Raw genomic sequence first — 1,129,183 nt, forward strand, 5'->3', positions numbered from 1 at the left:
ACGAGGCGTCATGTTGAGGTTATATATTGAAAACATGTATATTTTAAGCAAAAACCATGGATCGATAGGTAACTGCAAGGTAAATAGGATACATGTTATTCCGTAAGTTCATTTTTAAGTGTATAAACACGCCGGCTTGCTTCATAGATTGCGTAATAATTTAAGCGTTATCTTTATATTAGGTTTACTTGTGTGCGAGGCGTGTTCCATCCATAGCTAACCTCTCAGGGACAAATAAATAAGCTGGAGAAACAAAATAACGTTTTACTTAAAATCGGTTGTATTTACATTTCGTCCATTGTAGAAAATCAATAGTGTTCAACATCACAAATAAATAAAATCGTACTAAGGTATTCACATTAGACGTACAACGTACACAATATGCGACAGCGCATTCTTACCGCGAAACGTGAGGCGGGACGATAGGATTAATTCATAAGATAATTCCAATTTCACTTTTATTTAATTTTCAATGTCAATTGATGCTAATGAAAACAGTCTCGCTCCCTCGGGCATACTCCTAAATGCTCGAATAACCCTGCAGTCTGTCGGGTGAAAAAAATAGTGGGTTCTAGTGCGGGCGACGGGGTCTCGATGTGCGCTGTCCGTCGATCGGCGGCGCGGGCATCGTCGCCCGGGCCGGGGTAGCGGAGCGGCAATGGGTAGCGCGCGGCGGTTATTTTCCACGCGCGGGAACGCGTCGCCACGCCGCCGGACGCCGGCGGGTCGCCGCGGGGCGGCGCGCGGGGTACAGCGTGCGGCAAATCGAACGAGGCCACGCGCGCGGGAGGGGACGACCGACGCATACCCGCCCCTCCCGTTCCCCGGCGGCGGTACGCGAGCGTCCCTTCGTAAATAACGTACCACCTACTTACTAAATCACTTTAACCTAGGAATCTCTTATTCCACACCTCGAAACTGGAATACCGAACTGAGGGTTCTATCCTAATTAACAATATGGACAAAATTACGGGCCGGTTGTGGGTGTCCGCGAGCGACCGCCGCGCTTATCTGTCGCGGTTGGCGCTGTGCTAGATAATGGTAAAATTGTGATGTTTTCCTAACAAAACCGTTGAACATGATCCGCGCCGACTCCAACTACCAGAATCAGTTTTTTACAAAATCAAAAATCCGTACGAAGACCGCAGGAAGTAGAGGTCGGTGCGTCGGACACGGCAAAGCAACTCTTGGAGAAAATAAAACTGTGGCATCAGAATGACAAACACGACTTCAAAAATCTCAGGCTTCACTTACTCTAAATATGTACACACAATCGCTCATCGGCTAAAAGAAAATGAGGGATCGAGCATTGTGATTTACTGCTTACTCTATTATTACAGTATGCCATTTTCCAAACATCTGCATAGGTAGAATTTCATAGAAAAATATCACAACTTCACCATACAACGGGCTCACAGGTTTACCTCTAAACACAGAGCAAATTTCACTTAGAATGTAAGGTTTACTTTCAAAAACAAAAAAAAAACACATTTGTACATATCATGACAAAATTCAACAGCATTCCACTAAGTCTTAATGTTAGCAGCGTGCCGCCAAATGACACAGCTTCTGTTACGAACTTATAACATTGTAAAAAATTGAAAATCTGCATTGGATTCGACTTAATTACGTTTTTTTTTGTCATTTAAATAGAACTGCACCCGTTTTAGGTGGGAGCGTTGGCCCCGCATGTTCCCAACTGAGGCTACTGTTGGGGCTGTCGCAATCGGTGCACCCTCATATAGGTCGATTATTTTCAATACGCGTCAGTCAAATTTACGCGCCATTTTTTTTTTATTTAAGCGTAGTAGCTTGTCGCTCAGAACATATCTTTATTGCTATTACAGTTTTATTTCCTACTACTCGTAGATTATAGCTAAGGGGGGCTCGCTATTGTTTCGGCCGAAGCCAAAGGAACGCCGTCATTCGTCCAATATAAGGGTGCATCGCAACAGTTGGGGCGAGGCGGGGCCGCGCCAGTCCGGGCCGTCACGTGCACAACACTTCACTGTGACATTGTCCTTATGAAGGCACGAGGCGTATTACGCATCCTCTTCCTCCTCTTCGCCAAATAACTCCTCCTCGACTTCTTCGTCTGTAACAAACGCGTTCAAAAAACATTATTTTAGCAAGCATAGCGTATTTTAAATTTACAATAACATGTAAATGATATATAATGTGTAATAAATAATATATAAAAAACATGAAACATGAAGTTTTCAATAAAAAAAAAACATATTTACCTTCGAGATCGTCTTCCTCTCCTTCTAATTCCTCCTCATCTTCTTCCCCTTCGTCCACTTCTTCATCGTCTTCCTCTTCTCCGTCGCCTTCTCCTTCCAAGTCGTCCTCTTCACTGTGCGCCTCATCGTCACCGCCGCCATTTTCCTCTTTTCGCGCCTTTTTCGCGTCTGTTGCTTTGTCCTGTTGCAAAATTAAAGAAACACATTATTGGCGGGAAAATTGACACATCTTAAAGTAATATGCATCAGAATGCAGGCTTCTAGAGATCAAACAAGTGATAACTGGCTATCAGCCAATTTTTGTTGTTCCCGCTATTGCGAAAACGATGATCGTCGGATTTTGTGGCTTAAATGCATAATAATTCCGTTGGATGATAATACTTGTCTGTCGCGCCCGGCCGAATATACTCGCCGATAAAATAGCGTGGGTTATTGTAGCGAGGGGGAGAGAGAAAGGCGATGTGCGGGGACCGGCGCTATACGGCCCACTTTGCTCTGGCAAAACGGAAGACGACCACGACGCCACAACAGACGCGGTGACATAGAAAAGTCTATTTTTCAAAGACAGCACTTATGGCATCGCATACTACAACATAATCGTTGCGAAATTACTGTTTTAAAACTAAAATTATAAGTCTCGTTAAAAACTTGTTCATTTTAGGTTAGACGAAACATTAGAATTAGACTTCAGAGTTTTTAAACATAAATAAACTTGACACAATTCCCGCCTAAATTAAATAGGACAATACATTTTACATTACTGAAGTATTGTATACACACGGAAACAAAGGAAATTCTCGTTTCTATAATCGAAACACCTACATGCAAATAACACCGGGTCATTGACTACTTTTTCGGTGGACACAAGTAAAATATAATAGAAATGCAAACGGTATTTTTTATACATCCACGTTGTAGTATGTTGGCATTTAAGAATATATTGATGAACGAAAATGTACCACGCTAAAGTCTCAATAGTACAGTTAATGCTACTCACGATAGCACTTCACACATATTTGCCGGCCATGTTACGATTTAGCGTCATGCTACGCGATCGCCGAGTTATGAAAGTTAGTCAAAAATAGCAAACGACTCGTGATGAAATCAATAATAACCACCGGATTGTGAATATGTACACGACATAAGAGGTTACTTTTAGTTTTTAATTATAACCATATCATGGAGGGCAAGCGTACGTTCCCGCGCCATATTTTTTTTTTGCGCCAAGGTCATGCCTCTGTATCGAAATCGGGTAAACAATGCTACTAAACCGCCGAAACAGTTAAACGACTATTCTAACAAAGATTGAGTAATTATTACATCAATAATTACGAGTAACATTACCACTGACTCATCGGTTACCACATGTTTAAATGTGTAGTTACAAATGACGTCCAAAAATATGCCGGCTATCAATGTTTAACTCTCGAATGATGCACTTTTTATAACCACGTGGAATATTTATTTGTTAGCCGAAGTGTTTTGTCTTGACTCAATATTGCAAGCGTTCAATAAAATGGCGAGCGAGTAAACTGAATACATTTAGTTTGACATGTGCACTCACCTCAGCTGCCCTTTTAGCTCCCTTTAAATCACTTTTCGCATCGGCAGCCTTCTCGTCTCCGACCTTGTCGACGGCCACTTCACTGTTATTTTCATTGGTGCTCATGATTGTTCTGATTTTTGTGTTAGTTCTTAGAAATAGTAAACGAGGTATGCGGCCACTCGGTACCGACGCGCGACTGACTGGGGCGAGCGGGCGGCCGCGAGGGAGATGAGTTTGAAAACGAAGATGGCGCGGGCTTCTACACGCCGGGCCTCTGATTGGTCCAAAATGTCCGCCATTAACAAGCTTTGACTAGCATGTGGATATTTTTTTTTAAAACGTATTTTCGTGTTAGTAACGTTATTAAGCATTTAAGTGTAGTAAAAATATGTTAAAACTGGCAAACCATTATATGTGGTCATAAAATTATTACTTTGCACTTTAATTATAAATAAAATGAGGAAATATTAACACGCAAATGCCAATAATTCGGTATAACAACACTACGCGGCGCTACGATCAATGAACATCAAAAAGCGGGAAACTGAAATAGTCGGACAGCACGTACAATTTTGAATAGATAGATTTCATTGCTTACATTAAAGTAAATTTCACTCTTTTTTCTTTAGTTTGTTGTTACCGCGATTTAAATATTTAGCAGGTAGTGGACACTATGCAACTTGCAAAATAAAAACACAAATTAGTAAATTATCATTTATTTACATAATTGGAACTAACTTACAAATGTTATGGGCCACTCGCATAGTTATAGAAAAGCAGACAAAACAAAAAGAAAGTAAGACACAAATATTAACATTCTCAACGCTTAATGAACGTTTTTATTTTAAATAAACAAAATACAATTTTTCAGATACAATTCAACGATACAAAACTTTTAATGTTGACAATTTTAGAGTGCTGAATATGTTTAAATACTAATAAAACTTTACCTAATAAATATTTACTACAGTTTTATCACATTATTCATTTTTTTTATTCAAAGTGTGTGCTGTGTGCTAAAATTGACTTGAACATCACCATTTTCTCGAAAACATCGAATCGAATGACTAAACCAAGTTGCACACGAGTGATAAAGGGTAAAATATTTTACAATTGTGTACACCGCTAAACATAGCAACAAAATTACTAATGAGCATTAGAATTTAAATCAATTCTAGGCTAAAATTTGCAATCAATGTCTATAATGTCACAAGGTATGTAAATATAATGAAAAACTGTCTACAAATTAATTTTTTTCTTTAATGATCCTACGAATGAAAAGCGAGTGAAAAAACTTTGATTTATAAAAGGCCAAACACACTAGTGATATATCACAGGCGTTAAATATTCCATATTGGGAAACGTAGCAATCTTTTATTCAATCATATAGAAAAACAATGTGGAATAAGGAATAAATAAGTGATTTTAGACGATTCTAACGTACAAAAGTCTGCAATCAGTTTGTATTAGATCTAGATAAATTAAAACAAAATGAATTTCTGTAAATTAACATTTCCGAATAAATATATTGCAATATCAAATGAAACTTCCAAAATTACTTATTTATTGTCAGTTGAACAAAAAAAGTTATACCATGTAATGATTTTTAATGTGAAATAACTAAACTACAATATGTTTCAATATTATAAAACATACATAAATGTATATCGTCTATATATAGTAATTAAATATGAATGAATACTTTAAAACAGATTTAAATGTAGTATTTACGATTTAGTATTTTTTAACGAAAAAAATCAATTACTTCTTTAAATACATTTTACTTTATAATGAACAATATTTAAAAATATCCATTGTTATATTGAAAACAGTTTTGCTTGAAAAAATCTCCAGAGAATAAGGAGCCATTCGGATAAAGTATATTATTAACAATTTTTAGTCCAGTATTTCTTTAAATTTTGATTACAATTACATATTTGACCTTTTTCTTCTTACTTCCTTCTTTTTTTTCTTCTTTCTTTTTCATCTTTTATTACATGGTTTATGTAAAAATTTTCATGACTTATTTTCATGCAGGATTTATTTTAATCACAATACACAATATCGAGTAACATTTGTATATAAATGTACGGTTCTTACATATAATATTGCTATGAACAATTTAGAGCGAATTTAATTATTTGCAGTTTATATTTATTAGTTTGTCTATATAGATATATATTATACATGTTTTTATTTGTATTAGTGTTTTAAATTCAGAAAATCTGCGGTAGAAGCCATTGACTGTACATGGTATTAAAAAAGCCTATTTCGCTTATCGGTCAAATATTGAATTTCTGGATTTTTACCCAAAGTTAAAAGTGTGTGTGAACTTTGAAACAGTTGTTCTTGATAATATATCTATTAATCCTTTGCACTCCAAGGATCTACTATGGAAGCTATAAGATTTCAAATTTTTAACAAAAGAATATCTTTAATCTTATAATTCTTGTTTTTTTTTCTTATATCATAATAACACAATTAAAAAAATACCTATTTTTTACTAAAATCGCTCAGTTGCTGGTAGTATGAAAGAAAAAACTTCGAGTGCAAAGGGTTAAATATATATTGAAGCCTTCATAGATCAAACATTTAAAACTAGTTAATTATTTGCCCGAACATTGTATCTTTAGAAGGTATGTAAAATCTTGGAATACCTTACTTTTCATAAGTTTTCGTGGTCTAATACATGAATCTGAGACTGCGTAAAACCCGAAGATTATGGGTGAGATATTTACCTTAATCACAAGTGTTGACTTTATATGGAAAGCACTTTTGTATCGAATAATTTTCAGAGTTCGAACAGACGGATACCTATACCTGCTATAGCCGTAGATTATATAAATGTATTTTTCTGACAATTAATCTGTTATATATTGAAGCCGCCTTCATATACCTAGCATTAACAACTTCTGAAATTAATCTGAACATGTAATCTCTGGAGATTACATATGATCTCGGAATACCCCACTTTAAGTAATGGCTGGGAATTTGTGATTTATGCCCACTAGTGACCTATAAATGAATGTTGTTCAAGTTTAGAATTCTCTTATACAAATTATAGAAACCTCAATAATTAAGGAATAATATATGAAATCAATTATACTGTGGGTACATTAACATTTAATGTTGTTAAATTCAGATTACATAAATACGTGTTGATATTATCTCTGGAGATTAAACGAGATCTTTGAATATTCAAAATTCAAATTTTTAAATATGGAACGTTACTTTTTTAAGCGCCCAAAGCATATTATCGTTCGGCCAGTTATGGCTGGTTATATTTATATTTTCATCTGTCATATAATTAGGTAATCTCAAAATCTGACGTCTGTCTTCGATCCGTCTACCCCCATCATCTTTAACATCGTATCAAACAATATAACATCAAAAAGGCTATTTACAATCAGTATAAAGCCTTCGGTTTACATTGATTTTAAATTGTATTTCTTCGAATCGAAATATATCTGTGTTTATACGGTTTTTATCAATAACGGTGACATTTTGCATCTAATATCCGCCTTAAATATATTGCTAGTTCGCTGTTCCCAATGTAGTATTGCTTCGTGTACATTACGATATGGTAATCCATATTAATATATATGTGTGTGTGTGAATGAAAACTTTAACTGTAAAATGCGAGTCTTGCCGGCGGTCTCGAGTGGGATGCCAAAAGGGGGGGGGGGGGTCTGGTAGGACATATGGAGGGGACTTGAGACCGTTGCGGCAGCTACGACGCCCCGCGACAAAACTGTTCGCCCGTGGGTTAGAAGGCGGTACAGGCGTTCCCATCAAATTCAATATTCCCACCAAAAGCCGGAGCGTCTTCATCGGAGAACAGGCGGTTCTCGCCGCGCCACGCGCTAAAGAGTGTAGGTAAAAAATCGTTGAACAACGGACTGCGTTGGCGCATGCTGTTTTCTCGAATGACCTGCAACATATCAAAGTAATTATTGAGATGATTTATTCTGTTATTATTACAAAATTATTTTTAGTCGCATAATAAGCAATACAAAGGGATATATTAACATAACTTAGGGGAATGGCAACTTAAAGTGACACTGGGCAAGTTACATGAAGCTCAGAACTTGGCCAATGGGCCTTGAGGTTCTTGAGTATAGCGAGTACAGTACATCCCACCCTCAAAGTTTTTTTTTTAATACTAACACATAATACTAAGGTCTTCTATAATACATGCATTAGCACAAGCTTTTAATCACCTTATTTATTTACATTTTTTTACTTTTTTCATCGCTACCTTGCAATTAGCCAGTTCCTCCATTAGTTTTTTTTTTTAATAGTTTTATTTACAGGGTTTCTCTAACATAGTCAGAGCCTCCATTTCTATTTACAATTTCTAGAGAAGAAATCCTGCATAGGACACCTAGGAATGGAGGGCCCAGGCTGTGTCAGACTTACTGTCTAAAACCCCCCTCCGTCAACTCTGTTACATTTAAGTTTCTTAGTTACATTTACATACTGTCTAATATATCTATGGTATTAATTATTCTTATTTATATTACACTAATTACTATTTATTAATCTATATATATATGGTGAGTTATTTCTATATATAGTACTAATTCCTATCTATATATCCTTATTTATACAATGCAATAAGCTCAATACTTATATTCTTAACTTCTATTATGTCTATACATCTTATAATAACTTATACTACTTTGACTACTTTGCCCTCCACTAGTTGGACCAATGACATAGTTATCATCAGCTGAATGACGTTCAACTTGTCTGTTGGAAAGTGACGATATGGTCGAAGATAAATCATTCAGACTAAGAAAGGGACTAATATATAGCTATTGCCGCTATGCAGCAGTAGTCGTGCAATGATATACACCGCCCGCCAGCCCGCTGATAAATGCACGTGCGGCAAATAATGCGAAACACAACTACCACCGTTAACATACTCTACACCTGTTTCACCCCTCCACGGGGCATCCTCAAGAGTATGTTCGACCAGTGCCATACACCGAGTGAGCTCATTTCAGGTGCTTATATATTAGTCCCTTTCATAGTTAGGATGGACTTCCGCAAAGTAACGCCTGAATCTATTAGAAAGCATTTAGACTCAGGAGGTATCTATTCAATCTGACATTGACTAGACCTGGGTTATATTTCTCAGGAAATAAGCCGGCAGATTGTTCCATACTTTGTCTGAGTGGATCAGAAATATGGAAACAGTTAACACCTCCAAGGGAACTCCAAATAGGCAGAGAACCAACCTCCTACTACTCCTTTACTAATTGTATACAGCCTAGTAAAAGGTATAAGAAACCGCGATGGATATGTAAATACCCACCTTCTCCATTCCCTCATATTCGGGGTCCGTCTGACTCTTCGGTATCCAGATCTTCACGTCCTTGTCCAGGCCGCTGGTGGCGAGCACTGGGAAACGAGGATGAGCTTCGATGCAGTTCACCTGCGATTTAAAATTCAAAATATCTTTATTCGAGTAGGTATTAATCTAAGATTCTGTCAGAAACTGAACAGTTGCCTTTATAAATGAAATTGTAATAATTTTGATGTGTAACATTATTTATTTATTTTATTATATAATCATGTAAATGATTTATCAAACCACATTCCACACATTTTAATTAACCAAAAATTCTTGAATACTATAATAAAATTTAGTTATTAATATACTATTAACTTTAGATTTAAAACCAAGATATCTTGTGGAACTTTATTATGTATATGTACACTTGGGCCCGTGAAGGAATTGTTAAATTTTTGATGACGAAATTTACTGTTTACCCATTTCTTTTCATTTATTTTATTTATCACGAGTCTGTCAGATTTTAAATTATGGAGCATACATACATATATATTTATATATATATATATATATATATATATGTTATTATATATATGTATATATATATATATATATGTTATTAAAAAAGAATTGCGAAGTAATTGTTATGATACTAATTTTATTAAAAAGCATTCGAGTAGTCTTTCATAATAAAACAAAATGGCGCACTTAATACCGTTTTAGCATTCTCTACAAGTCTACCTATAGCAAAGCAAAGTTAACAAATAGGTGTATAAATTCACACACTGCCATTTTAAAAGTTTCCCGCCACCTTTCTCTCTTTCTTCTCTAACTCACAGCAAATTCTTTTTTAGGAAATAAATTTAGATGTTACGAGTGTTGCAACTACACTCGTAACTCCTAATTTTTTTTTAAATTAACATATCCTTCATGGGAAAGTATATGTTTTGAAACACAAAACCCATAGCAGCATCACATTTATCTCTTGCCACCAAAGAACATATATTCCATCTAGCTATAATTCACTCTATTTCATTCGAATTTTCTCCAACCTACTTCATTTTCACTCTACTTAACTCTGTCTTGCGACTCTAGTCCATTGTATTCCATTCTACTCACTCCGCTCAATTTCATATGTCTCAACTCCACTGTATTCCATTCGACTCTATTCCATTCTATACCATTTGACTTTTCTCCAAACAACTTCTTTTGACTCTACTTCACTCTTTTCCTTGCGACTCTAGTCCATTGTATATCATTCTACTCACTCCACTCTTATCCCTATGTTTCAACTCCACAGTATTCCCTTTGACTCTATTGCACTCTATTCCATTCGACTTTTCTCCAGTTAACTTAGTTTGACTCTATTTCATTTTATTCACTGTATTCCATTCGACTCTATTCCATTCTATACCATTTAACTTTTCTCCAATCAACTTCATTTGACTCTATTTCACTCTTTTCCTTGCGACTCTAGTCCATTGTATTCCATTCTACTCACTCCGCTCAATTTCATATGTCTCAGCTCCACAGTATTCCCTTTGACTCTATTGCACTCTATTCCATTCGACTTTTCTCCAGTTTACTTAGTTTGACTCTATTTCACTTTATTCACTGTATTCCATTCAACTCTATTTCACTCTATTCCATTCAAATTTTCTCCAGTTTACTTAGTTTGACTATATTTCACTCTATTCTATTCGACTTTTCTCCAGTTTACTTAATTTGACTCTACTTCACTCTATTCACTATATTACATTGGGCTTCACTGAATTCTTCATATTGCTATTGTATAGTTGGTACTTACGACGCCGCTGTTGTCAGCTTTGAGCCACTGCACCAGGGCTTCGCTTTCGGTCTGCCAAACGTACACGTGCGCGCAGTCCGACCCTGAGACCACGTACTGGCTGCGAGGCCCGAAGAACGCCACGCCCTTGAAGGTTGCACTGTTCAAGTGTCCACTGTAACGCCGCTCGTATCCTGCGATATCCTCCCTGGTGTTGTCCCTGCAACATAAAAATCAAACTGCAAATCCAAACTCTCTCTATCTTTGTTATACAATCAACTCTTTATTTACACAATAGGTGCGTTCCTGCAAAAAAATGTATAAAAAATATGTAGCATGTGCTAATTTTGGGAAGGTGGAGGAGCCCATGTTCCAATATTAAAAAAAAACCGCGTTATATGAAAAAATTAATATATTCCCAAAAAATCGTGCAAAATAAAAAATAATGAAATTCAAATTAAATAAGTGTCTAAATCATGGTTGCACAGACTTATTGAGACTAGAGGCCACTCGGGCAAATCGTGAACTGATGGGGGGTCGGCCGCCAGAAGTATAGGTAATTAAATTTTTTTGGTTTTATTCTGGAATAGAATTCAATATTTTTCGAATGTACGAGAGTATTATTTTTGCTGTCGACGTGCCACCAGTATTCGACCGGCGGGCCGCGCTCTGTGCATCCATGGTCTAAATAAATAAGTGTTTTTAAAAAATAAACAATTAATTTTTATTAAAATTAAAAAATTAGGAATCAAAATTGTTTTTGCGTTTATACATTACAACTAAACGCAAAAATGCAATCATCGGTAACACAACTGTTTGAGTTTGAAGAACTTTGAACTACCCCCATTGGTTTTTTGTTACTGTATAGAGAAATTGTTAGATAGCTATGTCGACTACGAGTGGATAGAAGTCGAAATAACACCAAATAATTCCTCCATCTCTTTCTTCCATCAGACAAGACAAAACAAAACGGTACATCATCGCGACATTTGGGAGAGGCTTATTCCTTACAGCGAACCAATCGGCTGACTTAATGATGTGATGATAATGTGATGTCAAAAATTTGAGCAGCTCGTGACAGCAGGTCAAAGTGAACGTCAACCTTTATTATTTACACTTTTTTACATCAAAAACCTATATAAAAAACTAATAAGAAATTTAACAAAATAACATACATAATAACTAAAAAAATAGTTATTATCTATGTAATTTAAGATATCAGATATAAATAGTTGGATTGGTAGAGCCGTAAGCGTTTTCCTTCTAGCAATATATTTGACGAATCTTATTTATATATACAGGGTGATCGGATTTTTTTCCCCTCTCCTTCAACACCAATTATAGGTGGATATGGAACCTCTATTTTTTTAAATTTCTTTCTATATTTTTCCTTTCATAAATAATCTCTCTTCCTTCTCTTTCCTTGAGTTCCACAATTTAACATTTATTTTTGTATCGTGTAAGTTTCATAGCATATATGAAGATGATGATGATCTACGCACTAATGAAAGGTGATGAATTCTAGGACCTATAAAAATAAACGAGTAAATACTTGTCATGGACGTCTCGCTTTGCGTCGAACAGGTAAATATCATCGTCGTTGTATGAGCCCAGGAGCTGGGTGCCGTCGTGGTTGTATACCGCACACGTCAGATGCATCATGGCAGGCAGGAGTCTCTTCTTATTGGAGTTGTCCTGGAACAGATCAACCTTCTATTTTCTAAATAAAACCATACATCTAATATTAATAATTACATAAGTATTTTCAGGTTTCAGCGCTTTTAACACGTTAAACGCCGTGAGGGGTAACCAGTGACCCCCAGCAAAAAAAATGTCTAAATCTTCTTCTATGGTGTTAAAGACTTTTTTAACACTTTAAACACCATATGTGTCACTTGTGATTTTAATTTAAAAAAATGGTCTAAACCTCCTATTATGAAATTATAAACCTTTTTAAAAACATATTTGAACACGATTTACTTAACAGAACAAAAACCTGAAAAGGCGTGTTGAGAAGTTTTGGTCAAAAACCCGCGGCGTTTAACGTATTAAGATCAAGCAAGCAAGTTGCATATAGATTCCGTTGAGTGTTGAAATAACAACACAAAGTCCAAAGTATAAGTGTGTATATTCATCAATCTAAGCCCATATATATACAGATTTAAAACTATTAAAACAATATTCAACCAAATAAAATCGTCAGCCAATCACAAGTCTAGATGCATTTATATAGACCTCTCTTTCGCACTATGCACATAATGAATTATTTTTTCTGTGGAATTCCCCTTTTATTTATACCGCTAACGATGATGTTATGTATATATCTTACAAGTGTTTACACAAGGAGTAGCATTTGAGTTGAAATTTTTATTTTTTGAGTTCAACCCGGTACGGTAAATTCAACATTATTTAGACCAATAATTCCCAAAGTGGTCCATATCGACCCCTAGGGGTCTATGACAACCTGCAAGGGGTCTACGTCAGCGAAAAATAATTTGGGGGTCCACGATAGTGGATCTCAACACATACACTGATAGTACCTATTTACTTACATCATACTATCTTATGGCAAGGGGTCTACGACACAAAAAAGTTTGGGGAACTGTGATTTCGACCATCAGATTTTACCATTGATGTCTAGTCACTCTAATCATTTATCTTTACTACAGCCGTAAGACTCTCGCAGCTGGACGTAAGCCTTCACTATAAAATTCTAATGGGACTGGTTTGTAGAGACCGATCCACAATGAACATCCTACGCTTGGTCCAATCCCACCTGTGGCTTAACCATTGCCAGTTTAACTTTCCAATCCGTTGGTTTTTGTCTGTAGACTAGAAAAAAGCCTAGTAACTAATGGAATGCATACATATAGAAAATTTGTACAAGGTCCTAAATGTACCAGGAGTTTAGTAACTGTCCAAAAACAGCAAAATGCGCAGCGGTAGATGGGTACTTAAAAAATTTAGACCAGGATTTTCTGGAAGAACCAGGTCTTCATAGCTCTATCTAGAAGTGTGGTGAGGCTGTAACTAATGGAAGGTACATATAGAAAATTGGTACAAGATTTCTTCACTGTACTGGGGGTGACTGCCGTAGGTTGGTACTTGGAAAAGATAGACCAGAATTTTCTGGAAGAACCAGGTCTTCATAGCTCTATCTAGAAGTGTGGTGAGGCTGTAACTAATGGAAGGTACATATAGAAAATTGGTACAAGATCTCTTCACTGTACTGGGGGTGACTGCCGTAGGTTGGTACTTGGAAAAGATAGACCAGAATTTTCTGGAAGAACCAGGTCTTCATAGCTCTATCTAGAAGTGTGGTGAGGCTGTAACTAATGGAAGGTACATATAGAAAATTGGTACAAGATCTCTTCACTGTACTGGGGGTGACTGCCGTAGGTTGGTACTTGGAAAAGATAGACCAGAATTTTCTGGAAGAACCAGGGTCTTCATAACTCTATCTAGAAGTGCGGTGGGGCTGTAACTAAAGGAAGATACATATAGAAAATTGGTACAAGACCTCTTGAATGTACCGGGACTGACTGCGGTAGGTTGGTACTTGGAAAATTTAGACCAGAATTTTCTGGAAGAACCAGGGTCTTCATAGCTCTATCTAGAAGTGTTATGGAGAGGCTGTAATAAGTGGAAGGTACCTGTAAAAAGTTGGGGCAGTACATGGCGAGCGGACGCAACGCGTGTCGTCTGTCGTACACGCGCAGGAATCGGTCGCGGCCAGCGAGCAGCAACTGTGCAGCACGGGGATGCCCCGCCACGCTGTACAGCGGCACCGTCGCGCCGTGCTCCTTTACATGCACCAGCCTGGAAAACGAAAATCAAATTTAAAAAATTCTTTATCTAATATATAAAATTCTCGTGTCACGGTGTTCGAACTTGAACTCCTCCGAAACGGCTTGACCGATTTTTACCAAATTTTACATGCGTATTCAGTATGTCTGATCGGCTACTATCTATTTTCCATACCCCTAAGTGATAAGGGTGGTCCACCCCTAAATTTTATTTTTAATTTTTTTAGACAATTTATTTGGTTTTTATTTTATTATGATACAGCATACAAAAATACATACAAACCTAAATTTTCACCCCTCTACGATCAACCCTTATCTTACATTTGTTAATTAAAAACTTTAATTTTTTTTGCAAAACATCGTTTGCGGGATCAGCTAGTAGAATATACAATTATAAAATAATATGATACCAAATTATAATCAACAACCCGCTAAGCGTACATACTATGATTTATCCCCTATAGATATCTTCGGGGAAGTACTATGGCTTGTAGTTGGCGTGTATTGACTGAAACGATGTCGACGACACTCTTATTAGAGACTTGTGTCAAACTGTACATGCATTAAATCCTCATTTGTCAGCAAAAAAAAAAACTTAAAACCTAAATCACCTATATCCAGTCACTCTTTATAAAGTGATCATTCTGAAATATATCACATATTTTTTAATGCCATTTAACTTATAACTTCTGACAGTATGCAGGCACAGATAATAAACAATAATTGATTTTAATATTTAGTAACATTTCTTAATACTATTTTATTATTACGTTGTTGATTTGTGAACTCATAGATTTTACATCCTATATACCATATATCAATGGACAGTAAATTTGCTATTTATTTATTCTTTTAAGGCTTTTACATAACCAATCATCATGTATATAGTGTATGTTATATATTAGGATGTTTAATACAGAGCTCGTGTCAAATCCTATATCGTTTACTAATAAATGGGAAGGCCGATAACATAATATGATGTATGTATATAAAAATTAATTCATTCTTTTGGAAGAATGTATATATTTCTATAACAAAATGACTAAAGCAATTTAAAACATTTTTTTTATTATATAGGAGATAAACATGCCTGGAATTTATATTTTGATAAAGTTTAGATATAGATTTATAACAGGATTTCTTTTAATTAGTCTTAAAAAATAACTAACATTATCGATATTCCGAATCTGGCAGTAATATATCGATGTCTTCACTTTCCGAGATTTACTATTCAAAAAAAAAAAAGTTTCAACCCTTTTACACCTATAATTGATCACCCTATATATATATATGTGTACCTGGTGGCTCTGTCAGCGCGTACGTCAGATAGCACGACGAGTCCGTCTTCGCCGGCTGATAGAACCTCGTGAGGTGCGCGGGCGCATACGTGCAACTTGTGGGCGGCCCGCGCATGCGCTGCCAGCCTCCGCCGAGATACACCTGCACCGCCCGGGCCGCCGCCACCGCACGGTGAGCACTGTACCAGTCGCACCTGGACACCAATCATAGACCATCTACATACCAAAGTTTTTTTTGTCTCTTACCACCAACTTGCTTGTACGAAAGCGACGATATGGTCAAAGATGAAGCACGTAGATTCAATCAGTACCTGTTCACCTTGAAGAAACCTGGGTTATACATCTCAGGAAATAAGGAAGCCGGCAGATCATGTTATATATTATTATTAGTATGCCTCCAAGGGAACTCCATGTAATGATGGTAGCGGGTCGAATTACTGCTCCTCTTTTAGAGAAACGGGGAAGGTGGTATAAGGTCATAGAGTTCCGCAGCGCATTCCTCAAAATGGATCCTGTTAAAAAATTAGTGACTCGCCAGTCGCAGGCAATGTTCAAGGCTGAGAAATTTCTTAGAAACTAACTCATTATCACCTATAAGCCGAACAGCACGCCGTTCTACTAAATCAAGAGCTTCGAGCTGGTATTTAAGGAATCTCAAAAGTGGAAGCAGTCTTCCACACCTGACGGGATCTGTGCTTGAAACAGCAGCTGTCTCGGTGTAAAATACCGCATGACCTTATTCAAGACACCCAGCTTTTTACCAGCTAATTTAGCAATGGTCAATCTAAGGAGCTCAAGGTGGTCTGTCAAAGGTACAGGAGCATTTCGAAAGAGTGGAGATAGAGTGAACGGACTCTGCATGACACATTACCAAAGTGATCCAGGTAGACCGCAAAGAAAACCGCAACAAGAGATGGAAATTTACAATTTGCAAGCGGTTTTTAAATTCCCGTATAAAGTGGCAGTGGGAGGAGAAAACAAAACTTACATTTTATAATCTACATTGTATCATTTACAGTGACTACTACGCCATAATAATAATGATAGATGAGCCCAATTTAATGGAAACCTCCCTATAATTTCATTCTTCACCTTAAACCTACGAAAGTGTTCACGCCCTTATTTTTTTTTTCTTAATGGTCCCCTCTGTTGGGGACCTCTCGTTCCCCTATCTTGTGTGGGTCAGGGACTTTTTAATTCTAGTAATTTATTCATATTTTTTTTTATTATTATCATTCTTCTCTTTCATGTATCATCTTATCTGTCGTACTGTTTCTTTCATTCTACAATTTTCCCAGTCTTTCTCTTTCATTCCATTAGCCATACATCCATCCTCAACCGCTACATTCTAGGTTTCCTTACTATTTTATTTTGCCACATTATTTATTGTTCAAATATTAAAAACGTATTTTCTTTGTAATTATCATCTTATATTATACTACGCCCTTATTTTAAAGGAGACAAGATCTTATAGTTATATTTAATCTTCACATTTTTGTCGAGATTTTTGGAATCTAGCAGAATTTTGAAAAAAGAGTTTGAGAAGGAAAAGTCTGATTGCGGGCAGCTCAAGATCAAACATCGTGGTGATCTTTGGTGCAGGCTTATACTGACATGATGATAGCCCAACAAATACCTTTGTGCCTAAACTGTTCCAGGTGGACCTCCAGGAGACACAAGAGACACAAAGGGGATCTACGTTAGCTTAGACAGCACGGGTGTATGCCTCCACTAGATGAACTGTTGTCATAGTTATGGTCAAGGACCTATCCCTTGTAGTGGACGTTTATTGGCTGACATGATGATCACACAATGCCCATGGTGGACAGACGAACCTGTTAAGGTCTTTCGGTTTGTTGACTCGAGAACCTTTCAGCGTCAACGGCCGAGCTATATAACCTGACCATTGTCACTAAACGGTCAATTTTTTCAAAGGATCTCCTCGTTCCTCGATCTCGCAGCAAAGCTCCGAGCATGGCCTTTTCCATTGCTCTCTGGGTGATTTTAGCCTTCTTATAAAGCACAACGTAGATAACCACACCACACCACGTCTCAGATCCATAAGTCATCACCGGTAACAGACATTGCAGTACTTTTGAAGAGTTCTTACGAAGTTTTCCGAAATTTGCCCATCTGACTGGGATACGTATGTTAAAGTTGAATATCATCATCTATTCTATCCACTGTTCCGTATCTACAAAACCGTAATACGACCAATATTGATGTATGGCTGTGAAGCTTGGACGCTAACTTTGAAAGAAGAACAAAAACTGCTAGTGACGGAACGCAAAATCATGCGGAAGATCTTGGGACCAGCGAAAAATCAAGACGGATCTTGGAGGCTCCGAAAGAATGCCGAAATTGAGACTTTAGTAGCACAGCCAAATATCATTGGCGAATATAAAGCTTAACGAATCCGCTGGCTTGGTCACTTGGAGCGAATGGGATCGGATCGGAGCGTGAAGGTAGCGTACCTTGAAAAACCGAGGGGTCGAAGACCAGTGGGTAGACCCAGGTATCGCTGGATCGAGCGCGTTGAGGCAGACTTGCGCGAATTGAATGTCAACCAATGGCCAAGACCCACTTTGGGTCACTGAGCTAGCGGAGTAGTAGTAGTAGTAGTAGTATTCTATCCACTGTTGGACATAAGCCTACTAAATTTCCGATAAGACCGGTTGGAAGGGGCCTGGATCAAGCATCTCCCAATGACCTTAGCATAGACGTCAATGCACCTTGGACACAATTGTAATTCCATATTCTTCTTTTGGTTTCTGAGGAACTCTTACCTGGCCATCCCTAGCGCATGTTACTATGTTCAGCTGACTGCGGGCGTTCAGGTACAGGAACTTGCTCTGGAAGACATTGGACTTGTGGCCGGTCTTGATGGTCTGCAGCGCCTTGTTCCGCGCCCAATCCCACACCACCACGTTCGTGTCGTCCGATCCCGACGCCAGGAGATGGCCTGCAGAGGCACTTCAAATGAGGACCTTCCTCGAGGCATCGTGGAATAATCACTCATGACAATTGGCTCATTTTCTGTCAATTTGTATACAATCCAAAACTCTATGGTTTCAAAAATAATAAATAACAATATACATAATTATTGTTTACTTGCTTGTTCCAGCAGACTTAGTACTATACATAAAAAAATATTTATCTAATGGAATCAGGCGTTATTTTGCGGAAGTCCATCCTAAGAAAGAAAAAGACCAATATATAGCTACTTCCGCACATGCAGTCGTAGTCGTGCAATAAAGTGCACCGCTCGCCAGCCCGCTGATAAATGCGCATGCGGCAAACAATGCGAATTACACAACTACCACAGTTAAATCACTCAACACGTGTTTCACCCCTCCACGGGGCATCTTTAGGAGTAATGTTACACCGATTAGTGCCAAACACACAGACAAATATTTATCTGACATATTGCTTGAAAAAACTGTCTAACTAATTTATCTGCAAATATCTTTAATGTTTTGCACCTATTTCCAATCAGCCTGTATAAAGTGATCACTGAAATATGTTACACTTTCATCTCGAGCTGCATATTTGCAGCCTACTGGTAAGAAAACAGAAGAGGAAAGAGTCCATACACTCCTAAAGTTCTGCAAAGAAGTGGTTAACTCTCAATGTAGTTTAATAGATAAATAAATAGTAAAGTTACAAATAAATATTTGTAAATTAAAAATTGTTAATAAAGAGAGTTAAATACAAAAAAGAATAGTGATAAGAGAAATAAGGTGATGTGCGAAAGGAAATCAAAATGTGATGAATTAAAGAGATCCTGAAGAATGACAGGATAAAGATAAATAAAATTTATAAATTCTAAAAAAAATATTTACCTCTCCCCCCGCCTCCCACATAATCAGGGAAAAGCGAGGGCCTAAAAAAGGGGTTACATTATTTTATTTCTCTAATGCGACAGGCCAATTACTTTCAACATATATAGAGAGTGTCGCTTGAATATTCATTGCGTTTTTATATATCAAAAAAAAAATATTAACCATTAATAAAACCAATAAACGTCGATCTTGGAATAAAAATTAGAGTGACGACCCAATTACCAATATGCAGATGTTTATCACCTGCAGAGTTGTAACATCATCAAATAGAAAGAGATGAAAATATATCACAATGAATGCTGCCTTTGAGTAAGACCCAAAAGAGCTGGAATGATATAGAATAATCAGTATAATTATAAAAGTGTTTTCACAGTGACCAGTTGCAGGGCATACCTTACGAATGCAATAACTAATTAACAGTCTTGGGCCAGAAGACAGTGGACAGGTAGACTTACCCTCCGGATGAAAATTTATAGAGTTGACACAACCAGTGTGCTTGTTGAGGTGATGAAGTTTCTTAAGCCTGTACACGGCGTGCAGGGACCCGTAGAACTTCTGCTCGAACATCACATCGCTCTGCGTCGTTTTACCGCAGGGAAATGTCAGTCCCATCTCACGATTTATTATTTCTACAAACAAAAAGTTTATTTTTACATCTTCTTAATTTTAAACGCCACATCTACCACCCATTTTTAGCTGACCTATACTAAGCAAGAAATATCATCATAATATCAGCCGATAGATGGTCACTGCAAGGGATAAGCCTACTCCAAATATCACCACTTTGGTCTTGCGCAGCCAGCAAACTTGACTAACACGTGATCCACCTGATGGACGGTCTACCTACGTTGCTTCTTCCAAAGGCAGTTGAGACTAGTAAACACGGCTTGGGTAAGCTCCCACAAATCATAAAAAGCACAATTAATTTAAACATGTAGTAACGCTATTTTTTACTATATTATCATTACATTGCTAATTATTTCTGGAATCATTTATTTGGATATTGTATCCACGTGTAGGATGACCACACATTAATTGACAGCAAATGAGACATACATGCAATTTTTATATCATTTATATATATGCACTAGTATACGCCCAACATATATACGCCCACTGAGAAGCAAAGACACCCCCCCCCCCCTCCACAAAGCCAGCCACGATGACGGGTCATGCCCTGCCCGCATCCAGTTACTTCTAGGGACCTTAAAAATTTCATCAGTCCACCTAGTGAGGGGGGGAATGATCTACGCCGAGTCCACTGGCTCGTGGTCGTCACCAGTTCCATGATCTATGTGCCATACCCAGTGCCACTATGTAACCTTGGTTTTTTGAATCTACTCATTTGATCCTGAAGCTCTGATCATAGCTCTCTTGGTGACCTTAAACCTTTTAAGGTCCATCATAAGCCACCACATCACGGATCCATACATCATCACTGGCAACACACATTGGTCAAAGACCTTCGTCTATACATAGCGCTGTATTTCGGACGAGACGATATATCACTTGACTCATATGGATTTTAAATTAGTAAACATTTAGCCGTGGCCGCGGCCCGTGGGTCACATGCGACTCTTTGCACCGTTTTTTGGCACCGATTGATTGTCTAATTATTTCAATATTTAAATTTAACCCGCATCTTAAGTATTATTAGGAGTGCTGTCATATACGTATGCCATTATAACAAACTTCAATGCACATATTTTGCACTTTTGACATATAATTACAATAAATATAATTTTTGTAAAAAAAAAAATATTTGCGTGTTTTAAATGCGCATTAAATGCGAAAAATTTCAAATTTCGAACAATGGCTTGAACTATTAAGGAGCTTGGTCACCTCTTATATATATTATCAGTAAAAAAAGTTATTTAAGAAAAGAACTACTATATAGCTACTTCCGCTATGTAGCAGTAGTCGTGCGATGAAGTGCACCGTCCGCCAGCCCGCTGATAAAAGCGCGTGTGGTAAACAATGCGAAACACAACTACCACCGTTAATTCACTCTACTCGTGTTTTAGCCCTCCACGGGGCATCTTCAGGAGATGTTAGACTGACCAGTGCCAAACACCGAGTTAATTCGGCGCGGGCGGAAGTAGCTAGATTAGTTCTTTACTATTCCTTATTATTCCTGATTAGTTCTAAAGAGTTTTGTGTCTTATTAAAAGACGTTTGTAACACTTTATCAATTTATTTAACACACGAACAAATTTTTATTAGCGCTTGAGTGCGAGCAAAAAGGACGTGCATTCGTCGTAGGACTCTGGGGCGCAATGTGCTCCGCGACCGAGTGAAAGCGGGCAATAGAACAAAGGCGCAAAAGAAATAAAAGAAACAAAAGAAACAAATGAAACAAAAGTAACAAAAGGTCTGCGCCCGCGTCACCGGTGCGTGCATGTGCCCGCTGCACTAATTCGGCACACTAAGTTCGCCCGTCGGCTACGCTCGCCCACAAAATCTTACACCTATTATTCATTCAGACATCACGTCAGTGTATATACGACTCCCACAGTTCCTTTCTTAGTCAGGATGGATTTCCGCGAGGTAACGCCTGATACTATTAGGAAAAGTTATTTGTCAACACATTTAAGGCTTTTGCACCTATAACCAATCATTATGTGTAAATAGCTTTTTAATATAAAAATTATAATGGTATTTACCTCTTAAAATAATATAGTTATGCTTTGGTCTCTGCTTCAGCAGTACTTCAGGCGGTGTGCCCGTAAATTCCTCTTCATTCACAGCGTTGGATCTAGACCAAACTCCCTCATCTTCACTTGTGTCCACCGATTGAAACCTAACTATATCATTACTATCAAAACTGTAGTTTGTATATGAAGTACTACTACTGGAAGAAGAGCTTCTGCAAATTAAAAGTCACTTTATAATATATATCACTAGAGTTGATTTTACATTACATAAATTCAAATTCAAAATGTCTTTCTTCAAGACTTCACACTGTTGATGCTGACTTAGGTAGCTAATTATTGTTGCATGCTCTTTATAAAACTATATTTGTAAACAGCAACTGTCAAGTTTCTCGCTGGCTCTTTTCAGTAATACTGCCTTTCAAGCCAGCGGTAGCTACCTGAAGGGACCAACCTGCCGACATTTTATGTTGATTGACAATTTGAAAGTACTTGTAATAGCATATACAAAAAGAAAGAGCCAGGAAGATACTCAACAGTTGCTTGTTTTGAAATGAAGTTTAGCAATGTTCAATGTACATGTAAGTACTTCTACATAATTTATGGCAATATTTATAAATTCATCAAAATTCAAATTAATGAGAGTTATTTAAGGCAGTCTGGGGGCTAATAAAGGATTGCTCTACCTTCTAGCATTTCAGAGAATGTTGCAAATGTAGTGTTTATATGTGAAACAATTAAAACATAATTGTTCCTTGTCTAGTTCCTATATATATATATATATATATATATATGTATATATATATAGAAATATATGTAGAGTATGCATTCATCATATCAATGTCGTCCAGGGTGGAGAATCAGACATCTATTTTCATCCTCCTATATGTTAAGGGTGGCCCACCCCTATTTTAATTTTTTTCATTTTTTAGACAAAAATGTTTGTTTTTATTTTTTTATGATACAGCATACAAAAATACATACAACCCTAAATTTTCACCCTTCTATGACCAACCCTTATTTTTTATTTGTTAATTAAAAACTATTTTGAAACATTTTTGGGATCAGATAGTATCAATATAAAGGTAGTAGGTGTCATTTTGTTCTACTACAGTATACATGGTCATAGACACCTACTCCAAGGCCTTCCCTGGAGATATCTATAGAGAAATATACCATAATTACGACATTTGCCTAGTGGGTTGGTGATTACAGTGTGGTATTATGCTATGAGATGATGGGCATCTGCATTCTCTGTAGAGCAATACAGAGGACGCAGCTGCCCACCATCTTGAAACTATTTTGTGTACAATAGCAATCTTATATAATTAATGCACAAGTGTGAATTACATAAAATTGTATCCTGGGAATTTAACCTATGATTACAAGTCTCTGTATCTCTATCAAAGGCCTATCTTGTCTTTTCAGGCTGATTTCCGTAATAGAGTGGTATGGCAATCTACCGCTGGCCTACTACAGCTCCATAATTAATAATAGAAATTTAAATTTTACATATTTCATATGAAACTTCAAATTTTATTGTAAATATTCATATTATTTTAGATACAATTGTATGAAAGAATACTCCAGTATTTTGTATAACGTAAAAATTAAGGTGGTTGACATTAACTATATATCTAATGCAAGGGTGTCAAACTCAATATCTAACTTTGGCCAAATAAACAATACTTAACTTTAGGTGTATCAAATGTATTTTTGTTTGGTCTAAAATGTGATTTTGTTTGTTAATCACATTTCTATTTTATTCAGACTTTGAATCAATATATTACGAAAAAATGTTCACCTTGGGCCACAGACAGCTATTAGTTTCACACCGCTGATATTGGATATATTTCTTAAAAACCATTATTAGACCTCTATTTAGGATGTTTGGGTAAGTTTAAAGTTGATATAATCTGTGATTAGCTATAGATAGAGCTATGTAATTAAAAATTATGAAGATATTAATAATATATTTTAAATACCCACAAAAATAAATAGTAAAACACAATAATAAGATAATAAGACAAAACTTTACTTACGCACTTGGTGACCCTTCGGAATACGTTGTCATGAGTTGTTGCATATCATCACTTTCTCTTTCTGAACTATTCCCGGTTTCACCGGTCGACTGTGGTACAACATTTTCATCAGTAGATAAATCATCAGAGTCCCTGGAGGAATCATTATTATCTGAGTCTCTGTCCGGAGTCTTTCTCTTTCTGTAGTTTCTCTCACGTCTTGACTGGCGAATGTTCAATAGTATGGCCTGCACCACCCTATCTGATGTTCCGACAGTTACTAACTCGTTCGACGGTCCCGAAGCCGACAAATGATCATCGCTGCTCGTGCTCTCTGACTTATCAGCCGATATCCCACTGTCTACTACCTCGTCTTTATCATTATTAGTTCCCGAACCTGAATAAAACGGATTTATTACATTTATTTACTTTTTAAAAAGCTGGTACGATAATCAATAATATTTTCTTATTACCTTCACCGTTAACGCTGTCGTGTGAGCTACCATCGTTTAATTTTAACTTTTTTCCACCTAATTTAGGACTTAAAGGTGAATCGTTAACTTCGTCATCGGTGGAGGAATTATCTTCCATATTTATCTAAGTTCAACGCAGCTACACTGTAAAACTAGGACAAAAAGGCTTTAATTACCACTAAATGAATTGATAACTAAATAAAACATACAACCATTATTACGAAAATATTTTACAAGCAATTCAATGAATGTTGGAATTTTTTTCCTATTTTTTTTGTGACTTATTAATTTTTAACCTATGCCAATACAGAGTGTCAACAAGATCAGTTGGTTTCACACAGAGAACAATTTATTTGTAATCGATTTTGGAATTATTAGCAATAACAGAATTTTTTTTAGATATTTGTAATACATAACATTGTGTCATATGATTAAAAAATATTTCAAGATTGACTTAGAAATGCACTGCTGTTAACAAAAAATTAGAAGAAATTATTTATATTAAAACCTAACTACATTCAAGTATGACAATAATAAAAAAAAAAAATATTTTTTGGATGCTAATTATATAATAATTATAAACAATATATGTGTACTTTAATAAAAAAAACCCTAAACTTATTTTTAAAGAATGTATAGAAATTTAAGTATGCTGTTTTTATTATAGATTGAGTTCATACCAGGGCGGTAACCAAATTATTTCGTATTCAAGTGTCAATTCATCGTTATCTCATTTGTGGATTCAAGTCTGACTAAACTCTGCGTTCCACCATATAAATTATTTCAAAGGATATTGGTAGCCATAGAAGTTAGGTTAGAAGATTATATATACTAAACGAAATCATGTCTTAGCTACAATCACGTCTTCTCTTTGTTCAAAGTTGCAAATATGGTCTTAGGCGTCTTTGTTGGAGTAAAAATGAGTTAGGGAAATGCTTTTTGTGTAATAAATGACAAATTTAGATTCAGTCATCCATTTGTGACAGGACATCGGAGGCGGGACATCATACAATAGTCCTGCAGGTGTAGACGATATTTGCCCGTTTAGCTTCTTTTCCACAACCACGTCTGAGCTAAACAGTGCAAAAACGTTCAGATAAATATAATATAAAGAATACCGTTGTTAACATCTGGTCATGGCGGAGGGTCGCACTAAACGTCAACCATGTGGCCTTAAGTCGTCATAATAAGATCATAATTAAATGGAACAGGTCGTAATTCTTTTTTATTTTAATTGCAGAGTTCATTTTTTTTAATTTGTAACACGCTCTTAAAAATTTTAAATAATTTTCTATTTATTTTAAAACTCCGAATTACCTAAAATACTACAAGAAATTATTTTTTTAAGGTCTCAAATGAAATTGTGTTTATTTAGACAATATTTGGGTCGGAGTGCCTCATGGCAAATAAATCTAGCCAAGTTAATCTTAGGCTAATCTTAATCTAATCCAATCATAAGTTACAATCTCTTCTTCATTGGTTAAAGCAACTTAGTTAAATAAGTTAGCTTAAGCGAGCCTCTGCCTTATCCACAAACAATACTGAAAGTCTGAGGCATATCTGATAGTATCACTTGTAATAAAATCGATTTATCGTATTTACTTTTTGACAAGTCGTTGATCGATATTTTACGTTAACAAAAACACATGGACCTCTAGTTAGAATTATTTTTGAAGTGATTGTTAAAACATATAGTGAGTTCAAAATGTTTCCCGCTGGTGAATTACTATCTTTTATGGATTTGCTTGACTTGGACGAAGAAATTATTGATTGTAGATTGGCTACTATAATGGAGCGGTCTAATTTTGCCGACAGTCATCTAAGAAATGCAATACATTTGTTAAAATATAAACAACTAATTAACTCGCGGGAAGACTCCGAGTGCGAGAATGATACCGAGTATAATTTTGTAAGTAAATTATTAAACAATGTAGAGGAAGATAACGTAGATAATATATGTAAAATAGTTAACATTGTATTGTCACTTAATCCAAACAGTTTAATATCTAAATCGGAACATTTAGTACAACAAATTTTATGCAATATAGATTTACCCACACAACCAATCACATCGTCAACTAACGATGATGAAAAATTCTGTAGAGCTCTGCTTCATTTAAGAATCTGTAGCAGCATCTTTGAAGCAGTCATAAATAATAATAAAATATTATCTTTACCCTTTTTGGAGGCGCCATTGGAAAATATTTTATACAGCAATCATGATAAATTAAAAGGGTATTTTCTTACCACTATTGTTCCTCTGTTGTTCAAAGGTTTACATGGTTACAGTATATTAGACAGAATATGGAAATGCATTATAAATCCTAACAGTAATCTAGACATTGCCCTTAAAACATTGAGTTGTTTATCTGATTACTACCTGCCTAATGTAGATAGTAAAGGCGTAAATCTAGAATCAGATATAGTTTTTAAAGACAAATTTTGGGAGTTTATCTCAGAGGGTTTATTATCCGAGTCATTGCATAGAAGAATGTCCGTCTACCTTGCCAAGAGGGCATTAGATTATTTAACATACCTTAAAAAAGATGCCCATGTTAAATCACAGAACAAAATCATATTTGAATGGAACAATGATAATCATGTTGAACAAAAATTAATATGGGATAATTTTTTTATACTCCTAGATAGTTTGGAAGAGAAACAAAGTAATATTGTATTGCCATCATTAAGACTGTTGGATACTTTACAAAGTATGCCCGAATGTTGGTTAAATAGCATTTTTAATCTGGGATTAAAACATGAAAATACCCAGGTTCGCTTAAAATGCATTGAATATAGATTGAGAACAAAATTGTATGAGGACTCTGAAGCAAAGGTTCTTTTAGAGGCATTAAATGACACCTACTTGTTTGATAAAAACACAAATTATAATGCACTTAAAAGTAAATTATCTACAGTGTTGTCAAATGTAAATACAGTTATGAGTTTTCTAAAAATAATACCAGATATTAAATGGCTACCCGTGCCACTGTTTCATATAAGTGAGGTTCTTGCAACTGTTCGTAAAGATCTTTTAAACTGTTATGATCAGTCGGATATATCAGAAACAATTTTGAATATTTTAAAAATACCCTGCAATAATATTCTACTGCGTAAAGCGGTACGTTTAAATGTTTCACATTTAGTTGGTAACTGTTGCCGTGGATTTCACTGGAAGGAATATTTAAACCTATATTCGTATTTCCAATTTGATTCATATTCAGAAGAAAGCAGAAATAGCAATCCTTTACTGATGTATTTAAAAGAAAACACTCTGATACCGTCCAATGACATAAAATCATTATTTACATTAATGACAACTGTAGAGAAAAATATTGATTTTGGAATATTCTATATCGAAACACATCCAGTCAATGTTGCAGATTTATTAACAATATTCAAAAGGATGGTATCGAACATTGAAGAAGTCACCAAGTCCCAAATCACAGACAAGAGTAGTTGTTTTAAAGATTTAATTTCTCTTTTAAACATCTTTAATAAGACCTTTGGAAAAGATTACACAGCATTAGAAAATATAGGCTCTATTATGAAACTCGTCCATGAAATTGTTTTAAAATACCTTATAAGCCTTTTAGAAAGTGATACAAAATTGTCTATGGAAGAAATAAAAAAACTTTTCGAAAGATTAAGACAAATGCTTGATGTTTTATTTGATTTCAATGCCACAGATGTTGTCTTCAATGTATATGATTCATGTATCCTAATTCTTAAAGATAGCGATGTTGCCATAGAAAAAAATATATTAGCCATTCATATTTTGTGCGCTTTGTTGTCATGTCCATTAATAATACATAACGATAGAAATATATTTGACCTGGACAGTTTCATGGGTCTTTCAAAGTCTTTAGGATTGGAAGAGAGTAGTAAAGAAACAAATGGCAGACTAAAAAATATATTGTATGAAAGATACTGTGAAGTTTTATACATTGTTATTGCGACTCGCCAACAAAATGTTACAAAGGAGTTTATAGATTTTATATATAATGCAGCGGAATGTGGTGGTTTCGGTTGTCTGGTGTGGATTTTAAAGATAATGGCAAAGGTGTTCCCATTGTTATTGAAACTGGAATTAGATCAGATAGCGTTTTTAGAAAGGATGTGGAAGGAAATAGAGGAGTTGAAATCTAACAATCAGTACTCTGTATGTATGAAAGAATTTGTTGATATAATAACAGATGATATATTATTAAGTCATCCAACATATAAAAAAGTCTTATTGTCATACTGGCTGAAAATAATTGAATATGGTACCATGAAGAATACTCCATTATTCTCTTTAATTAGCGCAATAAACGGTAAAGATATTTCAAAATGTATTACAATAGTCTATGCTCTATGTGAGATTATACTTTTTTCACCAATACCTAGGAAGGATCAAAGGTGAGAATAACTTAACATAAGCAAGCCTTAATACAACTTAAAGGTTTTAAAACAGGTTTTTTGTTTTAGAATCACAGACAACCTTTCAATTGAGATCCTAGATCAATCAAAATATGGCATAGACAACAAAAGGTAAGATCGTTATAAACAAAGGAGATAATCTGTATTTTTTAGAATTCAGTTTAGTGAATAAGTAAGACTGTGCAAACATCCTTGTCTTATCCTAGAACTCAAGGGGTATCAGATGATGATTGCTTTAGTTTTAATTTAATCTCCAGGGGAGTCGATCCTCGCCAGGTTTTTAGCTTAAAGTCAAGAGATCAGAATCCTTTAAAAATAGGGTCAAAAAATTGGACCAAAAAGGGATCTCTGATAAAACTGAAACTTATGATATACTTTTTTATTAGTTTCTACTGATTTTTTCTTCAGCAGTGTTGCTGGGTGATTAAATTATAAATGATCTTATACAATATGACCAAGATGTTTTTAAAAAACAATTGTTTGATTACTTGCCATGTTGAATCTTTATATATCATATCGTGGTTTCGGCCCATAGATGTCCACTTCAAGGCTTGGGTCTTCCCCAAAGATATCTATGATAGGTTATACCACAATCGCTGCGCTTGTGAAGCAGGTTGTCATTTGCAGTGGGGTATTATGGTATGCAGAGAATGCAGCTACCAAAAGAAAATTGTTTATGAGCTGTGGCAATTTTATATAATTATTGCACATTGTGAATTATATGACATTGTTTTCTGGAAATCAAACCCATGACCTATGATTGCTTAACTCAGTGCTCTACCACTGAGCTACTCTACTCTACATACATTACAATACACTTTCAAGTCTCTACCTTGTAAAGTGTTTAAAAATAAGAAAGGACCAATATCTAGCCACTTCCGCACATGCAGTGGTTGTCGTGCATGAAAGTGCACCGCCCGCCAGCCTGCTCGTAAATGCGCATGCGACAGACAATGCCAACTACACAACCGCCACCGTAAATTCACTCAACACGTGTTTCACCCCTCCACGGGGCATCTTCAGGAGTTGTTACACCGATTAGTGCTAAACACCGAGTCTCGGTTGGCGGGCGGTGCACTTTCATGCACGACAACCACTGCATGTGCGGAAGTGGCTAGATATTGGTCCTTTCTTATTTAGGATGGACTTCCGCAATGTAACGCCTGAATCCATTAAGTGTTTAAAAGTTCATGAAAAAACAAAATAGGATTTTTTATAATTTTGACTCTGTGTTTGGCACTAATCGGTGTAACATTATTCCTGAGGATTCCCCGTGGAGGGGTGAAACACGTATTGAGTGATTAAACGGTGGTAGTTGTGTAATTCATATTGTTTGCCGCATGCTCATTTATCAGCGGGCTGGCGGGCGGTGCACTTTGTTGCACGACTACCACTGCATGTGCGGAAGTGGCTAAATATTGGTCCTTTTCTTACTTGTGATAATAAAGCTTATGAATGAATTGCTCTAGTACTGATTTTTATGGAACCCTTTTCCTCTTGTACTTCTCTGTCTTGGCCACACGACTGTTTACAAAATATTTCTTTCAGTTTTTTTTATTTGCGTTCTTATCTTTTCTACTACTACTTTTCTTCTTCTACTGTTTATAGGATGTCGTGAAAGTGACAAATAAAAACGGCGTGCGTTTTGTGAGAGATAGAGAAGTTCAATTTAATTCTAGACATGAAATTGAGTTTTTCTGGCTTCTTATGATGGAAATGATCACCATCACTATCATATCAGCCTATAGGCTCCAACTGCAAGATTTCTCAAAGATAGCCACGATGACTGGTCAAACCTTGACTTGATCTTCCCAAGGTCGTTGAGATAGGTAGACACGGCATGAGTAACCCCCTCCCCACTAGGTAAATGATCTTATGTAATAATAGGAATAATAATATATAGTATAAAAATGATTTTTTCACATTCTATTTCAGTTTCGATGTACATTTTAATTTTCATATACAGTACTTGTCGTACTGTGTATTGAGCAAGATCGTAGATCCTGAAATTTTGAGCGCAATAAACAGTTTCATGATAAATAAAATAAATCTGATGTTCTTCCATAAAAATCGCTACCACGGAAACTCGCAGACGCACCGTACTTTATTGACGGCGATGCAAACATTTCTTATGATAATGTTGAAGTCGAGAGAAGTTAATATGGAGTCGACAGCGGCTTGGTGCATGAAGATTTTAGGATTGGTTCCTCATCAGCCCAGCGTGAGGATCTGTTTGGAGTGGTATATAGCTCTATACTTCATTTTCAAGGTATACTATATTTCACTTTCTTTTTTTATTATATTTATCCCATTCGCTACCCAAGGACGAGTATACTCGTCTTCGGCAGGGTGTCGCGCATTCCCAAGACGAGTATACTCGTCCTACTTTAAATATATATAACATGCAGGCTTTTGAATAAGCAAACTGAGCAAAACTTGTTCAAAATTTTATCATTACATTACATTATATTACAACTAATAATTTGTTAATATGAACTCTACAAAACTATTGCGATTATTGATAAATGGTGTCGCAGTTACTCAGCTCGAAGTGAAATAAAAATACGCGGTACTATATTATCCCGTTATCTGCCGAGGCACTGTAATCGACAATAGGGAATTTCTAAGTGTTGCCAATTTACAGAATGCTGTGTCTCGTTTTATTGCATTTTCATTATTTTATTTATCGATCTGGGTGATTATTTGTTTTCCTACTAAAATGTACGCAAATACGCAAAAGGATATAGAGTCCTTTTGCCTTCCCATTGCCAAAGACGAGTATACTCGTCTTTGGTTTTCTGCTTCTTAATTAATTTGGATGATAGTATATGTGCTCTTACCAAGAAATAACAGGGTTTTGGTAAACAATAACGCGCAAAATATAAATGGCAATAGGGATGACTTCATATAATTTGGGCTTGGCAGCGAATGGATTATAAAAAGACTCAAAGTCAGAGAACCACGGAAGGGTTATGCTTTGTATGCGAGCAGCGCGAGGTCGTGGCCATCTTTATGATGATGATATTAATAAGTTCTCCAGAAAAGGTGACAAAAAACTAACGCGTGTTTTTTTGGTATTCCTAACTGATTTATGGGTCAGGGACTTATATTTTTTTCACATCTGTTTTTCTTTCTAATCTTTTCTTCCATACTTACTATTATCTTTCTCTCCGTTCTTTCACTCTACAGTTCCATCTACCTTTCTCTTTCATTCCGTTCCATTCGTTCATTCTCAATCACTGCGGTTTGCAGTCTATTACTACGCATATTGTGGTTGTCCGTCATTGAAATTGTAACTAGGCGTTTTTATTTTGCTTTGTATATGTATGGAATATTAAATAACTTATGGAGTCCAACGGAATAGGTCCGAGACTCGCGATCGTAGGTCGAGGGCAAGATTCCTGATGTACTATCTTATATATATATATATATATATATATATATATATATATATATATATGCATAGTATATAATGATGTAAATAACAGGGGAGCTAAATTAAAACCGCTTTCGAACGTTCTTCTGGAAATTTATGGTGGAGGCCTTTGTACATAACTCCAGCAGTGGTCGTCCTGTGACTGAAATAATGAAATCTGATTCAAATTTAAATTAAGCTTATGACTTACGCGAGTTGTCCACCTGAAGACTTTTATGGCCTACTATACATAAAACACACGTCGAGTTCATTTTCGAATGGATTTATTTAACAATCTAGTTGCCCTCCTGTGGGGCGTGGGCCCAATATTGGGAAACATTCCTGTAAACGATCCAAGTGGAGGGTCACATGAATAAATTAATATTAAGTTAAGAATTTTAATTATTTCAGGACATAAAAATTACACAGGAAACAGTTGAACTTTTAAAATCAAACAATATACCATTAACATCACAGTTTATAATATTGTATTGGATAATAAAGTTCAAAATCGAACATGGTCCAATAAAGATGGAAGAATATGATTTTGTTATGAACATATTGCTTAATCATACAATGGGTCAAATATTTAGTTTGAGATTGCACGCCCAATATCTGGCGGCCAAACTTTTCGAAATGAATGATGGTAAACCTGAGAAATATGAATTCACAATACAAGTCATACGTAGAACATTTAGAGACAGTGAAACAGACAAAGGCTTCAAGAAACTCCAAAGAGATTATTTTGCAAACGATTTCGATTTAATACTTGATTTCTTACCAAGTTTCATATATTACTTCCTACCTAGATATTGTGAAATGTATATAAATGAGAAAGTTGATAAGAATTTCGTTAAGGAAATTCTACAAAATATAGATGGTAATTCATTTGTAAAGGATTCGTCTAGAATTTTTAGAATCAAATGGTCCAAATATGAAAATAGACATGATCAATTCTATGATTTATTTATAACAGATATTAAAGAATCTAACGATGAAGAATTCAAGGGTACGATACAAAAGAAATATGTGCCGTGGAAGAATATGAATGATGTGAATATGTATGAAGTCAACGAAAGGGTAAGTTAAATTTGGTTTCTTCTTTTTTTCAATCGGTAAACACTCTGCAAGGCCTTTCTCCTTGAAGATCACCTCCATGTGGGGGCCTATACAAGCTGCATCCATAGGCATATGATCACCACTTTAGAACCTTTCAACTTCATCATCAGTTGCACCAACGACGTACCCTGGCTATTGTTACTTCAGTTTAGCAATCTTTCGAGATACCTCAGCTTATTATTTATGTATAGGGAATTTCTAATATATGGGAGAAATAGGTGTTCTATAGATAGTAGGACAGAGGTAAATTTTGAATACAGCTAAAACATAGGTACCGTTGTTACCAGCATAAAGTATAAATAAATAAATAATCTCATGATTTTGTGTTAATAAATAATTTTTATTTAACAAAAAGGGCAGTAATGGTGACCTGATAGTTGTGGCATCATTGATCGACAAGCTGCCAAACTTGGGTGGATTGGCACGCACCAGTGAGGTGTTTGGTGTGACAACGTACGTCGTGGATAGTCTACGCCATTTGCAAGACAAACGATTCCAAGGTTTGAGGTAAGAAAATAATATTCTTATATATGTTAGCAATCATTTTTTTTCTTTATGGCGCCCATTTTTGGTGGCGTCTTATACTTTCCATCTTGGGCACACTATTTTTATAAAATAACTTTTTGTTTGTTTTACTTCACTCATCTTCTATACCATTCCATTCCATTAAATATTTTATTCTTTTCAATTTTTTCTAAGCATTTCGTTCATCACCTCACTTTTGTCGCCTACCCACCAAAATACTATAGGTGTATATTTTGTTCTGTTTTGCTTAATGTTTATGTCATAGTTTGCTTTTTTATTATATTTAAATCCCTTTATAATTAAAATTTTACTTTATTATTTTTGTACTACTCTTATCACGGATTAGAGTATTTATTTTGATTAGTTTTATGCACGTGATGAAGCGAGTGTACTCTTGGAAATGACTGTTAGAAATGTAGGGTAATCTTTGAAAAAGTAGTAATATAGGATATTGCATGGTTGAGGGCGTTAGTGTCGCGGGGACATGGTTATATGAGTGTTGTGAGATGCACGCTTCTATAGTGTTATTCTGTTAAGCTGGCTGTATATTTCAGTCCATTTTGAATTTAATAACTTATTGTCAATAGTTAGTTTATTATATATACGACTATACCCAACTAACACTATCTTAGTGCAGTTATTTGGTTCCAGTATTATTTATTGTTAAGAGTAGGGCTCATTTAAACTAACTTGTTTAATAATGTTTTCACTGACTGATTTCAATGACCTTGTAACTTAGTAGCCAGATTTTTTTTTACCAATATATTCCCAAAACTTGACAAAAAATGAAGATTAGATCTAACTATTGACGTTTGATTTGCAGAATTCTAACCATGAATTGATAGTTTACTAAAAAAATGTGATAATTGGTTGGTTAATTTGTTATTGAATATGCTGTGAGCTGATATCAAAGTAGTAAAGTTGACTTGTGTTGTATTTCCATCTAACTTAAATCTTTTTACATCTTCTCACCACAACGAACCAGTCAATCCTCACGTATTTCATTTATAATAACTTCCATAAGTCGCTGAGTTTCTTAAAATATTATCTGCCTGCATCAAAAAGTCAAGCCGATATTTTAGTTCTTCTCACTATCGAAAAAAGATAAATTTTTATGGATTTACGTTTACGAATTGTAAATCATCTTCATTTTGTTGTCACGTCAACGTAGACCACCGTCGGGTCTCCCTTCGAAGCAGAAACTCTGTGCCCGTCATATGCCCACGCTTCGAATAGTCGATATGATTGCAATGGATGATTCAGTAACGTTTTTTTATTTATTAATTTAGCGTATCCGCGGAAAGATGGATCAACGTAGAAGAAGTCCGCCCTTCCGGACTCAAGCAGTACCTCATGGAGAAGAAAGATGAAGGTTACTCGGTGGTGGCTGCCGAGCAGACTTCCTCCAGCTGCCAGCTGCAAACGTTCAAGTTTCCGAGGAAAACTCTTCTATTGCTTGGGTAAGTTTACATAATATATGACGGGAGACAATCCAAGTAGTTACTCCAGGGAGCGTCCGCCAAAGCGATCTGAGTGTTCGGCGACCTCCCATTCTGATGAAACTGTAGTATGTAACGGCCTGAGCCAAGGATCCTCCGGAAGCCCCTTGAAACTTCACTACTAAGGTTGTTGAACGCATGGAATATGCAAATGTTATTTGGGCAGCAGTATGAGTCCGGTCAAAAAAATAAGATAAACATTTGATTTCGATTTTACTAGAACTTTCTAGAATATACCTCTGATGTGGGTATAATAATATAAATAATTAAACCGTTTCATTTTTCTAGTCATGAAAAAGAAGGTGTGCCCTGCGATCTTCTACCTCTGATGGATCACTGCGTAGAGATACCTCAGCGAGGAGTTGTTCGTTCTTTAAATGTCCACGTCACCGCCGCAATCTTTATATGGGAATTCAGAAGGCAAATGATGTAATGTAATTATTATAATTAAATATTTGTGTTGTAGTCGGTTTTTCTTATTTTTCACAGTATATTATTGAAAAAATATAAAAAAAATGAGTTTATGGTTATAGCAGTACTGTATCTGTCTGTATATGTGTGCAAAATGAATATAATTTCCAACACGGGACAGCCTCCTAAACATTCCGAGGGGGAATTTACTTTATAGTAGGTCACTGGACAGAATAAAACGATTATATATTTTATCCATGATTCGAGTAAAGGAATTACAACTAAATACACCTTACCTATAAAGTTGGTCATGTTATGGTCGCCGGAAGACGTTGGATGTAACCCATCATATTATATCACTGGGGTAAACATGTATCCAGAAGTAGACATCTTACACCTGAAATGATGTCGCTATATTCAACACTAATAATATATGGACACATTACTTTTAATAAAAGAAATTCATATCAGTATTCCTTAAAAGTATTCCTTTCAGTATTCCTGAAGAAGGAATGGTGTCTATGTATATTTATGTTGTGCGCCCATTTAGTTGTGTGATCTTTGTCTTTTAAAAACAAATTTTAAGCTAACATTTTATTTGGCTTACAAAACAGCTTAACTATACTAGGCAGCACAGTAATCTTGACCGGTTTTACTTCAAACTCCTCTCTGTCTATATCCATCAGCGCTTGAGTGTTGGACTCCTTAGGCAAAAGTTCTACAGTTCTTGCGTGAATCGTTTGAACTTCTTCACTGTTACCTTTGCTTCTTCTCCAACCTTCAGATACGAAATCCGTGTAACTGTACTTACTCCGACCCAGTACTATGCTTAAAGATGGAATTTCTGTTTCTCCAAATTTACCAAGTCGAATTCTGAAATCGCTTGTTTTAAAACATATCTCCTGAGATGTAGAACATTCCGGGTTAACTATGCTGTTATTAACTTGGGCTGTTTGAGTGTTTGGCATGAAAAAACTCCATTTCCTTTTTACTTCTGGACGTTTCTTCATACAGTTGCTGCAACCAGAACAAGGAGGAGTATATTTCAACTCACCGCTGCAATTCCAATTAAGAGATTCCTTATATCCGTTAAATATATATGATGCATATTCTCTAAGTGGCCCATAAAACCAATATTTATCTTTCTTTGCCAATGTATCTCTAAACGCACCCCATTCTATAGAAGTCATTGCATATATAGGTCTACTTGGCGTTTCTTCATCCTGAACCATTGGTTCAATTTTCATTGCATCTTTCCACTGTGTGTTTCCTTCTATTATTGCCATACAAGCTTCTATTAGTTGTTTAACTTTATCCACGCCTTTTCCACCTTGAAATAGACTGTTTCCTAAGTTGTTAGTGCGGCCTAGAGGCAAGACTCCTAGCGGGAATTGGTTGGCATCGTCATTTCTTCTCAATAAACCTGAAATGAAAACGGAAATATTTTACATACTAGACATAACTGTCGCAATTTTTGGGGAAGGCCTATGTCTTGTAGTAGGCATCTATCTAACTGATGACGATGGACTAATTGGATGATTAGATTAAAATGTCAAACTTGGTATATTGTCAAATTTCAATATTGGAAGAATTCTTTTTTAAAGACACCTTATTGAAGTTTTACAATATTTGTTTGAATGAAACTTATTAAGAGCAAATTTGTGTGCTCCATTTGCATGGAGAGTACATCCCCTAAATATTTTAATTTTCGGGACTATGTGAGTCTAACTAAATACTCTGATGAGCAGCGATTACCCTGGAGCCTAAGTTATTAAAGAAATCATCATCCAATAACACTCCAGTAGTTATTGTTCTCAGACAGGATGTTGCAAGTCCACATAATTTTCAAGACAGCGTACCTGACTAACCAAATGTCTAGGAAATGCACTTTACCTCCTGCTTAGTATGTGCATTGATCCTCAGTAAGCTGTTGCAATTATAACTATACAATAGTCTAAATTACAATGTTCCACAAAACTTTAAAATAATTAGAGTAAATTATGTGACACTGTTAAAGAGCACTATAGCATAGCCTAGAATCAAGATCCGCAACTGTTTCTCCGACAAACCTGAGGCCATGGTTACCTAATGTCAGCTACATATATACATTTATGATATAGGGGACCCCAACCCGCAATCATCTAGATAGTAGTGATATTAACCAAGCAATAGCAACTGGATACTCTATGGAGTGTTCACGAAATCTATCTAACAATATGCTGACCTCCCGATCTAGTAAAATAGTTGTATGTAACAGCCCCTGGACAGACTCCCTAGATGCACACTGGACCCCTTAAGCTTTGCTACTTTAAAAGAGGTCTTAAGCTACGCACACTCTGCACACTGCCACCTTAAACCACCAGAATCTCGAAATACCACTTGGGCAGCAGTAAGAGTTTGTTAAAAAAACATGTTTATGTTCACAAATTTCTTACACTTTTCTTGTTAATTTCTTCAAAGTTTTTCATGTTCTATTATTTAATAAACCTTAAGCTCAAATATGTTTATCTGAATTATGAGCCACATATGACTTAAACTAGTTCAATGCTTTTACTTCCATCATGAAAAAACAGATGGTGTCACACACACAAGGTGTCCTATTTGTTGATTGTTGGTATGTGGCCTTCACTCTATTCTGCACACTTTAAGATATGCCCATTGCTATTTCAACTTGGTAATTTGGACACTTTTGATCGTCCACCTTAGGATTCCTGATTCAATTTCATTGCAAAATCCCAAACATACAGAAAAAAAATTTACCTGTAATGCTTTCAGAAAATGTCCCATCACCACCAGCTATGATGATGGCCTCAGTTCCACGGAGAGTTTCAACTATTTCCTTAGCACTGCCCTCTGATGTTGTTTGTATGACATCTACCTAAAATGAAGTTACACTAGAATTTTTATATAGGTACAGATTCAATCTATTATAGCAGAATATGGCTGCAAACTTTGAATTATAATAAATTCTTATATCATGTTGATGTCATATGGATATTTATCACATTGTGTGTGATCTATCCTAATTATAGATATGCAGGATCATTGGTTATAGATTTATAGGCTTTAAAGGGGTGAATGCATAGCTCACTTGTCAGCAAGAGCTTTTTAACTTTTATACCTATTTCCAATTACCTTGTATAAAATGACATATATTAATTTATTTATTCCATTGGAATTTTTGAAACAAATAACTTTTTGCACTACAAAGTCTGCATGGAGAAATAATAAACTATTATGTAGAAGTCTGAACTATAAAAATGCCTTTTTGTTCCTACATCTTATTTATTTTTTTATTTCTGAAAGCATTCATTATTGTATACGGTATACCAAACATTAATTGACAGCATATGAGTTGTACATGCATGGAGACAGTGGACATACATTGTCAAGGTAATCAGAATACACTGCAGGCTTTTTCCAACAGGATGTATGGGAAATCCCATGTCTAACATGAGATGTTTCACAACCTAAAATTACGAATATTTACTGGGAAAAGAATTCTAGACTTGTTTTTAAAAGAGCTACACATACACTATATGTGCTATTCTCTATTTGTTAACCATAACATAATCAATTAGTAAATTACCTAAGTTTTTAAATTTACCTGTAAACCTGCTAAATGAAGCAATGGTTCGCAATATTTCTCAAAATCTCTTTTCGCCTTTCTTTTATTTGCGACGGGATTTAAAATAACAGTGACCAAAGTGGGATTCCTCTCCATAGGAATAACAGAATCGCCATATTTCACGGCTTCTTTGCACGCAGCCCGCATCAATACGTTGATTCTAAAAGCGAATTTATACAATTATTACATTCGAGGTAAAGGCACTATTCATAAATAAATTGATATATATTTTTTACTAACTCATATTTTTCTTTGATCGTCGCCGCACCGTAATATAGAGCTACTACACCTAAAACAGACTTCTTCCAATTATTTCTGATCGTTTTACTGATTTTTACAATTCTGTCCATTATTAATGATAAAGAACCTTAGCAATATAATTTTCTTAATTAGAAATCGCTATTGGACACATTTAGAGGTTATAATTATGTCAATGTCAGCTGTTTTTGATCAGAGTATTGTTTAGTGCTTTGAATATAGATAAAAAACAATGGTTCCGAAAATCGATTTGAAAAATATTAAAATATGCGTTTGCGTATGTCGGCCAAATCTTTAAACGAAATCTCACGAATCTGACTTATGGACGTGAGTAAATAGTTCAATTGCCGACAGGCCTACTGTGTACTGAATACTATTTAAGATTTCCATTGCTCTTTAAGTATAAAAAAAAAAACATTACGAAGCAACCAAACAAGTAAAAGCACTACAGGATTTACTACCCCTCTAACCATCAGTCCTAAAGGTTTCTTAAGTAGTGTTATTGTTGGCTGTAGAAATTTAATAACCTGATACAATAAACCAAGCAAGCTGAAATTGGGTCTTCTCGGATTAGAATTTTAAATGAATAGACAGACCAAACCTTGTTGCCTTCTATGGATGTTGCCTTTGTGCTTATTCGATAAATGGATCGTCCGTTAGTGTTTAGGATTGGCGGCTTTTCAATTCGGTTATATTTATAATGCAACACAGTAAGCTAAGATCCTTTGGGAAGATCCTCAGCTTATTTACTATAAACAGGTCTAGGCTAGGCTTGAATGTTCTGCTACACGAAAATCGATGAAGATGTAAATATCGAGAAGCAAATAAAATATAATACAAAAAGCAAAAACTCGAGAGGTTTAAATTTTTTTGAACTTCTTTCAATGAAAAATCTCTGACGATTAATCGATTAAGGAATTATATTTAAAACAGAATTTTCTTTCGTTTACCGCAAGTACCACAATGTTTCCAATTCTTTATTTTATATTTTACATAATATTAAATGTCACATAGCAAAGTTTTTCTATTTTTATTTATAGGTTGTTTATTTAAAAAAGGCTAATTTTATTTAAAAGTAAACTATAACCTTAACAATTAACATTAGATTAAAATCGTTTAATCGAAATAGCAATCGAATAAATTACATCGTTGGATTTAGTCTCGATTTTATTATTGATTTCTTATCTTATACATTGACGGTAGTAAGTGACAGCCCAAACATATTTGTTAGATCACAATAGCAGAATATGATAATAATGTTGTTTTTCAGCACTAAATATTAATATTCAAACATGAATCCAAATAAAGAAGATCATAATAAATTATTAGACGATTGGGTTCTTTGTAAGTCAAAGTCCAGTCCAGGTAGAAAGTATTATTTTAATAGAAAAACTGGTATATCCTCTTGGACCAAACCCGAGGTATTTCATAATTTGTTTTTCTTGCACAAAAAATAATTACTAAATTGTATATTTACGTGTTATTATTTTTTCAAGGTTGAAGATAAACCGAGTTCTAGCAAAAAATGCTCCAAGGCCGAGAAAAAGAGATATCAAGAAAAAAATAACAGAGAAGACGTACGCAAGAGATGTCATAAACGGAAAAACGTAGCCAATGAAGAAACAAAAAGATTTAAAACAGGTATATTATTTTATTATATTAGTTTATATTTTAATTACAATGTTTATAGATGGCAAAAAAGTTGTTGCAAACAAAAATCTAATATTTTTATTTATCACATTAAGTAAAAATATTATAATAACAGTAAGTGATTTATGTCATAAAATTTATCAATTATGTAAATCACAGAAATATTATAAATCAAAGTACAGTATGTATTTTTTTCCTAGAGGTATGTTTGTTTTCATTGCAACATAATATATAAAATTAAAACCAGCTAAAATTATTGTACATACCCTCAAGTATTAACTCGCCAATAATTAAATTTAATGTTAGTTGATATTGACACAAGAAAAATAAAATTTAGTTATTAAACCTTAGATTGCTATGTTAACATTTAAATAAGTACTTTTTCTACATTGAATAGCATCAAACAGTAAATTATGTAGGGTATGAAAATTTTCAGGAATAACCACTTGTCATTATGGTTACAAAATACTGTAACAAAACAATGGTGATTTTTTGTTGTTTTTAAATATAATACAATGTTTTTGGTAAAGTCAAGGCTACCCAGAGAGCAATGGGTTATGCTAATAGCTTTACTGCGAGATTGAATTAGAAAAGAAATCTGCGAAGAAGCCAGGCTACTGGTGTAGCTCGTAGAGTTGCTCATCTGAAGTGGCAGTAGGCATTGAGACTGAAAGGTTCTTGAGTGGTCACCATGAGACAGTAGCATAGACCTCTCTTCTAGGAATAGGGACATAGTTAAGTTATGAAAAGTTGCTAGTTGTATGCATTCCAAGGCAAATCGTTCTGGTGATCTTTGGGAGAAGCCTGTGTCTTGCACTGTGTGTCTTTCGGCTGACATACTAATGATGATGCTGATAAAAAAAAATCCTTATCATTGATAACATTGCATATCAGTATATTAAAAGTGGGTGTTCAACTCTAAAAAGTTATTTGGCTCTGGTGACCATTTACATGTTTGCTTACTTCCATCGATTTTATTCTTTGTCAATATCTCGATTATCAGAGAAATTTTATAGGTTTTATTAATACTTTTGATATTTATGGTGAACTACAAACAGTGCTACATTACATCAGAGGGACAGGAAAGTAATGTCACTATCTTAAGTTAAATTCACACAACTAAATTTTTAACAAGTTTTTTTTTTTTAATTAACAATATGTTCAACTTTGTTATCAACAACTTTTTGCCATCTGGTATACAAATTTTGAATGCCAAAGCGATAAAAATCAATATGTTTTTCTCATGAAATATGTTAACAGAAACAACATTACTTTCAGGTTCTCCTAATATTTTCACTGTTTCTTGTCTTTAAAATATGTCTATAGACATAAATGGCAGTGGTTCTCTTTCTCTCTCTATGTGTTTATGAAAGTTGTGTAAATTTGCTTTGCATACTTTACTTGTGTATATTACTTTACTATTTTAATTAAATCTCTTATATTATACTTCACTACTGTGTAATATAAATAAATAAATATTATACAGTATGTGTCATCTTGATTAAAAGTGTGGTGGACATAATCTGATAATAATAACCAGTTTAGTCCTGGTTCATTCTCGGGTTACATCTTTAAATTGCAGTGTAAAATAGATTTTTAGCTATAGTATGCCATCAGTATACACTGGAGTAGGTTGTGAGCAGCAGTGTCCTCCTCTTCACGGCATGCTTCCACTCCAACCTAAAGTAAACAAATATTCTTAAGACTACCATTACATGCTAAGATCCCTGCCACCACACCAAATAGTCCTCTCAATGACATTTAGACTTGGACATTTCAAAGAGCACGCACTTAAGTGATAAAAAGCTCAGAGGGTCATTAATACTTTATAATATCTATTTTGATGGTCTAAGCCAAAGCTCAGAGGAGCTTTTGAGCTTATTCTAAATAAGTCTAGGTTGTTTTTAGTGTTTTGTCGTCTAACGGTATTTGTAGATGTTTTATTAGTTTCTGAACTAATTAAGATATCAAATTTTTATCTTAATACGGATTATAAAATTACAAAACATTTAAAGGTAAAGAGTATTACAGTACCCGGTGATAAATATTGCACATCAACCTTTGGAAAGAGACATTCGGTTAATTTCGTCTTCGTAGAGCACTATCTCTGTCCCACACTACCTATGTGACGTTTTGTCAGTCGTTGTATTTCGTGCGACAGAGATAACGCTCTACGAAGCGGAAATTAGCCGACTGTCTCTTTCCAAAGGTCGATGTGCAATATTTATCGCAAAGTACTGTATGTCATAAAAAATTTTGCCTGTTTAAATTTAGAATTCTCTATTAAATGACAGCGGTTTTTTTGTGTTATTTTTGTCTTATACATATAGAGGCTATTGCTTCAAATTTTAATTATTATATAGGGTGATTAGTTCTGTATAACTATTTAATTTTATATCCCTATATGTAAAAGCTTTAATGTATAACACATTTACTGTTTAATGTATGGTACACATTATCCAAAAAAACATAAACCAATATGACTTACTCGTATTTAATAGTGATATCTTTATACAGGTTTATTTGGAAATAGATATAAAATATTTAAATGTTTTTGCTGACAAATGACCTATACATTCCCCACTTTAAAGCTTTCACATGTATAAGGAATTATTATATTTATATATTTAATTGTGCATTTTATATGTTTATGGTAATAAATGTTTGCGAACTTTAATATGGAATTATTTATATTAATGTTAATGTTTGTATAATTGAATAATGTGTAAATAGTCTATATATCTCTTTTTTTGTTGTCATATACAATATACAAAGCGACGGTTGCAATATACCTTTATTATTATTTTATGGTAAAAAAATATTTTTGATTTTCTGTATTTTTGTATTTTTCAAATAATTTAAGTTTCATCATTATCAAAATTTCAAAAGTAAGATATCTACTCCTAGACATGAGCCTCCATAGTAAGGTTGTTGGAAATTAGACATCTAAGGGGGATCATTATCTAATAGCTGAATCTATTATATATAGCTATATAGCGTTACCTTGCGGAAGTCCATCCTAAGTAAGAAAGGGATTAATATATAGCTACTTCCGCTATGTGGTAGTAATCGTGAAATGAAGTACACCACCCGCTAGCCCGTTGATAAATGCGCGTGCGGTAAACAATGCGAAATACAACTACCACCGTTAATTCACTCTACATGTGTTTCACCCGGAGGGTTATGTCTAGCCATGGATGTCTTATGTCTGATATGATGATGATGATGATGAAACTACATGATATGATATTATTCATAATTATTATAAGAATATAAGGTCATCGGACCATTTTATGGGTCCACTCCCCAACCTTAGGGTCCCGATAGGCATCTGCTATGCACTATGGTCCACCGACTGCTACTTCATCTTGTAAATTCTTTGGGTTATATCGGATACTTTAGTTCTTCCATGGATATCATTACTGATTCAATCTTCTAGATAAATTCCCCAGCACAGTAATCTCCGTTGGTAATATTTTAACTGGTTTATGATACATTTTTGTATATTCACAGATGTGCAAAAGGAGTCACAGCCAACTAAAAGAAATCATTTCACATCATCCCAAAGTGAAGTTAAAGTCAATCAATCTAGAACAAACAACAATGTGAATAATAGAAGTTCAAATATGACAAATAGAAGTTCAACACAGAAGCCTTTACATACTCAAAAGCCATCAAGTACCCAAAAATTAAAGACAAATTTAGCAAACAATAGGCTATCACAGCTTAGACAACAATTAGCATTAGATGTGGAGTATGAGAAGAATACAAGTGTCGATGAACATAGATTAAAAGTTAGCCCTAAAAATAACTCTGAACCCCCTGCTAAATTACCAAGACTGGAATTGAAAAGTCCAAATTCAAATGACTCAAAGTGCACAGTTACATCTCAGTCTCCTACCAGTGACAGCTTTCAGTCAACGCCATCACCATCACAATTCTTCGCAGCAAACAAGATAATATCATCTATAAAAGCTCAGTTACCCGAAGAATATAATAACAAAGAGAAACAGAAGGACACTTTTGCGGATATAGAAGAGGGCATATGCAATCAGATGCCAGAGTATCCATCGAATAAGCATCCGGCAACCCCACCACAGTTCTCCGAGGCCAATAAACTTGTCTCAGCTATAAAAACTAAACTTGCATATAGATTATCGACACCTCAGGATGTAAGTGTGAAAAGATACAATTCTGCCCAGGAACGTATGGAGGAATTGAGAAAAAGTCTGTTAGAGCCTTCTGAAACAAGTATAAACAGTGCTAATAATGATAGTTTAACCAAGGAGTGTTTAGAACCAATGGAAATTGAGGAAAGCAAAGAGGTAAGTCATTTTGTGTTTAATTTACATCCAACTATGCTCTCAGTTTTTACAGTTATATTATACCTAGGGCTTAGGATTAAAATTACAATATTTTAAGTTATATATATACTGGCTGTTTGATGATAGATGTAAAAGCGTCAAGTTGAAGTAATCTATAGCACACTATATCCAAAAACACATGGTTTTATAAATAATAAGTAATAGAATTGGCAAAATAAGAAAAACCGTTTTTATTAAACTATGCCTGCAGAATTTCTACTGCCAGAACTTGTATGCCCTGTTGCATTTCAATAAAAAAATCTACACACATAAATAAAATTGGCATGTCTGTATGTAATATTATAATTTGAGTACATTTTAGTACATGCATATGAATATATATATGGTACGTCAAAATTAAAGTTTTAAAATTTTTTTGACTGTCTGTCTGTTTGTACCGATTTTGACAGGACTTAGACTGGCAGGAAACTGATGTAATAAGGAGTAACATGGACTACTTTTATTTAAGAAACATTCTTAAACTTAAAAAAACCTAAATATTTTTATTGTTAAATTCCATGTGAACGAAGTCGCGGGCACAGCTAGTGTAATATCCCATAGTGATCACAAGTGATGATATTGATTACAGGTAATGCAGAGCAGACCAAAAACACCGTGTGATGACAGTAGAATAGAAATTATCCAAGATGGCGCCGTATTAGTTGTTGATACAAATGTTTTCATACATGAATTGCATTTATTGAAAAATATACTTAATTCACATATCAAAGGTTAGTATTTTTTTTAAATAATATTATATAGCTGAGTCAACACATTTATTTGACCAGGGATAAAGGCTTAAATTAATATTCATAGTTAACCAGGGAAAGTCTGTGTTTGAAATTATATATATTATATATATATATATATATATATATATATATATATATATATATATATATAGTATAAATACAAACGATTATTTTAACATAATAAACAGTAAGCTACCATAGGCCCGGAATGCTGGTATGTTAAGTATAGTTGGGCAGATAACAAACTAAGAAAAGGAACATCAAAGATATCTCATGGAACTTTGTTATAAATGGTTACTTTCCATAGTTATAAAGTTTTTACAATTTTTTATTATTTACACATATACATAAGACTGTTCTTAAGATGGTCCTAAGGTGACTGGAATTGTTAGGTTATGTAATATATGTTAGAAGAGTGAATGAATGATTATTTGAAGACTGGAAGAAGAGAATGAAAGTGAAAGATGGGTGAAAAATCAATCAAAAATTTGAAATTCCCTTTACAATAAGTTAGGGTTGTACGAAAGAACCCAAAAACGGGCGCAATTAATAAAAATAATGACTGGGAATCCCTGATTGAGAATATGTTCTTCTAGGGTACAGTCAGCAGCCAACACTTCTGGTACCCTGGCGTGTAGTCAACGAGCTGGACAGACTGAAGGACAGCAATAATGGCAATGGTTCTCTTTGCAAGAGAGCCAAGAGTGCAATGGATTTCTTATACACGTCAATACCAGAGAACAATCGGGTTAAAGGTAAGAAATTTGGACATAGTAAATGAGACCTTATTATTTAGATGTAAGATATCATTTTTCTTCAATCCATTTATCACCATCTATATGTTCACCAATTGATCACAGCCCAGACAAGTGTTTCCCAACCTATGTTCCCAAAATTCTTACGCCTCCCTATGTAACATACAAAACTTTATATTAAAGCGAAAAGGTCAAACTCAAATCGAGTCTATTTTAGAATTGCATTCCTTAACAATCAAATTGTGTCCCTCTGTTGGGCGTGGGACTCACTTTGGAAAACACTGGTCTAAATCCAGAGGAGTGTTATACGGAGATGTTGACGGGGCATGGTGGAATCGCGAACTACCTGCATAGATTTAAACTCAAGGAGATTCCCTGGTGTCTGTTACCCAGCGGTGGACCAGAGCGTGGTGCATCCACCTGCCTGAACAGATATAGTGATAGAGTTAGGAAGGTAAAGACTGTCGCCTCCCTAATAAGGTTCTTACAATACTGTAAGGAGCTCATAATGAAGGTCATTAATATGAACAATACCTACGGATAATAGTAATAATAGCAGTAATATGGTAATAACAAAAATAAAGATTTAAATTTTAATAGTGAAAGAGTAAATATTAAAAATGTATTACTGTCAGAAACGTTGCAAATTGTAGAAGTGGGAATGTATGAACAGAACGTAAATAAAAGTAATAGAGTGAAAGATATTGCAAAGGAAGAAAAGAGAGTGAATAGGAAATCAGGTGAAGGATGGAAGAAGAAAAATAAAGAACGTAATTCTGAAAAAAATACTTCTTAAGCCAAGTATCTGTTAAAGATTAAGATAGGGGAACGAGAAGCCCACAAAGGGGGGGGGGGGTTAAAATAAACCTCAGGTACACTATTGTACATATTGACAACTATAAACCAGAACTTCGTCATTTTCACTAGGGTTTTGTTAATGTTTAAGGTGGTAGTTTGGTTTCTTTTGGAATCAACTATGCACATATGTAAAGAAACTAGTTTCTTTAATAATTTATGGGGATTGCTCAATAAACCAATAGTACGTCAAATATTATTCCCTAGTGTTGTCTCGCTCGCACAGTGCCTGCACGCAGACCTCTGCGGGTTCATGCACCCACGAGTTGTATTACGCAAAATGTATATAGCGGCAAAATAAAGAAGCAAAATGAAGCAAGAGAAGCAAAGAACAAAGCGTAAGAAGAAGCCAGAACAGAATACAGTGATTCATACGTTCAATGACCTTTTATTCAACTATCTCCTATAAATTCTGTTTTGTTTTGCGCCGCGTTTATTTAATGTCGGTAAAACAGTGGTTGTTTAGCGTTGACACTTCATAGATGGCGCTGTTAACAATGGTGTTATGATGGCGTCTATTGCGGTCGATGGTCAGTAAAGCAGTTGGTACTTCAGAAGTCAAAGCTATAATTTAAAATATTGCAGAATTTTGGAAGGAATCGACAATTTTAATAAAAGTCAAAAACACATTATTGTTTATTTTAAGCATATGCCTATATAGTCGAAAGAAATTGTCTTGTATGATGATATTTAAAGTTTATTAAATTTTTAAGGTCAATCGCTCAGAGATGCTAACTCCCATATTTATCCGTGCGAAATGCCTGATGATGAAATTTTGAATTGCTGTCTTCAACAAATCGAACGTGGAAAATCTGTGGTGAGTGTACATTCATTTACCACCATATTCTCTTCATCACCGCTATCATCGTGTCAGTCGATAGACGTCCATTGATATACATGGGCCTGCTCCATGGATCGCCATGATACCTGATCCTGGTCTTCATCCAGCTATTTCTCGCGACCATAACTATGTCATCGGTCTACCTAATGGCAGCCTAACCATGCCGTGTCTACCTGCCCGTGGTCACCATTCAAGTGTTATAACTATAGAATATAAAATGTGCATTTTTTATTTAACTCCCTGTAGCTGTCTTTTCGCGTGGGATTTTGTAAAATCCGTTCCTAGCTGACCTCTACTGGGCAAATGCAAAATAATTACCAAATTTCAAGTGTTTATACATTATGGTTCTAGAGATATTGTGATATATATATATATATATATGTACATATATATATACATATATATATATATATACATAAATATATATATATATACACAATAGATGTCCTAAGACAGGTATTTGAAGGATGTTAACTAGTTATGTGACTTTCTTGAGTTATGACGGATTTGAAACAAATTAAAAGAACAACATTTTCTATCACCTACAGCTCTTGATCTCCTGTGATAAGAATTTATGCAACAAGGCGATGATAAACAATGTCAAGATAATGGAGGTCCCGGAACTGAAGTCGATGCTGGAGAGCAAGCCTCAGGCTGTGGTGGATCCAGGACTTCACACTGCGGTGAAGCATTGCGAGATGACCATGTATGAACTGCTGGCGAATATACTGGAGGTAATTTCTAGAATATTTTATCTAATTTATTGTAGATGCTGCCACATAGGGGACTGATGCTGGAGCTTCTTCCACCACTTCTTCTCCCACCATTAAAAAAGAAGAAAGCTTTTCCAAGTGGTAGTAGTGATATTAATATTAGTATCGTGGTATGCCTTTTATGTGGTGGGTTGATGTCAGAAGGCATCCGAGAGAACTTGGACCCGAACAGCTTGAGGAGACCTTTGCCAGAATATGGCATACGGAGGAAGAGCAATTACCGGACAAAATAATACTTTCAATATTGTTCTCGTATTATTAGCCAGGTAATTAAAAAATAGGGGAAGTCCATAGTGGATTAAAAAGGCACCGTGAAAACTGGCTGAACCAAGATATCGACTGCTAAAAATATCAAATTTGTAATAAACTAAATAAAGATGTTTTGAATTTAAATTAGAATTTATTTCACTTCTAGAACGAGATGCGGGCAAAGTACAAGGAGCTGTGGCTTCACGTGGTATACAAGGTGCCGCCGTGGCAACTGGCTGACGTGCTGAAGGCTTTACTGAAGCACTGGGTGGCTGTATTCCAGGAGGTGTTCCCCAGGATAGAGCATCTATTCACAGACCTTGAGAGAAGTCTCACATTCATATTGAGAAAAAGTAAGTTTTCTTCTGCTGTGCTTAAACCGTATATCTAGGCCACCTGGTTACTAATAAGACCTGTGCTTGTTAATCCATGGTCTTTACTCCAGAACCTTAAGACTTCAGCAGTTATCTGCTCTGCACTCGATGTGGCCTGCCTATATCTTCTTCTTCTTCTTCTTTTGAGCCAATGGTTCACTGCAAGACATAGGCCTCCCTCGAATAACGCCATGGTCTTGGGCTGCATCCAGTGACTTTCCGTGGCCTCCACTATGTCTGGCTCTCTTGAGACCCTTTCAGCAATAACTTCTGGCAGTACAGCAGGGACAGACAGCGAATATTAATTAATATGTACAGTACCCGGCGATAAATATTGCACATCGACCTTTAGAGAGACGATCGGCTAATACCGGCTTTGTAGAGCACTATCTCTGTCCCACACTATCTATGTGACGTTTTGTCAGACGTATTTCGTGTGACAGAGATAACGCTCTACGAAGCCGAAATTAGACGATTGTCTCTTTCCAAAAGTCGATATGAAATATTTATCGCCGGGTACTGTATTTGAATTTTGAAAACGCTTTTTTCTTAGTATATTATTATTACGTTATATTTCATTACTATATCTGTTAATTTTTGGATAGGGTGTATCATACGTTAGTTAATAGTAAATGAGCTATACTTTCATCACTTTAAAGCGAGCGACCGGGGATCCGGGCTGCTGGATTACGTCAATGCGCTAGGGTGCGCATGTTGCCGCCGCGGACAGGACAGTCCGATGTAGTGGGACTGTCCGCTATATACCTATAACCAATCATCCTGTATATTAAACCTCTAAAACAAAAACTTTACAAGTACAACTAACTATTGTCTTCCAGGGCCGGAGTCGCTTTCCCAGTCTGAAGTGAACAGTTTCAAAGACCTGTGCGTTGATATAGCGAAGAAATGTCAGATAATACCGGAGTACATGGAACTAGCGAAGCGTACTGTCGAGCGGCTTGTACATGGTAAGGACGGAGCCCCGACGGTCGTCCAGGCCTTTGAGAACGTCTGGACCATATTCTCCAGCTATTGGTTAGTTCATCTCGCTGTACTTAAGTGTTAACAACTCTATGTCATTCCACGGATCATTATCATCGTACTTTTAACCAAAGAACTTCTGATCATAGGTCTACCTTGGAGACTTAGTGATGATAGAGAGTTAGAGCCATGGAGAACCTGAAGGTTATGTCTAGGTGGATATCGTAGAGGACTTAATAGGACGTTCACATTCATTCCTCGTCAAAGCCCTCCCCTGCATACTTCCAGTGATGACTGCACAAAAACATCTCATGACTATTTTTATTATCACGCCGTCTAAACCTCCGCCGTCTAGTGGAGTCTTTTTATAGAGTTATAATTTCTTTACACATTTTTTATCTAAATATCAATCTTATAATTAATAATTTGTTACTTTTTTTCTTTGACAGTTTTTTTTATTATTTCTATTCTTTCCTTTTTATTTTACTATTTTACCTATATGTTTAATTTTTCCTAAACTTTGTCGGTCTTTACCTGGGTGCAGCGAGGTGCGGTTTTTTATCAGAGATTCAAAAACTATATTTTCTATAAAGGAGAAGAGAAACGTTTCTGTCTTCGGACCTTTGGTAAAGTCAAAGTAGATCGACGAGACATGGAGTGGTTAGGAAGGTTATGGCTAGGAGGTATGGCCTTGGGGTACTTGATCGGCCACACATCGTAAAGAACTGATGGCAGCTGGGGCTTTAAGGTTTCAGAGTAGAGATCGTAGATAGGTAAAGGCAGGATGGAACGTGTACCCGCAAGGTAGACAAAGTAGACAAGGTAGACGGACTATCTAGATAAGGCTTAAAGACGCAAGATGGAGGCGCATTGAAAAACTGTCATTATTTCAAACGTAGGACATCCAATCCTGGACAAAGGCCTCCCAGATTTCCAGTGATGACTACATAGAAACCTGGTCTCTGACTTCGGATCTTTGATAACGTTAAAGTAGATCAATGAGCCGTGAAGAGGTTAGGAAGGCTATGGCTGGTTAGGAGGTATAGCTAGGAGTATTTGATAGGCCACACATCGTAAAGAACTAATGGCAGCTGGGGCTTTAAGGTTTTATAGTAGAGATCGTAGATAGGTAAAGGCAGGATGGAACGTCTTCCCGCAAGGTAGACAAGGTAGACGGACTATCTAGATAAGGCTTGAAGACGCATGATGGAGGCGCATTGAAAAACTGTCATTATTTCAAACGTAGGTCCTCCCAGATTTCCAGTGATGACTACATAGAAACCTGGTCTCTGACTTTGGACCTCTGATAAGATCTTCGGACCTTTGATAAGATCAAAGTAGATCAATGAGTAGAAGGTATGGCTAGGAGTACTTGATAGGCCACACAGCGCGAAGAACTGATTACAGCTGGTGCTTTAAGGTTTAGGAGTGGCGATCGTAGATAGGTAAAGGCAGGGTGGGTCATCCACCCGCAAGGTAGAAAGACGATCTAGATAAGGTTTGAAGATGCAAGATGGAGGCACATTGAAAACTGTCATCATTTCAATCGTAAGACGTCTATTCCTGGATTTAGGCCTCCTCTGCAGACTTCCAGTGATGACTGTACAGAAACGTCTCTGACTTCAGACTTTTGATGAGGTCAAAATAGATCTACGAGCCATGGAGAAGTTTGGAAGGCTATAGCTAGATACCACCTAGTTGGTAGGCTTTCTCAACGTGATTCGTGCCATCGGTTATTGCATCTGGGACCTTAAGGTTTTAGAGTGGAGACCATAGATGAAGGTTTAGAAATCCACAGGGAGGCGTATATATAGTCCAGCGGTGGACGTTCTCTGGCAGATATCATGATAATGAAGATAATTTTGTAATGACTTTTAATGATAATTCATGACATTACAGTGCGAAACTAGCCACATGTCTAGGTGTACCTCATAGCCTGGAAGACCAGCTACCAGGAACCGAACCAGTCGAGTCTCTTCTTAGTAAGTGGAGTTTGTTTAGAAACAAAATCAACTCACTAGGCCTCTCTATCAAAGGGTACGTATATATTTTATCATCTACATTCACTTTCAATCGCTTACAGCAGAGTTCCCCAAACTTTTTTGTGTCGTAGACCCCTCGCCATGTTTTTCCGTGTTGGGTAGACCCCCTACTTACCTGATATTGATTTCCTGTAAATTTCTAACTGTAGTGAAGTTCAGTGTTAAAAACTTAAAGTAAAAACACATGTTAATTTATACATTTACTAATTGAATTTAATTTTGCATCTGTTATGTAAAATATACGTAACATTAAATAAACATAAAATAAACTATAAATAAAATAACATAAGCAATAAGTCAATATTTTGAGTAAGAAGGATGAACCTGATGCTTTAATAATAAATTATCGACATTTGGCGACAATTTTGTAAGGGTTAATCTTAAATCTCCTTTGGCTAATGATGTCCAGTCTGTTTCTTTTTTTCGTTAGGAGATTGCACTATCGTGGACCCCTATTTTCACTTCATGGACCCCCGATTTTTTCCGCTGATATAGACCCCTTGCAGGTTGTCATAGACCCCTAGGGGTCGATATAGACCACTTTGGGAATCACTGGCTTACAGTGTTCACTTGTGAGGACAATGCTAGAAGGGACCACCAGATCTAAAACGTGGTCACATATGGAGTTTCGCTAAAATCGTAACGAAGTGAGTTAAAGAATTGCTCGTTTGAAGTAATAGTGGGTGGGGCACATCGCTCGTGGAAATGATGGTAGTTGTGGTAGACACGGCGTGGGTAAGCTTCCCACTAGGTGGACCGAAGATATAGGGTCGTAACAAGTCACTGAATGCGGGCAGTACAAGACCGGTAATGTGACGATTACCGGTCTTGGGGTGGGAGAAAAGGAAAGGGAGAAAAGAGAAGTAGGAGCGGGGGGCGGTAAAAAGTAGAAGAATTATTTTTTGTATAGGATTACGACAAATCAATAACGTTATTGGGTTTAAATTTTCTCTATGTACTTCTGTCAAGTTCGGAGTATTAATTCTACCAAGAAGTACCTAACAAGAAAGTCGATGGTTACTTTCAACTTCTTTATCATGTAAATTCTGCATGATATTTATAGGTATAAAAATTCTAATTATAATTATTATATAATAAACAATAATTAATTTTAATACTTGCTAATCCGTATGTATGGAACCAATTTTTGGTCCCTAAAATCTACATTCGATCATCATATTAATATTACATTAATTCATTACAATATTTTTTTTATACAGGGTGCTGAGTGTAGATAATTCGGATCGTAAATTAGAAGAACACGTGTCGAACTTGGAGATTGCACTTAAGAGCAGCCTTACACTCGTCGCGCTGGAGAGCGAAGCCATCGCCCGCGGAGACCTGATGATGTTCTGCATCAAGAACAGGTATGGATTGATGTCTTTCATACAAACCATCACCAAAGTCAAGATTATATATATAATTTAATATATTTGGAATTGTGATATAAAGAATGCTAATCATCATATTCATCACCATTATAGCCCTAGGATGTCCTCATAGGCCCCATAGAGTCTTAGGTATACAAATTTTGTCTTCTCTTCAGATATTTAGCATAAATAAGACAATGGGTTGACAACCTGAAGGTGGTCCGACGATTACGTTAAACTCTTTGAAAGACCAAAATCCAGGATCCAGGTAATCAAACGAATGGTAAGAATACAATTTGAAGACTCCAGATTGTGTAGAACCATTTCATGCAGGTCCACGGGTGCTCTAATGTTTTCTAAAGATGTTAATGCTTTTAACCCTAAGGCTTTTACAGTTTCATCGATACTGAGTTCACGGAGCGAAAGAGTCCGTTGAACTAGATTTAATCCACAGGTGCACGTGCACCTGGAACTAATATCTACTATTACAATTCGGCTTGACGTTGATTTATAGGACTATGTATTTGTAACGGCGATTGTCTTGATCAATGGTAGCCCAGTGGTAAAGGATTCGGCGATGGTAGCTTGTGGGTTCTATTTCCGAGATACGATCACACTGCCTTGCAATATTCCTGATGATGTACTGGATCAATAATAGCTGCTAGATGAATAGCCACTTGAAAATCGACCTTATGGTGTTGGCTTTAAAATACATTTTATTCAATCATATGACCCCAGTAAGATAAAAGAAAAAAATATGACATAGACAAAAGAAGAATTAAAAAAGAATCTTCACTGCTAATATTCGGAGAAGGAAAACATAGTAAAGAATCCAGTGTTTCGGAAAGATAAGCGCCATCTATCAACCTGTATGATTCTAGACAATTATTCAGAGTGTTAAAGGTGTGCCAAATAAACATGGTAATCGTCATTTCTACATTTAAAAGTCCACTGTTGGACATGAGTTACGCTGCCGATTACTGTGCTCTCGATGAGCGATTCCTCGTGAGTCTGATGTTCTTAATATTGCCTGTGTTGTATATGTGTAACGATCATTATTTAAGCTATAAGATGTCCATTGCTGAACATATGTTTCCCACATAGGTTTCCAATAATACTGGTTAGTCAGTCTTCATTCGGTTTCTTCCAATGATTTTGATAAAGTCCTTCTCCACCAGCTTCCAGAACATTAAGTTTCCAGCAGCCATATGTTGCCTTATGGCACCTTATCTTACCAATGCACTTGGCTATATCGAATCTCATCTTTGTTTCGATCTCGTAGGGATATCCCTAGGCTTAGTCATGGATCATTGAGACACTGAGTTTACCCAATAGTGGGAAGATTAATTGGCTAATATCAAATATTCTATTCCAGGAATTTACTCCAGGAAGCATACAACAAGTTAGGGCACTTGACTGAAATGTTAGATGCGTGCAAAAACAATGTTCACGACTAGTTTTCTTTGGTGTATTGACTTTTTAATCTGTGATTTGTGTAAAAGACTTTATTTATATATGTATAGGTGTTCTGTAAATATATACCTGTATATAACGCACACTTCTGCACCGATATATGGTCACACATGCACGATTTTAGGCTTCTATACAGACCCATACAGACTCATACATTATTGTTTTTTCGTTCATTCGTGTTGTATATGAGTAGTTTTTGTGGTCTAACATTCAAATAAGACTAGTCTAATTTTAAACACGCGGAAATAGGTGATGAGAATTTTTTTTTTAAATTGAGTATAGAACACAAAAATATCGTATACATCACGCGTAATCCATTCCAAACATACAATTACAGTGAATGTCGCATGGTAGAGTTTGAAATGAATTATTTAGTCGTAGAAATATGCAAGTAACGCACATTTAAAGTAATGCTTCTTCAATTACATTCATGCGTAAGTGCACGAGTAAAAAGAAAAAATAAGTTATGTGACATTTACATAAATACGTTAAACGTTGTGTAATAACCCTATTCATTTAGGCAAGTTTTTTTTTTTAAAAATCGAGGTAAAGGCTGCAATAAATACAATCTTTTCATTTTTAAAAAATAAATCGACTTAAAACAAAGTGACTTATGCCTCTTAAAATAAACGAGTCATATATGAACTATGTATTTATATACATATACATAATTATGTCTGGGAAACTAAAATGTAATTAGTGAGATATACATGTATAATGTGTATGTATAATATATATTTATGATGTCTTCGGGGAATATATTGGTAAAAAACTATATTTTACGAAAATTATTTACGAAGATAGACTTTCGAAAAGTGAAGTAATTTATTTATTGACTTCAGGCTTTCTTTACAAGTCAACCTAGATATATAATTATTAGGCGGGTATGTTGATATTATAAATACTATACCATTTATCTCATTACTAAAAAAATCATAAATAAATGACTATGTAATATATGGATAAATAGATCATACATATAGTAAGGCTTTTATGTTCGAAAGTTGTAAGTAATTTTTAAAGGGATACAACCTCACTCTTTACTATGTTTTGAGGAAAAAAATTAATGAAATGATTTTTAATTATTTAATAATTGTAACTAAAAAGTTTGGAAATCAACTAATTTTTATTTATCAAATAAAAATTCAAAAAGTTATCAAAACATATTTTATAGTAAATTTTAATGTTATTTTTTAGTTTTTTTAGACCACTACATATCCCTACTTGCTTGCACTCACAAAACAGTATATTACATATATCATATAAGTAATGTGATGGTATTGACGCCTTTGTTTTCGACTTTAATTCAATTGAAGCTAATTGTTCTCGAATCTTGTTTTGGATTATGTTGATTTAAACGAACAACGAACTAAGTATGTTTTGGGGAGTTATGGGTTTCAAGCGTTTTAAAAAAATTACAAAGTGAATTAGTTGTACAAATCATTCTTGTACAGTACCCCAATACTGCACACCGACCTTTGGAAACAGACAATCGGCTAATTTCGGCTTCGTAGAGCACTATCTCTGTCCCACACTACCTATGTCACGTTTTGTCATTCTTTGTGTTTCGTGCGACAGAGATAACGCTCTACGAGGCTGTGATTAGCCGATTGTCTCTCTCCAAAGATCGATGTGCAATATTTATAGCCGGGTACTATAACAAAATAGTAAGGTTTACGCATTAAAATCTATTAAAAATTATAAGGATTTTTAAAAGATATTTAAAAAAATAATTTAATTAATTAAAATATAAGAGAAATTGAAAAAGCATTTTGGTATTTTGTTTCCCAGAGATAACGTATATATATGTATTTATATATATATATATATATATATACATATATCGAAAGTTATGTTTTCTGATTCATCTAAATTTGCAAATACTCTCAAATGGACCACTAATCAAATATCTTGATAAACTTTTTTTTAAGCGCGTTTAAAATTGATAAGCTTAACTTATATTCCGACCTAACCTAACCTAACCTAACTTATATTCAAGGATTCCTGTCAAAGTCCAGGAGCCAGTCAGGACCTAACTGTTCTTTTTTTAAAAGCTAAGAGTTTCTCGTGTACAAAATAACAGAATTTTCTTTAAAGCAATATCTGTAGTTGCAATCAATTGAAAGATACATATAAACTTTAATTAATTATTACTTCAGTTAGGTTATTGTATATACGCCTAATTTCAAATATGTTACTTGGATAATTGTTCTTGCAATAAGATTTTCTTGTGGTACCTGTTCGATCAGCTTCCACGTTTTTCCAGAACAGATATTCCTTCACCAGATAATTTTGATGATTTCAACACCTTTATTTCCTGAGAAATTCTACTTAGGATACTCTTCTTGGCGAGGATAGCTAAAGAGTTATTCGGGCGTCGTACCAATTTATCAAATCATCTGGAACATTCTCTGGAGTCCTTCTAGGAAAGAGCAGGAGTTCCTCCCCCCTTAAACGGGTTCATCTTCTAAATAGGCACAATTTACACTGTCCTCCGGGAAAAGAAAAAGGTTATATGTGATTCATGACCATCTTTCAAAGCACCTGCATCAAATATAACCTGCAGGTGTTCTTTCAGTATTGTGCTAATACCTGTGAGCACACTGAAACTTCCTCGGCATCTTCTATTTCCCCAAGTTCGCCACAGCTTCCAGCCAAATCTTTGGTTCCTCATCACGTCGACCAATAGATGCCCTGATTCTTCACCCAAAGATACTACAATGGCTGGTCTTGCGTCGTAACCAGCGACTTGTTGCAACCTTGAATATGATGGTTTACCTGATGGGTTCCTACCCGCGCTGCGACATTTGGCTCGTGGTCGATTACCATTCAAACCATAACTTTATAGTTGGCCATCGCGTGGGAACATTGGTTGGATGCGATGAAACTTTTCAGCTTTTATATGATAATGAAGATGGGTTCTGGATTATGGATCCTCGGGCTATAGTTAACAGGTTAAATTTTAAATACACAACGTTTATCGTAATGACATATGCAATTCAAAATATTATTCAATTGATTCTCTTTTAGTACATTACAATTTTTATATTCACTTACATTATATTTGCACAATAAAATGTAACATTGCTTTCATGAGTGATAAGAAAATGTAAAATAAAGCTTACTCCTACCAGACATACACGTTCTCATACCGACTCTTTCTCGCACAGCTTCTCACACACACACTAACAGTCTGTTCGTGTTAAGAATGTAGTGAATTGTCACTTGTTGCATATGCTTTTCTGGTCATTGTGAACTTGAATTTTGAATATGGAACGATCTGATTGGTTGAGGGGCGTGGCTAATCCAGACAACGATTGGCTGCATTCTTAGTACCAATGGACTAACTGGTAACTTCGCTTTGAATTTGGAACTGATTTTGTAAATTTCTAACGTCTAGTCTATGAATGTGTATAAACAGCGTGTAAAATAGATGTGTAAAAATACGTAATAGTGCTACCGAAACTTCTGTACCGTGGGTTATGAAAGCTAAAATGGTATCGTTGACTGACAAAATGGAGCCCCTGATACTCCCCCCCGTCTCGCCGGGCAGATACCCAAGGCGCGGTATAGAGGTTTCGGTCGCACCATAACATTAGATCCAATTCGTTACTAGTTTATATTCCTATTATGTAAATATGTAAGGGATTAAGACGAAGCTTTATTGTTAAAAAATTCCTCTAGTTTATCTATTTAATTAAGACGTTAGAAAATCTTTGACTTTGTGAAGGTGTTTTAGATCTGATTTATATTAGATTGTAGTATGAATGTACTGTGCGGCCATTATGATTTAGACTGTTATCAAAGAAGTTTATATTTGAGGCGAGTTTTAAGGTGAACTTTTTAGTTTTTGTTGTGTTTTGTATATGTAGGAGAGTGATCAATTGGACACATACATCAATACTAAGGCGTTGTCTTCGGACTACCGAAGTGACAATTCAATTGGTAGCTATAAAAAGGTAAGTTCCAAAATTAAAATATTAAATTTTATTAATGCAGCTTCTAAATATGATTACTTTTTATTTTATTTGGGAAAATTACAAATTTGTAAATAAATTATGTTAAAAACAACAAGTAAAAGGTTTAATGATTACACAATCAGCACTATTATTCACTGAATATTTAAAAAAAAAAGACTAAAAGAAAAGATAAAATGCCAAAAGAGTTGTTAAATCTGGGGATTACGTATATAATGCAACTTTTAAAAATACATTTAACAAACATGTCCATCTGTATTATAGAGAAAATTAAGCAATTTACAAAAACTTGGATAAAATGTATGAGAGAAAGAAATTTTCAGAAATAATCGACAAAGATTAAAACCTATATTTGTTAGTAAAATACTGACTAAGCAGTTTGTATGCAGTAAGGAAAACGTCATAAAAAAGCCTTTTTGCAAAGAAAAACACATTCTAGAAAAGTAACCTACGAAAATTAAAAAAAAAACTGGAGCACTAAAATTGTTTTTAAATAATTCCGACAATCAACAATCAATCTAAAGATTGAATTCCATTTTGAAATTCAAAATTTGTCGATTCAAAAATACATTCCATAATAGACAAAAATACATAGTAGTACGTATCCAGTATTATCAAGTGTAAATAAAAAGTTACTCATTTCCTTTTAGGTTAGAATAAATATCATTTACTATGTAAAAATTTTACATACTATTACATATAAATATAATTTGGATCACATTGAAACTGTTTTTGTGCGATATTTGAAAATTTCAAATTTGAAAATAATTGACGTAATTATAAAAATAATAGTACGTTTGGAGTTGGTTTATCGCTAGCCGGATGTTTTTTTTTGTTTCATTTTATTATTACATACAAGATTTTTTTTTTTTGTGGATTGCATTAGTGATAATTCCGTGAGGTTTTGAGTGATTTTATACATGAGACTATGCGATCCCTATATATCTTCTTATTCGCAAAAAAAAAAAAAATATTATTGCAAAAATATTTTTTATTGCCATTCGCGACGATTTTTTTAGACTGTCTTAATCTACCAAACAAAAACATGTTTGTTATGTGTTTCGAAGTTATTTTGAATTTGGAACTTGACCTTTTTTACTTGAACGTTTTGATGATATCTAAGCGCCATTGTAATCAACGCTGATTATTATTTTATACAAGTGACTTTGTATTTTGTATTATTGTTTATTAATATTTCCATATTCTACGTTGTAAGCAAAATGCCCGCATTAGGTTAAGAATTCATGTTTTTTTCTCTCTCGCTCAGCCTTGTTGGAGTGTCAATGCATGTTGAAGACCGGTTTACAAAGTTAAAAGGTTAAAACAGACATTTTGACAGCGCCCTTGCGATCTGACCTTTGTCCAGTGGTTTCAATATAAATAAACAAATTAAAAAAAAATATATTCACTTTATATTTACAATTCGGAGTATTATATTTACTAAATTTTGGTATAAATAAATTATAAAAATTCCGATTAGTAAATATAAGATATAAGCTGTCATTGTGTTTTCCCTCCATTTTTGTAATGATTTGACAGATGGTCTGTCAAATCCAACATGGCCGGATGAATACTTACCGTGATTATTTTTAAGTTTTTTCATACCAAAAGGAATAAATTTAAATAATTTAATCTTCTCTGTATTGTATTTAACAGCCACAAATGTTTATATATATGATTGCATTTTCAATTAATGTTCCGAAAGTGTGACGTCATTGGTTTAAGGGTCCTTTCCAACGTTGACGTATCTTTTTTTGATAATTTAATTATTGTACGGAAATGTTTATATATCCTTAAAAATTCACATTTAGCATAACTTTCGTAACTTATGTTAGATTTTTCTTAAAATAAAAATTATAAATGAAGTCGTATGTTGTTCAATGTTTTTGTGATTTGTTAGTGAAATGTTTTGTATTTACTTAAAAACAGAAGTTGTTTGATATATCTGTGGATGACGGAACATTTTGATTTTGCGAAAATAAAAAGAAAAATCTTAAAATCTGTTTTAATAATTAGTTGATATTGATATATAAATATTATAGATGTTAATAATAATATTAAATTATAGAAAATTTATAGCAGCATTGATTCTTTTAAAAAAATTGTTTAAATGGTAATTAATTTACCGATTTAATCAATTTTAAGGGTTATTTCCATTGCCCATGTGGGTCTTTTGAAATGTGCGACCGGCATTGCCTGAATTCATTCCGTAGGTTCTCTGTCTCTGTCACACACTTATAAATCACGCAATGTATTTATATAAGATATTTACCTTACAGACTTCGTACTTGAAGTCTTATTAAAATAAAAGTTACATCAATGTGATTACTTTGTATGTTGATTTAATGTATTAATAATAAATGATTATGTACAAAAGTATTTTTTTTATTTCAACACTTAAAATTTCAAAAAAGCAATACAGTCTAATTCCTGCATGGGAGATCGGAATTCTTTGAATATATCTGTAAAATAATGTTTGTTTGTCCGCAAAAATATTCAAAGTTATTTAAAAACAGTGATACACGGTGTTTAGTCTTAAAAAGTTAAATAAATCATTTGTAACACAAGGTATACGTATGTACAATAAAATTTCACAAACCATTTCAGATCTGTCAATAGAGAAATTTAAAATCAATATTAAAAACATTGAAAAAAGTATATTATTCTATCCAAGAATACTATACCGATGTTAATGCTTGGAATTAAAGTCAAAAACAGAGTTAGTTTAAATAAAGAGGTCTATTTTCAAGGTCAACTTAGCAGCATCCCAGGTGTTACTTTAGGAGATGTAGAATTGACGTGAATCTTGAAAAGGGTCCCAGCGATTTTATACTTCATTATAAAACCACTACCTCGTGCAAGCAAGTAAAAGCGTCCCACCTACCGGGGCATCCTTCTTTTTGACCGTCATATCCCTTAGAAGGATTACATCAGAGTCACCTTTGATTCCAGGCTTCGATTTAACAACCATATACCCTCTGTCATATATAAAGCCTGTCAAATTCGAAATAGGCTTTACTTGTCTTATGGCATTTTAGCAAACTCTTCCTCTGACGCAAAGTCTACCTGTTGTATAGTACCTGTATCGCTACCTTATTACGATTAAATAGACTGACTTGATATGTACTGTTGATCAAAAAAAATTTCCCATTTTCGCGGATTCAGATACACCAATACTTCGTTTTGCGTCGTTTTAATTTGAGTTTTTTTCGAAGTTGCGTCACTGCTTAATTAGTACTAATTTTCACTGTGCGTCGTTAGATTTTCGAGGTTGCGTTGTTTTGGGTTCGAGTCTTTAATTTTTTTAAAAAAAATTTCTTTCTTTTCCAAATGATGCTAATACTTTTGTTTCTAATTGCGCCATGCCATCAAAACTCGGGGATTCCCTTTCTGACTAAAAATCAACGCAATTTTAATACAGTTTTATTTTTACTTTGTTTTGCTAATTTTGGAGTTCAGTTTCAATTACGTAGTGTGTTGTGCCTTTTTTAAAAGAGAATAATAAATTTATATAAATTTTAACGTGTTGTTTCTGGTTACAAAAAAGGTATATATTTTTCTTATATATTTATTGGCAGAGTTATATTATTTTTATTTTTTTATGTTTACTTCGTTCAATTTTCTATTTGAAAAGTTGTATTTTCGTAACCCTGGAACCAATCTTCGATCTTTACATGGTTTGCTATAGAAAATCTTAATTCACTTTGCGGCGTTTCAATTTACGTCGTTTTTTTTTGAAATGTAATTACGACGCAAAGTGAGGTATTGGTGTAGCTTAGTTTAGTCTATTCCGTTCTTTTGTCATTCTTCTTCAGACGTACACAAGAGATTAGTGTAAATCAGAGTTTCTCAAACTTTTTGGTGTCGTAGACCCCTTGCCATGTTTTTCCGTGTTGGGTAGACCCCTTACTTACCTGATATTGATTTCCTGTAAATTTCTAACTGTAGTGAAGTTTAGTGTTAAAAACTTAAAGTAAAAACTCATGTTAATTTGTACATTTATTAATTGAATTTAAATTAAAAATACTCAAAATAAAATTTTGTATTTGTTATGTAAAATATACGTAACATTATATAAACATTAAATAAACTATAAATAATATAACATATGCAATAAGTAAATATTTTTAGTGAGAACGATGAACCTGATGCTTTAATAATAAATTATCAACATAGGTACTTTTATAAATAATTTAAATGTTTTGTTATTATAAGATAGTATGATGTAATTAAAAAAAAAATTACTATCAGTGTATGTGTTGAGATCCACTATGGTGGACCCCCATTTTCATTTCATCGACCCCCCAAAATTTTTTCGCTGACGTAGACCCCTTGCAGGTTGTCATAGACCCCTAGGGGTCGATATAGATCACTTTGGGAATCACTGGTGTAAATGATATCATGTAAGAGTGTAAAAAAATTATAAAAGAACTAATTGTTATCTCTTATTAGCATACAATACAAACATGTATCTTATTATGCATAGAAGAAAAATTATTAACATTTATTATAATATGTTTTATTTACTTTAAGTCATAACAACGAACATTTTTTTCCAGTGATTATTCATATAGCTTATGTATATATATCAGTATATACTTTATATAAATATCATAGCGAATAATATATATATATATATCATAGCGAAGATATTTTATATACGATTCCTGTTTACTAAATAGGTTTGAAGTGATCTGAAAGAAGAAAATACTGTACAAGAGTTTCTATGAGTCAGAATAATTAAGAGTAATGCTTTCTTCTCCTTTATTGCTTTCTCATGACAGGGTCGTGGCCAAATATCAGGTCCCCTACCACTGTTCTTCAGGATTTTATATTTTCTGTAAGTTTTAAGGTCGTGCACGGTGGTATTGTATGGTTTTGTAACTGCGTCATTCCGGCGATCTTTCTTTAACCCTTTTAGCATAAACTGTGATGATGTAACAAACTGTGGTCTTGGAACGAAGATGAAGGAAGGAAGGTGATGCACGGCAGACGATTTGAATGTGAAGAATGAAAGGAGGAAGTGAAGTATTATAATGAAATGGAATAATATTTTAAGCGAGTTGTAACATCCCTGTCCCACATATGGAAAGGGTAACGAGAGTTCCCCTAAAAGATGGAGCCATGAAAAAGCCCTTTTTCCATCTATATAGTCGACAGCTAGTTTCTCCAAAATTTCCGAGAGCTTCTTTGAAACGTAGTAGAAGTATATATACTTGAAGATTCTTTGAAAACTGCGTACCTGACTACCAATAGTTTTTATAAAAGTTTTATTAAAAAGTTAGTTAGTTATTATAAAACTATAAGATTATAACTTAAAAATTTTCTTTAATTCATTCATACATTGGTGTGTGGTGGCGCAAATATAAATGCCTATTTACAGCGTTTATAAGGTATTTTATTTTTATACGGATGGATATTAAACATAAATTTAAAAATGCCTTCGAGACATCTCAAGGTCCGAATAAAGGATAACATTAGAAGCAGCAGAAGAAACAAATCAAAATAATAGCGACTTTTTGACCCTGACATTCCATTGTTTATTATTCTATTGTTCGTTTTAAATTATGGTTTTAAATAGCTGCTCATTTTTTTTTCTATTATAATATTCGCGTATATATATATATATATATATATATATATATATATAATCTTTAGACCTTCACTATTTATATTAGGGGGCGTCAGGGTTTTATTACACACCGTTTTCATTGCAAGATCCCGAGAGAACACTAGAGGAACATGTTAAGATGTTTCAGCTAAGCGCCACCTATCGAAGAGTTTGCGAAGAGTTATATAAATAAATTTCCCCATTTCTTTTCATAAGACAACAAGATGTACGTATTCAAGACATTCGTACACTATTGAATTTTCTTCAACACGCACTAAGAGTTGATAATACTTTTATAGTGCGAAAAGCCAATATATGGAACAATTTACCGGCGTCGATGTTTCCGACTATATCTTTTTTTTGCTCCTTCCACCCCTATTCAAGTGGGAACAGGGATTTAGATTTTTTATTTTAATTATTTTTTTCACAATCTCATTTTTATTTCCGTACTCTTCTTTCATACGTCACTTTATCTACCTTTCCGTTCTTTCATTCTACATTTCAATATATGTTTCTCTTCTATTCAATTCCGTTCATCCATCCTCAATCACTGCAGTTTGGCTATTCTAGTATATCTTTATGTTCCGTTTCATTTAAAATTACATTATATCTTTGATTTATATTTGTTGACTGTTCACTATTTATTCTTATTTATTGCCATCATCCTGCAGAATTTGAGGAAGGGATCTCTGCTTTCCTTTTCCTTCAAAATGGAGGCGACGGTGGCCTCCATGATCCTCCGACTTTACTTAGGGGGTCTTCAAGACAAGAGTGAAAAGGTTTCATCTAGACAAGGTCAGGTCAAATGCTTTGCCTATAGTCGATTAAATTAGTCATAACTTATTTAGTTGTTTTATTTGCTTTATTTTATATTCTAGACTAAAATTTTTGTATTATAAAACTCAACAAAGTCTAACGAAAATGAACTTCATAATTCTAAAATGTAATTTAAGTATACTATGAATACTGATAGATATACATATGTATATTTAAATACTAGCTGTCCACCTCGCGCGGCCGGAACTACCTTTTATGGGTGCAATTTAATAATATTCTCCGTAATTTTTAGTAAACCAAACGATATATTTCGGTCAAGTTTATATATATAAGAGATGTTTGAAATTGCATTTTTTTATGAACGTCTCCGCAAACATTTTGCGGATTGTGTATTCTAAATTTCCTTCTTAACTGAGATCTACGTGGTATAAGAAATTTTTAAATCAAATTTCAAGTTTCTAAGTGTTATGCTTGTAGAGATATCGTGATGAGTATATCAATGGAGTCAACAAGGCCTTTCTTAGATTAATATTATGGGAACCGGAAAGTAATGTCGTTTTCTTAAGTTAAATTCACACGACAGACAACATTTTTACCAAGTTTTTATTTATAATTAACAATATATTCACCTTCGTTATCAACAACCTTTTGCCATCTAGTATACAAATTTTCAATGCCGGAGCGGTAACAAATCATTCAGTTTTTAATGGAATCAGGCGTTATTTTGCGGAAATCCATCCTGAGTAAGAAAAGGACCAATGTTTAGCCACTTCCGCACATGCAGTGGTTGTCGTGCAACAAAGTGCACTGCCCGCCAGCCCCCTAATAAATGCACATGCGGTTAACAATGCGAATTACACCACTGCCACCGTTAAATCACTCAACACGTGTTTCACCCCTCCACGGAGCATCTTCAAGAGTTATGTTACACCGATTAGTGCCAAACACAGAGTCAATCAGTTTTTCTGTAATATATATATATATATATAGGTGTTTGAACGATGATGACTAGTTTTTTAAATTTCAAACATTCTTTAACCCGTTCTTAGCTTGTAGTTGCATTGTAAAAAAAAAGATTGATAAATTGTGTGGAAAATTGTAAAAACTACACTTTTTTATTCCAATACAAACTTTGCAGTTAATGAAAAACATTAACCCCTTACTGTAAAAAATTTGACATCGATCAAAATAAAAAAAAAATTATCTGTATGATGAAGCTAAATAAAAATATATTCATCATCATTATCTTTCAGTCAACGGACATCTACTGTTGAACATATATCATCTCTTGAAGTCCAAGACGATCTTAGAATTCATATTGTTGGTGGATGTCCCATTCTGCGGTCCGGCCCGTGGTCTCTAAAGGCGACCTGGCCGGTCTTTTCTGATCTCCTAGCTACTAAATTATTAGAATTTAAAAAGTAGATAACTTATCGTGCAATTAACACTAACAATAAATAATACAGTCGATTATCTATTTACAGTACAAAGTTAGGGCTGCCAACATAATAAAAATAATAAAAATTATGTTTTTTTTAATAGCCACGTTTTTTCGTCTCGTTTAATCCCTATCAAAGGTGGAGTCTTTTTTTACCCTTAATAGCCTAGAGTTTCAATTTTGATACCAATCTTTTAAATCGAATGTTCACATTACCATTAGTTTTTTTAATAGGTTGGCTGTACGTATTTTGCTGTTGTATAATATTCTTTCCAACGAAATAAAAAAAAATCTATTTTCCCCTTCATCTAGACCCTCAAGCAAACACAGTAATATTAAAAAAAATTACTTTTGTAAATCAGACTATTAAGGGTTAATATCCATACTAATCTTTCGTCCTTCTCAATATCTTTCATTCTTTCCTATAATTTCCTTTCATATATCGCTTCACTTTTTTCTCTTTCAGAGTTCGACAATTTACTTTACTTATTTATATATATATATATACTAGCTGATCCCTGAGCTGATATTTAAAAATAAGGGTTGATCGTAGAGGGGTGAAAATTTAGGGTTGTATGTATTTTTGTATGTTGTATCATAAAAAAAAAAACAAAAAATTTCGTCAAAAAAATAAAAAAAAATTTAAGGGTGAACAACCCTTATCACTTAGGGGTATGAAAAATAGATAGTAGCCGATTCTCAGACCTACTAAATACGCATATAAAATTTGGTAAAAATCGGTCAAGCCGTTTCAGAGGAGTTCAAGTTCGAACACCGTGACACGAGAATTTTATATATTAGATTTAATTAATTTTACTTTATTCCTATCATTTGCTTAACAATGTATTTATTCTTAATTTTTATTTACTATGTATGTATCAGTTCAGTTTATTTTGATGATTTTTTTGTTTATTTATAGCTTTTAATTTTATTTACTCTTTGCAGAACTCCGAAAAAGTTTGGCGACCACTTCTCTTTATTCAACAGGCGATGTTTCACTCCTCCATTCTCTCTGTAAACCAATACGGTTTAACAGCACAGTAATAATAATAACAGTATATAATAATAATTATAAATTAACATCCACAATATTTTCACGTGCACATCAAAATAATAGCTTTAAAAATCAAGACGTAGCTACGTGTGATTCGGTATATGTATACTTAATAAATATTTAGTATCAGTTCAGTGTTACATGCAAGAGGTTGTGTTTAGTTTTTTTAGTTTGTCTCTCAATATAAGATCGCAGGTACGTAATCGTGAATTTTTAACTCGAAGATTCATTATTTTAAAGTGATTTTATATAGGCGTAAAAGATTTGAACTTTATGTATGTGTATATATATATATATATATATATATATATATATATATATATATATAAAGAAAAGATGATGACTAATTTTATAAATTTCAAACATATTTGTATCTCTATGTGAATTGCTTCTTTGTTTTAGTTATTATCTATGATGCACGATAAGTGCATTTTTAAAATTAGAATTGCTACATATTAAAATCAATTATTATATACCATCTCTCCTTGCAGATTTTATACTACCAGAAATTATTATCCTACCGTATAATAATAGAGAAAATAAATTAATATAATATTAGGGGAACGGGAAAGTAATGTCGTTTCTGTCGATATATTTAACAGAAAAATAAATTGATTATTACCGCTCCGGTATTGATTTTGTATACTAAATATTGTTTATAACGAAGGCGAATATATAGTTGATTCACACGACTAGATTTTTAAGAAGTTTATAACTTGTTAAAAATGTAGTCGTGTGAATTTGAATTAAGTAAGCGACATTACTTTCCGGTTTCCGATAATATATTTCAGAATATTTACCTTATGTCTTAGCGAATCGAAATATAAGGTGGGCCAAAAATTTTTGCAAATAGCAACACTTGATATCTCCAAAACCGTGAGAGTAAGGGGCCAACGGCGAGACGGAGCACATCTCGACGATGTAATTTTTAAAAAATAAATTTTAATAAATGATAATTACGGTAAATAAATCATAAACAAAATAGCATTTGTACTTTTATTTCTACACATGTTTCAAAAGTGCAAAAATTTATGGCCCACCCTATATATATAACTCACAAAGATACTATTAAAGCTTTTACATCTATTTCCAATTACTTTGTATATTTCTAATTTATATTTTTATTAGTGGCCAATGTTTATGTGAATACACACTCAACAGATTCGAAATGACAGAGCATTGAAGGCGCTCAGTCTAGATCTTTTTATAGTAACAAAACTAGAAGGTTATCTAAGTGACCTCGGCTTGGTTTACCTTTGATATTTTATAAAATTGAACGATCTATCTATCTCTTACTTCTCTTAAGGAAAGGATTTATTACTTCCTATTAAAAATACTCTTGAATTTCATTCTATTTCTCTAAAAAACACATTATATTTTGGCATTTACGTACTATAATATAATTAAGTTATTTACCTTGAAACCATTGATTATTGAATATGGTGTAATACATTATTTGATAGTGAACAGGGTATGCGATTGTCCCTTTTACACCTATTTCCGATCATCCTGTACATTATCAAGTACATTTTTTGTCACGAATAAATGTTTGCTTCTTGTTACTTTCTGAATACAGGGCTATTACAGGAATCGAATCCGCGACCTATGATCATAATTCTCACTGCTCTACCGCTGTCCAACAAATGCTCACGAATTTATATATAATATACATCTAGTTAAGTACGTGTATTTTTTTAATAATTAAACAACATATATTATGTTTGTTATATATATACAGTACGATGTTTTTTCATATGTTTGCCAAGGTTATACACTACTCTGAGATTGCACAAAGTCTAAATAAATCAAAAAGCCTCCTAGTAGAGTTTCTCTATTACCAGAAGTTGGTGTCTGTATATACAGCGTGAGGTGTAAAAGTTTTAAATGGCTAAATGCATAACTCATGCATTTAAAAAAAGAATATTATATTGTATTATTTCTGAAGATGTTAATGCTGTTAGCCCTAAGGCTTTTACAGCTTCGTCGGTACTGAGTTCACGGAGCGGAAGGGTCCGAGACTAGATTTAAAACTAAAAGCTGGTGGGGCGCCTACCAGTTGCACGGGTATGATCGCACGAAGTAAACCGCTGTACCCCAATAGAGCTGTGTATTGTTGATGTTATTGCTCCGTCCGCTTTTTGCTTTTTCTCTGATGATGTTAATGCTGTTAGCCCTAAGGCTTTTACAGCTTCATCGGTACTGAGTTCACGGAGCGGAAGGGTCCGTGAACTTAAAAACAGAAGCTAGACAGACGTATTACAGTTGTACGGTGATGTTCGCACGTAGTAAACCGCTCTACCCCAGTAGAGCTGTATATTATCGATGTTGTTGCTCCGTCCGCTTTTTGCTTTTTCTCTGATGATGTTAATGCTGTTAGCCATAAGGCTTTTACAGCTTCATCGGTACTGAGTTCACGGAGCGGAAGGGTCCGTGAACTTAAAAACAGAAGCTAGACAGACGTATTACAGTTGTACGGTGATGTTCGCACGTAGTAAACCGCTCTACCCCAGTAGAGCTGTATATTATCGATGTTGTTGCTCCGTCCGCTTTTTGCTTTTTCTCTGATGATGTTAATGCTGTTAGCCATAAGGCTTTTACAGCTTCATCGGTACTGAGTTCACGGAGCGGAAGGGTCCGTGAACTTAAAAACAGAAGCTAGACAGACGTATTACAGTTGTACGGTGATGTTCGCACGTAGTAAACCGCTCTACCCCAGTAGAGCTGTATATTATCGATGTTGTTGCTCCGTCCGCTTTTTGCTTTTTCTCTGATGATGTTAATGCTGTTAGCCATAAGGCTTTTACAGCTTCATCGGTACTGAGTTCACGGAGCGGAAGGGTCCGTGAACTTAAAAACAGAAGCTAGACAGACGTATTACAGTTGTACGGTGATGTTCGCACGTAGTAAACCGCTCTACCCCAGTAGAGCTGTATATTATCGATGTTGTTGCTCCGTCCGCTTTTTGCTTTTTCTCTGATGATGTTAATGCTGTTAGCCATAAGGCTTTTACAGCTTCATCGGTACTGAGTTCACGGAGCGGAAGGGTCCGTGAACTTAAAAACAGAAGCTAGACAGACGTATTACAGTTGTACGGTGATGTTCGCACGTAGTAAACCGCTCTACCCCAGTAGAGCTGTATATTATCGATGTTGTTGCTCCGTCCGCTTTTTGCTTTTTCTCTGATGATGTTAATGCTGTTAGCCATAAGGCTTTTACAGCTTCATCGGTACTGAGTTCACGGAGCGGAAGGGTCCGTGAACTTAAAAACAGAAGCTAGACAGACGTATTACAGTTGTACGGTGATGTTCGCACGTTGTAAACCGCTCTACCCCAGTAGAGCTGTGTATTGTTGATGTTGTTGCTCCGTCCGCTTTTTGCTTTTTCTCTGATGGTGTTAACGCTGTTAGCCCTAAGGCTTTTACAGCTTCATCGGTACTGAACACGGAGCGAAAGGGTCCGTGAACTAGATTTAAAACTAGTAACTAAAAGCTGGTGGGGCGCCTACCAGTTGCACGGGTATGATCGCACGTAGTAAACCGCTCTACCCCAGTAGAGCTGTGTATTGTTGATGTTGTTGCTCCGTCCGCTTTTTGCTTTTTCTCTGATGATGTTAATGCTGTTAGCCATAAGGCTTTTACAGCTTCATCGGTACTGAGTTCACGGAGCGGAAGGGTCCGTGAACTAGATTTGAAACTAGAAACTAAAAGCTGGTGGGGCGCCTACCAGTTGCTCGCACGTTGTTAAGGCTTTTCGTGGTAGAGCTTTGACGGGTTGTGTTGCTGGAGTGTGCTTGCGGGTTAGTACGGCAGCGTGGAACACATGCGAGCCGAAGAGGGATCCAGATCCAACCACGGTTCGCCCACGCTGTTAGTGGTTAGGGAGCGGGCGGCCGCTCACTATAAACGGGCGTTGTGGAAAAAATATTATAACATATCTCAGAGTGATCACTTTATTTCCATTTGGAAATAGGCTTTAAAGGTTTTTTGCTAGTAAATGAGCTATTTATTCACTCCATTAAGATTATTACAACTATAATAAATCATCCGGTAAATGAGAAAATTAAAAAAAAAATCTAAAAAATTTCTTTCAGGATGTGGCTCGAAATATTATCTTACATCCAATTAAAGGTGATGATGCCATTGTTTGATGTTGTGGCGTTATTGATGGTGTTAATGGAACCTATGCTGTTTTCCGGTCAAGAATACGGACCTCAGGCGAGGGTGTACGGTGAGTTTGGAAATTTTGTTTTGACACGGCTTTTTTTTTATTTACATTTGTAGATATTGTTTGTCCGCTGATATTTACAACTTCACGAAGTTTCAGCTGCTTGAACACGAGGCACTAAGACTAAATCTCTTTACAGTAGCTAAGATCGATAAAAATTCTGATACATATAATAATGCAAGACGTATATAATTCTAATTCACGGTATGTTCACGATAAAGATATTTAGAAATTAATTGTTCTAATTATAAGTGATTTTTTTTTATATAATTATCAAAAAAATTACAAACCTTACTAAATTTGTTGTTAATTTTTGTCGGTAGATGGCGTTAACAACTAAGGTAAAAATTAATTTTGACGTTTATACATGATTGTAATGATCTTATATTATATAGCTGCTCTGACTTTGATAAATAAAAGAAATAAAAATACACTCGTAACGTCAAAATTCGTCTTAAAAAACTTCATGGGTACAAATACCACAAGATATCATAGACCAGTGTTTTTCAACCTTTTACACACATCCTCCATCTTAGCCTTAAAATTCTTACGCCCCCCTATGTAACATATATATTTTTTATGTTCAAGCGAAAAGGTTAAACTCTTGTCAAATCTGCTTTCGAATAGCTCCCCCTTAACAATCAAACTGTCCCGACTGTGGGGCGTGGGCATTAAGAAAAAATGCCTTACCTTCCTTCAGTTTTGAATCTAAAATTAAAGTTATATTATTAAGTAAATCTTATTGCATTAAAATATTTTAAGTTGATCGAAACGTTTTGAACTTTGTTTGTTGTCTCATTTACATAGTTGATTTTAAAATGTACACATCAATCATTATGATATAGTGCCAGCAAAGCAATTAACGGCTTAGGGCCGCGTCTCCTTGAGAACTTGTTTCAAAGATATTAATATGCTTCATGTCATAGATATGATATTTTGTACGTTTACTATATTTTTAACAAATTCAAAAAATAAGGGACTACCATAATGTATCTACAAGACACCATAAAAAACGGTCTGTACTAAAGTTTAGAAAGAAAAAAGTCTTCAATTCATTTTGGAATTTCATATGTAAAATTCTAAACGTTTATATAAGTTAATTAACGTAAAAGTCTTATTATTCATTGAACTGATATTTAAATGACAAGAATCTCTCGCAATTATGTCGCTTGATTATTTTGATTACATTTAGGATATATCTAATAAAATGCTTGTGTATACATCTGTGTTGTTAAATTATTAAACGGTGTGTTGTTGTGGTATATCTTCCTGTTTCTTCTCGACAACTATAACATCTTACGAAGTAGTAAAAAATATAATAGACTAAAAATAAGTTGTTGATCAATAAGAGTTCTGTCAAAATTTCAAGTTCCATACAGACAGATAGATATACGAAAATTTAAAGCGTATGTATATATATTATGTAATAAAAAGCGGTTATTTTAACATCACAAACAGACACTCTGATTTTATTTGTGTATATATATGCAATAATGTTACAGATGGTCAGAATTTCGATTTTGTGGTGGTGGGCGCTGGTACTGCAGGATGTGTGATCGCCAACCGTCTTACGGAGATTGGTAACTGGACTGTACTGTTGATCGAAGCTGGTGATGAACCACCCGTATACAGTAATGTTAGTATTTACTGTACTAAGTAAGAAAAGGACCAATATTTAGCCACTTCCGCACATGCAGTGGTAGTCGTGCAACAAAGTGAACCGCCCGCCAGATTAATGCACATGCGGCAAACAATGCGAATTATACAACTGCCACCGTTAAATCACTCAACACGTGTTTCACCCCTCTACGGGGCATCTTCAGGACTTATGTTACACCGATTAGTGCCAAACACAGTGTGTTGTGCACACTTTACCGTACTAAACTATACTTTAAATTTGCTGGTAGTGTATATCTCAAAAGTAATACTACCTCCCTAAAGTTTTCTTACATTTCCTTTATGCTTATAGATTTCTAAAATGTATATGTGTGAGCTCAACGAAGTTCACAGTTGCTTAACTAGTCATGGTAAGCTCGGGATTTATCTAAAGATAGTACCAGGAATGAGAAGATACATAGAAGAATGATAGTAACTGATAAATCGCAGAAGATTAGTAAGTTGAAATGGCAAGATTGCTGAAGCATTAGATTCTGCAGTAAAAATCATGACTTCAGACCATCATGTGAATATATGACTTTAATCAGGTCATCAGATATCACTGGATTTAAGCCGCTTCCAACTAATCTTATTAAAAATCAATTGTGGAGGCCTAAGTTTAGCAGTGGACGTCTTACTGAAGTAAGAAAAGGACCAATATAAAGCTGCTTCCGCACATGGAGTCGTAGTCGTGCAATAAAGTGCACCTGCTGATAAATGCGCATGCGGTAAACAATGCGAATTACATAACTACCGCCGTTAAATCACTCAACACGTGTTTCACCCCTTCACGGGGCATCTTTAGGAGTAATGTTACACCGATTAGTGCCAAACACAGAGTCACTCTGCACTTTATTGCACGACTACGACTCCATGTGCGGAAGCAGCTTTATATTGGTCCTTTTCTTACTTAGGATGGACTTCCACAAAATAACGACTGATTTTATTAAATCTTACTGAAGTATTCTAGTTTAAAACTAAATTCCAATACAATTTAGTGACCTTAAGTTATGTTAAAAAAATACATACAACATTCACGACTAAGTAACCGATAGAATCTTAATGACTGTATAAAAAAGGTCGTCCGTATATTCTGTAATAATGAGGAATACATTATGAAACTACTTTTGCTTTGTAAATTAAGTGAACAAAGCATTAATTAAGATTTTTATTTAATTATTTATAATTACCCTAGATATAAACCAAGCATATAGTGGAATTTTTACGCAAATATATTCTATGAATGCGAAAATAACATTAGTGTACATATTTTTAATTTTAACTTTTTTATTATTGTTCATGCATGAACGTCAAAGAACTAAAATGATAAAAGCGATTTCGATTATAGAGGTGCAAAAATCGATTTTAGTTTTTGTCAAATCATTGTATATGATATAAATAGTAAAAATGTGGAAAATAACAAAAGTAAATGTATTAAAAAAATTGTTTCTTATTACAGAGTCCTGGAATATCGGTGCTTGTACCAAAATTACTTCCAGACTGGAACCACTACAGCGTCGATGATGGATATTCTAGTCAGGGACAAAAGAAAAAAAGTATTCACATGACCAGAGGAAAAATGTTAGGAGGCTCCAGCGGGGTGAACTACATGATCTACGTACGAGGTAATAAAGTGGACTACGATAACTGGTCACAAATGGGAAACGACGGCTGGGATTGGGACAGCGTGATAACATATTTCAAAAAGAGCGAACATTTACTCGATCCAGTAATATTAAACAGCGATTCAGCTAACTTACACGGTACAGAGGGTTTTATGGATGTTAGTAGACCAATTTGGAAAGGTAAAGGTCTGGAAAGAAATAAAAGATACCTTAAAGTGTTCGAGGAGACTGGCAACAAAGTTCTTGTAGATACTAATGGATATACACAAAACGGAATCTCGTTTCCAACCTTTACAATTGGTAGAAGCGTACGACAAAGTTCAGCAAGTGTATTTCTCAAACCAATTACGCATAGACCCAATTTGTATCTTTTAAAGAACACATTAGCTAGAAAGTTTGTGCTAGATGAACACAAAAATGTAATAGGAGTAACTATAGAATTACCAAATGGAGATATTATAACAGTAAGAGCAAACAAAGAAGTGATACTCTCCGCTGGAGCATTCAACAGCCCACAGTTGTTAATGTTGTCAGGTATTGGACCAAAGGATCATTTAAATGATGTTGGAATCGAAACATTAGTCGATTCGGTGAACGTTGGTAAAAATTTCCAAGATCACGCAATTGTTCCTATTCTTATAACTGAAAATAACAATATAACATCAATTTTCGAAATGTTTGAAAACTTTAGAAATTTGGACAAGTTCCCAACGCCAATTTTAATTGCACACGCTGCGGTAAACAAATCCCAAAATTACCCCGATTATCAGGCAACCATCCTTCCACTACACAGAGGATCTTTACTACCTCTAGTAATGTGTAATAAAGTATTTGAATGGAACGATGATGTATGTCTGGAAATGACTAAAGCGAGCTTACAAAAGGAAACATTGTTCGCCTTAATAACATTTCTACATCCTAAATCTAGAGGAAATGTAACACTTAGAAGTAAAAACTCAAATGATTCAATATCTTTACGCACAGGTTTCTTATCAAATGATGATGACATTGAAAATTTCGCGCGATGTGTTGAAGATTACATTAGGATTGTAAATTCCTCGTACCTAAGTGGTTTAGGTGCTGAAATCGTGAACGCTAACGTCAAAAAATGTGATACTCTACCGTTCGCAAGTCACGATTATTGGAAATGTTATGTTTTGAATTTAGCTGGAACACAATATCATGGATCCGGAACTTGCGCAATGGGCCCCGATGGTGTTGTCGACGAGAGATTGAGAGTAAGAGGCGTGAAAGGCTTGCGAGTAGTAGATGCAAGTATTATACCAACGATCACTAGTGGAAACACATACGCTCCTATAGTCATGATAGCAGAAAAAGCGGCCGATATGATTAAAATCGATAACTCTTAAAGCGTTCTTCTTTAATCGATTTATAATATTATTTTTCAACTGTGCTTGCCACAGATTATATGAAATTTTATTTATATCACATTGTCCAGAATGTAATAAGAAGCAATTATTTTTGCAATATCTCTGAATATTTTTCAAAAATAATTAAGCTAAACTTAATGAAAATTTTGATGCATTTTGATATAAAAACGAACACACCGTTCCCTATATTTAAATTTAATAAAGACTTTAGTATTTTAAAATGTATTAGTGATGTTTTGTAAATGTTATTTGTGTTATGTAATTTATAATATTTGAAGAGGCCTTGTACACTAATAGATCAAATAAAAAACACTTATAAAGAGATAAAATACGGCATTGTTAATTTGCATTATATCAATGCCGTTTACATTTTTTTTTATTATGAATAAAGGTATTACTTGGCTATTAAATAAGTTTAATTTATTGATAATAAAGGAAAGATATTCTTATTTGTATCATTCAGTCATTATCCTGTAATCGATTTTATGATATGATTTAAATATTTTTTTAAACTATTGCAATGTTTTCGTTTTCAGACCTACATGTTTATTAAAGCTTATATAAAATAATAAGGGTAAAAAGTTCAATAACATTTTCTTACAAAAATAAAAAAAACTCTGAGTTCCTTAGTTAATTATGTCCCGTTTGTGCTTAACTAGTTTACAACATCTAGCCTATAGCATTAACAAATATTATTTAATTTTATATTACGTGGATGTGACAGAAAATGTTACGAACATTGTTATGTTTAGAACAGACTTGAATAGTTATTTCATAAATGAAAATAATTGAACTCATGTGTAAATTAAATATTTGTAATAGCGAAACGATGAAAAGTTAGAAACAATGCAATATTTTAATTTTTTGAATTTTAACCCAGCATAGTAGAAAAAATAAAAAGACAAATTAGATACAAAAGTATATGTTCCGTGCTACACCTGGTAGAAAAAAGAGAGAATTTATGGCAATATTACCATGTTATATAAAATTAATTAAAATTTTTAAAAACATACTTAACCTGGCAGCCCATGTTCAGCATTTGTCAACCTAAATTATCAAATGGGTATTTGAATACTATTTATTAAGAAATGGCAAAATTACGACAGTTTTTTAATATTTCGTACTGTAGATACTACAGCATACAGCAAGCTAAGAAAAAGTTGCCGATAATTTCTTGCAAGCGTCCAGAATATAATCATTTCGAAGGGCAAACCTATAGTAAGTTTGAAGGGATAAAACTGGCTTCCAGCGGTTGGTTGCACCCTAAATCTAAAACTGACCATTTCACTATCTATTACAATGCAAACAAAAAGGAAGAAAAAGACGAATATAAGAAAAGTTTCGAAGAAATCGGCGTTTGTAAAGAACTGAGAGAGGTTATGTTTGCCAAAGGTTTTCAATTGCCGACTCGAATTCAAGCCAAAGCGATACCTGCAGTACTGGAGGGATATAATACTACTATAACGGCCGAAACTGGCTGTGGTAAAACATTGGCATATTTATTGCCAATATTTCAACACATACTTGAATGGAAGCCGCATCTCAGCGAAGAATTCAATAGTCCGCTAGCTGTTGTATTGACTCCTAGTAGGGAATTAGGTATGTTGTTTAGTCATTAAATTATATTATTTGCTTTTTTATAAATATTTTCAATCAATGTTTATGAAAAATGAGTAAAACATAGAGTTTTTTAAGAATTCTTTTTGTAGTGTGAAGTTTTTTTACCGACAATAAAGTTTAGGATTTAATTACTCTGTAACTGTATACAGTTTTCTTAAAGATTACATATGACTACATTCATTTCCGTAAAAAGTATACTTTTTAACCATTATACATGAGGCAACATATATGATGATTTGTTATTTAGTTAACGTTGCTAGAGATAAAATTGACTGTGAACACCTTTTGAGAAGGATATTAATTCCACAAACCTAGTGATGCTGAGACAATGATCTATATTATATATATCATTTGCATTTGTGGAAGTAATGCTTCTATATTACATAATTAATATAAATATTATTCTATATTCTATATTCAATGAGATTTCATGTTAAATAGACATTGATTTATTAAATGCTAATATAAATTATTTTTTTAATCATGTTTTACTACATTACATTGAATAAAATTAAATATTTAGTGTCAATTATTTATTCTAGCACATGATTCTGCAGATAAAAATACATAAAAGCTTGTAATTTGCAAACTTCTATATATATTTATAATTTGTGTAAGTTATCCTAAAAATAGTAAAATGATAAAATTTGAATACTATTAAAAACCTGTTAGATATCTTTGTGAGCTCTTCTTAGATCAGGGTGTCTTTAGAACTGCCTTATAGCCCCCTATATGCAGTCTGAAAAATTGAACTTTCTATCTTATGTTATATTAGTCCATACTATAAATTAGCTTAAGTAGATAACAATGTTAATAAAAAAGGTTCCACATGAGAAACATCTAAAGTACCTATGTGTGAAATAAGGTGGGTTTACATTTGTTATAATGGAGAAATCAAACTTGTCAGTTGTTGCATATACTTAATAGTAAAATACACTTTGTTACTTTGTGATAGTAATGTATTCAATTACTTCATGGTTCATTGACATTATGCATTCATTTTTTTGTGTTAGGTCTACTTTCTCAAGGTCAGTCATTGCCATATTTCACCCAGAGAGGTTTGATGTTGGTCATATATAAAAAATATTATTACTCAGATTTATGCAGATTTAATTCATGAAAATAAAATTAATGCGTAAGGAGGTTTATATTAGTTTTATGTTCTTGATATTTCAAGGGCTGTGAATTCATGGTCATGTGTAGGATTTAGATATGGGCAAAATGTATCCCTGGCAAGAAAAGAATGATTTATATCTTTTTGATCTTGGGATATATATCACTCTTGTAGATCTTTAACTTATTTAGCTCAGTATGACTTAGAGAAAACATAAGGCTGCTAAGACTAAAAATATCCTTTGTATCTTCGGCTCTTAGCTCAGACTTATAACTTGGTAAGGCGGAATAAAACGTGTGAAATTGAAATAATGGAATCTTGATAATAATGGCGAATTAGTGAGCTTGTTTGTTTTCATTTGCTCTCTATTAAGCATTTTATGTCTTTGTTATAAAGCACAAAAAAGCTAAAGACCTGCACTTGTGATGTTGTGGTTCTAAATATCCATATTTTTAATACAAACATGCCATAGTTATATGTCTCTCTCTCTTTTTTTCGTTTAAATTTCTTTATAATCTCATCGCCTTCTCCCTAAATCTGAACGAGCCGTAACTCATCATGAAAATTGACTCTTAAGTATGAAGGTATAAAGTTATAATTGAAACACATGCCCACTAGAGATTATATCTTTTGCAAATATATATACCTTTCTTGTCCTTCTACTAGCTATCCATCTCTAATAGGAATGAGGTGTTGGAGGTCAATGTGCGATTCTATTTGAAGGGGTCTTCTAAATTGTTTGTTATTATTGTTGCCCCGGTTTACTTAAAATTAATGCACTGTATGTTGAGGCTTTGATGTGTTATGTTTGGTTATGATTTAAATATTTAACTGATATACAATTCTTATAAGAACATATGAAAGTTGCGAGACATTTTTGACATGATGTCAAATAAAACACTCTCATTTAGACAAATATCAATCAATTTTAATAATTCTTTTCATACGATTTTCCCTTACAATAGTTTCAAGTATTGATGTGGTAAAAAATAAATTAAAATATGTTATGGATGTTGCATGAGGGGCAAGCATATATCTAAGAGAAACAAAGACTCACTGAAACACACAGTGTGACAGTGTTACGGTTTTCTAGACAAAATAATATAGCAGTTCTGAGTCACTAACCAGTCAAATGGTTAATTATAATAAGCTATTTCTTTTTGGAACCATTTTTGCCTACCAAGGTAAAGAAGGGACTATTTATATTATGATTAGTTTAGTATATACACTTAACAAATACAATTATTTAAAAGTGTAATTTGGATATAATAAAATAACTGACAGCCAAGTTAGGCAAGGTGATGTGGCGATGGACACAGAGGGAACAGAATGCCATTAGAGATTCAAAGGTTCTGAAAGAGTAGAGATCACAGCACGGCAAGCCCAGCAATGGATTTCCACCCAAAAAGTGGATAGAAAACTTTGCTGAAAAGTCATTGGAAAATGTTAGGTGCAGGCAACTTCAACTAGTCTTATTGGAAATCAGGAAGGCCTGCATCTAGTAGTATAGTATCTTACTGTTTAAATTATCATAAAATTATAACTTACACTCTTCAAAGGGAATGTTTCTGTATCTTATAGATTTAACTACCTATATAAGAAATATGGCCCGAAGAGAAAGCTCCATTCACAAAATAATTTATAACAAAATGGACATAATAATGGGCATGTCTGTTTCAAGTGTTTACAGTGTTTTAAAGGTGTATATATCGTCATTATTTCATCTATGGGATGTCCACTGCTGGGCAATGGCTTATTAACCATTAAATTTCCAAAAGGACAATATTGGAAGCAGATTTTATCATGAATGATCTATTGACCATAACTTAGCTTGCTGATCTGTGGTCTACATTCTAAAACTAAGCAAATATACCAAAATATTTAATATAGATCAGCTTTGTGATTTGAACCTTGATAACATTTACTTAAGTGCCTAGACCTGCGAAGACTATAATTCTATTATATTTTCTTCTATTACTGATGTATCACTTATGGTTTTCCAGCTAGCCAAATAGGGGAGGTAGCAGAAAGCATAGCTCACAGCTTAAACATCAATGTGAGCACATTGATTGGTGGGCACACTAAGAGGAAGATGTTGAACCCTCCCATTGAGTACACCGATGTCCTGGTCACAACCGTTGGGGCTTATAGTAAACTTGTCACAACCGGAATCCTGAAGATACACAACGTCCATCACGTGGTACTTGATGAGGCTGACTCCTTATTAGATGATACCTTTGTGGGTAAAGTTGGTCATCTGTTGAAGAAATTTGGGGTATGTATCATATGAAATAATTACTTTAAATTATCATTATTTCAGATAGTAAATAAAACAGTATGCATTTTTTATGGTCCCCGCTATTACCTCTCGTTCCTCTATCTCATGTGGGATAGGCACTTTTTATTTCTAATAATTTATTCATATTTTTTTTTTTATTATCGTTCTCCTCTTTCATGTATCATATAATCTGTCGTACTGTTTCTTTCGTTCTATAATTTTCTCAGTCTTTCTCTTTCATTCCATTAGTCATACATCCATCCTCAACCACTATTCTAGGTTTCCTTACAGTTTTATTTATATCTCTTTTGACTTTTTTTTTGCAACATTACATTTATTGTTTATACATTTAACACATATTTTCTTTATGATTATCATATAATATTATACTGTTTATTGCACTGTTTTTGGTACTACTTTATTTATTTTCTTTCTTTATTTCAGTGTTTGCTTTACTTTTTTATTCATATACAAGTCTACTTGAATCTATTATTGTGTTTTATTTTTACCTATGGCATTTATCACCACCTTCTTGCAGTAGCTGAGGAAGCATTCTTTCTTCCAACATTATGCATTTGTCGTGCCATAATGAGATGTTGGAGTTAAACAGTTGTAGCCCAGCTGTAGAGGACTGTAACTTGGAATCCTAAGTTGTGGGTTTAAATCCCAGATGTTGAGCGTTAATTATATTGAATTGCAACTGCTCACAAATAAGTTACCAGGGAAAGGGCAGCAGCATCCATTGTTCCTTATTTTTACAATTTAGGTTTTATATTTTATTTTACAGTATTTGTTTATATACATATTTTTATTGCTTACATTTATTTTAATTACAGTTCATAATATCATATTGGAATTGCCAACCTGCATTGAAAGCGGTGACATTATCATATATCCATAGATATCTTTGGTGGAGGCATAAACCTTGCATTGGGCGTATAAGATGTTGAAAGAATTTGGACGGAGACAACAATTGTTATTTATTATAGGGTTTTTTTGTATAATAATAGTAAATAATAATAGCGGGTATCGGGGACCTCCTCTTCCATCCCCTATTTAATCGGGAACAGGGTTTAGTATTTCTTAATAATTTTTTCACAGGAATTTTTATTTTCCTTCTCGTCTATTATAGTACGCAATATCTTTTTTTTTCTCCTTCTATTATTCTACAATTCCATCTTCATTTTGCAATCATTCCATTCCTTTCGTCAAACACTTCAGTTATCCATTGCTATTACAGTATCACAGTTTTAATTGGTTTAATTATATTCTCGTGTACATCAATTTTATCACGGTTTTTTTTTACCTTTATTATTATCGTTAGTAGTTAGTAGTATTATAGTTATGGCTGTGATCAGCATTAGGCTATTTACTCCTGGTCATAGTATTCCCCATAGATTTCCAAATGGACCACTTGGAAGCGGGCTGCATCTAGTATCTTCTGATGGACATACAACGCCATCTATCCATCCACAAGGTGTAACCTAGCTGCGTTTGCCCGTCTTTGGTCTCCATTTCCAAACCTTGAGCCTCCAACAGCCATCTGTCCTTTTCATAATTTACTGAAATGAAATTACCATAATGTTGTCTTACACACAAAAGCCATTTAATGAAATATTTGCTTAGGATTTTATTTATTGTAGACTTCTAGTGATTTTTATCCCATGTGGTATAGCTGGGTGCTGGTCGTAGGCACCCACATAAAGTTTCTATAAGACCAGGTTGGAAGTACCCTGTATCAAATGTCGTTTTTACCTTAACGAGCACTGCACTACCAATATATATCCTCTTAATCTTATTAAAAATATTTATTACAGATTCATTATAAAGTGCAAGTGCAAACACCTCCAGTGGGTTGTCAGCTAACGCTGGTGAGTGCGACCATGCCCCACGAGTTACCAGAGTCTGTCAACTCCTTTGTTGATCCGCAGTCTTTGAGAACTATTACTACATCAAGTATCCACAAGTTATTGCCACATGTTCCGCAGAAGTAAGTGTGTTTTATATTTTAAGTTAGCAAGTATGTTTTATTTATATTATAAACTAGCTGTGCCCGCGACTGGAATTTAGCAAAAAAATAGTTTAATTTTTGTTTAATAATTTTTATAATTTTATACAAGGAAAAAAACAAATAATGTCGCTTATATTGATACTTATATATAGACACACACACACACACACACATATATATATATATATATATATATATATATATATATGTGTGTGTGTATATTAATATGTGTATGTTATACACGCACAAGCACATAATTAAAGAAAATATTAATATTGAAATACAGATTCATTCGTCTTGGTAAAGCACAAAAACCAACTGAGCTGTTAAAGTTGGTTCAGGCCGATGTCAACTGCAAGAGGCCAGTGATGATCTTCTCCAACAAAACAGCAACCTGCGACTTTGTCTCCATGTTCCTGAATGAGAATAATGTGGAATGCATTAATATCAATGGGCAAATGCAGGTGTCCATAAAGGAAGGCAAATTTGAACTGTTCAAAAATGGATTGGTAAACGTGATCTCTTGTACCGATATTGCTTCACGTGGTCTGGATACTACGCGGGTATGTACTTATTTGAACGATTGTAATTTCCCTTTTATATATTAAAATGTTTTAAAAAATAAACTAGCTGTGTCCATGAGTTCGTTCACATTGAATTTAACTAAAACATAATTTAGTTTTTCTTTTTTGTTTAAGAATTTTCCTAAAATTAAAGTACCTTTAGGTATTTCTTGTTACATCAGCTACTTGCCAGTATGTCTTGTCAAAATCGAACCAGCCATTTTAGAGATTAGCCGGAACGAATAGACAGATAAAAAGTATTTTTACATATGTACTATATATATATTTATATGCATATAGTAAAAAGCGGTTATTTTAATATTACAAACAGATACTCTCATTTGTATAGATTCTCATTTTTTATTTGTATAGATATTTTATAAGGTACTATATACATAAGCTATATACATAATATATGGATATTAATTTTTAGAATTTTTCATACTAAATTTTTTTGTTTATATTTTTAGACGAAGCACATCATAAACTATGATTTTCCACTTTACACGTCTGATTACATTCACCGGTGTGGGCGGACTGGTCGCATGGGGTCTGATGAGAACTGTATGGTCACCAACTTTGTCGCCTGGCCACGGGAGATCCAGTTGGTGCAGAAGATAGAAACGTCTGTGAGGAAGAACACTGACTTGCCAAATGTGAATGCGAACATACGAAGACAAATCGAAGATAGGATAACAAGGATGGCAGGATTTGGCAAATAATTGGCAAAATACAATTAAGAATAGGTTTATATAATCAGATATATTTTAATAAAATTAATATAGCAATCTTGTTTTTTATTACTCGCTTTAATGAATGAACGTTTAAACCTGTCCACTCAGTCGATACATAAGTTGGAATCTCTTCTATGTGTATTAGGTCAGTGACGTAAGACGCCCACTGTTGGGCTTAGGGCTAGTTGAGAATGGCCAGCATCCAGCGTTCTTCTGTCTTGGAGAAGATCCTTCGCTCCGTGGTCAACACTCCAGAATCCTAAGGCCACTGTGGTCATCTGTTCTGTGGTCATCATTCATACACTTGAGCGAAATAAACCTCTAGGCTGTTCCATACGGAACCATAAAACACGTTTTTAGAGAACGGCCGCCCGATCCCTAACCGCGCAAAGCGAGGGCGAACCGTGGTTGGATCCGGATCCATCCTTGGCTCGCCTGTGGTCCACGCTGCCGTCTCAAGCCACATACAACACAACCATGCAACTAGTACGCGCCCAACCAGCTTTTTTTGTTTTTACGTTCATAGACTCTTCCGCTTCGTGAAGTCAGCCCCGATGAAGCTGCAAAAGCACTCGGGTTAACAGCAACTAAATCAAGAGAGAATAAGTAGGTCATACGGAATATTTGTATTGACACAGCTACTTACACGATAGCGGGAATAACGTCATAAAGGTTTCAGGCAGTTGCACAGCTTATGGTACATTGTGACGATGTTTGTCAACACGGTGTCCCGTTGCGGTGGAGTTAAGTGTCTGTCTCGAAGACGAGTTGCATGTTAACAAGACGAGTATTCGGACAAAGCGTGGCGTTGGTTTGGACTCTGGTTAAGGCTCAAGGTCACCCAAGGAGAAGATGGTTATGGTATATCGTATCAGAAATGATCTTCAGAAGAACAAAGATGGTAGTGGTGGAGCACACCGCTGTTCAACCTATGATTGTTGGGTCCAATTCACGAGCGACGACCAGCTGGTAGGCACGGAGAGGGTAGCGTAGCGGGCAGCGTAAGACAGATCATCGTGGCAATCTTTATTAGCCTAGCTATTAGCCTAGGCCTTGCAGTGTGCGTCTATCGGCTAAGCTTAGGTAGCTAAAGAGGTTAGGTTGACAGAATCAAAAACTGTATATTGTATCAAATATATATTTAATATTTAATATGTAACAAATAAAAAAACAGTATTCTACAATAAGCAGTTTCATCACAAGGTAATTTTTATAGACAACCTCAGTATGAAAACAAAGCCAATGTCTACTGTAATCTGTCCCCCGATCGCTTCTTGTGGCCCGCATTACCTTTTGAATGAATGTAATATAATAAAACACATTCTTGACAATTTTTAAAATGCCAAAACAATTTTCTGACAAGATTTATACCTACAAGAGAGACGTTGTCGTTGTTTTAGCTAACAGACACCCACGTATAGGCTTAAAGATATCTATGGTATACCATAATCGCCTGGTTTAAAAGGCGGGTTGGCGATCGCACTAAATTACTGTACGTAGAGGGCGCTACTGTCACCTAGAAACTTGTTTATGACCAGAGGTAATCTTATATAATTAAATAATTTTTAAATTACTATATCTATCCATACCATTGCTCCACAAGAGCTTTAATTTAAAGGTAGTTATTTTTTGAAAGAATGCCTCTTTCCTATCTAGATAGGTAGGATTTCGATTCTTAGTTGACACCTCTTTAAAAGAAAAATTGTTATCAAATTTCAATTGTGTAAACCATACGTATTCAACAGACATTGCGACAAGCCAGTACATATATATATAAAACTTTCATGTTCACGATAATAAATCTATTATGATGTAGATGATAAATCTTTTGAAGGCTAGATGTCTGTCAATGGACGCACGATAAAGCCTTTCAAAAATCAATGGTTTCTTCAATAATAAATAATGTATATGCGTAATAACTTCCCAATGCCAACTCATGGCCATTGAGGCTGACAGGTCCTATGGTAGCGACCCACGAGCCAGTAGACGCGGTATGAGAAGGACCCTCGCTAGGTGGATGTGGACAGAGCAGGTCAGCGTGACGATCATACCAGAAAACTTTGGTATGATCATCAATTATATCCAGGTGATGTATTTTATAAATTGTACGGATTTCAATTATTATAAAACTGTTTAACAATTAACATCAACAATCGTAGCATTTTATTTCGACTTAAACAAATGTTCTCTTATCCCTTTGTAGTATATCGGTACGTATTTCGTCCAGACTATTTGAGCTGGGTCAAATGGGAATTCAATCCGATCTGAAACAGAGAGGGTAGCGAAGAGCTCACTCGTTCGATCGCATCTCATGTTCCACGTGCGTGACGTGAAGTACCGGAGATTTTGGTATATATATAATATCTTTCTTTGCAGCTTCAGGAATCTGTTGACAAGTTTAATTTAAAATGAGTATAGTTAATATTGTCTAAATACGCACTGTTCTACACTCTCGACAATTCTAATTTTATGTAGTAGAAAAATTCGGAGTCTTGCCGTTATATATGGCCCTTTGAGTGGCCTTACTTGCAAATGAGGGTCAACGTGGGACACCAGAATGACCGCTGAGGCCTTAAAGTTCTGGAAACGGAGCGTAGCTTAAAATGTTCGCCCATTATATATTATATACAGATGATATTGTGTTCGAAACATGCATGGAACGAATGTATACGCGTTTATCAGGTGGTTGGAAAGGAACGCACGTATTGGCTCTTCAAAAATTAGCCCAAATGTAAAGATGATAGCATTATCTGCAGCGTACGAATTCAAATAATCCTTCGTTTTAAAATTCGAACGCGCTAAAATTTTTTTAAACAAAGTATGTTGGCTGTAGTGGCCAGAAAGTGTTGTTAATTGAACGCAACAAATATAAGAATAATTAAAGAATGTGTAAAGGATGAAAGAGAAGTATGGATATTTAAAAAGTAAAAAATAAAGGAAATAAAAGTTCCTGTCCTAAATAATGATAGAGGAATTGAAAGTCCGCAAAATACGGGTCCTTTTAAAAAAAAGATCGCCGGAAGACGATGAATGTTGGTCGTTTTCCATCAGTCTCTTTGGAAATCTATGCAAAAGTCTATGTCCAAAAATCAACGTTTTAAATCTGAAGTTGGGAAGAAAGGTAGATTAGAGGAAACAGTCAAATGAGGTAAGTCACTCATTGAGAAATAGATAGATCGAGAGAGCCGACTGGGCCGGGCAGCGTTTGGAGGAATACGAAATATCTTTTCGTTCAATTTCTAACTTTCCCAAGTCAAACATCTACTAATATGTATTTTTTTATTTGGTCTCCGCTATCGGGCACCTCCCGTTCCACCCCTATTTAATTGGGAACAGCAATTTTATTTTTCTTTATTTAGTTTTTCACTTTAGTGTTTTTATTTCCATTCTCTTATTTCATAATCACATCGACGCTGGAAAGCAAACACGTAGTAACCGACAATATATTATATTTTTTTTATTACATCGTTGGAATCAGTAAAAAAAACCACGTCGAATGGTTTATGTCAAGTTACCATCCGATTATTATTGTCAAAAATAGGATTTTTTAAATTGGCATTTTTTTTTTCGTTTTTGTTCTTCAAAATGCTGTAAATATCAAAAAATCCTGCATTATTTTTTACTATGTTACTTACGACAATTCATTTTCTATAAAAATGTTAATGCTGGAACTTACACCATTTGTAATTCCAGCTCTATTGCGGGTTACTACATTTTTGCTGCTCGTAAATATAAATTATTTGCATTTACAGCATTTAGTGGGTGATATTTACTAAAATGCTGGTGTTAACGACACTTTATACGGTATCTGGTTTTTAAAGTTTTGATCTTTACACCATTTACAAGGAACCACTTCAAGAGACAATTTTGTTTTACAACACTACTAAAGATTATAGGTTAAAGCTCAAAGGTAAAATTCTGAGCAAATCAATACAAGTATTGGGGATATTAACACAGATAAATTAAACCATGATTTTTTGTACTCTGGCATTCAGTTAAATTCAGCTGAGAAAGAGTCCAATATTACAGAAACCGATAAATCAGATAAATTATCACAAAAAGAGAGAAGAAAAGTCAAAAGACTGTATAAAAAGTCACCAATTGCCTGTGGAAAAAAGAAAATCTAAGGCTGAAATTAAAAAAGAAAACCATGAAAAGAAAAAGAAAGGAAAATCATATATTAATACGAAGAGAGAAATAATTGAAACTAAATGTGTGAAACCGAATCCCTGTGTTAGAACTCAGTGAGGAAACAACTGTGGCAACGTTCCTGAGGATTGATGTCTTAATATTTTTAACCATTTTTTGGCTTTGAATAGTTACCAAAGAAGAAGAGATTGGATAGTTCAGTGTGCTATTAGAAAAGCTAATTAATATAGATAAAGGAACCGTATGTGCTAGCTTTGACCTTCAAAAGGTTTTAAACACTCCTTACGGAGAGAGCATGACTCTCTATTATAGTCGTAAAATAGCTGTGTATAACTTCACAATATACGAAAGCAACACACAGCGGATGCCAAAAGAAGTGCAAACGAAATTGTCACATGTTTGCTCGAGTACATCAAAAACGTTGACAAACGTGGCAATGTAAAACAGATAATATTGTACTGTGACTCGGCTTTTGGACAGAATAAAAACAAAACTATTCTGGCAATGTTGCGTTATGCATTATCTATTTCTGATAATATTGACATTATTCAGATAAATAACTTAATCCCTGGGCACACGTACATGCCAGTCGATAGCATGCATGTCATGATCTGTCTTTCTATTCTTTCATTCTACAATTTTTTTTCTATCTTTCTCTTCTATTGTATCAAATGCAAGTGATGACTTACGAAACAAAAATGAGGTCTCTTAATTCGGACCTCATTGACAAGTTTACAGTCGCTCAACAATCCGTGGAGAAAGAGGGCCATGCTCTAGGTTTTTCTATGAGATTGAATCAGGAATGAAATTGGCAGACTATCAAACCTAACCCACATAGCCCGGGATTAATATGATTAAGTGGCAGGGGTCATGTACCAAACCTTGGACTACTACCCAAGACCATGAACCGGCAGTGTAGAACGTCCATAAACAAGACGGACATATTAATTTGTGAAGGTCATTAGAATATTCTGGATGTAAGTCACAACCAACTGCTTTCATTCAAAATCTGAAGGAGAAGCTAAAGCAGTGGATATCCGTTTAAAATGAACTATGGAACCTTATTATTAATCTTTTTTTTCTTTGTTCGCTTTAAAGGTTAGATCTTATGAAAAAGATGATTAGATTGTTATAGAAAATTCTAGAAGGTTATACCTTGGCCGTTTCCCCGTCAATCGAAGCCAGCAATCAACAAGGAATGCCGGAATGATTTGCATTATTGTCGTATAAATCGTTATAAACCATTCTTGCTGTGTAAATATTACAGACGGTTTCGTTGATCCTTCTGGAAACGTAAACAAATGAAAAAAATAAATATTTTGCGTCTCTAAAGATTACTACTTAAAACTAACGCAAGTTAAATGATTTTCTATAATGTTATTTATTAAAAATATTAACAAAGTTTCATACAGAACTACGAAACTATTTGAAAATTTTACCTTTGCGCATCTGTGTATTTTTTATTTTAATAGTGTTAGTTTTGGTAAATGAGAATAGAAAATATCTTACTTTGGTTGTTTTGGGCGTGATCTTCTAATAAAAAATCGTAAAGGTTCCCTATCGTCACAGGGTTCGCCGCACTCGTGCAACTATTGTAGACTTTCACATCTCCAGACCTGAAAGTGGAGTATTGACAGTCATATAAAACTTCATTATGAGAGTTTTTTTTCAACATATCAGACAGAAGACAGATGTGTTTGGACGCATTCGAAAAACCCACGTATGTGCATTCATGAGTTTATAATTAAATTTGTGATGTAAAAAAACGTTTATTGAATAATTTACATAATTTGTGCCCGGAAAATGAATAATGCGCTTGCGAGCGGTTGCGCATCGTTCCCTAGTTCAAATCCGACTCCCCGAGAACTGCAACGGCCGCGGCTGCGCCTTGGCTACCTGCCAAGGCGCAAGCAAGAGCGCGTATAGTGCACGCCGTGCGAGTGAGCGAGACGAATGGGCGAGACGAGCAAACAGTTGAGCGTTGTGACGTCGCGGGAACATTCACTTATGGCGGCTTTTTATGTAGCAATATTATTACAAATTTTAAATTTAATTAAACAAAACAAATACCTGTTGCATTTCGCAGCAGCGACCACTGTAAGGTTGGAGACATAATCAACTGGAATAAGATCTGTAACTGTGCTTCTTTCGTTCAAAATAATTTTAATTAAACCGGTGGAGATAGATGATATTAAAAATGTCCCACCAAACCAGTTGTCCAACCATCCCTTAAGTGGTTCATTGTAACTAGCCGCCACTGGAAATATAAAAATGTTTAGATATAACAACACACTATACCAGTGATTCCCAAAGTGGTCTATATCGACCCCTAGGGGTCTATGACAACCTGCAAGGGGTCTACGTCAGCGAAAAAAAATTTGGGGGTCCACGATAGTGAATCTCAACACATACACTGATAGTACCTATTTACTTACATCATACTATCTTATAATATCAAAACATTTACATTATTTATAAAAGTACCTATGAAGTAAAAAAAAATATTATATAGGTTTATAAAATTGAGTAAGTTGTAGGCTGTTGGTATTCGCTGTGTGGGCGCAATATATTTTGAACTTGTAAAAACCTGAGAGTTGCAGTCTCAGAGCTTCGCTACCTTGCACTGACTTCTTCAATTTGTCAAGATTCAAAAAGGAAAGTGCTAAGAAAATATTAAACAGATAGTATATCACACAAATTACAGTGAGTCAGTGTTATTTTGTTTGAGAGTGCTAACACTAAACTTCACTACAGTTAGAAATTTACAGGAAATCAATATCAGGTAAGTAGGGGGTCTACCCAACACGGAAAAACATGGCAAGGGGTCTACGACACTAAAACGTTTGGAGAACTCTGGTTTAAAGTATCACAATTGTCAACAGAGAATTTTAAAGTTTTTACATCCATTTCCATTCTAATAATCAGTATTTTTAAAAAGATTTTTACACTATATTATCATTATATTATTTATTATCACTCTAACTATTTAAAAGCCCTTTCAAAACTGTTACACTTTTAACCAATCATCCTGTATAATTCTTATATGATATATTGTAAAACATGCGAACTAACGAGATTATCATATAGCATGTTTAACAAAACACTCATATATAATTTACATATTTTATAAATAGTATATTAAATTTGTTGTATTGAATTGTTGTATATAATGTATTAGTTGCATTGTATAACAACTATTGTAATAAATACATTTAAAAAACTTTTAAGTTAAACGGTTTTTTAATACCCATATTGTGGTGGTTGTGGAAAAATATGTACCTAGTCCGCCATATTAGAACGGCGTCCATTTTGAATTTTAAATTTTGACATAATCATCTTGTTTTACTAGTGTAGCCCTTTCATTTGATACCCATATTGAGGGGGTTAAGGAAAAATATGTTATCCGCCATTTTGTATCGGCGGCCATCTTAGATTTATAAAGTTATCGATTTTATTATATTGTATTGTCATCTAAATTAAATGTGTGTACCAAATTTCAGATCAATCTGACAACGGGAAGGTGTTTAAATTTCAATTTCTAATTTTGACCCAAATAAATTCCGTACTAAATAAAACCGTTTAAAAATAAAGATGATGTATCGTATAGTAGGTTAAACTGACCCCGTATCTTAGGGCTTGCGTTCAAGCAGTGGGAATATTAATAGGCATTTTTAACAGCGCAATCATATACAGGGTGATTAGTTATGGGTATAAAAGTTGAAAAGGTAAATGTACAATAAGTTTTGCTTAATTAATACGAGTAATAACTTTATTATGTACAAAGTCCGCAATGACAGACAGTAAATAATGATTAATTCTGATATGCATTGATTCGTATTTTTAAAATGATTTTTCTTATAATATTATCATTACGTTATTATGAATTGGAATATTGGAATGCAACATGCCAGTAACATCTGGCAGTACAAATTCTCAAATCACAGATAACATTAATTAATTTTAAAACGTATTTATCTAAATTTAAAAAAAAACGCTTTTCCTACTATATTATCATTACGTTATTCGTTATTTCTGAAACTATTTATTTTTGAAAAGGGTGTGTATTTTTTCTGACGATGGTAATGCTGTTAGCCCTAAGGCTTTTACAGCTTCATCGGTACTGAGTTCACGGAGCTGGTGAAAACTAAAAGCTGGTGGGGCGCCTACCAGTTGCACGGGGAAGCTCGCACGTTGTTAAGGCTGTAAGGTGTGTTGCTGGAGTGTGCTTGCGGGTTTCGACGGCAGCGAGGACCACGTGCGAGCCGAAGAGGGATTCGGATCCAACCACGATTCGCCCACGCTGTTCGCGGTTAGGGAGCGGGCGGCCGCTCACTAAAAACGAGTGTTGTGGTGTGGTGGGTGGTGTTTAGTTTTGTTGTGTAGAACGCGACGACCTGTATAAAGTGTTGCAGGTGCAGTGGTTGCTGATCACGTGTGACAATCTTAAGGGAAGATCTTTGCCTTGCAGTGGGCGTCCATAAGAAGAAAAAAAAGGATGGCGTATCATACAATATTTGATAGTAAAAAATCTGTACATTTACTTCTTTTAGGTTTTTACACGTGTAACCAAACACCCTGTATATGATTGTATTAGTACCCTATATAATTTCGATGTTTTATTAAAGTGTATTGGAATTGTTGGATTATACTGAAAAAATATTTTCATCACCCTCTCACTTAAGAGATTCAAATAATAAAGGATTATTTGAATCTCCAAAAAGTGAGAGGGCGATGTTCAAGAAGTGGGAATATTGAAGGCTTATATAACATATGTTAGAAGTTTTTTTTTTTTTTTTTTTTTTTTTTTTTTTTAAAAGACCCCCGCTATTGGGGGCCTCTCGTACCCCTATCTGATTTTTGGGACAGGGACCTTTTCAGCAATATTTTTCACATACGTTTTTATTTTCTTACTCGTCTTTCTTTCTTTACATTATCATTTCTTTCAGTCTGTTTTCTATCTTTCATTCAACAATTCATCTTTCTTTCTCATTTGCTCTATTCAACTTTCATTCTTTCCTCTTTTCTTATTACTAATTCCATTTTATGTTTTTATGTTACCTTTTTTATTTTACAATAATAACAATTTATTAATATTTTACAATAAATTTCTTACTCTATAATTATTTTTCATTTATCACAGGTTTATGTTTCATTTTGTCACTTTATTTTCTATTTTCTATTTGTTTATTATGTTTGCGTTTTGTTAATGCTTGTAGCTTTTTTGACTATTTCTTTACAGAGGGTTAAGAATGAACTTTTGAATTCCCCGCCTATCAGGGAGGCAATCGAGTCCTCCCTGATTTGCACGCCAGACCGGCACTCGAAGTCGTACCGGAGTCCCCCGAATGCGGGACACCGGGCCACAAGGTGGATCACGGTCTGGCCCACGCCCGGTTCACAGAAGCACGAGGGGTCCTCCTTGAGCTTAAACCTATAAAGGTACTCAGAGAACCCCCCGTGCCCCGTGAAGAGCTGGGCCGAGACCGCGTCCACCTCGATGCTGCGGAGCACGCGGTAAGCTGAGGCGGCGTCCGGGAAAAACATCCTCGTTACCGAAGCCGTCGTTCCTTCTACATACCTCCTGTTCCATTCGTCGAGCGACTCCTGTCTCAGTTGCCGCTTGACGAATGAAACAGGGCATCTCTCATATTCTGGTCGTCTTTTACTCTTCAGGGCCGCTTCTTTGGCAAGCTGGTCCGCCCTCTCGTTCCCCTCCATCCCCGCGTGCGCTTTCACCCAATACAACCTTACATCCTTCCCTTTTTCTCTCACTTTCATCACATTCTCCTTCACTCTTAACGCTAAGGGATGGAGGGTGTCCGATCTTGCGACAGTTTCGAGAGCGGACCGCGAGTCGCTCAGTACGGCGCAGACTTGCGCCGACTCGCCGGCCGCGTACCCTGTTGCCTCAGCTAGAGCCAGCAGCTCTGCCTGGTATACGGATGTTAGAAGTTAAAACGACATACCGATAGAAGGTCTGATGATGACCGTGGGTACATCACCGTGTTCCTCGTTCACTACATTTTCAGCGAGCGCCTTGGTAAATGTGTACGTGTTAGGTTTGTCAACTGAAAAAAAATTGTATTTATTTAGGCGTAGAATTTAAAGGGGAAATGATACTTAAATTATAAAAAATTAAACTGTACAAGCACTAAGTGTTGAGATCATTATACTACTGTGATAAAAAAGTAAGGTGAAATTGTCATTTAAAACTCTCCGGCATTAGAAAAACATATAATTATTTTTTTAGGTTGGTAGGACTGTCTATAACATTTGACAAGCGACAATTTTTTAAAATTTTGAATATCATTTGGCTCAGTTCAAACCATTTTGAAGAATGTACTTGTGTTCAAATGCGTCAAGTTTCTTTTTAGAAAAAAAAAGCTTCAAAAATTTGTTCCTTCCGTAACCACCGTATTCGCCTGTTTTGGCTCCGATTGATTTCTGAATATTCTGAAAACTCTAAAGGCTAACGCGTTTTAATACCGATTGAGGAGATTAAATACCGAATCGAAGGAGATCTTAAAGGCTTCGATTCGCGAAACGGTCTTAAAGATTTACCATAAAAAACTATTCCGACTGTTCAGAGGACTGGAAAAAGCTTTTGCAAAAGTGCGATATATTACTTTGTAGGAGATGAAATTGATTTCGAATAAATAAAGAATTTACCTTTTATTAACGAATCAACTTATTTTTTGATCACAGTATTATTATAGTACATTTCTCACATTATAACTATAGGAAAATTTAGATTTGTACTTACGTACAGATGGTATGTAAAAGGTTTTAAAAATATAATATTACTTACCAAGTAATTTCTTGATTAGTTCCTGATTATTCTCCCCTTGCTTTAAGATTTTATATACGTCATCAATGGAAACTGTAGATGGGTATATATACTCTTCGAGAACTTTTTGTTCGCTGTGGGAGAACGCTGTTGAGATATACACGAACCCCTGTTACAAAACATTGAAGCTTGTTACTTGATTACTTACATATTTGACATAGTACTGTAGGAGCAATATAACGTCATTGTCGGTGGCGCAACGAAAAGGGGAATTCCACAGAAATATAATTCTTTATTTACATCGGTAATATGGTAGCAACATTGCGTCATTGTAGGCGGCGCATCGAAAAGGGGAATTTCACAGAAAAATAATTCTTTATTTACATCAGTATTATGGCAGTGATATTGCGTTCTCATCGGCGTCTCATCGAAAAGAGCAATTCGACAGAAATATAATTCTTTATTTACATCGGTATTATGGCAGTGATATTGCGTTCTCATCGGCGGCGCATCGAAAAGAGGAATTCGACAGAAATATAATTCTTTATTTATATCGGTATAATGGCTGCAACATTGCGTCATCGTCGGCGGCGCATCGAAAAGGGGAATTTCACAGAAAAATAATTCTTTATTTACATCGGTATTATGGTAGCAACATTGTGTTATTATTGGCAGCGTATCAAAAAGGGGGATTCCGCAGAAATTTAACTCCTTATTTACATTGGTATTATGACAGCAATATTGTGTCATCATTGGTGGCGCATCGAAAAGGGGAATTCCACAGAAATATAATTCTTTATTTACATCGGTATAGTGGCAGCAATATTGCGTCATCGTCGGCGGCGCATCGAAAAGAGGAACTCCACAGAAATGTAATTCTTTATTTATGTAGATATAAATTCGGGCGGAGCTCGAATGAAATCTCTCTCCTATTTTGGACTTCGTGTCGTTAAAATATCAAGGCTCTACTCTAGGAAGAATCCCACAGTATTTACGATCTCCATGATAGTAGGGTCTAATTTGAGTTTGCTCGTTGACTTAAGTTAACATTTCTCTCATTTATTCTTTTGACCTGCGTAATTCCACTGTTTTACTATTTTGTTAGTGATTATTGCTCATAAGGAGAAAATTGCTTATTTGTCTGCAGAAAGCTTTGAAGCTTTTACATCATGTATGACCTACATTACGTCATAGTCGGCTTCGCATCGAACAGGGGAATCCCACGCGAGAACGCTTCGTAATTTACGCCATGTGAAAGAGACAGCGCTCTACAATACTTCTCGCCTTGCCATTGGCTGACGATTTTTATTGGTTGAATACTGTTTACGTAGTTTTAAGAATCGGTATGAATGTGGTATAAGTGTCTTAATTTGATCAATATATATATAGTACTCGGCGATAAATATTGCACATCGACTTTTGGAAAAAGACAATCAGCTAATTTCGGCTTCATAGAGCAATATCTCTATCCTATTCTACCTATGTGACGTTTTGTTAGTCGTATTTCGTGCGATAGAGATAAAGCTAGACTAGACCTCATGCTCCGAAGGGACCCCTAATATATATCGAGGCAAGACTAAGACTGGAACCATTAAGGAAAGTGAAAACGTGGTCATTTAGTCCTGGTAGCGATAATATCATCATATTTGCAAGAGCGGAGTAAATCAGACCTGTCTTGAGTTAAAACGCAAGGCTATACTAACCTTGTATTTTTTATTTGCATATGATTCTTAATTTAGTCCTGTAGAGTAGTATTTTCCAAGCTTTTTTATTCCATGCCCTACTTCAGAATTTCTAAAATTTTTACGCCCTCCTATGTGACATACATAATTTTAATATAAAAGTTAATCTCGTATTCACTTACAAATTGTCTCCTTTAACAAATAAACTGCCCCTTTGTAGGGTGTGGGTCCCACGTTGGGAAACACTGCTACAAAGCGTATAGATTAATATAATATTTAATGGAATCAGGCGTTACCTTGCGGAAGTCCATCCTAAGTAAGAAAAGGACCAATATTTAGCCACTTCCGCACATGCAGTCGTAGTCGTGCAAGTACCTAGTTGACTCACTGAAACACGTGTTGAGTGATTTAGCGGTGGTAGTTGTGTAATTCGCATTGTTTGCCGCATACGCATTTATCAGCGGGTTGGCGGGCGGTGCACTTTATTGCACGACTACTGCTGCATGTGCGGAAGTGTCTAAATATTGGTCCTTTTCTTAATATAATATGTAATAAACCTTACCTTAATATTTTTAATGAGTCGACTCAAATGAAGTACTCTTCTTGTTCCTTCGACGTTAATGTGCATGGCGTGTTTCAAAGGTTCGTTGAATTTGATGTTTGCAGCGAAATGAAACACGTACGAAACCTTTAAATATAAAATCGTTATATGTACATGTACAAAGTGGATTTTTCTGTTTGACCCGACATATCTAGGAAAACCAGGGATTACTTGAAAATAATTTTGATCGTCGGAAATATGGATGGAATGTTAACAGAAGGTCACAGCTACATGTGCTTATTCAATCTGGTTCAAACCACACTCGATAGTATAGTAGTAGTACCAGTATTATCATAAACTAAAATGTTAAGCTTGTTTAGATGTTTAAGAATTAACACACGGATATAGTTTTCGAAAGCCTTTGAAAATATAGACACTAATGCAATGGGTTTGTAAGATTACTCATTTAATATTATAAGTGGTTTAAAGAGGCTTTATAAAGGCTTTGGGATATCATCATCATCATTTTAATCGCAGGGCGTTCACTGCTTTTGGTAGGCCTATCACACAGATTGGACTGGTTCGAAGCAGAGATCTCTTCTAGATCCGGTGTTTTTCGATGATCTCAAAAATATTGTTACAAAGAAGTGCCGTGAACAAACGTGACCTAGAAGTAATTTATAAATTTTTGTGTACGGTTCTCGGAAAATCTAACCGAGTACTATCTCGAATTTACTAGAACCTTATCCGTAGTATAAATAAGTGTACTCCTCATGTCGACAGTTCAGTGTTGTTTTTAGAGTTATTGGATTAAGATCTACGATTAGTGATACAAAGTGACTATTTGGAAAGTTATTTTGACTATGATTTCTTAAGAGATATGAAAGCGTAGTTTAGACTAAGCGAATGTATACTTTGGTTAAAGTAGGGTGACCAAATGATTTGTGAATAAAGGACTCCTTGTGAAACTGTGGTGTTTCATTTCGAGTCAGAACCCACAATACGTGTCAATATGTATCGTATTAAACATAAATTAATAAAGTAACTCTAATTTGTATGCGATTGTAACAAATAGGTGCTAAAACATGGAGGTTTTTTTTTTGTTTTTAAAATGTTTGTCATTGTTTTTTTTGTCTGTGGCAATATTTGTTTTTTTTTATCTGTACAATAGTCATCTGGAGCCTTTGTTTTATCTTTAATGTTCTGTATAGATAGACGATTAGAGTAAAAAAAACATAGAGGTTTTTTTTTTGTTTTTAAAATGTTTGTCATTGCTTTTTTGTCTGTGGCAATATTTGATTTTATTTTATCTGCACAATAGTCATCTGGAGCCTTTGTTTTATCTTTAATATTCGATATAGATAGATGAGGTAAAAAGATATATCACCATGGTTTCTGGAAAAAATTAAATGGTGCTCAAACATAGATCATAAGAAAAGCGGATTAATTATATATCGATGCGTTTGAGATGTGCTGGAAATGAATGCTGCGAACTTGTTGAACAGTGTTCACTCATCTTAAAGGCTTAAATTTTAAGATTCTGGTGCAGAGACAATGGATCGACAACTACAGCCTAGGACAGCCACCCACTTCGTGGACAAACCTTGTTAAGGTCCTCGGAAATCGTCGTTCTTTTGAAGATTTATGGAGGCCCATGCCCAGTAGTGGATGTCTTACAGCTGATGATAGTGAAACATCCAGTGGATTGGAAAGTCGAGGCTGCTGAACTAGTCGTCGAGGTTAATAAACCTGTAGATGATAGTGAAACATCCAGTGGATTGGAAAGATTCCCTGGTTACTTTAAAATCCGATAAAATAAATGTACCAGCCTAAGTCCTGAACAAGTCGCCGAGTTTAATAAACCTGTAGAGATCCAGGCTAAAAGCCTTCAACGCTCTACCTGTAAATACCAAAGAGCAAATAGAATTATAAAGGACAAAAATTATTGATCTTACCTCTTCTATTAACATTTCTCTATCTTCATCGCTTAAGCCGAGATTAAGTAATCCGACATCTCCTTTAACGGGTACAATTTTGTATAAAGCCTCCGGTCTTTCATTTTTAAGCCTTTGAAATATCTGAAATTAATAAAATTTTTGTTACAGAAAAAAATATTTAACTAAAACAGGGCGTTTAAAAACAGGTAGGTAACTGGACTCCATTGGTCATCAGCTGACTTTTATCTCCTGACGTATTCAGGCATTGGAAAATCAACATAAAACGTTTTAATATTATATAGGAGATTTCCGTCTATGTACTGAACCATGGAACCATAAAATTTGAATTATAAGAGTGTATCATCCAATTGCCGAGTAGAAATTAACTTAGAATTTTCACATAATCTCCTGATGCAAGAGGACATATTATAATTAATAAAACATATTTTTTCTAACTCTTGTATAAAATTTAGCGAAAATATTTTTAGCATGTTATATCACAGAATAGCTTTAACGAAATAATACCTACAAAAGGCAGTAAGGATGCGTTAAAAATATTGTTTAACTTTAAAAACAAGTGGGTCGGGCATAGCTTGTTATAATTTTGTATAAGTTAAATTTTACGTTTCTTTAGGTACACCGGCAGTACACTTAAAATAAATACATTTAAAAAACTTTTAAGTTAAACGGTTTTTTGATACCCATATTGTGGTGGTTGTGGATAAATATGTACCTAGTCCGCCATATTGGAACGGCGTCCATCTTTAATTTTAAATTTTGACATATCGTCATTGTGTTTTACTAGTGTAGCCCTTTTTATTTGATACCCATATTAAGGGGGTTAAGGAAAAATATGTAGTCCGCCATTTTGTATCGGTGGCCATCTTAGATTTATAATGTTATTGATTTTATTATTTGAGATTGTATTGTCATCTAAATTAAATGTGTGTACCAAATTTCAGATCAATCTGACAATGGGAAGGTGTTTAAATTTCAATTTCTAATTTTGACCCAAAATAAATTCCGTACGGGTCGAACTAAATAAAACCGTTTAAATACATAAAAAGTTGCCGTAAATATATTGGTATTAATATGTATTCCTTTAGAGGTAATCCAACATTTAAAATATACTATTAATGTTGTAATTTTAGAGGTACTTCCAGTTGTGGTATCAATGTTGAGATAAGCGCATTTATAGTCAAGGAGATTTATTTAAATTTAATGAAAACTTAATACTTTGTTCGCAATAAAATTAGACAGCGTATCTTTTGATCGCACTACGCATTGATGATTAAACTATTTATAAATACATTGTAAATGAAGGTTAAAAATGTAGTGATATTACTTTTACTAATAATGTCTTTATGTTAATACAAACCGGAAGTTCTAAAAGTTGTTCTATCCGTTTCTTAGGGTCGGATTTTTCTTTATCGCGCAGTAGAAGAAAAATCTTGTCTAGTTTCGGACAGCTGTAAAGTAATTTTTCTATGAACACCTGTTGGGAGAGATGTTATTAAAAACATTAATATAATAAAATTTATTTCGTTATCAAGTTTTGCTACGAATAAAGATACAAAGGTAAAATAAGACGGTATAAATGAATGTATAACTTGTAAAAAGTAAACATTAAACTTACTTGTATCGCACTTATACTTTTTACCTTCAATACTTTTCAATACTTCTTGTAGTAGTATCAAGTGGTACCAAAAGGTTCTAGTCTCGTTTTTTCAATTTTTTAATTGACATGACCTTAGCTTTTTAAAATTCTTACGCCCCCTATGTAACATACATACATGCATATATTTATATATATATATATACACATATTTATATATATACACATATATTTATATATACACATATATTTATATATATATATATATATGTATATACACACACACACACACACATACATATTTAAATTAAAATGAAAGGCTTAAACTCGTGCCGGATCCACTTTCGAAATGCCCTCCTGTGGGACGTGGGCCCCACGTCGGGAAACACTAGTTTAGTGGGAAAAACTTTGGCTTAAAATATTTGGTATATGGTAAAAAGGTGACGTTTTAAAATATTTAGTTTTAGTTAAAGGAACAGTAAATAAAGGATTGTTTGAGACGTTTAGTGGAAAAACTAAATTTAATTTTGCTTGTAATTCAAGACAACTATTGTTTAATTATTGTTGCCTACCTTTTAGTATTTATTTTTAGTAATAACATCGGTTTTGCATTTTAATTTACACTTAAGGCAGACACTTAATGTGCAATTTTATTATGCAGTGTTCAAATTGAAATAACATTAGAACATAAGTGACAAAGTTATCTAAAAAAATAATTAGTAAGTTTGAATTGCTATTTAGTTTTTTTATATTTGATATGTATTTTCTCATCGAGTTGGTTTTTTTACAAGATAAATAGTAGCTCATTAGTAACATCTTTGTTTTGTTTGTTTTAACGAGTAGATCAAAGTTCACTTGATTTGCGCAAGAGATAAGTCTGTAAGGTTTTATTTGTACTCTACAAGAGGCTTCTAGTTTACTTCTTTTCAACCGATGGACGCCCACTGAAAATCATGGGCTTCCAATGGCCGCTACAATGATTGTTATTGCGCTGTCCGCGTACAATGTCCTCCTGCGACCTATACTATGTCGTCGGTCTACCTAGTGGGTGGTCTACCTAGCGGGTGTTCTACCTAGCGGGTGGTCTACCTAGCGGGTGTTCTACCTAGCGGGTGGTCTACCTAGCGGGTGGTCTACCAAGTGGGTGGTCTACCAAGCGGGTGGTCTACCTAGCGGGTGGTCTACCTAGTGGGTAGTCTACCCACGCAGCATCAACCGACTCATGGTCACAACTCGAGAAACCTTCAACCGCAAAAGCCTTCGGTTGTATGACGATGTGACACTCCCACTGCCACTTGAGAGGAGCAATTCTTCGAGTCTTATAATTCAGTCCCTATTAGTTACATTGTATTTAAATATGTGAATTTAACTATGTTACTTATGAAGTTTTTTCTTACTAGTTTTTGCGTTTTCTGCTGTACTGGGCGCCGCACAAAAACATTTCGTGTGCGATGTTAATATATTCATAATTTATTCAAAATATAACGACTCATATTTTTTTAATTAATGTAAATAATTAAATAACAACAAACAATGTTTTTGTCTGTCAAAATCGCAACCATCGCTCCGTGCGATCTCTAGTTTAACACAATTCAGGATATAAAAACCGAAACGAAGAAGGTCTTTAATATACCTGAAAGATTATTTCAACTGTTTCAAGGTCTGAAAAAGGAGTTGCATTTTATCGGACGGGGATTACTTTGAAAGGTATGAAATTGGTTTGGAAGAATAAATAAATAATTTACATTTTTTGAGCAAAATTCACTTTACTTTTATGTTAGCAAATTCTTTATGGCTGCTACAACATTTTATAATCACTCTATATAAAGTGATAACTATAAAATGTATGTAATATTTGTAGTGGAATGTGGCAGGCCAATAATATTTTGCAACACAGTCTGGCGGGATCGATGGTAAACAATAATTATCTTTAATATGTAGCAATCGGAATTTTTTATTTACTTTTTAAATTGGTACATTAGTGTTTCTTAAAGTAAAGCCTGCGCTCTTTAGGGGGCAATTTGATTGTTAATGGGGGCAATTTAAAAATGGAACCTTTTGTTTCGGGCTATTTAAATACAAATTCTCAAATAATTGAGGTTAGTAATGATTACGTATAATTTCGCTTGACTAGACCAAAACATAACTAGTTGTATGGCAGGCTCCGCGGGGAATTCCGGACGTTTTAGCCCTTCGTTCCTAAAATTCAGCTATGAGATCGTTCAGGCTGTAATAGAGAGAAATAAAACAAAGCAGTAAGGGTGAGGTAAGATCAGAAATATATAAAATGTGAATCTAGGTATTACATAATATCTATAAATTAAAAAAAAATGTTAAAGAATGTAAACAGATAGACAAATAGGAGGTATTTAACTAAAGACAAGAATTGAATTGTACTGTGGTATAAAAAGAAACTTGTGATATTTTGGGAGCGAAGGAGAAGCAAGAAAGTTGATTTATAGAAGAAGACTAGTAAGACTGAGGAATGTGAGATATTGTGAAGAAATATAGAGGAATGTGAGATATTGCGAAAAAAAATAGAGGAATGTGAGGTAAGTGAAGAAAAATAGAGTAATGTATTACTGAGTTTGTGACGATAAAAAGGAGAGTAAAAAATATCTAAATAGAAGTGAAAAAATTATTGAATTGTAGAAAACCTGTCCTTTTGAAGATAGGGTCAACGAGAGGTCCCCGTAACAAAGGAGTTATAGAAAAACCAAGGACTTTTTAAAATGGCCCATCGCAAATTCTTTAGTGTTTCACATTATTCAATTGATGTTAATTTAAAATAAGCGTTTGTCAAAACTGTAGGAAAAGCTAGTTGATTTAATTAATATGAATATTGAATAAATTTTCCAAAACATTTTTTTTAAATTTTCTTGATTGAAGAATTGATTTTTTTGATACGAAAATAATATGTGTTACAAATATATAAAGAAAAGCCTGAGAATTTTAGATAGGCTAAAGTGTGATATGATACAAAAAAGTTTGAGAAACACTGCACTAATTATAGACAGAAAAATGAGCTATACATTCACACCGTTAAAGCCTTTTAACTATAACAACTGTGAGATTTATTTTAGTATAATTGAGTAAACAAGTATAATTGTTACATAACAATTACATCGTTTCACTTAAAATACAGTTGCTAATATTTCAAAATATGTGTGACCTGAGAATGAATGGCTACCAAAAAAATCAATTGTTTTTTTTTCTACCATTCATATGAACTTCATTAATACAATTAGATTAATTAAGTCTAAAACCCTATTATCATTTAAAAATCATATACATAGCATAATTATTTTAACTGGTTTTGTTTGAGTAAATTTTTACAATCATTGTATTATATTGTAACACATATTACATATAGCTTAGAGACGGGTTGGTTTGCACGCTCCGTAATGCTGGCAGCTACGGTCACAATTATTTTAAAAATATATTTCTTGGGCGTTCGAAATTCAAATTTTGAATATGGTTTTCGATATATAATTTTAACAGCCCCGCATCACACCATAATTTGTTTATTTTAAAAGTGTTATCTCAGTATACATTCCTTTTTTTTAAAGTGTCATGTTGATGTTTCATTTTCTTAATTTACTGCGTATTACTGGCCACTACAGCCACGACAATTTTTAAAAAAAAATTTATATGGCCTCCGTTATTGGGGACCTCTCGTTCCCCTATCTTTGTGTGGGATAGAGACTTTTAATTTTTTATTAATATATTTACACACTTCTATTTACTTTCATTCTATTCTTTCATATTTGTTATTATCTCTTTTTCTTCTTCATTCTTTCAACAGTTTTCCCATTCTTTAACTTTCATTCGGTTATCCTTACATCCATCCTCAGCCACTACATGCAAATTTTTTTTTAAATCATTCTTGCGCGATAGAATTCAAATTCGAATGCCGATTTGAATTCGGACGCCATTAGTGATGTATTCGCTGAAGTTTTATTAAGGTCATGTAAATTATAAATATTCTTTGTACATATATAAATACACCTTTCGTTATTCTTGGCAACCTTCTTTTCCAATGTGCTCGTGTGGTACCTCACCACCCGCAAATCGCATGTAAAGGTACAAGAAGAATTTATTTCTGATACTAAACTTTTGTATGATTGTATTCTTAATAAAAACATTGTTAGAAAGTTAGCACAAGATTTCAATTTATAGTCATTTGTACAGTAAAGTTTCGGCAACCTTTGAAAGGTGGACCGGAAAGTAATGTCGCTTTCTTAAATTAAATTCACACGACTACATTTTTAATAAGTTTTTATTTATAACCAATAATATACTCACCTTTGTTATCCTGACCTTTTGTTTATTTATTTATTAACTTTATTATTATTAGAGATAAACAGTAACAAAAGGCAGTAAGAAATTGCAAACTTAGAAATATAATAAATTAGTAACAATTGTTACCTTACAAATATCTCACTAAGAACATTTAAAAAATCAAAGTCAAACAACAATAAAACAAAACAAAAATGTTACAAAACAGGGATCAATAATCCAGCGCATTCTGCAGAACAAACAGTAATAACGAGTCACAGCAAGCCGTCATATATGTTTTAAATTGTATCGTGTATATCTAATAATTTCGAATGAAATTGTATTTTAAAAGATACAAGAGAGCACGAGAATATATCAATATCACTAATATATGAATTGTGGAATTCACTATTTTTGCCATCTAGTAAACAAATTTTCAACGCCGCAGTGGTAAAAATGAATCGGTTTTTCTGTAAAATATGTCGACAGAAACGACATTACTTTCCAGCCTTCCTAATAATTCGACTAGAGAAAGTTTAGTGTTCCTAAAAATGCATCATTACACAATAGTAACAACTTGTCTTTATTATTGAGTAATATTTTTTAATAATTTTTAATTATAAAAGCCTTGAGGTCTGACGTTTAACACGTTCACTGCGGCTTGAGGTCGATTCAGCCTCATGGTAGACTTTGCACTGGTGCGGCGCGTAAAACTCGTGTTTTCTCTCTAGTGCGGCGGCTGTTTACACTCAACCGTATGAGATATGACAAAAACAAATATAGCATTCTTTATGTCTGCGAAGCATTGACTCAATATTGTAAAAAAAATGATTGAAACATGAGGCAGAAAAGGCCTCAACCGCACTACTAGGAAGTTCAGCTTGAGGCTGATTCGACCTCAGCCGCACTAGCTGAAAGTTCTTCAAAATTGGGCCCGCAGTGAACGTGTTAAAAACTTTACACACCCATATATACATACATACACACACACACAAAATGCAAAATCTATCCTGAAACTCTGATAGCTACAATGCTATCCTCACCTTTGGCCTGGGAACTTATGAGTGCGTACTGTACGACCGTGCTGAAGGACTTGCGGAAAATAGAGTAAGAACGGAGGAAGCTGGCCTGAACAGCCACTTTATCAGAGAAAGCTGCGGCTAAATCCCCCCCGTGAAGTAATGCCTAGCGGCCTAAATATATATATATATATATATAGCTGATCCCGCAAACGTTGTTTTGCAAAAAAAATTAAAGTTTTTAATTAACAAATGTAAGATAAGGGTTGATCGTAGAGGGGTGAAAATTTAGGTTTGTATGTTTTTTTGTATGCTGTATCATAATAAAATAAAAACTAAAAAAATGTCTAAAAAATTAAAAATAAAATTTAGGGGTGGACCACTCTTATCATTTAGGGGTATGGAAAATATATAGTAGCCGATTCTCAGACATACTGAATACGCATGTAAAATTTGGTAAAAATCGGTCAAGCCGTTTCGGAGGAGTTCAAGTTCGAACACCGTGACACGAGATATATTATATTATATATATGTATATATATATGTATATATATACATATATATATATATATATATATATATATATATATATATATATATATATATATATATGTATATATATGTATGATTACGACCATTTCTAGAACTTTCGTAATTCTATTTACAACATAATATCGAGAAATGACTTTGTAATCCCTTTTGTTATTAATTTTCTTATTTATTTTTAAAACATTAACAGTAAACCATAGGAGATTTGCTAATAGTAGTGGGCAGGCCTGAGAGCGTGCTGAACAAATACGCGGTTTAGACAACGTGAGAACACGCTGTATACAGGTGACTTCCAACTGGAGTGTAAATCTATGGGACGACCTGCATTAGACATCTTATAGCTGAAATATTGACATACCTTGCCCATGAATCCAGTTCCACCTGTAATAAATACAGATCTTCCAGCATATTGATCTTCAACTCGTTGATAAGGCTCGCACGATGTGGTATTTATTGACATTTCCTGTGAAGTGTTTATGTAAATTAAAATACGAATTACTTTTTTACAAAGTCTGTAGCAATGTTTTAATAAAAAATTATCTTAATCTGTTATAACGTGTTATATTAATATACACTTTTATAAATAATTAGCTATGGTGCAGGCCATTTTTTGTAATATTTAACATGCCATAGAAACAAGTTCTGACCAAGTTACACAAGAGATGTAGTTATAAAAAATACATTCGGTTATTATGTTTCTTAATCGCCCTCAAAGTTCTCAGGTCCTCTTTCTAAGAAATATTTCTGAGAAATTTCTGTGGGCATGTTAAATTAAAAACAATAGCATTGAATATGTGCCTCATTATGTTCAGCACTTCGGATGTTCACGGAGTACGATGCCTTTTCACAAACGTACAGTCTAAACTTTAAATGATTTTCAAGAGACTTCATTGCATGCTTGGAAAATTCTAATTCCAGGTTTTATGATAGCACCTTCATTTATACGGATATACACTTAATGGATGGCATAGGGTTTCCCCAAAGAAAAATAGATAATAATTATATTACTTATTCAAAATAATATACAAAATTATGTAAATATATACAAAAACTTAAGTAGTAAACAGGTAAATTCAATTTTAAATCCAATCGAAGTGTCAAAGTTTTTTTTCTAACGCTTTTATTTGATTGACCCAGAGCTTGTTACTCAATATTCATGTATACATAATTTAATAAATAATATATGCACAACTTGTTTACCTTCTATAAAATCAATATCCTGATCATATATTTTTTTAAATTTAGTTTCATTAAAATAAATTACAAAATTTTACTCAGAAAGCCCGAGTTTATTTTCACAGCTTTGAAATTAATTAGAGCAGTGATTCCCAAAGTGGTCTATATCGACCCCTAGGGGTCTATGACAACCTGCAAGGGGTCTACGTTAGCGAAAAAAAATTGGGGGTCCATGAAATGAAAATGGGGGTCCACGATAGTGGATCTCAACACATACACTGATAGTACTAATTTACTTACATCATACTATCTTATAATATCAAAATATTTACATTATTTACAAAAGTACCTATGAAGTAAAAAATGATATTTATTTACTATTACGTATATTTTACATAACAGATACAAAATTTTATTTTGAGTAGTTTTAATTTAAATTCAATTAATAAATGTATAAATTAACATGTGTTTTTACTTTAAGTTTTTAACATTAAACTTCACTACAGTTAGAAATTTACTGGAAATCAATATCAGGTAAGTAGGGGGTCTACCCAACACGGAAAAACATGGCAAGGGGTCTACGACACAAAAAAGTTCGGGGACCTCTGGATTAGAGTAACTTAAACTTAGGTTATTGTCAGATTAACGCGAGCATTGGTAGCTTAGCGGTACAGTACTGAGATTTGCGATTGTAGGTTAATAAGTAAATTAACACTTTGTGCATTAATTATATAGGATTACTGCTCACAAACAAATTATCAGAGGATTTGCAGCGTGACGGCTTGCTGTGACTCGTAATTATTACTGTCTGTTCTGCAGAATGCGCTGGATCTTTGATCCCTGTTTGATAATGTTTTTCTTTGTTTTTTTTTTGTTTGACTTTGATTCATTAAATGTTCTCAGTGAGCTAGTTATAAGGTAACAATTGTAACTAATTATATATTTAACTTCGTACTTTCTTACTACCTTTTGTTACTGTTTATCTTCAATAAAATAAATAAATAAATCCTTATTCTTATCATTTATATGTGTGAAAACTAAAAAAAATACTTGCGATACAAATTAGAGTTAATAAAATAATCCCAGAGACTCAATGCTTTAAGTAATAATAAATAAAGGAAAGAAAATATATTATTTACTGGAATCAGGCGTTACCTTGCGGAAGTCCATCCAATATTTAGCCACTTCCGCACATCACATTAAGAATGTGCGAAAGTGGCTAAATATTGGTCCTTTTCTTACTTAGGATAATACATTAAGTAAAAGTCCTTACAAAATTCAACTTACTACATATTAAATTTAATTATTGTTAACTATCCGTTCCATACTTTGTACTATCAAAAATTTTCTGTTATTACACATTATAATATTATAGAAGAATAAAAATTAATATCACATATTTCAGAGTGATCACTTTTTTCCGACAAATGCTATCTATACACTTTTTTATATCTTTGCACCTGTATTAACCTGTATACATTTATATAAACAACAAAGAAAGTACAATTTATTTAACAAAGCCTTCAAAGATATTATGGTTCTAGAAATTAAAAAGAAATATTTAAACTGGCAAATGATCTTGTCATAACAAATATAAAAAAGTTTTATGTATTTGTTATTTAATTAATACAAGTTAATAATAAATTAAATATCGCAACGAATAATTGAAATTGATTTTTTAAACATAATTATCAAATATAAAAAATAGTTTTATGTATTTGTTATTTAATTATTAGAAGTTAATAATAAATTAAATATCGCAAGGAATAACCGAAATCGATTTTTTTTAACATAATTATAATCGATAACACATTAATGTTATATTTCGATACAACTCACCGTAAAATAATCGATTCCAATCGCGTAGTAAAACGTGCGTCTCGTTAGGCCAAATTGTTCACAATGAAGACGCCTTATGTAAAAATGATTAAATATGATGATCTAATAGACGGATCGATAACATCTAACGAATCTAAAAATAATTACATGTTATTTTTTTCCGCTAAAACTGGTTCTCCTCGCCTTGTTAGTCTACGAAGCTAAGCACCAATATGGCCAGTCCTAGATTTATCTGAAGTGGCATCTCTGAATGGGCTCGATAAGACCACTTTAGAGGCAAGCAAGAGGTCTACGTAGCAGAGGTCAGGTAGAGAAAAACTAGTTATAGGCGATAGGGCAGTGTGGTATTTCTCTCGTATTGGATCGACGCCACTATAGTGCACCGAGGTTCATATGATCTCATAATTCATTTTCGTCGGATATGTCGTACAATATATAATCTACGATATACAGAGGTAAAACTTTGTAGTTTTTTTTTTATTTACAAGGTATTTTTCTGTAATTATTTTAATTTATTAATAATGAGACCTCAAAGTTGCGAAATTTTTAAACAGTTGTTTTTTGAAAAAATCTAGGACAATTTCAAACCATCGTTAACATATGTTTCACGTAAAATATTTACAATATTATATTTTTATATGCATGAAAAACTATTTGGTGTATTTATTAAATAAAAACTATAATAAAATATCAATAATAAATATTTTAAAAAATGGAGAAATAAAATGCACTGCAACCTAAAAAAATAAAATTTGTCGTTAAAGTTTTAGTAGTTAGCGCTGATTGCCGCTGATTAGAAATTATGATTTTTATATTTGCTTAACTATCTACTTTCAGAATCAGCAATAAAATCTTGCCCATATTTGCCCCATTTTCTGTAATTCACTTTCAAAGAGAGCGCGACGGAGACTAAAAATTACTTAATTAATCAAGCCGCCTACAGTTTAATTTTTATTTACATGCTTATTATTATGTAACAATGGTTTTCAAAAAGTATAAATATAGGCATAAGAGTATATAATATTTTACGTACATTTTATGTACATATATAGATATGTTGTACGTACTTACACTATAGGTACCTATCTAAGTCGTACTCATTATACAATAAAATCACGATATTATTTTTCCGATTACATATACAGTAAAGACATTTTTAACCACAATTGTAATAGTTAAAATATATAATCAATTTTTATCACTTTTACCACATTTACCTCATTTCTATTCATTTTTATATCAGATTGGGAGCAAAATTGCACACGTTACATTAAATTATGCCGTGTCACTTTAAAATACGTATAAATAGCTGTAAAATGATGGTTTCAATATTAGTGCCCTTTAAGTGTACACTAAATATACTTATGTATATTGTGACAGTTTTCTTCGTGCAATTGAATTTAAAGTGAATTGTTATGTCTACACTAAAGATCAAAATTAAAGACCTGTGTATCGCTTTCATTGAACATGGAAAACCTATTTCTACAGCAGTCTTATTTAAACGACAATTTTAACCTAACCGAAACGCAATTTACTTGTGACAAAGCTAATATTAAATTATTTATTTATTTAATTTATTGGAGATAGACAGTAACAAAAGGCAGTAAGAAAGTACAAACTTAGAAGCTTAGAAATATAAAATTAATTACAGTTGTTACCTTATAACTATCTCACTGAGAACATATAATGATTTATAGTCAAACAATGAAAAGAAAAATAATAATAAAAACATTACTAAACAGGGATCAAAGACTATGGTTTATACATTTATATTATGGTTTAAATTGCATTGTATGTACTCAATAATTTGGAACGAAATTGTTTTTTAAAAGATACGAGAGAGCACGAGAATATATCAATATCACTAACATATGAATTGTAACAATTGAATTGTTATGAGATAATATTTAGGGAAATGTTTATTTAAACGTATTTTTTATATTACTATGAATTAGAATATTATTGTGTAATGTTTATAAAGTAAGTTAATAATATATTTACCTATTTAATTATAATTTTCGTATTAAATCACTGTTGTTAGCAATTATTTTTCACTATCAAACATCTTACACGATCGGACATTTATGTTAGGTATTAAATTGCTTTTTGTTGATACATGCATATTTAGTGAATATATCTAGTTGGTAATAATAATTTTATAATTTATACATAATTATGATAAATCATTCTTGCTTGTAAAGTTTCGTTTATTCCTATATTATAAACATTTTTTTTACGTGACTATATTAATTATTTTTAACTATATAAAATAAATTTCTTTAATATATTTTAAATCTCTACTTATTCGTCTATTCCTATTTTAAATTTTTTGTCAATATTCCTCCTAAATAAAATGATGTTGAATTTTTATATGATATTGACCTTATTGCACCATAGTGTGACGAAATCAATCTTATTATGTTTTGCAACGGAACCAAAGACCAGATGCACTGGGAAGGACATATTGGACAAGATCATACTTATAAGTTACTAGCTGATCCCGCAAACGTTGTTTTGCAAAGAAATAATGTTTTTAATTTACAAATAAAAAATAAGGGATGATCATAGAGGAGTGAAAATTTAGGGTTGTATGTGTTTTTGTATGCTGGATACATAGATTATGATAATAAAAAAATTAAAACAAAAAATTTCGTCAAGAAATTAAAAAAAAATATTTAGGGGTGTACCACCCTTATCACTAAGGGGTATGGAAAATAGATAGTAGCCGATTCTCAGACCTACTGAATACGCATATGAAATTTGGTAAAATTCGGTCAAGACGTTTCGGAGGAGTTCAAGTTCGAACACCGTGACACGAGAATTTTATATATTAGATATAATATGTAATGTAATGTAAATGTTTTGATAATATAAGATAGTATGATGTAAGTAAATAGGTACTATCAGTGTATGTGTTGAGATCGACTATCGTGGACCCCCATTTTCATTTCATGGACACCCAAATTTTTTTTCGCTGTCGTAGACCCCTTGCAGGTTGTCATAGACCCCTAGGGGTCGATATAGACCACTTGGTTTCTGGATGACTAGTTTGTAACAGTCAGGAGTTTGTATTATGTGAATAGAGCCTGAAGTAAGGTACGTTGAGTTGCATCGCGCATTTACTAGAGAGAAAGAAGGGTAGATTCTTCTCCGAGACGAGATTGGGCGGGCGGCCGTCGCTGGGTTGAAAATTTTGCCGTGGTCCCTCCGAATTATGATATTAGGGAAACATAGAGAATTTTAGTCGGTACAAGTCAAACATTTTCTATTGCAGCGTTCATTTAGACCAGAGTTCCCCAAACTTTTTTATGTGGTAGAACCTTGCCATGTTTTTCCGTGTTGGGTAGACCCCCTACTAACCTGATAGTGATTTCCTGTAAATTTCTAACTGTAGTGAAGTTAAGTGTATGTCCAAAATGTATTGCAACCACAAAGCGAATACCAACATCCTACAACACAATTTTATAAACATACTAGCTGATCCCGCAAACGTTGTTTTGCAAAAAAAATTGATATTTTAATTTATAAATAAAAAATAAGGGTTGATCGTGGAGGGGTGAAAATTTATGGTTGTATGTATTCTTGTATGTTGTATCATAAAAAAAATAAAAACAATAAATTTCGTTAAAAAAATAAAAAAAAAATTTTAGTGTGAACAACCTTTATCACTTAGGGGTATAGAAAATAGATAGTAGCCGATTCTCAGACCTACTGAATACGCATATTAAATTTGGTAAAAATCAGTCAAGCCGTTTCAGAGGAGTTCAAGTTCGAACACCGTGACACGAGAATTTTATATATTAGATATAATATGTAATGTAATGTAAATGTTTTGATAATATAAGATAGTATGATGTAAGTAAATAGGTACTATCAGTGTATGTGTTGAGATCGACTATCGTGGACCCCCATTTTCATTTCATGGACCCCCAAATTTTTTTTCGCTGTCGTAGACCCCTTGCAGGTTGTCATAGACCCCTAGGGGTCGATATAGACCACTTTGGGAATCACTGATTTAGACTATGTAAAGAGCCGAATATTCGTTTTACAATAATTTTTACAATGAAATTTAAATTATTGTGATGAGAATTTCGGGTCAATGTCAGTCGAGAGCTGATGAACAATGGACTTTACATTCGAAACGTAAGGAAATACTGAGTTCTGTTATCATCTGAGAAATCTACAACGACTCTTTGCCAAGGATGAAGAACCTTCCATTGGAACAGCGACTATGAATCACTATCTGTATATCATTAAATAAATATTACAGTGGAACTCTAGCGCCCCCATGGTGATGATTTCAACAAGTTAGTACACCCTGTATGTGGACATCATACGCATCGTTTCCCGCTCCGCGGTTTTTACACCTGGAAATAATTAAATATTATTGCTCAATGACGTAGAAAAACTGTTTTAGCGGAATATTATAGTCACTTCATCTTACATTTCGGTGAGGTAGGTCTCGAATTGGATTCTAAATTCAAATACCGAATTAGTCATTCGACAATCTATGCCATTATCTTCAATCGAAAGAGACCTTTCCGTTCGTTCGTTTTTTAAATTTACAACCATGTGCATATGCAAGCAGTTTTAAAATACCATCGATTTCCCCTATCAAAGTTATTAGCGATGATTTTGTAAGATTTATGACTGGATGGTTTTGTATATATATTGTAAAGTGTTCCACAAGATTCACCTCGACATGACCTAATACTAATATAAAAATTATCTATAGGCAATGTATATTGTATCGACACCGAAGAAGTTCTTCCCGGAGGCCGAGACGGCTTACTGTGTGCTGCACACAGTGGAGATGAACACGTATCTGGCGCACATGTTGACGGGGCACAAGGGAATCATAGAGTACCTGTAAAGTTTTAAACTCAGAAGGCTCTCCTCGTGCATATGTGTCCCAGCGGTGGACTAGATCATGGTGCAATTGCTGTCTCGTATATGAAGGGCTTAAAGTGGCTTGCGTGTTTTTTAAAAAATAATGTAAAACAATATGATAATGTAATAATCTTATATAGAAAAAATAAAAATATAAAATAAAGAAATTGTAAATGAGTAATGAGGGATGAATGAATTATAGAGCGAAAGAGTAAGAAAGAAGGAATGTAGTAAGAAATATCGAATAAAAGAACATAAGATGCATGTAAGAAGAGAGAGAAAATAAAAAAAATCGTGAAAAAATTAAATAAATATGAACTAGTCCCTGCCCCACACCAGAAGGGGCACGAGAGGTTCCCAATAGCGGGGGCCAAATAAATAATAATAATAAAAAAAAGAGTGGCTTGCGAAGTGAAAATGGGTCGGAACATTCCTTGCGGCAACATCGCTTCCCTTCTGAAAAATGAGGAGAGCCGCACAGTTTCTTGCGGTTTTTTTGCAAGGTGGTGGTTGATGTAATTAGGTATAACAAAACCGTGTAATAGGAAGTTGAATGCTATATGTTGAATGTATGCTGTTTGATAAAAAATATGAAGTATGAAAGAGGGAATATAGAGAGAAGTTGTGAAGAATGAGAGAGGTAAGGTGAAAGAAAGGAAAGAGTATTTTATCAAAAAATAATGTATATTTTATGACTACTGTAGGAACATCATAGGAGATACAATAAGATGGCAGACTTTGGATATTGGAAGACAAATAAAGTAAATAATAAAAAGGAAGGAATTTTAAACTTGACAAATTGAACTATGATGATTATATTGTAAGAAAAAATGAGGTAATAAAAAGTAAAAATGTTTTTTTATGGTCCCCGCTATTGGAGGCCTCTCGTACCCCTAATTAGTTGGGATCAGGGTCTTTGTTTACAAATAAGTTTTTTCAGATTTTTAATCTTTATTCTTCACTCGCTGTCATACTTCACAATTTCTTTTATTCTTACCTTATATCCATCACAATATCTTTCATTTTGTTCTTTCATTCCTTCTTGCTTTCATCGCCTACCTTCCATCATCTTATTACTCTTAAGTGGCTAGGTACATTTTTTTTATTCTTTATTTTATTATTGACTTATTCTATTTTTTTATCACAGTTTTCTTTTGGCTGTGCTTTCTTAATACATTACTACACTTTTCTTATTCTATTTTTCCTATTATTAATTGACTAGTTATTTTATGTGCAGTTTATTTGGTACCTACTTATCTATACTGTTTTGTTTCTATTAACAGTGTCACTCACCACCCTACGAGCAAACGATAGGAATGATGGGCGAAGGTTGTCGTCGCTCATAAGCAAAAATGTTAGGTTAAAGGGATAAATATATAAAAATAACAGATAAATGTAACGTATATGTCAGATTTAGATGAGGGGACGATCAGTGAGGCGACATATGAAATGAAATGTATGAAAATGATTTCCCATGACTTAGTGGCGTTTTGGCCCTAATAGCTATCGGTAATACTTTAGATTCAATTAAAGTTATATATGCTATATCAAACGATAAAATTTTTTTTCATTTCTCAATGCTCAAGGCTACGTTTGCCTGGCTGTTCCGGCATCCGCAACGTTTCGTGGGATTCTTTTCCGTCATCCAATACCGTCCCCCGACACCCGCGCGTTTTATTAACGCCTTAATGTTTATTCACCGTTGCGGAAATTTACAGCGATTTCATTCGTAAAGATCAAGGTCTGTGATTATTAAATGAGTTATAAATACTTTTGTTTCTCTTAAAATTTGAACAATGAACAATTTTTTCGAACTACTATTGTATTGTTCTTACACGTGCCTAAATCTTATAGGCATTTTCGCATCGTGTACCATGAACAAAACGACATTTGTAGCGGGGAGTACATCCACCAACACTAAGCCATCGCTTTGAAAATGTTTTAATTCTATAATAGAGAAAATTATATAGATATGAAACAAAAAGTTGAGGGAAGGCGATGTATAGGCAAGGTGTAATAGGAATATAAATAATGAAATGGAATTAAATTGTGACGAATAAAAGAGGAATGAATGGATGACATTAAGATAAAAGAAAGAAAGTAGAAGAGTTTGGAAATAGGAAAAGAGAAGTACGAAAGGCCCTCAATAGCAAGGGCCATGAAAACCTAACACCTCGAAGGTTGAGATGTATACACATGATATTCCTTAAAATGATTTAGTGTTGGTAAAATGTCGGTCTGAAATTTTAATTAACATATAAGTCATTATTTTTCAAAGTGGTCCAAAGTCCATCTGATTATGTTGGCGTGACCTAAAAATGAGAGTTCTGTCGAGAACGGAGGTACAAGGAAATTTATCTTCTATCCACAGAGAAGAACTAAATAGTTGACTTAATTTCTACCTACCAATGTATGCATGTATTTAAGAAACTCAGCGACTATTGCTTGTACAATATATTGCATATACCATATTCAGTAAAATATGTTGAAATTTTGTAAAGCGCTGTCACCTTCCGCGGTTGTAGCTGCCCGAGCCATGGTTGTCTATGGCTTTCTGCGACCTGACTCTAAGAATCCTCAGAATCTTATTTATTTAAATTTCTTTACTGTATACGCTAGAAAATATATACATAGTTTCATAAGAGTAAAGAAAACTACAATGGGCAGTTTTATCACACGACAATTTCTCTCAATCAACCTTAGTAAGGAAGAAGTATAAATAACGAGTTCTTATTGTATGATCGGAGAAGTAAGGCGATGTATATACAAGAAGGAAGTGAGATGTGTAGGATTGTGGGATTCTGCCTAGGGCCTGTAGTTCTTGAGATAATAATAGCACCAAGTCTGAAGTAGAAGTGTATGTATTAATTTGAGTTTCGCCTGTATCTATATCAGTGTAAATAAAGAATTATATTTCTGTAGAATTCCCCTTTTCGATGCGCCGTCAACGATGACATAATGTTGTTCCTATAATACCGATGTAAATAAATAATTATATTTCTATTAAATTCCCCTTTTCGATTCGCCGTTGACGATGACGTAATGTTGTTCCTATAATACCGATGTAAATAAAGAATTATATTTCTGTTGAATTCCCCTTTTCGATGCGCCGCCGATAATGGCGTAATATTGTTCCTAAAATACCAATGTAAATAAAGAATTATTTTTCTGTCGAATTCCCCTTTTCGATGCGCCGCCGACGATGACGTAATGTTGTCCCTATTATGCCGATATAAATAAAGAATTACATTTCTGTGAAATTCCTCTTTTCGATTCGCCGCTGATGATGACGTAAGGTTGCACACCGATGTATATGAATAATTATATTTCTGTGCATTTCCCCTTTTTAATTCACCGCTAACGATGACGTCATGTTACTACTACATCACTTCCTTCAAGCTCGAATGAATATAAGCACTTCTACTTCGGACTTAGTGTTATTAACTCTTCGCCCTAGGATCAATCCCGCAGGATAAAAGGAAGTTTAAAAGAAATTGTGAAGGAGAATGCGAAGTAAAGAATTAATAAAAAAATATAATACTAACATATTGCAACGTCGTCGTCCCAGGAAAGGAAGAATAAAAGTCCCCAGAATGGGGCTATTAAATGAAAAAGAACAGAGAAAAGGAACGAAGGAAAAGTGAGAGGTCGAAAAAAAATTAAATTATCCTTAAAAGGCGTTGCTTAGTTCGGGACTAACTCTACGATATTGGTAATATTTTGCAGTATCACATTTAAAATTAATACGTTTTAATTGCCTACTTTTTATTGTCCACGTTTCTGCGCAGTAAAGTAACATAGGAAACACTTAGAAGCCTACAGTGTAATGTTACAATGTTTTTTTGGTCTAAAATATCAACAACGTGGGCGCCTTGACTCTTGCACTGCGAAATCAGCATATGCCATTTGTTTAACCCCAGTAAAAATACTCAACAAAAGTAAAACCAAAACAAGTTATCATCCGCAACACTCGCTCACACGTGTAAAGTGGCGATATGCGATGATTTTTTTTTAGTTTTATAAAAAAAATTATGGTTGGAACTCCTTTTTCCATATTCTATTCATCTATTTTATGTATAAATAGACTTAAATACTTTAAAAATATGTTATATGTATTTATATAACTATTACATTTATAATTAATATGTAATATATATTCATTTGTCAGTAAAAAGATTTAAAACTGTCAGACCCCTCGCAGATGACATCGTGCTGGACTTCTCGGGGCAGAATGCACAGGATATCTCTAGTAAGGCCAACGAAGTTCTTGCTCATGTACATAGGTGGAGAGTCAGAAACAAACTTAGGTTCGCTTTTCACAAAACAAAGGTGATGGTGCTAACCAAAAAGTTGAAGAACGACAACCCATTCCTGAGTATGGGAGGTAAGTCGTTCCGCTTGACTAGAGAGATCCAGATACAAGGCCTCACAGTTGATGATAGGCTCACTCTCAACAGCAATGTGAAGAACGTGAGCAGGAAGGCCCAGGGCCTCTATCGTCAGCTGTGCCAGGCCGCTAAGGTATCTTGGTGTTTAAACTCGAAGGCGATCAGAATGATGTATCTGACGTTACTTGAGCCGACTATTTTATTAGCAGCGAGCGTATGGGCGGCTAGGAAGCTGCTGGTAAATAAATAATAAAGGCAGCTGGGCGCGGTCCAGAGGGGCTTCGCTCAGAAGATCGCAATGACCTACAAGACCGCGACATTGCGCTTGGTCCTTATCCTTGCAGGGCTGCCTCCTCTGGACCTACGGGTCCATGAAGTAGCCCATTTATTTGAAATAAAGAGAGGATTTTCGTCAAGCGGTAGAGGATCGGGATCTGGAGATACCGATCAGCTACCTGAGACACCCATCTGGTGAGTTTGGTGTGGAATTCTCCTGCCTGGAGGAAGGTGAGCAGCCTGCTCGACTTGCCACCACGGCTGCTGATCTGGTCATTTACACCGTCGGCAGCTACATAGAGGGAAAGGTGGGTGCGGCGTTCTGCGTTATGCAGGAGGCCAGTTACCAGTCCGAAATCAAAAGGCTTTATCTCGTGAGATGAAGATCAAAAACTATATCCCGAATTTTTAAAGGACCTGGGACTTGCAGCCTATAGGAGACGCATTGGTGATTTCTTAACTGGATAATTTAAAAAAGAATAGGGTGATTGAATCATAAAATTTTAAGCGTTACGTCAAAGGTGACCACAGAAAAATTCTGAAGATAATTTTACGATTGAAAAATATATAAATAAAGGAACGACTGTATTTATGTTAAAAGCCTTAAAGATACTTTCCAATTAGTCAACAGAGTATAACGTGGGTAATATCTGACTTCAGTGATGGTTTGGTGGGGTGTTAGCTATGAGGGATTGACTGAGCCATATTTTTGTGATAAGGTATCAAAACACCCGCACAAGTGTATCAAGATATTAAACTTAACAACAACTTATTCAATAAACAACAGTGACCGTTGTTGTTTTTCAGCAAGACTCGGCGCTGGATCATAATGCCCATTGACCCATTCAATCTTGATAAGAAACGAACGTTCCGGAATTTTTCAAAGCGGAAGACTGGCTGTCATCTAGTCCGGATCTTAGTCCACTGGATTATGATTTATGGTAAATTTTAGACAGACTTTACCTAAACTCTGTAATAATTTGGCTTCCCTATTACAATCAATAGGACAGTGAAGTATTTCCCCATAGAAAGTTTGCGTGCTGCTATAGGTCGCTTTAACTTATAAAGGAGGCTGTATTCCAGTCAATGTAGACAGATTCGAATAAGCGATATATATTTAAATGGTTTTATATTAATGTATTAAACTAATACACTTTATAAATAACAAATGCCAATCACAATAAAAAAAAAATCTTGTTGTACTTTGGAACAATTTTAACAGCAAGGTTAAATATAGTGCTCTGTAATAGCTGTTGTTCAATTACTCCATGCATATATTAATTTTGCATTAGCAATTTACATTTTTAATTTGCATTATTAATTTAATTTTGCGACTAATTACAATTCTTAATAATGCAGAATAAATTTTATTATTATTCATACATAAACTAAACTAAACGAACTTGACCTTGTAGATAAAGGTTGTATATAAAAAATAATTGCATAAATACATATATAAAAATCTCGTATGATAAAATCCGATATATTATTAGCTTAAATGAAATTAGAAGTAATAACAGGCTTCTATTGCGAGTTTAAGTATCAATCAAGTTAATAATAATTAAGTAAATTAAGTATCAAGTAAAGTAATAAGTATCAAGTGAATAATGTATGTGTTTTTTCATCAATATTGCTTGACGAATTCATTTCCATTGGGGGTTTCCTTAAGTTTTAAGTATATAGTTAATTTCTGAAGGTCATGTATATCTTGAAAAGTCTTGACTGTATGGCGGACAGTCCCACTACGTCGGACTGTCCTGGACGCGGCGGCAACATGCGCGCCCTAGCGCATTGACGTAAGCACACATCAGCGCAAGCACGCCGCAATAAACTCTTGTTCCGACGCGCCTACCTTTGTATAGTGGTTGTGTGAACAATAAATTTTCTCAATAGCATCCGCTTATCTCATTTCACCATCACAACTGAATCAAGAAAAAGCTCTTTTTATCATATCTTATCCTTTGCTTTTCTCAGGATAGCAGGCAATGTTGAGTCCAGTTTGACTTTCTCAGATAGACGATCCACGATGTTTTACTGTCTACTCTTCCTATAAATAGTTATTGCCTGGTGTTATTCTTGGGCTATTCAAGGAATGAACTCTTAGAAAAGACATCTTATGTAATAATGGCAATACAGGTAAGATAAAAATAAATTGATAAAAGTAATATTCTTATAGCGGCCTCACAATTTATTTATAATTACATCTTTTACGTTTACATAAATCATATTAAATACAGAAAAATAGGGGGACGTCCCCTATTTTTCTGTATTTACAATGCATCGAGAAAAGCTGTACCAAAGTTTCGATAGCAAAAACTGTCTTATTCGTTTAAAATAAAGTAAATCAGATTATTCAATTAAATTTCGCAAAACATTGGACTACCATTTATAAAATTCATAAAGCATATTAGAGGTAAATTGAAAAGAAAGGCTTATTATTCAATAAAGGAATATTTAAACGACAACAACCTTTGTTAGTGATGTAGTTTGATTATTTATATTTCATTTAGGCTATATTTGATTAAGTGTTTATGTAAATCTGTGTTAAACTTTATTAAAAGATGTGATGTCGAATTTCTTCATGTTCTTTATTCTTCTCCACAACTATAATATCTTTCGAAGCAGAATGGAGTCAAAAATAAAATAGATTATAAAATATAAATAGACAATAAGTTGATAATCAATAAGAGTTCTGTTAAAGTTCCAATGTTCAATAAATGAATTTTATTTTTATCTTTAGGTTCCTATTATGTTAGAAAAACGTATTCTCCTTAAACGGAATCGATGACAACGAGTGTTTCGTAACTCTTGTCTTCCAAAATTTAAAATTGACATTGATCGCCTGTGAATGCCAAATCTACGTCATTTTAAAGAAGCTGAAATGAAAGCAAATTTTCAAAATATAGTTCATTTCAAAAAAGAACAACTTAACTGTGTTTAGTAAAAATGTTAATAATTATAATTTAGAATATTTGTTATGTACGAATGAAATTTATTTGTTTTACGATTTAATTGCGGTAATTAACTATGTTACTGCAAAAAATTTTATTAATGGCATAATTTTATTGTAATCTTCAAAAGCAAAAAAAAAACAAACAAGAGATATAGCGTATGCGCAACCGGACTATGACACTCGCGCATAGACGGTGACAGCGTGCAAACGTGTTCAGTGTTCTGTCTGTACTAACATTTACTACAATATAAAAACTGTTATTTATTGATTTCGCTCTGATTCAAGTTTTTTCAAATTTGCTTCAGACGGTAAAGTACATCAATCTTTATTTGATGGTGTTGAAAAGTGCTTTTTTTTCTCTTATCTTTACCTTTCGAACACTTCGAAGGTTGAGATGCATACAGATGATGATGAATGATATCCCTTAAAATGGTTTAGCGTTGGTTAAATGTCGGTCTGAAATTTTGATTAACATATAAGTCATTATTTTTCAAAGTGGTCCAAAGTCCATCTGATTATGTTGGCGTGACCTAAAAATGAGAGTTCCGTCGAGAACGGAGGTACAAGGAAATTTATCTTCTATCCATAGAGAAGAACTAAATAGTTGACTTAATTTCTACCTACCAATGTATGCATGTTTTAAGAATCAGCGACTGTTGCCTGTACAATATATTGCATATGCCATATTCTGTAAAATATGTTGAGACTTGTAAAGCGCTGTCACCTTCCGCGGTTGTAGCTGCCCGAGCCATGGTTGTCTATGGTTTTCTGCGACCTGACTCTTAGAATCCTCAGAATCTTATTTATTTAAATTTCTTTACTGTATACGCTAGAAAATATATACATAGTTTCATAAGAGTAAAGAAAAACTACAATGGGCGGTTTTATCACATGAGGCAATTTCTCCCAATCAACCATATTAAGGAAGAAGTAATAACAGGTTCTTACTGTATGATCAGAGAAGTAAGGCGATGCATATACAAGAAGGAAGTGAGATGTGAAGGATTGTGGGATTCTTCCTAGGGCCGATAGTTCTTGAAATAATAATAGCACCAAGTCTGAAGTAGAAGTGTATGTATTAATTTGAGTTTCGCCTGTATCTATATCAGTGTAAATAAAGAATTATATTTATGTGCATTTTCTCATTTTGTGACGTAATGTTGTTCCTATAATACCGATGTAAATAAATAATTATATTTCTGTTAAATTCCCCTTTTCGATTCGCCGTTGACGATGACGTAATGTTGTTCCTATAATACCGATGTAAATAAAGAATTATATTTCTGTTGAATTCCCCTTTTCGATGCGCCGCCGATAATGGCGTAATATTGTTCCTAAAATACCAATGTAAATAAGGAATTATATTTCTGTGGAATTCCCCTTTTCGATGCGCCGCCGATGATGATGTAATGTTGTCCCTATTATGCCGATATAAACAAAGAATTATATTTCTGTGAAATTCCTCTTTTCGATTCGCTTCTGAGGTTGACGTAATGTTGCTCCTATAATACCGATGTGAATAAAGAATAATATTTCTGTGCATTTCCCCTTTTTAATTCACCGCTGACGATGACGTTGTGCTACTACATCATTTTCTTCGAGCTTGAATGAATATAAACACTTCTACTTCGGACTTAGTGTAATTAATTCTTCGCCCTAGGATAAATCCCGCAGGATAAAAGGAAGTTTAAAAGAAATTGTGAAGGAGAATGCGAAGTGAAGAATTAATAAAAAATACTAACATATTGCAACGTCGTCGTCCCAGGAAAGGAAGAATAAAAGTCCCCAAAATGGGGCTATTAAATAAAAAAGAACAGAGGAAAGGAAGAAAGGAACAGAGGAAAAGTGACAGGTCGAAAAAAAATTAAATTATCCCTAAAAGGCATTGCTTAGTTCGGGACTAACTCTACGATACTGGTAATAATCTGCAGTATCACATTTAAAGTTTTAATTGCCTACTTTTTATTGTCCACGTTTCTGCGCAGTAAAGAAACACAGGAAACACTTAGAACCTTACAGTGTAATGTTACAATGTTTTTTATGTCTAAAATATCTACAAAGTGGCCGCCTTGACTCTTGCACCGCGAAATCAGCATATGTCATTTGTTTAACCCTAGTAAAAATACTCAACAAAAGTAAAACCAAAACAAGTTATCATCCGCAACACTCGCTCACACGTGTAAAGAGGCGATATGCGATGATTTTTTTTTTAGTTTTAAAAAAAAAATATGGTTGGAACTCCTTTTTCCATATTCTATTCATCTATTTTATGTATAAATAGGCTTAAAAACTTTAAAGATATGGTATATGTATTTATATTACTATTTCATTTATAATTAATATGTTATATATATTCATTTGTCAGTAAAAAGATTTAAAATTGTTTGACCTCTCCCAGATGACATCGTGCTGGACTTCTCGGGGCAGAATGCACAGGATATCTCTAGTAAAGCCAACAAAGTTCTTGGTTCGTCAACAAGGTTTGCCCCTCACAAAGCAAAGGTGATGGTGGTAACCAAAAAGTTTAAGAACGACAACCCATTTCTGAGTATGGGAGGTGAGTCGTTCCGCTTGACTAGAGAGATCCGGATACTAGGCCTCACAGTTAATGATACGCTTAACAGCCATGTGAAGAAAGTGAGCAGGAAGGCCCAGGGCCTGTACCGTCAGCTGTACCGGGCCGCTAAGGTATCTCGGTGTTTGAACTCGGAGGCGATCAGAACGATATCTAACGTTGGTCGAGCCGACTATTTTATTTGCAGCGAGCATATGGGCGCTGGCGGCTAGGAAGCTGCTGGTAAATAAATAATAAAGGCAGTTGGGTGCGGTCCAGAGGAGCTTCGCTCAGAAGATCGCGATGACCCACAGGACCGGGTCCCTGCGCTTGGTCCTCATCCTTGCAGGGCTGCTTCCTCTGGACCTACGGGTCCATGAAGCACCCCATTTATTTGAAATAAAGAGAGGATTTTCTCGGCAAGTGGTAGAGGATCGGGATCTGGAGATACCGGTCAGCAACCTGAGACACACATTTGGTCAGTTTGGTGTGGAATTCTCCTACCTAAAGGAAGGTGAGAAGGCTGCCCAACTTGCCACCGCGGCTGCCGACCTGGTCAATTACACCGACGGCAGCCGCATACAGGGAAAGGTGGGTGCGACGTTCTGTGTTATGCAGGAGGCCAGTTACCAGTCCGAAATCAAAAGGCTTTATCTCGTGAGATGAAGATCAAAAACCATATCCCAAATTTTTAAAGAGGACTTGGGACTTGCAGCCTATAGCAGACGCATTGGTGATTTCTTAACTGGATAAATTTAAAAAAGAATATGGTGATAAAATTATAACAACTATCTAGTCGGTACGTCAAAGGTGATCACAGAAAAATTCTGAAGAAAATTTTACGATTGAGAACAAAGGAACGACTTTATTTATGTTAAAAGTTTTAAAGATAAGTAAAAAAGGACCAATATTTAGCCACTTCCGCACATGCAGTAGTAGAGGTGCAACAAAGTTCACCGCCCGTCAGCCCTCTGATAAATGCGTATGCGGCAAACAATGAGAATCACACAACTGCCACCGTTAAATCACTCAACACGTGTTTCACCCCTCCACGGGGCATCTTCAGGAGTTATGTTACACCGATTAGTGGCAAACACAGAGTGCACACTATTTGCCACATGCGCATTTATCAGCGGGCTGGCAGGCGGTGCACTTTGTTGCACGACTACCACTGCATGTGCAGAAGTGGCTAAATATTGGTCCTTTTCTTACTTAGGATGGAATTCCGCAAAATAACGCCTGATTCCATTAAATATTTGAAGCTTTAAAGATGCTTTCCAATTAGTTAACAGTGTATAACGTGGGTATTATCTGACTTCAGTGACGATTTGGTGTGGTGTTAGCTATTAGGGATTGACTGAGCTATATTTTTGTGATAAGGTATCAAAACACCCGCACAAGTGTATAAAGATATTAAACTTAACAACAACTTATTCAATAAACAACAATGACCGTTGTTGTTTTTCAGCAAGACTCGGCGCTGGATCGTAATGCCCATTGACCCATCCAATCTTGATAAGAAATAAACGTTTCGGAATTTTTTAAAGCGGAAGACTGGCCGTCATCTAGTCCGGATCTTAATCCACTGGATTATGATTTATGGTAAATTTTAGACAGACTTTACCTAAGCTCTGTAATAAATTGGCTTCCCTATTACAATCAATAGGACAGTGAATTATTTCCTCATAGAAAGATTGCGTGCTGCTATAGATGGCTTTAACTTATAAAGGAGGCTATATTCCAGTCAATGTAGACAGATTCGAATAAGCGATATATATTTTAATGGTTTTATATTAATGTATTAAACTAATACACTTTATAAATAACAAATGATAATCACAATAAAAAAAAATCTTGTTGTACTTTGGAACAATTTTAACGGCAAGGTTAAATATAGTGCTCTGTAATAGTTGTTGTTCAATTACTCCATGCATATATTAATTTTGCATTAGCAATTTACATTTTTAATTTGCATTAATAATTTTATTTTGCGACTAATTACAATACTTAATAATACAGAATAAATTTTATTATTATTCATAGATAAACTAAACTAAACGAACTTGACCTTGTAGATAAAGGTTGTATATAAAAAATAATTGCATAAATACATATATAAAAATCTCGTATGATAAAATCCGATATATTATTAGCTTAAATGAATAATTAGTTAGAAGTAATAACAGGCTTCTATTGCGAGTTTAAGTATCAATCAAGTTAATAATAATTAAGTAAATTAAGTATCAAGTAAAGTAATAAGTATCAAGTTAATAATGATGTATTTGTTTTTTCATCAATATTGGCAATGCTTGACGAATTTATTTCCATTGAGGGTTTTCTTAAGTTTTAAGTAAATACTTAATTTCTGAAGGTCATGTATGTCTTGAAAAGTTTTGACTGTATGGCGGACAGTCCCACTACGTCGGACTGTCCTGTCCGCGGCGGCAACATGCGCGCCCTAGCGCATTGACGTAAGCCAGCAGCCCCTGGGTTCAGTCTCACATCAGCGCACACGCAAGCACGCCGCAATAAACTCTCGTTCCGACACGCCTACCTTTGTATAGTGGTTGTGTGAACAATAAATTTTCTCAATAGCATCCGCTTATCTCATTTCACCACCACAACTGAATCAAAGACAAGCTCTTTTCAACATATCTTATCATTTGCTTTTCTCAGGAAATCAGGCAATGTTGAGTCCAGTTTATAATTTGACTTTCTCAGATAGACGATCCACGCGATGTTTTACCGTCTACTCTTCCTATAAATAGTTATTGCCTGGTGTTATTCTTGGGCTATTCAAGGAATGAACTCTTAGAAAAGACATCTTATGTATGGCAATGGCAATACAGGTAAAATAAAAATAGTATTCTTATAGCGGTCTCACAATATATTTATGATAACATCTTTTACGTTTACATCAATCGTATTAAATTCAGAAAAATAGGGGACGTTCGTAGCAACTTTTTGTAATCGAAACTCTGGTCTCATTCGTTTAAAATAAAGTAAATCAAATTTTCAATAAAATTCCGAAAAACATTGGACTACCATTTATAAAATTCATAAAGCATATTAGAGGTAAATTGAAAAGAAAGGCTTATTATTCAATAAACGAATATTTAAACGACAAGAATCTTTGGCAGTGATGTAGTTTGATTATTTAGATTTCATTTAGGCTATATCTGATTAAGTGTATGTGTATAAATCTGTGTTAAACTTTATTAAAAGATGTGATATCGACTTTCTTCATGTTCTTTATTCTTCTCCACAACTATAATAACTTTCGAAGCAGAATGGAGTCAAAAATAAAAAAGATTATAAAAATAAATAGACAATAAGTTGATAATCAATTTTTTTTGAGTTCTTTTAAAATTTCCAATGTTCAAAAAATGAATTTTATCTTTATCTTTAGGTTCCTATTATGTTAGAAAAACGTATTCTCCTTAAACGGAATCGATGACAACGAGACTTGTAACTCTTGTCTTCTAAAATTTAAAATTGACATTGAAATGTTAAAATAATAATTTAGAACATAACAACGAATGAAATTTTAATTATTTACGATTTAATTGCGGTAATTAACTATGTTACTGCAAACATTTTATTAATGGTATAGTTTTATTGTAAACTTCAAAAAAAAGAGAAAAAAAAACAAACGAGAGATGTAGCGTATGCGCAACCGGACTATGACACTCGCGCATAGACCGTGACAGCGTGGACACGTGTTCAGTATTCTGTCTGTACTAACATTTACTACAATATAAAAACTGTGATTTATTGATTTTGCTCTGATTCAAGTTTTGGCAAATTTGCTTCAGACGGTAAAGTACATCAATCTATATTTGATGGTGTTGAAAAGTGCTTTCTTTTCTCTTACCTTTACTTTTTTATTGTATTATGTGCATGGTTAAACATCCGTTATCTGGAATACTTTATTTAATGGAATCAGGCGTTACCTTGCGGAAGTCCATCCTAAGTAAGAAAAAGTCCAATATTTAGCCACTTCCGCACACGCAGTGGTAGTCGTGCAACAAAGTGCACCGCCCGCCAGCCCGCTGATAAATGCGTATGCGGCAAACAATGCGAATCACACAACTGCCACCGTCAAATCACTCAACACTTGTTTCGCACCTCCACGGAGCATCTTCAGGAGTTATGTTACACCGATTAGTGCCAGTAGACTTTGTGTTTGGCGGGCGGTGCACTTTGTTGCACGACTACCACTGCATGTGCGGAAGTGGCTAAATATTGGTCTATTTTTACTGGAATACTTTGACATAACACCTGTCATGACAAGGAAAGATATTGAGAAACATTTCCTAACCGCTAGTTGTCATATTTCGGAGAATGCTACTATACTGTGTTCCATATGTCTAAATTAAAATCTTACCAAAGAAATATAAACACAAGAAAATTTACAATTTTTTTAAATTCAAAGAATATTTGAACTTGCAGGGGCACGGTTCATTCAAGTGGTAGTTGTGGAAGTGTGCTATCAGTTTAGTAGATCTTTGTTTTTATAACAAACATTCCAAAGCGCTCGCGCGCCAATGACAGGAGTTTAGATCTTTTTCCCGGGAGAAGAACCCTGGTCTCGGTCGCGTTCACAAACTAGGTGACGTCGCACGCGTCGCTTCAACTTTATTCTCGGAGCATCTTCACATTCACGCCACAATCTTTAATATCACCTCGTATGCGAGTTATATTATTAAAATAACCTTCGATCATTGAGGTTGAATCTATTCGTACCTCGCATCGGCAAAAACGTAGTCTACGAGGGTGAATCAAAAAATTCTTGGAATCAATATTAAAAAATGCAAAGATTTAAATAATAATATTTTATTTTTCTACATAATCTCACTCCAATGCAATGCATTTAGAATAACGCGTTTCTAACTTCCTTATTCCTTGTCAAAAAAAATTATTTTCTTGACTCTCGAAAAAGTCCTCTACGGCAGCTTTAACCGCGTCATTATCGTGAAATTTTGATCCACGAATTTCCTCTTTTAATTTTGGAAATAAGTGAAAATCACTTGGGGCTAAGCCCGGAGAATATGGTGGGTGGTCAAGGAGATTGAAGCCAGCACAGCGGATTGCGTTGAGCGCAACTTCCGATCGATGAGCAGGAGCGTTATCTTGAAGGAACAACACGCCCAACGACAGTTTTCCACGACGTTTTTCTTTAATCGCTTCACGCACTTTCGGGATTAAATTTGCATAATAGGTCCAGTAATCGTCTGGCCTTTTGGCATGTAATCAATAAAAAGGATTCCTTCACTATCCCAGAACACAGAGGCCATAACTTTGCCAGCGGTAGGAGCAACTCGAAATTTTTTAATGGATGGAGAGGATGGTCGTTTCCAAGACATGCTTTGTCTTTTAGTTTCAGGATCGAAATGGTGGACCCACGTTTCATCCATGGTGATAAGACGACGGCAAAAACTATCCGAATCACGCTGGAACATTTCGAGATTACGCTTGGAAATTTTCAAACGTCGCTTTTTGTTTTCGTCGGTTAACATTCGTGGCACCCATCTTGCAGACACTTTTTTGAACCCCAGTGAATCAATTAAAATGGATTGAACGCTACCAAAAGATATCTTTAGGATCTCAGCTATATGTTTTATAGTCATTCTTCTGTCTTCCAAAACCAGATTCTCAACCTTTTTGACATTTTCTTCTGTAACGGAGGTTGAAGGCCGCCCAGAACGCGGGTCATCTTTACAGCTTGATCTACCTCTTTTAAATTCAGCCACCCAGTACGCAACCGTAGAATAGGGTACAGCATCACCCCCTAATGTCTGCTGAATGTCCAAAAAAATTTCCTTCGTAGACATTTTTTTCAAACTGAGATATTTTATCACCGCACGTAACTCACTTTTATCCATAATTTTGACTTTTTAGCAACTCGTTGCACAAAAAAATTTATTACATGCGAACGAACTGACAAAAACAAGTGACAGTCTGCATAAATATAGTGTGATAGACACTCTTTACTTTGAATATCGAACTTGATCCAAAAAGATTTCATATATATGCACTTCTAAGAACTTTTTGATTCACCCTGGTACTACCAGCGCTCCATGCCTACTGTCCTTCACGTGTTTCTTCCTTAGGATGGACTTCCGCAAAGTACTATGATTTATTTCCATTCTAGCTTAAAGTCGGGAGTTTTATTGATACGGAAACCAAATTGCTCAAAGATCTGGAACTGATGGACATTGATGAGCCACAACCTGGTATATCAGCTCAGCACTACAGACTCCTCGATATAAAATTGATCCGCCTGGACGTCTTTCTCTAGACCTCAAAAAGCACAACTTTATTTAGAAAATAAAGGCGAAAGCTATATATCCAATGAAACTGCGTAGTTTGTGCAGCACATAAGAAAGTTGACTTGGTTCCAATGTCAGTTTAGCAAAGCACCTTTTCACTATGACGAGTGTTATATTGTGCTATATTTTACTCATATATACTTTAAAACATTTTTTTGTAATAAATGTTTAGTTCTTTTTTGATACTTCTTGTAGTGTCAACAGTTTAAATAAACTTTTTTAAGTCTTCTTTTTATTATTTATATTTACATAAGACATCGATCGCTGTAAGACAAAAACGAGTCGGGTTGGTCGCTGCGTCACCTAGCATACCTTCGCTCCTCCTCCTTTAATGTGTTAAACCTATATTTAATTTAGTCGATTTAAAAACACGGTATATCGAACTACAGAACTGTTGTCTGTACTCTTGGTTGAAGACTAAAAGAAAGGTTGTAAGGGTATCCACTATGTTTCCAAGAGACCAGTATATCTATATACTTGTTGAACGTATTTTCTCTCGCTTCGGTTATCATTGGCGAATATAAAGCTCAACGAATACGCTGGCTTGGTCACTTGGAGCGAATGGGATCGGATCGGAGCGTGAAGGTAGCGTACCTGGAAAAACCGAGGGGTCGAAGACCAGTGGGTAGACCCAGGTATCGCTGGATCGATCGCGTTGAGGCAGACTTGCGCGAATTGAATGTCAACCAATGGCAGACGATGGCGCATGATAGAGGAAAGTGGAAGTCTCTCGCTTCGGAGGCCAAGACCCACTTTGGTTCACTGAGCCAACGGAGTAAGTAAGTACTTGTTGAACGATTGTAAATTTTTTAACAGTAATTGTTAGTTACAAGTGCAATTATTTCTGATAACGAGTTTTAAGGAACATATTGTAATAAAAAAAATAAAACTTATTCAATAAATTTAATCACAAATATACACACTATATCATAGTTCCACTCATAGATAAATTATAGATGTCATATATAAGTATCGGAGACTAATAATTAATTATAAAGTGTCCTTCACACAGAGGTTGGTAAACGATCGATAGGAAGGTGTAAATTCGTTATGTATACCCATCTGTGTGAAGATACTTTAACAGTATAAACGACAAAAAAGTACTAATTAATCTAAAAAAATACTCTATTCGAAAATAGTTGCTCGAAATTTTTGATAATATTAATTCTATATATAATATTGCTTCAATAATATTTCTACATTATCATGTATATACTTTTTTGATATGATAAATGAGACTTAAACATCAATATGAGTTTACGGTGTACTAACATAATTATTCTGAGGCGTTTATTTTTATTATTGAAGATTTCGCCCTTTCTTTACAGGTCTTTATGACCTGGTTTTCTGAGTGCTATTGTTATTGTGAGGTTCATCACAGAGTCCAACCATGGGGTTGGTGATCGTCTTCTCGGTGTTTTATTATTCTCAACATCACATTTTAAAAGGGTCGATTTCTTTGCGGTCTGACGTGCGAATATAATGTATATAATGTACAATTCTTTTAAAAAGCTATTTGTAAAAACATAGCATTCGTCAAGATATATCTGACGTTGATAATGGGAGTTAAAAATAATGAAATTATTTTACGATTCTTTTTTTAAAATGCTTGTCGATTTAGAGTTATGACAACTAAAAATCTACGAGAGACAACTTAGTACAGATATTCATTATGCTGGTGTCGTGAAAAGAGTTCTCGGGGCTGACGGCCCGCGTATCAAGTATAAGGCGGTCTCCTTATAATGCACTGCCCTTTAGTTTTTGATCAGACTTCTCTCCCCACTTAAACTTGAATTGTTGCAGAAAACTTCTACTATTACTTGTATACATTTTGAATGTATACAGGATGATAGGTTATACGTGTAAAGGCTATAAAGGGGTAGACATATAGCACATTTTTTTTTGACTAACATATTCCACACCCTATCAGAAATAATAAATCATGTAATGAAGCATTCATAATTTTCTGATTATTGCATATTAAAATAAATTATTGTTTACTTATATTCCCTGTAGAATTTACACTGCCAGAAATCATTGAGTTGTTGCATTCCAATAGAGTTTCAGAGTGATTTTTTATTACAGGGTGATTGCAAATACATGTAAAAGATTTATTTTTTAGTTGACTAATGAGCTATACATTCACTTTAAAGATTTTAAACCAATCAACTTGCAACCGAAATAGGTAACAAAGATGATATTTAATAAGTTTTTTTGTATATATGTTAGAAAATATCTTTAGTCTTATTTGAAAGAACTAATTTATATATCAATGAAAAATATATTTTAGATTGCATACTGTATACTTGATGTAAACAATTAAAAACGGAACTAAAAGTTTTGTTTAACTTTTCTTATCCTTTTTAATTTATAGAAGTCGATTTGTATTTTTTTTTGTAATCAAATTAAAAATTTCTATAACGATGTGAAATTTATAATTACCTAGGCCTTCATATACATGAAATATTACTATTAAAACATTTTATCCAGTCTCTACAATTAAAATTGAGTAAGATTATCCTAAATAAATTTCGGCTGATGATTTGGCACATATTTGTTCTACTAATAAATTAATTACCCGAAGTTCCTGGCATTGCATCTTCCGTGGACTTCCACCTACTGTCCAATGTTTCTTTACTCCTGTCCTGGTTATATACGTTTTGGTGGCTGAACCTTCGATGTTCAGGGAATATACTTTCGGATATAATGAATACATTGTCGGCGCTGGTTTTCCTCTTGCTGTCTAACGTTGTCAAACTGGTTGTAACAGGTGCTATCCTGTGGGGAAATCTCGGAGAACCTTTTATCCTCTCACAGGAGCTCTGTGTAGATGATGGTTTCTTATGAACAGTCGGTAAAACGAAGTTGACTTTCGTCTCCGGTTCAGCCACGTACTTCTGTGTTCCAGACGATACGCTTCTCTCCGAAGAGAACCTGGAGCAACTGGGTTCATCATCAATAATGCGGATGATAGGACCACTCTTCGCATATGATTCTCTTCTAAGTTTTAACTCTGGATTTGGTACATTAAGTGTATTGCATGAGAGAACCATTGAGTGTTTCCGATTATCAGGAACAAGACCGGCAATCATTCCTACATGCATCCTAAGAGCGGCAGCGATACTTTGACCTGTTGGATCAGCTATGGACATGGTAGAAGCTTTTCTGCTCGAAGGTCTACTGCCGAAGAAACTTTTTAACCTGCTGAGGAAACCATGATTCTCTTCTCTTTTGTTCAAGCATAAATTGTAAAGATCAATTGCTGGTTGTGATTTTCTGTAGTTCAACTTTGGTTGGGAGCTGAAGCTGACTGAGGATCTACCACGGCAGGCTTCGGTGGACGGCCAGCTCGCTCGAGGGATGACTGGAGGCAGGACAGACAGCAGCAGTAAGGGCAACCCACCGCTGATGCTGGGCGTCCTTTTGTCTAGATCAGTATATCCTTTGCTTTCTTCTTCGACAGTGTTTAACTCCGTCTAAAAATAAGAAGAAAAAGTTTTTTTGACGATTTAACCTGGTATCAAGTATTGATGACAACTCAATCTCATCTAGTTATCATGTAATATTGCCTCTCTGTCGAGTTGTATCGAGATAAGTTATGTTAACCATATAATGACGGTTTGATAGTGTTGGTATCATTGTATATTTATTTGAAAAACTAATTTTTGAGTAGAAAAGAAAGAAAAGTCCAGAAGGAAGAAAGAAAACCACATTGTTTACCGTAGTCGCAACATAAACATTTTTTTTTGAAAAGAAAAGAAAGAAACTCCAGAAGAGAGAAAGAAAAAAAAACAGTTTGTTTATCTTAGTCGCAACACATACAAGTTACATGAAGTGACTAAAAAAGCATGGCTGGTTGTGGCATTATATGGTAAGAGACAACTCGATATAATGTTGTAATGTCATCGTCTTTATTTTTGCCCATAGACGCCCACTGCAAGGCATAGGTCTCCACCAAAGATATCTAAGTGGGTGGTACCATAATCACCACGCTTGGCTGGCGAATTGGCTGTCGCAGTGTGGCATTATGGTACGCAGAAGGCGCTGCCGTCTATCCTCTGGAAACTTGTTTGTGAGTGTGATTATACAAGATTTTATCCCGGGAGTCGAACCCATGATGTAGTGATGCAACTGCGACCATATGATCGCAAGTCTCATTGCTCTACCATTGGGCTACCATTGCTTGTATATGCTGCTACCACTTCCTCCATCTCCAAATGTAAGATGGTTTATTCACTGCCACTTATTTAGAGTTTGGGAGTTGGTTATTCATGTATATCTTTTGTAAAAGTGTTTGTCTTGGTCATACTGTACCCGTTTATGAACGACTATGGAGGCATCAGAACTATTCCCGGACTCCAGAGGCTCCGAAAGTAACTTCTCCAGTCTACCAATCTCTTTGTCCAGAGCTGCTACTTCACGCTTGTAAACTCTGTTCTGTATTTCAATTCTAAAATGGAGCTCTTGCGTTTCGTCCGTTACGAACCTTCTTGTTTTACATTCAAGTCGCAGACCCATACTTTGTATCACAGGGTCATCTTCAGCTGAAATTAAATGGGAGATGAGTTTTAAAGTTTGTGCACCAAAAAACTCGACCCTAAAATAGTGCGGGGCAATCGACTGCTAGCGCCATCTAGGGATACCAACCGAAGTGTTTATACGTACATAAGCTTTTCATTTAGCTTATAAAAGCTATAGATCTGATGAAATAGAAAAATGATTTAATAATAAGTAATTTCATAGTAAAAATGAATATGTACAGAAAAAATTATGTATTTCTTACATAGCAACACTTCAGTAATAATCCATTTTTGTGTTACATTTTACCCGTTTTGATTTCTTATATACATTTTTAAAAATTTTCTGCCGATAAGATATCTAACAATAATCTATTCTAATTTAATATTGTAGATAAATTTTTCGAGGAACCTCAGCTATGAATTGTAAACCCTTATTTTTTTGTCACACCAACATTTCTGAGTTATTCGTGGAACCCTAATGGTCCACTTGGAGCACTTTGAGAAGCATTGCGTTAGAGAATATTTCTCTGTAAACGTTCAATATGAAGCAGATTCAAATACTTACTTTTACTTCTAATTGCAATAATCTTTGGTAGAAACAAAAGGCAAAGTGTGGAAGTAGTGGCGATTAAAATAAGGCTGGTAATGGTGATGTAGGCAAGAGTTGCTCTTTCAGAGATGATGGTGCCTATGACGACGACGCTCGTGCTGGTGATCACCACCGAGTACACGCTGATACCGATGTACTTTGAGTCGTTTAGGGCGGAGATCTTGACGTGTCTGGTCTCCCAGGCCATGTAAACTCCTACCAGGAGTAAAAGGCCTTTGTAAGCGTATAGAGCGCAGAGCCATCCAGTCATGTTATGGGATTTGCACACTTCTATCTGAAAGAGATTCAGAGGCTGTATTAATTGAATCAAAAATCATTTTGACATTCTCTACTAATCACACCACAAAGATTGAAGGTTAATTGTAAACGTATATGAAAATGAAGTAAATGTAGAAGTTATACACCAATACTTCGCTTTGCCTCGTTTCGTTTTGCGTTTTTTTTCGAAGTTGCGTCGCTGCTTAATTAGTACTAATTTTCACTGTGCGTCGTTAGATTTTCGAGGTTGCGTTGTTTTTTGTTTCTAATCGCGCCATGCCATCAATACTCGGGGATTTCCTTACTAACTAAAAATCAACGCAATTTTAATACAGTTCTATTTTCACTTTGTTTTGCTAATTTTAGAGTTCAGTTTTAATTACGTAGTGTATTGTAATGTAAAGTGCTAGGTTTTTTTTTAAAAAGAGAATATTAAATTTATATAAATTTTTACGTGTTGTTTCTGGTTACAAAAAAGGTAAATATTTTTCCAGTTCATTTATTGGCAGAGTTATATAATTTTTGGTTTTTAAATGTTTACTTTCTTCAATTTTCTTTTTAAAAAGTAGTATTTTCGTAACCCTGGAACCTATCTTCGATCTTTACATGGTTTGCTTAAGAAAATCTTAATTTATTTGCGGCGTTTCAATTTGCGTCGTGTTTTTTTGGAACGTAACTACGACGCAAAAGTGAGGTATTGGTGCACTATGTATAAAACACATTCTATTCGAAACATTTGATCTTGTCTTATCTCTGCCGACTAGTTTTTAGCAACCAAGGCAGCACTGCGATCATTTTGCGCCAAGCTTTCTGACCTAACCAAACCACTTGCCTCTTTTTCAACTTTTTTTTTTTACGATATTTTTTTCTTTCCTATTATATCTGGTACATTCTTTGATACTTTAATATTTTGGTCGTCTTAGTTCATTTTATTGTTTATCATCATAACAAAATCTCAACATTGTTCAGGTATCCTAAACCTTTGATATTATATATATATATGTATAGCACGTACACCTCACATATTACGTACTGGCTACATAGAATTTGATTTATTTTTTTAAATTGGTTATATGTCAATTTCTTTCTACTATCTGTATGTCATTTTGCAGGTATGCTATGGTAAGCAATCTTTCTACATATACCGCCATTACTGTACTACTGTATTCTCATTAAAAGAACACCTGTTCTATTTTTGAGTAAATTACAGTTTGAACCCACCTGCGGTTGGTACACCACGCTGCGATCGGTAGAGCTGATCTCTATAGTTAGGTTCTTCAGATGTCTCTCCATAGGATCGATGATGGCCCATAGCGTGACGATGAGACCGTCTATGAGTAGCAAAGCACACACCAAGGATATTAGTGGAGTATCCTGGAGTAGTTTAGTTTTGCAGACGCCGCTACGGTTACTGGAAACAAATTTAAATTCAAATTTTAAAAATTATTTTTCAACTTACGATTGATGTGGTGATGAACAAATAATTGATGAAGACGTTTATCTTCATCAATCACTACCACTACCACTCAAAGTCACGTGACCGATCACGAGCGAATTTTTTTTGTTTAACATACGCCCAAGTTATATATATATATATATATATATAACTTACAATATATAGCCATAGCGTTAGTTATTTAAGTGGGGGGGAAGTAGCATATAAATGGCAGAGCAGTGACGTTTGGAGCTCACTCGGTGTTTGGCATTGGTCGGTCTAACATCTTCTAATGATGCCCCGTTGAGGGGTGAAACACGTGTAGAGTAAATTAACAGTGGTGGTTGTGTTTCGCATTGTTTACCGCACGCGCATTTATCAGCGGGTTGGCTGGCGGTGCATTTTATTGCACGACTACTGCTGCATAGCGGAAGTGGCTATATATTAGTCCCTTTCTTAGTTAGGATGGACTTCTGCAAGTTAACGCCTGAATCTATTAGATATCTAATCATCTGCTATGAAGTTTCGGGACCTAGATAGGTCACCTTAGACCTGTGGTAGGGGGAAAGCACCACAGATAACTACGCCACTGCTTTATATAGGTCTCTGTTCCAGTTCTGGGATTATAGAAAAGGAATAAATATAACATACCTTATGAAAATCCGATGCACCCTGTAAGTTTTTGCGAACATAGATCCAAACGCAAGGGAGAATCCGGCAGAGAGAATGTAGACTCTACCCTGAAAACATGGTACACGTGTAGGCGTAGTATAGAGATGTTTCTCTAGCATTTATTTTAGGGGCAGATCGTTAATTTCTGGGGCCCTAAGCTAATATAGAACCTATTTTTTCTCAGGTAAAAGCCTTAATTCGCTAAAAATCAAACTTACTTATTGTGTACGTCAGGGGTGTCAAACTTAAAAACTAACTTGGATCAAATAATCAATATTTACACTTATGCATGTCGCAAAAAAATACTGTTTATAGAAACAGTTACATACTTCTTGGTGTTTTATTCATGTTTGTTTTGAAATTGGAACGTCTGTCATAATAATAATTATAGATTATAGTAAAAATGCTTGAAATATAAAGATGCAATTTTAAAAATTATAACAATTTTACTAAACAGACTCGTACCAGGTCAAGATAAGAAAAGTTTCAAAGAAATTACATGTTATATTAGGGAAGGACGAGGCGTTCAAAGCTCAAGTGTTCCAACAAACTCCAAGTGAGGAAGTTCAAGAAAGGCGACTGGGTGCAGATCAGGAGCTGTTCCTCTCCAGACCGGAGTTGGGAGTTCGGCATTATCTTAGAAAGAATCGGCTGCCTAAATTACATTATAACAGTAGAAAGTTTCCAACGTAGATCTCTGCAAACGCTGCGGTAAGATGTCGATCGATCAGCAGATTAAACACCGTAGGTGGAACTGGATAGGTCACACGCTCCGAAGGGACCCTGGTCACGTACTGAGGCAAGCCCTAGAATGGAGTCTTCAAGGAAAGCGAAGACGTGGCCGCCCAAAGCAAACCTGGCGGCGGACGATCACTGCAGAAGTGAAGGCAGTTGGAATGATGTGGAGCGAAGTAAAGCGCGAAATTCAAAGCCGCTCGGGATGGCGACGTACTGTTAACGCCCTCTTCCTTGTCTTGGAGACATAAATGATGTGATGAAGGTATCGTATGGAGTGGCTTCACTGGTACCTTACCCAAGAATGGTGGTGGAGGACTGTTATATTCTTTATGGTGTTTTATTCATTTTATTTTGAATTTGGAACATATGTCAAAATCATTTTTATTCTAATAAAAATGATTAAAATGAAACCAAGCATTTTACTTCAAGTGAATTCCACAATAGAAACATTTTTTTTATTTTGGCGAATACATTGCAATAAATATGCACTTTACGTCTCTTTTCTTATATTGTCTTTCTCATTTGGGAAAAAGTTTTATTGGTCGAAACCTTTTTCGAAATTGAACCAATGGATACATTGTTTGGGTTGCAAAAATGTTCATTTCGCTTCCGGTTCGCATTTGTTTAAAAAAATGTCTTATTTCATGTCGACAGATACGTTCAATATGTTCTTCCAAAGTTCTTTAAATGTCATTATTTGTTAGACACATTATAAGACAACTGTTGACAAAATTCAAAATGCGTGTTAAAAGTAAATTGATGGAAAAGGCTTATTATTCAATGAACAAATATATGTATATGACAAGAATCTTCGGTAGTGATATCGCCCGATTATTTTGATTTCATTTAGGCTATATCTGCTAAAGTGTATATGTATATATCTGTATTGTTAAACTTTTAAAAAATGTGTTGTTGTGGAGTTTCTTCCTATTATATTCACAACTATAACACTAGAAAAATAATAATAAACAAGCTATCAATAAGAGTTATGTTAAAAGTTCCAATGTTGAACAAATTTTATCTTTAAAAATTCTTTCGGAACAAAACTCACAGTACACATAGCAGAGAAGGGAACAGAAGAAGGCAGAGTTGAATTGTCCACTCCCAGAAGAGCCACCGCCGCGTATACCATCACACATCCAATCAGCGTCATATTGTTCAATCGAGGTGATGAAAGTTTAATCGATCTGGAATGAATTAATTATGATATAAGGAAATTTATTCATTTGTAAGTAAGGTCGCTTAATAAACCTCACGATATCCTCGGTGTTTTTCTATGATATCGAATTGGGAAAGAATAGGTCCGATACAAACGAAAATAACCGACATAGACCAGCGAATTGGTAATTTCAAGTGGCAGTAGGTAGGTAACATAGTGCGCTGGTTATATTAACCTGTGGCGTTTATTAGAACGCACCCAAATCAATTATCTATGAACGCAACTGTTTTTGCATGCCCCTTCTTACACTCACTCTCTTATACATCTACATCTCGCTCAGCGCAGCGGTGTACTTCATTGCACGACTACTGCTGCATAGCCGAAGTAGCTATATATTAGTCCCTTTCTTAGTTATAACAAGGTCTTCAGTCTGTATTTAAGAATTTGTTTATTCTTGGCATTGATTGAATAAATATCCGAACTCAATGGTGAATATTGTTTATATAGGTTTTGCGACGGAAATAAATTTACCTTCGTTTACTGTAATGCAGATTAAACGCCAAGAAGGCAAGTGCTAGCGCCACTCCAGCTGCAGCTAAACCTGCCACTGCCAGTCTGGCTGGTGCCCACACAGAGTCCACCCTCAGAACGAGGACCCTCCGTGCCGCAGGTACTCCTCCCGCCCAGTGAGGTCGTGTACACTCCCGGCACGCCATCTCGCGGCCGTGGGTGTATAGCGCCACTGTCTTTGGACGACCACCTGTAAAAGACGAAACTTCTAGTTATAATCCAGTACATATGCACTTTTTTTGTTATATCAGCACGAAAAACCTACGTTTATTTATTTAGGGCTTAATTGTGCATCTTATAAACGATAAAACGTACAGACAAGCTTTGGATGGATAGGAAAAGATTTGTTTTAAATAGAAAGATGGGTATTGAAACGAAAAAAGAGATACAGTAAGCGATAGTATTCTGCTTGCTATGTATTTCGTAAAATCAATTCTTAGCTGAATTCTATTTATAAAAAATAATATTATTACTAAATTTTAAGTATCTATGTCTTATACTTTTAGAGATATTGTGATGAGTGAGTACATTTAAGCATATATGGAAAAGAAAAGACAAAGAGGTCGCAATTGATGTAAACTTTACAGATTTAAGATACAATGCACACAACATTTAAATAATATACACGTAGAATTTATATTATAATAAATAATAACACACAGTTATTTTTAATAAAAGTTTTAATTTTTTATATCATCCTTTAGCTGGTTTAAAATGTAGAATATTGATATAAAAAATAAGCCCGATTCTGTTTACAATTCTAAATAATTTTTGCCTGTAAATAATGTAAATATAATCGGAATTGAACCAAAAGCCAGTACACACCCTGTATTTGATAGAATGCCGACATCCCGATCCTGTCTGCCCCGTTGAAGGACACAGGACCCTGAAAAAATGTCCCTTATTATATATTCCGACCTTTTTGTTCAACCAAATTCGCAGCATAATTTCACTGAAATGTTATTTTATCGGAAAGCCTTTTTACTCTGTGGCCTCTACTGAAGTGGTTTTGCATGGACCTTGTTAGTATTTGTAATTCAATGACACTCAGAATGGCAAATTTGGTCTGACCCGAAAATAAAAATAAATCAAATATGGAATAATTCATACATAATCTTGGCTGTTTAATTTTGATTCTAAATGTGTTTAGAAATGACTGGTTAATACAAAAAAAACTAAAATTCGAATTTCGAACACTATTATTTTTTTTCAAGTCGATTAGACGTGACAATTTTCGTTGTTTTGATTTTTACGTTTTTAATAAGGATTTTACGTCTAGTTTTACGCCATTGATTATGTGGTATTCTTACGTTATAAGACCTTCTTGGTCATTCTCTGTTCATATATATACATACACTACTATTTTTTTTCAAGTCAATTACAGACGCGACAATTTTCGTTGTTTTGATTTTTTACGTTTTTTATAGGGGCTTTCACTTCTAGTTTTACGCCATTGATTATGTGGTATTCTTACGTTATACGACCCCCTTGGTCATTCTCTGTTCATATATATACATACACTACTATTTTTTTTCAAGTCAATTACAGACGGGACAGTTTTCGTTTTTTTGATTTTTACGTTTTTTATAGGGGCTTTCACTTCTAGTTTTACGCCATTGATTATGTGGTATTCTTACGTTATATGACCTCCTTCGTCATTCTCTGGTCATATAGACCAAGGAAAGTCTTTAAAAAAGTTTAAGATATAGTTTGTCCTGTGATATTTGCACGACCTCTGATACTCTTGCTCCGTTGGTATTGAAGTCCTAAAACTTGTTTCATTATACACTTACAGAAACACCGAGGAAGCTGAGATTAGCGAACTGGTTCAAAAACTCCTCTGCCATATCCTTCCGATCGTAGTCGAAGTGTCCAAGACCTAGCTTCGGTGATTTTCCCAGTGATTCATTGCCCATAGATCTGGAACTGCTCCACAGGAGTTCCGCTTTGCTGAGAGTCAGAGCGATCGCCCAAACAGCGTCGTAGGTATGTGGTGCCAATGGGGACACCACTACCCCCGCTTCCTCCATTTCACGGTGGAACATTTCATTTGTCTGCAACAAAAACATACAGAAATTTAGTGTGAACGCATGGGCTAGTCAACTTCTGAGGTATAACAAGTTACTTTGGTCTACTATTTGGTTCTACACCCCCTGTTCTGTCTACACAGATATAATAGTTACAATAATAATTTCTTCACTAAATTTCCATACTCTTTTTCCTTCTATCTTAATGTTATCCAATCATTCATCTTTTCGTTCGTCACAATTTCATTCATTTCATACCTCATCTCATTTACGTCGCCTTTTCTCAACGAATAACTACAGTTGGTATATTTTGTTTATTTGGTTCTTTTTAATTTTTAGAAATACAGAATGTGTTATAAAGGCGTGTAAATATTATAATTGCATTACTCGTAAAAGGCACTTGAGAAAAGGGGACGGGTAGTGGTGATCGGTAATTTGGTTGTCGAAAATTTGAACGCCATGATGCGTTACAGTGAAGCGAAGTTTCGAGAACTTTTTTTGTGTTATTTTAAATAGTGGTAAGTACTTGATAAACGCTCTTCTTCGCAAAGTGTATTGCCTGGGCATTACTACTTCAAATTGGTTAACAATTTAAGACAAAAAAGGCTTCTTGTTTTGAAATTTGTAATATCTGGTCAGATATTTGTACCAATATATACACCAAAGCCATGTTGAGTCAAAATTCATAGTCAGGTATCGCTTCTATTCATGTTGAAAGCATGCGCTGAGAAACTTTAAGATTTTGTAAAAAAAAAAAAAACGGTTAGTCTCACGGGCGCTCCGTGCTATTATTATTTACTTTGAAAACTAATTTTCTAAATGCTTATTTTATTATCAACATTTCATTCATAGGATGTCCACCGGTGGGCCTTGGCCTTCCTTATATATTTCTAATTAGACTGATTTGAAGCAGCTTATATTCAATATTTTCCAAAGACCTTAACAAAGTCGTTTATCCAACTTGAGGGCAGTCTCACGCTTTCCTTGTCGTGTGGTCTGTGGTCTGTAGTCTCCACTCCAGAACCTAAAGGCTTCAGCAACCATCTGGTCTGCATATTTTGTCGCTTGTTAAAAGCTACTTCCAATTGTCAATCCGCAGTTAATTTAATCATATTAAATATAGAAAGAAAATACTAACCAGACCAGAGAAAGAGACAACGTTGCCAGCGATGCCTCGATGAGCTGTCACGGACACCAGACCCTCGAGGGCTCGCGCGAGCTGAGTCCTGGCGCAAGGCGCCACACCGCGGATCCTGGGCGGAGCACCAGACACCAGCCACGCGTACTCGCCTCCATACATGCCCAGTCTGAACGCCTGCGATCTCGACACGACACCAATTATGAAGCTAGACTATGAGAATAATATAAAACTTGACATACTAACTCGCTACTTATTTTTAAGAAAATGGTTAAGAACTATTTACTAGATCAGTGATTCCCAAAGTGGTCTATATCGACCCCTACTCTTCTGCGTCATTGAGCAATAACATTTAACTACTTCCAGGAGTAAAAACCACGGAGCGGGAAACGATGCGTATGATGTCCACATACAGGGTGTACGAACTTGTTAAAATCATCACAATGGGGGCGCTAGAGTTCCAATGTAATATTTATTTAATGATATACAGATAGTGATTCATCGTTTTATCGTCGCTGTTCCAATGGAAGGTTCTTCATCCTTGGCAAAGAGTCGATGTAGATTTCTCAGATGATAACAGAACTCAGTATTTCCTTACGTTTCGAATGTAAAGTCCATTGTTCATCAGCTCTCGATTGACATTGACCCGAAATTCTCATCACAATAATTTAAATTTGATTGTAAAAATTATTGTAAAACTAATATTCGGCTCTTTACATAGTCTAAATCAGTGATTCCCAAAGTGGTCTATATCGACCCCTAGGGCTCTACGACAACCTGCAAGGGGTCTACGTCAGCGAAAACAAAATTTGGGGGTCTATGAAATGAAATTGAGGATCCACGATAGTGGATATCAACACATACACTGATAGTACCAATTTACTTACATCATACTATCTTATAATATCAAAATATTTACATTATTTATAAAAGTGCCTATGAAGTAAAAAAATTGGTTTATTTAATGTTACGTACAAAACACATACAAAATTTTATTTTGAGTAGTTTTAATTTAAATTCAATTAATAAATGTATAAATTAACATGTGTTTTTACTTTAAGTTTTTAACACTAAACTTCACTACAGTTAGAAATTTACAGGAAATCAATATCAGGTATTTCGGGGGTCTACCCAACACGGAAAAAACATGGCAAGGGGTCTACGACACAAAAAAGTTTGGGGAACTCTGTACTAGACCTTTGATTATTTATCTGTTAATTCATTTATTTTTCTTCCTTTGTTCCTGTATTCTTTCTGAGGCAAGAGATCGAAATAGGTTTGTTGTTTTTTTATTTATTTTTGTATTATACCGTAATATGTGTTATACCTTATTTATTATAAGTATATATGTTACATGCATATGTATATATGTTACTACTAACTACCCATTATTTGTACTTCTACCTTTTACATGAGGTTGTTTGTGCTTTTTTGTTTATTGTAGTAAACCAAAAAGTCTAAATTATTTGAAAGTATCTTAGCGTGTACAATAAAGAATATTAAATAAAATAAAAAAAAACAGGCACGGTGATCAGATGGTAAATTTTTCTCCCTGATGACAGTGCAGTTTTAAACAGAAATTAGTTAATTTCAAAGTAAATCATTATTGTTGTGTTTTGTATTGTTATTTCACTAAGGCAAAAATACACAATGTGTCTGGTGGCAATTTAACACTTTTAAACTTAATTAAATAATGTAATATTTAACACACAGATTTAATAGAAGTATAAAATGATAAAACTTAAATGCGGATTTGTGAATAAAATTTTTATTTAATGTAATTTTCGTGAATTTCTTGTCTAATAGCTCTCGACATCCCCAGTCCTAGTGAGACTGTTTCTTTCCATATTGAAAGTCGTGTATTTTCAGGTAAATTCCTCAAAAACAAGTTAAATGTTTTCAAGAGTCTTTAGAGATCGTGAGGTGTTCATAGTCGAAGCAGGTACGCGGAATCTATCCATCCAGGAACGAATAAAAATATACGCTCGATTTATTATTTATTCGCAGAATAGTTTGAAAAAATTGAAGAATCATTACTCTTAAAAAATGCCTCGAACTGTCAATATTTACTCTACCATCATCGTATTGTAATAAAAACGGTAAAGTATAAAACACACAATGTGCGTAAACTTGTTTCAATGACACAGATAATTGTTTTAAAATTCGTATAGAAAATAGCTTTACAATTTATTATAAAATTTGTTATTTACAGGAAAGACATGTATTGGAATTTATTTTAAAATATATAATCTGTATGACAACCAGTTCCATTTCTAAACTCGTCTTAGCAAATTCGAAAATTTCAAATGAATATTTAATGTTAACCAACGTTGCGTTTTTAGTTTATGAATGTTGACACGAATCATTTTAATAACCACATAAAAAGTGTGCATAGGATAAATCTTGGCTTCAGGTTTTGTCGTGGGATATATCGCCTGTCTGGAAATCAACTTTAAGCGCGGCTTGCCAAAAGAATAACATAATCTAAGCAAATCTAATATAAGCAAATAAAAATAAGATTGTGGGATTTAATTGTTGACGAATTATATATATAACTATATATTTTTATATAAGAATTGTGTCACTTAACATTTTGTCAACTTAGGTATTGTAATGTTTCGAACGCTGTGAATAATGTTTTATTTTAATATAAGTTTTTAATTCTTATATAATTAAAATAAAATAAAATAGAAAAAGTACAAAAATTTGTACAAGACTTTCTTGCATGTAAAGCAATTGGAAAAGAAGCGATCGGTGATTTAAGATTTTGCTTGCAAAGTCGCTCCAGAAGATACGAAAAAGTTCACAGTTTTATTAGATTTATGCAGCATCAAGTTTAACTTTAAACTTTATATTTCCATGTGGAAGTCGTGGAATTCTAATACTGAATAGATATTATGGTAGATTCTATCATAAATCAAATTATTCTATAACAATTAATACTATTGCCAATACATCTCAATGTTAAGTATGGTACCCGGCAATTGATTTGGCACTTGATTTTGGAAAGTGTCTGCTGTCGGATTAGACTAACTTCAAGGCATCTGTTCTTAAATATCATGTATGCGCCTTGTCCATCACGACCTCTCGGACTTATCGCTCTTATACCGCAGGATGGCCTCTACGTTTACAACAAGCTCAGAGCACTACGCAGTTCTCTTATGTTTGATGTGCCAAATCAAATGCCGATTGTTTAGATAATTTGTTAAAAAAACGGTAAAAATTCAGGAGTCCAACTCACCTCGCAGAATATCTTCGGCACCATTTCCTGGGAGAAACTGCCTATTATTATTCTGATGTCCAATTTCTGCAAAGTAATTGATAATTTAACATTTTAAATGCATACTCTCATATACACCTATCCCCCGATTTACACGGTACTCGTTTTACACGTTTTCGCTTTTACACGGTTTTCCAAATAAGTTTTTTTTTTGTTTTAATAACCGATTTTATTACCATCTCTCATAATGTAAATATTTCTGCTCCAAATATCGAATCGGCACAAATAACTTGGAGTGATGAAAGTGAATTCGAACCTTCGATTCCGAAAAAAAGAATGAGAGTAATTTCTGTTTAATGTGTTGTAATTAAATAATAAAAAAATAAGATTTTCCGTAATATATTAAATATTTTAACTTGTCAATGGATTTTATTTTTATTTCTGTGTACACCTAAAATTATTGAAAAAAAATCCGCAACTGTTAAATAGCAAAATTTTCTGCAAGTTTTTCGATTTACACGGTTTTGACTTGAAAATTTTTAATTTTCGATTTACACGTTTCTCTCAGGAACGTATCTACCGTGTAAATCGAGGGATAGGTGTATATGTAGAAAGTCCCTTGGTGTAAATCATGGATGCGCAGACCGCGGCCCGCCGGTCGAATACTGGTGGCCCGCCGACAGCAAAAATAATACTCTCGTACATTCGAAAAATATTGAATTCTATTCCAGAATATAACCAAAAAAAAAAAAATTATTACATATGCTTCTGGCGGTCGGCCCGCCATCAGTTCATGTTTTGCCCGAGAGGCCTCTAGTCTTAATAAGTCTGTGCAACCATGCTGTAAATGGACATTCTTATTAAATTATTAAAAAGATCTCTTGAAGCAGTTTGCATCGTGTCTTTATTGGGGTCGCCTGTTCATCTTGAGGGACGTTCTACCTTAAGCTACGGTTTGGTCTCTACACCAAACCTATAAGGACTCATCGGCTATCTGTATTGCGTGATATGTGGCATCCCCAACATGCCAATTCATTTACCTATGTCGTTTACTTTTTAAGTAAGAAAATTAATAATATTTAGCAGTGGCGTAGCTATGGTATTTGAGGCCTGGGGCAGATTGGGGCTTGGTGCCCCCCCCCCCCCCCCCCCCAAGAGTCTAAATAATTTCAAAATTCAGAACAGAATGTAGTTAATATATATTTTTTTGGTTCAAAATAATAATAAATATGTATAAAATAACATTAGATCTTAGTAAAATTTATTGGGAAAATTTATAAACGAACATTCCTCGCTTTTTGGCCTGCAAAGTCATTAATCACATTTTCAAAATCAATAGTGTCGACTAGTTCATGTTCTATTGACATTATTGCAAGATTATTTAATCTATTTATCATTAAATAATCTTGCAATAATGTAATAATTTATTATTTTGTCAATTAGGGCCCTTTTAAAAAACAGTTTATGTGTTTTGCGAATGAAAGGATTAAACACACACTATTATAATTTGTAACCGTTGATATTTTTTAATGTTCATATTATTTAATAACTTTTTTTGCACAAAAATAGTAAAATTCGATATATTTTTTTTATGTTATTTACTTTAAATAATGGTTTTCATTTTTCTTTTAACATTTCATTATTCATCGTTCAAAAAAAAATTAAAAAAAATATTTTCAACTTTGGTGCCCCCCTGCTTGTGGTGCCTGGTGCGGCCGCCCCGCTCGCCACCCCCTAGCTACGCCACTGATATTTAGCCACTTCAGCACTTGCAGTGCGTTCGCATTGTTTGCCGCATGCGCATTTATCAGCGGGCTGGCGGGCGGTGCACTTTGTTGCACGACTACCACTGCATGTGCGGAAGTGGCTAAATATTGGTCCTTTTCTTACTTAGGATGGACTTCCGCAAGGTAACGCCAGATTCCATTAAACGTTTACTTTTTGTTTATACACGGTTCTCCTTATTAATCATTTAATATTATAGAGAAATCATGAGTAAGATCTTCGTGACTATCTGTGTGATTTTGAGCTTGCACTGGTGTCCGAAGTGAGAGACTACATTCCTTTCCCGTGTAACTGATAGATAGAAAACATTCATCCTAGACATATATACTCTATAAAGATGGGCAAAAGTATTTTTGATAAGAAAAGAGTGATTTATATCTTTTCGGTGTTAGGGTATATATCACTCTTTTATATCTTTTACTTAATCTCGGAACGTTTCAGAGAGAGAATAAGAAAGCTAAGACTAAAAATATATCTTTTGTATTCCGGCTGTTTTAGCTCAGACTTAGAACTCAGTAAGGCGGAATGAAACGTATGCGACATTCCTATTTAAAATTTTATGTCTTTGTCATAAAGCACAAAAAGCTAGATGCCCGCGCGTGTGTTGTTTTCGTTACTAAAAACCGTAGTTTAAATTTTTAATACAAACATGCAATAGCTACACGTCTCTCTTTTACGTATAATATAAATTCCTATATATGCCCATCACTTTCTTCTCTAACTCTGAACGAACTGTAACTCATCACGAAAATGACTATTAAGTATAAAGATATAGAGATATAATTAAAGCACATGTGAGCTAGAGAGTGATCATATCTTTTGCAAAGATTTATATCTTTCTTGTTATTTGCCTCCGAGCTTCCCATCTCTAATACTCTACTAAATAAGTTCATATACCTTCAATTGCTGGAGTTGTTCTTTAAAGTCCGATTCTGCGAAGGTGATGGAAGCAGCGCAAGTTATGTTGGCGTCTTCCAGCTGCGTCACCAGCTCGTTCACGGCCAGGGAGTAGACTTCTTCGTTCTGCGAGAAGGCAGTCACTGTGTCCCATCCGTGTTGTCTTTGGAAATAGGTGAAGAAATCACGTATTAACATCTTTAACTTCTGTTATAACCTTAAAATTTTTAAGTAAAAAAAGGACCAATATTTTGCCACTTCCGCACATGGAGTGGTAGTCGTGCAACAAAGTAGCATATAAATAACAAGCGGCAACGGACTGAGCTCACTCTGTGTTTGGCACAACTCCTGAAGATGCCCCGTGGAGGGATGAAACACGTGTTGAGCGATTTGGTGGTGGCGGTTGTGTGATTCGCATTGTTTGCCGCATACGTATTTATCAGGACTACCACTACATGTGGGGAAGTGGCTAAATATTGGTCCTTTTCTTACTTAGGATGGACTTCCGCAAGGTTACGCCTGATTCCATCAAATATTTAAAATTTCTTAACAAAGCAAAAATTTCTTTGCACTAGACAAACAGCCAAATTTAACAAACTAAAAACATGTTTATTTAAAATAGGATAGATTATCTTTTATTGATATCAAAATAGCTATACATCCATCAGCTGTTATATTAATGCTACAGACCTGAAAAGAACACGCGAAAGAGTTTAGAGCACATACAAGCAACCGGCAGGCGAATATAACCTAATCAAGATGTGCTATCTGCTGTGAAGGCATTTACAGCGGATGTCTTTCACGAATCTAGCTTTACAGTTTATTTAGTCTAGCATTTGAAGCGTTCTGAACATCTGGAATCCCATTGTCCCCTTGCCCAAAGATTTACTAAATCGATTAATTCAAACTTGGAGACAATTTGTTTCTGCTTCTTAAAGTTCTTTTTTCTTTTGTCTTTTCAATCTGTAAACGCCCACTGTAAACCATAGAGCTTCTCCAAAGATCGTCACGATGACCAGTTGAACTGTCTGTGATCTTAACTACGTCGTCTGTACATCTAGTGGAGAGCCTATCCACGTTGAGTCCATCGGGGCTAAAGGTCATCATCATCGTTTCATCATCGCTTTCGATTTCGATCAACATCATCATCAGGTTTGATGAGCGAGGTGCCTTATCTACTGCCACTTCGGACGAAAATTCTTTGATCTATGTCGGTGCCCTATGTTTTTCTGCAGTATTCTCATTTCTGGTTCCATCTTGCTGTGAAATTCCAAGTATAGCCTACTCAATTGATCTCTGGGTAGCCTTGTCTTCTTATGAGGACCACAGTAAGCGATCGTATCTTGGATCATTTCGACGACGCTGATCGATGGGTCAAAGGCCTTTGTCTTTAGATACTGCAGTATTTTGGAAGAAAAATATTTACATTCTATATTTGAAAATGCAGAAAAATCAGTGACGTTTATTTGTCAGTAAGAAAAGGACCAATATTTAGCCACTTCCGCACATGCAATGGTAGTCGTGCAATAAAGTGCACCGCCCGCCAGCCCGCTGATAAATGCGTATCCGGCAAACAATGCGAATCACACAACCGCCATCGCCAAATTACTCAACACGTGTTTCACCCCTCCACGGGGCACCCTCAGGAGCCATGCCACACCGATTAGTGCCAAACACAGAGTCAACTTTCGTCAACGGCGGTGCACTTTTTTGCACGACTACCACTGCATGTGCGGAAGTGGCTAAATATTGGTCCTTTTCTTACTTAGGATGGACTTCCGCGAGGTAACGCCTGATTCCATTAAATGTTTATTTGTCATTTCATTTACCTAAACGTATTGAGAAACGACAGTTAACATTTTTAATTATATTTTGTTTCTGTTAAATACTATATCATCTTTTACTAATTGCTTACCTTATATTAGGGGACCGGAAAGTAATGTCGCTTTTTTAAGTTAAATTCACACTACTACATTTTTAATAAGTTTTAATTTCTTATCAACAATATATTCACCGTTACTTTCAACAACCTTTTGCTATCTAGTATACAAAATCAATGCCGGAGCGATAAAAATCAATCATCAAAGTTTTTCTGTAAAATATGTCGACAGAAACTACATTACTTTCCCGTCCTCTTAATACAATCTATAATTTTCTTAAGTAACTCGTGTTGATAGAGATAATATGAAAGAACAAGATAAAAGTTATGAGCGTACTGTTCAAGTTTGCGAAGTTTTCGACGCTTAGGCCTCGATCTCGTCTATTGGGAGGCGACATTGTTTGCTAAGAAATATGTTTATAAGAGGATTATATCTCATACGTATGTACTTTACGTTTTGATTTCGTTTTCTTTGTTAGTCCTCATTGTTATTGTATTAAAGTCAAACAAAATCAACTTTTCTGTATTAACTTTAAGTGTTTTTTCTTAGTAAACAATTGTATTTTTTTTATTTATACTATTTGCGAACACATTTTTAACAATGTCCTCAGTTATATTGGCTATATTATCTGTAGACTTCTGGATAACTTCTTGTCGTTTATAGGCGAAGCATTTGACCTCTGTCTTGCTTCAAGTTAAGTAATGACGATTTTTTATGGAATCAGGCGTTACCTTGCGGAAGTCCATCCTTAGTAAGAAAAGGACGTATATTTAGCCACTTCCGCACATGCAGTGGTAGTCGTGCAACAAAGTGCACCGCCCGCCAGCCCGCTGATAAATGCGCATGCGGCCAATAATGCGAATTATACAACTGCCACCGTCAAATCACTCAACACGTGTTTCACTCCTCCACGGGGCATCTTCGGGAGTTATGTTACACCGATTAGTGCCAAACACAGAGTCAAGTAATGACGAGTTCTACCATGGTATATGCTTGCCTAGAATAAATCTATTAGTGCTTCTTTTGCGCAACTTTCAGCAAAGAAAATAGACTTAGTAATTGAAGAGTTAAAAGTCAATAAAGTTTGGCACAGGTTCCGGCAAACATCACAGTATTTCCGTAATCATCAATTTTTCATCATTTTTTCACATCATCATTTTGAAACCATGTGTCCCCAAGAGTATGTGTTTTTTATCTTTTATGGACTAAGTTTTTGATTTCTGTCTTAAATGGTTGGCGATGACAAAGTCTGCAATGGTATATGTTTGCCTAGAATAAATCTTTTCATTTTTCTCTTGCGCAACTTTCAGCAAAGAAGATAAACTAGTTGAAGAATAAGAAGTTAGTAGATTTTAAAGCAACAGTATTTCTGCTATCTACAATTTAATTTTCATATGCCCTCTGTGCAACCATGTGTCCGCTTTTTTACCCTCCTAGGTGAAGCATTTGACGTCTGTCTCGCCTGATATTAAGCGATAAAGAGGTCTACGATGATACATAGTTCTCTAGAAGATATCTATTCTATTTCATTCTGTGGACAGCTCGCGGCACTGATACGTCTACTCTTAAAGAGAACACTATAAAGACCCAACTATCAACTATCAGTTTGTGTAGAATACTCTGTTACTTTAGCCACATTGCGGCAAGGAGCTCGGACAATCTAGAGAAGCTTATAGCTGTCGGCAGTTTGGGAATAGACTGTCGCAATTTCAAAAGCCTACAACACTGACGTTGTCAGTCACGAGGAATCGACGAAGATATTATTATCGTATGTAGGAATATTCTCGAAGAACTGGAGGACATTTTCACAAAATAGACCCGCCTGGACAAACATTGCAGCATATACTGGTGTGCATGGCCATGATCTTTAGTCACGAGGAAGCGACGAAAATATTATTATTTTCATTGCTTTTTATTATTATTTAGAAGAATATTCCAGAAAAACAGGAGGACATTTGCGCAAAATAGCCCTTTTGGCCACGATACTTAGTCATAAGGAAGCGACGAAGGTATTATAGTCGTTTGTAATAATATACCAGAAGATCTGAAAGATTCTGACAACATCATTTTTAAAAAATAAATTCCATTGCAACCATGTATTTTATTTTACTTAATAATAGATAGAATGTTGTAAAAAGTATGGTTCTTTTAATGGGTATAAGCTATAATTAGTAATAAGTGGTTGAAGCAAAATAAATATAATACATGATTTTTTTAGTATTATGTTCAAAAGTGAACTTCATTTTATCAGTTTATCTATTATTTACTTTATTTACTTTTATTATTATCTCATTGTATCTTTAATTATAAAATCAATTAATAATTTTATTTTAGTAATTCAACTAATCATTTAAATTCAAAAATTTTGTTAAACTTATAAATTCTTTTTATCAAGCAGAATTCACTATGTATGAATCATTTTACATTAGAAGTTTGAACATATATATAGTAAATTTATATATCCAACCCAATCACTGGCATCTTCTATGTTAAATCAAGTTTTTATTAGTTCTGGAATTTTTCACTAGTTTGAGGAGGTTTTATTTGAACCTCATTTTGATATTACGTTTTTACGAACCATAAATGTCTTTAATATTATATAATAATAATTTTAATATTATCTTTATTCCTGGATAGAGGTCTCTTATTAATGAATTGATACCAATCTTCATATATATTTAATGGAATCAGGCGTAACCTCGCGAAAGTCCAACCTAAGTAAGAAGAGGACCAATATTTAGCCACTTCCGCACATGCAGTGGTAGTCGTGCAATAAAATGCACCGCCCGCTAGCCCGCTAATAAATGCGTATGCGGCAAACAATGCGAATCACACAACCGTCACCGCCAAATTACTCAACACGTGTTTTACCCATCCACGGGGCATCTTCAGGAGTTATGTTACACCGATTAGTGCCAAGCACAGAGTCAACTCTCACTTGACATGTGCGGAAGTGGATAAATATTGGTTCTTTTCTTAATCTTCATATGTTTTAGAGTTTTTACAAAATGCTATATCGATATCTTCTATCCTCTTTGATAAAGAACAAGGCACAGCAGTGGAGAGGGTTACGCTCGAAGTTTTGCTGCGAGATCGAATCAGATAGTACTACCCACAAAAATCAAGGTCATCGATGTAGGTATTAGAATTACTTGTCTGTAGTGGCAGTTAACTAGACACATCGTGCAACTGATGGAACTGAAAGGCTTTCGATTGGCGACCATGAGCTGATAGATGAGGCGTGGGCAAGCTTCCCACTAGGTGGACTGACAACGTCGCAGGTAACGCAGGATCGATCATCAAGGCGACCTTTAGCCGAAAAGAAGAATATCGATTTCCATCACAGTTTCAGCCAGATGAACAATATATTGCATAGCATTTGGAACCGAATCCATATAATAAAATCCTAAACCTCACCACTTATCTACAAGACTACAACTGCGCAATGTAAATAACTAATTAAAAGAAGAGTTTAAAAAAACAAAATTAAATTACTTCAAAAGTGTAAATTTAATTTTTTAACTAATTGCAGAATGTTGATATCGCCTCTATTTTTGTAAACATATAGCCTGTGAGGCTTTTTTGGAGAGGAGTTCACAGAACAGGATGCGTAGAACATAGAGTGGACTCATACTCTCCTCCTGAATTTGCTGTGAGAACTGATTGAGGTAAGATGGGTAGTAATATACATATTCGAAACATATTTGAAATAAAAAAAAATGTTCTCTCCAACCAGCATGTCTAGCGTGGCTAACATCGGCACAGACCTCCTTTGTGATTAAAAAAAAAAAAACAGGCTCCCTCTACAGCATGCAATTACTTTGCTTATGCAATTGGTGCCTCTGTTAAGGTTGTTACAAGACGCTACATGCACGCTTGCAGTTGTTTCTTGAAACCTATAGGTTATTTTGGTCAACTGTGAACTTCCTATGGCAACAATGTTACCTGATGAAAGCAATCCTGGCAGGATTATGGGAGGAGTCAGGAGCTACGGTTCTGCAGAAGAGTGGAAACTCGGAGCGGTCGCTCAGTGCCGGCGAAGTGGAACCAAAAGACACCTGTAACAAAATTTAAATTTAATTTTTATGTTCCAATTTTATTTTTCTAGCTTTAGTGATATATATATATGCGAATGGTAGCTGTGGGATTCTTCCTAGCGACGGTGGGTCTTGGAGGTAATGTCAACACGAAGTTCAAAAAAGAAGTGGGTATTTTGATCAAACTTAGTCCATATTTATATTGATTCTTAAAACTATGAAAACAATATTTAACCAACTAAATCCGTCTAAAATATTGTACAGCGCTGTCTCTTTCGCCTGATGTAAATACAGAGCGCTCTGGTATGGGATTCCCCTGTTCCATGCGCCGCTGATGATGACTATTAGCTCCTACGAGGTCTATATACTTAGTGAAACACTGTACCGTATGCCTTTTACCTTATGTTTATAGCTAAGTAAGAAAAGGACCAATATTTAGCCACTTCCGCACATGCAGTGGTAGTCGAGCAACAAAGTGCACCGCCCGCCAGCCCGCTGATAAATGCGTATGCGGCAAACAATGCGAATCACACAACCGCCACAGCCAAATTACTCAACACATGTTTCACCCCTCCACGGGGCATCTTCAGCAGTTATGTTACACCGATTAGTGCTAAAACAGAGTCTACTCTGTACGGGCGGTGCACTTTGTTGCATGACTAGGACTGCATGTGCGGAAGTGGCTAAATATTGGTCCTTTTCTTACTTAGGATGGACTTCCGCTAAACAACGTCTGATACTATTAAAAATTATGTTTATAGCTATTACATTAATGAATGTAAGCCTATAGACGTTCACTGCAAGGAATATACCTCCCCCAAAGACGTAATAATGACGAGTCTAGTACTGCCCGCATCTAACGACTCTTTGTGACATTTATTATGTCGTCTGTCGGAATTTTGACGAACCTATCTTTGTCAGGCTCTGACCCTTTCATATTACTGTTATCAAAAAGTAAGACCGAAGTCATTTAAAACTCCCAGGCATTAGGAAGACAGATAAGATTTTTTTCCTAGGTCGATAGAACTGTCTACAACATTTGCCAAGCGTCGGGAATTATTTTAAATGGTTTCCGAATTACTATTATATAGTTTTTGTCGAATGCTTCAAGTCTCTACTGGCTCAATTTTTTGAAAAAGGAAGAGTGAAAAACTCGACTCATATCGTTCCTCAGGCAATTATGGCGGATTTGCTTAATTTGAAACAGTCTTTCTTCTGGATATTCAACAAACTCAAAAGGTTGCAGTGGCCTGAAAATGGAAGGGTGAAAAACTCGACTCATATCGTTCCTCAGGCAAATATGTTGGATTTGCCTGATTTGAAACAGTCCTTCTTCTGGGTATTCAACAAACTCAAAAGGGCGCTGCTTTGACATGATTGAGGAGATAAAAATCAAATCGAATCTTTACCAGAAAAAGAAAACTCCGATCGTTTCCAAAAAAGTTGGCAAAAGTGCGTTTTATTCGACAGGGATCACTTTCAACATGATAAGATTATTTTGAAAGAATAAAGAGAGAAATTCACAAAATTTAAGAACGAATTCACCTTACTTTTTGATCACAGAACATATTTACGTAGGTACGAGATGTTTTATAAAATATAGGGAATAACGAAATATAAGCGAAGTAAATCAGAACTCTTTTTGAATATAGAATCGGATTAGAAATAATATCCGGCGAAATGTTAACGTAAGGGTTTACTATTGGAATATCGAAAAGGCAGACTGATTTTGACGGTATGCATAAACATTACTTGTTTATCGTAATATTTATTTATTTAAAAACTTCTGATACAATTTAAGTGTAATGACGAACTTAATGCTATCTTAAATCATACAGAGTGTATATATTATTATTTTATATTACAAGGACTAGATGTGATGTTGTTCCATCTTGACTATGAATAAGTAGGTATATTTCAAAAACATTATATTTTAGTTTATGATACATACAAAAATAAGTTCTATTATTTGCTGCGTGAATAACTAAGGTTGTTGCTTTTCCGAAATGGAAAAAGGGTACCTACAGTTGGCCATGAGGAAATAGTAATTTTCTCACAAAGAAACTTATAAAAGGGTAGAATAATGAAATCGGTTCAGATGCGTCAAGTGTAGAGAAAAATTTATCTATAGCGAGATATACCATAATTGCTATGCTTTTCTGAACAAACTAGTTTATGAACAATAGCAATCCTAGGTAATTAATAAGCAGAGTGTGAATTATACAAGGCCAAACACCGAGATGGGCGGTGCAACATTACTCCTGAGGATGCCCCGTGGAGGGGTGAAACACGTGTTAAGTAATTTAACAGTGGTAGTTGTGTAATTCGTATTGTTCGCCGCACGCGCATTTATCAGCGGGCTGGCGGGCGATGCACTTCATTACAACTACTGCTAGCAGAAGTAGCTATATATTAGTCCTTTTCTTACGACAGGTTTTAATTAAAGAAATGTATCTTACAACTGCTATAAGTTTTAAAACTTATCGTAAAAGTAATTTATAACCTTACTCCATCTATTTAACTTTAGTGTACAGTTGTTTGGTGTAAAAAATTGATTGTAAAAGTTATATATTAGGAAAAAAAATTTAAAACTTTTATGCCTATTTCCGAACATACTGTATATGGTGTTTGGTCTGAAAACTAAATATGTTTACCCTTTGAAAGCTTTTACATCAATTACCGATCACTCTTTATAACCAATCGTAAAATCGAATGACTGTCTACAAATTTATTTTTACTAATGTCGTATTTGATTACTTATTACAGTGTAGTATGAAAATTCACCCTTTGTTCACCTTACGTAATATTCAACTAGAAGCGCCACAATGAGCAAATGAAAAACCAACGTACTAGAAACAACAGTATGGTGATATATACCACTTCAGTTGAATAACTGTTTAAAAAATTATTTTTACTAATATGTCGTATTTGATTACTTATTACAGTGTAGTATGATGAAATTCGCCCTTTATTCACCTTACGTAATATTCAACTAGAAGCGCCACAATGAGCAAATGAAAAAACAACGTACTAGAAACAACAGTATGGTGATATATACCACTTCAGTTGAATAACTGTTTAAAAAATTATTTTTACTAATATGTCGTATTTGATTACTTATTACAGTGTAGTATGATGAAATTCGCCCTTTATTCACCTTACGTAATATTCAACTAGAAGCGCCACAATGAGCAAATGAAAAAACAACGTACTAGAAACAACAGTATGGTGATATATACCACTTCAGTTGAATAACTGCGGCAGAAATGTTTACAGTCAATAGAACAGCAATAAGGGATACATAACTCGTTTTGCTGAGCTCGGTTCGTTTGAAACAATGCGTTGTACGTTTCAAACGGTTGATAAATGTCAGCGTTTTGTTCGATAAGTATCCGGTTCACTGACGTTTGGTATATCGAATGCGGGTATATTTATTTATTTTTATAATGCTTATCCTTTAAAATAAATATTATTAAATCTTTTTGTTTTATCTTGATAGAGATGTATATCGAAGAGTAATTTCAATTGACTTACAACACACAACGACAAATTTGTTTTTTTTTTAATTACAGGGAGAAATCTTCCGGATGTTGAAGACATTCTACCTCTGGGATCCCACTATAGTCCTCTTCTGCACAATGTGAGAGACTGTGGTATCTCCCGGATAGGTAACACCACGCGATCAACCCTCTCGCGCTTTGTTTAGATAGCCCGTTTTGCGGTATGTATAGTTCACGGTACCCCAAAACATTGTCGCCAGTGGAAGTTTAGGGTCTACACTCTAAAAATCCATTAAAAATATTTAACTATACTACTACATTATATTTTTAGTTCCTCACAGGAAAAGCAGTTCAATAAAGATTGTTTTTTTTTTCCTAAACAAATTTGTTCGAAATAAATTAATAGGTATGTCAAAAAAAACTTTCAACGTTCTACGAACAAAGCGAAATTTCAATTATAAGTCACAAAAAAAATGTATATACACGTAACATGTTGAAACTTTAAAAAGAAAGAATCAAAGGCATAAGTTATTTCGTATCTCCGAAAACTTTGATCCGTTTCTTTGTTCGTTAAAAAAGTTGGTGCGAAGTTACCGGATGGTTGCGACTAAACGTCTTTGCGAAGCTTTGTCTCATGCCGATACAAAAAGTCAGAGGGACCTTGTTAGGCGTGTCGTGGTCATTACGAAAGTTTAATTATTGATGATTTTTTCTTCTTCTAAAAGTTCTCCTATCTCTTACTACTAACACCGTTATTTTTAAAACTAAAAATTGTAATTCAATCATTAAAAACAAACAAGATGCGAAAGATTTAAAAAAAATAATAATTAAACGACTTCAACTTAGTTTTAAATAACGATTGAGAATGGTTAACAGTTTAAGAGACTTAGTGAACACAACACAACACAAGCCAAAAAATTCGGAAATATTAAACGTAATTTTAAAAACGAAAATATTTTCCAGATAACTTACTATATACATTATGTAGGGCAAATGTCACCTTTATCTTCATCATAATTAAGCCGATAGATGGCCATTGCAAGGCATAGTTCTTCCCCAAAGATTGCTACGATAAGAGGTTTTGTTCTGCCCGCATAGCGACTTTCCGCGACCTTATATATATATATATATATATATATATATATATATATGCACCCACACGCACGCGCACACGCACATATATATATATATATATATATATATATATAATTTTGCAGTAAACTGTGCAAAGGCTCCCAATGTTGCTGCCCTTATATTATCTAGTCTGTATAAATTTTAAGCTAAGCCAACAGTATAAATCTTATTTCATCATTTAATTTTCTTTGTAAATTCTTCACACGAGTACGACCGTTGCTTATTCTTGAAGTTTCTTTTATCTATCACTGTCTTAACTAATAAAATTGTAAGCGGTATCTATACAGTAGCAACCGCCACTTCAACTGCGACATACCGCACACGACACTGCGTTTTATGCGATAAAACAATTAAATTATTCACAACACTACACGATCTATATTGAGGGGTGGTCTTTCGTTTTATAATCGCTAACAGCGTGGGCGATCCATGGGAGGATTTCCCTTGGATGTACAAGTGGTTTACACTGTCGTTCCGAGCCGTATACAAATCACACTATAACAACTCTACTCTGGTAGAGCTCTTTGCTACGGACCCTTTAGTCTTGTGAACTCAGTTTTGATGACGCTATAACATATATAGCTAGCCCAATATAAAGAATTAATAATATTTCCGTATTCAAATGATTCCCTTTCAACGAAATTTCGTGATAGATTATTATCACCAGTAAGAAAAGCACCAATATTTAGTCACTTCCGCACATGCAGTGGTAGTCGTGCAATGAAATGCACCGATTTTTTTATGCGAATCACACAACCGCCACCACCAAATTACTCAACACGTGTTTCACCCCTCCACGGGGCATCTTCAGGAGTTATGTTGACATACTTGGCGGTTGTGTGATTCGCATAAAAAAACGGTGCATTTTATTGCACGACTACCACTGCATGTGCGGAAGTGGCTAAATATTGGTCCTTTTCTTACTTAGGATGGACTTCCGCGAGGTAACGCCTGATTCCATTAAATTATTATCACCGTTAATTTTTATTTAGCAATAATTTGCAATACATGGAATAGAGGGTATAAAGTAATTTTTCTGATTATAATTATATCTACGCAATGAATATCGTCCGTCTTCATATAAACGCGTTGGAACAGGAAAATGTTCTCGTTTCAAAATGTAATTAAACCTAGTAATTACACTGAAAGCCTATCCGCTAATGGATGCTTTAAAAATGCGGCCTCTCTTTTAAATCTACGGCTGTTCGTCGGATCCAATACCCATTGATTTATTAATTAAAAAAATATTAATAGGCGCGTTTCAACAAAGTTTTTAAAATTTCAAAATATGTATACTATAATATTGTACTTAATCTGGTGTCGTTTTTTTTGGACCCTAAAGATATCTACAGGTTTTCACATTGATCACCTTTTTAGGGATGGAACTATTAGTATGAAAAAACCGCGATGTTTACATACCAGAGTGGCTTGTGAAATGGAAATGGGTAAAATGATTACTAGTGACAGCATGGCTTCTCATTTAAGAAGAAGAAAGTCGCAAAACTTTCTTGCAGTTTTGTCACAGGATAATAAGTGATGTAAAAAAGCTTAACTATACCGTTTAAGGCTTCTCCGGTAGTATATTGAGCCAGTTAGGCATTAAGGCTTGCGAGGACTCTATGGCCTCGCTAATCAACGACGAGGAAGAAAGACCAAAGTTCTAAAAATGTGCAAAACGATTGCGGAAAACGTGATAAAAAGAAACAAGTGTTGAGCTAAAATTAAAAATTATAAATAAATGTGTAAAAATAGGCAATTAAATAAATAAGTAAATTAAATAATACATATAAAAATCAAAATAAACCTAGAATAGATCAAAAATGTGATTTAGAATAAAAACAAAAAAGCTGTAATAGTTAAGGTATGAGGAGAATAAAGAGAAAGAGAAAGAAAGGAGAATTGTAGAAAGAAAGAAAATAAACGAATGGAAGATCATAGGAGGAACGATAGAAGAGCGCGAAAATAAAAATATTACATGAAAAGATAGCAGATAGAATAAAAACAAAGTCCCTGTCCCACAATAGATACGAGGGGTCCCCAGAGCAATAAAAAATGGAAATGTAATATTTAATTTGAATAATCGTAGCGAAGGTTTAATAATGGCAAAGGCGCTTTTCGATTTATTTATCAACATTGATCCGTCTTTGGAACGTTTTATTTTTAAGAGGATTTCTAATGCGATTGCTGCATGTCAGTCTAAATCGAAGGAGATTTTATGTCTTAAAATAAGTCAGTGTTCAAAAATTTTAGTTGAATTGATTATTTTTATATCATAGATTTTTTCATTTATTCACCTAGTAACGTATCGATTATAATCCTATATAAATCACCATTCACGGTTTCTGTATTAGTGATATATTTATGAAACATATACCAAATATCTTTTAATGTACTCATATATGCTGTCATCATATATGATGTCATACAAAATGAATGCAGTTATTTGATGTTAATACTGTGGGACAAGGGTATCATTTATGTCATATCAAGAGTCGATCATTAGTTACTGTCATTGCCAGAACGACAATTCCGAAATTGAACATTGTTAACTGGCTTGTTGCGACAAGCAGTCATGTCTGTGAGGGCTTAACGTTAAGATAAATAATTACTTTACTGCTGAACGCAGCTGAAACTTGTTCAAATTATATTTCATGTTTGAACTCTAAAAGATTTCAAACTTGTCAATTTCACTCTTTAAATATGTTTTATTAATTGGTTTTCTGATTGATTATTGCATTTTTAGAGTGCTATTAATATTATCGCTTTTAAGGGATGAATACATAGGTCGTTTATTGCAATGCGAAGTCTAAAGAACAGGTGGTAATTCGAATTTTAAAATGATTTTTGTTACCACGCTGTTATAAGATATTATAGGTAGTATTGCAAATTTAATACTTTTATTATATGATGAACTTTATCAGTGATTTTCAAATAGTTTATATAGTTAATTTTTCATAGCAATGGGTATTAAAAGTGAGTATTGAAGAATAAGGTGGACAGTTGATGAAGTTCAACCTAAGCCTATTGGAAATCATTGGGAATATCATGCCCAGCCGTGGGAGACCTTTGGCTGAGTTATCATGATGAATGACTACGTGTTATGTTTCCGAAAGAGCATCTAGTTTAAATATTATAAGAAGTATCAACGAGTATAAAATATTTTTCTTGTTTATTTTATGGAGTTGTTACTTCTTCTTCTCTCTCTCTAAGTCTCTATATGGTAGAGGCTATTTCAGAATTTTCTTAAATATTCGCGAATCTTGATTAGCTGTCTCAAACAGTTATACTTTCCAATCTCTCTAGAATCAAAATTACAAAAATTTTTGGTCGAAGTGACAGTTTCAGTGCAATCTTTTCATTCAGTGCAAAAATCTTACCTGAACAATATTCCAATAGGGTACAATTTTGGCTATACTCTCTGTGACCTCGGAGCAGGCGGTGCCGAGAAGCATCACCATTCTGGACTCTCGCTCGGTGTAGAGAGCGTGGAAGAACCGGTCCACTCCAACTCCAGGATCGCACTGTAAAAAATTTTAGTTTAGATCATGGTTGCACAAACTTATTAAGACTAGGGGCTACTCGGGCAAGTCATGAATTGATGGCGGGCCGGCCGCCAGAAGTATAGGTAGTTAATTTTTTTTGGTTTTATTCTGGAATAGAATTCAATATTTTTCGAATGTACGAGAGTATTATTTTTGCTGTCGGCGGGCCGTCTGTCGCCTGTCTGTGCATCCATGGTTTAGATTAACTAGTTTTAGCATATGTTCTACATGTATCAAGGTAAGTAGGTTATTTTGGTTTATTCAAGATACTCTTTTTTATTCCTTATAGGTGAAGCGTTTGACCGCTGTCTTACCTGATACTAAGCTATGATATCTACAATAATATACGCTTGCCTAGAATAAACCTGTTTTCTTTTATCCTTAAAGACTCTAAAATTGTCTGGAAACAATGACGCCGGTAGGTTTTTCTACTCCTTGACTGCTCGCCTAAAAGTAGTAGCAAAGCGCTTATTGCGAGTGGAAGGAATTTCAACCGTGTACGGATGTCGTGAATCCACACGTCTTGTTGTCGGCTGGAAGACTCTTCAAGCGGTATACATGGCGAGGGACCAGGAGGATTGACGAAATAGAGAAGGTAGCGGGAACCAATCATGCAGCTAGCATCACCCACAGTTAAGTTAAAGGAAACCTACAAGATCGACCCGACGCGTAAAACTCACTTTTGAGGAGCGAAGAATGGAGATGGATAGAAATGAAGCAGAAGTTTTCGTGAAGGAAAAAGAGAGTTAGCATTGTTATGTGGGGACTTTTAACTGCGTATGCGACGGAAGTGCGGTAGGGGTGTGAATTGCGGCGAATTGCACTGGAAATTTTTTTGTCCCGTCCCATGGGGAAAAGCGCTCCCGTGTCCTAGTAATAGCAATTATGGAGATCTTGTGAAAACTCGATCTTTTTCCTGTAAACGTATGTAGACATTTTTCATAGGTAAAAGAAACTTAACCTCCCATACCTTCGTATCGTTGGTGATCAGATGTAACTTGTATCCAGGTAGGATGGCACGGCGGTTGATGTGGCTCACGGCGAGCTTCGCCGCCGCCAGCTCTGAGGCGCCTTCAGCCCTGGGAACCTGGCCCATCGTAAGCTCGAAAAGCCCCAGGATCGATACAGTTCTGTTAGTTGATTCTCTTGCCAGCTCTACAGATAATGAAAGAAAACCATTAATTTATTATTATGCACACACATACACACACATTTATATATATATATATATATATATATATATTATCATATACATATATATATATATATTATCTTTTTCATATAATGGCAACACAAAGATTGCTCCTGTTACATTTAAATAATTATTTAAAAAAAGAAATCTAGACAATAAATAAAATAAATAAAAATAACCCTTAATGATAAACAACATATCTTAGACATTCCTTTTATTAGTCTTCAATCTGAAATATTATAATAGCATTGAAGAGTTTTCAATCTATTGAAATATGTGGAATATCATTCGTTGACTCATTTCCAAGTTTGACATTATAATGTGTACATCAAAAGAGAAATTGCCGAGTTCCTAGTTGGTCCAAATAATCGACGATTTAAGAGTGCATGTAAATGTTTACTTTAGTAATGATATTTTGAATATGATTTTGAACAGCCGTACGCCCAATGTGTCCCCACCTACTTTTAATTTAGATGAGCAATTCATCAAGCTACATCGATGGGCTTGTTTCTTCTGCGCATATCCTCACTTCTGGACTATACTTTGAAATAATACAAGATAAATTACATGGTGTTCATTCAATAACCAATAGAAATAACATTCGAGATTCCTAATTACGTCGTTGACAATTTGTACTTATAATTTTAAAATATTTGACGATTTAAAAGTGTGTGTAAATGCCTACTTGATGAACTTTTAACTTTGCAGATTTTTTTAATATTACATTAATATTCACACCACTTGACTTTTAAGACCCAAGGCTGCCATCAGAAAAAACTGAACAAGCGTTCGAAAATTAACAAATGAACTAAACATTCACATACAAATGATTACTTTGCGTTCAAAATTGATGCCACTATTATTTTTTTAATTCTGATATATCTCTACAGATACATTATCAAGAAAAGGTTTAAACATATTTTGATTTGGAACATCAATAATAACATTTTAATGATTGCACGTTTCAATAAATACAAAAATAAAATAGAAGTCCACAAAGAGTTTGTATTGCCAAAAATAGATTAAATCGAGTAAGTTCCGATGTCTCCTAAAAAAAGGGACTAAACGAACTATGAAATATAAATAAACAGCTTCGCATTGTGTTTGCAATCTCATTACTCTACCGACAGAAGCGTTTCGACCGCTCGTAAGAAAAATCGGTACGTGTGAATGTGCCCTTATCGTCAAATGGAACGCTTTATCGGTTTTTATTTTCTTTGAATTAACCTCTTCGCCTTTCTTATCAGCGACGGTTTCTTTGTTGGGACGCCGTAAAACTGTACAGTAAGGGGTTGACGTGGGCCGGACTGAGGTCGTGAGGTTTTATGAACTCGTAAACATTCCTTTTTATCCTTGACCCATTACAGAGCCGGATTCTCAACAAAAAAATAATTTTAATATAGTTCTTTCAAGATGCAATTATAGACAAAATTTGTTTATGTTGTATCTTTGCGAAATAGTCGCAAACGTTAAAAAAACTAAAGGCCGGGATACATAAAGATAAAATTGATTTATTCAAAATTGGAACTTTTACAGGACCCTTATAGATCGTCAACTTTTTTATTTTTAACTCAATTTTTCTTTATTGTGTTTTATTTACGTTTTTTTTACATTTTGGACAATTATTATTGTTAAATTTTGTCGGAAAAGCCTGGAGCGGGAAATCTATGAAGGAGGCCTATCCTTCCTACAGCGGAAATGATGATGCGTGTTATAAGAGAATGCAAGAATAGGTCAGTTAGGTTGAATTTAGAATAAAATTAAACTACCCTCTAAAGTTCTAAGAAGAAGCGACCATATACTATTTTTATGATTACTTTCACATCCGTGTAATAGACTTAACTTGACGTCAATTATATATGTAATCCGTTGTAATTGAAATAAATGATTTTTTAAATTGAATTTTGCTGAAATTTAAGTATCGGTTGCTACGTTCCGACAGTCCGCTGTTAATGATCGCAGTGACAGTGTTCATGTCCCTCCCCAACTAAACCTACTTTCTTAAGACGCGGTACAGCAGTTTCGGTAGCTCTATTACAACTTCACCTTCACTTCTATTGCTTCGTTCGTTATACACATGTACTTTCTTTTATAGTTCATTTAAATTTATCGATATTAATAAAAAATACGTTATTTTCAGAGGCATTCCAAATTCGAATCCATTGTTGGTTTTTTTATATATCCCCATTTTGGGGGCGTCTCGTTCCGCTATCTTAAATCTATGACGGACATTTATTTCAAATAATTTTACAGTAATTTTCTTTTATTGGCTGTCTCTTCTGTCATCTTTCACAAGTTCTTTTATCAAATCTTCTTTCGTTCTTTAGATTTTATTCTACGCTCTTTTCTTTCACTTACAAAAAGATACATCTTACAGGCCAATAAATATGATCGCTATCTATCTACAACGGGAGAACCCTCCATTTGTAATTTAGAGGGAGGGAGGAGGTAGCTTCGGATGTTATCTACGCCACGTACACCGCTAATGGTGTGACGTCATTTCATTAACAACGTTAAATGCTCCGGCGAAGAAGGTTGTGTATAACCAATAATCTGGGGTTTATTCACATCAATCCTAAGGATTGCTACCTTGAGGCGTTAGTAATTAAATGGACTATATAAAAGATTAAATACATAGATATAATTAAAATAAAAGTATTTTAAATAAATTAATATTGTGTGAAATCGTATCTGTGATAAAATGAAAAAACTTATATTAAATAAGTATAAGAAATAGGAATACAAAAAAGTATAGCATAGATATAAGTGAAGAAATTTAATAGTTTTTTTTAATGGTCCCCGCTATTGGGGACCTCTCGTTCTCCTATCTCGTGTCGGACAGGGCCTTTTTAATTCTGATAATTTATTCATACATTTTTTTTATTATTATCATTCTTCTCTTTCATGTATCATATTATCTATCGTACTGTTTCTCTTTTATTCCATCCTCAACCACTACATTCTAGGTTTCCTTACTATTTTATTTTGCAACATTACATTTATTGTTCATACATTTAACACATATTTTCTTTATATTTATCATATTATATTATACTGTGAAATTTGATAGTTATCTAAACCTGTGATATTTGAGGAACGAGGTGAAGTAAGAGAAAAGCGATGCATAAAACTAAATTAGTATGGAGAGAAATGATGGAAAACTATAGAATGATAGAAAAGGAAAGTTAGGTCATTTTACGAATAGAAGAGTAAAAAAATCAGATTGAGCCATCTCCATTCCTTTATCGGTCTACTAGGAGCAGGCAATGGTTTCATTCATGCGCTGTTGACTTACCCAAAAGTGGAACTAAACGATTTGACAGCTGAATTTTGGTGGGAGTCGCCAAGATTTAACACGATCTGGCTGGGTATATTTTTTCTGATTTTTGGATGGGCGTGTACCACCTTCATCTTCATCTACACTTTAAATCAGGTGAAATGGAAGACAAACGCCTATTCCATTACAACTGTATAAAAAGTATGAGAAAACAATAAAAAAAATGTAAATCCTTGTTCTAAAATCAGATAGGGGAGTACATGTGGCCCCCAATAATAGAGGCCATTTAAAAAAAGAATTAAATTGACAATATAACTAGTAATCATATCAATAATAAATTAACACGTCGCACATTTGGAACTGGAATAAAAATTTTGGACATAAAAACACACTACAGCCCTTGCAGGCTTTACCTTGAATTCAGACATTAGAAAATATATGATTATTATTACGAATTCTATTGTTTTTTGAAGGCCTAGTTTGAGATATTTAACTAGTTTGAGGCAATGCTTCACGAACTTAAATTCTCTGAAGGAATCGGATATTTAAAAAAAAATACAAGTTTTTGAATTTCGGACGAACTATAGAAAATTGCTGCACTGTAGAAGGTGAAATGGATAGGTACTCCACGTTTGATTCATCAGTTGATTTACATCATATGTATATATATGTGTATATATTACAATTATATCCATCTAAACCATGGATGCACAGACCGCGGCCCACCGGTCGAATACCGGTGGCCCGCCGACAGCAAAAATTATACTCTCGTACATTCGAAAAATATTCAATTCTATTCCAGAATAAAACCAAAAAAAAAATAATTACCTATACTTCTGACGGCCGGCCTGTCATTAGTTCATGATTTGCCCGAGTGGCCCCTAGTCTTAATAAGTCTGTGCAACCATGATCTAAACTGTCATCACCGAGATGATATCACTTCGAATAGATTAATAACAGCATTCCAGTGATATGAAATAATTTATGGTCTCTGTGATAATAAAATACGCGAATTACATCAGTGGACATCCGATACGTAATATGGCTATGACCGTGTGTCAGCTGTGTTAATGACACACGGCTAATAAAGGATGCCGGGAAATTTAATATACCGTCAGACAACGTGTGATCGTCATATGTTACTGTCTGCCATCCAATATAGGAATTTTTATTTTTATATTAGGTTCTCCGAGAATTATGTTCGGAGTATATTGCTTCAGTTAAGTGGAGTCTTGGTAAATTATATATAATTGAAAGTTGCAAGTGGGCGCTGAGGCCTAAAGGTTGTATGTGTGACCACGAGAAGGTAGATGACGTATTTATGGTCATGGTAAGTAAGAAAAGGACCAATATTTGGCCATTTCCGCACATGCATTAGTTATGTAACTCCTAAAGATGCCCCGTGGAGGGGTGAAACACGTGTTGAGTGATTTTACGGTGGCAGTTGTGTAATTCGCATTGTTTGCCGCATACGCATTTATCAGCGGGCTGCCTGGCGGTGCACTTTGTTGCTCGACTAATACTGCATGTGCGGAAGTGGCTAAAAATTTGGTCCTTTTCTTACTTAGGATGGACTTCCGCAAGGTAACGCCTGATTCGATTAAATATTTACGGTCATGGTAATTTGCAGTCTCGCTGAAGTAGCGATCCTTAGGGAGGCATATTCCTTACAGTGGGCATCCATTGGCTAAAATAGAAGAATGTAACTTATTATGAAAATTAGTTAATATATCCGAACGTAAATATTCCAGAGTTGTGTAAAAGATTATTGTTAATGTTTTTTTTTAAATAAATTTATACGTTATTATATCAAACATGTATAAACCACGATTAGCAACCATTTTACATAAAATACAATGTAATATTAGAATAAAACTATATATATTCTGTAATATAACGACCATAATTAAAAGTCGTTTTAAGTGGGTAGTTTTAAAATCGTTGTAAGTCTAGTTAGGGCGATAAACCGTTATTGGCACTCAAGCTATAAATCCGGAGCTTCCAGTTCAATGTAATAAAAAGGACATTCCTTATAGTGACGTCACCTCCCCGATTCTACACCCCCACCTCCCTAAGGCTTCTCGTTTCCGCTGAAATTAATTTCCCCTCACGAACTGAAGACGTTGGACGCTTAGTTTTATTTCTCTCTCATTTAATTGTCGCTTTTATAATTTATGTGTTCCTTAAGTGGAAATTCCGGACACAAATACGATTGTTAATCTTATTTTAAGGACCTATTTGATTAATCCAAAATTAAATTTCATCAATTCAGTTTTCAATAAGGTCGATAAGCTCATAAATTTTTACATCATGTTTATAAGTTGTTACATAGTTATTTGTTATAACTTCAACTTAAAGGCTGTACCTCCTTCATTAATCTATTTTAATTAATTACCTCATTCTATGTAGAAGATTTTTGTGAAAATTTCCAGAAACTATAGTGAATTTTCAAAATTTTCGCATTTAAAAATTCGATACGAACTTTTACAAAAATTTTCTACAAGAAACATCAGTTTGACGTTTTCCTTTTTTTTCTTGAATTTGAGTGTTTACTCACTACATTACCTTTAAAAGCAGCATCGGAAAATAAATATCGATCAAAGGATTAATATATTTATTTTACATATATTCAGTAAATAAAGTGATAAAATTAATATATGTTACATTGATTCATTTCTTCTATATAAAGGCCGCAGACAATTATTTCCAATCGGTGTTATTGAAAACTTTTTAGAAAAGCCTATGTCTAAAAATAAACCTCCTATAGCTGACATGATCATGATATTTAATATGATATAAAATCTATTGAATTATTATTAACAATTATTTCAAGGTAAATATAAAATTAAAATATTGTAGAAACTCAAATATTGATTCGACATTAACATGATAACAGGTGGTGCAAAAGTAATGTCATATGTTAAATGTGCCTTAATTTTTACAAATGGTGCCAAATGTCACTGTAATTTGATATTTATAATGTAGATATATAAAAATTTAGTTAATGAGTGATTAAGTAATACATATGTTAAGGATGTAGAATTATTATTACTTTTCAGTTTGTTGTTTCAACGCAGCAAGAATTGCGGCGTCGTGTTCCATGTTCTGGAACAATCAAGTGTTTGGCTGAGCGCTTTATACAAACTGGATTTACACATATGTCGCAAGAAATGACCGGCTTGGTATTGTTCGTTCAGTATAAATCGCTACTGTTGCAAATTCAAAATGCCGTATAACGAACGCTATTTTACATGAATTCTAGTGTTGGCTACTTGAGATATATAATTTTTACAATTAATTTCACTAATCTTATATTTAACTTAACTTTTTTTAATAAAAACTTGTTTATATTAATTTATAACCAAATGGCTGCCTGTTAATTATGACATTACTTTTGCACCCCCTGTTACTGAATGCCGAAGACTAAATGTTTGAAATCTAATAGTTTTAATTGACCATTGGAAATGTAAATGTCATTATTGACGCTTGTATAAATCAACTAAAGTATTGTGACATAAAATTTTCACTGTTACGAAATGTGCTTGCTCAGGATATAGGGAACGGATGGTAATTTTGATGGATTATTCGTTTACATAATTCTGATGGATTATTCACTCTTTGTATGAATTGCTTGATTCATATCATTCCGGTTTTATTCTTGTATAAGATATTTGGTTATAACTGTAAAAACCTTCAAGGGGTGAAAGTGTAGGTCATTTTTTTTCTCGTACCCATAATTAGTTGGGATCAGGGTCTTTGTTTACAATTAAGTTTTTCAGATCTTTCATCTTTATTCTTCACTTCCTGTCATTCTTCTCAATTTCTTTTATTCTTACCTTATTTCCATCACAATATCTTTCATTTTGTTCTTTCATTCCTTCTTGCTTTCATTCGCCTTGGAAGAAGTTCCATCATCTTATTACTCTTAGGTGGCTTTTATTTTATTATTGACTTATTATATTTTTTTATCACAGTTTTCTTTGGGTTGTGCTTTCTTAATACATTATTATACTTTTCTTATTCTATTTTTCCTATTATTAATTGATTAGTTATTTTATGTGCAGTTTATTAAGTACCTACTTATCTATACTGTTTTGTTTCTATTAACAGTGTCACTCTCCACCCTACGAGCAAACGATAGGAATGATGGGCGAAGGTTGTCGTCGCCCATCATTAAGGCGATGCTCTCTAAATCTATCTTTAACTTAACTTCGGTTTCCAGGGCTGTGTAGGTCATTTGTCAGCAATAATGTTAGCTAGCTAGCTGTATAAAATGGTCCCTCTGAAACACTATTCGAATGCGGGTCAGTAATTTCTGGAATTACAAAATCTGCGAGGTCAGAATATGTACAATAATAATTTTAATAAGTTGTGATTTTGAAAATGCTCACTGAAAAGAAAGGAATAAAAGATACTGTGAATGAAATTAGAGGAAAAAATAAAAGACATTGATAAGGACGAAAGATAAAAATGCAAAACAATTACAATTATTTTTTTTTAATTATTAGGTAAGTACACATCCTGTCCACGCGTGATAGAAGTTGAACGAGAGGCCCAGTATTGGGACCATAAAAATGTTACTAACAGCTTCGAATAGTGATCTGCTAAGAAGAGTCGTTCAGAAATTAAACAGTTGCTCTTTTTAAACGAAGTTTGACAAGGTTTGATTTATAAATTGTAATGTTACAAAGCACGAGTTACAGAACCCTCTAAACAATAAACACGGAACCCTACGATCAAGAAGCGTCGCAAACACACGTGACCTTGAAGTTATTTATAGATTTTTGTGTACGGTTCTCGGAAATAATTACCGAGTACTATCTCGAACTAACTAGAACCTTATCCGTGGTATAAATAGGTGTACTTAACATTCCGTAAGTTCGGTGTTGTTTTTCGAGTTATAAGATTAAGATCTACGATCAGTGATACAAAATGACTATTTGGTAAGTTATTTGTACAGTGATTTCTTGAACGATTTCGAAGCGAAGTTCGGACTAAGCGAAAGTAGAATTTGTGACAGAGTAGGGTGACCAAATGATTTGTGAATAAAGAACTCCTTGTAACCAGTGATGTTTTATTTTGAGTCAGAACCCACTGTACGTAATAAGACCATTCCTGAAAACGAGTCAACAAAAAGAGTTTCACACATTTCGATCAATTAATATCTCTTGAATGCTGTAATAACATTTTAATACTTTTGATTTTAGATTAAAGATTAAAAAGAAGTAAGACATATTGTGGAATTTTATTACATGTGTACTTCGAAAAAGGTCTTCGCCTGCTACAATAGAACCTAAAACATCCTATCGGAAGGTCATAGATCGTAACTACAAGGTAAAAAACACTCGATGTAAAAATGTACTCTTATTAAAAAGTATTTTACGACTCGAAACTGAAAGACAGCTTTACGTTTCCAATTCAAGTTGTCCCGGAAATAAATTGCTTTCTCTCTATCTCCGTGAAACGATCTGTGGGCGCGTCCTTGACTTGATGTGAATATCGCTTAATTTATTTGATTTTATCAAAACACAATCTTATTAGTGATGTTCCAGTTTTTACCGATATTTTTTTATGATCCCTCTTTTGGGACCTCTAGTTACTCTTTTTTAGAATAGAATGTGGACAAACAACTTTTATAAGGTCGCCAGAAGGCTTTGCTTGCAGGCTGGTTCAAATTGAACCATTGAAACTATATCAGGGAGACACATGTCTTTGGCTAGACTTGGAGGTTCCTCAGCACTTTCCCATGAGTTTTAAACCCATGAATACTGATCTTTTGGTCACCGTAAAGAACCAGATATTCATAGATTTACGAGCTGTATGTTTTGGTAAAACTCACAAAAGATTGAAGATGTTTAACCCACAAAAGAATGAAGAAATTTTTGATAAAGAAAAAACATATTAATATCCCTTTTACATACATTCTTTGGTAATACACAATGTCGGACAAGTAAGGATGTAAAATGATAAATGTGCCCAAGTATTCTAGATGAGATTTTAATATCCTATTCTGTATATCGTATCGCCTTACATCGATTATTTTGGAACCGTTTATGGAGGGAAGGTAATATATCTATCATGTTCGGACAGCAATGAGTACCTCAAATTTATCTATCTATTATATATATATATATATATATATATATATATATATATATATATATATATATATATATATATATATATATATATATATATATATAATAGATAGATAACACACACATATATATAAATGTGACGTATGTATATCCCTTCATAGATATCTTTGGGGAGGTTAACGCATTACAAAGGGCATGTACTGTATATTTATATACATATATTTTCATGTAAATATATATATAAAAATATATACATTTTTTACTAATCATACTGTTACAAGAGGACGATTCATAAGAAAAAAATAACTTGCGACTCAATTCAGTTTGAGCTACGGACATTGACAGTTTGCTTTGAACTTCGAACGCTTGACAGTTCGCTCTGAACCACGCGCAAGTCACAGTACGCGTGTTTCAAATTTGTATAGTAATTGTATTAAAAGATTACAAAATTGTTTAAGCAATATAAAGTAAACATTCTGAAATATCCTACATTAATTAATGTTTATTTATAAGCACGCGAGAGGCAACATCTAACAATACATATGAAATCTTTCTAAATAGATAATGATAAAAAAGAATCAAATATATTAATCGTAAAATTAAAATACGTACATTTTTATTTAAATTCTTAATTAAGATACGCAGAATGTTATAACGAAAGAAAAAAAACTGCCAGTTCGTAAATAGAATTTTTACATTTTTTAATAAAATCGTTAGAGTAAAACAAATTTTCATTTGGCGTGGTGAATAAATATACAGAACTGTTCCTAACAGATGACAAGTTACACGCCTTCGTTATTAAATTTACTTGTCCGTCAATCACAACTGTTTAAATTAGCTATGTAATTCTATTAAGACATCTCATAGAGAGACTAAAGAGAGAAGAAATTAATCTGCAAATCAAGAGTTAACATTTTTTTAAATAAGTTATTTATTTAATACGTAATGTGTTTAAAGGACTTAGATAATTGTATATTATTAGCTGTATTGATGGAGGGTAGGGAGCATAGATCTCCCTTACAGATATCTACGGGGGGGGGGTCTATATGAGATTATATTATCCCATTCTGTATGTAGTATCCCTTCACACACACACACACGCGCACACGCACACACGCATGCACGCACAAACACACTCACGTACACACATACACACACACACACACACACATATATATACATAGTTTTAGCCCATAGATGCCCGCTGCAATACATAGGCCTACCTCAATAATATCTATGGGGGATATCCCATAATCGCTACACTTGGCAGGCGGGTTGGCGATTGCATATGGTATGTGGACAACATTGCTGCCTGTTCTCTGGAGCCTTAACTGTGAGCAGAGGCAATGCCATATAATTGATGCACAATGTGTGAATTGTTTCTGAAATCGAACACGCGACCTTACGATCACAAGTCTCAGTCCTTTACCACTGAGCTGAAGCTATGTAGTTAATAATGAGGTGATGAATCAGCAAGCGTGGTGTGAAACGAAACAAATGATCTTATTAAGCAGGCATTTATAGGAGGGACCTATATCTTATAGGACATGGAAGTCTGACATCGTACAATATCACTTATAATATTGTTTTCATTGTTGGATCGTAATTATATGAAATATATGCATTTTGTTATTTGTTGGCAGTACATTAAATTATTTTTTAGTTTCAAATGTCATAAAAATTTTTTTTAATGCATTATATAATCTGTATCTGTATTCCGTTCAAATAATTGTCGTTATAAATTAGAAATAAATTTTCTGTGGTTATTACGCATTTAAAAAATGAAGAAGTAAAAAAGAAATCCAACATAAAAATGCTAAAAGCGATCACAAATGTTTTACAAAGTGCAGTGTAGCGATAAATTGGAACGTTTTCAATTCGCCGAAGTCCATACGAATTAGCTTTCGCGAGGAAATTTTTCCCGCCCTTTTGCCTTTAAGTGTCGTTATATTTAATATGTTTCTGTTCCAAATTCAAAACGGTTTTTTATTTTACAAAGATCTGTGGAGTCGTTTTATCTTGACAGTTATCAGCTTAACTGTACTTTTTTATGGCCCCCCCTATTGGAGGCCTCTCGTACCCCTAATTTGTTGGGATCAGGGTCTTTGTTTACAAATAAGTTTTTCAAATTTTTATCTTTATTCTTCACTCACTTTCAATCTTTTCAATTTCTTTTATTCTTAACTTTTTTCCTTCAAAATATCTTTCATTTTGTTCTTTCATTCCTTCTTTCATCGCCTTCCTTCCATCATCTTATTACTCTTAGGTGGCTAGGTACATTTCTTTTATTCTTTATTATTTTACTTATCCGCATTTTTTATATCACATTTTTCTTTTTTTGGGTTTGAATTTTTTAATACAATAGAGTCATACCCCGCTTTACGCGAGGGATACGTTCCAAAAAAATCGCGTTAACTGAAATTCGCGTATAACGAGGTTTATGATTAAACATAGTCAAAAATTATTACAAAAAAATTGAAAAATCATTTTAATCAATCACTTTAATTCTAGGAACACTTTATGCAATACATACTCTTATTTTTTACGGAAAAATACATCTATTGTCTTTTGGGTAACGTTTTGTTTACGTTCTTGTAAAATACGTTCATAACACCCAACACTGTTTTTAATTGTTTGACAGATGGTCAAGACACCATAGAGAAGTTGATGACTACATTATATTTATACGCATTCTTTCGCGTAGTTCGAGGCATTTGAGCGCGAAATTTGCAATTCGCGTTGTAGTGAAATCGCGTATAACGGGGTCGCGTAAAACGGGGTATTACTGTACTACTTTTTTCTTATTATACTATTAGTTTATTTTTCCTATTATTAATTGATTAGTTTGCTTAACAGTAGTAAACGGTGTCAATATAACCTGTGACCTATTTTTTTGATGATATTATGGCTGTTATCCCGGGAGGCTTTTACATCTTCATCGGTGATGAATTTACGGAATTTAAGCATCCGTGAACTTTACATAAAATAAGTGAAAACGTATTCCAGTTTCAGCTTGAGTGTGATAAATAAAATAAATATATATACTTGTCAAAAATATTAATAATACCAGAAGATGAAGGTCTTTGACTAGCATGTGTTGACGGTGATGACACGCGGATATGAGACGTAGGCGATGGGGCCTTATAGAAGGCTCCAGAATAATGAAGAGATACGCAGAAGAACCAATATCACCGATGGAACTTGAAGAATTGCTCGTATGCGTATATAGATGGAGTGGCACAACGTTAGTGCGCGACCATGAGCGAGCAGGAGCGGTGTAGGTTGATCACCAACTTTGTAGTTAGCGTCAATCAGGTTATAAAAAGAAAACAGGAAGAAGGAATTTATACGAAGGAATTTGTGATATTAAATCTCCTGAATACACAACACCGTCTGAATTTCTATTGGCTATTTTGAGATCAAAGTGTGTTTGTAAATCATTATATGAGAGCTTAATATGACTCTAGTTTCAATCTAATTGGTATCTTCTGTCATTCTTCTCATGAATAAATTATTTAAAAAATTACATAGTTATTAAATAAACGTTTATTAATGTAAAACATTCGATTTGATTTGTCACACTAAACTATAAGATGAAGGAAAATATTTAAGTGAAAGTAGTCATTGTAAATAAAATGCTATCAGGCAGAACTAGAACACCCTGTATATAAAATACGGTTAATAAGCTTTCCACACATGTGTGGCTTCTGCTCGATCAGCTTCGATAAACCCTCAAGGCATCCGGCGAATACATTTACACGACCCGTAAACGTAATTACGTTACCATTGCTCGTTCGCGCACACAATTGTAAGCTAATGATGTTTGCGTGACTCTACTGAACTGGTAATGAAGCAAACATTTGCGAATGATTCGACTTTCACTATTTAGGTAATGTAATCTTTATGTATTAAGGACTCTAGAAAGTTATTTGTATAGCTTGCAATTATTATAATGTATATATTTTTTACTATTTTATTCCATAAATCCAGAAATATGGAGATTCGTAAAAAACTAGGCGACGTCTGGATGACGACGACAGCTGGATGAATTGCACGTTTCAAGTGGCACATTGCTTGTTCAAATTCAAATTCAAAATATGAAGTAGACACTTTTGAATCGTCATTTTCAAATGAAATTTAACAATTTTTAATGTGTATATTATAATATCAACAATGTAAATTAGTCAACATACCAAGTTTCACACAGTTCGTACAACTAAAAACTTTTGAATGTTATAATAAGATTTATTTATTAATATACTTTTATTCATTTAATAATATATTTTTAGTTTTAGATTAACAACTAAGAAATTGAAGATCTAAGATATTTTGTAGGAATTTATAATACGAGTACACCAATACCTCGCTTTGCGTGGTTACGTTTTGCCTTTTTTTTGAAGTTGCGTCGCTGCTTAATTAACTTAGTACTAATTTTCATAGTGCGACGTTAGATTTTTGAGGTTGTGTTGTTTTGGGTTCGAGTCTTTAACTTTTTTTAAAAAAAAAATCATTTTTTTCCAAAAGATGGCAACACTTTTGTTTCTAATTGCGCCATGCCATCAAAACTCGGGGATTCCCTTTCTAACTAAAAATCAACGCAATTTTAAAACAGTTTTTCAGATTTCACATTTTCACATTGGAGTTCACTTTCAATTACATAGTGTGTTGTGCTTTTTTAAAAAGAGAATAATAAATTTATATAAATTTTTATGTCTTGTTTCTGGTTACAAAAAAGGTATATATATTTTTCAGTTTATTTATTAGCAGAGTTATATTATTTTTGTTTATTTAAATGTTTACTTTGTATAATTTTCTTTTCAAAAAGTTATATTTTCGTAACCATGGAACCTATCTTCGATCTTTACATGGTTTGCTATAAAAAATCTTAATTCACTTTGCGGCGTTTCAATTTGCGTCATGTTTTTTTGGAACGTAACCACGTCACAAAGTGAGGTATTGGTGTATATACTCGCGTATGCGTACACTTAGATACATGAAGGATTTGTTACTTTTTGAAGATGAAATTTAGGTGTTATTATTTTATTATTGTTAATTATGTCGCATAGATAAAATGTTATTAAATCTGTATTGAGAAGCAAACGTAACAATAACAATTTATTTAAAAAAAATGGAAACGGGGAAATTCCACTTTTTTAAAAAAAGGTTTAAAAATTTTCTTTTAAAAAGTGGGGTGTTCATATAACCCCTTAAAGCTTTTTCAATTATAACCTAACATCCTGTACTATATTAAAATATAAACATTATTTATGATTGCGTATGTAGTTATGGTTATATTCTTTTTTATTAAACCAACTAAAACAATTGTAAAGTTAAAGAAAAATTTATGACAAAACAATTCTAAACAAAAACATCGTAACTTTATGTACAATCGCGTGCAACGGTAAGTCAATTAAAAACGGTACGTTAGGCGCGAATGATTTCAGGTAACTGCCGGTAATCCACAAAACACTTGATCACCCGTCTGTACCGCGCGCGGGGAAAACGGAATGTAATTAGGTTCTCTTTGTGTCGAGAAATTGAACGGAACGACTGCAAAGTTTGAACATTCGCAGGAATATATGTTCTTATGTTTTATGCAAATGTTATGGAACTTATTTCACAGTGAATTGCACAGATTATAAATCATTTTAAACAAAGCTGTAATTGTGAAAGACTTAAAGTGGTGAATTTTTTTGTTAGACAAAGGTTTATACACCTATTTCAAATAACCACGTATAAAGTGACAGCTCTGAAATATGTGACATAATTTTTTTTTATATTTTAATGCCAAAGGCCATTCACTTCTGCCAGTATAGTCTTCCGGGATTGTAAACATTAATTCATTTAAAAATGTAGTAAAACGAATTTTTATAACGCTTTTTCTTACTGTTTTATCATTACATTATTTATTATTGTTATTGCAAATCATTTCTTTTTGAATAGAGTGAACCATACATTAGTTGACAGCAAATAACACATTTAAAGCGTTTATAATCAATCACCCTGTATAAGATGATTTATATGCCGATGCCAACGTGTATTATTTACATTTTAAATGCTGACAGCGATCTAGCGATCTTCTTATTGGTTCTAGTACCTCATTCTATAACCTGTCAACAGTAAAATATACGTATAAAAATATAGTAACCATATTTTAAATGTTATGAAATTGATTTGGATGAATAAATAAAGAATTTACATTTTATAAACAAATTTTTTAATATCGTTTTTTGATCAAAGTATTATATATATTGAAATAGATCAAGTGTTTACCAGTGCTTGAAGAGTAAATAGGTGTAGATAATTAATCTGTGTAAATAATTAAGACATGTCTCCCGCAAGCCTCTTGACGTTTAGTAGATAGCTCTTGCTTGGGATAGCGGGACGTAATAAAAAACTAGTCTATTGAAAAACATTTTATTTTCCTCTACGTTTAGTTAGTGATTTCTGTACGCAACTGTACACTGTCTTAATTCTATTTAATTATATGTACAGTTTTTCGATATGAGTTTACATAAACACAGTTACAGTATTAAATAATGTGTCTTTAATCAAGGGAAACTGTATGAATTATGTATAATAAAATTAGATAATCAACAAATAAATGACTCTTTTTAATAATAGGTGGCGCAAAAGTAATGTCATAATAAAAAATTGCCTTAATTTTTACAAATGGCTCCTAATTTTATTACGCTTATGAGAGATGATCACCTGAGTGATATAATTTTTTGGAATTTATATCATCAATTTTACACCTTCAAGTAAATTTTTTTAACAACAGATTTCATTTTCAATAAATAACAAAATGGCTGCCGGTTCATATGATGACATTACTTTTGCGCCTGATAACAGACAGACGACAAATAATTCTCTCAGTTATTTACGTTCCTGTACTTTTCATAATATGTAGTAAATTTTTTACATACATAGATAACTATTTTATACTCCTTTGTATTTTTTTTAAATCGAGGAAATTATTTGTATTCACTTCTATACTACGCTTCATGGATAGTGGGGTTCCTAGCGGTAATAGTGGGAGTATAGCGGTAAATGTGAAAAATTTGATAAAAGAGAACTCATGACCCTGTCACAAAAATCACATAGTGGTACGAGAGGTCCCCAATAGCGGGTGCTATTAACAAAAAATTATTATATTGACTCAGGTATCTAGTGTAAAATAAATTTGAATTTGGAACTTACAACAAAATTCGCAGATTTGTTTTAGTCGCCAGTATTCAGAATCGACAATAACATATGTAAACAAGACTAAAAGGTATGTACCAAAAAATGATTGAAGATGTACAGTCAGCTGTGGCTTAATCTACGACACCAGCTAATCTTATATTCAGGTAAGTCCATATTTTTGAAATAAATTTGAATTTGGAACTTACAACAAAATTCGCAGATTTATTCCAGTTGCCAGTATTCAGAATCGACAATAACATATGTAAACCAGATTAAAAGATATGTAATAAAAAATGAATGAAGATGTACAGCCAGCTGTGGATTAATCTACGACACCAGCTAATCTTATATTCAGGTAGGTCCATATTTCACGACGCGGTAAAATCTTTTGATCCACGTAAAAGATTTAAATAATGATGCCAAAGATTAACTAAGACTTGTTCCTTTATCCACGTTCCATCAATTTTTTGGATATTATAAAAAGTTTAATATTGAACGCCCAAAAAAGAGAATACCGATCATACTAGATAGAAGCGTTGCTGGAGTTTCTTCCGCCACTTCCACCAGAGCTAACTCTTTCCGAAATGGCAGTAGTTATATTAGCCAAAAAGCAACCGGCCAAGCACACCTTCGGCTTTCTGGGGCGCCCTTGTATTGAAATGCAAGGGTGTTATTGACGTGTGACAGCCCAAGCTGATGTCCCCTAGTGGGGGCCCTTGAATTTAGTCACTCCACGTAGCGTTCAAAGCCACCTAAGAGCACGGTAGCCTCCCAATTTGGTAAAATAGTAATATATTGCGTTTCGAGCCAAGACTACCTCGGGGCTCTTGAGCGTTGCTGCCTTAAAAGAGGTTTTATGCTAGGTGCATTTCGTGCCCTGCCACCTCATACTCCCGGAATGTGCAAACGCCTTTTGGGTATAAACGGTAGTCGGTAACAATAAAGAAAAACTAACGGAAATTTATAAGTAGTAGAGCAGTCGCATTCGTTTTAGCTTCATAGTTATTTTAAATTTTAATTAGTGAAAAATAAAACTGTGTACAGGACCCGGCGATAAGTATTACACATCGACCATTGGAAAGAGACAATCGGCTAATTTCGGCTTCGTAGAGCACTATCTCTGTCCCACACTACCTATGTGACGTTTTGCCGTTGTAATTCGTGTGACAAAGATAACGCTCTGGTTCTTATATATATATATATATAGGAACCTATACGGTTGGCCCGAGACTGCGCACTTTATTTACGAAACAATCTACATATTTCATATTTGAAAGTTATTAACTAGTATAGATGAGTATATTGGCAATTTAAAGTGCAACGGGCAGGCTGCTGATGGAAAAGGTTCTAAGTGGACACTCGGACCGGCAAGTGGCAGAGTACGACACTCACTCAGGGTGGACAGACGATAACGAGTTCGTCGTAAGACACTGAATGCAGTTTTCTTACAAATGGTTCTATTCGAAATATTATCATACCTATATTATTTGGTCGATTTTGTCAATTTAATCATTTAACTAGTATTAGGTTACAATGCAGTTAGTGTCTATTCAGTTTGAATTTTCAATTCAACTACTCGTTATTAATGTTTTATGCTTTAATCCGAATAAACAATTATACAAATCCAATCATACGTAACTATCTACATAATGATTAATTAATTCGCGGCGATCGTACGATGTCTGCCAGTGATGTTATTAGGGCGTAAATGCTATCATAATTAAGTTTATATTGAATAACTTCTTTACACTTAAAACTTTCCTGCTCCTTAGTACTGTGCCAAGATACATCCAGGGTGGAAGCTTTGACTCCTCCAGCATCCTCGCTGTATCGCAGCAATACGCGACCACCGTTGCTGACTTTCTTGGATTCGCATTGAGTAGACAAGTAAGGTTCAACCCAATGTCCTTATATTCGCCTCTTACGACAGGCAGGGAATATCTTAGCCCTATTCTAGTGAACCTAAAGAAAACTAGAGAAGTAAAACTAAGGGGATGTATTGACTAACCTAACCTTTTTTTTGTTTGGTGGGGGGAATCTTCCGGATGTTCAAGAAATCCTACCTCTGAGGGGAGGACAGGGTTATGTGGAATACCTACCAACTAAAACCCCGGAGATCAGCCCATCTTCCCTCGTGTTTTGCTTTCAGATAGCCCGTCTCAGGGTTTGTATTTGTTTGTCTTCACGGTAAACCCTCGTGGTGCTACCACGATGAATCAAGACCACATCGATCCATCATCCGCCTGAGTCGCTCAAGCTAGTGGGAGTTTAGGGCCCCCACCCTAAACATCCGCAACTCCGGACTAACTAAACCCATATTCAACATTATCTAGTGTGTCAATGATTATTATCTTTTTTATACAAAAGATGCTAAGATCAGACAATTTACTGTTTCATTTTTGTGATTGTGAATTTGACTAGCGGTTGTCTTATATTTAAAGTTAAAATCTTACAGCATGACTTCTCTTTTGTGTTGAAATAAATATTCATCTCGAAACGCCATAACGGAGTCTACCTTCTGAGACGTGATAAGAATTTTTATTGTTTTATAAAATATTAATTTATACGCAAAGTTTTACATTTGTATATTACGTTTCTAGAATCCATTCCGGAATAGAATTTTTTTTTATAAACACTTTACGTAGACTTTATCGGTTATTTAATAATCAAAGTTTCCGAACGCAAAACTATATGTCGCTTACGTCACGCTTTTTCGCGTGATACTTGAAGACATTCAACCTTAGAAATATTGATCTGTTCGATTATGATCTAAGTAAACTACACTACGTATATTATAAAAATCAACATCAACTACACTGGTTTTATTACATCAAAACAGATTTTACATCTATTTCCGATCATCTTGTATAAAGTATTCATGTCTGAAATATATTACATCATTTCGTTTTTTTCATCACGTTTTTTTCGTCATTCAGATAAACGATTTTACTTTAAACTAATTAGCATATTAAAAAGTTGTAATACATTGAATTGTTTAGTAAAGATAACACGAGCAGGTTAAAAAGTAAACTAACTGCAAGTTTACACGCGAAATATAAATTATTGGTTATGCAACCGTAATAAGAAATAAACTTTGTATTTTTTAATATTGCTTACTTTGTTATTGTTATTGTTTGTTGTATATATTAGTTCATCATGTGGTTCGTGTATCTTTTCAATTTTAATATTATTTTATTTTAGTTTTGTCTTAGGGTAATCCCTTCATAAATCCTGCAGGGGGTAAGGAAAGTATATAACAGACTTTCATCGGGTGAAACTCACGCGAAGTTTACCATCATCGTTATATGGCAACGTGTGATCAATGACCTCAAACTTATTTCTATTCTCGGGAGAAAAACCTTTTTTCCAGTAAAGACGAACCAGAATCTATCAAACATTATCCGCTTTTACACCTATATAACCTGAAAGGATCTAGACAGCGAGTACTCCTATGTAATGGTCTTAGTCTTCTGTGAGAATAATAGTATTATAGGTAAAATTGACGGTCTTATCACTCGAGGCTTTAAAAGGATAAAGATAAAATTTACCAAAATATAATAGAAATCTGTGCATTATTATTATTAATCATACAGAATATTGTGAAAGTTAGTATATATGACATTTGTGAAGGCGTATGTGTAGTGGAAGTTATAATAACTGACATTCTGATATCTTTGTGGTCATCTTCTTTCACCATCCAGTCATGAACGTTCCTTTATGTTTCTCCATTGGTAACTAAACTGTGGGAGTCGCATATACACCGACGTCTGAAGGAATAATAGGTGTAAGATTTTGTGGGCGAGCGTAGCCGACGGGCGAACTTAGTGTGCCGAATTAGTGCAGCGGGCACATGCACGCACCGGTGACGCGGGCGCAGACCTTTTGTTACTTTTGTTTCTTTTGCGCCTTTGTTCTATTGCCCGCTTTCACTCGGTCGCGGAGCACAGTGCGCCCCAGAGTCCTACGACGAAAGCACGTCCTTTTTGCTCGCACTCAAGCGCTAATAAAAATTTGTTCGTGTGTTAAATAAATTGATAAAGTGTTACAAATATCTTTTAATAAGACACAAAACACTTTAAAACCTAATCTACCGAACCCCATCCCCACTAGTTCCGCAAAAAGACAGTCAAAAAATTAAACAAAAATATATTTAACCTTCGCATTTATTTTTCTAAAATTTATTCACAAACCTGAACCTTTTGTATCTACGTTTCAATCTCAATGTAGAATTTTATTCCAAAGATAGAAATTTACGTTTCAAACCTGCAGTAAATTCACAATGAGCGCTCTTGAACTTTCTTAAGACGTTATCTACATAAACCTTATCTGTATGGAGGTAGTGATTCTGAAGTTTTAATAAAAGGTTGTCAAATATCTCCCTTCCGCCTTTTTGTATTTTGAATTTCGCGGCTATGTACAAAGCGCTACAGAGCTCGTATCTGGCAATACTATACATAATTTGAAAGGTCTTGACATAACCTACAAAATAACGCTATGCATGATTAGTTTGGATATTGCGTTCAACAGTTATAGACGTGTAAACATGGAGTTCACTAACGCCGAAATTCGCGCTATTTTAAAGTTTTCCTTCGTTAAAGGCAAATCCGCTAGAGAAACGTTCCGTGAGATTAATGGTGTTTTGGAGGGTGGTACTCTATTACTTCGAACCGCGGAGGAATGGTTTCGACGATTCAGAGCCGGCGAAAACGACACCATGGATAAGCCAGCCGGCGGAAGACCTGTGAAGACAAATACCGATCAAATCATGGACTACATCGAGTTAGACCGGCATGTGGCATCTCGTGACATCGCCCAGGAGATGGGAGTTAGTCACCAAACCATTTTAAACCATCTGCAGAAGGCTGGATACAAAAAAAAGCTTGATGTTTGGGTGCCGCATGATTTGACGCAAAAAAACCTTCTGGACCGAATCAACGCCTGCGATATGCTGCTGAAACGGAACGAACTCGACCCATTCTTGAAGCGGATGGTGACTGGCGACGAAAAATTGATCACATACGACAATATCAAGCGAAAACGGTCGTGGTCGAAGGCCGGTGAATCGTCCCAAACAGTGGCCAAGCCGGGATTGACGGCCAGGAAGGTTTTGCTGTGTGTTTAGTGGGATTGGAAGGGAATCATCCACTATGAGCTGCTCCCATATGGCCAGACGCTTAATTCTACCATCTACTGCGAACAACTGGACCGCTTGAAGCAGGCGATCGACCAGAAGCGTCCAGAATTGGCCAACAGGAAGAATGTAGTGTTCCACCAAGACAACGCCAGACCACACACTTCGTTGATGACTCGTCAGAAGCTACGGGAGCTCGGATGGGAGGTTTTATCACATCCACCATATAGCCCGGACATAGCGCCAAGTGATTACCACCTGTTCCTGTCCATGTCGAACGCCCTTGGTGGTGTAAAGTTGAACTCAAAAGAGGTTTGTGAAAAGTGGCTGTCCGAGTTCTTCGCAAATAAGGAGGGGGGCTTCTACGAGGGAGGTATTATGAAGTTGCCGTCTAGATGGAAACAGATTATCGAACAAAACGGCGCATATTTGAACTAAATCCGATCACTGTAACACTTTTTATAAAGCATTGAATAAAGAGCAAAAAAGCGGAAGGGAGATATTTGACAACCTGTTATTTTTAAAAATTAAATCTGCAATTTATTTATTTTCATATATTATTATTTGCTTTTTCAACTATGATAGCCCAGCGGTATATTGAGACTAAAGATCGAAGGTCGTGGGTTTGATTGCCTGAAGACAATCTTATGTAAGTAAGAAAAGGACCAATATTTAGCCACTTCCGCACATGCAGTGTAGTCGTGCAACAAAATGCACCGCCTGCCAGCTCGTGCTGTGCAGTGCTACTGTGACTCTGTGTTTGGCACTAATCAGTGTAACATAACTCCTGAAGATGCCCTGATGGTGGAGGGGTGAAACACGTGTTGGGTAATTTGACGGTGGCGGGTGTGTGATTCGCATTGTTTGCCGCATACGCATTTATCGCGGGCGGTGCACTTTGTTGCACGACTACCACTGCATGTGCGGAGGCGGCTAAATATTGGTCATTTTCTTACTTAGGATGGACTTCCGCAAGGTAACGCCTGATTCAATCTTATGTAATTGTAATCTTGTATATTTGTATATTAAATACATGGGATTATCATAGCACACAGTTGCCAGAGGATGTGCAGAAGAATCCTCCCCGAGCCAGCCCAGCCAACCCGCCTGCCAAACGTGGCGATTATGGTATATACCATCATAGATATCATTTGGGTAGATCTATGCCTTGCACTACAATTAATTTGTAAATATATACTCTTGTTACTTCCCGAATAACAATATTAATTTAAAACATTATTTCTAAGGATGATTAAATACACAAAATAGTTTTTAAAACACTATATAAGTTGTATATAAATCTTTAAAAAGACAAGAAAAAAGCTCATTTGTAGGTAAAAAATTAAAGGTAATTTACCTTTTTCAAATCATCCAAAGTCATGTTTGAATATGTTACATTAATCAATTTTTTCTAACGAAATATGACTGGCCAAATACTTATGGCTGCACAAAGTCTGCGAGGACTCGTAATAAACAATAATACATTTTATTATATAGCAATTCGAATTTTGAAATCGTTTTATTATTTATAAAACAATTAATTTTTAAATAGATACATTCTACATGAATTGACAACAAAGGAGTTGTTATATATTAACCTTTTTGAATTTTGACACCAAGAGGTGGGGCAAAAGTAATGTCATAATGTTAAGGTGCCTTAATTTTTATAAATAGCACCTAATGTCACTGTACTTTGATACAAATATGTACATATATATATATACACACACACACACATAAATATATATATATATACAAATATATATATTTATATAATTACTAATAGTATAATTCATATTTTTTTACATCGACATTTGGCGCCATTTGTGAAAGTTAAGGCACCTTCACATAATGATATTACTTTTGCGCCACCTTTTATAACTAAACACCCTATATAATAAATAAGTGAGGTTATATTTCTTTAAAGAATCGAATACTAATAGTGCAACAATAAGAAACAGGGCCTATAAAGTATAAATTTGTAATGCTACAACACGATCATATTTAGTCCGAAAAGTGTTCACATTTTTGCGAGAACCCAAATTCCATTTTGAAATTTAAATAATTAGTATTTTAAAATTACCTAGTCTTTTAAATAGAACACGATATTTATAATAATGGTTCAATATTACTATCGCATTCTGTTTAAGGGATTATGTAACATGAACACGTTTTATCTACAGTGATAAAAATCACAATTACTAGCTTAATTAATTATAAGTACTTATTATAGCAATCGCTAGAATGAGAGTATAATTTAATGTGTCCACGTTTCATCTAGATCGCTAGGTTTCAACCATAATTTATTGTGATTAAGCTTCATTGACCGCGCTACTATTCAACCATAATTGTGAATACGCAACGCTAGAATTCAACTGTAATTCAATGGTATTATTGAACCATTGTGCTCATCCTCTAATTAATAGTTCAATGGTTTTCTAGAATTTTAGTTTTTTTAGTTTGTGACGGCCTTTTAAATGAACAACCAGAATAGAACCATAACTAAAGGGGATTAAGCTTTTACTGCATCATTATCAATAATTAATTGTGACCACATCTTGAAAGGAACGTCAAAATTCGACTGTATTATGGACAACTAGTATATGGACAGCAAGAATTCAACGATCGATACGTTTCCATTATAATTTATTGTTGTTAAGTTTCGTTTACTACGCCACTACTCAAACATAATTGTGACCACTTCTTGTAAGGAAAGGTAAAATTTGACTCCTTTTTAATGTTACTATGTATTGTCTACAGCGCTAATTCTGGCATTATTTATTATGAACAACTAGTATACGAACAGCAAGAATTCTAAGATCGTCAAGTTTACATTTTAATTTATTGTAGTTAAGCATTGTTTATGACGCCACTACGCAAACATAATTGTGACCACTTCTTGTAAGGAAAGATAAAATTTGACTCCTTTTTAATGTTACTATGTATTGTCTACAGCGCTAATTCTGGCATTATTTATTATGAACAACTAGTATACGAACAGCAAGAATTCTAAGATCGTCAAGTTTACATTTTAATTTATTGTAGTTAAGCATTGTTTATGACGCCACTACGCAAACATAATTGTGACCACTTCTTGTAAGGAAAGTAAAATTTGACTTCTTTTTAATGTTACTATGTATTGTCTACAGCGCTAATTCTGGCATTATTTATTATGAACAACTAGTATACGAACAGCAAGAATTCTAAGATCGTCAAGTTTACATTTTAATTTATTGTAGTAAAGCATTGTTTATGACGCCACTACGCAAACATAATTGTGACCACTTCTTGTAAGGAAAGTAAAATTTGACTCCTTTTTAATGTTACTATGTATTGTCTACAGCGCTAATTCTGGCATTATTTATTATGAACAACTAGTATACGAACAGCAAGAATTCTAAGATCGTCAAGTTTACATTTTAATTTATTGTAGTTAAGCATTGTTTATGACGCCACTACGCAAACATAATTGTGACCACTTCTTGTAAGGAAAGTAAAATTTGACTCCTTTTTAATGTTACTATGTATTGTCTACAGCGCTAATTCTGGCATTATTTATTATGAACAACTAGTATACGAACAGCAAGAATTCTAAGATCGTCAAGTTTACATTTTAATTTATTGTAGTTAAGCATTGTTTATGACGCCACTACGCAAACATAATTGTGACCACTTCTTGTAAGGAAAGTAAAATTTGACTCCTTTTTAATGTTACTATGTATTGTCTACAGCGCTAATTCTGGCATTATTTATTATGAACAACTAGTATACGAACAGCAAGAATTCTAAGATCGTCAAGTTTACATTTTAATTTATTGTAGTTAAGCATTGTTTATGACGCCACTACGCAAACATAATTGTGACCACTTCTTGTAAAGAAAGATAAAATTTTACTGTAATTTAATGTTACAACGTATTGTCTACAGCGCTAGAATTCCGGCATAATTTATTATGAACAACTAGTATATGTACAGTTAGAATTGAACCATAATTTAAAATGGCCATTTTTCATCTACAACACAAGATTTAGACTTTAATTTAAAGATACCACATTTTATACAGAACGTTAGAATTTGACGAGAAAGAATTTATTTCAGAATTTAACTTAGGCCATTTTTCGTCTAGAGTGTACATAGTATATATTTATTATATATTGATTACAGTTGTAAAAACTTGAAAGACGTGACTCAAAAATCAATAGTTTCAGACTAAATGAATAACACAACTATAATATAGTAAGGAAAAAAGTTTTCAATTTCGTATTATAGCATATTAAAATTAATTATTGTAATGCCATAAATAATTTTATTATAATATACTGTGGCCATATTTCGTGTTGAGGGAAAGATTTCGGTAAATATTTAACATGACCACAATTAATCTAGAATTCTAGGTATTGACTATAATTTATTCCGTTCTCTGATTATTATTTTCGAGTTCTGAAAATTTTGCTTTTCGAGATATTTACGACGCGCACGTGTTTGAAGTAATTTTAGTATACGAAATTTAATCCATGCAGGGATCCGAGAATCTCGTATATTAGTTTAATGATAAAGATTTTTTTTTCTCTCGTTCCAATTTGCGGCTGTCGTTATATGTGGGCGTAATTGGATTTAACGGTGCGTTCAACTAACCTTCGTGTTAGATTTGAAAAAGTTATGTAAATACTGAAAAATTGTCATTTAAAAATATTTGACAGTTGTATAAAATGTAGTCTTATTTTTCTGCATTTCTGTATTTCAGCTTATCAATGGAAATACATACATTTGAAAAGTATATTTTTAGTATGTAGTTGTTGTAAGTTGAGAGACAAATGTTTTAATTTGCGCTACGATTTTAATCAGAAAAGAGAAAGGGTTATTTTTATGTTGTTATCTAAAGTTTTTAATTTTTTTCTTTATTAGAACCTCCTTTGTGTCTTTGCCAAAATATATAAAAAAATTGTCGAATTGGGGGACTCGTACTCAAGTTTTGTGCTTAGCAACTTATCAGGTGTATAGCATATTTTATTTTTCAAGCTATGCTTATCTTTTTATTGAAAACTATGTGTGACCGCGATTACATATGCCTGAAAATTAATAAAAAAATTATTTAATTTATTATTTATTTTTTATCTTAAAAAACTTTTCTAAAATAGCCTAAATTCGATCAGCTACCTGCCAGTATAAGGTCCGTCAAAACCGGTCCAGCCATTTCAGAGAAAACCAGAATTAACAGACAGACAAAATTTAAAAAAAATAATAATTTTGGTACCTTTCTACATTCATACGCATATAGTAAAAAGCGGGTATTTTAATATTACAAACAGACAATCTAATTTTATTTATTTATATAGATATAGTCAGTTAAAGCCTAAATGACATCGTTACTATACAAAATATAATTATTTATCTTGTATCGTTTTTATTCAAGTTAAATCAATATTTAAGAAAAACTGAATATTTTAAAAAAATATTTTCATTACTATTTGAGTGAGTAAAATGTATTCCCATATGAGAAAATTACATTTTTCTTCTTACATAAAAATGAGTACATACTCATCTTTTACGTACAAAGAAAAATTATTTATCATTTCCAGCTACAGAACACTTGGTACAATTTATTCACGTCATGCCTTCGGAGATTTGATCGTTTAGAACGATATTAATTGTTGTGGATTCTCCATTTGTTTTAGAACTTTATTTCTAGAAATTTCCTTTTCATTTATATATAGGTTATTTAATTGTCACTTTGAAAATGACCTCTTCTTTTATTGAAAAATGAGAACATTGCTGAAATGTGTGAAGTATATTTCAACACTTTTAGATTCTAGTGGACGGTGGTACCTCGTGATACCTTTGCCCTTATTCTCTTTCTTTAGGTGTGTATGCTTACAATATATATGTACAATAAAAAAAACTTTAATTGATATATATACTAACCATTTTTACAACAAGTCTTTACCAAAGAGTTCCAGAAATCAGACGTGTTTCAATGCATTATCGCCCACTGCAAACCATATTTATGGGAGATAACATAATCACCACGCTTGGTAGACGGGTTTTTAATCACCTCCATTATAAGGTACTCCTCATACATTTTCTTGTCTGAGATACGCACGGACAATATATTTAATAAAATATTAAACAAATTATTTTCAAAAATTTTCACAGACTTTTTCATTTTCATCCTCAATTTTTATCCTGTACAAAGTTTCATACATCCTTCTTGAAACATTCTCTTTCATTCCTTACTATATTTTATTTTTCTTTCATATGTCACCTTTCTTACTTCACCTTCTTCTGTTTTTTTTTATATTCGTTTTATTTTTATTAATTTACTTTTGTATATTAAATTTTCACATTTTTTATGCTTTGTTAAATTTTACATTACGTAATTAGTGATCGCCTTGTATTATTATAGTATAAAAAGACGCTGCTGCCCAGTTTCTGAATTATTGTTTGTGAGCAGTGGCAATCCTATATAATTAATGCACAAATTGTAAATTATATAAGAAATCACGGAATCGAACTTGCTCTACCATCGCAAGTCAAAAGAAATGTGTAATAAAGAATTAAGAAAGTAAAAATAAATGTGTAAATAACGATAAAATAAATGTAAGATAAAATTAAAGAATAAAAAAAATGTACCTAGCCACCTTAAAGTAAGAAGATGATGGAAGAAAGGCGAGGAAAGAAAGAAGGTATAAAAGAGCAAAACGAAAGATATCGTGAAGGACAAAAGTAAGGAATGAAAGATATTGTGACGCGTGAAAGAGAGTGATAAATAAAGAAAAGACTGAAAAAAAAATTATTGAACAATAAAGTCCCTGATCCCAAAAAGTACTCAGTACTCTACCGCTGAGCTACCATTGCTTTGAATATTACCAACATATAAATCGTGAATTGTTCTGTCTACTTCATCAAAGTCGTGTAGATGTCGCGTTTAATTTAGTAGCTGGAGCTCTAGCAAGTTTGTTATTCAGTACGCGAATGAAGCAAGTCGATTAATGCCAGTCAACTCCGCTGATTGCTTCCACTGATGACTTGTGTATGTCGTACATGTGGGATTAAAATCGATTTTCACACGAAATTAACCACCGCTTCAATCACTTTATTCAAATATATACTTCAGAGACGATTCTAGATGTAAAATCTTTAAATAAGTGAAAGTATTGCTATTTTTCTGTCAATAAATGTATATTACACTCTAAGTATCAATGGTTTCAGAAATAATGAATAATGTAATCATAATATATGTAACTAAAAGCATTCACAAAATTCAGATAACTCTCTCTCTCTCTCTCTCTTTCTCTCTCTCCTAAGCATTATTAATGCCATCTGATCATGGGGTCTGCTTTCCTTATCTCCTTTCTCCACCTCTAGCGATTGGACACGTTGTTCGCGAAAACTTTGCAGGCAGTCATGTCTTTCGCTATGGTATCTGCCCATCTTGTTTTCGGTCTTCCTCTTCTGGATCCAGAAATGTTTAGATCCATAGCGACATTCCTGGTGTATTCAGGAGATCTTCTCTTTAAGTGTCCGTACCATCTTAGGCGACCCTCTTGTAGCTTATCGGTGGTGTAATGTACCCCGAGGCTACCGAGAACGTACTCGTTGCGTATTTTATCGAGCCTCGTTACTCAGCACATCCACCGAAGCATCTTCATTTCGGCGACTTGGACTGTACGGATATGGCTTTGTGCCATAGCTCATGATTCAACCTCAATTTCTATCTAATTCAATCAACGTATCAACGTATTCAGATAACTATGTATTAAAATTTATTATGATTTACTATCTGTCCTCGCAGATATAGCCTGCCAGATATTATTAGCCTATCGTAGTATTGTAGAAAAAAATGTGAGCGATCACTTTGTATAGAATGATTAGAAACATGTTTGAAAATAGATCACAAATGAGCTATATTTCACCCTGTATAAACAAATACGTTGCTAAGAGTAAACTTCGAGAGTGGTTCAACAAAACCGACTATTTTCAGTCCACTTTGTGAGTGGATTTTTTGAAAAAATAGTTAATTTTTCTCATAATAACACAGGAATAAATTAAAACGTCATTCTTGGCTCTTACATAAATAAAATTTAATACAAAAACGTTGCGGTGGTTTCAAGTCGTGTATTGTACGTACTACATTATTTATGCGCCATTATTTAAAATATTATTTGAAAAATAGTGATATACACATTATAAATGTATGAAATAAAAATAAACACGAAACGCTTATATTTCGACTTGAAAAAGTTAAAAAATTCTTTATGTCATACAACCATACAGTACGAATATATAACAAAGTTCCACAAGATATCTTAGACCTTCCATTATTTTGTTTTTAATCATAATTTATAAGTATGAAATTGAATCTTAATAAAGCATTTAACAGTTTTTAGTTGTTTAATAAAATCAGGCGTTACCTTGCGGAAGTCTATCCTAAGTAGGAAGAAAACCAATATTTAGCCACTTCCACACATGCAGTGGTAGTCGTGCAACAAATTGCACCGCCCGCCAGCCCGCTGATAAATGCGTATGCGGCAAACAATGCTAATCACACAACTGCCACCGTCAAATCACTCAATTGAGTGCACCCCTCCATCACCCTCTCTCACCCCTCCACGTGGCATCTTCAGGAAATTGAATTTTAATTTACGAAATGGAAAGCTTATCTTTACGTATTTTTTATGTTTTAGTTAAAGCAAGAGTTAGGTGGACCACGAGTTGGTTGATGTGACGTGGATAGGCCTCCACTAGGAGGATTCAAGACATAATTAAAATTCCTGAAAGTCACTGGATGATGGCAGTGCATGACCAGATAATGGCGATCTTTGGGGAGGCATATGCTTTGCAGTGGGGGTCTATCAACGAATGTGATGATGAAATCAATGAAGAGGTTACTTTTGACAGAAATATTGCAGGAAAATTAAAAAAAACACTTTTGTTTTTCAATACCAACTAAACAGTAAAAAAAAAATTCGCAATACAAAAAAGGCGTGTTGGAATGCAATGAAATAAAAAATAATGTGAAAATCAAATGTAATACTAATTATTATAATCGTAGTACAAATATCTTTTCCCAAAATAATACGAAAAAAATAGAAGCCAATTAAATAAATACACACGGTAAAAATACAATGGAATAAAAAAAACATCTTTAATGAAGGTAATAAAAAATATTTTTGTTTTATTGATAGTCATACACGGTTAGAGAACTTTAAAGAGAATTATTTTTGGTTATTGTAGAGACATAAATCAATAATTGAAATGTTACTCGAATATACTTTTTATAATTTTTTTTCGTTTGAATTTCGAAAAGCCATTGACATTAGGAAGTCTACACTGCCAGTACGTACTTAATATACATTTATTTATTTGACATTGAAAAAAACAAGTATTTTTTGCAATATCCTATGTAAAAATGTGAAATCAAATATGTAAAATTTGACAAACTATTACTTATTACGTAGAAAAATTAAAATATTTAATTTAATTGTTAGTTCTTATAAATTATTTTAATTTAATACTATTTTTATATACTTTATAAAATATATACATATTTGCCTAATAGTATAAAAGTACCTTCTCTTATCACATGGCGCAATCTTTTTCACATACCATAATATATAATATATAGATATATATGTATATATATATATATATACATATATATCATATATAACATATATAATATATATATGTATACATATATTTAGGTAGGTATTTTTAATATGCACTTAAATACCACAATGTGGATAATTATCGAAAAAGAAAAAAGATTTATTTTCAAATATCCTCAAAGTATCAAGGATGTTTTTTCACCATTCTACACATTGGTGAACAAAATTGTTGCATTTAACATCATCAACACTTACAGTCAAGAAAGCATAGCCCCCAAAGATATCTATGGAGAGACATACCACAATCGCCACGCTTAGCAGGTGGGTTATTATGGTACGCAGAGGACGCTGCTGTCATTCCCCTGAAGCCTTCGACCTACGATCGCAACCTTCACTCATTCACCTCCGAGCTATCACTGCTTAGTTTAATTGATAATAAGTTGATTTTATTAATTATTAATATTGTAAACGCATTCAAAAAGGCTTTTACATTATCTGTGTAATTACATAAGGTATTTTATCGTACGGTATCCGGCATTTGATTTGGCACATATGACTTTTGGAACAGTAAGACTCGTTACAAGGTAACACGCATTATTTTGATAAAACGGATTGTATAATCAAATCGTTTGTGTTAATAAATGTTTAGTATTTACGAAAGTTATTACCGACGTGCCATATCAAATGCCGGGTGACATAAAACAAATTTAATAGTTAAGAAATATGTAAATAAATTATTATACTCACCGTCCATCTGTTGAGGTCGTTTAGGTGATGGAAAATGGTTTATATCGGGATGCAAAAATGTATTGTTTGATATATTTGTAGCACTGTGTTCTTTAATATTTTTTTCTTTATTCGTGTCTTTTTGATTTACTGTTGTATTGTAATCTCTTACTACGAAGTCTCTGTGTACTTCGAATTCTTCTGGTTTCGTTTCGATTGTTTTGTTGACGGTTGTGAAATAATCATGGAATATTTTAATTCGCGTTGCTTCGTCGATTTTTAATTTACCCATCGATTCGTCCCTGATTTCTCTGGCATCGAGATTCGAATCATTTTCAGCTGTCTCTGAATTATTTTCGCGCGTATCAGAAATTAACGTAATGTTTAGATTATATGGTACCTCGTAAATATAATCTTGCACATTTGTAAAGTTTATTTTCGTAGACACCGTACCTTCTAAATCGAAAATTAAATCATCATTATTGTTTTTTCTTTCATCATTATCAGTAGTATATTTTTGTTTAAATCTTTCATCAAAAGATGGGTTAAATGTACCTATGTTTATAAGATTTACTGATTTGTTTATATAATTGTTTAAATGTTTCTCATGATCTTCTAAATGATAAGAGTTATTTTTGATGATCATTTGTGTTTCGATGTGGGGAAGTATGAGTATGAGAGATGGAAGGAAAAGTAGGAAATTGGGTAGTTTGGAGGTAGATCCACAGAGAGGTGAACAGTGAAGGTTCAGGAAGGGAGATCGACGCGACGGTCGCCTCATGCCAGGCCGGCACTCAAGCGCCGACTAATCTGAAAAAAATAATAACTAATTATACTTTTTTATTTCTACTAAACGTACACTGTCCACTTGAGAATGCTTTTAAGAGTTAAATTATTCCTGAGCGTTAAAATTCAAATACGTACGCTAATTTGAATTCGGAGGCAATAAATGATATTAATTTTTCTTTTTTATCTGCAATAAGTCTTATATTATGTATAGATTTGTTCCTGTTTCTCTTGTTTTTTTAATATATTTATTATTAGTATAAGACCGGATTGGTGTTATTTTGCGTAAAGTAAGATTTGTTTTTATCTTAAGTTTCTTGCAGTCCATGACAGTTTTATTATTATTTTTGTGTTTTTTTAATGTTTACTTGCTACGGCTTCACTATTTTTTAATAAGTTTATATATTTATCTAGCTGACCCTTGTTCACGTCGCGTGGCTTGTTGTGGCCCGCTTTTTTCGTGTAATATCATACAAAGAATTTCTCGATAATTTTTAAAATGAAAAGAAAATGTTCGGGGAAAGTTTTTAATTTATATGAATTGTAGCTTTCAAACAAGCTTTTTATGATGAACGCGCCATAAAACCAGCCACGGGTAGTATTCCGCAAATTCGTCTTTAGCTGATCATTTCAAGGCAATTAAAATATTTCTGCCAAATTACTATGCAATATGTTTAAAAAGAATATCAAAATAAACTTGTTAAAATTTTTTAATGTATTGTAAAGGATTTTTAGCGATTACAAGTTAAGAAAAAATCCAACGCAGATTCTTGAGGACTCTCTACCGGTCATGGTCCGTTTGGAACCCTTGAAAGTAGATTTTTTTTATTAATATAACGATAATAATATTAATAAAAAAATATGATGTAATAAATATAATATAATGTAACTATTTACTCAATTATAGTACCTTGTAATAATAAGGCTACATAAAAAGCCACCATAAGTGAAAGTTCCCGCGGACGTCGTCACAACGCTCAACCGTTTGCTCGTCTCGCGCACTCGTCTCGCTCACTCGCACGGCGTGCACTATACGCGCTCTTGCTTGCGCCTTGGCTGGTAGCCAAGGCGCAGCACGTGCGCCCGCGGCCGTTGCAGTTCTCGGGGAGTCGGATTTGAACTAGGGAACGACGCGCAACCGCTCGTAGGCGCATTATTCATTTTCCGGGCACAAATTATGTTAATTATTCAATAAACGTTTTTCCACATCACAACCTTGATTATTCAAAATGAATTTGAAACACGTCTCGACCCGTCTCTGACATTTACAAAAAATGTTTGTATACATAATTAGGTTCGCCTTTTTTAATGCAACGAAATCGAATTTGTCCTCATCAGAAAAAATATCTTAGGTAAACGTGATTTTATATTCTGCGAGTGTGCTAACGATCTTTCGAGAAAATTTAATTTTTTTACTTTGATTTTGTTTTATTAACATGTTCTTTAATTTTAATAATAATTGAATGTTTGTTTCAATTTATATCATCACCCAAAATATTGTAATAAGACTGCCTATATATTGTCTTACCATATAATAAACATAAGAAGTCCTTTGAACTAAAGATTTACAAGTGATAATAGACCGTAAAATATGGTAAGGTTGGTTGGTAGTACAAACTAGATGTAAATAAATATAAAGTTGTAACTGTGATACATAAATGTAAGAGAAAAGTTAAATTAAAAAATCTGAGGTGTTGCAAATTGTAAATAGACCTAACTGCAGTGATGGATGAAAGGTAAGTAAGAAAAGGACCAATATTTAGCCACTTCCGCACATGCAGTGGTAGTCGTGCAACAAAGTGCACCGCCCGCCAGCCCGCTGCGAATGCGAATTACACAACTACCACCGCAAAATCACTCAACACGTGTTTCACTCCTTCACGGGGCATCTTCAGGAGTTATGTTACACCGGTAAGTGCCAAACACAGAGTCAAGTCTGTGTTTGGCACTAAGAGAGTGGAAAAGAAAAACAGATAGAATTGTTGAGTGAAAGAGTTGCTAGATAGATATTGTGACGAATGAAAGAAGAGAATGGAAATAATAAAAGAAAAAACGAGAAAATTAAATAAATTATAAATAAAATATAATCCCTGTCCCCAACCAGATAGGGGTGGAAGGAGAAGTACCCAATAGCGGAGGGCATTAAAAAAAGTGACAATAGACCTTGGCAATGAAAGGCTGCTACTGTATTTACAATAATGTAAAAGTAACCACAAAAAACCCCTCAGTGTTTGTTGTGGGCTCATTTTATATTAGTGAGCGTCTTAATCCGTCATAGTTTTGAGTTTAAAAAATATATTGTATTGTAACCTCGATCTCATTCTAGTGTATATTAAATTGGACTATTCCGTTTTTTTTTTCTTATGACGTGTTCAAGCGGTCAATGTATATAATACCATGTATATAATAAAATGAATAAATTAATAAAAATAGATAAAATAATTTTCAAAATCATTACTCTATTTATTTTATTGTTATATATAATAAATAAGGATAAAACAAGACATAATCCTATTACGAAATATATTTGACAGCTAGGGACATCTGTTTAAATATACTCTGTGGTTTGAAGAAAATAAATACAGATTTTTATCTGCGTTAGACCAATTCTCGTGTCTTGTTCAAAAAAAAATGTTAATCGAACTGTACAAGTAGTTTGCGAGTATCTTTTTATATTGGCAAATTATTTTTTAATAGAAAATAAAACTGTAAATTCAGCCTGTTTTAACTACGGGAAATTTAACTATAATTATCGTAACCACAATACATTAGCTTCAATTATGATCCAATAAGAGCTCATTACCACACAAATTTCATAGGATATATCGCATAAATTTTGATATTTTTTTAATATTAATTTATCATCATCATTACTTCTGATGGACGTCCACTGCATTTTTCGACGACTTTAGATCATCCACTTTAGTTGGTTCGAAGTCTTCACTTTAGAATTTTGGGCCAAGTGGCTGCCACTTCAACATGTTGGACTAAGTAAGTTACTCGTACTTCGATATCGATTACATTAAAACATTGTATTTTTCTTCTTTTTCAGACAATGGATGCCAATTGTAAGGCGTAGGATTCCACCGAAGATCGTCACGATGGCCGGTCCAGCGCTGCTTGCATTTAGGGACTTTCCGCGTATTTAATTATGTTTTCAGTCCCCCTAGCGGGAGATCTTCCCGCCGCATATACTGGCTCTTGTTCCCGCTCAAGAACCTTTCGGCTCCGACATCCATCGGTTGCACGGACGATGTACTGTGCCTCCCGTCACTTCAGATTTTATATCACTTCCATTATATTTACGGTATCTGTGTGTAATAGAAAATAAATTAACTTAACATAATTTTTTAAAGAAAAGTATTAAATATTAATACGCAAATGCTATTACAATTCTGAATGCTTTAAAAGATTGCGTGATATTTTTCATATTTTAATTACTTAATGTTTATTTATGACATTCCATTACTTATTTCGAATGTTAAAATAGTTTTCTTTGTTTCTTATTTAATGTTTATATCACAAATATATATATATATATATAAAATATATATATGTCTCTCTCTCTCGCTAATATATATTACATTAGCTGTAGTCTGCATATTTCAAAAGGCTTGCACTGCCTTATGTGGCTGTAAAAATATTTTGTCAAGTTTTATATCTGCAAGAGTTATAGTTTTAAAATTAACACTCCCGTGACCTCAATGTGTACAATCAATATGTACAAAATTTGTTTTATATATATATACATACATACATACATATATATATATATATATATATATATATATAATTCAAAAAAGTTCTGCGTACAACCTTGGTTGGTCATCATTGTGAACAATTGTTCCAACATTGCAGGATGCCTTCGCGACCATTACCCAATAATTAATTGTTCCGTTGATTACCAAAAGGAACCTTAATGTCACAATTCATTCGCATCAAGTAACTTGAACGGTGAAGGTTAAATTATTTATTGGCAATTCATCTACACACCGATAAGTAAATGTCCTGTTTAAACTTACATTGCCAGCTTTTTTTGCGCGTTGTCTGTAAGATATATGATCGCAAAACGTATATTGTAAATAAATATTTGTTTTTAATAAAAAACTCAAGAATAAGTATTAACAAAATCATACTGTTTATTTATTTACACTTTTTTGTATACCAAAGATAACTGAAACTACTGAAACTAGAAAATGAAACAATTCAAATAGAGGTACAAGAGGCAGTCTTATCGCTCGAAGCGATCTCTACCAGATCAACCAACCTTGGATGAAGATGAGAGACATGAAGAGGGCTGTTTAGGATGTACATACATACAAATACATACATTACTGTGTATGTAAAAATATACATATCCATGTATATATTTACGTGGCAAAGGTTTCACATAAATACGAATAAATAACAATTGTTGTACATTACATAACAACAATTGCAAAAGGTTTAAAGATAGGCCTTACAATAAATTAAAACAAAAGTAGGTATCCATAGTGTATTTACAAGACGCCGTGATAAATTGGCTGTACCAAAATTTCGACTGCAAAAAATCTCTTATTATATATTGCAAATAACAAAACCAGATTAATTTATAAATAAATATATAAATGACGAGAATCCTTCGCAATGATGTAGCATGAATAATTTTGTTTAATAAGGCTATATTTGATAAAGTGTGTGTGCATAAATCGGTTTAGTTTAAAAATTATTAAAACCATGTGTTGTTGTGGAGTTTCTTCCTGCTTATACTCCACAATTATAACACATCGTGAAGCAGAGTAAAGTCAAAAATAATATATTTAAAAAAAAATTACGATCAATGAGAGTTATCTTAATAAATCTAAGTAAATAAATGAATATTTTGAAAGTTTTTTATTTTTATTTTACCGATGTTTTCTTAGAAGTTGAACCCAGGCATTTTAAGGCTCTAGTGATCTTTTAATAGATAGGAATAGATTTTAATGCAAAATGCTTCGTTTTATCTCTTTCCGTTTGATTTCATTTATTGATGATGACTCTATTTTTTTTGTCTGGTGGTGATCGCCTTGAGCAATTTATTCGTATCAGCGGATAGATGTGGCGTGGGTCGGATCCCCACTAAGTGAACGACGACAGGATTAAGGTTCGGTTTGATAGAACCCGATGGCCCAGTGTTTATCGGCAAAAAACAAGAAGTACATAAAATAAATAAAATAACCTCACAATAAATTTAAAATGTAATGAAATATTACTACAAAAATCCTTTACCATCATGAAAACGAGTAGCTTTATCAACTATACTAATAATGTTTGTGAAAGCTTGTTATATATAAAAAAACAGCCACTGAATTTCTCGTATCTCTTATTAATTCAGAACGCGTTATGAGTTCCGTAAGTTTAAGTCCAAAGGTGTGCGAGCAGCAGTAAATTTTGATTTTTTATGTTATTTTTTTAAAGTACAAAAGTGACAAATAAATAGTATATAATGCAAATTATACTATTTATAAACAAAGATCATAGTTTTGATAGTTAATTAGACGTGATTTGTTTATAATTTTTTTCTATGTGTAATGTAACATCTTTGTTCACAAATGACGAATAACTTCATCACGATTTCAATTCCATTGCTGCATCGCAGAGTAGTTTCTCTCTTTCTCTCTCTCTCACTAATATATTACATTAGCTGTAGTCTGCATGTTTCAAAAGGCTTGCACTGCTTTATGTGGCTGTGTAAAAATATTTTTGTCTAGTTTTATATCTGCAAGAGCTATAGTTTTAAAATTAACACTCCCGTGACTTCCCTCGACGTGACTTCCTTAATTTCATAAAACCCGTTCTTAGCTGATCTCTATTAAGCAAAAGAAATAATTTAATTAAAATTTCAAATATCTAAGCCTTATGGTTCAAGAGATATTGTGATGAATCAATATGTAGAAAATGTGTTATACGTACACATATATATAAATATATATATATATTTATATTTATATATATATATATATGTATGCAGATAATTGTAATCTTTAGACCTTCACAGCTGCACATAATTCATCTGTTGACGTTTACTTTACACGTAACCTTGAGTTTGTGTAATTTAGTAAAAACGCACATATAAGGACAGACATACAAGGCGTCGAGTTCAATGGACTCGGGCAATCTTCGAGTTTTTATTTTGTTATCGCTTACTCTAATCGACCTTCTCTCTTTTAGGTGGATATATTTTATCATACATTATTTTTTTTATTAAAAATATTACGTAACATATAAATGTATGTTTATAATGATATGTGTGCATTTGTTCATTTATATTTTTTTAGTTTATACACGCCCACTGCATTACATAAACCTACGTCAAAGATAGCAACAATCACTTTACTATGTTATCTGTTGACTTATAGGCGGGCATATCCACGCCGCATCTACAGCCTAGACGTCGCCTCTCTAGAACCTTTCAGCCTCAACTTTGGTTACATGAGCGATACATCCCGATCACTATCTCTTTAAACGAGTAACTCTTTGAGCTACCTCATTACCGTTGGGTTTTCTGAGGATTTCTTCATTTATTCAATCTCGCAGCATCCAGTGTCGAGATGGTTACGGTCTTGGCCCAGCTCTTCACGGGTCACGGAGGGTTCTCTGAGTACCTTCACAGCTTCAACCTCAAGGAGGACCCCTCGTGCTTCTGTGAACCGGGCGTGAGCAAGACCGTGGTCCACCTTGTGGCCCACTGTCCGGCGTTCGGAAGACTGCGCGCAGATTCCGAATGCCGGATGGGCAAAAAGATAGAGGATAGGAGTATCTCGGCCATCATGCAAGACGAAGGGGAGAGAGAATGCTTCCTCAGCTACCGCAGGAAGGTGGTGATAAATGCCATAGGTAAAAATAAAATACAGTAATAGATTTAAATAGACTTGAATATGAATAAAAAAGTAAAGCAAACACTAAAATATAGAAATAAAATAAAGTAGTACCGAAAACAGTGTAATAGGCAGTATAATATAATAAGATAATTATAAAGAAAATATGTGTTAAATGTATGAACAATAAATGTAATGTTGCAAAATAAAATAGTAAGGAAACCCAGAATGTGGTGGTTGAGGGTGGATGTATGGCTAATGGAATGAAAGAGGAAGACTGGGAAAATTGTAGAACGAAAGAAACAGTACGACTGATAATATGATACATGAAAGAGGAGAATGATAACTATAAAAAATTATATGAATAAATTATTAGAAATAAAAAGTCCCTGTCCCACACGAGATAGGGGAACGAGAGGTCCCCAATAGCGGGGACCATAAAAAAAAAATCACGCAGCATCCGAGCATAGCCCTCTCCATTGCTCTCTGAGTGACAACCTCTTGGATCCATCAATATGTAACCATCGAATGTGTTCATTTATTTAATTATTCATATTAGGGCGACCGGAAAATAATGTCGTTTCTGCGCATGTAGATATTTAATTGTCATTCGGTAACTCATTATGTATTTGGAAGACTTTGCATACTAGATGGCAAAAGGTTGCTTTTATCGAAGGTGAATATATTGTTGATTAGAAATAAAAACTTGTTATAAATAGTCGTGTGAATTTAACATAAGAAAGCGATATTAATTTCCGTCCCCCTATTAGCATTAAAAGTTACTCCTTGTGTACATCGTAGGTAGAAAGTTTTAAGACCTCAATTTGACGGGAACGAAATTGAGCGTTCCTATAATGGCACATTTCAACTTAAACCTGTGGGAATTTCAAACGCCTTTTGATCTAGAAAGACCTCCTAATTGATTTAAACGTTTTTCTTGTGATAACTTCAATAATTATCCTTTATACACTAAAAACATTGAACAGATATTTATCCTTTCGAAAATAATTCGCTAAGTTTTTAAATAATCAAAGTATAGATTTAATGTACATTTAAAAGGTTTTTTTAATTAATTTACATTATCTATTAATATTAACAAATATATCTGTAATAATATAGAGTAGTTACAACCGCTTATGATTATAAAATATTAATATTGCCGAAGAGATACACGAATTAAAATTCAAATACAAATTCTAATAATTCAAAACAAATATTAATTCGAATTCATATTCAAGTTATAATTCAAAACACTTAGACTTTTGAATCGCCGATTATTTTTATCACCGACTCGGAACACTGATCTGTTGATAAGAGCCGACCAGAAACTCAACAGATGCACTTTTAAATGAAAAATTAAATAATTTTTTAAGTGTACATTATAATATGAATCATGTAAATGAGTCAACAAACCAAGTTCCAAACATTTCGATCAACTAAAAACTCTTGAATACCATACCAGGACACATTTAATAAAGTACATTTAAATTTAGGTTGAAAACTAAGAAAAGGTTTAAGATATGTTGTGGGGCTTTATTATATGTACACCCATAAAGAATTTCTATTTGATATTTCATTTTTAATTTTCTTTACAATCTATTGTTATGGAGGAAAAAAAGTAAAAATTAAAATGAATTTAACAAAAAAAAATGTGAAATAAAAAAGTAATTGCATCCACACGGTTGATCGTACAGGAAGTATCATTATAAAAGATATTGTTCGCCCTCACTGTAAGTGTATTTTAATTACACTAGGTTAAGGTTGAATCGATTCGTATTTTATAAATCGAGATACTTCAAGATCGTCGCCTTCGGTGACGGCTATCAGGTGGGATCGCGGGCATCGCGATTGTCTGCATCTTGCATTCAGTCAACAGTATTGCATTTGCACCTTAGTACTAACAACATATCTTGCCTAAAAGAAAACAATTTCAGTGTTAAGTGATATATAATAATATTTACATTAAAAATCCTTCCTCAATAAACCGAGACTTCAAGAGAAAGAGAGAGAGGTGAGTAAATTTACTTATTTAAATATTTTAGAAATGTAAATAATTTTTAGTTATATTTTTTTAGTGAAATTTTTCAGCTACTGTTTGTAATTTTTCAATTTACTTATTTAATATTCATTAAGTGTTTTTTACTGTTAAAATATTAATATATTTAATATGAATAATGAATAATTTACATGTTAATATTTTAATTAAATTTAACACATGATATATTTGAATAAATTTAAATAATTACATTACTTTTAATAATATAAGCCATAATTAAATTAATTTTAACAATACTTTTATTTTTAAAAAGGATTTCAATTTATATGCTTAGATAGATTTTTATGCCATTTATGTATTTTCAGCGATTTGGATTTCTTTGTCTGAAACTAAGTTATCTGTAGTATTAGACACTTATGAATTATAAAAAAGATAAAAGAAAGATAGCGATAGAAGCATATTATTAAATCTTTTTGGATACCTTTGATTCGAATTGCCAGATGCGTTTCGATTTTCCTAGCCATGGACTGGCAAGCGAAGCCTAGGATATCCACCCAGAAATTTGAAACAGACAATCTCTTTAATTTTCTTTGTGACTGCCTTTTTGGGGGACCCCTGGTCCTTCCCTCATCTTGGGAGGACAGGAATATATATGTTGTATTTACTTACTCTTATGTCTATCTTAATATTTCTCGTTTTTCTTTTTTCTTTCACCGTTCCCCTAAACTGCTACTTTACAATTTTCCGAATTATTTCTCTATTGCCTATTTAAAATTTTGTAAAATTCTAATTATAGTACCCGGCGATATATATTGCACATCGACTTGCACAAAGACTGACATAACATTTGTAAAACGTGCGACAGAGATAACGCTCTACGAAGCCGAAATTAGCCGATTGTCTCTTTCCAAATATCGATGTGCAATATTTATTGCCTGGTACTGTAATTATTAAACATTCATGATTTTGATTTATGTCTATGTCATAATTTTAATATCACTAAATTTCTTTATCACTACTTATTATCTTTTAAGTAAAAAATAAGTCTCTTAATCTATCTTAAAGACACCCTAATAATGTACAGTTTTTAGATTACGTTTCGTGCGAATGCCTAATCCTATATTGGCATCCTAAGGTTGTACGCCAATATCTGTCCGGTGCTGTATTCGCCACATGAATGAATCTTGCGATCGTATCTTGGATCTCGTCCGTGTATAATGCACGCAAGAGTTCGTGTGACGTGATATCGCTATCATTGCATGATGAGCACTGTTATACAGCTCGAGGGTGTCTTGTTTGACGGACATCGATCACCGACTTGATCTTTAGCCCCTCGACCTCGTGGACAATGAGCGTCCTTGTACCTGTCTCTGTATGTAGGTTAGGCTAATGAGAGCTTGTAGGTACAGGGTGTTTCCCTGTTTCGGGATATTCTCCTCAAGAGTCAGGACGCCTACTCAGAGAGTTCACCACATCTTTGGACGAATATATACTCTTGTAAACCTTCTTATTGCATACGCTACGTCCATCGGATCAGCCTTTTATCGCATTTTTGTTTATGCAATCAGGCGTTACCTTGCGGAAGTCCATCCTGAGTAAGAAAAGGACCAATATTTAGCCACTTCCGCACATGCAGTGGTAGTCGTGCAACAAAGTGCACTGCCCGCCAGCCCGCCGTCTCACGATTCTGTGTTTGGTACTAATCGGTGTAACATGACTCCTGAAGATGCCCCGTAGAGGGGTGAAACAAGTGTTCAGTGATTTAACAGTGGCAGTTGTGTAATTCGCATTGTTTGCCGCATGTGCATTTATTAGCGGGCTGAATAAAAGTCGCTTCTGAAGACATTAATTAGAAGTAATCTTTCCATCTTGGCGGACGCTCAATGATCTGCTTGTCGAACCCTGATCGCTACTCCAGAATCTTAAGGCAGGTGGCCATCTGTTCTGCTATATAGCCTTTCAATTACCAATTCAACTTTGCTGTATTAACGTTAATAACATTTATTTAACAAAACTTCATTTAGTACAGACAAAACAACGAAGACTGTTAAAGTAAAATAAAATTTCATTTACAAATCTCAAGTTGAACAACATTTTTAAATTTACTTTTGTAAATGCAATTTATAATTGTCCTATTGAAAATCTACGGGGATGCCCACGTCCATCAGTGGGCATCTAAAGACTGACGTGATGATTATAAAATAAATAAATAAATTAATATTAATTACTACGAGGAAAATGTATGTGTTCTGTTTAACATATATTACAGATGAGAGAGATATAAAATATATAGTTTTATTATAATGTGTATATATACAGGATGTTTAGTTTAAGGTGTAAAAGAATGTATAGCTTCTCGACATAGTTTGAGACACTCACTGTTAGGCACAGGCCTCCCCCAAATATATATATGAGGAGACATACCATTATCGCCACGCTTGGCAGGCGGGTTGGAGATTGCAGTGTGGCTTTATGGTACACAGAGATTGCTGCTGCCCATTCTCTGGTAATTTGTTTATGAGCAGAGGAATTTCCATATAAATAATCCACAATGTGTGAATTATATAAGATTGCACCACGAGAATCGAACGGCTACCCTACGATAGCAAGTACTAGTCCGTTACCTAGCTATGTATTTTATGTACACACGTGTCCAAAAATCAATGGTCTTGTCTTATCATAGCGGGATGATTTCTGTAACTAAACACTGCGCTCATTTTACGTCGGGCTTGACTTAACTCAAACCAACTTAAATCCTCGAGAAATCACAGCTGAACCCTTGATGTTGCGATCTCGTGAAGATACCTCGGTAACCCGAGGCGGATAGTCCTGTAGGATGCTATCCTCGTACATCGAAGTAGTCTCGTCTTCTTTCAGGCACGCCCTGCACAAAGGACTGCCCGTAATGCCTGATGTAAATAGATGTTTGTTAAAAAGACAATGACGGGTTAAAATTCCTGCCACCAAACGCAGTCGAGGTCTTCACAGCCGGCAGATTATGGTAAAAAATCAATGGTTTCAGAAATAATATATAATAATAATTATTATTATTATAACATTTTAAAAATATATTTTCTCTTTCATAATTTATACCAGAAGTCATTGAACTGTTAAATATGAAGAGAGAATAATATAATGTAACATATTTCAGAGCCGTATTTTATACAGAATGATAAGAATTAGGTATAAACGCAATAAAGTTCTTTTTTTGACAAATCAGATATACATAAATCCTTTTAAAACTTTTACATCCATAACCAATCGCCTTGTATACAGACATAATAAAATGCAATAAATTATTGAGGCTTGTTTAAATTCGACGAACGCAATATCGTGTGTTTTCGGGAATTCGACCTTGAATTTTGTTTATTGAAATATGACTCACGATTGTTTGCAACGGAAATTTCCTAGAAATGCACTGTATTTATTGCTTAATTATTATTAGATTAATAACTTGTTGAGAGGGAGCTTTGTTGAGAACAATCTTGTTGAACAATCTTTATATGTATATATATATATGCTGTTAATGCTCTTTCTTGGGTCAGCATCCACTAAAACCAATAGAGAAATAAACATAAGTGGAAGGAATCCATATTTTTTTATTAATTTTTTTTCTAGAAGAGTCCAATTTCAGAATTATTTATTGTAATTTCACTGCACACTCTCCAAAATGAATAAAAAGAATCGCTTAAGCGAAACAATATAATATAACACTTAAATATTTATTTCCTTTTACTTTAACAACTGTTAATGTAAAGAAGAGAAATAGTTTTTTTATGATCCGCTAATGTGAAACGGAAATGTCAAGTCGTAAATAAGTCCATATTATTCTTTCGTGTAGTCGAATATTGAATCGATGATTCATAAATAACTTATACAGTGTATTCTCTCTTAATTATTTACGTATTTTGTTAAATAATTAATATCTTTTTAAGTTTACGTCGTAATGAGAATGCTAGAAGTGATTTCAATAGAAATTTGAATCAATTAAAATAGAACATACATTATTCTCATAATATAATTATGATAAACTAGTGAATTTAATCAGAGGAATCAGTAATCAGAGGAAAAACCGTCTGAAGTGGCAGTGATAAAAAAGATAAATAAGTGACCTCCGTCAATGTAATATAAAAAAAAAATAAACTTGTTTTACTTGCAATAAGCCTCCAAGTGTTTCACTTATTTATATTTCAATATATATGTATATGATCCATAACAAAGTACAAAGAGACAAGGTAATTATCTTTTAGTAAATTTTACTCTAAATGCAATATTACTCTATTTCGTAGTATGTTCACGATAAATATGTTTAAAAATGAATTGTTACAATAGAAAATATTGTTTTGTTAAAATAATATGAAAATAGTTACACGTCTCTCTTAGTTAGTTGTTAGTTTTTCTATATACATACCGCGTTTAGGGCTAATGTAAGTTTAATTTAAATCTGACTATTATTGATAATTACAATGATTTAATTTAAGGCTATTTTAACTTGACTAAAATTACATCTTTCTATAATCTTCATCTTGTAGTGCCTCTCCAACTAGTGGAGGTTGGCTATCAGCTTCCTGCTCTCTTCCTAATTTTTGGTTCTGCGTAATAGCTCAGCGGCGCTGGCGATTCCGGTCCACTCTCTAATGTTACGAAGCCACGACTTCTTTCTCCTACCAACTTTCTTTTATCAGCGACCTTTCCTATCACGATAAGTTGAAGGAGATTGTATCGTTGGTGTCGAAGAACGTGTCCCAAGTAAGCGATTTTCCGATTTTCGTTTCAGAACTTCGACGTTGGTCACCTTCTGAGTCCAGTTTATGGACAGCATGCGTCTATATGTCCACATTTCGAAAGCCTCTATACGCTTACGAAGGTCTTCCTTTATGGTCCAGGCCTCACATCCGTACAGTATAATAGGCCAGATGTAACAGTGAAGCAAACGGGTTCGCAGCTTTCTATAATAGCATCCTTCAATTTAAAGCTTCGCAGGTTCCAAACACAAAGCATGAGTTAAGTGATGACTCTATAGTTCATCAACTTATGTGTGTATCGAAAAGTTGGGCGACCTTTGGTTCTTCGGTTATTCACATTAAGATGAAAATAAATTCCACCATTGCGTCATTGTGGGAGCTTTTGTTTTATTTGTATTTAACCAATTGTTTTTGTTATTGTTTTCCGTCTATTTGGATTATGTAGTTTTTTACCTCTACTATCAAAAGATGAACAGTCTGTGTTAGTATTCCGACAGATAATAATCACAATTTACACTGTAGCTCAGTGCTAGATTCAATCATATACCGGGCATACATTGTTGCTTTCGCAAAAGTCAATAGTTCACGTTGCAAAAATGACTCAATATTAATTTTCTATATAGTAAAAAATTTTAGATAAAGGTTTAAATCAACCTGGATAAGTCTATTTAAATCTGTGATGAAATAAATATAAACGAATACATTTATATGAGTACATACAATATCAATAATTTTGCTACATTTATTAACTTAAATTATCTCTTTCTCTTTCATCATGTTAGCTGATAGACATTCACAACAAGTTATAGACCTTCCAGAAAGTTCGCCACGATAGCAGGTTCAGCGCTTATCGCATTCAGCGAATCCTCCTAACCCTGACCATGCCGTCGGCACATCTAATATAAACATATGTTTACTTATCTATATAAATAAAAATAATTATCCGAACTAGAAAAATCTAGAAATTTCAGCTTTAATTTTTCAATTATCAAAGAGTTAATTAAATCGTTTGTGACTACAAACATTAAAGGTAAATCAAAATCTAAAATATACCGCGTTAAGATACAAAGAAATTATGTCATGTGCTATAACATCTGATTATTAATATTATTATACAGTCTATAAAAAATAGTAAACTTAATCTTGTGGCCCACTGCAAATGGGACTCCCACAAAAATATCATTGGGGGAATATACCATAATCGCCACGCATGGCAAGTGGATTGGCAATCGCAGTGTGGTATTATGGTACACAGGGGACGCTGCTTTTCATCCTATAGAAACTTGTGAGCAGTTTCAATCCTATGTAATTAATGCAAAAACTGAAAAGTATATATAAGGCTGTATCCTGGGAATTGAACCCACGATAACATATCTCAGTTCTTACCGCTGGTGAAACTACACAATTTTGTAAGTAGTTAATATATATAAAGACAAGTTGCCTCTTACCGCTTCGCGAAATTAATAAACGCCCTGTTAAGGCTCTTTATTGAGGGGATTACGAAAAACAAATACCGTGTCTGACCTCAACTCGGTTAAACACAGTTTTTTTTTTCCAATTTATGTTTGTAAGCCTTATGATATGGAATAAAATATATATATACAGGATGATTCAAAACTTGCTCATTTGTCGGCAAAAAATATAATAAAAAAATTATAATACCCTATATGATATCAGTTTTATTTATACCACATTGTTTTTTTATAGGAATACAATAGGTTTATAATTTCTCGCAGTATATAGTCTGCAGTATCATATAGTAAACAATAAATAATTAAAAAATGTAGTGATTTATTTTTTAAAACACTTTTCATTATGTTCCTTATTATTTATGTACATATTAATATGTTGTTACATACAGATATTGGCAGCAAATTAGCCAAACATTCATTTCTTGAAAGCTTTATTTATGACCATTCACCCTGTATATATATATATATACACATATAGTTATGTCGATTAGTCAGCGACAGGTCAGTAAATTTTGTCAGTATAAAGCCGTCACTTAATTTTGAAATATAATTTTAATTTCCAAGAAACATTGCAGTCACGTCGACGATAAGTAATTTAATTTTAGAAAGCACAAAAGCCTAAATTACGGGGAAAACCCTTTTAGTTTGGCCTCGACCTGAACGCAAGATCAAATATCATTAATTTATAATACATATTTCGAAGCAATTAACTTTAATGCACGTAAAATAACATATATATGTTCATTAGTAAAATAAATATTGTTTTATTTCTCGATTATGTTTCATTAATAATTAATGATACGTCTTGAATATAAGACGTGCTAACTCACTACCTATTTTCAAGAAAATTGTTAAAAACTATTTACTAGATCTATAATTATCTATCTGTTAATTCATTTCTCTTTCTTCTTCTGTTTCCTTCTGAGGCAAGTGCGATCGAACCATACCGATCGAAGTCAGTTAGGTGTTTTTATTTATTTTAGTATTATATTTATAATATGTATTAAACCTTATTTATTATAAGTATATATGTTACATACATATGTATGCATGTTTAAGTATGTATGTCTTTGTATGTTAATGTTCATTTGTTTGTAAATATGTATTTTTGGTACACGTAAACTACCCATCATTAGTACTTTTACCTTTTCCATATTACGGTTGTCTGTAAGAGATTGCCTTGTGTGATAAGACTGCCCATTGTACTTTTTTGTATATTATTGTAAAACTTATTAAATGTATCTTAACGTATACAATAAATAATATTAAATTATACGTCACTTTAAGTTTATAATTTCAACCGCAGGTTATTCACTTTTGGACATTGGGCTTTCCAAAATATTTACAATAATGCTATATTTAATTGAACCAGATCTAGCTTCTCTATAGTGGCGTTCACTTAAAAATATGTGAATAAGACGATTTCAATCGCAACTTAATTTGAAAAGAGCCTACAACATATTCAGACGATTTTCGATTAACTTATTATTCACGACATCATCAACCACTCATTATTTACGATATCCGTACAAGGTTGAAATTTCACTTTTATCGTACGAACAGGTAAGGAATGGAAGAACCTACCGGAGTCATTGTTTCCAGACAATTATAACCTAGGAGCCTTCAAGACAACAATGAATAGGTTTATTCTAGGCAAGCATGTAGCATCACAGATATCGTCATTGCTTAAGATCAGACGAGACAGAGGTCAAAGGCTTCACCTATAAAGGATAAAAACAAGTAATTCATACCGAAGCGTTGTTATGACTTAAAGATCATTACGTTATTATTAAGTTTTTACTTAACTAACTTAGTAAGACTAGCTGTGCTTCGTCCGAGTGGAATTTAAAAACAATAATCAGGAAATTTAGTTTTTTTAATTTTTTTTTAAATAAATTAGTTTTAGTTACTCCTTACATCAGCTGCCAGCATAAGTCACGTCAAAATCATTTCTGCCATTTCAGAGATTAACCTGTAGTTTATTGAAAATAGATTCATCCATATAGCCGCCGGTGGTGGGTGGTATCAGAGAGATATACTCAGATACTTCGACCAACGTGGATTATTCGTGAAATATCGTCGTTACGAACCCGTGAAAAATGCAATCGGTAAAAATAAAACACAGTAATAGATTCAAATAGACTTGAATATGAATAAAAAAAGTAAAGCAAACACTAAAATATAGAAATAAAAGAAATAAAGTAGTACCAAAAATAGTGCAATAAACAGTATAATATAAGATGATAATTATAAAGAAAATATGTGTTAAATATTTAAACAATAAATGTAATGTTGCAAAATAAAATAGTAAGGAAACCTAGAATGTAGTGGTTGAGGATGGATGTATGGCTAATGGAATGAAAGAGAAAGATTGGGAAAATTGAAGAATGAAAGAAACAGTACAACAGATAATATGATACATGAAAGAGAAGAACGGTAAAAATAAAAAATATGAATAAATTACTAGAAATAAAAAGTCCCTGTTCCACACGAGATAGGGAAACGAGAGGTCCCCAACAGCGGGGACCATTAAAAAATAAAATAAAAAAGTAACTACGAACCCGATCTGAGATTGTCGACACGAAAGTACCGACTACGTCATAAGTTCAAGTTCCACATCGGCGACTCAAATCGATCCTCTCCTAACTACTATATCAATTCAACTAAAATATCATCGGAGAAAAGATTCACAACTTTCTCCGAAAACCAAGTAGATATAATATAGTCGATACAATACATCAGGCGACGAATCTGACAGATTTTTTTTAATTATCAGCTCGTGGATTTTGTGTGCTCTGAGTTTGAAATAGCTGTAAACGGTGTTTAGCACCGATCGAATCTAGCCCCTAAACAAATAGACGGACAGACAATATAAAAAAATGTAATTTTGTATATGTACCCTACATGTATTCCCATGTATATGTGTTGTTATTTTAATATTACAACCAGAAATCAATTTTATATATTTATATAGATGCATGATGTTTTGTAACTCAAATATGAAACTCTATTAAGTTAAAGGCGTAAAGAAAAAGTAATTACCGTATCTGCACCTTGAACGCGAGTCAGACTTGACCTCTAGTTCCGCGAGAATAATACATATATTTATTACAATTATCGTATTATTAAGTGGTATTATCTAATATATAAAATTCTCGTGTCACAGTGTTCGAACTTGAACTCCTCTGAAACGGCTTGACTGATTTTTACCAAATTTAATATGCGTATTCAGTAGGTCTGAGAATCGGCTACTATCTATTTTCTATACCCCTAAGTGATAAAGGTTGTTCACACTTAAAAATTTTTTTTTTATTTTTTTAACGAAATTTTTTGTTTTTATTTTTCTATGATACAGCATACAAGAATACATACAACCATAAATTTCACCCCTCTACGATCAACCCTTATTTTTTATTTGTAAATTAAAATATCAATTTTTTTTGCAAAACAACGTTTGCGGGATTAGCTAGTTTATTTATATTCTGTTAGCATTGATAATAAAATTATACAACGGAGTAAGTGTTGTAGAATAAAAGTCACTGACATAGCTCGAAGAATTGTCCGATGGAAGTTTCGACCACGCGCCTGTAGAGGTATGGGTGAGCACCCCACCAGGTGAACCGAGGAACTTGCTGAATTCGGGCAGCACTAGATCTGTCATGCCTTGCAGTGAACATCTATCGGCTAAGAAAATGAACTGTGTTGTAAGATCGCGTAATCTTTAATATTTATTTATTGTAGAGTTGACGCCATATTTTGTGAACATTTAATCGTTATAAACTTTTAATAATTATGTAAAATATGTTATACTATTAGCCGAACATTTAAAAAATACGGAACTGTGTTGCATGTCATAAGATGCATTCAATTTCCATCCAACTCATGTCAGTGATGTCGTTAAACTGTACATATTTTAAAAACTCTACTGATTACATTTCTCTGAAACCAATAATTTGAGATTTTGATTATCGTCAAAAATTTTCAAATCGTACCAAATCCCGTGTTTGTATTTAATAAATTTAAGTGAATATACACCATTGTATGGAAGGAAGTAGATTTGTTTATTAAGATCTTAATAATAAAATGAATAGTCCTTTACCGGTGTAAATAGGATGGGTTTTGTCTCATAGCGAGACAAAACGGACGACGTTAAGAGAATCCAAGCGAGTCGAACAAAAAAAAGTCAACGATGTCCAATTGGTTGACAATATTAACTTCAGGTGAGCCTAGTCTGTACATAGGGTTGTCACCAACCGTGAAATTTATTAAAAAAATATTTTTAAAGTAAAATTAAAAATTACATTAATGAATGCAACATATTATGATACTTAATGGAATCAGGCATTACCTTGCGGAAGTCCATCCTAAGTAATAAAAGGACCAATATTTAGCCACTTCCGCACATGCACTGGTAGTCGTGCAACAAAGTGCACCGCCCGCCAGCCCGCTGATAAATGCGTATGCGGCAAACAATGCGAATCACACAACCACCAACGCCAAATTACTCAACATGTGTTTCACCCCTCCACGGGGCATCCTCAGGAGCCATGCTACATCGATTAGTGCCAAACACAGAGTTACTACATCTATCAGCGGGCTGGCGGGCGGTGCACTTTGTTGCACGACTACCACTGCATGTGCGGAAGTGGCTAAATATTGGTCCTTTTCTTATATATTATGATACCATACATTTTGTAGAGAAACAAACACGTACAAAGATAATATGACAAAGGTGGAAAAACACGTCGGGCAAACGAAATGACAAGAAAAAAAATTATGTAGCTAGAAGTATAACAATGAAATCTTTCTATAATCTGCTGAAGGATTTTGCTTAGTTTTAGAAAAGGTTATAAGTAGGTTTGTTTAATATTTATTTACATATGGAGTTTTTTCATTTCATTAAGTTTGGTCGGTGAATATGAACGTAGGTATGCATTGCAATAAGGCCTATCAAAATCATATATACCTCTCTTCTTATAACGCGATGAATCCAGTATCCGCACGATGCATCCAAGATGTGCTAAGAATTTCCGTTTCTAATCTTATATAAAATCGTTTGTACTTTATTTTTCTTCTTACTTAACATATAGCTTTTTGTCAGCAAATATCTTTTACAAATACTTCCAATAATCCTGTATAAAGTGACCACATATGAGCACAAAGTCTGTAGATTAAGATTGTACACAATATTTATTTATAATATGTAGTAATTAGAATTTTGAAAATGTTTTTAGTTACTTCTTGGACCATTTATTTTTGGATCCAATTTACCATACAATGATTGACTGCAAATGAGCAATACATTATCCTACTTAAAAGAATCATCCTGTATGCATGTTAATTTTAATTATAATGCTATTACATTACATATACCTAAAATAATATTATAAGCATTTAATTAAGAAGAGAAATAAGGTTATACATAACGTATTTGTTTATTATATTGATATTGTTACAAAGCACGAGTTACAGAACCCTCTAAATAATAAACATGGAACCCTAGGATCAAGAAGTGCTGTGAACACGCGTGACTTTGGAGTTATTTATAAATTTTTGTGTACGGTTCTCGGAAATTCTAGCCGAGTACTATCTCGAACTTACTAGCACCTTATCCGTAGTATAAATTAAGTGTACTCCCCATGACGACAGTTCAGTGTTGTTTTTCGAGATTATTAAGATCCACGATCAGTGATACAAAGTGACTATTTGGTAAGTTATTTGGATTTCTTAAGCGATTTGAAAGCGTAGTTTTGTTTAGTAAAGTAGGGTGACCATCTGATTTGTGAATAAAGGACTCCTTGTAACCTGTGATATTTCATTTCGAATCAAAACCCACAATACGTAATAATATAATTCATAGTAAAATGTGCCAACCCTTAATAAAACTCCTCCGCTATAGAGCAGTGAAATTAACAAGACGACGATCCTGCCTTTTGTTGAACTTTTCTTTAAATTAACTGCAATTCAATTTGTGCTGTATCACAAAAGACCGAGAGTTTCATTCGCAATAACTCTAAATGTTTTCGACTATATCTTAGGAAGTATCTTGGTATTATTTGATACCATTTTTCAATTATTAATATAATGTTTCTTTAAAGACTTTTCTTATAGTCAAACCAATGCAGTTATAATAAGTAATTAAGTTTTTAATAACAGACTTTATTTCGTATTTATTTTTCCTAGTTTAGAAAATTATAAAACGTTTTCTTTATCAAGTATTATAAAGATATCATTAGCAAGTCCAAAGTCTGCACATGTCCAGACATATAAATATCACACCATTCGTAATTTTATAAACAGAACATTGCCAGAGTGTATTTAAAAACAAACAAGACGTCGATGATAAAAAAAATCAAAATAATTATTTGAGTTCAACTTAATTTTAAATAGTTTAAGAGACAGTAAACACTGTAAGAAGTAAGAAAAGGACCAATATTTAGCCACTTCCGCACATGCAGTGGTAGTCGTGCAATGAAATGCACCACCCGCCAGCCCGCTGATAAATGCGCATGCGGCAAAAAATGCGAATCACACAACCGCCACCACCAAATCACTCAACACGTGTTTCACCCCTCCACGGGGCATCTTCAGGAGCTATGTTATACCGATTAGTGCCAAACACAGACACTGTAACAAGTAAAAACGTGATCTAAAAAAAATGAAAATATTATACGTAATTGTAGAAATTGTGATTGATCGACTGAAATGGCAGTGAACGGGATACATCGCTCAATCGATGGTCATGGGAGGAGAAAGGTTCTCGGGTGGCGACCACGAACCGCTGCGGGTAGTGCAAGGCTGATCATAGTGGCGATCTTTCCTGGAAGCCTATGCCCAACAGTGGGCAAAGAATTGTAAAAACAAAGGCACGGAAGCCTGAAGAAGAAAATGTCTATGGAAAAACATCGCAATAAAAAAAGTCCAGACATATATTTCATAAAATTGCTGTCTCAATAGGATAAGCCACTGTTCGGCTATTTATCAATACCAATGTAATCATAAAACAATGGTTTTAGATTTCAAATTACAAAACATATACTCTACCATAAAGATGTCCTTGTTAAAACTCATGTGCATCATTAGAGAAAAAATGTATATTCGTTTATCATTTAGACTGTGCGGATATAAATTAATGTAGGTAGGTGTAGTAAGCAATCTTTAAATAAATTTAGATCTACGACTTGGTCATCTATTGGCTAAAAAGAAGAGAAGAAAGGATATTTCATACACCACCAGTTTACAGTAGAGCAGAAAAAGAAAGAAGGATAAAAAATAACATTCAATGAGTAGATAAATTTATAACAGTAAAGCACTAAGTGCTTTCAATTTAGTAACTTTAAAAGTGCCTTCCAGTCACATTAGTACGATGCTTTGGCATCAGTAAGATAAATATGAAAACGTCAACCTGTCCTCAAGATGCAAGTGCATTGTAACTGTAATGCATTTGTTATGTAGGTTTGTGTTCTTTCAAGTTTTGTTTTTTATGTAAGGCTGTCTTTTATTTATTCGTTCAATTTCGTTTCTCAAAAAAAGTACAATATTTTTTTTTAAATATTGTACCATATATACTATTTGTTTTTGTGTTCATATTATTACTTTACTTATATTATAAAGTAAATAAATGAGACTATATTAAGTACAGTTTCACAGTAAGCTAAATTATTTTTACAATTTACGACTAATTAAACTATTTAAAAAAATAGATTCATATCAATAAATTATTTAAATACAGAAAAGCTTCTTGTACTTATATTTTTGCATATATACCTTGAATTTCTGAAGTGGCTATAGACACGTTCATCTTTACCACCAACACTTCCGGCGACAGTGGATACCACCTTTACCAGCAACTCTTCGGATGACTGTGGATATGTCCACAGTCATCCTATTTTACTATCGATACTTCCGATGGCTGTAAACACGTCCATAACTGTGGACATGTCTATCTTTACCATCAACAGATCAGATGACTGTGGATATCCCCATATTTACCATGAACACTTCCGGTGACTGTGGATGCTCATCTTTACCGCGAACACTTCCGGTGACTGTGGATATGCCCATCTTTACCACGAACACTTCCAGTGACTGTGGATATGTTCATCTTTACCATCAACTCTCCGGATGATTGTGGATATGCCAACATTTACCATCAACTCTTCGGATGACTGTGGACACGTCCATCTTTACCATCAACTCTTCGGATGTCTGTGGATATGTCAACATTTACCATCAATACTTCCGATGACTGTAGACACGTCCATCTCTACCATCAACTCTTCGGGTAACTGTAGACGCGTCCATCTTTACAACCAACACTTCAGGCGACTGTGATACCACCTTTACCATCAACTCTTCAGATAATTCTGGATATGCCCATATTTACCTTCAATATTTCCGATGATTGTAGACGCATCCATCTTTACTCTTCTGATGGCTGTGGATACGCCTATCTTAACCATCAGCACTTCCGATATCTGTGGACACGTCCATCGTCCATCTTTACCATGAACACTTCCGGTGACTGTGGATATGCTCATCTTTACTATTAACTCTTTCCGTAACTGTGAATGCCCATCTTCATTTTCTCATCCTTCATCATTTCAAATTGAACGCACGAAACTGTAAAATTATTGTTGGCTGAAATGTAGTCCATTTCACACTAACACCATGTAAAATTACTTTGTAGTATAAACATTAAACAAGAAACAGCTTTAAGAACCGCGATGAGAGAGGTTGATTTATTTAAGTTCAAACAAAGTGCGGCAAGTACGGAATTTTAATAAACAAAACTCCGCAAAACTTTGGTAATATGCAAAGTTTTGTTTACTTTAACCTTTCACGGAGTTCGGTAAATAGTTTAACAGGTTAAATGTTCATTTCGACAATCAGGTGTGGAAGCTGCGAAGAATGTTAACCGACGATTTGGGTATGTATTTGTTTACTTTTAGTATTTATTTATTAATGTTTTAATATAACTTTCTTCTCAGTTGTATGATATTTTGTGTTTTGTTTACCTGCATCGATGGTAAGATTTTATTAAACTATCTCTTAAGTTCAATCCCAAAGCGTTTTAAGCGTTTTTCTTGTGTTTTTATAACGCCAACAAAAACAAATTGTTATTATTTCGGTTTTCGCGACCACTTCCTAGCTGCTACTCCGTATTATCATCCACAGGCTATACGCCAGTATCCCTGGGTTGATTAATTTCACCACTTTTTAACATTCTTTATTGTACATGTTAGATATATAAATAGTATCATTATAATAAACAAAAAAGTACAATGGGCGGTCTAATCACACGAGGCAATTCTTTACAGACAAACATAGTATGGAAATAGTAGAACTATATGTAATGGATAGTTAACGTGTACAAAACATACATATGTAAACATACATACATATGTACGTATCATATAAACTAAAAATAAATAAGGTATAATACAGTTTATAAATACACCTATCCCCCGATTTACACGGTAGATACGTTCCTGAGAAAAACGTGTAAATCGAAACTTAAAAATTTTCAAGTAAAAACCGTGTAAATCGAAAAGCTTACAGAAAATGCATAATTTTGCTATTTAATAGTTGTGATTTTTTCAATATTTTTTAAGTGTACACAGAAATAAAAATAAAATGTATTGACAAGTCAAAACATTTAATATATTACGGAAACACTGTTTTTTTTTTGTTTTTATAATAATCTAATTTATGCACTCACTTGTAATTCACGAATATGGAAAATTAAATCTTTCTGAAACCGTGAAACTTTCACTCAAATACAATTTTCCGTACATAAAATTTTATGCGAAGAAATATAGACAGTGTGCGTGTGCAGCAAGTCAGCGCATAAGCTCGGGATTCCCCGTGAAATGTGTACACAGCGGACGTGTTCAATCACAGTAGCATTTAGTAGAGTGCGATAAAAACAAAAAAAAACTTATTTGGAAAACCGTGTAAAAGCGCAAACTTGTAAAACAAGTACCGTGTAAATCGGGGGATAGGTGTATATTACAATAATAAATAAAAACATTAAACTGACTTGGATTGCACTTGCCTCAGAAAGAATAAGGAAACTCAGAAAAAAGTATATATTTCCTAACCAATTTTTTATTAATACATAGCGACGTCTTATATTGACTTTGATGAATTGAAAATAAAATCATAATTTGCAATTTAAATGCAAAGTATGTGTCTATACTGTCTATACCCGCTAAGTTGAAATTTCGACACAAATGTTGCTCCCTGTAAATCTTTGCATAAACACTCTCGCAACGGAAATTGTTTGTGCAACGCTTGCTTCCTTATAATCAAACAAATATCCTTTAAAAGCGATTCTCTAAACCACGGGAATTAAATACTAATTACAGTTTGCTCTATGGTATTATTTAGAAAAATATTTACGGGAATCATGGTTATTTAGTATTTTTTTGGCACGAAGTAATGCTGTCAATGTGAATTTCGAAAAGTTGTTATAAAACGCTAAAATCAAATTTATTTATAGGAAAATTTACATTAAAGATTTTTTCCGATACATTTAATATGAATTTACAGTGACAGTATATATATATATATATATATATATATATATATATATATATGTCTGTCACTGGAGATTAGTGCAGTTTTTCAAAATCTCCATTAATTTGGTGTTAGTTTAAAATTAGTGTTACAAACTATTACTGACATAAGTAAATGTGATGAGAAAACTATGATAATGATACTAGGATAAAACTTATATTTTGGGAATAGAGTGGAGAAAGTAGAGAAAATCTGACAAGAATGCCAGAAGAGAGGAAGAATTTTTCACGGATAAAAGGAAACCAAGAACGAAAGATACGATGAAGGAAAAAAGAGGAAAACTGTAAATACCCCAAAATGTAAAGTCTCTATCCTAACATTACGATAGGGGTTACGAAAGGCGAATTTCGCCTGATATAATATATTACATTCGGACAGAATTTACTAGAATTTCTTTTGTCACTATGTAAAACAAAATTGACATGGAACCTTCAGTCTACAAGAAACACTGGTCATTAGCAAATAGATAATTTTAAAATTAAAAGAAGCATAAAATCAAAACAATTTTTTACGTAAGAGATTAGATATATATTTGAGTAGTGGTAGTCCAGCGGTAGAAGACTGAGATTTGCGATTGTAGATCACGGATTCAATTCCCGAGATGCAATCGCATATAATTTACACTTGTGCATTAATTATATAGGATTGTCCCTGCTCACAAACAAATTTGTTGAGGATGCACATCAGCGTCCTCTGCATACCATAATACAATACTGCAATTGCCAATTCGCCTGCTACGCGTGGCGATTATATTATCTTAGTATATCGCCCATAGATATCTTTGGGCGATGCTTATGTACAGCATATAAAGGGTGTAACAAGACCGATAGATCAATGCATATTGAGTAATTATCAGTAGTTCGGCTGATTTTTGGAAATTTATTAAAGACATTCGATTCCTTTAGAGAACATGATAATTTAATATAAACGTTGGGCTTACCTTCGTTATTTTAGCTTGGTGTCAAAATTTAAAAAAAAACATTGATATAAATATTTTTATACCTATATAGTAAATATCATGTATACATATATTCAATAATAAGCAAAAGTATGTTTCATTTAAAGTATCTTTACTTAGAATCGAGAAAAGTAAAGGATAAAATATATTAAAAGTATATATATAATGGTTGGATGATTAAAAGTTCTGTTAAAAGTTCCAATTATGAATTTATTATAATTTAAAAAAAGAACGCTCTCTCTGTTAAGGAGCGTTTACATTAAAACAACATAATGAAATGTTAAAATTAATTTAGTCTATTGTATAACTTCCGGTTTAAAAATGAATTCAGTTTGAAAAGAAATACGCGATAAAATTCTAGAGTATGCATTTCGTTGAGACCCAGATGCGCAGAGCGCAATCTATCCCGGGACAAGCGAGATTTGCAAATTGCGTACCAAGTTCGCGCAAACAATATTCGAGCAGCGGAAATTCTAGACTCTTGTTATTTACCCCGACGAGATTACAAAGTACATGTACAGCGTTTGCCTTGTGTGAGACGCCTTATATTTTGTTGAAGATTAATTTTAGTATCATGAGTTTAACTGTGCCTTATATTTAAACATCACAAAAAATGTGTACATCGTGTCCCATAAATAAACGTCAAGGCATAAACGTCGTTTTAGACCATAGATGCCTAGACAGGACATAGGACTCTACCAAAGATATATCATAATCACCATGTTCGGCAGACGATCGCATTGTGATATTATGGTACACAGAGGACGCGCCTGCGCATCCTCTTAAAAATTGTCTATGATTGGTGACAATCCTATATATTTAAAACACAAAATTTAAATTATATAAGTTCGTATCCCGAAAATCGAACTCGTGATCTATACGATCGCAATTCTGTCTTCTACCACTCACGGATTATAATGCAGATAATTAATTTAAAAAAATGTGTTATTTTTTTAAAAATAACGCGTTTTAAAAAGCAAAGAGAAACATCTCAGGAACTATTGGAAATCACGCATTATAAGTTAGGATATTTATTAGAATTAGTATAGATTATTCAATTATTGTGCAAAAACAGAAAAGACTAAAAGTTAATTTTTATTATTATCGATACGATTTATTTTACAATATATCTGATAAGTTAAATGAGAAAATAGTAAAATTAAATATAAAAAATGTGTTTTACTTTGTATTGTATTTGGTTTGAGGAATTAAAAGGATTCCTAAATTATTTATCTATTTATTTATTTACACTTTATTGTATATCAAATAACTATAAAAACATACAAGGTGTGTAACAAATACAAGGAAATGTAACAAAATAACATAGATAATAAGCAAAAGAAAACTATCTATCTGCATGTGCGGAAGTGGCTAAATATTGGTCCTTTTCTTACTTAGGATGGACTTCCGAAAAATAACGCCTGATTCCATTGAAGACATTGACATTTTGTTATATATAATTCTTTTCATGTATCTTTTATTTTTTTAGGTTAGGTTTTAGCTATTGAAGTTACGATTTTTTAAACTGACATCCTTCAAAGTTACATAAATAAATTGCGATATTTATAAAGGGAAATACATTGTGGTGACAGTTACTGTGACGTCATAGTAGATAAAAGTAATTGATCTGTCATTGACAGCGCCTTGTTTAGAAATAGAAAAACCGGTACTAACATTGCCTATTAGAGACAACAAAAACTCTTTTCTTATACAAGTAGCTACTATTGCGTCATCTTTAGCGGCGCATCGAAAAGGGGAATTCCACAGAAATATAATTCTTTATATACATCGGGTAAAAGAGAACGTTCCACAATATTCTCGACTTGTAATTGGTTGGCGATTTTTATTAGTTAAATATTGTTTTCGTAGTTTTAAATCGGTATATATTATATATATATATATATATGTATACTTCATATATACTTCGGACTTCGTGTTGTTGTTACTTCCAATATCTACCGGACATAAGAAGAATCACATATTAATTATTTTATAAATAAATTAAGATTCCATAGATGTTTTTATAAGCTTGGAAATATTGCTGAACCGTGAATTCTACGCAATCCATCAATTGCCCTTTTGCAGAACACTTTGATATGCAAATGAGGCTTTTAGAACCTCGTGTATTTACACTTAGATTCAAATTTACATTTGAATTCCGTGTGACACTTAGCGATAATTTTTCTCACTAAAATATATATATAAAATTTAAAATAAATGCAATATCTGGAACATCAAAATGTACACATACCTTGTTTTCTATCTAGTACTTTTAAAGATAATTTCCTCTGTCGACAATGTAATGTTGTAGTATTGAAATATTTTTAAGTGGCGAACAGGAATCAACAGACTTGGGATGGGTAGGCGTTGGATGCTAGCAGTGTAAACCTGTTATTATAACGGACTTTAAAGGAGGTCTATGCTTTGCAATAGGAGTCAATCGGCTGATATAAATCAGTGAATGTGATATCAAACCTTATTTAAATAAGTAATAAAATAAGACTTAATTAGGCCGTAATCGCTGTAATCTATTCACACCTTTATGTCTTATGCAGTTACTTATATGGGCTTCAGTCGTACCAGGTTCAATGCTAGACATAAGTCTTTCCTATAGATTGAGATACTGCTGATATAAAGACATTTATTTTAATTTTTTTTTTGTCAGGAACTCTTTTATAAAACAATAAATGTCTACGTGTTGATTTTATTTATTTATTTATTTACACTTTTTGTACACCATAGATAATAACTAGAAAAAATTAAAAAAGCAACAATTTATACAAAGGTACAAGAGGCAGTCTTATCGCTCGTGGCGATTTCTATTAGACTACCTTTGGATGGAGATGAGAGACATGAAGGAGAGGGCAGTTTTGTGTGTATGTACATACAAACACGTATATTATTATAGACACATGCATATATACAAACACAACTACATATTTACACATATATTTGTCTATATATATTTAAGTGAAAAAGGTATTATATAAATACGAATAAATAACAAATGCTACATAATATCCTACATAAGAGGTCAAGGAAGCGCTCTTTAACCTTGTTTATAAACGCTGACACCAAATTAGCGCAATTTATTTGTTTAATCTAGTCTATGTACTTCTATCTTCACGTAGCCTTCATTCTACTCAAAGATTAAAAGTCCATAGACCCGAAATTAGGTAAAAACGCGAACTTAAGCTATTGACTACGTGGCCACTTCATGTTGTCGCTGCTTAAAAGGGTCAAGAGCAATTGTCGACCAAGCACCGTTTTATTAGGACGTTGTACAATTTACACAATCTTCAACCCTAATCAGCAAGCGATAAGGTTCAGTTTTAGCTGTTTTAAACTTTCAAAAAACTTGAGACGAAAATTAATATGCGAAGTATTCATAACAGGGGATAATACGGAGTAATCTACGAGTCCTAGTGAGTCGGTATAAAGTTATATTAAAAATGTTTTAAACTTTACTTATATATGTGTAAATGAATATCAACACTTTACACATAACCTTGCATGGTCTTTGGAATGTTGGGCCATAAAGTCAACGACTTTAACCGTAATAAAAATGAACAACATAAGCGATTATTCTTGGAATTATGATATACAAAATATACGATAAATAAAAGCAACAAAAATATTTTTTTTGTGTAAGATCGACTTGTTTTTTTTTTGTCCAGACTGTCACTACTGCCCAAATGGCCTTTGCAGTTTCAGTTTAAGGTGGCAGGGAAAGAGGGCACCTAGCCTAAGACCTGATTTAAAGTAGCGAAGCCCAATTGCTCCCGGGGAAGCCTCCATGGAGTGACTAAATTCAAGGTCCCCCACAAGGGTAAATATCTTGCATCGACTTAGTAAATGTTTCTATGGGCATGTATGCTTTTGCAATAGGATCCCTTATAATAATAAGAGAGCATCTACAGTTCGATTTTTAAAAAATGTCAAAGAACTTTTGTGTTCTACGGGTTAAATATACTGTAAAATACTTCATAGTAGATAGACCTTGAAGATAATGTATTCACCTATTATTTTAAGTAATTAATTTTAATTTTTTTAAAATACTAACACTATTTAGTGAAACAAATTTATTTCTCTTATTATTTTCAAGTATTTACCATTCATAAGAAATATCATTTTTTAATTTAAATCTGGAATCGGTCAGCCTGAACACTGGTGGCAAACATTCGAGCTTATAAATATTACGATGTTTATGTTTCTTTTTAAATTTCGAATACGTATTGTAAGTTGTGATAAAATTTAAAAATTAAAAAAAAATATTTCGGTTTATCGAAGTGCTTGGCCACCTCTGATTTATATAATTACAGTTTCTGCTGCTTAAGTACGTTGACCATATTTTAAATTAAGCATTAGTTGCACTTAACGTAATTCGGATAGACCCTTAACTTAGGAATTCTTAATAAAGCATCTTATTAAATATTCCCGGTGTGACGGAGGACAGCGTGTGACGTCAGAGGTCCTCTATCAGGGTCTGTAATTCCTCGCACGAGACCTCCCACGCCCGGATTATAAAGGTTGTCCGTGTTTAATTCGAAACGAACAATTTTGGCTTGTCTATTATATTGTTATCTCTTACATACTTATAAAATTACAATTAGAAATTTCCGGAATATTTTTACGTTTAATTAATAATAATGCATTGTACATGGTAATAAAGCATTAAACCTTTTACACCTATTTCCAATCAACCTGTATATAAATTTATCACTATTAAATGTGTTACATTAATTATTTTTTTGAAATTGAATTTGACAAGTTAATAATTCAAACAGTACAAATTATTCAAGGTCAAATAGTAAACAATAATTAATTTTAATTTGTGTATATTATAATTACGTTGTTAATTGTTTCTCGAACTATATATTTTTGGATAGGTTGTTCCATACGTTAATTGACAGCAAATAGGTTATATATTCAGGCTTTTAAGACTTTTACAACTTTAACAAAAAAGTAATGAGATGTTAAAATGTAATAAAACAGTAGATATTAAGCAACAGATCAAATTTTACACAGTGTACTTTATTCTTAAATAGTGCATGTACACCGAGGACGTAAATGAACTAGAGAATAAGTGTTTTAAAATGTAAGATTTAAAAAAATAAATAAGACATAAGTTCTCTATAAAATATAAATAAAAGTAAAGAATCAAAAGAAATATTAATAAATATAAATAAAATCCTAGATTATAAGACTCTGCTAGTAGTCGGTAAAGGTTACAGGTGGCGACTAAGATACCAAAATCTAATTACCATATATATATATATACTAATTACTATATATATATATATATATATATATATATATATATATATATATATATATATATATATATATATATATATATATATATATATATATATATAGTAATTAGTACATAAAATCATCATTAAATTTAAGCGTTAGTGGTTCTTTTTTTACGCCGCTTCCAAAAGATTCTATTGGAAATGTATAGGAAAGGCCTATGTCTAGCAGTGAAAGTATGTATGTAATGGTATACTTAACAAGGCCGTTACAACCGTGTCAGCGGATCTAACGTTGCGTTCACCAGTACGTATGATTCGGCCTGATATGACAAATTGCGAAATCCATTAATGAACGGAAGTTACAAGTATAATCTACTGGACCAATCTACTGGAATGGTAGGTTGAAGTGGCAATCTAGAGGGCTGCTTGGGATTTAAATTTCTGGAGTTGACAACAATCCAGCAATCGCGGCGATCAACGACAAACTACAAGGTAGACAGAACAATAACAGATTTTCAATTTTTTTTGAATTGTAAGTTCAAACTTTAAAAGACTAATTTTTGACACAGTGTTTATTATATTCTATAAGTTACTGTTTTCCCCACTTATAACCTACATCTATGGATTTTTAAGACAATACATTTTTGTGGACTTGTTTTTGAGGCCTCACGCTCAACCTTTATCATGGGTGGACAGAGTTTTTATTTAAACAATAATTTTTATAAATAAAAATCCATACTAATATTTCGTCCTTCAAAGTGTCTTTTATTTGTTCCTCTAATTTCATTTACGTTATCTCTTATTCCTTTCAATACGGCTTTTAGAAGTTGCGAACATTTATTACATTCAAATTCAAAAACATCATACGATACGTGTAGTAAAACCGTTTACTTTTTATGAATAATTTTAATGAATTACCATAATCATCTTTTGTCCTTCTCAGTCTTTCATTCGTTCCTCTAATTTCATTCACAATATCTTTCATTCCTTTCAATACCTTCCTTACATACATTTAATAATTTGCTTAGAGAATACATTAAAGAAGTACGTATATATCAGGGGTGGCCAAACTGCGGCCCGCGAGCCACATGCGATTCTGAACGATTATTTTTGGCTCCGATTGATTGTCGAATTATTTCAATTTTTAAATTTATATTACCTATGTCAGCTACTAGGAAATCGTAACAAATTACTGGTGTCAATAATAATTATTATTATTACACCATAAAATTAGGGAAATCCAAACACCGATCATAATAAACTAACCGGCATTTTTAGTATTATTAAGAGTGCTGTCATATACGTATATCATATCTAACTTCAATACATATATTTTTTACTTTTGTTTAAATAATTTTAATAAACATTATTTTTGCAAAATGACATACTTTTGCGTGTTTTAAATGCGTATTCAATTATGGCTTAAAATTTCAAATTTCAAAAAATGGCTAGCAATATCAAATAACTTGGTTACCTCTGGTGTATAGTTTAGCGGGCGAAGCTGATCTACCATTGGTGTATGTATTTGTTCCTCAAAATAAACCTAAATGCAATAACGGTGTACGAATTCAAATCGGCGTTCCAATTTCAATTCGCACAAGAATGATTTATAACCAACTGTGTAGTACTCCTGGTTTTGTGTACTGCTTTGCAATTTGAGAATCGTTCTAAATTTAAATCGATACCTTCTGAACATTCTACGTAAGTAAAACAGATTATATATAAACATAATATTATGTTGATAGTTTAAAACTAACGACGTGAAGGTTTATGTAGATAGAGTTTTTAGTTTCCCAAAAAAAAAACCTACGAAACCAATTAAAATAAACACGGTCGTATAGTTTATAGAGCGACTCGTTTCCTTCAAGACGCAACGAACTGTTTTCTAGTTCGGAATAAACAACCTTCGCTTGCAATTCACTTAACGAACGCTTTAATTGCAGGATTTTACAAGTACATATTTATTTTATTTTTAATAGTTATGGTGGTTGGTTTTCTATGAACACCGCATACGCATGTAAATCTTGCATTCTGTGTAATGCATTATAAGTTTTTTTTCTATATATATTTAATTTTGAATATTTAATGGAATTAGGCGTTACCTCGCGGAAGTCCATCCTAAGTAAGAAAAGGACCAATATTTAGCCACTTCCGCACATGCAGTGGTAGTCGTGCAATAAAGTGCATCGTCCGCCAGCCCGCTGATAAATGCGTATGCGGCAAACAATGCGAATCACACAACCGCCACCGCCAAATTACTCCACACGTGTTTCACCCCTTCACGGGGCATCTTCAGGAGTTATGTTACACCGATTAGTGCCACTGTGTTTGGCTTGAATTTTTATTACAAACAAAACATCAAGGTACTTATGTCGTATCCTTATATACAGCGTGATAAATCAAAGAAAAACAAACATTGTCAATTTAACATAGATAAAGAAATAAAATTATTTTCCGTGAAGGCTTCGATGTAACGTATAGAGGATGATTAATTACAGGTATATAATTTCTAATGGAGTAAACATAGCTCGCTTGCTGTCAACTAATGTGTGATAAGCCAAATCTAATACTGTACAGTGGTTGCTTATATAATTCATACTTTGTGCATTTATTATAAAGAATTGCGACTGATCATAGACAAGTTTTCAGATAATGGGCAGCAGCATTCCCTGATTACCTTACTATCATACTGCAATCGCCAACCCGTCTACCAAGCGTAGCGATTATGGTATATCTACTCATATCTTTGAGGAAGGCCTATGTTTTATAGGCAAAATATAATCAATGGCTTTAGATATTATGAACAAAGTAATAATAATATAACAGGAAACAGCTGTTTTAAAATTCGGATTACTATATATTAAATTAAATATCGATAGATATCTGTTTCTTCAGACTTTATATTGGCGGAAGTTATAGGACTACATTTACGATAGAAAAAAAAAATTAATATAACATATTTTTGATTTTGGTGTGGCGGTTGTGTGATTCGCATTGTTTGCCGCATACGCATATATCAGCGGGCTGGCGGGCGGTGCATTTTATTGCACGACTACCACTGCATGTGCGGAAGTGGCTAAATATTGCTCCTTTTCTTACTTAGGATCGACTTCCGCGAGGTAACGCCTGATTCCATTAAATATATTTTTGATTGGAAATATTTGCAAGTGCAGAAGAGCGAGAGAGAGAGTAAAAAGCTATAAACTTTTTACTGTCATATGAGCTAAATATTTACGTCTTTAAAGATATTAAAGTTATAATTATCATGCTGTATGATATACCAATATTATTTAAAGCGAATTTCCTGTTATAAATAAAACATGTGAGTAGAGATAATAAAAAAATTAAAACAACGTAATTTTAAAGCCAAGAGTATTCAAGTGCTACTGGTCATTGTTTGCGAATAAGTTACTCGTGTCAAAGTCAATGGTCTCTTCTCTGAACAGCCTCTCAAAGAGTGCTGTGTCAAATGACGAAAATGCATTTCAGGCCGCGAGCATTTTGTCAATGTTCTTCGCCCCTCAAGACACCCGAGCACTCTCAACCCTGGCCTATTTTATTGTCATTAAGTATATACTAGCCCTTCATTCTAAAATGAACCCTAAGAAAATAGTTCAAGATCTATTTTTCATTAATATAACTTTAGAACTAAATTCACTTTCTATAATTAATAGAGAGACGCTTAATTACATTTAATTAATAAGTGTGGAGAAGAATAATGGTAATCAATTACTTTGTGAGACATATCTTCGACTATAGACATGGCTAGTTGCTTTATGGCGTTGTAACTTGATTCTCAAACCTTATGAATATTAATTTATTTTTAAACGGTTTTATTTATTTCGACCTGTACAGAATTTGTTTATTTATTTGGGTCAAAATTAGAAATTGATATTTAAACACCTTTCCGTTGTCAGATTGATCTGAAATTTGGTACACATGTTTAATTTAGATGACAATACAATATAATAAAATCATTAACATTATAAATCTAAAATGGCCGCCGATACAAAATGGCGGATTTCATATTTTTCCTTAACCCCCTCAATATGGGTATCAAAAAACCGTTTAACTTAAAAGATTTTTAGAAGTATTTATTTGGAATTTAGTATTTCATTCAGTCATTCATTCATTAATGTCAGCTGATCGACGTCAATTCTTTAGACTCCTTCATAGATTGCCACGATATCCGGTACCACGCTGCCCGTATCCAGCGACTTCTAGTTTCCTTGATTAATCTTGCATATGATTATTTATTTATTATTCTTTATAAAATTTATGAGAAGTGGTAGTCTAGTAGTAAACACTAAGACTTCCTAAGTTAACTCTGTGTTTGGCACTAAACGGTGTAACATAACTCCTGAAGATGCCCCGTGGAGGGGTGAAACACGTGATGAGTAGTTTAACGGTGGCAGTTGTGTAATTCGCATTGTTTGCCGCATACGCATTTATCAGCGGGTTAGCGGACGGTGCACTTTGTTGCACGACTACCACAGGCGGCACTGGCAGGTTGGCGACCGCAGTGTGGTATTATGGTACGCAGAGGACACTCCTGCCTATCCTCTGGAGACTTATTTGTGATCAGTGGCAATCCGATATAATTAACGCATAAACTATGAATTATATAACATTATGTCTCGGAAATCGAATCTGCGACCAACGATCGGAACTTATTACGAAAAGGACCAATATTTAGCCACTTCCGCACATGCAGTGGTAGTCATGCAATAAAATGCACCGCCCGCCAGCCCGCTGATAAATGCGTATGCGGCAAACAATGCGAATCACACAACCGCCACCGCCAAATCACTCAACACGTGTTTCACCCCTTCATGGGGCATCTTCAGGAGTTATGTTACACAGATTAGTGCCAAACACAGAGTGTTTTTTTTTACACTAATTACTAAAATTTTTTGCTTAGGATAGACTTCCGTGAGGTAACGCCTGATTCCATTAAATATTAAAGATCGTCTCTGTCGCCAATCTTATGCTGCTCATATCTAGTGACTTCCCGTACACAAATAAAGCATTTTTATTTTTAATTAAAATGTTTATCTTTTTAAACTGGAATAAATAACACGAAAAAAGCTCTGGAATTATTAATTTGAATCTGTCTGTATTCTCGGTGTCGAATCTGTTGTTAGCTTTGTTAGGCTGTTACAACTTCGGCTAACAAAAATTTCCTACTGCCATACTATATTCGTTTCTCGGCGCATCGGTGCGCCGTGTGGGACTTGGTGACTTGCTGTTGTATTCGCTGCTGTTCTCTGTTGTTGGCGTTGGTGTCGTCCTCGTTCTTCTACCTTCTGGTATCTTCTTTTCGTTGGGCCCTCTTGCTTGGGCGTGTCTCATCAATTTGTGTGTGACCTTTTTTTGGGCGCCCCCCTTGGTTTTTTGGGGGGGCTGATTTGATAATTGGGTTCTTTGGGTAGCCACCATTTTACGTAGACAGAAGTCGCTGCATCACCAGACCGCTCATCGAAGTGATCTTTGCAAAGCCTATGCCGATGATAACAAAGGACGTAATGGTACATAAAAATTGAAATCTCTGGTTAGGATGATTGTTTCAATGTATTTCGTAAAACGTGTATAATTTACTTCCAGATGAAAACGTGAATTATTTCGCAATCTCACAGCTTCCTTAGATTATGCCTCAGGCGGTTCGCGTGCACGGGCCGTACTGGGAATACGTTTAATAATGCGCTAAACATATCCTTCGATTGATTTGTTCAATGGATTTTATCCTGTATATTTTTTTTAATGGCACTATCTTTATTTAATTAAGATAAGGCGTAGTGTAATGATCATCTTGGATTATGTCCAGACGTGGCAAATTACAACTGAAAAGATGATAGTGGGAGTGTCTATTAATTATTGTCGAAAACAAGAATAGTAACAGCAAAACACTAGTATTTGCTTGTTTATTGTTGTTGAAGAAAGTTCGAGAAAACTTGGTGTTTATTATGGCTATTAATAGTTGGGCCATCCACCATGCATTCACGACCTTGAGTCAAATAACATTATTTTTTTTAAAGATTAGGAATTGTATTTCATGAAATACAGTTTCAAGATTCCGAAGAAGCAGAGGCTGTCAAAAATAGCGTAGGATAGATCCCCGTAAATTTCTTACATAAACGTTGCATACATTGTCAAGGAGACTATTTTGAACAACACTGTGTTTCACCTTAATTATTTTATTATAAATACTTCCAGTGTCATCTAGCGTATTAAAAGAATATAAATCGTATCAAATTAAACACAGCATATAAATATTAATTTTTATAATTCACCCTAGTACGGCCCTGTAATATTTCCACTTAAATACATTGTTACGAAGTGTCTCAGTGTGGGCTTTCTCCCACGCATGTTAATGATACATTGACATCGTGTACAAAGACAAAGCAATATTCGTTACTCTTATATGTTTATGTTAAAACAAATCATACCTTGTAATTCTTCTCATACTGCAAGGAAATAATTAAAACAGTGATACAAAAAAAAATTAAAGAAGATAATTTTTTTTAAAAATAGACAATAAGAAAAAACGTAATAAAATGTAACTCAAAATGTGATATAAAATGTGATAAAAATGTAAACGAAAAGAAATAAAGATAAAATGTAACATGTAATGAGGGAGGAATGAAAGGTCACAGAGTAAAAGGGAAAGATAGCAGAAATGTGGCATGAAAGAATATGTGAAGAACGAAAGGAGAGAATGCAAATAATAAATAACTATGTGAAAAAATAAATTGCCCGTAAAGTCCCTGTCCCACCAAAGATAGGGGTACGAGAGGCCCCCAATAGCGGGGGCCATAAAAAAAATCATACCTTGTAATATTAATACAGCATGGTCATGGGTGTAAAGAAACGAAGCCGAAATTAGCCGATTGTCTCTTTCCAATGGTCGATGTGCAATATTTATTGCCGTTACTGTTATCTGCAACACCTTTGTAGTACATCAATTGACTACAAAACTAAACTCGTATTGGTCGAACTAAATGTAGCGATTAAAAATAGTTTCACAAACATCAATTCGTGTTTATATAGATCTCCAACAAGCGACGATTCAAACAGATTCGGCTTCAGTTTTCATGTGTTAGTTGAATTTCAAAGTCCGCACGTTTTCGCTTCGCGTTCGGAGAAAATTAAATCTCCCAAATCTATACTATACGCATGTTTTATTTATCTAGTCGTTGTTTGGAAGTCACATTCTATTTTCTACAACTTTCGTTTTATTTTGTAACTAAAGTTAAATAAAAGGGCATTTAAGGAAAAATGTAAAAATAAAAATAGACAGGTATACATTTACCTATCTTTTATATTATAGTTTATTTAAAAAAATATTAACGAATTTGAATAACAGGCAACACTAACATGCGCGTTAATAAAAAATATTTTTGTAAATGAAATTCAGATCAAACAATAAATATCACAAACATGAACATAATTTTTATTGACTATATGCAAGACATAGGCTTCCACCATAGATGATCAGGGATATACAATCGCCATGTTTAGCAGACAGCTTGGCGATCGCAGTGTGGTATTATGGTACACAGAGGATGCTGCAGCCAATTCTCTGTAAAATTGTTTGTGAGTTGTGGCAATCCTATATAATTAATGCACAAAGTGTTTACTGGGCTAAAACTAGTCTTAAAATTCAATAATACTAGTATACATATTAATTATAATTAGGTTTAAAAACTTAAGTTATATTTACAAAACACTTGCAAGCTTTTTTACTAACTTAATTTCCTGTTTATTTATATATATATATATATATATATATATATATATATATATATATATATATATATATATATTTATATATTTATTTACTCATACATTCACTCTTTCTCTTACAACTCACTTAATCACATAATTACTTACTCACCTACTCATTCGAGTAAGTTAGTAAGAGAATAGTTGAGTAAGAGAATGAGTGAATACTTACTCTCTTGCTTATTTCAATTTTCAGAATCTGTACACTTGTGTGAACAAAGTAATATCTCCATTGTTTATATGCAAGACATTGAGAGGAATTCATGTCTTGAAACCATATCAAAAATCTGATTATGGCTCGACTATCTGTTTTAATGCCTCTCTTTTCACAGCTATACAGTTCTAAAATAAATACTCTACATTGTTTTAGAGCCGTCAGTTGAATAAGAAAAGGATCAATATTTAGCCACTTTCACACATGCAGTCGTAGTCGTGCAACAAAGTGCACCGCCCGCCAGCCCGCTGATAAATGTGCATGCGGTAACAATGCGAATTACACAACTACCACCGTTAAATCACTCAACACGTGTTTCACCCCTCCACGGGGCATCTTTAGGAGTTATGTTACACTAATCGGCGGAAGTGGCTAAATATTGGTCCTTTTCTTACATAGGATGGACTTCCGTAAAATAACGCCTGATTCCATTAAATATGTCAGTTGAATATCTAACAATTTGTATTGGCATTAAATAAAAAAAAGATTCTATCTTCAACCTGTTAAATTAGAATAAATGTTTTTATCTGACTATCTCAATCGAGCGTCGATTTACGTTCAAATAAACCATTTGTCCTCGAGTTTGTGTGGCGGGATTTTATTGCGTTTTTCTGTATCGTCAAAGGACTTCGACTGCGGAAGGCTTTGATGTAAAAGCGTCTCTCAATTAGAGTTTTCCTTCATCGTTTTAAATTTTACTCTAAAGGCTATGTAAGAGGTACAGTAAAACGCCAAGTTTTTTTTTGTTTATTCGTTTACCACTATAGATTCACACTAGGAAAAGGATTTTTTGCTATTCAATATTTTTTTTACTTGTATTTAATTTTTTACTCTTTTTATTTCCGTCACAATCTAAGTCATAAATTCCTCTATTTTTCTTCATAATATCTCACATTCCTCTGGCTTTCTAGTCTTCTATACATCACCTTTCTTGCTTCTTTTACGCTCCCAAAATATCACACTAACTTTGCTTATATATCACAAAACAAATTAATTGTTATCTTTAGTTATATATCTCCTATTTGTCTATCTGTTTACATTATTAAACAATTTTTATAATTTTTAGCTATAATATGTATCCGACTCTTACTGAATCTTACTACTTTGTTTTATTTCTCTCTGTTACAACCTGTACGAACTCTTTGCTGAATGTTAAAAAAGAACGGCGACGTTTTTCATCCTTCACCAAGGAGGCGAAGTTTTCTACCTCAATCTTGTCTCTATCTCTTTCCTCCTCCTCTCTCTCTCTCTCTATATATATATAAATATGTATATGTTTTGAATTTACTACTATGATAAAAAAGGTGTAATTATTATATAAAACTCCCGAACATTAAGAATGCCGGTAACTTTTATGATAATCTCGTAGAAATGTCTATAATATTCGCTAAGAATCTATTTGTCTAAACGTTTTATTATATGCTAGTTACACATGTTTTTGCCGAATGTTGTCATATCATATTTTGTTAAACGCGTCAAGCCTTAGTGCTAAAATGGCTCAATTTATTGAAAAGAAAGTTAAAAACTCGAGTTATATTGTTCCGTAACCACGGTATTTGCTTGATTTGGCTCCGTGTGACTCCTGGCTATTCAGAAAACTGAAAAGGCTAATGTGGAGACACCGTTTACACGATTGAGGAGATAAAACCGAATCAAAAAAGATCTTGAAGGCTGTACAAGAAAAACACTTTTTCGGTTTTTTGAGGTCCGGAAAAAGTATTGGCAAAAGTACGCATCGGACTTAACTTCGAAGGGGATTAAATTGATTTGAAAGAATAAATAAAAGACTTTAATTTTTATCAAATTCATCTTACTAGACTTTAGATAACATTGGCCATAGCGTTATAGAAAACTTAAAAACATACGACGTAGATTAGCGTGGGTGTCCATCTCTCTGAAATAACTGTAGAAATGTTGTACGAATGGCGTCACCGGGGGACATATTCCGCAAACGGAATTCAGTTATAAAACTTAAATTTTCAACGCGTTCGTTGATTTAACGAACTTATTGTGTTTGCCTGTGTACATTTTAATTAGGTTCCGCTGAAGCCTTCGTAATGAAAGACTGAGATTTAATAAGATTTTTACAACGTTGAATGTTTTTAGTTGGAATTTTGAACTTTGGTGATGATGTACGGGTCCAAGACGTGGTCACTTACTATGGGCCTCATGAAAAAGCTCAAGGTCACTCAGAGAGAATGATGGAACCAAGATGATCGACGTAGCTCGAAGAATTTTTCATCTGAAGGGGTGGATGGTCATCAGAGCCGAAAGGTTCTTGAATAGTGATCACGAGATGGTAGACGAGGCGTTGGTGCCCCCCCCCCACTAGGTAGAGACATATTTATGGTCACAAAAAGTTACTGAATGCAGACGGCGCAAGAGCAGTCATTGTGGCAATCTTGGAAGAGGCTTATGTCTTGCTGTCAGCTTCCATCGGTTGAAAGAAGTTCGTACTTTTACTGCATGCAAGACATAAGATTAAAAAAGTTTAAATTCGATTGTCGAGTCGTACACTGTCTTTGAAAGCTAAGGTCAAGCTAGTGAAAATTACAAAGAAATATGAGTAACCTCACCTTCTTCAATTTGGACCGACAACATAATAGTTCACGGGAAATCGCTGGATGAAGGCAGTGATCAGTGAGGCCTATGGCTTGCAGTGCAGTGATGATGATGATGTAAGAGAATGTCCAAGAACTTTCAAAAGATGTTGATGTACAAATGTCTTTATTATACTAACGTATATAATTTTCGCTGAATGATTTTTAAGATATTGTCACGAAGGCAGGAAACTTCAATATAACTGTCACATTAAAAATGCCGCGTGCGGTCTTTTCTCTATAAATAAGAAAGTTAGTATCAGAGATAGGATGTCAAGTATTAGATCGTAAACATTCATTGAACTTTATGTATGTTTATATTATGTTTGTTTCTGCGGTCCACAAAAGTTAACCATTCTTTATTTGGCACCAATTAGCTTTTGAGTTTAACACCCCTGCAGGTATCATATATTATTTAATACATTAGTGAGATAAAGAATATTATTTATGTTAATGAATAAAAAAGTGTTCTTGTAAAATACGTTGCTTTGATAAGGAAATGCAATATATTTATATTTGAATTTCAAACGCGAACATTTTCTTCTCGAAGACCTCTGTACTTGCTGATATAATTAGCATAATTTAAAATGAAAGTGGACTTAATTAGGTGCATCAAGAAGAACTGACTTTTTAAGAATATAGAATTAAATTTTTAAGAAAGAATAAATAATTAAATGCTTATATTATCTTAGCTATAATATTTTAGTAATAAGTAGAGGATTGAGACTTGCGACAGCAGGTCGTGGGTTCAATTCCCGAGATACAGTCTTTTATATAATATACACTTTGGGCATTAATTGTGGATTATTGCTACTGTTCATAAACAAGTTTCAAGACGATAGGTAGCGGCGTCCGTTACGTATCGTAATATGCCTGCCAAGCGTGACAAATATGTTATATCCCCTCCATAGATATATTTGGGAGACGAATAAGCCTAGCAGCGGGCGTCTATGCGCTGAAATGGCGGATTTTTGGACATTTCAATTCGAAAATATATTGCATGTCGACAAGAACATTACTAATTCTTCCAGATAGTATTGAAGGGTGTTTGTTTATACGGGCCCCTCGTCCAATAGATAATTCGATGCAAAAAAAAACACTTGCCGGTTAGTTAAACTTATAATATCACAGAACAATAAATCTCAATCTGAGTTACAAGTATATCCTTTGTTGAACAGCGGTTGAAGCGACACGTCCGCTCGGTAGCGAGGCGCGTTAGAGAGAGAGCTAGATGTACCGAGTATAGGAAGGGGCATGCAAAAACAGATGCGTTCATAGATAATAAATTTGGGTGCGTTCTAATGAGCGCCACAGTATCATATAGGCAATGTAAAGACCAGAAGCATAATTAAAATTTTATATAATTATGTCGACTTCATGATAAAATATGGTGATACGCAAAAGTAAAAGTCATCGTAGCTTAATTAATTTCTCGTCTGAATTGGCAGTTAACAGGATGTATCTTTTTTGCAACGAGCCCCGTTACATGGACCGACAATATAATTAAGACCTAGATGCGAGCTGCTTGAAACCGGTCATGCAGGTGATGTTTGAAGATGACTTATACTTTGCATTGGGGGTTGTATCAGCTCATATGATATCTATAATTAATACTCGATTTAATTGAATCAGTACTTATTTCTACAAACAATTTTTACGTTTTCATAATAGGACACCAAACGTTCAGAAAGTTTGTATTGTTAAATTAAAAATAAACTTGTCAAGAAATGTTTATGCTATAGGGCATGTCTTGGGAATGAAATGTTCGACTTCAGGCTATTTTAATTTTGATTAAATGTTTAATTACTTATTTTTTAAAATGTTTGATCCTGCTGAATTTCTTTCGACTATTCTTCTCAGGATTAAGGTTCTTCTGAACAGATGGTAGGGTCATTTATGTATTCGTTTATTTACTTTTTACGTTTTTGCATTCTCCACTAAGCCTCAATGTTGTCAACCCATCTATATTGGGCCAATAAAGATTTTACACCAGACGTAATGCGTTAAATATAATTATGATATTCTCGGAGTTACGCTGCATGATCGAAGCATAAATAATTAGGTCCGCGGGAGAACCAAGATCACTGACGTTACTCCAAAAAATTCACGTCTGAAATGGTAGTGGCAGCATATCTGGCAATACAGTCTGCAGGTATATATAGCAAAAAAAAATAATTTTAACATGTTCTAATTTTGAAAACGCTTTTGTACCTTGTAATCATTACGTTATTTATTATTTATAAAACCAATGATTTTTGGACACATATATAACAGCATACATAATTGACAGCAAATGAGCGATAAATTCACCCATTTCTTAAAAGCTATCAAGTTGAATATTTATTTTTTTCTTTTTTATTATTGTTGTAGTCATACGTTGACTATTCTATTCCTAGTTATAACTTTTATATGATCTCCGTGTTAAGCTAAAACAATTTTCACGTATACGTCGTCGTGAATTTCATGAGAATATATAAGCTCTTGTGATCCGGTTTTGCTGCTATTTAACGTTACATCGCCTTCGCTTATTACAGTAAACATTAGTTTTAATGTATTTTAATAATAGAAGAATAATAATATATAAGAACCAAGGTTTCAGACATGGTTGTACATTGCTCCGACCGACTCAGGTTGTTATTGCCGATAGGTTCTCGAGTGGCGGTCACGATCCGACCTCAATCTAGATGGACCTATGACAGGGCTTCTTAAACTATGGGTCGCGACCCCAAATGGGGTCGCGTAGCAAAATTCTGGGGTCGTGAGATTCTATTGTCAAATATTTATATACATTATTTTATGACATCACTAGAGTTGGCGGAATACAGTGGACTTACAGCGTCTAGACACGCGCATTACTTAAAGGTTTTAAACTAATATAAATATAATTTTATAATTTTTTGTGCAATTTTTAATTTTAGATTTTTGTATGTTTAAAAACGAATTCTTAAACTAAATATTTTCAAATGTATATTGTTACTTAATAAATAAATCATCAAAAAATATTAATTTATTTTTCTTTAACGTTTGTATGGGGTCGTCAAGAAACTCGCAATCATAAATGGGGTCGTGAATGACAAAAAATTAAGAAGCCCTGACCTATGACATAGATAAGGTTACGGTAAGTCACGGTAAGGCAGCATAAGACTTGTCGTGACGGCAATCTTTGAGATAGGCCTATGTCCAGTCGACGTCGGCTTTTCCTGTCTAAGTATATTTACAAATTAAAACCCGTTCCCTAACCGTGAAAAGCGTGGATGAACCGAGATGGATCCGGATCCCGCATGGCTCACCTGTGGTCCATGCTGCCGTCTCAATATGCACACACATCAACATTACACGTCTCTACTAGGGTAGAGCGCTTTATACGTGCTAACAGCTTCTTGCATCTGGAACGCAATAGTTCAGCTTTGTTTATTTTTAACTTTTTAAAAGCGGGGCGAAAGGGTCCGAGAACTCAGTTCCGGTGAAGCCGTAAAAGCCTTAGAGCTGACAGCATTAACTTCAAATGAGTTAATAGTATTTTCATATTATGCGATTACATGTCTCTCTTTAACATGTGTTAAAAACTCTTCTCTTAAAGAGAATTATTGTTATCATACTTATGTGAGATGTAAAGACATGTACGCAATTTAAATATATCCTTAGTTTGATTTTATTAGAACGCATATATTTCTTTGATAAAACACATGCAAATACAAGTAAGATTAATACAAATAATGATCATGATTTACGTTATCTAAGGAATAAATAGGAATTTACTGTACTCGCTATTATATATAAATATACATATATATACACATATATATATATATATATATATCGGCTTTATAAGATAGTTCAAGGTCAACCAGAGAAGAACAGGGCTGTGCTCCAAGCTTCGTTATGAGAATTAGAAATCAGGAGATCCGAAGAAGAACCGAAGTCACCCACACCAGAAGCGGGAGAGAGCGTGGCATATGGCTCATGCTCAATCGCCGGATATTCCCGATAGGCAGTAGAGATAGCTTGCAGTGATCGTATGAGGGCTGATATAAATTTTTATATGTATATAAATATATATAAATGTATATATGTATATATAGTGTACGATTTAAAACAAAATAATAAACGAAGCGGTGAATTTATCTTTAACTATATTCAAGAGATTTATTAATTATTATGTAACAAAGAATTTATTGAAGTCCCAAAGGCAATTCATTCATTAATATTTAATGGAATCAGGCTTTACCTTGCGGAAGTCCATCCTAAGTAAGAAAAGGACCAATATTTAGCCATTTCCGCAAATAAATTTCCGCAAAGCAATTTATTCTTTTCGCTGTGACTTGCCTACTTCCACGGTTACTTACACCCGTCTACAAATCTCCCTATTTGACATCCTACAGATATCCCGAGTATAGTTGTTATAGTAAATTGTGTATAATAACGAAAGAAAACTAGTTCAGAGACCGTTATAACATCAAAGAAGCTCTCCGAAGCCAAAGTCCTTTGACGGCGCTCCTTTGCCGATACAAAAAATTCAAACAAATGCCGCCGCACAAATTCAACGACAAATGGCCTATTTGAATGTAAATCGACGCGAAATTAAAAAGAAAAACGTTTATACCAATTTAAAGGGTTGGATATTCAAAAGGTTGGTTCTAAACTACTGTAAAACTGTTCATTTGTTAATTTTTAATTGTTAATAATAACAATAACAATAATGATAAAGCTTTATTTCATTAAATGACATAAAAATTAGTTATATTAAATAATAGTTTGATGATTATGTGTTAATTTTGAATGCACCCCCTCATAGTAAAAGTCTTCTCTCTATCTTTGGTAACTTGGAACCATCCCGTGACCATGGCATTAGATCTGTTTCTCGCTCTAGTACCTTGTGGTTTCGACCATTTTATAACGCTTTATCTAATACATTCAGGCGTTACTTTGCGGAAGTCCATCCTAAGTAATAAAGGACTAATATGTAGCTACTTCCGCTATGTAGCAGCAGTCGTGCAATAAAATGCACCGCCCGCCAGCCCGCTGATAAATGCGCATGCAAACAATGCGAATTACACAACTACTACCGTTAAATCACTTAACACGTGTTTACCCCTCCACGGGGCATCCTTAGGAGTAATGTTACACCGAACTGAATTCGTAATCCTTTCAGTCAACAAATGCCCACTATCAAGCATTTTCTTCCCCTCAAAAATATCTATGAGGAGATATACCAAAAGTGTCACGCTTGGCAGGTGATTTGGCGATCTCAGTTTGGTATGTTGGTAGGCAGAGGACACTCTTGACTATCCTCTGGAAACTACTAACAATATAATTGACTTACAAAGTGTGGATTATATAAGATTGTATTCCAGAAATCGAATCTTTGACCTCCGATCTCAAGCCTTTTTCTTCGCCTGATTAATATAAATTTGATCGTTGTGGAGTTTCTTCCTACTTCTTCTTCACAATTATAACATTTTGTGAAGTAGAATAGTGTCAAAAATATATAATAAGTCGACGATAAAATAGAGTTCTTTATTTTATTAAGAGGAAGCGAAGTGTAATGATCATTTTGGCTTATGTCCAGACGTGGGCAAATTACAACTGAGAAGATGATGGTGGGACTTTTTATAATTAGTATCGAAAATAAGAACAGTAATAGCAAAACACTAGTATTTGCTTGTTTATTATTGTTGAAGAAAGTTCGAGAAAACTCGGGTGTTTATTATGGTTATTAATAGTTGGGTCATCCACCATGCAGTCGCGACCTTGAGTCAAATAACATAAATGTTTTTAAAGATTAGGAATTGTATTTCATGAAATATATTTTCCAGATTCCGAAGAAGCAGAAGCTGTTAAAAAAGCCGTAGGATAGATCCCTGTAAATTTCTTACATAAACGTTGCATACATTGTCAAGGAGACTATTTCGAAAAACACTGTTATTCACCTTTATTTTATTTATCATAAATACTTTCAAAGTCATCTAACGTATTAAAAAAATATAAATCGTATTTAATTAAACACAGTAAATTAACATAAATTTTTATAATTCATCCTAGTACGGCCCTGTAATATTTCCACTTAAATACATTGTTACGAAGTGTCTCAGTGTGGGCTTTCTCCCACGCATGTTAATGATACATTGATATCGTGTACAAAGACAAAGCAATATTCGTTACTCTTATATGTTTATGTTAAAACAAATCATACCTTGTAATTCTTCTCATACTGCAAGGAAATAATTAAAACAGTGATACAAAAAAAAAAAAAAAGAAAATAATTTTTTTTAAATAGACAATAAGAAAAAACGTGATAAAATGTAACTCAAAATGTGATAAAAATGTAAACGAAAAAAAATAAAGATAAAATGTAACATGTAATGTGGGAGGAATGAAAGATCACAGAGTAAAAGGGAAAGATAGCAGAAATGTGGCATGAAAGAATAGATTGAAAAATATGTGAAGAACGAAAGGAGAGAATGCAAATAATAAATAATTATGTGAAAAAATAAATTGCCCGTAAAGTCCCTGTCCCACCAAAGATAAGGGTACGAGAGGCCCCCAATAGCGGGGGCCATAAAAAATCAAACCTTGTAATATTAATACAGCATGGTCATGGGTGTAACGAACGAAGCCGAAATTAGCCGATTGTCTCTTTCCAATGATCGATGTGCAATATTTATAACCGGATACTGTTATCTGCAACACCTTTGTAGTACATCAATTGACTACAAAACTAAACTCGTATTGGTCGAACTAAATGTAGCGATTAAAAATAGTTTCACAAACATGAATTTGTGTTTATATAGATCTCCAACAAGCGACGATTCAAACAGATTCGGCTTCAATTCTCTTGATTTAGTTGAATTTCAAAGTCCGCACGTTTTCGCTTCGCGTTCGGAGAAAATTAAATCTCCCAAACCTATACTATACGCATGTTTTATTTATCTAATCGTTGTTTGGAAGTCACATTTTATTTTCTACAACTTTCGTTTTATTTTATAACTAAAGTTAAATAAAAGGGTATTTTAGGAAAATATGTAAAAATGAAGATTGACTGGCAGATATACATTTACTTATTTATTAGACAGATATACATTTACCTATCTTTCATATTATAGTTTATTTTAAAAAATAATTAACGAATTTGAATAACAGGCAACACTAACATGCGCGTTAATAAAAAATATTTTTGTAAATGAAATTCAGATCAAACAATAAATACCACAAACATGAACATAATTTTTATTGACTATATGCAAGACATAGGCTTCCACCATAGATGATCAGGGATATACAATCGCCATGTTTGGCAGCTTGGCGATCGCACTGTGGTATTATGGTACACAGAGAATGCTGCAGACAATTCTCTGTAAAATTGTTTGTGAGTTGTGGCAATCCTATATAATTAATGCACAAAGTGTTTACTGGGCTAAAACTAGTCTTAAAATTCAATAATACTAGTATACATATTAATTATAATTAGGTTTAAAAACTTAAGTTATATTTACAAAACACTTGCAAGCTTTTTTACTAACTTAATTTCCTGTTTATTTATTTATATATATATATATATATATATATATATATATATATATATATATATATATATATATATATATATATATATATATATATTTATATATTTATTTACTCATACATTCACTCTTTCTCTTTAAACTCACTTAATCACATAATTACTTACTCACCTACTCATTCGAGTAAGTTAGTAAGAGAATAGTTGAGTAAGAGAATGAGTGAATACTTACTCTCTTGCTTATTTCAATTTTCAGAATCTGTACACTTGTGTGAACAAAGTAATATCTCCATTGTTTATATGCAAGACATTGAGAGGAATTCATGTCTTGAAACCATATCAAAAATCTGATTATGGCTCGACTATCTGTTTTAATGCCTCTCTTTTCACAGCTATACAGTTCTAAAATAAATACTCTACATTGTTTTAGAGCCGTCAGTTGAATAAGAAAAGGATCAATATTTAGCCACTTCCACACATGCAGTCGTAGTCGTGCAACAAAGTGCACCGCCCGGCAGCCCGCTGATAAATGCCCATGCGGTAACAATGTGAATTACACAACTACCACCGTTATACCACTCAACACGTGTTTCACCCCTCCACGTGGCATCTTTAGGAGTTTTGTTACAGTAATCGGTGGAAGTGGCTAAATATTGGTCCTTTTCTTACTTAGGATTGACTTTTGTAAAATAACGCCTGATTCCATTAAATACGTCAGTTGAATATCTAACAGTTTGTATTAGCATTAAATAAAAAAAGATTATATCTTCAACCTGTTAAATTAGAATAAATGTTTTTATCTGACTATCTCAATCGTGCGTCGATTTACGTTCAAATAAACCATTTGTCCTCGAGTTTGTGTGGCGGGATTTTATTGCGTTTTTCTGTATCGTCAAAGGACTTCAACTGCGGAAGGCTTTGATGTAAAGAGCGTCTCTCAATTAGAGTTTTCCTTCATCGTTTTAAATTTTACTCTAAAGGCTATGTAGGGATCCAGTAAAGAGCCAAGTTTTTATTTATTTATTCGTTTACCACTATAGATTCACTCAAGGGAAAGGATTTTTTACTATTCAATATTATCTCTCATCATTTCTATTTATTACTTACTCTCCTTTTTTCTGTTACAATCTAAGTCATACATTCCTCTATTTTTCTTCATAATATCTCACATTCCTCTGGCTTTCTAGTCTTCTATACATCTCCTTTTTTGCTTCTTCTACGCTCCTAAAATATCACACTAACTTTGCTTAAATATCACAGAACAAATCAATTGTTATCTTTGGTTATATATTTCCTATTTGTCTATCTGTTAGCATTCTTAAAATTTTTTAGTTATAATATATATCCGACTCTTACTACTTTGTTTTATTTATCTCTGTTACAAGCTGTACGAACTCTTTGCTGGATAATTAAAAATAAGAGCGACGGTTTTCATCCTTCACCAAGGAGGCGAAGTTTCCAACCTCAATCCTGTCTCTATCTCTCTCCCTCTCTCTCTCTATATATACACATTTGTATATATTTTGAATATACTGCTATGATAAAAAAGGTGAAATTATCATATAAAACTCCCGAACTTTAAGAATGCCGGTAACTTTTATGATAATCTCGTAGAAATGTCTATAATATTTGCTAAGAATCTATTTGTCTAAACGTTTTATTATATGCGAGTTACGTGTTTTTGTCGAATGTTTCAATTTTGTTAAACGCGTCAAACCTTAGTGCTAAAATGGCTCAATTTATTGAAAAGAAAGTTAAAAACTCGAGTTATATTGTTCCGTAACCACAGTATTTGCCTGATTTGGCTCCGTGTGACTCCTGGCTATTCAGAAAACTGAAAAGGCCAATGTGGGGACACCGTTTATACGATCGAGGAGTAAAACAAATCGAAAAAGATCTTGAAGGCTATACAAGAAAAATACTATTCCGACTTTTTGAGGACCGGAAAAAGTGTTGGCAAAAGTACGTATCAGACTTAACTTCGAAGGGGATGAAATTGATTTGAAAGAATAAATAAAAGACTTTAATTTTTTAACAAATTCATCTCACTAGACTTTAGATAACATTGGCTATAACGTTATAAAAACTTGAAAACACACGCCGTAGATTTGCGTGGGTGTCCATCTCTCTGAAATAACCGTAGCAATGTTGTACGAATGACGTCACCGGGGGACATATTCCGCAAACGGAATTCAGTTATAAAACTTAAATTTTCAACGCGTTCGTTGATTTAACGAGCTTATTGTGTTTGCCTGTGTACATTTTAATTAGGTTCCGCTGAAGCCTTCGTAATGAAAGACTGAGATTTAATAAGATTTTTACAACGTTGAATGTTTTTAGTTGGAATTTTGAACTTTGGTGATGATGTACGGGTCCGAGACGTGGTCAATTACCACGGGCCTTATAAAAAAAGCAAGGTCACTCAGAGAGTGATGGAACCAAGATGATCGACGTAGCTCGAAGAATTTTTCGTCTTAAGGGGTAGATGGTCATCAGGGCCGAAAGGTTCTTGAATAGTGATCACGAGATGGTAGACGAGGCGTTGGTGCCCCCCTACCACTAGGTAGACCGACATAGTTATGGTCACGAAATGTTACTGAATGCAGGCGGCGCAAGAGCAATTATTGTGACAATCTTGGATGAGGCTTATGTCTTGCAGTGAGCTTCCATCAGCTGAAAGAAGTTCATTTAGAGTAAACAGAAACAATCAATAAAAGCAAGAGAACGCGCATCTTGCAAAAAGCAGATGCGTGTAAACACATCTTTACCTCATTGTCACCGATCAAAGAGATAAGTTATGTTTATAAATGGTTTAAAATCCATTTGGAAAATTCCATACAGCTATCTTTCAACTCTTTTTAATACCACTGCACATTCTCTTTCGTTCTTTATTTATGTCCCCCCCCCCCCTCAATCCCTCGTTCCACCCGCTATTTTGTTGGGAACAGGTGTTTACTTTCTTTATTAAACTGCATACAATTCTTCCATTCTTCACAATCTCTATCATTCTGTGCTTTCATTCCATAATTAAGTCAATTTTTCTCTTTCGCTCTTACATACTTTCGTCCATCTTCAATTACTGCAGTTAAGTTTAATTATACAATTTATATATGTCACAGCTTTCTCTTTATTTATGTTATAGCACAGGGGAGTCAAGACCGCGGGCCGCGTGCGGTCTTTTCTCTATAAATAAGAAAGTTAGTATCAGAGATAGGATGTCATGTATTAGACCGTAAACATTCATTGATCTTTATGTATGTTTATATTATGTTTGTTTCTGCGGTCCACAAAAGTTAACCATTCTTTATTTGACACCAATTAGCTTTTGAGTTTAACACCCCTGCAGGTATCATATATTATTTAATACATTAGTGAGATAAAGAATATTATTTATGTTAATGAATAAAAAAGTGTTCTTGTAAAATACGTTGCTTTGATAAGGAAATGCAATATATTTATATTTGAATTTCAAACGCGGACATTTTCTTCTCGAAGACCTCTGTACTTGCTGATATAATTAGCATAATTTTAAAATGAAAGTGGACTTAATTAGGTGCATCAAGACGAACTGACTTTTTAAGTGTACATAATTAAAATTTTTAAGAAAGAATAAATAATTAAATGTTTTTATTATCTTAGCTAAAATATTTTAGTAATAAGTACTCAATCTTTATGAGTAGTTAGATCATCGGTAGAGGACTGAAATTTGCGATTGTAGGTCGCGGGTTCAATTCCCAAGATACAGTCTTTTATATAACATACACTTCTGGCATTAATTGTGGATTATTGCCACTGTTCATGAACAAGTTTTAAGACGATAGATAGCAGCGTCCTTTACGTATCGTGATACGTCTGCCAAGCGTGACAAATATGTTATATCCCCTCCATAGATATATTTGGGAGATGAATAAGCCTAGCGGGCGTCTATGCGCTGAAACGGCACATTTTTGGACCATTCAATTCGAAAATATATCGCATGTCGACAAGAACATTACTAATTTTTCCAGAAAGTATTGAGGGGTGTTCGTTTATACGGGCCCCTCGTCCAATAGATAATTCGATGTAAAGAAAAACACTTGCCGGTTAGTTAAACTTATAATATCACAGAACAATAAATCTCAATCTGAGTTACGAGTATATCCTTTGTTGAACAGCGGTTGAAGCGACACGTCCGCTCGGTAGCGCGGCGCGTCAGAGAGAGAGCGAGATGTACCGAGTATAAGAAGGGGCATGCAAAAACAGATGCGTTCATAGATAATAAATTTGGGTGCGTTCTAATGAACGCCACAGTATCATATAGACAATGTAAAGACCAGAAGCATAATTAAAATTTTATGTAATTATGTCGACTTCGTGATCAAATCAGAAATATGGTGATACGCAAAAGTAAATGTCATCGTAGCTTGATTAATTTCTCGTCTGAAATGGCAGTTAACAGGATGTATCTTTTTTGCAACGATCCCCGTTACATGGACCGACAATATAATTAAGACCTAGATGCGAGCTGCTTGAAACCGGTCATTCTGGTGATATTTAGAAAATGCTTATACTTTGCATTGGGGGTTGTATCAGCTCATATGATATCTATAAATAATACTCGATTTAATTGAATCGGTACTTCTTTCTACAAACGATTTTTACGTTTTCATAATAGGACACCAAACGTTCAGAAAGTTTTTATTGTTAAATTAAAAATAAACTTGTCAAGAAATTTTTATGCTATAGGGCACGTTTTGAGAATGAAATGTTTGACTTCAGGCTATTTTAATTTTGATTAAATTTTTAATTACTTATTATTTAAAATGTTTGATCCTGCTGAATTTCTTTCGACTATTCTTACCAGGATTAAGGTTCTTCTGAAATGCTTTTGTATTCTCCACTAAGCCTCAATGTTGTCAACCCATATATATTGGGTCAATAAAGACTTTTTCACCAGACGTAATGCATAAAATGTAATTATGATATTCTCGTAGTTTCGCTGCAAGATCGAAGCATAAATGAGTAGGTTCGCGAAAGAACCAAGATCACTGACGTTACTTGAAGAAATGCACGTCTGAAATGGTAGTGGCAGCATATCTGGCAATACAGTCTGCAGGGATATATAGCAAAAAAAAAAATAATTTTAACATGTTCTAATTTTGAAAACGCTTTTGTACCGTGTAATCATTACTTTATTTATTATTTCTAAAACTAATGTTTTTTTGATACGATGAAGAATTTCCTCATTTAATTCTTAAAAGCAATCAACCTGAATATTAATTTTTTTTATTTTTTATTATTGTTGTAGTCATACGTTGTACTATTCTATTCCTAGTTATAACTTTTACCTGATCTCCGTGCTAAGCTAAAACAATTTTCACGTTTACGTCGTCGTGAATTTCATGAGAATATATAAGCTCTTGTGATCCGCTTTTGCTCCTATTTAATGCTACATCGCCTTCGCTTATTACAGTAAACATTCGCTTTAATGTGTTTTAATAATAGAAGAATAATCTAATATATAAAATACTCGTGTCACGGTGTTTGAACTTGAACTCCTCTGAAACGGCTTGACTGATTTTTACCAAATTTAATATGCGTATTCAGTAGATCTGAGAATCGGCTACTATCTATTTTCTATACCCCTAAGTGATAAAGGTTGTTCACACTTAAAAAAAAAATATTTTTTTAACGAAATTTTTTGTTTTTATTTTTTTATGATACAGCATACAAGAATACATACAATCATAAATTTTCACCCCTCTACGATCAACCCTTATTTTTTATTTGTAAATTAAAATATCAATTTTTTTTTGCAAAACAACGTTTGCGGGATCAGCTAGTAATATATAAGAACCAAGGTTTCAGACGTGGTTGTGCATTGCTTCGACCGACTCAGGTTGTTATTGCCGATAGGTTCTCGAGTGGTGGTCACGATCCGACCTCAAACTAGATGGACCTCTGACATAGATAAGGTCGCGGTAAGTTACAGTAAGGCAGCATAAGACTTGTCGTGACGACAATCTTTGATAGAGGCCTGTGTCTTTCTGTCAGCGTCGGATGTTCCTGTCTACGTATATTTACAATTTAAAATCCACTCCCTAACTGTGAAAAGCGTGGACGAACCGATATGGATCCGGATCCCTCATGGCTCGCCTGTGGTCCACGCTGCCGTCTCAATCTGCACACACATCAAAATTACACAGCTCTACTAGGGTAGAGCGCTTTATACGTGCGAACAACTTTTTGAATCTGGAACGCAATAGTTCAGTTTTGTTTATTTTTAAGTTTTTAAAAGCGGAGCGGAAGGGTCCGTGAACTTAGTTCCGATGAAGCCGTAAAAGCCTTAGAGCTGACAGCATCAACTTCAAATGAGTTAATAGTATTTTCATATTATGCAATAACATGTCTCTCATTTAACATGTGTTAATAACTCTTCTCTTAAAGAGAATTATTGTAATCATATTTATGTGAGATATAAAGATTTGTACGCACTGTAATTATATCCTTAGTTTGATTTCATTATAACGCATATATTTCTTTGGTAAATCACATGAAAATACTAGTAAGATTAATACAAATAGTGATCATGATTACAGACAGTAAATATCTCTTTATTCCTTATATTTATATATATATATATATATATATATATACATTGTACATTTACTATCGGCTTTATAAGATAGTTCAAGGTCAACCAGAGAAGGACAGGGCTGTGCTCCAAGCTTCGTTATGAGAATCAGAAATCAGGAGATCCGAAGAAGAACCGAAGTCACCCACACCAGAAGCGGGAGAGAGCGTTGCATATGGCTCATGCAATCGACGGATATTCCCGATAGGCAGTAGAGATAGCTTGCAGTGATCGTATGAGGGCTGATTTAAATTTTTATATGTATATAAATATATATAAGTGTATGTATGTATATATAGTGTACGATTTAAAACAAACTAACAAACGACGCGGAAAATTTATCTTTAACTATATTCAAGAGATTTATTAATTATTATGAAACAAAGAATTTATTGAAGTCCCAAGGGCGATTTATTCTTCAATATTTAATGGAATCAGGCGTTACCTTGCGGAAGTCCATTCTAAGTAAGAAAAGGACCAATATTTAGCCACTTCCGCAAATAAATTTCCGCAAAGCAATTTATTCTTTTCGCTGTGACTTGCCTACTTCCACGGTTGCTTACACTCGTCTATATACCTCCTCATTTGACATCCTACAGATATCCCGAGTATAGTTGTTATAGTAAATTGTGTATAACAACGAAAGAAAACTAGTTCAGAGACCGTTATAACATCAAAGCAGTTCTCCAAAGCCGAAGTCCTTTGACGGCGCTCCTTTGCCGATACAAAAAATTCAAACAAATGCCGCCGCACAAATTCAACGACAAATGGCCTATTTGAATGTAAATCGACGAAAAATTTAAAAGAAAAACGTTTATACCAATTTAAAGGGTTGGATATTCAAAGGGTCGGTTCTAAACTACTGTAAAACTGTTTATTTGTTAATTTTCAATTGTTATTAATAACAACAATAATAATAAAGCTTTATTTCATTAAATGACTTAAAAATTAGTAATATTAAATAATAGTTTGATGATTATGTGTTAATTTTATATGGACCCCCTCATAGTAAAAGCCTTTTCCAAAGCTTTCCATTTTACTCTATCTTTGGCAACTTGGAACCACAAGTGATTTGCCGTAGCCACGATCTCGTCTGCCCATCTGGCATTAGATCTACTTCTCGCTTTAGTGCCTTGTGGTTTCGTCCATATTATAACGTTTTGTCTAATACATTCAGACGTTACTTTGTGGAAGTCCATCCTAAGTAAGTAAAGGACTAATATGTAGCTACTTCCGCTATGTAGCAGTAGTCGTGCAATAAAGTGCACCGCGTGCTAGCCCGCTGATAAATGCGCATGCGGCAAACAATGCGAATTACACAACTACCATCGTTAAATCACTCAACACGCGTTTCACCCCTCCACAGGGCTTCCTTAGGAGTAATGTTACACCGAGTCTAGTCACTCGGTGTTTACACACAATATAATTAGTCCTTTTCTTGCTTAAAACTCTTTGTTACCACCTGTTATCAGCGAACCTCGCCGCTTGACCTGCCAAGCTTCACTTTTTGGAACAGATAAGTGCATCAGCACTGTATTATATACTGTGATCAAATCGGTGTCGCAACTTATTATTAAGCTGAATTTATAATCCTTTTAGTCAACAAACACACACTACCAGGCACATTCCTCTCCCAAAAATATCTATGGAGAGATATATTATAAGTGTCAGGCTTGGCAGGTGATTTGGCGATCTCAGTTTGGTATGTTGGTAGGCAGAGGACACTCTTGACTATCCTCTGGAAACTACTAACAATATAATTGACTTACAAAGTGTGGATTATATAAGATTGTATTCCAGAAATCGAATCTTTTACCTACGATCTCAAGCCTTTTTCATCGCCTGTATATTTTCATTTAGCCTATATCTGGTAAAGTGTTTATATATAAATTTGTGTCGTTGTGGAGTTTCTTCTTGCTTCTTCTTCACAATTATAACATCTTGTGGAGCAAATAGTGTCAAAAATATATAATAAGTTTACGATCAAAAGGACTTCTGTTATAATTTTGATGATTGAAAAATAACTTTTATCTATTCATTTACCGTTGTTTACCATTTATTATTTTACGACAAATTAACCAGTCAAATATAGGATATTCTTTGTCTTAATTTAGCACTTCTATATCTCATCGATCGTAAATTAAAAACGTAAAAGCAATAAGAAACGTTTATTTTAAAGAGTTAGGGTCTTATTAAAAGACGTTTGTAACACTTTATCAATTTATTTAACACACGAACAAATTTTTATTAGCGCTTGAGTGCGAGCAAAAAGGACGTGCATTCGTCGTAGGACTCTGGGGCGCAATGTGCTCTGCGACCGAGTGAAAGCGGGCAATAGAACAAAGGCGCAAAAGAAACAAAAGTAACAAAAGGTCTGCGCCCGCGTCACCGGTGCGTGCATGTGCTCGCTGCACTAATTCGGCACACTAAGTTCGCCCGTCGGCTACGCTCGCCCACAAAATCTTACACCTATTATTCATTCAGACATCACATCAGTGTATATACGACTCCCACAATTTCATCTTACAATTTCTACTTATATTATACTACATTCAATATAGTACATTTTGACGTTATACGTTCTATGGACAGTTGCTCGCTGGAGCGTTCACTTAATTTTCCATTTGAGCGACCACGCGTACTTTGCGGTTTTTATTTTCACTTCTACTCTTATTAACCGACTATCCGGATATCTTTAATCATTACATATATCCGGTAAAATATCTTTAACAGGTTCATTAACTTCAGTCTTGGACATTCACCGATCAGGCTTCCCCATTGTTTTTAATATGACCGACTATAAGTGGCCTGCACCCAATATTCAGCACCTTCATAAGGTTTTTTTTTTTAATAGTCCCCGCTGTTGGGGACCTCTCGTTCCCCTCGTGTGGGACAGGGACTTTTTAATTCTAGTAATTTATTCATATATATTTTTTTATTTTTTTTTATTATTATTATCATTCTTCTCTTTCATATATCATCTTATCTGTCGTACTGTTTCTTTCATTCTACAATTTTCCCAGTCTTTCTCTTTCATTCCATTAACCATACATTCATCCTCAACCACTACATTCTAGGTTTCCTTACTATTTTATTTTGCAACATTATTTATTGTTCAAATATTTAACACGTATTATTCCTTTTATTTCTATATTTTAGTGTTCGTTCTATTTTTACCTATTGCATTTATTACCACCTTCCTGCAGTAGCTGAGGAAGCATTCTCTCTCCCCTTCGTCTTGCATGATGACCGAGATATTCCTTTCCTCTATCTTTTTGCCCATCCGGCATTCGGAATCTGCGCGCAGTCTTCCGAACGCCTTACAGTGGGCCACAAGGTGGACCACGGTTTGACCTTAATAAGGTTATATGTCCGTCTTGTGGGTATTTTTTATCTCGCGGGGAAATCCTGCATGGGATATCCTTCCGCTGCGGGGGCAATGAAAGGGTCATTCCGGACTCCTACCGTCTTCTTGAACGCCTTTTCTTAAAACTACGGAAACACTTTCGCATACTACCGCAGTTTCAAGTGCCTAGTGCCTTGATTCCTTACTTGCAGCGGATCACCTCGAAACCGTCGTCAAGACCATGTTAAGGGGGATTGGAAAAAGGCGCGGTACAATACCCTCCGACGTCCAGGTCTCCGACTGCGGATGGGGAGCTCAGATGATTCATAACGTAATATGGTACATACTCCCCCTCGATATTAGGACGATCAGGAATCGTTGCAAATTTTAAGTGAAGGTTCGAGACTTGCTTGACAAGCTGACGGAATCATTACGATATTTGGGTTTTATTATTTATTATAATTATACTAACATATATAATAATAATAAAATTTATAAATATACTAATAGTATATGTGAATATATATATATATATACATATATATAAATATACATATGTATATATATATATATACGTATATTAATAAATAATAATAGTAAGTAGTAGCAATTAACATATTAATATGGGGTTATTTTATGAGATTATTTTCTCTCTCAATTTGATATTGCTTTTTTATTCAATTTTTTGTCTTTTATGATATTAACCTGTTTCAACTACCTTTACTATTTTAACACTGCAACGCCTAACGGTTAACCGATAAGCCTTCTGCATTAAGTTCGTCACTAAACATAGTTTTTTAAACAATAATATATGTTAGACTCACTGCCATTTTATTTTATAAGGTTTTTAATTTTGTGCATTTTTTTAATTTATGTTTGCATCGATCAATAACCAATCATTAATAATCTCCGTGTTCCGAATACTATATATATATATATATTTATATATATATATATATATATATATATACACAAATATATATATATATACATACATATACATATATAATCAGGTTATCATCTTTTAAAGTAGGCGGAGTCTTTATGCTGGATATACATACTAGAAAATTTCAGTCAATAAAATCTTCCTGTCCAATATCTCTAGGTGCCTAGAGACGAAAGTATACGACTGTTATATTGAAATACAGTTTCTTATCAGGGGCTTTATTTGCAACCTATTATTCGCTCAACGCGCCACGGGAGCTGTGTTCAAGATTTCTCCACGAGATCGAATCACGAAGAAGCTCTGTAGACGGATGAAAGTTTTGGACATAGTTCGGCTTATGGACAATCTAAAGTGGCAGTGTACAGGTCATAAACGATGCAGATTAGATGGAATTAGAGGTTCAGGGGTGGAGAACACGGAGCGGCAAAAACATCAATTGTTCGGTATTATTGTATATCTATGGAACAGTTCTATGTCCTAAAGTGGATGTTTTGCGTCTTAAAATGATAAACTAACTTAAAATGTATTCCATATTTAAGTTCATTCGTTATAAAAATAAACAATAATAACTTAATTTATTTTCAAAAGATCTGTTCTCGTCAAGATAAATCAAACTACTCCCACGGCTTGTTTCTTAATATCCTAAGTAAAGAATCTATATCCTCAAAGATCTAATGTTCGTTCAAGATGAATCCCAATTGGCGTTTGTAAAGACTAAGTACAAATGGAATTTATTTTCAAGTCATTTGAATAAAAAAGCTTCGAGATACACATTATTTTCTCAATTCCATACGGAATAGTGTTTTACCACAAACTTGTATTCATGTAGAAATACCTTTTTTATTTTACTATTTTATTAATGAAATATCGTCAATTGTAGATATTAAAAAATTAAAATATCATTATAGCTTTATTTGACACGAATTGGATCTTGATTGGACATTTATCATAGATCATCGTGGGTATGGATGTACGCATACATAAAGTTCTACAAGATATCGAAGACTTTCCGTTTTTTCATTTTTAAATCTAGAATTAGAAGTATATTATTAAATAAATCTTATTATAAAATTATATAATTTATAGTTTATAGAAAAATGTGAAACTTCGTTCGTTGACTCACAATTTTGTTTCTAGAAGATATATCAAGATTGTATACTTATAACATAACATTTACCAGTATGAAGTATTATAAACATATATTTATTAAAATTGAACAAACGGAATCTGTAACAAATGATTTGATAAACATCGAATTATGTCGTTAACATAACGAGAGCCACAAATCCAAACCCGGTTGCGGTTTCAGAAACGTGATGTTACATTATAAATACAATTACATAGTATTGAGAAATGGTAGACTAATCGCGGGTTCGATTGTCACAGATTATAAAACAAGTTTTCAGATGATGGACAGCAGCGCCTTCTGCGTACTCTAAAGCCTATTCCCTTTCTCTAATCTTTATTATGTCGCTGGTTTACCAAGTGATGCCCCTTTTAGGTGAACCTGACATAGTAAAGGATGCAGGAAGTCTTTGAATGGGAGCAGCGCAATAGATCATCCTAGCCATGTTTGTATATACCTTGCAGTGGCGGTATATCGGCTGATAAAATTATGATGATGATATTAGTAGGTATAATGATACCTCCTTTGTTTATGATAGTAAAATAAATGGCATTCAACACAGTATTCATTCGAAAAAGGAAAACAAATAAAAGAGTGCAAGCAGCGGTTTTGCTAATGACCAGTGTGTTTCTTATAAACTACAGGTCCCAAGACATCTATTAAACGACGTTTAAAAGAAAGTCGAATAGGTTCTAAGTAAGAAAAGGACCAATATATACCCACTTCTGCCATGCAGCAGTAGTCGTGCAATAAATTGCACCGCTCACCAGCCCGCTGATAAATTAGTCACTCTGTGTTTGTCACTAGTCGGTGTACCATAAGTCCTGAGGATGCCCCGTGGAGGGGTAAAACACGTATAGAGTGATTTAACGGTGGTAGTTGTGTAATTCACGCATTGCTTGCCGCATGCGCATTTATCAGCGGGCTTGTGGACGGTGCACTTTATCGCACGACTACTGCTGCATGGCGGAAGTACCTATATATTGGTCCTTTTCTTATTTAGGATGGACTTCCGCAAAATAACGCCTGAATTCTTTGGGTGAATAGGTTCTGTCCAAAATTAAATCATGATATCTTTGGGAACCCATGCTTTAGTGGCTGGTCACAACTCAAGAATCTTTCGGCCACTCGAGTTAAGGGTCCAGCCTGCTGCCAGTTTAGACGATCATTTTAGTATATCTTAGTAATATCTGAGGCTTATTAAACAAAATTAGATTAAATGCATCTTGTCTCCGGAGATTTTGTATTATACTTTTTTCACCCGATAGGCTCCCAAAGATCGCCACTATGACCGATATTGGATTGTATCCAGTGACTTTCCGAGACAGATTTCTTACTGCACTATTGAAATTATAATGTTGTCACGTTGAAATATATCCTATTGTCGCTCAGAAGTTATATATAGCTAATAAAGCCGCTATTACTAATAACAGAAGCACAATCCGTTTCCGGGGCCGGCCTCCCTCCCCTTACCCGCGAAAACCATGAGAGATCCGAAGTCGAATCCGTACCCTTCTTCAGATTGCCCAGTGGTCCAAGCTGTCCAAAACCGCACACATAATACACCATGCACCCACGAGTAGAGCTGCCACCTTCGTGCGAATTTCATCGTTCGACTGGTTCCAAGTTCACAGAGCTTTCCGTTCCGTGAATTCATTACTGATGAAGCTGTAAGTTCCCGGGCTAACAGCACAACTATCTACAGAAACAATAATAATAATGACGGGTTTATTCATGCATGTGCAGGGACCATCGCTTCGACTACTTAGTGGGACATTCCCGAAAATTATGATGATAAAATTCCACCTCTTTTTTAGCTATAAATTTCGTTTATTTTTTTAACGAATCACTTTTATATATGCGACATTTGAAGAGAATTCTCTTTTGATTACTACCCGCGGGAAACGCTTTGACGTCTGTTTATAACTTTGTAAATCGAGTTCCCGTGCGAGTGGGGAATTTTGTATATTTTAATCGACGTATTTTTGCGACAGTTTTTTTTTAGTTATTTGGATATTTTGTTACAGGCCTCATTTTTTTTTGGTGTAAAATGCTGTTAGGGTTTACAGTTTCAACGGGTTTCAGATGGAAAATGGCTAAAGGTGTTTTGCACAGACTTTTTCATATTAATTAAGTTGACACTTTATATATTCTTTTAATATATTTAATTGTACGCGTTAGGATATATTTAAATAACAATTTAATATAATAATAAATTAAAAATTGATATAAAACATAAATTATTAATTAAATATAAATTTTAATATTTAAATTAATATTAAATATATTTCATAATAATATACAAAAAGTACAGAGCGGTCTTATCATATAAGCAATTGCTTACAGAAAACCATAGTATGAAAAAGGTACTTCTATACTAATTTATATTGACATTATTGTTGTTAAACAATGTTATTTAACAAAACTGCAAAGGTTCCAAACGCACAATAATCTAAGATTTCACATTAGACTCGCTCGAATTTTTGTCACTTAACAAATTCTTTATATGGCAATTAAAGCAATTCATTCGTATATTAAAGCTCTAGTATCATTTAAAAAAATCTTTACAGTATAATAAGAATATGTTTAGCTCATGACCTTTTTAATGTTGTTCTAAGATAATTTAGAAATAATTTATAACAAGAACAATATAATAATAACTTATAATGTATAAAGGATTGTTAACATTGACCTGTTGTGTAAATCGTGAGTTGAATGCCAGAAGAATTAAATCTGTTAAAAATTAAAATGAAATTGAACACCCTTTGTAATGCCATTCTTCAACATAAAATATAAGAGAACCTAACGCGTCTTGATTCAAAGTCTATATTAAATTGATAAGAGTTTAATTTTTATGATAATTTGTACAATAATTTTAAATAGATTAAAGCAATTAGAACCCAATTTTATTTCATTTTTCTTTCGAAGTTTCGTTCCACTTCTTACGTTCTTTTTTATATTTAATTCACAGTTACAAGTTATTTATCACAGTTACATTACTCTTAAATTATTCTGCTACTATGCTATATTAAAAATATACATAAAATTGTTATAAATCTAAATATCTTAATGCATACGTACTGTTTGTTGGCAGATATAGAAGTCAAGATATCAAGGCAGACAGCTTTGGCAACACTACTAGTGATTTGCTGGCGAGAAAATCCTATTAAGCAAGTGTCAACAACTTATAAGAAAAGGTAAGTGAAGAAAATCAATTACGATATTTTTATTTATTTACAAAAAGTATTTCGTCGTATCATATGTAACTATATATACACATTTACTCTCTCTCTCTCTCTCTCTCTCTATATATATATATATATATATATATATATATATATATATATATAATCTCAATATATATATATATATGTTAAATTTCACTAAGAAGTAGAGAGATTTGCTTAGATAACACACCCTAATAGCACTATGACACCATAGCGAAAATTTTATTTATTGTAGAGGTTTACTTGGCGCAAATCTGAGTTAGTTCCTGGTTTGCATAAAAGCGACAGTTTAACAATAGCAATAGTTATAACAATACGAAAGCTTTTTCTACTTGAAAACTAACTAAGAGATGGGGAAGAGGTTTGAAGAAGGCAGCATCACCTCGATGTCAAATGTCCCAATGTCGTCCTGTGTTTTTAGAATTTTCCAAGAAAGTAAAAGTAGTACACTGTTTCATAGTAAAGAAAGACTAAGACGCAGAAATAAGTCAAAAAGGGTCACAAACTAGTCCTGAATAAAGCATAGGTTTAGCTCATAAGACAAGATAATAAACTAGCTATAATTGTATTAAAATAAAACTAGAAATAATTGAGTGTAAACTGTAAGAACGTAGCAACCTGATCTCTAGGAACGAAGATGAGAGAAGTAAATAGATGCACAGGAGACGAAATATTTGAAAATTTGAATGTGAAGAAAGATAGAACTGTTAATAATGAAAGGAGAAAGTGAAATAAGAGAATAAAATGAAAAAAAAAATCTTTAACCGTTGTAATGTCCCTGCCCCACAAATAGTAGGGGGGAGCCAGAGGTCCCTGAAAAGGGTGGCATATAAAAAACACTTTATATGACATTGGCAATGGACAGGTCACATAGGGCGTAGAACAGATGGCCACTGTGACCACGGATTTCTTAAGTAATAAATGTTCACCTACAAGATTCACAGATGACCATATAAATATTTTAGTAAGTCTTCCTTAGGAGAGGCCTATGTATATTAGTGAACATCCTACGTCTGAAATGACGATGGTATCAGATGAACATCTTGTTAAAAGCTCAACAGTTAACAATTCTATTTGAAAATACGGTCTGTTGCTCTTATATATTTGAGTGTGAATATTTTTCAATGGAACACTTCATGCAACGTAACGTTGTTATTTGATATCACTGAATTGGAACGCGTGATCCAGTGACCTTTTTTAATGAAACACAGTTACGAATGCGTATTCTAAAAATAAAGTTTCGTGATTTTATTTACAATAAATTGTTATAAAAAATCTGTATTCAATAGTCAGTTCATTCGTCGTTTACGTACAGCTAACTGCAAGGCGTAGGTGTTCCTCAAAAATATCTATGGGATATATGTATTATAGGACACAGAGGATGCTGCTACCCATCCTATGGAAACTTGTTTGTACACAGTGTACTTTATTGCACGACTACTGCTACATAGCAGAAGTAGCTACATATTAGTCCTTTTCTTACTTAGGACGGACTTCCGCAAAGTAACGTCTGAATCTATTAGACAAAGCGTTACAAAATGGATGGGCGGTGCACTTTATTGCACGACTGCATGTGCGGAAGTAGCTATATATATATATATATATATATATATATATATATATATATATATATATATATATATATGTATATATATATGTATATATATATATATGTATATATATATTAAAACTACATTTGATAAACTAGGGAATACAAAAAAGGAAAGGAACAAAAACTATTTGAAAAAAAAATGTACAAAAAATAATAATAATAATATAGATAGTAAGATTAGAGATAAAGAACGAGGGACTTATGTAAGAAATAGATACAAAATAAAAATATATTATATTATATATTACAAAATAATTTGTGAAGTATGAAAGGAGAAATAAATCTTAATAGATAAAAACATTTTGTCTAAAAAAATTTCCTTTTTCCTTATGCTAGAGTTTATCAAATATAGTTTTGTCAATTATATATACATGCGCTGTTTACCACTCCTGTTTCAAAAAATCGACTTCATGTTATCATTACTTACAAAACCTACCGGCCCTAGGAAGTATCTCACTTTGGGGATTCCCATGTTCGACGTGTCCTTGACAATGACATAATGTAGTCCCTACATATTTAAGAGCAGTAATGGTAAATATTTATATAATATACTCTATATTAGTTATTAACAATTTGCCGAATGAAACAGACACGTTGGACGAACTATTCACATATTTCAGTGGGAAAATGGGAATTCCGGTACAATCGTCATGAACGCTAGAATGCGTTTCGATTTCGCGCACGAATGTACAGCTAGCTCGAAAACTCTCCCTGCAATGTCTATTTCACTTCTCCTATTCAATTCTGCAATTAATTATTTCAGTATATAATCCAATAAATTTGTAGAGTAAGTACCTGTTTTACTTTAAATCGAATGCATTTAATATTATATTGAAATATACACACTGAAGTTATCCAATATTTGTTAGGGGTAATAAATGCAATAGGTAAAAATAAAACAAACACTAAAATATAGAAATAAAAGGAATATAGTAGTACCAAAAATAGTGCAATAAATAGCATAATATAAGATGATAATTACAAAGAAAATACGTGTTAAATATTTGAACAATAAATAATGTTGCAAAATAAAATAGTAAGGAAACCTAAAATGTAGTGGTTGAGGATAAATGTATGGCTAATGGAATGAAAGAGAAAGACTGGAAAAATTGTAAAATGAAAGAAACAGTACTACAGATAAGATGATACATGAAAGAGAAGAATGATAGTAATAAAAAATATGAATAAATTACTAGATTTAAAAAGTCCCTGTCCCACACGAGATAGGGGAACGAGAGGTCCCCAACAGCGGGGACCATATAAAAAAAAATATTTGTTAGGTGCTTTTATTATAACATGTCATTTATTTAATTATATTTACTTTCGATTATATCTCGTTGTACCGACGTCCACTGTTGGGCGTATTATAATAACTATATATAATAGCTTTGAAATCAACGTCGAAAGTACCACTCTGAAGTATATATCAATTTCTCTCATCGTCATCATAATTTCAGACGTAGAATGCCCACAGCTGGACATACGTCTCCATCATAGTTTTCCCAAAGGATCGGTTCGAAGCATCATGTATCCAGCGCCTTCTGATAATCCTAATCATCCTGTCTGGATATTTTAACAAGAATTGTGGTCATTATTCATGCTATATGGGTTGCCCACTGTTCAACTAGTCAATCTCCTAAGCCCTGATCTTCGAAATTCGAATCATAGCCCTGTTCTTGGTTCATTTTGCGACTGTGGTTTTGCAATGACGCTGTAATACAAATTTATTTTAAAAAATAATATCGATAAAGATATAAGGTGAGGAAAATTAAAAATAAACGTAAAATGAGATATAAGAGCTAAAGATAGAAATTTGAAATAGTAACTAACTGTGATACCAAAGAGTGTGGTGAAAGAAGAGAGACGATGTGTGTTAAGAATTTTAATGAAAGGAATAGAATAAAAGAATATGTGATATATGAAAGAAGATGTAGTAACAGAAGTTGTGAAGGACGTGAGAGAAGAATGCAAATAAAAAATCAATGATCAAGTCCTTATGTTATAACACGAAGGGAGAACAATATCCTCCCAAAAACGAGGCCTTAAAAATAATGAAGTAATTCGTAAGTTTTGTTGGTATTATTGTTAATTCTATGAAAGACATTGATACATTTTATAGAAATAGATCGGAACAAATGTGGTTATCGTGGTTGTTGTTTCGAAAGATTTTAACGTTGCTGGCCCGAAGGCTTTTACAGTTTCTTTGGATATAAGTTCACGCAGCGGAAGGGTTTGTGAACTATATATTATTAACGCTGAAAATGCCTCACATTATATGTCACAAGACAAAACATTCAATAATCACCATTTAACCGACTACCAACGCCATCTAGTGCACTGCGACATGAACTAAATCTACTTAAATCCATATATAGCTTCGTATAATAGGATTAGACAGTTATATCTTCCTTTTACTTCGATAAAAAAAACATAAGTGTTCAAGTCTTTTAGTATTTAATGTATAAAAATATAAAACAATTTTTGTGACAATACAAAAGTCAAATGAAATCAACGGAAATGTTTAACAATTAACCATTTCACAACACAAACGTATCGATGTATCTGCCTTTGAATCGTGCAACGTTTTAATTAATGTTTATTTCAGCTTTAAATTTCGAATACAGTGTTATTAGTTTTATATTTATTTTTACAATATCTGGTACATTTACAATCTTGCCTATATTACACTTTTTGAAATCTTTACGGGACATCTTTCAAAATCAAAATTTTATTTAATCGAAAATGTTACACAAGTACTTACGAATCATCAATTGACATAAAATTTCGGCATTGTTGTCACAGGAAGCTACCACCAGCTCGAAAGGCAGTCCTGCTAGAGCTGGCGAAAAACTCAACAGTTGCTCTTTACAAATATAGTTTTATAACGAGTCCGCGACAATAATTAGCTTTCTTTGCGAATATCAACAAATTTTAATTCCACATACTTTTTCAATAATATTTATTTAATATATGTCTTAAATATCTCCAATATTTTATTGTACATACATATACCCTGCGCTATACACGATTCATTTAATTTTTGGAGAGTTTAACAGAGAAGTAAGCCAGAGAATAGTTCTCGAGTTCGATTCCTGAAATACAATTTAATGTTTTTTACACACTGTGGGGTGGTTATATAGGATTACTGCTCACAAAGAAGTATCCAGAGGATGGGCATCAGCGTCCTTTTCCTATCAAAATACCACACTTCAATCGCAAACCCGCCTGCTAAGCATGGCGATTATGTTCTATGCCTTTTAGTGGGCATTTATAAGCTGTAACGACGAATTTTTTACACAAAAAAATTTCCGGTTGATGAAAAAAAAAAATACATTTTTAATAACCACAGTTTAATCTTAAACCAATTATATACGTAACAAATATTAGATCTAATAATTTTTAGAATCAACGTTTTTCAAAGTAATGTAGGTTATCTTTAGGTAATAAGCAGTATTACAGTATTTAACAATTCCAGTTAAATTCACATGTGTGATAATTAAAAGAAATGTTAAGGGATTGTCCTCTTTTTATCTCATGAAAGCCTTTTTAAGGCATTGGCCTCTCAAAAATATATATATGGGCGATGTACCATAATCGCCTCGCTTGACAGGCGATTTGGCGATCCTCGTCATCTGGAAACTTATTTATGGTATTGGCAGCCCTATATAATAAATGCAAGTGCCAATTATATAAGAATGTATCCCGCAAATTGAACCAGTTACCTAGGAACGCAAGTCTCAGTCGCCCACCGCTGGGCTACCACAATTCATTGGATATCACGGAGTTTTATTTATATACTATTAACAGCGTTAATAATCTTCGAACTTTCAAAGGTAATATAAAAATATATATAGATGACTAAGCAAAAATAACTTCTTCACAAGAAAACTTTCCAAGAAACTCCAACAAGGCTGATAAAGCCGTTGCTCATTCGAATAGAATTCATGGCCTGGATTATCTTAAGGTTCATATATTTCGCTGACTCCACGTATCCGCTTTTACTATTCTTAAATCCAGTTTAGCTAGGCTTATATACACGAATTCATGTATATATCCCACTGCACACTTATTTACTTATTTATTTAAACACTTTTTATGAATTATATGTATAGCAGAAAACAATGCCGAAAGCATTCTTTACCAGTTAACTGTAAGGCGATGCAGAATTACATCAATAAGTGAGTGAAACAAGTTAATATCAGAACAAAAACCTTATTTACATGTACTAATGGCTACTACTAACCCCCTCATTATGGATATCAAATGAAAGGGCTACACTAGTAAAACATGATGATTATGTCAAAATTTAAAATTCAAGATGGACGCCGTTCCAATATGGCGGACTAGGTACATATTTTTCCACAACCACCACAATATGGGTATAAAAAACCGTTTAACTTAAAATTTTTTTAAATGTATTTATTTTCTATTGTAACGCAATGACCTACTGACTTCTGCCTGTACAAAGTCTGACGGAACAGATAAACAATAATTAATTTTAATACGTAGTCATTTGTTTTTTTTTTCTATCTATATTATGATAACGTTAATTATTATTCCTGTAATCATTTACTACGTTATTATCTTTAACACGCCTTGACTTGAGGATTACTTTATTGATTTAGTACATTAGAAAAAAGGTTTTTTTGGAGTGATTTAAAAAAATAAATAATAATGCTTTAATTTGCGATGTCGATAAACGAATCTCAAGATCAATCATTGAGTGTTTTTTGCATCAGTCTTAAAAATTCATGTATGTATCCCTTGTTCCAGTGATAGAAAAGTATGAAAATTATTTAATTTACGCATCAGAAACTAGATCAAACATTGTTGTTTTTGAAATGCTTTCCAATAAACACTAATGCTTAGAATTTTTTCAAAGACATATATATATATATATATATATATATATATATATATATACACGGCATATATATATAGACGGCAAAAATTTCACTCTGCAACATGATCTGGTTTGCCTTAGTTCCTTATTTCTTTTATTATCTTTTTTCTCTTCCTCAATCTTATCTCTATTTTTACTTAGACTGTACATCTTCTTTTTCAGGACTTCCCTTCGGACTGGTTAAAATTTCTCTTTTGAAATTATTTCAGGCGATATATGGATTCAGTGGTGGTCTATCAATGTATCATTATCTTAAATACTTTCTTTGTCCTGTCGATTACCTCTTACTTACAATACTAATGTCCGGAATTTTTTTTATCAAAAATAAATATGAATTAACTATTTTATTTATATTTATTCGAGTAATAAATGAGGGTCCAAAGAATCGTTTAACGATTTTATCACGTACATCGCCTGAGGATAGGTCGCAGTTGAAGGCGCTCGAAGTTGGAACGCGTACTAAAGGGATAAATCAAAATTTAACACTATGTTAACGGAATGTTTGGACTTATATAGTACGTTTCACATTCAGCTCACGTACTAAGTGGACAATGGCGACTACGTCAATATATAACGTATACCCAAAGGATATGAAGACTTATTGTAAACATCCTTTATTTCATAAAGGTTTTATGTAAACATATACCTATATATATGAAGTGTATATGACAATATATCGTGTTTCTTAGTTTGTAGTGTATATAATAACCTTGTTTTCAAATAGATTTGAATATCAGTGATATAAAAATTAGACATATTTTTAACTGCTGTAATTACGCCCCCTGATGGACGTAGGTCTACCCAAGAGTTCCAATAAAAACTTTTTCACTCTTTTTAGAATTAAAAACAAAAACAATATGGTTTCCATACGAAAGTCGATAAATAAAACGTAGCAGCATTCAATAAAGGCGTATTGCATAAATTTTAAAAATCCACGTTTTTAATCACGCATTGGAAAAGCCTGGAACATTTGAAGTAAATGCCTAAGAACTTAAAATCAAAATTAGCACTCCCGATAATGACATTCAGTTTAAAATACAAAGTTAAAAGTGTTTCTAAGTATCAATAGAGAATAGAGAAGACGAACATCGCCTCACTTGTGATTAAAGAGTAGTTTCCACACTTTTTTGAAGTTCTGTAAAACGATAATAGGAAAAACAATAATAAGTAATAAATAGTTAAAAGAACGATTGTAATGTAAAATAATAAACAAGGTTGATGAGTGGTGAATAGCTGTGATGTTGGATATGTAAATTAAATGCGAAGTGGATAATAAAAAATAGTGTTAAAGCATTAATAAATTGTTAAACAAATGATAAAAATTATAAACGTAAAATTGTAGCACTCTGGAGGGAAAGTGAATGAAGTGATTGATGGAAGTATGGAAAGGAATGAAAGGTATTGTGAATGAAGTATGAAAAAAGAATGACATTGAGAATGACGAAAGATTAGTATGGACATATAAATATACACCATGTCCACAAATGATAGCGGTTGAACGAGAAAAAAAGTGCCAATAATAAACACTGGTAAGTTTTTTGTGATTACACAGAGTATTCTCAAGGCTGAAACGTTTAAGATGATGATGAAATTGGTGATTTAAAAAATTAAGCTCCTGATGAAAAATCTGTATGGCTTCTAAATATGAATAAAAAAGAAAAATGTTTAACAAGTAACACAATCGGTTCTCTTTAAATGAAGTCTGAGTTAAAAACGAACTCTTTGTTTACCTTCTATTGTTCAACACTTCCGCTTCCGGCGTCCAACACGTAGCGACTAACTCAATTATTTTTTTAATTAATAAATACAAAGGAGTGTTTCGTTATAGCTGTATTCAATTATTTATATTATTATACATATATAATAATAACAGTGACCATTTTTGTACTTCATGAGTAGAATAACATAAGAGCTGTGGTAACCGAGTGGTAGAGAACTAAGAAGAACACAAATTAGTTTCCAGAGGATGAGTAGCAACGGTATCTGCGTACCATAATACCACACTGCGATCGCCAACCCGCCTATCTAGATATCTTTGGGGAAGGCCTATGCTTTGGAGTGGGTATCTAAGAGCAGGAACAATGACGACATTATTTAAAGAAAATATTCACTGATTGAAATAGTTAAGGCTATAGCTAAAGGTTGGCCGCTGGGCTACAAGCAGTTGTAGCCCAGCGGTGGGGGACCAACTTGCTATTCTAGATCACAGATTTGTGGTCACATTTTGCGTATTAATCATATAGGATTACCACTGCTCATAGATAATTTTCTAGAAAATAGGCAGCAGCGTCCTGTGCGTATGACCGCCAACTCGTCTTTCTAGCGTAGCAATTGTGATATATCACACATAGATATCTTTGAAGGAGGCCTAGGTCTATAGGTTGCAACGACGACTACTGTCTGGTTCTGAACGATTATTCGATCAAGAACTCGTCAAGGTATAGGCTTCACCCATAGATCGATATAATGACCAGTCTGGTTATGCCGTATCCAGGGATTTCCCGCGATTTTCACTATATATAGTTCACACTGCTTCCATTGGCATGCGTTCATTCCACACGAGAACCTTTCTGTTTCAAAGGAATCTTGTTACCCGAGATGTTCTTTGCTCCTTGTCATTTGAACGACCAAAATCTTGCGATGCCAGTGATTTTGGTTCTTCTGGGTACTTTTATATTTTCGATTCTATTATGAAATTTATTTATAGACACCTATTTGTTTAACTGACAAATGAATTTATAGCACTACCTGATTAATTTCAATTTGATCGTTCTATCGTTCAATTAAAAGATCGGTTACAAATAAGCTGGTATTCACAAGTGCGTGTACTTAGCGTGTACTTGACAAGTACCTTAAGTTTATAACACTAGACAGACACTAATTCTAAGTTAAAAAACAAATCGATGATATGTCAAGCGTGAAATGAAGAATTGTGTAGGTTATTTTTTCTGATGGTTCCCGCTATTGGGCGCTTCTCTCTCTCTCTCTCTCTCTCCTCTATAATATTTATGGTACAGGACATTACATAACATTCTTTATTATAATACTTATTTAATTTCACAATTAAAAAATTTTAAATTTACGTAGGCTTCTGTTATGTTTATTTTATCTTTATTTATTTCACATTAGTGTTATTTTATACCTTTTCTTTTAATTTATTATCCTACTTGTACTATTTTTAACTTCTCGCGATGTAGGTTGCTAAGTCTTTATTTTCTTGCCCATATCAATAAATATATATATACTCTACCCTTGTAATTACATATCATTGCTTAAGGTAATATTTTATTTATAATCTATATTTAATTTATCACAGAAAATATCACGTGAATTATCTACGTGATGATACTTTACGATATTAACGTTACGTGTCGTGAATATCGTCGAAGCGTACGTATATCTACGAATAGATGAAGTGAAAAAAAAAATATTCACTCAATACTGACAGGTGATGTCGAACGGCTCCCTGGCTTGACGACGTTTATACATTACAGATAATATAAGTTCTATTTTCGGAACGGAAAATTTTTGCGTAACGAATTTTTATCTGGTGTTACGTTTTTTATAACGCTTCGAATCGGTTCCCGATTAAACTTCCATTATTATGAATTTTTTAATCGATGTATTGAATGATGATTTCTCGATTAATCCCATTATCATCATTATCAATTTTGGATCATTTAAAGTGATTATTAGTGAAGATTATAAGAGGAATAATATAATTAACTGCTTTATTAAAAACCATTCTCAATTTGAGCTTCTATGTAATCGCTTCCAACAGAAAAAGAAATCTATGAGGCCTATGCCGAGTAGTAGACGTGATACCAGATCTAATTAAAAATCAGAAGAATGCATGTCTAAAGTCACATCTGAAGTGGCAGTGGACATTGCTCGTGCTTCCGACCACATTCGGGTCGAAATGGTTTTTGTGGTGACCACCAGCCTGTAGCCGCGACGTGGATAGGTCGCTAGAAGATAGTAGATGGGGCAGCTCAAGATCGGTCATTGTCTTTTGGAAAGCCAGTGGGTGTCTTGCCGTGATGGTGATGAAACAATCTACAGCTGAAATAACGATGATAATGCCATCCTTCCACTTGAAATACATGAATATATAAAAGGGTTCCAAGCACACCCTGGTCAGAGAAGAACTCACAATAAACTCAGATGATTTTACTTAAAAACACTGTACTTGGTTACATCTAGTCGAGGAAAAAATCTTGTATTAATATAACTAAACAATTAAATCGTTCTATTTCATTTTTAAAACAGAAATTTTAAATATCACTGTTGTTATATTTTAAAGTGCAATTATGAAACGCAATCTAGAAGCGACATCGTCATAAAGCTGTATCATTAATTTGAAACCGCACGTAAATGGTTATTCTAAAATGATATCATAGCAAAATTATGTTGTTGGTAGAAATACGCATGCGTTAGACCCTGGGTCAAGGTGCCCAACTAACTATTAATGTTATCGTATTAATAATGTTATACAGGATGTTTGTGAAAAATGTATCGTGTGGTAATGACATGTGATGTTGTGTTAATATTGATTAGTATTTGCATTTTTAAAAATATTTAAATCAACTACGTATATGTTACGTTACTCTATAAACATGTAAACACAGATATTATATATATAAAAATTCTTTAGTTAGAAATAACAACGAGAGAATAAGTATACGATAAAAATTATTATGTTTTACTTTTAATATGTACTACGCAGAAAACACATTTATTAATTTAACTTTCGAATCGACGCAACGTATTTGAAAAAAATCTCAAGAGATTTGTAAAAAGTCTTTCTTTAAAGTTATGCGTGGGAATGAAACGAATAATTTTGCGAAAGATTTTTTTACAGAAATCAATTACGAAACGAAATTACAATGGATTTGAGAACTGTCAACTTAGAGTACCGGGGTTTTATTTTTATATTTTAGACTTCATACTGTTATATGTCAGGGTGGGGCGCGAATTAAAATGTCACCTGTCCAATTAAGATGTCACATCGTTGAGTTTTAACATAAAAATGGGCAGATATTCACTATTTGCGCACAATTTTGTAACTACGTGATCTCCTATATATAACTCCGCAAACATCTTAAGTGTGAACTATAATACACGTCGATATCACCCGGTAACCCATAGATGCCTACTGTTAGCTACTAAGGCTTTGACCTCCCCCTAAAATATCTATATATCATAATTACCACGCTTCGCAGGCGAATTGGAGATTGCTGTATGGTATTATGGTAAACAGAGGATGCTGCTGCCCATTCTCTGGAAAAAAAATTTGTAGCCTGTGGTAATAAAATAATCAATGCACAAATTTAGTTATAAGGCTGTATAACTTCAGTCATAGATTTCTATCGCAAATCTATATGGCTTCTGAATATGAATAAAAAAGAAAAATGTTAAACAAGTAACACAATCGGTTCTCTTTAAACGAAGTCTGAGTTAAAAACGAACTCTTTGTTTACCTTCTATTGTTCAACACTTCCGCTTCCGGCGTCCAACACGTAGCGGCTGACTCAATTATTTTTTTAATTAATAAATACAAAGGAGTGTTTCGTTATAGCTGTATTCAATTATTTATATAATTATACATGTATATTATTAACAGTGACTATTTGTGTACTTCATGGGTAGAATAACATAAGAGCTGTGGTAGCCGAGTGGTAGAGAACTAAGAAGAATACGAATAAGTTTCCAAAGGATGAGTAGAAATGGTATCTGCGTACCATAATACCATACTGCGATCACCAACCCGCCTCTCCAGATATCTTTGGGGAAGACCTGTGCTTTGGAGCGGGCATCTAAGAGCAAGAACAATGACGACATTGTTTAAAGAAAATATTCACTGATTGAAGTAGTTAAGGATATAGCTAATGGTGCTAACAAGCGGTGGTAGACCAGCGGTGGGAGACCAAGACTTGCTATCCTAGATCACAGATTCGATATCACATTTTGCCTATTAATCATATAGGATTATCACTGCTCACAGATAATTTTCTAGAAGATAGGCAGCTGTGTGCGTACCATGATACTATACTATGTTCGTCAACTCGTCTTTCTAGCGTGGCAATTGTGGTATATCACACATAGATATCTTTGAAGGAGGCCTAGGTCTATGGGTTGCAACGATGACTACTGCCTGGTTCTGATCGATTATTCGATCAAGAACTCGTCAAGGTGAAGGCCTCCCGCATAGATCGATATAATGACCAGTCTTGCTATGCCGTATCCCGCGATTTTGGCTATATACAGTTCACCCTGCTTCCATTGGCATGCGGTCCACACGAGAACCTTTCTGCTTCAAAGGAAGATATTTACAGGAGATGTTCCTTGCTCCTTGTCATTTGAACGACCAAAATCTTGCGATGTCAGTGATTTTGGTTCTTCTGCATACCCTTTAGATTTATGATTCTATTTTGATTTCTAATTTATTTATAGACAACTATAGATTGAACTGACAAATAAATTTATAACACTACCTGATTAATTTCAATTTGATCGTTCTATCGTTCAATTAATAGATCGGTTAAAAATAAGCTGATATTCACAAGTGCGTGTACTTAGCGTGTACTTGACAAGTATCTTAAGTTTATAACACTAGACAGAAACTAATTGCAAGTTAAAAAACAAATCGAAGATATGTCAAGCGCAAAACGAAGAATTGTAAAGTTTTTTTTTGATGGCTCCCGCTATTGGGCGCTTTTCTCTCTCTCTCTCTCTCTATAATATTTATGGTACAGGACATTACATAACATTCTTTATTATAATACTTATTTACTTTCACAATTAAACGATTTTAAATTTACGTAGGCTTCTGTTATGTTTATTTTATCTTTATTTATTTCATATTAGTGTTATTTTTTTATCTTTTCTTTTAATTTATTATCCTACTTGTACTATTTTTAAATTCTCGCGATGTAGATTGCTATGTCTTTATTTTCTTGCCCATATCAATAAATATATATAGGCCTTACCCTTGTAATTATATATATTTGCTTAAGGTTATATATATAATCTATATTTAATTTATAAATTAAATTGTGAAGAATACTGTTCACAAAAATATCACGTGAATTATCTACGTGATGATACTTTATGATATTAACGTTACGTGTCGTGAATATCGACGAAGCGTACGTATATCTACGAATAGATGAAGTGAAAAAAAAATATTCACTCAATACTGACAGGTGATGTCGAACGGCTCCCTGACTTGACGACGTTTATACATTACAGATAATATAAGTTCTATTTTCGGAACGGAAAATTTTTGCGTAACGAATTTTTATCTGGTGTTACGTTTTTTTTTGTGTTACGAATTTTTTAATCGATGTATCGAATGATGATTTCTCGATTAAATTTTATATTCATATTTATTCATCACTTATCAATTTTGGATCATTTAAAGTGATTATTAGTGAAGGTTATAAGAGGAATAATATAATTAACTGCTTTATTAAAAACATTCCCAATTTGAGCTTACATGTAATCGCTTTCAACAGAAAATGAAATCTATGAGGCCTATGTCAAGTAGACGTGATACGAGATCTAATTAAAAATCAGAAGAATGCATGTCTAAAGTCACATCTGAAGTGGCAGTGGACATTGCTCGTGCTTCCGACCACATTCGGGTCGAAATGGTTTTTGTGGTGACCACCAGCCTGTAGCCGCGACGTGGATAGGTCGCTAGAAGATAGTAGATGGGGGCAGCTCAAGATCGGTCATTGTCTTTTGGAAAGCCAGTGGGTGTCTTGCCTTGATCATGATGAAACAACCTACAGCTGAAATAACGATGATAAAGGCATCCTTTCACTTGAAATACATTAAGATACAAAAACGTTCCAAGCACATCCCGATCAGAGAAGAACTCACAATAAACTCAGATGATTTTACTTAAAAACATGCACTTGGTTACATCTAGTCGAGAAAAAAAATCTTGTATTAATATAACTAAACCAATCGTTCTATTTCATGTTTAAAACAGAAATTTTAAATGTTAATGTTATTATATTTTAAAGTGCAATTATGAAACGCAATCTAGAAGCGACATCGTCATAAAGCTGTATCATTAATTTGAAACCGCACGTAAATGGTTATTCTAAAATGATATCATAGCAAATTATGTTGGTGGAAGTACGCATTCGATAGACCCTGGGTCAAGGTGCCCAAGTAATTATTAATGTTATCGTATTAATAATGTTATACAGGATGTTTGTGAAAAATGTATCGTTAGGTATTGACATGTCATGTTGTGTTAATATTGATTCGTATTTGCATTTTTAAATATATTTAAATCAACTACGTATATGTTACGTTACTCTATAAACATAGAAACACAGATATGATATATATACATATATATATATATTTGTAAAAAAAATCTTTAGTGAGAAATAACAACGAGAGAATAAGCATACTCCTTAGAAAACACATTTATTAATTGTCTCAACAAACTTTCGAATCGACGCAACGTATTTGACAAAAATCCCGAGAGATTTGTAACAAGTTCTTCTTTCAAAGTTATGCGTGGGAATGAAACGAATAATTTTGCGATAGATTTTTTTACAGAAATCAATTACGAAACGAAATTACAACGGATTTGCGAACTGTCAACTCAGAGCACCGGGGTTTTATTTTTATATTTTAGACTTCATACTGTTATATGTCAGGGTGGGGAGCGAATTAAAATGTCACCTGTCCAATAAAGATGTCACAACGTTGAGTTTAAACATAAAAATGGACGAATGTACACTATTCGCGCACAATTTTGTAACTACGTAATCTCTCAAATATAGCTCCGCAAACACCTTAAGTGTTTTCGCCACGAACTATAATACACTTTGATATCACCCGGTAACGTGCCGACTCGCGTTGCAATCCATAGATGCCTACTGGAAGGCTTTGGTCTCCTCTTAAAATATCTATGTACCATAATTACCACGCTTCGCAGGCGAATTGGAGATCGCAGTATGGTATTATGATAAACAGAGGATGCTGCTGCCCATTCTCTGGAAACTTTCTTTGTAGCCTGTGGTAATAATATAATTAATGCACAAATTTAGTTATAAGGCTGTATAACGCAGTCTATATTAGTGTAGATCAGTGATTCCCAAAATGGTCTATATCGATCCCTAGGGGTCTATGACAACCTGCAAGGGGTCTACGTGAGCGAAACAAAATTTGAGGATCCATGAAATGTATATGGGGGTCCACGATATTGGATCTCAACACATACACTGATAGTACCTATTTACTTACATCATACTATCTTATAATATGAAAACATTTACATTATTTATGAATAATAATATAAAAAAAACAGACTGGACATCATTAGCCGAGGAGATTTAAGATTAACCGTTACGAAATTGCCACCAAATATTGATAATTTATTATTAAAGCATCAGGTTGATCCTTCTCACTAAAAATATTGACTTATTGCTTATGTTATTTTATGAATAGTTTATTTTATGTTTATTTAATGTTACATATATTTTATATAACAGATACAAAATTTAATTTTGAGTAGTTTTAATTTAAATTCAATTAATAAATGTATAAATTAACATGTGTTTTCACTTTAAGTTTTTAACACTAAACTTCACTACAGTTAGAAATTTACATAAAATCAATAACAGGTAAATAGGGGGTCTACCCAACACGGATAAACATGGCAAGGGGTCTACGACATAAAAAAGTTTGAGGAACTCTGGTGTAGATAAACAAAAAAACAAAACACACTAAATAATTTAACATTTATCTGTCTTTTAGTATTCTCTCTATTTATTCTTCAATAATTTAAATCTAGCTTCGTTTCAATGATACAGAACGTCCATTAATCTATCTAGATGTAAATAAAATTCTATTGTTTATATCTTTTAAGACTGTTGATATATTTATTAGTATTGCAAAAATGTACTATGCATTTTAAATATTTCGAAATACATTGGCAAACAAAATATTTACATCGATAAACGTTCAAGTCATATGTACACGCCGAGAATTCATAATACGATCCTACTGATGCTTTCAAGTTTGCGTGACTTTATCAAAAGAGTGCTGTATAGGCTAAAAATATGAATATTTTTAATTATAACAGATGAAAGACGCCTATTGTAAGGTAAAGATCGGCACAATAATCGACTTCCCGCGAAAAAATACAGAAAAAATTAAGACTTATAAAGTTAGCTTTCAAGAGTTCTTCCAGGCATCTCAAAAGCATACTTTGAGAATATCTCCTCTTCCTCTCTTATTTTCTCATGACGAATTCTACTCACTACTCCCCCAGCAACTCCTTTAAAGCCTCGTAAGGCGTCCTATAGACGTCCTTACGGATTCTATCGTAGAGTTCCCGCAGTACATTCATAACATACAACACGCTTTAGACACTCACAACTCTACAAATGCAAATATACCCACAGCAAAAGCCACTCTACTGACTTCTGTTTACCGCACGAAACGTGTGCGATAAACAAAAGTCAATCAAAATATTCTCCATCGTCCGAAACGCAAACGGCATCGCGAATAACGCAGTAGGATTGGTATCCTTCCGTAGATTGCCGAGTGGTACACGCTGCCTTCTAATTCTTCCTCACTACACCAACATCAACACTGACACGACCAGGTAAACCTCGTCTTAGCTGATTCAACCTCCAAGAGCGTCAAATGTTGGTTCTGAAACACTAATGCCTTAGTCTTTAGTATAGTTCACGGACCCTTCCGATCTGTGAACTCATATCAGACGCTGTAAAAGCCTTTGGGCTAGCAAAAATATCAACGAAACAATAAAAATAGGTTAGCTTCATATATCTGACTCTATTCTTCATAATATGAGTAAATCTTTTGCGGGCGTAAGTGTTAATAGAGATTAAAATTAGATTGCTTTAATGTGGTGTGATAAAGAAAATTTCTATTTAAATACGTCTAATATATTTTAGTATAAATTATTTTACCATCACTTTAAAATATTTGGAAACGCTGCGGTGAGATGCCGATCGACCAGCAGATCAAACGCCATAAGTGGAACTATATAGGTTATACGCTCCGAAGGAACCCTGATCACATACCGAAGCAAGCCCTAGAATGGAATCCTCAAGGAAAGCGAAGATGTAGCCGCCAATAGCAAACCTGGCGGCGTATGATCACTGCAGAAGTGAAGGCAGTTGGAATGACGTGGAGCGAAGTAAAGCGCTAGGCTCAAGACCGCTCAGGGTGGCGACGTACTGTGGACGCCCTCTGCCCTATCTTGGGGACATAGGAATAAATGATTATGTTATCACCCTGATGAATAAATACATCTTAGTCAGTTCATAGTCATCAATTATTTCATAAAGTAAAAATAAATACGAAATTTTTAAACGTAGCATCAGTTTGCATTATATTTATAAATAAGTCACGCACACACGCACACACACACACAAACACACGCGCGCACGCACGCACGCACACGCACGCACACGCACACGCACACACACACACGCGCACACACACCCATATATATATATATCTCGCACACGTACGAATGCGTCGTGATTAATTTAGTCAATTCCGGTGAGAAATGTACCGAGATATTTCATACTTTTTCTCAATGATGTTTTATAGAAAGCTCCCATCCAAGCTGCGTTACATTCTGATTAAATTTAAACCACATTTATGAATAAACTTGTAACGAAGCCCACTCCTTGGTAGTCATGAGGTGGTACATTAATAATATCAAAGGAGTCGCGACGAACTTGCCAAAGGTAATCGAATTGCGGCGCTATCGAAAAGTTTCAGGTATTTCCACCAAGAAACTAATAAATTGATAAATTGGTTTAGTTTCGTGTACAAGTACAAGGTACAATATATGTTGAAAAAATATAACATGTATTTATAGCTCATTTGTTACCAAAAAGCTTTAAAACTTATTTACAATCACCTTACATAAAATTATGACTCTGAAATACATTACATTACATAAATTTTGTCTATTATAATGTGGCAGATTAATAACTTCTGGTAGTACAAAGTGTGCAAGGATATATAGTAAAAAAAGTAAAAAAAAATTAATGTATATTTAATTGTTTTAGTATACACCTATGAAGAGAGGTTGCCCAACGGTACAGGACTGATTTGTTACGTTAGGTTCGATTCCCGGGATACAATTTTATGTACTTCACATTTTGTATATAAATTATATAGGATTTCTGCTTACATTCAAGTTTCCAGAAGATGGGCAGCAGCATTCCTTGCGTACCATAATACCACATTACCATCGCCTGCCTCTCTGCTAAGCTTTGGCGATTAAGATATATCTTTCCATAGATATCTTTGGGGGAGGTTTATGCTTTGCAATGGGAGTCTATTGACTAAAATGAAGGGTGTATATATATATATATATATATATATATATATATATATATATATATATATGTATATATATATATATATATATGTATATATATATATATATATATATATATATGTATATATATATACAAAAGCTTAGTAATTACATGTCATTGCTTAAGGCTATGTTTTATGTACTAAATCTATATTTAAATAATTTACAAAATTAACAATTTTTCCCCACCTCTGAATAGCAAAAATATTATTTTATTAAGTGCCTAAAGTGCAAAAATAAAATCATAAATAAATAAATAACTTGAATGTTTCATCGTGGACAGGTTGAAATTGAATAAATACGTGAAACGTAAATTTAAATCTATAGTAAATTTGTTAGAAAATGAGATTTCACCTTTTTTTTCAATTACAGGAAAGGCTCTTTGCGACCAAATCAAATTTTCAGTTCATTTGAAATGGGATAATTGTATTTTGAACGTAAAGATTCTGAAAGGTAATTTTAGTTATCAATTAGTAATGCATTAGTCTTTGTATATATATACACATACAAGCTAATTAGACATAGACTAAAAACTTTAACATAGTGATTGATTATATTGATCATTTGTATCTTAATAAAAGGTACAAACGTTTCTCCGCCTTTTGGCTGAGATCAAAGTGGCGTATCTATTATTTTTTAGCCTTATATCTGAAAGTTCCAGTGCGGGCCTAGTATATTGAACTGGTTTTCGTAAAACGACGGAATGTTCGGGGCTCGCTTCACTTCATTGTTGTGACGCCGGGATCGTCCCATAAAAAGAAAAAAATAGGTACACCCTATACAAAAGTCATGTTTTCATAACATAGTAAAGAAAATTGCTTATAAAATTCGAATTACTACATATCAAAATTAATTATAGTTGCTTATCTGTTCATGCAGACTTTGTACTTTCGGAAGTTATCAATCAATTCCAATTGGAAAATAAAATAATGATACATATTTATAGTATTCATTATCACAGGCTTATTGAAAATAAGTGCCAACAAAGCCTTATAGATTATATTTATTTATTTAAAAACTTGTTATACGTTTTTATATAACGGGGAATTTAATGCTGAAGGCATTCTACGCAAGTTAATATAAGGCATAGCAGAGAAAAATTTGTAAAGTAGGTGAAACTAGCTAATATAAAAGACCAAAAATAAAATACGAAAAATAAATTAAATTGAAAAGGAAGAGAATCACATAAAAACACCTTATATAAATTTACTAATTACTAATATATAATATAATAAAAAACTTAATGATAATAAAGTAAAGAAAATTGTTTTTAAAATTCTTATTATTAAAAATCAAGTAATATTTAATATCTGTCTTTTTCATTTCAAAATTTTCATATTTTTTTGTATCTATTTTCAATGCTATTTAATAAATAATCACTTATGTAAATGATAATTATCCATACATTTTCACAACAATTTATTTTCGAGATTTGCCACGAAAACCATTTTTTTCTAAAATTTCGTAACTCCGCGCTCAAAAGGTTCGCTACCCCTGCAATAAAGTATTGTATCCGAACATACTCTATGTGACCTCGAATAAATCCCTTCACGTTGTATCGAATGAAATATTACAACTGTATTCAATGCACGTCGGCTGCATCTGCATACGTTGGCTATATTTCAATCATAGACTTATAGGTTAAGAAACCTCTCGTTATACATTACCGTCAAGTTCCTTGTTATATAAAATATAATTCCTACATAAAATAAAGTATATTTCAATTTAATAAACATATCTTAAATCGATATTGAATGTAAAACTGAAATATATTATTAATCTTCTTGTCTTGTCTTATCTTGGCTTATTGTTAGTTATAAAAAAGAGATGAAAGAATTATTTAGTGTAATTCCACTGCATACTCTTTATTGAAACAAGCGATTTTGATTTGCTTCTTTACAAAGAGAAACACGAAAACAATTGAACTATATTTCATAGATACGAATGATGTATGGTATAAAAGCGGTATTTGAAATTTTAGATAGCTTCCAAGCGTCTGTGTGCGATGCACAAAGTTTATTAGTGTTTTGAATAGTCGATTATTTACACAGTACAAGTAATAAGCTACCACCGTTTCGGAACGATGTTTTGATGAGAGCAGCCAAACTGAAACTTAACAGTTGTTCTTTCAAAAAAAGTTTCGTCTGCAAAAAGTTTCTGATTAAATTGTTTTCAATCAAATACCGCATATCATTATTAGACTACCATTAACAAAATTCAAAACGCATATCAAAAATAAATTGACAAAAAAGCTTATTATTTAATAAACAAATATTTAAATGAAAGAAATTCTTGGCAGTGATGTCGCCTGAATATTTTGATTTCATTTAGGCTATATTTGATTAAGTATATATGTATGAATATGAATTTTTTTCTCCACATTTATAACACCTTGTAAAGCAGAGAAGAGACAAGAATGAAATAGGTTACAAAATAAATACATAGGTTTACGATCAATAAGAGTTCTGCTAAAAGTTCCAATGTTGAATAAATTAATTTTAGCTTTTTTTAAAATTAATGATTAGTGTTTCCTTAATACGTTGTTAACATTGTTAACAATTTAACTTTTTATAATATGGACTATTCTTTGCATGTAGGTTCTTCCAGCGTATTTCATGCACAGTCTCGTCTTGTTCACGTTAGCCCATTTGTCAAGATTTAAAAATAAGCGTTTCCATTGCTATGTTACATATATCATTATATTTTTCTTGTAAAGGCTGTAACGATATTTTTAGTTTGATTACGTTATAATATTCCTTTCTTTTTGATCGACATCAAAATTTTTGACGGCTAGATTTTTTTTTTAATTCTAATTTGTATCGCTAGTGTTTTTTTTTACAATATTTATTTTTATCTTAAACTAAACGCAGACAGTTGGGAGAAGGTTGCCGCTATTTGATACGGATCTTTCTTCTCCCAGCTGCAAGGCACGACAGCGTTCTATAATTTTTTACAATTTTTCTAACACAATTTTTTCTTATGGATAAATACAGTTAAAATTTATATCTATTAACAATACAATTTGGAATTCTTAATTGTATATTAGTTGCTACGGCTGACGGCTGACGGCTGACGGCTAGGTATAGTTGTTTTATTTCTCTCTTATGTCTGTACGGACAGTGTTTCGTATTTTGCTATTAACCTCGCAAAGTTTTTTATGAAATCCTAAAAGTTTAATTTTAGAATGTACTATAGTAGTTCGTGTAAAGGTTTCATAACAAATTTTACAATAATGTTTAAGTCACTGTGTAAACAAACCCTTTTGTCGAGATCGCTAAACATTATAACGGTGTTCCTCCTAACTTTGTGTTTAACTTTTATAAACTATTAACTTAAACTTTAAGCAGAAACATGACTTAACAGAATTAACTGTTATAATTTTAGATTAGAGGGAGGAATATGAGAAATGATCAATTAAATTGACGTGAGTTTTCTAATCTATTTATATTGTATTCGTCTTTGGATGCACGCGGTAATTTGTGATAGATGTAAATGTATAAGGCAGAGTTCCCCAAACTTTTTTGTGTGGTAGACCCCTTACTTACCTGATATTGATTTCCTGTAAATTTATTTGTTTGTCCCATATTCGTATTTATAGAGTGACGAATTGAACAAGTCAGTGCAAGGTAGCGAATCTCTGAGACTGCGACTCTCAGGTTTTTACAAGTTCAAAATGTATTGCGACTACAAAGCGAATACCAACATCCTACAACTTACACAATTTTATAAACATATATAATAATTTTTTTACTTCATAGGTACTTTTATAAATAATGTAAAAGTTTTGATATTATAAGATAGTATGATGTAAGTAAATAGGTACTATCAGTGTATGTGTTGAGATCCACTATCGTGGACCCCCATTTTCATTTCATTTCACGGACCCCCAAATTTTTTTTCGCTGTCGTAGACCCCTTGCAGGTTGCCATAGACCCCTAGATCGATATAGACCACTTTGGGAATCACTGATATAAGGTAATGTACAGTCATTAAAAAGCTTTAAGCATTAACCTTCTGAATTTATTATAGTTCCGTTTTTGGGGCTTTTCGTTCAACCCCTTTAGTGATTGTACAAGATTTTTTTCTACATGATAATTTTTTCTCATATTTTTCTTTATTTTCATACTCGTCTATGTCACACACACTTTCCACTAATTTCCTTCCGTACATCGCCATACTTCCTTCGCCATCCTTCCAAGTTTCTACAATTTTATACTTATTATTATTTGTCTCTATTCATAATTCTTATTTACTTTCTTATTATCTATATCACTGATATTTTATCACTCCTATCTATAGCTATTATTATTCCTATTCTATTTTATTTATTTATTGTTTTTCCTATTACCTTTTTGCAGAACTCTTTACTCACCACTAAGGCGATGATTTCCGCCTCTATTCTCTTAAGTAACCATACTAAAACTTAAAGTTTAGCATAATAGAAATGAAATATATTGCATATTAATGTAAGGGAAAGTTATTAGAGATTTATACTCATTATAATTAGTAAACAATGGAAACAAAAGGTCGGGTTTTGGTTGAAAAAAAAAAAAACAAGGCGCCCTGGTACACCCGAAGCCAATGTCTTGAAACAATTAGCGCGAGATTTCGTAACGACGCTATTTCTACTTATATCGAAGGTTGTACACTGCTGAAATAAATGAATTCGCTTTTACAAAAACAAGGATTTGTTTATGATTTCATGTTTATGACTGTATACAGTAGTAATATTGTTAGCAAAAAAGGAATTAGTAAGGAGTATTAAGAGATAGAATTAGAAATAAGTAAGAAAATGACCAGTATTTAGCCACTTCCGCCCATGCAGTGGTAGTCGTGCAATAAAATGCACCGCCCGCCAGCCCGCTGATAAATACGTATGCGGCAAACAATGCGAATCACACAACCGCCACCGCCAAATTACTCAACACGCGTTTCACCCCTCCACGGGGCATCTTCAGCAGTTATGTTACACCGATTAGTGTCAAACACAGAGTGGGGAGATTTGCAGAAGAACCAAGATCACCGAAGTAGCGGCGTAGATAGGCCTTCAATTACTTAGACCGACGTCATAGTAAAAATCGCGTGAAGTAGCCGGATACAGGTAGTGCAGGACCGGATATCGTCGCGATCTTTGGGGAGACCTTTACCTCGCAATGAGCGTCCATCGGCTGAAAAGGAGGAGTGTTTTGGTTTACACACTTCATTATTATTTAACCTGTAGGATGCCTGCTGCCGCACATAAGCCTTCCCTATAACCTTCTTAAAGTCCAATACTGCTTATCAGTCCGTGGTATCCTCACCAGAACTGGTGATCCACTGCAACTTCAACTTGTCAATCCACTGGCCAGAACAATGGTAGCTTATTTATCCTAGTGAAGAAGCGCCTTCAACTCTCTACAGCTATAGACTAAATTATTTACCAATGTTACATAACATATAAATCAACTTACCCCTACCGAATGAAATGACAATAGACTTATATAATTTCTATCGAGTTTTTAAATATTTTCAATCTACGAGTTCTAATACACCTTGTCAATTTTTTTCCATAATTTTCAAGATAAAAATGGCGGAGATAGGTAGTTATTTTATATCTCTAAATAAACAAGGTAAACTACAAACATGAATTAAAAGATTGCTTAAATTGTATTAGGGGACCGCAAAGTAATGTCGTTTCTGCGCATATTGATATTTGATTGTTATTTGGTAAATCATTACGTACTTGGAAGACGTTACATACTAGATGAAAAAAGGTTATTGATAACGAAGGTTAATATATTGTTGATTAGAAATAAAAACTTATTAAAAATGTAGTCGTGTGATTTTAACTTCAAAAAGCGATATTACTTTCCGGTCCCCTTAATAAATGTAAACTTTACTCCTATCCGACATGATAAGTAAAGATACAATTATCTTTGAAACAATACAAAGATTTTAATTTAATGTTTAACAATTTTTGAGATATAACCAATATTTACTGTTTCGACTCTCCTGAAAAATTGCATTTTCGAACTTATGATCTTATTTGGTGGGGTAGGCGATCTGTTCTAAAATATCTCGTGTGCATCTTGTAAATCGTCGTTACTCACTACGTAAGTAAAAACAAGGAACAGTAAGTTATTTTATTGCAACACTTTTATATGTTCGCTAAATAGTATATACACTTCTCAAAGATAAGAATATTTTAATCTCGAAAATATAACCGCTCGTGAGATTATTCCTAGGGTAGGTCTTGAGATAATAAAAACACAACATCCAACGTGGAAGTGTGTTTATTTATATTGACGTAAGTGAACGAATTTATTTCTGTGAAATTCCCCTTTTTGATGCGCCGCCGAAGACGTAATGTTGCCCCTACACGCTCCATTTCAAAGAATTTGTTCCTCATTGATTTTTACAAGTTTATAAATGAAATTAAAATTTTTACAGTATATTATACTTGAAAGGTAATTAATTAAATTTTAAAATAGTATAAAAATCACGCTAAATGAGTGGAAAAATTTTAATTCATAACTCCCGAACACTTTGAGAAGTTAAAATTTTAATAGATTCTCAATGAGTTTGTAACATTCGCGAACTTTATCAAGGGTTTAGAGCGATATTGTTGAATCGCTTGGGCGTATTAATCAGAGTCTGCTGAAGTATGAAAGAAGATCTTATAGTAAGAAGATATAAGATAACTTATCTCTTAATTCTAACAAAGAACATTATATTAGAAGCTATTATTATTATCGCTGTAGAATCTCTACTGCTGGATAATAACCTACAATATATTTTATATTAGATGAGTTAGGTTAGGTTAAGTTGGGACGGGCTATCTAAAATAGCACGGTGCGAGGGAAGACCGCGTGGCGATCCCTGACCAGTAGAAACCGTGGTCCCCCGTATAGCGCAGAGGGCGATCACCGGGAGGGGGGGGATTAGTGGGCAGGGATCCCACATACCCCTGTCCTCTCCCCAAAGGCGGAGCAACTTGAATTTCCAGAAGATTTCCCCCCCGAAACCAAAAAAAAGGTTATGCTGTGGCTTACATTCTAAGGCGGTTGATGAGTCGATATGGTATCGACCCATCTTGATAACACCACGAGGGTTTCGGGAGTAGCATTTTTGTTTAATTAAAAAGTTTAGACTTCATCGTTTTCCTTGTGTTTTAATTTACCACGTTTGTTAGAGAGGTGATCCTTATGATTGACCCTATCGATCGATGCCCTAAAAGTGCAGGGTGTGATTTATTCGGATTTTACGCGTTTCCAAAATATATGAATGCAGTTCTGTTACTTTTTAAAAATAAAATGTGAAAATGAATGTTTCCTTTGAGTAAAATTTTCCATCTCCAGTATGTACAATACTTTCCCTCCAGGTGGCGTTAAATAATTCCACCCTGTATATGTATGCATGTATGTTTGTCTATACATAGATATTTACTACTTGTTATTTATTTCTCTAATGTTTCCATACCATACCATGGTTGTCGGGAATAAAATGCTTAGTAGATAAAACCGCCCATTGTACTTTCTTCATTAACATCTGGGCCTATATATATTTATATATATATATTTATATATATATTTATATATATATTTATATATATATTTATATATATATATATATATATATATATATATATATATATATATATATATATATAGTACAATCTTCTTCATAGGCGGATAGGTGATCACAGTGTGGCATTATGGTAGGCAGTCGACGCTGCTGTTCATCCCCTGAAAACTTGTTTCTGGGCAGTAGTAATCCTTTTTATGTAATGCACAAATTGTGAATTATATACGATTGCATCCCAGGGAACAAACCTGCGACCTACGGCTGTAAGCCGCGGTCCTATACCAGTTACTAATGCACATAAGCGTGTATTAAAACAATTAAATATCACATTTAAATATTTTTTTATTAACTATCTGTTCCATCAGACTTTGTATTCCCAGAAGTTATTTAACTGTAACATTCCAATAGAAAAAATGTATCAGTATAACATATTTCAGTCATAATTTTATGTAAGGCGATAGGAGTTAGATGTAATAGTTTCAAAACATTTTGATCATAAATAATATATAAATTAATATTATATATACAACATATATTATACTTTGTACTTTAGCTGAGAGCTCTTACTAAATCAGTTTATCTGTTTAATATTTGTATACCTATTAGAAAAAGGCCATGAAACAGGAAAAACTTTCAAAACCTAATCTGCGTCTTTACGAGTGTAATAATTATTCCGCATGGAATCTTTACAGCTGAAACCTCAGTAATTTTCGTTTTCAAAGAAAAGCTAGGCGGGGTATGCGAGAAAATTTCTAAAGCCTCATAAACTTTGAGAAACTCTCGCCGCGACATTTTTGGAGAGTTGGACAGCACACTTGTAAAGTTTTGATTTAATCTTAATTAATTAAATACGCGATTTCACTCGACGTTAAGAGCTTTATTTCGCGAGATCCTTATTACTAAGTGATATCTAAAATTCCTGGAAATTCTGCTGGAATGTAATGTTATTTCACTGCGTAATTTACCACGGTGTTACAAGCTGATCAAAGTAGCATGAGGAATTCTTTGTCTGAAGTGGCTGAGGTAAAATTTCTCGAGTAGTAATCACGAGCCGGCAGACACAGCGCGATTAGAACCTCCTTCTCTAGGTGAACTAACAACATCACTAAGTAAGAATAGGACCAATATTTATCCACTTCCGCACATGATCACAGAGAGATCTCTGTGTTTGGCACTAATCGGTGTAACATAACTCCTGAACATGCCCCGTGGAGGGATGAAACACGTGTTTATTGATTTGGCGTTGACGGTTGTGTGATTCGCATTGTTTGCCGCATACGCATTTATCAGCGGGCTGGCGGGCGGTGCACTTTATCGCACGACTACTGCTGCATGGCGGAAGTGGCTAAATATTGGTCCTTTTCTTACTTAGGATGGACTTCCGCGAGGTAACGCCTGATTCCATTAAATATTTAACATCACTAAGGTTGCAGGAAATCGCTAGATGAGGAAGACCAAAGCCTTGCAGTGGCCATCTATCGATTGATGATGATGTTGAATGTATCACCAATTAAAAACTGAATATTTTTAAATATAATAATAGGTTTACTACAATTTAGTTTAAAGTAGGTTTAAGATTAAAGTTCAGAAATAATTTAGGTGTCTAAAATAATGAAACGCGTGCAAAAAATAAATATCGAAAAATTAACTGTAATTAAAAACAAATAAAAATAAATAAATAAAATAAACAAGATAATGAAAAGGTATATATAAATAAATAAAAAATGGGACAGACGCTACTGTCCTCGGAATATAGATTCAATAATTAAAAACATCTCACAAATACCTCTTATATAACATTCCATGTAATATATATCATGAAATAAATATTATTATAGCATTCAAAATTGTTTATATCAAAATGTAAACTTGGTTTGTTGACTCATTTGCAGGGTTGATATTATAAAGTATTGACTTGTAAAATTTCAAAAGAAAAAATAACTTAATGTAATATATTTCAGAGCGATCACTTTATATGTAGTTATTCGAAATAAGTGTTAAATTTTATTTATTACTCCCTTCTTTAACTTTATTAATTTCTGGAATAGATATGTCTATATGCATATATAAGTATTCTTATACATATGTATGTGTATATAGTAATGTATATGTATATGTTTATATGTGTGTGTGTGTATATATATATATATTTGTGTGTACGTACAACCTAAACTGCCCTCTCTCTCCTTCATGTCTCTCATCTCCATCCAAAGTTTGTCTAGTAGAGATCGCCTCGAGCGATAAGACCGCCTCTTGTACCATATGAATTGTTTCTTTTTTTTCTTCTATTTATTGTCTTGTATTGTATTTAATAGGATAGATAATGATGATGATAATTATAGTTAACCTTAAATGTGCGTCTGCAGAGAATTGAACCCGTGACCTTTACAAGTCGATTAGTGCTATACCGGTCTAGTATATCACTGTACTATAAACATAAAATATGGTAGCAACAACGTGTCGAGTCATAAATTTCTATAAATGTCCACTATATGTCCACTATATGTCCATTACATGGCCGTGGAATTCCACACTCACTAAAAACCTCATATCTGAATTCTAAACGTGATTCCAGTCACAGCCCAAAATCCTTTATTAATTTATTCTCATTGCAATGGTAGCTCAAAGGTAGATGAAACTTGTGAATAAGGTCGCGAGTTAGATTCCCAGGATACAATTTTACATAATTCACATTTTATATATTAATTAGCTAGAATATCCTCTGCTCAAGAACGAGTTTCCAGAAAGCTGCAGCGTCCTCAACGTCAAAATTAAATCAAATTCCAATTTTAAAAATATTTTTAAAGCATGTTATTTTCAATTTTGAATTGATGTCTTGTGTAGTATATACAGCACACGTGAAATTTGACTGATTATATTACTATTTTGTTCTTTAATTAAGATATATTCCACAGGCTTTCCGTGCCTTTGTTTTTACAATTATATTTAATATCTGCATTTATTTTGCTCTCCTTTCTGTATATCAGTATTAACTAAATATCTTAAGCGATGTTCTAACTTAAATCTTAAGTTCTTAAATAATTGATCTCTTGTTGTTTTCCACGACACCCTATGTCCAGTTTTTTATGATTACGTTTTGTGTGACCACTTCCTAATCCCTACTCGATATTGCCATCCTCAGGTTGTACGCCAGTATCTCTGCGGTGGTTTCCGTATTCGCCACGTCGATGAATCTTGCAATCGTAGCTTGAGTATCGTCCGTGTAATGCACGAGTTCGTGTGACGTGATATTGCTACCACCACATGATGGACACTGTTATACAGCCTGAGAGTGTCTGTTGTGAACTATGACCGCCTCGCTCTTTAGCCTCTGAACCTTGTAGATGGTGTGCGTTCTTGAATCTGCCTCTGTACCGTAGTTTTGGCTAAAAAACTTGTTTATCGGATTGGGTGTAAGTCAGGTACAGGGTGTTTCTTTGTTTCGGGATAATTTACCCAGAGTTTGGACGCCTCCTCAGTACACTAGGTTTAAGAACATTGTATCTATGATTTTGCTAGCTTTAAAGACCTTAAAAATAGTAAAGCCTATTGTTTTGTTTAATAAATAATCGTGGTGATATTTAAAAAAGGCTCGTGTAAAACATAAAATGCGAAAAACACCCATACAAAGTCATTTAATTTTGTATATATATATAAATATGTAAATGGGAGAAAATGATTTGAAAAGTGAGACACACATACTCTATAATAAAATAATAAGTAAAGTGTCCAAAAATGTAGCAATCATGAATAGGCAGGAAGCGCACTCTAGTATGACCGCAGATGTTCAGTTCAGTATCAGACCGATCAATCGATGTTTAAAAAAAATTATGACTCCCATTGATATAAAACTTTTATACTATTTTTTGTGCAAATACGAAACCACAAGTTCTTTGAACATACACGTGTACACACATATACACGTTTTGTATAAGAAATAATCGTGGTGATATTTAAAAAAAGTTCGTGTAAAACATAAAATGCGAAAAACATCAATTCTAAGTCGTTTATATATATAAGCTATAAACGTTTTCTTTTGAACTCTTACGCTGTCATTTATATTCCAATGATTCATCCTATCTGTTTATTTATTTATATATTAAGGCACCAATATTTTATTGCACTTTTAGAATAAAATTCGGATTTACACATACAAAAATCGGTAGCCCAGTGGTAAAAAACTAAGAATTACGAATGTAGGTCGCGGGTTCTTTTCTTGTGATAAGATTACATATAACTCACACTTTGTACATTAAATATATAAGATTTCTACATCTTAGAAACAAGTTTCTAGAGGATGGACAGCAGCGTCCTCTGCGAACCATAATACCACACTGCGATCGCCAACCCGCCTGCCGAGCATGGCGATTGGTATATTTGCCTATAAATATCTTTGGGGTAGACCTATGCCTTGCAGAAGGCATCTACGAGCTAAAACGACGACAATTTTAATTATTTTTTATCTGTGTCTGCACACTTTGTCATACCAGAAGTTATTAGCCTCTCGCATTACAATAGCAAATATAAATTAATATGACATATTCCAGAATAAGTATTTTATTCAGTATAATTTGAATTATATGTCAAGGCTTACAGCTGATAAGGGAGCTTTACACTCACCATTATAGAGCTTCAATCACGAATCAATCTGTATTTGTAATAGCAATAAATATATTGAAAGTGTAAATGTTGTTATTAATTTAACAAAGATTATTCGTGCCTTACTCAATTAATAATTAGAGCCGGTAATTATTAATTAATTTTCCGTTTCATTGATTTATTTACGTTTAGATACAAGAATAATTATTGCCGGTGCTCTTTACGCCTACAATATGTAAATATCTATTCCGTAATATAAATTTGTGTTATTTTGCTGTTTGCGTACCTGTTAAAATTATTAACTAAATAATTTTATTATTAAAACTTACCTTTAAATACTTTTATATTTATTTATTTATTTACAAATTCACAATTTCAAAGTCACATTTTTTATTTCACTCATCATTTAAATGTAACATTATTTGAATTATTTAACACAAATTAAATAATAAATGTAAATCGACTCAATATATATATGTTGCGTGCGTCTCCAAGTTTCCCGCGCGTAGCACGAATTTCAGCGACGTCGTAGCCGGTGCTCTACGCGAGAGCTACGAGCGTACTGAAGCTCTACGAAACTCGGCTACAGCGAGAACGAATGAAAATCGGTCTTTAACATGTAAAAATTAATTACAGCGGGGCTTATTACATAAAGATTATCTTCTTAATATGTGATGTAAGTTCTTATTAAGATTGTATTACTAACAAATCTCTTTAGATTAGTTTTTGGTAAATTATTTTTAAAGGAACTGTGTTCGCTTTTACAATTAACCTTGTTATGTCTTAATGTTAACTTACTATATCTTTATAAAGTCATATTGGTCGTAAAATAATTTCGTTTTTGCGATATAAAAATAACTAAATTAAATTATGAAGAATTTACTTATTTACCTCTACGAAGGCATTAACAATTTCGGCGTATTTTTTATTTATTATCACACTAATATCATAAAGTAACTTTATTTTTTATATTGAAATGCAACATGAATATATATCAATTATTTACCCCTTTCATCGTCATATTAAGTTTGTCAAAGTTTAATATTTTTATTACTGTAAACATAAGTCTTGTCTGTGATCACTTACAACGCGCTTCATGAGAAGGCTCAAGGTTAACTAGAGAACAATGGAGAGGGTTGTGATCAGTTTCGCTGAGGGATCAAATCATAAATGTGGTGATCTGTAGATGAACAAAGATCACCGACGTAGCTCGAAGAATTGCTTGTCTATAGTGGCAGTAGATGGGGCGCGTCGCTCTTGCAAGTGATTGCTGTTAGGGCTGAAAGGTTTTCGAGACAACTACAAGCCGGTAGACGCGGCGTTGGTAGAACCTCACTAGGTGGAGCAGCGACATAGTAAATGTTGCGGGAAGCCGCTGCATGGCGTTCTTTGGGAGAAGCTTATACTTTGCAGCGGACGTCATAAGTGTCGGATTCGATTCCTCAACCACGCACGTTTTAATGAATTTAAAATCGTTGTTGATGTCATATTTTATGACAAAGGTAGTAACAGATATTTAAGCTTTTTTTATATTTCAAAAATTAAAAAAAATTGATATACAAAAGTAAATTCGTTATTTTTAATACATAACAGTTTCTTTGACCCTTAAAATCAAGTTCTGTTCATTGTTGTGACGAATTTTTTTGAAGCTATTAAAAAAAGTGCTTTGAACCAATAGTAAAAACCCTTTAAGGGTTACACCAAATTCATGATGTATTATCATTTGAGTAGTAATACGTCTACTTCTAGACAAGAGCCTTCTCTATTGATTTCCAATAGGACCGTGTTAAATCGGCCAACATCCAGCTGTCAGCTGGCCAGTCAGTTCGTGGTTTTTACTCCAGAGCCTTAGCCCTTTGCAGGCTCCCCGGCAAAAGAGGCTGTTGTGGTCATTTATCGGCGCTACGTGATCGTAATTGTCAAAAACTAATGCTTATTACAGATAAAAAATATTTTTTGATAAAAATAGATTTTAATTACTACTCGCAATAATATTCCAGTAAGCAATATAGGCATTGTAATCTTATTAAAAAAGTATATCAAAGAAAGGTCACTCGATTGTGAATTCACGTCAACGGTGAATTTATGTCTATGAACCGTGGAGGCTTAGGCGCCAACTGCTATTTGTGCTACGAGCATCCTGCCGATTGTCTCAACTTGATGTTTCGATCTCCTGATCTTTGATTGGATCTCGTAAAGAAATCCCTAGCAAAGTACACTATGTGAACTTGTTACTAAAACACTGAATCTAAAGTTAGTGTTGCTATGAGTTTTTAAAATATTTAAGTATAAATAGCATACATAGTTAGTTCGTGATAATTTCAAGTTAATGTTCTATGAGATATTGAAAAAAAAAATTTCAAAAACGGTACTTTTAAGTACTAAATCAATCATAAATATGTCTTCATTTGGACATAAATAAACACTCTCGTTGCGTTATTTTCAAAGAACTATGAGCTCTTTGATTCGGGAAATATTCCTCATAACTAATTATTCCTGTAATGCCTATGAGATCCGATAAGTTCCTTATATTATTTTAGTAAGCCTATCGCATTAAATACAATCATACACTAAATATTGCTTCTGCTTTAGAATGTGACACAAAACACAAAAATCTAGGGACCTTTCAGATCTCTTTACGCATTGAACATGTTAAGATTTAAAATATCGACATTATTAAGCGATGAAATGTAAAATTTAATCTTAAAATGATTTCATTGAAGGCAGGTGTAAGATTTAAAATATGACGCCGTTGAGAAAATGCAGAAGCCGAGGAAATTGCCTGTCGGATGCAACGTCTTGTGTTTTTGAACGCCTCCATCTAAATATATTTAAATATTTTTTCTTCGATTATACTCTAACGTAAAACAAATACATGTATATATTTGTAAGATATGTATGTGGATTATAAACATAAAATTATTATTATATTTTTATTGAACTTACATAATTTGTTACTTGTGTTTTTTTGACGTTTAACAATCAAGTCGATGTAATGTCACGAGACGTATAGAGTGAAGAAATTTAAAGGCTGTTAAGGATAAAATAAAAAGCTTGTGTCCAGGTCCGCCGCCTTTATTATTTGATAATCCTACATATATAATTATTATTTATTAGAAATATATATACTTACGAAAAGGGTTTGAGAGGCACCTTCTATATGTCGTAAATTTATATATATATATATATATATATATATATATATTTATATATGAATCCCGCACACCGCAAAGATACTAGCGTACAACCTGAGGATAGCAATATGGAGTAGTTATGAGGAAGTGGTCGCACGAAACGTAATTAAAAAACTGGACATTGTTAAGTCATCTTTTAAATTATTTGAGATATTTCGTAAACAACGTGATATGCAGATACATGAGCAAAAAATATTTCGCAAACATTTATTGTAATTATAAAAAGTAAGGCACGAACTCTAATATTACGGAATACAGGTTCTTAAAAAAGCTTTTGCACATGCAATATAACCTATCCATATCACCCTGTTTATATGTACTTATTTTATAATGTAACATCATATATATAAAGATATTCGAAAATGTTGTACGTTTATAAACAACTTTGGTTTTAATTACATTGTATATCGTAAATATAGTAATTAAAAAATGTTTTTCAGAGCGAACGTTGCAAAAAAAAATTAAAAATGCTTTTTCTCAACTCGCTCAAGTTTAAAAGTTTCAACTTGCACTAATAATTACGAAGTTAAACTTACAAAGCCATAGCGAACGCGTAACAGCCCTTTGCCGTCAAATCCAATTTGCTTTTAAAATTGGATTTCCATCCGCGATCAGGGTAGGCGTTGGATAGTAAATAGATTCTTTTTTTCACCGTCAACCTTCCAATCGAGTAATTCAGATTTTAATTATGTTTCTTATGAATGTCTTATGGTTTTATTATTCGTTAGATTTCGTTTGTAAAAAAGTTTTTATGACCAATAGTGCAATCTGTGGCCGTTAGGACGACCACGGTAGACGCGGCGTGGACCAAGGACATAGGCAAGATCTTGGAAAGTAGCTAGCTAGTCATCGTGGCGATCTTTGGGGAAGCCCTATTCAAAGGCATAGGTATATATATATATATACACACACACACACACACATATATATATATATATATATATATATATATATATATATATATAGTATGTGTTTGGATCTCGGAAGAATAACCAATGCTTAGAAAGTATCAAAAAAATCAACATAAATGTTACTTTATAATAAAGTAACAATGATATATTATTTATGATATCCACCAAAGTGTTTAGAGTCCGTCAAAGGAATTTAATTCTGCTTAATGTGAAGAGGAAATATTCAACGAATTACATGTTGCTATTAATTTTTTTTTAGTATCTTAACACTGCTTATATATATTTATATATATACATATAAATATGTGTGTGTGTGTGTGTGACTGTGTGTGTATTTTGTGTATGCCTACATTCTTTGCAACTTTATCGCCCAAAGAGTTACGAAGTAGGCTATAGTTAGGACTCTTTCTACGAGGGTGAATTAAAAATATGGAGATCCAAAGCCTAGCGTATCTAACCATCATGGACCAGCGCATTATTATTATCATCTAGGCAGTAACACGGTATACGGTTTACCAAGCCATCTATGGGCGTATATACCTTAATCTGATACAGAGAAGACACTGCTGCCCATTCTCTGGAAGCTTATTTATATGCAGTAGCAATCTTATGTATAAAGTGTAAATTAAATAATATTGTATCTCTGTAATCAAACACGCGATCTACAATCGCAAGTCTCAGTCCTCAACCGCTGTGCTACAACTCTCTATTTATAATTACAAGAAAAAAACCAATGATCATTGTTTAAATAGACCTTTACACGTACTTTTGTATCGTCAACTATTTTTATCATTATAAAAAGGTCAGTGTAGTCTGTGAGCAAGCTACTACCTCTAAATACTGATCTCGCAACCGGCCAGTAACTAAACAGTTGCTGTTTTTAAATGAGAAAATAGAAAAATAACCTTTAGCTAGGTCAGCTTTTCCTCGTTTATTATAAGTAAAAACACGGCATGGCAGAATTCCCATAAACATATTTACATTTCCTCTACAAAGTTGCTTCATACGAAAATATAGTTGTTTACATAAAGTTTTGCCTTTTAGTTGTAAAGTAAATTATACCGGGGCAAAATAAAGAGTAATTTGTTTGAAAAATAATAATTTTTTTTTGTATTGATTTGATCATAAATACAGATTAAAGTGCCGGTCGATGTTTTAGCAGAACTTGTATTTAATTGACGTATTTAAAAATTCATTTGAGGGTTTCTGTTATATGTTTCGTTATTTTATCTCAACCTCATGTTAGAGTGAAGATAGGAGAAAAAGTTGAGTGAAAAGAAGTTGAGTGCGAAGAAAATTAAAACGACCTATGTAAAAGTAAACAATTGTATTGTTAATAATGTTGTACGCTAGTATAATTAAATAATTTCATATCAGTATCTAAGAAATAAAAAATAAAAGGCTAGAGATTTTATTTCGGAATGCATCAAGATTATTAACTCCTTCGATGAAGTAAATTAGTCTTTCTAAGGATCTAAGGTGTAAATAAAAAAAACTTTTTTATTTTCTCTCTCTCTCTCTCTCTCTCTCTATTTTACTATTTTGGTATCTAAACATATATATATATATATATATATATATATATAAAATATACTAAAAAAGACGCTATGAGCTTGTTTCTCGTCTTGGTCACTATTTTGGTTTCACCTTTTGCCTCGGAACCCAGGTAATCAATTTTTCTCTTTTTCTCCTATGTTCACTCTATCACGAGGTTGAGATAAACTAAAGAAACATATAACAAAAACTTTTTTCTACGGATTACGATTTATCGAAATTATTTCTGTTTCTCACCTGGTAATATTTATAACTATTGCATAAATAAATACAGGCCATGAATTAATGTATATTAAAAAAATTAAAATACTTATATTAATACGAAAAAGTATATAAGTAATATATCAAAATTGATTGATATTAAAATCTTGTAATGTACGCAATTACGTTTGCGAGCGACCTAAATGTTACGAAGGGTCTTTAGGTGATTCTGATTTGCATGCAAAATTAAATTTCGTCGGTGTACTACCTGCCGTCGTGTGATTGAACAAATTTAATTGTCTTCACAGATTACAATCCAAACAAAGGTCTTTAATATCATTAGCTTGTAACGTATAAAAACATTTACTTTGAAAATGATACGTTCTGAACTCGACCGAGATTTTGAATTTCAAAATTTTAAATCGCACCGTGTTTTCGATTACCACTTATAGGTCTATTTGTTTTTAACAAATTAAAGCATACAACATTAAAATTTAGGGAACACCGTATATATATTTATAAATAAAATCGCTAAAATAATGTAAAGATTTTCACTCACAAGGTGAAGACGATTTTGTTCAAGTCGCCGAAAGACATTGAATCCGCTTCAGAAATCTTTAAACGAGACCTATAAGGTCTTGGGGTGAAGTCTAGCAGCCAATGGCTGATATGACGAAGAATCCTTCTCATTGGAACATTCTTATCAGACAGGTCATGATCATGCAGCCGGTTCTAGTGGCCCTGCTGTTTTTGTTAAGGGTCGTAGCTTGGGTAAAGATAATAATAAAAATCAAAATCTTTTCTCTTTTTAAAAACCTACACCTTATTCTGAACGTCCTAGCACTCTGCCATTATAGACCCGATGAGAGGAAGATGAAGGGAAAAAGAGACATCTATCTATCTATTTAAATGATAAGAATCCTTGGCAGTGATGTTGCCTGAATATTTTGATTTCATTTAGGCTATATCTGGAGTATCTTCTTGCTTCTCCACAACTATAACACTTTGCGAAGCAGAGTTGAGTCAAAAAAAATAGATCAAATTTTTTTTTCTTCTTTCAATCTTCTAAATGAAATTTAACATTGTTTTTCTCATTTGTACATTAATATAATGTATCAACCTTGCAAATAAGTTAACAAACTAATTTCCATACATTCACCACCACAAACACAGACAAACACACACACACACACACACATATATATATATAGGCCGCTGTATATATATATATATATATATATATATACATACAGCGGCCTGGCAGGCAGTGCACTTTATTGCACGACTACTGCTACATAGCGGAAGTAGCTATATATTAGTCCTTTTCTTACTTGAGACACATTCTACTTATAAGGTTCAGATAGTACGAGTCGAAGTGAGGGAGCGACGCGGTCGATGATCGCGACTGTTTGGTATGTTCGTGGTACAATATGTTACACCATCTGTACCTGTTTTCAATGGTGTACATAGCTTCGGCTAATGTAATACTGTGTGTGATCCAGAATTAATTGGACTAGCGAATGTGGCATTGTGATCGTAGGATTTTTTAATACGTCACCGCATGTTTACTAGTTAATTGTAAAAGAAGTCAAACATATCAAATATTAAAAAAATTACAACGTATTTTTATACAAATGGATATTTCATTTTGACAATACCATTACACAGTAAATAATAAATTTATATCAAAATTTCTATTTAAATAATTTTACCAGGACTAAACGGTGTTGTATTTTCTTTTATATATCTGAGTAATATAAACTTCCATTTTTCATACTTCATTGAAATTTCAATTCGTTTTGTAATATTTTAAATACAGAAACAACCTATTCAATATACTTTAGAACCAATTAATAGTTTCTGTATTCAATTAAAATGTACGTGACGTTAACAAAACGATTTAATTTACTTGTTAATGAAATTCGGCTTTTTATTTTTGTTTGTTGTTGAAAAATCCTTCAAAATAAAAATGTAGTGTTATTATAGAATAATATTTTATATTTGTGTATAAAAGACAATCTAGGGACGAAGTAGATGTCCCTTCAGATATAGAAATAATACATTTTTTACTATTTAACCACTATATTGTAAGCAAAGATTTGCTCATATGAGTCGTTGGGAAAGAAAGCACCATACCGCGATATAAAATACTAGTGACGCCATCTGTTATCGTCTAGCTGAATTAATCAATGTTCGTATTTATTTAAACACTGGAAAAAGCGATCAGATTGTATAGTGAAAATATTTCACATACCTGAAATATAAGTTCTTATATTTTAAAATCAAAGTTATATTTCTAGATATGTTATTTTAAAATTGGATCACAGTAAATGACTTATTACTTAATATTACACCTTTCAAAGTTTTAATAAACTTTTAAAGATCTTCCTTCTATCATCTCTTGTTAGTGTCAAAACTTTGACCATAACAGCCTTGTTTAGGTTAAAACGTTCCAATGATGGGGAGCTTATATATTTTAAAAGTGTGTCTAATATCGATCAAAAATTTGATTTAACAAAAGCGACACACATACTCTATAATAAAGTAAAAAATAATTTCCAAAAATGTACCCTAGCAATCCTAAATAGGCAGGAAGCGCACTATTACCACAGATGTTCAGTTCAGTATCAGACCGATCAATCGATGTTTAAAAAAATTATGATTCCCATTGCAATAAAATTTTTAAACTATCTATATTTTTTGTGCAAATACAAAACCACAAGTTCTATGAACATATCATCCGTAATGAATCAATGGAACGTTTGGTACAATTTTAGTGCAAGTTTAGTGCAACGTTTAGTGCAAGCGATGTCGTGGACGCCTTCCAATGAATGAGATGGAGACATCATCAAAACTGTCAATAATAACTCAGTAAATGTGTCTCTTACTTTATCCAACACCGAGGTACATGAAAACCTTTAGCGAAGTTTTTGTTCTGCAATTGACCTGCCTAATGATGATGTTAGATATTTAATGGAATCAGGCGTTACCTTGCGGAAGTCCAAACAGACTCTGTGTTTGGCACTAATCGGTGTAACATAACTCCTGGAGATGCCCCGTGGAGGGGTGAAACGCTTGTTGAGTTATTTGGCGGTGGCGGTTGTGTGATTCGCATTGTTTGCCGCATACGCATTTATCAGCGGGCTGGCGGGCAGTACATTTTGTTGCACGACTACCACTGCATGTGCGGAAGTGGCTAAATATTGGTCCTTTTCTTGCTGATGATGATAGAAATAAGTTCAAGCTTAAACAAGTCTGTAATTCTGGACATATGCGTACACCATTTATTTCTAATAGGCACGATTTGAATCGGCCTGCATCTGTAGTTAGCGTACGTCATGTCTATCGATCACTCATATATCTATATAATTATTTATCAGTGTGTATCTATAGTCATTATGATCAATACGGTCTGTGGAGTCGCATGTCTTGTGCGTGGCATTAGGCATTTTGAGACAAGTAATAAGATAAACAAATTATGGTAAGCTATTTTGTATTTAATATAATTATTACATTAAGATTTGACCATCAAAAATCATTCGTAAAAAAGTACGATGTGAAAGTTATATTATGTTATTTAAGTGTATTTTGTAAAAATATTTAGAAACCGAATAAGAAAAAACTCAAGATTATTTTAATTTTTTTGGTACCTGTTAACGATAATAAATCTTTAGACGAAATCAGCTGGCAACGAAAAAAAAGGCTCTTAAAAACAAACATAAAACGTTATCTAATTGAAGGTTGTATATTAACATGAGTTTTTCATATTGAAAAAAAAAAAGTTTTAATAACAGTTGAGTGCGAAATAATGGAGGGAGGAGCTATACTAAAGGTGAGGTCACACTGATGTGATGCCACGACTGTGTTTTAACATTTCGTATTTCATTCATTCAATGTTCGCTGCATGGAGCGATGCATTAATTCTGTGAAATACGGCTTTCGTAACGAACATCGTAGTGTACTTTTTTTTAATAATTCTAATTTGTATTGCCAGTGTTTTTTTTTAGAAATTTTTTTTTTGTTTTTACTAAACGCAGATAGGGAGAGGGTTGCTGCTATTTGTTTTTTTTTTACAATATTTTTTTCGCTTTTACTAAACGCAGACAATTAAGAGAGGGTTGCCGGTATTTGATACGGATCTTTCTTCTACCAGCTGCGAGGCACGACAGCGTTTTATAATTTTTCTTACACAATTTTCTCTTATGGATAAATACAGTTAAAATTTATGCATATTAACAATAAAATTTGTAATTTCGTAGTGTTAGTAACATCGTAGTATACTAGTGTATTGTCACTGTAAAAAAATTATGGAGGTGTTGTTGTTTGTGTTAGGAGTCAAATATATTGTTAAATAAAACAAAATACTTAAAGAAATTGCTTAGTCATTTTAATCAAAGATTCTTAAACATAGCGCGCAGAACAGATGGCCGCTGAGGTTCTATAGCGGAGACCATAGGCAAGCGCAACCTTAACTAGAGGCTTATGTCTACCATTAAACTCTCTATAGCCGAAATAATGATGATGATAAAACAGCAACTTCCACTTCACCTACAGTCTTTTACGGTACTCTTGAATACTAAGAGTATCTAGTGATATGCCAGGCTTGAACCTTGGAACTTCCGCTTAAGTTAACGTGTCTTCGAGACAAGTGTACCACCAGTACCACAGCGGTATAGGAATGAGACTTGCGGTCTTAGGTCGCGGGTTCAATTCCCGAGATACAATCTTAGATGATTCAGAGTGTTACTCTCTACTCACTCTGTGTTTGGCACTAATCGGTGTAACATAACTCCTGAAGATGCCCCGTGGAGGGCTGAAACACGTGTTGAGTAATTTGGCAGTGGCGGTTATGTGATTCGCATTGTTTGCCGCATACGTAAATCAGCGGGCTAGAGGGCGGTGCACTTTGTTGCACGACTACCACTGCATGTGCGGAAGTGGCTAAATATTTGTCCTTTTCTTACTTATGTAATTCACACTTTGTACATCAATTATATAGGATTGCCACCGCTCACAAATATGTTCGCAGACAGATTAGCAGTAGCGTCCTCTACGTACTATACTGTCATACTGCAATCGCCAATTCACCTGCCAAGCGTGGCGATTACGGTATATCCTCTGACAAGAGTTAACACGTTCACTGCGGCTCGAGGTAGATTCAGCCTCATGGTAAACTTTGCACTGGTGCGGCGCGTAAAACTCGTGTTTTTTCTCTAGTGCGTCGGCTGTTTACACTCAACCGTATGAGGTATGACAAAGACAAATATAGCTTTCCTTATGTCTGCGAAGCATTGACTCAATATTGTAAAAAAATATTGATGAACATGAGGCAGAAAAGGCCTCAACCGCACTACTAGGAAGTTCAGCTTGAGGCTGATTCGACCTCAGCCGCACCAGCTGAAAGTTCTTCAAAATTGGGCCCGCAGTGAACGTGTTAATAGATTTCTCTAAGGTATGCATGTACCGTCATTGCTTAGCATCAGTCGAGACAGAGATCAAACTGAGATCCTCTGCCGTCAAATACCAGAGACCTTTTATGCAGTGTAAATATTTTATTCATTTATCTTTTGTTTTACAATTCATTTCCGTATTTAGTAGTTTACATATGTTTATATGTGCGACAAATGCTTGCTCATATATTGAAACCTGCTTCATCCTAGACCTGAATTATGTAGTCGGTTCACTTAATGGGAGATCTATCAGCGCCGCGTCTACTCGTGGTCGCCATTCAAGACTTTTGGCCCAAACGACCATCGTTTTGTGGGAGTCGTATATATACTGATGTGATGTCTGAATGAATAATAGGTGTAAGATTTTGTGGGCGAGCGTAGCCGACGGGCGAACTTAGTGTGCCGAATTAGTGCAGCGAGCACATGCACGCACCGGTGACGCGGGCGCAGACCTTTTGTTACTTTTGTTTCTTTTATTTCTTTTGCGCCTTTGTTCTATTGCCCGCTTTCACTCGGTCGCGGAGCACATTGCGCCCCAGAGTCCTACGACGAATGCACGTCCTTTTTGCTCGCACTCAAGCGCTAATAAAAATTTGTTCGTGTGTTAAATAAATTGATAAAGTGTTACAAACATGTTTTAATAAGCCGCTAACTCTTTAGTTTGCATGAGCAATGTGCCCCGTCTACTACGGAAGAAGATAGAGAAATAGAACCTGTGAAGGATGGGAGAAGAAAGTGACGGTAAAATACATTTTCTTTAAATATTACGGAATAAAGGTCCCTGTGATGTTTAGATGCCGGAGGCCATAAAAATAAATAAAAACCTAGTGAATCTATGAATGCCTACTATCAATTTTTTTTAATAACAAAAAAACAAGTCGTTACATAGTTAGCTAATAATAGCTTTAAATTTATAATTATTACCTATCATTTGCAAGTGTCAAATTTGCAGGCCTCGATGATGGTTTTAAAAAACTTTTAACTTAAACACCGGAAGCAATTTATTACCTAATTGATGAAACGAAGTTTTAACTAATGATGACTAATTTATTAAGAAAAGGACCAATATTTAGCCACTTCCGCACATGCAGTGGTAGTCGTGCAACAGTGCACCGCCCGCCAAACATAGAGTCACTAATCGGTGTAACATAACTCCTGAAGATGCCCCGTGGAGGGGTGAAACACGTGTTGAGTGATTTGACGGTGGCAGTTGTGTAATTCGCATTGTTTGCCGCATACGCATTTATCAGCGGGCTGGCGGGCGGTGCACTTTGTTGCACGACTACCACTGCATGTGCGGAAGTGGCTAAATATTGGTCCTTTTCTTACTTAGAATGGACTTCCGCAAGGTAACGCCTGATTACATTAAAGATAAATTTATTGTCGTTTCGGGCTATATACGCACACTTCGAGGTATAGGCCTCCCTCAAAGTTATCCATCAGGATAATAATATATTCAGATTTTTTTATGCCTTCCGTTATTGAGATCCTCTCGCGGACCCCTATCGTGTTTATGAGACAGGGCATTAAAATCTTATAAATTTTTTTCACACGATCTTTTATTTCTTTGCTCATGCTTCAATCCCCACGCTTGTCAGGTGGAATTGCGATTGAAATATGGTATTCTAGTATACAAAGGACGCTGATGCTAATCCTCTAGAAAATTGTTTTTATGCAGTGGCAATCCTATCTAATTAATTCAAAATGTGTTCATTATATCAGGTTGTATCCCCGGAATTGAACCCGCAACCTACGATCGATAATCTCAATCCTCTATCGTTGGACTATCATCGCTCTTATCTTGAAGACTTACATTAAATAAACTCTCAGTTATCTCTTTATATTCTTAGTATTCAAGGGTTCCGTAGAGGACTGTAGGTGAAGTGGAAGTTGCTGTTTTATCATTATCATCATTTCAAATATAGAGCTTTTAATGGTAGACATAAGACTCTTGTTAAGTTTGTCTATCTACTCCATTTTAGAGCTTTTGGTATGTGATCTGGGTACCTACGGTGCGTTTGGCCTATGCAGTTCCACTAGTAGCGTTTGATCTGGTGGTCGATCGAAATTCCACCGCAGCGTTTATAGAGATCTACGTTGGAGTTTTTTCTGAGACTAGTATATACGGAGAATACGTCGAAGGCAGTTCTTAGCGAAGATTTGGAGCCGATGCCAGATATCTTTGGTGACCTTTTACGTCTCGCATCCATAAGGCATTGACTGTCAATTATAATTCAATTCATCTTACGTTACATACTTAGCATTTGCATAAATTATGTTAAATAAAACCTTTGTTAATGATTTTTTTCTCCTACTTAATAAGTCGGCGGAATATTTTCTTTTGTAATTGTGTGTTTCTATCGAATTAATCCTTCTACAATCACGCTGAGATTATGTAAAACTTATACATCAAAGTAAAAATCAATGTAAATTACTTATCCCTGATGTGAACTGTTTTGTAATTCAAAAAACTGTGTAAAAAAATTGTAAGTGTGCGATTACGAATTTTAAAAAACTACAAATTGCGTAGTCATGTGACGTAACATTACGAATTTGTAACTTTTGTTTGTAACATTGTTACGCTCGAAATTGTATTTCAAAGGAGTGCGTATATATTCGTCGCAAACTTTTTTGATTCGATAACTTACATCGTGTTGTATTTTATAATTTATAATTCTGCGTAACAAAATGATGCGAATGATTTTGTATTTTGATAGACGTAACGATGCTATATGCACAATTTGGATTTAATAATAAAACTGTATCAGAATCACATGTAACCCTCCTTTAAGGGATAAAACAAACCCTTATTATATGATAAAATATAAAATCCCCTTGGAGCCAAATAAAAATAAAATGCTTAGTTTACTTCGAAGGCTTTTCAAAGTAATGCCCGGCTGAATTATTGCAATTCAATCTCTTGTACAATACGGTCTACCAGGCAAATATAATGACTTTGAACAACTATATTCGATATCTGTAATCGTATCATTGCTTTAAAGATGTTCTATTTATATTAATTGTATCAAAATAGTCAATTGCATCTCGGCTTATTGATAAAGTGAATCAAAACTTATTTTGTAATTCTAGAAGTTTGTTATTTTTGAGGTGGTTTTTGCGTGAATCTTAACATATTTAGTAACTAAATGCAAATGTGATGTAGTGATGACCCTACTTAATTGGATCATCATCTATATTCATGAGGCCTTCACAATGAGATATCGCGCGTGAGGCGGGTGGTGGTATTGCACTATCATCTCTCGGTAATCGCCCGCTTCCATCCGCAAATAGAATGGGTGGGGCGTTGTCGCTGTCCGAGTGGATTTTGAAAAACAAAATGCGATTTGATGAACCAGCATGGGCTCTTACTTCGTGTATCAACGATATGGCGAAACACGTCAAGTCTTTCTTTTTTTTCTTTTCTTTTTTTAATAATATTACTTCTCTTAACCTCTTTGCTCATATATATTTATGCTGTCATTAATTTTAACAATATGGCAGCGAAAAAAAATATAGCTTCATTATGTGTTCACAAAGCCAAGTTTTTTTTTCTTAGAATACTTTTCCCCCGTCTTTGTTTTTGGGACAGGGATATATGCCTTCCTATTTTCACTCTCTTTCTCTTATCCTTTTCTCTTTCGTCTCTCTTTTATCCTTCATGTTTTCTATAATTATCACAGCATTCTCCCACATCATATTCACGTATCGCTTCCCATCCCTCGCCACATATCTTGTTACACGGTTAATTACATCATCTATCGCCTTGCTACAAACTGCAAAAATGTGGGTATGTATCGGCTGATATAATGAAATTTTGCAATCCTAAGATTTTACTAAAACGTTTTTTACTTTGGAATGTCGCCAATATTTTTTATCGTTCAGACATGCGCGTCATAAAGTGCCAAGGTACCAGGGCCCCCGAAAGGGGGATGGACTTGATTTAAGACTCAATTAACATTTATATTCATGAACGACATGGAATACCTATACTCTCATTGATTACCATAGACGACTATACTTTGTGATCTACGTACATATTTCAAAGTTTAGACGTACAATATTTACTAGATCATTGATCATTTATTCTTCAATTTTTTACTGTCAGTTTTCTTATTCTTTCTGTAAAAAATGCGACCCAAGTTACTTTGATGTTTTTATTTATTATCATATTTAGAATTATAGTATGATACGGTGTTTATTATAAGTATATATGAATAAATGTATACTTTATACGTGTGTGTTTATATATATATATATATATATATATATATATATATAAATATATATATATGTCTATACGTACACGTTAAGTAATAGTTATTTATCACTCTTCTGTTTTCATACTATGGTTGTGTGAAAGAAATTGTATCGTGTGATAAGAACGCCCATTGTACTTTTTTCTTTTACTATTATGCAAGTATTTATATATTTTCTAGAGTGTACAATGAAGAGTATTAAATTGATAAAATAAATAAATAAAGAATGGTCTTCAAGGTTCTGGAGTAAACAAAGTAAAGCGTAACTTTACGAAGGCCATCGAAACACCCTGTATACGGGCCTTCTCCTGTCTTCTACAAAATATACTTTTAGGATAGGTCTTCCATATGAAGAGGGCTATGTTCAGGATTTGTCTATGAGATCTAATCAGGAAATAGGAGATTTATAGGCAAACTAAAAAAAGCCTACTTTACTTCTTCTTTAATTCAGCGGATGCTCACTGCCAGGCCTCCCCTAAGATCGCCACGAAGATTGGTCCTACGACTTCCCGTGATCACGTCGAGAACCTTACCACCCCAAAGACCATTAGTTCCACGAGCAATGTGTTCCGCCCAATGATATTTCAGATGAGCAATTCTTTGATCTACGTCAGTGGTCTTGGTTCTTCTACCTCCTCATTTCAGATTATATATCTCTCAGTGATACTCCAAGCATAGCCTTCTCCATTGCTCTCTGGGTGAACTAGGACCTTCTTATAAGGCCCATCTAAAGTTTCCAAGTCTCGGATCCGCATTTCATCACCGGCAACACACATTGGTCAAAGTCCTTCATCTTCAAACTGGTATTATGGAAGAGAATAGGTTAAGGAGGTTCCTGAACGCAGCCAATACTAATTGGCTTCGACGAGTGACCTCTTTCTCAAAGTTAGGCTTAAAAAGCTGAACGATTTGTCCCATATAAAGACGTATATAACTTCAAACGTAGCACCTGTGACAACAACTTGAGTAGTCATGACATGAATAGCTTAGTATAGCTTAATTTTGTTATGATAAAATTATAAGACAATAAATAAATATCTAGTTTAGTAGCGAAGGTAATTAAAAACAGAAATTCTAGCACAATTCGTGTAGTTCAAAATTTTTAGAATTACCTATGAATTTATATTACAATCCGTATTATCTTCTACGTATATAATGCATGAGTATTTGATTAATATTATAATTTTACAGAAAATGCCGATAAAAGAAAACTCAAAGGAGACATACAGGCGAATTGAAGACCAATATGCCGGTAAATCTGTGTTCATCACCGGAGGAACTGGATTCCTGGGAAAGGTAATTATCTTAGGTGATATTTATTCTTGTTCATACCTTCTAGACAGTATAATCGCGATCATAAGGACCTCTTCTCAAAGCACGTACGTAATAGCTCCGATGTATATGTCACGCATAAATTTATTAATCTATTTACTTTATTGGAAATAAACAGTAACAAAAGGCAGTAAGAAAGTACAAACTTAGAAACTTAGAAATATAAAATTCTAGGGAGAGTTCTACTAGTGTTTTAACTAGGTCCATCTAAGGCAAAATTGAACGACACTAAGATATAAATCAGGGGTATGCAACCTTTTTAAATATCGGTTAAAAATATTTTTTTTTTTTGGTGGGCGGGACGTAATGTAACATTTATTAATAATTCACAAACTTTTATTTTTGGTAAAAATTGAAATTTTTAATGCAATGAAATAAACAAGAAAACAAAAAACGGAGTAAACTTGAAAATTTTAATGTGAAATTTGGCGCCAATTTTAGGTTACAAAATCGTGCATCATTTTATTTTCACAAGTGGTTGTATGTTATTAACGGTTTTGCGTGATCCATTTTATTGTAATTAATTTTATAACGAGATATTAATGAGGGAGTAGTTTAAATAAATTCAATTTTATAAATACGTGGCGGGCTACCTAAACATACTCGTATTTAAAGAGCCGCAAGCGATCCGCAGGCCGTATTTTGTTCATCCCGCCGACCGGGCCGCCCAAACACACTTAATAGGCTGCATGCGGCTCGCGGGTCGTGTTTCATCACCGATATAGAGTCATATACTCTATCATGGGCATCAAGTCTATTCAATGTTTCGTCTCATGTATAACTTGACCAAAGTTGATAACATTTGATAGTGAGTGTTTATCGATAGGTTTCGCGCTTAATTATAGTTTATTGTATTAATACACAAAGTGAATCTTATATAAGATTGAATCGCCGTAATTGAACCCACGACCTATTGCAAGTCCCACTCTCTACCACCGCTACTACCACCATACCACTACTTATTATATAAATACATATAATGTCCATTTTATTTAATAATAATTTTTTAAACAGGTTTTTGTTGAAAAACTACTTCACAGCTGTCCAAAGATCGATAAGATTTTTCTTCTGATACGCGAGAATGATAAATTCGATGCTAAATCACGGATAGAACAACTCCTGGAATTTCCGGTCAGTATAAACATATCATATATTTACGTATCTTTACATAGTAAAAATTAACTTTGGACATATATTAAAACATATATATTTTTGGTAGCTATTTTATATTTATTATTAATAATGTTTATATTTAAGTGTAACGCAATTATAATAATAATTACGAAATATTAATAATAATTTGTATGTTCAATTTACATTCAAGTAAAACATTTAAAAAAAGATGCTTACCTTTCATTCGCAATTTTATTTTGAAGTCACTTTTCTTTTTATGTCTTTCAAGAAATAATTTAATAATTTCAGATATTCCAGAGAATGAAAAAAGAAAGGCCGGAGGACTTAAAGAAAGTCGTACCGCTCAAAGGAGACATTGGGCTACATAATCTCGGGTTATGCGAAGAAGATAAAAAGATGTTAATAGAAAAGGTGAGAAGATAATTAGTACAACACTTAAATATGAAAGTTAAAAAAAATTGTTTAAAAAATAGATGATTTTTGTGGGAGGCCTTGGTAAACAAACGTTCTTTGATATGTTTTTTTAAATATAACAAAAGTTTTTTAAACATAGCATAGGTTTTAATAATAAAATTACATACATTATCCTAAAGATTTACTAACTCGGTAAAGTAGCCTAAGTTGTGTATATATACACATATATATATATATATATATATATATATATATATATATATATATATATATCGGGCTCTGAAAATGTTTAATGTTTCTGTGTACATACAATACATTTTCATACACGTATTGAGCAGCAAGAAGCAACAGTTAAGTCATATTACAGATAGCTCTTTTCTACCTTACAAAAAACAGATAATACAAAGAAGAATATTTAATAACTATTTATAGTTTTTCTGCTTACTACACAACAATTACATAACCTTTTTATAGGATTACAACAACATTTTCATGCTTCATTTCAACGTATTATCATTAATAAATTTACGATTATCTTTATAGATTATAAAACTGTGATGATTTTAAATTTACAGGTATCATATGTGTTTCATTTTGCGGCGAATGTTAAGTTCAATGAACCTTTAATAGAAGCCATGAATGTTAACGTAGAAGGGACTAGAAGAATACTGCATCTGTGTCAACTCGTTAAAAACATTGAAGTAAGTGTTGTTTATTTCATAGGATCTAACGAGGGCGGTGACCCCTAGTAGGGATTTGAATTTTTTCATAGGAGCAGTAGCGGATAAACGAAAAAGGGATACATCCGTTTTAATGAAAAGCAGACATTTAAACTATACATCTATGATGTTTATTTATTTATTTCACACTCTATCTCACTTCAAGATAAAGTAAAAAAAATTGACAAATAGCATAAGCAAAAGTAGAAGTACGGTTTGATTCGGCATTTTGTTTCAGATAAACATTAAAAGAACTAAAGGTTTCTAAACCCGGCGCACAGAAATTTAAAAATTAGAGTACTTATAATATTGTTACATATTGTGGGTTTTGACTCAAAATAAAAAAAAAAACTGGTTTGCAAGGAGTCCTTTATTTACAATTATTATTGTAGCGCTGTTTATTACGATATACAATACAAAATACGATATATAATACATTCAAATTCATTACGATATGTAATACAATTCCTTTATTTATATTTATTTGGTCACCCTACTTTAAAACAAAGCATACTTTCGCTTAGTCCAAAACTACGCTTTCAAATCGCTCAAGAAAACACTGTCCATATAACTTGCCAAATAGTCACTTTGTATCACTGATTGTAAATCTTAATCTTATAACTCAAAAAAAAAACTGAACTTTCGTCATGGGTAGGCGGTGCACTTTGTTGCAGGACTACCACTGCATGTGCAGAAGTGGCTAAATATATGACCTTTTCTTACTTAGGTAGTCAAAGGTTAAAGTCAAGACATGTCGCTGGTTGCGAGCAGTGCAATCGCAATGACATCTTGGCGGACGTTTATCGATTCTAATGAAAGAACGAATGATACCACAGATAATATCCCAAAAATCTTTTTTCACAGGCGTTCGTATATATATCTACAGCATATTCCAACACCGACCAGCAAGTTCTCGAAGAGGTTATATATCCATCTCCAGCATCTAATGACGAGATACAAAAAATCATGAAACACGAGATTCATAATGAGAAACAAATCAAAAAGTTACTCGGTTAGTTAAACATAATACTAAAAATTCTTATAAAAGTATTCTAACACTACAGTAATTATGAAAAACTGGATATTATTAGAGAGTATATTTAAAATATATATTTATATATATACAACTAGTTGACTTCCATTTAATTGTAAATATTTTAAAAGACTTAATAAACACTGTAAAATGCAAACACGTAAACAAAAAAAAAGTATACATAAATATTAATTGCGATAATTTAATTTTAATTATAAATAACGTTGCCTGTGGTGTATATATGAAAAAACTATTTTTTTTAATTCTTTTAAATATGCTTTGCTAAGCACGTCTAATTCCAGGCGTGTTTCTCTCCTTCTCAAATACAATAATATGCCTTATTGATTTATCTTGGCTCAGAATAAGCATTATTATAACAAGCAGAATTTTTTGGTTGATATATTGGAAATTTCCTCATTTCTACTGAATGAAACAACATGGCATGCAGCATATGTTTATATATATAAATGAAGGTGTGTTTGTCTGTACTCGATTAATTCAAAAACTATACATTCAATCGCCGTTAAAATTTGATAGATTATTGAGTATATCCAGGAAGGTTTTTAAAAATGTATTTTTTTAAAGTTTATATTTGAGGTATCAAAAATCCCTTTTATTTACATTTTTATTTAGATGCATATCACAGTAACGCGTGTATGTGTACACTTTGTTTAGAAAGTGCCATTAACTTTTACAATAGAATGTCATATAGCAGCTAGTTTGTAATATTTTTCGTCTCATTTTTTTACATAAATAATATTTTTAAGCTGGCAGACCGAACACATACACATTTGCAAAGGCGCTTGCTGAACATTTAGTTAATGAAGAACGCGGCGATGTTCCCACTGTTATCATCAGACCTTCTATCGGTATGTCATTATACTGTATTAACCTTTAATATTCCCACAACTGGGATAAAGGCTTCGGTTTCTATAACCAATCATATACGTCTTTACTTTAAATGTAAGTTTTAAACCAAAACATATAACCTTTTAAGATATTTTTGATTCTAGTTGAGTTTATCCACAGCTCAGATGAAATATCGCAGACCTGTGAAGAATAAGCGAGAGAAACTAAAAGTGACAAAGTATATAATATATATTTATTTGCAAGCAAGATGTGACGCATATATGTTCCTTGTCGATTTTTCCTTAAATAGAAAAAAAATTCTGACGCGCATTAGATCGCCTAGAAGCCTTTGTCAAGTCCTTTGGGGTGCAATTTACTTTCCTACAATACTTATAGCCTTTGAACGATTTAGGGGTGATTATACATGTATGTCAAGTTGTTAAGATATTATGAATAAATTTTACGCATTAATATATCCGGATACACCCTGAAAAGTTGAAGCTCTATAGAAGTGTTATTAGCTTTCACAACAGGTTTTTAAAAAAGTTGAGATTTAGGTGGTGGAAATCACCCTTAACTTTATCATTGCCCTCGTAGTGGAACGAAACCGTAATAGAATGATTTTGGTTTATAACTTTAATACTAATCTTTTTCAGTATCAGCAAGCTACAATGATCCTATAATGGGATGGGTCGACAACTGGTTTGGTGCAACTTCATTAATAACCACTATCGCAACCGGTCTCAACAGAATAATGATAGCCAAAAAAAGCAACGTTGTAGATCTTATTCCAGTTGACTATGTGTCTAATCTTACAGTGGTCGCAGCTGCGAGATGCAAAAGGTTTGTTAAAATAAGTCTAAGTTTGACTTATTATATTTAGAATAGTAGTATAAATATCTATTAATATAATGACAAAAGTAAAAATAAAATAAACAATCTTTTTTATTGTTTAAATATGTAGCAGTAGTCGTGCAATAAAGTGCACCGCCCGCCAGCCTGCTGATAAATGCGCATGCGGCAAACAATGCACACCGAGTCGGTTTTTGGCACTAATCGGTGTAACGTTACTCCTGAGGATGCCCCGTGGAGGGTTAAAACACGTGTTGAGTGATTTAACGGTTGTAGTTGTGTGATTCGCATTGAGTCCATAAAAGATTAAAATTTTATTGATTTAAATTTGATTACGAACTAAAAGGTCGAAAGTGCTTATTTTCACCTTCTACTCAGTCTTCCAATTTTGTCAGGAAAACGTTACTATAAATGATGTTCAAATTGAGCACCATCTGCGCCATGTTTCCTAAAACCGACATAATCTGCAATCGGCTATAAGTAACAGAGACCATCCATCTACTAATGATCAAAACATTATTAATTTAAATTTATTTGTAAACTAAACGATCAGTAGTGCTTATCTTCACCTTCTTCTGAGTCGTGCAATATTGTGAGACTATTCTTGATAATACTTCAGTAGGTTCTCGTGTCCCCACTGCTGTCACTATTTGTCACCAACTTGGTATTTGGCAGTAGTTTTTGATGATGATCTTATCCGTTCCAGGTCTGATGATTTAACAATATATAATAGTTGTACAAGTGCTGCTAACCCTTTGACGATTGGTGATTTGTTCAACTTGATCACAGAAGATTACGACAAACATAATAAGGGTAAGATGTGATGATCACTTTTTTTTTTTCTTTCTGTTTCTTCTCTATTTTTTCTGAAGCATGTGCTATCTAGATCAGTTTGATATTTTAATTTATTACTTTATTATATTTATATTATGTATCATACCTTATTTATTATTGTATGTTTGTATATATAAAGATTTTGTACATGTTAACTACCCATTATTTATATTTCTACTGTTTCCATACTATGGTTGTCTGTAAGAGATTGCCCCGTGTGATAAGACCACCCAATTTACTTTTTTGTTTATTATTATGAAAATATTTATTTTTCTAGCGTTGTAGTTTTCTATTGTATACAATGAAGAATATCAAGTTAAATAAAAAAAAATACTAACAGTGAAATCGCTTATGATAATAAGAAATATCTATATATTACCAAAATTCATTTTAGGTGAGCTATGTGACATTTTCTATTTATATATATCTCACATGAAAATATTTAAAATTTTATTGAAACTAGGAACCACTTCTCTAATTTATATTGATCACTTGTGTATGTTATGATAGCTGCTAGATGAAGAAGTTCGATCGTCCTATAAGTTGAAAAGACATTGTTAAGGTTGTGGAATGCAGGCCGCTTTCAACCTTCTCCTTTTGAAAGCTTTTTAATGACTGGAATAATAGTGAATAAGGATCATGATCCTTGGACTTAATATTATCTGTGTAATATGCTGATAGGAGACAGGATACAGACAGATCTTTATATTTATGATCTTTTATCTTTACATTAAAAATTCATTTTTACAAAAATTTTTATAGCATACTATAATAATGTCGGTCATTTATTTTTATTTTTTTCTATTATTGTATTTACTTGCATTCACTTTTATATTTTCTCTTTCATAACGACTAATAAACTTGGTGGAAGAAGTCTCTTATCATGCTAGTTAAAGACCTAAGTGTTATTATGTAGTAAGAAATATTAACATTTGTGTAAAATGTTTTTTTCTATATTTAATCTACTGCGAAAGAAAAAAATGTAGGAATGTAATGTTTGTAAAAGAGGTGTCAATGTAAAATAAAATTTAATAAAATTTTACTAGAAGCTCTACCAAAATAGTCTTATGGTGCAAGGCATGGACCGACCCCTAGGAAATATATGGGGGATATACCGTGATCGCCTCGCTTGGAAGGCGATTTGGCGATCGCACAGAGGTGTTATTGTATGAGGTCGTTGATACCCAACCTCTTGAAACTTGTTTGTTATCAGTGGCAATCCAATATAATTAATGCACAAAATGTGAATTATACAAGACTGTATCCTGAGAATTGAACCCACGACCTGCAATCGCAAGTATCAGTCCTCTACCGCTGAGTTACTTCTGTATGGTTGTGTACCGCCTTATAATCTTAAAATTTAAGCGTTAATCAAATTTTAAATTTCCCCTATAGGTGTTTTAACTATGTGAAAATTTAGTACGTAAGTTTGATCACGTATTAATATGTCATTTAACAGAGGTTCAATATAAGATACATTCTTTTTGTAAAAGATATAATAAAACGAAATAAGACTTGAGTGAAATTGTAAAATCAAATAAAAAATAAATTGTAAACATAATAATAACTGTAAAACGAAATTTTGTAAAATAGAGGAAAAAATATATTAATTGTAAAACTAAGAAATTAGGTGACGGAAGAAAGGTATCGGAAAAGGGGGAAATAGAATGAAAGGGTAAGACAGACGAAATGTGGAAAGTAAGAAAAAGAATGAATGAATGTAGAGTGCGGAAATAACATAAGATGCCAAAAAAAATAATTGATCAAAAAGAAATGACCCTGCCCTTCCACAAGATAGGGGAACGAGAGCCCTATAATTTCGGGGGCCATGTGAAAAAAAAGATAAATGCCTATGAGAACTCTTCCGAAATATTTAGTATGCTATCATTAAAAAATATATTTTAATTTTAGTTCAATTAATAACTTAAGCTGTTACTAAATAATTTTCCATAACTTATTTTACTGTATACGTTTCCAGGTAACGCAATGAAGCCTTCACTTATACTTACGCAGTCCGAATGGCTGTTGACGATCTATACGGTAATGATGCAAATCATTCCTGCCTTCATTGCCGATTGCTGGCTTCGCTTGATGGGGAAACCGCCAAGGTATATTCTTCTAAATGTTTCTAGAGAAACAAAATTTGATATAAAATATTTACGTACGAGTATACATCTGTATATACGACTAGAATACATTTAATGACGTATTTAATTACACCAAGAAACTAAAATTAGATTAATATCTTCTGTCACGGAATCCTTCAAATTAAAATATCCTTTTTTTATCTCTTTCATGTTCACTCCTTCGTATTTTTAGACACGGACTTTATTTATGTTACTATCTTCCTTCATTTATCACATCTTATTTTGTTCTCTTACTACTGCTTTTCACACACCATCTCTCTTCCCTCATTCTTCGGTATCACAGTGTTTTTTGTGATCACTTTCGCGTGCTCATTATTACAATAGTTGAGCAATCATTACTATGCTGATTTTATTAACTTTGGTTTAATGAGCTTTTTAAATTAATTACATTGTAACTTGAAGATTCTATAACGGAGTTCAAATTTATTGTATTTTAACTCTATCATCACTTCTCGTAACACATCGAGCTACCAGTTACACTGATATGTTATGTAGATGATTATTTATTGACACTTTTTTGTACACCACAGATAATACACTAATACCTCGCTTTGCGTTGTTTCGTTTTGTGTTTTTTTTGAAGTTGCGTCGCTGCTTAATTAGTATTAATTTTCACTGTGCGTCGTAAGATTTTCGAGGTTGCGTTGTTCTGGGTTCGTCTTTTTAATTTTTATTTTAATTCTCTTTTTTTCCATAAGATTGCAACACTTGTTTCTAATTGCGCCATGCCATCAAAACTCGGGGATTCCCTTTCTGACTAAAAATCAACGCAATTTTAATAGTTTTATTTTCACTTAGTTTTGCTAATTTTGGAGTTCAGTTTCAATTACGTAGTGTGTTGTAATGTAATGTGTTGTGCTTTTTTTTAAAAGAGAATAATGATTATATATAAATTTTAACGTGTTGTTTCTGGTTACAAAAAAGGTATATATTTTTCCAATTTATTTATTGGCAAAGTAATATTATTTTTGTTTTTTAAACGTATACTTTGTTCAATCTTCTTTTTAAAAGTCAATAACAAAAAAACAAATAATCCTGGAACATATCTTCGATTTTTACATGGTTTTCTATAGAAGATCCTAATTAATTTTGCGTCGTGTTTTTTTGGAACGTAAACACGACGCAAAGTGAGGTATTGGTGTAATTCAAATTTAGAACAATTTACCGTATCCACAGATTCATGAAACTGCAGAAGAGGATTACTCTCGTTCGGGATAGCCTGCGGTACTTCACGTCTCGCACCTGGGCGATGCGATGCGATCACACCAGCGAACTCTACGCTTCTCTTTCCATTCCCGATCGGATCCAGTTCCCATTTGATCCAGCCCACATAGTCTGGTCTAAATACATACCAATCTACTTGAAAGGAATCAGGGAGTTTTTGTTCAAATCTAAATAAAGATTGTTGTTTTAACAATAAGAAACCGTTTCAGATTTTAATATTTTTTCCAAGCAAACGTTCAAAGTAGAGTAACATAACAATATTATATCTATTAAGGTAAGCAGTAACAGTTTAGTAATGATGGGTAGCAGATACATTCCCTGAGATATTAATGCTGTGAACAAGATCTAATATATAAAATTTTCGTGTCACGGTGTTCAAACTTGAACTCCTCCGAAACGGCTTGACCGAATTTTACCAAATTTTACATGCGTATTCAGTATATCTGAGAATCGGCTACTATCTATTTTCCATACCCCTAAGTGATAAGGGTGGTCCACCCCTAAATTTTATTTTTAATTTTTTAGACAATTTTTTTGGTTTTTATTTTATTATGATACAGCATACAAAAATACATACAAACCTAAATTTTCACCCCTCTACGATCAACCCTTATCTTACGTTTGTTAATTAAAAACTTTAATTTTTTTTGCAAAACGTTTGCGGGATCAGCTAGTTACTATATAAAATTCCCAAGTTACATATATATATCAAACGTGTCACACTATTCTGAGATATTGTATATACGGTTATATCATTATGGTGATCTATATACAGGGTGATGTAATGTAGCTTATTTCTCAGCAGGAAGATTTAAAACTACACCGATTTCTTATCACTTCTATGGGAATAAATTCTAGTAGTCCAAAGTCCGCAAGGATAGATAGCAAACAATAATTAATTTATATTATTTAATTTATTTATTTATTCAATATTCTTTATTGTACACATTAGGGTACATTAGGATAAAAAATGAAAAAAAATAATTTTTATATGTAGTTGTACAAATTATAAGTTTTTATTACTTTTGAAACTTTTGATTTTCCAAAAGAAACCTGTTTGCTCTACTCTTAAAGGCTCCAGAGTTCAACTCATCAGGAAAAATAGACTCAGACAGATCGTTCCAAATCTTGGCGACTTTCACCAAAAACGAGCTGCCAAACCGTTTTTAACAATTTTCTTGAAAATCGGTAAAGAACATTTTAGTTATTTTTTTTATTTATTATTAGAATTTATATTTCATAGACATTAGCGTCTGTGCCTTTGTTTTTTACAATTACATTTAATATTTCCGATATTTTTGCTTGCTCACTTTTTTACAAGGTTTACTTAGTCTCGTAATTTACTTACCAAGTTAAATCGTAAACCATTTAAAATTAAGTTGAAGTCATCTTATTATTATGATTATTTTATTTTCAAATCACTGGTGTCTTCGCGCGCGTTCTCGTGCAACATTAGATAGTAATAGGTGTATGTTAATATAAGATGCCATTCAATTATATGTGTATTTTTATATGTTTTTTGTTAATAGAATAAATATGTAACATCAATTATGAATGTGTATTATTTATCTTTTTTTTTAAATTAAGTTAACATATAAATGGTAAAGCAATGATAGCCTAGCGGTACTGTACAGTCTTATATATTACTATTTTTGCATTAATTATATAGGATTGCAGTACGCCTCAAACAAATTTACAAAGGATGCATTGCATGCATATATCAGCGGGCTGGCGGGCGATGCACTTTATTGCACGACTACTGCTACATACCGGAAGTAGCTATATATTAGTCCTTTTCCTTATTTCTTTTCATGTGTACATTACAATTTTAATCATGTAAATGAGTCAACAAAACTAATTCCACACATTTATATCAATTAAAAACTTTTGAATGCTCTAAGATTTTTTTTAATTTTAAATTTATAACTAAAAAATGTAAAATTTCACATGTCTTGTAGAAATTTATTACATATATGTACATTGAGACCCATGACGGAAATGTTAACATTTTGAAGTCGAAATTTAGGCTTTATTTTTATTTTATATATTTAACAGGTGTCTGAAACTATTTTTATATAATTTTTCATATTATGGCGAATAAATAATATGTTTACAACAAAGTCTATTTCTAGAAATCATATATTATCTAGATCTTCTATTATATCCTAATAATATGGGATGAAGTTTGAGAAATCAAATCTGTGCAAAACTATACCTTGACAGTAACATGTCGTAGGAGTTCAATGAACTGGATTGTATTATTTTAATACAATGTCCTTAGGTCGACTGTATAATCGATTCAACATTTGTTATGAGTTACAACTAAAGTACATTCATCAAAACATCAGACGCAGTTAAAATAGAATTAAGAAAAACATCCATTGTTTTGACGATATACGAGTATTATTTGAAAATATGAATACAGTTTTCAACTAACTTTTAATTTTTATATCAGTACTTTGTACGTACATGTCAAGTCATAGACACAGTGGTAACATTATAAGGTGTATCATAAATCATTTAAAATAAAACAGAAAAATATAATTTAACCCGGTCCTTCCTACGAGGAAATAATTCACTTTTCAAATTCCTCCAAAAAGAAGAATTAGATTTCTATTGAAGAATCATCTTAGTTTTCTTTGTATCAATAAATATGCAACAAATCATGGTTTTTAAAAAAATGGATTAGTTTTACAAAGTTTTGTGCGTATTCGTCTCGAGTTTTTGTATCTTTTATAAATATACATATGTTGGTAAGTATCTAAAATATCATTTTATGTTTTTTTTTTAAAAAGTGATTACTTTTTTATATTTTCTACCGATAGATGTCACTTTGCAGAGCTTTCAAAAGTAGATGCTATGTTAATGTATATGAATATGAAACGCAGTAGTGGTGTTGTGTACGTTTCCCTCCCTTTCTCCTTCTTCTCTTTCTCTGCCTAATTATCGAATATATTAAAGTAATAAACGCTTTAAAAGTCTTTGGCATAATTAAATTAATTTACTTTGTATTATGTTATTGGTTTTAAGTTACCATTTACCCACATAAGGCAAGAGATAAATTCTTTTGAGAAATGAAAAGCATTTTCTTTCTATTTTTACGAAAAATGCTTTTCTATACTTCTTTTTATTATTTTTTTATTACTTTTTGTTATAGCCAAATAAGTTCAATCTAATGATTTCGTTTCTAATTTCTAGTCTTCACACTTAAATACTGCGTTCAAATCTTAAAAGTATGTTGGTATCTATTTATATAATATCTTTTGTAATGTCAGTTTCATTCCCGACATTTCTAATAAGAGATTTGTTTTTGATGATAACTAGAAAAATCTGATGATTTGATTAAAGATAATGAATAGATTTTTCAGAGGATGGCATCACCGGAAAACACTGAAAAGGTTTATACTCCAGTAGGTGAAGAGTACGCTGGAAAATCAGTATTTATTACTGGAGGAACTGGATTTTTAGGAAAGGTAATTTTTTACTGAATTCTGAAATTAAAATGCCTAGTGATTAAAGTCCATCATCGTCGTTGTCGCGAAGCTATACACGCTTACTGCAAAGCATAGTAATTGTGAAATAATAGGTATTCCACAAAGACTTCAATGAAGGGTATATAGTAATTTCCACGCTTATCAGTCGGATTAGAGATCGCAGTGTGATGTAATGGTATGCAGAGGACGCTGCTGTCCATCATCTGGAAATTCGTTCGTTTTTCACTTATTAGTAACTTTCTGCTCATTTCAAAGCTATGTTTTAAGTTATCTTACGTTTAAGGCTTCAAGTATACTATATGGTACTTTGCTCTTATCATAACTCAACGAGTATTAATTATGTATATCATAAACCAGTAAATTCTTTAATGAATTCTAACAGGTGGCGCATAAGTAATGTAATAATGTGAACGAAAAGAGCAGTGATTCTCCAAGTAGTCTATATCGACCCCTAGGGGTCTATGACAACCTGCAAGGGGTCTACATCAGCGAAAAATGGGGGTCCATGAAATGAAAATGGGGGTCCACGATAGTGGATCTCAACACATACACTGATAGTACCTATTTACTTACATCATACTATCTTATATTATCAAAACATTAACATTATTTATAAAAGTACCTATGAAGTAAAAAAATTATTATATATGTTTATAAAATTGTGTAAGTTGTAGGATGTTGGTATATATTCGCTTTGTGGTCGCAATATATTTTGAACTTAGAAACATACGTATATTTTACATAACAGATACAAAATTTTATTTTGAGTAGTTTTAATTTAAATTCAATTAATAACGGTATAAATTAACATGTGTTTTTACTTTAAGATTTTAACACTAAACTTCACTACAGTTAGAAATTAACAGGAAATCAAAATCAGGTAAGTAGGGGGTCTACCCAACACGGAAAAACATGGCAAGGGGCCTAAGACACAAAAAAGTTTGGGTAACTCTGGTATAGAGAATTAGTTATCAATAAGCGATGGAGTATATCTATATCATAAATGGTAAAGTAAAGTGAGATGTGATGTCGTTGGTAAAAATTAAGGCGCGTTCATATTATGACATTTCTTTTGTGCCACATTATATTAATAAATTTATTTTGTTTAAATATAATTTCCAAATTTATTTTATTTTTAGAGAACTAGGGTCAATTTAAAAACATAGATTTGTTAACTATTCTATTCAATGTTATTGTAAAGCCTTCATAAGAATCTGTTATATCTAGAATAGATAGAATAGAATTACAATATAGGGGTTTTTTTCAGGTTTTTGTGGAGAAATTATTGTATAGTTGTCCGAAAATCGACCAGATATTTCTTTTGATGCGTGAGAAAAATAAATCTGATACATCTGAAAGGATGAAACAACTTCTCGCAATGCCGGTTAGTCATTGTTTTCAACTTAAAGCTGATAAATTTATATATTATAATAGTTAAGGCTTCATTGTCTTTTTTGCTGTAGGTTGTCAACTTCTGCACATAAGCCTTTCCAATAGATTTCCTATAGGATAGATATAAGGCATTAACGTAAATACTGTTTTTATTTAACCTTTTTTTAAAATACATAAGATACAAAAAAAAATCTTTGTAAAATTCTAGCGTTGTTTTACTAATACTATCGATTATTTTGTTTAAATTAGACATGCTAAATAACGCTTCTCTAAATAACCTCTCAATACACGTACGCATTTTCGTCGTCCAATAAAATTTATTGCAGATCTTCCAAAGAATAAAGAGGGAACGACCGGAAGACTTGAATAAAATCGTTCCCGTAACAGGAGATGTCGTTTTGCCCAATCTCGGTATATCCCAACAGAATGAAAGGATGATAATAGAAAAGGTTAGTGATATATTCGCTCGCGATTCATCTCATATGTCCCTTGACAATTTAACAGACGAACAAACCCATATACTATTTTACTTCTTTCGAAAGAGTTGTAACCACACCCCTAGAAATTGTAAAAGTAAAGTAAAAGAGAAATTATGAAGAATGAATGGAAAAAGATATAGACACTGAAATAATTTTTATCCTAATACGGTAACATCCCTGCACCAAATAAAGTAGGGAGAACAAGATGCCCTCAAAAGCGGAAGCTATTAAAAAACCACATCTCAGGATATCAGAGAATAATACAACTACACAGGGTGATTTGTTATATATGAGAAAGTAGAGTTCATTTGTCAGCAAAAATCTTTAAAGATTTTATAATCTATCTTCAATTACCTTATATAAAGTTTTCTTTTTTTTCTATTGCAATGCAGCTGTTCAATAACTTCTGGCAGTACAGTCTGCCAAAACAGAAAGTAAACAATGATTAATTTTAAAATATAGTAATCTGAATTTTAAAAACGTTTTTCCTAACTGTATTATGATTACGTTGTTTATTACTTCTGAAATAAATAATAGCTGATAGCAAATAAGCTATAAACTTCTTTATAACAGCAAATCACTCTGTATAAGGTGTTCTGACAAAAAATCCTTTTCAGCAGAATCCATTATTTAGCATTCTCATTTGCAGGTTACACACGTGTTTCACTTTGCGGCCAACGTAAAGTTTAATGAACCTCTCAAAGTAGCCATGGATACCAACGTAGAAGGCACCAGAAGAGTCCTTCATCTATGCAAAGTCATCAAAAACATAGAAGCAAGTACAACTTTGTCTATTTCTAATATCACAGTAGCATTAAATGTTAACACAGAAGTAGTTCGTAGGCGTCAAAGAAATCTACTACTAACGCCATCTATTAGAGGAGTCAATGTAACAGGTTTCAGACATGTAATAGAAAGTAGTGAAATAAAACTAAAACATTTCGGTGCTAATTTTGCAATACAGAATTCTAGTAGATTCAGGCGGTACTTTGCGGAAGTCCATCCTGAGTAAGAAAAGGACTAATAACATATATAGCTACTTCCGCTATGTAGCAGTAGTAGTTAGTAGTGCAATGAAGTGCCAAACACAGAGTCACATCTCAGTGTTTGGTACTAATCGGTGTAACATTAGTCCTGAGGATGCCCCGTGGAGGGGTGAAACACGTGTAGAGTGAATTAACGGTGTTAGTTGTGTTTTGCATTGTTTACTGCTGCATAGCATTTAATAACTAACTATTTCCAGGTGTTTGTATATGTATCTACAGCATTCTCTAATATCGATCCAGTGGTCCTGGAAGAAATCGTTTACCCACCACCAGCTACTATCAGTGACGTATACAAATATTTAGATGAAGAAGAATGTAAGAACGAGGATCAAGTGAATAAGCTTATGTGTAAGTAAAGAAAACGTTAAATAAATTAATTAATTTTAAAAATGTATTTGGTTAATAACTTACTTTGTAACATTCAAAGTAAATGTCCTTTTAATAAAAGAGTAACAGCGGTTTTGTGCATAAATTATTAGAATAAACACATACAAAGAAACAAACACTATGTGATAAATTATGTCATGAAACGAAATGTAACCTGATTTATCTGAAGTCAACGTGCACAATTCTCTCTCAACATAGTTTTTGTGGCCTTTTTTCTCGTGTTCTTTTTGCCTCTCGTTCTTCCTATAATATTTTGGGACAGGGACCTTACATTTTCGGGTAATAATTTTTAGATATGCTTTTATTTACAGTTTTCACTAGTTTTTCACATCATCTTTCGTGTTTCTCTTTTCGTTCATCCATTATAAAATCTTCCACTCCTTTGGTATTCTTGTCATACTCTTACCCATAGCCTTTCACACATCTTCTCCATTCTTAAAAATATTAGAGGAACCGAAAAGTAATGTCGTTTCTGTCGACATTTTATACAGAAAAACCCATTGATTGACCGCTTCGGTATTAAAAATTTATATACATGGCAAAAGGTTTGTTGACAACGAAGGGAATATTTTTGATTAGAAGTAAAAACTTATTAAAAATGTACTCGTGTGAATTTAACTTGAGAAAGCGACATTACTTTCCGGTCCCCCTAATATTACAATATTCATCACCATAATTTTGCTTATCACATTTTACTTATTTTCCACATATGTCTCATATCTCTTAATTTTCTCCATGTTATATGTGATCTCACCCGATCCCTAACTAACTTTTATTCTCGTAACTTTTATTTATCCTTCCTATCTCCAACTAACCATTCTAGATCTTCCGAATGCTGACAGCTGGTACAACACGGTTTGTTCCACGCACAGAAGTACGCAGAACTCTCCTAGAGCTTAAGCCGGTGAAGGTACTAGGGAAATCCCCCGTGTCTCGTGTATATCTGGACCAGTAGCGTGTATACTCGGTAAAGTGCGCAATAGGCCTGTGTGATGTTCTGGTGATCTTGTGACTCAACATATTATAAGTAGAATGGAAGGGTTATCGGGTATGATAACTCTTGTATCAGGTTTAAGAACGACTTTTCAAATGAATCTATGGAACGCTAAGAATTCACATCTCTATTTTGGAACATGTGTAAAAATCATATATATTAATTAATAATCAAGTAACATATATATATAGATTTATTTCAACATAGCTTATATTCAAGGTGGAAGACCTAATACATATACATTCGCTAAAGCGGTTGCCGAGTCGGTGGTCAATGAAGAACGCGGCAAAATTCCTTCAATCATCATCAGGCCATCTATTGGTACGTACAATTTATAAATCATAAAAATTAGAAAATATAATGCAAGTTGATTTCTATTTGGATAACTCTTACTACTCTTATGTTGCTTATTAATGGAGGGTTTTAAATTAAAACTATCCAGAAATACTCAGTGACCATAACATAATTGGTAATTGACCCCATCGATCATGCGATTTAACAACATGTGAACTCTTTATATCGATATATTTTTTTATTCATGTATAATCAATATTTAATGGAATCAGGCTTTACCTTGCGGAAGTCCATCCTAAGTAAGAAAAGGACCAATATTTAGCCACTTCCGCACATACAGTGGTAGTCGTGCAACAAAGTGCACCGCCCGCCAGTCCGCTGATAAATGCGTATGCGGCAAACAATGCGAATTACATAACCGCCACCGTCAAATCACTCAACACGTGTTGCACCCCTCCACGGGGCATCTTCAGGAGATATGTTACACCGATTAGTGCCAGTGTGGATCAGAGTGGACTCTGTGTTTGGCGTGTACGTCACACGACTACCACTGAATGTGCGGAAGTGGCTAAATATTGGTACTTTTCTTACTTATATATATATAATCGAATCCTAATGCAACATTTGAAACTGGGAATGCTCGATGATATTAATGAAATAGATCCGCCATCTTCGTTTCAGTTCCATAGACGCCCATTGCCAGTTTTCCCTAAAGATATCTGTCTCTTCATGGATATCTTTACATACCATAATTACCACACTTCGATGGGGGATGGGGTTTGCAATCACAGTATGGTGTTATGTTACGCAGAGGACACTACTGACCATCTTTTGGAAACAGTGAGCAATGGGCCAGTATAATGAATCCGCAAATTGTGAATTATTTGAGATTGTATTTCATGGAATCGAATCCGTGACCTATGTTCGAAAATCTCAGTCTTCTGCTTCTGGGCTACCATTTTTCAGCCGTCTCGCTAAAATGTATTTGAATATTTTAATCTTCCTTGCATCAAGCAGGTATTTTTGGAAGGTAATGATACTGAAACGCACCCATGGTCTTTGGCGTCAATTTCTGTAAGGGATTTTGATTCTTGACTATCACCGGGTACCCCTTTCTGGTAGCTAGGTGACCATAGTTTAAGGTTATTCTCACTGGCTGGAACACGGATATTACTATTTACAGTAAATATGGTCTTCCTACTCAATCGTTCTACTTCTACTTCCGGGTTTAAGACCGACATCGATAATGTTGTAATAAGAGTTATAAGAGTTTATAGAAGAATTGTCTAATTAATGATAATTTTAAAGAGACGGAAAAAAGATTTGGTTGAATGACTATTCAATTAGTCATTCGTCCTTACCTTTAAACTATGTAATAGTTTTTTACAAAATTCTTGTGAGATAAATATTTGTGTAAGAAGTGTTAAGAATGAAAAAGTATAAAAGAAATCTTGAAAGAAGATGGAAGAAAAATAGCGAAAGAAAATATGAAATATGTAAGAAAGAAAAAAGCAAAAATTGGAATACTCATTAAACCCTAAGATATTTAACACGTTCACTGCGGCTTGAGGTCGATTCAGCCTCATGGTAGACTTTGCACTGGTGCGGCGCGTAAAACTCGTGTTTTCTCTCTAGTGCGGCGGCTGTTTACACTCAACCGTATGAGGTATGACAAAGACAAATATAGCTTTCTTTATGTCTGCGAAGCATTGACTCAATATTGTAAAAAAATATTGATGAACATGAGGCAGAAAAAGCCTCAACCGCACTACTAGGAAGTTCAGCTTGAGGCTGATTCGACCTCAGCCGCACCAGCTGAAAGTTCTTCAAAATTGGGCCCGCAGTGAACGTGTTAATGGAATCTGGCGTTACCTTGCGGAATTCTACCCTAAGTAAGAAAAGGACCAATATTTAGCGGAATGTGCAGAAGTGGCTAAATATTGGTCCTTTTCTTACTTAAACCCTAAGAGTAATAAAGTCCCTGCCCACACATGGGTTAAACGAGTGGCCCCAAAAACGGGGTCGTAAAAAATCTCTCATATTTCAGTGTCACCAAGTTTGAACGAGCCGTTGATGGGATGGGTCGATAATTGGTTCGGAGCGACAGCACTCATGGCCACTATTGGGAAGGGAGTGAACCGTATACTGATCAGTAAAGCCTCCAACGTTATTGACCTTATTCCAGTCGACTATGTTTCTAATCTAACTATAGCTGCAGCTGCAAGATGCCGAAGGTGATTTAATTATCTTTTTAATTCGACAACATTTTCTGAATTGTAAATTTCTTGTAGTTTTACCTTCCTCCGTCTACGGGCGTTAATTCACGCCTGGGTGACATTTTATTTTTCTCTATTTTAATAAGATAATAAAGCATATGTTTGTAACTGAAATAAGATTATAAGTATTAATTGTTATGGTAAAAATATTATAGATTTTATTTATATAAGTAGTTTAATTTTTGTCTTATATAAGAATAAGTTTCCGATGTTTAAAATCGCACGCAATGACGTGTTAGCCACGAGAATTAGGCAATAACTTCCTTTTTAGCCGGGGGTCGACAAGGGTTAGTTGCATTATTTAATAACATTATTTTATATCATTTTATTCCTTTTTTTCGTCATATGGGCCAATGTCAAGTTTTTTTAGATTACTCCTTACTCTTAACTATAAATTGTAGAAGTTGTTATTAGATATAAAAGTCGAGAAGTTAGAAGGATGAATTAAAAAGGTATTGTTACAGATCAAAGGGGATTACTGTGTACAACAGCTGTACCAGTGCTGTCAATCCGCTAACGATGGGAGAAATAGGAAGGCTCATCAACGAGGATTGCGTTAAGACTAAATACAGTAAGTATTATTGTAAAGTTTATGTTATAAGACGTAGTCGTTTGCAGTGGGAATTTCTAGCAAGCTCGAGATCACCTAGAAAGCAATACAGAAGGCTATGCTGAAAGTTTTTTTTTCTCCTCTCGTAGTTTTCTCCTCTCCTCTGAAAAGAAAAAGATAATATAGCCTTGCGGTGATTATAACATCCCTACTGCTCACAGATGGTGAACGTGAAGTGATCGATCTTTTGTTTTGTGTAGTATCATCAAAACCTTCTGTATATCATCATCAATAGCAGATGGATGTGGACTGCAAGGCATAGTCCTTGTCCAATTCGCCACGATGACCAATCTTGGGCTGTTCCAATGATACATACATCCTATTACGTCGCTATGCAAGTTCCGAAAAGAAGCGTCGTATATATATACAGATTATACCGTTCCTTATACCGTTCGAGTTTATAACGGCACTTTGATATAAAGATAACATTTAACTTAAGTAAAATTCTGTAAGTCCAATTTCTGCATATAAATAAAATTAATCAATATTCCAAGCTAAAAGATCGATTTGAAACTACTAAGCCAATACTACTCGTCTTTTTTCAAGTTATATAATATTTTGTTGAAAGTTCTAGTGAGAAAAAATGTAAAACCTGCGCAGAAATTTGTTATAATAAATTGAACATTGACACTGAAAGTGCACAGGATATATTTATTTATCTATACAAATAAATTAGAAATTGAAGCCACTGTTTGTAATATTAAAATAACCATTTTTTACTAAATATATGCATGTAGTAAAAATCAATTTATATATGGTACATATATCAAAATTATATTTGTTTTTAATTATGTCTGCATGTCCATTCGGAAGATTATTGCGTTTCTAATTAAAATAATTGTGTCTCAAGATTTAAATGTTGAGAATCAAGTTTGAAATTGGAAACAAGCATTTTTTTTCAAACTTTTATAATTAAATGGATTTATAAAACAAATAAAAGTAACAAATTATTAAAAATCACTAAATATAGTAAAATAATGTTATGTTATTTCCTATTGTAGGTGAATTAATGCAGCCAACACTATGGTTCACTCAATACGAATGGCTCCTAAAACTCTTGACGTTGATCACGCAAATCATTCCAGCTTTTCTAGCCGATTGCTGGCTTCGTTTGATTGGAAAGACTCCAAGGTACTTTTTTGCTCTACTATTATGATAATAATTAAAAGCTTTCAACATTCAAAACATAGCTTAGGATTCAAGAGTATTCCCAGGGTATTCCCTGGAATTTATAACAAAAAGACACGTTATGTAAGGTTAACTCTCTGTCTTTCTCTCTCTCTCTATATATATGTATACATACATACATATATACACATATATATATGTATGTGTATATACATCATCCTTCTAAAATCAAAGACAATTGGTTCGAGCAAAATTTCGCCACTTGTTGCTTGTTCATGTGTCGCTTTCAACTACTCTGAATAGAATATAAGAAAGAGACTAGTGTATAGTAGAGGAGATCATATGATTCAAATGATGATACATATATGTATGTACGTGTGTATATATATAAATCTTTTCTTAAACAGGTACATGAAGATGCAGAAAAGGATATCTCTCATAAGAGACAGCGTTCGTTATTTCACGTCACGTACATGGGTCATGAGATGCGACCGTACCAGAGAACTCTTTGCATCTCTGTCTGTCCAAGATCGAACCCAGTTCCCGTTCGATCCTATCAACATCGTCTGGTCGAAGTACATTTCCATCTACTACTTGGGCATTAGAAAGTATTTATCTAAATAAATGGTTAACTAGACCAAAATTAATATAGTTAATGTGTTTGATAATGTTAAGTTTCATGCAGTGGTGTACCAAGAACTTTTGCCGCCCGGGGCGATCTCCAGTTTGCCGCCCCTTCTATTATAAGTCAATCAAATAGTGGTTTTTTATAAATTAATACACATAAATAAATTATTAAGTTATTTAATCAATATTAATTAATACACAGAGTAAATTTTTTTAGACATATGTGTATGCACTCGTAAACATATTTATATAATATCTACTCTTCTTTCTAGCTTTTATACTAGAAAAATCGTGTATAATGCTCTCAAAGTTAAAATTATTTGTAATTTCTTGTTCTATTGGCAATATTGCAAGAGTTTTTGGTCTTAATTGACTCATTGTAGAACGAAGATAATTTTTTATCAACTTCAATTTTGAGAAGCTTCTTTCGCAACTACCGACACTGATTGAAATTGTTAAAAAAATTCTTAACAAAATTACTATGTTGGGAACAGAATTTTAATTTATTATTCAAGAAAGAAAATAAATATGAAATGAATATGTTGCTTTTTACAACTATAAGTAAATTTAAAAAATGCCGCCCCACGGTAAGTGCCGCCCGGTGCGGACCGCACCCACCGCCCCCCCTTAGGTACGCCACTGGTTTCATGTAAAACATTTGTCGAAATTTAGTGTATCTGTTGTTTTCCATACTATGCTAGCACTTAATCATTATTTATTGTGTCCAAATCCTTTATCTTCTCTATAAAATAATATTCCTTTTAATCCGCTCTCTTCCGCTTATCTCAAATCAAGGTTTTTTTGATGAGGCCTCCGCTATTGGGACCTCTCCTTCACCCCTATTTGGTTGGGAACAGGGTTTTTTCCTTAACAATTTTTTTACATGAATTTTTTATTTTCGTCCTCGTCTTCCATAGTTTACAATATCTTTTTTTCTTTCTTCTATCATTCCATAATTCCATCTTCCTTTCTCAATCATTCCCTCAAATCAAGGTTTCTATTTCTTCATAATAGACATGATCTTTGAGATCATCAACCTGAAATTAAATATGCCGGTGCATTCTTCTCCGTATATAGCCGAACCTTTCATCACACAGGCCGTTCGATTGTGTAATGATTTACCGCCGAATATAAGACGTGCTAAATCACTTTCTATTTTCAAGTAACTAGAACTTTACTAAACCTATGATTATTTATCTATTGATTTATTTCTTTTTTTTTTCTTTGTTTATTTATTCTCTCTGAGGCCAGTGCGTTCTAAATCAATTTGATGTTTATATTTATTATTGAATTAATGCAATAATACGTTTATTATAAATGTATACAGTTTATCATAGTGTCTTGTTAATATACTATGGATGCCTTTTTTAATTTATGTGATTATTGTAAATATAAAAATTATTGCCATAAATATATTGCGAGGCCCCAGTGAGAATGTTGGTTTATTTGAACCTTTTTATATCTATGTTGGAGGTTTATGTCCAGAGTTGGGCATCCTGCGGCTGGAACAATGATAATGAACGTATTAATAAAGCATTGATATTTAGTGTATGTTTAGTATTTACCGTAACTTTACACATCTTTACATATTAACTAGCTGTAGCATTTTAACTTCTTTAGAGTTAAGAAGCTAGGTCTATTCTAGACTCCTTTGACTAACTTTTATGTACGATAATATAAGAAATATTAATATTTATTCATTTGACTGCTAAGCATCGAAAAAGCACTGCGTTATTTTGTCTCGAAAACTGCTTCGCGCTGCTTTTGCGCTGCAAGTATCAAGATGTCTGTTGCTCTTAGATGTGCCTTTCCTTATGCTAAATTATTTTATTTAGACATTTGTCTAAATAATAGTGTTTATTTTACATCAAGTCAAAACATATCTCGCAGTTCTGAAAAGAACTGCTTAGCAGTCAAACGGGAATAAATATTCGTAATTTCATATAATATATTCCGAAATAGATTTTTAACTATGATTATTGTTTAAGGATAAATATAATTAGTTATTATATCTTTACATATATTAGATATGTTTATAATAAATATACCGTAATAAATTACTCACCTTTTTTATAATTCCCTGCATTTTTGCATTTTCTCTGTAGAAATTGTCGCTGCTAACCCGAAGGCTTTTAGAGCTTTATTTGAATTGAATTCAGGGAGCGGAAGGGTTCGTGAACTTAAAAACTTATAGACTAAAAAATAAAGCTAGTGGGGCGCCTACCAATTGCACGGTGGACCACAGGCGTGCCGAGAGATCTGGATCCAACCACGGATCGTCCACGCTGTTCGCGGTTAGGGAGCAGGCGACTGCTCTCTTAAAACATGTGTTTATAATTCCTTGGTCATACGCCTTTATTATAAGTCTACCTATGTTATAGTAATTTAAGGTATGCAATGAGACATTGTCGCTTACTATTCAAATTTATTATTTATTTATTTTCTTTATTGGAGATAAACAGTAACAAAAGGCAGTAAGAAAGTACAAACTTAGAAACTTAGAAATATAAAATTAGTTACAATTGTTACCTTATAACTATCTCACTGAGAACATATAATGATTTATAGTCAAACAATGAAAAAAAAAAACAAATATAAACATTACTAAACAGGGATCAAAGACTATGGTTTATATATTTACTAGCTGATCCCGCAAACGTTGTTTTGCAAAAAAAATATTTTTAATTTTCAATTCATAAATAAGGGTTGATCGTAGAGGGGTGAAAATTTAGGGTTGTATGTATTTTTGTATGTTGTATCATAAAAAAATAAAAACAAAAAATTTCGTCAAAAAAATAAAAAAAAAATTTTTAAGGGTGAACAACCCTTATCACTTAGGGGTATGAAAAATAGATAGTAGCCGATTCTCAGACCTACTAAATATGCATATAAAATTTGGTAAAAATCGGTTAAGCCGTTTCAGAGGAGTTCAAGTTCGAACACCGTGACACGAGAATTTTATATATTAGATATTATGTTTGTTTATATATTTATATTATGGTTTAAATTGTATTGTATGTACTCAATAATTTCGAACGAAAAAATTATAAGAAGGATCAAGTTCGCTCAGAAAGCAATGGAAAAGGCTATGTTCGGAATCGAAGAACAAACGTCACTGCTGTTGATCGAAGAATTTCTCCTTTAAAGTATCAATGGGAGACATTCTTGTGCAACCTACGGCTGTTGGGGTCCAAAGGTTCTTTAGGGACGAACACCAGCCGGTACACGCGGCGTGGTGAACCTCCCACTAAGACAAGACCATTTACTATTTAATGGAATCAGGCGTTATTTTGCGGAAGTCCATCCTAAGTAAAATAACTCTAAATCCGCTAAATCGCACATAATAATATAACACAGACTCTGTGTTTGGCACTAATCGGTGTAACATAACTCCCAAAGTGGTGGTCCCAAAGGTGAAACACATGTTGAGTGATTTAACGGTGGTAGTTGTGTAATATCAGCGGGCTGGCGGGCGGTGTTCTTTGTTGCACGACTACGACTGCATGTGCAGAAGTGACTGAATATTGGTCCTTTTCTTACTTAAGATGGTTTTCTTTGGCGATCTGTGAAGAACACTTATGCCTTGGTATGAGCAACTATCAACCGATATGATATCGTATCATGTCCGCCTTTATTGCTGAGTAGGGATAAGCTTTTTAGCTTACTACGGATCCTATTTAATAAGCCACGTAAATTAAATTAAAAACAATTTTAATTCTTTCACAGAAATTGAAATCTAAGCTAAGCAATAATGTTTCAAAATTGGACGTGGAACCGCCGATATGATAAATTTTGAAGTGATTTATGATCTAAAATAAATAGTATGTTAAATAACCAACCATTAAAACAGTAGAGAACATGTTCCGGGTTGAGGTGAAAATAAAAAAGCTCGCCTCAACTCGAAGCTTTACACCGTAACAAAGCAAAAGCTCGTTCCATAATACAATACGTGAACGAAAGCACAATGCGGCGATCCAGCCGTGTTGAGTAAAAGTTTTCCACTTACATTATAACATACGCTCAGCGCAATCCTGTACTGACTGAGTAATATGGCATACAGTGTTCCAAATTCCACTCTTAATGGATGTTTATTTTGTAGGATTTAGTAATAAGTTAATTATTTGCATATAAAGTTGCATATCGTGAACTACAGAGATTTTTAAACAAAATAATGTACCTTCAGCATCCTTGCCTAGTTCTTAAGGATTATTTTTTATGAAAATAATAACCTAACAAATTAAAAAAAATTACCAAATGTTTCACAAAACTAATAAAGTAATGAGATGTGTAGATTCCTTAACTAAAGACATTAAAAAGTTAAGAAACCAAAGAAACGTGCTTTTAAATTAAAATAATGATCTAATAAGATGTGCTGTTCCATGAAAATAATTTGCCAATATTATTTAATGATAACATCAATTTTAAATAATCACACTTTTGATAACAATATGAATAGTAAATGACATGAAAAGCTCTTGGTGAGGCCTATGTCTTGGATAAGCTTAAACAAATAGGGTGACTATATATAACGATATACTGTTTTATATAAATAAGTTAATGAGACATACTGTTTTGTGAGAATAATAAGCTAATGAGAAGTATGTCTCATTAGCTTATTATTTTGTGGAAAAAAAGAGCTAATCAGACGTGTTGTTTTATTAAAATAATGAACTAATGAGATATGCTGTTTTGTAAAAATAATAAGCTAATGAGACATACCGTTTTGAGGAAATAAAGAGCTAATCAGACGTGTTGTTTTGTGAAAGTTATGGGCTAATGAGACTAGGTGCTTTGTGAAAATAATGAACTAATGAGATATGCTGTTTTGTGATAATAATAAGTTAATAAGACATACTGTTTTGTAAAAATAATAAGCTAATAAGACATGCTGTCTTCTGAAAATAATGAGCTAATAAGACATGGTGTTGTGTGAAAATAATGAGCTAATGAGACGTGGTGTTTTGTGAAAATAATGAGCTCATGAGACATGCTATTTAGTCGAAACAATGAGCTAATGAGACTTGCTGCTTTATAAAAATAATGAGCTAATGAGACATGGTGTTTTGCTTAAATAGTGAGCTAATGATTCATTCATTCTGTTTAATGAAAATAATGTGCTAATAGTAACTATATTTATTAAAAAGACATTAAATAGTCCAAAAACATGTTATCTTATTGTAAGAAGTTAAATAATTGAAATACCAACATCAGTCATGCAAGTAATACAAATTGTTACAAACGAAAATAGATTAAAGAAGAGCTAAAACATAAATTGACAATTAGTAGGCGATTTCAGAAACGCCTGCGTTATCCACGAGGCCGTAAATTCTCATTACGTTCTATTGATCTTACGAATTCTACAGACAAAGGAAACAGGGGTGCCTATTCAATTATTACAGTGTATTTTACATAATCTATTTATGTTAATTCAGATAAAACTGTTAATAAATAAATTTGGTTAGTAACAAAAGTAATTTCGAAAAGTTTTAATTTTTTTTATTACTTTTATTTCTTTGCAGAAGATATTTATTTATTCATGTAAATAAAGTACAAATATACACACAGAGTGTATGCTTTTAAATATTAGTATACCTATATACATAAGTGATCGTTATATATATATATATATATATGTGTGCATATGTGAATGTACACACACAGATATACGTACAAGTTTTTAATTCTATATCTCTTGTGACATTAAATCGACTTGACAGTTAAACGTAACACAAACAAGTGAAGAACAAGGTACGTTTATCTAGTTATAAGTGGTAAATAAAAAAATACTGAAAATTATTTTATCTTTTATTTTATATTAATATATATATATATATATATATATATATATATATATATATGTGTGTGTGTGTGTGTGTGTGTGTACATATGTATATATATTAATCTTTGTTTTTCAAAACCAAATATTTGTATACCTACTCCCGCGCAGTAATCTTTTATATACTCGTTCCAAACTATATTTAGGGGATCGCAGGGGAATGTCTTCTGATCACTCTGTGATAAAGACTGGTATAATCCACGTGAGTTTGTCGTCTTAAAAATGAAGGATTTGCTTCTGAATTTCTTCAGTAACTGAGTTAACTGAGGTAAACTATAAACATTTATTATAATAAAATAATATTTTAATCTCTATTGTTCATTTTTTTTAATCTAAATAATAATAAAAAATATTTTATGTCTCTTTTCTGTTTAGAAACCCAACGAATAACGTCCATTCATATTAAAACGTATTCATTTTATTAAGTGAACATAGTTTTTTTTTATTTTTTGGCAGGATATTATAGTTCATTAATTATTCATGAACGTCTGTTGAAAGTATGTTGTTCAAAATATTTATCCACGTTACTAGATGGCGCTGTTTACATTTTAAGTTGTTAATATTTAAGTGTGTGCCGTTTTTACAAAATAAATATATATATTTTGAATTAATAAAGGGTAGTGGGCAGAAGGCCTGGTCTAATTTTGCACCGCTGCTCGGTACTCCCCTGATGGTGGTGGTGGTCAGCCGCTCGATCTCCCAGGACTGGTCAGGCGGCTGCAAGTCGAGAGCAGGGAGCGCCGGTAGGTTGCAGTATGTGTCGGTTCCGGTGCACGGTGATATAATTTCAACAGTGTAAAACTTGCAGTGTAAAACTTGCAGTGTAAAACTTGCAGTGTAAAACTTGCAGTCTAAAACTTGTAGTATAAACTTTGCAGTGTAAATCTCGCACCTGTGAATAAATGTCACAGTTATGATATACATATATAAGTATATGTACAATTTGCTCCGCTGACAGCAAACCCGGAGATGGCTTGCGATGAAGTAAGGGTAGAAACCGAAAGCAGTTGATGTGATTGTTTACTGTCAGAACGGAGTTACAAAATGTAAAGCATGTAAAACAAAAATAGAAGAGATAAATAAATAAACAAATTGAAAAGTAATAATGAATACATAATGATGGAACTATGGACACAGACAAAATGTTGAGCTCTAACTTATAGATAAACGCTACTTAATAATGATGTCTTCATAATATTTGTTCAACACTTACCCCTTGGGGTGCGAGACGATGTAAAGGTTGTGGCGTGAGCTAAATGATGCCCGGAGAATGAATAGGACCAAGGCGTGAATTTATAACGTAAATTCTAATTGGCCCCGGCGCGTATGAAGACACATAGCTGGTGAACGCAACCGACACAAAGAGTGTGCGTCGGTGCGTGAGACGACACCTAGCTAGTGAACGCGACCGAGGCCTGGATCCTTCTCCCGAGCACTGCTGTAAACTCTGTGTGCTGGTGCGCGGGCGCATTGGAATTTTTGTTATAAAAACAAAGATCCGTTAAACCAATAGCATGCTCCCACGACCCCACGCCACTTGAGACGTACCGTTACCCGCTAAGGGTTGAACAATTTTTTGCTGTATTGCGATTTATGAGACGTTTCTCGTGATAATATTTTTTTTGGTTAAAATTTTAACTAAGATTTATGGGACGTTAACTTGCAACGTTACATTACCCCGCGCGTCACCGAAGGATTTTATTTCATTTAAAGGAAATAAAATCCGAACTTATTGATAACAATTTCATTTTTATCCTTTTAAACTCATTCTTTCATACTTCTCGCAAACAAACTAGCAATAGTAATCATTATAAGGATTACTAACGCGACCAAACAATTATGAAGGTTATAGATTCATTCTAATAACCCAAACGAAATATTACGCGGTTAATGGTAATGCTTTAGTTTATGTTGTATCGCATTATGTTTGGTATTTATTCAAACCTATTTTTTTTTAAATCCTATATGTGCCATGTTCCAACATTTTTACCGGCCAATACTTCTAATACATAAGAGAGAATTATTTTTAATTATACATTTTATATAAAGAATCAAGAATAACGTATGTCTTAACAAACACGTCTTCTACGCTATCGGAATCGTCCGAAATTTGATTGACTCTATTAGTATAAAACATCCTCAGAAGGAAAAAGAGGACCCAGTGTAGCAATTTGTTTACGTAAATTGTTAACAATAGCGCCATGTTTAACCTACTTTTATAAATTTGTAAAGAGAGAAAGAAGAAAAAATTAAATGCACCACAATAAGGAAGGTGTTGAACAAGTATTCTACTCAATCTACTCCGTTCTGTTACAAATTCACTAACGAACGTTATGGTTGCTAGTATAAGAATTAAAAAAAATAACACAAAAAATATGAAATTGATGCGTATAACTGCAACTAATGTGTACGGTCCTATGAAAAAATAGCAGAAGCAAAAAAAGTTACAACATAAGAACAAAATGTATGTTAAACTAAACAAAAACTTTTTTAAGTGAAGGATGTACACTTCAGTTGCTGGCAGTAGAAAAGGCAAAAATAACGTTTTACAAAATTAATTAAATAAAAAAACAATCACATAACTACACTACAATGCAAAATCAGACCTTTTAATACCACGTTAAGGGCGCCAGTGTGCCGTTTTTACAAAATAAATATATATTTTGAATTAATAAAGGGTAGTGGGCAGAAGGCCTGGTCTAATTTTGCACCGCTGCTCGGTACTCCCCTGATGGTGGTGGTGGTCAGCCGCTCGATCTCCCAGGACTGGTCAGGCGGCTGCAAGTCGAGAGCAGGGAGCGCCGGTAGGTTGCAGTATGTGTCGGTTCCGGTGCACGGTGATATAATTTCAACAGTGTAAAACTTGCAGTGTAAAACTTGCAGTGTAAAACTTGCAGTGTAAAACTTGCAGTCTAAAACTTGTAGTATAAACTTTGCAGTGTAAATCTCGCACCTGTGAATAAATGTCACAGTTATGATATACATATATAAGTATATGTACAATTTGCTCCGCTGACAGCAAACCCGGAGATGGCTTGCGATGAAGTAAGGGTAGAAACCGAAAGCAGTTGATGTGATTGTTTACTGTCAGAACGGAGTTACAAAATGTAAAGCATGTAAAACAAAAATAGAAGAGATAAATAAATAAACAAATTGAAAAGTAATAATGAATACATAATGATGGAACTATGGACACAGACAAAATGTTGAGCTCTAACTTATAGATAAACGCTACTTAATAATGATGTCTTCATAATATTTGTTCAACACTTACCCCTTGGGGTGCGAGACGATGTAAAGGTTGTGGCGTGAGCTAAATGATGCCCGGAGAATGAATAGGACCAAGGCGTGAATTTATAACGTAAATTCTAATTGGCCCCGGCGCGTATGAAGACACATAGCTGGTGAACGCAACCGACACAAAGAGTGTGCGTCGGTGCGTGAGACGACACCTAGCTAGTGAACGCGACCGAGGCCTGGATCCTTCTCCCGAGCACTGCTGTAAACTCTGTGTGCTGGTGCGCGGGCGCATTGGAATTTTTGTTATAAAAACAAAGATCCGTTAAACCAATAGCATGCTCCCACGACCCCACGCCACTTGAGACGTACCGTTACCCGCTAAGGGTTGAACAATTTTTTGCTGTATTGCGATTTATGAGACGTTTCTCGTGATAATATTTTTTTTGGTTAAAATTTTAACTAAGATTTATGGGACGTTAACTTGCAACGTTACAAGTGTTTTACATATTATTAGCAGTTTTCACTTTTCATTAGTTCTTACTTTTACTTTATTGGATAAAGATTAAAAATCCTAAATAAAACATAACTCTCGTTCCAAAAGTCCTCCAAAAGATAAAAAGAAGACTTCGACTTGTGCTATCTATCAATACATGATGTTTAGCGTTCTGGTGATACAGAAGTTTTTGGGTCAAGAAGTGTGATGGTTGGTATATTGATAGAAAATAGGAAGAATAGGCGAAAGAAGGAAACTATGGAAAGGAATAAAAGATATTATGAAGGAAATTAGAGAAAAAAATAAAAGGCGTTAAGAACGATAGATAATTATAAAAAAATATTATAAAAACCAAGACCTTGTTCACCCACGAAAAAAAAAACAAAACGGGTCATACTTGTGCAGTATGGGTGAATAAGAAATGAGAAAAAAACCTATACTAATGAGATTATTTTGATATAATATTCAATTATTTGAATTCATTGATATTTTTATCTATTTAGAATAATGTGTAGTTAGCACTTGCATTGACAGAGAATCTATTTGTACTTTGTAAACAAATCCGATCGAATTCGAACTGAGTTGCCGGAACTTTACCTTGCGACACTCTGTGTTTGGTACTAATCGGTGTAACATAACTCCTGAAGATGCCCCGTGGAGGGGTGTAACACGTGTTAAGTGATTTAACGGTGGTAGTTGTGTAATTCACATTGTTTGCCGCATTCGCATTTATCAGCAGGCTGGCGGGCGGTGCACTTTATTGCACGACTACGACTGCATGTGCGGAAGTAGCTTTATATTGGTCCTTTTCTTACTGAGTTGCCGGAACTGGGACGCGCCCTCGAGAAATTCAGACGAGTTTTTATTGATTACCTTAACAATATCCTTAATAAAGTAACAGAACAATTGATTCTCAAGTTTTATTATCACAAAAAAGATCCTTTATATTTTCAGAGACATTACGAGCGATATTCCGATAGTATATTGTAAAATTGTACAAAGTTATCCACAAATTAATAATGAAGAAGAGAAAGATAGTTCAAGTTCTTTATTCTACTGCCAAAACTATTAAATGATACAGCCTGATTTACATCGATATTGATTTTAATTTAAATCACAGGTAATCCTATCTTTTGACCAATCAACCTATTAAGGCTTTGTTAACAACACAAACAATCATATAAATGCATCAGTCAATAGAAGAAATGACGAAAGGCAAGTTTTATTAAATAATTTTAATATATATAATTCTTTTGATATGTAAAATCTTAGGTCTCAAAAATAATAAACTGCATAAATATTTTTGGAAAATTTAATTATTAAATAGAGCTAATAATAACAAATAACTAAGTAATTTAAAATCCAGAATTTTTCTCCAAATTGGTTATACAACGTCATTAAGAATCATATACAGTTACCACCACACAATTATATTGGAGATGTATTGAAAACAATCTGGTTGTACATTTTTGATAAACACAAATATTGAATCATTGTAAGTATAATAGCTAGGAGCTATAGTTGCGCCATGTATTATAAAAAATAATCATAGCAGGATTCTTAAAAGTCACTTTTTTAATTTTATCTACAAATCAAAAACTTATTGCCATATATACATCCCAAGCGATGAAAAGAATTTATTTATTTATTAAAAAAACTATAAATAATTGAAATACTTAAAACAAATAATAAAAGACGACTATCTACATTTTTGTAGAGTGTATAGATTTCACAGAAATATGTATGTTGTTAATTTTTTATATCTAAATGTTTGGTCAATCTCCAAAGACTTTGACTACAAATTGTCTTGATTCCGCAACGCTCAGTGTTACAGTTAAGCCGGAACAGCTTCCTGAAATACGTTTCACTATGCACTCTTCATCAGACAATACTGCAACGCAGCGCATGTTTGTAAAAGATAGTCCGACCTGAAAATGAAAATTTCATTATTACTGCACCTATAAATCTGGTAAGAATCAACTAATTCCATTACAAAGAGTATTTGGCTTGCCGTAGCAAAAATATTATCTACAACTAGCACCTATCAAAAGTCCCAAGATTTGAAACCTTGATATCTGGCACAAGAGAAGGTTTTCACAACGATCCACTTTCCGATCACTAATATTAGCAAGAGCAATTTAGTATGGTTTTCGTTCTTCGAGGGCTCTTGTACCCCCCTATTTTGGGCACGCAGGGACTTTATAACAATAATGATTTCTACATAGAATTCTACTATTTACATTCTGAACTTTCTTTCATCGTAACGACAATTATTCTTTCTCCTTTTATTCCTCACGTATTATCTCATTCTTCTTTATTCGTTTGTCCATTTATGTAAGAAAAGGACCAATATTTAGCCACTTCCGCACATGCAGCGGTAGTCGGGCAACAAAGTCAAAATTGCCACCGTCAAATCACTCAACACGTGTTTCACCCCTCCACGGGGCATCTTCGGGAGTTATGTTACACCGATTAGTGCCAAACAAAGAGCTATATATATTTCCATTTATACCTCACCTGATTTTCGTCAACTTACTTCACCGAATCTTACAGGTATAACATTTTCTGTATTGCTTTAGTTTCGTCCTCTCACTTTGTTATACATTATCCATTTATTTTAAATTTTACGTTTTTTTTTATTTTCTTAATTAATAGTAGTTGAAACGACCTGAGCAAAATCTTTTACCACGAATATTTTTCTCCTTTTAGTCGTTTCGTCCTATATACGCCCACTGCAAAGGCTTAAGCCTCCCCCAAAAGACTTTAAGGGGGGGGGGGGGAAATAACATAATCGCCACGCTGTGTGGTATTGTAGTACGCAGAGAACGTGCCCATACTCTTCAAACTTGTTTATGAGCAGTGGCCATCCGAAATATTAAATACACAGTGTCAATTATATAACAATGCAACACGGAGATTGAACCCGTGGCCTTCGATAACAAGACTCGGTTCTCTTGCACTGGACTACCACTGCTTTTAGTATAAGGTCTATAGCTTAAATAACAATACCTCGTATGATCTCTAGTATTCGTTATTTAATCCTTAATAGCCTGATTTACGAAAGTGATTTTTTTAATAATACTGTGTTTGCTTGAGGTTCTAGATGAAAGGAAAATTAGATTTTTTTTTAATTTCGTTGGAAAGAATATTATACAACAGTATAATTCGTACAGCCAACCTATAGAAAAACTAATAGTAATATGATCATTCGGTTTAAAAGATTGATATCAAAATTGAAACTCTAGGCTATTAAGGGTTAAACTCGTCGGGTATAAAACAGTGATGTTTTACAAGCAATAAATTTACTATTCTATCAAGAGTTTACTAGTCCGAGAAGTAACAGACTATTAGCTTTTAGATCTACGAAAGTTTGTCTTATTTTTACATTTATATTGTTGTGGTTAACAATGTGTTTTATATCATTGTTCTTCAACAAATTAGTGATGTGATGTTCTTTGCTTTCATTATAATATAAACGTTCAATTTGTATTTATTTCTTTATTCAAATGTTACTCACCTGCACTTCCAAAAAATCGTCTTCGTCAATATTTGTATCCACTTCGTTATTTTCACTATATATTAATTTACTTTCTGCCATATTATCACAAATTCCACAAAGCCAAGCACCTTCAGAGAATACTGGATCTAGTTCTGTAGCAATAATTTATTTATTTTAGTGTATAATACACGTTAAAAACATATAAATAGTTTCATAATAATAAACAAAAATTTCTGCAATTTCTTCTAGACAACCATAGCATGAAATGTAGAAGTATAAATAATGGATAGTTCACGTGTATAAAACATACATATATACAAGCATACACATAAAAACATACATACATATGTATATAACATATATACTTATAATAAATAAGGTATAATACATATTATAGATAGAATACAATAATAAATAAAAACATTATACTGACTTGGATCGCATTTGCCTCAGAAAGAAAAAAGAAACGGAGGAAAAAATGAACAAAGGATGAATAATCATAGGTTTAATAAATATTACTTAAACGTTTTCTTAAATATCATATTCAGCGGTAAATTATTTCACAATCGAACAGCATGTGTGGTAAAAAAAATTGGCAATAATCGTTTAAAAAAGAGAACGACGATTGTAAATAAACGGTAGACTGATGATATCACTGACATAACAGGTAGGTCTCTCTTTCTACTTCTAACTATTTATTACAATCTAGACTAGATTAAGGAAGAAAACGAAGAAGTCCTTTATCCAAAGGTATATGTTATAAATACTAACTTTAATAACAAACAAAATTTAAAACATACCAACGAACAATTTTATTTCATAAATTTCCAGCAACTTTCCAAATTAAAAATTTAGTATAAGGTATCTTTGATAACGAAGACTAAGGTGGAAAAAAATAATACATCGCTTAAAAAGTCGATATATTATACATTTGGATGTTCCACAACACTATTTTTATTTATTTATTTATTTATTTACTTTATTGGAGATAGACAGTACCAAAGGCAGTAAGAAAGTAGAAACTAAGAAGCTTAGAAATATAAAATTTGTTACAATTGTTACCTTATAACTATCTCACTGAGAACATATGATTTATAGTCAAACAATGAAAAAACAAATAAGAATAAACACATTACTAAGTCTACTCAATAATTAGGAACGAAATTGTTTTTTTAAAAGATACGAGAGAACACGAGAATATATCAATATCACTAATATATGAATATACACTAATATATGAATTGTGGAGGTCACACATTCTGTATAAGGGTGCACGTTTACCTATATTTGCCCTAGCCGTTGATAAAAAAAGAGATCTAGAACGCGTTCTTGCTGCAGGAATTGGAAAGTTTACCTCAGACAACAGTTCCGAACAGCTAACATTTATTTTGTGAATTAGTGTCTTTGAAATGTATTCCCTGACTCATGTTATTCTTCAATCTAAATTGTCAACGCTTACCTGCATCTAAATCTTTATATTCGTCATCATCTTCCTCTAAAAGTTCTGTATTAGTGCCATATAATAAATAACTTAAAACTGGGTCTGAATAATCCTCATTGTTTTCTATTAAACTTTCACAATTCACTCCGATAATTAAAATCACTGTTATAAATGCAAGGATTTTCATTATTTTAGACAAGTTATTTTCACAAGGATATTCCTGATTTTGGAAGATTTGTTTTATATTATTATATTTGCGTACTTTTGTGGACTATTTTTATTAATAAATTTAATAATACATTTGTTTTTATGTTAAACCAACTTCACGTTTGAGTCTCTATCAACAATTATTAATTAATTCACATCGCGTACATTGTTCATCAAATTATCAAATATACTATACATAATTATACACGAACCATGTTAAAATTATCTACATCTGGTCTTTGACCCATGAAGATATAATTAACTATAGATTTATATGCAGGATTCTGTTGTTTTGTTACTTAGAACTTTTACTAGTGGCTTTTTTCATTCATTTTCCCCTTTTCATTATTTATGTAATAGTAGGGTGACAATAAAATGTTATTAAAATCAAATGACTCTGTTAGAATATATCAAAGCGAAGTACTTTATATGTGGTCATTAAACTGCTTTAATATACATACATACATTATCTTATGTATTGAATACTCTTAAACACTCTAAAAATATATGCAAAGTTTCATGATAATAAAGAAAAAAAAATACAATGGGCGGTCTTATCACACGAGGCAATCACTTCCAGACATAATATGTAAACAGTAGAAGTATAAACAACGGGTTGTTAACGTGTACAAAACATACATATATTCAAATCTACATATATAACATATATATTTTAATAAATAAGCTATTATACATATTGCTGTTAATGTTATATATTATTATAATATATATAATATATACTGTACATATAAATGTAAATTCGCATTTAATTGCGTATAAAAATCTAATTTACATGTGTGAGTGTCTGTGATAAAACACATGTATGTAAAAACTTGCTAATGTCAATGTTGCTTGACCTTCATATGGGTTGTTATGTTCAATAATAAAGATAAAGATAACATTATACTCACACACAAATAGTCAGTTTTTTAATATTATATGTTATTATGCTGTTGATTCATTAGCAACTCTTATATAATATGCACATTAAATATTATTTCTGTCTTCTGAGCATATTAACATTTCGAGCCTATAGTAACTTATAATGAAGTCAGCACTAAATCTTTAACTTTAAAAATAGTAACAGATTCAAAAGTGCGTTTAAATATCGAATTAAGATGTAATAAATTCTAATTTTGTATTTAAATTAAACTATACAAGATTACTATAATATACTACACAAAGTACAACGGCGAATTTCATGCCAAAGACAACGGAGATAAAGATAGATGAAAAAAGTATGTATGATAAAATCGAAAAAATACAATAGAAAGTATATTGAATCTATACTTGATATATGCTATAAATATCGGGGAAAGGTTTTAATGTATTTTATCTAAAAATCCAACACAATTCAAGATAATTAACCGTTTTATCTAAATATGTTCGTATAATTATTTATATTCTCAACTTTTGCTGCCCAGATTGCATGTGAAGATTCCACGGGTTCTAGGCGGCAGGGTGCAGAAGGCGTCTGATTTTAGTCCTTTTTTTAACACGTTCACTGCGGGCCCAATTTTGAGGAACTTTCAGCTGGTGCGGCTGAGGTCGAATCAGCCTCAAGCTGAACTTCCTAGTAGTGCGGTTGAGGCCTTTTCTGCCTCATGTTCATCAATATTTTTTTACAATATTGAGTCAATGCTTCGCAGACACAAAGAAAGCTATATTTGTCTATGTCATACCTCATACTGTAAACAGCCGCCGCACTAGAGAGAAAACACGAGTTTTACGCGCCGCACCAGTGCAAAGTTTACCATGAGGCTGAATCGACCTCAAGCCGCAGTGAACGTGTTAAGGTAACAGAACTCGAGAGCTCCTGGAGAAGCTTCAGCTCGGGTCGTTTTTTCATTATCCCCCGCTATTGGGGGCCTCTCATAGCCCTGTCTTTGGGAGGACAGGGTCGTTTTATTTCATTTTTTTCACATTACTTTTATTTGCGCGCTCTTCTTGCATCCTTTTTATAATCTTTCATACTTCATCTTTCTTCCCACATTTCTTCTGCCTTTCTCTTGCATTCGATATCATTAATTCCTTACCTCATTTCTTTTTAGATTTCTTTATTTTATTTTAAACATTTTGTTCTATATACAGCAGCTCGGGTCGTTACATACCACTATATCGTTCACATTTTTTATAGCTTCGGTTGACGCACAATAGAGAGATTAGGCTCAGGGGTATATTTAGACAAGGTATTTTTTATCTCAGCGATTATTCACCTCCTCAGTTTGATTTTACTTTTTTTTTCATTTTTGTCTTTTATGATATTAACTTGTCAAACCTACCTTTTATTAATTTATCTCGACATTGCCCAAACAGTTAACTGGTAGAGAATGCCTTTGGAATTAGGTTCGCTATATAATATGTCCCTGAGACTGTACTGCCAGATGTTACATCATATAACATATTTCATAGTGTTTATTTCATACAGGATGATTGTAAAAAATGTATATAAACGCTTTAAAGCCATTTGCTTTTGAGTTTTACTTATACCACTTTTATTCTTGTAACTAATCACCCTATATAAAACATTAAAATATACATTATATTTCGAATATATAATATAAATATATAAATAAATTATTTACTGTTTATAGGTTGATAAACCCATCATAATACAGAACAGAAGTATAATCTTATTGTTACGCAATACACATAAATATTAAATTTGAAATCCAAACAAAGATAAATTACAAGCAAAAATGTTTTGTTTCGTGCGTATCGAAAAAAAAAGGCGAAACTAAATGTAATCAATCTGCTCTGAAGGCAGATCCTCTTTCGGCTTTTATCTCAGGATTGATCTGGAATTAATACAGCAAAGGGAACGTCGGATTTTGTATAAGGGAATCATTGTAAATTGGTAATTTGATTTTTGTTATTTGTCCTTTGCGAAATAGATTCTGTTTCTTCACTGTGTTAGAACATTGTTCCCGAAATTCAACGAATCTTTTTAATTTATGATCTGTGTATAAATAACTTTTAAAGGGAAAATTAAACTATTCAAATTGCCCCTATTTTTTCACGATTATTTTTTTTAAAATTCAAGTGTTTTTGTTAAATCTAAACTATCACTATCACTTAATGTCACCCATCTGCGATATAATTTTTCTGGGGAATAGTTTTCGTACAACCTCTATGCTTTCGTTAGTTGTGTGACAAGTGGCCTCGTCCTGGAACCAAGTCATAGATTTATACTAATTTGAAGCTTTGATTGCAAGAACTTCATCGTATTCATCATCACATCAGCTGATAGATGCTCAATGCAAGGCAAAGGCCTCTCCCAAAGATCTTCACGATAGCTGGGCTGGTCGGTCCATCTAGTTGGGGACCTGTGAAAGCCGCGTCTACCGGGACGAAGTTATCGCTCGAAAACCTTTCGGCTCTAAAAGCCATTGCTTCTATGAGCAATATGCCCCGCCCAACGCGACTTCGCATGAGCAATTCTTCGAATTAAGTCGGTGACCTTGGTTTTTAAGCAGATCTGCTCTTATGGCGCGATCACGCAGCGTGACGGCCATTTTATGAGGCCCATTGTAAACGACGAAGTCTCGGAGCCCTTTTATTATGAAGTTGTATAATTGTAACTTTAAAACAGTATCTTAGTTATCAAATAAACACGTGTTTAAACTTTAATTCAAATTATGTCATTAGTATTCATACGAGATTTCCGACCAGTCAGTTGTCTTTCATTAAAATAACTTTATTATCATTAGCGCAATTCCACCTAGTGGGGGACAACACCTACCGTATTTTTAAACGGTTTTATTTAGTTCGACCCGTACGGAATTTATTTATTTGGGTCAAAATTAGAAATTGAAATTTAAGCACCTTCCCGTTGTCAGATTGATCTGAAATTTGGTACACACATTTAATTTAGATGACAATACAATATAATGAAATCAATAACATTATAAATCTAAGATGGCCGCCGATACAAAATGGCGGATTACATATTTTTCCTTAACACCCTCAATATGAGTATCAAATGAAAGGGCTACACTAGTAAAACACGATGATTGTGTCAAAATTTAAAATTCAAGATGGACGCCGTTCCAATATGGAGGACGAGGTACATAATTTTCCACAACCACCGCAATATGGGTATCAAAAAACCGTTTAACTTAAAAGTTTTTTAAATGTATTTATTATTCGGCTTGCTGTTGCCTATCGAGAATCTTTCGGCCGATACGAGTTATGTGCAAGAAGTGAACTTAATTACCATATACTGTACTTACTTTATACCTTTCAATACTTCATACCCTATATTTATGGTATACTTATATAACAGCAATACATATTGTAATTGAATAAACTTTTGTTTTCTTTATCTGTATAATTCGTAATATCAATAGAAGGTAGTGACAAATTACGGCTTTTCGTATTACGCAGGCGTTTCTTAAATCGCTTACAAAATGTTTAGTTCAGTTTTTGTTGTTTCTTTAATCTCTTTACTCTTTTTAAGAAACAGTTTGATTTTTTTGTCGTGTTGTTTGATAGAGTGATATAACGGTGGCAGTTGTGTAATTCGCATTGTTTGCCGCATGCGCATTTGTCAGCGGGCTGGCGGGCGGTGCACTTTGTTGCACGACTACCACTGCATGTGCGGAAGTGGCTAAATATTGGTCCTTTTCTTACTTAAGATGGACTTCCGCAAGGTAATGCCTGATTCCATTAAATATCTATACTATAGGCCTCTAACATTATGAAACCAATGGTAAAGGATTTTGAGAAACTATATGGGCATAAGTAGAACACAACTTAGAATATACAACTTAAAATCTTTACAATATTCAAGATCAAGAGTTCTTTTCGTTATCAAAAAATAGACGTGCACTGCAAGACATAGGCTTCAATAGCAATTTTGTAGTCACTAATTTGTTAAGGAAGCTCTCAATGGAGGTTCCGCCTAAGGCGTCAGATATTAACTTGGGTTATCACATTTAACATGGAGAACATAATTTAACTCAATCAGTTATCGTAAAGTATTTATTGTAAACAAAACACAAAAAAATAAATAAAACAAAACAAAACGAACCAAATCACCATTCAAATTAATCGATATATGTAGGAAGAACCTGCCGATTCAAATTAAATGTGTCCTAACACCGCCGACAAATACGGGAACGTATTGTGACCATTCTATCGACCTAGGGTCGAAAGGAAACGTATCTTGGTCCTTCCTTGATAAAGACGCGAAAAGAGATTCAGCCTGTTTCGATCGAAATATCCACGAATGTTCCGTGAAGTATCGCAAATGTTTCTCCAAACGTACAATCCTTTCTTGCTTCTTCATGAACCTGTGAACGAAACGATTATTGTAAATATATATTGTCCGAGTGAATTTTGACTAGATTACAGATAACTTTAAGGTCATTAAGATCCCTACTGCTCAAAGATGATGAACGTAAAGTCTGTCATCATCATCATATCAGCTGATAGAAGCCCACTACAAGAAAATCTTCTCCCAAAGATCGCCACGAAAACTGATCTTGCGCTGCCTGACTCCAATGACTTCCTTAAGGTCGCAATAGGTCCCTCAATGCAGCTAGCGCTAGACCGATCATTGTCGTATCTAGAATCGAATGAACAGTTTTGTTCCTAACTAGCTGTGTTTGCTTAGATTTTAACCAAAAATGTTTAACTTGATTTTGATTTTTCCTTTTGTTTTTTCCTATGACGAAAGCAGCCTAAGTTAGTCTTTATTACACCAGCTACCTGCCAGTTTAAGTCCTGTCAAAATCGGTTTAGCCATTTCAGAGATTAGCCGGAGCAAATAGATCGACAGACAAAAATTTAAAATAATGTAATTTTGGTAAATGTATCCTACACACACACAAATATACACACACGTATATATATGTGTGTGTGTGTGTGTGTGCATATATATATATATATATATATAATTTTTAATATCACAAACAGACACTCCAATTTTATTATTAATTGTTAGAGTTTTAATACGACCATGCAAACAATGTTATAGAAAATAGAGCCTTGATAACTATGAAAAAACCTTCCGAAACATGTTCGTACATCGGGTACTGTAATTGTAAAGGTACATTTACTTAACAGTTCTTCATATTTAAGTGTTTTTGTTAGAGATTAGGGGCCACTTCCAGAATGTAAATTTGTCCTTTTCGAACATATACCTGTACTACGAGTATGTCAAGCAATCGAAATATAAATAATAAGTTCAGATTTAACACCGGTATAGAGGTCATATATGATAGTACAAGTGTCAGTATGATAAAATACCTTGGTTCCTTTCCTATTAAACGCAGAAAACAATCCAAGATATAAGCTGGAACTATATGCGCGATAAATATAATAGTCCTCAAGATATACGGATTCTCCGTAAAAGTAATGGTAGGGTATGGAACTGCATCTGAAAGAAAACATTTCATCAATCCATCATCATTAATTCAATCGTAATACGAATACTATTGGACATAGGCCTCCCCATTAGATTTAAAAAATAAGACGCACGAACAAAGAAATTCAAATAGAAATCAAAACAAATAAGAATATTTACCCTGGTAAACAATATCCCTAACCTAAATGTAGGGGTATATGAGAGATCTCCAAAAAGGTGGACCATATAGAAAAATACGTATCGCATTATTTCTGATAACATCTACTATAAAACTGGCTAATACAAATAATAATAAATTTATCACTTACTCAGTTTAAAGCGGACGATTTCTTCTATAAACTTTTTGTTCAAATATTCCATAGTAACTGGATTAGATCCACTTGAGCAACTGTTGAATACGCTTATCGTATCACATCTACAAAAAATATGTAAAATTAATGTTACATATACAGGATGATTGACGTTAAAGCTATTAAGGGTAAATATATAGCACATTTTTAAATAAAGGATGATCATCCTGAAACTCTATTAAAATGCTACAATTTGAAGTTTTAAGTACCCTCATAAAACAAGTGTGCCTAAAAATCATTGTAAAAATTTTATGTCTGTTTACAATCAGCGACAAACATAATATTCTATTTTTATTTTTAGATTATAAAAAAATAATAAGGCCTGTAATCTAAATATATAAAACAAAGACGGGTTTGTTATAACACTTATAACTCTAGATCTGCTGAACCAATTTTCATGGTTATTGATTTGTTAGATTTGTCTCCGCCCCGAATAGCAGAATACATTTTAAAAACAACGGAAACCCGATATGTGTAATGAATACTATATCATTTCAATAAATGCCAATATAGAGTAGAAATGAGGAAGTAGTCGCACGAAACGTGAAATTATAACAGGATATTGTTAGATCGTCGTTAAAATAGACTAAGAGATGAGCTTTTTTACTTACTCAAACACATGAAAAAATCGTGAGCAAAAGAAAATATTAAACGTAACTGTAATAACAACTGCAAGATCGCCAATGTTTGTGGAAAATAGATCTTAATAATAATAATAATAATAATAATAATAATAATAAATATAAAACAACAACAACAACAATGATAACAATAATAATAATAATAATGAAATTGAACTCGTAGTAAAACAATTCTTTTTTTTCCTTTAATAACACGTTAAAAACCATTTCCTCTAACAGTATTTTTTGTTTTACATACATACATTTTTTACGAGCTGTATTATAAGAAGAGAAAGGAGGGAAGAGTTACTAATCTTTGAAAGCCTACAGAAAGGTATAACAACTTCATACTGGTTTCTAATGCTAGCCTTTCGTATACAGATCAGAGGCATAAATCGTCGTTTCAACATAGACACCCACTGCAAGGCATAGACAACCCAAAAAGATATCTTTGGTGGGATATGCCATAATCGCCACATTTGGCAGGCGGTTTGGCGATCTCAGTATGGTTCAATGCTATGCAGAGGATGCTTCTGCCTATCCTCTTAATTCTTGTTTGTGTACAAAGAGTGAGTTATATATAAGACTGTATTCCATGAATCGATTTGTCAACCTACCTAGGTCACAACTGCTATAAATAACTAAATTACCTTAGCCGATTGTTATGGAAAAAACCACTTACCTATCACATTTTGCAGCGGCAGCAATGATAAGGTTTGTAACGTAGTCAACTGGAATAAGGTCAACTATATTCGATGCCTTACCAAATAGAACACGAATGTAACCCATTCCAACAGCAGTTAACATTCCAGTCGCACCGAACCAGTTGTCTATCCATCCTTCGAAAGGCTCATTTTTGGTAGCTGTCACTGGAAAAGACACGACTTAATAATTAAATTGTCAATCAGAGAGACTATCAAAACGAATCATGAACATCAACGAAAATTCTTATACGTAAGATTTGTGATAGGATTGTTGACAAGAGTGAATTAATAGCTTATTTATCAATATAAAGCATTTAAAAAGTTATCATTTAATAAGCTATTACCCAGGGGCGGCTCTAGCTCGTGCAGCGCCCGTGTGCTATGAAACCCTGGCGTCCTTTAGGCCTGACCCCCCCCCCCCCTCCCGCGGCTATAACTATTAACTTTGCCGTAGTAACAAGAAAGTTTTTTCATATTCCAACAAGCTATTTTATAAGTAGGTATAGCTTACAGTATGGCATTAGTTACGGCCTTTCTTCTTATGACGGCAGAATAACACTCATTGTTTTTGTGCCTGTAACACATCTCGGTTGCGAAACTTAACGGTGAACCGAGATAGGTCATATCTCGTTTTGTGTTTTAAGTTTTATGGACCGCGAAATATAATTGGGGTTCACCCCGATTAATTTGGAAGAATATTTAAAGAATTTACATTCTATAAATAAATTCACAATCCTGTTTGGTACTACCACGTCTTATCATACTAAGTTTTAAGTAGTCAGTACTAGATGGCGTTTGCAGCGCAAAATCTTTGGCCTTTAATATTAGCGAAATATACTTCCACTGTTATAATATTAAAATAAAAATCAATATTATATTAACATTAAAATCAAGGTCAGCTTTTACCCATTCTTAAAATTGTAAATATTCTCAACATATATAGGCTAGTAAAACCTTCTCAACAAAACAGAACGAAGGTATTCATAATAATCGAATCTTATTATAATTTAAAGAGACAAGTTATATGATTACATATTTTTCGTATATTCATGTACAATTAATACATTACCGACGGAAGGTCTTATTACAATCACAGGTACGTTTGGATGATTTTTGGCGACATAATTCTCTGTTAATGACTTCGTAAACGCATATGTATTTGGACGATCTTCTGAAATATTATAATTAAAAATAGGTTAACAACATTTTATTAAATAGAATGATCATTTACAAGTAAAAGCTTTAAAGCAGTGATTCCCAAAGTGGTCTATATCGACCCCTAGGGGTCTATGACAACCTGCAAGGGGTCTACGTCAGCGAAAAAAAATATGAGGGTCCATGAAATGAAAATGGGGGTTCACGATAGTGCTATTTATTTCTTAGTAATTTATTATTAAAGCATCAGGTTCATCCTTCTCACTAAAAATATTGACTTATTGCTTATGTTATTTAATTTATAGTTTATTTTATGTTTATTTAATGTTACGTATATTTTACATAACAGATACAAAATTTTATTTTGAATAGTTTTATTTTAAATTCAATTAATAAATGTATAAATTAACATGTGTTTTTACTTTAAATTTTTAGCACTAAACTTCAGTATAGTTAGAAATTTACAGGAAATCAATATCAGGTAAGTTGGGGGTATACCCAACACAGAAAAACGAGGCAAGGGGTCTACGACACAAAAAAGTTTGGGGAACTCTGCTTTAAAGGGTAGGTCAATAATAAATGTTTTATACACCATATTCAAAAATCAATGGTTTCAGAAATAATAACATAATGATAATATAGTTAAAAGAGTTTTAAAATTTGAATTACTACAAATGAGGTTTTATTTTTTTCAGAATTAATTGATCTGATGAATTCTAACGAAAAAAAATCAGAGTGACCAATTTACACAGGATGTTAGAAAATTGGTGTTAAACATGTAAAGCTTTTTGATGACATATGTATTTTACATTCACCCCATTTAAAGCCTTTACATATTTAACCAATCACCCTGTGTATAGATATACATAATGATCATATCTTATTTTATCCTTCGATAGTTTGCCTTCTAATATTGATATAATTTTTTTAATTAAATCCGTATTAATTTTAAAAAAAAGCATACTAATAATTTAAAAAAGAGTAAACAAAATCGTCAACGATACTTTATCCATACTATATATAGTGTAGTGAGGGGGGTGTAGAGTATGAAGCACGAAGCGACGACGACTCCGCAGTCGGGAGAGACACGGGCCTCTCCGGACCGCCCTCGCTTGAACGCGGATTAGGCGGAAGCGGCCGCCGTGTCATATGTAGGTGAGTAGTGCATGACACGTGCATCGAAGCCGCCGGGGCTCGATGTGAGGCGTGTCCTGGTGTTGAGACGGTGGAGCGGATATTATTTAAATTCTGCTTTTAGGCGTTGAGAACGGCCGGGAGCTCCGCAATACAGAGAAAGCGCTCCGAGGGATCAGAGGCTTTGCAGAGTTTTGCGGCAAGGATCTCAGGATCAGACCTTGTTGAGATCTACATTGGCTTGGTATTGTGCGAGGGCTTTAAGTACTACTCCGTAGACGAAGGGGATCCGGTTCGGGGTTTGGTTGGTTTCGGTTGCTCGTGAGCAACCGATGGGGCGGTAGGCGGTGGCGGGCTAGCCTCTGGGGTAGAGTGGCTTCGCCCAGGCAAAAGTGGCTGGAGGCGGAGGAGGGAGAAGAGGTTTCGAAGTGGACTTTGAAACTTTCGGAGCTGAGGCCCCCACGGAGAAAATTTCGAAGGTCGGGCGGCGCGGTGTTTTTTAGGCGCTTTGAGGCAGCCCCTGTAGTTGGCGGGGTGGCCCACAATCTTACAGAGGACACACGCGGGTAGCGTCTCTGTGACCGCGTGACGGGGACAGTCTGCGGTCCCGGCGCTTTTTTGGCCGGGTTAGCCGATAGGGTGGCAGTTTTGGAGGTGCTGCCGCGGTGAGTGAGTGAGGGAGCAGCACGAAGTGGCCTTTTCCTCTTGCCGGTGACGAGAGTGAAGTTGTCGGTTCGGGGGACAGGCTTCAGACCGTCGATCTCCATCACCGAGTCCGAGCCTAGATACTCGAACCCAGAGGTGTAGTCCGACGAGTCGTCGCTCGGGTCGCGTCGCTGTGGGTCCTCGACAGAGAGGGATTTTCGCTCTTCATCTTCAGCAGACAGGGGTGTCGAGTGACTGCGTGGAGTCACTCAGAAAGCGGGTGGGACGGTCTTTGGCATCTGCCTTGCGCTCGTCCGGGTATTTCATGGCCATCTTACGACCGAAGGTGATGACCGGGTCCTCGCCGAAGGGAGAGCCCGTGTAATCACGCCAGGACTGCGCCATTGTTGGGTGGAGTGGTGAGGGTGAGGTCGGACTACTCAGCACCTCCCTTCCGAACGGCAGGGGGAAGGAAGGACACTGCGAGCATGGAACGATGGAGAGCGCGGTAGTCTAAATGAAGTGACCTCAGAGGTCACTCTGTCGGCAACTACGGTACGCGGGAAAGTCCGAAGACAATTCCGACACTCTAAACGCGGAGCGTAGTGAATCCGTGCAGAGGGGCACAGGATGGGTAGCAACAGGAGAGAGGGCGGCGGGAAAGTCCGAAGACACTTCCGCACTTCCAAACGCTGTGCGCGGGAATTCCATGGGCCGGAGTGCAAGGCAGCAAACCTAGTTGCAAGTCAGCAATACGGGAGGCGGGAAAGTCGGGAGATACGTCCGAATACTCCAAGCGCTGAGCTCGCAATGAGCCAACACGAATGCGTGACGATTATGATATATATCCCATAAATATCTTACGATGATATGATGTATGCCTTTGCAATGGGAATCGATAGGCTGAAACGACGAGGAGAAAATATCTCTTCTGTGAAATGTTTCTTTCTCTCTCTCCTCACTTCTACTGTTAAATGAAAAAGACTTTAAAAGGTGAATAATCTTTGATTTTTTGAATCTGATTTTTGTTTACCTTATTACTTATACCATTTCTTTTTTATTGTGTAATGTTATACGACCATGAAAATTTCTACTTACTTATAATATTTTCCATAACTTGCTTCATATTATCACCGTATTTTTTAATTTCAGCGTAGACATCCTCGTACGAAGCGGGAGGAGGATAAATAACCTCTTCTATTATATCGCGGTTTGTGTGAGCGTATGCCGTTGAGACGTAAACCAATCTCTTTAATAAAACATGAAATAGTTAAAATTTAACTTAAAGCAAAATCGTAACTTGCCATTATACGTCACAATGATTGGCAGGTGCAAAATTTAGAGTAGAACAGACAACCAAAGTATCCTTGACGAAAAAAAAATGTTGTTAATCTGTGGAACTCTTTTAATAATTCCGTTATCACTTTTGTTAAATTTTATTAATTCTCTAATAGATGAAATTTTACTCTATTTCAGAGTATACTGGAAATATGCTTGAAAATGAATTGTTCTAATTTTAAAAATATCTATTTTGGTTAATACAATTATTAAAAATAAAATAAAAACCACACTGTGTTTCTTGTTAGCTCCCAATAGATGGCGCTTTACGAACTAACGTAAGTTTAATTTTTAATTTATAGATGATTGATTTTCATCATCTTTCAACCATAAGACGTCCACTGTGTGACATGGTCTACTCCTATAGATTTCAAATACGATCAGTAGAAAGTGGTCAGCATCTAGCATCATTACTAGACCCTAATAAAGTCATATGTCAACTTTATGAGCAGACCTCCTATGCTGTGTTTTCATATAGGCAAGTTTAATATGCTTCTGTCAAAATTGACTCTTCTAGTTCATACCGTATACAAATGATAAATATCAATGAACCAATGAATATACAGTTAACCTAGCCTAGCACGGGAGTCCCACATGCATATGCGACCCGGCGGTGGACTAGACCGTGGTGAACGCAATTACTTCCTGTCCCGTATATGAAGTGACTTGCGAAGTGAAAATGGGTAGGAGTATTGAATGCAGCAACATCGTTTTCCTTTTGCAAGAGGAGAAAAGCCGCCTCACTTTCTTGCGGTTTTGTTGCAGGGTGGCGGGTGACGTAATTAGACAAAACAAAACCACGTTACAATAAGTATGGAAAGGAATGAGTATATTGCTGTATGTTGTATATATGCTGAATGATAGACATTGTGTAAGATGAGAGAGGAAAGGTGAAAGTAGGAGAGTATAAGTTCTTGTCCCGAAAATAAGATGGGAAAAGGTTAAAAAACATGAGCACAATAACCTTAAAGACTTACTTCCAGTGACTTCATTCTAGAGCATAGGTTCAGAATTCTTCTAGTACCTTCGAAATTAACTTCCATAGCAAGCTTTAATGGTTCATTGAATCTAACTGTAGCGGCGAGGTGGACGACAATTGCTGTCTGTAAAGCAGACAATTTTCACTTAAAGCTTGTAATTGTTTAGATACAAGTAAACCCTAAAAACATAACAGAAAATGATTAAATAATAAGATCAAAGAGTAAGATGAACTTGTTTATAAAATGTAAATTCTTTATTTATTCTTCCAAATCAATTTCATCACCTTCAAAGTAGTCTTGATTCGATAAAACGCATTTTTGCCAACGCTTTTTCCGGGCTTCGCAACTATCGGAATAGTCTTTTTCCGGTATAGCCTTCAAGATCTTCGATTAGGTTTTTATCTACTCAATCGTGTCAAAACGGCATCCCAGATTGGTCTTTTCAATTTACTAAATAACAGTAAGTTGCACGGAGCCAAAACAGATAAAGGCGGAGGTTACGGAACGATATGAGTCAAGTTTTTGGCAAAAAAAGTCGCAAAGAACGAGTGCTTGTTTGAGATTCAAAATGATTTGGACTGAGCCAAATGATATTCGAACTTTTGACAAATATACGCTAGGTGAAAAATATTACTTGCCTTTCTAATTCTCGGAAGTTTAAAATTACAATTTCACTTTACTTTTTCATCACAATATGTCTGGTATTCGTCCTTTTTTATTAACAATTAATTTTGAATCAATTTCTTTTTGATTGAAATATACTGTTAACTGGAGAGGACAATGTTAGGGATTTCTGTATAAGATCTTATCAGAAATGGGATTCGTAGACAAAGGATAGTAAGTAATATGGCCCAGGGGACGGGCAAATTGAAGAGGGAATAAGTAGGCTCCATGAGTAAACATAGACACAGCAAGACAGTGTAAAAAGTTCGCCCACAATGTGGACAAATGAACTTGTTACTGGGTTAGCTTATGTCCAACTGTGGACATCCTATGATAGAAATGATAATGATGATGATTTAATATTATCATTTAAAATACCTTTTCAATGACTTGTTCTAAATCTTTTTCAGCAATGCCTAAATTATCCTTCATAATATCGCCAGTTATGGGTACAATTTTATTGAAGTCCTCGCCTCTCTCTCTCAGTCTTTTGAAAATCTAAAATGTTAATAAATAAAATATAAATATATGTGTTCTATGCACAATGATGTACATAATCAAAAAGCAGAATTAAGTCCACACAACACCCCATAAAACACCGACCCTCGTGAAAGTGGCCAGTCTAAAGAATGTGATATCTGAAATAATCAATAATGATTATAATAGATGATATATCTGTTGATTAAATGCTAAATAAATAGATTAAAAATTATTTATGTATATTATTTGACAGTCACAAAAGTCGATAAATACTGACCGCTGATATATAGCTGATATATGATATAGCTGATAAGCGAGAAAAAAATTTCCAACGCCTCAACTGTCAAAAGCTCAAAGTTCAAATTGAACTGTAAAACACGCGAACATCATAACGAATAATCAAATGCGCATAATTTTAGTTGACAGTACGTTTTTTGAGTCTTTTAAAATTTTTCCACAAGTTTTTTTTATTTGAATTTTCTACAAAGTGATAAATAAAAAATGTCAACGAAATCTGTAAGGTACGGCTTAACCAAGAGAAATGTTAATTAAGTTTTTGCATATTACTTATGTGTTCACATAATAAAATATTTTTAAACGTAAATTAAAAAAGATATGCTGTTGTTATTTAAAAAAAACAATTTAGTCGTATTGTTCTCTAGAACACACACAAAACTGTGGTGTGTTTCAATTTTTTTATGCTTTCAGTATGCAAGGTCAAGTCGTGCTTGCATTCAAGTGACCCTAGCAACACATACATCTGACCCTTAAACAAAAGATTTCCACATCTATTACTTTTAAAACACCATGCTTCTTTCAGAACAATATTTTACAAGCAAGTAAAAATTAAGTTATTATACAGGTGATTGGGTATAGGTGTAAAACTTTAATAAGAGTCAATATATAGCTCATCTGCTGTCAAAAGTATGTTACATTTATATAATAATCAATGGTTTCAGAAATATTAACCCTTAATAGCCTAGAGTTTCAATTTTGATAACTATCTTTTAAATCGAATGTTCACACTACTATTAGTTTTTTTATAGGTTGGCTGTACGTATTTTACTGTTGTATAATATTCTTTCCAACGAAATTAAAAAAAAAAATCTATTTTTCCCTTCATCTAGACCCTCAAGCAAACACAGTAATATTAAAAAAAACACTTTTGTAAATCAGGCTATAAGGGTTAAACAAGGTATTGGTAATATAGTAAGAAAAAGCGAGTTAAAAATTCGGATAGCTACATATTAAAGTTAATTATTATTTACTATCTATCCTTGCAGAGGTGCTTACTAAAATGTAACTTATTTTTCAGCGATCACTTTATACAGGGTAATTGGAAGTAGGCGTAAAAACCTTAAAGCTTACAAATGAGCCATACATAAACTCTTTTAAAGTTTTTATACCTATAATCAATCATCCTGTAGACCTATTTATTTTATTTAATTTAAGCTAGTAAACAAATGCTTAGAAAAATACATACCGGTAGATTTAACATATTTTTTATTCTACAATGAGATCCTTCACGATTTTCTCGTATTAAAACGTAGATTTTTTCCAATTTTGTACAGCTATACAGAAACTTTTCTATTAATATCTGAAACCACAAAAAAGATCTCGGTTACAAAAATTATATATGAAATTAATTAGTACGTTGGAAGTTCTTAAGTCGATTAGGGGGATGTCTATATATATATATATAGACATCCCCCTAATCGGTAATAAATATACACATATATATATATATATATATATATATATATATATATATATATATATATATATATATATATATATATATATGTGTATATATATGTACCTAGTCCGCCATATTGGAACGGCGTCCATCTTGAATTTTAATTTTTGACATAATCATCGTGTTTTACTAGTGTAGCCCTTTCATTTGATACCCATATTGAGGGGGTTAAGGAAAAATATGTTATCCGCCATTTTGTATCGGAGATCTTAGATTTATAATGTTATTGATTTTATTATATTGTATTGTCATCTAAATTAAATGTGTGTACCAAATTTCAGATCAATGTGACAACGGGAAGGTGCTTAAATTTCAATTTCTAATTTTGACACAAACAAATTCCGTACGGGACGACTAAATAAAACCGTTTAAAAAGTGTTTTATTTTATGTTTAGTTATTATTGCTATGTATATAAAGGAAATCATTCCAGACCGCTTCATACGTTATTTGCATCCTGTTTTAGTATCAAATAAATAAATAAAATCAAAGATCGCAACAGACGACATACTGACAGTATATATTCTAATTGCATCCCTTTTGCAGTAATCATAGTAAAAATATACTTAACTAAATCGATTGTAATATATGGTTAAAGGCGTAGTAATAAAAAAGGTATACATATGTTCGTACCTTCCCAAGGAATCCGGTACCACCTGTGATGAACACCGTCTTCCCCGCGTAAAAATCTGGTACATTTTGAACTGCTTCCGATAACTCCATGACACTGTTGATTATTTGAATATATATATATATATATATATATATATATATATATATATATATATATATATATATATATACATTTAATTTTGTGTCTCAAATTAAAGCTTACATTTGTATACTTCTCGTTAAAATTTCTCATAATTACACATAAAGATATAATTACTTTTAATTTAAAGATAATCATTTACTTAAAGAATATTTTTTATTACTCTCATTACGTTGGAAACGCCTGCTTCGGTAGACGTTGTCTTGATTACTTTAGTACTTTATTTATTTTTTAAATTTGCTATGTAAAATACAGTATATCTATTGAACAAAACTGTACAAACAAATATAAAGAACCCTTACACATAGATAGGAGATATTGTCTTATGTTTTGATATAATGAAGCTAGGACAGGTAAAGACATATAATATTAAACATAGTGTAGGCTACATAGATCCTAAAGAAAATCGAACATATCGATATTTCTGTTTGGGAACCTTCAATATTAAGTGCGCGAGAAGGTCGCCACATATCTAACCCGACAGATTAAACAAAGAAATCATATTTGTGACACCATCCGTAAAATACTATGTGAATTATGATAAAATAAACATTAATTATATAAGGAAAGAACAAATATATAGCTACTTCTGCACATGCAGTCGTAGTCGTGCAATAAAATGCACCGCCCGCCAGCCCGCGCCAGAAGTAGCTATATATTGTTCCTTTTCTTACTTAGGATGGACTCCCACGAAATAACGCCTTATTCTATTAAATATAAATTATTTGACTGTTATAATATTTAACAGCTAACTTCTTAACTAATTTGACGCAACATCTGAACAAAACTAATAAATTAAAATGAACAATAGAAAAATAGAATAAATACACTTTATAAACAATTATATATAAAAGTAAATGTGTTTTCTAGTAAGCACTTTATGAGCAGGTAACTTAGCGGTTCAAGAAAAGGACTTCGTAGGTTGCGAATTCCATTATCTTGATACAATGTTATATAATTCACACTTTGTGCATTAATTATATAGGATTACCACGACTAGGAAATAAGTTTCCAAATGGGCAGGAGCATTCTCTGCGTACCATAATACCACACTGCGATCGTCAAATCACCTGCCAAGCGTGGCGATTATGGTACATCCCCATAGATATCTTTGAGGGACCATGCCTAGCAATGCCAACAAACTGTGTGTATAGTTTTGCTACTTTCTATATAGAAAGTTAATCATACATGTAATAATAAAAAAAATCATGAATACATCATGATCCAAAAAATAACAATGTACAATTATATAAACTCATACGAAAAGTATTTAATGGAATCAGGCGTTACCTCGCTGAAGTCCATCCTAAGTAAGAAAAGGACCAATATTTAGCCACTTCCGCACATGCAGTGGTAGTCGTGCAATAAAATGCACCGCCCGCCACACACAGAGATCTCTGTGTTTGGCACTTATCGGTGTAACATAACTCCTGAAGGTGCCCCGTGGAGGGGTGGAGCACGTGTTGAGTAATTTGGCGGTGGCGGTTGTGTGATTCGCATTGTTTGCCGCATACGCATTTATCAGCGGGCTGGCGGGCGGTGCATTTTATTGCATGACTACCACCGCATGTGCGGAAGTGGCTAAATATTGGTCCTTTTCTTACATACGAAAAGTATAAAAGAAATAATGTAAATTAGGAGAAGATTGTTAATTTGAATGCAAATAATAATTTTTCTTATACAGTTTTGCATAAATTTGTACTCAAAAAAAATATTTACAATTACACAATGGATTCGTTGTTTTCTTAAAAAGACTATCCATTATGAATCAAAATCATCCATATATTTATATATTGTAATATATATTTTGATAGTGATAATAATGTATATATATTGTATATACATAATTATGCAATACTATCTTTTAATTTATGGGTACAATAATTTAACATAATATTTTAAATATTTATGAATATATAAACAGATTTCAAATACCACCGATTGGAATATTCCTCTGTCATCCATTTTTATACCCCGGAAGATGGAAATTATCGAAAAAATGATTTTTTTAAACTAAAGCCCTTATATGTATAAAATTGAATAAGAATATATTTGTGCAGGCTAAACGACCGACGGTTGACAGCTTGTATATATATATATACATATATATAACTCATATATATATTCACTAATAGATATTATAGATATTCGCAAATAGACTGGACTGTATCCATGTTCTTATATATACATGTATACACATTACTATACACATACTTTGTTAAAGAAGAAATAATGCAATTTGAGAAAACTTTTAATATTTTATTTTCGATTTCTATGACTAGGTTATTTATGAGATAGGGCAGTAAATAATGTAAAATTCTTTTTTATATATTTGTGTAATTTATAGAAACTACGCGTGGACTATGAGAAGAATTCCAGATTATCTCAATTTGATATATACTACAGCTACAGGCTTCTAAACGCACCTATCTTGGAAAAAGCCTACAACTAGCTCCGTCTGGTTTTCATATGTAGAAACTATTTATTTATCTAATATCATTATTTACATCGAAGTATTATAAATCTACGTACAATATCATATTTTGTTGTCGGTTTGCAACAATCTTGATGCAAATAATTTAGATTTTTAATTACCTTTTATTACACTTGACCTTTGCACTAGGCTCGCATGGTTGAATCGCAGAGATCAGAGAGGTTTTATTATCATTCGTTTATAATAAATGCAAATGCTATTTACTATAATTACAAACTCAATATAGGAGGACAGAAGTTAATGATTAAACTTTTTTATTATTTACAAATCCTTCACACTTTGATGGGATATTTTTTTTGTTATTATTTCCAGGATCTATATTCCACAGACATTAGCCTTCGTGCAATTTTTTTTGTTTACTAAACCTTTTAATCTATTTTAACGACTTTCTTACAATGTCCAGTACTATGGAAGACGAGAAATAAAATAAAAATTCAAGTGAAAAAATTATTAAGAAATACAAAACCCTGTTCTCAATTAAATAGAGGGTGGAAGGAGAGGTTCCCAATAGCGGGGGCTAAAAAAAAAACTAATAGAATGCACCACCTCCTTGGACAAATACCCTGACATTTACACAACTTACACACTTACATAAGTGAATATCTTTAAACCATTGCCTAGATAAAAGATACTAATTCTATAGAACAAGAGAAAGGCAACATTCAAAGTTTCCAAAAACGAAACTAAGAGTGTCTGAAGTATCTTCTTCACTAGCACTGCTTGTATATAAAAGACCTGCATTGGATATATTGAACTGTTTGATTTTAATAACTAGGATAGTATATGGCTCATTGTGCGATTGTAGTTTTACATAGATAAGGATATATCTACAACAGTCATTTAAATAGATAATTAAGTAGGTTCCTTTTTTATATAGTTTTAATGGAATAGGCGTTTGTCTTCTATCTCACCTAAAAGAAAATTTAGATGAAGACGAAAATGGTACACGCCCATCCAAAAGAAACCTGTTCACTCTACTCTTAAAGGCTCCAGATTTCAACTTATCAGGAAAAATAGACCCAGGAAGGTCGTTGTTTATTTGTTAAGACTTTTAAATATAAGAAGAAAGACGTGAAATATTTTTTAAAGATAAAAAACAAATAATTATGTGTTAAATATACACCGACTTTTTTGAAACTATTTTTTATATTTAATGGACTTTGTTACCATGTGCCGCGTGTAATTATGCAAAATCTGAAAAGTTTAAATTTATTGAAAATTACATGAACATAAGAGATTGCAATCAACGGAAAAAATCTTAATATAAATATTCATAAATTCTTATACTCTTTGAACCAAATAAGGAAAACATATAGCAGACGTTTGTACAGTTCGATTCGTTTATTTTAGTTGTTTTATAGCATTTTATGTTACGGTATTTCATTATGGGAAAATATTTTCCTTATTTATTTAAAAAAGCCGTGCGGACTATTTATAACTTAAAAGCTAGGCATTCCCTTAGAGATAACTTTAGAGAAATTATTTTTATGTCTCAATACGTATTAACTTAACTTTTGCACCAAAATTTAAACAATTATATAAAAAATTGCTACAGACACAATTATGAACATAAAAAATAAAACTCGTAACGCCTTATTTTCATCTGGGAAAAGCTAACAAATCCTTCAACAATCCGACTGTACATGTAATGTGAAAATGTGAAACTTGATCTTTTGATTCATTTACACGTTTATATTATATAATATACATTGTTAAATTTTATACATTGTTATATGTTATACATTGTTAAATTTTCTTTTAAAAGAGTAACTGTTGATGTTCTAGGCGGCTTTTCTTAGCATTCCAGCAATACAAGCGGTATCTAGATATTATACTCTCTACCTATATTTCTAAAAAAATTGACGACTCAAAAATGTAAATGTGATATTAAATAAAGATGTTTTGAATTTCAATTTCAAAATCCCTCTTAAATGCTCTTAATAACGAAATCATGTATCGACACATATTTATATGTGTAAAAGATTTCCACATATGTAATGACTCGTCAAGATATCTCTGAAACTATCTATCTAAGACTAGAAATTTCGAAAAAAAATTCAATAATATGTAATATAAACATCTAAGAAAGGATTTTACGAAATTCCCTTCGTAAAGGAGTTTAAATCGCATTTGTAAGTACTAGCTTATTTTAAATAATCATTAATAAAAAAATTACCAAAAAATGTTTCTTTTTTTAAATTCTACACCACTAAAGGCGAAGTCGACTACTCGAAGCTACCTAGGAATTTGACTTTCATAACAAAATACATAATTCTTATTTATGCATTTAACATATATATGTGCATAAATCAAATATTTTTTTATTAATAATGTTCCAACTTACCTATATATGAAGCGATTCTTTACTGGCTAATATAACTAGTGTTCAACGCGACAGTCTTAACAACTCTGAAGGCGAGTTACTTTGCAAAAGAAAAATACGAGTCCCACAGAATAATGATGCATGTAATTATTTTTTAAAAAACACAGTTCATTATCGACATAGTGATGACATCTAACAATGTCAAAGGATAAAGGCCCTAAAGGTGAAGTTGTTCGAAGTCGTTATATATTTATTTAATACTTATTGACTCGATTATTATCTTCACTGCGACTAATCAATTTAACCCTTAATAGCCTGATTTACGAAAGTTTTTTTTTAATATTACTGTGTTTGCTTGAGGGTCTAGATAAAGGGAAAAATAGATTTTCTTTAATTTCGTTGAAAAGAATATTATACAACAGTAAAATACGTACAGCCAACCTACAAAAAAAAACTAATAGTAATGTGAACATTCGGTTTAAAACGATTGGTATCAAAATTGAAACTCTAGGCTATTAAGGGTTAAAAGTTTAAGATAAAATTAATAACTCCTTAATATACCTGATTGTTAGTTTTATTTTCTGGTGTATGTAATGTAGATAGAATACATTCAGAGATAAGGACTGAAACTTGCGATCCTAGATCGCGGGTGATTATGGATATACAATCTTATATAATTCATACTTTTTGTATTAATTATTTAGGATTTTCACAGCTTCCAGAGCATTAAAAAGTTTCCAGAGGATGGGCATAACGTCCTCAACATACGAAACATCTTCGAGGAAGGCTTGCTGTGGGCATTTATAACCTGAAAGGATGAGAACGAAATAATGTGTTGATGTTTTACCAACACGAAAACTGTCGACTGAATTTTCAAGATGATGCCACAAATGTCGACTGCCCTTGCTATTTATTTATCGACATTGTAAATGCAGCCTGCTGAAAAGGCTGGAAAGATGCAGGCGTATATCCAGCAGTTGATGTACTATATTCATTTATTTATTTACTTTATTGGAGATAAATAGTAACAAAAGGCAGTAAAAAAGTACAAACTTAGAAGCTGAGAAATATAAAATTAGTTACAATTGTTACCTTATAACTATCTTACTGAGAACATATAATGATTTATAGTCAAACAATGAAAAAACAAATAAAAACATTATTAAACAGTGATCAAAGACTATGGTTTATATATTTATATCATGTTTGTTTATATTTATTTATAGCTCAAAGTTAATCACTGTACGACGAAGATGACATTAGTATTTAAAAGATAATGTTTTCGGCCATTACTTTCTTCGAGAGAAGGTGTAATTGTCACGATTGGCAATATAACGAACAATATCGAACGTGACAAATAAATATTTTAATACAAGAACGTTCTACTTATATTGGTTGAATATAAACTAAACTAAATTATAACGATATGAAATTAGTAACCCTTTCCACTCCAATGTCGAGTGTCACTCGACACTGATTTTATTCCACAAGCTCCACTGTCGAGTGATACTCGACATGGTGCAATACTTCTTTTTGCGGAAAATTTTAAAACAGGAAAGATTTTTGTTACTAAAATGTTTGAATCACGAATGAATGAAACATATTCTAGAATCGCAAGATACTATAATTCAATTAAATTTTATCGATGCTACATAACAGCCTTGGAGTGGAAAGGGTTAAAGTTATAACATTAGTCATAAGGGAAACGTGAGTCATATTAAACATGCCATTCATTTTTAAACGCTCGAATCAAACTATTTTTACCTTATTAATAATATGTGTGGCGACATAGTGGCCACTACAAAACATATAACTACCATATAGTAATTCTTACATTTCTAATATATATATCTTGACACTTCGCAGACTTTTCCTCTGTTAAGACGACGTACGCTTGTGACTGTATTATTATTAATAAACATTGGAGTCAGAGCAAATAAGGTTGGAGGTTTCAATTCGTATCACCTCCCAAAAATGTAATACTTACTCCGCTGGCTCAGTGACCCAAAGTGGATCTTGGCCTCCGAAGCGAGAGACTTCCACTTTCCTCTATCTTGCGCCATCGTCTGCCATTGGTTGACATTCAATTCGCGCAAGTCTGCCTCAACGCGATCGATCCAGCGATACCTGAGTCTAGCCACTGGTCTTCGACCCCTCGGTTTTTCCAGGTACGCCACCTTTACGCTCCGATCCGATCCCATTCGCTCCTAGTGACCAAGCCAGCGGATTCGTTGAGCTTTATATTCGCCAATGATATTTGTCTGTGCTACTAAAGTCTCAATTTCGGCATTGTTTCGGAGCCTCCAAGATCCGTCTTGATTTCTCGCTGGTCCCAAGATCTTCCGCATGATTTTGCGTTCCGTCACTAGCAGTTTTTGTTCCTCTTTCAAAGTTAGCGACCAAGCTTCACAGCCATACATCCATATTGGCCGTATTACTGTTTTGTAAATACCAAAAATGTAATATTTATTAAATTCTTCTACATTTCACCTGATGGACGCTCATCGTAAGAGATAAGCCAGCTCCATAGATATCCTCGATAACAGGTCCTGTGTCGGTCGCGTCCAGGGATGTCCCCGGATTTTAATTATGTCGTTTGTCCATCTAGTGAGAGGTTTATCCAAGCTGAGTGTACCAACTCTTTTTTTTTTAAAAAATGGCCCTCGCTATTGGGGGCCTCTCGTACCTCTATTTCAGGTGGGACAGGGTCTTTATTGGCAATTAAATTTTTTTTTCACATAATTTTTTATTTTCATTCTTCACATAATCTTTCATTCTATTCTTTTATGCCACAATTCTGCTTTCTTTCACTTTTGCTCTGTGTCCTTTCGTTCCTCCCTCATTACTTGTTACATTTTATCTTTTTCCATTCATTTACATTTTTATCACACTTTATATCACATTTGAGCTACATTATATCACCTTTTTTCTTATTGTCTATTTAAAATTTTATTTTTTTTGTATATGTACTCCTTGAGCTTGAACCTGTGGAGGTACTCAGAGAACCCCCCGTGCCCCGTGAAGAGCTGGGCCGAGACCACGTCCACCTCGATACTGCGGAGCACGCGGTAGGCTGAAATACCGTGTACCAACTCTTGGACGCCACTCGAAAACCATTTCACCTCAACGACCTTTGGCTTCACGTGCGATGTGCCCCATTAAATATTGCTTCTAAATTTAAATTATTATGAAGGTTAATACGCAGTAGTTCAGCGGTTCAACTGAGACTTGCGATTGAGAGTCACGGGTTTCATTCTGGGAATACGATCTATAGAAGATTCACACTTTGTGCATTAAATATTTAGGATTTCCACTTGAAAAGCAAATTTTCAAGGAACGGGCAGCAGCGACATCTGCGTACCATAATACAACAACATATCGCTACTTCGCCTGCCAAGCGTGACGATTTATGTTATATCCCCCGACATATATCTTTGGCGAAGACTTTTGAAGAATTTTGCAATGAGCATATATATGCTCATTGCAAGTCTATATAGACTGAATAAAAATCTCGACCAATAAGGTTAGTTTTATCCGTTTGCGTTAAGACACTAGGAAGGCTCTTACGGAGATGGAAAATTAAAAAGTTGCAAGGAAGACAGTAAAAACAACACTGTGTGGAACATTGCACGATTTATTTAACTAATAAAACTACAAACACCATAAAATATCACAGTGAAAACATAGTATTAGTTGATTTCATAAATATGTGATTATTAATGAACATAAAGTGGTACTTGAATAGTTTATTTAAAATATGTATAATTCAGGGCTTTGGGAACGAATTAAAATAGTTGAAACAGCATCTTTTGTAGAACAATGTGTCTTACTTTACACTCAAAAACACGCACAATCCGTCCAAAGCACAGAAGACAGCGTTCACTATAAAAATGTTTTTCAATCGACGTATAATATCGACTTGGATACATTTCGCGATTTCAAATTAAAGTCTTTGACATACAGAATGACTTTGATTTAAAAAATATTTATATTTTCAGTAAACATCACAATATATACAATACCCGGCGATAAATATTGCACATCGACCTTTGGAAAGAGACAATCAGCTAATTTCGGCTTCGTCGTGTATTATCTCTGTCGCAAGTCTGACAAAATGTCACATAGGTAGTGTGGGATAGAGATAATGCTCTACGGAACCGTAATAAAATAGATTAAAAAAAAATAATAAGTTGTTGATCGATAAGAGTTCTATTAAAAGTTAAATTGTTGAATAAACTAATTTAATATTACTAAATATGATAGATATTACTAAAGCTTTGTCATCGACTATGAGTAATAAGACTAACTATTCATTAATTAATTTGCTTACTTTAAGTGAAAACTAACAATGACTAACATACACAAGTTGAAGTTATTCATATAACTTAGACAACAGAGTTCAAATTCCTTTTACGCGACAGTTCGACAATAAACATAATAATAATCAATTTATATTTATGCATTATTACATTGTTTCGATGATGCGATGCAGTTTATTGGTTAGTGTGATTCGGAATTTTGACGTGGATGGTTGTTTTTTTTTTTTGACGTGGGTAGTTTTAGATTTGTATAAAAGGTTCAAAGTTAAATCGGAAATGACTCGCGAAGTAATATTTAATATATTGTCATTATCATTGATATCATTGTGTGTGTGCAATGTTATTTTCCACGAAGGAAGTGTGATAACATATCTACCAGATGATTACTCCATGTATTTTGGATATTCAGTTCTATTGAGTGATATGGGGTAAGTTGATTTAATTAAATTTTGTTCAACTTTTATTTCACATGTTCAAAACCATTACTCTATTCTATACAGATTTTATGTAGCATTCTTTTTAATTATATATGGCCCAAATAATACAAGTTTAAAAAGGATAAATCTATTTCTGTATACGATTAAAAAAATGAAGCATACATTACCCTAGCTAACGGCATTACTATATAACGAATGCATCAAATTAATCTATTTTTTCTAATAAGCATCTAAATACTTCGTAGAAAACTCTAATTAAAAAAAATTCTACAAATAATTTAAAAATGGAAGCATACGCAATGACCTTTTGAAACTTCGCACATCTGACAGTTTGCTTTTGTTTTTTGACGAATTTGACAGTTCAAGCTCTGCAATTAAAATTGTCGTTTAAGAACTCAAACAATTTCACATTTAAGTTTTAAATAAAATGATTAGTCTGTATTACGTTATATTAATTTATTATTATTAGAAACGTCATCGTTCTAGCCCTTAGATGCCCTCTCCGAGCCATAGACTGTCTCAAAGATCTCTATGGGGGATATACCAAAACAAAAACATTTAAGAAGGAAAGGTTTTTTTAAACAGATAAATACATAATTATTTTAAATTATATACAATATTTATAAATATATTAGGGAGACCGGAAAGTAATGTCGCTTTCTTAAGTTAAATTCACACGACTACATTTTAAAAAGTTTTTTTTCTCTTATAAAAAAACTATTCAACTTCGTTATCAACAACCTTTTGCGATCTAGTATACAAATTTTCAATGGCAGAGCGGTAAAAATCAATCGGTTTTTCTGTAAAATATTTCAACGACATTACTTTCCCCTATTATGAATATATACATATGGTATCTTGCCTCCCAAAAGATCCCCACGATTGTCAGGCGGGTTGGCGATCACACTGTGGTATTATTGTAGGTACATGACGCTACTGTTCATCCTCTGGGAACTTGTAAGTTGAGGCTATCCTATATAATTAATACACAAAGTGTGAATAAGATTGTGTGTCTGGATTCAAACCTGCGATCTACAATAGCAAATCCCAGTTCTTACATCTGAGATACCACTGCGCGATGCGAATGCGATAAGTCAATAACTTCTCTCCGTACAGTCTATCGGGACAACTAATCAAAGATAAAAAAATAATTGAGATTAATTTATTTTTTATTTCTATTACCTTAATTGTTACTCATCTCATTAATTTATTTATTTATGATATTTCTTGATATAAAACAGGAGAGCGACTTGTTATTTGACTTCCCTTAAAAAAATTATACGGTTCCGCATGTTTCATCAACTTCTTTTAAATTACTATATCATTTAATATATATTTCTCACTTTTCTAAATAGATATATTTTATTGTATTCCTTTTAAATATGTACTTATTTGCCGCTTGCGAAAAATGTCAATTTTTCTTAAATTACTCGTATATCTGTGCTATCGTATCTAAATTTACCGTCAAATATATGTAATATGATATATTATGTATAACTTTAACAAAATTCAATCATTGTTGTAATTGTTTTCGTTAATTGTCCATTCCTCGATGATATGAACTTAACTAAATCTTATCTTACCTTAACTCAAGAATCAAACTGTTACCTTGTGAGTATATATTTTGAATATGAGAGCCAAATTAGATCAATTCGGCTTAATTTATCAGTATCACTTAGACCTCCACATATAATAACATATCATACCTTCATGTTTCACAGATTAATAGTAGGAGCACCAAAGGCAGCGAGTAGGGACAACAAAAAAATATCGCCTGGTCTAATATTTAACTGCGAGTTGCAGAACTTGGATGTACGAAACTCTACCTGTCAGCCGATTGGACTCTCCATAAATGGTATATATTTGAAGCATTTAAAAAAAAAAAAAAAACTTTGAAACCAATGTTACTGAAACCTCTTTGCCGTGTCTTAAAAAATCGCGGCGAGTTGATGTAATACTTGTTCACCTTAGGAGAGGTCTTAGGGTATATATTGCTATGATCCCTATAATTGGGGGCCTGTATTTCCGCTAACATATTTGGGACTTTATTTAGCAATAACTTTTGTCATCGTTACTATTTTATTTTATTTATCCTCTCTCACCCTTCACAATTTCCCATCATCACATTTTCTTTTTTTCACTTTTAACATTCACAAATCTTACATGCATCGCCTCTCTTTCTTCGCCACATTCTTTGATATAATCTTTGTGTATATTTATCTCCCTACAAATAATTAATTATACTAGTATTATATGGTTAAATATTCTAGAAGATAGGAATAAGTTCGGTCTAGATGATGTCAACGTTATATTCTCTATATTGATTCTCATGTCATTTTAAATTAACTTATGACAAGGGAGAAAACATTTTGCCATGTGTAGATCGACAGATTTTAGTAAATGTACAAAGCAAAGTATCCTAGAAATTTAGAAAAGCTTTTATCAAATAGTTCTGTGAGTTGCCAGGATTTCTTTGAAAGATTTAACTACTGTAATTGTATTGGCCCATAAAGGCATTTGATTATATAATAAAAAATCCATGTATTAATTTTTTTCATACTGCATTTGTCTAAGCGTTTTTATTATAATTTTCAGTGCACGGAAAATTCTTCGGCAGAGTATTACTGGCGAGGGACTTCTTCAGAGACGACATGTGGTTCGGGGCAACCATTGCGAGTGTGCCTGATGGAAAACTTATTGTAAGACCATCATTAGCCCTGTTCAAAAATAGACTTTATTTATAATAATTATAAAGTATATTTTAGGTTTTTCCATCCTCCGCTCTTGGCTTATTCAATAACACCATTGAGCGGTTCCGTATTTGCAAAAGAAAGATATAAGTGTGAATTCGGTGTGCCACCATTGCCTCTCTAATGGCAGATAAAGATCGCCGCAAATTTCCTGATGATTGCAGGAAAATTATCAAGGAGGTTATAAACAAAAATAAAGATTAGTTTAAAAAATATAAGGCTGGTTATATTAAGAGAAAAAATGTTAAATAAAAAATTAAAATAAACAATCTGAAATTTGAAATTGGAAGACATACGTTGTGTGTAAGGATTGTACACGATAGGAAGAGAGCAAAAGAAAATACATTTTATTTAATATTCTTTATTATACACGCTAGGATACTTTTAAATATTTTAATAATAATATACAAAAAAGTACAATGGGCGGTCTTATCACACGAGACAATCTCTTACAGACGACAGTAGAATGGAAACAGTAGAAGTATAAAGAATAATGGCAGTTAACGTGTACAAGACATATATATATATATATGTTTGTCTCTATGCCAATAATCAGTTTTCTATAGACTTCATTTTGGAGATTGTGTCAGAATTACACCAATTAATCCTCATATCCATTTTTCCAATAAGACGCACGGATTCACGACATCCGTACACGATTGAATTCCTTCCTCCCACATTTAGCCTGTCGCTGCTACTTTAATAATGCGAAAAGCCAAGAAGTGGAACAATCTACCAGCACCATTGTTTCCAGCTAGCTATAACTTAGTAGTCTTTAAGACAAGAGTGAATAGGTTTCTTCTAGGCAAGCATGTACCATCGTGGACCTCGCCATCGCATAACATCACTCGAAAGAGAAGTCAAATCCTTCGCTTATCTATCTTCTATATATGAAAATAAATACATTTAAAAAACTTTTAAGTTAAACGGTTTTTTGATACCCATATTGTGGTGGTTGTAGAAAAAAATGTACCTAGTCCGCCATATTGGAACGGCGTCCATCTTGAATTTTAAATTTTGACACAATCATTGTGTTTTACTATTGTAGCCCTTTCATTTGATACCCATATTGAGGAGGTTAAGGAAAAATACGTAATACGCCATTTTGTATCGGCGGCCATCTTAGATTAATAATGTTATTGATTTTATTATATTGTATTGTCATCTAAATTAAATGTGTGTACCAAATTTCAGATCAATCTGACAACGGGAAGATGCTTAAATTTCAATTTCTAATTTTGATCCAAATAAATTCCGTACGGGTCGAACTAAATAAAACCGTTTAATGAACGTTTATCTGTATATCCTTTATACAATTGTAAACTGCAATTTGTCATATGACAATCTTGAGCAAAGTTATTGTGCATAAACCCACGACGGTTTCTAAATTACTATAACAAATTTTCAACAGATGGCGCCACTGTTATTCTAATGAATTTCATATATTGCTATATCAGTTCATGCTGATTTAAGTTAAATTGAAAACGGTAAACGAATGATGTCTTTTATACAAATCTATTTTACTAGGTATGTTGTAATTAACAATATCGTCCTCAACACAACACAAGTTTAATTTTCAGGCATGCGCACCGCGTTGGGCTGTTCCATATAAGGATAAACATCTCCTCGCGAACGGCGCTTGTTACATAATATCTCAGAAACGAGGCATGACACTCCTTCCGCTGAAAGAAATGAGTGAGTATTAAATAGGTTAATTCTTCTTTTCAGCTGATGGACACCCACTGCAAGGAATAGGTCTCCCTTAGAGATCGTCACGATCACCGGTTCTGCACTGCATCCAGGGTCATCCAGCTACTTTAACTGTGTCATCGGTCTACCTAATCGGGTGCCTACCCATGCCTCGTCTACCTGTTCATGGTCGCCACTGGAGAACATTTCGGATCCAACCGGCATCGTTTTCACGAGCGATGTGCGTTTTAATTTAGACGGGCAATTCTTTGAACTTTGTTGATTTTTCTTTAGATCTCTTTTCCATTTCTCACTCGATCTTCTCCCCTCGCCGTCTCGTTTGCTCTCTAGATGACCTTGAGCCTCCTAATGAGGCCCTTCGTAAGTGATCTGTGTGTTATTACCGGCAATGCACATTAGTCAAATACCTTCGTCTTCAGACTTTGCGATATTTTGGACAAGAAGAGGTGCTATTCAAAAGCTACCCATCCGAGTTGGATTCGACCGACTAAATAGGTTGATTAACTTTAGCAAGATATATGCTTTACTAATGTATTTATTTATATATAGTTTCCCCAATAAAATGCGTACTGCCAAAGTAATGACTGCCAAAGCAAGTAATTTTTACCAAATGTCCACCTAAACAACGTAAAAGTTACATAGTGGAGCAATATTTATGACTTCCTATGGAACATATATATTTTATTATGTTAAAGCGAAAGGGTTAATTCGTGCCGAGTACACATTCGAAATGCCTTAACAATCAAACTGCCCCTCCGTGGGGCGTGGAAAACACTGCGTTAGAGGTTTTTCCCTGTCCTTTTAAATGTGTACACTTTAATATTCAATGGAATCAGGCGTTACCTTGCGGAAGTCCATCTTAAGTAACAAAAGGACCAATATTTAGCCACTTTCGCACATGCAGTGGTAGTCGTACAACAAAATGCACCGCCCGCCAGCTCGTAAATGCGTATGCGGCAAACAATGCGAATCACACAACCGCCACCTCCAAATTACTCAACACGTGTTTCACCCCTCCACAAGGGCATCTTCAGGAGTTATGTTATACCGATTAGTGCCTCTGTGTTTGGCACTAATCGTGGTTCTTTTCTTACCGTGTACACTTTAGACTATATTTATGAAAAGAAGAAGTAGATTTGAGTAGGTCCTAATGGAAATTTACGGTGTGGCCTATGTTCAGTAGGTCTATGGTTGAAATGTTGATGATTATGATAATGGCATATTACAACATAAACCTATGAGGGTTCCAAACAAGTCCTGAACAAAGTAGGGCCCGGATCAAACTTATGTGGCTTTTTTCTATATATCCTCTCAATAAGTCAAAGAAAGTTCAATCGAAAATTTCTTAATTGATAAATTATCTTCTATTCAGATCATCAAGCCTACAAAACTGATGGTGCCAGACGAGAATATGGAGAGTATGGTACACATCTCAACTTCTATGCGTATGGTCAAGCTGGAATATCGGTAAAGGTAACAGAAGATAACTCCATCATAATCGGAGCACCTGGACTACTTCAATGGACAGGTGAGAAGAATATACATCATCTAGAAGTCATCATATAAATTTTAATATGAAGCTACAACAGTTCTTCTCATACATGAATCTTGTATGGACAATTAGTGAACAATAATTAGTTTTAATATATACTTACTTGAAATCTAATTTTATTTCTATATTATCATAACGATATTTATTGATTCTAAAAAATGATTTTTGTGTAGAGTGTATTAACAAATAAACTATACATTTATCCGTTTTAAGATTTTATACATATTTCCTATCACCCTGTATATAGGTATAACATACATGTTTTATAGATGATTGGTTGCCGCTTGTGGAGGTATTTAAGATAGTATTCAGTAAGCATGGAAAAAAATAATAAAAAAGAGCACTTCATATAATTAAATATATATATGACGCGTTCTTTTAATTTTTATTTCGTCTAAACATTTTAGTAGCCCTGAACTCTAGTAGTAGTTTAACATTCTGCCTTTACCAAAAGATTATTTAATATATCTTCAAATATCTCTATTTCAGGTGGTATAGTTGATTACCAGTATAATCCGGAGCCAAATTCAATGTTCATATCAAAACAACCAACGACAAATCCTTATTTCACTAAAGAATTGGTACCTGACGATTATTTTGGTAAGTGTTCTTTTATTATCCTCAATATGTTTACTTTTTTAATGTGACCTTGACAGATCCACTAGAGGTCTAATTCTAAAAAGGAAGGTTTTAGACAAGAATAAATAATACAACATTTAATCCTATATGACTATTTTCATATATGGTAAATGTTATAGTGGGACCTCGAAGTAACGTCGCTTTCTTAAGTTAAATTCACACGACTACATTTTTAACGAGTTTTTATTTATAATCAACAATATATTCACCTTCGTTATTACCTTTTGCCATCTAGTATACAAATTTTTAATGCCGGATGGTGCAAATCAATCGGTTTTTCTGTAAAATATGTTGACAGAAACGAAATTTCTTTCCGGTCCCCCTATTATTTATATATGCACAAACACATCAACACATACACAGACACATGTCAAAGCATTTCTAGTCTACGTATTAGTAAATATTAGAGCTATGTTAAAAAACATTCATATTTTTTTAAGAAAGGCCTCCCATCGACCCTTGCGGATTTAATTTCCGTTTTAAGTAATTTTTCTACTGACGTTTACTCTGTTAAATGAATATTCCTGCCGAATTTTTAATCTCTTACCCTTATGGTTTTAAAAATCTTGTTAGTAGCTGATATATCGATGAAAATCTCTTATGTATATTATACATAGTGTCCCAAAATTATTGCCACGCTAATGTAAAAAAAGGTGTAATGTTAAAATGGAACATTGCACTATAAAACAAAGTCTTGAACCTAACTTGACCAAACTTTTATTATTGTCGATATTAAAATTATGCTTTCATTTTAGAACACCATTTATAAAGATATATTACAAAGCAGAGATATCGGTAATTCAAATAAATAACTTATAACTAAGTTTATTATTTTTAAGGCTACAGTGTGGAGTCAGGTGTATTTGGTATTGACAACAAGACGCTGTATATAGCCGGTGCACCCAGATCGAAGCTCGGATATGGACAGGTATTTGATTTAATAGTTTCATCATCATTATTTCAGCAATTGACGCCCATTGTTTTTTTTTTTTTTATAGCCAACGCTATTGGGGGCCTCCCGTACAACTTTTGGGAGCACAGGGACGTTTCATTTTATTTAATATTTTTTTCACAATACTTTTATTTGTGCGCTCTACTTGCATTCTTCTTATAATCTTTCGTACTTTATCTTTCTTTCCACATTTTTTCTACCTTTCTCTTTCATTCGATATCATTCATTCGTCAGTTTTACATTTCCTTATTTTATGTTATACATTTTGTTCTATATACATTTCATTTTTATTTTGCTTTAATTGATATTTTATTGTTTTCATGCAAATTTCGAGAAATATTGGTCTAATTTCGTCAACCTTTATCACCGCGACCATTAACTCCTCGCAGATCTTCATCTTCATCTAACCGGCATTTGGAGTCGACTCCGAGTCCTCCGAATGCGGGACAGTGGGCTAACAGGTGGACCACGGTCTGGTCCACGCCAGGTTCACAGAAGCACGAGGGATCCTCATTGAGCTTAAACCAGTGAAGGTACTCGGAGGATCCCCGGTGCCCCGTGAAGAGCTGAACCAAGACCGCGTCCACCACGATATTGCGGAGCACGAGGTTGGCAGAGACGGCGTCCGGGAGAAGTCCACTGTTGGACCCAGGCCTCTTCTCATAGATTGTTTTTGTGATCTGGTGAAGTCGATGATGATAGCTTAAAAGCCTGGATAGCTTCGACGAAATAAGTTCGTGGAAATAGAGTGGTCTAGATAGGACACCTATAGTTGTATAGTAGATAAATACATTCTTGGCCGCCCTCACTTCCAGAAGGTGGATGCTGCTGTCGGTGTCCTGCGTGCGTGAACTTGGAATGTGATGGTGCATCACACTCTATGTGGGTTCGATGTGTGATTGCTGCGTCCAGTGTCTTCCGATGCCCTTCACATGGTCTGTCTGTCGACCTTGTGGATGTACCCCATTGATCATGTCTCACGCTGTACATACCGGTCAAGAGATTTTGATCCTTTGCGCTATGTAACCTGTCCGCTGCCTTCAAATTGCCAATACATGCGGATTACTTTCTTTAGTTTACAGATTTTCTTATACCATTCCGATCTTGTACATAAATCTTAAACATGCCCACCCTTTTATGGCTCCTCCAGCTGCTGTAAGCTTTCTTTTCCATTGGTTAGCTTCTATATTAAGAATTTATCCTTTAAACCAGAGAACCTTTTGTTAACTTAGCATTATGTTTATTTTTTTCTTTACTGTGTCCCGAGTCTTCATTCGCGTAGAATTGAACAATTTTTTTTTCTGTATAGAAGAAGACCAGTAAGTCAGAGGAATGTAAGATATTGTGAAGAAATATAGAGGAATGTGGGATATTGTAAAGAAAAATAGAGGAATGTATGACTGAGTTTGTGACGAAAAAAAGGAGAGAAAAAAAACATAAATAGAAGTGATATAATATTTAATTGTAAAAAAACCTCCCAGGAACGTGTGAGAGAGAGAGAAAAATGAGATTAATGTACTCGCCTTAATTATATAAGTCATTCCATCAGAATGTTTAATTATTTTAATATGCATTCTTCTGGTGTAGTTTTTAAATAAATAAACATTTATTTATAATTTTGACATGACGCCATTATTAATTCATTAATTTTTCATTTGTTTTGCCTTCTCTTAACTTTTAGGTCCTAATATTCGAACCAGCATTTAGAGAAAACGACCCGTTAAAGGTGATCAAGAGTCTACGTGGCCCACAGTTGGGATGCTACTTCGGTGCAAGTCTATGTACAATGGATGTTAATGCAGATGGTAAACTTGACCTCCTAGTGGGAGCACCGAACTTTGTGACCAAAGAAGGAGAACCGTTCTATGATCAGGGAGCAGTATTTGTTTACCTCAATAAACATCAGGTAGATATTGATCACAATTTAAAATGATTTGCTTGAAGAGCCTTATATTAATAATTATATTCAAAAAGGTAGAATCTATTTGTTTCATATCAAATAACAAACTTGTATAATGAAACATATTTTCGTGATATCCACTTTTAATTATTGATTTATTTTTTATTTTCGAAATACTTACGAGTACGTATAGATTTAAAAAATATTTAAGATAATAAATATGGTTAAGAAATATTCGTTAGACCATTGGCTAATATTTTTAATTACTTTTTTTTTCTTTATTATTTACGAGGCAAGTGCGATTCAGGTTAGTTGGATGTTTTGTTTTGTATTATATTTATAATTATGTATGCTATATGCATGTGTATGTGTATGTATGTTTGTGTATATATATATATAGGTTAACTACCCGTTATTTATACCTCTAATGTTTCCATACTATGGTTGTCTGGACAAAAGTGCCACGTGTGATAACACCACGCGTTGTATTTTTTATTTACTATTATGAAAACTCATACGTATACATAACGTATACAATAAAGAATTTCAGAATTTCTCAAAGATATGGAACAAGTCCGAGAAAGAAGCGGCTTACCAGGCTTTTCCGACACCCTTAACAATGTCGTCTGTCTACCTTTCTATTCTGAAACCTTTAGGCATCAATAATCTTAAATATCTAATAGAGTCAGGCGTTACCTTGTGGATGTCCATCCTAAGTAAGAAAGGGACTAATATATAGCTACTCCCGCTATGCAGCAGTAGTCGTGCAATGTGCACCGCCCGCCAGCCCGCTGATAAATGCGCTCGCGGCAAACAATGCAAAACACAACTACCACCGTTAATTCATTCAACACGTGTTTTACCCCTCTACGGGGCATCCTCAGGAGATGTTACACCGACCAGTGCCAAATACCGAGTTTCGAGTTTGGCACTGGTTGGTGTATTACCATTGCACGACTACTACTGCATAGCGGAAGTAGCTATATATTAGTCCCTTTCTTACATCAATAATCTATTCGCTTTTATTAAACCTTTTTAGGGTCTCCGGTTTTTGAGTCTCGTTCCCTCTATTATATTTTTGGGACAGGGACTTGTGAATCAAATATTTTTTTCATCTTTATCTCTAATTACACACACTCTCTCTCCCTCTTTCTCTTGTTATTCTTTACTATCTTCCTTTCTTCTTTCTTTAATCCTTCACCTTTTCCATCAATCTCGCATTATTTATTTATATTTCATTCACGCATCCCATCGCCACAATTCATGCAATTTTTTCTTTTACCCCCGTAGCCCTGATCGTATTATCATTTTTATTTATTTATGTTGATTAAAAATAAGATTTAACATAAACAATTAAATCCTATTATAATTAGTTTCGTTATTAAAACGATTTTTTTAATACTACAGGATATAAATTTTACATTGGAATATAAAAGTTTCGTCTCTGGATCCAATATGAATGGAGCAAGATTTGGCAGTGCTATTGCAGATATGGGCGACATAGATGGCGACGGTTATAGAGGTAAACTTTCAAAGTAGATATATGCAGATATGAATTACAACTAAAAAGTAGCAGTGGTAGCCGAGTTGTAAGAATAGTGACTTGCAATTGTAGGTCTTGGATTCGATTCCAGATAATCTTATAAAATTCATAATTTGTGCTTTAATTATATGGATTGTCACTGCTCACAAACAAGTTTATAATGGATGAACAGCAGCGTTCTCTGCGTATATATCACACTGAATTAAACAACCTACCTTCCAAGTGTGGCGATTACGGTATATCTCCTCATGGCATCTTTGATGCATACCTATTCTTTGCAGTCGGAATCTATTGGCTAAAACGACAACAAGTGAAAAGTTATGTATACTTCAATTCGCAATAGATTATTTAGTTAGAGATCTTATAAAATAAAAATATAATATAGCAACAATCTTTTGTTCATCACTACAGGTCTTGAGAAAAATCAGACATCATTTCATCTTACCCATAGATTTCCTATAGCACCGACTAGAAGCGACCTGCGTCTAGCCTAGACTCCAAAAGATCAAGGTTGAGGTGGCAGTGGTCATCAAGGTATGATCATTGCCACTTTAACTTGCCAATCTACTCGTCTGTTTTGGTTACTATAGTCCTTCTATAGATCTGACTTATTCGATTTCGTAGAGAATTGTCAAATGAACAGACTGGTATTGAATTTTAGGTAAAATTAGGTAAAATAATGCTTGACTTTTAGCTAAAGTCTGTTACATCTTTTTCTTTGTAGTGGCTCCCGTCTATGGGGGCATCTTGTAGTTTTTTCCGTCTTCGGTGCACAGGGACAACTTTGGCTTAATATTTTTTCTAGATTATTTTTTATACGCTCACTCTATTTATATCCATCTTAATATCTCTTTATTCTTTCCCATTATTCTTTCTTTTTTCTTCACCTTATCTCTCATTCCTTTGCCTTTCACACATCGCTTCTTTTCATACACCATTCTTTTCGGACTGCTAATTTACAATATTTATTCTATTTTGTCTACTTATTTAACAATTTACAATCCTTAAACTCTTATCTTTCTTTTATTACATCACATTTTTATCACACAATTTCTTAGTCATAATGGTCTGTGATTTATATATGTATCTTTATATTTCAGACGTAGCTATTGGAGCGCCATGGGAAAGTGAAGGCCAAGGCGCTGTCTATATCTACAAAGGCAGTGAAAAGGGTCTAAGCGGGCATTACATACAAAAGATAGTAGCACCCAACGCTCAAAGTTTTGGTATCTCAATATCAAGAGGATTCGATGTCGATCAAAATAACTGCAGCGGTATATTTTCGTTTTAATAATTATATCTAGATTAGTATATTTATATGGTTACATTAACACTTGATATTAAGTGAAAAGACTAGGTTCATTTGTTATTTCATTTCGATGAAGCTATAGAAGCCACAAAGATTACCCGTTTCGAAATTTAATAATTACATTGATGACACTAAAAGTTCTTAATACTGGTCAGTTATAAAATAAGACGAAAAAATATGTTTTTACATTATCAAATTCGTTGATTCTAAATTCAAAAAAACTTCGCTGAGTAAGATTAGACGATACCAATAAAGCAGTAGCTAAGTTCTAAAACGCTGAAAAAGACACACAAAAAGATCACAAATATAAACGAACAAACCGCATTAAAAGACAATTAAACGTTGATGTAAATTATAACATCTATAAACTTGTTGACGCTTCGTGTAAAGTTGTTAACAATTTTATATACCTAAGACTAACTGTCCAGCTTAACTAACATGTGTTGCCAGTAATCACGTAAGGATCCGAGACGTAGTTGCTTTTAATGGTCCTCATAGGAAGGCGAAGATTACCCAGAGAGTAATCGAGAGAGTTTTACTATAGAAATGAGGAAGTCCGCAAAAGAATCGAAGTCATCGACGAATCTAAAAGAAATGGTTGGGGATATTGTTTGTACAGTCGAAGGCTGTTGGGGTCGAAATGACCAAGAGCCAGTAGACGCGGTTTGGGTATGTCCACCGCTAAGATGATATAGTTAAGATCGCGGGAAATCCCTGGATGCAGGCAGTGCAGGAAGAGTCATCGTGGTGATCTTTGAAGGAAGCATATTTCTGAACATAAAAAAGACGTATTGAACTAAAAAAAGAAGCATAAGGAGAAATGAATCCAAGAATAATGGAAGATATTATTCTTCAATACTTAGATTTAGTACCAATTGTGTTGTACGAACTTAACGAACGAAAAAAGAACAAAACACGATTTCCTTGATCCAACTATATTAACTAATAATAAATACCCTAAGTTGAATTAATCATTAAAACATTGTTGTTTTTGTTTCAGATTTAGCAATCGGAGCTATAAATAGTAACACTGTTCACTTATATCGCTGTGTTCCTACTATGGAAGTGACTGCTGCTATTCAAGTGCCAGATGCGATGTATCTACCTCTAAATGCAACCAACTTCACAGCATTATTTTGTGTTGAATCACGCGAACAATCAAATTGGCCTCACGTCAAAACAAGTAATTTTATCTTACTTTCTACAAATACGATTTTGTTTGATTTTTTTTTTTGGACCTAGCTTGCATTGCTGCTCAAGTTAGCCCAAATCTCTTTTAAGGTATCGAAGCTCAAGTTAAAGCTTCGGCTCAGGCCACTGCCTACTACAATTTCATGGAATTGGAAAGCCGCCAAGCTCTATGAAGTGACTAGGCTCAAAGGCCCTACGGGAATACCCAGGCCTGGGTTGTCACTTGTCAATAATTTAAAAATACCAATGTACATATACATGACAATGTACATATATATGTACCTTCTAGAATGATACTTGTATCCCTGAAGTTATTATTTGCCTTAAATATAAACAGGGTGGTTGATTATAGTTACAAAAGCGTTAAAGGGTGCTTGCATCGCTCATTTTTTTAATTTAATATGCTGTAAAAATGTAGCTAGTTTTAAGTTTCCTGAACGAGTAAAAATAAAAAAAAAATTTAATAAAAAATTGTCAGACAACAAAAACATCAGGTTTACCTCTTATACGTTTCTAAAACGAATTGTACGGTATATTACAATTGTTTATCGATGCAAGTTTTATATATGTAAGTGTATGTATTTATTTATTTTAGGGTCTTTATTTACATTGCCACTTTCACATAGTTTTTATTAATATCCATTCTCATCTATTGTCGTTCTCAACGTCTTTCATTCTTTCCTCCAATTTCCTTTACAATATCTTACATTCCTTTTCAATAGTTTTCTTCTATTCATCGCCTCACTTACTTCGCCTCCCTAGTTCTACAGTTTTACGTTTATTTATAGTTTATTTTAACAATTTATTTATTTTTAATTTATTATTTTCTAACTATTTTCACCGCACTTAATCAACATTACTAATATCACAGCTATTTTATCGACATCGCTGCGTGACCTGAATAGTTTTTAATTAATTTATAAATATCATTAATAAATAAAATTATATCGTTTCCAGCTTTGTTAGGGAAGATCACAGTAGATTCGGGTGGCGGTAGAGCTTGGATATCAGGAGACTCGGAATACGAGATCGATTTAAGTCCGGGAAATAGAGCGTGCGAGGAGCAAATCGTCCAAGTACTGGTACGTTAAATAAATCCTTATAAAACGATGTTTCTTCTTCTCTTTCTTCTGGTTGTAGTTCTATATTTACTGTAAGTTAGCAATCTGTCATCTGAATGGACTTAGGGTGCTTCTTATTGCTTGATTCTTTTCTTTACATATTTAAATGATTTCCAACTATATATAGACTCATCGGTATATCTCTGAAACCATAGGCCTAGAGAAAAATATTTGCTAAAACTAAAGAAAGACTACCAATGCCATTCATCTTCTTTTACCTTCTGCGTAGTAGAAATTTCTTATGGAAAAAATTGGAAAAGTGCGCAGAGGCTTAAAAGGTTTCAAATAATATAATGACCATTGAAACTTTTCCTTAGTGAGTTTCCTTTTAACTCCGCGTGTTTATTATTCCACTCGTTGCATATTTATATTTTGTTTTACAGCTGTATCGATCAGTATTTAAAAATTACATAATTAGTTTATAAATTTTACATATAATCTATCAAAAATAATCATAACTTCTATCATTTTAAAGTCTGGAGGGATAGATAACATTAAAAATATTAACCCATAATAGCCTAGAGTTTCAATTTTGATACCAATCACATTCACATTACTATTAGTTTTTTTTAAAGGTTGGCTGTACGAATTTTACTGTTGTTTAATATACTTTCAACGAAATTAAAAAAAATCTATTTTTCCCTTCATCTAGACCCTCAACAAACACAGTAATATTAAAAAAACCACTTTCGTAAATAAGGCTATTAAGGGTTAATAACATGTCAATTAATAATCAGTCTACTTTCATTGCAGCCGACAGCAGATTTATCGAAGCCAATCACTATAAAATTCAACATAGAACCAAAAATTATTTTGAAAGGTAAATTGACATTTCAAATTGATTCAAAATAAAAATTAGTTAATATCGTGTTGTTCAATCAATTTATATGAATTGTAGACGATTCACCGATTTTTCTACGAAACGAAGCTAGATTATCAGAAAAGTCAAAGCTATATTCCTCGTTTGACATCCAATTAAATAGAGATTGTGGAGAGGATTTAATATGTAAGCCGCTGCTCGAAATGAATTTAAAAGCATTGAACAGGTAAGACTAAATTAGACTAAAAATCTACAATAACGAAAATGTTTACAAATATTATATTACCAAACTTTATATATATATCAATGCAACAGATTAGTGTGTGTACATTTTTTTGGCCCCTTTTTATTGGAGGCTTCTCTTGTTCCCCTAACGTGGGTAAGGTTAAGGTTTTTAATATTTACAATAAGTTATTCACACTCTTAATTTATTTCTTCTATCATACGTCACTTTATCATTCATTCTCTCTACTGCTACACATCACAATGTCTTCCACTCTTTATCATTTATTACATTCCTTTCTTCCGTCTTCTCTCATTCTTCACCTCAGTTCTTAATATTACAGCTATGCTAATTTACATTTTGGTTATGTTTATGTCTTTTCTTTATTTTTACAATTGTACTCTTACACTATTTTCTTAAACTATGTGTGTACATTAATAAGACATGGATTAGGCACTTATTTATGGCGGCAGTTCTTAGGGACCTCCCGTTCCTCTACCATATGTGAGACAGGGAGGTCATATTTCGGGTATACGAGTTTTTCAGGTTTTTTAATTTTTATTTCTATACTCTTATCTTCATTAACAATATCTTTTATGTCTTTTACCCTTCAAATGTGCTATCCTACCTCATTTGCAAATCTTCTGTACATCGCCTTTCTTCCCTGATCATAATTTTACATTACATTACGTATATAAAATTCTTTTTATTTAAGTTTTCATTATTTTGCCTGTATTGCTATTTATATGATTTTTATCAAAGTTGTGTTGATTTCCGGCGAGTTTTACCCGACCCTTAGGATCTTGAATTGAGTCTTATTCGTATTTATTGAGATATTCACCTCTTTTTAATAATACTGGAGTAACCTTTTAAGAATCATAGCAACATATGAGGTAATATCGTGGAATAAAATCAATAAAAACAACATAGTACGATGGTGATATTAGTTCTGATTTAAGCTCTCGAGAAATCGCTTGCTAACAACACAATTCTAATCTAGACTCTCTGGGAATTGATCCACAACCATGGAGTCCTCAATTAGCCTCACTGAGATTTGTGCATAAATAAAAAGAGCAACAAAAACTGCTTTTCGAAATATCGCACTACAATAGTTTAATTAATTATTTGAAATAAAACTTATTTACTCATTTTTGTATATGAAGCTTGGCAATCTTGAAATATTAGTCATATTATTACAGTAGATAAATTACGATTTAACAGTTTATTTTACAAAACTTCCTGCATTTTTTTTCATTGTTATTGAATATAATTAATCTGTATCGTTACAGATAGTTTTATAGCCGATTTCTAAATAATCATTAAAATCGGTTAATTTAATTATTTTATCAAGAATTAGCTCGCGTATAGATAAGGATTCTCAAAATGTTAATTTGTTTTTTTTTTTTTAATACAAAGTTCTGAAACAAAAAAATTCTTTTTGCAGTCCATACGTTCCCGGATCGGGAAACAGACTTGGGGTAGAAATAACTGTCCTTAATAAGGACGAACCGGCGTATGGAGCCAAAGTACATTTACCTCTGCCGTCTTTACCAAAAAGACTACCAAGTGCGTGTGCTTTAAAAGCCCTAAACGTAACATGCAATCTACCAGCACCTCTGCATAGAAATGAAAAAGTAACTTGGGAAATAGAATTAGAATTTACACAGAATAATTCTGTTGTCAATGAAATAAATATGGAAGCTAATTTAGAAGATCCTTTACATGCTAAAAACGCCAGTGATAAAATCACAAGAGCGCTTACAATTGTTGTAAAACCAGAAGCAACATTTAATATTACTGGGTAAGTGATTAAAGTTTAATTTACTTCAGAACAAATTAAATTAAATTCAAAACTAGATAAGCATTCCTGCAGTGTCATTAACTTAAAAAAACATAATTTGACGAAAAGTAGTAGAAACGTTAATAAAATAATAAAGTTTATATTTCAACTCCAAATTTATTTTGAATATCTGGACGACAATGGATAAACTGGATCACTGGTGTCATTCGAGGGACAAAAATGACATATGATTATAATACGTTTTAAAATCTTCCTTTGGTAAGCCTATACTATTAAACGATCAGCAATATTCAGCTGTGAAGTCTAGTAACTACTTTATTCTTCTTCCAGAACGGTTCAACCAAACAGGACCATATCAGTGACTAGAAATGAATTTGATAATGGCGACAGTGTTGCATTCGTTCATTACTTTCAGGTAACTTCTTCAATCCTAAACCATTGATAAATTTTAGTAATTGTGTTTAAATTACAATAAGCTTTATTAATAAAAAATAATTAATTTAAATTAAAAATTTAATTAAAAATATATTTTACAGATAACAAATTTGGGACCCTCCGACTGGTACAACTTATCTGCAAAAATAATAGCTCCATATAAGGTAATTTTATAAAATAAAGATTTAAGTTTGTTAGATTATAAAATGGATCAAAAATGTACATAAATTTCTAGACGAAATCTCAGCTTAAGAAAATTGTTTTTCCATAATGTGAATGAATTGTGTTAATATGTTCTACAATACATTAGATTAAGATAGCTAAAGTAATCTATAATGTAGTCAATGAAATGGCATGAATGAAATGGAACACATGCGGAATAGTTTGTTTACGAGATAGTTACTGTGAAAAGGTTTAGCTATCTGAAATCTGATAAAACTATTTAAGATCAAATGGCAAACAATATTTGATGTTCAAAATGATAAACAGATGCATCATCATCTAGTATTTGTAAAGTATGATGAGCGTATTTTGTATTACTAAAAATACCAAATAAAACTGGTCAATACCTAAACCTTATCCATATTCAGTATGAAATCAAAAGTATTAACCATAAGGAAGATCGTTCGAGATCGTATAGTAACTTTCGATATGTGGTGTTGAAGAAAGATGGTACGGATTACATAGACTCGACCATATGCCTGCGCCGAATAATGGAGTTCTTCGATCAGATAGAAATAAGAAAATCCAGAAAAGATAGATTTATCTCCAAATAATGACTGGAAAAGTCGAAGGACAATAGTCTGGGAGGTTGTAGTTCCATTAGATTTCGAACCAAATCCGACAGATGATACCAAACTTGAACCTACGCTCGATGTTAAAAATGACGTTGTTAATAGGTGGTATAGCATGATTAAGATTGCACGAGGTCCAGGTCAACAAGATATTCGACAATGAGAAAAACTATCCGAGGAGGAAGATTGACTAATAAACTTTAAAATGTACTCTTGAATGTGATCTTCATTAAACTGTTTTATTCGTACTATTTTACTAAAAACAAAAATACAATTGTTAACTAAATTTCTAAATTTAAATTTTAAAATTCCAGATGAACCTGTCTAACTCCATCAACGGGTGTTTAGGAGACGACGATCTCTTTTGCTCCTGGTCTTTAAATGCGAACGCCTCTCTTGCTATCTCGCTCTCCTATAAATTCAATTTAAGTTTACACGGTATGTTATCATGCATATATACAACGTCGATTATACATGGAACTATAGTAGCAACAACAAGCTGTCTGGCACGGCGTTAGTAGCCTCCACTAGGTGTTGACTATATTTAAGGTTGCAAGAAGTTGCCGGATGCGGGTAGCGCAAGTTCGGGGGACGCCCGTCTACCGGTTTACCTAAGAAACGCTAACAGCGGAAGGTATACAGCCTATTCAACACACATGCCAAGATAACCCAAGTCTATCAGAAATTAGTTACTTTGTTTTATTACTCAATGTTCACGTTGAGAAGTACTTGTAGAAAAACATATTTGGACACAGAGACTCTGTGTTTGGCACTGAACGGTGTAACATAACTCCTGAAGATGCCCCGTGGAGGGGTGAAACACGTGTTGAATGGTTTGGTGGTGGCGGTTGTGTGATTCGCATTGTTTGCCGCATACGCATTTATCAGCGGGCTGGCGGGCGGTGCACTTTGTTGCACGACTACCACTGCATGTGCGGAAGTAGCTGGGTATTGGTCCTTTTCTTACTTAGGATGGACTTCCGCAAGGTAACGCCTGTTTCCATTAAATATATTTGGATACGTAAGGCTGATCATCTTGGCGATCTTTGGGTGAAGCCTGTGCAGTGAGCGTCTATTTGGCTGATATGATGATGATATAGATAGTATAGCATCGAGACTTAGTGTGCGTTTTGTGGTGAGAACTATAATATCCTGGCTGTTGAGAACTAATTACCTCAACAAGTGATCTCTGGACAAGGTACATTAGGAGCTGCGCTTATTGCTGAAGAATACTTTAATAAGAGAAATAAGATATGCTATAGTTATTATAATATTTTTGAAATCCACTCGGAATTTCCCATATGACCAGCTGTATCTAGCGTGTTTCGAACACCTATCTTTAATCCGTCTAGTTTATCTTTTGTATTTCTTGGCATTTTATAGATTTGCAATGATTACATTTCAGGTGATTATTTTGAAAAAGTAACAAAATTAAATGCCACTTCTACAATTATTTTACTGGGAAAAGAAAATAGGTATGTAACACGGAAAATCCTTTTTCTTGTTTTACTTAAGCCATTTTGTCGTTTCACAATATTTTAATAGATGCATACATTTTTGTATAATGAAAACTGTAATTATAGTTTGTTTATTTACATGACATGATAATAATTTTCTTTTATACAAGTCTTTAATACTACGCTGAGATTTTGTACTCGTAAATATTAAATTAAAGGGAATTAATGTACTACAAAGTATTTTTACTACGCTGATAGAATTTTCATGCATTTATTTCACGACGGTACACATTTAAATAAAGACAAAAGTTGTACTTTTATACTGACAGTATATTTTTTTATTCATATGCATCTCATAATAAACTTAACAATTTTCATATAATTTGAATCTATCCTCTTATTTGAAGACCGTTTGCTAATTTAATTAGAACAACTATTTTAGCAAATGTTTATTGTGTTTTGTTACCATATCTTGCAGTTTCAGTCTGATTTTAATGTAGGCAGTACTCTGAATTTAAATATTTCATTAATATGGCATTTTTAGAATTCTCTAACAAAAACATTATTTTTTACAGAAACTGTTCAATAACAACAACATTAGTATTAGATCCGACTCAACTTCCCTGGTCTTGGATAATAGGTATCGTGGCTGGTCTTCTGGTCTTCGCAGTTATAGTCTTCTGTCTTTATAAGGTAATAATTTCTTAATATTTATCATCTTTTTACATCTTTACTTTCCTATCATTAGCTCTCGATTAAGATGTCAATATCATAAGAGTTTTTTGGGTTGGCAAATTGGAGTAATTGGTCTACCTCCATAGAACCAATACGTATGCTGGCGACTAAAGGTTCTATAATGGAGATCACAAACATCAAGCATAACATAGGCTGTACATCCACAAGGTGCATACGACTTTTCTAAGGTTGTTGGATGCAGGCTTCTTCAAAGTGGTAACAAATGTTAATTTCTCACGTAACAAAAAGAAAAACGTTATGTTATAATAACATAAAATAATACAATAGACAGTCTTATCACTTACTCAGGGAATATTTTACAGAAGATCATAGGTAAAGACCATAGGAAACAGAAAAGACCTGCTCGCTTCATAGTCAAAGTGTATATTGTATGAGATAGTTTAAAATATATATAATGTAAAATTGTCCACTTTATTCCTGGACGAACCACACTGCGCTTGCTGATGTGTGTTCTTCTCTACAAAACCTCAAGGCACTAACGGCCTTCTGTTCTTTATTTATCTATAATTGTTGTCTTCTTTAAGTCCAAACACGCACTGCAAGCCTTCCCCAAAGTTGGAATCCTTTATAATACACAAAGTGTGTATTATATAAGATCGTATGTCGTTTATCAAACCTGCTATCGTAGATCGCAAGTCTCAGCGCAGCAGTAGAGGGCGCTACCATTGCTCACTTATTATTTACTTATTATACATAAAGAAAATCAAATTTAAGTTATGTTGTTTCTAGTTCGGATTTTTCACAAGACAAGAGCGAGAAGACTTGAAGAGACTTCAAGAGGCAAGTGAAGATTCTAATTCACTCTCTCGACTTGATGAAGACAATGATGCGTGTACGCAGGAAATTCAACTTTCAGATGCATCTGAATGATAAACTACCAGAGAAGACAAAAGAGAACATTGTTTCGTTCTTTTAAATTCTTTTCTTGATTGTCTTTGATAGTTGTTTCGCTGAACTTAGCAAATATTTATTATCTAAATAAAGCGATGTAATATAAAGAATTCTGACCAAATAGTATTTATATAAATTTAAATGTTTCAATTAATTTTAGTTATAAATAGTATACTATACCTACCTGACATTTGATTTGGCACATCAAAAAGTGTCTATGTTCAAGTTTGTAGTCTTTTATTGACCTGACTTGCACTAGTCCAAGTTGCATTTACAGACTTAAAACCTCTTTTAAGATAAAGAAGCTTGAGGACCTCCAGAGAAGTCTCGGCTTGGACCTCTACATACTGCAATTTCACCAAATTCAGTTTGTCTATAATGTATTTATTGCACGGTGAATTTTTTATATGTGCCAAATCAAATGCCGAGTGCTATTTAAGTTTAAATTGATCTCATGACCAAAGAAATATGAAAATGTTGCAAATAATAATCTATTGTATATAATACTTTTATTGTCAATGAAATTAAAACTAACAATGAAGGAATACGTAACAAAAGGCATTTGCTAGTCGATCCGCTTCATTAAGATATTCATTACGAAGAGTCTGAAAACATATCTTCCCTTTCTTTATTTTTCAATTATTTTTAATTATTTCCCGTCTCACCTTTTCTCTTTATTATCTTCTTTTATTTCAATTTAAATAGTACTTGTATTAAATCCGTTAGAGTATATCACTGATCGAGCACGAAATTGTCGTTTATGACAGTTTCTCGCAACCTTTTCTCGTTTAAGGTACATTAAATCTTTCCTGCTATTGCGCGGCATACAAAAAGCTAAATGCAAGAGACAAGTGAACATGACGTGCTACTGTGTCTCAAATACAAAATATGTATATTGAAAAATTGTAAAATACCAATTTAATAATTTTTACCGTGGCACATTTATGGATGACCAACGGCACAACGGTTGTGAAGCACTGATTTAATATATCCGGAGCCAAAACCTTAGATATCTAAACGCAAAAAACAGGCTTCAACTCACCCGTACTGGTACCGTGGGTCCTCAAGGATGGGGTCCAGTGTTTATAGCTCAAAAGGATTCAATCATTTAAGAAGCTAAGATGTAAGTTAAGAAATACTTTGCGAAAAAAATCGAAAAATAAAATGATAATTATATAAAAAAAACACGGACGCTAGTTTGTGAAACATAAAGGGAAAAAGTATGTCACAGATTATTATCTACTCTAAAATTATATATAAATTGCTAATGAAAAATTACTAATATAAATATTGAATTATTCCCTATAATTAGGGGTACGGAAATTTCGTATTTACGAAATAGATGCGAATAAATGCGAAAATTTCTTATAAATGCGAATAAATGCGAAATGTATGCAATTTTTCTGTTTTTCAAGATCATTTTTAAATGAGTTAATTGATGAATATACACAATTTCATAGGTAAATTCAGTGATGTCAACCCCGTATCATAGACCCCTAAGGCCTACGGGTTATATTTATTGGCTTACTTGTCAGTTAAGAAGCTCTTTGGTTTGTGTAAAAGACCTCTGGTCAGTTGAAAATCCCTAATTTTTACAAAAACGTCTTATCTTTTTTTCGAACTCTGCCATCAATGAGCTAATCTATAAACTCATTAATAAAAATATAAATCATAACATGCATGACAATTTGTTGGCCGTCAAATGCAACCTTTCGTCTTTTGATGGAGCAGAATCTAATACAGAGTATTTGACATCCAACTTTACATAGTGGACGCTTAACTCATCTCTAATATATACAATGTCGTCGTAACAACCTAAAAAAGAACGCTTAAGGTTGCGAATATAAATTTTTTTACGATTTTTTAATTAACTAAACTTGTCAAATGTTAAGGCATGCACCTTTAATTTTGAAAAATTTCTGTAGAAAAATGCCTATTACCCCAAATTTAATAAGTTTTAAAGTATAAATGCGAAATTAATGCGAAATTGGTGATTTTTTTTGCGAAAATTCCGTACCTCTACCTATAATATATATTAATATTTTATAGGGTACTGTAACCCGGCGATAAATATTGCACGTATGACCTTTAGAAAGAGACAATCGGCTAATTTCGGCTTCGTAGAGCGTTATCTCTGTCACACGAAATACGACTGACAAAACGTCATATAGGTAGTGTGGGACAGAGATAGTGCTGTACGAAGCCGAAATTAGCCGATTCTCTCTTTCCAAAGGTCGATGTGCAACATCGCAATTTATCGCCGGATACTGTACTAACTTATGTATTGTTGCTTTCTTAGATGTATTTCATTAAATAATTAATAATATTTGTAAATATGAATTATTATTACTTTAAGAAAATAAATACTCAAACATTAGATTAATTTATAACGAATCTCTGTAACTTTGTAAAAAAAATTATATTTTATTTTGTCATTAAACTAAAAAGATTTTTTTAATATAAATAACATTATATATTGTTAATTATTTATTAAATTAAACTGCTATAAAGGTTTGCTTTTATTTTGTACTGTTCATTTACAATGATTATGTAAGAGAATGCAACTTTTAGATAGTAGATAACATATTACTATATTTTTTTTGTTTTATGGCCCCCGCTATTGGGAGCCTCTCGTACCCCCTATCTGGTGTGGGACAGGGACTTTTTATTTACATCTTTTTTTAATTTTTTCACATACATTTTTTTTTATTTTCTTTCTCTTCTTTTCTTTCATACTTCATATTATCTTTCGTCATATTACTATATTGGATTATGTATGCTATCAGAGTTGACATAATAATATAACCTTTTATTCATATATATCAAATATAATCGAGTTTAATAACAAGAATTAAAATCTATTGTTATTATAGGACCCATGATTTTATCAACAGCTGTCAGATGTGGCCATTATAGTTACCTTATTGTCTTTGGGATAGAACTGGGCGTAGGAAGATAATAAATCTTTACCTGCACTATAAAGTCAGTCTGATTAATGGAATTATTGAAATTTATTACGGATTTTAAAGATCACGCATGTATAATTGCTTTCTTTTACATACACTGTATTATTGGTTATAGATTTATATAAATTCAACTCTGAGAAGATTACATCCCATAATTTATTGGTTGTTTATTTTTATTAGGCCTTATTGCCAGTTGGCAAAGATCACCTCGAAACATTTCCATTTCGACAAAAGCCATTCTGTTCCAGGTCACTCCTGCAACTTGCTTGATATTATCCCACTGTATTTTCGCCTTCCTTTTACAATCCTGAGGTAACATTTGGAAACTATTTTTATGAATTTATTTTTGCCTTTTATAAGAGTTGAAAAAGTAAATTAAAAAGCTAAATATAAAATGAATTAAGATTAAGTAAGAAAAGTACCATTATATAGCTACTTCCACCATGCAGCAGTAGTCGTGTAATAAAGTGCACCGCCCGCCCGCTCTCCAAAATGCATTCTGGAGAATTTGAATATTTAATGGAATCAGGCGTTACCTTGCGGAAGTCCATCTTAAGTAAGAAAAGGACCAATATTTAGCCAATTCCGCACATGAAGTGGTAGTCGTGCAACAGTGCACCGCCCGCCAGCCCGTTGATAAATGCGCATGCGGCAAACAATGCGAGTTACACTACTACCATAACTACCACCATTAAATCACTCAACACGTGTTTCACCCCTCCACGGGGCATTATCAGAAGTAATGTTACACCGATTAGTGCCAAACACAGAGTGATCCTATTCTTACTTAGTATGGACTTCCGCACAATAACGCCTGGATCCATTAGTGATTTAAGATTAACATAAATCGAACTTAATCGCCTCGCATGGTAGTCTGGTTGGTAATCGCAATGTGGTGCTATGGTAAACAGATGACAGTGCTGGCAATCCTATGAACGATCTCATTTCTATTTCAATCTCGCAGCGAAACTCGGAGCATCTGCAGAAGAACCTTTTTCACCGACGTATCTCGAAGAACTGCTCGTTTGAAATGATCACAATAGATAAAGAAAAAGAGAATTATCGAATTTCGTGTACAAAATATGTAATGTTTTCAAATTTACAAAAATCTTAAACAATTTTATTCAATCTCATCTGAATAGTTATGAGGAATGTCTATTCATTCATATTAATATCTACTTGAGATGAACCCAATATGAATGAAACTAGAATCAGATTGAGTTTCTATATAATGATATCATTCACTAATCGTTGTAACATAACTCCTGAAGATGCCCCGTGGAGGGGTGAAACACGAGTTGAGTGATTTGACGGTGGCGGTTGTGTAATTCGCATTGTTTGCCGCATACCCATTTATCAGCGTGCTGGCGGGCGGTGCACTTTGTTGCACAACTACCACTGCATGTGCGGAAGTGGCTAAATATTGGTCCTTTTCTTACTTAGGATGGACTTCCGCAAGGTAACGCCTGATTCCATAAGATATCATTCAATTAAACCCATCGAGACTTCTTAAGGATCCCTGACCTTAGAAAAGCCAACAATAAACTAGGGCAGTTTTTTCGTGAACACCATTAAAATATTACAACAACAATTAAAAAACAATATTTGCATAATTAGGCTTTGAAATGAATTGCCTTCATTCCCGGGCCTTATATCTTAAAACTTCCTCTAAACAGTAATAGTTCTCTTGATTTAGCACTCTGATGGAAGGACGAAGACCTCGTCAAATTCAAGGCTGGAAAAAAAGCCTATCACTTCTCTACGAAAAAAATGTCCATTCACGCTATCTGCACAATTTTAAAATGCTCCCATACCTTTGTACCATGACCTCCTAGGGTTGACTCTTAGCCTGATGCAAAACTAAACTAAGTTAAATTAGCTGGTAAAAATCTGGGTATCTTGACTAAGGGCAAGCTGTATTTTACACCGGGACTTACCTTACTGTATTAAGCACAGGTTCGTACATGTATGGAATACTTCTGCCACCTGGGATGGCTAAATATCAGCTAGAAGCTGTTGACTTGGTAGAACGGCATGCTGTTCGGCTTATAGGTGATAATGAGTTAGTTTCTAAGAAGCTTCTCAGCCCTGAGCACTGCCAATAAGTAAGGAATTTATAGTTTTTCTACAGCATTTACTATGGGAAACGCTGCGGAACTACAATATATTACCACCATACTAGTTTCTCTATAAAACGAGAGATCGACCCACTACCACCATTACACGGAGTTCCTTTGTTAGCATACTAAGCGTTTTGATTCTTTAGATTTTTTTTAATATAATTCGAGTTTTATAATTTAAGTTACTATTTAAATTTTGTAATACAAAAAGCGAACTGTAATTGTAAAAAATTTTTAAAGGTCTTTTTCGAGTGATGGAAGGTGATTTCAAGTAGCTTTAAAGAATAGTATAGAACAAACTGCCGGCTTGTGAAAAGAAATATTACCCTATAAATCTGCGTGCTTCGTCATCGAACATATCGTCACTTTCGAACAGGGGAGATGATGGTCAAAGGCGGATTAGTAAGCTACATAAAATGATATATAAAAACAACATTACAAAATCGTTTAAACTCGAGGCGGTATTATACTTTAGATGTAATTTAACATGACCGAGGGTGTAACAAGTGTTCGTGTTTTTCAATTTAATAGGGTATAAAAAAACAAGGGATGTTACGGAGGTCTGAACCGGCGCTAGCAAGGCTCATTACCAACCTATTACGCCGGGTAATAAACATACTTTTGAACCTATTTTCACTTGTCGGTAATGTAATTTTTGTTAAAGGAGATTTTTTCATTAATTCTTATTTCTATCACTAGTGTTTTTTTTTACTTTTACTAAACGCAGACAGTCGAGAGAGGGTTGCCGCTATTTTATACAGATCTTTCTTCTCCCAGCTGCGAAGCACGACAGCGTCTTATCATTATTTGAAATATTTCTTAAACTGTTTTCTTTTATGAGTAAATACAGCTAAAATTTATACATATTAACAATAAAATTTGGAAGTTTTACTCAAATATACACTGGTGTCTCTTCAGTGGGAACTCCATGCAGAGATTTGGTTCAAGGACTACCACGAGGGCACGACGGTTTCACTCTTTTCAGGCCCACTACAAAGTACAGGCCTTTCACAAAGATATCTATTGTGGTATATGCCACAATCGTCATGCTTGGGAGATAGGTTGGCGATAGCAGTATGAAGTGGTACGCAGAGGACGCTGCTGTGCTTCTTCTAGAAACTTCTTTGCCAGCAATGGTAATCCTGCATAATTACACGCACAAAGATAAGTCGGTAAATCCTCTTATTATTTGACTCCTCACACAAAGGCGCCAGAGAAGGCTGAAGCTCACCTTGGTCGGCTGTTATTGCGTTAGGAGAAGAAATGGCGGAAGAAACTTCAGAAATGCTTCTATTTTTGCGTCCCCTGTGAAATACGACTGTACCTCGTTTTAGTTGAGACCGTTTGGTTATCGAATAGGTTATGAAATAAAACCAAACAATAACCTGGTATATCCTGGTATCTACAGAGAGCGACTGCAGACAGAGACGGAAGTAGGCATTGTACACAGAAGGAAATGAGACGTCAACTAAACTGCACTCGAAACGTTCCAGCAAATGGGGATCAGAATGGTCTATTCTGCAATAAAATGTTGAATATTTTAATGTTATTTTTAAAATGTATTTTAACTTAATATTATTGTATGACAGTTTAAAATGAAATATGAAGAATTTTAACTTTAAAATTCTTAAGTAAAACTTACTTAAGTTAAACTATTAAAAAAATGTAACTTAAAATTTAATAGAAATTAATTAGAAAAATACGCAACACAATTGAAATATAACACAGCTTCGAATAATCTTCTTATATTTCACTAACAGCTTAACCATATCAGATCCTATCGATCCTGGGGTTCCAGAACCAAACTTGTACTTTCCGTACCCTCACTGAGTTTTAGTAAACATATACTTATTTTATTTTAATTGAAAATTCTTTGTTATATGTAAGAAAAAGACCAACATTTAGCCACTTCCGCACATGCAGTAGTAGTCGTGCAACAAAGTGCTAAATGCGTATGCGGCAAACAATGCGAATCACACAACTGCCACCGCCAAATCACTCAACACGTGTTTCACCCCTCCACGGGGCATCTTCAGGAGTCATGTTACACCGATTAGTGCCATACACAGAGTGTGCGCGAAGTGGCTAAATATTGGTCCTTTTCTTACTTAGGATGGACTTCCGCAAGGTAACGCGTGATTCCATTAAAAAATTATACATAGCTGTATATTAGTAAAAAAGAAGTATAATGAGGTCTTACCCCAATTTCTTCCAGACAACCTTAGTACGGAAACAGTAAAGGAATACGTACATAAATATTTCATATAAAGTCATAAGGCAGATGTTTTCTCTTACGTGCGATCATTTTCCTCTTCAATCTTTATTCCATATTTGGTCTGATCTTTTTGCAATGTTACATAGTGTATTTTTTAATATTGTGTGAACTATAAACGAACACTTAACAGTACTGTACAGTATACGGCAACTTTTAATGTAATTTATATGTATGTGTTCAGCTGGTGTATCTAAATAAATGAATAAACATACGTACATATACATATATATAGTACATATATATATATATATAGTATAAATTTATTCATATACACTTATAATAGATACAGTATAATACATTATTATAAATGTAATAAAAAATATAAGAAATAATAAATAATGGTTGTGTGATTTATTTGTAGATATTAACAAACAAAACTTCTAAATATTCGCTGTTCACCAATATAGTATTTATTTAGCTGCGAGTTTCAGTGTGTCTTTGTTGCTCCTAGATAGACTCACCCCTGCCATTGTTACGCCCATAACATATTTTAACTTATTTTTACCAAATCACTGGTTGAACTTTCGTAAAGTAAATTTGGTTAATGTTCGTCTAAATGAGAGTGTTTTAGTTCAAAATATCAAGTCAAAATATTTCTTGTAAATTTCCTGCGTTCTTGCAATAATTGCTTAACAATCAAACGTATATATGTTTATATCTCTCTGACTCTGTGTTTGGCACTAATCGGTGTAACATAACTCCTGAAGATGCCCCGTGGAGGGGTGAAACACGTTTTGAGTAGTTTAACGGTGGCAGTTGTGTAATTCGCATTGTTTGCCGCATACGCATTTATCAGCGGGCTGGCGGGCGGTGCACTTTGTTGCACGACTACCACTGCATGTGCGGAAGTGGCTAAATATTGGTTCTTTTCTTAATTAGGATGGACTTTCGCAAGGTAACGCCTGATTCCATTAAATATGTATATATGTTAAGATATTTAAATAACCATATATAATAAATAGAAAATGAATAAGAGAAGATGTCGCTTATAAAATACACCGTTTTTTGTTAGTCGTAGAAGTGCAAACTTCATAGTGATTTGTGAACTGGTTGAAGTTTTAAAAGTTCTATATTAAGTTGGATTCTATAAGTAAAAGTGACAAATAAGTAATTTCTTACATTCGTAAAAGATTTTTACAGAAAAAAAATGCGCAGTGACTTAATTTCATATATTAAAATGTCTTTTGAAACTATGAGAGTAGTGTAACACCGCCCATCATGGCGGTTTTTGAGCGAGGCTCAAACCTGGCAATGACAACCTCTCAAGTTTTATATTTAAAAAAAACAGGGAACATCAACCTCCAGTCATAAAGGATAGAAAGGTTGCAGAAGTTTCTTCAGCCACTTCTTCTACCTAATGCTTTCTTACTGCTTTATTAGTCAAGCAATAGCAGCTGGTTCAACCAAGGTACCATCAACCAGTGACAGCAGAAGCCGAGGTCCCCTTCGTTGGACCCTTGAGTTTAGTCACTTCACAGAGCGTTCACTGAAGCAATCTAATAGCGTGGCAGCCTCCGTATCCGATGAAATAGTAGCATCTACAGCACAAGCTGAAGTTACCCTGGGAGCCTTCGAGCTTTGATACTCTGTAAGAGGACATAGGCTAGACGCACTCTGTCCCTTGCCACTTCGCAAAATCTACGAGTGCAATTTGGGCAGCAGAGAAAGTTCTTATAACAAAAAACCACTACAAATTTATTTACTCGTTTACCATTTGCATCTGTCAGTAATTATATATAGCAAAATTATTTTATTTATAATCACATTTAATTAAAAATAAAAAGATCATTTCGTAATAAGTTATATTAATTTATTTTTAAACTTGACGATATAGTTAATTTAAAAATGGTATATTATTTACGCAATAAAATTGCAGAATCTACCAGCTTTCATGAATGTTTATTTGTTTGGAACGCCGGCACGTATTCATTCGCACGAGGCGAACTGTATTTATTGTATTCTATATCTAGTATCCAATGTATTTAAATACTTTTATAAATATGAAAGTATAAGTCTGTGTCACTGTTATAAATCGTTATAAAAGTCTATAAATATCATAAAGTTGTTAACATATAAATACTATGTTTATATATTCATGTGCCTTTGGGAACGGTGCGGATAATACGTAGAGGTAATAAGATTTCTTTTATCCTTTCCATTTCACACTTGAATATAATCCTTATAGCATTTAAACATATTATTTAAACTATATTTAGTTTGTCTGTCTGTATAATTACCAACAAAACTCCCAGCCTATCTGATTCGTGCAGTCGACAATCGCTAGGGTTGAAATGCTCTGGTGTGGCGATTACTAGTGGGTCCCGGAAATTCGCTCGATGTCTTTGGGTGAAAGAAGAATTGTAAATGAGTCGCCAAATTTATTACTAAGTAAATTTTATATGGTTCAACTAACTAGTTGAAGTCTCACTAGACTTTATTTTATATCTTTTGTTAAGACACGACGGAGGTTTTAATGAAGAGAAAAATATAGAAAATTAGTGAGAAAAGTTGCTTTTAAGGAGAAGGTAATTTTAAACGTGGAAAGAGGTTCTCTGTAGGGAAGCTGAAATAATGAAGATGATGGGTTGTTCTCAAGCCGTGTAATCATGACGACTTTTGAACAAGACTTTTGTTTGATGTATATCATTTTTATTTTTATCGTATATAACAAATATTCTATTATCATTGCAATTTTATCATACATAATATTTTAAGTCTTCTTTTTACGTACCTATGGGGAGAAATACCATAATCGCCACGCATGACAGGTGGTTTGGCGATCGCAGTGTTGTATTACGATACACAGAGGACCCGCGTGGCGATCCCTGACCGGTAGATACCGCGGTCCCCCGTTTAGCGCAGAGGGCGACCACCGGGGGGGGTTTTAGTGGGTAGGAATCCCACATACCCCTGTCCTCCCCTCAGAGGCAGGGCATCTTGAATACCAGAAGGTTTCCCCCACCGAACAAAAAAAAAAAAGGATACACAGAGGACGCTACTGTCCATCCTCTGTAAACGTGTTCGTGTGAAGTGGCGATCATTTATAATTAATGTACAAAATGTGAATTATATAAGATTGTATCACGAGAATCAAACCTGCGATCGTGAGTTCCAGTCTTGTACCTGTCTTGGTTATTAAGTCAAGCTGTCTGTAAAACACTTATTCTATGAGTAATCGTTGTTTTTTAAGATCAATAACCTTTAATGGTACGAAGACTATTGCGCCAGTCAGAGTACGTAGTATATAAAATTTCGGCTTGACCATTTGTTCGTGCTCTCTCTCTCTCTCTCTCTCACTCTGGCTCTAAAACCATATCACCTACTTTAATAGATTAATAACAAATTAGGATTTCTTTCGTTTTAAAAGATAGATCAGCATTTGAGATTTATTTTTATTTTTTTATCGTATAACTAATCATAACGATACGAAGAAGAATTCTGAAGGGAGAAGAGAAATTAATGATAGAATCTAAGGGACCGTTCACTTAAAAAATAAGAGACAACCGACGCCCACTGCTGGGCATAGGCCTCACCCAAAAATGGCTACTACCGGTCTTGCGCTGCCAGCATAAAGAGACTTTCCGCGATAGAAACCACATTAGCACTAAACATACCATAACGGGTCAAATGACCCATTTTTAACTCAGTTAATTTTTTTTTTTGCGTTTATGTTAAAAATGGTCAATATACTATTATGTTTACCTATAAGATATTTAATTTTTATTTCGTTTCCAATAACTATATTTCATACATTCAAGTAGAAAATGAAAATTCGGGTCTTTTGACCCGCTATGGTAGAAATAAGTGCCTAGTAAATGTTGGTATGATTAGTGTTAGTCACGTAAATTTATTGTACACTACTAGAACAGATTTTACATTTACAAAGATTGGAATAGCGACTTAGAAATAAAGACGCGAATTGAAATTGCACGTGGCGCTTTCAACGCGATGAAGAAAGTGCTGTGTAGTCGCAGCATCAACATCAAGCTGCGAACCCGTTTGCTTCACTGTTACATCTGGCCTATTATACTGTACGGATGTGAGGCCTGGACCATAAAGGAAGACCTTCGAAAGCGTATAGAGGCTTTCGAAATGTGGACATACAGACGCATGCTGTCCATAAGCTGGACTCAAAAGGTGACCAACGTCGAAGTTCTGAAACAAATCGGCCATATACGCGCACTAATGCTCACAGTAAAACGAAGGAAAATCGCTTACTTGGGACACGTTCTTCGACACCAACGATACAATCTCATTCAACTTATCATGATGGAAAAGGTCGCTGGTAAAAGGAAGGTTGGTAGGAGAAAGAAGTCGTGGCTTCGTAACATTAGAGAGTGGACCGGAATCGCCAGCGCTGCTGAGCTATTACGCAGAACCAAAAATAAGGAAGAGAGCAGGAAGCTGATAGCCAACCTCCACTAGTTGGAGAGGCACTTCAAGAAGAAGACTAGAACAGAGAGAGTTAGAATAACAGCTAAAAGTATACAGGGTGTTTAGTAACAAATGTAATTTTTAAGGGGTAAATTTACAGCTCATTTGTTGACAAATATGAGTGACCACACGGTACCGTTTTTGTCCAATTCCCAATTCGTGATAGCGAAAGTATTTCATTCATCCGCGAAAGGTTTTTGCCGCGCCGTCGGTTCGAAGGCATTAGTATCGCTGCTTAAATAAAAGGTACCAGCGATATTCGACAGAATGAAAATTCACAGCCGTCGACTCGCAACCATCGAAGCGGCGAAAGGTTCCGTGACATACGGTCGTGAAGTTTGACGAACTTGTGCATTTTTAAAACTACTTTGCAAAGACATACGTAAGCACTAGTCCTATAAATTAGTGTAACATATATCAGAGTTTTCGCTTTATATATTCGCGTTATTTTAAACCAGTGCTCATCACTAGGATCCGAGAACGCGTCCCGTTTATTTTATTGTAGTAAAGAAATCTCCGGTGTCTGTGGCGATTAAACATTGTATTGGATGTCCACCCGAATAATATCAAATTACGAAAATTTAGTATTGGATTTATTCTTACCATGTATCAGTAACTTGTATTTACCTTTTTAAGTCATTTAAGTGAGTTTTATGTGAGTAAGACCGTAGTTCCTTTTATTCAAAGTAAACTATTCAAACCAACGTTTTGTCATCACTACGGAAGATAATGTTCCATATAAGTATGATGTATTAGCTCTATCTTCAAAATTACCAAATTTAATATTGAATACTCAGCATCGAAGCTAGCAATTCAGAATTTGACAGAAATGTTAGTTTTGAGTTTAAAAACAAACTCGCGGAATAAATGTCTATGATATTAGGGAATAAAGGATTACCATCCTTAGTATTAGAATATTTGGCATCCCGGCTTGCTTTATGCCGACCACTCGGTTCCGAAAAATGTTTATTTTCAATTAAGTTTTTGTAACAATTTACATTCATACATATTTTCAAACGTACATACGTAATCAAAAATTCATTGTAAATATTTTGTGCTCCGAGTGATTCTTTTTATTTATTTTTATAGAATTATATGTGTTATAAACGAGGTATATATATTTTTTTTTTATTTTATCAAACCAGCAGCGGCTATTTGTAGCGATTTCATATAAATTAATGACGGTTGTTGGCGATTTTTTTTTTATATTTTTTATAATGACAGTTTGCCTCGCGATGCAGTATTTGCATGTTCGTTTGTTCTGTCAATTCTGTGTTGTTCGTATTATATTACTGTTACCTAGTTTTGAGAAATTACATTTAAAAAACCACCATCATTTGAATTTATTTAATATGTTTATACAATCCACACTCACCCAATAACATTGCTTAATAATACATTACACTTGCGTAATATGAGCTCACGACGAACGCCACTAGCTCTATTCAAAACTAAATATAATAAACTAGTTGTCCAAGTCTGGATATATTGTACTACTGTTTTAACAGCACTGTGTACGGAGAAACTAATACATCGCTTTGTAAATATAATCCGTCCAGTTTTTCGGATTATATACCTTTGAAATAGGATTTGCGAAGAGTTTCGGAAACGTCAAAATACTTTTACCGTTTACTTTCCGATTTTTTTCTTCACTACTATCGAACGAAATTAAATAATGTAGATATAATACTTTTATTGTTTGAAATTCTGTTTAGAAGTAAAAGTAATCGATGTATATTTTGTAATTCCAACGCCATCTATTTTTATTCTTGTATAATATATATAGAAGCACAATACTAAGTTCATTGTAGAACATATTTTGTACAATAGATGTCGCTGTTCTTAATAAATGTTATTTACTATTAGATTGTCCCAAATTTCTCCTTAAATATACAATAAGAATATACGGTACGAAAAGGGTCTTAAAATAATTTATTCTTAATTTATGATTTCGACGCCATGTATTTTCATTATTACCTATAAATAAGTATAATACAAAAGAGAAAGTTTAATTTAGTACAAACTTTATACAGCAGATGTATCTGTTCTAAATAAATGGTATTTAATATTGGGATGCCCCAAATTTCTCCTTTTATGTTCAATAGGCTATTGTGTAATGAAATGCTCTTAAAAATATTTAATAATAATTTATAATTTCAACAACATGTTGCATGTAGCATGCAACACATGTAACAGCATTCTTACACACAAAATAGTACAATACAAAAGTAAATTTAACCTAGTACAAACTATATACAACAGATGTCACTGTTCTGAATAATCGCTTTTCACCCTTTTAGTGCCCCAAATTCCTCTTTTTTTTAAATACACACAAGATGTTTACACATGAATGTAATAATCTTTCTTCTTTAATTTCATTGTAAAAATTGCTGGATTTTTTTTTCTTTTCTCGCTTACATCTAAATGATGGTATATCATTTATATACAACTATATCTTATTTTTATATATTAAAATCAAAATATCATTAAGTTTTGATTGTCATTTCCTTTTTGAACTCGATATTCTATATACGAATATTTTATTAGAAACATAAAATGTAATTTTAAAGGAAATTAGGTATTGAAAGTGTAAAACACGTTTACAGTACCCTGCGATAAAAATTGCACATCGACGTTTTGAAAAGAGACAATCGGCTAATTTCGGCTTCGTAGAATACCGTGCTGTCCTACACTACCTGTGACATTTTGTCCGTCGTGCGATTGTCTCTTTCCAAAGGTCGATGTGCAATATTTATCGCCGAGTAGTGTACCATTCTTATTATTAATGCATTAATAATTTATTACTTATTTAGGGAGCCGATTAATATTAGTTTTTATATGTTTTATTAATTTCTATTTGTTTAAATATTTATATACTTGATATGTTCGACATATGAAACGGATATATAGTTAAAACAAATCTGTTGGTGTACATAACCTAAGCATGTTAAACCAAGACGTCCCTTTATATAATTACTCCCTGTAATAAAAGTTCAATAAATAATAGAACCGATTGAAATAACCTTGATCACGGGACGCGAGGCGAGTGCACTTGGCAAGAGATACAATCTGAACGTAACATTTTCAGATTGTATCGCGTACATATTAAGAATTAAAATCGACATATATTTAACTATGTACAAATTTGTACGGATTTAGCGTTGACATGAATATTTTTAATCTGTAATTCAAATTTATCATAGCGAGACATATGTTATATATTTTTAATTAATTAATTTGTGTTCAATTAGTGATTGTGTTTCAAGTAGCATTTCTTTTATTTTTCTAACACTTTATAATAATATCAAATCAATTTAGTTTTAAATGTTTTTTCTCTTTTAAAATAAATATATATAAGTAAAGCTTATTCTAAATTAGGAATAATCGTATTGGTATATTTTTTAATAATATTTTACCAGATAGTGCTTTGTGACAGTGTGATCTTTTTGTGTTATTGGTGGTTATAAATAATTCAAAATTAAATACATCAAGGGTAAGCATTAAACTATACATAAATTAAGTTTTAATTAATTATTATTATAGGTTTGTTAACAGTTATTATAGCTATATATAAAATATAAATAATGACTTGATTTTTTTGTAACCTTAAAAATTACTAACAATAGATTATATGTTATAACAATGGCGTTGGTAGATAGATATATATATAAATGAACTTAAACCACGTGAAACAAAGGTCGAGCGGGAATTAGAATGATTTGCAAAACAAAAACAATTTTAGTTTTTTTATGATATACTTAAAATATTTATCAAATTAAAATTAAAATATTATTTTTAAATTTATTACTTTGTAACTCTAAATAAACATTATATAAAATTTATTTCATGATGTTCTTTGTGCTCGGCAAAATACAGTTGTCATCATTTCAAATTTAAAAAGCAACTTTGTAATAATTTTATTTCTTTATAAAATTATGTTTAAAGGAACATGTACAGTTCAAAATAATATATAGTCCAGAATTTCGTGTGTTATTGTATTGAAATAATGCAAATTCGGTTTTTTTGTGAATCATATCAGCCTGCCCTAAAAATCGACATGATCGGTCATGCACTGTTACACATGTCGTAGTTGCATACGGTGTTTTATGAATAACAATGTAAATAATTTGCCTTTCTTTTAAAAAATAATGAAAAATTATTCTTTATCTCTCATAGTCATGTTTAAAAATATATTAAATTTAACACTAAGTGAGCTGACAACATAGTTAAATTTATTTCACTGTATTCGATGATGTATTTTAAACTATATACGTTCATTTAAACCAGTGATTCCCAAAGTGGTCTATATCGACCCATAGGGGTCTATGACAACCTGCAAGGGGTCTACGTCAGCGAAAAAAAATTTGGGTAAATTTTTTGGATAAATGTATAAATTAACATGTGATTTTACTTTAAGTTTTTAACACTGAACTTCGCTACAGTTAGAAATTTACAGTAAATCAATATCAGGTAAGTAGGGGGTCTACCCAACACGGAAAAACATGGCAAGGGGTTTACGACACAAAAAAGTTTGGGGAACTCTGATTTAAACGAAAAAGTTCATTTTAATAAATATTTAAATATAATAATTATATAAATCCCTTGTGGCCATGTCTAAGGGAGGCTATATGCTGTGTTCAGGAGTTGACTTAATACGGCTGATATGATGATTATAAAAAAAATTAAAGAATTTTAATCAAAAAAATCTGCGTCGATTGTTTTAGTAAAATTTTAAAGGACATAAATAGAATAATTCACGCTATATTTTTTAACAAAACCATTTAGTTTGCATAAGTCTTGTTTAGTATATGTGTACAGAAATTGTTATTGATGTTTTTGTTCCTTACGCCATTCTTATGGTATGTAAACATCAAAGCAAATGGAATTAAATAAAAAAGGATGATGAATAGAAGATATGTAAATAAAAGCAATAATAATGAAAGAAAATGTAAAGGAAGAAGATAGAGTGCGAGACATTGTAACGGACAAAAGATGAAAAATAAATAAAAAAACTTAATGAAATCAAAGTCCCTGTCTCAAAAAATAATAAGGGTATGAGGGCTCCCCAAAAAACGGTGACCATAAAAACATCAATACAAGATAATACAGTACCAGGCGATAAATATTGCCCATCGACCATTGAAAAGAGACAATCGTCTAATTTCAACTTCGAAGAGCGTTATCTCTGTCGCACGAAATACAACGACTCACAAAACGTCACATAGGTAGTGTGGGACAGGGATAGTGCTCTACAAAGCCGAAATAGCCGATTGTCTCTTTCCAAAGGTCGATGTGCAATATTAATCGCCGGCTACTGTACTACTCTACGCTTCACTACAGTTAGTTTTATTTAACAACATATATATCATTGAAAAATTATCACGCTTCTTGTAAATCATAAAGACAGTATTAATATATTTCATGTAATATAGATAGAACGTCTAAATATATCGAAGGAGAGAAAAATAAAAATATGATTTTAGAAACGTCTTGTTTCTACGATATGTAGTTTTGATTTTTGGATTGAGATACTGGACATTTTGTGTTTTAACGCCAGCAAATTAATTTCTTATGTTATTACGTATGTAAATGTGTGATAAAAGTAATAGATGCAAATATTTATTTATAAGGTACACATAATAAGATATAGCCGAAATGCAACATTTGCATGTAGGAGTGGCTTGAACAGATGGTCGGTCGGGCCACAAGGTTCTGTAGTGAAAATCACGGATCGGCAAGTGTCGTTTAAAACCTCCGTACACCTTGAACAGACGCCTTTGTTAAGGTTGTTGTAAGATATCCTGGCAGTTTCCAGCCGGTACCATAGTAAATCAATGGGAGAAGCGAATGTCGAATGTAAAGTACAAAATCAAATAATTTTTTTTACAATACACGAATGATGCTTTTGTATTATTTTGCATCCTTATGTATTATTAACAGCAACAAAAGGTGATAAATAATAAGCAGAAATAAAAAATGATAAAAAATTGCAATCTGTGATAAAATTTTAAAATGGTATCTAACTTATTTAGTAGTTACTTATTTGATATAGTCAGTAAGAAATAAGAATCAACAAAAAATTAAGATGAATGTAAACACACAAGAAAAAAGTAATAAAAATTGAAAAGGCTATAAAAGTGAGGCGGTATATGAAAAAGAATGGGAAATAATGAATGAGAATGAGAAAAGAAAAAAGGAGAATGAATGGTAGAACTTAAGAAGGATGTAATCAAAAGATCACGTAAAGAAATTATTATTGTAAAAAAGATTCATGCTCAAGCATGGTAACTGAGTATGAGAGGCCACAAAAACGGGACCCCAAAAAAAGTCTTATTATTACATAATATTGTCTTGTTGATTTATTACATTTACTTTAAATAGTTTTAACTAACATTAATTAATTACATTGTACACCAAAAATATATTCGAAGAACGTAATAATTCATCTACCAATTATACAATATATTGGAATTTTGGCTCAGATACAGTAACTGTCATAAATCTTTTAGGTCCAAAGTTCGAATACTCCTATGGCATGTGCGTCTGCGGCCCAGATGCTCCAGTTCTTGGCACATATTTCAGTATACTAAAATTGGTAATAGATAATGATGTAGTCTGAAGAGACGGGCTGTGAAGACAGCTAAACAGCTGATTTTAAACTAGGAAAATCAGACTTCGAGAGGTCAATCGTCGAATATATCTCAGTTGGGCACTGTTAGGAAAATTAAGAAACATCTTCCCGTCCGAAAGTGCATTTGCACAGGGTGAAAGCTCATGCGGTTTTTAGGTCAATGAAAGGGCGGATCAGCTGGCCAAGGAAGCAGACCGGAATACGAGGAGTGTCCCGTTTCGTTCAAGCACCTAAGGCTGGACATGCTCGGCGAATTGAACAGGAGATATATGGAAAGAGAGACGGCTTCGACAACAAGGAAGTTTATCCCGGACGCCGACACGACCTTGTCTGACCTAAATGTTCACAAAGCACGTGGGATTCTCAGGATACCTTTGTAGACTTAAGCTCAAAGGGTACCTTGTGCATCTGTGATACAAAGATAGACCAGATCGTGGCGAAAATATTTTTAGAGATTATTTTACATGAACCCAAGTATTTCAAGTTTAAAGAAAAATATGTTATTTGATAATTTTAACCTTACATCCGTTCGAAATTAAAGTTAATATTTCGTAGGAGCTATCTAACATCATCAGCGGCGCATCGAAAAGAGGAATTCCATAGAAATGTAATTCTTTGTATACATCAGGCGAAAGAGAGCGCTCTATCTACTCCTCGGCTTGATTGCCTGACGATTATTATACGTATAACGTATAGCCTTGTTTTCATACTTTCGGTATAAATATGAACTAAGTTTTATGAACGTACAATTCTTAAAAAAAAACTATTAATCTCAGGTAAATTTAAGTTTTATGCCGCAATGAGATACATTTACAAGATACAGAAGGTATCAGGTATAACACTGTATCAGCAACTTCTTTAAAGGAATCAAATAATTAAAAAATCAAATTTTCAAAAATCAAACAATTTAAATTTTTTGGACATACATGAGGTGAAACGAATTATTGTGAAATCCCACACGCCCAGGCCACGTCTGATCTACCGGATGTCTTAATATGTTGAGTCTCCACTATCTGCAGTAAAATACATATATCAGGCACTGTTTTGCAGTATAAATGTAATATGTACATAGTATGTATTTTTTTAACATACGAGTATGTAACTTTGTAAATGCAATTAAAGTGTTTTAGCTTGTTTCTCTACGATAATTAACTGATATCCTTATCATTCGGTTTTTTTTTTAAATTTATATTTGTACCAAGTACATTCATATTTCAATTATTATACATTTTTAAATTTAATTCAATATTATCGTTAAGAGTTTACAATATAAAAATTGAAGCGAAACCATGCACTAAATTTTTTATAAAGTTCTAAAACACAATGTAAATCACTACATTACCGCTGATTCCATGTTCCACTGACGTTGATTTATGGGACAATCTTTCTTAAACATTCCATTATTATCTATACATAAATTCCAATAATTCACTTTTGTTTAGTTATTTAAAATTATCTCAAATCAATATTTCAATTTCTTTATGATGCACATGATCACATGGTCTTTGAGATTACCAAAGAATCTGAAATTAAAAATACCGGCACATTTTTCTCTGTTCATGGCCAAATCTTTTACCACACAGGCTGTTCGATTGTGGAAAGATTTACCCTGAATATCAGACGTGCTAACTCACTACCGATTTAAAAAAAATGGTTAAGAAATATTTACTAGACCTGTGATTATTTATCCGTTAATTTATTTCTTTTTCTTCCTCTGTTTTTTTTGTTTTCTCTGAAGCAAGTGCGATCCAAATAATTTTGATGATTTATTATTGTATTATATTTATAATATGTATTATAAATCTATTTGGTATAACTATATATGTTATATTCATATGTATTTATATCCATGTATGTTTGTATATATGTATGTTTTGTACATTTTAACTACCCATTTATTATACTTCTACCTTTTCCATACTATGGTTGTCTGTAAGAGATTGCCTCGTGTGATAAGATAGACCTTTGTACCCTTACGTTTATTATTATGAAACTATTTAAATAAATCCTAGCGTGTATAATGAATAATATTAAATAAACATAAATAAAAATAAGTTATTTCAAATATACTCCAGAAAATTCGTTTTCAAAATCATTTATTTATTTGTACATGCGTCATTTTGTTTGATTCTAAATTTCTCTGTTTGAAACTGAAAAAAATTTTACATTTCGTCATTTTTAAGTATGATTTCCTCTGCGAAATAATATATACCATAGAAATTGATCAAATCAATAAATTTTCTTTGGAGGAAGTGCATCTTTGACAATGGTGTGTGTTTTAATTTTAAATAGATACAAGAATCTCATATATATAATAATAACCGCCATTTTCAAATGCGAACGATTAATCTGAATTTGTCCCATAAATCAACGTCAAGCCAAAATTGGATAATACTGCAGGTAACTCAGTATATTATTTAAAAATTACTATGATATATGTAATATATAGCACTTTACTTAATGCAATTAAAGTCTCTTTGCGTGTTTTGATATTGACTGATAATTGACTGATATCTTATCATTAATTTTTAAAATTTAAATTTGGATCGAAGTACTTTCGTACGATTGTTACTATGCATTTTTGAATTGAATGCAACTGCAAGGTTAAATTTAAAGTGACAACGTTCGATGTGCTTTTGCAAAGCTCGTGAAGTGATATAACAAGTATTCTCATGGAGGATTGCTAGTATATGTCCCATAAATCAACGTCAAGCCGAAATTCAGCGATAGGGTAGGTAGGACTAAAAAAATAGTTCATCATCATTATTGTCATTTCAGCGATAGGATGTCCACAGCTGGACATAGGCCTCCCCTATAGTTTTCTAATAGGACCGATTGAAAGCGGCCTGCATCTTTGGTGACCCTAACAAAAATTAATTAAAAAGATACATGTCATTTATTTAAAAAAATAATAACAGTGTTTTTATATGTACTTGTAGTGTATACAGCTGTGGCTGTCCAAAAAATCAACGTCCGGTTATATCTAGTGACTTACCTTAAATATGTTGTCGGTCAACCTACTGGGGCGCATTCCCACGTCGCGTCTACCAGCGCCGTCGCCTGAAAACCTTTCGGCCTCAAAGGCCGTCTCTACAAGCGACTTTGGTTCTTCACGGAACTCTCACTTCTGGTTCGATCTCTCCATTGCTCTATGGGTGATATTGAGTCTTCACATGAGATCTATCGTAAGCGACCACGTATCGGATCGGTACGTCAACACTGTCAACAGACATTGGTCTAAGATCTTCGTTGTCAGACACTGCGGTATTTATGACGAGATGTTTCAGATATTCCTGAATCCAGCTTATCCGAGTTGGATTCGGCGCTGTTATCTTATACATATACATATATATGTGTGTATATAATATATATACATATTTTTATACATACATATATATATATATGTATGTATATATATATATATATATATATATATATATATATATATATATAATATTTGGGTGTCTAACTCAATTTACAGTTCCATGTGATGTCTAGGAACAAATTATTATTATTTTCATATTGAATAACATATTAAACAAGTATATCATATGCTTAATTATTACAGAATCTATGTGTGCATTAAAATAAAATATTACTATTAATAATTATTAATAATAATTTCAATGTAAACATATTTTAAATGATACATAAATTGAAAAGGATCAAAATCAAAATTCATTCATTTTTATAAATCATAAATCATTATGGACCCCTCTACAGGTGAAGGTCTAGGAACGAATAAATAATATTATATTGTAATAGCAAAGTATGTAAGGAGTCGAAAATGAATTTTGAGGAAGAAAAAGTGTACACGTAATTACAGTATCTGGCGATAAATATTGCACATCGACCATTGGAAAGAGACAATCGGCTAATTTCGGCTTCATAGAGCGTTATCTCTGTCGCACAAAATACAACGACTGACAGTACGTCACATAGGTAGTGTGGGACAGAGATAGTGCTCTGCTAAGCCGAAATTAGCCGATTGTTTTTTTCCAAAGGTCGATGTGCAATATTTATCGCTGGATACTGTATTTATTTTTATAAATTGGGACCATTAATTTAATAAAGGTAAAATGAAATTAAACAATAAATTCAACTTCACTTTTATCGTATAATATAGAAAAAATAAATTGAATTATACTTTAATTCAATTTAAATATTAGGTCATCCAACGTCACTGTAAAGAAGTCTATTTTTGTAACTTGTCAAGCTATTATAGTCTTTAAAGCGCAAGTCTTAAAGTATAATCCGTTGAATAATAACATTCTTTGTTCACGTCTTAAGTATTTTCAGGTTAACCTTTGACGTATTACACTATTTATAGATAATTGGTGACGTTTACGCAACGTATTCACGTAATTTGTATTTAAAAGAAAGGGACAAAAAATAAGAAATGTAAAGCCCGCGGTTTTATTCTATTCATGGGTTGTTTTGAACAATAGGGAGATAATCAATGGATGCGCGCGCATATTCAAATATGGCTTCCGTTTTTTACATCGGAACGTTTAACCGTGATGCCTTCCAGTAGCACGCGGTCCATCGTCGAATTGTATCGCGGTATACGAGTAATTCCAGTTACCAAAACCGCGATGTATTTATTACATTAAGTTTATTCGTTCAGGAAATATATTACATAGTTGTTTTAGGTTATAAGTTTCGATGAGTGTTAGTAGCAAACCAGACTTCAGAAGAAGGGAATAATTTGAATAAAAATACTTAAAATAATCTTTATTATGGGAATTTAAAAATATTTACAACACATTTAAGTCACCTTTAATTTTTTTATAATAATACTACGTAGTCAATAATACAAATATAGTGAGAAAAAAGGAAACAAAGCAACCAGATCGAAGATCTGGGTCCTAGAGACGAATTACCGAGTGATGGAGAAAGGTGCACGAATTTCAGAGTACCTTTTTGCGACGATGGGTCCTGGAGATCGGGGGCCGAAGACCACTGAAGACCGATGTGCTTCCGTCGAGCACACGGGCCTGAGGAAATGGCTGGTAGAAAACAGAATGCTGGTCACAACATTACTAGGAGTGCTGGTTGGAATTTCAACAGGTGAGTTTCTATAATATTTTGCCTGGTTACTGATTTTTTGGTTCAATCCACCTAGTGAGACGCGTCATCGCCGGAGCGCTCCTTTTGAATATCAGCGGAGAAGAGGGCGAAGATGGTTGAAGTCCTTCGTGATCTGGTCCACAAGATCAGTCGCCCAGTAAGGAAGAGATTTGTCTGAAGGACCTCGACGTCGCTTTCAGTTTGAGCGAGGCGGAAGCGGTGGCAGAGAAGGGTAATTGTTCGGTGAACGATGACGATATACTTAGAAAGTCGTTGAATGTGGGGAGTTCAGAGTCGGTCCTTGCGGCGATCTTTGAGGTGGGCCTATGCCAGGCAGTGGGCGTCATTCAACTGAAATAAAAGACAGGCTTTTAACTTTTCCTCGTACTTTTTTGAATGATCTCTTTTCTGACTGAGATGATATATTTCATCATTCCCGACACACATATGTGCTTTGACTACGAGAATTTTGTTATGCTGTCTGTGGATAAAATAAACATTTAAAAACACAAACATTTTTATTAGTCTAGTAATATATAAACAATATAAAGTTTGCACTAAAATTTAAGATATTACAATGTAAAGAACATTCTATTTACTTATTTAAAGTTACCTCGAATATTTATTAAATATTTGAAGAAACATTTGGAAATAGCATATCTTGATATTTGCGATAAGTTAACAAAATTATTTGAGTTCTAAATTTGAAATCTCGTATGTAATATTTGTGAAGAAAATTTATCTAAATACGTAGTTCCAGAATTAATGCAACAGTTTTTTGATTGTTTACAAATTACATGTCATGTTTTACCATTCACCTTTAGGTTTCTCAAGATCATTCCTAATGCCTTTCACTCTATCCCCATACTCCCATCTCTTCTTTCCACTCCTTTTTTCTCTTTTGACTTAGTCGATCCATATAGAAAGATCGTAACAAATCTCAAGACATCTTTCTATCTCACACAGCTGCTAAGCGGGCACGGATACTGCAAGCAGTATCACTGTTTTAAAACAATTCTCAACAATGCTTGCGTATGTGACGGTTTCGCAGTACAGAGATTTCAACACTTACTCGGATATTTTTCCCGATTTGAATCTAAAAGACTTCCGTTCAACTTACCGGACCTTCTCAAGAAAAATCTACGGTAGAATCTTGAGATGAGTTGACCCGGCATCTCAATGCATTTAACGGTCTCTAGCGCTTGGGCAGCGATTTCAAATAAAATAAAGTATAAATGAAAGCATAACTGAGAAAAAGTTTTAAATCAAATTGTTTATGTATATAAATATTAGCTCTTTTTACCCATAAACATATATATATTATAATGAAACCCTGTGGCGATAAGCAGCTGGGTGTAGAAAGATCCGTAGCAAAAAGCGGCAACCAGTCTCCCAAATGTAAGCGCTCAGTAAAGGCTTAAATATACTTTGTTAAAAAAAAATTAAGCTTTTTTGTTTGGTTATGGTCAGCAGAAATATATATATATATATATCCAGAGTTCACTCGAGCTTAGCCTGCAAAGGAGGTTTAAGCCAAACGCCATCTACATTCCTATCCATTTGATTTATTTGTATTTCGAAGAAACTAAATCAAAAGCAGCACCAGGATAATGAATTATTTCAATTTTAAATAAGGCTATGAGGGTTTTAATGCTAGGGATGGGCAAATGTGGTCTAATTTGAGAAGCGTCCACAAGAAAGAGAGTCATGTTTTTTTTATTGCGATCACTTTTGCAAATGTCGTTAATACAAATAGAGTAATTTATACTGAAATAGAATTTTTGTTTGAAAAAAAAACATTGAATGCATTTCAGGTTTTGGCCTACGACCGTACCATCTCGGCCCGGATATGCTAATGGCAATGTCATACCCGGGTGAAATTTTCATGAGACTGCTGAAACTGATGATCCTTCCATTAATTATAGCCAGTTTGATAGCCGGCTCTGCAAGTTTGAATGCGAAGATGAGCGGAAAAATAGCTGTTAGAACACTTCTGTATTTCATTTTAACTTCTTTCTTTAACGCATTCCTGGGTATCATACTGGCTCTGTTAATTCATCCGGGAAAACCTGAATTGAAGGAACATAGCAGCGGTATAGAAAGACGTCGCGAGCATAGCATCTTGGACAGCTTCTTTGATATTGGAAGGTAAGTTGTTTCTCATTAATCTAATATTATTTATGTTATATTCCTAATGTTAGATATTACCATTGGGTGCGGAATTTAATACATTAAATGGAAGTGTAAATATAGGTAAAAAAGTAAATAAAATATAACATACAAAAATGTATACCTAGAATAGATAAAAAATGTGATATAAAATTAAAACAAAGAAATTGTAATAGTTAAGGTATGAGGAGAAGAAAGAATGGTATCGGATAAAAGAAAAAATGGACATGAAAGAGAAAGAAAGAAAATAAAGGAATGAAAGATAATAGGAGGAACGATAGAAAAGCGCGAAAATAAAAATATTACATGAAAAAACTCTTAAATAAAAACAAAGTCCCTGTCCCGCAATAGATAGGGGTACGAGAGGTCCCCATAGAAGGGGACATTTAAAAAAACATCTTACATGGACCCAGTACGAATTTATTTCCTCTAACATCTTCTTTAACATAAAACGTTAATTTACAATAATGAATATCTATTTTTACGCATTGGCATTAACAGCGTCATTGATGGTAATATCATAAAAACTTTTAGCCTAATACAAATAACTAACTTTGAAAGCTACCCTAGAAACTTCATCGGGGGCACAAACATTAGTTTTGCACCAGTATGGGAGACTCCTAAACTTTTAGGTAGCTTAGGAGATTACCAGGGTACAGGGCTGTCACTGATATGAGGGAGCCCAAGAAGACTGAACCGTGACTCGATTGCTATTATCGAATTGTATGAAGAATTTGTAAAATAACAATTCGACAATTTGGTAAAGCAATGTAGATGTGAAGGAAGAATTTGTAGAAAAGTATATTACGTTAACAGGAAAAACATATCTGGTGCGTTGTCGTCTTTGTCGGTGTTCAATTTACTTGTGAGCTATAGTTGCCTCATCATCTGGGAGATTGAGGACGTGTCTCGATTTCCGGGTGGTGCGACGCTCTATTTTAACAAACTGGAAGGAGTTGAAAGTAGGCTTTAGGATAAGACAATTGCTTTGGTAGTTTAGTATATTGTATATTAGAGACACGTAAAATTATATTTGTGTGTTCAATTTTTCCTGCTGTTGTAATATAGTCCTTGGCAAAACAAACAGTAATAATCTAATAGTATTGTGAAAGTAGCCACGCAAAAACTTGTCTAAGTTTATTATGTGCTCTCAGATTAGAGTGCATGTCGTACTTTTGTTGCTCTAAGTTGAATTGTGCCATTATAGGTAAGAATTTGATTCCAGTTTCTATTAAATTAGATTTTTTTGTCATTCTTCTCACGAAGTACATAAATGGTCACTGTAAACGACCCTAAGTGTGTAAAAACATCAATAAATGAATATGTATGATTCAATTAGTATCCACTGTTGGAAGTCGAATCTGCGATCATCAAAAAAATATATATATATCAATGTATGTAATAAGCGGGTTCGATTTATAAGACAGTCTTACAAATTCGCACTTTTTACATTAATTATCCAGCCAATATATATTAATATTTTCATTACTATGGCTTTATTAAATCAATAAGTGTTGAAGAAAGTTAATTTTGATTTTCAGAAACATATTTCCAGATAACATAGTGCAGGCAACTTTCCAACAAGCTCACACAGTGTACGCTCAACCTGCTTCAATTGTAACTAGGAATCTTACTGATAATGACACAGTGCCGGAACTAGTCAGAGTTGTGTCGTACAGGTAATATTATATATTCATATTTTTAAAATTCTTTTATATCAACAACATATTTTAAATAACAAAGAATAGATAACCTGAGATCCAATTAGAAATGAGGATCTGCAAAAGAACAAATGACACTCGAAGAATTGCTCATTTGAAGTGGCAGGGGTGGGGGGCACTTTACTAGTTCTCAAGTGGCGACCACGAGCAGGTAGATGCAGGGTGGGGCAGACCCTCAGTAGTTCAGGTCACGGGAAGACGCTGCATGCGGGCAGTGCAAGACTGGTCATCATGGTTGTTTTGAGGCCAGGTCTTTGCCTATCAGTGGGCGTCTATCGACTAAAAAAGGAAGAAGTAGAATATCTAATAGATTCAGGCGTTACTTTGCGGAAGTCCATCCTAAGTAAGAAAGAGACTATATAGCTACTTCCGCTATGCAGCAGCAGTCGTGCAATGAAGTGCACTACCCGCCAGCACGCTGATAAACGCATGCGGCAAACAATGCGAAACACAACTGCCACCGTTAAATCACTCAACACGTGTTTGACCTCTCCACGGGGCATCCTCAGGAGTAATGTTACATGGAACACTGCTTCGGTGACTAGGTGTTTGGCGGAAGTAGAATGTATTTCTTTTTACTTTTGAAATATATTTTATTGTCGGTCTGGTTTTGCCTAAATATACATATATAAGAATCTATTGTAACAAAATTATCAGTATTTATTTTATTCGACACAAAATTATCCATTGGGTTCACTAATTTTACCATCTAAGTATACTGACAGTAATAATTTAAAATTTATATTTTACATATGCCGTTACTATTTTTAATCATCGTCATCAATTTAGCCGTAAATTGCCTATTACTGGACATAGACCTCTTTCATAGATTTTAAATCACATTCACCTCTTAAAAGACAAGGAAAGTAATCATCATGTATACAAATTTATATTTTCACAGGTATAATAAAGTGAGCTATTGTTTTTTCGACCTAAATAATATGTTGATTTAGATTGTTAGAATTTGCGCAGTTGTACACTGTTTATTTTAGTTTACATTTGTTCTTGTATATAAAATATGAGTCAATATAAAAACAATGAACAATTAATTTCGTTTTAGTTAAATTTTTATTGTTTGAAAATATAAAGTAATGGTGAATGTATTTTTAATTATTGATATGATTTTGTACTATTTCGTATTATTTTGTTTGACCACGACCAGGCAGACACGGCGTGGTAGATCGTTCGTCCTGGCGATCAGTGGGCATCGGCAATGCGGGTCCTTAATAAGAAGAAAATGATCATTTTTTACATTTACATTAAAATACACGAGTAAAATAACTATTGCAAGGGAATAATAAAAATCAAAGAACACGTGAATTTATGCTGACCGGTAGAGTGCTAGGTATTTTTGCTCCAAAAATGTATATTGTTATACAGTATTCGCCGAACAGATGTAATACCAGAAAATGCAGAACTTTTGAATTTAAAATTAACAGCGAGTTAAGGATGTGTTTACATGTCAGTCTCATTCTTTAACTCTAACATTGTTTTCTTCTATTTACGAAACAATTTGGCGTATTATAACTTAGTTCTGTATAACTTGGTTTGACATGCGTTTGTATTGATTTCTGTGACATGGTAGGTTTCTAAGATAACAGCGGAAATTTCATTGAGATGGAATGGGAGATTGAATCCAGTCCGCAACGTTTTAAATCATGCTCCTCTTCCATTAGGATGTTGTTGACTGTTTTAGGCGAATGTTTATTTCTTTAAAAATAATAATAAATTTTTAATTTCAGATCAGGCACGAATACATTAGGACTGGTGTTCTTCTGTTTGGTATTCGGAAGTCTTCTAGGAAGCTTAGGGCCTAAGGGTCAGGTGGTGATTGACTTCTTCCAGGCAATATTCGAGGTGATAATGAAAATGGTGACAGGAGTCATGTGGTTTACTCCGGTTGGTGTCAGCAGCATTATAGCTGGCAAGATACTGGAAGTTAGTAATGTCGGTAAAGTGGAACTTTTTTTAAGTAAATCTATTTCAGTTAAAACGGTGAAACCTTTTATTTCATATAACATGTAAATTGCAATACGCAAAAGTTCAGTTGTCTTCTGCTGTTTCAAGCAGTAACTGAAACAAAAAAAAACACTTTTTTTGAGACAACCTATACTATATTGGCATATATTATCACAGTTTGCTCATTAATATTATATATTGCAAAGTATTAAATTGGTCAAACGTTTTGCCTTACTTAATCAAGTTGGAATGCTACTGCAAGAGCCTTGATTCGAATCACTACTTTAGCTATATCACCAGATCACAACGTCACTAAGCCTTTGATTTGGGTTTTAATCTGCTATGAATTTAGTAGTTTAATTAGACGGTTATGAAATCTGAATTTCAGCTGAAGTGGTTGCTACTTTAACATCATAAATTTATCTTAACGAAATTTATTCTTGCGCAATTTCAGCTCAAGTATTGTCACAATTGGCGTGGTTCATTGTAACGGTGACCATCGGCGTGTTCCTGTACCAGCTGGTGGTGATGCAGCTAATATATTTCCTATTCTTGCGGCGGAACCCGTACAAGTTTTACTGGGGGCTGTCGCACGCGATGCTTACAGCTTCGGCCACTGCCTCAACGTGAGTCCGTATTTAGTTTCGTTGATTATATATTTTATACTGTTAACTTTAAAATTGACTTTCTCGCAACCTGTTGGCTAAGGACGCGGCCTTGAAGTGTCAAAAGAGATAAGAATACGAGAGATGCCTCATTTCCATCGTCAAGCGACAGCTCAAGCTGGTCTTTTAAGTCTGGTCAAAGTCCAGCTGGACACGTGTCTGGGCCAGATGTACACAGGGCACGAAGTATTCTCTGAGGTTGGTGAGTTTGAGGCTCAAGGAGAGTCACTCGTACATCTGTGACCCGGAGGTGGACCAGACTGTTGAGCACATTGCTGATAGTCCTGTGTTTTAAGGACTCCGCTCTTATTCCGACGTCGTGATGGGAGAAAGAGGGTGCATGCTTCGCCTACCTGATGGGCGACGACAATCCACACCCTATATTTCTTAAGTATTGTAAAAAAGTGGTGCAGATCACAATATATAGGAGTAAGGCTTAACCAAGATAATAAGGTTCGACAAGACTTACAGGAAGTAAACAAAACTGTTGATGAAAATCATATAAGAACAATATAGAATGGTTTTTAACTCTATTTGTAAAACTAGACATAAAGTCCCTCCTCCACACGTGGCAGGAGGAACGCTAGGTTTCCTAAAACGAGGACCTTAAAAAATTGACTTCTTCTCTAAGACTCCTGTACATTTTGAGTTCTACATCGACAATTTCGTATATCCGTGGTATTGATTTCAATAGATAAATGCCAAGCTTAACCCTATACATATCAATTTAATAATATCATAATTAATTAGATGCCGGATTTAGAAATACCACAAAAAATTAACAAATGGTATACTACAATACCTTAGCTTAAGTCTCATTTTTTAAATTTTATTTAGTACAATTAATAATTATTCAAGTAAATTGGTAGTTATAAGTATTTTTTATACTTAAATGTGTGTATAGTAATGTATGTACTTGTTTGTATGTACACCCTAAACTGCCTTCTCTTTCATGTCTCCCATCTCCATCCAAAGGTTGTCTGGTAGAGATCGCCTCGAGAGATAAGACCGCTTCTTGTACCCTTATGTTATTTTTTTAAGTTATTATCTAGGTGTACAAAAAAGTGTTATAAATAAAAAATAAATTAGGTTAATAACAACAGTAAAATTATTAATTTTATAATAATTAAAAAGCACCTTTAAACACCTGATATTTAAAAAATATATAAATATTATAAAAGAAGACGAAATATGTCTTAATATGACGATAGCTTGCATAAGATAAATTAGTTAATGATACAGCAAATACATATAAGTACATAGATACATATGTATGTAAATATATATATATATGTATATATACATATTTATGAATATTTTTAAGTCTATATATATATATATATATATGTATGTATATATATATATATATAAATATAAAGACTATAGCTCTCAGAGAGGTAATCATTATACGCTTTCGTAATACCAAGGAGCACGCTCTCTGGTATTGGTTCTACACGGTTTAAGAGCGAACATTTGATGTTGGTACATCAAATGCGATCACGAATACATTTAGAAATACTTGTAATACATAAATTTTAAAATAAGTAAGTATTATCTAGTGAGATATTCATTCTATGACACTTATTCCAGGGCAGCAGCGCTTCCAGTGACGTTCCGCAGTATGGAAGGACCTCTGCAAATAGACCCCCGTATAACGCGTTTTGTTTTGCCGATTGGTTGCAACATCAACATGGACGGAACCGCCCTGTTCCTCACCGTCGCAAGCCTCTTCGTGTGTCAGATGAACGACATGCATCTCGGCTTCGCTCAGCTGGCTGCGATATTGTGGGTATATTGTAAAATCCATCTCGATAGAGTTTGTAGTATCAAAAACTGCTTTACAAAAGTAATTTCTAAATGCAAGATCATTTGATAGTTATAAGCAATGATAAATATTCATTTTAATGTTGTCTGGCAGGGGTGAGCAACCTTTTTAATCAGGGGACCAATTTAATATTTTAAAATTCTTTGGCGTACTACACATAAAGTAACAGTTATTAATTAACCTATTGAACTATATTTATCGATGGCCAAAGATGAATGCGCACAGACGGCTCTTACCTGCCGCAACACAGAGCCCGTCTTGCTGTTTAACACATCTGTGCTGGGAGTGTTTTACATTAGAAGCGGATACAGATACTCATAACGTTCATCTAATGTTATTATAATAAACTGTAATTGCAGAGATAGGGTGAAATTTCTTGGTTCACGTCTAAAATCGACGCTCGGCTATGTGTATGGTTTTGTGGTCGACAAGCACTGTACCGAAGAGGATAAAAGGGCCGCAAGCAACCCGTGGACCGCGTGTTGCACAACCCTGCTATAGAGATACTATAGAGTATACGATAATTGTTATTTAATCACTCGTACGTCTAAATTTCAGTATTTTACTATGGTCCGCATTTTACTATAGACACATATAATAGTTCAGTGTTAACTGTTTTAATTTCCGTTGTTCAGAAAGTAATGTCAACTCAAAGGCTTTATGTTGTGTGCGTTATGTAACCTGACCATATAGATCTGTACGAATGTTGTAGATATGTATTAGATGGCAATGATCATTAAAATGTTTACTTTTAAAATGGACTACGGTTTTCAGGTTATCTGCGACGGCGGCATCACTGTCCTCGGCGTCTGTACCGTCCGCTGCATTGGTGTTGTTGCTGGTGGTGTTGGCAGCTGTTGATGCTCCAACTCACGACGTCTCTCTACTATTCGCTGTCGACTGGCTCGTGTGAGTTTATCATTATTATCACCATTTTTAGACTCGATTTATCGACTTGATCTTTCTTTAATGCGTCCTATAAAAAGGATTCTCCACCTGCAACAAACATATTTCCACTATCTATAGAAATAATTAATAAAATTGTTTTTCTTTTCATTTAACTTATCAGTTTCTGTATTCATGCTTTTAAAAAAGTTTTAAAGAGATGAATGTATATCTAATTTGTTGTCAATTAGCGTATGGTAAACCCTTTCCAAAACTGATAACAGAAATGTTAAATAACGTAATGATAATATTAATTAATATATTTTTTTTAAATTAATATAGTTTACTGTCTGTCTCCGTAGACTGCTATACATTATTGTTCTGCTGTATACCAATAACAAGTACAAATTTTAGAGTGATCTGATAAATAGCAGAGCATTTATATACCTTGTTAAGGCTTTAAAAAAAAACACTGTAGTGAATACTCTAAACGGAGGCTCAAGATTAAATTTTCAATGAATCGACATCGTTGAATGCATACCATAATAATATACTGCGATCGACGACCAGTCTGCCAAACGAGGCGATTATGATATATTACCTCATAGATATCTTAGGGGGAGAGCTATGCCTAGCAGAGGGCGTCTATGGTTTTAAACAATGACTACTTTTGGGGTCTAGTTTTTTTTCTTGATATAAAAAAAAACCTGACAAATTTATATACTTTGCTATTGGTTACCTATGTGACTTAAACTTGAATCAATTTCTCATAAAAATTTTACGAACTACAAATATTCGCTTCAAATTTTTAAAAATCGAATCATTACAAAATATTAGTTTAATCATTATCATCATAGGCCTCCTGCAAAGATTGTTACAATGATCAGTCTTGCTATGCCCGTATTCAACAACCTTTCACGACCTTGATTATGTCATCAGTCTACCTAGTGTCTACCTAATCAGTACCAAGTAAGATATATATATATATATACGTATATATATATATATATATATATGTATATATATATATATATATATACGTATATGTAATAGAACTGACAGGCATTGACGTTTATCGACGAAATTAGATTTCATCATTTTGGGCTTAGGATATCCAGTGTCTTTGGAAAAACTTAACACGTCGCGGTTTCTGATCCGTAGTGCCCACTCTTAAACGTTACGAACCTGGAAGCTATCAGGTCGCTGTCACTCCAAATTGCCCATCTACCAGGATACCTCGGAAACTTTAATTCATATCATATATCATACAGGTGTATATTTCAAGTAGCCTCATGTGTTCTCTTAATTAATTTTTGGAGAATTTTAAATTAAACATATCACATTAAATATTGCTAATGTCTTTTATTTGTTTGATGTACAGAGATCGTATAAGGACCACTAACAACATGCTCGGCGACTGCTATGCCGCTGCTATTGTGGAGCATCTCTCGAAGAAGGAACTCATGGCTTGCGATTCCGCTTTAATGGTGATGTACTTAGTTTTACTTATTTCAGATAATTCCGGTACAGACTAGATTCAATGATGATGTGTTCGAGAAAAGATGTTTTAAAGTCGTCATATATCTTTTCCTTTTACACAAAAACCAGATGAAGAAACTCATTATAGCACAAATTTCCATGAGTTGAAGAGAATCGACATTTCCTTCGATAAATTTTCAATCCATTTTAATTTAAGTTAATTAGTACGATTGAAATTTATCCAACTAAGATATATAAAACTTTAAAACTCCATTCATAAGTCCTAGAACTGACGTTATTTACAGCCAATCACAACCACTACTTTATAACCAATCAAATGAGTCGTCTGTGTGAGACGACAGAACATTTGTCCAACAGAGAAAGGTATATATATATGAGAAAGGTATAACAAACGCTCCTAGTTTTGTATCGCGCAGTAATCTGTTGTCGAATCGCTACGAAGCCATTAGTTTATGGATAATATTGGTGATAATTTTCATAAAGTATATACAATATACATTCATCATATGTTCTAAATTTTTTTTGGAAGATAACAAGATGTTTTTGCGTTTCAAAGCTACAGTCAGGTATCTATAGGTTGAAGTATGGTGGGTGTGATGGGATATACGTGGGTCAAACTGGTCGAATTTTTAACATTCGTTATAAGGAATATATGTCTGCGTATAGGAATGATCGCCCTGAAAGATCTCATTTCTCTAAACATTTATTAGAGTCGGAACATAGTTTACTGTTTAATGGAATCAGACGTTACCTCGCGGAAGTCCATCCTAAGTAAGAAAAGGACCAATATTTAGCCACTTCCGCACATGCAGTGGTAGTCGTGCAATGAAATGCACCGCCCGCCAGCCCGCTGATAAATGCGTATGCGGCAAACAATGCGAATCACACAACCGCCACCGCCAAATTACTCAACACGTGTTTCACCCCTCCATGGGGCATCTTCAGGAGTTATGTTACACCGATTAGTGCAAAACACAGAGTTTACTGTACGATTATTCCTATGACGTGCTGCATAACTGTAGCAAAGGATTGCGAATGGACGTATTAGAATGGTTAGGAATAATAAGACACGCGGGTATTGGAACTATATTTAACGAGCAGGTCAATGTTTCCTCAGTCAATATTATCAAGGTTCGTATCTATGTCCAAGGAAGAAGATAAGCATGGTTCCAGTTTATATTACTGGTGTACCCATGTACCATACAATATCTTCGGGATGAGTTACAAATGAATTGTTGTGGAGGATGTCATGTAACAAAATTACTACCTTAGCTGCCTTACCATGATTACAGGAACAATTCTTGATGAAGTTTAGTGGGAACTGATGAATAATGTTAAACTATTAACTTTCAGGAACCAACAGAAGCTAACGGTCTTTTGCAAACTTCTAACACGGAAGTTGATCTGGAGATCATCACTCCTGGGGATAAATCTATAGCGTCTGATGACGTCATCATCGATATGCATTTACATAATAACAAAAGTACACCTAATAAAATCTAATGACGATATTCAAACAACAAACAAGATTCGAGGAATTGCTTTCTTGTTATTTAGTATTAAACGCTTTATTACATTTACTGCTATAATTTAGTTCGTGGTGATACATTTGTTCTTAGTTTTGTTAAGTTAAAGAAATGTACCTCTACATTTCCAGTTTTAATTTTGAATTTAGAACCTTTATAGGATGATTCTTGTGGTTGAAAAAGTTTTTAACTTGAATAATTTCTCAATGTTCATTTGCTATTCCTGTATATTGTAGGTCACTTTTTAGAGGCAGATGATTATGTGAAAGCCCTTTTTGTCTTTGTTCAGCCTAAATGTCAATTTGATGAAATAATATTGCATTTATACTGTCCTCTAAACTGTGAACTACTGTTTCTCGATTTTGATCTATAACTTGTTTCAGTTTATGATTATAGTTGACAATTAGTTGAATTACATTTAAATCAGATTTTAATATTTTGGTTTATTTTTGATCATTTTTTTATCTGAGTGTTATTTCATTTTGATATCATGGTAGTGGATCAATTAAATTACATTTAAATCTGGATTTAGATATTTTGGTTTACTTTGTGATTATGTTTTGGATTTATTATGGTATTTAAAGAATCTGGCACACAAAAGGGTTTTTCTACTTTGGATTGGGTGTATAAAAATTTTTCGATTTATCTAAATTTATACAACTATTTATCGATATTGTATCCTTTTTATTATTCTTATTAACAATTTTATAACTCTCCCGGTCGTGCTTAAGATATATCCTCGATTATTTACCAAGTGGATAACATCCATCTCTATTGCTCCATATGGAGTTTCAGTCCGCACCTTTAACCATATATAAATATTGGTTGTATTTAAAATATAAGAATGGATTTGATCGTTGCTCCATTTGTGTAGGCTAGTACATAGGTACATTAGTATAGAAGTTTATTCATTTAGGGGGCCTTATTTTGTATAACTTTTTAAAGTCGATTAGTTTTAAACTAATGTTCTTTGAGATAAAAATAAAACTTCGTATGTATGTTAAGTGTATGTATCGATAATTAAAAGTTACGTAATCGTCTTAGGATTTTCGGATTTAAACATTGCTCTTATACTGTTTATGTAATTTTAACTTGGATCACATAACACTTGTCGTGTGTTGAGATTTGGTAAATTTAGATAAAGAGTCTTGATACATATATTCATTCATAAAACTAGATTAAGGCAAGGATAATTTAGGCCTTAAAAGGTCATATAGTGAAGAAGTATTGTTGCGAAGTTATGCAATAACTGATTTGGTATCTGAAGGTTTAACAAGGAATACAATTGTTTATAGTTCGCCGAGTAGAGCCTATAATTTGCCTCATTTTTGATACTGTAGAAATTTTCCAAACATTGTGTAATCTTGAATATTTACGTTTTAGTTGTGATCTTATATTTAAGAGCGTTTGTAGATTTAGATCCAACTGTGATATACCATTTGTATGATCAATTCCTGTAATGATTTATAATAAATGAAACATTTTGGGATTGATTTTGAGACTTTTATTTCATTTTAATATTAACATCGCAGCCAATCGTTGGAACGTAGGAGACCTTACAAAAATATTGTATTTACATTACCATCATTCATATCTAATTGTTTATAATTCTAATTAACATTATAATCTTAATATATTTAAATTGGCAATAGAGTTCGAATTTCAAAATCCGATTTTATATCCTAAAACATACATCAGTCCCTTCAATCTATTCTTTGGAAAAACCATATGTTTTAGGTTAATTGTAATTTAGATTACGAATAAGATTTTAACTTTCATTTTATATTTATACGGAAGCTGTATGCCAATTAGATATAAATGATTTCCTAAGCATGTTCAATACTAAGATGAAAATCACAGTACAATAACATTTTCTACAATATACAATTCATTCATATTGTGAAGGCACGAGAAATTGTCTGATGTGTACATATTAACGCTTGTTACATTATACAAAAAATAGGGTACTTTACATTCGTACTAATTACTTAATAATAGAATTGCAATATCTAAGAGTACACTTATAGCTTAAAGTAAAGCTGTTTCGTTTGTTTTTCTATAGTTAATTAACATGGCAGTCTTCATTTTATATCATACAAGGCACTATAATATACAGTCTAATATAATAAGTCCGAATGAAGACAATATTTACATTTACCGTAAAAATCGGTAATAAGCGCTTACAAATCACTTTGAGCATATTCAGGCAGTAAGTGTTACAAATAACATGCACAAAATGACATATACAAACAAACTATTCCGATCAGATCGGCGATTAATAAATATTACTATAGTTATGAATACTTATAGGCAAAACAGTCGATACAGTAGATATGTACAATACATTTAAAAATATTATTGTCTAATTTCATATTCTCATAGTTGAATGCGGAGGTTTTCTATTTCCAGGAGCAGGTGGTAACCCTGGTCCTACCAATGGAGACATTGAAGGAGATCTCGTTGCAAGAGGAGATAGAGATGGAGAAAACGACGGAGACATGGCTGCAGCAGCAGAGAATGCGCCAGGAACATCGTGACTTATAGGCGACCTGGGTAACAAATGCTGCGGCTGCCGGCAAGATAATGATGGTGCTGGACAGCTTCTGGGTGCGACTGTCGTTAACAAAGGTGGCGGCACACTTTTCCCACCTGATATAGAAGTCCCTTTACTTTTAGCACTGGATGCGCCACTGTTGCCACTTTGAAGCGATACTGCATCGTCCTTCAAATGGGCTATTTCGGAAAACACATGAGCTAATGGCTGATACCTGGGTCCCCAATCAAGCAGATAGTCCCAATTGTAACTACCTGTTAATTCTTCTTCAGAATGGACAATAGAGCTCAGACTTCCTGTCATAGATGGTCCAGCAGTGGGTACTGCAGTGTTCTCACCTGGAGCACTGGGAAACGCTCCTAAAGCCATGGCTCTATCTACAGCTGCACTTGCTTCATCCGCACTACTTGCCCTTTCACTACCCGTAACTTCGTTTAATTTTGCATAAATAAGGTTTGTAATATCATTTTCATGAGCGCCGTCTTCATCAAAAATATGCATCGAGTCTATAGGTCCATGATGTAACATCGTATCTTTATTTCCAACATTTTCCGAACATCTCCTTGATGATGTTGATGCTCCACCACCAGTACCTGTTTCTACTATACCTAGCCTTGCCAGGTATTCTTGGGTATTGTGCACAGATACATCAGAGAGATTATCATCATCTACTCCATTAGGCTGTCTGTGCATACCTGATTCTCTTTGTAAGGGTCCTTCATTGATCATCCTAATTTCCTCGTCCTCACCATCCTCTCCATCTTCGGCTGATCCCCGTCCACTTGAGCCAGATTGATCAGATCCTGAAAGTTCAGAGGTGGTTGCTGCGCCAGAATTAGAACTCGCTGTGTGTGGACCATATGGAGGAATTTCATCGTACTTGGGTGGAGCAAACTGATTAGCTGAATTCACTGGCCCTGTATTTCTTATTGGGATTGTATCAAATCCACTGGGGTCAACGTAACTATTTGTCGCACCTACACCTTCGGAACTAAGTCCTGGCTTGTTTACTTTTTTATGTCTTTTGTTTTTCATGTGGAGAAACAAGAATGCGGCAGCAAATATAATTATTATAAATATAAATGCAATTAGCAAACCTAATGCCCAATCAGAAAGACCGCTGCTTTGCGCTATAGATGTATCGTTCACCAGATTCGTATTATCAGAAATTACTGCTAATGGATCTAGCAATATTTCCACTGCAGTTTTATTTGTTAACGATCCTTGTCTTCCAGAACTAGCGGTAACGACCAAACTTATTGACTTGTCAGATCCAAATAAACTTTGCACTGAATCAACTTTCTTCTTTAAAATTATGACACCCGTAGTTCTATTTATTTTGAAGTATGAATGCGATGTTGACAACTGGTAAACTATACGACCATCAATACCTTTATCTTTGTCTGTGGCAGTTGCTTGGCCGATCACATAACCTATAGGCAGCGAACCCGATTTTGGAACTCCAAAGTTATAGGTTTTCTGTGTAAATTGTGGATAGAACTCATCTCGGCTTTCCACGTCAATTCTCACTTTTACTACTGAATTTTTGCCACCCAAATCTGAAGCTTTAATGGAAAATTCATATTTATTTCTCTGCTCATAATCAAAAACTGCGTTAGAATTCACCAATCCCGTGAAAGAATCTATTTGAAACATTTTCCATGAATCATCGTTTCTGTTAAAATTTGATGGACTGGGAACGATTGAATAATTAAGTTTTCCATATTTTCCTTTATCTAAATCAGTGGCTCTCGCAGTAAATATAGAAGTTCCGACTCTTTCATTTTCACCAATTGATTCAAAGTATTCGGAAACGGGAAATGTAGGAGCGTTGTCATTTTCGTCAAGTACATCCACTTCAATATATGCAGAATTGCATAAACACGGAACACCCTGATCGCACGCAACTATTACTAATTTGAACTTAGGGTTGCCAGTATCATGATCAAGTGTTTTATTCACAGTAAGAATTCCGGTGATTGGATGTATGTAGAACAGTTTTTCGTCGTCTCCGGACGTGATATTATATAAAATTGCGGAATTAGGCGTACCGAACAGATCTGCATCGGTCGCCGATACTTGACTGAGTGTGTGTCCAATCTTAACACTTTCACTAACAGATATATCAAAATCGGTAAGAGAAAATACCGGAGCATTATCATTTGCATCTGCTACTGTTACAAATATTGTGATAGACGTTTTGTTCTGATTATATGATAAAACTTTTCCTTGTTCGACAGCGGCCAACCCCAACACATAAGATTCTTGCACTTCTCTGTCAAGTCTGTTTACCAAAATTAGCGCACCTTCCATGGTAACATCAAAGGCGTCTCCTTCATTTCCAGATATAATGTGAAAGTCAAGATTGTATTTTTTAAGAACATCATTCACGCTGCCGATTTGGAGTAATGACGATCCTTTTTCAGTGTCTTCATTTACAGTAATTCTGAAATTAAACAAAACATGGTTGCATTATTGCGCATTCATTTAATATATTAATAAAACTTTGCTTATAGGAAAAGTGACAAAAAATATATCGAAAGCGCTATGATATCTATATACACAGAGTCAGTAAGATCATAAGTGTCAAAAAGTAATCACTCTGAAAAAAAATTCTTATTTGTAGCTTCTGAGAGTACAAATCTGAAGTAATAAATAGTAAATAATCCAGTTTGATTTGAACTAATCCTTCGTTACGTAATTTATTATGTCTGAAACCATTGATTTATAAATAGGGTAAACCATGTACTACAAATTGATAGTTAAAAAGGATTCAAGGTGTGAATATAATAGAGATTTTACATCTAGAGACAATAATTCATGAGATATTTTCATTTATTTTCATTTATAGTCTTAAAAAATTAAATTTAATATGCTTGTTCCTTACGCCGAGTAGAGCTCAATTAAGAAACTCCACCCACAAGAGGAGTCAAGGAGGCGTTTATTAAGTTTTTAATTAAGGTCTCTCACCCGTTTCGTACGACGTCACCGTACTTATATGATGAATTTTAATGAAAATTACCTGTATGTGTCCTGTCCAATGAAGGGTTTAATTTCAGATGAAGCGCCTGTACTTATTCTCACAGATGCAACCGTACTTCTGTTGGGTTTCCCTCGATCTGTTGCTAATACTGCAAGCTGGATATCTCGTTGGTTGCTTGGCAGAGCGCTGTAGTTGACAAACATTACCCCCGTAACTGCGTCTATGTAGTAGCCTTCATTGGGTTGTAGAAATGAGTAAGAAACTTGGCCATTTTCGTCGCTGTCTTTATCCGTTGCGCTAACTTTGCCGATCTCAAGAGTGCCAGAGCCTTCTGAAAATTACATTTATTAATTATTAGTCGTGACATTATTACTTAAAAATATTGATGTATATGTACAGTACCCGGTAATAAATATTGCACATCGACCGTAATCCACTACCGATGTGACGTTTTGTCAGTCGTATTTCGTGCGAGAGAGATAACGCTCTACGAAGCCGAAATTAGCCGATTGTCTCTTTCTAAACGTCGATGTGCAATATTTATCGCCGGGTACTGTAAGTAATTTTGAGGTCATGGCGTATCACTAACCACCCAACACAATAATTATTGAATCTAAGATCACTATTGTAAATATATTATTATGCTACAGGACACTTAATTTAGTTTTCGTAATGAAACATGGTTAGTTTTTAATGAAAAAAATGTTTGAAGTGAAATAACAAATTATCTAAACAAATTCATTTCTAAGCAAAGATAAAGTAATAAAACATTAATTCAAGTAATAGTTATCAACTAACCTGGTAGTACTTTGTTGTATGAAATTTCATCAAAAACGGGACTGTTGTCATTAACGTCCGTGACCTTGATTGTTAACGTCGTCCTCGCCAAGTGCTCAGTATCGGAAGCCGTGATGTTTACTTCATATTGTTTTTTTGCCTCGAAGTCTAAAGGCTTATTGAGTACAATCTTTCCACTATATCTGTCTATTGAAAACGTATTGTCCCCTTGAACAATGGAGTACTTAAGGGCAGGATATGTGTCAACGTCATTTGCAGTAACAGATGTCAATATCGATCCGACTTCCGCTCCTGTAAAAATAAAGAAAAAAAATCAGCATGAATAAATTCGGCTCAAGAAACTCTCTCGTTTGACTGCCACTTTAAAGATTCGCAAAATAAAATGCTCTAAAACAAAACCACCGTCGCAGTACAATGATATAAAAACAAAGAAACAAAAAGAAAGCGACCGCAAACCGTTCGCTGGGGAGGCACCGCTAAACCATACACTCGAAAAAAATGTAATACCGTCCAATAAATATTGATTCTAAAGGAGACCCTTTTATTTAATCTCGGCGCTGGAATCGCGAAGTCGCAATGTAAGCCAGTCGCAGAGTCGGGAATACAAATTATGTAAAATGCCTCCCTCTTTGTAAGATGCTTTTTGTTCTACCAATTTATTTCGCAAAGCTATCGGCCGCCCTACACCAATTTAAAAGGGAATACGTAAATGGTAGCAAAAATGCGTAAAACAAACGTACCTTCTGATACTGAGATGACGTTAGGTGGCGGGAACGTCGGCTGGTTGTCGTTTACATCGACCACATTAATTTTAAGCGTCGCAGTGCCGGTCATTTGCGGATCACCTTCGTCTGTTGCAATAACGGTTAATTTATACATGTCTCGGATTTCTCGGTCGAGAACAATGTTCGTTTTAACCGACCCCGAGAACGCAGGTTCGATTATAAATGCATTATCGTGGTTTCCATCCACAATGTGATACAAAATTCTCGCGTTTGCTCCCCGATCATCGTCTTTTGCAGCAAGTTGTACGACAAATTCGCCTTTCGTATTTCCTTCAAGTACATTTGCAATGTATTGTTGTTGCGTAAATCTGGGAGGATGATCATTTTGATCTACTAAATTGATAATAACGTCACAATATGCGTATAAATTTGTTGATCCTTCTGTTCGTGCAACCACCACAAGCTGACGAGTTGGACCTGGATAGGTTTCGTAATCCAAATTTGCTGAATTGTTCACTCTTATAACACCTGTATTGGAGTCTATTTCAAAAGCGTATTGATCGTTTCCATTTCCGAATTCATAGATTATCCTTTGACGCCTTCCATCGCTTCTTAATGCTGTCACTTGTAACACTTCTTTGCCATATGCCGGGTTTTCTTCTATTGTTACGTTATATGTAGTATTTTGAAAGTTTAAAGTGGGTGACTGATCATTAAAATCGCCGACTCGAATTTCTATAAGTCCTATCGAGCTCTGTGGAGGATTTCCTTTGTCCTTGGCTATTACACGCAAGTGAATGAATTTTCCATTTTCACTTGCTAAGCTTTGTGTTGCTGTTAACACTCCTGTTGTTGGATTAATTCTAAATCGATGATTTGCTGTATCCAAGAGTTCGAAAAGAATTTCTGCGTTTGTACCTATATCGTTATCAGTGGCAGAAACACGGAGTAAACTTTGACCGGGCGGTGTTAATGTGGCCATTTGTTCTCTAAATGGATATTTAGTAAAAACTGGCTTATTGTCGTTCACGTCACTTATAGTAATCTCAACAGAAACTCTTTGAGAGCGAGCTATGTATCTCCCTTGGTCCGTGGCAACAGCTTCAAAATGGTATACGCTTATCTTTTCTCTATCAAAATATCTGTGAAAAATTAAATATTAATAATTATTAAATTGCTTTAAGTTGTAATTTTAAATGTTGGTTTTTTTTTTCAATTAAATTTTACTTACCCCGTGGTAAAAATGACTCCTGTTTTATTATCAATTCTAAATAATCCTTGACTTTCGTTAGCTAACGAATAAACTATACGCTTGTTAAAACCCAAATCGGCATCTGTTGCCCTCACTTTAATAATAGATGTATCAATAGGTGCATCTTCAGGTATAGCGGCTGAATAATGACCAGTATCAAAAACGGGATCGTTATCATTCTGATCTTCAACGAGAATAGTAATGTTGCACGAACCCTGTAACGCAACTGGAGAACCATGGTCATAAGCAGCAATCGTTAAATCATACTTTGATTGTGTTTCACGGTCTAATGTTTTTGCTGTCAATTTTCCGGAAGTTGAATCAATTGAGAATTTATTTCCATTATTACCCGAAATTATACTATAAGTGATAACTCCATTTGCACCAATATCTTTGTCTGTAGCAGCAACTGTGTGAATGACTTCTGGTTCATTATTCTCAGGTACGGCTAAAGGATAGCAAGATCCACTTTTGAATGTCGGAGGATTATCGTTTACATCTAAAATGCTTATAGACACCGTGGTTACGTCAAAATTTGTCGTTGATTGAAATGTACTGGCATCTGTTACGTAGACAGGGAAAATGTATTGATCTGCTTCTTCTCTATCTATTTTGGTTTTCACTGTAACCGTACCGAGACGTTCGTCTATTAAAAATTTATCCTCAGCTAATCCGGGTGGGATCATATAAGTAAGATTCCCTGCAAATAATATACGATTAATATAAACCACAACATCTTACAAATCATGACATTAAATAATATATAAGTAATAATTTGAATAACTTACCAATATTGCCTCGAGACGATTTAGCACTTAGTCTAGTTACAAAGCTACCAGGTCGAATATCTTCACTTATATTTGCTCTGTACAAGGAATCTGTAAACCTTGGTGGTATGTTTGTAGAAGCTTGTAAGTTCAAAAGTAATGTCATGTGACTTTGTCTGGGAAAGGGACTACCATGATCAGATGCAGTAAGATTTAATTTATATTGTCCAGGGCGTACTTTAGTTGTATCCAATGCAAATTTCTTTGATAATGTTAACTTTCCAGCATCATAATCTATCGAAAAATATGCGTGATCGTTTCCACTAGATATGTAATATGAAATTTTGCCATTATCTCCAGAGTCGGCATCTACAGCTAATGCTTGATATAACGTTCCAGACAATGTATTCAGAGTTACGGAGACTTTATTTTTAGATACAAAAGTAGGAATATTATCATTAGCGTCCGTTACTGAAACATGAACAGTAGCTAGCGTAGCTAATCTTTCAGATATGTTTGGTGCCAAATCAGTTGCTTCAACCACTAACCAATAATCTCTTATTTCCTCAAAGTCTAATGGTGAGGTAAGCGTTAAAGTTCCAGTTAAAGGATCTAAACTAAACACATTTTTGGCAATTGGTAAAGAAGAAACGATACGAAAATTTAATTCTCCATTGGGACCAGCGTCTGCATCTCTTGCGGTAAAGTTATATACAATCATACCGACAGGAGTAATCTCAGATACTTCTATGCTAATAGGATCTTGAGACCACTGTGGTACATTATCATTGACATCGATTATCTCTATTTTAACAGTGACCGCACTGCTTTGTGGGTTATTTGTTGCCGATGTATCTAAAGCTCTTACTTCAAGTCTATATTCGTCTTGAATTTCTCTGTCCAACTGTCTTGCTACAACTAGAGATCCAGTCCGACGATCTATTTCAAAAGTGCCCGGTGCATGGTCTGATGTTAATGGCATTAAAAGGTAAGATATCTGTCTCTCTTCCTCATTGTTTATCGAATTGTCTTGTATATCGCTATCACAACATGCAACTGTTCCAACGATGTGACCGATTTTAGCATTTTCTTTGACCTGTTAAATTATATTAATTGTTAATAGTGTTTATGGTATTGCGTGTATGTATCAATTAAATTTATTTTGTAGTTATAAATAAAACTTACCTTAAAGGATAAACTTGAGCTTGTAAAAGTAGGTCTATTGTCATTCAAATCAAGAACCTCTACCTTCAATTGTCTAACTGTTTGTCTTGGTGGTTGGCCGCCGTCCGTTGCTGCCACTGTCAATCTGTATATTGATCTTTCTTCATGATCTAGAACTGTAAATAAATGGTCGATGTTATTTTCGTTATTTTTTTAATTTATTTCTAACTAATCTGTTTTATCTGTTATCTGTATAATTAATATTACCTGTACTTGTTTTAATGACTCCAGAATTAGCATCTATAACAAAAACACCATATCCGTCCATATCTCTTTCATTCAAGATGGAATATGTAACGGACGCATTAATCCCATTATCTTTATCTATTGCTTTCACTCTGGCTACTTCTGCTCCTGGCTGTTGTTCTTCTCTTACACTTATAACATCTTCTCTAGGATCTATGATTTCTGGTGAATTATCATTTACATCGGTAACTTTTATAACTATAGGAACTCTATTTGACCTGGGCAGATTTCCCAAGTCTCTAGCCTCGGCGAAAACAGAATAAGATGATTTGAATTCTCTGTCTAACACCTCTCTAGTAGTTATTATACCTGAAACAATAAAATATACATATGAGACTGTAACAGAAGTACATAAAAGAGATAAGTCTAATCTCACGTCGTCATAAAATGTTTTCAGTGAATGAAATTTTAACAAGAACGATTAAAAACGATAAATATTTCAAATATATTTACGAAAAATTACGCAATTAAACTTTGTAAAGTAAATTGAATTTGCATCGTTTGAAAAAAAAAGTAAATAATTGTTGCATTGCAATGATTTGCAAGTTTTAATTTGAATTTTCTTAGTACAAAAAATAACAAATATTTGTGATATATTTTTTTAGTTTAACTACAGAACTCTGTGAAATAATTTGTTATTATTCTATAATTTAACACTGTATAAGCATTATATTTTTAAACAAAAATTTCGAAAAGCGTTTTTCTCTATTATAGTTTAACGCGAAAAGATTTTTGACCGTAAATGTTATCATCTATTGTAAATATAATTATTTGACTGCAGTCGTTAAAATGCGCAATGGCCCTGACAATTTTAAAACTATTACAGAAAGTTTCGAGACTAAAATTATATATTCAAAAAGAGGATCGCCCTCGGCAGAACGTCTATGATTATCGAACGGAGGACTCCGTATCGGGAACATAAAACTCGTGATGACAGAACAGGAAAGGACAACGGCGTGATTTGATCGAATCGCTTCAACGTAAATCGATCCTTAACCGACGTTGATATAGCCGATATTTCCGTAGATCGAGATAAAGCTGTCGAGAGATAATAAGATGTGGCAGAGGGCTCCGTAATGAGCGATTTGAAACGGCCGCCAAAAAAAAAAAAAATATCCGTCGATATTTTTCGACGCACCAGCATAACGTATATCCCAGCGAATGCGAAGTAAGAAAATGCCTTACACATCTGGAAAGAGATATTTATGCCGAAACAAGGGTAGCCGAACGAGAAGCAAAATAAATCACTGGTACGTTATTCGCATTGACTTTTATTTTATCTTCAATAACTTATACCATTGCATTTCATTGACAATTCTTATATGTAATTAGTGTAATTTACAATCAATGCATTGGATATATTTTACGAGCATAATTCATTTTGGTAGGTTTTTAAAATAAAAAAGATATGCGTCAATGTAAAGTTGTATGGGAATAGTCGCTGAGGTACACTTGTAACGTATGAGCATTAAATAGTCGACGACAGTATCTTGGCCAGCCGTGGTTCGTAATAAAACATGGAAGAGAATAGCGAGGTCTCTACACGGCAATATTTTAATAATAGTTAATGGCGGGTCAAGGCGCATGCGCGTGCGACGACGTTCATAACTCGAAATTGACGCATATAAATCCATTGCCTCCTGTTGCGGCTATACATCCAGCTTCGTATTCTTTTTCGAAATTTATGCCAATAATAACACATGATAAATTAAGTATCCTATTTACTTAACATTAATTATTTAGTTTATCATTACGTATTTTATATAATCTAATTTGATTTACTTTTGTAATGTTAAAGTACAGTCTTTATATCGATCGTATTATATATATTTTTTATTGAATTTTATGTACTCGTAGATAAATATATAATCTGTGGAACTTCGTTCCGTCTGACAATCAATATGCATATCTTTGATATTCGAAGTAACACAAAAACATTTAACAATTTTTTACATGGAATTATGTTTTAACTAATGTTTTTTTTTTTTAAATATCATTGTTGAATATTCCGGACGAATACAAAAACAAATACAATGGGCTTATTTAAATTGATCACAACTTTATTTATATTTTGACAGATTAAGTATATTTTTTACGAAATTGTTTTGCCTATAAAAAATTTTTTCAGTTCTTTTTTTATTTTACAGTTTCTTTTATCTTCTTTCTCTCTTTAACATTTGTTCTATTACATTTTTCATTTATCTCTATTCGTGACCTTCCATCCTATCCTCAGTCACTACAGTTTAGGTCTATTTTATTGTTACAAGATAGCATACATTACAATGAATTAAATGAATTATTGTTGTTAAATGCAAAAAAAATAGATCTACTAAACGAATAGAATATATATTATGTTAGTACGACTAGTAATTCTAATAGAATTTCAACACCTGAGTTTTAAACTCTTAAGTTTTATGTCCGACACTTGCTCGATTCAATCGTATACAGTTGTCACTAAGAATGATTTACGCATATCGACTGCAATCTATAGTAAATCTTTAAAAGATTCACTAACTAGCTCGCGAGGCGTTTATATACCAAATTGAGTTAAAAGATTGACCATTCATCAGTCACTTAGGGTGGCAATAACATGGGCTCTCAACCACCTCTCTCCAACTTTGTGAACAACCATACGTAGGTAAAACAAATTTGATCATACAGTATCGTGAATGGCTTCGAAATAAAAATTCAATCTAAATTTTATAAGTGATAATCCTATGATTAATAATAAAAATATTTATTTTTTGTGATATCAAAAAGTTCCTACGTATAGACCAAATGTATTTATGTTTTAGCTTATTTGTGTTTCTGTACTTATTAAACCTAAAACGCAAGTCGGACACGAATTCTAGTTTTAAGTAAAAATTTTTTTTAAAAAAAAATAATTGGCCATTTTTATTTTAAAAAGCATGGATTTAAAAAGTTATTAATTTGATTATAAATATTGGTGAAAAAAAAATAAAAGATCCATTAAATCCATTGTATTTAAGAGTTAAACCCCAAAAGCAATGATAGATAGCGATACCCATGGGAATATAAGAGCAAACACCCTCTTAACACTGCTCCCTTTTCCTTTAGATTGTTCAGGTATTAATACTCAGACGTGTTTACACAATCGGTTTGTTTAGTTGACGAGTCTTAAGCCACGACACACTTTGGGTTTTAGCTTTCAAAAGTGCCGGCAGGGCAAACATTGCGCTGAGAGGCTGGGCGCTGTTCGGCGGAATAGTTCTTCGGCTAATCAAACATTAGGAAGGACCCTTGGCACGTTTGTGTTACGGTACCGCATTGTTTTAAGAGAAAATCGCAACAGCATTTGCTTTTATTTATCCTGATTTCATCTAATATGTTTTATAACCTAATTACCTTACTTTTAATGCAAGCTGTGATAAAAATATCTAACTTTCGGTTCAAAACATCTAGTTGAATAAAGATTTATCGTTTCATTATTTTTAATAGTAAACAGCACGTGTATAGTTTCATCTAGGTGGCTTTTAGCTTAATTTTCTAGAGGCGACATATTTGAAGACTCCTATGGATTATGGAATCCTAGTATCTCGGGGTAAGTTCAATCTGGCCAACCTAATCTAAACTGGCTTACCTAAGTTTTCAAGAATAGCAAGACTAAGTACTCTAGAAAACATTATTATAAATTTTTGTATTGAGGGAATTTCTAAAATTGTTTTAAAAAAGTTAAAATTAACGAGCTTAGAAACTTGTTGTAGTCTTAGAAATATTTTCACTATGTTTTTCATTATACAATATAATTTTACCCTTTACAACTGTAAATATTCCCGACATGTATTTTCGTGTTTATGGTAACTATTTTTTACAAAAATACTTTTCACATATTGTTTTTACTTAATGTCACCATACACCTCTACCCTAAGACTTCAGATCTTGCACTACCTCATTTACAGTATTTTTCTAAATTTCCTACTTACTATTTCGAATCACCTAACTCTAGCTCTATGATATTTTATATAGATTTTTAATTTTAATGTTGTTGCTTATGTTAAAATATCAATAAGAATATTCTTACTCACCAGAATCTGGATTAACGACAAAACTGGTGTTCGAAGGGAAGAGGTTATACCTCACAATGGCATTATCACCCAAGTCTGTATCTGTAGCTGATATCATTCCTACATAAGCACCTGCTTTGAGATTTTCTTCAACTTGAAATTCATAAGCCGCTTGTGTGAAAACTGGATCATTATCATTAGCGTCAATTACGTTGACGATTAGACTTGCGCTAGCTGACAATGGTGGAATACCGTTGTCAGTTGCAATGATAATCATCTTATGTTTCGCTGTCGTTTCTCTATCAAGTTGTTTGGCGAGGTAAACCCAACCGGTTGTTAGTTGGACGTTAAAATGCTCTTCGTTGGTATTATTCTCTGATACTATTTTATAAGTAATCCGTGCGTTATTTCCCGTGTCTTTATCGATGGCCTGAATTTCCAATATCTGCAAAAAAATAAGGTTTTAATGTCAAGTATTTTTCTGTCTTACAAAAATTACAGATTCATTTATGTTCTATACGTATACGTATATGCATTGACACAACCTTCTATGTATTTTATATAGTAATATCTATAACAAGTACTAATATACTATTATAATTTGAATGTAATTTGAGAGCTTATAAAAAATGACAAAAATTGTTTAAGTATAATTTTGTGCATGTGAGTATATTAATGGGATATTTTTAAAGGTACAGTTCTGATAGATTATAATCAGTGATTCACTGTTTTTGTATATAATTATTGTTTATGTAGATATATATTGCATAGGTACCTAAAAATATTTAGGAAGTTTTGTTACACAGCAAAGACTGCATAAGTAGCTAAATAGCAAATCATAGATTTATGCTTTTGAAAATAAATTGCCTCATGCTCTGAACTACAATTTTTTTTTCAGACTATTTGTAAAATATGGAGCTCTTTATTTTATTAATATTTGTTCACCAATGAAGTCAGAAACATTTCTTTATACACAAACAGTTATTGAAATAAGTTTAACTGCAGCAGTAGGTTACAGAATCTAGCTCAGCTATTTTATCTAATGTTATGAAGCAGGTCTGTTGCATATATTCTAAATAAAGAGGATCATAGGCATCACATAAATAGTTTATTTAAGTCAGCCTTAAAGATATATATAGAAAATAGAATATAGAATACTCCTTTCCAAATTTACCCAAAATTCTTCATCATTGAATAGGCCTAAAATGTTTGGTGATATTTGATAGTACATTACTTACCTTTGTTTTTACAGCTTCAGATTCTAGAACATTGGCGCTATACGTATCATGTTCAAAGACAGGTGCATTATCATTGATATCTTGTACATCGACTACTAGAGTTAAATTTGCACTTAGAGATTGAGTTCCTCCGTCTTTCGCAGCAATGATTAATGTGTGCCTTACTAGATTTTCATAGTCCAGAGTCCTGTAAAAGATGTTTTTAAAATAAATATTTATCTATTGGTGGTTACGATATGAATTGATTTGATTGCCGGTTGGGTCTTAAAGTACTAAAGTGGAGATCATAAAGTAGACAGAAGACTTTGTTAGGGTCTGCTGATCTAATTAGAACTTGGGGGGAAGGGATATGTCCCTGAAGTTCCTATGACACGTGTAACATTTGATACATACCTGAGTAATGTAACTAATCCGTGTTGTGGATTAACTGCAAATGTATTAGGTGGACCAGTTGCAGAAAGTAGACTGTAAGTGATTTCACCATTTTTCCCATCATCTTCATCTGTGGCTCTCGCTGCGTATACTACGGAACCGATTGGCGCTGATTCCGCAACTGAAACCCTGACGGAGGAAGTACCGAATTCTGGAGCATTATCGTTAACATCCTCTAACGTTATCTGGACCTGCAGAAATTAAAAGTTTAACATTATTTTCAATTAAGAATAATTAAAATTAAAAATAAAACGCAATAATCAAAGCACGTGTTTAATATATCTAATAGACAAAAAATACTATCGATTTTGTTTTATAAAGACTTAATGTGATGGTCGACTCAGAAGAAACAAAATATAAATTGTTATTACATAGTATAAAGTACGTAATTTACATAAATGTATATATATACACCAATTAATAAACACTATGACATAAATATCTGTAGTTTGCACCATATAGACATAAGTATATATTTTAATTAACAAAGTAAAAAAAACTTAGGTTCATAGATACTGACCTGAGTTTGATCATAGCTGGCAGGGTTACTATTAGCTGCACGAACGTTCAACAGATATGATGATGTTATCTCCCGGTCTAGTTGTGAAGCTGTTCTGATGGCTCCCGTGTGAGGTTCAATGCTGAAGTGGTGATCAGGGTCGCCGGAAACTATGCTATATCGAACGAGCTGCTTGCCTAGAGAAAGATAGTTTTTTTTTTAAAAATTGTGTCATTTGTTCATACATTTCGATCTTAATAGTGACTATTTATAATGTCTCTGAAACCATAATGTTTAGAAGTTAGACTTTTTTTGGATTATTTTTTAAGTAAAGATCGAGTTAAGAATGGATTATTTGAAATTCCATCCGAAAGAGAGATTGAGAAAGCTCTTATTGGTATAAAACCTGACTAGAACGTTTTGGTCATGATAAAAATTGTCAAGAATGGATTTGTATTTTAGAATACAATCTAACAATATAATTAGAAATAATTTAGTATAAAGGCTTACTATTGTAACTTAGTAAAGTTATTTAAATAGAAAATTTTTACATTATATTTCGTTATGTCATGTATTATTCTCCGTGGTAATCTATCAGTCGTAGCCATGTATGTACAGATTAGTTAAGATTTAATGCGTAAATTTCTAGTCGTAATTGTCTAAAAGTTTCAAAAGTTATATTCGGCAACGAAACCGCGTTATTTCTATCAAATTTTAATTGGCACTTCCCGCGACCATCCGGGCAAGTCAGTCGTCGGCCATTTTTTTTCGGTTCGTCCGCTTTTTGCGGCGCAAGTTTTTTCGCCGGTCCGTTTTGGGCAGATCGGTTGACGGTAGGAGATTGATATACTGACTTATTCACCGACGTTCTCGGCAGTCCCTGTCTGTGTAACAGGTCCTATTCCCCCGCCCCTTGCCTCGTCGCCCCGATGTCCTTTTGTCTCTCCTCTTTATATAACCGACGTTGTCTTATTTTCGGAGATTTTACGGGGCCCGCCTTTAATGCTGTGATCGCTGTTTGTTTTCGCTTTGAAATATTTCGGTGTTCTTTTGTGTGTCGCCACGCTTGATTCTCGGTGAAATCTCAAATATTGCTTTATAATGTTATTTATTCTTTATATCTTTCTTCTATGTAACCATCGCATTTGTATAATAAATAATGCTTCACTTACAAGATAATAACCCAATATACCAAAATAGTCACATAAAACGATGGGATTTTGTTTTTACGTGTTTAAAGTTTAATTTATAATATTGTTCATCTGATTTGATAGATAATATAACTAAATTATGCTCCCTTATAATTTTAATTTACTTATTTAAACAAAAATGCACCGTAAAATTCTAACGATGTATTTAGATTTAATTACCAAACTTTACCAGAGTTTATGTACATTAAATAAATACAAAACTACTTATGATAATTATAAATAAACTGTTAAATGTTACAAAAGAATAATTAAATTTTATTTAAAATTACTGTGGCATCACAGAGGAATTTTGGGAATGACTAAAAATAGTTAAATAGTGGCAGACCCGCGGTAGAAGATTAGACTTCCTCGATGATTTCCGGGACACATTCCTATATAATTAATTGTTGTGCATTAAGGATTGCCACTGCTCACAAATAAATTTCCAGAGGATGGACAGCTGCGTCCTCTGCATACCATAATACCACACTGTGAACGACAACCTTCTTGCCACGCATGGCATTTGGTTGGCCTATGAATAGTAGACAGCTATAGACCAAAACGACTCAGAAAAGCGCTCTAGATTTCTTTTCAAGATTCAAGTGTCCTCTTAATCGTCTAGTTGAAACATATAAATCAGTAGTTATATTAAGGCTTTTCCTGGAGGCTTGTCAACTTTTAGGTTAGAATATTTAAACGTTTTTACTTTACGTGTTTAAATTTGATTTGATATATTACTTATAGCATTATAGCAGTTGATACAGATTGATTTATTTGATTTGGTATGTTAATTTTTGTTTATTCATTTCTTTAAATTATTATTTATATATATATTTTGTTAAGAATTTATCCTGTATCTTTAATTTCGGAAATAAATATATGTAGTATTATTTGAAGTATACGTGATAGTTTGAAATTTTATTTCGTTCACTTTTCACTTTTTTTATAATCACATTTATATTACTAGCTATCCCGTACTTGCTTTGCGTGACCAGTACTGCCTTTAATTGTTAATTTATAAAATCTATTATTGATAATATTTAACATGTCAAAAAATACTTTAAGCGAGATTCATACCTATAAGCGCTATGTTACACAGGAATTTTCGGGAATAGAAGCCCTATCAACTTCCCTTGCGAATGGAATTTTGTAAAATTCTTTCTTAGCTGCATTTCACTTGGTATAAAAAATACTACAATTAAATTTCAAGTCTCTAAACTTCATAGTTACAAAGATATTGTGATGAGTCAGTGTACAAATGGAAATCTTTTACATAAAATACATTTATATACGTAGATTATAATTATGTCGAAATAATTGTTAGCTGTATTCATTAATAATGATGGTTTTCATATCTTCGGTTTAAATTTTTGATTTTTTTTTATCAGTTAATAATATACAGTTGGATGTAATTACATAAAAAATAACAAAGGCTTACGATAATACGAAGGCTATCTAGAAAATTCCTTGCAGTATGCACGGAAGAGTTTATCTTGGTGTTCATTGTATCATTATAGAGTTGATGCGGATTTGAGAGCATCACAGGGCGGTTCGATCTCAGCTCATTAAGTCCAACCAGTGGCTTACCCGTTCGACGTCATTACGAAAATTTATTCGCACTCGACTCTCTAAATTGAAATCATTAATGCCTTTGTCGATTATCTGACTCACGCGGGAACACCGGGCCTCAATTAAGACTTGTAAAGATCTCCCATGTGAATTGTTACGATCTTCGATTTCAGTTAAATGAATTAATTATCAACCGCCTCGATTATCTCCGGCCTTTAAATGCCATTCGAAATGGACCTGGGAAAGTCAGGCTATCTAGAATCTAGGATCGAAATGAAATCTTTTAAGAACTATATCTAGAGGCCAGTTCATTCTGTACCGAAGTTTAATTATACGGAGATAAATAAGGAGCAAAGGTTAATTTGAACTGGATTGTTATTAATGGAGGGTATTACGACAGATATTGATATAAAGCTATATCAATATGATCGAAATGTTTGTCAAAATTGTGTTATTAATAACTCATAACAAATTTAATGAAATAGTTCCGCCATTTTGTAAAAAAAATGGACGTAGATTGTCGTGTCGAAAATCGCACGTACATAATTATTTATTATTCCTTCCACCTCTGTTCTAAGGAATAAATATATATATGTATATAGATATGTATAGAGACAAAGAAACTGTGATGATAAAAAAATCGACGTTTTTACTAGTTATTGTAGCGGTAATTTCAGTTCGACATTATGTTCATGTTAGAAGTTTGTAAAAAATAAAACATTTTATAATCCTATTAGAAGAATCTGAAGGCTTCACAATATAATCTTAATACAGACGATAGTATATTAATAATATATTTATGATTTAGAATTAAAAAACTAATTTAAAAATCTAGTAGTTCTAATTTTGAAAAATCGTCCTTTTACTTTATTATCTTTATGACGTTGAGTGTCCAATTTTATTTCGTAAATTTTCCCTTGGTACATGCTTAGCTAAAGACGTAATTACATAACTGGTCGACTAACCATCGCCAACAATGCAATGCGTTTTATACATAAATTGTGTAAACAATTTCGTTTCCAACTTCCAAATAACGCAGAGTAAAAAGCTTTAAAATAATTGCGGTTCGGGGGTCTCAAAAAAGAAGTCTAGAAGGGCACCGACAAAAACTGTCGTTGCGATGAAGGTTTGTTGACCTCCATTGGATTTATTCGGCCGGTTGCCAGTCCGGGCGTATCCTTGGATTTCTCGGGATTCGAATTTCAAATTTTCAGCCGCGGATACAAGAAAGCGTGAACCAGATCTTGATTTTTGAACGTCGCAAAATAATAAACCGGGATTTTAAATTTAATAATCGACTAGTTCTGTGTAGATAATAAATTATTGACTGCGTGTGGTCTGAATTAGTAAGTGAGGTTCAATAATATTATTAAATTAAAGTTTGATTAGAAACACACCTACTGTAACGTAACTAGCGCGTTGTGTAACTGTTCTCGTATTTCAAACGTACTGATTCATTGCTTACCCACAAATAGCGTCGGGGCCGGTACAAAGTCTTTAACGTTGCACATAAATGTTACGGATTTATTTAGGATCACTAATAAATTCCACCATTGCAATTAATCGACACGTAAATATCGATTAATATAATCGATTATATGTAAGAGTACATAAGATAGATTTGTACATATATACCGACTCATCTCTGTATCTATGGAATGATAAGGTTTAGGGATTTGATATTTGGTAGAAATATTTTTTTCATCGAGTAGAGTTTAGTTAAAAACGGATTTCACGGAATGCCAATCTCAAAGTTGGAGTTTATTAAAAATGCATATTTTCAAATTATATCTTTTATAAGTATATATATGTCAAAAATTGCTAAGAGTAGGCAACGCAGGCCACACGAAGAGAATAGTGGAAATAGTGGGTGGTAGAAGATAGTGGGAAAACTAGTAATGATGTACAATAATTTTAAAGTAAAGTTATATATCTTTGATATAGTTTTTCTAGATTTAACCCGTACTGTAAAGGTAATGTCTCTTTGATCGTCATCCTCATTTCACCCGTCGCCCACAGCTGGACATAGACTTGCATCTAGTGTTTTTCGACTTTAAGAAGATCGGTTGTTCAATTTTTGGTCGTTTACACTGCGCTTACTGGTACACGACCCCCAGTTTAGCGAATATCTGCAAAGTAGTCGAGGGAGAGAAGTACCAATTTTTAGATGCGCCGCCCTCCATAACTTCGATGGCAGCCAAAAACCAAATCGTCTGGAAAGGTTAGGAAACGGGAAGTATTTTACTGTAAAAGGAGTGTGGAAAGGCCGAGAAGTAATATGCGCATAGTTCAAGCGCGTCTTTACTTTTAAGATTCTTTCTCTCTTATGGGATTGGGAAGTTATCCCTTGCTGGTAACGAATGTAAGCGAAATTGCAAGTGATGATATCAGTTGGTGGAAGTTCGATGTAATATTGCCTTAGCAATGGCTTGTTTATCTTAATAAATTTATTAGTGTCTTCTGCAAGAGGTAAGTATGGTCTCATAGAGCCTATTTGTTCGGAAGTAGTAGTTCTATAGAAACTAAAATCAGATTAAACCACCCCATAATAGAATAATAACCTTGAAGGTAAGAGAGCTTCAAACACGCCCCGATGTGTGAAGAGTCCATAAAATAAACTTAGATGTATTTTTGTGATAATTTTTATAATATTCTTAATGTAGCCATAAAGTTATTCATTCGTAAGTTTTATTATTACTTTAAAATAATTTTTGTTTAATTAACTTGTTAATGGGATTTCTTATAGCAAAATTTATATTATTGTGGTGTAATTTATTATTATAAAATTTAAAACTACAAAATGTTCCTAAAGAGATATCTTCAGAGTTATCTATGTCAAAATCTCTTAGTTTAAATAAATTAAGTATATGCGTAGAAAATTACGTAAAAGGTTTCAAAGGCATCGCGGCGCGGAAAACTTGTCGAATTTATGATGCGAGTTCAAATGCAAGACATTCGTCTAAACGTACATTAAATGATATATTTTTTTTAATTAATGAATGTTTATCTCCGGGCGAATAGCTCATAAATCCGTTGGGGGCGTGCGTTTGAACATTGGGCTTAAATATTATTGTGCTCTTTCTAATTAAGCCCGCGATTGGTTGGACTGACTAATTTTAAAACGTAAGTCATAAGATTTCAGCGTATTATGTATAATTTGTAAACATTTTATATTGTAATATACACAGTAAATTTATAGCTTATTCATCAGATAAAAAAACTAAAGCTTTCATTCCTGCAATCACTCTGTTTATAGTGATTTCTCTGAAATTACTAACATTATTTTTTTCTATAAGTATGCAACAGGCTTTCATATTTTGACAGTAAATACTCTGCAGGGACATATATTAAACAATAATTTATTTTAATATATTAATATGAATCTCCGTTTTAAATTATTTCCAAGACCATTGCATATAAAACCACATATTAATCGACACCCCATTTATGTTTTTAAACATATAACCAATAATCACCAATATAACTATTTATTACCTAATATTTTAATTTATTTAATAAATAAACTCTTAAGTATTAAGTATGAATTTTAGATATTTTAGACGTTTAAAGAAATTTAATATGATTAGTATTAACTGAATTTGTGTAATTAAAAATGTACAGGATGTTTAAATTATAAAACCTTAATAATATCAATCAAACTTTGTTAAGAATTGATAATTATTATAAGTGTTGCATAGGCACTACCATGCCTATTGTCTGTGCCTTATAAGCATTTATTTTTATTTTTATGTTCTAGAGTTATTAATAGCACTGGGTGGATCACATCGATGTGCAAAAGTCGCGATTCGCTTCTCGAGCGGTGACCACAAGTCAGTAGATGCGGCCTGGGTACCCCCCCCCCACTACATAGATTAATGACATAGTCAAGGTAGCGTCGATCTTCGGAACTCTATCGACTGAAAAAAAGAAAGAAGAAGCCATGATTCCGAACTACTTCTATGTAACATTAATTGACTCATGCAGTTGTGTTGAAAATCGCTTACCGCCCATACCTTGTACTACACAATACAGATACATTCCCTTTTAAATTTCAAATCGGCATTTTCCTATTGCAAAGAGATATGATTTGCAACATTGCCCTTTTTATTACCGCCTCACTTATGTACCGGCTGAAAATTTATTTATTAAATAAAACAGTACGAACTAAAACCACTTAGATTTACTTAAAGAAAGATTTATACTAAACAGCAAGTGTTTTATTACAATAAATTACCAACAAGACGACAGCAACTCCTTCCGGTGGGTACAGGAATTGTCATATATGTTAGATAACAGTGAATTATAGTCGAAGCTTTTAGATAAGATAACGCAGAAGCCTTCTCCATAGTTTAGAGCTAAGTATTAACTATTAAAAATTACAATTAATTTAAAAAAAAGTTTATTTCTGTGTTCTATTTTCTTTGACTTTAATTATATTGAGTTAAATATGGGGTATATATAATTTTTTTTTTATTTTCATCCGATATGTGCCTACTGTCATTCATAGGCCTCCAAAAGATATCTATGGAGGATATACTATAATCGCTGGTCAGGTGGTTTGGAGATCGTAGTGTGGTATTATGGTATACAGAAGACGCCGCTTCTTTTTGTTCCCCTATCTTAAATATATGACTCTTCAAAAGTTATTTTTCTGTATCTTCTATTATTCTCTACATTGTCTGGTATAAAAAGAACGCAGTTGCCAAACTTCTGGAACTTTTAAGCAGTGGAAATCCTGTATAATTAATCCACAGTGTGACTTATATAACATTGCATTCCGGGAATCGAACTCGTGATCTACCGCTGGACATAAATAATAATCTGTACTTTTTAGACTTGTTTTGTGGATGCCGTATGTAAAGAAAATACTTGGGTTGAGATTGATATCCGTGATAAACCAGTATATGCTAGAACTAGTAGTAGACATAAGAAGTTAACTGCTCAACACAGGTCTCCCTGAGACGTAAACTAAGTTGGGATTTTTTTATTCTTAAAAACATTAACAATTTTTATCACTTATCAGGTTGTATCATATATATGTGCAGCTGTACTTGAATTTCAAATATACATTTATTTCAAATTATAATTATTTTTTTATTATTAAATCGATGTTATTAATATTTTATAATTAATTTGTTACACATATATATATTCATCGTACTTATATCTTAGTTTTATTTCACACTTTGTGACATGAAAGTGTTTTTTTAAAACTTTCTAAATCAAAAGTGGACTAAGTTACTCATTGTTACATCAGCTACCTACCAGTATGTCTCGTCGAAATCGGTCCAGCAGTTTAAGAGATTAGCCGTAACAAACAGACAGACAAAAAATTTTAAAAACGTAATTTTGATATATGTACCGTATATATTCATAAGCATGTAGTTATAAGCGGTTATTTTGATATAGCAAACAGACATTCCTAATATATTTGTATGTATATATATTGAACAAAACGAATAAAAATAACATAGGCATTTCTTGGTCGATCCGACGTTAAAAATTCTAGAATTTTCGATGCTGCATTTTAAGCGGAGAAAAGGAGGTTTGATATTTACACGTAAAATTAATATTCCATGTTTGAAAATGATGATGATTCCAGTTGGGAGGTAAATGGAGACGGTACAGACATCAACGGTGTGGTCCATTTCAAAGCGAAACAATATATAATGCGTACGAACTATGAATCTTGGCCCGTAGCGGTCTCAACAATGGCGCTGCGATAGCGGAATTCTCACAGACAAGTGCCTCGATGTGCTATAACGGTGGAGTTTGCAATTCAGTGATTTAGAGAGCGGCAGCTTGCAACAGAATAAACGTGAAGCAGTACGAAACAGCCGCCTGTTACACTGTCAACGCCTACTATCTCTTTTTTTTTAATTTTCAATTTAAAATTCGAACCTCTGCTTTCGTCATACCAATCGCGGACTACCCAAATACATGCACTGATACACGGAATTCTTGACTCAAGATGAGGATTTTTCAATTTTATATATGCTGAATTATACTTCATCACACTTCATCATGATCATCATTTAAGCTGTAGAATACCTATCTAGAAGCGGTCTGTATCCAGACACATGTCCTGTATATATAAGCGGAAACAAAATTAATGTTAACCAATAAATAATATATTAGGGGAACCGGAAAATAATGTCGTTTCTGTTGAAATATTATAAAGAAAAACCAATTGATTTTTACCACTCCAGCATTGTTCTTGTATATAAGATGGCAAAAGGTTGTTGATAACAAAGGTGAATATATTTTGAATAAAATTAAAAACTTGATAAAAATGTAGTCGTGTGAATTTAACTTAATAAAGCGACATTATTTACCGTTTCCCCTAATATACATAATAACAAGGAATAGGTCTCTTAAATAAAAACTATCATGAATTTTCTATAAATACATATATGTACATATATACAAAATTAACACAGTTTAAATTTAGAATATATAAAAGAAATAATTCTTGAATGAAACTAGAGATCAGTTTGGACGTGTTGTCTTATTCAAGAAGATTTAAACTCCATATACACATGTGTACAAATATATATGTATATATACAAATATTTTACACGCATGCGCACATTAAACGCGTCGACGATCGAGCCGACCTTGCATCTATTTGTCGCACATTTACCACCTGACCGGATAAATTATAAGGCTAATTTAATAACGAGACGCGAGTTTTAATGCAAACGACTTGAATGATTTTGTATTTAACGATTTTACGACGTTGATGTGCATAATTTTTAGATCGTATTCGATATTTAAAGTTCTATGCTATTTTTAAAATTTTAATTCTAGAAGATTTCAAATTTGTTGTCAGCTGTAACTTTTTTAGTGGTCTTTACTATCGAATGATATATTTACTCAACAATCCAAAATATTTATGAAACTATCAATATGCGTATTTTCTTCTACATCTTCATTTCAGCCGATGAATGCCCATTGCAAGGCATAAACCTATTCCAAAGATCGATACCAAGACTGGTCCTGCGCTGCCTGGGTCCTCCTAGTGGGGGCCTATTCACGCTGCGTCTATCTATTCGTTGTCGCTACTCGAGAACCATTCGGCCATCGGTCGCACGAGCGATTTACCTCACCAACTGCCATTTCAGACGAGCAATTATTATACGTAAGCAAAGGACCAATAATTAGCCACTTTCGCACATGCAGTGGTAGTCGTGCAACAAAGTGCACCGCCCACCAGCCCGGTGATAAATGCGTATGCGGCAAACAATGCGAATTACATAACTGCTACCGTCACAGAGTCTCTTTATTTGGCACTAATCGGTGTAACATAACTCCTGAAGATGCCCCGTGAAGGGGTGAAACACGTGTTAAGTGATTTGACGGTGTAATTCGCATTATGCATGTGCATTGCCGCATACGCATTTATCAGCGGGCTGGCGGGCGGTGCACTTTGTTGCACGACTACCACTGCATGTGCGAAGAAAATTGCTAAATATTGGTTCTTTTCTTACTTAGGGACTTCCGCAAGGTAACGCCTGATTCCATTAAACAATTATTCTACATCGGTGGTCTTCGTACTTCTACGGATCTCATTATTTATGATTCGATCTCGCAGCGAAATGTGCATATTCCCATCCATAGCTCTTTGGGTGACACTGAGCTTTCCTATAAGGCTTAATATTAATATTAGGCTACTTATTGTCATTTAATCTTGAGTACTTTGTACAAATAGATGCGTGCGGTGTAATAGAAGGCGAAATAGAATAAATATTAGTGGAACAACGCACCGCTTCAAGTGAGATAGCGAATATAGTTTATTGACTTTATTTTGATTTATCAACGATGTTCCAATGAATCTATGAAATTATAATCGTATCTAATGTCAATGCTGAAGATTGCTAAATGATTAGATTCTAACGGTAATGTCGGGGTATACATCATGTTTAATAAATGGAATATTTGATTTAAACACATAAATGAATTGTAAGAAAAAGTTACCAGGCAACAGAGTCTGATAGTCACACCATTTTTGTTGCACAGATAAATAATCAAATCTTTAGATTTATAATGTAGGTTGCTTATAAATCAAAAATTAAAAGATAGAAGAATTCTAATCTTGCGGGACTTGCATGTGCATGATCAAGTGTATATGTATAAATATGTGATAAACTTTGTTAAAAGATTTAGTTGTTGTGGAGGTTCTTCCTTCTTCTATGGCACATATGGTTGTATTAAAAGTTTTTTTTTATCTTTATCTAACCGATAACCAGTGGGGCCGGAAAGTTTTCAAGCGGCGACCATGAGCAGGTTGACGCGCTGTGGTCAGACCTTCCATCAGGTAAACCTGGATGTGGTCAGCGGACCTATCATAGTGGCGATCTTTGAAAGAGGCTTATGCCTTGATGTAGGCTTCTATGCTGATATGGATATGATGCTTATGAAAATTCAAAAAAGGATTAACGATAGAACAATATTCTATACCAATGCTTCGCAATCAGTATGTCGTTGGTCGCATATAAATGTGCCGCTGTAAAAATTAAAAAAATTGAAATTTTACAATTTCAATGCACATGTTTTATCCTTGTCTCTCGAATTTAGGTCCCGGTGTGCTACGAAATTCTAGATAAGATTTTAGTGTGCCGTAAATGAGAAAAGGTTGCGTACCACTGTTCTGTACAACAGTTCAGTTGTTGCTTTTTATACGCAACACGATAATCTGTGAAATTTCACAAAAACAGAATTTAAAGTTTGTATTACAGTGTTTCGAGTCTGTCTTTATTTCCGAAGGCAGCCATTTATGACGTGTATCTCTCTGCAAATCTGGTCAATTAATAAGGAAGATTCAAACGCGATTGATCCTACTTTTATTCACGCCAAACATGCAAGATTCATACATCTGTGAGATATAATCGATATATATTTTGTATTTGGAATGAAGATTTAAAATTTAAATTTGGAACTACTATAGTAATTTCGATTATTTGTACACCTAAAGAATAAAGAATAGTAACAGTTCATCGAGTACAGGGTGATTGGATTTAAGTGTAAAAGCGATAAAGATTTGAATAGATACTAGATTATTTTCTGTCAATTATTTTATGGTACACTCTTTAAAAATAAATAAATATAGTAGTGATAAGTAAAGAAAATCGTATTTTAATTCAGATTAAGACGTATTAAAATTAATTATTGTCTCTCTGCAGAATTTGTACTGCAAGTTATTATTATTTTGTATCATTCCAATAGAAAAAATAGTTTATGTAATATATTTCTGAGTGATCACTATACATAGGTTAATTGGAAATAGGTGCAGAACCTTTTTACTTACAAATTACACATAACTTCTTCTCTTAAAACCTTTTATATCTAGATAGACACAATAAGATCGATTCAACACCAGATATAGACATTGATAAATTCTTAAAGTTAATCTACATAAACGATTACAAATCGAAATACACGTACATTGATTGTGAAGTATGGAGCATATATAAAGCGAGCTATAAACGAGGTGGAATGGAAGTCGTACAATAGTTGCTCACAACGTCTTCGTGATCTCGTCCGAGACAATAGGCGATTACATACTTGTGAATAGATATCAACTATTGACACTTGGTGCAAACAACAGGCGGTGGCGGGTTAGGTGTTATACTCCATTGCTTCTGTATAAAATCGTCATTTGCACTTACATTACGAAGTCACGACTGAATCGCATTAAGGAAAAGACCGCTAGACCTGTACTATTATGCCTGTATGATTATTTTATACTTATTTAATTCAATATATTAATTAACATACGATATCTATGATATATTATAATGATTAACATATTACCGGCTTTTTGATTACTGCATTTCTTAATTAACTAAGGCTATAAAAAAATTGTTTGTCTCTTGGTGATATCATACATTAATTTATTACAAAAAAATAACATGTTATGGTCAATGAAGCTGTCATATGTTCTCTGAAAAGCTGTTTGAAATATATATTTTTTATTGTATAAGACTGACAAATTTTTGATGGTTTGTGTGATAGTGATGGGTTCAGGTTGTTGAAAAACAAACACCCAGTCAGACGAACTAATTCGTGTATTTCAGGTGAGACTCAAGATGCGATTGTAAGATTCATCTATGAGGAATAATCGGCAACAACCGCACAGATACAGGCGAACAACCTGAGGATAGTAATATGGAGTAGGTATGAAGGAGTGGCAGCACTAACCGTAATTTTAAAAACCGGACATTGTTAGGGCGTCTTTAAAAATTATAATATTTAGTTGGTTTTAATTTAGTTTGAAATATTTAACGATTTAAGTTAGTGAATGTTTAGTACATACTGTAGACGAAATATATATATATATATATATATATATATATATATATATATATATATATATATGTGTGTGTGTGTGTGGAAGTGAATCAAGCAGGCGAATAATAGATGTTTTTAGATATTTTTGAAACACTTTAATTTTTCACTTCTTACATAGTTGATACCAACCGGCCTATCGCCATCTTCCCAGCGAATGCCATTCTTCATTCATTCATCAATCAATTGCTCACTTTCTTCACTCTTACGTTCCGTTCCCATATATGTATATATATATATATATATATATATATATATATATATATATATATATATATATATATATATATATATATATATATATATATATATATATATATATATATATATAATACACTACATGGCAAAGTTTGTTAAAGAAGGTGAAGATATTTTTGATTTGAAATAATAGCTTGTTAAAAATGTATGCTAGTCGTGTGAATTTAACTTAAGAACCCGACATTACTTTCCGGTACCCCCAATATATATAGTTCAGGAATATATAACATATTTTTTGTTTCTGCCAGATCAATAATTTATTATATTATAGTACAAAATCTGATGGAACAGATACTTAATAATAATTAAATTTAATATGTACTAATCCGAATTTTTAAAACGCTTTTTCATACTTTACTATCATTACGTAATTTATTATTTCTGAAAATATTAAGTTTTGGATAGCAAATACTCTATAAATTGACTCCTTTAAGATATTGCACGTTTTTCGAATCAACTATGTTTTTTATAATTTGTAAATATAACAAAGATATTACTATAATATATGTATATCCGTATCGCTGTAGCTTTCAATTTATAACTGTATTATCTTTGCACGATTTCAATAAGTTTGTTAAAGTGAAATGAAGCTATAACGTATTCCGATTGAACGGTAGTTTGAATCTCTCTTACATTCATATTTACTCCGACTGTCTCTAAGTGACTTTCTTTGTATGAAATCTTAAACGTTTATTTGTTTGTTCGTGAACAGGCCTTTTTATCTCTGGAATGCTATTGGAAAATATTTAGAAGCTGTATTCATTCGACATCATTATTTCTAGCTACTTTATATGATATTTACATTGTTTTATTTGAAATGCGTTTGGATGAAAGTAACATATGTAACATTCTTTAGGTAATGTAATGTTCACGTTTTACCAACATAATTTCTAAATACTTCTATCGAGATTTACGAGGTTCCTTTAATAGTCATAAAATTAAGTCTTAAATGTCTTAGATTACTTAGTTAAGATAGTTTATTTTTAAATAAAGATATAAATTTTTTGGTCAGACCGTGTGATATACTTAGAAACGATAATATACGCCCACTGCAAGGTTATGCCTCCCCCAAAAATATTTATGGGGATATACCATAATCGCCACAATTGGCAGACGACTTGGCGATCACAGCATGAAATGGTATGAAGAGAACGCTGCTACGTATCCTCCGGAAACTTGTTTGTATGCAGTGGAAATCCTGTATAATTAATGCACAAGATGTGAAGTATTTCAAATTGTATCCCGGGAATCGAATCCGCGACCTACGATCGCAAATCTCAAACCTCTACCGCTGAACTATCACTGCCTATTACATACACCGATTTATTTGTATTTTTCGTAATTTTATTAACAAACTACACTGTTTGCAAAGTTAAAATCTTGTTTTATAATTTTGTAAAAATAATACATGTGTCTGCCATCTCGTAATAAGGTTGCATTAGACTACCTAATATTATTATTAAAGACTTGTTGATATCGACATTTCTAACTCCAATTTAGATTTGCTTAAAAATATATTGATTCATATATATTCATATTTATTTATTTGTAATGTATGAAATTAGATTTTTTGTTTTATTTTTTTGTTTTTGCAATGTATACATAGTCAGGAATGCATTTTATACTTATCAGTTATTGTAAAAATCTATTTGGTTACTTAGGTTAAGGATTAAATCTTAGAGTTAGGTTAGGAGTAAATCTTACCTCCAGCAGTTGCTTTCAAGTTTCCAACGATCGTTCCACTTCTCACATCTTCCCTGACTCGGAAATTGTATCGTGGCTTATCGAAGAGCGCCGATCCCACACCGGTTGGCATAACATTGACATGTACGACGGCACCCTGGGGCGAGGTGAGACCGCCGCCGTCCGTCGCCGATATTTCTAAATCAAATTTCCCATTCGATTGTATCAAAGCTGGTTTTATCACAAATATTTCACCTGTACTCCTATCTATTCTGAACACGTCATTATCATTCCCGTTTACTATTCTGTATGTAACTGTACCAAATCTGCCTGAATCAGTGTCCGTTGCTGTAACGGCTACAATAGGTTCATTCGAAGATACCCTTCCTTCTTTTAATGATACGTTGTAATCTTTAACAGTAAACGCTGGAACGTTGTCGTTGATATCGAGAAGTTGGATCTTCACCATTGCAGTCGTGGACAGCCCCCCTGCGAACATATAAATAATTGGTACCTTGATTGTTTGTGTATTGTTGTAATGTTATGTTTAATTGACAGCTGCTTGATTTATGCTGATGTCGATGCGTTTTCGCCGCGTATATCCAGCAAGATATTTATTCCAGCACCGGTCGTTAGTAATAATTTAATTGATGCGTATTCTTTTAATGCGAAACGAACAAACCAGTTCCAATTGCAATGCGACTTTACATTTCACTGTGACAGAAACAAGGAAACGGAATGCATTTTACTGATTAACGTGAATCCTTAGCTTGTAAGAGTAAAGGCGAATTCTCGAAAATTTATTGCTATTGGAGCAACCTTGTAATAAGATATTGTTTCTTACTTGTCTAAAGTCAACTGGGTCGTTTGATTTAAAGGTATATCAAATTAGAGAATTTTTTAAATTCCATTTTCAAATCTTTTTTGAGTTAATGTCTAATACAGACGTCGGTCTTGTTGACAGGTAAACGTTGAGAGTAAAGCTTGGGACGATTTCTTAAAATTAAGTCGTCGGCTAACCAACTGAAAGGAATCAACGAAATTTCCTTTCTCAGGACGGTTTAGCCGGTGGCATGAGTTTGGGGTAAATAAAAACTCGAAATATGTAATAGTTGGATGGTTCGCGCCTCATAAATCAGTTGGGCGGTGGAGACAACAGGCGACGGACGCCTTTGGAATTTATTCCCGTCCGCGCATCGCCGGCTCGTTTTATTTTTGTAACTCTGCATATGGATTTATAGTTTGCAATGCTTCCACCTGTCTGTATTATTTTACCATTTCTTCTTTTATGCCTTTATGCGTGGCTTGTATATCATTTTAACATTATTCTTTTTGCACTGTTCGTAAGAGACTAGTGTTTCAGGCTAGTGTTAAATTACCCTCTCCTTTAGTTTTGTTACTATATAATATTTTACATATGTTTAGTAAGTTAAATAGTTTATATTATGATGTTCACCGTATTGTATTATTAATAAACAACTTCTTTTATTACTTTATTATCACCCTTTCTAATTATTCTTGGTAAACGAATACAATTTTATATTGATTAAATTTTAATTGAAAAGAAATCGTCTTTTTACATTGATACTCTTATCCGTATTTGTATTTGCTTTTTGGCCTATTTTACTGTACTATATTGTTAAGAAACAATAAAGAGTTAAGCGAATAAACAGAAAACGTCTTAATCAAAGAATATTAGTTAACGAATTGCTACTTTATGTATCTAAAATTAAAGTTTATATTCACACAGCAACTGAGCAACTTATTTTCAAAAAATAGCACTAATATTATAAAAGTAACTTCTTTAATATTCAAGAACTCTTAATATTTTTGTTGCTACCATAGTTGACGATATAATACTCTCAATTATCAATATCATCAAAATAATTTCAGCCCTAGAACATTCAGTGATGAACACAGGTATAAGGCTATAGATATCAAATAGAACCAGTTGGAAACGCCCTGCTTCCAGTGTCATCTAACGACCTTTATATAACAATAGCTTTCTATTCAGTATTAAAATGTTATTGGTATAAAAACGTTGAAATCTCAGTTTGATGATGATCAATAAGTTGCTATATATATTTTTAAAACTGTATATATTTACCTCTATCTGTGGCTATTACTGGAAATTCAAAGTCACTGTTGACTTCATGATCCAGGGGCGCTGCAACACAAAGCTCTCCGGTATCAGGTTTGATGGAGAACTGAGCCCTCGCTAGGACAGTCTGCTCTGGTAGAGTATAGTTCACGATGGCGTTCACACCGCAGTCCGGATCTATGGCCGACATCTGTAAAATACACAAAATAATTACTTACTTATTTTGTTGCAAATTAACAGAAAGAAAATACGGAAGTAAATCAAGAAGAAGAATTCAATAAAAACTTTGCAATAACGTCAATTAAAGAAAAATCAACAGATAACAAAAATAAAATTACAACCAGAAACACAGAATATATCTTAAAATATCATATGTATCATTTGTAACATTAAAACTAATTTGAACATAATATCTATATAAAAATGTTAAATTAAACATGTTTCTTTTCTTGCTTTTTGTACCTTCATTGATATAAGATGTTAACAAGCGAGCATTCACAGCTTCATGACTATAGATGATAAAACACTGAAGTTGCTTAGTTTGGATTTCATCAATATATTATTATTTTTGATTTGATACCTATCTTCTGGCTAGCTTTATTACATAAAAAATAAGGCAACGCAGAGATTAACGGAGAGAAGTATATACAAAATCAAGAAGGTACATAAAATAAGGTCAGAAACTTTGAAGAAAGATCTTAAAATAACCGATGCTTTAACAAAGACTTTAAAATTAATATGGGCTGGTTATATCTCGAGGATTAAAGACAAAAGGCGGACCCTAAAAGTAACTTGTTGAAAAATAAATGTCGATAGAACAGCACAATGGTAGGCTGGTGATATTGTTGCAACGGCTGGGCACAACTTGACTTATTAAAAACAGAGAACTCTGGAAAGTGAAAGAGGTGGCCTTCAGCCAAATGGTATACACATAGAAGTAAAAACTAACCATACTAACATTAGACGTATAAGTTAATTATACTAACATGGCTAACTTAGATTTGAAATGTGAATTATTTACTTAAACACTTGATACATGTTATGTATAACGGAAAACTTAATGCCAAAGGTATTCTTCATTCACTGCTTCACTGCTATTTAACCATATGGGTGGTGATAAATTAAATAAGTGATAAATTAATAAAGGTAGTTAAAACAAGTTAATATCATAAAACACAAGAAGAAGAAAAAATAATCACATAAAACACCTTATATATATGTATATATATAATGTGTATATATAGTGAACATAATAGGTTATAAAATCCAACTAGCGTGATGATCCCGTCAGCTTGTCAAGCAAGCTTTGGAACCTTCGCTTTTAATTAGGCAAAGATTTCTGATCATCCCAATATCGAAGAAGAGTGCGTTCCAGAGAAGAGTAGATCGTATTGCGAAGGAGTGAGTAAAGTCAGTACTGCGGGGGAGACATTTAAGTAGATGTTAAAATTCTTTTTATATGGAATAAAATCAAGGCTAAATAATAATAATGTAATTAATAAATATAAGTGAGATTTAATGAGTATGAATGTGATAATTGGACTTACTAAACTATTTTTTAAGATATATAACGTTCAGTGTAATTTTGATATTATTTGTAAATTAAATAACAAATCAAAAAACTTAGTAAATTAGTAGTTATTGAATATTGTTTTATTTATTCTGAAAGTACCACAAAATATTAAAGAAGTATATATTCAAAGAACATAAAAATATTAAATATCTGTAGAAGCGACTAAGCACAATATACGTTTAAATCATCTAAGCGAAGTTAATCTATAGTTAAAACTTGAATTTATACGAGGACTTAACAAAACAGGAAATATACCTAACAGAACAAGATATCAAGTCCGTCCCCACAAACTTTCTACAGACTGTTAAGCAGTGAAGATAAGGATCTTGAATAATTAGAATCGATTAACTCAAAACGTACTAATCAAGTAGTTGTGGGGTCCTTCTCGTTATGACGGCGATATTTATTAGTTTTAATCGGCCATTGGTATTTTGCTTCTTACACTCTGATGTAATAGTTAACGGTAGCCGTGCTTTATTGTTAAATGTGTACGGTTATTTGCAAAAGTCACTTGGATATTTGTTCATTGTATATAGATATTCAGATGATCTTGAACCTTATCATAATAAGTTAAAATTGATTTTGCTGTAACAGCAATCAATTTATAACTATTATATTTGACAATATGCTTCTCAAATTGTACGATTGATTAATAAAACTAGAAATATAGTTTACAATTATCAACCTTTTCATTCTGCCTTGTAGTAGATTGCTTATATCGATTTAATTTTCATTGGAACTTTTTAAATTCTATTTATGCACACGATGGTTGCAAAATTATGATCTGTCGTGATATACCGTTTTACTATCAACAGAAAAGGACATACTTCTATCACTTATCCAAGTAAATATCACTTGTTAGCTTAACTTGATTACTTAATTTATATTGATCGAATCACTTGATGATCATAGTTATATCTATGTTCAGAAACGACAAAGATCTATATCATTATGTATCAGAAGGGAAGAGGAGGTAATCGTGGATATTTTTTGTATCTATATATCGCAAATACGTTTTGTCTATATCACATTAACAAAGTAGAAATTAATTTTAAGCATTTGAAATACATTTAGAAATATTTCTTCAGAACCCCTGCAGTGCTAATTCCTTGATAGTAATGATATATCTTTAGACTTCTCTACTTTCAAGGCTTTAATGTGACTCTATTCTCTCTTATACACCTTCAACGTATTTGCAATGTGTACTTATATTTTAAACATTAAGGATCCTTTAAGCTGTACCTTTTTTACTTACTTGTTTTGGTACATCAGTACTATACTTCAGTTGAATATACATTAAATGTTTCCATATAAATTATTGTTCTATCGTGTTACCTTATAGGTGACATAACATTTAAAGTTTACTATGTACAACATTATAGAAAGAAACATCAGACCATATGAAAACAAATGAAGAGAGAAGTGATCGCATGTAAGAGAAAATATTTAGCTTACTTGAAAATTTTTACTCCTGCGCACAATCTTATTTAAGGCTGTGTGCTTAAGTGAACTATTAAGAAGGTTTCTAAAGATGATAAGAGCCGCGAAGGTTGTAGATGGCAAGAAATTGTTAAAATATTCTGTGATAAGAACTACACATTCGTGAGATATGAAAGTGTAAGTTTGTCCGAGAAAGGAGCCGACGCATGATCGCTTTCATGTGGCATCGAGGCAAATGCCAAGGAACCTGCAGTCCTATAAACTCTAAAAGGTTCCCACTAGAGATTTGGCAATTTTGTGTAAATATAGTGATTACCACCTGTTCCTGTCCATGGCGAACGCCCTTGGTGGTGTAAAGTTGAACTCAAAAGAGGTTTGTGAAAAGTGGCTGTCCGAGTTCTTCGCAAATAAGGAGGGGGCTTCTACGAGGGGGGTATTATGAAGTTGCCGTCTAGATGGAAACAGATTATTGAACAAAACGGCGCATATTTGAACTAAATCCGATCACTGTAACACTTTTTATAAAGCATTGAATAAAGAGCAAAAAAGCGGAAGGGAGATATTTGACAACCTTTTATGTACTAAGCGATTCTGTTATGTATTTGATTGTAAATGCAGTACTTATTTGTCACTTTATATTTAAAATAGCAATAATGTCTTGATGTAAAGTTTTTGTAAATGTATCTATAATCTTTCCTCTCTCGTTACTGTATACAGGGTGACGTTTTTCGAGATATCCGAACGTTTTCTAGCGCACTCGGTGTAAAAAACACACGACAGCCACATCGTAGGTGTTAAGTGGTATAAAAAACAAAGATTAAAATGCAACACTGTCGATAATTAGCAATAAATCATTTTTTTCTCTTTATCAAGCGAATACCACGTACGGTCTCCAAACTCTCGTATTTTCAATGCAATTGCTTTCATACGAATTTAGATTTTAATGTATTTTAATAGCGTTTAAAATTGTATACTCATTATTGAAGACTGTTGTAACCGAAGCTGATTTCTGTACATGACAACGCCAACTGATTAATTGCTCCGGCGTCCAGTGCGAAGATAAATTGTTGTTCTTGCAAATGCTAAATGTGTTTATACGATACTCTCCCTTAAGTATTAGTACCTAAAAATTATAATTGCATGCGATGCTGAATAGGTAATGTTAGTATTAGCAGTTTACACGTAAATTCTGTTGTTGTCTTTATTCCTTTATACATATTGCTTTCGTCTCATATACAGCGACCATTATCATTGTTTCCTCTTTAATTTCAACGCTTGATTTTAATAAGAAATACGACTTGTTTTATGGTACGCGCCATCCAACGCTTTTATGCATTTAACTGGCATCTCTGCGTGTTTATTACTCTATGATTGAAACTTTAAGTTTTAGTTTAAGTTATTTTGATTTAAATGAAATAAAAAAAGTATAATAACAATAATTTTATTTTTATGACATTTCCTTTACTTTTAAATTATCAGGAAAAGTTTAATCAACTTTAAAGGGATAACAATAATGAACGTAACCTTAAAACTATTAATTGTACAATACATAATCATTTCAAAAGATTGCTTAGAATGCCTGCATCCAACGTTCTTGTAGGCGAATATCCTATCCTTCAGAACCATAAGGCTCTAGCGGACATCTATTCTGCGTGCTTTATAACTTTCCTTCTGCCATTTTAATTTTCCAATTCTCTGGGCTCAGTCGGTTACTTCTATTTCTCTTCTTGATCTCCTTATTTATGATTAGATATCATTTATAAATCCCTAGCATACGCGACGGCTCCAAAGTACTGACTTTTTAACACTTATTCAGACACTGCTCCCGATTCGAATCCAAAAGACGTAACCATATGTGAAAACCTTAATATACCTCCGTTCAACTTACCGGATCATCTCAAGAAAAAATCTACGCCAGAATCTTTTGATGCTTTGCATTTAACGGTCTGTAGCGCTTGAGCAGCGACTTGAAATAAAATTATATACCAATTAATGTATAAATTAATAAAACTTTCAAATTGTATTGTGTCTCTCTCTCTCTCTCTCTCTCTCTATATATATATATATATATACATTTATATACATATATTTAGCTGTATTTAGCCATAAGAAAAAATTGTCTAAGAAATATTTTAAATAATTATAAAACGCTGTCGTGCCTCGCACCTGGGAGAAGAAAGATCCGTATCAAATTAGACTTACAAAAATAGTGGTATTAAAAAGAAATTATTTTTTTCCTTAATTTTTATTAATTAATTTTAAATATCGTGGTATGAGTTAATATGCAATTAAACAGTAGTGACGGTACATTAACTTAATATGAACTATTAATTAAATGTGTACTTTTCCTCTGTTACAAATACGTCGATCTTAATTTTGTGGGAATGTATTTGACGCTTTATTTCAAAGAACTCTAAATGTCTTCCGTACTGTAATAAAATGATTATAATTAAAATCTTATCTATTTAATGTTTTAATTAGGCACATATATCTATGAATATTTAAATAAAGAATGATAAGCTCAGATTATTAAGAAGAATAATTTTAAAAATTATTTTTTTACTTTTTGATTTCATGTGTTTGGCACTAATCGGTGTAACATAACTCCTGAAGATGCCCCGTGGAGGGGTGAAACACGTGTTGAGTAATTTGGCGGTGGTGGTTGTGTGATTCGCATTGTTTGCCGCATACGCATTTATCAGCGGGCTGGCGGGCGGTGCACTTTGTTGCACGACTACCACAGCATGTGCGGAAGTGGCTAAATATTGGTCCTTTTCTTTATTACTAGATTTAACCCGAGACACTAGGTGTCATTGTTTCCAGAGAATTATAACTTAGGAGATTTCAAAACAAGAATGAATAGGTTTCTTCTGGGTAAGAATGTACCATCGAAGGCTTTGTCGCTTGTAAAGAATAAAAAGAAAATTGAGGCATAATTCAAAGATATATTTTGATTGCAATAATCGATTTACCTGTAACAGGTATTCATTTTAATTTAATATTATTCGTAGTAATATCCGCAAAACATTTTTAGTGAACTCCATGTGTATACCATGAAAAGAGTTCTGAAAAGGCATGACTTTGAAGAAGTAAGTTTTTATAAGATGCTTGATTTGGGCAGCACAAGATGTCTATCTTCTGATATAACAGTGATGATGGTGGCGGTGATGATGAATGGCATTATTTAACATTCTTGTATTTTTTCCTTACAATTCACCTAATTTTTAAATAAATAATATTATGTATTGCTTTGTTTTATTATTGTTTTCTATCTCTTTTTTAAAAGATTTTTATGCCTTTGTAATTATATACAGCTTACTTACGTTATGGAGGCACTAATAAGTGTAAACAGTTGAAGGCTAGACATGGCAATAATATATATGGCCACGAGGGTTCCTAATGCACCATGATTTTATAAGAGCCCAAAAATAAAGGCTTTTTTATTTTCACTTTAACAATATGCTTTAATAACGCCAAATAGTAAATAAATAAAATTGTCAAGAAATAAATAAAGAGAAATGGTACTGAAGAAATAAATTTGTACATCCCTGCATCTGCATGTATTTCTTCTAAGTGATTGACGTGAAATCAATGTCATTGTTTATGCTAACGAACTGGACTCAGGACGTTGGCGTATCAACGGAGGATGTGGGGTACATCAGGTTTTAATCCTTATTAATAATCCTTGTTGCATAAAAAAAATTGCTTCGGTACATGGAATCTACAAGACATCGTTTTTTTTTTTTTGACAACTAAATGTCATTAATTCTAGAACGTTTATGTATTCCTTTCAAAAATGATAATTTGAATTTCGAATTCTACATCTTATTAAAATTATTGAGAGTAGTGACATTCTATAATTATATGTTCTGAAATTAAATTTAAATTTCGAATATATTCTATATGCGAGTTTATTTTTTTAAACGGTTTTATTTAGTTCGACCCGTACGGAATTTGTTTATTTATTTGAGTCAAAATTAGAAACTGAAATTTAAGCACCTTCCCGTTGTCAGATTGATCTGAAATTTGGTACACACATTTAATTTAGATGACAATACAATATAATAAAATCAATAACATTATAAATCTAAGATGGCCGCCGATACAAAATGGCGGATTACATATTTTTCCTTAACCCCTCAATATGGGTATCAAATGAAAGGGCTACACTAGTAAAACACGATGATTATGTCAAAATTTAAAATTCAAGATGGATGCCGTTCCAATATGGCGGACTAGGTACATATTTTTCCACAACCACCACAATATGGGTATCAAAAAACCGTTTAACTTAAAAGTTTTTTTAATGTATTTATTTATTTGTTAGAGATGTTGTCATCTGTCATCTCATTTGTCGGCAAAAAACATTAAAGCTTTTACAACTATCACTAATCATCGTGCATAAAGAGATTTCTTTGAAATATTTTACATAAAATTATTTTTCTTACGAAATCCGACAGATAAATAATTTCTGGTAGTACAAAGTCTGCGTGTACAGATAACATGCAATAATTAATTTTAATGTGTAGTAATCCCAATTTTGAATAAGATTGTTCTTATTATATTATCATTTCTTAATTTAATATTGATTTTTGGATAGTATTTACCATGTATTTCTTTATAGATTTTTCACATACAAATTATCATTCTGTAGAAACTGCTATCCAAATTCAGACTATAAAATTTGCTTCTGATTTCACTGCAGTTTGTATTTCAATGTGAGAACACAATGCAATGTTCAAGTCTATATTATTCTCAACGCAATGCAACGGCGGTACAGTCGGCATCGTACAATCAGTTCACAAATTGACAGTTAACTGAACAATGAGAACAAAACTCTCCCGTCTGATGTAACAAAACTAAATGTGTTTTATTTTAAAACGAACGAATAGTTTGCATATATTGAGTGGAACAATAAATCGTGTACAGTCAGACGCAAAATGATTAACGAACATTTTTGTTATCTACTTTCGAAATATGACGTCGCTGATAACGGCGAAGGCGGCAGAATGGAGTACTTAAGATATTTTTATTTTAATTTGCAACATGGACATGCACTGTATCTGTTACTTTAGTAATAAGATAGTTGGTTGACACCAAGGTTTATTGCGTTCATGGAATATTTTTTATTACAAAACTTTAATCGTCTCAATTAGCTTCTGTGACGTAAACATTTTTTTATATTTTATGTTAATTTATAATTCATAATGAATTTTAAACTTGGATTTAGTATACCAATCTCAATTTTTCCATCTGTTTCTCATTTTAGAAGATTAAATAGGAAATCCTTGAAATAATAAATATCTGATACAATAATGAAATATGTATCCGTGTTTGCTTAATTATGGTGTTTTCAAATTAATCTGTTCAAACAATAGAAATACCACCGATTAGTGCCAAACACATAGTCTCTGTGATGACTCTGTGTTTGGCACTAATCGGTGTACTCCTGAAGATGCCCCGTGGAGGGGTGAAACACGTATTGAGTTATTTGGCGGTGGCAGTTGTGTGATTCGCATTGTTTGCCGCATACGTATTTATCAGCGGGCTGGCGGGCGGTGAACTTTGTTGCACGACTACTACTGCATGTCCGGGAGTGGCTAAATATTGGTCCTTTTCTTACTTAGGATGGACTTCCGCAAGGTAACGCCTGATTCCATTAAATATCTTGTGATCTTAAGTAGCGGGTTAGATTTCCGGGATACAATCTTATATAATTCACACTTTGTGCATTAATTATATAGAAACTGTTTACAGCTGTCCAGAGGATATTCAACGTCATTTGCGTATATACCATACTGCGATAGCCAAACCACCTGCCATGGTAGCGATTATAATACATACCCCATTAAATATCTTTGAGTATAGCCTTTGTAAGCGATACCTATGCACAGAAACAGCTACGACGAATTAATTATTACATTCATTATAATAAAGGTTTTATAATATAAATAATTAGAGACATACAATTATGATCAAAACAAGAAGGAAGTGGATCGAGATGAAGAAGAAGTATCAAGGCTTGAAGTTTTTGTAGTAGAAGTCAAACGGCAAGCATCTAGGACCCACAAGAACGATACATGATTTAAGGCTGTCAAAAGACCCTGAATGTAGGTTGTTTCTAACAGGTTCTATTAGAAATCTATGGATGTGGTTTATTTTCAGTAGTTCACGTTCTATCACTAAAATGATGATGAACAATGAACAGTTTATGGTATCAATAGATATGTATTACGAAATAACAAAATAAAGTTTTATTTAAATAAAAAACTTTATAAATAATTTTATTAAAGAAATTATTTATACTCTTGCCAGAAAAGACTAGTTAATTTTGACATAAAAATGACTGAAAAATTTCGATAACTATTTATCGATTCAGGGTAATTTTAGTTTATATCTTCTTCTTTTCAGCCGATGGACATAGGCCTCCGCCTAAAATGGTCACCATGATCCATCTTACGCTAGCAGCATTCAGCTTGTCCACCTTCTATTTGTTTAAAATTCTTTATATATTCAAATATATTTATAATATTAAATATGTTGATAACAAACATTTGTTGACATATGAACATCGCTTCAAAATTCAAACGAATTTAAATTCAAGAAACGCGTTTATTCTTGTCTCATCTAAATAAAGCAGATGCCCTGTTTGCCCTATACGAAAAACGTATAAATAAAATGATTTGTAACAAAAATAATATGGAATCCCACTCAGTTCGGCCCCGGGTAAAAGACATTGTAATTCAAGCTGATTGGCACACAATAATGGAATCAAACATAGGCCATTTAAAAATTGTCCGCGTTAAAAAGGAAAAAGGTAAGGTAGGCGACAGTAGTCGAGGGAACAAATAAAAACCTTCGAGGACAATACCAGGGCCGGCTTCGATAGCATTTGTTGAGCCATTAGCTGTGAGAACTGAAATGGAAAATATGTTTCAACTTATATATGCTTTTATAGTCGAAATTTTAAAAGTAAAATTCTTTAGAATTTATACATTTGAATCTGTATTTTAATCGCGTTCACTATCTTTTGTAATTGATTTAATAATAATTGGACCACTGATGTAAAATAGATATCTGGGACAGTATAGTTGGTGTTTGTTTTAGGCAAATCATGCAGAACATAATAGATGTTATAAAAGTTTTTATATTCTATTTACAATGTTAAATATACAAGCCTATTATAGGAGTTTCCTTTTGTATTTATTATGTTAATTAGAACCTTAAACTACTGTTTAAAATACATTTAATACAATTTCTGGCAAAAGGGCTCTTAATAATATTAACAAGCTAAAAAGATAGGTATATAAGAAGTACACAAACAATTTTAGATCTGCCACTGGAGAAATTTATAACCAATATTAAAAAAATTGATTTTTGATAAAAGTATATTATTGTATCCAAGAATATTATACTGATGTTAATACGCGGAATTAAATGTTATCATTCATCCTTATCCACATCATCAATCCTTACACAGAAACATATTCTCTATAAGTTCATACAAAAATATAAAGTTTTAAATTTTTCCACTGAAAAATAATACGTATATTGAATGGTTGAACTAGATTGCACAAAATTTTTACAATATTTCTCTACATTAAAATCTTCCCGGTGTATTATAATTTTAAATTTTGAATTTTCAATAAAATTTATATCGAATAGCAAACCATATAAGGTAATTGTATATTTATTAAAAATATTTTCTAATGTTATTACGTAAACTATGTTTTATTTATTTAAAACAAATAAAATTAAATACATTTGACCATGATGTATAGAGTTTTACACAAAGGTATTGCATGGATTGTTAGATGTGGTTTTGATTTTAAATCTTATGAAATGCTATTATGAAATGTTATATATATATATATATATGTATATATATATATATGTATATATATATATATATATGTGTGTATATATATATATATATATATATATATATATATATATATTATTCTTTATAATTTACTTCAAGTTCAGCTCTACGTGTTTTTGAATATGAGACTTAACGTTCATTAAAAGTAAATCCTAAAATGTAAGTGTACGTAGTTAGTGTACTTTAAGTAGTGTATTTTAAGATAACCGGTAAATATAAATAATTATATAGAGATGTTATTACAAATAAAACTGTAAATACAAAGTGTAGAAGTCAAGTTATAATTTTAATAGCGTCTCATTTATATTAATGTTTTCTGTCAACCTTTTCTTTGTAGAACATCTCGGTATGAGATGAGAGGTGGGAATAAAGACGTCTGATCTAGAGCGAGTAATTTAAAAAGATTGTCATTACGAGTCTAAAAATGTGACAAAAACTTGAAACAACGACATGGAACCGGAGGTACTGAAGGGTGAGGGAGGCGAAGAGCTCGTTAGGGAAGCAAGGCATGCGTAACACACGGTCAGTTTTTACATTGATCATCTATATATGATAGTTTCGTTTAACACTTTGCTTCTGTTTAATTGGATATCTCATTTCAACGTCATAACAACGTTTGGTATATGCTTGTTAGTTCATCATGTCTATAGTCTAAGAGCCCGTCATCTTCAAATCTTTATTATTTATAAGCACTTAATTTTTTAAAATAACGTAAAAGATGATAAACTTCGTTTTGTTAATTAATGACTTCGTTGCTGATATTACTCAAAATAAAATTAAAAAAATATCGCCTAATTTCACATGTATCATGCCAAATGGAACTGGCACCAAAGTAACATAGCACCAGACATCACGAATCAAATTTCATTGATTTCCACCTATATTGGAAGTATAAGCTGAATAAATTTTAGCTTTAAATTAAAAACGTTCTTTTTTATTGACTCTTTGACTATTATAATTTAAATCGTGTTATTATTTTTTATTTAATCTTCCTTGTGACATTTTTGTAACCTGGCTTCTCATCATTCCGTATTGTAGGGACCAGGTACGATGCTTGGAGTTTGACGACCTGCGTAGCTGGTTAAAGAAGAACCTCCTTTTAACTGGAATTCATCTTCATCGACTAGACTACTTCCTGCATCACCAAATTTAAAATATTCTAGTAATTCTGCTTTGAAATTTCTAGAACTGAAATTGACAAATCCTCATTCTTAAGAAGCGTAGATCCTTCAGCAGGTGTAAAGATATTTCGCTGTAATACATATTTAATTTATAGGATTGAGACTTGCGATCGCAGATCGGGTTCGGTTCCTGGTATCTTTTCATTGTGGTCACAAGTTTCCTGAGGATGGGCAGCAGCATTCTCTGCGTACCATAATATCACACTGCGATCAATCCGCTAACCAAACTGATTAAGATATATGCTTCTAATGAAGAAGGCCTATATTTAGGAGCGGGTATGTTCAGGCTGAAACGGTAAAATATTTATAAACGTATTTTCTTATAAGATCCTTGTCCATAATCTTCAATATAGAATTAATGTTATATATTTATATATCTTTTGTATATTCGATTGCTAAATTTAAACAGTTCGAGCATCTGTGAGAGGTTTAATCGATTCATAAAGGAAATACTCAAAGGTATTCCTGGATAAACATCGTACCACATATAGTGGTTTCTTAATTGTCTCTACAAGGCGGCCGCACGGCTGACCTTTTGGAAGTTGGTTTGTTTTGTTCATTAAACACTTCATTGTCCCGGCCAATTTATACTTTTTATTTTTAAATAAGAATACGAAAAGGACATTTTTCATTTTAAGATTTAAATATAGTTATTTATTTGCATAGGCATTTCATTGTACCATTTAATGTCACAACGTATAACTTTTTACAAGACGTTTAAATCGAATGGTATTTATTGTAAATTGCATCTGTTGAGCTATTTATATAGGGTGTTTGGTTGTAGGCATAAAAGTGTAAAAGGCAGATAATATATAGATAGATATATACCTCATTTGATGTCAATTAGTGTATCATACAGCCTATCAAGAACTTAATAACTTCATAGATCAATAATTATATTATTATTATAATTATTACTACATATTAAAATTAATTATGGTTTATTATATATCGCTGCAGATTATGTACCTATAGAAGTTGTTCGCACATTGCACATAGTATTCCTATATAAATATTTTTGCTGACAAATGAGACACATATTTATTACATTAAAATTTTTACACATATAAACAACATTGTACAAGTAAATAAAAACAATGATACATATATAATTTTACCAGAGAATATATCACATTTAGATTTTTAGAAATATTTAAAATGTAAAATGTCGACCAACATATGTTTGACAAAATGACCACCAAAAGTATTTGGTATTCCATAATTATAAGGAACATCTATTTTAACTTGTGATAGCTTAGTAATGCCAAGACTAAGTTACGCTATTAATTAACTTAAACATGTTAATGACTTAACTTTATTACAGATCGTTAAAAAAATCAAAATCTCCTTTCACAGACTACTGTATTAGATTTATAACTAATAGAATAAAAATTAATATTCTTACATTCATAAATGTGTATATCATTCACTTTAATATAATTTAAAATATGTAAAATGGTTTCTTAAATGCATTATGTGGCAGTAAAAATGGATTCTAATACCATTTTCTCGTCATTAATATATAATAGTTAGATTTAATAGGTACCGTACAATAAAGTGACATATGTATGTATATATGTGTATATATATATACATTTATCTATGTATGTATGTATAAACCGTTTCTCATATATTTTATAATAAAGTACTTTACATTGTATGTGTTTTGTATTGTGTTTTTATAAGAACGAACTGTGCCCGTGAGGAAAACTTCACTTATACGTGTCGTTGAGTTTCTATAAATATTTCCTATTTAATTATATATTTTATATATATTCAGGTTTGTAGTTTCTAGATAAATTTATATTACATTGAAAATGTCATATATTTGTTAGTTCCTGCTTTTAAAGTAGCTTGATCATTGAAAAATGTTTTTTTAAGACAAATGCATTTTTGTAAGTAAGAATAAAAACACAAAGGAGTTTAGTCACTTGAATCGAAGGAGTGTTGGGATCTCCCAAGAGGTTGTTACGCTTGTAATGTATGTTATGTGCATATGTGTATAAACAAGAGAACTATCATATTAGAAGAAAGTATCGCCACAAATGGCAAACACTCACGGCAGACAGAGAAGAGAAATGAGAAGGCGAATGAACGAAATTTCATGGTTTGACTTTTAAGGCTTTTAGTAAAAAATACAACACCTTATGAACTTTTTTTATGTTGTTTCCCCTGTTTTGTATGGGGCAGAGACGTTACAATTTCAGTTTATTTTTTTATTCAATTCAATAAGCTTTCAATAAGCTAAGCTAATTTCAAAAGTGTTTCATAAGTTTTAGATTTGCACTGAATTCAGCCATCTTCTTGGTTGGTCAATGAAGTTCAGTATGAAGCTAAAAATTGTGACAATAAATATGTAAATTATATGGGACATCAATGAGGACTTTCTCACGAATCATAGTGACCCTATCAGACTGAGACGGAGAGATGTAAGTGTATGTCAGACCTTCAGCGCTCGAATTCGCGGAAGGGACATCCGACACCGAGCCGTCGTGTGCTCACCCTGCGGTCGGGTACCGTCGGAGAAATAAACCTCTGCGCGAGCTTTTATAATTATAAAGCACATGGACCCTTTTTTATGTCCTGTGGTATACTTGCATCTTTTTTTATATACTTGTAACGGGTTTTGCACTATTTTTTTGCAATCAAATGTAGTTTGTGACAATTTAAAGTTAAGCATGAAGTAACTGCGAATGAATTTAAACTATTTTATGTATATAGAATGGAATAAATAATGAAAATAATGATGAAGTTACCTATAGTTTGTTTATTTTGAATGAAGATTTCAAAATAAGTCGTATTTCATGCATATTCGATGAAACAAATGCTTAACACTAGACCAAAGATATTACATATAAGCAAGACGGGAGAATCGAATAAATCTGATATATTTTTATATTTAGAATAAGATAAATGATAAAGTTACCTAAAGTTTGCTTATTTTGGAAGGAGTTGTGAAAATTAGCGTAATTTGTCCATTTTCAATGGAATAAATACTTAAAACTAGACTAGATATGATACATATTTGTAAGATAAGAAAATATAGGAAATTTGACATATTTTATGTATACATAGAATGGTATAAATGATAAAGTTACTCAAAATTCATTTATTTTGAATGGAGTAAGTGTAAAAATTACTGGTAAAATAATGAAAACTACCACGTTTCATTAATATAAAGTGAGGTAAATAATCAAGACAAGGTATACACTAATAAGTAAGATACTAATATTTTGTAAACCTTAGATATTATAAAAGATTGATGGATATATATTTATCAATTCGTTAATGTGTAATATCCTCATTTTTGTACCTAAATGTTTTCTGTACATTGTTAAATTGATATCAATACTCTGTAAAAAATAATACTTTTGAAGTGATTGCCAGAACAAAGTCCAATGGGTTGTTTTTTTTTCTACTATAAGTAGTTTTCCGCCCTTAAGTAAAGGCAGTATGTTCGTAATAGTATTATACTTAGGTCATAGTTCAATCACTTAGCAATCTTAGTTGATTTTACATGTAAGCGTTCTTTCTTTGCAATAAATATTTTATTTATGACACTATGCGGTTTTCACAGCTCCATATATTACATATGTAAGTTCTAATTATTCAAATTTTGTGCACGGTAAATCATACTTATAATTTTTAACCAAATTAAATATATTGTTATAAATAGCCATACTGTTAGATCAATATCTTTTTATTTGTGTTCATTCCTACACGCACTTTTTATATGATATTTTTACAACATACACACCCAGTGAAGAAAAACATCATATCATAGGAAGAGATATATCTCAAAAGATATTTCTGCATATCCTTACTGAATTACGTCTGCAAAAAGTTAACAAATCCATCACATATCTTAGTGTACACATATCTAAATAACAAAGTTCCACAAAGTAACTTAAACCTTGCTTTTCTTAGTTTTAAATCTAAAATTAAAAGAAAATTATTAAATAAATCTTATTAAAGCATTCAAAAGTTTTTAATTATTTAAAATGTGTGGAATGTTGTTTGTTGACCTATTTACATGATTGATATTATAATGTGCATATAAAACATTGTTAAATATCATTTAAAATAGAAACTATTTCTGGTTGAATCTTCTCAACAGATTAGCGTTCCGAGCCGGTTGAAGCTTACTGCTTATAATGTTAAAATAATCGACGATTCAAAAGCGCATATAAATGTCTACTTGAAATAAAGATATTTTGAATTAAAATGAAAAATCGATTACGGTTAAAACGCTGTTTCTACTTATAATTCCTGTCCATCTAGTAGCAATGTTATCTGGCATATTACAAATATCAATTCCTTATTTCACTATACATCGCACCAAAATGCAAGCGATATTAAAAACTAAAACTCTTATCAAGTTAAGACATTACTAATGCGATCTAGGTAAAAAAGATTACATATAAAAAGAGCCTAACAAATTCGGTGACAATACATCAAAAATAAATCTTATAGTTGTATTTATAAGATTGATAATTGTTCAGAATATAGATTTGTAGGTCTACGATTCTTTGTAAGGCGTATAGATCGAATTACGTTAAACTAGCGAGGCGTTGACGTGTGAAGCGGAATCGAACTGACGTCCCCTCTTCACACTCGCCGGTGCAGGATATGATACCTCTAGTATCAGATACCGATATCACACGTTCTACTATGTTAATGAGTAAATCTTTCTTTTCTTTTTCCTTTTCTCCATTTTTTCCTTTTTATTTTTCTTTGATATCACAGTATGATATTGTCATTACTCGTCATTTAATATTGTCTTTCTGTGTTATTAATTTACTTACATCTATATAAAGTCTAGTGTAATTATGATCAGGTCTGTTTGAGCCAGCAGTAGGCAAATATATTTAATTTTGTATCATATTATACAAAACTAATCTAAACTGCTGTTATTTTTTACCATTGGTGGGCCTTTTAGAATAAATAAATAAATAAAAATTTCATCTATTAACTCTTTTGCGTTAAAACACGTCTTTAGTTCATTTGCGTTAAGAAAATAGTGACATGTCGTTGTGACTCAACATAGCCACGCCCCTTGACTAATAATTGACCAATTAAAATTAATCTTTTTATAAAAAGGGTGTGGCTATGCTAAGAACCAACGATGTATCACTATTTTTAACGCGAATACGCTATAGTAAATTTACTTTGACAAAATAGATTTTAAAATTAAAGAATTCTCTTTCGTTTCTCTTAATTTATGTTTTAAATTGTATTTGTTATGAACCAGCAGTCAAAATTTCTCTGCATCGAATCAGAGGTGTAGGGGTAAGTTTGGAAGGTTGAAATGGCAGTAGGCAGACCACAGTAAAGTAGCCTGCCTAACTTGAGCATTATTTAAAAAAAGCCTTATATCAATTACGTTTTAAACAAGTACAAATGCCATTGTCGATTCATAATAAAACAACAGCGACTCCCGGTCGTAAGAATTACCTAGTAATGAATTTCAAAAAGTGTTGAGGCCCACACCCAACCGCTAATTGATGCAAGCTGTTCATTATTATCTAAAATTACGACCGCGGTCTAAGTCACGAGCGATACGTTAAAAACTTACCTAGATATCCTATACATCACATAATATGCATGTTTTCTACTGTAAGTTTGTAAGAAAGAATGGTGAAACAGTATATCCAAGTCACACAGACGCGCCACATAACATCTAAACAACCTCACAATCCATACAGCGCCATCTAACAGAAATTAAAACACTAACTCACTGTTCTTAGACATTTGTGAAAATGAAGACAGTAAAATTCATCTGAATTCGTTGTAAACTATGTTTTGACCTGAATGATATAATGACATAATGTTCCCAAAATTTCGCTTCCTTACAATTAAAAAGAAGTTTTAAAATTTATCATCATCATCTTCTTGGTCGTTTATTTTCATTGTTGAAGGACGAGCCCTTCTTGGAAAGCTTTGGTCCAGGATTCGATGTGTTGCCTCCACTGGTCTCTACGACCTACCTTTTTGAGCGCTTCCGTCATAGTGAGGATCATCGCCAGCTGCTTAGAGTCCATTCATCGGATCGGTGATCGCCCAGCCAGCTCATCTATACCCTTTAGTTTCCTCCGAGCTATAAGGCAGAAGCAGCAAAGAGTCAGCATGTAGCTGATGGTTGAGCTTGGTCTTTATACGGAGTTGATTGAGCACAAACCTATTACATCATTAGAAGCAGCTGAATTAACTCTAGTTTCCATTAAGTTTGGCAATTGCCCCATTTTTCTCTTAACGAATATGAGCGATCTCTATAAATGATCCAAAGTGGAAAATGATATGAATAAATAAACTAATCAGGTCAGCTGATAAACACCCTCAGCAAGACATAGGGGTCCCTCAAAAATGGTGACAAACACAAACGTTGGTTCACCTACTGGAGATTACCCACGCAGCCATATCTGACTCGTGGTTGTAACTCTACTAATGAATATATAATGACATTAAATCCCCGCTGCCGCTTATGAATTAAGCCAAGCCGTTATGGTTCGTCAGGCTGGTCGTGTGGGAGTGGGATGGAGAGTCGGAATTATGAATGTGTGAGAGTTGGGTAACTATTAAATTGAAATTTAGTATGACCTTTGAGCCGGCCGCCTCGGTGCTGGGATTCATAAAGATTTTAGAGAGAAAATTGGACGCTACATATGTAAGTGCTGCTTTGGATGAACCACGTTCGCTAATAGCGGTCGATAACTCCCGTAAGTAATTTTAAATGTTGTAATACGACGTGCGTTCTATATTATTTGTTGGTTTATACATTACTTCGTAATAAGTAGAGTCGATTTGGGCGAAAGAAAATTGAATTAATGGACTTTAATACCATGGACACGTTAAATTAGCCATTTCGCTTTATACACCGGCATGTTTCAACATTGTGAAAGTCGGGAGTGTATTCGAAATATCTTCATTCGAGTAGATATTAACACGAGCTTTTGAATTGTAAATTGTTTTAACTTTATAAGAAGTAATCTACAACCAACTCTACCGGAGAAATACGGCCAGAAACTCAACAGTTACTTTTTTAAATGACATTTAACAATGTTTGATATGTATATTAAAATCATGTAAAGTCAACAAACAAAGTTAAAAATACTACTATTAATTTCAAAGTCTAATATGCCTTGTGGAAACTTTATTATATATATACACGTACTAGAGCTATGAAGTATTTGCATTTATATAACATTTAAATATCTCAATTTTAAAATTCAACTGAAATTGATTGAAAAAGTAGTAGCAAACTTTATGAAATTAACTTATATATCGCAATTAAAATAATTCTCCGTCCTTCAACAAAGATCAACTCTCACAAATGAAGTGAATTCCAGCACATAAATTATGATTTATAGTGCCTTTCAAATCGACTTATTGATTTAATAATACAGTTGCTTTTGTTGATGAATAGACGAGGCCGTCTATAGAATTCCTTTACAAATTTCTTAGCCTAGCTTAATCAACTGTTATTTACGTAAATCGTCTTATAATATCAATTTAATAATAATTATAAATGCACTTATAGTTGCAACTGGGCTGGGGCATTTTATAACAATCTCGAATCGGTGTTAAGTTGCATTAGTAACGGTCCAAATCGAGGCCCTTGTGCCTGCTTCTTCCAAACTTAAAGCTTCTAAGAATGCATTCGACAAAGCTTTAATAAACTTAAAGTTTCATATAATGTCTAAAGTGGTGGTCCAAGCTTATGGCCCTGTGGTACCCCTAGAGTTGAATAATTAATAATATTTAATGGAATCAGGCGTTACCTTGCGGAAGTCTATCCTAAGTAAGAAAAGGACCAATATTTAGCCACTTCCGCACATGCAGTGGTAGTCGTGCAACAAAGTGCACCGTCCGCCAGCCCGCTGATAAATGCGTATGCGGCAAGCAATGCGAATTACACAACTGCCACCGTTAATTCACTCAACACGTGTTTCACCCCTCCACGGGGCATCTTCATGAGTTATGTTACACCGATTAGTGCCAATTGACACTTATATGACTGTAATGACTGTATTGACATATATATATATATATATATATATATATATTTGAATAGTAATTTCATGACAGTTTTTATTGGCGGACACATATGGCTTGTAGTGGACCTCTATCGGCTGTTATTTTCAAAGTTATTGTTATTAACGGAACCGGAAAGTAATGTTCTTATGTTAAAATCACACGACTACATTTTTAAACAAGTTTTTTATTTCTAATCAACAATATATTCACCTTCGCTCTCAACCTTTCGCCATCTAGTATGTAACGTTTTACAAGTACGTAATGATCTACCAAATGACAATCAAATATCTACATGCGCAGAAACGACATTACTTTGCGGTCAGCCTAATATTTTATAAAATCGATAAAAGCTTCACGCAAGACGATTTTTCGATAGACCTAAAATCGATGTTAAAAATAAAATAATCGTAATTCTAAATTACATCTAGATCGTGATCTATATATTATGTTAAAGATAATAAAAACATGTTAATATTTCAGCTAGCACTTGACAATTACCATAGACAATACAATGAACTACAGATAAAGCTCACAACTCAGCGTGAAGTTCCTCTAGGACCTAATTTATTGCAATTTAAATATTTATAATCTGTCTCATAAATTGACAATTTAATAGTTTTGAAACAGTGGGTGTTTTGTTCAGTATTAACAACTGGACAAATGTTAGTTCATTGCACTATGTTAATTATGATTCTTAAATATTTAAATAGATTATAAAAATCTAGGTGCGACATGATTATCGAATGACAGGTTTGATTTATTTTTTATCTGTGAAATTATTTTAATGCTTATTAGTACTGGTTATTAATTTTAAATCAAAAAAAGAAAATGTTCGTTTTTTTAAATTCGGCGCCCGGAATAAATACAAGGTCGCAGTTTGAACAATCCTATGAAATATTATGTATCTCATAGTCGTACATTGATTTTAAAACTGTTTATTGGAAAGTTTATCTCTTAATCTTAAACCTGATTTTTATACAAATGACCGAAGGTTGAATATTTTATCAATTTTATTGATAAATTATTCACTTAAAAAACTACCTAAATTTCCATCATTTTTATTACATAATTATCTTTTAAGAAAGAAGACATGGTTGTCTTGGTAAGTTTTGGCGTACTAGAATTGATTATTTAATAGTTTTCCTCTGTTATTAACATTTTTTTATTTATTAAATGCTAATGAGCTAACTCTATATATGTAAGTGTGTATGTATATGTTATATTTATTTGTATTAGTGTAAGTTATGGCAGAAAATACGGACTTCAGTATATTAAGATGCATTTATAAGAATAAATGAAACATCTATTTATTTGTTCAAGGACCGCTAATCGATTTAAATTGAATTTAAATCGATTTTAAGAGTTACGATAGAAAAACTTTTAGATATCATCCTAATTACCATTTATTACCGTCTAGATTTTAATTATAGAATTACTAAAATAACTTTGAAAAATAAAAAATGCCTTATATACATATATGCTTTCCAAATTTATGAATTATTTATTGGTCTATGTGTTAAAAACACATTGGTTAGTATATTTATAAACAATATAAATGTTTATTTTATTTAAATTTGTGCAACTTTGAAGTGGATCGATATAATTTTAAAATCGATGTTAACATTCGATACATCGACAAATGAATTCCGATTATTGCCAAGATCGTTTGTGTAAAAAAAAATTGTACATAAAACCTTTGAGGACAGCCGCGAAAAAAGGTTAATAGTAAAAGATCATGTGAACATTTTAAATGAAGAAGAATTGAAATCAATCTTGGATCCGTAAACATGTCAGCTGAAGCACTAGTCGAAGCAAAAATAAATGTCAGTAACATGCCAATCAGAGATCGAGGCGAAGGAGTCAATCCACTGGAGACGTGCGACAGGCACGAACCCGACTAGATCCGACTCCAAGAAGCTTAGTATATTCTTTTATTTTTCCCCGTTTAAAATATGTTAATAGAACGCAGTCCACATTGACGAGCACATGCCAATTTAGTATCGACTTTACCGAGGTGTTGAACACTGGAAGCGTATGTTCTGAATTCGTTTACGACTATTTTGAATTAGACATAATGGATATTTTATATTACTATTTAATAAAACGAACAGATATTTAAAAAATACATGTTAAACTAGACTTGTAGAAAAGATAACCTGTGAATTTTTTTAATGTGGAATTTAAAACATTTTAACGATCCAGTGTTACCTGCAACCATTGACATCCTTCTCCCTTGACCATATCTATATATCGTGGTCGCCACCTCAGAAAGTTTAGTCACCAACAGCTCAACGGTCCAACCGTCACTTTAAATGACCATTTATTCGAGCTACTTGAACTAGGTTCTTCTCCTCATATCCTCATTTATGATTCGATCTCGTGACGAATCTTAGAGCATAGCCCTCTATTGATTATACATATTGACTGTAAAAAAAATCTCATAATTCAATTTAATACATATTAAAATAGTTTATGTCCCTATATATTTTGTACTAACAAAAGTAATTGGCTTGTCACAATCCCATAGAAAAAATAAATCATTGTAACACATTTTAGAGTGACTTAATACAGGTTGATTGTAAATATCTGAAAAAGGTTTTAAGCTGTTTTCTGCCCAATGTGTTATACATCAATTCTTTTAACAATTGAATTGCCGGTCTCGCGCCGGCGCGATATGACTTCCTACCAACTTTTATGAGCCAGTACGGCGCCGGCATCGTGTGAAGTAACATGCTAACATGTCTGAATTTCCTATTTTTATTTTATTTTATTTACGTTATTTATGCAAATAGTAAAAAATAATAACAGTTGCATCATTTTTAAACAAAAAAACGTCAATAAAGAACGTTGACTGACATCCATGTTCAAGACACTGGCAGAGAAGATGTTAAGGTTCTACACCTGTAAGCAATGAAAGCATGTTGCGGAATTAGACATATTAAGGTTGTATTCAAGCTGATTTTGACTATAATATTATGCAAGATAACTTTGAAATTGTTTTTTAATTTTTTTATATAGTAATTATCTAAACAAAAACTATAGTGACGGAGTACAAATTAAAATAATTTTGAATGGCATAATTAACTGGTTTTCGTCTTAACTGTGACCACGAGAGATTTGGTCGAGTTTCGAAACGCAAGTGTGAATGATTAAATACGCCCACGCTTATGTCACTGTACCATTTGACAGTTCAGGATTGCGGTAAAAATGTTGGAGTGAATTAAATTTTTTATCCAATTCAACTTACATAAGTTTGACAGGTAATACTTGACATAGACTTAGACATAACTTAACATTTACATAATGTTATTGCTTTGTTTCATCAACATCATTCAAGCCATAGAAAAAAGTAAAATATGTTCACATGTAGTTCTTTTAAACTATATTAAGAAAGCATTCTACGCCAGAATTTGTTGATTCTGGTACATTTGATACGATGCCAACCGGCCTTTGCTTTGTGCAGCTTCTTCTATATTGAGTCAAGAGGAACAGGAGGTCCGCGAGCTAAAAGTTGAAGTACACATCAGGAGTGACTACTTCTAGGTGAATAGTGTTATGACTGAAGTGTAGTCTAAGTTGTGCGAAGCGAGATATATATATATATATAAGCTCCTTCCAACTGGTCCTACTATATATATATATATATATATATATATATATATATATATATATATATATATATATATCTAATATATAAAATTCTCGTGTCACGGTGTTCGAACTTGAACTCCTCTGAAACGGCTTGACCGATTTTTACCAAATTTTATATGCGTATTTAGTAGGTCTGAGAATCCGCTACTATCTATTTTTCATACCCCTAAGTGATAAGGGTTGTTCACCCTTAAAATTTTTTTTTATTTTTTTGACGAAATTTTTGGTTTTTATTTTTTTATGATACAACATACAAAAATACATATAACCCTAAATTTTCATTCCTCTACGATCAACCCTTATTTTTAAATTGAAAATTAAAAATATTTTTTTGCAAAACAACGTTTGCGGGATCAGCTAGTATATGTATATATATATATATATATATATATATATATATATATATATATATATATATATATATATATATATATATATAGTATCCTTTTTAGTAGGATCAGTTGGAAGGAGCTTGCTTCCTACGTGGACTTTAATAAGGTCGTCATTCCACCTCTTGGGTGGACATCCATTGTTGGGCTTTCCAGTCCGCAGTCTCCTTTATAAAACCCATCATCATTAGATCATCGTTTTTGCTATTGGATGTTCCACTACTAAACTTTGGATTCCCTCAGAAATTTCGAATAGAACCTATCGGAAGCAGCCTGCATACAGTGCGATTTTTCATTTCGTTGATCGAGGTTTTCTTCACGGAATCCATTATTTCATCACCATCATTTCAGCTACAGGACCTTTCACTCCTGGACTCATGCCTTGTTATAAATTTTAATTAAGACAGTTGAAATGCGTCCAGAAACTTTGGACGTCCGAATTCTGATAATAAAAATAAATGAAAGTCATATTTCAGAGTGATCACTTTAAATAGAGTGATTAAAAATAAGCGTGAAAAGCTAGCAAACGAAATATACATTCAATCCTTTAAAGCTTTTATGCTTATAGCCTATCATCCATATTATCTTATCTACAGGGTGATCACCAAATATTTATTTTAAATGATGAAGCCATAATAGATATATACATCGTAGTTTTTGTATTTGAGGTTAATATTTTTTCACACTTCAATTACTAAAGTATTTTCAAAATGCAAACAAAAATACACTTTAATACTTACAAGTAAAGTTTAAATTCGATAAATATGTTTTGCTAAAATCCTTTCGTTTCGTTAATATTAGTTTCCAAATATAAATGCAGGATTAACGCGATTAGATTTTTAATATCAACTATATCTAAATTAAATTTGGTTGTGACGTATTCGTGTATATCGTTTAGTGCTTATCTCTGGATGTCCGGCCGATTTCCCGATAGCTGGTCACCGCGTGCAGTGCCCATCAATTGCGGGATAAGATAATTTTATTCGGTTATAATTAGATTGAGCTACGTATAATGACAAGATTCCCATTGGATATCGCACTTGTGGATGCACCTATATACACTTTGAGCCATTAGTGCTATCTCATTATTCAGTGCTAGGCATAAATCGCGCTAATGCCGCCGTATCTTATAAATCTCTGGACCGCTGCTTAATTAGAATGAGCTGGCCTGCTCGCCGGTATCGCGCCGACGAGCCACTAACCTAATTTAAAGGATGCGGTAATTTTTTAATATTTCATTTTGAGCACAGTCTAATTCATCATTCTAAACACATTATGATATGTGAGTGTGAACATAGCAGTGATAAGATACTTATTGAGGTTATAAAACCACAGTACGAATGTACGTATATGTTTACCTTACGTATACTGTAAAATATACGTATAATATATATATATATATATAATTATGTATGTATATATGTATATATATACATACATAATTATATATATATATATATACATAATTTATGTGTACATTATATCCTTATTCCTCTCTCACTCTCTCTTCTCTCTCTCTCTCACACATTGCAAGGCAGATATATATATCATCATCACTATATCTGCCTTGCAACGGGCGTTAGTAAGCTGAAGCGGTGACGACGAAATACATAAATATATACATTCAATCTTTTATTAATTATTCTTCTTTATTCATGTTATTTTTCACTTTGAATCATTTATACTGATTGATGTACAAATAAAAAAGGCTAGAAGATAAAGATTCTTTTTTGATACTAAATTAGAATAAAATTGGGCTCCCGTATATAGATATCCAAGCGGTTCTATTGGAAATTTCTAGAGATGACATATTTCGTATGTTGATGAAATTGGTGATCACTATGACCAATTTAAGCAACCTTAGCAAATCTCACTACAAACTCAGTTGTTTCTGTGATCAATTCTTGAAACCGTAATTTATTTATATTTGCTAATGTGCCTTTAACCACAAACTCGCCTGTTGGAAAGCGACGATGTCGAAGATAAATTGAATTAAGTATTTTTTTTACAGATATTATTTTTATAGATCGAATTAAATTAATGCCATGATAAATTTTGATATTACAATTAAAAGAAGATAATTATAAACAGTGAAATAGATTATAAAAATACAATAACGGCGTCAATAGCTAATATAATGCTATAACGGATGATCTGCTAAAATTCGCATAAATGTAAATGAGATGCTGTATCTTATATGTTTGCGAGGCTGCGTGGATGTACTTGTAATGCAAATAAATAATGCATGTTGTAGAATTAACACATCCCAACACGCGTTGCATCCTTACAATGATGCATTATCTTTAAGATGAGACATGATTAAAAGCAGCCAGCGATAGCGCTTAATATAGCATAAATAAAGGTATATATTTTTAATAAAGCCTCCGTTATTGGGAACCTTAGTTCCTCTATCTTTGGAGAGACAAGGTTTTTTACAAGTCAACAATTTTTTCAGTTCTATTTTATATTTTTACTCTTTTTTTTCTGGCACAATCTCTGTCATACATTCCTCTGTTTTTCTTTACAATATCTCTCATTCCTCTGTTTTTCTTTATAATATCTCACATTCCTCTGTTTTTCTTTACGATATCTCACATTCCTCTGTTTTTCTTCACAATATCTCACATTCCTCTGTTTTTCTTCACAATATCTCACATTCCTCTGTTTTTCTTCACAATATCTCACATTCCTCTATTTTTCTTCACTATATCTCAAATTCCTCATTCTCACTAGTCTCCTTCTATAAATCACCCTTCTTGCTTCTCCTTTATTCCCTAAATATGACAATAGGTTTACTTTTATATCAACGTACAATTTAATACTTGTCTTTGTATTATATACCTCCTATTTGTCTATCTATTTACATTCTTGTACGATTTTTATAACTTTTTATTTATAATAGAATACATAGCTATTTCACATTTTATAAATTTCTGAAAGATAGATAGATAATATGATATATATATAATAGATCCGCAGAAGAACAATGATTAACGACGTAGCTTGAACAATTGCTTGTCTGGAGTGGCATTTTATACGGGCAGCGCAAGATCGATCATCATGGCGATCTTTTAGGGAGGTATATGTGGACTTCTATCAGCTGATAAGATGATGATAATGGTGATGAAACACACACTTATGTTTTAAAATCTGTTTTACATCTTTCATTGCCTTCAAAACGCGCCAAAGATTAGTAATTCTAGATGTGACATGTGTAAAAAAAACCGTGGGATTAATATTACACCCACGCAAGTCTTACAGTGCGCCTGTGTGGATTATTACCGCTTCACTGTGCCGTTGTTAAAACTCGTTTATTTTTAATTCCCTGACGAAAGATGCCGTTAGTGATTTCAGCGCTTATGCATCTGTTTTAAATGTAACGACCAGGTATATACGACTCACATTGTTATGTATACAGGGTGATTGGTTACAGATGTATAAGCTTTAATTAATTTATGATACACCCTATCCAAAATCAAAGATATAATAAAATTGTTTACAATCTGTTCGTGTAAATTTTAAAAAGATAAAAGTTACTAGCTTGACGCATGTCACTGCTGTCAAATGATGTATCTACGTTTCGAAAATAATAAATAACGAAATGATAATGTTACATTTAAAATCGTAAGAAAAGGACCAATATTTAACCACTTCCGCACAAATAATCGGTGTAACATTACTCCTGAAGATGCTCCGTGGAGGGGCGAAACACGTGTTGAGTGATTTGACGGTGGCGGAAGTGGCTAAATATTGGTCCTTTTCTTACTTAGGATGGACTTCCGCGAGGTAACGCCTGATTCCATTAAATATTTAAAATCGTTGTAGAAATTATTACTACACATAAGTATAGATAGACTACATAAAAATAATAATAATTCCAGAAGTTATTGTCCACTTGAATTTAAACTGAAAAAAAATGAATTTCCGCGATCTTTACTATGTCTTTGGTCCATTTGACCACGCTGTGTTTACCGGCTTGTGGTCATCAAATGACAACATTTCTACCCCAAGAGCAGCCGACCAACATGTCCCGCTCACTACCATCCATCCGTTGTACTTGAAGTTCAATAAAAAAAATTAACAAAGAGGTCCAAACCTCAAAGATGCTTGAAAATAAATGAGTGCGTTTATTAAATATTATCCCATCTTCATTACACAGCTTGTTTACAATTGATACGAGCCTGTTAGTCTACTGACAAGAAAACCACTTAAGCATAATGAAACTAATTATACACCGCCCACTAGCGCCGCCAACTTGAAGAATTCAATGTTAAAATCAACATGGTTTTTGCAACGCTGCTGTCTTTTAATATGTGTAGATATTTATTTCTTTAAATACCAATATACCTTCATAGATAGTTCACTAAACTTATCGCAAAAAAGAATTCAAATTCGGCATCCTACAAATCGAATAATAATATTTAAAATTAACGTAATTTGCATTCAGATAAACTACATGGATGTTGGTCAACTTTGCCAAAAATTTATCTCAAAGAATAAATCTATTATATTGGTACAATTAAAAAGAAAAGTTTTATAAATATTCCTTCCCATTGACACTAGATATATAAAGTCATAAAATACTTCACAGACAGACAACTGACGTCCCCAGCGCTCGGAAGACTGAATAAAGGACCTTTCCAAGGGATCCTATTGTAAATATCTGCGGAAGGCTTATATCCAGCTGTGGATGTCGAAATGATGATGATAATGCTTTATAAATAGGCTACAAAGGTAGTATATTAATATAGCAGTGGGCAGGGAACGTCGTCCGTGCATTCGAAGGTGACCATGAAGCAGTAGATGCGGCGGGGGTAAGCCCCCCATTGGGTGGTGGTGTCGCTAGTTACGGTCAGCGCTAAACCGACCATCGTGGCTATATTTTTTGGAAAGCCTAATGTAAAATCTTCTTTATTTATAATAAAGATACATAACTCTCATAATATAAAATTACTTTATTTCAATTATTACTTCCAGAGTCAGTTTTCCCTTTGCAAATGCGAGAGATCACTAAATAATCAATTACATTTGCAAGTTCCAATTCCGTTGCCACTTTCACAGTTGCCTTTCTAAAAGTCGACATAAGCAATAACTTTGAATAAGGTGCGTAGGGATTTCAAGATGCGAAATCTATGCAGTGTTTCAAGAGAAACTATTATAGAAATTAATTGATAAATATGCTGTTTAAATTAAACTTTGAGATTGATTAATGCGTATGAAGATTTCCTGGAAACTTTATTGAGAAAACGCAAGTCTTAGACGCGTATTTATATTTATATTATTGTTATCTACATAGAATCATTTACAGTGAACACTTGTGTATATTAACCCTTTAGTAGCCAGATTTACGAAAGTGATTTTTTTTAATATTACTTTGTTTGCTTGAGGGTCTAGATGAAGGGAAAAATAGATTTTTTTTTTAATTCCGTTGGAAAGAATATTATACAACAGTAATATACTTACAGTCAACTTATAAAAAAAAACTAATAGTAATGTGAACATTCGGTTTAAAAGATTGATATCTAAATTGAAACTCTAGGTTAATAAGGATTAAGACAAGAATGCTATAGAAACCCAATAGGAATCGAACTGAACTTCCCTTCAATAGCATCCTTCAACATAAAACTACCAGCGTTTCAAACGTACCCTGAACTGAAAGACCACAATAAACAAAGAAATTTTTTTTATGGTCACTTTTAAGATATTCTTAATACGCCATCCTGTCTATCCTGTACCTATTTTATTGAATATACTATCTCGAAAGTCTCCAACTGTTAGGTTATACCTGACTCTTCAAGCAGGTGATAGAGTTCCAAGGCCCACTAACTTCCCGTACATCACCAAGAATGCAGTAACAGTTCAATCCTCGCTGGAGATGCCGGATAAACTGGTTTCCATATTATCCAGATACGATACAAGAGTTGATAGATCACTCTCTTCTCGATTTCCATCACGAGATCTAGTCTAAACTACATTCAGCTGCGGTAAGTATTATCTAGCATTTACACCTTGCTGAGCAGACAAGTACCCGGGCGGCGGTAACTCACCGGTTGCCAGCAAGACCGATGACGTGACAACCTGGCCAGGCCCAGCAACGTGTCCCATGTCTGGAGTTAACCACACAGCCACTACACATCCTACACCAATGACCAGGAATGCTGCTCCCCGTAGTATTCTAGTCTATACAACAGGACCTGTTCGATTACGAATCGACTACAGCCGAGTATCTTTCAAGCTGGGTTTTTTTCTTAATACAGATTAGAGAAATTTATTTCCATTTTTATTATCTAATCTAGATTTCAGATCATGTCCGAGTCACGCACAATACCAAAGCCGCAGAAACTGTAAACACCGTCGAAGATCAGCAAAGATGGCGTAACATAGTTCACGACTAACTTTCTAAAAAGGGTCATGATCCTTAAATATGGCAGGGGTATAGTTTAACAGTGTATGCCCTACGGCAGATATTATAGATAACAAATGATCTTTAAAATTAATCAATAAAAACTTACAAGTAACATCAATAAATATTCAGAATAATTATGATATTATATTTCGACCGCGACTGTACATTCGACTATAAATACAATGCCCCGGGGGACGGCAGGCGTAAGTGTGAAACGGCTACTGTCTAAATGTAGGCCAGCGGTGGTCGTTAAATGAATGAAATGAAACTATCGATATTTTTGCACAACTTATAACAGTATAATTATGTGATAAAGTGTCTATTAATATTCTATTTTTATATGATTGAAGTCCTTAATAAAAATACATGTCGGACGAATAGCTCCGATAGTTAATTTAAGAGATAACAATAAACTTCCAAAATAAAATAGTTTTAGAGAATCTTATATTCGACTTGTAGCTTGATTTTCTGTGATGTGGATGACTCGTTTAATCATTAACCAAACTCCAAATATTTATAAAAAATAACTCTTCTTCTTTTTCTTTCAGCTTATAAAACTCCACTACAACGCATAGGCCTTTCCCAAAGACTGGCATAATAACCAGTCTTGTGCTACTAATATCCAGCAACATCCTGCAACTGTAACATCGTTGCCGGTGCACACAGTGAAGGCCTAACCATGCCGCCTACATGAGATCGTTGTCACCACTCAAAAATCTTTCGGCTATCGGCCATTTGTGGTTATAGACAGTCACGTCAATCTAGAAAAAAATTACCTACCTAATGTCTGGGAGTTTTCAATGACAATTTCAATACTTTTTGATCACGTCGTGACTAGACTATATTATTCGTATAATAATTATGACATAAAACCAATAATCAATTCATAAAACATTAAATTTTAATTTTCGAACTATCCGAAAGCGTTCAAAGGAAACGCCGCATTCGAATCCCATAAACAACTTAACAGATAAATATCTCGATATTTCTGTATCCATATAAGGCATATATTTATAGTTTTCCACAATAAACGAACGATCAACGTAATATCCATTTGAAGCAATAATTTTAATGAAGCGAATACTTAGATGCATATCTAAGTGCATCGAACGGTGCACCGATAAATACCTGATGATATCGAAACAAATTAACGTTGCTTGAGCTATAAATACGCTGTCGGACTGAACAATCTGTCCTAGAAAACTTAACCGAGTCTCGGGCATCGGTACAGTTACGCACATATACTGTTAGATGTCTAAATACACAGATAATTAATTATTAAAATCCGTCACTTTTCTATCATCTAATATATAAAATTCTCGTGTCACGGTGTTCGAACTTGAACTCCTCTGAAACGGCTTGACTGATTTTTACCAAATTTAATATGCGTATTCAGTAGGTCTGAGAATCGGCTACTATCTATTTTCTATACCCCTAAGTGATAAAGGTCGTTCACACTTAAAAATTTTTTTTTTATTTATTTTAACGAAATTTTTTGTTTTTATTTTTTTATGATACAGCATACAAGAATACATAAAACCATAAATTTTCACCCCTCTACGATTAACCCTTATTTTTTATTTGTAAATTAAAATATCAATTTTTTTTTGCAAAACAACGTTTGCGTGATCAGCTAGTTTATATATATAAAAACTTATCTTACTCTGTATTTGGCACAAATCGGTGTAACATAACTCCTAAAGATGCCCCGTGGAGGGGTGAAACACGTGTTGAGCGATTTGGCGATGGCGGTTGTGTGATTCGCATTGTTTGCCGCATACGCATTTATCAGCGGGCTTGCGGGCAGTACACTTTGTTTCACGACTACCACTGCATGTGCGGAAGTGGCTAAATATTGGTCCTTTTCTTACTTATCTTCTTTTTTTCAGTCGATAGACATCCACTGTGCTGTCTTGTGCTGCCAGCATTCAGTCTTTCCGAGAGCATAACTATGTCGTTGATCCACCTATTGGGAAGCTTTCCCACACCGCATGTACCGGCTCGTTTTTTATACATTTATTCATTCTATAATTTATACACAACAACTATATCTTATTGAATTACACTATCTAAACACAGACATATAAATACTTTATTAAATATGCCACAGATAACAAAATTACGTTTTAGAAAAACGTACACAAATGAAATATATCTGAAGAAATATATCAACAAATATCATATACAATATACTGTATTTTTTTAAAGTGATAAATGGTAAATATGCTCTCCTAGACTTCCATTATAACAAATGGAAAAGGTTTTTACATCCCGCCTCCCGTCGAATTTTTGTCTCGTAATTATCAAATAATAAATTTTAAAACTTTACTAAACACCAACTTGTAAAGAGATGTAAAAACTTGGAAACAATTTTTTTTATTTTAATAAGGATATTTGTAAAAAAATTACACCAAAATTCTACGTCTATAAAGTTCTAATTTCAAATTACGTCTCGTTAGAAATTTGAAAAAGTTTAGAACCCTCAAAACTTAAAGTTGAAACTCTTCTCTACACGTAAGTAATCAAAACATTTGTATGTATATATATATTTATATAAGTATATACACATATATACATATAATATATGTGTGTGTGTATGTGTATATATCATCTCGCGATCATTTCCCGGAATGCAATCTTAGTAATATAAATATATAATAATTAACACTTTGTATATTAATTATAAAAGATTGCCACTGCTCACAAAGAAGTTACCAGAGGATGGGTACTAGCGTTGTCGGCATACCATAATACCACATTGTGGTCACCAACCCGCCTGCTTAACTAGATATTTTTGGTGGGGGCTTTGCAGTGGACGTCGATGTTCTGAAACGCTAAAATAGTGATTAATCATTGCTATGAAAGTGCTATTTATTGCTATGAGAAGCTATGAATTAAAAGACACGCGTCCATCAATGTGAACACGGCTTTCTATTTGATCACTAAGCATTAAGCATTTGAGAACTAAGCAGAGTGACAAGTACTAGTTGTTTTTATCTTTGCCTTTTAGTGTTAAACAAACATAAAAAAAAATTCCGCATCATATTACGAAATACTATTTCTCAATACAGTACTAATAATTTCAATTTTATTGTTTTCCATAATGTTTTTTTTATAATGTAATCCAAGATAATGCCTCCCGATGACCAAATGGAGGCGATTTATAATTGGGACGTAATAAAACTATATTAAAGTACTGTACATTAAAAAGGCAGATGATTGTAACAAAACATGTAATGAACATAATGCAATAAGAAATTGAACCTAGTTTCCTTTCTAAAACTGGAAATGCGAGATCTTTCTGAATATTAAATTAATCTATAACCTAGTTCGTTCTCTATACATGGTGATTCAAAATAAGTGAGAAAGCTTTAAAGCGATGAATAGTATACGTTCAAAAAATTTTCGAACGGAGACCACAGGTGTCAAGTCTGCAAGGACAGACTGTAAACAATTATTAATTATAATATATTGTATTTCGAATTTAGAAAATGCTCTTTATAAATTCAAATTAAGAATGAAAAGTGATTTTTTTTTAAATTAGAACTGTGCCTATGGCCAATTAACCTGTGTATCTTTATTTTTAATCAATATTAGAACGTACTTTTGTATTGATACAATAATATTTAGGTTAAACAATTTTTCATGTCACTTCTAGTCGACGAACATTTGCGTGGGAATGTAGGCGGCTCAGAGAGTCTAGGTCATTCTATTAGTTATGATTAATACGATTCGCCCATTCGGATATTTAATTGAAATCCCGGAGGCTTTTGATTATATCTTTGAGAATATAACTTATAATTCTGTTAAATCTTTTAAATGAATTTGAATTAAAAATGGAAAAAATTTCAAATTAATTCCATAAACTATTCACATCGCGGGGAATACCCGGCAAGAGTTTTAGATTTTTTGTAAGTAACCACGTAAATGCAATGAGCCCTATAATTTTACTTCTTTATTATTATGGTACATACTTACATGCAGAATAGATGACATTGGACTTTAAGGTGTATTTACACGGGCCGGTAAGTCCAGCGTAGGATATTCACCCATAATGTGGACTTAAAAACCAGTTAAGTTCGTAGGAAGAAGTTGAATACAGGATGGTTCTTACTAATTCTAATGTAAATAAAGGGGGAGACCTATACTAGGCATAACCCTCCCCCAAAGCACCGCTGTCCACAGTAGGTCCACTAAGTGGGGAAACTGCCCACGCGGCTTGGTCATTCTACGGCTGCAATAATAATTATGATCAAAGTACATCAATATATGGTGAGTATTCACTGTGTGATAAACACTTGCTATACGAGAGACATGAAATATAAAGTATCGCGTAATAGGGGGGGATTCATTTCTTCAGTCCATAGATACCCACTGCAAAAACTAGGCTTCCTGCAAAGATATCTATGAGGAGATATACCATAATTGCCACGCTTGGCAAGCAGGATTGGAGGTCGTAGTGTGATAGTATGGTACACAGAAGACGCTGCTGCTCATCCCCTGGAAACTAACTTGTGAACAGTGACAATACTATGTAATTAAAGCACAAAGTGTGAAGTATAAGGATTGTTTCCTGAGAGTCGAACTTGCAATTTCCAACCACAAGACTCAGTCTTCTACCATTGGTCAACCACTGCTCAAAGGGCGATTAGTGTAATGTATCAAAAAAGAAGCAAAGTATAAATAAATGTTTGGTAAAATGTATAGTCAAACAATATATATATGTAACTTTATGTATATATATATATATATATATATATATATATATATATAAGTGCGTGTGTGTGTGTGCGTGTGTGTGTGTGTGTGCGTGAGTGCGTGTGTGTGTGCGCGCGGGCGCCTGTGTGTGTGTGTGTGTACGTGTGTGCGTGCGTTTGTGTGTGGGTGTATAAATGTAACTTATTCTGAACTATTCGTATAAATCTGATTTGCTAACAAAGTAACCGGATCGCTGACGACTTCATTGTGATACTTGTTCCGGCTGGACACTTTACATGTGCATAAGGTAAAATTGGAAATTTAAAATATACCCTATACGGGGCGAATAGTTCGTGCTGAATAATGCTGAAGTTCTTAGATAGTTTTGAAATGAAAAATTTCATATAAGACTTCTATTATTGTTGGCTAGCGAATTGGTGAGTTGAAGTTGCAGGAAGCTGACCACATACCGAGAAAAACAAGATCAAGGATCAGGAACGCTGCATAGGATGTTCACAAATAATTCCACAAAGTTAAAGTCATGTATGTGATGATGCAGTATGACACTAGCTTGCAACAAGTTCTTCAGATTTTTATGGGACATATGTCCAGCTGGGGACATCTTGCAGCTAAAATGATGATATATAGGTTAGGAGACTTTATATAAGGCGACGAGATAAGTGAGCCAATGCTTTGATATAACTGCTTGGCTGTGAATTATTCGTCAGTTAAAAAATAGTTTTAAAATTAATAATATTTGTAATTTTTTGTAGGTTTATATTTGTATTTGCCTTATAATATTCGGACTGCTAGTTCTCACGTCTTCTTTTACACGAACATTTTTTTGTAGGTTCTGTTTATGCTAGCGATACAATGTTATAAAGAAGTAAAGTGTTTAAGACTTTCATGTTTACTTTTCAAACCGAATTACGTTAAAAAAGGAAGATATGAAAAACATCATCATCACCATCATCCACTAAGGATAATGCAACCTCCTTATGATTCGAAGCGGCCTGCTTCAAGCGTTTTCTAAGGATCTTAACAAGATTGAAAGAATTAAACGTTAAAAACATGACTAATATATGTCAGAGAAATATCTATTTGCGATATTTAAATTTAATAAAGTCGTATAAAATCACTACTAAACGAAGTTAAAATAAAGACGTCTCAAAGCACCGAGTCTACTTCCTAAGTGACATTTCGGAAGTAAAAATAAATCCGCCATTTTACGCATTTAAAAGCCGACAAGCCCGTACACTCGCTTGCAGAATTATGTGCCCAGATCACGTCCACATCATTTAGTTAGACACGGCAAAAAAGGGTCCCCGGTCCAGATCATTAGAGACCGAAACGAGTACCGAACGGACAGATACGTCTTATTCAACCGGCAACGCATAAATAAGATGCATCTTATAGTAAAATATTAGATGCAAACGAACAGAAGGAAAAATGTCGCTGTGAATTTACATTCAAATATGGAGAAACTGGATAGATCTGCCAGTGGAATTGCGGTTCGAGTTACGCCTTGAAACTGTATGACGTCGAACTAAATAGAACATAAATTGATTATAATATTTTTATGTTTTATAACAGGATTTTTCATTGATAAAAATACTACATTTTCTTTGCAATGCAGTGTAGTCGTTTATTTGTATGTTGTATCGTGAGAAGATACATATTTTATTCTGTAATTGCATACACAGTGAATGACATTGTATTGAGTCAGTGTGCTAATTATAATTAATATACTCGTATAAAAGGCAATAAAATTATTTCGAAACAACGAAAATATATCAATATAGCTTTTATGGTATCAATAATATTAACTCCAAATAATTTCGACTAAGTTAAGATGTAAAAATTTAACAAAGCTACAATAGCTTCTGTGATTATAATTAATTATCTTCAGTTTACAAAATCGTGTTTATAACTTACTTGTTGATCAGGCTTGCAAACATTTATACCTTTAGAAATTCTATCTTCGCCTTTATTGCTTTCCACTAAAGCAAGAATGTTTTACATATAAAGGACAATCCGAAAGTTCGCAATTCGAAGTCAGGAAAGCTCTCCGTGGAACGATTTTATCACCGCAATGTCTCGGACATTTTTTGTATGATTTACACTTTTATAGTTTTCGTTTAACCGCTGCTGTGTATTTTTGTAATACGCTTTTTAATTTGTAAAACATTCGCGTATTAGCCTTATTTATAAATCCTTTTACTGTTTTTATTTAACTGAAAAAGTAAATTGTACTCTGAAGAACCTTTATAAGAGAGATGGAACAATTTCCACCAATGTGAATAGAGGGTCTAGAATTCGAAAGAATATTTGAAAGCAACTAACATAACCTACATACGTGATCACCTCAAGTCATCATCATCATCAGAGAGTTCCAGTAGGACTGGTCGGAAGCGGGTTACATCCAGCGTCTTCCACGTCACCTTGTAGACTTCATTTTACATGTTATGTGACCTTCTAACTGCCACTTAAAATACCAATTTTTTGGCTATGTCGGCTACATTTGTACGTTTACGAATCTACTCATTCGTGGATTAGATTGTGATTCTACTTGCAAGCTTTTCAATGACTGAGAGACCGCGCTTCAGCGTTGTAAGACACACATCACTTACCCTGTTAAAATCAAGGCTGTATAATGTTTACATATGACGGAGGAAAGATCAATAGAAAGGCGGCATGTCATAGAACCTGAACCGACGGAATAAATGACGTCATTTCTCTTGAAGTTTAAATTATATTTCAATCTGTTAAATAAATATGAAATTAACGAATAAGATCATTTATACATTCAAGTCTAAAGTGGCAGTGCAGAGTGACAGAGAGTGACAGAGCTGAAAGTTTTCGAGGGACAATCACGTGCCGATAGACGCGTCGTGGGTAGCGTATAGAATAACACAAAATAGAGATATATGGAAATAAAAATGAAAATAGTCAATTGGAAATATAAATGAATAAAGTTTCAAGCAATGTGGAGAAGGATGGGAGGCGATGCGTGAATGTAATATAAATGAATGCTTTGAGAATGATAGAACATATGAAAGATGGAAGAAGGAAGAAAGAGAGAAATTGTGAAAGAAAAAAGAGAGAGAGCGTGAAAATGGGAAAGTGTGTGAAATCTCATTGTAAAATATATTTCCGCCCAAAAATAAGATAGGGGATCGAAAGACCTAAAATAACATAAAGAAACTTACATTTGAAAAGTGAAGTAAATATCTATAATTAAAATGATTGTTAATATTTCAAAGTATAATAATCACAGTTATAATCGAAGGACCTCTGACGAAATAAATACAATTAAGGTAGTTAAAACTAACGGATACAACATCCTGTCGTATTAACTTAACTGTTTATAAAACCAGTAAACGATCATAAAGACACATATTTAATGCATTTAATTTACTTAATACATCTATCAAATACTGTGTTAGTTATTACATAAATTAATAAAAAAAGATATATGTCAGTGTGACCGCGTTGTAAAATCATGCAATTATAAAAACGTAAAAACATATTTTTACTTCCATGTAGGTATTTTTCGGAATATACAATAAATATACAATCGTTTACTATAAAAAATATTCAAAAGTGCCTATTTAAGCACAAGAGAGAGTCTTAAAGAGAGATAGAAATGGAACTGTACGAAATTAGATGTAAAAAATAGATTTCTCTTTCACACAGAATAAAATGAAACATATGTTCTCATTTGTGAAAAATTGACATTAATCAAAAACAAAATACGTACTGGTATCTAACAAAAAAAATTTAAAATAAAAATGTAATCATAATATTACTAATGTCTTGCAGACAAAATTAAAAAGTTATATTTGTAACATATATAACATAAAAAGTCGATATTTTAAATTCGAGAACTAAAGAATTCGTTCGCACATGAATTGATATTAAAAACGTCAAATTATAATTCTACGACCTAATGAAATGATCAACTAAGAATGTATTATTCATTTTGCTATTTAAGTAGATAAATTCTGACGTCTTTAACAGAATTTAAGACTAGTATAGTCGCCAGAATTAAAAATCTCCTTAACTTAAAATGAATAGTAAATAAAGTTAACCCTTAAATGCATGGCTTATATTTATACTTAAAAAAATATTTACCTTGTAGATAAGTACACTAAAATGCAGGGAAAATAGGAAAAAGTGTATATAATATTTTTAATACATATATTTTTTTTAATTTTAGTTGTAGATATACAACACTGTGCATTTACTTTTAAGTTTTTCGTTTAAGTAGTATTTTGCAGTTTTACATCATTATGCATTTAAGGGTTAAAAAGGTAGATACGAAAATATAAAACAGACTTAGAAATAGACAGACACGGCGGATTTATTTCTAGACGTTTGAGCCGCGTTGGTTTTGAAAATCACACCTCTATCAAACGTTGGGTCATCTAAAGGCGTTGCGTGTCTTGCAACTTAGCGGGTTCGTTTATCTATTCAACCGAATCGCAATTGTACAAACGAACACTAAATGTATTGCCATCAAATAAATCAACGCTTGCCATAGACTTACCATACTGTTACGAGGAATGTTTGCGGAAATATACCATCTCGAAATTACAATTAAAAAACTTTATTCCTCCATCTTGATTTAAATATCTTAGCCACCTTAGAGTAAGAAGATGTTGAAAGAAAGGCGAGGAAAGAAAGAAGGTATATAAGAGCAAAACGAAAGATATTGTGAAGTACAAAAGTAAAGAATGAAAGATATTGTGACGCGTGAAAGGGAGTGATAAATAAAGAAAAGACTGAAAAAAATATTGAACAATAAAGTCCCTGATCCCAAAAACTTAGGGGTACGAGAGTAAAAAAAAATATCTTAATTCAAGAAGATATTTACATAGACATACTTTTAAATTGTCAGTTACTTTTAACTGTATCAATAATTTAATGTAGTCAATCACAACGACGACTATTCCTGCGACTCGAGAAACTCTCGGCCTCAACAACCATCGTTTCAACGAACGATGTGCTCCCCTTATGCCACTTCAGTGAGCTATTATTCAAGCTACATCGTTGACGGTGGTGTATTGAAAATTAAATATTATATAACACCGTTGGGGCTGAAATATTCTTGAGAGGCGACCACGTATCAATAGACGCGACATGGGTAGGCATTTCACTTTTTTCAAACTGATTCTATTAGAAATCTATGGGATCTCATGTTCAGCAATAGACGAGAAGAAAGAAGAAGAAGAGATAGAAGAAGGAGTGGCAGCGGGAGCGGAAAGCGAAAATCTGTTAAAGGGACCTATATCCACTGGACGGTACGGTTGATATGATGATACGAATTTTAACAATTTGATAATTTTAAAAAGTTTTTTTAGTCTTACGTCATAGTTATAAGAGTAATGGCGTCCTAGATCCGAGCGTTCGTGTATCCGAATAAGTAATCCGAATTCGTTTACGCTTTATCTCACTTCCAAATTTACTTACGACGCATACCATTGTAATTACCCAGCGGTTCAAGTTAATGCACGTTCTGTGGACTACCGCCGTCCAAAGTCCGCTTTCTACGTAGGAAATAATGGCCACCTATTAATATTATTATACAATGACTGTTTAAAACTTAATGCGAGGAAACGGTTTGTAGTTAACGTTGTATTCCAACAAAACTAAATTAGTATTAATTGCTTCACCTCAGGGCCATCTCGAATCTTTACTGCGTTTACATCGTCACGTTTGCCCTGAAAGCGGGACTTATTTGATTTTTATTTAAAACAGCCCTATACTAGCTTTATTATCTTCATTTATATATTTACATGTATAGATTATTTGCTAAAGTTTAAGATCTAAAACTATAAGTTAAGAAAGTAAATTTTAAAATTTAATAATTAAATAATAAATATAGTATTTTATGTGTAATTTTTTTTATTAAATTTACACAACTACTTGTTATATCTGTACCACGAAGTTGAATGGTAGAGAATGTCTACAAAGTATTAAGTCTGCTATTATAAAAATAAGATCAAAATAAATAAATAGGTGAATTATTCTACACTTTATAGATAAGATTGAAAAATTGTTTATCAAAAAAAAAATTCTAACATGTACAATAGTTAGAGTTCCATGCGGTCACCAGGGTTTACTCGTGAAAACACAGGTCGAGTTAAATTTAAAAAGTTGTTAAGGCATTATGATTTCTATGTTCCTCATTTGGCTTATCGTATATATTTAAAGGTAAAAACCGGTGTGCCTCCATTACTTCCACTTGAACGCCAAAGACGAACATTAGTCAATAGTGAAATTTCTCAAAACTAACCGAGGTTATCTCACTTGCGTTGCGTTAGAACTCACATCGATTTACAATTACAAGCCTGTCTATTCTAGTTACCGGCGCAGACGTCTCGACGGCTCTACATAAATTGTACTTTTAACAACTACTGTTATGCGATTAATGATAATCAAGTTTACATCCGTGAGTCTCGGATTATTCTACCTGTTTCGGAGCGAAGCTTTTCAACCGGCGCAATGATTGCTCGATCATCAAATATTTAACGAGGTTAGAATATATCTACCTTGGATCACTGTTTGGGAATTTAACACCTTTTCTATTGAGGCGAGAAATCATTAATTTTTAATGTAATATGTTTGTTACCTTACAATGTTTTCAAATTTACACTAAAATTTCTTTTGTCATTAACCTATATAAGCCTTATAAAAGAAATAAGAATCTCAAGTTTAAAAGAACCGCCATGTGGAGTTCAGTCTTTATCCGTTTCTAATTTGTCTAGAACAGATAGTGCACCCCGAATTATATTTTGGACTTTTACAGCTTCTGAAATGGCATTTGACCATCTGCAGGTATAACGTGGCGAGGAAGTTGCCCAGTGTTAAACCTCTTTTAAGGTAGACATACACATATTACTATTTCAACGAATTGAGAGATCTTAGATCACTTTGGTTGAAGTACCGTAGAGTGTCTAGGATCAGACTTCCTTACGAGGAGACCTCGGTTTAGATTGTACAATACCCACTTAGCTTTGCGACACTTGCTCGATACATTTAATCTGTCGAAAAAAGATCTAAAGTAGAATATATCCAATGTGACATTTATACTAACTTTTTTAAAATCATTGATTTCTTTTTAAAGAATCAATCGAGATTTTCTAAGCGTTTTCTTAATACAGTCCCTCTAATGGAACACGTTTTATCCGATATCTAAAAGCAAGGTTAATTTGATTTGTTGACCCTCAAGCTCTACCCGCCCCATGGTTGTGGTACGATTATTCGTTAGATAAATCAAAATCTTACAAGGCCGTTGACATTTTATCTAAGAAGTAGGCTTAGTTAGTTTATTCCGCGAGCATTTCTAGTTTATCTGACATGTTACCTCATTCTTTCCGTTACTGTTAAAACGACTAGTAATTTTTATTAGTTCATTTATAGGAACTGATGTTATTAATTGAACTATCTATTTAAAAATTTACACAATTAATATCTATATAGATAATTGCACAGATAAACTAACATAAAAATAAATAGACAGGTAATTGTTAAAGGTGTGAAGGGTTTTAAAAAGGTGAATTTGTGGCTAATTTACTATCAATATATATATATGGTAAACAATATATAAAAATCAAAATATAAAAGTTTCAGAAATAATAAATATCGTTATAATAATAAATAAAATAAAAGAGTTGTTAAAATATATATTACTACATAATAAAATGCTCTGTTCTTGCAGACTTTTTGCTGCCAGAAGTTTTTGATCGCATTCGAGTAAAAAAATATTTAATTAAATAGATTAATGTAACAATTTCATAGCGACCACGACATTGGAAATAGGTGTAAAAACTTTAAATCTTTATACTGACAAATGAAATATATTACTTATCATTCTGAATTTAAAAGGTGTTCATATTGAAGTTTAACGATTTTATTTATTTATCTAATAATGAAATTTTACGAGAACAATGCTTTAGTAGTTAGATCTATTAGACAGCTCTTAAGTCATAACATTGACGTTTGTTTCTAGACAAGTACACGTTTAAAAAAATTATAACACAAATTAAAATTATAAACACTGAATATATCGTTTCATTTGGTTAAAATGTATTAATCATAATTTACTTAATTAATAATAAAATAAAAAATATGTATTATGAATTTAATTATTCATATACGTGTATACCGTACTAATACACATTAATGAATAATACATAAAGTAAAAAATAAATATATTATTTAAATATTTTAATATCGATGTAATAATCATAAACTAAACATTAAGATATTGAACGTGGGTTCATACAAGGTCGACTCTGTATTTTATGTTACACGAGCGTATTATTTTTACTAATTTTATATTACATCAAAATTATATTTGAGTGTATGCAAAAAATATCTTTTTAAAAATATCTCTTCTTCTCCTTCTGCAAAGATTAGGACCTGCCCTAAGCTGCCCGATTCAACCACAGCCTTAACGACGTCTCTCGACTCGTGGTTTTCACTGCCACTTGAAACGATATGTTCCCCCCCACTGCCACTTGAAACAGGCAATTCCTCGAGCTATATCGGTAATCTTTGTTCATATATCACATAAAATATTTATCAAGTACTAAAGGTGACGGTAACCTAGTGATGGAAGCATGTGTACCACAAGCATAGTGTTTGGGTTCGATTCCTGGTAGAAGCATATTTATCATGAATTTACAGATTCAATGCTAAGGTTTGAGACAATCAAAAAAATTAACGGTTGAGAAAATCAGACTGAAATATTAATGAGGACTATATTATGGGATTAAAAATTGTATGGTATATGACACGTTTCAATCCACTGTCTATTCCCTCTCTCCATCCATATTTCTTTTGGGAAAGCATAACAAATCGACGAGAACTAAACAACACATTCGTATGTATAGAAAATTAATTGTCTTTATCATTTATGAATTACAATATCTCATATATTCCGTCATTGCATAACTCTTCATATTATTGGTTTTACATTTTCATCCTTATTGGATTGAACTAAAGAATATATTTGAGACATTCAAAACGAGTATTTAAACTCTGAAGTAGTCTGTCCATTGCAACATGTCATGACTGCTACAGCGACAAATCCAAAACAAAAAGGTATTCTTTGTATGGAAATGTATGAGAATGTATGGAGCATCAACTATAGCAAAATATCCCGTAGGCAACGGTATAGGTCGGTGTCGTAACTGAACAGTGGGTTTCGTTCCATACATTCCCATACAAAAAACGTTCATGAGTGGGGTAACATATGGAACCGGGTCGATTTGAATTAATTTTAGTGTATTAGTTGTCTGCAACGTTACTATTTCGTATACCCGTTGTTGTGTGAAGATGTCTTTATACAGCCCACCGATGTAACAGTTATGAACAACAGAATGTTCAGTTTCAATTAGACATCAGGGAGGCAAGAGGTAGTTAGGCATTAAATTATAAGCCTAGACGCATCGCATAGTTGTTTACTCTCTGCCACTCCCTTTATAAAAGGCGGAGGTTTGTGATTACAAATTGTTCTCTTGCGCAACCAACGCTGGGCCTTTGAAATTAATTTAAATCGATTACCTTTATAACCGCATCGCGTAATTAACGTACAGTATTTATGGTTGGATGTGGATAATGTATAGAGAGATTTTTTGTTAATTTTAATATCAAAATTGTGTTAGTCACGATTCATGATCACAAATTCGAAACCCTGAAGTAGTTCATCATCGTGCATACGATGTTCAAAACTGGATATAACCTTCCCCGTGATTTTTATGAGAAGCAGATCGAATCCGGCGCAGCAGTTCGTTTTGTACTAATCATATAACATCGTCAACTATTTATCATCATGTATTATTATTTAGAAGGTAAAAAACTTACCTTTACGTGTAATATTTCATAAAATATAAAATATTACAATCTTAAAAAATATTTAACGGAATCAGGCGTTACCTCGCGGAAGTCCATCCTAAGTAAGAAAAGGAACAATATTTAGCAACTTCCGCACATGCAGTGGTAGTCGTGCAATAAAGCGCACCGCCCGTGAGCCCGCTAATAAATGCGTATGCGGCAAACAATGCAAATCACACAACTGCCACCGCCAAATTACTCAACACGTATTTCACCCCTCCACGGGGCATCTTCAGGAGTTATGTTGCACCGATTAGTGCCAATCATAGAAATAACAAGCGGCGACGGACTAAGCTCACTCTGAGCATGTGCGGAAGTGGGTAAATATTGGTCCTTTTCTTACTTAAAAAATATTATTAAAAAAAATCTTCGACTTTTTTTTTCTTCGGAATTTTTTAGAAACTTAACTGACTTTATACTTAGTGCAATCAATGACCTTTGGGGTCTGAAAGATCTTGGGTGGCGACCACGAGTTGGTATACGCGGCGTGGATAGGCCTCTACTACTTGGATCGCCAACTTATTAAAGTCAATGGATACGAACAGCGACGAACAAGCGATCTTTCAGGAAGGCCTATCCCTTATCATTTATCGGCTGAAATGCTGAAGAATTATTTCTATTATCACCTACACGTTAATCTAGAATCTTTATATGACTTAAATAAAACTATAAAACCGATTGTAAAATATAAAATGGTTTTTAAAATATTTTAGAGATCACAGGTTGTTATGCACCAGACACTTAAACGTTTCACATAATACAGCAAGGTACTAAAAGAGCTAATTGCTATTTATCTACACGCGAAAATAGGTGCTATATATCAAATAGCAGCCTTTTTAGTAACGATATACGTAATAAATGTTTTCTTTATCTGAAACGATTAAAAACAGTCGGCCAACAAATTGATTCGTTCACTAAACTGTATTAAGACAGTTTCAAACTGGTGTTGCTTGAGTAAAATACACGTTCATATCTACCTTTTTATTTATATATATTTTTAATCATGGCTATTTTAATCATGACTTATATAGATATATATTTAATGTCAACCTTTTCAAATCTAAATTTTGTTTGTTAAAGTATCTACTATTACAAGAGGATCAGAGGATCAGAGGATCAAGAGGATATCCTCTTTGTCATCGTTTCAGCCCATTGATGCCCACTACAAGGACAAGGCCTGCCTCGAAGATATCTATGGAGGATATACCATAATCATTACGCTTTTGAAGCGGTTTGGCAATTGCAGTATAATGTTATGGTACGCAGGGAACAATGCATCCTGTCTTCTAAAAACTTGTTTGTGAGCAGTGACAATCCTTTATTATTAATTTACTTAGTGTGAATTATATACGTCTGTATCCTGGGAATAGAACCCGTGACTTTCGATCTTAAATCTTAGTCTATAACCGTTGAGCTACCACAGCTCCTCCTACTAGAAGATAAAGCAACACATTTTGAATTTTTTTTTTTGGCCCCCGCTATTGGTAGCCTCTCGTACCTCCTATCTGGTCTGGGACAGGAACTTCTTTTACATATTTTTAATTTTTCACAAACTTTTTTATTTTCTCTCTCTTCATTTATGCTATTATGATCTTCCATTCGATGTTCATTCCACATTTCTTCTTTCGTTCTCTTTCGCTCTATGACCTTCCATTCCTCTCTCATTACACATTAACATTTTATTTATTTTATTTCCGTTTACTTTACATTCTTTTCATTTTATATTTATTTCTCATATTGAGTATTAAACTGCACAACTAATTATAAGTGAGAGATAAAAGTGAATAGTACAAATAAAAATTAAAATAAGAAATACACATATATAGCAGGCATATTACGATAATTTATTTCAGTGAAATACTAGAGATTAGAACGGAATTTAGTAAGACAGAAAATATATAAGAATATATCAGTATTATTACTTCATCCGTTCGCTAAATGCAATTTTCATCATCATCATATCAGTAATAGGACGCCCATTGCTGAACATAAGGCTGGTCTGTCCACGTGGAAGATCGCCATACGCTGGGTTTGCACTCTTATCTATATGTATTTAAGAGTTTTCCATCTAAGTATTTATTCATCACAATATCTCTGGAACCATAAAACATAGACAGTTGAAATTTATTATATATATTTCTTTTACCTAGTAAATATTAGCTAAGAATGGACTTCACGATATTCTCTCGGCAAGAGGGGTTCAGGAGATATTCATTTAAGAAAATATTTTCAGAGACTGACCTAAATTATTCAGGTGCTTAATAAAGAAATTTCACTGCTGTACCAATTTCAAAGTCAAAATACTTTTATTATATAAGATCATTGCAATTATTTATATGTCAGCTTAAAATTAAGTTTACTTTATTATTATTTATTATTCTTTAATTTACACGCTAGGATATATTGAATAGTTTCATAATAATAAACGAAAAAGTACAATGGGCGGTTTTATCACACGAGATAATATCGTACAGACCATATTATGGAAACTGTAGAAGTATAACTAATGGATAGTTAACACACACACACACACATATATATATATATATATATATATATGTGTGTATGTATGTTTATATATATATATATATAAACATACATACATATATATGTTTATGTTTAACTTTAGTTCGTGTCAATGGGGTAGCTATTTATTTTTTATTACAGAATTAAGAGATACAATTTTTTTTATTTTAAGTTAGATCAATTATTTTACAAACATCGTTATCGTGAATATGTTCTGAAATAGAGTAATATGCCTTATAGCAGAGCTTGTGTTTAATAAATTACTGAATTTACTAGAATATAATCTTATTCATTGATTACATACGAATGCATGAAAAACTTTATAGAACCCTATAGGGAGGACAGCACGTTTATTTTTATTCCTTCGTTTATGTTGATAGAGATCGTTATTTAACTTAAATTTTCTGGACATATATTTTTCAGTTTCTTATTTAGAAAATAGTCTTTAAGTATATGTGTTTCACAGGGAAATGGTAAGCTATGCTAGTGTTATATTAGTTTTATTGGTATAGTTTAAATTTATTTACTATATGTTTTCTAAATCTATATTATGTGGAATAAATATTTCACATGTAGTTATAAATAAATCCAATATTTACGATCTATCACAAGACTCTAGAACATTCTGGATGCGTTCCTGTAAAAGCGTGTAGAATCTAACAAATGGCAACATCGCAGCCATTAAACATAATAATACGTTGAAAACAATTTTCGAAAGATAACGTACGGGTTGAGTTATAAACGGATAGCAGCGGTTTATACCAGGCTTTATGCAACCGTGACAAATGATGCGGATCGATGCACTATCGTGGAGCACTTATTATTATTAATCAAAGCCAAGCTCCTTGACTTAAACAGGCGTTTAAAGAGAAAAGAAATATTACACGGGAGGAGCACCGCCATTACCGGTTTGTCGTGATTTTTGTTTATATTTTTTTTATCTATGCAGATGATTTATTACGTTGTGCGTGTATTCGTATAAGATATATGTGAGGCTCGATGGTTTTAGTCACGTTACAAATTGCATATTTTTATTTTGTCATATTCTATGTCTGTCCTGCGAGTCGCAGAAATAGCGTTCAGCGTTATTAGATGACTTTAACAGTGTCGCCTGTCTGCCATTTGGAACGTTCTACACTAAGCTTCCGCCGATTAAACCCCCAAAAACCTTTAGGCATCTATCGAAATTCATTCTGCGCACTGAAGCCTGTTCACTGTTACAACTTCTCAATTTGCTAAGAGAAACCTCGAGCATAGCCTTTCCATGGCCCGTGGAGACACTTTGAACTTTTCATTGAGACAGTAAGAGACCACTTTTCACCTTTAGTTGGAAAAGGATTGAAGGCAGTATCGCCTTCCTCATAAGCAACGATAAATGTCACCTTATATTCCTAGAATTTTCCAAAATAGTAGTAGAATATACAATAGAAAAGAATAGGACTCAGAAGTAAAAAAAAGGTTCGAGCAAGATCCCAGTCTAGTCATGAATAATGCAATATAGATTTAATAAATAAGAAAAGATAATAAATTAGCTGTAATTGTATAAAAATAAAACTAGAAATACAATACAAAAAATATTAATTGTAAATAAAATAGGAAAAATTGGATCAAAACTGTAGCAAGTTGTTGTCTAGGAAAAAAGGTGATGCCCGGGGGACGATTTGAATATGAAGGAAGCTACAGATTGTAAAAGACAGAAGGAAATTGTGAAGGATAAAAAAGGAGAAAGTGAATAAATGAATAAAATGTATAAATACCTTGTAATAATGTTAACGTTACTATCTCACATGTGGCAGGGAGAAATGAGAGTAAAAAGTCGTTACGAATAACTACTATATCTTCTTATATTCCAATATAGACTTATTGTTGAAGGATTTCTCATTCAATCATGTATACTAAAAGTTTAATTTTGAATTAAGTCAGCATTTATTTAATGCAAAATTATTATTTACACCGATGAAAATGAAGCTAAATATAAAAAATCAAAATAAAATAAATCACGAATTAGTTTGAACCGGAATGGCCGTACACACAGCGTGTATATTGACATTTTTAAATGTGCAAAAATATAATAAAAAGAATGTCTCTCCTCGGTGATTAAGTAATTAGTCATAATGGGTCCTCAACTTTTGCTTTAGGGCTGACAAAACTCCGAATAGTGGAATATTTAAAAAAATCATTAATGTAAAATTTCTAATAGAAATTACTTACTATAAGTTCTTATTTTTAAAGATATTTTAAAATGTTTGATAAGGTTCTTGTTTAAAAGGAACATTTTATTTTGAAGTGTGCATTGACAAAATTGACAAGTAATTGTTTCAAATTTAATTTTTTGTGCTTATAAAATCATTAAAAATGGTTTAAGTTTTTTATAATAATAATAGGCTTAGTTATTAAACTCGAAAAAAGAAACAATTTCTGCCAGAAAGATAATTTTCATTTTATAAATGCTAATAGAGAGAGAGAGCAGTGGTAGTTCAGCAGTAAAGGACTGAGTCTTTAGATCATAGGTCGAGGGTTCAATTCTCCGGACAATGTTATATTATATAGAATTGACCCTGGTCATAAATAAGTTTCTAAACGACGGAGAAAAGCGTTCATTGTATACCATAATAGCGCACTATTATTACGAACCCGCTTGTACAAACTAGTAGAAACTTGTTAAAATATTATTACAAAATTTCCTTTTTTTTAATATCATTATTTAATAATTAATATGCTATTCCGGATGAAGATATTTACAAGAATTATTAAAATAGGCGTTACAAAATTTTTTTTATGTAGACAAATAAAAATTGAAAAATAAATTCCCCCTGTGACATCCCTAGCGGCTAAACCCGGGCGTACGGTGTGAGCGATGTTTTGCGATCCTTAGCGCTGTCACACGTAATTTTTAATTGCAACTTTAGCGCTTAATTTCAAAACGGATTCTCAAAATGGCGTAAGGTTTTTTTTTCTCAGTTCTTGTATAATTATTTCTTAATTAATATTGCATGCTTTTTATTTGTTTTATTTTCAAAGTGACGAGAGGCGAAACGGTTATTTGATGGTAAGCGATATGTCCCGTAAAAATGCGATGGTACAAGAGATTTTTTCATGCAAAACATTATATGGTTTATATGTAAATAATTAATACAGCCTTATATGGTATTCATCTTTAAAAAATAAGTTTCACTAAGCGGTATAATTTCATTATAGATCTGTCGTACAGACTATATTGTCAATCATCATATCAGCTTCTATACGCTCACTGCAAAGTCGGTAGAGAAACATTCAGGTTGCTAGAAACAGTAAATGAATACCTTAAGAGGAGGTTTATCCTTAGTAGTCTAACCAAAGCCTCCCAAGAAGCCTCCAAGCTTGGCTATTCAAAAGGTCTATCCATCTGTTCAAAGTCAGATCTATTTCATTCTGGTTAAAGGTTAGTTGCATGGCTTTTATAAGAATCTACCGTCATTTTTTTTTCTCTTCCTATCGCTTTTGATTGTTTAGATACATGGACTAATTTGTGTGGACCATCACGAGAAGCATCTCAACTATGAAAATATAAAGCTGGCAAACAACATTGGAAGAAAACAAAAGAAATAGATTAAGTAATTTTAATACACAATCAAATATGGCTACCGTTCTACATATTAACACGTTTAAAACTTCAACAAGATCTGACATGATGTTAATCTTCCAACAATTAACGTTGTATGCTTGATGAAATAATATTGTAGATAAAACTCGTTAGGATCAGGAAAAACCTTTTAGATCCTGTCATTAAGTTTTATCAGATGTTAACATGCGATCAGAACCTTAGTTAAGGCTGGAGTCAGACGGAGCGTTTGGAACGGTGGACGCAAACCGTCCCGAGTTTTAATTTTCGAACGAAGCGTTGATTGATCGTCGTTCATAACTGAGATAACGCGACACGATCCAGGCGACACCTTCGCTTGATTTTTTATAAACTTTTAGGGTTAGGTAAGTCTAGATGAGAAATATATTGAGTAAAAATATATGACAAAAAGTTTAATTTATAAACTTCTATAATCTACTGAATTACTTTGTAGTGGTCAGCATCCAGTGTAGAGTTAAAAATTTAAGTAAAAATAAGAAATTAAAATTAAAAATTTGTTATGATATTAGTTAAAAATATAACATTAATTCTTATCACAAATACTTTAAAATTAATTTTAAACTGTTTTCGAATAAATATATACATTTATTTATTAAAATTATATATATATATATATGTATGTACATATATATATATAAATATATATACACATATATATATATAAATCAAAAATCTAGTTTAAGGATCATAACATATCATAAGTCTGTTTCGTCATGGGTTTCCAACATTTTCTTTTTGTACATTAATGAATAATATTTTAAAATAAAACAAGGATATTTTTAGTTAAAACTTTATTTTTATTCCGTAAATCTTTTAACCTATTGTAATCTTTGGTCATTAATGAATATAATTAACCTACAGAACCCATTGATAGCGACTCCCGATACGCTCCTGGCGAGTGTTTGAATCGTACTTAACTTTTTTTATTTGTTTACGCGACGATGTCGCCGCCCCACGCAACTTTTATCGAGATTTTCGAGAGAGCTTTTTTACACTCAGTTCAGAGCTTTCGTTTTCAATGCAACATTGGAATATACGTTCATGCTAAGTAATTGCTTTGTCGTATTTTAAATTGTTAGTTGCGTGCCATACGAAAATAAATTATATTCTCCGAGCGCAAGTCACAAATTACATTGGCAAGTATTCGAAAAAAGTTGCAATAATTTTATGGGTTTCACCGACTTCAACCGTTCAACCTCAAGTCAACTGTTCATTAAATATGTTATTTTTTACGCGGCTTTTGGTATTTTTCAACTCATTCATCTATCAACTACAAATATATATATATATATATATATATATGTTTGTATACAGGATGATTGGTTAAAGGACTCTACTGAAATTTCAGTGGTGTCAGAAATAATAACAAATATTTACAATCTGTCCCGGGAGACCCTGTACTACCACTGATAAAATAATTCTACTTCTTAGTATTTTCAGCTGATGAAAGCTCAGTGCAAGGCCTTGTCCTGGTGGTTGTAGACCGGTCTTGCGCTGCCTGCATCTAGCAACTTCCTACGATCTTAATTATGTCATCGGTCCACTTAATGCGAGGTTACCCATGCCGCCACTCGAACCTTTCGGCTTTAACTGCCACTTCAAATGAGTAAAATCTTCGAGCTACGTAGGTGATCTTAAAAATATTAATAAATTTAACATATTTCAGAGATTCGTTTTATATAGAATGAATAAAATAGATATAAGAGCTCTAAAGGTTATTGCTAATAAACCTGTAACTAATCAGATAGTATATGATGTATGTGTGGAAAGGTGTCACTTCGGCATTACTATTGTATTTTTTCATTTATTTAGTACGCTTATTTAATTATTATTTATAAACAAGAACAGTTTGTACCGAAACTCATATCTTATGATACATGAACAATATATATAAATCGGCATAAAGGTAATAGTTTTACAACACCGGAACAAGAGGTGTATCCATCTAATAATATGGTTTCTCAAGATTGATACAACTAAAATTGAACGATCGCTTTTTAATAAACTTTGTAAATGCAAGTTGCAAAAGGAAATGTATTTTGTTCTTTAATTATATTTCGTATTAAGTATTAAAAAAACATGTAGAGTCGTTTGCGTAACATGACTAAGGAAATATAAATTTACCTTAACGTTAGGTCAGGGCAGTACTGCTTTATCTAATCTAGGAACTTCAACTCACCCAAAAAAGTAAAAAAAGCCCTTGCCAGGCATCAAGATCTGCCATTGAACTCTGCAAGAATTATGTAACAACTAACGAGATCGACCATATGTTTGAATGGCAGAAAAACCGACAAAAATGTCATTTTTGAGGCCAAAAAACGTACGAAATGCAGAAAATGTATAGTTTATTATATTACAACAATAAACGAAACTGTTTATCGTCATTTCATGAATAAAATTACTAAATTTGTTATTTTTTTTACAAAAACTAATCGTAATGTCTTCCTATAATTCGTAGAAATTATAATTAACAGTTTTTTTAAATCTTATATATCATTTCGTTTTTGTAGTAAATTTTAACTTTATATAACCATCAAATATTTTATTTGTTATCTCCTTACTAATTCATGCAGCAGAGAGTTATTATTATCTACGTATATTGTTTAAATTTAGAACATTGTTGATATTTTTTAAATTGAATCATGTTAAGTGTTTGTTGTTTTTTTAGAAACTATGGTTGGATAATCTACCGTATGTCGATGGCCTCGGTTCTGTGCGCATATAATGACCCGCGAAACGAGTTTCTTTTCGAAGCGTAAATTATAATTTACGATTCGATCACTTTAACGTCCGCTAATTATTTTTATAGGGCCGACAATATATAGGAGTCGTTTATAACGATACGGTAGATCAATTAGTTCGTACTCCGATGAACAATTTATGGCATGTATTATTCATTTCGCTGTAATACGACTCTAATGTATTTCTTACTAATTTTTATGAAGTTTCATTTTATGTAGTGTATTACGATGGGCGATATCGTGTTCTATTTTTAAAAAGTAATCGCTAAGTACTGCAAGTAGAGATAGTAAAATACCACAGTACGAACTGTATATAAGCCGTAACATCTTTCTATTTTATTGCAGTGGTAACTCAGTGGTACGGGATATAGACTTGTAATCAAAGGTCGCGGGTTCAAAACCCGATATACAATCTAACTTACTTACTCCGTTGGCTCAGTGACCCAAAGTGGGTCTTGGCTTCCGAAGCAAGAGACTTCCACTTTCCTCTATCTTGCGCCATCGTCTGCTATTGGTTGACATTCAATTCGCGCAAGTCTGCCTCAACGCGATCGATCCAGCGATACCTGGGTCTACCCACTGGTCTTCGAACCCTCGGTTTTTCCAGGTACGCTACCTTTACGCTCCGATCCGATCCCATTCACTCCAAGTGACCAAGCCAGCGGATTCGTTGAGTTTTATATTCGCCAATGATATTTGGCTGTGCTATTAAAGTCTCAATTTCGGCCTCCAAGATCCGTTTTGATTTCTCGCTGGTTCCAAGATCTTCCGCATGATTTTGCGTTCCGTCACTAGCACTAGTTTTTGTTCTTCTTTCAAAGTTACCGTCCAAGCTTCACAGCCATACATCAATATTGGTCGTATTACGGTTTTGTAGATACGGACTTTTGTACTTCTGCTTAGGAGCCTAGACACAAGAACCTTGTGAAGTGCTGCACTGCATCTCAGCGAGTTCTGGATATGGATACAATCTGATATAATTCAAAATTTGTGCATTATTTATACTAGATTTTCATTGCTTACGAAAATGGGCAGCAGTGTCCTTTGCGTACCTAAATACCATACTGCGATTGCCACATAGTAAAATATATTTTTTTTACATTTACAAACATGCATGCGTTGAGTGGTAGTATAAGGAATTGATTTCGCCATTACACAACGAATAAAAAGAAAAAAAAATTAAATTCTTTCAAAAATAGTTCACGATTCCAATGTGAACATAACAAGGCTAGTACAATTATAATAACAAAGCAATAACAATTTATGTACGTATATAAATAAATAATTAATTAACAAGTAAATCAAGTACACGCCATCAAACCTGCCAATTAAACATATCCAAATCCAGTCATCAATAACTGCCAAATTTAACCATTTGTTTGGTCCGTTGAAACAAATTTCTATACCAGTGTCTGTAAGGGCATAAATCATAGACTCACAGATACCGGAGCTATTAACTCCGTACAATCGAAACTAAACATTCACTCTTACAAAGCCGAGATCCTAATTGAATGTTGCGTATTTAGAAAAACAGTACGCGAGCGACGCAAGAACATGCCGGGGTACGTTTAAAACGCCATATTTCACTCCCTCGCATGTGAGAATGGGTGGAAAGGTTGTAAAAAATGTTGCGTCCGCAAATCTATATTTGCCTTGTAGATGCTGGGTTTTTACGAGCGCTCTCGTCTCGCTACCGCTACGACTAGTGCGTTAGTGATAAGCGGTAGCGTTTAGTTATAATTATTACTGTAACTAAAACTATTAAAACCGACGTATGAAGTTCTTTTATTTTTCACTAGATGGCGCTAGTATATTTTACAACGTACTTTCGTTTGTCTTTGCGCAGTCATTTACATAAATAATTTGGACAAATATTGATATGTATCCTTTTAAGAACACATTAATTGTTATGCGAAATGAGTAAAGCAAGTGTATTCTGCCACTTATGGGGGAGGTTGGATTATTTGATAAATTTCACGCAAATTGAAATCGTCTAATTATTGGTACACAGTAATGGTACCAAATAAATCACTCTGGCGTACCCGCCACTATGTATCCTATTACCTTTACATTATTTTTAATAATATAGAAATCTCCGATACAGTCCAGCGGATTAGTAAGAAGGTACCAAGAAGATAACCATCGCTACCTAGTATAGCAATAAGTCATCAGACATTTCTAGACTTCTGAAGGAAGGCCATAGGACCTAAGACTAGAGTTAAAGATACAGAGCACAAATGAAATAATTTAAATGAAATTAAAAAGAAGAAAGAGAGTGATAATACACTGTAATAACTTAAAAAGTCATCTAAAAATAAGCTATGATATATATGACAAGGAAACAAAATATTAGGGGGATCGGAAAGTAAAGTACAGAAAAATCTATTGATTTTTACCGCTCTATCATTGATTTTGTATACTAGATGGCAAAAGGTTGTTGATTACAGTGAATATATTGTTGATTATAAATAAGTACTTGTTAAAAATGTAGTCGTGTGAATTTAACTTAATTAAGCGACATTACTTTCCGGTCTTTCCGGTCCGGTCTTTTATTATCTATATTAACCTAAGGCAAATGAATGCAATATCAATATTATATTTATATTGATATTGCATTGATATTATTATTATTAATATTATATTTATATTGATATTATTAATATACATAGAATGCATAAAAGCAAAAATAAACAAACAAAAATCCTGCAAGGAAGGCGTTGGAAGTGAGGCTATATACGAAGGAACGGGAGGTCCTTTATACGGGGATCTTTAAAAAACTACAAGCTGAAGATGACATTGTTAACGCCGTTGGAAGTTGGATCCTGGAGCTTTTAAGCTATAAGTTCAGCTCTTTAAAGGCTTTACACTCATAAATAGAATCTATAGATAAGTTTTCTTCCAAATATCACAGTAACCCCATCACTAGCGTAGCAGGCAACATGTTTTGAACAGTTTGAAAGCTTTATTCAAACTCGACTTTAAGTACCTTCCATTTCATACATATATACGTTAGTTTGTAAGTACTTTGTACAATGTTGATACGCCACTATACGCTTGACGTGAAAGTAACGTCTCCCTGTTTTAATGTGACATTAAAAATGTTCGACTCATAATAAAGGATTTGTTAATTTTAAACAAATACTGTAGTCATTTCAATCCATAGATGCACACTTCAAGGCCTCCACTAACAATATTTATGGTGGGTTATACCATTAACGCCACGCTTGGTTAGGCGGGTTGGAGCAGGACGCTGTCTGTGCTGCTTGGGCTATCGAAAAATAGCACGGCGCGAGGGAAGACCGCGTGGCGATCCCTGACCGGTAGATACCGCGGTCCCCCGTTTAGCGCAGAGGGCGACCAACGGGGGGGGGGGGAGTTAGTGGGTAGGAATCCCACATACCCCTGTTTTTCCCCCAAAGGTAGGGCATCTTGAATACCGGAAGATTTTCCCCACCGAAAAAAAAAGACGCTGCTGTCCATCCTGTGGAAACTTGTTTGTAAGCAGTGGAAATTCTATGTATTATAACTGTGAATTATATAAGATTAAATCACGGAAATCTAATCCACAACCTACGATCGCAAGTATCAGTCCTCTATCGCTAAGCTACCACTTCTCAAATTACTGTACATTGTTTATAATTACTTTTCGAAAAAATAATCCACGAAATCAATTAACAAACATATTAAAATTAAAAAGTGTGATATATATTTATAAAGCTGTTCCTTGCGACTTGTTCTGCGTAGAATTTAATAAAATATATATACAAAGTGTATTTTGTTTTAATTTAAATCAGTATGAACTATCTCGGCAATATATAAAATTAATAAGAATGACAGTGGCGCCATCTATTGAAAATTGGTCATACCAACTAAGAAACCTTTGTAGGTTATGCACAATAATTTTGCTAAAGCTTATCACATCAAATACGTAGTTTACGATTCTATAAAAGACATATAGACAAACATTAAATTTATTTATACAGATCTGTGCAATTACAGAATTAAAAGAAATCGTGATTAATTTAATATCTTCATACAATATTAATGTTATATTTTGCACTATCAAATACTTATATATAACTTAGTCGTCATCGACGAGACTCATTTCTGCACGTGTTTTAAGTTTACTCAATGAACCTTCAATGCTGATAAAGATAGCAAACAAAAAAAAAGAATTCAAAAATTCAACAATTCATTTACAGGTGTAAAAGCAAACATTTCTAAGTATATTTAAAAGCCAAAAAATCCATCATTTCTCTCACTTTCCAATTAAAATCTCTCATCTATATAATTATTCTCAACCAATGGAGGTCCGCGGCGTTCGGAATGCAAAAAAGTCAAGCATGTTAACTTTGTCCTTAGAGAGCGGAATTCACAAAGTGATCAATTAGCATTTCTCTGTTAGAAGTGTCGTTTACAGTCGGCGTGACGGGAACGATTCAAACCTAAAATAGTCGATACGTAATTTTTATTGCCCATTCGGAAGCTATATGATGCAGAAATGACTAGATAAGATATGATATATATATATATATAACAGAGCAAAAAACACACATTGTCTCTCAAATTAGACGAGAAAGTTGCATGGCTCTCCTCGACAAAAAGGGGCCGTTAATAATTAATCTCTTTATTTAAAATTAGCTGCCCCAATAGGCTTTACTGTCAGAAGTAATTGGCCAGTCACATTTCACACAGAAAACAATTATCGTAATATATTTCAGAGTGAGCACTTTATTTATTATTTAAATTTGGAAATAAATTACTTTTACTATAGATAATAATTGCCGACCGATGCTTCCGATATAAATACACAGCGCGCTGTAGCGTGCGAGGTTCACAGTAAACTGTCAAATGCACCTTTTCAATATAAGTGACTTTTCTGTAATTTTTCAAGTTTTTGCAATATTTTTATTTGGTTTTTTTCAGGTGAACTTACTACAGTGTTAGGAAAAATAAAAAATTACTTATATAAAATGGTTTTGTTTATATACCAGCTGTCTTCCGCTTTCTTCGCAAACTTAATAAACGACCACTTAGCCCCTTACGAATGAAATTTTAAGTTCGTTCTGAAATATCTAATAAGAAGATTACCAGTGATTGTTAAGATATATCTATATAACAATACGGTGCTATCAATGAGTAAGAAAGTTATTACATTTCTCTCGTCATCATCTCTCTCTCTCTCTCTCTCTCTCTCTCTCTCTCTCTCTCTCTCTCTCTCATCATTGTTTATGATTGGCGCTTAGGTGTTTACAGAATTAGCTATGACCCTGAAGCTGAATAATACTATTAACGAAGGTTAAGTGTTTCTTCAGAAGGCTCGATTAAGATCGTCACGTTATTATTTTTTTAGCTACAAGAAGCTCCATGGAGTAATTTAGTCTAAGGGAATCTCATCATCGACTATCTCTCGGTAAGCATTAAGCATTCCAATTTGAAGGTACTTGTGATCTCCTAGTCACCTAAAATACATTCAAAATATTACACTTACAACGTCTAATGCATAAACGATATTATTGTTGACATAAATCGGATTAAAATAAATAAAGTAAAGAATTATATCATTGTAATAAAATAAATAAATTATTAGTTCGATATCGCCATTAATAAATCACCATTTTTATACCAAACGACACGAATACGAAACGAAATTTTATTATAACACGACGTTATCATTATCGTTCGATTAAAAAAGATATGCGCAAAAAGTGTAATAAACAAAAACGTTTACGATTTTGGTCGCTTCGGCTCGATAGATACAGTTACTTTACCGAGAATTGTGACCAAAATATCTTCGATTAAATAATTCGTGCAACATTTTAGCGCTCCAAAATCCTTACATACTCACTGTTGGTGATATTGTTGAATATATATGAATAAGAATTTGTTTGAATTGGTTCACTTACGGTAGTAATCGTACGTCATTTAAATATGCCACAAGTGGGCATGTTTCGTTTATGATTTTTCTTATTGACCGTACTGTTCGTAAAGTTTCATGAGATCATAGATTAGAAAGATTCAATCTTTTTTGTAATTGTAATGCAATTCCCTTGTCTTTGAATTCTTACGCCCCCCTATCTAACACATATAATATTTATATTCAAGCAAAAGGGTTGAAGTCGTGACGCGTCCACTTTTGAATTGCCCTCCTTACTTTTCAAATTGCCCACCGTAGGACGTAGGCCCATCGTTGGGAAACACTGGTGTAGACTAAAGTAAATAGACAATACCATATATGTTTACAAATATTTTTAATTGTTTCCAAGTGAGGCTTTTCTATTACAATTTCTTTTTTTTTTGTTTATTACTTTGTTATTTATTTGTCACTTCTCTTAAATTAATAAATAAAACATTAACTATTTTTAAAATATTGTGTACCATCACAACAAAATTTAAAATTACTATAAAACTCTCGTCGCAGGCTTAAAGGTTTCGAAATCGTAAAGCTTTTGTATTGAATTGAAAAAAATTTGCATCTATGCAAAATTAAAATAAAAGTCGTGAGATGTAAAAGCACCCGAGCACGGTGCTACTTCGTGTTTGCGCTGTCTGAATAGGGAATTTTCTTTTCCTTTTCTTCTATCTCAAACCGTGACAGAAAGCAACCTTCGACGGCTGAATGTTAAGACGACAAACATTTAATGTGGTGTAGAGTAGAAGTGATAATATATTACGTTGTAGCAAGAAGTGCAAGCGAAAGTATCCCGTTATGATAATAAGAACATGTTTGTTCTAATTTTAAAATTTAAAAATAAATTATGAATAATTATCTTATTTCAATTTTAAATTTCGAATCAGCATTTTAAGGTTGAGGTATAATTTTTAGTCACCGTACTACTTAAAGCTGCGGCGATCTTATACTGCCTTGGTAATAACTTTTACAATTAATTTTTATTTACAGTACTTATTTCATTTATTAACTTAGTTATTGTATTACATTAACTTACTCTTAATAACTTCAATTTTTTTGTTTAATCCAGTCGTGTAATTAGTCTAAAAGATAGCATTTAGGTTGATTGTATAAAAAGATAAAGAAAAGATGATGAGGTTGATGGCCGACTGATGTAACGGAATGGTCGATACTCTCCTCCCTCCCCCTCGTCTCACCGCACGCATGCCTAAGACGCGGTACAGCGGTTTAGGTAGCTCTATTATTCCTAATCGCACTTATACAGGGTGATCAACTATAGCTGTAAAATCTTTATCTTTTATACCAATAACCTATCATACTGTATAAACGTAACATATAAGTATGATATACTATAACGCTGCGTTTTGATGTTTAGCGCTAATGTCAAATCAATTTATGAAAAATCAAATATTCTATCATCCAACAAAAAAATAACTTAATTGGTCGTAAATCAATTTATTTCGATGCGGCTGAATGTCATTAATATTCGAAAAAAGAACGGAAAAATATTAACTAATAATCAAATAATTATTTGATGTTTTTGCGACAAGCGGTTTTTTTTTTATTACATACCGCTGCTTGAGGTGGTCAGACATTGGATTATGAATTCCGCTAATTATTTTAATTGATAAATTCAATGCTAATTAAAATATTAATAACCTGTCAGGACTTTTTTATATTACACCGATAGAATACAAGACATCCATTTTTATTAATCCATTAGATGTAAATTAGAAACATTAACATTTGTTTGAATGAGTTTTATATGCAACCTCTTTTTTCATTAAGCTTTTTTCTCATGAAATATCTCGTACGAAATCTAACAGAAATTCGTGAGCCCGCGTCACAAATAAAAACGTAAAGATGCTTTTACATGTTACTTCATTTTTAATAGATATCCGAGAAATAATACACATTAATTTTAATTACGTAAATTGTTAATCATTCAATAATGGCATTATTTTTTGGTCTATTCATTACATTTAATAACAAACAAATCATACTTCATAACTGATATAGAAACATTTAAAAGTTAAAGGTTTTTACAGAATAGAAGACAAGAAGTAAAACTTTTAACTAATGATATAAATATCCTCTCTGTTTCTTTTACCTTGCGTCTCACGTATCTTTACCATCGTAGATGAAACGTACCTGTAAATAAAAAATAATTTATTAAAATTTAATAAAAGATATAATTCAAAATATGTATAAAAATTTATCATTATTTCTGTTAGTCACGATACAACTTTTACCTTATATTATTAGAAGATTGTTATGAATTAAAATTAGAAATTTGAAACGCCACAGAAAAGTTCAAGTACCGTAGCAAGATATTAGTTTCTCGAGGTGTGTCCTATGGACTAGAAACATATGGCAGGCAGTCATCGAGTGATAGAACAGAAATGCTATGTATTATCATACTATATACCATGGATGCACAGACCGCGGCCCGCCGGTCGAATACTGGGGGCCCGCCGACATCAAAAATAATACTCTCGTACATTCGAAAAATATTTAATTCTATTCCAGAATAAACCCCAAAAAAATTTAATTACCTATACTTCTGGCGGTCGGCCCGCCATTAGTTCATGATTTGCCCGAATAGCCCCTAGTCTTAATAAGTCTGTGCAACCATGCTATATACTATATACCAGTGATTTCCAAAGTGGTCTACATCGACCCCTAGGGGTCTATGACAACCAGCAAGGGGTCTACGTTAGCGAAAAAAAATGAGGCCCATGAAATGAAAATGGGGGTCCACGATAGTGGATCTCAACACATACACTGATAGTACCCATTTACTTACATCATACTACCGTATAATATCAAAACATATACATTATTTATAAAAGTACCTATAAAGTAAAAAAGTTATTATATATGTTTATAAAATTGTGTAAGTTGTAGGATGTTGGTATTCGCTTTGTGGTCGCAATACATTTTGAACTTGTAAAAACCTGAGAGTCGCAGTCTCAGAGCTTCGCTACCTTGCACTGACTTGTTCAATTCGTCACTCTATAAATACGAATGTGGGACAAATACGTTTATTCGTTTCGTTCGTAAATTTACAGGAAATTAATATCAGGTAAGTAGGGGGTCTACTCAACACGGAAAAACACGGCAAGGGGTCTACGACACAAAAATGTTGGGGAACTCTGCTATATAAGCACTCGTAAAATAGCGAAAATAACTTGGAGTATCTTTTTGAAACATGGAGAGAACGTAAAAATACATGGATCTACGTACGTTATACCACAGATAATAATCATTTGTAATGTTTATGTCTGATCTCTGTTGAGATAGTTCAAGACGAGGTTTCTCAGGATTATGATGTCGTTGGACCATGCTTCTCGCATGAGAGATAAACGAAGACCAACGATAGATGTTGTCACGACTTCGACACGCGAGGAATTTTTTTATATTATACAGGTGGCCAATGTAAGCGACTATTTAAAAACATAGTTTAACTAACAATGAGGATACAAAGACATTTCTGTTTTGTTTTATCGAAACAGTACATACAGACTGTTGTTTTTTTTTTCCCGATTTATAGACAAAGTGACAAGTGGTATATCCTCAAAATGACAGAATATACTTTACTTTTTATTTACATTTTTAAATATTCTACTTTCCTAGTCTCACCGGTTTTATGTTCTACTTTATTTTTTACTTTTATATCTTATTTATTACATATTATTTTTTACTATTATATTTTCCCTTTATCGAATTTCATAACTTATTAGTAATAATTTAAGTCAACCTATCTTATATATTACTTATTTTCTTCTGTTGCCTTAAGCCATGCGGCTTTTATATCTACTTTATCTTATATATTAACAACTATTGTATACTACCTACAGTACAATTACAATTTATTGTAATACTCTTTTTATTTCAACTATGTGGGCGTGCTATCTATTTTCGAAATAGATGGCTATTGGCACACTTTTAAATATATTTCTTAGTTAACTATGTCTTCCTTGTTCTTATTGTGTAAGGGGGTAATTGCAGGCAGGGGCGGATTAACGTATAGTGCAGGGTGTGTAAAAGCACACGGGCGCCGCCGTCTCATGGGGCGCCGCGGCTCTCATTGAGACAGCTAAGAGCATCGTCTTGGAATCTAACGCGGTTCGCCGCTTAGTTTCGCAACAGAGATGTGCTACAGGCATTAAAACAATGAGTGTTATTCTGCCGTCATAAGAAGAAAGGCCGTACTGTAAGCTACACCTACTTATAAAATAACTTGTTGGAATATGAAAAAAACCTTCTTGTTACGTCGGCAAAGTTAATAGTTAAAGCCGCGGGGAGAGTCAGGCCTAGGGGGCGCCAGGGTTTCATTGCACACGAGCGCTACACGAGCTATAGCCGCCCCTGATTGTAGGGCTCTTTTGACACGAATTCTTGCTAAAGGCTAAGTGTAAAAGCTACCAAAAATGTAATAATGTAATTTAAAAATACATTATCTTAATCTCAAGCTACTATTACTTTTGGCGCGAAAACTTTTTTTTAAATATTTATATATAAATCTGAAAAATCACACCAAAACCAGATGCATTAAAATTGTACAACTAAGGGATACTATCAAAAATTCCGTCCATTATTTGTGTACAAGTCTCAAAATATTTGTGAAATATCAAGTAAATAAGTAAGAAAAGTATATACAATGTGTCTCGTAATTATAAGATAATCCTAGAGGGCCTAATAGTCAAGTGTTCAAAAAAGCTAATCAAAAAAATTATTGACCTATGAATTAATGAAATATGTTGCGTTTTTGCTGGTGTTTTAGTTCTCATAGATATTCCCGATAGAAATGCAATAACTTGTACTTGTCCTGTCATAATAAATAGTTGTAATATATAATTTAAAGACAATGTTTACGAAATATTTTATATTTAAATAAGACATTTCCTTGTGGTCATCTTGAAAAGGTAATCGGACGTTCCGCCCACAGAGACACATTTGTAACGAACTGATATATTTTCGGCACGTCCGACAGATAAGAGCGGTGACATCAAACGCAGGGTATTTCGGATCCTTTTTGAATATAAAGGACTCTCGTATTGATCAGTTATCACCTTGTAAAGGATAACATGAAGTTTTTACAACTTGTCAGCAAGGATACGATGAAACTTGTGTAAAAAAGTGACATTAACGACGCCATTTTGTATTAGCTGTCAAACGCAAATGTAATGCTATGTATAACACATTCTTCTTCTTCTTCTTCCTTCCCTTTTCCTTTTCCTTTTATTTGGGTCACTCTATCCTGGATTGTTCAAGTTGTTGATCAAGTTGAAGGGTTTCCAGTTCCTTTCTGATATTAGACCACCACGTAGCTTTTGGACGCTCTCTCCCTCTTGAGAATTCTGGGAGGCTTAAGGCAGTTTTTACCACGTGGTCATCTGGTTTTTGTTGAATGTGGCATCGCAATCTATTTTCCTGTAATTTGCTAGGGATCGGAGCTACCTTAAACGAACGCTATGTATAACACATTATTAATTTCAAAACAAAATTTAGTCACATCTTTCGTCTCAATATCGTTTTTTAGTTTTTTTACAATTATCAAGAAATTACCCATTAGGTGGGAAATCGCTGGTTGCTGGGATTCGTAAGGCCAGCCATTGTACTAGTATTTCAAGGGAGACCTATGCCTTACATTATCTAACGGTTGATTTGAATGAATGAATGACGAAATTACTAGCGATATTTAAACTCACCAGTCTTGAACGAGTTCTGATAGATCGATTTCTGGAATTTTCATTTTGACAATATGACATCAATATGCGAATAGAGAACTCGGTTTACAATGAATAAATAGTCTTAGTTGCTGAATTTATATATAAACCGTTTTTTCTTTGGGTTTATTTATTTCTCTCCGAGTTATGAAAGAAATGAAGTATATATGAATATAAATAATAATAGATGTGTACTTGAAAACGAAAGTAAGCTGCTAAAATATAAAGTAACCATTTGTGAATGAAATACAAATTGAATAACGGCTTCGTAAATTCGCAGCATAACCCAGTAAGCGATGTTCACACGTTCGTAACATTCGACGGGGTCATAGTTGACGGTTGCGTTTTAAAGCGATTGTGCTGCTTCAAGCGCCCGCCGTCACCAGATTTCACGCCAATAAGACTTCGGAGTAAACAATTACTGTGTTATTTAATAGCGCTTTATGCTGAGAATTCCGATCGTGTTCGAACTTAGAATGCGACGAACACAATAACATTGGATATTATTTATATCCATGCAGTGTTCCAGGTATTCAGGAATATTTATTTAAACAACACTGAAGTTATCAAAAACACGCCTCCACATCGCTATTGAAACCGTCATTATTTGTTCCCGAATAATTTCTTTTATAATTTAGCAAATCTTATGGTATTATTGTATAACTCGGCTCTTTAGATGTGAAAATAAAAATTACACATAACTCTTAACTTCGTGGTGGACACCCTATATCATCTTTCTTCGATATTTCTTTTATTAGGAAAATTTCTGGTACGATCTCTATGCTGTCATTAGATGAGTAACAAATACATCCGTTGTACTCATGAAACTGGCTGCAAGAAGTTATTAAAAACAAAGCAAATTTCATTTTTGGCCACGCCTTTTAAATAAATAGCCTTCGTATGTTACTCCTAGATAATTCTGTTAATCTAAGATTAATTAAAGTTTACTAAATCAGTATAAAGTTTTAAATTGAAAAAAATGAGAAATATATGTTTTGTTTGCAATTAAGAAGTAAAAGTAAACAGATTATTCCAGAGCTCCATTTGACGTGATTAATAAGTGTCAAAAAGTTTTTTTTTTAATATTATTAGCACTGCTATAGCTGTCTGCTATCGCTCATTTAATCGGCTAACGACAGCGGGTGTTGTACAAACTGAACGCGTTTAATATTTATGACTGCGGACAAGTAAAATTATTTCCCCTGGCCCGGCGTACTTGGCGCTGACATTTATATAACTGTTTTAAAATAAATCTAGCGAAACAGCGACCGTTTGCCACTTGCTAAACGCTAAATGCTAGTTTCTCGAGTTATGCTATTTTTAAATCATGCACTCCATGTTAGCTGCGATGAACTGCAAATTTGTGTTATAAGTTTATAAAGCTATTCTATTTAGAGCGATGTGCGGAGAATAAATAAATACATTTAAAAAACTTTTAAGTTGAACGGTTTTTTGATACCCATATTGTGGTGGTTGTGGAAAAATATGTACCTAGTCCGCCATATTGGAACGGCGTCCATCTTGAATTTTAAATTTTGACATAATCATCGTGTTTTACTAGTGTAGCCCTTTCATTTGACACCCATATTGAGGGGGTTAAGGAAAAATATGTAATTCGCCATTTTGTATCGGCGGCCATCTTAGATTTATAATGTTATTGATTTTATTATATTGTATTGTCATCTAAATTAAATGTGTTTACCAAATTCCAGATCAATCTGACAACGGAAAGGTGCTTAAATTTCAATTTCTAATTTTGACCCAATTAAATAAACAAATAAATTCCGTACGGGTCGAACTAAATAAAACCGTGTAATAAAAAGCTATCAAATTTTAATGCCAATTTCCAGTTAAAATGTTACTGCAAATAGTAGCCATTTTTAAAATTAATTTCGTTCTATTTCTAAATTCATTTGACATTATTATACGTAAATCTTCGCCTATTTTATCTATATATTTATATACATAAACACATTTAAAACCTGGTTAAAATTTGATAAATATATTCGTTTATCAAAACAACTTGATTAAGTTAAAAAAAAAACTTTAAAAATAGAAACATAACCAAACTGTTACTTTACGAATTATGGACATAATTTCATTTATTATTTATTTATTTCGTACATTGTTCATTATTCACTTCAGTTCATTTATGACTTTATATATATCATGAAAAAATTCCCGAAAACCTGAATGGGATTGATATTGGAACCAGTTTGATCTCCCTTATAAACCCTTAAACTTATTTTTATTTATTTATTTAGGTACAAAAGCACAGCACACACATTAAAAGTTACATTATAAATAACAATTTTGTTAGGTGTTCCTTTATAGATGACACAAGTTTAAAAATTTAAAGTAATTCAACTTATAACTTAATGAAGGTTTTAAACTTGGCTTAACTTGAACCCACAAGACACTCAGCAAACATTGGAATTGTACAGAATTAACCATGACAGATTTTCAAAAAAGGGAGTTAAACATCAGCCTGACTGGTTGCAGTATTCGAATGTTGTTGTAAGGAATACGTGAAGCGACGACATTGATAAGATTATCAAGAAACGCTAAATGACTTGTCCTATTTTATATCTATGGAGGAAGCTTATGCCCAGAAGTGGGTGGTCCAGCTAAAAGCTTGATGATTGAAGAATATTAGTTTTTAGATCATCATATCTACATCGAAACCGAATTTAAACAAAACAATCTTTTAAATTTACTGAAAAATATAACTGTAAATGATTCATTTCTTGAATTACACTTTTTTATTATTATTACGATCTATATTCAACAGACATTAACGTCTGTGCTTTTGTTTTTATATTTAATATATCCGGAATATTTTTGATACACGTTTTTGCATGTTATGGTTTGTATGTCTCTAAATATATTTTAGTGAAACCCTAATAATGTAGAGTTTTTAAAATTACGTTTCGTGCGACCATTTCCTAATTTTCTCACTTGAATCAGATTAAAGCTATTCAAAACTGGGTCCCGCTGATCTACGACTCGACCGCGCCGCTGTGTCCCGGTATTGTCTGTTCAATCAGTATTGAATTAAAATAAACTAAACAACGACACAACGATCACATCTAACAAGTGCCCCGCTGCGATGTAGGAATTACGCGTAACATATTTGACGAACCGCTCCGACATAAAAATAATAAATCAATTTAATTATAAAAATTTACATATATTATGAATATACACTCATTAATCTTTCATTCGACAACTTTTTAATTTATGCTATAAAGAAAAATTAATATTATATATATTTTAGACGGGTTTATATTAATTATTATAAAAAATATATATATTTCCGTAATAGGTAATTATAATTTCAAATTGAAATTAAAATTAACTTAATACGTTACATAAGTTTAAAAAATAATATTTAATTGTTTAATCCTTTTTAAATATTATGTTCTATGGGCTACTTATATAGGTGATGCCTTTGGCACAAATTTAATTTTTTTGCTACAAAAGAGAGCTGTTCGTGTAAACCATAATTTGAGAGCATACTGATATATGCATGTATATATATATAGATCCCTCTATATATAGAGTAAGGTATATATATATATATATATAAATGTGTGTTTGTGTTTTTTTTTTTTTTTTTTTTTATAGAGGTTTAAAAATACCTTTACGTATCATAGGGCCTGATGTTGGTGCCCCGTATGTCGGACTCGATCTAGATCAATACCGACTAAAAACAATCCTCTCTCTTCGGTATCCCTGGTCCCCACGGCATGGCCGTTAGGCATTACTTCGCGGGGGGGATTTAGCTGCAGCTTTCTCTGATAGAGTGGCTGTTCAGGCCAACTTCCTCCGCTCTTGCTCTATTTTACGCAACTCCTTTAGCACCGTCGTACAGTACGCGCTCGTAAGTTCCCAGGCCGAAGGCGAGGATAGCATTGTAGCTATCAGGGTTTCAGGATAGATTTTGCATCCTACACCTTCTTCCCAAGACCTCCTGGCTTCGTTAAATCGAGGGCAGACGAAAAAGACATGCTCTGCATCTTCAATCATTCCGACACAATTAGGACAGTCAGGGGAATCTTCGTATTTGAACCTATGGAGATACGCTCGGTAACAGCCATGGCCGGATATCATCTGAGTCAGGTAGTAGTTCAACTCTCCATGATCTCGGTTCACCCATGACTCTAGGTTTGGTATAAGCTTACGCGTCCATTTTCCTTTCGTCGACTTATCCCAGGACGATTGCCACTGTTGCAAGCTTTTCAGTCTTCCCCGAATTCTAAGTTCAGCTGAAGTTGGGTCTGATTTGCTTTTTTTGCTACGGTACAGATCAGTTCTTTCGTCTGCAAGAAGCGCAACAGGAACCATACCTGCTATCACGCATGCTGCATCCTCCGATACTGTACGAAAGGCGCTAGCTACCCGTAGAGTGCTGACTCTATAAACAGAGGCGATTTTCCGTCGGGACTCCTGTTTGCTCAGTGCGTCGGACCATATGGGTACTCCGTACATAAGCACTGACGTAGTCACCGACGCTAATAACTTCCTTCTGTTTTGCTTGGGACCTCCGACATTAGGCATGAGTCGGCAGAGTTTAGCTGTCACCAGAGACGCCTTCGCTGCTGCTCTCTCAGCCTGATCTTTAAAGTTTAGCCTATGGTCGATCATTACTCCTAGGTACCGTATAGCTGGTTGAGTTGCGATTTCACAGCTGCCGACATTGAGTGTGATGGTCTCCGCAACTCTCCTGCCAGTAATGAGCACTGCTTCCGTCTTCTGCTCAGCCAGTTCTAGTCCGACTGACCTCATCCACAGGGTGATTACTTGGAAGGATCTTTCAAATGCCCACTTCACTTCCTCCACGTGTTTCGCTACTATAACGACTGCTAGATCATCAGCGAATGCGACGAGTTTAGTTTCGCTGGGTAGATGTTTCTTTAGGAGTCCATCGTACATAGCGTTCCACAAAAGTGGCCCTAGTACTGACCCCTGTGGGACGCCTCCGGTGACTTTGTACTCCTCCGTCCCGATTTCCGTAGTGTATATGAGGACCCTATCAGAGAAGTAACTAGCGACTATTTTACGTAGGTATAGAGGTACATTCAGTGAGCTAAGTGCCCCCATGATGACCTCCCATTTTGCTGAGTTAAAGGCGTTTTTAATGTCCAAGGTGGCAACCAGGCAGTATTTTATCGAGCCTCTCTTCCATCTTTTCCCAGACACTGCTAGTTTTGCTATATTGACTACTTGCTCTATAGCGTCTAGCGTAGACCGGCCTTTTCTGAACCCATACTGTGAGTTAGCTAGGTGGGGTTCAACTGCTGCTTCGATCCTGCTGTGGATAATACGTTCTAGTATTTTCCCCGCAGTATCCAGCATACAGAGGGGCCGGTATGACGATGGCTCGTCTGGTGGCTTCTTACCTTTAGGGAGAAGTACCAGTCTCTGTCGTTTCCACGCGGTAGGAAAGGTGCCTTCCAGTAAGCAGCTATTGTAGGCCTCCAAGAAGACTCCTGGTGTTGCTACAATAGCTTGCTTAAGAGCTACGTTGGGGATCCCATCCGGTCCCGGAGCTTTGTTGTTTCCAACCTTACCGCATGCTACCATTAGCTCCTTCTCGGTAATAGGGGGGATTTCATTCGGATCCACAATCCCTAGTTGAAATGAGGATTTTGGTTGCGTGGGGAACAGAGCGCTGACAATTCTTCCTAGTAGAATAGGACAAGTGGGCGTTGTATTCTCATGTCTCAGTTGTTTAACTACAACCTGGTACGCCTTGCCCCATGGATTCTTTTCAACCTCTTCCAACAATATTTTCCACGCGTTTCTCTTGCTCTCTTTAATGGATTTATTTAATTTTAATCGCGCTTCCTTATATTTGTCGTAGAGCTGCTCGAATTGTGGTGTTTTCCGAGCCCGTTGGGAGGTTCTACGCGCCTTAACACATATTTTCCTAAGCTCAGCAATGTTATCATTCCACCAGTACACCGGTGGGGTTCGGTTGTTGTTGCGTCGCCTTGGCATTGTTGCATCGCAGGCCTCGGTCAGCCTCCTTATGATTTCAGCCGCCTTTTCACTGGCACTTTTGGAAAGCAGTGGTCGATCCTCGAGTGCTATCTTGAACAGGCCGGGATCATACATGCTAGTCCTCCAACCCACTGAGCCAGTTCTTGTGTGTGGTACTCTATTTGTATTTGGCTTACATGATACCTCCCAGTATATGGCACAGTGGTCGCTAGCGGTGTAAGTATCCGAGATCTCCCAACTGTTATTTCCTCTTGCCAGTGTACTGCTGACGAAAGTGAGATCCACAATTGAGCTCGCCTCGCCTCTTGTGAACGTGGGTTTATCGCCTGTATTAAGTAAGGCGACGTCCAACAGTGACATCGCTTCCAGAAGCTGGCAACCTCTAGTGTTAGTAGCTTTACTACCCCAGTCCACTGCCCAAGCGTTAAAATCTCCAGCTATAGCTACCGGGGAGTACATTCGGGCATCCTCCACTAATTTGGCCAGGAACCGGACGAACTCATCGTGTGTTAGGCTAGGTGGTGCATAGCAACTGTAGAAATGTACTCCATTAAATTTGGCTCTTACAAATCCAGAACAATTATTTTGATTACCCTGGAGAGGTTTAGTGCCACATGCCCAGATGACAGCTTTTCCTTCCTTATCGGTGATCCAGTTTAGGCCACTGATGTGCTTATAGGGTTCCGAAATTAGTACTATGTCTAATTTTAGCTCCCGTACAGTCTGCATGAGTAGGTCTTGGGCAACCTCACAATGATTAAGATTAATTTGTAGTACCTTGATCATTTTTGAGGCTGTCTTAACATCTGAAGTGCTTTTTTAAATACAGGGCAATGACCACATCCTGCAATGTGAGCACAGTCTTCGGAATTCCCAATGTCAACACAGAGGACACATCGGGCTTCCTTACCGCACTCTTTGGCTTTGTGGCCTATTTCCCCACATTTGATGCAGCTCTTCGATCTGTCATGTTTGTTGCTGCATTTGTTTGCAACGTGACCATAGTGCCAGCACCTGAAGCATTTTATAGGCCTTTGAGTAGCTCTTATTCTACAATTGACCCAACCTATCATGATGTTTTGCCGCTCTGTTAAGGTTCTGGCCAATTCTGCTGCTACTCTAATAGAAGCCGTAAGTGTTCCTCCGTATGCTTTGCGAAGGGACTTGACGCAGTGTTCAGAAATATGGCTTCCTCCGCCAGTTATTTTCTGTAGGGCTTCTACGATTTCAGGCACCGTCGTGGTTTCGTCTAGGTCCTTAATCTCTAATTCCTGTTCAGGTACTTTGCATACTACCGTAGCATCTTTTCCAAGAACTGTGGAAATGGTGTTTCTTATCTCCTGCGTTTTATCTTTTTGATTTTTCGCTAGGATAAGAAGCATATCGCCCGTAGCCGTCCTTCTAATTTTATCAACACATTTGCCTATATGATCCGCGGAAGCATCTTTTTTGACCCGCTTAAGGATCTCGGCGTACTGATCCTTCTGGCTTGGGCGAATGATAAGAGCACTCGGACGCGTTACTACTTTTTTCTTGGGTTGCTTTTTCTTTTTTACCTCTTTCCACTCCGAGTGATCGTGTGGAAGTGGCGGCTTTGGCTTCAGCTCTGACCTTACCGTAACTGCTAAGTCCGTTGTATTAGCTTTTCGCAGTTTCGGTGCCTGGCTGATCTCCAAGGGTGAAGAGCGTTCCGTCCTTTTGACTTTTCGCGTTTTTCTGCTCTTCGGTGTTGCCGATTTGCTTTCTTCTTCGGTTTCTTTTACAGTCGTGTCCGAATACAATCTGTATAGAGACGGTGACGTTTGCACTTCTCCTACGGATGTGGTGGCGTTTGATTTTCCGACGCTTCCAATTTCCCTGGTGATCTTTGCAAACGATGTACCTAGCGCGGCCACATGTTTGCGGATCTCTCCATGAACGTTTAATTTGCCCTTTATGTACTCCGCCAGGGCAGTGATTGTATTTTCGTGGAGCTGTAATGCCTTCTTCAGCTCCATATTACTTTCATTTTCGTTTGTTTTTTTTATTAATTTATCCATGCTGTTCCCACGAGAACCTAGGGAAATATACAGTCCGCTTCGGCAGAGCCCCGGTTACCGAAGTAAGGCCACTTAAGTACGCCTGAGGTGGGACCTGGTACCCTCAGGGGAGCGCTTGCGACGACCATTCCCTGTCGCCTTCCAGTCCTGGGCACGCTAGACCACTGACATCGGGTTGTGTTTTGTCCGCGAGGGCTATTTTATTTCACCCCTACCCTGTTTCGCAAATTGCGACTCTCGGGCTTTCCCCTATCCGCAACCTTGGGGACGCGCCACGTAGCAGTACACCTCAGCCCGTGGAATGTGTGTTTGTGTGTGTGTATATATATGTATGTATGTATCCTATATCTCCTTTCTCTAGGCTTCATAAAAATAGTAGCTCTTTTGAGGGAAACTCGGCTTTGTTTTACAATACATTTAACAGTTTATTAAAAAAATACTTGTAAAAAATTTTATTACAATATGAAGGATTTGTGAGATATATTAAAGCTTACAAATAATTTAACTCAACCACTGTATCAAAGATTTTGAGAAAGTTATTACAAAAAAAAAACCCCGTCTGAGTTCATTGTGGGATCTTTCGTAATCCAGGCACGTGTGTAATTCTTGTAGCGTGTGTACGTAAAATACATATGTTCAAACACGAAATTTAAAGTTTTTAGCCATCGACTTATATACTTACTACTGTTAATCACAAGAGTAATATGTTCTTCTATCGTAATGTGAAGATATTCAATGAACTTCAACTGAATCTTGAAATTATTGCACTACAAAAATTAATATGAAATAGCTCTATGCTAACCATTTTTTCGTATTATTCGAAAGATGGGTTTTTGACTTTTTATTTTTAGTCTGTTTTATAAACACTTGAATAATATAACTGCCGAAGGTTTTTATTATCAATATGCTATATTTATGTTTTTTTTAATCCATTTTATTATTTATCTGTAAGACTACTTAGTGATAAATAATTGAAATATTTCTACTTATATATAAGCCTATGATATGTCTAATACATGATTAGAAAGTAAATGTTACTTCACATCATCCTGTACTATTTGATAGTGACAATAAAGCCATCAAAACGTTTGATAATCAAACAAATGATGTTGTATCTCTATGTCTCGCATGTTTGGTACGGTTGGACATGTCTAATGCAGCATATTCGAAAGGGCAGACATTTTCTTCGCTGATCGAATATAAAGACGTTTGCAGCCATTTTATCAGCGGTTTTTAAGTCACAAGGCGCTAATAATAATATTTAAACACAAAATTCTAAGCATTGCAATATTTAAACATTTTTTTTTCGAATGAGCTTTTCTAAACACATTCAAAATGTGAACAGATAATATAAATAATATAAACATTTAAATATATTTACGCCGAAGAAAACAAGAGAATAATTTGGAAAAAAACTCAATAGTTTTATCTGCTTTTCACGTAAAAATTTGCATGATGCTAAGATACACACACACACACACACACATATGTATGGTAAATATGTAATATGTGATAAATGAGATACGATAAATTAATATATTGTTTGTCCCATATATCAAAGTCAAAAGCAAAATTGGGACTTTAGAAATATGAAATATGCATTAGAAATAGTCAAAGGACATCACAGGTGATGAAATAGCAGGTTACGTGGGCTCATTGCGTTTTAATAAGCACATTTGTGGGGTCGCCATACCGCTAGCAGTGGGGCCATACCTCAAAGATACCGAAATACCGCGATCGTGCTTTCCGCAAATGCCGGCGCACTGGGCCAATCGCGATGTGTTAATATTATTTACAGCCGGTACCGCGCTTTCGTAATTGCATCGAGAATGATCGTGTACGCGTACCGGCTGACTGTAAAATTACAAAGCTCACTACTTTTTTAATACCAGAAACTTAGTTTACTGGTACGTATATACCTTTACAGTTCCAAGCAATATGTAAAAGTAACAACGTCTCATCAATCCTAGAACTATAACTGTAATATATTCATTTACACTTTACTAGCATGTGCACTTTTCCTTATAATTATTATTACATATAGTGAATTGTTTTATTTACTTATAGTGTAGCTGAAGTACTTGCAGTGGCTATGTTTATTTTATCTGTTCACAATATCCTTTATCTGTCATACAATAAGTACATTAATTATTCTAGTTTTTAGTTTCAGGTAAAATAAATAAAATTTAATGCCTTCTCTTAATAGCGGTTCAAAATGACCTGTGTCTTTCGAAATTATGTCTGTAAATTACGAGTAAATACTTTATAAATATCGAACATCATCAACGTATCGGGTCATAGATGATCACTGCAAGATATAGGTTCCTTATAACGGCGCAATGACCGGTCTGGCGCTATTCGTATCTGGACTCCCAGATCCTAGTGGACGGTCTGGCCACACCGAATCTTTTCCCTCGTGGTTGCCACTAGAGAACATGCCAACTCACACGTACTCTGCCATTTCAGACGAGCGATTCGTCACCTACGTCGGTAACCTTGGTTCTTCTACGGTTCTGCCCTTCTCTAATCTAATACTATCTTCTAATATTATATATTACTAGCTGTATTCACGACTTCGCCCGCGTGGAAATTAACTAAAATTTTTTTAAAAAATTTTACGTTAATTTTTTTTTAATAAAAAAAGCGTTCGTTACTCCTTATTACATCAGCTACTTGCCAGTATGAGTCTCATCAATTTCGGTCCAGCCATTTCAGAGATTAGCCGTAACAAACAGACAGGCAGAAAAAAATTGAGGTATGTACCGTATATATTCATATGCATGTAGTAAAAAGTGTTTATTTTAATATGACAGACACACCAACTTTATTTATTTGTTAAGATTAATAAATTATTATAATAATTCTAATGCATTCTATTTAATAGTGTTACAACTTTTGAACCTATGTAAACTGGTTCGTAGCACAAAAATAGATACGGTGGTATTCCCATAAAGGAGGCTTTACAATTAAGATGTTCCACTTATAGCCAAGTGGTAAAAACCAATTACCATTCCTTACCCTTGGTTAAACCGGTCATAATGTTTAAAACCACAAATCTTTGTTCTTAAATTTTCAAGTCGTCAAGTTTTAAACAATGTATAAAACTATAAAAATGCTAAACTAATTGGCTACAACTTTTAATGGTTTAACTATTATAGTTAAGTCACTTTAAAACACTAAAAGTTAGTGTGATTTAGTGCTAATATGGTTAAGCTGGTTGAACCTGTTTATTTTTAGCATATTTTAATATAGAAACACTAACTTGATAAACGTAACTGTATTCAAAATGTAAAAGCGAGGGATTACAATATTAATACAGAACTAACAAAATATGCAAAGTTGTATCAGATGAAACATGAAAGATTTGAAATAGCATTGTAAATTTGCATGGCGGACAAAATCTTTATTGCTTTTTAAATACGGAAAATGGTTATTATTAAAATAGAATCCACATGAAGCACCTTATTTTAATTTTCAAAGCTAGTAAAGTTTTACTAGAAATTATATTAGATGCGATAGATAGAAGACTATTACTTTGAAACAAAACGGATTGCTTTAATAGTAAAGAAATGTAAAGAAACAGTTTTTTGATTTAAAAACAACTATGAATAGTCGATTAGATAAGAGACACTCATAATTTATTAGATTTTAAATATCTACTGATACATTTTAACCACGCAAGTAGATGAGTTTAAATTGCGAAGTTACATATTTAAAAATAAATACATTTAAAAAACTTTTAAGTTAAACGGTTTTTTGATACCCATATTGTGGTGGTTGTGGAAAAATATGTACCTAATCCGCCATATTGGAACGGCGTCCATCTTGAATTTTAAATTTTGACATAATCATCGTGTTTTACTAGTGTAACCCTTTCATTTGATACCCATATTGAGGGGGTTAAGGAAAAATATGTAATCCGCCATTTTGTATCGGCGGCCATCTTAGATTTGTAATGTTATTGATTTTATTATATTGTATTGCCATCTAAATTAAATGTGTGTACCAAATTTCAGATCAATCCGACAACGGGAAGGTGCTTAAATTTCAATTTCTAATTTTGACCCAAATAAACAAATTCCGTATGGGTCGAACTAAATAAAACCGTTTAAAAAGAATTGAGATGGCAATATTCCATTTAAAATGAATAATTAAATTGTTATAATTACTACAGACAAAGAATCAAGCAATATCAATGCTCACTAACTAGTTAAAATAGTAAATAATTTTATTTCAAAAATAGAATTTTTATTTGTAAATCGAATTATAGTACTGGAATAATCTTCATTTATAGTAATTGATAAAGTTGATAAAATAACCACAGACAAAAGAGCATCAAACAGTAACTTAAAAATCACATAGATTCAAACCGTGGTTAGCAAACAAGGCGGACAGGAAACCTTCCCGACCTGCAACCTTCACACAGCTAACATTGCGTTGTATTCAAGCCGAATAGGCATCATAACAAGCTGTGACATTTGCAAACATGGAGGCATTACTCATCCACCGCTTTGTCGGACTGGGGACCCGTCCGTACGGCTCTTGGACGATTGTAGATAGGAATCCTCAACGGTATGCTGCCCACACGGCACTGTAAAATCACAGTACATTGCGGGTTTATACCAGCTATACAATTTATCCGGACACTCTTTTATTTATGAAATCTTCAACGGATTATCTGGTTGTTAGTATATAATCACAGCGTCTATACACACACCTGTGTCGTATAGGGTGACCAAGCTTCTGATTGTCCGAGCCATTTTATATTTGATTTTAGCGGTAGTTTTAATGATATTTTTTGAGAGCGTTCACGAGATCGCTTGCCTTTCCCTTATGTCTTTATTAATACTAAATTACTTTAATTTAAAAAAAAGATACAGACCTTTTCCGACCAATCCTATTGCAAATCTGTGGGGGAGGATGTCTCACAGGGAATGTCCCACACCGCATCTACCTTCGCTTCATCACCAGATACTATATATATATATATATATATATATATATATATATATATACAGCCTACCCAAGTTACATATACCGGCCTGTCGTCGCCCTAGAGAACTTTTCGGCCCATTGATCATCGATCGCACGAACGATGTGCTATGCCCACAGCAATTTCAAATGAGCAATTGTTCAAGCTACATCTTTGACATTAGTTCTTTTACACTTCTCCTCTAATTCTGAATAAACACATTTTAATTTTAATTTAAATTAAATAATCTTTATTGTTTAAGTTAGAAAAGATATACATGGTTACGTAATAGCCGAGAATGCAGTTTAATTATTTAAAAAAATATATATAAAATTGAATGTATACTTTATCTATAGAATAAATATAAGACACTGGCACATACAAAAGCTATTACGAATCGAAAAAAAAAAGAAGACAAAGAAAGGGAAAAAATAATTTATCGACAAAAAAATATCGACCGTGAAGCGCTGCACTAAACAATGCGTGCGGGCGACAGGCAGACGTCTCCCGTCTTCACTCAAATTTAAAACCATCCACTTGATTATAAACCTTAGAGTGACGAAGTTAGAGTATAAAATTGATTGTAAGATGTCAAGAACATTTTGATTTTGTCTATCGCACGAACAAACGCTCATATTGGGCTATTGCTGACACTTCAACACGGCTGCATGGTAATATCGCCTTTGCCTTATAAATCCTGCTCGTTATGTAAACACGGGGTATTGTACTGAGTGTTCGTGTATCCCTGTACTTTGCGATGTTATGCAAAGTGTAATGTTTAACAGCGCATCTCTTCCTGTAACGCCGGAGGCTTTCAATTTTAACGAACAAATTATTTAATGTAATTAATTAATATATGTATAGTTTTAAAATCTTTTGGCTTCATATACCTCCCTTATTGTTAATTATTTTAGAGTAAAACCTATCTAAAAATCGACGCCTTCAAAAATAATATAGTAAAAAAATAGTTACCGAAATTCGTATCATACGTATTTAAATTGATTTTTGTTTCATCCATCTCTGAAGACTTTTTATTGTCAAAAGTTACAAATATGTCTCATTCCAAATGCGTCATAAATATAAATTTATATAGTATGATTGTAAATAGGTATATTAGCATTAAACGTTTTTGATGAAATATAACCTCTCTTTAAAACGTTTTTACCTCTAACAAATGATCCTGTATAAATCCTTAAAAAAATTGGCGATGATTTTGGTTGTAAATTATGAAAAAATATATAATCACTAATAAAGTAAGAATTGGACAAAAAAAATAATCGGTTTTTAAAGACGAGATTTATAGAGTATGACGCATCTTCCCTAGTTAAAACCGTAAAAAATATCCAACTTCGTTATTCACATCACTAGTATTCGTTTTTAATGTTCGTCTCCGAAAAATTGTCACATTATCGACTCATTTTTTTTTAAATAATTTTTCAATACGTGTAACCGTCATTAAATACCAGGAATTAAACTAATGAAATCAGATAAAAAAGTAATCAAACGTACGTATCCGAAAGATGGCGTACCATCGTATTGGTGGTGGGCAATCTCTCATCCATGTAACCACTTAATGCCGTGAACACCGTATCAAATGGTAGTCCGTATTTCGTCATTCTTAATCAAATAAATTAGTTAATTAACTCGAGCCAGCGGAAAGAGCAAGACTTGTATAATTAACCATACCAGTTTCAGTATTAACGCCGCGGCTGCCTTCAAAGTGGTCCCTCGTTTAAGGAGATCTTACCTGTCGTTGAGTGGGGAAAAAAAAAAGGTGGGGGGACTATTACGTCAGATCGTAGAGACTAACAGAAAACAAATCAAAGTTCGAACGTGAACCCTGCTCGGTGACTCGATACGTCAGTGTCGGACACCTAGGAAAGAGTAAGCGACAAATTTACGCATGCGCCTCTCGCGCACAGGTCGGCGGAGAATGGAACCTTTTGTGGTGGGATTATAGCTATAAATAATAGACGGCGGTGATAAAAAAAAATGGTTTGTTGATGCGAGATTGACGCCTCGTCCCGTTAGAGGAGGTCGGGGCACTGCACTCCTCGGTGCCGGCGCCGCGCGGGATAGCCCCCCTGCCCCGCGGTCCCTCCCGCGTTTGTTTTTAAAAATGGAATGCGGTTTTGGAACTGGGAGACTTGCTCGTTTCCAAACCTAAAAAGTAGGTTCGAGTTTTAGTTGTTTTTTTTTTACGGTCGATATAAAAACAGTTTCGCTTTTGCGATTAGCTTTCGTATGTCAAGAATGATAACTTTTAACGAAGTTTACGCGAATATTTATAACGTAATAAATAGCATTTATCACCGAAGTTATTAGCAGTTAAAGTTGGACGTTTATTTATTTATTTCAAACAGCCATGCCAATAGCAATATGTATGCATTAGTTTCATTTAACAAAGTACACAATTAAATAAGTTCGTCTATTGCAAGTGTGGAGCCATGACTATAATTATTCTAGCTGATATCTACACTACTATAATTCCATCTTATATTTTCATCTTCCTTTCATCCTATGAACGCCCACTGCAAGGCATGGGCAAGATCGTCACGATTACCAGTTTTCTGGTGACATTAACTGTTTCTACTTAACTAAGTTGAATCTTATATCTTTTTTATAACAAACAAGTCTTCAGAAGATATTCAGCAGCGTCCTCTGCATACCATAATACCACACTGCGATCGCCTACCAGCCTGCCAATGGTAGCGATTTAGGTATATTTCCTCACATAGATATTGCCTTGCAGTGGTTGTCTATGGGCAGAAACGATAATATCTGATGTATGTATTACATCACAGTTACTCATATTATTATTTTTATTTATTAACATATGTATTTCGTTTCACCAATGGATATATTCGATAGATATATCACTTATAAATAAATTTAATTATGAAACAGATAAAAAAAAATTAATTAGTTAATAAAGCCTTTTCACGTAGCGGCATCGTAAAACCAATTTGCAATAGTAAACTTATCGATGGTCATAAATAAAACGGGTGTGAAATTTCACACGCCAAATGACGTGTGTAAAAAAGAAACTCCACTGGATTTGTAGCACAGTATCGATAGAAGCGTTAAACAGTGTACTCATATGAATATAACCGTATATGAAGTAGATATTAAACGAAGATGTCGGCCAATCTGCTGCTTCGTTATACAGGGTGATTGGTAACAGGTAAAAAAAAAGAGAAAGAAGAAAGAGATCACATACTACATCATACATCACTATAAAGTGCAATATATATAATATATATATAATAATATGCATATATATATATATATATATATATTGAAACACAAAATTCTAAGCATTGCAATATTCATATATATATTTACGCCGAAGAAAACATGCGAATGATTTGGAAAGATATATATATATATATATATATATATATATTGAGAGATATAGGTACGTTAACAGGTAACAGACTACTTGGTACTGCGTATGTTACGTTGTTTATTAAATATATCTGACACCAATATTTTTACGAGATTGTGTACCATAATCTTCTGTTTCTTATTGTCACTGATAAATAAACAGATGTAATGCTATCTTATATCAATCCTTCTTTTCTGATAGATGCCCACTGCAAGTCACAAGCCTTTCCCAGAGAACGCCACCATGACCGATCTTTGGCTGGCTGTATCGACTTCCCTTGTCCTTATCTATGTCGATCAACTCAATGTTGGACCCCACGCCACTACCTGCAAGTGGCTGCCACTCGAGAATATTTACCAAACATTAATTGACAGCAAATGTACATTCGCCTCGTTTGAAGTTTTACCTATAATCGATCAATCTGTATATCAATGACTTGTTTTAACGGAATGCAATTGCTTATTTCCGTTGCATATAAAGCTTCTGTGATTTGCAGATGGCTGTGCGTTAGGAAAACTTGCCTAAATATTGAATCAAGTACTTCCTCGGATGCCTTATCATAATCCTGTGCTTATATTGTACTGGATTAGGAAATATTTATAGCAACATTATGAAAAATATTTACAATAGACATATGATTGAATTGTCCATTTTACTTTCAATGTCTTAGTAGCATTTTCTTATGACGCCCGTTTATGAGAGCCTTTTGTTTTAGTGGGGCAGCGACGTCATAGTTTCGGGTGAAAATATTTTTTTAAATTTCAAACATGTTTTTTTTTAATCTTTCCCCTTTCTTTATTTTTCATTCACGATTTATTTTTCAACTACCATTCATTCTTCACATTTTCATTCTTTCATTCCTTTCTAATCTTCTTTCACACATTTTGTTTTTATATCTTCTTTTATTTTAAATCATTTAATAATAGTTTTAATTTACAATTTCTATTTTTTACTTTTAATTTAATTAAATAATTATTTTAATACTTAAAAGATGTATGTGTAACTTTTACATTTATTTTCAATGTCAAAGTTTAAGAGTAAGGGATAGTATAAGCTACTCTACCGTTACTCAAAAACTAATTTAAATATAATAATTATTTTTACCTACGCCTCACAAACTCTCGCCTTCATGAGAAACTCTATTTTAGATAGCACAGACAATAAATATAAAAACCGGTACCCGGCCCTCTCAAATGAATTCCACAGCACTAAAATCTTTTTTTTTATCTGTTACGCAACTGTTGCGTTCAAATTAACATTAAATTTAAGTGCCAATAAAGGTTCGTGGCCGTTTTAAGCTAATAAAGCTTTGATAACAATTCAAGAATACCTTCCAATTTATGCAATAACAGACATAAAACGTTTTGATATTATATATAACATTGAAATCGTTACGAAGTTTGTTCGTTGTAAAAAAAAAATTCGTCCACCGCCCGCGTATGTTTATATTCCTTTTCGGGTGCGGACTGGTTTTTGTCATTTCACACATTTTTATTCCAATAACTCTTGCTTTTATTATGTGTAGGTCGCGTAAAAATGTTTATAAATTCAAATGACATATCAAATTTCTTACCTAACACCGTTAAGTGAGTCGAAGCGCTAACTTAAATGCACGTAAGAAATGAACTTGAAAATGTATCTGCATTATCTGTTATACCAGACCCCTTTCTTATATATCAAACAAGATAACCTAAAATAAACTGGAGATGAAAATGTATATATGAAAAAAAAAAAATTTTAAACAACTCGGCTTTTGAATATATTTTTTCTTTCATGCTTATTATATCAAGATTGTAGTCGTCTGAAATGGCAGTAGGCGAGGCATCGATCGTGCAACAGCTAGCCAGCAACAGCTTGCCTCGAGTGGCAATCACGAGCAGGTAGACACGACTTTTGGTAGACGCCCAACTAGGTAGACCAGTGATTTAAAGTCCCAAGAAGTCTAGGTACGGGCAGCGCAGGGCTGGTCGTAATGGCGATCTTTGGGGAAGCCTATACCTTGCAGCGGTAGTCCATCAGCTGTAAAAAATAAAAAGAAGACCAATCATCTCCCTTTCCTCGTCATTTTACCCGTAGGATATCACTCGCTGGACATATCCTCTCCGATAGATTTTAATTGGAACAGTTGGAAGTGGTCTACACCTTTTTTTAATTAAAATCATTTAGTATTAATATAGGCGAAGGGGAAGGCAAGCTATCTTGTAGATGTTTTGCTACAATATGTATAGATCTTATTAAAACTGTCTCTAAAAACTTAGTAAATAAATGATCTCACTCCGTCAAATGTCGAGTTACATGACAAATCATAACAGACATGAGTACAAGATTGAGAAAAAGAAGAAGTATTAATATTGTCAAAGCCAGTCGTTAAATATATAAAAAGTAACTTAATATTACTTCTTTTTATTTTTAAATTGAAGACAATTAATTATTATTATTTAAAATCATTGATTTCTTGTTAATTTTGATCTAAGCCCTAAAAATGTTCGGTTTTTAAAATTACGCATCAAGCGACCACTTCCTCGTTTCTACTCCGCATTGTCATCTTTAGGTTGTGCGCCACTATTTGTGCGTTGGTTGACAATGCACCACATCGATGAATATAAAATCATTCGTGTAATACACGCACGATTTTAAATTACGTGATAATGTAATTAATTAGTTTCATTAATTTGTCGTAATATTGGTATATATATTGAATTAAATAAAAGATTTATTTATTTATTATTATTATAAAATAATTCTATGAATGTAATGAACACGGTTGCATATTTAATATTTCTATCATAATCCGTAAAATTGTCATCCAATGATATTTTTTAAAGAAACCTCTATTTGCGATTCGTCAGACCTTTGTACATTATCTTCAGCATTTTTATGATTTCTTTTTATATGTGTATATGTAAAATGAAGAATGAAAAGATAAATGAATTAATTAAAAATGTATTGTCTATTAAATGATCTACGAAATCGCAAATTCAAATATACAAGATAGAGATACACAAAGCAAAACATACCATGGATTTATGGTCACCCAAACACAAAGCGAAGACAGGCCAGGTAATCTATGATGGGTGAAAGCAAATGGTAAATGTAACAATGGGAGCATTCCGATGTGGAATAGACAACGAGAGGGCATTACGAGTCCGTCAGATTTTTCAATTATCTGTGGTGACGGAGGGAAATTAAAAAAGACTTTTTTATAACCCGAAAGGTCAATGGTACGAACACGCTACTGTGTTTTGGTAATCGTTATTTATATCACGTATATTATAGTTGTTTTTTTTAGGACGGTCAATGAGATGAAAGATGTTACGTTATCCCAAATAGTTTCACAATTTTTTTAATGGTAATATATTTTTTTAACTGACAACACTGCTGTTTAGAAATACATCAGTGTTGTGTGACAGAAGTCAATATCTAACGATTGAAACATGTGTTTTCTGTTGATAAAATCGTGGAGCAAAATACGCAGTCATCGGTTTGTCGTTTTTTTTTTTAACTCAATGCTGCCGAAATGGCATTTGCAGATTCCGCAGGTATGAAATGGCAGGACGTAGTGAACTCCTCGGTTCCGGCCGCTATATATTTCTATTTTACCGGATTGAGAGACAGAGCTATTTTTTTTCCCCTATTGGATGCCTCTCGTACCCCTATTTGTGGTGGGATAGGGACTTTAATAGCATTTAATTTTTTCACATTATCTTTTATTTTCTCTCTCTTCTTTCATTCTTCACATTCTCTTTCGGTCCGTTTTCTATCTTTCATGCTACATTTCTACTTTCTTGACAGAGCTCTTAAATCGCTTCCGTGAATTCTATGGGGTGACTAAACGCATGAGCCCCCATGACGGGACCTTGGCTTGTGTTGTCACGCGTCGATCGAGTCTGAGAGGGCCGAACCTCAGCTTATACAGTTGCTATTGCCTTTCTAATATCACTACTGCCACTTCGGAAAGCACTACCGCTGGGAGAAGTGGCGGGAGAAGTTCCAGCAATGCTTCTATCTAGTATCATCAGGAGGTTTGACGTCGATGTACAATTTAATATAACCGAAATGGATAACCTAATTCCGAACAAAATTGACCGAGTTCTAATCGTGCAAAAAAGAGAGACAGACAGTCGAATAATGAACATTAAAATTTGATCTTCTGTTCTGCTACCTTATGTTTTTATATAATGATTGTCTTAATAATAGCATATGCAATTGCATCGAGAAAATGTCAAAATAATTACGAAGCAGGGACGCGGCGAAACAATAAAAGTCGCAAATGAAAACGGAACGATATTAAACCAAAAATAATGACCGGCAGGTTATTCGTTGTAATACATTAATAATAGTTTCGCGTTGGGCCCAAAATGACCCATAATCATATGGGATAGAAAATTGTTTTCAAAATGATGGCCTCGGTGGTTTAAAAAAAAAATTGATGGCGATACGCATTACGCGCGCTTTGATGAAAGGAAAAAATGACGCGAAACGAAATTTGGTTTGCGTGCGAAAGGGACGAAGGAATAATGCGTCGAGTTTCTTTGATTAGTGCGTTCGTGAATCCCGGGCCGTTGACCTGTTAGCATGAAATAATTTTTATTCTTTGATATTAAAGGTTGTTCGCGGGGAACACAATCAAAACTCGATCCTTCGCAAAATAATTGCACATTCATCCGAAATATTACAACACATTAACCATTGATTATATTTAGATATTTAAATTATAGTATTAGTATATAAAATGTAAACACAAATCTTATAGTCTTTCGGATTAGTATACAAAGGTATCTGTATACATAGGTTTCAAAAGGCGTAAACATTGACAGATCGGTAAGCACAGATGAACTTGTTACGACTGTCAGAGAACGCAGATGGAGAGGCCTACGTCCAGCTGTGGACATCGTACCACTATTACCACTATTCATGATACAATATATTGACAGAATACGCAGCATTTATAAATAAGAAGAGGACCAATATTTAGCCACAACCCGCTGATGAAGCTGGCTGGGCTGACGGGCGGTACATTTTATTGCATGACTACTACTGCATGTGCGGAAGTGGCTAAATATTGGTCCTTTTCTTACTTAGGATGGACTTCCGCGAGGTAACGTCTGATTCCATTAAATAGCATTTATAAACGCAATCGATTGTAACTACTCTATATTTCTAAATGGATTTCCACTATAAAACTGTTCCCGACGTGCCAAATCATATACTGGCTACACATTTTTAAAGTTAAATTTAAAATAAACGAATTTAATATATGTGAAGGTTTAATAATAGATATAAACTTAATACGATTCCGAGTAATTAATAAAAAAGCTCCTTCGGGAAATTAGCTTTCAAAAAGTCCTAGTGAACTTTGTACAGCAGTGGATGTGGTATGGATGAAGATGATGGTGAACTGCCTATTTGACAAAAGAACGAGGCAATCTTCTTTTTTCAAGTACCTAGTAAACTGAGTATGGTGAGATGTATGCGCCTCTTTGAAGGATTAATTGTGCCTGTAGAAATATTTTTTTTATTCGGAACAATATAGTTACGAGAATCGTTTTATTTGTAAAATCAAAACACCAAGCAAAACCAGCGTTTCAAATTAGTGAGAAACATCACCAATTATTGTCTAATATACAAATAACTTTTGGACCGTATTCGTGAAAAATTTTAAATTATGATAAAATGACTCGGACTAGAAAATTGTTGGTCACCCCTGGTATTACAATATCATAAAAACAACCTCATAAAAACGGCTGAAGAACTCGACTATTTTAATACAAGTTTCAAAATACTACGAGTTGTCGATAATATATAATATTTACTTTAAATCAACAAAAAATACGATGTACATAATAATTTTAATTATTACGTACATTGTATTTTTTATTTTATTCCTATAATGGGCATACAAATAAATTGTATATCTATTTTAATTATTAAAAGTATCAAAGATCAAACTGTACTAGTAATATATATCGATATTTATAACGATCGTAAACAATATGTGCGTATTAGAATCGATGACAAGCGGTAGTGATGTACCTGTTATTTATATCGATATCGATAAGTTCTCGCTAGGACAGCGGTGGACTGTATGATAAATGAGCGCCCGAAAATTGCACGTCAAGGAGTAAGCGGCTGTCTGATGCGCTTTTACATTTTAATACGTCGAGAGTTGGCCATTTAGCAACCGCCGGCAATTTTAATAAAGCCACGCTATAGCCGTTTCAATTCTTTGTTTATAAACGGAATTTCAATTAACTTCCGTCAAATCAATTGTCATTGTCAGATTTTAGAATTGTTTAACGTCTAACGGTACTAAAAATAATATATCACTTCAAATATTATTGGCCATTCTGTCTGTTCTCGAAATTTCTCTAGAAGATTGAAACAACAGTGAAATACCAACCCAGTTGATAAGCAAGTTTTTTTTTTAAATGGCCCCCGATATTGGGGCCTCTCGTACCCCCTATCTTTTGTGGGACAGGGACTTTACGGGCAAATTTAATTATTCACATAATTTATTATTATTTACTTTCTCTTCTTTCATACTTCACATTGTCTTTCGGTCTATTCTTTCATGCTACAATTCTGCTGTCTTTGATAATGTCTTTGATAAGCAAGTTGAAATGGCAGTGGGCATATCGCAGAGAAGAAATGACCGCTAACATTCTGTAAACCAACCGCTAATTAACCAAGAGAAGGCTCATCTTTCTGGAGGAACGCGGGAGGATAATCGGAATAATAAAAAGGAATAAGTACAGTACCCGGCGATAAATATGCCCACACTACCTATGTGATGTTTTGTCAGTCGACGATGTGCGACAGAGATAACGCTCTACGAAGCCGAAATTAGCCGATTGTCTCTTTCCAAAGGTCGATATGTAATATTCATCACAGGGTACTGTATATCTATTGAAGAGAGATTATACTCGTATACGAATAAACTGTGGAGGATAATAAAGTAATTCATACAGAATATAACTTAGATCAATATAAAATTAAGATCAAAAATAAAATTTACGTACAGTGTTGAAAATTTTATTTGACATGTCGGAAAATTTTATTTATAACTTTTACATGTATTTTACATTTCAGCAAGATAATTATCCTAAGCGTTCGTCCAAACTGTGCCAAAGTAAGAAAAAAACAGATGAAAACTTTTTAAAATTCATTAAAAGGCCATCGCAGTTACCTGATCTGTCTCCAGTAGAACTTGTCTGGGATGAACTCGATAGGAGAGTGAGAAAAATTACTCTCCTACTAGCTCAGAATATTTATGACAGTTAGAGAGTGAATAGAACAAGTTAGATGAAAATTATTTAGAGAAGATAATTAATAGAATGCCTTTTGTGCTGAAATCATCAAAGCAAAAGATGGTATTTGATGAAGCTAAAATTAATTTTCTCTTTGATCTAAGTTACTTTTTATTAAATTTCAATTTTATTACAATATATTTTTAACTTGATGATTTAACCATGTTACTTTCAAACTTTTGGACGATAGTGTTTATTAATAATTTTCGATGTGCCAAATCAAATGTCTGATAATATACAATGGCCGAAAGTTAGTTAAATATTATTAAATCTACAAAATGTGAAGTTAGTGCGAATAAACTTATGTTAAAATTCCGAGAAAGCACGGAGGGAGCTTGCATGCAATTTTCCACCGCCCTCCAAGAGCTTAATACCTTCTGACGTACTCGATCGCTGCGCCTGCGCACTCGATCCAACGCGGTTAATTAAAAACGGTATTCTGAATTCCATGTTATACGTGTAAGCTCATCGTTGCCTTTAAATTTGCTCCGGTATATCGATATATGTTTATTTTTGTAGCATCCGCTATTAGGGGATAGATATGGCCGTTTTTTTATCTTTTAATATTTTTTTTCTCTTTCTTTTTTATACTCTTCTATACTCTCCTATATTCTACAGTTTCCGTCTTTCTTATCCTAACTAACATTCATTCATCGCCTCACTTCCTGCACCTCCTTCCTTAATAACACAAATTTTTAAAATAAATAAGATAATCATTTATTTACACAGTATAGACTTATTTACCATTTTACATTTTTAATTTACTTATTATTACTATATATCACATAATTATTGATTATTTATTTAATTTGTTGAACTATTTATTTATTAATTTCTTTCTTTTCTATCGACTTGTATATGTTTTGGTCCTTTTTATTACTTTCTCTACTATCCTCTTGCACTAGTCGAGGAACGCAGGCCTGTCGTTGTTATCTGTCGTATCGTATCGATATATGTTACATCACTATTATTAATATCGTTTTTTTGTTTAATAGCATACCATAAAAAATAGAAAAAGGTTTATGAACATGATGGTAGGTGAATCTTGAGTGATGTATATGTAAAACTTATCGTATATATATATAATTAATATAAACTTTTCCTTTTTTTTTTTAATCTAACAGACTTTGAAAACAAAAATAATAACCCATTTTATAATAATTGATAAAAGCATTAATAGGCGTTTTCCATAGATTTTAAAACAGTCCGAACCTAAGCGGTGGGAAAGAGAGACATATACAAACACACACACACATTTTAATTCATCTTTTCTGCCTTCCTTTTTATTTTTCAACTATGTTCTTATCAACATATGGGCCCAGAAAATTCCACAACATTGTCTTAAATCGAAATAATTATAATGGCTTTAAAATAACAAAAAATATTGTAAACTTTGATTATAAAAAGTTGAAGTTTCTTTGCGAAATGTTTAAAATATGGAAAAGTCTGGGCCGAGTCGAGCGCAACGCACCCACAAGTGGGCGCGAACATAATGCTAACGTTGAACAGTAAAGTCTGCCTTATCACGAGCCATTCTAGCGTCGGAAGAGTTTAAGCGGAATTATAAATATCATTTTAGAATATCATCACGAAATGTTAAATCTCCATTGCCCCTGCGACCCTATCTGCCGCGAAGCATCTCGGTGAGAGGCCGCAATGTATTTAATATTCCACGATATTTTGCAGGTGTACAGAAATCCTTGCAACACATAATAAATCCAATTATGAATAACATTTTAAAAATCAATTCATAGCTTATTCGCGTTAAGAAAATAATTAATATTTTATTACTCGTTGTCACGCAAATAGACTAACAAGGTCGTCGCAAATTATGCGCTTCAATTTTATGAATAGCTTTTCATAATTTAAATTATTAGTGATCTTAGCCAATCAGCGTTAAAAATAGTACTTTTAACGCCGATAGGCTATACTTTGCTTCACATTCTTATGTAATACGTATAGTATACGACTGGAAACATATTTCGTTACCTTGAATGGATTTTAAGTTTTTTTTTTAAATTGTAACACATGTGTAAAGTTGCTCTGAGCTTATTATTTGAGTTTTTTTAACATAATTGTGTGTTTGGTGTGCAATAGTGGTAGTTATGTAATGGTTTCTTTATTTTATTTTGAGTCCCTTTCAGGGAGTTCAGATTCAGATATTATATAAGATATTCTTCTTGTTTTTAGCCGATTGACGCCCATTGTAAGGCACAGGCCTCACCTAAAGATCGCTACAATGACTTGTTCTGCGCTTCCTGCAGCAATTCATTATAAGATTTAAATGATGTATTGTATATAATGAATCGGACTTTGTGTGAAATTCAGTTTGATGAATTTCGTTAATCCTATCGTTTAGTTGTTCATAGCTCCGTCCCATACGAGTAAATATTTATTCATTCATTTTTTCCTAGTATTATTTACATTAGTTCATGTAAAGTAACTATAGTTTGATAGAACATAAAATAAGATTAAATTTTCCTATAAAGCCTCCTTCAAGATACGCTCGTGAGAGAGCCTAGAACAAATTCGGGTTTTTTAGACACTCATAGTATTAATACAGAAGTATATCCCTCATGGGAGACGATGGGAGCCGAAATATTCTTTTACAGTTTTGCAAAAAAGTAATGGAAGGTGTAACGAAAATAACTGTGAAAAATTTAGATGTAAAATGTTAAATTGTGGATTAATACCGCGAGAGTGTTGTTAGTGATTAGTTAGATGTGAAAATAGAAAGAAAATAAAATTTGAAGAATTTGTAAAGGATGAGAGAGACGAAAAAGTAAATGAAAAAATTATTGAAAAATAAATTCCTGTCCCAAAAATAAGAAAAGAGTAGGAGAGTAAAATCCTTTACAATATAATTGTTTTATTGCAATTTTTTGTTTGAGGAACTTATAACTTTTATTATGAGATAATTTTAACATATTACGTAGAAATCTGTTGTAATATTGGACACATTTTCCCACAAGATTTACTAACTTTATGTTACCTAGAAAAAAGATGTAAAAAGTTTTTTTTTATTCTGGTAATTGTTATTTATAATTTATTTTTATTAATTATTTTTATTTATATACAGATTAAATAAGCTTTCTTTTTATACATTCACTTTTATTTCACGTTTCAATATTTACATTCTTAATACATCGATATAAACAGAGAGACAAAACAATGTATTTCACGATCGTTCTGTTGAAATGACATATTTTATTATATTCTACATTTGACGTCAACTGTTAAAGTTTTGCATTTGATCTTCTATAACCTCGTGTAGTGTGTGGCGGGAACAAAATGTATTTCAACCTTTTTATGTTTTCTTCTTTTTTTTTTTGTTCCAGACCGCAAATATCCTGCTCTTTTTTCGTCACGACAGAAGACTTTGTATGCTAATATTTGATAACGGCGCTTCGACTTCTTTCCTTTTTGCCATAGCCCTGCCTCCATTCTCTGTTCTTTATTGACAGGCAGATGGAAAATCTGACGTTTGAATTCAGCTCGGAATACTGGCCGCACATAATGTTAAACAATTCTTTTAAATTTTCTCTTTTTTTTTCTCTTCATTATAAATTTTATAGTTCCATGATTTTATGTGAGTTTTATAAATCTAATTTTTGTATGTTTTAAATAAAACTTACTGTTTTATTATCTGTGCTTTGGAAAATGACATAAAATGACCGTTAAATAAATGCATCTAAACCGAGCGGAAGATCTAACGTCGCTGTTCTGCTATCAGCTAGCTAAGTACAGAGCACTATATCTACAAATTGTAAATTAACCCATTATATTTTATCTGGTATTACTAATACGCGCAAATTAGCAACGCGGGAAAATGTCCCTGGCTGTATGGATTAAGTTCCTTTGACTGTTTATACAAAACGAAACAGATAAAGAATACATTACCGAACCAGTAAAACGGCGTACCTTTCACTTAATTATACGGAAGTTTCCGTATTGTTATAATAACGATTACATTTATGCATTAAGGTTAATGCTTTAAAAGTCGTATGTTTATAAACCAAAAAGGTTTTATTTAAACGGTTAAATATGTAGTTAAAATCACAAACACTAAAGCCATATTAAACCTTCTAGGTATAGACAATATTAACCGCTAGGAGTGTAAGTGAAGTCATTCCTTTTTTAAATAACTGAAAAAAATTAGAAATTAAATATCTTAATAAGTAGGAGTAGTAAGTTTAAATACATATTGAGCAGTGGAAGCCAATATTTAGCCACTTCCGCACATGCAGTGGTCACAGAGTCCACTGCATGTGCGGAAATGTGTTTGGCACTAATCGGTGTAACATAACTCCTGAAGATGCCCCGTAGAGGGGTGAAACACGTGTTGAGTGATTTGACGCTGGCAGTTGTGTAGTTCGCATTGTTTGCCGCATACGCTTTTATCAGCGGGCTGGCGGGCGGTGCACTTTGTTGCACGACTACCACTGCATGTGCGGAAGTAGCTAAATATTGGTCCTTTTCTTACTATTAAAAATTGTCTAGAATACCACATAAACTCATATTCACAAAAGTGTTGTTTTCAGTTCATATCTGACTAGTTATGTCCTATAGATATCCTGCAGGGTGAATGAATAGCTTATTTGTTGATAAAGTTTTAAAGTTTTTACACCGTAAAGCATTAGTTTATTGTTTATTTTGCAATGCGATAAGCCAATTATTTCTGTCAGTATAAATCCGTTTTTTTTTTCATAAAAAAATTCTCACTTAGTTATCAATAAAAAAATTCTCACTTAGGTATATATATATTTTTTGAAACCATTAATTTTTGGATATGGCATTTCAAACTTTAAGTGACTGCAAATGAAAAATTAAATGATAATGAATCATCCTGTAGTATATATAACATAGAGTATAAAAAGACAATACCTAAACACAAGGAGTATTTGATTTGATTGTAAAACTGGCCTATGATCGTGACCACGTCACAGGATTATTTGCAATGGCATGTATTACAAAATAAAAACCGTCGTAGGAAGGAAAGCGGACAAATAAATATGTTACATGTCATCGAGCGCTGGCCGTATTTATTCGTAAACCCGCTCGACCGGAGCGCGCATTGAATACGAAATAAGACGTATTGTAGAAATAGACGAAACTCGCGGCAAATTTAATACATTTTACATATATCATAATTTAAATGTCGTTTTAATCTTTGTTCAGTCGTTTTTGAACTGATATCAGTGCAGAAGGAATTTGGGATATTGAATATATGCCTTATTAAATCTAAATTTAAAAAAAAATCTTAGGTATTTATCGATTTTTTACGATCACAGTTCTTCGTGTAATTACACATATACAGCAGATATTGTAATATAGATACAGTAATAGTCTCAATTATTGAGGAATGGACCAAACATTAGGAGAGCTTGTTTGCCATGTTTTTTCATATCGCGTTCATATAAATCGACAGTGTAAAGAAAACTGCTTCATCTAACGTAACATCTGCTTTATATTTAGTAAAAGATTATTAAATTAGAAGAGTATGAAGTGAAATAATGAAAAAATGAAATGAATAAACACTCTATCTAATATATAAAATTCTCGTGTCACGGTGTTCGAACTTTAACTCCTCCGAAACGGCTTGACTGATTTTTACCAAATTTAATACGCGTATTCAGTAGGTCTGAGAATCGGCTACTATCTATTTTCTATACCCCTAAGTGATAAAGGTTGTTCACACTTAAAATTTTTTTTTATTTTTTTAAACGAAATATTTTGTGTTTATTTTTTTATGATACAGCATACAAGAATACATACAACCATAAATTTTCACCCCTCTACGATCAACCCTTATTTTTTATTTGTAAATTAAAATATCAATTTTTTTTTTGCAAAACAACATTTGCGGGATCAGCTAGTTATTTATATGAAAAACTTAACGACTAAATTTAAGAATTTATTATTTTAATATTTGAGCGTCTAATAAAAAAAGTGTCCACGTGTAAACGCATCTTGAAATATCTCTTCATTGCTCAGCTGTATTTTTATTTATAATAATACTTTTTAAACTTACGTACAGCGATAATAGCATAGAATTTCGCGATAAATATTCTAGATCTTGCTGTTTCTATATTTAATGTATGCTTCGATAAATCGGCCATCGATTTTGAGGTAATTACTGGTTGACTGGCTTCCGTGTTTCTTCGCCATTTTGATTTTTTTTTTCGTTGACATTATGATAATTAATGCTATCAATGTTGGTATAATTGACTGGTCCAGTCGCTGCGCCTTCGGTGATCCATTTTTTCTCCATTATTACTTAATTATATCTGACCAGTGTTCTACGATTGCGTGCAAATGAATTTATACTTTAATACTATAGATTTAATCAATAATTTTGCATGTACAATTTTTGTTTAATTTTAATTCGTAAAAAACCTGGTCATACATCTGAAAGTACATTTACCGCGTTATTATCGTAATATCGATCGTTGTATCAAAATAATTTTTTAATATACTCAAATGTAATCTCTGTCGTTTGGATACAAGATTTTACATTTGCATTGAAATACTACGGTGGCGGTATGATCGTAATTTTTCAACAAAGTAAGAACGATTCACGTTTATAATGTTGTCTAGATTTAGTCAGATAAAGACTTGTAGATCTAATGCATGTATGTGAGTTTTAATCACAAAAAAGTCATCGAGCTTTCGATATGAAGTTGTCGTAGAAATATGTATATTATTTATCATTTTGCATTACAGGATTCAGCCGTAAGATGCCCACAGCTGGACACAAGCATCCCTTATAAATTTTCAATATTAGCAGTTGGATGCAGCGAAGAGTGTTGCTGATCATATTATGGTTGTCCAACTTATAGAAGGACGTCTTTCGCTATACTATATGATCCGTGGTCTATACTCTAGAACTGAGTTCCCCAAACTTTTTTGTGCCGTAGACCCCTTGCCATGTTTTTCCGTGTAGGGTAGACCCCCTACTTACCTGATATTGATTTTCTGTAAATTTCTAACTGTAGTGAAGTTTAGTGTTAAAAACTTAAAGTAAAAACACATGTTAATTTATATATTTATTAATTGAATTTAAATTAAAACTCCGCAAAATAAAATGTTGTATCTGTTATTTAAAATATATGTAACATTAAATAAACTAAAAATAAAATACATAAGCAATTAGTCAATGTTTTTAGTGAGAAGGATGAACCTGATGCTTTAATAATATAATAAATTTTCAACATTTGGCGTCAATTTTGTAAGAGGTATTCTTATATCTCCTCGGCTAAAGATGTCCAGTCCTAAATTTTTTACTTCATAGGTACTTTTATAAATAATGTAAATGTTTTGATATTATAAGATAGTACGATGTATGTAAATAGGTATTATCAGTGTATGTGTTGAGATCCACTATCGTGGACCTCCATTTTCATTTCATGGACTCCCAAATGTTTTTTCGCTGACGTAGACCCCTTGCAGGTTGTCATAGACCCTTAGGGGTCGATTTAGACCACTTTGGGAATCACTGCTCTATAACCTTAAAATTCCAAAGGTAGTTTATTCTGTATGTTATATAGCCTACCACTATAACTATAATTCCTAAGGCTTCGTCTCCCCGTCTTACTCTGCGCTTGCGATTCTACGATCTCTACTCCGTAATAATTGTTCTGCATACTGTGTGATGTACCAGCTGCCATTTCAACTTTCTAATCCGCTAGATTTAAGTTAAACCAATCTAATTCATATTACTCTTCAGAGTAATTCCAAACAGACAGCACAGCGAAGCTGTCTAGACAAGGAAGGGAAATTTGTGATTCATCTGTTAATGGAAACGCATTTATTTCGCTTAGTGATTTTAATGAGATGTGCGTCTCTTTAAATTTGAAAGTCAATATACGCTTGCAAAACCAAAGCGAAACGTTTACAATACAGTTACCCTGTCAGGCTAGACTGAAGTTTATTTATTAGGAATTTTGCAAACTGTTTTTATTAAGGTACTTAAGTATTATTTAACTGGATATATATTTATTTGAATATAGACCGAACAAAACAGAGTACAACTGATGTACGATATTAAATAAATAATTTTTCATTTATTAATTATTAGTAATATTGTAATGATAAATGCATACCTTCACTGTACATATATATATATATATATATATCTTTTTGTTCGTATAAATAATTAAAAAAGAAGCTTATTTATATACTCGTATATATATTTCTATACTATCGTCTGTATTAGATACAATTTGTAGTTAAGTTCAGAAACTTACTATAGTTTTAAATAATAAAATACCTATTCGGTATCCAAGTTTATATATATATGAGATACTTTATGTATGACTGTAGCATGTTTCGTTTAAATGTAATTTGTACTGCGCTCTCTTTTATTTATATCCGTTAAACAAGTTTCACCAGTATATGAGTGAGGTATATATTGCTTTGATGGTGCACTGAACTGCAACATTGCACAAAAATCACTATTAAACCATGGCGAAGGTGATGTACCATTGTATATTTTTTCTTTTCATCTCCATCTATCATTTCAGCTGTAAGATGTCGACTTCTAGACATAAGACTGGAAGCGTACTCTGATGGTATTCTTACAAGGTCGTATCGACCTTGTGGGTAGGCTTTCTACGCTTAGTTTGCCGGTTCATAGTTTTCGTTCTAGAACCTTAATGATCCAGCGACCATCTATTCTGCGCTATATTGACTTCCATCTGCCACTTTGCTATATATATATATAGTTTAATTTTAAACAGAAAAGTAGTCGTATTAAATTATCATTGTAATTTTTATATTACTTGAATACGAGTCTGATCTAACCATTAGGTATCTGATAATAAACTAACTTAAACACCATTAAACTTATCTAGTTCAATACTAGTAACATATATAACTTAAAATAGGCGTTGTAACAAACAGATGTATTATCCTTTACTTTATTTATCGTCTGTTAGGGAGATCGAACGAAAAATCTTATCTTCGCGTAGAATAGCTTATCATTTAACACGATTCACCCAATGCGAATGTAATCCGATTACACATTGATACGTATCGAGTGATCAGGCGGTGCGTACATTACTAGATAGCACTCTACGAGACACAGCACCTGCGAAGTAAACTTTATTTACGCCTGTTTAATTGTCGGATCGTAAGGATTAATGGGATTGTATTTAGGTTTTTATCCTTATCCAGTTCAGAAGATAAAGAAACGTTTTACACGTTTGTATAAACAAGAGAAACTTCTTTCTGGTTTATGTATGCTTATTTATTGAATATTTAGACGGTGACTATCAAAAATATATAACACTAGCTGATCCCGCAAACGTTGTTTTGCAAAAATATTAAAGTTTTTAATTAACAAATATAAGATAAGGGTTGATCGTAGAGGGGTAAAAATTTAGGTTTGTATGTATTTTTGTATGTTGTATCATAATAAAATAAAAACCAAAAAAATTGTCTAAAAAATTAAAAATTAAATTTAGGGGTGGACCACCCTTATCACTTAGGGGATATGGAAAATAGATAGTAGCCGATTCTCAGACATACTGAATACGCATATAAAATTTGGTAAAAATCGGTCAAGCCGTTTCGGAGGAGTTCAAATTCGAACACCGTGACACGAGAATTTTATATATTAGATATATTTATCGACATCAAAATAATTATTGAATTATTTAGAGAAGCCTCTAACTTCTTAACGGGATTTTGATTTATAAACAGGGTGATCGGTTATAAATGTAAAAGCCTTAAAGGTTTCTCACGTGCATCTTTAAAGCTTTCACACCTATTTTTAATCCTCCTATAGAATGTGATGGCTCGGTAAAATGTTACAATTTTTAAGGTCAGTAACTTTTAGCAATACAAAGTATTTTAATAGGTAGCAATCTAAATTTCGAAATTACCTTTTTATAACAGATTATTTTAAAAATGTTTGTTATTCCTGAAACTCCCGAAATTTGTTTAGAAGTACCTCATAAGGGATTGTGGTAGTCGTGAACGAATCCGCTGTTAGCCCCAAATTTGGTAATTAAGTTATACTTATATGTATGTCTCCAGCGTATTTATATATATATATATATATATATATATATATATATACATATATATATATATATATACACACACATATATATATATGTAATGTGATGGCTCGGTAAAATGTTATAATTTTTTTAGGAATGCCTCTGGCCAGTGACTTCTGGCAATACAAATTCCGAAATTCGAAAACTCCTTGCCTTAATTTATTATTTAAAATATTTATTATTTTTTAATTCATTGAATTTTGTATAGAGATACCCACGAGATATAAGTAGTCGTGAACGAATTTGCGCTTGGCAAAACATTTGGACATTATATTCTATTTATATGTAAGTCTATAGTGTGTGTATATGTGATTTAATTTTAAACTTTCTGAACAAATACATATGACTGTTTACATCACATATATGAGTGTTCATATCAATTGTTATCTGTACGTATTCTCAACTATTTATCTCATTTACAATATCATTGTACGTATAAATGTTGTTTTGGAAAGCAAACGAAATAACACCTCAACATGCTGTTCTAAAAGCTAACAAGCTGTGAAATTGGGAAACAAAATTAAAGTTTCAAAATCAATCTGTATGTATCTACGGCCGGTTGGGAAACCGACATTCTATTAAGCGTGGCGCTATCTAAATGTTCGGCATCGCCATCCATTTAGATACGTGGTGGAAACTCGGATCCACCTACACGAGGAGCGATGTATAGCGTTTTAGAATAGAATTACGTGTGTAGCAAATCAGTATAAAAATCATAAATAACCTATTTTAATGCTACCGTTAAAGGTTCAGCGTCCAATAGGCTTTTAAAATGCATATTAACTCGTGCTCTAGAATTTTTATAAATGTTTTACTCATAGATAGAGTCGCCAGTATAGAGAAGCCAGTATCTGGCGTTTTTCGAAGACTTTAACAAGGTCAAAATATAATTAGAAAAACACGTTTGAAGTTTATAAGGAAAATTAAAAATCCTTAAATTTCTTATGCGTTAATATTTAAGTGAAATTATTAAAACAAAGGTAGCAATTGTGATTGTCGAAGTAACAATTCATTTAATTACAATAAACATCAAATTGTACCAATTGCCGCCATAGTATTCCAGTATTCCATGTTACATTGACTAATTGTAACATAGATTTAATATAATTTACTTAAACAAGCAAATATTTATCAACATAAATAAATGGATAACATTAATTTTGCATGTAAACTAAACTCAAATTATACAAAACGAATTCAGTAATATTACAAATCTATCAAAATTCTATTAACTATTTGCGCATTTGCAAAGTTTCGAATAGATTTAATGCTCGGATCCTGTTGGTTGGCACACCTACACCACCATATATTTGTGGCATATATGGTTCATAAACTTATAATTTGGTAATATATTAAGAAGGTTTGTGACTTATATCATCATGGGTTAAAAAGCTCAGTAGATATACATATAGAAGCGGCAATGGACAAGTCACATAACGCGCAAAACAGTTGGCCGTTGGAACTGGTATCCTTCTGGAATAGATACCACAGATCGACAAGCGCAGCCTATGACATAGACCCACAAGGTACAGACAGACCACCTTGTTAAAGTCGAAAAATGAAGGGATGATGGTGATAATGAATCATTCTTTACAGTTAGGTTTCTAAATATAGAGATAAAATTTATTTATTCAACATTGACATTTTTAACAGAAATATTATTAATCGTCAACCTGTTACCTTATTTATCTATTGAATAGTAGAAACAGAAAGAAGCACACTACATTATAGACAATAAATACACTATATTAGATTTTTAATTTACATTTACGATCCTATTAATAACTTTTTAGATATAATTGTTATTTGGTAATAGTCAATAACTGAAGGATCTTTCTTCTGGTAAAAGCCTTTTACGGTTTGTCGCAAGAGCCTGTATACTTGCTTTAATATTTCCTTTTCTTATAGTCATTGAATTTCTATTATAGAATTGTAATCTATTAAGTTTAAAATTGAAGCCGATAGATGGCGTTGGAAGTAAATTTAAAACGCGGTAAAATATCACATGCGTTCGTCATTATTGACGAATTAGGTAGGAATTTTGCACCCGTTTTGACACATGTGAAAATATATGATTTATTTGTAGAGAAGTCGCAGATGCAAGCAAGAAAATGGATACAGTATGCTAAATTACAGTGAGTACAGTGAGTTCTGAGGTCCAAATGGGACGGTTACACACGAGCGGCGGAGATGTGATTTATGTAAACATACATTCGTCAGAGTGTAGGCGAACGTTTACATGAATCGTAAGATGTATTCACGGCCCTTTATAGTTTCATCACAAAGCACAATCTTTTCGAGTTACATGTAACAGCTTTTATAAAATAAAACATAGATTTATTACATGTTTTTATATCGATCCACGCGACTTGTGGAGCTGGTTTTGCTGAAAGCAAACGGGTTTCTATTTGACAATCTAATCGAGGCGCAGATTTATTGGTGTGTGTGTTTGTAATGTCTTTATAAACAAATTTTAGTTCAAGCAATTCAAAATCACTTCCACGATCATCTGTCTCAAAAGTATTTTATACATTTTGACAGGAGTATGACCTACAAGCTGGGGAATATGATTATCACAGTCAAAGTGACGACAACAAAAGATGAGGACGTGGAAACTGCAATACGATGGTTACACCACTATCTACGATCTCATATAGGTGGAAAACAGGACTGAGTGAAGTTAATAACCTTCATTTAAGGAGGTTTCACTGCGCAACAATATACATAATATTTGGTCCTTAAAAACAAGTCTCTATATTAGGTTTTGCTTCTGCGTTTGTGTTACAAACAATAATACTGCGATGTCATTTATAAGTGTATCGCTATGACGAATTCGAACCTGTTACCTGGAATCGATAAAGCCATTATAATTAACTATCAAACTGACACCGATTGATTTCTCCCAGCCCTTGATCGCTCACTACAGAACCTCCCCAAAGCTATCTGTGTTGAGATAGCAGTGTGGTGTGTAGTGTACCAGATGATGAGGCATGTTTCCAGAGAGTCGTAACTAGTTTGTGAGCAGTGGAAATCTTATATAAGGAACGCACTACTACTTCTGTTTACCAATTTATCGAACCAAGTAAAAAAGAATTAAAACAGTTTAAACATTATATATAACAAAGTGCATGTTTATGTGTTACTTTTTCTGTTTTTATAAGATAAAACGTTTCAGATGATCTTAGATTGATGTAGATCAAAAGGTGTATCAATATAGACGCTTTTACTAAATAAGGTAATCTAAAAATATATAAATAAATCTTTGTAGATGTTTTAATAAATCTGTGATAATTAATTTGTGTAGAGAAATATCATCGTCTCAATTTCATTCTTATTTAACCAATTTAGACGTCGTACTCGCAGAGTATTCCGAGGCTCAAAGTGTTTGAACAAATACAGAGGCACAGTAGTGATACAGTCAAGTTCTCGAATAAACAAATTGTGAACAGAACAAACAACAATCTCGAGTATGATTCGCACACAAAGCGTAGGCACTTGCATAACTGATACGGTCAGCAAAAAAGATCTTTGTTGTGAAACTTTATAAAATGAATAAATAATTATTTTTTTTATTAAATAATAAAAACTAGTAAAACTTAGTTTATTGATCTTGAGTAATATTTTATTTAATAACAATAGTCTGACTTTGCCTATTTATATTCAATTATGGGCGTCATCTATTTAATAGAAGCTTCTACTTCCCTTTAAAAATATATCGGTAAGGTATTGATTTTTTATTTGTTATATTTGATGTTTATCTTTCTATATCTCTAACCATATTATATGTGCTTTATAAAATAAACTGCTTTTTTGTTACATACTCTTGTAGGTATAACGTGTGGCGTAAATTTACTTATTTTTAACTTTATTTTTATCGTTGTATATTTCTTTAAAATAAATAAGATAATACCGTTCAAATTGTAAATCCACATACAATTTTTAGGGAATTTAGTTCACACGGTCACTTGATATCACTTCACATGTAATGGATAATATGGTTTAAAAAAGGTTATGTATATATGTTTCCTTATATAAAATCTACCTAGTTTCGCATGTGAACTTAGACGGTCATTACTTAAGATAAAAATGAATTAAGTATAAAATTCATTTATTCAACATTGGAACTTTTAGCAGAACTCTTATAGATCGTCATTTTATTTATTTATTTTCCAATCTATTTTATTTTTTACTCTACTCTGCTTTGCAAGATGTTATGGTTGTTGAGAAGAAGAAATAAGAAAATCCACAACAACACATATTTTAACAAAGTTTAATACACATATAGACTTTATCAGATGTAGCTTAAATAAAATCAAAATAATCAGACAAGGATTCTTATCATTTAAATATGATGATAAATAGATCCTGTATCCTATCCTGTTTTTTTTTTTTCATATAAAACCTTTAATGCAAATAACTACGAATTGTCAACCTATACCACACAATCAAACATTGCATGACTAACATTGCGCATACGCTTTTACCTTAAAAGTCCAAGTTACCTGAGTTTATACGCTCTTCAGGTAAATCAGGTAGCGATTACCTCCGGTCCTGTCAAGTCGCATATACGTTTAGTCCTTAGATATTAAACAAGATATTTAACTTAAGTAAACATTCGTAATTTATGTATTAGGTAGTTTAGCTGCCAATCAAACTGTCCTGTCTCAAATATGGAAACTCAACTGATATTTGTTTCACAGATAGCACTATACCCTTTGTTTACTCTAATAAATAAACATTACGGCGTTATTTATTACATCTATCGGCTCGATTGTAAATGCTACTTCGATATTTTGACTAAATTAGTCAATATTTACTACGTAGACAAATATCTTAACAGCAATCGTTGTCCAAAGGTAGGAAACTGTGACTTGTGATCTTAGGTCGGGGCTTCGATTTTTAGTAAACAGTCTTATTTAATTCACGCTTTATGCATTAAATATCTATGATTACCACAACTTATACAAGTTTTAATTAATTAGTAGAATCACTAATAAGCATTAAGATTTAATATAATTATGACTTATTTGTTGTCCATATATTATCCTAGTAAAGATAATTTTGCAATTCCGAAAAAGGTTGAAACATTCAAAGGCAAATCATAGACTTTTTTTACTATTTCACTGTAAAATTGGCTCCATGCAGCCGCTAGTAAAATACCTAAATTGATTTCAGTTTAGACACTAAGAGAATTTTTACCTCTTTTTAGATTTTCCAACGAATAAACCAGGAAAATAAATTTACTTATATTATAAAACTTGTTTTGTTATCGTTGTCGGTGTTTTTTATACTTATATATACCATAATATTACACTGCGATCATCAAGCCGCCTTCCAAGCGTGGTGATTATGGTATATCCTCCACTTACGGTATGACAATACCTTTCAGTGGGCATCTGTCAGCTGAAACAACAATGAAACAAATTTCCTAATTAATATCCTTTCATTTTATTAGAACAAAAAATTCAATTGTTTTTTATTTTGAATATACAGGGTGGTTGGTTATTGGTGTAAGAATATTAAACTATAGCACATTAGTTATCAATTTATATATGATACAAGTGTTTTCAAAAATCAATGGTTACAGAAATAATATATTTTTTATTATTCAAATATTAATTCTAATTTATATCGCTAGTGTTTTTTTTTACAATATTTATTTATCGCTTAAACTAAACGCAGAGAGTTGGGAGAGAGTAGCCGCTATTTGATACGGATCTTTCTTCTCCCAGCTGCGAGGCCCGACAGCGTTTTATAATTTTTTACACTTTTCTTACACAATTTTCTCTTATGGAGAAATAATATAGTTAGAAAACGCGTTTTTAAATTTAGAATTGCCTAGGTTGAACAAAGCTACTTGATTCGAAATCTCTTAAAGAATAAGAACGTAAAAGAATATGCAGGATAGCTTGACCTACTTAAATATCATAAATATAAATCAACCAATGATTCACAAAGCATAAATAATAACTCCACGCAAGTTACCGATCAAGTTCCGTCAACTAGATTAAATAAACACGGCAGAGCTGTTAAAACAACAAATTCTCATGCGCAACGCAACGAAACCGACTAGTGTCGGATATTAATCGAATGATCTACTTTCAGAGCAAATAAATCGAATTAGCGCTAAAACTAACAATTTAACTGGCAACAATAATTTTATAAACAACCTTACGCTTATAAGGAAAGCTGATAACCCTAAAATAGACAACGATATCTTTACACATTTAACTCTAATTGATAAAGTGCAATCAATCAAAAGAGAAACGACACAGTGATAAATAGAAAATGTAAATTAGTTTTCTTAGTCTTAATTTAAATAAGTAGTACTGTTTTTTGTAATTGTAAAATCAAAATTTATTGGTACTTTTCACAAATATTTGAAGCTATTACTCATTTTCTTTTCATTTTATTAAATCAACTTCATAATCCGTGAGATATATCCGCATATACTGATCATACTATGATAATTTAAATATGATATATAGTCGACCAACACTTTCCTTTCTGAAACCATGGTACAAATGTCATTGTACTAAGGTCAAAATGAAAGAGCTATTTCCTCAATTAGTGAAATTCGATAATTGAATTTATCAATAAATGTAATTGTTTATCATCTAGTGAAGTAAAGTTTAACTTTAATAAAGACTGAATCTAATAAAAGCATTACAACACTAATAGAATTCAACAATCTGTGAGCTCGTTCGGAATAAAAAAGTTAGTATGACATATAGCCGTCCAATATAATCCTATCTTAACATGGTACGGTAAAATAAAACCAAACTAAGTTTTCTTCTTCTGCTTTCTCTTCTTTATTTTACCGATGGACGCCCACATTAAGACATAAGTCTTCTCCAAAGATTTTTTCACCTCTTCTTCCACTCCTATTTATTTGGGAACAGGGTTTTTATATTTCTTATCAATTATTCATATAATAATATTATTTTCTCACTCCTCTTCCATATTAACATTATCTCTTTTTCCTCCTTCTCTCATACATTTCCATCTTTCTTTCTCAATCATTCCATTCCTTTCATTTATCCTCAAACACTGCAGATATATCTGTTTCTTTTTATTATTTATCACAGACTTATTATTTTTGATTTACATTTTTTTCTATCTGTATATATCACAGTTTTTAGATATAAATTTCATTTTATTTTCAATAACTTTCACTATTCAGATTTACAATGTTGTGTTGTCTAGTTATGTTTTATTTGTACTTATTGCATTGCATCTCTTTGGTCCCTCTAGTAAATACGCTCTTGTATTTACGTCGAGCCTACCGAATTTTAGTCCAATAAAAATTAGTTTTATTTAATGAATTATATTTACGTTAATTTAAATAAGCTTTTTATTTAAAATAAATATACAAATGTTACGAGAAAAATATCAAAACGGTTGATATTTACAACAGATAAGTATATACAACTTGTCGGACTGTACGCAATGATAATCGAGTATACATAAATAAGTTCAAGCATTCACTGGTTACTCTAATAAGTTCTAGTTTACCAAATTATGTTTCAAAATTCTGTAGCCTAGTGGACATGTCAAGATTAACGTTTGATATAATTTTCCAAAATTAGCTTTACTTGTCCTGAACAAATTTTCTTATCTTAATCAGTCTCAATTATCTAAAGTGATATATAAAAGTTGAAAAAAAAAACTCTTATTTGTCTGATTTTCAAACCTGTAGAATAAGATATATTACATACGTATGACGAAATTATCTCATTTTAACATTAAGCTGTTTTAATACCAATGCTAATTAGCAACAAGCATAAAAGCTTCATAACATTTTTATCAACAGAAACTTTAAACACCTGATAACTTAGTTTCCTGTGAATAAACGTGTCGACTCCGTGACTTGTTCTTTAGTAGGTTTCGCTTCATTAAGAAGAATACGATCATGCGAATTGCTCAAACACGCGAGATACACACGCGTTGGTAATTAATATTAAAATATAATGAAGCAACCACGACAGTCTGGATCGATTGAAAACATATTTAGTTGAAGATAAAACTTAATGTGGAATATAAAAGTGCCGCTGAAAAGTTTATTGAGACGGACATAAATACATTCAACTCTGAAGACAATGTGAAGGATTTAAAAGCACCTTTTTTTATGGAATCAGGCGTTACCTTGCGGAAGTCCATCCTAAGAAAGAAAAGGACCAATATTTAGCCACTTTCGCACATACAGTGGTAGTAGTGCAACAAAATGTACCGCCCGCCAGCCCGCTGATAAATGCGTATGCGGTAAACAATGCGAATCACACAATCGCCACCTCTAAATTACTCAACACGTGTTTCACCCCTCCACGGGGCATCTTCAGGAGTTATGTTACACCGATTAGTGCCAAACACAGAGTTTCTCTTTGTGTTTGGCACTAATGTGTGATTCGCATTGTTTGCCGCATACGCATTTTTATAAATTTTTAAATATTGGTTCTTTTTTTACTTAGCATCTTTTAACTAACATTAGAAAAATTACTTAACTATCCAAGTGATGAGAGATTGCCTTAGATTTATCTACGAGATCAAATCCGGTATTATACGTAGACGAAGGTAAAATACTGACATAACTTAGCTGATTAGCAAAATTAACTGCTAATAGGCAGGCCGAAAAGCTTATTGATGAAATGGCTGGAGCCATAGAATTCTGGAGTAGCAAATGCAGTGTAGAATATCTATCCATATGGTGAACACACGGTATTGTTATGGTCGATAGAAGGCGCTGGATAAAGGCCGCTTTCTGTCTTATTAAAAGCCTGTGGTAAAGACCTGTGTCCAGTAATAAACATCCAATAGTTATAACGTGACGGAAAAAGATTAAATTTTAAAATTTTTCTTCTATATTAACATATATCCCTTCTATAGTACTGACCTAATTTTTTCTTCTCAACAAACTCTCACTCTTAATAAGGATGATTAGGAATCGTTGTGCATTTTAAAATGAAGGTTTGGATGCTTTTTTCTTGACACGCTGATGAAGTCGTCGTGATCATGGGTTTTATTATGTGTATTGTATTATATTATATTTGTATAAGATGCTTTTACCTTTGTTGTTACTTTTCTTTAATTTTGATTTTTCTTTTCTTTCTCTGACTTACTCATTTTGCTTACCATCATTAAATTATCTCTGCACCGCCTAAACGGTGCCTTCCATATTAAGTTCACTGTCATACATACATCGTATAAGATGGGTTTTAATAAATAAATATATTTATTACATTTTATAAGGGTTTATATGTTTTACTTTAAGAATTTACGTAAAGATAGTTACGTATAAGAAAACATCTCAACTAATCGACAAAATGATTTATTTAATTATAAATAATGATAGTTATACGCAAATTATGAAATGAAAACAAACATTCGCAATGCGGCAATGCATCGTTTTAAGTCAAACATAAATTACAGACAATTCACTAAACGCATAAAATCCACGCACGCCTCCAGCGACCGAGTAGGCAATAAATTTTCAGGGAATGTGGGTCAACTAGTCAGGTGGTTGCGGGTTCGATGCCAGGCTAATTGTGTGAGACGTCCGACAAGACTCGCTTTTTCTGCTATCCATACAAGGAGTTTTCATATCTGTTTATTTTTCATTCACATTTAGCACACGCCTTATATGAATGTTTCGTGTGAAATGTTATCTTTCGTTCTTTGCTCATTTCCGATGCAACCGTTGGTGTTAAATTTAAAATCAAATTGCGGTTAATATATTTTAACATAAACATTACCTTGGTGATGAAGTCATTTAAGACTATGTGTTACTTTTTATTTTATCTTTCTTCATTTATGTACAACGTTTTTGTATTTTAATGTATAAGTAAAATTAATTTGACTTTACTTTTAATTTTATTTTAGAGGAGTTTATCTTAAATTTTCACGATATCGTATTAAGTTCTCTAGTACCTAAAAGTAGTAAATATTCTATTTTTTCTTACCGTCCGGACTAACAATAAAGTTCTGTTAATTTTTATATATAGTTGATATAACTTTTATAGTTATTATTTGTTTTATTGTTATCTTCCTGCAAGGCAATAGAGCTCGTATCATATCCACCAAGTACATTCCCACTATACCCACGTATAATATCCACCTAATGGGGGGTCTACCCATGCCACGTCTACTGGCTTGTGGTCGTCACTCGAGAACGTCTCTTTCTTTTTGCTACTTACTTTACTATCTTCAAAATTGAATATCAATACAAATTTATAAATATCGTTTCGTCATACGTTTACTGCTGAACATAAACTTCCTCCATAGTCTTTCAATTGGAACTGTTTGAAGCGGCTTGCATTCAGTCTTGCAGTTTCCAGTCTGTGGTCTCAACTTTTAACAAGAAAGGTCATTTGTTCTATACGATATATGGCATGACTACTGCCACTTGAAACTTGCAAATCTGCTGAGTCATTCATCTACAAATCTCGTTCCTGATTCAATTTTGGAAACAAATTCCGAACATAGCATTCCATTGTCAACTGGCATATGGCTCATGAGGTCGCAACTTAAACATAACTCTATTTAACGCTGGATTTATATAACCAGATATATAGCAAGTAGGTGCCTTTAGATTTTATGCAATTGAAACAAAGAAACCAAGAACAGGTTGTTTCATTTAGTGCCCGATCTGTTGTCTGCTTAAAATCGCATACATTGACGAAACGTAAGATAATCTTAATGCCACACATAAAGTCATCCACTTCTCCCGTGACGTTATAATCGATGACGAAACTATTTGAATCCATTACCATTATTCTATTCACGATGTGCCAAACGATAAGACGCTTACAACATACATCACTGTACCGCCAAGTATCTTATTTTGATCTGATTAAACGGTAGAATAAATTTTAAATGTAATTTGTTATTTTCTATGTGTAGTTGAATAAACTGGAAAATCTATGCGTTCAAGAATGATTTAGGTAAATCGTAGAAAGAAGTTTAAATATAAATTAGGGGAGCGATATTTAATACAAGTTTTCTACATAACTAGAAGTCATTTACATATGTGGCAGGCATAGGTGATCTTTGGAACAAACTACCTTCTCTTTCATCATGTTTTGCATCGTTTTCAATTTATAAATTGACACTAAAAATACTGATTTTTAATTTATACGTTAAAATTAGTTTTTTAACTGTTTTTTTTTTTAAATTTGTCGATAGCTATAAATTTTTTCCTTCATCTCTTCTGGCAATGTTATAAAAATTACTGTGTTTGCAGATAAATAAATAAACAAAATATCAAGAACTATCCTATAACATATTAATTTGAACTAGTTTTTTTTTTCTATGAAGTCAATAAATTGGTTCATGAAAATAATAATTTATTGTCGATTTTCAATCGTAGCCATACAGCTTCTGAATAAGGATGAGGATCATCTTCATCGAGGAACTATTTCTATATATTCCAGATTGATACTAAACTTTTGTAATAGAAGAATTAAAAAACACATATATGATTCAATACGATAGTAAATCACTTTTAAGGCATCCCATAGAAATCTCTTAAGTAGATCTATACTCAGCAATCGTTCTTCTGTTGAATTGATTATTAAATATACGCGTAAAACATTTCCGAATCGATACCTTATGAATTTGCCACGGCGTTATAAAATCAAGTAAACTTATTATTTCTCGAAAGCTATAAAATAAAATTATAACCTGTAAAGTAAATGTATAAACTTTAGTTGTTATTAATAATCGCTTGTCTATAAATAATAATAGAGCTATTATTATATACCATAGCTTTGAGTTGCAGGAAATCGACCTGATTTATGATCAAAATCGTTGCGAGATCGCTCCTTACCCGAAGGTGTAAATAGAGATAGTTTTGTGACAAAATACGGTTTAATTTACCTTGATACAGTATTTCACTCTTATTTACAGTGTCTAGAATTTATTTATGTAGACGGATTGAATTTAACACAGGAATCTGTTAAATACTAAGGTTTTGCGTGGTTTAACTAGAATTCAACTTTCTATTAAGCGATTCTGTCAGTTAATAGTGACAGGCTGCCTTTAGAATGCTTTAATGAATCGTAAATTATGGGACTCGTTATTCGAAACTTCGACAAGTTATTTTTATATATATTATATATAATACTAGCTGTTTCCGCAAACGTTGTTTTGCAAAAAAAAAAAATAGGGTTTTAATTAACAAAAAAAATAAGGGTTGATCGTAGAGGGGTGAAAATTTAAGGTTGTATGTATTTTTGTATGTTGTATCATAAAAAAATAAAAACAAAAAATTTTGTCAAAAAAATAAATTTTAAGGGTGAACAACCCTTATCACTTAGGGGTATGAAAAATAGATAGTAAGCGATTCTCAGACCTACTAAATACGCATATAAAATTTGGTAAAAATCGGTCAAGCCGTTTCAGAGGAGTTCAAGTTCGAACACCGTGACACGAGAATTTTATATATTAGATATACGTGCAAAATTGGCGTGTTGTTTATTTGACTGTCTTATTTTTTTTATAAAAGTTATATTTATCTAATCAATATTTCATCATGATTATTTCGGTCTTAGAAAGTTCATAGTACATATTCCTCTCCCATAGATTGCCTGTCGTCTGTCAACCTTCTAGATCATGGATGCACAGACCGCGGCCCGCTGGTCGAATACTGGTGGCCCGCTGATAGCAATAATAATATTCTCGTACATTCACATTATTGAATTCTAATTATTATCAATTCTTTATTGTCTTTAAAAACCTATACTTCTGGCGGCCGGCACGCCATCAGTTCATGATTTACCCGAGTGGCCCATAGTCTTAATAAGTCTGTGCAACCATGTTCTAGATGAACGTGATACTCTCTCTCGTCCTCTTTCTCGACCTCTTTCTCGCCTAATCTGAAGATGACGAGGTTTACGATGGCATACACTAGAAGCCTAGAAGAAACCTTTTTTTTGTCTTGAGACTCCAAGACTTCTAAGTTATAATTGTCTGAAAACAATGATGCCGTCAGGTTGTTCCACTACATGGCTATTCGCACTATAAAAGTGTTATCAAAACTCTTAATGCGGATGGAAGGCTTTTCAATTTGTGTTCTAACGCACATAGCACATAACTTTGGTTAGAACATTATTTATTTTATTATAAATAAAGAAAGTTAGCTTGAACTAGTTTTATTATATCAACATCTAATTATTCCGCCGTCTAATATATAAGATGGTACAGAAAGATCTATTCATGAGTGATATCTATTCGATACAAAAGAAACTTGAAAAACTAGTCAGCACTTTCACCGTTTGAGATGTCGTCAATAACTAAACACTGTTCCATTGAAAGTTAATATCTGAAACACCAGTCGTTGCTTATCTATGAGATTCAAATAAATCAGTCAATTGCTGATAAACGTCTGGCTTATTTAATCGCAAACGCGTAGAACCGGACGGTTATAACTGGGCCAATGGTGTGATTGATTACCCACTTGTGGGTCATATCTGATAGAATAATTATGTTTCTTATTAATAAGTTAACTACCAATTAGTTACATATCACAATTATTAAATACATATAGTAAATAAACTTTGTTGTGAAGTAATTTACACTATTTTACTACAAATTTTTACAGGTTTTTCGTTGAAATAAATTTACTTGTTCCTTGTTGAAGATACGAAAAATATATCGGTCGAATCATTGTCGCGACTTGTACGTTTTGAAAATCATTTTGTTTAATATGATAAATCCTATCTCAGGAGTAATATAGTTCCAATAAATAACTAACAAAAAGTTAATATTTTAAGACATACATATTAAATAATACACAAATAAAACATTACAAAATAATACAAGTACAATGATTAAAATGTCTGAAGGTATAATTGATTTGTATTTCAGTAATTAGATCATATCCTATATTTTTTGAATAGTTAACATGATAATTAACTGTTAAATTTAACTACTAATATTAAACGAGAAAGTATTTCCGTTATAACGAACAGTAACATTTCTAAGGAGTTAGTTAATCCATCTCGCATGGTTCTTGCCAATTAAGAAGTTCTCTTCAATAAATCCCTGCTTTTCAGTTGTGAGTACTCCTGTTTTGTTTTTGATTTCCAGTCGATACGGTATAATTATTTCTTAGTCGTCTGTTTGAAGCAATGTAGTGTTAAAAATACATATTAACTGCTACATTTATCTCTTCTAAACTACACGAAATATAAAATTAATATAATAAAACATAATAATATATTTATTTCATAGACGCTTCAACCCATTATGCGTACGAGCGGTGCACTTTGTCGCACGACTACCGCTGCATGTGCAGAAGTGGCTAAATATTGGTCCTTTTCTTACTTAGTTATATTTTGACAAGATAAACATTTATTTAACGTCTAAAAAGCACGTACACAATTTGTATGACGGAATTCGAATTCGCGACCTACGACCACTGGGCTACTACTGTTCAAGTTTATATAAACACGTTTTTAATTACAATAATAAAATAAAATACATTTTAACCAGGTTAACTACGAAATAATACTGCTCTATTAAAAATTATCGATACGTTAAAAGTGAAAGAAAAAGACTGTGTGTTAATATAATTCAAACACTAATGCACGCTTCTTAGGTTATAAAAGTACTTGTTGGAATAAAAAGCAGTTGATTGCAACATAAATAGCCTCGGCATGTGAGGTCTGATGAAAAAAGGATTATGCGGTGTTCCCAAACGTATTTATTGCCACATTTGTAAATAGCCGAGCGTAATGAGAGAATTATCGTAAAACGTGAGAAGGGCAAAGTTGCGTTGCGTTCAATACATTTCACGCTCAATTAGAAGTTGTTTCAATGTAATACATTGAGTTGACGATTGAAGTGTAATGTATTGGAACACACCTGTTTTAGTCGTTGCTATTTGGCTGAAATATACATTTTAACATATTTAATTATTATCATAATTTGAAACCTCAAAATATTTTAGAATTAAAAAACTAAAGCCAACATTGTCTTATAACAAACAATAATAACTTTTAGCCATCGAGATTGGCAGATTTTATTAAATGACGCATAGTCAAAAGTCTGGATAACAAAGTTAAAGATCATGCTGAGAAAAATAAAAATAATAAGATACATAATAAATGAATAATATAGTTACTGATCAGTGAATAAGGAGATCTGTGGAAGATCGAAAGGAACCAACGTAGCTCAACAGATAAGTGGTAGTGCAGCAAGCCCAGCGTATGATGTCCATTTACGGGGTAGACAGATGGCTTTTATACCGTAGGAAGTTGCTGAACCCTGGACTTCCTGCCGATCTATGAAAATCTTTTAGGGAGGCCTATGGACGTTCTCCGGCCTAACTAACAGTGATTGATAAATGCAGTAATACAGCAAATATAATATTTCTTTTTGATAGTTAAAATTCTTTGAAAACAAGATAATTTAATTTAGATAAAATAATTAATATTATTCATCCTACAATCATTGGATCTTGAACGGTTGCAAAACAAAGATGTCGTATATTAAAAGAGACATTAGCAGCAAATGTTCGCATCGCGCGCGGTATCTCTTCTTAATGTGCCTATCCGATTGCATGTGCATTCGTGTCATAACAAGATTCGGATCTAAATTGTCCTGTATTTGTAAATAGAACTGCACGCATTAATAGATATCTCCGCAAGCAAGCCTGCTCAGAATTTGTGTAGACATTTATTGGTTTTAACACAAAAAATGATTATAAAATAAAATATACCAGAATGGAACTGAACAGATTAGATTAGGGTAGAATATGGCAAAACATAATAAGAGAAAGTTGAACATAGCAGAAAGTAGTAAAATAAACAGTAGAAGATAGAAAACAACTCAAAGTAAAAAGGGAAGAACAAGACAGGACAATGTAGAAGAAGGTATAACAGAGAAAAACAAACGAGAAAATTGTTAAACTAGATGAAAGAGGATTGAAAAGAGATAAGAAGATAAGAAGTAACAGGGTACAAAAGCATTTAACACTGTAAGAGAGTTAAAAGCAGAACACGTAGGATATGGTAAAGTGACTGTGAACTTTTTTATTTTTGTGTCTATGTTGTTGTTAATTTATTTAAATTTATATGGATAATATTTTCCTCTAAAAACCTTCCTTGAAATGTAATTGATAGATGTGATTTGCTCATTGTGACACAGAAGATAGATTCATCGTACTATAAACTCTGTTGTACAAAACGAACAATAAGACCATTGCAAATGGAAATAAAAAAGAAACAGTCTATTGAAACAAAACAATAAAGTATTTAAAAAAACTCAAACATGGCAATGCAAGTTTTAATGAGACGACTCCACTGTCGACGTATCGATGTACAATATATAAAGTTTAAACGTCGGTTTAAACAACTCTGATTAGTCGGTACAGAAGTTTTTCCATGTCCAACTCCGAAAGGAAAAGCATTCTCGGAATATGTAAGACGGGTCTTAGTCTAGACGCAAGCTTTTTTGTTGAGCTATTGACGGAGATGGTTGTTAAAGTGCTTGACATTTTTTTCTATACCGTTAGATTTATTTCTTTTATCTGACGCATTGATAAGGACCTGTTCCAAGCGGCCGCTGGGAATCGACATCGGATAATGGATCTAACTATATTACACCAATTATAACCTATTATGATTTTATATTTCTTTTACCGGATATACTCTGGCGCCCTTTTTGTTTCGTCTTCAGATTTATTAGTAGAATTATGATGTTACCACTCATTGAACACAAGCTTATTATCAAAAAAAAATAATTTGAAAGGTTGCCATTTTACCGAAATAATCTGAAAAAAATATCATTGCAAATTTTTCTAACAACCCAGATCTCTTCAGGGTCACAATGAAAAGGTATCTTTCTGTGCGTGCTTTTAAAAAAGGTAAAAAGCTGCAAAATGCTTTAAAAATACATTTGCTGTAATAATTGTTTTCTTTAATTCATAATAAATCATAAGTTTTATTACGTCATATTAGTTGCTAAAACAAATTTAACGTAAAGATGCATGTTATATTTACAATTTTTTTTGTATTAACACAAGATATTTTATCTCTGTTGTAATTTAGTAGACACTTACTTTGATAATTATTTCAAAATAATTTTATTTTTCTTACGAGAGCATACTAGTACGATTCTTATATATAGAGGAAGAAAAAAAACTTCAGAAAAATATTAATGATAACATTTTTTTTTGCTCCAAATACAAATATATGTACCAAAGTTACATAACATATATTTATTGTCAAAACCAAAAACAACGAATCAGAATGTGACCATGCCAAAAAAAATATTATTTTCATTGTAATGTTCGACATAAAAATCATTAATGGATATAATAGACCAGTAACTTGTCACAGTAAATCTGAAGAGACAAATAATTCTTTAATAGAATCATTTTAGTCCATAGCGATCAGATCGAACAAGGTAATAAAGAATTTTTAACACAACAAATAACTTTATTGGACGAGATATTGTTTTTATAGTGCCCATAACATGAACGGTATAGTGTATAAACTCCGATCGATATAGGGCCGAGAACACGCCTTACGGCTAGTACGCGGTTTCGCAAAGCGCAATAACGGAGCTATAGGAAAACACTTTCACAATACTGATTTACAATCCTCTCTAGCAAATTAACCGGGCCTATTTACTGCGTTACCATCGCTCGCTTCCTACCAACGGCTGACCCTATACGGCTTTCACTAGACCCGTGTGGGAATACACTACCATGTATTTCAAACGAGCTTTCGCAAGCTCATTGCAAGCTGAATCCACAACTACTAAATCTTATACACAAAAGCTTCCTGATAAATTTATTCTTACATCTAATTTTATTGAAGCTTTTATTAAATATATATATTTGTATATATATATATATATATATATATATATATATATATATATATATATATATATATATATATATATATAACGGTTTAAATAATGCCTCTCTATCACTTGATGTACGGTGAAGATGTTAATGCCAATGAACAAACACCACATTTTTCAAGACATAAAATAATACAGAATTGTTTTTTATAGATGTACAATATTGAAACAGGTGAATATCTCACATTTGTCCGCAAAAAAGTTTTAAAGGTTTTACACCAACATAAACATAATTGTAAAAGCTACAAGGCATTACACAGCCTGTTTAGAAATCAAACTAACATGTATAAAATTATCACTCTGATATAACTTTACTTATATTTTTTCAATTGCATTCCGATAGATCAATAAATTCTAGCAAAATTTCTGCAGGAAGAGATATTAAACAATAAATAAATTTAAATTGAAGTTATCCAAATTTTGAAATTGCTTTTTTGATTGACTTTTCAATAGGATGAAGTTACTGTACATTAATCGGTTGAAAATGAGCTATACATTCACTCCTTTAAAGCTCTTATACCTATAAACAGTCATCCTGTATAAAGTGTAATAAAAAGATAATTACGCACTACTGTATGGCGGCAGACATAATGGATCCGGACGATATCGAGACTGTCTAGCAAAAATGACCATCAATTCCAAAACCAGTTTGATTTTTGCTTTTATTTTTATTTTCCATAAACATTCATATTCAACAGTCATTTCCTGAATTTCTGCATTCCAACAAATTGATTAACTAATTTCGATCAACAACAAAATTCAAATGAATCGATATTATTATATCCTTGTATGTGATTTCGTATAATTTTATTTGAATGCTAATTCATTTCGGTATATAATTTTAATACAAGAATGCACTAATATATCAAATTTATTACGAAATCTCGATATTCGTACCAAATGTCGGCCGAACCAATTAACGCGGACTCGTTTTATGTTTTTCCGTTCGATTAAAAAAAAATGCCATTCACAGATTCAATCAAGTAATAAATATCATTAAAGTTGCAATAAACTTAAATAGAAATCTGATAACGAATATTAAAGTTGATAATAAACTTAAAAGCAAATTTAATGGAAGCTACCGGATCCTCTCATCTTTATGTTGAAGTATTGCAGGCCGTTACAACTTCATCGGAACGAGTTTGCTGAATCAAAGTAGTCTCAGGCTTTACAGTGAGTGTATATCACATGACATGATAACGATAATGACAATAATAAACGTAAGCCTTCAGTACAACCTTCTCGACATGGGTCGTTATATAATTTGTTTTACAGGAAACCCTTAAACGCGTTGGTTACTTAGACAGATGTCCAATGAAGTGACCTTGAGTTGAAAATTTGGCTCAGGCTGTTATCCAACTAGCATTTATACTACCAATGGTAACTTATAGAGATAAACCTTTACTTGATGAAGTACTCTCTTGAAGGAATGTCAGAAATTATCCGTTGACAAAAGAATGACATAGTCCAGATATTTGCTAACCTGATGTAAAAGTGGGCAGTCACGGAGCGTATGGATTGCTGCAAGAGTCATAAGGTCGCAGCAGTGCATGACGTCCAGTTTTAAGGTGAACAAAACAGACGAATGTGAGATAACACCGGATGCTATCCACTCTCAATCTATTGAAAAATGAGCGTATTGTTAATATATGTTATACGAGGCATCTATGTATAATAGTGGATGTCCAAATATGTAATGTTAATGGGGAAAAACCTACTTGGTACAATCTGATATATCTAACCACAGATTTTTCCGGATAAATAATCCGAAAGGTCTGGTGATCTCACAACACTAAAATTATAGTTCTCTTCAATAACTATGATCGTAATAAAAGCTGCTATTGTTTGATTACTTTTATCATTACGTGAATAAATCCATCATAAAACAGTCGCTTACACAGCAATGATCTTACGTATTTCAAGAAAGAAGAAGAATTCAGATTAGACAGTTTATCCTATTTTTTATATTCAAAGATGGCGTTTGCTGTTATGTTCAGTGATTTACAAGTAATGCGTGCACCTAGTCCAGTTTAACGCATTCAATGGGACAGGAATCGCTTTTTAATGCGTTCGTAAACTCTATATTGAGTCTATACATGGTACACAACAAATCTAACAAAGTACCCATAACGCTTGATTTGGAGACAATTTTTTTTTACTTTCAAATTTATTGCCTCTGTTCTTGGATACGTATAAAATTTGTACGAGACAAAAACCTAATGATTATGTCATAGTATTGTCTTTGGCTTACCATGTTACTGGTAAACTGTTTATTTTTTACACTTTACTAGATTGAGAAGCAAAAGACATAATTAAAAACTCAATAATGGATCTTCACAAGATTTGAAAATTTCGAAACATGACGAGAAATACTATAATAAAACTGGTCAATTTCTTGGTCATCTCTTTATTTAGCTACTGATCAGAAACGAGAGCTTTAGAAGAAAGCTGACCGCCATCGTGTGGATACTCTTCAAATATGATGCACGGGCAAGGTGCTGCAATACCAGCTGACTGCTTTCTGCATCAACAAGTCAATTCTCCTCTATCTATATATCAAAACCAGGCATTCTATAATTTCTGCACTATATACTGTAATTTTTCCATCACATAGCCAGAAAGGATTATCATCACTTCAAACAGCTGATAGTGACTGTAAAACTCGTGAGGAAACTCCAAAGATATCTCAGTTACATTAATTGTTAGGATCAAATCCGTACCTCTATTGACACCAACCTTCATTTTTATGACGTTACACATAGGAACAGGTGTAGTGCCTTGAATGAAGAAAATTACTCCGTGTTGAGAGCGTCACGACTTTCAGCAATGAAGATAACGAAAGGTAAAGGAATTTTGACTGCGACCCTGGTAATACGCAGAAATTCCAACATTGATGTTAACATTTATTAAACTATTAATAGTGTAGTCTTGTAGGTAAGATTGGTTATCCATCTTTGGTGGAAGACTATACCTTGTAGTGGGAATCCATCAGCTAAAAAGAAAAAGAGAATAAGAAGAAGTGAAGTCTCATTTACTCTTTTCCGTAGGCTTCCATTATTTCGACAAATAAGCTAACATGTTCCAAAGATTGGTGTCATTGGATCATGTTAGCTTATTTACACTAAATTAAAGTCAAAGTGTAACTCGGTAGTAGATTCAAATTGGAACATACGTTTAACGTATCGAAAGTGTGAGCACTACACAGTCGATTTCGAACTCAAATAAAATATGCACAGCGACAGAGCTTATTATGGTAATCAATTCCGCCAAGGTCCCTGGCGTCGCATGCGATGAGAGCCTGCGATAAAGCTATACCGCTAAATAAAATGCTATTTTTGACGCTTTATTTCGCACTCATGTTTTAAAGGCGTACGCGGTGGTTTATTTTGATTCTTCATTTCTATATTTGCACCTTTTAGAGCTACTGTTATTAGCTAAAATTGATGCTATCGGAAAACTGCTATTACACTCAAATAGGGAGTTGTTGTAACGGTATTTTTTAGAAATCGCTATTAGCATATAGCTTATTGTGAGATCACTAAATGATAGCATTTAGTGATCTCAAATCTCTCTTAATGCTATAATTATTTAGTTAAATTTTTCATTTATGTATATTTATATTTCTGATTTAGGAAAAAGATAATTATTTAATTTAATTCTATTGCTTTGAAATATTGCAATACGTTTAACTTCAGCTTTACCGACCTGACTAACACCATGTCAAATTTAAATTTTCCTGCCAATGCAGTATCAAAATTCATCAATTAAAATCGAGGTGATGTTCATCTTAGACAAATAATAATTTACCCGCCATATTTTTTGACTTGTACCACACCACAGTCTCGTATAATGCGCTTGAGGTGCGCTCATAGCGCTATTGTTGCCAATAAAATGGCAAATTATGCAATTCCACGGTCCGAGCGGGATTGAATATGTATTCTGTACTACGTCGCCTTAGCATTCACGTAGAACTGCGGCAGTACGTGAGGGAGCGCGAATTCAAACTAAAAAATTGATTTCCATTAAGATCTATATGCGGCAGTCATTTGTAGGCTATCTATACAAGATAGGTAGACAAACATTTCAGAATGCCTGGAACCGCATTCCCGCTAAGCACCGTTAAGTGATTACAAAGTTAGTGAACGTCATAGACGACTGTTTCCCACCGTAAACAGTAGCAACTATAATGTTTACTATGCTATAACAACGTAAAATTTAAATAAACTATACATTATATAGAAAAGACTAGAATATTTATCATTGATTTATAAACAATCTAATAATATTACGATTGCGTAAAAAACAACGAAAGAGAACACTATAAAGAAACCGCTAAAAGGCAAGTCTTCTACTCAACCTAGGCTGGGACTACGTGATGGATTACAACCCGTACCATGATAGGAGAATTCAAAACAGTTAAAAATTCACAAGGGTTATATTAACATTAAAACACTCACAAAACTAACTTAGTCTAATGACTTAGTAACTTTTTTGAAAGCTGTCTAAATAGTCAAAGAATTTGACTAGTATTCCCTCAAATCACAATGTTCACTATTATTTATTTCATCTCTAGATTAATTTTACTTTTAAGTTAGAAAAACAAACGATTCTTTATATTTACAAGTAACAAATATGTCTGCTTTAACATTACTTATTTCCCAAAGTTTGACAAGTTAACCTCCTGCTACCTTGGATATATCCAATACCCTACGATATATCGTAGGGCCTCCTAATGGGGCAGCCTATTTACATGATACTATGTATATTTAAATTAAAGAATGAACTACCGAATATTTCAAGACCAATCGATAATCAACAAAAGCTATCGGGAAGGGCATTTCTCCAGCAGTGGACGAGAAGGTGATAATGGTGATGAAATACATGCATATCACGTAATGGGAATAAAACTTTTAATATCTTAACGTTTTATACAACTGCTTGAAAGCCTTAGAAAGGACATTACGTATGCTGATTACCGTTTTAAATGCCATCGCACGGCAGCGGTCGTTATTGTCCGGAGAACAATTGAATTATTATTTATTGAAATAATATTAGCTTCATAGGTTCACTAGTTTTTTTGTATTGACTAGTGCTTATAGATATACACTGATTCTTAGATCTATTTTAGAAGAATATGTCTTGGTAGATACCATCATATATACCTTTCTGAAAGATGTATTGTAAAAGCAATTTATAACAGAATTTTATATATATATATTAAAAAGTCCGGTTTTAACAGAAAGACAAGTGCAAATATAGTAAATCGAGTACTTTTGTGATGCAATATATAGGTACATACTACACGAAAATAAATTATTTTATTTCAAATATAAACCTTTAAGCCACTTTTATCTTGTATATATTCAACTCGATTAGGCAGCGTTCGGGAAACTACCATTCAATATCTGCCCATTGCTTGTTACCAATGATGTTTTAATACAGAAATATGGTCTCACACTTTTAGCGTCTTACAAAATCACAATTGCAACGAGATATGAGAATACTCCGGATACATCTATGCGATCTAATTAAAATTAAGGAGATAGACAAAAGTAAGCTATACAGCCCAACAGATTGACAGGATCAAGTGGCATTAGGCAGACCAAATTACGTAGAACAGATGGCTTTTCTGGTCTTAAGATACCAGTTCTGGAGTGAGGATCACCGTACAGCATTACTAGTTATGGTCGTTGGAAGAAGCTATATGCAGTTTGTTTCCAAACAGTGCCATTACATCAGTTTAAAGGAGGCGTATATGCAATATTAGACATCTAACTGCTAAAATAGTGATAAAAGTGAGGAATATGAATGCTAGGTATTATTCATTTTGTATTTCAAATGCAGCAATGGATCATACAATAATTATAATTTTAATGGCCATGTTTTGTTAATAGGTGTAAAGGATCTTTATTTACATAGTATTTTTTTTTAATTAATAAATTTCTTTACTCATCTTTCGTCCTTCTCAGTCTTACATTCTTTCTTCTAATTTTCCTTTCATATATCCCCTCATTTTCTTCACCTTTTAGATTATTACAATTTTAGGTTTATTTTTATCATTTGTTGAAACCAATTATTATGTTACTCGTATCACATTACACTCGTCTCGACTGTCAAATTTACAACATATATATCTCTTATATGTTTTGTATGATTAAATTATCGTTATTTGTATGCGAAGCGTAAATATTTAGTCATTTGCTGATTTAGTATGTCGGAGGAACTGTTGAATTTTTTATTGCATTGTCCTCTACCAACAATGTATCACGATGTCGATTGATCACGTACCGTATCTGCGTCTCGATTCGGTACATCACGTACCGGATTTCATATTTGACAAAGGTTAACGATTTATTTAAAAAAAACATTATTATTGTTTTTATAAATAATATTACATACTACTTATGTGTACCATATATCTTAGGATATTTGATAACGTTCCTGTGGACATACAATATATTTTCGTACAAGTGTTGAAAAGCAACGGTTAATGAATCTATTTATTAAAAATGTGTTGTATATAATCATAGATGTAAAAACACTAGACGCTCACTGCAAGGTCTAGATCTTTTCTATAGGGGGATATACCATAATCCCCACGCCTGGCAGGCTGATTGGCGATTGCAGTGTGGTATAAGCAAAGGACGCTGCTGCCCATGATCACTTGTTTATGAGCAGTGGCAATCCTATATAATTAATGCACAAAGTGTGAATTATAAAATTGTATTTAGGGAATCGAACACGCGACCTGCGTTCGCAAGACTCAATCCTCAACCGTTGGACTACCACTGCTCATTATATATAAAAGATTTATATAGAATCTGTTTGTCCAATAGCATAATGATATTACGTTAGTAAATCAGGTAAGCCGCTGACATAAAGCCAACTTCGAGAGCCTTCGAGTTTAGAGACGACAATAATTCTTCTATGTAATTGTACGAGCAATAGACTGATGCCGTCTCTGTTGTAAGTTATTACTTCATGGTTAAGTTATTCCATGCCAAGTAAGCGCATATGCAGATCATGCGAATGTTGGAAATCTGCAGACAAAGACGAGAGCAGATCGAGATTTATATAATATGATGATCAAGTGAGCAGTGATATCACGTTGGACATACTTTTGAAATTTAGCCATGGTGATTATTTTTATTGCCTCCGCTATTGGGGGCCTCTCGTACCCCTAATTTGTTAGGATCGGGGTCTTTGTTTACAAATAAGTTTTTCAAATTTTTATCTTTATTCTTCACTCACTTTCATTCTTCTCAATTTCTTTTATTCTTACCTTTTTTCCTTCACAATATATTTGATTTTGTTCCTTCTTTCCTTCTTGCTTTCATCGCCTTCCTTCCATCATCTTATTACTCTTAAGTGGCTAGGTACATTTTTTGTATTCTTTATTTTATTACTTATCCTATTTTTTACATCACAGTTTTCTTTTTTTGGGTTTGACTTTTTTAATACAATACTACTTTTTTCTTATTCTGTTTTTAGTTTATTTTTCCTATTATTAATTGACTAGTTATTTGTGCAGTTTATTTTGTACCTACTTATCTATACTGTTTTATTCCTTTTGACAGTATTACTCACCACCCCGCGAGCAAACGATAGGAATGATGGGCGAAGGTTGTAGCCATGGTGTTTGGCGCCATCACTGTACAGGTGATCATAGGATAGCACTAACCTCACGAACGATATTCTCTAAGCGATAACATTATAACTGGGTTGGTTAGGTTTCTTTTCCCTTCTAATACTACCATAAAAAAGTCCATAATGGTAAAATCCAGTGATCTAGGAGGACAATGGATATCACCAAAGTGACATATTACGACAATATAATAAATAAAACAACAATTATATCTATAAGATTTTTCTCTCAAAAATTATGATTATATTAGCTTCCTATTAAGTTTATTGAACTAATGTATAAGAATTTTGTTGATGATAATGAAAAGGTAATATAAAAATTTGTATATTAGTCTTATAAAAGGAATACCGTAAAGAGTGAAAAAGGATTGTGAAAAATATTTTACTTATTTTTTTAATTAGTGCAATTGAATTAAATATAATCATATAAATGATTACATTATTCATGAATATAATTTTGTTTGAATGGCGGTTTTTGTTACCTAAGATACGACTTACTTGAAATACTAATTTACTGTTGAAACAACACTCAACTCGAGTTATCCATTGACACGTTTATCATGAGTGCAACCTATTAGTCAACTTGTGGGGACGTGGTTAACATGTATAGGTAACTTAAGTAATAATTGCATATTCTTGATACTGTACTATATTTACCGAATGTACTCCTTCAACTACGCGTTTATAAGCTAAATAAAGGGATAAATAATTGTATTAACCTTAAACTATTGTTAAAAAATGCGTTTACACGTGGCTACTTTTTACAAAGATGCGTTAGTAAAAATTAAACCTTTTCAATATATTAAGGACTTTTTACTATATTTATTGTTTTCATGAAAATATTTTAAAATCAACGTGCTAGAGAACGTGATCATACCGTGCATATGTCAAATGCATGTAAACGCATTCTTATGTCATTATATCTAGCAAGTAAGATAAGTCATTCGTTTTCAGGTGTTACCTTTTGGGTGAATATAATATAGATGTTTGGTGGCTTGCCTGTTAGGCCTCCACGATATCATTTTAAGTTTTACCACCGGAACATTTTTAAAAACTTTTAAATTTTTATTTGTCGACCCATTTTGATATCATATACAAATAGAAAGCGTTCAATATATTTTTATAGTTTTTTTGGGGTTTAAATGCGGTAGACCTTTACGTTTAAGAATAAATAGTTTCCCATAAAAAAATTGAAAAGTTTATAAAAATCCAACAACTACTAGATAACTTTGACTAATTAAGAGGAAGAAGACGTGAAAGACCACGTGACCGATTACCTACCTACTGGTCTGATAAAATTAAATAAAAGTAGATGATAGCAAAGTATGGAAAAAGCTTGTCATCGATTTCATCAAGTCACTTCAAGATAGACACGGTGTTCAGATATGAAAAGACGACTGAAAAATAAAGTTATAAAAAAGTTAAGACATATGAAACAGTTCTGAAATCGAACCCGGAATGCTTCATAATCCGTTACGACGAAATCAAATAGCATTTAAACTTTTTCCACCTATATGTAAGGCAATGAGATTTATATACAAATAATTAATCTAGATTTCACCGATATAAATGACATAAATGAACACTAACTCGACAGGTATGCCTTAACTATGGTTGCGTGATATAAAAATTCTATTTATAAAGGACACGGCACTGTTATTGGAATATGAATGACTAGAATGTAAATACTATAACCATATAAACAACACATACGTATTGGATTCGATATATAATATTTTAAATATGTTACCCACGGTTTTATGCGTTCATACTATTCTAGCAATTTGTGTTACTTTTTCTTATATATCTCATATGTTACTAGAAGTAGATTAGTTTATATAGACGTTAGTTAATAATAACTCAATAAAAGATATAGAAAAATATAAAATAACAGTCCTTGTAGGTAATAAATTCTCATAAAAGAACCCTTGTGCTTAGTCACTGTAAATAGATAAATGCTAAGCACCTTCATTACTCTGCAACTACTAAACTATAATTTAAATGTTAACGACAAAAATAGATATGTTTATAGATATACGCTTTAAATATCCCGTGAAGTTAATAAAAATAACTCCACTAAAAGTGTCTTTGACCTTAGCAATTGTATAGAAGTCCAGGGTCTGATAAAACTGTTGTTGTTGTGAATGCAAACGTTCAAGTAGAATTTTAAATGATAAAATTTTTTAAAGGCTTCCGAGGAAAAAAAAGGGTTAAGACTAGTGTTTTTCAACGTGCGGTACAACTTTCACAAGGGAGTAATTTGATTAAGAGGCAATTCGAAAATAGACTCAGTTTGGTTTTTATCCTTACACTTTAATATAAAAATTATATGTAACTTAGGAGGGCGTGAATGTTTTGGAAAGGCTTTGGTAGGGCATGACACAAAAAGTTTGGGAAACATGGTTTAGACTAAGCGCTTTCAGCGCTTTGCCATTGCAGACCCTTTGTACTCGTACATCGAGCAAAAAGAATTTGTTAATAATAAACAAAATATGACAGTATACAAGATTACACTTTAAATATCTCGTGAAATTAATAAATTAAAATAAGCTATGTAAGAAAAGGACCAATATTTAGCCACTTCCGCACATGCATTTGTGCCAAACACGAGTGATCTAATCGGTGTAACATAAGTCCTGAAGATGCCCAGTGGAGGGGTGAAACACGTGTTGAGTGATTTAACGGTGGTAGTTGTGTAATTCGCATTGTTTGCCGCATGCGCATTTATCAGCGGGTTGGCAGGCGGTGCACTTTGTTGCACGACTAGGACTACATGTGTGGAAAAGCTAAATATTGGTCCTTTTCTTACTTAAGATGGACTTCCGCAAAATAACGCCTGATTCTATTAAATAAAAAATAAACTATCTTTAGAGAACTTTTTAGTTTAGTCAGTGTAAACAGGTCAGTACCAAATCCGTTCAACACTCAGCCACCGCAAATCCACTATAGCCGTGGCAAATATAACTCATTGAAGAAGAAAAAATATATACAGATGTACATTTTAAAAATCCTGTTGTGTTAATGAATTAAAATAAACGTTTAAACTGAACACGAAGGATAACTGATAAGTTCGACGGAAATTCAACGCCGAACGAGCGTTAACATGCTGTTCAGAATACGTTGAAAGGGTAGCTGGTTTAGATAACAGCTGATTTGACTAATTAATCCGATTTACATTCGTACGACAAGTATTCACCCGCAAACATCGGCTCGATCGATGTCTCCGCTTGACACTAGAATGACCCCGGCAATGTTCAACAAACTGTTATTAAGATCTAGAATTTATAAATACTAATTGCTAACGAGAATGATCTCTGTTTAGTTTCTAAGATACTTTAACTAAACCTTACAAAACTTAATTTATAGATAATTAAAATTATTATTAAAAATATTTCATATATTACCTGATTTCGTAATAATAGTAATTGATGAACAACCTGTTATTTAACGTACCTGAAAAATAAAAACGATAATTAATATTTTGTAAAAGTAAATTATATTCCCAGTAAAACATTTTAAAACCTGCCAATACTATAGTGGAATATCAGTTAAACATGCTTAGATGTTTATGGTGAGTCTCACAGGTTTAACAATGAAAATGTATGCGGCTATAAACAAATCAGGGTACCTTGTCGTATTTACAATTCATGAAGTTAATTAAACTTTTTGGGGGCGTATGTTGCGAAATATGCCTTTGTGTTCTCTGTTTGGTGCGAGTGACAAAATGATGGTATATTTGTTTTCGTGTACAATGTGTTTTTGAGCATCACTTCAGTTAAAGGTATCTTCCACTTATTTTCTCAGCTTATCTTTATTTTACTTCTAGATGTTATTCAAACACATCAATTATCTGAGTTCAGCAAGATTCCTTTATCATCTTCTTTATTTTTTGACACAGGGAGAACCCAATTAACAAGACGCACATGAGATATATAAAAACAGGCGGTGTGACGTTTATTTACCACTCCATCCTTCCGTTCAAATTCCCTAAGATCTGACTAACAGTTCTCCCAAAGACATGTGTATAGTAATCGGCATTTGATTTGGCACGTCTCGTTATCTTTTCTAATATCATTACTAATAATTTAAAATCATTATATTCGATGGACATAGTCGCTTCTACCCGATCCTGGAAATTTATGATTGACGCCTATATCCAACACCTGACATCCTATAACTGAAATAATGATGATGATGTTTCCATATTTTTGATGAGCCAAATCAAATGCCGAGTACTATATACTTATTGGGAAATACTGTGTGTCTCCACATTGCCATGACCTTGGTAATATTTGTTTTCCCCTGGAGGTTATATCTTGGACCACACGCAAGTCGCAAGTTCATCTGCAAATCAAATCGTGGAGCACGCACGCACGCACACGGGGCAGTGCATTGCTTCACCGGATGTTGGTATTAGCACTGTTAAATACTGTACGCAAAGTCCATACATCCATTACCTTCTTTCTTTGTAAATAATCTAGAGGTTGATGTCGTTTTTAATATAGAATTACTACGCGAAAATTAGTTCATTTCTGCAACAAGCTTCCATCGCGACATTGGGTGAAATCGTTAAAAAAATGATTAGTTATTTGAGGAAAGGAATCCGGTTGTTAAAAGTTAACTCCGATGTGTTTCAAGCAGGCATTTTAACTCTACTGCGCAGACCGTCAGCCCCGAGATCACTAGATTCATCGTTCTCATTCAGCTTAGCCACGTCTCTTGGCCAATTAGAAAATCTTATTCAGATAGAGCAGTTGATGTACTTCCTTTATAATGTACTGACGTGTTTGTGCAATAAACTTTAATCTATTTTTGAATGTTAAGTCAGTATTATCTTAATGCGAAGGCCTAGCTTTAAAGTGGTAGGCACAGGTAAGATTTTAAGTTACAAATTGACTTGCAGATTTCTTTATTATTTAAAATAACGAATTATTTTTTATTTATTTCTAGTAAGTGGTTGGCGATTGTACTGGGTAACAATGAGTCAGACGCCAGTGTCCTTCTCACTTTGTGCATATAATTATGTAGGATTTCCATTGCTCACTAAAATTTTTTCAAAGAATTGGCAACAGCATTCTCTGCGTACCACAATACCACACTCCGTTCACCAACACGCCTGCCAAACGTGGTGATTAAGGTATATCTCCATGGATATCTTTGGCAGAAGCCTGTCCTGCAGAGGGCGTACAAGGGCTAAAATGGCCAGTAATATTTATATATATACAGGTTCATGTTTGCTTATAGGTTTGTGGTAGTTTATTTGTGTGTGTATAAATGTGTTGATAAAATTTCACTAGTGTTATATTTTTCAAAATTTACGTTTAGAAGCGAATTTTGCTTTTTTTGGTTGCACTTATATAGTTATGGATTGACTGTATCAATTTCCGTATTCTTTGGCAGAATAAAAATATTAATAAAAAAGTTATGGTTCATGTTATCTCTTTCAAAAAATAAATTAAGGTCTTGGACAGGAGTATGCAAACAGTGGCCCGCTTTAGGTTTATGCGGCTCGCCATGCATGCTGCGCCATGGGTTTTTTAGTGTTACATATATTCTCCTGCTAAGGTAATGATTTTGCAATCTGTATTTCTAATGTTAATAAGAAGTATAAACTTTCCCGCCAAAAATTTTAAATTTGGAACGACCTTTTGGTAAAAATATGTTGGTCACCCGTGATCTACTAAAGAGTCTTTAAAAAAAAAAGTATTTATACACTTGCTTATCGCGTAACAGATGGGTTGGTGACACGTGCGGGCATCGAAGACGGTCACGACCGTCGACCGAAGAGACAGTGTTGCCCCAATCCATAAATATTCATGTAAACACGCTAGTGATGAGCAAAATTATCGGATTTCTTCAAAGCTTTAGTTTTTATTACTACAATAATAAGGATATAAATTTTATGATTTAACATGTTTAAAAAATATTACTTCTTTAACTACTTCTTCACTCTTTGGTAGAGCTCTTTCATGGTTCAAATCCTTTTCTTTATCCATGGCGTGTGGAAATAATTCTTCTACAATCTAAGATAATTATAAGCAAATAACATATCGACAATACAATTAGTATTAAAAGTTGAAATCGTGTAGTTTTTTTCTGTAAATGAATAAGAAATTATTAAAGTCATTGACAAAATGATTTTATAATATTTTTTAGCTTCATTGATGCGTAACAAGACGATGTGCACGAAGTGAGGATATAACTTAAGACGAGTGCCAATTAAATGTCATTGTAAAAATGTAGTTCAAGATAAACCCGTGTTGCACCTAACGACTTCGGTCGTCTCACGCCTGCTTCGTAGTGTCAGTGTTAAAACTTTGTCGGTGCCTTGCGATTATCATACAATACCCGCTTACGATGCGGCCACGGTGACAGATACGCGTTTCCTGCAAGCCGAAACGGTGCGGCGGCCATTTTGTTATGCTATTTCGCGTACACGAAATGGCGGCTGAAAGGTGCCCGCTGTTAATGACTGTCGACGCTCCTTAGCCGCCTCTTTCGCAGCGAAGTCTATGAATACTGCAGTGAAAATGTTAATAAACTTTAAAGCAGTAATACCTAAGTTTTTTGTACTAAAAATCACCTATTATTTCATTAAAATAATAAATAATAATTTACTATTCGTACTCTATAATTTTTGTACATCAGATTTTCCAACCTCTCCTATTATGACTGCCCTATTTTTCTTTGATATAAACTATATCAGAAATTTATTGTAAAGGGCTTTGTTCAAAATGATTTAAAAGTACAAAACAATGTACTTAATAGAAACCAAAAATAAATTAAAAGATAAAAATGTGCAAATAAATTGACATGTTTTTATATAATGATAATACCTAAAAAATTAGAATAAGAGAACACTTTAACGGTGATACTGAGGTAATAGTACAGAAAAGAGAGAGAGGTGATGTATGGAAGGAAAAAGAATGATGAAAGTATGAAAGAAACTGTTATGGAAGATAGACGAAGAGAACGGAAGATAATGTGATAAATGGAAGAGTTAGAGTAAATAAAACAACAAATTTCTCAAAAAAATATTAAACTAAAAATCGACCCTGTACCTTCCAAGATAGGTGAACAAGAGGTCCCCCATAAGGGGGCCACAAAAAAAACTGCTATTTATCGGAAGAAACTGCTATTTGCGGTAAGACTGAAGAGCGTGGTACAGGGCGTCCACTCACAAGGTAGAGAAACAAACTCGTTAAAATTAATAGAAGATGCTATACGTTGTCTTATAGCTGAGATGATATAACGTGGTAAAGCATTTAAATCGCTTAGAGCTGACCTCCTTAAGTCATCATTCCAAAGGCTCTTTCTGTAGTTGTTACAACTATAACATAATCGAATATAAAATCTATTTCATCACATATCAACTTGTTAACACAATCTAAAATGACCTCAAATATAAATACCTCATTAAGTATTGCTTCATACAATTACTTATAACACAATACGATCTTTATACGAAACATTAAAAGTGATTTAAGTGAGCCTAATTTACTAGAACCTTTAACATGTCTGCCTAGAATGAGATGTAATTCTACAAAATCACCAAGTACAAACGCATTGATTACCGTGCCGTGCCTCGTTAGACTTGTCGAGATGCACTTGTGCCATTATGATTCTATACTACAGAACCTGGTTGGTATTTCAATGCAACAAATGAAAGTGAGTGTAATTTAGACAATGACCTTTGTATTTAAATTATATACGAATATAAATCATTGCGTTAAAATTTCGTGAGAAAATTAAATTACTTTTATTGTAGTAACTACACTTCTTGAAGTCGCGTCATCTTCTTTTATAACCGTTTTATCTATTCTGGGATAAACTGTCGTATTTTCATTGAATAATCAAATATATAAACAGCTGTATATTAATCTCTCTAATATCGATCAGTGACACCAGCGGTAGAAGAATGAGACGATCGTAGGTCAAAGATTCAATTCTCTAAATACAGAATGCTTATGTATCATGTCAGCTATAACTTATATATCTATACTATTAAATAAAATAGGAATCTCTCTTTGTAATAATAAAATAAACGCATCACGCATTCGTGCATTTTTTTAATTTTTTGTCTGTCTGTTTTTTCCGGACAATCTCTGAAATGACCGATTTTTACGGGACTTGCTGTTGTTATAAGGAGTAACTTATGCTACTTTTATTTTAGAAGTCACGGGTGCAGCCAGAAAATTAAAAAAAAAATCAATTTATACAACCTTAACATTGCCAAAAGCTACAATCTTTATAAATCTCTGACCAATTAGATAGTTGTAAATTATAAAACCACATATTGACAGGTTGCAACGAGTCCTTTAAAAAGTAAAGACGCGTCTACCTAACTTAAAAATAAAGTATCCGACATAAATCTCGTTTCTTAGTCGGGAAACGTTTGTAAAACTCGATATGTTTTAAATCCATTGACTCGATTACATATCAGCGGAGCTAAACGTTCAATAATAGATCAATGTAACCGTACTTTCTCGATATCTACGCCGTCGTTTTCTTTGTAAGAACGGTCCTCCGCAACCGGTATTATCTGAATTACACAACTGATTTTAAAGATAGCAAACTAAACGGCCAAGATTCCGATACACTGCCAATAGGCATTGCGTTACTAGGAAGTCTGCCGATCTCTATACAGCAGTAGATGTTTCATCAGTATGTCTTTTACATTTTGAATTCTATCGTGGTTAATTGAATTTTAAGCAGTTTTCCTAATATTTATATATTCTTAGCCATCTTGACAGATTGATCGTAGTTATATTTCTTCTTCTTCTTCCTTCACTTTTCCCTTTACTTGGAGTCGGGTCTCTTTATCAATTTGCGCCAGGCCACTCTATCCTGGGTTGTCTCTGCATCAAGTGGAAGGGTTTCCAGTTTCTTTCTGATATTAGACCACCACGTAGCTTTTGGACGCCCTCTTCTTCTTGGGAATTCTGGGAGGCTTAAGGTAGTTTTTATCCACGTGGTCATCTGGTTTTCGTTGAATACCATCGCAATCTATTTTCCTATAATTCGTAATTATAATTACATCTTTTTATTTATTTACTTTATTGGAGAAACTTAGAAATATAAAATTAGTTACAATTGTTACCCTATAACTATCTCACTAAGAACATTTAATGATTTATATTTAACAATGACAAAACAAATAAAAACATTACTAAACAGGGATCAAAGATCCAGCGCATTCTGTAGATCACACCGCAATAATTACGAGTCACAGCAAGCCATTACGTTACAATGAGGTTTAAACTGTATTGTGTGTACTCAATAATTTCGAACGAAATTGTCTTTTAAAAGGATATATCAATATATATATATATATCGATATATATATATATATCGATGATGACCCTGAACTAGAACGCGAATTTTTATTTGTGTTAAGGTCACTCCCAATCGATCTTTAAATGGTCTTGAAACTTATATTCAGCAGTTGATGTTTTACAGCTGATATGAAAGAAAAGAGACATACCGAAGATGTACAGGTAATGCGTAGTCAAAGTTCACTTTAAAATATAACATTTATGTAGTGTAGTCACAAGAATAAATACAATTATACATATATTTATATGTATAAAAGTACATAAGTACAGCTAGAATTACATATATGATTTGTACATGTGTAAAATAAAAAAATATCGGTTCTCTTACAGTTATGAATGACCTCACCGTTCGAAAGATACAGAGGATGATAAACAAGACTGTAATGTGAGGAAATCACCTGATGTAAGTCTGATACGTTAGCAATCATCAGAGCTAAGGGGTCACACGTACAGCAACGTACAGCTGAGGAAAGTGTGTCGAGTAAGGAGTCGGGAAATGAACGCAGTTATGAAAGCCGAGCTCGAAGCATTTCTCACGTCGAGATAATGACGCACGTGATGCTGGAACTAGATGCGACAGGTGAGTTTTAGTCGTGAATAGACGTGCCTTATTAATAGACCAGATGTAATGCATATTTGTCCAAATTTATTAAGCTAATAAATTATGGAGACGACTTCAATTAGCTATCAATGTAGATCTATACTTAGATTTTCTGTTTTTTTCAATGGCTGCCTTTTTGAAAGTGTTCTTTATTTACAGGGTTTTCTCTCAGGTTTTCCATGAGAATCAAAACATTTGGTAAGCGAACTTAAGAAGCCAATATAGTCCAGCGAATTAGCTAGTTGAATAGGCAGTGGGAGATCACATGAGATGACCACTGGAGCCTTATCGTACCGGAACGCAGACCACGGATGACCGCCCACAAGGTAAACAGACTATTTTGTTATGGTTGTCTGAAGACACTGGATGCAGCTGGCTTCCGACTCGTCCTATTAGAAATCTTTGGGAAATGCCTATGTCCAGCCGTGGGCGTATTACGGCTGAAATAATGATATCATTTCTTCGTACGATATATAATACGATAGTAATATCAAAATAACATGCATTTAAATATATATTCACATAAGGTTTTATTTTTAAATTTTGTCTATTTGTTCCGGCTAACAAGTGAAATGGCTCGACCGATTTTGACGGGACTTATACTGGCAGATAGCTAATGTAATAAGGTGTAACATAGAACTCTTTTATTTAAAAAAATTCAAACGAACAAAAATTTTTAATTTTTTGGTTAAAATCCACGCAGGTAAAGTCGCGGGCACATCTGGTATAACATAATAAACGCCGATTAATTTATATTAGACAAATATCCCAGAACCGTCAGATAAGTCTCAAATAAATACATACGTAGAAAAAGAGTATAAATGTAATTTAAGTTTATTCAGAGAATTTCTTTATCGATCAGATGTTTACAAATATGTCTTACAATAATCAGAACATATGAAATTATTTTAAAAATTTATGCGATTTAACAGCGTTTTTTAAAAATTATTAGAATAATATTATTTTATAAAAATGCTTGGGAATACTATATAAAGCTTCTGTACAATTTTCTTTGTTTGATATGTTGATTAAAGATTCAGAAAAATAGTAATAAATATAATCTCTCAAAAAGAATAATCCACAAAAATGATTACAATGGTTCGTAACCACATAAAAGTTATTTAGATTCAATAGTGAAACAGGAAATTACATTTTCCGTCCATCAGACAATAAAACTATTGTCGAAAATCGAAAAATAATTCTCTCACAGAACTACGATCAGAGAATTGTCGATCAAAATCAGTTGCTCGATTACCCTGTGATTTGGCGTCAACCACAATGTTTACCGCATCATAAAAAACAACGCACAAAGAACACCACAACGGATGTCCCGAGAAAAATATAATTTGGATACAAAACCATTGATACCACATTTGCCTCTTCGACCGACCATTATAAAGTCGTTATACCCTCAAAATGCGTTCATAATCACATGCTGCAAAATTAAAGTTCACTCAAGGGACATAATACGTGATGTGTTTAAGTGTGCATTCTTCATTGTTATTATTATCGAATGTTAGATCAAATGCAAAGTCGTTACAAAGTCGAAACGTTCCAATGTTATTAGTCAATAGATCCGATTTATAATTCTTCACGGATATCTTTGTTGTTTTACGTAAATATTTACATTTATATATTCATGTACATAAATAGCTATATGTAAATGTGTATATATGTAGATGTAAGTATTCTTATATGTATGTGTTTAAGGTAATGTAAGTATTTATGTGTAAGTACACCCTAAACTGCCCTCTCTTTCATGTCTCTCATGTCCATCCAAAGGTTGTCTGGTAGAGATAGCTTCGAGCGATAAGACCGCCTCTAGCCTCAGAATCGTTTTTTTTTCCTATTTAATATATATTTTATATCTTGATAATGTATCTGTAGAGATACATCATAATTAAAAAAAAATAGTGGCATCAATTTTGAACGCAAAGTAATCATTTGTAAGTGAATGTTTAGGTAATTTCTTAATTTTCGAACGCTTGTTCAGTTTTTTTCTGTTGGCATCCTTGGGTCTTAAAAGTCAAGTGGTATGAATAATAATGTAATATTAAAAAAAAAATCTGCCTAGTTCAGGATTCAAAAATAAAATTATTAATATATTTATAAATTAAAAATTTAGACGTTAACAATTTTGTGTCGTAAATTTTATTTATTTTTTCTGAAACAATATAAAATTCTTTATCAGTTTAGTTTATTCATTAGACAGTCAGTAACAGTTCCTAGTACATACAGGATGATTGCTTATCCGTAAAAACTTTAAAGGGTCTTATATATAGCTCATTTGCTGTCAATAATTGCAAAACACCCGATCTAATTATAAATAGTTTCAGAAATAATAAATAACAATGATAATACAGTAAGAAAAAACGTTTTCAAAAATCGAATTATATCTTATTTTGTTTTCATTGTACTAAAAGTAATTAGTCTGAGGCATTCTAATAATATATATATGTAACATATTTCAGTGTGATCAAATTATACAGGTGAATTGAAAATAGGTGTATAAAGTTAATATTGTTTGAATAATACAAACATTGAACTAACAAATTTAAATATAAGAAATATTATAACAGTATATCTTGATAGAAATGAACCGTTGTAATACTCCTGTAGTTTTACCCTAAGGTTTGAACATAGATGTTCTAAATTTACCATGACAGGGATAAGTAAAATATTCGATACGTGCCTCTATTACCTAGGTTCATAAATAAGCCTTCCCCATGGGAACACTGTGCATATCTTGGTGAATCGTGACCAATGATAGATGGGCCATACATTGATATATATTACCAACCAGCTGAATACATCTCTGTTTAGTTTCGTATACATTTTGACGGTGAATTTATTTTGGAATTCTTTGATGACAACACTGATGCCTCAACGGTATAAGACAAAACTGTTTTTAACCAACTAGCATGGAGATCTAATGTCAATTGAATTGTACTCTTTTCTGTACCAATTGGATGCAATTAACAATTTCGCTTATTTTCTCAACTTTCTTTTATCTCATAAACTTTACTTATGTTGCAAGTTTTAAATTTAACCAATCTTATCTTCCTTCAATATTTTTGCTCATTATTATTTCTTGTTACAACCTTTGCTTATATCTACTTTATGTTGTTTCTTCCTAATTTGATTTTCAATTATACAAGATTGTTAGTTACAATCGAAGTTTCTAGATTCAATTCATGAAATATGTTATTTTTATTAATTATATCAACATTGTCACTTTAATGATTAAGTAAAATATTGCAAAGAAATTTAGAAACATATCACCTTGAGACAGATTTGAATTACTTAGGTGCGTGATATCCAAGTGGTAATTTTAATTTTCATATATATAATACACCTGCAGTTAAATATAGTAAAACTGGACATTATTAGAAAGTAGTTAAGATACATTAAGAGATTTACTTTTTTACTTAAACACAGTAACATGCAATAAGGTGAGCTAAAAAATTGTAAATATCAAACGTTAATCTAAAACAAAGGCATGGACGCATCTGTGGAACGAATCCTAATAATGAAAATCAAAAAGCATGTAAATACAAATTTAATCCATCTTTCACGATTATCAACATAAGAAAGAATATGAATGTCTCCTAACAAACACAGTAAAATATCTTTAGATAATAATTTATCATAACATCCGCAAATATTCTAAGGTATACAAGCACATGGTATACGAAATACGAAATGAGCGATACCAAAGCCATATATCGCGGCGTAGACGGACCTCACGGCATCCTATGATCACGACCGGACTTACTTATGAATACGAATACTATATGAATACGTATTCATAATGAATTCTTATGTATTTATTTTAGCTTTAAATATATCTATGACTTTCATACAGAGACATACTTGTCTCTTCATTTAATATATTTCAACCTAACTACTGACTAATTAAGATGTGTCTGGAACCAAAACGCTTAGATTAGAGACTAGAAGTTTGATAGAGATATTTCTTTAGGCAAATATGGGTCAGGTATGAACAAATTTCACTAGAGTCTAATAGTAACAAAGACGTGGAACACAATGACTTAAAATTATCTATCTAAGTAAAATAAATAATGGTCTAAACGAATTGACCAGAAATAGACAGTGAAAAGCAGTGCAATCCGTGATGATGAATCCATGATACTTCTTCCAAGAGCTGATGATGAATAAAGAAAAGAAAATACTTGAAGCGAACTGATAAATACTTAACAAACTGCATCGCTTGATCGCTTTAAGATTTCAGTAACTTCATGTAAAGAACTAAAACTTAGGTTTCCAACGTCAACGGCATAAATAGGGTATTCTTGTGTTCTTGGACATTCATAGAACAATAATAACCTATTGGTTAAACTCTACCTTTAGATCCTAGATCACAGGAAATATATGTGATATCCTAAAATTGGTTAAAACTAACATTCCCATAGACTAGAACTTATATATCAGAAGTAATAAAATAGGATGTTATGTAGCATCTGTTAGTTTTTTGTATTTATGCTGTACCTTTCCCACTTAAATATATGTATGTATATATATATATAGCTATGTATATGTGTATATACATTTGTATGTGCGTATAGTAATGAATGTATTTGTATGTACGTACATCCTAAACTGTCCTCTGTGTTCAATGTCTTTCATCTACATCCAAGTTTTTCTGGTAGAGATCGCCGAGCGGTAAGACGGCCTCTTGTACCATATTTATTGTATCTTTTTTTCCACTATTTGTTACCTATGATGTACAAAAAAATTTGAATAATAATAAGATAAGTAAAGCTATAGCTGTATTGTGATTTTTTCTAATTAAAAAAGACAAAAAACACGCAAATTTATGTTAGGAAGTTATTTTCTTTTCGACTTATGGTCTTGTAAGATCTTATTGGTAACCGCCGTTCCATCAAATTACCCGTAATAATGGGAGCACCCGAGATACTTTCGTTAAAACATATAAAAACCGATTTAACTCGGACACAGTGCAAAAAACAAGGAGAAATTCATTTATTTCTTTCGATTCTCGGTCGCGATGATTACATCCTACGTCTGACTACCTATACGCTTTCCAGCAACGAACACCGTGTTAAAACTCGACACCGGGCTCCAATTGACAACTGTCGATATGGACCCCGTGTTATTCTCATTCTGGCGGCAGAAACACCGCCTAATGACAGTCTGTGGTTACACCATTATTAAATTCATCTCTCTCGCACTCTCGGTTAGATTATGGGGTGAAGCGAAAGGAATATACTTATCAGAGATCGTACGGCTACGTGATGTCCATTATTGTCTGTTGGTGTATATGAAACTTTTTTTTTTATCTTTTGCTTTAGCTTCGTGGTCAGGTCAAATGGCAAGTGGCACTTGAACAATTATTTTATTCGAATCCACATGGGCAATCTATTTCGAAAACCTTTTTTAAGCTAATATTTGCGAAACTTTTTTTACCCTTACAGAAAACATTAAGTATCTTAACTAATTTTTAAATTTATATATAAAGGGTTTATAAGTGTATCTTTATATTAAGATGTTAAAACTACTAGGAATTCATGATATCAAAATTTACTGACCTATCTCGTAAAAGGTATAAAAAAGTCATCTAAAAAAGTGATCTCTTATTTAATTGGTTTAATAACGAATACTTACAAAAATAAATTTTATTTTTCGAACATTGCAAGAATAATGATATAATTATATTTTTAATGTGATGTTTCATGGGCGTGTCCTTTCAGCGTAAAGACGTCCACTGCAAAGCCTTAGGTCTATGGGCATCCCCCAAAGGTATATACAATCAGCTTAATACAACAACCGTAATGCAACATGATTCTTAAAAAGATATCTTATCCTCTTCTCTCTTTTCTTTTCAGCTAATCACTATGGATATAAAATAATCACAAGACTTGATGGACGGATTGGTGATCCCAGTGAGGTATTGCGGTATTCAGAGGATGCTGCTGCCCATCTTCTTGAAACTTATTTGTGAACTTTGGTTAGCCTATATGATTTTCCATTGTTTATTGTGGCCCGGGAATAGTACCGACACACTGCTGATGTTTTATTGTATATGATTGTTTTTTTTATTTACATCTTAACAGGTGTTAAGGGTAACAGGTGTTTTAATTGTTCTAGAATGTTTAACAGCTATGAACAATTGTTTTAATTTATCTAATCTTACAAATTTTACTTTGTAGAGCAATTACGGATATACTGGTTTACTAAATCAGTAAATTCCTAGCCCATTCACCTTCTGTAATGTTACTTTTTAGATTATTCGCTAAATTTAATTAAAACTACACCATATTAGCGTAAGATAAAGTTTATTTCGGTTAAAATCTCAATGTACTTATGATCTTTTAATCCAAAGTTCCTCGAATTCCAAGAATACGAGGTACGAATGATAAATCGCAAAAACTGTTTAGCTTGCGCGCCGCGGTTCTTTGCTAATGTTGTTTAAAAAAAAAAAAAACCATTGTTCAAAAAACCACAATAGAGTCATCGTCGTGGTACGGACATCTCAAATTTGTACCTGGCATGATTTCAATTACATGATTGAACTTTTAATATTCTTTATTATTACATTGACCTATTGCAAACCATTGTACTCGTGAATACTTAGTACATATGCACGTAATCCAACTTCGAAAAGTAGCAGCAGAATCAATCTCATGTGGACAACGTTCCAGAAACTTTGAAACACCTTCTCGTCCAAAATACCAATCTGTGTTGTATATATATATATATATATATATATATATATGTATTCACGAGTACAATGGTTTGCAATAGGTCAATGTAATAATAAGGAATATTAAAAGTTCAATCATGTAATTATTATTACACATATATATATATATATATATATATATATATATATATATATATGTGTGTGTTTTCAGTGGTTTATATATATACTAGCTGATCCCGCAAACGTTGTTTTGCAAAAAAAAATTGATATTTTAATTTACAAATAAAAAATAAGGGTTGATCGTAGAGGGGTGAAAATTTATGGTTATATGTATTCTTGTATGTTGTATCATAAAAAAATAAAAACAAAAAATTTCGTTAAAAAAATAAAAAATAAATTTTTCAAGTGTGAACAACCTTTATCACTTAGGGGTGTAGAAAATATATAGTAGCCGATTCTCAGACCTACTGAATACGCATATTAAATTTGGTAAAAATCAGTCAAGCCGTTTCAGAGGAGTTCAAGTTCGAACACTGTGACACGAGAATTTTATATATTAGATATATATATATTCATTGTTTCTGCTATATTTATTAGTATGTGTGAAGTGTTATTAATAAAAATATATTGCTGTCGTTTCAGCCCATAGATACCTACTGCACAGGACTCCCCCAAAGACATTTATGGGGGATATACTATAATCACCACGCTTGGCTGGTGAGTTGGCTGTCGCAGTGTGGTATTATGGTACGCAGAAGATGCTGCTGCCTATCCTCTAGAAGCTTGTTTGTAGGCAATAGCAATCCTATATAAATAATACACAACACAGAATAGTAGAGATGTGGATCTTAATGTCTTTTTTTTGATCTTAATGTCTGTTACTTAATTTAACGTTAAATTTTTTGGTATTATTTTTTTTATTCTTAAATGATAGTAATAACATATAAGATTTTAACTATCTGTTTTAATATGATATTCTATTAGTAGTAGATACTGTACATCTGTGATGGTGCAGGTGTTCTAGAAGACCTGACATCTGGGCAGAGGAGGTCAATGAACTCACTTAATCGAATGCCACAGAAGCCCCACCCAAATCAGATACTGCATTGGATAGATTGCAAAACGCAGGTGCATTGAGGCGCGCACACATTCGCCGATTATTAATCAAACTTAATTAAAATGAGCCCTTAATTAAATTAGAGATTCGATATACCATACGGTTTAATCTTAACGCATGATCGTAACGCAATTTACTGCTAAACTCTTAAACTGCGATTGCATTAAAATTAAATTATTTCCCGAACAATAAAACTTTAATTAAAGAACGTTCGAAAATTAAATTTTATTTTATGAACATATGAATGGATTATTTATTTCACACACACACACACGTATATATATACATACACACACACACACACACACACATATATATATATATATATATATATATATATATATATACACACTCTCATGACCTTATGAATTTATCTAATAATTGTATTTTAAAAATCAAATGTTTTGTAGTAAAACATTGTTACGGTATATTAATTTAACCTAGAAAATACGAAAATTATAATAAACCACGATTATATCTGTGAAAATAAATTCCTATAAATCTATGAAGTCATTACTTACTTACTAATAGTTTTTTTACATTAATCCAAAGGTGTTCGAGTTCGCCTTTTATAACTATTGTGTATACAGGATGATTGTTTATAGGTGTAAAAGGTTTAAAGGGTTGTATTTATGGCTCTTTCGATGTAAATTAATGTATGATACGCCCTATCCAAAAATCAATGATTTCTAAAATAATAATAAAAACGGAATGAATAAAACAAGAAAAACTATTTTCAAAATAAGAATTGTAATATTATAAAAAAAAATTTACTTGCGAGTATATTAGCCAGATGCATTTCAATGATAAAAAAGTTAATTAATGTAAAATATTTAAAAATTATCACTTTATACAAGTCACTCGGAAATAGGTGTTAATACTTTATATTTTTAATTTAGAAACGAGTTGTACATTTATCATTTTAAAACTCTCATATATATAAGCAACCATTCTGTATATTCGCAATTATCTAAGTAAATATATTGGTAAAAGTTTTGGCATTTCCTGTTTTTCTTTTATAGTGCGAACAGCCAAGGAGTCGAACAACCTACCGACGTCATTGTTTTTAGACTTTTATAACTTAGAAGTCTTTAAGACAAAAGAGAAAGGATTTCTTCTGGGTACGCATGAGGAATCCCAGACCTGGTTATGGCTTGAAATGAGTCGAGAGACAGAGGTCAAATGCTTTTCCTATGAAGAATAAAAAATCCCTAAGGCTTTTAGTTTATTTTGTAATAATTATGTATATAATCAAATAAAAAATATCGTTACAAATTTAAGACTTAAACAAAAACAATTAACGCTGAAATCGCACGGATAGTATATCAATGTTATAACATTAAAGTTCACACGAATCTAAAACCTTCTCGCAAGGCATAACATATCGCGTTTCCTCCAGCGATGGGCTTTAATTAAGTAAGACTGGGGTGGAGTTATTAATGTAATTGCGCACCGCCTCCCGTCCAATAAGGAGGCGATCCCACCGCGGTACCCAATTAGCCGGCAGCGGAGCTTTCAACCCCACACTCCCGGAGCTTTTTACTCACGTCATCCGCGAGCTTTTTCGCGTCACCTCGAACGCGATGGCGTCACGAAAATGGCGCGAACTTGCGGAAACGCCTGCCTTTACCTCATGCGCTTTGATGTCTTGATTCCAGTTATCTTTTTTTCGAATATACAGAGTGATTGATTATTGTAAAGTTTAACACACATTTCCAATCCACCTGTATAAAATGATCACTCTGAAATACATTACATTAGTTAATTTTTTGAAACACAATATCCGATAATAAATTCAGGCGTATTTTTAATGCACACTTTTATAATATCATACATACCGTAGTGGAGTCATTCCATTTTTACTGTCATTTGAAATTTTAAATCTTCGCATTTTTATAAGATTTATAAGTGTTTATTCAATAAACTCAAACTTTAAATTTATGATAATCAGATACATGACAAGTATATTGTACCACGGTGTTACAATTGGTCATTAATGATTTATTATTTTATGTAACCTAGAGATATAAAATTTACTTTTTTCTTCCTTTATGTACATAGATATATTTTTAAATTTTGATAATATAAAATATTTTTTTAATGGCACTCGTTCACCCCTATCTTGAAAGAGACAAGGTTTTTTTACAATTCAATAACTTTTTCATTTCTGTATATATTTTCTTTACTTTCCTTTTTTCATCACAATGTCATACATTCCTCTATTTTTCTTCACAATATCGCACATTCCTCTGGCTTACTAGACTTCTTCTAAACATCATCTTTCTTGCTTCTCCTTCGCTACCAAAATTTAATTCTTGTCTAGTAACATATATATATATATATATATATTTATATATATATATATATATATAGAGAGAGAGAGAGAGAGAGATACATTTGTATTTTTTAATATTCTTTTTATATGAAATAAATTGTCACAATATTTTATATACATATCGATGTAACATTTTTTCACAAAAATAAAAAAGAAATGTTGCTGCGAATGATTTCGTGTTATAAAATTTTCAGTAGAACTCTATAAAGTGAAGATTACGTTAGTTATTATAAAAAGCCTAAAATAGTCATGAAATAAATTCAAAATATACTGTGTAATAAATTAATATCTCATTAATATTAATAGGGTTTCAAACCCGGAACCTTTAGCTAGAAACTAGATGTCTCTAGTGTCGATGCAACGATGGCGTGCTTTAGACTACTATTTCATTAATAGAACGAATTAATGAATTGCCTGAGGCATGAACTCATGTACGTACCTAAGTACTGATCTAATGTTCAACGATCTTTAAATCGTCCCCGCGTATAAACACAAACAAAAATATACTATAATGCACTTATAATAAGGTTTAAAATCGTTATAAACATAATATAAGTACATTCAGCCAAGCAGCCTTCTGCGCCTTGATCCCATACAGCAAAACAGCATCGGGTTTCAGCGGTTTTGTACTCGCAAACATTAATTTGCGGTAGAATAATCAATACTGATTGTTTTGCCTTTGTAATAAAGACGATATTCGAATGCTAGTATATTTTCAACTGCAAAATATAAGTTTGTATTTTAGTGTCAAAGCTAAAAGTTACCTTCGTGACGGGAACGCGTCTTGACATCATGTATTCTTTACTGAGAGTCGATATAGGAAATTGATATACATTGCCTTATTTATGCAGGAATTAAAGTAATATCTCTGTATAAAACACCAATGAATCCACTGCAATGATCAAAACATATACATAGGTTACGGATAGGTTGGTAAGAACTGTTATTTAAAATTTCTGTTGAGAATCAAGCCTATGATGTTTTAATAAGTGGTAACCATTATCGACTGTTATACAACTTGCTTCTTTATTAGTCCTATATTCCTATCACAGTTAAAAATACCGCGTTCTCTTTGAGATTGTGGTTACAAATCCACCAAAAGGAAACATTTTTAGATTGATGGACGTTAAATCTCTTATTAATTACATAAAATATTGCAAATCCTATCATTGATTGTTTTTTGTGACCATCTAAACCTCTTTTTTAGTTTTTTTATTTAATTATTAACCTTCCTTTTAATTAGTTATTATAAACGGCCTATTTACTACAATTTTTTATAATTTCCTATCTTACATAGTTCATTAACATTATATTTTGTTTTACTTACTAGTTTATAACTTGTGCTTGTGTTCAAGTAACCTATTTTAAAAATAGATGACATTTAGATCACTTTTAACATCACATTGTTTGACTTATCATATTATTATGTTTTCCTTTTTATTCTAGAAGTCTTTTTATTGAGATTATAATTATTAAAATAAATATTTTTATTACAATTAGTTATATGATTACTTGATACAAATATCTGACTCATTCGCTTTAAGCATTGATTGTCTGTTTGACAATGTTTAAGAACTGCTTTAATCTACGAGTAGATACGTAGATGAACACAAGTAATGTAGCCCAGACATTAGGCTGATGATCAGTTGAAAGTCACATTGATCAAGCCGAATTGCACTGAGAACTGATAAACACTGGGATCTTAAAGTTAAGAGAAGACCAGCAAGACCAATAGACCAGCAAGCGCAGCGAAGGAAACCCAACCACAATGTGAACATATTACCAAAAGCCAAGCTGATTATATCTACGTCTAATGTCCTTTGGTAGTCCTGCGACTAGAAAAACACTTCATAATATTTTTCTACTGATAGAAATTCTATCTTCGATGTCGTCATCATCTCAAGCCTCTTCCAAATATATATATAAAGGTATATACTATAATCAACACGCTTCACAGGCGGGTTGGTGATCACATTATGGTACGTTTGGAACGATGCTACCTTCTGCAAACTTATTTATGAGCAGTGGTAATCCTGTATATTAAGGGGGACTGGAAAGTAATATAGTTCCTATGGACGTATTTTTCAGAAAAATAGATTGATTTTTACTGCTCTGGCATTGAGAATTTGTATACCAGAGATAGCCAAAGGTTGTTGATAACGAAGGTTAATATATTGTTGATTAGTAATTCAGGAAGAAACCTTGTTAAAAATGTAGTCGTGTGAATTTAACTTAAGAAAGCGACATTACTTTCCGTTTCCCTTAATATTTAAAGCACAAAGTGTATATGATTGTATCTCAGTAATGAAAAAAGACAACCCGGCGGCAGAGGATTGAGACTTGCGATCATAGGTAGGTCGCGAATTCGATTCTCGGGTCTATGACGTCATGTAACGACGATATGAATAAAAACAAAAGATAAGATCTTCGAGTTAGATTGTAATTATAATTAACTAGATGCTGAGTGAATGCTAGCGGTTGGTATAAAAAAAGAAATACTTGTAGATTTCAATTCAATTGGTTTGAAATGTTTTGATGGTACAGCCGTTGATTTGTACGTACATTGAGTATTGCGCAAACGGGACCCGACGTTATCTGCATAATTATAGTCCGAAATAACGAGACGTAAAACCTCTTTCGTTCTCTCTTCGATCTCTATCTCTTATCTACAGCCTCCCCATCCGATCGCTCAATCGGTGGTCATTGTCAACCGCTTACTAACGTGACAACTTCAAATGAACTGGCCGCGTTTTAAAACAAACTCTATGAGAAAATGCTTAAGATCGTTTATTCAACTGTAAATTAAACATAGGTATAACAAACTTATTTGAAATTAATTTCAAACGAAAGTGATCTTTATGCTGTTATCAATAAATGATATATGAACGGTATAACGGGTTTGTTAAGCGCTTCACCATTAATGTCATGCTCTTGTCACATCAACGCCTTGGCAAGATATTTAAAAAAAAAATAATATATCAACCGATACGAAACCAGATAAAATAATTTGCAATAAGTCATTTTAGCATTAATAAATTCCTTTAGTTCGATATCAGCTGTAATATCATATCGGTGTATTATTCGTTATTTTTATCGCTCGCACGTTTTATGCGCCTTGTTAATGTGTATCAAAATGATATATGAACTTGTCACTTGTGACAGGCTATTTATATATAATAACTTGAGAAAAGCTGTCCACAGAATTTTTTTTGACTTACTTTTTTATCTGATATTACCGGAGAACATAAATCTTCTGTTTAATGGGTATCGTGGATATGATACTATGACATAGCCCTGCTCCGAAGACCACGATGCGGAGCCTAGGAGGTAGGATCATCATATTTGGATTGCAAAGGCACTACATTACACATAAACTCATGTAAGACTACTTCCTTCAGCAACGTACAAACCGGAATAAAACTATCTAGTAAGAAAAGTACCAATATTTAACAACTTCCACACATGCAGTGGTAGTCGTGCAATGAAATGCAACGCCCGCCAGATAAATGCGCATGCGGCAAACAATGCGAATCACACAACCGCCACCACCAAATCACTCAACACGTGTTTCACCCCTCCACGGGGCATCTTCAGAAGCTATATAACACCGTAGAGTCAATTTCACTCTGTGTTTGGCACTAATAAAAAACTATCTAGTATAAATTTGAGCAGTTCAAGGACCCTTTCGTTTCGAGGAAGCTGTAAATGCCCACAGGACTAAATGCATAAATAACATCCGAGACAGTAGGTAGCAGTAGAGTCCTGAGTAGAACCCCGCCAGTTTATTTGAAACAGATTAAAGACTCTCGTGCCTTCAGCGCTCTTCAACATCAAACCTGAAGAAACTTTTAATACGTTACAACAAAAAATATTTATGGTACCATAAAGTATATATAAATAATATTTTAAATAGGGATTTAGTTTAAATTGAAATTATTTTAAAATTCGGCGAATTTTATGTTTTCAGTGTTTTATGAAAAAAAAACATATACAGCTATCAGATTTTAATATTTACTTTTGTAAAGCAAATACTTGTTTACTTTAATATGAGTTTGAGGATCAGTAGTAACTTTAAACGAAAAGCGAATAATTGAATACAATTTATGTAATAGAAAATGTTTTTAATTATACAGAATGATATGTTATAGATATAAAAGGTGTAGAGGGGTGAATGTATAGCTAATTTTGTAGAAATACTATTTAAAGATTTTACACCTATTTCCTATCATCCTTTTATATATATAAAAATGAAAGTGCGTTTGTATGTCCTTTATAGAATCGTAAACTATGCATTTAATCATGTGATAATCTTTGGTAAAGTTGTTGTGCATTAACTGATAAAGGTTTATAAGTTCGTATGACCAATTTTCAACAGATGGCGCCACTGTAATTACAACAAATTTCATATTGAAACTAAAACAGCGTTTAATGTATTTCTTTCAATTTTTTTTTATTTGGTGACATAGTATCGTACGCGGGTTCTTGTATAAAGTAATCACACTAAAATACATTGATATAAATATCTATTTTTTATAAGAATGAGAGACCAATAAGTTCTGGCAATAATGTATTTGCAAGGACAGATAGTAAACAATAATTAGTTTTAATATAGTAAAGTTATAAGAATTTTCAAAACGCTTTTTCTTATTCGACCATCATTACATTGTTTATTATTTCTGAAACCATTGATTTTTGGATCTACCATACATTAATTGGCAACAAATGAGATATATGTTAAACTCTATTAAGTTTTTACACCTAAAACCAAATACAATATTGCTCTAAATTGTTAGATAAATATGCCACGAGAAGCAATATCGTGGTAGGATCTTGTTAAATCGAGAAATCTTAATACAGTCTCGCAAATGTGACGTCCGCACTGGACGACGTCAGGGGCATAAATAACTAAATAGTGTCGGTAGGAAACATAACGCACTGGACTGTCAAAGTGTTCAGAGATTATCCTCGGCGGACCATTACTCACGTGTATGTGGGCAGCCCAACGCACATGGGTCCGCTTTTTAATGCTAATCTTTTATAACAGATTGGTGCTTTCGTCGGCAATACATTACGCTTTATCGCCGCTTCTGGGAATGGCGGAGACTATAATTTGCTGCACGTTTCGCTGAATTGAATTTCGCGTAGTTTATACTACTTGCAACTGGGCCGTGGTGGTGCATTATCCATCTCTAGTTATACCATATAAAGTTTGAACTTCGACACATTTCTACATCTCTTTATTCGTGACATTATAATTTGATTTCTTAATACCTCAATGTAATTCAGTCAATCAATGTGACCTAAGTTGGCTACAGACCACAACAATATAAGAATTAAATTATAATTAATTGCATCTTCAAAAAATAAGTTAACATAAATAATCCATGCCTTAATCAAGAACATAGATCGGAATCCTGTCATCAAACATTAACATATATCAAAAATGTACATTACTTATTAAAACTTGATAAAAGACATACATTATGATGACATTCGTCTATTTTACGTTATAAATAAATTTATACAGAATAAATAAACAAATAAATGTATATTTAAAACTTAACAGATTTATTCTATGCAGATTTCAAACTGCACAATCAAATGTATTGGTACAATAAACACAGTTCGTATACGGTCTAAAGTTATGCAGGAAGTTGCTAGCGGTCTTGCTATATGATTATGAGTGATAAAATATGATAAAAGCTATTTGACCCGCTTTCAAGATGTCAAGTGATCGTATAGAACGGGAACGAACACTCGGCGGCTTAACTTTACGTACCGGTATTAAAGATCTGGTCATAGACTGTGTCTTACACTCGCATCTTGATAGCAATGTACCAGAATTCGTTTTTTCTAGACTAGATCAAAGATATACAGCAATGTTTTTTGAACAATTTTAAATAAATAAATAAATATATATGTAGAATCCATGGGAGAAGGAGATGAACGAGACGGAGTATATGTATGGAAAAGAATGAGAATGAATGAAAGATAAAATGAAGTAAGAAGAACGAATGGTATAAATTAAGAAGGATGTAAAATGAGAATGTAAAATCAATAGTTGGGCACTCTATTACTACTGCCGTGAGAAAAGCATAGGTGAGGATGGTATGGTAGTTGTCATCTGTTCGGACACGACCTTCAGATATAAATTATTAAAAAAAATAATAATAAGCAATCGTGACTATAAACTATTTTAAATCTAACATTTAATATCAAACCGAATATTTTTTTTAATTAAATTCGAATTTTTTTATATATTTTCATACGTACAAACCGTTTTATTATTCTTTCTTATCCAACATTGTCTCTTACCTGTAAAAGAAATAAAAAAATTGTTAAAAAAAGAACAAAATCAAATTATTCATGTCGTAATAAAATTTCAAAGGAATTGCTTTAACTACTGGATTAACGTAATTATTGAAAGATAGAAAAAAAAACTTTAAATATCAATAGATAACAACATTAAAAAAATAAATGAATTTAAATACAGACTAAATGATATTGAATAAAAAAATTAAATTTTTATTTGTTTTATTTATATATATATATATATATATATGTACATATATATATATATAATTTTTATATTAATTTATATATATATATATATATATATATTAAGGTGCAAGTTATTGGTTCTCGTATTCCCAAATCGAATCATTCCTTTGATCGAATTACGTTTTTAAATGTACACATGTGAGGCTATTTTTCGCTAACAAACTATATGTGGTGATGAAGTATGTACTTATGTTGTAATCAATGAAATATGTAAACAACTTATATATACCAACTAAAAATGTATCCCATATCTTTGACTACTGTCGAATATAATATAATCGAGCACTAGTAGCCCAACGGTGGAGGACGGATACTTGCGATCGTAGATCACAGGTTCAATTCCTCGGATACAAACTTATTTATTTCATACTTTGTACACTAATTATAGAGGATTGCAATAGCTTATAAATAAGTATCCAGAGGATTAAGAACAGCGTCCTACGAACTACGAGGTAGTAATCAAGAATTAAAAAGGAAAAAGCTGACAAATCGAAATTTTGTATGTTTAATATTCACGTGTGTCGGTTTAAAATAAACAACTTTTTTTGTACACAATTGTTTGGCACATGAATACGGTAAATAAATGCTTCCTTCATTCATAACTTAACAAGAATACACTAAGGATCCCGGTCTCATCAGGGCATCGTTTTTATCGCGTCGACAGTACTGGCTTGTTCGAGATTATCTTCGTACCTTTTCCATCTTGTAATTACTTTTTCTTTGACTCAAATAGTGTACACTTAATTACACAAGTGCTAACATTGAAGAACCTGGTTCCATGTATTTGTAATGTAACGTAAATGTGTCGGTTGAACTTTTTTAATACATTCTTGGTTTCAATATACGAAGTTGGAGTCTGAATTAACATTCGCTTGTTAACCTTTTATGTCTGTAATAAATCCTTAGAATCTAAAGGAAAAATTCTTTTACTGATAAACAGAGTGTTGATATTATATTTGGATGTAACAAATCATACATAATCATCAACCATTTTGTACTTATCCAATCGAAATAAATTACAATTGCTGTAGTTTTTTATCGTCGTTTAATTAATATTATGTATCTATTCATCGCCCTCATTTCAGACTAAAGACTCTTACTACCAAATATAAGATTTTCCTAAATATATCTATGGGGGATATACCATAATCGCCACGTTTGGAAGGGAAGTTGGCGATCGCATTCTGGCATTAAACTACGCAGAAGAAGTTGCAGCCTATATTATGTAAACTTGTTTAAGAGTAATGGCAATTTTGTATAATTAATGCGCAGTGTGAATAGTATAAGATTATTTCCGGGAATTGAATCCGTTCTACTGTTCATTATTTTCATGTAGTAAAATATGCATTAGTTAAGTTAGTTAAAACAAGAGTGAGCAGGCCATATAAAGCGCAGAACATCTAGAGTTTTAAGGTCCAGAAGTGGAGACCACAGCTCGGGATGCATGGTGTGGGAAAAGCCACAAGGTGACAAGGTAAACTCTTGATGCAGGACACTTCAAACCTTATTAGAAATCTATAAGGCAAAATATCCTATGATGCTGTCTAATTAGACTAGCTAGAATGATAATGATTTCCGTACTCCATATATATATAATATATATATATATATATATATATATATATATATATATATATATATATATATATATATATATATATATATATATAAGTTGTGTTTATTTGTAACAAAAGGTGCTAATATATAAAGATGTCTCGATAATTTTGATTATTAGTGAAAATTCTAGGTTTTTTTTTATTTTAACAGCCTAAATACTTTATTTTTAAACCTTTTCAGTCAGATTTCTTAAGGCAGAAAATTAATGTATTTTCTCTTTGAATATTCCGATTTTTTTTTACTTAATAATCATACCAATTCGTCTTTTAGTTTCGTAAATGAAATATACGATAGACGACAAAAATTTTGCAGTTTATAATCGCCTTAGCGACTTCGTTTTTATTATATGTAAATCTAATAAAGACACCACTGGAAGTGGACGGCATAAAATTATCGTCACGTAAACGGATTGTGTACGCAACTGTACATCGTGCAGCTGAGACACGCGGAGCGTATCTAATTAATTTCTAAGTCAGCAACACTACAGGGCCCGTGGTGTCCGGGCGTCCATTACTGGGAATGCAATTCTACGATATTAATGAACGGTATGCCGCCTTACCCGTGTTCCAGAGCGAATCGCGGACAAGAAGCATGCGTATAAGGCATACGAGTGCTAATTAATATAACATTTTACATTAACAATTAAACAAGGCTTAAGGAAGTAAGAAAAGGACCAATATTTAGCCACTTCCGCACATGCAGTGGTCAACACAGTGTGCCAAACACAGAGTCATCGCACTAATCGGTGTAACATAACTCCTGAAGATGCCCCGTGAAGACGTGAAACACGTGTTGAGTGATTTGGCGGTGGCGGTTGTGTGATTCACATTGTTTGCCGCATACGCATTTATCAGCGGGCTGGCGGGTGGGGCATTTCATTACCGACTACCACTGCATGTGCGGAAGTGGTTAAATATTGGTCCTTTTCTTACTTAGGATGGACTTCCGCGAGGTAAAACCTGATTCTATTAAATATTTAAGGCTTAAGGAACCTTTAGATCTAACTCCATTTTATTTATCCTTTTAATTCACCATCAGCGAACTCACCCTTGCTATTGCGCACATGTCGAAATAATTTTCCTCGCCATCGAGAAGGTAATACTTGCCACGATCAGGGGCAGCTATCTCGTGTAGCGCCGGTGTGCAATGAAACCCTGGCGCCCCCTAGACCTGACACTTCCCCCGCGGCTATAACAATTAACTTTGCCGTCGTAAAAAGAAAGTTTTTTTCATATTCCAAGAAGCTATTTTATAAGTAGGTATAGCTTACAGTATGGTATTAGTTACAGCCTTTCTCCTTTTGACGGCAGAATAACACTCATTGTTTTCATGCCTGTAGCACATCTCTGTTGCAGCGGCGCCCGTGTGTATTGCACACCCTGCACCTTCATCTGCTAATTGCGTATTGGTCATCCAGTCTTTCGAATTCAAATTTTAAATTCGAACCTTCAATAATTTTATTCAATTAATTTTAACATAAAAGTATTGTAAAGGCTAGCAATTGAGTCTTAAGTTATTTTGACCACATCGCCCGCAAGCAAACAGATAATTTTCAATGTCTATATAAAGCCCATGTCCAATAATAGATTTTCACCAAAATATTCCTTATTAGAATATACTGCTACAAGCACTTTTTAATCGCCAATCAACATAAAATGTCAGCATTGTTGTTCCTACAGTAAGATATCACCGGCTCGGAAGGCAATTTTTCTGATAAGAACAGGCGAATACCTTAACAGTTTTTCTTTATAAATATAGTTTTATAAAGAGTCCGCAACAATAATTACCTTCCTGAGTGAGCATCAACAACACAATCCACGCATTAACATCAGTATAGTATTGTTGAATAGAATAATATAATTTTTTTTTAATCTCTCCAGTGGCAGATATGAAATTGATTTTGGAATTTATTGTACATACATATATCTTGTTTAAAAATATTCCTTTTATTAAAACCGTGTCGTCGTATATATATATATATATATATATATATATATATATATATATATATATATATATATATATATAATTACGCTTTGTTAAAAGGATCCAGTGACCCCGTACAATAAATAGCCACACTGTTCTTTTATTGAATTACTTTGATTATTTTGAATGCTACAGGCCAACTTCGAAATCTATCGCAGCAGCTAATTTTGAATATAATTTTATATTTGCAAAAAACCTTGCCATGTTTTCAAATGCTATATATACGCAAGGTAGAACAACTTCATTGTACTGACAAATGTTTACCAACTGCGCTTGCGGAAGGCTGTTTTCTAAGGATAAACAGAACGGATTTAAACACAGTGTTCGACACTGGATCGGCTGTGCTCGCGATGAGAATGCCTCGGCTTTCATAGGCTGTGATTATATGAATTAAATAGATTGCTGCCCGAGCTTTAATATGATATGAAACAAAAACTATGCTCCCAACCCATGGTACTTATAAAAGTATGTACTTATAGTTTATTCTTTATATTCCACCAAATAGTAAATTACTCTTTAGACAAGCTTATTGTACTGTTGTTGGTTTGTTTATTGCTTTCTATTCAATAAAATTCTTCTCAATGAGTATATTTTTAACAGTTTCACTAAACTAGTCAATTACTGAAACTGGAATTTATAAATAAATAAAGTATGCATTACAATCGGAACTAGATGTACGACTATACATGTTGATGGGCTATAGGTGCAAAAAATTTTTGCTGACAAATGGTAATCAATATTTAAAAAAAATAAGTTATTGCTACGAAGGTTATGTTGGCAGCATTGTCAATTACATTTATTTATTGGAACCGGATATTTGAAATTTATCTGTGCTATAAACTCAAACGGTTTTCATTTCTAGTTTTGAATCTGTATCCCCGTTGAGATGAATTAAAAAACAAACTCTTATACTTCACGAGTAATTGAAAACATGGCTGGATTGCTTTTATGTTTTTTGGTCATCAGATTGCTAAGTGCCAGCTATACTTCGGGAATAAGGTTCAATTGAAAGATTAGTTGATAGAAAAAAAAATAACAGTGCATAATATTAATTTAATGGTGTTTTTATCGGTGTGATAGTCCAGTTGTAAATCCGTGCGTCCAGCTGTTTTTTAAGGGCAAGTCTTTCGTGAATATATTTTTAAATTAATCAATATTTTTTAGATTATATCCGGAACTTTTGATTACTTTAAAATCCTTATAAACATTATTTCAAATGTAGTTATTTTTAGTGTTTCTTTAATCTTATTTCCATTGTATTTTTTTCTTTGATTTCCTTCTCTATTTGGGTGTAAGCCTGTCTTTTATCTCTCTTTCACTCTTTTCTTTTATCAATTAGACTTTTCCATTTTATTGACAGTATTATCAACCTTCTTTTCGTAGTCTAGATACAGAGAGTACATCATTAACAAAAAATCCATAATTGAATTATTACCTAAAAAAATTGGAAACATTTTTTATTTTATATTCAATAAATAAATAGAGTGATAAATCTGATGTTACACTACATTTTTTTTGTCTAAATTACAGTGTCGTGGTTGAAAAATTTAGAACAGAGAGTTGGATTAAAAAGCGTTTAACATTGGTTTCAAAACACCTACATTTCTTGTTACAACTAGGATAGACAGAATGTTCCCATCAGTTGAGACCAAGCATATATGTACTCTTTATCAATGAGGTCAAAACATTTCTTCATCGAGTTCCTTATTTGAATATTTGGTCTGAACTTTGACACGCTCGTAAGAGAGCTTTGATCTCGCGTTTAGTTACCTTTGTTAGAAACATGAAGCCATCGTCGCCTTAACAGATAAATAGAAGTCCCTATTGTATTGACGTTAGGAAGCTTTTTCGATTAGCATAAAAAGTTTCGCGTTACTCCCAAGGTCAATGTTATACGAATGACGTTGATCGATGACAGTGCTTTATTATGTACAAAACGGGACCGAGATTCTAATTCGTTCTTTTTTCTTTTCTCCCACACACTTCTAGTATTGTAACATTTAAAATACATTTCAATAGATCGGCTTTGGTGTAATTGTTTTGTAATTTTCTCGGTACGATAAGAAAAAAAAAGAAAAGAATTTGTACCAATTCGAGGCGGTGGGTGTACAGATAAAAAATAATGAATTTTTAATTTGCCATGCCAACATCGAACAATTCGGACGTTTTTGTATACTCGGATAGATTATCTGAACCAGTTTACAGATGTTAGCTATTGTGTTTTTATATAACCATTATGAAATAGATATCAGCAGAAATTTAAATTCTTATTTATGGTATTGTTGATAACATTACTTCCGGTATCAAATTTGTGCTGAATTTAAAAATGTTATGTGTAAATGTATTAAACATTTAAAAAACTTTTAAGTTAAACGGTTTTTTGATACCCATATTGTGGTGGTTGGTATGGTGGTGGAAAAATATGTACTTAGTCCGCCATATTGGAACGGCGTCCATCTTGAATTTTAAATTTTGACATAATCATCGTGTTTTACTAGTGTAGCCCTTTCATTTGATACCCATATTGAGGGGGTTAAGGAAAAATACGTAATCCGCCATTTTGTATCGGCGGCCATCTTAGATTTATAATGTTATTGTTTTTATTATATTGTATTGTCATCTAAATTAAATGTGTGTACCAAATTTCAGATCAATCTGACAACGGAAAAGGTGCTTAAATTTCAATTTCTAATTTTGAACCAAATAAACAAATTCCGTACGGGTCGAACTAAATAAAACCGTTTATCAAAAACATTTTATTTTTAAAACAATCTTAATAAAAACTTGTTAACACTGTTAATCATGATTGATTGTTTACTGTGATCCTTATGATGTCCACCGTTGGGCATTCGCTCCCTTATATATTTCCTATAGAAAGAGTTATAAACACCTAGCATCCAGCTTATTCCGAGGACCTCAGTAAAACCGTCTGTCCACCATATGAGTGGACACCACTCTAGAATATTAAAACCCTAGCAGCTATCTATGCTTTTCGCCATATTTCCTGCAAGATGTCATTTCAAATTGACATTCCGCTGGTTACTTTTGTTCGTAATAGAACCTCCATGGGCCTGATTATATTTATAAAAAAATATATTTAAAAACAACTCGCAGCTTCTAAATAGCACAGCATAGATGACTGCTGAGGTTATAAGGTTCTGAAGTTGACACCAAGTACCAGGAAACTGGACGGATAACTTTGTTAAAAACTTTGGAAAACCTTTCTAATTGGAAATATCAACTTAAGCATGTCATCTAAAACTTCATAACTATGAATGCCCAATAAATAACACTGCAAATTTTAAATTTCGAATTGTATCCGATTTATTAATAATATTTTACGAAGAGTATATACCCACCGCCGACGTTGAAAAGACGTGGGCGACAAACAAATTGATTGTCTTTACAAAAAATGGTCGTTTACACGACGAAATCCATATTTATTGATTAAGTTTTCCATATTCCGAATGAAGCTCGCGCCGCGATGCAAGATAATAGAGTATAACATAGGCAATAAATCATAAATTAATGATATGATGACGTAAAACAGATTGGATTCATGTGGTAATAATTTATCTAGTTTTATTAACACTACAATACTTTAAAAAAAACTACAGTAATAGCTACATCGACTGGATAGTGTAAACCTCTGTAGCGTTCACGTATTTGTGGCCACTACGACCACAACACTTTTGTTTTAAATTATTCTTACGTGTTCCAATTCAAATTCCAAAAATCGAATTCAAAACGACTATTTGAATTCGGAGCGTTCGAGTGGAAATTGTAAATAGTCTTCACAGGATGTAAATAAATACATTTAAAAAACTTTTAAGTTAAACGGTTTTTTGATACCCATATTGTGGTGGTTGTGGAAAAATATGTACCTAGTCCGCCATATTGGAACGGCGTCCATCTTGAATTTTAAATTTTGACATAATCATCGTGTTTTACTAATATAGCCCTTTCATCTGATACCTATATTGAGAGGGTTAAGGAAAAATACGTAATCCGCCATTTTGTATCGACGGCCATCTTAGATTTATAATGTTATTGATTTTATTATATTGTATTGTCATCTAAATTAAATGTGTGTACCAAATTTCGTATCAAACTGACAACGGGAAGGTGCTTAAATTTCAATTTCTAATTTTGATCCAAATAAATTCGGTACGGGTCGAACTAAATAAAACCGTTTAATATATACCATCTTAATCAGTCTTGGCTACCATCGACCTACCCGTTAAGAATGTAGCAGTTACGGTCTCTATTGTATACTTCTTTTAAAGGATATTAAGTACTAATCATTATCATCATTTCAACTGTAAGAGGTCCACTGTTGGACATAGGTCTCCCACATAGATTTCCAAAAAGACCTATTGGAAGCGATCTGAATATAACGTCTTCCTATACATGTATCTATATCACATCTAAAATAAAACCTAATTCTTAAATATTTAAACCATATGTCTAGACTATAGGTCAAGAACTACGTGAATTTTGTAAGCCGATTAAAATCTGCGAATAGCCCAGAAACTCTATCGATTTTATTTTTGTTATTATTTATGTAAATGTCAATGCAGTCATCGTCATTATTATATTAGCCGATAAATGTCTACTACAAGGTATAGGCATAACCATATGGATCACCGTAATCGTCCGGCGACTTTCCGAGACTATGCCGTCAGTTTACTTATTAGGGGTGCTATGCTCGTCACGTCTATCGCCTTTAAAAATTCTTACACTGTGGTTTTTACCATTTTTTTAAGATTAACTTATTAAAATAATTATTTTAGATCATAAATTGGATAAAATAAATTCATAAAATCCCGATGGAGACGATAACAATCTCGAAGATCTCTCATTTTCATGCGGAATGCTGCTGCGAGTCTAATGATGTATTTATTCATTTAATTAATTAGCTCCTCGATCCCGTCTACCTCCTAGGTGATAACAATCTCAGCGTGTTAAGTAAGCTACCAAGCGCACCCTTAATAGGAGCCATGTAATGAAGCAGACCGAGATATCTGCACTTATGAAAGTTAACACCTAAGTTATGATAATATAACTTAGAATTAACTTGACATTTTTTATAATTTTTTTTTAAATTTTTCGGTCCTCGATGGTATATCTACGCACAAAGGAAAGAACAATAAAAAGTAATAAAAAAATAGCACACGTCAACACCTAACTTGCAACAAAATAATTAAAATAATAAACAACAGTTATAAAATAGCAATGATATTAGAAACTTAAATTAAGGGATATGGATAGTAAAAGAAATAAGAATTGAAAATAAATAAATTTGTTGCAAATATAGAGTTTGTCAGAATCTCTGTGTTTGGCACTAATCGATGTAACATAAATCCTGAAGATGCCCCGTGGAGGGGTGAAACACGTATTGAGTGATTTGACGGTGGCAGTTGTGTAGTTCGCATTGTTTGCCGCATACGCATTTATCAGCGAGCTGGCGGGCGGTGCACTTTGTTGCACGACTACCACTGCATGTGCGAAAGTGGCTAAATATTAGTCCTTTTCTTACTTAGAATGGACTTCTGCAAGGTAACGCCTGATTCAACTAAAAAAAAAAATTGTTGAACCTTGGAAAAAAGGTAAAAGAATGTATGGAACGAAAGTATTGAAAGGAAATTAGGAGAAAGAATGAAAGAGAGTTAGAAATACGAAAGACGGGTATGGAAATAAAAAAATAAATTAAATAATTATTACGTAAATAAAGAACCTGTCCACCCATGTCAGAATTTTTATAGATCCTCTCGTTTCAGCTGCTTTGTGTGACGTTACAATCTCCTTTCTTTCTTCACTATTACTTTTTTTACTTTCCTTACATCCTTCTCATTTTCTTTTATTCATTGCTTTCTGATTTTCTTTCCCATGGGTTTGATGAGAGACACCAAAACGAGATCATAGAAAAATAATTATACATTAAGAAACATGCATGGGTCATGCATTTTACTAATAAATATATCTATCAAAATCAACTTAATTTCGATTCTTACGATGTTTAAGTTAATAATAGAACTTTGATATCTATGACCTGTGTACCAACTAAGTACTTCAAAAGTTTTTGACCTGTCATAGTTTGCTAGAATATCTAGATAAAGGTATGATTTTACATCTTAATATTGCAATAAATAACAATCTCATTCAAATTCAGTAAAAATGTCAAGAATCCAATATTAAAGAAAATAAAAACGTTCTCTAGCTATACACGTATCAACACGTTTTGTAATTAATTTCTACATATATAGATACGCAAATAATAACATTATTTAACAGTGTCAATGTAGTTTTAATGTTCAAGTTATATTTACAAGGAGGATTTTTATAATATAAGTAACGGTTAACATTGAAGTTCACCTCTATAATCATTTACCGATCGTAAGCAATCTATCGAAGTTGGTACGCTGAGCATACATCCGTTAGCCCGACGACTAAGGTGACCAGATAAGAATAATTTACGACTATATGTATAAGAAGCGACGTGTGCAAAAAGTTAAAATGATTTATCGAACGTACAACGCGATCTATAGTTTTGTACACGCATGTTGATACACAACGATGAAGATGTTTGAACCTATGAAACTGCCTAAAATGATTTATCATTTGTTATGACGGATTGATTACTGTTATTATTAAACATTATTTGTACAGAAGTCATTATCGTTGTATTAATTATTATATGTGATATAATTGATTGAATCTGAATATTCAAATTTACTACTAAATTTTAGGGTCAAAGTATCATATGTATATGCCATAAACAAATTAACGAATCGGTTACTTTTAATAAATTAAGTTTGTTTATAAGTACACCTGCTAGAGCTTTAAGGTTCTGGAAGACCATGGATGGTCCTCAACAGACGCTTGATACAAGCTGTAAGACCTGAAACTGAGCTCCAACAGCTGAAATGATTATTTTGTGTCTACCTAGTGGAGGTCCAATCAACGCCACATCTATGGGCACGTTGACGACATTTGAGAACCTTTTGACCCTAACAGCCATATAATAATTAAATATAACTTTACTATATTCGCCAAACACAGTTAATATAGCACTCTTTCTACCGCACTTTCATCACTAAGTGAAAGACTCCGAAGATTATACAAGGGGTTGCTAATCAAGACGTTTCTTTCGATCATCTAGAAACACATGTTTTATGTTGTACCATGAAATATGCCTGAACGACAGACCACGAGTCTTTAGAGTTCAACGGCCAACCGGAATGCCCTCCTCCCTCCGTTCGCCATAGAAACGTAATTAGTGTACTCATCCGATCCTGAAAGCGACGATGCTATCTCGCCTTTCGCATCTATTGAATACGACCTAGCTCATTACGCATTCTCCTTATACTTGCACAGCAATGTACGGCAATTTATACAATAACTTCAACGTTATATCGTTTTTATTTAGTGTAAGGTGCTCAATCATACTGTTATCATATATCTTCAGATTTTTGAGTTTTTAGTTTTCTATGTCGACTATAGGCGAAGCCTTTGAACCATGCCTTGCTTGATATTCAGGTATGACGAGGTTTAAGGCTCCCAAGTTATAGCTAACAGGTAACTTGTTTCATAGCTCGTCTGGTCGCACTATAAAAGCAGTATCACAATTTGTAATTTAGATGTATATATACAGAATGATTATCAGTGTAAAAGTTTTAATATTTTACACCTATTTATAATCACTTGTATAAAAGTGATGTATGTAAAATAAACTAATTATTCTCATCATAATAGTATAAAATAATTACAAGGAAAATAAAATTTACACTGGGCTTAAAGAGCCATTGGCTTTTATCATCATTTAATAGAACGTCCACTAGTGAACAAAGACCTCACATGTAGATTTTCAATAAGACTTTTAGTAAGGGGTCTGTATCCAGCGAACTCAATCGACCTTCATATGGTCGTCTGACCATCTTGTATGTAGACGACGCCCGCTGCGTTTGCCGGTCTATGGTCTTAAGACCATTCCTCCTCAAACCTTCAAAACCTTAGGGCCTCAGCGGCATTGGCTTTACTGCAAGCATATTGCTGAATTCAAGCCTTTTTGTGAATATGATAGGTTCCTATTTTAAATACATTGCTTACTGTAATCTGATATACTTAATATAATAAACATTGTTCAACTCTCACGAACTCTAGACGGTTACTATATTTAGATACATGAAGCACGTGATTTAATACCAAATTAGAAGCTCAAGTAACTTAAGATAACAACAACACGTTGACCCTGAGTTGATGTGACTGAAATAAAAAAAACGTATGGTTGGTTAACTGCTGTCTTTGGATAGTATAAATGATATCATAATTCACTACTAGATGGCGTTAGTTACATTGAAATTCATGTTAAGAAATTATTACAACTTACATTTTTTTCTTGCATAACAGTGAGATAAATAGATAACAGGTCAAATAGACTTTTGTTAATTGATGCATCTTCCGGTGGTAGACACAGACTAAATCTTATTGGACACAATTTTTTAAATTTAAGTCTGAAATAAAATGTTGTTAACATTTTTAAAAGTAAATATTTCAACATTTGAACTTAAATACATATACTGACATATTAAAAATCTATTGAAATATTTTAACAGGACAATATGACTTTTTAATTTTAATCTTGAAATGACTTAACAGGTCATAATCTATATCTATTTAATTTTAATCTCTTGATATGACTTCATAGTAATCATTCTAGAACGAAATTCACCGACATTGCGAATTGGCAAGTTGAAATGACTATGCGCAAGCGCATAACGCGTACGGATCTCGAATAGGCACGTCGAATCGGCAACCGTAGTGTAAAATGTGTAAGATGGATTGATGATCTTGTTAAAGTCGTCCGAAGACATCGGGTGAAAAGCGCTTTCAACCAATCCTTTTAGAAATATATGACATATGTCCACTTGTGGTCGCCTACATGACGGTATATTATTTATATGTATAAGAGTTATAAAAATAAATAAGATAAAAAACATAGCCTTGTCATAAAGACATAAATAAATAAAAATTGTCAGTTGTGCAAATGTAATTTTCTCAGTTGATTGTATAACAAACATGATCGGATCTTATCTTTATAAAAATCTATATATCAGATACCCATTATAAATTCACGAAGTCTCTTATAAATAAAAATGTAATTTGTTTAACGATTTGTTTAATCGCGAAAAATTTTCTCGTTGAAAGATGAAAAGATAAAAATCTACAAATTTTGATATACTGATATTATAGCTGTATCGTGTTTTAATACGTTTTTATTGATTTTCGTTTGAATTACAAATAAAATTTTCTATTATATACAATAATAATTTACTTTTCGTAATTAATATTATTTTTTATTGGATATCACTGTCAACCCCTTATTGCTACCATCTACCGTTCACTTAGTTTAAGGATTTTAGTGATCTACATTGTATCTAATAGATTCAGGCGTTACTTTGCGGTAGTCCATCCTAAGTAACAAAGGGATTAATATATAGCTACTTCCGCTATGTAGCAGTAGTCGTGCAATGAAGTGCACCGCCCTTTGATAAATGCGCATGCGACAAACAATGCTAATTACACAACTACCACCGTTAATTCACTCAACACGTGGTTCACCCCTCCACGGGGCATCCTCAGGAGTAATGTTACACCGACCAGTGTCAAACACCGAGTCTCTATCTACATTGTGTCTCTCTTTCATGCACTACACACCTACACATGACACGGCGGCCGCGTCCGCCTAACCCGCGTTCAAGCGAGGGCGGTCCGGAGAGGCCCGTGTCTCTCCCGACCGCCGAGTAGTCCTCGCTTCGTGCTACATACTCAATACCCCACTCATTACACTATACACCTACATGGTTGTAATTTTCCGCGTGTAGACGTCTTCGTCGTAACTGTGGTACAATCCCCAGCGTAAAATTTTTAGTCTGTGGACTTCTGTTTCCAACGGCTCAATTTCGATACAGCTGTACAAAGCCTAGACCGGCTAGCAGCACAACATCAATTATATCAAATCAATGTCTCTCTTTTTACAGTCACTCAATGAATAACGCAGAGGAATATGCCTGGGATTTCTCTGAGTAATCAAATCTGGGATGACTAGATCTATAAGCTAACGAAATCCCAGTGTACCAGTTATGGCAAGTTGAAATAGCAGTGAACAGGTAACTGATGATCACTGGGGCCTTTGGAAAAGTGGAGACCACTGGTCGGCAAGCGCACTGTAGTGTATGCGTAGTTTTTTTTTTAATTATTTGAAAAGAAGTTTTTACTATTTATTGTAATAGGACTTGTTTTTTTTATGAAAGAGAATAGATGTAGTGTATGTGTATGAACACAGCATAGACAAATATGAGTGATGGACTTTTATGCTCGATGGTAAGGCGGCGTTCACAGGAAGGTGACTCAGTGAGGTTGAGACAATTGTAAAACTTATAATAAACGTTGTGTTCCTTCAAAAAGTGTTTAATTAATATTACATGCACTATTTAAGTTCACGGATCCTTCCGCTTCTTGAACTCATTTCAGATGAAACTGTAAAAGCCTTCGGGGTAATAGCACATATATCAACAGAGAATAAGTAAGCACACCGTAGAACATTCACTCAAAAGATGAAAAAATGACATGATGATAAGAAGATTTTGGATGTTTCATTCGATCATTTTTGGAAATCTACATAGCAAATAACTATCTATATAGAATGCATGCTAGTTTATTTGGAATAACGTCTATTTTAAAAATAAGTAAGATCCCACCGAGGTCGATTACATTTCAACAATAAGAGTACAACAAACAAGTTCAATGATACAGCGAAATTCCAATATCATTTGTCAAATTCTCACTGAGATCGGGCAATAAATATCTTACGATCTCATTTAATCACGGACTCAAACACGAACGCACTGACGACCGCGGAGATAATCGCACAATAAATAAAATTCTACACGAATGACCGTCGCATATGTCCCGGGGTATACATTAGTCGAATCATCAATTACGAGCGATCGGGAAAAAAGAAGTAAGGGTTAAAGTTCCAACGACTACGAAGTTGCAAATCACAAATCCGTGAAATATACATCTCTGCTCAACGCCATTTGTCATAAGCGTGAATAATCGGTCGACGCGGTGGCCGGTTAAATTATTTTTGGCAGGCTCTTTAAATTGTAAACTTCTGCGGCCGCGGGCGGTTCGACACGAGGTTTATTTTTACATTAATAACATCGTAATGATACGGTGCGAATAAATATTATCCTAATCACCTTTCGTTTGCTTTCAATCTTTTAATACGACTTGTTAGTATCACTTATTCACTCACCATGTTACGAAAGTTATTCACTTCTTGGCTTCATTATATCAATGAAAAAAAAAATATCGTGGACGAGAAGACCCCATATACGGGGGCAATGAAATAAAAAAAATGTTTGTTATGAAGAACCTGAATTTTCTAATTTGTTATTACAATTATTTGTAAATCAAATTTAGTCTTACGTCAATCGATTTCACAGGGTTTACTGGATGTATGATGTGTTCAAATGAAACAAGATAATTTTTCATTATTTAATTAATTTATTTATAGTTACAGGTAAATAATCGTCGTTTCAGGTCATAAGCGGACACTGCAAGGCATAAGCTTACCCCAAAGATATCTATAGGGAGATATAATAAATAATCACAATTACCACGCATGGCAGCCGGGTTGATAATCACAGTTTGATATTATGATAGGTAGGTCGCTGCTACCGTCCTGCGGAAACTTGTTTTTGAAAAGTACTAATCCTGTATAATTAATACACAAATTATTATATATTAATAATTATACAGCTTTCGACAATAATTATAAAAAACTATTCGCAAAACCTCCTTTTAAATTCACGTATGTACATTGGTTTAAACAAATAACCATACAAAAGAGTACAAGATTGTGAATCATATCTCAATTTTCAAAATTGGAATGCATGCAATAGAACTTCTTATTTAATTAAAAAAAGACTGGTTATTGGTCGCCAGCACTATAAAAGCTACAATAAAATTGTACGTAATATAATTTGCGTAAAATCTCAATTTCGATAAACCCTAATACCGGGTAGTGGAATACAGATAATCAACGAACGAACTTCTTTAAAAAAAAAACAGATTAGCAATAATAAAACTGTAATTATAAAATAATTAATCGAAAGAAAATTAATGTACGAATTAATCAGCCTATGAGCGGAGCCTAACGAAATGTATCAATTAAAGTAGTTTTTATGGGACCTTCGGAGTTGTAAACAGGATCCTAATGTCTGAATTAACATATTTAAATAAGTTACGACTTATCATAAGTAATCTGGATGTGGAAACGATGGCGGTTTGGATTTCTTTTATTCATGTTACTACTGTTATTAAAAATTGAAATAAAATTCTAAATTTTTAAAACATTGTAATGATTTATGGTAACGATGTAGCAGATTACAGTAAAGTACAGTATAGTGCAGTAAAGTACAGTAAAGTACAGTAAAGTACAGTAAAGTACAGTGTAGTACAGTATAGTATAATACAGTACAGTACAGTACAGTACAATATAGTAAAGTGTGGAATAAAACAGAACACAAGAGTACAGTATAGTAATGAAAATAATAAAGAGCAGTGGCAGCCCAACGATAGAGGATTCAGATTCTTATAAGTCGCAAATTCGATTCCGTAATACAGTCTTATAAAATTCAAACTGTGCTTTAGTTATATAGGATTGCTACTCACAAACAAGTTTCCAGAGGATGGGAGGCAATGTTTTCTGCGTACCATAATTCCACAATGCGATCGACAACCTGTCAAGCTAGGCGATCATAGAATATCCTTCATGGGTATCTTTGGAAACGACCAACTAAGGCGATGAATGTAATTTAATTTTTTTTATCATTAAAAAGCAAAGGTTTTTTTTTTTGAAAAGTACTTAATTTTCTTACAAGTAATTAGTACAATATTAAATTTACCAAAAGAAAAGTTATGGCCAATTTTTTAATTTAAATTACATTTAAAATTCTGAATGATATCCGTTACCTTTTGTGAATGAAGATTTTATCTCCTCACAAGAATAAAATCTTTTTAAATCTGCCACCACACTATGTGTTCGGCTCATAAAATCCATTACCGATCCAACTTACAGCAGATCAACGGTTTGTCGTCAATACACGCAGAGAGCTCCGACTACAAAATACTCGTCGATCCGGTTTTTCAAACAACTCAATTTCGTCTTATCATTTACGACGAATTCGTACCCTCAAATATAACTTTTCACACTACTAGTAACATACTTATTTTCTGTTGGTGTGGGTGTTAGCACGAAGGCTTTTACATCTTCATCAAAGCAGTATTCACAGAGCTAAAGGTTCCGTGAACTTAACCTGTAACTACTATCAAACTTCATTCATATATCTATATAAGTAGTTTAAATTATTCATCAAAATTTGACCTCAACATATCAATAACTTGACAAATAAGATATTAGAATTAAAAAAAAAAATTGTAGCGGTTTTTTTGGCGCGAACAGAGAGCACGCTTCGCAAATTGGCCGAGGCAATATGGCCGCCGTTAGCGACTTTATTTCTCCTTAAATATATCACTACATACTAATAAATTAAAGGACAGGATTATCTGCGGAATGAGACTCGAATAATTTCTGTCTGAAGTGGCAGGGAGCCTGCCGAATGGTGGACCACGAGCCGATAAACACGCCGTTGGTATGCTCACCACTAAATGGACTGCGATCGTGGGAAATCGATAGACAATTCGTGGGCATAGAGGCTATCGTTGGAGGCTAATGCCTTGCAGCTGACATGATATAAAAATTTTCTCTCTGAATGTACTTCTGCGAGAAATAACTTCAGATATTTGACGCAAGCTAACCACACTCCATTCCCATTACCTATTGTTTCTACACTAGTGTAAGGTTTAAAATAGATTTACAAATAAGTCGATGAATAAAAACGATGTTTACATCATATATCAAACGCTGTCGCACGTGTTCGGCTTAACAAACGCCGTCCAATCCCGATGATCATCCAAATTGTCTTATTAAAGCACTTTAGGTATATACCATAAATTCCTTATTGCACAAAAATGAAACGTAAACAGTGCACACAAGGTATATATTCATAAAACGATTTATATACAGGGAAATCCTTATATTCCTATTATTTAGTATCTTTCTACTTGTACCTAACGTTTTAAATTTATTTATTGATATAAATAACATCTTCATTATGAAGCTGCTTCGGTCTTTGTACTCTCCTATATTTAATTCATAATACATATCGTGTTTAAAAGAAAATAAACAATAACAAATAGATGTACAAAAAATTCTAGATAACGGTTAATATTTACTTATCTATATACATAAGTGTGTGTGATCAAAAAATTTAAGTGAAATTATCAGGAAGAAAGGCAGATATTTTTTCCTAGGTTAGAAGAACTATCTGAAATATTTACCAAGTGTCTGTTTGTCAAGTTTAATTATCTCCGCGTCATGTCTCGATTGATATCAAAATCTATTAATTTTTTTGAAAAAACCTGATTTAACTCGGAACGACCTCTAGCTATTCAGCAAACTCAAAAAGCCGTTCATTTGGGACGCCGTTTTAACACGATTGCGGAGATAAAAAACTTTGATCACAGTATTATATATAAATATATATATATATATATCTCAGTTACTCAAAACGAAAAACTGCTACCAATGTGCTACCAGTAATTATTTACGACACTGAAATGTCTCCCACTTCGGGATCCATTGGCAGGCCAATCAACTCAGTAGAATAGGCTATGGGCTATGCTATATTTTTCTACTATATCGAATCAGTTACGAGGAGTTTCGTGGACGAAAATAACAGACAGCCAAGCGTTTGGCAAGTTGCAGTGTAGGACGCCCAAAAGGCGTCGACTTTATTAAGTTCATAGACGTTAAAGGCTTCGTGTACTATACATGTATACAGCCTAATACTTGAGTTTTCTAATATTATCTATTTATTCTACATCTTATATCTCACAGTCAGACAGTTTTCACAGAGCGCCTATAGAGGCTTTATAAATTAATAAACTAACAAAAACAAAAACCATTAAAATTCCATCGGCATCGCTAATTTACATTAATACCTTTATACGTAATGACATTATACATTTTTTTATATGAAGCTAGATTTCTCTATGTCCATCATAATATTACGTATATCTATATATAATACAGACATGTCTATGATACACATTAATAAAGGATTCCGAACGAAGCCAGGAGCGAAGGCTAGTTTTAATTAGACATAATGATATGCATCAAAAACAGGATAAGGTAAGACGAACTAAGCTAGTTACCTGTTTTTACCTCAGAGCAATAGCGTAATTAACGGCAAATTAAATCGATGCCACCTCTGGGCACGCGGGTACTTGTTTTGAATTCTTATTGGCGCACTTAATCCCATATAAGGCATTAGCAGAAGGCAAGATGTAGTAAGCTGTGGTAAATCAGTTATAGGTAGTATCATCCATGCAACAATCATTCTTATGGTAAAGCTTTCTTCTTTATGGTTGTACATGGATCATCTGATGCGGTATTTGTACATTTTGGTCCATATGTGGGTCTGATATCACTTCCACAATCATTAGTAATATGTTAATGATATCTGCTTTTTAGTCGTCTACTCCTTACGCCTGTGCTCATAAATACCCTGACATATATGTAGTGGGTTTCGAGTTATATGTGACATTATCATAAATGTTACAATCCCATCATATTATGTTTAAATATCCTTTCTAATTGGTCTAAAACCAACATCTTATTAGCTGTCTCGCTTCCGCCTCGTGTGGTCTGCCTTCCTTTTATGAGCGTTTTTTAAAAAAAATCTATGTTTAGCAATTTTAAATATACTGAAAAAAATTCAGGCCAATTATTATATATCTATAAGAGCAATAGAATGAAATAATGCATTTTTTAAATGGACGCCCCCGCTGCTTCTCCTAGATAAAATTTTATAGATTCCGTTCTTAGCTGATCTTAACTTAATTTAAGAAATATATATACCAAACTTTGATTACCTAAGCATTATGGTTCAAGAGATATTGTGATGAGTGAGAACCACAGTAAAGAGAATTATTAATTTTTGATATTACATTCATGTTATTGACTTTTATGTATCAACGAGAGTGTGGGAATTTTTTTTTTTTGTTAAAAGAAGTTAGTTCATAAAAGATTGGGAACGAATGGAATAGAACAAAGCGGAATATCTATTGTTCAAAAGCCGCGGTGTTGACTCACGAAATAATTAACATTGGACTTCTCTGGTAACACCCGCTAACGGTATTGCTCCACACAATTAATCTTACCACAATCGCCCACTTAGGGTCGATCTCCGATGCGTGACGTCAATTGGTCTGTCAGTCAACTTTGACAAGGCGGCCGGCGGGATTAATGAATTCAGCTTCGACGTTACAGCTATCTTAAGTGGCTAGGATCATATTTCAACTACTTGAAACTTACATTTCCATCAAACTAATATCAGCAACTAGCATTTTTTTTAATAACTGGTACACTAGTGTGCGTTCAATTATTATTCGCCCCCTGTATTTGAGCGAAAGGACACAAGATGCATACAAACGTCAAGCCATCTGTTCTTGTAAACTCGTGTGCGTCTTACCAACCCCGCCCTCTACTGTCACATCTCATAAATTATGTCCAATTTTATAGTATTTTGGACAGCGTGCATCGGAATTACACTAAATAACTCTGTGATCTTTTCGTACAAGGCGTACGGTTGAAATCCCTTCCACCTGAACACGTTTGACAGACTACCATGTGAAGATCTTCAGAAGACACTTGACACATGCTGCTTTCTACAATTCTTATTGGAAATCTTTATGACATGTCTATGTCCAGCAGTGTGTGTTAAGCCACGTGTACCTTTTACTAAGTTATTAAAGAGTTCTTATGTAATATATTAAGAGATTATAATAGTTGTAAAATATTAAAACATTTACACAGACAACTAATCATTCTGTATACACACATTAAAATTACAAAAAGTTTTGATTGTGGTTTGACACCACTTTAATCGTTCAAACAGCCAAGGCAAGCAACACCTATTGACATTGATTTCAACCAACTATAGCTTTTTTTTATATCGCCCACACTATTGGGGATCTCTCGTTCCACCCCTATTTATGTGGGAACAGTGATTTTAATTTATTATTAATTTATCTTCTCCGTTCTTCCATTCCACAAATCTGTTTATCTTTCTCTGCCATTCCGTTCCATATCAACTATAGTTTAAGAGTTTTCAAAACAAGAGTGAGTAGGTTTCTTCGAGGCAAGCATGTATTATCGTGAACATCGACATCGGGGGAAACAGAGGTCAAATGCGATGTCTATAAAAATTTTAAAAATGGTTAGGCCGGCGAATCTAGAATCTGTTATTTATTAAAATAAATAAAAACTTCTAACGTACTGACTACGTGATATCTACGCGTTTGTTGAAGAATGACGGGATCCCTTAACTATGCATCGAGTTGTTAAAAAGCAAATACAAAAATATGTGTTTATTCACCTTCGTCATCTCAGCCGTAACACTTATCAATGACGTCATAAGACATAATGATGTCAACCTCCACATTTGCGAAGAAATATCCGCTGACTTACACAGGTATTTGTTCGCGAATGTTGTATTTAGGCTGTGTTGTTACCTTCAGAGGAAATAATTCCAGTCACGTGAGTTTTGGACTCCGCCGAGGTCACGGAATATTTCTTTGACATGATACAAGTTTTACAACTGTTAAACAGGTGCTACTGTTACAGGCAAAATTATGCAAAAATGACTAGAAAAATATTTCTATAGGGGATATACCACCGCCACGCTTAGCAGGAGGGTGGGTTTGCAGTACGGTATTATGGTATGCAGAGAATACTTCTGCCCATCTTGCGAAAGCTTATTTGTGAGCAGTGGAAATCCCGTATTATTTACAGTTTGAATTATATTACATTGTATCATATGAATCGAACCCGGGAACTACTTTCGCAAGTCTTCCACCGCTTGGTTACCATTGCTTATTGTTGTGTACATTTTATATCAGTGATTCCCAAAGTGGTCTATATCGATCCCTAGGGATCTATGACAACCTGCAAGGGGTCTACGTTAGCGAAAAAAATATTTGGGGGTCGATGAAATGAAAATGGGGGTCCACGATAGTTGATCTCAACATATACACTGATAGTATCTATTTACTTACATCATACTATTTTATAATATCAAAACATTTACATTATTTATAAAAGTACCTATGAAGTAAAAAATTATTAATATGTTACGTATATTTTACATAACAGATAAAAAAAATTATTTTGAGTAGTTTTAATTTAAATTCAATTAATAAATGTATAAATAAACATGTGTTTTTACTTTAAGTCTGCAACACTAAACTGCAGTTAGAAATTTACAGGAAATAAGTATCAGGTAAGTAGGGGGTCTACCCAAGACAAGGCAAGGCAACAACGGCAAGGGGTCTACGACACAAAAAAGTTTGGGGAACTCTGTTTTATATCAACAAAACTTACAAAACATACGTATATCTACAATAAATAATTATTTACATTCTATTTATTTTACAACGTAAAAAAAAAATCAACCGCCAATATAGCTTACATGTATTCTATATAAATGTTTACTAATTTATTCTAAATTTACATCAATGAACGTTCGCGAACAACATTTTATTGGCCAATTGTAAATAATATACAAATGTATAAATTTGTCGCAACCATATTAATGTGTGTCATATATATTTCATATGAAACAGCTATAGTTATATATTTAAAGTATTATGATCATGTTTTTCTTTAACAAAAACGTTATCTTTATATAATCTAACATGTTATTGCTTAAGAATGTTGTTTAAAAACATCTTAATTAAAATTACACATTTTACTTCGTTTTGTTAAAAATTAAAACAATATTTATTTCAATTGATACATGAATGAATACCACCTTTATAAGATGGTTATCATGTACCAGTGATCATGTGGTTTTTAAATGTGCTGTCCTTAGAAGTTCATAATTTAGATAAATTGATGTATTACATCGCATATTAATAACTAATTATTTATATATCTACATCATAAATGTCAAAGTAGAGTGATGCTTGGCTTCATTTGTTAAAATTAAATCATGCTTACATTATGACATTACTTTTGCGCCAACTGTTGCAAATATCGTATTTCAATAATTCTATTTTGAATTTCGAACCACAGAGGTGCCTAGATAATTAAATTTTTTACCTACATTCATTCATATGTATATAGTACATATGTATAATGTATATTGTACATATATGTACGACGACATTAAACCTTCACTTAAAATACGTAATCAAAGAGTAGAGTTCCAATCCCGCCTTGATCTAGGGACAAAAGTCTCCAGTATATAAGTTAGATATAACCAATGCCAAAATGATAAAACTAAAAACTTTTTCACTATATTTTTCTTAGATAAACTATAAATTAAACTTGATATTTCTAGTTATTTCGATCACAAACATTAGGGGGACTAGAAAGTAATGTCGCTTACTTAAGTTAAATTCGCATTACATTTTTAACGACTCTGTGTTTGGCACTAATCGGTGTAACATAACTCCTGAAGATGCCCCGTGGAGGATTGAAACACGTGTTGAGTGATTTAACGGTGGTAGTTGTGTAATTCGTAACTTTGCCGCATGCACATTTATCGCTTGAAGCGGCTAAATATTAATCCTTTTCTTACTTAGGATGGACTTCCGCAAAATAATGCCTGATTCCATAAAATTTTCCACGAATTTTTAGTTCTAATCAACAATATATTCACCTTTGTTATCAACAACCTTTTACATTCTAGTATACGAATTTGCAATTTCAGAGCGATAACAAATCAATTGATTTTTCTGTAATATATGTCGACAGAAACAACATTACTTTCAGGTCACTCTAATATATTTATATAACTCAATGGACTCTCTGCTTTCGTCTACTCTATGGTATAGATGGTCAATCAACATGAGGCCTGTGATTATAATTTGAAGCAATTAAACAATTGTTAACAAAGGTTTGGGCACGCGGTGCCGTCCGGCCCGGGTATACGAGTTATAACGAATTGCTAATAGTTATCCAAGTTTGATGTGGCCGACGCCGTTATGACGAATGCAGTTAATTGAATAAATTTCGTAGCTCGTCCAGGTTCAAGTTGAAAATTTCTTAAGCAGACATACAATACTTTTGTTATACGAAATATATTAAACCAAAAGACTTTATTAAAAACAATTTAAATGTATAAATTATGACAATACACTACCGACATCAGCCGTATAGCATCATGTGCTTTTCTATGACAATAGTACCGACTTTTTTCACTCCTTCGCAATACTATTCTTCTCTGCAACGCACTCCTCCTCGATGTTAGGATGAACAGGAATCTTTGCGCATTCAAAGATAAGGTTCTAAAGCTGTTGCTTGACAGGTTGACGGAATCATCACGATAAATGGATTTTATTATATGTATATATGTATATATATGTATAGTATCTGTTACTATATTAACAAGGTGTGTTTGTTTTATTTTAGTGAATATTTTCCTTCTCAATTTGATTTTTGTTTTGTCTTTTTTGATATTATCTTGCTTCATCCACTTTTATTGATTTACTTCTGAACTATCCAAATGGTTAACAGATATACAAAGCAAGCTCGAAATTAAGTTCACAGTTGTATATGAATTGTATAAAAAGTATTAAATAAATAAATGATGATGTCATCTGCGCTCCTTTATGTCTACTGTTTTTGAGGTCCTCTCAGACTCCTCACATGTTGTATAGGGACTCTGTTTGTACAAATATTTTAATTATTTTTTTTATTTCATACTTCTTAAGTTATTTTGTAATTCTTCTATCTTTCTTCACAATGTATCATTCTTAACATTCTTGGCATTCCTTCCAAACATCACCTTCCATCTTTCATCTCTATTCCTAAGGTATCAGTTTGTTTTTTTTATTACTATCACGGAACATTATCTCTGGACTTATTTTGTAGTTTGATTTATTTCTCTTATAACTTTACAATGACTATTTATATGTTTAATTCTTATATTACAAAGCACCTTGTATCTGGGAATCTTAGGCTGCGTTTGCTCACCAGCTGGTCTTCTAAACCTTAAACTAACATCTTTTTTACACCTGTGATCTTCCCATTGCCTAGCGAACGCATATAACTTCTCCTATCATCAAAATATATGAGGATAATCATTGTTTCAGTCCATAGTCGCTCACTGCAAGGTATAGGCCTTCCTCAAAGATATTTATGGAGGATGTACAATAATCACCACGCTTCGAACGCGGATTGGAGACCAGAGTTTGGTATTATGGTACACAGAAGACTGCTATCCATCCTCTAGAAGCTTGTCTATGGGCAGTGGTAATCCTATATAAGGAATATACAATACATTTAGATTTAATTTTTAAAAATAGAAGAGTTTATAGAATAGTAGAGTTTTATCTTTTGGATCTTTATGTATTTTTATCATTGTTTTTAATTACAATAATAGTTGTGAATAATTTGAAAAAAAAAACCTGAAAAATCGTCAAAGATATTCTTATGAGAGGAAATAAAAGAAAATTCTAATTTTAACCATCGTCGCCTTAAATGCAATTTGAATCAAAATCAATTTTTCTGTTAAACAGAGTACCGTTACAAGTTTGATTGGGCAGCGTTTTGATGGGGTTTCCTATTCCCATGAAGCGCGAGGTACATCCGTAGTTTTAAATAAACGCCGTATCGAATACGCTAATTATTGTTTGCCGTGTTCATTTATCCATGTAATTACAATTGATTTAATCATACCAATTAACTTGCCTGTTCATGCAACCCTTTCGAACACGAGTTATACAATATAGTTTATGGGAAAATCTAGTAAATTTCTTAGTTTATTTTAATAATACGATATTTACATATATACGTATACAGAATCCTCTTCTCATCTAACTCAATATGAAAAAATATTGACTTTTTTATAATTTGGTAACATATTTTTTTTATTTTTTAACTTACCTCTTACTTCACTTTAATTGGATATTGTCTAACAATGATTACTCTGTATATATGTTTTATATGTATTTGAACTAAGTGTATTTATTAAACTATGATATGAGCAGTATGTTTTTTAGATTATTTTTATTCTGTACACCCTAAACCGCCCTTTCCTTAATGTCTCTCATCTACATCCAAAGGTTGTCTGGTAGAGATCGCCTCGAGCGATAAGACCGCCTTTTGTAACGTTGTTTTCAGGTATCTATTTTTTTTACATTCCTTTTAAATTTATTAAGTGTAAATACATAAACACAATAACATAACATGTATTTTTTTAGCATTTTATTTTAGTACAGTACCAGGCATATGATATCGCTCGAAAATATACATATCAAAGTAATATATGTTTATCTCCTTAGTGTAAATAACGACGTATTGGTAACAAAGAATTGTTGTTTAAAGAAACAGAGCATTTGGACATCTGTAAACATTGCTATGCTACACATATATATATTTATACGTATATATGTATATCTAATCATGCGTAATTGCGAATATATCCAACACCGTCATCCTAAGCGTGGTAAAAAATAAAAAAATATAGACTAACACGCACGCTAGGTAAATATAATAAGACTTAATTTCATTTGTACAGTGTAGCAAATAACAGAGACACCAAATATTATATTCAAGAATTTAAACACATTTTTGTTTCCAGTACACGATCACCACTTCATAACCTAACCTATCATCATAATTGTCATCATCGTTTTAGTCGAGGATTCTGTAGATTGGAACTGTTGGAATCGACCTTCTCTTCCCAATCGACCTTACAAGGTCGCCTCTCTTTGTGAAGAACACCCTACACTGCTTGCTATTTCGTGGTATCCACTTCAGAACATTAAGTGGCCAACCTATTGCCAATTTGCCAATACTTTTGGCTATGTCCTTATTACTCATTTGACCTAGAAAAATCCCGCACAGCTATTTTTTTGTTATTTAATACTCTTTCTATCATCTTATTTTTGACACAGGGATATACTCCTTTCTGTTTCCACTCATTCTCTCTCTCTCATTCTTCATGCTCAGCTACTTAAAACTTTCACAAAATTGAACATCCTGAGATATGATGGCAGTAGAGAGATACATAATTGGCCTCTATCCAGTCATGAGGAACCGAAGATGTAGAAGAGAGATCTATATTGCTTGTTAATGGTGTGAGGTAGTGTTTGGTTGAACCAAATTCAAACAATCACTCTGCGTGCAGCTAGTCTATGCGATTCGTCATTACGTTAGAGTTTTTTCCTGGCGTCATTATCGTACCGGATCCCCCCGCCCTCGTAATGATATGAAACCAAATTATATGGCATCGGATTTTGGAAGCCTATCAACATACCTAGCTACGTAATTCGTGTATCATTTGGTTGTTTCGTGAAATAATGGAGGTGGGTTGTGGGTTCCGATGCGGCTCTCCGGGTCGCTCTTTGCTTTGTAGCCATAGACCCTGTGATGATACATATCTTGTGGTATTTCGTCTTAAAATTATACAAATGTGTGCTAACAAAAAAATCTATGGAGTCGACAATCCTTATAAATAATTTACTATTTTTATTTAATTAGTAAACGACAACCAGTTCTTTTATTTTTATCTCAAAATTTATTATGAAAATTTAAATCGACGGTCGTGATAAAAAATCGAACATCGAGTAGTCTTTTGTATTAAAAAAATTAATACATAGTGGCATAGTAAGTTTAATAACATTTATATTTATATATATACAAGTGAGACTTGATTTCGTCCCATTGTACGTAACCTGAATGGTTTTCTATAGGTTTACGAAATAAACAGATAAATTTTAATACTTATAAATTGATTCGATAAAGTTTTTATCGTTGAATCAATTATAGTGCTCTCGTGTATACATCAAAAGAGGAGTTCTAGAAGGACAGCATATGATTGATACTGATACTTAATTGTGCTCCCTTCATTATGGGCCAGTTCTGGGATTTTGATCGCCCCGGGTCAAACTAAAAGTGGCGCCATTTTAAACAGTAAAAAAATATTTTTCAACAAATTTAAAAAATATATGATCTAAATTACTCAATAAATAAGTTCGTTTAAAAGTATTTATTAAAAAAATGTATATATTAGTTATTTAAAAGTAATTCAACATTTGAAATTAAACCGTCAAAGAAGCGGTAACTTTTGAAAATTATGATATTCCAGTTGGAGACGTGTGACAGGAAAAAAATGAGGAGAATCATAGAAGAATGAAAGCCACCGACGTAGCTCGAAGAACAGCTCGTTTTTTTTATGGTCCCCGCTATTGGGAGTCTCTCGTTTTTTGTGTACTCCTATTTTGTTTGGGACAAGGACTTTTTTCAGGGTTTTATCTTTATTCTACACTCACTTTCATTCTTCTCAATTTCTTTTATTCATTCCTTTTATCCTTCACTACATCTTGCAATTTTTTTTGTTCTCTCATTCCTTCTTGCTTTCACCGCCTTCCTTTCCTCATCTTTTTACTCTTAGGTGGCTAGATACAATTTTATTTCTAATCTTTATTTTATTCTAACATTTTCTATCATTATCTTTTGATATTACAGGTTTGTTTAGATTAGACTTTTTAATACATTAGAGTCTTGTCTTACATTCTATTTAACTGCTCGTTTAAATTGACATTGGGCGGAACACATTGCTTGTGCTACCACGAGCTGGTGATGCGGCGTATGAAGAGCCCAGAAATCGTTGGATGATGGAAGACCGGTCATGACATTGATCTTTAAGGGAGATCTATATCTTGCAGTGGGCATCTATCTGTGATGATGATGGTAAAGACTACGACGTGTGATATATATACAAGATATACAAGAAAAATAAATTCATTTCTGTTCGCTGTTGACACAGGTGATTATGAACACGGACTTCTTTTTACAACCGAGACGCAATTTAAATGTGAGACAGAGCTTAATGCGGAATAAAACCGAAATCACAGATGCATTTCCACGGCAACATGAGTTTTTTTTTTTTTTTTTATTCAATTTCGGTTCCAGAATTAGGAGCGCCTAAGAAACACCGACAATGACACAGGTAGAGCTATAATTACCTCTCCCTCGCCGCACCGTACCCAAATTACAGTACCAACCATTAACCACTACGCGAAGCATATAAAAAATCTTGAAAGAATAAAAAAAGTACCAAGAACCCACCAATAGCGGATCTCTTATTCTAAACAAATGAATTTCAACTTTATCATAAATGTGTTCTAGTTTCATTTTACAACGATAGGTTTAATTAACCAATCATATATCAAAGACAAAGACAATAATAAATGAACGAATATTTTTGTAATGCTTAAAAGGTGTTAATAATCGTAAAAAAAGTTTACAAAAAAAGCTTTACCATATTTATTTAACATTTGTGTAAATATATATAGAAACCTAACAGTCGTGGTAGTCCAGCGGTTGTGGACTAAGACTTGCATTGGTACTATGGTTAGGTACTATGTTTGTTTCCGGAATCCAATCTTATATAAAAACTTCAAACTTTGTCCATTAATTATTTAAGATTGCCTCAAGTTTCCAGTAGAAGGCCAGTAGCGTCCTCTGCGTACCATAGTACCACACTGTGATCGCCAATCTACTTGCTAAGCGCGGCAATTAAGGAATATCCCCACATAGGTAACTTTGGAGAAGGCTTTGCAGTGGACATCTATCGGCTAAAAGATTGAGAAAGAAATTAAACTCACTACGTTACTTTTTATTACTGAAACTAATTATTTTTGGAAAAGGTATACTAGACATTAAATGAGATATGTTAGTTAATATATATTACGTTTTAAAGCTACACATATGCAATCATCCTGTATATGTAGTTTTAAAATAATTCTAGAAGACTTACGTCATTAAATTCTTCAAAGAACAAGTATTAAAAATCTAGTAAAGAGAAATGTAGTCATATATGAGAAGAACTAATTTGTTTACAAAGCCTATTTCCGCTGGCAAGTAAAAATACATGACCGTGTTCCAATTTCGAAAACAATTTTGAACGTTAGAAGCTTTCGATAAAACTATTCGAAAATATTGTTCTTTTAAATTAAAATTTAACGAATATAGATTCTAAATGTAAACTTTGTGTTTACGTTTCGCGGGCGGCTAATGTTTTTTTTTTTTTTTTATCTCTAGCAAAACGCAAACGGTTTATACATCCAGCCATTTCTTTTATCTGTAATTTATGAAGTTTATTGCGGGATCTTAATCCCATAAAAAACTTTAATGACAGCGTTCATGAGTTTAATTAAGACCGCTTCGCGTATGAGAAACTCTGTGCAGTTTATTGTTATAAAAATAACCATAATTCTGCACGGGAATGTGTCTTATATTATAAGTGTTTTGAATTCTTATTTTGAACTTTTATTTGTCATTGAGTCTCTGGCCTATAGGAATTTACAGTTACACTACAGTGAACAATGGCAATATAGCGGTAGGAGAACGAAACTTGCGACTGTAGGTCGCAGTTTCGAATCCCGGGATATCTAATATATAAAATTCTCGTGTCACGGTGTGCGTGATTGAACTCCTCCGTAACGGCTCGACTGATTTTCGTGAATCTTAGCGCGCGTATCGGCCAGGGTGGAGAATCGGACATCTATTTTTCATCCCCTAATTTTTTTTTAAACAATTTTATTTATGATACAGCATACAAAAATACATACAACCCTAAATTTTCATCCTTCTACGATCTACCCATATTTTTTTATTTGTTTTTTAATATTTCCTAGAAATTACATAGATGGCAAAACAACGTTTGCGGGATCAGCTAGTAATCTTATATTTCTCGTTCTTTTTGCGTTAAGGACATAGATTCACCTCTGCCTATAAGTTTCTAGAAGATGGGCAGCAGCGTCCTCTAGAAACTTTCCTCCTCTAGATTCGCTAGCTGTAATGTCATGCGATTGTAGATCACGGGTTCGATTATCATATATATAATATTATTATATATAATTTACACTTTGTGTATTAATAATATAGGATTGCCACTGGCCACAATCAAGTTTCAATAGGATGAACACCAACGCCATCTGCGTACAATAATACCACACTGAAATTGACAAACCGCATACCAAGCGTGACATTTATGGTATATCCCATCAATTATAGATATATCTGGGGTAGGCTTTTACCTTGCAATTGGAGTCTAAGGTCTGAAATGACGAAAGTGGCTGAACATTGTAGGCGTTTATGCTAGACTTTTTAACAAAAATCTACAGCAACTAGTGGATTCAAAAGTTGAATTGCCAGTGGACACAGAGCAGATCGGTCTCAGGTCTTAAAGTTCTAGTGGTTCTAGTGCCGAGTGGAAACTGAGGTCTGGAAACCGCAGCGCAGGACGTTCACCAGCAAGGTGAACAGAAGATTCGAGAAAGTAATTAGAAGAAGCCGAATGCAGGCCGGTTCCAACGGTTCTATTGAAAATCTATATTGAAGATCTATCAGCTGTGGATGTCTTATGACTAAAATGTTGACTATGATTAAAATATAGTTTTACCAGGACACAGTATGACTTGAGTTATTTTTAATTTTTGTTGTAATTTTTATTGTCATTGTATGTTAATGTTGGTAGCCACTACAGGTGGTTTGATTTCAAAACGAAATAACTTAATCATAACATACCTAAGTAAATTATAATCTATATTTATTTATATACTACCATCATAACTTATTTTTAACATTTTTAATTTATTTTACTGGTGTCCCATAAATCAACGTCAAGTGAAAAAAGGATGATAATTTTTTTTTCAAAAAGATTGATCAAATGAAAAAGTATCTTGGTAGTAACTAAAGCTTAACTTGACTATTTCGAAAACAAATTAAAAAATCTACTTAGTATTCTTAGTTAATATATAAAGAGAATATAATCCTTATATAGGATTATGAACGTAATGAAACATAATAATAAAAAACGATAAAAAAAATTAATTAGAAACAGCCGCTAAAGGCAAACAGAATTAGATAGATTTACGACCGCGAAAAAAAAACTTGAAAAGTCATTAAATTATAGTTTATAAAAGGTTTATTAAGTATAATAATCTGTACGTTTACGACTCCGGGAGTATAAGGCGGCCGCAAATTGCTAGATTGTGCTGAGCCAAATTAATTGTGACCAACATTGCGCTTTTACAACGTCGGTTCTTTAATTATACATTTAAAAAGTCGTCAATCTCACCGTACCCGCATATCTTCGTTCGCAACAATTTATTTCTACGCATCGGCATTTCGTGTGCTAATGGATATAAGTTTTTATTACATATAAGTGCAAATAAAAATCATTAATTAATTCCTTAGACTTGTCTTCCAAGGTTGCAATATGTAAATACCGACAAAGTATAACTTTTTATTATGATCTTGTATTTAAATAAAAAATGGTATAAAATATTTTATTAGCGGACTAATTGTGGTGCTTTATATTTTTTTTTCTTAACTATTATTTATGAGGAGATTAAATGTTAATAAAAATCATCGAGCCTTTTAAATAAAGTATAAATATGAATACAATAAATAATATTGGAGATCTAAAATAGTGTTACAAGTACAAATTATACAAATTAAAAAAAAAAATAATTTCTAGTTTTGCTTACAAGTTCCGAAAGTTAATATAGCCTTCATGGGTCTGAATGTCCATATGTAATAATGCTCCCTAAAAGTATATCAACAAATAAACATTATTACAGCAAAAATAGTTTTTAGTTGATAGAAATATGTGAATTTTAGTTTATTGACTAATAAAAAACAGCAGCTGTTGAGTTTGAACTTACTCGTTGAATGAACTACACAGACCTGTATATAATGTTAAAATAAAAATTATAGGTTTTACCCGTGAATGCCTAATCGAATTAAGATATTTTGAATTTGAATAAAGAACACTTTGAGAAAGCAGTGATCCTTCAATGTCACTAATCCAAGCTAAACTTCACCAATATGTGGCATTACATATTTAAAATTTACATAAACGAAATTATTTTAAATAAATGATTCTTACTTTATATGAACTCTTCGTAGAAACATAGATGAGACGTACCTGAAATCAAACAGATAATATTATTAAGAAATATATATAAAGAGCGAATTAATACATATGATCATTATTTCAGCATTAGGAGATCCACAGTTGGACGTTATCCTCTTCCACAGATCTGGAACAGCGGTTGGTCTACATCCACCATCTTCCGAAGACCTTAGCAACTGTCTGCCCACTTTGGGACATACGTACTGTGCTCCAACCCCTTATGGTTCCAGCGGATATTTGTTCGACGCTATTTAGCCTGCCTTCAATTATTAATTTAGGCTTTATACTAGTGAATATATGGCTCATTTTTCAGCATAAATCTTTAGAACTTTTAGACATATTGATACTCTATTCGATTGCGGCAGGTGGTCAACTTACGAGAGTATAAAGCCTGAAGAGACAGATATTCTAAAATTTTAATTTTAATATATCTGAGCTGAATCCGAGCCATGGTCAGTAAGAAAAGGACCAATATTTAGCCGCTTCCGCACATACAGTGGTAGTCGTGCCAAACACAGAGTTAAACTGACTCACTCTGTGTTTGGCACTAATCGGTGTAACATAACTCCTGAAGATGCCCCGTGGAGGGGTGAAACACGTGTTGAGTGATTTGGCGGTGGCGGTTGTGTGATTCGCATTGTTTGCCGCATACGCATTTATCAGCGGGCTGGCGGGCGGTGCATTTCATTGCACGACTACCACTGCATGTGCGGAAGTGGCTAAATATTGGTCCTTTTCTTACTTAGGATGGAATTCCGCAAGATAACGCCTGATTGCATTAAATATTTGAGACATGGTCAATTACGAAGACAGAGAGCAATGAAGACGGCTATGCTAATTTCGCTGCGAGATCTAACAAATGAAGAGATCCGCAGAAGAACCAAGATCACCGACATAGCTAGAAGAATTACTCGTATGAAAGGGTAATGAGTGGAGCACATCGCTCTTGAAGCCAATGGCCGCTGGGGACGAAAGGCCTCTCTAGGGAGACCGATAACATAGTCAAGATCACGGGCAATTGCTCGATGCGGGCAGCGCAAGACCGGTCGTCCTGGCGATCTTTGGGGAAGACCAATATCTTACAGTGGACGGTCATCGGCTGAAAAGAAGAAGATACAAAATCATTTGAACTTTGAAAACGTTTTTTGTGACTATATTATTATTTATATACTATTAATTTTTGTATATGATGTACTATATGTTAATTGACAGAAAAATAGCTACACATATAACGTTTAATTCCATTTAAACTAATCACACTGTGTTGTGTAAGGTTTTTGACAATGACTTTGAACACTGACAAAGTCACTGAGATAATCTCATCGGTCCGAGATAAACCGAGCAACGTGTACAGTCACCGGCAAATAAACAAAGTGAAACCGAACGGTGTAATCGAACTCGTGATCCAACCGAGCCACCTCGGAGGCTTTAATTGTCACTAAACACTAAATAGGCACCAGCTGGCGCCAAATATGGTATTCGTTGAATGGTGAAAGTCACGCCCAAGGGCTTAGGATCGCTTCGAGTGGGAAATATGGTGTTAGGTCGAAGTGGGGTGGATGTTATGCCTTCCTCCACCTTTTTTTTGGTGCCTTTGTACATCGGAATTTAAACTTTATGCGGCTACTGTATAACTTTAATCTCAGTGCATCGATATTCAATATTATTTACACAAGACTATCTGTTAAAGATGGTAAAACTTCACTTGACTTACTTGACAAGTAAAAGGTTTACTAGGCCTTTGATTATTTATCCTTTATTTCATTTTTTTCTCTATTTCTTCATTGTTTCTGTGGCAAGTGTGATCTAAACTAGATTTATTTTAGTATTTATGATTTATTATTGTTCTATACTTACTATAAGTATATATATTTGTATATATATATGTTTCGTATATATGTACATGTTATTTATCTCTCTACTGTTTTTATTCTATAGTTCTATAGTCATATGGAAGAAATTGCTTCATGTGATAAGACCACCCAATGTATTTATTTCTATATTTACTATAAGTTAATATGCTATATACATATATATGTACATGTTAGAATATATACATATTTTTTTTCTATATGTACGCGTTATTTATCGCTCTACTGTTTTGTGTGTAATAAGATCGCTATTTTACTGTCTTCCTTCACTTTTATATAACTATGTATATATTCTTTAGCATGTACGAAAAAAAGTGTTACAAAAAAATAAGCTCTTGCACTTGGAAATATGTTACATTAATTTACTTTATTTATTGAAACGCGATGGTAATAACTTCTGACAGAAAATGTCTTTTTTTATTACCATTTCTATATTTATTATTTCTACAACTATATCTAGTTCGGGGGTAACATATATTAATTGGCAAATGAGCTATGCAGAGAACCCTTTATAGCTTTTATATTTATATTCAATCATTGTATATGTACTGTATATAACTTTATAGGCATTTCAAATAAACTCCTTTATCGTATGAATTTTCATATTATTGCAAATTTTATTAAAATGATAATCATACAGTAATATTAGTTTAAGCATATTAGTTTAGTCATAAACATATATATTAACATGAAAATAGTATAATAATCTGACTGATGTCCCAAGCTGTATTTACCGTTATCTGATCTCCACTCAATCTGTTCCGTACACTATGTGACATATTGTAGACCTATTTGAAAGCCCAGAAGTGGACATATTATGTTTAAAATTATGAATAGTACTGTAATAGGACTCTTGATTCGTGAACACCAGACTTCATATAGTCTCATCAATCTACATTTCACTACCTATATTTATAGGTATTTCATTTCATTTTCAACATTTTTTAAAAATTTCTTTAACAAACATAAACGAGTGTATGTTTAGCGATCAGCAATATTTAAATCTTCTACATCTGTTTCCATTCACTCTGTACAAAAGTGATCACTCTTAAATAAGTTACATTAATTATTTTTTTTAGCGACATGTCAGTAACTTCTGGCAGTATAATCTGCATTGACATTTTATGGCATTACATCTATTGACATTATTGCATTACAAGTTGATATATAATGATAGGAATTCTGAAAACGATAATTACCAGCTGAAAATTTTCTTAATTTGATTACTTAATATTTTTAAAACTATTGATTTTTGGATAGAGTTTAACATATTTTAATTGAAATCAAATTAGCTATACATTCATCCCTTCAAAGCCTTTACATCCATAATCAATCACCCTGTATAAAATAAATCATTGCGTATTTTAAAAAAGGTTTATGATTGTAATTAGTGTATAAATAAATAAATCACTATAAATATTAAATGGTATGTACTAGGAGATAGTAAAAGACAAGATGAACGTATAATACAAACAAACGAAGCATAATATCGAATGTATATGTTATATATCGTTGTGGTCGAGTCGCAGTCACTCGTCTGACCAAACAAGCGAATATTCACCTACAATAGGCGACCGCCGAATATGGCAGTAATTGGAAATTCTACGGAATGCCCGACGTCTAGCGTGTACAGTTCAGTTGCAATGCGACATGAACACGGGCAAATCCGCAACCCTTTTAGGCGGTAAGCCTTATTGCGACGCGGCATTAGGTGGAATGTTTCATTTCTATAATCCTCTTATTAGAATATTTAAGACTGAATTCAGTACATATCGTGAATTATCTAAAACTTTTGTCGAAATTTCTTCATATCACACTTAGAATTGTTTATACTTAGACTGGCCATAAATACAGTTATAATTAAAAATAAACAAAGTATTAGTTTTGAATTTGGAATCTGCAATTTCTATATGATTGTTCATAATGTTTTTTTTTATTTTGTGCAAGTTTAGCCAATATTGTAACAGATAAAATGACGGTCTTTATGCTGAAAGCTCTAAAAAAAGCTTCCGAATTGATGAACAAAGTACAACGTAGGCATTACTCGACCTTAATTATGGTTTGGGGAGGTGTTAGGCTGTAACAACACCATGTTCAATAACCAAGAATGGTCCTTTCAGCAAGACACTGAGCCCATAAAACTTCATCCACCAAATCTTGGTTAGAAACGAGCTTTCCAGACTCCATCAGAGTTAAAGACTGACCTTCAGTCCTGATCTTAATGTGCTGGATTATGATTTATGAACAGTTTTAGAGAGTAAGACTTGCTCATGACGCCATGATAATTTGAAGTCTCTAAAACAAATCATTGGCAGGGAAGAACTTTCCATTTCCAAGGTCTAAATTGCAGCCAATGAAGACCACTTCGAATGAGCTTTATACATTTCTTTTAAATATATATATGTGTATGACACACTGTAAATAGTAATAAATGTTTTGTACTACAAAAAGGCAGTTGTTCTTTGTAGCAATATTTTTGACAAGACTATATGTAAACGTGCTGTCTGCCCATAAAAAATATTACACAAAAATGGACTTAAATTTTGAATGATTTCATTTGTTATATTTAAATGGAGGAGAATAATAAACCTAATAAATTTAAATATATATATATAAGCAGAATACAAAAGCAGATTAGTTCCTTTTCATTTATAACATTTATAGCGCTACTACGCAGGAGATACCTCATCCTTTACCATCTGTCATCTAGTTTTCGTAAGCCATAGCGTTCCAGTCGTTTAGTGCTAAATCGTTCGGCTGATTTTCCAGTCGCTGTCAGCCATATATAAAACCAAGTTACCGCGTGCTTTATTGGAAACATCAAACTACTGACATTATTAAATAAATATTGATCCCTTAATATATTTATTAAATGTCTTAATTAGAAACATTATTACATTATGAGTACTATGTTAGTACAAATAATTATAATTCTGTAATGAGAATAATATATAGTGAAAAGTATTTTTTTGTTAACGTGAATACACGACTTTTTTGGTTTCTCATATCATCTCGCTCTACGATAACTTTTCTCGTATATCAATGTAAAATAAAAATGAATATATATATATAAATATATATATATATATCCTGGCATTTAAAAAACTATATGTGATTTGAAAAATGACATTAATAAAAAAACACCTGTATTTATATATATATATATATATATATATATATATATATATATATATATATATATATAAATACAGGTGTTTATTTTATTATATATGTAAGATTGACACTGTTCACAAATGAGTTTCTAGAGGATGGGCAGCAGCGACATTTACGTACTCGCCTTTCAAATATGGCGATTATCAAATATGAATATTATCATCGCCCCATAGATAACTTGGCATATGCCGCACAGTGGATAACTATGGCCTGAAATGACTTATTTATTTCATTGAATATTATTTGTTCTGCCTTTAGAAACTACAGCACAATGGATGTAAATAAAGCTTTTTGACCTTTTATTTTATGCGAAATGAAATCTCAGTGTAATATTACATAAAATAACATTGCAATAGGTTTTGTTTATTAATATACTGCCAACACTGGAAAACATAAAAGCTATAATATCGTCGATTGTGGGCCCATTGCGAGCTTTTTCGATCTATTTTCAACGTACCACAAACAAATTACTTTTGAGAAAATATTTTAAAAGCCGCACTACTATATCTTGCTACGCTTAGATGTTTACGATCGCAAATTTCTTGTGCGTATGAAACAGAACATTTTAAACTCTAACGCCCTTGATATAAAGGTTTAAATGTTACAGATTTAAGTTTGTGTACGTGCTTCGGCGAGGTACTGTTGACATTTTTCAGTTTATGCTTTTCTATTGTAAGAAATTGTGTTTTTTATTTATTACACCCAGGAGTTGGTGCAAAGTCGGGAGCTTTAAGTTTTGTTGGTGAGTGAAGCTTTGCTTGCTTGTATTATTTGTTGCGGTAATTAACTTGTATTGTTTTCAAATTTAATTTGCGTAACCGTTTTAATACGTCGCCGTGGTTAATTACATGTTGTTTTATGTGTAATGAATAACACATGTTTTATAAGGACATCAATAAAACCGATAAGTTTGGGAACAGAAAATTGTAAAGATATGAAATTAATTATTTCGTATCAAGTTATTATCGTGATGTATACAAGAAAGTATAAATATTGCAGAAAGAATTTTAATCTATCTGCGTCCAGTTTTAAATCATTTATAACTGACAGATGAATGTACAACTGTTTTGATTTAAAAAATTAACTTCTTGCTAAATCCATTTAGTCTTTGACATTATTTAGAAAAAAAATACTTACCAGTGCTTGATGGCGCTGTCCCTAGATTCTGAAACCTTAAAGGTTAGAGTTCATCACTTTTATCGCAGAAAACTTACAAAGCCCCGAAACTTAAGATTTCTCAACAAATTAAAAAAAATCTACCACATCAAGTTTGTAGGCGTGCGACATGTACATATATAGGTCTAACGTTTAAATAGCGTAAAAGTAATTTCTTTTACGAAATACAACTTATGTTATTCATTTAACAGTTATGTATTTAATGAAATTAAACATGTGAAAAACATTATTTTATTCATGACAGATACTATACAGAAACAAGCGTTGTCCTTTACAAAATTTATGATGTCACGGAATATTATTACCGAGAAAAATAATTATTTATTCCGCAAAATTTAAAGCTTTGTTTGAAAACGGAATTATAATTATCAAGTTTGGCATAAAAACTCATCGGCATACATTTAAATACACGATTTACGATCGCATAAAAGTGTTACGCTAATAAATTTATAGCCAAGAATAAAATACAGACACGAACGTGCAATGACCGCGCTAAACTGTTGTAAATATCGTAAGAAATATTATTAAAACACAAATCATAAGATACCAAAATTAACTGTGGTTCCACGAAATGAGTTTAATTTCAAACGATAATCTCGAAAGGTCTCAGAATAAAGACCGCGGGGTTGAAACAGAAAAGGAAAAATAGCGCGCGTTAGCACGACTCCAAACAGTAAAAAAAGAACCTTGTATAAATTAAATTAGCAACATTCAATGTGATTATTTTTTTTCGGATGAAGAAACAAAGTGTCATGATCAATTAGGTAGATCTTTCAATTCGCACCCCATATTAGATTGTGTGTGCTTTAAGAAGTTCTTTGACTAAAAGGAAATTGTAGAAAGACAAATAAGAACCTTTGACAAACATTTGTAAACAATTGAGAGAAATGGAAGTCGTAAATGACGCAAAAATTTATCATAAAGTAAAAGAAACCATGTGGGTCCTCACACTTGACTCAAAATGCTGAATGTGACGACTGACCCATATCAAAGTCTTTTACCTGGTCTGCCCTAAAGAAAATTTACATAAGCAATCACGCTAAGTAAACTCTCAATCCTGTAAAACAGTACTCCGCGATCTTTTCTCATCTACGGCACAGTAAAATCTTTATTATAATTTTATATATCTTATAAAGGTAACTTTGAGAGACGAGTGTACGTGATGTGCCACATTGTCTCAAATACAAAATATGTACAATGAAAATTACACGGCATATATATATATATATATATATATATATATATATATATATATATATATATATATATATATATATATAATACGGCAAACCAGTTGCGGAGTACTGCTGTAAAACATCTCTAGTCAAGACTCCCGTGAAAGCTTTCGGGTTAAAAAAGCAATAATTGATTTAGATAGCATTTTCATTAAAGCATCGCAAATAAACAGGTTTATCTAATTTCACAAAAGAGTATCCGAGTGAATCTACATGTTATTACCAATTCAACAACAACAAACTTTCAAAATCTTTTGCTATAACTGTACTAATGGTTTACAGAAATAAACTTTATATATTTTAAGTATTACATATACCAGATGACGATAATGATAAATATATAAATGAATCTTAGAAACACAAAGGATATATTATGTAACATACCAACTAACATAACCCGTTTTTTCAAAGTAACTTTGTGTCTAAATAGAGGAAACATTACACACAATTTTCATCTCCCTACATTTTATTTTAGTCAGACAATACCATGAATCCTTTGTAAATGATCACACATCACGCTGCCAAACGGTGATTGAAAATTGCAAATCTTAAAATAAGAATAAGTGTAAGTGAGGGATGAGGTGAGGAATAAATGATATCGAATGAAAGAGAAAGGCGGAAGAAATGTGGAAAGAAAGATGAAGTACGAAAGATTATAAGAAGAATGCAAGGAGAGCGCGCAAATAAAAGTAATGTAAAGAAAATTATTAAATGAAATGAAACGACCCTGTCCTCCCAAAGAGAAGGGTACAAAAGGCCCCCAATAGCGAGGACTGTTAATAAAAAAACATTGCAATGCTAAATTTATTAATTCCTCTTGCAATAAATAAAGCAATAGATAAAAGAAGAATAGAGAAAAGAAGAAGCCAGAAGAAACCACGATCTTCAGCAGTATTATAAACGACCAGAGAGAGACAGAACACCTTGAAAATTGATTAATTATGGATGTACATGACTTTAAAATTCCTCTCCGTTAGCTGATTGCATACGACCAGATCCCGCGTAGTACGTATAGATGCCAGTAAAAGCCGGTGGTGTTTTAATGAATACTGTTTAACCTAACAGATACGGAAAGTGGCAGTTAAAACGCCTACATCAATCGGAACTTTCAATCACAGACCGCTATCCACAACCGTCTATAATTTTACTACCAGTTTATATTGCATTTCTGCGTTTCGCGTTAATAGAAATATTTCGTGTTCTAAATTGTGCGGCAATGAATAACGAATTAAAACGAGCATTCGTCTGATGGTGAGCTATCCAATCACCATTAAATATTTATTGCCTAGAGACATAACATGAAATGTACTTAATTCAAAAATTGCACTAGCCTTACCATTATAGAAATCTCAACATTGTTAAATTTTACAAAGATAACTAAATATTTAACGTTTTCCTAAGTCCCTTGACCAGTTTCATTAGAAAGTCGTATTCACATTGACCAATAGAAGTAAGCAATTCTAAAAAAGATCCACAATTGGAAATTTCCAAAGTATTTCATTTATAGGTTAAACTTTGGCCCAAATTGAAATGATAGCAATCTGAGCCACTTCGATAATAGCAACCAATCAAATTGTTTTTCGGGCATCTCAGGCACCCTCAAATATTAAATGCGTTATAAATACTAAGGTCCTGTTTGATAGCTTCATGCGTCTTTTTTGGAGGTCTAGTCACCTTATGGAGTCCCGCTTACGTGACATAAGAGCTTTCTGGCCACACAATTGTTTTGAGTAACGTGCCCACCGGAAAGTAGGCTCTCACGGGGTTCCTTTGGGCACAGCTGCTGTTCTTAGCAGGTCTGCTAAACATTTTCTTTAAATCTTCCATCTGTAACAACTTGATTTGATGATATTAATAAGTTTTAAATGTCATTATAATTATCATCGTTACTTCAGCAGACGGCTATGATTGAGATTTGTGTTCATCATAAATGATCGAATCAGGAATGAGAAGATTTAATAACGAAAGCAGCCTTCTATATAGCCTTGCCAATTGGAAAGCTATAGTTGCAATGGGTTCGCTACATTGCGTGCAGAACAGATTGCTATTGGAGCCTCATGTTTTGAAAATGTAGAACACCAACCAGCAAGCGCAACGTTGGACCTCAAACCACAGTGAGGACTGGCGGCTTTGTTAAGGTCATCAAAACATGCTTCTGACGGTGACAATCTTTAGAGGTGGCTTATGTATAGAAGTACAAGTACGTCTTACGGCTTAATCATAACTTGAATTTATCAAATAATTGATATATTTATAAATGTTAAAAAAGATATTAACCCAAAAAAAATTGAATATACGAAAAGAAATATATGCATGGGTAATATGTTTTATGACAAAAACTAAACACGCTATAAGCTGTTGTCATAACGCTTTCGTATGAGCAAGTACAAGTTTATGGAGAATCTATTAAACATTAATCTCGGATATAAAAGGGCTGAATTCAGAAGTAGTTGCATCTCACATAAAAGCTGATTTATTGCTGTACTTCGATCTAGTCGCTGGTCGTTTAGCGTCGAGTACGTTCAGAATGACGTCATTTCCAACAATTTAAGTTTTCGTTTAGTTTCAAAGTTCTCATATTTTTACTGCTTCATCGAATCGGCATTAAACGGTTGATTTTTAAAATTTTAAATTTGGAACTATCTTTGGAACATAATATGCCAAATTTTACCGACTTAAAACGATTAAGTGATCTTCTTCAATAATCTAGAACAGATCACACTGGTTTACGTAACGTTGATCATGACATTTAGAATCATATATCCTCTATAACTTCCTAGACATACACCTAATACAATTGTTATATTACCTAGATTTAATTAATGAATTTTTGTAACTTCAATAAACTGAAATACATTTAAAGCGTTTGTTCAAAAACTACTTGGATTAGCTTCGCAACGACCAAAATGTTAATATGAAAATTTATATTATTGTATCAATGAATATAGTCTGAGAATAAATAACCTAAATTTGTACAAGATATTCATGTTAATAAATAATATATTTGAATTGATTTTTTACAAAGAATTTTGTATTTAACCCTTAAATGCATGACTTTTATTTATACTTTAAAAAATATATATCTCGCAGATATATACACTACAATGCAGGGAAGAATAGAAAAAATGTAATATTCTTTATACTTATTTATTAAAAAAAAACCTTATGTTGCAGATATACAACACTATGCATTTACTTTTAAGTTTAGTACTCATTTTAGTTTTAAGTGGTACGTTGCAGTTTTTAATCATTATGCATTTAAGGGTTAAATAATCCTTTAAGTTATAAGTGTAGTTCTTGAAGTAGATACAATTATATTCAATGCGAAAAACGGGATATTCGTGGTCGACTGGACAACAAAGCTTGCGTTTCTAAGCCCAAAAGCAAGTAAACACAAGTTGACATTTAGTTTGCAATCTCCTAGCCCATCGGCTGCATACATTAGAGTTAATAAAGTGTACAAGGTGCTTTTCATTAGTGCAACCCGACCGGCCATCTTGATATGGCCCGAGGTACTCCGTACGAGACCCGGAATTGCCCGGGAGCCTGATAGACGTTTTGTCTTTAGATTTTTTTCGAACTAATTAGTTTAATGAGGTGTTTTGCGCGGTCGGTACGCTGGGATTAGGCACCCGTAGTCCATCGAACTGCTGAGCGGGTACTCTGATTTTAAATACACCTATAGCGAATCTGCAAGGACGTGTTGCGTCGAATTATTAAACATTTTTTCCAAGTGTTAGTTTATAAGAATAAAATCCTGAGTGACAAAAATATTAAAACTTTTTTTTTGGATGTTTTAATCTATAAAAAGCTATTTCATCATCTACCCAAATGAACAAAATTTAAAGAAACGTTGATAGAAATATCTTCGATAAAATTCTTACTTAGACTTTATTTGATTCTACTATGTGTGGGTGAGTGTTTATTGGAAGGGCAAGACTCTGAAAGCCCGATTATAATTTTGAGATCGCATTAAATGGATTTATTTATGCTATATACAGTCCATGAAGTTCACAGTATCTTTCTCAGCACCATCTCGAAAGCATCTATAATATTTCGATCGACCGTATTCAAGGTGCATGTTTCTGTCATTAAGCGGAATATTAATAAAGCTAAGGAAGCTCTCTCCATATTTCTCCACGTTATTCTCTTTTAATTTTTACCATAAAATACAGAAAGAGCATAAGTATATTCAACACAAGCTATGCAGCCTTACGTGAATCATACCTGCGATGTTACACCATAATCCTTAATCCTTTACCACTGAACTATTGATTAATGTAAAATACAGATAAAAAATGAGTGTTGAATTTAGGCAAATAACTGACTTAAGTTCAACAAAAATAGGCTTCATGAGTTAGCAAAATGAATAACAGTAACTTTACAATACATCATTATTCCAAAAATATTATGTACATACTGATGAAGTAATTTTGAAACAAAGGATATATAAAAATATATAGATAAAGGATATATAATATATATATATATATATATATATATATATATATATTATAGATAAAGGATATAATTTATGACGTTATTCCAGTATAAAAGAGGCAATGTTGAAAGGACACATTTCAAGAAGTAATACGAGTAAGCAAGCATTATTAAATTACAATTTTTACAGTAATCAAATAACCTTAAAATTACAGGACATAAAGGCATTTATTTTTCTTTTTGATGGAATATTTCTAGACTATTATCTATATTTTTAATATAACAGGTTTTCCCGTACGCTTCTAGCCCACACTGCCACTTTTAAGTGTAATTTTATAATAATAATCCTTGGTAACTTTCATTTAAGCGAAAAAAATTCAAGCCTTATTGGTCAAACAACAGCTATAATTTAAAAATATGTATTTTAATGACTCTTCCCTTAAGATGAAATTTCCCCTGTAGATGAAATTTCGTAACATACGTCCTTAGCTGAGCTTTACTTAGCAAGAGAAATATTTATACAAAATTTCAAGCCTGTAACCCTTTTGGTTACAAGGATATCGTGATGAGACAGGACATAGAAAGAAATCTCCTACTTCGTACTTTCATGTTCCCTTTACTTTGATATTAACAACACTATCTAATATTTATTTACTTGTGAATCTATCTCTGACAGTGTTGTTGGGACTCAAGACTCAAGCACTTTTTTTTATTTGCGTGTTTACCCTTAGGTAAGGTTTTTGTCATTGATCATCAGCTGAAAAATAGTTACAACTTTGGTATCTCTTTGTGTAACATGCCTAATTTTCTAATTACTTATAAAATAAGTTAATGGAAATTGAGAAACTTCCTACACTATTATAAGTTTATTATAACGAAGTAAAATTGTCTTCTCTTAATCAACCTTTCTTATAATATGTCACCATACAAAGATGTAATAACGTATCTCGCAAAAAAATCTCATTCAATTCTGATGTCTATGTGCGAAGGAATAAACATCATTTTACGTTTTGCTAGTGCTCCAAGTAACCCGTTCCATACATTGTACAGAGTCATACAAACGACATAACATTCAGTCGATACAAATTCAACAGGCGTTGTTTGCAGAATTAAAAAAAAAAATCTGTAAAAAAGTTCGCAAAAAACATATAAAACAGTTTTTTTTTGTCTTGACAAACGCAGTTTTCTTAGCATCCAGTAGAAAAATACGTTAAAAACCGCAACATAAGTCAAGGGAGAACATAATTGGATCGCTCGGTACAGTCGCATACATAATACAATCGACTTTTTCACCGCGTATTTGGTAGTATCATAATTTCTTGTCCACTGTACTGTTCGTGGTGTTTTTTTTTTTTATTCTTTTTTTCCTTCGACACAGTGAGGCCTTTTCGATTCGCTCACTGATAATTCCGAGTCCGCACGGCATTCGGAATGAAAGCTGGGTAAGATACTTTAGAAACTGAACGTCTTATGTCACACGCTAGGGGGATATCACATCGGACCTTTTTGTTTTCGTTTACCACTTATTGTTCCATAATGGGGTGTGATGGGGCATTTTTGCAAAATGAACTCGCGTGTAAAACGATACGAGAGGTATTTGGAGCAATTGCTCGCCCATATTCTGTTTGGCTGCTGATAACACCGCATTCGCTTTATTAATGAAGTCATTCTCGAATAAATAACATTCGACGCGTATTTCATCGCATGTCGGTTCGCGGGAACTTGCTTTAATGATACATCATTAAAAATAAAATGAATAATATTTAAATACATATTACGAGAAGGCTGGTGATATTTTTTTAGTTCTTATATAAAAATATCAACAGCCTTTCCTCCACTATATTTACATTCCTATCTCTATCTCCTCTCCACTCATCTAAATTTTTTATATTCTGTCTTTACACCTGAAGCTACAAATACCTTATACTATACCTGATTAATATATATTGTAGTAGATTTTTATTTACACTTCCTTTCCTACTTCATATCTTTATTACTATATTACATCACAACCTAGACTCTTTTCATCATTTTACATAAATCTTAATTTTATTATCTTTATTGTAAACGCTATCTATTGGTATAATATGCATTTAGTATAATGGTATAGCTAATTTGTTTTTTCTTCTTTTTAGCCGATGGATGCCCATTAAAGGTAAAGCCTCCCCCATAGATAGCCGTGACTTATTAGTTATGCCGTGAAAACCTCGATACATATGTCTTTTAGGAGTGAACACCATGTATAATTGATTTATTCATATCATTATCTAATTAGGATCATTAACAATAACCTATATCAAGACTAAACTAAAGAGAAACTTTCAGGAACGTATCCGACTAAAAATTTTATCTTTATAAAGAAACGTTTTAAATATGGCCACCATGGTCAATATGAACACGGCTTTCTAGTTCACTTAACTCAAACTGATTAAGATTTTCGTTGACTAAATATGGTATGGTTATTCTCAAATAATTTTTACTACAATACTATGTTCACAAAATATTAATGTGTTTTATATTAAAGTGTTATTGAATGCAGAGTTTCCCTTACGTAATACAAACTCGTGTACACAGTGAACAGCAATGTATATGATGCAAGTCGAAGCATCGAGTTTAAATAAACAATACAATTACGATAGTAAGGATAATTATTGCATTCATTCCGCCGTGTTGCGCACCGCGAACAATGAACATTCGCATTGGGATCTCGTTGCCGGCCAATAACATAATTCAAGCCAAATATTGGCTCAGCCAATCAGATAAACCCTGTTATCCGTAACGGCTATCACTGGTGTACTGTCATCTTCAAAAGTGTTAACGAGAAAATTACGAAAAAAATTTCCTATTTTAAGTATATATGTAACAAATACATTAATGTCAATATATTATTCTATTATTAATGTATCACAAACTTTATAAATAAGGTAACTTCGTACTGTTTTCTATATGAATACAGATAGGACCTGACGTATTCATATAGAAAAATAAATGAATGTTACAAACTTCAAAGTGATCACTTTATTTAAAGATTAAATGTGAATTAATAAAATTAAATTCGCGATAGATAAATACTGGCCGATGTAACTGTTAAATGTAATTATAAGTTTGTTGAATGTAATGTTTCATTGGTTATTATATTTTACTAGCTGATCCCGCAAACGTTGTTTTGCCACGTATGTTATTTCTAGGAACATTTAAAAAACAAGGGTTGATCTAGTAGTATTGACAGAAAAAAACAGAGAGAAGTTATCTTTTTACATCATGTTGAATTATTTATAGACATAAAACGTCGTACAAAATAGGAAATTTTAAATAGAGTCTTAAAACTTTTATATTATTTATACATTTCTTACACGAATCATATGTTAAAAATTACAAATCAATATTGTTTAGCACTGATGTGCTCGAATGTACAACAAGAATTTCCGAGTAATAAGACAGGTAATAAAGAGCCGTAACCGAAATACACTCACTTAAACATTGCAAAGCGATTTCGTCAGTTTTAAAATATTTATAAAAATTAATATTACCTAACGATCTAATAGCATATTATTCAACTGATTAATATAATAAATGTGGTTTATTAATTTTACACGATATAAACAAAAATAGGTAAATAAAAAATAAATCAAGCTAAAGTACAAATTAAATATCTGAACTAAACGTATTTTGTACAATTATAATAAATAAACTAATTAAAGCAAAAAAGAACTAAACCTCCTTATGAATTTTGTGGAGGAAATACTACACAATATTAAAAAGTAGGAATCAAAGGAATCGAACTTTATTTAGTACTATACTAGCTATGCCCGCGACTCTGTCCGTCTGTATTTTAACAAAAGGATTATTTTGTTTATTTAATCATTTTTAAAACAAGATTTTTTCTAAAATCAAAGTATCCTTAGTCACTCCTTCTTACATTACCTACCTGCCAATATAAGCCCCGTCAAAATAGACGAACTAGACTCAACCTCAACTTATTTTGTAAATAATCGTATACCATTTTAAATATTAAAACCCATATACCATTTTATATTTATATCTTTGATTTTTGACACGATGTTTACAGCAAAAAAACTAAGACATTTAACAAGAACTGCAAGTAGCATTTCATTGCAACAGTTTAACATATTGATTCAAGTTACATTAAATTCGTTTTTTTAAATCTAATCTAGGCTGTTATATGTGATGTAACGACCCGATCCGAGCTTCCTGAAGGTGTTTACAGACTAAATTTAGACGAGGATTAGTATAAACCTTCCGCACTCTGCCTCATGCTGATGGAATTCAATGCTAATAAAGCAACAGTGATAGATCCAGAAAAAAGAAAAAAAAACGTTCTTTTTTCAAAACGTTAATATCTGAAAAATCTGATCACATCAGATGTTGAATTGGGGCAAAAGTTTATTCATGTAGCAATGAAATAACTGCTACTGTTATTGGTACGATTTTTGGTATTTCGAAAAGATTAACCTCGTTCTGGCCGGTAACAAAAAAAAAACTAGTATAGAAACCTGATCACATTTGTCAGTGTCATTCCTTCCCCACTACACTGTCCAAAGCACAGTGCCCGCCACTGGATTTCTCGAATTAAATCCCCAAAAGCGGGACTTTTCACTTGTCTCCAAAAGGGAAGGAGCATTGTCTCCGATCATCCTACTCACATATGTACTAACAGTCGGAAAGTCTCCACTGTATTATCAACTTTAAAATTCCAACCTTAAAGTTCAATTTGAAATAAATGTAGGGGATTTAAAGTCGTTTATTAAAGTCGTTAGGCAATATTTATGGTTCGTACGTGAACTCCCATCCGTCTGAAGTCCTATTTATTGCGAATAACGCCGTGTCTCCTCGTATAAATTAATAATATCAACGACACAGGGACGCCGAGGGAGTTTTTAATTGGATTTCGTCTAATATTTCAGTGTCGTCTATAATATGCCGTTTATTACTGTCACATACACTTGTCTTCATACATCGTCTTCGGCATCAATCTTTTTTTTTGCGGGCGCCCCGAAAGGAAACCGCTTTTGTATCATTGTATCTCATTCCATTGAAATCCACGTTCGCGAGTTCGTTTATACCTTAATTAAAATTATTTATTCTTCATATTTAAACGTTATTTGAAACGAATTCTCTGTTATGCTATCCTCGCTGCTATAGCAGATGCTATAAATCTAATTGAATCATCATCATTATGCTCTATTGATTTTCGGGGTCGTCTATGCTATCCTCGCTGCTATAGCAGATGCTATAAAGCTAATTGAATCATCATCATTATGCTCTATATATTTTCGAGGTCGTCTATGCTATCCTCGCTGCTATGGCAGATGCTATAAAGCTAATTGAATCATCATTATTATGCTCTATAGATTTTCGAGATCGTCTATGCTATCCTCGCTGCTACAGCAGATGCTATAAAGCTAATTGAATCATCATCATTATGCTCTATTGATTTTCGGGGTCGTCTATGCTATCCTCGCTGCTATAGCAGATGCTACAAAGCTAATTGAATCATCATCATTATGCTCTATTGATTTTCGGGGTCGTCTATGCTATCCTCGCTGCTATAGCAGATGCTATAAAGCTAATTGAATCATCATCATTATGTTCTATAGATTTTCGAGGTCGTCTGTCTACCTTGTGAACTCTACCACTGGAGACCATTTGTTCCACGCGCTATATATCCTGCTCACTGCAATTTCAACATATGAATCTGTAGTGCTATAGCAGTTACTTACGTTCTTCTATAACATCTATTTCGATTTCCCAAGCCTTTTTCACGTCGATCTCCTGAACATAGCCCACTCACGTCCCCTTGAGTTATTGAAAGCTTGCTAATTCGTCATTTGTATATGATTCATAGATGCTTCTTCTTTTTTTTTTCAATACTTTTGAAGGTTAGAAAATTATGGCAGGAGTGTATCCCTATATTTTCTAGCACCTTCTAGCTAGAACCTATGGTTATTGTGATTTTGTTGACAAATCAAAAAGGCTTTGACACCTATTTTCTAGAATACCGTAATTCTAGCACCTTTATAAGTCACCATTATTAGGTTGGATTATCGAAAAAACTTTTTCAATAATGCTACATTTCCATCAACTTCTAGCTAAAATTTAGTATCATCGAAATTAGAGTTTGTTGATAAGAAAAAGAATATTCGATAAGCTTCTAGAACGTTCCAGCTAAAATCTAGTGCAGTTGGATTTTGTTTACATAACGATGAACCCTTAACTAACTTCCAGTACGCCTTCTATTTGGTATTGTAATTCCACATAGGATATCCTTCTGTTGCAAGGGCAATAAAAGGATAATGCCGGAGTATTTCAAACGAAAATCCTAACCTTGTTTGACACCTTTTATTAGTTTCAAATGCCCATTACTACAACGTTTTAGGTAGACACAAATGTTCTAAGAAGTAAAGCTAAAGACACTGGCGGAATAAGTTTAATCACCACAGCGTGGCAAGGACACGTCAGGCGAATCCAAAAGCCTTATTAAGAGGCCTGGAGGAGTGCAGGGGAGCAGGGGAGACCCTGGGTCATTGTGAAGATCTTTGAGGGAGGCCTTACCTGACAGTGGACGTTGATCGGCTGATGTGATGGTGATGAGGGTAAAACTAAATCGACTTCCAGTTCCCTCCAGCTGAAATCTACTGTATCCGCAACTGTATTTTTTCGTCAGATCGAAAAGCTTCCCGGCTTCTGTATCGCAACAGTTAGGAGAACCAGGAAATGTACCGAACAAAGAGTCCTCAATTAACCCGGGCAAGTTTCCGCTTCGCGCTATAAATCACGAGCGGCGAACGGTAGCGGGGATTCGAACCCGGGCCCGATAGCCTGGGGTCACGAGATGGCATCGCATCGCGACATTCCCCTACGTTAATTGTGCTCGCGAGCCTTAATCGGCGCCTTTCGTACCCTTTGTTACATAGACCTTCAGAATTTACGTCAATTCATTCTAGAACACATAACTATATTAAAACATCTTTTGAAAAAAATATCTATAAATCGATTTATATCACTATTACGTTGTATCGCTTATAAATGTAGAACGTAGCCCTTGTTGTGAGAATATTACATAATATATGTCGGTCTTCGACGATATATATTGCTTCAGTTATAGGATTTATAATTTTATATACCTCGAGATGCTTCGCTGGAGAATGTAACTCGTGTAACATAATGCATGCCAAAGAATCTTTTTGACATTTCATTAAATAGCCGAATTTTAAATTTATTTTTTATTTGTATTATATATAAAGGTTAAATATTTATTATTAAAACTATTCCGCATATAAATACAATAAATAATACTAGCAATGTTTTAACCTCCCACGACGAAACAATATATGCGATTTTAAAACAGTAGGGGAGCAGTTATACAAATTATTAATTTCAAAAATCGATATTTATATAGCTCTAGAATTCTCGTTCTGAGAAATTCGATAGACATATAAATATCGAGACATCGACAAGCGTTTCGCGAACTGGAATGATCTCACAAATCAATTATAATTGCCTCATAAAGTTCATATATCTCACGTTATATACAGAATGATTGTTTATACATATAAAACATTTAATGATATTTATGGATAGGTAATTACTTGTCAGTTAATGTATGTATATTCTATAAAAATCAATAACGAATAACCTAATGATAACATAGTAAGTAAAAGCATTTTTTAAGTTCGGATTCGTGCAGACTTTAGAATATTAGATGATATTGGCCAGTCACAATCTAAAAGAAAAAAAATACTGTACACATACTTCAGAGAATCACTTTATATATTGTGATTAAAAAAGCGGATTATTTAAATCATTTTGCTGAAAAATTAGATATAAATTTTCCTCTTTTAAGTTTTTATATGTATTTCCAATCATACCGTATATTTACGTATTTTAGTTAAAGAGAATTCCGGAACCGAGAACAGCGTCGTGTGTAATCAACTCACAGAATCATCTAGAATTGTTAATTTATTAAAATATTGCATTCATTATGCAAGAAACGAGACATCTGTATGATTATCAAATTAATTATGGCCGTGCACGATTTTTAGAAACTCTATCGGGTTTTTTTTCTTAATGTCATTATGTCGTTTAGATAGATATGGAGACGAAAAGAATTCGTTTTTAATATACTAGTATTATAGACTTTAAAACTATGCCTTATATAGCTTACACGTGCTTACTGCTTACTTAATTTCTCGTGCACATTTTCAAGTTAACTTCTTGTTGTTGAACAGTTAACTATTAGATAGGTGTGTGTGGTGCATCTAAAAATAACAAATAACAATCTACATTTAAAATATATACATAATATTCTTATATATCTACTAAAGTACATCCACTCTTGGATACGGAACTTAACAATGTTGTCTGTCCTTCTTGTAAATGTCTGTTATCATCTATATCTTTTATTACCAATGTATACAGATTTAAACAAGAGGATATGGTATACATTTACCTATTATAACATATGCAAGTAAAGGTACTTTAATAACGTGAATTCTTCCGGCAATAGGTATCGTACTTTCTGAGAGTTTATTCCAAAGTAGAATGCTTTAGACTTAAAAAGAACAATAAACAATGTAATATTTTTGAAAAAGAAAACGTAGGGAGAGTTTCTTCGTGATACACATGAGTGGTCGTTGAGATGCTCAAAGAATCTGAATTAAAAATGCCGGTATATTGTTCTTCGTTTATGGTCAAATCTTTTTACCATACAGGCCGTTTGATTGTGTAATGCCTTACCGCTGAATATGAAACGTGCTAAATCACTTATTTAAGAAAATGGTTAAGAAATATTTACATGATCAATGAATATCTATCCGTTAATTAATTTCATTTTCTCTCTCTCTCTCTCTCTCTCTCTGTTTCTTTATTCTTTCTGAGACAAGTGCGATCTAAGTTAGTTTACTACAAAATTAAAAACTTAGTAAAATGAAAGTCGAAGTAGACCTATGACCGGCAGTGGATTTCTACCACGGAAATATGAACTAAGTAATAAAACTATGAATCACTATTTTCACATCGCTAATAAACTTCAGGTAAAACGTCCACTTATTTGACTCGATTAAAGCCTTATTGTTACTCACATTAATATTAATTATAAATCAAAATCCTAATTTTTCAAAGGTTTCACTGGTTAAAATGTAAATGTTAATAATAGTTTCCGTAAAGATAATCAAAATTAGAATATTTGGATGATGGAATATTTTTAAATTAACTAACTACAAATTTAAAATAATCAATTTCCATTTTGAAAAAGGAACTGTGAAATAGATTCGAGTGGTGCATTAGTGACGGTTTCAGCTGATAGTTACTTTCAGTCGCACCGAAACGAAGCGACTGTGATGGGATCCGAACAATGAGAACAAACAATGGTATAGAGTCGAAGATTACGTAATAATTTTCGTCTCGCCATCGTTCAAATTTAAATCAGGTAGCATCTCTTTTTATCATTCAACCTGCATGTTATTATAAACTGGTTATTTATTAAAAGCAAGTTTAGAAAGCTATCATTCTGTTTTTGTGTTAGAAAATTTAAGGCTTTTGATTGGATATGTAGTCTTTTGATGTCGGATAATAGTAAAAACTTACTCTACTAAGAGAAACACAAACATATTAATAGTTATATGATTTTAAATAATATTACGTAACATAATTTCTTAGTATCAATATAAGTATAGATTGACCAGCCGGGTCCTTCGCGTTACAGAGAAGAATCAGGAACGATGGTCGGTGATGGCGACCCGAGTACCTAGTGTAAAAATGTCTCGTTATAGTTCAAATATTTCGTTATGCAAGTAAGGATTTAGATGCGCTTATATAATGGATTATTTTACCATTATAAGTAGTAAGCTTCAACCGGCACAGAACGCTGATCTGTTGAGACAAGCAGGCTAGAAATAGTTTCTCTTATAAATGATATTTAACAATGTTTTATATGTACATTATAATATCAATCATGTAAATGAGTCAACAAACCACATTCCACATATTTTAAACAACTAAAAACTCTAATAATGTACTTTTAAGATTTAAAACTAAGAAACGGAAGCTCTAAGATATCTTTGAAACTTTATTATATATACTTACATCAAATCAAGAAGGATTTTTAAAGGTGTAAAAGTTACATTTCGTAGCTCATTTGTCAGCAAAGTTTTATAGCTTTTATTCTTAGTTCCATTCAGCCATATAAAGTAAACTTCTGGTAGTACAAAGTCTACAGTACAGAGTGGTAAATAATAATTAATTTACACATGTAGTTACTATAATATAAAAATGCTTTTTCTTACTCTAATACTTTTTGTACTTTTTTTCGTATATTATTGTAAAACTATTTAAATGTATCCTAACGTGTACAATAAAGAATATTAAATAAAAACCTTTTTCTTTATTTTTGGATAGTGTGTAATGTATGTAATTTAAGTACCTACTTGAATAAATATATTATGATCTTTTTTATTTGGAAAACTTTTACACCTATAACCAATCACCCTGTATATATGCATTATGTAAAATATAAAAGGCCAATGGGGCAATTCAACTGATAACGAATAGTCGAACAGATGAAATAAATATTAATGAATCTATATAGACTTATTAATATTATATCATACTAACTTAACATACTAACCGGTAGTATTGTAATAAAAAAATAATCATCATTGTTATTATTCCAGCAGTTGCATGTCCACAGCTGGACATGGGCCTCCCCCATAGGACTGGTTGAAAGCCTTCTATGATGTTTACAAGGCCGTCTGTCATTTGTGAATCGTCGTCCTATGGTTTTCTCTCCCGAATCTTAACTATACTAGTGGCCATCCATTCTGCACGATATCTGACTTCTCCTCTGCCACCCTTGCTTACTTATCCTCTGGGAGTACGGTTACTTTCGTTTGTTTACGGAACTACTCGTTTCTTATTCAATCCCGTAAATAAGCGAGCATAGCTCATGTACAAAGTAATGTTCGTTGAACAACTGAAAGCTTGCAAATAAGGGTAGAAGTTTGATTGTAAATTTAATTGTATTATAGAGATTTATTAAAATAAATCATTGTTAAAAATATTGTGAATAAAAAATTAGATATCATTAGGCTACGTAACAGTAGTAATAACATTTTAACTGAGGTCGCTAGTGATATGTACGAAAGTGCTTTCTATCATACCTAGATACACAGGAGTGTGAATATATATAATAACTAAAACTATTTATGTTATGTTATTTATATGTAGCTTATATTATTTATTAACGTATGCAGTTTGAACTAAAGCAAATTTGAAACGCAGTTAATTTCAAGTCACGTCTGTTACTTTATCGTTTGAATTCTAAGTTCTTTCTCGAACCCTGCCCTCTGAACATTCTAGCGATATCGTCCTAATAACATGTAATAACTATAAAATTATTCCAATACAAAACTACTTGGCGAAAGGCAGTCTATATCACGTACGCCCTGAATCTTAATAACGTTACCCTGTTTATGTAAATTAAACTCTAGACTACATTAATACAGTTTAAATTCATTTGATATTTGAGGAATAAATTTGAGATTTTCACTCACGGGAAATAAAACTCTATAATCTTTTGTCTTAAGATACAAATTCCAGACGCAGCGGCGGGTTCGAGTATCACATTTCGTTCTCACTTTGTCAGGTGTCGCTAGCGGCGTCGTTCTGTTGTGAACGCTTTTGTTCTACGGAGTGTGAACTCAATAAAAAACTTTAAAAGGAAGCGAGCGGTGTTCAGAATAGGGGTGTTTATGAGGGATAAAAAAGTACGTATTTATGAAAAGGGTACGAATGTTTGCGGGTTTATTTTTATGCCTTTTGTTGGCCTTTGATGTGTTACGTCCCGGACTTAAATGCAGACACATGAGCGGCCAAAGCAACGCCGTCGAGATCGCATTTTGGATTACAACCGAACAATAACGACTAAAATGGTGCGCGTCTGAAATTCCGGCTTCCATGTCCCTCGTTCCAATATTAATATCATAATCCGTTTTTCTGAGAACAATAATAACCAAACCAAACCAAAGAGTTTTTTAGAAATTCGGACAGATTACGCATTTGAGATCTGGAGGGAAGGTGGCAAAGACTATTACTTTTTTTTTAATCAGACTTTCACTGCTGCTCTTTTAAAGTTGCGAAGCTCGGAGGAATCCGGGAGAGCCTCTGTTCACCGGATTGCGAATCCGCTAAACTCTTAGCGATACAGCTGGAACTAGTAATATCCATTTGTCTTTATACAAAGCGTATTTTTGAGTTTTTCTTCCACCTACAACACAATGGACCCGTTACGTTACGTTTCTATCTCTTTCTTAAATTATCATAAGTATTGTCTGATTGAAAATTATTTTATAAATGTAGCAATACGATTTAAAATTTTTACGTTTTTTAAAACGTCACTGACCCAAGAAGTCTCTCTATTGTTAATTGCCTGCAATAAAAACATTGTAATATTAATATACGTAAAATTTCGTAACTGTTGGAAAAAAAATATTGTTAGTTAGACGCATATTTTGTATCATCTTCTTTTCAGCCGATGAACGCACAGACAAGGCATAACTTTGACCAAAGATAGCTACGATGAAAGATCCTGCTCTGCTCGTATTCAGCGACTTCTCGAAGCCTTATCCATGACGTCGGTCGGAAAACCTTTCATCTTCAACGATCCTCAGTTGCACGAACGAGTATTTTGTTTAATGGAATCAGGCATTACCTTGCCAAAGTCCATCCTAAGTAAGAAAAGGACCAATATTTAGCCACTTCCGCACATACAGTGGTAGTCGTGCACCAAAGTAGGAACCCCGTGGAGGAGTGAAACACGTGTTGAGTAATTTGACGATGTCAGTTGTGTAATTCGCATTGTTTGCCGCATACGCATTTATCAGCGGGCTGACAAGCGGTGCACTTAGTTGCACGACTACCACTACATGTGCGGAAGTGGCTAAATATTGGTCCTTTTCTTATCGAGTTTTTTGTGTACAACCGATTTTTAAATGGGATAGAGAGAGTATAAAAGACGCACCGACTGCACAAAGAAAAATAGAGCTGTTGCTTGAATCGCCGCAAATAAATGTTTTTACATATTGTTACACTAAAACTGTATTAAAAGTGTTTTATAAAAATCTAAATAAACTGACGTAATAGTTGTTGACATCTTTTAAAAATAATACAGACAATTTCTTCGAACATGTACTTGAGACTAACGACAGCTCTATCTTTATATAATGTTTATATTTATAGAGAATCAATAACAGGACACAATCGATCATTATGGTTATCGTTACATAACGTTATCCGATGGCGTGGTGATAGTACGATGTTAAATAAAATCCACTGTGACAGTTTCCACTTTGTGTATTAGCCACGAAACTATTGGTACGGTCTGCAAAAAAAATGTACTATAAATATACTAATATAAACGCTATATATGGCCCCCTTTTAACACGTTTCCAATAAATCGTCTTAGAACAGTTTAGGGTGTCTCAAATAACGATATTTATATTTAATGTAATCAGGCGTTACCTTGCGGAAGTCCATCCTAAGTAAGAGAGTGTGACTTGAAAGAGTGACTTTTTTGACTCTGTGTTTGGCACTAATCGGTGTTAACTCCTGAAGATGCCCCGTGGAGGGGTGAAACACGTGTTGAGTGATTTGACGGTGGCAGTTGTGTAATTCACAATGGTTGCCGCATACGCATTTATCAGCGGGCTGGCGGGCGGTGCACTTTGTTGCACGACTACCACTGCATGTGCGGAAGTAGCTCAATATTGGTTATTTTCTTACTAACGATATTTATCTTTGACAACATTTTTGTAATGAAATTGTAAAACATTTTAGAATAAAGAACATAGTTGTAGATGTTTTTGTAATGTCCTGATTTGATACATGTTTTTTTTTTTCGAATGAACGATAAGGAGATACCAGGACGAACAAAGGTAACTATCACAACCCAGAGAATTGGCATATTGAATAGCAGGCTAAATAGCGCGGAACAGATGGTCACTGGAGCTTGGAAGTTCTGGAGCAGAGAGCACAGATGTGTGGTGGACAGATGAATTTAATTAGGATCGTCTATGAAGGGAATATCCAGCAGTTGAGGTAAGACAGTTAAAATAATGATTGACGTACACTCTTGTGCTGCCTTTGACCAAAAATATATAGCGATGTACAAATAATCCTATATGAAATAGATTTAAATGAACAGAAAATGTTTTTAAATAAATATATAATACGACAATAAATATTTTTTTCTGCTGACCGTACCGCAAACCAGCGCACGAGTTTTAATCCAAATCCCTTGTAAGTATTTCAACACGCACCTCGGGCCTCGTCTGACGAGTGGACCCTAGCCTATCTCTATCTATCATTACCATATCAAATGAGAAAAAAAGAGAGACAAATGGCCGTGTTGGCACCGTGTTGAATGGAATAAATGATTTTCTTTTGTGACTCGATCCGACACAGAAACACACGGGAACTTATTACAAAAAATACATATTACACTCCCACAGTATCTTGAAATTGGTGTTAAATGTAAAAAATAAACGTTACGTTAGGAATAAATAATAAATTTAATATTTTTTTTCGAAACATAAAATTTATGTTGTAGCTAAAACTTTAGCCCATCCGGAAATAAAACTAGGCTTTTGTGATACAAAAATAAAGCCTAGATATATCAATGTAAATTTCACAATCTATTGTAACGAAATAACCTTTTTTTATTATCCTTTATACGTAAAACATTTGACCTGTCTCCTCTGATGTTAAGCGAAGAATAGGTATAAGGTTCTACATGTTTGCTTAAAGGAAACTAAGTTATAGTTAGGTGGAAACAACGACAATAGTTTATTTTACCTTTCGTTGACTGTTCGCACTAAAAAAGTATCAAAATGCTTATCCCGCACGGACTTTAATCTTGTACGGATATCATGATCCCTTGCGTCTTGTTTTCCGACACTGTTCAAAATAAAGTCTATGGAACCGATAAACTGGTAACCTTTCGACAAAGCTCCAATCTCGGAAGCTTAGAGCTCATCAAAGCATTTTTACCAATAAACCTTTCGACTTTAAATATTTATAAATTAAAGAAATTATTTTTTTCTTTTGAATTCTTACAATTATTGTGCATATCAAAATTTAAATTTACTTTACCTATCTCCGCTGCTTGTCATAAAAAAATACGGCGACTTTTTTTAAACTGTAAATGATCTGGATCATACCTGTAAATAAAAAAGAATATATTTAAATACAATAATTATCACACCCCAAACATAGCAGGAAGAACAATAAATACAATAATATTTAGTAGTATACAGAATGATTGATTATTGGTTCAATAGCTTTAAAAGCGTATAGCTTATTTGACATTAACTTTATAGCTTTTAAACCTATTATCAATTACCTTGTTAGTTATCACCCTAAAACTCAATCGGAATGCAACACGCCAAATTCTAACAGTACAAAACCTACAGGGATAGATACTATAAAATATTTTATTATAATACATATTCGTCTGAATTTAAAACTTTTTCGTTATTTATATTTTCTAAAATCATTTATTTTGGGCAAGGTATACCATAGACCATTTGACAGGAAATAGCTATAGATCATCTCTGTGTAGCTTTTATACCAATAACCAATCATTCTGAATAACAGCTATTGTAATCTCATATGCGATCTTAACAGTTCTCATTTAGTGTATTAACCTCAAAACTAACTTAGATAGTAATTTAATAAGAAGTGAATTATTACAAAATGGCTGTCTGATGTCCTAAGTACGTATTAGTTCGTAAATTCCTAGTGAAAGGCACTGGCCTCCCCCAAAGGTATCTATTGATATATACCATAATCGCCATGCTTGGCGATCGCTGTTTGGTTATATTACGCAAAGGATGCTGCTACTGATCCTCCTGAAACTTCTAAGTGTGAATAATTAATGACTGGACTACAGGATTCGAACCCACGACCTAGTCCTCTACCGTTGAGCTACCACAGGTAGGCTGTACTGGTCTATAAATAAAAAGGCCTAACTGAAACAATTTTAAAAGAATTCTTTAAACTTTTGAAAATAGAACAGCAATTAAAGAAGATAACTCGTAAAAAGAATATAAAATACTAAAGGTAAAAAAGCAAAATGTTTATTAACGCTAAAAATGGAATGCAAGACAGTTTATAACTAACTAAATATTTATATAAACTCCCTTGAGTTGTATCGCATTAAGAATCTATAAGCAAGCGTCCCCAGATTAACGGGCCCATGAAGGAGAGACGGACTAACTCATTGAAAATTCTAATAGGTTTTTTTAACCCCTCACAATTGCTTCATTAGTCACGCTTTCAGAACACAGTGTAGCTAAACAATAGAGCCATCATTACGTTGGAAACTAAACAGCATTTGTATTCCCCGTGTATCCTTGACTTATCGAGTCAATCTATTACACACAGCACCCTCTGTGGCTCGCTTTATCTATGCCACGCAATATTACCGACCTAAGTAATACCAGACAATAGTAAAGACGTATGGAATTAATTCTATATCGTGTAATATGACATTCTTTTACTTAAAAACAGCGGAATAACTTCATACGCCATGTCGTGACATTACAAAATGAACTCTATACCATTTGATACAAGATATAAAATTAAAACAAGCTAAAACTGGATATAAATTACATGCGATCTAAGCCAACCAGAGAATGTAGAAGCCCATCCAGGTTTTTGCGACACACAATAAAGACATTTAGAGTTAAAGATTTTTATTCTTATTTTTAATCTGAAAACATTTTAATTTATTTATTCCTTCACCTATCATATATTAAATAATAAATATATAAAATTCTAGAGTATAAAACAAAGCGATAATTGACACAAAATTAAGAATTTTATATATATAAAATACTTTTACATTAGTTTATAAGTGTAATATAACTTTGATTTCATTTTTTAAGCAAATATATACAAATGCATATATAATATGACAGTATACTATATGTTGTCCAAAAATGTGTCTGCACTGGCAAGTCCTGACTGAATGAAAAAGGCCCAGGACAGAAAGGCTTGACACAGGTTGAAGGAGGCTTCTACCAAATAGGATTCATACCATAAATAAGGACTAAAATAAATAAATATAAGTAGATTTTATTCTAATTTAATTGCGTACAATTTTATAATATGAAAACTAAATTAGGTATGAAATAAAGATGCTATATTATTATTAGTAGTAGTAGTACTATATGTTAAAAGGAATAATTTGTAATAATATACATTTTGGTATCTAACTGTGAAATGGAATAAAATAATCAATTATTTTTATCTTTATTCAAATATAAAACAAAAAAATATATATTAACCTCGTAAATAATTTTTAGTCTAAAAAGAAAGACATCGCGAGCGATACGTGCCGGAATCGTATCGTATGTATTAAACGCACGGCATTTCTGTGAAGATGTGTCGGAAAAAACGACGCAGTGCGTGCTTCGCGCGTCCGACATTATGTCATAAAGCGTACTTATTACGTTGCGATAAGGTTCAAAATCGTATATAGAACAGCATCTGAGTTTATTAGAGTCTTGTAAGAATGCGAGGCGCATTCGGGACGTGCGTTTTTCAATTATTCCAAATCGCGCGAAATGCTCAGCCGCCGCTTGGGTTTTGCTTTTCGGCAGCTGCTGGTTGGTAATCATTTTTTTTTTAAATTTCCTCTCTCTTTCACACGTGAACATGTTTTTAAATAGATCAATTTTATCGTGCGCAAGACTATTCATCATGGCGACCATCGGCTAATATACATATAAGATACATATATAACACTAATATGCATATAGGATGTCCCAGAAATAAACGTCAAATCAAAATCTGGTGATAGAACATGTAAAACTAACTCCAGAAAAGTTATTTACAAATTTTTAGGTTTCATTTAGAACCATTCTTAATATAAAAAACTAGCCGAGTTAAAAATTGTTTTTCATACTGATTGTAAATATTTATACCTGTAACAAATTATCCTGTATATATTTATTCGTTGTTCAATTAGATCAAATAAGCAGCTATGACGTCTAACAAGCCATTATTACACCGTTCGGATAAATAAAAAAGGATATTAAAACAAAATGTCGGCAGAGCACAAAAACAGAATAGTTCAATGACCCGCTACCGATGGAAAACATAAATGATTTCAATAGATATTTAAAAAAAAAAAAACTAGTTTTTGATCACAGATAGGATCGCGGTCTAGCCATAAATTAAACAACACACGAAAACGCGCGAGCAATTCGTTTCAAAACCACCGTTATAGAGTTTTAAGATGGTTTTTTAAATAGATTTTTTAAATGTACGCCCAAAATTACAATATGTCATCATTCACTTGTTTACCACGTAAGGTATAGGCCATGAGGAGCAGATAGGCAGGTTGAAGTGAGACTTAAGATTATGAAGCTGAAGCCACGGACCGACAGACGTAATATCGACATTATCATCTCAAAACTTTGACGCCCACAGCTGGACATAAGTCTGGCCCACAGATGTACAATAGAATTGGTTAGAAGCGTCCAGTATCCAGTGTCTCTGTGTTTGGAACTAATCGGTGTAACATAACTCCTGAAGATGCCCCGTGGAGGGGTGAAACACGTGTTGAGTAATTTGGCGGTGGCGGTTGTGTGATTCGCATTGTTTGCCGCATACGCATTTATCAGCGGGCTGGCGGGCGGTGCACTTTATTGCACGACTACCACTGCATGTGCGGAAGTGGCTAAATATTGGTCCTTTTCGTACTTAGTCCATTGTCTTATGTCGACTTACCAAGATACACTCTGCGTTTGTTCTTGCATGATCTCCACATCAAAACCAAGCACCAGCGGCCTTCATGGTCCCAGAGGAACCTGCTTACTTCCATTTTAACATATCGATTATTTTTTAATTTGTCTAAAGATCTCTTCGTTCCAATTTTGAAAAAAAAATCACACAGATTAAATTAGAACTTTCGAAGTTTGACATAATTGTCGCCAAGACAAACAAACATGTTAATTTAAAATGTTTCGTATTTCCATTATCAAAAAGTTTTCCTTTTTGATACTGCTAATAACTTTTCGCACGCCGAACCAAGTTCCTCTTAAATGATGGGAAGAAATAAACATAAAAGAAATCGTTTTATTCAAAAATTTTAACATCCCCAGTGGCACTGATGGCACGCAAGGTTTTTCTATGAAAAAGTAATCAATTTTAACCGAACTGATATATTCAACGTATACCACATTAGCATACGTTACCCAAAGAGCACGGAATTCAGAGAAACTTCGATAAGAGAAACGTTGGGATGCGATAATGTATAGGACAAGTTAAATAACCGTTTCTATACCTTGACTGGATTTGAAATAAAAAATACTTGTAGCACGTGTTATATTCTGGAAATATAATGTGTTTTTATGTGAAAACATAAACACACACAGCATGGTCATCAATTGCTCCAACTACCGTCTTTAAAAATATGCAATCGCGAAATATATGTAATTATTTAAAAATTACTAATATTTTTGTAACAGTTGCATCGGAGCGTGAAGGTAGCGTACCTGGAAAAACCGAGGGGTCGAAGACCAGTGGGTAGACCCAGGTATCGCTGGATCGATCGCCTTGAGGCAGACTTGCGCGAATTGAATGTCAACCAATGGCAGACGATGGCGCAAGATAGAGGAAAGTCGAAGTCTCTCGCTTCTTAGGCCAAGACCCACTTTGGGTCACTGAGCTAGCGGAGTAGTAGTAGTAGTAGTAATATTTTTTGTGACTTTCGCTTACGCATTAACAGTATCATTTATTTCTATGTTCCCAAGATGGAGCAGAGGGCGTCAACAGTACGTCGCCATTCCGAGCGGTTTCGAACCTCGCGCTTCACTTTGCTCAACGTCATTCCAACTACCTTCACTTCTGCAGTGATCGTCCGCCGCCAGGTTTGCTTTGGGCGGCCACGTCTTCGCTTCCCTTGAGGATTCCATTCCAGAGCTTGCCTCGGTATGCGATCAGGGTCCTTTCGGAGCGTGTGGCCTATCCAATTCCCTTTGCGGCGTTTGATCTGCTGGTCGATCGGCATCTCATCGCAGCGTTTCCAGAGATCTACGTTGGAGACTTTCTAAGTCCAGTATCCATCCAGCGATTTCCCACGTTCATAACTATATCATCGGTCCCCCTAGTGCGGGGGCACTAGGGGGACCGATACCTCCAGGTATTTGCCCCCGCACACCAAACTCTACCCACACAAGATCACAATAAATTCTTTCTTAGTTATTTCATTTAATAAGTTTAAAGTCATAGTAAAACAATAACTTAAAATACTTTCGCTATATAATAAGACTTTTCAACCCCAACTGTTTTTATTAAATTAATTAATTTATTTATTTATTATTAAATCATAATTGGCAGTGAATAACAATGAATGTAGAAGCGACTAGAAAAAAAGTTTTTTTGTATCACTTACTTCTATGTACTATCCGTTTTCCTAACAGATCAGCGTAAATAATACAATCTTTATTATTATTAATATTATTAAAACACTAACTCATACCCACAAATAACTTGAAGTAAAATTAATTATATGTTATCTTCCAATCATTTTAAATCCTTTTCGCTATACATAGGCGATCACTACATGTTCAATAATAACATAACTAAACTAATTTTTGTCATATAAAAAGAGAAGTTTTGTAAGATAGGTTTTGTATGTTAAATCACATAAAATTAAATAATATTCATTTATATCTTTTACTTTTGTAATATATACAGATATCTCCCTACTATTATCTAGCTAAATAAAATTAACATTGTTTACATAACTCGTTAAAAATAATATAACGCTTCCATCGAACTTTGTGTATGTCCACGAATAACTTCAGCTATATGATGACGTCATTGTACAACTAATACATTGTTATCACTAAATATTCGCTTGTAAATAATATTCCTATAATAATGTAGATAAAAGAATTTTATTAAAACCCCTACTATTTGAATTTCTAGAATAAAATAACATCGAGTACAAATGGTATTGTTATTATGAGGTAAGCGTGTAATGGTCGCGTATGAAAAGAAAATGGATGCCTTAAAAAGGGTAACATTTGACACAATAACATGGCGATATGCGATGGTATTGCTGAGTTATACCCTCGACACAGATAACGTGGTACAAGGCGCGAACGCCTAGCACACCGTGTGTGAGACATACGTGAATTGTGAACATCTAGAACTGGCAAATATTTTAAAAATTGTAATTCAAATATCTATAATTTATTACTATTGTAATAGATCTATATTGTGTTAGCATTAAGAGATCAAAAAAGTATCAATATTTATAATAAAGAATAATTTTTACTGGTCAATGTAAACACGGCTTTTTAAATTACTATGATCCAATTGGCCAACAGGCGTAACTAAACTTAACGATAATGATGAACTATTACGCACTTATTGGCAAGTTGAAGTTATCATTACAGCCTTAAGATTTTCTTCCTATGGACATGTATATACGCTTCGTTTTCGGTTCGTGATTTCCACTCCTGAAATTGAAGGCTCGAGTAGCCATCTGTTCTGTAAACTATATACCCACTGCATTTGAATCAGCCAATTCGCTGAGCGATGTTCGTTTTATTCATTATTTGATATTTAATCAAAATGTATAAAAAAAGACTGGCTATAGGTGTAAAAACTTTTAAGAAAACTATAGAATGGAAGAAAAGGAAAATTAGATCATATACCTATTTAAAAAAGAGTAAAGTAATAAAAAATTTTGTAAAATTTAATAAAATGGAAATGCCCTGTCTCAAAATCAGATAGAGTAGCATGGAAGGTCACCAATAACGAAGGAATTAAAAAAAACCTGTAATCCTAGCTGTAATACAATTGGTTTTAGAAATAATTGTTTACTATTTATTCCTGTAGACTTTATACTATCAGAAGTTATTAGTCTCTCGCATTCCGAGACAAGAAATAAAATAATGTAATATATTTCAGAATAAAAGCCTTAAAGTTTTATTTTGACAAATGATATACACGTACAACTTCAAAAAATTTACATCAATTTCCAATCAACCTATATAGATAAGTAACACATTAAATTAATAACTTATCTTGAACCGCCTGTCTATATGTTAGTAGGTCTATGGCAGCATCCACATGCTTGTGGCGATGTAAAGTGCGCATGTGGGCGTCCAAATAACAAGATTTTGTCCTCTAAACGACAACTATTGTAACTATATCGCAATATCCGATGGAATCTCGGTGTTTCTGGATCTTCTGATCGGGATGCGCCTTATACACACGCACTCAACTTTTCAAGAACAATATAGACATAAAGGTACACATTTCTACTTTGATCAATTATACTCGATCTAAAAGTAAAGTGAAATTGTCATTTAAATCTCCCAGGCATAAAGAATGCAGGTAAATTGTTTTCCTAGGTTGGTAGGACTGTCTATAATATTTGCCAAACATCTGCCTGTGAATAGTTGTAATATTATTTGACTCGGCCCAAACCATTTCGAAGGATGTTTTGGCATCTTAAACGGTCAAGTCTCTTATTTGGAAAAAAGGTGACAAAAATTCTACTGACATCGTTCCGTAACCTGATTTGCCTGATTTGGCTCCATGCTACTTCTGCATATTCAGCAATTACAAAAGTCCAATGCCGAGATGCTCTTTTAACACAATTGAGAATTGAAAAACAATATTCCGACTGTTTCGAGAATTGGAAAAATGGTGTTAGATACTAATATTTCAGACATACATCACTAGTAAATTTAATATAGTAATCTTATGTAACAATTTCAAAAATAAGTAGATTTAAAAATAGAACATTTAATATGCCAGAACAAAAAAGAGTCCGAGTAGTAAAAATAAAATCATATAAAAAAATCTTAGTAAGTTTTATCGTAGCATTACATGATGTACGAACACAAACTTTGGTGACAGCAAGAACCATCTGAGCATATAATTTATAAGTATACACTATGATATGTAATATATATGTTATAAATAATTATATTAAAATAAATGAAAAAATGAAATGTTGCACAAATTAGAAATCCGTGTGTCACAAAAAGCAAAAGCATCCCAAGTATAGTCCTGCGGCACATGCATCCTATTTAAGTCCTTATTTAATGTGTTTCTGTACTACAGGACTCGACGCTTTCGCTGCGCTGTTCACTATTATAGCGAAAGGTCCTTCAGATTTTATCTTCGCTGTTGAAAATAAACCAGGAATACTTTTAACTCAAAACATAACACAATAGCAAGCTGTCGGAGCATTCGCAATAAGCCTGTGATTATTCTTTAGACTATATCTTTTTATTGCGTGGGAGAGATACTGTGGAATATCATCTTTGTTTCCATCCGAATCTACAGGATGATCGGTATATGTAAAATCTTAAAAGGGGTGAATGTAAATCTCATTTTAGAGCCAAAAACTTCATACCTCTTACACTTCTTTCTCTTTAACAATTACAATTTATTTTTCTATTTGATTTCGACACACCAATAAACTCTAGCGGTAAAACCTCAAGCCTAATTCGAAGTATTACCAATTGGGGAATAGATTTCTTTTACTATAAAGTCATTACGTAATTTATCTGAAAACATTAATCGGCAGCAAATGATCTATACATTCACACTTTCTAAGTAATTATGCCTATAAATTATCACCCTCTGTATCTCCTAAACTTGCAGGTATCCTTCCATAACAGATAATATAACCAATCAACTCTTTATATGCCTAAAAATTAATTTCCATATGCATGTTGTTATATTTAAAAAAAAATCGAAAATTCTTTTTTCAAAATAAAATCACACCTCTTATTGACATTAATATGTGTCTACCAACTGTTCGAATAACAAATGCCACATACCTGAGAAGAACAAGCGAAAGATACAGTAGAACTTAATATTTCTAAAACATTATTAGAGTAATATATATAATAACGTTGAAACAGTCTGGAAGAGAAAGCATCGTTGGTAGTTGTGCTATGTTTTATGAATTCATATACAATATAGTAATAAGCACGTAAAAGTTTTTTGATGATTTTTAAAAGTGTAAGAATAGAGTCTTTCTGAAAATGTTTTATTCAATATGCAATAGTAAAACTTAAATATAGCTAATAAAATACGATGTCACACAACGTTACACTTTCTGCGACTCGTCCCTTCCTCCGAAATATCACGTCATAAAAGCTAGACTGCCCTCCTATAAGTTAACAAATAATTAATAATATCTGAAATAATAACAAATAAATAAATTATTTACGGCACTGAAATCTTAAATATACTGAGATATCTATAATTATCATAGATGTATCTTAACGGTGATCGTTATGTCGTTTCAAACCCCCACCATCCACCCATATCACCTCTTGTCACACTAAGCGATTCACTTAGTGTGACAAAATCGAACGTATTGTGTGAACACACCGCAGATATCGATTTAAGCATGTGTTTATACATTATAGGAGTGTTCCTCGATCTTCAATTAATTTGGAGTGAGTTGAGAAATAAATTTCCATCTTAAACTTGATTCGTGATTGAAGAAAAAATCTGTATCAAAAAATGGCGAAACCGGTGGCTGTCAATTCGTACGATCACTGAAAGATCGTGGGAAATATGGCCATTGGTCGGAACGTACCAGCCTCACGTCAAATAACAAGCAACAGGTTCTCTCCAATCCGGCGTAAGGTGTCGGCTGAGCACGCGCCTCGAATCCTCCCCTCCACCTTCCTAGCCCCCCTCAAGATGAATCCCACACCGCCACCATTAAAGTCCGCTTTTGAATTATGCGTGCCCACGGGGAACTAACAAGGTCCTTTCTAGATACACCGATGTTGTTAGATCGAAGAAGCGCCCATATATATCCACATCTCAAAACTCACCTTGTAGCGGCTAGATAAAATACTGTTATTGATTCCTGACTGACCTTTGTCAAGTGTATAACATGATCAACACGCTTAGATACGTCTAAGTTATTCTAAATGTAATTCCAAATTTAAAATTAAAATTTACAATAATCGATAACAGGAATTTTATATTTTAAATGATATGGTGGTCTTTGATATCGGTTCGAAAAAATTACATTAATTTCATCTCATAAACGACTTAACAGTAAATGCTGTCGGCATTTCAGAAACTTGACCGATTTAAGTTATCATATACGATAAATTTCATTAAAAGCGACCGAACATACCCGAGATGCGCTGGTTCCGATTTAAAACAAAAATTCGTAACTCGGGCGCAATATAACTTGCTTTACTTGATTGTCGCTAATATATATTACATCTGCTGAGCATAAATATCCGTTTATTGCATATCCACTTTAATTACAACTCTAAACTCAACCCGAGAAGAGACTTGTCAACCGCTGAAATGTAATCACCCATTAGGATCGATAACATAAAACTTTATCTTTATTGTCTTGACCGACGAAATCCGGACTTTGCGGAGGTCACTTTATAAAATTTGCCCGCTTATAAAGGCACTGTATATATTACTAATTTTAATGGTGACATAAAGCTACCTTTAGCGATAATCGAAGCGAATGATTAGTGTCGAGACGTGGTTAAAAGTGTTTCAATATATATTTTTTTAAATCACTCTTTTTTTTGAAATAATAACTTCCTTAAAATTTTGTCTCCCAGGGGATCATACTATCATTCAGGTCAGTAGTGAATAATAATAATTTTTTTGTTTACATTTAAAGTCAGGAATAAACTCTATTAAAATATTTTAAAACTATAAAGTTAATGAACTATATATATATATATATATATATATATATATATATATATATATATATATATAAATATATATATATATATATAAATATATATATATATATATATATATATATGTATTTATATATACACACAGACTACTTCTGTTCTACGAACTAGAGTAGTAGTAGAAACTTTTTAGATTTCATATTATGAAATATTTGTGTATGTTTCTGTGCATATATATTTATTATATACTATTTTTTCTATACGACATAAACAAAACGTCCTAAATTGGTATTAATAATCATTTTATACGTAAGGTTTCTTTTCCCTTTTCATTTTTCTTAAATATTTCTGCATGAAAATAATTGTGTATCGAATATTAAATGTAATTATATCTCGTATCAAAACCATACACAAATAGTGGAAATAAAAAAAAATAACAAATTTTAAAAACTGTTTTCTTTAACTTGACGTAAAAAGCTGGTTGTTAAAAAGTTTGACTTGAATATAGTTTTAAATAAAAAACACGAAATTAGCGAACCTTAGTGTTATAGTACATTAAATAATTTACAAAGACTACGTTTTGAAGACCGGAAGCGAGTCGAAATGATCTTGTCCACGCCAAGACCACGTCGTCTTTGTCGACAGCGTCTAACAATAACCACTAACTCACTCCGCGCTTTTGCCGTTAGTAATAAAGTTTTACCATCGTTTTAACTGCGAAACATAGCAGAGTTAAAATTTCCTCCTTTCAGTGCGCTAAGGACTACGACGAGAACCTTTGTCTCCAACAAAAGTGACTTTTGCAAGTGAAATAACTCTCTCTCAAGTCTTCTGAGAATAAGAAAATTGATTATCTGCGAAAAGAATCATTTTAACGTTCGCACTAAATGACCACGTTGGATTTTTACTTACAATGTCGCGTTCGTATTGACCGAGGCGTTTGCTATCTTTGTCCGTGTTATTACATATGACGTTTTATGGAGACCATCCACCCACGTACTGAATGCGGCGCGTAAATAACCTGCACTTTACAAATGCTAACACCTCCGCCACATTGTCTGTCGTGTAATATCTAATTTTTGAGAAACAGATCCATAAAGATATGTATTTCTTAACTTTGTCGTAACATCTTTCAATTATATACATATCTTATATTGTTGTCTGTTTGCCTTAAATGCTGTTTAATCATATTCACATATTATGTAATGATTTTTTTTTTACAAAACTAAATTACCGTGTGATAAGACCGCCCATTTTATTTTTCTGTATATTATTGTAAAACTTATTAAATGTATCTTATCGTGTACAATAAAGAATATTAAATAAAATAAATTACAAAAGCTTTTTAGGCTGAATTATAGCTCATTTGTGAGTAAAAAGTATTATATATATATATAAATATATATATATATATATATCTGAAATATGTTATCGTAATTAAATTTTTCGATTGTAATGCGATATCACAGCAACTTTTGACAGTAAAAAGTTTGTATGGATCAAACATCATCAAATCTATACTAGATATACGCCCATAGATCACCACGATACCTTCCACAGACAGATTTTTTTATATGTGATAATCCAAATTTTGAAATTCTTTTCTTTACTTTGTTATCATTCTGTATAAAGTGAATAAACTATTTAACTTTATTGGAATGCGCCAACACCGATAATTTCTGGCAGTTTAAATTCGCAGGGGTGAATGGTAAATAATAATTAATTAAAATGCAAAGAAATCCGAATTTAAACGCTTTTTCTTACTATGCTATCATTACATTATTATTATTTCTCTCTCTCTGTCTCTCTCGATTTTTAGATAGATTGTACCATACATTAATTAGAATCAAATGACCCGTACATTCACCACTTTAAAGCATTTTGCTCTAAAACGAATCACCATGTATATCCCCTATCTTTTATGTATCAAAACTTAAAAATTTGCATACAAAACAATTAGCGGTAATAAGGAATAAAACGAATAATGTCTCTGGTAAATTTCAGTAGTATGTTTCAGTTTTTTCCAGTACAATATTGTGTAAATATGTTTAAATTTATAATGAATATTTATTTACCGCTATTCGAAATTTAAAAAGTCTAAAACAAAAGAAAGCATTCAAATGGCATTAGACTAGTTAAAAGCGTTCTGTTAGGGCCTTTAGCATTTAGAGATGCACTTTTCAATGGCTATTTGATCTCTGTAAATTGCATTATAAGTCGAAACTCCGGCGCAGGCGAGCCTTGTCGCGTTTAATGCTTTCGTATTTCCACGTTTATTTGGTATTGCCAATTAGTATGATCATAAAGGCGACTACCCCATTACGGGAGGTCCTTTATATCGGATAACATACGGTGACAAATATCGCAGAGCCAAGCGCCGAAGTAACACGACTGCTAGTAATGAGTTGGTTCAGCATTGTTTCAGTCATAAAACCCTCATTTCTTAATGACTAGTTGAAAGCGTCCAGAGTTTACCGATGACCTTAACAAGGTCGTGTCTCCACCACGTGGGTAGACCTCCTACGCTGCACCAGCCTATGGTCATTACTCCAAAACCCTAAGTCTCCGGCAGCCATCTGTTCTGCCTTACATTGCATGCCCACAGTCACTTGAACTTCTCCATCCGCTGGACTAAACCAGTTACTTTCGTTCGACTATGGACCATCTCACTCTATCAATAGAATAATATAAATTTAGTTTTCAAAACATGATCATTAACAAATCGAGTAACATTATTAAATAAAAATTAAATTGTTAATTAAAAAAAAAATTAAACCTCTGTATACCAAGATCCCATTACCCATGTAGGGGACGACAAGAGGTCTCTAAAAACTAGGACAATGAAACAAAAAATGTTTATAGCCCAAGAGCCAGTTAAACTTTGCTAGACCTTTCTTAAGTCGATATTAAACTATGAATATTGTTTCGCGTACTACTTTACTTTTTAAATTAGGTATAATAAGCCTGATTAATGATTGAAACTGTAATTACAAGACTACTAAAAAAATTACTTCTGATAGCTATCCAAGTTTCTACGTACACTAATGATCTTGAGCAATAGACGTGTATAAATTAAAATATATATATATATATTGCATGCTATATGCTGCTCGTCCGAAAATCCTCCCGTATGTTTTCAGTACCAACGTCACGATCTTTTCAACCTTATTTAACGACGCTGTCCCAAAATATTCGCTACATTGTTTTATTCGAAATCACTTAAGCACAATCACTTTCGTATTTAATTAATAACAGTACACAAAACGAAATGTTTGCATACATTAAAGAATTATTTCGAATAATATATGATATTATGATACATAAATTATTTAATTTAAAATGATCAAATTTGATTATGTAATTATTTTTTTGATGATCTTTCAACATCGGTGGTCGATTAATCCTGGAATAAATTCGTATCTGTTAATTATAAAAACTTGCGTTTTCATATAAAAAACCCTTTTACCCTCATAAAAATCGTGAATATGTATATTTATGTAAATGATTGTATTATTTTTAGGGACTGGATTATATTGTGTAGAATTTAAAAGAAATAATTTTAGTGAATTATTAGATCTATACAGACTTGTACATATCTTTATATATAAGATTTTTCCACCTATGTACTAACTCATCACTATATCTTTGAAACCACGAGGCTTAGAAAATTAAAATTTCGTACGTCTAAAATCGAATTTTACCAAAATATTAGGTAAGGTTGATGGAGTGTTTATACCAAATAATTCTCCCTTCTTCTTCCTTTTATCGCACAAGACTTACGGATTCACATCTGTACACAGTTGAAATTTCTTGTTGTTGAAGTTTCACTGCTATTTTTAAAATGCGAACAGTCGTGGAGAGGAATAACCTACCAGCGTCATTGTTTACAGACAATTATAACTCAGTCTTTAAGAGTGATTACGTTCCTACCAGGTAAACATGTAACATTGTAGATTTCGTAATCGCTTAAAATCTGATGAGACAGAGGTCAAATGCTTCGCGTATAAAAGACAAAAAAATTTACTAAAATTTGTCAAAAATGTGTTTTTAGCATGTTTAAAATGAATGTTTGAAATTATACCCTCAAAAAGTAGTACAGGCTGCACGAAGCAGACGGATGTTGGATATGTGAATCTAACTCAGATATTACAAGTGAATACTGCAAATAAGCTATTTCTATCAAAAGTTGTTCATTTCCAGAATATGAATGAATAGGTTTCTTCTTCTAGCATGTAGCATCCTAGACCTCGTCATCTCTTAACAACAGGCGATACAGAGGTCATATGCTTTGTCTGTGGCCGATAATGTAAAAAAATGTGTATTATAAAAATGTTGCCCAGAATAATACTCTGAAACGTATGTGTATATATATATATATATATATATATATATATATATATACATACGTTTATAAATATATATATATGTTTATATGTATATATATACATATATATGTGTAAATATATATATATATATATATGTGCACTTAATTTAAATAATCACATGTTTTCATTCTTCTCTGATTTGCACCAGTAGCTCATATTCTTAAAGAAGATTATCTTAAACAAAACAATATCTCATTTAGATTTGATGTTAAACAAATGGTTTATTAAGATGCATGTCTGAGATTAGCTTAGAGAAACTGGAAAAATAACTACAGCATGAATTTAGTCAGAAGAGAAGCGTAAACATCAAGCAGACTTCGAAAAGGTATAAGATGGACGTATATAATTTAAGCATCGCATAGAAAACTTTATGTTAAAATGGAAACTGGTGAACGTTGGAACATAAGTCACGGATAGTACCTTGAGACAATGGTACATTTGTATATTTATTAAGTTTACTCTACACAAGACTTAAATCAGAAAACGAAACAATAACTTTTTCTATCTATTGGAACTAAAATCACATAGTGATCAGTCATAGACATAGTTTTAAACAGGTGAACGTACAACATATTTGCTCTCTTAATGCTGGCAATTAAACAATTTAATGGATTCAGGCGTTACATTGCGGAAGTCCATCCTAAATAAGAAAGGACCAATATCTAGCCACCTCCGCACATGCAGTGGTTGTCGTGCATGAAAGTGCACCGCCCGCCAGCCCGCTCGTAAATGCGCATGCGACAGACAATGCCAACTACACAACCGCCACCGTAAATTCACTCAACACGTGTTTCCCTGTCAGGCCCCTACCAAAAAGTCCTGTTGGAAAGCAATTGGGGAGGCATAAATACAACAGTGGAAGAGCTTTAAAAAAATGATATATATATATATATATATATATATATATATATAATACTTAAAATTCTCGTGTCACGGTGTTCGAACTTGAACTCCTCTGACGGCTCGACGGCTCGACCGATTTTTACCAAATTTTATATTCAAATTCAGTAGGTCTGAGAATCGGCTACTATCTATTTTCCATACCCCTAAGTGATAAGGGTGGTCCACCCCTAAATTTTTAGTTTTATTTTTTGTACAAAATTTTTGGTTTTTATTTTTATGATACAAAATACAAAAATACATACAACCCTAAATTTTCACCCCTCTACAATCAACCCTTATTTTTTATTTGTTAATTAAAAACTTTTTTTTTTGCAAAGCAACCTTTGCGGGATCAGCTAGTATATATATATAAAACATTTGTCCACTTCAAGATCCATTGGCAATCTCGCAGCCACTAAACGACGCGTGGAAAGGGCTATGCTATATTTCTCTAAGAAATCGAATATACAAGATATATATAAAAATTAGATATATACAAGATATACTGGATTTAAAGATATATGAGATAGAATGCCAATTTTCGTAAGACATAAATTACGTAAATAATTTTAATTAATCATTGACCTCCGTCATTATGCAGAGAGAGCGGCTTAACTGTCGACCTCACGTGCGTAGGTTAACAACCAACTGTAAAGCGCACATAGTACACAACAATAAACGTGTACGCGAGGCCACTGTGGAAATCTAATATCTAACTTATGAGAGCCTGTTACTAAATATTTTTGATGACTTCATTACGTTGTAATAACAAATTACACAAAAAAAATCACTCAATTTGTTGTACAATCAAAATTGTATTTAATCTATTAATTTTTTTTGAGACTACACTATTTTGAGAGTACTTTTATTAAATCCTTTCTTAGTAATTTTAAAAATGCCGAAAAATCTGGTCAAATGTGATACCTACAAGAGCTATAGTTAAAATTTTTGATTTTTTTACTGACCCTCCATAACCTTACATGCAGGTAGAATTAAATAAAATCCGTTCTTAGCTGACTTTTGTTTAAGTTTTAAGTTTCTAAGTTTAATGGTTTATGAAAGATCGTGATGAGTCTGGACATATATGAAAATCGGTATATATATATACTATAATCGCCACGTTTGGTAGGCGCGCTGGCGATTGCAGTGTGGTATTATGGTACACAGAGCGAGCTATTCACCATCTAAAAACTCGTTTGTGTGAATTATATAAGATTGTATCCCGAGAATCGATCCCGCGACCTTCGATCGCAAACCTCAGCCTTCTACCGCTAAGCCATATATACGATAATCCATCATTTAAAGTTTATACATTTCAAAGGAGTAATATTGGAAGGAGTATAAGCTTGAACTTGAGTAAAATGTTCTATATTTTATTACTGGAGCATTTTGACATATGATTATTTAGTAAGATATCGCAATGCCTGAATTTCAATTTCAAAATCGTCTATAAAACCATCGTGACTCCGGATGTACGCATTTATATTAAGATTTACAAGATATCTCTACCTACATTTCATTAGTTTTAAATCTAAAATTAAAAGTATATTACTAAATAAATCTTATTATAGCATTCAAAGCTTTCTAGATCAAAATGTGTGGATCTGGTTTTTTAGTTCGTTAAAATAGTTAATATTATATTGTACATATAAAACATTATTAACTTTCACTTAAAAAGAGCAACTTTTGAGTTTCTAGTTGTTTTTTCTCGTAGCTTCCTTACTTAAAGTATTAAAATAATTATTGATTCACAAGTGTACAAATATGTACTTGACTTAAATATTTTGAATTTAGAATTTTTTTTTTTGGAGTTTTAAAAATGGAAGTCTGGGCATATGAGAACGTACTATTTAAGTTTTTTTTGGCAAAACGATAATATCTGATATTCTCAATAAAGACGAAGTATTCCAGATATAGTGTAAAACGAGTACCTATAATTTTGATGATTTCATATGTAAGTTAATTCATCACGAACTCGAATAAATGAAGGGTGTGAGAAGAAATCTGCAAAACGTTTATACGCGCATCTTAACGTTACATTGTAACACGGAAGAAATTTCGCTTATAAGGTAGAAAGTTTTATAAAGCATAAATCAATGTCCAACCACAATACTATAGACCTTTATGTTTGCTTATTAGATAGAATAATACCTAAAGGAAAAGAAATTGCAGAAACATGTGTTTACATAAATAAATAACTTAAAATATAATTCTATAAACCAAAAAGTATTATTTGTTATTTATTTAACATAGTTAAACACGCGGATGCGGGCACTGCAAGATTGGTCGAGGCCTATGTCTTGCAATGTACTTCTATCAGCTGATATGATAGTGACGGAGGTTTACTTATTTCCAAAGAACATAAAATTATCAGCTGAAAAGAATCATTTAAAGTAATTCATTTAATTTAATTTGATTTGATTTAATTTTCATTTAATTGTAAGTAATGATAAGAATTCAATATGTATGAAAATTTTGAATGAAAAACGGCACATTTTCAAAGTAATATATGCAAGGTAAATTATTTATTTATTATTTTAATGACGATAGTTTACACTCATCGGAGAGTGTATAGGTAAGTAGGTAATATATATTTGTATAAACGCAACAATATTTTACAAGCTAGTTCAAAATACAGAATACAGATAAGGATAAAGAACGACGCAATAATAAAGCGAAAAGGAAAATCTATTTTTTTTTTATCTGAATATAAATTTTGATTAGAAAAGTTAAAATAAAAGTTCATTTGACGAGTTCAGTGCGAAAAATAAACAATTTCTCTCTAATAGATGAGTTTGTGCAAATTGTGCAATTTGAGGTAATATTTTGTTAAGAATCCAGACAAAATGAGAACTTTAATTTTAAAATCGTCCCAACAAACCAAATCAAGATACACTCCTGTTTTAAGATCATCATATAAGTCTCAGTGCAAGATACTTTATGGTCACTGTTTAATTTATTATTTTTTTCACGGGCATCGCCTCGGGATGTTACGAAGCAAATATAGTGTCGTTAAAATATGAATATGAAAGACAACAATAACTTCGCTTCGCGCCATAAAATTAAATTTAAAATATTATTCTTGAAAATACATTAAATATTTTTTTACGATTAAAACTAAGTAAACACTACGATACGTAATCAAAATGAATCATAAGATGATTTTAACAAATCATATCGCAAACAACAAAATGAAGTGTTAAACAAATGTGATACCGCACTCGATAATTCCGAAGCTAGCATTAAAACACAGCTCCAGGCAAAGTAAGCACCGGACCCTTGAAACAATGTATGGCCTCTCATTTGTAAATGGTCAATTTGCAACTGTGTAGCACAATGAGACATGCGGTCATTAATATTAAAAATAGATTGAATATTGGTTTACATGTGCAAATATGTAGACATAAATAAATGAACACAACTGAACTAATTCTAAAAATAGATTGAATATTAGTTTACTAGATAAAAATAGATTTAATATTGATTTATACCTACTAAATACACACGTAAATAAAATAAAATAACTATAAACGGCTAACAAATTCACACATTTATTAATGAACAATAATAATTTAAAAATAAATTTTGATATTGCGTCATGCGGTTAATATTAAAAATAGATTGAATATTGGTTTACATGTGCAAATATCTCTACGTAAATAAATGAACACAACCGAAATAACTTTTAAAAGAAATATAATATTTGTTTACTCGTACAAATAGGCACACATAAAAGAAAAAAATATATTCAGAACATAACTTTAAACACGGCTTAGAAATTCATAGACATTAATAAATTGATAATAACAAATTAAAAATATATTAAATATTGCGTAATGTACAACTTTACGTAAAAAATAAACAAAAATAAACGTGAACTTCTGAGTTAATATTACAAATTGATTTAATATTGGTTTATGTGTACAAAATAAGACGTAAATAAATTACGATTGATATATTCAAAATAGATTTAATATTGATATATATTTACAAATATTTAAATGTATATATGGTATTTTTGCATTTTGTTATTTAATTTTGTTATCAAAGATTACATTATGTTACTTTGTACAAAAAAGATTCATCGCTACATGCATTACAATTCATAAGAAGACCTATTTTCTTCTATCCTAAGCTAATCATATAACGTATTACTGATTCCTGAACAGCAATAATTTTAATCGTTCTGTAGTTAAGTGTAAAAAATAATCGTTGGACGACAACTTTTCTTCCGCGAACGGCATCCATTGGCAACACATTCCGCGTCCAGAGATCTACACTAGAGATTGTCAAATCTACGGCCCCATTGAAGTGGAGCCATGAAATATTTTCAATTACGCCCGTTTCTTATTCGACTACCACAATATTTGTAGTGTTTTTGTTATTTAATTCTTAACTTTTCAGATTTAAAAGTAAATGAAAAAAATATATATTTTAGATTATAATATATATATATATATATATATATATAGTATATATTGTAATTGAGTCATAGGTATTTTGACCTGTAGGCATTGATTGTTATAACATCAAAATCTAATATATCTAATATATATCATATGTAACGATGTTTATCACTTCTTCTACCTCTTTTTTTCAGCCGATGAAAGCCTACTGAAAGGCATAGGCCTTTCAACTACTTCGCTATAGTATTGGTACACCGAGTGGGCGACCTACCAACGCCGCACCACCGTCTCGTGATCACGACTAGAGAACCTTTCGATCTCAACGACCATTGATTACAAGAGCAATATGCACTGCCCATGTTTTTATTTACCTTTAATCTACCATTTCATCGTCATCATCTTTATCATTTCAGTTGCAGCAGAACCACTAATCCAAAAAGCCTCCCCTTGATCCCCCTGCATCCAGCATCCTCTGTTAATCTTAATGAGGTCATCTGTCCACTTTGTGAGTAGGCATCATTCGTTGCTCTCGCCGCATCCACTCCAAAATCTTAAGGCTCCAGCGGCCATTTATTCTGCACGCTATATAGTCTGCTTATTACCACTATTACTTATTAACCTTCTAGGCTTTCGTTTGTCTACGGATCTTCTCTTTAACGTTTTTATCTCTTAGAAAAATACAAATCATAGCCTTCTCCCTAGCTCATTGGTCATTTTTATAAAAAGAAGTGTTTGTAAATCATTGATTTTTGAAATGGCTGCACCATAAATTTATTGACCTTTTTAAAGCTGTTACACCTCTAATAAATCATGCTGTATAATAATCTCGAAATTCTCAAAGATTTTACAAAAATTTCGTGCATCTGGATTCAATTTCTACCATTTACCTTCTCTACATGAGCGTACATCAAGTAGCGACGCTACGAGAAGTCTTTAAGTGCTTATATAATAGAAACATGCCAGTTATTAAGTTTCACTATAATATAACTGAGCTTTCCTAAGATGTTCCGATGCGAAAGCTCTTCGATCCTCCTCCCCTTTTTGCTTACTTCCTTTTTCCACTTTTGGAAGAAGCTTTTCATACCCCTAATATTTTTCCTTCTAACAAGGTACAGTAACGCATTTAACAATAAATGAGCTATACGTTTATCCCTTTGAACCTTTTATACCTATATCCAATATATGAAATAACATAGTCATAAAGAACGTATAAACGACGCCTTCTGATATTACAACGCCTTTGACTCAATTAGTCGGTTGTGCAGAGACTCATATTAGTTATATCATCAACAGCTCTTAATGTACCATTCAGCGGATACAGGCCCGATAGCGGTACGCGTTTATCAACACGCGAATCTCCTGGCCCCGTATTAAATGCAACCCGACTTATGATACCGTATCTTCACGACGATTGCACTAATTGGTACGAGTACGTTCGGAGAACCTTGCAAAAGTGTAATAACATCGTTGATGTGCATGACCGGGAACATGTTGAGGTACGGCGGTTGTAATTGGTAACTCGAGATCCGGATAATAATTAAATTAACTATCTCCGAAAATTAATTTAAGATATCACTTTAATGTTAACACTTAAAACAGTTCAGTGCGAAATCAATATCAAGTAACACGTTTGAGAATATATTTCAAATTGTCGATCGTCCAGTTTTTTTTCTCACGTAGTATTTTTAGCTAGTTGATGAACGAAAAGAGTTCTGAATTTAAAAACATAATATTTATTTTTTTATTCAATCATCAAAACCACCAGTAGTCATATTTTTTTTAAATACTAGGAAATAACTTACAAGACACTTATTGATTGTATAAATAAAGTGCATTCGTTGTTTCAGCCCATGGACGCCTGTTACAAGGCCTGGGCCTACCCCATAATATGGGGGATATATCATAATCGCCACACTTGGCAGGCGGGTTGGCGATCACAGTGTGGTATTATGGTAAGAAGATGCCGCTGCCGATCCTCTGTAAACTTGTTTGTGAGTAGTGACAATCCTATACAATTAATGCACAAAGCGCAAAATATGTACAAAATTGTGTCCAAGGAATCGAATCCGCGATCTACTCGTATGATCGCAAGTCTTAGTTCTCTATCACAAGGTTACTAGTAGTCTCGTGTAGTACAAACAACTGAAACGAACACGAGATAAAAAATATGACATAATAAGAAGAGTAAATAACAGGTTGTCAAATATCTCCCTTCCGCTTTTTTGCTCTTTATTCAATGCTTTATAAAAAGTGTTACAGTGATCGGATTTAGTTCAAATATGCGCCGTTTTGTTCGATAATCTGTTTCCATCTAGACGGCAACTTCATAATACCTCCCTCGTAGAAGCCCCCCTCCTTATTAGCGAAGAACTCGGACAGCCACTTTTCACAAACCTCTTTTGAGTTCAACTTTACATCACCAAGGCCGTTCGCCATGGACAGGAACAGGTGCTAATCACTTGGCGCTATGTCCGGGCTATATGGTGGATGTTATAAAACCTCCCATCCGAGCTCCCGTAGCTTCTGACGAGTCATCAACGAAGTGTGTGGTCTGGCGTTGTCCTGGTGGAACACTACACCCTTCCTGTTGGCCAATTCTGGACGCTTCTGGTCGATCGCCTGCTTCAAGCGGTCCAGTTGTTCGCAGTAGATGGTAGAATTAAGCGTCTGGCCATATGGGAGCAGCTCATAGTGGATGATTCCCTTCCAATCCCACCAAACACACAGCACAACCTTCCTGGCCGTCAATCCCGGCTTGGCCACTGTTTGGGACGATTCACCGGCCTTCGACCACGACCGTTTTCGCTTGATATCCATTTTTCGTCGCCAGTCACCATCCGCTTCAAGAATGGGTCGAGTTCGTTCCGTTTCAGCAGCATATCGCAGGCGTTGATTCGGTCCAGAAGGTTTTTTTGCGTCAAATCATGCGGCACCCAAACATCAAGCTTTTTTTTGTATCCAGCCTTCTGCATATGGTTTAAAATGGTTTGGTGACTAACTCCCATCTCCTGGGCGATGTCACGAGATGCCACATGCCGGTCTAACTCGATGTAGTCCATGATTTGATCGGTATTTGTCGTCACAGGTCTTCCGCCGGCTGGCTTATCCATGGTGTCGTTTTCGCCGGCTCTGAATCGTCGAAACCATTCCTCCGCGGTTCGAAGTGATAGAGTACCATCCCCCAAAACACCATTAATCTCACGGAACGTTTCTCTAGCGGATTTGCCTTTAACGAAGGAAAACTTTAAAATAGCGCGAATTTCGGCGTTAGTGAACTCCATGTTTACACGCCTATAACTGTTGAACGCAATATCCAAACTAATCATGCATAGCGTCGTTTTGTAGGTTATGTCAAGACCTTTCAAATTATGTATAGTATTGCCAGATACGAGCTCTGTAGCGCTTTGTACATAGCCGCGAAATTCAAAAGACAAAAAGGCGGAAGGGAGATATTTGACAACCTATTACATTGATGTTTTTCAAAAAAAGTTTTAACGCCTTTGTTTTAATGAGGTTAGTAATAATAATGTATGGCCAAAATTAAAACATGCAAAAAACAGACCACCCAACCCTGTTCTCCGAAATACCAGAAACAAAGGGCCCTTAACGTTACGGGCTAATGTTAGAACGCATAATTTGTGGTGCACCAAAACAGTTCGCCCGCTTAATTATATATGAAGATGCAAATATGTTGCACAATACCATATTAAAACGTCGGCTTCACGTCTTTCTCTCGCCGTGAATACATCTGCATACATGTTAAGCTAGACTACAGTTTCACTACATATTGGCTTTTAACATTATTTTAAGCTTTTACAAAATTTTATCTTTATTTTTCAATTATCGTCAAAAGTGAATTACGAAAAAGTGTCATTAAAACAGAATTTTTGCATAATATTCTTTTTCAAAATTAACAACCTATATAAATAGTACATATATAAATATATATACATAAATATATATATATATATTTATGACAAATTGTAGTCTATGATATAAAATGAACAATATATTGTCTTAAATATTTTTTTGCATAATATTCTTTTTCAAAATTAACAACCTATATAAATAGTACATATATAAATATTTATACATATATATATATATATATATATATTTATGACAAATTGTAGTCTATGATATAAAATGAACAATATATTGTCTTAAATATAAAAATAATAAATAATCAAAACCTAGAGAAGAAAGTCTAAAACCAATGTATGTTATCGATGATTAAGTTCTCAAACGTGATCTATTAACCTTATTAGGAAGATCAGTAACTAAACAAGCCATAGATCATTCTTGGAATTTCTTTACGAAATCGAATCAGCACGGAATGGCCCAGAGAATTAGCAAGTTGAACAGGCAGTGATTATACCAAATAACACTAGAGAATAGATATCCTCTGGGACCTTGAGTGAAGATCACGGAACGGCAACCGTAGCGTGGAACGTCCACGATGGACAGACGACATACTTTAAGAGCTAGTTCAATTAATTTTATTCATGTATATGTCTCCTCATTCCCCATTGTTTATTAAATTATAATATGTAATACAGATGAATTATTTATTACTGTTTTATGCAGCGGTAGTCCAGCGATAAGGGATGAGACTGGCGATCGTATTTTACGTATTTAAATATTACTAAATAAACCGTCTGAAGTGGCAGTGAAACCGATGGCAGTTGGGGCCGAAAGGTTCTCGATTGCCGACCTCGAGGGTACGTTGCCCACTAGGTGGACAAACAACAACGTACGACAGGTCATCGTGGCGATCTTTGTGGGAGACCTATGTCTTGCAATGGACGTCTAACAGCTGAAAAGAAGACGAAAAAATTCAACGGTAAGTACTGAATCTTACCATTGTAGTTCACGTATCATTTCCCTGGATACGGTCATATTATTACGTATTTAAATATTACTCAATAACAGGAGTTTTCAACGCAAAATTTTGGTAATATAAACGTCAAGTCTTTGAGATATTAATGCTATTTCAGATCTATTCCAAATTCAAATATATGGATTACATTTCTTGTTGATATCAAGTTTAGTCTACCAAGTGTACAGATGAAATGTCTCGTATCTAAGAGGAACAGGGAAAAGAACTTCAGAGGGAACGTATTCCGTTTTGACCCACCATCTATGAATGAATTTATAATATTTATTACATTTAAAAAACTCTGGTAGTAAATTAAAATTACTTTGGCCTTAGTTCATAAAAGTTTCTTGATACGCGTCGCCTGTACCGCAGCGAGAGGAGTCATTGAAACGGAAAAAATTAATGCAAGTCCTTCAATACTGCAGCATAAGTTATAGGCTTAAGCGAAACATAAGTTGAATAGTATCTTTTCACAAGAATATGGTAATCATATATACGTTTATCATCTTTTAATTAATCACCACTTCGTTTTTTTTAACATAATACTAAAGGGAAGAAATAATTGCTACTGTTTTTCTAAGAGTGAACCTCTTACTAAATCAATTACGCCACAACAACTTTTCGAAACGAAACATCACCATGTACATTTAACATCAAAAATATTAGACTTTACAATAATAAGATCCATAGTGAGAAGGGTTTAATTAACTAGTCATTGTAAACATAGCTTTCTTATTTCATCAATCAGTAGGCATGGCTAAGGAGAGTCAACGTAACACTAATAGATAGTACCATTACTTGAATAGAAGTTCACTCATAATTAAGTGATAGTTTGTTAATTAAGAATGTTAAAAATATTTAGCACTGATAATGTAATAGCTGAAAACAAACCATAACAGAGGAAGAGTTAATATTTTAATAGCACAGTGAAGGGTTTATGAAACGTTTCAAACTTGGTTACCAGATTTCTAACCCAAAATAGAGATAAGCACGTGACTTTTTTTTCGCAAGAGTTTTTCAAGAATTCACGGGGCAAATAATAATCTTTATTGAATGTATTCATAAGGTTAGGCTTCAGGTTAGTAATCCAAACTCTCTCCCGCTACCGCTTATAAAATAAACCGCTCGAACCGACCGCAGACTGTTAAGCCGCGATATACCGCAGAGCATTCGAAATAATACCGTCCAATTGCTCACGGCACCGCAAATAGCCTCCGAAATTGTTTCTCCACGCTGTACAATGTTGCTTTAATATGAAAACGAATAAATGCCTTTTATACTGTCGCTTCATCCGCGAGGAATGTATAACAAACATTTCGAAACTAAATCTATTTCGAAGATAAGAAAGTTAATACCGGATTATAATGTTATGTCTATGTGTTACATAAATAAAACGTAATTGCCATGGTTGTATACGCGAAACTCAATGTTGAATTACAAAGGAAACCTCTTAAAAACCACCATTGCGGAAAAAAATAAAATCAAGACATTTCATTTACCATTAAAAGTACCGGATATCTTTCTTTAACTGACAAAAATTTGACGTAAGACATTTTCGGCTGTAACCAAAACTATAATCTCTTCCAGTGTAAATAATGGAAGACATGTTTTAGCTCTGTCATATTTTTAATTTATTTATTTATAAATAAACTGAACAGTACAATAACTATTGACAATACAGTATGACAAAGCAGCTGTCTAACTCGTAGTTAAAATTATGTAAATTAAATAAAAATCAGTCAACATAGAAGTTAGATAGATATATAATTAAAGCTAGTATTTTCTTGTCTCACCCTAGCCTTTCTAAAATTATTACGCCTCTCTTTTTAACATAAATAATTTTTATATTAAAGCAAAAGGGTTAAACTCGCATCTTGCATAACTAACCATCAAATTGCACTCCTGTGGGTCGTGAAACCCACGTTTCAAAATATTGATCTATACGGAGGCCTATGACCAGCCGAGGTAATAATAAAACTAAAATAATGATGATACAAGTTATGTATATCTGAATCAGTCATTACTAAAATAGTTATTAAATACAAAACCTTTAAACTAAAAAAGAACTTAGTTAGTTTGCACCAAATAACCGTTTAGTTGCAATTGAATAAATAAGTACAAATATAGTAAGATATTTATCGATTATCTCCACAAGAGAACATCCCTAGCAACCATTGCTAATAGCGATTCAAAAAAAATCGCATCACATATCAACTGAGTACAATAAAGTCATTAAAATATACACCACCGTGTAGCAGAACCACGGCCAATTAAAATGAACTAGTGTTGCGCCAATCGGCATTGTATCGATAAAAAAAATCGATCGAATGCCTGACATAAATACGATTCGACTGCTGTGAAGGCATTACTAAGTTTCCCTTTTAAGTCCGCCTCCTTGGTGTCAGGTTACAGACCTTAAAAAAATAAACGAGCATCGACAATTACTATATACGTACCATGGGATAGGTTGAAACGATGCCTCCCTGGATAAAACGGTGCCTTGATCGATAATTACGTCTGAACTTTAAGTAAATGGAAGTTATTACTTATAAAGTGTTGTCTTTAAGTGTTGGACGCCTTTGAATTACGGTCTTAAGTTAAAGAATAATTAGTTGCATTTTTATATTAGAGCAACTGTTAAGTTTGGTACCGAGTCTTCTCAGCAGATCAGCATTCAGATCTGTTGGCAGCTTCGTCACGGACTAACTATACTTACCTTTTAGTAATGTTTAAAAGTAATTAACAATTTAAAATTATTTTGTTTGAATAAGAGATTAATTAACATATCAAGTAACTGCAACAGCTGTGTTTTAATATTTACATGTCTTTCATATTTCTTTACTTTCCCTTTCATTAGGTTTTAATGAAAACGTGTTAGGAAAATACAAAATGGATTTGGTTACAAAATCTATTTGCCATCTTGGATCATTTTATGGTATCGGGAGGTGCTAGTCATCTGAAATATTAGCAGTTATACATAGGGATAGCGATTTTAAACGCACATGAGACGTTAAAGAACAAATATCTTGACTTTTCACAGCTCTTACGGTAGGAACTTTTGAACTTTAACTTTTAAGTAGGGATCTAGTCTAGAATAGAAAGAGCTCGAGAGAGTATCTCAGATATAACTTGGGCTATCACTTGAAACGCGTTCAGTATTCCGAAGGTCGAACCAAGGTTTTAACAAGTGTTTGGTTTAGTTTTATTCAACTTATTAATATACACCAGCTTTTCGTAAACTATTCTTTATCACACTTTTTTTAAACATCTTGTTTGAAGCGATTACTTTATATAATAACTAATCACCTTGTTGTATATTTCAGGAAATAATTACTTCATTACACAGACTAGAGATATACATATATATACATTAAAGTCTTTATTAATCATAGTTTAACCGTGAACATACGCATTATGTTTTTTGTTGCAACTCCCGCGGCTGTTTTGACGAATCAGTTACGTTGTATAGTAAGATTTCGAATTAAACTCATATATATATATATATGTAATTTTTGTATGGTAATTAAAAAACGACTCACTGTTTTCAGTTTCAAGGTTGATAATTAAATAAAATTATGTTAAATGTAATGCGTGTAGAATGGGTGCGAGAAGAGAGTGACGGTTTTTTTGTATTCGGTTATTAGCGAATATACGAGAACTTGTTTGCGACGAGTCTAATCAGGTCACAGTGGCAGGTTTTGTAACTATAAATCAATAGATAAAGAAGGCGTTCGCGATTCAGTTGGGCCGTTCCGGATTATCGACAAATATCGAAGGCGGGGCCGGCTATCGACACTCTAAACTAGATCAGGTATTGCACAACACTATTATGATCTTTAATATTTAATATTCATTTAAATTTGTTATTAAATTGATAACATTGTTATGAACGTGGGTTGGAGATAGGTATACACAGACTTAATAAAAATTCTACTTTTAATGTTCTAAAGTTCAGGCAAACTGGCAGTGATTCTGTCCACAGCATTTCTCTGCTGTTGCCACTCATCTTATATTTTTCAGGATGTAGACTGACTTAGAATGCTCCTAATATAGCCTTTTATATTCGTCAACGGTATTCTGGTATGTAATAATTTTGTTATTTAAAAGTTTGAAATTAATGACATTGTCAATTTTCTTGCAAGCCAGCTGTATCTCTGCAGTCGATACAAAAATATAATTTTGATACTCGTTCTAATTGATTTTATTCATATCAATTTCTTCAACCTTTAGAACAACAACCAATAGATATCGCTTTGTGAGGCTTAAACCTTGCACTCTATGGGCTGAAACGACAGCGAGACTAAAAAGGAAAAAAAAACTGAGATAATTTTTTTTTAAGTAGAATGTGTTTTCGTAATCGTTGTTCATTAATATTAATAAATTTTTAGACATATAATTTGTTTTATTTATTTATTAATTATATCTAAATATTCTTTCTAAGAAATTTAAACAGGTTACTACTAAAAATATCGATATGTCGTTCAACTACACAAAATATCGATATTCGAAACGAACTAGTTCCAATATTATTACACAGTAAAGTATTGAAAGAAAATTAATATATTCATGCGACATTAAAAGTAACGACAGATAGCTAGTGATGGATGGATTTTGGTTCCGACACAGATATGTTTCACACCTACACTGGGACCGAATAATCTTGATCCGAGAGGTGAACGCCGTTCATTTATATTAATGGTGGTTTACATATACATTATTTAAGTTTGCCCGGCTTTGTAAAACAAAATAAAGGATTAATAATACTATAATGATAATAACACTACTAAAAAAGTAAATCTTTAATCTTCTGTTCGAAAAAATATATTAAAAGATCATAGCTACATTGAATTTCTATATTTTTGCAATAATAATTCTTTATACAGGATCACCCTATACTAAAATTCATGATTTAAAAATAATAAATAGCGTAATGATAATATAATAGGAAAAAAATTAAAATACTTTTTGGTAAAAAAGAAAAAATGGAACAATGCGATCTATCAATAGTATTATTTATATGCGATTAGTAAATAAGAGCTTTTTATCTATATATAGGGTGATTCGTATATATATAGGTATACAAGCTTTAAAAAGATGAATGTATATTTCATTTGCTGTCAATTACATACATATGTATGTATGGATATATACAGATACATATATGTATATGTGTGTGCGTGTGTGTGTGTGTGTGAGTGCGTATGTGTAATTGACTAAATAACGTTTTTTAAATTGTCATAAGTACTTATTAAAATTAAATATTGCTTATTATATGTTCTTACAGATTTTGTACTACCAAAAATAGGAACATATTTTAAAGTTATCTCTTTATACATGGTGATTAAAAATAGTTGCTTTAAAAAGCTTTAAAGTTTTTACGCCTGTAAACCAGAAAAAATTGTCACAAGGCATCACTAAGCTAAATGACAACAAGTCACTACATTTTTATAATTTCAGAACGTATCATTTTAAGAAAGTACGGAAACGGCTTTTGTTGATTATAATAATGAACAAGTCGACTAACATATCAGACTCTGTAGTAGCCGAGCTAGATGTTTTATATAACTGGACGGCTGAAGTGGCAGCCGTTAATTCGTTTCAAGCCAACCATCTGTCTTCCGCGTGCGATCCTGTGGGTGTATTAACTAGACGATTAGAACTGGACGTAAGATGCTGGGATCCCGTTTCGCTTCGTTTTGCACTTGCTAACAGGTTACACGGCATTTTTGCTCGATCACTTAGATGTTGTGTAGGTGTTGGGTTACAGAGATTTCGTGTTTCCTGTGTCCGGCGTGCGCTTTTAGATTTTATACACCGCACTGGGGTATCGAGCACTTTATGAGGGTAGTTTTAATTTTGGATACTTTTATTTTTTCGAAAGAGTTTTTTTTAATATATGAGCGGATAGTAGACCAAACCATCTTGATAGAAGTACGTGAATACTGGATACATAACCTTATCCTCCTCGGAAGGTATTGTATCTTTTGCAAACAAAGAAAATTTCTCCTCCTATTCCTCTCTCTAAAACCAAAATAGTAGTTGGTTCGATTTACGGAAAGAGTACACACACCTTATATAACATAGCCAATGTTCTTAAACGTTGAAGGTATCGGGAAGAATCTGATCTGTCTAGGACAGTTGATTCTCTATCTGGGTCCAAGCTTCTTTCTGGCTCTTTCTGGATTCAAGCAGTAGTTAATGGGCCAACACTGAGATTGCGTGCTGGTTAATGACACCACACTGAGTCCGCGTGATGATTTATGACCTTACACTAGATTCTTGTAGTGGTTGATGGCCCCACTGAGACTGAATTTTAGTTCCCGACCTTCTTTCTGGGTTCACGTAGAAGTTGATGGTTCAACGTTGGGTTTGCGTGCTGGTTAATGGCCTCAAACTGAGTCCACATGATGATTTATGATCTCACACTAGATTTGCTTTGTGGGTGACGGTCCTATTCAAACCGATTGGTGGTTTCCGGTCTCTTTTTGAGTTCGGGTAATAGTTAATGGGCCAACATTGGGTTTACGAGCTGGTTAATGGCCCCACACTGAGTCTGCTTGAAGACCTATGACCTCACACTTGGTTCGTGTAGTGGATGATGTCTCTACACGCGATCCATGTTGCTTACGGTTCCACACAAAGCATGATGCTTTATATCCCCACATTGAGTATCCGTGGTAGTTTACATCCCCATTTACAGGAGGCCGGTACCCCAAAAGTAACGTTTTTATCATATAACAGAAAGTATAATTAATTTATTACCATTGTGATTCGTTACACAAAAAAAACATTCGTGAATGTAAACACAACTCCTCGCATGGCAACAGGCGGGTGACCCATGACGTACCCTAGCGCCATCTATTTAATAATTCATAACTAAAGTTACGTGCGAAGACTACACGTTAACACCTCCGCACAGACAGACAAACATACACGGCTTGTTTAGTATTCATATCGCGTGTTGAACTACGGAATTTCAAGTCCGCATACACAGAAAACGACGGCGTCTATTATAAAACGTATTACGGAATGAATGGGACAACATGCGGCATTTTAGGAATCTCTATAAAAATACACAAATAAAACTTAATACGTCTGACACATTAACATTTATTATTCTCAACACAAACTTACATTTATATGAATGGATAAATTTGAATCATTCATATGTAAGATTTAAATATTTTTATGATACATTCAAAACGCCAGCTTTATAGTTATTTACGTGTAAACGATAATTGCATTGTTTTATTATTAATTTCGTTTGTGGACGAATTGTATTATTTTTTTATAATCTGTGATAATACTTTAAATGATTTTATTAATTCATTAGTAAAACATTGACAACAATACGCATTTCATCATCATCACAAGAACAGAAGCCTGTACCATAGAGCGTCAATATCACCGGTCATGTGCTGCCTCAATCCAACCACTTCCAGAGACCCTGAGTATGTCATCATCCATCTAGTAGGAGTCGTGGTCGTCACTCAAGAACCTTCCGATCCTAAATTGTTTAATATAGATTAAAAAGCATATCCTTGACTCAAATTAAAAGAAATAAAAACAAAAACTCGAAACTCTAATAATTTAAAATAGTTACATATAATTCAAAAATATATTTAGTTTTTATTTTCAAATGGTTTATGAAACTAAGCATTTATCGTTATCATTTCAACCACAGAACGTCCATATCTAGACGTAAGACTAGTGGAAGCCAAGTGATAATGACATCCGATCGTAGATCACGGGTTCAATTTTCGAGACATAGACTTATATATAATTCACACTTTGTGCATTTATAATATGAGATTGTCATTAATCACAATCAAGTTTCAAGAGAATAGGCAGCAGCGTCCTGTGTATACCACAATACCACATCGCCAATCCACATGCCAAGTGTGTCGATTATGATTATAATATATATATATATATATATATGTATATATATATATATATATATATCGAGCTCGTTTAGTGACTGACCTTGTTCGTTCGGTCTTTCTATTTTTTTTATTTGTATATATATATATACATATATGTATGTATATATATGTACAAACTTACAAAGAACGAATTCCTATTATAGTCCTATATAACAGCTAATATTAAATCTATTTACACAAGTGTTACCTGTATTCCTAATGTGGGGAATGGGAGAAATGAAAAAAGGTAAACAGTGGACGACTCGAACGGAACAAAGAAGTTATTAAAATTTCCAGTATTAGTATGCGTAACTAATACGTCGGTATATAACTAGTGATCTACTTAAAAAGGTATTTAACAATCGCGCAAGTCAAGACGCTGAATGAAGGCTGTATTCAACAGTTTCTTATGGCGATTTATGGGGAAAACCTATGTCCAACTGTGGACGTCTTATTGGCTCAATTATAATTAAGAATAGGACTAATAATGCGAATTACACAACTACCACCATTAAATCACTCAAAACGTGTTTCACCCCTCCACGGGACATCTTCAGGAGTTATGTTACACCAATTAGAGCCAAACACAGAGTTGTGTGTTTGGCACTAATTAATAAAACTGATTTAACGGTGGTAGTTGTGTAATTCGCATTGTTTGCCGCATGCGCATTTATCAGTGCACTTTGTTGCACGACTACCATTGCATGTGCGGAAGTGGCTAAATATTGGTCCTTTTCCTACTTAAGATGGACTTCCGCAAAATAACGCCTGATTCCATTAAATAAATTATAATTATTATATCGATGATGATATTATAAATTTTTCGTCTAATTTAGACCTTTTAAAATAATTTTAAAAAATTTACTGCAATAGATACACAGTGTAGCTCAGTGGTAAGGATTGACACTTGCAATCGCATGTCACGAGTTCGATTCTCTGGATACAATCTTATACAACTCCCACTTTCTAAATTAAGTATAGTCAGCCACATTTATAGTGCGATAAACAAGTTTCCAAAGGATAGGCAGCAGCGTCCTCTGCATACCATAATGCAACGAAAGAAAAAGGAAAAACGGTATGAGAAAGAGAGAGGGGTCATAATAATATAAGAAAAAAAAATAATTAAAATTATATCCCTGTCCCAGGAGCTAGAGGTCCCCAATAACAAGGACCATTATAAAAAAGAAATAAACCAAGCGTGGCGATTATGTTATATCCCACATAGATATCTTTCAGGGAAGTCTATACTTTTACATCTATACGTTGAAACGTCAATACATGAATAACAAATCTTCCTAAGATATAATAATTACAAATTTTTATCGAATCAAGAAATGTAATTTTTTATTACAAAAAATATACAAAGATAAGAATGATAATTAATAAGTTTTAATATTATTTATTTTTATTCATTATCATATCAGAAGATAGAGATTTACTGCAAGGCATAAGCAATCGAATTACGTGACCCATATGGAGCAACTTCCCGGAACATTGACCATGTTGTTAGTTCACCTTATAGAAGGCATACCTCGAGTCTACCACGTGGTTGCCACTCGAAAGCCTTTCGGCATTTTACTGTCACTTCAACAAATTATTTGTTCTTCATCAATCTAGTCATGTTGGTTTAATATTAATAATGATCAAAATAACCAAAGAATTTCTTTATGGGCATTACTTATTGTCATATACGAATTTAAACAATTTAAAATAGTACCGAATATAATTAACAATTCAAAATTAATGCTCTGTGTAGCATACAAGATATATTCTCAGGCGTTGCATACCGTTAGTCGACGCGTTTAGAATTTATTATCGATACTCACCCTCTTTGGACGTCATCGTAGGAATGTCATAAACGTTGGCAAAACAACACTCATTCTTACCTGCGAAAGAAAAAAAATATCACTTTAGATTTTTTTAAACTATTATACAGGGTGATACATCTGTAAAAGCTTTTATATGTTGAATGCATATCTATTTTGTCAAGAGTAATAACTAAAAGGTGATGAAAATTAAGCTTCATTCCTTATCTATACGTGGGGATGGTTTGTACATATATAAGGGATGAATTTATGACTTATTTGCTGTCAAATTTATATAAGGTTTTCGTAAATTGTTTCAGAAATATTAAATAATGAAAAAAAAATATAGTAAGAAAAAGCGTGTTGAAAATTAATCTGTATTTTAATCAAGCAGTAAAATTAATAATTATTTACTATCTATCCTTGTATAACAGCCAGAAGTAATAAACCTGCCGTGTTTTTAAAGAAAAATGAATTAATGTGATCTATTTCAGAGTGACCAGTGACCACTTTATAAATGATTGGAACTAATCACCTAATAAATTATGTAATAAAGCCTTCGTGAATAAATTATACAAAGTAAAATTAATTATTTACAACTTCGTAAACCGTTAAAACGCTTCGTGGGAATGGAACCTAACTAGGTACAGCCGTAAGCCGCTTGGTGCCTGAGTGCGGGAGTTTAAATCATACAGGCATCATCAAATTCCTAAATCCTCTCATAACCTCAGCAGACAAAGAGAGCGCAGCGTACACGAAGCGAGATGAACGTGTAAGATAAATTCAACAGATAGACTTTACTGGGAACTGCGAAATTGCTTGTGGCGCGTTGCATAAGTGAAAGCGATTTAATTAACTCCAAACTTACTTTTTAAACTACCAACATATATAATTAATTCATGCAAAATATTCATGGCCATCGTGGAGATTTTTGGGGGAAATAATGATGATGAAGGAATGAATACGGTACATTGTTGGGAAAACTAAATATTGATGCCGCCTTTCTAAACGCACCAAATTTCAAACGCCTGTTGTCAAAGCAGTGATGCAAACTAGCGTAGTATCAATAGCACTGGCTTTATGCCTCGTTTTAGTTAAGCTAGCCATAAATAACCTACCCCCAAACATAATAAAAATATTAACATCTTCTGCTTTATATCAGTAAAGTACAGGTAACAGGCAAGCGCAGCGAAACGGCCACTCACAATTTAAATTGTCGATATTCTTAAGATCATTCTATCTTAAATCTATAGGAGAGGTCTATGTACAGCCATGGACGTCCTATTGCCCATCCTTTATTTTAAATTATTATAAACAGTAAAAAGATCTGTTATCATAAGTGTTGTAAAACAGTCGAAATATCAAGAATGTAAATATGAAACGTGACAATACGCTAACAGTAAGTTTTATTTCATCATCATTATATTATCTGAAAGTAAAAATGATGATCTTGCATCCAGTGACTTCCTGCAATCTATATTATGTCGTCGGCCTAACTAGTTTTATTTTAAAACAATATATTCAAAATCGCTGTCTCTTATAATTCAGACAATACGCCATCATTGTTTTAATAATAAAAATGTTTTACTACGACGACACGACATCCTGAATGCCTTTTTTGTTGTGGAATCGTAAGTTCCACTCTGCCCCGTACGTGATACGTGCCCACCATACGTGGGATGATTCCTTGATTTCTCAAAATTTAACGAATACTTCATTTTATTTATTCACCTACGTGTAATTGTTGTTATGCACTTTATTTTTTAAGTTAAAACTTATGTAAATAAGTTATATTGCAGCCTTTGTCGGATTGGCAGGGCAGGCTATATACTTCGTAGAACATTAATTCTAACGGCTATAAAGCCTGAAGATTTTGAAGCAAAAATTGTAGACAGGCAACCACAGAATAGGACGTTCTTCCTCAAGGTAAACAGTCAATCCTACTAAGATCGAAAGAAGCTGGATATACAAATAAGCTGGATACTTCCAACTAGTACTACTACAAATCTATGGGGGAGAACTATGACCAGCAGTGGACAAACTACTGATGAAATGATGGTGAACTACTATGTTGTAACTAAACTGACTTGTCCTAACAAAGTTTTTTAGTTACCTTTGTTACTAAACATGTTTAGGTTAATCCATGTAAAATGTAAATATCAACGTAGTGACATTCCGTAACCAAAAAAAAGTGTAACCTTATTCGTTACAATACCATGTTATATTATATTCATAAAACACGAACTTAAAAAAAAATCCGTATTTAACTATAAATCGTTAAAATATTTCTTTCTAAAGCCACTCGTGTCCTTTATGGATATGTATGTTACATATCTTTCGAAATAAATCCTAATGTGACCATAGGGGTCACATTATTAAAATTAAGGTTCGTTTACATTGCTAGGACATTGTTAAATGCAAACAATACATAAGTGATTTAAAAATAATTAGTTGAGTTCAACTTAGTTTTAAATAATTTAAAATGTAAGTTGGTACATAGATTAAGATACTTAGCAGAACAACACTATAAGGTTCAAAAATGTGAGCAAAATAAAATTCGTAAATATTAAAGGTAAATTTAAAAACAAAGGCACAGACGGTAATGTCTGTGGAATATAAATCCTTATTATACTAATTAAAAAAACAACAATTAAATAAACAGGCTTACTGTTTCAGTGTTCATATTTTCTTTCACCTATTTTAATAACATTATACAAGATACAATAATTATTAACAAAGATTTTGTTGTTGATATCATAATTTTTTCACGCGGAGGTTGTCCACAGCTGGAAATAAGCCTCTCACATTGATTACCAATAAAGGGCTTGCATCCCAGCATTTACCTTCTTAACAAAGTCGTTCGACCATCTTGTGAATATACGTCTATAGCCCCAAGGTCCAAGTGGTCATCTAAACCGATCACTATGTTATTGCCCACTGCAACTTCAACTTGAAAATCCACTTGTTTATGTCAATTACTTTAGAATTGAATATATATGTCTACTTATAACAATATTTCAGTAACATGTCCACCGCTGGGTATCGACATTCTCCAGAGATTACTAAAAGGAATAGCTAGAAGCATCCAGCATTCAGTCTTCCTTAAAAAAAAAGTTTCATCTTCTTACAAAGATCTTCATTTTTGAAATCACGGCTCTGAAGAATGAACAGGTGCTCTTGACTTTAACAAGGTCTCCACTTTAAAACAGGGGTGAGCAACCTTTTTACTCAACAATCCAATTAAAATTTTAAAATATTTTGGCTAGTCGCACAAATAGTACTTCTTAATAATAACCTACAAAACTATATTTATTAAACATTACAATAAAAAAATTAAAATTTCAAAAAGTAGTAAGATTATATACAAATTCAATGCAAAAAAGTTGCGTATACGCGTCGCGTTAGAATTGCATGTACGAACAAGTCGATATACGTACAAACATTATTTTATTTTATTATGTACTAATATTTTCTTATAATAAAGTCGATAAAATAAATTGAATTTTACAAATGCTATACGGGCCTCGTAAACATATTTAAAGTGCCGCTTTATAATAATTAATTTTGTACAATCAATTATATTTACAACTCGTCGATATAAAAGACATAGATACAAATCACACATTGTTTTAAAATTTCTTTCTTGAGTCACGCATATCAAATCCCTAGCGGATAGGCCGAAGCATTTTTTTATAGCGCGGCCGTACCGTCTCGGACCGTTTAGAGCCGGGCAAGTGCTAATGGGCGCACAAACACAGACAGCTACCGCGCCACCGCGTTCTCGGTTCACCTTTATTTGCCCACTGTCGACTCTTTTTTAATTCTCTTTTTATGCGAAGCTTCACTAAACCTTCGTATACATAGACATTCAGGATCAATATTACTACATACATCTACGTATCCTCATTTTAGCAATAGGACGTATGCTCCCATTCACCCTTCACCTGTCAAATGATTTCTAATGACCGTTTAGACTTTACTAGTGTATAACTGGTATAAGGATAAGATTGGAAGGCTTTCATGAAAGGTAAACATCGGATGTATCAGTTCATCATCATATAGATCTCCTATATTGGTTTTTTAAAATCTTGCAGTGACGATACTAAGGTCGTCTGTCAACCTTGCTTGCGGACATCTGCTGATATTGAAAATTCTGGACTTCACTTCAGTATCTTATTGATGCATCGGGTCATTGAAATTATAAGTAGTTAGAACAATCTATTCCCAAGCTATATTATCACTAAAAAAATTTTACGATACAGAGGAATTATTTAGCAAGTTCTTGTTTAATGAACCCTTTAAAAACAACGTTTAAATTTCAAAATTAACCTAACTCGATGTGTCCACAAAATCCAACTATAACTTGAGTAAAAATTAACATTTGTCCTTTAAAAAATTAACTGTACAAACATACAAAGCTCAAAATTCCCGAACAAAGCTTCACCACAATCTAAACACAAAGTAAAAGACAATCCATTGGTCTTATCGGTTTAGAATGCCACTGAAAATTAGTGGAAGATAAGACGTACAACACAAAAAGCTTTTAGGTTTAAATCCATTCCCCCGCACAGACCGTTGCCTATTATCTTGGACCTCATAACTGTGTAAATGAGGACGGCAAGCCGCCCCCTCGCGTCTATATTGCGCTGAGAAGTCCACACAGGCGGCCCAGTATAACAATTAACACTAAAAATTGAAGCTCACGCCGGATTTTTTTAAATCACAAGACACTGCATTCACGCGTGACCTTTCTCTCTCAATCCACGCAGTTCACAAAGAAATACATTATTGTATATAACTTGAATCGTTATAATAACTTTAAAGGTATGAATATATAGCCTATTCTCTGTCAAATATTTTTAAGTTAATTAAGTTTTCTGAAATAATATAATTACTCATAATTATTACTGTATGTTCTGCAGAATGCGCTGGATTATTGATCCCCGTTTAGTAAGGTTTTTGTTTCGTTTTATTATTGTTTGATTTTGATTCATTAAATGTTTTTAGTGAGATAGTTCAAACGTAACAATTGTAACTAATTTTACATTTCTATATCTGTAATTTTAACTGCGTTTCGTTACTGTTCATCTCCAATAAAATAAATAAATAAAAATTATATAACTTAATGATAATATATCATGAAAAGACGTTTTTAAAATATATACATACATATAAGTTAATTATTGATTACTGTCTATCTCTGCACATTTTGATAAAATTATTGACATGTCGAATTCCAATTAAAAGGTATATTTATGTAAAATATTCCAGAGTGATCACTTTATAAACGGTGATGGGAGATAGATGTATAAGCCTTCTAGCTTTTTTCTCAATTATGAGCTATCAATCATCCTGTATAGCCTATGATAAATTGAACATTTTCCGGTATTACTTTATCCACCAAATACAGTGTAGAAAATACCCTTAAAGAGAAATAGATGTCACATTATAGCATTATCTGTTGGAGAAGTGGCATGTTGAAGTAGCTAATTGGCAAGTCATGTATCGCGCCGAATTTTTTTAACCTAGAAGACCTATGTTATGCTTATATCACCACATAAAAAATAAAATTAAAAAATTATATGTCAATACAAAAAAATTATCATGATATCTAGAAATATAAGTTGACTTTATATATATGTTCAATGTACAGTAATACCCCGCTTTACGCGAGGGATACGTTCCAAAAAAAATCGCGTTAACTGAAATTCGCGTATAACGAGATTTATGATTAAACATAGTCAAAAATTATTACAAAAAAATACAAATCATTTTAATCAATCACTTTAATTCTAGGAACACTTTATGCAATACCTACTCTTATTTTTTACGGAAAAATACATCTATTGTCTTTTGGGTAACGTTTTGTTTACGTTCTTGTAAAATACGTTCATAACACCCAACACTGTTTTTAATTGTTTGACAGATGGTCAAGACACCATAGAGAAGTTGATGACTTATTATATTTATACGCACTCTTTCGCGTAATTCGAGGCATTTGAGCGCGAAATTTGCAATTCGCGTTATAGTGAAACCGCGTAAATCGGGGTACTACTGTATATACATCGAAAGTTCTTGTCCTATTTGATATCTAAAAGTCGATTGATTGCCCAAAATGCGACAAGGTGTCAAAGCTAAGACTGCTTTCGAAAACACTGTGCGGCATCCACCGCGGGCATGCGTCACGCCAAGCTAAGGCGACGCGAAGAATTCCGCCCGGGCCCGAATTCGACTTCTCGGCTTTAGGCCTGTCCACGCCATCTGGCGTCTAGTGATGTCCCTTATATCGATAGTTATAAAAAAGATAATTTACATTTATTTCTTTTACAAATCATAATTTCAGACAGACTGAACCACTAAACCACTGCCAGGCATAGGCGTTACAGTACTCGGCGCAAAATATTGCACATTAACCTTTGGAAAGAGACCATTGGCTAATTTAGGCTTCGTAGAGCGTTATCTCTATCGCACGACTGACAAAACGACGCATACGCAGTGTGGGTCTACGAAGCCGAAATTAACCGATAGTCTCTTTCCAAAGGTCGATGTGCAATATCTATCGCCGGTTATTGTACCTAAAGATCTCTCTTGAGCTGCTACCCCCCCACAACCTTAACTATGTTATTATTTCGACAATGGGAGCTATCTACTAGTAAATAAATACATATAAGAGATTATCAGAATTACACTCATAGTTATATATAACTCATAATACATTAAATATAATACTTTTTACAAAACTCAAAATACTCGTTGAAAGGAGTCTTTGTGAAACTAAAGTACGCTTTCATGTACAATGTCCCCAATACTACTTTTATGTTAACCATAAATTAACAATCATTTGCATAAATCAACAAAATAACTGTAATAATTGTTAACATACAAGACAAATGGCAATATGGTAGAATAAATATGATTACAAATAAAATTACAATCAATGATTCTATTGATATATTTAGAAAATAAACATAGCCAATTGGCTTAAGTGATTTTTATATTTAAGTGTGAAATAAATAAATAAATTTGGTATGAACTTGGAAAAATAAACATGGAAACATGACTGCAAAACTTCGGTAATTCTAGAGTAACTAAAATAAGATTATTTGACAATTATTTTATTCGATCTTTTAACTGATACAGATATGTATGATTATAACATATTATTCCTCGTAGTTATTATCTCTTTTTTAAAATATTTTAAAATCGATTTTTAATATTCGTTACAAAGTAAATTATCGATATCAAATGTTAAACACTATGACAAAGCGCGGCAACATCGCGATGCCCCCTCCCTCTCTCACGCACATCACTAGCTACTCCCATCTCCCTCACGCAATGACTACCTTATTTAAATAAGAGTGAGTGCAGTTGATGGTTGTAGGAATTGTTGTTACTCAAATTTGAACTCAACCTTCATTGATATAGGGTCCAAAGGTATGGAGGAGTAGAAAAAAACACGAAAAAAGGCTGTAGAGGCAGTTTATCCCGCTTGCCGACGCTGTCGGAGGAAGGCACTCGAGTTAGATTTAGTTTTAACCGGAAACATCGACCCCGATTTTTGATTGTTTCAAGCGCCCTTCGTATAACCTCAAAATATTCTATGAAAACCAGATTATAAATTATAATATGGTTTAACCAAGAACAAAATAACCTTCTTTAACCTATTTTATTACAGGTTTTTATTAAATAAATAGTTAAGGTTTGATTAAGAGTCTAGTCTCTTCTAGAAGAATATAGATCGGATTATGTTTACACAACAAATCAATCATTTATTATTTATCACATAGGGCCATTGACAGTCACCACTAGTATACACCATAATCAGATGGATCTCTTCAACTTACGACAGCTTCAACACGATGGTTTTTTTTATGGAGGCTTTCACCATCATCCAAGCTACTACCACCTAAAAATTGCTTCAAACCATTATAGAATTTATTGCAAGTTCCTGATTAATGAAATTATTTAAATTTATAACACGGTGATTAAGTAAGCAGTAAAGAATAGTATTATAGAAAGATAAAAGCCTCCCTAAGATATCAAACAACACTACCTGAGCTGCTTGCATTAAGAGACTTTACGAGACCTATGTCATATATGTTATGTATGTTTCAGCCCAGACGACCTTCGATTGCATTCCATGCTACGTTCTTGACCCTTTTTCTCCTGTATATCTCATGTCTAATTACAACTGTCTTAATTAAATTTTACCATTTCTTTTAAAAAGTTTCTTGAATTATCTATTTATCCATAGATTCGAAATGCAGTCTACTGTCATCTCTCATTGAAATTATTTTTATTTAATATTTATTATTCACATTTAACAATCATTTTAGGTTTAACCTTAATATAATAATGTTGATTTAATAAAGTTTTACAACTAATATTATATTATAAATCTTTAAAATTACTTATAAATTAAAAATAATATGCAAAAGTGTAATAAATAATACATAAACATTTGAAACAGTAAACCACGTTGATGTCAAGAGAAATAAATTCTCATATCATGCGCATGTTAGATACTAACTGCGACTACCAATTCAGAGAGGCACAATCACATTTTAATCCTGCCTTTTGAAAGGCAACTCATACAAACAGCACCTTCGCGAATCTAAGTCGGATCTAAGTGGATGCCCAGTAAGGAATCGCCAGTCATTTGTCCAACGCTGGCCTCCTCGGTACCTTAGTGGGCGTGTATGATATATGTCCTGGCTTATCCTTTTTGTAAAAGTACAATTTTTCTTACGACTAAGCTTTCTATTTTTATTTTCTTATAACAATAAAAATATAGATATTAATGACATTAAATATTATATGTGGTCAAAACGATATCTAATGATATCTTTTGTCTAAGTTGTTATGGAGAAAAAAAAAGGAAAATTCACCAATATTAGTATAAACAACATATTCCTTCATGTAAATCACAGAGTAAATTAAAAGACATACCTAGCTGTCAAACTTTTGACGTCGATCAATACAAAACAGGCTTATATCTTTTAGTATTCGTTGAATTTGATTATAATAAGTTTTGAAAGTACAAATTACACCACAATTTATAAATTATTAATAGTTAATTTCCATATTATAATAAGTAATTAAATAATAAACTTGACATGCATTAGTTAAATAAATAGAAATATTAGTTTTTTGAAAAGAATTAAACTTTTTATTTATATATATATATATATATATAAATAAAGCTAAAAAAACAATTTACATAACGTATCTAGGTATTTATTATATTACCTGAATGTGAAGTTATTGTAATGCACAAAGTGAATAATAGGTCATCGAGGCAACGGTAGAAGAGATACAGCCTAATGAAAATTAAAAGCGTAAACTAATACCGCGGTGCGACCCAACGCCTTCAAGTAACTCGATTCCGGCGTCAGTGGGTTAAGAGGAGAGTTTAAATGATATCAGATCTGTGAAGGGTCGTGGCCGAAAGCGTATCTCTTAACGGTTATTACTTCTATCGGTTATTCACAACACTATTTAACGATATCTGCAATAATTTTTCTAATAAATGTGTAATATAATCGGTATTTTCTTTGACAATGACATGATTTCGCATTAAAAATAGCATTATTCGTTATACATCAGCAAAATACACCTATTTCCTATTACCCTGTATAAAGCGATCGATGTAATATATGTTACAATAATTTATTTTGTTAATAGAATGAAATAGGCCAAGAATTTGAAGGCTATATATTCATACCTTTAAAGCTTTAATTAACTCATTGCTACTTAACATAGTTACGCTCAAATAATCTAGTGAAACATAAGAAAGAAAAGGACTGATATATAGCTACTTCCGCTATGTAGCAGTAGTCGTGTAGCTACATAGCGGAAGTAGCTATGTATTAGTCCTTTTCTTACTTAGGATGGACTTCCGCATAGTAACGCCTGAATCTATTAGATAGTGAAACATTATTGTCAAAAGGCGTGTAATTTCCGACTTCACTTGAATGTGAACACGATTTTCTATTTTACTAATATCTCATTAATGACGTGATTGATAGCAACGATTGGTTACTTTGTTAAACAGGAGATAAAATTATTTAATAAGGTTTATTTTATTTTTAATATTTGTAAATTGTTATTCATATGTACTTTATAAAAATATGGTAATCGAATGTTTAACTTGTGATTTATTTTTGTAGTTAAGTACATTTAATTATTTCTATGTTTACTTAAGACGTAATACCCTGTAACTGCAGCAGTTAAGTTGAATTTAAAATGAATAAAATATATTAATTCTAGAATACAAATAGAACATTATTCAAATATGCAAGCACAAGTCAAAAGGGATCCAGCGAGCCTGCATATTCAGCAAGGTACACGAGAAATCACTTAGAAGTATCACAACTTACAAAACGCCTCAGATCTGTTTGAGAACGGCACTGAATTTGCATTCGACTTGCCCGACACGCGAACACAAATCTATATCTTAAACGTACTTGGACCTCCATCAATTTAACCCCACTTAGCAGCCAGAATGCACTTAGGCCGAAGTCTACCGCACATTAGTCAGCCCATTCCGTTAGCTTCTGCTATTTATTGATGTGAAATTGCCGATAGCGAAGTGAGACACTACAGTTGCCCATAGACGACCTCGCTAATAGCCTCCGTGTTTTTTGCGAGCTTTGTATAAGCTCGGCTCGAATATCTCTAACCGTATTGTTTGTTAGTTGAACATAAATTGAATAAGCTGTCTTCTACTTATGTTAACTTTTAAATTATAGACTTAGTCCTCTTGTCAGTTATTGTGAGAATTGACAACTTTACTACTTCATTTAAGTAACTATTTCATCAATTTTATAATTAACTTTATTATAAAATTGATGAAATATATTTTTATATTTCATTTATATTTAACTGTATTTTTTATTCGACACCAACGATACAATCTCCTTCAACTTATCATGATGGGAAAGGTCGCTGGTAAAACGAGGGTTGGTAGGAGAAAGAAGTCGTGGCTTCGTAACATTAGAGAGTGGACCGGAATCGCCAGCGCTGCTGAGCTATTACGCAGAACCAAAAATAAGGAAGAGAGCAGGAAGCTGATAGCCAACCTCCACTAGTTGGAGAGGCACTTCAAGAAGAAGAAGAAGTATTTTTATATGTATCGTATTTAAATAGAAAAACTAAATTAAAGTAACATTTACAGTGTGATTAGAAATAGATGTAAAATATTTAAATGTTTTTGCTTTCAAATAAAGTATACATTCACCCTCGTTAAAGCTTTCTGTATATAGCAATGGTTTTGTGAAGAAGGGAGTCGAAAACAAATTTTCAGTTCTAAATTTTTGTACAGTAAATCTGAAAGATATATATGCTAAGCTATTTCTGGCCCGAGTTTGAGGTATCCCAATCTTTCGTCCCAATTGTGGATGATAATAATAAAAAAAATATTGTTTAGAGTATGGTAAGTAATGTTTTCTAATAGAAAATATAGTTCCGATTAAAAAATAATTAGTTTCACCGATGAAAAATGCGGAAGGACGTAAAAGTAAACTATATATCACACTCCACCGTGTCATCTGTTTTAAGGTCTGACGACATTCTATAACCTTTTTAATCCAGGAAGATATGATACAATGGTGTCTCTTAGAAGCTACAGTAAAAACAGAGCGTAATTGCAACGTAAATTGATCCAGTTCTTTTGTACATCGATACAGTTGAACACCTCGCATAAATAAACATCGAATTGCTTACATTGGATAAGCTGTTTTACAAGAAAGAGTCAATCCTTATAACTTTACACGAAGATAAGACTTTTTATATAATTTATTCTTACTGTACACTGGTATGAATGCAATATTTTATCATACTATGAACTTAATTTTGAAAATGTTATACTCTCCCGCAATGTTTAAAAATTTTCAAGAATGATGAGACACGTAGACTAAAGAAAGAAACAGACAGTCCAGCTGTTTGGCAGGTCGAAGTGGCAGCCGTAGTGGCCGGTCGAAGTGGCAATAACCACGCGGATCTTATTGTTCCTTACGAATGAGATCCGTGGACGGGCTATAACAACATAGGGTGTTCACCTTCAAGATGAACAGAAGTTTTTATTAATAGCATCGAAAGATACTGAATACAGTCCACTTCTAACCGATTCTATTAAATATATAATCTATAAAGGAGGCCAATGTACAGTACTAGACGTCCATTCTTGATTATGCTGATTGAACAACCTAGTAAGTACGAGTGCCTTCAGAATTTTTGTGTCAGAGAGAATTTGTATTTAGTCTGCACAAATATGACCATGTTTCTGAATTTCGTAATAATCTCAAGTGGTTGCCGATTCGACTTCGCTGTAATGCATGCAGCCTTTCCCTTTTTTTCTTACCTGACTCACATGAAAGTTGTTTAGATAATCAGAGAACACTAAAATTGACTATGCCTGTTCATTCAACTATATTTGTGGAGAAATCTTTCGCTATTGTCACTGTTAGGTTGTGGAATGAATTGCTACAAGCAAAAAGATGCGCTTAGTCGCTGTGAGCATTTAAAACATGGTTAAAGAGTATTTTATTTGCCTCCATGTCTTTATCTTTCTTTGCCTCCATCATTTATATATATAGATATATACGTGTGCATGTGTGTGTATAATAATGTATGTATTTGTATGTATGTACCTTAAACTGCCCTCTCTTTCATGTAAGAGACATCTACATCCAAAGGTTTTGCTGGTAGAGATCGCCTCGAACAATAACATCGTCTCATATACGAGTACAACTGTATGTAAATTGTTTCTTTTTTTACTAATTATCTATGGTGTACAATATATTGTAAATAAATAAATAACAATGTAGAATTATAATGATATGAAATTTGAATTGCATTAGAGTAATAAAATAATAATTGCGGGGAAAGACCGGACATCGCAGCGATCTTTGTGGAATGCTTGCGTTGCAATAGCCTCTCTCATCATGATTAATAAAAAAGTAAATTGTACATGAATATTTCGATAACTAAAAGCGTAAATAAATAAATAACAGTTAATGTTTTTAAGTACTTGAACAGTGTGACATTGAATACGACTCAGATGTTACATCTATCACGCGGACTTTTGTAGTCTAACTTACAACTAACAAGTCACTTGACAATTGTATCGAGGAATTTGTTACAGAATCCAGTTTCCGCTTTCAAGCGACAACCGTTTATTTATTCCCCATAGAAAGGCGGTGGTGCATTCACTGTCTCTATTTCATAGATGCCCGAAGATATTTATACATTCGCCGCAGATATATTAACATAGTTTGTAAGGCTTATCGGTAGCCCAAGAGATCAAATCCAGGGTCGTGCGAATAATTTTCGAATGGAGTCGATAACCTGTTGTAGGTTGCAATTGTTAAAATAAATTTCCACGCGACCTTTTACTACAATTTCTTGAAGACTAATTAAAGTTTTCATTTTTTTTAATTAAAAAAAATCAGACTGCATTGTACTACAAAGCCTTCGTCAGTCGCTACCTCCGCTGAATCTCAATATATATATATGCATGAGACAATCGTCAACATTGATCTAGGGCAGTGATTCTCAAAGTGGTCTATATTGACCCCTAGGGGTCTATGACAACCTGCAAGGGGTCTACAACAGCAAAAAAAATATTGGGGTCCATGAAATGAAAATGAGGGTCCATAATAGTGGATCTCAACACATACACTGATAGTACCTATTTACTTACATCATACTATCTTATAATATCAAAACATTTACATTATTTATAAAAATACCTATGAAGTAAAAAATTTATTATATATGTTTATAAAATTGTGTAAGTTGTAAGATGTAGGTATTCGCTTTGTGGTCGCAATACATTTTCATAACATAACATGGGTTTATACTTTAAGTTTTTTACACTAAACTTCACTACAATTAAAAATTTGCAGGAAATCAATATCAGTTAAGTAGGGGGTCTACCCAACACGGAATAACATGGCAAGGGGTCTACGGCACAAAAAAGTTTGGGGAACTCTGATCTAGGGGAACGACAACAGATCAAATACTAGAAATGAAGCTAGGCTACACTATGAAGGGTTTCCCTTAAGCCATTATAATCGTTTCCGACACAGGATCTGAACTGTTAAACATAGCTCTCCTTATATATTTTCAATTGGAAGTGGCCAAGATATCCATTGTCTCTTAACGACGTTAAAATGTAATATTTAATGTAAAAAGATTCGAATGTAACACAATACAATTCTCCCAGCGGACGGCAATCGAGACGCTATGGTTTCGAATTAGTGAATTGGACGCGTTGTTTCAAAAGTTCACGCTTGATAGAATCGACAGCAGTGGGGTTTCTGGAGGCAGGCTTAAAGGAATTTTGGGGTCCGGCGGGGAGAGGTTCAATTTTTTATTGGAAATTTTCCATCGCTTTAACTTTGGTAACTTCAACTTTGCCAAGTCATCCGTGTACTTTTTTAGCGCTGATACCGCGTGACAGGTGCATTTTGTGCACATTAAGGAATTTTTATAATTTTCAAGTTATATTACCCGTAACTTAAGCAGAGGTTGTTTATCATTATGACCTTAATTTCTTTACATGCATTCATAATGGATGTATATATTGACATGTGCATGAATGTAAGACGTTTTAGTTATTTTATACTTCATTTAAAAATCTAAGGCCATATGCAAAAATTAATACATACAGGATGATTCATTATGGGTGTTAAAGCTTTAAAGAACTTATTATATACCCTATCTAAAAATCAATGGTTTCAGAAATAATAAATAACATGCATTAAATATGTTTTTAAAATTTTAAATACAAGGCATAGGGATCTTTCAAAGATATCTATGGGGTTTCGTAATCACCACGTTTGGTAGATGGGTTGCTGATCTCAGTGTGATATTAAGATTTCCTTTTGGCCTCCGCTATTGCGGACTTCTAATACAGCCCCTGTCTTTGATTCATAGAGACAGTTTTTACTTATTATTCACATTCGATTTTATTATCTCACTTCTTATATCCGTCACAATATCTTCCATTTCACGCCTATTTACTTCAACGTTTCTCCTGGATAACTATTTTACCATGTGTGATATTATAGTTAGTGAAATATGCTGCTGCCCATCTTCTGGAATTACGGATTACCATATATCAACATCAATTATTGTTTATTATTTGTCCGTGGGAACACGTGTACAGTCAGAATCAGAAAAATCAGAATAAAATCAAAAAAACGACCTGAGCTGAGGCTTCCCAGGGAGGCTTCGAGAATTGCTACCATAAAAGACGTTATATGCAAACCGCCCTCAAATGTGAGGAACCTGCAAAAGTAACTTGTACAGTGGAAGTCAAAAATAAAACTTGAAAATATTATAAATAGATCATAGAATCGACATAATTTTAATTCTATTTACAAAGATTACAATATTGAAATTTATGAATGCACAGTAAATTAAGTTCGGTCGACTGTACTGACTTATGTCAATACTGGGACATTTATTGTGTACGCGACGTGTTCCAGACTCTTTGAATATACTGCAGATGACTCGGAACGTCTAAGCCTCTTAGGTATATGACGGCAATATCGCAATGTACAATTCAGGAAGGCTGTTTGTATTATGAAAGGTATTTATAGGCCTAGCCGGAGGTTAACGCGAACAAGGTTAAACCGAATTGACAACGTATTGGTTCGACACCGATGCTTGATTTTATTAATAACTCTACTCCTCGGTAGAGTTCGTGCAAGTCAAAAGACATTGACCTGTCATATCTTAAAAAAATAATATATAAAACATACTTATACTGCTTTCATTATAAGTGTATATATACGCTAATTCTTATTAAACCAAACTATATCTACAGGTGATTCTTAAAAAGATAGTACAAAGGAGTGATCACTGAAAATTGTTACATTATTTTTTTTTTCTATTATAATTCGACAGGGAAAGTTTTCAAAGACAGAAGTAAACAATAACTTTAATATGATTAATAATACGCTTTTTATTATCATTGAGGTATTTCTTATTTCTGACGTCATAATTTTTTAAATATGGTGTACATTAATAAATTACTAGCAATCACATCAATAACCAAACACCCTATAGCCAACGTGGCAGCGTTAGTTATTGAAAATATATTTAAGTAATAAAAAAATCACTTACGTACCAAGAACTTATAGCGGTAACAGTTGAATTGTTCACATGCAAAGATGATTTGTTATTTCGCTTCTCTTTTTTACTAAATGAATTTATTCGCGACTTAAAAGAAAATTAAATGATATACAGTACCCGGAAATAAATATTACAATTCGACCTTTGGAAAGAGACAATCCACTAATTTTGGCTTCGTAAAGATCTCTGTCGCACGACTGACAAAACGTCACATAGCTAGTGTGCGACAGAGAATCCTCTACGAAGCCTAAATTAGCCGGTTGTCTCTTTCCAAAGATCGATAAGCAACATTTATCGCCTGGTACTTGAAATCTATATTAAACTATATGTTGTAGTGGAGTTTCTTTCTGCTTCTCATCCATCAATTTTGTGGAAGTTCATCCTAAGTAAGAAAAGGACCAATATATAGCCACTTCCGCACATGCAGAGTAGAGTCATGACTGTGCACAGAGTCACTGTGTTTGGCACTAATTGGTGTAACATAACTCCTGAAGATGACCCGTGGTGTGCGGAGGAGCGAAATACGTGGTAGTTGTGTAATTTGCATTGTTTGCCACATGCGCATTTATCAGCGGGCTGGCGGGCGGTGCACTTTATTGCACGACTACGACTGTATGTGCGGAAGTGGCTTTATATTGGTCCTTTTCTTACTTTGGAGCATGGCATATAAAAGGTTGAAAAATACTGACATAGACAATATACAGATCTATCTGTCTAAAACTTTGAAAGAGATTTATATATAGCTCATTTCAGCAAAAGAATTTTACGCCTTTAAACCTAAGTTATCACTCAAAATTGTTACATTAATTTATTTTTAACATTAAAATGCATACATTTGAAACTATTTTCATATATATATACGATAAATAGATTAAATAATTTATCATAAAACTATGATATATTTAGCAGTGTATCCTCGATCAATTTGCCTCAAGAACAGGTGCATACAGATGTTCCCTGCAATCATGACGCCTGCGTAGATATCGAGGTAAGTATCTTTAAAACTAACATAGAGAGCAACAGCTGTTAAACACCGTACAAATTAGCTGTTCGTGGTCCAGCTTTGCATTATTTAAGTGTCCATTCATTACATAATAGCTGTAGTGAGACACGGACAGTTACATTGCTTGCGGCCAATGAGTATAAGAAGGCAACTGAGAATGGATAACATACTCGCACTATTGTGTGCGGCCGATCACGGCTTGATATGGCCGCGTGCCTCGGTTTTACAGTTACTTCTGCGTACAGCCTTCCTGTTTAGTGCAGAACTATTCGTTCAGAAACTTTCATAAACCCTCGCCTTTTAAAAGTGTTTTCATTATTCTAACAGTAGCCTGTATAATATAAATAAAATGTCAGGGGCATCGAAAAGTGCCGCTCCGGCATTGATTTGTGTACTAGATACCATTATTGTCCATGGAATATATCTTGAAATTATCTGCACAGGTTCCATAGCTATTGTTAATTAAATTTAACCTTTTTGTTTCGTCTCTTTATAGGTAAGTCTAGTAACAATATATTACTAATCTATTCTGCATTAACACAGTCATTCAAGAAAGATATTGTTGACGATATTTCTTTAAATTCTTTTGTCGAATTTCGAAGTATTTTGTCGAGTAAAAATGTTATTGTTACCGAAATTTACAGCTTCATCTGCTTTGCACTGGTAAGGAAAGGGTAGGATATATGTGTGTGTGTATATATATATGTATTAGGGTGTGTATATTAGGGAGACCGGAAAGTGATACCGTTTCTGTCGACATATTTTACAGAACCACCGATTGATTTTAACCGCTGCGGCTTTGAAAATTTTTATACTAGATGTCAAAAGATTGTTGAAAACGAAGGTGAATATATTGTTGATTAGAAACAAAAACTTGTTAAAAGTGTAATTTCTACTCGCTCTCGCTCGCTAATATATCATTTCAATAATATCTAACTTTATTGTGGCCTATTCTTATATCAAAGCGTTTAATACGTTTCTTGCTTAAACTTCAAGGATACAATTACAGGAGATCTAATTTTAATTCAATTTACTATCAACTTGAACTCTTCTGTCGTTTCTTATAACTAGTGATTACTAATAATTATTATGTGTCTGCTTGAATAGTGGTAGCTCAGCAGTAGACAGCTGAGAATTGCGATCATATGTGGCAGATTTGATTTCCGGAATACTATCATATATAATTCATACTGTGCGTTAATTATAAGGGATTTCTATACTATAATATCACATTGTCATTGCCAACCCGCCTGTTAAGTGTGGCGATTTACATCCACCCATAGATATCTTTGGACGTCTAATCTCTTTGACGGAAATCAAATCGCTGGTATATCACTACTCTAATATTTAGTACATATGCACTTTTTCCTAAAAGACTTTTTATACTATCTAATATAATTTTAATGCATACCGTTTTGTAGTACGTGAAATATTGGCAACTTTGAATTTAAAAATATTATTTTTATTAGGAGTTCCAAATTTAAATTTAATTTAATTTACCAGAGATTAATTATAATTTGGTTACATAGTTTAAAACTTATATCAATTTGCCTTACAAATATATAGACCGATAATTAAAAAGTTACTTCTATAATAATAACCAAGACATTGCTATATAATTTCGAAAATTTATAAGATCATATCGGGCACACAATCATGTCTTAGAAACTATCGCGACCGGTCTAAGGCCTAGTTCAAAATCACACGTATGCAGTGATTTATACATTGCCTTTAACTGTAATTGCGTACAAACATAATTGACTTGCAATGCTTAGCAGGCAATGTAATGTAAATGGGGGCATAGTGTAGTTAATGTATAGAGACTTTATTTTATATATATCATCATGTTGTCCACTCAAAGGCATATAGGCATCCTGAAACCTATGCCGTCTATATACCTAGACATATTACATACAAGTGGATTGGTATACAAATTTTAAAGGGGTTTATATATAGCTCATTTGTCAGAAAAAAGCATAAAGTATAAAGGATTCACTTTGAAAAATGTAACAAATTTTTTTTATTGCAATTTGACAGACAAATTACTTACTGTAGTATAAAATATGCCAGCATAGATAACAATAAATAAATTTAATTTGTATTAATTATAATTTCGAAAATACATTTTCTTACTTTTTATCATCACGTTGTTTATTATGTATAAATACGTTAATTTATGGATAGCATATTGTATCTATTAATTGATGGAAGTTATGAAGCAAAATAAATTTTCCTAACAATTTTCATTTTTTTAAATCTTGTTTCAAGAAATATTGTCATGAATAAGTACATAGTTTGAAATCCACTTGTTGTATGTACTTTCTTAAGTTAAAATCACACGACTATATTTTTAACAAGTTTTTATTTATAATCAACAATATCACCTTCGTTATCAACAACTTTTTGTTATCTAGTACAGAAATTTTCAATGCCGGAGCGGTAAAAAACAATGGGTTTTTTTTCTGTAAAATATGTCGACAAAAACGAAATTACTTTCCGGAAATATAAAATAACCTAAAAATAAGTCACCTGGAAATTATTTTGAAAAGATGACTCCAAATAAAACGGAAAAGAAATTGATCTCGCATTAATTTATGAATTAAATGTAATAGCAATCGATTGTTCGGATGCACAGCAAGAACCGGACGCGAAAGAACAGCTCCGACACTAGCCCACGGGCTGTTAAAAGGACGCGCATATTTCTGTGATAGAGATCCTTATCAAATTTACAGTAACGACCCAACCACACGGGACCAGGCGCACTAAGGCACCATAGCTCGCGAAGAATGCGTTTTATTATACTGCACTAACAATTATTGGGGCTTGTTAGTGTGGTAATCCAATTGTGATCGAAAACAAACGCACAGTGGATTATGAGTGTTGAGTTGGAACTAAGAGTCGTTATATCCAATGTCTAGACAGGCGAAATTACAGACCTCAAACTACCAACTAATTAGTTTGAGTACAAACAGTAAAACCTTCGTATTTATATATCTAGCTAACATATTTTTAAGGCTTTAAAGAATTTATTGCTAATTCGGTTTCTAATAATCAATGGTTTCAGAAATAATACATAACGTATTGATAATATAGTAATAAAATACATTTTCAAAATCCAGATTACTACGTTTTAAGTTAATTATTGTTCACTAGTTTTTGACCTGTTGCATTCCAATGAAAAAAAAATACTGAGGTAACAATTTTCAAAGTGTTCAATTTATACAGAGTGATTGAAGATAGGTGTAAAAGTTCACCCTTAAAAGTTGTATACCAACATACCTGTCTTTTTTTTTCTAGGTGGATCAACGACATAGTTAAGGTTGCGGGAAGTCGCGGTTAGTCGCTGGAAGTCGCAAGAAGTCGCAGGAAGTCGAAGGAAGTAGCGGGAAGTCGCGAGAAGTCGCTGGATGCAGGCAGCGTAGATTCAGACATCGTGGCCATATTTAGGGAAGATCTATGCCTTGCTATTGGTGTCTATCGACTGACATGAAAATATTTATATTTATCGGTATATGTGTCTAAGTATATGCATCTTTTTTAGATATACATTATTTCTGTTGACAGACATTTCCTCTGGTATTAAGATCGATTTTATACCACAATTTATTATTTATTACTTACAATAAAATATAAATATCATTAAATAATTCAAGTTTACTACACTGCCGCTTCTCTAAATGTAATCAAAATTAAACAAGCTATCTAATACGTAATGTATTGTGCATATATAAATAAGTACATTTTACATTCGCCAACATCCAATACGGAATCCAATAATAAAGCCATTCCATTGTTGTTTCCCGGGCGAACATACCCTGTTCTTTCGAGGAACATGTACGTGTGTGTTTGTGTTTATGACTTTAAGAACATCGCTACGTTGAACGTGTTACAATCCAGATTCTATTTAAGTTTAGCCTATTGATTAAGAATGCAAATCCTCTAGAAAATTGTCATTTATATTGTCTTATAGACAACAGTACTATTAACTAAAATATAACTTACGTATCTAGTAAAATGTTTGGCAAATAATCAAGTAAAACTTTATAAGGTTGAATGTATAGTTCATCTGTTGTCAATTGATATATGTTACACCCTATCCAAAAATTATTGGTTTCAGCAATAATAAATATCCTAAAGATGGTGTAGTAAGAAAAATCGTTTTTTTAAATTCAGATTACTACATATCAAAGTTAATTTTTATTTACCATCTAACATTATAAAATTTGTTTTGTATAAAAAAGTAAAATATGTAAACATGTGTTTGTTAAATACGTCTAATATTTCCGAATTTTTTTTTGCTCACAATTTTGCATATCACAATGTTTACTAAGTCACTTAAACTATTAACTAACTTAGATCGTAAAATATTTATTATTAAATTGAATGTAAATGTAATTTTTTTTTATTTAAAAAAAATTACGTATTCTTTAAAGTTCCTGGCCTGACGCATTCAAAAAGAAAAAAATAAATAAACGTAGGATATTTCATAGTAATCACATCATACAGGATGACTGGAAATTTCTATAAAATCTTTAAAAAGGTGAATTTATAGTTCATTTGCTGTCAATTAATCCTAAAATCAATGGTTTCAGAATTAAAAAAACGTAATGATAATAAAGTAATAAAATGTTTACAAAATCTTTCGTGCAGACTTCGCATGGTCCGAAGTTATTGACCTTTTTCATTCTAAAGGAGTTTTAGCGAGATCGCTTTATACAGGGTGATTGAAAATACGTCGTAGGTATAAAAGCTCTAAAACTTACTGTTGATAAATGCTTTACATTCAATTCTATGAAACTTACATTTACGACCAAACGTAACAGGTGTTTTGGCATTTTTAGTATAACTTTATCTGACGTCTAAGTTACTATATTTATTTATTTGATAGAACCTTACGGTGATAGAACCTTTTAAGGATGTTACAACAATCACTCTGTAAAATTAAAGTAATTGTGTTCTATAATAATACATAAAATACACAGTTAAAACACAGTGTAAATACATTACATTAGTATGTTATAGTTGGCTGGTTCTTACAAGAGCTGGTCACATATTTCAGCTCCAGGCGTCGTGTAAGGCGGAAGTGGTGACACGGCGTCGGGCGCGGACAATGTAAGCTCTATATTAAGTGCCCTATTCAATAGCCTTTTTAATTATTTACCCCTGATAGATAAGGGCCTTTACGACCGGACCATGAGATAATGTATCGAAGAGCAGGTCTGTTATGGTATTGAACATAGCAAGTTATACGTATACTTTATATACAGGATGATTGTAGATTAAACAGTGAAAGTATTTGTTAGCTAATTAAGGCTTTTACATGTTCCAAATCACCCTGTATAAAGTGATCACTAGCAAATATGTAATTTTTTTTTTTCAATTGGAATACGACATGCTTTTTGCAATAAATATACAGAGACACACAATAAATAATTTTCAACAGAATTATGAAAATGCTTTATTTACAACATTATCATTAAATTATTTATTATACATTAACTAACAGCTAATGAGCGGTGGTGTCCCAGTGGTAAAAGTAACTTGCGATTGTAGATCACGGGTTCGATTCCTGAGATACATTCTTAAATAATTCACACTTTTTTCATTAATTATATATAACTGCCACTGTCCACAGACAAGTATCCAAAGAATGAATAGTAGTATTCTATATGTACCATAATACCACACAGCCATCTAAAGATATCTTTAGGTAATATGTATATATTTACAATTTAAAGCAATTTTACATCTACTAATCATCCTGTATATTATCCAATTGCACGTATACTAGCCGCAGTACTTCATCACCAACACGATATTTAAAAAAAAGATTCATAGAACACATTTAAAACTTGTAACTCACCGACGTCCATGATGCGGTTTTAATGGGACAGGGTTCGATTCTTTCGTCCCTTTTTAACTTAAGCTCGTGTACATAAGCGGAATGAAACAAAATATGCGGGATTAAAACGTATTCCAGTGGAATGACTCATTCAATTCGCCTTATAAATACAATGAAAGGTAATTATCATATAAACACATTGTATACTACTAAATAGTGTAGCTAGCACCATAAGTTGAATTTACACCTCATTGGTTCAAAGCTATTTGGCCGGTTTATGGTATCTCATAACGGTTCCTCTATATTAATAGAATTAACCGCGTAATAACACCAAGAACACGGGACGAATGGTTTACAGGATACTACAACATTGTATATTTTTTATTATCATTTATAGAGACAAATACATTCTTTCTCCAATGTAATAATGATTTTTTTGGTATATAAAATTAAGAAAATTAAATATAAACTATATCAAACTACGAATGTTATTTAATGTGAGGATTTTCATGAAGAAGTTGATCGAAAATACTCTATACCAGTAATTCAAATCGTGAACACTATATATACATAAAGTATACTAGTTTCTCCGCTCGTTTCGTGGCCCACCTTCATGTAAGCATAACTTGATTAAATTCATTCTTTTAAACTTTTAACGTGCGCAAAAATAATTGTGACCAAGTTATATACCTATAAAAGACAGATTTTAAACTAGATAAAAATATTTTAAATTTTTAATTAACGTCTCTTTAACAATCTAGTGGACAATATTTCAATAAATTCATTCTTAGCTGATTTCTACTTGATAAAAGTAATATTTTTACTAAATTTGAAGGTTTTTAAGGTTGCAGTTTTAGAGATATCGTGATGAGTCAGTACATAGGTGGAATCTGCTATATATGGTAGAGCGCAAAATATGGCATACAATCTTTACATAGTCTCACCTCGGAGGTTCCCTCAGGAACTTCGACGAGCTATTTAATTTCACCAGATTGAGAATATTTACTAATTTATGCAGTTAATAGTAATTTTAGTAAGTTTTTATAATGATTATTTTGCCAATCCTTTAAGCTATGCCGGTTATTTTCACAAAATAATCCACTGTATAATATGTTACCTTTAAATACTTGTATCTTATGCCACTTATTATCATGATCATAACAGCTGATAAGCGAATATTGAAAGACATAGCCGGCATCTAGTGACTTCCCGCTACCTATATCGTTGGTCTACCTTCCTCCACTGCGTCTACCTTCTCGTGGTCATCATTCAAGAACCTTTCAGCCCCAATGGCCACACTGCTACGTCGGTGATCTTGATTCTGATCTCCTCATTCCTTCCACATTTAAAAACTATATTATATCACATCATAATGCAAGATACAAAAACATCGATTACATCTGTTTCAAATCAGCATATAAATTCTTACAGCACATAATCTAATATATAAAATTCTCGTGTCACGGTGTTCGAACTTGAACTCCTCTGAAACGGCTTGACCGATTTTTACCAATTTTATATGCGTATTTAGTAAGTCTGAGAATCGGCTACTATCTATTTTTCATACCCCAAAGTGATAAGGGTTGTTCACCCTTAAAATTTTTTTTTTATTTTTTTGACGAAATTTTTTGTTTTTATTTTTTTATGATACAACATACAAAAATACATACAACCCTAAATTTTCACCCCTCTACGATCAACCCTTATTTTTAAATTGAAAATTAAAAATATTTTTTTGCAAAACAACGTTTGCGGGATCAGCTAGTCATTATATAAAAAATATACTACGATGTTCCAAATTAAAATCAAATCAAGCAACTGATACATTATAGCATCCTATAAAACTCGTTTTTATCGACGCATTAAAAAATCTTTTACCGTTTCGCCAAACGTAATAAATATAATTTCCCTAAGAAACGTTGTTTTTTATGTAAATCAACTTGCATTTGAGCGAAACCGGGCAGCGTTGAATCAATAAATGATCGAGACCTACTTACCGGGTCTATAAGGTATGTAAGCTTTACAGATAAAGATACGCTATCTGTTAAACGCAAAAGTTGTTTCCAATTATATTGGAATTATCTGAATGTAAGTACTTACAAGTTTTAACGAACTATCATACGGTTTTAAACATTGCAAAGTACATCGCTCTACGAGATCGAATAAAGGATTAGATATATATAGCCCAGTGGATTAGGAAGTAGAAGTGGCAACGGGTAGGCCATATCGCACAGGATAGATGTCCGCTGGAACCTTAAGAATCTCACTTTAAGGTTGTCATTTTTAAGTAAAATATTTGAAAAAATTAAAAAACTTCCTCACTCCGTACAACGTATCAGTTTTATTACAATAATAAGTTATATGTAGTTTAGCTAGACGTACCGGAGAGTAATGTAGCTTTCTTAAATTAAAATCATATGACTACATTTATAACAAGTTTTAATTTCTAATAAACAATATACTCACCTTCGTTATCAACTATATGTCGACAGAAACGACATTACTTTCCGGTCCCCGTAATATCTATATACATACATACATATATACATGTATTTATATATATATATATATATATATATATATATATAGCATCACCTTTCCTTACCAGTGCATAGCAGATGAAGCTGTAATTTCGGTAGCAATATCACTTTTCCTCGTCAAAAAACATTGAATTTTAAAAAAAGAATTCAAAGAAATATCGTCAGCGATATCCTTCTTGAAAGACTGTATGTTAATGTGGAATAGATTAGTTATATATTGTTACTAGACTTACCCATAAAGAGAAGAAACAAAAAAGGTAAACATTAAAAATAGTTATGGAATCTGTGCAGATAATTTCAAGATATATTCCCTTAAAGGTAAGGGATCTCGTTGACTTAGACAGGACAATAATGCATGCAATTTTCAAACGGGCAAACATAATCGTAAATCTAAGGTTTACAGATGACACCGTACAGAAAGCGAATATCCAAGATGGTCTTATACGATTCCAAACAACCCGGGAACTCTACCAAGCTTTTTAAAACGTTAAATTTTAATTTTTAATTACACCTATCCCCCGATTTACACGGTACTTGTTTTACACGTTTTCGCTTTTACACGGTTTTCCAAATAAGTTTTTTTTTTGTATTAATAACCGATTTTATTACCATCTCACATAATGTAAATATTTCTGCTTCAAACATCGAATCGGCACAAATAACTTCGAGTGATGAAAGTGAATTCGATCCTTCGATTCCGAAAAAAAGAATGAAAGTAATTTCTTTTCTGTTCTTCTGTTTAATGTGTTGTAATTAAATAATTAAAAAAAAAACAATTTTTCCGTAATATATTAAATATTTTAACTTGACAATGCATTTTGTTTTTATTTCTGTGTACACCTAAAATCATTGAAAAAAAATCACAACTAAAATTATAAAAACTACTAAATAGCAAAATCGTGCATTTTCTGCGAGTTTTTCGATTTACACGGTTTTGACTTGAAAATTTTTAATTTTCGATTTACACGTTTTCCTCAGGAACGTATCTACCGTGTAAATCGGGTGATAGGTGTACTCTCATTAGTCAAAGTATCTCGGAATCTAAATATGTCGGAGAAAATACTTCATCGATGCCTTTAATCATAAAGGATAAAGATAACTCTTAAATATGTCGTTGGTCCATCTAGAGGCGTTTACCCGTGCCGCGTCTTCCAATTCTTGGTCGTCTCTCAAAATATAAGCTAAACATTTGTGTTGGAGTTCATATACTAGAAGTGCTGTCTATACTATAGACAAATAATAGATTTATCTAGAATATTCTATACGTTTTTCTATCAAAATTTACCACTAACAAGACCTATTCTGTTATACATATTAGAGTACAGTTGCGTGGAAATTTTTATCGCTATACCTTGATATTTATTCACAACACCACAATATAAACATGTCGTAAAAACAGTAAAGGGCCACCGGATCATAAGATAGGTGAAAGCTCACTGCATTGAGCTTTCTAGGCTCGAAGCGATGCGACCAGATATCGCATCTCATTTACTGAACTTAATCGAGCCTTCAACTTCGAGGGATACGTATCTTTATCATAGTGTAGATAACATGTTTTAATGGCCTATAGTATTCAATTTAGCTTAACAAGATTACTCCGTAAACAAGGTAGAGTGTAAGGCTGTTGTATTTTTAATATTGTATTATTAATATTATCGTGAAATATCGAACCGGCAACGAATAGTTTAAAATTTAAATTATTGTTTACGTACAGTTATTTACAGTTCTACAATAAAGCCTTCCTAAACCTTAAATTTATATGATAAATCTTGACTAGCACCTGTTAGTTTCTCTTGGTGATGGATAAAATGTAATACAAGTCACAAGAGTATTTAATAGAATCAGGCGTTACCTTGCGGAAGTCGATCCTAAGTAAGACCTTGACTATGTGTTTGACACTAGTCGGTGTAACATGACTCCTGAAGATGCCCCGTGGAGGGGTGAAAAACGTGTTGAGTGATTTGACGGTGGCAGTTGTGTAGTTCGCATTGTTTGCCGCATGCGCATTTATCAGCGGACTGGCGGGCGGTGCACTTTGTTGCACGACTACCAATGCATGGCTAAATATTGGTCCTTTTTTTACTAAGTCACAAGAGAACTTACAAGGTTTGATCATCGGTAAATTAAGGCGACCATAAGTCCGTAGCACCGTCCAAGCAAGCAGTTAGTTAAGCAATGCAAACGGGACGTAATTAATGAAATCTCTTGATGTGGACGGCGCAAGACTGGTCATCAGAATCTGGTCATCTAGTCAGAAGAAAAAAAATTTGTTCATCTGAAGTGGCGGTGAAAAGAGCACATTGATGCAACCAACAGTCATTGGGATGGAAAGGTTGTAGAGTAGCGACCACGAACCTTTAGATGCGGCGTATGCCAAACAAATTGAACCGACAACATAGTCAAAGTTACAGGAAGTTACTCTATGCGGGTCTAAGTCTAATCGCGGCGATTTTTTCAGGAGGCCTATACCTTGAAGTGGATACCTATCGACTGATATGATGATAATAATTAAGAGCCTTTTAAGTGAACGTGGAAGAAGGTCTCGTAAAACCTGCTACCGTCAACCTCGAACGCCGTTCCGAGCCGATTCCAATTCCGAATCCAACCCGCGATCCACGATTGCAAATCTAAGTCTTCTACCGTTGGAAAGCCACTACTCGTCTTAACTTATTAGTTATATTATGTCATCATCACCATTACAGCCTTTGGTCTCCGATCATCGACTAATGCAGGACATGGACCTCGCCCGTACCTAATGTCTACACTTTATAAAAAGATGATCACCAAGCATTGACAATAGTGATGTATTTAAAGAATTCATGTAAAATTATACGTATCGAAAATATGAGTAATAAAAATCTAGGTTAGATATGATTCTATAATTTCATCAGTTTATATTCTTCATAATTTCCCACAATAATAAAGACTGTGAGAGAATATTAATTGCCCATTCTCATGCAGTCGTTTAAAGTAAGCCGCTGTGGGAAATAATATGAGAATTATAAATGACGGAAACATTAGCGAAAAATGTCGAGGTTTGCAAAAAAATAACATGTAATTAATGTAATTTAATATGTATTAATAAAGTTTTGATATGCTTCCATATATTATAAAGCTACCTATCCCTGCCGACCCTATGGCCGGATGTTATTGACCATACACAGTCTAAAAGGAAAAAAAGGTGACATATCTTAAACATGACATATTTCTTAAAATTACTGAGACTGGATGTACAATTCAAAAAAGGAATGCATGCAATATGCTTAACAAGGCTTACATTGAAAGTAGGTTTCAAAGCAAAGAAAAAAATACTAGCACCTTATAATAAAGAAACACTTAACTTTACTTACATTATTTGATAGGTATATTTTTAATATTTGAAAATAAATAGCTTCTTATGTTTATTTTACAAATTTCACAGTGATCATTTTTTTTGTTTTTTAATTTTGAACTAAATGAACGATTTTATAATTGATTAATACCGATACACCTGTTAAACTGCAATATATATTCGCAGCGAATGAATTGTCAAACGCGCGAAGTTCATTGTGAACTGTCAAACGCGCGAATTTCATTGTAAACTGTCAAACGCGCGAATTTCATTGTGAACTGTCAAACGCGCGAATTTCATTGTGAACTGTCAAACGTGCGAATTTCATTGTGAACTGTCAAACGCGCGAATTTCATTGTGAACTGTCAAACGCGCGAATTTCATTGTGAACTGTCAAACACGCGAATTTCATTGTGAACTGTCAAACACGCGAATTTCATTGTGAACTGTCAAACGCGCGAATTTCATTGTGAACTGTCAAACGCGCGAAGTTCATAATGAACTGTCAAACGCGCGAAGTTCATTGTGAACTGTCAAACGCGCGAAGTTCATTGTGAACTGGCAAACGCGCGAAGTTCATTGTGAACTGTCAAACGCGCGAAGTTCATTGTGAACTGTCAAACGCGCGAAGTTCATTGTGAACTGTCAAACGCGCGAAGTTCATTGTGAACTGTCAAACGCGCGAATTTCATTGTGAACTGTCAAACGCGCGAATTTCATTGTGAACTGTCAAACGCGCGAATTTCATTGTGAACTGTCAAACGCGTAGTCTTTAGTGTCGTTGTTCTGAAATGTTTGAAGTACCATTTTCTAAATAATTTAATAAATCTTAATAACAATACACTAATTTAAAAATAACCATAAAATGTTATTTACGTAAAGTTTATATTAATAAGTAAATTGTTACAACACTATGTAGATAAGAATGTAACGAGGGTTGACTAATACGTCACAACAAAGCAAAACAAGCGAACAGACGGCGGAAATGGAGCGACACATTGCTCCCACTCTTACACCATTCGATTGAAAACAAGACAGTCAATGCTTTGACTTCTGGACAGGTTAAATGACGCCTTTACCGAGTATTACAGCATTTCAACCCAGTTAAATGGACCTATTTAACACTACTGTAATTGACAGATGCAAATTTGCAAATTAATTACACATTAAAATTAAGTTTATATTAACATTCTTCGTATGTTTTAGCGTTGTAAGTATATTTTATTCAGCTGCATAAATCTTACATTAAACATTTACTATCTTGAAATTTAATCTAGATGTAGTAAATATAATTTAAATAGTACAAACTAGGTATGTTTCTTTAAATTTACTTTTTATTAGAGAATCAAAAATAATTGCAACGTACAGGAAAAAAAGTATGCTTAAATATTAGAACTGGAAAGTAACGTCGCTTTTTTGAGTTAAATTCACACGACAACAACTTTTATTTCTAATCAATAATATATTCACCTTCGTTATCAACTACCTTTTTTCATCTAGTATACAAATTTTCAATGCCGCTAAAAATCAATCGGTTTTTCTGTAAAATATGATGACAGAAACGATATTATTTTGCTGTCCCCCTAATACATAAACATAGTATTTTATATAATCTTAAAAAATATTTTCTTATTCGCGTGAATCACGAGTTAAGTCAAATTTAGAAATAATAGGGCTAAAGTGCTTGACTATCTTATACGTGCATAAAAAGGCGTTAAGTTCAAGTGGACTTCAATGTCCACTGGTGGGAACCCAGGAAGGCAACATTACCAAGTGATCTCAAAATTTAAAAGGTTTCGTTGCGTTTAGTATATCTTGAACTCCAACGCTAGATTAAAAACCTCTTAAATAATTTCTTTTTTCAATATATTTTCTATCTTTGTCACCAATAATATCTACAACGTTCTAGAACATATCTAGCGTATTTGATCATATATAAATAAATCTTTGAATCGTGTTTCCTATACCCCATAATTTTCTAGCTAATGCAACCAACAAGTTTAGCCTACATTGCTAAATCTTCTAGATATTTCAATTGTGCCACATTCACTCGTCGTTAACTCGATGTTTTTCTCTACGAATGCCACGCTTCAGCTTCCACACTGTCGCAATTAGCTACGTCGTATGTAGGTTAGGTTACCGGGATGTATAGTTAATACTCTGCTCAATGGATGCGGCAATAATAAATTTGGATGATTACATTTTATCATTAAATCTTTTATCGCATTGTTTATATTTCATCATCATTTCAGTCGTAAGATGTCCACTAGACACAGGCCTCCTCTAGAGATTTCCAATAGAACCTTCCTACGAACCTTACAAGGTCATCTGTTAACCTTGTGAGTGAATATTCTACCCTATAAACCTTAAACCATAGATTTTTGGATAGGGTGTACCATATATTAATTGACATCTTTAAAGGTGCGCACCTATTATGAATAATTCTGTATAAAAATTCCGAAATAATTAAATTTTATACAGAAATTTTGTCAGTTATTTGGTTAAAATTTGAACATATACCTTCTCCACTCGTGCGTACATCAAGGAGCGACGCTACGAGAACTCGACGAGTGTTTCTTGGAGCATGCCGGTTATTAAGTTTCACTACAATTTAACTGCGTTCCTAAGACGTTCCGACGCGAAAGCTCTTCGATTCTCCCCTTTTTGTTTACTTCCTTAGTTCGGAACGAGCTTTCCACGCCCCGAACCTGTTTACTTCCAACAGGTTCTATAAACATCGCAAATTAGACTACGGGGAGCCTGAATTTCGCAAAATGCTACGCATTCGATGAAATCTTATAGATTGGTCGTTTTTTTAATAAAAAGTTCACTTTGAATAGAGACTTATTTTTGTTACTTTAATTTAAAATTCATACTTTCTGAACGGTATATTTCAACTTGTTAATGTGAACGCGGCTTTCTAATCTAATAAATCATGTGGCCAACGAAGAGTCATCATGTCCTGAATGTAAATAGAATGTAGTGATAGTTACTCCTTTTTGGACAAGGATAATAGAGTGAACAATAACGTATTTTGATTTTTGGATGAAAATAAATAGGCTTTTCATACTTTATGTTACATACATATAACGATTGAATTATGTCGTCATAGGTAGATAACCATTTCATAATTTGAAAACTCATGCAACAATTCTTTTTCGTAGTTCAAGTCTTAAATAATTGTAAATGTCAGTTTGAGTTATTTTTTCGATAATTTACAACCAAACTAGAACTGGTGGGCATTTTAGTTTCAGAGAGGAGTGGACAGGCATCGACAAAGTGTAAATGTAAAAAAAGTTTGAGAAGCCCTGGTATAAAATAAGATTATACAATATTTGAAATATTTTCAGATGTTAAACTCTCATGTCAACATTGCTACCTGAATTTCACGATCACACAATAAACTAGTTTGAAAATTTTACCACCTTAATGTTTTATATCTGTTCTCTTAGCGAACATCGTAAACGAATAGAAGATGGGTTATATAACCAACCCTCTAGCGTAAAAAAACCAACCCCTTTGTCCTAAGGGGCCGCTTATTAACACGTCCATTGTGTACAGTCGATGCGAAAAGTGTTAAAGTATTTTCTTCGCCAAAAATATGAAATAAAGTTATTTATCACATATGAGATGTTTTTCCTATACTAATAATTATATGTTATAATTGTTTTTGTTAATGCATAGTGTCATTAATTAAAGATATAAATATCACATATAGACGCGAACACGCTATATTACTTTGGAAAATATTATAGTTTTTATTGTCTATTTTTGCACTATATAGATAAAATTTGACGCGGTTATATTTTTTTACATAGCTTATTATCAGATATATTTTAAATCGTCGAGAAAGATTTATATCTACCAGTGAATGTCCTGCATCTGAAAATCATTTCACATTTCTTTTTATATTTAATTTTAAATAATAAAATTGTCGAATTGCATCAACTCAGGTCTGTGTTAGTTATCGAGGCATGAAAGCCTAGTGTAGTCACCAATTATTAAAACACTATCTGTCCTCTCCACTCGCTTTGCAAACTTAATGAACGTCCTTAACTCCTCTTGCAGGTAAAATTTCATAAAATCCATTCTTAGCTAACTTTAACTTAGCAATAAAATTATTTTTACCAAGTTCCAAGTTTCTACACCTTATAATTATAAATATTTCGTGATGAGTAAGTAGGTATCTGCTAATTTCGGTTTTGTAGAGCACTATCTCTGTCCCACACTACCTAAGTGACGTTTTGTAAGTCTTTGTATTTCGAGCGACAGAAATAACGCTCTACAAAGCCGAAATTAGGCAATTGTCTCTTTCTATAGGTTGATGTGCAATATTTATCGACAGGTACTTACTGTACATATATCGAAACGGTTTTCAATAGTAACAAAGTAAAAAGAAAAATTATTATTGCTATGTTACGATACATTAATTAAGAGGTATAATAATTTTAAAATCACCAAAAAGTGTCACAGCTACACCAAAGAAATGAAAGATGGATTTATATTTACACAGTTATAACTTTTGTTTGTGAATATACATTCCTAGGCGTGGTCCACAGACAGCGACGGCGATGCGAAGGGAACAATTTGGGGAACATAAAAAACCACTCAGGCTCAGGTACAAAAGCCTGAATAAAAATATCCCAACTTTGAATAGCGACACATTAAAAACATTTTAAACCGACGAAATTTAACTATGCGGAATGGTTAAAATTATTATTTTGTGAATGTATAATATTTGAAGCAAAAAATTCTAAGCGGTTTAATTTACAAGATAAAAGTAATATAGTTAGAATTTTGAAATCTAGATCATATATGATTATTTTATAAAATGTATACTAATGAAAACGAAGCAAATTTTCTTTCTAGTTGTACCACATTATTCTTTTCTCCATTTATTACTTGGAAGCATCTTTTTCTTCTTCTTTTCAGCTGTTGGACGCAAACTTTAAGACATAGGCCTTGTCGAATATCCACCTGGAAGGTTCTACTTTGCGTTTTCCGATCCATAGCTTAAGGCACCAGAGTTCATCTGTTCTACGTGACCTATCCACCGCTACTTCAACTTGTCAATTAGCTGGATTATACCGGATAACTTCCTATACGAATTTCCACACTCTTTATTAAACCACGCAGAGAAATCCTGATACCCCTTTTATAGTTCGTTAAACTTTCCGTTGAAGCTGGAATTGATAGATCACGTTTAATACAATCATTACTACTAACACATAGATCGTAGACTTTCAACTTAGACACATGTTGGACCATGTAAAGTAAGTTTTACTGATGCGAAGGTGTTATTTGTGGGAGTCGATTTGTACATAACAAAGAAAGCTCTCTTGTTACTTAAAAATTTAACGACCTAGCCTGATAAATACAGAGATAGATAGCGATGTACCATTTTAAATTTGGGTACCTTCATATATCTTTAAAGTATCTATATTGGTACATTATTGTTACTACAATTATATCCATTACATCTTATACATGTCTGTAAAAATAAATAAATGAATTGTACATAAATGATGTCACGACTGAATATTAAAAATAAATAAATATAAATGCTATAAATATTCATGCCCTAAACTTTATTACGTAGCAGCGAAACGCTCGATAGTCCCGGAGGCATTGCGGGAATCCTTGTTAGCTTACAGAATACACCCCATTAATTTTCACGCCGTTAAACCTACACCAGCAAAGGTTGTTTCATTAAAATTGCCGTTCTCCGCAGCTTACAGGATAAACTCATCATTTCCCCGCAATACCGAAGGCCTATTATCCGGGCATACTAAAAAATTTACTGGCATTTAATATACTAGGTATTATACTTAACCACGTTCGATATCTGAATTTCTTTCTCGACCATTATATTATGTTATTTGTTATTTTTGTTCTAGTCATTTCGGAGAGATTGTTATATATGTAAAAGCTTTCAAAGAGTGAATGTATTTACTGTAAATTAATGTATGAAACATCCTATCTAAAAATTATTGGCAATAAAAATAAATAAACTATTACGGTAATATCATAATTAATTACATTTGTTCAAAAGTGTAGCAAGAGAAGAGAAGTATTTATGAACTGTGTGTAAAAAGCTCAGAGACTTATTGTAAGCTTATCCAAGCTATGCATAAGTTTAAAAATTTGGTTAATCTCTCTGTAGAGTCTCCAACAGCCAAAAATATGACGTCATAGTGTGTATGACGTCATATTTTGTAGCCCTTTATGTTCAATTAAATTGTAAGACGATATTTTATATATGGGATAATTCATGACAAATAAAAGCTTTAAGACAGTGAACGTACAGTTCATTTGTTGTCAAAAATTGTATAGTACATATTGTATATAAAAATCTATGGTATTAATAAAATAAATAACTAACATTATGATTAGACTAGGAGACTGTTGAAAGAAGTTGATCATTTTATACCTGTGATTTTAAATAAGAATATAAGAGACTTAAAGTTTTAACGTATATAAATAATTACTCTATATACCTACACTAGTTTTAAAAAATTAACAATTATTTTTAAACGGTTTTATTTAGTTCGACCCGTAAAGAATTTGTTTATTTGGGTCAAAATTAGAAATTGAAATTTAAGCACCTTCCCGTTGTCAAATTGATCTGAAATTTGGTACACACATTTAATTTAGATGACAATACAATATAATAAAATCAATAACATTATAAATCTAAGATGGCCGCCGATACTAAATGGCGGATTACATATTTTTCCTTAACCCTCTCAATATGGGTATCAAATGAAAGGGCTACACTAGTAAAACACGATGATTATGTCAAAATTTAAAATTCAAGATGGACGCCGTTCCAATATGGCGGACTAGGTACATATTTTTCCACAACCACCACAATATGGGTATCAAAAAACCGTTTAACTTAAAAGTTTTTTAAATGTATTTATATACTTCTGATATAGATTATATAACGGCCTTAAAATGGATGAGACTATGCGTGGTCATATACGCCCTGAAGCGTCGACTAAAAACCAGCTCCAATCACAAACACAAAGTCAAAACATCATCCGTCACACACGACCTACAACAAAAATGGACTACAAACCTGACGATATTATAATAATACCAAAGGGGAAGCGTATAGCGCTCTATAACTACCAAAAAAAAAAAAAAACGTACCACTATTCGTTTGCCCCTACGCCAGTTCCGAAGCTTTTATTACTGTCCGCTCAATCTCCAAACGAATTACAACTCTAAAGTATAGACTTAAAGTTCAAAACAACTCGTTATCAAAACTAGAAGACCGGAGCAGTAATCTTTGAGCTTCATCAATTATCTTCAGTCAGAGTTAATTACTTTTATAGAGCGGCCAAAGTTTTTTAATAGCAAAACAGGGTCCGTACCCATGTGTCCAGACCCACCAATTTTGTATGCAGCGATTGTTTCAGAGAAATTCTCCGCCACGCACGTTAGTAATTTTGATTCCGTGCATTTCGTTTCGTTCCTCGAACTTTCATCGCTTTCACGGTGAATAATAAAAAATCTTTACATCGTAGTGTATATTACATTCTTTGATAATCATTTTTTTATAGATAAGGTCACGGGGAGTAGATATAGACTAGCATTGGGCATCTATAATTTTTTCAAAAATCTGATTTGAGGGGAATCTTTTACAGGCTTCGACGGTCAAAACTTTTCTTCGTTCGATCGATTCAAAGGCCTCCAAGTGTAAAGACCTCACCACTAAACATCCACTGCTGAATATTAACCTACTCCATAGATTTTCAATAGAACCTACTAGAAGCGAACTGAATCCAGGTTGACCCAACGACTTTTATACCATGTTAATAGAAGTCTTACATTTCCTGGACCATGGTCTCCGGACCTTAAGGCTCTAACGGCCATCTGTTTTCAGTGCTATTTGAACCACCACCTCTCACTTTAATTTGCCAGACTACTGAGACATATCACTGTTACTATTGTTTCGGACGAAGTTAACGCTGTTAAAACTGAAGGCTTTTACAACTTCACAGTAGAACGGAAAGGTCTGTGAACTATTCAAAAATTAAAAATATACAATCTTATTTCAGATCGCACAATATCGATGGCATACGTTTATGTGTAATGTAGTATATGTGAGTGTACAGGTGGAAGGCAGCGAGAACCAATAGGCAATCTAAGTTAGAATAAGGTAATAAGTTATGTAATTAAGCATAACAAAACCTGCTTATACAGTAGAAATTGAGTTCCTTAAAATATTGAGAAGAAATTGTTATATAGAAAATGAAAATAAAAATAAAAATGGTCAATTTACAATGTGGCTAAATATAGGAGGCGATACGTGAATGTAATGTAACTGAATGCTGTGACAATGAAAAAAAACGTGAAATATGAAAGAAAGAAGAAAGAGAGAAATTGTAAAGGACGAGAGAGAGAGGGTGAAAATAGAAAAGTTTATGAAACAAATCATTGTCAAATATATCCCTGTACAAAAATAAGATAGAGAAACGACAACCTCCCAATAATAGGACGACGTTAAAAAAATTAAGATACGATTCTGATTCTACAGGCAGGGGCGGATGGCCGCCCCCATAAGGACTCACTTTACTCACTTCTGATTTGATCTCGAAGAATAATACCATAGACCTTTCTAATGCTTGTTGAGTTTCTATTTCCTTGCCAATAGGGCACTAGGTGTGCGACGATGTTTCTGTGGTAAATGATGACACGCAAATATTCCATAATATGAATAAATTAAGTGTATTTCTGCCTCATATAAATTTCGTAATGATGATTAACAAAACAAATATGCTCGATAAATTTTCGGCCCGTATGCTTTCATCCGTGAACTTTTGAGCTTTTATTTCTTTACGACCCTTAATAGGCGGGTCCTTTTAGCCGTCCCGACATCATTAGCAGTGGAAATGTTTATTTACAACGTTGCGCATTTACAATTATTTATTTTATCGAATCATTGGTATTAAAATTCTTTTATAGCCGTTTCTTGTTACGTCTCGCAACGTTTTTTGCGGTTAAGATATATAAAACTTTTAATTCGCTTAGTAAAGATCAGATCAATCATTAAGGAACCTGTAATTTAAGATTCAACAGAGAATACTGTCAGATGAAAGAATTTAACAAATTCGTGTAAATTATTTAGCATAGCTTTAGACTTGTTTGCTACTATAGTGTTACTGAACACTGTACCGCGCCTTTCGAAATCGCGGCGAGGTGGAGGCTGACGAAAATGAGCATCAGCTTCGCCGCGAGCGATGATGGTAGACTGAGGAATCGGAGCGCCCGATATCCTCTTTTCTCTCTTCTTGCCACGCATACATAAAGGACCGTACAGCAGTTTCAGTAGCAGTACAGTTGACAATACGTGACAGATCTCTATCTCATTCTTCTTTTATCAGCTCTACTTTTTCAACCACTGAACGCCCACTGTAAGGCATAGGCTCATCTGACATTAACTATATCATAGCTCACAGAAGCCCATTTAAAAGATTTTATTCCTTTATTTACACTATTGAATAATAAGTAATGATCAATTATGTTTATCATATGAAGAATTCTGGATAGATAAAGATAAAGAAAGATAAAATAAGTTTATCAACATTAAAACTTTTAACAGAACTTATTGTTCGCCAACTTATTATCTATTTATTTTAAATCTTTTTTGTTTTTGATTTTACTCTGCTTCGCAAACTAGAATCAGATTGGATTCTCCTGTAATGCCATCTTTCAGCTTTGTTATTTATAACAATGTAGTTAATATTTTAACTCGATAGCAAACAATGGTATTTCATAGCATATGTAATAATAGCGCAACGATGTATTTAAAAAAATACAATGGCCTGGAACCATGCCAATGACATATCCAAGTTTTTACTGAACGCGAGGGTTGTAAGGTTTTTTGTCGCTAGCTAAATATAGGTGGTTCTTGCTGGGACAATGAGGTGGGACTCGGACCATGGTTACCTGGTCGCGTAATAACAGCAATTATTTCGGGTACAATTTGGGTACGCTGCATAGACAGGTAGAGCGAAAAGACAGCGGTTCTCAAACTGTCACATTTTTTTAAACTTTAATTTAACACATTCCTTTTTTTAACTTTTACTAAATATATTTTATTATCATTTGAAATGATTTTATGTCAGTTATTATTTATATAAATGAGTTATATATCTAGTAAATCTTTAGCCTAATTAGTGTTTTTAATGTTACGTAAAAAATGATAAAAGTTTGGGCAGCACCGGACGCACCGGACACACTATAGGACGGTGGCGCCATGCGGTCACATTTTTGTATTTTTTTTTCTCAAATGCGCCTGTCATTCGACAATTCTTTCGATTTTGTAATAATATAGTACAAGGGCGAATGGGAGATTTAAAACGTATTAGATGGACAGTATTATAAATAGTTTCTATTTCTGTTTACTCTATACAGGGTGATTAGTTACAGGCATTAAAGTTTTAAAGTGGTCAATATCCATACATATAAATATATATATATGCGAGCGACATGCCCGACCACTGACACTAAAGACTTCAGATCTCGATCGAAAGATCTTCTCGTTTTTGATTCGCATAGAGTAATGGAGAGGCTCTATGGGTGACTTTAAGCCTTCCTTTGAAGCCTGTCGCATGGGACCACGTCTTGAATCCATATGTCATCACCGGCAACACCATCGTCGATCATTGTTTAATATTAATACATAGCTTTCTTTAGAACATAAGTTTTAATCATCAAATCCACTGTGTGGATTGTTACCAGTATACTAGTTTCTCTTATAGTGTTATATCACTGTTCACGAAGTGGGAATGCAATATAATTCACATAAATTCACCGGCTTCCGAGAAACTAGCTCCCGACTTGAGATCATCGAAACTATTAAACGCCAACCTACCATTGGTTGAATAGATTCAATAAATAATTTATTATAAAAATGTAACTTACTGATGTTACTCCGATCTTCAATAGTTTTTAATTATCGCATGCAACATACCTGTAAAGAAATAAAATGAAATAATTAGTTTTTTTTTGTTAAAGAGATATAATTTTAAACGAATTATTATCAATCCACACATCTGCTGTTTTTTTCTCAATCTGTCACTACTGTCAAAATGGTATTTGAAGGTTCTGCGGGTTAAGCTAGCAGAGAGCGCCTAGCCTAAGACCTCAAGATTCATAGAGTGACTACATCCAAGGGCCTCGCGAGGAAACTTCCGCTTGGGTTATCACTCTCCGTTAATATCCTTTTAACATTCCGACACAAGGGCGTCTGAGAAGAACGAACCTCGCGTTGGCCGAAGGCTTTAGCGCCGGGAGAAAAAGTGGAGGAAGACTCCAGCGAGGCTTCTATCTAGTATAATCGGGGGCTGGTGTCCCATATAAACCTGATGTGTCAGTTCAACATAGTACTTGGAACTTACTATATAAAACTATATACTACTTACCATATATAACTATGACTGTATACAAGGGAATAAATTACACCAAATTTACAAGAGTAATCTTAAATTATAAATATTAAGTATATACATATATATACATATATTTGTGTGTGTCTGCCTCATATAAGGTTTTTTACCTTCGGTTCCGTCAACATAAACAATATATCTTATAATAACTTAAGTAGTATTAAATGTAGGAAATATTGTAATATAAAATACGAAGTTTAAGTTAGTTTAAGATTAACAATAAATTTATCAAGGTTCGGATGGATGGCAAAGGATTTCAAGTGGATTAGTAAAAAAAAATATTTAATAATCGCTACATTTAATGGTGAAGCTGAGAAGAACGTGATTGTTTCATATTGTAATATTTTTTATACAATAGACAAACATTTCAACAACTTTTTTTTTAAATCATTTGCAATCGTTTTTTTTGGAATAAAAAAACAGGGAATTCATTGTTCTACTTATTACAGTAAGGACTTTCGAGAAAGTAGTAATGAAAAAAGGCGAATTCATTTTTACTCAAGTTTCATTCAAATTGGACTATTCAGGCTTTCTAATGCGGATTTACATAGAAAATAACACTGTGAAAACACTGCTATTATTTTTCGCTTAAAGCTATTCCCAGACGTTTGTTTTTATATAAACGTTCGTTGAAATTAAAAACACATCAACATTGTCATTCACACAATTTTCAATTGTAACACTTTGTGATAGGATATGAAATCATTTGTTATTGTAAATTTGAAAGCTACTAAGAATAGCAGATAAAAAAATAAAACCTTTTATTTTTTTAATTGTTATTTTAGATTATTTCTGTAAACAGAGATGTTAACCAGAGATTGAAAATTCGAAGGTTATATATGCATTCAATCCTAATGTGACTTCTATAAAGAAATATGAAGTCTACTTTATTTAATTTATTTATTCTTTATTTAATTTTTTTTATGCCCCCCGCTATAAGGAGCCTCTCGTACCCCCTATCTAATTTGGGACAGATACTTTATTTACACATAATTTTTTCAGAATTTTATCTTTATTCGACACTCACTTTCATACTTCTCAATTTGCTTTATTCTTTCCTTTAATCCTTCACAATATCTTGCAATTTTTGTTCTTTCATTCTTTCTTGCTTTCATCGCGTTCCTTTTCTCATCTTTTTACTCTTAGATGGCTAGGTATATTTATTTTCCAATCTTTATCTTTATTTTTTTTGTTATCACAGATTTGTTTGGATTTGAACTTTTTAATATATTGCTAGACTTGTCTTATATTGTATTATTATTTGATAAGTTCGTTTACATTGCATTGCATTTATTTCATTTTTGGTTCCAGTTTTTTCTATTTGGTTTTGTTCCTTTTAATAGCATTACTTATCACCCTTATTCTTTATTGTACTTGAATATAGGATATAGGGTTCCCGCGTAGCATCCACGAGCAGGTAGAAGCGAGGGTAAGCACCCATTAGCTGATAAAGGAAGTAGCCAGATGCGGGCATGCGAGATTGGTCATCATGGCACCCTTTGGAAAAGACATTTACATTGCAGTGGGTGCCTACCAATCCTAAAGATATCTTTTGGTAGCGTTCAATCCAATTTAATTGATTCACTGGGGTTCAAAAAAGTGTCTGCAAGATGGGTGCCACGAATGTTAACCGACGAAAACAAAAAGCGACGTTTGGAAATTTCCAAGCGTAATCTCGAAATGTTCCAGCGTGATTTGGATAATTTTTGCCGTCGTCTTGTCACCATGGATGAAACGTGGGTCCACCATTTTGATCCTGAAACTAAAAGACAAAGCATGTCTTAAAAACGACCATCCTCTCCATCCATTAAGAAATTTCGAGTTGCTCCTACCGCTGGCAAAGTTATAGCCTCTGTGTTCTGGGATAGTGAAGGAATCCTTTTTATTGATTACATGCCAAAAGGCCAGACGATTACTGGACCCTATTATGCAAATTTAATCCCGAAAGTGCGTGAAGCGATTAAAGAAAAACGTCGTGGAAAACTGTCGTTTGGCGTGTTGTTCCTTCAAGATAACGCTCCTGCTCATCGATCGGAAGTTGCGCTCAACGCAATCCGCTGTGCTGGCTTCAATCTCCTTGACCACCCACCATATTCTCCGGACTTAGCCCCAAGTGATTTTCACTTATTTCCAAAATTAAAAGAGGAAATTCGTGGAACAAAATTTCACGATAATGACGCGGTTATAGCTGCCGTAGAGGACTTTTTCGAGAGTCAAGAAAATAATTTTTTTTCTACAAGGAATTAGGAAGTTAGAAACGCGTTAGTCTAAATGCATTGTATTGGAGGGAGATTATGTAGAAAAATAAAATATTATTATTTAAATCTTTGCATTTTTTAATATTGATTCCAAGAATTTTTTGATTCACCCTCGTAATTGTACTATGTAGTATGTACTATTGTAGTATTGTAATATTGAGAGAAGTATTGTATTGTAAATTTTTCTATATATCTGAGTGATAATTAGAAGAGTATAAGTCCAGTGCTAATATATAAACGCGGTAGATTTCAGATCTTTTATGACGTTTTAACGCTTTTAGTAGAATTCGAGACTTAGACAAAGTCGAAAAAAGGTTTTATGAAACTGTATGGTACAGATGTTTCGAAGGCCATTGATAGAAATGACGACTAAAAAGTTACTCTTAAATTTGACTTGTATTTTATGTGTGTTTTTCAAGTAATGATTTAAAAAAAAAACAGTTTTTTAAACTTTCGCTAGCACAGAAGAAAGTATAGTTTTCAATACGATCCTAGTTTTAATCTGTCCAAAACCACTCAAAACATTATATATCGTTCGCGTGGAATTCCTTCGAACTATTTTCCTGTAACAATATCGTGACCTCAACTGTCTGTCAATCACATCGGTCCACATTGACGGGCCCTCTACAACTTTATTGATACGTAACCAACGTAAAATGATCTTATCGATTTGTGTACGATACATTGCATTTCTAGTTTAACGGGTCAAGTTAATTTGGTAGCTAATGGACTGACTAATGTAACGTTGGAAGCAATTGCATGCAAATTCGTGAACGCTCGAACTGTAGCAGCCGTGATAGTAAAGAGTCGATATTTTGTTGCCCAATCACGTTTTCTTAGCCATACTAATGTATTCATTTGTTGACCGACAATTCTTTTCAATATAACATCACATTAGTTTTACTAATAATAAAACGTACGTTAACATTTTAAAAGCAATACGATATATTCTAAAACATTTTATAATATTACTGGATTTCCACTATGCTTACTACTATTACTGATTACCACTATGCTAACTTACATTACAAAAAAATACCAATTATTGATACCTATGACAAAACATTTCAAATTGTTATTACACTAACATCAGATCCTAACTTTGGATCCAAAGTTAAATTACCTCCAAAAAATTCCGGGTATTCTGGGCAATGTTCGGCATTATTTTACACCAGCATAGTTCTTATGTCTGTATGTAAAAAGTCTGATCATGTGTAGAATCATGTAGCAATCTGTGGAATGAATCGGAGAATACAAACCCAAAGCTATGGACTAAAACTTGAAGGCTGAATGGTTGCCAGTATATCAGTATTCTACAAGCTGTATTTTTAGAAGTGTACAGCGGAATTACATTAAATAATTCCCCCATCTCCTTTCTTCCATCGGACTACAAGGCGTACAGATTCACCATCAGTATACGGTTGAAATTTCTTTCAACCACGTTAAGCGTTTTGTTAACTCTTTCATAGAGCAACAGTCAGGTAGTAAAACAACCTACCTGTATCATTGTTTCCAGACAATTATATCTTAAGAGTCTTCAAGCTAAGATTAAATAGTTTTCTTCTTAACAAGCTTGTACCATTGTAGACCAAAAAAATTAACAACTCACTATACAATAAATCTTAAAACTTCATTAAACATATACTTAACTAATTACATAGCTTGGCAACATTGAAGCCGTTTGTGAGTTTATAAAAAAATTCTACTTAATATCTTTTTCAAAGAACGCTTACGTGCAAAAAGTTACACTACATGATTACATAGAATATGTACATACGTCGGAAATTATATTTTCCTCTAAGGGATATTTTTTTCTGTATTAAATATACATAATTACATATATAAATGTATATATGTGTGTGTGTGTGTGTGTGTGCATATATATAGTCCCGTTGACTTTTTTTCCTATTTTTCCTAGTTCTTTATCATTCAAACTGCATTTGAAGTGTTGGAAGTTGTGCTGCTAGCCGATTGAGGCTATGTGCAGCTTCATCTAAATTGAGCCGCAGGAACAGGAGGTCCGCGGACTAAAAATTTACGCCGTGTCATTGTACACCAGTCGTAGAGGGACTATACCTATGTAGGTGTAAAGTGTAGTGTAAGTTATGCTAAGCTAGGTCTACTCGGCGGGAACGACACGGGCCTCTCCTAGCCGTCCACTTAACTTGACTGAACTTGAGTATAATAAGAAATGTAACCAATAGAATGTTTAACAAAGGATTTTTTTTAATTTGAATTTCTGGAATTTTTTTTTCAGATTCGCTTTTCGGAATCACCTAGCTTTATTCTAGGATAAAGAAAAACAATATAGAAAAGTGCAGTTTAATTCTATTAACTAGTTTTCTTCTTTTAACATATCCAAGTAAACAATATACTGATTTAAAGTAAAAAAAAAATGTATAAATGAATAAATCTCCCTATATTTATATAATCTAAAAAATGATCCTGTAACAAAAATGCTTTTATTCACTTACTAAATGCAACGTTATCCTAAAGCTAATATTGAAATCCGTAAAGCATTGTAAATAAAGACTTCCCTCGTTAACAAGTGAGATAAGCGCATCCCGTAGTACCCTAATTAAATAGTTCCCTATTTAACTAGACGAAACGAAAACAAGGGATGCATTGAGGCAATGGCTATGTTCCCACTAAAAATATTTTTTTACATATTTTTTTTTTGAGGAAGACAATGACTCGTCTTTATCCAATGACAATGAGGTGCTATCAAGAATTTCAATGAACGACACGCAACATGTATTCATATTTTTATAAAATATACTAGCTGATCCTACAAACGTTAATTTGAGAAAAAAAAATTAACAAATAAAAAATAAGCGTTGAACGTAGAGAGGTATAAATTTACGGTTGTATATATTTTTGTATGCTGTATCATAAAAAAAATTCGGCAAAAAATTAAAAAAAAATTTAAGAGTGAACAACCCTTATCACTTAGGAGCATAAAAAATAGATAGTAGCCGATTCTCAGAACTTCTGAATACACAAATAAAATTTGGTAAAAATCGGTTAAGCCGTTTCGGAGGAGTACGGTAACTAACATTGTGACATGGAAATTTTTATATATTAGATTAATAAAGGATTATTAAACAAACAAAACAAAGTATTATTAAACTTTTATAACTACTCTATATTTGTTAAAATATGAATGAAAAAAGCTTAATCAGGCGTAGAATGTTTACTAATAAATTATAAGCCTGCCCCAGCAATAAGGCCGGTTCATCCAGCGTCTTTCGATGACCTTAAGGAGGTCTGTCTGCCTTGTGGTCTGTCTACGCATGATAGTCCAAAGACTCCATTCTAGAATCTTAACAGCGGGGCGGTTACCGGTTCTCTGTGCTATTGCTTCCCCACAGCAACTTTAAAATGCGAATCCGGTGGTATACATCGGTTACTTTCGTTTACAGATCTCCTTATTTATTTATTTAAAACACTTTACGAATTGTCTATCAAATTTAAACCGCATTGGAAATTTTATTTATTCATCCATAAGAACATGTCGGTAAAATTGTTCGTGAATCATGGGAGATCGAAGAAAATAGGAATTAATTTTTTATTTGTAATGATTTATTATTTTTATTTCAATTAATTGTAATATTTTCTTCAAATAGTGAGGCCAGATGCCGACACACTTATCGTCATCATAATTCCGTTTTCCTTCCTTGAGTATGCGACAGTCCAACTAATGAAGGACCTACTTTACCGTGTTTATCGCGGCGTGGTTGCCACACGTAGTACATTTCTGCCCCACCAGCAGCCAGTTATCTAATGCGAAACGTAATTTCACAGTCTTGTATAATAAACTAAATATGAGGTGTGCCAAAAATTTTTGCAAATAGCAACACTTGATTTCTCCAAAACCGTAAGAGTAAGGGGCGCGCGGGTGGCGGGGAATTGTGCGTCGTTTAATGCAATTTTAGTCACGATGGAGAGCTTCACGGGACAACAGCGTGTTTTTTGCGTAAAACTATTTTACAAAAACAACCCTTCGTTACTGTACGTTGCCTCTTTAGAGTTGAATACGGATTACAACGTGTAAGTGAGTGTCCAAGTGTTAATTTAATTAAAGCTTGGGTTAAGAAGTTCGAGCTAACGGGATCGACAGCGAATATTAAACAAACTATATATATATATATATATATATATATATATGAGTAATAATTTAGCGAAGGAACTCGAGACAGCCTGCCTACTTTACTTGCTAGATGTTTACTCGCCTTATCTTAATCCGCCACGGTCCGGCCTCGACGCCTACGTCAAGTGACACAACAATGGTGACCACGAAACGGACGGTCCGAGGAACTTTTTGTTAGATGTTTTATCTGTGAAGCACACCTCTTTATCTTGTTACGGTTTACTTTAAAGATCTTTTGCTTTTTTTTAATTTTTCCATTGAATCTGAAACACTGGTTGAGCATTGTTTACACACAGCGAGTTTAGAAAGAGGATAATCTGACCGAAGATTTTGTTTTAAGTTACATATCTAAAGTTATAAATGCTCTGATATATTTTGTGCTGTTTGTGCTGAACTACTGTTCAATTTATAAGTCAAGTTCATATTAATTGTAATCTTCTCTTATTTATATATTTCCTATGAGATCAGTCAAATGTAAAAAAATGAAAAATAGTTACATAAAAATAAGTTCCGAGTTTCGTGCGTTCAATATACTAAACAACTAAAATGTAGTAACTTCTCAGCAATCCGTTGATTTACCGTGCGGGTGTCCTTCGCGGAGAAAAAAGAAAAAGAAATGATAAGGCTTCATTCACCTTTACCTCCCAAATTACTCCACCAATACCGCTTTCTAAGAACATAACAGAAATTATTTAATATTTGCTTCTGCCAGACCTAATTCTTTCAGTTAATTATTTCGGTATTCCATCTCTCGTTCCTACCTCCATTGCGTAGAAAATCACTATGAATGTATTCCTTGTTATATGCTTGATTCTAAAGAAGTACGGATTCTTAGTTGCACGGACTTTTGGTGATATGTTTCTCAGAGTACATTGGGTTATAGGAAAAAAGTTTGAGCAAATTTTAGTTCATCAATATATATATATATATATATATATACCGAATTCCGACACTTAAACATAGGTAAAGATCTAATATCGGTAATGCTGGAATCATTCACAAAATTATATTTAACTTTTTATTAATTTATTTCTTATTTAATTTGTCCCTTCACATTTGACATATTTTATTAAAATATAATCTTCATTTTCCAAATTGTAAATGTGGACAATAAAAATAAGGTATGGACAATAATACAATTGCATGATAAAAGCATGTTAAGATAATTTATTCAAGTTGAAAACAATTTAGAATATTGTAACAAAAGCGATGATATATAATCATAACATGTCAGTATAACTATTTCATTCCTCAGCAAAATCACATATGTAAAGATCTGTTTACACGTATCCAACTGGCATTATAATATTAATCCTTTGTGTATTGACAGCGATGCTATCTAATCTAGACAGTACCTACATCTATCTAGTGTTCTATGGTGTAAGATCTATCTAGCCCTAGAATGTCTACTATGAGACAAGCCTGCTCCGTAGATTGTGAATTAGACTAGCGGACTGAATTCAACATCTTCCAATGATCTTAACAATTACATCTTTTGCAATGAAACAGAACATTTTACTTCTTCCTTCTCAATATTATTCAAGAATCCTACGCCACCATATGTAATTACAAATATCTATTTGACTATTAACAGTGAACATTTCATACAATTATAATAGTTGAATTAAACATTTTATCGTCATGCTTTATGTATATACTTATTTATTTGATTGTTTATTCGTTGATTTATTTTTCTTACTATTTTTCGAATGAGCACGCCAACAACAAAACATAAGCCTGCATTAGTTTTGATTAACATAATACAATATTAAATGCTGCTATATATATACAGGGCAGTATACGCCTATAACAGGCCTACCTTGTGTACAACAAATAGCCTCGAGACGAGAATATAATTTCCGACGTATGTTGTGCGTGTATGTATAGAAATATATATATATATATTTATATATATATATATATTTATATATATTTATATATATATATAAATATATATGTGTCTGTGTGTGTATGTGTGTGTGTGGTTATATAAAGGTTATATTGGACATTAGGATGTCAGTGTCATTTTTATAAACCTCGATGGCACGACTCTTAAACTTCTAAGAATTTATCGAACTCGATATGCCAGGCCCGGGGTCAACGAACCTGGCTGTACTAAAAACACTCAGGTTTTAACTGATTAATTACAAATCACACGAATCAAAAACGTGTCTTCGAATGTTAATTATGAAATCTACATTTTTTTTAAATGTATGTAAATTCGTCACCGGTGTAGTCAATTTAAATACTTCATACAAATATTACATAGATCATTAAAAGAATCCGTCTTAACTTCACTTGTTTGTTGTTGAAGGATTCTATCTAGCTTATTGATTCTAATTTTTATCAAATTGGGATTCTACTATCTTTTTTTATATACAATTGATTAGTACAAGTGATTCTAATTGTAAACTAATGTCATTTTTTTTTTAATTTCCAATTTCAAATATTCGTTATCTTTCTGACACACATACTTAGATATCTCGTGTACTATTTATATAAATTATATATAATATACATGAACAAAAAACATCACCAGCTAACACTGCGCAGTCACAAATAAGTGTCATGATATGTTATGATTTTTTGTGATTTTTAAATGATTAAATTACATATAAAAATTAAATCAAATCGCATGACCTTTTAATATATTTATTTATTAAAAAATTAAAGTAAACGCTAGTCATCTGAGAATTCTTACTGGCGTTGCGTTGCTCGTGTAGAGAATCAAGTTATCTGTTCTTAAATGTCTCGTGTGCGTCTTTACAATAGCGATGTTTTTGATATATCTAAGACAGTGACTTTTGAGTAATATTATTTACGTATTCAAATAACAAACTATCTCGTTTGAAATATAGTCACCCTACCCGCCCATACGCCAACACTAAAAAGTGCACGCTTCTAACGCAACGATAAACCATTTACAGGAATCTAACACTTATTGTGAGGTAATAAGGCGCAGTGGATTCTGTAGATCGAGTCGATTATTTAAACTTACATTATCATAATCTAAATTATGATGTCAATTGTCCTGCGCGGAGTAATTTCGAATAATGGCTGTGTACAAGGCGTTATTACACGTCGGTCGTGAATTGTTACCGTGACCAGCTGTCGGTTTGTGGAGAATCCATTATCGTTAAATATTAATTGCCGGTCAGCCTTTTAAATATCCCACGGGTCAAGCTAAGGCGTCCTCCCAGGGAAAACACAATGCGGAATACATAAAGTATTTTTTATTAAAATATTATACCAACTCTTAAAATTGATTTTATTTGTTCACAGTTTCAAAAATGTGAAATTATAATTACATTTTATGTGTGCGAACCGTTAAACATCTTATGTATAGTGTTCTGACAGACTTTATACTGCCGGAAGTAATTGGTCTGTACCATTAAAATAGAGAAAATAATTTAATATAAAATATTTCAGCGCGATCACTTCTAGTGGTTGGAAATAGGTGTAAAAGTTTTTAAGCTTTTTGCTAACAAATCAGCCATAAAGTTTTAAACCTAACACCCTTTATACTGTGTATATCCTCTATCTTCCATAAAGCAGATTAAATTATAATTAAATGAATTTGACAGTGTAGAATATACAAAATAGAACATTCTTTTATATTTTTGTAATTATTTTAACTTTAAAACAGCAAAATTATAATGACAGTTTCTTTTTGACGTTTGCTGTCATACAGACAGTATCTTTTTTTTTCTCTTGTAAACTGTCTATCTCTTTCTTTTTTCTGGATTCAGTAAGTTTTTCATTTTAACCGAAACTATGTTTTATTATCAACAAAATATAACACTAATGAGGTTTCATTTCTATCATGTTAATTATAAATCAGTAGATCGTTTTAAATAAGCTCAAGGTCATTGACATTACGAAAGCTCAAGTTATCGTAGAGCTTCGAAATTTAACGACGCAGTACGTTATAAATCGAACGGGATTCCGTTAACAAGTAGATTTATCTGGAATTCATATAGTAGCCTTACTTTATGATATACTCAAGTTTTTATTCAATTAAGTCTTTGAACATCTCACCGCGTTGTCATCTAACACGGATTATACAAACGTAATAAATTCAAATGGACTTTATATTTTAACTTAATTATTTTAATTACTTACGAATTGATTATAATGTTCACTCGAATTTCGAGTGCGTATTAAAAATTTACATATTATAGATAATTAAATGAAATATCTGTACATTTTTAATGAAACATCTAACATCGAAATGTGCTAATGTAATATGACAGTGATACGATTTGAATAAAATAACACTTATGTTTATGACTTACGTCAGAGAAACGGGGCCTATTGAATCCTATTGGTAAACTCAAAGTCGTTAGCTGAAGTAGCAGTGGACAAAAAGAAAAGATGAAACTTCGAAGATGCCGAACAACAAACTAAAGAAACAGTTGTCGTGAAAGGATCATTTACAACAACAAGAGTATCACAAGAGCAGAGAAGCCGCTTATATGGATCACTATTCAGACTCAGCATGAGCCAGAAAGAGGAAACCGAAGAAAAAATGAAACTTCATCGCTAAGAGTTACAGAAGCAGCCAAAACGACATCACTGCTGATCTTAACACCGCTCTAAAACTAAGTAACAATGCACCCGAGTCGCACAGACGCTCCAGATACCATCTAAGTGGACCGCGTATCTCCAATATTGCATATTGCAAACCAAGCCTTGTGAAAAATGAAATAAAAAACACTAAGTATACTAAATACTTTTTTGTAAAATTCCACACGGAAGATATCATGGATATATTTAATTCACAAAATGATACGATCCTGTGTGCTTAAATATCTACACTCGCCAAAACTTAGTTTAATAACGAAGTAATCTAGTGAATGTTCAATTGTTGTGTGATTTCCTACCATTCTCGATTTATCAAGCATATTTACGAGTCACATTGACGCGCCATATAAACAGACGCGACAAATCCAAGTGGCACAAGAGAACAGGCTGAACTAGTGGGTAGAGAAATTTAAACTTTGAATCGCGAATCCTGTGACCGACGAAGATATAACAGCCCTCACTCCACCCGTTACAAGGCTAACAGCGCCAACACCTCACACAGACCAAAGAGAGAGAGAGAGGGAGAGAGAGAGTAGCAATGAACATGCCATAAAGCGCAGATAGATGTTCGAACTGCTTAATGATTTTGAAGTAGAGAACTCTGACCTGGTTCAAAATGTACCACAGGACGTCCATCTAAAATCGTTAGAAGACGTTAAACGCAACTAGTCTTATTGTGAATCTATACAAGCTGTTGATTCTAATGTTTATTACTCTTCTTATTGCACTCGCAGTGAGGAAAAAACACATAGTAGCCGGTATTATATTCACAATACGAGATCTATATACTATCGCCACCGTAAATTTTCCATACAAACTCACTTGTCACAGACCAAACAGGGACGTAAGTACCTACATGGTAACTGAGATGTATAGAGTGAGCAGTAAGCCATTTATGTATTGACACCAGGCGTTCCAATTTACGCGGACTGTCCTTTATAATGTTCCGTACAAAACAAAGTGTTCCCATCGCCTATTAAGTGACATGTGGTTGAGAAATGCTATTTAAGTCGCTCTTATGTCTATTGGACGTTTGCGAAGTGCGGTGTGGACACCGTAAAAGATGTAGCCTTTGTTCATTGAAATTATAAACTACTGTTTTCATTCTAATATATATACGTGCAAGGTGTTGATGTTTGAAACAACCACGCGGTGCCGTTTTTTTCAATCGTGTATTATAGTGCCATCTATCGACACCGAAGTTACAGCATACTGTGATATTTATTATCAGTAAATAGCCTTATAACAATGGTAAATGAATTATATATCCTAAGTTCATATCGTTAAACGCCAACTAATACATGTACATATTTATTTAGTTACTTTTGTATATATATTTCTTTATCGATACAAATTAATAAAATCACAATGTCTGTTTGAAACAATAATCGATGCATACGAATATATGTACTATACATATACCAAAATAACATTTTTTTTTCTGTCCCTCTGTTTGCTTCGGCTAATCTCTGAAATGGCTCGACCGATTGACGGGACTTATACTAGCAGGTAGATGATGTAATAAGGAGTAATTTAGACTACTTTAATTTTAGAAAAAAAATTAGCGAAAAAAAATACCTACACCCACACACACTTACACATAATTCTAACCACACAAAAATTATTATACACACAGTTTTTATGCTTGTTATTGGAGGCTTCTCATTTCATTTATCGTATTTGAAACAGGCACTTTATTTAGCAATATTTTTTCCATTATTACTATTTTATTTTTGTTCTCCTCTCTCATCCTTCACTATTTCTATTTTCTCCCTTTCTTCCATTCACAATCCCTACCCGCATCGACTTTCTTCTTTCGCCACATTCTTTGATATAATTTAGTGTACAATTTCAAATACCTTATTCCTGTTATTTATACGAAAAGCCATTACCACTAAAACACAGTTGATATTGCAATGAAATAAAATAATCTGTACTACAAAGGTTCAATTACGTAGCATATCGATTGCTAATCTTTTAAATCGTTTAAAGAAATGTTACTAGCAATTTATGAATGTATTAATTTAAAGTAAAAAAACCTTCACTTAAATATAAACAAGCGGACATTAGAATCATTGGATAATTATAAAGTATCGTGGTCATAAAACTTAAGCAATCAGCGACATGGATTACGAATTACGAGCAATAGTGTGGGTATTTACAGGCGTATCCCACTTTGCTCTAAATTCATGGAGCGCCTACGTTAATGTCGCTCTGAGGTCCGTTTTAATCACGGCGACTGGCGTCATCTATCGCTCGTACGCAGCTGTAATTTATTTTAATTAACAACCTCTTGTCGCAGGACGACGTGGGTGCATGTGATGGAGCGAGCGAACGGCAAAAAACACGAGACGTAGTCCCACCAGACAGATACAACGCACCAGTCCCACTTCTAATCGATCGTTTTAAATGCAACCATTTCTCAATACACCCATGTCAACGTATACAACTCGAAACTAGTGCTAGTATTGTTGACTACTTGTATTGATATTAGACTCTATATTTCACTTATTTATCTGCTTACAGTAATCAAGCCTTGGCATTTATAGAACTTCCACTAAGTGGACCGACAACATAGTAAAGTCATGAAAAGTCGCTGAATACACACGTGTCCAAACATCATGACATCTAAAATTCATCTAAAAATCTGTGAAACAAATTGTGAACCAAATGTACATGAGAAAAATAAATAAACTAAATAAAACTGTGATACTGCAATAGAAAATACAACTGAAGTGTTTGAGGATGGATGAAAGGAATGGAATGATTGAAAAAGGAAGAAGGAATTATGGAATGATAGAAGGAAGAAAAAAAGATATTGTGAACTATGGAAGACGAGGACGAAAATAAAAAAACATGTGAAAAAATTGTCAAGAAATAAAAAACCCTGTTCCCAACAAAATAGGGGTGGAAGGAGAGGTCCCAATTGCGGAGGCCTCATAAAAAAAAACATCATGGCAGTCTTTAACGGAAGCGTATACCTTGCAGTAATCTTCTATAGGCTACTATTATTTATTTATTCTATTTATTACCACTTTTTTGTACACCTTAGACAATAAATAGAGAAAAAAAGAAACAATTCATATGGTACATGAGGCCAATCTGTACTAAAAAACCTTTGGATGGAGATGAGAGACATGAAGGAGATGGCAGTTTAGGGTGTACATACATACTAACATTATCCTCGAATTAAAATACTAAATGCGATTTTAGCGGTAGTCTAAGCCGATGAACGTATCATATCCTTAACAAACCAATGACGTATACAACTGAAAATAATGTTTTATTTTCAGTTGTATACGTCATTTATTTTTATAGTGTGATTTGTAGTTATGAAACATACTCCTGAACAACGTAAGAACTTGTCAAATCCGTTGGAGCAGACTCCGACTTCGATCACTACATGATTATTCTACCTGAGAGATGTAAGGCTTGTGAAGGCTTGTAAAGTAAAAGTTCTAGTCAAGGCTCTTGGGGTACCCTTCGCAATCTATAAAGCTTCTTAGAACTTGAGTAGTTCTCGATCCAGTGAAATAATTAATATTAAAATTTAAGCCGGAGTTTCTGCTAAAGGCTGCATGTTTAGCTACTATTAGAGGTTTAGACCAAGTTAGCCTTCCGACAAAGTGTAATTACAGCCTATAGCAATGTGAAAGACTTTTGACTGATAAAGCCTGGCTACAACTGTGTTAAAGATGTTGTAAAAATGATCAAATACATTTTTTAAATGAACTTTCACTGCTGCCCATACGCCATTAACAGATTCCCTGGCTATAAAGCAACAGGGCGGAGAGTGCGCTTAACCTAAAACCTCATTTATAGTTGCAAACCTGGAGGACTACCGGAGTAGATCCGACTCGACATTGGAAGGCCGCCCAGCTCTTAAATCGCTTTGGTGAACGCTCCTTGAAGTGACTAAGGTCAAGTGTTCCCACGAGGGAACCTAATACCCGATTAGCATTACGAAACAAGGGAGCTCGAGAAGGGCGAATCTCTTCTTGGCCGGTTTCCCTCACTGATATCACTACTACTACTTCGGAAAGAGTAAGCGCTGGGTGAAGTGGCAGAAGAAACGCCAGCAACGCTTCTATCTAATATAATCAACAAAAATACGCGTAAGTTATGTTTAAAGTAAGTTTAAGTTAACGACTGCCGTTATAGGGAAGCTCAATTTGATGGTAGTTTTTTTTTCTATCAAATTAGATTCTTCTGAAATTTTTTAAACCATAGACACTGTATCAGTGTATCCTAAATGGATTATAAAACAAATAAATTGATTAGTTAAGATGTAAATATCAATAGACACAATTTTTATTTTATTAAAACACCATTTTTTTTTAATTGACATCTAAAAGCTATTTTCCACAAAACTGACTGAACAGCGGCAGAGAACTGAGGTATGCGGTCGTAGGTCGTGAGTTTGATTCCTGTGATACAATCTCATATAATTCACACTTTTGTGTCTTAAATAATAAAGGATTACTGCTTATAAACACATTTCTAGAGGATGTGCAACAGCTTCCTCTTCGTACCATAATAACACACTTCAATCGCCAAACCATCAGCCTAGCGTAACGATTATGGTATATCTTTAGGTAAGGCCTATGGTTTAAGCGTCTATATGTCAAAACGACGTATGATAAGCCTATAAAACAGATTGTGATATTTATTCTTTGAAAATCAATTCATTTATCAAATTTATAACAAAAATTACGAATAATATTTTAACCAGTTCTCTGGAACCGTCGCAAAATAAAATCATAATTTCATTATCATCGCTATCTGAATAAGATAAAAAGGGTGTACAATCATCGTCAGAATACAAGAGAAGCGAGATGAGAAAATCGACCAAAAGCTTGTGTACTCGACAGTACAGACGAACGCTATTTCGTTTCGCATATCCTTGCGGGCAGCAAGCAAATACAGCAAAAAGGAAGGGAAGACAAAGCTGTGGTGGACAGTAAAAGGTATATTTATGATTTCACGCTATCTCAAGCCGTCATCGCTTGTTCCCGGGATGTTCGAGCCATCACGAACTTTTGCTATGGATGCGACATCTCAATTGTTTTATTTATAATGAATTTTTATTAATATAAATTGAAATAAATCAAAATATTTATTACAACTATACGCCAAATCGCGTATATTGTAAATAAATTGCGAATGGTTATTGATACACAGCTTTCTTACGATCATTGACAAATCAAATCACAGTAAATTAGAAAGATTAGACATATCTTTTTATTGACGAGTTGAAATAAATTATTTAAAATACACTCATGTGACTTTAGTTAAAAACAATAATAAATACGTGACGTATACGTCAACAACGATGATTTAAAAAGCAAATACATGTGTTTAGTTACTTTGAACAAAAAATATGTACTTAATTATTAATTAAAATTGACGAGATTTTAAATTATGTTAAATAAAGTAGACAATAGTGTAAGATTTAAAATGTATATAAAAAAAATTATCACTAAATGTATTGAAAAGCGTAATTTTGTTAAAGCTTCGTGTCTAAGGTTTTCTTGGAAAGAAAAACACTACTTCTATCGTCACACCCACCAAATAAAATTTAAATTCGAAAATGCGACTTTTCAGGAAAAACAAAAACTATATATTGGTTATATATCCAAAATTGATATACTTAAAATTATTATATTTGTATATTTGAAAGATAATTTAATACCGAATAATCTTTAAATATATATATTTTAAAGAACGCTTTTCTTGTAATCTTTTTATTCTGGTTTGTACTTTACCCAGTTTATTAAAAGAAAAATAACTTTACCTATGTATCTCTGTAATTTTTAACCGGAAGATTATAGAAAAAATTGACAAGGTGTATTGGAACTCGTAAATTGTAAATATTTAAAAACCTAATATAAATGTTAACGGTATTTGTCATTTTATTCGACAAGGGCGGCGAAATATACTTTATTTCTCATATATACTACAAAGCAATTGTGACGTAGTATGTACTACACATATATAATAAATATTTGACGTCAAACAAAATAAAAAAAATATATACAAAATTATTTCTTACAGTGTATATATAGATAATTAATCATAGTTTATTATTAATGTGGCTTTAATAGGTCAGTGTACATTTGACAATACAAAGACAGTTGAATTATCTACTACGTAATTCAGAGTGATTGGTTTTACGTGTTAAAACCCTTAAGTGGGTGAATGTATAATAGTTCATTTGTCAGCAAAAGTTAATCTTACTTTTAAGCGCCATGTATAAAGTGATCATTCTGAAATATGTTACATTGTTTTTTTTCTATAGGAATGCGACAGATCTATATGTTCTGGATAGTACAAAGTCTGCAGAGTCAGGTAGTAAACAATAATTAATTTCAATATGTACTTATCAGAATTTTATATCGCTTTATTACAATTATTGTTTCTATTATCTCTGAAACAATATATTTTTGAAAAGAGTGTACCATATTCAGCTCATAGACGACCACTGCAAGATATCGGCCTTCACTAAAGATATCTATGGGTAGATACCATAATCGCCACACTTAGTAGGAGATTTTGCGATAACAGTGTGGTATTATGGTACGCAGAGGACACTGCTTCCCGTTTTTAGTAAGAAAAGGACCAACATTTAACCACTTCTGCACATGCAGTGGTAGCCAAACACAGAGTCTGGCACTAATCAGTGTAACATAACTCCTGAATGCCCCGTGGAGGGGTGAAACACGTGTTGAGTGAATTAGCAGTGGCGGTTGTGTGATTTGCATTGTTTGCCGCATACGCATTTATCGGTCTGGCGGGCGGTGCACTTTGTTGCATGACTACCACAGCATGTGCGGAAGTGGCTAAATATTGGTCCTTTTCTTACTTAGAATGGATATTCGCAAGGTAACGCCTGATTCCATTAAATACTGCTGCCCATCATCCAGAAATTTACTTTATGAGCAGCAACAATCTTTTATAATTAATGCTCAGAGTGTGAATTATATAAGATTGTATTCAATGAATCGAACCAGCTACCTACAATCGCAAGTCTATACCGCTCGGCTACCACTGCCCACTGTATCATATATTAAGACAGTCGTAGATTTACGTTTACTATCCTGTAAACTTTGGTTGATACAATTGTTAATATTCTGAATCGTAATTTACTTCAGAACATCGATAATTTTGCTGTTATCAGGTGTACCATACATTAATTTGCAATAAACAACCTATTCAATAAAGCTTTTAAAGATTTTACATCTATAACTAATAATTTAAGTAGTAAAACGATATAAAAAAGTAAATATTTATGTTTGAAAAACATTAAGAATGTTCAAGAAAGGAAATTCAAAGTCCGCGGCATCAGTGAAAAATCAGCATAACTCTCTATTTCACGACAATGATTTGCATATACAAATGCCTCCTCCATTCCGTGCGCGCATCGGTGTTCGGATATTAAATTAGCATACGTAGCGTAGGTAAGGCAACGCCGGGCGGCGGGCTAGCATGCGGCCTTATATCCGGGCCCTTACACGAAAATGATATATGTTTGAACAGCGACGTCGCTCGCAGTTGTTAAGGTATGAACGTTTTGTTTTAATTTGTGTAACTGAAATTATGGACTTCTATTGTTTGGAATGCTGATTGTGGGTTAATAGTTTATTGGTCGGCCCACGGCGAAATGTGGTAACCGTGGATATGAACATTTTTAATTTATAACTCTTAGTATTTTTTTTCTTTATTAATTACATTTCAAACAAAATTCCATCATTTTTTCAGCCGGCGTTCACAGGAACACATCACTTGTGAAAGATTCACTAGTGATGACCATGAACCAGTAGACATAGTGCAGGTTCCTCTCCAGGTAGACAGACGTAAAGGTCCCTGATCATTAGAGGTTTATGACGTCCGGTATGCGTCTATCACCTAACAAGGTGATGACATCAACTGCTTGACTCTGGTTTCCCTCATAGATTTTCATAAGGAGCTTAAAGCATCCAGCGTTTTCCAACTTTACAATATAAACAGAAATTAGTCAGTTACATTACAGTACCAATCAAACCACAGATGTTTACTAGAAGCTATGTAGATTTAACAATAATTTATTTAATCACATAAATACCTATTTTTTAATAACTATAGTTATATATTGTGATGACTAACTAGAAATAATTTAACTAATAGAATCTTTAACTAAAATGCGCGGGTTCCAAACGCACTGTGATCCCACCAAAAAAATTGTCGGGAATTTGTTTAAGATGACTTTAAAAATCTGAACTTAAAATGTTGCATTTCTTCAATTTTGTAGTTACATTCGATTTGCGAATAATTATTATTATATGTGTATCTGCAATTTAAATAAGCATATTTAATTTTTTTTCTCTTTATCTATTTATTTATTAGTTTAATTTTGAACATATACGTATATCGTTAAAATTTAAAACATGGGCTTTAGTTATAAAGAAGCCGTATTTAATTTCCATCTATATCAGGATACTGTCTGTCATAGTGAATTCTGGATGAATTTAAAACAATATAGATATAATCCTATTCGTCATATTTGAAGATAGACGCCCACTTCAAGGCCCAGGGTTCTCCCAAAGATGGTCAGGATGACAGGTCTTACGTTGCCCGAATCCACCAACTTCCTGCGACTCGCTGCTCTTCGATACGGCAAAGGTTTTCGGTTGCACGAACGACTTGTTACGCTCACCGCCCATTTAGACTACCAATTCTTCGATCTACGTCGTATTATTTATTATTAATAATTTATATTATATTAAATTATTACTATCTAGTTACTAATGATTGAATAGAAGCATTAAAAATACTTCTTATATGGAAAATCTCGTTAGAATTATCCTTATTTGTAAAATAAATACATTCGTAATTGAAACCGTAGAAGATATTATAAATAACAATTAGATGCACCTAATTAAGTCAATTGTAAAAACTTTTAAAGGCTTCTAGAATCGATCGCCGACTGGCAACCCTTTTCGGGTCCATGAGTGCGCCATTCACAAGTCCAGCCGACTTGATCTCGGGTCAAGTTGATTAGACATATTTATTGCGTCTCTGGCAACACTGTATTGACGACTGTACTGTTTGAAGTTACTGGCGATAGCGGAATGCAGTTTAGAACTATTATATAATTAATAAAAGTTACCTAAACATATTTATTATCACTATTTAAGGCGTAAGACATCCCACAGCTGGACATTGGACTTAGTCAATAATTCCCAATAGGTATTATTGTTTGAAGCCAAAAAGAAGAAATTATCACTCGCTGCGCTTGCAGGTTCCGTGTCTCTACTATAGAACTTTAAAACCTGCAGCCAATTGTTCTGCGAACTATGTGATCTGTTCACTGCAAATTCAAGTTGCCAGTCCGATAGTCTAAGTTACTTACTTACATTCGTTTAAGTATGATAATATTTAGAATGAATTGCTCTATCTCATGTATAAAGGAAATTTTGATTAAAATAGATCAAAACTAGGCACCTTCAATTAAATACCGAAAACAATTGTTAATGTAAAAAATACGTCATAAACTTTATTATAGAGTAGATATTTGCGATTGTTAGTCGCGGATTTGAATCCCGGAATAAAATTTTATATAATTCACGCTTTTTGCATTAATTATATAGAATTGTCACTGCGAGTGAACAAGTTTCCAAAGTATATACAGCTGCATCCACTGCGTAACATAATACCACACCGCGATCGCCAACCCACCTCCCAAGCGTGGTGATTATGGTATATCCCCCCCCCCTAGAAATATCTTAGGATACCTATGCCTTATAGTGGGCGTCCATGGTTTTTTTTAAGAAAAAGTTAAACAGCCTTCATTTAATCTTCCTATATTCGACTAAAAGGGACTCGAGAGAAATTCGAACTCTACGTCAACTAACAACGTCGGGACAACTGTGGTAAATTAATTTTAACAACTAAGCGATTTTACAATACTGTCAAACCGATATCATCATTATTATCTTACCTATAAGATGTCCACAGCTGGACCTAGGCTTTTATAGATCTGCAGTAGGATCAGTAGGAAGCGACTTAAACCTTGTCACGTGGACATATATTTGTACAATGTTTAACATGATAAAGGTAAAAAAAGTTTATTGTTGATAACTGTGGTTTAAGCATTGGCCGGTTACAAAAAAAGAGTAAAGTATTCTAAATTTAAATATGTTTTAACCTCTTACACTTTTTCCACCCGCTTCTATTTAAATTAATACTAAAATACCTTATATAGGTGATCAATATAACCCAGCGAACGTTAATCGCGCTCGATTTGGACGCGTTCTTTATTTAAAATAATTGTGCGACTTTCTATTCAGAATGTTTCCGGGCCGGTGCGTCGGAATCTTCAATTATAGATAATTATGGTCGAAGATTGTAAACCTATCAACCGGATGAATACGAGATGAGTTTTTAATTAAGAAAATCTAACAGGAAATCAAAAGAATCGCGGGTATGGCAACACTTCGGAATCGCGGGTTAATGGTAATCGATACGTAGATAAAACTAAAAGGTGAAACTCGTGTTTTAAATATTTGTGTGTTTTTAAGATAGGCTTCCACTGTTAAAATATTTAAAGGCATTTAAAAATAACTAAAATGTACTCTTAAACCGATAAGATATTTAAAAATAAAATTGTGGAACTCTAGATAGAAGGCGATGGAAGTAAGACGAGATATGGAAGGAAATTAGAAGAAGAAACGGAAGAAATTGAAAAGAACGAAAAAAGAGTATGGGCATAATAAATGTGTAAAAAACATTATATAAATCAGAGTTCCCTAAATTTTTTTGTGTCGTAGACCCCTTGCCATGTTTTTCCATGTTCGGTAGACCCCCTACTTACCTGATATTCATTTCCTGTAAATTTCTAACTGTATTGAAGTTTAGTGTTGAAAACTTTAAGTAACACATGGTAATTTATACATTTATTAATTTAATTTATTAATTTTAAAACTACTTAAAATAAAATTTTGTATCTGTTATGTAAAATATACGTAACATAAAAAAAAAATTTTTTTCGCTGACGTAGACCCTTGCAGGTTGTCATAGACCCCTACGGGTCGATATAAACCACTTTGGGAATCACTGATGTAAATAAAGACCATGTCCACTCATGATATGGATTGAACGAGAGATCCCAAAAACGAGGCCTTATAAAAACCAAATACATATCGATTAATCAAAACAATACGTCAAGGGAGCCGTCGATTTTTTTATTAATCTTTCTGCAGTTACTTCAAATAATTTATCATTCTTTTCAGATGGCAGTCGACCACTGTAAGGCATAAACCCCAAATATCACTCCGATGAACAGTCTTGAGTTGCCCGGATTCAGAAAGACCCAATCAGTTACACTATATGCTTCGCCTATTGCAACTTCAAATTAATTTAAATCTATACATTTATTTCGAATTAATTTTAATATTACTTATGTATGCAGTGCATGTGTTATATTGTATTATTACATGTGTATAAATAGGTCGATATGATGTCGATGGACTGAGACAACTATACATAAAGGCCTTTTCAGACGAACATTTAAAATCCGGTGAAATAAATATTTTAGCTCTCTCAATAATCATATAGAGATATTAGCTTTGCACCTTCGATGCACATTTACGTAGGGTAAGATCGCAAATACGAAATCGAAACACCATTTATTATATACAGAGTGATGGGTTATATAGCTTTAAAGAGTACACCCTATCCAAAATCAATAGTTTCTGATAAAATAGGAAAGCCTTTAAAACTTCCATTATTAATTTCAAAATTATTGTGTACTATATTTCCCTGCGAAAATTTTACTGTCAGAATTTATATGCCTGGCGCATTCTAATAAATAATAAATTATAGTTAGATTCACAGTGATTATTTTTACATGATAATTAACGTAATGATAATATTTAAATAAGCTTTTTCATGATTCGAATTACTATATTTTGAAATCACATATTGTTTAATATCTGTCTGTGTAGATTTTGTACTAACAGAAACTATTGACCCGTCGCAATCATTTGGTTTATTAGTACTTATATTATTATAAAGGTTATCTGTCTTAGAGTTATTTATATATTTACACAAGTATGTACACCAAAGCTCTATTAAAAAAAACAACAACAAGGAAATGTAACAAAACAACATAGATAATAAGTAATAATTCTTTTCGCTTGAGACGATCTCTATCTTTGGATGGAGCTGAAAGACATGAAAGAGAGGGCAGTTTAGGGAGTATATAATAAAAGAATAAACATTAAAATATACCACACATTTCGGAGTTTAAGCGTTAGACTTGAAATTGCTTTATATATAGTCTTTTGAAAATTCAAAGGCAAATATATATCATACAAAACCGGCAGTGTGAAGCTACCCTAACACTGGTATTACAGCACGACCTTCGCCGACCGAACAACACGAGCAACAGCGTCATATTGACAAATAATATTGATTGCCATTATTGACGAGCGTTAGTGATTGCTGTAATTAATAAACCCTCGTGTTTATCACTTCAAATGTTATAGGTTATACACGAATAGTCTGACATCTAATGACGTGCAAGCTAATTTATACCGAAAGCACTATGAGTTAGAAATTAAATTGCAACGAGTCAAACGTTATAAAATTTTACAAAATTCCACTTCAGTGTTTTGAATTTAACACGCGTCAAATTTTAAAACGACGGCACACTGTCGGGTTTGTATGAAAAGTATTAACGTCTGTTGCAAGATCTCAGATTAGATTATTTGATAGCTAACTAAACAAACTTATGGATACGTAATTGATTAGTTTTTTTTTATCAATCGCTACGGACTTTCTGCCAGAAGTAATAACCCGTAGCGTTCCTATACAAAAAATAAATTAATATAACATGTTTCCGAGTGATCATATTATGTATTAATTAAATGTATTACAATTTTATTAGTTTAATTTAGATTTACAATAGATAAATACTGGCCGATGCGACTGTTAAACCACAATATATTTGCAGCGCGTGAACTGTCAAATGCGCAAACTTCAAATCGAACTGTCAAATGTGCGAACTTCAAATCGAACTGTCAAACGCGCGAAGTTCAAGGCGAACCGTCAAATGCTCGATTTTAATTTTTATTATGTTTTGTTAAATTTTCAGATTCCTGCGCAGTATTCTATTTTTAACTATATAAATTGAAATGGTGATATAGACAAATTTTTGAAGTATCATTTATTTATTTAAAATCAAAAATAGTGCGACGGGTTATTATTTTTTGACACTACGATAGCTGTGGAAGCTACCGGTGGAAGTGGTTACATGAGATATGGAAGAAAAATCGCCTTTAAAAATATATATATAATTACGAGCTGCTATTTGTCCTAGCTTTTATAGCTTCGAGCTCGACGTAACGAGCTATTTAAGCTATAAAAATTGTCAACGGTCGCATGAGACTTATGTCTGCAAAGTAAATAGAGTTATTTAGTTGACTTTTCTTTTAGAACGTGTATATATAGTATACTGGTTCAAAATCGCTTTCTTCACTTCAAGGTACCTCACACTCGTATAGACTTTCTTTCGGTTATCGTGTGGTCGATGACTAGTTTTTGCATCGACTGCTTTTTCACTAGACGCTAGAGACATTAGTGTCGATACCTAGATATATAATATCCTGCTATCTTTTCATAGATGGCTTATTCAATTATGTACAAATATAACTGAAATTTTAAATCACATCACAAAAAGCAACACAAAAAAAACGTTCGAAAACAGGATAATGGTTTACATGTACAGTAAGTTATTTAAAATTTTCACAGCTTCTTTTCTAGTAGATTAAGTTGTAACATTTAACCGCGAACATTCCGTAATGAAGCAATTAAACGGTAAAGCACAGTGCCGCCTTTTGATCAATTACGATCACTCGATTTTAATGGTCATGTAGTGTAATAAATACTATTTTACAACCGGTGATTATGACAAAAACCTAATAGGTATACATCAATATATGTGATTCACTGGCCGTAGGTCTAACACTTCGAATATATATATATACAGGGTGATTGGTTATTGGTTTTAAAGCTTTAACGGTGTCAATGTAGCCCATGTTTATGGCCATCAGCATCATAGCAGCCAAAAGAGGCCTACTATAAGCCATAGGCCTTCCTTTAGAATTTTTACTTTGTCTTTTTGTCTTACACTGCCCACATTCAACAAATTTCTCGGCTGAGAACCCATCGCCCCAAAGGCCGTCTGAGCAATGTTCTCCAACCCCTGCCACTTTGAACAAGTAATTCTTCCTAAGTATGAAACCCTGGTTCTTTTATATAGTAAGAAATAATTATTTTTAGAATTAGTAAGAAGTTATTGTCCTATCGTATGATAATACAAAAAATACATATTTTTGGGTTATCATTATACAAAGTAAGAAAAGAACCAATATTTAGCCACTTCCGCACATGCAGTGGTAGTCGTGCAACCATGTGCACAGCACGCCGGCCCACTGACAAATGTGCATGTGGCAAACAATGCGAATTAAACCGATTAGTGCCAAACACAGAGTGACTTTGACTCTGTGTTTGGCACTAATCGGTGTAACATAGCTCCTGAAGATGCCCCGTGGAAGGGTGAAACACGTGTTGAGTGATTTAACGGTGGCAGTTCCGAACAACACACACACGTGTGGTGGAAGTGGCTAAATATTGGTCCTTTTCTTACTTAGGATGGACTTCCGCAAAATAATTCCATTAAATATCGTTATACAAGTTGACTGGAAATAGTTATAAGTTATTGTTGCCGAGTAGACTAAATATAGACATCTATAAGGCTTTTTCACTTATTAACAATCACCCTGTATATCCTAACGACAATACTTAATATTTGTTTTGCTCACGCCGAAGATTGTTTAATATTTATTTAACTAGATTAATATTATATATGATATTGTCGAACATGCTCAAATATTCGTTGAACTTTATTACGGAATGTAGACAATTCCGTACCGATTTTAAATTCAAATATGAACATTAGATGGCAGCTGAAACCGTACTTTCTACAGAAGATATCACTAACCGGCAAGCGAGAAGACACCCACAAGCAGGGAGTAGACTTCGTCATGATCGACAGACGCTGGATACAGACCGCTTCTAACCAGACTTTTTGGAAATTTCTGAGGAAGGCCCAGGTCTAGCAATGGACGTTATGCTGCCGAAATGATGGTGATGAATAACCAGTCTTTACTTTATAAACACAATCTCGTGTTTGTCTTTTGTAAAAAAAATATTATTGAAATTTCATTACAATATTAAATAAATGCAGATAATAAATCAAAATTATATAGTTCAAGCAATTACGTGAACGCCTTATCGCTATTTTAAAAGAACATTTTTGCCTCTAATTTAAAGTTTTGTTATTAAATTTTCATGACAGTGTATCACGAAAGCAGTCATACTTTAAGAAACATTTGTTTCAGGTGCAAACATAAAATGTGGCTCGCAATCCTTCATGACAGTATGTCAGGAACGCGGTGACAATTTTAAAAAACTGTTTCAATTGTTGTAAATAATTTGAAAGTCTTGAATCTTTGTCTGGTTAAAAATTGTTTCCGTCGTACATAGACCTTACACAAATATTCGTAATCCTTCATGACAGTGTGTCAGGAACACGGTGACAGTTCCAAAAAACTGTTTCAATTGTTGTTAGTAAATTCAAAGTCTTGAATCTTTGTCTAGTTTAAAAATTGTTTACGTCGTACATAGACTTAGACAAATGTTCGTAATCCTTCACGACAGTGTGTCACAAATACTCTAACGACGGTTACTACGTAAAGGTATTATCTAAATAATTCTAAGTCGGACATTACAAGGACGTTTGCGAGCTAAATTCCTCAATTAAATTTATTAAGGAATTCAGCTTTTATGTCATTTACGTTGCGGTGTTTTGCAGACAGTCGACGCTTGCGAAAGGCGAGCTTTTATTTGTTGCGATGAACTTTCAGAAAGAATTGTCCGGTTTACTATACTGCTTGTTCTAATAATAGTAACCTATTGACAATAATCTGTAACTTTTTCCTTTCAATTTTATTACTGACAGGTACATACTATATGTGAATTTTAAACAATGTGTATGCTTATATATGTAATAGCTTTTGAGAATTGAATATATAGTTGATTTACCATCAATTAAAGAATGCTAAGTATCCTCATAAATGAATAGAATATTAAACAACGTAATAAAAATATAATAAGAAAAAAAACGTTTAAAAATTAGACCCATCGACACCCACTTCAAGGCATTCCAAAATAGGAGGATATTCGATAATTGACACGTCAGGCGGTTTGGCGATCGCAGAAACTTCTGGAAACTTGTTTGTAATCTGAGGCAATTCCATTTAATTAACACAAAAAGTGTGAATTATCTAAGATTGTATCATTCATCATTCCTCTACCGTCGGATCACGGCTCGCCCTTATTGGCCTCACCTAAGTGATATCTTTATTAATGTATTTAATTAATTAACTTTAAATCAAGTCGAGTTGATATCGAACAACAATCTCACTTTGTATATACATCAAACTTAAAAGGACCCTTTTTTAAACTTACGTACTTCCCCTGTCTTGGGTAGACAGGCACTATTTTAAGTAAGAAAAGGACCAATATTTAGCCACTTCCGCACATGCAGTGGTAGTCGTGCAATAAAGTGCACCGCCCGCCAGCCCGCTGATAAATGCGTATGCGGCAAACAATGCGAATCACACAACCGCCACCGCCAAATTACTCAACACGTGTTTCACCCCTCCACGGGGCATCTTCAGGAGTTATGTTACACCGATTAGTGCCAAACACAGAGGCGCTATTTTTACAAAATATTTTCACTATTTAGGGTTGTTATTAGACTTTTTGTTATTTAAAAGCAATATCTAACGTTAAAACAGAAGTATCCAAATTCAAAAACACAAATATGTTGTTTTTACTTTACATCATTGTAACAGTTGTCACTCGCAAATGTAATTCTCATGTAGCAACACCGGGCATCTCTTTAAAAATGTACAAAGTATATTGACATCTATTACAACGTAATAAAGGTCAAGGCCCGATGGAACGCCTCGAGCCGATGTGGAATACTTTAATCTATGGGATCCACTATTCAACTATAAAAAACAATATCATGTCGACTGGACGAACACGGGCCTTAATTACAATGGATCGCCGGCCTGCGTTGTGAAATAGACTTTGATTGTTCAGGCATTAGATTCAAAATTGACATGACAGTGTAACGCCGTATTAAGCTTTCTAAAAAAATGATACGGACGGCAAAGTGGAATGTGGACCACGCGTGAGACGATAGTAAATTTGAAATTTGTAGCCAACGCTCCACGTTATGAGTGCTGTCACAGTGTAAAGAACACAGTAATACAACTTGAATAAACGTTGTATTACATCTATTTTTGACGTTAAGTATATATTTTATCTGCTCGAATAAAATGCCTCAGAACTTAGAAAAACTGGCAAAATAAATTCAATAACACTAGGTATTTTTTAAATAAAATTAAATTAAAATAAATTTGAACTAAGAAACAGCCTAGAGGTAAACACATCTTTACCAAGATATATTCTTCTATGAAGTAATTACAGTATAGTAAACCTTAGCGTGCAAACATTCTTTGATAATTTTTTTAAAGTTGGTTGTACTGGGTAGACCACGATGGTGAATTCCTCTGAATCATTTCCATAGTGTAGATCACGGATGGGCTAGCTCATAATAGAACGCCCACTGCTAAACAGGCCTTCCACAAAGATCGCCACGATGACTGCTCTTGCGCTACCGACATCCAAAGACTTGACGCGACCATAACTATGTCGGTCTACCTAGTGTGAGCGTCTGCTGCCTCGTGGTCACCGCTAAAAACCTTTTGGTCCTAACGGCCATAGTTGCGCGCAGCCTTTCTAGTATTTGTCTTACAGGTTAAATGATAATGATTATGGAATATCTGTATTATTTACACTATGGCGTCTACAATCATAGCTGAGTGTACGCCCGCTTCGATTATCATAGCGACAAAAATATTGCCGCATCCATAAATAGTACGTCACAGCGAGTTGCTTCACGCGAGTGATTTATTAAACTAAAGTTTATTTGTGCTCTCATATGTTCTACTATTTCCACAGCGCCATTTTAAGGTGCTATCTATAATGAAATCTCAATACGTTTAATCCGCGAGTTAAGATTTTATGTGTGGCCTGTTAAGAGTAATTACAACCTTCATATAACTCTTCGATAACTGTACGTCGAACTTAGTAGTGGCGTTGAAATTAACTTGCCGCTACATTATACGAATATTTTTACTTCCATATTTGTAACTAATGTATATTAGTAAAGAATTTTGTGATAAATTTGTCTAATATTTAACTTTCTATTAAATTTATAGAAAACATAATTGATAGTAAGTAGAGAGTTTTTGCTAATTTATTATATTATCTATTTATATTATAGGGTCCGGAAAGTAATGCCTTTTCTGTCGACATATTTTACATAAAAACCGATTGATTTTTACCACTCGAGCATTGAAAGTTTGTACATGTAATTTTTTTCACTTTGATATAACCTGTATATATTTATGACGTAATTGTAATGACTAAACATATATATAATGTCGACAATTTTTACAGAAAAACCGTTTGATTTTTACCGCTCCGGCATTGAATATTTGTATACTAGATGGCAAAAGGTTGTTTATAACGAAGTTAAATATATTGTTATACATAAATAAACACTTGCTTTCATAAATATATTACATAATAATTTAAAAATGATACACGGGATTTTAATTTAAAACCGTGCATATTAACAACATAATGATTTTTACAATCGTCTTGTATATCTAATAACATACATCAAATAACTAGTCAACTTACCTATAAAAGACTTAATCAGACAATTAATTATTCATGACCGTAACGGATATTTGAATTTTGCGAAGTACGTTACATATTTTTTAAATATTAGCTCTAAAGTTGTTCAATCAGCTTTTTTTAAAAAAATTACATTGCCTCCGCACATCAAATTTTGTGCCTCTTTACACACATAAACACACTCATAATAAATAAATATTACTTATATTGTGACGCAATTATTATCTTGAATATTTTTTAATAAAAAATAATTTTTTTGCAACTCTTTACACACTTAAAACACACATAAACACACTTACAATAAATAAATATTACTTATATTGTGACGCAATTATTATCTTGAATATTTTTTTAATAATAAACAATTTTTTTACAACTCTTTACACACTTAAAACACACATGAACACGCACATAATAAATAAATATTATATTGTGACGCAATTATTATCTTGAATATATTTTTTAATAATACAGCATGTTTGCTATTATTATAAAAACTTTAAAGGGATGAATGTTTAGCTCAACGAATAGAAAAAGCCTTAAGGCTTTTTACACCTATTTCCAATTATACTATATAAACTGATCACTCTGGAATATTTTACATTCATTTATCTTTATCTATTAGAATGTGACAGGCTACAACAACTTCTGGCAATACAATCTGCAGGTACATATATTAAACAATAATTTATTTTAATATGTAGTAATGATTTGAGTTTGAGTTGAAATTCTGAAACCAAAGATTTTTTAGAAAGGGTTTATGATATATTAATTGACAGGAAATGAGTTACTCATTCATCCCTTTTACACCTATAATCAATCTCCCTGTATAAGTTTTTCATATCTATTTACCTATTATTTTCTGAGGTATCTAAGATATTTGTTAGTTGATTATACTATTACCCATTATATAATACAAATAGATATACAAATATTCTAGTGGATTTCATTCATAATCAATAGCTAAAATTAGAGTCCGTACTGCAACTTTTTCAAAACTTTTACACAAATAACCAATCATTCATGTATAGTAGTATTTATTGAGTCATTTTATTATTTCGCTATTTAAGGATAAGGATACTGTAGGCTTTAATACAGTTATAACTAGTACAACAGCCTATAATTATTTTTGAAATGAATAAAAAATTAAATTAAAAAATCAGTAAATTAATTTTAGTTAAATGTTTTATTAACTTCACATGATCATAGCAATATAAAGAACGTTGAACTTATGAAACTTAACTTATAACGTAACCTTACGATCGAAAAGTTATCTAAGTTATTACTCACTATCCGATATATAACATCGTAAAAATTTGAATTGATTAAAAGTTTAATAAATAGAATCCGAATGGAGAAAAAAAAAACTGAATCGATAATAATTCCACACGGCCCGTCTCTAGCGTCTGATTAATAAAGAGAACGATCGCCAATCGTTATTTACAGTTAACTAACTCAACTACACGTAACTAAATGTATGCATGGTTAATTTTCACATCGGCAATATTAAAATTTGTACCGGTTCGCGATAGAATCGATTAGAGACGTAAATCAATGTTTGGTCGTAAAAACACGCGAAAACTGTATAAAGGCGCCGAGGTGTTTGCGTACGAGGTGCTAAGAGAACTAACGGTATACAAGATGCACGGGTGCCGTGCAGCATTTAGTAATACGAAACTACTCTCTTATCACGTAAGGAAAGAATTTAATTCTAAATGAATTTAATTTACTATTATAGGTAAGATATATGGTCAGTAAGATAAGGCACTAATCTGTGTAACATAACTTCTGATGCCCCGTGGATGGGTGAAACACGTGTTAAGTAATTTGGCGGTGGCGGTTGTGTGATTCGCATTGTTTGCCGCATACGCATTTATCAGCGTGCTGGCGGGCGGTGCATTTCATTGCACGACTACCACTGCATGTGCGGAAGTCGTTAAATATTGGTCCTTTTCTTACTTAGGATGGACTTCCGCGAGGTAACGCCTGATTCCATTAAATATTTAGAAATTTGGTCTTTTTAAATTAGTCAACACGAATAATTTTGGCACCTGTTTAAAAAGCTTGCAGTCAATATTAAAACATATAATCAGGGCTTAATAAGCTCTATACGGGGAGTACAATATAGTTCTCCCGGGAGAACAATGGCAGCCGGAAGTGTCGTAAGAAGTTTACGATATCTGATAATAAGTTATTGACATCAACGGTAAATAGATCCTTTCTTCATCATCACTGATTAGTATATGATGACATTTACCTATACAATATAACTATGAACATGACCTCTTACGTAATACATACACATCATTACAACTGTTCGAACGCGCCATACATTTCAAATATGACCTATTGAAAGAAGCCTTTCTTCAACCTTGATAATGATATGCTCTCTTTACGCGAGGCTCCGACGATGCGCTTGCCGTTCCATAATCTCCACTTTAGAACCTTAAGGCTTCGGCATCCTTTTAACGCTGTACAGCCTGCTCGCTACTGCCCATCCGCCTGACCATGTTGCTACTTTCGTTTAGTTTACTTTAGACTATAGCCTCCTAGTGATAGTAATCTTTTATTCAAATTTATTAAAACTATTATCTATATAAACTTAATTTTAAAAGGTAATTGGTAACAATAATTAAAAAAAAATTTAACTTGAAATATATAAAAAGATAAATCATACTTAATCCTTAAATAAAATCTTAAACTTCGATGCCTATTCTAAAGCGCATACATATGTATTACCACAGATTAAAAATGCACTAATCATACAGATTAAAAAAAATAAAAAGCGTATAATTCCTCATGATTGTCGCAAAAGGTTTTACCCGACTGTTCATATTGGGAACACGTTCACAATGAGCTGCATAAATTTAGTGCATAGATCTTTTTTTTTTTAGTTTCCATAAAAAAGGTCTGGACAGACGCCGCGATGAACCAATAAGTTTCCATATATACGACCGTGACTAGAATGTTTTCTTTTAATTACTCTATATACGTATACATTCGAGATCAACGGCCTCTCTATGTGGAGATTGACATCTTTTTCTGCGTCGGCGCAAGTATTTTAATTTCCTTTACGACATAGAACACGCCTTTTTGTTTGATATGCCGCAGAAGCTCTCCTCGCACTATCCTCTCGTCGGCTGTAACAATTATTCCTTCTTACTAATCTAATACTAAACGACATAATCACTCCATTTCTCCTTCAAACTTTAAAATATTGATATCTTTCTGTATATTCTAACAATTATCTTTACTTCTTTTAAATCAGTAGCCATATTTGTTTGTTTGTTGCCAATAACTTGTTTCCAATTTGTTTTTGTTTGTTACCAATAACTTATTTCTATCCTTATTTTTTTACATTCTTTGCATTTTGCTTTATCTGGCCTTATGTTTTAAGTTTTATTTTAATTAATAACCTCCCACGTAACTTTGTGATAGCACTATATTTTCTACCAAATAGAAACCTATTAAATGTTATTGTACAATAACAAAATAAGAAAAACCTTTGTACTGTTGAAACTATTTTTAAATTTAAAAGACTATTTTTAATGAGACAGATGTATTGTTGTGTAATTATGAAATAATTAAATCGAAACCCAATGATAATTGGAATATGAGATATATTTGCAAATACTTTTTCTTTGTGTGTGACTGCAGATGTCAGTTGAAACGTCCAAATGAAGTCCTTTCGTACTGCATTAATTTTTTTTTCCTAGTTCATGTTTTCCGTCGAAGGTTGTACCGAGTTTGTAGCATAACATTACTATGCGAACGCAACAACTTCTCATCCTACGAAATTAATTCAACAAATGATATACATTACCGAGCGTCCACTATCCGACACGTTACTGTCGTATACGGACTCGTCGATGTAATGCGAGTGGAGCGATTTTTGACAGTTTCCGACGGACTAAAGCTAATGATGATAACATGGGTGTATCAAAAAAGTGGTCTAAGGTCTCGGCTGCGAGCCTCCCGTAGGGTTGCCTTGCAACAAATGCTTTTTATCGCAACTGTTCGTCCGTTTAAAGTATCCCGTAATGTATATTTATCACAGGTAAAGCTCATATCTAGTTTCTGTGGCTCGGAGAAGTTCGATTCTACATATTTTATTAACTTTGTAGAAATATTTCAAAGCACGACTCAACTTCGAGTTTTAATACTTAAGATACATTAAAAAAATAAAGGAAAGCTTATGCAATAATTTACTTGAGAACGACTTTATCGATTTCTTTTAATAACTTTTGTAATAAATTTCCTAAAATTATATAAAAGGTCCATGTAGAAAAAAAATGAAAAATTGCGTAGTAGTTTGACAAAACTATGGGCATTTGACAGATCGTTATAAACACGGTGTATTTGACAGTTCGCTTTGAACTTCACGCGTTTGACAGTTTACGCGTTGCAAATGTATATCGCCATTAAACAGATACATACATCGATCAAAATAATTTTTTTCGTACTAGTTTAATAATAAACGTCATCACTTTTAATGTCACATTAACTTTTTTTCTATTGGAATGCGAATCGCCAACAAATTTTGACTGTACAATAACATGACATAAAATAACAACAGATAAAATATAAACCTTTCAAAACGTTTCCAACACTAACAGCTTATTTACATCTAATTCATATTGACGTCTAAAAACACAAGATGTCGTTCAAAATTATCTTATTTGGGTCAGTCGAAAGGACATCGACGCGGTGTTGATCCTTTTATTTTTATTATTTCAAAATCGTCGATGTTCTTATTTACATATTATCATGAACGAGATCGGAGGGGTCGAGTAACGAATTTAGTGAAATGTATGCTGTCGACATACTAAAGGATATCGACCCGGCGTGTCTGAATATATACACGCAAGAGCATCTTTAAAATTTTAACTATTCCATCACCATCATTTAAGCCATAAGACTTCCACTACTGGTCATAGACCTCCTTGGGTAACCTAATAGGACTGGTTGGAAGCTGTCACCGAGGTCGTCTATCTATCTTGTAGGAGAAGATTCCACGTTGCGCTTGCCGTTGCGTAGTCTCCCTGCTGTAAATCTAACTTGCCAATCCACTAGATCAGCTCTCCGTCTAAGATTTCTAATAATACCGATTGGATAGCGAGCTCCCAGCATTTTTCGATTTGACCCTGACTACAGATTTTTGTACAAACAAGTAATTAAACTTGAAGGATCCCTCGGCTATATGCTATGGGATCAATCCTAGCAACGGTCGGTCTTGTAGATAATGACAACACGAAGTCTCAAGTAGCAGTGTGTACATTGATCAAACTTAGCCCATATTTATACCAATTATTAAAACTATAAAAATAATATTCAACCAATAAAAACCGACAGCCAATCACAAGGCTAGAACTATTGTAGTGTCTCATTCGACCGACGTAATTAGAGAGCGCTCTGGTTTGGGATTCCCCTATTACGTTCATCCCTATTAAAGCTTGTATATCTATAACCAATCCTCTGAACCTTGAAGAATGAAGAAAAAGCACAATCGATTGTTTGTTAAACATATATATCTCCATCATCAGCATCACCATCATTATTTCAATGGCAAGACTTCTACTACCGGACATAGTCCTTATAGATTTACAATTAGACCTGAAGGATGCGATATGACAAAAAATTTTAATCGCCACCAAAGAGTCTAATGGTGATTTTTTTAAATATTTGTACGCAAATAAATAATCGGAAACAGTATTCAAATTAATTAAGAGAATTCTTTAATTATGCATGGGTAACAGGAAAGGTTATAATCGAAGCAGTTCCATGCAGTTATAAATCAAATAATACTCTTTCTTGTTTTTTTTTTTACATTTTTACTACCTCCGTTAAGGCTTGTAATGTATTTCGTTGTAATGGCCGGTAAGAGGACTAACTCCCGCTAATATCTTCAACCACTGAGAAATTCATTGCAAGTTATATCGGAATTCTTTTAGTTGTTTTTTTTTTATTCGATTCGTTTTATTATATTATCTGTGGTGTGATTGTTGGTTGCGCTGTATCGAAGCGAAATTTATGATTTAATTGCCGTCTCTGTTTTTATTGAGGGCGATGACCCTTTTGTAGTGTTGTAATTTTGAGGTTATTTAATAAGAGAAATGGTTCACACCACACAAGTCAAGCGTGTAGTCAATGACAAGATGTTATTATATTACAGTGGTTAGATTAACACTGCGTAATCTTACGCTTTATAATTATCATAATAAGATATTGTGTTAATGCGTTTACATCTTGATATCTTTATTGAAAATGTTACCAGTTACTTCTGGATATAATTTAAAATTCTCCGTACCAACACAGTGCTAAATTATTTTGATAAATAATTTACTTTTCTTTTAAAATCACTTTAACGAAAGCGTAAAATCATAGCTATATTTTAACATAACACAGATTATTCTTCTCCTGTTTAATTATTATTTAGAAAGTCTTTCAATAAGGTTTTCTATTTTATTTACTTCTTAACGTTTAGATATGACTTATCATAATTATTAAAATGAACGTGTAAAATAGGCAACCGTATTTAATTTTGTATCATGTAAACAATTGTAAACTTATATTATGTATTGATGTCACAGATTTATTTAGCGGTTTTAATTCAATATGGCGACGCGTCTATTATGGACATAAATAACTTAATAGTAAATTGAGTACTAATAAAATATTTTAATGATCAAAATTAACAAATAATAAAACAACTCTAAATATAAATGTAACAAAAAAAGATAACACATTTATAATGACAACTGAATATTTTGTGTCAAAAATGACAGCAAACGTCAAAATGGCGCGAATTTTTTTTATTTACATTGTGGTGCATTTGTTTTCTTTATTATTTTAGTTGTACACTAATGTGTATCAAACTTATTTCTAAACAGAAATATTTTTTTCTTTAATATGTGTGTTATATCGGCAGATGAATCACCGATCTCGCGAAATGTCATAGTTTAAAAAGAATCGTTATATAACACAAGCAATAGATAAGTTTTCGTTTTAATTTAGTTGCTGAAACAAACAATGCAAGCGTCGGTAGAAACATAAACAAACAAAAGTCCAAAAATCTATCTTTACATTAGTGGTTCGTGAGCGAATCGGCTGTAGGACACTATCGTTCTGATAGTCCTGGGACATAAGTAAGCCCCGCCGGTGCCGTGCGGTGCGATAGTGCGCGGGGGAACTGTATCGCGACGATACCGAATATCTACTGAGTTATATTGGCATATGAATACGTTCACCATGATTTTTGTCCTAAATGTGGGATATTTAATGGAATCAGGCGTTACCTCGCGCAAGTCCATCCTAAGTAAGAAAAGGACCAATATTTAGCCACTTCCGCACATGCAGTGGTAGTCGTGCAATGAAATCCACCATAAATGCGTATGCGGCAAACAATGCAAATCACACAACCACCACCACCAAATTACTCAACACGTGTTTCACCTCTCCACGGGGCATCTTCAGGAGTTATGTTACACCGATTGGTGCCAAACACAGAGACTCTGTGCGCATTTATCAGCGGGCTGGCGGGCGGTGCATTTCATTGCACGACTACCACTGCATGTGCGGAAGTGGCTAAATATTGGTCCTTTTCTTACTAAATGTGGGACAATTAAATTTATGATACTAAACAATTCACAAAATATATGTAACAGCCTCAGCACATGCTTCTGTCGGTGTCCTCAAGTTTGTTGACCTTCGATTTGACAATTAAAATAAAATTTATTTTTCACTGATGGTAATTTTTTTTTATTTACATCCACGTACAAGCAGTAGTTGTAATCTTTTGTTAGTTTGCACTGTCGACATCGAATAAACAAGTTGAAGTAAATGTGGGAAACCTAAATAGCACACAGAACAGATGACCGCTAGAGCCTTAAAGTTCTGGAGTGAAGACCATGGATTAGCAAACGTGCAGCGTAGGATATCCGCCCACAAGCTGGAGCTACAGGCCGCTTTCAATCGGTCCTATTCGAAATTTATGGGAAAAGCCTATAGCCAACAAGAACAGCTTAATCATTACATTTAAGGTTTTTAGCTCATCAGCTACATTAAATGGTAGATCGTATCCTTTTTACAATAATTAATTTCCTGAATTGTCTTATTGTCAAGCCTAGGCAAATTGTTGGTGCTCTATGGAGTAAGTGTCTCTAAAAAGATATCTCAATGTGAGTTACCATTTTATACGCGTTTTGTATTTAAATTTGGAGGCTCTTGAGGAGATCAAATTATATTCCAAGGAATATTCAAACATTACAATGTTATATATTTACTATATCAGCCCTACTAATAATACACAGATTTTTAATACACAAAAATGTCTCTACGTCTGTTCTCTTGAGTTTAAAAAACAAAACTTGACGTCATTAATCCAAATGTTTAGTATATATGGAGATTTAAACCTAAAAAACTGTTATCTACACTTTGATATAGTTTTTGGTCTATGAAAATGCGAATATTTTGATTAATGTCAAAAGTTTGACAGAAGGGACGAGTAGTTTTATTAACGTTGTGATTAGTGTTGAAAAAAAACTTTCACTTTTGTCATAACGATGTTTCCATTGTTATTATTAATAAGGAATTCAAATGTGTTGAACGTAAATTTAAAAAAATGCGCATTGGTCGAGCCGATCTTGACAAATAAAAAATTATAAGCAAAATCATGGTAACTGTACAAATAACTCTTGCCGATAAATCGAAGAAGCGGTGTGATTGTGTCGCTTCTCTTTTTTTAAATTATTCTCTTGTTAAAAGTTCGCGAGTTCATGTTTCATTCAGAGTTTAGATATGTTATCTATGAACCGGATAATGGATTTCAGTTTGTCTTTCACCGACGCTTCGTGTATTGTAAAGTTTTGTTACTACTTATAATTTTGCTTTATCGAATATCTTTGCGAGCGCTCGTATATCTTCTATGGATTTCACAATATACTTATGGCTGTATTTTTCCACGGCTCTTTGAAAAATAAGATCAAAATGTTGTAGAGTGTTAACAGTCGTAATGACTATCAAAATTACTCACGTTTCTGTATAATTTTTAATTATTTACTTATATAAACCAGCAAACATAAAAAGGTTAGTGTTATTAAAATTATTTATTTACAACTAAAGTCTATGTATTCAATGAAATTGAATTAGGAATGAGAAGATCAGTAGTGGAAGGAAAGTAATCATTAAAGCCCAGCGGACTGCCCAATTTAAGCGGCAGTGGGCAGCCCGCATATCGCACAGAACACAAAAGCTCAAGTGGAGACCACAAACCAGCATGCGCAACATGGAATCGCACAAGATAGACAGATGATCTTGTTAGGATCGTCAAATAATGCTGGCCAAGTTGAAGTAGCAGTGCATATAACACAGAACACATAGACTCGAGTAGAGACCAGAAACTGGCATGGACAGCATGGAATCGCACAAGATAGATGATCTTGTCAGGACCGTCAAAAAATGCTGGATGTAGTCGACTCCAACTGGCGTTATTAAAATCTATGAGGAAGCCGGAGGAAATCGGCTAAAGTCGTAAAGAATCTAGCAATAAGCACTAAGACATAAAAAAAAATCATTAAAATTATTTCGACATTAAATCGATGGCAGCCATAAAAACGGGATTCACAAAATGAAAAGCGACATAAATGCGCTGTAAATCGTAATAGATTCGACGATATCCTGAATCAATATATTCTAGAATTTCCCCGTCTAAGTCCATTTGCATGAATTTACGATCTCGTCGTATTTATACGGTATGATGGTCAGCTTTATAGAAATGTTCCAAGAACAGTTAGAGTTGGTTTTCTAGTTATATCTGCGTATGTCTGTCATTTTAAATCGACATCAAATATTTTACGATTAAATTATAAATATCATCTCTATTACGAAATATAAACGATATACGTTTATATTTTATTATTCCAATTTTATCGGTAATAACAAATATAAAACTAATCCAAAAAATAGTTATATACGCTAAGTTAGAAAAGCTTTTTTATAACTTTCTTTAGACTTTATAAAATTAATAAAAATTTGTTGGTGAATGTGTTTGATTTCACAATACACTACCGTATCGTCATCATCATTTATTACTATGTCCCCAAGATAGGGCAGAGGGCGTCCACAGTACGTCGCCATCCCGAGCGGTTTTAAGCCTAGCGCTTTACTTCGCTCCACGTCATTCCAACTGCCTTCACTTCTGCAGTGATCGTCCGCCACCAGGTTTGCGTTGGGCAGCCACGTCTTCGCTTTCCTTGAGGATTCCATTCTAGGGCTTGCCTCGGTATGTGATCAGAGTCCCTTCGGAGCGCGTGGCCTATCCAGTTCCACTTGCAGCGTTTAATCTGCTGGTAGATCGGCATCTCACCGCAGCGTTTCCAGAGATCTACGTTGGAGACTTTTTCAGGCCAATACATACCGAGAATACCTCAAAGACAGACTAAGACTTGGAGTCAACTCCCGTATAATGTATTTTAATTATTATGTCATAAACTCAGCAAGTTTATTAAACAAAAACCTGTAATAATATCATATTACAAAGTAAAAAAATTATGAGTGATAATAAAAAAAATTAATTAACATACTATGTTAAATTAATGAACTGTCTAGAAGATATCGCTCTCAGTAATACGATTGCCTGCTTTAATATTAGCTATATATAACATATAGCTATATAAATGATTTTAGTTTTAGGTATATTTTTTTACGTAAGTAAATGAAAAAATAAATAGCAGGTATTGGTTTGATAATGTTAATATATATTTTTAGTCAGTATCAAGAAGTATTAGTCGTGTTATAAATGGTAATGTGAATAATTTAATTAAAAATATGAAAACGTTAATGTTTGTCCCTTCCATAATCTCCGATGGGATCGTTTTTATCGACGTCAAAGAAAATGATAAGATAATTATTACACCGTCAATGTGATCATTGCAAATTCTTTTTTTAATAAGGCTCCACACCTATTTGTCTACGGCCATCGCTGGTGTAATTTAAAAAGAAAACATTTTTTTTTTAAAAATAGAACATGCGAGATCTCTTCAGGGTTGCCACCGCATTTCTCATTAAAAGGGCACATGCGCGCGTCGTTCGCAATCCATCATTACGAACGGGTGAACGCGGACAGCCCTATAATTTCCTCGGCCTCCTCCCGTGCCCTCTCCCGTCCCTCTCGTACAAGAGGAACGCCCCGTCCATAATAAAAGAAGACGTTCGTACGAAATGAGTTTCGACAAAAAAATTTCTCATCGTTGGCGCATTTTGTGTTTGTAATATTTCGACAAAATTAACTACTTTTTTTGGTAGTATTTAAATTCGAAATACTAATTGACATTCGGAGATTTTTATTCTTGAAAAATTGACTGTCAAAAAAATCGATATTAAAAATCAACCATTTTCTATGCTTCTTCCACTATTTATTAAATTATTCACCCTTTCAACTTAGGTAATGACGGCATCAGTCATTAAAACGTGAATAAGTACAATAAAAGAATCTAAAATAGTAATAAAAAAGTAAGGGAAATTTGTTTACAAAATGTAAATTCTTTATTTATTGTCCCAAATTAATTTCATTGCTATCAAATTAACCCCAGTTCGATAAAACGCAGTTTTGCCAACGCTTTTTCTAGTCCTCAATATAGTCGGAAGTTTTTCCGATACAGGCTTCAAGACCTAAATTGTGTCAAAACGGCATCCACGCATTGGTCTTTTGAGTTGACCGAATAGCCAGAATTCGCACAAAGCCAAATCAGACGAAAACGGTGGTTGCGGAAATATTTGAAAAGAGTTTTTGAATCTTTTCCTTGAAAAAAGCGAGCGATTTTGACGTCTTTGGGACATAAAACATCCTTCAAAATGGATGGGTTAGGCCATATGATATTAAAGGCTAGGCAGATACGCTAATCGCCATGAGAGCTCAGCTACTTCTTATGTTATATTCCAAGAGAAATATAAAATCATTTATGTCTGATGGTAAATATAAACTTCGCTAGGTACAATAAAACAGAAGAACAATAATTTTTTATTATTATATTTAAAAACTTTCAAATTTCGAACTGTCATCAACGAAAATTTGAATCTGTATTTATTAACAATGTTCGATGTAACCTTTTAATTCATTTTGTAGAGCAGTATTTAAGACTAGCAGTATGCTAATTGTACCACTGCCAAATACCCGTGTCCTTTATTCATCTGTAATTTAAGAATTAAAAAAGTAAAAAAAAAATGGGAGAACCGGTTTACCAGCGTGGACGTTGTTTGTAAATGAATGGGCTAAAGATCCGCTTCAGTGACGAACCCGTTTACTTTTCTAGGGCAAGGTGGCCTTAGTCGTTTCTTAATTCATTTCTTTAAATATTATTACTAACATTTTTTTTTAAATTCTAAAACTAAAAAGACACATGCTATTAGTTGTTATGAACTGTATTACAATTATATCAAGTGTAAATTTATTATCATCATCATATAGGCATACAGATGCTCATTGAAGGTATAGGCCTCACCAAAGATCGCTACAATGACCTTGCGCTGCTCTCATTCAATAATTCAGACTTATCATCAGTCTACCTAATAAGTGCCTTCTCATACCATGTATACCGGCTTCTGGTTTCCACCAAAAAACCTTTCAGCCCTACGGCAGCCATGTTTTTTGTCATTAACCATTATGCAAAAAAAATATTAAAATTCTTTTTAAAACTATCCTTAACTTCCTTACTTCTAATCTTACACTTATTTAGTACTGTTTACTGTTACTATCTATTTATATATTTTATCTGTATGAAAATTTTTAAATTAACAAATATATTCCTGAATTTGGTTTTATTTATTTATCTATATTACTGTAATACAATCGAGTTATTGGTATTAAGGGTTTAGTTGTGATTTTATGTTGACGGATGCTACAATTATAAAAGCAAATTATTGTTCTTTCCTTCTAAATAAAAATAAAACTATAACTTTAATTATTTACTCGATTACTATAATTTGATCGATTTTATAAATCGATATCAATATATAATCGATTATAGATTTTTCATAATCAATGTAATGTACTACGTAACAATATAATAAGATTTTTAATAGCATTATTACAGTATTCTGACATTATTGTTTTAATTAGCGCTATTTTTTCTTTAATGATCGCGTACGATCGTTGCGTGAGGGACGTACGAATTATCGATGACTCGACTATCTCGATACTGTCTATAGTTGCATAGTAATTGAGCCGGCGTTAATTTCACACTTCATCCTTTTGATAAACCCGTTCAGACACATGTCTCGGTACAATGTACGTAGATAATGAAAAAAATAGCATTATAAATTCTAATTAACTAAACAAAAAGCTTAAATCCTACAAACCTACCAAATTGGTAGAAAATATAAAACACTTAATTATTGCCCGTCAAAAAAAATATAAAATTTATGCAACGTATAGTACCCGGCGATTTATATTACATATCGACCTTTGGAAAGAGACAATCGGCTAATTTCCGCTTCGTAGAGCATTACCTCTATCCCACACTAGCTAGGTGACGTTTTGTCAGTCATGTGACAGTGATAACTCTCTACGAAGAAATTAGCCAATTGTCTCTTTCCAAATATCGATGTGCAATATTAACCGCCGGGTACTGTGCTGTATATTTCGATTTTAAAAGTATTCAAACAAGAAAAAAAAAAAGACAAGGAGAGCGTATAAAAAATAAGATTTGATAATTAAATATAATATGTTAAGAATACAAACGGGATTTTGTACGGCTGTCAGCTAAGCTGTACCGATGCAACAAGAATCCAGACAACGACCTCATGGTGGAATACACCTAGAGTTATAAAAATATCTTCACTTTAACACATTTAAACGAGATTGAACTTTATTTTTTATTTAGTAGGATACAATTTACATTGTAGGCTGTAAATGAATAGGTTCACATTAAACTCGATTCGCGCGTAATAACCAATCATATTATAATATAAAAGAGTTATTCGATTAATTTCGCCGCGTATGATATTCTGTTAGGTTTTATTTTTACATAAACGCAATCAAGCAACTGCGGTATGGCGCTGTCTGGGCGTAATTTGATTATACACGTGTTATTGCGTCATAAATTAAATCATATTCTATGGCATTAAGAACACATATTAACTTAAATTGTAGTCATTTGGAAATACATTCTCCTTCTTGCTCTCCATCTCTTACTGGAGATCGTGATCCCATTTGGAAACTTTACCACACTATGTTTCTTTTTCAATGACCTTGTTTTTTGGACATCTCTTTGGAGATTTTCTTATCTGTGTTAAATAAATAATTAATTTATGTTTATTTTATTTTACATTTACATTCTTCACTTGTTTTTGACACTTCATTTTTCTTACTTCTTCCTTCTATACCTCACCAATCACAGTTTGGTTTCTAAAATTTTTATCACAGTTAATTTACTACGGAATAAGTTACTAATTGACTAATGTATTTATTCTTCATTTTTATTCTGTTCATAACATCATTGAATTTACTTTCTATATCTTCGATTTTACCACGTATACAATATCATACTATGTTATCATGGAAATGTACGCATGTATCGTATAAAGTCGTAATGTCGTTTAAAGCTGTATATGTATATATGTTATAAACAGTTTCAAAACCGTCTTTATTAAAGGCTTTTAGATATCATACAGACAATCGTCAGAAAACATAAAAATGCCCATGATAATAACAAAGTTTCACAACATACAGACCTTTCTTTTCTAACATTTAAATCTTAAATTATAAGTACATTCAATAAATCTTATTAAAACCTTTTTTGCATAGTTGATGTTACAATGTATTCATAAAACATTGTTAACTTAAATTAAAAAATAAAAAAAACTTCAATTTTTGGCTGGCTTTTCCTAGCAGATCTGTATTCCGTGCCGATGACAGCTTATTCACGAAATGACTATACCAACCTTTTTATATATTTAAAACGTTTTACGATTGAAAAGATATTCTTAATTTGAATTCGTGCCAATTTTCGACGGTGTGTTTTACTTCAGCTTCTGTATCTAGCGTGATTCAGAACTGACTATAATACAAGCGCTTGGTTTTAGGGATGCGCGGATGCAATCTCCAAAAATTTTTTTTTTAAATTAACACCGTCTTTTCTGGCTGTGAAATCGACAACCCCGAAAATCTAATTTTATATATACTTCTTTAAATAAAGGACATTGCTTCTTAGTACAACGTTACAATTGCTATAGATTCCGTAGCCTGGGCCCTTGCGTCGGGATACTCCATGTAACATCCTCTTAAAGTTACTTACAGGTCGATAGGCTACCAATAATAAGTAGCGGCTTGAACTAAGTTACCTAAGAGCTAAACTCTAAGCCAGGATAAACTCTTTAAGCTTTTCTCCTTCAAGCCTACGGTATTTCTAAATTCCAGTAAAGCCTCGGTGTCCTTACACAAAATGTACAAAAAAAAACTGACGTAGCTTTTTTTACGAACTATTACAGTTGTCCCATTACAATAAATTCACGATGGACGTCTTTATACAATATTTTTAATGGCGCTCCAAATATTGTTTTTTTTTCTTAAATTTTTTTTTATTTCCTTTACTTCTGAAATTATAATTAAACGTGCCAAAGCCTGTTACGTGAATAACATTTGAAATAACATTTTGGACTTGCGAGTTAGATATTACTGAATTTCGGAAAAAAAAAATTGTAATTAAAATAAAAGTTTCATTTAATCATAATTAGCATAAATGAAAAGTAATTATCTCCAATACAGTAATTCACGCGTTCAAACATTTATTCGTGTACAACAAAAATACATTATCATTATACTAAAATGATGAGGGTACAGAAAATTTAGATCGGAATACAATTAAAAACTAATACCGGGATTACATACAAAGTTGCCGCATTGCGTCGAATAAGCAAATTATTTAATGCGCTTTAAAATTTTAATACTGGCAACCTTTATTACGTATACGAAAGCCGTTTGCATATCTGAGCAAGCGGAATGAAAGGATGCGGTACGATTAAAAAGCAAACCGACGGTTAATTACTGCCTATCGGTTCTATTATTGCCATTTTATCTGAAAACTTCGCTTCGTTGCTGGCAACATTTGATCCGACTAATGGTGATATAGAATAATTAAAAAAATACTTTTCTTAATCGATTTTTCATCAATGAAGGTCGTATCCGTTACGAAACTACTTCGAGTGATGACGAGCTACTTCAATATCAGTTCATCGTCATCATTTTATCATTTTAGCAATGGGAAATCCTATTACTTACGCCCCCTCTGTAGATATTTTTAAAAGAACCTGTTGAAACCTTCCTGCATCTAGTATATTCTTTTTTTTTCTATTTCGCCTTGTACAACCCCTGTCTTAGGGACAGTTTTCACTCAATCATTTATGCACATTCGTTTTTTATCTCCGTTTTCTTACATCTTTCTTGGTATCTCTAACTCATTCTTCTTTTATCCTTTTATCCGTCACAATATCTTTCATTCTTATCCATTCCTTTACCATTCATTCCTTGTCTCTTATCCTTCACCACTCCTCCTGGATTATTAATTTGTCATTTTCTTACATTCTATTTTTTATTTATTTTAACTTATGTTATATCACAGTATTATCACTCATTATTTTTATTACATTTTGTTACCTTTTTTTTTTGCATCCAGTTTATTTAGACAATATTAATAAGTTATATTTCAATATTCCACACTCTATTAACACATGTTTTTTGGATAGGATAATTAGATACCTTTGGTTAACTGACACCAATTTAACTATATCTTCACATCTTTAAAGCTTTTATATCTATAACCAATTATCCTGCTAAGAGTTGTAATTATTTACATTTTGAATCGAATTTCATTTTAGCATGAAAATCAAAATGGAATCTTCTACGTAGTATATCCTAATGTAGCATATACGCATTAGAATTTCAGATAGCAACTACACATTAAACATGGCAACTATGCAAATGTCATGCCGGTATTAAGATGTTACTTTCCGTATGCAGATAATTACGCGGCTTTTTGCTATTTCACTGCACTCGCTTGCTACTATCATAATTGGAATTCTTTTTCTAATGGCAACACTCGAACAAAGTGTCAAGTGACGATTGTTCTAGGAGAAATTCAAAGTCGTTGCTTACAACATTATATATTTTATAAATCGAATTCTAAACGAGGAGATCCATAGACGAACGAAAATGAGTGAAAAAGACTAGGAACCGTAGCAGCAAGCAAGCAAAACAAGCGCAGGGTAAAACATCTATCCAGAAATGAAGAGATGATTTTGATAAGTTGGTCTAGTCTAGACTAAATAAAAAATTCCTGTTAGTTTAGATATCATCATTGACCTGATATGACCATTCATTATTATTTTAGATATCCTTGTGATATCATTGTTAATACACAAACCTTCACTGCGAGAGAGAGAAATGCCATTTATGTAACTGTTCCCCGCCCGCTTCACGAAGTTAATAAACTCCTCAATTCCATTGCGAGAAAAGTTTTGTAAAATCCGTTCTTAACTAATCTCTACTTAAGATTAGAAATATTTTTAAAAAATTTCAAGTTTTTAAACTTGATAGTTATAGAGATATCGTGATGAGTAGTACATGGGTGTAAATGACTTCTTTACAAAAATAATTGGCAAGGTTTGAAAAAAGCAAGTCTTATTCGAAGATGTAAATTACAATATAAAAAGAGTTGTCGTTTTTAATACTGGAATGTTCAGAACTCTCGTAACATAGTTACTTTGTTATTTTAATATAGGAAGATTCCCTGGAACTACATTGTATTGAAGTTTGTTTTAGTTCCCAAAATTATATTAATATCAAGAAAATTTTGAGTACGCTAAAAACACTTTTAAGAATGTTTGTCTGATATTAAAAATTGGCATTGCATATTTTTTAATATGTAAGTATTATAATGTAGAGAAATGAGACAGAGATATTAACAACCTTACGACCAAATTTGTTAATAAATGGAAATTACGTACATATATATCATTATATAATTTATTCAATTGTAAGGGCCTTGGGGCAACAATTTAACTAATAAATAACAGCAAGAACGAATGAATGAAATGAATGGAAGAAAAAAAATATTAACATGACAGTTTAATCATAAATATTATATTTATTTAACGAATTGTTCGCGTCCAATATCGACAATCGTCTAAATATTTCTCATAATGAAGCGATGTTTAATATTATTGATTAATATTCACATTTACATTCATTTCACATATTTCATAAATGATGTTACGCGATGTCGACGTTAAGACATAATTTAAACCATTGACGGCTTGTTATCAAAAATTAAAAAAAAATTTTTTTTGAGCACAAACGAATTTGGAAGGTATCTTTTTCGCTCAAAAATATTAGTTATATTATTTTTATGCTTATATTTTTTGCGGGAAATATTAGATATCAATGATTCAACAAATATACAGGATGATAGGTTATACATGTAAAAGCTTTAAAAGTAATTGCTGCAAAAATAATTTAAGTATCTGTGTATACTAACATATGTTAAAGTGAAAAATATTCTTTCATTAGATATCACATATATTTCCGGACGGTTTCTTGCGTATATGACACACCAGATGCACTAAAAATTAAATTAAAATAATGCGTAATTCAAGCTATTTTTAGTACTAGCTTATTTAACGCTAAGAGTAAAACAAATAACGCTAAAATATCAGAACGAATAACTAGACGCAGGAATGGCGTTTTCAAGATGGCCGCCGCATAGCCACCGGACACGCTGACAACTTTGGACACGGCTTGCCACGTGCGAGGTAAATGACGTGTCGGTTATATTTTCTAACAGGGATGCGATAAAAGATTCACGTTCCTTTCATTAGCATAAATAATTAATTTACTTATAAAAACACAGTCCATATGATGTATATAATTACGAGATGAAATAACATAAAACAAATAAATATAAAACATGTAAAGACAACGAAGATCGAAGTAATAAACGTTCAATTAAGGACATACAGGCTCATAGGAACATGTTTCGCAACCCTAGGACAGTAAAAAGCGAATGATCCAAGCTGTGGGAATGTATCGGGTAATGCAATCTTTTTGCTGGTCATATTAGCCGTCCATGTTGATGTTGCCAGCCGTGTCACATTCTGTGAGACATTCCTCTGACGCTTACATTTTGTACGGATAATAACTGTTTTAACGATAGAGACGTTACATACGATGGGTTGGTCTATTATAAAACAATTGTGACATTCAGTTTATGAGTTATCTGTGACAAAAATAGTAAACATTAAAGTGATATTCATCACAGCTTAAAAAATCATAAATACAACAGTTTATTTGTCATAGTTCCGATTATTTAATGTATTTATAATATTTCATATCTTATATTCACATAATTCCAAAATAAAAATTAAAAACATACGTAAACATAAAAATATAACCTAATATGTGTTGAAATTTTAAATTAATTTTATTTAAATAATTAATAAAAGATTGTATTAAATACTCAATAATTTTTTTATTTATACACGAAATAAGAATATATATATGAAATAACTTCTGACAGTACAAGTTCTACAGAAACACATAGTAAACAATAATAAAATTTAAAATGTTGTAATCCGTTTTTGAATTTATGTTTTCTTGCGTTTTTTATTATTTCTGAAACCATTGATTTCTGAATATAGTGTATCATAAATTAATTCACAGAAAATAATCTATACATACACGCACTTGAAGCTTTGACATCTATGATCAATCACCTTGTACATGAATTTTATTTTAGATTTAATTTTAAACTTAGTTAACTAAAAACATTTAGCTTTGGCTAGTATAAGTTAAAAATTAAAACTATAAAGATATAAAAAAAATTATATTTATTTTGTTCATGAGCTGGTAACCCCATACGCAGGAATTAGTCAGACATAAACACAGCCCCGTAAGATGGCGGCATCAAAAGAAAAGAGCAAAACGCAAACCGCTTGCCCACGATGACAGATCTTGCGTTTTCAAATTTTAAAAATGTTAATTTATCTTTAATGAAACGCATTTTGCATCGTTGAACATTTAAAAAACAAAACTAAATCCTTTGCATATTAATACGAACTCGATATCAATGTTTCCACATTGCCTAGGTATTAATGCCAGTAATTTAGTGGTAGAGCAGAATATCGCATATTTCATTGGCTCTTTTTGACTTTTTTTTACCGGAATTTCCGCGTTGTCAAAATGGCATTTGCAGATTAAAAGGACACTTATCCTGGAGCCCTGGCTCGTACCACTACTTACTACTATATTAGTGATATTGATATATTCTCGTGCTCTCTTGTATCTTTTAAAAGAAAATTTCGTTCGAAATTATTGGGTACACACAATACAAATTAAACCATAATATAAATATATGATATAGATATATAAACAAACATAATATAAGTTTATAAACCATAATCTTTGACCCCTGTTTATTAATGTTTTTACTTGTTCTGTCATTGTTTGACTATAAATCAAATGATATAAATTAAATGTTTTCAGTGAGATAGTTATAAGGTAGCAATTGTAACTAATTTTATATGTCTATGCTTCTAGTTTGTACTTTCTTACTACTGTTTGTTACTGTTTATCTCCAATAAACTAAATAAATAAATAAATACTGTATCACAGGAGTGGGGGTCGCCAAGGTGTTAAGCTTTGAAGTAGACTTCCTCGTGGGAGACTCTTTAATAACACCCGAACTTGTTTAACTTTTATATATAATATAAAAAACTATGATGCTACAAATGACCTACATTATTTGCAAATTATTAATTATTTTCATACAAAATTGGAGATAAGGTTATGACACATAGCTGTTATTAATAAATATTTAAATAATAGAAACAACGATAATGAGTTCGTACATATATATACAATGAATGGTTATCAGAAATTTTTATTACAAAATCAAGTAACTTTAGGTAAAAATTAACATTTCCTACATTCATAATAACGGCGAATGCTTTATTTTCAATAGCATGCTAATGCTAGTAGTTTTATAGCATTAAAAATTAATTAATTTATTACATAAATAAACGTATATACAATTCACTTCGTCGATGACAACTTCAATGTAATAAAAAGATATCATCGACTTCAAGACTTGTCGATGGCCATTCAGAGCCAGTTTAATGAAACAGATAAAAAAAAACAACAAAAGACTACACAAAACCGTCATAGACTTGTTTTAATCTGTACCAGAATATAAACGTTCTATAAAATGCGAGTCAAATAAATGATACGTTCGCATATCGATCAAACGTGATACTACGCGGTGAGGCATTTAAAAATGGAAATACTTTTTTTTAAATTTCGGAACGAATATTCATTGAGGCGACATTTTGTTTAATTATAAACATTGAGCTTATAGTTAAAAAATTTCGCTATTTACAATCCTTTCGTATGTGAATCGATAAAAATGTTGTTTAAAGTTTTTTGATCTCTTTACGTGGTTCATCATTAAAATAGTACTTGAAAAGATTTAATTAGCGAACAGATCAGAGGACTGAATTCTTTAATTATTGCAAAAGCAAATGTTGTTAGCTATTAAGGCACTAAAATAATTAAAGATGTAAATATCGGCAACCTTCGTTAACTTTGTGTATTTAATTACGTATAAACAGGTATCAAATTTCAAAAAAAATCATTATTATAGTGCCATTAAAATCGACTTTAATGGACCACACACGGTGTAGTTATTGCCTTGTGTCCACCGCCCTATATGCACAATGTATCTTTAAATAAAACAAAAGATATATTCAGTTATAATTACAAACCAAATTAATTTTATCGACCTCGTTAAAATGTACTCTGATAACAAATTAATTGATTCAAAACAAACGAAGCAACGGCATGGATGGTTCATGCAACGTTAAACAACAAATAAAAAAATAAATATTGCTTATAGCCTACAAGGGAGAAGAGCATAGTCTATATAATAAATTTTATAGCCCACGTGGGGTATAATCAAACAAGGTAAGCTATAAAAATTTTAACATTGCCTAAATACCGCCTTTTACAGGCTTATTTCTTTATAACTTTATATATTATAATGTATAAATGTAAGCAACGTCTAAATAAATCATTATATACAGATCGGTTATCTATATGTAATGAATACCACAACATTTCCAAAAATCAATGATTCAAAAGTAATAAATACCGTAATGATAATATAATTACATTCAGATAGTTACATTTTAAAATTAATTATTATTTATTATCTGTCCCAGCTGACTATGCTGACAGAAGTTATTGGCCAGCCGCATTCCAGTAGAAAAAGTTAATTAATATAATAATATATTACAGAGTGATCAGTTTATACAGGTTGATTGAAAAAGACTGCCTATTAAATATTCACGCCTTTAAAAATGTTAGTCTATAACTAATCAACCTGTATATACTATAAATATAATTAAAAATTATGTAAAGTATAAATTTTATTCACCAAAGTAATAAAATCAGGGAAATATAAAATGTTACAATATTAAAAAAATGTACGCGCAGAAGTTATACTTCTTTTTTTATCATTAAATAATATTTTAAATCATATCAATAAATAATACATTTGGATAGTTAACCTCAGTTATATGTCATTACTTCAAAAAGTAAATAAAAACATTTTTTTTCAGTAATATTTACGAACAGTAAATACATTTAATCAAAATATCACATATATATATTTAAATCACTATGTAAAATACGTCATATTACTTTTGTGTTTAAATAGAACTCGTGTAATTTTTTCATAGCGCGCCTATTTTAGTATTACTTAAAAAAAAACAATAAACGAAAGGATTTAAAAGCTAAAAAGCAGACCGAAATAGCATATATATAAGTAGCCTTAAAATAATTTATTTAAAAATACATTTACGCGCATTAAATATTGATGTCAACCGTACCTCTCACAAAAACAAAGAAATATTAATTAACACTGTAATGCAATTACTCAATAAACTATAATTTTCTTTCAATAACGTTAAACAGGCATTGCTAAAAAAATCGCGTGCTATCCCGATGCACTTCGCTTGCCGCCTACGTCGAGAGAGAAAACGATTTCGCATTGCGAAAGTAAACATTGCAATCAAATTAACATAATGAGAGTGATCAGAGCAATAAAAAACGTTTATTTACGTACACATTGCACCGACGAGATAAAATAACTGGCAACATTTAAAAATCGCCGACACTGAACAACTGAGAATATAGCACCGAACGTTATGGTTCTAAATGAATGCACAAATTGCTAAAAAGCTTATAACGAGCACGATCTTGAAATTTGTTTTCGGATAAGATTATTAACCTTAGTCTTTTTTTAAAAAAAAAAACTTTTTAAATACATATATTTCAATAACCGCTAAACCACAGAAGACAACTACTGAAGATTTTAACATCAGAGTTAATATCTTAAAAGCACCTTAAATTATAACTTGAATACCTTTTTTACCTTTTAAGATTTGTTACTAGGTCCCTCTAGACTTGAATTATAACATTATTTATTTTGATAACACACGCAATGATAATAGCATACCGATCTGAAAAATTGAAGCAACTTTGGTAATTTGAGGTGGGAGTGAACAGGCCTCATTGTGCTTAGAACAACTTGGACCTTGAGGTCCTAAAGTGATGATAATGTATAATAGAACGTCCACCTACAAGGTGAATAGATGACCTTGTTAAAGTCACCTGAAGACGCTTAAATTCATGATGGAAGCCTGTGTCTGGTAGTGGAAGCAGCTTGAGCTGTCATTAAAAATAAATTTAGCAATCCGAATGATCGGATTTAATAGTTGTAATGTTCAAAACAATTTTGATAGCTCTATCAAAATATAAATCTGAACCAGTTCTCTGATAACCAGTTGGTGGCAGATAGCTTTTTATTTCTGTACTGACTGTACCGAGTTGCGTTACATAAATCTATAGGGATACATCATTAGGTATTGCGTGACTCTAAACCATCAGGGAACCTGTTGAGCAGAAGTTACGACAGTTTATGCCTCCTTGCACCAATTTATCGACCGGATCCAACATATATTGAGTAATAAGACATTGAAACTGATAACACAATGAGCTTTAATAGTCTAGCTGATAATGAAAACAAATTAATGCTTAGAATCGTATTATATTCTCAGGAACTGATATATTTTTGTCATAATCATCATCATTCCATACGGAAGACTTCCGATGATAATATGAATTAAAAGCGACCTGCCTCCAGGGTCTTCCGATGACCTTGAGTAGGTCGACTTTCCGCCTTAACTTAAGTATTAAGCGGCTGTTTTATGCACGGTATAAGGCAAAAGCTCCAAGCATATTTTTCTTCTCTGCTATAACTTTGAACCTTCTTATAAAGTTCATGATGATCGTCCAGCTTTCAAAACCATAAGTCATCACCGACAACACACACTGTGATGGTTTTAATAGCGAGACAATTGCAATAATTTTCTACATAATCTAATATATAAAATTTCCATGTCACAATGTTAGTTACCGTACTCCTCCGAAGCGGCTTGACCGATTTTTACCAAATTTTATATGCGTATTCAGTAGGTCTGAGAATCGGCTACTATCTTTTTTCCATACCCTTGAGTGATAAGGGTGGTCCACCCCTAAATATTTATTTTTATTTTTTAGACAAATTTTTTGGTTTTTATTTTTTTATGATACAGCATACAAGAATACACACAACCCTAAATTTTCACCCCTCTACGATCAACCCTTTTTTTTATTTGTTAATTAAAAACTTTAATTTTTTTTGGCAACGTTTGCGGGATCAGCTAGTTTTTAATTAAAATTTAATAAATTATTTTCTAAAATGATATCCGATGTTCACAAAATTTGATTATCTTTTGTACAGAATTCTTTATTTATAAATTTTATAATTAATCATTATCCACATTAATGTCAGTGTTAAATTGTGAGTTTACAACTCGCAACACCGGTTGACTAAAGACGAAAATGTCAGCCGAGATGCGCCTGCCCACGCGATCAAGCGGTAACCATGGCAACGAAGCCGCGGCGGAATTCAAAATGGCCGGCGTATCTTATCAGGTTATTGAACACAAGCTTCAACCTGCGATTTCACCTGCGCGCCTTTTTTTTTAATTAAAGTTCTCTATGTCTTGACTTTTTAACTACCTCGTTTAGTAATATGAATAAACTTAATCGAATTTTAATTAAAAAATAATACCCTATTGCGTTTTAAATATAGTTTAAAATTTGTAATTTTTAGTATATATTTTCGTATATTATTTAGTGTATATTTTAGATTAAAATTAGAAGGCAATTCTTTGATAATAAATTTATCTTTACACTTTCTTTATAACACTAATTGCTATTAAAACAACTTAAAAACATATTATTTAGTCTTTATTTGATTACGCCTGGAATTTAGAAAAAATCATTTTAATATTTTTTTCTTCTCTTAAGAATTTTTATAAAATAAAGGTAACTTACTCCTTATTACATCAACTACCTGCCAGTATAAGTCCCGTCAATACCATTTCAGTGACTAACCGTAACAAACGGATAGACATTTTTTTTAAATAAATAATTATGCTATATGTATTCATGGATATAGTAAAAATCGGTTATTTTAAAAACAGATATTCAAATTTTATTTATTTGTATAGATTGGTCATCATATATAATAAGTAACACAATGATAATATAGTAATTAAAAGCCTTTTTAAAAATTGCGATTATTACATATAATATAAAGTATTGTTTACTATCTATCCTTGTAGATGGCAGTCAGAAGTTTAACCCACGTGGCATACCAATACAAATATTTAAATTTCACTATAATCACTTTATAAATCGTGATTGGAGATATGTGTAAAAAGTTTTCAAGCCTTCATTGACAAATAGTAAATATATTCACGCCTTTAAATATATCTATCAAATTTAACTTTAATTTACGCATATATAATTAAAATAAATCTTACATATAATAAAGGTTTTACATTTTTATCGCATCTAAAATAGTTTGACAATGTTCAGTAATAATTTGTACGTGTAATTTCAAATTTGTTACGCAAAACAAAGTGTCAAATAGGCAAATGAGAAATGAAAGGAGTCAACATTGATTATAAAGTATCATACGCAATATAGCATAACAATAATCTGATTATAGCATGCTATTTGATGGTTCCGTGAGCAGCTATTTCCGTTAGGCAGCCATGATGCATTCGTTCGAGAATTGCCCACATAATAACAGAGGCATATTCTTTCTTTCTTTTAAATATAGTTTCGACATTACAATATAATATTCGCCGAATAGAGTTAAGGATGTATTTACACAAATTTATTATTTGAACGGTACGAATTTGTTCTCTTGCTCTTATAATTTGTGTTTGATAATAATTGATTAATATGAAAGTTTTGCATGTCTATTATACAGGGTGATTGCTTATATTAGTAAAAGTATTGAAGGGGTTTTGATTGTATCTAAAAAATAATAGATTTAGATGTAATAATTTAGGAATAGGCATCCTCCAAAGACGATTATTAGGGGATATATCAAATTCTCCATTCCTAACTGGCAGGTTGACGATAGAAGCTTTGGTTTTATGGTACATAATTATAAAACAATGAGAAAATGACTTAATAATTAAAATTACTCAATGTCCACTGTGTGTTCCTGCAGATTTTTTAGTATTAGAAGTTATTGGCTTAAGGCATTCTAATTAAAAAAATATATTGTACTATATTTCATAATGATCATTTTATTTAGAGAAATAGTGTTAGTTACTGGCCTGTCGAATTAAAATAGAAAAACGTGCTTAATATATAAACTATACATAATAAAATGATCTATTCATATGTAATTCATGAGTCATTGATTTTATTCAGGAAACCGCTTTTTGTACTTATTTCTAATCCCTATATAAAGTAATCTCTCAAAACAGGTAAAAAAGTAATATGAATTTTGAATTTTTTTTAACTGTTTCTTGCTATATCACATTTTTATTTATTAATTATGACACCATTGATTTTTGTATGGGATTTACCATACATTAAATAACATCAAATGAGCTGTACATTCATCCTTTTAAAGTTTTTACACTTTTAAACAATAACTCTGTACATACAACATAACAAAAGACTGAAGATTTTTTCTAAAAATTAATCGATTTTTCTCCATAGTGAATCGAGATACGAAAATTAATAATTTCAAATATAAATATTTCCTTTGCAAAAAAGTCAATGGACTTTAATTACGTATCTACTATACATCTATTTGTATGTTCACTGTTCACTTGCATCGCATTCGCAGAACAATACCACAGCACATTAGTAAGCGGTTCACGCCAGTACTAGTAAAGGGCAATTCGCGTGTGTTGCGTAATCGGAAAGTTCATTCAAACTTTAAAATCGATATTCATTTAATCGAGTTGTAAATAATCGAATAGATGATAAAAGTAATTTTAGTATAAAAGTTTCCGATTAAAAAACGATCGAGTAGGAATTAATCGGAAAAAAATCGATATAATATATCGGTATAGTGTGGCACATCACTAAAACGTACGTGTCCCGATGTAGTGTCTTAACTTATCACGATCGAGTCTCGGCTTATCCACTCCGTATAAGAACAAAGGGTTATTTGCTACGGCTATTGTTTATTTTAGTTTTCTTAACAGTATTACAAGATTAGATATTTTATTGTAACACTCGGTTGCATTTTAATCGATTTCTTCTACACACATTAAATACGTCAAATTTATGAATGACGTTTCTTATATATTTAAATTAAATAATCAAAAGTTGTTTAAATATCAAATTTAAGCTTTTATTATCTCAAAGTAAAAATCTTTTGAATTATAAAATACATTATTGCAACCACTGAACATTTATGATTAAGAAAAGTATGTTGGGTTCTTTCAAATTCATATTATCTTTATATAAGTTTGCATAAACACGCAGTTTTGAATCGTCGATTATTTTAACATCATAAGTTGTAAGTTACAACGGGCTGACCCATGGAAGATTTGTAAACTTTTTGAGGACTAAATTTAAGCGTTTTAAATACATTATATTTAGTAATTTAATTATAAAAAATGCCAAAGATTTCTGATGGTATCTTATTAAATGAATTAAAAGCAATGCAATAACTCGAACAAATCCTATCGAGGACGTGGAGATCTCGTGCGATAACGTTCGTAAATCGGCAATCGTTTAGCATCATTCGATGCTTAATTATCCAACGCTAATTCGTTTACAATACTCCCGATAACGTTTCCGAACGACCAAAAGCCGGGGGTGCCCCGGGCGTCGAGCACTGTTTAATTTTCAATTTAGATCGCAATTTGCGATGCGTTCAACGCACGCCCAAACTGGCAACACCGACCCGATAGATTTATGCACACACTTGCGCCGTAGTGCAATATCGTGAGCGCACATATATTAAACGAAAATTAACTCGCGTAAGTTATGAGTCGTCCGGATACGCCCGATAAGGGTAATGAAAATTTTGAATGAGTTTTTTTTTGTTCACCGAATTCGTCAGGTACAGGCGTGGCCTGGTCAAGATGCAGATAAAGAGAATTGATCTGTCCCAAGCGACTAATTGACGTCTCTCGGCTTTGGTACATGCGCTTATTTTATCCATTATTAAACACAGTATACAGATAGCGTTTATTGTAACCGGCTGTTTAAATTAGTTTTCTGACTGCTAATTATAACGAATAGCTGCCCGGATAAAACCAATTACAACGTACCGTGTGTAAAAAATATCATGTATATTTATGCTTCTAAAATTCATTATGATTCCTATTATTTTTAACATACCTGTCTATACTGGTCTCTCTTAGAGACCATCTATATTCGCCACCGCCATATGTGATTTACACTTTGCTCACTGGACAAAGTTAATATATCTGTTTCAATCACACTTTTGTAAGTGAAAGAGACAAATTATTGTAGTCGATGTCATTAATTGTATAAAAGCTTAAAGGTGCGTTTACACTTGCTATTTTAATAATAAGCCGTAAAGTTACTTTGCCTTAACAATGCCGATCTTATCTCTATTGATGGGTTTGGTGGTTTCTAAAAATGCATCAATGAAATAACATCATAAAAGCAAGAGAACTTTTGCGCATTGAGTAAATGACTGAAGCATTTTTACCTTCTTATCAGTAACCAGAGATAAGAAATGCCAAAACTTAATAGCTTTTGATATTAGAATAGAAAAAGTTAACTTATATAACATATATCAGATTGATCACTTTATAAAGGATGATTGTAAAGAAGTGTTTTTATACTTTTAAAGCAATGATTTTAGAGCACTATTACCACTGAGCTAAGTGGTAGAAGGATGAGACTTGCGATCGAAGGCCGCGAGTTCGATTCCCGGTAAACAATCTCATATAAATCATACTGTGCATTAATTATAATGAACTATCACCACACAAAAATAAGTTTCGAGAGGACAGGCAGCTGTGTCCTATGCGTAACATAATACCACACTGCGATCACCAACCCGACTGCTAATCGTGGCGATTACGGTATATCTCCCCATAGATATGTTTAGAGGAAGAATAAGTTGCGTATACTATGATAATACCTCCGTCCTCTGTCCCTTTGAAGAGGAATTGGTATAATTTTGAAAATTTTTTGTAGATTTTTCATTTAAAAATGAGAATAGATTGTATATTATCATAACTGTCAACTACAGATTGTAAGACATGGCGAGAAAGTGATGACATATAGCTTCAAATGTCTTTAAGATGAGGATTAAATGTGATATCAATGACAAGTGTGTGCAAAAAAAAACTTGACATATAGTTTCTTTCATTTGCGAGTCAATTAATTATAATCTGCTATATGTCATTATCGAATGCAGTCAATTATAACATTCGAAGTGTTTTAAGAATCACAGGTGATCCATCTCGGGATTTGTCGCGGGCGACTCGAACTGACAGTGCCGACGCTATCTCGTCCTCTCTCGTTTTATTTAAAAAGTTCGTTACTCAACACGCGTGCGAAATAGGGACTTTCCCTTTAACGAATTTGACTCTTATTTAAACTAAAATTTATGACAGTAATTCATAATTCGATTTTTAAATTCGTGTATGAGTTTCCTTAAAATACTAAATCAACACGGCTCAATGATTCTAAGATTTATGAGATTATTAAAAACTACATTTTCTCAGACAGAATAACTCCTGTCAAAAGATATTTGTCTGTGATAAATAAAACGAATTTCATAGTGATATGATATCTATTCATTAATGTAATGTTTATATTCAAAAATAGTCTATGTATTTCATATATCACGCAACATTGCGCGACTCACGCCTATTAATTTTTATATTTTAATATGAAACTTTATGGTATACAATGTATTTTTTTTTCTTTACATACTATCACGCCATTTTTCCGTTAAACGTCAAAATTTTGACAGATTGAGTCAAGTGGTTTTTATATTTTCTGTGGTTTGTATGGAAAAACAACTGTCGTTTTTAACATTTCCCAAATTAATCGTTGTATGTAAATATATGAAAAAAAATTATTATAACAATTTTACTTATACAGACAGATTGACTTCGCGTTCATTTCAACCGGAGAACGTCTTTTTAAATAAATATCCAAAAAAATCGACAGGAAACTTAGGTATATGTATTTTGCGAAAAATAATCCTGGTATATTAAAAGGAAAAACTCCACGGATATAGGATTACAAAAGCTTTAATAATAAGCTCATCGATGAGAATGATACAATAAGCTTCGCGACGTATCGTTGCGTCACATCTTCCGCCGGGTCGGTCGCTCCAAGCTCCCATTACAATTGCAAATGCCAACACCTTACAAGTTCACAAGCGTAGAAACCTTGACGGGAGTTATTTGTTTTATTTACAATAGTTATATAAGCTAGCGATTGTCAGATTAAGAGGAATTCTATTTAAGTGCTAATGGACGACCATAATCGTGGTCAAATGATAAACGCCCACTATAAGGCAAAGAACCTCCCCAAAAGATCGGCATAACGACAGGTCATGCGCCAACAAATGACTTGTCGCAACTTTGGCTACGTCAGCCCACTAGGGCAACTGTTGGTGGTCGCTCGAAAAACTTTCCACCGCAGTGGCCGCCACTTACAAGACCAATGTGCCACGCCCACTACTAACCCAAATGGGCAATTCTTCGAACAAAGTATTTGAAAGTGATTCTTTAAATAAAAGATGCTTACCTTTAAAATGCAGCTGCCGACGGCTTCGCTCTCGGAGACGGTAACGTTGTAGAAGGACTGGTCGAAGATCGGCTCATTGTCGTTCACGTCGAGGACGGTGACCAGCAGGGTGGCGGTAGAGGACAGCGGCGGCGTGCCGCGGTCAGTCGCAACCACTGTTAACTTTGGCATTGGATTCGTTTCACAATCGACACGAGAACGTGTTGTCACTAGACCGGAACGCTCGTCGATAGAAAACCACTCGGACTGCGGTGTCGGTAGTAGCGAGTACCTTATTTCCGAATTCTCAGCTTCGTCCGCATCAGAGGCGGAGACTTGGATTACAGGTGTACCAGGTGCAGCGGCTTCGGGCACGCTGGTCTTATACACACTCTCATGAAATACCGGGGGATTATCATTCACGTCAGTCACTCGAAGACTGATTACTCTAGACGCGTGGAGCGGCGGCGACCCCTTATCCGTCGCGACCACGTTTAACGTATAAGAAGATCTGGACTCTCTGTCAAGTGGCAGAGCTACTACCACTAAATAGATGATGTTATCGTGAGTCCGCAAATCGAAATGACCATCGCCACCGCTTAACGTAACGTTAACATTCGCGTATTCAGTCTTCGAATCCGGATCATGCACGGATATACGCGCCACAAACTCATCCAGCTGCGCGGATTCGGAAATTTTCGGTGTAGCGTCATCACTTAGAAATATCACGTCTATTGTCGGCTGATTGTCATTTACATCTGTAACTCTAATTGAGACGAACGCGGTCGTCTCCAAAGGCTGAGCACCTTTATCTCTAGCAACAACTACAAGCTCGTGAAGTTCTTTGGTCTCAAAATCCAAAGCTTTGTTCACCGTGATCTCGCCCGTTTCTGGGTCTATCTTGAACATGTTCTCTTTATCACTTTGCCGTCTATTTATCGAGTATTCGATTAAACCGTTCTCTCCCGCGTCGGAGTCGGTTGCTGAGACTTTTAGAACGGTAGTTCCTATTGTGGCGTTCTCTGGTATTGTTGCCGAGTACGCACTCTCGGCGAAAACCGGTGGGTTGTCGTTTACATCTAGAATTGTTATATTTACAGTCATTGTACCTCTCAGCGGTGGCGTGCCGCCGTCTAACGCTTCTATAACTAACTCATAGTGGTCCGTGGTTTCCCTATCGAGAAATCCATTGATTTGTAAATCTAAATACAGTACGCCATCTAACTCCCTATGCGAGGATAAACGGTAAGCGTTTTCCGTGTTGCCCGACACTATGTTATATCTTTGTGTATTGAATATACCTAGATCTTGATCTCTAGCAGGATTAAGTTTCCTCTTAACGTCCCTTGGGGTGTTTTCGGAGAACTCAACGTTCATAACAGGAGTCGGGAAGGTGGGCGCATTGTCGTTTTCGTCCAAGACGCGTACGACAACGCGAATGTTATCACCGCTTGCCGGGATCGCGACAAGTGCGTAATGGTCTCTGTTCTCGCGGTCTAAGGGCACTCTAGTCCTTATTTCTCCCGTGTGGGGGTCTATTTTGAGGTCGTCGTTGACGGCGCTTCCCGGGACGGGTACTATCGTGTAGGGCGGGGCTGCGTCTGGTAGCTCGTCGCCGAGGTGTCCCACGAGGGAGCCCGCTCGTGCGTTCTCCCTGACGGAGAACTCACGCACGTGCTGCGCCGCCGCCGCGGCCACCAGCAGCGCTAGCACGCGCAACATTGCGCGGTAGTTCCTCTCACCGCACGCACATCCTCACCCGCGCCTGTCAAACAAAAAATTCATATTAGTACAATGCCTATCGTAAGTATGATTAATATTACTAGATATCACAGTCGTAATTGACACAAATACAATAGCAACCACACCCAAACCAACTACCTAACTGTGAAAGTCCGAATTCAAATACTTGTTTCGATTTTGATTTCAATTTCAATTCGTATTAAATAACCTATTCATATATATTTTACGTCCCTTGATATAATTTAACTTTCCCCTCTCGTTGTTAAACTTTCTGCGACTCCGCTCGATAATAATACAAAAATAAAGATTTTTTAGTATCAACGAAATATAAACAAATTAAGAAATAAAATTTAAATAATTGGTCACATGTCCAAGGATGTCGTACGTTATATCTATATTACAAAGATAAGCTTGGCAACGTTCTTACAATCTCAGTAATAGCGTAATAAATCAATCTTTAAAAGCATCGCTTAAAATAAACTGTATTTCTATTTGGTATGACTCAAAGGCTCTTCACAGATCAGGGCACGTTTGGAAGTTATGTAGCTTTAACTTAAAGAAAGCCATTATGGAGGAGCTTAACCAAAACCTAGTTTCTTTCAAACTTAGCTCCTATGGCATTCTTCCCATTACATATAGAAGTGACGATTGTAAATGATTCTTAATATATAATTTCCGCTTCGCTAAAATCAACATTACTTCTTATTATTGGGTACACACAATACAAATTAAACCATAATATAAATATATGATATAGATATATAAACAAACATAATATAAGTTTGTAAACCATAATCTTTGACCCCTGTTTATTAATGTTTTTACTTGTTCTGTCATTGTTTGACCATAAATCATTAAATGTTTTTAGTGAGATAAGGTAGCAATTGTAACTGATTTTATATGTCTATGCTTCTAGTTTGTACTTTCTTTCTACTTTATGTTACTGTTTATCTCCAATAAAGTAAATAAATAAATATATAAATAACAATTCACTTACAACTGTCTACAAGTGTACAAACATGGATAAACGTCATATAGGCATTTGTTTAATTAATTTCCTGTGAAAAGCTGTCGTAAGTTAGTTCTTAAGTAGGTTGTACAGGTAACAGCGGTGAAACTTACAACTTTTTCTTTCCTATGTTACGCAAATTATAAAAAAAAAAATTACAATCCACTTTTCACTCACACGCACAACTCGTTGTTCATAAATGAAAGTAAAACTATGTGAAAATTAATGATTAGAGTAATATGAACTCTTTAAAAACAATGCTTTACAATTATATGTTAAATATATGTAAATATGCCAGATATATTAAAAGGATAATTTTGTAAATAAAAAGTTTACGTTCACAAAAACTTAAAACAATGCGAAATACGTAAAGTCAAACATATAAATTGTCAGAAAAGTATAAAAATTCGGCGATTATTAAAAACAATAGTATGTGAAAGCAGAAGAACGTGAAAAATAATTAAATTTGAGAATGTGGTCCTAGTTTTAAACAAAGCGAGATATTTCGCATTAAATTATTTTTTTCAGGTAATACATTAAATATATATTTATTGCACATAGTGCTCCTTCTTTACAATGCTCTATAAATTTAGTTTAGACACAGGATGATGGGTTATTCGTGTGAAAATTTTAAAAGCGTGAATACAGCTTATTTAACACCAATAAGATTGAAAGTTTGTAAGGCGATCACTCTGAAGTATGGTACATTAATTTTTTTTGCAGTATAAAGTCTGCAGACATAGATAGTAAACAAATAATAATTTTAATATGTAGCTATTTGAATTTTGAAAACCTTGTTATATACCATTACTTTACTTATTATATTTAACAAAAACAATTTATTTATTGGATAGGATATACCGTACATTAATCGACAGCAAATGAGATATGCATTCACCACAATAAAGCTTTTACAACTAAATTCAACCAACCTGTATGTCTCTCTCTCTCTCTCTCTCTATATATATATATATATATATATATATATATATATATATATATATATATCGCTGATGAAACGCATCTATGTTTAATGGAATATTAATCTAAATTTACTTGTCACCATGTATATCAGCGTCAAAAAAGTAAAAAGGTTCTATACTTTTTGTATATAGCAAAACAGCATTGAGAACATTTTAATTATTATAAAAAAAAGAATGTATCTGTTTAAAATTAGATGCAGAATGAATACACGAAGAGAAGAGACTCATAATAATTATACGAACAGAGAAAAAACAAATTGAAAAGTTTTAAATGTTCGAAAAAAGAACCATTTATAACATCACTCTTAACCATACGATACACGAATACTATACCTTTTCAAACTCTTGCCTGGCCGGAAAGAAATAAAATTTAAAAAAAAAAACGCATCAGCATATCACGAACCCACGTCAGATTGTGCTGCCGCATGTCTGTATTCATTTATTTATTTTAAACATCTAAGTGGCGAGTTGCGAAATATTTTAAATGTGTTCGAGAAATACAGGATGTGTTCGCGAGATAAGCTAATACCAAAAAAACAAAAAACAAAAGACATATCTAAAACTTGCACTCATTTTTAGATTTAAAAGAAAATTGATATACAACTGAACATTAGCCCAGCGATAGAGACTTAAGATCGTAAATCGCGGATTCGATTCCCGGGTACAACCTTATATATCACACTTTGTACATCAATTATATAGGATTGCGACAACTCACAAAAAAGTTTCCAAAGGATGTGCAGTAATGTCTTCTGCTTACCATAATACCACACTGCGATCTTCAACAATCATATATCCTCCTATAAATATCTTTAAGGATGGCCTATATCTTATAGTGGACGCTTATAGGCTAAAACGACTCCAAACACGAAACCTTTTCAAGTGTAGAGGGCGCTATATATCTTGTAAATCATTCGGGGGAAAAAAACACCGCGTGTTTTTTAAAATACAAAAGAATTAGTAAAATATGAAAGGGGAAATATCCCTGATGATGCTATGGTATAATAATTAACATTATTATACATTATATAATACGCACTACCATTTATATAAATAAGTTTTCCTTTCAGTTAGATATAGAACAAGCAGTGCGGCACAAAGCGTCGCATTTTGCTAAAAATAGAAAAATGTAATTCTAGCCCCATCTGTCTATCTATGAGAACAAAAAAACCGTTAAAGATATTTCATATAAAAATAATTTAAAAATAGAATCAATGTATCATATATACGACTCAATCGTCATCTAATTAACAACGTCTCTTCTACTATCTACAATTCGAAATACAAATAAAGAAGCAACGTATAAATAACGGAAATAGAAAGCGGAATAGTTTTTTTTATAATAGAGTTCTTTTTTCAAGTCTCTTTTATACTCACCTCGTTAGTGAAAGTCTTAATTAACTATTTCATACTTATATTGTTAATAATAAACTTTAATACAATGTTGTGTCAATTTTTTTGGTAGTTTTTAATGAACTGCCTTAAGATTCAACGCCGCTTTCTAATAAATATAAACACCGTTACATGTGAATCGTGTTACTTTATTTATTAGAATAATCATGTAACGACGAAGCTAGAAGAATTGGTTATACTACGGATCTTCTCATTTCTACTCCGAGCATAGCTACCTCTATTGCTCTCTGGGTGACATAGTGGTATTTTAGACGGGAAGATAATAAGCCTGTGGACACGGCACGGGTAATCCCCCACTAGGTACGACATAGTCAAGCTTAAAGTGTATTGAAACCTAACGGAAGTATATTCTTTTCATTTCATTTTAACATCACCACTGTTCATAAGTGATTATTAAAAATATTAATATATTATTTATATCTTGATTAAAAAAGCAATAAGGATAATGGCTCTAGCTTCTAAGAATCTTTCATTTATATAATAAATACTATCAAACAATATTACATAGTAATTTTTAAATTTAATAAAGAGATTATACCAATGGCTTTGGAAAACCACCGATGCATGTATTTCTGAGTTAAAGGGTAATAGGTTATAGGTATGAAAACTCTAAAGGAGTGAGAACATACCTCATTTACAGTCTTTCAATAAAGTTTTAGAAATAATATATAAAATAACAGTAAAATAGTAAGAATAAGCATGTTCGAGATTCAAATAACTAAATATTAAAATTATTTATTGTTTACTATGTCCTTTCAGAACCAATAGGCCTATCGCATTCCAATATTAAAAAGAAAGCGATCACTATATATAGTGTGATTTAAAATAAGTGTTAAAACTTTAAATGTTTATAGATATTGAGAACATTCACCATTTAAAGCTTTAAAATCTTTTACCAATCATCCTGTATATAAGTGTATATTAAATTGTATTAAGAATTATAATCGAACCAAACAAAATGGCAGCGACTATCCAACTGTCAACGCCCGAATTCAAACCGGCGTTCGAATTTGATTCGACCGAGATTTAATATATTACATCTAAAATATTAATGGCCGTAGTGGCCAGTGCCTTAGTAAGATGTAGCTTGAACGCTTTAAATGTATATTTTATCTATACGTTATCTTAGTTTAAAAATGTTATATATAAAATATTTGTAATTTATATTTTTTTAATATTCTTTGTTGTATATTTAAATAATAACTAACGAAAAAATAAAATGGGTGCTCTTACCACTCAAGGCAACATTTCTTAACACAACCATAGTATACGGGCAAGTAACGGGTAATAAATATAAATACGCAATAAATTAAGTTTATAAAAAAAAACGAAAGTAATTTAAACATACAGCCAAAATGATATATCGAAAAATTCGCAATTAATTAAAAAAACATTTAAAAGTTTTGTTATATTCGATGAGATCGTGCAACATCGATAATTATTTTGGCGTAAATTCAAAAAAAGAACGCGGTCTTGATTAGAACGCTATAATTCATAGTTGTCATTGTCAACGGACCGGTCCAACTGAATCGCAGTCGTGTTTGACATTTCGTATAACTTCTGCCGAGACCAACATTCATAATGAAAAGGAAATGAATTATATAATCTGTATTTTGTAAGAAATTTTTAATGCAATTATTATATTACAAGAAAGTTTTAAAGCTAATAAAAAAAGGCACCGGAAAGTAATGTCGTTTCTGTCGACATATTTTACAGAAAAACAGATTTATTTTTTCCACTCTGGCATTGAAAATTTGTATACTTGATGGCAAAAGGTTGTTGATAACGAAGGTGTATATATTGTTGATTAGAAATAAAAACTTGTTAACAATATAGTCGTGTAAATTTAACTTAAGATAGCGACATTACTTTCCGATTTCCCTAGTATATAACGCTATTGTTATATGGTTATAGAAATGATATTACTCATTAAAATTTATATAAAACTTTTTTCTAACTCTCTTAAATATAGATTTTCTTTGCCATATTTGTATGCACATTAGTATAAACAATATAGAATAATAAAAATCATTATTAAATCTGGTTTCCACGTTCAAATTAATATAAAAAAAACTAAAAATATATCCGTGACATCAAATTAATATCTATTAAGCTAAATGAACAAAATACCTGTTTGAATTTATAATTCACATAACAAATAATTTATTCCAAGCATCAATATATGTGTGGGCATTTGTCTCTATCTATAATATTCTGCTAATTATTAAAAATTAAATAAAAAACTCGGCATGTAATATATCAAACATAAAACAAAATGGCCGATCGAGTAAACGCTTCTAACATAAATATTAAGATCTTTTGGAGTCCACGCATTAATCATTCACATAAAATGTAACAATTTATTGATTGAAACGTTAAATAAAACAACCGTACAAGGTCAACGTAAAAAATTAATTATTAATATATCCCAACAAGTTACCACATTATGTTGGAATTATAAAAGACTTGTTCCATGTGAAAAAAATTCAAATGCATCTATACATATAAATACTAATAAATAAATTCTACTAATTTTGTAAGAATTATATAAAATTCAATAATGAAATTCAGTTTTAATTCAATCAAATTACAAGCTTGTATAACTATATGTAAGTTAGTAGGCCTAAACTATACAATATACATATCTTTAAATAACCCTCTAAAATCCATAACAGAAACTTACGTGTAATAAAGATAAATACAAAAGATTTAAAGAAAATATTATATAACTTATCTGTAGCAAAAGGATTTACATCTTTTACAGCTGTTTCGAATCAAACAACTTAAAAAGATCATTTTGAAATACGTTACATTAGTTTATTTTTTATTAGCCTACGAGAGGCCAATTACATTCTGACAGTTTAAAATCTTTAAAAACATATAGTAAACTATAATTAATTTTAATATGTAATAATCTATAATAGCGAAATTACTGCCAACTACACGTCTTCTAATAACTATCTTAAATCCTGGATAGAAGTGTTTTAAAATGTATTAAAACCTATTAAAATCATATTACCGTTAGTTCAATATTCTTGTCACGATTTAAATATATAAACTTCTTTGTACAAATTCCGTCAAACTATTAGTTAAAATACTGTAAATTAATAATATCCGTAGATAAGACTACACGTTTTCAAATAACTGTCTTAAATCCTGAACACAAGTGTTTTAAAAATGCAAAGAATATGCGCTTCTTTAGTATTCTTATGCCACCTGGGATTTATATTTCAAAATAGATATTATTACGTCAGAAAATATTAAATGAAAAGTTACAAAGTTAGTTTCCGATCTGCCTATTAAGTTACATAGTGAAAGCCTAATTTGTCAACCAACTTCATATATTACTTGCATATATCATCATCGTAAACCGCTATGGTTAAATCACCGCTGCTTTTACTATTTTTATTGAAAAAAATAGATTACATCACTTTAAAATAGTATCAATAAAAAAGAAATAACCGATTTTATTTTAAAATTTGTTCTAAATTTTATCCTAACTCGAATGAACGCGACCGAATTATAAATTCGAAACGTTTTAAATTTCGAACGTCTGCAGCTCCGAAACATAATCTAGGAAAAGTAAAGAGGCTAAGTGCCCGACGGGAAAAGTATCAGATTTCGTGAGCCAAAGCGTTGAAAATTAAAAAAAAAAACGTATGCCTTCTGAACAAATTAAAGTCAGAAACGCCACGAATACGTCGGCAAGATACGACTAAAGTCCCATTATCAAAGATGGCGCATTTAAAAATAGTTAAAAATTTAAATAAAAATTACCTAATTATATTGTAACATCTTTAAAATTCTTGTACTTTGCATATTGTTAAGTTTTGGCGTGACATGAAAAAATATTTACAAACAACAGTTGAAACATCATAGTATATTATTAAAAAGAGCAATAGTTCAGTTTCTGACCGGCTCTAGTAAACAGATTAACATTGCAAGCCGGCGCTAGCTTACTAGTTATAATCATAAATTAATTGACTCCTTATTGCAATAAAGGTATTTTGCATTTGAATATTGAACTCAACGTATTATAAAAGTTAAAGAGAAGTCACTAGATGCAGGCAACGCGAAACCGTTTATCATGACGATGAACATCTATCGGTTGAATTGGTGATGATACTTTAAAAACCTTCTATCGATTAACATGTTACCTACCTATCTCTAAGGCTTCATAATAGAAACTCTGTTCAAATATTTCAATTGTAGTCTCATATAAATATAGTTAAAAGATATTTTTTGTTAACTTTAAAAGAGCAATGCAAAATAAATAAAATGTATTAACAATAATCAATTTGTATATACAGTTTATATTTAAATTAATTCCATATACATTTCACAATTTTACTCTAGTCATTATGAAAATCTAAACCTTTCATATTTTTATAATTTAATTTTCAATTGTATCTAACAGAGAAATTTCTTCCGATTTACTTTATATTCTTTTTGCAATGAGATAGATTTTATTTATCATCGACAAGAATAAAATTCATTTATTCTATTTTATTATTGTATATACATAAATCTATTATTTTCATCCGATTCTGCTCCGCAATGTGTTATAGACGTGAAGAAAAAGCAAGAACGAACAGAACAATTTTAATAAAAATCACTTTCCGTTTATTATAAATGATTTAGAAAATTTAGCAGTCAAAATTTTGTCACTGGCTGACTTACACGATACCTTGTAAATACACAATGGATGTCTTAAATTTTATTGAATGTATTATAATAATTTTTATAATTTACATCATTATTGGGAATATATTTTCTGAATGATTAAATTTACGAGTTTTGTTTTTTAATATATTTATTGAGGTTTTTATTTAAAAAAACCACAGTTCATTTTGTACTACGATCTCAACCTTTATATATGCTTGTGAATATTATATTGTTATAAACACCCACTGCAAGACAGCGGCTCCTAAAAAATATTAATATGTGTCATACTATAATCGCCACGCTTGGCAGGTGTACTGGTGATTGCAGTGTGATGTTATGGTACGTAGAAAATGCTGCTGCCCATCCGTCTGGAAGCTAGTCAATGAGCAGTGGCAATCAGTCCTCTACAGCTGGGCGACCTCTGCTCTTACATAGTTCATTAAAATATAAAAGTAAATAGGATTGTATGTATGATGTTAGTTGTAAGTATATAGGCAGCCATAAATCACGAACGGTAAGCTACTTATTCATGTAATTATTCCGCAATAAAAAAGTTCACAGGCGCACAATATTCAATTTCGCGACGTTCGGTGAACAATGAACACTTTGGTGAGACCCCAACGGTTGGTCGCTTATTCAAAGACTAACTCAGTTTTGCATTGAATATGATTGTTATCGATGGATCCTTTGTACTCGTTCACATCGCACTGGGCGGTCAACGAACATCATCACGCCGCCTAAAAACTTACAGAGTATCATACATTACAGATTAAAAATACCCAAGATAAATTGCCTACTTAACAGATTAAAAATTCACACAAAAATGTATTGTCACAAAATTATATTCGGCGCGTGGGTTTTGTGCGTGTTAGCTGAATTTATTTTTTTAACATTCGCCAACGTTTACATGTGAAATAAATTTAATGTTGTATTTTTTTATTTTTTTTGGAGAATTAAGGGATCGATTTATTTTCGTGTTCGCCACGTGTAGAATCGAGTTGGCTGAAGATTTATGCGCGATTGAAGTGTGTAATCGATTTTTGGTGTAAATTTATCATGTCGTACCACGATTTTCGTTTGCAGCGTGGTTAAAGTTTTATCAAAATGTATATAGATTATTTTTACATACGCTCTTATTACCTATATATTAATGGCTATGTATAATCTATGTAATTCGAAATGTACTGCTAAACGCAAAACTATAAATTAGCTCATCCATCTTCAGTATTTTATTGTTATATTTCCTTTAAGGGACGAGGAAGGTTCGAGAACAATAAAAGGAAAAACACCTATTTCTTACTGCATTAGACGACATTTAAATAATAAGAAAAATTATGTAAGACGAACACAACTATGTAAATAGAATCACATTGTTACTAAATATTCTCTAACTTATTTGTATAATAAATTGTTTATTTTCAAGGCATTAAATTAATAAATAAAATATTAGCTTCGAAATATTTGTTATTTTGTAACTAAAAAATCTTGATAAATTTTAGAGTTTGAAGGCTTTGAAATAAAATATAGACTACGATATGAAGTTTGATCAATAGATCAATTATATTATTAACAGTAATATAAATATTAAACGTTAAAAAATAATACCGCATCTAAACCTAATGTATTCCTAACTCAATGTAAAAACAAAGTGATAAAGCACGGGCGACAAAAAACGTAACAGAATTATGTCCATCTCTTATCGCGATTTATTTCCAACGAGAGGCTAACGACGATGTACGCTTAAACAAAATTAACAAGACACTTAAAGGATCTTTTCTTAAATTATTATAACACGCGTTCGGTGTTAAAATACTTCACGTGTATTCGACACACCATAACATATTACCATAAGTTCAATATTCTTGTCACAATTTAAATTTATAAACATATTTGTACCTATTCCGTCAAACTATTAGTTAAAATACTGTAATTTAATAATATCCTATATAAACTAAGATCCATTGTAACTTCATAAAAATTCAAAATATTATTAATAAAAAGGTGGGTATAGAACGTTATATACAAACGTACGTAGATATCAGTTTAAACTAAGTAAATACACACCAATACATTTACTATGAAATATTTTACATTAATTTTTTTATAGTTTTACTTAATGCATCAAGTAAAACGTCTACAATAACATATAAAAAACAAAGATTAATTTTTATTTGTAGTAAACATAAATGATGAAAAGGCTCATTCTATGTTTTCGTTACTTTATTTATTATTTCTGAAACTATTTATTTTGGATAGGGTGTACAATAATTGACAGCAAATAAATTATATATTCTCCCATTTAAAACTTTTACACCTATGTTTACCCTGCATGATATACACGTTTAGGGAATACGCCGCTTCTTTTCCGTATTTTAATCGTTTTTTATAGTAATAAAACTATCTTATCCAAATTGGAAAATTTGGTCGTAAATTGGGTTTGTTCACTACTTAATTACTGCTACGATTTTATGGATTGACCTTGAAAATGGAACCCATTGAAATGGGTTTGACCTTGTTAAGGCTTTCGAAAGAAGCTAGATACAGGCTTCCTCCAAGTTCTACTAGAAAACTATGGAGGAGGCCTATACAATGAAGAAGAGAAAATACAGCTGAAATAATGATGTGTTCGAGGTAGCCTAAAAGCGCTAAATTTTAATGGAAAGCTTTTGAGGTAATTAAATTGAATATACTTGAAAATAACATAGGTCATATTGGAGTGTTCATTGAATTTACTTGTATCATACGTTATAGACGTAATATATAAGTAAAGTTTTTTTGTTGAATCAATCAATCAATTTAAATGTCGATGGGATATCTTCCAGTGAACTCTGCAGTGTAAACTCCTACGGTGTTTAGCGATTCTTTTTTTAAAATGAATCTTTTTCTTGAAACAAAATCTGAGTCACACTAGTGAAAATTCTTAAACCAAATAAAAATGTTACCGAGAATTCTTCATTTTAATTACTTCAATATATAAAAGGTTTTTGTTATAAAAATAATATTGAGTTATTTGTTTAAAAATAAATTTTACGATAGGTTAATATCATAATTTTAATACATTCTAGCAAATTTGGCAACGTGTTTGAATTTATTCCATTTTAAAATATGTAACGCATTTATCCGTTTTTATTTGGAAAAAATAAATGTGAAAAACTTTTTACAATACATTGACATTTATTACAAATACAAAAACGATTCTTTTTACAAATAAATCTATTTAAAAATATTAATTCTGTATTATATACGGGTGAATTTGTGAATTTTTATACACACTTCATTTATGTTATAGTAGTATGTAGAATATATTAAAAGACATTGTTAAATATTTTTTTTTATAAACAAAATATATAAATCTTGTCGAAATTACATACATTCCTAGAATATTTTATCATAGTCTTTGCATATATATGCAGGCATATTACAGTATATGTCAAATCGCTGGTCTTATATGGAAATGTATTAATTGTAACTAGAAGTATGAGAATTTAAAATATTTTTAAAATATGTCAATATTATAACTAATTTTGAATTATTTACGCCAGTTATATTAAGAAAAATACTGTTCATAATAATTTCTAAGGTCCGCCATTATTAAGACCTGTCAAAATTTGACAGCGAGATAAAGAATTATAAAAAAGACAGAATAAACAGGTACAAATTATTATTATATACCATTATATTCAACAATTTTAACTGATTTGATAAGAATATTTTAATTTTATTTGAGTAAACTGGCAAACGCGTATTTTTAATTTGTAAATATTATTGGTCTTGACGGGATTTACTTTTTTTCCTATCTAAAGTTTAAAACACATATTCCTCTCACAGACGGGTACACATATCACGCACGGCTAATACGTATTAAAGGAATGTCACATATCTTTTTGAGTCTTTTGCTTGAGATATATTCACTACGTTTCGTAATTTTAATATATAAACTTTATGTGAATCGATCCGAGATGTCCGTAAATCTCAATGTTTAATACTATTAAGTTACTTTTTTTCCTTTACAAACATATATTTACTTTATTATACTGTTTTGGAGTTCAAGTATACATTTTATGAATAACCACAGAAATATACTACTTTTTAGATTGATAGCAAAAATAGTCGAGGCCTATATTTCGTGCCACTAAAATTAGAATTAGACTGTCATACCTTTTGCATCGTATTGCTATATTAATGTAAAGAAAAAATACAATAGTGGAAAATATTTTTATAAATAAATACACATGAGACTCGACTTATGATTTTTGTGGCAGAAGCGGTTATTAATGTTTTACTAGAATTTTGTCCAACGCTTTGCAGACAACTTATCAGTTTATTTCTTTATGTATATATTGTAACAAACTTGTTATAATTTACGTAATATAAAAAAATTTGAATTATTTATGAATCTATCTCGGAAAAGATGGTGAAAATTTAAAGTTTTTTTATGTATATATACCTGATATTGTTTAGATTTAATAATATGTTTATGAGTTGAAATACAAGCTTTGTAAATATATGTTTAATTATATAAAGTCTTGTAAATATTTTTTAATGTGTGTCATTTACATTGCAATGTATTGGAGCGCTACCCGTAAATATTAGAGCTTTTGTAGTACAAATTCTCATTAACTAAATGAACAAGCTTTAGCACCTCACGAGACACAACAATGCCCGATAACTACTTGGCAGGCGTAGCTCAATTCCGTGTCTAATATTTTCTTGAACGGAAACACTGTATGTAGCTAATGTATGACGGGCAGTAAGATGAAAGCTCGAAGCTCAATCGAGAGCTTCGATTGTTCTCTATCTGTAAATTGTAATAACGCACTCTCCATTACATTTTGCGGTTCAAAACCATTCTACGTTCGATTCCCGCCGATGGCCGTTAGCGGTTTTTGTTCAGTGTTTCTTGAAATCAGTTTCTTGTCAACGATTCTCTGTAATCGTTGCTCGAATAGGCACAGTGAAGAGATTCTTAAACGGGAAGAATTTAATATTTATTTCTCATTGACATACGTTATTGATTTACGTCGAGTGTAACTTTACTTATATTTTATATTCCTTCCTTCCTAACTTTGATTTAAGCGTTACAAGCCTATCTTTCTTCATATAGCGTACATCTTTAGTTACTATATTCGTCAGAATTTAATATTCATTTTTTCTCTATTTAAGTGTGTTTACGCAATTTGATATCTTTTAAGTTTTATATGTAATGATTTGAGTAGTAGTTGTTGTGTTATTCACGTTAATAAATGATGTAAATAGGCTTTCAATTCCTATAAAACTACATTCAAGTTGTAAGTTTCATCGATGCATCGCAGGTGTATAACGAAACGAGAAACGGAGTTAGGTAACTGAGAGCTTTAGCCGAGCTTTAACAACACGTTCGTCTGACTTTCCCGCTAAGTAGAAACTTAGTTAACTTTAAATAACATCAAAAACGGACCAACCTCCAGAATCCCTAACACAACACAATTTCGTTCACAAACATAATCAATTCTCTCTCTTTTTTTTTATACGAAACTTTTTACGATAATAACTCTAACACTGAAACACAACCGATCGCGATATTTGCTATTAACACTACACTGCAATCCGAATGCACGTTTTATGTATGAATGTTGGCACTTTTAACTTAGCACTTAAGTTGGAAAACGTGTTTTTGTTGCATTTGGTAGAGTCGCGGTAGGAACGGCCAGCCGCGGCTAAGACACCGAAGGCACTGGCGCGCCTGGTCGAGGTGGGGGGAGCTCCCCCCTCATAACAGGTTGTGCTCAGCGTTCGCATACCGTTTGAGCGCCAATTTCGTAGCTCCTCTGGATAGGGACGCCTGATCCGTTGAGGTAATGATAAAAGATAAAGTCTACGACAATTATACTCGGCTCGTTCTGCAAATAGGCACTTTTATGTTTTCTATTTTTATTATTTATTATCGCTTAGGCGACAATAGTTGTAGGAAAGAATAAAATAAAACTAACTAGACATTTTAACAAGTAGTAACCACCATTCACAAATAAATTTACTATCATTGCTAAAGCGTATCTCATTCTAATAACATCAGTTAATAGTTTCTATTTTCATGGATTCTATATTTGACCTTGAGCTTTTGAACTATAAATCTATAGCTACAAATACAGTATAACTAGTCTAACATATTATAAACATTATATCCTAGAGTAATACAATACGATCTAGTACGTATCAATCATAGATATGTATGATACAGTTTTAAGTTTACCTAAAAGCTCTACGTGTAAAAGACATCAACGCGTGCGGATAAAATGTTGTCAATTACTTGCAACTTGAGATTTATTTTAATAAAATTGATTGCTTTATTGAAAGAAAAACTGTCATTTTTTAAATTTAATTAATTTTTACAAAGATAATTTTACATTAAAAAACAAGTAAATAATGAAAAGACGGAAGAAAACAATATTTATCTTAAATCTAAGGAGACATCCTGTATAATGATACAGTTATGTAAACAATGACTGATTTTTAGGTATTAATAACTTTGACTATATATATGATGGTGCACGCTCTCCAACTAGACGGACAGATATCATCAAAACTATTTTTAATCAGTCAGTAAATGAATTCTCTTATCCTACTTAACTCCGAAACACTTAGAAACGCTTTGCTAGAGCAGTAGAAGCACCAGGACCGACCGGAACATGACCACGGCCCCTCTGATAAGAGTGCACGAAGTGAGAAGTAGAATTACATACATAAAATTTCAAAATCTTAAAAAATTATTTTTAATTTTTGTTTCTCTTAATATCATTTTGTTCGAAATCAGATCATAAACATTTTTAATTTATACTGTCATTTTAAAAACTTATCTTAAAAACTTTTATAAATATAACTTATGTAAAAATGCGAAGGACACATAATAAGACAAATTTTTATAAAATATTTAAACTATTTTAGAATCAAATTGTGCTGATTGCATTTGTTAGTTTTATTACCAAAAAATATTAGTAAATTATTCTGTTACTTTATTTGAATTCAGGTTTCTAATTTTCTTTGTAAAATATCTGTGACAAAGTCTACCTTTTCAAAAGACGTATATCCTAGTTACTATAAAGAGATTTAGGTTAAGCGTCTTAAGTGCTAAGCGACATCAAACTCTGTGAAGCCATGTATGCTTACGACCAAAAATGTAAAATAAAAAGTCAAGTTAAAATATGTCGTCAATGATAACAACATTCGAACTGTCGTGAACAAGCTGTATTCTTAAGATATTATTCTGGTAAAAGTGTTTACTAAATTTTTGTGTTTTATCATAAAGTTTAATTTTTTTATTGCACACAGATAAAAAATACAATTACAATATTTATATTTAATTTACATTCGTATTTAATGTTCGCGATGATCGTTTGAAAGGAATAAAAGTTATTGCTATGTCTTTGAATGAAGGAATAACACGTAGCGCCATCTGTTGACAATAATTTGAATATATACGTTTATAAAAAAACTTCTCTGTGAAAAAAACTTATGGCAGGGGTAGACATTTTTCTTTGTTCTCTGAGCCATTTATAAAAATTCGAAATTGTAACAAGCCAATTAAAGCAATTAAATAGGTATTTAAAAGGTATGCAAAAATGGTTTAATTTTTTCAAGCAAAATTATTTACCGAATAGTATTATTAAAAGTACAAAAGATATTTATTTTAATTATTATTAACGATTTGTTATTAATTACATTTATTATACTTTCTCGTGCATTTTTGAACTCAGGTACATTTATAACAATCCTTTGAAGATTCGCAGGTAGGCCCCTTTTTCATATAGATCTATAAACCGCTTAAACGTCGCATCGCCATCTGGTGTCGACTTACATCAGTTACCATGGAATATAATAAAACATATATATATATATATATATATATATATATTTATTTATATATATATATATATATATATATATATATATATATATAAGTTATTATTAAATTATTATTAAAGGCAAGTGCGATCCAAATCAGTTTGATGTTTTTATTTATTATTGTATTATATTTATAATATCTATTAAACCTTTTTTTATTATAAGTATATATGTTACATACGTATGTATGTATGTTTAAGTATGTATGTCTATGTATGTTTATGTATATTTATGTTCATTTGTTTGTGAATATGTATTTTTTTGTACACGTGAACTACCCTTTATAAGTACTTTTATCTTTTCCTTACTATGGTTGTCTGTAAGAGATTGCCTTGTGTGATAAGACCGCCCATTGTACTTTTCTGTATATTACGTATCTTATCGTGTACAATAAAGAATATTAAATAAATAACGATCAAGTAAAAAAAATATTTGTAACATTTTAAAAGAATAACTATCGAGTTTCTTTCTAGGTTCTTCTCCGTTGAATCAACATTCCAAACCTGCCAAAATGAAGAAAATTATGACCTATAATATTGTATAAATATATATAAAAGTAAATTTTATTTATTTTTCGACCCTTTGAAGATGCTTAAATAAAGCCTTTTCGAAAGAATACAAAATAAATACAAATTAAAAATCAATTGTAAAACAAATTCATCGCTAAACTCTAAAAAAAAGGTTGCTTGAAATATTCCTTCCCTTTTTAAAATTAACTAAAATTTTATACTTATCATTAACTTCACTGATACAGTACTAGTATACTAAACTCTGTTAAATTTCATAATAATTTAACTTACAAAACTCATGTCAAACAATACGTAAACTTTAAACTAGGTGCTTTCTATACCGTATATAACCGACATGTTTAATAATTTAAAGTAATCCACTTGTGTTCTACAAATAAAATATGTGATAGAAATAAAAGATATCTAATATAAAATATGGTTCGTTTTTGAACTGCCTTCGAGTCCGAAAGACGGACCATGAGACTTTAAACGCGACTTAGGTAGACACACCAAATGACCAATGACATAGTCGAAGTAACAGGTAGTCACTAGATCCCACTGGATATGCAGCGCAACGCGGATCATTGTTGTGATCTCTGGGGGAAGCCTATACCTTGCTATGTGTCAGTCGCTGACATGACGATGATAATTTTTGGTCTGTGGCCAATAATGTTGACGATCCGATGAACAATTCTGTGTGATGATAAAAATAGAGATGTACACATAGTTAGCTAGAAATAGAAAAAAAAACTTATTATACCTCTCTCTAGGCTCTATACAATTAGTAATTTCTCTGAAACTAACTGTGTACGTATCGAAGCGTACGCATAAACGATCTAAGAGCTTTGCAGGTTCTTATTTATCAACATAGGATCATTTAGTGACCTCTTTTATAAATCATTGGATCTGTGAAAAGGTTACAACAAACTCGTATTTTAAAAGGTCACTTTTAATACCCTTAATATAGTAAAGGAAGTGCCATAAAAGGAAACCTACTGTGATATTTTGGAAGCGTATGAGAAGCAAGAAAGTTGATGTATAGAAGAAGTCTAGTAAGCCAGAGGAATGAGAGATATTGTGAAGAAAAATAGAGGAATGTATGACTGACATTATGACGGATAAAATGATAGTAAAAGAAAATATTAATAGATGTGAAAAAATTATTAAATTATAAAAACTTTGTACCTCATTATGACGGGTGATTAAGTAATTTAAAAATTAATACAATAAAAGGGCAATTTGTCCATAATCTTCTGTCTTAAAAATTCTTCACATTATAATACGATATTTTACAAGTTTTTGTTAGAGAAATTTTTAAATTTATATACGAAATATTTCTTGATATTATATCGCGATAAATTATACAGTTGTCCACAAATGAGATTGTATGAAGTCTAGAGAAAGGTATAGCAGGCTTATCTTACTAAGTACCTTACTTTATCTTTACTTATCTTTTCTAGGTGAGTCTTAATCAGGTATAGTGCCACCAAAACTACAGTACTACGCCTTAGATACACACGCGGTGACGGAGGGGGGGCGCATTGTTCATTTGTTTCGGCAGTCTGATATCAACGCTCGCGATGGCTCCTTAGGCGCGGTACAGTGGCTTCTATCTGTTTTTGCGGACTGTACTGCCAGAAGATATTCACTAGGTAGACTTCCAAAGAGAACCTACCATTAACAATATTCACAACGCATTTTAACATTAAATTTACGGAAAGAGATCATTCAATAAACGAATATTTTAATTATAAGAATCTTTAGTAGAGATATCGCGTGATTATTTTGATTTCTTAAAGGCTATATCTGATAAAGTGTAGATGTTGTTGTAGAGTTTTTACCAGCTTCTTTTTCGCAATTAAACCACCTTGCGAAGCAGAGTCAAAAAAAATAGATTAATAATATGATAATTTGAAGATTATTAAGAGTTGTGTTAAAAGTGTTGGTTAAACGAATTTTATCTTTATATTTAACAATTTATATATGTTTACTAGCAGATCCCGCAAACGTTGTTTTGCAAAAAAATTAAAGTTTTTAATTAACAAATGTAAGATAAGGGTTGATCGTAGAGGGATGAAAATTTAGGTTTGTATGTATTTTTGTATGCTGTATCATAATAAAATAAAAACAAAAAAAATTGTCTAAAAAATTAAAAATAAAATTTAGGGGTGGACCACCCTTATCACTTAGGGGTGTGGAAAATAGATAGTAGCCGATTCTCAGACATACTGAATACGCATGTAAAATTTGGTAAAAATCGGTCAAGCTGTTTCAAGTTCGAACACCATGACACGAGAATTTTATATATTAGATTAGAAAATAGTTGTAAAATCTTTAAAACTTTTCGCTGACAAGTAAGCTTTCATACCATTATAGCTTTTACACCTATAACCGATCAATTTGTGTATGATTTATAATGGAAGTGTATAAATGGAGAGACGCACAGTTAGCTTAATTTCAACTTAAATGTATCGCCACACTACATTTAAGTACTAAACTTACACGCCACCTAAGTCCGAGTGATGAAGATATTGCAACGTAGCGCTGCGTGCGAGCGCTTACATTGTTGGCCGCAATCGCGATCGACCGCGTGTTCAATTTAATTTACAATCACAACTCCCCATTGTGATCAGAGGAAATATGCGATCGGTTGAGCCGCCGGCTTTTTAAATGTTGCGCCGAGATTCTCGTTTTCGCGAGATTCTATTACGATTAATAACGGGATATTTAACATAAAGTAAAGATACAAGATGCATTTAAATGCGTATAAAATACACTTAATACAAAGACACTTTGTCAAGTTGAAATGAAATTTTCTTAAAGTCACTTTGCGCAAATTTACGTTTATATATGTGCGGAAATTTGTTGTGAATAGTCGCCTAGTTGGTCAGCGATGGGAACTCTTGTTGTCACCTGAAAAGGAGTGAAGTGGCCTTTTGAAAACCTTAAATGTCTTTCCAATATGAGTGAAACGGCAGTTAACGTAATAATATAGAATTTGAAAGCCTAGACTAGCCCTAGAATTAGAAAGCCATAAATATATATACAGGGTAAATGATTGTATGAGTAAAAACTTTATAGGTGTGTATTTTAAGTAGCACATTGTCTTTCAAATAATGTATGACAAACTATTCCAAAGTATATGGTTTCAGAAATAAAAAATAACCTATTGGTATAATAGTTAAAAAAGGGTTTCCTTAATTGTGATTTTTACATATAAAAATGATATTTTTTTACTATTTATTCCTGCAGACTTTATGCTACAAAAGAATAATTAGTTATCAGAAAAACTACAATTCATAACACAGTAAATACTTTTATTCCACTTTTAATACTCTTATAGGCCAACTAGCATAGTTTCCACTAGACATCATATCACTTCGATGGTTATCGAACGAGTGACCGAGCTCCCGACTCAATAATCAAAACGCTGTTTCGACCCCACCACTCTCAATCCTGTTATCGGAAGTTGTCACAAGAGTGACGGGGTCGCGTAGTGTTGCCATTTAAGAAAAAAAAAGTACATTTTATATAATTATTACATAGTGTACAATATTTCAGAGTGATCACTTTACACAGGCTAATTGGAACTAGGTGTGAAAACTTTCAAATTTATTGGTGTCAAATAAGCTGTATTCACGCCTTTAAAACTTTCACACGAATAACTAATCATCCTGTGTCCAAATTACATTTATTGAGGATCATAAAGTAATAACTATATGAAGAAGCAGAACTTGCATAAGTATTGTAATATATATGTAAAAATTCGACTGAAAAAAGGCAACTGATATATGTATATATAGAACGGCCACGTCGATACATGGAGGAAGCTACATGATTATATATAAAAAACGGTAAAACGGAAATAAAGGTCCTATGTTAGGTAAATATTAAATAAGTAAATAAATAAATTTAAAAAATAACAAACAACGCATGATTTTCTGTCTGAATGTACGATTTTGTCTTATTGATATTTACTGATTTAACAAGCTTGAGAGGGTAGAACGTGGAATACGTTTATACTGTACTCATTTACGTAACCAAACTGGATGAACCTCGGCTCAAGCTGTCTCATAACATGCGATATTTTTTTAAGGTTTTCTATGTAGGGGACATTTCGTTCATCCCTACATCCGGAACAGAGACCTTGTTTACAAAGGTCTAATAATTTGCTCACGTTAAAATTTTAATATTGATTTTATTTTCTCCTTTCATTTTTACAATTTATTATTCTTTTCTGCTTCTTTCTTGCTCCACATATTCTAACATTCTTTACCTTTACATGCGATATTACATGTCTGGTAGACTGCCAAGGCCTTACATCGTCTAGGCGGGAGCTCTATAGAGAGGCCTGACCTGGCGCAAGAGTCCCGAAGAGGCCTAGGTTTATGCTGTCGTTCAGTATACTTTCAGAATTTCGGCACCAATGCGCCCGAGAGGTGGAAACTAACTTTGTCGGTTGCTATTATCTGGCTTATATTACTACCACTTAAGAAAGCATAAACGCTGGGAGAAGTGGCGCAAGAAACTGTTCCAACGCTTCTGTCTAGGATAATACGCAAATACATTTACAATTCAATAAAGCAACAACTTTAAAAAAAAGAATTTTCACAGTTAAATAATCTTTGGTACATATTAGAGAAGGCAGTAGCGATGCAAACGTAAAAAAACTAATAAAGATATAGGTTATGGTGCATTACAGCCTATACAACAATAAAGTCTAAAATAATGTTAATTTATATGACGTTATATATTGAATATGACATTATATATGACATTTAAAAAAAGTTACCATTAGAAACACGTGGTAGCGATTCTCAGGCAGTATTTAAATTATGCAAGTCGAAGACAAATCTGAAAAAGATATAAAAAATAAGTGCTTAATGTTAGCATCATTAAAAATAATAAACAGAAATGGGATGACTAAGCAACAAGTCGCTCAGCCACATTCTAAAACTGATGAGGAAAAAGAGAAATGAAATAAAGTTATTTTTCTTATTTTGTTAATTTTGGCAAAACATTTTACTTCTGTCTCGCCTAATGTTCAGTCCAGGTTTATGAAGCTATTCACTCTTGACTTGAAAATTTCCAAGTCATAGGTAGGTGAAAACAACGACGCCGATAGGTTGTTCTAAACCTTGGCTATTTTCACTATAAAAGTATCAAAATGCTTAGTGCAGATTGAAAGGATTACTGATGTCCACACCAAGATTCTTAGAGAGCTGTTGAGTTTAAATCTGGTAAAAAGTTTAGATTATGCAAACCTATTACAGTGATACCTTGAAAGAAAAGCTATATACATAACAGACATATTATCCAGGAATATTTATTTTTTTTAAACAAGTTAAACCAAGTTTTATAATCTTTTTAAGTTGTAGTAAAAAACATCTCAATAAACGACTTGACTGTGTATGGGGGCTTTGATTTGTACTAATACTTCCAAAACTAGCATTTTGTTAAGAAATTTATTATTCAGGTAAATTGTGTTAACTTGGAAAATGCACATTTCATTTTTAAGTATTTTTTTTGTATTATTATATATTGGTTGTAGTTCTGTGAACAAACAAATAGTGTGGTAGTATATACAGACATATTTAAAAGTGACCTATATTTTACTGGCAATCAATAAAAAAAAAAATATGGGATCTGCTCCTTATACTTGTCAACCAATAAAAACTTAATGTGATCTGACAACAATGTGTTAATATAACATATATTTGATGGATAGATTTAGTACCTGAAAACTAATATCTTATTAGTCGGTGGTAATGAGTTAAAGATGCATTTACATGGGGTAAAAATTTCATTTTATGTTTGTTCTTTACGTAGTGCAGTTGCATTGTTGCCTTGGTGTTTCTTTGATAACAAATGCAAATACATTAAACACTCCAACAATGAAATAATTGACACGATTTGACATTTAAAAAAATAAAACTAAAAGTAGCCACTTGTAAACTCATTTATAGTTTTCAATAAAATTATTTATTCCTATAAAAACAATCCTGGCCTTTCACTTATTTACAGAAATACAGATAAAAAATTACACATCACTTCATAAAAATAGTTTACATGTGTTATTTATACATTGTTAACAATTTAAATGTAGAACACTTATTACCGATGACATTAATGGAACACTAATTTTAAAACTTGTTCATTTGTCATTCACTGCACATTTGATGTCAGTTAATTAAAATTAAAATTGAAAGGTATATTTGGCCAGTACATAGGCTTATCCCTATCAGTATCATGCATGAACTGTGATTGTAGTGCCATCTCTAAAGCTGCAATCTTTTGCCAGTTACTTCCATACAATTGTTTTAAATTTTGTTGCCTCTCTTCGGAAGTTTCTTGAGACTCTACAGATACCAATTTAGATTCCTCTTCTTCGTTTTTAGCACGCAAACGTTCTCTTTCACGTCTAGCATCTTCTTTATATTTTGCATTCTCTGTTAGAAATTGAATGAATTCTTCACTAACTTCGAATTCTGCGTCTTCTTGACTTTCTTCGTTATTTTCTATTTCCGTTTCCACATTATCCATCTGATCTTCCTCGGTGTGTAATTTATTTTCTACTACACTTTCCGTAAAATGATTTTGTCGTATTATTGTATGCAATACTTGATTCTCGTATTCCAAAGCCTTCGCTTTCGCTTTCCAATACGCAATCTGATGTTTTAACTGCCATGTCGCGGCCACTGTAAAATTCTCTGCCCATGAACTCATCGATACGGCTAATTTAGGATTCTTCTTTTTATTATCTTTTCGTCCGTTTTTCTTCTTCCCGATAAATTTTTTCTTCCGCCTTCGCCGCTGTTTATTTGATGCTGTTTTACTACAATTTTGTGTTTCTTTGTCTGGTATTTGTTCAAACATCGTATTACAATATTGTCATTGTCAATGTCAAAATTTTTGACGTTTGTAAATTAGATGATTTACAATATAAAACTAGTTTCAATTTTAAGTTACAATGAAATAAAAGTAGCAGTTTTTTTGTAAGTGATTGGTAAGTTAAAATAACAAAACAGATCGTTGTTTAATTTCACTATAATTATTACAGTTATTTTATTAATTCAATTATAAAACGATGTGTTACGCAAAAACCAAATCTTTTTACATAATATATTTTAGGCAGTAACAAATACTTGCAACTTTTCTTTTTAATTGAAACATCATAGATATGAGTCTACGAAGGGTACATTGTACACGTAGTATCTGTTGTATCGGTTTTAACTTTTATCGTGTATACCTTATTATTTTGGCAACTTAATCCATAATAATAGCTTATTTAATTATTCGCTATTAAAGAGGTTCTTAACAATATTAAAAAAAAACATTAAGCTAATGTTTATGTTGGATTAATGTAATTTTATTTTTAAAATAACTCGGATAATGGGGTTGAAATGTTCAAGTGTGGTTAAAACTTCAATCTAAAATTAAAAAATAATAAAAAAAAAACTTTAACAGCTGTTTGAGTTATTACGTGCTTCACGATATAAAAGTAAATATTTAATGAAGACGTATTTAAATTTTCACTCGCGATTTTAAGTTAAACTGTTTCATTGCAATATTTTAATATTGGTGATATATCCAGAGCAGTGAGTTTCGGATTCTTGAATAAGTTTTCAAAATATTCTTTATTCAGAGTTTAAGGCCCGAACCAATGTCATATCCAAGTTATAGATTTTATCTACTCGTCTTAATATAGTATCACTTATATGTATTTTATTTCAGGTCATAATTCACTTTCTTGAGAACTTCTAATAAGACTTATATTCGCGCAAAGTTCAGTTACTCCCCGAGCACACTGAAGAGGAAGACGATAACCAAGAGTGATCGAAGGTGTATTCATATATGTACAAAGAGTATTTACACTTTACATAACCCTAACAAAACGGCAGCGACAACATCACTGATGGCGTCCGAATTCAAATCGTGGTCGTAATAGCCAACAATACGGAGCGTGAACGCTACAAGCGCCTTTTTTAATCTTTTATTTCTCTGTGGTCAGTCTTCAATAAGTCAGTTTTGACAGTTATTGTCATAATAAAATCAATAACATTGGTTTAGATACTCTAAGAAATAGCTTAATTATATTATAATTTGACGCCATGGATTACAAGGATCGATGCCGGACATGTCTTGGAAAGGATAAAGAAATGCGTCACATACACACAAAGATTTTAATATCAGGGAATAATGTTTGTTTGTCGGACATTTTATCGAGTTTTTATAATTATAAGGTAACTTATAGATAGTGTAGAACATAATGTAAATAATTTTACACTAACTTTATGTTGAGTTGTTTGTATTTATTGAGTTGTTAATATAAATGTTGATAATTTCAGATACCAGAAGACTCATTATTACCGGAGAGAATTTGCATACACTGTGTCCATCAACTTACGATTACATATTCATTTAAAGTTCTTATAGAATCGAGTGCAAAAACATTAGCTGAGAATAATTTATTGGATTCTAACAGTGACAATTATGATTGTAACACAGAGTCAGATGATCAAAAACTTAAAGACATACAAAGACGACATGCAAAGAGAAAATTTTCGAAATTGCAGAATTCTCAAAGCTTTGAAAGCGAAACTAATAATTTATACTGTGTTGAATGTAAGGCAGTTTTTACTTCGGCAAAAGTTTTACATGAACATTGCTTAAATAATCACCCAGTTAAGAATACTATTGGGAGAGATTGTGACTACTGCAATGCAAAATTCGAAGACTTCCGTTCACTCATCTTACATAGAAAATTACATTTAAAACCGTATTTATGTGAAAATTGTTGGGAAGGTTTTCACAATTTAAGTGATCTAAATACCCATTCATGCCAACCAAACTTGGATAACAAAGATAAAAGTAAATCAGAAAAGCTGTTAAGACAATGTGACCAATGTGGAAAATCATATCCTCCAGGATATATCAGAATACATATGTTAACACATAGTAATGATCGACCATACAGTTGTAAATACTGTCCTAAAAAGTTTAAAGTCCCTGGAGGACTGCATTCACATGTACTATGGAACCATAAGAGAACTAGAAATCATAAATGCGAAGTATGTAATGCTACATTTATTTCATCAAGTTCACGCAGCTCACATATACGTAAAAATCATTTGAAAGAGAAGAAATATGGATGTGAAAGTTGCGGTAAAAGATTCTTTTCTAAGTCAGAAATTCAAAGACATTCACTAACTCATACTGGTGTTAAGAATTTTCATTGTCACTTGTGTGTTAAATCATATCAGACGAGATATGGTTTGAAAGTACATTTGAAATCTCATTCTCAAATGTCTGCATCTGTATTAAATGTATAACGGTTTATAAAAGATATACTAATATCAAAGCTACTATATGTCAAAAGAATTGTGTGTTAAAATATGTGTATAAGTAGCTGTTAATATTTATTCTAATTTTGTAAAGATTTTAGCTATATCTACAAACAAAATGAGCTATTAAATATGAAAATAAATGTATGTAATCCTGGTGAACTTTGGAACAACTGATTCCATGCACTAAGACATTACTTAGATGATCTCATATTTTTAAACATTGTGTATATCATAGAAAAGAAAATTAATATATTTCTTATATGATACCAATGTTTGTTTTATTAACAACTGCTCCTTGCTCGCTTTGCATGGTTTAAAATCTTCATTTTTTTTAATTCCCTGAACTTTTGGGTTTTATTTGATTTATTTAAGATGTCACAAAAATGGCGAGGTACTATGCGCATAAGAGCCATATATAGTTTGAAAATATGCATTATTTTCGTGAATGCCGCCTAAAAATTCTCGCGTGTGGATTTTCGTAAAATCCGTCCTAAATTGAGCTTTTCTCGGTGAAGTGAACATTTCTTCCAAATTTCAAATCTCTAAGTTATGTATATTAGTATCCCTATGGTTTGATATATTGTGACGAGTTCTTACAAAGGTGCTTGGTGTTGTGGTTGTTATTTTATGTCTGAGGATAGAAGATAGTTCCCCAAAGCTACTAAAAGTACCTAAGAAAACAATGAACCTCCGTGTACAATATGCAGTTTAAGATGACGAAATTTAGTAGTTAAAGGTTTATTTTTATTTCTTGTGTTTATCATGTGTCTGTCACTATTTTATTCGATTTTTTTATATTAATTACCTGTCATCCATAGATATAGGTATATATATCCTTTTTTGTTTAGTACATCGCAATATATCTTGTAAAAAACAAGTGATCTGACTATAAAGTTGTCCAATATCTCTAACTTGATTGGGTTGGTGGCTAACAATGTAGTGGTGAACTTCGACAAATTATTATTAAATGGTAGGTAGTCAAAATGAGCAAATTATACAGGTACCAAAGCTTTATTGAGTAAATATTAACAAAGAATATAACAAAAATTTCAAACATGCCTGCCATGTAAATATTTTTGATCTTGAAGAACATGGATTGTAGTGCTGCAATAGATTAGAAAAAAATGTATGTTTGCACATGAGATTATACAATTGAATAAATTATTTAAATTCAAAATCGCATTTATTTATCTTCACAAAAGAACATGATTATTATTTTTCTTAATGTGAAAGTGAATCAATTTGAAAAGCAATAATAATTTGTCATTTAAATATTTTAGCAGTTAGCAAACAGGCTGGCCTTAAAAAAAAAGGCACGAAAACTTTTCGTAAGGCCAATACAAAAAAATACAACATTGACTACATACTATCTTAAATGTGTAAAAATTGACAGTTTATTTGCACCACAGTTTAGAAAATATCTAAATCATTTGTGTCTAAAGAATTACTTATACTATCACAAACTTGGTGCCGAAACAATTTTTTTAAGGAAACACTACCTCCATATTTAAAAAAAAAACACTGAACGTCGACAGTGTTATACATATTTTTCAATTTAAACAATGTTTAATATTTCAAATTTTTCGAATATTGCCAAAATTTTCTATTAAAAAAATTGTATTGCAATACTTTTAAATAACTAGATAAATTTTGTTTAAATATTAAGGCCCTTATAAACATGAAAGTGCAACCAATAAACATTTAAAAAAAATACTACCTGTGTGGTTCCCGGATATTATGACAGAAATTTAGCCGACAAACAGAACAGGAAGTAACATAGCCGACACACAAAATCGAAGTGAAATTTTGTAAATACGTTTATATTTTATCTTTTGCAAAAATTTACAATAAAGCTATAAATATTCACAGTTAAAATGCTATTGGACTTATCCAACGGCCAAATTTCACTTCAATGATTTGTCTGTCAACCAAATGTCAATGTCACTATTGGCGGGGAAAATAATTTCTCAATTTGCCTTAGAAAAGTACAAAATATATCACTCTGTAGTTTAGTCCATACTGCATAATATACAATATAGACATTTTTCGTATATGCTAGGCAAGCAAGGCCAACACTGTTCTCGTTACTATAGATATCTGTAATCCATTATATTCGAGTGTAACCTGGAATGTAAAAAAAATATATATTACCTTTTTTGTTAAGATTATTAAATTATTCCTAATTATACAAGTCAATCAATCAATTATACTTCTATATAACGTGTCCCATAAATCAACGTCAAGACAAAATATTGTGATAGGTGAGTATAGAGGGTAATAAAAAAATCTTTGTCAAATATTTTTTAAAAATAATACTATTCCAAAAATAAATGAAATTAATATATCCTGTGATCCTATTTATAGTAGGAATTGAAAAAACACAATTCTTACTGCAAATCTTTACTCCTCCATATATTTTTTTTTCCATTTCACGTTACTGTATCAATTCTGTTAGTGACAGACAAAAACACATAATTCAGTGAGCTGAATTTGGAACAAAAATACCCCTCATTAATGCACAAAATTAAGTTAAAACAAATGTAACTAAATTACTAACTTCTAGATCTACTTCATCAAACTTTAACGGAATAATAAACTGAAATACTGTATAAGGAAGGGACTAATATATAGCTACTTCCGCTATGCAACAGTAGTCGTGCAATGAAGTGCACTGCCCGCCAACCCGCTGATAAATGCGTGTGCGGTAAACAATGTGAAACAACTACCACCGTTAATTTACTCTACACGTGTTTCACCCCTCCACAGGGCATCCTCAGGAGATGTTAGATCGACTAGTGCCAAACACCTAAAAAGTGTTTGGCACTGGTCGGATTGTTGCAAGTTTGAAAGTGGTAACAAATTATAAAAATTTAAATTCTAATTCAAAAATTAAAAGAAAATCCTTTTAGCCTTATTAACCGATTTCGCCTTGACTTTAATTTATGGTACAACTTATCCGATTGATTTGTAACGACTTAAGGATGCGTTTACATGCATCTATTTGCAAAGTCCAGGCGAGTTTTTTTTCTTTAAACTTTAAATACCAATACAACACAATTTTTTGTTTTTAGATTTATTGGTCGCATCGATTACTGTTTATCGTGATCTGGTATGTATTTCTAACGACTGATGACAAAGACTGACTTCACAATAACCAGATACAAAACGGACACCATTTTTTGTCAACCGAGTGAGGGTAATTGAAATTCGTATATAGTTATTTGCATATATATTGAAACAACAGTTGCATGTAAACGCATCTTTATATTTCCTTACAATTATTACGCTACAAGCTGTACCCCTATCTCTTACAAAATTACCATTGAAACAGTGTTATATTAACTGCCAACTTCAGAGAAAAAACCATAGGTTACAGCTTTTAACACTATATCAGGGGTGGCCAAGCGCCTTGATAATACGAGGAAATGTTCGATTTTTAAAAAAAATTACGAGCCGCAAATAATGTTTTTAAAAGGTATTATTTTTTTAAAGAAAAGTACATAATGTATGCATTAAAATTAAATACTACAGTAATTTTTAAAAAAATTATTACATAAAAATTTTAAGTGAATTCTGTTACATTTATCGCGAGCTACAAATAATCCCTCAAAGAACCGTAGGTTGGCAACCCCTGCTATATATCATCATAGACGGAATACCAAATGCTTTCACTAGCAGAACAAACACATTTTTAGGCATATGTATTTTAAAAAAAAATCATTATAGGTATAGAACCTGGTCTTTTGAAACGTACTGTATCTAAATTAACTTATGGCACGCTATAGATGTTGAGTTTCTTTGCTAAAATATATATTCTGAATAAAAATTATAATTTTAGTTTTCAAAAACTAATAATTACATACATACAAATCGATGCCCAAACATATATTGTAATTACACAATGAAATATCATACTTTTACACACGCCAAGTATATTTTCAATGAGAATTTTATGTGGAATGAGTAAGAGATTCACAGTCATGCATGAGAAAGAAAAGTTACAATACGACTCGACTCTACAACTACATATATACTAGGGGTGGCCAAACAGCGGCTCTTTGAACAATTATTTTTGGCTCCATTTAATTGTCGAATTATTTGAATAATTAAACTTACATTACCTATGATAACTCCTGGGATATCGAATGATTACTGTGTATATCTATATACAGTGTGAATAATAATAATTATTACTCCACCATAAAACTAGCAAAATCCAGACACCGATCATAATTAACTAACCGGCATCTTAAGATTTAGAGTGCTGTCACATTCCTGTGCCATTATATCTAAGCTTAATACACATATGTTATACTTTTGTTAAAATAATTTCAATAAATATAATATTTGTAAAAAAAAACATTCTTTTGAGTGTTTCAAATGCGTATTCAATTGGTTCCCACTATCGAAGATCTTGGCCACCCCTGCTATATACAAATGCAACACTACTAATGCAATCAAATCATGCCATACATAGATTAACCCATTTACATCATATTATATAACCACTCATCTTTACAAGTGATCACTATATACATGTTTAATAGAAGTGTAAAGGCTATTTCTAATCATCCTGTATACGCGGCTGCGTTGTAAATTAAAAAAAAATATTTAAGTAGTAATAATACATTTTCTAACAGCATAAGATTACAACAGACAAGCACAGCATTTACAAAGATATCACTATATCTTTGTAAATGCTATTTTAATCAATCTGTATGTATGACTGCATTGGGAATTTAAACCAAATATTCAAGTAATAATAATACATTTTCTAATTGCATAAGATTACACTAGACAAGCAGTGTTATCTTTGTAAATGCTATTTTTAATCATGCAATCAATGACTGCTTTGGGAATTTAAATCAAATATTCAAGTAATAATAACACACTTCGTAGTATAAGAGTGATCTTATACTGCGAAGTGTGTTATTAACTGTGGGAACAGACAAACACTGGTACCGGTGTTAATGCTATTTCCAATCATCGTGTATATGAGGCTGCCAAATATTTAAGCAATAATAATATATTTTCTAACAGCATAAGATCACACAGGCAAGCACAAATACTGGTAACTGTCACATTGTTAGGTTGAAATGATCTGTTATTTTGTTTCTATTTAATGGTAAATAAATTAATTCATAACCTAAAAGATAAAATGTAGTGTAGTGTGGTATGCATTCCACATAACGGTTTTTTTTTTAAATTTACATTTGAAAATACTGGTCAAATGAGCCAATTCAGAGTTATGGTTATTTCTTTGTACTTACATATGATGCAAATGGGTTAAAATAAGAAAATATTGACATTATGATAAACCATATAGAGATCAAATAATCCAATGTATAATTAACTTCAAAAAAATATAAAAATAATAAAAAAAATATTTAAGAATGTGCGAGTGAGACAAATAACTATACATACTTACACGTAGGTAGGCTCTGAAACTAGTTCCTCTTTTATTTGACTTATTAGTAATTATTTAAAACCGTTTACATTCGAATACCCGATTTCTAATAATATCACAATGTCAAAACAAATGTCTTTATCTGTGATGTCCCATATATCAACGTCGAACCCTACCACAGACAATTAATTTTAAAAAATTTGCTTCCCGTTTACAAAATTATTGCCATACCAAAAACTTATATTAACCAAAGTAATAACATCTCCAGTTACGTTAGTGAACAAATATTTATTACATTAGATAGGCTATAATGTTCATATAACGTATATTTAAATACTTATCTTTCCTCAATATTATTGGTTCTAATTTTCTCCTCACCCTACTGCGGGGTTCAGATGATTCTATCGAGAAAAATCTGACATAAAACTCGACTATCACTCTTTCCAATTTTACTATATTTTGATGTTATATATTTTCCTACTGAAAATCCCAGACATGTTTATCTTGTCTTTAATCTTTAATACTATATGTTTCAATATCTTTCCTTAAAATATATTTTTTTCCCGTATTAAATTATTTTATGGATTTTACTATAGAGTCATATACTTATATATTTGTAGTTATTTATATTTCATTACTCTGACTGGACGTGTTGTTTGATTGACGTTGATTTATGGGACAACATATTCAACGATAAACACTGAATAGTTGCAATCACATACAAACACATATTTATATATACATATATAAAAACAGCGAGAGAAATAATCACCGCTCTCAGAAATTCATATCAAGCCCTATTTGATACATAACTTCGTCCATCTCCGGGGCGAAGAGAACTCGCTGATCTTTATCGTCTGTGCCATTACCGTTCACTGTCGCCTCACGTGACTGCGGGGCTTCGGTTCTCGAATGGGAAGCCACTTCTGGCGACTCCTCAGATTGTGAATCATCTGGTTGTGATGTGCCTCCTACAGTGGGGAGGCCTATTATCACTCGGATCTGATCCGTCAAGTGCGATGCTGATATTATCTGATGGTATATGCCCTCGGCTGTGCTTAAGATTTTATCAACATCCAGCCTCATTGACAAATCATTTACATGCTGAAATAAAATGATATTTAAAATACATGTTAATGAATAAAATATTATATAGTTATAAATTGAATATACATATGCTGATACTATTACATTTCCAATAATGTATGTGTAAATATATTTAAAATGTATAAATAAAAACCAAACCGCTAAAAAGTACATTTCAGACAGCCCTCAAATCATTCTTTTTAAAATTTTTCACTTTTCATAAAATACTAAATCTGTAATGGTGTGATATATTATGTGTAAAAGCTGTAAAAGGGGTGAACGTATAGCTCATTTGTCAGCAAAAAGCTTTTAAGCTCTTACATCTATTTCCAATCACCCAATAAAGTGATCACTCTGAAATATACTACATTCATCTTTTTTTCAGCCAATAGAGGCAACATACAAGGCTATATACATATATATATAGATAGGATTCCCCCAAAAAACGCCACGAAAACCAGTCCAGCGACATCACGCGACATTAAATATGTCGTCAGACCTTCTAGTCAGGGGTCAAACCAGACCACGACCAGCTCGAGGTCACCTTTCGGTTCCAACGGCCATCGGTTGAACGAGTGATGTGCCATTGACGTCACATTAATTTATTTTTTCTAATGGAATGCTAGAAGCTAATAATAAATTCTAACAGTATAAAGTCTGCAGGGACAATTTTACAATAATTAATTTTAGTATGTACTTACAGTGCATTTTTTATATTATTACTTTACTAAAAAATTCTGAAACCATTGACAATTGGATAGGGTGCACACACTAACTGACGGCAATTAAGCGATATATTCACCCCTTTAAAACTTTCACACCCATAACTAATCATCCAGTACAAAAATTTGATGAAACCAAAATGAATGCAAAGAAAACATTTACCATTACCACAAAGATTCCAGGGTTTTAAATAAATAAGAGCATTACCTTTAAAATTTCAGTAAATCCATAATCCTTGCTGATAAGAATATCCTTTTCGGCGTCTAGGATGGCAACACAGATCAATAGGTGAAAATTAGCGCATGGCAACCCCGTCCAAAGAACTTCCCATAGCCTAAAAAAATAGTTATATTACTAATTATTTTTTTATTTTATATTTATTCTCACTAGCGTCTCTCAGTGTCTATTATTGTAATGTATTATTGTAATTATATGTCTATTATTTTCTCTATTTTTTTAGTTATCAACTTCATAAACCTTTTTTGCCATGTCATGCCATGTTTAACCTCCTTGCTACTATTTGTTTTACAAAGTTACAAAGATAAAGATAAAATTCCGTTTATTCATCATTGGAACTTACACGACTTTATTACCAACTTTTTTTAATGTATTTTATTTTTGACTCTGGAAGGTGTTATAGCTATAGAGCATGAAAAAACTCTACAACAACACATCTTTTTACTGCCACTTTCTACAAGCAATTCTTCAAGCTACATTGGTAACCAAGGTGGTCTTCTTAAAACTACTACTCCGGTTGTTAGCCCCCAATACCATACAGTCTAGAACATTACTATATTTCAGTATTTAAATACCTCATGATATCCCGGTGTGAGAATTCCCTTTTAAACCACACAAGAAGCCATCTGAAGCAAAAGTACATATTGCCGGAGTCCTTCTGTGATAGATGGTGTGCCAGTTCAGGTGAGGCAAACGTTAGCAGCTGTTGCAGGTATAACAGCTGTTGCTTCATACCCGCTTGGTCCATATCGAAGTTTGGAGCCTGTAATTTTAGAATTAAGACATTCAAATTTGCATATAAACCGCATTGCGTACGGCTGAAATTATGATTATGAAAAGTAAATTAATATTGTGATCGATGAATACTGGCAGATTCGACCTTTTAAACAACACTATAAGTATGTGTCATGAGAACATTCAAAGGCATAAAGTTCAATTTTTTTTCCCAGAGACTATTCTACAAAGTATTAGACAATCTATGAAAAATAATGTGTAAAGTACATATATAAAAAAGGAAAATATACTTTCCATAATAATTCATTAATTTGAATTATCTATAATATCTGAACTTCTCAACTGTCAATGTCAAAGTGTGAATGTGTCAGTGACTCTATAAAATAAACTTTGTATTCTTTCCTAACCTTAAATCTTTAATCACTATAACTAATGTTAAAATTAATTAATAGGAGTTAAATGCTTTGATTGTCTTTCATTTCAGGTGCTTATCTATAATTTGTTTACTCGTATTATATTTGTGCTGTACAGAATTAACGATAATAAAATTTTTATTTCAGAAACAATTACTGCGTTCAACTCCACAAATATAATAAATCTTTATATATATATATATATATATATATACATATATACATATATACATATATACATATATATACATATATATACATATATATATATATATATATATTCATTGCTAATAGTCGATTGAATGACAAAAGCCTATTGCTTGATGTTAATGCCACTATTTGTGTCAGCTTGTTTATCTCTTCGATTTACAAAAGCACGTTGACACCTAAATAAAAATAACATCTCCGGCTCATAGACAGATTTTATACAAATTCAAAATACCTTTATTTAAGTAAGCATTTACTTATAAATCGTCTTTTATTTTAACATCATAAAACTGCTCATCATAAGGCTGCTCGTTTTAAATAAATTTTACAATGGTTGATATATAAACCCTGTTAAACCAAGTTCCACATGTTTTAATCGACTAGAAACTATTGATCGCTATAATAAGATTTGTTTTTTAATATAATTTTAATGACAGATTTAAAACTAAAAGGCAGGTTTAAGTTTTATATTGTTAACTATTTGAAATCTAAATTTAGTGGTTTAAATCCAGTTCAATATACGACGTAGATATATAATTACAAATACATATATATAATATAGGGATACGAGAAAAATAAGTTTTAGTTTTAAGAATTTACTCACAATTTTTTCCATGAAACCGGCGAAGCACCAGAAACTGTCCACTTCGTTGCCCAACAGTAGTAGCAACGGCGCCAGTATATCACTCATTCCTTGCACATATCCCAAATCAAAGTTATACATGACATATGTCATCAAGATGTCCTGGAGTATCACCAAGTTTGGGTTATTTTCACCAGCAAAGAATGGCAGCGTTCTATCCGTTCTATTGACATCTTTTTCAACCAAACTCTTTCTTTCTCTGTATTCTGAAAACCTGGCTTCTTGTCCCTCCGTCATGGACCTCCATTGCAGCTTCATCGAGAAGTATTCTTCCGTTTTCTTCCTCTGTAAGTTTTTTATCTCCGACTGACTCATATTCCAGGGATAGTAATCCAAAAGGTATTTCCAAACTAAATGCCGTATCGAATGTGCTACACCCTGTAAGTAAACATAATTTTAATGAAATCAAATCATTAATCTGTGTGTTTATTTAACTTACATTACCCATTACATTATATTAGGAAGTTGAGTCACAAACAGATGTTAAATAAAGCCTTAAGATTTAAGCCTTTTAAACGGTAATAGGATTTACCTGATATACTTTGAGAGTTTTACACTGTACCATTGTTGTTAAAGATTGTAAAAATATTTAAACATGGGTTTATACTGACTACTTATATAAAAGGTTTGAAAGTAACAACTTAATTTTGTCTTACTTAGTTACTTATTTTGTGCACTTAATTTAATCTGGGTGTCTGTTAGTTGTGGAATACATCACAACAGTAAAAATTGAAGTCATTGCTTGCATATAGTTTTTTATATTCGTTTTGGTTCCACGACATCCACAAAATGTTTAATACATTTTTTTAAAAGAAATCTATCTAAAAAGACATTAATCGGTAGAGTACACAAAAACACTGACTGAAACTTGACCATGTATTTGGTACTAATCGGTGTAACACAGCTCCTGAAGATGCCCCGTGGAAGGGTAAAACACGTGTTGAGTGATTTAACGGTAGCAGTTGTGTAATTCGCATTGTTTGCCGCATACGCATTTATCAGCGGGCTGGCGGGCGGTGTACTTTGTTGCAGGACTAGCACTGCATGTATTCCGCACATGTGGCTAAATATTGGTCCTTTTCTTACTTAGTATGGACTTCCGCAAAATAACGCCTGATTCTATTAAATACACAAAAACAGTCAACATTAAAGCTAGAGCTCTTGTTCGAGCCGTGCTAAAAACAGATATACACTGACATTTTGCCATCGTGTAAACGCATCTTTACCTCTTTTTGCCTAACCAAAAAATCTGTAAATATTCTGGCATTAATAGTATCACGAACACAGTATATCTACGGCATAACGGCTCACATAAAGGGATTAATTGTATACTTTTATAAATCAAAATTTAACAGGGCCCGACCAACTTTCGACACCAAAAAAAAAATTGGAGCAATTTCGTTGCAAAATCACATTAAAAAACTCTAAGTTTCTAGAGTGAGGACCACAGACCGGCGAGCTTGGACATCCACCAAAATAGTGCACAAATGACTTTGTTAAGGTCATCATAAAACACTAAATGCAGGCCGCTGCCAACTGGCTTCTTGGAAATATTTGCAAGAGGCCTATGTACAGCAGTAGACATATAGTACATTAGAAGTGAAATTATGATGTGTGTTTTCTATGATTAACATTCAAAACATCCAAAATTTACTATGTGTTTGGCACTAATCGGTGTAACATAACTCCTGAAGATGCCCCATGGAGGGGTGAAAAACGTGTTAAGTGATTTGACGGTGGCAGTTGTGTAATTCGCATTGTTTGCCGCATGCGCATTTATCAGCGGGCTGGCCGGCGGTGCACTTTGTTGCACGACTACCACGGCATGTAGAAGTGGCTAAATATTGGTCCTTTTCTTATTAAAGATGGACTTCCGCAAGATAACGCCTGATTCCATTAAATCCAAAATTCTTTATGAAAATTATTAACGATAATAAAATTAATTAAAACCGATTCAAATTCTTAGTGCAAATCAAAAAGACATATGCTAATATTTATCAATGGCAAAAGAGGAAACTTTATTCAAAATATGAGAACTCACACCACGAAATATAAGCTGCTTGACTCCCTCAACCTCCGTCACTCGACCCTCAGTGTCTTGAAGACCATCCCATTTTTCAGTTGACAAGGGAGTGCCTCTGTTGTAGATAAAACAAATTTAATTACAAACTCATGTATATATTTATTTATTGTACACGTTAAAATACATTTAATCAGTTTTACAATAATATACAAAAAACTACAATGAGCGGTCTTATCACACAAGGCAAAATCTTACAGAAAACCATAGTATTGAAAAGGTAAAAGTACTAATAAAGGGTAGTTTACGTGTGCAAAAAATATATATTTACAAAAACAAAGGAACATAAACATACATAAACATGTATGTAAGTATCTGAAAATTCTATAATAAAGCTATATTTCGATTTTAAAATAAAATAAAATAAGTTTAATATCATACCTGGGTATACAAGGCCGTGGGGGTAATGTTGGTTTGACGCTGATAACTTCATACTCATCACTCTTCACCACCGTGGTGTCCTCTATAGCACTCATACTCTTTGTCAGCAAATCAGCAACCTCCTCAGACACGTCCCTCTTTCCATTCATTCCCTCATTGCCGAAGTACACTGAAATTTTATTCCATTAAATATTTTATTGCCAGATTATCGGAATATGTGGCAGGCGTGTATAATGCCTCTAGCAATTCGAAATTTGAAAATAGAATTCTAGCTATAGCGATAGATGCTATCTAGCTAGGTTTTAATTTTTTCCGATTTCACTGAGGGTACTAATAAAGTAAATATTCATAATCCATTTACATTAAACATTTGTAATAGATAAGTGGGCCATATTCACTACCTGTGAATTATCATGCAATAAGTCCAAAAATTAAACTATCTAAAGCAGGGTTTCCCAACGTGGGGCCCCCAGCCTCACAGGGGAGGCAGTTTGAATGTTAACGGGGGTTAGGTTAGTTAGAGTTAGGTTAATGGGGGCGATTCGATTGTAAACAGGGGGCAATTCGATTGTGAATAGGGGGATTTGTTTGTTGATTTGACTGTTATTGAAGGGTAATTTAATTGTTAACTGGGGGCAATTCGAAAACGGAGTCGACACTAGTTTAAATCTATCGCTTTAACATTAAAACGATGTATGTTACATAGGGGGGCATAACAATTTTAGAAAGGCTTAGGTGGGGAATGGCACAAAAAATGTTAAGAAACACTGATCTAAAGTATCCTTTAAGTGATATTATACTATTAAACTTTATTAGGAACTTTGGTAAAAGTGATCACTAAAAAAATTAAAACTATATTTGTTTTGGGCTTTTAGTGCTAGTTATGAATCTTCGTTGCTACGTATTTAAATTTTTAAGATGCAATTATAATGCTATATCCAATTCCAATTAAAATAATAATTATTACAAAGAAGAAATAAATGTGATATAACCCGGATCTGTTTTATTTAAGGAACGAGACGAAGGAATTGAGGTGATGAACGAACGGAGATAAGTATGAAAAAGAATTATACAAAATTGTTGAATGAAAGAAGAGGAAAGATTGATCATTGAAGAATGATAGAAGAGTACAGAAATAAAAAGAAAAGAAAGTAAATAATCAGAATATCAAACACTGTCCAACAACTAGATAGGGGATACGAGAGATCCCAATAACGGGGGCCCTAAAACATAGTCAGGGTCGAAGGTAGTTGCTGTATGCGGACAGCGCTAGACCATCACGGCTACATCAAAGGCTTATTGACATGACATACTTTATGCCTTGCAGTAGTCGTGTATTTGCTGATATATTCAAGATGATGAGGCAAGTGATGAACATGGTAAGTGACACTACCAGATCATAAATAATATTTATGTTAATGTTTTATACTTTATTAAGTATAGCTATGCATAATACTTGAAATTATGATAGTACCATAGATGATATTTTCTGCTTGATTCTGGTAAATCTGAACACTTACCCTGTCGAAGTTCTTAACCAGGGGTGCAATATAAACATAAAAAAAAAAACATTTTTATAATCCCATATATATTATCAAATGGCCAAAAGATTTCGTAGACAGTCATTAACCAAGTGATATTTAGACAAAGGACGAAAGTCAAATATTTAAACACACTAAGTAATATTTATTTCATAGGAGTACAGTAATATTTTGTTGAGATGTTTTTAACACTAGTGTTGCGTACGGCATTGCGCAGATCGACCATGTGCATAGACCTTACCACCGCGCCCCGCACCTAGGGGGCGGGCGCCGAGCGTGCATATGCGGAACCCCACCCCGAATCCCACGCTCCGATATCTCCCCCACTAACGCGCAGGCCCGTGTAAATGAGAGCAAGGACCGGGGTATCGTAACCAACCGCACTCTCTCTCAGACACAGTACCTCGAAGCATTGTATAATTAGTCTTGTAATTCTTTAGTTATAGTATATGTGAATAATTAGTTAGTGTTTTTATTCATGCGAGTATATTTCTAACGAATAAGCGTGTTTAATTTCATCGTCCTGGGTGTTTCTTTTCAGAGTTAACCCCTCGTGACACGCTACAGTCCAACGTCAATGTGAAAAGCGCGTAAGTGGAAAGAGAACAGAGCCGCAATAGTTTCTGGTCTTTTCTAGATAGTTTATTTAAACTTTAGCCACCAGAGCTGAGGCAGTGCTAGACTTGTACTTCCAGTTGCCAGAAAGAGAAATCAATCCCCCAACAACCGCCCAACCAGCCAACGCCCGCCTACACCACACTGTGGGTGCGCCGAAGGCATAGTGCGGCTCGACAAAGTGTGAGACCGACACAACGATCGGCACAGTAATTATCGCTATTCAGCACGTATGCCGGTGAGGCAGTTAAGCGTCAGAAACCCAGAAAAAGTTGACATGGATCCTCAGAAAAGACCTCTCGGAGTGTCACACGACTAAGAATAGAGACCCGAGCGAGGTCAACACACTGGCTGGACCGCCGACGAAACGGAAGGTGCTAAGTACAGTGCTGACAGGGTTGGATCCGCTTGAACTCATCAGGCACGTCACGATTTCTGCGAATATGTTACCGCAGGATCTATGACGAAGGACTAACCGACGCCGCCGAGAGCTTTCAGCAGTGGCTGCGTGCGATGGACTTACGTACTCTACAATTTTACAAGCCCACGGGGGGAGTTAGCGAACGGCTACTCCGCGTGTTGACCGGCCCTGGCGCAAGAGGTGACGTCACGGCCGCGTATTGGAACTGTACATTCATGTACACAAGAGCAGATTCTCTCAGACCCATGCGGGTGACAACCGAGCGACGATATGAATAAATACATTTAAAAAACTTTTAAATTAAACGGTTTTTTGATACCCATATTGTGGTGGTTGTGGAAAAATATGTACCTAGTCCGCCATATTGGAACGGCGTCCATCTTGAATTTTAAATTTTGACATAATCATCGTGTTTCACTAGTGTAGCCCTTTCATTTGATACCCATATTGAGGGGGTTAAGGAAAAATATGTAATCCGCCATTTTGTATCAGCCGCCATGTTAGATTTATAATGTTATTGATTATATTATATTGTATTGTCATCTAAATTAAATGTGTGTACCAAATTTCAGATCAATCTGACAACGGGAAGGTGTTTAAATTTCAATTTCTAATTTTGACCCAAATAAATAAACCAATAAATTCCGTACGGGTGGAACTAAATAAAACCGTTTAAAAACGTTGGTGTGCCTTATGTGCGAACTGTTAGCAACACTGACTATAGACACGGCGATCATGGCGCTATGACGAATGGCTGCACGACGAGGATGGCCTAAAGTAATGTATTCAGACAACGGCATCATCAGAGGAGCGGGACCAAGGAGGAGCTTAGACTTTTCAAACGAAGCGATCATATAAGAATTGTTAACCAACTAACCCGTCAATTTGACGGGCATTGTAAAAGTGAAATATTCAAAATTTAGAAAGCTTAAGATATTAATAATAATGTGTGCATAGAATCTCTTAACCCTATTTAATGGAATCAGGCGTTACCTTGCGGAAGTCCATCCTAAGTAAGAAAAAGACTAGCCACATCCGCACATGCAGTGGTAGTCGTGCAACAAAGTGCACCGCCCGCCAGCCCGCTGACAAATGCGTATGCGGCAAAAAATGCGAATTACACAACTGCCACCGCCAAATCACTCAACCTGTTTCACCCCTCCACGGGGCATCTTCAGGAGTTATGTTACACTAATTAGTGCCAAACACAGGGTCTGTGCGCATACGCATGTGCGGAAGTGGCTAAATATTGGTCTTTTTCTTACTTCTCTTAACCCTTTCCTTACCACAGTACGTTCCGCCAAAGTGACGCTACTGAACCAGGCAGCGCGCCGCGAAGTGTGTACATTGCATGGCGGTAGGCCGATGTTCGAATTTTCTCATTTAAGTGTCACATATTTAAAGATTTTAGTGGTATATTAATTAAAAATGGAACTTAGGATAATTATTAATAATTTATTTGGCTGTAATAAATCTTAAATCTGGGATCTACACATAAGCCCACATTACAATTTTTACGTTCATATTTAGATTCTCGTCTTTTGTCATTTGCACTACAAACAACGCACCTTCTACTGTGATTTATTAATACTGTTTTATAAATTGAAAGTAAAATATCTTTCTGTCTACCTTAGTAAATTATTATTGCAGTGAAATTTTACGAGGGTGATTCAAAAAATTCTTGGAATCAATATTAAAAAACGCAAAGATTTAAATAATAATATTTTATTTTTCTACATAATCTCACTCAAATGCAATGCATTTAGAATAACGCGTTTCTAACTTCCTTATTCTTTGTGAAAAAAAAATATTTTCTTGACTCTCGAAAAAGTCCTCTACGGCAGCTATAACCGCGTCATTATCGTGAAATTTTGTTCCGCGAATTTCCTCTTTTAATTTTGGAAATAAGTGAAAATCACTTGGGGCTAAGTCCGGAGAATATGGTGGGTGGTCAAGGAGATTGAAGCCAGCACAGCGGATTGCGTTGAGCGCAACTTCCGATCGATGAGCAGTAGCGTTATCTTGAAGGAACAACACGCCCAACGACAGTTTTCCACAACGTTTTTCTTTAATCGCTTCACGCACTTTCGGGATTAAATTTGCATAATAGGGTCCAGTAATCGTCTGGCCTTTTGGCATGTAATCAATAAAAAGGATTCCTTCACTATCCCACAACACAGAGGCCATAACTTTGCCAGCGGTAGGAGCAACTCGAAATTTCTTAATGGATGGAGAGGATGGTCGTTTCCAAGACATGCTTTGTCTTTTAGTTTCAGGATCAAAATGGTGGAGCCACGTTTCATCCATGGTGACAAGACGACGGCAAAAATTATCCGAATCACGCTGGAACATTTCGAGATTACGCTTGGAAATTTCCAAACGTCGCTTTTTGTTTTCGTCGGTTAACATTCGTGGCACCCATCTTGCAGACACTTTTTTGAACCCCAGTGAATCAATTAAAATGGATTGAACGCTACCAAAAGATATCTTTAGGATCTCAGCTATATGTTTTATAGTCATTCTTCTGTCTTCCAAAACCAGATTCTCAACCTTTTTGACATTTTCTTCTGTAACGGAGGTTGAAGGCCGCCCAGAACGCGGGTCATCTTTACAGCTTGATCTACCTCTTTTAAATTCAGCCACCCAGTACGCAACCATAGAATAGGGTACAGCATCACCCCCTAATGTCTGCTGAATGTCCAAAAAAATTTCCTTCGTAGACATTTTTTTCAAACTGAGATATTTTATCACCGCACATAACTCACTTTTATCCATAATTTTGACTTTTTAGCAACTCGTTGCACAAAAAAATTTATTACATGCGAACGAACTGACAAAAACAAGTGACAGTCTGCATAAATATAGTGTGATAGACACTCTTTAATTTGAATATCGAACTTGATCCAAAAAGGTTTCATATATATGCACTTCTAAGAACTTTTTGATTCACCCTGGTATTTTCCAAATACAGACTGACAATGCAATATAAGGTACGGCAAATGGATGCCATCTTAATGCAGCGCTGGTACACGCGGCGTGTCCAGTGGATGCCGTCTAACACTGGCGCTGGTAACAAACTCAGAGTAAAGATTATTGCTGTGGTTTTTTGCGTGTTTCACCGTCAAATTAAACCTAATGTCAATAAAGCGGGCATTCTTACGGTTGCGTCATAATACATCTATAATGATTTTTTTGTCCGCAAAATGTTTCAGAATTATTTATAAAACAGTGATAGATGCGTATATATATGAATATAAAAAGCACTATTTATAAGACTATATTTGTAAAGAGTAACCTCTCGAGCTTCTCGCCGGCTCAGCAGAATTAACTTCTGAGCTGGTGGTAGCTTTCTGCAGGACTGATAAAGAATATTTGTAAGAATATTAATGTAAATATTTTTACCATTATATTTAACTCTGATTAAATAAAAATTAAATAGAAAAACTAAATCTTTATTTAGCTTTTATCATCTATCATCATCATTTCATCAGTAACACACCCACTGCTGGACATAGGAAATCTTCATAACATCAATAGGACTAATTGAAAGCAATCTAATACAGCATTTTCCGAAGACTGTTATTTATAAAATGTTGCCATAATGTCACTTAGGTGTTGTCGGTTGGCCAAATGTCTGTCTGTACAATATCAAACTAGCATTTTATTCTGTATTACTAACCCTATATATATATATATCAAAAAGAAACGATTATCAGCTTCTGCAAGTCATAAAGGCTCAGATGGGCAAGCCACTTAGAAATAAACTACACCAGTCTCTCTCCAAGTGAACCTCGCAACAAAAAAGAACTAGAGGAAGGCCCAGAAAGAGGTGGCAGGAATGTGTCGAAGAAGATAGAGGAGTACCGGAAAGATGACATCTTGGCAAATGTGGACCAAGTGGCCAAGACACATATAGGGCTGTAACGTCACAGGAAGAAAAAGAACAATACAATCATGGATGTTCGCAGGAAATATGCCTGCCTCAAGGACTTCTAACAGGAGCAGTAGGAATCGTTCCGCTATAAAATATATACAACAAAATAGTCTTACCTATATCGGTTAGCTTTGAAAACGCCTCCATCGTCGTCTCATAAGGCCTCTGTCTCAAATTAGAAACCAAACTCCACACAACATCAGTGGGATTCTCTGTAAATATATCCAGCTCCGCGAACGATTTATTCAAAACCTGAGTCTCTGTGTTAGGTTCCACAACGACGTATGTGTTTCTATCATGTCTCGTCTTTGCCGTTTTCACATGGTTCTTTAAGTATGCTACGAAAATTTCCGCATTGCCATGTTGAAAGTAGAAAGACATCTGCCATACGCCTGGTTTCGTTGAGAACTGCATTTGCTGATTGTTGCGTGTGACCTTGAATGTTTTGAGGTCGTTTAATGGGATCCTTATGATGCGTGAACGCAACGTAGCGTAATCCGATGTTATATTCCCGCTTAGAGTTCGCTGACGTCGACCTGATCAAAACATAATTTATTAACAATATAAATACATGTTAAATTGTAGTTAGAGTAGTAGTGTTTGTTGTAGTCATAGGGGAGTAAGAGAAGACTTCAAAAACAGGGCCGATAAATAGATGCTTTTTGACTACTTTTCTAAGTAAGAAAAATACCAATATTTAGCCACTTCCGCACATGCAGTGGTAGTCGTGCAACAAGCAAAGTACACCGCCCGCCAGCCCGCTGATAAATGCGTATGCAGCAAACAATGCGAATTACACAACCGCCATTTTACATTAGTGCCAAACACAGAGTCTGTGTTGTCGCTAGATGCGGACAGCGTAAGACTGGTCATAGTGGCAATCTTTGTGGGTGCCTTTGACTTGCAGATTCGCTAAAGAACCCAGATCGCCGATGTAGCTCGAAGAATTGCGCAACCGATCGCAATAAGCGCCGAAAGGTTCTCGTGGGTAGGCCCACCACAAATTGGACCAACGACATAGTTACGATCGCCGAGTCGCTAGATGCGGACAGCGTGAGACTGGTCATAGAGGTGATCTTTGTGAATTCCCACGCCTTACAGTATGCATCTGTCAGCTGACATGTTGATGATGTTCATCGCTATCAACTTGAAATATCTTTGCACAATGGAGACATTACTTCATGTATCATGTTGAATTATTAATCTAATATATAAAATTCTCGTGTCACAGTGTTCGAACTTGAACTCCTCCGAAACGGCTTGACCGATTTTTACCAAATTTTACATGCGTATTCAGTATGTCTGAGAATCGGCTACTATCTATTTTCCATTACCCCAAGGGATAAGCGTGGTCCACGCCTAAATTTTATTTTTAATTTTTTAGACAATTTTTTTGGTTTTTATTTTATTATGATACAGCATACAAAAATACATACAAACCTAAATTTTCACCCCTCTACGATCAACCCTTATCTTACATTTGTTAATTAAAAACTTTAATTTTTTTTGCAAAACAATGTTTGCGGGATCAGCTAGTAAATTTATATGATTTCACTGTCAGAATAATTTGAGCTTACATTATTATTATAATTTGCTTACTTATGTTGTATTATAAAACTTACCAATTGTATTGACCACAGCCCACTCCTGGTCTTGGGTATCAGAATCAATAGTAATCAAGTCAATCGGCCTCCACTCAATGCATTTAGTAGCGTCTGGGTTCTGGACAATGCAGAGCATTCCAATAGAGTTAAGTTCATTGATGGAACAACCGACACATGCCTTGAGAAGTACTCCATCCTGAGTGAAGAGATCCTGGAAAATACAAATTTTTAAGTTTTACATTGTTAATATTAATTTTGGTTTTAGATTTTTTAATGTTAATTGAAGTTTTTTTTAAGAATCACTTTCACTTTTAGCAGATGTAGAAAGGGTATAGTAACCTCTTTTAGAGTATATCCTGTTCCTTATGATCTGGAGAAGTCTTTCCTTTTGATATATTATTAGTTATACAGCCAGTTTCCTGCCTTATTTTAGATTAGACTTTTACCTTTACAATGTTCGTTTGAAATTTCTTGTATATTTCAGGGAAAAAAATGAGAAATATTTTTTTTCAAGAAATAATGGATGAAGCTTCAGTTCTCTACTAAGATGTCAATTAACCCTCAAGACATTATCGAAAACTCTTGATGAATTTACTACCTCTAACATAAAATAATTACTAACACAAAACTTTTATGTTTTTATATTTAATATATCTTGACATCTTTACTAACGTCATTTCTAAATCATTACTCTGTAATTTTTCTTTATATGATATATTTTCAAACAATAGCAGAGTTGTATGTCTGGCTTTTTGGGAAAAGTATCACAATAATATGTTGTTTGATGTCTTTTGCCATGTTGATTTCATTTAGAGCATTTTTTACTCTTTCCTTATTCCTGTTAGAATGATATGCAGCTTTCCATTTGTAAAACTAACATTTGTTTAAAAAAAAAAAGTAAATAAAAGCAAATTATAATAATACATTATCTGAATATATCTAATAAGAAATCTGTTAATTTATTACTATAAAATAGAATGTAAGAATATGTAATAAAATGTATAAATTAAACTAGTGCCATTGGTAAGTTGAGGTAGTTTCATTTATTAATTAAGTAAACCCAGGCTGACTCTGATGCTACACATTTGATGGTGGCTGCTTCCAATAAGTCCTATTGGAAATTTATATGACAGTCCTATATATAGGATATTAGAGAGCTATGATCTCTGTTATACAGGGAATTCAAGGTAATTTAAGCGGATAATATCACTTGTTATAATTAATTTCATAATTTATTATGAAATTAATTATATATATGTATGTGTATATAGGACGTATTAACAAATCGACATTGATTATTTAGTTTGTTTTTCTTTATAGTTCTAGTTTTCAAACTTTTATGACAAACTTTATCTTCTTTTAGAAACAAAAAAAACCTTTTACGTGCGTCTAATGTACTTTACCATTGCCTTCATACCCTTAAAAGCAGCCAAAAATACTAAATAATAAATAAACACCAAACATAATTGTGAAATATGTGACGCAATTAATCGGACATTATAATCAGTTTCTAAATTAATTTACTAGTTACGTACACCGTTATTAACTGCATCAAGGTCAGTGTAATGTGGCTAAAATACAGCAAATATTACAGAAAATGTTACTTACTTTACATTGGTCGGGTACATCCTCAGCTGAACTCGAGGACATTTTGTTTACAACACATAAACAAGGAGAAATGAAACCTATTTACTCATTTAAATCATTTGAACAACTAATTGTTAATTTACCATCATATTTAATTGGACTATTTTGGCAAATAGTAAACACCAAACAAAGCACAGCTAGAAGAAAGAATTAAAAATATGTTGTTGTCTAACATATTCTACCAAGATTGCCCTAATACAACCATTTGTAATATAAAATTTCGCAAGACAAATGAAATATCATGTTTCGATAGAATATAGTATATATCTATATAACTAGAAGAAATTCTTTAATAATTTATTTTACGGATTACAATTACGACGCTTAAAATTATATACAGAATTTCAGGCAAAACAAAATTCATTTGCTAATAAAATCGTAGCAAATTTACATAAGACAAATAGTTTCTTAAATTTCTTATTAACACAATTAGAGCATTTTTTTATATTTAATGTAAACCCAATTTTTCAAATCAGATTTCGTTAATCAATGAAATAGCTAAATTTAACATTTCATGGCCAGCCGCAAAAGTTTTGTCTGAGATAATAGACCCCAAAGGCCCATTTGACTTTTTTCGGATGTATGTTGGGAAGATGCAATACTAGTGAATAGACAGATGCTTTTTTTACTGTTCCACCAGTGAAGAAGTTTACAAAATAGTGTCTAAAAGTAAATACACCTAGTGTATTTTGGATATAGGTGTGGGTAAAAATGTTTATATTGTAAAGTACCTAAGTAAAAAAGTATCATCGAGGCGGGTTTGTTCCAACATTAAGCATTACATAGAATTTTACCTTATAGGTGTTAGAAGCACCTGGCAATATTGAAATTCAATTGATAATTTGTCAACGTCAGTTAACTGTCAAGTTCGTTGGCATTTAGGTCAGAAGACGCCGTTTATATTTTTTTGTTATAAATCGTGTTACCAAAAGAAAACATTGATTTTCTGGACTGTTTTAAGTAAACGAAATTATAATTCAACTATAATATTACTTTGAACCGGAATAAACATGACAAATCTCGACGTAAGTGCTGTTTTTCTGATTCACAAATATCTTTTACTAAGAATTATCCGTAAAAATTAGTATACATTCTAATCTTATTTCACAATTTATTTACTATTGTTTGTTAAACAATGTACGTTTAATAAAACGTATACAATTAAAATAATATGTAAGCTTTATATCCATCTGACCATATTAACCGTTTCGTGAGAAAAATAACTTAGATGTATTGAAAAAAAACGTGGGAGATTAGTGTTTATATTTTGTATCTTAGTAAGATTGAATGTAAAAAAATTACTACGGAAAACAGACAACAATTTTCAATATAAATGTTCTCAAACAAATTGTATCTAATAATCTTATGGTGCAGAATTTATACTTTATACACTAATTTATGTTTTGTTTTCATGAAAGGTTAGTTTACTCTATGGGAATTTACTGTTTTAGGGAATTAAAGGTGGCAAGGGTGGGGGAATGTGCCTAAAACTTAACCTTTTGATTTTACTAGGGTTTATATTATTTTATATATGTTAATTAAATTAAGTAAGTCAACTACATACCAATATTATCGGTCATTGTTTTATAGCAATCATACATTAATTCTAGATGAATTATATGAAACATTATTTATCTACACAAATAAATAAAATTGGAGTGTCTGTTTGTTATATTAAAATATGTGACATATACCAAAATTAAATTTTTATAAAATTTTGTCTATCTGTCTGTCTGTTCCGGCTAATCTTTGAAATGGCTGAATCGATTCTGACGGAACTTATACTGGTAGATAGCAGATGTAAAAATGAGTAACTTAGGCTATTCTTATTTCTTGTGGACAATGTTTAATATATAGTCAAGTTTCATTATTCGGAGACTTAAAAAAAGCTATATATATCACTATGTGTATTTTACAATAAATGTGTGGTTCTCTGTTGGATGTTAATGTTTATACAATCAACAACAACAATTTCAAATCATAAATAGACACAGCAGGTTTCTAGAAAATTCACACAGACTGAATACCAGACAACTTTTGTTTATTTTTTTGGGTTTTGACCACTACATACTACAAGTTTTCTGGATTAGGGGAGGCAGCTTAGTACTTAGATTGCTCCAGTAAACGCTCCATTGAGTCAGATCAAGGGCCCCCATGATTTGGGCTGTCACTTGTTAATATCACCTGCTTAACATTCCGATATAAGGGAAACATGCATTTCTTAGACATTTAGTATATAGAGTTAGCATTGTTAAACATTATATTAACATCTGTTGTATCGGATAAAAGCTTAGTCAGTTTTAATTTAGACTCACTGGTAATTGATTCTCACTAATAGTGTCCTAAAATCACAACTTAATTAAGTGTATTTTAAATAATTGTAAAATTGAGTAGTGTTTTTAACTAAGTTAGTTAATCTCGAACTGTGAATCAACATTTGTCTTGTTCTATATTAGTTTGTACATTTTTAGTTTTAATTATATTATTTTACACTAGTCAAGTGATTCATAAATAAATAAATTACCTTTTTATATTAATTAGTGGCATTGTCAGAATGTCTTTTTGGTACTTACAAGAGACTAATTCTTAAATTAATGTCTGTTGTATATTGTTTTATATTAATGGTAATGTCATATTACATGTATTATAAGTAGCAAAGTCCTCGAATGGTCTGCTAGAATGGGTCTGCTAGAAGTTGTTGAGACTAAAGTGGATAATGTCACTTGGTTGCAAAAACCAGTCCTTCACTACAAGACAAGATATCTAGTCCAATGCCTATTTATACATTTTCTGCAAAGAAAATAAATGTTATGGCTATAGAAATTTAAGCATGTGTATGGTTTTTTTCTAGAATTCTTTCATTTTGATATTTACAGGTCAGCAACAGCAGCACTGATAGCAGCTCTGGATCCACATCAGATTCAAGCAGTAGTGGTAGTTCTTCCACAAGTTCTGGATCTGGTTCAAGTAGTTCTGACTCTGAATCCTCGACTTCTGACACTCCTGCGGCTACTGCATCCACTGTACCACCTAAGTCACCAACAAAACCAACTGAAGAAGCAAAGAAGAAAGAAGAACCTAAAGCAAGGAGGCCCTCTAAGACTAAGACATCTTCTAGTGAAGAGGAGGTCCCCAAAACAGGAAGTCCCAAACCGGCTGCACCCAAACGACGTGGTTCAGCCAAAGCTAAGCCAGCTACAGCTGTTCTCGCAAAAGGAAAACCTACAGCACGTACATCTACAGGTGCGAAAGCAAAGGCTATTTCTAAAACTATTCCCAAAACCCAACCAAAGTCAGACAACACATTAAAAAAGAAAAGCATATTCTCACCAGATAACAGCTCTGAATCTGAAACAGAAAGTAAAGATAAACCCAAAGGAAGCCCAAAAGACTCTCCCACTGACAAGAAAGTTGCAAAAAAGACTGATGAAAAAGAAAAGCCACCTACACCACCCGCTGCACCAGAGCCAGAAGATACTACAGCAAAAGAGAAAGAGAACACCAAAAGAAGAAGCAGCAGAAACAGTGGACCACCAGCAAAGAAAGCGGTAGAAGATAAAAGTGCATCATCTTGTTCTTCCAGTCAGTCTTCGATTGAGTCAGTTTCATCAGAAAGTGACAGTGAACCAAATTCTAAAAAAGATACCACTAAGTCTGGAAAAGCGAAGACAAACTCCACAACAAATAAGGTAGAAAAACATAGTATTTCATTATGTTACTATTAGGGGGACCAGAAACTAATTTCGCTTTTTTAAGTTAAATTGAAATGACTATATTTTCAACAAGGTTTTATTTCTAATCAATATATTCACCTTCGTCATCAATAACCTTTTGCTATTGAGTATATAAATTTTCAATGTCGGAGCAGTAAAAATTGATTGGTTTTTCTGTAGAATATGTCTAAAGAAACAACATTACTTTCCGATCCCCCTAAAATATTATATTCCATATTTATATGAGAGTGACTATATAAAAATAATATCCTGGTAATTATTTTTGGATATTTTGACTCCCCGAGTCATATTGTTTTTTGTGGCTCGATGGAGGTAGAAATAAATTGAGCATGGAGTCCATCTCTTTGAATGTCATATGTGTCTTGCTCCTATAACGCGCTTGCACACTAGAAACTAGTTCGACACCAAGCAGTATATTTAGTGTTGGTTTTTATTAATTGCTGCCATTTAACATCCAATACTCTTGATTACCGTTCCATTTGTAGATCAGACTCCTCCTCCCACCAAATCAAATTTGAAGTAACCCTACCAATGCTGTTTTTAAGTCCATTTCAGAAATAGACTGATGTTTGCTCCTTACAGATCAAAATCATATAGGTTATGAAGAGATTTTGACTAGAGAAATATCACTAATTTGATAAAGATTAAACTATATAGATGGTGATTGTAAACATGTGTATAAGATCTAAGGGCTGAATATAGCTTATTTGCTTTATGCATGTTACGCACTAACCAAAAAATTAAGTCACACTTTTAACGCGTCTCAAAACGGCTTTCTAGAGAATCGTGTTCACCTACCATAAGCAGGGCCTTCAGAGTCGCGAGTGTTTAGGGTATGGTTCCTAAAATCCCATTAGCTTCAGCGACTCGGAGATTGATGATGAATCGACCTGGAAAAGAACCATCGCGATATCACCGCAAGGGTTTTAAAGGTAGCGTGAACAACGTATACCACAGGACGAGATGTCCAAAACAGCACAGTGTCCCACATAACCCTGTCCTCCCCCCTGAGACAGGGTATTTGGAACATCTGGAAGATTTTCCCTCTGAATGCAGAAAAATAATACACCTATAATGAATCATTGTGTATGTGGGTGATCAAATGATAAATAAATTACGAGATATAGTTAGCTTTGCAATTATATGTAGGAGCAACAATACGTCATCGAACAGGGGAATCCCACGTGTGAGCGCTCTATATTTATGTCGGGCGAAAGAGACAGCGCTCTACGATATTTCTCGTCTTGTGATTGACTGCAATTTTTTATATTTTATTGTTTTTAATAGTTTTAAGAATTACTATAAATATAGACTAAGTTTTACTACTTTGTATGTGTATGAAATTAAAAAAAAAAACATTTATTTCTAGCAACAAGAGACAAACGCAAAGAGTGGAGATTCTGGTGAATCGGCGGTCAGCGCAGTACCGAGGAAACTGACCAGGTCGTTCCTGGCCCGTGCCAATCGACTGGCGAATGCGACAAGACCAGCTCACACTGATACCGACTCAGAGGCTGATGATAAGAATAATGATAAAAAGTAAGCATTTATATTTTTTATCTCGATAAATGTTATCTCATAGTGGTGGAACCACCAGGGGTCTACAGAAGACAAGAAAAAAAACAGGAATAAAATTGGGGTTCACTATTTGTAATTTCAATGGTGAAGAACTATTGTTAGCCTGACTTCAAGCGCTACAAGTGTTGGTAACTGACTAGTTACCGCTGTTATTGAAAACTTATTTCATATTTAGAAATGCAGTATTGCAGTAAGCTTCATTTAATTAAGCTGATAGTTCAATGAATATTGTTATTTAAATTCTCAAGAGTTGGGCATTGATACAGTAAACTCTCTTTAAGGTAAATTATGATAATGTTATATGATTTATTGTTTATCATTGTCTGTATCCAATGTGTCTGTTTCCAAATGCATGATGACACACAGAGGGCAGTTTAGTTTAGGGTGTACATTCATCTTATGTAAATATATGTACATATATATACTTAAACACACACACACATATATACAAAAAACATCTTCGATCCTTCTCAGATCAGCACATGTTAGGAAAACTTGTATTTTTAAGTTGAAAGATGAAAATATAGAAGAACTCTATTGGATTATTGTTTCTATCAATGCATTTAATGACGCACGCAAGTGGTCATTATAAATGTAGCTAAGTATATAATAATTTGTGTAAATGTTTACTATCTATACAAATAAATAAAATTGAGTTTATAATTTTAAAATTACCACCTAATACTGCATACAAATATATATACCGTACATGTCTGTCTGTTAGTTCTGATTAACCTCTGAAATGACTAGACAGATTTTGACGTGACTTATACTGACAAATAGCTGATGTTATAATGAGTAATTTGGCTACTTTATTGTATAAATATTCTTAAACAAATAATAATAATGTTTTTTTTTATTCCACGCGAAGAAGTCGCGGGCACAGTTAGTATAGAATAAAATTATACTGCTAATTAGCAGGAATATGTAATAGTAAGTAAGTACATAATAAATCATTGAAATGGATGTCAATATTTACAGTAAAGAAGCAAAGAAGAACTTGAAAGGACGTGCCCCTGTACCAAGGTCTCCTGTGGTGGCTGACACAGCACCAGTGATGCCTTCGGAACGCTGCTGCCCAGTCAGAGGCTGTGACTCCTCAGGACACTTGGGTAAGGTCGGTTTACTAGTGAAATAGGGGGGTGTCATCACAGTAACATTAAATATATTATTTTGTATCACATTTTATTTCTTCGTTTAGATGTTAAAAAAGAATTACCGCTATTTGTGGAAATCTACAGGGAAGGCTTATACCCAGCTGTAGGTGTACTATTTACAAAATAAGTGTTAAAGGATTGGCTTCTTCAATTTTATCATTTTTGATTATAAAAAGACTTGGCCAGTTCCACAGATTTTATATAAATAAATTTTTCCTTCTATTTGTGGCAGTGAAAAGTGGCAGTAGGCGGGGCATATCGCCCATGCAACTGTTGGTCGTTGAGGCAGAAAGGTTTTTGAGTGGAAAGACTACTTGATGGATTGATGACATAATTGAGGTTGTAAGAAGTTGCTTGATGAGAAGTCATCGTGGTGATCTTTGATGGAGGCCTAAACCTTATAGTGGGAGTCAGAAAAGAAGAAGACACCACGTGACAAAACGCCATTACGTAGTGCTTATATTTATTATATTGTATAGTATTGTGGAAAGTTCCCACACCTTGTGCGCACTAAAGTCTTTTGTCTATCAACAAAACTGTTATTTTTACCCGCGGTTTGTTGATAAAATATGAAGGTTCAAGTGGCAGTTACTTGATGTTTAGATATAAAGACGTATCAAGATATGTTTCTAATAGTAAACTTCGGTAGGTGGAAAGGCGAGTCGTCATTTCACATGGGACGCATGTCCAATGTATCACAACGTGACGGCTGCGTGGTGCGTAGCGGCGGCCGAGGAACGCGCGGCTGCGAGTGCAGCCCGACGTAGAGCTCTCGCGGCGCTCCAACAACGTCCACGAGCTATGCCCACTATTGAACAACGCGCCTATCAGCTCAAAGTTAAGGTATGCACTCTATGTCAAACTTACATTTGTCCGCTTTCTTTTCATGAAAAATATATTTATACAGGATGATTGGTTATAAAAAAAACTTAAAAGGGTGAATGTATTGAACAATTTTAAGCGAAAAGCGTGCGTGAAAAAATGTGTATGTTTGTATCTGTATAGGAGTAATTATGTGTGTGTGCGAGTGTGTGTACTATATTGGTGTATTTATGTCTGTGTGAGTGTGCATGACCAATTTTGGTGCGCGTTTCTGTATCTCTTGGTCCGTCCAGACAGTATTTGTACACAGCACATGTGTATGATTCACTGTTGGTATCTATGTAGACATCGTTGTTTGGCTATAGATGTGTGTGCGGACTTTTCCTATTTATGTGTGCCATAGAAACTATGACAGTGTTGCTGTTTGATTATCATCGGCGTGTGTGTGCTTTTTTGATTGTATATGTTTGTGTGTATATTTTAGTCTGGGTCGGTTGTACATGTTTGACAATATGTCTGTCTATGGGTCTATACTTGTACTTTTTAAAAAAAATCTTTTACATAATGATGGTTTTATTGAGTATGCTTTATTCGTAGGACATGCGTTCCAAATGGAAAGGCAGTCAAGAACTTCGAGAGAAATTGGCCGCCTCAAGCGAAGAGGTGAATGACGAGAGGGAACCTGTCCTCGAGGGTTTCGCGCCGGATTATGACCTGAGACTGTTCCGGGAGGCGCAGGCGTTGGCCGCTATCAAAATTGAAGAGGAATTAGGAGATCTCCCTTCAGACAAGGGAACTAGGTATTTTCTTGTATTGACCAATTGTAGCTTAGTTGTTAAGAGTTCAGCATACATTCATAGGTTTGAATAAGTTAATCATCAAATGGTAAAGGTAACAGATATCAAAAACATTACACACTGGTACCTTTATAAAGGATGTTCAAGGAATGTGCGACTGATTTAAGAAGAACCCGATTTATTGGTTAAATGCCATTGAAATCGTGCAGTTGTTTTGAAATATTTATTATCTGTATGATTTTTAGAAATGTGTATTTATTTCGAACCAGCAATTTCAACAGAATTTTCTGTCTTGATCAGTTGCATTTAAATAGAAAAAAAAATTAATGTAACGTATTTCAGAGTTTACAATATATTTATTGACTATTGACATCACTGCATTATTGCCCAAGTGGCATTTGCATACAATGAGTCCGTGTGGGCAGGATGTTGAGGGCGTCTAGCCTAGGTCCTCTTTTAAGGTAGTGAAGTGAGATGTAAAAAAAAAATTAAAATTTCATTTAAAAGAGCAAGTAAGTTTCCGGTTGGCTCTCTGAAAGCTTAATATGATGCCCTTACTTTAATTAAGATATTTTGAACTTTAATTGAATTTAGTTAATTTATTAAAGCCACCTCTATAGTATCCATAGTCTTTAATATTTTAAGGTATATAAATATCCCATCTCATCTCATCTCTGATTATCAAAAATAACTTTGGAATGTAATTAACATATTTTTATTGTGTAGATTATAATATCAACCATGTAAATGGGTCAACTAACCCAGTTCCACATATTTAGATCAAATAAAACGCTGGAATGCCATAAGATTTATATAATAATGTACTTTTAATTTTAGATTTAAGGTCTAAGATATCTTGTGGAACACTACATATACATACACTCAGACCATGAAGGTTTTGTTAACTTTTAATACGAAGTTTAGGCATTACCCTTTTTATTTCGACTTCTTCTATACAGGTGTAGATTGTCGTCTTACTCTCAAAAGCAGGTTTATTTAACTATACCTAGTTGTCTATCTCGTTCGCTCATTCATTATGTACAATTTTTGGAATATAAAAACGTTCTCCATAATAAGCTAACACTATATAACTGTACATTGGACATGAATTGTTATATTTGCTCTTCGTCGGTAATTTATAGAATTTATCGATTGATTATTAAGTCCTCTTGTGCGCAGATACGTGGTGATGGGCAAGTACATGATGGAGGTGTGGTACCAGTCCCCGTACCCGGGGGACGCGGCGCGTGTACCACGTCTCTTCGTGTGCGAGTTCTGTCTCAATCACCACAAATGTGCAGCTGGGGCGGCGCGACATCGATCCAAGTGTGTATGGCGGCATCCACCTGGTGACGAGGTTGGTTCATAGAAAAAAAATTTCTATCAATTTTAACAGAAACGAAGTGATCTTCAAAAGAACCGAGGTCATCTAAATTGGTCGTCTGAAGTGGCAGTAAGCTAGACATATTGCTCGTGCAAACATCGGTTGTTATATTTGGAAGCTTCACGAGCCGGTTGGGAGACATACAAAATAGTTTAGGTCATGGTAATTCGCTGAATGCACACAGTGTAAGATCTGGCATCGTCGTGATTTACGGCGGAGGTGGACCTCTATCGATTTACATGATGATTATGCTGAAATAATATGCATAAAAATACAACTAAAATGAATTAAAATATATACATACAATATATGTCAGAAATCTGTGTCATCACTGGGGCTTTATATGGATCATTTTGCCCGTATATATCACATACTATTGTCATTAAAAAGTAAGGTTAAATTGTCATTTAAAACTACCGGGCATTAGGAAGGTTGGTAATTTTTTTTGTAGGTTGGTAGGACTGTATAACATTAGTCAAGCTAATTTGATGCTCATATCAAATTATTTTGAATCACGTTTTGTGTTGAAAAAGCGTCAAAAACTAGACTAGTATCGTTCCGCAACCATCGTAAGGTGAACAGTGAGAATATTATTTTTCCGGTAAAGCTATCAAGACCTTCGATTTGGTTTTTATCACCTCAATAATTCAAAACTGCATCCTCGAATTGGTCTTAAGTTTGCTGAATAGTCAGAAGTCACATGGATCCATATCAGGGGAATACGGTGGTTACGGAACGTTTATTAGTCTAGTTTTTGGCAAAAAAAGAATCGAAGAACCATAGTGCATCGACCAATGACTTGACGCGTTTAAGACATAAAACACCTTTCAAAATGTTTTGAGCTGAGACAAATGGTATTACAACTTTTGACATACAGACGCTTGGCAAATGTTATAGACAGTCCTATTAATCTAGGAAAAAATATTACCTACCTTCCTAATGCCTGATAGTTCTAAGTGACAATTTCACTTTATTAATATTCAGTTGTAAATATAATTTTTTGCATCTAGGTATACCGCAAAGACAATCTCAGCGTGTGGCAAGTGGACGGACGCAAGCACAAGCAATACTGTCAGCAGCTCTGTCTCTTGGCCAAGTTCTTCCTGGACCACAAGACCCTGTACTACGATGTGGAGCCATTCCTCTTCTACGTGATGACCTGCGCTGATGACGAAGGCTGTCATATCGTCGGCTACTTCAGTAAGGTATGATGATCCAATTTTTGATAATCCTAATGCAAGTTAAATAGCAACAAGCTGATTCATACTAGCCTTCATAAATACATACATAAGAAAAAACATTTATGCTTCTAAATTTAAAATTAAGTTTCTAGTTTAATTCGTTAACATCGAGAAATATAAAGATAGGCCTGTGTTTCTCAAATAAAGCAGGGCTATAGTTGAGGATGTGATGAAATGAAACAGTACCGAAAATTAAAACAGGTCGGGTAATCATGATAAAACATGAGGAAATGAAAACAATGGTAATTTTTTTTTAAAATATGAAGATAATTATATGAAATATAAAAAAACTGGAAATAATTTTATAGATTTAAAAAATTGCCATGAAAAAATGTGATAACTATTATAAAATAAAGAAATGAGTAGTATATTAAAAATGTAAAGCCCTATCCAAAACCGGATAGGCGTGTACGAGTAAAAAAAAAACGAAATTCCCTCGTGCACCTGTGACCCAGTGGTGGGCGTATTTATCGCGTTAAGAGTTTTGATTAATGATTATTATCGTTATGTTTTGATTGTACGAAAAGATAGAAGAAAGCAACCTCGCCTCATTGGAGAGGAAAGAGGAAAACCAGATCTTTCTGAATTACTGTTGAAAGGTCTAAAATACCATCATAGTAGGAAAGGAGATATATTGTAAATTATTACTTAAAAATTATGTGAAACAGAAAATTAAAAATAAATAATGTAAAGCCATGAAGAAGTGGTGAAGGAAAATGAGCGATGTATGAAAGGTAAAGGAATGAATAGGAAACAGAGATAATGCAAAGAAAAAAAAGTTTAAAGATTAAGTAAAAGATGTTAAAATGTATAAGTAAGCAAATAAAAAAGGAGGTGAAAAAATTATTAAGTTTAAATAGCTTTATTATATAAGGTTAATGTGTAAATGACAATCGTCGGCTTGAAATTGTTTACATTAGTTTGTAAAGCGCCATCTATTGAGAAAAATAGACAAACTAAGTGGGATTTGACATTTATTGAATTGTATAAACAAATTTTATTTTCAAGTAAATTAATACAATTCATTTTGAAACATCTTCGTTGTTAATATACTTCGAAATAGAGTTATATGCTTATTAGCAGTTTGATAGTTATGTTATAAAATCCTATATGAATGACCGAGACATTATATGGAGCCCAATGGGTAAAACAAGTTTATTTATGTATTGTAAGTGTAGTGTAAAACCGAATACTTTGGACTAATTCATTTTATTCAATTTAAAGTTCGATGTCCCGGTGTATCAAGGAAAGTCAGTCCGTCCAAACTGATTTATGTTGGCAGCGGGTCAGTAATGCGAGAATCTAACCATAAGTTACACCTTCATCAGTGAAGGCAGCATTAAATTGATTTTAATTTAATTCAAGAATAACCTATGCCTTAATCAAAAACAATATATTATTTCTACAGACAATTACATTTAATGTTTCCGTAATTTTTGCTCGCGTTTCTGCATGTCAGTGTATACAAGTCTCTTAAAATATTTCCTAAATTAAATAATTAGTGTCTTGTTTGTACTTACGACACCCTAACAATTTCCTGTTTTTGTACGACCACTTAACATTTTTACTTCAAATTGCCATCCGAAGGTTGTACGGCTGTACGGTGGTTGCATTTTTCACTACATCGACGATTCATCGAATCGGAAGACTAGGCAATGATAATGTTATAAAGGGTGATTAAATTTCACGATTAATCGGAGTTTCCCTGCGAGAGCAAATTAAAAATGAAGAGATACGCAAAAGAACCAAGATCAGTGACTTAGCTCGAAGAGTTGTTCATCTAAAGTGGCATTGGCGTGACATCGTCCGATAGATGGCGGTGAGGGTCGAAAAGTTTTCTGGGGTAGGCCTCACACAAGGTGGACCAACGATGTGGTGAAGACTGGTCATCGTGGCGATTTTTGTGAGAGGCCTATTCCTTGCACCACGACGATTCCAAAGCGACAGGCAAAATTTTTGGCAGTTTAGTCTACAGGCACAGATAATAACAATAATTAATTATAATACGTAGTAATGAGAATTTTATTTATTACTAGCTGATCCCGCAAACGTTGTTTCGCAAAAAAAAAAATAATGTTTTTAATTTACAAATAAAAAATAAGGGTTGATCGTAGAGAGGTGAAAATTTAGGGTTGTGTGTATTTTTGTATGCTGTATCATAAAAAAATAAAAACAAAAAATTTGGACAAAAAATTTAAAAAAAAATTTTAAGGGTGAACAACCCTTATCACTTAGGGGTATGAAAAATAGATAGTAGCCGATTCTCAGACCTACTGAATACGCATATAAAATTTGGTTAAAATCGGTCGAGCCGTTTCGGAGGAGTTCAAGTTCGAACACCGTGACACGAGAATTTTACATATTAGATTAAAAAGTTATTTAATATTTCTGCAACCATTGATTTTTGAATAAGGCTGTTCAAAATATTAATTTACATCAAATGAGTTATACATTAACTCCTTTAAAGCTTTTATATCTTTAACTAATCAGCCTGTATATCAATTTTTGTTAGTTCAAAGATGTTTGACAGATTCACTATGTACAACTATAGATTAAAAAATTGTCTTAGTATCTGTATAATGTGATATGTACTATTTAAGTATATGGTGTTTGATTTGACGAATGTACATATTATTTAAATAATTTGTCTATGCAGAGTAGTGTTTTTTATTAATAAGAAAAATACGCAAGAAACTGACATAGCGTGTCGGGCCTACGAAAAGCGAAATCCTCTATAGGTAGGTCGCGTACAACAGCCATTGAGCGTCGCCGCGTCAGCTGTGGGGTCGACGACCCGGGGGGGTGGGCCACGCCTCCGAAATCCACCGACCCCCCACCACAAACCCACCGGTTCTGCGTAAGTGCGGCCCGTGTTGAGATTTTGAAAATACGTCCCATTTAGGGTTTCCACTGTTCGAATTACAACTCGTTTATGTTTTTCAATTAAAGTGCTATATTGTGACAATTGACTTGTGTGTTTATTCGTTATAGATGTAAATGCTCTAAGCGAATGAATACCTAGTTTGCTGTCAATATAAGGTGCACTCTGCCAATAAAAAATTGTACAGAAATTAAAAATAATGTATACATGTTAAAATTAGTAATTGTTTACTATATGTCTCTTTAGACTTGCTGCCAGAGGTTAAAAGTCTGCCGCATTTCAATAGAGAATAAAAATATTGTATTTTAATATAACATGTTTTAGAGTGATTACTTTATACATGGTGATTGGAAGGTGTAAAAGCTAAGACAAATAAAAACACATCCAATTGAAAGTCACCTTATATACAATACCCGGCGATAAATATTGCACATAGACCTTTGGAAAGAGACAATCGGCTAATTTCGGCTTTGTAGAGCGTTATCTCTATCGCACGAAATACAAAACATCACATATTAAGTGTGACGTTTTGTATGGGTATGGTACTGTATGCTCTCTTTATACTCTGTCAGGTGTCATCAGCTGGTTCCTCGTGGTTTACACTGCCTTTTGTGGGTGGTATATAATAAAACCTATTCTTATATATGAGAGCTATAGTTTAACCATATCTATATTGTTAATGGACGACCACTCAACCAAACTCGCGAGCGAATTTTTTTAAAATTCATCCTTAGCTATACTGTACTTGGTTAAAGGAATATTCCTATCGCAATTTCAAGTCTCTAATCCTTATGGGTCCATAGATATCGTGATGAGTCAATACGAAGGTGGAAATCTATATACACACTACGGTGATCAAAAAGTAAGGTGAAATTGTCATTTAAAACCATACTAATTACTGTCTATAATATTTGCCAAGCGTCTGTTTGTTAAAATATCATTTGGTTCGGCCCAAATCATATTGAAGATCAGTGTGTCTTAAACGCGTAGTGTGGATTGATGAAAAAAATCGCCCAATTTTTTGGAAAGTAGTCAAAAACTTGACTTACATCGCAACCGTAGTCGCTGACTTCTGGCTATTCAGCAAACTTAAAAGGCTAATGCGAGGATGCCGATTTGATATAATTGAGGGGATAAAAACCAAGTCGAAGGTCTTAAAGGCTGTACCGGAAAAACACTGTTCCACCTGCCGACGATCGACCGTGCTGGTTCAAGTGGCCACAAAAAAGATCATCTCAATTAGTTGTGGCAACCCGTTAAATTTAATTAGAAGGAATTTATTATAGTGGAGTTTAATCTGATTTTAGTATCTATTAAAATGGACTCTTCTTTAATTCTTGTGCATATAAATAAATCAATATATGACTTCAGAACTCGATATTTGAAAGTAATAATAATGTCTGGTAAATAAATCGACATAGGAGAACAGTAAAAAGTACGTTGAAATTAGAAACGTCATCAGATTTATTTGTAGCATCCATTTTCAATTATATAAAAGTCGCTCGCGCGGTTTTAATCGCGACGGCGCCTTTTGTGGAACGGAAAATTGAATTATTCGATATCGCATGTTAGACGACGGGATACCTGTTAGCGAAACGTTGGTTATTGTGTGCCTGGAACATTCTAAACGTTGTCAGATTTAATGGAAAATTTACTCTTAACTTTTTTACTATGTAGGTTGCATTATTGGCATAAAGGCTTTAAAAGAGGTGAATATACCTGAATTGTTAGCAAAAAACTTTAAAAATTTTTACATCTATTTTGATAATTTTGAAATATGTGTTTTTTTTCAATTGGAATGAAATAGGCAAATAATTTCTGGCATTAAAAAGTCTGTAGAGACAGATGGTAAATAATAATTAAATTTATTATATATGTAATATTCCGATGCATTATCATTTTATATGTTATCCTCGAAATCATTGATTCTTGGATAGATTGTATTTTACATTAATGATTAGATCGGAAAATGTGATATAGAATTACCCTTCATATATATGATGTAAAAACCTTCCTGTTTATTACATGAATAAATATTTTCTTGTATCTAAGTATTCTCCTTGAGAAATCGGTTTAAAGAGGTCAATATTATTACATTGGCCTCACAATATATTTATGATAATATTTTGTACATTTACAATAATTATAAAATATTCAAAAAATAGGGGACATAGTGTATTTACAAGGGACCGTGAAAAACTGTACCAAAGTTTAGACCGCAAAAATTTTCTAATTGATTTGTAATATACGTAATGAGATTATTTAAAATAAAATAGACCCGACCCCAAATAAAGGGAAAAGGGAAGGAAGAAAAAAAAAAGATTATTTAAAATAAAATGCCGCAAATAAGATTACTAACAAAACACTAAACGCTATTAAAAAGTAAATCGACGAAAAACGCTAATTAATCAATAAATGAATATTTAAATGATAAGAATCCTTGGCAGTGATGTCGCCTGATTTTTTTTATTTTATTTAGGCTATATCAAATAAAGTGAGTGTTCTCGTATTTTTGTCAAATCATGTACTCAAAATTATTACTACATACAGCGTGCAATTTAAAAAAAATTATAATGTTTGTTAAAGTTTTTTAAAATTGGAATTTGCAAAAGAAAGTAATTTATAAACAAATCCTAAAATGAATGTTCTCACTATTGTATTAAGGATATTGTAAAAGTGATCACAAAAAAAAACCCAACTGAGTTTTATGAAGGCTTTTATCAGATTACGGTGCGATTGGAACGCTCGTAGGTTTCACATAAAAGGTGCCATAAAGAAGAATTAATTCTGGAATTCTTCTTATGATACTATGTTGATAAAAAATATGGAATGTAAAAATGTGTAAACATCACGGAAAATATTTTCAGGCCGGTATGAGAATTCATGTTTTATTAAAATCATCCAGATCTCTCAAAGGAATTCTACGGACGTACAATTTTCAATTTAAAGCCCAAACTAATAAAGTTGAAAGTCGCAAATCACATTACTTACTCCTTCATTTACTACGTTCACTACAGCCTACGGCGTAGCGTAGCTACGCTCTTGACGTAACCGTGGCGGCTCGTAGCCCGTCTACGCCGTAGTAGAGGCGTGGCTTTTTTCCAATGAAAGTTGGCTAGCGTAGACATATCTTGCGCGAAATTATGTTTCATTCGATTTTACATTAACACTGAGATAATTTTCGCAGTACGGGTATTGGATTAATAATATAAAATGATTAAACACATGTACTCTATTTAGATAAAGACAAATTATACACGCAAGAAGGGCAGGCGACCTTTTTAAGTCCTCTCGGAAGGCTAAGCTCTTTTCGAAATCTATAAAGGAGGTCCATGTTGAGAAGTGGGCGGTCCTAGATTTGAAATAATTATGAAGTTATACTTAACTGTAACCTTACATTAAACCGGTACATTTAACAGACAGAACACCAAAGTGACGTATCCTGTCAATATATGTAATTGTAAACTTTAGATTTGAATAAATAAATAGAAGATTTTGATGTTTAATCCGGACACAATGGTTGACATTTATAATAAGATATTTTGAAAAACTAAATTATACAAGGTGACCTCTTATATGTGTGAAAGTTTTTAAAAGGTGAATGAATGTATAGGTTATGTATCAGCAAAACAACTTTAAATCTGTTACGCCTATTTCTAATCAACCTGTATGATACCGTAAAATACGTTACATTAAATTATTTTTTATATTGAATTGCGTCAGGCCTAGAACTTCTGATATCAGAAAGTTCGCAGACACAGTAAACCCTTATTATTTTTAATATATTGTAATCAGAATTTTGTTCACGAGTTTTCTTAATATTTTTAGGTTGTATTATTTTTAAAACCATATATTTTTGGATAGGTAGTTCCATATATAATTTGACAGCAAAAGGGTTATTCATCCATTTAAATATAAAACATATAACCCATAAATATGTATTTATGAACTAGCTATACGTGCGGCTTCGTTGACAACAAAATTTTGTTAAGTTTATTTCTCGATTATGATTTTTTCCAAAATTAACGTAACCTATGTTGCTCCTTATAACTTCAGCTATCTTCCAGTATAAATTTTGGAACACACATAAATTAAAAAAATATATAATTTTGGTATATGTGGTGTATGTATAAACATATGAAGTAGAAAGCGGTTATTTTATTATAACAACAGACACACCGATGTCATTAAAATAAATATATCTTTAAATAGAAGGTGAGTAATTTATATTTGTTTTAAGGCAACACGTAAAATAATTTAAATGCTTGCAACACAAACGCCGCCAGGACATCCGGGTGCCCGCGCTTCCCGGTCATGTACCCCCAGACGTCTCGACGAACGTATCTAAATTTATGTATACTTTACAATTCTTACCGACCGTTCAAGTTGCGAAGTGGGGGGGACAATGCGTCTAAGAAGTTTTTACACCGGCTGCCTCTACTTTGAATGGTTCCGTTTTTATCTCCATCCGGATATAATTCCACTCACAAAGGGATCCACTCGAATACTTGTCGTAACCGGTTGCCAAAGGCTCCGTCTATCCTCACTATTCTTATGTTAGTCTATAAGTGTTAAAGGGGTGAATGTATAGCATATTTGCTGTCAATATAATAAATAAAATATAATCTATGGTATACCCTATAATCAATGCCTTCATAACACTGCAGGAAAAAAAATATTACTTACTTAATTGTTTATTGTTTACGATCACTTGAATGTAAATATTTGATTATGCAAGATTGAATTGTTAAATATTTTCGATTTAAAAATAAATATAAAATAAATTAAAAATTGGATAGCACAAGGTCTGTGACCTTAAGTCTTAAGACAGAATAGGTCGGAGTACCTTTATTATACAGGATGATTTATTGTAGGTGTAAAAGCTTGAAATGCGTAAATATATAGCTAATTCGCTGTCAATCAATTTATGGTACATCCTATATAAAAATCAATTGTTTTAGTAATTATAAATGACGTAATGATGATATAGTAAGAGCTGGATGCGGGCAGCGGAAGATCAGTGGCGATCATCTTTAAGGGGTGGGGGGGTGATGATATCTAGCAATGGGCGTCTATCGGCTGATATGGTGATGGTAATGATGTGTCTACAGGCTTTTTACCGTCAGAAGTTCTTGACCTGTTAAATTGTACAATATAAGAATAAAAAAAATAATCTAACATATTTCACAGCGATTACAGTACGGCTTAAAAACTTTTTGCTGTCTAATGAACATTTTACAGATATAATCAAGCATCCTGTATAATAATTCTTGTCATGATGTGCAAATGGTTACTGTTGATGATCCTATGTGAATAATAGTTTGAATAATTTACACAACAAGGGTGTTTAAAAAAGTTAATAGTAGAACTATATTTTGAGTGAAAAAGCTTCGGCCTGTTGTCTTTAGCCGAAATGTCCGTAGACTGTTTTAGAATTGTCTTTGGGTTTCTGAAAAGTAATTATGATACGTTCGCACCGCAAACCGGGGCCAGACGGCTACACATGAGCAATGTCTGTTTTCACGAGACTCCACAACTTGCTGCCCTCAAATCCAGACGAGCGTCCCCCGGTGTCTGCGCCGGGGGGTCGTCGAACCGCGGTGGGAGGTGGTCTGCAACTTCCCCGATCTTAAAATATATAGCCTTTGACACCGAAACATCACTAATAGACGGAACCTTTCAAATTGTATAAAGGTGATTGGTTATAGATGTAAAAGCCTTAAACGTTGTCTGGTGAAAATCATTTCGCGATATAAACCGTCTGTTGTACCTTTATATAGTTTTTTCTTAGTTATTATCTATGTTATTTCATTACGTTGCCTTTTAAATGTATTTTTAAGTGCTTTTGCGTGTACAATAAAGGCTAAATAGATTGCATTTATTTATTTATTCTATTGGAATGACAGGCCAATACTTTCTTGTAAAAAATAATTAATTTTAATATGTGTAATACGAACTTTGAAATAGCTTTTTATCATTATATTATCATCTGGTTATTTATTACAGATTTTTGATAGTATATACCAAACAATAGTTTAAAAATGAGCTGTTCATAACTCCCTTAAAGCTTTAAGATCTTTAAATAACCATCCTGTATAACTATCTATGTATAAATAAAAAACTGTCGAATACGTTTCTAAGCGTAGAACTACGAAATGACATGTCCAATTAGGTAACATTTTTTAATGTTTTCCTTAGGGTACAGAAAAGGTTTTATATAGAGATCAATAGAAAAACAGCTAGGAAATTAAAAAAAATAACTCTTCATTTCTTGTAAAAACCAGTGTAAAACACCTATCTCTGTCAATATGACTTCAAAATCTGAAAAAGTCGTAGCCAAGGTAGGTATTCGTTATTATATATAAAATAGTACCGATAGATAAACATAAAACCTCCATGCATACAGCCATCGATTTTATTAAAATTTACAGTGTTTCATTGATTACGTCACGGAATTTAAGTTTTTAAAATGCGATCGTTTCTATAGGCTCTATATAAGACTAATATACACCAATACCTCACTTTGCGTCGTTCGTGTTGAGTTTTTTTCGAAGTTGCGTTGCTGCTTAATTAGTACTATATTTTACTGTGCGTCGTTAGATTTTCGAGGTTGCGTTGTTATGGGTTCGAGCCTTTAAATTTTTTTTGAAATTTTCTTTTTTTCTACAAGATGGCAACACTTGTTTCTAATTGCACCATGCTGTCAAAATTCGGGGATTCCCTTTCTAACTAAAAAACAACGCAATTTTAATACAGTTTTATTTTCACTTTGTTTTGCTAATTTTAGTGTTTAGTTTCAATTACGTAGTGTGTTGTGCTTCTTTTAAAAGATAATAATAAATTTACATCAATTTTTACGTGTTGTTTCTGGTTACAAAAAGGTAAATATTATTCCAATTTATTTATTGGCATAGTTATATTATTTTCGTTTTTCAAATGTTTACTTTGTTCAATTTTCTTTTTAAAAAGTAGTATTTTCGTGACCCTGGTACCTATCTTCGATCTTTACATGGTTTGCTATAGAAAATCTTAATTCACTTTGCGGTGTGTGGTATTGGTGTATCTCTAAGAGTAACTATGAGTTTCTTGCTGGGTTTTTCATAGAATCAACATTCCTGGCAGTAGTATATGTCGTTATCGGGAATATACTATATTCGCTACTCTTGGTGGGTTGGCGATCAGTGTGGTATTATGGTACGCAAAAGACGGTGCTGCCCATCCTTTGGAAACTTGCTAGTAAGTAAGAAATGGACCAATATTTAGCCACTTCCGCACATGCAGTGGTAGTCGTGCAACAAAGTGCACCGCCCGCCAGCCCGCTGCCAAATGCGTATGCGGCAAACAATGCGAACTACACAACTGCCACCGTCAAATCACTCAACACGTGTTTCACCCCTCCACGGGGCATCTTCAGGAGCCATGCTACGCCTTTTTATTTTTAGTGTCAAACACAGAGACTCTGTGTGCTAAATATTGGTCCTTTTTTTACTTAGGATGGACTTCCGCAAGGTAACGCCTGATTCCATTAAATACTTGCTAGTAAGCAGTGGCAATCCTACATAATTAATGCACATAGTGTGAATTACATAAGATTGTATATTGGGAATTGAATCCGCGACCTACAATCGCAAGTCTCAATCCTCTACCCCTGAGCTATCATTGCTCATGTATTATAATATATGTATAAATAAATATTTAAATTAACCTTATATCAACGTTTTAACTTGGATATGTAATTTAAGAATAAATATTACATAAACATCTCTGTGATGTCAGATAGATGCATGCATGCATACACATCCGAGTACTAATGACATAAAGACATGTTTGCATTGTAATATTTAAAAATGTATAAATAAGCACAGTTTAAAAATTATAATGAATGTATATATAATGCTCGGTCTTCATTTATTCTCATTATTAATTAATTACGATTTAATGGAGTTGTTTTTTATTCGACTACCCGCGTTCAACTATAGTGCGAGTCAATTGACTACTAGCGCCATCTATCGGAGCTGTCTTCAGTTCCAGCTTTCCAACAGATGTATTAATCTTTTATAGAGAAGTACAAAGTGATGGTTTTGATATATCAGAGTGAAGTCTTTTAACACAAGCATCTAAGGTGAGCATAAGGCTCCGGCGAGTGATTTGTATATAAAAAACCTTCATTGACATTGACATTGTTGTTGTTAAATAAGATCTGCACGATCAAGTAACAATAAAGTACGTAAAATATTTAGTTGTGCAAAAGAATTATTCTCAAGTGCGACATGTGATAGTTCTAATTAAATTACAATACCGCTATATCCATATCCCTTGGAAATACGACTGAAAAATATGCAGTAACAAACACCAAATTGTTCCAAGGGTCATTTAAGAAGCTTTAATTAATTTAAATACGAAATGAATAGAGAAAGTAGATACTAAAAAAACAGAAACTAGCAACGTTAACTCAGTGAAAGCATTCTACAAAACTGCCACCAGCGAAAATGTTGATCACAAAGCGCGAATTGTACACGAAATCACTGGCAACACAACAGATTAAAAATGTCAAAACTTCATTTAAAAAAAATAACGCCCAGCATAAAACGGCGGGGTACACGTGACATTGGGGACACGTTCCCACCCCCCGTACAATTTACGGATGTAAACACGTCGAAGTCTAGACAGCGGTGGCTGTAACGTAATAAATCCAGACGGTTCATTCCGAGGGCCTTCATTATACTGGCGCTGGTGAGGCACTACCCTCGGCTCGAACCATATTGAAAAGTCGAGTGTCGGCCCCATGCTCCATCGGACTTATAGCCTTTTATGTAGCAATTGACAAAAAAAAGTTTGACAATCTGTTTCTTGGCGCGGAATTTTAGTTTTCTATTTTTTTCGTGGCTAATTTTAAAATACTGTGCTTTTAGTGAAGATAATAATTTTGACTTCAACGCTCAATACAACATTTATTATCAAATTTATCTTCATAATTTATAAATAGGCTTTAGCCTTTTTTGTAGTAATCGAAGATAAAAAAATTTACAATGATTTTCTTTTGACGCGGAATAAATTTTTAATTTTTTTTGTTCGTGGCCAGAATTTTAAAGTGCTTTATAGTACTTTATTTAGATTTCACGTACAAATCAAGTTTATTATGAACGTTTATAATATAACAGTATTTATTAGAAAAATTATATGCATTGGGATTTAGCGTTGAAAAAAATAGTTGACAATCCTTTTTTTGAAGCGAAATTTGATTTTCAATTTTTTTTTCTGGACTAGAATTTTACAAAGAGGTGTTTATGGTTTCTGTGTTGACTTTATTGTCGATTTTTTTCATAGCGTCTTGTTTTTTTCGTCGTTCGAAATTTAGAATCATATAACAGTTCTTGTTAGAAAATTTAACTATTTCGGAATTGTAGCTAATTATGTAGGAATTGGAAAAAAAAAGGTTTGACAATACATTATTTTACTGAGGAAATTTATTTTTTACAATTTTTTTTAATATGTCTGTCCTTTGTAATCATTTCTTACCGATTGTTTCATTTTGATTTTGTCGGTACCTTGTTATTATCGATTTTTATGATGGCAACAAAATATAACTTTGACAATCCGTGTTTTCGGCAGGAATTTTATTTTCAATTTTTTTCGTAATTAGAATTTTGTAAAAAGGTGTCTATGGTTTCTGTGGTGATTTAGTGATCATTAATACATTATTTTTTTCGATATATTATTGCATTTTTTGTTGCCTTAGTTTACCGTTTGAAGTTTCAAATCCTATTTACATTAATTAATCTTGCTGGTATTAAAAATTTAACTGTAATTTATAAGTATAATGTTGTCATAAGCTCAAAAATTCCTAAAGCGTTTGGACATCGAAGATACAGAGTTGTTGGTTGGTATTGTATTTATTTTATATTTAAATATATTTTATATAATCGACATAAATGCAATCGTTTTCTCCCAACTTCTTGCTTTAATCTCAACAATTGTGGAGTTGGATATGAACAGATGCTTCTGTCAAACTGTAAAATCGCAAATAAACAATGCCTTTCCAATCCCACTATATGCCCGACACCATATTATTGCAAGTAATGCAACAGACTGTAAAATCTACCTAACTTCGACTACAACTTTTTTCGCACGTGTTTGCCGTATGATATTTACTTTTTACTAACAGTTACGTTTCATTATGTCTCAATAAAGGCTACAAATAAATACATGATGCTTTAGGTTTGTTTCAAAGCTAATTCGAACATATTTAGAGCTTTTTTCAAATGAATCAAAACTGTTTTGTGGTAAAATATTAACTCTTTAATTACGTCATAACTTTAGATATGCCGATTTTAATCCATGTTTTTTAAAAGTGACGTCCGATTTTTCTGTAACTGGGCGACCGAAGGAAAATTGCAAACGCTTAGATGATTGTTTCACTCCGACTGATACTACATTAGTTCCATAAACTTATTACATTTTTTTTTCTTTTTAAAATGTGTCAAAATACGAAATTAGATTCACTTATTTTGACTGAAAGAAATACAAGTATAAAGTAGTTCAAAACTTGTTTTAAATGTAGTCTTTTTAACGGCATCAAAACCAGCCAGACGCAAATAGTACAATCAAAAGGATTTTATCAAATGTTTACGAACACCCCGGCCTAATATGTCTCGCAAAAAAATCTTTAATATTTATTGTTTCCATAGTGCCAATGGAAGAATATGGCTAGGCCAAAAAAAATACACCGCACCTACACTTAACAAGGGTCCTAGTGTCTCAAGGTAAGTCAGTTCATCTAAGCTGATCTGACTTGGTTACAGGAGGGCATTACTTGCATCATCATTAAGTTAGTGTTTACTAGTTTAATAGGTTAACCCACACTAAACATGAAAGATGTAAAATCTCATATTAATTTATGGCTTAATACGAGAGTAAGGCGGGTGTGGACAGACGGCCATATTCTTTTGCCTAAACCTCCCGAATCCGTAGCGATGTGTGGCACGGTGCATTGTCGTGATGGAAGAGGAAACCGTTGGCCCATGTTCCGGGTCTCTTTCTCCGTACATCATCTCGAAAATGACCTCTGCTCATCGTCAATTGATTCAATCTTGAATCGCTCACACCACTAAACAGACTTCAAAGTCACTACATTATAACTATACATTGATTTTAATATTTAGTGAGTTCAAACAGCGTTGTTCAAAATCCAAAATGTGTGACAAATACAGCGAATTTAAGCCCACTTTTAGCTGTGGAAGCTGGAAAACAAGTCACGTATTCAAATTTACTAGAGACTGATTTAATGAATCAAACTATCGAATGTATTGTTTCTGAAGATGTTAATACTGTTAGTCCTAAGGCTTTTACAGCTTTAGTACTGAGTTCACGGAGCGGAAGGGTCCGTGAACTAGATTTAAAACTAGAAACTAAAAGCTGGTAGGGCGCCTACCAGTTGCAGGGGACGCTCGTTGTTAAGGCTCTTTGTGGTAGAGCTTTGGCAGGGTGTGTTGCTGGAGTGTGCTTGCGGGTTGGGACGGCAGCGTGGACCACAGGCGAGCCGAAGAGGGATCCGGATCCAACCACGGTTCGCCCACGCTGCAAACTTTCGAATGTTTTCATTGTAATGGAGACAGAGACAGTAGTTCCTGGCATAAATAATTACTTACCATATTTTTATTACATCTCGTATAAAGGAGTATAAAAAAACATCTGCTTCGCCACCTTCTTTAGTTTACGTATATTTTTTTTATTTGAGAACTCAATGTTTGATGTATGTATCTAAATAATTAAAATAATTGATCAATTGGCTGATAAATAATGTAAGATTATTTTCGTCGACGGAAAGCACGGATGAAAGGTCGCAAAATAAACGCTGAGAAAATTATCAATAAAACTCGTTAGGCATTTCCCAATATCGGCGGACGCGGATCCGTTCTGTGCAGACGGGGTCAACGCCCTCCCTCGGGGATGCACTAGCGCCGTGCAAACAGGGAAATGTAACCGCCGGGGCTCCATTTGTTTTGCATGACGGTACCGCTTTGATCGTTCGCAATACAAAATTATTAGGGGTACGGAAATAGATGCGAATAAATGCGAAATGTATGGTATTTTTCTTTTTTCCAAGGTCTTCCTCAAAATGAGCTAATTGATGAATATGCACACTGTCATACGCTAATTATTCTTCGGTCCATTAATATAAATAAAAACCCCAATGTGCAGGACATATTGTTGGCCGTCAAATGCAACTTTTCGTTTTTTGGCTGAAGCAGCATTATATAGTGCAATTAACAGCGTGGACGCTTAACGCTTCTTCTGCATATAAAATTTCGTCGTACAGACCAAAAAACGACATATAAAAAGTCGAATCTTTATTTTTTACAATGTTATCTTTTAATTAATTAAAACTGTTTGATGTTAAGACTTGTACTTTAAAATTTTGTTAAATTTTACTTTCAATAAAATTACTAAACAAAAATTTTTGTTTAATAAATGCCTAATTTACCCAAATTTTATAATTTTAAAGTATAAATGCGAAATTTATGCGAAATTTGCAAATTTTGAAAAATATAAATGCGAAATTGGTGATTTTTTTTTTGCGAAAATTCCGTACCTCTAAAAATTATATACATTGTATTAATATAACACTTTCGTACGAGTGTTCCTGAAGGTGGCAGCAAATTATAAACATAGTATATCACGTTTTGATATCAATGAACTAATTATATAAATCATTGTGAAATCACTAACCGTACCCCGCGCGCTTTGCTACGCAACCAACTAAAATAAATTTGAAGGGAAGACATTACGCAAACATTCATTTTATTTTGAGTCATTTCATTGATTTTGTTCAATTCTAAAACATTGTGACATTGCACCGTTTTGTCTAATTATATATATAAAGAAGTGCCGTGGGATACACAATATTTACTGTTTTTCCATTTGATATAGGTTGCTAATTAGCAAGAACTGTTATGACGATATTTTTTTAATTTTACTTTATTACCTGATCATGACTTGACGTTGATTTATGGGATAGCAGGAAAAACTTGGAGATTAAAGCGACTGGCATAATAGCGATATCAATGTATTTATGTTTTCTCTATTCGATAAAAAAATGTTTCTAATTATATTTAGATAATAGTCAAGGTCGCGGAAGTCTCTGGATGTGATCAGCGCAAGACAGATCGGGGCGATATTTGGGGGAAACCTGTGCCTTGAAGTGGGAAGTGTATCGGTCGATATGATGATGATATACGGAAGATGTTACAGTTTCATCACGGATGATCAATTTGATTTTACTTAAAATATACTAATTAAATTTTTTAGTCAACTTTAGGTGATAATTTGATAATTTATACGCATATATAATAAAGTTCTACTTTCTATATATAATAAAGACCACATTCAACGAAAACCAGATCACCACTTGGTAAAAACTGCCTTAAGCCTCCTAGAATTCCCAAGAGGGAGAGGGCGTCCAAAAGCTACGTGGTGGTCTAATATCAGAAAGGAACTGGAAACCCTTCAACTTGATGCAGGGACAACCCAGGATATAGTGGCCTGGCGCAAATTGATAAGGAGACCCGACCCCAAATAAAGGGAAAAGGGAAGGAAGAAGAAGATATAATAAAGTTCCACAAGATATCTCAGAACTTACTTAAATGTTAAGAGTTTTTAAGCATTTCGAAATATGTGGAACATCGTTTGTTGATTCATTTACATAGTTGATATTATAATGTATCCATGTGTTGAGTTTCTAGTCGGCTATTCTCAACGGTGTGGTAGATTACTACGTATAATGTTAAAGTAATCGAAGATTCAAAAACGCATGTAAATGCCTACTACAATAAAACTGTGAATTGTATTTGAATATAACCAATTATTATTTTGTTTTCAAACAGGAAAAGAACTCATTTTTGAACTACAACGTCTCCTGCATTCTCACTCTCCCGCCGTACCAGAGGCAGGGCTACGGAAGGCTGCTGATCGATTTCAGTAAGTGCTTTTGTTACTTCAACTTACCTTTACATATTTATTTAGTAGTAGCCCAGCGGTACAGGACTGTGACTTGCAGTCGTATGTCGTTGGTTCTATCCCAGGCATGCAATCTCATGTAATTCACACTGTGTATTAATTATATGGGATCGCTATAAACAAGTTTCTAGAGCAGTGATTCCCAAAGTGGTCTATATCGACCCCTAGGGGTTTATGACAACCTGCAAGGGGTCTACGTCAGCGAAAATAAATTTGGGGGTCCATGAAATGAAAATGATTTGAGATTAACCCTTACAAAATTGACGCCAAAAGCTGATAATTTATTATTAAAGCATCAGGTTCATCCTTCTCACTAAAAATATTGACTTATTGCTTATGTTATTTTATTTATAGTTTATTTTATGTTTATTTAATGTTACGTATATTTTACATAACAGATACCAAATTTTATTTTGAGTAGTTTTAATTTAAATTCAATTAATAAATGTATAAATTAACATGTGTTTTTACATGAAGTTTTTAACACTAAACTTCACTACGGTTAGAAATTTACAGGAAATTAATACCAGGTAAGTAGGGGGTCTACCCAACACGAAAAAACATGGCAAGGGGTCTACGACACAAAAAAGTTTGGGGAACTTTGTTCTAGAGGATCGCTATCCAGCTTGTTAAGTGTCGCGATTATGGTATATCTGTCCGTTGATATTTTAGGAAACCTATGACTTTCAGTGGGCGTCTATAGGCTGAGATGACAATTAGATAATTTTAAACATAATTTTTTTTTAATTTAAATAACTTTAAAATTATCATATAGTAAGAGAAATCGTTTTTAAAATTCGAATTACTACATTTTAATTGATTATCATTTATTATCTATCCTTTCAGACTGTACTACCAGTAGTTATTAGACTGTTGTATTCTAATAAAAAAAATAATTGAACATATTTCAATTGCGACTATTTTAAATAGGATGATTTGAAATAGATATAAAAGCATTAAAGCATTTTGCTGACAAATGAACTATCTATTCACAACTTTAAAAGTTCTACACCTAGAAACATCCTGTTTTATACATGTTTGTTAATAATTATGTAAAGTGGGACTCCGGTTTAGACTTATTGATCGTATCTAAAAATAGATCTTTAGTTTCAAGTCAGACGGCTCTCTTTCCACACTATAATGCCGTCTCACTTTTGCATATAAAGCTTAATTTATCAAAATAATTGTCGTTCTATACTATTGTCAACATTCTTGTGCTTAAAGCACTAGAAAATATTAAAGATTGGATACTCGTATAGATATTTATAAAAAGTTGTTGGGTTGGTTTATTGTTTAAAGCCTTTTTGTTTTGAATAAACTCGGACTGTCAGATGGCGAAGGTAACTCATCAGCGAATTGGCAAGTTGTAGTGCCAGTTGCCAGGCATAACGGGTGGAACGAATGATCGCAAAAGCTTTAAGGTTCTGGTTTGGAGATCTAAGACCTGCAAGCCCAGCGTACGATGTCTAACCACAAGACAATTGTTTTTAGTCTTTGTCCGCTTGAGTCTAGTAATGGACGTCTTACTGATAAAATTATGATGATAATAATTAGTCAAATGAGAAACTATACCTATTTGAGCGAGAGAAAAGACAAAAAGAAAAGTCAAATGGAGACTCCAGAATAAGTTTCATTTGTTATTTTATTTGATATAAGTAAATGATTTTTATTATTATGCCTACAGTAGGCTAATATAAAAATAAAGTCCTTTTAGGTGATAACTTTATTTATTTATTTTTATCGTAAACGACGACGTTGTGGTGTAGAAGGAACGTAGTGCATAAATCAAGAGTAATTATATATTTAAACAAGTTAATTAAAGTCCTAAAGATTTATAGCGCGTAAATTTTATTAAATTATTATAGTTAATCATGTTGTCAAAGTTAAAATAGCTTTATTGTATAAAAAAATACAGTCATTTATTAAAATTAAGTATAAGAATTAACAAGAAACTCAGTGCAAAAAATAATTTCCATTATATCTTTTTTCATTTGTGTATTATTAAATAATTAAATGCATATATAGATAAAGATATGTATTACTTATAAAATGATAATAAAATTTCTGTTTTCTATGCTCTAAGACGCCTTTTGTTTGGTTTGAAATGACGTCAGGCAGCTGGAGACAGTTGTTTTTATTTAATTAATGGTTAGTAAGTTTTGGGAACAGCGACAAATTTGAACATTATTTTTTTTTTAAAAGTGACAAATATTTTTATACAATTTAAGAAAACGTTAACAGGTTTAGCCAAGATTTATATTCGTAAGAACAATCATTAATAATGAAATTTGTGTATAAATTGTCGTAGGCGAGTCGGTACAAGATTATTGTCTAGACTAGACATTCCGCGTGCCCTGGAGACCACCCTCGTCTCCCTTAGGGTCGGTGAAACCTCTTACCTTATTCCGTAAACCTTTTTGATAATATTGTATTATGTCTGAGATGCGATACACTTTGTTGTTTTACTTCCATCAGTTCTGTAGAGTAATATATTTAGTATTCACTAATTTAAATTGTTTTTTTTTTATGTACAAAGACCAAATTTGTTTATAATAATAATTATCCTTTATATCTATAAAACCTCAGCGCTGAGGGTCGTGATACCCTTCATGGATGTTTCCAGGGTTTCCGTTACCTTCTACTCTTAGAATTTTAGTGCTATTTAACTCCTCTGGACTCCTATAGATGCTTTGTGCTTAACATTGCGACAAAGTTGTCGAGTTGACAGTTTTACGGACACTTCTAGTCTCTCTCCCATCATCCGTTTGCATCAATGCATGTTTCGGTGATGGATCGTCATCATAATTATATCAATCGAGAGACGCCTAATGCATGTTATGGGCCAAAGATTGCCACGATGACATAATGGAGGGGCCTATACACCGTGTTGGAATTTGTTCTACTAGTCGTCTTTTACTACCTCCCAGGAAGAGAGAGAGTGGTATTTATTCTTCAAGGTGGACCTGAGCACCACACGTGGAATTCACATATAGATATCAATGCAAAATTTATGAGGCCCTGGTTTCTAGTGTCCCATCGCATTACTGAAGTCAGCATTTTCCCAATTAAAAACTAAATTTAAGTATCCAACCGTGTTGGACAGCTTTCGAGAAACTACGAAATATTTACTCGTCTTATATACCTCAGTGTCGACGAACGAAGGTCGATGAAGGTCTGTGACCAAGGTATTCTACCAGTGAAGACTTATCTAAAACATGTCACTTCGGGCCTCATCGGCAAGTTCACTGTCAAGGATCCATTGAGAGGGCTGTCCAAGGCATTTCTTTATTGAATCAACAATGAGGAGATTCGTAGACACACGGAAGTAACCGACGTTGCTTAGCGTATTGGCAAGTTGAAGTAGCATTAGGTCACGTAGCGAGTAGAAAATAGTTGTGTTGCCAAGAGGTTCTGGAGCAGAAATCACTGACCTGTAAGCACAGCATATGATGACCTTAAAGATGTCGGAAGACGCTAGGTGCAGGCTACCTCCAATTGGACCGGTTCCACTGGTCATGGGTCTCTTTCATATGTTAGGTGATGTCCATACGATGATTCTTTACTTATTATATAACACAATTGCTGTTGCATATATACCAAAACTGTTCATATATCAATACGGCCTTAATATGAATTTATATCTGTGTACTAGCCGAGTCCCTAACTTCGTCTGCGTGGAATTATTTTTTAACATTGTAACCTAAGTTACTTCTTATTACATTAGCTACCTGCCAATATAAGACCCGTCAGAATATGTACAGCCGTTTCAGAGATTATACAAAACAAACATATAGACAGACAGATAAAAATAAAAAAAATATATTTGGTATATGTACCGTATATATATTCATGAGATATTTTAATGTTATAAACAGACACTGCAAATTAATTTATTTGTATAGACATGTTGTCATATATAAAGTTTATAAAAAAAATTGTTTAGTGTTTCACAGGAATTATTGAAAATTAGAGTCGGATTGGGTCATGTTTCTTTTTTGAAACCTATTTAAAATAATAAACAGTACGCGTAAAAAAACAGTATGTTAAAAAAATATGAATTTATTTACAAAGCACGTATGTAAATGTTATTATCTTTAGGTTAAATATAATACACACCCTTTTGACAGATTATTTTAAATAATTCACGGTATATTTGCGTATAGTAAGCTCTATGATAAAATTGTATTTCATGTTTTTCAATATAAATATGTTTGTTGTGAAAAAATTGTTGTAAGTAACTAAAACTTTTTTTTTAAATGTTTTATGCTTATATCAGGTGATGTTAGCATGTATGAAACGGTTGATTGTTCTAAAAATAATTCAGTTGTACTCGTAATATTATGAAACTTAACACATGTGATCGGTTCTGAAATCCCGTGGATTTGTGTTGGAGTGCGTGAACTTTGGCCCGCGCGAAAATGGCGGTCATGACGTTTTTTTTTTTTTTTTACAAACGACGCGCCGTCGCTCACCTGAGCGGTCAACATCGTGACGCGGAAAGGAGGTGGGGGGTTTGTTTTGCACCCTTATGGAGGCGTCCCGACGCCCCGGACGTCGACCCCACAACGATCGATGCACTGCAGTATAGATCGGTCTGCCGTCTAGACTCACCCCCTCTCCGGAGGGAGCGGGGGACCTTTAGGGGGGGTCGACTTACGGACGAATTGTAGATGCGAGGAATTTTGATGGCCAAGTTAATTATTTGTTTCGGCGTGGTACTAGGTGTTCGTACCCCTCGCCCGGTAATTGGATATCTCAACTAATACGTGTAAGTCTTAACTTCTACAACCATCATGTTGCGTGTTCGTACAAATGTTAATTAACGAGAAACGCTCGTCTGACCTTAACATTTTTTATGTTATCCTGTGGAAAAATAACAAGGTTGTTAAATATTTTATAATTGCGATATGACCTCTAAAAATTACTTTCTTTTCAAAAATTACTTTTTAAATTTACTTAAATATAATTACTTATGTATTATTACTAGGTGGGCCAACACCTTGCGGAGTAGGTTTACGATCAATATGAGTTATAATAAAAATTTCAATTTTGAATAAAAGAATTTTATCTTTATTAACGACATGATTAAAGTCGCGAGAAGGCATTGGATGCAGGCAACGCAAGACCATCGGGGCCATCTTTGGTGGAGCCTATCCCTGGCTTTGGACGTCTATTGGCAAAGATGACGATAATGAAGATATATTATTATAATACAACGCCATAATATACACTAATACCGCACTTTGCGTCGTGGTTACGTTCCAAAAAAACACGACGCAAATCGTAACAACGAAAAGTGAATTAAAATTTTCTATAGCAAACCATGTAATGACAAGAACCCAAAACAACGCAACCTCGTAAATGTAACGACGCACAGTGAAAATTAGTACTAATTAAAAAGCGACGAGACTTCGAAAAAACGCAAAACGAAACGACGCAAGGTATTGGTGTATTATAGTAGTAATTAAAACGTGTTTATAAAATAATGTCTCTTATAAATTTGGAGATATATTGTTAACAAAAGATTTTTAAAATATAAGTAGTGGAATTTGAACATTTATTGACAATCGACTTTATTGACTAAGGGCATGCCCATAATCGAGGTTCCTGCCAAAAGAGTGAAGTAATTTGGATCTCAGATAGACCATTTGGTGGACCGATGATATAGTTAAGAAAGACATTGGATGCGAGCAACGCAAGACTGATCATCGTTGCGATCTTGGAGGAAGGTCTACTTGCAGTGGATGTCTATCGTCTAATATGATGTGATGAAGAACTCTGATCAAAAGCCAAGGAGAAGAGAAAAGAAGCGATAGACTGACTTGATGTTCTTGTAAATTGATTTAATGAAAGAATCAAGAGGCATACACAACTGTCGTCTCAGGTTAATATCACTGGAAAGCAGAAGGAAAAGAGATACCAAGTGTGAGGGAGACATAGAGGAAGAAAGAGTTTTAGATAGAAAGAAGATATCATCAACGTTAATTATTATATCGTATCTTATAAAGTTTAAGAAGTGCTAGGTAATTAAAAAAAAGGTTTTAATGACAGTCTTGTGTAGTGTGTGTTCCTTCGTACTAAATATAATCTTGTTTATTTATAACAACATGCATTTATATTACTCAATCCATCTTATCTTTACTACAGGTTCATCTTCACACGAGACAAATCATTGAATGACATGTTAATATAACCTAAGGTTAAAATTCTAAATTAAAATCCAAAATATGTAAAATTTTTCTAAATAAAAAGATTTGTCTCGAAATATACGGCAATCATGGTAATTGTATTGGTAGATATATAGTATGTTTGAAAACGGGTATAGAGTAGTTAGGGGATGATCAGAAGGGGCTTTAATAGGGAAGCCCCACTTGTGAATTTCACACGGGGATTAGTAAGATAGCATGAGGGTATTTTATACGTATCTCTAATCGGTGACGGTGCTCTGCCGTCTGGTTTTATACTTATAGGTATGTGCTACATACTGAATGGGAAAAGCAAGACAGGTCATCGTGGCGATCTTTGATGATAATGGTGATTTACGTATTATGTGACAATTTTTTAAATGGCCCCGTTTGGGACCTCTTGTTCGACCCCTATCATAAGTGGACAGGGCCTTTATTTATATTTTTTTTTTCAATACTCATTTTTCATTCTCAATGTCTTTCATTCCTTCCATTCAATGCTTAATTTCCTTCGCTTTTCCTCTAGGGTTCTATAATTGTACATTTATTTTTATATAGTTATTATTTAGCTTTTATACATTTGTTAAACTATGTGACATATTGAAAATTTGTTTGGTAAGTCCAATGTTGAAAGATCAATCATTGAACGCAATTCACCTAGGCAGCGTATGATGAACTAAGGAACATCTCGTTCAACATTGTTTACGATCAATGTGTTATCAGTGATGATTTGGGTTTGAGAAAGGTGGTCTCTCATGTCGATCCTCATTGCCAATGTTATCGAGTCATGAAATGGGCTATGGTCTAAGTTTGTCTTCGAGATCGAATCCAGGAATGATATCCGTAGACGATGAAAAACTATATACTTAACCAGCACAGGTACGGTTCTGACCCAAACGTTCACAGGGGATGCGCTAAGAGTACATATGACCATATCATAGATCTTGGTGCATGTAATTGTTTGCTGTGCCTTATCCAGTGCTATACGAACAGATATAGAGATCGAGTTAGAAAAGAAGGTAGAGAGTGGTAGCATCGCTTCCCTAATAGAGAACGCAGGATGTCGCCACAGATTCTTACAATACTGCGAGCGGGTCATAAAGAAAGTCATAACTGAACATAATCTGAGGTTGGATAATAGTGCTCAATAGCTGTGATATAGTAATAAGAAAACAAACTTAAATAATAAAAAAGAAAACAATAGAGATGTGTTATTGTGAGAAATGTAGCGATGGTAAAAATATCAACAGAATGTAAATAAAAGATATAGAGTGAAAGATATTGTGAAGCAAGGAAGAGAAAATGCGAGATTATGCGAAGGATGGAAAAAGAAAAATGAAGAATAAAATACTGAAAAGAATCTTTCGTAAGCAAAGTTCCTGTCGTAGATTAAGAAAGGAGAACGAGAAGGTCTCAAAAAGGGGAGGGGGCAAAAACCCAGCGGACTAGTAACTAGATGTGGTAGTGGAGATGTTTCCTAGCGTGCAGAATAGAATGCTACTGGGTCGTCAAAGTTCTAAAGACCACAGACCAGCAATAGCAATACAAGACGTCATCCCAAAAGGACAGTTGATCTTGTTAATGTCTTCAAAAATACTGGAAAGCTTTGCGATCTGCCGTAAGATATCTTGGATATTCATAAAACCCGACTCGTTTTTATGGGAGACGCGTGGGTACGAATAGTTCTATCGGCATAAACAGCCTTCGCGCTGTTTAACACTTTACTGAATGAAGTTGAGTCGATAGTTAATTCTATGCATCTTACATACGTTCCAAACTCACCAGACGCCACAGAAGCTTTGACATTTCATTTTACCTTCGATTCATCATCAGTAGCTTTCAAATCAGGACCTAGTATGTAGATGCGATTTGAGGCACGCTCACAGGCTAGCAGATCATTTTTGGAAAAATGGTTCACTCAGTATCTGCCAATGTTAATTCCACGAGTAAAACAAGAGTAACGTTAATGTGAGAGAAGGTGACGTAGTTGTGATCGTGGACAAGGAAAAGCTATGGTATGGGCTAATGCCCAGCGATGGGTGGTACATGGCTGAAATTATGATGATGAATGGTCTCTTCATCTATGATCTGTTTCCTTTGATCGATACCAATGACAACAATACTTTTGATGTTCTGTTAATGCATCCGAATATTTAGTTCACCATTTTTAATAACTTTAAATGTATTTTGTCTGTATGCAATATTTGTTTTAAAATTTTGATATTAATAATACACGTTTGGTTTAATCAGGTCTGTCTTTCCAGTTACAGACAACCGTTATAATAAGCTCGGACGCTTGTCAAAACGTACGACCAAAGGACCCCGTCGTCTGTTACGTATCTTTACCTCTGACAGATATGACCGTCGGCCCTGATCTGGCAGATTATCTCGAATCTTATCGATTTTGTTTCATTTATTTTATCTCTTTTAGTCGAGTAATTACATTGATTCAATAATTTAATTGGACCCTCTGGTAATGAACCTTGGTTCTTCAGTACACTTGTGTTTTTTTATAAACTTTGCGACAATTTTTTTTAATTTTACGAAATCAGGCATTACTTTGTCGAAGTCCATAGGAAAAGACCAATATATAGCCACTTCCGCACATGCAGTCTTAGTCGTGCAATAAAGTGTACCGCCCGCCAGCCCGCTGATAAATGCGCATGGCATACAATACGTGCAATATTCATGCATGTATGTATATATTCGCTTTCTTTAGTTAAATTCACACGACTGACTACATTTATAATAAGTTTTTACTTCTAATCAACAATATATTCACCTTCGTTGTCAACAACCTTTTGACTTCTAGTGTATATATTTTCAATGCCGGAGCGGTAAAAAACAATCGGTTCTTCTGTCGATTCAAAATATGTCGACAGAAACGATTTACCTCTAGCTAACGTCACCGAGGACATTTCCGATATCATTTAGTTTTAACGGTATTCATAACACACTATATACATATATGTAAATATATTACGAGGATCGGAAAGTAATGTCGCTTTCTGAAGATAAATTCACACTACTACATTTATAACAAGTTTTTATTTGTAATCAACAATATATTAACCTTCGTTGTCAACAACCTTTTGCCTTGTAGTGTATAAATTTTCAATGCCGGAGCGGTAAAAAACAATCGGTTCTTCTGTAAAATATGTCGACAGAAACGATATTATTTTCCGGTCCCTCTAATATTTATGTATATATATAGACGCCTGCAATACCACCGATTTTACACTGCGGTGACGCCAGTATCTGTGTATATAAAATGTATGTATATATATAATTATATCGTGTCTATAGATTCACTTATTATTCAATATCTGCACAATTTCCCTCGAAGCTACTGTATATACGAAGTAGACAGACAACCAGACGTCGAAATGCCCGGGGCAGTCGCTCATCAAGTTTGCATATTGTTCACTTTACTCTGGACCAAGATAGGTTTCTGTTTGGCAAATAGGTTTATTCTATATAAATATATAATTTCTTACATATTACAAGATATGCTTCTATAATTAATAAATTGTCATATGAAATGATGTATATTTCAGCAAATGAGCTTTTAGTTAAAAAGCTATATAAAATGGAGACTCTGAAAAAGGTTGCATTTATTTAATCAATAACTTATGACAGTACAAAGATTACATGGACAGATCTTCTCAGCTGATGGACGCTCACTACAAGGCATCGGCTTTCCCCAAAGACTCCACTATAACCAGTCTTGCGTTGCCTGCATGCGGCAACTATCCACGACGTTGACAGTTCACTTATTAGGAGACTTTCCCATGCTGCGTGGTCGCCACTTTAGAATAGCAATTCTTTAAACTATGTCGGCGATCTTGGTTCTTTATATCTCCATTCTGATTAGATCTCGCAGCCAAACTTCGAGCATAGCCCTCTCAGTTGTTCTCTAGGTGATCTCTACCTTCTGATAAGGCCCACTGTAAGTGACCACGTCTCGGATCCATATATATATATCCAGGGACAGATAGGAATCTATAATTCATTTTATAATACAGTCATCATAGATTCGTAAACGCTATTTATTGCTACAGCTACGTTATGTATTTCTAAAATCATTCATTTTTAGATAGGATAAAATATAGATTAATTTATAGTAAACTAGCTGATCCCGCAAACGTTGTTTTGCCAAAAAAAATAAAGTTTTTAATTAACAAATAAAAAATAAGGGTTGATCGTAGAGGGGTGAAAATTTAGGGTTGTATGTATTTTGGTATGCTGTATCATAATAAAATAAAAACCAAAAAAATTGTTTAAAAAATAAAAATAAAAATTTAGAGGTGGACCACCCTTATCACCTAGGAGCATGGAAAATAGATAGTAGCCGATTCTCATACCTACTGAATACGCATGTAAAATTTGGTAAAAATCGGTTAAGCCGTTTCAGAGGAGTTCAAGTTCAAACACCGTGACACGAGAATTTTATATATTAGATAATAAGCCGAAAATAACTAAATAATGTTAGTCATGTTATTACATGTATAAAAATAATTAAACTTAATATTTTTATTGAACAGGTTATCTACTAACAAAGGTTGAAGGCAAAGTTGGATCCCCCGAGACACCCCTGTCAGATCTCGGTCTGATATCCTATCGGTCGTACTGGAAGGAGGCATTATTGAAGAGATTGTGCACAGCCACCGGACCGACACTCTGTATCCGGGATCTCAGTAAGGACTTAGCGATTGCTTCGTCGGATATCGTCTCCACGCTGCAAGAGAGAGGTCTAATGAAGTATTGGAAGGGGAAACATATAGTTTTGAAGAAACAGGTCAGTTATATATCTTATAAATCCTTATTAACTATGATAAATTGTAATGTATATGATAAGTAAATTAAATTGAAAGATTTACGCCTTGCAAAGTACGTATATTTTGGCGAAATCATACGTAAAGCAATATTAAGTTGATTGGGTGGCCAAAAACTTGATGTCATATATGTGGATAAATAAGCATGTACTCTGTCTTAAAGTCAATATGACAGTAATGACAGATGACAATGACGTGTTATTGCGGGTAGATAGACGAGTTGACGACGACGATAAGATGTTACGATGCCTTTGCACTAATTTTGTTTGTTAAGTTAAAACGAGAATCAGGTAAAATGTCTTTTTCAATATTTTATGTAATTTTATATATGACAAGTTGTGTCCCCTGCTCGTTTAGCGTTTTGTGAGGGTAATAATTTTTAACATGCCAAAGAAATATTCTGATCAAGTGTTATTATAAATAAAAGCTTATATCCCTGCGGGTAGAAATTTAAAAAATACGTTCTTCTCTGACTTCTACTAGGCGATTAGAATATTTCTATTAAATTTAGATTCTGTAAGCCTTGTAGTTTCAGAGATATCGTGATGAGTCACTACATATGTGGAAATCCGACAATATATTTACTTTATTTGGATGTTTGTGTGCGTGCGTGTACGTGTGTATGTGCGAAGGCGTGTAAGTGTTTTTAACTATTTTTTAGTTTTTATTCACTTGTGCCTTCATAAACGTACCTTATACGTCACTCTTGTTATCTTGATGTCAACCGTCAAGTTGATGTAATGTCACAAAAGAGTGAATAGATTGTTACGCTGCTAAGAATAAAATAAAGACTTGCACACGGGATCGCCGCTTTTATTGTTTGACATTCCCACATTTAATGTTAATAAATACTCTTTGTCTCATATTTGATGGGAGTATTGAATTTCATATTCACCGTTAATATAAAAGAAAATACATTTAATGTGCTTATGTTTTTGGCTTGTGGTATTTAAAAATAATAATGATAATTTTAACTACTTCTAACCTAAAACATCACACTTTTATATTATTTCAATCGCAACTGTCAGAACTTATAATGATAATAAAGATGGACGCATAGCCACGCCCCTTAACCAATCAAATTATTTTATTAAGTTGCTTATTAGAAAGTCAATTTCACAATAGCCAGATACATTCGCAATTGTTACTGTGTTCTTGTAAGTACTGTGTGCGTTTTTCTGACCACGGAACCGCGGTATCGATTGGTCTGTAACTAAAGGGAGTCTAATGTTACGCAAGGAAGTAGCAGAAAGCCGCTTGAAGCTTGGGCTATATGAATATAGGCGACATATTCAAGTCCGTATGGTAACGTATGGTTCATAATGAAATAAACTGTAATAAAACAGACTGTACCGTAAACGTATCATAATTTTCTTTATATGGAGCATGTAATAAGGATTCCCCGTTTGTATGGACCATGTTATGAAGATCCCCAGGTCTGCATGGACCATGTTGTAATGATTCCACGTTTGTATAGACCATGTTATAATGATACCCCCGGTCTGCATGGACCATGTTGTAATGATTCCCTCCTTGTATGGACCATGTTGTAATGATTCCACGTTTGTATAAACCATGTTATAATGATACCCCCGGTCTGCATGGACCATGTTGTAATGATTCCCTCCTTGTATGGACCATGTTGTAATGATTCCCTGTTTGTATGAACCATGTTGTAATGATTCCCCAGATATGTATGGACCATGTTGTAATGAGATTACACGTTTGTATAGACCATGTTATAATGATACCCCAGGCCTGTGTGGACCATATTGTAATGTTTCCCCGAATGATGCCCCGGGTTCGTATGGACCATGTTATAACGATCTCCCGAGTTGGTTCGTTCGTTATGTTGTATTGTGTGGTTATACAGGAGGTGCTAGAGGAGGTGACGCGACGGGCTGAACGCGCCCGGTGTGTTGACGCCGCGTGCCTGCGCTGGTGGGCCGGTGCTACGCCCCGCTGACGTCGCGCCCCGGCGCGGGGGGTGCGCGCTAGGGGCCAGGGCATCGTGGCAGTCCAAGGGTTAGTGAACGGGCAGGGTGTGCGGCGGCCCTCCCGGCTGCCGCGCCGACCGCGTCGCCCGCCCAGCAGCACCGCCCGCGCCCTGCTCTAGCACACCCCGCCCTCCGCGCCCCCCTCGCCCCGCGCGGCTGCCGCTCGCGCCCCCCCTTCCTGGTGCTACCCAGTGGCGCGGCGCGGCCAGCTGTGCGCGACCGTACACGTGCCCGAACCGGCGCAGACGATACACGACTACGACACAGCTTAGAAATGTCACGAGTTCTGGAGTACTGTCACTTTGTCTGGAAAACTGCATCACCAGGTCTGGTAGACAGTGTTGACAGAAATCGAAAACCGCAATACCAGGTATGAAAGACGGTAATTTCAGGTGTGGAATACTGCAATATTAGGACTGGAAGACGGCATTACTATATCAAAAAGTTTGGAAACCTGCATCCGCGGGTCTGGAAGTCTTCATTATCATTACCAGGACAGGAATACTACATCACTAAGTCTAGAAGCCTGTGTCGTCGGGTTTGGAAGACTGGTTTGCTACTGGCGCCTACAAGGGCGTGAAAAATTTGGTGCTGGAAACTTCTAACTCGTGCAAACCAGGAAAATCTCGTGTTCTCACTGTCCATCATCAACGGTTCACTTCAGTGTATATACCCATCACATCGCAGAGGGTGCGTTTGCGCAGTCACTTTCGGCTTAACTGCGCATTGCACAGTGTGCTACAAACTGTTGAAGAATTCCAATTGGTACAATTTCCACAAGGAAGATCCGGTTGGTAAATACATTTCATTAAATAATATTCAGTGATATTTGTGTTGAAATAAATATCGTACGTTGGAAGTAATCGTGATTGATATAATGCATTTATTAGTCTGTGTCATAAGAAAGAGATGGGCCCTGACTTCTGGTTTGTGCATTCTTACAACTATAACACAAAAAGTATAGTCTACGGTCTTTAAAGAAAATTTTATTGAAACTAAAAATTGTTCCAAAAGTAATCCATCGGTTTTTTCTGGGTGTTTCAATATTTTAAAATAAATAAAACAGTATCATAACAATTTTGTACATAATATTAAAAGTGGCACCTTTTTAAGTCTAATACCGTACCGTACTTAAATGGACTATGGTGTTAACTAATTGTAAATAATCACATGTAAATATAGATAAAAAATCAGAAAATTTATGACGCGTTGAGAAATTCATCTATTTTATAGGTTAGATTACGTTCTAGATAGTTGCATAATTTTTAGATGATAATGATAGTAAGGTGGATAGAATTATTAAATAAGATAATACATTAAATTTATATAAGACAATCAAATGACAGTTTTCATATGCACAGATAATAAAGGTTTTGTTATTACATATGTAAGTTTTTTGACGAAAAAAAAATCCGTATTGTATATAATAAAATTTATATTAGTAATTTTGAAATAATTACAGATATTTGATGTCACTGTATAAATCTGTTAGTTTATTAATATTTTTTATTAATAGCAACGCTGACATTATTGTCGTTGACAAAATATTAAATTTTAAATGTGAATAATTAAAAAAGTATGACTTTCGATAAATCATAATTTTAATCTGGTGTACTTGATTTTTTTTTACAAAAATCGTGCTTATCGTTCAATTGGCACAAAATGGAAACATATGTACATGTTGAAAATTTTATGATCTGTATTCCAAAAAATTTATTTTTTTAAATTTTATAGCAATTTTTGTATTGATTTTTGTATACAATGTGATTGGTTTTAGGTGTAGAAGATTTAAAAGGGTGAATATATAGCTCATTTATTAGCAAAACACTTAAAAGCTTTTACACCTTTTTACAATTAACGTGATCACTTTGAAATATGTTACATTCAATCATTTTTCGTATTGGAATGTTATACGTCAATAACTTCTGGCAATATAAAGTATGCATCTTAATTTTGAAAACGTCAAAATTAAATTTGAAAACTAAATTTTGTTACTATATTATCATGACGTTATATCTTTTCTGAAACAATGAATTTTTGCATAAGCGACAGTAAATGGGCTATACATTCATCTATTTAAAATTTTTACACCTAGGAATCACCCTGTAACATTGTAATATTATTATCAAATTTAGTTTTCAAACAAGTTTACCATAAATGAATATGAAATTTGATAATGAAGTGAAATTATATTAGTGACAACGCATCTTGGCTGCATCATATGTACACCTTTGCCTTCTCAGACAAATAAAATAATGGCAATGTGTCATTGACAAGATAATGAGAATGATTTTTTTTGTAGTATTAAACGCAATGAATTGGTCTCAAAACTTTCATTTTCCGGTTTTGTTAATCATGAAATATTGGTATTGATATTTGTGCGTTAGGATGGGGGATAACACAAACGTCAAGCGGTCCGTTTTTAAAGGTTGCATGTACGTCTTGTCATTGATGCCATCTAGCGTCTTTTAGCGTTCTAAGATGTTGATTAAAACTTTCATGTACAGTCAAGTGTTCCGCATGTGAATTGTTTACCAATGATTTATTGTGTATGTTGACGATATAAATATACTAAAAATATTTTTATTAATTAAAACTTGATTGAATCTTCGTTTAACACCTGTCTGTTTAACTAAGATGTTCCGACAATTTTTGAAGTTTTTGTGTTTGGCACTAATCGGTGTAACCATTACTCCTGAGAATGCCCCGTGGAAAGGTGAAACTACTGCTGCATGGCGGAAGTAGCTATATATTGGTCCTTTTATTACTTAGAATAATACATGATCTAATAGTTTTGTTGTGAGAGTGTCATCACCATCATTTTATCCGTAGGATGTCCACTGTCGAGCAAAAACCTTCATAAATTTCAAATAAAACCAGTTGCAAGCTCCATCTTTTGTGGTGATGTTATCCCCTGCGTTTGCCCGTTCGTGATATTCACTCCAGAACAGTTCAACTTGCTAATCCGCTTGTATATGTCGTTTACTTTCGTAAGTCTATGGATTTCCTTGTTGATTCGATCTCGTTGAGAGACCTCGAGCTTAGACCTCTATAGCGCGTTGACGGGCTGATTGTAGGTATTCAAAGTTACAAGATAGACTCCATTTATTTTACATGAAATCAAATTTATTATTCCAGTAGTGTTATAGAATATATAACACGTATTTGTGCAATTGAGACGTGTGATCAAAAATTTAATCCAAGGAAACACTCGTAAAACAAATTGTTTTTGTACAATTTTTATCTTTTATGACTGATGTCGTGTGTCAAATCGTACTTTATTCAAAAATAATGAAGTGGATTCCGATAGATGGCGTTAGCAGTCAATTGCCTCGCGCAGTTTTTACGCCGGGTAGACGCATATATGGCACCTTTGTTACCTAGGGATGAATTAGTAAGAATCAACGCCGACTCAACAATGTGTATTTTTATCGATAATCGAGTTATTTAAATCGATAAGTATTGAAATAAATCAAATTGTATATAATTGTATTATATTGAAGGATATGGTCTGTGTTTATACATTTTATATTTAATCTGTGAGTATTTTTGTGGTTGGTCCGTGTTATTCGTCATCGACGGAAACATGAATTGTTTTTTATTTGATATATACAATATATAGGCTTTGTTAAATGCAATTAAAAAACTACAACGTATATATTGTAAATAAAATAAATATTAATGTAGGTAGATGAATATTGAGGTTAAGTTTATAAAGTTCGGATATTTTTTTGCTGTACAGTAACGGAGGATCGAACAGTTGTAACACAGAGGTGAAAGATTGAGATTTGCCATCTTTCGTCGTGGGTTCGATATCTTAAATATAATTTACACATATAGGACCTCCAATTTTTACGAACAAGTTTCTAGAGGATGGGCAGTGTCCACAAGCGTGAAAATTATGGTGTATCCCCCATAGATATCTTTGAGGGAAACATATGCTTTGTAATAAGCGTCTATTGGTTGATTTTTTTGGAATGCGCTTGTATGATCTTTCCTTCGCTCATTAGCATGGCAGTTTTTTTTTAATACATGTGCTAATTTCAGACATTACGTTATACATTTGAATGCCCGATATTTCATGATGTTAGTACAATTTTATAATAAATCGATGGCAGAGTTAAATAATACTATAGAATATATCATTGGAACTAAATATGAGGTTTAACACGATCCGTGCTACGGAAATTTTTGGAGATTTTCCATTCAGGCCACGTAGGGCGTATTTGACCTACACTTTTAAAATTTAAAAAAAGTCGTTTAAGACGTATGCTTTACACTTTTCAACACTGTAAAGCTATAATTAGCGAGAAATAGTTATAAATTTTAATATGTATTATATATATAGTTACCTATTTTCGATCCTACAATTAATTTTTTAAGAATCCTTTGTTTTTCAATGAGAACTGCAAATGGACTGGACGGAAATTGCAGCGGGGGTCGAATACGCCCCACATGGCATGGAATGTGTTAAAAAAAGGGACTTGTAAATATATTTTTTCTAAATAAGTAAAAAAAATCACGAATGTTCTCGAATGTTGACAGCCGAGATAGAAATGTTTTGGTGAATTGATACGTATAGAACCTTACATTTTGACTTGTTTTTTACACTTTTTATATTGAGTGTCGTTTTGCAGTATGAATGTTCGTTTGTTCTGTGTCAATCTACCGTTACTTATTCTTTTTAGTTTTGTAAATTTGTAATTAAAATATTACATCGACCATTTAAATGTATTTAGTCCGTTATTAGTAGATCAGTGATAACCTAGGGACAAAGGCTTTGCGATTGTATGTCGCGGCTTCGTTTCCCGAGTTAAAATCCTATATAATTCACAATTTGGGCATTAATTATAGGATTGTTACTGCTCACAAAGAAGTTTCCAGAGGATGGGCAACAACATTCTCTGTCACCTTGCGATCGCCAATCCACTTGCCAAGCGTGGCGATTATGGTACATCTCGCCATAGATATCTTAGGGACTGGCTCATGCCTTGCAATGTGCGTTTTTGGGCTGAAAAGAAAAAGATTCTGTTTATAGTCCACACGCTCACCGACAATTTCTATAAAACCAATGTGATATATACAAATGTATAATTGGAGTATGTGAAATTTTTCTTTTGATGATACAACATGTGAATCCAACTATTAATCAGGTTATGTAAATTTGGAGGTCAGAGCAAGGATTTAGGCCCGCAAAGAGCGAATCAGGTCGTTTCAGGAACGGCTTTATGAGGGTCATTTAAAATTTGGTTAAGTGTAGGTCGGCTATGGTCTATGGAAGGTGGATTGCTCAAAGCAGCGATGGACCCGTCGTGTATATATATATATATATATATGTTCCTTAAATTATAATATCCATCGTACTTTACAGGTAATTAAATAAGAGTTGCAAAACATTTGTGTTTTTTTTCCGCCATTACAAAAATGTAATGGCGGCCTTTTGTGAAAAATATTTTTTGACAACTTGAATACATAAATAGTTTGAAAGTGCGGGTGGGTTTATATAATCCTAGTTCTTAGCTGACCTCCAAGTAGTGAAAGGAATATCCCTGCCAAATTTCAAGTTTCTAAGCCTTACGGATCCTGAAATATCGTGATGAGATATTCACCGATGTACTTACATAGGTGAAAATCTCTATGTATTCTACTACTCCGTTACGTTCTATTTTTAAAGTTTATGAGAAACTCGACCGCATTTTAATTTGATTGATTAAAAACTGTACATTTGCATAATAATTATTTGTATATTATTTCAATACTTATATACATGTCAAATGTGTTAGTTATAAAAAAAAAATTATTATTTGATTTCAAATGTATTATTTGATAAACGTGTAAAACAAGCAATATTAATTTCATTTACGACAGTGTAAATATATATTTTAAGTGAAATGTTTTTTTTTTCTTCACAAAATATATGTAATTTGAATAGTAGTTGTTAACATACAGATATATGTTTTTTTAAATTTAAGATACAATGACATTATTACCGATTATTGTACTATATACAATGAAATTGTTTTACATATGCAGATTTTGTAAATAAAACTACTTCGTGAACAAATTTATTTTGAAAAACCATTTACATTTTTCAGGATTTGGGCTACGTTGATTCAATTCAAGCATTGCATTTGTGAACAATATTTTTTTCGTCTTACATTCATGTGACTATTTATTACATTGAATCTGAAATTTTAATTTATATTCTTCAAATGTTTGGTATGACATCAAATTACAAATGAACATACGAGTTATGATAAAAAAATACTGTGACTAATTTTATGATGAATAATATTATGCGAAGAAAGTGTAGAATTCCTAGGGCTGGTAGGTTTTGTGGTAGTAACAACACGAAGTCCAAAGTAAAAGTGTGTATATTCCAGTTCTGCCCGTATTTGTACCGACGTAAATGAACAATTACATTTCTGTGTAATTCCCCTTTTCGATGCGCCGCGGACGATGACGTAATGTTGCTCCTGCAAAAGTATTAAATTTACATAAAATTTAAATTAACCTCCTTCAAAGTAGTTTCCTTGGCAAACGAGACTGTTATCCCAATATTGATTCCACGATTGGAAGAACATTTGAAATGCCTTTCGGAATGATGTAAGATGTCGAAAATTGTGTTGAAACGGTTTGCTTTCAACACTATTATTTTTGGGGAAGAGCTCGAAATCGCATAGTGTAAATCCGGACAGTAAGGCAGATATTGACTAGTCTTATTTTGTTGAAACTAGCTAATCAGTAGAGGTATGTGGCGCGGTACATTGACGTGATAGATGAGGAAACCGTTGTACATCATCTCTCAAACGGCCTTTGCTCATTCTCAACAGATTCTTTCTCGATTTTGAATCGCTCATATCACTACCACCCACCCACTACTAATAAATAGACTTAAAAATCATCATACTCTAATTTTAACATTTCATGAGCATCTTTGGTACTTTTTGGAAACTTAAAACATTTTTAAGTTAAAACGTTTAAAATCCTTGATGCGCGACAAATACAGCGAACATGCGCTCACTCTTCTAGCTGGGGAAGCTGGTAGACAAGTCGAAACTTGTTCAAATTTGCTACAGACCTCATGAATCAGACTATATATATTAATCCAAACGAACGTCGATACGGCAGTTCCAGGTATAAAAATTAATTCACCGTATTTTTATTACACGTCGTAAGTATTATACTTATAATATTTTCGAAGATACAGATTGCGATGACCAATAGACAACGCTACGAGTATGTTGGAAGTTATGATGCCATATCGAAACAGAAATGAGATCCTCAGAAAGGAAAAAAGTCACAGATTTAGCTCTATGTATGATCGTATGAAGTGACAGGGCGTAATTCAGGTTGTTCGTGTAACCGCTGGTTGTTAGGCCGAAAGGTTGTTGAGTGGCGACTACGTGTAGGTAGACGCGCCTTGGGTAGACATCCCTCTAGGTGGATCGATGTTGTAGTTAAGACCGCGAGATGTCGCTGGGTGCAAGCAGAGCGGACAACGTGGCATTCTTTGAGGGAGGCGTATGTACAAGATATATTGAGCGTCTGTCAGCTGAGATGATGATATTTGTTTCTGTATATGCCTATATCTAGCTACCAGCTGTTTATCGGAACAGCGAAGTCTATCGAGACTTCATACCGACAAAAGTTATTTATTTGTCGAATTCCATTAAAAATATCGAATTTCGCAGTGAACAGATTGTTGACTGATTTAATGTTATAATAGTAAACAACAATTACAAATAGAGTTTTTTTTTTCAATTTCGCACACTGCAAGATTTTAGTAGTTATGAAATAATTTTGTTTTGATTAACGTCAAATGTTGAATAGGGATATGTATTAAATTGGCTGAATGTAGCGCAAGACATTGGGCGCCTATCCGCTGACATGGTATTTTAAATGTACATATACGTTGTGTGTGAAAAGGTGTAAAATTCATTTTACTCGAAAATTCCTCAATTTTTATCTACACATAAAACTTTCTTGTCTTAAAGAAAATACATACATTGGTAGAGTCGCGTCTTATGCGCTAAGCAACACATTAGGCGCCCCATACTAATATTCATTTTAAGTTTTAAGCAAATTATTATTTTATTTTTAAATAGTATAATCACAAATTAACTATACGTATGCTATTAACCGTAATGGTTCAATTTGAAATTTGCTACCAAATAATTTTACCATTCTTTTATCATTTTATTCATTGACGTTGTTACATGTTAAACAAAAAAGTTACAAAAAAAACTCAACCACACGTCGCGATAACCGTCGCAACCGTGAATCGATTTCACTAATCGATTCCAAACTGGATAAATTTCCGAAATTAAAGTGGCTAATAACAAATTATTGATAAGAAACCCGCTGCCTGATACAATTCCAAAGTTAAAAAATATATTTCATTAAAAATACCCGAACAAAAACTGAATTCGTCGGACGTTTAAACCTTTTATGATTAATTTTGAATTATTTATAACGTTGAATTTATATCAGTGATGATATTTTATTTGGAGTAGATGGTATATAAAATTAATTCATCACCATGACTTCAGATGGAGACGCTCTGAAAAGCATAGGCCTCAACGATCGCCAACATGACTGCGAATGAACAAAGTAATCTTCATAATTTTTACATTTTTCTTTAAGATTATTTTTTTATTTTTACTCTGTTAAAAGTGTGTATGCTTTTTTATTCTATTATCATAGAACTTGATAATCGTCTTCAAGCTAAGCTGTAACAATTGGCATAACACCTAAAAATATTTCTGTTTTAATTTATCGCACTCAAGCTATAAACTTTCTTTGTCTTCAACAAAAATTTTCGTTAAATTAATATTCAGTAAACGTGTTTTTTGTGCCCAGTGGTGGGAAGAGAGATGTGCGAGTCGCAGGTTCGATTTCCTGGACACAATCTTATGTAATTCACACTTTGTGCATTAAATATATCTCCTCACAAACATCTCCAGAGGTGAGGCAGCAGCGTCTTCTGCATACCATAATCATTAATCCTTCTACCAAGCGTAGCGATTATGGTATATCATAGATATATACTGGAGGCACATGCCTGGTAGCGTTTATTGGTTGAAACGATGTCAATATGTTTTAACACGTTCACTACGGGCCCAATTTTGAAGAACTTTCAGCTGGTGCGGCTGAGGTCGAATCAGCCTCAAGCTGAACTTCCTAGTAGTGCGGTTGAGGCCTTTTCTGCCTCATGTTCATCAATATTTTTTAACAATATTGAGTCAATGCTTCGCAGACATAAAGAAAGCTATATTTGTCTTTGTCATAACTCATACGGTTGAGTGTAAACAGCTGCCGCACTAGAGAGAAAACACGAGTTTTACGCGCCGCACCAGTGCAAAGTCTACCATGAGGCTGAATCGATCTCAAGCCGCAGTGAACGTGTTAATCCGAATTTCAGAAAGTTTTCTATATATAAATAAGTAAAACCGTTAACTCTATTTATTATCTTTGAAACTATCGTCTTATGGATAGTGTATACCATATATAAGTTGACATAAAAAAAAGCTACATTTAAGACACCGGTGTTGAATATAGCTTGTTTGAATTATGATCATCTTCAGAGGAGATTTACGCTTTGCAGTGGGCGTCTATTGGCAGAAACGACGACGATAGATTTATTTATCCATAATGATTTAATTTTAAGATTACTGCTTTTATCACAGGATGAATTGACTTCTCTTTTAAGGAGGTTTGCAAACACAGCATTATCGAGTTTCAAAAATTCGCAGTTCTTAGTGCTATCATAAAGTATATCCAACAATAATGAATATAAATAATTTGATGATGATACTAAAAAATAGGAATCTATTGTTCTTACTGCTGTTTCATTTGTCAAAGTGACAATAAAATAAAACCCGACCGAGTTTCTTGTGAACTCTCTCTCTTTTTTAATCAGGCCGACTCTAAAATCTTCAAAGCTCTCTTTCAAGTAAAAGATGTGATTATAGAGAAGCTATCAAATTGGAATGAGTGTGTTTGTCTAGCGATAAGAAAAGCAAAGTTATGGTCTACGACAGGGGCCCTTTAAACATTTGTGTAGCCCTTCTAGCATTTCGAAAATTGAATTTATTTTATCGACCAATATATTGTTATAAAATTAATTATAATAAAATGGTAGTACATATTAAACTGTAACAATTTGTTTATTACGAGTTACATAGCGACTCGTACAAACATGCAATACGAACATTTAAAATTTTACATTTTTTATTGTAATGTTTATAATAAATATAGTTTTGTAGGTTTATTAACAAGTGATACTTTTTTTTATGTGCGGTATGATAAACAATTTAAATATTTAAATGGGCCCGTCGAGTAAAAAGGTTGATCACCCCTGGCCTATGGCAAGGGAAGCCTGCCTGCGGTTCGCGATCCACACATGACTTTTTGAAGTAACATTTGTAACTCTTAGTAAATGAATCCAAAATTCTTTTATGTTTTTGTTTTAATATATTTAAAAAAATCACCAAATTTAATGAATTATCAAGTGAAATCAAATTAACATGTTGAAGTCTTCTCATGATCATCAGGGTTGGTTCTGGTGTTCCTTCTCCTCTCTCTAAGCGTCACCATGTAGCTCTATGTTTGGCGGAGTGTTAGCATTCATATACCGACTTATAAGACAGTTTTTTTTTGAAAAATAATGCTTGTACGTATCATTTTAGCAGAGTTTCATTATTTCATGTTTCGATCGAGCCCGGAGCTGGAATAACATCCTCTCTCGTCCATTAGCGAGGGGGTAATCAACTTTATCTCGCCGATTGGCTGACGTAAGACGTGATAGTCGACAGTTAACAAACTTGATAAGCAAATTACTGAACTCACATGCTAAGGAACGATTTTCGCTCACAAGAAAACACTGTCGAATGCTACAAGCCAATGTAATTGAATTTAACTGCATCTATTTTAAAATATTTAAATGTTTATCTTATTTATTTAAACATCATTTTTCACTTTGATTCAGTAAATAATGTCTTGTATACATCAATAGAATAATTTATAAAGATCCCAATTCGCTAGAAACTATCTTCCTATTAAATTTTGTATATTCATAAGTAATACATAATTCATTTCTTTTTCTTCTTCTGTTTCTTTCTGAGGCAAGTGCGATCGAACCAATACTGATCGAAGTCAGTTAGATGTTTTTATTTATTATTGTATTATATTTATAATATGTATTAAACCTTATTCATTATTAGTATATATGCTTTATACGTATGTATGTATGTTTAAGTATGTATGTTTATGTTCGTTTGTTTGTAAATATGTATTTTTTGTACAAGTAAACTACCCATTATTAGTACTTTTACCTTTTCCATACTATGGTTGTCCGTAAGAGAGTGCCTTGTGTGATAAGACCGCCTATTGTACTTTTTTGTATATTATTATAAAACTTATTAAATGTATCTTAACGTGTACAATAAAGAATATTAATTAAATAAATACAATATAAAGATGGCGCGCAAAATAGATCACCGCAGGAGCCTTAAGGTTCTAGAGTGGAGACCACGGAGCTGCAAGTGCAGCGAAGAACGGCCACAAGGTGGTCAGACGACCTTATAAAGGTTGTCGGAATAAGCTTGATTGAGGCCGCTTCTTATATTTATACTTATGTTCCTATTGGAAATCTATGGAGAAGCTGTATAAAGAGCAGTGAACCACTTAGTGCTAAAATGAAGATGATGATGTATTTTGTACGTATAAAGAGCTCCATTCTCTAGAAATTGATGTCAACTTATATATATATATAAGTAACATGTAACAATTTATAAGTGAAATATAATGAAAATGACGCGACGACGAGTGAAATATAATGAAATAGACCACCGCAGGTGCCTTAAGGCTTTGAAATGGAGAAAACGCAGCAAAGAACGTCTAGAGAACTAGGTGAACAGATGTCATTGGAAAGGTTGTCGGAAAACTCCTGATTAAGTACGCTTCCTACCGAGCAGTAGTAGACGTACTATGGTTGAAATGATGATGAAATACGTGTTAAGAGCTCCATGATCTAGAAACTGATATCGATTTAAGCTTGTCCATGATGAAATATAATAAATTATTTATAAGTAAATTATTATAAAGATGGCGTGCAATATAGACCACCACAAGGGCTTCAAGGCTCTGGAATGGAGACCACGGAGCTGCAAGCATACTGTAAAACCTCCACCAACACGGTGGTCAGACCTTGTAAAAGACGTCGGAATACGCTTGATTCAGGCCGCTTCTAATCGGCCTTTTTGGAAATATGAGAGAGAGGCCTGTGACCAGCTGTGGATGTCCTGTCAGAAATGTAGATGATGTCTTTCGTACGTATAAAGAGCTCCATTCAGCAGAATTATAATTTATAAATGGTACATAATAAAATAAAACAATCGGTTATCATTATTTTTGCAAATGACTTCAGCATGTAGCAGTTAAAAAAATTCATTTCCTTCTTTGATATCATTTACACTGTACTAAGATATTTTACTAGTTTTTCTTTGATAAAGTTTTTCGTTTATTGCCTGATAATTCTGTGGCATTGCAAATTAGTTTATTAAACGTAGATAAAGGCTACAGATCGCACAGTACAGATATTTGTTAATATTTATAGCTATTCTTATACACGTAAAGAAATTAATAATTTTCTTATAAATATCATTTAAGTATTTTTACTTTTTGTTTAAATGACTCAGATATTAGAATATCTAGGTTATAATAAAAGTAATGCTATTGATTATTTAAAAAAAAAAAAAAAACAATCTCGTCTGTGTCACCGACTTTGCGACGCGTTGTTTTGCAATTCAAAAAAAGAACAATTTGAATACGAATGTCACAATGCGTTGTCTCAGCCACAGATGTAATAAATATCGCAATAAAAGAGAATCACAGATTAAATCGTCGCCCCGAGCAAGGTGAGGCGAGCCGAGGTCGCTCGGTGCCCGACAGGTTCACTTTCGGCCAACGCAGTAGACAACGCTCCTCAAGGGCGCGTTATTGACCCCTGAGGTTAAATCACAAGGGCGCTTATTAGGAGACCATCAATCCATTAGGCCTTTGTCATATTACTGTGGCTTTGTCGACTTTAATATAAACCTCAAATGATTTAATCTATGCTTATATTTGCGACAGTCATTGTTTTTAGTGAAGGTTCTTTTTTGTTCTGATCAGAGATGTTGAAGTCGATTTAGAACTAAGCGACGTGAATAATCTATAAAATAGAGATACGTGTGTGTGGAGATAGAAGTTGAAATATAACTCAAGGACGTATTCATCGCGTTTAAACAAAGATGGCGATTGTTATAATTTTATAAGCTATCTCTTTAAATTGAACATCAGTTGCTTTTGAATATAAACCTTGTAGATAAACATTTAGCCGAGATTAAAGTTCTGTTTGCGACAGTTTAAAAAAAAAGAATTAGTCATTTTAAAAATATTTAGATTTAATAATATACGGCTTTATTTGCGCTTTTTATTATTTATTTTCTTTAAATTCTAATACCAATGTGATAATATCCGCAATATGTATAATTAAATATTTATTTAATAACAAGTTTCATTTGTTCCTACAATAGAAATTAAATAGATACTTTTTAATTATATTTTGACATTATTTAGACTTTTTTGTCATTGACGTTTCGATAAAAGTGAACTTTTTATTTAAAAAACTTCTTTTATTTTTTTAATGACAATAACAGTTCAACACACCTGTTTTTTTCTTATGTCACAGTAGTAAATGTTGATTTTTATTAATATGTTATTAAAAGTCAAGTAACAAAATATAAAAGCGCTGTGAATACTCTATAATTTGATTTGACAAATCATTACTTTGACATGCTTCGTACTGTTAAAGGTTATTTTATTATTATTATTAGGATTTATGTTCAACAGACATAAGCGTCTGTAACTTTGTTTTTACAATTACGTATAAATTTACTGAATTTTTTTGCTCACGTTTTTGCATGTTTTGTTTACATTAATCTATTTTAATGATGCCCTGACAATGTCCAATTTTGAAAAATTACGTTTCGTGCGATCTAAAGTTGTTTTCACAGACCAATACAAAATAAGTCAGCACGTGATCCCTATATTTTTTCAATTTATTATCTCAAATACAAAGTGATTGGTGTGTGAAAAGTATTTGTCGGCAAAAAACTTTGAAACTATTCCATCTATTTACAATCACCATGTGTAAAAGGATAACCTTAGAAATATTTTATAATAATTGAATTTTCTATTGAAATGCGACTGGCCATAGCTTCTGGTCATATAATGTTTGCAGAGAAAACTGGTTAATGATATTTAATCGTAATATTAATAGCTTAAAAAGGAAATATATTCGTTGTTTCTAATCCCTTGTCGTCGTTTCAGCCCGTACCCCTCCACTGCAAGGTTTAGGCCTCCCCCCAAAGATATCTATTGAGGCATATACGTCATGCTTTGCAGGCGGTTTAGCAACTGCAGTGTGGTATTATAAGCAGTGAGAGAGCAGTGGCAATCCTATATAATTAATGAACAGTGTGACTTACATAAGATTGTATTCCGGGAATCGAACGCGAGACCTTCGATTGAAAGCCTTTTTCCTCTACGGGCTACCACTGCTCTGTGTAAATAATCGTTGTTCATTGTCAACACATTAAATCAGAGTTCCCCAAACTTTTTTGTATCGTAGACCCCTTGCCATGTTTTTCCGTGTTAGGTAGAACCCCTACTTACCTGATATTGATTTCCTGTAAATTTCTAACTGTAGTTAAGTTTAGTGTAAAAAACTTAGTGTTAATTTATACATTTATTCATTGAATTTAAATTAAAACTACTCAAAATAAAATTTTGTATCTGTTATGTAAAATATACTTAACATATTAATAATTTTTTACTTCATAGGTACTTTCATAAATAATGTAATAATTTGATATTATAAGATAGTATGATATAAGTAAATAGGTACTATCAGTGTATGTGTTGAGATCCACTATTGTGGACCCCCATTTTCATTTCATGGACCCCCAAATTGTTTTTTCGCTGACGTAGACCCCTTGCAGGTTGTTATAGACCCCTAGGGGTTGATATAGACCACTTTGGGAATCGCTGCATTAAATTAATAAATAAAGTAATCTGAAATAAATTTTATTTTTTTATTATATACTGGCCAATAACTTCTGTTGAGTCTGTCTGGACTCTTTCTAGAGAAAAAAAAGATTTATATTAATCTATTTATTTATTTAAGAGATCAATTTGATTTAAACTAGAATCAGATTGAACTCCCCTAAAATACATTCTTTAAGTTAAAGCTATGACGATTGAATAAGCGCTCTAGTTTCAAAAGAATGAACAACAAACTCGGAAGGTTTTTTTCGTACTATTTTACAATATACTTAGTACAGTCCTAGAGGAATTCACGTCCAAGCTTTCTTTAAAAAACTCTTCATATTGATTTATGAACTTTTTAATTTATTAAATGATTCACAAATTATACGAAAGTGTATAGTAACACCTTACGCAGCAGGTTGTAAAAAAATTCCTAATTTTATGTAGCCCAGTGAAAGGTGTAAATGTCTAGACATTATTAATTCATTTTAAGGTTCTGTGGCAGTCAGAGTCCCGGCTAATTTAAATTAATTTCTAGACTCGCCGCTGAGGCTTGCGATATTAGAAGTAAATTCCATAATTCTTAGAAGTAAATTCCATTATTTCTTATAAAAATGCATGCAAATAATACATGTAAAAAGATATAACTGAACAATACAGTTGCTATTGCGTGCGCAGTGTGGATGTATATGTATGGAGGGCATTCGCGATCAAGCGGAAAAATCTGTAGAAAGAAATCCTTTTTTTTTTTCAAACCACTCACTTGTCTAGGGTTGTCGATTCTACAAGTACCAATGTATAAAAGAAACTATTGTTAATCTAAAATCTTTGGTATTCCTTCTGCCTTTTTTATACGATCTATTATCGTGTCTGGATGTACAATAAAGGATTAAATAAATAAATAGTAATTCATTCATGTCAATGTCTCTCAAACAATAAGTTCGTAGTAAATAATATGGTGAACTCGCAGTTTTTCAACAAGATGTATGGCTGCAAGAGCCTGAAGGTTCCGGAGACCCCACCGGCAAGCGCATCCAAGGATATTCACTTACAAGATTGAAAGACCATTGTTATAACACATTAAAATATTGTGAAACAAGTGCAGTCGCTGTAGGTATCTTTAAGGTAAAATATATAGCTCATTTGCTGAGAATTACTATATGGTACACCATATACAAAAACCAATGATTTCAGAAGTTACATATACTATAATTATTACGTAGTAAGAAAAAGCGCTTACAAAATTCGAATTAAAACGTAATAAAATCAATTATTTCTTAGTATCTATCTCTACAAATTTTGTAGTTACTGGGCTGTCGCATTCAAATAGAAATGAATATTTATTGTAATATATTTCAGGCTGATCACTGTGTAAAACCTTTTAGAGCTTTTTTCCGACAAATGAGATATACATTCACTCATTTAAAACTTTTACATCTATAACTAATTACCTTGCATGTGTATATATATGTATGTATATACATATACAATTACAACATAGCTACTACTCTGAAAACTGTCTGTTGAGCAGTGATAGCCCAGTGGTAGAGGACTGAGACTTGGAGCCGTATGTCGCGAGTTCGATTCCCGAAATACAGTCTTATATAATTCACACTGTGCATTAACTATATCGGGGTTGCCACTAGTAACAAAAAGTTTCCAAATTATGGATAGCAGTGTCATATAATACCGCACTGCGATCGTGGCGATTACGGTACATCCCCCCACATATATTTTTGGGGGAGGCCTATGATCAGTGGGCATCTAAGAGTTGAAACTACGATGACTCTAGAAAGAGTGGAGGGCGCTAGTGTCGTTTTAGGAGTACACTCTGAATTACATAGCAATATAAAGCTGACAGCCCTGGTTTCAACGCTTCCGATATTTCTTGATATTAATACGGCGGCTCATTAAATTCGAACGGCCACGCTGAGTACCGTTTCAGGCGTACATTTTTCACGGTTTGCTGGAGCCGGAGTAATTCTTACATGTACTGTATTTGTTTAGTTTTAATACACATAGAAAGTTTTCTTCCTGGGTAAGTAACTTACAACCCTAGCTACGGTGGAGAAAAACTCATTGCGGTCGTCAAAAGCGATGATGAGAGATCAATAGGGCGTAGTACAGAGTTCCCCAAACTTTTTTGTGTCGTAGACCCCTTGCCATGTTTTTCCGTGTTGGGTAGACCCCCTACTTACCTGATAAATTTCTAACTGTAGTGAAGTTTAGTGTTATAGCCTTAAAGTAAAAACACATGTTAATTTATACATTAATTAATTGAATTTAAATTAAAACTACTCAAAATAAATTTTTGTATCCGTTATGTAAAATATATGTAACGTTAAATAAACTATAAATAAAATAACATAAGCACTAAGTCAATATTTTTAGTGAGAAGGATGAACCTGATGCTTTAATAATAAATTATCAACATTTGGCGTCAATTTTGTAAGGGTTAATCTTAAATCTCCTCGGTTACTGATGTCCAGTCTGTGGACCCCCATTTTCATTTCATGGACCCCAAAATTTTTTTTTCGCTGACGTAGACCCCTTGCAGGTTTTCATAGATTCTAGGGGTCGATATAGACCACTTTGGGAATCACTGGCGTAGTCTTATGTGCTAGTATGATCAAATCCGCACCACTCTCGACATGAACATTTTTAAAGTTGTACACATCGCTTAGAATTGAAACATACGCAGAAATATTGTAAGAGATAACATACAAATATTGATACACGTTGATTGTAAAATTATATACAACATATATTGTTAAATTTAATTTAAAAGAGCAACCGTGGAGTCTCTGACCGGCTATTCTCAGCAGATTAACGTTTCAAACCTACTAATAATAATATTAAAATAATTGACGACTCGTATGTAAAGATATTTTGATTTTGATCACTACATGAATTAGGCAACGACTCCCTACACTGTAAAGCGTTACCCCAGAGACGAACAAGTTCTTACCAACACCACCGTCATAAATTTTTATATATGGTAGACCAATATCGCGTTGCGTCGTTGCGTTTTGCGTTTTTTCAAAGTAGCGTCGTTGCTTAATTAGTACTAATTTTCACAGTGCGTCGTTAGATTTTCGAAGTTGTGTTGTTTTGAGTTCGAGTCTCTATTTTTTTTAAAAAAAAACTTTTTTTCCTAAAGTTGGCAACACTTGTTTCTAATTACGCCATGCCATCAAAACTCGGGGATTCCTTTTCTAACTAAAAATCAACACAATTTTAATACAGTTTTATTTTCCCTTAGGAGTTCAGTTTCAATTACGTAGTGTGTTGTGTTTTTTTTTAAAAGAGAATAATAAATTTATTAAATTTTAACGTGTTGTTTCTGGTTACAAAAAAGGTATATATTTTTCCAATTTATTTATTTGCAGAGTTATATTACTTTTGTTTTTTAAATGTTTACTTTATAAAAAGTTGTATTTTCGTAACCCTGGAACCAATCTTCGTTCTTTACATGGTTTGCTATAGAAAATCTTAATTCACTCTGCGGCGTTTTAATTTGCGTCGTGTTTTTTTGGAACGTAACCACGACGCAAAGTGAGGTATTAGTGTATTGTATATCTTAAGGAGTCGAGTAAAATGTACGAGATCGAATTAGGAATGAAACTGTCACAGTCCAGAGAATTATCAAATTGAAGTGATAGTTGATAGTCGTCATAGCAAAACTTAAATGGCCGCTGGGGTCACAAAGTTCTGGAGTGAATATCACATACAGAAAGCGCAGTGTAGAAGGTCCACCCACAAGGTCATAAACTTTGTTAAGGTTGTAAACATAGATGCATGCCACTTCCAATTGATCTTATTGGAAATAGGGGAGGCATATGTCGAGCAGTGAACGTTCCGTGGCGAAATAAAGCAATGGTAGTAATGTGTACTAATGTCTTTTGTATTCAAAGGTTAACCCTTTGGAGTCTATCGGGACATACCAGTCCCATTTTTTCTTCGGGACTACTGGGTTAAATATATCCCACCTAAAATGTCTAATGGGACACATATGTCCTGGCCCTTAGCGTAAAAAGGGCGTAACCTGCATCCATAAAACTAATATTTCTTGATATAATATCCACATTTACATAAAATTTGACCTCAGATTTATCACAAGTATAAGAAAAATAAATCAGACTCCAAACGGTTAAGTGCTGGTAAAATTCATAAATTTCATTTGACATTCCTCATCCTTGCATCGTTGTCCTTTTCGTTGATGATAGAGATCCCTTGGACGCGGAGTAATCTTTATTTGCACTATGCTTCGCCACCTGTTCCTATCAGTGTCATCATAGAGCGTAGCGTGATCATTGGGTGTCAAATGACGGGCGCATTTGGTCAAGTAATAATGTAAAAGGGGTCAATAAAGAAACAGAACTTTAAGGACACTCGGGTAGGTTCTATAGTAGAGATAACTAACCGACAGGCAGCGCAGGACATCCTTCTATAATGTGGAAAGATAACTTTGTTAAGTTCCGCGGAAAACTCTAAATGCAGGTTGCTTCTAATTGTTGTTATTGGAAATCTTTGGAAGAAGTCTATGTCCATCAGTGGGCGTTCTACTGCTGAACGAAAAACTATTGGTGGCTTTCGTTGAGTCGTTTTATTTATTTATTTAAACTCTTATACAATTTATGTATAATGGTGAACTTAATGCCGAAGGCATTCTCTACCAGTTAACCGTAAGGCGGTGCAGAGATAAATTAAAAAAGTTGGTGCAACAAGTAAATATAATATATACATAAAAGTTAAAATAAAATATAAAAGTAAAATAATTATTATAGTTATAAGGAAATTAATTACTAAGATTATAAAAATATCTTATATAAATATACTAATTGTTATTAATAACTATTTTTTATCTTAGAATTAAAAAATAAGACTAGTAGACTTTAGTAGACTAGATTAGTAGACTGTTATAGAGAGATAGAGTGGCCATCTACCAATGTAAGACGGAAAGAAATATTCTCGGTAAAAGAACCCGACTACTCAAGTGGTATTAGCTTGGATACGTATATAGGAATAACACCACGCTATGGACAAAACGCCTAACAGACTATGTGCCAAGAGACACGAAAAAAAAGATGACCAAGTAAAAGACGAAATGAAATCTTTAACCGGAGACGAGGATCCTTATGAATATAATGACCAGAGCATGGTAGATGGAGGGGTTCAGGAGAGGCCTACGCAATAAAGACGAATTAGTTGAAGAAATGGAGGCTATTTTTATTTTATTTAAAACAGTTATAGGTCGGCTTGATCAATTAACTAATTGTTTTTGACAACTTTCTTAAACTTTTTCAAGTTCATGGCATGCATGATATAGGTCTTTCACATCCAATGGAACAGGTTGGAAGCGGTCTGCATCTAGCATTTTATGACGACCTTAAAAAGTATTTTAAGCATACATGTAGTTTTTTTTAAATGTGGACACTGTCGCCATTCTTCATAAATCCCATTTTAAATATCGATTCTTCGAAATTAGGATCTTCATCATTTGTGTCAATATTTTCTATATAATACAATGATCAGCGATTCATTTTTTTTAATTTGACTGATGGAAAATTAATATATATACTTGGTCAGGCCATAAATACTGTTATAATTAATAAACAAAATATTACCTTTAAATTTGGAATCTGTCATTTTTATATAGTCCATTGTGATATCTTATTTTCGCGCCAATGTATTGTAAAATATTTTCCGATTTGAAAATGGAGCGGGGTGATAAAGAGAATCGAGTCGCTATGATTGCATAAAATAAAGTAGCTATTGTGCCAAATACAATTTTTAAAACTTCCATACGCTTGGTGTTAGGCAAATGTTTGTGTACCGGACTATTGATAGGTACAGTGAAATCTCCTCTGCCTGTAACAGAAAAAAAATCTGGCCTTTCACATCGTGTTCGTACAAAAAAGCGATCATAGTAGTAAGGGAAAAAAATTAAGAAATAATGTCCGAAAGCAAACGATTTGATCTCGGGGGTTAAAGATAGTAGAGAAACCTAGAAACATGTAAATTTCTTGCAGTTAAATGACTTGCAGTCTATAAGAGAGGCCCTGGTCAATTCTTAGCCTATAAAAAGTACAGGGTGATAAAATTTTTAAAATTGAGCAATATTCTACAAACCAAAATGAACGTAGCTATACCCAAAGTTGTTAAGAAGCTTTCCAATTAGTCAACAGAGTACAACGTAGGTATTGTCAGACTTCAGTAATGGTTTAGTGGGGTGTTAGAAGTGACTGAGCCAAATTTTTATGATAAGGTGTCAAAATATCGGCACAAACGTATTAAGATACCATTCTTGAGAAGCTGGTTTATCCTCTAAATAAAACCATGTGTGTAAAAATGATCCTTTCAGCAAGCCTCGGCGCAGGGTCATGAAGATCTATCAACCTAATCTTGTTGTTTTTTATTCTAATTTGTATCGCTGGTGTTTTTTTATCCTACAATATTTTTTTTTCGCTTTTACTGAACACAGTAGGGAGAAGTTTGCCACTATTAAAATACGGATCTTTTTCTCCCAGCTGCGAGTCACGACAGTGTTTTATAATTATTTACAATTTTTCTTCCACAATTTTCTCTTACGGGTAAATACTGCTAAAATTTATACATACAAGTAAGTTTTACTCAATTATATATCACTGCGTTGATATTTATATCCATTTTTAGAGAATAAGGCTTGCTTTTAAGGCCATCATTATTTGGGGTCCTATGGGACTATCAATCACACGATTGGCGGTGAAGTATTTTCGTATCCAACGAGTGCGTGCTGTTATTGAACTAGCTTCAACGTATAAAGGACTGTCTTGCATCTATGGAGACCACTTCGAATAAGCTTTATATATTTTTAATGATTTTAACATTAATATATTAAACTAACACACTGTAATAGCAACAAATGTTACGTACAATAAAAAAAATCGTTTTTTTGCAACCATATTAATTTCAAGATTTTTTTTTAATTACTGAATGTTGTAAAAAAAATTTAAATATAAACCAGGTCTCATGAAAAGCTGTCTGTATCTTGCAATAATATCAATTTTTTTTTAAATTCGTTGTTAAAAATATTTAGATCGATCTGCCAACACGCGACCTGACGGAACATTTTTGTCAAACGATATGTACTCTGATAAGCATAATCTGTGCAAATAATAAGATATAATACATTAGTACAGTCATGCACGCAAGTCGCAAATATTGCGCTGACGTCAGTAATGATTCAGCGCGCCGAACCCGCGCCACCGACTGTACATCGGGTGTTAACCCCGTTTCTTTGTGGCACGATTAAAAATGGAACTTCGATTCGACGGACTTCGCGAATCAACGGCGGCTGCAGACAAGGCAGGAATACCTCCTCGTAGCTGAACTGGGGATATCTCTAGAACTCATTCATGATAGGTAGAAGCTGTCTAAAGATGTGCAACAGCTGATGTATTTCTAGATAGTGGTCATCAGAATTATTTAGGCCAAGTAGAAGCGAAGATTTGGTAGCGTTAACTTGTATTTCTAGATGGTGACCTTTGGAATTGCCGATACTTAATTCCTCGTTGAAAGTGTTGTTCCTCTGACAATGTTACTTGAAGACATGGAACTTACCGTGTTGTTTATAATTTTTCAGCAGTACCAGCTACACGTGAGGTTGTGTTGCGACGACTTACAGAAAGAGCAGAGAGTATTTATTAATTTTATACAATTGAATGTTTGTATATTTCCCGAGTAGACTACGAGACAGTAACGTCGTCAAAAGTCGCCGCATGCAGAGCAAGACCGGTCATTGCGGCGACCCTTGGGCCAGCGCAGTGAGCGTCTGTCGGCTGATATGATGATGACGATGATAGATTTGTACGTTTACCATGACATATACCGCGTTTGCCAATCATTCAAAATATAAAGTTGGTGAATGTCATAGACGCGTCGTGGGGGGGAGAGCCGGAGGATAAGCGGTGCGGCGGGTGGGGTGAGGTTGTGTGTGTGTGGGGAGACGGGGTAGGCTGCGAGGTGAGGAGGGGGTGTAGAGATTCGCGAGGAGGCTTCCGCGGGCGGGGTCAGCGACCTCGCCCCCCGCTCGGGCGGCGCGGGCGCGCCAATGTCAGGGCCGGTGCAGCGGTCAGCTGACGTCTGGCGGCGCGCGGGGGCCGGTGTCCGCGGCGCGAGGTGCAGTCGGCTCCCGAGCGTCGCCGGGGACGCACGCGCCAGCTCGCGGAGGCGCCGCGCGCTACTCCGGCGCCGGGGCTGTCCTCACGAGTCAGGTACCTGAAGTAGCGCGCGGGGCCTTCGCCAGGGCCACATCGCCGCACGCCAGGGGCTGAGCCTCGGCCGCCGCACGCCCATTGTACTTCATCAGGTGCTCTGGTGATGAAGCTTCCAGGCGCTTGTTGGAGTACACTTACCGTGTCGGCGGCTGTCGTCGCCGCACGTGCTCCCGCGGTGAGTCACGCGGGCCCGCACGCAAACATATTCGCATTGGTCATCGAACTCCCGAACATCTGGACGCAACCAGCTAAAACTGGTTTTTCGTACTTTATTTGAGCTCTCGAGGTGGATGTAAAAAAAACATGTGTTCTTTTCGTCGAAGTGCGCCTGTCGATGTCGACGTGACGGTGAGGGAACAAAGCGGAACGCTTTTCGCTTGTCTTACAATCATTTTTGTATTTTCCGTTTAATTAGCAATTCAACACGACGTCAGAGGCGTTATTTTTCACCGGCCCCCCCGCTACCATTGGCTCTCGAAGTCACACTTTCGAGTTTTAAATCGCACGCAAACTCGCATTTATCGCCGTTCGCACTAAGCCGCCGCGATAAAGATAAATTTTTGTCCGAAATGTTAAAACGGCGATGTATTGCGAAAATTAGAATCACGTTTCGGCTGGATGACTCACAGACACGAGTCTCGTTGGATAAAGCTAAGTTATTTTTCAAATCAAGTGAAAACGCGTCGAGTAACATTGATAGGGGTTTCAAATTTAGTTTTAAATTGACAAATTTTTTACATATAAAATAATTTTTGTAGAGTATATTTAATTATTTGTTACTTACGCTAGAGCTATGAAAATAAATCGTCACATACACGGTGCTTAAACGAAAACTGAAATTCGTTTTACAAAACATGCTTTCGAATTTTAAATTTGTGTTGCCTGTTACGAACGTGGCTGAAATGCGTGTTGTATAGGTTAATTTATAATTAATTCCGTTCAGGGTTATTTTTCTAGAATAAAATTATTAAAAAATATATAAATATTCTAGTCATTGATTCTGGGAGGTTGAGTCATTCGGTGAACGGTTCTGTTGTGATTTCTATTTCGGCCTTAGATTTCGGCCTCGCTTGTGTCCGTTACCGAGAAATTTTGAGGCGTGCAATTTTGTTAAGGAAGTACGTTACGAAATTGATTCCGACATCGATTTCCTCTTATATATATAATTGTTAATAATACGAATGTAAATGTCTTTGTTACTGGCTTGTTATAATATTTTTTCACATATATCCAATGACTTCAATGTCTTTTACATTTGAACAAAGACGTATGGCATGTTTTTTTTTTAATTCCGATTGATTCTTTTTTCAAAAGTTTTCTTTTCGCTGTTCTATTGAAAACATAACTACATATTATTATTTAGTTCTTTGTCAGCTTTTAATTTACTTTGTCAACTAACAAATTTGTACTAATAGCATCAGCTCTTAAAAATAGCATATTTATCCGCTAAATAATATTCTTAAAATGCTACATAATGTAAAATTCTATGCAGTTACAAATATACAGGATGATTGCTTATAGAGCTTAAAATCTTTTACACCCGTTAGTTAATAATAAATAGCGTGAACATTTCTTAATTTGATTTTTAATAATATTTTTTCGCATAGTATGTATGATACATATATGATACATTAATTGCCAGGAAATGAATTAAACATTCACCAGTTAAAAGACTTAAATAAGTAAAACTAATCATTCTGTATACACAGAAATTCTATTAAAATATAAAATGTTAGATGTCAGACGAAAGAGAAATTTTAATTTTAGAAGATAAAGTACGTAGAATATATTTTTTTAATTTTGTTTAGATAATAAATAGGTCCATATTAGAGTGGTGATCATTGAGATGATCATTGTATGCTTTCATCCATTGGTTTATTGTTTGAGAATGAATGATTGATGTGGGTATACATCACGTATGCCTTATGGCATAAGACTAACATCGTCGCAGTAACTTGTTTTACGCTCCCCATTTAAAATAATTTCCTTCGACTTTAACTATGTCCACCTAAAGGAGAGCCATTTGGACCAGACTGCGTGTTCCGCAGGTTTGAAGTGGCAGGGCACAGAGGGAACCTAACCTGAGACTTGTTTTAAGGTAGCGACGCTCGAAGGCTTTCAGTGTAGGCTCGCGGTAGCTATTAGAGAACCTTTCATCCCTAATAGCCGGTTGCATTAGCTACTAGGAATACATAGATCAATCTGGTTACAATAAATATAATTTCTATATATATTATAATGAAACACTATCTCAAAGTAAACTATTACTTAAGTTAGACAGAAGCTTCTAGAAGATTATGATACAGACACCAGAATTATTAGCATTTATAATTGACATATCGAAAGAAAAGCTTTGTAATGTTAAGAGGATTGACTATATGATTTATAATATTTAATATTTAATTCATTAGACAAAGACATTTGATATAAAGTCTATTTAAACACAAAGATGCGGTTTAGTTATAAATAACATCTGCTGTATATTTATATCTACGAGTATATCTAAATATTTATCTATATCTATTTATATATATAGATAAATATATATATATATATATATATATATATATATATATATATATATATATATATATATATATGGGAGACTGACTCATCACGATATCTCTGAAACTATAAGGTATAAAAACTTGAAATTTGACGATAACATTTCTTTTGCAAAGAAGAGATCAGCTAAGACCCAATCATATGAATTTATACCCGTAAAGGGATTGAGGAGAGTTTATTAAAAAAAGTGATTTAAACTCTAGCTCTAGTATATATAAAACTTGGCCATAATTTATTTGACATGTTAATTATTACCAAGAATGTATTTTATGAAATTACACCCACAAAAGGCAATGCAGACCACGAGAAATGAGCAAGGGAACATTCGGTATTGATATAAAAAATATATAATGTAAAAATTCTGTTTTGTCATTCTAAATTACATTACTTTTTCATTTAATTTTAAATGTCTATATTTTTAAAAGAAGAACTTATCAAATTCGTTTTGACAATGGTTAAACAGCAGACTAAATTTCAATCAGTCTTTTCAATAATAATCATAATTATATATGGAATCTGATTTGAAAACAGAATTTGAAGCAAATTCCATTTAAATATTTATTAAATTATCATACTTAGACAAAGGCACGCGTTATGCCTTCCTTAGAATCTTATACTATGTTGTCATCTTCAACCAAAAGTTACCATAATCAAAAATATATTTAGCTAAAATATAATCTAAACCTCATATATATTAAATATAAAACAAAAATAAATCTTTTCACGTATCTTTTAACGTATCATAGTTTTTTAACCTTAAATCTAAACAAAACTGTCCTCCATGTTGTTCTTAATTACAAAAGTCCAAAATTCAATATCGACAGATGCGCCGTTAGAAAGACCGACGACATAGTTAAGATCGCGAGAAGTTTCTAGAAACTGATAGCACAAGACCGTTCATCATAATTATGGCGGATGCTTACACCTCCATATGATGATGAATACGAGTACCTCATAAGGCATTCATAATGTGGGTACAATAACATCTAAACAATAAACCAATGCTGGAAAACGTGGTCCATTGCGTCTTATTATAAGCCATGATCACCTATTGGATATGAAACTATTTATAACTTAAAATTTTAAAAAGTTATTTTACGTATTCATCTAAAGTTAAAATTTCATCTTATATAATATCTTTTTTTATGTGTTTTTATATGTATAGTTCTAATGGAATAGGCGCTTGTCTTCCATCTCACCTGATGGAAAGTGTAGATGAAGACGAAGGTGGTACACGCCCATCCAAAAGAAACCTGTTCACTCTACTCTTAAAGGCTCCAGATTTCAACTCATCAGGAAAAATAAACCCAGGCAGGTGATTAGAAATATTTTTTTGCTATATTGTTTTTATATAAAGCATTATGAAAATCGAAAATCATAAAATTTAATTCTGCTATAATTAAATAGCTTTTACAGATACTAAATGCTACAAAAACTAGTTAATTAAAAATAAATAAATAACATTTTTTTATTAATAATAACTAATATCCGTTAACACAGTAATTTTATATACAACGTGATTAGTGATATATATAAAAAGAGGTTACTCTGTCCAAAAATCACCGGTTTAAAAAATGGTAAGAAAAAGCGTTTTCAATATTCGAAATACTATATATGAAAATTAAGTATAATTTGCTATCAGTGTCTGAATTTGTACTACCAGAAGTTATATGTTAGAGTGATCTCTTTATACAAGCTGATTGGAAATGGTCGGAAAGCTTTTAGCTTTTTTTGACTAATAAAACTAATAAAACTATATAAATATATTCTTGATTTCAAAGCTTGTACACCAGTAAACAATAGCGTATAGCTATATAGCTTATAGCAATGTGATATATAGCAGATAATATTATTCACATTAACCTATACAAAAACTTTTGTCCAGTGTACATTTGACAGTTGAATTATTATATTTTTGAGGTTAGAATCAAAACACGCTGTATTATTTTATATATTAATTATTAAATGTTTTGATCTAATAACAAGAGACTTCTATTTATAAGTTGTAATGTCAAGGAGTCACAGGTTTATTGACTCAGCTAAAGCCCTCAATGCTGCGATAATGTTTGCGTGGCGTAAAATTAACAATAAAATTAATTCTAATTCACACGAATAAGGAAAACGGTGAAGATTCCTGTCAATGTTATTGTTTTTCGTTAATTAAAAACATTTTTTTTAAATGGGACACTGTTATATGCTGTCCGTAACGCTTTACTTTAAATAAGGACAGAAAATAAATAATATATATGAGATAAACAATAGTAAAGTATAAATGGCGGTCTTACCGCAAACGAATATTATTTCAGACAATAATTAAAATAAGAGAATATTATCCGAGAATGTACATAAAAAAGTCAAATTAATAAATTTGAATCACAATTTTAAATTGTTTGTTTTTAAATTTGTTTTCAATATGGCCGAGAGACATTTGTAAAAATACCGAAGTGACATTTTGAGCATATTTCAATAATAAGGATTTAATGCAATTTATGTTTTTAATATAAGTGTATACTTAACTATTTTATATATAAAAACAGTTATATATAAATGTTACTTATTTTATATGTACAATAGATAAAGTTTAGATTTAATAGACAACGAAAAGTATTTTCAATCGTATTAAAAATAGCGTCTTAACTATTAGCATTCCATACTTATTAAACTGAATATATTCAACGGTATGTTATTTTGTTAAAAGTTTGACATTATAGTTTTATAAATTTCAAAATTAGAACGTTATTTTTTCTTCTGTTTCACGACAAAAAATTCAATTATTTTTATATTATCTTTGTATTTTGTACTCATGAAAATTTAAATTACTGCTGTCGGTCTAAAGGAGTGAACTTATAGATATAAATATATCGATAAATATGTATTAGATTACTAGATATTACATTTATTTATTATCTGTCCATGGAGACTGCACTGCCAGTAGTTAAAGGCCTGTCGCATTCACAGAAAAAAAAATTAATGAGAACATATTTCAGAACAATCATTGTATACAGGTCGATTAGAAATAAATGTAAAGGTTTTAAAGCTTTTTGCTGATAGTCATTTCAGTCAACCCAAAGATATCTATGGTGGGATATACCAAAATCGCTTAACTGGCGGGTTCACTTTAAATATCGATTCTACTATTCTTTAAACTAGAATAATATGAATAAGTAAGAACATTACACCGTTAATTTATGTCTTTTTTGATTATTTACAGGTGTAAATTATCTAAAGGGGTGAATTTATAGTTCATTTGTAAGCAAAAATCAGGCCCAGATGTCTGGGCTGTCACATTCCAGTAAAAAATAATAATTAACGTAACATATTTCAGAGTGATCACTTTATATAGGCTGATTGGAAGTAAGTGTAAAATCTTAAAATCTTTTTGCTTTAATTCACCTATATATTTCCATTTAAAGCCATATTTAATACAGATAATTTTTAATTATTTTTTTTTTAATTTGGAAATTCGTTGAAAACTAAATATGTTTAATGTGTTACGAGTTTAAATAATTGATCGAAGATATGTTGATAAAGACTGTCATGTCGGTGTCCAAAATAAAAAAGTAAAATGTCAAAATTTGACCACAGATGACAAATAAAAACAACAAAACCAAAAACATTGATAGTTTATTATATCAGTGTGATAGGCTTATAAAAGAGAGAGTTTATAATTAAATCTAAAAAATTAGCTCGCAATGTATTTTTTTTAATTTATTCAGTGCGACCACTTCGCAAGGAATAATATAGATAAGGTCCAAGCAAGAAATCGGACATTCACCTCAGAAATCGTTATGTAGGTTTTACGTGGCTAACGAAAATACTCATTAGAATATTTTATACAAAAACATACATTGACTATGAATATTATTTAAATATAATTTTTTTAATTATGAATTTAAACAAATTTTAATTAATTCAAGTGTCATGGTTTTTGTAATCACAGATTAACTAAGAAATATTCATAAGATACTTGAACACTATGATACTTTTTTCTTTTTTAAATAAGACTTATAAGACATTATTCTATATAAGATTATTGGTTATAGGTGTAAACATTTTAAAGGTGTGAAAGTATAATTCATATATCAAGAAAAAGCTTTAAAGCTTTCATATTTATTTCCAATCAATTTATATAATGTCATCACTCTGAAATATGATACATTAATTATTTAACTTCTGGCAAAACAGAGTCTGAAGGGAGAGGTAGTAAACAATGTTTTGCTTTTGTGGATATGGTATACCATACAAACAAATGGGCTATACATTCATTATCTTAAAACATCCTTTACATATATAGGAAATCATCCTTTATATGTTTGAGTTTAATAAGTTATATTTACATAAAATAATATTTATTATATTTAAAATCTTTATATTTCTTACTTAAAGAGGAAGTGTCTTCGATATTTTTTATCTCTAATCGTATTTAAATAAAATATAACATAAGTGTGATATAATGCAAATATCTAGTTTTGCAAATTTAATTACTTTACAAAGTATACATTTTTAAACACGTAGTATTTAATTATTTGCATATTATACTATGATATCCTTCTTTTTAATTTGTTAAAAGTTGTCAAATATTTTACATAAATTTGTATGCATTTATAACTACAATTTGGGTGTTTAAAACGCACTTTAGTGTACATCGTGGCGCTAGCATCGCTACCTTAAAAGACATTTTAGGTTAAGCGCACAGCCCCCGCGAACCCGCGGAATCCGCGAATGTCATTTGTCAGTAGTGCAAGACAGGTCGAAAAATGCTTATTGTGGTGAATAGCGATAAATTTTAATTAAATAACGGTATAAAATATAGAAGGTAGATTTGTGGCTTTTGCTAACAAAAGAAGAATCAGATTGTAATTATGAATTTTCGATTTAGCTTCATCTCTAACCTGTATTTATTTAGTCTGAATTTTGATTTATTTATTTCTTCGATCACAAATCTTCATACATTATTCATTTATAACATTCATTTATACACTTCTGATATAGGATAGATATAAAGTATAACACATTTTAATGTTGCAGAGATAGATAATGATGTGGGTGAAATAATTTAAAAAGTAGGAAAAAAATAAAAGAACATACTTTTGTATTATATTAATAACTATGACGTGAACAAATAAAAAAATTACAATCATTGGACACATTCTAAATCATTGAACACGTGTAAACGCTTCATCGGGAGTATTTACACATAATATTGCACATCGACTTCGTAGAGCGTCATTTCTGTCGCACGAAATACAACGACTGACAAAATGTCATATAGGTAGTGTGGGGCAGAGATAGTGGTCTACGAAGCCGAAATTAACCGATTGTCTCTTTTCAAATGTCGATGTGCAATATTTTTTGCCGGGTACTGTACAATTATTGATGCTTATTACAAATATCTGTCTCTTTCTTTCGTACATAAGTACAGTTAACACGTTCGCGCGCTGTAATGCATGACAAATTTTGGCATTTTGACACACGTTTTTTCCATACTAAGTCCATAGGCGTACTTGCGTAGGTCCGCTTACCAATACCATACCAAATGACAGAACGTCTTCAGGCGTCGCACGTCCTAGGGCGTTCTGGCAGATTTCTTTCTATCATAATAGGAAACAATACCGCCCGTCGACGTACGGTGGATTACTAGATTTCAAACTTGAACGCCTGTCGACGTAGTGTCGCGTTAGTTTTTTATCTTCTATCGCCCACCGACGTACCGCGCGCGAACGTGTTAAGAGATGCTGTTATAGATAGAAGTGTCGCTGGAGCTCTTTCCGCTAGTTAGTTTAACGCTAACGCTTTCAATCAATGTAGTAATTTTTTTTCTTCCACCCCTTCTGGTTTAGGACATGGTTGTTTTTAATCTAGACTAATTTTCCATTCTTTTTTATTTTTATTCTCAGCCGTCATCATTCATATAGTCATTCTATTATTTCATACCACTATTCGATCTGTCTTTCTCTTCCATTCTGTGCCATTCGTTCATCACTCCATCCTTTTCCATTTCTTAGTTTTGATAAAAAAATTACATTCGCTTTTTATTTTTACATACTATTAACATTATCACAGTATGCTTATTTTCTTATTTACCACAGATTTTTAGGTTTTATATTCTATTTTATTATCATTCAATATAATTTGTTTCTGCATTTTGTAGTTTCTATTGCCCGATATCAATTTCATTTATTCATTTTTGTAACTTGTTTGACAATGGTTTCGCAAAACTTTAGTAATGCTGGCCTATTATGTCCATCATTCATTATAAAATAATCATAGTAGTGATATTAGCCAGATAACTACCGACCAAGCCAAGGCCTCTCAAGGATTCCCTGGGTAAAAATGCTTCACGTGAATTGAGTGTCAGCCCAATCCGAAGTCCTATCTGGGGGTTCTTACGCCAGGCTTGAAGGCCCAGGCCGGGGTTCTAGAAGAAGCCCTCGAGGTAAATTAAGTAAACAAGGTTCAGGCAAAGCGCCTACCGCGCCCCGCTATGTAAATGCCACGCAAACGTGTAGATCCATATAAAAAAATATAAAACCGGAGTGTAAAAGCACATATTTTTTAAAACAATACCAAGAATGTTTCAACTTTAAATTAGATTAAAAAAAACAACATTAGAAGCTCGAATCATATGTTTTTGCGTGAGCGTTTTGATTGGTTTAGGTAGCTATTTTCCTCTTCGCCCTCCCAACATCAACGTAGTTTTTTTTTTCTGTAACATGGCGACGGCACCGCGGTCTCACGGCTGACCATTCTTTTTTTTAATAATATGCTTACTTTATTTATATTTAATATACAGGACGGTCAGTTACACCTGCAAAAGCATTAAAATTGTAATGTATAGGTCAATAATCAGCAAAAAATTCAAACTTTTACAAATTTATGTATTATAAATGTGACAGGCCAATAACTTCTGGGTGTATAGTCTTCAGTGACAGATAATAAACAATAATTAATTTTAATATGTAGTAATCCGAATTTTGAAAATACTTTTCCTTACTTTATTATCTATGCGTTATTTATTATTTTTTAAACCATTGATTTTTGGATATGGTGTACAATACTTTGATTGACAGCAAATGAACACTCATTCTTTTCTAGCTTTTACACCTATAACTAATCTGTATTAAGGATTTCTGGTATTATAATATATATTTAATTGTAACTGTTCAGTAATAATGTAGTGAACATTGAGACAATATTTACAGTGTTTTTTTGTCTTATTACGTCTTAGGTTATTTTTAATTATGTCAAATACTTTATGACCATAGACAAATGTTTGAATTCACTTTGTTTTGATTTTTTTGTTCTTTAATAATCCTTTGCGACTAAATGAAAATCCAAAAAATAATATTGTTCTGAATTGTTTGAACTATTCTTAAAAACTTATTATTTATTGATTTATATTTATTTACATAATTCAAATCTTATACTCACTTTAGGATTTTATATTTAAATTATATTATAAGTTTCTTCTAAAATTTAAAATAATTATTTATACATGCGTATATAATTAAAATATAACCGTTAAATAAAATTTATACTATAATTATATATAATGTGCGCATCTTTTTAAGAATTTCAATACATTTGTTTCGTACCATCATTAAAGTGATAAGGTGACCTTATGTTATTCATAAGTTTGTTTATAATTGGTTAAGTTTAGATTCTATTTTCATGACATAAAAATTGGACAAAAAACATAAAATCTCAACGTGGGTATTTAATGTGCTTAACCAAAGTCTTCCTAAGATAGTTACAAAATGGCTGACATAGAAAGTATTTAAGAATGTCCATAATGAAAAACTATATACTTTTTCAAAATTTGATTGGACCTTTAATTTTTTAAATAAATATTGATTTAAGCTAATTAAAATTATGAATATGTTATGTCCGTATTGACAGAGGTTTTTTTTTCAGAGTTAAAATGTTTATTATAACTTGTAAATAATTTGTCTTTAGTTTATAAGTGCGTAATATATAAATTAAAAATTACGATTTATTTAAAAAATAACTATTTAATAAATATTACATTACTAAACGTCGTATTAATGTCTTTTGTCAAAATGGCCGCCGTAATTTTGCCGCCAACGGCCATACGAAATTTCGCGCCATTTTTACAATCTTATTGTACTGAAACTCTTTTTTTAGGCGATTTAATATAATTTTTTTAACTTCAATACAATACAGAGTTTATTTTATAGTGATATCCTAAGATTAAATTAAAAATACAAAAATGGCGGGATAAATGGTTGAAGACAGATTATACGAAGAAAGTTAGGCGCCTCGTGTGCACGGTGATGTCAATGCCCTTTTAATACAGTTTTTATTATGAATTTTGATGAATTACATTAATTAAGTTAATGGTGCTCTTAATGAACGCAATTTAAACATAAGCGAAGTTTAACTGTGACTATACAAAATATTTAACAACTTTTTCCATTTTATATAATTGGTTAACACTATTTAAATTGAAATTGTTTCGGACGCCTAAAGAAATATACATTTATATATATAACATAGTGTTGAGAAAACATCGTATGCGATAACAATTTTGACGTTTTGACTTTTTCGACTCTTTATCTGTCATTTATGAGTTGTCATTATTGCGGTTCCGTAGTGAAATATTTATTAGGTAAAATTTATACTTGAATTACTTGTATAAATAATGATTGTTTATAATTATTCATATACAAAAATCAAAGGTTTATCAGAAATAATAATTTACATAATAGTGTAATAGTAATTTACAATATAGTAAGAAAAAGCATTTTCAAAATTCGAATTACTACATATAGATTGTTATATACTATCTGTCGCTACACACTGTGTACTGCTAACAATAATTATCTTGTCGCATTCTGATTGGAAAAACAAATTATTGTATTATATTTCAGACTATTTTCTTTATACAGTGTGATTGTAAATAGGAGTAAAAAATTGAGAGCGTTTTTTAATGTTCATAATAAGCAAAATTGGCTTTCAAAGTACAGTTGTGCTGACACAGTAAATTCTGTACAAGACTTTACACGCGTAAAACAAACACAAGCGAACATCACTCACACCCATATAAATATTAACTGTATTGCGGTGACATAAATATAATTTTTAGGTTAAAATTAAATCTGTTTATGTATTACTTAGCTACTTATACTTCTGCATTTAAACAGATCATTTAACTATATTTCGCTGTTTGAGGAAAAGGATGTTGACGACTGTTACATAATATAAAACAAGTACAGCCTTAGATAATTGATAAATTTTATTTAAAAAAAAACATTAGGTAACGCCAAAAAGCGGTACAAACTTAAGCATTTATTTTCAGTATTTAAAAGATTGTATAATAATAGTGAACTTAAATTGCCCAAAAGTAATAGTAATTGAAACTAAAATGGACTAAAATTATTAATAAGTTGAGAACTCTTTGTAGGGGGCCCTGAAACCTATGTATTACTCTATGGAGTATCTGCCAAAGAAATCTAAGAGATCGGCGGCCTTCAAATCCTGTAAAATTTTAGTACGTAGCCGTCCGAAACACAACCCCCCAGGAAGCCTTTAAACTTCGCCCTCTTCAGTCTGCCCCTAAAAAGTAACGTGGACAGTAATGTCAAAAAAAGTAATAAAAACAAAATTGCTTATGAAAAAAAAAATTGTAAAAGTCATAAAAAACCTGACGATGTCGCGTGTTCTAACTAGTAAGAACAATGATGCCGAAACAACGACATGTCTGAATACTAAAATAATCGCCATCTTTAACGTTACACGTGCGTATTGTTTTGGCGCGCAAATCAATTCATATAAATCATGAAGTATTGTTTAGATAAGTATAATTTAGATAAGCGTAGCAATATATCGCTGAGATGTACATCTGAATAAAAATAGTGAGGTAAGAATTAAAAATCATTTTTTATACGTGTTATATCATGTAGGCTATGTACATATCTTTGACATTTGAAAACAAAATGGCGGCAAAAACAATATTTTCGAATACACATATATTTATAAATGTTTAACGTTATGTGTAAGGATTAGTTAGTTAATTGATAAAGAGATTAAATGCAATCAAAATGTTTTTATTTTAAGTCAAATCTTGTAAATATATCTAATAAGCTGTGTTAGCTGTAACATGTTATTGTTTCTTGTGTAATCTCATTCCGGTAACTTAAAAAATAACGAATAACGGTAACGAATGAAACAAAAAGCAAAATAATATATTCATATATGGTAAAACATGTATTTCATATAAGATACGCAGTATACGTGTTACATTCTTTTTAATATCTAGTTTAAGAACATATAGGTTATCTTACCGTCACTGTTTTGATCACATTTGTTTTTGAACATAATAATAATATTTGGATTATTATAAATATCAAATATGAAGTTTTATATTTCTATTAAAAATATATTTGATTAATTTTGTCTTCTTCGTAATGTCTTACATTATTCTATATTAATAAGACATAGATTCGCAATAAATTGGGGGAGTTCTCTATGTCGGATCTGTCAAAATATGAGTATAGAAAGATAGAGGTTAGCTAAGGAAATTATTTTTATTTAGATTCCTTTTTGATTTATTTTAATAAATATTGTTTTATTTAAAAACTATAATGAATATATAACAGAACGTTTAATTTGTGTTTGTTACATAGATAAATTACAATTTTATTAAATAATAAATATTCTGTACAATATTAATTGCGGAAAATATAACATAAATAAAAATTTAAATAGTTTTTAATTAAAATTAACAATGTTACACTACTTTTTCCGAATCGTCGATAAATATTAACATGAATAACGTTACTGTAAAATTCCATTCCTATTAAAGTTTTTTCAGAAAACTAATTAATATATGATGTTATATTAATTAACAAGCTTTCAATTTTAAAAAGTAAACACAGTTTTGGTTTTAAATGTCATACAGCCATGTTTGGCTGTATGAACTAATCCTTTGCCTTTCCTACTAGGAAAATTTTAATTCAATTATTTTTTTTTGTTTTAAAATTACGAGATATTGAATTCTACAATAATATTGGCGGCTGTACTGTTTATAAACTGTTTTACAGCCGTCAGCGTCCTACTTAAATAAATAAATGATACATTCAAATGTACAATGTAAAAATTTTAAAATCAAACTGATAATTGTGTTACCATATATGCAACTTGCATTTATTTACACTAATGTATTTGTGAATTTTGTTTGTGTGTTTAAATGTATAAAGAGTTAGAATTTGCACAGTCATCGTAATTTTTCTTTGGGAGCCATTTTAGAACTTTTTATTGACACTGAATTAATGTAAGTAGGTTAATACGTTTTTCACTATATATAGTAATATAGATGGCGGGTATATTTAATATATTTGATGAAACAAATTATTATACACAGTTTCCAATGCATACTAATTTTATGTTTATGTATTTAGTTCATCTTAAATCATAATTATTATCCGCCATTTAGTTTTTCAGAAGAAATTGGTTAAATCTTTTCTCAATAATACATTTGCTAATGCTGCCATGTATTGGCGAGCCGCCAAACGACACAAAGACCTTCTCATCCAATAGTTCGTTACCCTTCTAATCCTGTTATAGAAGATAAAAGTGACTCCTTTTAACTTGATTCATTCTCTGCGCATGTTGAGTTTACTTCATGTTTAAAATTCAAAACATCACGTTACTACGGACTTTTAGACTTACTTTTTTTATCGAAATTTAACTGTTAAATATCATTAATATATATGGCAACACTGACAACATTCTATGCAACGGAAAAAAATAATAATATGTCAAACCAGTATTCGTTAATAGTTTTATATGTTCATAAAAATTTGTAAATACAATACAATGATATATAGCATCATCACAATTTAAGCTATAATACGTCCACGTGTGGGCATAGACTTAAACTATAGACTTCTCTCTCGTCTGTTGTTTGTTGTCGTCGTTCATATTTTTGTCGTACGTTCCTACCTTTTACGTACCCAGTGGTCTTCTGTTCTGCGCTGTGTTGCTTACACATTGCCAACTCATTGAGCCTTTTCGTTTACTTTCATCGTAGCTACAGAAATTTTATTATATTGTTAATTGCAAACAGCCTAAATTGCTTAAAATACGTATATATGTTCCTACGTCAACATACCGTGCTATTAATATTCCTGAACTCAAAGCAAAACGCCAGAAAAAAGTTTTTACTGTTTAATACGCGCGTAAAGTATAATGACCCGAATAAAAAAAAAAAATTCGAATAGCAACGAGCCGAAGCGACTCTAAGGTTTCGCAAACCCGTTTTTAAGGGCGTTTCGAGGTTAGGTATAATGTAAAATTCCCTCTGTCGTCACCCTCTGAGCAGAGGGAGTCTGCCCTCTGTCTACGGAGGACCGACCTTCCTCAAAGTCCTTGTATTGTGAAGGTCAATATCATAGACAAAGGACAATTTTATTCACACAGTTAAATAATGTTTACACTTCAATTATATTCGCGTATTATTTGTTTTTTAAAGTTTAAATGCGAAAAGAACACATGATTTTTATAGCTGGTAAATAACGAATTTTCTTATTTAAATTTAAAACCAAAGATTGTATATTTTTTTAAATTATTATGTTATCTTTACTTTTGCAATTATTTAAAATATTAAACCTGTAGCTTGTTTCTAAAGTAGTATTAGTGTAAATTAAAAACAAAGTGAAATGCATTTAACAATAGTGAGTTAAGGAATCCTTCGTGTGTATGGGTGTATGCATATATAATAAAGTTCCACGAGATATCTTATACCTTCCGTATCTTAATTTTAAAGTTAAAATTAAAAGTATAATAACAAATATATCTCCTTTAAGATTTTTAGTTTTCAATAGATATACGTGGAACTTGGTTAGTTGACTTATATATTTTTTTTAATTTAATTTAAAAGAGTAACTGTTGAATTTCTGGCCAGGTCTTCTCAACAGATCATTTCTCAGCGTTCCGAGTCAGTAACTTACTGTTTAAAATGTTAAAATAATCGACGATTTAAAAGCGCATGTAAATGTTTATTCGAATAAAGATATATTGAATTTCAAATTATGGTATTTAACTTCAAGGATGGAGTCCAAAACTTAATAAACATAAGACATGTTTCGTATAAAAACACAATTATAGGTCTATGTAAATAATAATAATATAATTGTCGCCTTGAAGAAATAACTTAGATTTTAAAATTTATCATTACTTATAACTGTTGCTATAAAGGAATAATGTATATATAAAGCATGTTTTATTTTAAAATAGTAAGTTTAGAGTTTTTATAACGTATTGAAACACGTCACGTTGAAAAAAAAAGAAATAAAAAAGTATTAATTTGCTCTCCATTCTCTATGGTCTATTCCGTCTATGGGCGCGGCAACCTTGAACGAAGTTCCCGCAGTGTTTGCGACAAAAAGTTCTTAAAGTAACCTTAGCTCAATAAATTCACTTTGAATGCCTACAGCGCGTTGGATATTGGAATTGTTGCTGTTATTTTTTATAAAACCAAAAAAACATTCAACGCGTACTCTAAAATTTAAAACCACCACGCTATAATCATAGTATATTATCCTATACTGTCATTATTATTTTGGTTTAATGACATATGAGTTCGTCTAGTTATTTTTTTAATTTGGTTATGGCCAGTGCTACCTTAAAAATATTAATTTTTAATTTTACACTTTTAAATCTCTTTGAGATTTATCATTAATAGATTAAAGAAATTAATTAACTTAGATATATAAGACTTATATATAACATTTTATGTTTTGTCATTAATAAATTAAAGAAGTAGTAATTAATATAAGAGTTTGTTTAATTTCGTCTTTGGCTGGTGTTAGTTAAGAAAAAAATAGTGATTTATAATTTTCTTGATTTTTGGTCATAAATGGATTAAAAACAATAACTAAAATCAAAGTTTTTCTTAATTAACTCAGGTTAAATTATCAATTTCAACAGTTTTAAAATTTAAAATTTATTGTTTGTTTATTTTCTTTACATTGTTATTCATATTATATATTAGCAAATTTGTATTTATATAAAACAACAGCTTTTAAAATAAAATGTTAATAGAAATGAAACCATTTATTAATTATCTGTAAAATTTGCAATGAATTTATTTCTAAATGTGTTACTGAAAATTGTATAAAACGGAAAACTCGGAATGGTTCATTTGGAAGTATTGTTGTGATTATGAATCTGTGTAAATATTAACTTTTAGTTGCATTAAAATTCTTTTTCAGACGTATGATTCTATAGTTACTATATGAAGTTACTCAACATTGTCTACTGAATCTACAAATTTAATTTTTGTTTTTTAATTTTACTCTTCGACACTGGCAAGCTATGCACTTTTTTATTTTCTTCAAAGCGAAGAAAAAAACTAGCTGTTTACTTGATTTAAGTGACAAGCTTATATATTCAAAAAACTTGAAGAGCAACATGGTTTGTATATCAACTCGAGTTATGGAATGGTAAGAACAACTTATAGCAATTTTTAATAATTTTGTAAGCGTGACTTTAGCGCCCGTGACCAAATGCAAAGAAACTTAAGATGCTTTTACATGCAGCCAATTTTAAGCAATTTATGTATTTTTCTTATCGTCATTTTTTTGATTCATTTCAAATATGTCGCGGGTTTTACACTCTACCATAGTTTTCAAATATTGAAATGAAATTAAAAGATGAGTCTACATTTGACCCTTTATATATAAGGTGCGCAAATTTAATTTTGTTTAATATACTCCAACTTATCCAAAAATGGTTTCAGAAATAAAATAACGTAAAGTTAGTATATAGAATGATTATTGTTTTCTCTTTGTCCCTGTAGAGGTTTTACTGCCAGTTGTAGGTGTTTGCATGATTGTAAATAGATTTAAAAACTTTAAAGATCTTGCTGAGAAATGAGCTCTACATTCGCCCTTTTATAGCTTTTACATATATAACCAATAATACAATATGTGTATTGTTAATACTTTACTAAAATGTTACTTTTACAGATTCGATTGATTTTAATATATAATAATTTGCGGAATATCAGTGGGTGTATCGACCGATGCAAAAATGTACGGACCCATTCTCCTGCCAGTCCGGTCCTGGCAGGTAGGTCCGGACGAAATACGTCGCCTAACCCGAAATATTCACAAAGATGCGATTTTAATCTTTTGACCTTTAACAAGTTGCTTAAAAAAAGAATATAATACGCGGTTATGGCGAAAAGCCATGTATTTATGTCAAACAATATTTTATTTTAACAGATTTAAATTTCTATATTATTGTCAACTAATATATTTTTTTTATTTTCTTCCATAACAATTATAACATTTTATTTCTGGGTGTTGCCATAAATGTTAATTTACATATGTACCTTAATACGTTAAAAAATAATAATTTACAGTTTAAATGTAAATCTGCGTAATGTTTTTAATATATGTTTTACTAGCCAATTAACTCCGGTAGATTGTACAGATATTATATATAAATAATTTTCATTCATTAATATAGTTGTGCCTTTCGTTGTGTTATTTAGAATTTTAAATAGACCTTAAAATGTTTTTTTTATTATAATCAATTCATAATTTTGCATGTCTGCGATCTTTACTATTTATTGTAAAATAAATTACACGGTTTTGTTAATAATCTTTAAATAAGTTTCATTTTTAATTCAGGTGTATTCAAATCATAATTTTTGACATTGAATTGTTGTTATTATGTATTGTATTTGCATTGTATACTTTAATTTGAAATTCGAATTTACTTATTTTTTTAATCTGCTCTGTAGTAATATATTAATTTATTCATTATTTTTACGAAATTTAAAAAGGCGAATTAAATGCCTTTAAACATTCTCGGTCCAAATTTAATTTATTTTATTATTACATTTTACAAGAGCCATGTAAATGTAAACTAAAGTGAAACTTATATTACAGAAGTAAAAATTTCGATGAACGAATATGATAAATATTGTATCTGTAAATTTTTTATAAATATTATTTTTTAATCTGTAATCCGCGGAACAGTTGACATAATTCGTGGAAGAGGAGGCGCTTAATTAAAACTATAAAATGGTAACGAGATATATCGAGGGTTGTTAAGTACAGTTGCGAAACGAAATATATCGAGCGAAGAATAAAACAAAAATGCGCTTGCAAAAACATCTTTATTTATTTGGTGTAAGATTCAAAATTGTTAGTTAAATTTTAAAATGTACAATATCGGTGTTGCCATATCAAAATGGTCTGCTATTTGCAAAATGTATGAATCTAATTCGGTGAAACTAAAAATGACATTTATACCATACGATTTTTTTTTTGTCATAGACAATTGTGTTGTTTTGATATTTACAGCTTCAGGTATTTCTCTTTTTTACTTAAATCGTGTGGTACCTCAAAGAGCTTGACTGGGGCCGCTGTTCGTTATATAGTTTGGGAAATGTCTAAACTTTTATTTCGCTTAAAATTAAATTTAATAACTAAACTAGACATAGTATATAATTTAACCCTTAATAGCCTAGAGTTTTAATTTTGATACCAATCTTTTAAACCGAATGTTCACATTACTATTTGTTTTTTTTATAGGTTGGCTGTACGAATTTTACTGTTGTATAATATTCTTTCCAACTAAATTAAAAAAAAAATCTTTTTTTCCCTTCATCTAAACCCTCAAGCAAACACAGTAATATTAAAAAAAAATCACTTTCGTAAAACAGGCTATTAAGGGTTAACAACAATCATAATATATTTTCAATGTATTCGAGTTATAACTTATGAGATTTTCTTCAAAGATTTTAAAAATAATTGTTAAAGATAAATTAGAGAAGGAGAAATTATTTGCCAAGGAATCTACGACAATGAATAAAGAAGATTCGAAACAAGGTTGAGGAAATATATAGCCAAACGAAAGTAACCGAAGCCGTGCGGATTGGGATATTAAAGTGGAAGGAGACCGATCACATAGCGCATAAAACGAATGAGTTTTAGATTCTGGACTGGAGACCACAGATAGCCAAGAGCATTACATCCACGTGGACATATGCCTACAGGCACACAGTTCGGGTTTCAAATGAATATAAAATGTATCTATCGAAAAATTATTTGTATATTTTATTTTGATAATAAATTGTAAATTTAAACCATGTTTTATTTAATTCAAACCTTCTAATAATATTTGTACACTTTAATAGTTATATTTACTGCCACTATAATAATAATAAAGCTTTATTTCATTCCTTATAAATGACTTAAAAATTAGTAATTTTAAATAATAGTTTGATTTTGTATTATATTTGTATGGACTCCCTCAGGGTAAAAGCTTACTGCAAAGCTTTCCATTTTACTCTATCCTTGGCAACTTGGAACCACCCGTGACCTTCCATAGCCACGATCTCGTCAGCCTATCTGGTATTAGGTCTACCTCTTGCTCTGGTACCTACCTCGTGGTCTCGTCCATTGTGTCCACCTGTTATCAGCTACTGCTACTGCCACTGTCATTCATAAATAACAATTTAGTATATACATATATGTAGTATAAATTAGGGGGATTTTTGGATAGCGTATTCCATATGTTAATTGATGGAATTTATGTAGCAAAATAAATTTTCCTAACAGTTTTCAATTATTAAAATATTGTTTCAAGAAATATAGTCATGAATAAATACAAAGTGTGAAATCACTTGTTGTATAGGTTTATTAGGGTGACGGGAAAGTAATGTCGCTTTCTTAAGTTTAATTCACACGATGACATTTTTAACAAGTTTTTATTTCAAATCAATAGTATATTACCCTTCGTTATCAACAACTTTTTGTCATTTACTAAACAAAAAAGAGCGGTAAATGTAATCAATCGGTTTTTCTGTAAAATACGTCGACAGAAACATTACTTTTCGGTCCCCCTACTGGCTGTGAATCTTATGCTGCTAGCCTGTTTACTCCTGGTGTTACACCTGCTATGGTACGTGGCCATCAGTTTGCTTATCTTCACCTTACCGGTGACGTCACGTTTAATATTACTTTATCGAACTTGCTAAGATTTAAAAATAAAATCATCATCGTCATAATTGCAGACCTCCACTGCTTAATATAGACCTATATATAAAATATACCTTATTCATTGTGACTTTTTATAATTATTTAAAAAAAAAATCAATTAAACTATAAATAACTAATTAAAACACATTTGTATCTGGCAACATTAAAATAATTCCAAAGTAAATTTTATAGGCACGAACGATTGTAAATAAAAAAAAGTGAAAACAGAATCGAATTACATTTAAATTTCGCATTCGTTATTTCGTAAGTCCATTTCCTCGAACATTACACACACATGTTACACGCTCACGCACACAGACTAACATATTAATACTCTAATTACATAACACAGTGTTGGGCTTTAAAATGCAACATTTCGAATATGGTATGCGGACTTAACACAATCACGTTTCCTGATCGCATTTCATTTTTACATGCAACGGTAAATACGCTATGCGGCATTTTATTTGCCCTTACGAAACGTCAACAAGGTAAATGTTATATTGTCGGACAACTTTTATTACTCCATGACATAATTAATCAAACGAAATTATTTTAGGTTATTTACATGAAATTGAATATTATTTACTGCCATTAATTGAATCACCAAACATAAACTATACAGGGTGATTGGAAATAGGTAATAAGAGCTTTAAAAGGGTCAATATATAGTTCATTTGTCGGTAACAGTCTTTATTGCTTTTATACCTAATTCCCATCACCCTGAACAAAGTGATCACACTGAGAATTACATATACACATAAAATATTTTTTATATTGGAATGCAACCTATAACATCTGGCAGTACAATGTCTAAAGGTAAAATAAAATAAAAATTGTAAAAACTAAGGAACGAGGTGATGGGTGAAAGAGGGAAAATGGAATAGAAGGGTAAGACAGACTAAATGTAGAAAGCGAGGAATAAAATAAAAGAATTTGAGATGTATGGAAGAAGAGCGCAAAAATAAAATAATTTGTGAAAAAAAAATAATGAAAAGAAAATAAAAGTCCCTGACCCGTAAATCAGTCAGAGGTACAAGAGGCCCCTAATAGCAGGGGACAACAATAAAAATGTCTATAACTACAGATAATAATAATTATTTTATTACTATATTCATTATTTCTGAAATCATTGATTGTTAATATAGTGTACCGTAGTTTAAATGAGAGTAAATGAGCCATACATTACTGTTACAAGTTACACCTATAAATAATCATCCTGTATATTATTTTTATGTGAAAGTTTATACAACTCTGATTTAGCTTCAAGTCCGATATTAGTACAAAGTGTATGTTTAAATAAGTAATTGAAACGAAATAACAAATAAGTTTTCTTATTAAATATCCAAGCGGTTATATGAAGGTTATAAGAAAGTACATCGCGAATCTACAGCGACTTGCATCTATTGATTTTCTCGAATCCTACGAACGACGTAGTTTCATCGACGGAAAATAAGTGGGTGTCTGAAACGTAATAATTTTAGTTAGGTATTTTGTTAGAGGTCAAAGTAAATTTTACAAAGTTAAACAGAACTACAGTTGTAAGCTTTCTTTTATATATAAAAAATAAAATGGCCACATTATTTGAGAAGTGCTATGGAGTTAAAATACATTTTGTATAAGGGGGACCGAAAAGTAAAGTCATTTAGTAGCGCGTTACGTACTTGGAAGACATTGTATAATAAACGGCAAAAGGTTGTTGATAACGAACGTAAATATATTATTGATTAGAAATAAAAACTTGTTAAAAATGTAGTCGTGTGGATTTAACTTAAGAAGGGACATTACTTTCCGATCCCCATACATATAACCAATGATAATACTTAAGTTTTACTTCTTTGAAAACTGGCAGTGTAGCCTTTCTTATTACGTCTAACAAGGTATGATTCTTCTTCCTCTTCTTCTCAGCCTCTAAAGATCGCCACGATGATCGGTCTCACGCTGACCACAACTAGCGACATCCCACAGTCTTAACTATGCTGCCGGTCCATTTAGTGGGAAGCCTATCCACGCCACTCCGACCAGCTAGACATTTGACTGTAGTGTACATGACAGTGTAATTCAGTATTTAATGGAATCAGGCGTTACCTCGCGGAAGTCCATCCTAAGTAAGAAAAGGACCGATTAGTGCCAAACACAGAGTCAAGTCGGAAGTGGCTAAATATTGGTACTTTTCTTACTTAGTGTAATTCAGCTCTAAAAGCACTGAGATGCTAGATGGCACCATTAACAAAACGCACATGAGATATTTAAGAAGAGAACGCTTGACGTTTGTCTACTCTCCCCGTCGGGTCGCACAGATACTATTACCAATATTTAATAATTAAAAACAATTGTTAAGTAAAAGTTAGAGGCATAGACGCATCAAACGGCTCGTGGTCACGAACCTTCAAACTATAAAAAATTAAAATTAAAATTGATTTGTCCTAATAACTTTAGTTAATAAATATAAGTATATCACGTACTTGTCGCGTCTGCTACCGTATAGATCAGAGGTCAGCAACGTTTTTAATATACAGAGTTTTAGTATAAGAGTCAAATACTAAATTAAAAATTCATGGCGTGCGCCAACTATGTTTTGACCTAACAAATACATAGTCTAGCCATAAGTTCTGTTACAAAGATAATATTCAATAATTTCTAAAAAAATAATTTTACTTTAAAGATTTTTATGTGATTATGTAGAGTGGTGTCCCATGCATTCAGGGGACTCCAGCACGGCTTCGAGTGCCGGTCTGGCGTTGAAATCAGGGAGGAGACAATACCGTCCCTGATAGGCGGAGATGACAAACAGGCATTCATATCCCTTTGTAAAGAGATCGCCAAAAGGGCGATAGAAAGAAATAAAGCAAACAGAGTATAAAAAGATAAATAGATTAAAAATGTAAATAGAAACAAAACTGTGATAGAAAATAATTATAGAATAAGTAACAATGTAAAATAAAAATACAAATCGAAAAATGTAAAAAGAAAAAGGGAAGAATGATAGACGAACAGAGCAAAAGTGTAAGAAAGTAGAAATGTAGCATGAAAGATAGAAAACGGACCGAAAGAGAATGTGAAGAATGAAAGAAGAGAGAAAAAATAAAGGATAATGTGAAAAAATTAAATGCTAATAAAGTCCCTATCCCACAACAAATAGGGGTACGAGAGGCCCTCAATAGCGGGGATCATTAAAAAAAAATGATTATGTAGAGTGATAAAGACATGTTAACGTATTAAACTAGTTATTCAAAGTGTTCACCCTTAGCTTTAACGCACGCTTTCATACGGTCAGGCCATTCGTCAAAGGATTTACGAATAGTTTTCATTAGAACAGTGCTGCTTGCAAAGTAGAGCGACTCAATATTTTGGTGACGCATAGAGCAGGCTATGTCCTTTAACACAGACCACAATTTATAGTCCAAAGGGTCTAAGTCCGGACTAGCCGAAGGCCAATCATCAGCCTTTATGAATTCTGAAACATTTTGCTCAAGCCAAATTTCGGTAGCGTGCGCCTTATAACTCGGGGCTGAATCCTGCTGGAATGTCGAGACTTTGTTTTTGAATATAGTGTTGTTCACTTTGGTTGAAGTTTTCACACCTTTTTTTGCAAAAATGTAGTTTTGTAACCCCTTGGTTGGAGACACCTCACCAAACCATAACGTATGCTGGATTTTGGCCTCGCTGAACTTTGGTCCCTATCTCGGAGGCTTCTTTAGAGCTGTATGCATATACTCGATCATTTTGTTTATTGTAGTGTTCCGCGATTGTAAAAAAATTTTCATTGGTGAAGAGAATTTTTTTTGGTGTTTTTCGTCTGCCTATTGAAACAACAGCTGTTTTGAACTTTCGATTATCTTTTGTTTTCGTGCTTGTTTTAAGGTATTTCCTGTGTATCTCTGGTAAGCTCCAAGACCTTAATCATGTTTGATATTCCGAGAATGTGTCCTCGATGGAATTTTGCATTTCTCATTATTAATTTTATAATTTATAAATTTAATTACAGAACAAAGTTATAACTAATCTTAAATAAATTCAGAAAAATGTTAAAATTGTTGTAATGGGACATTTTGGTTGCCATATCATCTGCAACTTTTTCATTGAATATATACGACGTTTTGAATTTCTTGTCTAAATTAACAATAGTTTAAGAGCACACTAAAATTTATTGAAGGGCGAAACGTTGACGACCTCTGGCATAGATAGATCATCTAAATTACAAAAGTGCTACAAAAATTTTGATTGAAGCTCGTCTACATGCAGAATGCTTCAGTCAACAAATTCAATATGAAATCATCTCGATACCGTGGTACAGTGATCTCAGTGAGAAAGATATTGTTACGCAATTTAAAAAAAAAACATTATTCAAATAGGCTTTATATAAGCACTTTTAAATTATCAAAAATTTTAACATTATATAAAGGTTAAAGTAGTCAGTCTGTACTATAACACCTTCCGAAGCAGAGTAGAGTCCAAAATAAAAAGATTTAACAATAAATAGATAATAAGCTGAAGAATAATAAGAGTTCTATTAAAGGGATCTATGATGAATAAATGAATTTTATCTTTTTTTTAAAGCTTCCGACAACTCGTAAAGCAGATCTGCCAAGAGCCGGCCAGAAACTCAACTGTTTCGCTCTTTTTAAATATAATTTAACTATGTTTTATGTATACAATATAATATAACCTCAAAATTAATCAACATGTCAATCAAATAGTAATTTAAAAGTTTCTTTGTTATTTACACTATAATTTAAAATTTATACTAAAATAAAAGAAATACAAATGTATTTAATCAAGTAAATGACAATAATTGTTGAGTAAGTTAAGACGTCTCTTCTGTTTGTATTGAAGTAACTATGTCAATCGAATTAAAAATAAAATAATTATAATTGATTATTGTATATTATTTCTAAATAAAGTAAATTAATATTTATAAGTACCAAAAAAAGTGTTTTAATTCAACAATCATTATGATGATAACTTTTAGGTTATAAATCATCATTACTATTTCAGCTGTATTACATCCATTGCTAGATATCATCACCGCCATGGAATCCCAATAGGACAGACAGGAAGCAGTCTGCTTCTAACCTTTTCTGACGACTTTAACAAAGTCATCCGTCCAAATTTAGGACTTTTCGGACTTTAGGACTTTCTGCTTAATATATGATACGCACTTTCCCAAAAATTAATAATTACGACAATAATTAATAATACAGTGCTTTATTCATTCTGTGGTTTTCAAAATTTAAATTATTACATATTAAAATTTATTATTGTTTATCTGTCCTTGTATACTTGCTGTCAGAAATAATTGGCCAATAACATTCCAACACAAAAAAAAAATCAATGTAAAATTTTCCAGATTGATCACTGTATAGGCTGATCGGAAATAGGTGTAAAGTATACAACACAGTTACTCTTTTATAGCTTTTACAGCTGTTTTGAATCATCCTGTGTATTTATTATAATTTATTAAAACAATAATAAAACTTATAACCTATAGATAAGTAAAGGTATAAAAGGAATGATATTTTTTTTAGCATTGAGCCAAGATCTGATATAAAAATGAATCAGTTCATTTTAATACAGGACTCAATAAACCAATAAAGGATCAAAGTAGGTCCAAGAAAAGTAATACTTATTTATTGCTATGATATTAAATACGACTCTAATTATTCAGAATACATATACACTTATGAGCACGTTGTATATATATAGTATTTATGTATTTACGAATAAAGTTTCTTCAAATCCAAAAGAAATGATAGAGTCGAAATCCCTTTTAATAATTCTATTTGTATCAGTCATTCTAAAAATAAAGTTTATCTTAAAGCGAGCGAATGCCTCCAGTTGAAAATATATTCCATTCACTTGTTGCTAAGGCAATATAAATATGATTTTACAAACTTAACAATTACGATTTAAAAATTTCAAATTTAGAACAGACTGTAGTCATTATGACAGATCACGATCAGCGTCAGTTAAAAAAGATTATTTTAAAAAAATATGAAAAATGTTTTTTAATCTGTAATTAATAACAAAGGCCGGTTTCAGTTGAATACCAGAATGATCGAATAATAAATACCGAAATAATTTCAAATGACGTTTTCGGTACGCATCATTGTTAAACCACATAAATAAACAGTCCAGAGCCTAACACGAGTTAGTGTTAGGATTTATACATGTGTATAGGATATTTGCATGTCTGTGTGTGTATTTATAGAGGTGGGCGTCGGGCGACACGACCTTGCGTCGGAGACGGACCGGTAATCTACAACACGATTTCACTTATATTAAAACGATCGAATCGTTAAATTTAATATACATTGCGCACTTTGTGGAACATAGCATTAAAAATGTGGACACTCATGCGCAATGTATCGAGCGTAAGTTGTTAATAGCTCTGGCGCTCCGCTGTGTTGCGCAGGCGACGGACAACGCGCGTTGCTCGCTAGCCAATTTCGCACACTGATAAGTTCAACGACACGGTACAAGGATGACGAAGAGGCGTTGATAAATTGATGCGGCATGTGGCTATAATCAGTAAACTTGTTCTCTTTACACACGTTTGATGTATTTTTTTAAAGTATATATTTGTTTAGCTAATACAAAAAAATATTTAATGTTAAATTTAATTTTATTTATTACTATTTCGTCAAGTGCTTACCTCACATTTTGGGAATAAATTTATTGGTAATGTTATATTTATTTTTCTTTTTGATATGTTCATTCATTATCGCACCATTCAGAGGTATAGTTTATTTTAATTAACATACATAAATTGCACTGGTATATTTTTGTGTACCAATACTTTTTTAAAATTAAAACAATAACTATATATGAAAAAGGAATGTTAACAATAATCATAAAAATTAATGAGTCTTATTAAACAATTATTTTTTAAAATAAAATGAAATGATTGTATATGTCCTTTATTCGAAATAAGTTAATATAGTGTTATTAACGATGGGAGTTTAATGCAAGAACACGTAAAATCATGCGTGAAATAAATAAAAAAAGCAGTCCAAAATCTAAGATAAGAGAGAATTATCAACATAAAAGTAGGAGAACAGCGTAGCAATGACAGACATGGACAGATATTTTACTTAGCCATTTTAAGAAGCATTCGCCAAAGATATCTAAAAACTTGGCGGCCTCCTAATTCGGAAAAATAGCAGTATTTAGTAGTATCTAGAGACCCAAGTTGAGGCTCTCTAGGAAGCCATCGAGGTTTACTTCCGTGAAAGTAGTCTTAGTCTAACTGTGAGGCAGTTCACGGAAACTAAAAATGCCATTTGGACAATAGTGAGAGTCTGGTCAAACCAAAATCGTCCGAAACCTCTGTACCTCGCGTTAGGTGAGCGCGCGGTGAGGCGGGGGTGGGAGATAATCGCTGCGTAATTAGTTCTTCATCAACGCTCACGACGGTGTTGCTCATATTCTCTTTTAGAGCCGTTTTTATCCACCAGACCTTGTTTGTGGTAACAGGGTCGTGGCAGATGTAGAAGGCATTGTGGCAGACATGATAGCCGAACTCTCGGTACAATGCCTGCAGGTACGTGGACATGGAATCTTGGGAGAACAGATGAGAAGCCTGGGAATTAAAACAGTTTACGCCTAGTGAGGTCGCTATTAATATCACTAATTGTCCAAAAGCGCGGCACCGGGATTTCGATAGTACTGTAACTAATAAGTAATAAAATAATGATTAAGCTGTTACCGCATCCACGGACTAAATTACAATACATCCAGTACAATTGTTACGCCCACATATAAAATCAATCGTACGAACAAGAATGCACACACAGACATCAGGTCCACTCTTGTCCTGACAACCTCTAGACCCACTGATTTATTGTCGATGTGTTATTGGGAACTAATTAACACAAGAAAAAGGGTTATCGTGTATAACAGATATAAAACCGGTTTCCCGCCAAATTTTTATCCCTTACGTTAGCTGTCAATCGAAAATCCAAATTTAAATTTGAAATTTATTTAATGTTGATACATTAATTTATATGTTTAAGAGTGTCTCTAAATATAATCTGGAATATTACGCAAAGTTATTTAGTTTTATTCGTACGTAAAATGGCCGTGTTTTTTTATTTACCAAGCGTTTTATTATCTGTTACATTATCGTTTTCACTTATTTATAAAAATGTAGATTATAAATGTGTTATCACAAAGTGCAATATTTACGTTCAATTTAATACAGAAATATCTGAATTGGAAACATTTGGAAATGCTTTCATTAGGGTAGGATGTTTTTATTTTTAATTTACTTTTTTTTCTATAATATCATTGTAACGTAAGTATAAAATCTTGTCTATAATTAATTTAACATAGATTATCTGTGTCTTTTGTTTAGAGAGCCGTTTAGTTTTGTATTTCTTTTTTTATTTAATTGTTACTGTTTATATGTAATCAGTTTTTATTATGACCAGGGATGTGTACGCCTATAATATACTATGTTACACGAGACTATTATAAAAGTATATTATGTTGTGCCTATTCAAAATGAATAAATAAAAGTCTTCAGTAGAATTAAAGTTCAAAATAATATCACATAATATATGTACGGTTTTGTGGTGAAATCTGGGTTAGTGAAAGTGATCTGATTTTAAATAAGAAAGACAGTATTTTAAACGTAATAAATGCTGTATGGGTAGTTATGTAGTGACTTTTTTAACGATTACAAAAATAATTCGTTAATATTGATAAATATTAATAACATATTTTTTAAATCTACAGTGTTTCCTCTGTAGTTAATTCTTTATAATCTGAGAAGTTTTCGGTTGAGTTGACTTGTTCTAGGTACAGTCGCGACCGTTAAATTAGTTTGAGATTTCATCACGTGCTTGGCTTGGGCCATCTTTGACGAAATACTAACTTAAAGCTGCAGGATAGCTGTCTCTCTCTTTCTATCCATCTTACTCTACCTCTCTCTCTAGACCTGTCATTCTTTATTTCTCTCTCTGTCTCCATAACATTTGTAACAATTTTGTAAGTAAATATTATTAGGCTCCTGCATAATGTACTATAAATTGAAAATGTTATTATACAAATAATTTGTAAAATTATTGTATTAGGGGAACCGGAATTTGTAATGTCGCTTTCTTGAATTAAATTCACTCGACTACATTTTTAACAAGTTTTTGTTTTTAATCAACAATATACTTACTTTCGTTATCAACAACCTTTTGCCATCTGGTATACTTTTTATTATTATTTTTACACTTACTTTTAAATATTATATTTATTTTCAATGTCGGAGCAGTAACAAATCAATCGATTTTTCTGTAAAATATGTCGACAGAAATGACATTATTTTCGGTCCCCGAAATATTACAATATAAATGATTTTTTAAGTGATTAAAAAGCTTGGGAGTGAAATGATCTAACTTCTAGATTGATAAAGTTTGAATGTGGGCTATTCTTATATTTCAGACCGCGTTTGGAACCTATGTGACTACTCTAACTTGAAGTATGCTTCTATATGAAAGGTCACTTTGATTATAATTTCTATCAAATTTGGTTTTTCTATGAATATTATCATAAGCTACACAAGTGTTAACTACAATTTATTCAGAGCGAGATGTCCTTAGCTGGACATAGGTCTGCTCAATAAGACCAGTTGGAGGCTGTCCGCATTCAGTGTCCTTTACAAGGTCGTATCTATCTTGTGGGTTGATTTCCTAAGCTTCGCTTGCTGGTCTATAGTCTCCATTCCAGAATTTTAAGGCCTCAGCGGCTGTTCTGCGCGATATGTGCCATTTCCTCTGCCACTCTTTTTTATAGCCCCGTTATTGAGGTCTCTCGTCCAACTCCTGTCAATATGGGCAGGAAATATATTATTCATATACTTAATAGTATTATTAAGTTTTAGTTTTTACTTCATCTCATTTTCTTTAACACTTTTTCTTTCTTCCTTCACAAATTATATCTCTCTTTATCATTTTCCGCATACCTTCCTAATGACGCCTCTCATCTTTCTTCATAATTCTCATGATATCACAGATAAGTACAATTTGCTTATTTTAGTTTTCTTTGGCTTACTTATGTATAACATTCTGATTGTCTCTTCTATAATTTCATCTACTGATTTGTTTTACCATAATTAAGACTTTTCTTTGCTGATTAATTTTATTCCTTATTTGGTTTTCATATAGTCCAGATCCTAACCAACCTTTTTAAATTTTTATTCCCTTTAATCGTTTATAGAACTACTACTCAGCAGTACTTGAGAAAAGTCGATGTTCCTCATCACCTATAAAAGATGCGATATTCCTCTCTTCTACTCCGATTTCTGTTTCTATCTTGAAATCCGTTCGAAGTTCTCAAAACACAGGACAGTTGGTCAGTGGTCAACAGGTGCACTATAGTCTGGTGCAACGCAAGGTCACAGGTGCAAGAGTGTTTCTCTTTGAGTTCAAACCTGTGCAGGTACTCAGAAAATCCCGTGAGCACCAGAACCGTGTTCAGCTCCAACACATTGTCATTGGAACTTGCTAATCAGCTGGACTGTGTCGTTCACTTTCGCTCGTCTAGCAAAAACCTGATTATAGCTCTATCAAGTACATTGAGCGACTGTAAGCTTGCTAGTGGGAAAGGGAAAGAAAGTAGAATTGTAGAAATAAAGGAAATAAAGGAATGAAAGATCGTAGGAGAAACGATAGAAGAGCGCGAAAATAAAAATATTATTTGAAAAAAAATATTAAACGAAAACGAAGTCCCTGTCCACAACAGATAAGGGTTACGATGGGTCCCCATAGCCTAGAGCCGTAAAAAAGTTTCCAAGTGAAGTTTTTAAATAAGATACCAATTTTTATTGTAGTGATATATTAAAACTTTTGTACTAGATTCAAATCTAAATCTAAACTATGTTGTATTGGGTCTGGATCTTTTACTCTGTCTGGATTGTGAATAGACCAATCTCCAGTTAGAAATACTACGCACATATTCTATCTTACGTCTAGGTTCATTGATCTGACTGAGTAATTTTCCTATCTCAATCGCCTAGGCAATAAAATTCCAGTGTTTACAGATCCCCTCATACTGTATGAATCATGGGCTCCAAACAACGATGATGCAATTACTTGTCTACTAATGTACACTGCATTGTTTTCGAACAGAGTAAACAAAATTCTACACATATACTTCGATTTTTTTAATAGTTAATCCTTTGACAAAGTATTGCCAGCATAAAGTCACAAGTTTGACTAACACTTTAAATACAGTTATTATCATCATTTTAGCTGTCTGACGTCCACTGACTGAATCCAAGCCGTCTACCAAGGTATAAGAACAAATATGGAAATGGAATTAGAAGTAAAAATACATTGGCAGCATTGCCTCCCTGATGAGAGACGAAAGACGCCGCCACAGTTTCTTGCAATGTGCAAAAATTATATACGATAAAGGAGGTATTATAAATAAATAAAAATTAAAGTCGGGCAAAAAATAAACAGGCATATAAGAATAACTGTGTGGAAATAGAACACGTTCAGAAATTAGGATTGTAAATAATAGCTTATAAAGAATAATCAAATGAGAAAATGTAAAGAAGGATATAAAATAAAATTTAATACTGGAAAAAATGTGGGGAAAGTTGAAAAACGATGCATATATGGTAAGTAAATAAAAGTAACAAGAATGAAAGAAAATGTGAAGGTAGAAGATAGAAGGAAGAAAAGTCCTCGTTCTAAAATATGATAGAGGAACGAGAGGTACAAAAAACGGAGGCTATATGAAAAAGCTGTCTGCTACAGAATTTCAATAAGACTGGCATTTACTAGTATACATGAAGAGAAAGAAAATAAAAAAGATGTGAATAATTAAATAAATTTGCCCGTAAAGTCCCTGTCCCACAAAAGATAGGGGGTACGAGAGGCCCCCAATAACGGGGGCCATAAAAAATAAGACTGGCAGACATCCAGCGTTATCTTTCAATCTTAAAAAGGTTTATAGATACCCATTAAGTCAACTTTGTGCTTGGATATCTGTGCTGTGTTCTACCCAATGTCATTTCAACTTTCCAATCCATTGGGCTATGAAGGTTACTTCACGTATCTGAACAGATTCGAGGAATAAAAGAATAAAGATTCCTGTTTTGATCTCACAAGGAAATGCCGAGCATGACATTCTCCTAGGCTTGTTGAACAACTGTCTGCAGCGTAATTCATGGTAGCACATAACAATGTTGCATTTTTACGGACGAGAAGACGTTACGAGGGACAAAAGATGGTTTGAGTCCCGTACTATGTCATAAGTATCTCTTGGTAATGAAGAAACATATTGTCTACTCTATTCTGGGAATGTCATAATTCGAATATTGTTTTGTGAAGAAAGAGATGAATATATTTTTTGTGTTCCGTTAAATTATAATATATTTTTAGATGATATTATAATAATGTAACGAAAGTTAAAGAGGAGAACTAAGGGAAGATATACAAGTACAACGAAACTTAACAAGGAAGGACAGCAAACAAAGATAATACGGAACTGAAAACTGAAACAATATACTGATATCACTATAGGAGTACAAGCTGTAACGTTGCTAGTTAACGTTCTATAAATCTTAGTTAAAATTTTAACCAAAAATTATAAACGAAAAACTTTTTTTTCACCTTGCACCGGAATGAACAAATCCTGTGAACTACCAGCGCTTCCTGCTCTCGACTTGCTGCAGCCAGACCAGTTCTGGAAGATCGTGCGGCTGGCTACCACCACCATTAGGGGAGTACTGAGCGATGTAAAATCAGACCAGATCTTCCGCCCAACTACCCATTTTAATTAAATAAATACATTTTTCTTTTGTCCTCTACCCTTTTAATAATATGGGAATTATTTTTCTACATAACGGTACAAAGCTCAAGGTGTAATTTTTAGCAAAAGCTTTAAAACTTTTAATCCTAATTCCAATTACCTTGTAGAAAACTTCATCGAGTATTACAATAATTTATTTTTTTCAACTTGAATGCGAAGGGTCTATGACATCTGGCAGTACAATGTCTAAAGCATGGTTGCACAGACTTATTAAGACTAGGGGCCACTCGGGCAAATCATGAACTGATGGCGCGTCGGCCGCCAGAAGTATAGATAATTAAATTTTTTTGGTTTTATTCTGGAATAGAATTCAATATTTTTCGAATGTACGAGAGTATTATTTTTGCTGTCGGCGGGCCACCAGTATTCGACCAGCGGGCCGCGGTCTGTGCATCCATGGTCTAAAAGGACAGATAGTAGATAACGATTGATTTCTTCTTCTTTTTAGCTGGTGGAAGCCTACTGCCAAGTATAGGCCTTTCTCAAAGATCTCCACGATGACTTATCCTGCGCAGTCCGAATCCGGGGATTTCCCGCGACGTTAATTATGTCGTCGGTTCAACTAGTGGGTGCTTACCCACGCCGCGTCCACCGGTAGTCGCTTGATCGCCCAACGGCGATTGATTACACGAGCGTGTGGGACCCGCTGCCACTTCAGACGCCCAACTTTTCGAGACTACCAACTATTCGAGATACGTAGTAATTCCAATTTTGAAATAAACTTTTCTTACTTACTTATTCTCTGTTGATTTAGGTGTTGTCAGCCCGAAGGCTTTTACAATTTCATCTGAGCTGAGTTCACACAGCGAAATGGGTCTGTGAACTTAAAATTACAAGAAATACGTAAGAAGTATATTATCATTACGTTTTATAATATTTTATTTATTATAAATGAATTTAATATATAATAATTGACAGCAATTGAGCTATACATTCAACCATTTAAAATGCTTAGACTTGTAACGAATAATCATGTAAATTCTATGGATTTTGGCAAGATTTAGCTTCTAATGTTTAGCGACGAAGTAAAATGTATACGCAATAAGAGCGTTTCAGTAATGACGCTGGGGTACAACAGATGGAGTTACAAGTTCATTGCCCTAAATAGCTATATTTAACCTCAAAGAGATGCGTCACAGTAAAACCGTTGGACGTTGTAGACAAAAAACGACGTAATAAACAACGATGCGAAATATCGATTTATTATATCTACATAGATACACAGATATATATATATAACGATGCCTAATTTATAACTTGATTTGTTCCAATTTTAAAAAGCGTTGTACATATATAACTTACTGTTTTTTTATAAACAAATATTATTGATTGTATAACTGATGACTTGATCTCAAATAAAACATTAATTTAGACAAACATAAATCAATTTTTTATGATTATTTTTGTACGATTTTGTTCTTCGTGATTTAAAGTAGCAATGTGGTGAATAAATTAAAATATGCTATGCATGTATCATTAGGAGAAGAGAACATGTAGAAGCATCAAAATCAAATTGAAATTTACAGCGCAAATGCGCCGCGTCGCAGTTTTAGAGATAAAATATTGCAGCGATTTTTGCACCGCGTAGCAGTCATATGGCTAAATATTCAGGTAAGTAATACTATAGCCTATTTAACATAATAATTAGAAATACGTACAGCAAAATGCATGCGGAATTGTTTGCGGTAGGGGTAGAAGCGAAAGGATAGAAATAAGATACATAGAAATCTTTCTTATAATTATACTACTATATACTACTAATATACATTCTTATAATCACAAAAATATATCTCGCTAAAGCAGGGATGAGCAACCCGCGGCCCGCGGGCCGCATGCGGCCCTCGAGGCAAGTAAATTTTAATTTTTTTTTTAAGTAATGCTAGAATCAAGGCTTTAAAGATAAAAGTGTCTAATTAGTTGTAAATATATTGATTACGAACATAAATTACGTTTAGAACATGGTTTGAACCTTGAATATATACTTTATTTTTTTTCATGGCCCACTGTTTTTGAAACTGCGGCTCTCCGACCAAAAAAGGTTGCTCTCCCCTGCGCTAAAGTATTTAGACCTGTCAAGTGTGAATATCATTTTTTCAACGAAATTTCAAAGCAAAAACTTAGCGATTTAAAATTTGGTTGGGTAGGAGTTTTATAGCAGTTGCCTTTGGAGCACAGCGGTAGAGGACTGAGACTTGGGATCTTAGGTCGCGAGTTCGATTCCAGGATACAGTCTTATGTAATTAACACTTTGTGCATTAATTATATAAGATTTCTACTGCTCACAAACGAGTTTTCAGAGGATGAGCAGCAGTGTTCTCTATGTACCGTAATACTGCTATCGCCAACCCGCCTGCCAAGCGTGGCGATTATGGTATAGCATCCCATAGATATCTTTGAGTGAGACTTATGCCTTACAGAGCGCGTCTTTGAGCTGAAACGACGATAGTATATAAATACTAGCTGATCCCGCAAACGTTGTTTTGCAAAAAAAATTATAGTTTTTAATTAACAAATGTAAGATAAGGGTTGATCGTAGAGGGGTAAAAAATTTAGGTTTGTATGTATTTTTGTATGCTGTATCATAATAAAATAAAAAACAAAAAAATTGTCTAAAAAATTAAAAATAAAATTTAGGGGTGGACCACCCTTATCACTTAGGGGTATGGAAAATAGATAGTAGCCGATTCTCAGACATACTGAATACGCATGTAAAATTTGGTAAAAATCGGTCTAGCCGTTTCGGAGGAGTTCAAGTTCGAACACCGTGATACGAGAATTTTATATATTAGATGCCAAACCGATTGTATAATAAGTATATTCATTTTGAAACTTAACATTGTAAATACAAATATGTCACGTCAATTTGTAGTCAATCAAGTTTATGTGCCAATAAAATTCTTTTATGTGTAAGCTGTTCGCGGAAGAGTTGCATTTGTTTAGAAAAAAAAACTTGATGATTTTATAACATGGAACGTGTCCGCATTCGGAGGACTCCGAATTAGTGAAGTCTCTATGGCCTCGCTAATAAACTACGAGGAAGCAAGACCAACGTTCCTAAAAACGTGCAGAACGATTGCGGTAAACGTGATAAAAAGAAACAAGTGCTAAAATTAAAAATAGTAAACAAAAGAGTAAAAATAGGCAATTGAATAAATAAGCAAATTAAATAATGCATATAAAAATGTATATCTAGAATAGATCAAAAATGTGATAAAGTATAAAAACAAAGAAATTGTAATAGATAAGGTTTGAGAAGAAAGAATGGAATCGAATAAAAGGGAAAATGGATATGATAGAAAGAAGAATTTTAGAAAGATAGAAAATAAAGGAATGTAAGACCATACAAGGAACGATAGAAGAGCGCGAAAATAAAAATATTACACGAAAAGATAGTAGATAGAATAAAAAGCAAGTCCCTATCCCTCAATAGATAGGTGTATGAGTGGTCCCCATAGCGGGGGCCATGAAGTATAAAAAAAAACATGGAACATGTATTGGATTCTTTAATTTTTATTTAACTGCTTATTAACCTGTAAACCTCTTCATCACCTCGGGCCAGTGACGTCATAGGATGAGGGAAATTGACATATTTTGACATATCTATCGCAATTAAATTATTATTTAAGGTTTTTTTTTCATGTAACTTAAATTTTTTAAGTATATTAAGCTATTACTTGTTAAAAACCTTTTATTGTGTGAAGGATTTAGGTAAAATAAAGCTAGGGAATGAATTAGTTAAAAAGCTCTGATCTTCCATTTGGAACCTTCTCAGATTTAAGATAAAGAATGTCAGTCAAACTGATTCATGTTTATATCAAATTGGACTCTACGAGAATTCTTTTTATTACGTACACGACTGGATGCTAAATGCTTCTATGAGGTTAGTTCTATCAATAATTTTCTTGTTTTTATTGATGCGCACAAGCATATCGACTGCTAATAATATAACAATGTTCCAATTGACCTCTGGTTCACCTTTTTTAATACTTGTGACATTTCACAGCCACAGCCAGCCAGAGCAGAATTTACCACTAACAAGAAAGGTCGCAGCGATTTAAGTTTAATTATGTCAACTGTACCAGTATATCGTAAGCATTTAACAAAGGGTTGGCTTACAACGGGGGAATCCCCAGAACTCTGTACTTACAGGTAAGGTCGAAAAACGATTTTTGCGCACTTTCATACCGTGATAAGCCAGGTCGGCTTGACTTGGTCGAGAAAACTTCACTAGTGCGAACCAGGCAGTTATGACCTGATGCCGTTCCAAATAAAAATAAAAAAAATCGTAAGAAATAAATAAATATGTCATTTTTGATCATCAAGTTTATTTATATAACTATCTCTTTTATACCTCAAGAATAACTACAGCTCCCGCACTGTCCGAGGTATGATAACCAGGCCAAAAAGACCTGGTTTTGCAGCAAGGGTGAACTAATGGTCAAAATCAGCTGTTACAGACAAATTTACAGAGTTTCAGTCTTAATATTGACGAAACTCGGAGGTTCTTCGGGAATTTCGGCACAGTTGGGCCGTATATTATTTTCTCGTTGCCAAGTAAGAGAATTTAGTTTATGGAGCATTGTACACATAATTCACATAAATAAAAATTAAAATATACGATCGCCACCATAAATATAAATTAAACTTTTCAGCATTATGACCAGGAAAAAAAGGGTTCGTAATTATTAAACTCTTGTTCAATGTAAACGCATGTAAGAAGTTAGTGGTTCTGTAAAAAGGTACAATGTGTATTGTGTCGCTCAATTTGGCACGATCGAGTTCACTATACCCTCGTGTAACCACACGATTTTGTTAAAATTCGGGAGATTTCTTATCAAAAAATTACAAATATTATTTTAACGGTTGTACTTATAATAATTGTTTTTTGTGAGTAATAATCGTAAACCATGGATGTACCATGGGAGTACCTCTGAACCTATCTTTGTTTTTTTTAATGGTTTTTCTTAATAATAGGTAATTGTGCAGATATTTAAAGAAATTCAAAAAATCAAATAACTATTAAAGCTATTCCGTCTTTTCTTCGGTGCAAATTTATGGTAAAAGTAATTGTCTTTCTGCGACATAGTTAAGGGTACGGGATGTGATTCCAGGCAGCGCATGACCTGTCATCGAGGTGATCTTTAAGGAGGCCTGTGCCTTGTATTGGCCGTCTATCGACTAATATGATGATGATTATGACATGAAAATTTGACAACACAAAGTTTGACGCGCAGATTCATTTATATTAAATTGAATCAGGCGTTATTTTGCGGAAGTCTATCCTAAGTAATTAAAGGCTCACTCTGTGTTTGGCACTAATCGGTATAACATAACTCCCGAAGATGCCCCGTGGAGGGGTGAAACACGTGTTGAGTGATTTAACGGTGGTAGTTGTGTAATTCGCATTGTTTGCCGCATGCGCATTTATCAGCGGGCTGGCGGGCGGTGCACTTTGTTACACAGATTAGTGCTAAACACTCGGTGTTTAGCACTAATCTGTGTAACAACTCCTGAAGATGCCCCGTGGAGGGGTGAAACACGTGTTGAGTGAATTTACGGTGGCGGTTGTGTAGTTGGCATTGTCTGTCGCATGCGCATTTACGAGCGGGCTGGCGGGCGGTGCACTTTCATGCACGACAACCACTGCATGTGCGGAGGTGGCTAGATATTGGTCCTTTCTTATTTAGGATGGACTTCCGCAATGTAACGCCTGAATCCATTAAATAGGTATCTATTCTGCTCGCTAAGTAACCTGCCCATTATCAATTCAACTCATCAGTCTGTTGGACTTCTTCGGCTACTTTTATTCGGATCTTCTTTATTCGATTCGATTTCTTAGAAAAAGTCATAATAGCTCACTCCGTTTACCGAAAGTGAGGTTGACAAAGGCGTCCAAATAAAGAGATCACGTTTCACGAGTTACAGCTTATGCCGGGATTCCCCTATCGATGGCTCTTCCGCCAGATCACTCCCTGTATCGCCCGCCTTAGCGAAATATGAGCTTCGTCTAGTAATATTGCATGTGATGTAAAGGCAAACGAGGTTTAGGGTAAGCGCCTTCGTCAAACTATTCCTTAAAGTCAGCAGAACTTATAAATGCCAATAATGCAACAAATATGTAAACAGATTAAAAAAAATCGATACTGTCGTTTAATAAAAAAAAAAACAATTTCCTGTTCTTTTATTTACGTTCTCTAAAACTTTTTTTCTTTTTTAATTATAAGGAAAATCTTGGCTGATAAGTTATTATTATGAAAACTATGAAGAAAAATGTTTCTGGAGAAATATAGGTAAATTAAAGTTAGATAGTTTGTCGCACGATTGAAAAAACGTCACATAGGTAGTGTGGGACAGAGATAAATGCTGTACGAAGCCGAAATTAGCCGATCGTCTCTTTCCAAAGGTCGATGTGCAATATTTATCGCCGGGTACTGTATAAATGTTTGATAATATTAAGTTTTTTTTATTCAACACTAACGCACATTATTTACGCAAATTATTTGAATTTAGAATGCGTGATATGGCCACCGCAAGGAACGTGCAATAAACGTGACGTCATCGCAGCGCGTGTAACCCAAATCAGTGATCTCTGCTAGATCCGATTGCCTAGGAAATCGCTAAAAATAATCACAGGCAACTTTATGAACTATAAATGCCTGATAACATTCGTTCTCTGAAAAAAATGTAATTATTTTCATCTCGTCATCATCATCACTCCGAGATAATCTAAATTTATACATTTGAGAACTATATAATAAAATGTTAAAAAAACCATAACTAGTTATTAATAAGTGATTTGACATATGGAATAGGATAACAAACGTATTCTAACCATAGTTTTTCTTATAAATAAAATTACAATGATTCGATCTCTTGACATCAATTAAAGTTCGATTTTTGATCTTCATTTGAAATTATTTAAAAAACAATTAATAATAAAAACAAAAAATAAATAAATAAATTGCTGTCTCATGAAATATTAATCATTTTTAATTAATATAATCTGTAAACAATAATGAATGCATAAAAAATTATCGGAGCCTTACAAAATTTGGCGGCACGGAGCAGCCGCGCGGCTTGCCCGTCCTCATATAAATGACACAATAGTTTTACCCGCCAACTTCTGTCACTGAGTCATGTATATAAAAACTCTTTGGTTAATGACAGCTTCGCATAGATTCTCTGCCAATTTTTGACATTGAGGCACGTTTATAAAAACTCTTTGGTTAATAACAGCTTCGTATAGATTCTCCCGCTAATTTTTATCATTGAGGTACGTATATAAAAACTTCTTTATGTGTGACAGCTTCGTATAGATTCTCCCGCTAATTTTTGTCAATGAGGTACGTATATAATAAACTTTTTGGCTTATGACAGCTTCGTATAGATTCTCCCGCCAATTTTTGTCATTGAGGTACGTATATAAAAAACTTTTTGGTTTATGACAGCTTCTTATAGATTTTCCCACCAATTTTTGACATTGAGGCACGTTTATAAAAACTCTTTGGGTAATGACAGCTTCGTATAAATTCTCCCGCCAATTTTTGACATTGAAGAATTTACAATCGACTAACGTAAACTAACGTCTATGACAACTCCGTGTCCATTTTACTGACAATATTTCACATTGATATGTTCATTTGGTTTTGTAATGCTAGAACAATATTTTTTTTAATCTTTCGAATAGATCATGGTATTAACTTATAAGCATTCATATAATATTTAAGACTACTTATAAAATGTACACATTACGACTTATAAATATTACATTTCATAATTAAATTTTATTTTTTCTGCAATACAGTGTGAAAGTAATGTACAAGGTGTGAAAGCTTTAAAACCTTATCCATAAACTAATGATTGCAGAAATAATTAATGATTGTTTTTTTACACAATTTTTGTTTACTATTTGTTCCTTCCGACTTTGTACTGTTGCAACAAATTGGCCTGTCACATTCCAATATGAAAATATTTAATATAACATTTTTCTGTGTTTCTTTGTACAGGGTAATTGAAAATAGATGTAAAAACTTAAAACCTTATTGCTGACAAATGAGCTATCATTCACTCCTTTAAAACTTTTATACCTATAATCACCCACCCTGTATAAACTATCATTGATTATCGTTGGTTTCTCTGGTAGATGATGAAGAAAGTCAATCATTTTCTCGGCTTTGCATTTTCGTATGTTACTCTTCGATACGGTGCGATTCGACAAGAAGCCATAGGAAAAGACCCCTCCAAAATCCTAATTCCAAATATCCATAATAAATATCCGAAGACTTCATGTTCCAAAGTTTTATTATTATTTCGTATTATTAAGGGTTATCTGGTAGAGATCGCCTCGAGCGATAAGACCGCCTCTTGTACCTCTATATGAATTGTTTTTTTTTAGTTATTATCTGTGGTGTACAAAAACGTGTAAATAAATAAATATAATAATATTAATAAGTTACTTTGACCTATGTCCAAAGTTAGTAATATATTGTATTAGCCTAGCAAATTCATCATCATATTAAACGAAAGACGTCCACTACAAAAGCATAGGCCTCCTAAAGATCACCATAATGATAGGTTTTTGCGCTGCTCGCATCCAATGACCTCCATGACTTCGATCCACCTAGTGGCTGGCTTACCCACTCCGCTACCAGCTCATGGACGCAACTCCTAGAGGATTACAAAATTGAAATAGCAATGGGCAGGTCACACAGCTCAAAACCTATCACCGCTGCGGCCTTAAATTCTTAAAGTAGACACCACGGACCAACAAAGCATAAGATATCTGCCCACAAGGTAGACAAACGACATTGTTAAAGTCGTCTATAGACACCGCCGCTTCTAAACGGTATTATTGAACATCTAGGATGGACTATGTCCAGCAGTGGGCGTTCTATTGTTGAAATAATTATGATGATTTTAATAAGAAGTTTTGAAAATAAAAACCCTTCAAATTTGTCGTACACTCTTTTCGCATTTGAAATTCACTAAAATAAAGATAAACTGGTTATAACTTTTCTAGGTACTTTAATATTTAAAGGAATCAGGCGTTACCTTGCGGAAGTCCATCCTAAGTAAGAAAAGGACCAATATTTAGCCACTTCCGCACATGCAGTGGTAGTCGTGCAACAAAGTGCACCGCCCGCCAGCCCGCTAATAGTTGGGTATGCAGCAAAGAATGCGAACAGAAACAAAAGCAGAGACTGTGTTTGGCACTAATCGGTGTAACATAACTCCTGAAGATGCCTCGTGGAGGGGTGAAACACGTGTTGAGTAATTTGACAGTAGCAGTTGTATAATTCGCATCATTTGGTGTGTTTGGCGGTCCTTTTCTTACTTCTCTAGGTACTTTATGATAACTAACAATGTGTACTTTCACTATAATCTCTCTTGTAATGCCTTAAATATATTATATCATTCTTCTGCACACTCGTACACTCTCGTAAGAGTGGTCGTGGTCATGTCCTGGTCGTTTCGGGCGCCTGATACTCGCTAAGCGTCGCCATGTAGAGTTTGCATGTTTGGGGGAGTGAGAGCGTTCAATTACTGACTCATTCACTCATTCCATTTCATTCATTCATTAGAAGTATAATTGCAGAGAAGGTTAATTAGTTTCTATCAAATTGAGCGCTTCTACTATCTTAATTAAAAATTATAGATAATTTATATAAGAAATTGTTATAAATTATCTATAATTGACGGTTAATTGTTTTATATTGCAGATTAAAAGTTTATATGCATTTATCTCTCATTACTAGGACGTTGGTCTCGATGCGCAAGTGCGATGACAGTCGGCACTAAGTTGGCGGGAATATACTAACGCCGCTGTCACAATGACGTCTTGTTAAGTTCCATTGTTACATGATACATGTCATTTGGCCAATATTTGATCAGATATTGTCTGCAAATATTCGTTAGTAAAATCGTAAGTTATAATTTGTTTTATTTCAATTTATTTAGATTCAGGATTCTTAATTTCAATTTGTATTTTTATTTTTTGTATTTCATGGTTGAATTTTTACTATGTACTAAGCCTCAGTGCAACTGTGGACTTATTTCGACTGAAGTGATGTTGACAAGTATGTTGAGTTTGACCACTAAAACTACGAATTCTTCGGCATATTTAATATTACATTGTAGCACTGAAATTTGCAAACTATTCAAAGCAAAATTTATTATTTCTTCTATATTTTTATTTCTTCATAAGAACAACTTCTTTTCAGCCGATAGACGCGTGTTTCTAGGCGAAAAATTCCCCCAAAGATCGTCACGCCGAATGGTCTTTCTCTGCTTGCATCCATTGACCTCCAACAACCTTAAATATGTAGCCAGTCCAACTTTTGGAGAACCTATCTTTGCCTCATCTACCGGCTCGATATTCCATTACTACTCTAAGAATCCTATCTCTATTTATATTTCTATTATTATAAATACTTAATGAATAAAATTCATACCATTTTCACATTCATTTTCATCATCACATCATCTGATGGACGCCCACTGTAAGGCGTTTTTTAAAGATGATGATTGGTCTTCCTCTGCCCTTCCTCCATACTATGGGTCGAGATGGACCAAAAATAATTCTATGTATAATTTTGAAATACCCTAAACGTAAATGTGCTGAAGTCTAATATGCAATGCGAAGGAAACCTAGAATGTAGTGGTTGAGGATGGATGTATGGCTAATGGAATGAAAGAGAAACACTGGGAAAATTGTAGAATGAAAGAAACAGTACGACAGATAAGATGATAGAGAAGAATGATAATAATAAAAAATATGAATAAATAAAAAGTCCCTGTCCCACACGAGATAGGGGAACGAGAGGTCCCCAACAGCGGGGACCATATAAAAATAATAAAAAAAATAAAATATGCAATGCGAATCTTAACTGTGAACGTATGTTTACCGGCCCGATCGGCGCCACAGTCCCGCGTAGAGGACCATTTTATGTAGATTCGTCCATGGCGCGTGGTCGGGCACCGCTTCCTGTCATGGCCGCTTATTATGAGGATCGAATTAATTACATTATTATTTATTAATCGTTTCATTTACGTATATGGTTGAGAACTATGACTAATTGTGTTTCGAATTTTGATGTCATGACCACACCTGGATATAGGCCTCACTCAAATTTGAGTATGCTTTTGACAAACTATTCCCAGTATAAGACCACGTTTAATAGCTAAACACTAAGAGTCCGGTCTTCATTGTCCACTGCTGGACATAGGCCTCCGACATAGATTTCTAATAAGACCGTTGAAAACGCTCTTCATACGATGACTTCGAACAACCTTGTACTAAGCTGTGCTTGCCAGTTCATGGACTCAACTCCAGAACCTTTAACCCTTAATAGCCTAATGTTTCAATTTTGATACCAATCTTTTAAACCGAATGTTCACATTACTATTAGTTTTTTTTTATAAGTTGGCTGTACGAATTGTACTGTTTTATACTATTCTTTCCAACGAAATTAAAAAAAAAACTATTTTTCACTTCATCTAGACCCACAAGCAAACACAGTAATATTAAAAAAAATCACTTTCGTAAATCAGGCTATTAAGGGTTAAGCCTCAATAGCCATCTGTTCTGCGCGCTATTTTGCTTGCCTACTGCCATTTCAACCGGGCAACCCGCTAGGATATATAGGTTACTTTGTTTCATATACGTATCTCCTAATTTATCATGTGATCTCAAATTCTAAGCACAGCTCCCTCCATGGCTCGTTGAAAGTTGAAAGTAGGCGTACAACGTGAAAAACATAACACACAAGAGGTGACAAAACACAATGGGGCCGAAAAGGGTAGATGAAGGAAGTATCGCCTCTTTCATGGGGGACGACAACCTGCGCCTATCATTCCTAGAATTCGAAACAAAAGTGGTGCAGATTACTGCAAAACGAAACCAAACTCAGAAATCAGTCAAGAAAATAAATTAAAATAAAAAATTGCGGTATTTAGAAAAAAAAATAGTAACATAGTGAAACGTAAATAAATAAAATAAATATAAAGATCCAGTGTGTAAAAAATAATCTATGATAATTAACGTAAGAAACTATGTTAAAACTGCATTAAAAGGAATGAATAAAAGATAATGTGAAGGACGAAAGAGAATGTAGAATAAAAATTAAAAAGATATTTTATCGGAATTTTTAACGTCCCTGCTAAACAAGGCAACGATGGGCCCCCAAATACAGTGGTCATTTAAAGAAAAAAAAGACATTGGATTCTAGCCAGTACTATATATGAGAATGCTTGAGCCCCAAACGTGGTAGCCTTACCAGCTACCACAAAACCGATCGATTATAGCCTAAATTATTGATTATAGCTTAAATGATGGTTTCTAGCTTAAATAATTGATTCTAGCTCAAATTATTATCTATAATAATCTCTTAAATTTATTTACCAAAAGCTATCTCGATACAATGTGTTCTGCCAGAAGTTATTTCCTTGTCGCATTCCAATTGAAAAACTTAATTAATGGATCAATTTCAAAGTGATAGCGTTTTTTATCGAATTAATGTGAAATAAATGAAATAATTCTTTTAAAATTAACTGACAAACGCGCGTAGTTTATTAGCGAACTATGAAATGCTCTAAGTTTCAAAGTCGGAAATAGTAAATGCTTTGCGCAATTTTCAATTTTTTTTTTCCCGTAAGAACCTAATATAGGATTTTGCATCTTTTATATGTCAGACCTCACCTTAGCTTGTCGAGTCCACTTTTGCCCCCTTACTAATTAAATTGTCCCCCTTTGAGGCGATGGCATCATGTTGGGAAACGCTGTTCTACATAGTATTAGATCGTCTATACAAAAATGATGAATAAAATCGTTAAAATCGTTTCAAGTTCAGGCGTGACTAGAGTATAAAGGTCACGAAATAGATTTGTGAATTGTCAGGCTATCAATAATGCTTTAATTAAATATATCATAATAAAAAAGGATACGCCAAGGGTAACATCGAAAATTATATACGAGATAAAAATAGAGCTTTGAGGTTATTAAACAAAATTTTCGCATTGTCATTGCATACACGTATTCGAATTGACAAATTCAAAATTATGATCAATTTAATACAATAGTTTTCTATTTCCTAACTTACTGAGTAATGTATATAAAACAAAAACAACATGGTCCGATCACAAAAACGAAGGTTGCGGTATGCATTCCTTGTGACTCACTGCTGAATCACTTCCGACGCGGACTCCTGATGACGTCACGGGGTAAAATGCGCGCGCGCAGTTCGCTGTCAGTGTTGCCTGCTATTCTTTTAAATACCTATATATAGGGTAAACGAGTGTTGTTCCACTATTTCGATAATTTACACTAAAATAGGTAAAAAAGTTATTATCATCACAGTGTGTGTATTATCATCAGTGTCAGCTAAAAAACTTCCACCGCCTTCTATAGATCTCTCCAAAAATACGCCACGTTGACCAGTCTGGCGCTGCCCGTATTAAGCGACTTTCCTCTAATTTGACTATTAGTGTTAAGCCTATTCACTTCGCGTCTACTGGCTTGTGTTCCGCCCACTGCCACTACAGATGACTGATTTTACGAACGACGTCAATGAACCTAATTCTTCTGCGGATAATTTTACTTCTGATTGGATCCCGCAGAGTATCTTTGGAGTATATATTAGGTTAAAAAAATACATCTTTGATTCATTCATTTATTTATTTACTCTTTACATATGGCACAATGGCGGATTTATTGCCTTAAAGAATTTCTCCATCATTCAACCCAAGGTTATGCAGATATTGTAATAATTATATTATATAATAAATATAATACAATATGTACACGATAAATAATATATTTCTCATCTGATTACTAATAAACACATATTTAAGTTAAATAATATAATATATACATAAGTTATATGTAAGTAGATACATGCTTGTTTTAGTAATTATTTTTGAAAATGTATTTTCTTGTGTTTAATTAAGTATGAGGCTACGGAATAGCAATAGAAGACTTATCTTTGTGTTTCATTATAATAGTTGTTAATAGATATAAGCAAAGCTGCATAGCTTGGAGCATCTGCAAAAAGTACGTTTGGGAGTGTCCGTGGTAGTTACATCAATTTATTCCCCATCTCCATTCTTCATCTCCAACGCACGGAATCACGACGTCTTTCATGTACCTGGACCTCTTGTACTCCTCTATCACGGGTGAGCAGGTACATTTTATACCTCTTTACGCATTCTCACTCCTTTCATCCTTCTTAACCTTTCTTACGTCTCCTTTCTCCCCTTGCCTTTCCTCTAGAAAATTGAATTTTACAATTTTTATTTATTTTATTTATTAGTCTGTACGTATATCACATTTCTATGTTACTACTTCATTAATACAGATTTATTTAATTCTTCTTAAGATTTTAACGTTTTATTTCTTTTTACTGCTTTACCTATCACCTTTCTGCAATATTCCAGGATGGTCTGCCGACTTCTGGCTCATCAATGAGTCGACGTCTTCGAGTAGCTATAACTTGTGAGTTTTCAAATCTACGGAGAATAGGTATCTTCTAGACGAGCATGTAGCATCATAGACCTGGTCATCGCTTAACATCAGGCGAGATAGAAGTTAAATGCTTTGCCTACAACCGATACAAAAAAATTGTAAAAGTTTCTATTTTTCTGCTGATGAAATTTGAAAGTATTTATCTTTAGAAGTTGGAAACTACTTTGGTATTTTGTTTGAAAAATTTGTGCACAATTTTTTTTTGATCATTTCCTTAAATAATAAATATTTTAAGGAAATTTATTGTATGTTACTGGCAGCACTGCTCCATACAGTTATTTTAAACTACATTCCTTACAATAAACGTGCGATGTGCGAGCAAATATCATTCTGGCGGAAGAAAAAGGAGGAAAATATCAATTTAAACTGAATACATAATCAATTAAAATAATTTCATCTAAATACATATTGCACCTTAAATTGCCTATGGATTGATAATTGCCCTGAGTAACTAAACAAAAGAATTATAGGTGCAAACACTCAACAAAAGCATTATATGACAGAAAAAAACTATTGTACGCTTCATTTATACGTAACAAATTAATTGTTTTATTTAGGTATAAAAAATTATACACTAATTATGACTTGTTTTTACAGTAATAATTATTTTTAATCTATGGCGTAATTAATTGACGCCATTATCGCAGTAAAAGTAAAAGTGCGTCTGACATTGACAGCATTCCGACGAATTGTCAATAATAAAAAAAAATACTAAACAATAACAACACAGGCGACAATATCTTTAGCTCCTGATGACAAGACAAAGAAATAATATTAATTAATTGCATTAATTTTAGAAAAATTCAATAGTTTTATTAAAAATAGTGCCTACGCAATTCACCATAGTTTATCTGTGTATAAGTCAAATATCCGTGCGTATAATTTTAATATACAAATGGCATCATCTTTTAAAATAAAAGATGTTATGGTCACTGTTCGTAAGAGCGGTTAACTTAACAGATAATATATTTCGTAATTTTAAATTAAGTTTTAGAAATATTACATTATACAGGATGATAGGTGTAAACGCTTTTTAGAGGTGATTGTATTATTTGCTGTCCACTAATGTATACGTCTTACCCAAAAAACAATGGTTTCAGAAGAAATAAATATTGTAATCATAATATAGTAAGAAAAATCATTTTCAAAATTCGGATTAATACATATAGAAATTAAAGTATGGAAAGGAATGATAGAAAATGTGACGTATAAAAGAAAGATGTGCGAAAATAATATAGCCTGTGAAAATTTTATTGGTAACATTGTCCCTGCGTACCGACAGGGGTTGTACGCGAGGTCTCAAATAGCGGAAGACATGAAAAAACTACTCCAGTGTACGTTGGTAGTCTCCTACAAGGCCACCCATTGTGTACCAACATGGATCTTCCTCGAGATCGATAGTTACAAGGGTCTGCCATTTTACAATATATACTAAAAAGTATAGGCCTCCTCTGAAGATCGCAATGGTGACTTGCGTTCCCCGCAATTACTGACTTCTCGCAACCTTAACTATTGCCTTGGTCCATCTAATAGAGAGCCTATCTACACCGCATCTACTAGGTCGTGGTGGCCACTCGAGAAACTTTCAGCCCCGACAGTCATCGATTGTACGAGACATATGCTCCGATCCACTGTCATTTCAGACGGACAATTCTTATTACTACTTTAAATTAGTCTTTTGACTAATGTTTGACGGTTTTTTTGTCTTTCAATGATAATAATGTTCACCCGTCGGCATCTGTAGTCTTACACTAACACAGTTATCTCTATGATTTCCCGAGGAACCTTCGTTCGTTAATTTGACTTTAGTTTATTGGAGGTACAAGAGTTTTGACGGGTGACAGTGTTGGTAAAATCAGTATATCGAGACACGGGAATACTAAAGTTATATCTGTTGCACTTATATCGATTTGATAAAATCGATATTGATATTAAAAAGGGTAATCGTTTTGATAGAGGCGCATCCAATCAGGATACGATCGGTTCATGATCATATAATTTCAATTACACGATCAACATTTCCGATCCTTCACAAAGGATCGGATGAGACGACGATAGACGTATATCTCTGTCGGTCATTGTATGTTAAACAACGGAGCAGCCTTGCTATTGAATGCTCCGAGAGGCGAGTGGCGTGAGTCATGACCTGTGACGTCACTAAGCGAATTGTTTTCGGTCCTTACGCAAGTGTGCGTCAGACGAAACCGTCGCTCACTTTCACTGGATCACCGATATGTTTCATTTACTTATATATATATATATATATATATATATATACATATATATACATATATAATCCACATAGTATTATTTACGTTGACCACTCGTGTACGTTATAAACATGGAGGGAGCCCAATATGATATAAAATAAAATCAGTTTCAACTACTGTATAATGACATACTTTATCTTAAAACTACAAAGGAATACAGGTGACTTTTATAATCTTTGGTATAACCCATATGCCGAGAAATAATATTATTTAGTGAACTTGAATTAATTCATTTAAGGGATCGTTTAAAGTGATGACTTGGGTACATCATAAGGAATGGCATCCTCAGAACACCAGACGTTTGTGATCCTTTTTAGAAAATTTGTTCCGCCATCTTTATTAGTCTTTAGCGGTGTGTCACTTGACACAAGAGCTAAAAGCAAAGCCTGACCTGGCACGCTGCCTAATTCTTCTAAGTTCTTCTAAGTCTCCGAGCATTGCTCTGTCCGTTACTCTATGGATGACCCTGAGCCTCTCTTAAGTGACCACCTCTCGGATTCGTATTTCATCACATTATATATACACATCTATGAATTTATGTATATGAACATATATATATGTTAAGTTTTCCTATACGGTTAAATTCATCATCAACAAAAACTAGATTAACACAGAGAGAGCTTACAAGACTGACTTGCAAACAAAAGTTTATAATGTCTTGTTGCAAACTGCGATATCATCTATACAATCACTGGATGAATTTTCTAAAGAAAAATACAAAAAGTTCAGTCGAAGCTCTAGTTAATTACAATAAAATTCTACGGAACTACGTAGTGTTGGAAGCTTATAAAAATCACCATTAAAATTCTATTATTTATCTGTAGTAATTTTCCGCCGTATATACCAATGAAAATAAACATAAAAATAGTCCAGCATTAGGAATAAGTATAAATCAATACGATAAACGACTGTAAACTAGGGAATAAAGGACACTAGATCTAGAAGAATAATTTTAAGTTAATGCGATTTTAATTTTATTTACTTTTTTAGTTACAATTTAAGGTTTAAATATAATGTAAATACTCGTAGTATTGAATTTAGTAAACATTGTAATACAAATTTCGAATGATATTTTTAAGAAGCTTTTAAAATCCATTATGTGTGATTGAAGGAGGTTATAAGTTGCTATAAAAATAAATAGAAGCTTCTTGTAATAATGATGAGCACAATAAAGTTTTTGTGGGCTTCCGTGTACTGTATTACTATACACTAATGAAGTTCATCAAATAATAAAAACTTATAAAAACGCTAGTGTAGTGTGAAGGATTTTTAAGTGACTGTAAAGCTTGGAAATTCATTGCTTTATTACTGTGTTATATATACTGTAAAGCAGAGTTCCCCAAACTTTTTTGTATCGTAGACCCCTTGCCATGTTTTTCCGTGTTGGGTAGACCTCCTACTTACATGATATTGATTTCCTGTAAATTTCTAATTGTAGTAAAGTTTAGTGTTAAAAACACATGTTAATTTATACATTTATTAATTGAATTTAAATTAAAACTACTCGAAATAAAATTTTGTACCTGTTATGTAAAATTTACGTAACATTAATTAAACATAAAATAAACTAAAAATAAAATAACATAAGAAATAAGTCAATATTTTAATTAAGAAGGATGAACCTGATGCTTTAAAAATAAATAATCAACATTTAGCGTCAATTTTGTAAGGGTTAATCTTAAATCTCCTCGGCTAATGATGTCCAGTCCTAAATTTTTTACTTCATAGGTACTTTTATAAATAATGTTAATGTTTTGATATTATAAGATAGCATGATGTAAGTAAATAGGTACTATCAGTGTGATGAGATCCACTATCGTGGACCCCCATTTTCATTTCATAGACTCCCAAATTTTTTTTCGCTGACGTAGACCCTTTGTAGGTTGTCATAGACCCCTAGGGGTCGATATAGACCACTTTGGGAATCACTGCTGTAAAGGTTACCAGAAAAAAAATCTTTCCGAGTTTGTTGTGGGCTCTTTTAAGACTAGGGTGCGTTTGGAACACTTGTAAATTTAAGATGGATGATGCAAATATAGAGTTCAATTTAAATCTAGTTTATATATAATGACGTCTTCAGAGAATGATATTATTCTCCTAACGTATAGAAATGATAATATCAATGACGCTTTACTGTTTTCTATATGTGGAACATTTATCCGTGGTAAACAGACGACTTTGTGGGGGAGGCAGGAGGGGAAGGCTTTATCCAGTACGTCCTGCGGCTAAAATGATAATGACATAAATAATAAATATAAGATACAGATAAAATATGTTTATAAAAGAGACTACAAACAGAACTCTTATCGATCATAAACATGTCAGCGCATTATTTTTTAATCTGTTTTATTCTTGACTCTACTCTTATGGTTTTATAGTTGTACAGAAGAAGCAGGAAGAAATTCCACGACAAAATATCTTTTAATACACTTTAACAATACATATTTATACGTATACACTTTATGAGATATAGCCTAAATGAAATCAAAATAATCAGGCGATGTAACAGCTAAAAATTCTTATCGTTTATTGAATAATAAACTTTTAACGTCAGTATATTTAGATAATAGATAGACAATTTTGAAACGGTTTTATTTAGTTCGACCCGTACGGAATTTGTTTATTTATTTGGGTCAAAATTAGAAATTGAAATTTAAGCACCTTCCCGTTGTCAGATTGATCTGAAATTTGATACACACATTTAATTTAGATGACAATACAATATAATAAAATCAATAACATTATAAATCTAAGATCTCCGATACAAAATGGCGGATAACATGTTTTTCCTTAACCCCCTCAATATGGGTATCAAATGAAAGGGCTACACTAGTAAAACACGATGATTATGTCAAAATATAAAATTCAAGATGGACGCCGTTCCAATATGGCGGACTAGGTACATATTTTTCCATAATCACCACAATATGGGTATCAAAAAATAACGTTTAACTTAAAAGTTTTTTAAATGTATTTATTTTAATTATAATTTGAATTGAAATGAAGTATAAACACAGGCCAAGTGAAAAAAGCGTAGATAGCAAATATAGCAGAGCTAGAAATAGCGTTTCAATTAATTGTTATAATTAACGAAGCATAAAGCTACACCGGGTAGCCATCGGAGCGCAGTAACTAATCGATACATTGAAAAAACTCAACTACCGCCACTTTCTACGTACTGCTTGCATTGTTGCGATCGTGCTTTTTATATGCATCTATAAAACAAATATATACATATATCTAGCAGTATTAGCCAAGCGGTAAAAGAGTGAGATGTGCGATCGTAGGCCACAGGTTCAATTTCCGACATACAATCTTATTTATTTCACATTTTATACATTAAATGTTGGATTGCCACGGCTCACATACAAGTTTCTATATGTACCATAATACCACAGTGCGATCGGCAACCCGTCTTTCAAGCGTGGCGATTGTGGTATATATCCCCGTATATTTAGGAGAAGCGTATGCCTTCCAGTGGGCGTCTATGGGCTGAAGAAGGCGATACGTACGAGTATGTTTATTTAAATCTAAAGACTTGCAATAAATTGTACAACAAGATATAGAAACGTAGCTTGAAGAATCACTCGTCTAAAGTGGCAGTTGTTGGGGCAAATCGCTCGTGTAAGTGTTAGCCGTTGGAAGGTTTACGAGTGGCGACCACGTGCCGGTTGACACAGTGTAGGTAAGCCTGCTAGGTACACCGACGTCATAGTTAGGGGATAGAAAGGTTAGTAAGTAAGACCGATCAGCGTCACGATCTTTGCGGGATTATGCCTTGCGTTGGGAGTCTATCACTTAATTGCTTTTCTAAACATTAAAAATACATAAATTCTTAATAAATTATCACGTATTTCCTTATCTTTAATACAAGCTAATTTTTAAATTTGTGCCTGTCAAATGTCAAACAATTATAAGTATCTATGATCTGTAGGGATTTTAACGATTAGTTATATATGTAGATACTATATATAAACTCATTTGTATGCTGTATTTTATATTACATTACACAAAAATATATATCTGAATTATTATTAGGGGTACGGAAATTTCGTATTTACGAAATAGATGCGAATAAATGCGAAAATTTCACATAAATGCGAATAAATGCGAAATGTATGGTGCAGACGCCAGGCGGCATCTGTTATGATACATCCCGCTGATGGCACCAAGCATATGGAAATCATATGTGATTTCTCATATGATTGGTTCCAAACCCCTTTTAAGGTATTTAAGTAAATATCTTAGAAGAGGGATAGGCAGTTTTATAATAATTTCTTTACTTCCTACGTAACTTTCCGACCGACGTTGACGGTATGGTATTTTTTTTTCAAAGACCTCCTTAAAATGAGCTAATTGATGGGTATGCGCACTTTTATAGGTTTATTCTTCGGTTTATTAATATAAATGAAAACCCCAATATGAAGGACATATTATTGTCTGTCAAATGCAACTTTCCGTCCTTTGCTGAAGCAGCATTACAGAGTATTTGGAGTCCAACCAACAGCGTGGACGCTGAACGCTTCTTCAGCATATACAATGTCGTCGTAACAGACCGAAGAACGACGCTTAAGGAGTCGAATGTTAAAATTTCTACAATGTTATCTTTTAATTAATTAAAATAATTTAATGTTAAGACTTGTACTTTGAAATTTTGTATTTTGTTAAACTTTACTTACATATTTAGTAATAAAATTACTAAACAAGTATTTAATAAAAAAAATACCTAATTTACCCAAATTTTATAATTTCGAAAGTATAAATGCGAAATTTTAATATTTTGAAAAATATAAATGCGAAATTGGTGATTTTTTTTTTGCGAAAATTACGTACCTCTAATTATTATTTATTGCTGTATTAAAAAAGCAATGAATTATTAACTGATGTCTTCAGTCTAGTTTTAAATTATTATCAGATTAAAGCTTATGATTAAGTGAATATAGTAAAAACATAACTACAAACGTATGCTTTTTGAAATATTAATCATATAAAAAAATATATAATTTTTATTTATTATCTTTATATTTTATGTTTTTAAACAGCAAATACTTATTTGTTTGACAATCAGGTTAAACCGGTCATTGTCCTGTCAGTTTGACATAACGTAGTTTTCCCGCCAACAGCATACATTGCAATACGGCGCGTGCTCACCACAGCTAATTAAAAAGAAAAACGCGTCACGGACCGTGGAGCGGCTCGCGCGCGTTTTTATACCGCATACCCGCCCGGAAATGCACGAATAGGCGTTTTTTTACACGCATCGCATTAATTTTCATACGATCGAGAGCAACGGCCGCTATTGTTAATTGAACATTAATCTATCACAGTAACTTAGCCATACTGCGCTTAGTTACAACTTTATACGGTGATGAAATCACGGTAGAAGTTTTTAAATTATCGCAGCTTGTATTGGGGTAATGGATGGTCTTGATGAAGGTTCACTGTTCTGTCAATCAAATATCTCCAGCTTTTTAATATGCCTGATCGACTATCGTACATACCAAATTAGTTGCGCTGACAATGTGACCCGTTTCGATTTTATTTGGGGACGCCACAGTTACATTTCTTATGAATATACTTTTTAAATGCTAACATTTAGTGTTTTTGCGTATGAAATAATGGAACTAATATTTATTCTCTCAAATATTCAAGATATTAACATGATATAAATTTAAATATGTATTTATACATGGACTAGGGTTGACTGAAGCTTATGTTCGTACATTTTGCATAAATTGTATGAGGTTGCCACAAACAAATTTCTATGGGATGGGCAGCAGCGCCCTCTTCTTACCATAATATCACACTGCACTCGTCAATCTGCCTGCCTTGTAGCGATTATGGTATATAATATAAAAATATATCTATAATAAGATAAATATAAAAAGATAAATATAAAAAGATATCTTTAAGGGAGGCCTATACCTTGCAGTGGGAGTCTAGACGAGACGACTTCGGTTCGGTTCAGAATATTGATCGAGATAAACATGGCAAAAAACTCGATAGTTATTCTTTTCACGTCTAATTGACATTTTTCCTGCTACAAATCATCTGTTTATCACGTTAAAATCAGTAACACTAATTTTTAGGACATTTATCTCCAATTATACAATAAATTGCTTAATGTATTTTATTAGAGAAGCATATACCTTGTTTCAAAAATAATGAATCGGCTTTCTGCAAATTGAAAACTTGGCGTTACAAGCTATTTTTTTCTACTTACGATAAAATGGTATCAACGAACTTCAACAACAGTTTATTTGATTTACTGACAGTAACTATGTTAAAGTAATTAATTAGCTAATTAAGCAGTAGGCTCGCTGTAACGCAATTCTATTGCATTACTTGAAATACTTTGTAAAAGATTAATGCACAGTGTTGCCATATTTTTATGAAATTTTTTTGCGACCGAATGAAATAACATTATTGAACTCAATATGAACTCGTTCCAGTTATGATATAAACATTCATAATTACTATTTCTACACTACACTAGTTTACATATATCAAAATATTATTGGATTACCATTTACAAAATTAAAAATGTACATCAGAAATAAATTGACAGATAAAGCTTATTATAAATTATAAATGAATATTTAAATGACAAGAATCCTTGGCGGTGATGTCGTCTAATTATTTTGATTTAATTTAGGTTATATCTGATAAAGTGTATATTTATAAATCTGTATTGTTAATCCTGTTTCTACTCAACGAAATAGATTAAAAAAGTTGATGGTCAATAAGAATTTTGTTAAAAGTTCCAATTTTGAATAAATGATATTTATCTTTATATTCTTACTATTGTATTAGATATTAATTCATAATGTTTTGTACATTTTCTTAATCAATGATTACTAAGGAGTTTAAATATTTTATAAATTTTTGGGGTCTTTGTCTTGCAGTTTGTCAGTAAGAAAAGGACCAATATTTAGCCACTTCCGCACATGCAGTGGTAGCAGTGCAACAAAGTGCACCGCCCGCCAGTCCGATGATAAATGCACCATAGTGAACCATAATGTTACACTGATTAGTGTCAAACACAGAGACTGTGTTTGACACTAATCAGTGTAACTTAACTCCTGAAGACGCCCCGTGGAGGGGTGAAACACGTGTTGAGCGATTTGACGGTGGCAGTTGTGTAATTCGCATTGTTTGCCGCATGTGCATTTATCAGCGGGCTGGCGGGCGGTACACTTTGTTGCACGACTACCACTGCATGTGCGAAAGTGGCTAAGTATTGGTCCTTTTCTTACTTAGAAAGGACTTCCGCAAGGTAACACCTGATTCCATTAAATATTGCAGTTTGTCGCCTGAAATGATGCATGAAAATGGTGCAATTAAGCGTTATAATTGTTAAAAATTCTAATGCAGAATTCTGTTAGGGGGTCGACATACACAATAGTTATTATCTATAATTATTTATAGTTATTAATTAATATACTGTATTAAAACTTTATATCAGATTATTACGTAAATTATCCGAAGTATTAAAATTTATTTACAAATGTCACTACATATAATAGTATAGAAGAAAAACAAACATCTCGTCTAAAATACCGCAATATCTGAAGAAGGTGTTTAAACAGTGCGTGTTGCATGATAATTTACGGATCCGAGTCGTGGTCGCTTACGGTAGACTTTATAAAAAGGTCAAAAAGAGAGCAATAGAAAGAGCTATGTTTCTAATTTCGCTGGGAGATCGAATCAGAATTATCCGTGAAATGACAGCGGGCGAGGAATTGCTCGTGATACCGATGGCCGTTGGGATCGAAAGGTTTATGAGTGGTGACCAATCCATGGTCAGCCTACCATCAGATGAATCGTCGACATGGATGCGGGCTGTACATCATGACTTTTTTTGGCCTATGATTTACAGTGGCCTTTTATTGGCTAAAAAAAATGATAAGAATATTTTCCAAAAAATAAATGGTTATTTTAACCTATAGTTTTAGTTTAGAAACGCAGTTATTTCAGTATATTAAAGTCCATTAAATAATAATCCGTTAAAAACATTCACAAAAAAAATATTGAATAAGGGACATGTTTTTTTAAAAAAAGAAAACATTATTTGGAAGGTGAAAGGATGACAAGAAAGCCAAAGGAGTAGAACATTTTATGACGGATGAAGGGAAAGAAAAAATCGAAAGATACTGTGAAGCAAGAAATAGGAAAACTGTAAAAATTATTACCCCCGAAAATTTAAAGTCTCTATCCCAACAATATGAAACAAAGAAATAATAACAAAACAAACACTCGCTTTTCTCGGGTTAGTGTTAATATGTTATATTTACACTACGCCGAGAAAAGCGAGTATAATTTATAAGTTTTAACTTGACTTGATCAGATCAGCTGGTAGGTGATCATCTACTTCTCTAAAACCGGTGGTTTTTAGGAGCTAAATGGATGTCTGCAGGAGATGAGGTCAAAATAACTTAACTCATTGGTAACATACTGCGGGGAGTCCAGTTTTGATCCTAACTTATTCGAGGATGTACACTACCCGGCGATAAATATTACACATCGACCTTTGGAAAGAGACAATCGGCTTATCTTCGTAGAGCATTATCTCTTTCCCACACTACCTATGTGACGTTTTGTCAGTCGTACGACAGAGATAACGCTCTACGAAGCCGAATATTTATCGCCGGGTACTGTACTCGTCGGTACATTATAAAATTATCTATTTATGGTACTAGAAATGAAAATGGTGTTACAAAAAAATCTTATTTTATAACATCATATTTATTAAAATATTAACATACATGTTTTAAAACTAATAAGAAGAAACGCCGGTTCTATTAAGTCATTAAAAACATTAATATTTTGCTAGCAGCGTTATTTGCAATGCTAATTTTGCTATAAAACATATTTAATGTTGCGTTGAATCGAAAAATAATTGGTTAGTTAATAAATATATCTTGTTATACAATATATTCACTTGTTATAATTTAGGCAATTGCTCCAGTTACAGATATAAGTTACGACCAATGCCTTAGATAGATGAGGCGTCGCCCTGTCGACCTTGAAAGATGTCCTACCCTCTGTACCTCTGTTGTAGGGTTACCAGACATTCTACATTATAAGGACAATACCCAAATTTTAATAAAATTATTTTAAATGAACACCTTTCAGAGACTCATAGTTTCCGTGGACGGTTCAAAGAAAATTTGCCTAAGGGATTTAAAAGTATGGCTGCCAGTTGATTGTGACCTTGAGTGGAGATCAAGAGCTGGTCTACGCGGCATAGCTAGCTCCCACTTGGTGAACAATCAACATAGTTAACGTCGCGTGAAATTCAAGACTGTAGTGAAGTACTAGAACAGCCAAAAGTCTCACGGAGCCAAATCAGCCGAATACGGTGGTCACGGAACGATATAAGTCTTTGGCAAAAAAAAGCCAAGAAGAACCAGTATAATATCTACAAATCTAAACTTGAAGTGTTTGGGACACAAAACACGTTTCAAAATGGTTTGGGTTAAGCCAAATGATATTCCAACATTATCAGCAATATCTCTCACCAAATCATTGATTTTTTGGACGTGGCTCTCGTCGATTTTATACTACAAATTCCTCTTTTTTTATCACAGTATTATATATGGCTCCGTGAGTTCTAAAAGCGTCCTGATTTGTAAAAGTGACCACGTAAACTAGTTCGGAATATTTTTTATATTAACTTTCTCGATCATCATCATTTTAAATATAGAACGATCACAGTTGGTCATTGGCTTTCCTTATAGATTTTCATTAAGACCGGTCAGAAGTGGCGTAAATAAGGTGTTCCGTGGACTTTGGTGGACGTCATGTGTTGCGCATGCTGTGGAATAAGAACTCCAGAACCTCAAGCCTCCAACGGCACTACAGATACTAAATTTCATCACAAAAATAGTAGTTGGCTTATAAATTCTAACAATCATCATCTTTTCATGTCAGCTAATAGAAGTGCATTGCAAAACCTTCACCAAACATCATCACAATAACAAAATTAAAAATTGGAATAGAGTGTATAAAAGATGGTTACAATACATCTAAATAATTTAAGTCAAAAAGTAATATTTATCTTAATATGGCCATATAACTTTCTCGCATTTATCCTTCGAACGTTTTATTGCTACACTCGGCTCTCGTCCTTGTAGGGTGCGTTCAAAGGTCAAGTTGTCGCAGGTCAGTTACTACGCCTACATTCGGGGTCGCCTCGTTGCTAGGGCGAAATGACGTATTTAGAATTCGATCGCGACTTTATTACGTTTTATATATGTTGCCATATTTAAAATATCAATTCTTTGTTTTGAGAAATGTATTTAAAGAGGTTTTATTATAATAATTTAAAACATGAAATGGTATGACAAATAATTTAGAACGTTTAAAAATTTCACACAAAATTTAAATAAGAAGGTAGATAATTTTAATTAAAAAAGTAAGATAAACAGGGTTATTGGTATAGAAACTTTAAAGGGGTGAATGTCTAGCACATTTGCAGTGAATTAATGTAAAAGACAACTATCAATGGTTTTAGAAATAATAAATAAAGTAGTGATAATAAAATACGAAAAATCTTTTTCGAAATTCATAATACTACATATTAAAATTAATTATTATTATTTATACATACATCCTTCGTACTGTCACAAATTATTAGGTTGCCATATTCTGTTAAAAAAAATAATGTAACATGTTTCACAGTGACCCTTTTATACAGATGATTTGAAATACATGTAAAAACTTTAAATATTTTTATTGCCAAATAAACAAACACTCTTTAAAGCTCTTACACATATTTACAATCGTCTGTATATTCGTCTCATTCGCCGTTTCGGGATAGGCTTTACAAAAGTTCTTTTCGTATTAAATTAACATTTTAACTTTACTTAGACCTTTGAATATATATGGTTATAAAACCTTTTTTTAAATAAAGTAAATCTAGATAATATAGTGGTATTAGGTTTATATACAGGATGGAACATAATACAGTTATTTTGTTTTAAATAACAACTTACAAGCAGTTTCAAGAGTTTGAGTAAAACAATATTTGTTACATTCGGTTTCAGCAGGACCTATTTGTCATATATAATGCCAACAAGGAGGTCGAACGAAAAATTATATCAAGAAAAGTTATAACAAAATATTGTGACATTGAATAGTCTACGTGAAGTCTAGATTGCCTTATGATTTTTTAAGGGAACATCTCAAGTCACAGAAGTTCCTGGAACTAACGATGATCGAGAATTTATATAGCATTTAATGAGGCAGCTAGACCAAGCTTTCTACCTGCGCTTAGTAAAGGAATTTTTCGACCATGTAACCTGAAAAAACGGCTTCGAAGAAAAGAGAGGCTATAGTATCATCAGATGGTGGAACCAATTAGCACGTCACACTTGACACCAAAATCATATTTCGGGAATTGCCAAAGATAGGAAAGCAAAGCTGCAATAGCATAATGAAGTATTAAATCACTCAATCAGTGAAGACAATAATTCAAGGAGAAATAATTCGACACCGCTTCGGCGCTTTTATTTATATATTACTAGCAATAAATGTGGGATAATAAAAAAAATATTTGTATTGGTTTACAGGATGCCATGTCTAGAAATTACTAAGCCAATAAAAGTGTATTTGTGTATAAATATTATCATCATTTAAGTAGTTAAGATTACAGCTGAATATAGCCCTCCCCTATAGATTTTTTATTAGGACCACTTGGACACGGAGTGCATCCAGTATCTTCAAACGACCATAACTACATGATGTGTAAGCATAGCAAGCTTATATACAAGCCGTAAGTCATGACAACGTTACAGTTTGGGAATGGCTTGCCATTTAAGAGTCACTTTTCTGTAATATCAAATATTCGTTTTGCATTAATATATACTATGATTAAATTGTTTATGTTCCAAATTGCATTTATTACCATTGCGATCATAAAGAAGGTTTGGAATGAAACTCTAAAGAAATTGCGGCGATACTTGGTCATTGTAACGTGACGCACGCGATAGGACTTTTTGCCAGGGGCACCCGAGCGAATGACGGCTTAGAAAAACGTGAAATGAGGTTATATGAGAAAGGTAATGTCTACGCAAAAAAATCATTGTTCAGTGGCTTACAGTTACCGTTTTGTATTTATAACTTAATTACTTTTATTAAAAAATACACATTAGTGAAAATCAACATGTTATCGTTTGCATATTGGGTTGCTTGGAATATCTACAGAACTTTCAGTTATTTAATGTTCGCTTAAACAACAATAAATAACATAATTAATTAGCTTTCGAATCCTCTACGTTTTTATAAATAGTTGTTTTCGTGGATACTAGCGCCACCTACCATTAGCAACTTTACAACGTTTTTGATACGTCTTTTACAATGAATTTGTTTAAATGTTTTATAGCACCAAAACACATACTAGTTAAAGCTTTTAAAACGAAGTGGAAGAATAATTATTATTTACTTATGTCTTCATCATTTTTAAATATCGACATTTATAATAAAAAAAATCTATAACGTTACCGATCAGAATAAATTAATGTATTATCTAAACATATTAAAGTTTATATAATAATAGATGTAAATAGCTAGGTTCAAAATTATCATTGCAATATTTAATCTGATTTTTGTAGGTCTGTGGTTTCTGTCAGTCTGACAAACGAATGACAATTCTAAATTTGCCAATTTTACAAAAGAAAATATTCGCCAGTCTTATGATAATAATAATCGAGTTTTTTCAATGTTTTCTTTGAGTTGTTGTTTGATGTCTTAATTTCCGGAACGGAGAAAGAAAAAATGACTAGAGCTTTGTTTTACTTTATATTTATAATATACGCAAGGTAGGTTTAAATTTAAAAGTTTGTGAGGAATGTAGATGGATTGTAAATATATTTTTTTTCGTGATTTCAGTTTCAATGAAGTATATTGCAAGGACCTGAGCACTGATAAAGAATGGGATTTATTAATTTTTACTCAAAGTTGGCCGGCGACGGTGTGCAAAGAGTGGAAAGAACATGATCAAACACACACGTGTAACTTGCCTACTAACCATGACTCTTGGACTATTCATGGTATATGGCCAACCAAACTTGGCACTATTGGGCCAGCTTTCTGTAACAGGACATGGCATTTTGATCCCGAGCAGGTTAGGCCGATAGAGAAAACCTTAGAACAGCTCTGGACCAATGTTGAATCAGGTAATTTTGTTTACAATTAATTAATTAATTTAAAACTTATACTGAAAGTTTGATAGACTATGTAAAATATGCAATTTAATATGTAGTTTTGTCGTAATAACTATGAAGCGTAATTATCGTAATAGCATCTTTTAAATGATCTTAATATTACCATTAACTAAGAAGGCAAAAACTAACATGGATAATATAGAATTGATGTCTAATGTCCATGTTGTATCTACTTAAGTAGTTGTCAGAGGTGATATACTCAAAGTTGTGAGTGATTATACATACTTGGGACAAACCATCTAAGTCCGAGTAAAGATTATTGATCGAATCCTGTTCAAAAACAAAGAAAATGGTGTTGCCCGTGACAACATATGGATCTAAGCCATGGTTGCTTATTATGAGTCTTATAAGAAGGCTCAAGGTCATCCAGAGTAATGGAGAGGATTATTCTACATATCATAGCTTCGCTGTGAGATCAGATCATAAATGACCAGATCTTCAGCAAACCCAAAGACAATGACAGCTTGAAGAATTGTTTCTCTTAAGTGGCCAGTGGGCAGGGCCCATTGCTCACATAACTGACAGGTGTTGGGGCCACATTGCTTTATTGCTTTTCTAAACATTGGTGGTGTCACCAAGGTAGGCCTTTCACTAGGTGTACCAACAATTTAGTTAAGGTCTGGTTAAGGTGCTAGATGTAGGCAACTCAAGACTCGATCTTGGTGTAGGCTTCTATTGGCTGATATGATGATGATGATGACTGTTCTTTGAATAGTTATTTTTGTGATGAGATTATCTTTATAAGTTGGTATTTGTAATGCTACACAGAACTTCAGGTTCTAGGGTGGAGACCACAGACAAACTATTGTCTATTGGTCAACATGATGATCAAGGATTTCTATGTATATGTGTAAACATACAATATTATTGAATTTGAAAGTATATCTGTTTTTAAACAAAAACACTCAAACTGAATCACCTAAAATTAACCAACAATTAATGTTCTTAGAATAATATTTTTATAACAGCAACAAAAAGATTTTGTTAAAACAAGTTTCACTAATTTACATATTGATATTGTTTTAATAAAATATTTGACACATTTAACTTTGTAGAAGTTTGTTTACTTATCTGCACTATTGAGTTATGTTGGTAGTTATATTTGAATAATTTTAATTGGTGATTTGACCTTCCTTTATGTTGACAAAATGCAGTAGAATTTGTTTCAAAAATAAATAATTGTGCATATTTAATGTAAGAATTGGAATAATAAAGAAATGCTGGTTCATTGTCCTTTAAAAAGTTGCAGAGCCTCTATAACAGGTTCAACTGGAAACAGGGGCAGATGGAAACAATAGGGGAAGGCTTATGTGACTGCAAGTTGCACTATAAAATAAATAATGATTAATGCAAAATTTCTAGTTAAGGACTCAAATATTGCCAATTAAGTAATCTCAGAATGAAAGTGATTGTTTAGGCTAATAAATTAAGAGAACAACTAATTAAATCTCTTACCTAAATTATATTTAGTAACATAAAAAAGAATTTTAATAATTAAAGTTTGTCCCTAACTTTGTTGTAAATTTTTACATTTATATAAACAAATTTAAAAAGTTATTTTTGTGCTATTGGATTCTAGCATTTATAACTCAAATATATCTATTACTTTTAAAAAAGTTGATTAAGCAAAATGCAATGACTGAAAAGAAATGAAATGAATGTGTTAACTTTTAATGAGACAGAAATGGCTTTGCACAGGATTACTTTACGAGATCAAGTCAGAATTTGTGAGATTATCGAAAATAACTGTCATAGCTCAACAGATTGGTAAATTGAAATAGCAGCAGGTAGACTACATAGTCTACATAATAGATAGTTTTTGGGGCCATAAGTTTCTGGAATAGAGTCAGTCCATAGGACGCACATATGGCCTTGTTAAGTCATTGGAAATTGTTGGATGATAACTACTTCCAACTGGTGCAATTGAAAATCTATAGGAGAGCACTTATGTATAGTAATGAATGTCTTATTGCTGAAATAATGATGTTGTCACACAATGATGATGATGGCATCATCAACATACAACCAGATTCATTTCCATGGGTGGCCTCCCACCCCTGCCTCCGCAAACAGCAAGAGCGATCTGGGGTAGGATCTATCTTAGTTACCCTTAGTTAGCCGAGTGGTCCTCGCTACTATCCCAAGCCGTACACTCACATATATAATGCTGTACTATTACATTTGTTAAGTTGCTGTCACAGACCCTTCCATTCCCTGAACTCAATTCCGATGAAGCAGCAAAAGCCTGCCAGGCTAACAGCAAAAACATCTACAGAAACAATAAAACATTTACTTAATAATCTTACTTCAATGTTCCAGGTACATCAACATATGCGCTATGGGCACATGAATGGAACAAACATGGAACATGTGCGGCAGTACTGGAACCTCTCAATTCTGAAATCAAATACTTCACTATGGGCCTCAATTGGATTAGGAAGTTCATGATGTACAATATATTACAAGAGGCTAGTATAACTCCGTCCAATAGCAACCAGTATTCAGTGTTGGATATACATAATGCTGTTAAAAACAGATTGGGTATAAATCCAATGATTGAATGCAGGAAAGAAGATGATAAAAGCTACTTGGGTGAGATTCGTATTTGTTTCACGAAAGATTTGGAGTTACGCGATTGTAATGGCGTTAGCTCGAAGGAGACGATGATTGGTAGAGATGTAGTTTTGACTAATTGTAATGCTTCACAAGGTGTGATTTATCTTCAGTCTCCGAGTGATAAAATTTATGTACATCTGTACAGATTGATTTCTTGGTTACAGTGGTTAACATTATAAAATGTAGTTTTAATTAATTTATACAGACATCTTTCTTCATAAAGGCATGGATTCCCAATTTTTACGGACTACCCTTCATTTACAAGAAAAATAAACTGTAATGCCACCTTTTACAATATTATGTGCAATACCAGGCGATAAATATTCCACATTGTCCTTTGGAAAAGGACAATCGACTAATTTCGGCTTTGTAGAGCATTATCTCTGTCCCACACTATTTTTGTGACGTTTTGTCAGTTGTGCGATAAAGATAACGCTCTAAGAAGCCGAAAATTAGCAGATTGTCTTTTTCCAAAGGTCGTTACCGCAGGGTACTGTAAACTAATTATATATATTTACAATAATTTACTTTTTGCGGGCATAGTGTAGCATATGTAGTAGATCATGTTTATTTATTAATGCTCATTTAAATATTTTAATGTTTTGTTGTCATAATATCAGTTGGTAGATGGCGGCAAGATGCTTCTTACATCTAGTGACTTCCTGACCAGACCTTTAACTATAAAGTCAGTCCACTTAGTAGTTGGCATGATTTGGCCACTCCGTAGCAGTTACTGCTCAAACCTTTTATAGTTTTTTTATGCCTCCAAATTAACATTTTATAAATACAAGTTTTTTAAACTTAAAGCCTAAAAAATCTTATTACAATATAAAGGACTTTTAATGCTAGTAAAACTTGGCAATAAATTACTCTAATATTGAATGTATAAGATTGTGTGAGTGACCACAAGAAATCTAGCTGAGTTTAGTGGGGGAACTTCAACTTAGGATGTTATCGAAATATAAAATAGATGTATTTGAACTTGACATATGCCATTATAAGGGAGCTCAATTCAATTATAATTTCTGTCTAACCGGACTTCCCAGGGTTCTTTTTTCTTTAATTATTAAACATATATATTAATATGAATAAATAGACAACCATCATAGATAGCCAGACAATTTTTTATTGAAAATAGAGGTATAATAACACCCCCAATTTGTCTTTGGACAATACCAACCTTCATAAAAAGGTTGCAATGCTCACTGTGCAGTATTGCATTTGTCAGGAACCTATCTTTTAGGCCAATAATAATACAATCAATCAGTGTTTTCATATAAAAGACAATAATTTTATGTTATATGTAATGATTTAAAAGCAATGATATATGTTTATATATGAGTCATGTTTTTTGCAGTTTATTACTATTTTATAAGCCAATTGGTATACTAAAATTACTTACTTTACTATTTTATATGAGATTTTTGAAATGAATTATCACTGCCAAAATATACTGATATATTGAATTTTCAAGTTAAATTTTATATATTAGACTTTCAATTGTACAGTATTTGGGGCAGTATTGAAAAGTAGCTTCAATGAATAATAATCTTACGTGTGAGTAACACAGTTATAGCGAACGGCATTTGAATTGGCACATATATATTTCATTGGTAATATAATCTTTAAAAACAGTGTCGGTGGTTAGATATGTAAAAGCTTTGAAAGGATTAATGAGATTTAATGATGAATTGCAATGTATTAAAATTATTAGTTGTTGTTGGTTTTTCGAATTCTGTTTCAGTGTTCATTTTATACAGGATGATACTGACTTTCATCTTTTAAAAGCTTTTACACCTATAATACCTAGTGTATGTTAAAAAACATTTTCAGTATAATAATATAAATTTAAATGTTTTTCTTTATGTTAAGGTTGTTATAAATGTGCCTCAATAGGCAAAACATAGTCATTAATGGTTTAATCTAAGGAATGACTAAATTCTTAGGTGCACAAGTGCTTGATTGTAAAACTGGTAGAAGTAAAGAAACAGCAATATAAAGAAAAAAAATAATGAAGTTTTGTAACATGTTTTCTTTCATTTATAAGAGGCAAATTAAAAATATATACAAGCATTTGCTGTGTGAAATATTTGACCAATAATGCAGCATAACATGGCAATAAAATTTGGAGAACTAAAATGATTTTTATATAACTGGTTAGTAGTAAAATAGTTTTTTTTTTTTGGGGTATATTAAATCTAATTATCTGTATTTAGAAAATGAAAAGGCAACATAAAATTTGTTATATTTGAAAGTTATGTTTTAACAACTTTCTTTTTTAAAATCATTTTTATTTGAGTGTAAAATTGTATAAAAGTAAAGAACAAATCTTATTTAGCATTATAAACTTATTAAATATGGGATGCATATAGCCCCCACAATTTTGACACTGATAAATCGTTTCCCTCCATTTTTATCTTTTAGGTTATGTATCATTTTATTTACCGTCAAAGCGAAATAAATTATCATTGCAAAGTAATGTAACAGTTATCAGTATCGGTGTTTGTTTGTGATCTTATACTGTTACGTGTGTTATTATTACATAAATATTTAGTTTCAATGCTGAACACAGCGCGTATCCGTTCCGCTAATAGTGACCACAAAAACTGAGCGTATATATATGACGATGATGGGTTTTAATAATATTTTATATATTTATACGCAAAGAAATTATGAGAGAAGACCGAAATAAAAATGGAAAATATTGAAAGGTGAATTAATGGACGGAAAATCTTTATTACTTTTGTTAATTTTTAAGCATCGCTATAAATCAGATTTTCTGGTTAACTTTTATGTTACTTAATGAATCATGTGCATTTTTTACTCAATAAATATACTTTAAGATGGCTTTTTGTTTCAATTATGACTGTAGCAGAGAAATTTACAAATTAACTTATTTTTAATTGCAATTCTCTGGTATATTTAATAAAGTGATGTTCTGAAAAACTGCAACATTGACTATGACTTTTTCCACTTATAATCATCTTTGATTATTTTTTAATTAAAAAAAAATACATTATTGACTTTCTTACCGGCACTTAACAAATTTGCATTTTGAGCCGATGGTAGTTGGTTAATACTTATAATATTAAAATAATTCAAAAGTGTACAATAAAAAAGATGTACAATGAAAATATTTGTTGGACACAGCGATTTTATGTTTCTGGTTTAAACCTCTTCATTTTCTGATGGTTTTATGCAACTGTCTTATGTGAATAGAATTACAATGAAATTACACAAATAATTATATCAGAGATCATATATTTAAATATACATTTCCCTCAAACTGGAAGCGATTACGGTTTAAATTGGAAAGCACTTTTGAAAAACATCTCTATGTAATATTTTATATATACATGATTTTACACCATTAAAGGAAAAATATATAATACATAAAAGATATATAATTTACATTGCGGTAAAAGCAATCTCTACCATACAGCCATGATAAATAGATAATAGAAATATCAAAAATATTGATAAATACATACTATAATAATACATAGACAATATAAAACACATGCATATATACTTACATATATTTTATTATAAATATATTTACAGACAATATAATATGTAATCATATATACAAATACTTAAAAATATATATGTGAAGTATGTTTTATACAGACCAGCTGGTCATTGTATTGCTACTAGTAATAAATTTATATTTATAGCTTTAAGGTTATCCTTAAAGCGACAATATACAAATAAGTTTTTTTTATGGCCAAAAAAAAACATAACAATTACACAAACTTTATTCACCAATTCTTCCCATGAAAACCAATGTACACAATATTTGACACTCTCATTTTCATAGGACAGATAAATACAATTATTGTAAACACTTCTGCTTATGGAGTGTTGTCCTCAGAGTTCAGTTCTGAAGCAATAGAAATGTTTATTGGCCCCTGGAAACTATGATCACAGCGGATGGAACCAGACCTGAAAAAAAATGACATGAACAGGCTATGTTTAGTCTATGTCAATGGTAATTACAAAAATACAATAATCAAATACATGTCCCGTGAATATTGTATGTTTGCTGTTTGTACCTCTTTCGAAAAAATTCAAATATAACCTCTTAAGATAAAGAAAAACCACAGATTATACATGTTACAGTTTAACCATATCAATAATAATGAAATAAATCAACTTATCAATACATAGTAAAAAATTGAGGCAACTATACTTGATGTTGATTTATGGGAAAAACCAGTACATTTTGATGTTTAAGAGTAGATTTATTTGAATAAAGTACATAAGTAGCATACTCTACTCAAATAAACATGATGATATGCAATAAATAATAACTACCGACATCAGAATGGTAAACATTTCTGATAACATAAAGTTCAACAGGAAACCATACTTTTTTTGTAAAACATTTGGTTTCGATAATTTTATATTTATATTTTTATTATATTTATATTATATTTATTTTTTTATTTATATGGAAGCTAACAGATATATGTTATATATTGCACTTATATTAAAAAGCCAATTATATGTCTTAATTTAGGTTATAAATATATAAGGATCTACAACCAAAATGCCATGCTATAATTTTAAAAGCAAAACTAGTAACCGATTCAAAGGAACAATACTTTAAGAAGGATCCATTTGTTGAATTATATATGTAAAAATTATTCATGAATACTATTAAAATTATATGCTGGATGCTGGCCACTTTCAACTGGACCTAATAGAAATATATATGCGATGGGTAAGTCCAGTAGTGGACGACCTATGGGAGAGAAGATTAAAATAATTGAACTCGTTATTACTTTCACATCCTTAGATTTGAGAGAGGCGAAAGTTCACAACATTCCATGGATTGACTGTGCAGGTCCTGGGTTCATAGTATGATAAGGAGAAGAACCAGGTCCCGCATAGTACATTTAAGTAGGCTTCCTTGCAAAACATTGACATTCATTTCTTGACCCAAACTCCTTTACCCCTTACCTTTACTCCTTACCATTGGAAACTCATTAAAGAAACTACCAGATGTTCGCTTCTGACAGGCCTATGTGCAGGCAACATGTAAAGATTATGTTATATTTCATCATTCCTACCTCCACCGCACAAAAACTTACTTTAAATTTATTCATAATTATTTTGAGCATAGATGTGTACATACCAAGTAACTCTAACGGCTTATCATAGTCTTCACTGGTGAATATCTTCTTTGGAAATGTTGTCATCAATTTAAAGTTATCCTGCTGGGCAAACTCCTTGGCATTCATTTGTAGGTATAATCTAAAAAATGTACAATATATGAACATGGATTGACGTTGAATAATGACAGCCCAGTGGTACATGATTGACAATTGTAGTGAATTGTAGTGTGGGTTCAATTCCTGGGATACAATCTCATATAATTCATACTTAGTACATTAATTATATAGGGATATGACTGCTCACAAAAAAAAACTAGTTTCCAGGGGATGGGCAGTAGCGCCCTCTAAGTACCATAGTACTACACTGTGATCACCAGCCCACCAAGCTTGGCGATCATGGTATAACATCCCATAGATATCTTTGGGGAAGGTTTATGCCTTGCAGTGGGCTTCTATGGCCTGAAAAGTGGACAGCATTGACTTAGTAACAGACATCATTTCATGTAATGTCAGGAATCATTGGCCTGTTGCATTCCTAAAGAAAAATTAATGTAACATATTTTAGAGTGATTATTATATTAACTGATTAAATTTAAAATGTATAGAATAATTTTGTGATCTTAAATAACAAAATGAATTTGCAGAGAATGTACTGACAAATGCATGAAGTTAAAAGCATACTGACAAAATCTAAGGCTCAAAAATTCATAGTTCAAAGTCCAATAGTAATACATAATTTTCTAGTCATTTTAGTTAACAGATGATTCTCTGTGACAAAAAGAAATCAAGGATCTTTAAAAATTATTTTACATTAACTTTTTTTCAACCAATGGTAATTCCTTAGTTAAATATTGTTATATATGATAACAGGTTTTATTATCTGCATGTATGACAATGTGTAAATTATGTATAACATGTTTAATGACAGTGAAGCCAAAAATCATTAAAAGTTAGCCTATATACGCTTAAGCCTGTTTTTATTTCCATGCCTTTTATAAGCACAAAAAATCTCAAAAAATCTTCACGAGTGAAAAAAAATTATTATTGTAAAATGTTTCACTAGATGCTCATATATGTCTCGGCAGCTGGCTATGTAAGATCTACCTACAATTTTTTATAAATGATTCACATAAAAAAATTGCTCAAAAACATATTTGTATGTATATATTAAAAGTAAAACATCAATTTTTACTAGGTGAAGTTAGTTAATTACGGATTCTCCACTCACTCTTCTAACAATGAGACTATCAGAAATAACTTTTTTTTCTCAAAAAAATAAAACCTTACTTAACAGCTGCCAACTGCTCTTTGGCACCAAAAGTGTGAGCAAGAGACTGTCCATCAGGTAAGCGTAGTTGTATGCGTGCTTGCTCATATGTCACCTTGGCTCCAGAGACAGCAGGTGATGGCTGAGGGGCTATAGGAGCTGGTGGTGGAGGTTCTTTTTGTCCTGATGCTGCTAATCTAAAATAGAAAATATTGTCTAGGCTTATTTAACTCTTACGGTAATGGTCTTTTGATATATGCCATAAAAAATATATTGACGAAAATACTGAAACCTCTTTGAAGATGGAGGGGGCCTACAAATATAGCTCACAGACTTAATTCTCGAACTTCTGTCTATTTCAGAAGCGGAACAATTAACTTTTTTTATTAATTAGATTGTTAATCCTCCTATATTTTGGTCAACATGTATTCTGGAGTTTACAAACTGTTTTTAGTTCCTGCACTAGGTAGTGTCCTCCTTACATACACCTAATTATGTATGGAATTCCTTCGTATATATTTTTATATAAAATAAAAAAGGTTAAACTTATGCAGAGATCCACTTTTAAATTGCTTCCCTTAACAATCAAGTTGCCCCCCTGTGGGGTGTGGGCCCTACATTGGGAAACATAATAAAAAGTTGATTTATGAAACTTACTTCCGTGCTTGTTTATCAGCTTCAATCTGAGCACGGACTCTCTCTCTTGCTTTTTGATCTTCAATCTTCTCCCTGCGCCTTTGCTCCACTAACTTCTGCATTTCTTGTTCTTGCAGTCTCTGTCTCGCATCTTGCAGATCCTTTCCAGATTTTATACGCAAACGTTCTCGCTCCAAAGCTTCAGCCTTAATATTCAAATAATTTTAATGGTCTGTTAGAAAATTATTCAATTTAACAAAAGCAATATTTTAGAAATTTAAGACAAGAAGCAAGTCGGATGATAAACAAAATACAATGAAAATAGTACTTTCAATTACCAGCACAAATGTTAAGACTACACATGATTTTATTTATTTTACAATTATGATTCTGAATTATAGCATAAGGCAGATTTTAATATTATATATAAAATTTTATCCAAAAATATAACCCCACGTCCAATGTAACACAATTTCTAAACACATAATCCCATAGCGTGTTCAGGATTTTGTCAGATAAGAATCCTCAACAAACCTACTGTACCTTAAATAGTTCTCTACAATGTACAATCTTAAAAAAAATATGTAGTTTTTTGAACTAATTTATGACTATGTATTTGTTCAAATGAAAAGTTTGTTGTACCTATGATAGTGAAAACTACTTCAGAAGACAGGTCCAAAATATTTTTTCCACTGATATTTAATGCAATATAAATAATAATATTATATCTTTGATCTAACCACTAACCTTTTCCTTCTCCTCTCTCTCCTTTCTTTTTTGTTTCATTCGCTCTTCAAGCAATGCCAACTGTGCCTTCTTTTCTTCTTCCGTTAAAGGCTTCTTTTCCTCGGTGGACTCAGAAAAACTGCTGTGATTGGTTTTCGCTGCGTGAAACTCCATCTCGTCCTGATTTTTGAAGAGTTTGCCACATTCATCGCATTTAAATGATTTGGCTTCTTCAGAACTAGCGGCAGCGGTAACGGAAGACGCGGAAGGTGCCGACTCCACTTCAACGTTGGGCGTCCCACCTAAAGTTTGACCAGAACCGAGATCAGGTTCATCAGCATGCGCCAAAAGCCATTCCATGGCGGGCTCCACGCCTTTATAGTTAGTAACCGCTAACGCTTTCTCTCTAAAAACATCATGAGTAACCTAAGAATCGAGAGGAAATGACTAATATTTTTTAATATAAATTGTACTTACGCTCTTTCTTTGGGAAAACCCATTTCTATCAATGTTTGAATTTCAGCCATCTTATCTCTTAATATTTAATTAAATATCTTATGTTAATTATAAATGAAAAATCACTTCATCACCCATCAGCTGTTATGTTACGATAGTCCGGCGTTTATGACATAGACAAGGATGAAAATTGTATTTATCGGGTTCATAGGTAAAATATAATTGTTTTTACGTTGGAATGGTAATCATGCAGTAATATTAATAATAGATATTTCAGTTTCATAAGATTTTGTCAATTTTTATGACCTTTAAAATATTTATTAAGAATTTATAGCAGTAACATTATAATCTCCTTGGTGTAATCATTTTTTATATTACCGCACATGTGGGAGTATAAATAAATGTCATCGTGCAATTAATAAATAATAATTGTCATTTTAATAGCGTTTGTTTAAGAAATTTGAGAAATATGATTTCGACTAAAAGGCAAAGACGAAAAAGTGTCCAAAACAGTGATCCCGGCAAAATCTTAGACCTTGTTATGAATTTAACGGACGAGAAGTGTGCCCACTTGCAAACAAAAATTAATATATATGTAATATTTCTTTATATAATTCCTAGAAATATTTCACTCTATTAACCTAGGTATATATCATTTCGCCATTTTGGTATGACTGCGAAGGTATATATTACAATCAGGAGTTTAAAGGGTTTAATTAGCAAGGAATATGATGTTATGTGAAGATATTTGAGACATTAAATCATAAAATAATAGGAATTCCGCTGGTATAACGTTAAGATTATTTTAGTAATAAATAAGAAATTTTATTAATACATTACATTCTCAAGTTTTCGATATTTTATTATTCCGTTGGTAAAATGGATGCAGGCTGCTTTTAACTGAGCCTATCTTACGGCTGAAATGATAAACGATGAATTCTGGGCATATTTTATAACTTTAGTAATATTATAACGTAGTCATATATGCAGTTAATCTAAATAAAATGTAAAAAATGGAACTGTATGTATTTAGATACGAGAGGAATGTGAAGCCGAAGTGGTTTTGCTTGTGGTAGTGAATAGAGAACATTCGGATGCGTTCATTGAAGCAGTTGGTCAATCCGTTCTTATACGTAAAACTAAAATATGTGTAAGTACAATATAATAAAAAGAAGTATAAATTAATTCTTATTATAATTTTTATTGCATGTATTTTATTTCTAGAAAGTCGTACAACTAGTATAATTTCTGTAGTTTGTTTTTATTTGGTTTACTCAAGTTGAACTACTTGAGTAAACCAAATAAAAAAGTCTTAGATGTATATTAACACTAAAGTTATTGTAGCTTAGAATATGGAAGAGGTTTTGGTAAGTTACTTGTTATTATAAATTGTAATGATTAGTGTAGCAACCAATCGAGTCATAGTTCGATATTCTTGAGTTATTAACGGAATGCTAAACGTGTATCGAGTGACATCCAAGATCTCCTTTTAGTGGCTTTGTGCCGTCATTCCACGAGGCGTCCACCTAATGAACCTTGCAATTCGTCAAGAGCTGTGCGGGAGCTCCTAATCCGTTGAAATATTTAATTTAATAGTTGAGTCTATTTGGAGCGCTTTTGCTGTAAGTTTCTGTTAAGAGACATGAACTCAGCGTCCACTATCTATCTAGATTTTGGCAACTTTAAATTCGATAAAGATTTAAAAATCAACAGGCAATCGGCTGTTGGGCAAAATCTAACTGACAAAATTCTTGGTTTTAGTCAATTCAGCACTCGAAACAATTTTGTTTTGAGTTTTTGGAGGTAATTTTAAATTTTTATATTATGCAACACTTGAAAATTTTTTTGACAGCTGGATTTTTAATTTGGGCAAAAAAAAATGTATGCTGCTAATAATGCGTTCAAAACTAAGCTAATGGATTCTTTTGATAAAAAATGAGTTCTTGTGTTATTAATAAAAGTAAGGTCTGTCAGTTATTTAATGCCCTATTAATACATATTCGTGTGTATGTGTAAAAAAACAATATTTTGTCTTTATTAAATATATATGTAATAAATTTAAAAATAAAAATTAACACTAAGCGATTAGTAATATTTTGTTTTAATGCCATAAACTTAATCATATTTCAGTTGACTGATAAGTTCAAAGATGTACTCGAAACTGTAGTTGATCAAACAGAATATTTGGGCAATATGAAAAAGGATTTCAGAGCAGTTGTTGAGCCTGTAAGTTAAATGAAAAGTTGTATAAACCAAATTATAATAACTATGAAACATGAACAAGACAAATATAAAGACCATTGATTTTTTAAATTCATGTAATTTTGTTCGAATTTGGCAAGGTTTATCGATTTATATATTAATAACAAAAAGTATTTCACAATATTTCACTTTTGATAATAAAAACAGTATGAATTAAGAGGCAGGCAACATTTTTTATACTTAATTAAATAAAGAGCAAAAAATAATATTTTGAAGATGTGTTTCATATATTTAATATAGTTACGACCATAGATAATAATAATTTTGCTATGTAAAAACTAAAATAACTTTTTAAATATTTAAGTGTTTAGAAACAGAAGTTCCGAAGAGGCGTGTAGTGATGTTCCCTATAGCAGATAATCCGTTTTCTATAATCGTGTGTGTGGTCGCACCCAAAATGTTGGAGGAACGTGTCGGCTTAGTCGTTCACGAAGGTTTTCTGTAAGTTATTTTAAGTTATAAAGAAAAGTTTTACCGACTTTACTAGTAGAGTGCTGTACCCGAACGGAAATGAAATGAGCAAAATGTAATAAATAAATATGATATATACAGGGCGATCGGTTAGACTTGAATATATGATACTCATTTGTGAACAAAACGCTTTAAAGCTTTTGCAACTGTATAAGATGATCACTCTGAAATGTGTTTTTTTTTTCTGTTATAATGTGACAGGTCGATTATTTCTAACTCTATAGTATGCAGGCACAGATAATAAATAATTATAAATCCTAACTTGTAGTTACCGAATTCAGAAAACGCTTTTTTTAATCATTATGATTTCTGAAACCTATACATATGCTTTACATTCATCTTCTTTAAGGCTTTTACACATATAATCAATCAAACTGTAGACAAATTTTTTGAAAAAAAATTGTAAATTATTTTTAATTATAGATTTTTCTGGCCCATCCTGAAGAAGTCAATTATTCTAGAATACGAGGTGTCCGTGAAGCAGAAATGCCAACAACTTCTTCGAGTCGCTAAACGACTGTTCACTCAAGTCAGTGTCTATACTCATAAGTGTTATAACATGCGTAAAATAATAAAATTTTACAGTAGATACTTATGGTATATTTCTGCCATTAAATAGTATAAATTTTGAACCATTTATTACAACCACTCGTGTACGCTATGAGAATTGCCAGAGGAGTCTAATTTAATTGCAAATAAAATCCAATAAAAATGAAAAATAACCAAAAAAATAATAATTGCTATAAAAATGCAATTTAATATTAAATATATTGAAAAAAAAGTAATTATCGTAAACAGACTGTACAATATTTAATAATATGTAATTCTTTTTCCTAGCCGTAGTCGAGAATGTTAGACGTAGTGAAATGTTTCCTATTCAAAACGAAATGAAATAATTTTGTCTGAAATAAATTGCGTATCTGTTCCATACGGAACGCTTTAACGGTATGCTTGTATTAATAAAATTACATGGCTATTTTTATACTTGCGAGGATCATTTCGTTCATTCACGAAGGGTGTACGATGTATGAGTACGTTGTGGTCATTAACGTGGTTTGCTGTTGAACTTTAGGCCCCTCGCATACGGCGATTTTTTGTAGCGATGTCTTCATCGATACAATCGAGAAGCTTTCTTGCTTTACGCTCGCCGATGATTCGGTTGTTATGCAAGCGTGTATTTTTTTATGGCCACGTTTTTGGAGCCTCTTGTTCAACCCCTATTATGGATGTACAGGATTTCTGTTTACATTATAATTTTTCAAATAATTTTAATTAATTTCCATACTCAATTTACATCCTTCTCAACATATCTCATTCTTTCCTCTAATTAATTTCACTATATATTTCTTCCTTACTTTACTTCCATACATCGTCTCTCTTTCGTCACCTTCCCTCCAGAGTTCTACAATTTTTCTTAATTATTGTTTATTTTCTTACTATCTATATCACATACAATTTACATTTCAGTTCTTAATCACTTTTGTTTATTATTTTTATTTTTCCTATTACTGTTTTGCGTAACTCTAAAAGGGACTCTGCCTGAGTTTGAACCTATGCAGGTACTCGGAGAATCTCTCGTGGCTTATGAACATTTTGACCAGAACAGTGTTCAGCTGAACTTGAAGAAGCATGCGATAGGCCGAGTACCGTCTGGGAAAAAATTCTCGTTAAAAAAGCCGTAAACGCGATGCTGATGAATTAGATCATTGACATCTCTACTATAGCGTGTTGCAAATGCGACTAACACGCATTGTACTAACGCCACAAAAAGTCGCCGTGAGCTAGGAGCCTTATGAGTTACTCGAAGTACGTTGTCTGTCAACAAGACGATGGTTCTCTTCGTTTTGCGTTACGTCGGTCGAAACTAGCGGGTTTTCAATTGAACGATTGTATGTAGCTTCAAATGTGTAGGCTACTGCGGTAATTCAGATACTATTGTAGAAGTATTTGATCTATTATCATTGTTATTAGGTGGAGTCTTTGCAGACACTTCTCCATATGGCGATGGAGCAAGCGAAGCTTTTGATGAAGGCGGAGTACTGTTCCGTGATGCTGATCGACGTCGAGAAAATGAAGCTGATCGAGATCTACGATCCGATGCAAAAACGTTTGGTATGCGGAACTTCACGAGCTGATCCTACCATCCTCGTTTCTCTAGTTCAAGTAGAAAGTCGATCCACTACCATCCTTACGCTGTGGAGTTTCCTTGGAGGTATACCAAGGGTTTCGACTCGACGCATCTGATCCGCACAGCCCGTGTAAGGAACGACCTGTCACATTAATTTCCACTTTGAATCCCCTATGATCAATTGCACACTTAAAGAGAAGAGTGTCTGAATAAAACTATTCCATAAATAAAGTTAATCAGCTTGAATACACATAATATTAACTTTTAACTTAAAACAAAGCTATAAGTATTAACAACGCATCGTGATTTGACAAGAGTCCACAAAGAACTCAATTTTTTTTCGTTAACTGCCCCCGTTTTTGGGGACTTCTTGTTCTCCATATATTTTAATTTCTATTTACATACTCCTTCCTACCTTCACTGTATCTTATACGCCATCCTTTTATCTTTGATATGTTCTTTTATTACCTTTCCTCAATTGCAAATCTTCTATACATTTCTTTCTTTTCCTTTCTTCCCTCATCTACATTCCCTGATCACAATTTTACAAAACAAGTAACAGATTTTTAAGACTCATGTTTGTTTAATACATTTTATTTCTAATTTTACAATTTTTCTTGGTTACTTTTATATTTTTATTGCACATATTAGCTAATTTCCTATGAGTCTTACCGACCTTTAGGATCGAGGTTTAAGTCTTATTTCTATTTATTGAAATTTGCACCGCTAACTCAAGTAATGTAGAGCGCAGATTATCGTCGTCCATTTGAGAGGCGACACTAACTCCCTCTATCTTTCTCCTTATCTCGCCATCTGAAACAGAGCGGAGTTCTTCAAATACACGATAGCCGGCAATGATGTACACGACGGTCTGATCCACCTCCAGGTCACAGATACACGAGGGATTCTCCTTGAGCTTGAACCTAAACAGGTACTCAGAGAATTCCCCGTGCCACGTACGCGCCACGCACTAATTAGCCGTGGCGGTTGAAAGTATATCTTCAACTGGTCACTGTGAAATTAGTTTTACACTTGGGAAAGATTTGATTATTTATAGAACGGGCCAGGTAGTTTCGTGAACGAAAACTTGTATTAATTTATGAAATCAAATACATAGTTTCTGTTTTTAAGAGCGATACGGAAGCGGTGAAGAGGGAATTCAAAATGGACATGGGCATAGCTGGCCACGTGGTAAATACGGGAAAGCTTGTCAATGCGAAGGTGCCGAAGAAGGATCCCCATTTTAACGCCGAGATAGACTGCTATCCTGGGATCGAATGCAGGTATATTGTCAACTCTATCTTTCGCTCATGTTCGTTGATCTTCATGCGACCGGGAAGTCTCGAAGAGGTTCAAGTGAACCCTAGGTCTACAGAAGGCATATAAAGGTGGGGGAGACAAAAAATGGGGGTTAACAATTTGTGAGGATATGTGAAAATTTGTTTGAAATGTTGTATGCAGATATATAAGCTCAGCGACTGTTATGTGTAAAAATTTACATATTCTTTATTCACTAAAACGACGAGAGCTATAAAGCGCCACCGCCGTCTGCACTTATACTTGTTTAGACGTACAGAGGGACTTCATACGATTTATGATGTGTGTTTGATATCTTCCATAAACTTCTTTGATCCTTCACCGATATAAAGATACATCTTCAAATTTTTGTCTAGTTTTGGGAATATGTTAGAGAAGTGGATAAAAAGCTTCTGATAACCTGTGATCCAAATCAAAAATTAAGTTATTGAAATAGTGAAAGGACTAGGAAAAGAAAATTGTTATATGAAAAGAAAATAGGGATGGTCAAGTAGCTATTCGGGTAACGTTTTGAATAACCTTCTAGTGTACTTTTACATAAATAATTTACACTTGTGGTAAGTGTGTGTATTGATCAAACTTAGCCTATATTTATACCGATTCTTAAAATCATGAAAACAATATTCAACCAATTAAAACCGTCAGCCAATCACAAGGCGAGAAGTATTGTATAGTACTCTCTTTCGCACGACGTACATATAGAGCGCTCTGGAATGGGATTCCCCTGTTCGATGCGCTGCAGACAATGATGCAGTGTAGTTCCTAGATATGCTAAACATAAATGAAGATTAGTGTTAATACAACGTCAGCGGTATTAAAAAAATGTTTAAATGTTACCAGGGCGTTACTCTGTTTCCCAATTCGCGACCAATCCGGTATCATTGGCGTTGGTTGTCTAACCAACAAACTGGGGGACCCTTACTTTGACGCCATGGACGAGGAGATGGCGCTAGCGTTCAGCGTCTACTGCGGTGTTTGCATAGTCCACTCCATGGTGTACCAGAAGATGCAGGAAGCTCACATCAGGAATGCCCTGGCCAACGAACTCGTCATGTACCATATGAAGGTATTAGATATATTCCTTTAAACATTTTTAAATCTAATCTTTAATATATGTATAAACAAGAATGTTTGTACGGCGTAATTGTTTATGAATAAACGACCATAGATGTAAGTGCTTTAAAGAAGTGAATGCATAACTCCTTTGTCAACAAAAAACTTTTACAGCTTTTATGTGTAATTACAATCACCCTGTATAAAATGATCAATCTGAAATATCTTACATCTTTTATTTTTTTTAGATTGAAATGCGACATAACTATATTTTTATTTTAGTTCAAAGTCTGCGTGGATAGATAGTCAACAATGATTAATTTTAATATGTAGTAATCTGAATTTTGAAAACACTGTTTCTTACTATGCTATCATTACATTATTTATTATTTCTCACAGTTTTTACTAAGTTGTAAAATTAATTTAAATCTTGGGTTTAAGAACCCATCATTGGTGTCTTGTTTGTTTTTCAGGACGGCCTAAAATGTCCAGTTTTTAACATTACGATTTGTGCGTTTTGCAATGACTTCATGACAATAATTAGCTTCCTGTTTGTACATCGACGACATTTAGTTATATACATTAAAATCAATATTGAGTTCTTGGATAAAATAATATACTTTATTATAATATATATTTGTTTATAATATTGATTTTAATTTTTTGTAGTGTCAGATTTGAAATTGTTTGTAGTGTTTTTAATTGCACATCATTGTATTTAATTGCACATAGGTATATATACCTTAAATGGATTATGTTGCCATGTTATAAACATGTTTGAAAATAGAGTTTTTGTTGAAAATATTTGTGCAAACAGGTTGGAGACTCAGAGGTGAATCGACTATTGGACTGCACAGGCTTCCACAACCATCCTCACATAGCGAGCCTTAATTTCAACATGCGCGCGCTCCCGTTACGAGAGTTGCCATGTTATGTTATTAAGATGTTTTCTGACCTCGGATTTACTAAGAGGTAGGAGCTGTTTTTAATACTATATTGCTATCCATGTTTTAAAACTATGATAAAGATTTTATTCGTTCAGCGTTCCAGATTAGTAAAAGCAGTGTAAAAGAGTGCATCCTATCAAAAAAATTCTGCGTGTCATATATAATGTAGTAAGAAATGCTTCCAAAATTTGCTTTACAATGTATTAAAATTAACTATTGTTTAGTACCAGTCCTTGCAGACTGGTAAAAGTTATTTACTTGTCGCATAATTATGGAGAAAAGATATTAACATATTTCAGAGTGAAGAAAGTAAACAGGAGGTGATTGGAAATAAATAAGGTTTAACCCTTAGTAGCCTGATTTACGAAAGTGATTTTTTTAATATTACTGTGTTTGCTTAAGGGTCTAGATGAAGGGAAAAATAGATTTTTTTTTAATTTCGTTGGAAAGAATATTATACAACAGTAAAATACGTACAGCCAACCTATAAAAAAACTAATAGTAATGTAAACATTCGGTTTAAAAGATTGGTATCAAAATTGAAACTAGGTTATTAAGGATTAAAGCATAGATGCACAGACCGCGGCCCGCCGGTAATACTGGTGGCCCGCCGACAGCAAAAATAATACTCTCGTACATTCGAAAAATATAGAATTCTATTCCAGAATAAAATCAAAAAAATTAATTACCTATACTTCTGGCGGCAGGCCCGACATTAGTTCATGATTTGCCCGAGTGACCCCTAGTCTTAATAGGTCTATGGAACCATGGTTTAAAGATTTTATATTCCAAAACATACGTATCTTTCAATATGTTGTTACGCTGATAGTCGAATATAAGAAGATTCACTCAGTGTTGTGTTGGAAATTTTGTTGTAATTAAGGAAATTAATTTAGTGATGAGGATATTTATCCGACTCTTATATCCGTAACGTTCTCCGACATATGGATATATCTTCTTCTTTTTAGCCGAAAGACCTCCAATGGAAGGCATAGGTCTCCCTCAAAGACTGTCACCATGACCGATCTTACACTGTCCGCATCCCGCTACTTCCCCCGCCTTTTTATTTATTTTTATATACTTAGTTGTCGGTTATAACATTGCATGTTAGTGACGACAAATTAAAGTCACTGATAGAATCCACAGTATTTTGAATTAAGAATGTCATTATATTTATGTACGATGAAGGTTCAATTTGCATGAGACGAAGTTGGCGCGTTTCGTTCTTCACGTGAAGAAGGGATACCGAGATGTTCCTTATCACAACTGGACGCATGCGTTCAACGTCGCGCAGTGGGCGTATGCCGCTCTTGTCAACTACAAGCTGGTTTCATCAGGATATCTTACGTAAGTATGTGATACTAGGATCACTTGGTATCGCAACAATATAAAACAAGTCAATATGCTTCACAGTAGGTGCCGTTGGAATCAAGCTTGGCTTAGGTATCTTAGGGATTGGTAACTCTCGATCATTCTTCCCGGACGCCAAGAGGAACTACCGTGTATTGCACACAGTAGAGCTGGATACATCTGTCCCGGGGCACGGAGCAAGGGGGATTCTCAGAATAGCTGTATAGGTTTAAGGAGTCCCTCGTGCATCTGTGACCCAGCGGTGGACTAGACTGAAGTGCACGCAATCACTTGCTGAACCGTGTGGAGGGTTTAGAGTGGTTTGTGAAATGGAAATGGGTAACAGCATTGTTTGCGGCAGCATCGATTCCCTTTTGGAGGAGAAAGGCCGCCGCACTTTCTTGCGGTTTTGTTACAAGATAAGTGATGAAATTAAGCGTAACACGTGGCAAAGGATGCGAGGCGATGCGTGGATGTAATGTTATTTACATTACAATGCTGTGAGAATTATATAAAATATGAAGGATAAAAGTGGGAAGAAAGAGAGAAATTGTGAAGAATGAGATAGAGAGGGTGAAAGTAATTAGGTTTATATCCCTGTCCCGAAAATAAGACAGCAGAAAGAGGGCCCCTAACAACGGGGGCCATTAAAGAAAACCCTCGAATATTCTAGATAAAGCTTCTGTGTCGCTGAATTATATTATGCCTCTTCTTCCATTTCTGAATCGCTTTTCAAAATGGTAGTAATGTATGCCAGGTGATAGGAACTGACCAAGTCGAGGTTCAGTTCTATCGGATGACCTTGAGTCGGAATACTTAAATATGTTATCGACGAGTGAAAGCCCAGGTCGAGGTCTGCTTGAGCACCCTCATCTCTTAAAGCCTATACATTCCATGGAGCGTCCGCCTAAGAGATCTAAGGGCTTTGTGGTCTCCCAATCCAGCGGAACTATAGTACGTACCGGCCCGTGCTAGGACGTTCCGGGAATCCCTAGACCTTCGCTTATCTAACACAGGTTTATAGTAAGAACCAAGTCCCCTATCTTCCGAACTCGCGGAATTTTAAAATGCCATTGAGACAGCAATGTGAGACTGGTTAAAAAAACCTCTTTTCTTTTTCTACTTGAATAATAATGACGTCATCTATCTCCGAAAGTCTAATTAATTTGAGTGACATCTTCATACAGTTTGTTTGGTTTACTTTTAGTAAATATGTCAGGAAGCGTGGTATGCCCGGGATTTCTCTTCGAGATCTAAGTATAAATGAAATTCTTACACATACGAAAGTAACGGACATTACACAGCAGATGAGCAGGTTGAAGGGCAGTAAGCTGACCACAGAATGCGTTGAACATTGCCGCTGGGGCCCCTGGAGTTAAAACCACGGATCGGCAAGCAAGGCGTCTGACGTCCACGTGTCCTCGGAAAAAAAAACGCAGAATGGTTCCTGCCAGTGTTATTGTGAATCTATAGGAGAGGAGATATGTCCAACAGTGGACATTCAACGGCTGAAATGATGATGAAGATGAAATATGACTACATCATGGAATTTCAGACTACTACTAATAAATTAATGTTCATAAAATGTATTAAGTCGTTAAAATAAAACTGTCATACAAACCGTCAAGTACTTTTAAGAGAAGTAAATTTTATAAAAGCAAATTTAACCTAAAGTCTAATCTTGTAAACATATTTGCCATTAGTTGCGTATTTTCACATTTAATAATTGATTTTATTTTTTAAAATCTATAACTTTTCACATATTAAGAATTATCCGTCATAAAGTCAAAGGGCTTGAATTTTATTTTCAACTTATACAGATTCACTGTTGGAGGTTCTTTAGAAGAGGACGTTATGTTGTGTATTGAAACAGCGTTATCTTATATTAACTGTTTAATTAAAGAGAAAAAAAGTATTAATACTTCAACATTATCGTCATTTCAGCTGTAGGTACGTCTACTGCTGGAAATAGATTTCCTCTAGGACCAACGTCTTCCGAAGACCTTAACAAAGTCCACTTTATTGTCCACCATCTTAAAAAAAAGTTTTCACTTACTGAGTGACACCCGTGTTTGGTATAAAAGTTCTTCAGAGAACCTGGTATTAGATATTCCATAGCATGAAATTTATTTCCTAGATAAACTTGTCACTGAAAATTCATTTTAAAAATTAAGCTTCATAATAATTAATTGCAGTGAATTGCAAGCGCTCATGTTTTTGATAGCCGGTCTCGTTCACGACTTAGATCACCGTGGCACCACCAACAAGTTCCAGATCATGGGACGTAAGAGAACTTTTCCTCACTTTATTTGTCTTACAAAGTTAATCGTTGAATCCAGCTCTAATGGAATCGTTTGGGAAGTTCCATATCTTCTCGTTAAAATATTCGCAATGTCTGAGACAAAAGTCAGACCATTGTGTGTTGTGGATGATGACTTACAGATCTGAGATAAGTACTTATAGGCATTACAAAAAGGCTCGAGGCCACTCAGAGAGCAGTGGAGACGAATCAGAATTGGGAGATTTAAAGAAAAATCAAGGTATATAGCTCGAAGAATTGTTTGTATAAAGATTGGGGCCGGCGCGGCGTGTTGGTTAAACTTTGTTAAAGATGTGTTTAATGGAATCAGGCGTTATTTTGCGGAAGTCCATCCTAAGTAAGAAAAGGACCAATATTTAGCCACTTCCGACTTGACTTTGTGTTTGGCACTAATCGGTGTAACATAACTCCTGAAGATGCCCCGTGGAGAGGTGAAACACGTGTTAAGTGATTTAACGGTGGCGGTTGTGTAATTCGCATTGTTTGCCGCATGCGCATTTATCAGCGGGCTGGCGGGCGGTGCACTTTGTTCCACGACTACCACTGCATGTGCGGAAGTGGCAAAAATCTGTGTTGTTGTGGAGTTTCTTCCTCCTTTTTCTCCACAACATTTACACCTTGCGAAGCAGAGTATAGTCAAAAATTAAATATTACATTAATTAATTTAACGATCAATAAGTGTTCTCTTAAAAGTTCCAATGTTGAATAAATTGATTTCATCTTTATCTTTAGGCTGCCACTAGCTGGACCAAAGACATCATCTTTGGTGATGATGATGAATTTAAATTATTATATCATGTAATAAGTGTTTCTATGTTATGTGTATTTTTTGGTGATGGGTTTGATGACGGGCTGGTACAGAAACGAGTCTGGCTGCGCTATACTCCAGTGAGGGTAGTGTGATGGAGCGACACCACTTGGCTCAAGCGGTCTGCATCCTCAACACGGAGGGCTGCGACCTCCTTTCCTCCCTTCCACGTGACGACTACGATCGTGCGATAATTCTGCTACGGGACTACGTTTTAGCTACTGATTTGGCCAATTTCTTCAAGTAACTATAGATAATTTATTAGTTTACTATTAGTAATAAAACTACTGGGTTATCATATCATGTCTCATAATAACTACAGGTGTGATTTTGTTTAATTATAATTTTGATATCATTACTAATGTAGAAAAATTAGGACGCAGTAAAAATTATGAAACCGCTGTGATGTTAGAAAAGTAATTCGTTTTATAAATTGAATTTGTAAATGAAAAAATAAATTTTGACGCCAATTTGTAAAAATAAAACGTTTTGTTAACGAGTACTTGAAGGGCAGTATTACGGTCGATGAAAGAGTGGCTTAGTTTATTATTCTTCATAAAAATATCTTAATCCTTCTGTTAATTTTTTCTTTTAATTATCGACGTTGTAGAATTTTTCCTAGGGCCTATAGGTCTTGGAAGTAATAACAACACGAAGTCAAAAGTAGAATATCTGTATTGATTGTATTATATTGTATCTGTGAAGTTTTTGCTGTTAGCCCTAAAGCTTTTGCAGCTTCATCGGAAATGAGTTCACGAAACGGAAGGGTCCGTTAACTTCTATATTGATTAAACTTAGCCTATATTTATACCGATTTTTAAAACTCAACCAATAAAAACCGTCAGCAAATCACAAGGCGAGAAATGTTGTAGAGCGCTGTCTCTTTCGCCTGACTTAATTATAAAGCGCTGTGGAGTGGGATTCCCCTGTTCGATGCATCGTTTACGATTATGTGATATAGCTCCTACAGCGTAATTTATTTGCAGTATTATATTGTAAGTTGTATTATACTAACATTACTGTAATAATTTTGTTTTCATTTATTCATGTCAACCGATAGATGCCAACTGCGACTTCTCACAACCTAGATTATGTCGTAGATTCACCTATTTTGTTAATGTATATATTGATATATTATTTAAATATTTGGAAATCTATGAGAGATATCTACCAGTGGACGTTCATGTGTAATTGGTAACATAGCGTATTTTTAACCTGTATATAATATCTAATATAATCTTGAATATTATTTATATAATTTGTAGTCGATAATCGAAGGTTTAAATAATAACATTTGCAAAGGAATCTTCGCGAATATCAAACGATTGTGCTGGACTATCAAAAGGGGAACCGCGTGCACTGCCAAGCATTTCAATGCTTGCTGATGAACGCGGCTGACCTCAGCGACCAGCTCAAGGAGTGGTCTGTCATAAAGAAAACTGCTGTAAGTTACACTTACCTGCCTATTTATTCACATCAGTCATCAAAAATAACATTCATATTTACACTTAAAAAGGTCAGATATACTTTGTGTATCATTATCACCTGACAACCGCTGGACATGTACTTTCTACATAAATTTCCAATAAGAACAATCAAAGGCGACTTACGTTCATCGTCTTCCGAAGATCTTAACAAGTTCCTTTGTCCACCAGGTTTGTAAACGTTGACTGAATTTCTCGGTTTATGATCTTTACTTCAGAATCTTTAGGTCTTAGCCGTTATCTGTTCTGAAGCTTGCCAAAGGGCTATGTTCTACTTTCTTCTTCTATATTCTACTACGGGTTACTTTCGTTTGTCTATAGATCTTTGCATTTATAATTCGATCTTATGGAGAAATCCCGAGAATAGGACACACCATGGGTCGCTGCATCTATTGGCTTGTGGTCGCTACTTGATAAGCTTTCGGCATCAACGGCCCACCACGTCCACTGCGACTTCAGACCTATAAATATGTATGATTCTTAGGGTCAGTTGGTGTTGTTGGAGGTAATAATAGCGCAAAGTCGTAGAAGTGTGTGTAATTATTTTAGCTATTTATGCCAATGTATATAAATAATTATGTTTCAGTAGAATTACCCTTTTGGATGTACCATGCCCCCTGCCGCTGCAGACCTATAGATGTAAACAAAATCTTTATCTCTCAGGCAGCCGTTTTGACAGAGTTCTTCAAGCAAGGCGAGCTAGAGAAGAGTCGAGGAGAGCCGGCTCTAACGATGATGGACCGGGATAAATGTTTCATACCCGAACTGGAGAAAGAGTTTCTTTCTTCTACTTGCGTACCACTTTACGAGTGAGTTTGAAGATCTTCTCTGCTTTCAAACTAGTTATAACCCGCGTGTATTTATGTGTGTCGAGTATAACTAACAAATTAATGAATGTAATATACAGTGTGATTGGTTATAGGTGTAAAATATTTAAAGTGGTGAATATATAGCTTGAGGAGTGATCGTTAGTACGGGCCCCTCGTCTCGTAATAGATAATTCGATGTAAAGAAAAACACTTGCCGGATAGTTAAATTTATAATATCACAGAACAAGAAATCTCAATCTGAGTTACAAGTATTTCCTTTGTTGAACAGCGGTTGAAGCGACACGTCCGCTCGGTAGCGCGGCGCGTTAGAGAGAGGGTGAGATGTACCGAGTGTAAGAAGGAGCATGCTAAAAACAGATGCGTTCACAGATAATAAATTTGGGTGCGTTCCAATGAACGCCATAAGCTCATTTGTCACACATGCTTTATGCTTATTAGTCTATTTTAAATCATCCTGTATTAAGTAATCAATCACTCTGGAAGATGTTACAATATTTTTTTGGTATTGAAAGGCGATATGCTATTAATTTTTGGCAGTATACAGGGACAGGTACTAAACAATAATGAATTTTAGTACGTTCCAATTATGAAAACGCTTTTGTTACTATAATATCATTTCGTTATTTATATTTTCTTAGACCTTTAATTTTTAAATAAGATGTTATAATTGACTATAAATAAATTATACCTACTTTTTTTATTATAAGGATTTATATTTTACAGACATTAGCGTACGTGCCTTTGTTTTACATTTACGTTTAACATTTCTGAATTTTTTTCTTGCCCACGTTTTTACATGTCCCTGTGTTTACTATGCTATTCTAGTCTCTTCTTAAACAATTTTAAACTAAATCAAACCTAATTTTTTTTCAATACGCCATAACAATGTCTAGTTTTTAACATTAAAGTTCGGATATGCATTCGCCATTTTAATTTTTTTTTCACATAAAACTAGTCAACCTGTATTTAAAATATAGTAGCGTATGATAAATTCATGCTTTAATGGTACACAACATATATTAATTGACAACCAATAAACTATATATTTACCAATTTAAATCTTTTATTTATTGGTATGTTGCATTCTATTAAAAATAATAAATTAATGACACATAATTCATAGTGATAATTTTATACAGGAGTGGAGTTAGGTGTTAAGGCTTTAGTAGCAGCTGCATTACGCGATGGTCTGTGGCGCATCAAACTGGGGAATCCCACGTCAAAGCGGTTTATGTTTAGGTCGGGCGAAAGAGTTAGCGCTCTACAACACTTCTCGTTTTGTGATTGGATGACGATGACGTAATGCAACTCCTATTCTTTAAAGATTTTTATTTACATTCTCCTTTTCAAGGCTATTACATCTATAACCAATCACCATGTATAGAATAATTATTAAAAATGGTAATAAAAAATTGTAAATTATGTATAGGTTACTTGCAAAAATAATTCCGAAAGCGGAGGCTTGCCTGACGGTGTTGGATGCTCATATTGCCCAATGGGACGCTGCGTCGTATGTTTTCGCTGAGGTATGTTTCTATTATCTTCAATGATACAGTAGAATCATCATTATTTTAGCAATTGAACGACCGTTGCTGGTGGGCTCTCCCATAAATTTAATAGGACAGGTTGGAAGCGGCCCTAGTCCCACGTTTTCAGATGTGTTGAAACTAGTTCGTCAGTCCAGATTAAATTCAAAAATTCTTTCAGCTGCTTCAGATCTAAGAAGACCGGTCGAAAGAAATTCATTGGGACTATACGATATATATTATACTCCCTAAATCTCCGTTTTTGTTTAGTAAATACAAATTTCAATCTAATTAGGGCGTAATTGACGAAATTATTAATAAATAGTAAATAGTAGGTATATCTGGCAGTATAACAGTTGTCACAAGGTAATAAAAAAGAAGTCAACTGTAACCTAAACATGAAGCCTGCCTTAGGAATATTTATATTCATTTATTTGTACCGATTTAAAACTATGAAAACAATGTTCAGCCAATCACAAGTCGAAGAATATTGTAGAGCGCTCTCGCTCGATGTAAAGAATTATATTTTTCTGGAATTCCCCTCTTCGATGCACCTTCAATGACGTAATGTGATCTACAAAATAACATAACGTTACAAATCGAGAGAGACTTTTGGCTGTCACTGTGTAAACCACAAGTTCCCAGACTTGTTTCCCATAGGCCACTTAAAAATGTTATGTTCTACACGTTTTGAAACGTTGTACAGAATTTTTTTGAAAGTTTACGTTGTACAGAATTTGAAATTAGAAAGTTTTAATTGTACTCGATTATTATCTGTCCGCGTTGACAGGTGAAGTCAAGTCAACTTTTTAGTTCTTTACTAACGATTATCGATTGCCTACGTGACGCCTTTGGTCCACTTAGACCAATTTTGGAAACCAAGGGTTGAGACCAGTATTTCTCTGGGGCCCACGCCCCACAGGGGGGAATTTTAGAATGGACTAAGGTTGGGCATGGCACAAAAAGGCTGGAAAATACTGGGTATACGCTATAAATGCTGCCATAAGTCAATGACAAATAATACTTATATTATAACTATAATAATTATTAGGAAATTTATCAAACTTTTCATGTGAAAGTTTTTTTTTAAGTGACATAAAAAATGTTCGGCGATTTTGTAAGTTCATATCATGGGGTTTTTGGTATGCTCGTAGGTTTAAGTTGTCTAATAATGTCACTACAAGGAAGCTCAATATGATACTAATTTCTATCAAATTGATCTCTTCTGGTATGGCTCATGACTTACACAAAGTGGTCAGTTTATGATTATACGTGAATAACAAAGTTGAATACGTCATTTTTATAGCCAGTCTTTTAAATATTTTTTCATGCACTTTTTTAATTCCAAAGAAGAGAATCTTTTAGTCTTCACATGATCCTTCATTCACACTTTCGTTTTACAGATTATCTTTCATTCTTATGCATACTATATTTCCTTTCGTTACCCCTCATACTTCAACTTCTTTCTGAAGTATGACAGATCTTTGGTAACTTGTAATAGATCCTGTACTTTTGCACTGTTGTCTCGTCACCAATTGTCACATTTCTATTTTTAAACACAATATGTTACATTTTAATTTATTTCCTCTATTTTGATATATCATGTAAGGTACCGATAGCAGCTGGGCTGTCAGTTCTTCTGAGTCCAGAGCTGGACACCTTGATAGAGCAGAGTATTCAGGAGAGGGAAAGGGAGAAACTCATGGAAGGTCAGCCGAAGCCGGAAGAAGATGAAGATGATTAATTTTTTTTCTTTAATTATATAAAAGTCTTGAAGTAAAGGAATTTTCAAAATTTTATATATATTTTTAATTACTTTGGGTCTCTTGTCCTCCCTGGTCTAAAATACACAGTAATGTTATTTAAAATACGCAGAAATATACCATTTCAATTCTTAAATGTACTTTCACGATCACTTTTATGACTCTGTATAGACTGCACATTGCTATACATATTAACAGATTGGTGTACAGATTAAAAATACTGATTTTTTTTATATTAAAAAGTCCCAATACTAAATAACCTCTTTTTGGCAATTATTAAAAAAGCGGTTAGAGTTAGTAGAGTTGTAAAGCGCGCTGCTATAATGTTATTAAGTGAAGAAAACGGTAAGTCTCTTAAAGTCCAAAACGCATAAGAAAATAACTTGAATACTATTCCTTCTCACTCTTTACATAAATAAAAATTTTCTTAAATCTATATCTGAGTAACATTTTTGAAATAATCTCGGAAGAAAAATAATGCTATACTTAAACTATGGGTGTCAAAGTACACATCCGTCTAGGTTCAATTAAGCGAAAACAAGTTACCGGGATCAAAAGTACACAAACTCTTAAAAGAATAAAAATAAATAAGAAATCTTGCGCTACCCAAAATGGCGCCCTTTTCTCCCTAGTTAGTATAGGATGTTAGAATAAATATCTTGGACTAAGGTTTCCAAGTCTTGGAAAAAGTTATTAATGATTATATACAATGAAAATAAAAAAACGTACGGCCATTGGGACGAAAGGTTCTCGAGTAGCAATCACAATCACGTAGACGCAATGTAAGTATACCCTCACTAGGTAGATCGACGCCATAGTCAAGGTCGCAGATCACTGGATGCAGACCAGGACTGGTCATTATATATAAGTGGAACCTTAAACCCTGCAGTTGGCGTCTATTGGCAGATATGATGATGAAATTAAATAAAACTTCAATTTAAATATTCTTATCTTTATTAGTACAATGAGACAACTCGAGAAGTTATACCTCAGAAGTTGGCAACACCGGAGAACAACCTTCCAGATGAGACAGTAAGGACCGTCTTGTGCAAAAATAAACACTAAAATTGCAAACAATTATAATATGACATCAATTAACCTAATCACAGCGTGAAATATTCAAAGCTTTGGCTTTGTTTACACGTAAAATTAAAAAGCAGATTCAAAATAAGATAAGTTGAACATTATCTGCATTCTAATGTTAAAAGTTGTTATTTATTATCTGTGTAAATCACGGGATTGATGTCGTTACTCTAATCATTATGGTTTAATATCTATCATATAAATGAGTAAACGAACCAAGTTCAACACATTTAGATCAACTAAAAATACTCTTGAATGCTGTAATGAGATTTATTTATTAATAATTTTCATTTTAGATCAAAAACTAAGAAAAGGAAAGTCTGAGATATATTGCAATACTTTATTGTTTGCGTACTCATTTATGAAGGGTTTGTTAACTTTTTAAAGAGGAAATTTAGACCAGTTTATTTTTTTGTATTTATCATATATATGTCACATTTTTAAATTTTGATGCATATATATGTAAATAAATATAAAACAAAACAATTTATAAAACAGTTTAATATTGGAATGACATTAAAAATGCGTTCATTTTATGAAATGAGGGTAGTTTAAAATTTTGTTAACTAATTTTTTAATATTATGTCTTTCTAATTAGAATTATTACTAAACAGAAACTCTGTAGAATATTAATATATTTGTGAGAGCACATAAAAAAGGTGGTTGTGGGTTCTTCTCAGATCTCTAAGTTGATGGATGCCATTATAGGAGAGATCAATCTGATTCTAGTTTCAATCAAATTGGGCTCATTTGACATTGTTCATCGTAAATTGCTGTAAATTATACTAGGTATGAATAAATATATATGTATGGTAATAAATCGCTGTCCAAAAGCGCAACCGTATTCACATGTGATTATCTAAAATTAAAATTGCTTTTCTTATATAAGCCACAACTGAAAAGAATCATATATTATATTTTATTAGATTGCAATAGATTTATCCGATCAATCCATTTTCTTTTGGCTGCAAGAGTTCCTCTATGAACTCTTGGACCATTGTTTCCATGTTCCTTCTCATCTCTTCCTGTTCCCTGTAAAAGTAGATTCAAAGTCAAAACGATCCAAACATTGTAAAGTTTTTGCATTTTATTATATACAAACTATATGCACACAAAAAACCTTTTAAATGTCTAATTGTTTTAAAGAATTGTAGAAAATCTATAAAATGTTAACGCTGTTGGTTTTTAATTAAATAAAATTAACTACTCTCGTTTCAACTATATTATCTTTTCCCATCTTATTATGGCAGATACTTTAGGGCGGCCGAAATAAAAGTAAGTGGGGGGTTTTGTGGTAGACCAAAGGAAAAGTCACAAATGCGATTGTGGGGTAACATCATGAAGATGGAAGTCTGCAATTAAAAAAGAAACCTGTACGTTCTCAAAGACTCAAATCAACTGGCCAAGGTGAACACTGCTTTCCAATTTAATTGGTCTATGGGCGTGGCTAAGCTGATTGACGACGATAAATCACCCTTTTTAACGCGAATAGACTATAGTAGTAGATTTGAGCAGTGGTAGCCTAGCGGACAGACTTGAGATCGCAGGTCGTGCGTTCGATTCCCAGGTTAGTCTTATATAAAATCCAGACTTTATACATTAATTACACCGGATTGCCTCTGCACACAAACAAGTTTCTGCAGGACGGGCAGCAGCGAGCTCTGCGTACCATATTACTATATTATTATATATTATTACTATATTATTATATATATTATACTATATAGCGATTACGGTACATCCCCCCATAGATAACTTTGGGGGTGGAATATGCCATGTAACGGGATGATGGAAATGATGATACTCTAGTATTCTACAGTGGAAAAAATTATGTATAAATGAAAGAAATGGCTTTTAACTATATGTCACTGATGTGTTTAAAATATTACATTAGACCCTTAGCTAAGCCTTATAGGACATGTCCATGTTATGATTTAGTGGTGTGTGTACCACAAAATAGCTCAATGTATTTTGATCAAAGCTACTGATGTCGCTAGCGCTTTGAGGTTCTGAATAGATCACAGATGGGTTAGCACAACTTCTAAAACCCATCAGCTAGGTGGACAGTCGATCTAATCAGGAAGATTACCCTAGAGATCACGATCACCCCCCTTTTTGGAAGTCTATACGAGAAGGCTATATCCAGCAGTAGATGTGTTGAAGTAGGCTGCTGAAGCTTAAAGTTCTGGATGAGGGACGACCTTGGATAAAGGTCACTTTAAACCGGACTTATTGGATAGATAGGTCTATGTCCAACAGTGGACTTATGGTTGAAATAATCATGATAAATGAAAACTTACGCTATAGTTGGTGCAGTGCAAACCAGTTCCGCGTAGTACTTGAGCTTCGGTTCCGTTCCGCTGGTGCGAACCGTGATGGTTAGACCGCTGCTACATCTAAACGCGACCATCTCACCGCTGGTGTACTCCTGGTCCAGACCGGTGCCTATTACTTCTGCAATGTATATTTTCATTCTTACATATTACCTCGCTGATTGGAAATACCAATGAAAGTAATAAATATAAAAATAATTTTCATATTAATATATAATTATCGTCATTATTTTTAAAGCAGGGTTAGGTTATATATGTATTGAGTGTATATTTGTTTTTATCACTATGTTTCTATAAAATAAATAAATTTAACATTTTGGCTAAAAATAGATACAGCAAGTGTACTGTAGGAGATAGGTTGTTGAGTAGAAGTTCATCATACGTATAAGCAACACTGTATTCAATATTACTAGTCGATTTGATTCTTGATTCTCTTCTGGCTTGTTCCTACGCTTTTTTGTTCGTTTGCTTCCTTTGGCTTCTTTAACATGCCGCTAAATACATTTTGCGTAGTACAACTCGTGGGTAGGTGAGCCCGTATAGTTACGTGTGGTAGGTACTGTGCGAGCGAGACAGCACTAGGGATTAATGTTTGACGTACTATTGGTTGATTGGGCGATCCACACAGTACAAAGATCGCTCTTTTACTTAACCATATAATTGATCAATACACACAACATAGTGTAACAAACAAATTTTTACTTTTGAATTTAGAATCTGTCATATTTATATATGTTCATTATGCTTCTGTGTGTATATATGTTCATTATGCTTCTGTGTGTATATATGTTCATTATGCTTCTGTTCTTTGCGCAAATATATAGTAAAATAGGTATTTTGTGATGTTAAAATGAAGCGGTTTGCAGACTCCCTAATTCCTGGGGGAAGTTTATTCGAAAGCATAATTTTTTGGACATGTAAGATGGATGATGAACGCAGTTAAATTTTTGAGAAGGACAAAGTAAAAAAACGCAAGAGTAAGTATTAAGGCTGCGACAGATATAAGTTAGAAAGAGAGCAATAGTCTGAATTTCAAATTAGAAATGAAGAGATGCGCAGAAGAACTACGGTCACCGATGTAGGTCGAAGAATTGCTCGTCTGAAGCAACTGACGGTCCTTGGGACCAAAAGTGTCTTTGGTGGCGATTACGAGACTGTAGACGTGGCGTGGGTCAACCCCCCACTATTATCATAGCAAACTGTGGTAGACGCATATGCCATGCAGTGGACATCTACCAGCTGAAATGATGATGAAGGAAAAGAGTTCATTTTCTGGACTTACTGAGGTGTGCTTCTCCGTTGGCCTTCTCCGGTATCTTCACTCCTTCAGTGAAGTCGTTGATATGTACAATCTCACTAGAGCCGACCTTCTGCGGGTACTGTAAGATAATATCACTGATAATGACAAATAAACTTTGAATATATATATATATATATATATATATTTATACTAGCTGACCCCGCAAACGTTGCTTTGCAAAGAAAAATAAAGTTTTTAATTAACAAATAAAAAATAAGGGTTGATCGTAGAGGGGTGAAAATTTAGGGTTGTGTGTATTTTTGTATGCTGTATCATAAAAAAATAAAAACAAAAAATTTGCTAGGTGAAGCCGTTTCAGGAGTACGGTAACTAACATTGTGACATGGAAATTTTATATATTAGATATATGTATGTATGTATATATATATATATATATATATATGTATGTATGTATAAAATGAATATTTATATGTATGTATGATGATCTTGGCAAAGTTATTGTGCATGACCTCACAAGTTTCTAAGTTGGTGTGACAAATTTATGACAGATGACGCCACTGTCATTCGAATGAAATTCATATATGTCTGTGACAGTTCATGCTGATTTGTAATGAAACAAAAACAGCGAACGAAAGTAGAAGTTTCGAATTGTTGGTGAAATGAGAATTTATATAGATTGTAAAATTAAAATCCGGCTCACCTAATTAAAATAAAAATGAAAAGCAAACCCGAATTAACAAAATATTTTTTTTTGTTAAATTCCGAAGCGAACAAAGGCACAGGGCACAAGAAGTTCTAAAATATATCAAACCAGCGGTTGTGTTTGAGATTTATGATCGGAGATCGTAGATTCAATTCCGGGTAGACATGTGCACTTTGTGGTTATATATTTGTTTATGTTTTATTTAAGAAGGCATTACTACATATTAAAATTAATTATTATTTACTATCTATACCTGCAGATGTATTGCTAGAAGTTAGAGGCCTGTTGCATTTCAAAAAAAAAATAATAATTTAATGAGACATATTTCAGAGTGATCACTTGATTCACTTTCATTGACAATAGAGCTACACATTCACTCCTTCAAAGCCTTTACACTTATTCCGCGTCATTACAATAGTCCGTCAAAGTGCGCGGCAGCGCCAGTTCAATTTTATCTCCTCACTTCCCCCCCCTACCAAGGCGCGGTACAGCGGTTTCGGTAGCACTATAGCTATTAAAATTAACTTACCACACCAGATCCGTGGTAGTTTCTTATCCTCCTGAAGATCTTCTGTATGGTGGCAGGTTCGTGGCAGATGAAGTACGCGTTGTAGCAGACGTGGTAGCCGAACTCTCGGTACAGTGCCTGCAGGTGCGTTGATAAGGACAGGCCTTGAGAGTACAGGTGAGAAGCTAGAGATGCCACCTGGAATATAAAAAGAGTTTATACCTAGTCCGTTCGTATATACTTTCACAGAATGCTTTTGAAATTGGAATGATCTCAAATATAGCGTTCTGAAATTTCATACCTGTAATATCAACTGAAAATGCAGACAAAATATATAGATAACAGAGATGGAAAGCGGGCGAGCTAAAGACAAGAAAGATATATATCTTTGCAAAAGATATAATCACTCTCCAGTTCGCGTGTTTCAATTGTATCTCTATACGTTTATATAATATTTAAGAGTCAATTTTCGTAATCAGTTACGGCTCATTCAGAATTAAGAGAGAAAGAGATGAGCTTACATAGTAATTTACACGTAAAAGAGAAACAGATAGCTATTGCATGTTTGTATTATAAATGTTAATTACTGATTTTCGGAACAACGTTACACGCGCGGGCGTTTAGTTTTTTTTGTGCTTTATGACAAAGACGTAAAATTCTTAATAGGTAGCAAATGCAAACAAAAAGGTTCATTAATCAATCCATCATTGAAGTAAATGCAACCAAAAAAGCTCATTAAATCGCCATAATTCTCAAGACTCCATTAATTCAATTTCATATCTTTTATTCCGCCTGAGTTTTAAGTCTGAGCTAGATTAGGCAAAGATATAAAGGATATATTTTTAGTCTTAGCTGCCTTATTCTCTCTCTGAACTTTACTGAGCTAAATGTGTTAAAGATATCAAAGAGTGATGATGTAACCCAAGATAGAAAAGAATTAAATCATCCTTTTCTTGTCAGAGGTACATTTTGCCCATCTCTAAAAGATAATTGGAAAAAGCTACTAACCTGAACAGCTGCAGAGACGCCATCTTTGTCCGGAACACGAGAACTGCACATATATCCGATCGCTTCCTCGAAAGCGAACAGTGTCTTTTTATCTTGCTGCGACAGTACTAAAGTTGTGTTGCCTGCGAAAACACATTACAATCTTTAATTATATTATTGCTTTAATAATACCATTTCTTTTAAGTCCACTGCTGGGCATATGCTGCTAAATAAATATTAATTTCGACAATATAGTCATTTCGGTCTGCATTGGTAAGATCAGTTAGCGTGCTTTGAGAGGCCTATATGCTCAGGATTTCTATAGAGATCTAATATGAACGATAATAATCGATGTAGCCACGCGAACTTGCTGGTTGAAGTGGCCACGGGCCATGAAAAGCACAGCGAGGATATCTTTCCACAAGGTATAGAGGACTGCTAAAGTCATCGAAATACGCTTATTGCAGACCCCTTTTAACTGATCCTATTGAAAATCTATGGTTACAGCTGAAATAACAAAATTGATTACCCATCCATTTAAATCCAGTCAATGTCTCCACGAAGTAGCCACGCCCCTTCACGATTGACTTCAACATTTTAGAGCTGACGAAGCTTGCCAGCATGTAGACCTCTGTATCGGAGCTGGTTCTCTCATGCTGGTGTAGCATCCACCAGCCCAAGAGGGCGCCCATTTCATTACCCGAGAACACCTTCCAGGATTTTTTGCTGTAAAACAAGACCGTGTTCACAATTCGTAAGCGGAGAACCACGAAAATATATCTGCTTTCGATGGTAAAGAACTGAAATGTTGGCTTGATTTCACATATCAATAAAGCCAGATAATATTTTAAGGTGTTACATATAAATACTTGCATATTCCACATTTAAAGCAGTGTGTATGCTGCCGTCTTGTACAACGTCTGTTAGGACATGAAGAGGGACGATATACGACTAAATCTGTGAGCTTGCAAATTATTAATGTGTTTGGAACTCTGATGCAACGCAAATTTCCTTAGTTAGATATAACCTTCACATGTTGTATATATGTGTCTCTTATATAATTTATTTCAATTAAGTAATTTTTAATATGGTAACTTATGGTTGAAAAAAAAACAACGTCAAAGAGACAAAGAACATAATAACGTGTTGCTGTAATGAAAATTATAATTTATTTAATATTAACGTGAGATTTATTCCAAATAAGTTACTGTTGGTCTGTTGATGTTAATGCTGCTATGCCGTAGGCTTTTGCAGTTTTATCGGCCTTCTCGGGAGCCCTTGTGTCGGAGTGTTAAGCGGTTATTATCGAAGTGACATTTGAAACCGAGGTCCCTTCGTGGGACCCCTTGAATACTTCATAGAATGTCTGCAGCGATCTAAGAGCTCGGCGACCTTCCAATCCGGTAGAATTGTAATATGTAGCTGAACGAGACGAGGTTCCCCCGGGAGTTCTCGAGTCTTGCTATCTTAAGTAAGAAAAGGAATAATATTTAGCCACTTCCGCACATGCAGTGGTAGTCGTGCAACAAAGTGCACCGCCCGCCAGCCCGCTGGTAAATGCGTATGCGGCAAACAATGCGAATTACACAATTGCCACCGTTAAAACACTCAACACGTGTTTCACCCCTCCACGGGGCATCTTCAGGAGTTATGTTACACCGATTAGTGCCAAACACAGACTCTGTGTTTAAAATATTGGTCCTTTTCCTACCTTTGATGGACTTCCGCAAGGTAATGCCTGATTCAATTAAATGTTTCTATCTTAAATTCCGAAGCTTAATCTGCAAATGCCATTTGGGAAAAGACAGTCCATTTCTAAAGTTATTTCTACAAAAGTTCAAATTAAAAAATTGAGATTGTCACAAACCATTCATCATACTCAGCTACTGCCAGTCTATCGGCGTCTGGATCATTAACCAGTACTAAGTTAATCTTGTTATCTTCTGCCAGCTTCTTACTAAGCTCGAGGCATTCCTTCTCTTCTGGATTTGGAAATTTCACGGTTGGAAAATCAGGGTTCGGGTCACGTTGTTCAGGGACACTGAGTGGTTCCTGAAGAAGCATACATCATAGTATTAACAAGTTAATTTATTTATTTTAATTTATTATTAAATATACACGCTAGGATAAATTGAAATAGTTTATAATAATAAACAAAAGAGTACAATGGGCGGTCTTATCACACGAGGTAATGTCTTACAGACAACCATAGTATGGAAAAGGTAGAAGTATAAATAATGGGTATTTAACATGAACAAAACATACATATATAAAAAGTTTAGTGGTTTAAGATTGTAGCATAGTATGCTTTGATCATCAAAGGCATATAATAGAGTTCCTCAAGATATAATAGCCCTTCCTTTCGTCACTTTTAAATTTAAAAACAAAACTAAATTTTTAAATAAATCTTGCTCTAGCATTCAAGAGTTTTCAATTGATTCAAATGTGTGGAACATGAGTAATTAACTCATTTACATGATTGATATTACAATGTATACATGAAACATTGCTAAATATAATTTAAAAAGAGCATTTGTTGAGTTCGTGACCGGCTCTTTTGAGCTGATCAGAATTCCGATCTGGTGAGTAATTGACCATTTAAAAGTGCGTGAAGTTTTCTAACTGCGGCTCTATTGAGGGTTTAGAAGGTAACGAATCCATGGGTAAATAAATTGGTATGTTTTTTAGATAGCTGAAAGACAAGGAAAGAGAAGCCTTCTCACATTGGTGGGACAGAGACGGACTTAACAACAAGACCGTCGGAATAATAATGAAACGATTTTTTTTACCTTCAAAAGCCTACCGAAACCGCTGTACCGCTCCTTGAGTATTCGCGGTGAGACAGGGAGGAGGAATGCCAGCTACGCATATGCTCACTTTCCTCGTCCCCCACTTCTTGCTTTCCCAAGGCGCGGTACAGCACTTTCGGTAGTACTATAGTTACTCACTTTTAAGTCGGCCGCTTCAAAAGCCTTGGCAACATACTCATGTCCCACGCCATGCATGGCGCTGTACACGCTACGGACACCTGTCTCCCTGTTGACCTTCCGTATATCTTCGTGTATGCTGTTACGTATGTAATCATTATATTTGTCTATTACTTCTGCAGTGCAGTCTTTCACCAGCTCGTGGCTTCTTATTTCTTCTATGTTCCAATGATCATCTGGTATGCTACAAATTAAAATATTTTTTCTTAAACTATCCTTTATTACTTTGATGGCCTATTTCCTACGAATCCTTATAGACATTTTTTAAACATATGATACACAAACAATTGGCTAAAATTAAGTTAAAGAGTTTCATTAATTATTTTTGAAAACAATATCTTTTTCTCCTCATTTTTTTTACAAAAAAGAATTTACTTGTAATGTTAAAATCTCTCGAATAAATATATTCTAAACTTGGATTATTAAAAAGATATCTGCGATTGTCCCTAACGTAAACAGTTTAACCCTTTCGTTGCCAGCGCCGGAGAAAGACGACGTCCACTGGAGCCCCGAGTGTACCAGCGCCGAAGTTAGCTGGCATCCATTTGCCGTTCCTTATATTGCATTGTTATTGAATTGATTCCTCTAAGGGTGCAATCATGTTATTGAACGCTCCTTTACTCAAAAATAATTCTCCGAAAGTACGGTATGTATTTGGAAACTAAAATTTAAAATATTAAAAAGTATCATCGCAATGATAATCTACTAAGTTTGACCGAATGACATTTTACTTTCAATTTATAAATCATTAGTAATAAATCGAAGTAGAAGGTGCGTTGTTTGCAGTGCAAATGGCAAAAGACGGGAATCTAATTATGAGTGTAAAAATTTAAATGTGATCTTATGTGCAGATCCCTGTTTTAAGATTTATCACAGCCAAATAAATTACTAATAATTATTCCTTACTTCCATTTTTAATTAACATACCGGTAAATTATTTATATATGTGACACTTAAATGAGAAAAATTCGAATATCAGGCTACCGTCATGCAATGTGGGCACTTCGCGGAACGTACTGCGGTAAGGAAAGGGTAAAGTAAACTTACTCCAGACACTGCCAAATTTCATCTAATATGTTATCATCATGCGGTCCAATGACCTGGGAGCCATTTCCCCAATAAACTTTGTAGCCGTTGTCGTTCTTTGGATTGTGAGAGGCGGTCACCATGACTCCAGCTGCAGCCCCATACATTATAGTTGCAAAGGAAACGAACGGTGTTGGGCACACTCTTGAGAATAGATGCACCGGTATTGACGACGATACGAAGACTTTTGCTGTTAATTCAGCAAACCTGTGAATGGAAGCAAAATCGATATTATATCTACACAAATATTTATATATATTTTTATCTGGTACATTTCTTCGTCTGTCAGTTTGTATAGCAATTTTCCAAATGCACTGTGCAAATGTGTTGTATTCCAGTGAAAGAGACATAAAACGATTATTGAGAAATAGTGATCGTAGGTGGTAGGTTTGATTCCCGGAATACAATCTTATATAATTCACATTTTGTGTATTCATTATATGGTATTTTCACAGCACACAAAACAGACCGGAGAATGGGCAGCAGCGTCCACTGCGTACCATAATACCACACTGCAATCCAACCAGTCTAGGCGTTGCGATTAAGGTATATCCTCCGTAAATATCTTTGGGAATGGCCTATGCCTTTCAGAGGACATCTATAGGCAAAAATATCGTAGTCTTAAAAAAAATAATCAAAAATAACGCTAAAGATATATAATGTGCCGCCATTTCGTAAATATAAATGACAGGCTGATGTAATGTCAATAAAAAGACGTGTAAAAAATTCTGTTTTCGAATCTTAATTTTTTTTTTAGTTTTATATTAACACTGACCAGATTTACAAACTTTTACATATACAGGCTCATTGGTCGCAAGCGTGTAATTTTATTTTTTTAATTAGAAAGTGATCACTGTGAAATATGTTACATTAATTCACTATTACCATTGAAATGCGACTGGCGAATAACTTCTGCAGGGACAGATAGTAAACAATAATAAATTTAATTATATAATAATCCGAGTTTTTAAAACGTATTTTCATTACGTTACTTATTATATCTGAAACTGACTGATTTATTCAAGTCTGTCGTGACTAAGACGGTCATGAATATCGTAAAAAAAAACAACTATAATTACAACGTATTAAATCTAAAATGGCAATGAAACGTAATTTTTACTTTGGCGCCAATTCGTAAAAATGACATAATGATGTAATGTCCGTGGAAAGATAAATACAGAGTTCTAATTTCAAATTGTAATTTTTTTAAATTGTTTTTAACTGGACAGATAGAAAATAACTTATAGAGTAATATATATGTTTCTGAATTAGATCTCTGATTATAATTTTACACGTTCCGTGCCGCGGCAATTTTTGTAGATTTTCCATTCAGGCCGCGTGGGGCGTATACGACCCTTATTTTAATAATAAAAAAAAATCGTATAAGATGTATGCTTTGTTTTTTCAACATTGCAAAGCTATAATTAGCGGGAAAAATATAATATGCATTAATTACGCGCATACGTGATGTTGATGAAGTTATCTATATTCGACCCTACAATTCTTTTTTTAAGAATTTTATGTTTTTCAATGAGAAATGCAAATGGCCTGAACGGAAGGCGCAGGGGGGGTATGCCCCGCATGGCATGGAATATGTTAAATTATTCCAGAGTTAGAACATAACACCGAGCTCTTTCAAGACGTTATCGATTCTTAATATTATTCCGTTATCATAACGAATGACCCCCTACAATAATATACAATAACCTATTTATAAAACTGATAGAGAACTACGCAAATTGTGTTCGCGGTTATTTACTTAGCTTAAATGTTTCTATTGTATTCGCGGTTTATGAAAATATATTATATTATCTGTATATTAAATTAGATGTTTATATATACGTATGTATAATAAGTAGTGTCGAGATATTGAGAAAACTTATATTTTGGTCTAACAGTTATACAAACCGTCGCTCACACCAAATAAACCTTACTATGCTATTGCAGGCTTATGTCGTTTCTATCAAATTCTGCATCTACAGGTAGTATAACATCTTGTAATTTTTTTTGGGGATTTTCCGAAACAAATTCTCGTAAGTAAAATCGATCGCAAAATAGATTGCTAATCACAGTTCCCTACCGCTGGGCGACCACTGCTTGCTAGTACAGTACCCGGCGATTAATATTGCACATCGACCTTTGGAAAGACACAATCGGCTAATTTCTGCTCTGTAGTGCGTTATCTCTGTCGCACGAAATACATCGACTGACAAAACGTCACATAGGTAGTGTGGTACAGAGATAGTGCTCTACGAAGCCGATATTAGCCGATCGTCTCTTTCCAAATGTCGATGTGCAATATTTATCGCCAGGTACTGTATAGTGGTCAGTATCCTAGACAATACAATGTTACAAGTACATATTTAATCACAATAGTCGCTGCAAGGAAAGTCAATTGACTATCCGTAGAATATATCCGCATTGAAAGAAAATTGACTCTCCGTATGAGTCGTTGCGTTGACATAAATAACGCAAATACAATTAATAATTATAACAATATATATCTTAAAGTAAAATTTAAATAAACATAAATTTAAAATGAAATCAGTTTAAATGTGTCATATGTTTACCAATTGTTTCAACATATAAAATATTATAAACCTAATATTATAAATAGAATTAAAATTAAACCTTGCCTCAAATGGAACATAGCTTTTTAACATGGGCGGCTTAACTTATAGTGCAGGGTGTGCAATGCACGGAGGCGCCGCGGCGCCTTCTGAGACAGCTAAGAGCATCATCTTGGACCATTATGTTACAACAATGATATGAAAGAAGCGGCCATCTAGCACGGTGGCGGCAGTTATCAAACGCGAGCGCCCTATGCGCGAATTCTTTTTCGAACATTGCCGCTTAGTTTCGCAACAGAGATGTGCTACAGGCCCAAAAACAATGAGTGTTATTCTGCCGTCATAAGAAAAAAGGCTGTAACAAATACCATACTTTAAGCTATACCTACTTATAAAATAGCTTATTGGAATATGAAAAACTTCCTTGTTACAACGGCAAAGTTAATAGTTATAGCCGCGGGGGGGAATGTCAGGCCTGGGGGGCGCCAGGGTTTCATTGCACACGGGCGCTACACAAGCTAGAACCGCCCCTGCTTTTTCATATACTATATCCTTATTGGCTTATATATTTAAGTGAAGTTTCACTAAACACGTAATACAAACATACCTCACAACAAATCTTAATTTTATATACAGAATATATAATTATGTACATATTACCTTTTACTATTATATCGTCCATCGTATCCGACGACAATTCCATTGTGCAGTTGACTTTGGTGGCAAACCTTTTGCAGATACGACAAGAGACCCTGCAATTAAATATTACAATAACAATCTATGGTCTATATTTGTTTTCAATTTATACGTGTAAAAATAATCTCTTTTTGACTTGGTCACGTCATGTCTTGAAAACAGTTTATTATTTAATTTTTACGTTTCCTAATACTTTGTCGTTTGATGGAAACAACATTTAAATTAATTTTCCAGAAACTAGATATAGAAAAATAATCACAGTTCCTTTTGAACTGCGAGTGTTTGACAGTTCTCTTTGAACTTCGCGCCGTTGGAGTTAAAATTAACAAAACAATTTTTTTTGTTTAAGATTTTTCTTTTCTTCTTTAATATTACTGTGTTTGCTTGAGGGTCTAGATGAAGGGAAAAATAGATTTTTTTTTAATTTCGTTGGAAAGAATATTATACAACAGTAAAATTCGTACAGCCAACCTATAAAAAAAAACTAATAGTAATGTGAACTTTTGGTTTAAAAGATTGGTTTCAAAATTGAAACTCTAGGCTATTAAGAGTTAAGTATAAAGGGGCTTTTTAAATATTACAAACAGTAAGTCCAATTTTGTTTATTTGTATAGATCAGGTATTAGCAACACGCGGCCCGCAGGTCGACCCTTTTAACATGTTTTTGCGGCCCGCCAAGGATTCCGAAAATTTAATTTATATTATCACTTCTCTATATCATAAAATTAATTATAATAAAATGGCAATACATACATAAACCGAAAAAAAATATTTTCGAAGAGTTACTCACACAGCGACTTGTTCAAACTTGAAATACAAATGCGGCGCGTCTGCGATATTTTTTGTACCGAGTTTATATAGAAAAAAACTTTACCTTTTTTATTTATACATTATTTAATTCTATTGTTTTTTTTATTAATATACTTTTATAGGTTATTAAAAGGTGTTACTTTATGTGCGGCCTAAACAATTTTAAAATTTAAATTGGCCATATGAAAAGGTTGCTCATCTCTGGTACAGATAATTATGAATTTAAGAACTCTTGGTTTAACTTAACCAGAAGCTGTGCACTAGTAATTCAGTATATTATGTGAATAAATCAAGTCGTTCTTTATTTAAATATGTAATATGTATCACCTGAGCAGTTTGTATAACAACGACGTCGTTCATACAATTGTAGCCGGCGCCCATGCGCCCGCGCAGACCAGCCGTGCCGAACTTCTGTCGGCTCAGCATCGTTTGTTTTAGCTTCTCCCATTGTGAGCTGGCAACATCATCTAATACTTCTTGGCGTGTTGTTGGGTTCTGTGGACCGAAGATAAAAATGTTACTAATTTCATAGGTATCATCATAGAATGCCCATTTCAAAGCATAGGCGTAACGACGGTCTTACGTTGCCTGCATTAAACCTTTCTGTGCTTTAACGAATCTGACTCGTGATGAAAATTTTGGCCCATACATGAATATGACGAGCCAAGCTGGTGAAGAGATTGTGGGATCATACGTAAACATCACGAGACGTTGTCGTGTAAAGATAGTCGTACCCAAACATAAACATCAACAAAAAATAGAAAACAGTATTGGACTACAAGAGCCATAATAAAAGCGCCAAAATTTTAAAGAAAGTATTATCTATATCAGGGGCATTTACATTCTCGCATTAGTCTGATCTGTTTACCACGCGTTGACGGGGAACACTTGGGCCCGAATTTCGTTAAACTAAATGGCACGGCAAGAGGTCAAGCGACTTCCGATGACTTCCGGTTGTAGCATGAGTTAGTATTTTTCAGAGATACGTCTATGACTTTGATTCTTCTGAGGATCTATTAATATTTATTTTTAATTTTCCTATTCTATTTTTGTAGTCAAAGTTAAAGATAAGATAGCTTCATTACATAATATCATTACAGTCTTTAACTTAAAATTAAGTTTGAAGTACCCAGCGATAACTATCGCACATCGACTTTTGGAAAGAGATGATCGGCTAATTTCGGCTTCCTAGAGCGTTATCTCTGTCGCACACTACCTATGTGACGTTTTGTCAGTCGTGTCTCTTTCCAACGGTCAATGAGTTAATTTATCGCTGGAGACTAAACCATAGTTCGAACTACTAAAAAAAATTAATGGGATTTGCATTTGAAAAAAAAAATTAAAATTAGAACATCTTTATAACATGTCTTTTAGTATACGAACACGTAAACATTTATATTTAGTGTAGTGTGTACAGTTGTAAAAACTAAACAATTGAATGTGTAGCTTAATTGCCAGCATAATCTTTAAAACTTTCACAACTATTCAAATCGCACTGTATATGACAAAGCAATAAGCGTATGAAGAAGTTGTGAACACAAAATATTTAGAGTCTTGTCATATGTTTATGTACCATTCTATGTATATCTATATTTACTAAATCATTTAGAACGCAAGAAACTGTAAAATGTTATAATTTAATAATATTTCTGCAAATACACAGCTCTTGTTGGCAACTAGTTTATTATGAATAAACCATGTTTGTTCTTTCATTATATTAACCTTGAAATGTTACCTCTGTTAGAATACAAGCTCTTTTCAGTAAAAACTACATAATTTTTATCATAGAAAAACTATTTAAACACAAAATTCCAAAAAAATGAATACATTACATTGGCAACACAAACTGGAAATTGGGCACCCCTAAAATCAGATATTTTTTAGATCTAGCAACCCTAATTTATACTTTCTTGAGTGCTTTTTGGTGCATGCTCATTGTAGTAAAAAGCAAAAAAATATCACTTGCAAAATATTTGGCAAAATATTAATGTGCTAACATATAAGTAAATGCTCATAAAAGTTGGGAACAATCAACCAATTTGGCTTATAGGTTTCAAGTATCTTGAGACATTGGGGAAGGCTCTTGTTGGAAGAACAATTAAAACAACGATTCTTTTGTCATACATATAACATAGAAAAATTAAACACCCTTACCATATTTATAAAACATTTTATGTAATTCAAAACCAGAAAAATTATATTAGGATGAAATCAAACTAAAAGTTTAAAGTACCATAAAACTATTAGTACTGAAATATATTTGAAATATTTATTTTTTGACTGGACTATAGCAGGCCAACAATAAAGACAATAAAATACAGTGGGCCATGAATTTAAAAAATTCTGGTGAAGAAACTATTAATTATTTTTAAAAATATATTTTACAGGAAATGTAATTCTTTGGCGTTTTTTTTATCCTCAAAATTACATTATCTAAATGACCACCATTTTGAATTTTTCACTGCTCTAAGCAAGTGTGGAAATTTTCAAATACTAGTTGATAAAGAGACCTGAGATCCATGACATCTCTTGGCTGATTTTTTCTTTCAAATTTATTATACATGTTATATATAATTTGGTCCATGGATTTAGACACGACTCTTTAAACAACCCTACAAAAAAGTGTGTTGGGATTGATCTGGGCTGTATAATATATAAAAGTAATATTTTTTTATTTTAATTATAATAAATAAGCAATTCACATTATATCAAATAGTTATCAAAAATATGTCTGCATTGGTCTTATGTAAATGTAAAATATGTTTCTTGTCTATATGGATTCCACTAAAAAAAAGTCTGGTGAAATATAAAAATGAATATAGTTTTTAAAATGACAATCAAACAGAACTGTAAGCAATTCATATTGGATAACTTATCTGTTCTATATACAAAATAACTGATTGTAACATCTTAAAAAAAATTATTCAACGTCACTCATTATCAAGATGATACATGTGGCCTTGTGACGTTTTTACATACATTAGCATATTATGTAAATGTCAACATATTTCATGATGCATATATTACAATCAAAATATTCCACATTTTCATCATCTTAGCGGTTTTATCTGTTAATACAAGACCTAATAAACATTATTAGCTGATATTTCATATAATTATTATTATGACTTCAATTGTATAAAATGTTTGTTTTATATTAAAACGTTTTCATTATGTGTTACCGTGAATGCCTATTGTCAATTCAAAGATCTATTGTCTATGAAAAACAGATAAAAACTATTACTACACAAATTGTATTTTGAAATAAAATACACATTATTTGTCAAGCTTAAAATTTTAACATGGTATGAAGTTGGACTTTTTAATTATCTTGAATTCAAGGTATAAGACATTTAAGGCATTAATTTCCGAACTCTTTTAATTTTTATTGTTTTTAATTTTATTTTTACATTAAATAATGTCATGTTTCAGTGTGCCTCCTCCAACGTCTTCAATTGCCTCCAGTCAGCTGCTACCCTAAGCAACATGGAGCCCAAAGTCGGTCTTAGTTCGTCCTCCCATCTTCTAGCTATTTTACCCCAACTTCTATGTCCATGGGTTAAGAGACGGTCACACTTTTGCTCCATTATTCATCCATTACAGTTGAAACCCCTACTCCCCCTCTTATCCCGAGACTTTAGGATCACATCACAACTTGAGAAAGACAATAAATTTAATTTATTATAACATGTCTTGTTCTTTGTAGAAAGTTCATTTGAAAAAAAAAGAAATTCCAGAACTGCTTGCATTTGAAATGTGGATCTATAAATTGAATAAGTAATTGTCGAAATTTTGCATCCTCAATTTTAAAAATCAGTATTTTCCACAATGCAGTTTCTCAATTGCAAGCATTGTGGAGTAATTGAAGTAATGTTGGTTTGTTTTAATTCTTACTATCAAAGCTGTACACTGAGACCACTAGACTGGTCCATGACATGGTCATGGCATCCCAGCATTTATTTCTGATAAGAGAAGTTTTTGTTTCTTTGTTATTGGCATAGATCAAAATTAGCATGTTCAAATGATCAACTATTGAGTCATTCCATTGCAAATTATTGTATTAGAATAGCATCAACATTACTTATTTATGCACTAGAAAATAGAATTGAATTGAATACAGTTATGGTTTAAATTTATAATTGTTAGCTAACACAGAACAATGTCTGTCAGGTCAGCTGGTAATGAAGGTTTTTTTTTAATTCTGCAAACTTATTAACTTGTTACTAGGACGATTGAAAAAGGCTATTAATCTATTGTAACTTATTACACAATACTTTATATGTACATATGTAAATAAATATAAACATAAATGTAAATACCCCTACATATATTTATTTATTTATTTATACTGTGGTGAAAAAGAAAGGTAAATTTATTAATAAAATGTAAATTTTCTATTTATTCTTCCAAATCAATTTCATTCGCTTAAAAGTAGTCCCCATCTAATAAAACACTTACACAACACTTTTTCCAATCCTTGAAATAATTGGAATGGTCTTTTTCTAATATAACAGCCTTCAATATCTTCTTCGATTCTGTTTTTATATTCTCAGTAATGTCAAAACTGCATCCCCGCATTGGCCTTTTAATATTGCTCAATAGCCCGAAGTTGCAAAGAGCCAAATCAGGTGAATACAGTGGTTGAGGAATGACACAAGTTGAGTGTTGAACAATTTTTTGTAGAAAAAAATTTGGCACCAATCGAGATGTGATGTTTGACACACAAAATATCCTTCAAAATGGTTTGAGCTGCGCCAAATGATATTCCAACTTTTGACAAAAAGACGCTTGGCAAATGCAGTATAAACTTAAATTGCAATTGCAATGTCAAAAATTGAAAATAGAATTTGCATTGGTGTCATTTAAGAGATACTGCAACCTTGTCAAGTATCCTTGAATGCCAATTTACCACAAACGCTTTTTAAAGTATTATCGTCACTATTGAGGTTCTACAATGTTTACAGCTACTCCAAGTGATTTTCAATAGGGCTAGACGGAAGTAACAAGCATCCAGCATTTTTTTATCATTTTAAAAATGTTGTCTGTCCACATCCTATACTGCATTTGCCAGTATATGGTCTCCACTCCAGAATCTTAAAACCTGCACAGCCATCTATTTCATGTACTATTTAATTTAATTGATACATTTAATTACAATGATTTAATTACTATAAACCAAAGGTCCAATATTAATTTTGGATTGACACCCAGTTAACAAGAAATAAAATTCAATATAAACTCAAATAAAACACCTATTACAAAATTTTCTGATAAATAAACAAAATGTTTCTCATTAAAATGAAGCATTTCAGAATGCCCCTCATTTACTTTTAGAGATGCTATTGCCCTTAAGAAAAGTTCTGTCAGTCAAAAGAGAACTTTATCATCTCTATAGGTAACTTATGTTTTAAACAAAAATGCTTTAGATATTTATCACTGAACAGTTGTATTTTTTCCAAAATAAAATATAAACTATGAACTATGCAGTATAAATATTTTTATGGTTACATTCTAAATTATGATGTTACTTTTATATTACTAATAGAGAATGCCTACAAGGTATTAAGATCACCCTGCCATCAAGTGTTAAAAGAGTAAAATAAATAAATATTATTCCCATATAACCATTTTAAATATGATTTACCAACAATGTGTTAAGGAGAAATATAGAAATTTTCTGTTCATAAATAAACAATCTGTATATTTTAACTCATGTTAGATAATAGTTCTTCTTTTAAAAAAAGAAAAACAAGAAATTAATCAATAGATATTATAGTGGTGAATCTAATAACAACAGATGTGAAATTTTAATTCATTTTGATGTTTACTTATTTAACATATTTTTGGGTCACTTCATTAGCTAACATAGACATATAATTTAGTAGGATTACTAGAAACACTAAATTGATATAGTTTCTGTAGTTATTAATTATTGTGACAAAAAATCCAGTAAACTAGTTAAATGAGTCCAGCGAAATACCAGTTTGCGTCGGAAATCTATTTAACATTCTTATGGTTACTAAAATAATAGTTAGCTTTAAGAAAACAATACACACCTTGTCAAGTTTTAACCAACTCTCAACTGCTGCGTCCAATTTTCCATTTCCGCTCTTACAAACAGTCATTTTCAATTGAAAATGAAGTAATTCAAAGATTTATTACAAGTTATCACTTAAAGCAATATTTTTTTGTCATATATAATTGGAGTAATATTTGATATGTTGAGCAAAAAGAATAAGACGATATTACTGTTTAAAGTAATTTAAACTCAACCAATTCAATACCACTATGGAATAATAACGTTCGCGATTTGTTAGTTTGCTTCATTTGTCATTGTCACTTGACATTAGCTTGCCCAGGTCCCTACTTCTTACGAACAAGTGTCAAATCAATAAAAAAATCTATTTTTTTACGAATTAATATCAAATTTATTGTAGTCAAGTAGATACATAAACTATCTAGTCCAATGTATTCGAGTATTACTCCTCCATCAATTTTGTATGATCAATCAGGTAATTGATATTAGATAAAAAATTACAATTTATATATCACCTACATATTTATACATTTATACATATATATAATGGATGTTAACTTTAAAAATTACGTATTTAATTGCTTTTTTAAAGCTACGAGAATTGATTTTTTAAAACTTTTAATCTAGAATTAAAAAAAAATTATAAACTTTTCAACTTTCTATCTTTTACGGTTACCTCTCAAACAATAACAATTATAAAGTAACTTTAACAACCCCGTTCACATTCTACCTTTAAATTCAAACCTTATTCGACCAGTAAAAAACGGTAAAAATAGATTTATTGTTTAATTGAGTCCGGCCCTGTGTATTCTATAAACACTATTGTCAGTGTCATAAAGGAGTTGCCATGGTAATTTATATTTTCTCATCATGTATTATGGTTGGATTTCATATGTCAATATTAAATGTCAAATTACTAATAACAACCAGCTCATCTCATCATCAATTGCTACATGAATATGAATGCAAAAAATATTTTGTGTTATTTTACATTAATGAATTTCCCCCGTGTAAAACAGTAATATATGTTTATAGTTTATAAATACCGCGAGATTTATATAGATAAAAAATATGAATATTGTAACACTGTATTTTCCACTAAAAGGCTGGCGGCGTTTTTCATTCATAATTCATTGCATTGTCGAAAACATACACTAAAAAAGTATATTTTTTAAAAATTAATCAACAAGTCATGTTTATTTTAAAGTTCATTTTATTAAACTTAAATTTTAATTTCAGAATAAACACGTTGAACTGCGTAATATTGCATTTATTTCTATGTTGAGAATATTTATTTAACGCCTGCCAATTTCTTTGGAGCAAAAACGTTCTGGATGATATTTGAATATTTAATATTTATATACTACTAATTACTATTATTGGTTTACAGAATCGTATCGATTTAAATAGTCAAGAATGTATTTGAAATTATATATCTTATATTTGACAGACATCATCGCCTTATATCATGTCGTGGAATTATTGTTATATATTTTTTAATTCACCAGAAAGGTTTGAATGGGGTCGAACGACTCAGTGCTTCAAGAATCTTCCATAGATAATACAGAGATATAAAGAGACGCATTTTTAGTCTATGGGCTAATCTAAGGCTTATACATAACTTTTTTTACATATAAAATACAAGTTACAAATGAGGAAGTACCACAGTTAAAGGATATTATTTTAATTTCTTTCTTCGAATCTACAATAGTAGTAGTGAGTTTTTCGTGAGGTTGCAGTGTTCCATACGGAATGCTTCGATGTAATGCTTGTATTGATAATATTAGATGATTATATATGCACTCGTTGAAAAAATATAAAGGGATAGTCTCAAGGCGTGGAGATGGTACATTCTGGCAATGAAATACGTTATATTTTGTGGTGGTATCTTTGAAGGCGAGTCACATGCGAACGATCTGTCTTCGCTAGTGTACTGTAGGTCGAGACTTGCGGGCTAAAAATAGGCCGATTGCATGAAGCTTTTAGTGCAAGTGTACCCATAAAACAATGATATAGAAAATAGAAAACTTTGTTTCATTTTTTAAAATGGAATATCTGTCAAGTCTTATAAAATGTGTAGCAGTAAAAAGTTCAGTTTATTTTTATTGAATGACGTAAATTAGAAATTAAGTTCTTTTTCCTATTTTGAGAGGTACTTATTTGAACGAAAATTAATTTTTTTTTATTGATGTTTGTTTATTGACTCGTGAATTCGATATTTTTATTTAAACTCTTGGGGGAAGACTGTTTATCAGCATAAACTTTAGAGTTGAGGTAGATTAGAAATAAATATTACTATACCTGGCAGACACGAGAAACTGCTTCTTGCGCACCATAATTTATTAAACTTTAAAATTTTTCGCCATTTATTATTGTAAGTTTACATATCAAGTGACAGCCCTATCCCTAGCCTGAAGAGACTGTTCACTTCACTTGTCTGAGTTGTATGTCTATTTATACACCTGCAGACATAATGTGACTATTTCCCAAAATCGGACGGTGTTTGATTTCTCGGCTTATTGGCCTTTAGCCGTTTATACAATGATTATCCTCTCCTTGCTTTAAGTGTGACGATTTAAGGGTTTTTTTTATGGCCCCCGCTATTGGGGACTTCTCCTTCCACCCCCTATTCAATTGGGAACAGGGTTTTGTATTTCTTAATAATTTTTTCACTTGAAGTTTTATTTTCGTTCTCGTCTTCCATTGTACACAATATCTTTTTTTCTTCCTTCTATCATTCTACAATTCCATCTTCCTTTCTCAATCATTGACGCTTTAAGGTTCAAGCGAGGAAACTTAGACACACTTATAAGTGTTTAAAAGAATGGCTTCTCCAATCAACAGAATCTGTTAATGCCACTATGAAATATCAACAACCGTCACCATCAGTAAAAATAACAATCTCTTGAAAAACAGCTAGTGAAAATTATACAAACACGAAATAAAGACGAGATATGGGACAGTTATGACGTTGCTTCGGCTGCAAGCGTGTTTTTTAGTTCATAAAACGTTCATCCGAATTAGATAGCCTCTATAAATTTCTAATGGGGACGCATGGATGCAGTTTGCATACAGGCTCTTCTGACTAACAAAGTTGGTCCAAACTATAGGCGGAGATCTTATACTGCGCTTGCCGGTTCGTGACGCCAACTCCAAAGCCTTAAGGTCACACATTGCTATTTCAAATTGCCAATTAATTGGACTACACCAATACCTTGCGTTGTTTTGTTTTGCGTTTTTTTCGAAGTTGCGTCGCTGCTTAATTAATACTAATTTTCACTGTGCGTCTATAGATTTTCGGGGTTGCGTTGTTTTGGGTTCGAGTCTTTAATGTTTTTTTTAATTTTCTTTTTTTTCCAAAAGATGGCAACACTTTTGTTTCTAATTGCGCCATGCCATCAAAACTCGGGGATTCCTTTTCTGTCTCCTCAATTTTATTAGTTTTATTTTAACTTTGTTTTGCTAATTTTGGAGTTCAGTTTCAATTACGTAGTGTTTGTTGTGCTTTTTTTTAAAAGGGAATAATAAATTTATATAAATTTTAACGTGTTGTTTCTGGTTACAAAAAAGGTATATATTTTTCCAATTTATTTATTCGCAGAGTTATATTAATTTTGTTTTTAAATGTTTACTTTGTTGAATTTTCTTTTTAAAAAGTAGTATTTTCGTGACCCTGGAACCTATCTTCGATTTTTACATGGTTTGCCATAGAAAATCTTAATTCACTTTACGGCGTTTCAATTCGCGTCGTGTTTTTTGGAACGTAACCAAGACGCAAAGTGAGGTATTGGTGTATATCAGTTACTTTCGTTCGTCTACTGATCTCTCCATTCCTAATTCGATTTCGTTGAAAAATTTCGAGCATAGCCCTCCATTCGTCATTGATGATTATATTTTAATTTTATTTTATTTACGTGCTTTAGTGAGCACTATGCTTCAAAGCTTGGTCCATTGGCGAAAAGTTGCCAGCTTATCGTTCTAGAGGCTGCATTTCGGAGAGTGTACAGCGGAATTACATCAAATAATTCCCCTATCTCCTTTCTTCCATCGGACAACAAGACGTACGGATCGACGACAACTGTACACGGTTGAAATAAAAAAAGTTCAAGCGTTTTGCTAACACTCTTATAGTGCAACAGCCAAGGAGTGGAACAATCTATTGGGGTCCTTGTTTCCTGACAGTTACAACTAAGGAGTCTTCAAGACATGAGTGAATAGGTTCCTGCGAGGCAAGCGTGTACCATCATCAGCAAACCACGTCATTGCTTATATATATATATATATATATATATATATAAAAATATATATGCATGTATATATATAGAAGTATATACACACATTGATGCTATTTCATACCCATTATATATATAAATATATAGTAGAATGTAATAAATAGCACGTAAAAATATGTCGATATGACCGCGTTTTAAATTCCTTATTGCGTATTTTGCTTATGCTTTATTCTTAAAAGAACTAATTATTCAACATGAACAAAGAAAGATTAGTCTTCTTGTCGGTAGCTAATAATAACGCAAAGGGAGAAGAACGCTTGAACCGCTGCAACTGAATTTTTGGTTGTTTCCGGATCTTCTCACTTGGATTCGATCTCTTAGAGAATCGAACATGCCAATGAAGCTAAGAAAGACGTCCACCTTGAAGATTGGGGTCCTATTCTTTTAGACCTAGTCAAATTACATGAAACGTAAAATACATAGAGTGGTCCGTAAAATACATAGAGTGGTCCGGGGCGTGTGCTGTCAGATCGCGAGTTTGCGGCGGTTCCCTCACCTGCGGTGACGTCACCGGTCAGTTGATTAGGAAACTGATTTTTCAATCAGCGTCCAATCATACAATTGTAATTGCTCGAACGGAACCGACCACTCCACGCCCCCGCCGTGCCCGCGTCCGCCGCACGTCGATTTTCATTTGTATCCACATCTCGGCTCGCGATCTCTACGGATACCGAAAGCGAGTTGGGTAACACTTTTTCCCGCCATTATTTTGACAGCCAGTATAGAACCACAGCGTCTTATACGTCACACTTTCGTAGATAACATATTGTAAAGATTTTTCCTGTTTACTAGTATCCTCAATTTCACCAGGTTTGTGAAGACTGTTTTTAAGGTAAACTTTATAAAGTCATCTCGACAGCTACACGGTGAAACTCGAGCCATATTTATAACTCTAATTTATTAAGTGCTATAACAGAGGCTTACCATATTTAATTTTTAATGGAATTATGCGTTACCTTGCGGTAGTCCATCCTCAGTAAGAAAGGGAAATATAGAAAGGGAAATATTTAGTCACTTTACACCGATTAGTGCCAAATACAGAGTCTCTGTGTCCACATTTTTCAGCGGGCTAGCGGGCGGTGCACTTTGTTGCACGACTACCACTGCATGTGCGGAAGTGGCTAAATATTGGTCCCTTTCTTACAGAGGCTTACCACTTAATATTTATTCTCGGAGTGTTAAAGCTCCATGTTGAAATTTCAAAGTCCTTTCAAAATACTCTGATGTGTTATTCATCACCATCATGTCAGCAATAAACTCCAATTGCAAGGCGCAGGTTGCTCCCAAAGATCACCATGACGACAGGTGTTGAGCTGCCCGCATGCTGACTTTCCACGTCTATGACTATCGTCAGTTCACTTAGTGTTAACTTACTTAACTTACTACGGAAATAAAGTTTATCGAACAATGCGTATGAGTGAGACAGACTATACCTAGAGGAGAACAAGTACTTCAGACGATTATATGGAGGCCACCAGTCTTTAGTTGTTCAGTTAGACGTTCTGTTGAATTAACATAGCCTCCGAAAGGTTGTAACGGCGCTATCGTTTATTGATGGATCGGTTTGTGAAAAGTATGTCTAAACGTAACATAACTGCCACTTTGGAAGGCATTGGCCATGAAAGAAGAGTTGATGAAACAATTTCAATCTGAAATTCTTTTACTGTTTGCCTAAAAGGCTTTTCGTGGCGTTAAATTGTACAAACTAAATGATCAGTAAATTGTACGTAATGCTTATTGCATTATACGACATGAAATCTAAATTCTCCTACATAAGTCTTCTTAAGTAACAGCTATAAATATTTAGTCAATCTATATGAACATGTTTCGTAAAAAGTATGACTAATAAATCAATTTATACAAGAATATGTTAAGTAAAAAATCTGACAAATATATAAGATTATATTGTCTATTCGTACAAGAATACCAATGAATGTAACAAAAATAGCAATCTACGCCAGATTATCTCTATAAATAAAGACAACCTTTGTCTAAGTTTATAATTAGAAACAAATTTATTGAAATGATCATGAAATAAATTTTAAAAGTTCATTAATCAAAAGATCGTGTAAAGGATTGTTTAATTATATAGGTCGGCTTTGAACTCGTTTCAAATGGCAGCGGACAGGGCGTGTCGCTTGTACAAGCAACAGCCGTTGGAGTTGAAAAGTTTCCGAGTGTTCGTTCATATCACTGAGTGGTAAACGCGGTTTGGGAACAGCTCTTTGGAAAGATTGACTTAAAAGTCAAAGCGAGAATTCGTTGGATGCGGGAACCGTAAGACCGGTCTTTGTGGCGAGCTTAGGGGGAAACTAAAGCCTTACAACACACACACACACGCACACGCACGCACACACACACGCACGCACGCACACACGCACACACGCACACATGCACACACGCACGCACGCACGCACGCACACACGCACACACACATAAGAAGAAAAAAGAAACAGGGAGAGTGTAACCCAACTACATATCTGTTGATTCATTAAAATATTCTCGACCTCAGATTTTTATAGGTCATTAGAAGAATCCCAGAAAGGTCCGATCTGAAATAAGAATCAGCGTGAGCTCCCTTAGCTAAAAAAGTTCCAATCGTGACCCGATCCAAGAAGAGCACACAAAAACTCAGAGAAAGTTTTTTAGTCAATTATTTACAAAAGATTATCCTTTTCATTTCCAAAATAAAAACTGCATGCTTCCTATCATTTATGTTATAACTCTTCGGACCCGTGGAAACTGAAAATAACACTTGTTTATAGTAACTCTGAAAAAATATTGGAAATGTAAAAACAAGAACCAATGACGACGTGACGTATATTCTAAGTAATGTGTATTTTATAATTTACTTACATTTGAATTTCAACTCTTCTACCGCCTGCTATTTCCTTGGTCAAAGACCGTTGATTGTACTTCTTGTTTCTTCGTCTTCTTTTCAGCAGATAGATACCCAATGAAAGCCACAGGCGTCTCCCAAATGTCGACATGACGACCGGTCTCATTCTGTTATTTCTTGTTTCATCGTCTCAGTCCATAGACACCCACTGCAAAGTTTAAATTTCCCCCAAAGATATCTATAGGAAGATATATCACAGTCGCCACGCGTAGCAAAGGGAATTGAAATAGTTTCATAATAATAAACAAAAGAGTTCAATCGGCGTTCTTATCACACGAGGCAGACAGATAACCATAGTATGGAAAAGGTAGAAGTATAAATAATAATAAATAATATTGTAACTCGGGAATTGAACCTGCAACTTACAATCGCAAGTTTGGGTCCTCTACCACTGGGCTACCTATGCACTAAAATTGGTAGTGTAGCTTTGTAATACAGGTGAATGGTATAAAATTTGAATGCGTGAATGTAACAGCAAAATGCTCAAAAGCTTATATACCCCGTTTTTGAAATAATACGTTACATTATTTTTTTTTCTATTTAAATGCGCATGGCCAATTACTTCGGGTAGCATAAAGTCTGCAGGAACAGATAGAAAATAAAATTGATTCTTATATATATTTTTTACTCGTTCAGGAAACTTAAAAACTAGTTACATTTTAACTGGCGACTTATACATCAAGGGATCATTACAAGTTTCCGCCTTTAGCGTTACTTACATTGTGAGGATGTGCAAAAGGATCATAATCCTACATAGAAGAAAGTTACTCATTAAAATCCGTAGCACGTACAGAATGAGCAACAAAGTCTTACAAGATACATATAAATATATACTCATATACACATATATGTGCATGCACACACGGGTACAATGTATAAATAAAAAAAAGTTGTTATTTAAAATTCGATAAGTAATAATTCGAATTTTAAAAACAGTTTTTCTTACTTTATACGTCATTTCTTACTTCAGAAACCATTGATTTTTGTATAAGGTGTGTGGAAAATGTGGCATTTATTTACTCCATTTATTCGTAGTAATCAATCACCATGTATAGTATAGTTCTATCCAGATTATATATGTTGTTATTAAGTCGCTGCGAACCCATTGCACGTCGGGGTCTCACAGCATGCAGTTTCCGATTTGATTACACCCGAAGACCCTGAGATGATTTGTTCCGGGACTATGCGTCGTATTGTCGTTTGTTATTTAATCTTCCCATTATAGGAATACATACGTCCTTACCGAAAGGATAGTTGTTCAGGGCGGATTGCCATGTCGTAAATCTTTCACCATTTTTAATTATCCTAAAACGAGTAGTAACAAAGTTCAGTTTTAATTTTCAAATCAAAAATAAAATTAAGATAACACGTGAAATTCCTACAACTTTTTTAAAAACGGAACTTGTGTGAATACTTATGACGTATGAGAAATAATATCAAATAGAACCTTTGAAGATAACGCGGTGACGTCTTAACGGGAAAAATAATGAAATTTTAGCTACATCAAAGTGACCACATTTTGCTTTAATGATTTCAGCAAAAATTTGAGGCATTCTTTCAATTAACTGCTTAAAATAATCTTACTTTCTATTGTTTCATTCACTCTCTAATAACTACTATAAATGTTCTGATCTAGTAGGAGAGCAGTTTTTCATCAGATCAGGTGACTGCGAAGGCCATTTCATGAATATACAGCTATTATATATATATATATAATAGCTGTATATTATCCATAATGAAATAAAGTAATACAAGGAACTAAGAAAATCACAATTTCCGATGTCCAATGACAGGAAATACTACAAAACGCATAGTTATAATAAATAACATTGAACTGTTATCAATCGTTTTGAAACTTCCTGTAGCTTTCTATCAGCGTGTGTATAAATAAACATATTTTTGGCGAACTGGCGCTCTAGAACCGGGAGAGCGGCAGTACAATCAAGACGGCGGCCGGAAGTAGTGTCTTTTATTTTTTAAAAGTGAAGTGATTTATACGGCAAAGATAATGGGATTTGATGACCATAATACGCTTCTTTCAGTCGAGTTCGAGGTTTTTGGCCAGGTGCAAGGTCCGTTATATTTTTTTACACTTTTTTAAAAATAATTGAATTTTTTTTTGGTTTTAATTGTCGTCAATGCTTGCATCTAGAGACGGATGTTTATAGTACGATAAAAATGTACACTAGTATTTACTTCGTGAATTCTCCAAATGAACTATGTTGTAATAATAAAAATATGAAAAATTAAATCAGATTATTGGTCGAGCCTTTTACTAGTTTATACTTAGCAATATATGTTATTTTGCGGCCTCTTTTTAAAATTAATGCTGTGGACCTACTAGTGATATATATCTCTCGTTGAAAGCTGTCTAATTATGTTTGATCAGTTCTAGTCAAGCGGCAGAGGACTGTGACGCTATCGTAAGTCAAGCGTTCGATTCTCGAAATATAATATTTTTTAATTTACACTTTGTGCAATAACTGTTTATGATTGCCACTGCTCACAAACAAGTTTCCAGAGCAAGAAAAGGACCAATATTTAGCTACTTCCGCACATGCAGTGGTAGTCGTGCAACAAAGTGCACCGCCCGCCAACCCGCTGATAAATGCGTATGCGGTAAACAATGCGAATGACACAAATGCAACCGTCAAATCACTCAACACGTGTTTCACCCCTCCACGGGGCATCTTCAGGAGTTATGTTACACCGATTAGTGCTAAACACAGAGTCTACTAATAGATATTGCTCCTTTTCTTACTTAGGATGGACTTCCGCAAGGTAACGCCTGATTCCATTAAATATTTAAGTTTCCAGAGGATTGACAACAGCGTCCGTTGCGTACCATACTGCGATTACTAGCCCGCCTACCATAAGCGATTATAGTACATACTCCATAGATATCTTTGAAAAAGAAATAGGCCTTACAATGGACTGAAAATGAAATAGGTTTTGACCAATTATCTGTCGATGAACAGAACATTGTGCTGAACTGTTATTAAAATATAATATTTGCTACACGTCATTGACATAAGATACAAATGTCGCACGAACTGTCAAAATCTGATATTGTTACGCTGCTAGTTTTTGGGAATACTTGTCCCAATTAATCTCTAAGGATTGGCGCTGAAATAAAACAAGTACTTAGATATACGAAAATTAATATATTATTTAGCATACGGTAATTAATGTAGAGCGTTACTACAGAAAGTTATCTAATTCCGGCGTGACCAAAACAGAAAAAAATAAAAAAATTCTAAAAGTCCTCTCTGGGTTGCCTGTACGATACTATAGTTGCGTTCAGGAAAACGCCACAAGTCTAATATAAAATTTTCTGAAACTTTGTTTTGTTGGACATTGAGTAATGACCTATTTAATGGGCGATAAGTTACTGACGTCACTTTTTTAATCACAGGAGTTTAATTTAAAAAAAACTTTTACCTGAATCGGAGAAACGAGGGGGTCTGTAACCATTTTTTATCACAAATAAGCTTACTGTACGATGTGAAAGTTCCGTGATATGAATTTTGTTCATAATATTTAATTATGAATAATATGAAAGGTTTTTAAGTGGCGACCACGAACAAGTAGACTGCGGGGAGGCCCCACGCTAGGTGAACAGATAACATAGACAAGGTTGTGGTCATCGTGATGATTTTTAAGTGAGATCTATCATCTATATCTAGATCTATATAATCTATCGGTTGACATGGTGATAACAATGATGATTATTTATTACACTTTTATTTTCGTTGCATACGTAGCAAAGAAACTTAGTACAACATCTGCAATGTTTATCATGTCAGTAGTTGTGATGGTATTGGAAAACATCCAACCGTCAATTGGCTAGACTAAATTTAAACCTGACAATACCTATCAGCGGTGTATGGTCGGCACATTGAATAATTTATTTTGGCTCGAGATGATCGTTTCTGCCAAATTTATAACCTGCATTTTGGCTACGTAAAGTGTATACACAGGATGATTGAAAATAAATATAAAAGCTTTAAGCAAGTATAGCTAATTTACTCTTAACTACAATATGGTAGTGATAATAAATTACGTTATTGTAACACAGGAAGAATTATTTGGTTTAATAAATATTAAAACTAATTATTGTTTACTATGTGTCTCTGCAGATTTTGTATTGACAGAAGTTATTCGCCAGTCGCAATCTCATGGAAAAAATAAATTATCCCTTTCTTTACTAGCGCCTGATTTAGCCGGCATTCACCATGTAATGTGTTTGTAGATCCCTGTTTTAAGATTTAACATAGCCAAATAAATTACTAAGAATTATCTTAACTTCCGTTTTTAATTAATATACCAGTAAAATCTTTAAATATAACACTTAAATGAGAAAATTCGAACATCAGCCTACGCCATGCAATGTGCACATTTCGCGGCGCGATGCCTAGTTTCGTAGCGTCACTTCGGCGGAACATTTAAAAAACTTTTAAGTTAAACGGTTTTTTGATACCCATATTGTGGTGTTTGTGGAAAAATATGTACCTAGTCTGCCATATTGGAACGGCGTCCAACTTGATATTTAAATTTTGACATAATCATCGTGTTTTACTAGTGTAGCTATATCATTTGATACCCATATTGAGGGGGTTAAGGAAAAATATGTAATCCTCCATTTTGTATCCGAGATCTTAGATTTATTATGTTATTGATTTTATTATATTGTATTGTTATCTAAATTAAATGTGTGTACCAAATTTCAGATCAATCTGACAACGGGAAGGTGCTTAAATTTCAATTTCTAATTTTGACCCAAATAAACAAATTCCGTACGGGTCGAACTAAATAAAACCGTTTAAAAATTGTAACAAATTTCCGATTGCACATTTCACACTGGTTGAATAGAAATATGATTATAACTTTATACCATGCTTTTACCATTTTAAAGGTTTTGCACCTATAACAAATTATCCTGTATATGGAGTTTCCGTAATCGCCATTATTTTGGTGCGATAAGTTCACATACGTGAAAGTGTATTACATTTTAATAAATTATTTTTATTGTTAAGCCTACGATTAAGTACAGATAAGCTCAAAAGCTCTTTTCGAATAAAATGAAATAATATTTAAAAATTCAGGAGGCATTTAAAAAAGTATTTACATTTTTAAACTATACGTACCGAAAAAAACGGAAACAAGAGTAATAACGTTTTTAATTTAATTGGGGTTTATTTCATTTTGGCGCCGTTTTTTAAGTATCTCGTACCTCCTGTCATATTGAGGTATGAGACTTTTTTTCAGGTAGAGATTTCTTATCACTCTTCTTTTCCGTTCTTCGCAATCTCTATTACTCTTCTTGTTATAGAAGAAGAATTTAATATAGATTAAATATATGTATTTCTATAATTGATAAATAATGAATATTTTTGTATGTATACATCTATACATAAATATTAATGTTTGTCTGTATGTCCTTTATAAAATCGTAAACTGTACTTTTGATCATGTAATAATCTTTAGCAAAGTTGTTGTGTATTAACCCATTAAGATTTCTAAGTTGGTATAACCAATTTTCGACGAATGGCGCTACTGTCATTCCAATGCATTTCATGTATCGCCGTGACAGTTATTGCTGATTTAAATTGAAATGAAAACAGTTTACAAAAGATGACGTTTCGAGTTGTGGTTGACTTAAGAATTTATCCGATTTACATAATCAAAATAAAAAAGAAAAAAAAAAACGGAATAAATTAAGTATTTATTTGTTAAAACCCATGCGTACGAACTTGCGGGCACAGCTAGTTAAAAATAAATGTAAACCAATGAATAGTTGCAATCAATAGATCTTCTAGCATCTGCATATGATAGCACTTGACCGATTTATTTCACAGTCGTTGCGAAATTCAATTTACGAGTCAGTCTATTATTTTAGCTGTAATGTTTTACTTAGAATATAAGCGTAATATTTATGATGTACCTTATGCTTTCTTGTTAATATTCACAAGAAAAATATTTTTAAAGCAATTTAAGTTAATGCATTATAATGTAATAAATAATATTTGTTTTTATTTGTAACTAGTTGTGCCGCTATGTTTTATATTGAAAGATGTCATTGACCTGTCGCAGCACAATTAATACATTTAAAAAACTTTTAAGTTAAACAGTTTTTTGATACCCATATTGTGGTGGTTGTGGAAAAATATGTACCTAGTCCGCCATATTGGAACGGCGTCCATCTTGAATTTTAAATTTTGACATAATCATCGTATTTTACTAGTGTAGCCCTTTCATTTGATACTCATATTGAGGGGGTTAAGGAAAAACACGTAATCCGCCATTTTGTATCGGCGGCCATCTTATATTTATAATGTTATTGATTTTATTATATTGTATTGTTATCTAAATTAAATGTGTGTACCAAATTTCAGATCAATCTGACAACGGGAAGGTGCTTAAATTTCTATTTCTAATTTTGATCCAAATAAATTCCGTACGGGTCGAACTAAATAAAACCGTTTAAAAAAATGATACAATGCAAACATAAGTTTTGCTGCGAGCGAACTGTCAAACTCGGGACTGCGTTTAATCATTGTTAAGTCTAATTGAAACGAACTTTGGGCAATTTTCCGTTCGGTCAGAACTTTTAAATGTGATTGTGTGTGTGATGTGTTTATGAAGTTTTAAATGTCAATTTAATAGAAATTGATTAAGCTTGTTCTTGGCGAAGGACACGCCTAGTTCAAAAATTATATGATAATATAAATTTGCAGTGTGAACTGTCAAAGCTTGAAGTTCATAACAAACTTTTTTTTCTTTAAATTGTTCAAAAAATTACTTCGCGTGCTAGTGGCGCCATAGTTATTCGCAGCAACCACGTTAATTTAGACCTCTTATTTAATTACATTTTTAAACATGTATTATTTTTATTATCCCATCAGAAGATATATTAGGGGGACCGGAAAGTAATGTCGCTTAAGTTAAATTAACACAACCACATTTCAGTTTTTATTTCAAATCAACAATTAATTTACCTTCGTTTTCAACTACCTTTTGAGATCAAGTATACAAATTTTTAATGCCGGTGCGATAAAAATCAACATTCCGATCCCCCTAATATGTTGGAAATGTAATAATAATTTAAAACTAGCCTTCGTGATTGTTAGCGTTTATAATAAATAACATTGCATTTAGAGAACGTGGAGCGCGTTGGCGTGACAATAATATTTAGGTGCACGAGTCATAAGCGGAAGTCCATGAAAATTTATCAGCTTTCGATACTGAAGAAAAATGTTCACTTGACTTCGCCTATTTAATTTAAGAAGCTTATCGAGTATTACTTTTAATAATTTGCTTATTCCATATTAGAGTTTTTGAAATCTTGTAGAAATGTAACTACAGGGTTTTTTTCCCCGCAACCAGTTAAATTTTGAAAGTGATAAAAAAGTCGGATCTGGTATAAAGTATAATCGATTATTGCTAATTCAAGTTAATAAAACAATAATTGTTATTAATTGCAAATATATAACTCATATCCGTACGTCTGTACGGTTGTTACATATAACCGTATGTCGTGGATCCATACTGGACATAGGCCTTCTCTATAGATTTACATTAACTACATTCAACATCTTCCAACGACCATTGTTAACCTAAAATTTCTCATGCACAGTCACTCCTTCTCCCCATCCTTGATTACACAGATGTCAACTATCTAGACCTCACTGAAAACCAATTAAATAAACTTGAGCGACTACAAAACGTTTGTATTCGCTTCATATTTGGCCTCCGAAAATATGATCATGTTTCGAAATTTCGCGCTAAGCTCAATTGATTACCTCTCTCCTGGTTATCTCTCTTGTAGATGTCATACAGCTTGTCAGTTCGTTATCTCCAATCCAGGATTTTTAGGTACCCCTATAGATTTCCAATACGGACGGAAGTACGTATAAGCTGCTCGATAAGGCTATTTATTAATAATTATTTATATTTTTTCAGGTTGTTTTTTTACTAAACACTGCAAGGACCTGGCACTTCAACTTGGCATCACCGGTTGGGTGAAGAATACAAAGAAAGGAACCATCGTGGGCAAGATTCAAGGACTAAAAGCAAATCTAGATCAGATGTAGGTATCAGTTTTGAATACTAAAATAACTAGAATATAAAATCAATGGCCTTGCTCGCTGTCGTTGGCAATTTGGTTTTCGTGATATGGGTGTAAAAGATTTAAAGCGATGAATATATAGCTCATTTGTCCAGAAATAGCTTGTCACTTTTATTCCTATTTTATATCACTCTGTATAAAGTGACTGAACTAAAATATTTTAAATTAATTTGATTTATCTTTTGGTTTGCGACAGGCAAATAACTTCTCGCGGTAATCTGCAGGGACAGATAGTAAACAAAAATGAATATATATATATATATATATATATACACACACACACACACACATATATTTATATATATATAAACAGAAACGCTTTTTTCTTTCCATATTATCATTTTATATACACATTTATTTTTTATTTTTGAATTTGATTTTTGGAAAGAGTGTACAATTGACAGCAAATGATTTATATATTCATCCTTTTAAAGCCACGTGTAGCGTGGTATCTTTCTCTTGATCTAAGTACAAATGTATGTTATATAGTGACTAGAATGTTCTCTATAATTGTTTCGTATTGTATGTTGTAATCATTGAAATATATTAGTGATATTCCTTCGACACATATATATGTTTTCATATATGTCCTCCGTTTTTGAAGGCCTGTCGTTCCCTCTCAGATATTTTCGACAAGGAGTTTCAGTACAACATTTTTTTCTATTTTTTGTTAGCATTCTCCTTTCCTCGTTCGTCTTTCATGATTTCTTTTACTTCTTCATTTAACACGTTGTATTTTATTCTCTTTCTTTCATCAACACTACATTCTTTAGTATTACAGTTTGATTTACAATTTCAAATTCCTTTTGTTTTTACTATTTTTTTATTATTACTTCTTATTTTACAATTTCTTTTTATCAGACCTTATTATTCATAATTTCTTTACAGTATTATAAGAATGTGAAAGTCAACACTTAAATTCAAGTGTTAGATTTAAAACCCATTTGAGAAAATTGTTTATTTTTATTTCTAAATTCCTTTTTAATTTTCTTACAATATTTTAATAATTTGTGACGGTCGATCCATATGTTCGAATGTTACAGCACTATCAGGTTTAAACTCCACTTGAGATTTTTTTTTTTATATATTTCATTTCGTTTTCAGGATTGAATGGCTAAGCCACACAGGCTCACCCGGCTGTAAGATAGAGAAATGCGAACTAGCTAACTGGGTGTATCTTACAGGATTCGATTACAGGGATTTCAGCATACGGTTTTGAATAATGAATGTTTCACTTATTAAATCAATTGTACTTTTAATGTCTTTGTTTTATTATTCATATCTATATAAAATAACTTAGATTTTCGATAAGACGTTGAAACGTTAGTGTATATATAGCTTAACTAGGTATAAGTAGTATGATATAAAAAATAGGATAAGTAATAAAATAAAGAATAAAAGATATGTACCTACCAACCTAAGAGTAATATGATGATGGCAAGAAGGCGATGAAAGCAAGAAGTAATGAAAGAAAAAAATGAAAGATATTGTGAAGAAATTGAGAATAATGAAAGTGTGTAAAGAATAAAGATAAAAATTTGAAAAACTTATTTGTAAACAATGACCCTGATCCTAATAAATTAGGGGTACGAGAGGCCTCCAATAGCGGGGGCTATTAAAAAAAAGGTATAAGTAGAGCTTAAAGTTTTTTACTTATTGACAATATTTAAGCTCAAAAGCCACATTGGTAACTTAGCTGTTTAAAATATTAATCATCGTGATTGCGTTCTAAAATAGCATAATTATAAAAAATGATCATTGTCAACATGCCAGCTGAAGGATCTCTACTGCTCCATATAGGCTTCCTTTAAGGATTTGCAATAGGACTGATAAGAAGCTGTGACCTCAACCAAGGTCTGTTCAGTATGTGAGTGGACATGCTATAATCCGATTGTCGGTCTGTGTTTTACAGGTTAGTTGGTCTTATTAGTAGATATAAGTAGGGCCACATCGACAGCACAAAGAAGAGAGAAAAGAGAGAGAGAGGGACTTGAAATGCCGTAGCATTCGGATCTCTCCAGATATTATTATACAGTAAAATTTAGTCGTAATAAAGAGAGAAAAAAACATCCATTTTGATACTGCAAATCAATTACATTGATAAAATTTACACAGACATAAAGATTTATATCAATTCGTATCGCAGTCGTATCAATTGTGTCACTGTTGTGAATCATTCAGTGAAACGAAAATAAAGTCCTGGTATTTTTAAACTTCACCATATATATATTATTGAAGGGATGGCGGCTTCTTTACCGCGGAAGTTCTTCACAGACGCCGTTTTGTCTACCGCGAGCTTCATCAAGTCGAGCTGGACATGGTCTACAACCAGATGTCCACGGGGTAGGGGTATTCCGGAGTACATTCCAAAGGTTTAACCTCAAGAAGAGTTCTTTGTGCACTTGTGATCTAGGAGTGGACAAAACCATGGTGCACCTAATCACCCACTGTCTTGTATTTGGAACGGAAAGAGGGGATTACCAGTTTAGGTTACAAGAAAGGATTGAGAAAGGACCCATAGCCTCACTAGTGAGTAATAAGGAAAGTCGCTAGATGTTACTAGACTTCTGAGCGAAGGCCATGGGTCCATAAGAGCCAAAAAACATAAGGTATAATTGAAATAAAACAAAAAAGGTAAATTCGGTTTGCTGTATGTTTAAATTAACTATTGTTTGCAAGCTTGTTGGTTTTTAGTGACAGTTAAAAACTAATGACGCGGCTTGCTTAAAATTTGACAATACCATAATAATAGATAGTGCGTTATTAGGGTTTCATTTTATGTTACTGCGAGAGAAATTAAAAAAAGCACGGAGTAACCAAACAGCTTTTGTATTCTATTTTTCTTCTTGCCCAAGTAGGTTTAATAGTTGTTTAGAAGAAATAGCGTTTTAAAATAACAGCGACCATTTTGGACTATTTACATACTGTTAAATGGGATCTCTTTTTATGTTTATTGATATCCAATAAGGAGTAAATAAATAAAATACAGTAAACACTATAATTTTAAATAATTTTTTGTTTTATTAAGTTCCGTATCGATTATTCATAGTTAAGATATCATCTATGGAATAACATAGTTTATGAACATAAGTAAATCTTCACCAAGCTTATATTAAAATTTTTTCTCGTCCTCCTTACCATAGTAAAGTAACGACTAATTATACATTTAATAATTATCGCTGAATGTTATTATTGTCATGCTCCACTCGCATCCTTCTTAATATCTTCCATTCTTTTCTCTTTTTTCCCTTGGCAATATCTTGCATTCCTTTCTCTTTTTTCCTTTGAAAATATGTTGCATTCTTTTCTCTTTTTTCCCTTAACAATATCTTGCATTTCTTTCTCTTATTTCCCTTGACAATATCTTTCATTCTTTTCTCTTTTTTCCCTCGACAATATCTTGCACTCCTTTCTCTTTTTTCCCATGACAATATCTTGCATTCCTTTCTCTTTCTTCTCTTCACAATATTTTCCACTCATTTTCTTACCTTTCCTTTTGTACATCGCCTCATTTTCATACCTTACTCTCACAGGATCCTACATTAACATTTTCTATCATTTTGATGTATTTATTTTGGTTTTTTAGATTTATTAAATTCTTCACTGATTCATTCTTTACGTTATTTAATATTTCTGAAGCTGTTGATTTTTAAATATGTTATCATAAACTAATTAATATCTAACATCTATTTTAAAAACAATAAACACCCACAAGATGTATGACAAAAACTTTGAAAATTCCTTTTTCTCGCCTTAACCAAATAATCTGATAAAATTAAGCCAAGATATAAAAAAACATAATACTAAAGTAGGCAGCTTTGATAGAGCAAGCTCCATTGTCGATATTTATCATCTATAATAATGATTTTATCGATATATATTATATCTAGATAAGATTAAAACAATCCGATAGTACAGGGGTATTAACATATATTTTTTATGAAAAACCCAGATTTTTTTCCTGATATTGCTTATAGATGGGACGGAATATTAGAATATATAATACAAAAGCTATGTTAAAATTATTTATTTAATTTTTTTTATTTTTTTTTAAATTATTTAACAAGAATTTTATACGTAACATTAATGGTTAAAGATATGAAAGCTTTAACAGATGTATGTTATAACTCATTTGCAGTCAATGTACGGCATAGCCCATCAAAAAATTTATGGTTTTTTAAATAAAATGATAATAAAGTAAGAAAAAGCGTTCACAAACCTCAGATAAATACATATTAAGATGGATTATGTTATTGCCATCTGTGACTGCAGACTTTGTATTGCCAGAAGTTAATAGCCTGTAGCATTTATAAAGAAAAATTAATTAATAATATATATTAAAATAATTAAGATACATTTGACTTTATACAAGTTGATTGAAGACATAGCTTTTACAATTATTAATAATCAACCTGTATAAATGACGGAGACGATTTTTTAAGGTTTTATTAATAGTCTTTAAGTGTGTTTCACAGCCTTTTTTGTGTCTATATACATAATTTTTATATAAAAATGAAAGGATTCAACTCGTATCAAGTCTATTTTCGAATTGACGTCCTTTACAATAAATTTTCCCACTTGTAAAACGTAGACCGATCGTTGGGAAAAAACTGCTTTATAAAGTCAGAGAAAAATTACTCATAACGTATTTATATGAATTTAATCATGTTCTTATCTACTGAAGAACTTTTTGTGATCACTTATGTACACCGTGAGAAGAATTATAGAAGAGTCTAACTTAAATTAGGAACAAATTGAGGTCTTCCTATATTGGGAACCCTAGAGACAATTATATATTAAGAAAGGCAAGTAACAGTTGACTATGGAGTTTATTTAAAATAAATTTACTAGACTTTTATATCTAAAACGGTAAGGTATCTACTCTTATGATTTACTATATCCTTCAATACATATGTGTACCTCTTCATTTCAACATATATATGTCTACTGCAAGGTATAGGCCTTCCTCAAAGATATCTTTAGAAGGATATAACATAACCGCCACGGGTTGGCGATCGCAGAGTGGTATTATGGTACGCAGGGGACTCCGCTGCTCATCCTCTGGGAACTTGTTTGTGAGCAGTGGCAATATTATATATTTAATTTTTAGTGTGAATTATATAAGACTGTATTTCGGTAATCGAACTTTCTGTCCTTTACCGCTGGGCTACCATTACTCAAGCTATTGCTATATATAGCTTTCATATACCTGTATATTAATGTTATTCGTGGTAAAATATATAATCCTACTTAAACAAGCAGCAGGGTTGTTTGGTTCATATTGAAGTGTAAGGCGGCGGGGATCGCCGTTTCTCTGATTGCCTCGAGCTCGCATTCTCTTGCAGAACGTCCTACTGACGAATGCTACATGTACTTCATTTATGTACAACAGGGTTGAATTCAACATGAATGCGAGATGGAACCGGGGGTCAACATAAAGAGGAACAACTCTCTCCTCTATATTAAACGACAACCAGCGCCATCCCATATTTTTACGATTCGCATCAACAGTAATTAAAAATGCAATCAGTAGAAATAAAACTAAATAGAAACAAGCGGGCTTATAGAAAGTAGAAAGTAAGAAAAATAGTTATAATTTTTATTGCATTGTAAACGTAAGAAAAATATAGATAGGAATTAATATAAACATAAAAATAAACAATATCATATAAGCATAAACTAAGCAGATACATTGTTAATAGCATAAGAAATAACTAGTGTTGTACAAATAAGAATAACTGTTATATAAGCGTAAAATAACAATAGATATATTATATAGTAAGGAAATTTATAAATTAAAGAAATTTAATTGTAACAGAGTCGACGGAGGGGGGTTTTAGTCGGTAAGAGTGTGACACTGTCTGGGCCCTCCATTCCTAGACTTCCATTTGAGGATTTCCCCCCACGGTCTAGAAATTGTAAATTAGATATATAGGCTCTAACTATGTTAGAGGAATAATTTGAAAAATTAAATTTAAAATAAAAAAACATGTATGTATAAAGAATTGAGAGTCGCATTAAGTGCGTCTGGATGATTCCTTTTTACATCGAGAATTAGCTTAATACAATTCTTTTGTCTCTGGCAACCCAGATGTCTTGATGGCTTCTTTCATTATTGTCCTCATATATTATTGTAGTATATGGGCAGGTGATTTGGCACATGGCATACAGCGGAATGAACAGGTAGCCGCCGTGGTCTTTAGGTGCTGAAGACAAAAGTACGGTCACACTGGAATTCTCTGGGGAAAGAGCATGTTCAGCAGTGGAGGTCTTACAGCTAATATAATAATATCAATCTAAGAGATTCAATTTCGTCTTTTTATATATCAATAAAAACAACTTTCTCCGATATCATTTTATTATTATTGAAATAAATATGTTAATCCTTTGAAAGTACGTCATGGACCTGGAAGTAAATGAATCGCTTTGACGTCAATTCAATATTATCAGTGTATCGTTTTTTTTCAATCGCCTTTAGATTTCGATAACATCTAATTGATCTAGCGTTTTTAAAAGATTTATGCTGATTGTTCTCTATCTGTCCAGACGATGCCATATATACCTACAATCAGTTAAAGGGAAGTCAAACTTGAATAACATAAGTAAATAACTTTAACCCGTTATTTTCAATCAACCACTAAGAGGGTGGTGAGTGATACTGTAAAAGAAATAAAACAGTATAGATAAGTAGGTACAAAATAAACTGCACAAATAACTAGTCAATTAATAAGAGGATAAATAAGCTAAAAATAGAATAAGAACAAATAAGTATTGTATAAAAAAGTCAAACCCAAAAATAAGAAAACTGTGATATAAAAAAAATAGGATAAGTAATAAAATAAAGAATAAAAGTAATGTACCTAGCCACCTAAGAGTAATAAGATGATGGAAGGAGGGCGATGAAAGCAAGAAGGAATGAAAAAACAAAATGAAAGATATTGTGAAGGAAAAAAGGTAAGAACAAAAGAAATTGAGAAGAATGAAAGTGAGTGAAGAATAAAGATAAAAATTTGAAAAACTTATTTGTAAACGAAGACCCTGATCCCAACAAATTAGGGGTACGAGAAGCCTTCAATAGCGGGAGCCATTAAAAAAAATCAACCACTAAGACACCATATACAATACTATTTATCTATCGGTTAATTTCGACTTCGTAGAGCAGACAGAGATAATCTCTGTCTCACGCTTCCTATGGGACGATTTGTCAGTCGTGCGACAGAGATAATCGCTCTACGAATCCGAAATTAGCCGATTATCTCTTTCCAAAGGTCGATGTGCAATTTTTATCGCCGGGTACTGTATCAGACTTTAAAATAGTTGCTGTATTTTAAATTACTATATTTAACATTATCCTGAATTATAAAATAAATTATTTATTAGATCGCTTGGTATACTTAAAACAGCTTCCTTTATCCACAGATCTTTTTGTCAATAAAACACCCTCTGAGTGCTATCTTTAATTAAAAATATATGCATTTTTATATAATTACTGTTAACTTAACCGTGTAATATAATTCATCTACGTTAGAAAAGAACAAATATATAGCTACTTCCGCCATGCAGCAGTAGTCACCGTGCACCGCCCGCAAGCCCGCTGATAAATGCGCATGCGCCAAACAATGTGAATTACACAACTACCATCGTTAAATCACTCAATACGTGTTTCACCCCTCCACGGGGCATCCTCAGGAGTAATGTCACCGATTAGTGCCAAACACAGTCATTGTCTTTATTGCGCGACTACTGCTACATGGCGGAAGTAGCTATATATTGGTCCTTTTCTTACATAGGATGAATTTCCGCAATATAACGCTTGAATCCATTAGATAATGCATCTACATTATACGACATGCAGCGGTAGCTCAGCCATAGAGGACTGGGGCGTACGATCGTAGGTCGCGGGTGCGAATCCCGGAATACAAGTTTAATAGTTAAAATTTGTACATTAATTTTATAAGATTGTTACTGCTCACAAAAGAATTTCAAGAAGATAGGCAGCTTAGTCCTATGCGTACCGTAATACCAACGCCAACCCATCTGTTAAGAGTACTAGAGTAGAGCGATTATGGTATATCCCCTCGTAGATATCTTTGGAGGAGGCATATACCTTGCAGTAGGTGTCTATGGAATGTAGGCAGAACTGATGACGACGATTATATGAAATGAACGAGGTATGAGGTTCACAGAAAAATCTAGGTCACCGGGGTTAGAAGAATAGCTTGTTTAAAGTGACAGTGGGTGAGGTACATCGCTCGTGCAACTGATGACATGATGACATAGAGCCAAAAGATTTTGGAGTGGTTACCTTGAGCCAATAGATGCAGCGTGGGTAGACCTATAGATGACAACATAGCCAAGGTTGCAGGAATTTGCTGAATGCGGGTAAAGCGAACCGGTCATGATTTCGTGGGATTCCTTCTCAATTAAACTCTACCTGTGCTCATTCTGAGTACCTATGGAGGGGCTATCGTACCTCTTGTGTATTCCGGAGGGAGGAAGCTGACGCTACCTGGGAGCTATCAATGCTATGCCGTAGCAACAGACCCTTACCCTTCTCGCTAATATCAAGATGTATTTATGTGTACGTACATGATGTTATTAGTATCCATTAAGAAGCTAATTTAAGAAAGATTTAGTAATTAAATACTAAAATAAAAAAATCGAAAATAAAAGTGCAACTGTTTTGTGCGGAGGACGAAAGGAGACTGATTCGGCAGAGTGTTGGCGTTGACAGGGGGCTAGGAAACGTTGAATGCGCAAGAGTGGAAATGTTGAGTGAATAGGATTCATAGGAGATTCATATTCTTTTTTTCATTCAATCATTCATTCATTAATTCATGTAATGGTGAGTTAGTGTGTTTGTTATGGTCTCCTATTAAAAATACAATTACGGATTCATTGTATAAAATAGGTTTGTAAATGAATATCAAAATAAATTATCATCAATTTTATTACATACAAAGTTTTCACATCTCGACTTACATTCATTATTTACATAGTTTATTCGTCTATTTATAATACAAAATGTGAAACGATCAAGTTTGACTTAGATCTCATCAATAACTAACTCACGTTGACTTACGACTAATTAATTGAACAATTATGGTTTATTTTTTAATTCGTTGACATCTATATAATATAACAATCAAGATATGAACGAAAGTAATAGAGGTAGAAATTTAAATATAGTTTAAAAAGTAATATTTTACAATATATTGTTACATTGATAAAATATATTACAGTAGTAACATCATTTCTATAATTCCAATAAGATCGTTTGGAATCAGCCTGTATCCAGCGTCCGGTTTTTGGTCATAAGGTGGATGTTCTACGCACCGTTTTCCGGTTTATGGCTTCCATTCCAGAACCTTAACAAAGAAATGTCTAGCATAGCCCGCTATATTTCTAATTATAGGAGCTTGACAATAAATATCATTAATTTTTAACATTTTTTTTTTATTTTTTTGTTAACTAAATATATGAAACGCTTTAAAAAAGTCGTTTTCAAACAATACTGATAGAATAAGTAATACTCAAACTGTGACTCATGTAAAGATTGATTTTAATTACCGCGAATATATTGATAAAGAATTTTACAATTTTTTTCAAAATTATAATACAGTCTTGTACTTGCTTGGTACGTTGAATCTTAATTAATATCTGCCTTCTTTCTAAATACATTAACTAATTTTATTATTAAATCGACAAGGTTTCGTTGACTTCAACAGTTTTAAATTGAATTAAAAAGTATAACTTTGTCGTTGTATTACAATATGTAATTCCAATTTGAAATCCTCTGATAAAACATGAAATTATTTAGATTGATATGTTATGACAGCTTTTTACAGAGCAAAGTAAACTGGAACGTGTTTTCGTTACAATTGATAAGATTGAATGATTAAATGTTTTAGGCATAATGTATTTAGATTCCATAATCAAATTGTAAATTAAAAAAAAAATCGATTATTTCAAATCGACTAGAATAATCGTTGCTAGTTATGATTTTTTTTAAAATGATATATTGACGCGAATCATAATTGAGTCACAGATATAACAAACACTAAACACAACACATAACACGTATATACAGATGTGTTTAAATAAAAAACACATTACGTAAAAGATCTATCAATGACAGAGCCCTAAATTAATTAAAGATTGTAACAAAATCTACTTCGTGATAAAAAAAAAATTATAATTTAGAATTTTTTACTCACTCATCGCTTGCTTTTAAGCAAAGTTCAGAAACATTTCTAATTTAAAAATTGCTGTGTAGTTATCATAATTCCAGACGTTAGACGTCCACAGCTGAACGCAATCCTTTCCTACCAATTTCCAATAGAACCAGTTTGAAGCGGTTTGCGTCCAACCTCTTTCTTGATGGTGGACATCTTCAAAAACTAAGTAAATATAATTTTATTTGTGATTTTATGTAGCCGGTCTCAGCGCATATGAAAATAACGATCTATTTCAATAATTAAATAATTAATTGCAACAATTTCGAGCGTATTATAAAATATTCATTAAAAATATAAAAATATAGATTAGATATAGATTTTTGTGCTTCTCTTCCTGTTATTAATACATCACATTAATATTAAATAAATACAAAAAAAAAAACAAAGAGTTTTCAATCATTACACAAATAACGTAGCACTGTCACTGGAAGTGGACAAAATATAACTAAGTAACATTAATTTGCATTGCAAACAGTCGATACAGGAGAAGAATTCTAAACTTTCTCCTCCGGCATCTGTAAAGGAAAACCTGCTTCTTCTGTCTTCCTTACAGTTGCTAAAGCAGCAGCCGCGAGAGCGCGCCGATGTCTCTTCTTAGTTCTCTCTTTGTGGAAGAACAACCGGAGGTAATGACAGGGGAAAATTACGCAGTCACCGGCAGGTTCCTCCGCATCGATGTACACTCCTCTGACGATGATGGAGTTGGAACAGTTCAGAAGGATAAGCAGCGTGAGGCTGATGATGTGTGTCGACCAATTACTGAGTTTAGGTTGATCTGAAACAAAAGATTTTATAAATTGAACTAAAATTTCATTATTTTTTTACACATAGATAAATAGTTTAATTAAAAAAATATTAAATTTTATTTATTAATTATTCTATGTAATTTAAAAATGTAAATGCATTAATTCTTTTTATCTTATTCGTTGTTTCATCCCATAGAGCCCACAGCTAAGACAAAGGCGTCCTTAGAAGATATTTAAGGAGGGATATTACATTATCGCTATGCTTGGTAGGTTGGCGATCAAAGTGTAGTAAAGCGGTACGCAGAGGAATTAATTTAATTAACGCAAAAAGTTTGAATTATATATAAGATTGCATCGGGAATCGAATCCGCGACGTTCTATTGCATCACAGTCCTTTACCGCTAGGCAACTATTGCTAAAATTGTCTTAGTATTTTAGTAATATTGATTTATCTGTCCACAGTTATATTAATGCGGTATGTACATTGCATAAATTTTATAATACTTGATTATTCTATAACGAAAAAAGATAACTGTGTTATTAAAAATTTCTATTCGATATTGAAACAATAATAAATAATATAATTGAAAAAGTAGAAAATGCCGCATGCGTCCTCTCATCCGAACATATGGTTAAAAATATCATAAAGCGAATTATTATTCAATTTATATCTACGTTATACATACAGATTAAAAATTGAAATTGAAAATGATTCTATTTAAAAAAAAAAAATATGTAAATGTCATAACACCAGGTGAACTAGTTCACTCATTGCAGTGTTATGAATCTAATTAAAAATTTAAACAAAAATGCAGTTTTGATACCTCAAGCGTAAACTCTAAAAAATAAACAAAGAAAAGTAATTTTTCAAAAATCTTGTCGTGTATATATACCTAATAATTTACCAAATTTTCACGGCAACTTGACGTATGGTACGTATATATATTTTATATATTGATTAATGTAATTCTAAATACTCTTTTGAACTTTAACAAATATTGCGAGATCTTACCTGGGAAATAATATACATCAAGCAAGCCCCATACGCCTCGCCAGACGTTGACTGTGGCCACGAAGGAGCCAAGGTGGTAAATGTCGACCAAGAGGAGTCGAGCTGCTCCGTGGAGTCGTGCCACTGCCCACCTCATGGGCACTTGCAGGGCGAACGTCACCAGTACTATCACATACCCACCGATCTGTAACAATAACACACTATAAGTAACTTGCATCTATCCATCCATTTCATGGATGCACAGACAGCGGCCCGTCGGTCAAATACTAGTGGCCCGCCGACAGCAAAAATAATACTCTCGTACATTCGAAGAATATTGCATTCTATTCCAGAATAAAACCAAAAAAAATTATTAATTACCTATACTTGTGGCGGCCGGCCCGCCATCAGTTCATGATTTACCCGAGTGGCCCCTAATCTTAATAAGTCTGTGCAACCATGATCTATATATATATTCATTTTTATTTTCATCTCTCTCTCTCTCTCTTTCACACTGTCTCTATAATTATATATACCGTGATCAAAAAGTAAGGCGAAATTGTCATTTAAAACACCCGAACATTATTATGAAGGCAGGTAATTTTTTTTATAGGTTGGTAGGACTGTCTGTAACATTTGCCAAAAGTTGTAATATCATTTGATTCAGCCCAAACAAACCATTTTGAAGGATGTTTTGTGTGATATTGCAGCATGTCATACATTGGTTTTTCATGATTTTCTTGCGATACTCAACTGACATAGTTCCGCAATCATTTAGCTAACTCAAAAGGCCAATGGATGGACGCTTTTTTGACATGATTGTGGAGATAAAACCCAAATCGAAGACTTGAAGGCTTTATCGGAAAAAGACTACTTTGACTGTTTCAAAGACTGGAAAAGTATTGGCAAAAGCGTTTTATCAGACGGGGATTACTTTAGAGGGAATGAAATGGATTTGGATGAATAAATAAGGAATATATATTTTATTAAAAATTCATCTCACTTTTTGATCACCACAGTATTACATATTATATTAGATTATTGGTTATAGATGTAAAACCTTTACTGGGGTGCATGTATAGGTCATATATAGTATAGTATATGTAATGCAGTATAGCATGTATTACATATTATATTAATATAAGATATAATAGCTTTAAAGGGATAATGTGTAGTTCATTTGATATGAAAATATTACACGATAAATAACAGATAAATATTCAGTGATGTGAATCAATGTGACTTTCGATTTATATTATATTTATTTTAACTAATAAAATATATTATGTATATTTTATTAGTTACCTTTGCCTTTTAGACACCCGAGATTTACGTATATAAAATTAAAAATGGTGGCCGGTAAAGCTACTGTCAAAATTATAACCTATAAATTACTATAAGTCATAGTGTCATGCAAGGCGTCTTAATTTTTACCTACATTATCACTTGATAAGACTTTGTTTGAAATCAAAACACCTTTGTACACCAAAAAAATCACTGACAGTTAACAATGTAAATATTTGTGCCTTGCAAATATTTGATTAAATTATAAATAAATGTTCACGTGTAGCATTGGTGAACAAAATCTCTAAAACGACAATGTTATCGGAATTGTTTTTCGATCACACTTTTTTAGTGTGTTAATAGTGTGATGATTAAACATTTATTGTTTACACGACATGAAATTTGCTGTTTTATTTTCTAAGCCTGTATTTAGACATAGATAGAGATAATAATTTAGATATGAAAAATTCGTATAATGTGTCACTATGTCAAAAAATAATTTGCTTAAAAAACAACGTTGTTTTTCTTATAAATATAGAGTGAATTAAAAATCATATATATATACATACACACACACACACATATATATATATATATATAGCATACGGTGCATATAGCATATGGCATATGGTGCACAGACGAAACTGATAACTAATAGAAGTAATGGTATCTTATTAGATCAATCAATAAAGTAAATAATAATAGTCTCAAATAATAGAGGAACCGGAGAGTAATATCGTTCCTGTCGACATATTTTTCAGAAAAAACGGTTTAATTTTACCGCTCAGGTATTGCAAAATTTGTATACTAGATGGCAAAAGATAACTAAGGTAAGTATATTGTTGATTAGAAATAAAAATTTATTAAAAGGTGGTCGTGAAATTTAAGAAAACGACATTACTTTCCGGTTCCTCTAATATGTGTTTTTTTTTTCTTCTGTAGGACTGTTATCAGCCTGTACCTTTAAACGTTACAAATCTATCAGAACCGATTATATTGTAATTAACTAACTCTCCCTCTCTAGTTCTGCGTAGCACTTATTTTTGGGTGTAATTTCGTAAAACTCATACTTGATAATCCCCATATAAAACATAATTTCTGACGTTTCCTGAATTAATTGGCTGAATCGCACTGCCTTTTAGGACAGTATTTAATCTCAAAGACCATAACGAAGTATTTTCAAAATTAAAACCAGTAAGAATGATTTCTAATAAGCTTGTTTATATTTTCAAAAGTAAATACATATATACTTGTAACTTTAATACAGTGAAAACAAGTTTTGCGAACATAACGCTTTACGCGGAGACGTACAAGGAAGTATGAATGCATTTGTCAAAGGATACATTGATAATAATAAAGAAAATGTTTGTACGAGAGTTTATGATATTAATTGCTATCACTACTCGGAAATGAGAGAAGTGCGTATAGATAAAATAGTACGTGTACAAACAGATGCTATGTGAAAGTCAATTACTTTTACTTATTTAATTGTATGTCACAATTATATATGTCATGTTCGAAATTAATAATAAATACACACACACGCACACATATATACAGGGAGAGAGAGAGAGAGAGAGAGAGAGAGAGAGAGAAAGAGAGAGCGATGAAAAATTAAAATTAATCTATATTACCACCAAATAACTGAAAATTACTTATAGTGTGTTATTGTTCATAGATCGGTGGGCTCATGCAGCGGACGGCAGTTGGGGCGGAAATGTTCTCTAGTGGCGAATGTTTGAAATTCCATCCGTAAGGGAGGTAATATTGGCGTACATAAAGTTGATGATGAAAGGTGATGGTTATAAATCTAGTACTATTATGTCTATCAAACTATCATTATAAACACATTTAAGTTAACATATTATAAGTTTTTCCTGTGGTATATAATAAAGATTGTTAAATTGCTCGCTGAATGGTTATAATTAAACTTTGTTATTTCTTGTATATACTATATAAATAGTTCATTTATACACACGCTTTATTAAGTTACTGATCTAAGCATAGACTTGAAACGCGTTTAAATTTGTACAATTTAAGATTAATAGATGCTAGGTTTGGAATATATTATCTTGTAAGTAGTTCAATCAAATAGCAATAGCAGATTCATTTTCTTTATTACTGATAAAACACTAGTGTTCGGCCGACGAGAGTTTGTAACTTAAGTATGTATTATTTTGTTTATATTGTTTTCCATGGTGTGGGTAGCTGTCTTAATAGGTGAACTGAGAACATATTGAAAGTCTCAGAAAGTTGCTTAATGGCGACTTTTGGAGGAGAACTATGCCTTATTATAGTTTTTTTTCTTTATTTAATAATAAAAGAAAAAACACTCGGATATATTTCTGTTCCTAACAGCCCGAGGGGGTCGAAGTACAACCCGATTGCTTGTTATCGCGTTGCTATATAATTATCTATAATCGTTTGCTAATACTGTCTATGCGAAATTATTTAATCGCAAATCCGTAACACTGATTGTAAATTACAATATTAGACAAAACCGTATCAATTATAATTATCTAATAAAATTAATTAGATATAAATAGCATTTAATACCACATGACCACAGATAACCAAAACGAACCTCGTGACTTAGATTCGTTTATAATCTGTGTTAGAATCTATTTTTGAAGTAGATGATTAGTTTATCTGTTGTTCGATTTATATTTATTTGTGGAGCAATGAACATTCTACGTTGACAATTAAGTATTTGAAAGAAAAAAACAAATGCTTAACTCACTAAGTAATGCCGACTATTTAGGTACTGGTGTAAAATCTTTAAATGAAAAGTAAGGTTAAGTAAATAAGTTTTTAAGTAAGTAAGATTTTATCTGACTAATAAGCTATACATACCTCGTATAGGTTATTTGTCAGATACAATCTTTAGTTTTTATACCTGCTTCCAATTAACCTGTATATAATGATCACTCTGAAACTCTATTAGAATATGATAGGCCAATAACTTCTGACAGTATAAAGTCTATAGTATAGTTTTTTTAGGTGAAGAATTAAAAGAATTAGTGAAGAACCTTTGTCTCGCCTGATGCTGAGCGATGACGAGTTCTTCGATTGTACATATTAGTCTAGAAGAAACATATTCACTTTTGTCTTAAGGATTTCTAATTTATAATTATCAGGAAACACAGTAGGTTGTTTCACTCCTTGGATGTTAGCACTATAAAAGTATTAGTGAAACGCTTAGTGCGGTAGGAAGGAATTTCAACCGTGTTCGGGTGTTGTGAATCCGTGTCTTGTTGTCCGATGGAAGATATGAGATGTGGGAATTATTTAGTGTAATTATTAATGTAATTTATTTATATCTTTAAAAGATTAAATGCCAAAATATTTTTACGTTCAAAAATCATCTAAAAATGGCCTAAATAGCTTAGAAATAGCTAAAAAGCTTATCTATTTTTTTTATAAATATATTTCAGATATACAATGTATGACTCATTTTTAAAAAAATTTTAAAATATTTTAAGAATCTCTAAAATAAATTTCAATAATTCAAACTAAGTAATCTCCGTATATTGTTAGTTACTTAGATTATATCAGTAGCAAGTTGTCATACGTATCTGTGTAATTATTACAAATAACATCGATAAGGATTCATACAGAGGTATAATCGCATTATTGATCATGCCTTGATATCTTTTGATAGATGATTCGATATCCGCACCGTATTTAAATTTATTAATATTATAATTCATCATAATCTAACAGTTTTATGGGATGATTAGAGAAGCTATACTGAAATTTATACAGAGTGATGAATTTAAACGGAAGAAAGTTTTTATATATTTTATATTTATCTTCTTAATATGTGTATGTATGTACACGCATATATGTATATATGTACGTATATGTGAGTAGATGTTTATATGTATCTTGGAAGGCTTTGTTGCTCATCCCGTATGTGCTATAGAGTTTATTGAGTAACTTCTATTTAGGATTATAATCCATTTGCATCTCACAATGTGAATCTGAAGGAGTAAAAATAAAAATAAAATAAGTAAAATGATATTAGCGATCTATTATAAATATATCAAAGCATATGTTACGTCTAACAAACTCAATTCAAACTAAAATTGGTGTCAAGTAAAATACTGCGCATATAAATTATTCAACAGATAAGATGTTTGACATTGTTGTTTGAAACACAATTAAAAAGTAGGCAATATCTACTGTTTACGTATTCATTTAAAAGATCAAAAACCTCACCGTTTCACTAAGAACGTCTTTATGTTACGTATGATTTATCTTATATTAGTTTGTTTAAAACTTTGAATTTGTTTAGACAGTTTTATATTTTGCTGATAACACGTCGGTTTTTATATTTATTTTATTGTGTTCAACGAAAACTTTTAATGTGTTATTCAGGTTGATTAGTAAAAGTATTAATGGTTTAACAGTATAAATGTATAAATCATTTGCTGTCCACTTTTATGGTATACCATATTATTTAAATTATAAATAACATAATAATAATGTAATAAGATCATATATTCGAAGTACGACTTATTAAAATTTAATTTGTTCATTTCAGCCGATAGACACCAGCTGCAAGGCATAGGTCTTTCCCAAAGATCATATTGCTGCTGTCTGGTCTTGCGCTTGCGTTCAGTGACTTCTATCAACCTTGATCATAAGTAAGAAAAAGACCAATATTTAGCCACTTCCGCACATGCAGTGGTAGTCGTGCCAAACACAGAGTCTCTGACTGAGACTCTGTGTTCCGTACTAATCGGTGTAACATAACTCCTGAAGATGCCCCGTGGAGGGGTGAAACACGTGTTGAGTGATTTAACGATGGCAGTTGTGTAATTCGCATTGTTTGCCGCATACGCATTTATCAGCGGGCTGGTGGGCGACGCACTTTGTTGCACGACTACCATTGCATGTGCGGAAGTGGCTAAATATCGGTCTTTTTCTTACTTAGGATGGACTTCCGCAAGGTAGCGCTTGATTCCATAAAATAACTTTGATCATGTCTTCGCTCCAAATATTGGAAGGCTTAACCACGTTGCGTTTACTGGTTCGTCCTCACAATTGCCGGCGGACTTGCCAGGCCTACTGCCATTTCAAAGGAGTATTTATTCGAGCTAAGTCGGTAGCTTTGGTTCTCTTACGAATCTATTCATGTCTGACCATAAACCTTTCCATTGCTCTCTAGGTAACGATGATCCGAAGTCAAAAAAATTTCCGTTAAAATATTTAAATAAATTAATTAACGTATCAAATTAAAGAAGTAGGTGAATGATATTTGCATTTTAATCTAAAAGAAGTAAAACTTGATTATTTTTCCGAAGACACAATTTTCGTTTTTTTTACTTCGAGGGTTCAATATTTTTCTGTTTACATTACGAAGTAGCCTAGCTTAGAGGATAGACACTTGCGATCTTAGGTCGCGAGTTCGATTCCCAGGTCACATGCCTATAAAAAATTTATCAGAGGACAGGCAACAGCGTCTTCTGAGTATCTTAATACCACACTGCGATCGACTACCTGCTTACCAAGCGTGGCGATTATGGTATATCCATCCTATATCTTAAGATTTAGGCCTATGCCTCGCTGTAACGCTAGTGTCTCGACGTTCTAAAGTAAATTCCACAGACTAATTAGACTGGCATATGAATCAGGGACCATTGATAATGTTACGTAATTTAGTAGTAATTATCTCTATATTCTTCCTCCTCCTTTAGTCATTCTTCTCAACTCTGAGGGTCTTGACCTAGTTTCACCAATTTTCATATGCATAGCATCGTATAAATCGCTGATGATCTGATCGAACCACCATATTGAGCTATGTTCACATGGTCTTTTGTTCTCTATTTTGTCGGTGATCATCAGATACTTCAGCTTATTAGTCAAACTGGTTATACACAAGATAATAAAACAGCGCCTTAAGACGTAGCCAACACAATAATGGATTTATTTTAAACCAATTTACAACTTAGAAATTTTGGAATGATAGATCTCGGAACAGCAAGTGCTGTGTAGAAAGTCCACTCAGAAAATGGACAGAGTACCTTGTCAAGTTAAGTTCGACGGTTTCGAACTTTCCTGTTATTAATAAATGAAGGCCTATGTCCAACAGTGGAAGTCTTATATCTGCAATGATAATGTAAGCATATGAATCTATTTCCGTGAATTCTTCGCAGTTATCTATAAAAGTATCAATTAGTACGCAAACAAAGCGAACGGACGTTTCCACGCGTGTGTACACAGATTCTATTATTGAGTGTGTTTATAAACAAAAAGCCGTCGTTACCGAGATTGTAGTAACAAAGCCGATCATTAAAGGATTACCCCGCGCGCACTTGTTGAATAGTCCGATAAGGAACTCCGCTGTTGGTACAGCATTTACGTAAGGCGCCGTTTTATCTGTTTATTTGTATTTATGTCTACTGTCTATCATACAGAGTGATTGTTTGTGAATGTATTTTTAAAAGCTTTTAAGGAGTGAATTCATAATACGTTTGTCAGCAAGTAAAGATTTTAAGTAAAGATTTGTAGGCCTATTGACAATCATACTGTATAAAGTGATCACTCAAAAATAACTTACATTAATGTATTTATTATATTACAATTCGGTAGACCATTAACTTCTGGCAATACAAAATCTGCAGGCACAGATATTAAACAATAACTAGTTTCAATATGTAATTATTCGAATTTTGAAACTGCTGTTTCTAACCGTATCATTATTACCTTATCTAATATTTCTAAAACCACTCAATTTTGGATAGGTTACTTCATACATTATTTGACTGTTAATAAGCTATATATTCATTCCTTTTACATTTATAACCAAACAACCTGTATATAAAGCTATATTTGTCGTAAAATTTCTTAACCCTTTCCCATATAATTATAATAGGATTGGTTTGAAGTGAACTGCTTCTTATGCTTTTTCACGAACTTGACAAGATCAACTATCCACCTTATAGATGAACTTAGCTGCGGTTGCAGTTCAAAAGTCTCCCATTCCAAAACTTTACAGATCTTACACAAAAATTTTTAAGTGTAAGTTTGATTGCAATAAAGCACGTGAACGCAGCCCAATATGTGATGCAATGCAAGTGAAACTAGGTCAAGATCATCCGAATTGAGAGGAAGAACCAAATGATAAGGAAGAAATATAGAGAATATTGCTATTAAACCCACTAAAATTGCTAATGAAATCTCAAATGCAATTTTATATTTATTCGTTATATCAATGGAAGATCTATCTATAAAGCTTGTTATTATTTTAAAGATTATACAGAAGGTAATCATATCTGGGATTAGTGTTATGCTTAAAGAGTAACTATCGAATTTCTTGGAAGGTCAAAATCAACATTTCAAACCCATATATTGGAAACAATAAAACTATACAGAAATATATTTTTAAATGCACATTATATCAATGTCGTTTCATTGTTGTTTCACTGATATGAAATGAAAATGATCTTCCAAGAAGCGATCCAAAAATAGTAACAAAACGATTATTCAATTCGCCCCACAGTAACAGCGTATAAGTGAGGAATAATGAAGTAAACATCAAGATGTTCGTGTAACAGGAGACTTTAATAGCTGAGTATTTCTGAGATCCACGAGCGTCCCACGTGGCGAAACAACGTTAAACTTGACCGTGAAAATTATGACAGAACAGAAGTACTGGCTTTTTACTATCTCAAACGATATAAAAAACAAATAGTACCAATTAAGCGAATTAAGAATAATTCTACAATTGTTGATGATATTAGAGATAAAAAGATAAACTAGAAGATGGTAAAGGAAGAAGAATAAATAAGTATGTTAATACTGACATTTGAATTCAGTTTAATATTTTTTTTATTATTTATTTTTCTGACGTATCTTTTAAATATTATTTTGCATTATAGCCTCTTTCAATTTGTATAATTTCATATCGTACCAAGTACTTGGATCAGAAATAATACAGATAATTGATTGTGAAAACAATTTTGATATATCATATGTAATGATGCTTCAATTTTAGTATGGAAATGCTTTTGGTGAAATAATAAAACAACATTTTATTCTATCCAAAATGCTTTGTTTAACACCTTCGAGAAGTCAAGATATTGATATAAACATCGTCATTATCATTATATCAGTCGATAGACGCCTACTGCAAGATAGATCTTTTCCAAAGATCGCCACGATGATGGGTTTTAGCCGTTGGTTTTCCTTGTGGCGTACCCACCTACACCGCGTCTACCGGCACGCGGTCAATTATCATTTAATTACATTAAAATATGATTATACGTGATGTATTGGTCCTATTTTTCTCTATATATTACACGGTTCAAAATATTGATTCAAATAAAATATATTAAGCAAAAATATGACGGTAGGTTTTAATATATTGACCTTAAAAATTGATACACGTCACCATCAACGGGCAATAAAGATGGCGCAGTACATACGGCCGACGCGGGAGAGGAACCAGGGGCAAGCGAGACAATACAGGAAGCACCAATTGCCTTCGTAAGTGGTCACTGACTCAGTGTAGAACTGCGTATGACCCATATGTGGAAAAATACGCTTTTTGTTAGTAAATTTATATGCATAACAAAACTTCGAACTCGTATTTCGTTGTCGGCATTCAAAAAATTATATTTACTTTGATCTAATTGTATAAATTGTAAATATTTTTTTTTTGGATCATTATCATAAATTTAACGAACTATATTTAGTTATTGATTATTTATTTATTGATTATTTATTACAGGTAGGGCAAGAAATTAATAGGAAAATTAATAAAAAAGAATAGGAGGAAAAGTGAAACACTATTGTGAAATAAATGAAACAAAAAGTTATGTAAACAAGTAAAAATGGTATAACTGTGATAAAATGTGACATAATCATGTATTAATTAAGGATTATAAATATTATGAATAAAATTGTAATGCATTGTCTCATAAATACGATAATAGAGAGCGAAAGGACCTTTATAGCGGGAGTTATAAACAAAAGACTATATTTAATAAAAAAAATCGCGTAATTAGATTACACAGTTCATTTTTTTAAATATGATTCGTATACCAATAATATTTATTTATTCATTTATTACATTGTACAAAATTTTATGTTTGTAATCATACACTATTTAAAGGTAGGTAATTGAATTAAAGAAAAAAAACTATATTTAACGACTTTTTAATAGGAGATATAGGGAAGAAGTTTGAAGATTTGAATTTATTAAAACAATTGAAAGTAATTTAAAGAAAACTTAAATTTTTTTGGTATATTTTTCTTTTGCGTTCACATTCATCGTTTTTTTAACTCATTATTTAATTAAACTTTAATACGTGTTTAAACTATTTGTTTCCCAAGCGTATATATCATATTAATAAATAGATAACACAAAGTCATTACTAAAATTTGTTTTGTTAACATATTTGATGAATGTGTGTACAGTTGTACATTGTTTACAGAATTTTATATTCTAAATACATATATGGAAAATTTTAACTAATTTTTTCCTCATTTATGTTTACTTTTTTAACTGTTCAGTAAATATCATATATTGTCATTAATAGATTAGATCCATCTTACCATTTCCTTATTCTATGTGCAAACTGACAGTTCGGGAATGTTCCAAAGACGCGATTATTGTGTTTTGATTGATCGATTCCTAGAATCAAAACGATTCCGACATAATGTGACTACATTACAAATCATATGCCGGCAATGACATAAGTTTGAAAATAAATCCGAAGATTTTGCGATTAGTTTATGTTGAACACGAAATAGATTAATTTTATCTAGACTTTTTTGTATAATATGTATTTGTCAATTTCAAATAAATTAGTTTAAATTTAACCTAAAACATATAACGAAAATAGACAAATTCAAAAATTTATATATCTATGAACGTATGTATACGGTTTACAATCAATTTTATTAGAAATCTGTGGTGATGGCCCTTATCTATATATTCAGCAGTGGACGCCTTACGACTAAAATGATGATGACGTAAGTATGTTTGATCATGTAAAAAATAATTTATTTACATTACGTCTTAAGAAAAATACAAGAGAAGAACCAAAGAGTTTCCATATAATGAAATTCAAATTAAAGCAATGAGGATTCCAAACGCGTTCTTATCTGAGAAGCACCCACAACAAATTTAGACGCGTTTCTTTGTGACCATATCACATGTATCATATAGATACATAACTTTCATATAAAATGTAGTTACACTTCGTATTTCTGGCCACTATGGATACAATACTTTTAAGAAAAATCATTTTAGAACGTTGAAATTGAAATTCGAACGCCGATTTGAATTCGGACGCCATCAGTGATATGGTCACTGCTGTTACGTTAGGGTCATGTATATTGCAAATACTCTGTACATATATTTAATGGAATCAGGCGTTACCTAGCGGAAGTCCATCCTAAGTATGAAAAGGACCAATATTTAGCCACTTCCGCACATGCAGTGGTAGTCATGCAATAAAGTGCAGCGCCCGCTAGCCCGCTGATAAATGCGTATGCGGCAAACAATGCGAATCACACAACCGCCACCGCCAAATTACTCAACACGTGTTTCACCCCTCCACGGGGCATCTTCAGGAGTTATGTTACACCGATTAGTGCCAAACACAGAGTCGAAGTACTCTGTACATATTGTGAATACACCTCTGATCACATAGATTATCATCTTTATCGCCAACGTGCTTGGGTGATAGCTGACTTCCGCCCGCTATTCGTGTATAAAATTGTCAAAGAATTTCAGTTTTTTTACTTTAGTTTTTCCTTTCTAATTTTGTTTTGGATACAATTTTTAACGAACTAGTAGGTGATTTAGTAAGTTTAACATTGCTAAATTCTTTCTTTATATGATAACGAACATACATCTAAATGTATAGCAAAGTAACAAAGTATGAGTCGTATTGAAATCTAAATACAGTTTCAAAAGATTGACTTGATTGATCCATTCTTTGCAGTTATGATATAAAGATGGATAAGGATACATTGATCGAATGAATGTTTATGTAAAGTAATTTCATGTTAAGAAATTATGAAGGCGGCTTCAATGAGTATCGATAAGCAGATATATACAAAAAGAATTATTTTTTGGATCACATATTCAAACTTGCAAAAGTAGGAATTGTTATCTAAACCTGTAACCATCTTGAATTTTAAAATAAACTTTTTTAATTTCATTAATTTTTTTCTGCTTTAAGTACTGTATAATGCTTTATGCTGATTTTCAGAAGGCGATCAACATTATATGAGAATTATTTTTATGTTTCATAAGCATTTATAAATGCAGAATGCAGAAAATAATTTAACTTACCAATGATGTCCAAAAAGACCGGACTTGATCGTCAGGGTAGAGGAATATGTCGAGAAGCGCCCAGGACCCACGCCACACGAAGACCACCAGCGAACCCACGATCGTGACGGAGAATATGCAGTCCAGGACGTAGAGTGCCATCTCGCGGCTGCTCTGTAAATCATACCAACTGTTACTGACCCTGCACTATTAGTTGTCAGGAAACCAAGTTATAGAATCTACTGCTATTGTTTCTTTTAACTCCTGTAAGCTATAGTTCGTGCATATCATTTCATCCGCTGGACATAGGCGTCTCCCATAAATTTTCAATAAAACTGGTTGGTAGTGGTCTACCTCCAGCGTCCGTCGACCTTAAGAAGGTTGTCCGTCTACCTTATGGTTAGACCTCCTGTGCTAGCAAGACCATATCGTCGTTTAAGCTTATACACGTCCACCGCAAGGTATAAGTCTCCCCCAAAGATATCTATGGGTGGTATACCATAATCGCCACGCTAGGCAGGCGGGTTGGCGATCGCAGTGTGGTATTATAGTACCCAGAGGATGCTGCTGCCCATCCTTTGGAAACTTGTTTGTTAGCTGTGACAATCATGTACAATTATTGCACAATGTGTAAATTATATAATATTGTATCTCGGAAATCGAACCCGCGACGTACTGAAACAAGTCTCATCTTCTACCGCTCTTCAATCACTGATCATAAGTAAAATTACGTAAAATTTATTAAAGTGATATGCTAATTTATTATTCAACATACCACCGTATAAATTTATGTTGAAATTATAATGACGCAAAAATAATGAGATCGTATAAAATTTTGGTTTATTTGAAAATAAGTGATTTCCAAATATTTTTTTTATTTTTACTAAGTGATTAAACCCTTTTATTACTAACTGTGCCAGCCACTTCCTTCGCGTGGAATTTAACAAAAAAAAATAATTATTTACTTTATTGTTTTTTTCTTCACTAAAGATTTTTTCTGAAATAAAATTAGCCTAAGTTACTCCTTATCACTTCAGCCTGCCAGTATAAGCACCGTCAAAATCGATCCAGTCTTTTCATAGATTAGCCGGAAAAAACACACAGACAGTTAAATATTAAAAATAATAATAATTTTAGTGTATGTACCGTATATACATCCTTATGCATGTAGTAAAATGTATACGTACATACGCAATTTTATTCATTTATATAGATAGTAAACATTTACTCATATTCTTATATACTTAGCTACATTTATAATGATCACTTGCATGCGTCATAAAATGCAGTAAGAGACCAATTTCATAGAAAAAAACAAATTGAGTTCGTCCATATTTGCATCTTTTAACTTTAAACTCTGAGGTTTCCAAACGTGTCCTGATCTGGGAGCGATCCACAACAAAGTGAGACAGGACTATATGGTTATAGAACAGTAATTAAATGTGTAATCGTATTTTTGTATATATGTATGTGAGTATAGTAATGTATGTGTGTATGTACATCCTAAACTACCCTCTCCTTCATCTTTTTCAACTCCATCCGAAGGTTGTAGGGCGGAGATCGCTTCGAGCGATAATACTGCCTCTTGTACCTGTATATAATTTGTTTCTTTGTTTTTTAGTTATTATCTATAGTGTAGAATAAAGTGTAAATAAATAAGTAACTAAATGGTTCTTAGAGATTTCGATCAAAATTATTATAACGAACATTAAACATGGCGTGGTTAATTTCTAAATTATTTTAGCTCCTTTATTTTAAACATTATATGTGGTTCAGAATCCATAAAATGTTACTAGACGCAGTATTCTGCCAAAGCTCTCCAATAGGTCCAGTTGGGGATGATACATCAAGCATTTTCTAACGCCCTTAACAGCGTCGTCTATTCACAACCTTAAGGCTCCAGCGGCCAACTTTTCTGTGCCATTTTGATAACTTTATTTAATCTTTACACACACATACACACACATATATATATATGTATGTATTTGCAATACAGCTTAGTTCTTTTTTCACAGATATTATGGTCGAAGACTGTATTACGATTCCATTTGCCTATTCAATGTGACGACTATTCGTCTTTATTCACATTTATACGAGTATTTTTGGCTTACAATTTAAAATTCTGCTTCATATTGGAGTAATGTTTTTGATTACGATGGACTAAAAAAACGTTTTCTGACATAATCATTTTATTGGTCGCAAAAATAGTGCGATAATTAATTAATTGCTGCAACCGTAATTAGTTAAACCCTTAAAAATAAATATGTTCGTACATGATTATCAATTAAGCCGACACACGCTTAAAGGATTATCTACTTTCAAATTTTTGGAAAAGGTATAACACACACACTAACGCGAAATTATATGTACCTAAGTTTTTATATCTCTATATAGATACATAATTTTCACTTACGTAATGACTCATCACGATATCTCTGGAATCATAAATTTTAGAGATTTAAAACTTGACATAAATATTTCTTTAGTCAAGCAGATATCAGCTAAGAATGTATTCAAAGAAATTCTATCCACAACCGCAGTTGAAGGGGCATACATTAACAGAAATGTATATTTTACAAACTAGAGCTCTTATAGGTTTACAACTTGACCAAAATATTTGTCATGATACAACTACCAAGAATAAATTTAATAAAATTATACACATAAAAGTGTGGTGGAAGGAGTGATTTTACTGCGGTAGTTGTGTAATTCGCATTGTTTGCCGCATGCGCATTTATCAGCGGGCTGGCGGGCGGTGCACTTTATTGCACGACTACTGCTGCATGGGAAAGTAGTTATATATCGGTCCTTTTCTTACCATAAAAGCAATACAGGCTACGACAAGCTAAAGGAACAGCTGGTGTTTTTATATCTATATAAACAGAAGAAATATGGAATTAAGTATGTTATCTAATTATTAATTCTTATTTAAATCTTGGTTATTTTTTTGGAATTAAAAGGAATTTTATGTATTAAATTAGAACTGTTTTTGATAAAAAAAATTAAATCATAAGGTTTTTTTTTTAAAATGGAAGATTTTTCACATTCAATTATATTGCTGTCAATAACAACCCCACAGCTAATCAGTTATATAAATACTAAGAAAACTAGCAATAGTTTTTTCACTTTAGTAACTCCAAGTTCATTTAATTATGTTTCGAAATTTCAACACCTACTTACTTTATTTCATCTGTTATTCTCAGGTGTTAGACTGAATTTGATTCCAATAAGAAATACATCTTATCGACGTCATTACCTGAATAATAATTTTTTATTGAATATAAGAATTAAAAACAATATGATTATTTATCGTTACAAGTGTCTTATTGTTCGACTTATATCCGCGTAATACAATTGTTCTTAATCAAAAAAAAAATGTACTTATTTTTAATTCTCCGTTATCGTGCACGTGCCGAGGCTGTGCAATAGCAGTGTTTTTGATAACTTAAACACGTAATTAACGTATTAACATGCATCGATTGTCTTTAATACCTCTGTCCGTTTAAGCTTACCCTTATTATCCGTGATAATTTTGTTAAATTGTTTTTTTTTTTTTTTAAAAAAACAAGTCTGTTTCGCTTGTTTATACATTTTTACGTAATAATTGTAATATGTTTTATTACAAATATATACGTATATGTAATACGTAATGTTTTGTAATGGAACTTACTTTTATGTATACATTTTAAATTTTAGTTATATACTTTTTTAAATCTATCAATGACAGCGAAAAATAGATCAGAATTTTCTCATTTTTATTATATATATTTATATATATATATATACATATATATGTATGTATATTTAATTTAGAAATGATGTATACGTAAAGTTAAGAAATGGATTATACTATAATATTAATACTTATTTTAAGATTTCCTATTACACATGACGTCGAGTTAAACATTCCCTTTTAGAAAAGGTCTAAAGTTTAATTTCTAAGTTTTAAATATATAAATAAAGTATGGTAGTTTTGCCGAAGTCATTATGTAACCTGATAGTTACTAGCTACAATATACTATAAACCAGAATTTAATAAGGTTTTCTTACTACGATAAAGATCCTAAAATAAATAAAAAAGAAGGAAAAACAAAAATTGGTATCACCAAAAATGATGTGATAAAATTTATTTACGCTTTTATTATAATTATAACTGTAGCGTAAACTGTAATGGATTTACATATACAATGCATTTAATTATTCTAGATTTGAGGCTTATAGATTCAAAAGTAGTAAAATCCAGGCAGATATTATTAAAACAAAGCATCTTACAAGCATGGAACTATTTCCATACCTGTAAGATGTTTTGTCATCTCTGTCTGTATAATCATCAATATGATTTTGATTTTGAGATGACTTCTTAAATGATATATACAGGTATTGTATGATTGTACAGGGTATAGAGCTGCTTTAGATGTTGAACTCAAGTCAAATTTGACACTATGTAGATTTAGCTGCTTTTGATTCTATATGACTCAATGTATGTATGTATTATATAAATACGATTGCAATATATTTTATTCTTGTATTTTAAGGCATACAACTAGTATGTGTTAGCGAAGCGGATTCCTTACTTTGGACATCTGTAGCTCAAGCTCATAGCTATTTAACGAGCTATGGAGAAGGCTATAAAATGATTAGATATAAGAATAAAAGTAACTGGCAAGTTATACTGCCAGTGACATACAGAGCAGAAAAGATGGCCGTTGAGGTCTTTAGATTCTGGAGTAGACCAACAAGCTAGCTAGATCTTGCTAAGGTCTTCGGTAGACGTTGTATGTATGCCGATTAAACTGGTCTTATTTGAAATCGCTAGCAGAAATCTATGCCCAGCAGTGGACAAACTGAAATAATGAATTCCTTAATAAATAATGAGAGCTTACAACCTACACCGAAAGTTCAAGAAGAACTATGTTGTAAGGAAAGTATGTATAGTATGTATATATGGTCAATTTTACAAATGTGGTCTGCACCTATGAAAAGAAACAGGATAAAATAATAAATGTTCATGTAAATGTGCGGTGTGTTGAGAGAGTGTGTAGTATTAATGGAATTTTACGTGTTCAATAGAACCTGTAAGTACAATATTGACCTTTGTTCCTCTAATTTATAGTATCTTATCTTGCCCTCAATACGGAACTAAGTAATGTTTTTGTACCAAAAAGTAATGAAGCAAATAGGTCTTATAACAGATTATTTTACCTAAAAACATTAATAAAATAGTGGCTATATAAGACTTTGAAATATATATAACTAAATATAAAGGTTTAATATGAGTGTAGTATTTATATTGGACGTTTAACACAAGTTATATTTTCACTAACAATCTATTAACACTAAACGAGTGATGAATGGAATGAAGAGTGATACCGTAGTGTCGTGGTGCAAAATGTTCCGGCGGCTGTATTAAGCCGTGCCAGGACTGTTGAATGCACAAAGGATGTTGTTTACGAGACGGTAGTTAGAAATTGCCACGACCTGTTTAGGCGTGAGACTTAGAGACCGTAAGAATCGCCAATATACGAGATTAGCAGGTGGTAGTGATCTGTCACCCGTACGTTTTCGATTTTCAAAAATCAAATTCAAAAATAACAGTAGCTTTAATGGCTGCGCTCGAATTCAAATCCTCGTTCTATTTAAATTTCGAACGCGCAATAACTATTTAAAACATAACATTGTGACCGTAGTGGACAGTGATACGAAGCGTTTTTACATGAACGCTACATGACTAATAGTTCAAACAAAAGCTGTTTCGAATATCTGAAACGTCATTGGTCAGCCAATATGTGTATTACAGCCAATCAGGGAGATCTTTATAATATATTATTTGGTCAGCGATAATAAAACAGAAGCTCACGTATAATATTATTTTCCATGACGTATATAACAATTTATGAAGAAAAAGTTCAAATTTTAAATTTAGTATTTTAACTTTTTTCTTTCTGACCAATGTAAGAAAAAGTTGTTGTATATATGATTTCAAGTGCAAAACTAACTAGTAGTGTGTAAAAAATCAAATTAAAATTGAAAAATATTAACTGATATTTTCTTGAATTTTTGAAACGAAAAAAAATTCAGTGACGAAATATTCATAAATTCATAAATATTTAGTAAGCAATCAGAGAATGTGGTTTTCTTTGCAATACTTAAACTGGAAACAGATTTTCTGTCTAACAGATTTTTTTATTTAGTTCTCACCTTGATACATATATGGACACATTTTAGTTTATTACCACTAAATTATTAAAAAACATTTTGTAATCTCTAAAAATAGTATTTTTAGAGATTACAACATTATAACAAAACATAATTTTTTGTTTGAGTACTAATGTACTCGTATAACGCAATGGATTAGATGATCAGATAATTATAAAATTGTAAAAAGAATGTATCGAATTTTGATTTTGTATCTATTTGATATAAACGAAGACGAAGACCTCGACTTGTTCGAAAATCTGTGAACTTTAAATATACAGCATAGCTGTTCTGCGGTAGGAGATTGCAGCAAGGTACTAATAAGATTCAGTAGTTTCTCTTCAGGTAATCCATCTCTTCTCCTGAGCAGGTTACCTGCAGTGAAAATAAGAACCCACAACCCTAGGCGGCAGGACCATTGCAGGCACTCTTCAGAGTAAAAGTAGAAGCATCTGCTTTTACTTTCACGGATACGATAGTGGTGGGCCTTTGGAAAATGGTCATCGATCGAGCGAAGGAGCCAAGACCAGATTTGCTGCAAGGGGCTGAGGATCGCCTGCACTTGTAAGAGCTCACTCTCTAGGTACCATTGGACTATCAGTGACTTGGGGAGTCCGTTGTCCATGTTAGGTGGAAAGGTCGCGAAGTAAGATGCACTAGATTTTTTTCTCGACCGAGATAGGACTAGAAACGTACCTAGGGCGCTTCCGATACAGTAATGATGGAAGAAAATCGTGAGGGTTTAGTCACTGCAAGTATGACATAACCCATCGTTACAAAGGCGGGTGAGTATGTATAACTATTTCCACGCGTAAAATTAAAAATGAGTTTAAATGGATACAATTTAACCTTCACCTACTGTCGAACGGTGCGCAAAGATTATTGTGTTCCGATTTGAAACTACAACTTAGTATAAAAATTACGTTAATAAGATGTATGTTTTATATTTCTATACAGTGTTACTGGTCACAGAAAATCATATCACATAATCACTAATAACATTTTAATATACTATCCTCATAAAATATCAGACGTATAAATATTTTTGATATTGTAGCACAAAAATAAAAAGAAACAAGTCAAATACGGAGCAAAACCAAACGTCACAATTTGTCTCTAGTTGAGGTAATAAAACTTTGTTTTCTTAAAATCCATTTAAACGTTTATGCCTTTGTCTGGCAATTTTTAGCCATAAAAATTCATATAAACATTACCTAATTAGGCCAAGAAAAGTAAATAGAAACTAATTAACAAAATAGTTTTGATTTGAATTATCTTCTATAAAATCAACGTGCTCTACTAGTTATAACTATGTTTAGTGAATTTGAATAATTATTTACATACAGATTTTATATACCGCGCTAATAGTAACCTTTGAAAATTAAATAAAAAATCGTTATTTAAATTTAGATAACACACATAGTAACAGTTTGTCTAAAATCGTGTTATCATAAGGTGAGACGAATAAAGCAATAAATTAATATAATTCTGTTGTTTTATGATATAACTGATTTATTGTACGCAATAATAATATAAACCGTATTTGACTACCGCCTGGCTGAATATAACTGGATATAACCATGCGTCATGAATATTTCGAAAATTTATTATTTTTAGAATGTGATATTTAAAAAAAAATACAAAACTTAGTGTAAAATAATAATCAGTGAAATTACGCATGTAAAGGAGTCGTAATTATCCGGTATCGTTGTTTTAAAGAAAGCTACGAATTATTTTTACCTAATGAAATTTCTCGTAGCAAATTATGCTACGAAATTGCTACGCGGTTTACACCACCGTGTAGCATTTAATTATAATTTTAATGATGATGTATATTGGTACCGTTTATACTAACCGTTCGGAACATGGTCGGAACATCAAAGTAGTCCCGTGGCCCGTCCACTGCAATGGCGAAGGGCGCTGCGCTGATGTTCCGTAGTGCCCGAAGCGCGGCCAACGAGAGAGTTGCTGCACCGGTCGTGGAAAGTAAAGTCCTCGCGCTATCACCCGTGCACTCATTGAGGAGGTTCCACACACCGCGCCATGCGCCCACGCAAGCCACACCCGCTACATACGTGTATAGCCTGGATAGCACGTAATATGTCAGCCGGCCTTGGTCTGGCCGAAGAAACTTGCCCAATTTGGATTGGAAAACGCACAGAAATAGATCACAGCACAGGCCGAAGATCGCGCAGGCGGCGGCACTGCTGACCGGGTAGTCCGGGAGAACGTAAATGTCCATGAGGCTCCATGTGGACTTCCAGTAGGAGACGACGGCGGGCGCGACGACGATGCTAGCGAAAAGTGAGTCTGCGATCTCGAGCAGTGCGGCGTGCGCTCGGGATCCGCCCGCGAGCGTGTCCGCCAAGCCCGCAGTGCTTCCACGCATGTCTGCTACGAGTGAGCGCCGAGACCCATGCAAGCGCACATCGCCACTAATTGCATTATCGCACGTCCCGCGCTGCGGCTCCGTCACGCCCCGATGCCACGCCGGCCGCGTCTCCCCGCTTTTAAACGCCGCCCGCTTTCTCCCGTTTGCACTGATAACGGGTATTTACCAACTATCGCGAGCCAACACTATCTGCGGTAATACGATTTTGGTCGCCTAATCGCGATGAAGATACGCTAATTTCGGCAGACGGACCAGTCCCAACTACGCATTTGACTCGTCTCGATGCGAACGGAATACGTGTTTTTTTTTAATTTTAAAAAAAATATCTTGACAATCCTTTATTAAGATTAGCTAGATTTAATGCAGACAGAACAAAAAAAAGTAGTTAGGTTTAGTAATTTTAAATGCACATGGTTGGACGATGTAACAATCTTAGCTTTGAATATTCAAATATAATCTAAATATGTAATCTTTATAATTTTTTTTAAATTAATCTGAAAGTAGGTTAAATAAAAAAAACCTACTTTTAAACAAAATTAAATACTTAAAGCAAATGTGCAATCTTTTAATTGTTCTATAATTATCTGTAAATATAATTTAATTTAAAATATCGAAAGAGGTAATCTTTATATAAATATTCGCAATATTATGAAATATTTCAATGTAAAAATGTATTCCTTTGTTCTACAATGAATTTATGTTTATGATAAACTTTTGTCTTTCTTACACAGCGATGAGCAGTAGGCGTTCCTACGGTAAGATATATACTTTACTCTCAAAATATGCACAACTATTGCTTTAAATGGAAAAAAATGCACATAATCGTTTCTTCATCAAATTATTTAGGTTATACTTTATTTATTTAATAATATGCCATCAAATTTTGTATGAATTTAAGAACCTTTAAAATAAGACAAAAGAATCTATATCGCGAGTGAAAATATATGAGAACTTATCTAAAAGATATTGAAAAATACAAGATTAACAATTGAAATCGGAACAATCTTAAACCTATAATAAAGTCGTAAAATTGTGTAATATATAAAAAAAATATTAAAAAAAAACTTTGAAGAACTAAACTAGAGTAACAGAGAACAAAAAAATCTAAATTTATACGATCTTACATTTATAAAAATTAAAAGATCATTTAAAATATATGTAAAATAATTACATTACGTTCGTAAACATCGAAGAACTAACGTACAAAAAACTAACATAGAATAAAAAATATTACAAATAGTCCTGCAGACATAATACAGTCGTAAGATTATTTAATATATGCATCAACATTATATATATATACACATGTTGAAATATATACATATAATTCAAACTGTATAATTGATATTAATGAATTGCCACTGCTCACTAATAAGTTTCAAGAGGATGGGCAGCAGCGTCCTGTAAGGATCATAATACCTCACTGAAATCGCCAACCCGCCTGCCAAGCATGGCGATAATTGTATATCCACCATAGAAATCTTTCAGGGAGACCTATGCTTAGCAGTGGGAATCTGGGAGCTGAAACGTCGACGAAGAGGACGTTGTTAAACAGTTTCATTTAGATCAAAAACCTACAAGAACTAACAGAGGCCATGTCTCTGTTTGTTCGATGTATCTGTTTTCACTTACGATGATATTCGCATAAAAAATGTAAGTATTTATGGTAAAATCGCTGTTGTTTAATTCTTAACTGTATGTATCTCTATCTATCCATATTTTATATATATATATACACACACATACATATTTTAGTGGAATGAACAAAGTTGTGGCGTATAAACCTGCGAAGGTTTCTAAGTTAGTATGATCAATTTTTGACAGATTGCGTCACTGTCATTCCAATGGAACTCATATATGGCCGTGACAGTTCATGCTGATTCAAATTGAAACGAAAACAGTGAACAAATGATGACGTTTCGAGATGTGGGTCGCATGACAATTTTAGGTAGATTATCAAATACATGTCCGGCATATTTAAAAAAAGAACCACTAAGTATTTTTTGTTAAAATTCGTCGTTAAAGTCGCGGGATACAGCTTGTGAATTTATATATGTATAGCAAATAACCAAGCATCATTTCCTTGGCAACACTGTTGTATATAGTTTCCTTTAGTTGTCAGCAGGGTCAAGGCAGAGTCAGCGGTCTATAGGAAGTTGCTACTTGAAGTCCCTGCCGTTTTCTTGCCCATTATAGCTGGGTCAATCGATTTATCTATGTATGCTGTTATCAAACGCAGCGATTTAAGGTATAAGTCGGAAAGATTAAGGTAAAGTACTGTATATTTTGTGTTATTTAGGTACTTATCTTCAAGGGTAAAGGGATATTTGTAGCAGTTTAGAGATTTACAACATGATTTAAAATCACATTTGATAATCTTTTATGTGGCCGAACTTTTTTTTAAACCTACTAACAGTAATATAAGGAACAGGGCTCCTCTGAAAATATCTGTGGTATGATATACCGTAATCGCCCTATTTGATAGACGGGTAGACGATCGCAGTGTGGCATTAGAGTATGCAGAAGGCGATGGTGCCCATCCTGTAGAAAATCTTTTGTGAACTGTGGGAATCCTATATGGTTAATGCACAGTGTGAATTATATATAGTACTCCCCGGAATCGAACCCGCGACCTAAGATCGCAAGGCCTGTTCTCTACTGCTGGACTACTACTGATCTTTGGGTGAGGCATATACCTTGCAAGGGGCGCCTACCAACTAATATAATATAATACTCTTCATTATTATAATCATAATAATAAAGAGTATTTAAAAATTTAAAACTGTAAGAAGAATTAATTTTAAAACAACTTACCTGCATCCTCTTACGGAATCTCGTTGTAAATTCATAAGTCGGCTCTTTTCCGTCAGTCACCACGAAGTACGGTGGCGCGAGGATATTCCTGGCAGATCGAAGAAACAGCATGCAAACGTAGAACAACACCGTGAGGGCAGCTATCAATACAGGCCTGAATAAAATTAAATTATTTTTGTTTTAAAAGATATTTAAACACATGCTCTTAGACGAATGAAATAATCTATATAGCTCAGGGGGACAATAAATTGAAGTGCCTATAAGCAGGCCTCATGGCGAGCAGAAAAAATGGCAGCCGGGAGTAGGCTGTTCTGGATTGGAAAACGAAATGGCAAACGCACCAAAAGACGTTCGCACATAAGGACATGACGATCTTATTTACTTACTAACAATTGTTTGTGTACACAAATATCATTAATAGGTTGAACAATCTCTTTATTTATTAATTTATTTACATTTTATAGTAGACCAAAATCTATAAAAATACATCTAGAAGGAAATGTAATCAAAAAAAGCAAAGATAATAACAAAAAATTAAACAATTTATGCAGAGGCGGTGCAACGTGCGGACTTAACACTCGAGGCGATCTCTACCGGACAATTTTTGGATGGAGATGAGAGACTTGAAGGAAAAGGCTGTTGTTGTGTGTTGTTTTTTATTGAAGGTAAATCCTGCATAAGAAACGCTTCCACTGCGGGGTTAACGAAAAGGTTATGCCGGACTCCTACCAACTAAAACCCTATAGTCTTCTTTGACGCTTTTTGTTAAAACAACAGAACTGCCTTCGTATACTATTGGTAGTGGCATGTTGCCTCGATTCCTTTTGAATAGAGCTGCAGTTTCTCACTCGTCATAAATACGCGACATTTAATACACGTGCCACAAGATCTGGACATAGATGTGACGGATCAAGTCGAATCCGTCGCCAAGGCCTGCAGTTGAACACCCTAGTTCTATCTTTATTCACTGAAAATACTTTCTTTATCATGATCTCATCCCTTGGATGTATTTTACTGGACATAGCTATCAATTATAGATTTACATAAGGACCTGTTGGAAGACATTATTCAGCGTTTTACCAACGAACTAAACTATAACATCTATCCACCTATTGGTTACGTTACTTTGCATTTGTTCATGGTCTGCAGTAGCTATTTCATCTGCGTACTATATGACTTGACCACTGCTAATCACTTTTGTTTCTCCACGGATTTCCTCATTCTTTATACTTTATACAATACACAATGTTTGAATTGAATTATCATATGAATCCCTACTTATTACAAGTGATATGACAAATACGTACCTATGAATGTCATTTTCATCAGACACTATCATAGCAACGACGGCGTCAAATAAACCCCAACCGCCTCGCCAGTGCATTATACAGGACAAGGAGAAAATATACGTATAGATTCTTGACAGCACTCTCTCTTTTAACCATTGTATTCGACTGTTTTCAGATGACGCTGCTGTCGACCGTGATAGGAGATAAGATCTAAAAACAACAATTATCATTATTAATTATTAGTCTATTTTTAGCCGGTAGACGCGGCATTGGTATGTCCCCCCCAGCCATTAGTCGTACTATCAACCTAATTAGTTAACTTAGTTAAGCAAAGGACCAATATTTAGCCACTTCCGCACATGCAGTGGTAGTCGTGCAACAAAGTGCACCGCCCGCCAGCCCGCTGATAAATGCGTATGCGGCAAACAATGCGTATCGCACAACTGCCACCGTCAAATCACTCAACACGTGTTTCACCCCGTCCACGAGGCATCTTCAGGAATTATGTTACACCGATTAGTGCCAAACACAGAGTCTGTGTTTGGCACTAATCGGTGTAACATAAACCACTAGAAACTCAAGTTGGGCAACTTCTGCACCGTATACCAGGCAGAGCTGCTGGCTCTAGCTGAGGCAACAGGGTACGCGGCCGGCGAGTCGGCGCAAGTCTGCGCCGTACTGAGCGACTCGCGGTCCGCTCTCGAAACTGTCGCAAGATCGGACACCCTCCATCCCTTAGCGTTAAGAGTGAAGGAGAATGTAATGAAAGCGAGAGAAAAAGGGAAGGATGTAAGGTTGTTCTGGGTGAAAGCGCACGCGGGGACGGAGGGGAACGAGAGGGCGGACCAGCTGGCCAAGGAAGCGGCCCTGAAGAGTAAAAGACGACCAGAGTACGAGAGATGCCCTGTTTCATTCGTCAAGCGGCAACTGAGACTGGAGTCGCTCGACGAATGGAACAGGAGGTATGTGGAAGGAACGACGGCTTCGGTAACGAGGATGTTTTTCCCGGACGCCGTCAGCCTACCGCGTGCTCCGCAGCATCGAGGTGGACGCGGTCTCGGCCCAGCTCTTCACGGGGCACGGGGGGTTCTCTGAGTACCTTCATAGGTTTAAGCTCAAGGAGGACCCCTCGTGCTTCTGTGAACCGGGCGTGGACCAGACCGTGATCCACCTTGTGGCCCGGTGTCCCGCATTCGGGGGACTCCGGTTCGGCTTCGAGTGCCGGTCTGGGGTTCAAATCAGGGAGGAGACAATACCCTCCCTGATTGGTGGCGAAAACAAAACGACATTTATATCCCTATGCAGAGAAATCGCCAAAAAAGCGATTGAAAGAAACAAAACAAACAATTTATAAAAAAGATAAAACAAAATAAAAGGCTAAGAGAACAAATATGTGATAATTATAGTATAAGTTACAATGATAAGAAAATGTTAATCAAAATTACAAATTAAATGTCAAAAGAAAAAAAGGGAAGAATGTCAGACGAATAGAGCGAACGAGAAAGAAAGTAGAAATGTAGCACGAAAGACAGACAAGACCGAAAGAGTATGTGATGAACGACAGAAGAGTATGAAAATAAAAATAACTGTGAAAAAATAAATTGAAAAATAAGTCCCTGTCCCACCTAAGATAGGGGAACGAGAGGCCCCCAATAGCGGGGGTCTTTTTAAAAAAAAAAAAACATAAACCACTGCATGTGCGGAAGTGGGTGAACATTGGTCCTTTTCTTACTTAGGATGGACTTCCGCAAGGTAACGCCTGATTCCATTAAAAAAAAAACCTAGTTAACGTCATGGAAAGACGATGTATTTAATCACCAGTCCAAGATCGCTATCGTAACGATATTTGGGGAGACGTATGCCTTACAGTGAGTGTTTATTAGCTGATATAACGATTATCTGAATCTACGTTCAAAGATTTGAAATCTAGATTAAAACGTGTCTGGCAATATTTAATAAGATTTTATACATAGCTACATCGATAAATAAATTATTAATATCATATGTATATATCTATTTTATCGCTGTTATTTATCTTGCTTTACAACTATAGTGTGACATAGTTACAGGTAACCGCTAATGTAACTTGTAATAATATTAGGTAAACATTAAAAATCAGTTTTAAATTCAACGTAATGTTTGTTTGTATAATTTGGATTTGTAGGTCATCTATTCCTGAACAAAGGCTTTTATGGATCTCCAATAAGACCAACTACAACTAGCCTGTATTCAGCATCTTCCGACGACCTTAAAAAGGGTATCTGGTCACATTGCAGCACAGATTGTTTAGTCATCATACTCTGCGCCTGCCTGTCTGTGATCACCAGTCCAAAACTTGGAGGCAACTGAGGTTATATCTTCTATACACTATGGGGTCTGCCCACTACTACTTCTACTTGTCAGTTTTCTTCCTCTACGGATTATCTTATTCATGAATCGATCTAGCAGAGAAAACCCAAGTATTGTCCTATTAATTTCTCGTTGAGCGACTCTAATGTGGATTGCCAACCAATGGTTTGTTGTTAATTTTATAACACATATTAACAGCTCAAAGTTAAGCTGTCTTTTGTTATCATTACGAAATAATATTAAGTCAATGAATAATATCACAGTTTTAGCGGTGAATATCAAAGCAATATTTGTTTTGTATATTTTAATTCTATAGTTGCTTTGCAATATTAACTGTTATGTTTTTAATATATTTAAAGTTAAATAAGGTTTACGTGTTTCGTGTTTTTAAAAGTCAATAGAATTAGATAAACATTTAAGAATCAACCAAAGGCCTTTGCTAAATTATTTATAATAAAAACAAAGTCTGTATGACCCTAACAATGGTGTCATTGACCTCGTAAAATACTTATTTGCATTTGTTTAATGTTTAAATTAATATAAGAATATTGAATTTAGATATTAAAAAAGGTTACTAACACATTTGCATTAGGTGACAAACATTACTCACGTATAGTGAAGATAAAGACGTCAATCAAGACGAGATTTTATATTCGCGAGATTGGTACTTGGAATTTTAAAATATGTTATTTTTCTGCAATATCTTATCGCATCAAAATCAATTTTATTATTCATTATTTTATCTCCCTATCGCCAGACATCTGAAGTACTACCGTCAGATATTTATTGTAACATGAAAACATTGTGTTAATACTTCAAAAGATGCGATATATTTCTTAGTTTCATTTTGTACTAAATTTAATTTCGTTCCGCTTGGTTGTCAATTGTATAAATATATTTCCGATTTTCAAATTTACACAAAACTATTAACTTCCATTTTATTGTACGACAAGACTGTTATATTTTTATAAGGATTTTTTTGTTCATGAATTTTATATATGGATACGTATAATTATATTCCGGTAGAAGAAAAATATATTATTAAACCGTTCCACAGATATTATATGTTAGTCTTCCTTGTTTGAACCTATAGACACTGTAGTGCACTCTCTAGAAGATTTCTATGGAAGGATATCGCACTGTGGTATTATGGTACACAGAAGAAGTTGCTGCAAATCCTCTATAAGGCAATCCTAATCCAAATAATTAATGTAAACAGTGTCAATTATATAATATATTTTTTTATTTTGAAGTTATTTCTTCTAGTTTTAGATATAGATATATTATTTCATAATATTAAATATTCCTGTGACTTTATTGCAGTTCTAAAAATGTTCAGATTTATATCTCTTTATTTAGCCACTTCCGCACATTTAGTGGTAGTCGTGCAACAAAGTGCACCGCCTGCCAGCCCACTGATAAATTGCGAATGCGGCGAACAATGCGAATAACATAACTGCCACCGTTAATTCACTCAACACATGTTTCACCCCTCCACGAGCCATCTTCAGGAGTTACGTTACACCGATTAGTGCCAAACACACTCTGTGTTCGCATGTCTGCATATACGGAAGTGGCTAAATATTGGTCCTTTTTTTACTTAGGATGGACTTTTGCAAGGTAACGCCAGACTCCATTAAATTATATTCCTTTTTTCGGTCAATTCGTCTAGGATCTTAATGTAATTATTTCTGATATACTGTATCAGTAAATAGGTGGAAGTCTCTAAGAAATGAATATAAAGTTAGTTTAATATTTGTCAGAAATGGATACATTATCATTTTAATTTTACACATTTCCAACGTAAATGTGGTTGTACATTATTACAAGTATTTTTTTTTTCATATTAATCCGGTCCCAAAAAAATAAACACTATCTTTGGTGGTATGTATTATTTTATACGAATCGTATTATTTAAATGTAAAAAAATCGATAATAAATAAATTATTTTAAAAATGTCAATAATATATAATAAAAAAAAATCACTTGTTTTTTTCGATTATTATCAAAAGTCAAAATAGATGTTACGACGAAAGATTATTATATTAAGTAGGTAAGTCAAGATAAATAAAAATTTCGACTCACATGATAAGTCTCATTCGAAAGGGGATTTTTTTAGTAGATTTAAGGATATCAGTGAATTTTCAGATTTGATAAAAATGTATTACTTCTATTTATGTTTTATTCAAAATAACACTGGCGTTATAAATCATATATATTAAATTTTCATTGGAACACCTTAATATGTTCATTTTATTGATTTTTGAAGCTAATACTGAGATGATGTAGATTGTAGAAGATTCTAGAAAATCAAGCATATTTTTAAAAATTTATAAGAACAAGTGACTGTGGAAAGAGCTATACTCCGGGTTACTGTACGTGATCAAATCTGGAATGAACAGATTCATTTGCGAACGAAAGTAACCAACGTAGCCATAGGATAGTCTAGTTAAAATGGAAATGTACAGGTCAAATAGAGAGCATAGCCAGCTGTTAGGGCTTTGAGATTCTGGAGAGTAGATCATCGGCAAGAACAGCAAAGAAAGTCCACCTATTAGATGGACAAAAAACCTTGTCAAGGTGTTCGGAATACGCTCGATACAGGATTCTTCTTACGGGGCCTATTGAAAATCTAAGTTAGAGCCTATGAAGAAAAAAAATACACTATACCACAAGCTGTGGTAGCCTGGAAATAAAACGCTGCGATTCCTGGTATACAAGGGATACATAATTTACATTTTATGCATGGTATGCATCATAGATATCTTTGTGGAAGGCTTTTGCCTTGCAGTGGACGTCTTTGGGCTGAAACGACTACACTACGTTTCAGTCTAATGAACTGCCACTTGGTACCCCACTGTTGAAAAATACTTTGTATTTAAAGCTAGTGTTCTGGACAAAGTCTGTCGTATAGTATATTCAGCAGCTATTGTGGTATTACATTTTAATAGAAAAAATATCTATTAATCTTTTATATTTTATAGTGATCGTTGTATTTATTGATTAAATGTAAATTAAATAAATATATAGTACCCAGTGTCGCACGAAAAACAACGACTGACAAAACGTCACATAGTTAGTGTAGGACAGAGACTGTGCTCTACGAAGGCGAAATTAGCCGATTGTCTCTTTCCAAAAGTCGATGTGCAATATTTATCGATGGATACTCTATTTTTTGATCGGTAAATACTGATCCAAGCAGCTGTTATACGATCATTTAAATACAGCTGTCAAACGCTCGAAGATTCAATGGTCATTCAATTTTCTGAAAACTTTTTTCAAGTTTCTGTTCAACTTAATAAATTTCTTTATCGAAAAAACCTTTTCACAAAGTATAAGTAAGAATTTTTTTTTAAAAGTTGAATGAAATGGCTAAAGTTATTCGCAAGTATATATTATATATATTATAGTGTGACCGCGGGAAAAAGAAATTAATTATTATACAAAGATATTTATGGAAGGATATACCATAATCGCCAGCCTTAGAAGGCGGATTAGCGATCGCAGTGTAGTATTATGGTACGCAGATGACGTTGCTGTCCAAACTGGAAGCCGTAACAATCCTATATAATTAATGCACAAAGGAAGAATAATCTTAAATTGCATCCCCGGAATCGAACCCGCGATCTAAATTCGCAAGTCACAGTCTTCTATCGCTTGGCACTGCTTAATAGAAATCTCTATTGAAATGTGTATATATATATAAATATGTCTACATACCTTGTGCAGTGCTTGCAAGAGCGTCTTCTTTCTTAACTAATTAGTTGGGTACGAGTTTCAAAGATCAAACCAGATACAAAACATACGAAAAGGCAATAATAATTAAAAATGAACATTGCGTGTAGTGTGAATTTCTTATGCACTTGTTACATTAATATTCTTGAACAAGATCTATGTTATTCAACAAATATATATATCACTGAAATATGGTTTCATCACAACGCGCACCGGGTCAACGAAACAATTGATTGCAAAGTAAGTTTCTATATTACATAGTATCACGAAATTCAGCTGTTAGTCACCCGTCACGATCATTTGTTTTAATACAACTGGATTATTAATTGCAAGAATGTGTTAAAGATAGAGCCTATACACAGACGATGTAATCGATTTTGACTTTTAAATTCAGAACATAAAACTCATTCTATTATTAACGAATTTCTAATTGTAAATATTGATAAAATAATTTACATTTTAAACGTGATCTTTGTGGATATTTGTCCTAATACTTTTTTTATAATGCCACTAAAATTAGTAGCAAAAAAAGTAGGCGTCTTAACCCAGGTGATAAGAAAGTTAACTTGGTATAGGGCAGACCACATAGCATGTAGAACAGAGGCCTCAAGTTTCTGGAAATATTATGTATGATAAGCCCTGTGTGCCCCCAAGATAGATATATGACCTTCTTAAAGTCGCTGAACGACTCAGGTTGCAGGTCGCGTTTAAGCCTCCAGTAGTGGAGGGTTCTTGACTAAAATGATGCCGTCGATGATCAATTGACAAATCCTACTTTATTATGTATAATATAAAAATAAATGATTCTTAGTTAATGTTCGATTCAAAAAATAAAGTCTATATTGAAAAACTCTTAACACATTTCGCAAAACCTAGTAACGGCGATCATTGAACCGTCAGTTATTTTAATAATATAAGTCGTAAGCCACCACCGAAATGCAAATCCACTGAAAAGATCCAAAAGAACTCAACAGCTATATATATTATTGATCGTATAAATGATACCAACCTAAGCAATGCGAAGCAGATGTGAATAATTATTCCCAGAAGGTATATCTGTGCGTAAGGAAAAAGTTGTTTGTGTATATCCATAATGCCCCATGTGCTACGCCAAACGCCCACCACTAATGGTGCTACGAGAAACGTAGCAAACATCGCGTCACCTGGTAAAAGAAACATATTATTCAAATCATCAAATCTTTAACATACATATAAAATAAAGAATGATCGTGCATTCACCTGCTAAATATACGACCTAGAACAATGTGATTCAGTGTAGTTCATTACCATGAGACGAGATATCACGTCTCATTTGCCAAATAGGACGCATATGCTATTGCTCCCTCAGATGCATAAATATTTACAGTCTAGTATTTAGCGGAACAGATAAGAGACGCGAATGAAAGCGTATAGATGACTTTTACATTCAAATCTTTTGTTCAATTTATAATAAAACAATATCATCATGACTTTTACTGCGATAGATTAACTAACTGCCTAGACATGAGAACATGTTGTCATCATCACCATCATCATATGAGCCTATAGTCTCTCATTGTAAGGGATAGGCCTCCCCCAAAGATCATTACAGTAATCGGTCTTGCGATACCTGCGTCCAGCGACACCCCGCGACCTTATCTAGATCGTCGGAACAACTAGAGGGGGCCCACGCCGTATCTACAGCTTGTGGTAACTCCTTGAAAACTTTCAGGCTCTAACGGCTACAGGCTGCACGAGCGACGTGCACCGCTCACTGCTGTTTCAGACGAGCAATTCTTTGAACTACTATGACCTTCGTTCTTCGATCTTGACTTATTTATTACTTCTTTAATAATAAAACTGTCATTATCCTTCTCCCACTGCAAACAGTCTTGGTCTTTTTGATCTGAGTCAAATCAAATTTTAATTATTTTATTATATTATTTGATCTGGCGCTTTCTTGTGCTATCTTGTTTCAATAATTTTAACTCTTATTTATAATGATAAATAAATACAAAAACTTCATCGCTGTAACTTCAAATAGTGCCGATAGATGGCGTTAGACGTCAATTGCCGCTGTTCATTAGTTTTTTGGGTAGTCGTACAAGAGTGTCTACCTGGTTGAGTCAGCAATCTAGTGATAACATCAAACTGGTTATAAATTATCTCGGTAATTTATAAAAAAAAGACGAGAGAAGCATAGACTCAATCTTATAATGACATAATAAAATAAACATTTATACCTGAATTTTTTTTTAGAATTAATTGATAATACTATAATGAAACGAAAAATTTTAAAATCTTCAGCAGAAAGAAAAGTGGCTGGCGTAGCTCTAAAAATTTCTCATCTGAAGTGACAATGAGCCACATCGCCCGTACAACAGACTGCGCTTGTCGATGAAATGTTTTCTAGTTAGGAAAACTCGGTGTAAAACGCGGCGTGGGTATTCTCCACTATATTTAATGGAATCAGGCGTTACCTTGCGGAAGTCCATCCTAAGTAAGAAAAGGAACAATATTAAGCCACTTCCGCACATGCAGTAGTAGCCATACAACAAAGTGCACCGCCCGCCAGCCCGCTGATAAATGCGTATGCAGCAAACAATGCGAATTACACAACTGCCACCGTCAAATCACTCAACACGTGTTTTACTCCTCCACGGGTCATCTTCAGGAGTTATGTTACATCGATTAGTGCCCAAAGACTCTGTGTTTCTCTGTGAAATATTGGTCCTTTTCTTACTTATTCTCCACCTGTTGACCTGACTACATAGTCCAGGTCACGGGAAGTTAATAGATAATGGCAGCGTAAGTCATGATGATGAAAATAATTTAATTTTAAAGATCATTTTTAGTTGACTATCAAAATTAATTACATACCATAGCTAAGTTGATCGCAACGATTGACCGTTGATTCCGTGTCATCGTCACCGCCATTTTGTGATGCATGTTGCGGCAGAAGGTTTTGAGAATCACCCAATTGAATCTGAAAATAAAAAAAACATGTTTTTCACCTGTAAGACAACGTTTTTTCTATACAAGGTGAGTGTATAGTCTATTTGCTGTCAATTATAATTATATTAACTGGTTATTTAGCCTTAAATGATTTCCAAAATGATAAATAACGTAATGGTATTATAATATAGCAAGAAAAATTGTTATAAAAATTTAGACTAGTATATATTAAAACTCCTAATTTTTTATTATCTGCTGACTAAATTTTGCTGACCAATGATCTATACATTCAAGTCTTTAAAGCTTTCACACCTATTACCTATCATCTCAAATATTGCCTGAAAACATGCCAAAAATCTATTAATTACACAAAATAAGTTTAAATGTAATCCTATCCCGATACAAATAAGGGATTAAGTGCATATTAAAATAAAGTTTTTCGTTTTATTTTGTTAAATCATAACTGCAGAAAAAAGAAGCAAAGCAAAGCTTCATATATTGGCTACATATACCATAATGGTAGTACAAATTTTGTGACTAATTTCATTACAAATAGGTTTTTTTTTTCTTTAGATAGATAGGTAACTTTTTATTTGCACTAAACTTGTGTACAAAAAAGTTAAGTCTGAAATGTTCGCAGCTATACTGCTAGAGTAAAATTAGACGGTCTTATAAGACCGCCTAGTTTTATTAAGCAAAGTTAGAGGTAAGAAAGATATGTTCCAGAAGAACAAAGAATATGTATTCCTTTAAATTTATTTTTTTCATACCTGCACTGTTGTCAGAATGATCGTGGTCATACTCGATCGGTTCTGGTGCCCCTGCTGCACTCTCTAAGAGTAGCTATGTATTTCGGTGTTTGGCGAAGTGAGAGAATTCATTTACAGACTTATTAGTGATAGTTTTGATGTCTGTCTATCATCGCTAGCCTCCTTTTCTGCCTTGCACCAGCAAACGTTCAATGCGTCCTTATTATGAGTGACATGTCCAATGAATTTTAGGATTCGTATTTGCACAGTCGACTCTCTTGTATGTTGACTTCTTTGAGAATCCAAACGTTGGTTCGGTGCACCATTCACGGGATTCTGAGCATCCATTCCAGGGCGTCAATTTACCTACGATCCGGAACAGCGCCCAGTTCCGCATAAAAAGATTGTCAAGACCGGACTTCCCATCGAACGTTTGTGTTTTTGGATACATATAATGGATTTTAAATTTGGAACAACAGCTAAATTTAGTTCCAAATTTAAATCGTCGTTGCCAGCATTGAGTATTTCTTGTACTGTATAAATTTAGGTCTTTTCTGGGAACAGTCTTAATTTCTATTATATAAATATACATAATGGTTTAGTTATTAAAGAAAATCCAATTTTTTGTGTAGTTTACAAAATATTTTTTTATCAAATTCATCCCCTTTTTGTTGTAATAGTCCGATATTCTCAAAACTTTGTTTTATGTCCGCACAAATAAACCTCTAGATATATTAAAAATCATCTATGCATTCGCAAACAAGTCATGTATATAGTCTTATATATTATTCTGGATAAACTTACACAAATCCGATGCAATTCTTTTAAAAAAAATGATTTTTATTTGTCAATATAAGTACGGATTATGGAAGCACATTTCGATAAGTAATGATTTTTTCGTATCTTTGATAACTATGCATATTGTAATTGTTTTTATCGTCTGCGATACCGTCTTTATAAGTCCCCTAACACAGTTCGATAATTAATTTACGACTGAACTCCCGCAATAAAAAGTATTATATTTGTGACAATCGTGATTTGCTACGGATATTTTTAGAACAATATTCGGGTCATATCTGATTATTGGTTATTTTATTAAAGGTATGTTTATAATAATTATATCAACAATTACTTATAATTTTTAAAAAGAGAAACCTAAAAAATACGCATTAGAACATATCATATTCTCATATGAGTATTCACTCATATAGTTTATATGAATAAAAGACAGCTTTTAAATTTAATTCCAATCACACTGTATAAAGTAATCACTCTGAAATATGTTAAATTACTTTTTTTTCTATTGCACTGCGCCTGGCCAATAACTAGAGGCAGCAGAAATTCTACAGGCACATATAATAAAGAATAATTAGTTTTTATATGTAGTAATCCGAATATGGGCCACACTTTTGAGTAAGGTATACCATATACTAAATTACGACAAAAGAGATATATATACACTATAGCGAATCACCTGTATAGAGACTCTTATCTATTAAGTTGTTTCTTTTTAGGAACATATGTACTAACCTATCCTTGTAACCATAAGAAGCTTTCTATGTTATTTTCCTTTTCATATAATTCCTGATAACATTATTATGTTTATATATTTGTTTTACTTGTATATAAATTTTGCTTTTGTTTTATAGGCGTCCAAAAAACATGTTCACATAATGTTTAATTTGCACATATTGAATTATTTTTGTAAAAAAATACATATAGTATATTAAACGATTTTAAATAAAAATGTTTAATGTATTAGGTGGACCGGAAAGTAATGTCATTTTTGTCGACATATTTTACAGAAAAACCAATTGATTTTTACCGCTTCGGCATTGAAAATTTGTATTTTGGATAGCAAAAGGTTTTTGATAACGAAGGTGAATATATTGTTGATTATAAATAAAAACTTGTTAAAAATGTAGTCGTGTGAATTAAACTTAAGAAAGCGACATTACTTTCCGGTCTCCTTAATATAATTGAATCAAGCTTAGCAAAGCTTTCTTGCTAATTCTGTCGTGTTATTTTATTGTTATTTAAATTCAGTTATTTTTCGTTTGATATATAAAACTATATATATATATATATATATATATATATATATATTTATATATATATATTTATATATATATATATATATTATACACGACTACATTTTTATAAGCTTAAAGATTTACGTAAACATTTGCTTTATTTATATTTTCAAATGTTTTAAGTGAGTTATTAAAATATTAATGGATAACAGTATAAGTATGGCCTAACTAAATATAAAACAATACTTTTTTTTTTCGTGTATTTTGCTACTGGCTGTAATAACTGCGTCTAATATGAATCGTTTAAAGAATGATGATTCACAGATAAATAATTGTGTTATTGTTATAAGGATTTTATCGTTTTATCGAAAAAAAGGACTTAACCTAAAAAAATACAATCGTTATCTCTGATCAGGTAGCTTAAAACCATAAATACATTTTACGATTTGTATAAATCTTTTCTAATATTTGTCCTAACAAGACGTCTTGAAAACAATATTCGCAATATGTACGTATTGAAAAAATAATTACTTTCTATATAACATAAAAATTACGTAAAAAATAACTTTTTTTAATTAAAATCATTTCTATTGTCATTATAATATTTTAAACTTTATTACAAATCTATGGGTGTCTTAACTAATCTGTTTTATTGTTTAAGTGTTTATTTTTATAAATTATATCTTCTGTGCATTCTTTTACGTAAATAATTTCATTAAAATCAAAATTATCTTTTCAATATGCTTGAAGTTTTTTTTATTTTATTTCATTAAATCTATTTTTTTTGATAACATTTATATTGTTTTAAGCAATTCATTTATCTGTGGTGATTCGTTGTATTCTAAATCCTATCCAATGGTTTTAGAAATATTTAATAACGCTAAGACAATATAATCAGAAAAAGCTTTTTAAAAATTAGGTTTACTTCATATTAAAATTACTTTTTGTTTACATTCTTTGTATTGCCAGAACTTATTTGTCTGTCGCATTCCTATAGAAAAAACGTATAACATATTTCAAAGTGATAATCTTTACATAGGATGACTAGAAATAGTTGTAAAAGGTTTAAAGCTCTTTGCTGTCACAGCAGCTATACATTCACCCTATTAAAAGAAAAGTCCGAGATATTTTGTAAAACTTTATTATATATGCATACTCTCAAACCCGAATAAGAAGTTTAGGGGTAAGGATTTATTTAACATCTTTGTCACAAGTATTTTAAGCATAAATAAAATCTTGTTAATTGCACTCCTGGCTTTTAAACCTATTTACAATCAAACTATGTATATTACAATATCTAATACATAAAATTCTCGTGTCACGGTGTTCGAACTTGAACTCCTCCGAAACGGCTTGACCGATTTTTACCAAATTTTACATGCGTATTAAGTATGTCTGAGAATCGGCTACTATCTATTTTCCATACCCCTTAGTGATAAGGGTGGTCCACCCCTAAATTTTATTTTTAATTTTTTAGACAATTTTTTTGGTTTTTATTTTATTATGATACAGCATACAAAAAGACATACAAACCTAAATTTTTACCCCTCTACGATCAACCCTTATCTTACATTTGTTAATTAAAAACTTTAATTTTTTTTGCAAAACAACGTTTGCGGGATCAGCTAGTATGTGTATATTATTTGTTACAGATTTATATTTTCGAGCCTGAATAGAGAATGGTGTATGTTTATGGAGCTGGTGCAGTAGCGGCTACATCAAGTGCCTTCAATAAATTCCAAAAGCCTGACTCTAGCCATCAGCCGTTCAACTCCGAAGGGAGTAAGAAACAATTGAATAATTCATCAAAAGCGTGTAACTTTTTGTCTAACAGCGGAAAAACTGCTACGAAATTTGGCTACAAATACGTTATGAAAATTCTGAAATGACCTAACGTATGAAAGGATAGTTTATATAATTTTTTAAATAATAAAATTATTAAACTTATGGAGATAATGAGCGATGATGAATTAAAATCTGTTGATGTCACGCAATTCACAGCTATGCGAATCGATTTGTTTTCAACATTTTTTGATTTATAATGGCGCTAATAAAAATTACGCTATTTAAATATAAAAAAGTTAGGTTATATAACCTTAATGACATTTATTCGATGACATTTCTTTTGGCGGGTATTTTACGAAAATTTCACTTTTTATAATAACAATTGTAAGGCTGCCAGTGTTATTAAATCACATAATAAACTTGACAATGGAGATGTTTTCTCAAGTTTATAGATTTAAGAAGCCATGTATATACACGTAGGAGAGTGCAAGGCCGTGTCGTGTACCGATGTAATGTAATTAGAGATATGGAAATGATGTTGAAATAATTATTCGGAATGTTTTTCTAGAATAAAATCGAACTATGTTTATTAAATAAAATAATATTATGTTATAAAGAGTTGTTATACAACAAATGTGTGTGTTTTATTGATAGCTGTTTGTTTTCCACCCACATTGCCTGGATCACACTGTATTTTGTGGTTATAATTTGATAATACTATTCTATTACGGAAAAAAAATCTAGCTAAGTTTTATAACTATAAGAGCTATAGTTTAACGTGCAATGTGCGGGCTGTTTTCTAGTACAATATCGTAAAAGCAAAGGAAAAAGAGAGGTCCTCTAGATTAACTAAAATGGAAAACTGTTGTGTGAAGTAAACCTGTTCCACGTGGAATGGTGGAATGCTAGTATTGTCGAAATTACCTGGCTTTTCTTTCACCTACGGAAATATATCGCAAAAGGGTCCCACAGTCGCGTCGCTATGTCCTGCTGAGAGGGCATTACATGAAGTACATCTTATGTCGCTTCGGTGCTCTTGAAGGCGAGTCGCATTTCAAACAAGATGGTTGTTCTCTCTTGTTTAAAGTATCGGTCGAAGTTCGCGGTTAATATTTGTGTATTTGTATGTATGTAGCTTCTAGTGCCATAGTTAAATAGGCTTGGATTGTTATATTTAATAATTTACCGGATAAAAAATATAGCAAGTAAGATTGCACAAGTAACAGTTTTTACGAAATTGGTAACGAATAAGTAGAATTTGATTTAATTTGACCAGGCCGCCAAGCTCATACAGGCAGACGTTCCGTGAATCGACTTTATATAATTACCTCCGAGTGGGAACCTCGACTTGGAGTCTTATAATTGATAACGCTTTTAGCTTTTAATTTTTAAAGTGGGACTGTAGCTAGATTAGTTGTCAGTTAATTGCAAAATTGATCAAACTTTCTAAGGACATGATAAGATGAATAGAAACTCCAGACAGCCAGGACTTTGTAACTAAAAAAAATTGTAACGGTTTTTGACATAAATTACCTTCCTGTTCATTAAATCAGAAATATTCTTTTCGTTCCCAATGGTGCGGATGCCTCATTAGGTATTTTCCTTAGAAGTTTAAGTTTCTCAGGTACTCATGTGGTGACTTTAGCAGTACGAAGTATTCTCCTAGATCGTTCCTGCATAAATTCATCACAAGATTAAGTTGGTAATTTAAAATAATAAAACCGAACGCGTTATTTCTTTCTTAAAGCACTTTGTTTTTAATTAAAAATTGTAAAAACCTCTTTGTACATTCTGGTATTGGCACCAAAAAAAATTAATAAAAAAGTTGTTAATGCCTAATTTCATGACTTTATCGTTCGTCGTTATTATTATCTAGAATTAAAATTTCTTTGGTCTAATTATTATTAATAAATAAATGTATCAAATTTATTATAAATATAAGTGTAAAAATGTTAAAGGACACGCCAGTATTAAACACATATTTATTTTTTAAACAATATAATTTGGTATTTTTAAATCGCAGGCGCTTTATGAATTATAATTTAATATTGTACCGTATAAAGAAATTACATTTAACATTGTAAAAAAACAACATATTGTTTGTTTCTACAGTCATTTCATAGGGTTTTGTTTTTATAGAGAGGAGGGAAGCGGGGGAGGGGGTGGGAGCAGAGAATCATCGCTGTTCGCTGACTTAGCCTTTGGTATTTATTAATTGACTGGTGCGTTCAAAATTATGCCTTCTAGTGGTCACTCTGAAATTGTCTTTCTAATTCTGAAAGATTTGCTTTGTTGCCGGATGTGGTTAAGATGGATTTCGTACTATCAAATGATAAAGATATAAGTTTTAACAGTGATCATTTTATTTATTGATTCAATGTCAAAATAAAATTATTTTTGTTACGTTAACTTTGTAATATATATATATATATTTTTAACCAAATTAATAGAAAAAAATAATAAAGTAATAGTAGAATTGATGAAAGTATTTTCGAGTTCGCTTGGCAACACTTTGAATAATTAATAGTACATTTTTATTTATGTAGATTAGAAAATTCTGGAATGCTAATTCCTATTCTCTTTATACATGTAATCAGTATTTAAAAAAATATTCGCTAACTTTTTGCTACCCAGTGCTGTATTACTGCATAAAATAGATGATATATCACCACTTGTGTTTAAAAGTAAAAGAAAGAGTTGGCAATAAATTCACTTTTTTTTAAATAACTTGATTCCTTCAGGGTGTGGCCTCTAGGCACACGTCTGATGCCAACTACAGCCCTCCAGGCTTACGAGAAATGTTTACAAGAAGTCATATCATAGGGGTGTAACATTGTTCGGCCACTACACATTTGTCTTATGATTATTTTATAGTTACATCTCAAGAGCAGAGCCAAAACGTTCCAAAAATAATAATTAACGCAAAATATTAGAGAATAAATGACATCTTGTCCGATACCTTAAAGCCATGGCCTCGCAGGCGTGTTTATGAAAAACTTAAATGTCGTCTCGAAGAATGTTCTCGAAGATGTGAAGGAAATATCGAAAAAATATTATTAAAAAAAAAGAACGTATTTCTTCCAATGTTCAATAACAAGTATATATTCGTAAAACGTATATTCTTTAAATTAATTTGTTATGTGAACGAGTTCCAAAAGTAAAATTCGTTATAGCCCACCCTTTATTTCTAATACAACCCGATGTATGAATAAATTAGTGTGATATAAAATAAATGTGTCATGTGATTTTATCGATAAAGGATAATAAAACGAATGAAGCTAAAAAAACAACATTTTAACGCAAATCCAGCGTTTATTTTCTGGTAATGCTATCGTTAAATTGTAATTCCTGTGTATTATCAGGCTTTGATAACTAAGTACTTGATGCATTTATAATGCCGGCACGTGTGCTTATAATAAATTGGCATTAAGTGTAAAAACACAAACATATCTTTTTTTTTTTCATGTATGTAGTATACAGTGTGATTGATTATTGGTGTAACAGCTTAAAAGGGATCAATGTATAGTTATATACATTTAATATAATTGTTTATCAAGAAAATCTTAATATAGTGATCACTCTAAAATATGTGACAGGCCGGTAACTTCTGGAAAGATAGTCTTTAGGGACAGATAGTAAATAAAAAACTCAATTTAAAATACAATAATTCGAATTTTGAAATCGCTTTTCATTATAATCATTAAGTTATTTATTATTTCTAATATAGTTGATTTTTGGATAGAAGATACCATTTTTAGTAGAGAAGCCTTGTATGAGATACCCCACCGCTGGCAACGAAAGGATTATGCCGAATTCCTATCGGCTTAATCTTGTTCAACTATTTATAATAGAGGTACAGTCTTCAGTCCATTCGCTATCAGAAATACGCGAGATTTATTTCGCGCCACCGTAGGATCAGAACATACTTGCGGCGGATCACATCAAATCCGTAACCAAGCTCATGTTATGGAGGGAAAAAGACGTGGTATAACCCCCTCTGACATCCAAGACTCCGACTGCTGATGAGGAGCTCAGATGTTCTTTCTCTCTCCCTCTCTCTCGCCGCAGCCTCCATCAACATTACTTCTTCGCATTACTTTCATATATTAATTGCCAGCAAATGTAATATACATTTTAAGCTTGTGCTCCTAAAATAATCTATAACATAATTTCTCGGCAGTATATACTGGTACAAATATAAACCTTATTTTTATGTCTAATTTAAAAATGAAGTTATGGTATAGTTCAGCAGATTGATAATTAGCAGTAGCATTGTGCAGCCACATAAACTCTTAAGGGTTTTTTAAAAGCGTGAAGTCAGCTAGTTTCTTATCACTAACTTTATTTTACTTGTATCACTAGAATAAATTCGAATTTCAAATAATCTTCTTATATTCGAGTAACTCGTAATAATGTCTTTAGAGATCCGAAGGCTGTCGTGGTTCAAGCGACAATTCTTATTTTGTGCCGTCAGTTCGTCTTTATTTATACCCGGGAACAAGCAAGTCACTATATGTCAACAACAATAATTATTTTATTTTATTTAATATTCTGTATTGTACACGTTAAGAAACATTTAATAAGTTTTATAATAACATACAAAAAAGTACAATGGGCGGTCTTATCACACAAGGCAATCTCTTGCAGACAACCATAGTATGGAAAAGGTAAAAGTACTGATAAAGGGTAGTTTACGTGTACAAAAAATACATATTTACAAAGAAATGAACATAAACATACATAGACATAATTATTAAACAAATATGTTATTTTAAAAAGCAATATCATAAATAAATAGTCAACCTATAAGAAATCTTAAATGTTCTTTAAAATTGGCATCTATTTCGCATTTCTCATACCAGTGATGGATTCCATAATCGAACAGCCTGTTTAAAAAGACCTTTATAATAAGTTTATGACTTACAATGGGCGTATAGACGCGATAGCGGCTGATATGAATAAATGAATGAACAGAAGTTTTTATGTTCTTACATATATATAACTACCCTTTATTAGTACTTTTACCTTTTCCATACTATGGTTGGTCCGTAAGAGATTGCCTTGTGTGATAAGACCGCCCATTGTATTATTTTGTATATTACTGTAAAACTTATTAAATGTATCTTAACTTGTACAATAAAGAATATTAAAAATATATATATATTTTTTTAGCTAGCTTTATATTTTCGGTTCAATGAATTAGTTAATAACAATTTCGCGGTTCTATCATTATTTGTCATTGAAATAGATTAAGCGATTTTTGGTACTTATAGCGGCCATTTTTAAATCATTCACGCCAATTTATAATAAGCAGGTAAACCCTGAACAACGCTACTCCGGTGACAGACGTTCGAGCCTATAAAGATCGCGACGTTAAAGTCCGCGAACTTAGTTCGACGTCGATGACACGCGAGTAAACCAACTCATACTGTTATGTGTCAAAAAAGAGAATTTAAAACTGACAAAAAGGGTTAACCCTATCCACTCTAAGGCTGTTATGTGGCATCGATAAAATTTAATTGAACTATAGTATCTTGCGATTCTAGAATATGTTTCATTCATTCGTGATTCAAACATTTTAGTAACAAAAATCTTTTCTGTTTTAAAATTTTCCGCAAAAATAAGTATTACACCATGTCGAGTATCACTCGACAGTGGAGTTTGTAGAACAAAATTAGTGTCGGGTGACACTCGACATTGGAGTGGAAAGGGTTAAAGTAATTTAGTATTGTTAAATGATTTATAAAGGCTATTAAAATTGCTTTGGCAGGCTTTCCATTAGTAGAAACGACGAATATAGTTAAGGTAGTCTCTGAATCCAAGTAGCGCAAAACCGGTCGTAGTGGAGATTTTTGGAGTCAGTCTTTACCTCGCAGTCGGCGTCTGTCAGCTGATATAATAATAATTATTTTTTATTATATTTTTATAATGATGTATACAGCTGAATTTTGTTATTCTATGATTTTTAAATCGCCTTCCTTATGTTAGTTTATTTTATTATTTATTCTTATAATTTGACAATTATTAGTTAGTATAAAAAAATTTAACGAAACATCATTTATTTTTTATTTAGTATTTTTTGCCATAAAACTAAATCTTTGATTACATTACATTAATAGACAAATAAATCATTTACTACATATTTCCAATTATTCTTTGCATTTCGATTATCCAAAAGTGGTGGCGTGTCGTGGCTTTTACTCAAACAGATTATTAAAATAATTACCATACGGAGGTTGTACAAATAATGTAGACATGAATAATTGTATTATTTGAGAATTTAAAACGTATAGCGTCACAAGCAAGTCGAGACGTTTAGCGTGAAACCAACTCGTTTCGTGTAGAAATAAGAATATAATTATTGTAAATTTTATTCTATGTCTTATGTTTATAAATTAAAAATGGTTACATTTAAAATGAACTTTAGAAACCGGTTTTAAGTAAGCAAAGTGTGTTTGAGAAAGTTATATATAACAAAACGTTTGATTTTTAACAGTTATCTACATCTTACATTTTAAGGTAGTCAAGAATTGATGATCACTCTCACATAATACTAACATCCCATACATTAGGATGATTTATGAGTTATTGCAATAGTTATTTCTGTGTGCAGAATAGGTAATTAAACAATAATAATTAATCCTTATACATTATTACTCAAGCAATACCGGCCGCTTGGCAGTTTTGTTTAATCAAATGCAGAAATAAAGTTTTTAAGAATAAAACAGGCGCTATTGATAAACCTAGTTTGATGTTTTTACTCTATTTTACAAGTCTTATTACAGATACAAAAAACAGATAAAACATTTAAAAAACAGTTGGTACAGGAAATGGATTATCAAATAAGGTTTTTTGCTATTTAATATACAAAAACACAGTTGCTTCTGTTGCCTTGATAATGAAATTTAAAATTTGAAATCTAAATTTAAAATTAATTATGTATTATTAAAAATTATTTAAATGCAAACGCCGGTAACCAAAATACGATTGTAGTAAATTTAAAAAAAAAATTTACATGTAACCCGTAAAAATAAAGTTAATTAACAACAATAAATAAATAATTTGACAATAGTTACCGTGGCTGATGTCTTCGACATTTCTGTCACACGTTATAAAAAAAAAACACTACAGTAATTTTGGAGGGAGCCGTTTTCTTGCAAATCGCTTAGGCACGAACGAACATCCACTGAGAGGACCGACTAAACACTACTAGAACGTAAATCGTAACAGTGATAAGTTTATAAGCCTGGATATTGTCACTAAACCACCAATCGAGAATACAATGGAGTTATTAGTTTTATTAAAAGGATTATTTGCTAGCGGCATTCAGTGTGCACTGTTCATATTTATATACGGAACTACGCCATTACGGAATTATCTATATATATATGTATGTACGTTATAAGAAATTTCCATGTTAGTTAAATATTTAGTTAAAAGTTCCAAGGTTTATAGACTTTACATTTGGTAGGAATATTCCTTTTTTGAGTAAAGATTAGCAAAGAATAGAATTTACGAAATTATACCTGCAAGAGGTATGAAAAGGCGTTCATAAAAATAAATGCATATTTTGGAACAATGGCTCTTATAGGTCTAAACATCGTCGGAATATTTTTTTTTTACGCAAAATGGACCTTATGATATTACACTCATCAAAACTGTGCGGGCCACGAGAAGCGGGTGGGAGAAAGCTAGTAAATGTGACACATGTGTTTAAAATAAATGCGCGAAGTTTTGTTAACCTAATTTTTTATGGTCAAGTTTTTCTCGTATATATAGGTTTTTAAAATCTAAATTCATTATCTGTTATATATAATGTGTCAAGTTTTCCAATATGACCATTCATTCAAGAATCGATACTTTTAAAAATTTTCAATGACATTTTAACAAAATGGCGGGTATGTTTTGACAAGTATAGATTCATATGAAGCCGTAACTCTAACATCACACAAAAATAATTCCGTGTTATTAATTTTAATTATCGCAGCGGGTGAAAGAAAATTAAATAATAGTTTTTTTTACAATGAATAGTGTTTTATATCACTGTTACATAGTTCTTTTAAATTACAAGTATATATATGTATGTATACATCGCACATTTGCTGCAAAAGAGATTCTATGAAAATCCTTAATCAGCCTAGATATTATCGCGATTAATCGCTGAGATATAAGCTTTCTCAAACAAAATTAATATCAAACACAAATCTTCCACCATCTCGTTAATAAATAACAATTTATATATCAACGCTTTTAATTATTTCCTTTCCAACATGGCGGATCTATTTCATTACACGAAACACGAAATTTAAAACAGTTTTTTTGGCTATACTCTTTAACATTGCTTCAAAATAAATAATGGCTGTGCGGTAGACTAATTAACAGTTGAATTTAGTTAAATTTTTTAGATGAAAAATTTTTATTAAGAATATTTTTTTACTGTGTCTGTGTAATATGCGTGGCCATTTTGATGAAACAAAATGTCAGTAATAATCATATCTATTGAAGAACAAACATATAAAACCTTTTTTAAAGATCGATGAAGACTGATATTGAAGTCTTGTAGCACGCATTAAAAATGATGAAGCGAAATTCTTCGTTCCCCTACAGTATCTTTCGTATACAACAAAGGAATAGATGAAACATCGTAATGTCCTGTGATCAAAGTAGACGATAGAATAAATTATTCAATTCCTGTGCGCATAATAACGTCCTTGTATTACATATATACTATTGAGACTGGCCATTTTATTCGTTATCTAATTTTAATTTATGAACCTTTTTTTTTAAATTTTGATTATTAACACTAGGACAGTCGTTTAGTTAGATGAATTTGCTTTAAATTATCCAATTCTGTATTCTAAAATTGAATTGTTGACAAATGAAGATGTTAAAAGATTATATCTTTTTTATCTGGCTGCAACAAAATAGAAACAGACATATTAAAAATTGGGAGATTATCTGTGAAATTTTGTGTTTTAATAAAATAAATTCAAATAATAGTTTTATTAATTCGTTCGCTGTTTAGATAAAAAGCGTTCTAGAATTATTTTTTAAATCTCAAACTTTCGAAAAAAATGGTTCTTATATTTATTTTTTTTAAATTTAAGTATTCAAAAAGCAATGGAAATACAAACGGTAGTAATTTTTTTTTTTACTGTTAAAATCGATTAATGTTAAGTAGCTCCTCTGTGGAATCTTTATACCGGTTTTCAAGGTCAGTATAAATAAGAACAAGAATGGCAATAACCTATCGTCTTAATTGCGTCAAGATTCGGGGATTCGATTTCCTAATTCGGAATGCCTGACGCATGGCTATACTCGAACATTTACATATATACTAAGATCATCTGCTATATTGTTGACATATTTATTGATCATTATGAGAAGTTCTTAAATATCTCGTGTGCGTCTTATTAATTCTATACCTTTTAACCTGGCTTACACTGGTGTCCTAGTGGCTTTTGCAGATTCTATGTTTTCGATGGGGCAGGGTACAAAGGGCGTTTAAACTTTTTAGGTTAAGGTATCGGGACCCGATGGATTCCAGAGGAACCTCGACTTGGGCCGTTACATACTAGAGTTTCACCAGATTCGGAAACCCTCGGGCTCTTGTAACGCTTAGGCAAACGCTCCATGATGTGACCTGGTCTAAAGGTCCTCATGAGGGGATATCGGCTTGGGCTATCACGCAACGATAGCCCCCGTCTCTCATATCTCAGAAGATCTAATTTAATCAATTTTACTTATGGCTTGTAATAAAATTGATAGTATTATATGTCGCAAACATTCAATAGCCGAACTTATTATTGAAGTCCAAATGTTTCTCCTTTAATTATGACTGTGACACAAACATTGAAGAGTATACTATGTTACCTGAAATTAGTAAAACAATGGTGTATGTAGTAAGCCGCATGGCTGTTTCATTCGTTACGCTTGTATTGACGAAATTACATGGCTATTTATACACAGTCGAACGGCATATGATATGGCACACCATTCATTAAGCCGTGTAAGTGGGAGTAGAATTCACTCAAACCGTGCCGTCGGTCGAGATCCGTAAATTGGTAGGTGCGCGATGATAGGTGTGATCACGTCTGGAAGACTACGTCAAAAGCTAGATCCCACTGTAAAAATGTATAATCATAATATTTCGATTTTTCATAATATTGAAATATAAATATTATTTGAAAAAAGTAAATAACTAAATTTTGAAAAATAAAAAAAAAATTCTTCATTGTGCATATGCCCATGGGTTTAAATATTATGTGATTCATCTCCCGTGTACCATCGTCACCTCATTGCACAAAGCGATTCCCCTCTGAGAAGCCTCCCTTCTTCTGAACGAAGGCATTTAACTAACAAAAGTTTTAAAAAGTATTCCAGTTCTTTATTACTTTTAAATAGTAAAAATACTGTTTATTTAAACTTGTAGATAACAATTAGCAATAATTGCAATTGTATATTCTGTGGCCGTGTTCCATTTTAAGTGTATCAATTAAGAACTAGTTATTGATAAAAAAAATAAAGGAGTCTTTTTAAAATGTCGGAATTTTATAACTACAAATAGTAATTGGGTTAACTGAGGTATTTAAAGTGAAATGGTTTATTAATAATGAAATATGTTGTTACCTAATATTTGTATGAATAAGCACAGTTTTAATTACTAACTCTTATGTAATGTCATTAAATTATATTGTTATAAAGTTCAGAAAGTTCATTAAAAATTAAACTTTTAAAAGAATTCTATTACACTGTAAAGAGAGAATTTTTCCAGTAATATTGATACAAATGAAAATGTATTGCTATGCTAATACATTAATTACATCTAAAAGTGACCTCAAAAAAAGTCTGTCCGTGTTTGTTGTGCACTCTTATAGAAGAAGAAAAATATCTTCTATCATCATAATACTTAATGTAATTAATTGCGGAAGTCCATTCTAAGTAAGAAAAGGACCAATATTTAGCCATTTCCGCACATGCAGTGGTAGTAGTGCAACAAAATGCACCGCCCGCCAACCCGCTGATAAATGTGCATGCGGTAAACAATGCATTTACACAACTGCCACTGTTAAATTACTCAACACGTGTTTCACCCCTCCACGGGGCATCTTTAGGAGTTATGTTACACCGATTAGTGCGACTCATGTGTTTGGCATTATTGGTCCTTTTCTTACATATATCATAATGTATGCGAGTGATCACTGTCGCCGTTGTTTCAGACCATAGATGGTGTCGATCTCCCATAAAGATATAGGTCTATGCGAAATATATCATAAACGCCATGCTTGGCAGGCGGGTCAGCGTTCGTTGTGTAGTATTGTGGTACGCAAAGAAAGCTGGAAACGTGTTTATGTGCATGAGCAATTTTACATAATTAATGCACAAAGTTTGAATTACATAAGACTTTATCCCTAGAATATACTCCGTGGCGTCCTCAAATTCTTTAGGAAAGTTGCACAATACGCAATAGACAGGAACAAAACATAGGTGGATAAAACATTGTAAAGTTATTAAAAAAAATTCATTGATATTAAAAAAAATGTAAAATAAATCTGTGATAAAATTGATGCACACGAGAAAATAATTGAACCAATTAAAAATGTGATACTGTATTAGAAATAGATAACTGAAGTGTTTGAGGATTTACGAGAGGGATAGAATGATTGAGAAAGGAAGATGGAATTGTAGAATGATAGAAGGAAAAAAAAAGATATAGTGTACTATGGAAGACGAGAACGAAAATAAAAATTCAAATGAAAAAATTATTAAGAAATACAAAACCCTGTTCCCAATTAAATAGGGGTGAAAGGAGAGGTCAATTGCAGGGGCCAAAAAAATGGACTTCGTGACCCACGATCGCAAATCTTAGTGCTCCTCTGCTAGGCTACCTTTGCTCATTATGAAGTGTAAATTTATAGAGGGCGACCTTTATCCAGATATGGATGTTCTATGACTGATATAATGATGAATCATCATAATATCAAGATGCAACTATAAAATGTTATTTTATAATTGGACTATCCCTACTGTCCAAATGGCATTTGCAAATTGTAACAAGTGCCAAGCGTATGAACTCTTTTAAGGTATCTAAGAGTGAGAGCCTCGACTCGGACCGTTACTTACTAATATTTTACAGCATTAGGAGGCTGCAGAATTCTTAGAAATCCAAGGAGACGGAACCCAAACTTGGTAGCTTGCCATTGGAGACTTTGTCATCGGCTCGCCTTGTAAGGGATTTTACAAAATAAAACAGTTGTATTTACATTTTAATGCATATATTTGTCCGCTATACATCAACAACTCGAACACTTGTAACATGAGAATAAATACTTCTGCCTAATACACAACGCATGATATATTCATTATCATACAATATTGTGACAGTACACACGACCGGAATCACAGAAGCGTCCTCCGTTTCAATAATATTGAAGCTTGCACACGTGTAGGACAACCTTATTTCAAGCGCCCGTCATTTATACTGACAATGTGTTAATTCAGAACACTTCACACAATCTTAGTAAATTTATTTAAGCTAGCAACACTATTGTTGTAAATATTTAAAATGTAAGAGAACATATCCCTAATGTTACAAACAGTTTATAATTGAAATATATACATTGAATAATAATTGCAAATGATAATATTTGGCGGTTTAAAATAATAAAAATTACACATTTTAAATTCCGAACATAGCTCTCTTTCAATCGCACTTTTGTAAGCAAGTGAAAAAGACAATTGTCAATAAATTTAAAAATATGCTTATATGCGCCATTTTTTTTAAATTCGCAATTATTTTTACAATTCATTCGAGCACTGACTAATAGACTCACTGTTAGTTTCCGTAATCTTATATATTAAATTTAAAATAATAAAAAAAACACTTTTTAACAAATACCAATTTTTTTTCGCAGACGTCAACTGACATTTTTTCACTAATGTAGATGCATTCTTACGTCATTATAACTAACAAAAGTTGTGTATTTTCTAGCATTAACTTTCTTCGGCAAATATGTATAAATAATTTAAACATAATATAATGATTTCGTTCTTGTATTTTGATAGAAATATATATATATTCTTATTTTAAATCCTTCCTCAAAATTCATATAGGTGTTGCAATTACAAAGGATGTTAAAATGAAATATAATAGCTGTGATACAATAATAAATACATAACCTTGTCACACACATGCATTTATATATTAATTTTCCATTATGACAATAACATTTTTACTAATCGGATACATTTTCCAATGAATATTTATAAAAATGGTTTTTAATTATTTTCCTATGAATTACATTGAAGCTAATTTGTACTTTAATTATTGTGTATTAATTGTTAAAAATGATTTTGTTTCTCTGTAGTGATGCAAAAAGAAAAAAATGTCTCACAAATTTTTACTCTTTCTACAAAGTTTAATAAATTTATCTTATCTATACGAATTTATACAGATAAAATAAACAATTTTTTTAGCTTCAATCCATAAGCTGTTTTAATAAAATTTCAATACTAAAATCAAATTTATATACGAATACACATTTTGACAAGTAATGTTTAGTTTTACAAATTTTAAAATCTAGTTAATATTAATTATTAGATATAATAATCCTAGAAATATTGTACTAACCACAAGTCATTTTACATTATCTGTGATACGAAATAGGAATGATTTTCGTGTGTTATAATACAACATATTACCGGTTCTATATTTAAAAATATTAATTATAATTTTTAATATAATCAAAGTTACAATAAAATTAACTGCTCAACAGACCATACTACGCTAGCTACAACTTGACATCTTAGTTTTAAATCTAAAATTAAAAGTCTATTAATAAATATATTTAATTAATGATAGTAAATATTTAATTAATAAATAATTTAATGTGTCTGTCTGTATGTCTGTACTCTAAAGATTCAGAAATCATCATCTAACCGCCGTAAAAATTTGGTAAATTATTAGACATATCTTTGGAAACGCTTTTCGATCAGTTTACGTTCAAAGTTTAAAAACTGCCTTTTTGTTTATATTTTTAATTATATGCATAACTCAGCAACGCGATAACATACACCTTCTTATTTTAGTCTTTTTTGTTATTTGTGCGAATAATTAATTTAATATATCGTCTGACAAAAGTTAAAAATTATTTCGATATATTGTCGATGCTTATAATATGTGTATTACAATAATAATTAAATAAATGTAAAAAATCATTAAGATACATTGTCTTTTAATTATAATAGTTTTTTTTATTGAAAATAAATAATAAAAAATCACTACATATGCTGAAAATTAAATAATTCAAGTTACCTAATTTAAATTGGAATAAAACTCAACTCAACTAAAGTCTCAACTGTATAAACAAATACAAGGACTCATAAGACATAAATACCTAACTAGACAGATCGAACAAAGAAAGCGTATCAGACCATCGGAAAACCATAATGCAAAATATCTCAAAAACATTTGAACCCTTGTTATTTAACAAAATGAATTTCTTTCGAAAGGTTGCCAATCGCCTTAATGTTAAAAATCTTAACAACAAATTAAGAGAAACCTTTTTCTTACAAAGCGATTTATAAAAGTAATTATAAACTAAATCTTTTATTTATTACATAACTGCATAGTACTGCAAATAATACTGTGAATAAAAAGTAAGATGAATTGTTAATAAAATATAAATTGTTTATTTATAATTCCAATTTCATTCCTTCAAAGTATACTCGTCCGATTCATCGCACTTCTTTAGTGCTCGAAACTTTCAGAATAATCATATTCCGGTACAATTCTTCAAGACCTTCCATTGGGTTTTATCTGCTCAACTGTGTCAAAACGGCGCCACCCACATGTCTTTGGTCTTTTGAGTTTGCTGAATAGTCAAAAATCACACGGAGCCAAATCAGGCAAAAACGATGGTTGCGTACGACATGAGTTGAGTTTTTGACACTTTTTTCTTTCAAAAAATTGAACGATTTTGACACAAATCGAGACTAGATATGCTTTAGACACAAAATATCCTTCAAAATAGTTTGAGGCCAAATGTTATTACGACTTTTGACAGAGAGACGCTTGGTAAAAGTTATAGACAGTCCTATCAACTTAGGAAAAAAAATATATGCCATCTCAATGCTCAGGAGCTATAAATGATAATTTCACCTTACTTTTGAATCACAGTATTATATATCACAAATCGTGTGTACAATTTGGCGATTTTATATGTACTTTTCTTTTCGTATGATCAATATCTGGAAAAAAAGTATTGATATTGCGGACTCCAGCGGTACTCAACCTTTTAGAGACCACATACATATTGCTACTATTTAAATGGGCAAAGTATTATAGCTGTCATATAATATTACTTTTTGTAATAATTAATAATTTTATAAAGAGAAAAAACTATAACACTATTTTATTTCAATTATTTTTAATTCATGGGATTTGAGTTCATAGGCTATTTTCAACTATTCAATTAATCTCAGTTTGAATACCGCTGGACTAGTTAATATAGATAATTATTTTATATTCATCATTAAATTATTTCTATTTTCGTAGTCGCTAAGCAAAGATATGCATAAGCTTACATTAATACTATATTTAAATAATCAAATTAAAATTTAATGAAAAGCACAGACAGCAGAAAAGGCACAAGTTGTTATTTAAGAATAATTAATATAAAGAATGATTATAGGTGTAAAAAAAATAAATGTTAGTTTATTTGCTGTTAGATTAATATATGATACACCCTATCCGACAATCAATGGATTCACAAAAAATAAAAAGCGTAATCATAATATAAAATTCAGATGACTACCTATAAAAAGTTATTATTTTTAACAGTGTTTCCCTGCTGAATTTGTAGTTTTGGATATTATTAGCCTGTGCAATTGTAGCATAACTCGTCAGCAAAAAGCTTTAAATCATATAGGTAAATTTAAATCATTCTGTGTGTGAATTCAGTTTCGCATTTCGAATAGAAAATTAAAATATACGACATCGTAATTATCGCAAATTGCACCGATAATTTGGTACTTATTTTTTCAAAATGAACAGAGCCTAATGACGCTCTTATTTCTGACGTACTAATCGAATACTCGGTAGAGATATTTTTTGTTAGATTATATTAAAAATATCAAACTGTAAACACTGTCATAGAGTAAGCGGGGATACATTAACAACAGCTGCAATTAGATGTTTCTTATAATAATTTGATAGCTAAATCAATTACATAACTGTGTTTTTATAACACATACAAAGTTTTCGATTTTACGTTCGAATATTAATAATAATATAAATATAAAATAGACAAATACATTATCTACTTTTAATCCACCGCCTGTTCCGCGACTTCAATAAAAGAAACCTTTTCAGGTAGAATTTCGTATAATTGGTTCTTAGCTGATCTCAGCTTAGCAAAAGAAATGTTGCTACCATATTTCAAGTCTTTGAACTGTGTGGTTCCAGAAATATTGTGATGAGTTAGTATATTGGTAATAATATATATATATATATATATATACATATATACATATATATTATATATATATATATATATTATATATATATATATATGTATATATATATATATATTGTAATATTTATGTTTAAGTATTCAGTTTTGCAACTCTCATAGAACATCTAATTCACATTCTACAATCGTATATAAGTAAAAATAAAAGATATCGAATTCCCTAATAAAGTCACGGGGACTGCGTATTAGGAATAATAAGACATTGTCAATAAACGAGTTAATATTTCTCTCCGGTTTAACTATTCGCGTATAAAATTCTAGATGTTTCACATTAAAAAGGAGCAATGTTCAATAACCTTGAACGGAGTAAAAACTTTATAGAGTCTGACAAAAACGAAGCCGTGTTATCGGCAATCTTTTCATGTGGCGCGGAATTCTGTAGCCGCCATTGCAAAAACTTTTTCCTCTATTATACGATTTAATTCGCTATCGATTTCAATATAAGTGGTTTTTTTTTACTTTGACTACTAACACAATTTATGTCAAATAATTTGACATGTGATATCGGAGTAAAGTTTGTTTTTAACACCTGTTTAATCATATCGTACCTTTGTTATGGTAGAACATTTATTTAAAATTTTTAATCTATGTTTGCAAAAATGTTTAACTCGAATGTAAGATAAAAGATTAAAAATATTTTTAACATAATAATATGATACGTTATATATAAAATTATTAAAATAAAAAATAACTGCTGCCCAAGAATTTACACTTTCGAATGTCTTAAAACGAAAATTAAAAAAAATATTATAGTTATAAAATGACATAATATCTGTATATACAATCTGTGCAACAAAATAATATTGATAATTATTTGTTAAAGATTTTATTTATGGATTTCTAACAATATTTTGTTTTGAATTTCTACGTTGATTAGATTTTTGAATAACCTTACATATGAGTGCTTAAAAATAGTGTACACAATACTTAAAAAGCCTTAGACATAAATATACATTGAAGATTTTACGCCTTTTGGATTTTTTTTAGAAAAAGTTTGAATTTCATAATTGATTCAAATATTACATATTACATAGATGCGTAAAATATATTTCGGTGCATTTATTATGTTTAATTTCGTATAAAAACTCGCAAATATTTTTATGTAAAATGATTATTTATGTAAAATGTCTAATGTAAAATTTTTATCTCATGACCAGAGAGTACGGAAGACAGTATTATTTATAATTACAGTACATCTAAGACATTTCTATTTGTTAGAAAGAGAAAATAAAATTTAGAATATGTTCTATTGCTTGAAATGTAAGATTTATGCTTTGTAATTTATTTATACTAGTCAAATCACTACAATAATTACTTATCACCGCCTGTTGTAAGCGGTCGGACGCACACGAGATATTTAAGAACGGATAAATCTCCGGATATCCATGTAAAAACTGTCCTAATTAATATAACGTTATATAACAATCATCATCATATCAGCTGATAGGACCTAGTGCAGTGTGTGCTGCGCTGTCCTCACTGAGAGACTTCCCTTGACATTAACACTATAACATAATATAATCTAATCTCATAGCGCGGAACAGATAGCCGCTGAAACCTTAAGGTTCAGAGAAAGACAGCAGAATTGTGCCATGAAAGAATAGACCGAAAGACAATGTGAAGTATGAAAGAAGAGAAAGTAAATAATAAAAAATTATGTGAATAATTAAATTTGCCCGTAAAGTCCCTATCCCACAAAAGATAGGGGCTACGAAAGGCCCCCAATAGCGGGGGCCATAAAAAAAAACCTTAAGGTTCTGTAATTGAGACCACGGACCGGCAAGCGCAGCGCAGGACGTCCACCCACAAGCTGAACAAATGACCTCGTTAAGCTCATTGGTAGATGCTACTTCCAGGTCTCTACCAACCCGTCCTTTTGTAAGCATAAAACTTTGAAATAAAATAAAAGGTTTATATTATTTTATTTCTATTTTACGTCTTTGGGGATGACTGCCACTAAATATACCTTCATAGTTTTAGTCTACAAATGCTCACTGCAAGACATAGGGGTTCCCCAAAGATATCTATGGGGAGATAACATGGATAGATGGTGTTGTCAACGTCGTCGGAAGACTCTGTGTGCCAACCGCTTCCGACCAGTTGTACACTGCGGTTAATTGTGATGTAGATGATGATGATAAAATTTAAGAAGTTCATCAAATCAAAACCAATTCACTACCTCACTATAGCATTAAGGATTGTTAATATAACATAATCACCAAGATTGGCAGGCGGGTTAGCCCTCGCAATGTATGATGGTACACAGGGGATGCTGTCTCCCAACATCTGGAAACTTGTTTCTGAGCAATGTCAATCTTATGTAAATGCACAAAGATTGTGTACTGGTAACGAACCACTGGGCTATCACTGCTTACATACGCCTTAATGTATCTTAAATACCATTAAATATATTATAATTATATTAGGATTACATTAAATATATTAATTTATAAAAGTAAGATCTTAACAGCAGTTAACGATTTTAAAAATATTATAGTAAACAGTTTTGGAAAAATGTTTTTTAATCTTCGATACAAGTTTTATAATTTAATTTTATAATATGAGAATCTTTTATTTTCTATGATATTTACCAGGCAGTAACGATGCATAATGATAAGATTTTCACTGTACAGACGCAAGAAAACGAACACATGATCGATAAAAAGTTTATAATCATCAGACTAAAAACACTCTGAATTCATGAGCAGTTTAAAAATCTAAATTAATATTATTTATGATATAGATGTTTTATATTAGCAATATAATGATTTTTACTAATAAAAAAAAAACAAAAAAGAATTATCGATTTATTTGTTATTCATTGATTGTTTATAGTGACCACTTATTAAAGTTATCGCTAGAAGAGCCATTTGGGTTTTTGAAGATAGAATTAAATTGGGCTTGCCTACAAAAGAATCCTTCAAATTGAAGCTAAAGTCATCCAAAACTCCTAATAACCTCTAATCCTATTTTGAGAAAATTCACAACAAATATAAACGTTTTATCTTGTGTTAGTAAGGTAGAAATTTTGTGAATAAATATATGACTTTTAACTATATTCGTGTAAATCAATGATAATACATCTTAAAGCTAAAGAAGCTACACTGTTCGATTAGAAAATGGCGGAAATTTTAAAAGTTTAAAAAAAAAGAATCTGTCTTAAGCTGCCAGTAACTTATGTTTTCGTTTTCTTGAGTATATGTTCATTTAACTAAAGATATATGTCTGTTACATAACCTGTAAATCTCTGTGAAAAAACAAACATACAAGACACGATGATATTAAAAAAAAAATTAATCAAAAAAAAATTAAAAGATCTGTATAAGTTAAAATTTAGCTTAGTTTGGTATAG

The 1,129,183-nt window shown here is 33.1% G+C and overlaps 26 protein-coding genes and 1 pseudogene across 35 annotated transcripts; 14 read left to right on the top strand and 13 right to left on the bottom strand.

The window, feature by feature from the left end:
• Positions 1-249: 249 nt before the first annotated feature.
• LOC137932726 (bacchus-like) lies at positions 250-4,009 on the bottom strand. Its single transcript, XM_068776382.1, has 3 exons — positions 3,808-4,009; positions 2,244-2,424; positions 250-2,095 (listed from the first exon to the last, which is right to left on the bottom strand). Exons 1-3 carry the CDS (start codon positions 3,910-3,912, stop codon positions 2,043-2,045), a joined length of 339 nt encoding a protein of 112 aa, XP_068632483.1. The 5' UTR covers positions 3,913-4,009; the 3' UTR covers positions 250-2,042.
• A 505-nt stretch (positions 4,010-4,514) lies between these two features.
• Positions 4,515-25,271, bottom strand: LOC137933078 (DDB1- and CUL4-associated factor 8). Of its 4 annotated transcripts, XM_068776849.1 has the most exons (12): positions 25,200-25,271; positions 24,966-25,117; positions 24,514-24,889; positions 22,484-22,686; positions 20,276-20,449; positions 18,765-18,940; positions 15,979-16,172; positions 14,528-14,693; positions 12,427-12,587; positions 10,896-11,094; positions 9,110-9,229; positions 4,515-7,720 (listed from the first exon to the last, which is right to left on the bottom strand). In XM_068776849.1, exons 2-12 carry the CDS (start codon positions 25,081-25,083, stop codon positions 7,556-7,558), a joined length of 2,052 nt encoding a protein of 683 aa, XP_068632950.1. In that variant the 5' UTR covers positions 25,084-25,117; positions 25,200-25,271; the 3' UTR covers positions 4,515-7,555. The 4 variants fall into 4 exon arrangements, with proteins under 4 accessions (XP_068632950.1, XP_068632951.1, XP_068632949.1 ...); XM_068776850.1 differs by having other exon boundaries at positions 12,427-12,584; positions 24,966-25,261; XM_068776848.1 differs by having other exon boundaries at positions 24,966-25,261.
• On the top strand, positions 22,966-36,409 carry LOC137933077 (probable methyltransferase TARBP1). Of its 3 annotated transcripts, none has more exons than XM_068776846.1 (7): positions 22,966-23,052; positions 29,436-29,498; positions 31,323-31,656; positions 33,214-33,882; positions 34,277-34,428; positions 35,736-35,906; positions 36,234-36,409. In XM_068776846.1, exons 1-7 carry the CDS (start codon positions 23,045-23,047, stop codon positions 36,376-36,378), a joined length of 1,542 nt encoding a protein of 513 aa, XP_068632947.1. In that variant the 5' UTR covers positions 22,966-23,044; the 3' UTR covers positions 36,379-36,409. The 3 variants fall into 3 exon arrangements, with proteins under 3 accessions (XP_068632947.1, XP_068632945.1, XP_068632946.1); XM_068776844.1 differs by lacking the exon at positions 22,966-23,052 and adding an exon at positions 26,624-29,366; XM_068776845.1 differs by lacking the exon at positions 22,966-23,052 and adding an exon at positions 26,773-26,874.
• A 476-nt stretch (positions 36,410-36,885) lies between these two features.
• On the bottom strand, positions 36,886-40,424 carry LOC137932933 (acylglycerol kinase, mitochondrial-like). The gene is made up of 4 exons (XM_068776622.1): positions 40,225-40,424; positions 39,964-40,144; positions 39,117-39,234; positions 36,886-37,779 (listed from the first exon to the last, which is right to left on the bottom strand). The coding sequence occupies exons 1-4, from the start codon at positions 40,332-40,334 to the stop codon at positions 36,938-36,940; spliced, it is 1,251 nt and encodes a 416-aa protein (XP_068632723.1). The 5' UTR covers positions 40,335-40,424; the 3' UTR covers positions 36,886-36,937.
• Positions 40,425-41,499: 1,075 nt separating this feature from the next.
• On the top strand, positions 41,500-56,967 carry Swt1 (Swt1 RNA endoribonuclease). Its single transcript, XM_068776511.1, has 12 exons — positions 41,500-41,663; positions 41,739-41,883; positions 45,406-46,259; positions 46,855-46,987; positions 47,605-47,763; positions 49,332-49,435; positions 50,008-50,193; positions 50,648-50,834; positions 51,695-51,890; positions 53,736-53,873; positions 55,099-55,245; positions 56,624-56,967. The coding sequence occupies exons 1-12, from the start codon at positions 41,535-41,537 to the stop codon at positions 56,703-56,705; spliced, it is 2,460 nt and encodes an 819-aa protein (XP_068632612.1). The 5' UTR covers positions 41,500-41,534; the 3' UTR covers positions 56,706-56,967.
• A 16,706-nt stretch (positions 56,968-73,673) lies between these two features.
• Positions 73,674-78,804, top strand: LOC137932772 (ecdysone oxidase-like). The gene is made up of 3 exons (XM_068776443.1): positions 73,674-73,805; positions 75,305-75,438; positions 76,918-78,804. Exons 1-3 carry the CDS (start codon positions 73,709-73,711, stop codon positions 78,451-78,453), a joined length of 1,767 nt encoding a protein of 588 aa, XP_068632544.1. The 5' UTR covers positions 73,674-73,708; the 3' UTR covers positions 78,454-78,804.
• A 702-nt stretch (positions 78,805-79,506) lies between these two features.
• Dbp21E2 (putative ATP-dependent RNA helicase Dbp21E2) lies at positions 79,507-86,841 on the top strand. The gene is made up of 5 exons (XM_068776618.1): positions 79,507-80,073; positions 83,212-83,483; positions 85,304-85,476; positions 85,784-86,060; positions 86,531-86,841. The coding sequence occupies exons 1-5, from the start codon at positions 79,563-79,565 to the stop codon at positions 86,780-86,782; spliced, it is 1,485 nt and encodes a 494-aa protein (XP_068632719.1). The 5' UTR covers positions 79,507-79,562; the 3' UTR covers positions 86,783-86,841.
• A 1,790-nt stretch (positions 86,842-88,631) lies between these two features.
• LOC137932846 (putative fatty acyl-CoA reductase CG5065) lies at positions 88,632-109,811 on the bottom strand. Its single transcript, XM_068776522.1, has 10 exons — positions 109,710-109,811; positions 103,269-103,385; positions 101,909-102,031; positions 99,975-100,100; positions 97,752-97,899; positions 96,910-97,011; positions 93,014-93,200; positions 92,453-92,559; positions 92,099-92,228; positions 88,632-89,180 (listed from the first exon to the last, which is right to left on the bottom strand). Exons 1-10 carry the CDS (start codon positions 109,809-109,811, stop codon positions 88,958-88,960), a joined length of 1,365 nt encoding a protein of 454 aa, XP_068632623.1. The 3' UTR covers positions 88,632-88,957.
• Positions 109,812-136,329: 26,518 nt separating this feature from the next.
• Positions 136,330-306,485, bottom strand: GABA-B-R3 (gamma-aminobutyric acid type B receptor subunit 3). Its single transcript, XM_068776480.1, has 16 exons — positions 306,446-306,485; positions 167,852-168,036; positions 166,717-166,860; positions 158,614-158,726; positions 152,789-152,951; positions 150,128-150,193; positions 146,887-147,063; positions 145,515-145,775; positions 144,547-144,607; positions 143,683-143,911; positions 143,044-143,179; positions 141,234-141,322; positions 140,369-140,558; positions 138,845-139,163; positions 138,074-138,303; positions 136,330-137,235 (listed from the first exon to the last, which is right to left on the bottom strand). The coding sequence occupies exons 1-16, from the start codon at positions 306,483-306,485 to the stop codon at positions 136,330-136,332; spliced, it is 3,309 nt and encodes a 1,102-aa protein (XP_068632581.1).
• On the top strand, positions 285,601-285,772 carry LOC137933105 (U2 spliceosomal RNA; annotated as a pseudogene).
• A 359-nt stretch (positions 306,486-306,844) lies between the features above and the next one.
• On the top strand, positions 306,845-323,455 carry LOC137932807 (putative fatty acyl-CoA reductase CG5065). Its single transcript, XM_068776482.1, has 11 exons — positions 306,845-306,868; positions 313,934-314,038; positions 315,089-315,205; positions 315,497-315,619; positions 316,198-316,323; positions 317,206-317,353; positions 318,142-318,243; positions 318,880-319,066; positions 319,782-319,888; positions 321,888-322,017; positions 323,233-323,455. The coding sequence occupies exons 1-11, from the start codon at positions 306,845-306,847 to the stop codon at positions 323,453-323,455; spliced, it is 1,392 nt and encodes a 463-aa protein (XP_068632583.1).
• Positions 323,456-326,651: 3,196 nt separating this feature from the next.
• On the top strand, positions 326,652-336,016 carry LOC137932808 (putative fatty acyl-CoA reductase CG5065). Its single transcript, XM_068776483.1, is given in 10 exon segments — positions 326,652-326,753; positions 328,042-328,158; positions 328,493-328,615; positions 329,295-329,420; positions 329,889-330,039; positions 331,292-331,393; positions 333,414-333,600; positions 334,107-334,213; positions 335,254-335,383; positions 335,788-336,016. Coding segments are annotated over 10 exon segments (1,374 nt in total).
• An 11,300-nt stretch (positions 336,017-347,316) lies between these two features.
• On the bottom strand, positions 347,317-350,879 carry LOC137933041 (uncharacterized). The gene is made up of 3 exons (XM_068776775.1): positions 350,535-350,879; positions 349,094-349,227; positions 347,317-347,504 (listed from the first exon to the last, which is right to left on the bottom strand). The coding sequence occupies exons 1-3, from the start codon at positions 350,701-350,703 to the stop codon at positions 347,352-347,354; spliced, it is 456 nt and encodes a 151-aa protein (XP_068632876.1). The 5' UTR covers positions 350,704-350,879; the 3' UTR covers positions 347,317-347,351.
• A 4,924-nt stretch (positions 350,880-355,803) lies between these two features.
• Positions 355,804-367,639, bottom strand: LOC137932810 (putative fatty acyl-CoA reductase CG5065). Its single transcript, XM_068776485.1, has 10 exons — positions 367,550-367,639; positions 366,646-366,759; positions 365,061-365,180; positions 364,017-364,142; positions 362,800-362,950; positions 359,837-359,935; positions 358,746-358,932; positions 357,402-357,508; positions 356,976-357,105; positions 355,804-356,017 (listed from the first exon to the last, which is right to left on the bottom strand). The coding sequence occupies exons 1-10, from the start codon at positions 367,637-367,639 to the stop codon at positions 355,804-355,806; spliced, it is 1,338 nt and encodes a 445-aa protein (XP_068632586.1).
• Positions 367,640-377,062: 9,423 nt separating this feature from the next.
• LOC137932812 (integrin alpha-9-like) lies at positions 377,063-399,758 on the top strand. Its single transcript, XM_068776487.1, has 21 exons — positions 377,063-377,252; positions 378,983-379,116; positions 379,857-379,960; positions 381,592-381,706; positions 383,094-383,249; positions 383,763-383,873; positions 384,752-384,840; positions 386,546-386,770; positions 388,172-388,286; positions 389,408-389,581; positions 390,617-390,799; positions 391,765-391,889; positions 392,682-392,748; positions 392,827-392,974; positions 394,416-394,772; positions 395,103-395,187; positions 395,309-395,371; positions 396,316-396,439; positions 397,407-397,476; positions 398,034-398,151; positions 398,944-399,758. Exons 1-21 carry the CDS (start codon positions 377,101-377,103, stop codon positions 399,082-399,084), a joined length of 2,856 nt encoding a protein of 951 aa, XP_068632588.1. The 5' UTR covers positions 377,063-377,100; the 3' UTR covers positions 399,085-399,758.
• Positions 399,759-414,383: 14,625 nt separating this feature from the next.
• Eaat2 (Excitatory amino acid transporter 2) lies at positions 414,384-434,919 on the top strand. Its single transcript, XM_068776670.1, has 10 exons — positions 414,384-414,393; positions 422,446-422,601; positions 424,416-424,749; positions 426,312-426,449; positions 428,234-428,442; positions 428,905-429,076; positions 430,706-430,900; positions 431,715-431,849; positions 433,207-433,312; positions 434,679-434,919. Exons 2-10 carry the CDS (start codon positions 422,463-422,465, stop codon positions 434,826-434,828), a joined length of 1,578 nt encoding a protein of 525 aa, XP_068632771.1. The 5' UTR covers positions 414,384-414,393; positions 422,446-422,462; the 3' UTR covers positions 434,829-434,919.
• Positions 434,920-436,988: 2,069 nt separating this feature from the next.
• Positions 436,989-831,901, bottom strand: ds (dachsous cadherin-related 1). The gene is made up of 16 exons (XM_068776750.1): positions 831,659-831,901; positions 816,426-818,169; positions 468,749-468,932; positions 466,663-467,130; positions 451,616-451,791; positions 451,057-451,286; positions 450,664-450,850; positions 449,447-449,870; positions 445,362-445,709; positions 445,116-445,270; positions 443,952-445,026; positions 443,143-443,863; positions 441,927-443,053; positions 441,187-441,477; positions 440,428-440,719; positions 436,989-439,851 (listed from the first exon to the last, which is right to left on the bottom strand). The coding sequence occupies exons 2-16, from the start codon at positions 818,124-818,126 to the stop codon at positions 437,220-437,222; spliced, it is 10,011 nt and encodes a 3,336-aa protein (XP_068632851.1). The 5' UTR covers positions 818,127-818,169; positions 831,659-831,901; the 3' UTR covers positions 436,989-437,219.
• An 8,675-nt stretch (positions 831,902-840,576) lies between these two features.
• LOC137932985 (gem-associated protein 8-like) lies at positions 840,577-841,484 on the bottom strand. Its single transcript, XM_068776686.1, has one exon. It carries the CDS (start codon positions 841,478-841,480, stop codon positions 840,791-840,793), a length of 690 nt encoding a protein of 229 aa, XP_068632787.1. The 5' UTR covers positions 841,481-841,484; the 3' UTR covers positions 840,577-840,790.
• A 1,190-nt stretch (positions 841,485-842,674) lies between these two features.
• LOC137932988 (zinc finger protein 625-like) lies at positions 842,675-844,050 on the top strand. The gene is made up of 2 exons (XM_068776688.1): positions 842,675-842,847; positions 842,953-844,050. The coding sequence occupies exons 1-2, from the start codon at positions 842,716-842,718 to the stop codon at positions 843,934-843,936; spliced, it is 1,116 nt and encodes a 371-aa protein (XP_068632789.1). The 5' UTR covers positions 842,675-842,715; the 3' UTR covers positions 843,937-844,050.
• A 1,210-nt stretch (positions 844,051-845,260) lies between these two features.
• Tbc1d15-17 (TBC1 domain family member 15/17) lies at positions 845,261-865,812 on the bottom strand. 3 transcript variants are annotated; one of them, XM_068776310.1, is made up of 10 exons: positions 865,587-865,812; positions 863,997-864,189; positions 862,491-862,910; positions 855,864-856,032; positions 855,444-855,540; positions 853,364-853,780; positions 851,980-852,167; positions 851,375-851,501; positions 850,228-850,462; positions 845,261-846,075 (listed from the first exon to the last, which is right to left on the bottom strand). In XM_068776310.1, the coding sequence occupies exons 1-10, from the start codon at positions 865,626-865,628 to the stop codon at positions 846,059-846,061; spliced, it is 1,905 nt and encodes a 634-aa protein (XP_068632411.1). In that variant the 5' UTR covers positions 865,629-865,812; the 3' UTR covers positions 845,261-846,058. The 3 variants fall into 3 exon arrangements, with proteins under 3 accessions (XP_068632411.1, XP_068632409.1, XP_068632410.1); XM_068776308.1 differs by having other exon boundaries at positions 850,172-850,462; XM_068776309.1 differs by having other exon boundaries at positions 845,996-846,075; positions 850,131-850,462.
• A 703-nt stretch (positions 865,813-866,515) lies between these two features.
• chm (chameau) lies at positions 866,516-907,192 on the top strand. Of its 2 annotated transcripts, XM_068776338.1 has the most exons (11): positions 866,516-866,650; positions 868,502-869,314; positions 870,729-870,898; positions 871,919-872,049; positions 872,744-872,937; positions 873,514-873,716; positions 874,893-875,070; positions 876,108-876,302; positions 893,103-893,196; positions 903,965-904,218; positions 906,129-907,192. In XM_068776338.1, the coding sequence occupies exons 1-11, from the start codon at positions 866,636-866,638 to the stop codon at positions 906,219-906,221; spliced, it is 2,340 nt and encodes a 779-aa protein (XP_068632439.1). In that variant the 5' UTR covers positions 866,516-866,635; the 3' UTR covers positions 906,222-907,192. The 2 variants fall into 2 exon arrangements, with proteins under 2 accessions (XP_068632439.1, XP_068632438.1); XM_068776337.1 differs by lacking the exons at positions 893,103-893,196; positions 903,965-904,218; positions 906,129-907,192 and having other exon boundaries at positions 874,878-875,070; positions 876,108-876,326.
• An 85,253-nt stretch (positions 907,193-992,445) lies between these two features.
• Positions 992,446-996,007, top strand: RNaseX25 (Ribonuclease X25). The gene is made up of 3 exons (XM_068776634.1): positions 992,446-992,607; positions 992,678-992,964; positions 995,332-996,007. The coding sequence occupies exons 1-3, from the start codon at positions 992,564-992,566 to the stop codon at positions 995,805-995,807; spliced, it is 807 nt and encodes a 268-aa protein (XP_068632735.1). The 5' UTR covers positions 992,446-992,563; the 3' UTR covers positions 995,808-996,007.
• A 3,361-nt stretch (positions 996,008-999,368) lies between these two features.
• On the bottom strand, positions 999,369-1,004,045 carry LOC137932722 (UBX domain-containing protein 1). The gene is made up of 6 exons (XM_068776379.1): positions 1,003,855-1,004,045; positions 1,003,399-1,003,783; positions 1,002,673-1,002,857; positions 1,002,036-1,002,212; positions 1,000,769-1,000,887; positions 999,369-999,573 (listed from the first exon to the last, which is right to left on the bottom strand). Exons 1-6 carry the CDS (start codon positions 1,003,902-1,003,904, stop codon positions 999,530-999,532), a joined length of 960 nt encoding a protein of 319 aa, XP_068632480.1. The 5' UTR covers positions 1,003,905-1,004,045; the 3' UTR covers positions 999,369-999,529.
• A 257-nt stretch (positions 1,004,046-1,004,302) lies between these two features.
• Positions 1,004,303-1,022,073, top strand: LOC137932816 (cGMP-dependent 3',5'-cyclic phosphodiesterase-like). The gene is made up of 16 exons (XM_068776491.1): positions 1,004,303-1,004,428; positions 1,004,867-1,004,983; positions 1,005,964-1,006,059; positions 1,006,400-1,006,536; positions 1,006,990-1,007,101; positions 1,008,544-1,008,650; positions 1,009,816-1,009,977; positions 1,010,852-1,011,077; positions 1,011,882-1,012,036; positions 1,013,200-1,013,358; positions 1,015,557-1,015,645; positions 1,016,543-1,016,732; positions 1,017,792-1,017,933; positions 1,018,637-1,018,782; positions 1,020,233-1,020,329; positions 1,021,939-1,022,073. Exons 1-16 carry the CDS (start codon positions 1,004,303-1,004,305, stop codon positions 1,022,071-1,022,073), a joined length of 2,196 nt encoding a protein of 731 aa, XP_068632592.1.
• Positions 1,022,074-1,023,548: 1,475 nt separating this feature from the next.
• On the bottom strand, positions 1,023,549-1,043,411 carry Pgm2a (phosphoglucomutase 2). The gene is made up of 12 exons (XM_068776352.1): positions 1,043,173-1,043,411; positions 1,037,444-1,037,611; positions 1,036,271-1,036,362; positions 1,033,002-1,033,247; positions 1,031,916-1,032,138; positions 1,030,835-1,031,019; positions 1,029,497-1,029,693; positions 1,028,989-1,029,110; positions 1,028,002-1,028,178; positions 1,026,791-1,026,887; positions 1,025,476-1,025,629; positions 1,023,549-1,024,207 (listed from the first exon to the last, which is right to left on the bottom strand). Exons 1-12 carry the CDS (start codon positions 1,043,239-1,043,241, stop codon positions 1,024,114-1,024,116), a joined length of 1,824 nt encoding a protein of 607 aa, XP_068632453.1. The 5' UTR covers positions 1,043,242-1,043,411; the 3' UTR covers positions 1,023,549-1,024,113.
• Positions 1,043,412-1,052,282: 8,871 nt separating this feature from the next.
• Positions 1,052,283-1,059,699, top strand: LOC137933015 (acylphosphatase-2). The gene is made up of 3 exons (XM_068776741.1): positions 1,052,283-1,052,416; positions 1,058,307-1,058,433; positions 1,059,577-1,059,699. The coding sequence occupies exons 1-3, from the start codon at positions 1,052,353-1,052,355 to the stop codon at positions 1,059,689-1,059,691; spliced, it is 306 nt and encodes a 101-aa protein (XP_068632842.1). The 5' UTR covers positions 1,052,283-1,052,352; the 3' UTR covers positions 1,059,692-1,059,699.
• A 7,705-nt stretch (positions 1,059,700-1,067,404) lies between these two features.
• Positions 1,067,405-1,116,489, bottom strand: fusl (fuseless). Of its 2 annotated transcripts, XM_068776748.1 has the most exons (8): positions 1,116,376-1,116,489; positions 1,104,658-1,104,763; positions 1,102,808-1,102,961; positions 1,095,733-1,095,924; positions 1,094,426-1,094,579; positions 1,083,046-1,083,198; positions 1,070,469-1,070,652; positions 1,067,405-1,069,485 (listed from the first exon to the last, which is right to left on the bottom strand). In XM_068776748.1, the coding sequence occupies exons 1-8, from the start codon at positions 1,116,394-1,116,396 to the stop codon at positions 1,069,205-1,069,207; spliced, it is 1,245 nt and encodes a 414-aa protein (XP_068632849.1). In that variant the 5' UTR covers positions 1,116,397-1,116,489; the 3' UTR covers positions 1,067,405-1,069,204. The 2 variants fall into 2 exon arrangements, with proteins under 2 accessions (XP_068632849.1, XP_068632850.1); XM_068776749.1 differs by lacking the exons at positions 1,094,426-1,094,579; positions 1,095,733-1,095,924; positions 1,102,808-1,102,961; positions 1,104,658-1,104,763; positions 1,116,376-1,116,489 and adding an exon at positions 1,091,075-1,091,695.
• Between the last annotated feature and the right edge of the window lie 12,694 nt (positions 1,116,490-1,129,183).

This window comes from Battus philenor, unplaced genomic scaffold, assembly GCF_028537555.1.
Source record: "Battus philenor isolate CCGP_79_NKW_IND1 unplaced genomic scaffold, ilBatPhil1.0.hap1 SCAF_12, whole genome shotgun sequence".
Classification (NCBI taxonomy): Eukaryota; Metazoa; Arthropoda; class Insecta; order Lepidoptera; family Papilionidae; genus Battus; species Battus philenor.

What these genes read in the sequence shown, in the direction of transcription:
- LOC137932807 (XM_068776482.1), top strand. Translation starts at nt 306,845, where the DNA reads ATGGAGGGAGGAGCTATACTAAAG. An exon ending in AAAAGATGTTAATAGAAAAG is followed by an intron (nt 315,620 to 316,197) that starts GTGAGAAGATAA and finishes TTAAATTTACAG; the next exon opens with GTATCATATGTGTTTCATTT. An exon ending in TTACGACAAACATAATAAGG is followed by an intron (nt 319,889 to 321,887) that starts GTAAGATGTGAT and finishes ATACGTTTCCAG; the next exon opens with GTAACGCAATGAAGCCTTCA.
- Tbc1d15-17 (XM_068776308.1), bottom strand. Translation starts at nt 865,628, where the DNA reads ATGTCCTCGAGTTCAGCTGAGGATGTACCCGACCAATGTAAA. An exon ending in CCGGTTTCATGGAAAAAATT is followed by an intron (nt 852,168 to 853,363) that starts GTGAGTAAATTC and finishes CTAAAATTACAG; the next exon opens with GCTCCAAACTTCGATATGGA. An exon ending in TCACACCGGGATATCATGAG is followed by an intron (nt 851,502 to 851,979) that starts GTATTTAAATAC and finishes CTATTTTTTTAG; the next exon opens with GCTATGGGAAGTTCTTTGGA.
- GABA-B-R3 (XM_068776480.1), bottom strand. Translation starts at nt 306,485, where the DNA reads ATGCCTAATGCCACGCACAAGACATGCGACTCCACAGACC. An exon ending in AACAACTCCAGCAATTGAAG is followed by an intron (nt 150,194 to 152,788) that starts GTATATGAACTT and finishes ATTACTTTGCAG; the next exon opens with AAATTGGACATCAGAATAAT. An exon ending in CTGCATTACAGTAAACGAAG is followed by an intron (nt 143,180 to 143,682) that starts GTAAATTTATTT and finishes AATTCATTCCAG; the next exon opens with ATCGATTAAACTTTCATCAC.
- RNaseX25 (XM_068776634.1), top strand. Translation starts at nt 992,564, where the DNA reads ATGACTAGAGCTTTGTTTTACTTTATATTTATAATATACGCAAG. An exon ending in ATATTTATAATATACGCAAG is followed by an intron (nt 992,608 to 992,677) that starts GTAGGTTTAAAT and finishes TCGTGATTTCAG; the next exon opens with TTTCAATGAAGTATATTGCA. An exon ending in CTGGACCAATGTTGAATCAG is followed by an intron (nt 992,965 to 995,331) that starts GTAATTTTGTTT and finishes TCAATGTTCCAG; the next exon opens with GTACATCAACATATGCGCTA.
- Dbp21E2 (XM_068776618.1), top strand. Translation starts at nt 79,563, where the DNA reads ATGGCAAAATTACGACAGTTTTTTAATATTTCGTACTGTAGATACTAC. An exon ending in GACTCCTAGTAGGGAATTAG is followed by an intron (nt 80,074 to 83,211) that starts GTATGTTGTTTA and finishes ATGGTTTTCCAG; the next exon opens with CTAGCCAAATAGGGGAGGTA. An exon ending in GTGGTCTGGATACTACGCGG is followed by an intron (nt 86,061 to 86,530) that starts GTATGTACTTAT and finishes TTATATTTTTAG; the next exon opens with ACGAAGCACATCATAAACTA.
- LOC137932846 (XM_068776522.1), bottom strand. Translation starts at nt 109,811, where the DNA reads ATGTCAATAAATACCACATCGTGCGAGCCTTATCAACGAGTTGAAGAT. An exon ending in AACAACTTTTAGAACTTCCG is followed by an intron (nt 102,032 to 103,268) that starts GTTTGTATTAAC and finishes TATTAATTTCAG; the next exon opens with ATATTTCAAAGGCTTAAAAA. An exon ending in TCACGCCCAAAACAACCAAA is followed by an intron (nt 92,229 to 92,452) that starts GTAAGATATTTT and finishes TTACGTTTCCAG; the next exon opens with AAGGATCAACGAAACCGTCT.
- LOC137932816 (XM_068776491.1), top strand. Translation starts at nt 1,004,303, where the DNA reads ATGATTTCGACTAAAAGGCAAAGACGAAAAAGTGTCCAAAACAGTGAT. An exon ending in GAGAAAATGAAGCTGATCGA is followed by an intron (nt 1,008,651 to 1,009,815) that starts GATCTACGATCC and finishes ATACATAGTTTC; the next exon opens with TGTTTTTAAGAGCGATACGG. An exon ending in TCGTCATGTACCATATGAAG is followed by an intron (nt 1,011,078 to 1,011,881) that starts GTATTAGATATA and finishes TTGTGCAAACAG; the next exon opens with GTTGGAGACTCAGAGGTGAA.
- LOC137932726 (XM_068776382.1), bottom strand. Translation starts at nt 3,912, where the DNA reads ATGAGCACCAATGAAAATAACAGTGAAGTGGCCGTCGACAAGGTCGGA. An exon ending in GAGCTAAAAGGGCAGCTGAG is followed by an intron (nt 2,425 to 3,807) that starts GTGAGTGCACAT and finishes ATTTTGCAACAG; the next exon opens with GACAAAGCAACAGACGCGAA. An exon ending in AGAGGAAGACGATCTCGAAG is followed by an intron (nt 2,096 to 2,243) that starts GTAAATATGTTT and finishes CGTTTGTTACAG; the next exon opens with ACGAAGAAGTCGAGGAGGAG.
- LOC137932812 (XM_068776487.1), top strand. Translation starts at nt 377,101, where the DNA reads ATGACTCGCGAAGTAATATTTAATATATTGTCATTATCATTGATATCA. An exon ending in ACCAAAAATTATTTTGAAAG is followed by an intron (nt 392,749 to 392,826) that starts GTAAATTGACAT and finishes TATGAATTGTAG; the next exon opens with ACGATTCACCGATTTTTCTA. An exon ending in TAGTCTTCTGTCTTTATAAG is followed by an intron (nt 398,152 to 398,943) that starts GTAATAATTTCT and finishes TGTTGTTTCTAG; the next exon opens with TTCGGATTTTTCACAAGACA.
- Pgm2a (XM_068776352.1), bottom strand. Translation starts at nt 1,043,241, where the DNA reads ATGACTGTTTGTAAGAGCGGAAATGGAAAATTGGACGCAGCAGTTGAG. An exon ending in TTGTTATACAAACTGCTCAG is followed by an intron (nt 1,036,363 to 1,037,443) that starts GTGATACATATT and finishes ATTTAATTGCAG; the next exon opens with GGTCTCTTGTCGTATCTGCA. An exon ending in CAACGGAGAAGCACACCTCA is followed by an intron (nt 1,025,630 to 1,026,790) that starts GTAAGTCCAGAA and finishes TATACATTGCAG; the next exon opens with AAGTAATAGGCACCGGTCTG.
- fusl (XM_068776748.1), bottom strand. Translation starts at nt 1,116,396, where the DNA reads ATGTCGAAGACATCAGCCACG. An exon ending in TGTCGAAGACATCAGCCACG is followed by an intron (nt 1,104,764 to 1,116,375) that starts GTAACTATTGTC and finishes TTTTATTTTCAG; the next exon opens with ATTCAATTGGGTGATTCTCA. An exon ending in GATTCCGTAAGAGGATGCAG is followed by an intron (nt 1,083,199 to 1,094,425) that starts GTAAGTTGTTTT and finishes TATGATTTACAG; the next exon opens with AGCAGCCGCGAGATGGCACT.
- LOC137933015 (XM_068776741.1), top strand. Translation starts at nt 1,052,353, where the DNA reads ATGGGATTTGATGACCATAATACGCTTCTTTCAGTCGAGTTCGAGGTT. An exon ending in GGTTTTTGGCCAGGTGCAAG is followed by an intron (nt 1,052,417 to 1,058,306) that starts GTCCGTTATATT and finishes ATATTTTTTCAG; the next exon opens with GTTGTTTTTTTACTAAACAC. An exon ending in AAAGCAAATCTAGATCAGAT is followed by an intron (nt 1,058,434 to 1,059,576) that starts GTAGGTATCAGT and finishes TTTCGTTTTCAG; the next exon opens with GATTGAATGGCTAAGCCACA.
- LOC137932772 (XM_068776443.1), top strand. Translation starts at nt 73,709, where the DNA reads ATGATGCCATTGTTTGATGTTGTGGCGTTATTGATGGTGTTAATGGAA. An exon ending in ACCTCAGGCGAGGGTGTACG is followed by an intron (nt 73,806 to 75,304) that starts GTGAGTTTGGAA and finishes ATAATGTTACAG; the next exon opens with ATGGTCAGAATTTCGATTTT. An exon ending in AACCACCCGTATACAGTAAT is followed by an intron (nt 75,439 to 76,917) that starts GTTAGTATTTAC and finishes TTCTTATTACAG; the next exon opens with AGTCCTGGAATATCGGTGCT.
- LOC137932810 (XM_068776485.1), bottom strand. Translation starts at nt 367,639, where the DNA reads ATGGAGTTATCGGAAGCAGTTCAAAATGTACCAGATTTTTACGCGGGG. An exon ending in AAAATATGTTAAATCTACCG is followed by an intron (nt 365,181 to 366,645) that starts GTATGTATTTTT and finishes TTAACATTTTAG; the next exon opens with ATTTTCAAAAGACTGAGAGA. An exon ending in TGTAATAAGACCTTCCGTCG is followed by an intron (nt 358,933 to 359,836) that starts GTAATGTATTAA and finishes TGTCTTTTCCAG; the next exon opens with TGACAGCTACCAAAAATGAG.
- LOC137932988 (XM_068776688.1), top strand. Translation starts at nt 842,716, where the DNA reads ATGGATTACAAGGATCGATGCCGGACATGTCTTGGAAAGGATAAAGAA. An exon ending in CGAGTTTTTATAATTATAAG is followed by an intron (nt 842,848 to 842,952) that starts GTAACTTATAGA and finishes TGATAATTTCAG; the next exon opens with ATACCAGAAGACTCATTATT.
- ds (XM_068776750.1), bottom strand. Translation starts at nt 818,126, where the DNA reads ATGTTGCGCGTGCTAGCGCTGCTGGTGGCCGCGGCGGCGGCGCAGCAC. An exon ending in AGTAATAGCCACAGATAGAG is followed by an intron (nt 467,131 to 468,748) that starts GTAAATATATAC and finishes ATATGTTCGCAG; the next exon opens with GGGGGCTGTCCACGACTGCA. An exon ending in TGTCGTTAATCCAGATTCTG is followed by an intron (nt 445,710 to 449,446) that starts GTGAGTAAGAAT and finishes TTATTGTTTCAG; the next exon opens with GTATAATAACTACTAGAGAG.
- LOC137933077 (XM_068776844.1), top strand. Translation starts at nt 26,671, where the DNA reads ATGTTTCCCGCTGGTGAATTACTATCTTTTATGGATTTGCTTGACTTG. An exon ending in ATACCTAGGAAGGATCAAAG is followed by an intron (nt 29,367 to 29,435) that starts GTGAGAATAACT and finishes TTTTTGTTTTAG; the next exon opens with AATCACAGACAACCTTTCAA. An exon ending in TGTATGAAGTCAACGAAAGG is followed by an intron (nt 33,883 to 34,276) that starts GTAAGTTAAATT and finishes TTTAACAAAAAG; the next exon opens with GGCAGTAATGGTGACCTGAT.
- Swt1 (XM_068776511.1), top strand. Translation starts at nt 41,535, where the DNA reads ATGAATCCAAATAAAGAAGATCATAATAAATTATTAGACGATTGGGTT. An exon ending in CCTCTTGGACCAAACCCGAG is followed by an intron (nt 41,664 to 41,738) that starts GTATTTCATAAT and finishes TATTTTTTCAAG; the next exon opens with GTTGAAGATAAACCGAGTTC. An exon ending in TGCTGGCGAATATACTGGAG is followed by an intron (nt 50,194 to 50,647) that starts GTAATTTCTAGA and finishes TTTCACTTCTAG; the next exon opens with AACGAGATGCGGGCAAAGTA.
- Eaat2 (XM_068776670.1), top strand. Translation starts at nt 422,463, where the DNA reads ATGGGTCCTGGAGATCGGGGGCCGAAGACCACTGAAGACCGATGTGCT. An exon ending in ACTGGAAGTTAGTAATGTCG is followed by an intron (nt 428,443 to 428,904) that starts GTAAAGTGGAAC and finishes GCGCAATTTCAG; the next exon opens with CTCAAGTATTGTCACAATTG. An exon ending in GCTTCGGCCACTGCCTCAAC is followed by an intron (nt 429,077 to 430,705) that starts GTGAGTCCGTAT and finishes CACTTATTCCAG; the next exon opens with GGCAGCAGCGCTTCCAGTGA.
- LOC137932933 (XM_068776622.1), bottom strand. Translation starts at nt 40,334, where the DNA reads ATGGACAGAATTGTAAAAATCAGTAAAACGATCAGAAATAATTGGAAG. An exon ending in ACGATCAAAGAAAAATATGA is followed by an intron (nt 40,145 to 40,224) that starts GTTAGTAAAAAA and finishes ATTCGCTTTTAG; the next exon opens with AATCAACGTATTGATGCGGG. An exon ending in TTCATTTAGCAGGTTTACAG is followed by an intron (nt 39,235 to 39,963) that starts GTAAATTTAAAA and finishes ACTTCATTTTAG; the next exon opens with GTAGATGTCATACAAACAAC.
- LOC137933078 (XM_068776849.1), bottom strand. Translation starts at nt 25,083, where the DNA reads ATGGAAGATAATTCCTCCACCGATGACGAAGTTAACGATTCACCTTTA. An exon ending in CATGCGCTAGGGATGGCCAG is followed by an intron (nt 16,173 to 18,764) that starts GTAAGAGTTCCT and finishes ATTGGTGTCCAG; the next exon opens with GTGCGACTGGTACAGTGCTC. An exon ending in CGCGCTGACAGAGCCACCAG is followed by an intron (nt 14,694 to 15,978) that starts GTACACATATAT and finishes TTCGTTTTCCAG; the next exon opens with GCTGGTGCATGTAAAGGAGC.
- chm (XM_068776338.1), top strand. An exon ending in CAAACTCCACAACAAATAAG is followed by an intron (nt 869,315 to 870,728) that starts GTAGAAAAACAT and finishes ATTTATTTCTAG; the next exon opens with CAACAAGAGACAAACGCAAA. An exon ending in GATAAGAATAATGATAAAAA is followed by an intron (nt 870,899 to 871,918) that starts GTAAGCATTTAT and finishes CAATATTTACAG; the next exon opens with TAAAGAAGCAAAGAAGAACT.
- LOC137933041 (XM_068776775.1), bottom strand. Translation starts at nt 350,703, where the DNA reads ATGAAAATCCTTGCATTTATAACAGTGATTTTAATTATCGGAGTGAAT. An exon ending in ATATAAAGATTTAGATGCAG is followed by an intron (nt 349,228 to 350,534) that starts GTAAGCGTTGAC and finishes TTATTGCTACAG; the next exon opens with AACTAGATCCAGTATTCTCT. An exon ending in ACGATTTTTTGGAAGTGCAG is followed by an intron (nt 347,505 to 349,093) that starts GTGAGTAACATT and finishes TTTCATTTTCAG; the next exon opens with GTCGGACTATCTTTTACAAA.
- LOC137932985 (XM_068776686.1), bottom strand. Translation starts at nt 841,480, where the DNA reads ATGTTTGAACAAATACCAGACAAAGAAACACAAAATTGTAGTAAAACA.
- LOC137932722 (XM_068776379.1), bottom strand. Translation starts at nt 1,003,904, where the DNA reads ATGGCTGAAATTCAAACATTGATAGAAATGGGTTTTCCCAAAGAAAGA. An exon ending in AGAGAGAGGAGAAGGAAAAG is followed by an intron (nt 1,002,858 to 1,003,398) that starts GTTAGTGGTTAG and finishes TTGAATATTAAG; the next exon opens with GCTGAAGCTTTGGAGCGAGA. An exon ending in GAGCAGTTGGCAGCTGTTAA is followed by an intron (nt 1,000,888 to 1,002,035) that starts GTAAGGTTTTAT and finishes TACATTTTTTAG; the next exon opens with ATTATACCTACAAATGAATG.